The sequence below is a fragment of the Penicillium cataractarum genome (assembly GCF_028827025.1).
Source record: "Penicillium cataractarum strain IBT 29864 chromosome Unknown utg000001l, whole genome shotgun sequence".
NCBI lineage: Eukaryota > Fungi > Ascomycota > Eurotiomycetes > Eurotiales > Aspergillaceae > Penicillium > Penicillium cataractarum.
The window spans coordinates 489,344-1,568,843 of record NW_026622737.1 but is presented as its reverse complement, the minus strand read 5'-3'; the positions used below and the strand labels follow the sequence as shown (position 1 = coordinate 1,568,843).

General features: G+C 47.7%; 344 protein-coding genes across 344 annotated transcripts in view, besides 2 other annotated features; 152 read left to right on the top strand and 192 right to left on the bottom strand.

Annotated features, from left to right (window-relative positions):
• N7496_000520 (putative di-, tri-valent inorganic cation transporter) overlaps positions 1-708 on the top strand; it is a gene marked incomplete at both ends in the record, with an annotated part of 1,590 nt that extends 882 nt beyond the window's left edge. The window contains 3 exons of the mRNA XM_056693451.1: positions 1-224; positions 293-372; positions 424-708. The exon at positions 1-224 is cut by the window's left edge and continues 56 nt beyond it. Coding sequence (XP_056560180.1) covers positions 1-224; positions 293-372; positions 424-708 — 589 coding nt within the window. The remainder of the gene's footprint in view (positions 225-292; positions 373-423) is intronic.
• Positions 709-1,423: 715 nt separating this feature from the next.
• On the top strand, positions 1,424-3,409 carry N7496_000519 (putative glutamyl-tRNA(Gln) amidotransferase subunit A; the record flags this gene model as incomplete). The annotated part of the gene is made up of 7 exons (XM_056693450.1): positions 1,424-1,702; positions 1,769-1,867; positions 1,928-2,001; positions 2,051-2,150; positions 2,207-2,628; positions 2,681-2,804; positions 2,858-3,409. The coding sequence occupies 7 exons, from the start codon at positions 1,424-1,426 to the stop codon at positions 3,407-3,409; spliced, it is 1,650 nt and encodes a 549-aa protein (XP_056560179.1).
• Positions 3,410-3,839: 430 nt separating this feature from the next.
• N7496_000518 (uncharacterized protein) lies at positions 3,840-4,880 on the bottom strand (the record flags this gene model as incomplete). Its single annotated transcript, XM_056693449.1, has 1 exon — positions 3,840-4,880. One exon carries the CDS (start codon positions 4,878-4,880, stop codon positions 3,840-3,842), a length of 1,041 nt encoding a protein of 346 aa, XP_056560178.1.
• A 502-nt stretch (positions 4,881-5,382) lies between these two features.
• Positions 5,383-7,110, bottom strand: N7496_000517 (uncharacterized protein; the record flags this gene model as incomplete). The annotated part of the gene is made up of 1 exon (XM_056693448.1): positions 5,383-7,110. The coding sequence occupies one exon, from the start codon at positions 7,108-7,110 to the stop codon at positions 5,383-5,385; it is 1,728 nt and encodes a 575-aa protein (XP_056560177.1).
• Positions 7,111-7,979: 869 nt separating this feature from the next.
• N7496_000516 (ankyrin repeat domain-containing protein) lies at positions 7,980-9,044 on the bottom strand (the record flags this gene model as incomplete). The annotated part of the gene is made up of 1 exon (XM_056693447.1): positions 7,980-9,044. One exon carries the CDS (start codon positions 9,042-9,044, stop codon positions 7,980-7,982), a length of 1,065 nt encoding a protein of 354 aa, XP_056560176.1.
• Positions 9,045-10,382: 1,338 nt separating this feature from the next.
• N7496_000515 (uncharacterized protein) lies at positions 10,383-11,155 on the bottom strand (the record flags this gene model as incomplete). The annotated part of the gene is made up of 3 exons (XM_056693446.1): positions 10,383-10,443; positions 10,488-10,823; positions 10,872-11,155. The coding sequence occupies 3 exons, from the start codon at positions 11,153-11,155 to the stop codon at positions 10,383-10,385; spliced, it is 681 nt and encodes a 226-aa protein (XP_056560175.1).
• A 296-nt stretch (positions 11,156-11,451) lies between these two features.
• On the bottom strand, positions 11,452-11,930 carry N7496_000514 (uncharacterized protein; the record flags this gene model as incomplete). Its single annotated transcript, XM_056693445.1, has 2 exons — positions 11,452-11,750; positions 11,810-11,930. 2 exons carry the CDS (start codon positions 11,928-11,930, stop codon positions 11,452-11,454), a joined length of 420 nt encoding a protein of 139 aa, XP_056560174.1.
• A 1,100-nt stretch (positions 11,931-13,030) lies between these two features.
• N7496_000513 (uncharacterized protein) lies at positions 13,031-14,889 on the top strand (the record flags this gene model as incomplete). Its single annotated transcript, XM_056693444.1, has 3 exons — positions 13,031-13,120; positions 13,176-13,340; positions 13,393-14,889. 3 exons carry the CDS (start codon positions 13,031-13,033, stop codon positions 14,887-14,889), a joined length of 1,752 nt encoding a protein of 583 aa, XP_056560173.1.
• A 1,050-nt stretch (positions 14,890-15,939) lies between these two features.
• Positions 15,940-17,539, top strand: N7496_000512 (phenylacetaldoxime dehydratase family protein; the record flags this gene model as incomplete). The annotated part of the gene is made up of 2 exons (XM_056693443.1): positions 15,940-17,081; positions 17,503-17,539. The coding sequence occupies 2 exons, from the start codon at positions 15,940-15,942 to the stop codon at positions 17,537-17,539; spliced, it is 1,179 nt and encodes a 392-aa protein (XP_056560172.1).
• A 177-nt stretch (positions 17,540-17,716) lies between these two features.
• chsB (chitin synthase class II) lies at positions 17,717-21,407 on the bottom strand (the record flags this gene model as incomplete). Its single annotated transcript, XM_056693442.1, has 4 exons — positions 17,717-18,650; positions 18,704-18,870; positions 18,927-20,841; positions 21,181-21,407. The coding sequence occupies 4 exons, from the start codon at positions 21,405-21,407 to the stop codon at positions 17,717-17,719; spliced, it is 3,243 nt and encodes a 1,080-aa protein (XP_056560171.1).
• A 1,347-nt stretch (positions 21,408-22,754) lies between these two features.
• Positions 22,755-23,819, bottom strand: N7496_000510 (DUF1774 domain-containing protein; the record flags this gene model as incomplete). Its single annotated transcript, XM_056693441.1, has 3 exons — positions 22,755-22,957; positions 23,040-23,479; positions 23,596-23,819. 3 exons carry the CDS (start codon positions 23,817-23,819, stop codon positions 22,755-22,757), a joined length of 867 nt encoding a protein of 288 aa, XP_056560170.1.
• Positions 23,820-25,652: 1,833 nt separating this feature from the next.
• Positions 25,653-26,714, bottom strand: N7496_000509 (inositol monophosphatase family protein; the record flags this gene model as incomplete). Its single annotated transcript, XM_056693440.1, has 1 exon — positions 25,653-26,714. The coding sequence occupies one exon, from the start codon at positions 26,712-26,714 to the stop codon at positions 25,653-25,655; it is 1,062 nt and encodes a 353-aa protein (XP_056560169.1).
• Positions 26,715-27,816: 1,102 nt separating this feature from the next.
• Positions 27,817-28,827, top strand: N7496_000508 (aminotransferase class IV; the record flags this gene model as incomplete). The annotated part of the gene is made up of 1 exon (XM_056693439.1): positions 27,817-28,827. One exon carries the CDS (start codon positions 27,817-27,819, stop codon positions 28,825-28,827), a length of 1,011 nt encoding a protein of 336 aa, XP_056560168.1.
• A 137-nt stretch (positions 28,828-28,964) lies between these two features.
• On the bottom strand, positions 28,965-29,531 carry N7496_000507 (actin-binding ADF family protein; the record flags this gene model as incomplete). The annotated part of the gene is made up of 3 exons (XM_056693438.1): positions 28,965-28,990; positions 29,062-29,192; positions 29,269-29,531. 3 exons carry the CDS (start codon positions 29,529-29,531, stop codon positions 28,965-28,967), a joined length of 420 nt encoding a protein of 139 aa, XP_056560167.1.
• Positions 29,532-30,342: 811 nt separating this feature from the next.
• Positions 30,343-31,260, top strand: N7496_000506 (alpha/beta fold hydrolase; the record flags this gene model as incomplete). The annotated part of the gene is made up of 1 exon (XM_056693437.1): positions 30,343-31,260. The coding sequence occupies one exon, from the start codon at positions 30,343-30,345 to the stop codon at positions 31,258-31,260; it is 918 nt and encodes a 305-aa protein (XP_056560166.1).
• A 272-nt stretch (positions 31,261-31,532) lies between these two features.
• On the top strand, positions 31,533-32,453 carry N7496_000505 (AN1-type zinc finger protein; the record flags this gene model as incomplete). Its single annotated transcript, XM_056693436.1, has 1 exon — positions 31,533-32,453. The coding sequence occupies one exon, from the start codon at positions 31,533-31,535 to the stop codon at positions 32,451-32,453; it is 921 nt and encodes a 306-aa protein (XP_056560165.1).
• A 266-nt stretch (positions 32,454-32,719) lies between these two features.
• On the bottom strand, positions 32,720-33,730 carry N7496_000504 (thymidylate synthase; the record flags this gene model as incomplete). Its single annotated transcript, XM_056693435.1, has 1 exon — positions 32,720-33,730. The coding sequence occupies one exon, from the start codon at positions 33,728-33,730 to the stop codon at positions 32,720-32,722; it is 1,011 nt and encodes a 336-aa protein (XP_056560164.1).
• Positions 33,731-35,781: 2,051 nt separating this feature from the next.
• On the bottom strand, positions 35,782-39,675 carry N7496_000503 (cation-transporting P-type ATPase PCA1; the record flags this gene model as incomplete). Its single annotated transcript, XM_056693434.1, has 2 exons — positions 35,782-39,263; positions 39,321-39,675. 2 exons carry the CDS (start codon positions 39,673-39,675, stop codon positions 35,782-35,784), a joined length of 3,837 nt encoding a protein of 1,278 aa, XP_056560163.1.
• A 1,679-nt stretch (positions 39,676-41,354) lies between these two features.
• N7496_000502 (uncharacterized protein) lies at positions 41,355-42,553 on the top strand (the record flags this gene model as incomplete). Its single annotated transcript, XM_056693433.1, has 4 exons — positions 41,355-41,638; positions 41,689-41,892; positions 41,946-42,368; positions 42,424-42,553. The coding sequence occupies 4 exons, from the start codon at positions 41,355-41,357 to the stop codon at positions 42,551-42,553; spliced, it is 1,041 nt and encodes a 346-aa protein (XP_056560162.1).
• Positions 42,554-43,301: 748 nt separating this feature from the next.
• On the top strand, positions 43,302-45,233 carry N7496_000501 (uncharacterized protein; the record flags this gene model as incomplete). The annotated part of the gene is made up of 6 exons (XM_056693432.1): positions 43,302-43,461; positions 43,514-43,570; positions 43,632-43,761; positions 43,827-44,025; positions 44,088-44,501; positions 44,556-45,233. The coding sequence occupies 6 exons, from the start codon at positions 43,302-43,304 to the stop codon at positions 45,231-45,233; spliced, it is 1,638 nt and encodes a 545-aa protein (XP_056560161.1).
• Positions 45,234-45,421: 188 nt separating this feature from the next.
• Positions 45,422-47,087, bottom strand: N7496_000500 (tRNA-ribosyltransferase family protein; the record flags this gene model as incomplete). Its single annotated transcript, XM_056693431.1, has 8 exons — positions 45,422-45,611; positions 45,669-45,856; positions 45,907-45,984; positions 46,035-46,092; positions 46,142-46,462; positions 46,540-46,623; positions 46,690-46,940; positions 47,013-47,087. The coding sequence occupies 8 exons, from the start codon at positions 47,085-47,087 to the stop codon at positions 45,422-45,424; spliced, it is 1,245 nt and encodes a 414-aa protein (XP_056560160.1).
• A 1,132-nt stretch (positions 47,088-48,219) lies between these two features.
• N7496_000499 (uncharacterized protein) lies at positions 48,220-50,063 on the top strand (the record flags this gene model as incomplete). The annotated part of the gene is made up of 8 exons (XM_056693430.1): positions 48,220-48,264; positions 48,332-48,464; positions 48,520-48,595; positions 48,666-48,747; positions 48,801-49,307; positions 49,362-49,531; positions 49,591-49,675; positions 49,737-50,063. The coding sequence occupies 8 exons, from the start codon at positions 48,220-48,222 to the stop codon at positions 50,061-50,063; spliced, it is 1,425 nt and encodes a 474-aa protein (XP_056560159.1).
• A 1,539-nt stretch (positions 50,064-51,602) lies between these two features.
• Positions 51,603-55,179, bottom strand: N7496_000498 (uncharacterized protein; the record flags this gene model as incomplete). The annotated part of the gene is made up of 2 exons (XM_056693429.1): positions 51,603-51,685; positions 51,741-55,179. 2 exons carry the CDS (start codon positions 55,177-55,179, stop codon positions 51,603-51,605), a joined length of 3,522 nt encoding a protein of 1,173 aa, XP_056560158.1.
• A 397-nt stretch (positions 55,180-55,576) lies between these two features.
• N7496_000497 (uncharacterized protein) lies at positions 55,577-58,069 on the top strand (the record flags this gene model as incomplete). The annotated part of the gene is made up of 1 exon (XM_056693428.1): positions 55,577-58,069. One exon carries the CDS (start codon positions 55,577-55,579, stop codon positions 58,067-58,069), a length of 2,493 nt encoding a protein of 830 aa, XP_056560157.1.
• A 2,789-nt stretch (positions 58,070-60,858) lies between these two features.
• Positions 60,859-61,074, bottom strand: N7496_000496 (uncharacterized protein; the record flags this gene model as incomplete). The annotated part of the gene is made up of 1 exon (XM_056693427.1): positions 60,859-61,074. One exon carries the CDS (start codon positions 61,072-61,074, stop codon positions 60,859-60,861), a length of 216 nt encoding a protein of 71 aa, XP_056560156.1.
• Positions 61,075-66,783: 5,709 nt separating this feature from the next.
• Positions 66,784-68,393, bottom strand: N7496_000495 (uncharacterized protein; the record flags this gene model as incomplete). The annotated part of the gene is made up of 2 exons (XM_056693426.1): positions 66,784-66,961; positions 67,222-68,393. The coding sequence occupies 2 exons, from the start codon at positions 68,391-68,393 to the stop codon at positions 66,784-66,786; spliced, it is 1,350 nt and encodes a 449-aa protein (XP_056560155.1).
• Positions 68,394-71,845: 3,452 nt separating this feature from the next.
• Positions 71,846-73,222, bottom strand: N7496_000494 (uncharacterized protein; the record flags this gene model as incomplete). The annotated part of the gene is made up of 3 exons (XM_056693425.1): positions 71,846-72,056; positions 72,128-72,638; positions 72,838-73,222. The coding sequence occupies 3 exons, from the start codon at positions 73,220-73,222 to the stop codon at positions 71,846-71,848; spliced, it is 1,107 nt and encodes a 368-aa protein (XP_056560154.1).
• An 881-nt stretch (positions 73,223-74,103) lies between these two features.
• On the top strand, positions 74,104-75,421 carry lap1 (putative aminopeptidase; the record flags this gene model as incomplete). Its single annotated transcript, XM_056693424.1, has 3 exons — positions 74,104-74,289; positions 74,311-75,126; positions 75,188-75,421. The coding sequence occupies 3 exons, from the start codon at positions 74,104-74,106 to the stop codon at positions 75,419-75,421; spliced, it is 1,236 nt and encodes a 411-aa protein (XP_056560153.1).
• An 824-nt stretch (positions 75,422-76,245) lies between these two features.
• N7496_000492 (DSD1 family PLP-dependent enzyme) lies at positions 76,246-77,349 on the top strand (the record flags this gene model as incomplete). Its single annotated transcript, XM_056693423.1, has 1 exon — positions 76,246-77,349. The coding sequence occupies one exon, from the start codon at positions 76,246-76,248 to the stop codon at positions 77,347-77,349; it is 1,104 nt and encodes a 367-aa protein (XP_056560152.1).
• A 314-nt stretch (positions 77,350-77,663) lies between these two features.
• On the top strand, positions 77,664-78,631 carry N7496_000491 (BTB/POZ domain-containing protein; the record flags this gene model as incomplete). Its single annotated transcript, XM_056693422.1, has 3 exons — positions 77,664-77,683; positions 77,745-77,871; positions 77,945-78,631. 3 exons carry the CDS (start codon positions 77,664-77,666, stop codon positions 78,629-78,631), a joined length of 834 nt encoding a protein of 277 aa, XP_056560151.1.
• A 582-nt stretch (positions 78,632-79,213) lies between these two features.
• Positions 79,214-80,343, top strand: N7496_000490 (BTB/POZ domain-containing protein; the record flags this gene model as incomplete). The annotated part of the gene is made up of 4 exons (XM_056693421.1): positions 79,214-79,335; positions 79,399-79,525; positions 79,600-79,767; positions 79,840-80,343. The coding sequence occupies 4 exons, from the start codon at positions 79,214-79,216 to the stop codon at positions 80,341-80,343; spliced, it is 921 nt and encodes a 306-aa protein (XP_056560150.1).
• Positions 80,344-80,603: 260 nt separating this feature from the next.
• N7496_000489 (putative cell wall organization protein/glutathione transferase (Gto3)) lies at positions 80,604-81,885 on the bottom strand (the record flags this gene model as incomplete). Its single annotated transcript, XM_056693420.1, has 4 exons — positions 80,604-80,698; positions 80,807-80,897; positions 80,948-81,412; positions 81,499-81,885. 4 exons carry the CDS (start codon positions 81,883-81,885, stop codon positions 80,604-80,606), a joined length of 1,038 nt encoding a protein of 345 aa, XP_056560149.1.
• A 962-nt stretch (positions 81,886-82,847) lies between these two features.
• Positions 82,848-83,887, top strand: N7496_000488 (SGNH/GDSL hydrolase family protein; the record flags this gene model as incomplete). The annotated part of the gene is made up of 3 exons (XM_056693419.1): positions 82,848-83,189; positions 83,243-83,334; positions 83,416-83,887. Coding segments are annotated over 3 exons (906 nt in total), but the record flags the coding sequence as incomplete, so codon positions are not given.
• Positions 83,888-84,514: 627 nt separating this feature from the next.
• Positions 84,515-87,628, bottom strand: N7496_000487 (histone deacetylase hosB; the record flags this gene model as incomplete). The annotated part of the gene is made up of 1 exon (XM_056693418.1): positions 84,515-87,628. One exon carries the CDS (start codon positions 87,626-87,628, stop codon positions 84,515-84,517), a length of 3,114 nt encoding a protein of 1,037 aa, XP_056560147.1.
• Positions 87,629-88,378: 750 nt separating this feature from the next.
• On the bottom strand, positions 88,379-88,669 carry N7496_000486 (uncharacterized protein; the record flags this gene model as incomplete). The annotated part of the gene is made up of 1 exon (XM_056693417.1): positions 88,379-88,669. One exon carries the CDS (start codon positions 88,667-88,669, stop codon positions 88,379-88,381), a length of 291 nt encoding a protein of 96 aa, XP_056560146.1.
• A 2,049-nt stretch (positions 88,670-90,718) lies between these two features.
• Positions 90,719-91,549, top strand: N7496_000485 (YggS family pyridoxal phosphate enzyme; the record flags this gene model as incomplete). The annotated part of the gene is made up of 1 exon (XM_056693416.1): positions 90,719-91,549. The coding sequence occupies one exon, from the start codon at positions 90,719-90,721 to the stop codon at positions 91,547-91,549; it is 831 nt and encodes a 276-aa protein (XP_056560145.1).
• A 385-nt stretch (positions 91,550-91,934) lies between these two features.
• N7496_000484 (AP-2 complex subunit alpha) lies at positions 91,935-94,881 on the bottom strand (the record flags this gene model as incomplete). Its single annotated transcript, XM_056693415.1, has 3 exons — positions 91,935-92,042; positions 92,104-94,366; positions 94,430-94,881. 3 exons carry the CDS (start codon positions 94,879-94,881, stop codon positions 91,935-91,937), a joined length of 2,823 nt encoding a protein of 940 aa, XP_056560144.1.
• A 1,898-nt stretch (positions 94,882-96,779) lies between these two features.
• N7496_000483 (putative copper resistance protein Crd2) lies at positions 96,780-97,231 on the bottom strand (the record flags this gene model as incomplete). Its single annotated transcript, XM_056693414.1, has 3 exons — positions 96,780-96,850; positions 96,915-97,010; positions 97,078-97,231. 3 exons carry the CDS (start codon positions 97,229-97,231, stop codon positions 96,780-96,782), a joined length of 321 nt encoding a protein of 106 aa, XP_056560143.1.
• A 764-nt stretch (positions 97,232-97,995) lies between these two features.
• Positions 97,996-99,347, bottom strand: N7496_000482 (TauD/TfdA dioxygenase family protein; the record flags this gene model as incomplete). Its single annotated transcript, XM_056693413.1, has 6 exons — positions 97,996-98,140; positions 98,194-98,529; positions 98,589-98,752; positions 98,804-98,882; positions 98,934-99,106; positions 99,159-99,347. The coding sequence occupies 6 exons, from the start codon at positions 99,345-99,347 to the stop codon at positions 97,996-97,998; spliced, it is 1,086 nt and encodes a 361-aa protein (XP_056560142.1).
• Positions 99,348-99,586: 239 nt separating this feature from the next.
• Positions 99,587-100,018, top strand: N7496_000481 (uncharacterized protein; the record flags this gene model as incomplete). Its single annotated transcript, XM_056693412.1, has 1 exon — positions 99,587-100,018. One exon carries the CDS (start codon positions 99,587-99,589, stop codon positions 100,016-100,018), a length of 432 nt encoding a protein of 143 aa, XP_056560141.1.
• Positions 100,019-100,115: 97 nt separating this feature from the next.
• Positions 100,116-102,735, bottom strand: N7496_000480 (fungal specific transcription factor domain-containing protein; the record flags this gene model as incomplete). Its single annotated transcript, XM_056693411.1, has 6 exons — positions 100,116-100,463; positions 100,572-100,848; positions 101,098-101,721; positions 101,774-101,917; positions 101,976-102,406; positions 102,637-102,735. The coding sequence occupies 6 exons, from the start codon at positions 102,733-102,735 to the stop codon at positions 100,116-100,118; spliced, it is 1,923 nt and encodes a 640-aa protein (XP_056560140.1).
• A 392-nt stretch (positions 102,736-103,127) lies between these two features.
• N7496_000479 (hydantoinase/dihydropyrimidinase family protein) lies at positions 103,128-105,475 on the bottom strand (the record flags this gene model as incomplete). The annotated part of the gene is made up of 12 exons (XM_056693410.1): positions 103,128-103,327; positions 103,385-103,451; positions 103,511-103,570; positions 103,626-103,929; positions 103,982-104,076; positions 104,141-104,236; positions 104,287-104,405; positions 104,533-104,575; positions 104,622-104,989; positions 105,054-105,118; positions 105,173-105,268; positions 105,321-105,475. Coding segments are annotated over 12 exons (1,668 nt in total), but the record flags the coding sequence as incomplete, so codon positions are not given.
• Positions 105,476-105,943: 468 nt separating this feature from the next.
• On the bottom strand, positions 105,944-108,649 carry N7496_000478 (Amino acid/polyamine transporter I; the record flags this gene model as incomplete). Its single annotated transcript, XM_056693409.1, has 19 exons — positions 105,944-105,988; positions 106,047-106,204; positions 106,256-106,309; positions 106,368-106,514; positions 106,574-106,829; positions 106,886-106,969; positions 107,020-107,042; positions 107,098-107,152; positions 107,213-107,283; positions 107,336-107,371; positions 107,431-107,557; positions 107,614-107,864; positions 107,915-107,922; positions 107,975-108,090; positions 108,152-108,256; positions 108,307-108,334; positions 108,388-108,398; positions 108,453-108,551; positions 108,635-108,649. The coding sequence occupies 19 exons, from the start codon at positions 108,647-108,649 to the stop codon at positions 105,944-105,946; spliced, it is 1,689 nt and encodes a 562-aa protein (XP_056560138.1).
• A 337-nt stretch (positions 108,650-108,986) lies between these two features.
• N7496_000477 (dihydrodipicolinate synthase family protein) lies at positions 108,987-110,372 on the top strand (the record flags this gene model as incomplete). The annotated part of the gene is made up of 8 exons (XM_056693408.1): positions 108,987-109,101; positions 109,160-109,180; positions 109,240-109,280; positions 109,330-109,478; positions 109,531-109,633; positions 109,695-109,807; positions 109,868-110,181; positions 110,233-110,372. 8 exons carry the CDS (start codon positions 108,987-108,989, stop codon positions 110,370-110,372), a joined length of 996 nt encoding a protein of 331 aa, XP_056560137.1.
• Positions 110,373-111,350: 978 nt separating this feature from the next.
• N7496_000476 (ATP-binding protein) lies at positions 111,351-113,626 on the bottom strand (the record flags this gene model as incomplete). The annotated part of the gene is made up of 3 exons (XM_056693407.1): positions 111,351-112,189; positions 112,251-112,434; positions 112,490-113,626. The coding sequence occupies 3 exons, from the start codon at positions 113,624-113,626 to the stop codon at positions 111,351-111,353; spliced, it is 2,160 nt and encodes a 719-aa protein (XP_056560136.1).
• A 3,023-nt stretch (positions 113,627-116,649) lies between these two features.
• On the top strand, positions 116,650-118,089 carry N7496_000475 (uncharacterized protein; the record flags this gene model as incomplete). Its single annotated transcript, XM_056693406.1, has 1 exon — positions 116,650-118,089. One exon carries the CDS (start codon positions 116,650-116,652, stop codon positions 118,087-118,089), a length of 1,440 nt encoding a protein of 479 aa, XP_056560135.1.
• Positions 118,090-121,136: 3,047 nt separating this feature from the next.
• N7496_000474 (uncharacterized protein) lies at positions 121,137-122,173 on the top strand (the record flags this gene model as incomplete). The annotated part of the gene is made up of 4 exons (XM_056693405.1): positions 121,137-121,298; positions 121,373-121,626; positions 121,699-122,006; positions 122,076-122,173. 4 exons carry the CDS (start codon positions 121,137-121,139, stop codon positions 122,171-122,173), a joined length of 822 nt encoding a protein of 273 aa, XP_056560134.1.
• Positions 122,174-122,675: 502 nt separating this feature from the next.
• On the bottom strand, positions 122,676-123,485 carry N7496_000473 (alpha/beta fold hydrolase; the record flags this gene model as incomplete). Its single annotated transcript, XM_056693404.1, has 1 exon — positions 122,676-123,485. One exon carries the CDS (start codon positions 123,483-123,485, stop codon positions 122,676-122,678), a length of 810 nt encoding a protein of 269 aa, XP_056560133.1.
• Positions 123,486-124,233: 748 nt separating this feature from the next.
• Positions 124,234-125,211, top strand: N7496_000472 (uncharacterized protein; the record flags this gene model as incomplete). Its single annotated transcript, XM_056693403.1, has 1 exon — positions 124,234-125,211. The coding sequence occupies one exon, from the start codon at positions 124,234-124,236 to the stop codon at positions 125,209-125,211; it is 978 nt and encodes a 325-aa protein (XP_056560132.1).
• Positions 125,212-127,396: 2,185 nt separating this feature from the next.
• N7496_000471 (homeobox domain-containing protein) lies at positions 127,397-129,333 on the bottom strand (the record flags this gene model as incomplete). The annotated part of the gene is made up of 4 exons (XM_056693402.1): positions 127,397-127,758; positions 127,821-128,467; positions 128,535-128,672; positions 128,741-129,333. The coding sequence occupies 4 exons, from the start codon at positions 129,331-129,333 to the stop codon at positions 127,397-127,399; spliced, it is 1,740 nt and encodes a 579-aa protein (XP_056560131.1).
• Positions 129,334-138,252: 8,919 nt separating this feature from the next.
• Positions 138,253-140,551, bottom strand: N7496_000470 (THO complex subunit THO1/HPR1; the record flags this gene model as incomplete). The annotated part of the gene is made up of 4 exons (XM_056693401.1): positions 138,253-139,923; positions 139,982-140,100; positions 140,159-140,237; positions 140,312-140,551. The coding sequence occupies 4 exons, from the start codon at positions 140,549-140,551 to the stop codon at positions 138,253-138,255; spliced, it is 2,109 nt and encodes a 702-aa protein (XP_056560130.1).
• Positions 140,552-140,714: 163 nt separating this feature from the next.
• Positions 140,715-145,526, top strand: N7496_000469 (RNA helicase aquarius; the record flags this gene model as incomplete). Its single annotated transcript, XM_056693400.1, has 6 exons — positions 140,715-140,724; positions 140,948-140,958; positions 141,026-141,333; positions 141,398-141,498; positions 141,564-145,040; positions 145,099-145,526. The coding sequence occupies 6 exons, from the start codon at positions 140,715-140,717 to the stop codon at positions 145,524-145,526; spliced, it is 4,335 nt and encodes a 1,444-aa protein (XP_056560129.1).
• A 455-nt stretch (positions 145,527-145,981) lies between these two features.
• On the bottom strand, positions 145,982-147,063 carry N7496_000468 (PaaI family thioesterase; the record flags this gene model as incomplete). The annotated part of the gene is made up of 10 exons (XM_056693399.1): positions 145,982-146,045; positions 146,109-146,187; positions 146,239-146,257; positions 146,313-146,359; positions 146,437-146,508; positions 146,569-146,611; positions 146,726-146,791; positions 146,855-146,867; positions 146,933-146,973; positions 147,037-147,063. 10 exons carry the CDS (start codon positions 147,061-147,063, stop codon positions 145,982-145,984), a joined length of 471 nt encoding a protein of 156 aa, XP_056560128.1.
• A 131-nt stretch (positions 147,064-147,194) lies between these two features.
• N7496_000467 (TFIIH/NER complex subunit TFB2) lies at positions 147,195-148,825 on the top strand (the record flags this gene model as incomplete). Its single annotated transcript, XM_056693398.1, has 3 exons — positions 147,195-147,384; positions 147,440-147,527; positions 147,598-148,825. 3 exons carry the CDS (start codon positions 147,195-147,197, stop codon positions 148,823-148,825), a joined length of 1,506 nt encoding a protein of 501 aa, XP_056560127.1.
• A 1,495-nt stretch (positions 148,826-150,320) lies between these two features.
• N7496_000466 (polysaccharide lyase family 1 protein) lies at positions 150,321-151,542 on the bottom strand (the record flags this gene model as incomplete). Its single annotated transcript, XM_056693397.1, has 2 exons — positions 150,321-151,344; positions 151,403-151,542. The coding sequence occupies 2 exons, from the start codon at positions 151,540-151,542 to the stop codon at positions 150,321-150,323; spliced, it is 1,164 nt and encodes a 387-aa protein (XP_056560126.1).
• Positions 151,543-153,877: 2,335 nt separating this feature from the next.
• On the top strand, positions 153,878-154,822 carry N7496_000465 (uncharacterized protein; the record flags this gene model as incomplete). Its single annotated transcript, XM_056693396.1, has 1 exon — positions 153,878-154,822. The coding sequence occupies one exon, from the start codon at positions 153,878-153,880 to the stop codon at positions 154,820-154,822; it is 945 nt and encodes a 314-aa protein (XP_056560125.1).
• A 763-nt stretch (positions 154,823-155,585) lies between these two features.
• On the bottom strand, positions 155,586-155,972 carry N7496_000464 (uncharacterized protein; the record flags this gene model as incomplete). The annotated part of the gene is made up of 1 exon (XM_056693395.1): positions 155,586-155,972. One exon carries the CDS (start codon positions 155,970-155,972, stop codon positions 155,586-155,588), a length of 387 nt encoding a protein of 128 aa, XP_056560124.1.
• A 639-nt stretch (positions 155,973-156,611) lies between these two features.
• Positions 156,612-158,831, bottom strand: N7496_000463 (uncharacterized protein; the record flags this gene model as incomplete). Its single annotated transcript, XM_056693394.1, has 6 exons — positions 156,612-156,908; positions 156,971-157,027; positions 157,089-157,756; positions 157,824-157,850; positions 157,912-158,142; positions 158,207-158,831. The coding sequence occupies 6 exons, from the start codon at positions 158,829-158,831 to the stop codon at positions 156,612-156,614; spliced, it is 1,905 nt and encodes a 634-aa protein (XP_056560123.1).
• A 959-nt stretch (positions 158,832-159,790) lies between these two features.
• On the top strand, positions 159,791-160,549 carry N7496_000462 (uncharacterized protein; the record flags this gene model as incomplete). Its single annotated transcript, XM_056693393.1, has 1 exon — positions 159,791-160,549. The coding sequence occupies one exon, from the start codon at positions 159,791-159,793 to the stop codon at positions 160,547-160,549; it is 759 nt and encodes a 252-aa protein (XP_056560122.1).
• A 302-nt stretch (positions 160,550-160,851) lies between these two features.
• Positions 160,852-161,199, top strand: N7496_000461 (uncharacterized protein; the record flags this gene model as incomplete). Its single annotated transcript, XM_056693392.1, has 2 exons — positions 160,852-161,079; positions 161,125-161,199. The coding sequence occupies 2 exons, from the start codon at positions 160,852-160,854 to the stop codon at positions 161,197-161,199; spliced, it is 303 nt and encodes a 100-aa protein (XP_056560121.1).
• Positions 161,200-161,621: 422 nt separating this feature from the next.
• N7496_000460 (DUF3431 domain-containing protein) lies at positions 161,622-162,782 on the top strand (the record flags this gene model as incomplete). The annotated part of the gene is made up of 4 exons (XM_056693391.1): positions 161,622-161,742; positions 161,801-161,957; positions 162,012-162,593; positions 162,665-162,782. The coding sequence occupies 4 exons, from the start codon at positions 161,622-161,624 to the stop codon at positions 162,780-162,782; spliced, it is 978 nt and encodes a 325-aa protein (XP_056560120.1).
• Positions 162,783-162,948: 166 nt separating this feature from the next.
• Positions 162,949-164,253, bottom strand: N7496_000459 (putative phosphatidylglycerol specific phospholipase; the record flags this gene model as incomplete). The annotated part of the gene is made up of 1 exon (XM_056693390.1): positions 162,949-164,253. The coding sequence occupies one exon, from the start codon at positions 164,251-164,253 to the stop codon at positions 162,949-162,951; it is 1,305 nt and encodes a 434-aa protein (XP_056560119.1).
• A 1,995-nt stretch (positions 164,254-166,248) lies between these two features.
• N7496_000458 (uncharacterized protein) lies at positions 166,249-168,210 on the top strand (the record flags this gene model as incomplete). Its single annotated transcript, XM_056693389.1, has 2 exons — positions 166,249-166,312; positions 166,376-168,210. 2 exons carry the CDS (start codon positions 166,249-166,251, stop codon positions 168,208-168,210), a joined length of 1,899 nt encoding a protein of 632 aa, XP_056560118.1.
• Positions 168,211-170,451: 2,241 nt separating this feature from the next.
• On the top strand, positions 170,452-171,321 carry N7496_000457 (uncharacterized protein; the record flags this gene model as incomplete). The annotated part of the gene is made up of 1 exon (XM_056693388.1): positions 170,452-171,321. One exon carries the CDS (start codon positions 170,452-170,454, stop codon positions 171,319-171,321), a length of 870 nt encoding a protein of 289 aa, XP_056560117.1.
• Positions 171,322-172,040: 719 nt separating this feature from the next.
• On the bottom strand, positions 172,041-173,189 carry N7496_000456 (uncharacterized protein; the record flags this gene model as incomplete). The annotated part of the gene is made up of 1 exon (XM_056693387.1): positions 172,041-173,189. One exon carries the CDS (start codon positions 173,187-173,189, stop codon positions 172,041-172,043), a length of 1,149 nt encoding a protein of 382 aa, XP_056560116.1.
• Positions 173,190-174,178: 989 nt separating this feature from the next.
• Positions 174,179-176,111, bottom strand: N7496_000455 (Major facilitator superfamily domain general substrate transporter; the record flags this gene model as incomplete). The annotated part of the gene is made up of 8 exons (XM_056693386.1): positions 174,179-174,394; positions 174,449-174,534; positions 174,589-174,671; positions 174,723-175,032; positions 175,085-175,531; positions 175,603-175,827; positions 175,886-176,008; positions 176,069-176,111. 8 exons carry the CDS (start codon positions 176,109-176,111, stop codon positions 174,179-174,181), a joined length of 1,533 nt encoding a protein of 510 aa, XP_056560115.1.
• A 3,151-nt stretch (positions 176,112-179,262) lies between these two features.
• N7496_000454 (uncharacterized protein) lies at positions 179,263-182,630 on the bottom strand (the record flags this gene model as incomplete). The annotated part of the gene is made up of 8 exons (XM_056693385.1): positions 179,263-179,493; positions 179,550-179,822; positions 179,877-180,207; positions 180,265-180,814; positions 180,878-181,522; positions 181,578-181,696; positions 181,753-182,229; positions 182,269-182,630. 8 exons carry the CDS (start codon positions 182,628-182,630, stop codon positions 179,263-179,265), a joined length of 2,988 nt encoding a protein of 995 aa, XP_056560114.1.
• Positions 182,631-182,983: 353 nt separating this feature from the next.
• On the top strand, positions 182,984-185,337 carry N7496_000453 (major facilitator superfamily domain-containing protein; the record flags this gene model as incomplete). The annotated part of the gene is made up of 2 exons (XM_056693384.1): positions 182,984-184,661; positions 184,805-185,337. 2 exons carry the CDS (start codon positions 182,984-182,986, stop codon positions 185,335-185,337), a joined length of 2,211 nt encoding a protein of 736 aa, XP_056560113.1.
• A 79-nt stretch (positions 185,338-185,416) lies between these two features.
• On the bottom strand, positions 185,417-186,504 carry N7496_000452 (uncharacterized protein; the record flags this gene model as incomplete). The annotated part of the gene is made up of 2 exons (XM_056693383.1): positions 185,417-185,956; positions 186,427-186,504. 2 exons carry the CDS (start codon positions 186,502-186,504, stop codon positions 185,417-185,419), a joined length of 618 nt encoding a protein of 205 aa, XP_056560112.1.
• A 562-nt stretch (positions 186,505-187,066) lies between these two features.
• On the bottom strand, positions 187,067-188,824 carry N7496_000451 (sugar porter family MFS transporter; the record flags this gene model as incomplete). Its single annotated transcript, XM_056693382.1, has 4 exons — positions 187,067-187,468; positions 187,601-187,672; positions 187,729-188,262; positions 188,324-188,824. The coding sequence occupies 4 exons, from the start codon at positions 188,822-188,824 to the stop codon at positions 187,067-187,069; spliced, it is 1,509 nt and encodes a 502-aa protein (XP_056560111.1).
• A 1,275-nt stretch (positions 188,825-190,099) lies between these two features.
• N7496_000450 (Zn(II)2Cys6 transcription factor domain-containing protein) lies at positions 190,100-191,567 on the top strand (the record flags this gene model as incomplete). Its single annotated transcript, XM_056693381.1, has 3 exons — positions 190,100-190,294; positions 190,331-190,699; positions 190,764-191,567. The coding sequence occupies 3 exons, from the start codon at positions 190,100-190,102 to the stop codon at positions 191,565-191,567; spliced, it is 1,368 nt and encodes a 455-aa protein (XP_056560110.1).
• An 88-nt stretch (positions 191,568-191,655) lies between these two features.
• Positions 191,656-193,822, bottom strand: N7496_000449 (uncharacterized protein; the record flags this gene model as incomplete). Its single annotated transcript, XM_056693380.1, has 2 exons — positions 191,656-193,697; positions 193,756-193,822. 2 exons carry the CDS (start codon positions 193,820-193,822, stop codon positions 191,656-191,658), a joined length of 2,109 nt encoding a protein of 702 aa, XP_056560109.1.
• A 352-nt stretch (positions 193,823-194,174) lies between these two features.
• N7496_000448 (uncharacterized protein) lies at positions 194,175-195,871 on the bottom strand (the record flags this gene model as incomplete). Its single annotated transcript, XM_056693379.1, has 5 exons — positions 194,175-194,330; positions 194,383-194,801; positions 194,856-195,252; positions 195,302-195,717; positions 195,775-195,871. 5 exons carry the CDS (start codon positions 195,869-195,871, stop codon positions 194,175-194,177), a joined length of 1,485 nt encoding a protein of 494 aa, XP_056560108.1.
• A 660-nt stretch (positions 195,872-196,531) lies between these two features.
• Positions 196,532-197,486, bottom strand: N7496_000447 (uncharacterized protein; the record flags this gene model as incomplete). Its single annotated transcript, XM_056693378.1, has 2 exons — positions 196,532-196,933; positions 197,001-197,486. 2 exons carry the CDS (start codon positions 197,484-197,486, stop codon positions 196,532-196,534), a joined length of 888 nt encoding a protein of 295 aa, XP_056560107.1.
• Positions 197,487-197,933: 447 nt separating this feature from the next.
• Positions 197,934-198,671, top strand: N7496_000446 (bZIP transcription factor; the record flags this gene model as incomplete). Its single annotated transcript, XM_056693377.1, has 1 exon — positions 197,934-198,671. One exon carries the CDS (start codon positions 197,934-197,936, stop codon positions 198,669-198,671), a length of 738 nt encoding a protein of 245 aa, XP_056560106.1.
• Positions 198,672-200,182: 1,511 nt separating this feature from the next.
• Positions 200,183-201,264, top strand: N7496_000445 (uncharacterized protein; the record flags this gene model as incomplete). The annotated part of the gene is made up of 2 exons (XM_056693376.1): positions 200,183-200,325; positions 200,385-201,264. The coding sequence occupies 2 exons, from the start codon at positions 200,183-200,185 to the stop codon at positions 201,262-201,264; spliced, it is 1,023 nt and encodes a 340-aa protein (XP_056560105.1).
• Positions 201,265-203,068: 1,804 nt separating this feature from the next.
• On the bottom strand, positions 203,069-204,843 carry N7496_000444 (sulfite oxidase; the record flags this gene model as incomplete). Its single annotated transcript, XM_056693375.1, has 2 exons — positions 203,069-204,542; positions 204,617-204,843. 2 exons carry the CDS (start codon positions 204,841-204,843, stop codon positions 203,069-203,071), a joined length of 1,701 nt encoding a protein of 566 aa, XP_056560104.1.
• A 4,364-nt stretch (positions 204,844-209,207) lies between these two features.
• Positions 209,208-209,792, top strand: N7496_000443 (GNAT family N-acetyltransferase; the record flags this gene model as incomplete). Its single annotated transcript, XM_056693374.1, has 1 exon — positions 209,208-209,792. One exon carries the CDS (start codon positions 209,208-209,210, stop codon positions 209,790-209,792), a length of 585 nt encoding a protein of 194 aa, XP_056560103.1.
• A 244-nt stretch (positions 209,793-210,036) lies between these two features.
• Positions 210,037-211,877, top strand: N7496_000442 (uncharacterized protein; the record flags this gene model as incomplete). Its single annotated transcript, XM_056693373.1, has 3 exons — positions 210,037-210,980; positions 211,040-211,140; positions 211,201-211,877. 3 exons carry the CDS (start codon positions 210,037-210,039, stop codon positions 211,875-211,877), a joined length of 1,722 nt encoding a protein of 573 aa, XP_056560102.1.
• Positions 211,878-211,967: 90 nt separating this feature from the next.
• On the bottom strand, positions 211,968-212,912 carry N7496_000441 (PhzF family phenazine biosynthesis protein; the record flags this gene model as incomplete). Its single annotated transcript, XM_056693372.1, has 1 exon — positions 211,968-212,912. The coding sequence occupies one exon, from the start codon at positions 212,910-212,912 to the stop codon at positions 211,968-211,970; it is 945 nt and encodes a 314-aa protein (XP_056560101.1).
• A 224-nt stretch (positions 212,913-213,136) lies between these two features.
• On the bottom strand, positions 213,137-214,261 carry N7496_000440 (GFA family protein; the record flags this gene model as incomplete). Its single annotated transcript, XM_056693371.1, has 1 exon — positions 213,137-214,261. The coding sequence occupies one exon, from the start codon at positions 214,259-214,261 to the stop codon at positions 213,137-213,139; it is 1,125 nt and encodes a 374-aa protein (XP_056560100.1).
• Positions 214,262-215,138: 877 nt separating this feature from the next.
• tof1 (putative DNA repair protein (Tof1)) lies at positions 215,139-218,831 on the bottom strand (the record flags this gene model as incomplete). The annotated part of the gene is made up of 4 exons (XM_056693370.1): positions 215,139-216,199; positions 216,254-218,386; positions 218,447-218,684; positions 218,745-218,831. 4 exons carry the CDS (start codon positions 218,829-218,831, stop codon positions 215,139-215,141), a joined length of 3,519 nt encoding a protein of 1,172 aa, XP_056560099.1.
• A 253-nt stretch (positions 218,832-219,084) lies between these two features.
• On the top strand, positions 219,085-220,198 carry N7496_000438 (3-hydroxyacyl-CoA dehydrogenase family protein; the record flags this gene model as incomplete). Its single annotated transcript, XM_056693369.1, has 3 exons — positions 219,085-219,210; positions 219,261-219,360; positions 219,468-220,198. The coding sequence occupies 3 exons, from the start codon at positions 219,085-219,087 to the stop codon at positions 220,196-220,198; spliced, it is 957 nt and encodes a 318-aa protein (XP_056560098.1).
• Positions 220,199-220,542: 344 nt separating this feature from the next.
• N7496_000437 (E3 ubiquitin-protein ligase) lies at positions 220,543-221,768 on the bottom strand (the record flags this gene model as incomplete). Its single annotated transcript, XM_056693368.1, has 3 exons — positions 220,543-220,714; positions 220,791-221,315; positions 221,377-221,768. 3 exons carry the CDS (start codon positions 221,766-221,768, stop codon positions 220,543-220,545), a joined length of 1,089 nt encoding a protein of 362 aa, XP_056560097.1.
• An 809-nt stretch (positions 221,769-222,577) lies between these two features.
• arp6 (actin family protein) lies at positions 222,578-224,171 on the bottom strand (the record flags this gene model as incomplete). The annotated part of the gene is made up of 4 exons (XM_056693367.1): positions 222,578-222,716; positions 222,776-222,838; positions 222,902-223,598; positions 223,667-224,171. 4 exons carry the CDS (start codon positions 224,169-224,171, stop codon positions 222,578-222,580), a joined length of 1,404 nt encoding a protein of 467 aa, XP_056560096.1.
• A 616-nt stretch (positions 224,172-224,787) lies between these two features.
• On the top strand, positions 224,788-225,933 carry N7496_000435 (uncharacterized protein; the record flags this gene model as incomplete). Its single annotated transcript, XM_056693366.1, has 1 exon — positions 224,788-225,933. The coding sequence occupies one exon, from the start codon at positions 224,788-224,790 to the stop codon at positions 225,931-225,933; it is 1,146 nt and encodes a 381-aa protein (XP_056560095.1).
• Positions 225,934-226,174: 241 nt separating this feature from the next.
• On the bottom strand, positions 226,175-229,243 carry N7496_000434 (uncharacterized protein; the record flags this gene model as incomplete). Its single annotated transcript, XM_056693365.1, has 1 exon — positions 226,175-229,243. One exon carries the CDS (start codon positions 229,241-229,243, stop codon positions 226,175-226,177), a length of 3,069 nt encoding a protein of 1,022 aa, XP_056560094.1.
• Positions 229,244-231,133: 1,890 nt separating this feature from the next.
• On the top strand, positions 231,134-232,405 carry N7496_000433 (uncharacterized protein; the record flags this gene model as incomplete). Its single annotated transcript, XM_056693364.1, has 1 exon — positions 231,134-232,405. One exon carries the CDS (start codon positions 231,134-231,136, stop codon positions 232,403-232,405), a length of 1,272 nt encoding a protein of 423 aa, XP_056560093.1.
• Positions 232,406-233,721: 1,316 nt separating this feature from the next.
• On the top strand, positions 233,722-234,919 carry N7496_000432 (60S ribosomal protein eL13; the record flags this gene model as incomplete). Its single annotated transcript, XM_056693363.1, has 5 exons — positions 233,722-233,724; positions 233,872-233,905; positions 234,031-234,077; positions 234,223-234,381; positions 234,503-234,919. 5 exons carry the CDS (start codon positions 233,722-233,724, stop codon positions 234,917-234,919), a joined length of 660 nt encoding a protein of 219 aa, XP_056560092.1.
• Positions 234,920-235,859: 940 nt separating this feature from the next.
• On the bottom strand, positions 235,860-237,797 carry N7496_000431 (uncharacterized protein; the record flags this gene model as incomplete). The annotated part of the gene is made up of 1 exon (XM_056693362.1): positions 235,860-237,797. One exon carries the CDS (start codon positions 237,795-237,797, stop codon positions 235,860-235,862), a length of 1,938 nt encoding a protein of 645 aa, XP_056560091.1.
• Positions 237,798-237,949: 152 nt separating this feature from the next.
• N7496_000430 (oxidoreductase-like domain-containing protein) lies at positions 237,950-238,762 on the top strand (the record flags this gene model as incomplete). Its single annotated transcript, XM_056693361.1, has 1 exon — positions 237,950-238,762. One exon carries the CDS (start codon positions 237,950-237,952, stop codon positions 238,760-238,762), a length of 813 nt encoding a protein of 270 aa, XP_056560090.1.
• A 1,217-nt stretch (positions 238,763-239,979) lies between these two features.
• On the top strand, positions 239,980-243,414 carry N7496_000429 (uncharacterized protein; the record flags this gene model as incomplete). Its single annotated transcript, XM_056693360.1, has 3 exons — positions 239,980-240,348; positions 240,417-243,125; positions 243,199-243,414. The coding sequence occupies 3 exons, from the start codon at positions 239,980-239,982 to the stop codon at positions 243,412-243,414; spliced, it is 3,294 nt and encodes a 1,097-aa protein (XP_056560089.1).
• Positions 243,415-243,649: 235 nt separating this feature from the next.
• N7496_000428 (DUF3245 domain-containing protein) lies at positions 243,650-244,445 on the top strand (the record flags this gene model as incomplete). The annotated part of the gene is made up of 2 exons (XM_056693359.1): positions 243,650-243,831; positions 243,947-244,445. The coding sequence occupies 2 exons, from the start codon at positions 243,650-243,652 to the stop codon at positions 244,443-244,445; spliced, it is 681 nt and encodes a 226-aa protein (XP_056560088.1).
• A 971-nt stretch (positions 244,446-245,416) lies between these two features.
• On the bottom strand, positions 245,417-247,452 carry N7496_000427 (heat shock factor family protein; the record flags this gene model as incomplete). Its single annotated transcript, XM_056693358.1, has 5 exons — positions 245,417-246,370; positions 246,424-246,767; positions 246,828-246,895; positions 246,958-247,056; positions 247,130-247,452. 5 exons carry the CDS (start codon positions 247,450-247,452, stop codon positions 245,417-245,419), a joined length of 1,788 nt encoding a protein of 595 aa, XP_056560087.1.
• A 1,081-nt stretch (positions 247,453-248,533) lies between these two features.
• On the top strand, positions 248,534-249,856 carry N7496_000426 (uncharacterized protein; the record flags this gene model as incomplete). Its single annotated transcript, XM_056693357.1, has 5 exons — positions 248,534-248,559; positions 248,600-248,741; positions 248,809-248,924; positions 248,981-249,281; positions 249,371-249,856. 5 exons carry the CDS (start codon positions 248,534-248,536, stop codon positions 249,854-249,856), a joined length of 1,071 nt encoding a protein of 356 aa, XP_056560086.1.
• A 642-nt stretch (positions 249,857-250,498) lies between these two features.
• On the top strand, positions 250,499-252,239 carry N7496_000425 (F-box domain protein; the record flags this gene model as incomplete). Its single annotated transcript, XM_056693356.1, has 2 exons — positions 250,499-250,792; positions 250,854-252,239. 2 exons carry the CDS (start codon positions 250,499-250,501, stop codon positions 252,237-252,239), a joined length of 1,680 nt encoding a protein of 559 aa, XP_056560085.1.
• A 396-nt stretch (positions 252,240-252,635) lies between these two features.
• On the bottom strand, positions 252,636-254,402 carry N7496_000424 (succinate--CoA ligase (GDP-forming) subunit beta; the record flags this gene model as incomplete). The annotated part of the gene is made up of 6 exons (XM_056693355.1): positions 252,636-252,770; positions 252,832-253,717; positions 253,829-253,928; positions 254,002-254,074; positions 254,172-254,258; positions 254,349-254,402. The coding sequence occupies 6 exons, from the start codon at positions 254,400-254,402 to the stop codon at positions 252,636-252,638; spliced, it is 1,335 nt and encodes a 444-aa protein (XP_056560084.1).
• A 440-nt stretch (positions 254,403-254,842) lies between these two features.
• N7496_000423 (SDR family oxidoreductase) lies at positions 254,843-256,066 on the bottom strand (the record flags this gene model as incomplete). The annotated part of the gene is made up of 6 exons (XM_056693354.1): positions 254,843-255,212; positions 255,275-255,369; positions 255,435-255,586; positions 255,646-255,653; positions 255,725-255,949; positions 256,023-256,066. 6 exons carry the CDS (start codon positions 256,064-256,066, stop codon positions 254,843-254,845), a joined length of 894 nt encoding a protein of 297 aa, XP_056560083.1.
• Positions 256,067-257,239: 1,173 nt separating this feature from the next.
• On the top strand, positions 257,240-258,890 carry N7496_000422 (tellurite-resistance/dicarboxylate transporter family protein; the record flags this gene model as incomplete). Its single annotated transcript, XM_056693353.1, has 3 exons — positions 257,240-258,003; positions 258,055-258,465; positions 258,530-258,890. The coding sequence occupies 3 exons, from the start codon at positions 257,240-257,242 to the stop codon at positions 258,888-258,890; spliced, it is 1,536 nt and encodes a 511-aa protein (XP_056560082.1).
• Positions 258,891-259,281: 391 nt separating this feature from the next.
• Positions 259,282-260,349, bottom strand: N7496_000421 (uncharacterized protein; the record flags this gene model as incomplete). Its single annotated transcript, XM_056693352.1, has 1 exon — positions 259,282-260,349. The coding sequence occupies one exon, from the start codon at positions 260,347-260,349 to the stop codon at positions 259,282-259,284; it is 1,068 nt and encodes a 355-aa protein (XP_056560081.1).
• A 2,158-nt stretch (positions 260,350-262,507) lies between these two features.
• Positions 262,508-263,361, top strand: N7496_000420 (uncharacterized protein; the record flags this gene model as incomplete). Its single annotated transcript, XM_056693351.1, has 3 exons — positions 262,508-262,633; positions 262,685-262,880; positions 262,952-263,361. 3 exons carry the CDS (start codon positions 262,508-262,510, stop codon positions 263,359-263,361), a joined length of 732 nt encoding a protein of 243 aa, XP_056560080.1.
• Positions 263,362-263,867: 506 nt separating this feature from the next.
• N7496_000419 (thermophilic desulfurizing enzyme family protein) lies at positions 263,868-265,282 on the top strand (the record flags this gene model as incomplete). Its single annotated transcript, XM_056693350.1, has 3 exons — positions 263,868-264,163; positions 264,223-264,696; positions 264,769-265,282. The coding sequence occupies 3 exons, from the start codon at positions 263,868-263,870 to the stop codon at positions 265,280-265,282; spliced, it is 1,284 nt and encodes a 427-aa protein (XP_056560079.1).
• Positions 265,283-265,677: 395 nt separating this feature from the next.
• N7496_000418 (xanthine phosphoribosyltransferase) lies at positions 265,678-266,548 on the top strand (the record flags this gene model as incomplete). Its single annotated transcript, XM_056693349.1, has 4 exons — positions 265,678-265,817; positions 265,919-266,231; positions 266,314-266,426; positions 266,500-266,548. 4 exons carry the CDS (start codon positions 265,678-265,680, stop codon positions 266,546-266,548), a joined length of 615 nt encoding a protein of 204 aa, XP_056560078.1.
• Positions 266,549-267,067: 519 nt separating this feature from the next.
• N7496_000417 (dolichol-phosphate mannosyltransferase subunit 3) lies at positions 267,068-267,509 on the bottom strand (the record flags this gene model as incomplete). The annotated part of the gene is made up of 3 exons (XM_056693348.1): positions 267,068-267,229; positions 267,315-267,383; positions 267,462-267,509. The coding sequence occupies 3 exons, from the start codon at positions 267,507-267,509 to the stop codon at positions 267,068-267,070; spliced, it is 279 nt and encodes a 92-aa protein (XP_056560077.1).
• Positions 267,510-268,254: 745 nt separating this feature from the next.
• Positions 268,255-270,627, top strand: N7496_000416 (uncharacterized protein; the record flags this gene model as incomplete). Its single annotated transcript, XM_056693347.1, has 6 exons — positions 268,255-268,675; positions 268,729-268,863; positions 268,927-269,046; positions 269,102-269,236; positions 269,290-270,482; positions 270,535-270,627. The coding sequence occupies 6 exons, from the start codon at positions 268,255-268,257 to the stop codon at positions 270,625-270,627; spliced, it is 2,097 nt and encodes a 698-aa protein (XP_056560076.1).
• Positions 270,628-272,333: 1,706 nt separating this feature from the next.
• N7496_000415 (uncharacterized protein) lies at positions 272,334-273,629 on the bottom strand (the record flags this gene model as incomplete). Its single annotated transcript, XM_056693346.1, has 2 exons — positions 272,334-273,257; positions 273,312-273,629. 2 exons carry the CDS (start codon positions 273,627-273,629, stop codon positions 272,334-272,336), a joined length of 1,242 nt encoding a protein of 413 aa, XP_056560075.1.
• Positions 273,630-274,421: 792 nt separating this feature from the next.
• On the top strand, positions 274,422-276,587 carry N7496_000414 (ABC1 kinase family protein; the record flags this gene model as incomplete). Its single annotated transcript, XM_056693345.1, has 3 exons — positions 274,422-274,928; positions 275,005-276,344; positions 276,410-276,587. The coding sequence occupies 3 exons, from the start codon at positions 274,422-274,424 to the stop codon at positions 276,585-276,587; spliced, it is 2,025 nt and encodes a 674-aa protein (XP_056560074.1).
• Positions 276,588-276,885: 298 nt separating this feature from the next.
• fgaCat (catalase easC) lies at positions 276,886-278,343 on the bottom strand (the record flags this gene model as incomplete). The annotated part of the gene is made up of 2 exons (XM_056693344.1): positions 276,886-278,130; positions 278,197-278,343. The coding sequence occupies 2 exons, from the start codon at positions 278,341-278,343 to the stop codon at positions 276,886-276,888; spliced, it is 1,392 nt and encodes a 463-aa protein (XP_056560073.1).
• Positions 278,344-279,168: 825 nt separating this feature from the next.
• N7496_000412 (pyridoxal phosphate-dependent decarboxylase family protein) lies at positions 279,169-280,563 on the bottom strand (the record flags this gene model as incomplete). Its single annotated transcript, XM_056693343.1, has 1 exon — positions 279,169-280,563. One exon carries the CDS (start codon positions 280,561-280,563, stop codon positions 279,169-279,171), a length of 1,395 nt encoding a protein of 464 aa, XP_056560072.1.
• Positions 280,564-281,378: 815 nt separating this feature from the next.
• Positions 281,379-283,200, top strand: nscD (prenyltransferase nscD; the record flags this gene model as incomplete). Its single annotated transcript, XM_056693342.1, has 2 exons — positions 281,379-281,417; positions 282,097-283,200. 2 exons carry the CDS (start codon positions 281,379-281,381, stop codon positions 283,198-283,200), a joined length of 1,143 nt encoding a protein of 380 aa, XP_056560071.1.
• Positions 283,201-284,024: 824 nt separating this feature from the next.
• Positions 284,025-285,147, bottom strand: N7496_000410 (holocytochrome c synthase CYC3; the record flags this gene model as incomplete). The annotated part of the gene is made up of 3 exons (XM_056693341.1): positions 284,025-284,283; positions 284,336-285,015; positions 285,070-285,147. 3 exons carry the CDS (start codon positions 285,145-285,147, stop codon positions 284,025-284,027), a joined length of 1,017 nt encoding a protein of 338 aa, XP_056560070.1.
• Positions 285,148-285,590: 443 nt separating this feature from the next.
• N7496_000409 (uncharacterized protein) lies at positions 285,591-287,887 on the bottom strand (the record flags this gene model as incomplete). Its single annotated transcript, XM_056693340.1, has 5 exons — positions 285,591-286,359; positions 286,413-286,537; positions 286,596-286,921; positions 286,993-287,490; positions 287,833-287,887. 5 exons carry the CDS (start codon positions 287,885-287,887, stop codon positions 285,591-285,593), a joined length of 1,773 nt encoding a protein of 590 aa, XP_056560069.1.
• A 500-nt stretch (positions 287,888-288,387) lies between these two features.
• Positions 288,388-289,044, bottom strand: N7496_000408 (Ubiquitin-conjugating enzyme; the record flags this gene model as incomplete). The annotated part of the gene is made up of 1 exon (XM_056693339.1): positions 288,388-289,044. One exon carries the CDS (start codon positions 289,042-289,044, stop codon positions 288,388-288,390), a length of 657 nt encoding a protein of 218 aa, XP_056560068.1.
• A 536-nt stretch (positions 289,045-289,580) lies between these two features.
• sam50 (SAM complex subunit SAM50) lies at positions 289,581-291,353 on the top strand (the record flags this gene model as incomplete). Its single annotated transcript, XM_056693338.1, has 4 exons — positions 289,581-289,613; positions 289,678-289,794; positions 289,896-290,082; positions 290,146-291,353. The coding sequence occupies 4 exons, from the start codon at positions 289,581-289,583 to the stop codon at positions 291,351-291,353; spliced, it is 1,545 nt and encodes a 514-aa protein (XP_056560067.1).
• A 321-nt stretch (positions 291,354-291,674) lies between these two features.
• N7496_000406 (transporter YIP1) lies at positions 291,675-292,812 on the top strand (the record flags this gene model as incomplete). The annotated part of the gene is made up of 2 exons (XM_056693337.1): positions 291,675-292,028; positions 292,210-292,812. The coding sequence occupies 2 exons, from the start codon at positions 291,675-291,677 to the stop codon at positions 292,810-292,812; spliced, it is 957 nt and encodes a 318-aa protein (XP_056560066.1).
• A 417-nt stretch (positions 292,813-293,229) lies between these two features.
• On the bottom strand, positions 293,230-295,599 carry N7496_000405 (putative ubiquitin fusion degradation protein (Ufd1); the record flags this gene model as incomplete). The annotated part of the gene is made up of 1 exon (XM_056693336.1): positions 293,230-295,599. One exon carries the CDS (start codon positions 295,597-295,599, stop codon positions 293,230-293,232), a length of 2,370 nt encoding a protein of 789 aa, XP_056560065.1.
• A 269-nt stretch (positions 295,600-295,868) lies between these two features.
• N7496_000404 (uncharacterized protein) lies at positions 295,869-297,736 on the bottom strand (the record flags this gene model as incomplete). Its single annotated transcript, XM_056693335.1, has 4 exons — positions 295,869-295,919; positions 295,980-296,072; positions 296,128-296,175; positions 296,231-297,736. 4 exons carry the CDS (start codon positions 297,734-297,736, stop codon positions 295,869-295,871), a joined length of 1,698 nt encoding a protein of 565 aa, XP_056560064.1.
• A 2,902-nt stretch (positions 297,737-300,638) lies between these two features.
• Positions 300,639-301,968, bottom strand: N7496_000403 (proteasome regulatory particle base subunit RPT6; the record flags this gene model as incomplete). Its single annotated transcript, XM_056693334.1, has 3 exons — positions 300,639-300,897; positions 300,984-301,659; positions 301,734-301,968. The coding sequence occupies 3 exons, from the start codon at positions 301,966-301,968 to the stop codon at positions 300,639-300,641; spliced, it is 1,170 nt and encodes a 389-aa protein (XP_056560063.1).
• Positions 301,969-302,563: 595 nt separating this feature from the next.
• Positions 302,564-306,218, top strand: N7496_000402 (calcium/hydrogen antiporter; the record flags this gene model as incomplete). Its single annotated transcript, XM_056693333.1, has 5 exons — positions 302,564-302,693; positions 302,770-304,625; positions 304,696-305,658; positions 305,728-305,891; positions 305,954-306,218. 5 exons carry the CDS (start codon positions 302,564-302,566, stop codon positions 306,216-306,218), a joined length of 3,378 nt encoding a protein of 1,125 aa, XP_056560062.1.
• Positions 306,219-306,772: 554 nt separating this feature from the next.
• Positions 306,773-308,728, bottom strand: N7496_000401 (FGGY-family carbohydrate kinase; the record flags this gene model as incomplete). The annotated part of the gene is made up of 3 exons (XM_056693332.1): positions 306,773-307,831; positions 307,891-308,451; positions 308,516-308,728. 3 exons carry the CDS (start codon positions 308,726-308,728, stop codon positions 306,773-306,775), a joined length of 1,833 nt encoding a protein of 610 aa, XP_056560061.1.
• Positions 308,729-310,077: 1,349 nt separating this feature from the next.
• Positions 310,078-310,729, top strand: N7496_000400 (uncharacterized protein; the record flags this gene model as incomplete). Its single annotated transcript, XM_056693331.1, has 2 exons — positions 310,078-310,589; positions 310,663-310,729. 2 exons carry the CDS (start codon positions 310,078-310,080, stop codon positions 310,727-310,729), a joined length of 579 nt encoding a protein of 192 aa, XP_056560060.1.
• Positions 310,730-311,027: 298 nt separating this feature from the next.
• N7496_000399 (F-box domain protein) lies at positions 311,028-312,839 on the bottom strand (the record flags this gene model as incomplete). The annotated part of the gene is made up of 2 exons (XM_056693330.1): positions 311,028-311,851; positions 311,906-312,839. The coding sequence occupies 2 exons, from the start codon at positions 312,837-312,839 to the stop codon at positions 311,028-311,030; spliced, it is 1,758 nt and encodes a 585-aa protein (XP_056560059.1).
• Positions 312,840-313,541: 702 nt separating this feature from the next.
• ptpA (uncharacterized protein) lies at positions 313,542-315,902 on the bottom strand (the record flags this gene model as incomplete). The annotated part of the gene is made up of 3 exons (XM_056693329.1): positions 313,542-314,279; positions 314,342-315,333; positions 315,389-315,902. The coding sequence occupies 3 exons, from the start codon at positions 315,900-315,902 to the stop codon at positions 313,542-313,544; spliced, it is 2,244 nt and encodes a 747-aa protein (XP_056560058.1).
• A 1,360-nt stretch (positions 315,903-317,262) lies between these two features.
• N7496_000397 (cytochrome c oxidase assembly protein COX16) lies at positions 317,263-317,742 on the bottom strand (the record flags this gene model as incomplete). The annotated part of the gene is made up of 1 exon (XM_056693328.1): positions 317,263-317,742. The coding sequence occupies one exon, from the start codon at positions 317,740-317,742 to the stop codon at positions 317,263-317,265; it is 480 nt and encodes a 159-aa protein (XP_056560057.1).
• A 444-nt stretch (positions 317,743-318,186) lies between these two features.
• On the top strand, positions 318,187-321,638 carry nic96 (linker nucleoporin NIC96; the record flags this gene model as incomplete). The annotated part of the gene is made up of 5 exons (XM_056693327.1): positions 318,187-318,641; positions 318,719-319,367; positions 319,428-320,415; positions 320,519-321,243; positions 321,312-321,638. 5 exons carry the CDS (start codon positions 318,187-318,189, stop codon positions 321,636-321,638), a joined length of 3,144 nt encoding a protein of 1,047 aa, XP_056560056.1.
• Positions 321,639-322,174: 536 nt separating this feature from the next.
• N7496_000395 (RibD family protein) lies at positions 322,175-324,037 on the top strand (the record flags this gene model as incomplete). Its single annotated transcript, XM_056693326.1, has 1 exon — positions 322,175-324,037. The coding sequence occupies one exon, from the start codon at positions 322,175-322,177 to the stop codon at positions 324,035-324,037; it is 1,863 nt and encodes a 620-aa protein (XP_056560055.1).
• Positions 324,038-324,691: 654 nt separating this feature from the next.
• N7496_000394 (RCC1 domain-containing protein) lies at positions 324,692-326,508 on the top strand (the record flags this gene model as incomplete). Its single annotated transcript, XM_056693325.1, has 3 exons — positions 324,692-325,621; positions 325,691-325,702; positions 325,765-326,508. The coding sequence occupies 3 exons, from the start codon at positions 324,692-324,694 to the stop codon at positions 326,506-326,508; spliced, it is 1,686 nt and encodes a 561-aa protein (XP_056560054.1).
• A 488-nt stretch (positions 326,509-326,996) lies between these two features.
• Positions 326,997-327,921, bottom strand: N7496_000393 (Chromosome segregation in meiosis protein 3; the record flags this gene model as incomplete). Its single annotated transcript, XM_056693324.1, has 3 exons — positions 326,997-327,485; positions 327,553-327,631; positions 327,698-327,921. The coding sequence occupies 3 exons, from the start codon at positions 327,919-327,921 to the stop codon at positions 326,997-326,999; spliced, it is 792 nt and encodes a 263-aa protein (XP_056560053.1).
• Positions 327,922-328,168: 247 nt separating this feature from the next.
• On the top strand, positions 328,169-328,978 carry N7496_000392 (putative NADH-ubiquinone oxidoreductase 21 kDa subunit; the record flags this gene model as incomplete). Its single annotated transcript, XM_056693323.1, has 5 exons — positions 328,169-328,228; positions 328,292-328,308; positions 328,371-328,576; positions 328,636-328,838; positions 328,904-328,978. 5 exons carry the CDS (start codon positions 328,169-328,171, stop codon positions 328,976-328,978), a joined length of 561 nt encoding a protein of 186 aa, XP_056560052.1.
• A 245-nt stretch (positions 328,979-329,223) lies between these two features.
• N7496_000391 (nucleoside deaminase) lies at positions 329,224-330,118 on the bottom strand (the record flags this gene model as incomplete). The annotated part of the gene is made up of 5 exons (XM_056693322.1): positions 329,224-329,330; positions 329,391-329,488; positions 329,549-329,757; positions 329,865-329,969; positions 330,029-330,118. 5 exons carry the CDS (start codon positions 330,116-330,118, stop codon positions 329,224-329,226), a joined length of 609 nt encoding a protein of 202 aa, XP_056560051.1.
• A 539-nt stretch (positions 330,119-330,657) lies between these two features.
• atrA (protein kinase MEC1) lies at positions 330,658-339,553 on the top strand (the record flags this gene model as incomplete). Its single annotated transcript, XM_056693321.1, has 25 exons — positions 330,658-330,864; positions 330,906-331,242; positions 331,304-331,968; positions 332,024-332,316; positions 332,379-332,777; positions 332,832-332,984; positions 333,053-333,149; positions 333,261-333,740; positions 333,834-335,312; positions 335,369-335,909; positions 335,978-336,455; positions 336,508-336,811; positions 336,871-336,968; positions 337,022-337,114; positions 337,169-337,330; positions 337,395-337,494; positions 337,556-338,033; positions 338,091-338,288; positions 338,342-338,430; positions 338,539-338,627; positions 338,681-338,803; positions 338,900-338,987; positions 339,040-339,124; positions 339,179-339,297; positions 339,362-339,553. 25 exons carry the CDS (start codon positions 330,658-330,660, stop codon positions 339,551-339,553), a joined length of 7,347 nt encoding a protein of 2,448 aa, XP_056560050.1.
• Positions 339,554-341,291: 1,738 nt separating this feature from the next.
• Positions 341,292-343,623, bottom strand: N7496_000389 (putative AAA family ATPase; the record flags this gene model as incomplete). The annotated part of the gene is made up of 2 exons (XM_056693320.1): positions 341,292-342,017; positions 342,085-343,623. 2 exons carry the CDS (start codon positions 343,621-343,623, stop codon positions 341,292-341,294), a joined length of 2,265 nt encoding a protein of 754 aa, XP_056560049.1.
• Positions 343,624-344,680: 1,057 nt separating this feature from the next.
• srgA (Rab family GTPase srgA) lies at positions 344,681-345,466 on the bottom strand (the record flags this gene model as incomplete). Its single annotated transcript, XM_056693319.1, has 3 exons — positions 344,681-344,997; positions 345,098-345,365; positions 345,437-345,466. 3 exons carry the CDS (start codon positions 345,464-345,466, stop codon positions 344,681-344,683), a joined length of 615 nt encoding a protein of 204 aa, XP_056560048.1.
• Positions 345,467-346,292: 826 nt separating this feature from the next.
• N7496_000387 (NCA2 family protein) lies at positions 346,293-348,464 on the bottom strand (the record flags this gene model as incomplete). The annotated part of the gene is made up of 4 exons (XM_056693318.1): positions 346,293-346,527; positions 346,584-346,709; positions 346,791-348,332; positions 348,448-348,464. 4 exons carry the CDS (start codon positions 348,462-348,464, stop codon positions 346,293-346,295), a joined length of 1,920 nt encoding a protein of 639 aa, XP_056560047.1.
• Positions 348,465-348,582: 118 nt separating this feature from the next.
• Positions 348,583-350,786, top strand: N7496_000386 (sterol desaturase family protein; the record flags this gene model as incomplete). The annotated part of the gene is made up of 4 exons (XM_056693317.1): positions 348,583-348,623; positions 349,748-349,988; positions 350,067-350,152; positions 350,228-350,786. 4 exons carry the CDS (start codon positions 348,583-348,585, stop codon positions 350,784-350,786), a joined length of 927 nt encoding a protein of 308 aa, XP_056560046.1.
• Positions 350,787-353,100: 2,314 nt separating this feature from the next.
• Positions 353,101-354,603, bottom strand: N7496_000385 (uncharacterized protein; the record flags this gene model as incomplete). Its single annotated transcript, XM_056693316.1, has 1 exon — positions 353,101-354,603. One exon carries the CDS (start codon positions 354,601-354,603, stop codon positions 353,101-353,103), a length of 1,503 nt encoding a protein of 500 aa, XP_056560045.1.
• Positions 354,604-356,518: 1,915 nt separating this feature from the next.
• Positions 356,519-357,824, top strand: N7496_000384 (cytochrome P450; the record flags this gene model as incomplete). The annotated part of the gene is made up of 2 exons (XM_056693315.1): positions 356,519-356,563; positions 356,616-357,824. 2 exons carry the CDS (start codon positions 356,519-356,521, stop codon positions 357,822-357,824), a joined length of 1,254 nt encoding a protein of 417 aa, XP_056560044.1.
• Positions 357,825-359,135: 1,311 nt separating this feature from the next.
• Positions 359,136-359,582, top strand: N7496_000383 (uncharacterized protein; the record flags this gene model as incomplete). Its single annotated transcript, XM_056693314.1, has 1 exon — positions 359,136-359,582. One exon carries the CDS (start codon positions 359,136-359,138, stop codon positions 359,580-359,582), a length of 447 nt encoding a protein of 148 aa, XP_056560043.1.
• Positions 359,583-359,732: 150 nt separating this feature from the next.
• On the top strand, positions 359,733-360,047 carry N7496_000382 (uncharacterized protein; the record flags this gene model as incomplete). The annotated part of the gene is made up of 1 exon (XM_056693313.1): positions 359,733-360,047. The coding sequence occupies one exon, from the start codon at positions 359,733-359,735 to the stop codon at positions 360,045-360,047; it is 315 nt and encodes a 104-aa protein (XP_056560042.1).
• Positions 360,048-453,109: 93,062 nt separating this feature from the next.
• Positions 453,110-456,716, bottom strand: pmcC (putative calcium transporting ATPase (Pmc1); the record flags this gene model as incomplete). The annotated part of the gene is made up of 7 exons (XM_056693312.1): positions 453,110-453,767; positions 453,818-453,957; positions 454,008-454,439; positions 454,469-455,328; positions 455,385-455,527; positions 455,590-456,020; positions 456,078-456,716. The coding sequence occupies 7 exons, from the start codon at positions 456,714-456,716 to the stop codon at positions 453,110-453,112; spliced, it is 3,303 nt and encodes a 1,100-aa protein (XP_056560041.1).
• A 2,997-nt stretch (positions 456,717-459,713) lies between these two features.
• On the top strand, positions 459,714-460,472 carry N7496_000380 (uncharacterized protein; the record flags this gene model as incomplete). The annotated part of the gene is made up of 5 exons (XM_056693311.1): positions 459,714-459,770; positions 459,797-459,833; positions 459,876-459,909; positions 460,008-460,023; positions 460,077-460,472. The coding sequence occupies 5 exons, from the start codon at positions 459,714-459,716 to the stop codon at positions 460,470-460,472; spliced, it is 540 nt and encodes a 179-aa protein (XP_056560040.1).
• Positions 460,473-492,379: 31,907 nt separating this feature from the next.
• Positions 492,380-493,870, bottom strand: N7496_000379 (uncharacterized protein; the record flags this gene model as incomplete). The annotated part of the gene is made up of 5 exons (XM_056693310.1): positions 492,380-492,711; positions 492,776-493,230; positions 493,285-493,408; positions 493,458-493,587; positions 493,643-493,870. 5 exons carry the CDS (start codon positions 493,868-493,870, stop codon positions 492,380-492,382), a joined length of 1,269 nt encoding a protein of 422 aa, XP_056560039.1.
• Positions 493,871-496,896: 3,026 nt separating this feature from the next.
• N7496_000378 (uncharacterized protein) lies at positions 496,897-498,562 on the top strand (the record flags this gene model as incomplete). Its single annotated transcript, XM_056693309.1, has 6 exons — positions 496,897-497,316; positions 497,393-497,859; positions 497,917-497,977; positions 498,041-498,236; positions 498,292-498,370; positions 498,418-498,562. The coding sequence occupies 6 exons, from the start codon at positions 496,897-496,899 to the stop codon at positions 498,560-498,562; spliced, it is 1,368 nt and encodes a 455-aa protein (XP_056560038.1).
• An 870-nt stretch (positions 498,563-499,432) lies between these two features.
• Positions 499,433-500,785, bottom strand: N7496_000377 (pyridoxal phosphate-dependent aminotransferase; the record flags this gene model as incomplete). Its single annotated transcript, XM_056693308.1, has 2 exons — positions 499,433-499,903; positions 499,961-500,785. The coding sequence occupies 2 exons, from the start codon at positions 500,783-500,785 to the stop codon at positions 499,433-499,435; spliced, it is 1,296 nt and encodes a 431-aa protein (XP_056560037.1).
• A 1,080-nt stretch (positions 500,786-501,865) lies between these two features.
• N7496_000376 (cytochrome P450) lies at positions 501,866-503,635 on the top strand (the record flags this gene model as incomplete). The annotated part of the gene is made up of 5 exons (XM_056693307.1): positions 501,866-502,168; positions 502,238-502,603; positions 502,659-503,351; positions 503,398-503,487; positions 503,534-503,635. The coding sequence occupies 5 exons, from the start codon at positions 501,866-501,868 to the stop codon at positions 503,633-503,635; spliced, it is 1,554 nt and encodes a 517-aa protein (XP_056560036.1).
• A 919-nt stretch (positions 503,636-504,554) lies between these two features.
• On the top strand, positions 504,555-509,443 carry N7496_000375 (uncharacterized protein; the record flags this gene model as incomplete). Its single annotated transcript, XM_056693306.1, has 9 exons — positions 504,555-504,627; positions 504,683-506,693; positions 506,758-507,116; positions 507,320-507,509; positions 507,581-507,864; positions 507,922-508,312; positions 508,368-508,495; positions 508,547-508,589; positions 508,645-509,443. The coding sequence occupies 9 exons, from the start codon at positions 504,555-504,557 to the stop codon at positions 509,441-509,443; spliced, it is 4,278 nt and encodes a 1,425-aa protein (XP_056560035.1).
• A 586-nt stretch (positions 509,444-510,029) lies between these two features.
• On the top strand, positions 510,030-511,979 carry N7496_000374 (uncharacterized protein; the record flags this gene model as incomplete). The annotated part of the gene is made up of 7 exons (XM_056693305.1): positions 510,030-510,240; positions 510,297-510,515; positions 510,572-510,833; positions 510,885-511,154; positions 511,217-511,524; positions 511,575-511,805; positions 511,855-511,979. The coding sequence occupies 7 exons, from the start codon at positions 510,030-510,032 to the stop codon at positions 511,977-511,979; spliced, it is 1,626 nt and encodes a 541-aa protein (XP_056560034.1).
• A 383-nt stretch (positions 511,980-512,362) lies between these two features.
• N7496_000373 (uncharacterized protein) lies at positions 512,363-514,768 on the bottom strand (the record flags this gene model as incomplete). Its single annotated transcript, XM_056693304.1, has 6 exons — positions 512,363-513,726; positions 513,798-513,951; positions 514,013-514,129; positions 514,186-514,287; positions 514,384-514,609; positions 514,692-514,768. The coding sequence occupies 6 exons, from the start codon at positions 514,766-514,768 to the stop codon at positions 512,363-512,365; spliced, it is 2,040 nt and encodes a 679-aa protein (XP_056560033.1).
• A 1,248-nt stretch (positions 514,769-516,016) lies between these two features.
• N7496_000372 (DNA-directed RNA polymerase core subunit RPB10) lies at positions 516,017-516,419 on the bottom strand (the record flags this gene model as incomplete). Its single annotated transcript, XM_056693303.1, has 4 exons — positions 516,380-516,419; positions 516,267-516,325; positions 516,115-516,201; positions 516,017-516,059 (listed from the first exon to the last, which is right to left on the bottom strand). Exons 1-4 carry the CDS (start codon positions 516,413-516,415, stop codon positions 516,017-516,019), a joined length of 225 nt encoding a protein of 74 aa, XP_056560032.1. The 5' UTR covers positions 516,416-516,419.
• Positions 516,420-516,730: 311 nt separating this feature from the next.
• N7496_000371 (WD repeat protein) lies at positions 516,731-519,575 on the top strand (the record flags this gene model as incomplete). The annotated part of the gene is made up of 3 exons (XM_056693302.1): positions 516,731-517,020; positions 517,085-517,815; positions 517,882-519,575. 3 exons carry the CDS (start codon positions 516,731-516,733, stop codon positions 519,573-519,575), a joined length of 2,715 nt encoding a protein of 904 aa, XP_056560031.1.
• A 540-nt stretch (positions 519,576-520,115) lies between these two features.
• N7496_000370 (Clr5 domain-containing protein) lies at positions 520,116-522,004 on the bottom strand (the record flags this gene model as incomplete). The annotated part of the gene is made up of 2 exons (XM_056693301.1): positions 520,116-521,802; positions 521,889-522,004. The coding sequence occupies 2 exons, from the start codon at positions 522,002-522,004 to the stop codon at positions 520,116-520,118; spliced, it is 1,803 nt and encodes a 600-aa protein (XP_056560030.1).
• Positions 522,005-522,651: 647 nt separating this feature from the next.
• Positions 522,652-524,040, bottom strand: N7496_000369 (uncharacterized protein; the record flags this gene model as incomplete). The annotated part of the gene is made up of 1 exon (XM_056693300.1): positions 522,652-524,040. One exon carries the CDS (start codon positions 524,038-524,040, stop codon positions 522,652-522,654), a length of 1,389 nt encoding a protein of 462 aa, XP_056560029.1.
• Positions 524,041-525,375: 1,335 nt separating this feature from the next.
• Positions 525,376-528,502, top strand: N7496_000368 (Het-C domain-containing protein; the record flags this gene model as incomplete). The annotated part of the gene is made up of 5 exons (XM_056693299.1): positions 525,376-525,707; positions 525,778-525,950; positions 526,033-527,691; positions 527,769-528,171; positions 528,250-528,502. The coding sequence occupies 5 exons, from the start codon at positions 525,376-525,378 to the stop codon at positions 528,500-528,502; spliced, it is 2,820 nt and encodes a 939-aa protein (XP_056560028.1).
• A 67-nt stretch (positions 528,503-528,569) lies between these two features.
• Positions 528,570-530,609, bottom strand: N7496_000367 (FAD-binding oxidoreductase; the record flags this gene model as incomplete). The annotated part of the gene is made up of 4 exons (XM_056693298.1): positions 528,570-528,662; positions 528,739-528,914; positions 528,987-530,261; positions 530,354-530,609. The coding sequence occupies 4 exons, from the start codon at positions 530,607-530,609 to the stop codon at positions 528,570-528,572; spliced, it is 1,800 nt and encodes a 599-aa protein (XP_056560027.1).
• A 990-nt stretch (positions 530,610-531,599) lies between these two features.
• N7496_000366 (NAD(P)-dependent alcohol dehydrogenase) lies at positions 531,600-532,874 on the top strand (the record flags this gene model as incomplete). Its single annotated transcript, XM_056693297.1, has 3 exons — positions 531,600-531,623; positions 531,700-531,822; positions 531,948-532,874. 3 exons carry the CDS (start codon positions 531,600-531,602, stop codon positions 532,872-532,874), a joined length of 1,074 nt encoding a protein of 357 aa, XP_056560026.1.
• A 536-nt stretch (positions 532,875-533,410) lies between these two features.
• N7496_000365 (putative Ras family GTPase (Rab4b)) lies at positions 533,411-534,682 on the bottom strand (the record flags this gene model as incomplete). The annotated part of the gene is made up of 4 exons (XM_056693296.1): positions 533,411-534,264; positions 534,336-534,370; positions 534,470-534,534; positions 534,620-534,682. The coding sequence occupies 4 exons, from the start codon at positions 534,680-534,682 to the stop codon at positions 533,411-533,413; spliced, it is 1,017 nt and encodes a 338-aa protein (XP_056560025.1).
• Positions 534,683-536,382: 1,700 nt separating this feature from the next.
• Positions 536,383-537,456, top strand: N7496_000364 (uncharacterized protein; the record flags this gene model as incomplete). Its single annotated transcript, XM_056693295.1, has 1 exon — positions 536,383-537,456. One exon carries the CDS (start codon positions 536,383-536,385, stop codon positions 537,454-537,456), a length of 1,074 nt encoding a protein of 357 aa, XP_056560024.1.
• Positions 537,457-538,182: 726 nt separating this feature from the next.
• N7496_000363 (uncharacterized protein) lies at positions 538,183-538,602 on the top strand (the record flags this gene model as incomplete). Its single annotated transcript, XM_056693294.1, has 1 exon — positions 538,183-538,602. One exon carries the CDS (start codon positions 538,183-538,185, stop codon positions 538,600-538,602), a length of 420 nt encoding a protein of 139 aa, XP_056560023.1.
• A 1,185-nt stretch (positions 538,603-539,787) lies between these two features.
• Positions 539,788-542,545, bottom strand: N7496_000362 (uncharacterized protein; the record flags this gene model as incomplete). Its single annotated transcript, XM_056693293.1, has 2 exons — positions 539,788-542,403; positions 542,453-542,545. 2 exons carry the CDS (start codon positions 542,543-542,545, stop codon positions 539,788-539,790), a joined length of 2,709 nt encoding a protein of 902 aa, XP_056560022.1.
• An 877-nt stretch (positions 542,546-543,422) lies between these two features.
• N7496_000361 (SSH4 family protein) lies at positions 543,423-544,478 on the top strand (the record flags this gene model as incomplete). The annotated part of the gene is made up of 1 exon (XM_056693292.1): positions 543,423-544,478. The coding sequence occupies one exon, from the start codon at positions 543,423-543,425 to the stop codon at positions 544,476-544,478; it is 1,056 nt and encodes a 351-aa protein (XP_056560021.1).
• Positions 544,479-560,860: 16,382 nt separating this feature from the next.
• On the top strand, positions 560,861-563,185 carry N7496_000360 (glycosyltransferase family 2 protein; the record flags this gene model as incomplete). The annotated part of the gene is made up of 4 exons (XM_056693291.1): positions 560,861-560,898; positions 560,984-561,853; positions 562,405-562,696; positions 563,072-563,185. 4 exons carry the CDS (start codon positions 560,861-560,863, stop codon positions 563,183-563,185), a joined length of 1,314 nt encoding a protein of 437 aa, XP_056560020.1.
• Positions 563,186-565,038: 1,853 nt separating this feature from the next.
• N7496_000359 (ATP synthase complex assembly protein ATP12) lies at positions 565,039-566,213 on the top strand (the record flags this gene model as incomplete). The annotated part of the gene is made up of 2 exons (XM_056693290.1): positions 565,039-565,321; positions 565,423-566,213. The coding sequence occupies 2 exons, from the start codon at positions 565,039-565,041 to the stop codon at positions 566,211-566,213; spliced, it is 1,074 nt and encodes a 357-aa protein (XP_056560019.1).
• Positions 566,214-566,630: 417 nt separating this feature from the next.
• N7496_000358 (OSBP family protein) lies at positions 566,631-570,895 on the top strand (the record flags this gene model as incomplete). Its single annotated transcript, XM_056693289.1, has 6 exons — positions 566,631-566,650; positions 566,965-567,213; positions 567,270-568,204; positions 568,279-569,651; positions 569,714-570,067; positions 570,125-570,895. 6 exons carry the CDS (start codon positions 566,631-566,633, stop codon positions 570,893-570,895), a joined length of 3,702 nt encoding a protein of 1,233 aa, XP_056560018.1.
• Positions 570,896-571,319: 424 nt separating this feature from the next.
• N7496_000357 (putative mRNA processing protein (Mss51)) lies at positions 571,320-573,067 on the top strand (the record flags this gene model as incomplete). The annotated part of the gene is made up of 3 exons (XM_056693288.1): positions 571,320-572,196; positions 572,275-572,932; positions 573,043-573,067. 3 exons carry the CDS (start codon positions 571,320-571,322, stop codon positions 573,065-573,067), a joined length of 1,560 nt encoding a protein of 519 aa, XP_056560017.1.
• A 597-nt stretch (positions 573,068-573,664) lies between these two features.
• Positions 573,665-575,175, bottom strand: N7496_000356 (uncharacterized protein; the record flags this gene model as incomplete). The annotated part of the gene is made up of 2 exons (XM_056693287.1): positions 573,665-575,040; positions 575,115-575,175. 2 exons carry the CDS (start codon positions 575,173-575,175, stop codon positions 573,665-573,667), a joined length of 1,437 nt encoding a protein of 478 aa, XP_056560016.1.
• Positions 575,176-576,211: 1,036 nt separating this feature from the next.
• On the bottom strand, positions 576,212-577,594 carry N7496_000355 (uncharacterized protein; the record flags this gene model as incomplete). Its single annotated transcript, XM_056693286.1, has 1 exon — positions 576,212-577,594. One exon carries the CDS (start codon positions 577,592-577,594, stop codon positions 576,212-576,214), a length of 1,383 nt encoding a protein of 460 aa, XP_056560015.1.
• Positions 577,595-578,687: 1,093 nt separating this feature from the next.
• Positions 578,688-580,510, top strand: N7496_000354 (uncharacterized protein; the record flags this gene model as incomplete). Its single annotated transcript, XM_056693285.1, has 6 exons — positions 578,688-578,800; positions 578,859-579,284; positions 579,353-579,748; positions 579,926-579,963; positions 580,125-580,229; positions 580,293-580,510. The coding sequence occupies 6 exons, from the start codon at positions 578,688-578,690 to the stop codon at positions 580,508-580,510; spliced, it is 1,296 nt and encodes a 431-aa protein (XP_056560014.1).
• Positions 580,511-581,058: 548 nt separating this feature from the next.
• On the bottom strand, positions 581,059-583,165 carry N7496_000353 (FAD-dependent oxidoreductase; the record flags this gene model as incomplete). The annotated part of the gene is made up of 3 exons (XM_056693284.1): positions 581,059-582,105; positions 582,165-582,903; positions 582,957-583,165. Coding segments are annotated over 3 exons (1,995 nt in total), but the record flags the coding sequence as incomplete, so codon positions are not given.
• Positions 583,166-583,619: 454 nt separating this feature from the next.
• On the top strand, positions 583,620-585,361 carry N7496_000352 (alpha/beta hydrolase; the record flags this gene model as incomplete). The annotated part of the gene is made up of 4 exons (XM_056693283.1): positions 583,620-583,700; positions 584,115-584,513; positions 584,652-584,925; positions 585,066-585,361. The coding sequence occupies 4 exons, from the start codon at positions 583,620-583,622 to the stop codon at positions 585,359-585,361; spliced, it is 1,050 nt and encodes a 349-aa protein (XP_056560012.1).
• Positions 585,362-585,708: 347 nt separating this feature from the next.
• Positions 585,709-587,115, bottom strand: N7496_000351 (uncharacterized protein; the record flags this gene model as incomplete). Its single annotated transcript, XM_056693282.1, has 2 exons — positions 585,709-586,754; positions 586,815-587,115. The coding sequence occupies 2 exons, from the start codon at positions 587,113-587,115 to the stop codon at positions 585,709-585,711; spliced, it is 1,347 nt and encodes a 448-aa protein (XP_056560011.1).
• Positions 587,116-587,553: 438 nt separating this feature from the next.
• On the bottom strand, positions 587,554-588,533 carry N7496_000350 (uncharacterized protein; the record flags this gene model as incomplete). The annotated part of the gene is made up of 2 exons (XM_056693281.1): positions 587,554-587,577; positions 587,841-588,533. The coding sequence occupies 2 exons, from the start codon at positions 588,531-588,533 to the stop codon at positions 587,554-587,556; spliced, it is 717 nt and encodes a 238-aa protein (XP_056560010.1).
• Positions 588,534-588,744: 211 nt separating this feature from the next.
• N7496_000349 (uncharacterized protein) lies at positions 588,745-589,195 on the bottom strand (the record flags this gene model as incomplete). Its single annotated transcript, XM_056693280.1, has 3 exons — positions 588,745-588,817; positions 588,881-589,005; positions 589,061-589,195. Coding segments are annotated over 3 exons (333 nt in total), but the record flags the coding sequence as incomplete, so codon positions are not given.
• A 2,240-nt stretch (positions 589,196-591,435) lies between these two features.
• On the bottom strand, positions 591,436-592,949 carry N7496_000348 (uncharacterized protein; the record flags this gene model as incomplete). Its single annotated transcript, XM_056693279.1, has 2 exons — positions 591,436-592,080; positions 592,131-592,949. The coding sequence occupies 2 exons, from the start codon at positions 592,947-592,949 to the stop codon at positions 591,436-591,438; spliced, it is 1,464 nt and encodes a 487-aa protein (XP_056560008.1).
• Positions 592,950-595,130: 2,181 nt separating this feature from the next.
• Positions 595,131-596,138, bottom strand: N7496_000347 (uncharacterized protein; the record flags this gene model as incomplete). Its single annotated transcript, XM_056693278.1, has 1 exon — positions 595,131-596,138. One exon carries the CDS (start codon positions 596,136-596,138, stop codon positions 595,131-595,133), a length of 1,008 nt encoding a protein of 335 aa, XP_056560007.1.
• A 1,048-nt stretch (positions 596,139-597,186) lies between these two features.
• N7496_000346 (uncharacterized protein) lies at positions 597,187-598,029 on the top strand (the record flags this gene model as incomplete). Its single annotated transcript, XM_056693277.1, has 1 exon — positions 597,187-598,029. The coding sequence occupies one exon, from the start codon at positions 597,187-597,189 to the stop codon at positions 598,027-598,029; it is 843 nt and encodes a 280-aa protein (XP_056560006.1).
• A 1,521-nt stretch (positions 598,030-599,550) lies between these two features.
• On the bottom strand, positions 599,551-600,700 carry N7496_000345 (NADPH:quinone oxidoreductase family protein; the record flags this gene model as incomplete). Its single annotated transcript, XM_056693276.1, has 2 exons — positions 599,551-600,552; positions 600,668-600,700. The coding sequence occupies 2 exons, from the start codon at positions 600,698-600,700 to the stop codon at positions 599,551-599,553; spliced, it is 1,035 nt and encodes a 344-aa protein (XP_056560005.1).
• A 1,611-nt stretch (positions 600,701-602,311) lies between these two features.
• N7496_000344 (Clr5 domain-containing protein) lies at positions 602,312-603,438 on the bottom strand (the record flags this gene model as incomplete). The annotated part of the gene is made up of 2 exons (XM_056693275.1): positions 602,312-603,233; positions 603,311-603,438. The coding sequence occupies 2 exons, from the start codon at positions 603,436-603,438 to the stop codon at positions 602,312-602,314; spliced, it is 1,050 nt and encodes a 349-aa protein (XP_056560004.1).
• Positions 603,439-607,906: 4,468 nt separating this feature from the next.
• N7496_000343 (uncharacterized protein) lies at positions 607,907-608,299 on the top strand (the record flags this gene model as incomplete). Its single annotated transcript, XM_056693274.1, has 1 exon — positions 607,907-608,299. The coding sequence occupies one exon, from the start codon at positions 607,907-607,909 to the stop codon at positions 608,297-608,299; it is 393 nt and encodes a 130-aa protein (XP_056560003.1).
• A 2,231-nt stretch (positions 608,300-610,530) lies between these two features.
• On the bottom strand, positions 610,531-615,471 carry swr1 (putative SNF2 family helicase/ATPase (Swr1); the record flags this gene model as incomplete). The annotated part of the gene is made up of 1 exon (XM_056693273.1): positions 610,531-615,471. The coding sequence occupies one exon, from the start codon at positions 615,469-615,471 to the stop codon at positions 610,531-610,533; it is 4,941 nt and encodes a 1,646-aa protein (XP_056560002.1).
• A 453-nt stretch (positions 615,472-615,924) lies between these two features.
• On the top strand, positions 615,925-616,555 carry N7496_000341 (uncharacterized protein; the record flags this gene model as incomplete). Its single annotated transcript, XM_056693272.1, has 3 exons — positions 615,925-616,050; positions 616,132-616,443; positions 616,526-616,555. The coding sequence occupies 3 exons, from the start codon at positions 615,925-615,927 to the stop codon at positions 616,553-616,555; spliced, it is 468 nt and encodes a 155-aa protein (XP_056560001.1).
• Positions 616,556-617,515: 960 nt separating this feature from the next.
• Positions 617,516-621,803, top strand: N7496_000340 (C2 domain protein; the record flags this gene model as incomplete). The annotated part of the gene is made up of 5 exons (XM_056693271.1): positions 617,516-619,434; positions 619,488-619,673; positions 619,728-620,196; positions 620,259-620,843; positions 620,907-621,803. The coding sequence occupies 5 exons, from the start codon at positions 617,516-617,518 to the stop codon at positions 621,801-621,803; spliced, it is 4,056 nt and encodes a 1,351-aa protein (XP_056560000.1).
• Positions 621,804-622,622: 819 nt separating this feature from the next.
• N7496_000339 (gamma-glutamylcyclotransferase family protein) lies at positions 622,623-623,387 on the top strand (the record flags this gene model as incomplete). Its single annotated transcript, XM_056693270.1, has 1 exon — positions 622,623-623,387. One exon carries the CDS (start codon positions 622,623-622,625, stop codon positions 623,385-623,387), a length of 765 nt encoding a protein of 254 aa, XP_056559999.1.
• A 795-nt stretch (positions 623,388-624,182) lies between these two features.
• Positions 624,183-624,968, bottom strand: N7496_000338 (adenine phosphoribosyltransferase APT1; the record flags this gene model as incomplete). The annotated part of the gene is made up of 2 exons (XM_056693269.1): positions 624,183-624,328; positions 624,488-624,968. 2 exons carry the CDS (start codon positions 624,966-624,968, stop codon positions 624,183-624,185), a joined length of 627 nt encoding a protein of 208 aa, XP_056559998.1.
• Positions 624,969-628,278: 3,310 nt separating this feature from the next.
• Positions 628,279-630,111, top strand: N7496_000337 (uncharacterized protein; the record flags this gene model as incomplete). The annotated part of the gene is made up of 2 exons (XM_056693268.1): positions 628,279-628,443; positions 628,678-630,111. 2 exons carry the CDS (start codon positions 628,279-628,281, stop codon positions 630,109-630,111), a joined length of 1,599 nt encoding a protein of 532 aa, XP_056559997.1.
• Positions 630,112-630,631: 520 nt separating this feature from the next.
• N7496_000336 (Protein mmf1) lies at positions 630,632-631,295 on the top strand (the record flags this gene model as incomplete). The annotated part of the gene is made up of 3 exons (XM_056693267.1): positions 630,632-630,665; positions 630,800-630,813; positions 630,975-631,295. The coding sequence occupies 3 exons, from the start codon at positions 630,632-630,634 to the stop codon at positions 631,293-631,295; spliced, it is 369 nt and encodes a 122-aa protein (XP_056559996.1).
• Positions 631,296-631,714: 419 nt separating this feature from the next.
• On the bottom strand, positions 631,715-635,284 carry N7496_000335 (glycoside hydrolase family 47 protein; the record flags this gene model as incomplete). The annotated part of the gene is made up of 5 exons (XM_056693266.1): positions 631,715-632,144; positions 632,216-633,990; positions 634,049-634,599; positions 634,668-635,029; positions 635,151-635,284. The coding sequence occupies 5 exons, from the start codon at positions 635,282-635,284 to the stop codon at positions 631,715-631,717; spliced, it is 3,252 nt and encodes a 1,083-aa protein (XP_056559995.1).
• A 605-nt stretch (positions 635,285-635,889) lies between these two features.
• Positions 635,890-637,340, bottom strand: N7496_000334 (uncharacterized protein; the record flags this gene model as incomplete). The annotated part of the gene is made up of 2 exons (XM_056693265.1): positions 635,890-636,289; positions 636,373-637,340. 2 exons carry the CDS (start codon positions 637,338-637,340, stop codon positions 635,890-635,892), a joined length of 1,368 nt encoding a protein of 455 aa, XP_056559994.1.
• Positions 637,341-639,698: 2,358 nt separating this feature from the next.
• Positions 639,699-639,940, bottom strand: N7496_000333 (Transposable element tc3 transposase; the record flags this gene model as incomplete). Its single annotated transcript, XM_056693264.1, has 2 exons — positions 639,699-639,875; positions 639,929-639,940. The coding sequence occupies 2 exons, from the start codon at positions 639,938-639,940 to the stop codon at positions 639,699-639,701; spliced, it is 189 nt and encodes a 62-aa protein (XP_056559993.1).
• A 2,304-nt stretch (positions 639,941-642,244) lies between these two features.
• On the bottom strand, positions 642,245-646,518 carry N7496_000332 (CHAT domain-containing tetratricopeptide repeat protein; the record flags this gene model as incomplete). The annotated part of the gene is made up of 2 exons (XM_056693263.1): positions 642,245-644,556; positions 644,739-646,518. The coding sequence occupies 2 exons, from the start codon at positions 646,516-646,518 to the stop codon at positions 642,245-642,247; spliced, it is 4,092 nt and encodes a 1,363-aa protein (XP_056559992.1).
• A 602-nt stretch (positions 646,519-647,120) lies between these two features.
• N7496_000331 (uncharacterized protein) lies at positions 647,121-647,963 on the top strand (the record flags this gene model as incomplete). The annotated part of the gene is made up of 1 exon (XM_056693262.1): positions 647,121-647,963. One exon carries the CDS (start codon positions 647,121-647,123, stop codon positions 647,961-647,963), a length of 843 nt encoding a protein of 280 aa, XP_056559991.1.
• A 2,229-nt stretch (positions 647,964-650,192) lies between these two features.
• On the bottom strand, positions 650,193-652,631 carry N7496_000330 (S53 family peptidase; the record flags this gene model as incomplete). Its single annotated transcript, XM_056693261.1, has 8 exons — positions 650,193-650,265; positions 650,319-650,493; positions 650,559-650,734; positions 650,804-651,151; positions 651,227-651,411; positions 651,467-652,019; positions 652,076-652,339; positions 652,408-652,631. The coding sequence occupies 8 exons, from the start codon at positions 652,629-652,631 to the stop codon at positions 650,193-650,195; spliced, it is 1,998 nt and encodes a 665-aa protein (XP_056559990.1).
• Positions 652,632-653,012: 381 nt separating this feature from the next.
• On the bottom strand, positions 653,013-653,888 carry N7496_000329 (uncharacterized protein; the record flags this gene model as incomplete). The annotated part of the gene is made up of 2 exons (XM_056693260.1): positions 653,013-653,538; positions 653,668-653,888. The coding sequence occupies 2 exons, from the start codon at positions 653,886-653,888 to the stop codon at positions 653,013-653,015; spliced, it is 747 nt and encodes a 248-aa protein (XP_056559989.1).
• Positions 653,889-654,484: 596 nt separating this feature from the next.
• N7496_000328 (uncharacterized protein) lies at positions 654,485-655,552 on the bottom strand (the record flags this gene model as incomplete). Its single annotated transcript, XM_056693259.1, has 10 exons — positions 654,485-654,500; positions 654,555-654,570; positions 654,630-654,688; positions 654,752-654,767; positions 654,835-654,893; positions 654,955-654,970; positions 655,038-655,096; positions 655,160-655,300; positions 655,360-655,375; positions 655,447-655,552. 10 exons carry the CDS (start codon positions 655,550-655,552, stop codon positions 654,485-654,487), a joined length of 504 nt encoding a protein of 167 aa, XP_056559988.1.
• Positions 655,553-656,380: 828 nt separating this feature from the next.
• On the top strand, positions 656,381-657,485 carry N7496_000327 (oxidase ustYa family protein; the record flags this gene model as incomplete). Its single annotated transcript, XM_056693258.1, has 5 exons — positions 656,381-656,624; positions 656,696-656,824; positions 656,877-657,095; positions 657,178-657,386; positions 657,426-657,485. The coding sequence occupies 5 exons, from the start codon at positions 656,381-656,383 to the stop codon at positions 657,483-657,485; spliced, it is 861 nt and encodes a 286-aa protein (XP_056559987.1).
• A 1,062-nt stretch (positions 657,486-658,547) lies between these two features.
• Positions 658,548-659,653, top strand: N7496_000326 (uncharacterized protein; the record flags this gene model as incomplete). Its single annotated transcript, XM_056693257.1, has 5 exons — positions 658,548-658,752; positions 658,820-658,981; positions 659,038-659,122; positions 659,201-659,231; positions 659,462-659,653. The coding sequence occupies 5 exons, from the start codon at positions 658,548-658,550 to the stop codon at positions 659,651-659,653; spliced, it is 675 nt and encodes a 224-aa protein (XP_056559986.1).
• Positions 659,654-660,863: 1,210 nt separating this feature from the next.
• Positions 660,864-662,101, top strand: N7496_000325 (uncharacterized protein; the record flags this gene model as incomplete). The annotated part of the gene is made up of 4 exons (XM_056693256.1): positions 660,864-660,936; positions 661,026-661,368; positions 661,428-661,500; positions 661,760-662,101. 4 exons carry the CDS (start codon positions 660,864-660,866, stop codon positions 662,099-662,101), a joined length of 831 nt encoding a protein of 276 aa, XP_056559985.1.
• Positions 662,102-667,156: 5,055 nt separating this feature from the next.
• Positions 667,157-669,023, bottom strand: N7496_000324 (uncharacterized protein; the record flags this gene model as incomplete). Its single annotated transcript, XM_056693255.1, has 5 exons — positions 667,157-667,298; positions 667,363-668,542; positions 668,583-668,729; positions 668,787-668,856; positions 668,913-669,023. The coding sequence occupies 5 exons, from the start codon at positions 669,021-669,023 to the stop codon at positions 667,157-667,159; spliced, it is 1,650 nt and encodes a 549-aa protein (XP_056559984.1).
• A 5,169-nt stretch (positions 669,024-674,192) lies between these two features.
• N7496_000323 (ankyrin) lies at positions 674,193-674,663 on the top strand (the record flags this gene model as incomplete). The annotated part of the gene is made up of 1 exon (XM_056693254.1): positions 674,193-674,663. The coding sequence occupies one exon, from the start codon at positions 674,193-674,195 to the stop codon at positions 674,661-674,663; it is 471 nt and encodes a 156-aa protein (XP_056559983.1).
• Positions 674,664-675,643: 980 nt separating this feature from the next.
• Positions 675,644-676,414, top strand: N7496_000322 (ankyrin repeat domain-containing protein; the record flags this gene model as incomplete). The annotated part of the gene is made up of 1 exon (XM_056693253.1): positions 675,644-676,414. The coding sequence occupies one exon, from the start codon at positions 675,644-675,646 to the stop codon at positions 676,412-676,414; it is 771 nt and encodes a 256-aa protein (XP_056559982.1).
• A 629-nt stretch (positions 676,415-677,043) lies between these two features.
• Positions 677,044-677,538, bottom strand: N7496_000321 (GNAT family N-acetyltransferase; the record flags this gene model as incomplete). Its single annotated transcript, XM_056693252.1, has 1 exon — positions 677,044-677,538. One exon carries the CDS (start codon positions 677,536-677,538, stop codon positions 677,044-677,046), a length of 495 nt encoding a protein of 164 aa, XP_056559981.1.
• A 2,085-nt stretch (positions 677,539-679,623) lies between these two features.
• Positions 679,624-681,192, bottom strand: N7496_000320 (flavin monoamine oxidase family protein; the record flags this gene model as incomplete). Its single annotated transcript, XM_056693251.1, has 2 exons — positions 679,624-680,546; positions 680,607-681,192. The coding sequence occupies 2 exons, from the start codon at positions 681,190-681,192 to the stop codon at positions 679,624-679,626; spliced, it is 1,509 nt and encodes a 502-aa protein (XP_056559980.1).
• A 1,553-nt stretch (positions 681,193-682,745) lies between these two features.
• N7496_000319 (uncharacterized protein) lies at positions 682,746-683,198 on the bottom strand (the record flags this gene model as incomplete). Its single annotated transcript, XM_056693250.1, has 1 exon — positions 682,746-683,198. One exon carries the CDS (start codon positions 683,196-683,198, stop codon positions 682,746-682,748), a length of 453 nt encoding a protein of 150 aa, XP_056559979.1.
• A 1,043-nt stretch (positions 683,199-684,241) lies between these two features.
• On the bottom strand, positions 684,242-686,216 carry N7496_000318 (uncharacterized protein; the record flags this gene model as incomplete). The annotated part of the gene is made up of 5 exons (XM_056693249.1): positions 684,242-684,578; positions 684,633-684,725; positions 685,056-685,349; positions 685,415-685,701; positions 685,773-686,216. The coding sequence occupies 5 exons, from the start codon at positions 686,214-686,216 to the stop codon at positions 684,242-684,244; spliced, it is 1,455 nt and encodes a 484-aa protein (XP_056559978.1).
• A 4,553-nt stretch (positions 686,217-690,769) lies between these two features.
• On the bottom strand, positions 690,770-693,592 carry N7496_000317 (uncharacterized protein; the record flags this gene model as incomplete). The annotated part of the gene is made up of 2 exons (XM_056693248.1): positions 690,770-691,936; positions 692,123-693,592. The coding sequence occupies 2 exons, from the start codon at positions 693,590-693,592 to the stop codon at positions 690,770-690,772; spliced, it is 2,637 nt and encodes an 878-aa protein (XP_056559977.1).
• An 802-nt stretch (positions 693,593-694,394) lies between these two features.
• Positions 694,395-698,630, top strand: N7496_000316 (serine/threonine protein kinase; the record flags this gene model as incomplete). Its single annotated transcript, XM_056693247.1, has 4 exons — positions 694,395-694,714; positions 694,783-695,533; positions 695,603-698,525; positions 698,587-698,630. 4 exons carry the CDS (start codon positions 694,395-694,397, stop codon positions 698,628-698,630), a joined length of 4,038 nt encoding a protein of 1,345 aa, XP_056559976.1.
• Positions 698,631-701,259: 2,629 nt separating this feature from the next.
• Positions 701,260-701,619, bottom strand: N7496_000315 (uncharacterized protein; the record flags this gene model as incomplete). Its single annotated transcript, XM_056693246.1, has 1 exon — positions 701,260-701,619. The coding sequence occupies one exon, from the start codon at positions 701,617-701,619 to the stop codon at positions 701,260-701,262; it is 360 nt and encodes a 119-aa protein (XP_056559975.1).
• Positions 701,620-702,658: 1,039 nt separating this feature from the next.
• On the bottom strand, positions 702,659-703,628 carry N7496_000314 (RTA1 domain-containing protein; the record flags this gene model as incomplete). The annotated part of the gene is made up of 3 exons (XM_056693245.1): positions 702,659-702,731; positions 702,789-702,863; positions 702,922-703,628. The coding sequence occupies 3 exons, from the start codon at positions 703,626-703,628 to the stop codon at positions 702,659-702,661; spliced, it is 855 nt and encodes a 284-aa protein (XP_056559974.1).
• Positions 703,629-703,958: 330 nt separating this feature from the next.
• N7496_000313 (Zn(II)2Cys6 transcription factor domain-containing protein) lies at positions 703,959-705,366 on the bottom strand (the record flags this gene model as incomplete). The annotated part of the gene is made up of 5 exons (XM_056693244.1): positions 703,959-704,328; positions 704,375-704,404; positions 704,460-705,130; positions 705,184-705,260; positions 705,339-705,366. The coding sequence occupies 5 exons, from the start codon at positions 705,364-705,366 to the stop codon at positions 703,959-703,961; spliced, it is 1,176 nt and encodes a 391-aa protein (XP_056559973.1).
• A 1,223-nt stretch (positions 705,367-706,589) lies between these two features.
• N7496_000312 (putative maltose permease (MalP)) lies at positions 706,590-708,441 on the bottom strand (the record flags this gene model as incomplete). Its single annotated transcript, XM_056693243.1, has 4 exons — positions 706,590-706,701; positions 706,776-707,028; positions 707,118-708,148; positions 708,224-708,441. 4 exons carry the CDS (start codon positions 708,439-708,441, stop codon positions 706,590-706,592), a joined length of 1,614 nt encoding a protein of 537 aa, XP_056559972.1.
• Positions 708,442-709,584: 1,143 nt separating this feature from the next.
• N7496_000311 (uncharacterized protein) lies at positions 709,585-711,243 on the top strand (the record flags this gene model as incomplete). Its single annotated transcript, XM_056693242.1, has 1 exon — positions 709,585-711,243. The coding sequence occupies one exon, from the start codon at positions 709,585-709,587 to the stop codon at positions 711,241-711,243; it is 1,659 nt and encodes a 552-aa protein (XP_056559971.1).
• N7496_000310 (Zn(II)2Cys6 transcription factor) lies at positions 711,231-713,338 on the bottom strand (the record flags this gene model as incomplete). Its single annotated transcript, XM_056693241.1, has 4 exons — positions 711,231-712,011; positions 712,079-712,171; positions 712,363-712,992; positions 713,061-713,338. 4 exons carry the CDS (start codon positions 713,336-713,338, stop codon positions 711,231-711,233), a joined length of 1,782 nt encoding a protein of 593 aa, XP_056559970.1.
• A 409-nt stretch (positions 713,339-713,747) lies between these two features.
• N7496_000309 (beta-glucosidase H) lies at positions 713,748-716,439 on the top strand (the record flags this gene model as incomplete). Its single annotated transcript, XM_056693240.1, has 4 exons — positions 713,748-713,841; positions 713,905-714,511; positions 714,566-716,002; positions 716,061-716,439. The coding sequence occupies 4 exons, from the start codon at positions 713,748-713,750 to the stop codon at positions 716,437-716,439; spliced, it is 2,517 nt and encodes an 838-aa protein (XP_056559969.1).
• A 563-nt stretch (positions 716,440-717,002) lies between these two features.
• On the bottom strand, positions 717,003-717,693 carry N7496_000308 (uncharacterized protein; the record flags this gene model as incomplete). The annotated part of the gene is made up of 3 exons (XM_056693239.1): positions 717,003-717,110; positions 717,164-717,492; positions 717,549-717,693. The coding sequence occupies 3 exons, from the start codon at positions 717,691-717,693 to the stop codon at positions 717,003-717,005; spliced, it is 582 nt and encodes a 193-aa protein (XP_056559968.1).
• A 535-nt stretch (positions 717,694-718,228) lies between these two features.
• N7496_000307 (WD40 repeat domain-containing protein) lies at positions 718,229-719,598 on the bottom strand (the record flags this gene model as incomplete). The annotated part of the gene is made up of 5 exons (XM_056693238.1): positions 718,229-718,281; positions 718,342-719,097; positions 719,166-719,246; positions 719,303-719,348; positions 719,455-719,598. 5 exons carry the CDS (start codon positions 719,596-719,598, stop codon positions 718,229-718,231), a joined length of 1,080 nt encoding a protein of 359 aa, XP_056559967.1.
• A 338-nt stretch (positions 719,599-719,936) lies between these two features.
• On the top strand, positions 719,937-720,895 carry N7496_000306 (TRAPP complex core subunit BET3; the record flags this gene model as incomplete). The annotated part of the gene is made up of 4 exons (XM_056693237.1): positions 719,937-719,971; positions 720,153-720,372; positions 720,465-720,656; positions 720,776-720,895. The coding sequence occupies 4 exons, from the start codon at positions 719,937-719,939 to the stop codon at positions 720,893-720,895; spliced, it is 567 nt and encodes a 188-aa protein (XP_056559966.1).
• Positions 720,896-722,905: 2,010 nt separating this feature from the next.
• On the top strand, positions 722,906-725,522 carry somA (putative cAMP-dependent protein kinase pathway protein (Som1); the record flags this gene model as incomplete). The annotated part of the gene is made up of 4 exons (XM_056693236.1): positions 722,906-723,391; positions 723,486-723,631; positions 723,714-724,965; positions 725,034-725,522. 4 exons carry the CDS (start codon positions 722,906-722,908, stop codon positions 725,520-725,522), a joined length of 2,373 nt encoding a protein of 790 aa, XP_056559965.1.
• A 1,890-nt stretch (positions 725,523-727,412) lies between these two features.
• N7496_000304 (uncharacterized protein) lies at positions 727,413-730,750 on the top strand (the record flags this gene model as incomplete). Its single annotated transcript, XM_056693235.1, has 3 exons — positions 727,413-729,635; positions 729,691-730,176; positions 730,262-730,750. 3 exons carry the CDS (start codon positions 727,413-727,415, stop codon positions 730,748-730,750), a joined length of 3,198 nt encoding a protein of 1,065 aa, XP_056559964.1.
• An 815-nt stretch (positions 730,751-731,565) lies between these two features.
• Positions 731,566-734,406, bottom strand: N7496_000303 (uncharacterized protein; the record flags this gene model as incomplete). The annotated part of the gene is made up of 5 exons (XM_056693234.1): positions 731,566-731,891; positions 732,005-732,880; positions 732,930-733,257; positions 733,313-734,103; positions 734,331-734,406. The coding sequence occupies 5 exons, from the start codon at positions 734,404-734,406 to the stop codon at positions 731,566-731,568; spliced, it is 2,397 nt and encodes a 798-aa protein (XP_056559963.1).
• A 564-nt stretch (positions 734,407-734,970) lies between these two features.
• Positions 734,971-736,681, bottom strand: N7496_000302 (uncharacterized protein; the record flags this gene model as incomplete). The annotated part of the gene is made up of 4 exons (XM_056693233.1): positions 734,971-735,827; positions 735,892-736,095; positions 736,235-736,278; positions 736,341-736,681. The coding sequence occupies 4 exons, from the start codon at positions 736,679-736,681 to the stop codon at positions 734,971-734,973; spliced, it is 1,446 nt and encodes a 481-aa protein (XP_056559962.1).
• Positions 736,682-738,213: 1,532 nt separating this feature from the next.
• Positions 738,214-739,619, bottom strand: N7496_000301 (RNA-binding protein; the record flags this gene model as incomplete). The annotated part of the gene is made up of 4 exons (XM_056693232.1): positions 738,214-738,994; positions 739,055-739,198; positions 739,258-739,362; positions 739,432-739,619. The coding sequence occupies 4 exons, from the start codon at positions 739,617-739,619 to the stop codon at positions 738,214-738,216; spliced, it is 1,218 nt and encodes a 405-aa protein (XP_056559961.1).
• A 402-nt stretch (positions 739,620-740,021) lies between these two features.
• N7496_000300 (uncharacterized protein) lies at positions 740,022-740,384 on the bottom strand (the record flags this gene model as incomplete). Its single annotated transcript, XM_056693231.1, has 1 exon — positions 740,022-740,384. The coding sequence occupies one exon, from the start codon at positions 740,382-740,384 to the stop codon at positions 740,022-740,024; it is 363 nt and encodes a 120-aa protein (XP_056559960.1).
• A 4,184-nt stretch (positions 740,385-744,568) lies between these two features.
• Positions 744,569-745,423, bottom strand: N7496_000299 (general transcription factor IIH subunit TFB6 family; the record flags this gene model as incomplete). The annotated part of the gene is made up of 2 exons (XM_056693230.1): positions 744,569-744,969; positions 745,027-745,423. The coding sequence occupies 2 exons, from the start codon at positions 745,421-745,423 to the stop codon at positions 744,569-744,571; spliced, it is 798 nt and encodes a 265-aa protein (XP_056559959.1).
• A 1,332-nt stretch (positions 745,424-746,755) lies between these two features.
• Positions 746,756-747,760, bottom strand: N7496_000298 (putative ribosomal small subunit assembly protein; the record flags this gene model as incomplete). The annotated part of the gene is made up of 2 exons (XM_056693229.1): positions 746,756-746,764; positions 746,843-747,760. The coding sequence occupies 2 exons, from the start codon at positions 747,758-747,760 to the stop codon at positions 746,756-746,758; spliced, it is 927 nt and encodes a 308-aa protein (XP_056559958.1).
• Positions 747,761-748,081: 321 nt separating this feature from the next.
• On the bottom strand, positions 748,082-749,586 carry N7496_000297 (recombinase DMC1; the record flags this gene model as incomplete). Its single annotated transcript, XM_056693228.1, has 8 exons — positions 748,082-748,149; positions 748,204-748,366; positions 748,425-748,447; positions 748,562-748,989; positions 749,067-749,170; positions 749,236-749,331; positions 749,395-749,487; positions 749,548-749,586. The coding sequence occupies 8 exons, from the start codon at positions 749,584-749,586 to the stop codon at positions 748,082-748,084; spliced, it is 1,014 nt and encodes a 337-aa protein (XP_056559957.1).
• A 1,000-nt stretch (positions 749,587-750,586) lies between these two features.
• Positions 750,587-751,609, bottom strand: gisB (putative zinc knuckle nucleic acid binding protein; the record flags this gene model as incomplete). Its single annotated transcript, XM_056693227.1, has 6 exons — positions 750,587-751,039; positions 751,098-751,216; positions 751,269-751,310; positions 751,368-751,379; positions 751,460-751,495; positions 751,555-751,609. The coding sequence occupies 6 exons, from the start codon at positions 751,607-751,609 to the stop codon at positions 750,587-750,589; spliced, it is 717 nt and encodes a 238-aa protein (XP_056559956.1).
• A 1,392-nt stretch (positions 751,610-753,001) lies between these two features.
• Positions 753,002-754,716, bottom strand: N7496_000295 (UDP-N-acetylglucosamine diphosphorylase; the record flags this gene model as incomplete). The annotated part of the gene is made up of 3 exons (XM_056693226.1): positions 753,002-753,073; positions 753,148-753,882; positions 753,994-754,716. The coding sequence occupies 3 exons, from the start codon at positions 754,714-754,716 to the stop codon at positions 753,002-753,004; spliced, it is 1,530 nt and encodes a 509-aa protein (XP_056559955.1).
• Positions 754,717-755,619: 903 nt separating this feature from the next.
• N7496_000294 (Peptidyl-prolyl cis-trans isomerase-like 4) lies at positions 755,620-757,309 on the bottom strand (the record flags this gene model as incomplete). Its single annotated transcript, XM_056693225.1, has 4 exons — positions 755,620-756,084; positions 756,192-756,388; positions 756,448-757,148; positions 757,230-757,309. 4 exons carry the CDS (start codon positions 757,307-757,309, stop codon positions 755,620-755,622), a joined length of 1,443 nt encoding a protein of 480 aa, XP_056559954.1.
• A 3,705-nt stretch (positions 757,310-761,014) lies between these two features.
• N7496_000293 (uncharacterized protein) lies at positions 761,015-762,669 on the top strand (the record flags this gene model as incomplete). Its single annotated transcript, XM_056693224.1, has 4 exons — positions 761,015-761,182; positions 761,247-761,354; positions 761,433-762,582; positions 762,632-762,669. 4 exons carry the CDS (start codon positions 761,015-761,017, stop codon positions 762,667-762,669), a joined length of 1,464 nt encoding a protein of 487 aa, XP_056559953.1.
• Positions 762,670-766,016: 3,347 nt separating this feature from the next.
• On the bottom strand, positions 766,017-766,869 carry N7496_000292 (40S ribosomal protein eS24; the record flags this gene model as incomplete). Its single annotated transcript, XM_056693223.1, has 3 exons — positions 766,017-766,093; positions 766,250-766,497; positions 766,793-766,869. 3 exons carry the CDS (start codon positions 766,867-766,869, stop codon positions 766,017-766,019), a joined length of 402 nt encoding a protein of 133 aa, XP_056559952.1.
• Positions 766,870-767,113: 244 nt separating this feature from the next.
• On the top strand, positions 767,114-768,390 carry N7496_000291 (protein-lysine N-methyltransferase; the record flags this gene model as incomplete). The annotated part of the gene is made up of 4 exons (XM_056693222.1): positions 767,114-767,344; positions 767,461-767,997; positions 768,080-768,215; positions 768,269-768,390. 4 exons carry the CDS (start codon positions 767,114-767,116, stop codon positions 768,388-768,390), a joined length of 1,026 nt encoding a protein of 341 aa, XP_056559951.1.
• Positions 768,391-769,323: 933 nt separating this feature from the next.
• N7496_000290 (Tetratricopeptide-like helical) lies at positions 769,324-770,013 on the bottom strand (the record flags this gene model as incomplete). The annotated part of the gene is made up of 2 exons (XM_056693221.1): positions 769,324-769,776; positions 769,861-770,013. 2 exons carry the CDS (start codon positions 770,011-770,013, stop codon positions 769,324-769,326), a joined length of 606 nt encoding a protein of 201 aa, XP_056559950.1.
• Positions 770,014-771,247: 1,234 nt separating this feature from the next.
• Positions 771,248-773,973, bottom strand: N7496_000289 (uncharacterized protein; the record flags this gene model as incomplete). Its single annotated transcript, XM_056693220.1, has 2 exons — positions 771,248-773,344; positions 773,773-773,973. 2 exons carry the CDS (start codon positions 773,971-773,973, stop codon positions 771,248-771,250), a joined length of 2,298 nt encoding a protein of 765 aa, XP_056559949.1.
• A 1,687-nt stretch (positions 773,974-775,660) lies between these two features.
• Positions 775,661-778,119, top strand: N7496_000288 (uncharacterized protein; the record flags this gene model as incomplete). The annotated part of the gene is made up of 3 exons (XM_056693219.1): positions 775,661-776,229; positions 776,288-777,215; positions 777,958-778,119. The coding sequence occupies 3 exons, from the start codon at positions 775,661-775,663 to the stop codon at positions 778,117-778,119; spliced, it is 1,659 nt and encodes a 552-aa protein (XP_056559948.1).
• A 4,283-nt stretch (positions 778,120-782,402) lies between these two features.
• On the bottom strand, positions 782,403-783,136 carry N7496_000287 (putative peroxidase; the record flags this gene model as incomplete). The annotated part of the gene is made up of 3 exons (XM_056693218.1): positions 782,403-782,440; positions 782,572-782,721; positions 782,785-783,136. 3 exons carry the CDS (start codon positions 783,134-783,136, stop codon positions 782,403-782,405), a joined length of 540 nt encoding a protein of 179 aa, XP_056559947.1.
• Positions 783,137-784,395: 1,259 nt separating this feature from the next.
• On the top strand, positions 784,396-785,217 carry N7496_000286 (uncharacterized protein; the record flags this gene model as incomplete). Its single annotated transcript, XM_056693217.1, has 1 exon — positions 784,396-785,217. The coding sequence occupies one exon, from the start codon at positions 784,396-784,398 to the stop codon at positions 785,215-785,217; it is 822 nt and encodes a 273-aa protein (XP_056559946.1).
• Positions 785,218-787,191: 1,974 nt separating this feature from the next.
• Positions 787,192-788,493, bottom strand: N7496_000285 (uncharacterized protein; the record flags this gene model as incomplete). The annotated part of the gene is made up of 1 exon (XM_056693216.1): positions 787,192-788,493. One exon carries the CDS (start codon positions 788,491-788,493, stop codon positions 787,192-787,194), a length of 1,302 nt encoding a protein of 433 aa, XP_056559945.1.
• A 3,081-nt stretch (positions 788,494-791,574) lies between these two features.
• On the bottom strand, positions 791,575-793,339 carry N7496_000284 (uncharacterized protein; the record flags this gene model as incomplete). The annotated part of the gene is made up of 3 exons (XM_056693215.1): positions 791,575-792,117; positions 792,189-792,711; positions 792,765-793,339. 3 exons carry the CDS (start codon positions 793,337-793,339, stop codon positions 791,575-791,577), a joined length of 1,641 nt encoding a protein of 546 aa, XP_056559944.1.
• A 1,106-nt stretch (positions 793,340-794,445) lies between these two features.
• Positions 794,446-796,114, top strand: N7496_000283 (uncharacterized protein; the record flags this gene model as incomplete). The annotated part of the gene is made up of 7 exons (XM_056693214.1): positions 794,446-794,514; positions 794,573-794,701; positions 794,761-794,799; positions 794,898-794,993; positions 795,370-795,531; positions 795,680-796,032; positions 796,084-796,114. The coding sequence occupies 7 exons, from the start codon at positions 794,446-794,448 to the stop codon at positions 796,112-796,114; spliced, it is 879 nt and encodes a 292-aa protein (XP_056559943.1).
• Positions 796,115-797,041: 927 nt separating this feature from the next.
• Positions 797,042-798,275, top strand: N7496_000282 (NADP-dependent oxidoreductase; the record flags this gene model as incomplete). Its single annotated transcript, XM_056693213.1, has 4 exons — positions 797,042-797,217; positions 797,270-797,556; positions 797,609-797,740; positions 797,797-798,275. 4 exons carry the CDS (start codon positions 797,042-797,044, stop codon positions 798,273-798,275), a joined length of 1,074 nt encoding a protein of 357 aa, XP_056559942.1.
• A 1,349-nt stretch (positions 798,276-799,624) lies between these two features.
• On the bottom strand, positions 799,625-800,644 carry N7496_000281 (alpha/beta hydrolase; the record flags this gene model as incomplete). Its single annotated transcript, XM_056693212.1, has 1 exon — positions 799,625-800,644. One exon carries the CDS (start codon positions 800,642-800,644, stop codon positions 799,625-799,627), a length of 1,020 nt encoding a protein of 339 aa, XP_056559941.1.
• Positions 800,645-801,327: 683 nt separating this feature from the next.
• N7496_000280 (NADP-dependent oxidoreductase) lies at positions 801,328-802,684 on the bottom strand (the record flags this gene model as incomplete). Its single annotated transcript, XM_056693211.1, is given in 5 exon segments — positions 801,328-801,836; positions 801,893-802,102; positions 802,118-802,330; positions 802,345-802,465; positions 802,520-802,684. The coding sequence occupies 5 exon segments, from the start codon at positions 802,682-802,684 to the stop codon at positions 801,328-801,330; spliced, it is 1,218 nt and encodes a 405-aa protein (XP_056559940.1).
• A 418-nt stretch (positions 802,685-803,102) lies between these two features.
• N7496_000279 (alpha/beta fold hydrolase) lies at positions 803,103-803,933 on the top strand (the record flags this gene model as incomplete). The annotated part of the gene is made up of 1 exon (XM_056693210.1): positions 803,103-803,933. One exon carries the CDS (start codon positions 803,103-803,105, stop codon positions 803,931-803,933), a length of 831 nt encoding a protein of 276 aa, XP_056559939.1.
• A 2,078-nt stretch (positions 803,934-806,011) lies between these two features.
• N7496_000278 (Acetoacetate decarboxylase) lies at positions 806,012-807,030 on the top strand (the record flags this gene model as incomplete). The annotated part of the gene is made up of 2 exons (XM_056693209.1): positions 806,012-806,046; positions 806,103-807,030. 2 exons carry the CDS (start codon positions 806,012-806,014, stop codon positions 807,028-807,030), a joined length of 963 nt encoding a protein of 320 aa, XP_056559938.1.
• Positions 807,031-807,481: 451 nt separating this feature from the next.
• On the bottom strand, positions 807,482-807,940 carry N7496_000277 (type 1 glutamine amidotransferase domain-containing protein; the record flags this gene model as incomplete). Its single annotated transcript, XM_056693208.1, has 1 exon — positions 807,482-807,940. The coding sequence occupies one exon, from the start codon at positions 807,938-807,940 to the stop codon at positions 807,482-807,484; it is 459 nt and encodes a 152-aa protein (XP_056559937.1).
• An 854-nt stretch (positions 807,941-808,794) lies between these two features.
• Positions 808,795-810,538, top strand: N7496_000276 (aldehyde dehydrogenase family protein; the record flags this gene model as incomplete). Its single annotated transcript, XM_056693207.1, has 3 exons — positions 808,795-809,246; positions 809,311-810,110; positions 810,174-810,538. The coding sequence occupies 3 exons, from the start codon at positions 808,795-808,797 to the stop codon at positions 810,536-810,538; spliced, it is 1,617 nt and encodes a 538-aa protein (XP_056559936.1).
• Positions 810,539-812,334: 1,796 nt separating this feature from the next.
• On the bottom strand, positions 812,335-813,441 carry N7496_000275 (uncharacterized protein; the record flags this gene model as incomplete). Its single annotated transcript, XM_056693206.1, has 5 exons — positions 812,335-812,442; positions 812,619-812,726; positions 812,950-812,979; positions 813,044-813,282; positions 813,318-813,441. 5 exons carry the CDS (start codon positions 813,439-813,441, stop codon positions 812,335-812,337), a joined length of 609 nt encoding a protein of 202 aa, XP_056559935.1.
• Positions 813,442-813,722: 281 nt separating this feature from the next.
• On the top strand, positions 813,723-814,655 carry N7496_000274 (dihydrodipicolinate synthase family protein; the record flags this gene model as incomplete). Its single annotated transcript, XM_056693205.1, has 1 exon — positions 813,723-814,655. The coding sequence occupies one exon, from the start codon at positions 813,723-813,725 to the stop codon at positions 814,653-814,655; it is 933 nt and encodes a 310-aa protein (XP_056559934.1).
• A 392-nt stretch (positions 814,656-815,047) lies between these two features.
• N7496_000273 (Zn(II)2Cys6 transcription factor) lies at positions 815,048-817,293 on the top strand (the record flags this gene model as incomplete). Its single annotated transcript, XM_056693204.1, has 3 exons — positions 815,048-816,348; positions 816,401-817,178; positions 817,231-817,293. 3 exons carry the CDS (start codon positions 815,048-815,050, stop codon positions 817,291-817,293), a joined length of 2,142 nt encoding a protein of 713 aa, XP_056559933.1.
• Positions 817,294-817,570: 277 nt separating this feature from the next.
• N7496_000272 (putative MFS transporter) lies at positions 817,571-819,396 on the top strand (the record flags this gene model as incomplete). Its single annotated transcript, XM_056693203.1, has 7 exons — positions 817,571-817,693; positions 817,747-817,752; positions 817,815-817,878; positions 817,928-818,026; positions 818,081-818,234; positions 818,290-818,467; positions 818,524-819,396. The coding sequence occupies 7 exons, from the start codon at positions 817,571-817,573 to the stop codon at positions 819,394-819,396; spliced, it is 1,497 nt and encodes a 498-aa protein (XP_056559932.1).
• Positions 819,397-819,690: 294 nt separating this feature from the next.
• N7496_000271 (uncharacterized protein) lies at positions 819,691-822,793 on the bottom strand (the record flags this gene model as incomplete). Its single annotated transcript, XM_056693202.1, has 5 exons — positions 819,691-819,770; positions 819,875-820,577; positions 820,644-822,243; positions 822,298-822,469; positions 822,517-822,793. The coding sequence occupies 5 exons, from the start codon at positions 822,791-822,793 to the stop codon at positions 819,691-819,693; spliced, it is 2,832 nt and encodes a 943-aa protein (XP_056559931.1).
• A 267-nt stretch (positions 822,794-823,060) lies between these two features.
• N7496_000270 (uncharacterized protein) lies at positions 823,061-824,842 on the top strand (the record flags this gene model as incomplete). The annotated part of the gene is made up of 3 exons (XM_056693201.1): positions 823,061-823,504; positions 823,567-824,559; positions 824,615-824,842. Coding segments are annotated over 3 exons (1,665 nt in total), but the record flags the coding sequence as incomplete, so codon positions are not given.
• Positions 824,843-825,114: 272 nt separating this feature from the next.
• On the bottom strand, positions 825,115-826,637 carry N7496_000269 (glycoside hydrolase family 39 protein; the record flags this gene model as incomplete). Its single annotated transcript, XM_056693200.1, has 4 exons — positions 825,115-825,892; positions 825,953-826,260; positions 826,310-826,411; positions 826,464-826,637. 4 exons carry the CDS (start codon positions 826,635-826,637, stop codon positions 825,115-825,117), a joined length of 1,362 nt encoding a protein of 453 aa, XP_056559929.1.
• A 1,482-nt stretch (positions 826,638-828,119) lies between these two features.
• Positions 828,120-830,163, bottom strand: N7496_000268 (uncharacterized protein; the record flags this gene model as incomplete). The annotated part of the gene is made up of 4 exons (XM_056693199.1): positions 828,120-828,196; positions 828,822-828,972; positions 829,560-829,859; positions 829,948-830,163. Coding segments are annotated over 4 exons (669 nt in total). The 3' UTR covers positions 828,120-828,194.
• Positions 830,164-831,007: 844 nt separating this feature from the next.
• N7496_000267 (caspase family protein) lies at positions 831,008-832,145 on the top strand (the record flags this gene model as incomplete). The annotated part of the gene is made up of 5 exons (XM_056693198.1): positions 831,008-831,287; positions 831,352-831,388; positions 831,468-831,528; positions 831,590-832,004; positions 832,078-832,145. The coding sequence occupies 5 exons, from the start codon at positions 831,008-831,010 to the stop codon at positions 832,143-832,145; spliced, it is 861 nt and encodes a 286-aa protein (XP_056559927.1).
• A 522-nt stretch (positions 832,146-832,667) lies between these two features.
• N7496_000266 (uncharacterized protein) lies at positions 832,668-833,662 on the top strand (the record flags this gene model as incomplete). The annotated part of the gene is made up of 2 exons (XM_056693197.1): positions 832,668-832,715; positions 832,928-833,662. The coding sequence occupies 2 exons, from the start codon at positions 832,668-832,670 to the stop codon at positions 833,660-833,662; spliced, it is 783 nt and encodes a 260-aa protein (XP_056559926.1).
• Positions 833,663-836,789: 3,127 nt separating this feature from the next.
• N7496_000265 (uncharacterized protein) lies at positions 836,790-839,210 on the bottom strand (the record flags this gene model as incomplete). The annotated part of the gene is made up of 5 exons (XM_056693196.1): positions 836,790-836,920; positions 837,009-837,858; positions 837,912-838,051; positions 838,103-838,329; positions 838,417-839,210. The coding sequence occupies 5 exons, from the start codon at positions 839,208-839,210 to the stop codon at positions 836,790-836,792; spliced, it is 2,142 nt and encodes a 713-aa protein (XP_056559925.1).
• Positions 839,211-840,296: 1,086 nt separating this feature from the next.
• N7496_000264 (uncharacterized protein) lies at positions 840,297-841,208 on the bottom strand (the record flags this gene model as incomplete). The annotated part of the gene is made up of 2 exons (XM_056693195.1): positions 840,297-840,702; positions 840,793-841,208. The coding sequence occupies 2 exons, from the start codon at positions 841,206-841,208 to the stop codon at positions 840,297-840,299; spliced, it is 822 nt and encodes a 273-aa protein (XP_056559924.1).
• A 1,784-nt stretch (positions 841,209-842,992) lies between these two features.
• N7496_000263 (J domain-containing protein) lies at positions 842,993-844,231 on the bottom strand (the record flags this gene model as incomplete). Its single annotated transcript, XM_056693194.1, is given in 4 exon segments — positions 842,993-843,155; positions 843,170-843,504; positions 843,577-844,101; positions 844,187-844,231. The coding sequence occupies 4 exon segments, from the start codon at positions 844,229-844,231 to the stop codon at positions 842,993-842,995; spliced, it is 1,068 nt and encodes a 355-aa protein (XP_056559923.1).
• Positions 844,232-844,522: 291 nt separating this feature from the next.
• Positions 844,523-845,758, top strand: N7496_000262 (DNA-directed RNA polymerase I subunit RPA43; the record flags this gene model as incomplete). Its single annotated transcript, XM_056693193.1, has 1 exon — positions 844,523-845,758. One exon carries the CDS (start codon positions 844,523-844,525, stop codon positions 845,756-845,758), a length of 1,236 nt encoding a protein of 411 aa, XP_056559922.1.
• Positions 845,759-846,810: 1,052 nt separating this feature from the next.
• Positions 846,811-848,622, top strand: nfr1 (putative AIF-like mitochondrial oxidoreductase (Nfrl); the record flags this gene model as incomplete). The annotated part of the gene is made up of 3 exons (XM_056693192.1): positions 846,811-847,033; positions 847,145-847,337; positions 847,392-848,622. The coding sequence occupies 3 exons, from the start codon at positions 846,811-846,813 to the stop codon at positions 848,620-848,622; spliced, it is 1,647 nt and encodes a 548-aa protein (XP_056559921.1).
• A 946-nt stretch (positions 848,623-849,568) lies between these two features.
• On the top strand, positions 849,569-850,555 carry N7496_000260 (uncharacterized protein; the record flags this gene model as incomplete). Its single annotated transcript, XM_056693191.1, has 2 exons — positions 849,569-850,236; positions 850,300-850,555. The coding sequence occupies 2 exons, from the start codon at positions 849,569-849,571 to the stop codon at positions 850,553-850,555; spliced, it is 924 nt and encodes a 307-aa protein (XP_056559920.1).
• Positions 850,556-850,874: 319 nt separating this feature from the next.
• N7496_000259 (B3/B4 domain-containing protein) lies at positions 850,875-851,597 on the bottom strand (the record flags this gene model as incomplete). Its single annotated transcript, XM_056693190.1, has 1 exon — positions 850,875-851,597. The coding sequence occupies one exon, from the start codon at positions 851,595-851,597 to the stop codon at positions 850,875-850,877; it is 723 nt and encodes a 240-aa protein (XP_056559919.1).
• A 3,117-nt stretch (positions 851,598-854,714) lies between these two features.
• On the bottom strand, positions 854,715-855,503 carry esdC (GTP-binding protein EsdC; the record flags this gene model as incomplete). The annotated part of the gene is made up of 1 exon (XM_056693189.1): positions 854,715-855,503. The coding sequence occupies one exon, from the start codon at positions 855,501-855,503 to the stop codon at positions 854,715-854,717; it is 789 nt and encodes a 262-aa protein (XP_056559918.1).
• Positions 855,504-860,256: 4,753 nt separating this feature from the next.
• On the top strand, positions 860,257-862,519 carry N7496_000257 (fungal specific transcription factor domain-containing protein; the record flags this gene model as incomplete). The annotated part of the gene is made up of 2 exons (XM_056693188.1): positions 860,257-861,573; positions 861,641-862,519. 2 exons carry the CDS (start codon positions 860,257-860,259, stop codon positions 862,517-862,519), a joined length of 2,196 nt encoding a protein of 731 aa, XP_056559917.1.
• Positions 862,520-862,902: 383 nt separating this feature from the next.
• Positions 862,903-864,687, bottom strand: N7496_000256 (uncharacterized protein; the record flags this gene model as incomplete). Its single annotated transcript, XM_056693187.1, has 4 exons — positions 862,903-863,376; positions 863,430-864,103; positions 864,161-864,430; positions 864,483-864,687. The coding sequence occupies 4 exons, from the start codon at positions 864,685-864,687 to the stop codon at positions 862,903-862,905; spliced, it is 1,623 nt and encodes a 540-aa protein (XP_056559916.1).
• A 1,463-nt stretch (positions 864,688-866,150) lies between these two features.
• On the top strand, positions 866,151-866,966 carry N7496_000255 (uncharacterized protein; the record flags this gene model as incomplete). The annotated part of the gene is made up of 5 exons (XM_056693186.1): positions 866,151-866,353; positions 866,406-866,434; positions 866,491-866,617; positions 866,679-866,806; positions 866,866-866,966. 5 exons carry the CDS (start codon positions 866,151-866,153, stop codon positions 866,964-866,966), a joined length of 588 nt encoding a protein of 195 aa, XP_056559915.1.
• A 312-nt stretch (positions 866,967-867,278) lies between these two features.
• On the bottom strand, positions 867,279-868,172 carry N7496_000254 (protein kinase domain protein; the record flags this gene model as incomplete). The annotated part of the gene is made up of 1 exon (XM_056693185.1): positions 867,279-868,172. The coding sequence occupies one exon, from the start codon at positions 868,170-868,172 to the stop codon at positions 867,279-867,281; it is 894 nt and encodes a 297-aa protein (XP_056559914.1).
• A 764-nt stretch (positions 868,173-868,936) lies between these two features.
• On the bottom strand, positions 868,937-870,091 carry N7496_000253 (uncharacterized protein; the record flags this gene model as incomplete). The annotated part of the gene is made up of 3 exons (XM_056693184.1): positions 868,937-869,527; positions 869,604-869,893; positions 869,977-870,091. The coding sequence occupies 3 exons, from the start codon at positions 870,089-870,091 to the stop codon at positions 868,937-868,939; spliced, it is 996 nt and encodes a 331-aa protein (XP_056559913.1).
• A 1,055-nt stretch (positions 870,092-871,146) lies between these two features.
• N7496_000252 (RTA1 domain-containing protein) lies at positions 871,147-872,173 on the bottom strand (the record flags this gene model as incomplete). Its single annotated transcript, XM_056693183.1, has 3 exons — positions 871,147-871,379; positions 871,433-871,854; positions 871,917-872,173. The coding sequence occupies 3 exons, from the start codon at positions 872,171-872,173 to the stop codon at positions 871,147-871,149; spliced, it is 912 nt and encodes a 303-aa protein (XP_056559912.1).
• A 256-nt stretch (positions 872,174-872,429) lies between these two features.
• N7496_000251 (fungal specific transcription factor domain-containing protein) lies at positions 872,430-874,424 on the top strand (the record flags this gene model as incomplete). The annotated part of the gene is made up of 4 exons (XM_056693182.1): positions 872,430-872,524; positions 872,583-873,077; positions 873,124-873,357; positions 873,404-874,424. The coding sequence occupies 4 exons, from the start codon at positions 872,430-872,432 to the stop codon at positions 874,422-874,424; spliced, it is 1,845 nt and encodes a 614-aa protein (XP_056559911.1).
• A 454-nt stretch (positions 874,425-874,878) lies between these two features.
• Positions 874,879-875,286, top strand: N7496_000250 (uncharacterized protein; the record flags this gene model as incomplete). Its single annotated transcript, XM_056693181.1, has 1 exon — positions 874,879-875,286. The coding sequence occupies one exon, from the start codon at positions 874,879-874,881 to the stop codon at positions 875,284-875,286; it is 408 nt and encodes a 135-aa protein (XP_056559910.1).
• A 3,957-nt stretch (positions 875,287-879,243) lies between these two features.
• Positions 879,244-880,079, bottom strand: N7496_000249 (uncharacterized protein; the record flags this gene model as incomplete). The annotated part of the gene is made up of 2 exons (XM_056693180.1): positions 879,244-879,722; positions 879,776-880,079. The coding sequence occupies 2 exons, from the start codon at positions 880,077-880,079 to the stop codon at positions 879,244-879,246; spliced, it is 783 nt and encodes a 260-aa protein (XP_056559909.1).
• Positions 880,080-882,717: 2,638 nt separating this feature from the next.
• On the top strand, positions 882,718-883,775 carry N7496_000248 (uncharacterized protein; the record flags this gene model as incomplete). The annotated part of the gene is made up of 4 exons (XM_056693179.1): positions 882,718-882,844; positions 883,055-883,389; positions 883,461-883,584; positions 883,654-883,775. 4 exons carry the CDS (start codon positions 882,718-882,720, stop codon positions 883,773-883,775), a joined length of 708 nt encoding a protein of 235 aa, XP_056559908.1.
• A 5,299-nt stretch (positions 883,776-889,074) lies between these two features.
• Positions 889,075-890,712, bottom strand: N7496_000247 (cytochrome P450; the record flags this gene model as incomplete). The annotated part of the gene is made up of 2 exons (XM_056693178.1): positions 889,075-890,352; positions 890,407-890,712. The coding sequence occupies 2 exons, from the start codon at positions 890,710-890,712 to the stop codon at positions 889,075-889,077; spliced, it is 1,584 nt and encodes a 527-aa protein (XP_056559907.1).
• A 2,899-nt stretch (positions 890,713-893,611) lies between these two features.
• Positions 893,612-894,790, bottom strand: N7496_000246 (uncharacterized protein; the record flags this gene model as incomplete). Its single annotated transcript, XM_056693177.1, has 5 exons — positions 893,612-893,919; positions 893,986-894,116; positions 894,184-894,395; positions 894,451-894,521; positions 894,580-894,790. The coding sequence occupies 5 exons, from the start codon at positions 894,788-894,790 to the stop codon at positions 893,612-893,614; spliced, it is 933 nt and encodes a 310-aa protein (XP_056559906.1).
• Positions 894,791-897,157: 2,367 nt separating this feature from the next.
• N7496_000245 (uncharacterized protein) lies at positions 897,158-897,385 on the bottom strand (the record flags this gene model as incomplete). The annotated part of the gene is made up of 1 exon (XM_056693176.1): positions 897,158-897,385. The coding sequence occupies one exon, from the start codon at positions 897,383-897,385 to the stop codon at positions 897,158-897,160; it is 228 nt and encodes a 75-aa protein (XP_056559905.1).
• Positions 897,386-900,400: 3,015 nt separating this feature from the next.
• On the bottom strand, positions 900,401-903,980 carry N7496_000244 (putative nuclear pore complex subunit Nup85; the record flags this gene model as incomplete). The annotated part of the gene is made up of 3 exons (XM_056693175.1): positions 900,401-900,855; positions 900,912-901,413; positions 901,467-903,980. The coding sequence occupies 3 exons, from the start codon at positions 903,978-903,980 to the stop codon at positions 900,401-900,403; spliced, it is 3,471 nt and encodes a 1,156-aa protein (XP_056559904.1).
• Positions 903,981-904,806: 826 nt separating this feature from the next.
• N7496_000243 (uncharacterized protein) lies at positions 904,807-905,409 on the top strand (the record flags this gene model as incomplete). The annotated part of the gene is made up of 1 exon (XM_056693174.1): positions 904,807-905,409. One exon carries the CDS (start codon positions 904,807-904,809, stop codon positions 905,407-905,409), a length of 603 nt encoding a protein of 200 aa, XP_056559903.1.
• A 1,352-nt stretch (positions 905,410-906,761) lies between these two features.
• On the top strand, positions 906,762-908,109 carry N7496_000242 (Zn(II)2Cys6 transcription factor domain-containing protein; the record flags this gene model as incomplete). Its single annotated transcript, XM_056693173.1, has 2 exons — positions 906,762-906,830; positions 906,943-908,109. 2 exons carry the CDS (start codon positions 906,762-906,764, stop codon positions 908,107-908,109), a joined length of 1,236 nt encoding a protein of 411 aa, XP_056559902.1.
• A 2,132-nt stretch (positions 908,110-910,241) lies between these two features.
• On the bottom strand, positions 910,242-911,363 carry N7496_000241 (NAD(P)-dependent alcohol dehydrogenase; the record flags this gene model as incomplete). The annotated part of the gene is made up of 1 exon (XM_056693172.1): positions 910,242-911,363. The coding sequence occupies one exon, from the start codon at positions 911,361-911,363 to the stop codon at positions 910,242-910,244; it is 1,122 nt and encodes a 373-aa protein (XP_056559901.1).
• A 749-nt stretch (positions 911,364-912,112) lies between these two features.
• Positions 912,113-913,971, bottom strand: N7496_000240 (uncharacterized protein; the record flags this gene model as incomplete). The annotated part of the gene is made up of 4 exons (XM_056693171.1): positions 912,113-912,319; positions 912,384-913,601; positions 913,659-913,739; positions 913,792-913,971. The coding sequence occupies 4 exons, from the start codon at positions 913,969-913,971 to the stop codon at positions 912,113-912,115; spliced, it is 1,686 nt and encodes a 561-aa protein (XP_056559900.1).
• Positions 913,972-914,076: 105 nt separating this feature from the next.
• Positions 914,077-916,159, top strand: N7496_000239 (Leucine Rich Repeat domain protein; the record flags this gene model as incomplete). Its single annotated transcript, XM_056693170.1, has 7 exons — positions 914,077-914,149; positions 914,179-914,273; positions 914,331-914,465; positions 914,519-914,653; positions 914,684-914,808; positions 914,868-915,411; positions 915,461-916,159. 7 exons carry the CDS (start codon positions 914,077-914,079, stop codon positions 916,157-916,159), a joined length of 1,806 nt encoding a protein of 601 aa, XP_056559899.1.
• Positions 916,160-916,367: 208 nt separating this feature from the next.
• N7496_000238 (uncharacterized protein) lies at positions 916,368-916,670 on the top strand (the record flags this gene model as incomplete). The annotated part of the gene is made up of 1 exon (XM_056693169.1): positions 916,368-916,670. One exon carries the CDS (start codon positions 916,368-916,370, stop codon positions 916,668-916,670), a length of 303 nt encoding a protein of 100 aa, XP_056559898.1.
• Positions 916,671-917,079: 409 nt separating this feature from the next.
• On the bottom strand, positions 917,080-917,628 carry N7496_000237 (uncharacterized protein; the record flags this gene model as incomplete). The annotated part of the gene is made up of 2 exons (XM_056693168.1): positions 917,080-917,192; positions 917,256-917,628. The coding sequence occupies 2 exons, from the start codon at positions 917,626-917,628 to the stop codon at positions 917,080-917,082; spliced, it is 486 nt and encodes a 161-aa protein (XP_056559897.1).
• A 601-nt stretch (positions 917,629-918,229) lies between these two features.
• N7496_000236 (indoleamine 2,3-dioxygenase family protein) lies at positions 918,230-920,086 on the bottom strand (the record flags this gene model as incomplete). Its single annotated transcript, XM_056693167.1, has 5 exons — positions 918,230-918,445; positions 918,530-918,832; positions 918,905-919,065; positions 919,139-919,455; positions 919,593-920,086. The coding sequence occupies 5 exons, from the start codon at positions 920,084-920,086 to the stop codon at positions 918,230-918,232; spliced, it is 1,491 nt and encodes a 496-aa protein (XP_056559896.1).
• Positions 920,087-921,820: 1,734 nt separating this feature from the next.
• Positions 921,821-922,149, bottom strand: N7496_000235 (protein PET117; the record flags this gene model as incomplete). The annotated part of the gene is made up of 2 exons (XM_056693166.1): positions 921,821-921,994; positions 922,054-922,149. The coding sequence occupies 2 exons, from the start codon at positions 922,147-922,149 to the stop codon at positions 921,821-921,823; spliced, it is 270 nt and encodes an 89-aa protein (XP_056559895.1).
• A 295-nt stretch (positions 922,150-922,444) lies between these two features.
• N7496_000234 (uncharacterized protein) lies at positions 922,445-923,133 on the top strand (the record flags this gene model as incomplete). Its single annotated transcript, XM_056693165.1, has 6 exons — positions 922,445-922,447; positions 922,511-922,549; positions 922,603-922,636; positions 922,709-922,717; positions 922,778-922,878; positions 922,963-923,133. 6 exons carry the CDS (start codon positions 922,445-922,447, stop codon positions 923,131-923,133), a joined length of 357 nt encoding a protein of 118 aa, XP_056559894.1.
• A 417-nt stretch (positions 923,134-923,550) lies between these two features.
• N7496_000233 (triglyceride lipase) lies at positions 923,551-925,107 on the top strand (the record flags this gene model as incomplete). Its single annotated transcript, XM_056693164.1, has 9 exons — positions 923,551-923,803; positions 923,873-924,113; positions 924,182-924,191; positions 924,248-924,249; positions 924,295-924,395; positions 924,454-924,492; positions 924,550-924,679; positions 924,743-925,014; positions 925,082-925,107. 9 exons carry the CDS (start codon positions 923,551-923,553, stop codon positions 925,105-925,107), a joined length of 1,074 nt encoding a protein of 357 aa, XP_056559893.1.
• A 1,046-nt stretch (positions 925,108-926,153) lies between these two features.
• N7496_000232 (uncharacterized protein) lies at positions 926,154-926,634 on the top strand (the record flags this gene model as incomplete). The annotated part of the gene is made up of 2 exons (XM_056693163.1): positions 926,154-926,366; positions 926,458-926,634. The coding sequence occupies 2 exons, from the start codon at positions 926,154-926,156 to the stop codon at positions 926,632-926,634; spliced, it is 390 nt and encodes a 129-aa protein (XP_056559892.1).
• Positions 926,635-926,670: 36 nt separating this feature from the next.
• Positions 926,671-928,272, top strand: N7496_000231 (arrestin (or S-antigen), N-terminal domain protein; the record flags this gene model as incomplete). Its single annotated transcript, XM_056693162.1, has 3 exons — positions 926,671-926,847; positions 926,923-927,495; positions 927,559-928,272. 3 exons carry the CDS (start codon positions 926,671-926,673, stop codon positions 928,270-928,272), a joined length of 1,464 nt encoding a protein of 487 aa, XP_056559891.1.
• Positions 928,273-929,011: 739 nt separating this feature from the next.
• N7496_000230 (uncharacterized protein) lies at positions 929,012-929,406 on the top strand (the record flags this gene model as incomplete). The annotated part of the gene is made up of 2 exons (XM_056693161.1): positions 929,012-929,082; positions 929,145-929,406. 2 exons carry the CDS (start codon positions 929,012-929,014, stop codon positions 929,404-929,406), a joined length of 333 nt encoding a protein of 110 aa, XP_056559890.1.
• A 485-nt stretch (positions 929,407-929,891) lies between these two features.
• N7496_000229 (uncharacterized protein) lies at positions 929,892-934,006 on the top strand (the record flags this gene model as incomplete). Its single annotated transcript, XM_056693160.1, has 3 exons — positions 929,892-930,361; positions 930,429-932,762; positions 932,815-934,006. Coding segments are annotated over 3 exons (3,996 nt in total), but the record flags the coding sequence as incomplete, so codon positions are not given.
• Positions 934,007-934,985: 979 nt separating this feature from the next.
• Positions 934,986-938,813, bottom strand: N7496_000228 (DNA-directed RNA polymerase II core subunit RPB2; the record flags this gene model as incomplete). The annotated part of the gene is made up of 2 exons (XM_056693159.1): positions 934,986-935,148; positions 935,209-938,813. 2 exons carry the CDS (start codon positions 938,811-938,813, stop codon positions 934,986-934,988), a joined length of 3,768 nt encoding a protein of 1,255 aa, XP_056559888.1.
• A 631-nt stretch (positions 938,814-939,444) lies between these two features.
• N7496_000227 (beta-catenin-like protein 1) lies at positions 939,445-941,729 on the bottom strand (the record flags this gene model as incomplete). The annotated part of the gene is made up of 10 exons (XM_056693158.1): positions 939,445-939,527; positions 939,583-939,700; positions 939,768-940,107; positions 940,169-940,622; positions 940,685-940,778; positions 940,835-941,069; positions 941,123-941,229; positions 941,291-941,529; positions 941,589-941,643; positions 941,703-941,729. The coding sequence occupies 10 exons, from the start codon at positions 941,727-941,729 to the stop codon at positions 939,445-939,447; spliced, it is 1,752 nt and encodes a 583-aa protein (XP_056559887.1).
• A 337-nt stretch (positions 941,730-942,066) lies between these two features.
• Positions 942,067-942,420, top strand: N7496_000226 (uncharacterized protein). Its single transcript, XM_056693157.1, has 3 exons — positions 942,067-942,196; positions 942,263-942,312; positions 942,375-942,420. Exons 1-3 carry the CDS (start codon positions 942,071-942,073, stop codon positions 942,379-942,381), a joined length of 183 nt encoding a protein of 60 aa, XP_056559886.1. The 5' UTR covers positions 942,067-942,070; the 3' UTR covers positions 942,382-942,420.
• Positions 942,421-944,451: 2,031 nt separating this feature from the next.
• N7496_000225 (Bcboa17) lies at positions 944,452-945,276 on the top strand (the record flags this gene model as incomplete). The annotated part of the gene is made up of 1 exon (XM_056693156.1): positions 944,452-945,276. The coding sequence occupies one exon, from the start codon at positions 944,452-944,454 to the stop codon at positions 945,274-945,276; it is 825 nt and encodes a 274-aa protein (XP_056559885.1).
• Positions 945,277-945,594: 318 nt separating this feature from the next.
• N7496_000224 (uncharacterized protein) lies at positions 945,595-947,376 on the bottom strand (the record flags this gene model as incomplete). Its single annotated transcript, XM_056693155.1, has 3 exons — positions 945,595-946,306; positions 946,367-946,871; positions 946,926-947,376. 3 exons carry the CDS (start codon positions 947,374-947,376, stop codon positions 945,595-945,597), a joined length of 1,668 nt encoding a protein of 555 aa, XP_056559884.1.
• A 1,578-nt stretch (positions 947,377-948,954) lies between these two features.
• Positions 948,955-949,638, top strand: N7496_000223 (uncharacterized protein; the record flags this gene model as incomplete). The annotated part of the gene is made up of 1 exon (XM_056693154.1): positions 948,955-949,638. The coding sequence occupies one exon, from the start codon at positions 948,955-948,957 to the stop codon at positions 949,636-949,638; it is 684 nt and encodes a 227-aa protein (XP_056559883.1).
• Positions 949,639-950,053: 415 nt separating this feature from the next.
• Positions 950,054-951,679, bottom strand: N7496_000222 (putative PHD finger domain protein; the record flags this gene model as incomplete). The annotated part of the gene is made up of 1 exon (XM_056693153.1): positions 950,054-951,679. The coding sequence occupies one exon, from the start codon at positions 951,677-951,679 to the stop codon at positions 950,054-950,056; it is 1,626 nt and encodes a 541-aa protein (XP_056559882.1).
• A 747-nt stretch (positions 951,680-952,426) lies between these two features.
• N7496_000221 (nicotinate phosphoribosyltransferase) lies at positions 952,427-954,084 on the top strand (the record flags this gene model as incomplete). Its single annotated transcript, XM_056693152.1, has 5 exons — positions 952,427-952,538; positions 952,591-952,674; positions 952,744-953,366; positions 953,430-953,799; positions 953,864-954,084. The coding sequence occupies 5 exons, from the start codon at positions 952,427-952,429 to the stop codon at positions 954,082-954,084; spliced, it is 1,410 nt and encodes a 469-aa protein (XP_056559881.1).
• A 408-nt stretch (positions 954,085-954,492) lies between these two features.
• Positions 954,493-957,052, bottom strand: N7496_000220 (transcription factor domain-containing protein; the record flags this gene model as incomplete). Its single annotated transcript, XM_056693151.1, has 2 exons — positions 954,493-956,394; positions 956,453-957,052. The coding sequence occupies 2 exons, from the start codon at positions 957,050-957,052 to the stop codon at positions 954,493-954,495; spliced, it is 2,502 nt and encodes an 833-aa protein (XP_056559880.1).
• Positions 957,053-958,044: 992 nt separating this feature from the next.
• Positions 958,045-959,190, bottom strand: N7496_000219 (RPC34 RNA polymerase subunit family protein; the record flags this gene model as incomplete). Its single annotated transcript, XM_056693150.1, has 2 exons — positions 958,045-958,858; positions 958,952-959,190. 2 exons carry the CDS (start codon positions 959,188-959,190, stop codon positions 958,045-958,047), a joined length of 1,053 nt encoding a protein of 350 aa, XP_056559879.1.
• A 456-nt stretch (positions 959,191-959,646) lies between these two features.
• sti1 (Hsp90 cochaperone STI1) lies at positions 959,647-961,635 on the top strand (the record flags this gene model as incomplete). Its single annotated transcript, XM_056693149.1, has 5 exons — positions 959,647-959,711; positions 959,795-959,988; positions 960,051-960,756; positions 960,818-961,409; positions 961,483-961,635. 5 exons carry the CDS (start codon positions 959,647-959,649, stop codon positions 961,633-961,635), a joined length of 1,710 nt encoding a protein of 569 aa, XP_056559878.1.
• An 800-nt stretch (positions 961,636-962,435) lies between these two features.
• On the bottom strand, positions 962,436-962,737 carry N7496_000217 (uncharacterized protein; the record flags this gene model as incomplete). Its single annotated transcript, XM_056693148.1, has 2 exons — positions 962,436-962,668; positions 962,731-962,737. The coding sequence occupies 2 exons, from the start codon at positions 962,735-962,737 to the stop codon at positions 962,436-962,438; spliced, it is 240 nt and encodes a 79-aa protein (XP_056559877.1).
• Positions 962,738-964,558: 1,821 nt separating this feature from the next.
• N7496_000216 (uncharacterized protein) lies at positions 964,559-969,411 on the top strand (the record flags this gene model as incomplete). Its single annotated transcript, XM_056693147.1, has 4 exons — positions 964,559-964,765; positions 964,871-964,933; positions 965,076-967,671; positions 967,727-969,411. The coding sequence occupies 4 exons, from the start codon at positions 964,559-964,561 to the stop codon at positions 969,409-969,411; spliced, it is 4,551 nt and encodes a 1,516-aa protein (XP_056559876.1).
• Positions 969,412-973,978: 4,567 nt separating this feature from the next.
• Positions 973,979-975,997, top strand: ugp1 (UTP glucose-1-phosphate uridylyltransferase; the record flags this gene model as incomplete). The annotated part of the gene is made up of 2 exons (XM_056693146.1): positions 973,979-974,077; positions 974,534-975,997. The coding sequence occupies 2 exons, from the start codon at positions 973,979-973,981 to the stop codon at positions 975,995-975,997; spliced, it is 1,563 nt and encodes a 520-aa protein (XP_056559875.1).
• Positions 975,998-977,930: 1,933 nt separating this feature from the next.
• On the top strand, positions 977,931-980,369 carry N7496_000214 (uncharacterized protein; the record flags this gene model as incomplete). The annotated part of the gene is made up of 6 exons (XM_056693145.1): positions 977,931-978,098; positions 978,179-978,781; positions 978,861-979,012; positions 979,070-979,246; positions 979,303-979,641; positions 979,694-980,369. The coding sequence occupies 6 exons, from the start codon at positions 977,931-977,933 to the stop codon at positions 980,367-980,369; spliced, it is 2,115 nt and encodes a 704-aa protein (XP_056559874.1).
• Positions 980,370-981,021: 652 nt separating this feature from the next.
• N7496_000213 (uncharacterized protein) lies at positions 981,022-983,915 on the top strand (the record flags this gene model as incomplete). Its single annotated transcript, XM_056693144.1, has 3 exons — positions 981,022-981,597; positions 981,731-982,488; positions 982,568-983,915. The coding sequence occupies 3 exons, from the start codon at positions 981,022-981,024 to the stop codon at positions 983,913-983,915; spliced, it is 2,682 nt and encodes an 893-aa protein (XP_056559873.1).
• A 342-nt stretch (positions 983,916-984,257) lies between these two features.
• On the bottom strand, positions 984,258-984,695 carry N7496_000212 (uncharacterized protein; the record flags this gene model as incomplete). The annotated part of the gene is made up of 1 exon (XM_056693143.1): positions 984,258-984,695. One exon carries the CDS (start codon positions 984,693-984,695, stop codon positions 984,258-984,260), a length of 438 nt encoding a protein of 145 aa, XP_056559872.1.
• Positions 984,696-985,746: 1,051 nt separating this feature from the next.
• Positions 985,747-988,701, bottom strand: N7496_000211 (uncharacterized protein; the record flags this gene model as incomplete). The annotated part of the gene is made up of 1 exon (XM_056693142.1): positions 985,747-988,701. One exon carries the CDS (start codon positions 988,699-988,701, stop codon positions 985,747-985,749), a length of 2,955 nt encoding a protein of 984 aa, XP_056559871.1.
• A 791-nt stretch (positions 988,702-989,492) lies between these two features.
• N7496_000210 (TDT family transporter) lies at positions 989,493-990,852 on the bottom strand (the record flags this gene model as incomplete). The annotated part of the gene is made up of 4 exons (XM_056693141.1): positions 989,493-989,639; positions 989,698-989,983; positions 990,038-990,334; positions 990,386-990,852. The coding sequence occupies 4 exons, from the start codon at positions 990,850-990,852 to the stop codon at positions 989,493-989,495; spliced, it is 1,197 nt and encodes a 398-aa protein (XP_056559870.1).
• A 1,643-nt stretch (positions 990,853-992,495) lies between these two features.
• Positions 992,496-993,495, bottom strand: N7496_000209 (uncharacterized protein; the record flags this gene model as incomplete). Its single annotated transcript, XM_056693140.1, has 2 exons — positions 992,496-992,744; positions 992,833-993,495. The coding sequence occupies 2 exons, from the start codon at positions 993,493-993,495 to the stop codon at positions 992,496-992,498; spliced, it is 912 nt and encodes a 303-aa protein (XP_056559869.1).
• A 677-nt stretch (positions 993,496-994,172) lies between these two features.
• On the bottom strand, positions 994,173-994,876 carry N7496_000208 (cutinase; the record flags this gene model as incomplete). The annotated part of the gene is made up of 3 exons (XM_056693139.1): positions 994,173-994,341; positions 994,404-994,621; positions 994,679-994,876. Coding segments are annotated over 3 exons (585 nt in total), but the record flags the coding sequence as incomplete, so codon positions are not given.
• Positions 994,877-995,520: 644 nt separating this feature from the next.
• N7496_000207 (alpha/beta fold hydrolase) lies at positions 995,521-996,474 on the bottom strand (the record flags this gene model as incomplete). The annotated part of the gene is made up of 1 exon (XM_056693138.1): positions 995,521-996,474. The coding sequence occupies one exon, from the start codon at positions 996,472-996,474 to the stop codon at positions 995,521-995,523; it is 954 nt and encodes a 317-aa protein (XP_056559867.1).
• A 1,026-nt stretch (positions 996,475-997,500) lies between these two features.
• On the bottom strand, positions 997,501-997,874 carry N7496_000206 (uncharacterized protein; the record flags this gene model as incomplete). Its single annotated transcript, XM_056693137.1, has 2 exons — positions 997,501-997,769; positions 997,859-997,874. 2 exons carry the CDS (start codon positions 997,872-997,874, stop codon positions 997,501-997,503), a joined length of 285 nt encoding a protein of 94 aa, XP_056559866.1.
• Positions 997,875-998,790: 916 nt separating this feature from the next.
• On the bottom strand, positions 998,791-1,000,317 carry N7496_000205 (putative sugar transporter; the record flags this gene model as incomplete). Its single annotated transcript, XM_056693136.1, has 1 exon — positions 998,791-1,000,317. The coding sequence occupies one exon, from the start codon at positions 1,000,315-1,000,317 to the stop codon at positions 998,791-998,793; it is 1,527 nt and encodes a 508-aa protein (XP_056559865.1).
• A 675-nt stretch (positions 1,000,318-1,000,992) lies between these two features.
• Positions 1,000,993-1,002,518, bottom strand: rhgB (putative extracellular rhamnogalacturonase; the record flags this gene model as incomplete). Its single annotated transcript, XM_056693135.1, has 4 exons — positions 1,000,993-1,001,465; positions 1,001,534-1,001,735; positions 1,001,798-1,001,836; positions 1,001,889-1,002,518. The coding sequence occupies 4 exons, from the start codon at positions 1,002,516-1,002,518 to the stop codon at positions 1,000,993-1,000,995; spliced, it is 1,344 nt and encodes a 447-aa protein (XP_056559864.1).
• Positions 1,002,519-1,003,859: 1,341 nt separating this feature from the next.
• Positions 1,003,860-1,004,407, bottom strand: N7496_000203 (13 kDa ribonucleoprotein-associated protein; the record flags this gene model as incomplete). The annotated part of the gene is made up of 3 exons (XM_056693134.1): positions 1,003,860-1,004,070; positions 1,004,136-1,004,189; positions 1,004,292-1,004,407. 3 exons carry the CDS (start codon positions 1,004,405-1,004,407, stop codon positions 1,003,860-1,003,862), a joined length of 381 nt encoding a protein of 126 aa, XP_056559863.1.
• A 288-nt stretch (positions 1,004,408-1,004,695) lies between these two features.
• Positions 1,004,696-1,004,783: a sequence feature (Protein overlapping with rRNA (N7496_000202, KAJ5389134.1) was converted to a misc_feature.).
• A 38-nt stretch (positions 1,004,784-1,004,821) lies between these two features.
• Positions 1,004,822-1,004,946: a sequence feature (Protein overlapping with rRNA (N7496_000202, KAJ5389134.1) was converted to a misc_feature.).
• A 147-nt stretch (positions 1,004,947-1,005,093) lies between these two features.
• On the bottom strand, positions 1,005,094-1,006,696 carry N7496_000201 (uncharacterized protein; the record flags this gene model as incomplete). Its single annotated transcript, XM_056693132.1, has 2 exons — positions 1,005,094-1,005,219; positions 1,005,395-1,006,696. 2 exons carry the CDS (start codon positions 1,006,694-1,006,696, stop codon positions 1,005,094-1,005,096), a joined length of 1,428 nt encoding a protein of 475 aa, XP_056559861.1.
• An 841-nt stretch (positions 1,006,697-1,007,537) lies between these two features.
• Positions 1,007,538-1,009,190, bottom strand: N7496_000200 (MFS transporter; the record flags this gene model as incomplete). Its single annotated transcript, XM_056693131.1, has 1 exon — positions 1,007,538-1,009,190. One exon carries the CDS (start codon positions 1,009,188-1,009,190, stop codon positions 1,007,538-1,007,540), a length of 1,653 nt encoding a protein of 550 aa, XP_056559860.1.
• A 2,656-nt stretch (positions 1,009,191-1,011,846) lies between these two features.
• On the top strand, positions 1,011,847-1,012,287 carry N7496_000199 (uncharacterized protein; the record flags this gene model as incomplete). Its single annotated transcript, XM_056693130.1, has 2 exons — positions 1,011,847-1,011,876; positions 1,011,973-1,012,287. 2 exons carry the CDS (start codon positions 1,011,847-1,011,849, stop codon positions 1,012,285-1,012,287), a joined length of 345 nt encoding a protein of 114 aa, XP_056559859.1.
• A 296-nt stretch (positions 1,012,288-1,012,583) lies between these two features.
• Positions 1,012,584-1,013,972, top strand: N7496_000198 (uncharacterized protein; the record flags this gene model as incomplete). The annotated part of the gene is made up of 2 exons (XM_056693129.1): positions 1,012,584-1,012,618; positions 1,012,679-1,013,972. The coding sequence occupies 2 exons, from the start codon at positions 1,012,584-1,012,586 to the stop codon at positions 1,013,970-1,013,972; spliced, it is 1,329 nt and encodes a 442-aa protein (XP_056559858.1).
• Positions 1,013,973-1,014,245: 273 nt separating this feature from the next.
• On the bottom strand, positions 1,014,246-1,015,111 carry N7496_000197 (nucleoside deaminase; the record flags this gene model as incomplete). The annotated part of the gene is made up of 4 exons (XM_056693128.1): positions 1,014,246-1,014,280; positions 1,014,332-1,014,566; positions 1,014,625-1,014,767; positions 1,014,820-1,015,111. The coding sequence occupies 4 exons, from the start codon at positions 1,015,109-1,015,111 to the stop codon at positions 1,014,246-1,014,248; spliced, it is 705 nt and encodes a 234-aa protein (XP_056559857.1).
• Positions 1,015,112-1,015,533: 422 nt separating this feature from the next.
• Positions 1,015,534-1,017,036, bottom strand: N7496_000196 (FAD-binding monooxygenase; the record flags this gene model as incomplete). Its single annotated transcript, XM_056693127.1, has 5 exons — positions 1,015,534-1,015,859; positions 1,015,917-1,016,067; positions 1,016,129-1,016,434; positions 1,016,481-1,016,736; positions 1,016,801-1,017,036. 5 exons carry the CDS (start codon positions 1,017,034-1,017,036, stop codon positions 1,015,534-1,015,536), a joined length of 1,275 nt encoding a protein of 424 aa, XP_056559856.1.
• Positions 1,017,037-1,018,201: 1,165 nt separating this feature from the next.
• N7496_000195 (ankyrin repeat domain-containing protein) lies at positions 1,018,202-1,019,290 on the top strand (the record flags this gene model as incomplete). Its single annotated transcript, XM_056693126.1, has 1 exon — positions 1,018,202-1,019,290. The coding sequence occupies one exon, from the start codon at positions 1,018,202-1,018,204 to the stop codon at positions 1,019,288-1,019,290; it is 1,089 nt and encodes a 362-aa protein (XP_056559855.1).
• A 598-nt stretch (positions 1,019,291-1,019,888) lies between these two features.
• On the top strand, positions 1,019,889-1,022,218 carry N7496_000194 (uncharacterized protein; the record flags this gene model as incomplete). The annotated part of the gene is made up of 2 exons (XM_056693125.1): positions 1,019,889-1,019,893; positions 1,020,178-1,022,218. 2 exons carry the CDS (start codon positions 1,019,889-1,019,891, stop codon positions 1,022,216-1,022,218), a joined length of 2,046 nt encoding a protein of 681 aa, XP_056559854.1.
• Positions 1,022,219-1,023,668: 1,450 nt separating this feature from the next.
• Positions 1,023,669-1,024,580, bottom strand: N7496_000193 (uncharacterized protein; the record flags this gene model as incomplete). Its single annotated transcript, XM_056693124.1, has 1 exon — positions 1,023,669-1,024,580. The coding sequence occupies one exon, from the start codon at positions 1,024,578-1,024,580 to the stop codon at positions 1,023,669-1,023,671; it is 912 nt and encodes a 303-aa protein (XP_056559853.1).
• Positions 1,024,581-1,025,244: 664 nt separating this feature from the next.
• On the bottom strand, positions 1,025,245-1,026,345 carry N7496_000192 (uncharacterized protein; the record flags this gene model as incomplete). The annotated part of the gene is made up of 3 exons (XM_056693123.1): positions 1,025,245-1,025,661; positions 1,025,710-1,026,100; positions 1,026,164-1,026,345. The coding sequence occupies 3 exons, from the start codon at positions 1,026,343-1,026,345 to the stop codon at positions 1,025,245-1,025,247; spliced, it is 990 nt and encodes a 329-aa protein (XP_056559852.1).
• Positions 1,026,346-1,027,306: 961 nt separating this feature from the next.
• On the bottom strand, positions 1,027,307-1,028,489 carry N7496_000191 (uncharacterized protein; the record flags this gene model as incomplete). The annotated part of the gene is given in 4 exon segments (XM_056693122.1): positions 1,027,307-1,027,855; positions 1,027,868-1,028,148; positions 1,028,208-1,028,297; positions 1,028,357-1,028,489. The coding sequence occupies 4 exon segments, from the start codon at positions 1,028,487-1,028,489 to the stop codon at positions 1,027,307-1,027,309; spliced, it is 1,053 nt and encodes a 350-aa protein (XP_056559851.1).
• Positions 1,028,490-1,028,531: 42 nt separating this feature from the next.
• On the bottom strand, positions 1,028,532-1,029,041 carry N7496_000190 (uncharacterized protein; the record flags this gene model as incomplete). The annotated part of the gene is made up of 2 exons (XM_056693121.1): positions 1,028,532-1,028,826; positions 1,028,884-1,029,041. The coding sequence occupies 2 exons, from the start codon at positions 1,029,039-1,029,041 to the stop codon at positions 1,028,532-1,028,534; spliced, it is 453 nt and encodes a 150-aa protein (XP_056559850.1).
• A 2,150-nt stretch (positions 1,029,042-1,031,191) lies between these two features.
• rrp3 (RNA-dependent ATPase RRP3) lies at positions 1,031,192-1,032,544 on the top strand (the record flags this gene model as incomplete). Its single annotated transcript, XM_056693120.1, has 1 exon — positions 1,031,192-1,032,544. One exon carries the CDS (start codon positions 1,031,192-1,031,194, stop codon positions 1,032,542-1,032,544), a length of 1,353 nt encoding a protein of 450 aa, XP_056559849.1.
• A 1,965-nt stretch (positions 1,032,545-1,034,509) lies between these two features.
• Positions 1,034,510-1,036,111, bottom strand: N7496_000188 (uncharacterized protein; the record flags this gene model as incomplete). The annotated part of the gene is made up of 1 exon (XM_056693119.1): positions 1,034,510-1,036,111. The coding sequence occupies one exon, from the start codon at positions 1,036,109-1,036,111 to the stop codon at positions 1,034,510-1,034,512; it is 1,602 nt and encodes a 533-aa protein (XP_056559848.1).
• Positions 1,036,112-1,037,577: 1,466 nt separating this feature from the next.
• N7496_000187 (type I polyketide synthase) lies at positions 1,037,578-1,045,113 on the bottom strand (the record flags this gene model as incomplete). Its single annotated transcript, XM_056693118.1, has 8 exons — positions 1,037,578-1,037,729; positions 1,037,804-1,038,476; positions 1,038,541-1,042,871; positions 1,042,942-1,043,869; positions 1,043,933-1,044,295; positions 1,044,355-1,044,623; positions 1,044,689-1,044,833; positions 1,044,904-1,045,113. The coding sequence occupies 8 exons, from the start codon at positions 1,045,111-1,045,113 to the stop codon at positions 1,037,578-1,037,580; spliced, it is 7,071 nt and encodes a 2,356-aa protein (XP_056559847.1).
• Positions 1,045,114-1,046,996: 1,883 nt separating this feature from the next.
• Positions 1,046,997-1,048,099, top strand: N7496_000186 (zinc-binding alcohol dehydrogenase family protein; the record flags this gene model as incomplete). Its single annotated transcript, XM_056693117.1, has 2 exons — positions 1,046,997-1,047,108; positions 1,047,162-1,048,099. 2 exons carry the CDS (start codon positions 1,046,997-1,046,999, stop codon positions 1,048,097-1,048,099), a joined length of 1,050 nt encoding a protein of 349 aa, XP_056559846.1.
• Positions 1,048,100-1,050,603: 2,504 nt separating this feature from the next.
• Positions 1,050,604-1,052,222, bottom strand: N7496_000185 (Zn(II)2Cys6 transcription factor; the record flags this gene model as incomplete). Its single annotated transcript, XM_056693116.1, has 4 exons — positions 1,050,604-1,051,342; positions 1,051,395-1,051,519; positions 1,051,596-1,051,890; positions 1,051,936-1,052,222. 4 exons carry the CDS (start codon positions 1,052,220-1,052,222, stop codon positions 1,050,604-1,050,606), a joined length of 1,446 nt encoding a protein of 481 aa, XP_056559845.1.
• A 570-nt stretch (positions 1,052,223-1,052,792) lies between these two features.
• N7496_000184 (Cytochrome P450 61) lies at positions 1,052,793-1,054,572 on the top strand (the record flags this gene model as incomplete). Its single annotated transcript, XM_056693115.1, has 4 exons — positions 1,052,793-1,052,967; positions 1,053,022-1,053,172; positions 1,053,224-1,054,472; positions 1,054,537-1,054,572. The coding sequence occupies 4 exons, from the start codon at positions 1,052,793-1,052,795 to the stop codon at positions 1,054,570-1,054,572; spliced, it is 1,611 nt and encodes a 536-aa protein (XP_056559844.1).
• A 4,820-nt stretch (positions 1,054,573-1,059,392) lies between these two features.
• Positions 1,059,393-1,059,737, bottom strand: tpcK (decarboxylase tpcK; the record flags this gene model as incomplete). Its single annotated transcript, XM_056693114.1, has 1 exon — positions 1,059,393-1,059,737. One exon carries the CDS (start codon positions 1,059,735-1,059,737, stop codon positions 1,059,393-1,059,395), a length of 345 nt encoding a protein of 114 aa, XP_056559843.1.
• A 2,136-nt stretch (positions 1,059,738-1,061,873) lies between these two features.
• On the top strand, positions 1,061,874-1,062,947 carry N7496_000182 (S1/P1 nuclease; the record flags this gene model as incomplete). Its single annotated transcript, XM_056693113.1, has 2 exons — positions 1,061,874-1,062,004; positions 1,062,053-1,062,947. The coding sequence occupies 2 exons, from the start codon at positions 1,061,874-1,061,876 to the stop codon at positions 1,062,945-1,062,947; spliced, it is 1,026 nt and encodes a 341-aa protein (XP_056559842.1).
• A 1,771-nt stretch (positions 1,062,948-1,064,718) lies between these two features.
• On the bottom strand, positions 1,064,719-1,065,033 carry N7496_000181 (uncharacterized protein; the record flags this gene model as incomplete). The annotated part of the gene is made up of 1 exon (XM_056693112.1): positions 1,064,719-1,065,033. The coding sequence occupies one exon, from the start codon at positions 1,065,031-1,065,033 to the stop codon at positions 1,064,719-1,064,721; it is 315 nt and encodes a 104-aa protein (XP_056559841.1).
• Positions 1,065,034-1,065,270: 237 nt separating this feature from the next.
• On the bottom strand, positions 1,065,271-1,067,735 carry N7496_000180 (uncharacterized protein; the record flags this gene model as incomplete). Its single annotated transcript, XM_056693111.1, has 3 exons — positions 1,065,271-1,066,013; positions 1,066,070-1,067,585; positions 1,067,652-1,067,735. The coding sequence occupies 3 exons, from the start codon at positions 1,067,733-1,067,735 to the stop codon at positions 1,065,271-1,065,273; spliced, it is 2,343 nt and encodes a 780-aa protein (XP_056559840.1).
• A 677-nt stretch (positions 1,067,736-1,068,412) lies between these two features.
• On the bottom strand, positions 1,068,413-1,069,935 carry N7496_000179 (FAD-dependent oxidoreductase; the record flags this gene model as incomplete). Its single annotated transcript, XM_056693110.1, has 4 exons — positions 1,068,413-1,068,817; positions 1,068,883-1,069,253; positions 1,069,314-1,069,567; positions 1,069,631-1,069,935. The coding sequence occupies 4 exons, from the start codon at positions 1,069,933-1,069,935 to the stop codon at positions 1,068,413-1,068,415; spliced, it is 1,335 nt and encodes a 444-aa protein (XP_056559839.1).
• A 2,190-nt stretch (positions 1,069,936-1,072,125) lies between these two features.
• Positions 1,072,126-1,073,403, bottom strand: N7496_000178 (vWA domain-containing protein; the record flags this gene model as incomplete). The annotated part of the gene is made up of 1 exon (XM_056693109.1): positions 1,072,126-1,073,403. One exon carries the CDS (start codon positions 1,073,401-1,073,403, stop codon positions 1,072,126-1,072,128), a length of 1,278 nt encoding a protein of 425 aa, XP_056559838.1.
• A 2,728-nt stretch (positions 1,073,404-1,076,131) lies between these two features.
• Positions 1,076,132-1,077,536, top strand: N7496_000177 (metallophosphoesterase family protein; the record flags this gene model as incomplete). The annotated part of the gene is made up of 4 exons (XM_056693108.1): positions 1,076,132-1,076,264; positions 1,076,325-1,076,779; positions 1,076,849-1,077,129; positions 1,077,176-1,077,536. 4 exons carry the CDS (start codon positions 1,076,132-1,076,134, stop codon positions 1,077,534-1,077,536), a joined length of 1,230 nt encoding a protein of 409 aa, XP_056559837.1.
• A 579-nt stretch (positions 1,077,537-1,078,115) lies between these two features.
• N7496_000176 (uncharacterized protein) lies at positions 1,078,116-1,078,432 on the bottom strand (the record flags this gene model as incomplete). Its single annotated transcript, XM_056693107.1, has 2 exons — positions 1,078,116-1,078,264; positions 1,078,372-1,078,432. The coding sequence occupies 2 exons, from the start codon at positions 1,078,430-1,078,432 to the stop codon at positions 1,078,116-1,078,118; spliced, it is 210 nt and encodes a 69-aa protein (XP_056559836.1).
• Between the last annotated feature and the right edge of the window lie 1,068 nt (positions 1,078,433-1,079,500).

The following is a 1,079,500-nucleotide window of genomic DNA, read 5'->3' as shown; positions in this document are numbered from 1 at the left end:
TCATGGAGATGGCCAAGGCCATAGCCATAGCCATGGACACAACCATGGTGACCTGGGAATGATGGGTGTCCTTTTGCATGTCTTGTGCGACGCTGCCAACAACCTTGGGGTCATTGCCGCTGCATTGGTCATCTGGTTGGCAAAATATGACGGTCGCTACTACGCAGATCCTGGCGTGAGTATGGGGATTGCGATCATGATCATAATCTCGTCTTTTCCATTAGGTAAGTTACTCCCTTGAAAACAAACACATTCAGGTTATGATATATATTTCTGACTGACCCCGACATAGTCCGGACTACAGGCCTGATCTTACTGGAAAGTGCTCCAAATGGTGTAAACCTGGACGATGTGCAACACGATCTCGAGAAGGTAAGAAAATCCCGACCGATGCATGTCTGTCATAATTCTCATGGTTCCTAGGTCCCTGGCGTGCACTCGATTCATGAACTACACATTTGGCGACTCAACCAGCGCAAAACCATCGCATCCGTCCACATTGTGGTATCTGACCCCTCGGTATCTAGTTTCTTGAAGACAGCCAAGACAATCAACGAATGTTTCCATGCATATGGTATTCATTCTGCAACCCTGCAACCCGAAATTCTATCCGAGGATGACGCAACCTTCCTAGCCTCCGGCGAGAAAGGCCCGCGGTGCCAGGTCGTGTGTGGAACCCTCTGCGAAGCACTGACCTGTTGTGGATGAAGATAATGCAATAATTTGCCTCACCATACATCAACCAGCACCAAGTGGTCGAGCAGTAACTCGATCATCTCATCTTCCTTGGTCTAGTGGTCATGATTTCCGCTTGTCATTAACACCGATAAGCGCGGGAGACCGGGGTTCGATTCCCCGAGGGAGAGTTTCTTTTTGCCTTCTTTCACATATAGCATCAATCAGTCTTTAGACGTTTGCTATTCTTTTTTTATCATGAAAAAAAAATGTTGCTGTTTTTATTTGTACGATAAAGATTTTCTACCCAGTGACTACCCCGGTACATACCTAGCTCCCATGGCCATAAATAAGCTGCTTCGCCGTAGTAGTATCGGGACTAGCATCAGTCTCTTATTGGTCAAACACTCCATACAACTCCTGTTCAATCGGCTAGACAGCCAGCGGAATTTCCTCCGCCACAGATCGTTTCCCCTCTGGAGACGACTCCAACTGTATGATAAGGCGAACCAACAGCTGTCGCAGCTCAGCTCCACTTTTCAGACGCGGGGATGTCCACCCGAGCAGTGCCTATCAACAGCTTCCGATTCCGAGAAGAATGTCGTACAAACACCGTCAGCGGGGAATAAAAGCGAAGAGGGGAAACGGCGGTATAACTTAACTTCTCCCCCTTCTTCTCTTTCCTCCTGCTTGATCCTATACCAACCACTACTGTATCCACCACAGTTTCGTAACACCCCCTACCAAGATGTCTTTGAATAGCTGGGAACGCAAAGCGCAGAAGGGAAGGGATATTCTCGAGCAGTCAATTCCCAAACAATGGATGGTGCCGCAATCTCAACTTCCACTGGTTACGCAAAAGAATGTGATCGATTTTCCAAGACAGTCTGGCCTCCTGAGTGAGCGCGAACTGATGATCACTGGACTTTCTGCAACTGAGCTAGTTGGGGAAATGGGGAAGGGAATCTTAACGGCCGAGGAGGTTGTTATCGCTTTCATTAAGCGATCTGTCATCGGGCAGCAGCTGGTATAAGCAATCGCAAAATAAACCTGGAAAACGATCTAGTAACGACTAACCGAGTGGCCTCTGCAGTTGAATTTCGCAACGGAATTCCTTGCCGATGAGGCAATTGCGCGGGCGCGAGAGCTTGATCAACACTACAAGCGAACGGGGAAATTAGTTGGACCCTTGGTTAGTGGAAATTCTTCCATGATAAAAGAGTAACTTTTGATTGACAATTTCTACCAACAGCATGGTGTCCCAATCAGCGTCAAGGAGCATATTGGATTTAAGAATAAGACTTGCAACACTGGATATGTGGCTTGGTTGGTCGAGACTAATCCATTCTCAAGAGCCTATTGCTAATCAAACTAGGATTGACAATGTAACTACTGAAGATGCACACTTGCTCCGATTACTAGCGAATGCGGGCGCAGTATTTCACGTTCGAACGAACCAACCCCAATCACTCATGGTAGGCATCAAAGAAACCATTCACACAGCGTGATATCCTTGACTAACGCATCCTAGCACCTTTGCTGCAGCAACAACATCACAGGTACAACTCTCAACCCACACAACCGAACATTAACACCTGGTGGTTCATCCGGTGGCGAAGGAGCTTCGGTGGGCTTCAAATGTGCACCTCTCGGTATTGGCACTGACATTGGTGGTTCAATTCGATGTCCCGCTGCTTTCTGCGGTGGTTATGGCTTCCGTCCTACAGCAATGCGCAACCCCATGGCTGGAATTGAGGTTGCCTGCATTGGACAGGAGACTATTCACGGTGTTGTGGGTCCTATGGGTAGCAGTTCGATTGAGGATCTGGAGTTGTTCCAGAAGGCGGTGCTGGATCAGGAACCCTGGGAGGATGAGACTTCTCTGATGCCCGTGCCGTGGAAGAGTGTGACTGCGACGCGGGATATGACCGTTGCTATTATGTGGGATGATGGGTGAGTCAAGTATCAGGAATAGCCGGCGAGTCGTACTAATCTTGGAAACTAGATGTGTTCGTCCTCATCCACCCATCACCCGGGCTTTGCGAATGGCAAAGGAAAAGCTCCTTGCTGCTGGGATCAAGGTTGTTGACTGGGAACCGTATAAACACCAGCGTGGTTGGGAAATTATCGTGAGTCCAGCTAATCTCCTTCAACTGAATCATATACTGAGACCTATTTCTAGTCCTCTCTTTACTACCCCGACGGTGCCGCCCTGCAACGCCAAATGCTCCGAGAATCAGGCGAGCCCGCCCGTCCACTGACTGAATGGGCTTTCTCCTACAGCCGCCCCATACCACTCACTCACAGCGAAGCCTGGGTCCTCCAACACGAGCGTGACTTATACCGCGATGAGTATCAGGCCCTCCTTAAGCGCCGCGGCGTTGACTTCATTCTCTCCCCCGCCAATCCTGCTGCTGCCGCTGTCATGGGCGAATCCCATTATTGGAACTACACTGCGATCTGGAACATGACCGATATGCCAGCTGCTATTTTCCCGTCTGGACTTACCGTGGACCCTGACTTGGATGCACTCACGGCGCAGGATAAGAAGTATATCCCGCGGAACGAGGTTGATGAAAGGGAGTGGAATAAGTATCAGAGTCCGCAGAGGTATGAGAGTGCGCCGATTGCTTTGCAGATTGCGGGCAGGCATTTTAAGGATGAGGAGACTTTGGCTGCTGCTAAGCTTGTCGAGGAGATTATTAAGGGAGATACAAAGAGTTCTAAGCTTTGAGAGTGAATGCCGTGATGTAGCGATAATCTGTGCCAGCTGGTGAATCCAATTCCCAAGTAGATAAGCTGTGTTTATGAATGTCTTTACCACTTTTTACCGTGAAAATCTACGTCATTATTCGTCCGATAGGTTTCCCAGTATCATAGTGGCTGGTTTACCAAGATCTATTCACTAGCATAGTGCTGGGCATGTACCGATGAAATCCCATTCATGGAATACCTTCAAGGTAAGGCTTTTACTGCTTACGAAGAAGGGATTTACACAAGGAAGCAGTTTGAAACTTTTTTAATTTCGAGTTTCCCATTGCTTGTTGGGGAAGTGATGTACCCCTTCTTTTCTCGGATGACGGTTATCTCCCTACACAGGACAAGGCATGGAATATCCCTTTGCCTCTCAGTGACTCAAACACACAAGCGTTGTGCGTTCACAACTAGACATTGCGCTTCTTGCGCTTTGACTTGCCATTTGGACTGGTAAGTGGTTCCAGGAAATCGATCAACTCCTGGGACCGCGCGTTCTTTGCAAATCTCAGTGCAGTGTACCCATTCACACGCAGGTTCGGGTCAGCGCCAAGTTCCACCAGTGCCTTGACGACCTTGACAAAATTCAGCCTCGCTGCATCAAGCACATACCTGCTCTCATCCAACGTCTCGATTTGTGTCACGCGCTCGATCAGGAGCATTGCACAGTCTTCTTGGCCCCTTAGAACATTCGTTTTGCCAAGCGAGGCTTCCAAGTTCAGCAACTTCGGGTTTCTTTGCCACGAATATGCCGAGATTGCGAGTTCGAAGGGGGAAGGGTGGATGTAGCCAGGGCTCTTTTTCAGGCTGGCGTTTGCACCGTGCTCGAGTAGGAGTTTGACGATGTTGGTGTGGCCGCCGCATATTGCGCTGTGAAGAACAGATGCATCAACCGTTGCCCAGCTAAGCGTATTGGGCTCGAAGCCTCTCTCCAGGAAAATATTGACGATGGATGCGTGGCCTCCGTGCGCTGCGAGTTGAATTGGGAAGTATCCGTATGTGTCGATGGTCATCATATCGCCTCCGTGGTCGAGTAGGTATGTCACCACTGCTTCTTGGTTCCGCTCCGCAGCCCGATGTAAAGGAGTTTCACCACAGGTTGAAAAGTTCATTACAAGATTGCTCTGGCGCGTTGTTCGGGGGCTCCTGTTGGCTTGTCTGTTCCATGGCTGCAAGGAAGTAAGGCTTTGACGGATGAAAGTAGGACTCTCGGCTTTTGTTCGCACTTTAGCTCCGTGGGACATCATGCGTCGGATCGTTCCGATATTCCCTTTCGATGCTGCCCAAAACAGAGCCGAGCCATGGTTGCGGTTGACGTTGTTGACATAGAGAGTGTCGTTGAGAACAATGTAAAAGAGCCGGCAAGTCTGGATGAGGGCATTGAGGTCGGCCTGGTTCAGCAGATGAGCGATGATGAAGATCAACTCAGTTGCTAGAGTTTGAAAGGCCATGATTAGGCGAAGTCTGGGGATTTGACGGGAGATTTCAGGTATGAGAGATCAAGAAGGGTACAAGACGACAATTTGAATACCCGAGGCTCTCTCAGACTCCGAGAGAATGACAAGCAGAGATGGAGAATAGTGCTGGTCATCAAAGTAGAGGGAGTGTAAAAGAGTAGACGACGCGTGATGCGGAAAACAAGGAGGCGGAGAGAGCAAGAGAGAGGCAGAAGGGAAAACTGGCGCGGAATCTGCCGAAGAGATATACCCTTGGCACGTGCAAGATTCAAGGCATCAAAGATAGTCAGATATGTGATGAATTGATGTGACTATTCTTGAGAAGTAACACATTCGATAATCAACAGTCGATAGGTATATCCACCCATGCTAATCCTACCTGGAGGGAGGAGGTGCCATCACCAACAAGGTAGACAAGACTTGAATGGGGAGATGGAGCTGGTCATGTAGATCATTTTCTTTCATATTGATTGGTTGGAAACCATGAAACATATCATCAACCCAGTCTCACTCTTCTCCACGACCTCATACATTCAAGCATATCAGAAGACAAATTGCCATTTCCCGAATTTGCCTGCTGCACCACAGCGACCAGTGCGGAGGCATAGCAAAAAGCAATCTTGTTCTCCATCAACAAGGTGAGCTGAACCTTTTGCATCCCTCCAAACTGACACCATAACATCCATCTCTCAAGGATATCCGCAATCAGCTTCGCTTGACCTTCGTCAAGTATCATAAGATACAGCACAGCCTGCGCCAAATCATCGAGAGTATAATCGCTAGGAATGACGTCTTGGCCAACAAGATAGGCAAGGTTTGCCTGCGCGATAACCAGATTGTCCAGCCGTGGTGACTGGATGGCTTCAATAAGTCGTCGTTGCTGATACTCCTCCAGCGCATGCATTTTCTTGATGTGACTGTGGTGAAGCCGCTGCACATCGCGTTGCAGTCTAACCTGTCTTGCTTCTGCGGCTTGTGCTGGTGGCATGGCACCTTCCATTCGTCGAGCTAATATATCCTCTTGCAGTCGCTGTTGGATCTCAGCCTGAGATTCGCCTGGCGGTGGTGGCGGTGATGCCCATGGTGGGACATTCTCTTCACTCATATGACCAAGTACGACCATCACACCGCAGGGAACCGACTTTTGTCGGGCGAACTTGGTAATGTGGCCCGGTATGGCAAAGTTCCAAATCCGCGAGTATCCATCTTGGCTCAACGCGGATGCAACACAGGCAAACCAGATGTCGAAGGTATCACCAAAACGAGAGAGGTCTCGTTGTTCCCCAGTGGAACCACCGTTGCTCTCAAAGAATACCCGCTTGACATGCTCTTGCTCAATCTTGAATCGAACGCTGTCAGTGTCGGACTTTGTAGTCTGAGCTTTCAATCGCTCGAACTCGGCAATAAGCGATTCCGGCTTTGAGGAGCTAGGCTCTGCAATTGACTCAGGAACGAGCGTATTTTGGCGACTCAATGGCTTCTCCTGTGCTGTCTCCGGCCTGTCAATATCCTTTCCTTCGTGTACCGATGCAGGAGCGTTCTCTCCATCATTGTCCGTCTTGGCGAACCTCGGCTGTTCAAGTCTCATCCAGAAAGGAGGCAGACTGTCCGAGTTCCTCAAGTCCCATTGTGATTTCCAATTAACTTGCAGACTCAACACACCATCAGAGTCATCCGGAGGTGCAACGGTAAGCACCGCTCCAGACATGCCTTGCGGCGGGCGCAAAACGACAGTGCCAGGCGGTGCCCAGAGCCCGACAGTCCTCAGTATATGCCATCCATGGGCATCGGGAACAGCCCCACGATCAAGCAAGAACGCAACAAGATCCTCGAAATCAACATCCGCCTGTGGAATGGTCAATTCCTCTTTGAACTGGCAGCGATAAAGCACCCTGCCCGTGACCAAGCGGTTCCAGTGAAAGAGCGACCAGCTTCCACCTTTCAATGGCAAGTGGAGCGCGTTCAATTTCCAGTAATCGGCATCGGCCTCGCGAGAGAGCGGGGTGACGGTACATCGCGGGAGCTCCACCTCGACGAGACCCCCGATAAGACTGACGCGTGTAAACGCGGATTCTAGCAGTCCATGCTTTTTCAAAGTTGACTGGATCGATCGCTGTGTCCAGAGAGCTCGGAAGGATGTGTATATAATCGGGAGAACGCCGAGCACTGCCAGGGGAACGCCGATGTAGGTGATGATGTCGGTTGCCGAGGTTCCATTGTCCATGGCTTCGTTGTATGTGTCAGGATATCTTCTCCCTGAATTGGAGTCCTGAGGATTGTCGCTCAGGGGCCATGGTTGTTGGAAACCGAGGCTGAAAGCTGCTGGGTTGGTCTATCGCGCCTAGTTCGCCTCGTGTTCGAATCCCGTAAAAATAAGCGAATCAATAAGATCGCGCCGTGCCTGGCTGCACGTGATCAATGCGGGGAAGTATAAACTGTAGACAATGTTTTGAGACAAAACATATCAGTCAATCACAGTTCTAGGACCATAATACCACAGAATTGAAGCTATTACAAGTTCTGCAGAGACAAGGTAATAGGAATTTATTGTGCCCTGTCAAGAAGTCCATTAGGGGCTGTACACTCCCAAAAACTGAAAAGGATGTCAGCAAGGATGCTCGCACTTTGAATACAAATAAGATTGCAGATGGCCTCAATTTCTGATCTAAAAACGCTCAATGCCAAATACAAAAGATATAAGAGCGCAATAGCTGTTAGATGAAGCACCTTTTTTTGTGGGTGGCGTTGACCAGTCTCCATGGCCATGATTAATATACAAATCAACAAGAGGTCCACTGCTTAGCGTAAAATTCTGGAACGATAGCTACTCAGAAGATTCAAATGGTCTTCAATATCTAAGATACTTACCTTTTCTACATACAAGTGCGGGAGACAAAGGGACCAGAACCCTGTTGGTATTTCAAGCAACACGGTACTGTAAACTTGCTGCAGCTGTTTGAATTACGCAGGCTCATATCTCATATTCATCGTTGTCATCATTATCATTATTCTTATTACTATTACCATGTTTGTTCCCCATCAAATCCCCCACAGTATCACCATCCTTCACATTATCCTCCTATCCTCCCCTATTCACCCCAGTAGAGAGAAGGGGTCCTCTCCACTTTCGATCATTTCGGGACGTTGGAAGTCTTTCAATGCACAAAGTACATCGAAATTGACCTCATCGTCCCCCCAGCCCTCGAATTTCCACTGGGGCTTAGGTGCCGCCCTCCAGCTGGATGCTTCCGGGTACATTGCTTTGCCCATGACCCGCTTGACCTCGTAGTTGTCACAGCTCTCTGCCAGATCCACTGCGTTGTCAATCTTGGCAGGGAGCCGAGCCGTCGGGTCGATGCGATCCCAGGGAGATGCACCCATTTCGAGCAAGCGTTGAATGACTTTCACTTGCTCCGAATCGATTGCCAGGTGCAGGGGGGTTCGGCCTCGGCCCATTTGGCGTCGAACGTGAATATCCGCTCCATGCTCGAGGAGGACTATCGCCGTTTTGCCCTTTTGCGACCTTCTGTGGCTGATCTGCGCGTTCTTACGAAGCGAACGATATTGAGCGGGCATCAGCGAGAGGTGCAACGGGGTCTCCTGGAACCTGGATGTAGGGCGATTGACGTTGCATCCAGCTTGAAGCAGGAGACGGACTACTTCGGTGTGTCCATATTTCGCGGCGATATGTAGAGGGTTTTCGGGGACGTAATTATTGGTGTTCTCGTTCAGCGTGGCTCCATGTTTCAGGAGCAGCTCGACGACGGCTGCATGTCCGTATGTCGCAGCAAGGTGTAGTGGAGATTTGAACGAGTTATCGAAGCGGTTGATTCTGGCGCCGTGCTCTATCAGCAACTGGGCGACTTCGACTTTGCCATGCTTGGCAGCAAGGTGGAAAAGGCCATGCGTGATGGGGTTGGTAGACTTTGTAATGTCCACACCAGCCTTGATGAAGTGCTGGAACGTTGCGAGATGCCCATGAATTGTGGCCCAGGTCAGGCCGGAGCTGCCAGAGTACTTGACATTGCGGGCGTAAAGGCGTCTGTTGATGAGGGAATAGAAGAACCGATTCAGCTGAGCCATCGAGTTCATGTCTTTCTGCGGCGCCTCCTCCGCGATCATGAGGAGTACCTCATTTGGAAGCAAGAGTAAGCTCATCGTGATCGAGTAAGCTTAGACGGAAAGAGGGACGGAGAGGAAGGACGAGCGGAAAGAAGGCCGGAAAGAGAAGAGGGTGGATGAGCGGACAGATGAGAGGAAAGACGAGAGTTAGGACCGGAGGAGAGAATAGGCGGGAGCGAAGAAATGGTAGGAAGAGAGATGAGAGTTGGAAAAGGAGGAAAGAGGGCAGGAAAGAGGAGAGTTAGGAGAAGAAAAAAAGATAAGAGGAGAGATGGGAGGCTGGTCGAGAGGAAGGGCAGAGACGAAAGGCTGTGACTGAGTTCTGGAGAGAAGGCACAGAGCTTGAGGAAGAGAAAAATTTTGGAAGGGAGAGAGGTTGAGGAAGAAAAGAGTTGAGAAGGAGAGAGTCAAGAAGGAGAGGGTTGAGGAAGGATGAAGGATTGGGGACAAGGAGGGAGAAAAAAAAAGAGAGGGAGGGAGAGAGGGAGGGAGAGAGGGAGGGAGAGAGGGAGGGAGAGAGGGAGGGAGAGAGGGAGGGAGAGAGGGAGGGAGAGAGGGAGGGAGAGAGGGAGGGAGAGAGGGAGGGAGAGAGGGAGGAGAGCTTAAGCCCTAACAGACCTGGAACATGTGATATCCCAAATTGAGACTCACGAGAGGGCAACCTCCATGACAAACGAGCGAGTCAGATCCAGCCAGTCTCTCACGGGAGTTTGTGATTTCCTGAACTTTTGCTATGACAGCCTACTGTATCAATGATGGCTCCCCCTTCGAGCGAAGAAGCATGACAGATTCTCAGGAGCCATATCAAAAGCGTACTTTATACAACTTCTCTGGGCTCAGCCACGATATAGCCTCAAAGTCAGTGGAACAAGACTCATGTCCTTGATACCCTCCACTCATGGTCAGGGGGTGGGCAAAAGGCTGGTGGAGACTACATGATGTGTAGACTTGGATATAAGGGTGGTACGTTACGGAAGCATCAAGATGCAGAATGGAACAAGACTTCTTGACTATGGTGCTTCACAAAATAAGATGGGGGGTGTTCAGGCAAGTTTGAATTTCCCTGATATGTGGATCAATAGGCAGTCATGCAGCTCTGTCAGTAGGAGAATGGCTGACCTCCTATTGCTTTAGGTATTTGTGAATGCCCCCGAGGGATGCCGTGCACTGTTGCTCTTCGTCCGTCAAGAGATATCGTGCCTTGAATCAGCACATACCACATTTTTCGAGTCCAGCCTACTGGAAAAGCGTCAGGGCATGGCCGATAATGCCAAAAGTTGGATCTTAAAATTGACGAACGTATAATCAAACTGAAGCAATCAACCAAAAAACTAACTACACGTTCGCTGACAATGGTGCATCTGCGCAACGATCTTACTTGATCATGTCGCTAAGCTTGTAGGCCATTGCACCGATAGGAGCAGTTGGGTGGCCACTGATTTGTTCAGGGACCTGAACACACTCGTTTCCATAACTCACAGGCCTTTCACATTATGGACTCGACATTTTAGGTCGATAGCGCTCGTTCTTGGGTCTGAGCCCATGCGTACCGTCCCAACTGGGTGATAAAGCGTGAAGGCTTTCTCTTTCATGAAGCTAATAAGGTCTCCATCGGAGATGGATTCAATATTGCTGCTTGAGTAGGGCCACCAAGCCGAAGTTAGGTCACCATTAACAGGAACGGGCTCGAGGTGTTTTTGGAGGGCCGGGCTTCGCACTATTCTCAGACAGACCCGGGGACCGGTCAGCAGAATGTTTTGGGTCATTATTGCCCTCATCGGATACGTATTTGGGGTCAATGATAGCTGGATGATTCTCATTGGTCATTGACGCATAGAACCTTGATTCGGTCATTATGCTTACGTGGTTCCCATGGGTCCTTGCTTCGAAGGGTAATAGCGCCTCTGCTCTGGGGAAGAAGGCTGATAGGGATAATAGTAAACACGTTGCTTGCCTCCGGTGGACTCTCTTCTCCATGATGAATAAAAGCCAAGGGTGCCCCAAATATCTCCAAGTCCGGCGTAACACATCCAGAAGTGTAATCCATCGGCGAGCCAGCTGATTTTAGAAAAGTTATAATCGGCCGAGCGTAGAAAGGCGGCTGCTTCCCCGATATTGCTGGTTAGAGGCCCTCGTCCTAATGTCATCCATTGGACTAAAGCTGGTAAAGCTTTCAATGGGCTAGAAAGAAAGTCTGGAATCCAGTCGCTCCGAGACTACCGCCGGAGATGTTCACATCTGCACTCAAAGGGATTCCTACATCCTGGCAAGCCGGTAGGAACCCCCTGTCAACGATCTCGGAAATCCATGAGTAACCTATCTGCCAGTTGCCAGTAGAGCTGCGATGTTTCATATCAGTCGTAGGTCGCGTGAAATTTTCCGTCGGGTGAAAGAAAGGCAGTAAATCGTTGTCGCTCCAGCCATCACATCCGTAATCGGTAGCTCATTCATCGAAGTCTGATTTTGAGCAATGATGGTACATCATGGCATTAAGCGAAGTGGAGCCTCCGAGTATACGTCCACGAGGCCAATACAGCTTTCGAGATGAGAGATTCGGCTGTTCGATCGTGTAATAATCCCAATCATGCTCTGGGTGAAAGAGCTTTGGAAACATGAGAGGAACCTTAGTTTCAAAAATATTGGTGTTACATCCCCCCGCCTCAAGTAGCAGGACCGAGACATTTGGATCTTCTGAAAGCTTGCTAGGGAGAACACATCCAGCTGCACCAGCACCGACGATTACTACATCCTGGAATAAGCTATTAGAATTTTCAAATAAACGATCGTATCATCAGATATACCGTAGTCATATCCGCATAGAAGAGGAGAAGCTGAAGCATATGTTACAGACGGGCCGGTGGGAAGCTGCAGCGTTGCATAGTGGAGAGGATCGTGCAAAGGGTTTTGATGTCGACGATGCATGTTGAGAAAGTAACATACTATGAACCAGAAATTTAAGGAAACATTTTGTCCTGTTGCAACTTATTTATTCTACTGCCTCCTTGGCCACCACTTGGCTTACAAGATGATCGGCAGCTTCATGCCAGTACCCATAACATCTACCTCGCGTCTATATTCCCCAGATCCAGGTTTCTTGGTGGAGATAGCAAACAAAATAGTGCAAGGAGACAGGAACGGTGGAGCGGCTTCAGCCCCAACGGACAGTGCTCTAAGACTTTCGCGGCTCCGAACTCGAGCCACCCAGCTTCTCTGGCAGGTTGCATATCATCCTTTTGGCATTGGTAACAGCCCGGAGAAAAAAATTCTGGCAGGGTCTCTCGAGATATTGCGTGTTTTGTGGATGCGCAGTCTCGGGAGGAAAGCTGTGGAGGCTCATTGAAATAGAAGCCACTAGCGCAGGGGGGAAGTTGGATTCCCTTACGGATCTGGCCAGTAGTGCGAACGTGAACGAGACGCTAATTTTTTGGCCCACAATCACCGAGAAATCTGTAGTTTATAAATTGACTTTGGACCCTGCAGCACATGATAGGCTAGTTAGTGCCTTGTCCTTTCAGTCTTTTCCAGTCGCTTATGTTTCCTGGCGGAGTCTCTGAGCCTAAAAGCCAGAACCACGCCCATTACATTGAGTAGTAGAAATCTACCATCGCTGCGAAGGAGAAAGTGCACAATATCTATTACATTTGAAAGCTAATATGATGGTAAATTTTATCCTTCCACCCACCGGTTAGAACTAACAGAAAGTCGCGAGTTCATGTACTAAATGCCTCGTGGGGGTCTTCGGCCCTCTTAGCGCTGAGTGGGCCACTGGACAAGAACACAGTCAGCCGCTAAACCGAAGCCATTTTTACCGAAAGCTTACTCTCGCTCGATATCGTAGATTAGCCATCGTATTTTTGGCTATTTTAGTCCCAAATGTCTCACTTACTGGCCATGTTCATCAGCGCTCTCTTTCGTTCCGATGCCCTCTTGAGATTTTTTACACCGTGTCGGCAGTTGCCAGCTTATGAAGGTTTCACACTCTCTTGCAGACTTCTCGGCGCCAAGTCTGTTGCATGCACAGTATGATAATTTTGGGAGCTTTATCGCTATTTCTTTGCGGGGCATCGGCGTTCGAGTCTATTAGGGATGATGATCTGTTTACATACGTTACAGTAAGTGCGGGCGCTCAGACTGAGTTTGTAGTGCGTTACTCACACCTTTTGCCAGCTTCCCAACCACCGAGCAATAAAATGGAATATCACTTATCATGATCGGTCCTCTGTTGTTCCGGGGTACTGGTTTGTTGCCCCCTACTTTATCAACGAGGGCGAGCCAGCGACAAATCGGTGGATGCCTTATCAAATAGGGCCTCATATCTTTGACCAGGATGGAGTATGTGTATCAGACTATCATCGTTCTAGCAGCCTTTACCTAACTGTGGAAGGAACTTGTATGGACAGGATGTAGTGATTTCAACAACCGGAATATCTATGATTTCCGCATGGTTGACGCTATGGGCGATGATCCACATCTAGCTATGCTTCTTCCCCGCGCAGTCGGCAAGCAAGACGACAGGGGAACGGTCATCATCTACGACAACCAATACAATTCGTCTCAGGTCATTCTCGACCCAGTCGTGGACCTTGATATGCATGAAATCAACATCAAAGATTCACATACAGCCCTTGCGCTGGCCTTTCGACCAGAAATGATGAACATGGCTTCATTTGGATTACCAGATCTAAATATGCAGATATGGACCGGCGGGTTTATTGAATTCGACATGACCACTGGAAAAGTTGCTGTTCAATGGACGTCCGGAGATGCGATCTCTCCGGACGAATCTTTTATTTTCGACGCGCATCAAGAGTATCCGAACACTGACTTCATGCACGTCAACTCAATCGACAGGAATACGAATGGGGACTATTTGCTTTCTGCAAGGCATACAAGCACCGTCTATCTCATCTCTGGAGAAGACGGTCGCATCATATGGAGACTTGGAGGCAAAAGGAGCGATTTTGTGAAGGATTTTGACTTTTCCTGGCAGCATGATGCGAAATTTATGTCGGTCAATGATACACACATCACCCTATCGCTTTTGGATAATGGCGCCGAGGACGTCATTACAAATGAGCCGACCTCGTCTGCCATGTACATTGAGCTTGACCTGACGGCGATGAAAGCCACGCTCCTGACTCGATACACTCGACCCGACAACGAAAGCACCAGAAAAAGAGGGAACATGCAAACTCTACCAAACGGCAACGTTCTGGCCTCCTGGAGTGAGTTTGGGTATATGAGCGAGTTCACGCACGATGGAAGGCTCCTTATGGATGCCAAGTTTGCCTCTGAAAGGTTCAGTACCTACCGCGCGTACAAGTTCCCCTGGCGAAGTAATCCATCATACCCTCCCGCTCTTGCAGCATCATGTCATGGTGTAAACGGGACAGACCTATCGACAACCTTCCACGTCAGTTGGAACGGTGCCACAGAGGTAAAATACTGGCGTTTCTTCGCTCGTGCAAACCAGACCAGTTCGAGCCAGCAAATCGGAACGATCCCCAAAAAAGGCTTTGAGACCTCGTTCATTGCGCCGGGATACATGGACTTAGTCTCAGTTGAAGCACTGGATTTGAACTATCAAGTTCTGGGACAATCGGTGATTGTTCGGACGGAGCCTCCGGTCTACTGGCCCGAGGGCTTGGAATTGCCAACACCAGATGATCCTGCAGCTCCTGTCGTTGATTATTCGGTGTCAATGAGGAAGGCGATGACTTTTATCGGGCTTTTCGTTGCTGGGTTTCTCACTAGTATAACTGGATACTTTGTGCTTAGTTTGTATCATCCTGCATTCCGACGTTATATCCGGCGTACATATTCGAGGGTACGGTCAGAAGATCCAGACGAGGGGTTTGGCCTGCTCAAAGTGAAGGATTAACAATCGAGATCTGTTCTTTTATTCTTAATTCTTCTTACCGCGATGTCTTACTGTAAATTACTCAAGCCTGCACATATTCCAGCACAATTGTTTCGTCTTTTTGCCCGCTGTTTCCTAAGTTAAGGCAGTACTTGGACGAACCTCTGGTTTGGATACTCATATTGCGTCAAGAATTCGGCGACTGTGGCAACGACGACGAGTGCCGGCCCAACTCAGACCGGAATCGCCACAAACTGCGACGAATACCACACTGTTGTTAACGGAGACTCGTGTGTAGCCATTGAGGACGAATATATAATTGCCTTTGCGTAGCTTTATGAGTGGAATCCGGCTATAGGATCAGACTGCCAGTACCTCGATATTGATATACTGTCTGTGTTAGTGTTTCTTCATGATTCTAACCCGATTTAAGATATTTTACCTAGCGTGAAATATTATCTAGTAGCTTTAAAAACGAGGACTACTAAGGTAGTAGAATAAATCTATCTTATAACTACGAAAATAATTAAGTATCAAAACTATCTCTAGTATTAAATAAGAAAAAAGTCAGATCAGCAGTTGAAAGAAATTCCAGGAGGACGCCTATACTCTACCTCCTAGTCAAAACCATCGCGCATAAAAGCAGAGGCCACCACCTGAGCCCGACCATAGCAACTGATCGCTAAGGTTCTAATATATACGCTATGTGTATAGAAATCCCTACGCCTACTTCGTATACATCGATAGTCCCTACGAGGGCTGGCCCGAGAGGGTCGTAATATATTGATTCAGATCAAGCAAGTCATTTTGCCTTTGATGTTTCCAAGTAAGCTTAATTTATCATCCTGGGGCCTGATATCAAAATGAATGCACCCCGCTCTGCTATTCCCTCGGCAAACCTCATATCCCGCTATAGCCGCAATTCCCGATCAACATTCATCATCATCCAAACATCCAAGATCTTATCCACTTTCATACACTGAACAGAACGAAAGAACTTTGAACCAACACAGTTAGCCATTCTCTACCTCTTACGTCCCTGGGGCTTTTCAAACTACAACACAAGAGGCCATGTGTACTCGAAGACTCCCTTGGCGCCTGCCGGCCGGTCACAACCCGCCGCCGAGGCTACATCTTAAATTCCCAGAGGACTTGAACAGGGTTTTTACAGCATATATCGGCGTCCAGCTACATAGCGCATGCTTAGGTGATTCTCGGAGAAGTACGGGTTTACTGGGACCGCCTGCGGCACGAATCCAGAAATGGCTTGCGAATCCTGAATTTGCTCCGGTCTCAACGGAGCAGTTTCAGCTTCTCGATGATAGTACGACCCATGCACTTGCTCATGAGAATAATGTCTCCGGCAATGATAAACCAGTGAAGTCAAGCTCTGGGATAAAATCACTTATATGGGTCTGCTACTGGACCGATGAAACCAAATACAAGGCCAGCATTCAAACCCTCAATTTACCGGGGATCTACCGTGGTCTTGACACGGCATCAAAGACTCATATCGGGCTATGGCTTGAACACTTTGCGAGTGACACTTCACGGCTCGAGACAGTCTACTCGGCTACGGATTACCTACCCGGTTTAGCTCGTCTGCCGGGTACATCAACAGCACACCATGTGCATACCGGGTACTGGGGTGCTGCACGAGACCGAATCCCCGGCTCAGCAGAGGATTTATTTGAAGAAGATATATCCAAGAGCAATCCCGACTCAGATCTACCTGGCGATCCATCAACTCCAATGATCCACGCAAAGTCCCTGGGAACATACATTACCGGCACAAACACACATAACATAGTTCACATCCGCTCAGGACAATTCTGGGGCAACTGCAATGACGAAGAAGCAAACGCATACCTAAACACCCTAGAACCAAAACTCCGTTCCGGCCTCTCATATCTCTGGACGTCCCCCGAAGAAACCCGCTCAAGTGGCGTGAGATATCTACATAATATCAAACCTCTTTCCAACACTTCTACTTCTGGTGATGATTCCGTTTCGACGATTCACCAGACGAGGGAAGCTTGCGTGACGGCATTTTTCAATAACATGGTCGATATGGAAGGATGGGCTGCGCGACATCCGTCCCATTTAGCGATTTGGGCTGGTGCTATTAAGCATGGGAAGAGGTTTGGTGATGAGAGGATGTTTAGGACGTGGCATGAGGTGTCGATTCTGAAGGGTGGGGAGGCGAGGTTTGAGTATGTGAATTGCTTAGAGGGGACCGGCGTGTCGAAGGCGATGGCGCTGTTGGATGTGGGTGCTCTTTGATGGATGTAGGTACTTTATGTTAGGACCTAGGCGTTGCGCCCCTAAGCCTAACGTTGTGCGCTACTTATATCGGTCCCAGACATGCTAGAACATAGCGTTCTAGCATATTTAGTCTTTTAGCTTGTTTGGCTAGTGCGCCTGGGCACGTGCCGTAACACTTTAATCGTTGATACTATAATCGAAGTTTTGGTACTAAGTTTTCTAATTATAAGTCTTCTAGTAGACGAGTAGGCATATCACTGAGGTAGAGAGGCCTAATAGCATCATGCTCTAAGTATAAGGAACTCAATCGTCGAAAGAAAACTCATCAATCCAATTCAAGCGCATAAGTACATTCCATAATTCACATAGACACATCGCCCCCTCTCTCAGAGGGGCACGGCATTAACCATCAAAATCCAGTATCAAAGCCCATATCATAACAAATATTTCCATCATAAGAAAAAGAATCAATAACAAAACAAAAAAGAGCCCAGATATCATAAGAAAAAAAAACTCCGTAAATGAAAATCAAGCATCAAATGCCAGCAGCAAGGCAGGACAAAAGCAAGTAACAGAAGCAAATCTATTTTCGCCAGAACATAGCTTTGCCCAGAGTCCGACCAGCAGTCCATCTAGCCTCGGCAATACGGTCCTTGAAGCTAGGTCCACCACTGTACCGGATAGGCTTCGAAGGACCACTTCTCTCGGAGCTACTTCCACCAACACTGCTCCCGCCGAAGGAACTGGGTGCGAAGTTGGACATATTGCCAGCGTCGAATTTGGTCTTGCCTTCGACGATCTTGTGGACGAGGTTTAGTATAGCGTAGACTGTTGAGCCGATAGCGCGCACACCGGCCAAAACAGCGACAGACCACAGAATTATGGCGAGGTAGATGTTCGTACCGCCCGAGTCAACACCGTAGACCTCAGACACGGCCATACCGAGAATGACGTTGGCAACCATCCAGATAGAGACCATGTACGTGCGGACAGCGCGGTAATAGTCCTCTTGCATCTGGGCCTCGGAGACAGGGGTCTCGGGGACTTCGAGACGGTCACGGAGGTTGCGCAGTGCGGCATCGTACCCGCTATCAATATCCAGCTGCTCAGAGGGCATTTCGACAACCACAGTAGACCCGTTGATGACCTTAGCAGCACCGAGATCTGTGTTGATGACGTTGTCACCCTTAGTTCCCCATGTCACGTCGTGCGTGTTACAGAAGGCGTATACCTGCAACGTGCAGATATAACTGGGCATAAGCAAGAAGTATTGCGCAGACGAAGTGAACATGTGCCACGGGTCGAGGTACAAGAACGATGTGTAGAAGTACAAGCCGACAGTGGACAGCATGGACATGACAATGTTAAGCAAGAGCGAGTTGCTGACGTCCAGGTCAGACTTGCCAACACCAGCTCGCGACATGAGCTCCATAACGACGAGGTAGAGTGCGCAGAAGACGGTGTAGAACATGATGATGGCGTAGACGATGATACCAGAGAGGTAAAGATTTTTGGCACTGGAATATGGCGTTAGCAATAACTATTTGGATTGGAGGTGTGCTAGACATACCCTTGAGGACGATTACCCAGAGAGATGATAAACTGCAGACACATAACCAGAACACAGGCGTAGCGCAGCACAACAAAGATGTACTTGCCCATGTTGTGACCGAACGGATCAAGCGTTTCATCAGTGAGCGAGCCCGCGATGAAGTAAAAAGCAAGGTAGAAGTTCGCCTGTATGGAGGTTAGTCCAAATCCATAAGAAGATTCCACGACAGCAAAACACTCACCAAACCAAAGTAGGTAAACAACAGGTTGAAGAATTGATACACAAACTCAATGTGTAGCAAGATCTTTCTCGCCAGCGAATGATCCGTCTTCCAGATCTGCTTCGCATTGAAGATTGAGTACACAGCCGCGAAGAAAGCACCGTTCAGCCAACGACGACGCTGCGAGATAAACTCAGGTACCGAGTCAGGCACATCAGTCTCTCCAACGGCACTCTTGACGAACTTGAGAACCCATCTCTCTTCTCGCTTGGCGACAAGCTCCCAGCAAAGAATACGATCCTCAGCCAGGTACATGTTGGCAGTGAACACGTCTGCATCCTGGCCGTGCAGTGTCTCACCCTTGAAGTATTGGTTGAGTGGACCGTGACCGTCGGCGTCATTCTGTAGGGCGAAGAAGCGGTAGGCACTAAGCGCACCTGGAAGCACAGTAATGTAGCCGAATACAGATTCGAGGGGCTTGTCCAGAATGTTGGACATCTTGTACTCGAAGTTCTGACTGGCAATGAGCGGATTGAAGAGACCCAGCATGCCCTTACCCTTACCAGCCTTAATTTCACCAGCAGCACCAGCGACGTTGGAGTCCTGGTCAAACGCCTTCCACAGGTGGTACAAGGCAGTCGGCTCGGGCTTGGTACCAACGTCGAGCAGGATACAGATATTGGGCTGCAGGGCACGACCAAATGCATTGAAGAACCATCGGTGCGAGTTAAGCTTCTTCTGGTTGTGCTCCTTCAGACAGAAGATAACTTGGCAAGGCATGATACCCTTCTCGGCACCCTTGAACTTCAGATCCGAGTCAAGTGACACCTGGGTAGTGTACTCGTACACGTGGGCTTGCACCTCCTTCTGGTTGACAATGTTCTTCGCAATACCCTCCTGATACACACCCAAGGCGGCCAACGCATTCAAGGTTCGTGGGTGCACCTTCTTTCGACCATCGGAGATGATACAGACCACAATCTTCTTCCACCCATCCTTACCCCAAGTACGGGACTTGGTACGCGAACAGAAGTGGCTGATGTTGCGCATGATACCGTGCATGGTTCTGGTGAAGCCGATCTCATCTTCGTTGTACATTGTCACGCAAATAAACAACTCAGTCTCACGTGTAGTGCTACCAATCTGCTGGCGCAGCTTGTATCCCCGAGACGTGAATTCGTCTGGATCGGAGGTCACGGCCGTGTACCGCATGTGAGTAAACTCACGCTCGTCTCGACGGGGGAGGAAACTGTGCAGAATCGTAGGGATTTTACACTCCAAGATCAGCTCTCCGTTGATAAGCTGGACCTCTTTCTTCGCCATCTGAGTATCACGAACACCACGACGACCTTGCTTATCGGGCGCAGGTCCATAGTGCAAATTGGGATCAATCATGCTCGACTCGTCATCGTCGTCTTCTTCCAAGTCGACCTTGGCCATCTCGTCCTTTTCATCACCCATCACCGTCGACTCGCTCATGAATGATCGAACGCTGCCGCGAGATGTGTGGTTGATAGTCCGGCCACCTCCACCGAACGGGTCCGCTCCAGCCATGCCATCTCCAATATCGATGCTTGAGTCTATGCCTGAAGACGATGACGGGGCCGGACCAGAGAACAAGGGAGCCGGAGGCAGAGGCCGTCTGGGGCTTCCTCCATATCTTGAACTGGGTGTCCCGGGGCGTGGGCTACCATTGATATCGGCGCGCTCATATCCAACACTCGATACCGAGGGAGGGCGAACGTGACCAGGACTCCAAGGGCGGGTGGGTGATCCTGTTCGTGGGGGAATTGACGGGTATACTGATGTATCTGCCAGACTGGCGGTAGGTGCTGGGATGCTGGGGGCGTTTCCAATGCTGGAAGGTGGACGTGATGGTGAAGTTACGCTGGGGACATTGTAATAGCGGTTGTCATATGCAGGTGCTTGTCCAGTCCTATTTCGCGTTCGAATGTTAGTACGCGGCCGCTTAGGATACTCCATGCTGAAGCGAAAGTGATTGCTGGATCAGATTGGAGATGCAGCGTGCGACACGATATAGTAAAAAAGTACTACCGACTGGCAGTGTACCGCCCAGAGCCAATGCTCCACATCCAATGGAAAGGCTTATCCCTTGACAAAATATAAAACTCTAACGTGCATCTTGGCTCTTCTGTCAAGGGGGAAGCCTTGATGAACGCAGTGTGCATGTGGCCTCGTCGCAGTGGGCAACCGCAGGAATGTGTCTGGAAATAAAGTTCTTATGGTCGGGTTGAAAGAAAAGCTCTATACATACGGAGTAGAATCAGAATAGGCTGGTTGGTACTGCAATGGCGAAGACGCGCGAGGACCACCTCTCAGATCCCCATCGATGTCACCACTCGTTGGTAGCAGACGCATGGTCGCGCCATTTTGTCGCGGCGCACCGCTGGGAGACTCGTTATCGGAGAGGTATGAGGAAGCATCGTGGTCCAAGTACGCAGGCGGCTCATCGCCGTAATTGGATGGCGGATGACGGCTCATGGTGTGAACGTGGAATGTGTTCGTTTTTTGAGGAGGCTGGAGTGCTTTAGTTCCTCATATTAGGGCTTAACACGATTGGCGTAGATGGGAATGGTTGCGCAATGAGCGCTCCGGTCACAGCTTTCCTAGTGCTGCTGCTGGGACAAGACGAGTGGCAGGTCTGACAGGTTGATTGTCGCATTAGTGAATAGTTCGGAGGACTGCTGGATTGTGGAGTCCCGCGAAGGAATGCGGGTGATGTTGCTTACCAGGGAGATATGATGATGGCCTGGTAGAGGAGGAATAATAAGATGAGGGAGAGACAGAGCAATGGAAAAGCCTTGAGAATAAGAAGAGAGGACGGGCTAAGATGCAAGCGCGGTGGTCTGCAAACAAGTCCAGCCCGGGGCATCCGCCGGCGCAGTCAACAAAGTGGAGGTTGTTTTGTGGTTGTCGGGGCAACCCCGCAGGCTTCCAAGTTGCGCACTCGCAGATTTGCAAGGGGCCCTCGAGCTCGATGCTGCATGGGGTTTAAATCAATTCAATTGTGGTCTCAGATTACTTGATTTACCATGCGATCAAACTGCAAGTTGGAGATATCCATGCATATCCCACTTCTATAGATTTTACTCCGCTCGCCTACCGTGGTTGTTGATATGGATGTTATCGCCAACTCCGCGACTCCACTTTGGAGGTGGGTCCAGCCATCGAGATTACGCAAAGGCCCCCAGTTCATAACAAACATAATTTAATGAAGTTGATCATGGAGGCTAACGTAATCAAGACAATCTAATATGAAGAAACTATACCCATTTCAACATACACCGAGTGTCTATAGTAATCAATGACAAACGATACCGGGTATCAAGCGCAGATAAGCACTGTAGATGTTCCCATTGAATTCTCTGTGGAGTTGAAGGTTCGTCGATACAGAGTGAACCAATACTCTTCTCATGGCCATAACCAGGCTCCCGGAATAACCGCTTCAGTAGGACTCATCTACTTCCATGTTCCTATTCGTCCTAACTCGCGCTCTCGACATAGATCACTCATAAGGAATCATCTTGCATTTATATGATCACAGATCAATAACAGCCAGAAAAAAAATAACCAAACCAAAACCAAATACAAAGGGAATCATTCTTCGCGTATCCATTAATCCATCACGCATAAATTGGAGGGAAACCGTCCACAAATTTCATCAAGGCCACTCCATTAACAAACTGCCACCCGGGCCTTCCCCCTTCCATTCCACTCTCCCTCTTGATGACCAAGCTTCAACCAAGCCACGATCCTCATCCTACCAAACTTCCACAGATCCCATACACATCCACCGATTAAGTCTCCAGCCAAATCCCATTTCCCACCTTATGCCTCTGCATCATTAAGCAGAGGTTGGCGCTCACGGTCCGTTGACTCGGGATGGGCTACACTGCGGAACAAGCTGTCACGGCCGTAGTACTTGGTAGTTGAGATATAGACCGAGGTGACCAAGAAAACGGCGAAGATGACAAAGGCAAAGATCCACTGCAAGGCAATGATCTTGACGGCGACTTGGCGGAGTGCCAGCGCTGAAAAACACAAATTAGCACACGACATGGCTCCCCTCTCCACAGTCGAGAGGATATTATTCAGCAAGAATCAATGACTTACACAGCGTGAGGATACTCAGACAATACCCCAAGATATAATCCTGTCGCACAACAATATCAAATAAACCTACCAGCAGGATCACCCAGATAAAGATATTAGCAACGATCCGACCAGGCAGATTGTGGCTATTCACGGCGACGGCGCCGTTCCAGAAGAGCGCCGTCAGAGTCCAGGCATAGGGTCCGGCGACGGCGGGGAGGTGGACGAAGGCGGGCAGCCCGCGGTGACGCCAGTAGGTGATGGCCTGGTTGATGAAGTGTGCAATGAGAATGATCTCGGAGCCCCAGAAGTGGTTGCGGGTCCACAGGAGGATCCAGGCAAGGACGAATAGGTTGTTGAGGATGAAATGTGTGGCGACGTTGGCGGCGGCGGCGACTAGGGTGGATTCCTTGGAGAAGAGGTGCCAGACGTAGCTGAGTTGGGAGAGGAGGAGGAGGATCCTGTAGTGTATGGTTAGCTGCTGTGATCATGTTCGTGGGAGATAATAGGCTAAATGCTATATGGAGGCCAAGGATTGAAGGAATAGGGTTTGCTTAGTGCGAAAGAGGATTCTTACCAGTATACCTCGGTCACGGTCGTGTTCTGGCTGAAGGGCGTGTTATGCTTGTTGGCCTGCTTCCAGATCTTCTTGCTACCCTTGGTGTCATCGGGCGAGTGAACAGAATAGTAAATGCCGACGACGACAACCAGAGCCCAGGTGAGGGGCACAAAGACCCGGTACAGGTTCAAAGCATGGGCATTATGCGTCTCTCGACGGGCGAAGGGGTTATAGGGCGCCATGGATTGTGAATGACAGCGTAGGAGGTTCGAAAGGATTGAAACAGCAGCCGACGCAACGAGGGCAGGACACAAGAAAAAGAAAGGCGTCAGGAAGCGGGGTGGGGAATTGGATTATATACGGAGACACGGCGCGAATAAACCAAGTTTACAGTCGGAATGGTCTCTAACTAGCTCATTGCCTGAGATCCCCCGACTCAGTTACGTTGTACCTTGGTACTTTACTTCGGCTGGTCTCGTACGACTGGTGTCATTAGCTGCTGCAGTTGCCGCCCAGAAGTCCGGACGTGGTCTGATGACCGAGACAATAATGCCATCTTCCAAGGTGGCGCCAATCCGCAGCACCATGAGGTCAATCCCCTCGTTCTGGGATCTCCGCGAGATTATCATTGGTGATGTCAGGCCAGCTTAGGTTATCTTAGCGGCTCCACTCCCCGCTTGAAAAGCCGGTTCTCACCCGAGCCCGAACTACTTGCGACAAGGACCGACAAAACGAGGTCTGGACTTGTCGATGGGTGGCTGGGCAGAACCAAATGTCTACCTAAATTACGGATGACTGTCCCTGGGTAGAAGCCTTTCAATATATAGAGGGATGGATTGAAATAGAAAAAAATGAGTATGCTCGCGCAGGGGGTCGCACCTAACCTGTAATTTCAATGGCGCAACTGAATGTTGGGGATGTCGATCCAAGGGCACGGCCCCTGCAGGTAGATCAACCTGGAGAAAAAGGAATGTATCTGTACTCCGTTCTCCATACAGACAACTGTGCAAAGTAAAGTTCCTTTTCATGCGAGTTGCGACGCCATACAGATGCGAGGTTGGGGCCCCTGGATCAAAACGAGGGAGAAATACGGCACCTGGGAAAGAAACTCGACTAGCGACCGGGGTAATAAAGAAAAGCGAGGCAAATAGTAGCGGGGAATGCGAGCACGATTCGAGTCCTGTAGCGCAGGGCTGTCATTTAAGCGGGGAAATACCTGCGCCTCAAGAAAAATCGGGATAGATAGGTGATGTGCTACACTAATATATATTTATAGACATACACCCAGCGAGCAAGTACTCCAGAGGATGCGGGGGGGGGGGGGGGGCAAGGAGGCCAAATTGACCACATTTGTGGATATAACTACTAGAATAGCCCAAGAGTTGAACTTTATTGACTGCTAGAAAGGTGAGAGACATATATAACCGAGAACCTTCTGTCGCCAATTTATAGTTCAGTTCATGGTCCGACCCGACAGGAGTTGCAGGTTGACCGCCAATTTGGAGGTTGCCACCAAAATGGCTGTCTTATTCTATGTCTGTAAAAGAAAGAGAGATTTGAGAAATACTAAATCAATCTTCCTTTAAAAGAGGAGCTTTTATTGAGTCATTTAGCTGTGATAATAGAGGACGAATTTTCGTGGACCATAAAATGGTGTCATGTTGATGGACCACTATTAGTGACTAGGCTCATTATCCATAAATCTCGGCCATGTTACCATAACAAGCCTTCGTGGTCTAGTTGGTCATGACGTCGGTCTCATATGGATCTTATGACGACCCTGCCTCAACAGGGTGGTAATCCGAAGGTCTCCAGTTCGAACCTGGACGAGGGCATTTCTTTTTTGAACATTTTTTTGGTTGTGGAACTACCTGCCCTATTCAACCCCAACCAACCCCCTCTGTAGTGTACGTAACCGGTCAATTTATCTCTACCATTCCTTCCAAAATTATAACCATTCAATGAATTTTATGTTCTAACTGTATTTTATTTCATGTCTGCAAAGTAATGTATCCAACCGTACACCGTATAATCCTGTTCCCAGAAACATGCACCATAAAACATAAAACCATGCACTATACCTGCCGAGCAGCCCTCACAGCCTCCAAAACCCGACCATGTATCGAAGCCTGAGCCACAACCATTCCATAACATCCACCCAACGTCCTTCCAAGCCCACAATCAACTTCCTGTCCCTCCAAATCCGTAACCACACACCCCAGCTCCTGCACCAACAACATGCCGCCAGCATGATCCCAGATCTTCGACCGATAGCTCTCCCGGCGCGGTACCTTGACAAACGCATTGCAACCACCCTGCACCGCAATCGCAACATACCGCATCTGCGCCGACCACAAGTCCACGGTATTCGGCCACGGGCAGTCCAGCTGCGCCGCGACCCGCGCATGGATCTCAACATTATGCGACGACGCCTCTCGCGTATCCACGAATCGCACCGCGCTCGCCTCCTCAACAGCCGGTATCCTCTCCAGCGCCCGGCAAGCATGCAGCGCACCCGTGCCTAGCGGCGCAATGAACGCCCCATGTCCCGCGATAGCTGTCAAAAGTTGCCCATACCCGTCCCGATCAACCGTCTCCTCCGAGACAGGCCCCTCGCCAAGCTTCAGGTTCGGACACCCCAGTATACCGAGTCGCTGCACTCCGTCTTCCACCAGCGAGAGACACACCGCATACTGCTGGTTCTGTATGAACGTCGCCGTGCCGTCGACGGGGTCAAGCGTCCATACCCGCCCAGGTCCACAGGCGCCCTTTGCGCCGAGATCGATCAGCTCGAGGAGCTCGTCGCGCGTGCTAGGAGTGTGCAGGAGTGCTTCGCTAGCTGCGTCATCGAGGTGTACGGATGTAGCAAGCTCCCAGGTCCGTTCGAGGAGGGCGGGGTTCTCGCGCAGGGCGGTGGAGTCTTCTTCGCCGACAATTTGGTCCGTGGGGAAGGTGTGGTGGATGGCGGCGATGATGGAGGCTTGGGCGGCGAAGTCGGCGATTGTAACGGGGGTGTCGTCCTTTTTGTCGAAGGAGCCTTTGTCTACTTCGGAGAGGAGCTGTTTTGTGAGGAGGGCGGCTCGTTGGACGGCGAGGCTGGCTAGCTGTAGCTCTTTGGCGTAGGGGTGTGTGTCCATTTTGGTGGTGCTGTTGGTGGTGTAGAGGAATTGATGCTCGTGGTTGATTGAGGAGGGGTGGGATTGAGTGTCCCGGGCCGGCTGGGAGATATGGAATGACTCAATTGACTGCTCCACCGCTATCGTGAAATATAATTTGGATCCCGATCGTTTCACCGGGTGGATCACGTGGGGTAATTGGCACCTACGTCATGGAATCTGGGTGAGGTAAAGTAGGTCAGAAAGGGGAAGGTGAAAGAGTAGAAGCAATTTTGACTGAATTAATGATCAATATCTACACAGTATGTGCTGTGAGTAGCTGCTTGAAGAAGCTGATGTCTTTTAGGGCCTGGGGTTGTGTGCAGCACAGTGGAGGTATATCACCAGACGGCTTTTGTCGGATACATTTTCCGGTCACCATTCATGATGTGGAAATATCCGATCAGATAAAATAGATGATACCTAACTAGCAAATCTCAAACTTTTCATCTTCTACGTTGATTACTGAGGAAGTATATAGGTAAGTAGAGAAAAGGCGTACCAAATAGGTAGAAGAGAGAGCACTATAAATATCCTTAGACCAGAGTAATCATGGCCATACTACCAGCCAACCAGAGCCAGCGAGAAGCTTTGGTTCATTGCCATGGTTGAAATGTAGTTAAAATTCGAAGAAGTCCAAGCCCTTTTTAGCTACGCCATTGCTATTGACAAGTTATGGCACCAAAAAAGTCACCTTTCTGCAGATCACTATAAGTCATCAAAAGACAAGAGGTAGGGATGCCTCAACCCATTTTTGAGTCCGCTGGATCACTGACCATGAATAACCAGCGTGTTATGTGACACAGCTATCAAACGAAAGAGGGGTAGGTGGTTTACTTTGCAATTTTGGGAAAGTGATCAGATATCGGTCGCCTTAAATGATCGAAACAAAGAAACTGTGTCCGAATTTTCAACTTGCCCGCCCTTGTGCAGTTCCGTACTCCTCGAGGAAAGACCGAGATTAACGAGCGCGGTCTTGAATAGTGTGATATTGCCTTACTTACGCAGTACAAGGAGCATCGGCAGTCTCATATCACCGAGAAAACATTATCAGTTGAATTTCCATCAATCGAGGCTTCTCAACATGTCATCAATGGACAAAATCTTCGAAGGCTATGCCACTCGAACAACCGCTCGCAAAGCCAGCAGCAATACCTTCGCCAAGGGTATCGCCTGGGTTGAAGGGGAGCTAGTCCCTATATACGAAGCTCGAATCCCATTAATGGATCAGGGCTTCTTACACGGTGACCTCACCTACGACGTACCCTCGATCTGGGACGGGCGATTCTTCCGTCTAGACGATCATCTATCCAGACTCGAAGCTAGTTCCCATAAGCTACGCATGCGAATCCCTCTCCAAAAGGAAAAAATCAAGCGCATACTTAACGAGATGGCTGCGAAGTGCGATATCAAGGATGCATTCGTCGAGCTGGTCGTTACCCGTGGACTTACCGGCGTGCGTGGTTCTAACCCCGAACAACTTCGCAAGAATACTTTGTACATGTTTATCCTGCCTTATGTCTGGGTCATGGAGCCGCAGGTACAACGCACCGGAGGCTCTGATATTGTCGCCCGTACGGTCAGAAGAACTCCAGTGGGATCTATGGACCCGACCGTTAAGAATCTACAATGGGGCGATTTAACCCAGGGCATGTTGGAGGCTGCTGATCGAGGCGCTATGCACCCATTCTTGACAGACGGAGATGGAAATCTCACAGAAGGATCTGGATTCAATATCATACTTGTGAACGATGGGGTTTTGTTTACTCCCGAGCGCGGGGTTCTGGAGGGAGTGACCCGCAAAAGTGTGTTTGAAATAGCACGAGCCAATGGTATCGATGCCCGCGTGGAGTTTGTGCCTGTCGAGATGTTGTATCATTGCGATGAGCTGTTCATGTGTACTACTGCTGGGGGGATTATGCCTATTACCTCCTTGGATGGGAAGCCTGTCAAGGATGGAAAGATAGGCCGGATTACGAAGCGCATCTGGGATGATTATTGGGCGATGCATTATGATTCGAGATATAGCTATGCTATTGACTACGCTGGCTCTGGACTGCAGAGCTCGGGGACTGTGCGAGTCCAGAAGCTCTAGATGAGGTATGGGATTTCGTTCATTTCATATGGATAAATACGCGATTTGCAAGGAGCTTAAGAGCGGAACATGGAGAGGTGGATCCAGGCGGGGTTGTGTGGATCTGAAAAGCAAGTGATGATATCAGTGGCACGCGATCAGAGGACCTTGAATTTGCTAAGGACTTAAGTAAAAGAACACAGTTAGTCTTCAGAAGGGTATGATTACCAGAGGAGGGCTGTTGTAAGTACTTACTAGCGGCATGGGCCAACTCTGCTGGCTTAGATGCCTGCACATGCAGACTGATATCCTCGAGCGCCCGGTACAGATGATCCTTATTACTCGTGTAGTAAGACTTGTCGTGAATGCTCGCCGTCTCGGGAACCCTGTAGTGAGAATCAAGTATTTAGTGCCGGTTCATTTGACCAGCCACGCGTCCAGTAATCAGATCAGGCAACATACCACGTGATGAAGACTAGCTTGTGTCGTTTCTCATTACCGGTGGGAGAATCATATTCAAAGTCGACGACAGCGTAGCGAGGGGCATCACCCTTGAAGTGAGAGACAACCTCATCGTAGCTCTCGTACTTGCCAGACTTCAAGACAGAGATAGCCTTGTCATGTGCCGAAGCTTCGTAGATGACATAGTTGAGAGCATCGGTCTCTTTGACTGCATCAAAGGTTTCCTCGCACTCGGGCTTGATGGTAGCAAATCCTCGCGTCATGTTGGCGAAAGGGGTTTCTGTTGGGGAAGTCGTGGGATGTGAGGTTAAGCGGGGAAGGGGGATTGTGAAAGAAGGTTGTTGACGGCGATCTTACCCCGGCTTCTTGTATGCGGGGAAACCCGATTAGCTAAGGTTTGGTGGCTGAGGTTGCAAACAGTGTGCCTGAGACACCGATGGCCAGACTAGGGCTGGCCTCCTTTATGACGTATGTACTAGAGCAGTAGTATCTCTAGAGAGGAGTTGGGTTTCTGTCGATCATATAACCCAGGGCTGGACTGAGGGCCAGGCTCGTCAAAGAATTAGATGTGCGGATGGGTTTATAACAGAAAGTTTCAAAGAATGACCTACTTGTACCTTTCTCAAAGTCAGACTATACTTTCTATTTCCGGGTGGTATCACATGATCGGGGTATAATATAGGTCTTCTAGGACGAATGGTCTGTTCAAATCATATGATGCCACGATGCGAAAGGAACTAAACGGGTAGAAGGTGGGACGAGGCGAAAGCAGAAGATATTCTCTGCTGGGGTTAATCTTTTTGCAGAATGGTAAATTATCACAACTAGAATATGATAAATATTAAACAAGGAGGATGATGAGCCTGCTGTAATCCTTGCTCGGTGCTGAGGTCATATAGTGCTTTCAATTTGACCAATCAGGGGGGGGAGAACGCCGAATACGAGCTGTAGATATCTCGACAATGGCTTTAAAGCCGGATTTCATTCCTATTCCCCAGAATCTTTCTATTTTCTCTTCTCTACCGGCACTCATTATCAGAGAGAGTTACTTGAATAACAAAAGTATCCAGCAAGATGGCGGCATCACCGACCATCGACCTCGACCAAACCTTCGACCACTCTACTACTACTCATAGCTACCAAATCCGCTGGACATCCCTTGGTGATCCAGCAACACAACCTGTTATTTTCATACACGGCACGCCGTGGTCCTCACAAGTCTGGACCAACTACGCCCAATCCTTCTCAAAATACTTCCACGTCTACCTGTTCGACAACCCAGGCTTCGGGGCAAGTCCTCTCGGCAAGCCTCTCCCCGGCAAAGCAGATGCCATCAGCAAGGAGCTCGCTTTGGACGCAGGTCTCTCACAGCAGTCAGCAATATTTGCCACCCTGTTAGAGCACTGGGCAAAAGAGTGGCAGCAGAAACCACACGTTATTGCGCATGATCATGGCGGTCTGATGGCTCTACGGGCTCATATTATTCATGGCTGCGAGTACGCCAGTCTATGCTTGATCAATGTGGTTGCAATCGGGCCATTTGGTCAACCTCTATTTAAACTGGTTGCCGAGAATGAGAGCGTGTTCACTGCGCTGACAGGGCCGGTATTTGAAGGGGTTGTCGAGGCGTATATCCGTGATGCCTCGTATCGAGGGTTGGATAAGGAGACTATGGAGATGCTAAAGAGTCAATGGATTTCTACGGAGGAAGGGCGAATAGGGTTTGTGAGACAGATGGTGCAAGCGAATAGTCGCAGTACCGAAGAGGTTGAGTGTAGGTATTCGGAAGTGGGAAGAAAGATGCCTGTGCGGATTATCTGGGGACAGGAGGATGTATGGATTCCTGTGGAGACGGCGGCCAGATTGAAGGCGAAGCTGAATGCTCAGGACGTGGTGCTTATTGAAGGTGCGGGCCATCTAGTGATGTATGACCAGGAGGGCAAGCTGGGAGTGGAGCTGGGCTGGTGGCTGAGCCAGGTTTGCCACTTGTAAACGTGTGCATAGGCATGGATATAGAAATCTTGGGTGGCCAGCGGGCATCTTCTTAGTTAAACGCCGAGCCTCCGCGCTCATTAGCTAAGCCCGCTCCAACAGGGGCGGAACCTGGAAGCTTCTCCACATTAGTCACGGGTTGCCATCGCATTCTACTCTGGTCGATCTCCGATCTTCCTTTCATATATTTGTCTCCAGACTCACTCATTCTCTCGTGGAGGACTCTTTTCTCTTGTTAAATCCTTTCACTCGTTATTATGTCTCCCGTAAGCATGTCCAGAGGGGCAACCTCCTCACCCAGCGAATCCTACACCCAAATGGCCGACACAGATCTCGAATCAATCGGCCGCCACTGCCAATTCGAATACTGCGGCCAACTCGACTTCCTCCCCTTCCGCTGCGAATCTTGCCGAAGCACTTTCTGCCTCGACCACCGCTCCGAAACAGCCCACAAATGTCCCCACGCTGGAGAATGGGCCCGCCGGCGCAACGGCACAATAAACCAACAAGAGAACCGCACTGCGCCCGAAAGGCCCAACATCTACAACTCCGATCAGTGCGCCCACGTCTCTTGCAAAACCCTCATCAATACCCTGAAAGACCCCGGCGTGCGCTGCCCGAACTGTAATCACCAGTACTGCCTTAAGCACCGGCTTCGAGAGGAACACGAGTGCGCCAAGCTTACCCCGCTGGGCGCACGGCAAGGCAGCAGCGCGAATGAAACGATCAAGTCGATGTTTTCGCGCATGAGGACCTGGGGTAAAGAGAAACAAGTTGCGACTTCGAATCTCATTCCGAAGCCGAAGGTTAAGCCCAACAGTCCTGCGGCGCGCATCGCCAGTGTCAATGCCATGAAACGGTCTGCGAAGGGCGATGCAGGTGTTCCCGCCGATAAGCGGTTATACTTGCATACGGTTGGAACGGCGGATACTCAGGCTGCGGAGCCACCGGCTGGGGACTTTTATTTCGACTCGAGGTGGAAGGTTGGTCGAGTGCTGGACGATGCGGCGCGCAGGTTGAAGGTTGAGAACTTGAATAATCGTGGTGGAGGAGAGGAGGCGCGATTGAGAATCTTCCACGTCGAGTCTGGGGATTTCCTGGAGTTTTCGGATACGATTGGCGGTGGGAAACTCAAGTCTGGCGATACTATTGTGTTGCTGCGAGGCGCCGGGGTGGTTCTCGCGAATTCATGATGCATTTATACTCGCTGTCTTGCATATTTTGTCTGTTTATTTGCTTCATTTTGCTATCATTTACATCTGGAAGCGTTTCTCATCCTAATGATACCTCAAAGCGGTTTGCTTTATGGCGTGTACATGAAACATTGGACTATGGAATCATAGCTTATATATCGCTTGTGCATAGTCTGAAATCATGGCATTTATTTTCTCAAAACAAAAGAGACTGGTATCGTCTAAACATTATAACGTAGGAAAGATTCCAAATGTGGTACTGTACACTAAACACTCATCTTCATCTTGATGGTCTTGTGAGGCTTATATCCAATAACCTCAAACTCATCCTCCTTCCAACCGTCGATGACAGCGCTGCCCCGGTCATCACGCTTGATAAGCAACTCCGGGAACTCAGTCGGCTCGCGAGTCAACTGCTCGTTCAACGCATCGACGTGGTCAAGATAGACATGGGCATCGCCCATAGTGTGGATCAAAGTGCCGGGGTGGAGATCGGCAGCGTGAGCGAGGATATGCGTGAGAAGAGCGTACGAGGCAATGTTAAAGGGTACACCGAGACCCATATCACAAGAGCGCTGGTAAAGAAGGCAAGACAAGGTACCCTTCTCAGTAGGCTTTCCAGTCTTCTCATCGAGCTTCATTCCTGGCGGGAAAGACACGTAGAATTGCGCAAACATGTGGCAAGGCGGGAGCGCCATCTTCCGCAGGTCAGCCGGATTCCACGCACTCATGATGATACGGCGATCAAAAGGCGTGTTCATGATCTTGTTGACAATTTCCTTGAGTTGATCAACTCCCTGGCCCGTGTAATCCGCCTTTGCATCGACGTACTCGGCACCAAAGTGTCGCCATTGGAAGCCATAGACGGGGCCGAGGTCGCCTTCTTCCCGGTGTCCCAGTCCAACCTTATCAAGGAACTCCCGGCTGCCATTTCCATCCCAGATCTTGATCCCAGCCTCAGAGAGGGGCAGCGATGACGTGCAGCCGGAGATGAACCAGAGAAGCTCTGCGAGAACGGCGCGGAGGAAAACTCGTTTCGTGGTGAGAAGAGGTAGAACGGGGATCGGATCGCCTCCATTGGGGTTGGGCTTTGAGAGCGAGAAGCGAAGTTGGGGTGGCGCGAATAGCGATTGCGTTCCGGTGCCGGTTCTGTCGGGCCTGTGCTCTCCCTGAGCAAGGATTGTACGGATCAGGTTGAGGTATTGGTGCTCTTCGTGGGAGGGATTGTGTGCCGCGGGCGCGGGGTCTGCCGCGGGAGCAACTTGTTCTTGTGTCATGTTGAAGATGATGAGATCAGAAAATGACAAAAAGCCCCCTTTTTGATTGGGTCTTCTGAACAATTTAGGAAATAAGGTAGTCGCTGGTTTGCACCCTCTGAACTTGTGACAACCTCTGGCGGGGAGGAGCGGGAGAGGAGCGGTGGGATTTCAATGCGCGTCAACGCGACGCGTTATCACGTGACTTTTATCTTATCGTCGTCGTTGATGTATGCAGGGCATGTTGACTTGCAAACCTTAGAATTCGTGCAAAAAGTAAATGACACAGTAGTTTTCGAATTCAGTTTGACCCCACACTCTTTGGACTTGATTCCCGGAAAATAGGTCCTAAATACGAGAGTTGTGATTGGATGTTATTTTAAGACCTTTGATACAGACCGCTTTCTACAAGAATCCATGTATTTTACAGTACAACTTCAGTACCATGGGTGGTGTATTTTACACGAAATTAGCAGACACCGAGTACCTCCTCTCCGCTCTCTTCCTTTCGTGACAAGCTGCAACTACCTGCATAACGGTTCCCTGCTTACCGTTATTAGTACAGGCGACATGGCTCCTAGGCTCTCGCCTTCAAAGCTTGTTCTCATCCGTGACATGATAGAGAGCGAATCTTTCACCACATCTGAAATGGCTGGCCAGGCTGAATGCAGCAAGCAGACCATCATTAGCATCCGCAACAACTTGCGACAATTTGGAAGTATATACGCACCACAAACACGAGTAGGACGAAAACGAACTGTGAAGCCCCTAATGATCGAAGCTCTTTGTGATCACCTATATAAGAAACCCAGCCTCTACCTCGAGGAGATAGTTGTGTTCCTATGGGATGAGTTTCAGGCCATAGTTACAACGTCCAGCATCAGAAGAGACCTTATCGTAAAGGGTTGGTCTAAAAAGACTGCACGGAGACGTGCTAGAGAACAAAATGCCGATTTACGAGACTATTATCTATATAATCTCTCGGATTTTAAATCGTACTACCTTATCTATGTTAATGAATCTGGATATGATAAACGTGTTAGGTTCAGACGGACAGGCTAGGCACTACGTAGCACGTCCCCTTTATAAGTAACGCAGTTCCATCGTGATTAAAGATACCAGATATTACCTACGTATACTTAGGATAGGATCGTTCTGTCGCGTGTCTTCCGTGGTTCTACGGATGCCGCCGTATTTGAAGACTTTATAGCTTAATTACTCCAACATTACGGACGATAGCTAGAGCCTAAATCTGTCCTAGTCATAGACAACGCGTCATTTCACCGGTCGGAAGGACTTGAACAAATGTGCGCGGACGCAGGGGTGAAGCTAGTCTATTTGCTACCTTATTCGCCGGACCTGAACCCAATTAAAGAGTTTTTTGCTGAGCTCAAGGGGTTCATTAAGCGTAACTGGGACGACTACGAGAAAGACCCGGAGCGAGGATTTAATATTTTTCTTGAATAGTGTATTAATGTGGTCGGTGCGAAAGAAGAGAGTGCCAGAGGCCATTTTCGACATGCGGGCCTGAACATACAAGATTTTGATGCTTGAAACCCGTTTTGACCCTATCACAATTTTTCTTCCCTATGGCGTCCATCAATTATTGGCCTTAAAAGACTCCTCCAAGTCTACCTTCGCTTTTTCTGCGTCTACCTTGTTTGGATCGATGACGCATTTTGCACATATCCTGTGGCTGTCCTTTTGAGCGGATTTTTTCACGTGCACGTTTTCGGCATCCTTGTTTGCTTGAAGGATGAGCTCCTGTTGGGTGTCACTAATTGTTGCACCCTTGTCAATTCGGAAGTTTTTCTTTTTATCGAGTACGCCCCTCCGATTACTACACATGTGGAGAATGGAACGAATTGAATTGAGGCTCATTTGGAGGGATCTTCTAATACTAAAGCAGACTATCGATAACAACAGAAATACAGCATTCTGCGACTGCGAGTCGAATTCGAATATAATAGAGCTGGCGCATCCCATCTTCAAAAAGGTGATTTCAGTCGAACATAAAAGAGAGTTTGTTGAACTTCAGCCCTCGTCACTCGTGCAATGATGGTGCTCAGTGCTTAGGTCTTCGACCAGCGCAGAAGCACCGCAGCAGCAATGACTGGCAAGACACTCACCAACTCTCCCAGTCCCGCAAACTCTGGAGGAATTCTCGCATTGACAAAAGATCCCGCAGCGAGGAGGACTGCAAAGGTGTTGTACACGAGGCTCCACGTAAAGTTGAACTTAATGCGGTTGACAGATTTCCGACTGACGTGCATCATAGTGAGGATGCCACCCAGAGAGGCACGCATAAGAACCACATCCGCGGCGGATTGAGCGACATCTGTGCCTTCGTTTATGTGGACGCCGATCGTAGCCTGCGCGAGAGCAACAGCATCATTCGTGCCGTCACCGCAGAAAACAACGATCGGTTTCTTGCGATCTATGCCAGTACCGAGGAGCGTCTGAATGTAGTCCTTCTTATCGGCGGGCGAGCTTCGAGAACGCACATTGTCGTCAGGAATGCTAAGCTTGGACGCTAAAGTTCGAACAGCTCCCTCGTCGTCGCCAGAAACGACATGTACCGAAACGCCACGCTTCTGTAACTTCTCGATCGTCGCCGCAGTGTCAGGTCGAAGCTCATCTTCAAGACCGTAGACCGCGTGTAAAGCGTTATCGATAGTAAAGCAGAAGACAGTGTACCCTTGAGCAAGCATTGGTTGGACAAGTTCATGTTCCGATAAATTCAGCCAGCGAGAATTGCCTGCTCGAAGTCTCCGGCCATCTAACGTAGTTTCAACCCCTTTACCAGTAAGGCTCTTAGGCTCAGGAACAGTCGAAGCTATCACTGAAGCATCCTTGAGGTAAGTAGCCACAGAAACCGAGACTGGGTGGCGACTATTTTCGATGAGACCTAGAAGAAGCGGGAGCTTATCCACATCGATGCAGTCCTTCGCGACCACAGAAAGCTTTCCCCGAGTCAAGGTCCCAGTCTTGTCAAACACAACGTGCGACGTCTTATAAGCTATTTCAATGGCATCTGCCGACTTAAAGATAATACCTCTTTCCGCCGCAACTCCGCTAGCAATGACAATGACCATAGGAACAGCCAGTCCAATAGCGCAGGGGCAGGAGACGATGAGGACAGTAATAGCGTAGGTAATAGCCTGGATTGTAGCTTCAGGTCCATCATATCCACGGATAGTCATGCCAACTGCGACCCAGATGACGAACGTAAGGATTGTCAATGCCACTATAACCGGGACGAAGTAGGATGCTACCCGGTCTGCGAGATCCTGCAGCTTAGGTTTCGATAATTTAGCCTCATCGACCATCGCAGCAATAGCATGAATAGTGTTATCGCACGGCAACCGGTTCAGTCGAACAGTCATAGCTCCAGGTCCATTAATAGACCCAGCAATCACTATAGACTTAGGATATTTCTCCACCGGTCTAGATTCGCCAGTGAGCATAGACTCGTCAACCTCAGACGACCCATTAATCACAGTGCCGTCGGTCGGGATTCTGCTATCAGGAAGAACTTTGAAGGTATCGCCATATTGAAGAAGTCTAGCGTCAATCTCACGTTCCGTTCCGCTCTCTTTATCGACAAGGATAGCTGTTAATGCTTGAAGTGACTGGATAGAAATAGATTCCACAGCTCTCTGACGAGCGAGAGCGGTAACCCATCGACCGACCATAATTAATGTGACCAAAAGAGTGCTCGTCTCAAAGAATTGACCAGTTGAAAGCGGCTTCTCTGCAATAAGGTACCCAAAGGAGACCACCGAGAAAATATAGGCAGCACTAGTGCTTAAGACGATCAAGAGGTCCATCTCGATAACCCTCGAGAAAACGAGAGCTTTTAGGGCCTTAGGATAGAAAGGCCCCGCTATAACAACTTGAACAATCGTGGCTAACGTGAGTGAAGCCGAGGAGTATGCCACCTCCCTCTCAGGAAGCGGAGCCCATGCCATAACCAGCACAGGAATCGTCAAGACAGCGGAGAGAAGCGTTATATATCCGACATAACGAATATGCTTATTGCCAGCCTCCAGCGAAGGGTCACCGCGTAGAGGAGCAAGTTCAATTGGCGGACCCCAAGTCGTTTCGATAAGGTCTCGAGCCCCCACGATCTTCGGATCAAACGTAACTCGCACGGTCTGCTGATCCACTAGTGCCATTTCAAGAACTCCGTCTGGCCACGTCTGATTAATGAAGTTCGAGAGCTCATTGGGGATGATAAGATCTAGGCTAGATCCCTGGTTCTGGACTCTTTCGCACTTAAATTCAGTCGTTCGCTCCAGATGTTTCATGACTTCCTCCACTGAGCCAAGGCGAAGATCAATGTTGAACTCGGCTCGTGAGAGAACTAAACTGGTTTTCAAGTCTTTGACAGCGGGGACAGTAACAAGAGTTCGTTTGAGCTTTGTCTCGCAACCGGTACAAGTCATGCCAGAAATGCTAAGAACAACATGTTCCTTGCCAATACCCTGATTCTCTATGTCCGTGATAGCCTGAAGCGGGGCTTCCTCAATCTCCAAATCGGGATTGGGCGCAGGCGACGTGCAGCAAGCATTAGTCCAAGAGTCTTGAGGGCCAAAAGGCCCCTTTTCTGCGTAGCAAGAGTTCGCGCATTTGTCCTTCGGAGTCTTCACAATATCGTGCTTCAGTGGCTTACAGCAAGAGCTAGAACATGCGGGATTGGAGGGCTTTTTGATGATCGTATTCTTAGCTGTTCTGCAACAAGATCCTGCACATCCACTAGTTGAAAGTTCAACAACGGACTTGGCCTTCGAACAGCACGAGTCCGCATAAGTGCTCTTAGTGTCGTTGTCTTTGGCATGCCGGTCTCCAGGACGGCAGGATCCGGAGCAGCCGACATTGGGAGAGGGTTCTTTGACACGGCAAATTTGCGAGTAGGAAAAATCAAGGCGTCCAGTTTGGGCGGCAGGTTCCTTTGCGGGCTTACCAAGGGAGTGGCAAGAGTTGTCCTTGACGGACGGAGCCGTGGCGTGTGGGGCCACAGGGCAGCAAGAACAGGAGGGCCTGTTTTGTGTTTGGGCGTCCTTGATAGCCTTGTCGCCCGTGCAGTAAGAGCCGGCACAGTTGCTGTTGGGGGGAGGTTCCTTGATAGGTCTGCCCTCAGAGCAGCAAGGCTTCGAGCACTTGCTTTTGATGGGAGGCCATTCGGCGGGCTTGTCCTTTGAACAAAAAGAGACAACGCAGGCATCCGCGGACGGCTTCTTTACAGGCCTGACGCTTTCACGAGAACCCCTTCGCAGGTGGAGACGGTTCTGCGGGGCCTGGTCCTTGGTGACGGAGCCGTTGCTGCTGCAGAAATCCAGCGAAGTGCGAAGAAGGGAGCAAGCAGATGACTTCTTAGAGCACTGCTTCCCGTCCAGTGAATGGCGCTCACGGATTTCGCAGCAGGTTTCCTGGCCAAGAGCAATGAGAGCGCGGCAGATACATCCCAAGGCTTGTAAAATGGCGCCGTAGCGGTCGAGGGTAGAGAGACTATGCTGGCTGCATGCCTTGCGGTCGGAAGCTCCACCGCAAGCTGAGGGGAGTTAGCAATCTTTGAATGCCATTCTCAAAGGTCGGCGACAGTACTCACCGGTTAGCTGACCATATGGCCCGGGGGCAGCCGCAACACTCATCTCGCATTCCCGCATAGCTAAGCGGTCAAGGCAAGACGTGTCGCAACATGGGCTGACTTTGCCACGGCAGCAGTCAGGCGCGTCGGTATCATTCTTAATTTTGTTGTCCGTGCATTTGCCGGGAGAGCAACAATCATCCAGGTTCTCCTGGGTGGGCTCTGCCTGACCTGGGGCCGTGGTGTGGAGAGGCTTACCGCGGTCCCGATCGCAGCAAGAATCCTGGTAACCGCTCGTCTCGTCAGTGGGAGCCGCGATGGGCGTAGCATCAGGCTCAGGGGCTGGAGCCGATGGGCCGCAACAGGAGTAACCCATTGTTGAAGTGAGCCTTGCTTTGGAACTAATTTGTGCGAGTTTGAGGTGTTGTTGAAGTCGAGGTTTTGGAAACCCGAGTCACCTGTGGGTTTTCGGATAAGTTGCACGCCAGCACTCGTATGGCTCGATTGCCCGCAGCCAATCGCATTCACAATGGAACTTTAGGAAGTGACGACGCCGGCCTCATTTAACTGTTTGTCTTTGGGCCATGGGCCTAATCGGCCACCTGTAAATCTTTTCATGCGCATTGAAAAACTGAGCTTTTTCGGATGCTGCTAAAAATGGTATCGATGGTGCTGCCAGAGTGGGCTCCGCACAAATTATCTCTCTACAGAGATCGTGGGAATGGGTTTCAATTTTGGAGATGTAGCAGTAGATGTGAGCATGGCTTACTCAGGATTTTACCTAAATCTGCAACTAACTACCATTTGATCCCGAAACAATTCAGCAGTGCAGCCACTATTTGCCGGCAGAATAATTAACGCGATACTTCGGGTGGTCTCAGACTTCTTATGGTGCCAACTGACAGTGCTTAGTCCGGAAAATGCCAATGTGGACTGATGTCTTTTGGCGCTAGGCACAGACAATCAGTGGTTGTCGCAGCAGTTTCGGGACACACTGTATCCTGAACATGTATATTAAAAGCAACTCTCCAGTGCTGTGTTCAAATAATGTCATAACATTCAAAGCGCGCAGTCTAATTGATTGGTGATTCATCATGTTCACCCAAATAACGCCGTGACGCCTGACAACTTCCCCGTCCAGTCTAGAGTATTTCATATATAGGAATCGCTGTCTTGACTTGCTCAGCCCACTTTCCGATGTCCTCGACATAGGATGATTTTTTTCCATAGAATAACCAGTCCATTAACGCAGGAAAGTTCCCGGTCGTTTTGACTGGCCGATAGACGTCGGTGTAGGGGCGAGCACTTTCGCGTACGACTCTCTCAACATCATGCTCGGCCTGGATTGTCTCTTTTCAGGGGCTTGGCATTGAATTCATTCCATTCTTTTGGAACAACCTCGGACTTGCTATTTGCTAGCTATATTGACACTTTTTACATCCGTTCGCCAACCTTTGGCTAGGTGATACGATTATCCTCATATTGGACTGGTGGCGGCGCTGTTAACAGATGCGAAGTTTTGCTCCCTGAAATTGATACTTATTCCACCCTCAATTCTCTGCTGCCTAAAGGTGACTTGGATTCGTGGACCTCGAGTGCAATAGAGGTGATCAATGTTAGAGACATCCTATTGTCAGGACCGCCCACTATATCCCGACCGGCTTTCCTCATTTGGACCCTGGCCCACCCTCCTTTCCCCATTTTCCGATATACGCGTACATCATCTTGTTATTTAGATCACGGGGTAGCTTCCCCGCACACTGTTGTCCGGGGAAGTGGAGAAGTACCCTGTGAAGCCCCACCCACTTTTATTGTCTTGATATCGTGGCCGCTTGTCCACCTTCGTGAGGAACCGAGTGGGGGTGGAGGTGGACTTTTTAGCGATCATACGCCCAATTTGAGGCTAATTGGCAGCTGACTCCAGAAACTGAGAATTAACTGCAAATATGTGATATTTATTGCCCCCGAAAAAGAATTAGCATTCTACTCTCAACGCCATCACTAAACCACATTCTGACTTCTGCTTTTCCGTTCCTAACCTTATACTTTGATAACATGTCTTCTACCGAGACCAAGGTTACTCCACCCGATAGCAAGAATTGGCTTCCCCATGGGGGCAGCCATGACTTGGTTACCTTTGAGCCACGCAACTACGGTGACTGGCGTGATGAGTTTCACAAGAATGGTTGCGTGGTTATCAAGAACGTGATCAGCCCTGAGCGGGCCCAATACTATCGCGAGAAGCAGATCCAGTGGCTGAAGAATTTTGAACTTGGCTTTGATGAGAATGATGAAAGTACTTGGACCGAGGCGCATTTGCCTGTCAGTTTCAAGGGAGGGTAAGGATTCTCATATCGAGAGGCTTGGACAATTGCTGATAGGGTTAAAGCATGTACTTTGCGTATGGCTCTCCCCATGAGAAGATGGCCTGGGAGGCACGCACTGAGCCCGCAGTTATCAACATTTTTGAGACACTTTGGGAAACAAAGGAGTTGATCAGCTCATTTGACGGAATGAACATCTCTATGCCGCGACGCAAGGATCTTCGTTGGAGTCCGTGGCCGCACTGTGACCAGAATCAGAGGCGTAAAGGGTGGGAGATCCTTTTGAGCGCTATTGAATAATTGACTACTGACAAAACAATAGAATGCAAGCTGTCCAGGGCCTACTCAACTACGCCCCCAACGGCCCTAAAGACGGAGGCCTTATGTTGATGAAAGGCTCCTCTAAGCTTTTCGATGAATTCTTCGCCCAAAAGCGCGAGTCATACAACCACGAGGACGCACCACCCCCGGAGATGGAATTTATGGACCTTTTCTTGTTCAATGACAAGGATGTCGAGTGGTTCAAGGAACGTGGCTGTGAGCTAATCAAGGTGAATATGGAACCTGGCGATTTCGTCCTATGGGACTCTCGCACCATGCACTACGCCTGTCTACCCGAGGGCGATCAAATTCGCCACGTCCAGTATATCTGCATGACACCTAAGCGCTTTGCGTCGCCTGAGGCGTTGGAGCTAAAGAAGCAATGCTTTGAGAACTACATTGGAACTACCCACTGGCCCCACTGGTACGTAATCTATCGATGAAGCGTTTTCACTGGACTTTTACTAACCCCGAGTTAGCAATATTCGGCCGACCAAGGAGAAGCCTATGCGTGGTGATGTTGTTTGCCCAAAGGATCGCAGTGAGCCATTCGAGAAGCCCGAGTTGACGGATACGGTCTTGAAATTGGCTGGTGTGAAGGCGTACTGAGTGTGGAGCACTGGAAATGTTTAGAATACAGCTCGCAACAAATTGAATCCCGGTTCCTATGTTCTAAATATTTTTACTTGCAGTAGCAATTTCCTCAAAGAATGTCACTCATAGGAGGGCTAAATAGGACTACGTCGCTCACAAGTATGCATCGTCTCTTGAGCGAAAAATGGCCCTCGACCTGTCGAGGACAGATAATGCTTGGTTCATTTTGGCGAAATGAAAATCAAGCCCAGGCCGTTCGATCACTCCCAGCCGCTTTTCCCGCCCGAGAGAATGTTGATCCAAAAGCCATCTCCCACTCCCCCGCTCGGAAGTCCACTTAAGAAACATTGGCCAACCCCCACATCCCCCCTCGTGGATACAGTCCGGGGAGCCGGGGTAACTCCGTGGTCAAAAAACTGGAGGATCGGCTAGAGCTAGTCTTACTTTTAGTGAAGCATGACTGGCTGATGCTATCACGGCAAGAGCGCAATTACCTCTTTCTACTTGCCGTTGGGGCGTTGTGGCTGAATCTCATGGCTCGGCGGGAGTGGGAAGCTACGGCAGAGCCGAAGAGGGCTTGGGCCTTATCCTGGGGAGAACAAGGATTCCGTCGCCTATTAAATCAACAGGATTCCTTTGAGAGGCGTCTCTGAGGGGCATCCTACAACCTTAAATGGTACTGCGCTGCTCCTGATTAAGGTGCTATAGCAATTGACTTTTTCATCTGTGTTCTGATCAAGCTGGTCTTGTCAACACGAGCAAAATGAAGGACGCTGAGAAGGCTTCCGAGGAGCAGATTGAGGTCATGTATGATGATAAATTGAAACAGAATGGCCTTGATGCTGCGAACAAGGTGATGGGAACGGTCAAGTTGACCGAGGGTTCCATTGTCTATATTCCCACTCCTACTGCGGATCCACAGGGTACATGGCAGTCTACACCAAGACTCTTGTTCAATGCTAAGCGATGAAACAGATCCCATGAACATGCCAATGTGGCAGAAGACAGTCGTTCTCGTCGTTATCTCTACATGTACGTGCTCGAACTTATTATGCCTTATCCAGATATGACCTGAATTGACTCGTCACTTTAGTCTCCACTCTCAGCATTTCTCTTGTGTCTGGATTTGGCGGCGTGATCACTTTCTATGTCCCCGAATACAGTGCAGCCGGCTACGACTATGCGGCTATCTCCCAGTTGATGACATACCCAACGCTTTTCATGTAAGTGCCTCATTCTCTAGGCCTTTGATAAATGAATAGCTGAAGGCTGACTTTTCTTTCATTAGGGGTATTGGCAACCTTATTGGCATGCCTATGGCAATCGCCGTCGGCCGTCGAATCGTTCTTTTGATGTTCACCCTTATCCTTATACTCGCCGCCGTCTTATGTGTCAAGGCGGAAAACTATGAATGGCATCTCGGTGCTCGAATGGTGCTAGGACTTTGCGCAGGGCAAAGTGAGGCACTGGTGCCCATGATTACCCAGGTATGATTGAGCAGAACAAAATATTGATGCGCGAGAATGGAATTAACAGATGCACTCAACAGGAAATCTTCTTCCTACACGAGAGAGGCAAATATCTCATGCTTCAACAAGCCATTCAAGTTGTTTTAACTACTATCTGGACCCTCTTTGCCAGTCCAATTGCTGGAGCTATTACACCCCAAGGCTGGTATGGTCTTGGCGCAGGTCTAGCTGGACTCCAGTTCCTGGTGGCTGTGGTGCTTCTCCCAGAAACGAAATATGATCGTGGTTTGAATGCGTACCAAGAGACGGTCTCGGATGATAACTCGGCGACACAAATGGATCTTGAAGCTGATGGAATCACCAAACCCGCTGTCATGGTTTGCAAGGAGAGGCCGCCACTTGACTTTGTCAAGTACGCACCAAGGACCTGGAAATCGGATATGCGACTCTGGGTTGGAAAGCCTGAATGGTACAAGGCTATTGATGTTCTGAAGGTATGAATAACTAATTCTCATTCCCTAGTTAAACGTCTAACACATACATTTTAGCAAACATTTCAACTCCTGCTCTTCCCCAACGTTTTTTGGGCCTTGTGTATCAATGGCCTCACTATCGGTGTCAACATTGCCATTGGTACAACCTACGGCACGATCCTGACCAGCGCTCCTTACCACTGGCCAGACTCGAGCACAAGTTACGTGAACTGCGGACAGATTTTAGTCGCCCTGATTGCCCTCCCACTACTCGGAACAGGCTCTGATGCACTCATCAAGTGGTTTGCCAAGCGTAATGGAGGTATGCATGAGCCGGAAATCAGACTCCTGCCTCTGATATTCCCCGTCATCGTTGGTGTTTTTACCGCTGTCCTTTACGGCCAGGGTGCTGCCCATCCGCAGCATTACCACTGGATGGTGTATGTATGGGCAGTAGCAGCCTACTACTTCTGCTTCGTGGGCGCAAATATAGTTGCGATCACGTACTTACTGGACAGTTATCCCGCACGGGCTGGTCCCCTGCTCGTTATTATCTGTGCGTTCCGAGGATTTATCTCGTTCGGAACGAGTTATGGCACTACCTTCTTTGTGGATAACAGTGGCTATGACGGTGCATTTGGTACCTTTGGTGCTTTGACTGGTGTACTTGGTTTACTGGGAATACCGATTTATTTCTGGGGCAAAAATATCCGAAAGTTTACTGGAAGATTTGCTAAGAGCAAGGCGGACTAGGGACCGGATGTTCATGTTAATATTCTGACGTGGCTGTAGCAATTGATTCTCGCTGGGGATATGGGATGAATCTAATAAGCCAATTCCAACACCGCTCAAATGCAAACGCTTTCTTTGGATGCAAATCATCGTAATAGTCTCGCGCCGAGCAACCAGGCGTAAATGCAGGTAGTCGGCCCATATACCATTTAACCTTCCAGAAGATCCATTCCAACACCACGAAGAGCACCGACAGCCCACTCGGGATACTTTGTCTTGTCTCCGGCATATATATTAGAGAAGAATTGGCGAAGGAAAGCCGGGTACCGGTCTTCAATAATGGCCTGCCGTATATGTCCCATCAATTTCAGCATGTAATGCACATTGTGCTGAGTGAGCCTATATTTTAGGATTAGAATCGCAATGATAGGATATATGGAAAAGTTGTGAGCTTACAGATGAGCGCCGACGGTCTCCTTTGCGGTGACATGGTGTATATATGCCTTTGTGACGCCGAGGCCACCTTTATCAGTTGGGCGACAGCAAACGCAGTCACAGCCTTCATCGATAGGCGAGAAGTCGTTTGCGTATTTTTGGTGTCGAAGGTTTAGGGTGCCTGCATCGACGATGGCATTACCGAAACGCTATCTGATGTCAATATGGATCTCGAGGTTCGTTGATTGTAGAGACTCACCGCCGTACGTGTGGGCCACACGCAGTCGAACATGTCTGCACCAAGAGCGACTGCTACAACGATATCCTCGGGGTATCCCTGAAGGGGTTAGAAAAAGTAGTTGAAACCATTCGATGAGAAGTACATACCACTCCCATCACATATCGGGGTTTATTCTCAGGTAGTAGCCCTGTGCATGTATCGACCCTTCGAAAGATTAGTAGAGGAAACGGCGAAGATGAATCGGTCCACTTACACCTTGCAGAACTCCTCTTTAGCTTCACCCCCAGACAACCCTCCAATCGCAATTCCAGGAGTATCTCGAGCCACCATTTCCTCACAGCATTGCTTGCGAAGCTCCAGGTCAAGACCACCTTGAATAATGCAAAACAAGTTCTGCCTCTCAGGGTATTTATGCGCCTCAATGCATCGATCTAACCAACGCACTGAACGATCCATGGCTTCCTTGATTCGGGCATGATCTGGGGAAGTAGTCGCGATCACATCGTCTAGTTGCATGATAATATCTGAGCCGATCGAGTTTTGGAGGGAAATAGAGTGTTCAGGAGTAAGCAGCCTGAAGAATTGTTAGCGCTTCAATTTCACCATGCCGCGAGGAACCATAAAAGCAATGGTTGGGGGGGGGGGTCATACATAGGGGATCCATCATGAGGACTAAGGAAGCGCACGCCTTCCTCGGTGACCGTAGCAAGCTTAAGAAGCGAGACCATCTGGAAACTAAAAGTCCCGAAATTACGGTGTCAGCTACGCCAATTTCTTCATGAATGATGCGCCGCTTCTTACCCGCCACTATCGGTCAAAAGATTACGATCCCATCCTTGGAACTTATGCGCGCCACCCACAGCGTCCAGCACCTCTTGACCCGGTTTCAAGCCAAGATGATATGTATTGTTCAAGCAGAGCATACACCCCGTTTCGCGCAACTGGTCATATGTCAAGCCTTTGAGGGACGCTTGCGTTGCGACAGGCATAAAAATCGGCAGAGGGACGGAGCCGTGGGGAAGATGGAGGGTACTCGCGCGGGCTTTCGTAGTCTAAGCAAAGCATGCATGATCTGCGTCAGTCATAGTTCTTTTGCGACCTAAATGTCTTTAGCGAAGACTTACCGAACATTTCGCGTGACGATCAAAAGTCAATGCAGAAGGCATGGCCTTTCGGACAGGCTCAGTGGCGGTTGACATGGCTGCGGTAGATACAAGGAATGTCTTGGGTATCAATCTAGGTCGGAGTCGGGCCAGCGCAGCAGAGCATTGCATGGAGAGCGAGCGTGGGGTGTGGTGGTGGCAGCATTTGCGATGCGCTCAGGCACAATCTAACTGATAAGGTGTTTGTTTGGTTTGCATCCGCTGCCATCGTGGGCGACACAGTTCACGAGTTGCCTTTGACATTATACCCTTTTTTCTATTAGAAAATACATAACCTAGAGTGGCTTTAGTCTGAAACAAATGAATCTAGTCTTTTTGAAAATATGTAATTTTAAGACATTTAGCAATCAAAGGCTCTCTCCATACGTAGCGAAAAGCTTCGTGAAAGAACATTTTTCATACTCCAAAGGTTCGAGTTGAACAACACTAATCACCTTTACATACTAGTTGGTCGCAATAGATTTAGATTATTGGGCTGCTTGGTATTATCACTTTAATGTGAATTTGAGCAGGAAAGCTTCCCGGTGGAAAGAAGCTTAGTACAGAGGAAAGCTAATCGAAGCCACTCCCGCAGGTGCAATGTATGGAATGCGGTCAATTCGAAGGATAATATGCTATACTTGACATATCTTTCCATAGGAAGTAATAATCTTGTAACATTGTACAAGCTCACTGAATAGGCTACGCTCGCATAAATAATCCAATTCTACATAGGTTCCTCCCAGCCCCGCGTATCCAGTCCCAAGACGGCTGGGATCTACAATGGCGTTGAACGCCCAGCTGAGCGTGAACTCCTTATCTACTCGAAGGTTCAAAATTACCTATAGATTTACAACCTCAATCCATCAATTTTTGCCTCCCTCGGCTCCATATTGAACATGACTCATCTTAATATACCAATCCAAACACCCCATTGCGGGAAAACCCGCCCGTGGGGGTTCGGCCCTCGGAGAATGACCGACCTGGCCAGTGCGGAAGGGCCAAAATGCGGGGGCGCATTTCCTGTCCCCGGGCAAGGTGCAGCTAGCTCGATGCCGAGAGAGAGAAAAAAGAAAAGCAAAAAAGGGGGGCACTAGTGCCTGTCACGGCGCAAATCCTTCTCTCTTAGCACCCAAGTCAGAAAATTGTACTTTGCCATACGCTCTCGGATCGAGAGCTCCCCTGCACCATGGCCGAAAAGGTGGCTACTCGAGATGTCGAGAACGCGGTAGACGTATGTGACTCTCCCACGATCGGCGAGGTTCGTTGTGTGGAAGGGGACTGAAATCTAACGAGGGCAGTACTCCGAGTCCGATGTTGTTGACCCAGCTCGCGAGGCGCGCGAGAAGGCTTTGGTTTGGAAGCAGGATCGCAGGATTGTGCCTCTTTGTGCGGCTATATATCTTTTGTGTTATTTGGATCGGTCTAATATTGGTGAGTTTGGCTGAGGTCAAGAGGCTGGGCGGGTCTTTAAACTGATATCGTGCAGGAAATGCCAAGATCCTCAATCAGAATACCCATAATGATCTTCTTTCGGAGACGAATATGACTTCATATCAGTATACGTGAGTCCTACGTCTGTGTTCTACGAGCAAAGTCATTGGATTCTGGACTGACGAGCTAACCAATTTCAAGGATTGCATTGATGGTATTCTTGATTGCGTACGCACTGTTCGAAGTTCCATCAAATTACTTCTTGAAGAAACTCCGCCCAAGTGTAGGTCTCTCGCAATCAAAAAAGCACAAAATCAAGGCTAACCATATCCACAGCGATGGATAGCTTTTCTCATGCTTTCCTGGGGCGCCACGACAATGGGTCTCGGTGGCGTGCACAACTATGCCCAAGTCACAGGACTGCGCTTCCTGCTCGGTGTCATGGAAGCCGGCCTTTTCCCAGGGTTCGTCTACTATCTGACATTCTGGTACCGAAACTCCGAGCGATCCATGAGAGTAGCCTTGATCCTAGCATCTGCAACTCTGGCCGGTGCTTTTGGCGGTGCAATTGCATTTGGCGTTGGCCATATGAACGGTGCACAGGGACTTTCCGCATGGCGATGGCTGTTCATTATCGAGGGTGCACCGTCTTGCGCTTCGGCTGTTCTGGTTTGGTTCTTCTTACCAGACTACCCAGAGACTGCAAATTGGCTATCTGCCGAAGAGAAAGAATTGGCGGCAGATCGGTTGAGATTGGAAGGATCGAAGGGCTCGGCGAGTGCTATGTCTTGGGCGGATGCGAAAGCAGTGTTGACCGATTGGCGGCTGTATGCCCACTACGCTGTATGTTATCGCGCTCTCGCATGGTAGGCATTAACTTGGCTAACTTTTTTGCAGGTTTACTTTGGTATCTCTACGCCTTTCTCAAGCCTTTCTCTCTTCACACCGGCAATCACAGCTGGCCTGGGTTATTCGAACCTGCGTGCCCAGCTCATGACTGTGCCTCCGTATGCCGTTGCATATGTCGTGACAGTTACTGTAGCATGGTCTGCCGACCACTTTAACAGGTTAGTCAACCCTATCAAAGTAACTATTGGTAGCTATTCCCTGGTTTAACCTATTCTAGTCGTGGCCTCCACTCCGCTATCTTCTCATTCATCGGAGCAATGGGCTTCCTAGCCTCCGCCGTCCTCCCCGCCGATGCATACCTAGTAAGCAAGCCCTATCAACCATCCATATCCTCAAATCCTAAACTAACATTTCCAACTTCAGCACCGTTACGGCTGCCTCATAGTCGCCGCCAGCGGCGCATTCGCCTGTATTCCCCCTCTCCTGGGCTGGCTCTCCTCGAACCTCCGCTCCACAGCCGGCGCCGGTCTTGCCATCGCCCTGAACGTATCCTTCGGTGCCCCTGGCCAAATCGTCGGCGTCTGGATCTATAAAAGCAACGAGGCGAAAAAGGGGTATCCAACGGGTCATTGGACAAATGCAGCACTATTGCTATTCGTCGCAGTTGGATGTGTACTACTGAGGTTGTATTATGGGTGGAGAAATAATCGGGGCTTCGGTGATGGAACGGGTAAGAAGTTTGCATATTAGATACCTCGATTTAGATGGGTAGGATGGTGGGGGTTGACTCGATTTGGAAAAATTGGGGGTTTCGGGTATGATGTATGAGGCGCTCAGCCCTGCAGGGGATATGCCGTTGCCCGCTGTGGAATGGATGATATTAAGGGTCATGACTGATTTTCGTTAGTGTGATGATAAGTCGAATGATAATGACAAATGTAGAGAATTTATAATGTGGTATGACAATAATGCGTCAGTACGGGTATATAATGTGAAGAGTTACCACGCTGTAGAACGACCCGCTTCCTTCGTCTCATCATAGACTCTCAGGTGATCCATCTCAACTGCGAGGTCGAATTCTAACCGAAGACGATACCCATAGCACACATTCCACTCCTCATGCTAGAACAAAAAGTATTATCCATAAATTTCCCTCCTTGGATTTTCCTCAGCATCCACCCCCACCCCCTCCACTTGCCCCAGCAGCGACAGCAGCCACAGCGACCCGACGGGATCTTCGTGCCGCTTTCTTCCTATCATGTTCAAGACCCTGAGCATATGATTTCTGATACTTGTCATAATCTCGAATATATCGATTATAGTCTTTGCCGTAGTCAATGCGTCGAGGGGGTGGGTATTTTTCTTTCGACGAGGAGCCGAAACACATGTTGATAAGATGTTTTGAGGGTTTAACTTGATTGGTTGGTATTTGATTGAGGACTTTTTGAGCATAGATGAACATTCAAGTCAATCAAGACAAAAGAGTAACCTTATATTTACAGAAAATAGCATATCATTCATGTGTAGGCATCAATCTTTTATTTTTGGTGAAGAGCGCCCGTTATAAGGCGTTCCACCAAGCCCCAGATTACATAGCCACCGCCCAGCACGATCGGGTTTCGTCATTGTCATTAGGTTCAGTCGGAACCAGTAATATCATCTGAACTCTGGAGCAGCTCATTACCATATTTAGTAATTAGACGGGCGATCAGCTACTGGAATGGATCTAAATTTGGCGACAGGGTTCAAGGCAGCCGAGTTGAATTTGATGGTCGAGATAGAGCAGTTGCGATATGATTATACCTTCTTAGTTAGTTAGTATACGCTGACATAAATGCCTACTATGGCTAGAAGCTGCATTTAATATGAATCACTTAGAATAGTACGTTTTGAACATAGGCTTAAAACCGGTATTATTCGTGGAAAGCGTGCATAGAATAATGTGGCGCGTACAAAGGTACAGAGTAACGGCTACATCAACGCAAACTTGTTGATGGGTACGAGGTAGACTTAGAATCGATTCTAAATAGACGATGGAATGCTCGTTTAGATGTTAGATTGGAATATTTCAATTTGAGCCAACTGGAGCCAAGAGAGCGTTCGTTGTGGACATGGGAGCTTCAATGCTACAGCGACACTGCGGATTTGATGCAATTGCTTTCTTGGTCTCCTAAGCAGTACGAATACCCGTAACTAAACCGTCTTTACGACTGGCAAATACGCCTTTGGCCTATTCAAAATCTTTATGATAGAATAACGCTTGTTAGATATCCAACAAAGTGCAACTTCCTACACAATGGCAAATTCCTGCCATTCCCCATCCACGCCCGCTTTGCTACAAGCAAATTCGCCCTCCATTATGCCGTGTATGTCTAAGAGTGGTAGTTAGTACTATTAATTGCAGGCAGATTGTTGTATGAAACGCACAGGAATCTGAAATGAAGTGGTAAAGACCATCCCTCCTCTGTCTAAGGATATACGGAAGGCTACCCCCCTTGAGGATACACACGCAGTCCCCTTCTCTGACAGCGTACCCACCGAAGCCAAGATAGCCCGAATCTAGCGATATGAGTTGGAATCTTTCCTCAACAATCGCTTCTTCTTCTTCTTCTTCTTCTTCTTCTTCTTCTTCTTCTTCTTCTTCTTCTTCTTCTGTGCGGTTAAGCCTGTGGGGCTTAAGGATGACCTTGATTCCATCCCAACTGGAGGGCTCGGGAGACCCGTAATGGTATATTCCTGCGTCGTCTTCGGGAAGCTCCTGAAGCCTAGGACCCAAGAAGTCCATAATCCGAAAATTATCTTCGGGAGTTTCAGACGGAGGATAAAGTACTCTTTTTTTAGATTGCCCGGAGTATGTTGCCCGGTCCATGATCTCACATGTCCGGATCCAAGCCTGTGCCCAAGAGTCCCCCGAAACGTACTGTTCTTTACCTCCTGGGGATATGAGATGTATTTGACCCCAGTCACAGTCAGCATTTTGCAGTTGGCCACCCACGTCATCAGAGTCGGGGGCTTTTTTTACTCGGAACACTTCTTTGATTCTTCCGACCTGCACACCAGCAGCGTGAAGTATTTTGAAGGCATCCGAGAACTTGAATTGCCCAGTGAGACCGCCGCATGCATTGAAAGCAAGTTCTGGAGATATCGTGATATCTCCAAGATCATATGTCAAAGCTCCTAGACCCCATTGAGCAAGGCGCCAATCAGGAACCCAACTAGGCCAATAGTACGGGGGCTCAATTGGGACATCCGAGTCGAATTTCCTTGATTCATGGCGTCTGCGGGAGAAAAATGTATGGGACAGCAATTTTAGGTCCCTGTAATAGGTAATGATTGCGACAGCAGTGTCGTGATAGACCTCTCTTGTCTCTTTCTCATAACTAAGGTGAAGGCTAGGTGCGTTTCGTCGAGCGAGCATGCTGGCAAAGTAAATGATATCACGTGGGTCATCATATTCGCGAGACTGAAAGGGATATTTCAGGCAATACAGCAAATAGTCCTTCGCCCCAGATATTGCAAGTGACGACTGATTGTCAAACCCGTGACATTCAAACTTCTGCAGCATAGAAATATCTTGCACATTCCGAATGAGAGGCAAAAGGAGTTGGGATGCAGTAGTTTCTCGAATCTCGTAGTCTGCGGGAGCCAGAGAGATGTACGCATCAAGCACTTTGATCGCTTTGTCAAACACCTCCCATTCAATCATGGATGTCCCAGAGTGGAGCTGCACGGATGTTGCTATGACGAATGACGGTATCATCCAGACCTTCTTCCACCATTTTGGTTTGAGAAAGCCTTTCAGGCTCTCTGTCACCCCGTCGATTTCGAGTAGAGTCTTGATGATTTCAACATGCTGCCTGGGCAACTCTGTAGCCACCGAAGAAATATATATGCGACTGAGAGCCTTGAGTATGCGAATAATGTCGCCCTTTATCTCTCCAAGCCACACGAATACATGGTCAGCTGCGCCGTAAATCCAAGGTAACAAGCTTGTCTGAGAAGCTCGTTCTTCGAGATCTAGCTGGTCAACGCTTAGCCAGTCTACCCAAACATAGCTATTCTTGGAGATGCATCGTAATTTCTTCAGAGCGGACTCTAGCTCGTTGGATATTGTGAAATTTTGCCCTTCAACTCTGATCGCTCCCAGTGTGCCTCTGGTTTCCCAGTCATGTGAAACAGCGATGAATTTGGGCGCACCCTCAATGGCTGTGGTGATAATCTCCGCCTGCAACGGAGAGTCGAAACTCTGGCAGTTTTCCAATAGAAGCAATCGTATCTGATGTCTCTCTTTTTTGATAGAGCTGCAATCAAGAATGCTGTAAAAGCTGTCGGGATGATTGAGCCTCCGAAGCGAGAAGCAGTTGCCAGGGGTCAGAGTATGCATAAAAATTGTTGCCCGATCACGAATCCTGGAATCCAGAGGCAATGCACGACTCAGTTCATCATTGTCTGCTTGATTGACGCAGATGAAGTGCAGGAAGAAGTAGAATTTAGCAACTCCTTCACTTGAAACATGTACATTTGTTTCATTTGCCAGGCGCCTGATAGCAGACATTACGGGCACAGGTATTGGTGTCTTCCTGCCATTCAGGTGAACAATCTCACATTTGGGTTCTCCGTCTAGGAAATGAGAAGTAAAATCATCGATATAGCTGAAATGAGGCAATTCTTCAGATTCCAAATCGGCGTGGAAAAACCTCCAATTTGTTGGCTCGTCAAATTCTCCAGGAATTTCAGCCTCGATGAGCCGAATCTCGGTGGAGTTCTCGGACATGTCAAGTTCATCGTAGTGCAGAAATGCGTACGCTTGAATATGAAGTTTGAGCAAGCTTTTTGGATTGAGATGTTTGATGTGCAGGAGCTCTAATCGTTTGTTATTTGGATGAGCCTCCAGGGAATCGATATCCTCTTCGGGATCCAACCATTGCACAGCCCACATGGGATACGAGTTTTTGTACTTGAGAGTATCCGACATATCAGTGTTCCATATACATTCATCTCTCAGATATGAACGCAATAGTGAGGTGTACACATATTGTACTTTGTGGAATCGCAATACTCTGAAGGCGGACACTGCATGAGGGAGGAGAGTGGGATCTGGCCTTCCCGCAATGAAAAGCTGCATCGAGTTGTCTAGAGCAGGACTGAGCGCCAGAGGGTCAACTTTCGGAGTAGGAAGACCGTCCAAAGTGTCTTCCTCTTCAGAAGAGTCCTCTGTGGTCCCCATACTGATTTCCTCAGAATCGTCCTGTATCGTGAAACATTCATCTTTCGGCGGAGCGGAAAGCATACACATGACTGGTAACTCTTCACGTTTGAAGAAGACGATATTTGCATCAATTTTATCCCAGACTTCCTGCGATGACCGAATGAAAAAAAGTGGAATATCGTATCTTTTAAGATCCTGAACCGAGTCCTTGATTGGGCCCGGTACCACCTTTAAGTAACCCTGTCTGCCAGTGCCCTGCCATTGCGCAGCATACTCGCATTTACCCGCCAGTAGCTGGATGTCTTCAGCAGAGAGTTCCTTGGACCCTCCGGAAACTCTCGCTGCAGGCCATATCAAGTACCTCGGTTCATCTAGATATCGCAGCTGCTTGAATGTCAAATTGATGACGCGAAAATGACTCTGGCTATGCTCATCAGATTCGAAGACTTCCTCATCGGACTCTGAGCCTTCTTCGTCAACCGAACCGGGTTGATCCCTAGAGCAGATAGGACATTGCCAATCAAGTATAAGTGTGAACAAAGGCAGTGAATCGGAGGTTCTTAAGATTGTTGTCGGTTCACTCGTTCCTCCAGGGTCCCGATCTAGAATTGGAGGTATAACAATCAATGAATAGAGGATGAAATCAGATTGGGCCATCTTTCAAATGGCGTTGCGTTATTGTCAGTTGCGGCGATTTGTGTTGGGCCAGGGTTACTGGGAAACAACGATGAGGGGCATTGGGTGTTTACGGTCAAATTGAGAGTTCTCCCCCACTAGTACTGCAAAAAGTGGCTGACTATACCTGATATGGTAAAGGTGGATGTGTTTTCAAATCTACCCCTCTTCTCCGGAGCTACCAGTATCCCGCCTACTTTGTTTTCCACTTGGGTATTCCACATGGAAGGTGCTGTATCGAATCGGGAATCTTAATCGGAGTTGCTCCCTTTTATGAGATTGACTGCAATTTGTCGATCTCCAAGCTGTAAACGCTCAATAAGATATTTTCTTTTACCACAAACGTGACAGCTTGGTCTTGTTCTTGCCTTTCACAGTGATGAAACAACCCAAGGAACTCGAAGATGGCACTGCTCATGCGAAAACCGTTCAGGTTGCGCAGGATAACACTGAAGATATTTACACTGTTCTCCCTCCGCATCACATCAGAGTCTTAGACTTGCTTCCAGGCTCAGAACTTGATCTGATTGAAGTTCAACTCTCCGTTGTCCAAGCCGCAGCCCCTGGAGCCTACAAAGCACTTTCCTATGTCTGTGGAAGTACAACAGAGGACCTTTACCTGATACTCTGCAATGGTTCTGAGTTTATGATCACGTCAAACCTCTATGCTGCATTGATTCGTTTCCGCCATCCAACAGAGACCCAGCGATTATGGGTTGACGCAATATGCATTCACCAAGGATCCATCAGTGAACGAAGTCAGCAGGTACGGATGATGAGCCAGATTTACCACAGGGCTGAAGAGGTTTTGCTGTGGCTTGGGAACGACGACCCAGACATTAATGTCAAGCGAGCATTCGAGTTAGTCCATACAAGAGAAGACTATGTGATTCAATGCACTAGTCTTGATCGGCCACCAGGATCTACTGTTGTGCTACTGCATATTCCGGATCCTGATCTTTTTGATATCATCGCGGAGGTACAGCAGCGCTTCGGACCACCGACCTTCCCCAGCGACCACCATCTATCCCTTCCACAAGTGATAGAGGGTCTTCTGAGTCAATCGTGGATAGACTATCCCGAATCTCCGCTCCTCATGCATATAGGGTGCAGGCATATTGAGGAAATTGATACCTCAAACGTTCAAGTTCCAATACTAGGACTGGCCCCTGACTGGGATATTGATCACGTCCGACGTGTAGCCAGCGAAAGCTTTGCCACTTTTGTTGATTTCTTAAAAGAGGCAACAAAACCAGCAGAGTTGAGACTATCGGACAAGGAAGCCGCAGAGGTATTTTCCGCGGTGGACTATTTGCTGGGAAAACCATACTTCCAGCGCGCTTGGATCGTGCAGGAGATAATTCTTGCTCGGAAGGCTACGCTTGTTTGCGGAAAACATGAGGCGGATTTCCAGGGCTTCAAGGATGTGTTTGGCTTCGATCAACATCAATCTGAATACATGCAGAATTTTTCGCTGGATGATTTCAAATACTTTGACGTGCAGGGGAACTGGCAGAAATTAGAAGCAACGATCCCTTTAATGACCCATCCCCAGGGACAAGTCTTCCCACTATCTTATCTGGCTGAACCACATCACGTCTTTAATCAAATGGCCTATCTTCGATACAAAGCCCAAGAGGAAAAGCTTGGGCTTTTCGATATTGGAGCTTTACTGGAAGACTTCCCCCAGCAAAAGTCGACAGACCCGCGGGACCTGATATTCAGTCTCGTAGGGATCTTGCAAAAGTTCTCAAAGCGGCCTAATGTGCTAGAATGGGCCGAAAGCTGCGTGGATTACAGTCTTGATGTGCGAGAGGTTTACCTGAGAACTGCTAAGCACCTCGTGGAACTTGCACATGACCTCCGCCTGAACGGATATACATATGCGGAACAGCCAAGAGATGGCGGGTCTTTGTCGGTCAGCCATCACATCCTCGATTTTTTCGCAAAAACAACGGAACCACTGTCGGAACAGTTTAATCTACCTACATGGGTCCCTAACTGGTCAGCAAGCACAGAAACTACTGTATTTGACACAAGAAGAATCCGGGAGACTGAGGGTCTGATCCCGTTCGATGGAAAAGTACAAGGAGATTCACTTTTGATATCTGGCTGCATTGTGGATGAAGTTACGTTTTGCTCGGAAATCCTCCCCTCCGAGATATCCAAAAGACACAACGGGCATATGTTTCAGGAGGTAGATCTGTGCGACATGTTAGTCGAGAAAGAACACGAAAAGAGGACGCGCAGCGTCTATGGTGGATTTGATGCCCAGTTTGAGGGTTTTTGGCGGACTATCATTGCCGACAATCCGATTGGCATCAAGCCATTCAGTGACCACACCTACCATTTTAAGGAACACGACGAAGTGAACGAATGGTTAGCTCAGTGCCAAGTCAATTATAGGCGAGTTCGCCAGACATGGGGAAATGAGCTGAAGTATCGTCCAATGCTTGGCCCGGCCCTCGCCCGTGTCCAGTGTGACTACACGCGGCCCAGAAACGTGCCACCTGCACCAGTTGACGATGACAAGATACAAAATATTCTTGGCAGTATAGATAAGATTCGATTGTTGGAGCTCCTAGAGCAAGATGAGCCACAGTGGAGGTCCCAAGAGGCGCGGTGTGAATTGAGCACGCACGTTCTTATCAAAACAAAGCAGGGCTACTTTGGATTAGCACCTCCTAGTATCCAGCGTGGGGATATTGTTGCTCATTTAGCTGCCTGTGTCAATCCATGGTACCTTCGTCGCCAGGGACAGCATTATACCCTCGTTGGCAAAGGCTGGGTACATGGGTTGATGTATAAAGCAGACGCTTTCTATCGGTCCGAGGCTTTTCGAGATAACTGCGGACGAATTGAGTTACGATAGTCACAATAATAGACTTGGTGGACGATTTTAGGTCCCTTCCAACGGTGAATCGATCCAGTGAGACCCTCTGTATTATCACTACACTGTGGTAGCCACGAAACATCTACGTGGGGCCAGTGTACCAAGATTCGTGTGTTTCAAGCCCAAGTATGCAGATCCACTCACGAAACCACGCATCCGGGCCAACTTTCTTAAATCAGAAGAGCTCAGACTCATAGAATATCTCAAAACCTAACGGACTTTCCCCCCAAGCATATTGGCCAGTGCCTTAGCCTAAGCAGAGTAAGTAAGGAGTGATCAATACGTATCGGCTACAATACATACGTAGTTATACCTATATACTGGCGCCATGGTGCCTGGGATAATTCAACGGCTTCCTGGGATTAGCCAAGCTACTGGCCATGCTAGTGGCCAAGTAGGTACTTTCTTATCCTAGCGGCCACCCAGCCAGCTACACACTTCGAAATTGGAAAGATACGGGAAAATCTTGCATTTAAGGGTCAATGAGCATCGATGCGGGTGACGCTCTGAGGTGCGGGTGGAGGGACCATATTGGTACGATAGGATTGGAGCACTTGACAATAGATGAAGATAGTAAATTGGAAATGGGCGAGGAAGCCTACCTAAGCTATCAAACAGGGTCACCTAACTGCGTGGAACCTTCCATCAACAGACCAGACCTTGGAACCTGGGGTGGGTGAGTGGCAGGTCTAGTCTAGCATCTAACAGATGGACCTTTCCTAATTGTGCAATTGACGGCTACAACCGGATAATACAAATAACAGAACATGAAGATATCCCTGACTACCTCCCCTGAGTACCCCGAGTGAACGAACGGTGAGCAGATCCCTGGGCAACTCCAAGTCATCATGAGTGCTCAGGGAGCATACGGAAATGGTGGGCAGACACAGATTACGTGGGAGCTTGATAACTTAGATTATAGTAAAAGTGACGCTTAAAGTGGCGTCAAGAGTAGCCGTTTTCTGCGTGTCGAATTTACCCTCATCTAGCGTTGTGGTGTAAAAGGCGATTCAATTCTCTGAAGAAACGTCCTGTCGATATTTTTGTAGTCCAACACAAGGAAAACTTCCAGCCAATCTGATAAGACTCAATCATCACAAGTCCAATTACCCATGAAAAAGAAAAGGGGAAAAAAGAAAAACAAAAGAAATACACAGGGCTGAAGAACCCAGTCCGGTCCCATCCAATCCAATTCCAGTCCAGCCCAGCTCCAATTTCCCCAGCCGGCACACATGCAGTGAGGTCCATACAAAGTCAAAAAGCAAAACTCCCATATCAAACCTCATCCCTAATCCTGTGAAAACAATCATCCTGAAAAATCCAAGATCGAACAGATCTAAGCTGATTAATCCAGAAAAAAAAGCGAAGGGAAAAAGAATCCACCTTTCCAACTTGCCCGGTCTGTTTCCTGTTGTCTCCTTGCGCGGAATCGGATTCACTGCTCCTCAAATGTTATTAGTATCCTCGCCAATCCTTCTCCCTCCCCTTGTAGCCGTATCGTCACAGCCTGGTCACTTGAAATTCAGCCAACTTCCCGTCCCACAGGTAACACAGGGATCCGAGATTAAGAGTCTTCAGAGCAAGGCAATCATAATGCACGATGCCGCAGCAAGTCGGACTGGCTCTTTCGAACACGGGTGTAGCAGTACTGCAGAATACCACCTCCGGGCGTAGGCACAACCGAAAAGGTGCCATTTTGGAGCGCACGACAAGGTTGACCCGGCACCCGCAACAGAGTTTTCCGTATCCGCGGTTCGAGGCGGGTATCTCGACGGCAGAGCCCCACAAACACACTCCACTAATTCATTTTGGCAGGGGGGAGTTCCAAAGACAGGGATCTCGATATATTGAAAGAACCATTGTGGTAATAGTGACCGGGATGTCTTCGTAAAAAATTCCAGTCGTCAGGAGCCGAAAATTGGTGGTATCAGGCGTGAATGCATATCGAGGGGCCCCGACCACATGGAGTGTGCCCAAAACCCACCAAAATTCGCCGGGACTGCAAGCCTTCGCCGGAGAATTAGGACAGCGCTGTTCCTGGCCCCATTAGGACTGAGTGGGTAGCACAGTTCCGCTGGCAAGTTGCACAGACATTGAACCGAGTGCAAGGCAGTGACTTCTGGCCATAGTCTAGTCTCGATGTGATCCAGGACCTCTGCAGATAGCTTGTAGCAGTTGAGGACGTAGGTAGCCCCAATGGCGAGCCCGGCCAAGTCCAGCCCAGTCGTTCAAACTCTTATCCTCGGCCACGGGGGATCAATCTCCCCCACTCAGTCTTTCGGATCACAACTCGGTGAGCAGCCATCGCTGCACCTGTATTGCAGGTCGCCAGCTGTCTTGATTCACACCGGCCGGGGAATTCATCGCGCATCCGAGATTCGAGGAGAGAAAGGCGATTCTATCGACGCAGGATGAGGCGGAGGGGGACGGTACGTGGGAAATGACCCTATTGCCTTTTTTTTTCTCTCTTTCCATCCGATTCCCTCTTGCGCATCAAGAGAACAAATGAGAAGCAACTGCAATGCGTGAGTGTTGCTGTGGGCCCGCGCAGCAAGCAAGAAAAAAAAAATTCAAACCCACACAATTGCTGCGTAGCAGGGAAACCTCGGGTAATCCAAAATAGAGTAAAAACACAAGGAATGAAGCAGAGATAACCACCCAAAACAAAAGAAAAAAAGAAGTTCGAACAGTGTCAAAAAGGAGAGAAAAGAAAAATGGGAGGAGGATTCTCAGAACCCACCAGCACCCCGGCCGTAACCGGCAGTTTGCTAAAACGAGATTTGACCGGAATAGACGGTGGACGAACCGGCTGGGTCATTGGGGACGAAGCTCTTGTAAGCGACTTCGGCGGCATCCTCTTTGGCATTGTTGATGTACTGGCCATCGTACCAGTAGCGAGCGGACATAAATTTGTTTCCAACGGTGACGTTACTAGACCAGGCGGTTCGACCTCCTGCATTTTCCGACGCAAGGGCAATTAGCATCCGCTGTCAAGCTCGGAACTAAAAGTCGGTGTACAGTGTGTGGTTTTCTGCAAGCTCCACACTGCTCTTTTTTTGCAATGGTAAGGCACGCTGAGGGGCAAGGGAGGGGGGATCGTATGAAGAGACAGAAGCGACAAGGAGAAGATAGGTATACAGGGATGAGAAGGAACATGGAAAGAGGCATCTTCCTTCTCTCGGAAGCAAAAATACGGTGGGAGATGTATGGGGTTAAGGAGAGTAAAAATGGAAACGGGGAAGGTACCTCGCCGATCGGAGACGATGTTGAAGATAGGGGGAGGCACTTTGTTTAGTCTGCAGTATTCTTCCAAGAAGTTAGTCAAAGTCAATGGTTCTTCAGGGCCATTCGTGGCGTTTTTTGAAGTGGCTCGGGGATAGATTCGTCTTCCAATGGCTTACCCTGAAGCTTGTCCTGCCAGGGCTGTCGTACTGCAGTACTGTTTCCTTGAGGGCTATTTGGAAGAGACATTGTGGGCTGTAAATATGATAGCGGGGTTCAATTGGCGAGAAGGATAACCTTTGATGGAGGGCGCGGGTGGTCGATAGGGTGTTGTTTGGGGAGAGAGGGTGGTGGGGGAAGAGGAGGAGGGCGAGTTAGAAGAACGAAGTAGTTCCAAAAAGTTCTGAAGTTCCAAGTCCTTGTCGGAATCCACCCACGGACGATGTCAAAGTAGGATAGTAAGAATAGCCTCAAGAACGAATGATGATGGATAAACTCCAAGCTTAATAGACCCGGAACTCTCGCACGACCTTTTTAAATCTCGAACGGTAATCGACATGGGAAGCGGGGAGGTCATATAAACGGTGGGCCTATCTTCAATTCTGTAAAATTAGGAATAGGAAATAAGAATAAAATAGAGAAAAAGAAAAAAAAGATAAATAAATAAAATTCAAAATTGATTAAAATAAAATGCGCCTCACAAAAAAATACCCGTTCTTGGGAGGGGGGGCAAGAAGTATGATGAAATATTTTTCCTTTTTTTTTTACCTTTTCGATTTTTTTCTCCAATTCAGAATTTTCCTCCTTTTCATCTGTGACAAACATGGAGCCTAAACCCGTCAAACTTAGCGTAGCGGACTTATGCAGGATGATTTGGGACACAGTGTCAGCCAGATACCATTCTCCGTTCCAGAGTGATCCACCAGTCAAGGACCGGGGCGGGATGGGACATGCGGATCATTAGTTATGAGGCTGCACACTGGAACGGCCCGGCGCACGGCGACCAGACCAGTCCTTGAAGAAACAACTAGATGGGGTAAGGGGGGGGGGAAGGCCAACGGTCAAGCAGTTGCAGAGAGAATGGATCTACTTGCTAATACAGGTAGAGAAGAGGGGCTACTAGTCTTGCCCTTTGGTTCTTTTGTTTAGATCCATTAACTAGTAGATTTAGCCCAAAATGTGACGGACATATTCTATCCACTATATCCACAATGTCGCATTCAATTCGTGATAATCTATTTTTTCTTGAATCTCGGCAAGGGGAATTGCCAATTTAGACTAGTACTGGTAGAGTTCTTACCATCTTACCAGAAGTAGAAGGAAGACTGGAGAAATAAAATGAAATAAACGGGATATACACAAAAACTCAGTTCCAAAATCAAACCCTAAATGGCCAGATCTACTAAATCCAATTCGTCCGGGGGAGAAGGGAAGATGGCCATTGGATAGAAAAAAAAAGAAAGTGAACAACTCACCACATCCACTCCACATTGACATTTCCCAAATCCAGACCTACGAACGAACTTGCCAATGAACAAAAAGGAGTAAAAAGATAATAAAATCTCAATGGTATAGATCTGGATGCCCCATTCATGCCTCATCGGCCAGGCGCCATCGGTTAGGCAAGGGTTGCTTGGATCCTCGGGAAACACAAAGTACCTAACCTGATGACATGCCTAATGAGCTGCGCCGTCGTTCGAAATGAGTGGCTAGATTTATTGCTAAGGTACCTTCAATTTAGAACTGCCTCTAGTGCAGAGCATGGATAACCAAATCGGCGGAAAAGCCTTCTGGAAGAAACCCTGCGGTAATGCGAGTGCATGGATTGCAGGGTTGCGGGCATGTGTGTCGTTGTCTTATCCGCCTAAGCTCTTTTTGGGTAAGTGGACGGCTGATCAGTGCCCAAGGTCGTGGTATCCTGGGAGTAGAGTTTGTCCCCAGTCATAGACTGCTGGCCTTTATTGTTTCCTGGGTCATTGTAGTATGTTTGGAGGATCGATATTTAGTATAGATTGCAGTGTACACTACTGTATTTTGTGCATGGAATGGTTCTATACTTAATAGCCTCAACTTTACTTACAACTTTACCACGATAAATCCAATGCTAAACGGAGTAATTAACACTTTCTCTACAAGTACGGAGACAATTGAACCATCGGGCTGCTATTTCCCTCGTTAGACTCGCTCAGATTCCGTTACTAGTATTGCCAGCGCATCATGGACCCTACTGATGAGATCATAGTCCATCATCTGTCATTCCTTTTCTTTTTTGTCTCGTGTCGCAAAACCCGCCCCAGGATCTGTCAGAGCTCTTCACATTCTCCCCGAGGTTCCTTACAAACTGCCCCCCCCCTCCCCTCCACTCCTAATCTTCTTTCTACCCCAATTCTAGTCCCAGCCCTAGCCAGGTGTTGGGTCGCATTGCATGAACAATTCCCTAGAAGCAGCATGAACAGCTGTTGACAAAGCTGGACGAAGCTGAATGTCAACGATCAATCAGAACCAGTCAACCCAGACAATGAATGGGATTTCAATCCGAAGTATGCTGGTTCAAAAGAACCCCGGTTCGCAGCCTCCCCCGACATGACATTCTCTTTCTCCCTGCTAGTAGCTTCGCCTCACGACTGCCACCTTCTTGGGGGAGGTGGGGGTGGCTAACCCGCCCCGGTCGCGCATTGTCCAACGACCACCAACCGCCCACCCCCCTATTGCCAATGGCCCCAGGGACAACATACCTACCTCTAGTGCCCCTCCCCTTCCCCGGCCCTCCTAGAGAGAGTGAAGCAATAGTGCATAGTGAGCATCACCATCGCCAATGGCCCCGGAGTTGGGCCTCTGAGTAACTCATTTTCGCCTCCATTTCGCCTCCATCGTTGGGCATTACGGCATTAGTATCTGCAAAGTGTAAGGCCGACATGCAGCCACGTAGATGGTGCATAGTGTTTTAGAGGGGCAAGTCTGGTAGTAGTAGGTTAAAAAAAAAGCAGATAGAAGAAGTTGTCAAGTTTTTCTCTAACGGCGGACGTGATGGTTCCATGGTTCACGAGTATGCGGCTAAAAAGATGGGACTCGTAGGTGACAAGAGGGGGAATTGCGGAAAAGACTAAAGAAAGAGCCGAGCCGGAGCCGGTTCGGGGGCTGGGCCGCTTCAGCTCCGGGCAAGCGCCCCCGCATCAAGCTTAACCAGCCTTAACTAGCTACTCGGTAGAATGGGCCCGAACACCACCCGCTAAGGGTCCTCTCAGGCATCGAACCGGGGCCTGACGTGGTTGACTTGCATACATACATGCATACATCCGGGGGTATAGGGCAGAGATCGAGTCATGCCCTGATGCCTTGCCCTGTCCTGTCCTGTTCGGGTAGGTTCTTCTGTGCCGACGCACTTACAGCACACTACTGTAGATAACTTCGGTATCACATACTCTAGTGCCAACCTCGAACCATGGTTCCGAACTCTACCCTAAACCCAACTAACTTTCCCTCCTCCACAATCAACCCATCCATTCCCACTTAGCTTACCGTTGGCGCCGCGATAAAAATATGTCAAACAAAATAAAAAGATTCATCCATAGCCAATCGATTCCCCAGCTCCGCGAGTGTTCCGTAGAAAAACCCACGAACCTAGGACTTTAGTACTGTAGATCGGGATCTAATCACCCCCCATCACCGCGTACAGCTCACTAGAGCTAGATTACAGGACCTTAGATCACCGACATGTGCTTCTTCAATACGTGCACTAGCGTCGACTGTTCGCCTCATCTGCTACCCTCCACTATACCCAAGTATCCAACTATAGTATCTACCGACGCGACCAACCCTGGCTGCTGTATGCGCCTCACCACACCACGAACCATTGCTTCCCTCCCCCACCCCTGACCGAATTCATTCTCACCACGATACTCCACCTCGACGATGTTGTCGGTGACCGGTCACACAAAGCAAAGAAAATCCCTGATTCAATTCAACCAAAGCAGCGGTCAGACACTCGATTCGACTCGAATCAAGTAATCTGCATCGCCAACGGAGAAGCGCAGCAAGAAGTGTCCCCGAAAAAGAGACTTACATATGAAGATGGTGTGAATGATCCAATTTTTTTCAGTGACGGTGACAATATCGTCCACTCAAGTGTGTACGGTATACAGATTGCTTGCATTATGCTGGTCTATTCAGCCAGCCATCTACCTTACCCCTGTACCAACCACGTCGGCGTGAACAATCCTGGATAGGAACTGGAACCTCACGGATGGAAAGAGTATATCGTAGTTCATCAGGTACGAACATGTGGAGCTATCTCCCACGATCACCCAGTCCATTTTCAAATCTCAACGCCTAAGCCTGAACTCCCTCTTCCCCGAAGCCACCATGCAAATACAATATGCAAATGTAAATGTAAAATGAAGTAAATCGCATCTACCAAACCGCAACCTAACAAAACCCCTTCCTTCTCATCCTAGCATACCTACCCAATCAAAAATAAAACAGGCCAGACCAGTCCAGTCAGTCCCATTCCGCCCCCCCGAAATCCCGGCTCCTCAAAAGCTCAAGCTCACACTTAGTCCAATCAATTACGCCAGGACAGGGGTTGGTGATCGACCGCTACATACAAAAGCCGGGCTCCGAGCTAGGGACCTTGGCACAAGACCAGGAAAGGGGGTGTTATGGAAACATGAAATGCTAAACCTGATTCGGGCATGAGCCTAATCTTGGGTTTCGACATTCGGGTCAGGGTCAGGGTCAGGGTCGGGGTCTTGGTCTGGAACGTGGGATGGGAATGGCGACGTGGTCGTGGACATGACTCGCAGATGCATTCGGCCGCAAAGTTAAAGGCTAAGTCCAAGCACTGAGCACGAGTAAGTAGGAGACACTTGGTGTTTCTTTTTGAAAGTCCGAGGGGTGGATAGTGCAGTTAGAATACCTAAGCAAGTAGAGGAAAGAGGAGCTAGAACTAGAACTAGAAGCAGGAAGACTAACAAAAATAATAGCGTCGTCGTTGCCGAGTCATTATCGTTAAATGTCATACGTTCAGAATAAAAACCCCCTGCAATCAATGCACCGCACCGCGATATCCAAATCAAGAAAAGAGATCGTAATAGAAGAAAAAAGAACCTGCAATATACAAGAAATAATTCCATGATCCACATTTTCATTCGCATCCAAGTCCACATCCAAGTTGACCAGGGGAAAAGAATGCCAGCTCATCTACCTCGTGATGACCACCTCATCTTGTTTGCACAGTAGTAAAGAACCATCATGTCGCGACACGACAACCCCTTCCTCGAAACTATCAGCTATCCCTGCTGATACTGTGATATGAAATCTGTTGCATGCATATTCTGTCGTTCTCATAATCGTGGCCTTCCCAGAGCGCAGAGCCAATTCACGACCAACCCAAAAAAGAAGGTGAGAAACAGCTTTCGTGAATCGAGTCATGACACTACCCTAGCTCAGCTTAGCCTAGCCATGAATCCATCCTACGCAGATCCACGACGCTGCAAGACTTCACCGATTAAACGGCGTGGACCCATCCGTTCCAGACTCCGCGATAGCGCGGACCCACTTGGTAGGATCCATGACCCGCGGCGCTCGTTGTGCCAGCGTCGTCGGATGCAGTCGTCTACGAGGGTGATCAGGCCCGTTGCGACGATGACGCTAGAGAGGGGGGTGTTAGTGTGCTCGGACGTAGAGGTGGGGTTGAGATGTGGGAATTAGTGCGAGGGGGGGAGCGAGTCTTGTAACTGGGCAGCAACGGCAAGACAAAAGGGCCCGAGTTGTAGCCAACGAAAAAGAGAAGACGTATCACACGAGCGCTCTTCCCAAGAGGAAAAGGAAAAGAAAGAAACAGAAATAGAAGAGAGGGGCAGCGTCAAAGGAAGTCGCAGGTCAGGCCAGGTCAGGTCAGTCCCACTTACTCGGCAATATCAGGCATCCGCTCATAAACGGCGGGGTCACTTATCCACAAACTCGACGGCGGCACCCAACCACCTTTACTCTCCTCCTCGACCGCCTCCAACGGCGTCAGTATATCCGGAACCATATGTGCGATTGTCTTGGATGACCGCATGTCAACCAGATAATACGAGACTTCACGCAGATCCCCCTCGCGCCGACACTCGCAGCGCCACTGGTACCGGGTACTCCAGTACTCGTACTCATAGCGCTTAGCGCCGGGTCCGCCGCGGCGCTTGAGTTCGACGTGTGCGTAGTTGGAGAATTCGAGGAGAATCGTGTCCGCGAGGTGTTTGTCGTGTGGGGCAGATGTTGAGGAGGAGGATGAAGGTTCTTGGTTGGCGAGGTCGTTGGCGAGGGCGTGTAGGTCGTGTTTCTTTCCGGGTCCGTAGCCTGAATCTTGACGTTTGAGGTGGTCTATCATCGGTGCGTGGCCGTGATGACTATTACTACCGCTGGAACTGGGTCGGAAGCTGGCTAGCATGCTGTTCCAGGAACGGCGGAAGACGGGGCGGCGGTCGTGTGGGGGGTTCACTTCTTTGCGGAGGGAGTGACATACTTCGCGGCCGGAGTCGCGGCAGTATCGGCGGAAAGAGCACTTTCGTGAGAAGAGGTCGTACATGCGGAGATGGAAGAGGATGACGTCTTGTTGGTAGCCGTCGCGACAGGGTACGACGGTGTCGACGCGGAGATTCATGTTTCCGTCGATCGTGGCGTCGTCGTGGCGGATGAGGAGACGGCGGGTTGAAGGGAAGAGATTTGCAAAGGAAGATGGTGTTGAAGCGAGGGCGTCTGATGGGAAAGATTCTTCTCTGTCGTCGACTTCAAAGATGGGTTCTTCGGGGTCGACGTGGGCTTTGGAATGAGTGGTGGAGGCGTATGTTGAGACGGAGTCTCGAGGATCATGATCGTCGTAGTACTCATCTTCCTCGTCTTCTTCTTCGACGGAGACTGAGATTGGAATTTCATCGAGGTATTCGTATTCCGGCCACTTTTGATATTTAGGACCGAACATGGCCCGCTCACTGAGGAGAGTTGGAGCGGTGCTCTTTGATCGATCCGAAGCAGCTGTATCGGTTGAGCTGCAACTGCCACCGCTGCCAGAGCGACCTTGACAGGATTTGTAAGAGCCCATGTTGGTTGATGAAGATGTGAGTGTATGTGTGGGTGATTAAAAAGTATAACCTCAGTGACAATATGTCCGAGTGTGCGTGAGTAAAGACCTGGATATAACAGCCAAGTAGTCCAGCTGAGCGACTGTCGAAAATAGGTACAAGTCAAAATAAGATGGAAGGAGAATTCAAATTTGGACGAAGCAAGGGGAGACAGTGATCCGACAATATCAAATCTTAATCTTCCCTTAAATGAGAAATAGATCAATCGTGTTTCAGACGATCGGGGGTTCGCAGGATTGTGATATCCGGTCGAAAAAAGCGGGATATTACGGTTAAGTACAGGAGCACAGGCACCTGAGAATAATAATGGCGAGGCGAGAGAGGCAAAAAGGAACTATGGTTCAAATTCCCATGACGCAGTTGGTGGCATTGAAAGAAGTGACTGGCATGGAGAGCCGGAAGGGGCCGACAGGGCGAACGGGCAGATGCTGAACCCTCTGCTTTGTTTTGGGGTGATCAAGGCGTAGTTATCTCACCACACCAGGGGATCGGGAATAGTAGGCAGCGAGGCACGGCACACGGAGAAGATTTCACCGGAGAAGAGGAAGAATAAGGGGCCCTAGCCTGGTGGAAAGGGAAAAAAAATCATATGATGGTTGCTTTGTCGCGTGGTAAATAATGTTCTCGGGAACCCGAGGAGAAGGATCGAAGAGTCGCGGGAATTGAGGGAAAGAGCAGCGCTAGCAGGGGGTGTTTGTGGTAAGCGAGAGGATTCTCCCAAAACAGGTGGTGAGATTTGAGAAGTAGAAACGGCTCAGGAATGGATGCCTCGTTTAATTTTTGGGGGGCTGTGAGGATTGAAGGATTTGGAGGGAGAGTCGTGGATAGAGTGTGATGGTGGAAAGGAGGGGCGAGAGGGCTTTTGCCGAAAAAGCAAAGGAGGGACAGACCTTAAACCAATGTATGATGGAAGAAATGGGTACAGCCTTGAGAATGGGTTGAGAACGGGGCGAGTTGGTACGACCAGTGGTAGGCTGGAACAAGGAGGAAGAAGAATGTGGTGGTCAGGAAGTCATTCAAAGTAGTTGGACAAGTAGACGAGTCTTGTGTGTTTGCTTTTGGGTTGGCCAGCGAACAAATAAACAATTAAACCTCGAGAGGGGCCTGACCTGCTTCCAGCAGCTGGTGGATCGAGATATGAGGAGTGCATTTGATGGCGTCGTACATGTCTATTCCCTCTACTTCGGAGTTACTATGGTTACTCAAGTACAACTACAAACTATACGAGACTCAGTATACTTTCTAAACTCTCCCCTCTTTACCTAAACATCAACACATATAACACATATTAACACCTCCCTGCACACCCTGATATTATCATCATTATAATAACAGTCAATTCCCCTCAATCGACAATCTACAACTTTCATACCCACCCTCTCACCTCCAATTCGCCTTGCGTCACACAAAAGGGACCCAATTCAGGCCGCGACACTTGAGATCCCAACCCAACCCAACTTACCCGATCAATCCCGCAACATCTGAAAGCCAGCCTTGCTAACGAACTATTGTTCACCCCATTCCTTCTTGCCTCACCGCGGCGAAAAGAAAAAAAATACCTCGGGAGTGTTAAACCAACACATAACATGACCTATAGGATAAAACAACCCGAAATCCCGCGGCGCCGGCGGTGAATACGCCTATAATAAAGGGCAAGGCAGATAGGATAACGTGTATACGACCTGCAAATAACACACAATCCAAGCCGCGGTCCAAGGCTCCCTTCACGCCTTGAATCTAGCAGCGTAGCTGGTTGGCTCCCTCGTCTCAGGCGGATCACACTTCGCTGGCACACTCCAGCGTGTGTCGACCCTTCATTCGCGGGACCTCCTCACCCCCCAACCACAGTCTACAGTGTCTACAGTAGTAATACCCCATGTACTCCAGAAGAACAGGGGAAATCAATCAGGAGTGGTGCATGACACTGGCATTGGCACCACGCCTTTCTCCCCTCAGACGAGTCGCAGCGCTAGATACCCCTCCACAAACACACCGGAGTGCGATTGAGGGGGGGAGGGGCAGCCAGTGAGCGGGAGGGGGACGAGCGTGGAACGGGGTCTAGACACGAGGTTTGTGGGCATTCTGGAAGGCTATAGCAGGGATCGCTGCTTTCTCGGTGCGGATTTGGTTGTATTATGCTCATGGTGTCATGAGTTTGGTTCGGGACTGGATCACGGAGAATTTTGGGGGCTTGAGACAGGGTCTGATCGGTGGGTCAGCAGTAGCCAGCCGTAGCTGGGTGGTGGGAGGCCTGGTAGGTAGGTTGGTTAGGTAGAGGTTGTCCCCCGATGTTCTTCGATGTGTTCTCGATGATGTACTAGCTACATGCCTGCGGTATTAACTCTCAAAAATGGGATGGTATGTTATCGGTGGGAATGTGGGACGTCATCGATGGATAGCTCTGTAGGAGTCCTGGATACTGTACTCCAGTTGCAGGATACAGTCTCTACTGTAGTTCAGGTGGGGGCTCGCGGTCCGATCCGGTTCCGATTGTGATGTTGAACTGGATGAACTACAATGAGAGGGTAAAGACCTGATACTGTCAATAGGTCGATATGACGAACTGAATGAGCACTGTAGTCACGATGCACTCTGCGACGGGTGGTAGCACACGAACAGCCACAGGAGGAGTAATCCATATTCTACCACATGATATCGCCAGAACCTCATGGTGTTTACCCAAGTTTCCAAACAAAATACCTCTCCCTTTCCATGATTAGTTAGTTCATTAGTTCTCGGTCGCAAGAACACAAACCAGCTAGTAAACCCGATGACGGAGCTGCAGACAACTACGCCTGCAGTATCCTCTTGGCTTCTACTCTCCCTCCCTTGACATCGTCATTTCGATGTGATAACCCGGAATCCGAGTATTCAGTGCATGCACTCCTGCTGAACATGACATGACGACACCAGCCCGATCATCAGTGCACGGACACGAACTTTGTGGGGAAATCGTCTGGCCTTCTCCGATCAAGGTGTTCGTTCGTGAAGACTTTTGACGATCGTTACGTCTAAGATCAGTACCATATTTGGATACTGTGACCAGCCAGGCGCGATCCAAGTTTGGGTCCTTGACCGCTACTTTTTGATCTGAAGTCTTAGATCTTGGATCTTGGGACTGTCCTTTGCGTAAATCATGCCAAGCAGAACTCGTCCGGACATTGACCAGGTCTATATGATTTCTCTTGCAATACGCAAGAAACCATCCAATGAAAATCACATATATAAAGGAAAAAAAAAACTAAAACAAGAAAGCCCTAACAAGTCCAGTCCCAAACTGGGGGTTCTAGCCCGCGCCCCTATAACAAACCCATATTGAATAATTGTACTTGGTAACCAGAGAAGTGGAGATGGATATCGCGGGTGCAGAAAATGAAGGACACCGAGAACGGGTCAGCTCCGAGACGCAACGTTAGACCTGCGCATAGAGGGGCTGCGGGAGCTCCTCGCCCGGCTTGATCAGCTCCTCCGCACGACAGGTCGGATGCGTAACGAGTCCAGCTCGACTGCCCGGGACAGGGGGACGGAAACCCACGTACGCCTCTCGGCGAGCGGGTTCGCCCACGGTGACGGACCAGGTATGCAGGCCGTAGTAGGAGGCGATGGAGTGAACTAGCCAGCGACTAGTAGAGGACCTCGTCAGTACTGGGAATCCACGACAAAGTACAGGCAAGTCCACATCGAAAGAACTCACCCAAAACCAGCAGCCCGGTCCTCGACCAAACTCTCAAACACCATCTTCTCCCCATCCCGTTCATGATGCAGGTTCATCTCCTCCCGCATCTGCTGCAATCTCTGCTGCCGCTCCGGCGCATCATGCATCTGACCATTCCGACCAACAAAGACAATCTCATCCTCCGAGTCCTCCTCGGCCTCCGGCGCATCTGCCAACCCCTCACTAGCTAGGAACACCTGTTTGTCATTCCACTGACGGATGAAAAGACGAATATCATCTTCCAGATCCTGGAGCATCCCGCGCGCGGCGCGCGCATGCTTCAGCTTCAGCCGCAGGTCCTTGGGGACGCGGTGCTTTGCGGGAGTCTGCGCGTTCTTGCGGGCGGAGTGGTGGTCGGCCATCTTTGCGTAGTGCACGTCCCAGAGTGGTGCGAGGTAGTAGGGCATCGGGTCGTGGCGAGGATATGTAGGCTGGATGGACCAGTCATGCGGGGACGGGGGTTCGGCCCACGGGTTGTGTAGCAGGCGGTCTTGGGGAGGGAGGGGAAGGTCAGCTTTTCCTTTATCCTTCGAGTAGAGATCTCATCCTCGTGTCCATGTATAACACCGTTGTATGACACTGCCGAGGAGGATGGGATAGGTCATGGGGTCATGGTTCTCCAGGTCATGGGGTTCCAAGGCATCACGGTCGAGATCAACTCGTGGGCTTCCGGGATAAGGCGTGCATACCATTTTCCCAGCGCTGTCGCCGCCGACTTCCATCCTTTCCCTTGAGAAGGGCCTCGCGCCGCTTTAAGCTATCCCGACGCAGGGGTTCGCGCCGCCGGAAGCTAACCGTCGGAGGGCGAGACTCGCCCGAGGCGACGATTTTGACTTGCGACGAGGGAGCTGGAGTGTGGTCATCGATAGGGATGGTAAGTGACACGGTAGTGCCGCGCAGGCTGGAACGGGAGGGTGTGGAAGTCGGATCTGCTCTGCTGGTGGTAGACTCGGAAAGGGTCAAATCCTGCAATGAAGCCGCGGCCTGCTCGGTCCACGCGGAGATGGCCATAGTCTGCTGTGGCGATAAGCTGCCCTGGGAAGCTTCGGGCCGAAGCCTGGGATGTATAGCCATGCTTGTGTTTGTTAGGGGGTGATATAAATAAGTTCAAATGATCAATGCAAAGGGGATAATGGGATAAGAATAAGAATAGAGGGGGGTATAAGAGGACCCTGGAGTACAAAGGACGAGGGGAAGAGATAACGAGATAAAGGCGCGTCTTCGCTGCACGGGACACACGCCGCGCGCTGATTCGCGGGAAGTGGGCCAGGGATGACTCAGTCGATATGACTGTTCGTGACTGTGATGGGAAGCCCTTGCCCTAGTTTCCCGTTTGGGTGGTATTGCTGGTCTTGGCAGTTGAAACTTGGTCCAGAGGATAGAGTCTGGCTAGGAATCTTGTCTGTAGTTGGGAGAAGCCTGAAATGGTGTTTGTAGTACCACGGTAATACTATCTCTCTGCTTCACAGCTTCGAAGCTGGTATTATAGGTCAGATAGGATAATTCAAGGCTATCTCCGTGAGTCACGGGCTTCCCGAGCAGCCGTATAAAGTGGAGTAATCCACTCTCCAATCCCCGCGCAGGGCGATCCGATCCCCTGCCTGCCGAGGATAAGCAATTGAATCAATTAACGATGAGTAGGACTTGTTCGGCCTGTGGAATTTTTTGATCCGATAGAATAGATCTGGATAATATTAGCATTTAACCAGTAGAGTAACTATTATAATTGCAAGGCACAGCTATCTCGAATTAGCGCGGGGCTCCCAAAGGGGCTTGGCCGGAATCGATAGTCTGCTGCAAAATGCCAAGGGCGCGTGATACCTCCTCTCCTCTCGCCCCCAATCACTCCTCCCGGTACCTGACGAGGCTGAGTCGGACCTACAAAACCTGCCCTGCATCCTCGTAGTCATTTTTACTCTTTCTCGTATTATTCCACTCATCATTATCTCCCAGTTATGAAGTTCTTAACCTCCTTCGCGCTGAGCGCGACCGCCTCGACCGCCCTCGCCGCGGTCATTCCCCAACAGGCACCCCTCGGCCCATCCATCGTCCAGAACTCCCAGCAGACCAAGTGGTTGATTGAATTGGCTCCTTACCAAACACGATGGGTTACCGAAGAGGAGAAGTGGGCGCTGAAATTGGTGAGTCTGAAAAACTAGCAGTTGCCCTTTCATCGAGAGGGAACTGCATGTTACTGCCCGAAGCCCTCGCTGACCAATGCGACCTTCCAGGATGGCGTCAACTTCATCGATGTCACCGATGAATTCCAATCCGGCTCCTACGGTGCCCTCCACTCCACCCGCATTGTCCGCTACCCCGGTCAAATGTATCACGAGCAAGAGATCGGCCCGCTTGCTGCGGACCTGTCCAAGGCCAATATGAAGAAGAATCTGGAGCACTTTACCTCCTTCCACACCCGCTACTACAAGTCCGACTACGGCATTCAATCTGCCGAGTGGCTCTACTCTCAAGTCAACGCCGTCGTCCACGAGTCTGGTGCGACCGAGTACGGCGCGTCGGTCGAGCGCTTCGCTCACCCGTGGGGCCAGTTCAGTATTATCGCCCGTATCCCGGGTCAGACTAACAACACGGTTGTGCTGGGTGCGCACCAGGATAGCATTAACCTGTTCTTGCCGTCTATTCTGGCTGCTCCGGGCGCTGATGATGATGGCAGTGGAACTGTGACTATTCTTGAGACGCTCCGGACTCTGCTGCAGTCCGAGACCATTGTCAAGGGTCAGGCAGCGAACACCGTCGAGTTCCATTGGTATTCCGCTGAAGAGGGTGGTCTGCTCGGTTCTCAGGCCGTTTACTCCAAGTACAAGAAGGAGCTGCGTGAGGTCAAGGCCATGCTGCAGCAGGATATGACCGGTTACGTGCAAGGCACTCTCGACGCTGGTCAGAAGGAGTCTGTCGGCGTGATTGTCGATTACGTCGACCAGGGTCTTACTGCTTTTATCAAGCAGGTCATTACCACCGTGAGTACTCCGATCGGATTCATTCTTCTCGGTTACTCCGTTACTAACCCACTCTCTGCAGTACTGCGACGTCCCCTACGTCGAGACCAAGTGCGGCTACGCCTGCTCCGACCACGCCTCTGCCAGCCGCTTCGGCTATCCCTCCGCCTTCGTCATCGAGTCTCAATTCGAAAACTCGGACAAGAAGATTCACAGCACCGACGATCTGATCAAGTACCTCAGCTTCGATCACATGCTGCAGCACGCAAAGATGAGCCTGGCCTTTGCCTATGAATTGGCCTTTGCTCCCTTCTAATTACGGCTCTGTGATGACTTGACGCTTGTTCTACTTCGCTTTGGATTAATGTTTATTTTCGGATTGGGCGTTGTGTGAGATATACCTTGGGCATTCATGATACGAGCGAGAGAGTTCAATGTGTAGTCCTGGCTGCATGGGTAATATTGCGCCGGCTTTGAACTTATGGGATTGGACCCGTTGATAGTTCAATTGATTCTCTTCGCTTGCTTCCGTATTACCTTTGGTCACTGTAGCGGCGAGTCGTAGTATCAGACCAGCTCTAGCTTCACTCCGAACCTACAAAACAAACAGATTCAACATAATCTAGTCCATCGACTCCAATTCCCTAAATCTCGAAACGACAAGATCCCCATACCCCAAGGGCCCTTTCGAAGTACGAATCGTACCCGCAAATACTCCAGACTCCAACCTCAAAGCTATGGTAACATCCCCCAACCCCCCACGAGGTCTGGCTGATCAAAATATGGGTCTATGGGGACATCCCACTCTAACTGCGCGGGGGCGTACCACTTCTTCTACGGGTAATCCACCCAACGCGCGAATCAGCGGAAGACGACCGAGGGGTAAAGGTGGGAATTTACCACCTGGATACAACATAAGAGACATTGACGCTGCCGATCGCTCGAATGTGCATGTTACCATACGGGTGCCGGGCCCCCTTGCATCCACATTATAAATTGGCGGAGGGGCGCTGCTAATCCCCGCGTTGAGTGATTCTTTTTCACAGGCCAGGCGAAACCAGAGCAGACTATTTTTCGCTTCGCAAGTGACGTTCACCTCTACAACTGGAGTCAACTCGAATTTCTATTCGCAATCTCACAATGGAGAATCCAAAGGTCGGCGATAAAATCGCGGATATCGATACACCCTCTATGATCGTTGATCTCGACCTTATGGAGGGGAATATTAAGAAACTCATGGACAAGCTCTTGCCAACTGGTCTCGACATCCGTCCACACCTGAAGACGACAAAAAGCGCTATTCTCGCCAAGAAACTTGCCAAAGCCGGTGCCAGGGGCGGCTGCGTTACGAAAGTCAGCGAGGCAGAGGTCATTGCTGCTGCTGGCTTTGACGATCTACACATTACCTGTCCGATCGTCGGTCCCGCCAAGGTGAAGAGACTGGTGGAATTGTTCCGGAAGTATCGACGAGTCCGGATCGTGGTTGATTCTGAGGTCGGCGCTGCGGCTATCAATGATGCGCTGGAGAAGGCGGGGATTGAGGAGCCTATTCTTACGTTGATTGATCTGGACGTTGGTCTTCATCGTACGGGTGTGAAACCTGGACTGCCGGCGATGAATTTGATTAAGTTTGTTGGGGGGTTGAAGCAGCTTAAGATTATCGGTGTGCAGGGGTACGAGGGTCATCTACAACATCTGCATGACTTTAATGATCGCAAGACTCAATGCCTCGAGTCTATGCGTATCCTCACCAGCACCGCTGAATCTTTCCGCCTGGCTGGCTTCAATATTGACGTCGTTACAACTGGAGGAACAGGCACAGCCGAGTTCTGCGCGTCTGTCCCAGGTGTCACTGAACTCCAGCCTGGCTCGTTTATCTTCATGGATACCGATTACCGCAACGCCGTTGGCACGTTTTACTCCAACAGTCTGACGATATTGTCCACCGTCGTCAGCAAACAGGGTCCTCGGGCTGTGACCATTGATGCTGGGTTGAAGTCCTTGACGACGGATAGCGGGATGGCAGAGTGCAGTGATTCGAGATACAAGTATAATGAGTTTGGTGATGAGCAGGGCTCGCTTATGTGGGAGGAGGGTACGCCGGACCTTGCGGTTGGGGATCGGGTCGAGATTATCCCGAGTCATATTGATCCGACTATTAATCTGCATGATCTTTATTATGCTTATCGTGGTGAGGTTATTGAGGAGATTTGGCCGGTTGATTCCAGGGGGAAGGTGCAGTGAGGTTGTTGATGGGTGTATAGCGGGTGTTTCCTATAAACGCGAGAAAGGTAGACAATAATATCTGGGAACTTCCGAGCGGATATTTCCATCACAGTTGATAAAATGTACCTCCATCATTCTACTTCTCATGAAAACAACCTTTTCTCTTGCATCGTTTTCATCACCCTGGATACGAGCCCTTTGCATTTCTCGAATAGCCTTCCATCTTCATCGGTGCAAAATTACCTATTGAACAAAGAGCCGTAGTAGAATTGAAATCTCACCCTCCTAAAGGTCCACAACCAAAGCGAGTCAAGCGAGACCACAAAACAACAATGGATGCAATTTTGAAGAAGTCAGTTCCCCCATATATATCCTTTCTGCTTCCTAATACAAGATTGCTAACCTCTGGTCAGCCTACACCTCAGTGAAAATTACAGTGACCTCACAATAATTTGTGGAGACAAGGAGTTCAATGCACATAAACTGGTTGTCTGCTCTCAGTCTGCGTATTTCCAAAGAGCCTGTTATGGTAGCTTCAAGGTACTGCCTTCATCTACAATGTTTTTGGACTGTCACTGGAGTCTATGACTTAATACTGATCAGTGCACATTAGGATGCTCACGAGCCAATCCGTTTCCCCGACAAAGAGCCAGTTCTCATGGAGAAATTCCTGGAGTTTCTCTACAATGGTGATTACACTCTTCAGCCACAGACATCAAGCGAGAAGAAGGGAAGCGCCAGCAAACCTCCGACTACTTGCATCACAGAAAACCCAGCCTACTTCCATGCCCGAATGTTCGCAGAAGACGACTACTTCTTAGTCGACAATCTCAAAGCCAGAGCAGAGGACTACTTTTTCACTGCTTTCTCAACAAGTCTTGAAATGAAGAACCGCCGGAAGGAAACCCTCAAGCAAACAGTGGAAGAGGTCTATTCAAACAGAGCCAGCTATGACCCTCTGAGGGAATCGAAGATCCATCTAATTATGAAGATGCTGTGCGGGTGTAGTGCCAAGCAAAACCCCTATCTTCGCGATTGTATGAGGTCTACCCCCGATTTCACGTTCGATGTGTGCAGGGCGCTCCTCGACAAGAAAATGACCTCGTTGTCCAACTCGAAAATCAAAAATCGCTATCCATTCTACAGGGCTAATAAGCCGGTAGACCGGAGATCATCGTTCGCGAGGCGGGGTGAAGAGCAACTAACTGCGAGGGCAAAGCGACGAATTGCGAGGAGCGCTCGAAAGCTCCAGGCGGCGAGGACAATGTCTACGGGAGAGGATAATCTTGAGGTGATGTGACAGGAAATGAAGCGCTTCTACGGATATGTATGCATCAAGTTTCCAATGTTGTATTTGAGCCATTAGGCCAAACCCCTGTCGATTCCAATCTTCTTATTTGCATTTGCTCGGAAATAGGCTTAATACCATATGGCCATTTCCCGTTTCTCCATTAAATTAGTCCAAGAAAGTTGGCCTTGAGGAGGTAAAGCCGAGCAGGAGAACCATAGTGTAGGCATATTGGTTAGATATGCTCCATGTGACACCTTGACCATTCCTTTTGTCGTCTGCTTTTCAAGTCATTTTCAAAGTGACAATAAAGAGTCCCTGTTGACTGTCTGGGGGCAACAAGTCGAACTGATATCAGCTCATCACATGAGCGCGACCACCTTCGTCTTCCAAAGAGCCCACAAAGAGTATTCCTCCATCCTCCACCTTCACGATTTCCTTCCCCCTGGATTCACCTTGAGCCTCCCCCCACTCTGGAACCCACTCGCCCTCTTCCCATCAACGCCTTGATCATTTTTTCACATTCCTCACCTACAACGCCTACCCGGTACTTGACAAGACTGATCAGTTCCAGTCTCTTGGGGCTCTCCAAAAATGTCGAAGAGGAAGCTTGAAGAAGACAGTCCCGGATTCGACAACTTTCCTCCTCTCCTGTCTGTGACGCCAAGCCCAGATCCGAAGTACGTGAATGATGCCGTGAATCAAATCGCAAAATTGTCAGTGGATACCAATCCTCAAACCCAAAGCTTTGCAATCTGTCAATGCTGACCTTTTTCCAGGGCGTTTCTCAGCGCACGTTACAGTGACATGAAGCTCATCTGCGGAGACGAGGTCCTTCACGCCCATAAACTGATAGTCTGCCCTCAGTCAAAATACTTCTACAGAGCTTGTTCCAGTGGATTCAAGGTATAATCCCAGATTCATATTTGAGTTGATATTTATTTCATGGTATCTTGCTAACGCGTGATGGATCGAGATAGGAGGCGACTGAACCATTCCAATTCCCGGACAAAGAGCCAGCCCTGATGAAGAAAGTCTTGGAATACCTCTACACTGGCACATACACCGTTTATTTTAAACAGTCGAATGCGCATCACAAAGTGTATGCTTCGAGTCTCGGCAGCTCGGTAATGGGTCAGTCTAACGCGGTGCGTCCCTCGGAATCAAGCGCGGGACCAAGCAAGCCTTCCTCTACGACTACTACTACTACTATGTCGGAGGTTGAGATGAGGAGGCACCTTTTTGAGCCTTTTCCAATCTCAACTCAATGGGCTGCCGCTACCTCGGTCAATGTTGATGCCGGCCAAGGACCCAACGATGGAGGTTCGGACAACGACTTTACAGCGTCCTGCCTCAGAAACGCAGCATATTTTCACGCTCGCATGTTTGCTGAAGCCGATTATTTCTTGATCGGTGATCTGAGGCAGAAAGCAAAGAACCTGTTCAGTAACCTTTTTGCGTTCAATATGAGGAAGGAGATCATCCAGGAGGCAGTCGAAGAGCTCTATTCGCATCGTGGCAACTACCAAGAACTGAAAGAAATTGCAATCGGCAAGCTGGTGAAGCTCTTGAGAGATCCTAATATCAAGAATGACTCACTCTTGTCCCTCGACTTTATGAAATCTGTCCCCGAATTCGAGCATGATCTGTGTGCGGCGCTGATCCAGCTTGCTGACCAACCTCTTGACGTCCTGGAAACGCTAAGGCGCAGCAGGGGGTTCTAAGCATTAGCGATCAGACGATCGTCTCTAGGGTCCGTGACTTGCTTCAACTGCACGGATGAGAACCCACGAAGCACGAAGCGAGGACTGGTTTTCTTCCCAAATATCGTGATTACAGAGAGTATTCTTCTAGACGGGACATCATGTAACCCTTTAGTTTTTGTTGCCTGGTCTATTTTAAGAAATCCAAATATTTCCTTTACGAAAGGCAGCTCAAACTAGCTTCTGTCCCTGTCATTGCACACATTAAAACTCGTATTGATTTAGCCAGAGGCGTTCCCGTATTCAATCGATAAACCTCGGTCTCTGAGTTTGAATTTCCAGAGGTCGTAGTCAAAATCCATATTCGTATGGAACTCTGAATCATGGAACCTTCAGCTGGTCCGTCTAGCCCACTATACATCAGGAAGCGTAGATTCATATCCCACCACCGCAGGATGCTTGACACCTCCAACCACCAGCTTACTCCAATCTCTCTGAACCCCCTCTTCCACATCAGGGAAAGGTCCCATCGGAGTAATCGCCTTGGGATTGATATCGTAATGACTCTTCGTATACTGCAAATCATCAGCTTCGTCCCAACACATCCATCAAACCCGACACTCACATTCTCCTTGATATGTTTAAAATCCGTCGACGCCCTTGCAGCATCAACATCCCAATACATCCCCTTCAACCAATTATTAAGCACGGGATAATCATGTCGAATAGTCCCCAGATTACACTTGAAATGCTGCACGTAAACGGTATCAAAGCGGATCAAGGTCGCATACAACCGGATATCGAGCTCTGTCATCGTCGAGCCGAGGATAAAGGGTCCACCGTGCTGCACAATGATGTGCTCGAGTTTGTTCAGGGCTCCAAAGACTGGGATGACGTTTTTATCGTATACCTCTTGTGAGGGGGCAAACCCGGCTTTGTAGACGCCGATGTTGAGGTCTGATTGCATCCATAGGGTAATTGTGTCGATTTTGGCTCGAAGATCAGCAGGGTAGAGATCTATTTCCGCAAGGGATGGGGGTAGCAGTTCATTGAATGCCGTTGGAAGCCAGCGTAGTAGCTCCGCGCTTTCCTACAGGTCATCCTCGATTAGCGCTCTCCCTTGTCGCCGTCACTGTAGACCCCAAGAGCCTGGAAGTATCAATTTACATTACAAACCGCAGTCCCAGTCTTCTTATCCCACAACAACGGAACAGAGTATCTCCCCTTATACTCCGCATCAGCCCGAAAATATATTTTATGCAGATAATCCTCTCCGAAGAGGTGATCGACTGTCGCGCCTGGGTATTCGTCATCGGATTTGGGGAAACACCATCCCGGCCAGCCCTTCTCGTCGCCCTTGGGATAGGGTTTCACGATACTGACGTCGATGAATTCGGTTAGGCCTTTGAGATGGCGGATGAAATTTGCGCGGTGGGCGAAGGGGCAGAATAGGCCGATGTAGAGGTGGTAGCGGCCTTTTTCGGCGGGGAATTGGGCGCTGGGGATGACGCCGTGCCAGCCGTCGGTTGTTGCGGGGTTGTGGATTTCAGGTTGGGTGGACATAATGGGGAGAGTAGAGTTGTGTGGTGGGTTAGTAGTGGGTTGAGGGTTTATGGATTGTTTAATTTGGGAGAGTCTTTCAAGGTGACTGGAATGCATGGATAGGTTAGGTGTACTCCGTAAAGGATGATGACGAGGGGAGATGATGTTCTTGTCTGGCTTATTGATGAGTGGCGGAATCTTCCCGCTAGCCAGTTTCTTGTCTCCTTACAATGCAAGCTTCCAGTATGATCTTTCCAAACTTCTAGCAAGTAAAATATTCCTAATAATGATAAGCTTTAACTATCAAGGTCAATCCCCTGACATGTTGCGGCTCAATGAAGATCCCCGTTCAAGTCAAGTCGATCACCAACGGCCTTGTACCTGGCGGGGAACCGTTATAGTAAAGTCGCCAATCCTAATAATTTCAGGGGTACAACCTCGAACTGCACAGCCTCCCAATAGTCTACTAAGACTGATCCGTACGCATTGATTAAAAACGCCCCAAGCTTCGCCTTAGCCATGGAAACACTCGGCCAAACAGTCAAAATTCCCAAATCCCCTGAGCGCCCCCAAACCCAATACAGTGAATACAACCCACACTAACCCCCTCTAGTGCCGCGCACCGACCCAATAACCACAGCCCGCCCCCTCGCTCGTGCTAACGGGGCTTGATCAGATCATAATAAGCACGAATTCCCCCCTCCAAAACTGCAGCTCCAGCGTTATCGCCCACGGGCCGAAATCTGGGTCTCACGCGAGTATGGCTGAGTTTTTATGGTCCCAGCCATTGGAGCGATGAGGGAGACGCTAGTCTCAGGCAGACAAATTAGACTGTACAAAAAGAAAAGCTCGATCACGCTGGATTTAAGTTGAGCTTGGCGGAGACCCTGATTTTGTATTTCTAAATTTGATCTGCACTCTTTTTTTTTCTTGAACCCCCCCCTTACGTCCGGCGGGTCGTTTTGTCTTTCGTGGTCATCGCCATGTGGCATTCGACGCCCGTACATTGGGTTGTCCATTTTTGCCTCGCATGGCTGGTACTGCTGTGTGGACTTGTGGTCGCTGAACCTGTGCCTGTCTCTGTTGATGTGGTTTCCAGGTCAACGGGGTCTGTTTTGGGGATTGAGGAGAGCAGTTCTTCGCTGCAGAAACGCGACAATGGTACTTTCTTGTTAAGGATTATGCCGCTCGGAGCTTCGATTACCCTGGGTTATAGGTCGACGGATCATAATGGGTATCGGAAGGCGCTGAGGCAGCAGCTTCGGTATGAGGGGTGGCAGGTTAATATGATTGGGAGTTTGAGGAATGGGACTATGCATGATAATGTGAGTTATATGAACCTATTATAAGGGATTGAGATACTAATATTTGCTAATAGCATCACGAAGGCCATTACGGATACAGAATCGACCAACTAGAATCCAAAATCCAACAAACAATCCTCCAAAAACCAAACCTGATTCTAATCAAGTACGTCCCCCTAACCCTCCCCAGAACCTTCACATCGAGGTATCTAGGTCCAGTCCAAGTCCAGTCCTAATCCCATGTTAGCGCCGGCACAAACGACGCCGTCCAAAATCACCAAATAACAACCGCAGGCCTACGCATGAACACCCTCCTAACAACCCTCTACACCTCCATCCCAAACACAACAATAATCCTATCAACCCTCCTCCCCAACAAAAAGCACCAAGACCGCGTCGACCAAATCAGCGCTCAATATCGAAACTTAGTCGCCCTGCGCAGAGAACAGAATGACCGCATCGTTCTGGCCGATATGAGCTCGTTTATCAAAGCGTCCCAGCTCGTTGATGGCACGCATCCGGATGATCAGGGGTATAGGGAGATGGCGGCGGTTTGGTGGGCTGCTGTCAAGGTTGCGGAGACCGAGGGGTTGATGCAGTTTGCCGAGGGGACGGGGGAGGATGGGAGGATTAGTGATGCTGCGGAGGGGAAGTTGGATGGGGGGATAGTATTGGGGATCCTGGGTTGCCGGCTTATACGGCGCCGGCGCAGCCGAGTTATGTTAGTATGGGGAGGGATGTAATGATTGATAGGAGAGGGATTGTTGGAGGGTTGGTTGTTGGTAAGTTGTGATGGTGGTTCCTATATCGAGCTGGTCTTGATGCTAATTTGGGTTATAGTTGCCATTGGTCTTGTGTTTGCGGGGTGATCATCATGATAGATCCTTTTGCGGGTATATGAATCGTGCATCTGTACTTAAGAGGCGTTGGGCGTTTTCTGGAATATGCATCTTGTCCTGTAGATATGGCAATGTACATAACACATCTGATACCATTGATAGAGTCTCGATTAAGAGCGAATTGAGTGTACTACCACTTCACTCCTCCCCATCATATTATTCACATCCTACATGAAAGATGAAAGATAATCAAGAGAAAGGTCAGGTAGATACCTGACAGACATGAACTCATACACACGTTTCTACATAGAATCTCGAAAAAAAAATCTAGAACAAAAGCTCGAAAAACCGAGCCACCGAAGACTCCGAACCCGGCACCGACGAACGCCCAAACCATAAACTCCCACCCAGGAAGCCCCAAGAAAATCACGGCAGGGGTATATGGCGCAAAATCAAGAAACCCATTAACGCCATATATATTTTTTGGGAGAAAGACGAACGTGCCATCTACTGCCACCCAAAGTCCTGCATGGTCACGTCCTCCATGCTGGAATCTTCGGGCTCCCCCAGAAGAGAGGCAGCTTGCGCCTCGGGCAGTTCTTGCTCATGTGAACTACCCGAAGGAACGAAGGGGCGGCCAGCCGATGCCTTGCCACGGGGCGTCCGAGTACTGCCGGCCTTTCGGCCAGGAGACTTCGGAGCCTTGGACTTGGCCGTGGCAAGCTTGCGCGTCTCGGCCGCCTTCTTCTCGCGAGCTGCCTGCTCTTCTGGGGTTGGCAGCTTAAGCTTGATCCTTTGAAGACCAACGGAGATGTTCTGGACTTCACGGACAGGTTCTGTAACCGTGGCATCATCCGAAGGCTTCGCCAGATAAGCCGATGGCACCTTGGGCACTGGGGGTTCCTTTCCGGGACTTGCGGAACGTCTCGGGGTATCCCCTCGCCCAATCATCTTTCTCCCGCCCACAACCTTCCTAGGTGTCGCCGTGGGTGCAGAGGCCAGCAGGAGTCCACCTTGTGCACTACTCAAATCCCCCATAGTGATGGGCTCAGTTGAGATCGTGCTTGTATTGGTGGTGTTTTTCCTGCGGCTTGCACCCACAGATGGAGACACCTCTCCCGACGTCCCTGGCAAATCGCCGCCATCAAGCGTCTGGCGACGATTCTTGCGCAGGGTCTGTTTCGGCGTCGGCCCTCTCGGTGAAAACGGAGCAGGAGACTTGGCCTTTCGCATGCGCAGCTGACGTCTTTCCTCATGAGGAGGAGCGGGAGTTGGAAGGGCCGCGATTTTCATTCCTTCCAGGGTTAACTGGCGCTCACGGCGCCGACGAGAGGCCTCGGCATTTAGATCCTCAAATCTATAGCTCATTGTCTGGCGGCCCTCGTCGGGGGTGAGAATCTTGGACAGCTCGTGTGCTGCCGTCGCCCAGTTAACCTCTGGAAGAGGGGTCGTGCCTGGAGTGTAGGGACCGAATGGTTTGCGATCCCGAGCTGTGGAGAGAACTTTGGCATCGAATGCCTTTGTTGATGCGAGGAAGGTGGGTGATGTCTTCTCTCGCTTGATCTGTGGGGATGTGAGAGTCTCTAGCTCAGTGAGGTGATCTGCGGACCACCACTTGCTCTCATATTCCATCTCAGTCGAAACAGACACGTCCAGCGATGGATTCGCATCGCCAAGTCCGGCAAGGTGGCTGAGGACACCGCTTGTCAAAGCTCGGTCACTGTAACCGCCTTCCAACACGCTGATCACGCGTCCATCCACTCCAAGGCCCTCCTCCTGGGACATGCGCACAACATCAGCTGTGAACCGAGCATAGAACTCGGTTGGAACGTTGACTTTGTGTCGCTGCATGCCAACGCCTTCCCATTCGCTGGCATCGAAACCGGCCGAAATGAAGATGGCGGCCTTGGGAGTAGGTCCGCCGGGATTGTGGGCGAGTCGCTGAGATTGAGCTCGCAGGAAGTTGCGTGCTTTGTTGATCAGGGTAATGTACTTGGTCCGGTACAATTCCCAAAATTCGGCTTCGGTCTCCCATGTCTCCAGGTGGACATTCCAGACAGACTGGCCGTGCGAACTGTCAACGCAGACGCTTGCGTTGCGCACTTTGTCCGGTTCGCCGTTCTCGCAGGGGTAGGAGTTGATGTCATGGAGGCTGTAGTATCCAATCACGGTTTTCTTGTAGGCTGGCGCATTCTTCGCAGCCATCGATGCCTGGTAGTTGCGGTTCCACACGATATCCTGAGACCCATCACCATGGTGGAGATCGAAATCCAGAATAGCAGCATGAGTCAGTCCGTGATTGATTGCCGCGTAAGAGGTTCCAACAAGAACATTGTTGATCCAGCAAAAGCCAGAAGGGTAGTCGGCGGAGCAGTGGTGACCCGGTGGTCGAATGCAAACAAAGGCCCGCGTAGTCGGACCTTGGCCAAAAACAGCATCGATCCCGTCGCATACACCACCCAAAGCACCCTGGAATGCATCCAGAGATTCAGAGCAGAGGTAGAGATCACCAGAGTGGAGTTCTGGCCCTTTAACGGTACCATCGATGCCCTCAGTGCGCGGGCGATCGAGTTCCTTAGAACCCAGCGCGAGGCGTGACTCCGCGGTATCACACATACTCTTCAAATCAGCCATCCACTGAGTACCATGGACATTCGTAACAGCAAGATCGTGAAGTGGCAGTGAGCGCGATGTCTTGCGAATCTGGAAAGGCGGGGGAGGAAGCAGAGATAGATCTAGATCAGGCCGGAGCGCAAAGCGTTCTCCTTCGTGTCGACGGCCCATAAGCACGTATGCCGCGGAAATTCCCTGTACACAGGCACGAATGCGCTCAGGTCTCTCCACGATTGAAGAAAGAACAGCCTTGGAGGCGCGGGGGCGTGAGAATCGGTGTCCGTAGCAGGCATCATGAACCACCACAACAGTGTTGGACTTGAGATCCACAATCTGGTGCAGCTCTATTTCTTTCTGGAAGTGCTCTGCAGCCACTGAAGCAGCTGTTGGGGCTTGCGCCTCCGGTGGGGGGGGTGCCAGGCGTGAAGCCATCGCAGGCGAAGTAGAGGGTGTTGGTGAAGCAGGGTAGTTGGTAGAAGAGCGACGAGAGGAGACTGGGATTGGGGAAGGAGGAGCAGTTGATCTCAGAGACGTTGTAGATGTGCGTTTCTGAAGGGTGGGAATCGATTTGCGACGCTCGTCACGTAGAGAAGTGAAGCTGGGGGTTCGTTTTGGTTCAGGCACGTTGGCACTTGTGATTTTGGGAGCTGCAGGCTGGGATACAGATCGCAAAGATGTAGCAGAAGGTCGCTTCTGAAGGACTGGGACCGTTCTACCGTGTTCGTCTCGCAGTGAAGTTGAACTGGAGCTGGAGGCGCGAATCGGGGTTGGCGCGCGATCAACTGCGATTGCGATGGGGAGACTTGGTCGCAACGAGACATCGTGAGGAGGTGATCTCGACGGCGATGGAGGTAAGGGAATGGCCGCTGCGTTTGCCAGAGTCAGGCGATTCAAAGAGTCCGCCAAATCATATTGGGAAGGGGTCGTCGTCGTCGCCGTATTGTCACGATCGTTATCGTGGACCCGCGCGAGCGTATCAGCCCGAGGGGCCTCCTTGGAGGGGTCCATGATGCAGGATCATAGAGCGGCGGGTACCACCGTGATGAACGCGAATGGAATAGATGGATAGATTTGGAAGATCTCGAGCCGTGAAACTGCCGTGGAGATGGAACTTGTCGGTGGGTAAAAAGTAGGGGAGAGAAATGAGAGTCGCGCGGGATGAGCACATGCTTTTAGTCCAACGAAGTTTCCCCTTCTTGGGGTGGCAGCCTCTTCGGGCAAGGGGTCAGTCGATCGCGACCATACCAAACACAAGACATTCTTGTGCCCTTTCTTAGCTACTTGTTTCACTTGAATAATTACGGTGTCCAAGTCTAGATGTACATAGAAATATTTAGGGAACCAAAACAAGTTTTCCGTGCCCTGATTAATCTTGGGGTTCGACCAAAGTTTATTTACAAGCCTATCCTGTTATCTATACAATTGTGATCTACAATAAAGTTTATTGTCTTGCAAAATCAACTGAATGAGTGTGATCTAAGAATCTAATCAGGATTTTTCTATCTATCTTTTAATCTTTTCTAGAGTCTTCTGTAGATAACAAAATAAAAAGAAAGTGCCATGAATCCATAACCCGTAAAAGCAGAACCAAACCACCTCGCAACGCCCATGAACACCTCCAAGCCCAGTATCCATGTCCAAAATCAAAATATCCAAATCACCCGAAACACCAAAGCTGAAAACATAAAACATGAAAAGAAGAAACTCCAACGATAATAGGAGTCAAAAAAGAGAGCATTCAAGAAGTATTCAATGCAATCACCGCGATCGCAAACCTCTCCATTGATACCATTGGTACCACCGCCGACCTAGCGAAGCCTTCTCCTCAAAAGAATCTTGAGACCGGCGTCGAATCTTCTTCTCCTCCTTCTTAGTCTCCTTCTCAGTCTTGAACCCCCGTGTAGCATGGGAATTGCAGAAGCAGTGCATGTGGACGGTTTCAATGCTAACGCCGGGACAGCTATTGCGACGGTGACCCGAGCAGACGCTGTGGCCGGCGTCTTCCTCGCAATGGCACCATTCGTAGAGGGTGTAGTATTGACGACACATTGTGGAGAATTGAATTGGTGAGTGATTTGCACTGGGTATTGGAATTGCTTTTTGGGGTCTTTGTGCTTTTGTCGGTCTTCAGGAGTAGATGCGGGTTTCTTTCAGGGTCCACTTGGATATCACTAGTAGTGATGGATGGTGGGGTGTGCGTGGTGTGGAGAGGGAGCTTGAAAATGCGCAATGGAAAGCCGAGATGATCCGGGACTTTAGGGGATATGATTTTCCCCCTGATGAGAGTGTGGAGAGGTCAATTAATGAAATTGACTGTGAATATGACTGGTAGGAAATGGTTGATAGTGTTCGTAGTGAGAAGCTGGCAGCGTGGTTCACAAGCTGAGTAGGTGTGGAGACAAATGTAGAGAGTCAAGTAGAGGAAGGTCTTCCAGTTCAAGAAAGTCAATAAGATAGTGACAGAAGAAAAAGAATCAGTCCAGCTGAGAGAGAGAGAAGTGTGGGGATGTAGAGAAAAGATAGCAAAAAAAAAGATCGAGGGAATGGCAGATGCAGCCCTTCCACTTTATGTTCTAGATGGAGAGTGTAGAAGAGCGAAAGAAAGAGAAGGGAAAAGTAGGTACTCCGGGTTTAGTAGAGCATCAGCCTACAGTAATAATGAATAAAGAGTGAATTGGGCAATGGAGTCATGGAAGAACCATGGTCAATGGTTAGTCTGACGTCAAAGAAAAAAAAATAGGCTGTGTAATTTCTATGGGGAAGGGAAGAAAAGATATTAATACGGGGGAAGAATAGGAATAGGCTACCGGGGCTGTCAAAAATTGTAGTTCGTCTGCCTGAGCCAGTCTAATCCTGCGGACTGTACTGGGGCCTTACTCCATCCGTCTGGCGCGTTGAGGGGGAAAGTTACATCTTTTTGCCTAGTGAACCAGTCAATCAGTGCAGCAGGTGACAGGGGGTGGTATTGAGAGCCTGGGCAAAGGCCGAGAATAGACCGGGGACTGCCTCGTACAGTGGGAGCAAGACTGGTCAGGTACCAATCATCAAATGCGATGAGTACCGGGCCACGTAGCTTGGCGAGCGCCTTGTAGGGTATGGACTATGGAGTATGGCATGGTGGCTGATGTGAGGTAACGAAAAAGAAATCCGATGACTATTGTCTTGGCTTAGCCTAAAACACAAATACAATGGAAGGACAGAAGTACCAAAAAAAGAACCAGGCTACACACGACAATCCCCCGGTGAAAGAAAAGAAAACCAAGACGATTACGATGCATAGACAATAGGCGCTTCGCAAGAGTTAAAATTAGGCCGTAGACGAGCTTGGCTGGTTGAATCGTAAATCCTACGGCATTAAAACCCAGGTTCTAGTCTAGCCCGGAACTAAACGGCGACTATTGGACTAATCTGATCGACGGACTACTCAGACCATTCAGGGCACACGAACGGGGGGATCCGCAGAGCCCCGAAGCGTCTCGCCCAGGGTCTCGATATCCGACGCGATTGGTGAGTGATTGGATGGCCCGCTGTCAGGGCTGCCGCCAGGAGCCGGAGTGGGTTGCTGGGCCAGTGTCAGTTGGCGCCAGCTGCGAGGAGTCATTCGCGAGTCATGGATCGGTAATTGGCTGGGAAGATTTGGGTCCTGGTGGATTCATGTCACAACGGCATTCCTAGCGTCACATGGACCGAATCTCGGAAGAGAAGATGATGAGACGACAAGGTGAGATCTGGACGCAAACGGCCCTGAAGAAACCTGGAGAATCGGGGCTAACCTGTGGCTGATGCTAGATGCGGCTGGTGAAATGGGAAAAGGAATCCCGGGGATCTGTGGCGCAGTCACCTAGATCAGGTGATCAACCTTCTCCGCGGCGAAGGCTGCCTCAGGCCGTTATCAGCGGAGTTATCGCCCGGTTTGCTCGGTTTGCCTCACGAGCTCCATGGATTTCTCCAACTTGCAATTCCTCGGCTGTAGAAGGAACTCTTCCACACGTCAACTGCCCTCCACCACACTATCTCTCTCTCACAACGTCTACATCTATATCTCTCCTCTTCAGTTCTAGCATTGCCATGACAACCCCATCCACAACGACACCCAACATGGCCGCCACCCCCGCGCGCACTTCAACCCTCCTCTCCAACCTCGCCGCCGTAGCAAAAAGCATCGCAACCGCAACAACCCACTCCCCAACACCAACAAAACCAGTCCGGCTAGTGGCCGTCTCAAAACTCAAGCCGGCCTCCGACGTCCTAGCCCTGCACAAATCCCCCGTCGCGCAATCCCACTTTGGCGAAAACTACCTGCAAGAACTCCTCGAGAAATCGCGCCTGCTCCCGCCAACCATTAAATGGCATTTCATCGGCGGATTGCAATCTAATAAATGCGTCACGCTCGCACGCGATGTACGCGGGCTATGGGCCGTCGAGAGCGTCGATACCGAGAAGAAGGCTACCTTGTTGGATAAAGGGCGTGGCGAGCGGAAGCCCGATGCTGAGGAAATGGAAGCCGAAATTCAAGCCATGGAGACGGATAAAGATTCCGATTCACGACTGCGTATTTACGTGCAGGTCAACACTTCTGGCGAGGAGAACAAAGCGGGTATCGAACCCGCTGCTGCACCGGCTTTGGCGAGACATATCCGGGAGAAATGTCCCCGGCTTAAATTGCAGGGTGTCATGACTATCGGTGCTATTGCGCGGTCAAAGGCTACGACTCCCGAGAACCAGAATGAGGATTTCGTTTGTTTGCGCGAGACCCGGGATCGGATCGTTTCTGAGTTGGGGTTGACTGGGGCGGATGCCGAGTTGGAGTTGAGTATGGGGATGAGTTCGGATTTTGAGGGGGCGATTGCGCTGGGGAGTGATCAGGTTCGTGTTGGGACCACTATCTTTGGAGAGAGGCCTCCCAAGGCTGAGGCTAGGGTTATTTGATCACCCGGGGAAATTTTGAGAATGGTGGATTGGGAGTTGTATAGGTGGATTACGAGTCATGAATTGTTGCATCTGAAGCGAGGAATATATCGTTGTGTTGTCGTCTGTAGAGCTCCATGAGACGTTTGTCAATGGGGTGGGAAAGAAAGTTATTCTAGATAGATGTAATTTACAATCCGATATACCGCTATCACTCTTCCGGTTGAGACTATACAAAAATACATACGAGGCATCCAAATGAACGCTCGCTGATATTTGGCTGGGAAGCTACTCAAAAGATATACATGCATGCCCCCAATCACCATCGCTTACATTATGCACCTCATCCTTCAGCGGGTTGAACCCTCTTCCACTCGCAATCCTAATCTGCTCATAGAGATCCCCTTTAGTCATAGGCATCTCTCGTAGTTCCCTGAGATAGTTTCTGCTCCATCTGTCGCGCCAATCCCTGCGGCACACCTTCTTTCGTGGCGCGGATGGTAACTCGGTACATCTATCACAAGGTTAGTGTTTATACTCGAACAATTCATCACCATAGCAGGATGTATACATACCGACTTCTCATAGTTGGGCTCCAGTCGCAACAAACAGCCCGTCTTTCCCCCTTCAAACTGGAACACACCACAACCGACAATGTTCTTCGGGTTCGGATCGACACCATCCAGGATCTTCCACGCAAATCCTTCCACCATCTGTCGAGTATACGCCTCGTTGGTCACCTTGTTCTTGCCGCTGAGGCCAAAGGTCTTCTGCGCCTCCAGAGGGCCACCACCAATCTGGCGCCAACGCTTGAAGAAGTCCTCTGCGGACAGCGACGACGGCTCCATGTATCGGTGCATCAGAACTGGCAGCTGCAGGGTATATGCCTGCAGAGCACCGGCCAGGTAGGAGATACGGATGGTGGGGGCATCCGAGAAGGGGCCGTGCGACGCGCAGAAGATAGTCTGCTGGGTCTGCCCAGCTGCAGGAACGCTTGAATCGGGGAGGTTCTTGGTGTCGATCTTCAGGTTTGGTGCAGCTGGGTTTTCGAGGGTCGTGGTCAGGGAATTGATGGCGTAGGCGGATTTGTTTGAAATGTACATCTTCACGACACCCATGTGACCACGGTACTCTGACCGTAGTCCAACCTGGATCTGTGCATCTTCAAAGAGCACACCCTCGTGCGAGAAGTAGAGTCGGTTGTAGCCAATGTCCCAATCTGGGGTCAAATGTGCGGCACTGGCTAGGTTAGGAGGAGGGGCCGAGGGACCGCTAAAGTCCAGACCGGCCAGATCACCCGAAGCACTGGTGGCGCTGGTGGGAGTAGTTCCTCCATTGGATGCTTTGCGTGTACCGTTGACGATGGTAGTGAACGTGCGCTTGAGGCCGGTGTTCTGTGCCATGAGAACTTCTTGCTTGTCCGCATTGGCGTCCTTGCCACCAACGACCCAGGTCTTCTTCTCGCTGGTACCCGCCGTCTTCTGATGCAGCCGAGACAAAAGAATGGACGTCCTCTCGGAGAATGGCGGCATTTCATCACAAACTGTCCGAAGAAGATCATCCGTGGGGAGTGTTGCCAGCGAGAGATACTCGAATGCTCGTTGCTGCAACTCGGAATCGGGGGAGTGGCTGTAAAGGCGGAAGATCTGCAACAGTTGCGGTTTGATCTCAGGGAACAAGTTGACAAACTTGACAAAGGAAGACAAGATCATGGCTCGAGCATTATCAGATCCAGTGAACATCTTGGCCTGTAGGGCGAGGAACTGCTCAATAGGACTTGATCCAGGATTATCCGCGATTAGATGGCCAAACTCGCCAAGTACATAGCAGCCGATCTTCACTAAGCTTTCGTGGCAATCGGTCTTGAGATACCCGAGTAGCGTGTGAGCGGCATAAGCCTGCAGCTCTTCATTATTCGTCACGATCTGAATGACTCGCTGCCAAACTTCCTCGTTGACGTGGTCACCAGCTAGCGACAGCAGCTTCAGGGTCATATCGATGTACCATTGTGCGTCAGTGGCGTACTTTTCAGTCAGAATAGCGACCTTCAGCACCATCTCTTCACGAATGGCATAGTCAGCGGTCTGCAGATAGCGCAGTAGCTCGTTGACAATTGGGCCCGCATTGGTGGTATCGCACATGCTGTACAGTAGATCCAGACCCTTACGACGGACACTAATATCTCGGTCTCGAAGAGAACCCAGGATAATGTTTTGATGCTTTTTGATGGGATCGAGTGTTTCCGCTCGAGCAGCGAAATGGGTCAAGGCATCCAAACCCAGGTACCGGACGTTGGTCTCGCGAGACTGGATGTATTTGCCCAGACGAGAGGAGATTTGCATCATAAGTGTGTGCTCAGAGTCAAGGTGGATGAGGAGGTTGATGGCTTCGAAGAGAATGGCATTTTGAGCATTGTTCTGCTGGACGTTTTTGGGCGTTTCCATGGCGGCCTGCATGATCTGCGCCAAGGACTCTCGGATAATCTCGCGGACATGGCTGTCCTGCGAGGGGGGATAGTATTGCAGTAGGCGCAGTAGTTTGACCTGAATCCATGGGCATGGAACTCGGTAGTAAAGATAGTCGGGTGCGATATCGTTGTCCACCACGATTCGCTTCAGCCTCTGGGCCGCTTTCACGTAGCTGCCCTTGTATTCTTCGGGCATGTCCTGCGCGAGCGCCATAACGAGCGAGGTGACGGATAGCGTGACTCCCATGTCGGGGTCATCCATGATCGAGATGATACGTTCGGCCCATTCGTTCCGCACGATTCCTGGGTACTTGCGGTACAGTCGGAGCAATGTGAGGGCGGCCTTTTTCTTGACGAACGCCTTAGAGGTCCTTTTAAACGGTTAGCTTTATCAATAATCCCCCATATCCGAATATCCGAGGTCATGAACTCACGGTGAGATCAGGAGTCGGTGGACCTCGGTCGCCAATGCTTCTCCGAGTTCCCGACCACCCACATTGGCCACAGCATGCAGCGCCAGACAATTGAACAATTCATTGTTGTCCAACAGGTCTTTCCGAATGCTGTTCACGACCAGATGAAGCAGCTCGTGCTCCTCGTGCAAGAACAAGGTCACGGCCAGATAGCCGATCTGCTTCTCGGAGTATTTATTCGAAGAGATGAGATTGACTGCCTCCAGGTGACCAAAGTCGACATCGTAGCCCTGGATGTAGACGTAAAGCAGCTTGCAGACATATTTCTTCTTCTGATAGCCGTTCAAATTGCCAGCTTTGAATTTCTGTCGGATGTTGGCCAGCTCCTTATTGACGCGCTTCTCCTCCAATTCGCGCGCCCGCGCATTGCGCAGGTCTGCGATGAACTGGACGAGTCCTCGCATAGAAGACATGGTGTCGGTTTATGTTTTCGATGTAGGCCGTAGGCCTTGGGGGAAATGCTCAGGCGATTTCACAGCGAATGATTCGGTATTTTGGGGGGTGGGGTTCGAGGTACAGTCTCGCATGCCACGATGTCACCTCAGGGGTTCGCGATCGGACTGACCACGTCACACAACCATGTCCCTGTTGTATTGTGTCGTCGATGGGGCATTGGCTATCGGGGTGTTCGGCGACAGGTTTATCGGATGCGCAGGCCGGGGGAAGGAGAGCTTCGAAACAGGGGGTTGTGCGGGTCGCAGGCTATCTTAGGGGATTGTCAGCAATGACGACGGGCGCCGAATCAACGCACACAGGAGAGAACAATCATCATACCAGGACACGATATGTCAAATTAAATGGGTTTCAAAATAAAGACCACAAACTTGAAGTCAAGTTGAGAGCCACCTCCATATAACACGTCCCGCGTGGTCTTTCACTTGGCTACTTCCGCCGTCGATCGCCGGGGCTCCGCTGTGGCACGGCGGAATAATGATGATACGCTGTGGCGGTGCGTCCGAAGTAGAGGACCATGGTTATGCTACATTGACTCAACGTTGCTTCTGAAATTTATGACCTGAGAATTCCTCTTTCGTAAAATATGCCCAGAATGTGCAAAGAATGGCACTCTCTCTGCTGAGCCTACCTTTTGAAATTCGACGCATCATATGGGAATTTCTCCTTCTCTCAAACCAAGCCGTTGATGTGGACCAAAGTATATCATCAACTAATTTCGGATATGTCGGGAAGTCGAATGGCCTCTGTTCAACCATCCTACGCCTGAATCGCCAAATATACCATGAGACTGTCGATATGCTCTACTCGAAAAATCAATTTCGTGCATCAGCTTCGCATCTTTTCCCACCCCGTTGTCCTGCTTCATTACTGGTCTTGTTCGACCAAATTGGGGTGACCAATGCAGCTCGGATTCAAAGCATCTGCATCTATGATTTGAGCGATCTTTCCCAGTCTTTTCCAGGAGACATTCTGGATACTGAAGATTATCCGAACGTTTCCAAGACTATCCGGTCCCGTTTCCCTGGCCTTTCCAGGCTTGGGGTACATCATCCCGATTTCCACTATCTGCTAAACCCGGACTCCCACGAACAGGCAAATGAAATTCCATGTACTTGTCACGGCTGGGATACTCGGAAATCTGGCTTGGCTTCAAGGCCAAACTTTCGTACTATTGTTTGCTGAGTCTGTACATCACTTTTGCACATGTCTTCACCATGGCTACGGTCCGTCGAGCGCTGACATATGATCTGACCGAGCCAAGTAGAATTGGAATTTGTACATTATTTTGAGGAACGATCATCGTTGAGATGCCGGTAAATGTATGATTAGGATCGAGAACGTTACATCAAGGTCTACGTATACTACAGTCCGATGGATGAGAGTTCAACGAACGTGTATAGGTTGCCGTTGCTGAGGGTACCGTAAAAGTAGCACGAAACCTGGTGGATCTGGTGAAAAAGTGTGGAGAATATGACGTGGGAACTTTTGCAAAGGAAACACGAGCATAATGGCAGCTCGAGAGGTACACCATCAGTGACGCTCATTCATTTATTTCTGGGACAATACAGAAGCGTGCTCTCGCTCTCTGTGATATATCTCTACCCTAACTTACTTGTAACTTCTCTAGTGCGGTATGTAGAATTCCAATGTTTCAGTGGAAGCATGATAATATTTCATGGCTCGTAATGGATTACATATGAATGATATGGATCAAACTATTGTATAGTAGTGCAAAGTAACCCCGGAATAGTCCCACAAAAACGCCAGCCTTCCCAAAACCAGAAAGATAATGCACATTAAGCAAAACCCCGAAATGCATGGATCATCAATCAGCAACACCAATCAGCGAGGTGATTCATGCGCGGGTGGTGAAGTCCTGCTCCAGAGCGGACTCAACACCCTCAGCCTTCTCACAGGTGCAGGAAGCTAAAGGAGAGATATTAGAATGTCTCGTCGTTTTGATTTCATCATGTTGGAATTCGAAACTTACCAGAAGGACGGCTGCCGCAGGCACAAGTCTCGCCCTGGACGGGCTTGTTCTCGGAGACAGCGCGCTCACAGGTGCACTGGCCAGCGGGGCGAGAGCCTAAAGATAATATTAGTATCAAATGATCTGATAAGCATCTTGATAATTAGGAAGATTCAAAACTTACGGCAAGAGCAGCGGGGGCCCGAGATCTCGTTCTCAGAGGAAGCCTTGTTGCAAGTGCAGTGGAGGGCAGACTCCTTGCCGCAGGAGCACTTGGCCTGAGCAGCGCAGACGCAGCCTGCGCCCTGGGTAGTCTTGCAGCAAGTAGAAGCGACCATTTTGACGGTGTTTGTTGGTAGATTGAGTTGAGGTAAAGTGGGTCTTGGTAGATAAGCTTGCAGCTTGAAGGTGGTCAACGGAAGTTGCTGGTGTAAAGGTTGAAAGTACGGAAGAAGATGTTCTTTGAGATTGAAATAGCAGTGAAGATGAAGATGGAATAGAGGAATTAAAGAAGCAGGGAAGTAGTGACTTTATACTCGTCTGAATGCGTCACAGCGATGTGGCCTGATTATTATTGTCTGTGCGCTGATTGGCTTATGGAGGGTGGTCACGTGGAATGGAGGTCATATTAATCGGTCGCTGATTGGCGGATGTCCCTGGGTGACTCTCTTGCTGGCAAATGGACGTCTTATGACTGGTTTATTCCTCGTTGATGACCATTGCCCTTCTTCTGATTCGATGAATAGCTCACATGTAGGTCATTATAAGCTCTTATCCAAGCAGAGTGCAGATAATTACACAGGAGGCGCAGACGTGGCAGGAAACTGCCAGAAGTTGCCGATCTTCTATGATCAGGCAGATTGGAAATCGGGGCACGGGAAGTGGGGACTGGAGCATCGAAGGAACAAGGACATTACAGTAGCGGCCCGAGCATGGATGTCAATGCTCAGGACTTTTGAACCAGTATCTAGTTTGGTTGAAATCCATGAAAACATAGTAATCGGTGCCCAGATGCTGTTTGCTTACTGTTATGTCTACGACAGTGTCCCATGCGGTTGTCAGGTCGAATAAGTATATCGATGCTGCCACTGCGGAGCTTATATCAATTGACGCCAGCTTTTTCCGCAGCAGCTTGCTCTTCCGAAGTAGCACCACTTGCCAACGGGCCGTCATCCAAAATCGTAGACCGACGCACATCTCTTGCCGTCATATCTTCCGTGTAAGGATTAGCACGATGCATGGATTGTCTGGAGATACCGTCAGCAATGCTTTAATCCATGCGAAACATTTGCAGGCTTACCGATTATCCCACCACACCATGTCGCCGCCAGACAGCCACTCCATACTAAAAACATACTTCCACGACAGACCAGTTAGCAGCGCCCAACGACAAGGCGGAATTGGGCAATGTACCTTGGACTGTGTGCAATGGCCAATAAGCTCCCAGATCAGCTTCTGACTCTTCTCCAAATCCATGCCCAGGACTCTCTTGGCATGGGCTGCGAGGTACAGTGTTTTGCGACCATCGGGGGCTACTTGTACAAGCCGGTGGAATGCCGGTGGCTTTGCTGCCAGTTCATGAGGCAGGGGGTTGCCAAATACAGCCGGAGATGCTAGTTTTCGAGAGTGCCAAAGGCTAAATAGTCCAGTTAGTGCGAATTCCAGATAGCCAGCCTGGGTCGGGAGAATACACACTCATGCTCAATCACGAGGTCTTCAATCTGATCTTTCTTGGCCTGGGAAAGATCACTGTAGGCCCGGCGCATGTCCGCAAAGTGAGTCCAAGATCCACCCTCCACAGGACTCCCATGGGAAAGAAGAATTGAATATTTTGAGCGTTGTTGATGATATGACGAATCCTGGAAGACTAGTTAGACTTATTTAACCCCCTGATGAGTTTTCGCACTCACTGTATGCCACAATGCATTTCCCAGACTGTGATGATAGCGACGGCTGTTCAATTTTACCAACGAGCCATCCAACTCGATACTATAGTTGTATTAGGACGTATATTCGTGTGGTGCTCAACTCGTGACTTACTTGGCCACATCGAACAATAATGGCTCCCCCAGACGGTCATTCTCACGTCCATAAAAGAAAGGATTGATTTCAAGCTTGTCACCGAGTTTTTGTGAAAATGCAATGTGGCGAGCATTGTTCAAGCCTGTTTTCCGAAAGATCAATACTCCATACTTGTCTTGCAAAGCGACCAGCTGATGTCTTGTTAGTCGAGTTGTTCTGCAATAATCCGGATCTATGACTGACCTGGGCCACAATAGTGTCCGGAATAGGTTTGCTCCAATCAACTCCAAACACCTCAGCGCCGAAAGAGCTATCTTCCGATTGGAAGACTGGCTTGATGCTGAGCGGGCCTTCTTCGATAACGTCGGCGCAACCCGTCCGAGGAGGGCAGGTATTCTCGTATTGGCGAATGTACATGTGATCTAAAGACATGGCTGATTCGTTCCCAATCGATGTTATCGAGAGTGCAAGCACTATCATTTTAAGTTTCCCTTTGAAGCTCGGGCTCAGTAGGGCAGTGATAAGATTGCCAATGCGCGGCAGGACAGCCGTGCGGCCCGCAGCCGATGACCCCGATCGCCGCGCCCGAGTAGATAACGGCGTCAGTCATGTCATAACGAGGTGCGATATCTACAACGCCCCAATTGCACTCAACTTCTCTGTAGACGACAATGACAACCGCAAACACCGTCCGCATCACTGCCGGCCCGTTCCAATTCCTCGCTAATTTCGAGTCGGCTGCGCCCAAAACGGTCGAGCTCTTCCGTTCGCTCCTCCCATATCGCCAGAAACTCATCCATGTCCGATGGAGCGGCGAGGCAATGTGGATTCCATTGGGCGAGACCGACTTCGGGATTCCCTTTGAAAACCATACAGCCCATCCAGCTTCCGGGCAGATTCTCTTATACCCGGGAGGTATTTCCGAAACCGAGTTTCTCTTCTGCTACGGTGGCGTCTCTTTTGCAAGCAAGATGGGCTCACTAGCTGCAAATCACTTCTTGACGATCATTGAAGGGAATGAGAACCTTCGTGCGCTCGGGGAATTGGTTCTTTGGAAGGGTGCACAGGATGTGTTGTTTGAGTTGATCGATGACGAGAAGTAAATGAAGATCTGAAAAGAACGTGATATTAAAGAGGCAAGTGGGAACTAATGACAAGTATAATATACAGAAATCCTCGGTCGGTCAAGCTATAAGCATTTTACCCGGCAAGCATTCCGTTCATGTTCCAGTCGGTGAAGTCGCCTGTTTCGCCGAGAAGGCTTCCTGCCCAGTCCACGCCGGAATCATTCATGAATTCCAGAAGAGACTGGAATGCCAAATCGTTTTCTTCTTCGGTAGTTTGGGTATTGTCGTGGTCAGAGGCAATGACAAGAGAAGTGGCGTAGCGAACAATGCCTTGAAAGTCACGAGCGAAATGGAAAGCCGCGGTCGGACAGACACCATCAAATATTTTGAGCACAAGATTGAGGAGTCTGGCCAAAATAGCACTGGACGATGGGGCAAGGCGCGTGGTACTTGTGTGGAGGCTTTCGGTTTTGGGGCATATCTGAAGATTTTCTTTTTATGGAATTGGTGTTAAACATAGAGCATTACCCAAAGAATAACGTCGACGGGGGACCCTACCATTGATAATGCCTCTCATGTAGCAAATGACTAAGAATGTCGCTGCAAATGTATATGAAATCCAGGTCGAGTCCACCGCATAGTAAAGTCGGCCGATAGATCCCGGATCGGCATGGAAAGGGCCGTCCGGGAAGCTCGAGGAAATCTGTGAATCCAGTCGCCAGACAAAGTCTGCCCCGTAGGCTGATAAGGAAAGTATCATTTGTGCAGCCGCTGTCAGACTAATTTCGAGTGGCTGATGGGGCGTTGCCTGTATTGAGTCTGCCGGCGGTTGTGATGCGGCAGAGAGTAAGGGCGCAAGAGAGGCGCTGTTTAAGGAAAGTCGATACCACTGTGGCAGTCGTTAGTTGGAGAGAAATTCTTTCTATTCACAAGGGTTTGACGTACTCGAAGAGAGTTGAAGGGAAGTTGGTTATGTTGAGATTCGGTGTTTCCTGGCGGTGGTCAGTAATAGAAAACGATATCCGAACACTAACATACGTAAAATAGGGAACCAAGTTCTAGCCAGGCCTGTTAGCAACGCTTTGTGTCTTAAAGTATAGAAAGACAACGGTTACCTCTCCCATGAATCCAATTCCTTGTTCAAGTTCTGGAGACTATGTGCCTGCAAACGACGCCCCGAAATATCGCCACAGCTGCACATCGCTCGATAAACAAACCCCACGAGCTCTACAAGTGCTGTCACCCGAATGTCCCCTGGGTACTGCGTCTTGCTGTGTGAGCTGAAGGTCCGGGCTACCTGTACCGACAAAGCCGGATCCACCGACGCAGGAAGACCCGAGGTGAGCATTAAATTGAAGTTGCAGGTAAGCAGGTTGTACCATACTCGGAGCCGGCTAACGTCATATTTGGAAGGATCCTTGGAGTGCTCTCGAAATGGTGCTATAGCAGACCGCTCGAGACCCAACAGAGTGGCATATCGTAACGCTAGCCCCAGGACAGCCCAGGCACTGATCTCGTTATATCGACTACTGGGCGGGCGAGACAAATTCTCGCCACTGTCAAGCTCATCTCCATCCTCCCGAGTGGAAGGCATCCACTGAGCATAGAGAAGAAGCACCCTGATGGAATCCAAGGTCACATCTGACGGGGTAGGCCGGAGAAGCAGCCTGGAGACTGCCTTATCGAGCAAACTTGTGAGTTTGTTGAAGCTTGGATGAACAGCATCCCTTGAGGCTCTTCTTTAGGTGATAAGTGTCAGTCTACTCGGGTATTTGGATGAGGTCGGCTTACTGTCGAATGCCATTATTCCAAAATCGGGTTCCAACCGAGCATATCGCCAAAATCAAGGTCGGGGAGTGGCGACCCAGATCATGCCACGAGTAACAAATGTCCTCGTCAAGCACAGGGGCTGAAGGATGACAGTGTTGGAAGAATCTGGATGTGGGAATCAGTCCAAGTTCGTTTTCTCGAAATAGGGTGGGGAAATACGCACATATCGATCGCACGCTGCGACTCGTGCACTGAAAGCAGACCCTGAGATATGGGGTCAAAGGTATTTGCAAATATTGGCTTCGCAAACGAAGTCGGCTCATATTCCGTTTTTGATTCGTCTGTTGCCAGCGCGCCTAGTGATCGAAGCGTGGCAATGGGTGCGCCCAAGTCAATGCCATCAACTGCTGATCCAGGAGTGCGAGACGCGCTAGTTTGGCTTGGTGAGATTGATTGTTGGGGGCTCTCGGGGATCAGGCTGTTCTTTTCTGCTTTGGTATTTCCATTCTTCACGTTGTCTGGCAAACTCGGCTCGCCTAGCAAAGAAGCTCTTTCTAGTTCGCGAATTCGGGCTTCATGATGGTTGACTCTGTTGAATATCTCAGCTTCTGCTTGCTCGATACCAATACGATTGACTTTACTGCGCTTGAAGCTCTACAACCAATTGCGCCAAACGGGAGGGACTTTGTGTCACATCTGAAATTGGCGGTCGGTCGGTTTCAAAGGAACAAGTAATGGACAATTTTTGGCATCGCTTGCATGGAGCCTGCAAATCAGCTGCCAGAGATGGTGGTAAGCACCTCTGCTTCCTAGCGCGACACTAAATTTCAAGGACTTGTCATTGGTTGATCACAGATGGGACTATTCCAGGGACAATACCCTACCTGTAGGCAGGCACGAGAGATGCGGCGCACCTTGGCTGGGCGCTCATCATCTGAGCTAGGATTGTCGGTTGATAATCTGGTCGGAACCTGAGCCGACATACTGAATCGAGTGCACAAGGCGACAGTGGAGAGGAAACATTCGAAACCCTGTCAACGTTGGAGGGATATTCCAACGCTGCCTAGGCTGCTTATCAGGCTTTATCTTCTCGTGGCTGATAAGCGTTTAGAACAATGATTGGCTGCTCACCTGATCTATACTTCTATCTCCTAGACTGCAGTGACTTCGTTTGGCTGGATCAACGATATAGGAAATGCCCCTAAGTCTTGAATTCGATTGTAAAATAGGGAGAATTGAAAACTTAAAGTGCTTTCAATAGCTATTCATCCAATGCTCGCAAGTCCCCCGGGCAAAGAATTACTGAGTTAGCGACCAAACACCAACATTATGCGCTACCACATTCCTCCTTTCCACGTTGTAGGCCATGTTGGCGCTATTCATATAGCCAGTTCGCCACACGGTAGGGATCTTGATCAGTACGGGGCGATTTATGGCTTAATTGGCTTGGCCCACGCTTTACATATTGTCCGTCCCGTACCTTGCCCACTACCTTGCCGTTTGCCCACATCACCTTACCCCGAAGAATCGTATACCGAGGCCAGTTGACAAGCTCTATTCCTTCATAAGGAGTGTCTACGGGGAATTTTGTTAGGTTGACCACACAGCAAGGCTTAGATCAATGCCACTTACAGTCGACATTATGATGCAGCATGGAGTTATGTAGACGGAAAGGTGTAAAAGCTTTTTCCGGGTGCCACTAGAGTTGCAATGAATGGTTAGAAAACTTCCATATTGCTTACATGCATGGTCACTTACAATCACAAAATCTGCGTCGGATCCTGGCATCAACGCCCCTTTCTTGGGATATAGTCCGTACTGTACACGGGTCAATTATGCAATACAACTCAGATTGCTTCAACCTTATTCTTACCAATTTTGCAGGGTTGGTGGATGTCAACTCCACAAATCTCTGGGGAGTGATGCGGCCCGTTGCTAGCGCCCCGGTATAGAGCAAGGGCAGTCTTGTCTCCACGCCAGGAATCCCATTTGGAATGAAGCGGAATGCGCCCTGCTTCCGCTCCAATAAATTCCTCAGGTCATGACCTTCGCTAATTGTCTCACCCTCCATACTCTCAGGATGTTCAAGGACACCCGAGGGTTTTCCGTGGGGGTGGTCGTAACGGAATGGGCAATGATCAGAGGAGTAGATGGTGAATGTACCATTTGAGAGGCCGCTTTTGGTTAGTCAGTATTGTCTCCTTCAGCTCGAGAGGATTATGTCTTTACACAAAAAGTTCTTCATGATCTGAAGTACTCGGTGGCGGGGGCGGAGAGCAAATCATCTTGCTGTTTTCAAAACAGGTGGGTGAATGAAAGCGCTTCTACAAAACAGCTTGGTAAGTAGGCCGCCGAGTTTCAATTTTGCTTATGGACATGGATACTTACTAGATCGTTCCAGGTCAAATGGAAATACTGAGGGCATGTTTCGGCATAAACAGGCAGGCCCATTGTTTGTGCTCGGCGAACGTTGGCTGCACCAAGCTACTTCCGTTAGAAACGGATTTCCATTTTGATAATCGGTGTCAACATACCACTGATCCAACATGGACAAACAAAATGGGGTTCTGAATCAACTGTGCGAGAGCGATGGCTCGCGTTGTAGCTTCCCCCTCGACAATTGGGGGTCGTGATAAAGCGTGGTAGTAAGGGGCTGGTTGGTTTTAGCAAGGGAAGGTAAGTGCAAATAGTTTTTTCTTTTTCTTTTTTTCCTCGAGCTTTCCTATACCTCTATTAGTCTCATTCTGATTATCATTGGGCCTCAACCGTGTTTTCTTTACCTGTGAGCCACTGAATCATATCGCCATTCTCAGCATGTATCATCTACAAGATTAGCATGGCTCATATTTAAGGCTTTAAAAGAACACACCGTAGTGATGGCGTTCTTCCTAGCTTCAAACATCACGTCAAGCAGTTGCGAGTCGGTCAGCCGCTGAGTATCGTAAGTCAGGAAGAGCTTGCAACTGCTGATCCCCCAGTCTTTGACCAGAACAGGAAGCTCATTTTCGAGAATATCCTGATCATTCCGAACGATGATAATATGGAACCCATAATCCGCATATGAACCTGTCTCTTCAGCCCGAGCATTATATGTTTCGACTACCTTGAGCAAACTGCGATCCTCTTCCGCACGAGTTTGAGTTGCAAAGGTAATAATAGTCGTGGTTCCACCAGCAATAGCACTTAGGGACCCTGTTTCAAAATTGTCGGCGCACTCTCCTCCAAGGCCGTGGGGTCCTGTTAAAGATAATGTCAAACCGGAAGTTGCACACGTTGCGATGGATATGACTTTATAACATACCGGTCTTTAAATCTTGGCATAGGTGGACATGGGCATCAATGCCTCCAGGCATTACGTAGGCCCCTCTGCACACAAAGAATGGGTTAAATTGTCCTCATGATGCTCCAAATACGACATACTCAGCATCTATGACCTCCACCCCAGATAACTCGTCTTCAGCGAACGAGTCAACAAGAGCGCGTATCTTTCCATTCTTAACGCCTATACAACATGCACTTTATTGGATCAGCCTCTTTGTACTACCTCAAATATGGAGAAGCTGGATACCTAATGTCACTGGCAGTTACGATGACTGCATTGATGATAATTAGATCAAACATCCTGGCCATTTCAGGTGATGCGGATATAGAGGACGGTTGGTCAGTGCGATGAGTTATAGCGCTACTGAATTTACGGCCCATGCGGCCTGCCAACCGATCGGGCTGTTACCGCGTCTTATCATGGCCGTGCACGATAAGGATCGTTATCATGGCTCTCGAGATAAGGGGGATGGATACATTGGCGTAATCAAGGATCCGCCCATGACCCTTATCTGCTGGCTGTTTTGAATTGGTCACGGTTTTGGCTAAAGATCTGGTTAACTGTATCTTGCACACATGTTTATCGCATGGCAACGAGGATGCCCATAGCCTTGTAGCCGAACATTGGGAATGTAGTTATCCACATTTGAAAATTCCCAACCCCGAAGGGACGATCCAAGCCTCTTTTACGATACACTTTTGTAATTTTATTCATGGTACCGTTAACTAAATGGAGCGACTATGACTTTCCAAAGGTTGACCACGAGAAGCTGCCAATTGATGAAACTTGCATACTATCTGCTGAAAAGATTCTAGTTACAAATGCCGCTGTACATGTCCCTCCCACTATTACCAAACACTTGATGTTTCTCAGATATTCTCAGAGATCTTTTTCCAGGTGCTCTTGGGCGGTTCCTAAGCCCGCGGGTATTAGTTACATAACTTGCAGCGCCAATGAGAGTGCATCACTTACGTCGTCGGGTATGGCAACCGAAGAACCAGTCACAAAATCCATCTCAGTATAGCCAATCATCTTCGATTTATTCCAGAACTTGTAGCCAAAGTAAAGCACGGCGAAGAAGGGGAGAGGGAAGTATGTGGTGATGAACGAAGAGACATCAAAGGAATGGACTTGATTGAAAGTTAGTAACACCGATCAGACAAATGTAGATGCACACTCACTGAAAGCACTGAAGCCACCAAAAATCATAACCATGGTGGTAATTGAGATTCCATCTGAGAGTATCATTAGTGAGAAGGATTCTAAATGCCCAATGTCCTTGGGACAACTTACAATAAGACAGATACGGTTGCAAAGGGGCCCTATATGGCAAAGTCTTGCGGTCAATACCCTGCACCTTCAGACCTTTGTGCCAGCGAATGCTGGTCCACAGAATACCGGTCCACGAAATCATGCCACACATGGCGGTCATATTCGAAACTTTTGCAGAGTTAGCTTAAAACCTGACCTAGCTCTTGATGGAAAGGTGTTGCCCTCACAGTATCCGAAGACTGTGCCCGCTTCTCCCGAGGCAGCGGCCATGAAGGAGAGCAAAGCGAAGACTGCACAGAATAGGAAGCAAACCCAAGGGAAGCCATCTTTACGGGTCTTCAAAAAGATCCTGGGGACATGTCCTTTCACAGCGAGTCCGTACAGTGTACGTGTAGACACAAAGAGATCAGCAATTCCAGCAGACCATGCACTGATAAGGAGAGCAGCGTTGATTATAGATGGCAGAACGGAGATGCCGGCATTCTTTCCCCAATTCATCAGCCAATAATTGCAGTTGAGAGGAAATTGTTATGACTCACAGCGATTGCGATGACAAAGGGGCTTTTGGCCGCCGTCGAAGAGAGGTCAAGGGACGGGTCTGATGGGGAGACGAGCAGTCCAATCTAATGTCGTCAGTTGACAGTCTATACACGTTTAATACAGGCGATCCTACCAAAAAAGCACTGCAAACATAAACTGCGGGTTGCGAAAATAAGTATGAGTATTATTAAATGGGAGAAAGAAAACTCACAAAGAACAAGTCTTATCCAGACGCTCTTGATAGCCCGGGGAACGTTCTTTTGGGGCTATGGAAATTACCAAGGTCAGATCTACTCGAAAGATGTTACATTGTATAGGGCACGTACATTAGAGGTTTCAGCTGCAGCGATTGCTGTGATTTCAGATCCAATGAACGCAAATGCCGCATTAATTAGTACTGCGAAGTTGTCAGTAAAGTGACAGATTGGGGTGTACTCATGCTCTCGTACCGCTGAAAAAGCCGAGGAATCGCCCCTTGGCACCACCTGCCACGAAAAGTTGTTAGGTATTGCATGGATCTCCCAATTTCGAAGATGTGGCTCACCAATATCTTTATATTGTTGGAAGCCACCAGTTTCATTCCAGAACTTGAACCCAATAGCTTTGTGATTCGGGCCACCACCAGCACTGATAATAATACCAGAGATAATGAGACCGATAATTGTCAAGACCTGTGTTTTTTGTCAGTTGCCTGGTGTAGGTCGGATTAAAGAGCCGAAGATAATACTTTTATCGAACAGAACCAAAACTCCATCTCGCCGAACACACGGGTTCCAGCATAATTGACAAGGAACTGCTGGAAGTCAACACCACGAAGCGCTTCAGATGAACCAGGACCACATACGACAACAATCAGCATAAGTCCTACCCACATAGCATTGTTGCAGATACAGGTGGTGCAAGTGGAATCTGTCTGTCCTGCCGGGGTCCAGTAGGTGATAAGCACAGCGGCAGCAGAAATCTCAGCCGGCAAAACAACTAGAAGAATCATAAATAGTAGGCCAATTCAGGGGACTCGATGTTCGTACTGATGTAGCTAAAGGTTTTTGTTAGCGCCTAGGAGGGGATGGAGTTTCGTCTCTGCTTACTTATACCAAAACAAAATACCCATGGCAAATCCCAGCTCTGGAGAGTTGAAACGACTAGCGAGAGCAAACTGGCCTCCCGGCATGGGAAATTGGGACACCATTTCACCAAGAGCGACCTAACAACGCCTGTCAGGCTAGTTGAACACGCGGCTGCGAGGAGGCTACTGTAAATCTTACCATTACCGAGAACAAAAGTGAAGCCATGATGCAGTAGCCAAGAAGTAGACCTGCAGGACCACCATGTTGCAAATCACTGCCTGTTCCCAAGAAGAGACCAGTGCCCTGACTAGTGTAAGAATGGGTTAAATCAGGTGGTAGCTTGAATCACTCACAATGACACCTCCTATTGCAATCATTTGTCTGGTATTATCAGATATTGGACAAGCCGTCGGTCGAAACAATTTAACACTCACAGATGACGCGGCTAAATGCGATCAGTTAGCTTCACGAATACCGAGGACTGGGGCTTAAGTGGTACCTTGAGCTTCCGCTGGAGACCATGATTGAGGTCTTGGTTCTCTGCTGTTCCATTCTCAACGGAGACTTCATTGGCAGCGAAGCCCATATCCTGCTTTTTCTACAAAGTTGTGGCTTGATTAGTACAAAAAGTTGTCGCCGTACTCACCCTGATTGACAGTTCGCTTGCAGTTTGGTACATACCTCGTCCTGGATCATGTCGGTATCGATGTAATCGAATGACAAAGTGAGCGTTGAATCGAGGAAAAAAGAGGCATCCATGGGTTTATTATTTAGCTCTCGAGCCATTCAATATCCCTAAAGCTTAAGCTTTCTCCAATCGCTTCTCCTGTAGGCCGACTGATAACGGCGCGGGTCCATCGGAGCCTTCCCGCAATTGCTTATCAGGCTCCATCGGGCTGGATGCCGATGGGGCCGACTGATAAGTAGAGGAGATATTCCTATGCGAGCAGAGGCAAATCCACAGAAAGGCTAAGGTGGGATACAATATCATTCACGAAGAAACCCTGTTGTCTTTCGACGATAATTTGTGACCATGGCCGATTCGTTCCAGACACGGGTGCTGCAACCCGGAGTCTATGCGCCGCTACCCACATTTTTTGACGACAACCAGGAAGTCGACTATGATTGCTACAAGAAACATCTTCTCAGTATGCTCCACCATAAATCTTAACACTGAACAAAATCATCTAATGGCGATGTTCGCAGACTTGGCCACCAAGGGCATGGGTAAGTTGTCGCAGGTGGAATGCAAAGCCAACTACTAATAAATCTCCACTCCCAAAAAGTCCCAGTATGTGCCGGTTCGCTGGGAGAGGCAGTCCACTTGGTAAGCCATCTTATCAACTAGCTAGCATTGCAGCGCTTAATGGAAATAGAGCTTCACTGAGCGAACGGCTCTCATTCGTTTCATTCGGGATACCTTAGATGAAGCTGGGCTCCGGTCAACACCAATAGTGGCCGGAGTGGGTGGCTCGAGCACGAGAGAGACAATTCAACTGGCACGGGCAGCAGCAGAAGCTGGAGCGTAAGTCTTACTAAGGCTGAATTGTGTTGAATCTCATTCTAACTCAGTACAGAGATGCCGGGATGGTGATACTACCTGCTTATTACGCCGCAAGTCTTAATACCGACCAAGAACAAGTCCTTCAATACTTTATTGATATCTGTCAAGGCTCACCAGTGAGTTATCAAGCGAAAAAAAAATACGGCATCCCTCACAGTATCATTGACTTAGTCGCAGATACCAATTTTGCTGTATAATTTCCCAGCGAATGCTGGGGGCCAGGATATCTCGTCCGAAGTTATTCGTGCAGTTATGAACCAGGCGCCCAATCTGTGTGGCGTCAAACTAACGTGAGTAAAACTGGGGTGGTTTGGTTGACCTTTTTCTGCTCTTCGCTAACTTGCAGACAGATGCGGTGGCAGCATTGCCAAGTTGCTTCGTCTAAATGCCGCCATTTCCGAGGACCCGTCTATCTCAAGCAATAGAAAGTTTCCCTTCCTTATGCTTGACGGACTCATTGCAGATCTTACGCCGTGGATGAAATGTGGAGGCCATGGGACTGTGAGTGGCATACCGAATTTTGCTCCCGTGGCCTCCATGAGACTTTGGGCGTTGCTCAACACTCCTTCTCCGACCAAGGAGGAGACCAGAGAAGCCAAAGAGATACAGGCAATCCTCTCTCGGGCTGATGTAGCTGCTGTACCTGGCGGCATCCGCGCGATGAGTCAGTTACTTCTCCAGGCTGTTTGTGATAATCTACTGACCCTGTGCTCAGAATACGCTTTAAATAAAATGCATGGATATGGGATTGCGCCACGAAGACCTCTTCTTCCACTGAAGAACGCCGAGGGAGAGCAGTTCATGACTGCTTTAGAAGAAATGCTTCAGCTCGAGCGAAAGTTGATGGAAGCGTAGATGATTCACAAAAGGTGTACTGTCTTTGATCGCTACTTTACGACCGTGGAGAATCCATGGCATATTAGTATGCTGAATACGAGATCAAGGCTCCAAAAACCTTTGGCACCGGCCACATAAAATACTCTGAACATGACCTTATCTATGGCACTCAAATCAATTACCCCTGCTCTGGTTCTGCATATTTTGGTGCGGTTACAAAGCACAGTACGAATAAATAACGCCTTCGGTGGGCTCTTCTGTCTAATCACTGGCAAATATGGAGAAACTGATATGCCTGGTAGGTTGGGCATGAAGCTACGACCAATCCTCGATTTTCGCTTTCAATATTCTCCACCTCCATCTTTTCACATGTGATTCCGTATGTCTAACTCTAATTTATCCCTCGCTGTTGGCGACTGGACGCCGATTCTTTGAAATGAGCTTCACCGGGAAAGGAAGAGACACCAAAAGACCCAAAAGGAACTTTCTCGGTAAAGAGAAATGCATATTTTAGGCTACAAGATCTGCTACATGCAGCCAGATTGCCGGGTGATGATTATATGTGGGCACACGGTCTTCAAGCTATGCGCAGAAAATCTTGGAACAACGAAGAGGTGTCCAATATACCGAGCACCAATTACGGGACTTTGGGGATGGTACCCCTTCGCAGGATAAAGCATGAGGACCCTGAAAGGGCTGAAGATTAAAGCGGCAAGGGCAAACGGTCCAATGACTGGTAAAAAGAGAAGAAAAAAAACATATAAAAGCTAAAATTATGGCCGACCTTAAGATAGCACATCATCCAATATCTTCAGTCCATGGATCGCCATGCTGCGAATATCCTAGAATCGGAGAATACGAATAGCCTCGAGACTCTTATGCCCGGGATGCCATACACGATAGGGGTATTATTTGTACTTATAATATATAGCGCTAAATGCTCCGCAGAGAACGCCTAGGAAAATGAATCCAAACTAATCCATAGTTTGAAAAGAATTACCGAATTCCCCGCCGCTCAACTCGTTCTTCGTCGTCATGTCCAAACCTATCCCGCAGATAATCCTTGAATTCCACCGAAACAGAAATGACGTTCATCAGATGTTCGTATCGTAGCTGTTGCTCATCATATTGAGCCAAAAGAGTCGCTGTTTGGATCGTATTTCGGATCTCGCGGCCGTTGAGCTCAATTTCACTGAGAGCCTCGGCGCGCTCTTCAAGCTCCTCGACATTGGCATTAACTTGAGTGCCACGCAGGCTTCTGATAAATTTATCCCATATACGCCGTCTTTCTCCCTTTCCAAGCCTTGGGTAGTGAACAATGAGTTGTACCCGTGACTTGAACGCCTCATCGAATGTGCCAATCCGATTAGACGTCAGCACCAGAATCCCGTCATAGTACTCGATGACACGAAGGAAAACAGAGACCAGCGCATTCCGTCGAAGATCCTGATGCGTACGTTCTTCTAAAAAGACGTCTGCTTCATCAAGAAGAACGACGCACCGCCAGACTTTGCCTAGATGTAGTACGGACTCAAGGTATTCCTCAACTTCGTCAGCATTTGTTCCTACATCTCCGCATGTCACGCGATAAAGCGGTCGATTGGTTACTTCTGCAACTGACTCTGCCGTCAAGGTCTTTCCTGTGCCTGGACCGCCGTGTAAGAGAAGTATGAGTCCATTTCCCTTGCCCTCAACGACGTCCGTCGATTCGTTTGTGAAGTTGTGCTTCTTGACAAGGGCTCGGATAAGCTTTTTCTTCGTCAAGTTGAGCACAAGATGGTCAAATGCTTGCTCGTTCCACTTGATCGGCCTGATTTGTGAGATAAAAAGCAAGCCTAATCCCAAATGTCCGTCTCAGCAAATGTTCGACATGGTTGGTATCACAAATTCACTTACGCCATTTTTTATCTTGGAAACCAAATCCATGCACGGTCACAGGTAATACCAAAAGAAAATCTCCAGCAGGCGGTTCGTCGGACTCCATTTGCTCATCGCTAATATATTCACGTGTCTCTAGTGCATCTTCCTCCGGATGAAGTTCACGGTATGTGACCATATCAACCATGTACCGAGGTTGAATCTAGAATGACACTTTAGCTGAGTTCAATCCGTGGACAATGTGGATTGAGACTCACAGTTTGCACATCTCTCTGTGTGGCGGTAGGAAGGTAAGACACATATTTCCCTTTTCGCAATGACCAAAATTCCCGCCCAGAACCCTCAAGTGAGCTTCGGACATCTGGCCCGGCGTATGCGAGGGGAAAGATGGACAGATCGGTGATTGGGATCTTATCTGATAGTCCCGGCCATTTGATGCTAATTCCCGTTTTGTATCTCCAGAATCGACCATCGAATCTCCACGCCCAGCAGGATAGTGTCAAAGTTGACTCAAGGAAGCTGTCAAGAATATAGGCACATGGATGGCCCTGTTCTGTCCTCAAAAGAACATCTTGTGGGGCGAACAGCTTTGGTAGATGGTGATTGTTCACGAATCCTGCCTTGAAGAGTGCGTCGGCTTCGCTGTATTCCTCCCAGAAAGTTTCCTTCATGAATTCGACAAAAGCGACAGCAATATCAAAGTACTCGTCATCCAAGTTGCCCGTCAAGACTGATCCCTCGCCAATCCCGCGATAGTGATATACCTGTGTGACCAGCTCCCGCATGCGACTGGGATTCCCGAGGTCGGTAATAATGCTAGGATCCAGCCCAGTAAGTTGGATTAGAGTATCTTGAAGTTCGTCGGAAGCAATAAGCATTGCTTCTGCATGTGAACTGGCAGGCATCCCATCATTGTCGAGTCGATAAAAGTATGGCAGCAGCGACTTGTCGAACGGGTCGTTTGGCCTTTCCAGAGCGCGGAACTCGGGCTCTATTGCTCGATGGTATGTTTCGCAAGAGTAGTCCCGATACAGGATGAGCGCAATCTCGGAGTTTGACTCGATGAAATCAGCGACGTCGGCGATCGAACGCTTGCCACGAAGAGCACTCGCTTTGCTGTCACCGGCGAAAAGTCGTGGCGCATCTTGGAAGTATGCAATGTTCAAGTGGTTTTGATGATCCTTAGCTCCAGTACAGTGGACGCGGTAAATTGTACAGGCTTCGAAAATGGGAGTATGGTACAAGGGAGTTCTTCGTTTCGGTGGAGAGTCAGGCTGCGAGTTGCTATCCGAATCTCCGTCGCTCAGTAGTTCTTTTCGCTTCCGCGTGTTTGAAGCTCCCATACCGCTCGCGTTGGGTGCCGAAAATGGGAAATAAGGAGTGTTCCGAGGCATGGCGCGGATGGGTTGCGACAGATGCAACACAAATGAGGCCGCGCAGGTTTGAAGAGGAGTTGGCCAGCTGAACTGGGCTCAACCAAGCTGACTGACCTTGAGCTGGCCCCCGCAGTCTGCAGGCGCCGAGGCCACCAATGATATCAACCCATGCAGACTAGCCGGACGATCGCTCAAATTCAGCCCCTTAACCAATAGAGAGATCTTACAAAGGCTAATCAACAATTCTATATTGATCTTACGAGAAATCAAACGCCAAGGATAAACTTTTGCTCTGTGGTTATTGAAGTTTGCAATACCGGCGTCTCTCAGTTTTGCTATTTAAATCGCGGTTTTAACCGATCCCAGCAGGGATCCCACCCCGGTTGAGATCCTCGCAATTTAATGGATGGCATGATAGCGCTCGGTGTTGTTCTTCCATGGGAATCCTTCCAAAATGCATCATAACAGATGATAATGGCCTTGAAGTTTGCCCCTGGTTCATCAATGACGCGTTGGAGAACATCTCGAAACCTCTCTGCTAACGGTGCATGCTTCATCTCAATCACGATAAAGCATTCAGGGAGGACGCATAGTATATGAGCTAAAATTTCAAATAGCTTCTCTTCATCTGGCTCTTCATCCAGCGGTTGTGTTAATCCAAATTTCCCCGGCGACGGGATGTCGTCAACTATTTCTAGGGCTTGGGAAATGAAGGCCTTCAGCCCATCTCTTGCACTATGGTTTTCTCTTGAGGTGGAGAAGATCCAAATGATGGGAAATAAGGTCGTCTTTCTCAGGAAATGAATTGCGTGGCAGGCAAAATTGTCAGGTGCAGGTAGTTCAAAAGATGAGCGAGCGTATGTTCCTCGAATTGTTAACATTGGATAGCTTGGATCTATAAGCCAACGACCCAGGCTCTGAAATAATCGATCTGAGCCTCTATCGCTGGGCCACGGATTCCATGATGGATCTCGCTTCGCAAATGAGAGAACCTTTTGAAGAACCTGTTCCGGATCCTGGGCAGGTTGCAGGGGGCGAAGGAAAGCAGGCTGCTCGAATACAGCTTTATTGGAACCATCCCTAACAGGCTCACTATTGGTAAAATTCAGCGACTCTGTTGAATGAGGAAAGGCTTCCAGAGTCTCCAGGTTACGTCTGGCAGATCCTAGGGCTCTCTCTCTCGGAGCACTTGTCATTGGTGTGCATGAAATTTTCTGGTCCTTATTGGTGTCAATGTAGCTTCTCATAACCGAGAGCAACAGCCTTGCATATGCGGCCGCTGTAGCGGCAGCATATTGTTGCCAGGCTTTATTTTTATGAGAGTCGGCATAGTCGCAAATCCCTCGTATAACCAAGCAGGGTGCCAAATTCATCACGCCAGCCGCTTCCATTTCGAAACAAAGCATTCCATAATTCTTTCCTAGAATATCTCTTTGTTTTGCACTCCTCATAACCTGATTTCCGGAGCCAATGGGGCCGTAGAATATATGGGGTTGATCCGAAGATCGCTCAAGTCGATTGGTAATCTGGCCCCCGCAGCAATGGCAGTTGTCACCAATCGTCGTATGTAGAGAGTCTGCGGCGAACAAAATGTCCTTGTTTCGACCTGGAAATCGAAACTCGGGTCTTCGGTTTTCAGTAGTTTTCAAGTATTGTTGCAGTGAGTTGGCTTCTGAATCAGGGTTGGAGCTCAAGCTGCTGATTGCCGTCATAAGCAGCCGGGGTGGCTGCTGAAGTATACCCGTACTTTGAAACATGCCATTTTCAAGGGTTCTCCCCATATCGTACTGCTTAACGGCGGGATGTGACCCATGCGGGTGACTGACAACGACATCACCGAGGCGGATATCATTTTCAGATGAAGGCACACCTCCACCAATGCCCACCAGCAAGATACATTCCACTTGTGGGAAGCTTCGCTGCATGTTTACCATTACTGCACTAGCAGCATTTGTACCGTATTCCCCAGATGGAAGACAAGTTGCAACCACATAATGCTCTCCCATACGGCCTAATGAATAGTGATTTGTGTCTTGTTGAACCGTTTTCAACTGATGATGTTCTTCCTCAAATAACGTTCGTACGGCAAGAAGTTCCGTACGGAGCGCACATAGGATCGCGACATCATAGTTTTGGTGTGTCAGAGTTAAGGATGGACGCTCCATGGTAGAATGTGAATTGCGGGCTACCGAGTTGGAACAGCGTCAGGGGTGAACATCAGAAATCATTCTCCTCAGTCTCACGGCTTGGCCAAGTCAACCCGGGCGCTTAATAGATGGCTTCTATTGGACGCTCTCAATGAGAATATCTCCACACACTGCCAGCTGTATGAAAACGCACGGGCCTTTGGTTGGTCAACCTGCCTCGGTGCCCAACAGTCCCGCTTCAACCCAGTGGCCTTACATCATTAACAAACATGCCACCTCTTGTACTATGAGAAATATGGAGTCAGTTTAAGATTTTTCTTTCACTAACCTGCATTTTCTTTCCGAAAAACTTCAGAGCTTAATGTGAAATAATGCGATAATGGCATTTTATATCTTTCGAAGTGTGTTTTTCGATCATAAGTGCTTCAGTGCAGGAAATAGCCCGTCGTCAAATCATTTCTGAATATTTAATCATCCTATCAACCGAGTATGATGAAATATAGGTTGTCAAACTAATCATATCAGCTCTGAAGTCGATGACTAGCCTCTAAACTATTGTTTCGTTTTTGAATCTCTATGGTCACTAGCTAATATAGACGGGATTCTCCTAGTTCAACACAGCCACTTTCATAGTCTAATCACCTGACAAAGTACTCGTTCACTAACTAGCTAGTGAGTACGTACCAGGTACCTAGGTACCTAACTAACGCTATGGCGTTACATAATGCTTGCTTGCCACTTCACCGCCGAGCCCCCTCACGCGCATTATCACACTGAGTGTGATTCGGGGTCTAATACTTTTTTCCCTGGCCAGACTCTCGATGACTTCATTCGATAACTCTCCTCCTACCTCTTTACTTCAATTCTCTTCAAGCTTAGAATCTGCTATCCACTATGTCCATTCCCCGACGCTCGATGGGCCCTCGGCTCGGGGGCTCTTTGGGGAAACCCGACACCAGCTCGAAGCCTGCAACCTCTCGCACAGTGAATTCGAGGCCTCTCCAGACGTCCTCCCTGGAGTCCTTCGGAAGGCCTATCCTTGGCCTTGACCGCCCACACTCTTCAGAAATGCCGTGGGTGGTTCATGCCAAGGATACCGTTTCTCTCCACTATAGCCCGGCTAATGCCCAGACAGCGAATCGATTGAAACTACTGACGCGACAACCTCACGCCGCACAGCCCCAGATGGAACCCAGGCCGCCGGGCAAGTGCCAAACTAGGCCTCACCGAATGAATATGTCCATCACCGCCAGAAAGACGATCAAGACGATCTCAGACGATATTTCATGTGAAAGGACACAGAAGAAACGGAAGCTGAATGCGCTATTGGTGGATCAACGCAGGCAAGAGAAGATCTCTCGGAGCTATGGCAAACCAAGGGAAACAACGGCAAGGCATGGGGATATCCAAGACCTTAGACCTATTTTGCCAAGCCTGATTGACCGATCGGGGGTCGGGGCCTGGGCCGTAGACCACTCTGGGGTCCGTGTAGGAAGGAAAAAGGTCTCGCCACATCGCTCTCCTTCTCCGTACGGGGCGAACAACCAACAAAATCCATCTGCAGGGCCATTATTTTTCGACCCGAGCAACCCGACACTCTTCAATTTTGGCCTCTCCAACACGAATTTCAAGAAATCTACGACAGACTATGACAAAATGAATAAATTCGGAGATTATTACACTCGACAACTACATGACCTCCCCGCATCCTCATCTAAGGTCTTTCGAGGGACCAAGGGAACGGATGGGATTTCTCGAGCGGTCCATTATACCTCTAAGACTCATGATAGCCATCCCAGCCTCCTCGAAATTGACCCCGTGGAAAACGAACATTCAGAATGGGGCCTGCAGCAATGTCCATACCCAAACTGTGGTCGCTATTTCCGGGACATCAAGGCACACATGCTCACCCACCAAACTGAAAGGCCAGAAAAGTGCCCGATCGAGACCTGTGAGTATCATATCAAGGGCTTCGCTCGTAAATATGATAAGAACCGCCACGCTTTGACCCATTTCAAAGGGACTTTGGTGTGCGGTTTCTGTCGGGGCGCGGGCTCCGCAGCGGAAAAGAGCTTCAATCGTGCCGATGTCTTCAAGCGCCATCTGACCTCGGTTCACGGAGTGGATCAGAGTTTGCCACGCAACCGTAAGCGCAAGATTTCGGGGTCCACCATCATTAACCCGGGGAAATGCTCGGTTTGCACGAGAAGATTCGGCAGTGCTCAATCCTTCTACGACCATTTAGACGACTGTGTTCTGGAAAGAGTACTTCAACAACAATATTCAAAAGTGGGCGAGAGGGCTTCATGGAGAGTTGGCATGCGATCCACGTAATACAAATATATATGCACGCTACCCAGCTGTTGCAAGACCTTCGTCCAGAAAAACCCACTTCGAAATACACACTCGGGCACATTCAGAGACTGATCACTACACCACATGTAGGCACTTGAAGGCTGATCGTGCCAACAGGGCAAGGAATAACCAAGGCCCCCTCTCACCCTACTACGCTATGTCACAATTTCTGGTGAAAGGGGCGTGGTAGATGACTTTGCACCGACCTTTCGGGGTCCAGTCTTGCGCAACCTTTGCCGAAGCGATCCCTGGTTCTTTAAGCACTGGTCTCCTGCTCTGCGGATGGATTTTACTCTCAACTAAAGCACTGCCCTCTGAGAGTTATTGTCTCCAGAGTAAAGATCAAACTGCAATGTGGATATATGCCGGCTAGGGGTACTGTCTCCTTCTCGGATCTACCAATACCATGTACATAGTGAGCGGAACGGCACACATAAGCTAAGGGGCTACATACGGCCCAAGATGACGAAAGCCCAAGGACTGTATCTGTTCTAAGGGAGGAAAGTAAGAACAAATCAGGTTGGTTAGGAGAGAAACTACGAGGCAGATGAAGATAGGAAATTCAAGATAATCCAGGCCATGCTCTACGTGCCTCTCTAACGACACCAAATCAAATTAAAATTCAAAGTCAAAGTCAAATCTGGGCCATGTTAGGCAAAGACTGGCCATCATAAAGTGTTGGCTGTGCAACTTTCGTAAGTATATTCGGGCTCATTAACGCCGTTAGGCGAAAGACACCCATAACCTGATAAATCCCCAGAAGGAGTATACTCCCCGGAATCACTCTTGTCATACCAACTCTGGAAATCTTCCATGCAGTCACCATCTGTCGGGACAACGTAGCACCATCCGACTGAGCCTCTCTCATACGGAGTGTCGGTAATTGTCCCAGATAAGCAGGCATTGTAATTGTTCAATTGCCACTTGCCCTGGTAACAACTGGGCCACATGTACGGACATTTCTGGCTCGTGATGATATCCACGTCGGTTTCCTTGCTCATAGTACACCCTGAAACATTGCCCTTAGTTGGGTCATCCTCTCTTTCCCGAGAAGAGTGACCGCCGCCTGGATGAGATCACCTTACCTAGGACCGACAAGCACTTAATAATAAGTACAGGGTCTGCCAGCCTATAATTGATTGAATACCAGCAAATCAATATTTTCCAGATCTCCGTAGAGGACAACGAGGACCCAGGACCCAATAGGCCCGAGAGCATGGATCCTTCCCCGGATATGGAGCCCTAAGTTGTTCGCAGTGATGGTCTATTCGGGAGAATAAGAAAGGCCACCGATTCAACTTAGTTTAAATAGTGAGATACTCTATGTGTTCAGCCAGGCAAAGCTCTTCGAATGCATTTATTTCCATGGGAGCGAGCCATTCGATTCTGCACCTCTTCTCTGGTCAGAATCTTCACTGTATCCTTGAAGAGATAACCAAGACTAGACCAGACGGTTATAATGGCCACAGTGAATATATTTTCCGTGGTCAACTCCAGCCAGGATCAATTCAGGCCACCAGAGATGTAAAGATACAGCCGGTTCGCGGGCCGAAGGGAGGGATAGGAGGGGAGGAAAATTTAGCCGGTTGGCCATGTCAGTGCTTCAAGGGTATTCAGGTCGCTCGGGTGAGGAATAGAGGGGCTTCAGGGCATTCAGTAAAGCGGCAAAAAAATTTATACGAAAATGAAAAAACATACAACAGCCAGGATTCGCATGTGGTCACCCACCATACTACTAACTGGCCGGCGTGTGGCTTAAGTACGGCTGAGCGGACGGGAAGCCCTGTTCTCCACACCCTATGGTCGTATGTACTTGAATAACCATTAACAAAACCTATATGGTTTCACAATTTTTAATGTAATACATTATACATTAGAACGACGCTAAAGCGTCGCGCGACAGGGGTGTGTACAATACATAGTGTCATGTGACGGTGCTCCAATGGCCCGCTAGGGTCACGTGTCATCGGTCTATCCGCCCGCTTATAGCCCGCTATACCTTTTGATCCAACTTGATTAGCTCCTCTGTGTGGAACTTTGATGTTAGAGGCTACTAACAGGCAAATCAACCATCAAATTAAAACACCACTGAGCAGTAATCCTTTTTTAGCTCAAAACAGGCCGTCCGAGTTTTGAGATCTCAAAGAGTATGGAACACATCACGCTACAGACGCCCCGCCCGCCCATGAACGCATGTCTTACATGCACACGCGGTAAGAGGAGGTGTGATAGAGCCATACCAAGCTGTTCTTACTGTACACGGTAATTGAAGACCAGATATCCTCCCAACACTTCATACTTTGGTAGATAAGCTCTAATGAACCTCAGACTAAAGCGGATTTGCACTTATGATGAAGGCACCTTCGCTTTCCCGACGCTACCGGATTTTGCTTCCGTTAACTCCCTGGTACTCTCAGTATTCCTGCCATTCTTGCTAGGTCAACTTACTTATCTGATCATACTCTTACCAGGAACCGTGGGCGGCTGCAATAATCAATCACTTTCGGGCGAATGCTCTCAGCGTCCTCGGCTCCGTGGACGAGATACGAAAGATGTCTCGAGCGTACTTTAATACGACTCACTATAAGCTGGCAATTCTATCTCAAAAGAAATTCTACGAGCGCCTTCCTAGCCTTTTCACGTCCACGGATCCAGGCTTCATCACGCTATGCCTATGCATGCATTTATTGCAACAACCCCCTTCGCCTTCGGCAGGCAGCATGATATCGTCCCTTTATGCCCTTACTAAGACCGGCATTAATCATCTAGAAACGTTGCATTGCTATTCTATGGACATAATACAAAGCATGCTATTGATAGCGCTTTATGAAGTGGGTCATGGCATATACCCGGCAGCCTCGATATCGATGGCGTCTTGTGCGAGAGCAGCCCGTAATCTCGGTCTGCACAAAATCAGATCTGAGCCACTTTCTGAAAGTGAGGATGACATTGGCGAGAAAAGAAGGACATGGTGGGCAATCCACAATCTCGATAGGTCCGTATAATAGCGAGTCATTATTACCACAATGCTACGATTTTGTGGCCGCGGTAGTTGGAGGATCGCTGGGAATGAGCTAATGAAGTCGAGAAGATTCGTCAATTTGTTCAACGGGGATGCCATTTTCAATAGTGAAGATGCTGGTAGGGAGGACCCCTTGCCTCCTGATGATGGATCTCCTTCGCCAATGGTCAGCATTACTCTTGAGTTGCCTGCGAGAAATTCGGAGACGAATAGATCCTCTTAACTGACACGATGAGACAGCCTGTATTCGCCCAACTCAAGCCAACCATTGCCACACCTGCGCCATTCAGGCTTGGCCAATTTGCCCGGGAGTGTCAGGTGTCACATCTTGTTGGAAGGGTTATCCGTCATGTCTTCAGTCCTATTTCTGACCCACACTTCCATGAAGAGGAGGCAACACAGCTAGAACGGACATTGTTATCCTTTCTTCCTCTCTTGATCGAAGAAGAAGTTCAATTCAGTAACTATTGCGGAGCTCTGTCGACTTGCGTCAGGTGAGTTTTTGCCCGTTCTATCATTTTGCACCATTCATTAAGTGTTCTAACAGGCTCTATTCGTATGCATAGCTCCCTATTTACCCTATACGCGGCTCCCCTGCTTCGCTGTCAGTACCAAAGTCTTGATGAAAATGCTGCGTTGCTCGCTATGGAACAGCTTTCTGCGCGCATGGCCGAACTTTCCGGTTATATCTTAGGCATTGCTGAGGACGAAAACAAGCGCTTCATGTTGTCGCCTTTCGTGCCATATGCCTTATACCAGACCGCAGTAATAGAATTGCAACTGTGGGATTCGAAGGGTGAATTGCGATACAAGGAAAGCGCAGACAAGATGGTCCAATTACTCCAACATTTTAGCAAACGTTGGTATATAGCCGGTATGTAAGCTATTTGGCAGCCCTTGAAATCTTGCAGCTGAGAACTGATATAGTAGCTGGGTGATTCAGAAAAGTACCTAGCCGCATTGAAGTCCCCTCACCCTCCGGTGACCCTACCAGCCCAGGATTTCTACATCAGCGAGGGATCCCATGTGAATGAGTCTTAAGATAGGCACAGGAGACAAATTCGGGGACTTTGCCCATGGGCTCTGATGTCATATTACAATGTCTGTCGGCAACTTGAAACTGTACAAGTTGCTCAGGGCTTTGCCTTTTGACCCGAGCCCGCTTCACTCAACCTGTATTCACGCCCGAGCAACAGCGCCTCTACCCAAAGACATAAATTCCTGCTTGAGACGAGCAAATCTTAAGCCGCCCGATTAAGACCAATTTTGCAGAATACTACTGTTCAACTTCGAACGCTTACAGCTACTCTTGTTAAATACTTGGTCTCCTCTGTTTTTCGAATACCTCAGAATACTCGACAACTTAATCATAAATTTCGATCTTGTTCTTCGCGGGTAGAGATAATTACAGTATAGTGATCAATCCAAGAAGTAAATTTGAAGTCATAACTTAGAACGCAGGTTCGAACTTTGCTCTTGTAAGCCTCACACGAGGACCATAGCCAAAAGTCTTTCACTTGCCCATCTAGGGTCAACCTTCAAGCTACCCTAAGAAAGCAATAATCTCGTCGGCAATCTCCTCAGCATGAGTCTCCGATGCAAAATGGCCAGCGTCGAGAAACTTGACTTGGGAGTGGGGAAGATCTTTCTTAAATGCTTCAGCCCCAGGGGGAATAAAAAAAACATCGTTCTTCCCCCAAACAGCCAGTAGTGGCACTTGAGAAGACCTGAAGTATTCTTGGAATTTCTCGTAGAGCGCAACATTGTTCTGGTAATCCATGAAAAGATCAAGTTGAATATCCTTGTTTCCAGGGCGTTCCATCAGGGCGTAATCTAACGTATAAGATTCCGGTGCGACTCTGCTAGCGTCGGGTGTCCCATTGAGGTATTGAAACTTTGTAATATCGTATGTCAACATTGCATCTGCCACTTTGGCTCGATCTTCGGCAGAATTCTTGCTTGTCCAGAAGGCTTGTATAGGACCCCACACGTCGCCGAATCCCTCTTTATACGCATTTCCATTTTGAGTGACGACGGCCTCAATAGCGTCCGCGCGCTGGAGCGCCAGACGAAGACCAACTGGAGCACCGTAATCGAAGATGTAGATAGAGAACGTCGAAAGGGAGATGACATCTAAAAACTCCGCGAGTGTGTCGGTGAGCGTCTCGAATGAATATTTAAACCCCTCTGGTACTTCTGTGAAGCCGAAACCTGGAAGATCCGGCGCCACAACTCGGTACTTGGCAGCAAGCAGAGGAATCAATTTTCTATATTGATGGGATGATGAAGGAAAGCCATGAAGAAGGAGAATTGTTTTGCTGTGAGACTTTCCACCCATCTCCCGATAGAACATGCGTACCCGGGTCTTTGGTAAATCGATTGTATGAATTTGGGCAGACATCGTAAAAGTAATTCGAAAATAGCTTCAGAAATTGTGTTTCACAGTGAACCAAGAGGCTCGTAAAGGGTATGAGAACTCTATTGGGAGGAATTCCGTGACAAGAGGATGGAGTAAGTGTTGTTTCCAAGACTCGGCGGACACAATGCTAGTTTATATAGTTGCATCTTGAGAAATCTATCCACGCCCTTCACCATTCTTTTTACCATTTAAGAATCGAAGTAGGCCTGTACTGCCAGAGGAAATTGACGTCATCACACTAGTCCGCGCTCTAGTCCGCGCACTAGTCCGCATAGTTATTATGCAATGTATGGTACTTACTAATCTGCACGCTAACCCGCACGCTAACCCGTCCCAGCACCCAAACTATTGTATCATCGGCCGTGGTCGTAGGTAACCTTACCCATTTCTTCCAAGGAAGCATAATACTAACAAATAGAATTCCAAATTATGTCCCAGCCCGCACCAGACTCACGGAGGAACGGCTAGAACGGCATATTTCGATTTAAAATCAAGCTGTCGGAGGAGCGTATACGGTAAGCAACAACATACTAAGTAAAAGACCATCTCCGCCATTATAAATATGAGGCCAGACTGCGATGCGCTTCTAGTTTGAACAAACCCAAGACAACCCATTTCTCTATATCTTCTTCCAAATTTCTGACTTGATCTCTCTTTTCGCTGTTGTAGTGGAAAGTTCACGATGAAGGCCATTGTGATTGAACAATTTGGGGGACCCGAGTCTCTTGTTATTAAGGATGTTCCCCAACCTGAACCCGCTATGGGTTATGTGGTGATTCGCGTGAAAGCTTTTGGAGTCAACCATGCTGAAATGCATATGCGGAAAGGCGAGTGGGCGGAGTGGATGCCCATTAGCGGCATTGAGTGCGTCGGTACAGTAGCAGCATGCCCTAGTGGCGAGTTCGCGGAGGGAACTCTAGTGGCCAGTGTCATGGGCGGCCTTGGACGTACTGTCAACGGTAGCTATGCCGAGTTCACCAAGGCCAAGGTCTCCAATGTCGTTGCACTTGGCCCCGCAGCTTTGAAGCTTCCTTGGGACCAACTTGGTGCCATTCCAGAATCCTATGCCACGGCATGGACTTGCCTATTCCGAAATCTTGATCTCTCTAAAGGACAAAAGCTCCTGATCCGTGGCGGGACGTCTGCTTTTGGTAGAGCTGCTATCAATCTCGCCGTCAACGCTGGGGTTCATGTTGTTGCAACAACACGAAATGAAAGCCGGGCCGTTCAGTTGACAGTACTTGGAGTGGAGAAAGTGGTGACAGAAGGACCGAACTTGTCTGAACGCCTTCCCGAAAAGTTTGACGCGATTCTCGAGCTCGTGGGCAACAGCACCATCCTTGACTCTCTGAAAATGGTGCACCGTGGTGGAAGAGTTTGCCTAGCAGGCTTTCTGGGCGGCCTAGCTCCGATTCCCGATTTCAATCCCCTCCTGCAGATGGCAAGCGGTGTTCATTTCAGTTTCTTTGGCAGTTTTGCTTTTGGAATGCCCGAATTTCCACTGTCAGATGTGCCCCTCCAAGAAGTCGTCAAGATGGTTGCAGATGGAAAATTGAACGCCAAGCCATGGAAGGTTTTCAAGTTCGAGGATATTAGCGAAGCTCACCGTTTGATGGAGAAAAGTGAGGCCCAGGGTAAAATGGTTGTGCTTGTGGACTAGGAGGAAACCCCTTGAATCCACCCAAACTCCTTACTCTTTTGATCTTGGCGTTACCTAACCGTCTCCCCCCACAATACTCTGTTTTCGCATATGTATTAAAGACTTGATACAAAGTTGGAATATCTCAACAACCACAATCTGAAGAACGCTAGGAACTATGATCTATAATTAAAATAGCTATTTAAATTGTATATTAGAACTTTAGTATAAACTTTTATTGACATCTTTCAATGGGCTTCGTGGGTGAGAATAGCCTGGTGACTCACTTTTTAAGGTCAGCACAAAGAGCAAATAGCATAATAAGACGGTTCCAGGATTTGGGCATCTTTGATAAATATTTTAGCTACGTACATCATCCTGTCCCTTCCAATTCTGTGGTTGTTGACCTCCATCGATAATGCCCGACCCCTAGTACACGTAACTCTAACACCCTATAATTCCCACGTCAAATCCCGATGTGATTCTACCACAATCATCGCAGTCGAGGTCACCAATTGCTTCCAGAATTTCTGTGGAACAGTGGAGCGTGTGATTTAAGCTAACACGTGATATAACTTTAGTATCATCATCTAGAAAGCGATGCAATCCACGCATGAGGAATGTGCAATGTCCGAAGTGATTTTCCGTAGTTATGTACAGTCGCTGGCCAATCATTTTAGACATCTCATCTTCCTATGAAAACTTATGCTCGCCCTTGCCATCATGGTAATATGGCCACGACTGGCGAATTCGAGCATTGCTGGTCACCCAGTCACGAACTTCCTTCGTTGTATCAGAATCGGCGCATTGCTTTTAGGGTCCAGTTATTGGAAACGAGGTCAAGTTCGCAGACCAATGACTTGGCTTCAGATGCCGGAGTACCACAGTGTATGTTGGAGGTACCACGAGAGCCTATCCCATTTCGGGGGCGGTACATGCTACTTATATGGTATCCAATTGTAGAAAAGACGGCGAGTGAAAGCAGACTGCAGGTTGTGGTTACCAGAATCAGAGACTTCCACCACGTTTTGAACATCGCTGATCTTCTTATCATGGACTCCTTCCCTCCATCATGTTCATCCTACGAATCTTCCGGCCCAATCTCCCCTTCTAAGATAAGAAAGCCCTGCATGACATAGGAAATGTGTTACGTATATTGTCCTAGGTCCTCGTGATATGGATAACGGCACATCAAGTTGAAACTTGGCGGAGGAACTCTGAACAATGTCACTCAAAAAACCACTAGTTGGATAGAATCCGGGTTAACCTCTGTTTTTCAATTTTTTTTCTTCGCTGTTGCTCATTTTCTAGACCCATAGATGATCGTCTTGAGGCTTGAGCACTGATGCCGGATCGACACTCATCCACTTTCCTAGTAGTGGGGCAGATAAGTTTCCCGCTTATCGGCTCGTTAGGGCGCGGGGTCATGGCACTCCAGTACAAACAGTTTGCGCTATCCATTGTAATCCTAACCCTAGGGTAGAAGATCCTAGTTGAAGGCCAGAAATTAGTATCCACTTGATGAGATCGCCCGTAGGGGTAACAAAACATCAATGCTACTGAAGCTTACATTACAGGAACCTTAATGAGTTCAGCCTACAGGGAGCGAAGCAATTCGCATTGGAGATATATATTGCCTATCAGACCTCATTTATGCAGCATATACATCACGACCATACATCTCGTAGGAGAACAAACGTATTGACGACAACGATTAACATTAGACCAGCTTTCGCTAATGCGAGAAGTGAATCAACGCTAAAGTTCAAAAGGGTAAAATGGAGGTACTAAGCCTCCAAAATGAACCCGTAAATAAAACACAGAAAAAGCAGAACAGAAGTGAAGAAACAGACTTGCTTGCAATCTGAGGTAACCCGCCCAAGAAAAAAAAATGCAATAAGAACCCAACGCAATGATAGATGAAAAGGTCAGACAATAATGGAAAGAATGAAAAAAATGATAGGTAAACAACAAGGATGAGAAGAGAACAAGATAGGAAATTGGCTGTAGAAGCATTAGGATTAAAACACACTGTTATACTTGTATGCCGTACCAAACGGCTTGAGAAAAAGAAACCCGGAGAATAGGAAATGAAAATCAAAAGACAGAAAAGGGAAAGGGAAAGAAGAGTGGGGATACCCAGACCAGCTTGAAGAGAAAACTTCCAGAGTATGTTGCTTTTATATGGTCCTGCCGCGCGATGCATCTATTGTTGAATATAGCTCGCGTAGTTGAAGGGGTGGTTGCCGAACTTGGTTCGGAGAGACTCCAGGCCTTGCTGATTCTGCGGCATCTGGTCCTGCGAGGCCGAGGTGGACTCGGTCGGGGCAAAGGAAGGAGGGAGGCTTATGGTGGAGGCGTTTGATTGAGTGTAGGGCATGGTACCCATAGGCGCTGAAGGGTTGCCGTACGAGTAGGGTCTATATTCTTGCGGAGCGGAGACAGGCACAGACTGCAGAGTCGATAGGGGTCTTCCGTGCGAGGAGAGCTGAGCGCCCATACCCAGAGCGCTGTAGTCTTTTGAAGTGGACATTGCAAGCTGCGGCTGATAACTTTGCGGTTGCGAGCCTAGTTTCAAGATAAGGTTAGGATTATTGTCTGCAGAATTGAGGCAGACGGTGGGAACCAACTGATATTGCTCATTTCATAAGTCATTGGCGCACCCTGGGATTCAGTTGGGGACACGGAGCCCTCAAATGGCTGGTGCTGATCGTAAGGGGCTACCATTGCACCTGGGTGACGAGGAACACCGTATTCCATGTGTGGTTGCCGCATATATGGCAGACCAGAAGGATTCGAGGACGGGGCGAATCGGTTGTGCATTTGCATACTATGATGGAAGGATGGAGGGTGAGACGACGCATCTGACAGGCTGCTAGACCTGGTAATGGAGTAGTCGTTCCGAATCGTTCTATGCAGATCGGACATGGAAGCAGATGCTGCTGGTCGGCCAAACATCATCCCAGAGCTGGGTAGTCCGTCACTCCGTCCAGCAGAAGACATGTACGTTCCTGCGGTAGACGCAGAACTGAGGGGTGAGACGAGGTAGTCGTCCTCATTTGGCCGCTGGAAGCAATCCGTGCGAAGTGCTCTGAGAGACGCGAAATCCGGGTTCGGCGCTCCGTAATCATGCGGCGATGCCACTGGCGTCGGACCTGTAGATTTGCTTTCAAACGGCGTACGCAGGACTTTCGTCGTATCGAAGTCGTCCGGGAGGGCTCGCGACTTCAGCATTCTTTCACGATCATTTGTAGTCAAACGCTTGAGCTTAGCTCTCCTACAGTGAGTAGCAGATGGTTAGGAAATGTGCCGTGGGCCTGGAATGATACAGTTGAGAGCCCTACCTGTTCTGGAACCACACTTGAACCTGACGTGGCGTCAAGCCGGGGATTTCTCTCGACAAACGCTCCCGATGAGCAGCGTCTGGGTGCGCTTGACGAGTGAACTCACTCATCAAAAAGCGAGTCTGATTGTGCGTAAGCCTGGAGAATGAAGGTTAATGTTCTGTTGATGTACCTGGCTTGATCAGGTCTGTCTCGACCGTCCTTACCGAAACCTCTTCATCTTTTTCTTCTCTAACGAAGGCGATCGATTGCTTTCATCATCTCCAATAACCTCGCCCCTTTCATCGGAAGGGCTAATCGTCGACTCCCTGTCGTGATCGTCATTTGCATCAATAACCGACTGGGAGGTGCCCGTCGTCTCGCCAGAGCGACCGTATCCAACCAGCGGCTGCGACATCGCATAGTTTGTATTGCCTCCGCCAGGAATTTCCAGCTTCATTCGGGGCAACAAGTCTTCTCTTCCCCCTCCCGGTCTTTGGTTGACTGCCTCTCGCGATGGGATTTCTCCCTCACGATACGATCCGGTCCCCGCCATGGTCCCCGGAATTGACACCGGAGTGGGCAAGGCATTCTCAGCCGTAACGCCAGTCCGTTGCATCTCAACCGACGACGATGTACTCCGAGATGTAATCTCTCGATCTTTAGGCAGAATCAACAGCGGGGAGGCTATCCGTGGCGTCGAAGAAACCCGCTCTCCGTGACGAGCTACTGCGGATAGGTGGGATGTGACAGCAGACAGTGGCGAGGCGACTGGCGAGGACAAAGAAGGAGCCCAGAGACAAGGGCCACCGATGGACATGGTAAGGTAGTTCAATAGGTCCTCCTCGACCGGATGGAATCTGGTTCTGAAGTCTCACAGCAAGACAACTCAAGACAAGATAAGATCCAAGCCCACGGTTCTTGATGATATGGCTAGACGAAAGAGAACCCAAACACGCCCAAACCACCACGACGCGAAACAGACAAGAGAAGAACGGAAGAAAAAAAAAGGGACAACAATACTAAAGCGCTCTTTTCCCCGAGATGAGACGGCGGTGGGTCTGATCAAAGTGCCGGGGGCGCTTGCGCAACAGGCTCAGGGTTCCTGGTGCAATAAAAGCAATTAAACGGAATAAAGGGTGAAGTCAAATCAAACGTAAAGCCGCTCTTTTGAAGAGAGGGGGTATTTAGTCCAGTAGGGACCTCGGAGATCCACGATAGGAGAAATCAAGCCAGAAGAGAACTCGATGTTGCAGTAGGCGCCAGATCACTGATCACTTGAACGTGTCGAGGATTGCAGTTGCAGTAGTTGCAGTAGTCAAGTGCACCAGGCTAACAAGTCGAAGCGTAGTCAGTTCGCCAGCACTCAAAAACTCTCCGTCTCGAGTAGCAACCGTCGAGGCCCAAGTGGAAGAAAGCGGGACACAACCGCCACACAAGCTCTTTAATCCCTTTAAGCCCTCTGGGTTGACTTTCTGGGCTTGGATCTTAGATCGTTCTCACCACCTTTACACCTTATTGCTGATGCTGATCGTTACGCAGCTCGGCAATAGCCAGACACGAGGGAACCCACCCACAATTATGGAGACAGCCCAGTGGGATGTACCTGGGTCAAGAGCTGGTAACTGGGTCACCAGGATCGGCCGGAGATCTCCTAGGACAGATACTGGAACCTTTAGACACGGATGGACCACTCGGAGGGGCACGATGGAATGTAAATGGGAGACCAGATGAGACCAGACAAGACCAAACACGGCCAAGCAATGACGAGGCCAAAGCAGAAGGAAAAGGAAGTCCCTCCCAAGCGAGGTCACCACGGTGGTAGTGGAAATAGCAAAATGCTGTCGGTTGAGATATTAAACGGACGCCCGCAAGTAACTGCCCCAAAGGGTCCACTAGGGAATCAAAGTTGGCCACCGAAAAGACGGGATGGGTCCAATTGGGAAGTCTACAGAACGGAGACAGCGTATAAAAGTAAATAATAATCTTGTGGTATATGACCGTTGAATACAACAAAAACGAAACTACGATAAGGACAAGTAGTCAAAGTATTGTCCTATCTACGAGTTGCATATTCTTCCATGAAGAAAATCTCTATCTCTGGTTCTGAAACTTCCATATAGTCTTTTCATCCAGCTGGAACTAGCCTGTGCCGAGCAAGTATTGCGTAAATTATGTGCCCGGCGATCTCTAACGGTCAAGACGATCGTAGAAGGGGTGAAACTTTGGAAATGCAAAAGTTTGAACGTTAAAAAGTCAAATCTTAGCAAGGACTGTTCCCGACAAGGCTAGTGAACGGACCACCCCAAAGATCGGATTTCATAAACTTTGTTATACAGATGCAAAGAAGATAAGTAGGCTGGCCAGACGCCCAAAAGGCGTATAAGAAGAAAGCTTCCCTTCAAATTGTGCAGGCCACCTCTCCAAAATCGGCGTGAGAAGCAGGAAAACTTGCTGCATGTATGACGAGGCTCACTGGACGCGCTGGGCTGGACATGGCATCAGCACACGACCATCTGCTTGGCAATGATCAGCATTGAAGTGATCTATGAAGGCAAAGGATTCTCTTTCTGGTGGAGTGCAGGCGGGCATCACCCCGGGTCCGACAGTAAAACATTCTCCAGTCAGAGGATAGGATCAGAAGCGAGATCCGAATTGCTCATTTCGAATTCCTCCGAGTATAATCAGAAACAGCCTAGAGACTGTCCCAGAATATGCTAAACTGTGATGTTGAACATCTCAGGAAGGATTTGCAGCCCCGAGATCTCGGTGTTCCACATCTGGGCATCGGGTCCGCGATGCAAGGCTGCACGTACCTAACCTTGAAGACTATGTTAGTCAGTATGAGTTGACTGGAGATTGATTGGACTCTTGGCTCCTGAGAGAAAAAAAAAACACGGGGTAGCCACAGAAGCCACGATTAGACAGAAAAAAGAGCAATGTATGGCGTGCACAGAATACAGGGCTTCTCATCGGAGTATAACCACGCTCTGGCCAGGACTGGTCTCTAACGATGGAAAGGAAGACGGGTCTGTGGCGAATCGCGGTTCAACCCGAGCTGAAAAAAATAAGATAAAAAAAATAAAAACAAAAGGAGTAATCCACGCTTGAAGGCACTGTGGAAACCGGAGCCAGAGAACTGGACTTGAATCCATAACAAGCTCTGGAAATCAACCCAGCCGGGGGTGACACACTGTGAGCCATGAGACGGGCCTCCGGTATCAGGTACCCACATAGTGGGCCTACCTCTAGTAAAAGGGAAAAAAAAAAAAAGAAGCCGGAGAGAAGTCCAGGAGCTAAGACTTCAAGACAATGCGTTCACAGCCCGGAGGGTCAAGGGTCATTCATTAAAAAAATTCTCCGAACGTGGAGCGCCTGGCGGATCTGGCGGACCAGTTGAAGTGTGGCCAAAACGCCAGATATCGATTGCTGCATGGGCCAACTAGTCCGCCAGCCAACCGCCAGAGCCGGAGGGCTTTGGATTTTGGGATCAGGAGGGGGGGGGGCAAGAAGAGGAAGGGGACGTATCAGGGCGTCCAGAAAAGACCCTGGTTCTCTACACTTATGCGCAATTTGCTGTGCGTTGGGCCGTTGGTCAACAGTCGGCCACCATGTGGAAGACCTGTCGGGTTTGCTAGCGTGCTGGGCTCCATAAGCGGCCGGCCTAAAGCCGCCGGACCCCTCGGGGGCCAACGATCAATATAATTGATTAGCCACTCAGCACGCTGCCCGCCACGAGTCCACAATATGAAATCGGTGGCCTTTTCGCAGTGCTGTACCTGAGGGTGGTGCATTGGAACCGCAGGATTCATGTGGAGTCTCGATACCAACGGAGTGGTTGGACTAGGGAGAGAAAAAAACCCCCTCTATGAAAAATTTGAATAAAAATTTAAACAATAGAAAATGCGATTAGAAGGTTGAGATTGAGGCAGGAACATTCCGGATCATCAAACCCCGCGATCCCATCAATGTAGTCTCCAATCAGATTAGTAAAAGTCCCAATTAGTGTTAGCCGATGAGCCCTGAAACTGGCGACGGGGGGCTAGGGCGGCTGAAAGGACCACCAAATCTACTGAACCATGCGAACAATTGGACCTTGAAGAGGAATAAGGATGGGAAAAAAATGAAAAGGAAAAAAATCCAAAATAAAACAAGAAAACTTCTATGAATCAACGAATAATTGAATAATGGACTTGGTACTGAGAGAATATCAAATACAGAGCAGGAGATTGGCCGTAGAGAGAGAACGGAGAAATACAATCCGTCAAGAGCCTCCTACGGCGACCATATCCGTTCTTGTATAAAGTACGATAAGCATGATCATATTCAGCATAGCTACCTATAATAATCAATTCTTCAATCCTCTCTCCCCTGAAGCAGGGGAACAAGATGCCTAGCCCTGATCGGGAAAATAGTCTAGACCATGGCCACACGGCGGACCATGCGCGATCAAGGGAACAATCCCAACGACAAATTGTAGAAAAATCCCAATAGAAAAATTGAAGGATGGGCCCGTCAACCAGACTTGTCACGACACACATTTCATACTTTCACGAGGCTTGAGAAGAGTTAACCATCCGTAGCCGTCTCAAGGGCGATTGGAATTCCCCACCAGGAGGAGGAAAGCCAGAGCTCCTGGAAATCTCCACATGGCAATCTATGAAACAACCCAGGTCGCAGCCTGGAAATGAAGCAGTCCTGCTCAGGCGTCCTTGTGATCAATTGCAATTTGCAAACACCGAGGTTATGCATTATTTTTTAGCAGTTATGATAAATTATTTACGTTATGGATCAATTGGCGGTTCTCGCGGTGGTGGTTCAGGTTTAGCATTGAATCTCTCCGTGGACACTGTATAGGGCCCGCTAGGTGCAAAAATGTGAAATGGGAAAAAAATTGACTGAAAAATGCGACGAGTCTAAAAGTTGAAGAATAAGGTGGGCCTATAGAGTCACTTTCTGGGCCTTTTACGCCTTTCCTTTCTCCTACATAAACACGTTCTGTTGGTTGCAGGAACAGTCTTTGCTCAACACTGATTTGTGCGGCGATACTGCGGTAAAAGGTGAAGTGGAGCAGCGGTTGTTAGGTTTGGATAAACCCAGGCTTTTTGTCCCTTTCTTATTACACCATAGGCTGTTGATCGCCATGACCAAATATTTGGACTATGTGTTCAGAATTCCCGCGGGGAGAACCAAAATTGAACTTATGGATTGCATACACTACTCCGTGAATCTGTGGTGGTTCTGAAGAAAGGTAGAAATCTCTCCTCGGGCGGACCATAGATGAGGTCACGGCAGTGCCACAGCTCAGCTACTCTTAACCGCGGACTATGGCCGTTGATTTAGTTATTTTTCTTAATTCTTCTAGAAAGAGTAGAGTACTCCATAATGTAGCGAATAAACAGTAAATTAATATCTACTTAATATGTATGTATCCTGAATTTGAAGAAATATTTGATTGTAAGGTAAGCAATATATTTTTCTCGCCTATAGCCCCGCAAAGCACTAGTTAATGCTGTAAGACAACTACATAATAAGACTAAAAGTAAAATGACATTCATGGGGTTTTAGCTTGCCCCTTTCTTCATCTATGAACCATGACCAACCGAGCTCAGTGGGGGACGACCTCGATATACCAGCCTCATTGGTGTTTTAGAATGTGAAGTATGTACGACTACGGATACGAACGACACAGGACATAATGATTCGAAGCCTTGATCGAAAGTCCTCCAATGTGTCAGTAGCGTGGGGACCAGGTCTCCAGTCTTAGTCTCCAGTCTCCAGTCATCCCCCTAAACTCCATCGAGGGCTAGACTGGGGGGCCACAATATCCACCAGGGGGCCTCAGCGTTGGATCCTCTTCCTCGCACGGGTTTCGGACAGGGGAGAAAACTCGGAACCGTTAAGCTACGATCCCGAATCATATCACGCAGAGCTCAAACCTACGGCCGAAAAGATGGGCGATCGCTGAGACTAACGTTAGTGTCGGGCCTTGCGCGTGTCCGATCGGTTTGCTCCTATCGGGGGCATGACGTGGGCACCGTTACAAGTCTTGGCTCTGGGGGCGAGAAAACTGGGCATTGGAAACTCATTGGAAACTCGGTTATGTTGAGGCTGACGAATCGTTTTAAGCGTTGATCGCCTAAACAGCCTTGTCCCTGCAGGAGTTGGTTTTTTGTTGTTCAGTGTTTAAAGGAGGCCAGCGCAAAAGGCACTCGGACGCTGAGTTTGGCAATTAGGAACTAAGTAGCAGGGCGTCAACTATGGCGCATTTGCCTTCAGCCAAATCCACTATTCACTTATCGAAGAGTCCCTCCGTGCTCTATGCTACCGTGAACACTAGGATAGTGGTGCCTGGGCGTATTATTCTGGAACGACCGTTGCGGGGAACCCGATCGCGAGCTTCGATCGCGTTCTAATCCGCGCGGACAAGTCCGTTCGGTGGCTAGCTAAGGTGGTTGTTCATTTACTGCAAGTGTACTCCGTATAGCAGTACTTACATCCAGTAGTATGTATGCGGTTAGCATGGTACTAGTTAACTAGTAGCTAACGACGTTAGGTCATCTTGAATCGCGTGCAACTTTAATCTCGGCTTCGCGCGCTGCCAAGGCCGCACTGGGGCCCTCCTTCATTTCGTGATGCCACTAATGGAACCACGATCCCACTGATCATGCACGTCGTCATCGTCACAGGGGAGCGGGAGGTGACGCAAGCCGATCGCTTGGCTGGGGATTCTTTATCCTTTGGCACGTCCCCTCCTTGGTGTGTGGAGGTTCTCCAAAGCCTGAAGGAACAGAGAAAAAAAAAAGAAAAGAAAAAGAACTGGCTGGCTCAGGCTGGCGGGTACCAATGCGCCCCTCCTTTGTGCACGTTTCGGCAAAATGGGCCGATGAGAAAAAGGCCCTGCAGATCGAATACCTCGACTTGCATAGAATGATGAATGGGCTTTCCTCCGTACTCGTAGCGATGTTCCATGTGTAGTGTTGTTTGCTTAGTGAACGAACCTCGATCAAAAATTTAAGATTACAGTCAGGACGTTGCATTCTGCTAAAGAGCTAAGTTAGCGGCCGCTCCTTCGGTATGGGATTACAGTACGCAGAAATATATACCTAAATGGTACTTCGCAATCCGCCTTGTTTCTCGAAACAAATCAGGTATGGACGGAGTATATTTCCGAAATCTGAAGTATATCCTTCTACAATACACATGTGCCTGTCCCTGACTTTCTGTATCTATGGGACCTATGGGACTTATGGAGCCTATTGCAGACGGCATACAAAGTCAGCAAGTTCCAATTCTCTGGTGCCGTTTCGGGGCGGGGCGGCTTTTCATCAATTGAAACTCGGTTGACACCCTCGCTTTCCACGGCTCGGGTCGCCCGTACATCTTAACTGGGAATTCGTTGCGAGGAAGACCTGCAAAAACTAAACATTCGGATTCACCGGGTTGATTTGATCAATATGACTGAATCATGTGCGGTTGTTAGCGACGGAGAGCCCGTTCTTCGCATCGCATTACTGAATCATTGATTTCCTTCAGAGAACGTTCGTTCGCGTATAGTTCCAAGACACACTTACACTTGGCCAGTGCTTCGCGCTTCCCAGATCGGGGAGAGCGTGGGAAGAAACAAGAAAAAGAACCCAAAAAGAAACGGAACAATGATTAGCATCCGCTAGTTGATTAGTTAATTAGTTAGTTAGTTAGCTCAGAAAAGCCGAGTCAACGAGTCCTTATCAATAATGGAGCATGGAAACTATCCTAGGTATGGAGTATAACCCATAGCTCCTTGCCCGCACTGACATGACTGCGAAGAACCATCCTGTCGCTGAAGGAAAGTCAATTTTACGGGGGTTACGCCTCAGGGGATATGCACTTCCATTCTTTCCTTCCTCTCTCCCTTTCTTCAACACCAATAACCACCAATGAGTCTCCTTCCATCTCCTGGATAGCGCCGACCTTTATCTCCACTAGTGGAGCTCGCAACTCTCCGACCCAGCGACTGGGAGCTATCTGATGCCCCTATGTGATCAGTGCGTCCTTTTTTTTTCGAGAACAATCCAAAGCTGCGAACACCCGCCGCATGGCCCGGCTCGCACGGAAGACGGAGGCTGATAGTCTTCCTATGTACTCCGTATGTACTGTACTCTGTACTGTATATACTCCGTAGTAGTGAAACCTCATCCAGTCCACGTAGATAACGTGGTCTCGGACCTCGTATTGGTTCCTACACGAAGACTCTACTCCGTAGTACTTTATTCCTTACTCCCGACGGAGAAATTCCTTCTAGCCTCCGTGACTATGTCTCTCCCCTGATGCTATAATCCTCGAAGCTTTTCTGACCTGCGGGGGCAAAAAATACAATCAAAACAACGGCGAGTCCACTTCACTATCCCGCTAATCTCTGCACAGGTCCTCAAATCCTCTAACGCTGCTGCCGTCGAATCTTATTCCTGGCCCTGGCGAGGATGTGAAACATGGCTGGGACGGTGCGAGCGCCCTAATATTGTCATCTGATTGTTTCTTCGTGACATGAACCTCTATCGTACTTTGGGTTTGTACCCCTTTTGATTTTATTTTTCTCTTTCCAGGGGTAAACTGTTGAAGTTACCGAGGCACAAGAAGTTTCTAGAGTAGAGACACGGGGGTGTAGTTAGCGAAGTCGAGGGAAGACAGAGCAAGTGGAGGCGGTGGAATCAGGGGGTATAGGGATCCTTTGAAGGGTCAAGAATAATACGGTCAAAAGGGATAATTCGAGGGAAAATGCTTTCTTCCTTCATTACGACCGCTACGTGGATTTTAGTCATGTTTGATGACTGCATGTCATGCAGGAACCTCTCATTCAAGTGTAATAGAGTTGCCGATCAGTTAGAGAATTTCCCTAGTCCCCCACGTTGGTACAGTAGCGAGTAGAACATCAGAAGCGCCCCATCGCAAACCAACCACTACTGCTGCTGGCTAGGGTGAAATCCCATGGATGACTACCAGGGGTTTCCTTGTCCCACAAGGCAACAACGTGGCCTTCCTCCGTTTCGGTAGATCAACGTCAATTACCCGAGCCCAACGGTCCTTCACTGCCTTGCTAGGGCTCCAAATCAGAGACATTCTCCCGGCAGTGCTGAATCGGACTCATGCAGGTACAGCCACGCAGAGTTCGCCGGATTGGCTTCTGATCGACGCACCCACAAATCATCCGTTAAGCCAAGAGTTAGCCTTGACTTTGAGCCACTTCGGTCTCTGGACCTCATGATGTAAGTTGCGCGATATAGAAGAAAAAGCCGATCTTTCACCGCAAAAGGTTTCCGCGATGGATAAGATCGCCGCGGTGTTTTTCAGTCTTGTATGCAAGAGGGTCCCTTCTTCGAAGTTTTCAATGAATCAAAGAATCCTGCGGAGGACAATAGGCGACAAATGACGCGGACATGCTCACTAGGCTCCGTACTAAGCATGTGCTATTGGAAAAAAATGAGATACGAAGGAGCGATCATCGTGCAGGTTGCAAAAGCCGCCCTCTGTGGTTCCACGATGCGGTCGCAAGTCTTGCATTTTCGTTGTGATATTGATGCATAAGAGGCTTGTCCATAAGCGACCCGGATAGGTGGATGTGGCTGATCGGAGGCTAGCCAGACGCCGCAAAGCGATACCTGTTGCAGGTATCGCTCCGCAGTAGCAATGTAGGGGGAGGTCAAAGCAGAAAAGCGTCCAGCCCCAGGCCTTCGCGTCCGCAGAATAACGCGCCAGCTTCTCAGGTTGCCGCTGTCTCCTCTGTGAGATTATCTCGGGAAGCTGCGCTAGAAGCCAATGGGTTTGGCGCATCATTCGTATTTTCCTCCGGGGGTGCAAGTGATCCCGGTTCGGGCTTTGCTTCTGGTTGGGACACGTCTGGTTGAGAGTTGTCGGTGACGTCTTGGCTCTCGTTGGCGACAGGGATGTCCTTGATCACTTCGTCTTGTGCACCGTCGCCAACGAAAGAGGTCTGCTTTGTAGTGGTGTCTTGGCCAGCCCCGTCCTCGGGTGGCTGACTAGTGCTCTCCGTGCCTTCAGTGGGCTGAGGGGTCCCCGTCGGTGCATCCGGGCTCTCGAATAGAGCGTTGACGTTTTCCCCATCTTTGAATTTGTCGAACCTGGCAAGCTTTGTCTTTACTGACAAGCGGAGGAGGCGCCAAATCTTGCTTGACTTGGCCTTTTCTGCAATATCTTTGTCGTCCGTGGTCTGGGCAATACCCAAATCCATCTCGTCGTCCATGATACCCATCATCAGAGATTCCCCGGAGGGTACAGCAACCCTGCCTGATTCCTTCAGCCGCTCGATGTTGGCCAATGCTTCGCTATCGGACAAGAACTTGAGATCCAAAGATCCCATTGGAGAGGGACGAAGTCGCTTGTTGGCGTAGGCTTTGGTTGCATGCTCTCGTGCCTGCATGTAATCTGGCACTGAGACTGCCGCCCGCTCGATCGGTGGGCATCCTTCAGCCTTCCAGCGCACCCAATTCTTATCCCTGGACAATACGGTATCGACCATCCGGAAGTAGAAATTCCCACCATCACCCTGACGTAAGTATCCCTCAATGCTCTTTCTCATATCAGTAGCCCATTTAGCATGCTCTTCATTGAGGACAAAGCCGTACAGGACAGACTTGTTTGTTGCGTCGGCCAATCGAGCCTTGGCGTTTGGCGCGAGAGACAACATGAAATCGATGAGAATGAGAGCTTGTACTAGAACGTGTCGTCTAAAGGCTGTGTCACTCACTTCGAGATCAAACAGGTCCCTGCTGGTGAGGTATTTCGGGTTGAAACTCGTTCCAATTTCAGCATCATCAGTAACACGCTTGCGCTTGTGGGTCTTTCGGGCTTCATCAGACGAGCGCGAGCCGCTCGGATTCTCGAGTTCAGTGTTGATATTTTTGAATGCAGAGAGCGTCGCGTCAAGGCCAGCCTTGAAGTCGGCGAATCGCGGCGAGTCGAACATCTTGCTTGGGGCGGAGAAGTAGGCTTGTAAACTCCAAAACACTGGATAAAGAGCGTCCAGGTCAACATTTTCCTTCTTGTTGTCGCCTTTCCGTCCTTTCGTCGTTTTATCTGCCGTGACAACCACCTTTGGAACCTGTGACGATCCCTCAGGCTGCATTGTACCGTCTGTTGGAACCTCGGTGGGAGAATCTCCCTCGTTGCCATCGGCCATGATTGTGTCTTCGTCATTTTGAGCAGATGCCCTGGAGACATCGTCGTAGGTAGTAACATTTTCGGTGTGGAATTCGCCCCGGAGGTTGACAGAACTCTTGTCCCCAAGTGGGAAGCTCTGGAATAGGAAGATGAAGACTCGACCGCAGAACACCGTATCTTCGGCCCGGGATAGTCGGCGGAGAAGTTCGTTACAAGATCTTAAGATGACGAGGCTCTTCTGTTTGAAATGTTTCTAGGTAAAGATAAGTCACTGGTCGACCCGCATCTAGGTCGAGGAACCAGGAGCATACCTTGATATTGCGCTCGCGGCGCGACTCCAAGTAATCAAAGACCTTTCGACAGCCATCAATTGTTTGGCTGTCCAGAAGCTCTTCAATCAGCCAAAATATCAGACCGGGTTCACATTGTTCTGCGAGGCGTGTTAGGAAGGCTGCTTGTAGACTCTCGCGTAGCCGGAGGCGACTAACCGTTGTCGGAAAAGATAGAGACGATATCAAGTAGGTTCCAGATATGAATGAAAGAAGGGTCTTGGATCGAGGTTGATGCCTGTGGATTTGAAGGAATAATTAGTATTCATGTCAACCATGTGCGAGGCTTTTGTGTACTGCGGGCGCTCCTACCAGGATGCGATAGAATTTCTCGCGAAATGCAATCTCCACAGCGGCGAATTGAGTCTGTAAGTTGAGTCCCTTGATAATATCCTGCTTTTCGACAGGGACTTGCCAGATTGGCTCGCCTAGGGTCCCTTCGGTCAATGGTGGTTCGATGTGAGAATCAGGCTTGACTTCAGCTGCGCGTTCCAGAAGCCGGTCGACGACCTCCTTGTAGAGGCGCACCGCCTCAAGTTCGGTGGCCGCCATCTTTCAGAGGCGAAAGGAGAGAGATGAGCAACAATTGAGGTTGCAAGGAGCTGTGAGGAGATAAAAGGAAAACAGAAGAAATCACGGGGTGACGGTTGGTTTGCGGCTCGGCGGAGAGGAGTGCCAAGACTTTGGGAAAAAGCTCCCCCGAGGCAGCTGCGGCATGTGGCTTAGTAAGTGGACAGGTAGGTCAGGTGCGGGTGGCAGAAAATGAACTTGGACAGAACTATGCTTTCCACCATAATTGAGTGAGGATGTGTCATGACGGCCTTATGCTACTCTCAGGCATTATAAAATATAAAATTAATTACCAGATATTTTATCAGCAGAAAGATATTCAAAAGCCAAGTTTCTCAATCTGAGTATCTGATCTGAGTATCTGATGATCTTTCTCAGGCATCGAGGCGGTGAGTTAAGCGGTGATCCGGTTGTATGGCTGACTAAGTTTTTGGCAGGATGATCTCAATTGACCAGCCAGCCCAAGCTTCACTTGGAAGTTCCCGACGTGCGCAGATCCACACCACGCCCTCGACCAACCCCAGTCTTTCAGGATTAGGGGCAAGTGCTGTGATGGCGCAGAGTCTGGAGTCTCGGCCAACTGTGGTGGATTTCCGCGAGGACAACCCTTGGGTGAAGCTAGCCCAGGCGCACTGGTCGGACGCAAAGAAGGTGCGCAAGGTCAAGCCCGAGGTGATCAAACAGCAATTATGGGATCCGTTGGAAGCGGAGGGCTTTACCAATCGCTCGCTCTTGATATTGGAGAACTTGAATGTCCTGGAAAAGTTCGTTTCTCCCCAAGTGTCATTGTTTCTGCATTTCCGCAGGGTTAATTAGTCTCGCTTGCAGATTCCTATGGCCGACGTACACCGAAGATGCCTCGAATCATCACGTTCTCTTGATTTCCTTGGTTGTCAGCGTCAAGTATCGCGAACATCTTCCGATATGGGGTGAGTCAACGCGACAACTATCGGGGTTAGAGTCATGGGTCGTGTTGGGTAACTAAAGTATGCAGACATTTTCTCTGATCGCGCCGATGATTTCTCGAGCCTATTCCATCGAATCCTGTCCATGAGCATTGACCCCTCACTGCCTACCCAGTCTCGCATGTCAATTGTCTCATTTATAATCGGTGCCTTCCAATCTCTCGAAAACGTCCTGATCCGAAAAGAATGCGCCCCGCTCATTTCAATCTCGATATGGCACAATCTAGCCAGCGATGAGGCCAGGGAGCACGTAATCTCCAAGTCGCCAACATTGAAGAAGGCTTGGAGGGCCGCGGGTAAGCGATACGACGCGGGAGACGATGCTGTCAAGGCCAGGATGCGGTTCGAGCGGTCATGGCTGTATACCATGCTGCTTGTTTTCTTGCAGAAGCTGAGCGGACCCGAGAAGGAGCAAGCAGAGAACTTGCTCTACTGCGAGCGCTTCATGGAATTGCTGGTCGACCTTCTAAGCCAGTTGCCGACTCGGCGGTACGTGAACACGCTACTGAAGGACTTGAACCTCTTGCCCGTCATTCGCTTGTCGCAGCTCTACCGCATTCCTGAAAATACGCTTTTCCGTGACCTTTACAATCTTCTCAAACATTTCATTTACTTTGCAATTGATGATTATTCTGGCGAAGCACTTTCCCCCCAGGCAGTTTATGATCTGCACTGCCAGGAGCTGGCGCGACTGCAAAGAACTGCCATGAAATTCTTCAAGGAGAAGCTGATGATTCTTGCTCTCTCAAATTTGGGCGCGATTGAACAGCGATCCGAGTTGGAAGGTCAGCTGTCCTCTTTAGACGAGTCAGAGCTCCAGCAGCTATGCTCGCATCTAGGGTTCCGCACAAGCTATCCCAAGTCATCAAACATCACTCCCGGTAGGCAGCTCTACCTGGAAGCCCTATCTTCCTTCTATGAGCGCAAGTCTTCTTTCCAAGAAGTGGCCGCTCAGCTAAGCGTCATCCCCACGGAAGACAGCCTCTACGACCCCGCCTTATTGAGAAGTGAGTCCTATGACGGATCGAGACCCCTCGCAATTCCAAAATTGAACCTCCAATATTTGAGCATCGGGGATTTCCTTTGGCGCTCATTCCTTCTCTACCGGTCGGAGGCCTTCTTCCAGGTTCGCAAGGATATGGAATCGGTTATCAAGCGCATGCAGCCCAAAGCAACCCGAGATGGAAATGTGAAATTCGACGGTTTCTCTCGAATGGCTATTCCGATCTCCAAACCTGCCATCGTTGAAGTTGCCCCGGCTAAGGTTGGCTCTCCCAACCCTGCCTTCGTTCGGGCTGAGATCGCAATCGAGGTTGGACGCCTCGCAGATAACGTCCGCAAAGAATGGGATGCTCTTCGCCCTGACGATGTGATTTATCTGTTAGCCGTTCAGACCCCCTCTCCTGCACAGATGGGAATCCGGGACCAAATTCCAGATACTCCGTGCATGACCTACCTTCGCACAGCGGAGGTCGTACAGGTTCTCGATGAGCAGGGCCGTCCATTGCGCCAGCCAACTGCTGGTCAGACAAATGGATATAATTCTCGCCCGAGAGTACGGAAGCTGCTTGTCAATCTGGATGCTGCCGCATTCAAGGCCGACAAGGATCGTCAAGTGCACGGCAAGCCTGACATCTACCCTCTAATCAACGTCGTTGCACGGAGGAAGGCTAGGGAGAATAATTTCAAGTCGATTCTTGAAACCATGCAGAAACTCATTGTTTCAGACATGACTCTTCCATCTTGGCTCCAGGATGTTTTCCTCGGATACGGGGACCCTGGGGGAGCGCAATACTCGCAACTGCCAAACAAACTCCAATCCGTGGATTTCCTAGATACCTTCCTGGACTGGCCTCATCTCGTTGAGAGCTTCCCTGGCAGGACCATTGAGCCATCTGGAACCGAAACATCCAGTTTCGGTCCTCCCTACGTTCTCGAGTGGGTTGAGAGCGAGGCAAGTGCCGCTTCTACTGCTCCTCAGAAGAAGCGCCGCCGAGAGCAAGCCGAACAGACCGAGCAAGAACCCACCACCATGCGGGTGTCCACGTATAAGCCGCCTAATCCAGGTCCTTACCCTGTTGATGCACCCAAGCTCAATAAGGTCCGCTTTACGCCTGCTCAAGTAGAAGCAATTGCATCCGGTACACAGCCAGGTCTTACAGTGATCGTGGGACCTCCCGGAACCGGCAAGACCGATGTTGCAACCCAAATCATCAACAACCTTTACCATAACTTCCCCAATGAGCGCACCCTCCTCATCGCCCACAGCAATCAAGCGCTTAACCAGCTCTTCCAGAAGATCACTGTGCTAGACATCGATGAACGCCATCTGCTTCGTCTAGGCCACGGCGAGGAAGAGTTAGATACGGACTCTAACTATAGCAAGTCTGGCCGGGTCGAATCATTCCTGGACAACCGTAACCATTACCTTTCGGAAGTCATGCGTCTTGCAGCATCGATTCAGGCCGAAGGTGCCCATGGTAACTCTTGCGAGACGGCGGGCTACTTCAACACCGTCCATGTTCAACCGGCGTGGGCGAAATTTTGGGATCATGCCCGTGTTGAAGAGGTCTCAAATGAGGGCATTATATCCTCGTTCCCCTTCCATGCGTTTTTCTCGGATGCTCCCCAACCCCTGTTTGCCGAAGGAGCTTCTAAGGAAGCTATTTTGGACGTTGCCTCGGGTTGCCAGAGGCATATTGAGCGAATCTTCTCTGAGCTTGAGGATATTCGACCATTTGAGATTCTGCGCCAGCCACGAGACAAGGCTAACTACCTGCTGATCAAGGAAGCGCGAATCATTGCGATGACCTCGACGCATGCGGCAATGCGCAGACAGGAGATCGCGGATTTGGGCTTCCACTACGACAACGTGGTTATGGAAGAAGCCGCGCAGATCACTGAAATAGAGAGCTTCGTTCCTACTGCTCTTCAGAACATGAAGAATGGCGAGCTTCCACTCAAGCGAGTTGTGCTTTGTGGAGACCACTTCCAAAACTCCCCCATCATCCAGAACATTGCTTTCCGTCAATATGCACACTTCGAGCAGAGTCTTTTCCTGCGATTGGCGCGACTAGGAGTTCCGGTGATCACATTGGACAAGCAAGGGCGTTCCAGGCCAGGCATCGCCGAGCTGTTCCGGTGGCGCTACCATGAGCTGGGAGATCTCGCAGCCGTGGAGACCGTGGAGGAATTCAATCAAGCCAATGCTGGATTCCAATTCGACTACCAGTTTATCAATGTTCCTGATTATCAGGGTACCGGTGAGCGCGAGCCAACACCACACTTCATTCAGAACTTGGGTGAGGCAGAGTATGCTGTGGCGCTTTACCAATATATGCGCCTTTTGGGATACCCGGCCGGGAAAATCTCGATCTTGGCGACGTATGCTGGTCAGACGGCTTTGATTCGTGATGTGTTGAGCCACCGTTGCGCGAAGAACCCCTTGTTCGGGATGCCTAAGATTGTAACGACCGTGGATAGATACCAAGGAGAGCAGAATGACTGTAAGTTTATGACGAACAACGAGAAAATTAGTGTTCATACTAACCATGATCACCCTAGACGTGATTCTCTCTTTGACTCGCACTCGCACTGTGGGCTACCTTCGTGACGTCCGCCGTCTTACCGTCGCATTATCCCGCGCCCGCCTGGGTCTGTACATCCTTGGTCGTCGTGAAGTCTTCGAGTCGTGCTATGAACTTAAGCCCGCATTCGACCGCCTCTTGCAGCGTCCGGATAAGCTGATGCTTGCACCGGGCGAGATGTTCCCTGCCACCCGAGCGCTGGACGCTCCGGTCGAGGGCACCCCTATGGAAAGCGTTGAGCATCTTGGCCAATATGTCTTTGAGATGACCCAGGCCAAGGTCAAGGCTATGGGTGATGGTGAGATGGCTGTCGATGGCTCCACAGCAAATGGCGAAGAACTACCTCCTGACGAAGACGAGGAGATGCTTGGTGTTGATGAGGATCAGGATGAAAATATTGTATGAACAAGCGTTTTCCAAGATATTGCCCTTGAAAGGTTCGGGGCCTGCAAAAATTTCAACTAAATTTTCTCAATGATATCGTCAGAATTCTGACCCCAACTTCTTGCCTGAAACTCTATCCATATGGTAGATCCCACCAGCAGTAACACCAACACGACTCCATCTTAGACAGCTGGAGTTATTCATATGCATAACCGTAGTGTCACATGATCTGTAACAGCAATGTAAAATGTTTTTAGCTTCAGAATGCCGGGCCTCGGTGCGACTGTGCTCCCTTGAGCCTGCTGAAAGATGACATCGAAAATTTTCTTTTATGGGACTTCTGGCAAGCAGCAACAGTGAAAAGGTACCATTACTACATGGTCTTGCTAATTACATCCAAGGTGCCAGACGAGTCGTAAACGGTCTGCTCAACACCCTCGATTCTCTATTCTGCGGTCCTTCGTCTATCCTACTCCTTACTGGCGCTTGTTGATCTCCTCGACAATGTTCTGAGGGTCCTTCCAAGCAAAGCTCACATATCTGTAAGGAGGATCCGGTTAGTCAGAGCGCTTGTAGCATTTGGGGTTGAACCGAGGAACTTACTTTGTGTGGCTTCCTCGAGCGACGACCTCGCCCTTCTCGTTGGTGAACTTGATGTTGGTATAAGCGAGAGTTTTGCCGACTATGAATCATTAGCAGGAATCCAACACGGAAAGCCATTATGAAGCCATACACTTGTCGCAGGTTACCTCCTATATTTACGTTAGTATATTGTGTTTCGAATAGAGTGTCTTTGATGAGACCTACCGCCATGATCTTGTCACCGACCTTGCCACCAGAGCTGAGATAAGTAACTATGTAGGAAATTTTGTAAGCTATTTGCATGTAGACCCCGAGGCTCTTGCTCAACATAAGGACATAGCCAACTTACCATTCAGGTCAGTGGACACACCAGTCGCGAACAGTCCACGCGAAGCAACGGCCAAGGAACCTCCAAGGTCAACTAGAGAGAAACTTCAGTCAGATACAATGTTTTTAAGGTATAGGAGCTTCGGCTAAGTACCCATGCTTGCGATAGTACCGCCATGAAGGATATTGAGGCGGTTCTGAGATGAAAGAAAATTAGCTGATGAACTCGTATAATCAAAGCATTGGCTAATATAAAGCAAAATGAAAAGAGTACGCTAAATATCCACCATGAATGAGGCCAAGGTACTTACTGTGTGTTCCTTCTGGATGTCCAATTCAAAGTTGACAGTTCCGGGTCTGGCCGCAGTAACACGCAGCTAGATGCAGTGATCAGCGCAATTCTGGTATTATTCACGGGTGCAAACTTTCTAGCAACTCACATTATTCAACAGCCTACACCAAGATACGTGTTAGTTCGATCAATGCTTGTGTCTTCTTAAAGGACTGATACAGCTTACCGAGGCTCTAGACCCGAGGTAGCCCGAAAGGACTCCCAAACCTACGCGGAAATTCATGTTAGCAATGGGCCTATGATGAGATATATCCAATATTTATCACTCACAGACTTGACAAATCTAAGAGCAGTCATTTTGGCAGAGTTGTGAGGACTTCAAGGTTAAGAAGCAAGAGCCGAAGGTCGGTAGATCGCGAGAGCATCCATCCCGGAAACTGCGCGAAGTGGCCGCTTCGACTACCGTACTAAGCACCCATTCATCACCCATGACTTCACCGCGGACTTCTCTTTTCCCAGAGCGACAGAGACTCCAGGTCTCTCAGGTCACCACCATGGCGGCATCTACGTCTCGTCCCCTCGAGTACCTGGAAAGCCTGCCTGGAATGACCTTCAATAAGCTGTATCAACAGCCATCCACTGCTCTCGCTATTTTTCGGCGAATGCTGCCTGACCTGGGTATCTAGAGCTCCCCACACGTCGATCGCAGCTTCGAGACTGACAGCGAGAACAGCAAAATGCTTCGTTATGGCACTTCTTTATCTGAAGGATCCCTTGCCTACTCAGGACCTTGAGCTTTGGGTGAAAGCCGAGAGCAAGAAGTGAGCTCGCATCATACCCATTCTTCTTTGTTACGATCGGCGTTGCTAACATTGGAAATTCGACTGAAAGGCAACGCGATAATGCACTCTCGATTTTGGGTCGGCTTCACATTCTATCCAAGACACTCACCGCCGATAATGTCAGCGCTTACATGGTCACTAATCCGTTCGCATCCTCTCTCCGAAAAGCTCTCATGGGCTCCGAAGATTCCCAGTCCTTCGGCGTCTTCTCCCAAGTCCCTGGCGGACACCCCGTATCGATCACCGACCTCGATGAGTATGCACGACGACAGTGGGAAGGTGTGCTTGGCTACATGGTCGGAACCAGTGCTCTTAGCGGACAACGAGATGTGAACCTCAGCAAGGGTGTGAAGCAACTGCTTCAAGCCGGTCACCTCGTCGAGATTCGCGATCGCCGTGTGGACATTACGAAAGATGGCTTTGGTTTCGTGCTTCAGGATGTCAACACCCAAGTCTGGAATATTCTGATTCTCTACGTCGAGAGCGCCGAGGCCATCGGTATGGATAGCGTCGAGGTTCTCTCATTCTTGTTCCTGCTCAGTAGTTTGGAGCTCGGTCAATCTTACGAGAAGAAATATCTTTCGTCTGTCCAGCTTCGGACCCTCGCCGACCTAGCCGACTTTGGCATTGTCTATCAAGAGTCGCCCGAAGCTACCCGTTTCTATCCTACCCGACTGGCAACCACACTGACCTCGGACTCGAGTGCCCTAGGCAGTACCGTTGGCAGCTCCCTAACCGGGCCCGCAGGCCAGCCCGGCGCGTCAGGTACAGGCTCAGGGTTCATTGTCATCGAAACCAACTACCGCCTCTACGCATACACCTCCTCACCGCTCCAAATTTCTCTCATCTCCCTCTTCACGACCCTCAAGTACCGCTTCCCAAACCTGGTCACCGGAAAAGTCACCCGGCAATCAGTGCGCCGCGCCATCGATATGGGCATTACTGCCGACCAGATCATCTCATACCTACACACCCACGCTCACCCCCAACTACGCAAGCATAATGCCGGCCATTCGACCTCCAATACATCGGGCATTCCGCCCTCGGTCCTTCCGCCTACCGTGACGGATCAGATCCGACTTTGGCAGTTGGAGCGTGACAGACTCCGAGCCACTGCTGGCTTCCTGTTCAAGGACTTCACTACATTGCAGGAGTACCAGGCTCCATGCCAGTACGCTGCCGAGATTGGCGTGCTGGTCTGGAAGTCGGACCGGAAGCGTATGTTCTTCGTGACGCGTCACGAGCAGGTCGCCGCATTCCTTCGGAGCAAGAAATAATGGATGGGCCTTGGTCGCCGGGGGCATAATTCACGGCATATTGCGTATCCTGCATTCGATTGGTTAGGGGCATTTGACACAAAAGCATGGTTCATCGTCATTTGGTACACGGCTGGCGTTATGAGAGGTCTCGATGGGAGGGAATTTAACGAGATCATGATGCTATTCTAGTTGATACCATTCTTTCCTGTCAGATTGTACAATACTAACAAGTTTCCCATTCCTTTCCTTTCATCATATCCCGCACGAGTTTTGCTTGACTGTGGATCAACGGCCACGCAACCTACGGCTGAAGAGTAGCAGCTAGGGCCAAGTACATGGCAAAAAGAATAGAAAAACCAAAAAAAAATACAACGGCCAGGATTCGCATGAGGGCACCCACCACACTACTAACTGGCTGGCGTGTGGCTTGTGTGCGGAGAATAGTCGGGTGGGTGTGACGTCAAGAAATTCTAAGATTCCAAGATAGGTGATTCCCACAAAAACAGTCGTCTTAAAGCCTTACTACTATGCACTTCTTCCGACTGACCCATTCTCAGAGAGTGGATAGACTTATCATTCAACGTCAAAATGAGGTTCTAGGGGGAAATCTGTTTTCGAAATCCCCTATACCGCTCATCTTGGTATTGGCATATAATATTCCGAATTGATACGAGGCTACGACCAACCTTAAGTTAACACATGATTCGAGTCGACAGTTCAATCAATGACTAAAATTGTAATTGTCACCACTAATGGTGATATTCTCAGCAAAAAGAACATCGTATTGTCGGAAAGCAGCGCCGTTCTATTAATTGGACGATACTATACTAGCAACCATGAGAAGTCTGTCTTGTGCATTTTAGGATATAGCTCTCCCAATGGTACAGTATGAGTCACAGGAAAGCTTCTGTAACTCGTTTAGTGACGAAATTGATATGCTCTTTGATCAATATTGTCAATTTGGCTGATCTGAACTGAGATTGTCGGCTTTTGTTTCGTCTTCGCTCGACTTCGGTACTGTTTTTGAACACCTCGACTTCTAGGAGTCTCGCTCCGTCAGTAAGCTGGGTGGTGGAAGGGGTGAGCCCTAATATATTAACCTTTGCGACCCTTATGAAAAGCTAGGTACTTACCATTTTTGAGGAAAGAAATGTCCAAGGCCCGGCAGTATCTGCTGCTAGCCAAAAATATTTGCCTTCGAGGAAGAATATTCGCCCCGTTCCCCGAAGGCGGATGCCAAGCCATGAATCCGCATTGTATATCTTGCTGTATTCACAGGCCTTCTTCATCAAATTTGATTTTCGGCGGCATTGTTTCTAACGATACAGTCGTCTCTCAGTAGCAGAGCTCCTCAATCGGGAACCACGCGCAGTTGCCATTTATGAGAATGAAAGAATTTATGCCTATGGAGATCCTACACTTTCCTAAATGCCAAGAATCTTATAACTAAACAGAAGTCTGGTTAAGTAGGGTAGTCTTTACTAAAAACCGACCCCTCACATCACAGCATTAGTTACAATTTCCCAATTCCGGCACTGGCCTTCACAGATGCAGCAACGCCAGACACCGCCGTGACAGCGACGATGCGACTAGCGCCAACCGCCGCCAACTGCGTCAGCGCCTCTGTGTTCTCCACACCAGTCAGAGCCCCCGAGCCACTCAAAAGTGAATTAGCCACGCACGCACGTCCGAGGATCGAGGTACAGGCTGACTCGGTACCTGAGGGTACGTCGAAGATGGCGTTCGACTTTGTGGTTGAAGGGGCGGTCATGGGCGTGGTCACATTACTGAAGACATTGCCCTCGATAAGTGACCAGGTATTCGCCTCAATATCAAAGGCATGTCCACTCATGTTTTCGAAGTAATTATTGACCGCATGGAATATATTCGTGGCGCCGCTGGTACTGATGCCGTAGTGTGGGGCACGGCCTGATAGATGATGTAGGTAGTTACCTGAGAACGTATAGAAATCCTTCGATCCGATGAGCAACAGCGTCCAGTAATGTTGGCTATTGCAGGTTGCGGACCAGTAAGTTCGACCATCAAACTCGCAGTTGGAGATAGTGACGTGTCCTGCAGGAGCATAGCCAGATACGATCATCTGACGACCAATTAGGCTGAATTTGCAATGGTCAATCCAGACCATATCCGCGTCTTGGATGGTGATCGCATCGCCGCCCCATACGTACTGTGGGTTGATATTGTAGACGTGGACGTTCTGGATGATGAAATTGGAGGCGCTGTAAATGCGTAGGCCCCGACCCTGGATGATCCCTGCGCTGCCGACACCAACGATGGACTTATTGCTGTTCACAAGAAGTGGGCTGGCGCCTGCCGCATTGTATGTAATTGAGGAAACTGCGGTCATTGTGCTACCGGAGCACGACAGTGTGCCGATGTAGTCCTGACCGCCATTGTAGACGTCGCAAACTTGGTAGCAGCCGGCTGAAGTAGTGGTACCCAGGCTTGAAGTAAAGTCGAAGGTTTTGTCGATCAGAATGACCCGAGCCGTATCATCGGATAGCCACGTTTCGAGCCTGAGATTCGTTTTCAGCATACCTTCTCAAGGTTCGCAAACACAATGAGGTTACATACAGTGCGAGGTCCGAGGGAGCGGCTGGAGTTGCGTCGCCTCCTCCAGTAGTGCCCGTTGCCATACCAAAGGCTGTGCCGGTAACTCCTGCAGCGATAACAGCACTCGCTAAAAATACTGTAGCAAGAAAGATGGCCTTCATGACTGAAGATTCAAAACCGAGAAGTTAAGTGATGGCAAAACTGTATACTGATTATAGCTGGACAGAACCCCGGTATAAAGTATCGCTTCGTAGTCCTAAACCATGGCTTCGGCTTTCTTAAAGAGCATCAGTTGGCTAGCCAAATTCCGTGATCATGTCCGTTCACATGCTTCAGTAAGTCTAAAAACGGCTAAAGAAACAGCTTGGTCAACAGGGGTTTGTTCCATGACAGGATAATTTTAAAACTTGAGGAAGGGTTTCCCCCAACAGACCTTGATAAAACCAAACCTTTACTATGTTAGGTTACAAGCTCCGCAGTAGTGCCAGTCTTAGTCTCCGTCGATGTTTCCTTTACTAGCCTAGAAATATAGCCGAAGGGTCCCGTGGGCGGCGATCCATCAAGTATTTCACATACAGTTAATTCTCAACAGTATATCGCTCTTCTAGCTTCCTTGGCTCAAAACACGTACAGTCACTGTAATTTGTAGGAAGACAAAACAATAGAGGATCACAAATCCAATAGCTCTTCAACCTAGTTCTTATATTAATCTTGAAATAAGAATAGACTTCGTGCGAAGATTTATATCGTTCTAATTCTGAGACAACCGACTCACGCGTAATTGAAGCGCTTTGACTGCAAAAGTTGAAGTTTATGCCACTCAGAGACTCATTTCGTCGCCGCCAAGAGTCTAATAAGTCAAGATTTAAGCACCTCGACCCATAATTTGTCTCAGTCCCCTAGCACTAAATGTACTTCCACGCCGCCCCCGCACAAATTCTGTTGATCCCGTGTCCTCTTAGAAACGGTGTCGACTCCCCTTTTGTTTCAGCGTGGTATTTTTACATCAGCCACACCTCAGTTTTTAGAGGCTAAAGGCAATTCCTAGGTATATATAGGCTCCTTTTATTCATGTCGAGTTGAAAGTACCTTACGTGAAACTCATAGAGCACTTGACCTCGAAATATGGCTAGCGACATTAACCCCCATATACCGAAGTTTCATCCCGGTAAAGCCCATAAGCTCTTTGGAAAGTCTTTGGTCTATGTTAAATTCCATTATTTCAAGTTATTTAAGTAATACTGACTCGCTATCATAATGACATATCCTTACACTAAAGATAGTCGGGAGTTGGGCCAAACAGGCGGGGAGGGGGTGGGGTACACGATTTTAAGGGTTTAAATCATGCAACCCCTCCCCCCTTTAAATACCTAAAATCTTGATATTTTCCGATCGTCTCTTCGAGATCTTTTAATACAATAGTCTGATCCAGCTACCCAACCGCGGACATAACCCAGGTCCCGATATATATAGTAAGGCAAGATGTTAGGAAACGCCATAACAATATAAATCAAAAAGAGTATATATGTCCCCTATTCTTATTTCTATAAGGCCTTTCGCGATAACTCTCTACATTAATAATTAAATCAACGAAATAGTATAAAATAGAAAAGTAATCCATATAATAGACTAATTCTAGAGAAATCAGTAAGACCAAAGTAGTCAGTAGAGATTAGTTAGCGAATCCCCCAATTAGATAATACTTCAAAATCTGTCAGTAGTTCTCCCACTATAATAGGTAGTGGGTTATATGATTATCGTGGTTGAATTAAATAGTGTAATGGAGGTGCTGCTGGTGGATTTTTATGTGTTGCTTGATTGGACGATTTGCCAATTTCTGCTTGTTCCTTTGGTCTTGTTGATTTCTCTGCCCATGGTTAGAAGTTGTTTCGCTTTTTCTCGGCCATGACTTTGGCCCCTGAATCGAAGTCACGATGATCGTCAGATCGTCATGGCTCAAAAGATACCATTGAAGGGATAGACAGACGGGCCAAGGAACCGTTTCTTCGGTCTTGGCCTGTGGCTAGGCGATCGCACGGGATGGAATCGGTTGCTTCACTATGAAATTGTCATTCTTGGAGATATAATCTGATAGTGATCATGATATTCGATAGCGCGATCGGGAAATAGCATCCCTGACCTGCATCATTCGACCAAACTTTATAAGCTCATAACCCAATCTTAATCTTATCAAACCATTAGCTGAGACAGGAACGTGATCCTGAGAGCAACACAAAAGGCAGCCCCACTGTGGCTTAGCCTGCCAAGGGGATCAAACGAAACGGCCAAACAAAAAAAGAAACCCAGCCCCTCTCCAATTGGTAAAACTCCAATTGCTAAAAATCAGCCCCATTTTGTCTCCAAATCGCCCCGCGAAAAGTCAATTGCCTGTTTTTTTTTTCTCTTGGACCTTGCACTCGCGTGCTTTTCCTTTCTTCGCCAAATACTTTCTTTTCCTCGCCATTGGATCTTCTCCTCTGTACACCGTCCTGGACGATGTCCTCGTCCAGCGAAGCCAGTCCTGGTAACTGGATCGTTGGCAGCTATACCGGTAATAGCGATGGGGTGCGCATCACGATTGCGACCTTTGTGGGCGTCGCATGGTATAATGTGATCGAGCTGATCGTGCTCATCTTCCTCACCTTTAAACGCTACCAAGGTCCCTACTTCTGGAGTATGCTCGTCTCCTCCATCGGTATCCTTCCGTACTCGGTCGGATACTTGATCAAATTCTTCGGCCTCACCACCGCCACATGGGTCCCCGTCACGCTATTGACCGTGGGTTGGTGGACCATGGTCACCGGTCAGTCCTTTGTGCTATACTCGCGCCTGCACTTGGTCCAAGAGAATAAGCGCATTTTGCGCATGGTCAAGGGCATGATTATCATGAATATCTTCCTGCTTCATGTCCCGACTACCGTCCTCACATTCGCCGCAAACTTTTCCGAATCCCCCGCCTCCGTTGCGGGGTATGATATCATGGAGAAAATCCAACTCACCGGATTCTTCGTCCAGGAGGTCATCCTCTCCAGCTTTTACATGTGGGAAACCAACCGAATGTTAAAAGATAATTCGGATCCCGGTAGTCGCAAGACTATCTTGCAATTACTTGCTGTCAATGTTTCTTGTATCCTGATGGATATTGCGTTGATGGTCATTGAGTTTATGAATTTTTATATCTATCAGACCACTCTGAAAGCCACGCTTTACAGCGTTAAGTTGAAGTTGGAAATTGCTGTTTTGGGTAAATTGGTCAAAATTGCTCATCAAAATGTTTATGTGTCGCCGTTCAATCCGGGCCATGGCCACTATCCTTCTTACGTTGATCCCGCCCTTCGCGCTGGTGACTATAGCCATGCGGATTCCATGGAGGCAAGTCGGGCCTCCAAGGGTCGGGAAACTGGACATGAAGCGATTGGGTTTGATGATGACGTCCGATGAGCCAGGACAGGATGATTTGTTTGCCCAAACTTTCAGCCAGGATTCAGCAATCCCACCCCCTCAGATCAGACGATATACCCCCTCCCACTGTCTCTTGAATCATCTCGTCCTCACTCACACATCGTGAGCGAGCCGCGCGATCTCTAACGCGCCATGCGGCCGGAGACTGAATGTCTACTGTTACAGACTCATCCGGGGGCGTGCCAAATGTCCACCGGTAGACATGTCGTTCAAAATTCCCGGAAAGGAACAAGGATCGAGCATCCTGGGGTTAATACAACTCGGGATTGCATACTATCCCGGATCGTCGGACCGACGCGAGTTCAGACAGCAGCGTTGGGTTTGTTTACTGTGCATAGAGATCACGATATTATGACCATGTAGATATAATAGAAACTATATAATTTCCGGGTTTGCTAAATGGCTGACACCTTAGCAACACATCTCATTCCCTTCTTCTACCTAGAACTTCTTCACCTTCTATATACACTCAGCCCATCCATTATGCCCTCAGACATTATAGATCTAGGTCATCATCATCAGGCACCGGCATGTAGTTGTCGCAAGTGGTGAGTTCCATTGAATAAATGCTACGCATCTCAGTCGACAAAGACCAACCATTAACCTCCTTCAGCTCTCTCATATCATGCAGCAGATCATCCCCTAAATCCCCCATCGGCGCCCGAAGCCCCTGCACCAGGTCCCACGTCCACGTATCTTCCTCCCACTGATGTAAAATATGTAACGGCAAGCGTTTGGTATGCTACATATCAAGAACAACATCTGCACTCTGCATCCCCTTTCTGAGTGCTTCCGTGACCCTCTCCCCGTGATATGAAATATCTGGATCCGATTTGAGTGAGCACAACTCATCCACAAAACTGTCGTACCAAGACCACAATACTCTAAAATAAAAGTAGTCCGACGAGGTCTCGGAGCTATTAACAACGATGTCGTAGAGCATATTCATTCGTAGTCCCCCAAAGACCTGCAGCGGAACCTCCCAGCGGTGCAAGTCCACCATATCCGAGATTGCGATGCCGCGCTCTACCCACCCGAGAGTTAGGATGGGTGGTTGCTGGACAAGCATTCGGCGCCAGTTGGCTTCTGGGCGTCGATATGTATCGCTGCTTTCTAGGAAATCTTGCATGTCGCCGGCGCCGAAGGAGATAGTGCATGACTTGTAGTCATCGGCCGGAAACCAGTAGGGGAATTTGGATGCTAGAAATGGGTTTTGTTTGCGGGGTGTTGCTGTTGGTGCTGGTTGGAAGAATAGGATCTGCTGGAGTTTGGGGGATTCTTGGGTGCAGTTGGCCCATCAGCGATTGACTCGTTGGGCGAGGAGGAGGGTGTGAATGTCCACGAGAGAGAGGATGCCTTCGAGGAGCTCGGTTGGTAAGGATTGGAGGTTCATCTTGTTCTTTGGTGCGGGTCGAGGTATGCGATTCTGGAGGCACTCAAAAGGGTCGCTTAGGTCGCTATAGGTGGTGATCAACTGGAATACGTTGATGCACAGCGGCTTCGTCGGTCACAAACATGCCCCTTTGGTTGCTCTTCACTAGTTAGCGGGGTTGACAGCCGTGGTCGAAGCCGCCCCCACATTTTCGGGTCCTTTCCATCTCTGCTAGATTGGAGGAGGATAATTGACAGCCGGTTTTAGCATATTTTTAGAGTAAAAAGTACATTTCATAATCTAATCATTGCTATCCGATCAACTATATCCATACGTGCGAACAATATACATAGAGACACTATATTGACAGAAACCATAAACTTAATCCCCCACATATTACTTAGACGCAGTTATAGTGGCAACTGGCTTAATGTCCTCCGGCTGGTAGCTCGGATCTTCAGAGTAGCTCCAGGCTGGCATGAAGTTGATCGAGCCACAGCCGCCTGACTTGGGCATGCCGAAAATATCCGTCTGGTCGGGGAGCTTCTCGTACCAGCAAGTGCAGGTATTCTTGAAGGTGTCACCGAGGATTGAAGTGTCGGTGTCTTTGCACTTAACTTCGCCGTGATCGCCACTGGATCCGACACCGGTTGGATCAGACTCGCCGCTGCCAACTGCCATCAGTTGGTATACCTGTTGGTATTATCAGTATGTGAATGATGGCAGAGGCTAGATGATGTATATCAGCCACTTACCAGGCACACTTCTTGGAGACTTCCGCCATATTTCTGGTCCGTCGTCGAGGTATCGCACTGTTGAAAGCAGTGTGGTTAGTATTGTATATCAAGTCAAAAGCGGCAGAAATAGACATACCCCGTTCATGATAGTACGCAATCGGTCCATGCAAATGTCAGTGTCGCGGAGACCCTCACCCTTGGGCGGCCATGTAGTCATTCCCATGCAGCTACCAGAGGCAAAGTAGGCACCAATCCATAGCTTGTCCTTACCACCATTGATGCTGTAACTCCCGCTTACACCGAGAGCCTTTCCCTTCCCGTCCTTTGTCTGTCCAGTACCCTGATCAATGGGTGGAGTGAAAACATGATTATAAAGTTTCGTATCACTGCAGAAATCTTTGATCTTTGCATCGGCTTCAGAGACACTGAATGCCGACCGGCCCGAGGGGTTGCTACCGCCTGACTTGGCGCACTTGGCGTCGGGAGTATTGACATAAGAGCTAAATTCTCGCATCTGGTTTCTATACGTCTCAGGGAAGTCTGTATCCGGCGCGAGTGTGTCGGTATCGGCCTGATCAGAGAGTGTGATAATGTTGCTGTCATCGAGGTCGTTGGCAATATAGCTTCCGTCGTCGTTAGTGGTGAAGCCATCTGCTGAAAGCTCGCCTCCGTTGACGCCGAATGTTCCGTTGCCTTCTGTCAAGAACATGGCGCTGGTCTTGGGCTCCCAATCGAGAGCTTCACGATCGGCAAGGGGGAGCCAGGGGTACTGATTGCCGTCTAGTTTAGACTGTACGTATTTGGCTTTGTGATGGGTTAGCCTATATTTTAGTGGAACAACCTTGTTGGTTGAGAGAGAGAATCAACATACCTAAGGCATATTGTGCATAGTTGTCCGCTGTCAAAGATAAGATGGAACGTAAGTAACAGAAGTAGATGAGCGGCTACATAGAACGTACCGTTCATGGTAATCCCGTCTTGGGCAATGTATTGTCTGGAAGTGCGTGCCAGAATCTTGCAAGGCAGCGGCTGATAAACATCCCACTTGACCTTCTTCCGATCATATCCACGATCAGAATCACGCCGCTTGTATTCGTATACATACATGCTGAGATCTTTGATTCGACGATTTTTGTTCTGTGAGTAGGTCATGACTGTAGCATGCATGAATTCGTGCAGAATAATGTATGCTGGTGAAAAGCAGCGGTTAGCTATATAGAGCGCAGAGCATTCATGGATGGGAATATAGCGTACCTTGGTTCTTGTACTTCGTCACATCATATCTCCACTTGAAGTTGTCGTTATCCTTCACATCATTAACAGCGTCATCCAGCTTCTTGTAATAGAAGAACTGCTCGCAGAAATGCATGTTGGAAACAGCATCCGCCTTATCATAGCTAGGCGCAGTGTTCGGATCCGCGGCATCTGTCTTGGTATTCCACTGATAGGCAATGACACCCTGCTTTTTGCAGCGGTTCTGATACTTCGCATCGTTCGCTGAGCCACAGCGAGCATTCATTCTGTAGCCAGGCCAGACGCCACTGAGTCGGAAAGTCGAAATATGCTCGAACACGGACTGAATGTTGCTCTGCCAGTCCTTGTTCAGGGCGCTTGGGCCGAGGTAGTCAAGAGCGCCAGGATCATTGCCAAAGTCAATGGTCTTGACATGCTCAGCCATTGTAACTGCATCTTCATGCGCCTGTTTGATCGCCTTCTGTTGATCAGAAGAACAATCCTGGAAGTGTAGCCATGTCCACAGAGCACTGGCATCATCATCGCGTTTTTCGATGGGGCCCTCGTGGGTAGGTGCAGCTTTTGTGGAAGAAATTAAAAGTAATGCCGAGCCAAGAAGAATTGGTAGCCGCCGTAAATTAATCATTTTGACTGGCACCGACTCAAAACACCCGCAATGTTGGAGAAAGACAAATTCGAAACTGCTTGTGAGATACTGACTTCATTTTCTCATGGCCGACATCAGCCTTATATACACGAAGGCATACAGGGCATAGAGTTAATATCAATAAGCCGCACAGACTCGAGCATCCTTCAATATAACCAAGCTAAGCTCATTTCCCGTGTGCATAGCCAGGCTGATATTCCATCATTGGCTGAATCGTTTGGTTCCTGGACGCCAAGAGAGAGCCTATGTGCAGTTTGAAACTCTTATTCGTAAAGTAGATGCAGGAGAAAAGACAAAACTAAAAACAGTACCCGCCCCCAAAAAGCTCACCTGACTTGCCGAATCATTCTTCCTTTTCTGCAAGACCCTCAGCGCCACAAGAGACCCTGCTGGTCCCTGGTCCCTGTGGGCATGTGCAATAATCCTGCGCCAGAAAATGGACCTGTCAGACTCCTACAATATCAGTATAACCTCCCAGTCACTAATTTCAAGGTAGCCTTCAGTATAGTCATTCAAGGACTAAGGTCATACTCGCCTCAGCCACAGTATATCTTGAATGCCGTATAATCTCCGATTTGGTAGAGTATGAAATTTCTCTGGCATAGTATATCATTCTCCAAATCACTATGATACTGATAGAGCTAGAAGTTTGTATAAACGGAAATAGCCCGTAAGCAGGGTCTCGCTGACTGAGGCTGAGTCTTACCTAGGTAATTTGGGGTCGACAGTGTGCTTGGCGGGGGTGCCAAGACTCCTCTCACCCTTCAAAACCGGCCACGAATTCGCTCATCTTCAACTCAACCCCCAAAAACATACTTCTGCCCCCAACTGCGTGGACTTTTTACCTAGTTTCAAACTGATATCCTAACCTCCCGTGAATTTTCAGGGTACTTCCAGGGCCCCTCATTTCAAAGTTCAGTCGATCGGCAACCATCAATATGTCAGAAAACAGCTTGAACAAGAAGGCAGATGAGGCTCAACAGCTACCAAGAGCTCAAAGAACACGCTTCTCAACTACTTCTCTTGTCAAGATCCTATTCGTTTTACTCTCCTTCGCTATTCTTATTTGGACCTTTCAGGGACACCTTTCCCGTCGCCTGAGCAGCTATACACGAACCGCTGAGGAGCCAGACTTGGTCACCGAACTTCCTCAGAGGGACCAAACCCCTGACATCAGATGCTACTTCTCCACCAAACGCTATGACATCCAGAGTGGCATGACTGCATGCTACCCTACCTCCGGCGGCATATGGCTCGCAGAGCTCGGCCCTGTCGAGCTACAATATCTAGGCATCAACCGATTTGATTCCACTGAGCGGTCCTGGAATGAAGCTGAAGAAGATCAGTTCTGCCATGAGCTTCGAAAGTTTGGCGGTTGTTGGCACAACCCAAAGTCGCCTTATGATCTGTGGATCGGCGGATTGTGCAGTGATCTTTATGAATTGGAGCCGGTCTTCTCGATTGACCGCAGGGTCGCATTTCCTGCGAAGGGAGGTGTATGGGTTCTTAGTAGAGATGAGGAGACTAGAAGGTTTCCGCGTGGAATAGTCGGTGTCAATAATGCATTGACAATGGAGGAGCGCTCGATGGTTTTAGAAAGACTGGGAGCGGTTTACTGCGATGACGTTGCCGAATGCCATCTACTCGATGACCTCAAGAAGGAACCACGAGACCTTGCTGGCAATCAAGACCTTTGAGTATGATAACGAAATGCAACTTGCTTAAAGCAATATTACTTCAGATTTCAGTTTCTTATTATGTATCAGTTCCCAATGACTTTCCTGTAACAGAATACAGCATTCGATCACTTACATATTTCGACCTGCAATCAGTAGCGCGTCGGAGTGTTATGGGGGCTAGAGAAATAGTTTCCCATTAGGTCCCCGTAGGTGAGGCAACCCGTTTACAATGAACTGTGCAGAAATTAGCTCTGCAATAGTGGGATACTGGCAAGGAAATGATGAACCAAGGACACCATATTTTCTGGGAAAGAAAAGAAATGGGAGGAGCAGTGGGTGAAGAAGGGTACATGGCCGCTGCAAGGAACATGTCACACCAAGACGCGGTCAATCTTGGCTGCCAAGTTGGTGATTCATCCGTGCGTAGCCAAGATAAGCGGTATGCAAATATGACTCGGGCGAGCAAGCAGCCGAATTTATCAAACGAACAGCTGGAGGAAAACCGGTCCATGTGCCGTAAGAAGTCCCCTCCAGCGCCCGTCTTGCATGTATGTGTCACATACAAACAGGTTCATCAAGCATACGAGTAACAGCTCCTGACAAAAGGGAGCTTCGGCAGTGGAGCACCAACACCCTACGAGCCCTGGCTCTTCCGGACGGTGCCGTGATTCGCCAAAGTGGGAAATCAGCCCTGTTTCCAAGCCAATAAGAAGGACATTAGAACCCCCCTATCTCCCCACTTAGTGCTCAAGTCCCCATATGGTGCCGAACTTCATGGAAAATTCTTGAGACTTGCGCTGGTTATGTGCTGCCCGATTTTACATACAAACCAATAGTAGCGGCCCTGTGGCCCAAGATCTTGTCGTGAACCACTCTTTCCTGAAAGTTCCAAGCAAGTGCTAAGAATAGGCGTTTATCTATTGGAGCTAAAATGTCTTGGTTGATTTCCGCATATCCTCTACCAGTAAAACGTAGTTAACTAGTAGCCCCTCTGGCTTGCCCAGGAAATCAGGAGTCCTTGGCTAGTACGGAGTAGAAAAATATTTTACGTATATCCCTCCCCCCCTTCCCGGAGCTCGAGTCGCCCAGTATGCAGAAACCACGCCTATTGTTCTGGCTTACTCCGAGGAGGGCCATAGTTGGAAGTATACTTCTGGTTGTGCTTCAAATATCCTATTTCCTACATCGGAGTAATCTATTTCCTTGGCAGGGTATTGACGACCCCCGCGGAGCTTACCGAGCCTGGAACACTTTTCTAATGATCGCCAGGAACAGCCGGGGCAGTTCTTCGGCATGATGTCGTCCACCAACTTGTCGGTCTGACCAACTCTTACGCCTCAAAATCTGCAAATGCCAGCGTTGGCCTTGTCCTCGCATCGATTCATACCGATGACTTGACCTGGCTGCTGGATTATTGTACGGAAAGGTAACTTGGTTCTACCGGCTATTCGAACCCCGGAGGCTTACGCCCCATGTTTAGCGGCAGTGTACCATTCGTTTATACGACCGAGCGATCTCCCGAGTTTGGCCTCTTAGTTCCTCCCACGCTCCGTGGACGTGAGGCTTCCGCGTATCTTTCCTACGTGATTGACTTCTACGATCATCTCCCGGAATATTCCATCTTCGTGCACGCATTCCCCGAACAGTGGCACAATGACCTTTTCGGACCTTATACATTGAACACTTTAAGGAATATCCGACTCGAGTCAATCGAGGCCTATGGATATGTGAACCTTCGATGCCAGCACAATCCAGGATGCCCAACAAGCATATACCCGCTCACTCCCAGCCAGGCCGACATTGACAATCACGATATCCGCGCTTATTTCTCGGACGCCTATCAGCAAATCTTTAACGTTACCTTGGACAAGGTTCCCGGCGCCATAGGAAATGTCTGCTGTGGTCAATTCGCAGTTAGCAAGGACAGAATTAGAGTACGACCCAAGGAGGACTATCAACGGATTCTAGACTGGGCCGCGACAACTGACCTGACAAACGATTTTGGTGTTGGCTGGGTCCTTGAAAAGCTATGGCATATTATATTCGGCATGGATGCAGTCTAGTGAGTCTCTTCTTCTTCCGGTTTGATTGCCGCCATTGAAAGTGACGGTTTATTGATCACGTCCCTCGCAGCTGCCCTCGATTCGAGCAATGTCGCTGCGATGTTTACGGTTGGTGTGGGCCTCTACCATCAGGAGAGTCACTGCAAGCAGTAATAAGGCCAGGTCCCGGGGACGGCTCTCCTACATAGGAAATCAAGATAAAAAGATCAAAATAATGCATAGAGCATTGACATAAATCTCCCAATCTCCTAGCCTGCCAGGCCGAGAAGCACTAGCGAAGTTTGCGGTTTATTGTTCTTTATCCTTCCTCCCGCCAAGGTACAGCGAGATTATAGAAAATACGGCATTCGACGTTTAATATCCCGCCGCGTTCGGTAGGGTCTCTGGAGTATCGGCTCGGAATTTATTGGTGATCAAGTTACCGAAGGAGGGCGACCACCCAACCCGTGGGGTAAGACTTTCCAACCCCCAAAGCTCAGACACGAATTTGAGAATCGAGGTGTGAGTAAAGTCATTATCGCCAGAGCTCGGCTTATTCTGCACTAAGCCCTTCTCAACCCAAGGGGAGATCAACAGCGTCGGTACACGCACGCCGAGACGGTCAAAATGGAAAGTATAATTCTGCCCATCACTTGCCTTCTCCGTGTAAGTGAGGCTATCCCCAGGAGGAACACCAGTAGGCGGGGGTACATGGTCGGCGAAACCTCCATGTTCATCCCAGGTGATAATGAGCAAGGTTTGATTCCACTGTGGGGAACTTCGTAACGCCTCGTAGATACCCTTCATAAAATTCTCGCCCATGTTGATAGGAGACTTGGGGTGCATCGACATGTAATCACAGCATTCTGGGTTGATCCAGGTGAATTGAGGCAGCTTTCCAGCCTTGGCATCCGTATAGAAGCGGTCGATTGGAAGGACATTGGTTTTGTCTTTCCCAGACTTGGCAGTCCATTGATAGAACATCGCATCGGGCGGGAAGCTTGAGGGCCCGATATCGGTTGTATTCTGGTAGTTGATCCAAGTGATATTCTTCTCAGACAGCTGCTGGAAGATCGATTTTTGGGGCATTCCAGCGTTGTAAAACACCTCTCCGTTGTCACCGTGACCGTAAGACGTACCAGATGTCAGATATGCGCGATTGGGGTCTGTTGGTCCAGGAATAGCCGCAAACCAACGATCGAATAGTACATAGTTCTCTGCCATAGCATTCGTGACAGGGACAAGCTCGGGTTTGTAGTAATTGATCACCTCGGCCGCTTCCATCATATTGTCTTGCAAGCTATACATATAACTTTGCTCAGTGACGAAACCGCTCATGGCTGACTTGGAGTTTACTCCTGGGTGATAAGTGCCAAAGACTTGCATGTTACCACCAGTGATGGTATGATCAGGGTCGTCCGACGCGACGTTTTTCGCGATGTCAGCCGCGCACACATCTTCCGAATTCGGCTCCGAAACATTGGCTGGATTGCAATACTTCTTGTTGACCAATCCATCGATGGCGGAGTTGTAAGTAAGGCCACCGACGAGAGTGTCAAACGACCGATTCTCTTGAACAAGCACAACAACATTCTCAATGTTTTTCATACCCGAGGCATGTGGTCGAGCCGCGGCACCAAGGCCAAGACCAAGTATCGTGAATGGAAGAGAAAGTCTCATCACTGAAGTGTGCGGAGTGGTTGACTTTTTTGCTTTGGGAGTCCCATCGCTATTTATAAATTGCCCACATTGTCAATCTGCTGCCAGGAACCGACTCAGATCAATGTCGCATCGTGGTGAGTGCATTCCGACGTGTCTCCACATAAACATCGCGCCGATCCACTGAGAGTGCCCCAATCTTTCAGATGTTTGTCGATCACTCTCTCCCCTGAGACCCCCGCATCGCTAAACGCGAGTTCATATCATTCTGGATACATATTTCATCGCTCTAACTGGTCCTTTTGCAACCTTTTATCCCGGATCGTCCCTCGACGTTGCAGAACTTTTGGCCCTAAGGCTTGACCCGCCGGCCATTGAAAGATGTGTCGTACTCCCCTCGAGCTTCTCAAAGTCGATAGACAAGATCGGATAATAGTTATGGAGGAGGGACTGTCCGCTTCAATTGAAAACGATGCTAATAATAACGGTAGGCTTGACCATAAAGGCAAATCGATTTGTCGGAGTACAGATTGAGTGTTTTGAATAACAACCACCCCCCTTGAATCGCGACTGTTTCTTTGATCAATCCATCGGTCGAGGTTGGCCCCACTCAATTTATGATTTGGCTAATCCTGATGATTCTCGGACCAAGAAATCTTTGTTGACCTGCGTTGGAACGTTGCAACGATCGCCGCTAATCTGACCGAAGCCACGCTTGGACTTGCCGGTTTTCCGTTGGGTCAGGAAGATCAGATCGAGGTACACGGCGCCTCAATTAACCTGCAAAATTTTTTTTCTCTCTCCAAGACTTCCCTAAGCGAAAAGGCTATCTAGGAAAAAGTCATCGAACAATCTGCGACCGATCAGCGTGGCTGTGAAAAGGCAGCAATGCTGTTCGGGTCGATGAAAGAACCACGTAACTCTCAAAATAAAACCAAGTTGGAGCCTAATGTAGGTACTCTGCATACTGTTGAGGCAGAACTGGGCTCGCAGCATAATCTAAGACCATTAAGATGGAGATGCAATTTAACAACAACTGGAATTCCTGTAGCCGAGAACAACGATATATTCCAGACCTACCCTGAAACCCCTGTGAGCCCGAGTCTCCTTGCACATTAGGTACCTACAACTCTAACCCAAAAAATCGATGAAATATCGCCATAAGATTAATTTATCCATCTTCTTCTTCTTTTATGGCTGATATAGAATTTGGAGCCCTCGATTATGCCAACCAAGCATCTTTCTGCACTTATGGCATCTGGTGAAGGAATCACTTCACAGGCTAATCCAATTGAATGCCCGCGGAAGATTGTAATTAGCCAATTCTCAATTAGCCGATACTGGAATAATATCTTTGCGATTCATTGGTGCATGATTTACCTCCGATGTGAATCACCAGAAGGTTATCCAAGAGTTCGGCAGATGCTTCACCGATGACAGCCTGTCGACGTCAAGGATAGAGAGGTATTCTATATTGGATCAAAACCTGAGAACATCGAGGAGACATGAACTTCAAAACTTTCTGAAAACACATCTTTCATTCGCTCTTAGGTTCTTTCTGTTCGACCAACTCGGTGAAGCAGAGGCCGAAAATCACCCAAATCTTTCCCCGCTGCCGATCGCGCTCGGGCATGCGGGGAAATTTTGGACCTCTGAGACTCGAGCCACGCCGAATTATTTTGGTTGTATCTAGTATAAAAGCCGGCGAGGTTCCTCTAAGAAAATAGAGTTTCTTATCAATCGAGTGAGAGAGAAGCAGAGAGCAGCGCGTCCTCAAGAACCAATTGAGAACATCTATAGTGACGGATGATGCAGAAAGTTCTCAGCTTGTACTTGCTGCTAATAATAAGCACCTCACATGCAGCGGTAACATGTGACCGAAGATCGCAGATTATCAAATCGTTGAATGTCAGAAGAAATGCCAGTTCAGATTCGACGCCGTTGCAAGTTGGCAATGGGAACTTTGCATTCGGTGCCGATGTCACCGGTCTCCAGACCTTCGCCCCTTTCGCCATCATGTCCACCTGGGGATGGCATAACTTCAGCTTACCAACTACGGCAGGGCAAACTTCGCCTGATGGTAGGATACATGTTTACTTCATACGTGCTCTGGAAACGCACTGACACCATGCAGACTTCACAGGACTTGACTGGTGGACCCACGGGAGACTTGTCAACTATGACATGCCCAATCCGGCTGAAAATGACATCTCGAACTGGTTAATCAAGAATCCTCAGCGTCTCAACTTAGCGAGGACTGGATTCTCTTTCGGTGATGCCACTGTCACTGAGGCAGATCTTCAACAAAAGACCCAGGATTTAGACTTGTGGTCTGGCAAGATCAGTTCATCCTTCATCTACAATGGTAGCTCTGTTGCCGTCGAGACAGTTGCGGATCCAGCCTCTGATACCGTCGCAATTAGCGTGGAATCGAAACTCCTCCAAGATGGCATGGGGATATTTTTTGACTTTCCGTATTCTGATCTCAACAAATTTGACGCCCCATTCGTCGGTGTTTGGAATGCGACTTCCAATCATTCCACAAAATTGACCACAATCAACTCTCACTCTGCTGAGATAAAGCACACGTTGGATGAGAATAGCTACTATGTGACGATCAACTGGGAGACCCCAGGAGCTATCTTCGGCCCAACGGATGGGACGCATCGCTACAACTTCTATTCGAAGAGTGGCCGTGTGCGCATGACTATCGGCTTTTCTCTTGAGCCAAGCAAGAAGAGTAAAGAGCTGAAGTTCGCAGAATTGAAGAGCTCATCTGCGTCTTGGTGGCAATCCTATTGGTGCAAAGGGGCATTCATTGATCTGTCAGCAGCAGCGGCTGTCAATAGCAGCGCTGCTGAGCTACAGCGACGGACAATACTCTCTCAGTACCTCGTTGCCGTGAATGAAGCATCATCAAACCCGCCCCAGGAGTCCGGTTTAGTCAACAATGGCTGGTATGGCAAGTTCCATCTCGAAATGAGTCTGTGGCACCTGGCCCAGTTCGCCCGCTGGAATCACTTCGACCTGTTGGAGCGCAGCATCCCCTCAATTTACGAGAGGCTTCTCCCTTCAAGCATCCAGCGTGCCAAGGACCAAGGGTATAATGGAGCACGATGGGGGAAGATGACGGATCCAACTGGCCGATCTGCTCCTGGTGAGATCAACGCCCTCCTCATATGGCAACAGCCGCACCCGATGTACTTTGCCGAGTTGGAGTATCGAGCGTATCCGGTTCACGCAACACTCGTTAAGTGGGACGCTATTCTGACCGAGTCTGCTGATTTCATGGCTTCATTTGCATGGTGGAACAGCACAACTGCCGTTTATGATTTGGGACCGCCCATGTACCCTGTCTCCGAAAACACTTCTCCCAATGTAACCGTCAACCCGACCTTTGAGCTGGCATATTGGCGCTTTGGATTGGATATTGCAGTTCGTTGGAAAGAACGACAGGGCCAGTCAGCCCCGCAATTGTGGACCAAGGTTCTTGAGAACCTGGCGCCACTTCCCATTGATGATGATGCCTATGCCGTGTACGAAGGCATCCCCAAAATGTGGACTAGCAATGACACGACAAACGACCATCCGGCAATGACTGGCATCTACGGTCTTTTGCCGCCCCCATCAACCGGCCCGCCAATCAATTTGACGATCGTGCAGAACACAGCAGAGAAGGTCAAGGAGCTGTGGGCACTGGAGGACTCATACGGCTGGGATTTCTCCATGTTAGCACTGAACTCCTTACGTCTGGGTAACATTGACCAGGCAATCGCGTACTTGATCGACCCGATATTCCAATTTGACGATGCTGGATATCCCGAGGGAGGTAGTCGGGTTGCGACACCTTACATGCCAGATGCCGCTTCTCTGCTGCTCGCGATGGCCATGATGGCTGGGGGCTGGGATGGAGCCGAAGGAGCGCACTTTCCACCAGACTGGACAGTAGAAGTCGACGGGTTCAGTCCTGCGATGTGATGTATCGAATTAGTAATTTGGGGTGTCGATCTAGCAATAAATTCCCGTGCTGATCAATGACCTCTCACCCTGACAAATAATTCGAGAGCTACTGGCTGATAAGAAGTCTTGGTAAATTCAGGCCAGGGGAATGGAATCGAGATCTGCCCCCAAGTTTGATAAAGTGGATGGTTCCATTTCCAGGTTAGCGGCAAACGCCCAACGTTTCAGGAGTATTCCGAGTCCCCACATGCGAGATCGCGCGTTTGCACATTCTTGAGAGTAAGACAGTAGACACTTCTGCATATGAATTCCCTTCCCCCCACAAGCCAGGCAATTTAAACCTCTCTCCTTTCCCGACCATGTCTTCCTAATACATACCTCGCTCAAGCCTTGAACTCGACAACCAAGAATCCAAAGTGCGGGTAAGCTTGGATACCAAAAGGATTAACGCAAAAGAGATTCTCCTATGTCTAATTAGATACGGTCCTACAGTGTATCCAAACTCCACACGCGCCAAAGACAAGTGGTGAAGCCTATCGATCGCACGGAATTTTGCATGTCACTTGATCATCGCCTTTCAATTGTCGACATTATTAGATCTCACCATCATGGTCTATATCATGGTAATCTACACCGATGGTGGTTGTAGAGGCAACGGACGACCAGGAGCAATAGGAGCTGCCGCAGCTGTTTTCAAGACAAAATATGGAAAATATCGTGCCTGGACCAGGTGCTTGCCTTCATACCCTACACCTACAAACCAGCGCGCCGAAATCACAGCTATCATCGTGGCGCTAGAGCAAGCCCTGGAGAAGCATGTCGCGCTAGACAACAACCCACGGCTAAATGTCCGGATCTATTCAGATTCTAGATACGCGGTTGAGTGTATGAAGAAATGGATTTACAAGTGGACCAAGAACGGGTGGATCAATGCTGCGGGTAACAGCGTTGCGAACCGAGATCTTCTGGAGGAGGCTTCTGATCTTCATGATAGATTGAAAGAGGAGGGAAAAGTCAAGTTCATCTGGATTCCGAGGGAAAAAATGAGATTGCTGATAGGTTCTGCAACCAAGCATTGGATAGGCCAAAGGACACGAGGGAGTCACCATTCTGGACTATACCTGGCTACTAGCATTAAAGTTTGCCGATGGAATTTGTAACAAGGGCATGGTTAGACAAAGAAACCAAAGGCTGCCCTTTCACAACGATCACGGTCGGTCATATGACCAGGGCCGTTTGTCATCGACATTGCTACCTACCTAGGTTATAGATATTCTTCTTCTCGCCAGACATCTTTCTCTTCCAGAGAATCTAGGTTGCTCGATTTAATTTGATTCTTTTGTAATTATATGCCTCTGAGGCACCGGCTTTTTATACTATCACAGGATTGCCTGTCTCTTAGCAATTAATTATCCAAAGCAGACCATGACCATATATGAGGTTGTGGCCGCCACCAAACTTATGAAAGGTTATTAAGAGACAGCGGTTAGCTCTTTGGGCCCTCTCATACCAAAATAACACGCCCCAAGCGAGAGTTACAGCTATGTATGCGGGGCTGTGTTGGGGTCATCATCTCCGCGGTCAGGACGGCTCCACCCACAACCTTTCAGACCCTCGAATTGCGCATTTAGGCAGGCATTAGGAACCCAAGCTACGGGAAAGATTTTTCCAGCATGCTGACGAATCTGAAGGCTTTCGCGATATATAGGTATGTCTTCCATTCAAGTTTCGAACGATTCCTGTCAACGGCGCCCCGTATCATTTGTTGTGTTTCTAACTTAAACCTCTAGCTTTATATTTCAAGATCTCATATCATACCTCTATGATATAAATTTCTGCTTAGTCCGAAAATTTGAGATATTCGGTTCTTCTATATTCCATCCCCATCTCCACCTTTGGATTCGTGACGTCTCATTGACACAAGCATGGACTCGCGGATGCTCGAAGCTCCAGACTAGTAAATGATCACGGCGTTTCTAGCGCACCATATATTTGGTCTATTGGTGCCGGACCTCGAATTTTCATATGCCTATAAAAGCCTGTCATAATTTTTTTATTGTCAATAGAGCTATCTTATAAATCTCGTTCTGCCAACTCTCCCCTTCTGCCAACTCTCGTTCTAACAACGCTCAGCTCTTTCTCTCTATCCAGCTTGAAGTGAGCTTAGCATAAATCCAATCCGGGACACAACTCACGGCCGCATTCTGAGTGTGCTATCAGTCCAACACGATTGCAGAGCTCTCACAAAGCTTACCCAAGATGTCCGCAACAAAACCTGGAACTTTCAACATATGCACGAGAGCCGTGAGCAAGGACGCATCGGTTACAAGAGTTTCGACCATCTCTCCGCTTGAGGAATCGCTGCAAGAGATGAGCTTGGACGGCGGGAAGACCGTCAACTTTATCGATACGGAAGAAGGGTTGATTCAACTCATCGAGAGGATGGAGAACATTCCAACAAATCCCCCGTCACTCTACGTTGACCTTGAGGGTGTGGACCTCTCGCGGCGCGGGACCATTTCAATTCTGCAGGTCTTCATCTACCCACTCGGAGAAATCTACCTGGTCGATATTTACACGCTTCAGACGAAGGCATTCACAGTGTGCAGTTCGAAAAGGGGGCAGACTCTTTTGGCTATTCTCGAGTCGCCAAACATTCCAAAAGTGTTCTTTGATGTTCGCAATGACTCTGATGCGCTTTTCAGCCACTTTGGTGTTGAGCTTGCTGGTGTTATTGATCTCCAACTTATGGAGCTTGCCACCCGATATTTCTCCAAAAGATGTGTCAATGGATTAGCGAAGTGTATTGAGAGGGATGCCCCAATCAACGGGGAGCAACGGCGTATTTGGAGAGAGTTCAAGGAGAAGGGCCGGCAGCTTTTCGCTCCAGAGTTGGGAGGAAGCTTCGAGATCTTTAATGTTCGCCCACTTCCCGACAGCATCCTGAAATATTGTGCGCAGGATGTGCATATTCTGCCTCTTTTGTGGGTTCACTATGACTCTAAGATGTCACTAGACTGGAGAAAGAAGGTTGCGGCAGAGGCCATCAAGCGGGTCAAGGAGTCCCAAAGTCCCAATTATATTGGAACTGGGCGGCACATGGCCTTGGAGCCCTCGGGCTGGTGGTGAGCCGGTCTTGTGAGTGATCATGACTTGTCGATCTAGATCATGAAGCATTCATTCCAAAACAGCTTGCTCCTGACTTGTTCGCTCACACATTGCTTGATCCAATTCCCGTTATGGAAATCTTTTTTGGCATTCAGCACTTACATGACAAATCTCACGTCGAGATCCGATTTGCTTCGTCACTCAAGACTGGTTGAATAAATCACTGCTTACAATTGGATGATAATTGACACTAATGCGTGATTTATTCCGCAGCAGAAATACATCAGAATTGAAAACTTCTCAAAATCCATCGTAGTCCTAGCTTCCAACTAATGTCCAAATATCTCATGAATCAAAGGAAGTTAGAAATTGGTGAAGAAGAGATTCAGCATCAAAGTGCCGTCATCATACCAATACCCACTTCTCACATAGCCATTGTAGAAACATCGGGGAATTTGGCCGTTATTAGTAGTAGCGGTCGTGTCAACTTGGCCATTACCATTCAGATAGCAATCGATCAGCGACACATAGTATGCCTATTTAACGATCAGTATGACTAGTACCCAAACTCCAATGCCTTGTGTTCTGGAATCCCACCTCGAGGTCGAAGCCATATGTATTGGTCAGTTTAGTGTATACACCTGTGTCCATTTTGTTGTTGGCCCCATAGGGCTGTTGCCAGGCATCGGAAACACACTGAATTTAGGTGAGCAAAAATTCGTTGGAAGGAAGGTGGGTATTCATACAGTCTTAGGATCGCTGTTGCCACAGTCGTGAGAGTCACTGGGGCGTGTGAGGTAGAAGCAACGATACTCGCCGCTCTTAGCCTCAAGCCAGTAGGCACCTGTCATGGTGCAGTCTTTTTCTTTCGTATTCTCCTCGCCCACAAGGACATACCATGCTGTCTTCATGGCAGCATCGACGAGCTTTTTCTCCTGCCTCATCATTAGCACGGCCAAATTGCGGGGGTAATGGCGTAGACATACGACGTTGTCAGCAAACGCCTTGTAGGCTGCGACAAAGGAGGAATTGTCCTTGTTCTCGTCAAGGAGAATAGTGTTATCGGCAAAGAATCGGGATGTGCCATGCTCGAGGGTCGTATAGGTGTAGATGGGAAGAGTGGTCGATTCACCCCCACCAGTCGCATTGGTCAAGATACTGGCAACATAGTTGCCTGCGGCACCAACGATGTTTCTCAGAGTGTTTTCCACCGATGTTGTATCGACTGCATCCGAACCCCCCTTTGTGAGGGACACGTCCGTGAGACCTGCAGCCGCAAACCCGATCATACCACGAAGAGGCTTGCTCAGATCAATACCAGTGGCAATTCCACCAGCCATACTAAATGCAGCAGATATCCACTTTGCCCACTCCTGGTCCGGTGAGACTGTAGAGAAATCCTTGCTAATCTGGTCGATCGAGAGGCCATCCAGCCACCCGGTCCAAAGCAACTGGTCATGGACGGCGTTGATCTTGCTATGCAGAATGCCAACAGAGCGCATAACCCAATATCCCATCACAGACTGGTAGTCGGAGCACATGTCGTCGGGGTTGCAGTCCCCTCCAATATCACCACAGCCAGTTAGAGGAGAGGTACCCTCGTTGGGGAAGATGACCTTCCAGATGTTGTTGACCCAATCCTTTTCACCATTTGGCATTGTGTCGAACATGATATCCAACCAGTCAATGGCACCGGTCGAGTCCAATATAGCCTGAACTCCAGCAGTAGTCGAAGTATCACCTGCTGTGCACTTCGAGGAGGCGGATGTGGTGGTCGAAGCAGCAGCTCTTTGCTCGAGGGTAGCTGGGCTGCCACGACTATCATTGTCGTGCGGAAATGCGGCAGCAGTTGCTACTAGCCCAAATGTGGCAAAGAACTTGATTCTCATCGTGATAACCGTTGAGATAAACAAGTCAAGATATAGCGATAGAATTTAGAAGATGATATGTGTCTACCGATTGCATCTGTGAGGAGGGATGATTCCACAGGTATTTATACAGATGAATCTATACGTACTATTCCTTACTTTAAACTATTATTGATACCATCGTACGTGAACGACCCCCAAGGGGCTCAGACGTTGATCCTTCTCTTGAATCCTGTCAGCTTACCGATCGTACATCCTTATTTGCGTGGGATGATTGGTTCTGGAGGTCCAGTTCGGAACGTCTAACTCTTTGCGCTTCAAGTTGATCATTATGAGTTTTGCTTTCAGTACTTTGAATTCTCTATAAAGGAAATTCGCCGCAATCACTACTATATAGATGGATGCTCTGTGACGTAATCTATGGTTGTTATTGTGTATAGTTCCAACCCCTAAACATCAAACGATGATTCTCGGCATAAAGAGCTCTTAGAGTACACTACAAAGAGGTAAATACGATTGGATCTATAATTTGAGGTTATCATTAATTTGTGGCTCATGATAGATGGCATATCGGGCGTAGGAGCCGGCGCCTCGAGCGTCAACTACAACAGGCTCAGATAATAAGCACTAGAGCAAGGGGCAGGGAATGCAAGTATACCACAGAATCAAGCCAGTAATATGTAGAGTATAGAGCACGTTCAACTCAAGCATCTTAAGCAAGTCCTGAAGGATGCAATGCAAGAACGTCGAAGAGCCCTAAGATTTGAGCCCCCAAACTCCGAAGACTAGCCGCGCGGGGGCGGTTAGATCCTGATCCAATCGACTTTGCACGAGAGGGCCAAAATAGGACACGAAAAAATCTGACCTTGTGGAAACTGTTTGTTTCATGACAGTCGAATCCTTCAATTCCAATCTATTTTATCATGATATACAATTTTGAAAATGCCGAGCCGCAGGCATCGGCTGTAAGCCAAGGTAGACAAGCCTTGTGCCCAGAACCAATTTTGCCTCTAGACATGAGTTTCCGCCCCACCGATATTTTCAATCTCGACGCCGATCGGCTTCTCAATCCGGTCAGTGTTGAGAGTGCGGTGGTGGCCAGGTTGGACCGGGTGACCTCTAGACTCGAAGACACCACCGGTGATGCCACCGTTCTCGAAAAGATGGTCGACATCTTCCAATTCGAGTCCTTTTGTCTCCGGGAAGAAGAAATATATCATGGGAATCTATTTTGGTAAGTATTTAGCATAGTAGAGATCAACCGGATTTGGACAGCTTACCCATGCAAAACAAAAGCAAGCAAAAATAATGAAGGTTCTCCACTCGATGTTGTGAATTGCCGTTGGCGTAATTTGGACAACGATGACTATCATTGTCAGTAAGGGCCTCCGTTTGGAATCAGGATCACCGTAACACATACAGACACACATCCAGTTGACAAAGCCAGCAAAAGCCTGACCTCGAGCACGAATACGGGTAGTTGTGATTTCGCTTGGGTAAAACCTACAATGCCAGTTAGTGATAGCTCAGAAGCTGGAACATTTGTTGACTTGCCATGGCACAGGTAGATATCCAATGCCCAAGAACAGCTGGAAGATAAATACGAAAACGGTTGCAGCGTATGCACATGGCTTAGTACCCACGGATAAGAGGGCGGCTGCCATTACAAAGCACACACAGAGCCCAGCAGCGGAGATCATGAGAGATGTTCGGCGACCCAACCGATCCATGCTCCAGAGAGGAATTATCGATCCTACCAGATAAACAAGCGAAGTGCATCCTCCCAGAATCAGGGACAGGTTACGAGACAACTTCATGGCGTTCTGGTAGACACTGGGTGCATAGTAGTTGATCATATTGGATCCTAATAGGGTCAGGTATACATCACTGCATGGAGATTGACATAGATCTCTTACCCGTGAACTGTTGCTGAACGTTCACTAGACCTGCAAGGATCATGCGTCGCAAATTCTGCATCTTGCCACCCTGTAGAAGCTCTCTGTATTTGAATGGCCCGCCAGCAGATTCGATTCCGATGGCAGTTTCAATCTGCCGACGCAGCAGAACGACTTCAGGAGTTGATTCATCGGCGGGCTGCTCAAGTTGAAGACGAGCTAGGACGGAAGCTGCCTCGTCACTGCGATCTTGTTCGCAGAGCCAGCGAGGCGTGTCTGGTAGTGCAGTCATCTGTAATACGAGACACACAGCGAAGAAGGCCTGGAAGCTAATGGGGAAACGCCACTGTACTGGCGAGTCGACGAAGCTCAACCCATAATCCAACCAGTATGCGATGCAAAGGCCGACGATGGTCACTGTGCCCTGTGCCGAGAGAAGTCTACCACGACGCTCGGGTCGGGCCATCTCTAATAGAAGGGGTTAGCCACTGTTCCTGACAGCCTTTTGACAATCATTCATCGATCTGTGCCTCACATACCACTCTGATATGTGGGAACGGTACTGCTGTTGATGCCGTTACCGAACCCAGTCACGATTCTCCCAACCAGGAATTGTGCTCTGCCGTATGAGGACCCAAGTATTATTGTCCCGATGACCATGATAGCTCCGCCTGCCATGATCATCTTCTTCCGACCGATCTTGTGGCCCACCACAAAAGCCAGAAGGCAGCCGACTGCACAGCCAATATCATAGATGGATGTCACTGCCAATATAAGGTCAACCCAAAATAAAAAAAGCAATTCAAACTGACCAGGACTTACAAATTCCTTGCATGTTCTCGTCTGGGTGACCGAATTGCTTTCCGAACTGGTTATCTGCTCCGACTAATCCGCTCATAACGCCCTGGTCATAGCCAAGAAGAAGGAAGGCCTGGCAGCTTGCAGCTTCATACAAAGCGTGTTAGCGAAATGAGTCTCCTAGGAGGTGTCCTGTATGAAACTCACCAGTCACAGCCCAATGCAGCCATTTCCCACGCAGTTGACCCATATTGACTGTTGCTCTTGTTTGTCTATCTCAGTCCAAAGAACGAAAATGGCCAGCCCGTGGAATTCGGGGCTCTCCAAGAATTTTCCACCATTTGAGCAGGTTGTTGAACCGGTGGTCTCGCGTTGACATTCACCCGAAGCCAATGTCTTTCGGTAGAATCGGGGGAGCTCAGTCCGGGGTGATCGGCGGATTGTTGCAGTCGCTTTGGTCAGTGACGGTGCAGCCGACACCAAATAGGCAAAATCTGGGGTCTTTCAGTGGAGCCATTGCTTCACCGGGGATGGCTCCCCGCACAGCATTGCACGCCACGGCAGATACGACCGGCTGTGGCAGGTTTTCCGGCACTGCTTGTGGACTCCAACAAGACACTAGTCTCGGGCAAATCGGAAGAGGCGTTTTAGCCTGAAGATTTGGAAACGCCACCGACCTTGTTTCATTGACCCTGGATTTCAGACAGCCATGACCACGAAAATAATCAACCCTTCATTCCGATCTCGCTGGGGTAACCCCCTTCAATACGCTGAAGCCGGAAGGCCTAAGCAAGGTGGCAAGTATGCCCTCAAGCCTCTATTGGGAAGTTTTGTCTCGTCAAAAGGGACGAGTAGGATCTTAAACTCAATCAAATGCTAAAAGTGGACTGTCACGTGCAACTTCTTGCTATGAATACAACCGAACCAAGACGGTGCTACGCATTCAAATAGAACGCAGGTTGCATCAGTAGTCGGCACAGATTAAATCACCAACATGCCTGCCCAATATATGTCCGGATCAAAGGTAGTACCCGGAGGCCGATGGAACTGCCATTGTCAAAAAGATGGGTCATGCATATAATTGGATTGCTCTGGGGTTGAAAATTAGAAAAGAGAAATGAGGTTCATTCGAGCTTGATCCAACGTAGCGTGTCATGTTTGTTTGACACGTGCGCGCTCAGTATACGTGACTTCCCAATTTGGCAACTCTCATTGACAACACGATACAGATATTTTTCTCCCTCCTCTCCTCCTTTCTCTTCTTTCCCTTCTCTCACCACCACCCGGATCGATTTTCGCCCACCCGTCTCCTCGGTGACCCATGGAAACTTTCACCACCGCTATCCCCAAGGACTGTGGGCTTTACCGAGGGAATCATGGGCCTCGTTCTGAGGATTCCATCTTTTGCGCTTCTGAGGGTTTGACTGTGCTTTTGAGTTCAAGGATAAAATCCTTGTTCAGGGCTAGCCTGCTCGGGGTACCAATGGTCTGGGACATCCAGTTGACCCCGACTACGTTGGGAGAAAGGCTCGATGAACCCAGCCTCTGGTTGTGGGATCTGGGGGAGAAGCACTGTCTTATCGCTCAGTGATGAAAGCCATCTGGATGGTGAGTGGATGTGGCAAACCAGACAGGGTGCGGCTTCGGCAGTAACCTGGAGGGGGCGCCAGCCGCGGGAAGATTCATCTTCGCTGGAGCGGAAGAGTTACGGAGCCACCAGATGAAGGAGATGACCCTCCTGAGGGCCCAAAAAGCCGGACGGACTGGCTCTCACCTTGGGCAAATCTGAGAGCGAGCTAACCCACCTTTTTTCTTTTAAAGAGGGAGCACATGATATTCACTGCTAACTGCATCATTCTATCTGACCGATATTCCATAGTCTACTTCAAAGCGCCATACCCGTGATCAAGACCCAGTGTTCTGAAGGGATCTGTTCAGCTATAAATAGGAAATTTATCTATCAATTGCTTTCTGCTAACTCCTTCTAAACAGCAACAGGGCAACCGCACTACCGGTGACTGCGACCGGGTTCTCATGTCTTGCTCTCCCCGTCGCTGCGTGAATTCCCGTCATGGTTTTGACAATGCAATCCTGGTCCGTCCCTACCAGGTTTGGATGCACCTCCCTCCATTGAGTCACCATGCTAGCCGTTCCTAGTCCTTTCTCCAATTTATCAGGTGTGGTTTGCGTTGCATTTAGAAAATTGTCCTCATGTCCCAGATTACCATTGCGATTTCATTCTACCCTCTTGAATACGGATTTGGGAAACGTCTTGGCAGGCTCCTCGTCATTCAACTCCCATGGATGTATCAGGCCCTCATCCAGGTTGTCAGAAATCCGATTTGATGGAAGGGAATATGTCGACAGAAAATCTCGCTCAAGAGGAAATGAAGTCGCTTGAACTCTGTTCGCATTGACAGTTGAGGGATCTGGATCTAGAAATTAGCGCTTATTCAAGCAGGCCGATCACGCCCTTGAAGCGTCTCATACGGCAGTAGGGCGAGGCCCATGTCCACAGAGCGACTGTTCCTTTCCGAGAAGCTTCTTCCCAAAATTCAGCCATACCAAACCAATGGGCCTAGAAAGTCACAAAAGTTCGTGAGAAACCGTGTACCAGGTATCGATTAGGAGAAGGTTGGGATTAAACTGCCATCGCAGCCGTCAACGGGTTCACACCTCCATTCTCCTTGAGGGCCGGTAAGATACTTATGCTGTTCTCAACAAGTTCTTTGGCCGTGGGGACTGCCAATTCAACGACACTCCGGATTTTGTGAGGCCGCCTGATTGACCCTCAATCTTTATCATCTCTGCACTAGGATCGACGCCAATGACATGATGAAATGAAGGGCCAAGTCGCGCGTCGCGTTGCCAGGGTCACAACCGACATCGGCAAGAACATGTGTTCGGTCTTTCTACTGTGTATGGAAGTTGATTATGGTGTCATAAAGTAGAGCTGGATATGACAGTCAAGATTCTGCATCCGTTTGGGCTCGCTTGGGATCGTAGTTGCGGAACGTCGGGTCGGATGGAGGTAACAGATGTTGATTAACCCTTGTCAGAGCCGATTACTTTGGACTATCGAGTTTGGGTTGTGCCGAATTATCAGGAGCATGATAAAATCAAAATGGCAACACGTTTGCCACTATAACAAGTCTTGTTTACTTCGTGACTCGTCTTTGAAGTGGCCAATGATAGGGGAGGCAAAACCGCGACTCAAATTGCCCTTAAAGTCGGGCAAGAATATAGAACATGGCCAGTGTATTCCCGTGCTTTTTCAATCAAGTCCAATTTACCGCCATAGCTATCCAAAAACTTTTTAGAAGATGAAAGGGTAACAGCATGCTTAAATAATTTCCATCTAGAATTAATGTATACCTCTAAGCAGCTCAAAGAATAGGAGATCAGTCCTCCTCTCCGATCTTGACATACCCCACCAACACCTTCAGTTCAGTCAGTACACGCAGAAAGTCTGCATCGTTTGGACTGCTAAACTTCACTAAATCCGAATGGTTACGATTCAGAGGATGCGTATTAATGTGACCTGGGCCCCAAACTTCACCATCTGTGGCGGAGTCGCGATCGACAAGCATCTTTTTCGGTGTACCTGTCATCTTCCACTGTCCATCCTCATTCTATCACACTGTGAGAAATATTTCACAACATCGAGGTCAATGAGAGGGTTCCGTACCTTTTCTGGTGAGAAAGAAGGCTCCATCTCGTAAAAGTATATGATCCTCGGCTTCTTTTTTTCGAATTTCGATTTGAACCTTCGGCTGAGATCTTGTAAAGTTGTAGATTGATACATGATGGACTTGACAAGAAACTCATTGGGTTGACCTCGGATCATGCCTTCTAGAACTTTGACATGCATGCCGTGGCTAGGTACACCGAAGAAGAGGGCTCCCTGGAAGTTGTCGATGAAACTCTCAGGTTCTTCATTCTTCTTTTCCTGCAATAGGGCCTGATCGATAGTTTAGCTGTGGCTGAATCAAGCTTTTGCACTCGCGGTATTTACCTCTTTCACAGTCAACCCTCCAAGACTGTGGGCGATGAAGTACGAAGGAACGGCAAAGGCCGTCCCAAGGTGAGATGATGTAGAGCTTAAAACCGACTGGGATCGACGCCTTGTGACACTGCGCATCTCATCCCGTAAAAGTTTGCCCAAATCTTCCAATGTTTGTGTTGACTCATTCCCATCAAGCCTTGTTTTAGACCCGTAGGTCATCAACCGGGCGTTCGGAAGATTGTCTCGGAGGCCGTCCAGCACCCACATGAAAGACTGAGATACACCCTTGTATTTGAATGATCCCCAAGCATGACCTCCAAGGCCGGCAATGGCGCATATACTAGACCCACAATTAGCGTGGGGTTTCTTGCTTCGAGGGCAATATCAAAATACTTACTCGATCGTGTGAGGCACATCCGGAGGCGGAGAGTAAAGAATCGTTACTCCACGAAAATGTGTATCGACGGTGATGTGTAAATCGTCGTCGTCAGAGGTGGGTCCAAAATCCCATTCATCCTTTCCAGGCGTCGACAAGCACGCTGGTTGTGGCCTCCACGCTACCACTGCCACCTTGTCACCGGTCTGACTTGTGGCCAGGGCTTTCACGCGTCCCTCGACGGTCGGCTCAATACCAAGTTTTCGACTGAGATACACGAGTAAATCAGGACCCACGTATTCAAGCTTAATTCCTCGCACCCGGTAGTCCAAGTCTTTGGTAATGTTTGGTAAAGGTGGATTTAGTGGATCTAACGGGCTTTTCAAAGACTTCCTTTTGGGTTTTACATCAGGGTGAGGATCAGGATCAGGCTCAGGAACAACCACGATCGACGGTGATCTGCCGCCTTCTGAATTCTCTCGCGAAATCGACGGAGGTTGGCCAAAAGATGGCTCTGTCTCACGGGTCTCTGAGAAAAAACTCTCCAATGTTTCCTGAAATATACCTCCATCTATGAAGGTTAATTAGCACACATATACTCTTACCGAGGTATTATTGCAAGGGCCAATCTTACCCTCGAGGGTGGAAAACTCAAATCGTAGGTGGCCCAGGGAAAGTAAGAATTGGGTATCTTGTGTTGACACGTCATCTGCGGCAATGGTATCCGTCATGTCCTGCCTTGAGTCTCTTCTTGCAAATCCTGGCTCTGTATCAGGTGGTGAGTGACGAAGCAAGTCACTGAACCGCCTTAAAAGACCGGTCTTGCTCGTTGAGTTTCTTCCTTTCTTAGGTTTCTGAGAAGCAAAGTCAACTCGAATCTTCCTCCCTGCTTCGCTTGTGTGGATTGAACTATCCAGGAGCAGCAGAGGGACATCTATGTGATAGTATGGTTTGCTCTTTTGAACCAAGAAGGAAATTGATTTGTTTCTGCCGTCAAGATCAGACCAAAGTTTCAGTGGCTGAGCGGTACTCTCTGAGCCCCTTTCGGAAGTAATGTCCTCGACATGGAACGTATGCACCAAAACCTTGCCTCGGAGTGCACATTGGAAAGCAATCGCATCAGACTTGGACTCAAAGTTATATGACGGTTTGCGTCCTTTGTGTCGCCATAACTCAGCATCATCAACTTCCTCAACATTGCAGGCTTCATACAGGCGAATTTGAGGCGCCCGGAAACGTTCGTGCTTCGTATAGGGGTGGATCTCACTGATCGGTGGAACTTTTTGAATTCGTAAGCGTACCGTCCTTGAATATGCTTAGGAGGAAAGCCTCACGATGCTGCACAAGTCCCCATCCTGTGTCGATTCTGGTACTCACTATGCACCGATTTCCCAAGTAAGTGACAACGTCTACTGTATGGAGGAACTCTTCTTCTTCAAGAGAGTCAGGTTGTCTAGGCGGGGTGGTAAGTGACACTTTTCTCGGCTGTCTAGGAGTGCCCGATCTTACAGGGTTGCCAAGGGCCCATCCTCTTCATGAGTATAAACACGTCGTCGTAGGTATGGAGAGGGTTTCTGGGTACGGTAACTGGACTGCCGTTGTTTCAAGGTTTGTTGTGAATACTCGCGCAACATTTTCCTATCGCTCAGCTTGAAGTCTCTGGAGAACATCAACTGCGATCCTTGGAAAGGTAACTCGTGGTCTCGAAATCTTGCTACCACGAGGATCCACAGCTTCTCACAGTGCACTGAGCTCAGAGGGGGCGCTCTTGTTCTTTTGAGAGCCTCACGGAGCTCAACGAGATGTCGGAAAAGAGGCCACGTATTTTTCTCGACGGGTGTGAGGGCCGATGGTAAGGTGACTTCATATTGAGGAGCAGCCTCGGTGCTTATCATTTGAGGCATACGATGCATGTCGGATTGTCGAAGGATAACTAAAAACAGATTTCTTTGATTCGCGCGCATATTAGCGACGATTTCAGAGTAACTGTGAGTAGAACTATATTGACTACGGTTACAGACTTACAAAATAATGTCATCCAGTTTTGCATTCATGATATGCAGCTGTAAATCAAGACGCCTCTCAAGGAGGTCCAGATCGGAGGAGTTGTAGACATAGCAGGCATTTTCGTGCAGCAAGTTCGTCTGAGGCGTTGTGTCTTGGCGACACAATCCTGGATTATGATGAAGAAAGTCATTGCATTCGTCCCAGGTTTGTTGATATTCATGGTACGACTCGAGAGTCGTGTGCTGATACCGTAGGACCCTGCGGAAGCACCTAAATGCTCGGTAGAAGGCATGAAAACGCTGAGCGATTCCTTGGATCCTTCCTGGGGGTAGCCCGGCAAGTGGGCCTGCTTCAGCACAGGCAACCCAAAGCTGTGACATGGTGGAAATAGCAAAGATCGGAGCATTTTGGGGAAGAAATTGATATTAATAACATCTACCCCGAGGTCCCTTTTTCGTCGCTATGTCCACGTCCCAATAATATTGGATGTGGAAAGAGGCTCTTAAAGTTAACAGAGCACGTTCCTCAATGCTTAGCGTTGAGTGGTCAAGTATTCTGATGAATTGTGATGCGCTCGTAGCGCTAGTGGCGTTAGGCACGGACATTAGTTCAATCAGCTCCGCGTGGTCCGCATGATACCTCGTGTCCGTCAAAAGTATAACATTTGCAGATGTTGAGTTGCCCAACATGTTTTGATGGTTTGCTGCAGTGCCCCTGAGATATCCGTTTGGCTATGGCGACAGCTCATCCGATCGACGATGAACGAGCCGTATCAACGTGGCAGAGGATAAACAATTGGCTACCGTTTCCTTTTGGTGACCATCCGTGGTGGATCGACGGTACTACCCGCGCCCCTGACGAGAAGGACGAGAACCCACGGCTTTGGCGGGAAGGAGTGATTAACATTTTCGATCATAATGGCTTCGATTTTCAAGTCTTCATTGTCGCAGCATCTGGCTTTTTGACAGATTCATATTCACTCTTTGCGACCAATGTGATATTGCCTCTGTTGGCATTCTTGTATTGGCCAAATCGGAATGACAGACTGCCCGAGCTCTATATCAATGTTGCGACCTTGGCCGGATCTGTTGTTGGGCAGCTACTCTTTGGCTGGTTGACTGATAGACTCGGACGAAGAAAGCTGTACGGTCTTGAGCTTGTGCTGGTCATATTTGCAACGCTAGGAATGTCCCAGGCGTCAAACGGCATGTACAACAACATGGACATATTGAGCTGGATGATATTCTATCGCTTCTTTCTTGGGATGGGTATTGGAGCGGAATATCCCCTTAGTGCTGTTATCACTGCAGAATTTGCTAGCACCAAGTATCGGGCGAGGATGATGGCTGCCGTATTTCTGATGCAGCCGTTGGGGCAAGTCCTGGCAGCTGCAATCGGATGGGGAGTTTTGACAGGTTTGATGCAATCGCGCGGCCTGCAGAATCTACCAGACCGTGGAACGGGGTTCAATCAACTCCCAGTGGAGCAACAGCATCAGATCCTGTCAACACTAGATAGTGTTTGGCGCTGGGTTGTTGGCGTGGGTTGTATCCCCGCGTTGCTTGCCATTCTATGGAGATTCTCCATTCCAGAGTCACCTCGCTATACCATGGATGTTGCTCATGACCCCAAACAAGCACTCGTGGCTACCAAGCGTCAGTTTCGACGCACTGCCCGAATTCTGGAATCGATCAATGTGTCCTCCGACGAGGCCGATACTCTTGCTCCTTCAAATCCTCGGAGTTTCCCAACATCTCCTACACTTGCTGCTTCTCCTGACCCAGCAGGGGACGAATCGACCTTTTGGGATTTCTTCTTTGTTGAGGGCAACATCAGATACCTTGCAGCAACTGCTATTTGCTGGTTTCTGCTTGACTTTTGCTTCTACGCCCTTGGAATTAACTCCCCTCGGCCACTTGCAGCTCTATGGGCCTCTGAAATACCAAACGTCACGGTAACCTCTGTCCTTCCGGTTGCAACTACTAGCATGACAATTCCCTTTACCCACGCGGTGACGCTCAATGGAAACATCTACAATGTGACGACTTCGATTATTGCAAATATCCCACCCCCAACGACCACGGTTACCAGCCTGATAGCAGCCACTGGCTCGAGTCTCCATATTCCCGACTATCAAAATATCTGGGATCCAACACGCAACATGTTCGAGGAGTTATCTCACAACGCAAAATTCTATATCCTCACCATATCTATCACCTCCTTGGTCGGCAGTGGAGTACTGATCTGGATCATCGACTACATTCCGCGCAAGACTTGGTTGGTCTCGTCATTTCTACTTCTGAGTATCTGGTTCGCTGTATTGGGAGGGGTCTTGATGGCGACCGAGTTTACCGAGGGGCATGTAGCCAATGTGGTTCTATACGCATTCTGTCAATTTTTATTTAATTTGGGTGAGTCCATCGCTCCTGTTTTAACTTCTTCCTCTAATAACGCCCTGAAATTCACAGGTCCAAATACTTTGACTTATATCGTGAGCACCTCAATGTCCTAGTTATGGTAAAAACCGACACTCATTTCCCCTAGATTCCCGCAGAAATATTTCCAACCCGGTTTCGTGCTACCTGCCATGGTATTTCAGCCGCCTGTGGAAAGCTTGGCGCCATCGTCATTCTCATCCTCACAGAGAAGACTGTCTTGAACGCTAATCCTCGGGCGTTGGACAAACTTCTCGGCGCGTTTTCGGTTCCACTTGCTGCCGGGGCGTTCTTTGCCTGGATATGGATTCCTGAGCTCCAAACACTCCCAACTGGCGATGCACGGGCGCTTCGTCTACCTCGACTACCCAACAAGAGTCTGGAATGGCTAGCAAAAGGATGGAAGTTTGCTAATGGCACTGATCAAACTCAGGATCCGCGCACTCGCCTTCCAAGGGGCGAAAATCAAAGGTTGGGATTTTTCAACAAGCTTCAAGATGCATGGATTTTCCTTCGATACAGAGGCAGGAGGAGGGTCTTGGGTACAACCGGCGCCTCTGCTGGCAGAGAAGGAACGACTGATGATCCTATACGGATGGGAAATATTGCCGCTGCATCACCGACACAAGATAGTCTCGAGATGTATTCTTAATTACGGGTAGTTGACCCCTACTCTAACGTGGTACATGAATATATTGACTTCATTTATGCATAATCGCTGTGCGCTCTCTTTAAACACTGTTTCGGCTGTTTTGCCTATCAATTCTTCTCTTCCGTACAATCTTCAAGTTCTCCTTCGCCCGTAGGATGTGATATACAGTCAGGAACCCCCAAACCAAGCTCACCAGCAACACACTTGCAATAGCTCCGATCAAGCTGGCCACCGTGAAACCGACCGAGGCGTTCTGGAACTTTCCATTGTCATGTAACGAGTCGGTTCCCAAACCAACTTGCATTGATCCCGCAACAATAGTGACAAAACCGAATACGGAGAATAGCCAGGCAAAGTTTCGCTCCAAGAATGCTTTTGTCCACAGAGGCTCCGACATAAACCCTCGCATAAAGTTTTGCCCGGAGAATATACCAGGGGCAAATCGATAGATAAGATTCAGGCGGGAAAGGCGCAGCTCTCCGAAATGATAACGCTTTGAGACTGTGTCAAGGGTTTCCGGGTCGATATTCGTGAGTAGATCTGTGACAAATAGAGCCCACGCTTCCCAGGTGATGGATGATGGAATCAGCCGCACATCTTGAGCAATGGCAAGATCGGACTTAGTACATATCAGCCAACAATATGATAGGAGAAACCCGCATGCAGATTGATATAGTGATCGATCTTGAATTAGAGAACTCCCTTCTGCTGTCCAAAAGTCGTGAGAAAGAAGATACTCTGGTAAAGGCTTAATGAATATCCGAGTAGCATTCCAGACGAGATGCTCGTTGGGGTTTTCTGTGATGACAATAATTCGGCCTAGGAGAACTTGGCGATGAACTGGACGAGCTGCCTTGGGGAGCCCAGCTAGCCAAAGATGCGAATAGACTTTGTCGAGAGCAGGGGTTCGAAGATCTTGATCTAGTATAGCTGATACTGAACATTGAGGATTGAATCCGCTGCTTGAATGAAAAGGCGGGAAACTTGGTCGTTTTTCTTGCAATTCATGGTTCTTTCTGAACGGCGGATTGAAAAGAACCTATTTTACGTGTCAAATACCAGGAATCCTACACTAAAGACTTGACTTACAGGCTTCTCCGAGGAGGCTTTGCTGTTATCTGTACTCTCCATTCCGTTCAGAGGAGCACTGCCTTCCATGCTGCTCATATTCCGGGTCAGAATAACGACTAGACCGCCCCTGATTCACAGTAGCTACGGTATCCTCGGTTGAATTTACCTGTTATCGACGTCTTATTTCTGGCCAAGCAGTCATATAATACCATCGGTAGCTCCTGACTACCTCACAACCCGGGTGAGAATGTCTGCATAATGCAGCTGGAGGAAGTCAGGGTCAAATATTCCGCGGGGCTGATTTGACTTGCAGGCACTGGGGTCTTCGGACGTGACGTGGCAATAAGCTGGGCAATAATAGTGGACTTGCTTCGCCACGTTGGATAAAAGGACCGAAGTCAGCAGCCCAAGGCAGCTAGAACGAATCTTATTTTTCCCTCATTCCCGCCGACAAAGAAAATAATCCAGTTGCGCCCGATAGGGCGTAGTGCCGCTGGTGCTTTGAATTTCGACGGCAATGCGCATAAACAATTACGGGCGCTTCTGCTGGGAATGGGGATCATGTACATGATAATCCGGTTTCAATTTATTCTACCTGGTCCAGCCCTGTATACACTAAATAACAATGTAAATCCTTCAATAAATAGTTGCTGGGACTCTAGACGGTCGTCTCGACGGCAGCACGTCTCGTAGCGTACATGGCCTCCGCAACGAGGTCCCTCTCCTCTTGTCCGCTGGTATCTCCAAACACCTCGTCAAGCTCCTCTAGCGTTTTTCCACTTGTCTCGGGGACCAAAAAGTATGCCCAGATGCCAGCTAGGAAACACATCACAGCAAAGAATATATACGTGCCATAAGTGATGCTGTCCATCATACTCGGAACTGAGATGCCAATGATAAAGTCGCAAAGCCAGATAACGCACGTTGAGAGCGCAACACCTTTTGATCGAGTGGCAGTGGAGTAAACTTCAGAAGGGAGAGCCCATCCAAGTGGTGAGTACGAGACACCGTATATAAGGATGAAAAGGAACGCCATCGCTACACAGGCCCAGCCTGCGCTCTAGTGAGATTGCCAGTCCTTTTCGTACACCCCAGATAACATCGCAATGATGCTGTATGTCACAGCCGTTCCGAATCCACCAAATATAGCCAAGGGTCGACGACCGACTTTTTCGATGATGAGGAAACATACAACTGCCGCGACCATCTGGAGGATATTGAATACACCCGACAAGATCAACGACATTTCATTCGTTTGTCCCAGCTGTTTAGCATCGTTAGCATGTGTCCAATTGATCTGGCTAAATAAGGCAGACTCACCGAAGTAAACAAAGTAGGCGCATAATAAATGAACGCGTTAATACCAGAGAATTGTTGGAAAAAGGCCACGCCAACTCCAACGGCTGTTCGTCTCCAAGACTTGCGCTTGAAAAGATCCGCCCACAGCGCAAGCTCAAGCTTGATGCCGCCAATACCCGGGTGTCGCTTCTGCTGGGCGAGTTTCTGGAAGCTAACTTCGGCCATAATACCGTGGAACTCTGCTTGCACTCTCTCATCGTGGCTAGGCAACCCGCGTAGTTTCTCTAGACTTTTGAGGCAGTCATCCGAGCGATTCACAAGTGCAAGCCAGCGAGGAGAATAGGGGAAGAAGTGAATGCCTGCACCCAGAAGAGTCGCCGTAACCATTTGTAGCCCGAATGGCAATCGGAACGCGCCTTCTCCGGCAATGCTCCTACATCCAAAGGTAATCCAGTATGCTATCACCACGCCAGAGGTGATGGAAATTGATTCGAGAACGAGCAGCGTTCCACGGATATTTGGAGGTGAGATCTCTGAGATGTAAAGAGGTGCGCCCTATTCCCATATTTTTCATTAGCCAATGGTGTCAGTATGGTTGAGAGGAATCAGTGTTTACCATTGCCAACGTTCCAACACCTATCCCTCCGATAAGTCTTCCGGCGACCGATGCTCCATAGTTCGGTGCTGCAGTTTGAATAATTGCTCCAATATCAAAAATCACCACCACGGCGGTCAACGCCCATTTTCGAGAGTATCGGTCTGCCGCGTATGGCATGAAGATGCAGCCCAGAAAGGCACCTAACAACAGCATTGCTGTCATAAATTCTTTACCAAAGGATGTTGCTGCGAATGGATACGTCGTATGAAACTGATCCATCACATTTATGAGTGAAATCACACCCATGTCGTATCCCATTGAGAACCCGCCCAGTGATGCAAGGACAGCCGCACCGGAGACATAAGGGGAGCTGACGAGACCTGAGATGCCACCAGGGCCATAGGAAACGGATTGAAGAAAGCTGGGCTCCGCGTATATTGTCTCATCATGTTCTGTCTCTGCCTTACCAGTGGGCTGTAGCTTGGTGGCGAGAGAGTCTGCTTGCTTGTCGGTAGCCATGATCGATTTACCCCACCAGAGTTCAGTTAGATAGACAGCTAAATGAACAGCTGATCTGGAGTGAATATAGCTTCGAACCACGCTTCTTTTATAGTCTCTTGACTTGCTTGCACTAGTTTTCGTCATCTGCGAATAGGATCCCCCATATTGTTGGGCGTTTGCGGGGTAGTCTGGGGAAGGCTCGCCGGAAGAGACCCACACCCCAGGTTTTAGTGTTTTTCGGCGAGGATTTCCCCAACAAAGCCTGATTGTAGGGCAAAAGGAAACGGGGAAGCTTCCCCGTAGAGACGAATGATGAAATACCTCAATGATGAAACTCTCAATGCGCCCGAGTCGGGCCGTCCTCGACAAGCCGGTCTCTGTTCAGTTGCCGATATCCTATAACAAGGATTACATATGAGATCTACCCCCTATCATATCTGTAGTTCTCACATCAGCCCGTATGAAAGTGTCTTGGGTATGCTTCATCAGCTCCGACGGCTATTGCAAAAGGCCAGAATCTGAGGATCATTACTCTGCAGGGATAAGAATCTTCGGCGGCCGTCCGAGCGACTGTTGCCCAGTCTAACTTAATATCCAGTCTTGGTCTTTCTTAGATACTGTCTTTATGGCAAGCTATGTCGGTAGGAGCGGGTGAGCGAATAGCCGGAGTATTCCCATCTGGTCAAAGTTGGAATTTTACCCCGAGAGGTAAAACGAGTTCGTGAGGATTTAGGCGTCTTGACGTCATTACGGAGTACGTAGCTGCCATTTAAGGCCCTATCTAGTATTCAATAGGTCAATCGGCCATGCCTTATATCCAAACGAGCTGCCGGGAAGTTACACATTGGCGCTTAGGGAGACGTGGATTGTTTGTTTCTTATCATTTTTGTGGCTTCATTTCAGGGGGGCCGACCGCGATACAGATCTTCGCTGGCGGATGTCATCCGAGTGATGAACACAGTTCTCTGGTAAAGGATGGATGTCTACTGGGAGACAAGTGTATCATAAGACTTTTGCTGCTCCCTGACTTAACATCGACTGTAAAGGAATGGAAGAGCAAGAAATCGACGCCAAAGTGATTTCCCATGTAGAGGCTGAGCATGATCACCTGATTTTGGGCAACTTACAAGGCAGAATGCACGTGACATAAACGAATGTGGCGATGCAGATGCCTAACCTTATTTTCCTATCACAAGCTGAATGAATGAACATGAAGTCTAACAAAAGACTACACATGGATCTATTCTGATATCTTAAGACATAAGTTTCCCTGGGGATTCTTTCAAAAAAACCATGTCTTCAGAACATACACCCTCCGACGATACTTCCTCGACATCAGTGGAAGTAGGCACCAACGATGCCAAAAGGCTACAGAACGTCTTTCGAGTAACCCTGCAGTCCAACAAACAGAGCTCCGGGTTTCATTCTCGAAGGTCTCACAAGAAATCCCGAGCTGGCTGCTTAACTTGTAAAAAGCGAAGAGTTAAGGTACGTGTAGTACTCGAGATCTAATATTAGTCTCAGGCACTAAAGTCATTTCAGTGTGACGAACAAAAGCCAGAATGCTCGAAGTGCGAGAAAAAGGGTCTTACATGTTGCTACACTTCGGAAGAAGTTGTTCGAAGGGATTCAGATTCCTCCAGCAGGAGGCTGTCCAAAGAAAGCCCGAATTCGACTTTGTTCTCCTTTACGCTTGACAATATCACCAGAGACATCCAGGAGATCTTGAATTTGGGTGTTAGGTGCAATTTGGTTCCATTATGGAATCAAAATGCCACTCATCCCATGAGCACAGTGGCATTTCACAATTTTGTGAAATGTTCAACGGAGACAATAGCCAGCCCTGCCATTCGGAACGTCATGAGAACTGATATGATTCAGGTTTCCTTTACAGTAAGTCACATCTAATAACCGTCAGTATGTTTCGCAACGGTCATCTGATACAGGAAGAAAATAGAGCTCCCACTTGATGTACACCATTCTCGCAGTCGGCATGCTACATCTGAATCGCGTCTCGCCTAGCAAAGAGCGATCTGTCGCAGAATCATATTTCTGGCAACACGCCCTTCAAAATTACCAAAAGGCTCTATCATCAAATGTCAGCAAGGACAATGTTGACTCCCTTCTGTCTAGCTGCATGCTCATGAGCGTCATGACCGTCTGCCCTGAGAATTTCCAGCCAACGGATTCCTGGGTTCTCACAAATAGGCCAGAGGCGATGAATTGGCTTTGCCTACAAAGCGGACTCCGGTGTATCTTATCCCTTGCCTCGCGCTATATACCATCCAGTATCTGGGGCACCGCATTTTCAGAAATCGGCAAAGAAGAAGATAAGATTTTCGACGACATCCAGCAAGGTCGTGAAGGTCTTGATCCAGATCTAGCGGATCTTTGCGGGATTGACGACTGGACAACGGATAATAATAGCATTTATTACAGTCCACTTCGCATCCTCACTCCACTTTTGAAATTGGAGCGGGACGCTCCGAACTCTGCACATTGTACTTCATTCATGGGCCGGTTAGATTGTGACTTTGTCAATCTTTTGAGGGAGAGGGATCCGCCCGCTCTGATCATTCTGGCGCACTGGATGGGCCTGATGTGTTGTCTGTCACAATGGCAGCCATGGGTAGAAGGGAGGATTAGGGGCGAGTGTATTGCAATTTGCATGTTTCTGGAACATAGTACTGACCCCCTGGTTTTACGACTTTTACGATTCCCTGCGGAGGCATGTGGATATAAACTCCATAATGATTCATGAGTATCTGATAATACAATCTGGAATTAGACATTCCCATAACCAACACTTGAAATATTTTGGATATCAGACGTATAAACGCTATCAGAGTTCACGACAAAGGAGATGGCTGAAGGTCGTTGAAAATGCCATTAAACCAGATATCAAAGTCAATCTCGTCTTGATTCCAGGAGAACTGCATCTCATTGGACTCCACGCTCCGGAAGTCGTCCGGGCTGTTACCGGTGAACTTGCCAAACGCCATGTCGTCATCGGGGTTGAGAATGACTCGGCTCAATGTTGAATAGTTGGCAAAGATCCGGTTAAAGTCAATGTGGGCGCCACGTTTCCTTTCTCTAGCTCCAAAGTGGGCCTCTTCAGCAATCAAAATCGCGTCGATAAGAGCGACTCCACGCTGGGCGAGCAAATCATGATTTCTTAAAGCGAGGCGTTCACGTGCAGATAGAACGGCCTCTCTGTACATCTCTACTTTCCCATCAGAGGGGTTTTCCACGGTAGCATTTACCTCAAAGCATAGAATGACGGCAGCAGTAATAGCAAATGCAGTGTGTGTCCAGATTGACAGATCTTCCTCCTTGGCGATTGTTTCATGTTCACGCAGGATTGTCATCGCAGCTGCAATGCAGGTACGCCTTGAGTGGCCATAGTTTGGATCGTGGAATGAGCGGAATAGAAACGGCCGGTGTATCATGATAATCTTTTCAGCCGCCGTAATGGCAAGACTTCGACGGACAATGCTAAGCCAGGGGATCTTTGACTCTTTGGCCTTGTCGGGTCGCAAAAGGAAAGATGGTATATCTTTAACAACGGCTCTCATCTTCTGGTCAACTTGCAGTATATGTTCGTATTGCTCGCGACGAGACTTGCGCTTGCTCATCGGGCCAAGACCATCGACTAGATCCGGCATCAGAGCGGCTAGCTCAACGAGCACCCGCACATAGGTGCTGATGGTGGGGATATTGGTGGGCAATTCGCTGAGATTCTGCTCATCTGCATTAAGAGGGCGGCCGGTGGAGTAATGCAAAGGAGAAATGCTATAAGTGTCCGTAAAGGGGATAGCGAAATGGTCCTGGATGATCATTTGACACCACACTCGCCGTCCAACTTCTCGCTCCACGCGTTCTTCCCATTGATCTCGGGTCTGTGTCAATGATGATGGATGGTCTTTGATTTTGTGAAGCCCTAAACACTCAGCGATTCGAACGGCAGCATTGAACATCGTTGCGTTGAGTTGGCTGAGACCGAGATTATGCGCAACCTCCGTTGATATGACGATAGCTTGCACAGAGCAGATGGAAAGGTTATTTAGGAAATGCGAATGATACAACGTTTGAACCATGGCTGAGAAAAGCTGCTGTGCGGTTTGCATACTGTCGAGGTCAATGTCAAGCAGGGTTTTAAGCTTTCTGCTATTTTGGATTGAGTTGACCGTACAACTCAAGACAGAGAGGTAGAGTGCAATCCAAAGAGGATTGTCACATCTTCCTGTACTCCAGAACAAATCACATTGTTCTAGGAATGTCTCTCCATGGAAGCAATTGTGATGCCAGGTCAAATGGCCAATATGAAATTTGATGAGTTTTTTAGCGTCGTTTGACATAGGCACGAATACTAAGGACTCTAAGGCGGATCCATGTATTTGGAAAGATCCGCTATTCATCGATAGCATATCCGGATTATCTCGACGATATTGGCAGGCGCATCGCCTGTGGGGGAAACATCCTGCAGAATTCCGACCCCAAGCAAGATGCTCTATTGCTGTAAGGATTGGTGGATCTGTATTCTCCGTCGGGGCTTCAGCCAGTCGATGTAGTGCCTGCCTTTCATCAAACTGGTCCGGTTGCTTGATATCCTCTTGCAGCAACCCTGCGGGATTCTCATCGGTCGGCGACGATGATAGCCCGGTCTGTAACTGGGAGATTCTATCTTTTAATCTTTGAGCAATATGGGGTAGCTTTTGTGTAGAGCCAGTATCCAGGTCCGCCAATATTGAGCCTAGGAATTGGATCTCAGATGCATGTTGCACAGTATTCCGCCGGAGTCGCACTGTCTCCACCGAGCACTCCAGATTGAGGCGTCGACATCTAGAACAAGGGATTTGCTTGTCGCACTTTCTTTTCCGCTTGGTGCATTCTAGGCCACGTCAGTTTCATGTACATAACTCCACTTAGGACGGGAATAGATGATCTACCTCGACACGCGAGGGGCCGCCGCTGTGAGACGCGGAGTGGGCCAGCGACATCGGCTGACCCGGCCATGGCATGAGTGGATGTTGTTTGTTGTTTTTTTGAGAGAGAAAGTGGTCTCGTTTCGATGATGGCCCCCCCTTTTCTGCTCCTCACCGTTGTCGATATCGCGTGTAAGAGGAAGTCCCCTTTGCGGACGAGTGTGGCCACTCGACCGCCCCCGCGATGCCAATCAGCCAATCAGAAGCCGGCGATATCGGGGGTCGGACTTTATCGGGCGCCGGCTGATTCGTCCTTGTCCGTTCTGGTGCTGACATCCAGAGAGATATCTCCTGCTGGGATAAGTTGTCAAAAGCAATTTGAAGAACCTGATCAATTGGTGTAAACAGTTTTCTCCGAGATTCGTATCGATCTCCTCTATATATCACGAAAACAAGCCATTTGTCTCCTCTAATGTCCGGCCAGCAGTCTCGGGGAGCAGAACCCAAGCCCAACCGAGACCAAAGAAGGTCATAGTCGAGAAAAACCAAAACGTTCCTTTCGGTTTAAGAGTGTCTTCAAGCAGCATGGATGGAACAGCCTTTCAGCGTTATGTTAGTGGAAGAATTCTCCGTCAAAGGGGCCAAACAAACCTTTGATAAGCCATATCGGTTGGCATAGTGAAAGCACATCAAAAGACTCGATCCGGTGGCGCGCACATGCAGGGGGAAAATCTCCGCATTGATGAGATACTGGATCGAATTCCACCCGATTGCCCAGCCAATTCCAACGAAATACATAAAAACAATTGCTACAATTGCGGCCCGATTGGTAGATACAGACTCGCCATCGGATGCTGACTTGACTGTGAGGAAGATTGCGATATACAGCATGGCGACCAGCTGGATTAGAACACCAGACACTAATGATCCTTTTCGCCCGACATGGTCAATTAACACAATAGCACAGAGCAGCGATGCAAGAAATTTCACGGCGCCGAATATTGCCGTGACAAAGAGCTTCTCTGACTGCCCTGTCAATCCTAGCAAAGAAAACAGCTCGGGCGCATATGCTTGGGGTAGTCAGCAATATTCTGAGAATACTTAAACTCTAGGGAAATACACACTGGTTGTTGAGTTGGCACCAGACCACTGGCTGAGAAGCTGCTCGGAGACGACAAAAAGCACCCTTTTCTGGTTGGTTCTGACTGCCAGCAACTGCTTGAGCGAGGTCATCCAAGACTTGTACATGCTAGTGCCCTGGCAAACCTCCAACTGGCTTTGAATGCTCTCTATCTCAATGGAGATGTCTTCGTGCTCCAATGGCAGACCCCACAACCTCCCCAGAGCTCGCCTAGCTTGGTCCAATTTTCCCGCTTTGCACAAACGTCGAGGACTCTCTTCACACAAGAACGAAGACAGACCCAATCCTCCAGCCACGATGATTTGTACACTTTGTGGTATAATCCATTGCCGAGCAGTACTGTCGGAAACGTGCAACGCAGCTCCCCAGGCCGAGAAATACTGCGACAGTCAGCTCAGCAACAAATTAGCAACGCACCCTCCAACTTACCCCAACCATGATCCCGATATACTCCGACATCCCAAAAAGCGACACCAGCATACCCCTAGCATGAGCCGGCGCAATCTCAGCCAGATATGTCGGCGCAATAACACCAGCTTGTCCAATTCCAAGCCCCATGATAAATCGACCTGCATATATTTGTCCGATACTGGTGGAAGTGATGACAATGACAACACCAATTAACCAAAGTAGACATAATTGTCGCATTGACCAGAGCATGCCGATGTGTTCGCAAAGGAGAAAGGCGATCAGTGCGCCCGGAATGCTGCCGATGTGAACCATCGATGTGATATTCGAGAGACGGTTTGCCTGCTGAGAGGCATCGAGGTAGGTGGCTTGAAGACCGAATTCATAGATAAACGATTCTTGTGCGACTGTGGTGGAAATGAGGCCTTCGTCAAGCCCTACATCGGGAAATGGTTAGCATTGTCTACTCAATTCTGCTCCATTATCTTTCCTACCCCTTGACATTCCGGATAGTCCGAAACAAAGTGCTGCGCAGGCTAGTGGAAAAGTGAAGCATCTTAATGAGGAACGGATATTTCTTGGTTTCTTCATCGTGGGAGTGAGATTGGGTGGGAAAAGTCGAGCATTTTCTCGACTACACTCAAGTCGCATCGATGTGTACAACTCGCTAGACAGGCTCTAAATGGCTTTGGTAATAATCTGCGCAGGGCGACTAACACTTTTTACCTTGCAGCAACGCGGGCAGCGTAATGAACAACATTTTATTGGATAAGGAAATAGAAGTTTGGGGGCCAGACTCCACTCAGCCTCGTAGGGCTGAGGAGAACAAGCTTTCTTCAGGTACATTGTTCTGAGCATGAGTATTCCAGCTAGCAAACTCGAGTCCACTATAAATGGGGACAATTCCCGCCGATTCATGGATTACCTTGGTGGTTATTCTGCTGCCTGGTATTTGGTGGGTCACAGGTGCCATATCCACATGTGCCTTTAAGGAGTACAAATCATTACTTAATGCTAGGCTAGATAAATTGAATATTTACCTTTAGAGTAGCGCTTAAAACTGACGTACTTTTTACTGGGAATCCTTCGTTGGCAGTTGGGTTAGCTAAGAATAGCGATGTGCGGACTTAGGCAAATCACCTCTTCAGATTCGCTTGGTCTAAGATGCGACAAATATTTATCGTACAGAAAACCTATGGTCTATGACATACAGTATCACGCTTTGCAATGTATTTTCAAAGAATAACGCTCTCAAATAGCCGCGCTAGCCTGCTCCTTCGCAACCTTGGCCCTCCTTTCCTTCCGTTCGCTGAAACGATCACCAAAAAGGTCCAGATGCGGCCGCATCAGGATGGTATATTTGACAAACTCCTCCATGCAATCTACCAGCCGATCGCGATTCCCACTAGGCTTGATTCTTTGATCTCCCGGCTGACCTTCATCCGGGAAGTGGGTGTAGGCTTGGGGGATGGATGATTGGTTGGGGATGGTAAACATGCGCATCCAGCGGCCGAGGATACGCAAAGAGTTGACGGCATTGAATGATTGGGACCCACCGCAGACTTGAGCGATGGCAAGGGTCCGGCCTTGAGTCGGACGGACACTGCCAGTGCTTAGGGGGATCCAATCAATCTGGTTCTTGAACACTGCGGTCTAGTCGGGACGAAACAGTCGTTAATAGCTGATATTGAACTCTAGAATCAGGCTAGGTGGTACTTACCAAGTTTCCATGCTGTTCCGGGGAGACCCAAAGATGTCCGTCGCTCCAAGCACTGAGTTCTCTAAGCTCCTGGACTTTAGCATGGTTATGATCCCGGTCGTTCTTGACCGGAAGACCTTCGGGATCGAAGACGCGCACATCACAGCCAAGGCGGAAAAGGATTCGTGAAGCTTCAAAGGCCACGAGGCGGGAATATGACCTTGACCGAAGACTTCCATAGAGTACAAGCACTTTCAACCTCTGGTTGGTGAGTCGGAGGTTATTCTCAGCCATTTGAAGAGCAGTAGTCAACTCAAGGCTCTCCACCCAATCCTCGGCACCATCTTCGGAAAGAATAAACGGCCGATATTTCTCGCGAACCTCAGCATTATCCTCTTTAGGACTTAACGCGAGAGTTTGCAGACTAGGCAATTGTCGTACATCACTTGTGCCATCGAGTTGAACCGCAGTTGCCGTTGATTGTTGGGGAAGAGCGTGAACAGCCATTCTGGAAAAGCCGCGTTGAGTGAATGATGGCCTAGAATGAAAGACTTGTCTCGATGATACCCCCAAGAAAGGTCTGGGGCATGTGAGCTTTAAACTATGAGCAAGCCGCATATCTGCACTAACAACAATCGGAATGGAAACGACCCTCGCCATCTTATTTTGTGCAAGGCATAAGTCGACAGTCTGTCATTGGCAGATGATGATTGGCTGGTGATTATTGAAATACCTGCCGTATTGATAATACGGATGTCGCGATATCAGGCCGAGTCGGGAGTCAAAACCATGGCTTCTTACTGAAACAACCTGTAATGTGGTTACACATCCCTGTATTATGACCGAAGTGGCAGCCACATTCTTGAAAGTAATCCAACATTTGAATCTACAATATTCCGAAGCTTTCTGTGGCCACTTTGCTTTAATTTGCAATCTCGTTGGCACTGGAAAAATATGAAGAAGAAGGTCAACAATACAACCACGGAGAAAGAAAGTGGCTCCGCCACATTGACTCGTGTCCGCGACAATCAACGGCGATCGCGTGCCCGCCGGAAAGAGTACATTCAGCACCTTGAGGAACGGTTACGATCTTTCGAAAGTCTTGGAGTGGCAGCATCGCAAGAAGTCCAACAAGCGGGGAGAAAGGTTGCGAAAGAAAATGCTCTTCTTCGATCACTGCTCGTGCTTCGCGGCGTGACTCAGGATGAAATCGAAGTCTTTCTCAAGTCCCACGAAGAGTATACTCCTGGAGGAATGACCAGATCAGCGTCAGCAATAAGTTATCCAGTGACGCCACAGATTAGGCCGTCTATGGTTCTTGGGGTTTCACAAGGGACTCCCTGTGAGAGCCCAAACACTTTGCCGTGGAGAGAGGTCATCGATAAACGAATTGTCCCAGCCTATGGCCGATCTGTGGAATTTCAGACGTATGCCAATCAACAAGAATTGACAACGGGTCGACCGCCAACGATACTTCCGGTCGACATACCTGATACTGCATCTACACTTCAGCAGTTCAACGGAGATCATCGGGAGAAAGGTCACTTTACATCGTGCGAGAGTGCAGCCAGAATCATTGCCGATTTGCGAGGCTATAGTGATACCCATGAGCTACGATCAGAGCTTGGTTGTGGCGCAGAAGCAGATTGTATGGTCAAGAACTTGAATCTCTTTGAGATGTTTGATAAATAACATATCACTCGGCTTGTGAGCTCAACCAAAATCCAACCAAGATTAATTGTTGTCTCTTCTCGTTCATGAAAAAAGGATCCGCCACAGTAGCCGGGAAACTGCGAATCACCGAGGGTGGCAGGGTTCAATCTCATACTTCTATCGCGTTTTCCTCTGGGCAGGTCATTAATCATGTACACCAGCGAGGGATATCGCGTAAAGTCTCTAATATGGTTTCGGTACAGGAATCTTGTAGGCCCTGGCTAGTGATATAGATGCTCTGAACCTGAACGGTAAGGATTAAGGCCAGACTGTACACATACTATTGACAAATAATTCCAGCCAAGTCAATACACACTTCAAGGAGCGATTCTCATTATTAACAGTTTGTACTCTGGCGGGGAAAACTCCGCTGACAGAATAGATTCCCCGGAATCTGGGCACTCGATCCTGTTCATCGACTGCCGTGATTATTCGCCCAGGCTGCAGGCTTTAGCCCTCGTTTAATGTCCCGAATGCCCGCGATTGGACGATTTTCCATGCGAAGCTTTGACGTAACAACTATGAGATTCACCCGGTCGAGCCTATTTTGTGTTGTCACTGACTCACTGCCCAACTTGTAGGCAAGACCAGAAGCAACCCCACTCCGTCTAGTCCAGTCGGTGAGGAATAGTCGTTGTCAACTGGTTCCAAGCGGAGCACCCAACAGCCCCTGTAACCATCGCTAAGCATTGTAAACTTGAATCTTGTTATCGTCGGAAAAGAACGAAAATCGGGGGAACGCGGGGAACAATCACGACATCATTCCTCTTAGGGCAATCCCACGCGTCCAGCACAAGCCAACTTGTCAAGTTGTTCACTCTTTTTCGCATAAGCTCACCGTTCTTCTAGAACGCCTTTGTGTTCCTGGAATCTCAGGGCGATCATTACGGGAGTCTGGACCAATTAAAGGCCCCGCTATATCACCGGCTAGAGCCGGTCAGGTTTGATTGGTTACAACCGCCGACGAGGGGTCGCGATCTATAAAAATCACCCCAAAATGCAGATGGCCTTGATATGCGCTTGTTGGGCGATAAGATGGTTGGCATTACATGATTTCCGTCGGGTGCGAAACTATATCTGTGCGATTCATATTGTTCATATACTCTTCCCTCTTCCCAACCTCCTTCGCCAACTTTTTTCCCCATTCATTTGGAACTTCTTTTCGCCTGTCCCCCCCCCCCTTCACCGGCTAGCAGAATAGGGCCTCTGTGCCTGGACTGATCCACAGTACTCCGTAAGTGATTTCCATGCTACAGGGCCGGCTTTATTTGCCCCGCGTTGGATTTGTTTTATCTAATCAGGACTATGTTTTATTTCCAGATTGAAATCGAATCCGGGAGGGGGAGACAATTTCCTATCTCTACAACTCGGGCGAATCGAAATTCACCTGCTTTTATTACTTTCTATACTTATATCCAACTTCTACCTGCCTATCCGGCCTCGCCAATAGAGCCTGACAGTTGTTGTCGGCTTGATTTGAGCATTACACTATGAATCACAATATGAAAGACCAGGCGCTGCCGCTGAGCATCCACCGAACGGGAAGTCGACTTGGAGAACTTCTCGTGGCCGACACTCTGGTAGCGGCAGGCTCATCAGCCCTCATCACCCCGGCGGTGATGATCTTTGACAGGTATGTCCCTGCCTCCATGTAAACATTCACAAGGAACGTAGTCATCTAACAAATCCCAGACTCGTCGTTGAAAAGTCCTTTTACAACCAGCCCATGTTCCCAGCTTTCCGTCGACACTTGTGGTTCTCTATTACACAGCCAGCAACCTTTTTAACATCCAGACCTAGCCTATTGGTCTGGTCTCTTTATACCGCCACGTTTGCAACCGCCAATATATCCGAGACCCTGCTGAGCAAGGTCTATCCCAAGATCGACCATGCTATTGCGGGCATGACCACTTTTGCCGCGACATTCGTCGTCAACTCTTCCGTCGGAATCTGGAAAGACGTGAAATTCGCCCAGCTATTCGGTCATAAGAATAATGCTCCTCCCCCTCCTTCTCCTCCATCAATGATGGCAACACCAACACCATCTCCCTCCCAGTCACCATCTGCATCTACATCTACATCAGCGTCAGCGTCAGCATCAACTTCAACCTCACCATCTCCATCCACCACACCAAAACCAGACACCTCTCTCCCCAAAACCGCCCGTTCAATCGGCCGCACTCGCATCCCCCTAGCCACATACTCCGCCTTCCTCCTCCGCGACGGCCTCACAATCTTCGGCTCCTTCAGCCTCCCCGCCATGCTCTCAACAGCAATCCCAGACTCCATCGCCTCGCAAGAATACCTAAAGATCCTCATCGCCCAACTCGCCATCCCAGCATCCATCCAACTCATCAGTACGCCAATCCACCTCTTCGGTCTGGACTTGTACAACCGGCCCCAGGCCATGCCGACCAAAGAGCGCGTTAGCCGGATTAGCCGTGATTGGATTGGCGCTTCGCTGCTACGCATGTGTCGTATTATTCCTGCCTTTGGGATTGGCGGGTTTTTGAATACGGAGGGCAGACTTTATTTGCATGATCAGTTGGATGAGAGGAGGATGCCGGCTTGAGGGTGGTGGTTGAGTATAGGACACTCTTTTTTTGCATATAACATGAGACAGAACATAACATAGCATTTTCATAGAAATTATAGATCAATATACCCTTTTCTTATCCTGTCCCGTCCTTGCTCTCTTTTACCAGTTCTGTCTCCCTTTTTCGCGTTGTATCGCAGGCATTCGGGCAATGGTGGGGTGGACACTCGAACACTTTCTTATCGGTTCGTTTATCGTGTGAAGAACCCCACATGCCGAGGTGTGCCCGGCCCGGAGCCCGCTTGTAACCGGACAGCGCACAGCAGGGTTGACCTTTCTACTTGTTGATGGGAGAAGGATCTGGGATCTCGTGGGTAATGTCGTTGTGGATTTTTATTGGCTTGACATAGGGCTTAGGTCTTTCCCCGCGTCTTCAGGCAGCGGATCGGGAACCCGGTCAAACCGCCAAAGAGTAGCCGGCTGGTGGCCGAGAGATTTCCGATGTCAGGCCGAAGATAGACTCGTGAAGAAGTATTCTACTTGGAGGTCTGTGGTATGGGGCTGGTGTAGATCTTTCGATTTGTTGAGTGCATCTATGTATTGATTCCATTATTGGCTTTTCATTATCCAGGGTACAATCTTAGTTTCGGAATATTAGATCCCAGGTCGATTGTGCATAATTGCCCTCGGGCTCCTTTGCCAGCCCGATTTGAACGGGCATATAGGTATGGAGTGATCAATTAATGCATCATTCATTTCTTCATTTTGAGAAATGTAGCGAATACCTACCTCTTAGTAGCCTTAAATTACGATGACCACATGACGCAGCTTAGATTTCGAGATCCTATTCCCAGAAAACATAAATATAGTCTCTTACGCAACTCCTGTCTTTCTTCGAGTCTCGTAGTTTAATCGAGATGTAACCATTCAGGTTGAGATAGACTGTTCTTACAGACGCTAACCTTCCCACGTGGAGGGTAGCATCGGCTTGATAGTCAAATTACAATTCAAGCGTCACTATAACCTCTAGCGAGAGTCGACAGTCTATCTAACAGGCGTGACGAGCCAAAATCTTATCATGCTGAAAATTTCCATAGATTAGACTAACTCTCGAGATATTTAGAATATATTCGTCCCCATTTGTATTTTCCTTCTCGTGGGGGATGGGATGAGTTCGTGTCATAATTATTGTAATATTTTGACCTGTGATTCACTTGATGTGGTTAGTTTTGCCGTTCCCGGACTAGCGCCCCAATGCACCGTTTTATCACCTCTCCCCTGCATATATAGCTTCACAAATCGTTGATAGGAGATCAATTGTCTTATGTGAGTTGCATTTTGTTTGCCGTGAGAGAATAAAAAAGTCTGAAATTGTTTCGATTTACAAGATTGATATTCCCGGGCGACCAGCAAACATGAGTCTAGAGTATTGGTCACGCGGGACTAAGTATTCCCTTCTCCAACAGCAGAAAATCGGCGTGGGTATTCTTCCCTCTACTTCAGCTCATATATTCGGTCGGTCAAGTTTATTGGTTATGCTGAGCTCTGTGGTCTGACATTGTGCACTTTTCTACCCATGTTTTGAATCGAAGATATGAATATAAAATATTTCGAGTATCGAGTTAAAACATGAATTGCTTTTTCGTTTCGAGGACTACACATTGGACCTCATTAATCCCGAAGACGCGAAAATCAGAAAATTAGCTACGAACAGAAACGAGGGGACAAGTACTAGTTAGTTAAGAATTCACTTGCAAAACACCCAATATCGTGATACCATTAATCGATCATACTACCTGCAAAGCTTGCAGATCCTTTCCATGAGAAGAGTAGAGAGACGTCACTCATCAACGTCGCGAGGATTGGCCTCCCAGTATTCACCCAATTCCGCGTCAGTCATTCCAGGGACAGCGTCATAACGGGTGAGAGGAGCCAAATCGATATTGTGCTGCTCGAATTGCGACAACTTCAACTGAGTGAGCGTTCGTGTTTTGTTGACACTGTACACCTTGATACGATGGGCCGAAGACGTGACGTGAAGCCCCCAGTTCCATGCCGCTCGCACATTCAATGGCTGTGTGTTGAGAGAATTATCCCAACATCTGCAAACGATCTCAATCCACCCTTCCACGTCGCAGGGAAGATCAATTTCCCACGTTCGCCAGGTCCATTTACCCTTTTTGGATAACTGGTCTTCCGGTACGGCGTACCAATTGAAACCTCCGTCAGCAGAGAGCTCGACACGTTCCGGCCATCTTCCGCCACCGGAATACGCCCAGCCCTTGCAATGGATTTTGCCATCATGCATAATCACTTGCTTTGTCCAGGGAGACATGATCGCTGAACTGACAGGCATCTCCTGAATTTGGATACCGTCTATAGGACGCAGGTTGTACTTGCCCACCTGCTGGTTGAAGTAGAGGTATTCCCTGGATTGGACAGGCGCGAGGGTTGGACTTTTGATGGCTTTGATACGGTATAGCCACTTCACACTCCGAGCCCCGATATACCCCATCACAATAACTCGCAGCGGATAACCATGGATCTTAGGGAGCACCTCGCCATTCATTTCCCAAGCAAGGATAACCTCGTTAGCCTTAACCTTAGACCAAGGTACGCTAACAACATAATTACCCACTTCGAGGTCCTTAATGTAGGTCTCGACGCCATAGAGTTCGAGGTGCTTCGCATGATCGATCAGACCGCCACAATCTTTAATCACCTTTTTCAGGCTAATGCCCTTATACCGTGCGGTACCAATAGCTCCCTCGGCCCAAGGAGCTTGCGGTACTTCGTCACCCTGGCCAGCATATAACGCAATTTGTTCGATACGGCGGGTTCCCGAACATTGCATAGTAATTGTCTTTTCCATGCGTGGGAACTTAGTCTCATCCATCAAATCCTCCATTGTATATGATTTAGGCGATTTCACGAGTCCGTCTAGCTTCAACTCAAATTTGTCCGCATCGATGATCGGAATACCGCCATGGTTGCGCACGAAATGAAGAGAGTTTGGAGTTATTGCCTTTGCGGCCACCAGTCGCTTTGGTGGCTCCCCATTGTAAGGGAACTGCAATAAGTGAAGCATCTCAGGATGTTTCTCTTCCAGCACCGTCTTCCAAGAATCATCCGCAACAGGGGCAAGCTCTCCACCTAGGGCTGCATGCCAGGCTTTGAAATCATCGCCGGCGAGAACGGGATTGGTCCCGGGGATTGGTCCCCATTGATAATCGGGACAAGGTGCAAATGTTTGCGAAGTCAAGATTTTGTGGGCTTGAGCCTTCTTTTTAGGGTAATTCTCCCATTCGACGTAGCTTCAGTTTAGTTGAACGACATATCAGCTTTACTGTTCTGATTTCAAAAAACCAATTGATTACGGGACACATACCCGACCCAGCCTTCTCTTTCACGGGCAAAAAGCTTCTTACGATTACCCACTGCTTGGATAGCCTTCTTATTTTGCACTATTTCGGACGGTTTCGGGGGAAACACTTTGACGACCGTCTTTCCGGCTTGGTCAAGGATAGGCAGCACATGGCCTGCCATGCCCTGCTCGATCATCCATTGATCAGGTCTGTCCAGAGCCGTTAAGCTTGATCTTCTTCTGGATTCCATGTTGTATGAAAGGTTTAACAAATTTCTCGGAGTAGGCAGCTTAAAGGATACATTAACTAGTTAGTTAACTATCGGAAGTGTCGTAGTTATATAATTCGCGGCGCACGGCCCCGCTCGGCGTCATTGTCATGATCTCAACCATGTCTAAACTAGGCAATACTTCTAAGCCAATCGTAAATAAGCTCTTCTCTTTCCTTATTTGCTAGAATTCGTACTGCAGTACGATGTATCACATTTACGAGGTGCTGTGATTTTGGATCCACCGTACGGGGACCGATAGCGACCGGTAGCGACCATCCTTAGCAACGTTCGTTTCGCCTGCTACACCGTCTGCTTCATCCCTTACTGATCGGGCATAAATATATCCGAATGAGGTAATATTCTATCAAGACAGTTACTTAAATCGAATCAAACCTCCACTGCATTGTTGTGAGCAAGGTTATGCGATTATGAAGAGGAATAGATTATTAGGCAGTGTGTAGTCATTGAGTTGCTTGTACGGAGTATAAATTAAATAGATAGAAAACTATAGAGTATTTATGTCTGGGTTCATGCTGTTTTTTAAGCGGAAAATCGGTTGATTATATGGATTCTGATTGATTTGGATAGTATCCCATATATGGTTATAAGATAAATTATATGAGCGATTTAAGTTGTTCATTACTGATTGGTCCTTCGGTCCAATCGGTTTCTTTCAATTTTTAATATGATACGATATCGCGTGGCTATTGGCTATGTTTGGTTATGGGTCGCTAATAAGGTTTCCCAATAATCCTGGGAGCCATCTTTTAGCCACATACCGTCAATTGTCGGATAGGTTGATTAACTAATCTTGTGATTAAAAGAATATCTCATAATATGACTTCATTGACTTGATATTATCATGATTTCAAGGCACTGCCATTCCCTAAACGAAATTGAATTTATCGTACGCATCGTTACAAATGGATACGGAGCCTTTAGGCTAACGATGTGGACTTCCGTAGTTATCTAAGGCAGACTATTTTGGAGCGGCCATTATTGCGGTTAGTTCTGTCTAAAATCGGTCTCTGCTCACTGTAAGACTCCTGGCGATGGTAATGATATCACTGCCACTAGCCAAATTTGACCCAATAGCAACGCAGTTCTTTATGTCTGCATAACCTGCCGGGCCTTATGAAATTTACTATTTTTGGACCTGTTTAACTCCGGTTTCACCTATCCTTTCTAATGCGGTCCCAACTTTTTCGGGAATCTGGACTATAAAGACCTTCTATTCAGCAAGTAGCTGATTTGATCCGATATTCGGTAGATATTAATAATTAGATCCAGGCATAGTGGTTGATGGGAAACGTGTGTCAAAAACTGACCGCTAGGTATCTAAACATGAGGTACGGTTTAGCTGGCAGGCAGAAACTCGCCCCGCAAGGGGTCCGTAACAATCGTAATTTCTGTAAGGGGCCGCTTACAGTGACTACGCAAAAGTATTTGGACCCCCCGGGCCCCACTTTGCTGACCGCCCATGCTAATTTCCTACCGCCTACTAGAAACGCTTAGTAAGAGAACACGCTCAATCTATGCCTGATAGGGTACTGGCAATCATGGAATCAGAAGGATGGTATACGCCTTACTAGGTAGACTTCTATGTGTATTTAGTAGTTAATATGCAATTCATGGAGTTTTGACGGAGGTTTTGCGACCGGCAATATATTATGTAATATAGGGGTGTGGGGCGGGGGTCCAAATACTTTTGCGTAGTCACTGTATGTATTGATCCTAGTTTAGTCTATAACTTGCAACAAACTATCAAAGGTAGCAAGATACAGACCCTACCTTACAGAAAGGGCTAATGCGTTCTCAATCACTCCCTTACATACGCACGTCCTCCATCTTCCAATCATCGCTATACATTGCATCTCGCTATGTAATCTCACTCGAATTGTCATTACTTAGCACGCATCTACTTTCACTAGTTTTGGTTCGATAATGCGCAGGCATGTTTTTCTTCGTTATACGTCCTTAATATATGTAAGACGATTATAATATATGGCATATTAACTAGTTGTTCTGTTAAAGCTACCGCAGCAAGAAATCCTGACTTCTGGATTATATATTATGTCTCTAAGTGCAACTTTATGTTTTCTGAAGAGTAGAAACAGGCTCTCTAGTTTTACTTCCAAGATAAGAAGTCAATTTAGGATAAATAAGGATAGTGATAGTCGGGTATTAGGGTATACGAGAGTTCCGGCGGTCTGGACCGTCAACTCACACCGACTCCTTCGTGATGCCTAAGTACTTCGCAACAAGGCGATATTATCTCATAAAACATTGACTATACTTCTGGAAAACATACCTATTAAGGGGAAAGTGAATTTCAAAGCCAATTTTATGATTCACGGTGGCACCACTTACTGTACCGGGTTTGATACTTTCAGAGAATCCTTGGGTCCGGCTAACTAAAAGGGGGATAAATGGCCAGAACGACGCTTTCATATTCAATCCAAAGAACTATCTGTGCCCGCCAGGAATCCGCCCTCCGGCGCTTATACCCAGAGCACTTCGTCCTATGGGTGCGCCCCACCGAATTCGCCAATTTCACCGGAATCGCCAAGTACCTTTTATATACGTATCGCATATAAAAGATACATAGTACTGTTGTCTGATATCTTTATAATTATTTATGATTAGTACTAATGAATAAGGAAATATATAATAAAAAGGATTAAATTTTTTAAGCTAAAAGTCTCTTTTAATCTCAGTGTTAAGTTAGTGAAATTGAAAATTAGCTATCGGTCGCTCTATGATATTTTCTAGCTATTCTAAGAAGATATATTTACCACGAATATTTCTCCTTTTAAAGTTATTAAGAGTAATAATTAAGACTAGATAGTAATATCTACAGTAAAATATCTTTAGGTCACTTCACAAAATTTAGACCTAGATCGAGTCTGATATATGTACCTTTTATATATAACCTACATACAAAAGGTACTTGGCGATTCCAGTGAAATTGGCGAGTTCGGTGGGGCGCACCCATAGGACGAAGTGCTCTGGGTATAAGCGCCGGAGGGAGGATTCCTGGCGGGCACAGATGTGCGCTTATCCAATTCGTGAACATCCAAGAGGCCGATCCGCAATACACGCCGCTATCTCTCCAAGAGCACACAGTGGCCACGAGTTGGACAGAGGAACGTTATTTGGGTCACTGGCTAGACCCAGAGTTAGAAATCGATCACCAGCGCGAAAAGGCAATCGCAAATGCAGAAGTCTCTCCAAGCATTTTGGAGTCGGAGGTATTTCTACAGTTATTGATAGGTATGACTGTAGACCAGGAAGTAACTAGATCGTCGCACTAGATCTACAGTCCTAGTCCTTATTTTTCTGACGATGCGTTTGTTCAGGCAGGTAGGGGGAGGCAGGTACTCTGAGGTCAAAGTTTATGCGCTATGCAAGTTTTTACGCCCCCAAGCTTCTAAGAAAGCAATTTGGTTGGTGTTTTATTGCTGTCGATTCTCCTTTTATAGGTATAGTGCCACAATAGAAGCATTTAAGACAGCCTAGTGCATTGAAAGTGCGTTGAAAAGCCCTACCTGTCTCCTTCATCGCCTAATTTATCAAAGCCTACGTGTCTAGTTCTATCGAGAATTGCCTATCTATATATATACTTACACCCACACCTATAGTCAGGTAGTTAACAGAACGAAGGCGGATAAAAGTCCTGGTTGGATGCGGAATGGGGGGAGCGTGCAGTTAAACGGCTCGGTGCCTAAAGTTAGGAGTGGAAAGGAGGCCGTTTCTGGCGCCAGAGATTGTCATGTTCGGCGTCGATTTCACAGGTCCCTATATTCTAGTTGTAATCCGTCGCGGTATGAGGCTTCCGTTGATCAGGAAAAGACCACAATCTCTTACTCGCGCTTAAACATGCCCTACAAGCGAACAACACTTGAAGTTATTCGGACGAGTGTTTTCATTCAAAATAGAGATTATCAAATCGTTATCGGCACTCTCCGGTATGCAAACCCCTGAATAAATGAGTCATGTGAATCGAGATATTTTCGAGGTTCCGAGCGATCGGGCTAGTGCGGAGTTTTTACGAGCTTCACACTGCTTTCACTGGACAATTAGGATTTTTATGCAGATTGCCAACGTTAACTATACTCTTTGTAGATTAGGATTCTGTTAGCTAGTAAAGGACTGAAGAATGTCATTTCAAAAGTGGTTTCCTCGCCCGATAAGATCCCCAGCTAATTTTATTTACGCCAAGCTTTAGGATGAGTACATTCAAGATTGAGTCATCGGTATATTTAAAGTCGTGACCCAACCAGTTTAAAAAGTTCTACACTTCCTTCCAAACCATCTACATTGATCTCTACAGAACATCTACAATGTCCCTCCCCAAAGAACCCCGCTCCTGGCAAAAACCAGGCTTCCTCGTATCAACCGATAAAACCCTCCTCTCAATCCCATCAATCAACCACGCCTTCAGCCTAGACATTATCTACTGGACTCAACCTGTTCCAGACACCATCCTGCAAACTATAATCGACAATTCCTTCTGTTTCGGCCTCTACGAAATCATCACCACTGCCAATGGCACCGACTCCACAAATGAACAGCCACCACAACAGCTACAACTACCCTTCCAAGCAAAAGACCTGAAACAAATCGGATTTGCCCGCGTCGTCGGCGACATGACTACTTTTGCATATTTCACGGATCTCTACGTTTTACCCGAATATCAGGGTCTGGGCGTTGGAGGGTGGATTATTGATTGTTTGGCGGAATTGTTGGACGAGATGCCTTATTTGCGGTGGGCGATGTTGAGAACTTCTATGGAGAAGAGTCGGGATGCGTATGTGAAGAGGCTTGGTATGGCTGTTTTGAAGTCTGGGGATATTAAGGAAGGGCCTGTTATGATGGGGAGAAAGGGGGAGGGTTGGGGGGCCGTAGAGATGAAGGGGAGAGAGTAATACATAGTTGGGTCTACTAGGCACTGGCAAGTCAGTCATGATTAGAGCCGCAAGTGGGGGCTGATTTAACGGTGAGGGCATGGCGAATAGCAGGCTGGCTTAGTCCACGACTCCGTTCTTGTTGACTCCCCATGCTGACAGCCGGTGCCTGGATCCTTCAAGTCCACCATTATAAATAACAAGCACAATCCTGGCAAAATTTACTACTTTTTCTATCGCAAACCCCTCTCCACAGATCTACACAATGTCCACCCCAGATATTCCTCCCTCGTTCCTCCAAAACCCCCCTCCAAACGCAACCATCCACCCCCTCGACTTTACAAAAACCACACCCCCAATCCCCGCCTACAAAGACCACTTTGCCGCCGTCATCGACAATTTCATGACCCCCACCGAATGCACAGAACTCCTCCGATTAGCCGGTGAATCCGCCCACCCCCCGCCAACAACAACCACTCCTTCTCCAAACGATCCACCCCCCGAACCAACCTGGCAACGCGCCCTCGTCAACGCCGGCTCAGGAACCGAAGTAGCCTCCTCCAGCCGCAAAAGCGGCCGGTACATATGGGACTCTCCCGAACTCGCATCCCGGCTCTTATCCCGTCTAACACCCTTCCTGACATCCTTCGGCCTGCACCGAATCGAGAATCAGCCGCTTGTTACGGGGTTAGGACCCGCGAAGCGCGGGGAGGTATTCGTGTTGGCGGGGTTGAATGAGCGAATTCGGTTTTTGAGATATGAAGGTGGTGATTATTTCAGGCCGCATTGGGATGGATGTTATGTTGATGATGGGAAAGGGACGGCGGTTAGTAGGAGGAGTCTTTTTACGGTGCATTTGTATTTGAATGGGGAGGGGGAACAGGATTGGGAGGTTTTGGGACCGGAGGTTGAGAGGGTTAGTAGGGGGATGTATCTTTTTGAAGGGGAGGATGGGTTTGTGGATTTGAGGGAGGTTGGTAAAGAAGATGGGAAGGAGGGTGAAGAGTCAAGAGGTGGTGATGGAAATGATCGGTCGCAAGAGACGTTACTCGGTGGTGCAACCTCGTTTGGAGATGACTATCGAATGCGAGACTCAGTGCGAGTCTTTCCCAAGACGGGCTCGCTGTTGATTTTTCAACAGAGGAATCTGATGCATAGTGGAGACGATGTCTTTCGGGGGGTCAAGTATACGGTTCGGACGGATGTGATGTATACCCTTGAGAAAGAGAGCGAAAGAGAAGTGTCCTAGTTTTGTTAATTCTAGTCAGCAGTTCAAAATCCCCCGATGATGAGCAATCCGAGTTTCGGAGTCAAAATCAATCATCAAAGATAACCTTAACTAATTTCGGCCTGGCTAAAGGCCGAGCTCGTAAGCCTCCGGGAAATTACCCCACCTTCGGACTTTTTAGTGCTTACAATCCTTACCCAGTCAACGTCATCTTCTTATCCTCTATAAAAACTCCCTGGACCATACCTCTCGGCTGGTCACAGAGCATTCAATCAGATACTCAACCACGATACCAGTCTATCAAACTACCATACCATCCACATCAACCACATCCTCCAATTAATCTTGAACCCTCCTTCATCTACAATCACCACCACAATGCCAACAAACAACCTCGCCTTTACATCCCCCGTCAACCCCCCGAACACACCCACCCCCTAACCGCCTCCCAAATCTGGAAGGGCCTCCTCCTAAAATCCCGCTCCGCCGAGACCTTCGTGTCCGCCGCAATCCAATCCACCACCGTGCTGAGCGACAGCATCGACCCGGCCACAGGCAACCAAGTCATCATCCGCGACGTGCTCTTCCGCGAGTCGCAGAAACTGGTCAAAGAAGTGGTGACCGCGTTCGAGCCTACTCGGGTGGAATTTGAGCAGCCGGATGGGAGTCGGGTTAGTAATGTTATTAGTGTGGGTGCGGAGGGGGAGTTGTATTTGACGTATATTTTTGAGTGGAGACATCCTGAGTTTGATGGGGAGGGTAAAGAGAAGAGCGAAGAGTGGGAGAGGGTGAAGGAGAAGGAGAGGGGAATGGGTCAGTCCGCTGTTGAAGGGAGTATAAAGGTGTTGAGGAGGCTTGCTGAGGAGGGTGCGATTTAAGAATAGCGGTACAGGATGGAAATGATCTCTTAAGTGCTTAATCTGATAATGACTATTTTACCTCGAACACACTCTATACTCCACCTAATCCTAAACCTCCGGCACAGCAATAACACCCTCCGACACCCTCACAGCCGACCCCGTCAACTCAACCTCCCCAATCTTCCCCTCCGAATCAACCTTAACATTAACCCCAATATCACTCCTCCTCCCCATTTCAACCCCCTGCACAAAATGATACCGATACTCACCCCCAGCCTCCCCCTCCGTCAACGCCAAATAAGCTGCAAGTCCACTGGCCGAACTACCCGTCGCAGGATCCTCCAATCCACCCAGCATCATCCGTGTACGAATCACCTTCTGCCCCGTAGCTTCATCGTCCACGTCCCGTACGAAAAAGTACACGCAGATCAACCCAGATTGCCAACCCGCATCCAGGTGGTCGGACGTCGAGACCAGATCGCCCGCTGTGGCGCGGCTTACGGCCGAAAGGGCTGATAGGGTGGGGAGTTCGATGAAAGTCTGGCTCATGCCGTTGACAATCGAGAAGAGGGGGAAAATAGTCTCTAGCCCCTCAGCCGGGAAATACGGCTTCAGTGTTGGATGCAGATATAGCAGATCTGCCAGCTGATAGCGCTTTGCGTGGATACGCGTGTTATGCGCGATCTTCGCGGCGACAGTCCCGCTCTGCGCATCCTGGATGGTAATCGGGATTTCACCAGATTTGGTAATTAGACTGGTCACTGGGACTGCATTTTTGTCTGCGGATTGACAGAGGAACCAATTCGCGGCACCGATGGTTGGATGGCCCGCAAAAGGGATTTCGCATTCGATGGTGAAGATGTCGATGGTGCGCTTGGAAGGGTCGGTGACTGGGTGGACGAAGATGGTTTCGGAGAGATTGAATTCCAGAGTTAAGATGTGCTTTTGGCGTTGGGTGAGTTGTTGGTCTGTGGGGAGGAAGACTACGGCGAGGGGGTTGCCGCTGAAGGGTTTGGTGGTGAAGACGTCGAGGGTGACGAATTTGAGAGACATTTTGAGGTAGAGTCAAACGAAAAAGACGAATGTATTTTCAAATTCTGAGGAAATGACAGGAAGATATACTTCGCCCTTGACTCATTCCGGTGGGTCTCTAGACTGCCGAAGCTCCCGCTTAAACTCGGAAGTTTGAGCTCCACATCTTCATAGAATGAATCATGATAACTAATCAAGGACATGTACAATTGATTCAATAAACTATCAATCTCAATTCGAGGCAGTTATGGCACCACAAACTCCTCAGGATGCCCCCTCTCCTTCCCCCACCTCTTCATCCCCTCCATCAACGCCCTCGTAAACCCCTCATGATACCTTAATCCATTCTCCGGCCAACCCAATCGTCCAGCCCTCCAAATGGCCCATTTCTCCGCCATAACCCCCTCCGGCGCACGCAACAGTCCCGTCGCAACATCCACAATCTCCGGCCTCTCCTTACACCAGTAAAACACCGTCGCTCCGCACGTCCCGCAGAACGTCCGTGCCACGTCCTCCGTAGAATGATACGCCTTGGACGTGCCAACTAGTAAGTTTGATGGCAGCGCTGGAGAAATGTGGTCTGTTGGCACGAACATCCACCCGATCACGTTCGTTCCTGTCGTTAGGCGGCAGTCGTCGCAGACGTCGAGACTGGCGAGCCACCGGGTTTTGTCGAGGGGGAAAAGCCAGTTTTGACTCGCGGGGCTGTTGATGAAGGATTCGCGGGGGCGGGAGATGTGGAAGGATACGCCGCCACAGTGGCATTGGGCGAGTAATTTGTCTTCAGGGTCGGGTTTGGTATTGAGCTTGTCTTCATGAGACTCTTCCGCAGGAATAGCAGTCGCAATCCTAGTACCAGCATCATCTCTGCCAGCAGTCGCAGTCGCAGTCGAAGTCGCAGGCAAATCAACATCCCACATCCCCAATTTAACACCCTCCACCTCCCCAAAAACCCCAGACAACCCCCCATCCCCCGTAGACCCAGGACACATATGACTATTAAACCTCCAAACACCCTTCTCCCCAGCATTCGCATCATAAACCGCCGTCGAAATCGTCCACGACACATCCCCCGTCAACGAACTATCCCCAATGTGACACCCACACGTCTTGCAGAACCATTTCCGCGATTGGAACGACGGGTGCGTGTACGAGGTCAGACTTTCTTTGCTGGAGGGCGCGATGAAGTCTAAATCCACGCCTGGTGGGAGCGGGCTGTGGAAGCAGCAGGGGGCGCCGTGGACGTAGCGGCAGATTGTGCAGTGGCAGAGGTGGATTTTTAGGGGAAGAGAGGTGACGGGGAGGGTTATTGTGAATTGGGTGGCGTGGCAGTGGCAGGATGCTTTGAGGGTTTTTGTGGATGTGGACATTGTGGATAGCGATAGCGTTGTGTTGTGGTTGTTTCAAGGGAGAAAATGGAATGGAGAGTGATAGGCTTTTTGTATTATTCTTCCTCTCAGGTCTACTAACTCTTTAAAGAGCTGTGACGTGACGCACGCCCTCGTATCCCACCATCCTGCAAAACTCGTATTCAGAGTCATACAGGACTGAATGTAACGGATAAAGTTGGCAGTAGATTAGGTAGAGATATCTTATTCGTTAGTTCGGGATTCTAGCTATATTCATCTTAGTTGGATTGGTTGATCTTTACCCCGCAAAGACTTTTGCGCAGACGCTGCCTAAAGTTAGAGGGGCTTGTTTTGCTTATTTTGTGAGAATTGATTATTAATCGAGGAGCAGAACAGGGATGAAATCAAGGTTGATTCATGTAGTTGCAGGTAATTGGTGTATGGTGATATACTCGCCGTTGGTTAGTATACTAGGACTAGTATGCTATTAGACTGGTACTAGACAAGTTAGGTGGGGCATCCAGGTCAGTGTGCTCAAGAGAATATCTCCGAGTACTTTCTCTGACATTCTCGGGCTTTCGATAGACCTGTGCTACGGACACTCGTCATTCGTACTACGTCAACTTTCGAACAACTACAAGACAGTGGAATTGGTGATGTACAAGAATGACGCTCCAGCACTAGCTGGTCAATTCAGATATCGTCGATCCTCCCAGGCAATCGATTAAATCAATATCTAACATTCCATAAAATGTACTAACCATGTATGCATACATGACCCAAATGCCCGAACTAGGTATCCTCCATTCCCGACACGATCACAATCCCTCCCAATGCAAAGCAAAACGCCTCATAAAGTCATCATAAAACATAACATCCACCGAATACACCAATCCCCTTACTCGGAATCACTCTCAATCACAAACCCGCCTCGCATGCGGCGACTAGAAGGTGCTACGAGCATCTCTTCTTCATCGTCACTGTCAACGGCTGCCTCGGCAGTGGCAGGTTTCGATGGACGAGTCCGATCCCGACTAAAGACTAGATCGTCATCAAAGTCCATTTCATCTTCAGTGGATGTAAGTGGCGTGTCTTCATCTTGGGCTCCGTGGCTGGTAGAGACTTCCTGCTGAGAGACAGGAGATAATTCATCCGGATCTGCCATGAGGATATCATCTTCATCGTCACCGGCACTACCCGTAGAGCCTGATCCGCGACGGCGACGCTTGGAATCGGCGGCTGTTGTGTCACTCTTGCGCTTTCGCACACTCGCTTTTTTACCCTTGCCCTTGCTCTCCGACAGCAATGGCTCGGTGTCACCCATGAGAATGGCGTTCTCAACATTCCGCGCTTGTTCCTTGCGCCGTTCTTCTTCGAGGCGGAAGAATTCCCGGTCTGCTTCTTCGTCGGTTTCGTCATCGCTAGCATGAATGAATAGATCACTTTTAATCTTCCTTTGGCGGGCTAACGCATTTGCAAGACGGGCCTGGCGACGTTCCTCTAGAATGGCGTCATCTAGAGGTTCTTGTTCGGCGTCGTCACTAATCCGCGACTTCTTCTTGCGCTTCTTCTTGAGCTCGTCCAGCGCATTAGACTTTGATCTCGGGTTTGGCGGGAACAAAGGTCCCTCTGGAATATCTTCGCCTTCAGAGTCTGATCCAAAGTTCACGTCGAGCGTGCCCTGCGCTAGGCTTTCCCGCGCACTGCGTGTCTCCTTACGACGGAGCAGTTGGCGAGGATCTTCGTCGCTGCCTTCGGGCATGGGATTCAAGACGGACTTGTTGATGGTGGAAATGATTTCGTTCAGGTCAGTCGACGACATGGACGCTGGAACGACCCATTGAGCACCACGCACATCCTCCTGGCCAAGTCGTTCCAGTCCGATAGACTCCATGAGAAGACGGAGCTTGGCATTGGAGAACATGGAATTTTCAATGAACTCGTCACCTGGTTGAACATCTGCATGGGGTTAGCGCAAGATTTCTCGAAGATATTAGATACGTCAACACATACGAATCAAGGGGTTGGGTGTGCTAGTAGCCTCAGGGTTCTCTGCACGGCGAGCTTCGTCTCCTGCTTCCCAGGCTTCACGTTCAGAGGCGGCCGATTTCAACACATCTACAATCCACTTCACAAGATCCGCCCGCCCATCAAGAACCAAGGCGCCCACCACCACTCCCTGTTTGGCTTCTTTGGTGAGAGTCTCCTTCGAGATGAATTGAAGCTCTACCGGTGGTCGCTTGGCAGTAGACATAGTTTGCCGTTCATGTCCGAACTCAAGATAGTAAACTGTAGAGTTCATCTTGCTGAATAGCAACTCCGTAATCAAAGCTGGCCGCTGATCAATTCTCTTCACCAATCGACGAAGAATCTGCCGCACAAACTCTTCCCATTCTTTGAAAATGGGTTTGGTAGAGTCCAGACCCCCAGGGCCCTTGATCATTCGGTGGAAGAGGTGGATGATGTCCAACCGGAAGAGGAGGGTAGTCATCTCCTGTTTGAATGCAACACGGTAGAAGTAGCGGTGGGCTCGCTTCAATTGCTCCGAATTCAACTCGCGATAGAATTCAGTGAAGGCGACGAACGTGTTCACACAGCTTTGATTGCAGAACTTGGCAGCAAATCGCTTAAAGTCAAAAGCACGCTCTTTGGTCACCTGTGCAGAATCAACCAAATCCTCGTCTTCAGAATTGACATCTTCCTCGTCCTCTACACCTTCCTGCGGTTCAGCCGGAGCGGCGTCCTTCTTGCGTTTCCTAGCTTGTCGCTTCGATCGAATTTGCAGGTCAACGTTGATCTTGGAGTAACGCTCCAGCATGCGTAAGAAGACATGAGCAAGCTCAGTTGCAGCATCCAGATAGCCGAATCCTTGATCCTTGTACCCTCGCACGATAGAAATGATTCGGTCATGGGTAGTCTCTTCGTAGAAGATTCGGTTCTGAATATTATCGGCGATTTCTTGATCTTCCTCAATCGGAGAGAAGGCCATCTCCTGCACGGTCAACAGGATTTGCGTAAAGCATCGCATCTGCGCGGTCAAGTCGTCCCATTCCTTATTATCCAGGCTACTTTGCATACCCCTGTTCAAGGAGATGAATGTTTCCTGGTTCAACACGCCAGCAACCAAACCGTAGCTGTCCGGCTCCACGTCCTTTGCGGGTTTCCCGTTTTGCGCATGCTGGATAACCCGTCGGGCACGTCGAGCACGCTCTGCTTCGAGGAACCAGCCAACTGTGTAAAAGAACTGCCGAGCATTGATACTGGTAACCCGTTCCGTCTCTCGCTCGATCGCCTTTCGCACATGGGTGAAGAGAGGATTGAATCCAGAGTCCAGGAACTCTTCCACGAACGTCCTGAAATTTTTCGTCGCTAGTAAGGAGAGATGGGCAGGAACGTTAAAGTCGTTATACTGGACAACATCCTCCTTCTTTCGGCGAGGTTGGGGCTTTTTCCACTTCTTGCTCTCGTCCATTTTTTGCAGACTGGCTTGGTCGTCTCGCAGAATACCTTGTCCAGAGACTGTAGACACCTTGTTCTCGTCTCGTTTCACCCAAATCATGGTGCCGAATCTACCATGGCGAGTAGGCGCATTCCTGGCGTATTCTCGCTTGACCTGGCTTTCCTTACGGAGAAGGTCGCCAAGCTCATCGGATCGCTTCGCCTTTCGCTCCTCGTCGTTCAGGAACAGCTTGTCGACATTGACACCCTTGACAAGATGGAAGAGAATCTCCAGCAAAACCACGTCCTGCTGGTTGAAGTCATCCGCGACATTCGAACACATGGTCAGAATGAGCGCGAACGCATCTTGATCTTGGAATGCATTGATCGTAGATGATCGTGATGTCTCCTCCTCGTCACCTTCGGCCGCAAGTCGATCATTTGTGGTAATAATCGCAATGTTCCGTAGGAAGTAGAGCATCAACTTTAGGATACCCTCGTCTCGGGACTCGCGCTCGGATCGGGGGATAGCCATGCTCGGGAGGGCAACGCGGATGACGGCGCGCAAGAGGTTGGATCCGCCATACTTGAGAATACTGCGCTTGTACTGGACTTGAATTTGCTGAATGTACGGGGTGTGGCGATGGTGGTTGGCGGTCATCTGGCTATGATACTCGGCAGGCCAAGTCAAAGGCACCAACAATTCCACTGCTCCGGGTTAGCCTTTCAATTTTCCGCAATCTCTCAGATTCGGGGTCCACCACGTACGGCATGCTAAAGCAACTCGGGTCAGATGCTTGCTGTTCTGTCCATTGGCCCACCAGATCGAGAGAATGGGCAGTAGATCGCCAATGACCAAGTTGGCTTCTCCAAGACATCGCACCACATCCATACGATTATTCCTTTGGTCGTAAAGCTTCAGCCATCTTCTGATATCACGGAGACAGGAGAGAGCGTCGTCTCCAAGCATGTAACGGTCTGCATCTTCGCCATTGAAACCTCCCAGCTAATGAAAAGTCGCGTCAGCACTTTGTCGAGTCCGTAATCAGGAGAAAAGGTCACATACCGCGGTCACCAAGCTGTAAACATGCATGCGCACATCCGGGTCAATGACCTGGACGTCATGGCCCACGGAGGTCACCTCCTGCTCCATGGTGGGATGCTTTTGTTGAATATGGAACCACTTGGAGTGCACTGTAACTCGAATAGGATAACGCGTCTCGGACGCGTTTGCCTCGGCGATTCGGAGAAACTGACAGCGCCGCCCGCTGCCGAAGATAGCCGATGACGTCGGATTAACTTGTCGGTCGGGGACCCCCAGCACGTGAAGATCTATACGACTGGCCGTAATCTTCCTCCTTCTTTTGTTACTCCGCAACCTAAGTGATTTTCTGCGAATTGCAAATATGTTCGCTGCTTCTCTTCGTTCCGTCACTCGCAATGGCCCTTCGGCGGCCCGCAGCTTCAGCTCGACCGCTGCTACGAGCGCTGCCGAGGTTAAATCGCTGGGTGTGATCGGTGCTGGCCAGATGGTTAGTAGCGGACTTGGACAAGAGGTTTTTCGTCGCTAATGAAAAAAAAGGGTCTGGGAATTGCTCTCGTTGCTGCACAGAAGGCTGGAGTGCCCGTTACTCTGGTCGATACGTCACAAGCCTCGTTGGACAAGGGTCTCAAGTTCGCTGGTAAATACACCCTTTCGTCCTGCTGTCCTCGGCTACTGCAATAGCACTCTGCAAAGATGCCAAGCGCCATTTTCGAACTTTTAGCTAAATTGTATACTCTCCTATAGACAAGCTTCTCGAGAAGGATGTCGCCAAGCAGCGCATCACCCGAGAAGCCGCCGATGCAGCTCGTGCCCTGCTTACCCCCACCGTGAAGATGGAGGACCTTTCCTCGGTAGACTTTGTCATTGAGGCCGTCCCCGAGATCCCCGATCTCAAGCAATCCATCTTCAAGAACCTTGCTCAGATTGCGCCCAAGCACGCTATTCTGGCCACTAACACCTCGTCTATCCCCATCACCAAGATTGCCGCGGCCACCACTACAGACCCAACGGACCTGCAGGCTCCATCTCGGGTGATCTCGACCCACTTCATGAACCCCGTCCCCATTCAAAAGGGTGTGGAGATTATCCGTGGTCTGCAGACCTCGCAAGAGACCATGGATACTGCCATTGCTTTTGTCGAGCGCATGGGCAAGGTGGCCTCGGTGTCTGCCGACTCTCCTGGCTTCCTGGCCAACCGCATTCTCATGCCGTATATCAACGAGGCTGTCATTTGCCTTGAGACTGGTGTCGGTGGCCGTGAGGATATTGACAATATCATGAAGAATGGTACCAATGTCCCCATGGGTCCCTTGACCCTGGCGGATTTCATTGGCCTCGATACTTGCCTGGCTATCATGAATGTACTCCACCAGGAGACTGGTGACAGCAAGTACAGACCCGCCGGTCTTCTCCGTCGCATGGTGGATGCTGGCTGGATGGGCAAGAAGACCGGCAAGGGCTTCTACGATTATTGATTCTGTGTCTGCCTGAATTGACGGTATGATTTCTTGACGACGTAAAATCGATTCTTTTTGTTCTACTACAAGATACCTTCTGTATGCTACGATTCTTGGAGTCGTTTTTGAACGTGATCACTACATAAAATACAAAAGGACATATTCTTCAAAATACGCTCCAGAATGCAAAACGAACTGAGATTGCTATTGGTTTTATTGTGCACACCCATCACTTGGGTGATGCAATCTCAGAGCCCAGTCACGGTAATCACCGCCTGGGTATCCCCAAAACCACCTCCCCTGCCTCCCGCCTCCCTTCTTCCCTTCTTCCCTCCGCCCTCGCCCTATGGCCAGTCCTCGACCTAGACAGTGGCGTGGACGGCCTCCGCAGCATTCTCTTCATCGGCCTGCTGCATCGCCGCCACGACCACTGCAGGGTCGAGACCGCCCTCTTCTCCCCACGCGGGGTCGTTCAGGGCATCGTCGTCTCTTGGCCGGCAACTGCAGGTTGCCCATTGTCGGCCACACATGTAGCTATTTCTCACAAGTCAGCGTGAACCTTGATCAAACCTGATAGAACGTGGACATGAGTTTCATCTCAGAGACTTACCAGAATTCTGCTCCACATTTGCACACGATGTGCGGGCACCCACGGTTCCTCTCGACCAAGCTATGGCAGTTGTAACAGCGCTGCCAGTGCCGACGGCGGGCCATGTCCAGGATCTCTCCCAGGCCAGGGTCATGCGTGCATTGCCGTTGTCCATGTGCCAGATCCCGGCATTGCGGGCAGATCGTGGCGCGGCAATATGGGCACTTTTGTGACTTGGCCCCTGACCTGATGTACCGGGGAGAGATCCAGGCCCTGCAGTTGGCTGACGGGCAGTACCATCGCTCGGCCTGGGGGGTGGCGTGCTCGAACGCCCGCGCAATGTACACTCGTCGACCCCGGGGGTTCAGTGCCGGGGCTACCTGCTTGGCGGGGATCTCTTGGCCACAGCAGCGAAGGGGGAACATGCTCCTGTCCTTGAAGGCGACGTTGACAATTTCCCGGGTGCAGGGCCGGCAGTACTGATGCCCACACGGGGCGACAACCAGCTTGGATGGCTTGACTGGCTCATCGCAAGCAACACATCGACTATAAAGTGCAGTGTTAGTAAGTTTTTCATTCTCTTATAGTAAGAATTATTGATACTAACGGTTTGTTGGCCCCTCCACTCTTCAAGACAAGTTTCAGTCTGTCTTTAAGCCTCATGGGCTTCTTGTCTTGAACTTCTTCTGGGGGTTTACCACCTGATGTGGTTGCTGGATGGCCAGGTGCTACTGCACCCTGAGCGCCTCCTCCTGTTGTTGCTGCTGGTCCCGCATCTCCAGGGTGAGGTGCACCGCGAGGTCTGACAGGCTGCAAAGCCTGGTTTGATGTGCCACCTCGGCGTGCGACGTCCTCAGCCCATGGAGAGCGGCGAGACCGCAGAGCCTCCGAAAGCTGAACAAAACGCCTGCCAGTTACCGTTGCGAAAGCCCCCAATCGATCAAAATCAAGATCGATGGGAGGGATGTAGAACTGGAACTGAAACAGACCGATGGACATTTTCAAAGGCGAAGAAAGACGGTTTGATGATGTGATATGAGGAAGAGAGTGTGGTGTGGATGGGTGGTCGTTGTTGCGTGAGTGTTGGTCTGTCGTGATATGAAGATGTGGATGAAGGTGAGGATGCGTGTCAACGTTTACCACGACGAGATAGATGTCAAAAGAAGGACCCGGACAGAGGTATTTATGTGTTTCCTCTCTGAGGCAGCGACTACGACGACTAAGCGATTGCTAACGACTCATCAGGTCAGTCTCGAAGATGATTCGCCGTGAATATAGATACAGGCACCGCCCATGAGAACTACAATGAGGCATCCACGAGGTCCAATTCTTCCGGGATCCATGCAAGGCAACGGAGGGTGACTACGATATGACCATTCTTGAGAGATTCGGTACTAGGTAGCGTATCTCGAATGAATAGGCATCATAGATCGTAGTATGGTAGCATGGTTATTGGTACACTTTGACTCTTTACTATCCGTGTCCGGGGGTTGCACACAGAGCATGGAGAGGAGAGCGTGTAAAATGAGCGTAATGCTATATCAAAATTCATTCGCCAATGAGATCGAGAAGAGAGACTTTCAGGGCATATCCATTTACGTTGCGGAGGCCTACTATGACCAAGGATAAATCCGCAGAGTACCATGGAACAACACGAGAGGAGCCGCCGATACATTTGGTAAGGGTAAAAATCATCAATTAGACAAATACAAGGGTATCATGATGCATAGCTAAGGCCTAGAGCTTATACTGTTCCCAGAACTCCGAAAATGACAATCATTTAAACAAGTGAACCTCCTAACCCGCAATCATATCATGCCGGCGAACCGGCGGCCAGCCCATCCAGATCCATATTCTTGATATTCCTGGCGGGTAATGGCCAGCTTGCCAACTTCTTCGCGGTTGCTTGCGAAACGAGAGCCGCCGAGCCAGGTAGAGAGGAAGGGACTGAAAAAAGATGGTCAGTGATGCTGTAGAACGGGGACGCGTCCGTTGAAATAACTTACTCCTCAGCACATCTCACACGAACAACACATTCCGAAGAGGCAATACCACGGAGGTCATTCTCCCTGAAAATAAGTTAGCACATGTCTATGTTGATCGCAAGTCAAATGGTTAAAATGGCAACTTACAGCCTTTCCATGAATCCCGGAATCTGCGAATTACCACCCACAACCAACACATTGGCTAGGAAGGCAGCGTGCAATCCAGGCGGCAGTACCGACAAGCTCTGCAAAATCATGTCTGGAATACCGGCTTGTTGCATGCCAATATCACTGGGCGTAAATAGAAGCTCAGGGACTGTAAACCTTTCATTGCCAAGAACCAACACGTCCTCGGAGAGAATCTCTGCACTGAGGCCAGATTGTGCACCCTTCTTTTTCTTTGCATGTAAAAGTGGATCATGTGGGCGCATGAAACCTTTCTTGTGTGCGTTCGGATCGGGAAGCACATAGTCCACTACGACAGATTGAGCTTCTTCACGCTTGCGATTCGCCTTCCAGGTTCGTTCCATATCGGCCTTGAAATCATTGCTGACGAAGCAAACTGCCTCTTTAACTTCGTTCATGATGTATGTCTCATCCACCATGTTGTATTGCCGCATGGAGACGATCTCTTTCAGGTAGTTTGTGAGGAGCTTGCCACCGACATCAAGCCGTCGGATAGCTCTTTGAAGGGGCTGGCCTTTGTATACGGGCGTCACTGTTGTATGCGAGTATCCCGAATCAACAACCAGCAGACAGTCCTTTGGCAGGATATCAGAGTCGGACTTGGTGAGAGGGTCACCGAATAGCGAATTGACCTCATTCCAGGCATTGAGGGTTGGTCCTTTAGAAATGAAATAAAAATTAGAATCAGCATGGCTTGGATTGTAGGGTTGGCAAGTCTATTCTTACCCAAACACCTAACATAACCTCCGAATCCCCACTCCTCCATAACCATCTCATCCGTATTCCGCTGCAAGACCGGCATATTATTCGGAGCCTCGGTAAGAATCAAAGTCGTTTCCTCCGGGTGAGCAATACGAAGCAGTTTATTCCGCGCCGTCGCCTTCTCCTCAAAGAACGTCTGATCCCAAATCTCCCTCTCCGCTTCCCAGTTCACGATATATCCCTTCTCCACCGGGCGGCGAAACACCGCCTCGTTCCAGTCCGTCACATGGGTTGCAAGCTGTGCACCGGTGAAGATCCGGTTTTCTCGAGTCTTTACGATCGCATTTGGTATTGAAACGCAGTTGGATAGGGCTTCTTCGGATGAGGAGGAGGGATCACAGGCATAGCCCGCTTTCATTGTATAGGCGCCATTGTCGAGGACGAAGGTTTTCGCGGGCAGATGGCGAGTTGATACATCTGGTGAGTTCTTTGCAGCCTTCGCAGAGGTGCGCGATTTCGTTGTCACCATTTTTGTTGATTGTCGAGTGTCTTGAGAGACGGCGAGAGTTGAAGCTCTTGAGATGCTCCGTCGCGTGTTTGTCGTGTTTGAAAGGTAACTTTTTGTGGTGCCTGAGGATTCAGGTTCAATATTGCTGCTCGTACGGGCCGCTAATGCTAATCGTATTGTCTATAAGTAGAGTACTTTGAAATTAAAATGGATGGAATTTGCATTCTATGGACTTGATCAAAGTAAATTAGGTGTTTGTAAGTACTTACACCGTCAATGACAAGTTGTATTGCTACATGGCCCTAGATGTATATATCCGCGACGTACTGCCCAGGTATGAGCGTGGGCATACATTTTTGACCACGCAAAGGAAGGAAAATACAAAAATCCAATGCATTATGAGCATTTTTGAGCATATATACAGTAACAAAGAATACGACTGCAAATTTCAATTAAATCCGCGAACAAAAGAATAGGAACATCCCACTCTCATACAAAAGCCCTACAAAGTAGCCCCGCCGAGCCCCGCGGCCAATCTTTCAATCAAAATCTCCGCCCAAAATTTCTCTCCAGCTTCAAACAACCACCCAAACCCTACAACACAGTGGTTCAAGTGGTCCAACCACACCTCTCCAAAATGGCCCAACAATTCTCGGTCATTATTTCAACTACACTCTCCCTCCTCGACCAATTCCAAGCTACCCTCGCCTCCCCCACAACCGCAAATGCGCAGTCCACTCAACCACAAACGCCAACCAAAGATGCCGACGCAGACGCAGCCGCAAACGCCCTGCCCCTCCTCTCAAACTCCGCCGCGGCTCTCAAGGCCCAAGTAACCAAGCTCTCGCTGCTGGCTATTACCGCGCCCTTTACGCATTCTGCCGTTAACACGGTGTTGCGCGCTTGCAATGAGTCGGTCCTCCCGTCGCTGGTAACGGCTGCGCTGCTCGTGACGCCTGCTGGGTATACGAAGGCTTTCCACTCAGAGGTTCTTGTGTTGGTTAAGACTGCTTTGGTGGAATTTGCTACGCTGGTGAGGGATGTGAAGGGGATTGCTGAGAAGAAGGATTCGGCGAGGAAGGAGGATCCGAAGAAGAAAGAGGGGGAGATTTCTAAGACGGAGAAGGATGGTATTACCGTTGCTGTGGGTCGTGTGTGGGATGCTTGTGATACTGTTTCCGAGGTTGCGAATAAGGGTGTTGTAGGATTTGTTATGCGTCGTGTTGAGCAGTGGCGCGATCTTGTCAAGGATGCTGTTCAGGAACTTGAGGATTGGGATCCCGAGGAAGATGATGACTTCTTTGATGAATTGATGGGTGAGGAGAAGGGTGCTGGATCGGATGATGGTTCTGATGAGGACGACGAGGACGAGGAGGATGTTGCTGCGCTGCAGGAGCAGAAGAAGTCGACCCTGCGCTTCATCAAGCCTATTGCCCAGGTCTATCCTGCGATTCTCACCTACCGGCTCAAGAATGCTGGTGATAAGCCTTTGGCTTCGACGGCTGGCATTGCAAAGCTCGAGTCATTGATGCTCAACTTGCAGAATGTGCCTGATCAGGTCGATGAAGTTGCTGGGGCTTTGTATGAGAGCAACTGGGCCAAGGCGGTAGATTACCTCAAAAAGGCAAAGAAGAATGCTGCGCAGGCTGTGAGCTCGGTTGCTTCTCCGTGGAATGCAGACGGCGAGCAACAACCGGGCGACAAGTTCACTGCTTGGTCTAAGACGTGGCTCAAGGTCATGGACGAAGTCAGCAAGCCGGTTGATGCTGCTGCGAGCGAATAGACGCTCGGCTACAAGCTTGATGCTGTAAATAGCAAGAACAAAAAGCTGCTAGCGTGATGAAACACCGCTAGTCATGTCAGGACAGCATTCATGATTAGAACATAGATGGGATACACAGCCACTAAAATTATATATGTACACTGGAGGAAATGAAGGTGAAGATATAATACAAATGGTAGATGAATATGAACTGGTAAAGTCTCATCAGTAAATGCAAAGAGAGAGAGCACAGCTGCCACCATTAGAAAGTGTCCACTCGAGCCGCTGCATCCTCATGCTCCCACTCGGGCAGATCCTGTGTTGGAATATGATCCTTCAGGAACTCCAGAACAGCGTCAGTGCCCTTGGCGACAACCTGCCACCGGGGAACCCGGAATCGATTGCCAGCAACCTCAAACCTTCTCAGAGCTGACCCCGTGCCCCAGTTCTGGGGGGAGCGTTCTGCGCCGAGCAGACCAATCTTTGGTGGTAGAGAATCAATATCGTTATTGCTGATGTCCAAAACTTGCAAGCCCTGGACCGCTTCGAATTCAACGGTGGAAAATTGATTGTCCGAAGCCAGGAAAGTCCTGACCTCTAAGAATGTCCGTCGAATGTGCGGAAGGGATCCGGTGAGACGGTTGTTGGACACGTCGAGGAAGTTCATCGACGGGGCTTGCAGATGTTTCAACAAAGGCTCTAGGGTCGTGAGACCAGCGGCACTCAGATTAAGACTTTGCAGCTTCGGCAGCTCAAGAGAAGAAGACATGAGCTCTGCGCCGTTGAGTGGGTTGTGCGAGAGGTCAAGCTCAACCAGTCCCTGTGCAAGCATCGTCAACGCTGGTACAGGGAAGAAGCACAGTTCATTATGCTGCAAGTAAACGCAGCGAATGTCATCCGATTTGATCAGCTCGATCTTGTCTGACTCCAAATCAGTCAGGTCAGAGTATGATCGGTCAAGAACACCACCAGGCTTGACCCGCCAGCCATTCTCCAGCTCTGGGGTTTCCGGCGCCAATGTAAACTGAGTCGCAACTGATCCCTCATCATCCGTATCTTGATGTTCGGGTTCGCATCGATTCCGCAGATCTTGAATGATTTCATCCGAGCTCATGCTGAGCAGTTTCCGCTCACGAAGTGGGTTATTGGCAATCTTAAATGTCGACAGGCTTTCAATCAACCCAATCTTCTCATCCACCAGAGTGATGTTATTGCCAGTAAAGTCAACCGTCTTGACGTTCTTGAGGTCCACGAAGCCGGCCGGAATCTCCGTCAGACGGTTCTCTTCGGCAGCGAGAACTGATAGAGATTGCCATGTAGAAATACAAGGAAGGGCCTTGATGCGATTTACATTGACAATGAGGCTGTGAAGATTGGGTAAAGAGATCATATCGTTGGCAGCGAGAACGTCCAACCCATTGTTTGCAACATTCAGAGACTGCAGATCCTCAAGCCGGTCCACGCTCTCTGGGATCAAAGTCCCCGCCAGATTGTTCTTAGGGGCATTCAAGGTCCTGAGAGGAAGCTTGCTCAAGGCTTCGAATGGTAAAGCGGTCAACTCATTCTCACCAACATCCAGGAATTTCAGATTGGTCAGCTCGGAAACCTGATTTGGTAGTCTCGTGATAGCATTATTCCGCAGATCCAAAGTCTCCAATTGACGGAGACGACCGATTTCTGAAGGGAATGCTCCCTCCAACTTGTTTGCTGCCAATTTCAAGTCTACCAAGGATGGAATTTCCATGATAATTTCAAGCTTATCCGTGGTTAAATCATTATTCGACAAATTGAGGACGCGGAGCTGGTGAAGTCGCCGGATACCCATTGGAAGAGAGAGGAGCTTGTTCCCATGGAGGTCCAATGTCTCCAATCCACCAAATTGAGGGCCTCGCTCATTACTGTCAGGGTCAAAGTCCGCTGGGTCGATATCTGGGAAAGTGGCATCCGCGATCTCGGTCAATTCGTTATCTGCAGCAATAAACTTGACCAAGTCCACGTTCTCAAACCAGTTGGATGAGTTCTCAGAGTCGAATTCGTACATGTTGAGCACCTCTTTTGGAATCTCCGTTAAGGACATTGCAGCAATATTCAATGTACCTGACATACGAGCACCCTCCACGCGTTTCTTAAGGACAGCCGTGTTGGAACCCTTAGGAAGCTGGTTGAAGGGATCCTCAAAATCGATACTTTCCCACGTATTGATAGACGGATTGACGGCTTCTGGTTTCGGCATGTCTTTGCTTGCCGCCGTTGCTGCCGCTTTCTTAGCGGCCTTTGCCTTTGCAATACTCTCTCGCAGGGCACTGGATGACTTGGAAGCTTTCCTTGCCTCGCTCTGCGCCTGCTGCTCCGGCGTAAGTTCATCCTGCATGGTGGATGCAGCAGAGACGTATCGTGAAGTGGTCGAGGGCGACCTCATAGAAGATGGAGAATCAGTCTGAGGTTTTCTCGTCTTCCGTACTTGAAGTGGCCGTTCAGGAGGACCCATGTCTGACAGAACAGGCTTTGAAGGTTTCTTCGCCAGAGAAGGGCGAGCAGGCGACGCCTTGGCAGGCAACCCTCCCAGGACACTGGATTTCCCAGGCGCGGTCTTCTTGGGTTCGGCAATGTTACTTCCAGGTCCAATACTTTGTCTCGCGGATGGCAATCGCATTTTCGAAGGGCTATCGCTGGTCTCTGAAACCTTGCCAGATGCCAAAGATGAGGTCAAAGGCACGGACGTGCGAGGACGGGAAGGCAATCGGAGCTTGGAGACGGGCTGGGACAGAAGGTCACTGCCGTTTGCTTGGCCCGAGGATGATCGTGACGGTGACCTTGAATAGGTGGACACGTTGGATGGCGTCCGAGATGGAGACCGTATCGGGCTGGCTCCGTTGAAAAAGCTCGATTGTCTTTTCACAGAAGCTGGCGATGGTGGGATATGCGCAATTGTCTCTATGGTCCGTTCCGAGAGGGACGGACGCTCCTCTCGTAGACGACCGCGAGGCTCATGCGTAAGTCCATCTTCGACGCCCCCACCTAATAAGCTCGCACTCTCCGATGTTTGTGTTGCGTCCGTTTCCGTTTGAGGCTCATCCCGTTTGGGAGAAAGTCGGACGATTGGCTTTGCTGACAAGGAATAACGTGGGGTTGTTGGTGGTTTCCGCAGCGATTCATGGGACGGTCTTCGGAGACGACTATGGTCCAGTCCAGGGTCGGCTTGCAATCGATCGCGGGAGGGGGAGGGGCGAATGGTTTTCGATGCTGTGGACGTTGGCAGGGGCAATCTGGACGCCGCTAGCCGTGGAATACCACTTGCTGGGCGGGTAGTGGTTCTCGGTTGGCTCTCCATCTTTGACGTGATGGGAGACTTGAAGCTCGGGATTCAAGGTGATGAAGCTGTCAGGAAAAAAAAATAGGGACGCTTGACGCCTCAGCCGGGCCAGCAATGTGACAGGTGTGGGGGAAGTTAGTTAAGGGCGGGGGGTTATGAAATGGCTTTTCGTTGGTTCCCCCTCATGGCAAAACACAAAAAAGTGATTAGGAACCCCTGGGGCGCCGTCAATTTAGGAGGGGAGATCGATCGAAGCTAAAAAAGGTTGATTTGTTTACATTTACATGTCATCCGAGATCTCCAGCGATAGCGGCCTGAGGCAGCGACCTCAACTATGAGGTGGATCAGACAAAACATATCTAGCAGGTTTTAAGTTAGCTTTTTGTAAAAGTTGGATATTCTCATGCAGGCCTTACGGGTAGTAACAGATGCCATTTTGCTATCATGGCAAACAAAATTGGCTTTTCTCACGAAAGTCAGCATGGAATGGGCGGGTAGCTGCCAGACCAGGGACCAATCTAGCCTCGTGGCACGCATGGCAAAAGTGATTGCTGTTGATTCAAGAGCTACTCATTAAGGATTGATACTGGGAGCATCTTTGACCTTAACAGTAGGAAGGTATCCCTTAAGGCTATATGGTACGAGTGATTCTAACGCTCTGGTCAGCACTGCTTCCTCTAGCTACTAAGACTCACACAGCATATTTCCTATAGCAGTACAGTAGAGTGTCGCTGCTTTGCTGGATGGGAAGAGCCATTGATCTATACCCCTTCTTGCCTGTCAGCAGCTTCTAGCTTAATATTGTATTTCAATTACTTATTTTTATTCCACGCAGTAAGTATATTAGCAATAGATCCAGTCAATCGCTGACATTAGTGCGCTAGGTAATGGTTTAGCAAACTTGATTAACATTGATCCCTTCATGCTTTGTTTCTACTAGATTAGAAGTCATCTTAAACAGTTCCACTTAGTTCAATTGCTCTGTAGGTACCCATTTTATCAGGTACAGTGACACCATCTCGTACTACGTCATGCAGGCATTGAGAGGATGGAGTCCAGTTGATTGCTACGGTAACAAAGAATAGAATTATTTTTATCATCTCGCTACACCCAGATCAATTTTTCCCCAATAATCTGACTATCGTTTATTCCCACGTTGTAATAGCCCTAGCGCTTCTATATATCTATTTCAGATACCTAACTAAATTAACGAGGCTGAATCAAGCTAGGGACGTGGACGATGATGATATACAGATAAAGTGAAACGATAAAGATGAGCTGAAACCAAGCTCTAGCTCCAGTTATTCTATCCTAGATCATCGGTTGCCAGCCCAACCCCTGGCTGGATCCCGCTGTTCGCGGGTGTTTACTTGCCCTGAGCGTCCCGTGATCCACACGCTAATCTGTATTGAGCGCGGTGGAGTCACATGTGGGTCACATGATTGGCCCAGATTCCCAGCGGAGGCTGGTGTAAAGGCCCCAAAGGTCCCAACTGGTCCCCCCAGCCGCACTTCGCAATGGCCGTTCCCAGCCTCCCAGCCCCCCTCCTCCACGATATCAACCCAAAACCGTCCCACTACCACTTCCGATTTCCCACAACCCTGCTATCCTCCCTTCCCTCCCTTTATCCGCTCTCCCCTCCCCCTGCTATTGTTCCATACACCCCCCCCTCATTCTCAATCCATTCTTGACATCTGGTCGGCCATTCATCCCAGTGATTTTCTGACGGCGCTTCGTGTTCTCGAATCCTTCCAACCTCCGGTATGTGATCAGCCACCATCCATATCGCTATCGATAGCGGCTTGATAAACTGACCGTATCTCCAGTGCGAGGATTACTTTCCCCACGGTTGAACTATTGACCCAGAGTCGTCATACCACTTCTATATTGGCGACATACCCATCGGTCATGTCTCAAAACACCTTTCGATCTCAAAGTCCCCTCGCAGCACCGGCGGAGATTCTTGCCCCGGCAACCCCAGTCCGCCGCAACACTCTTTCTCCTTCGCCAGACCTCAGTGCCGCCGTCAAAGGTCGCTCTTCTCAGTCAGACAAGAAGTTCATGTCTCCACCCGCTCTCTCATCATCTGATATGACCCCGCCTCCTTCAACCCAAATTCCCGGAGCGCCTCTCCGCCGGTCTCACTCGCGCTCTCTGAGCCCTGCCATTGTCACACCCGCCAACCTGGACAAGTCACTATGTGACGCCTATGGGGCGTCTGAGAACCTCCCAACGATCGAGGAGATTGACAATGCCAGTGAAACCCGCCTGCGACAAATCGCCAAGGATCTTCTCGCCGTGGCCCAAGAGGCCCGCATGTCTGCGCTGCACTTCAAGCTCCAAAACAGTTTGGTCTCATTTGCCAGCAATGAGGCAGTCAAGCGTGCCGAAGTCGAACAGCAGCTCGCAAAGCGAGAGGTTGAGATCCTTCAGAGCGCCGAGTATCGCAGTCGCTCGCGCCCTGCCGAGCCCTTGACTCCCAAGCAATCTTTCTCCATCCCCACCGACGACTACTTGGCTGTTCTCCACCGTTCGCAAGAACTCGAGAATGCCAATCTCGTTTTGGATCGCCGCCTTCGCAACGCGAAGCGTGCCATTGATGACGCCACTGCCCGCTCAGTGGAGCTGACTGAACAAAATGAGATGCTCAAGCGCCGCATCCAGGACAACCGTCAACACTTCTCTCAAATCTACAACTACGGGAGCATGTCTCCGGGCATGCAGAATGAGCTCCACACCATCTGCCGCGGCGAACACACCGATGGCCTGGCAGCACTTCTGTTTGCCGACAAATTTACCAACCGTCTCCACGAACCTCAAGGCTCCTATGGCGCCCACTCTTCCGTCCCCGTGACTCCCAACCAGCCGCGCTCCGCTCGCCAGAATCATCACTACCTGACACCAGGCCGGAATGCCCGCGATCAATATGACAGTGACAGCACTGTTTCCCTGTCCGCTCCCGAGTCCGAAGACGAGGTTGTGGAGGCGAGGCATCAGCACGTGCGGACTACCGCCCCGAAGACCAGCTCTCTTCTTCAGACGAAGCTATTTGGTCAAGTGAAGAAGCCTGGCGTGGAACGTATTCAATCTTCCAAGCGCACGGCCGGTTCCGGCGAGAGCAGCCCAGCCACGAAGAGATCCAGGACCAATGCTGGAGTGGGTCTGGGCATCGAGACCTAAGAGCCCAATTTCCCCCCACTCCTCGGCAGTACGAGTGTCCGCACTGACGCTCGTGCATGCCCACTCTGGATACGATTCATGAACTAGCGCTGCTTCTTTGCCTTTGGCATTCACTTGTGACGACTTACTTTTCCTTCGGGAAATATGAATGATGAACAACACTCGCCGTTTTTACGGCATGCAGTATACTTGGATAGCGATTGGAATTTTTGGCTTTTTATGTTTCATGTTTGTGTCGATTGGTTTTTCTTGATTTGCAAGGCCTGAGTGGCTTACCGCAGACAACGGCGTTTAATAAGGGGCATCATGGTTTTTGTTTTTATTTGTCTTGACGTTTGCCCTGACTTGGATTCTCATTTTGGTGTGAGATGGCCATACTGGACCTGTCCGCCCCTCTTGATTGGGTTGGTCGGGTTCGGTAGATTGGGAATTTGTTTCAGACTGCATTACTTTGCATGGCTGTACTATAGGAATAGAATTGAATTCAATCATTGAAAAGTGTTTTACATTCTAGTAAGCCTTAGGCATGGATATCTTCATTCCAATTTCCTTGTGAAGTGTATGCATTTCATCCAAGCTTCGGGGGTGAAACATACTGGTCTATCTTCATGTAGTAGCAAGTTGTCGGTCATGGGATCTTACACTATCAATTGGCGAGGGATTAGGATATGGATGAATCAAGAGACGAGTTCGTATGTCGATTCTTAAAGATCATCTTATCCCATCCATGGTAACCATCGGAGCGATCATTGACTGGCCTAAGGCATGAGCAGTCGTTCTATTGATTGTCGAAACTCTTGAATTATGATCCAGAACCATGCTTGAGGGCTATCAACAGAGTAATAAGATTGGCATGAGCAAATCATTTTGCTAGTGATATGCTATACTCGGAATCTGGTTTCATACTTCAAGATCACAGGGATATGGGCATCCCAAGACTGGTTATACTCTTAATCGCTATGCTTCATTTAAAGTTCGATATAATATTATAGTACTATATTAAGTAAAAATGGAGCAAAAAGTGTCAGGCTAACATTATTTCTAAAATATTTGCAATAGCTTGATCGATTGTAGGGTGAATATGTACTTCGATATTCTGTGGTTGGATCTCTTGGCGGAAATGCGGGAGGGGAAACCTGCTGAGTCAGCTAGTTCTGGCAAATTACCCGAACGGGCTTAGTTAGGGCTCGCTAAGCGAAGCGGTGAGAGGTGAAAGCGGCCACACGAAAAATGGCAACTTCAGTTTCTGCCGTGAAGGGAGACTTGACCAGCAACCCTCCGACGACCACCACCCGGCTCGATCCCCATCCGTCACCATGGTGCGTTCCCCTCGAATCCTTTACGAAAGATGAATATATGAATGGACGAAATGCTCCGCGATTACTCTGCTCGATTTTCCGACACAGTGATGGGGCTGGTGGAATGTTGAAGGTTCATGGGCTGATTCAATTGTGTGGGATTTATAGGCGATCAAGCACAACAACCAAATCCAGAAGAACCGTGAGTGGCCCCGGGACAACCTTGCAATTCGGCGCTCGCTTTTCCTCGAGATTTCGAGCGTCGGATTGATTCAAGGTTTCAATTTCAATATTGAAGATTCTGGTGTGCTAACAGATTTTCAATAGACTTCCGCAAGGATTGGCAGCGTCGTGTGCGTGTGCACTTCGACCAGGTACGACTTTCCGATTCCATCCCCCGAAAAATCTTTCTTTTTCTCTCGCCGAACGATTCTTCCTCGACCGACCGGCATTGAATGGGAAAACTTTTTGCTCAACAGAACTTGGGTCGACTAACATGCGCTTTTCTCGAATTTTTAGCCCGGCCGCAAGCACCGCCGTCGTGAGGCCCGTATCGCCAAGGCCGCCGCCGTTGCTCCTCGCCCCGTCGACAAGCTGCGTCCCGTTGTCCGGTGCCCTACCATCAAGTACAACCGCCGTGTTCGTGCTGGCCGTGGTTTCACCCTCGCTGAGCTGAAGGTAAATCAAACCTCTACTACAATTGGGACTAGCGACCCCCCCCCCCCCCCCCCCCTTCCAACTCGCAAATGAAATCGCAAGAAACATATGGCTCACCACTTTCTTTTTCACCTGAATTTAGGAGGCCGGTATCCCCAAGAAGCTCGCTTCCACCGTCGGTATCTCGGTCGACCACCGCCGCACCAACTACTCCCTGGAGTCCAAGGTCGAGAACGTCGCCCGCCTGAAGGACTACAAGGCCCGCCTGATCCTCTTCCCCCGCAAGAGCGGTCAGTTCAAGAAGCTCGACTCTTCCGCCGAGGACGTCAAGGCCGCCAAGGCTGGTGAGGGTCTCACCAAGAAGGTCGGCGCTTCCTTCCCCATCGTCAACCCTGCTCTCGAGGCCGCCGTCACCGAGGTCAGCCGTGCCTCCCTCCCCGAGGGTGAGAAGGCCGCTTACCGCCGTCTCCGTGACGCCCGCGCCGAGGCCCGCCACCGCGGCCAGCGCGAGAAGCGTGCCCGCGTCAAGGCTGAGGAGGAGCAGGCCGCCAAGAAATAAATGTGTTAATTTTCTGCTCGTGCTGATGATGATGATCGGGTCGGTTTTCGGATCGGGGATGAGTGTACTGTGGCATGGCGTGGCGCCTCTTCCTTTTCTCCTTTCAAACTGAATCCCTCTCTTAACCCTCTTCCTCCTCCAACCCCCTCTTCTTACCACCCCATCCTTTTTTTGTCTCTAAAAAGAAAGAACTCGGAAGATCCTCTCGAAATGCAAAACCGCCCAATTTTTCTTCAAAAAAAATCCTTTTGGCTTCTCTTCCTATCGGCTGTCTGGTTCTTCGGTGTTGGTGTTTGGGCTGGGCACTCTGGTTCGGGTCAACACTGAAAACTAAGGTCGTTTTACTTTCTGTATTTGGGGTTGTTTTTCTTCCGGCAAGGCTTTAGGGGCGACCTGGAGGAGGTATGAAAGCACTCGAGGTGTAAGGGGAATATGAATGATGAGGTGGAGGGTCATGCCATGGGCTCATTTAGAGCATTTCAGATAGTCCTCGCAATGATAAGAGGCTTCAAAAGTTCCAAGTGGTTCGTCTGTAGAGATTTGTAGATTGGGTCATTTGCGGATATCAATTGGTTTGCTTTGTCGAGGTATATATTCAAGTCTGGATAGCAAGTATCCTGCATCATTTTTAGATTTTGTATCATAGGTAGTTTGGGTGCCAAACGGATCACTTCTGACATCGTCACAAATATGTTGTTTGGTGGATGGTGATATATATCGAGATAAGCCTAGATCTACTGTTCAGATAGACGAGCCAGTATCTATAAATATGTTTACAATTGGAACAGAGTTGAACAACTTGGAAACATCCATCACTCAATTTTCCGATATATTTCCTATCCCATCAAAGTAAAACATGGTATCTTAATCGCACTCCATACACACTCCTTACGCCGACGCTTCCCAAAACAAACTAGAATAGAACATAACACCATACATGTCAAGCACTTCGTAGCAAAGCACCGAGGGCACCCTCAGTTGCCCTTAAAATCGCATCCGCATGCACGCCCCCCGTCACGTTTCCACCAGTAGCAGAGATCCCTTCCTCGCGTAGCAGAACATGGAATAATTTCCTAGTCTCCTGGTCGATCTTCTTGCTCGATCCAGTCCCACCACCGGAGACTGACACGCTAAGCTCAGGTTGGAGCTGTGGTTCTCCAGTCCACTCGTCCATGACTAATGCATTCGAGAGAAGCACTCGAGGGGCGTTGCTGCTAGAAGACCCAGCCTTGACAACCATCGTGCTGCGCTCAAGATGCGGGACTAGACGTCGAAGCTCAGAGACTGTGATGATGCCGTCTTGAGATTCCGGGAAAGCCTCCTTGGCGCGTTTAGCAGAGCCGTTGCCGTGGTTGTTGTCAATTCGCGCCCAGAGCTGTGCCCGCGCTACCGATGCTTCCCAATACCGATTGATGCCCCAGCATAGAGTTGCCACGTCAAGCGCGAGAAGGGGGTTCTCGAGCCGGGAGTCGATCCATTGTCGGAGTGCCTCTGGAACTCTTCGTTTTTTGCTTTCATTGCCCGTTGGTACTGAGACGGAAGTCACGGTCTGTGTTTCCGGGTTGGTTTCGTATACAACGGAGACATTGTATAATGATGCTGGGAATGGGGATGGTGCAGAGAATGTCAAGGTGTGTGTCTCCAGTAAGGAAGCCGATTTCGAAGCTGTGCGACTTGAATTTGTTCGAAGTGTTAAGGGAGAAAACACGGTTAGATAGGATGGTGCCTTTGATGTCTCCTTCAGCGCGAATGGGTTTGTGGGCATCGGAGATGCTTGAGGCGCTGGGCGAGGGAGGTTTGCTGAGAATGGGAGGAGGGTGGAGAGTAGCGCTGACATGGACACGGGAGCTCGTGGTGGCACTGGTTCATTGATGTGCGCCGACTCTTCGACAAGAAGATTCAAGAATCTATTGAACTCTTTCGTGTCACTTGACAGATTCATGCCCGAGTCGACCTTCTCGGCCCATTTGCTTAGATCGGCCACGTCGTTTTTCAATCGGCGTAGCTCTTCTTCTAGGCTCTTGCGAGAGTTCATTTTCTCGAGTACAGCTGCAGAAACATTCTCTTGTGTAAAAGCCGTATCGTCGTATGGGAGTTCTTCCACCGGTGATTGGAACTTCAAAGTTTTCAATGGGCTTCCTTGAAGCACATCTGTCGCTTGCCGTTTCATTCGTTTCTCATGTCGTGCGCTCGGGCTGCTGCTAAGCAGTCCCCTTGGTCGATCGGGTGCTTTGACCAGACCTAATTGCGTTGGTGTTGGGGGTAGATCTGGCTCCAGAGAATCATCGTCGTCATCCCCCAGCCCACCACCAGGCTCATTGGTATCCATATCAACATCCATGTTTGGTTCGTGTGCCGCGGTTCCCAGCTCTAGAGCTAGTTGGTCCTCTGGGGTATTGGAGAGGTTGTCTTGTTTCGGTTGTGGTTGTTTGCGGACGGGCGAGCCAAAGATAAAGTCCGTCGCCGAGATTCTCTTAGATAGTCGGCGAGGTGGCTTTGAAAATGCTTGAATGCCACTGGGACGTCTGCTGGGCGAAAATAGCATTGGCGATCCGGACGTTCTCGGTGCTTTGAGAGGACTCGAAGGATTCAATGAGGGCCGAAGAGCTTTACGATCACGGAGACCAACACTTCTGGCGTCATCTTTTTGAGGGCTTTTGTTTTGATTGTCCCGACTTGGTGATTGTCTGCTGGGAGACCTGCTGAGTGCGCGTTCGAGAACTTCTGGATGCGACCTGGCTAGGCTTGCCCTCGTGGGTGATTGAAAGGATGCGCGACTTGGTGAACGCGACTCCCTGCTAAGTTCGGGGCCCTGCGACGCGCCAATAGTGACACCCACACCCTCGCCGGTCCTACGGCGCTTTGGAGGTGAATTCATCGTTGGGATATATAAATTGTTTCAATGTTTAATTGTCTGAACTGCGCGCCGACCTTGCGGAGTGCATAAACAACGATGTTTGCAGTGTTTGCACCTATGACTTAATCTCGCAGTAGCCCGAGGATGTTCTTCCTTTCCTCCGACCGCACACGATGGAGTGTCTTGTTGCGGGCAGACAGTCTCTCCAGAGGACAAGAATTTGTACTAGATCATATCAGTATCGATTTGTACCTACCATCTCTTCATATCGTCAATATGCCTTGATTCCGACACCCCGGCGCATGCGCGCCTATGACCCGTCTACCTCCGCACGTGATAACGATGGTTCCTTGCTCGAAGCTGCATCATTCTCGCAGGCTCAGCCATTGTCAGGCTTCTATTCGTTGCTTTTGGCCTCTCCTTTGCCAAAAAGTGCCCGTATAACGACAGAACAATCGAGACCCGCTACGACCGAGGACCAACCAACCTCGGCGCAAGCAACTGCATCTAAGCCTATGACCCCTCAAGAAAAGATGGCCATTGTCTTTGGCAGTCCCCTTACAGGGCCAGGCCGCCAATCTCGATACAATCCCGGCGAGACACCGCCAGAATCAACATGGAGAACGATTAATGGCGTACCTATCCCGCCTCGCCCCGAGGAACCAGACAACTGCTGCATGAGCGGCTGTGTGCATTGCGTCTGGGACGACTTCCGCGACGAAATGGAAGAGTGGGCTGGTAGGATCGCCAAGGCCAAGGCCAAGGGTGGACCTGAGAAAGGCACCCCAGATATGCGTACTGAGCCCCGAGCCGAGGTCGACTCGGCCAGTCATAGTATGGACGATGATGGCGGCGGCAGTGAGACCAATTGGGCTGTACCAAACCAAGAGGATGATCTCTTTGCCAGTATTCCGGTTGGCATTCGAGAGTTTATGAAGACGGAGAAAAAGTTACGGGTGAAGCACGAAAAGGAAGCTTCGGCTTGAAGATCTATAGGTGGATGTTTTTTTGTATTAGTGAACTTTTTATACCCTGCTGTACATATACTGGGGGATTTGATAGGAGATGGCGGATAGACCATCAGAGTTAGATGGGATGTAGACTGTATATAGAAACAAAAATATTCATGAGGCGAAGGATTCTAGCGCTCTCCCTTATTTTGAATTACATTCATAGAGGAATGAATTTGAGAACATCTACTTAGGATGCTGGTCTTATCAAGCGCCGCCCCGGACTTTGCACGCCGCCGAGTCCGTGCGTCGCGCCGCAGGTTTCCCTTTCACCTTCTTTTTTCCCACGAGGCGAACTACCTAAGCTTGCCCACTGCCAATACTTTCGAGAGCAATGGGTTGATGCTTACAACTAGAGACCCTATTAATATCCAGGGAATCGCCGAACGAGCGCAGATGGATCCGTCATCCCTCCTCGAATTGCCCACGCGTTGGTTCGTTAGCCCACCGTGAACCTCCCCTTCCTTCCGCAAGATGGCGCCGCGAACGAAAGTATGCAATTGCATTCTACATCTCAAACGAGCAATTTCTTATCGCCAAAACTATCTGCACATATATACCCCCTGCTGGGACTTTAGTCAACACAATGCGACCCCGCGCCTTCGCCGAGACCTACATGCGACAACACGAACACTAGAATCGTCGAGAAATTCGGTCACAACGACAGCACTGCCTAGACGTCAATGGGGGTTAGGCCGGCATAGAATACATACATTTTGGGTCCGAAAATCACCTTCGCTCCCACGCGGTGCTCGGAGTTTCGCCAACACTCGCGCATTGACATCCAATGTCACTGAACCTTCGGTGGAAACCCCGCAAGTCGAGGCTGGAGACGCAGATATTTCACATGGAGATAGCACGGGCTCTGTACATGGGAATGATACCGACGAATCGAATCTATCACCGGAGGCACAAAATGATATCAAGATCTTCAGAACTGTATGGAAGCGAGGAATCATCAACGTATCCAGAGACTTCAAGGTGCTTGAGGACAAAGGCCACTCGAAATTCAGTATAAAGCTGCGCATCCCGAAAAGGAGGCATGATGAAGAAGAAAGGAAACTGCGAGTTCGGGGTGAATTGAAGTCCACTAATAAGGTCCGTACTTATCGCCCGCGAATTGCGCGTATGGTATTGGTTTCTTCTGACGACAGAATAAACAGGATGAATTGAAAAACACGGCTTTTTTACGCATGATTTCGGAATTGAGGGAAGAGGGATTATGGGATTCTTTGGTTTCCGAAGCAGAGCTGGACCCAGTCTCCTCTACTGCTGCGCGGCCCTCGCCCGTGACGATAGAGCCTTCAGATTCTACTGAGGAGCATGCTGTCGCTGAAGAGTCCTCTCAAACTGAGGAGACTATTGCTGAAGAGCTTGCCTCTCTTTCACCCGAGCCGAGCAAGGATGATTTCCAAACTATCAACACGCTGGAGCAGAAGAAGTACATTCAGCTGGACATTGAATTCTCGGGCAATGAATTTGAGGGCATGATGTGTTTTGTGATGTGCTCGATACGTAATATAAAGCAGGATTTGCAGGCTGTTGGCTACGGGATGTCAAAGGTACAGTCTGATAGCGCCCTTGGCTCAGCAGTCTACTTTTGCATATACTGACGAGCAACGGCAAACAGCGAGATGCAAAAGAGGAAGCTTTCGGAGAGTTAGCTTCGAAGCTACAAGAGATGGGAATCTGGGAAGAGCTGTTACAACAGGACCATACTAAGCTTACCGTGAATGACGACCTGCTTTACATGATGCGCTTTGGGACGCAGAGTCTAATCGAAGCGAATGATAATCTTCGGTCGTTCATGACAATCAAGGAAAAGCGAAATCACCGATCGCAGAGGGATACAGACGCACAAAATGTGTACAGGACAAAGCGATCTGAGCAACTAGCCCAAGCGCTTCGCAAGTTTCGCCAATCCAAGGATCCAAAGGTAGTGGCTATTCGATCTGCAACGAACAGTCTACCAGTGAACGAACACAAGGAAACGGTCCTAGATCTTGTCAAGAACAACACCTACAGCATCATTGTTGCGGAGACCGGGTCTGGAAAGTCAACGCAAGTCCCTCAGATGATCTTGAACGATGCAATCGAGGAGAGCTCTGGAGGCTTCTGCAATGTGCTTTGCATTCAACCACGACGTATCGCAGCCCGTATGCTGGCTCAGCGGGTTGCTCATGAACGACTTGAACAGATTGGCAATACAGTGGGCTATATGATTCGATTTGGGATCAAGCGGCCAGCCAAAGGTGGTAGCATCACCTACTGTACCACCGGTCTTGCTTTGAATCTGTTACAAGATGATCCCAATCTACTCAACTCGTTCTCTCACATTATCCTCGATGAAGTTCATGTTCGCGATATTGACATTGATTTTGTGATGCTGCTCTTGAAGAACCACATCAACAAGTGTCGAGCCTCAGGTACCCCGACGCCTAAGATTGTGGTGATGAGTGCGACAGTCGATGTTGATCTTTTTGCTTCTTACTTTCAAAATACGGGACCCGACGGGGAGCTCTTGCCTGCTCCACACATCTCCATCCCTGGGCGTCAATTCCACGTGAATTCACATTACCTGGATGAGATTATCGATGACATTACCTCCAAACTCAAGGATGACGTTCTTCAGTGGTGTTTGAAAGAGCCGTCGACACTCAAGTTCTTGCAAAATCATTACCGGAACTACGCTGCAGAAGACCCAGCCGACGAAGTCAATGATGATCAGGATACACCTTCACCCCCAGAAGAATCAGATTCGGCAATCTCTTTGTCAAGCCCCACGGGCGTCAAGCGTGTGGACGATGCCCCTTTTGTCCCAGCTGGGCTGATTGCCGCCGTCACCCATCACCTTCTCAACACAACGGAGACAGGTTCTGTCTTGGTCTTCCTGCCTGGCCTAAGTCAAATAATTGCTGCTGAATCCCAGATCATGCAAGCCGCGGAAATGTTGAAACTGGACTTTTCGAATGAAGACAAGTTCAGAATTCTGAAGCTGCACAGCAGTCTCCCCGAAGAGCTCGCTAAACTGGACCTTGAAGTTCCCAAAGGTTGTCGAAGGATTTTGCTCGCAACGGATATTGCAGAGGCGTCCCTCACAATCCCAGACGTGAGACATGTGATTGACTCGGGAAAGGTGAATCAACTGATGTACGACCCTCGGACCCGATCTCACCAGATGACTTGCTGCTGGGCGAGCCAGTCAAGTACCGTCCAACGAGCTGGGCGGGCAGGTAGAGTGCAGGATGGGGAGTACTTCTTCCTTGGTAGTAAGGAGTGCTTCGACTCGCTCCGTATCACCAAGTCTCCCGAAATTCTTCGAAGCGACCTTCAGTCGGTCTGTCTGCGAGCCAAATTGTCCAATCCTTCTACTCCCATCACCGAATTCCTCGAACAGGCCATCGAGTCCCCAGAAGCGGATGACGTTGACATGGCCATTGATTCCTTGAAACAATTACAAGCACTAGATGACAAGGAGAGTCTCACCAATTTGGGCTCTTTAGTCGGTCATATGCCTATACTACCTCCTCACCTCGCCAAGATGGTCGCCCTGGGCGCTATTTTCCGGTGCCTAGATCCTCTTTTGATTTTGGCAACATTGGGGCGAGAATCAAACTTCTTCTACCGAGGCAGTGATGACAAGCAGCGTCAAAAGGCCTGGAATGACCAAGCTGCATTTGCGGGACAGAGTTCTAGTGATCATTTCAGCATCATCAATGCTTTCAAGGCTGTTCGCTCTGTCTGGAACGATCAAGGGCCGCGAGCTGCTCAAAGATTCGCATTCTCGAAGAACGTCTACGTCCCCGTGTATCGAGAGGCCTTTCTCACAGCCAACCAAATCCTGCATCAGCTGGAACAAGCCCGAATTATCAACAAATGGCTGTCATTTGGAAAAGACCCCGAAGGCCGATTTGGCGGGCCGGACCTGAATGTCAACTCGAATCATGTCCCTCTCATCAAAGCATTGCTGCTTCACTGTCTATACCCCCGGCTCGCTGCGCCCAAAACAGACTCCAACACTGTATTTATCACTCAGACTGATAAACAGGCAGTTCTGCATTCGGGGAGCATGACTAAGAATGGCAAAAAGCCGCCGCGAGCTCTGCTCGTTTTCAATCAGAAATTCTTGTGGGGAACGCCGCCGAGTATCAAAGCGTTGAAGGAGGCCTCCATCGTGACTCCGCTGGCAGCGTGTCTGTTCGGTGGTAAATTGGCGGTGCAGCGCTCGTCCATCGTTATGGACTCGTGGATGCGAACGGGAATTCAAGTGATCGACAGTCCAGCCACGCCAAATGAAGTGATCAAGGATGTAATTAAGTTGAATGATATCCTGAACAAGGTAAGCATCAACTTCAGACCCGTAATTAGTCGATTCGACAAGATCATTGTTCTAACTCTTTTCGGTTATCTAGGCTTTGACCACGACATTCGATTCCTACCCCAGCGATTTCCAAACTCTGCAAATAAAGAAGAAAAAGGGAAACTTCTTCAAGGCTCGTAACCAATTCGTTGCAACTTTGCAACAAACCATCAAAGACATCCTGGACCGCGACTGCAACCCAGCTCGAGTATCCGCGCCTGCTGCATGGAATGCGCACGACGTTAGTAAATACTCGGATCGAGCATAGCACGTCTGCCATGTACAATAGATTCTCTACTTTCATACATACAATTTAAAAGAAATATGAACAGAATCATCAATTCATACCTAATTTGCATACCTTGATTCCGACTTCCAACTTCTGACCATGTTATCCACTCACCGCCTAGATAATCCTTATCGCCCAAAAAAAGTTTCAAGCAACACATCCAACACCAACGCTCAACAAACAAAACTAACCACCACAAAAAGACAAAAAAGGAATGGCTCTCTCCAAGAGCGAATCCGACATCATCCTAAACCGGGCAAATGTCGCGCTCGCCCGAAGCCAACGCCTCGTCGCATCATGGCTCCCCGAGAGAACCACCGACGAACTCACAAACGCCAAATCAGAAGAGGAACTACAACGCGAGGAAGATGAGATTTTCACAGCTGTCCCTGAGACGTAAGACCCTCCCTCTATCCCTCTCTCGTTTTCTTGCTCTTTCTCTTTATATTTCTTCATTGAAATATCCGGAATGTCTTTGTCTGCTTGATACTAACTCGAGAGCGCATCACAGTCTCGGCGTCGGCGCCCCTCTCCCCGAAAAAGCAGCAGACGGAAGCTGGAATCGCACGGAATTAAGCTCAAACGATCAATTACGCAAACAACTCCTCGGAAGGAACTATGATAAATTTATGAAAGCCAATGCTGCGGCGAAACAAGCTTCCGCTGCTGCTAAGACCGCTGCGTCGGCTGCTGCGGCGGGGAAGACAGCTTCTGCGGCGAATGAGGAGGATGATCAGGATGATGATGAGGATGGGAGGGTTTCTATGGTTGGGAAGCAGAAGAGGAGGAGGGTTGGGCAGGGTCGTGCTGCACAGATTGGATCTGGATCTGGGTCTGGTGTTACCCCTGTCTCTACGGGCGATGTTGAGGATGCGGGTGAGAAGGCGGATAATGGGACAGTCCAGACTGAAGGGATTGTTAAACAGGCTCCCTCGAAGGGGAGGAAGAAGGCTACGAGTTATCTGGATGAATTGTTGGCTGAGAGGTCGAAGAAGAGGAAGAAGCGGTGAAATATTGGTTGCACTGCATAAGATTTCTTCCCCTTTTTGTCTTCCTCGAGTATCCGAGCGGGTCTTCTGGGATCTTTACCAGAGTCCAGACTGGAAGTCTGTTGGTCTAGACTGGCTGTACGTCTGCTATTGCTAGGGCCAGCTTGAGCATCAACCCGGTCACACGGTATAGCCGTGTTTGACGGGTTGGCTAGAGTCGATCTACAGGCTTGTTGGTCGCCTTTGCACTGCAGGCATTTAATTGCGCTACAGTAATCCTAACCAAGAAGCCTTTGGTCGAAGAGGCTTTTACTAGCAGAGCCTCCTCCTCCTTACCTCGAAAGTTCCACAAACTTTCTCAATTCAGAATGAAAAGTGGGCACAGATATAGAATACAAAATTCCATTCCAGACAGTTCTAGATGCCACCATGATGTTTTTCTTTGCTCCGTCCGACACCAGGGTATATAAAATATGCTGCGAGAATGAAGTATAAAACCCAGAAGCCAATTTCATCACTTGACACCAACAGCATGAAGATTTCCAAAAGAAAAAGGAAAGGATGATTATGAGAGAGAGAGAGAGAGAAAGAGAGGGAGAGAAAAAGAGAAACAGTTAAATGAAAATAGAGAGAAAAGAAGGGAAATGGAAATGGGAGAATGTGACACATCTACAGTCCCAAGATATAGGAAATCGGATAAGTGAGGAGAGGATGGGATGCTGTCGAGCTTTTGGAATCCAAGGAGCTGGAGATGAGGTGGCTGTGAGGGTGTTTTCAGGTATACAGATGCTGTCCAAGAAAAAAGAGGCGGATTGCCGGGGAGTATGGTTGGGTATATGAGTTGATTTGACCTGAAATGGGTTCGAGATAGTCCAATCGTATGATTTGGTGTACGATGGTGGCCTCCGCCAGGAGGGTGAGGAGAAGGCTGATGATGGTATTGGGTCGGCTGGCAATGATACCGCCAATTGTGCATTTCATGCTGCTGGAATCTACTCCAACCGTTTTCGTTTCCGGTCCTCTTGTTGATCTTCGTCCGGCCGTTCAGCGGTATCGGCGGGATTCAGTAGAGAATGCACATTGCTGGCCATACTCGAACGGCGAGTGGCAGGCAGAGAAGACTCTTGACGGGGGAACCTCGAGCCTCCCAGAGTCCAGCCATTGTCAACACTTAGCATTGACGGGGATGGCTCGGCCCCAGTCGGAGGTGTCGCATGACGGGATTGATCTTGGAGGCGTCGAGGCGCACCCATCTCATACTGAGCTAGTACATCCCGGACTTGTTGCTCGCTGCTCGTGGGTACACGATGAGGGGATGAGGGCCAAGGTCCACTGCTTCCACCACCTCCGCCGGTGCTTCCAGGAGGGAAAGGAGAAGTACCAGTGGGAGGCCAGTCGGCTTGTCGAATATCCGCAAATGTGTGGCGGCGGCCTAGATTCGGGCCTCCGGGAGGAGTAGATATGGAAAGTGGATGAGGCGTAGGTTGTTGTGGTTGTTGTTGCGGCGGTGGCGGAGCAGCACCACCAGCACCACCACTAGGAGGCTGTAGTCGATTATAATTAGGAATAGGCGCATTGGCACCTCCAATGGAGCCGTAGCGACGAGGGGACACGGCAAGGTGAGGAGGGACGGGTGGCCGAATCATAGATTGGCGCCGGCTGTCGTCCTGGGGTAGTTGGCGAGGGGACAAGGGAGGACCAGATTCTACTGGCAAGTTTCCGAAAAATGGTTGGCGTGGTGGCATGAGAGTATCGTGGGAAGCGTCCATGGCACGAACTGATTCGAGATGCTTCTCTACCTCCCTTTGCATGTTCAAAACTGGGAGGCTCGTTAGTAAAGCCGAGACATCGGGGGTATAGATAGGACTGCTCGTACTGTCGCGATATAAAGGACTCTCCTGGTTGGGCACGACACCTTGGAGAAAGCGCGAGATTGAATGAGTCCACTGAAGACAAGAGGTTAGTAACAGCGAAACTCCCCAGATCAAGGTCAACATACTTGGTAGCATTTGGCGAGACCTTCGGCCATACTCTGGCATTTCGAACTCAATGCCACGTTCCCTTCCTCCGCACGAGATAGGCGCGCATGCATGTCATGAAGACTGTATTCAAGGTTCATAAGCCTGGCTTCCGTCGCATCGGGAACGGGTTCAGCGGGGGTGCCCGGTTGCGATGCAGTAGCCTTGTGGCCTGGGAATGAGTCGCGATGAATCAAAGCATGGCGAGAGGCACGACGCTTGATCTCGCGCAGGCCGATCAAATCACCCCGTTTGAAGTTGCCATTTCCGTGTTTAAATTCCCAAAGCGCAGAGTCCGGGGAGCCCGTATGAAAGACGTCGCTCACTGCCAGATTAGATTAGCGAATTGTCTAATTGTCTTGGTCGATTTTCCGGGTCAACGAACCTTTGTGAAACCCGTACATATTCAACTGACGGACAAAGGATGAAATGTTGGTGTGCTTGAAATACTGGCTAGTGGGATATTAGCAACCAGAACCACCCCGGAAATAACTGAGAGAACGATCGAAACTGACGCGAGGACTTTGGAGAATTCAGAAGTCGGTGACATGACAAAACTGTCGTTGGTATTGGACCAAGATATCAAATGTTGGATGCTGGAGTCCTCGAGCATGCTGTTCGAAAGTCAAGCCATGTCAGTACCCTGTGGCAAATTTCGAACTCGCGACCAAAAACTCGTCGACGTACTTGTAAAGCTTGTGGATAAATGCGGTTTGTACCACTTTGGGTTGCTGGGCTGCAGCAGCAGCCCCAACGGCCGAGTTTTGGGGATTACTCGTAATTCCGACTTCGGCACCATTGGTGTTGATTGCGCCGGTGCGGTCGCTATCGGGACTGCTGTGAATAGGCATTCCACCCGCGGCGACAGAGGATGGCGGAGTGATCTCCATGGCTGCAGGGGAGTGTTGGGCGGATTGCGAGAGAACGGGGAGGTTTCGCGTTTTGCCGGGACCATCTGCAGGTCCGGCGAAGGTGGCCCTGGAGGACGGGGGATCGGCGAGACTACTCATGTCGGGCGAAAAGGGGAGACCAGAGGGAGACAGAAAAAGGGCGGCGATGGGTGGCGAAGGCGACGGCTGACGGGCCCACGATCGTCGCCGGTATATATAGGGTTCTGTGAGGAGGATGATAAGGGAACCGGGCTGAAGGTGTTGGTGAGAAGGTAAATCGAACGCGATCGATTCGACCGTTGGAAACCCGCTCGTGGCGGGAGAACGTGCGATAGGGAAGACGGGGGTCTCGTGAAGGCCAGCTAGGCGCAGATCAACGAAGTTGTGAGAACTGGTATATCATTGCGCCCACGAATTGAAGTTCGGAGAGGATTGTCGAGAGGGAGTTTTCGGGACTGAGAGAGAGGCTTTGCGCTGAGGATTCTGGAAAGCTGCGGGGAAGGGGGAAGAGGGGAGCAACCGGAGCGCGTCGGTCGGGATCTGCAGCGCTTGAAGCTCAAGGGATCGGGGGCGTTGCAGGAAGGTTGACACGATCAAGTACTCAGACGACTCGGTCGAGGTGGAGGTCGATATTTGGGGGGAAGAAGAGATGCGATGGAAGGTGGCAGAGAATGAAAAGGAGAGAGGAATGAGACTGAGACTTGGTGATGCTCCACCTGCAGATTATACTGGTCTCGCCTCCTCTCGTCTTCTTGGCCCACCCTCTTTCTTGGCTGGGAACTTCAAATCTTCAATACAGCCAACACAACCACATTCTCTCGTGATTTACTCATATATACCTCCCTTTAACTTTCATGAATATACCTTTTGCTCAGTTATGAATCCCGATTCCCAGGGTCCAGTCTTGTTGAGGAATTACTAGAATCCGCCCAAGTCAAGTCGCCAAGTCGTGTATGTATCCAGCAATATTGTTTTACCCTATCACCTAGACAAAGTATAAAAGCTAAAAAAAAAGAAATCTATAGCTTGCGCGACATCTTGAACCAGCTAGGCCCATATGAATTGCGCGAAGTCAAGGCACAAGTTGATGTTCATACGTTCCAGTATGATATCCTAGGGAACCTCCCCCTAGAGATCGTCTGTTTTGTCGCGGAGAACCTATCTCTCTTCGATATCATTCGCCTTCGAAGAGTACGCTGGAATGATCTATACTCCGAAGAAAAGAAAGTATTATATTCATTGAGAGACTAACAGGCTACTCAAAAAGGTCTCACGACGATGGCAAAAAAACTCCTATCATCACCATCGCTGTGTCGTGCTGCGGCCCGAGCAACTTTGGGCAGAACCCTGGGCACAAGATTCATCTACTGCAGTCACCTTTCCTGGCGCTTTATCTGATTCTCCTGCCTGTACGCCCCGCTCAGCCCTTAGCTTCAGGTCTTTCTCTGCCGCTTCCTTTACGAATATTGTTAAAAGAAGACGATCCCATCTCCAACGCACGGTCGAACCCGTGAGGCCATCGACGGCAGGAACCTGATCGCCTATTCGGATGGCAGTTATGCCTGGTTGGATATGTGGTTTGCAGCCAACGTGTATGTGATGTGACCAATATACGGACTCATGATTGGGAGAGTTCACGGAATGATAGTTGGAAGAGCTTCACCACCGACAACGGAGATAAGCTCATCGATATCGAATTTTCTAAACCTTTGCTTGCTGCGGTGTCGCACACAGGGCTTTGCCACATTTGGAACATCGACGCCTCTCAGTCACCACCTTTCCCGTTGAAGTTTCCGGGTCAGCACCAGCGCATCCTGATCAAATGGACCAAGGTTGTGATCCAATATGGTGAACACATCCAGCACTGGTGCTATGACACGAAGATTGTTCGGGAGATAGAAACTACATTGTTCGTTGCCGCCGTGGATCCTCACCCTTCAGAGGACCAGGTGACTATAGTCAACCTCTGTGAAAATGCACCACTTAATTCCGGAAATCTATTACCATTGAGGAGTGCAATTTGCGCATAACAAAATAGGGGTTGAATAGCATTAATGGGTGGTGCCAACGTTCTTCGCACAACCAGCCCATGCCGAAATCTATTTTCGCCGGGCGAGTGATCGATCTCGATTATCTGGACACTTGTGGGATACACTATACGGGCCATGGTAGCATGATGCTGATCCATGGGCGTTACCACCCGGAAGGTGGCACCTGGGATGATGGCGTATGCTGCGTCTCCCTTGAACCCGACGGACGAGTCGCTTTCCACACAATGCCGCGAGACTGCGCCGAGGACGTCGAGCCCGAGCAAGGTATACTCTATGCCTCTGGGATCAAAGACTCCCCCAAACAGTTTGCAATTCTCAAGTCCAGAACCATGACGGACGCTTCTAGCTCGTTTGTGTGGTATGACTGGTATGTCCATCGCACGCATCTAGTTGAGCGGCATCAATGGATCAAGGGTGACGCTGAATTCATGATCCTTTTGACCACAAGAAATTGGAGTCTGGAATATGGGTAACCACTAACGAGAGATAACTCACCTTTATGAGAAGATGGGGCTGGCGAGAAATGGCTGAATGGCACAGTAACACGCCAGGACTTTGGATCTAGAGACCAGGAAGATAGACCTACAAGATATAATTTCAATTTTCTCCTGTTTATAGCCTTCCTAGTTATATCTCCAATCATCTTCTTGACGGCTGCAAAATGTCTCTTGGTTCATAGTTTAACATAGGATATGTGACAAGGATCTATAAGAAGATTTTGAAAGTCTACTGTAGTACTTCTGTGCCAGATTTCCTTACTCCTCATTACAGACCTTCTACACCACGGGCTTTGTAGCTCCGCTGACAGTTTCATTTAGTACTCTAAATATACAATCAACATACATATGAGTCTTTTGTCTAATTTTTGTTCCAAGGATAGAAAGTACTACTTAAGAATGTTTCATAACAGGGCGGCTCTGCAAAGTGGTTAATCATGCATCAGACATCCAGTCCAGTACTTTCCCGTCGCGCTCCCTCCGCAACTCTTCGCCAACACCCACACCCACAACCTCGCACTCGCCGACTCACTTCCTCAGCTTGAACTCTCTCATTCTCATACCTTCATTCTCCCACATAGATAACCAGGACCTGCACACCTCCCCAACGCACACTTGATGGAGATCGACCCGGAGGATGAAGCCTTTTTGAGGCGTTTCGAGACCCTGCCCAAGTCTCGTCGCCAAGCCATGTACATTGTCACCCTGCCACCCAAGGAAAGTATCTGTGCTAAGACAACTTACAGTTACCGCGGCCTTCTGGAGCGACTACGACTAGACGAATGGCGAGAAGTCAAGGCACATGCTGAGGTTCACACTCTTCAGTGTGATATCCTAGGCAAGCTGCCGCCGGAAATCACTTCTCTTGTGGCACGGCACTTGCCGCTAATTGACATAATTCGCCTTCGAAGAGTACGCTAGAATAACCCATATGGCATTAATGATGACTGTGTGGCTAATCTCTGAGAAACAGGTCTCCAGACGTTGGCAGTCCATCCTCTCATCACAATCCGTGTGTCGTGCTGCCGTGCGGAAAACGTTGGGGAGAGACCCCTGGGTGAATTCTATTCCCATTCCGAATACCCAGGGCTCTGCGAGTACCACTGACTCAAGTCATGACTTCGACGCCTCTTTTGCCAGCTTTGTCAAAAGACGATACCGCCTAGAGCGGGGAAAACCACACAAAGTCTTCACAATGCGCAGCCCAGTGGCATTTGAAGATGACGACCGCTTTATTCCCGATTCCAAGGTAATCAGCTATTCCAACGGCATATGTACCTGGATTGGTCAAGACGAAGATAAATCCTCTGTGATCGCCCTGAACCTCTCGACTGGCGAAAAGAAAAGGTTCACTACTCCCAATAGAGAAGGACTTTTGTATCTCCAAATTTCGGGGTCTACAATCGCCGCGCTCTCGCTTCGAGGCTACTGCCATGTGTGGAACTATGACGATATATCTCAATTTTCATCTTTCAGGGTTCCATCGTTGAGATGCAACCTTATCCTAATAAATGGAAAACATATTGTCCTGGAATATCGCAATTATCTTGTCCACTGGAGCTGGGATACAAGGATCGCCCGGACAATCGCTACCGGAGACTCAGTCATAACTGTAGCTCCCCATCCCTCAGAGGACCAGATTACCATGATCCATTGTTGTCTAGACGAGGAGCGCCATTCGGGGCCGGAGAGAACTCTCGGCGAAGATGGAGATGAAGTCCTAACCTCTAACAAAATGCCGACGCACCATTTACAAACGATAAAATACACATTAAACGATGAGAACGAATGGTACGCATCCTCTTCTCACCCCGCATCGATTTCAATGGACTTTTCCCCCATGAGCTGGCAATGGGGCGCTTGGCAGGGGAGAAGGAAGGAGATACAACCCGGTCAGAGTAGCATATTTGGCCAGATGGAAAATACATATGAGGAAGATGAAGAGGGCCAAATGCATACAATTCCGGTCTATCTCTCGGTCGAACCGAACGGCTTAGCCGCCATGCACACATTTCCCCGCGAGCTTGACAATGGCACCCAATTCGTCTATCCCGAGGAAGGTATTATCTATATCTCTATTGTGAGTGAGGGTGATTGGGAATACCAGCGGTATGGGATTGCGAAATCCACGGACGTGACAGGCCCTTCGGATACATACGTCTCGCTGGACTACTCGGTCCAGCGTGTGCAAGGTGTGAAGGAGCCGCTGCGCATTTTCGGGGACACCAAGTTTCTGGTGTTTCTAGGGAAGAACACGATGGATATCTGGGTTATGGATGAGAATGCTATGGACGAGAAAGTCATGGAAGAGATGAGAACTGCGGGATTACCCAAGTTGGTCACAGTCGAGACGGTTTGAATGAGACCTCCCATAGCCCAGACAATGAGACTCGATTAAACAACCCATGCACGCAACTGTAAGATCTAAATGCCAACATTTGGACAACTACAAGCTTATCACATCACCACCGCACTGGAACCACAAATCCATCATCTCACTTCTTCCAATTAGGAAATGATATAAAAATCATAGAAACACTCAAGAATACAGTGACAAAAAGAAATGTAAATGACACAGGAACAGGGCGCCGCAGCCAAGCACAGGGTGGTGTTCTCTAGAATTTAAACCAAAAACAAAGACGTCAAGTATGTCCCCTATGAAGCCGGCTCGCAGGCCCCCAATGCATGGCCCTCTCTTCCCCAAGCATATTCGGCACAAAACTTAGACAGACGCAAATATTTTAGGGTCTGTTGTTTAGATGCCGAGGGTGAACTCGACGCCGACGTCGATCTCGCGGGCCATCTTGACGACCTTGGAGAACTGGACGGACTTCTCGGCGGCGTTCTGGAGGTCCTCGATGGAGAAGATCTTCAGGCCGGACTCGTTGATCTGAGAGAGTGTGTTAGTAAGGGGTGTTGTTAAAGTGAAATGAAGTAGGGGTGGAACATACCAGCTTGTGAGCCTGCTCCATGTTGGTACCCTGGAGACGGGCAACGATGGGAGTGCGGAGACCCATCTCCTGCACAACGTTGATCAGACCCTGGGCGATGGCGTCGCAGCGGACGATACCACCGAAGATGTTGACGAAGATGGCAGACACCTTGGGGTCGCTGGTGATGAGCTCGAAAGCGCTCTTGATAGCAGCGGGGGTAGCACCACCACCGACGTCAAGGAAGTTAGCGGGGCTACCGCCGTTCAACTTGATGATATCCATGGTGGCCATGGCAAGACCGGCACCGTTGACCAGGCAGCCAATATCACCGTCCAGCTTGATGAAGTTCAGGCCGAACTCGGCAGCCTTGACCTCATCGGCATCCTCCTGGGAAACGTCGCGCCACGAGAAGACATCCTTCTGGCGGAACTCGGCGTTGTCATCGAAGCCGAGCTTGGCGTCCATGGCGAGGACCTGGTGGTCGGAGGTCTCGGACAGGGGGTTGATCTCGATCTGAGTGGCGTCCTTGTCCATGAAGACCTTGTACAGGTTCTGGATGGTGGTCTTAGCATCCTCGATGCACTGCTCGGAGAAGCCGAGGTCGGTAGCGATGGTGCGGGCAATCTCGTCGGTGACACCAGTGTGGATGTCGATGGGGGTGGTGATGATCGCATCGGGGTTCTCCTTGGCGACGGTCTCAATGTCCATACCACCCTGGGAAGAGGCGACGATGACGGGGCTCTGGGTGCCACGGTCCATGAGGATGGCGAGGTAGAACTCGCGGCGGGCGAACTTGCGCTCGCAAATGTAGACGGAGTTGCAGAGACGGCCAGCGGCACCGGTCTGCTTGGTGACGAGCTTGTGGCCGATCATCTCGTTGGCGAAGATCTTGGCCTCGGCAGGGCTGTACAGAACGATATAGGTTAGCCTACTAGTCCGCTTATCCCAGTTTCCGACAGAACCGGATATACCGAGGGATATCGCGTCCCCTGCGATAGGCGGGAAAAAAACTTACGAGTAGATCACCCGGACACCACCCTTGAGACCGTTGTCGAAAGTACCCTTACCACGGCCACCAGCGAGGACCTGGGCCTTGATAACCATGTCATCGTTACCTAGTTGCGTTGAGTGTTAGGCAAGATAGCGCAAAGAAGGGGGCCAGGAAGGCCTGGAGATAGGATGATATACCGATAGACTTGGCGACCTTCTCAGCCTCCTCAGCGGTAGTAGCAACCTCGCCCTTGGGAACACCGACACCGTACTAATCCTCAATTATCAGCCAAAACATCCCCCCAAATAGTATATCAATAACAAGCGATCCCTTCCGCGACCGCAGGATCTGAACGCGCTGGACATACCTGCTTCAGGAGACGGGCGGACAGGTACTCGTGGATGGACAGGTTACGCTTCTGCTGCTGAGCGAGACGGGAAGAGACGGAGGACTCCTAGAGCGATGGGAAAAGCATCATCAGTTTGCAGTTCGAGAAGAAAAACCGGGTACGGCCCGATAGCACGGCATTGGAGGCAGATCTCACCGTCGCAGCCCTGAGAGCCGCGGCAATTGGGCGACCGCGGGCGAGCTTGAACATTGTGAATAAAAAGGATAGGGAAGGAAGAGAGGAGAGGGGAAAGGGTTCGGGGGAGGAGGAAGAGTATAGAATTAAAAGAGGAGGATGTTTAGAAACCCTTCAGGGAGAATGGAGGTTTAGTCGGACCGGGAGAACAGCTTTCTTTTTCTCGGGATGGCATTGCGTCGCGGTAAAATCGGGTGTCGCAGCCAACCAGCGCCCGGTCCCTGGCTGACTCAGCCGTACCTCGGGCGCAGACGCGAATATCACGGAACTGGATTCGGTTCATACTGAAGAAGTGTATACCATGGAGTATACCATGATATTATACAAAAGAAGGTGATTATTGTGTTACATCTCAATCGACTGCATTGTTATACAAGGAATATCACAGAATATAGCGAGAACTCATCTCAACCAGCAGAACTACTGCCATCTTTCATCCACCATACACTATTCTTCTACTTCTTCAACGCCGCCTTAATCTTCCACAACTTGAACATATTGGTCATGACTCGGGTAAAGAGCCCATTCCAGGCAAATCCACCCACCAACAGCCAAATAACCCAGCTACGGTGACCCTCCCAGATCGTGGTCTTGCGACCCTGTGCCCAGGGCCAGAGCCAGCGCCACGGTGCTGATCCATACAGTACCTGGTTCACCACGCTGCGTGCATACTTCTCATTGGGCATGGCATTGTGTTGGCTATGCACCACACGACGGTTGTACTCCTCCTCGATGGGCATGTACAGAGAGTTTGGCTTCAAGGTGCGCTCCGTACGAGCAATGCGAGACTGTACGCCGCCGGTCACGACGGTTATCACCTTGACACTGTTGGACGTTAGTTCAGATAGCTTCTAGAAGAGATGAGATTTAGTTCTGGGAATACATACCCATACGGAGCCAACTCGACACGGAGGGTATCGCTGAATGAGTGTAGAGCAGCCTTGGAGGCATTGTAGACTGAGCCAAACACGTAGGGGATGATCTATGCAGTGTTAGCATATAGCCCCCTCTATCTTCGATGATGACCAAGAAATAATTGAGACATACTCCAGCAATAGAGCCAATCTGTACAATGGTACCCTTGGCTTTGATCAGCAGCGGCAGGAAAGTTTGGCACATGCTGATGACGGAGAAGAGATTGGTCTCAAAGGTCAGACGAGCCTCTTCCAACTCCACCTCCATGGCGGGAACAGTATAGTCTAGCATCGATATGTTAGCTAGTTGCAATATGCCTTCTCAAACATAGTGATAAACATACTTCGGCCGCTATATACATATTAATTAGTTCAAGCCGTTCATAAGAAACCAAAACTCCCATTTCGGCATGGTCAACTCACGCATTATTTACGAGATAATCAAGACCCTTATCACCCAGTCTGGTCTCAACGTCGGAAAAGCATGCCTTGACACTCTCCTGGTCATCGACGACCAGACTCAATGTCTCGATACCTAGCCCGGCCAAATCAGCGATGGTAGCGGCCTGTCGAGCCGTAGCAAACACGCGCAATCCATTGCGGTGGAACTCGCGAGCAAGAGAGTTTCCAATACCACCGGGCGAGCACCTATATATATTGTTAGTGGTTTGTCTCGCCAGTAGCATCTTGAGGCGCGTCTTGCGCGAGTTGCGCTACTTACCCTGTGATCAGCACGGACTTGCGGGTATCCGTGACTCCTGGCATGGTCGCGCGTCGATTTGAGTACAATGTAAGGTTAAGGAATCGATTATGATCTCAAACCATCCGTTTTGATACTTTTATTCCAAGAGGAGAAGCGAAGAGATTCAGGGTCTCCTTAGCTTATCAGTAGGGGTGAGCTCTTATGGACCTCGGCTTGTCACAGGGAGCTTGATTAGAGAGAGCCCTAAACCCTATTGCTGTTTTTGGATGCTGTTGTACCTGATTGTCTAGAACGGGGATGACAGGGCTAAGCAACAAACCAATGGGATTTTTACCATAAGATCTTTATTCAAGTTGAGTAATTATTAAAAGAAAATAGTTCTTGGATGTCCATCACTGGGATCTGCCAAGCTTGAGGAGGGTCCTGTGGCTGCGGATCCAGTCCATACTTCTGCTACAATATATAACCGTACATCTACACATAGTTCCAGTTCCCATACTAGTTTAATTAATCCCTAAAATATCCTTCTCCTCGTGGGTCTGCAATACATGTACATTTCCAGTATATCTCTCCGAAAATGACGGAAATCCCCGCCCAAAACTTGCGGTCCAAGTGCCGATTCCCGAGGAGAACCCAACTTGGCCAATGAATCAATCGGAAAAGGCCCCTAAAGTTCAATCAACGACAAGTGCCCGGCCCATCACGACGATCCTTCAAGTCTTTGACTTCGGCTACCTCCACCTGTTGGGAAAAAAGAGGCCAAAGATTTAAGATGCCGTCCGTTTCCCATAATTATCCATGTTCTAAAACTTCGACCTCCCCCGCGCCCGCATCTCACGATCCCGGTTCACTCGCTCCACGTCATCGCCCGCTCGTTATTATTCGTCGCCAACCAGGGCTGAAGGATCGTGGTGTCCGAGTTCCGATTTCTCCACTTTAAATGGCCCTACGCCTTGACGCACGAGGTCTGCGTTTTCGGTTGGTTGTCGTTGTATTAGTCGTCTTCGCCAGTGAGACGTCATATTAGCCTTCTTGGTGGCTGCTTCGGGTTGATTTTGCTTCTTTCTCAAAAATTTTTTGTCCATCGGAAGATAAGTAGTACACTTTTCTCATCCCCTGACTTGATCCATGGTCCTATTCCTATCAGGAGGGCGGTTCATATACCAAGGTTGTTGGTAGCAGGGAAACGGGTTATCTCCGCTTGAATTCGGCTTGGTACCCGAGCACTTCGCTAGCTGTACATCGCCATGTCCTCAGACCTCCTTCGAGTTCCCAGGTACTTGAGGAGTCCCGGCGACGATGGCTATCGAACGCCAACTATCGAAGATGCGCAGCGGACTCTCGCCGTCCTGGGCGTAAGGGATGCTCCTAGCCTGGGCAACAGTGCCAGCGAAGTTCATACTTCTGCCTTGGAAGCTGCCTTGCACAAGGTTGCCTCTCGAGCGACCGACCAAACGGCCAGTAACAAAGAATTCAGCCATTGTGTGGATCGTGATGGTGCAGAACTTACCCGGAAAGTGACGGATGCATCGGCGTCCAAGCTCAGTTGGAAGAAGCGTATTCGTCATGTTACTTGGGCATATTTCACATTGACTATGGCTACGGGGGTTTGGCAAATGTCCTATATGAAGGTATACATACCTAAGCTCTTTGATCTCTACATCTGTGCTAATGTGAACAAAGTTCCCTACCGTTTCCACGGATTGGATACAATTGGAACGGTCGTCTTTCTGATCAACATTGCCCTGTATCTGTTCATATGGGGACTTTTATTGGCCAGATTCTACCATTACCCGTATACCTTCAAAGCATCATTTCTGCATCCCACCGAGTCCTTATTCGTTCCTGCCTGTGTCGTCTCTTTCGGTACCATCCTGATCAACATCTCTCAATATGGTCCCGAGAATACAGGCCCATGGTTAATGGAAGCTGTGGGGATACTATTCTGGATTGACGCCGTTCTTGCTGTATTATTTTCTGCGGGCATCTATCTCGTCCTGTAAGTCCTAATGTTTGCTCTAGCTTTTTAATATACTGATGAGCACCTCAGTTGGTCCACCCAGACATTCACCATCGCCCAGATGACCCCAATATGGATCTTTCCCGCCTATCCCATGCTCATTATCGGTCCTCACGCCGGTATTCTAAGTGCAAAGCTGGAGCAAGCTCGCTGCCTGCGCATTATCATCGGAGGAACGACGATTCAAGGTGTTGGATTTTTGGTCTCGCTGATGGTCTACTCGGCCTTTATCTATCGACTCATGACGCAAAAGCTACCCAAGGAAAACATCCGACCGGGAATGTTTGTCTCCGTGGGACCCAGCGGGTTCACTGTCGCAGGCATTGTCAACATGGCAGCTTCCGCAAAGCGTTCATTCCCGTCGGATTTTATGGGAAATGGAGAACTGGCTGCTGATGTATTGAGGGTGGTTGTTGACTTTGCCGCATTATGGCTGTGGGGGTAAGTTCATCCTATACCCTTTTTTTCTTTCTCTTTGAGGTTACAAACACTAACCGTTCGTCAGTTTGGCAATTTTCTTTTTCATTATTGCCAGTGCAGCCCACTGGTCTGCAATTGGCTCAGGTCGAATGATCTTTTCAATGACCTGGTTCTCGTTTGTGTTCCCCAATACCGCCCTAATAACCGCCACCTTTGCCATCGGAAAGGCATTCTCTTGCAAGGCGATCAACATTGTTGGATGTGTGGCGATCCTCCCTCTAATACTCATGTACTTCTTTGTATGTTACATGATGATTCGAGCTATCCTCACACATCAGATTTTATGGCCACAGAAGGGCGAAGATAGGGATGAAGGTGGGTTTGAGATTCATCGGGTCAAGGCTGATGCAGAGATCTCCGATGAGATTAATGGAACGGCTGTCTGAGGGATATGTCAGACTTTGAGGCTAGTATCTTAAAATATCGCTTTTGCTTTTGCATTGTCATGTCACTATACCCATATTCTGTTTTGCATTGCCTAAAATATCGATTTTCAACCATATCATGGGCAGCTGACTTACAAATCGACTATAACATAAGCCCCTATACTGGTTTACTTGCACGTGCTTTCTGGCTGAACTTGGAATTGTCATTAACATTGTTTGTACAGGCTTGACTCTGCCATATAAGGCATTGGATGTCAAGTTGATCCAGTCAACGCTTTTGAGAAAAAAAGATAACGATGGAAAAGACAAGAAAAAAACAAAGCCAACAAAATAACCGACCTAGGTATCCCGAAAACTTACATACTCGTCACATCTGATATCGACATCCACCTCAATCCTCGTCCTCCATCGACTCCTCCACAGACTGGGCGTATATCGCCATCTCCCCCACGAGCTTGCAGTTACGCTCGAGGCCACGCTCGTCCTCCGGGATCAGCTGGTAGAGGATCCGCTTGACCCTGTACATGGTGGCATTCACATTTTCTTTGTGCTCCACCGCAGCTGCGCTGGAATCCTCATCCCAGACGTATTCCCACGCCTTAACCTCTCCGACTTGCTCCAGTTCGTTCTGCATATCGACAAACTGGCGGGCATTGACCAAGTCGGAGATGCCAAAGTTGGAGGCAAGCATGTCGAGGTAACCGGCGAGAAAGATCTTCTGTACAGTCGCCAACTCCCACTCGCGACGCTCCATGCGCCAGATTCTTGCCTGATGCGCAAAGGTTGAGAATTGGAGGTCGAGTGCTGCGTCCCAATCCTCCAGAAGCGTTGCCATGATCTCGAGACGCTTCACTTCGTCGTCCGCGTCTGAGTTGATCTCGACATCATCTATGTTGATGATGATGTCTTCGTCGGTGACGAAGTCGTAGTAAGGCGCTGTGGCCTTTGGGAGGAGAAAGACGTCTCTTCCAGCGGTGGGGGTGGGTGGGTCGACCACCAAGAGGATGACTGGGGTGGACTCAGCAGCCTGCGACTGACTGCTGGTCTCTGAAAACCGCCCGAGCTGCTCGGTCCGTCTGCCCAAGTTGCCGTCGCGGTACTGGGCGGCAGTGAAGGTGGCCTTCACTTTGCCGACGAGATGAGTCGGCATCGGGAGTGTCTGCCACCGCGGCCGATTCCAGTAGAAACCCTCGAGGAATAGGTTTCCACCGCCAACGGGGACTCGATTTCCGGCGTCGAGTCTGATCCCGCAGCTCGCGGGGAGGAGCTGGATCGTTCCATCTGGAATAAACCAGGCTGGCGGCTGTTGGGCTCGGCGGCGCAGAGCACCCAGGAGGGCCTCATTGCGGGACACTGCGGTCTCAAGTTCCTTGCGGAACTCGTCAAGCTGGTCCATATCAGCTGCTGCAGGAGGGGCGGACTTGAGCTCGCGGTCCCTGTCCATCAAGTTGTTGGACATGATTCTTTGCTTCTGATGTGATCAGTCAATAAGATCAGTTATAGATCTCAATATGGGAGCTGAGATGATGAATAATGAGATGACTTACCGTGAGAACAGATGATTGTTGTTAGAAATTTGATAAAAATGGTGAAGGCGAAGTCAAAGCTAGGGTGGGAGCGTAGACGAGAAGAAAGATGATAGGAGAGAAGCGTGAATTCGTTTACAAACGTTTGACGTGTCGTATTCTATTGAAAAATTGAAGTTTAAGTGGTTCTCATTACTTAACCGTCTCAAGGCGAAGCCGTATTGCTCAACAATAGCCTAATACGACCGTATTTGATGGGCGTATCTAGGCATTACCATACGGCGACGAGCTTGTTCCTACATTAGGCAAGCGCAAAGCGTATAGAAACTCGAGGATATATATCAGAGCTACTAATACAGACTTAAAAGAGTGTAGTAATGATATTCTGCAACTTTATAGCACTCATGAACATGAAGTTGATATAGAAGACGGTGGGTAGCACAAGATCGAAAAGTTGATGCTAGATTTTCCGAGGGGCTGGAGTGATTGGAAAGCCTCTAGCTCATACCATCGTAATGTTTTATTTTATCTAGAGAAATGATATGAAGTAGAATGATAATTCTCGAAGAAATTATGGCCTTCCTAGCAGGTTATTCATTCGAAAGTGGCCTATGATTTGACAAACCATAGATTTTATGGATGGCATCGCGGAATATGACCGAGCACAGGAACCCTAACCCCCTAATGTGTTTACCTTAATATTCTAATATATCATTGCTTTTATCTGATATCTCAGTGTCCCTAGACTAGACTGTTTCATCTACGTAGAGGGTATAGTTCTCGTGACAAACTAGGGCCAGAGTGTGCACGTGACTGTGACTTTTCTGTAGCAGCCAATGGAATTTCCTACAGACGCTGGCACAAAACCATTTCTATTAGAAATATTTGTAAATATGTACGTGTATAATCTGTGATCTGAGTAAACCAAAAAGTCGGCTTCAACCCTTCACGAGTGCAGTACGTTGAACAGCACGGGCCAATGCATGACGCTTTTAGACTCTTGATAGAATGATTTTACGGCATGGAATATCCTGGATATTGTAGAGAACTATGATACTGACTGCATTTCTAAGATTGCACCCTGTATTTCATGCCACCACCCGTCGTGACTAAGGGCCAAAGCTTTATCGAAGTGTGGTCATACATCAGATCGGAGCTGATTGACCTTAATGACTCTTTGACCTTAGTGACTCTCGAGGCTGTAGCACGGCCAGCGCGAGTATTGTGAGAGGGAGGAGGGGGGGGGGGGGGTAATTGCCCTTTAAGATTTCATCAGAGGCTTATAAAGAGTCCATGGGTCTCTTGAGGCTGGAGACAACATAATACAGAGATGGGGAAATCCTTTATTCAAAAGTCTCATTAATCATGCCTTTGTAAATGTATAGACAAAGGAAACTTCAGGTCTAGGGGTAATAATATTGGAGTACTTATTCAATTTCACAGGTCAGCATTTCCCGGGGCCATAACCTATTTAATGGAAAACCCATGTCTTTCTGGCTATATACCATATACTCCTTTTTCCAAAGCCGCCCTTATGTTATAGACTCCACTCAACCCGAATGTTTAGTCAGAGTTGAACCTTATTTCCTCTGTGGAGCAATAGAGCAATTAGGCTCATGCATTAATCGGCCGAGAGAATATGCATGATCTCGCCTTAATGCACGATATAAGAGCATATTGCGTAGGGCAAGCGTTGAATCTGCGCGTTAGATTGGCCCGCTGGTTCCTCATTCGGAAGTGGATGAGCACATCATATGGGGCCCGATTGTGCGATGCGGGATCTCCACTCGATCTGGCCGCAAAGAGATATACGCAGGCCATCCTAGACTAGGATGTTTGAAAATGATACTGGTTTCATTTTTGAGGCAATTCGGAGGAGGGTCAGTTCAGTGACTGATTATGTAGATCCCTTGAAAAAGCCGTCGCGCAGTACGCTTGGAACTATTCTCGCCATGTCGACTTCTGATGATGTGATTATACTTTGAAAAAACTTATATGATGAGCAATTTTTAGTTAGAACTCGTATCTAATGTGGTGCCATACACAGCTCTGCTTTGCGACGTCGAGCGAATCTAGCCCTGGAATTGAATAATGCCATCTAGTCACTACCAAGATGCTGTGAACGGCAGCAAGAACATTGAGAATCTTATAGATGTCGAGCGACAAGGGACGCCTATTCCACAGGAAATAGAAAAGCCAAAAAGCCTTGGTGCAGGAGTACGTCGCCCTTTCGTAGTGAAAAAAAGCCATCACTGATATCAAATACAGTCCGCACTGGCGCTGGGCGCATTCGGAACAACCTTGACAACCCTCTCGTTGAGTCTCATGGAATGGCGCGGTGTCACAACAAATAATGTCTTCGTCGCAAACTTCTTTTTCATCGCAGCCTTTGGCTTGGTGATTACTGCGCAGTGGGAGCTTTCTATTGGCAATGGCTTCGCTTATACAGTCTTTAGTGCTTTCGGTGGGTACTCTCTCTTCGAACTACAACAACGTCAGGGCAGTATAGCTAATTTTCGCTCCGAATATGAACAGGTCTTTTCTACGCGGGCTATGGTGCTTTATTGACACCAGCATTCGGTATTGCTGCTGCATACGGCGATGACACGGCGCAGTACAACAATGCGGTGGGATTCTTCATGATATTGTGGACTGTCTTCGTGTTCACTTTTCTTATCGCTTCACTCCCGAGTAACATCGCTTATATACTAGTTTTCTTTTTGGTGGATCTTGGATTTCTTACTGTCGCGGCGAGTTACTTTGCTAAAGCTGATGGCCACGCTGCATCTGCCATTGCGTTACAGAAATCGGGTGGGGTGTTTTGTTTCCTTGCCGGATTGATTGGGTGGTATATCGTGTTTCATCTCTTGTTGCAGGACTCGCTTTTGGATTTGCCGTTGGGTGATACTTCGAGGTATTTTGGGAAGAAAAAGAAGGCACAGTAGAATTGGATATTGTATGGATTGGCAATATGTGACAAGATATGAAGGTAGTTAGGACGATAATGCGATGGGAGAGACATTGCTTGGTGCGCAATAATACTTTCATTCGTAATTCTCGCTTGGTTTTTCCTCTTGTCACATTTACCAAGTCACATTATTTGTAGAAAGTACCTCCAGATTTCCCCCCAGCTCTGCTAGTCGAGTAAGGTTTCCACTCAGCCGTAGCGGTGGGGCATGAGCGGTTAGGTGATCTTCTCTCCCCTCCACCGAATCCCGATAACGACATATTCCACAGCATTGACGAGCATGAATGAATCCCGAATCCTCAATTTTGGACTCAGAATGGCGAGCAATATATTGCATCATTTGATGCAAGCAGCATGTCATATCTGCGAGATGCGTGCGGAGCAGGAACTAGATATACGGGCATCGCCCCTGCATTGAATCGACAAAACCCAACTTTCGATCAGCTTGATCTACTTCTTGGAATATAATTGAGATACTTGGAAATGACACAGGACAAGGTCCCCGCGACAGACCCGGCTGTCTATGCCGAGTATCAGACCAAGTGGTCTACCCTTCCTGACAATGCGGACGCCTGGTTGGTCAGAGCACGTGAAGTCGCTGAGGTCCTGGCCCAAGATGCGGCGCAACGAGATCAGGAGAACAAGTCTCCCCGTGCCGAAGTGGTGCTACTCAAGCACTCGGGCTTGCTGAAGCTACTTGGGCCTAAGAAGTATGGCGGTGGCGAGCAGCCCTGGAGTGTTGGATATAAGGCAATTCGTGAAGTTGCGAAAGCAGATGGGTAAGTGAAAGTCATAGATTGAACATGCTTCAAGAAGAAAATGTCCTAACAATCTACAGATCTATCGGTATGCTGCTAGGTTACCATCTCCTTTGGTCTACCACCGCAAGCATCGTCGGCACCCCCGAACAAGCAGAGCGAACTCACGAGTTGATCCTCTCGAACAACTACTTTGTCGGCGGTGCTGTGAACCCTCGCGACAACGATCTCAAGATTACTTCCGATGGTGACCATCTCGTATTCAACGGTTCCAAGCACTTCAATACTGGAGGTGTGGTATCCGATCTCACCGTTCTAGAGGGTGTACTCGAAGGCACCGAGGGCCACATCTTCGCTCTAGTTCCTACTGAGCAGCCCGGTATCCAGTTTGCCTACAATTGGCACAATATTGGCTTGCGCTTGACAGAGTCCGGCGGTGTCAAGATTGAAAATGTTCGCGTGCCATGGGCTGATGCGCTGGGTTGGGATGAGTCTAGCAAGAAACCTCGTGAGGATATCTTGCTCATTCCTTTTGCCAGCTTGCTGCTGCCAACGTAAGTCGATATCTCTTTTCCTGTTTGATTTGTGCCATGTGGCTAACCAATCTCCTCTTCACCACCGCTTAGAATCCAACTCGTCTTCAGTAACTTCTACCTGGGCATTGCCATCGGCGCATTGGAGTTTGCTGCAAAGTATACTACAACCTCGACTCGAGCTTGGCCCTTTGGAGGCGACAACAAGGACTCTCCGACAGACGAGTTCTACATCCTGGAGCGCTACGGAAACTTCTTCGCGCATCTGCGAGCCACTGAGGCTCTAGCTGATCGTGCTGGCGACCAGCTCACCGCGCTCTATGATCGATACTCGACCGACCGATCGGGTCTCACTGCGGACGAGCGAGGTGAGGTTGCGGAATGGATTGCTAGCGTCAAGGTGGTCACCACGGACGTTGGGCTTCGAGTTACGTCGGGGATCTTCGAGGTGACCGGGGCACGGGCTACTGCATTGAAGGTCGGCTTGGATCGATTCTGGCGCGACATCCGCACTCATACTCTCCATGATCCGGTGGCGTATAAGAACCGAGAACTTGGGCGGTTCGTGCTCCTGCAGGAATACCCCGCCCCAACGTGGTATACGTAGTGGGGGAGTGATAACAGTGACGATGAAGATATGAGATAGGGTCATATAATGAGAATAGTACATATATTATTGATTTGATACTATATCGTGTCGAGTAGACCCTGGAAAGAAAGGGTCAAATGTCAAAATGTCGAGTACAAAGTCTTGCGGGTGAGGTTATTGAACCCCGCCGGAGATAAGCGCCTCCCCGCGATAAAAAAGAAAAAAAAAGATGCCGATCCGAAAATTTTCTGCCTGTGGGCCTCGACTTTCTCGGCTTCGTGACTTACTTTTCTTCTCGGACTCCTCTTTGTACCCCGTCTACTTCGGCTTGCCTTTGCTGTATCTTTGAATTTATCGCCTATAAACTGAAAAACTTCTTCGAGTTCCTCGTTCTTCATTTCACAACCACCAAAATGACCCAGAAGTTCTACGTCACCTACAACCAGGTGCACAAGCTGTGCCAGAAGTCCGCCGATGCCATCCTCAAGGAATTCCACCCCAACCTGATGATCGCCATTGGTGGTGGTGGCTACGTCCCTGCTCGCATTCTCCGGTATGTTTCGATCTACTTGAGTTGCGACATGCGCGCATGTGATTTGTGCGCAAAGGTTGCAGCAAAGATCCAGTGCTGATCTAAATCCTCTCGGTCTATAGATCCTTCCTCAAGAGCCCCGGTGACCCCAACATCCCCATCCAGGCCATCGGTCTGTCCCTCTATGAGGATCTCGGCCGTGGTGATGCCGAGGAGGTCCCCGGTACCAAGGTGACCCGCACTCAGTGGCTCGACCTGAGCTCCCTCGAGATGGCCAACCTGATTGGCAAGAACATCCTGATCGTTGATGAAGTCGATGACACCCGGACAACTCTCGAGTATGCCGTGCGCGAGCTGGAGAAGGATGTTCAGGAGGCTCAGAAGCAGCTTGGCCGTGAGGGCGAGAAGACTAACTTCTTCGTCTACGTTCTCCACGTACGTTGTCTCAGCTACTACCCCCACTATTATGGAGTCTTTGAATTTGCTTGCTAATTTTGGGATTTTTTACCTACTATAGAACAAGAACAAGCCCAAGAAGGGTGTTTTGCCCGCTGATATGATGGAGGGTGGCCGTTACCACGCCTCCGTCACCACCGACGATGTCTGGATCTGCTACCCCTGGGAGGCTAAGTATGTATCCCTCGGACCTCCATAGTCATATCTATTCCGAAGCTTTATTGATGCTAACCATCTACTTCTACAGGGACATTGATGAGCACGATGCTCTGGCCAAGGAGAACCCGCTCATTTAAGCAGCTCATTATTGCATTGGCGAACTGCATTCCATTCTGCGAGGCGCTGTGATACTGTTGGTGGCTTTTTTGGTACCTCAGTTTGACTTCGATTGGCCCCCCCCCTCCTTCCCGGCGTGGAAGTTGATCCCGGGCATGTCCATTTTACGATATCCTTATGAATTTAGAAAAAGTTATCACCCCCCTATAACTCATACATACCGATCACCATATCCGAGACTACCAGTCTACCGCTTCTAGGGGTCCAAGTGAATGTGCACTACACTGGCCGACCCCTCGCGCAGGAGACATATTCGAGAAAGGTTGAAGGGTATCAAACGGGATGTTTATTGTTGGCAAAAAGACGAACAGCAATTAAGAAAGAACCGTGTTTTATAATGCCCCGGTGCAGGTCCTGACCCCCTTCCTGGGCCTGGGTTGGAGTCAAGCTCCTGCATCCAAGCTTGAGGCGAGACCAGCCCCGGTAGCCGGCCATGCCAGATAATCCAACTCCACGGAATATGATTCGTATTTCAAAATTTAGTCCACCTCGACATTGCCCTTGCGCAGCTCAACCTTGGCCAATTCAATCTCCTTCTGCAACTCAGCGTGAGCCTCGGGGACGTCGTTGAAAGTGAAGATCGCGACACCGAGGCGGCCGAGGAGGTAACAGCCGAAAACAATGAGCGCATAGAAGGGCAACTGTACAGTTTAAGCAAAGGGAGTGGGTTAGTCTTGATTGTTTGCGCGAGCGGTGATAAGGGCCGATTGCGTTGTCGCGACGTACCACGGGAATGATCTCGGTCTGGACGGTCTCGTTCAGGGGGACCAGGCCGAGGTAGAGGGAGAGGTAGAGCTAAGAAGAATATTAGCAGCGCATTCGGGTACGTTTCCGTATGAGTTTGGGAGTGAATGTGTCGGGCTTTCGACATACGGAGGAGACGAGGAGGAGGATGGAGACAGTCTGCTGAGCGCGTGTCATGATGAAGGTAGGGAGGGAGAGGGGTTGATAGAAATTGGATATTGAAAGAGAGCAAGGAAATAGGCGGATCGATAAGCGAATCAATACCAGATCCAATTGACCGAGAATGAAGGAGAGACGGGGTCGGGTAGTTGAGGTGTTGTGTTCGAGTCTCGAGTTGACGGGGGAAAGCCAGCTTGAGGTGATGCTTGGCAAGGCGGAAGTCCCGCCGTTAAGGTGTCGATGTTGATGGCCTGGGCTGTGGAGGGTCCAAAGTACAACTATACCTGGATAATTAATATCATGAATTAATTATAATAAATATTTCATTATTCTACTCTGTCTTACCTCTTCTACACATCTTCCAATCAATACTATCCCTCCAAACTACCAATCTGTCCTTGTCCCGCCAACTTGTCCACACCTTACCTAAACAGGGCGGGTGCCTGAATCCACCTCAGGCAGCCTCCGCGCGATTGGATCGCTTTCCGATCCAAAAGGTTTAGTGTCTCTCACCTCGAAGCCCTTCAGTTCACTCAAGTCCCTCGTGAACATATTCCAGGCTCCACCAGCACCGGTGTATGACTCAATTGTCACATTAGTGTACTCTTTTTGGCCCCTGGTTCTTTCATCTAGGCTCCTCGTCGTCTCGGAGGGTCTATATACCCGTCTGAGAAAGGAGCCTCAACACTCCACATCTGGTCAAAGCAATCGAAGGCAGCCATCACCACTCGCGGCTCAAAATCTAATCCAAACCAGGCACAGTATGGCTTCTTCGGACAGTATATCTAGGCCCATTGGTGCCGGGACAGAGGCTGCTCGTCAGCCCTCTGTCCCACCTACCGGCTTTGATTTGCCTTCCGTGCAACAAGTCTTCTCAGAATTGCCTGAATCTTCTTCGTCTTTGTCAGGCCGAGGTGCGGAGACGCTGGGCCTGGAAGAGCAAGAGAAGATGTTCCGTGCTCTCAGTGCGGTAATTGAGAATGCCGAGGCTGCAGAGGCGGGAAATGCCTTTGACCTCAAGGAATTGCATGCTTCGTTGGAACAGGCTGATGCTGATGCACGACGTGGCCGAAGAGATTCAGAGTCTTTGCAAAGTGTGCTGAAAATGCTTAACCAGCTTTGGGCTAGTGATTCCGAGTTTTTAGCACAGGCAGCTGAGGTTTTGGCTAACGGAAGTCGTGAACGTGAGTTTATCTTGCTTGTTTCTTAACTGGAATACGAACTGACAGACCTTTAGTATCATGGCGGGGCCCGATTGGGCAATCCGGGATTTTGAAATTCTTCCTAGAGGTCATCTCATCAAAGAAGGATGTGGACGTCAAATTGCTGCTCCATTCTTTGCGTTTGGTTGGCAATTCTTGCGCGGATACCAGTATGTTGATGTGACATGCATTTCCATCATTGGGGCTGTGTTAACGGAAATGTGGCAATGTAGATGAGAACAGGCAGATTGTCGTAGGGGGCTCCTACACTCTCGCTATTATCAGGCATTTCCTCAACCCTGAGTTGGTCCATGTCGCGATTCCAGTTATCTACAATATCTGCATGGACTATGGTGAGAACTTCTCTCAAGTTTCTTATAATCACAGCGGTCACTGACAAGCAAAAAGAGCCCGCACATGCCCAAATGGCTGAGAACCGAACGGCTTACATCATCCTGAAACTCCTTAAAGATGGTGTTATCAAGGACAACAGTGCTTTGCTCAGCTTCTCTTATGACCTCGTGGAGCTGGCTTCGGAACAAGGTAAGACATAAAAACTCAAGTTTACAGATAAAAGCTTACGCAAACTTGTAAAGCGCAAGGCATCGAAAACTCCCCTGATGGAACAATCTGGCTCCTCGCACAGCTGGCTCTGGAAGAAAGCGAGTTCGAGCACTTTTCATCGCTTGTGAACAGTCTCTCTGCTTACTTGGAAAAAGAGCGGTTCCAGGACGCCTGTATTTCAAACGGCATGGTTGAGGACGTACTGTCCGTTCTTCGCCGGTCCTTTTCCATTGAGATCGATGAGACCTCAAAAGACGAGGTTTCAGGTCTCGCCCAGATCAAACTTAAGATCAACCAGGCCCTAGCTGAGGTTTCAGCTTCTTCGTTATTCGCGGAACACTATCCGCTTGACTCGGCCCTGGCGCAGACATTAAAGTCATGGATTGTTGCAGATGAAGACCAGCTTCAGGTCTGTGCATGTGTCATGCTCGGAAACCTGGCTCGATCTGATGAGGTCTGCCAAGTGATGGTGCGGGACTTGAAGATCCACGAAGAATTGATCTCCGTCCTTGAGAGCGGCTCTCGCGGTGCGGTTCTTCACTCTGCACTTGGTTTCTTGAAGAACCTTGCGATCGCCGGTGACAACCGCATCAGCCTTGCGGAAGCTGGAATCATCCCGGCTGTATCCCGGCTGTGGGCCTTTGAGTCCGTTCCACAGGTTCAATTCTCTGCCGCGACTATCGCCCGCCAGGTTACTATCGCTTCTGTGGAGAATATCTCATGTCTATTGGCTCCACTGTCAGAAGACCCGGATTCTCCTGCTCACAAGCGGACCTATCTTTCCCTGCTCTTGTCTCTCTTTGAGAAGACCGACTCTGCACCTATCAAGACGGAAATCGGCCGCACCGTGGCTTCTATCTGCCGAACAGTCTCTCCCAAAGCTCGCGATGGAGATGAAGCCGCGAAATCGCTGCTGGAGAAACTATACACCCTTCACGAAGGCGTCGCTCGACCTATTGGTGCGATGATTACTCAAACTCAATGGCCCGTTGTCCGAAGTGAGGCCTGGTTCGCTTTGGCATTGATGGCAAACAGCCAATCGGGCTGTCTGGCTGTGATTGACTGCCTGCACAACGAAGAGGTTGCGATGCTACTCAAGAAGACTCTCAGTGGGGAGGCTTCTACTTCAGATGCTTCGGATGACTCTAGCGAGCCGAATGTCACCCAAGTGACCAAAGATCGCGATAACGCTTTTGTTCTCGTGCAGGAATTATTGAAGAACGAGGTAAGGCCTCCATTCTCCGGGTTTAGTTGGGTTTATACTAATTACATGACAGGCTGGCGCACTTCCAAAGAGCTATCGTGAGGCTATAGAAGATCTAGCAAAGAACAGCTCATTACGACAGCTGAAGGGTACGCAGGATGCTTGAGGATTCGGCTCGATTGAGTACATAATGACTATGACATGATGTGACTTTCAATTCAAATTTCCTGGGGGACTTTCGAAAGCAACATAGAGAGTGATTCATAGAATGCTGCAAGAAGCAATTTTATTATCACCAATAGCAAGAAGATTATGTCTCAAAAGCAAGCGAAGATATCTCCCCCGTTTGTTCGGGGTATTAGCCATGTATCAGGGTGAGTTTGAAGCTTCGGAATCTCAGATAGACGTGCAAGCCAAGTTAAGTGTCTTTGCGAAAGACTCGTCTCCAGCTGGATACGAATCCGTTTCGAGGTATACCATTGCTACCATCTGACGGTGCGGAATATGGCGGAGGAGAATCCCTGGGCGTTGCCTCTTCGAACTTGGCCTCCTTAGACGTGACCCCGTCGAAAGTATCCTCGTTGGACGTAGCCTCCTCGGAAGTAGCCTCTGATGCAGAGCCATTCAGCTCAGTATCTTCAGATGCTACTACGCCCTGAGGTCCTGGAATCTTCGGCCGGTCCAAAAAATACCCTCTTGCCAGTTCCAAGGCATAGAATGGGCTTCGGCCCCAAAGTATTTCCTCGAAATCCCGCCTATTTTGCTCCTTTTCTTTCCCTGTCAGCTCAAATCCTCGATATTGAATGCAACATTCGCATTCAACTATACAGTGTCCGATACCCTTCTTTCTTTGCGAAGATGCAGAACGTTTCCTGCAACAACCGCATCCACGGCCGCAGCAACACCCTCGACTCTCACAATCCTCCACTAACGGAGAGACCATATACCACTCTGGATCTTTTTTTTGAAGAGCTGTCTTTCTCTCAGTTTAGTGTCTATTGAATTTTCAGCTCGATGAAGCTCCTGTTCTTGATGCCACCATTTCCTCTGCAGAGCTTTGATTTCTTCTTTCAGATGTTGGACTTGTGCTTTGGCTTTTTCATCTTTGCGATTAATAATTATCCGCTCTCTTTGGACCCGTAACTTTTCTTTCAGACTGTCCTCTCGTTGAGTAATCTCTTGAAGCCTGGCGCGGGCGATTATAATGTTAATCAATTTGGAAGACTCATAAATCCCGACTTGCTTGTTTTCTGTATCGTAATAGGTGAACCGCCTTGTGAGCTCTGGCTTTCTCGACATCTTGTGGGTCGACTTTCTCGTACTCCCATACTTAGACTTGGAAGGACATTCTGAACTGCTATAGTGAGTAGGCTGAGGAGTGCAGACAATGGTGTAAAGTGAGAAAGACCAGAATATCTTATGACCAGAAAGAATTACGTCTTGATTTACAAAATTCCTTGTTGCCACTCACTTCGGATGCTCAAGTTTGTCGACCGCCATCATAGAGAGCAGCCGACCAGAACTGCTTGGAGCTACTATACTTCTTTTGCATTATTTGGTGCCTCTCTAGTGGCCGCTACTATTTTTGGTTGGATCTTTACCCTATCCATATACTCTATTATCTGTTATGTCAATCTACTATGCCCGCTATTTATTCAGCCAAGTTGAAACCAAGCTTCTAGCTTGAATCTAAATCTTGATACGGAGATAAATGATTATTACATCTTCCCCCCATCTCATCTTCTGATTAGGCACATGGAAAAATGACGTGAATATTACGTTCCTATATGTTCAAAATTTCTATATATGCATACAATCGTCACATAATCTCCACAACCAAAATCCCTTTCAAACATGCTTTTTCAAGTCAGATCACATAGTCTGTCGGCAAACCCTCTCCTGTGCATAGGCACGATACCGCTCCAGAAGATCCGTCGCATCCAAGCCATCCGCACCCAATCGAGCCGAGTAATGCGATACCAGACCCTTGCCGTCGATCGTGACGTTCGGACGAGAGCCGTCGGCCGCAGTCCATGACTTCGATAATTCTTCATTGGATTTATGACCGAAAATCTCCCCCAAAGCCTCGGCGTCTTTGCCCCAGAAACACCCAAAACTGCTACTGACAGGCTCGGTCGGGTTCACCCACATCGGGAATTTGTATCGGCTCAGAGTATCCGATTCCAGGTGATCGAGGAACGAGTAGTGCTGCTGAGCACTAACTGTCCAATCTTGCAGAGTCGGGCCCGTTTCTGTGTAAACGGAAGATGCGATGGGGTCTCGGTCTGAGCTTGCACCAGCTGGTAGTAGCCATCGATGGCCCTGGAATGGTGGTTGGAATCCTTTTTGAACTCTGAAGCTAGCGGGCCCTTCCCATTGTGGAAGACTCGATGCCCTCCAGTCGCTGCTGAGTTGGGATTTTGACCGAGAGGGCTGCTCAACGTGGTGCAGTTCTGGAAGATATGGTAGAGCAACTCCTGGATGACTATGAAGAGAAGAGAGGGCGCCTTCGTTCACGACATTTGCAGAAACCATCATCGCGTCGGGGTTATCCAGTTTCGTTTTGACAATCGTGGGGATAGTGTGGTCTTCTAAGAAGACGACATCTCCGTCAATGCGAATATACATGACATTTTCTTGCGCGAACTTCCAGTCCATATCACGACCAGATAGAGAGATGGCGTATTCTGGGGTTTGCCGCACTAAAGAATTGAGCCATTGTCGGCTGACCGCGTCTTCTGTCTGAGGAATGAAAATAACCTGATCCAGGAAACCATGATTGTGGACCAAATTTTGCTACATATTGGTTAGTTCGAGGGTCGCTCATCCAGTCGACAAGGGTAAACTCACCTGTAGGTAACAGTCTAGAATAGCAGTGCGCTCGTGGTAATCGAAAGGAACCAGAGCGACTATCTTGAATCCGTGTGGCTTTGGGAAATGGCCCGAGCCACGCGAAAATGCAAAGAATGGAGAAATGTCCTTATTGAAAAACAAAGATGTCGGGTCGAATGGCAGTAGAGACGGATTGTAATAGCCGAGAACCGTCAAGATGATGCATAGGTAGCCCAGCAGACTCCATGATAACACGACCATCCAGTCACGCCACGTACAAAGCTCCTCGTCATCGTGGTTAGCCTCGAGATCGTCCAAATTCTGTGAGCGGCCCATAGTGAAGGAACCGGACACAAGCCCACTAGCTAGTAGTCTTGAGGAATATTGAGAAGTAAAACTCCATCATGAAGTGTAGGGTCACCTTCGCCCATTTAATTACTACGCAAGATTTTGGCCCGTTTCATCGATCTATAGCTTCTTTGTCCCGTTTTCGGGGGTAGCAGGACCCTCGAAGGGACATGAAACCGCTGCAAAGAACCCATGATCGACGGATGAACACTGGCCTTCCCTTTGGCTGAATGATTGGTAGGGTTAATCCGGAAATGGAAAGGCTTCGATAGGTGGAAAACGGACAAAGCGACAGTCGAAGAATGCGCCCTGGAATGTGGAGACCCTGGGCTTTGCGACCGCCGGTCCCTACAGCAAAACCCTCGAAAATATCATTGTCTTTGAGGCTGTGTAGATCTGAGATATATCGAGTCTATTGGATGTGTTTAAATTTAATTACTTAATCCGTAGGACTTGAGGGTTGTATCGTTCACGACAAAGGCCGTGGTGGCGTTTGTATAGTTCAAAATGGGTAGATAATGATTTTCCCCTCATTTTATGATTATCACCCTCTAATTTCTGAGATAATTGAATCATTATGACCTGATTTTGAAGACAATTTCTTGTTTACCACTTGAGACTAGATCATCTCGATTTAAAATGGCTATTGTAAAACATACACAATAAGCTTATGCATCCTCGGCCCACGGAACCTGTTTCGATGACGTCGCAACACGTGCCAGTTATCGGACCTGTTATCGCTCGCCGCTCACCTTCTTCCTCCATGAACCACGATTGACCATGAGGGCCGTCCTCCTAGGCCGGCTCTGTCTAAGGCGCGGCTTTACACAATTACCGCGACGTACATTTACACAATCATGGCGTGCACCCGCCAAGCGCATTCCCAGAAGGGCGCCGGTCGTCGGCGGGCTGGTCATGGCCGCGCTCGCGCCGAGCGCATTCCTCAAGCTCGCGGAGGACTCGGATGGTGATGAGAAGACGGGCGAGATGCAGATGCTGGAGGCTTCTCGTGAGGAGATTCGAAAGACTGTTTCGAAAGATGCGAGGGGCCTTGCGCGGCTTTGCCAGTCACTCCGTGTGTTCTGGTACTACTTTGTCTATGATCCCATTGCGACTGGGTTCCGGTTCCTTCATCTTGCTGTCATTTTCATACCCGTGGTTGTCACAGTGCCAGTTATCTGGATTGGTCGGAGAGTTGAGGGAAGCAATAATGCGCAGACCGGCACGATATGGTGGTATCGATTTTTAGTCAATGCTATGGAGCGTGCAGGCCCTGCGTTTATCAAGGTAGGTTATTCGGCATTGATTCGTCCCCAGCACCATTCAATGGCAGATCTCTGACTTTGTATTCTTTCCTGAATAGCTCGGACAATGGGCCGCTTCCCGCACCGATATATTCCCACCGGAGATGTGTAACATCATGTCCTCACTCCACTCAAATGCCCCCGCCCACTCACTCGAAGATACAAAACGCATCATCCGAAAAGCTTTCAACGGCATGCCTTTCGAAGACATCTTCGAAGAGTTTCATGAAGAACCTCTCGGGGTTGGCGCCATTGCCCAAGTGTACAAGGCCAAGCTCAAGCCAAGCTTGGCTACTAGCGCCCAGGAACTGGGACAAGAACCCATCACATTAGGAGAGAAGGTGCGGAAGAACATGGATGTGCTGGTGAAGAGCTCACCACAACGAGTCCCGTCGTCATATGTCGCTATCAAAGTCCTGCACCCCAAGGTCGAGAAGATGATTCATCGGGACTTGCGAATTATGGGCTTCTTCGCCTCTTTGATCAATGCTATCCCAACCATGCATTGGCTTTCTTTCCCCGATGAGGTACAACAGTTTGGTGAAATGATGAAACTCCAACTGGACATGCGCATTGAAGCAACCAATCTGGTCATTTTCCGCGATAAATTCAAAACTCGCACAACGGCCTGGTTCCCGTATCCGTACATGGATTACACCACCCGGGAGGTGCTGATTGAAGAATTCGCTCAAGGTGTCCCATTGGCAACTTTCTTGGATATCGGCGGAGGTATATTCCAACATGAAATTGCCAACGAAGGACTTGATGCATTTTTGCATATGCTTTTGATCGACAACTTTGTGCATGCCGATCTGCATCCAGGGAATATCATGGTTCGCTTCTACAAACCTAGCGAACTCGACCTGTCACTTCGAAAGCACTCTCGCGCCACTGAAGCTCCTACTCGCGCAGAAGTAGACGTGACTGAGGCTGTTCTGGCGCGCTTACGCCCGCATATGGGCGACAAAGCCGCCTGGGAGTCTGCGCTGGCCAAACTCAACGACGAGGGATACCGTCCCCAGTTAATTTTTATCGATACGGGCCTCGTCACTCAACTCAATGATACTAATCGACGGAACTTCCTGGATCTCTTCAGGGCCATTGCCGAGTTTGATGGTTACCAGGCTGGGCATCTGATGGTTGAACGGTGTCGTACACCCGAGGAAGTCATCGAACCAGAGATCTTTGCATTAAAGATGCAGCATTTGGTACTAAGTATTAAATCTCGCACATTTGCCCTTGGCAATATCAAGATTGGCGACGTCCTGAGTGAAGTCCTCACAATGGTCCGTGGCCACCACGTTCGATTCGAAGGTGACTTTGTCAACGTCGTCATTTCTTGCCTCCTTCTTGAAGGAATTGGCCGAAGCCTTAATCCTAATCTAGATCTTTTCCAGAGGTGAGTACTTCTTTGCTGTCCCGGTGTCCTTCTCGTCGGGTTCTGGAGCTAATTTTCATTGCTAGTGCCCTTCCAATTCTTCGACAACTTGGTACTGGCCAAACGTTCTTGCAGACGGTGCGTTCGGGCGACACATCGATGCTTCGGGTCTGGGTTGGCTTAGAAGCTCGTGGGTTGCTGCAGGCCAGCATTGAAAGCGTGGAACGGTGTGTCAAGTATGATTTGCTGTCACCGAATATCTGAGAATAGACCATTCTTGTTTTATACTATAGAAACCTTCTTGCACACGAGAACTCAATGGCATGATACCTTTTAGAGTAATATCGTTTGGGTAAGACTACTACCACCCCCTAGATTTGCCGCTCGCACCCCTTTAGATCCTGCTAAGCCCATCATAAGTATAAGTATTTTTCAGAAGGTGGTCATCTGGGTCTTCAGCCGGTGTGATTAATTTCAGAAAATAAGGACCAAGGAGGCGACATGTATGATGGACCTCGCCTGGTGACGAGTTTTACAAGACTAATGCTTAGAGCCCGTGTCCTTAGAGCCTAGATGACCTAGGTACCATCCCGGAACTAGCCGCCATATTATCAGGAACAAGCATCTCAGTTGCGTCTCGCACACGATCAGCTAAATCGGCAGCAACCAGGCGCAAAGTTTGATACACCCTTTCCCTAAGTTCCGCCCGAGTCTGAGCCAGGGACTTGGACATATTGACCACAATACTGTTCTGAAACTCTGCACTTCGTAGTTTAGGCAGAACATTCCAGAAATCTCTCGGGTACTTATAGTCTAGCTCGTTTGGCTGAGACCAAGCCTGAGAAGAAGTTTGGGCTAGCCATGTGTCAAGCTCGGTAGTTGGGGTTGTTTTCGCATCAGCTGCACTAGGGCTGGGCTGGTTATCTGATAATTGCTGGAGGTTCGCCCCTAGCCGGTACCGTTGGGCATCGGGGTATGCGAATAAACGCGCTTGCAGAATTGGATCCTCCGATGGTTCGACCCCAGGAACGAGATTCGAAGGGGAGAACGCTAGTTGTTCGATTTCCGTGAAAAACGACTTGGGGTTTTGTGTCAAGGTCAACTTCCCAAACGGACGAGGAGGGATAACCGGGATATCCTGTGGATAACTCGCCAAGTTCCAATGCTTAGTTGAATCGAGAATATTGAATGCCAACTCAGGGGCGTCCTTGGGATCCACAACCTGTACATGCGCTGTCCAACTAGGATATTCACCCCGTTCAATAGCGTTGGATAGATCCCTAGTCGCCGAGTCCATATCTCCAACAGTGGCGTCGACCTTTTGGCCACTCGTGAAGTCAGGCCCCTGATCAGAGGTGAAGAAGAAGTGAACATATTTCCAAGATCCATCTCGCTTTACCCATTTGAACGCGTGGCCTACATACCCGCTCATGCCACGATAATTGAACATATCACCAAAATCGCTGTACTGGAACACCACCATATGTAAGGCCTCGTGGTTGTTGCATACCCAGTCCCACCAGAGATTCGGGTCCACAAGGTTTGTCTGCGGATCTCGTCTTTGTGCGTGCATCATGCCCGGGAACTTCATAGGATCCCGGATAAAGAAAAAGGGAATGTTAAGGCACACCCAGTCCCAATTGCCTTGCTCTGTGAAGAATTTCACAGCCATTCCCTTGGGATCGCGAATTGCGTCTGCTGAACCACGCTCAAAGGTCGTTGTAGAGAATCGAGCGGTGCAAGCCGTTTTCTTTCCCACACCGAGGAGCATGTCGATGTCACATATGTCCGAGATGTCGTGTGTTATCTAAAAAGAAGTTTCACCCTCGTTAGAATTTTGGATATTGCTTGGTTGGTGAAAGTGGAGATATACCTCGAAGACTCCGTGCGCGCCTGCGCCCTTTGCATGAACTACTCGCTCTAGGGTTTTCTCCCTGTTGAAGGATGATAAAGCGTCGAAAAGTCGGGAGTCGGTATACGGAGGATCCTTCTTTTCCTTCTGCGACCACTCTGGTTGCATTGAGGGGCTGAGTTTACAACCGGGGGTAATCTTAGTTTCCATAGCTAAGAGGTTCCAGAGCTTGATTTCCAAGAATGAAGATGGGATTCATGAAATGTATATAGTCAGCTTTGAATCCTCGTCCAGTGGGCGGCGACCCGGAGATATATACCTGTTTAAAGGAACGGTGGAATGATGAAATGCGAAGGTACTTTCAATCACATACGCCTTAAGCTAATGCATCAACTAACGGTTATTCTCTATACTGTCGCAGTAATTAATTTACTGCCTGAAGTCGGCGGTGTTCATAAATACATTATCTTTAAATTTGTAGTGCGACTCTATCTGATTGTCCCGTAGGTGACACACACCGCTTCGTCTTTCACGGGGATAACTAGGTGTATTTTAGCTCAAACCCCGCTGATTTTGGACGTGACAAGATGGGATACACACTAGTCCAAATTTTACTAGGCGCCATCCGATTGTTTGCTCATAGTAAGGCAGTGAAACCTCAATGGGTCCATGCACTGTGGCCTACCAACATATTCTGTGCTGAATCATTTCTGGGCTGCATAACTAGGTGGCTAGGCTATTCCATGGTTGATTCTTCCTGCTAAAGCTTTAGGCCCCGCTTGCTGATGTACACTCCCTGGGCACATATTAGCCGATAAAAATCAATAGTGCCGGTTTAGCTCATTCATACAACGCCTAGGTTATTAGGCCAAAAATACAAGGAGTTGAAACTAACTCCTACCCTACTCATTAATAGCTAATTATCTCAGCGTAAACGGGAACCAACCAAAAGAAATCATTGAATCGCTAGCTAGACCTAAGCTCGCCGCTAATTCATAGCTTAGAACGTATATAGCCACTTGGTGTGTAATGAAGCTGTGCCGCTTCATCTAACGCATGAACAACATCCTTAATATCCTCATCTGTTGTCTCCGGGTTAATTGTACACATACGCAGACTGACCACACCAGTTAACCGACTAGTAAGAATGACGGCAATGTTTTTATCAATCAGATCCTTCGATATTCGGCCATTCACAATATCCATGTAAGGAGCTGGCTCGCCTTCCGGCATAAATCGAAAATTGACAATACCCATAGTAGCAGGCGATATGATTTTCCACCCCAGGAGTTTACTGAGCTCCCTCTCAGCCAGCTTTGATAGATGAAACCCCCGAGAAATCATCTGGTCGATCCGTTCCATGCCCAAGGCCTGTAGAGAAAACCACAACCTCATGTGTCGTGCCGGCCGGGTTAACTCGATTCCATAATTCCATAGATCTGGTAGGTCCTCTCCCTTGTCGAGATCTACCAGAAAATGTGCTGTGGGTGTTTTAAAGCTTGAGAGTGCGGTTGTTGCATCGCGAAAGACCACAGCGCCGCATCCATGAGTCTGGAATAACCACTTGTGCGCATCCCACGCGATACTATCCGCGTTACTAAGCCCACTTACAAGCGAGCAATGCGTGGATGAGAACGCGACAGATCCACCATACGCCGCATCGACATGTAACCAGATATTATGGAGGCGTGTAGTCTTCCCGATCTCATATAGGGGGTCAATGGCACCGCTCCCTGTTGTTCCACACGTTCCAACCACAAGGAACGGTCGTCTTCCATCTCGTATATCCTCCAGGATTGTCTCGCTAAGCTTATCGGGATTCATTCGGAACCCTGCGTCAGACGGGATGACACGGACATTGCCTAGCGGTATGCCAATGATTCGAAGCGCTTTGCGAACGGAGAAATGGGTTTGGTCGGAGATGTATGCAATTCCCTTCGAGCGTCTTGCTTCGCACTCGCCGAGAATTTGGTCCCGCGCTACAATTATAGCCGTGAGAGTTGCCATTGATGCCCCGGAGACAAAGTGTCCACCAGCGGAAGTTGGGAGACCGAATCTCTGTGCAATCCACTCTATCAATGACGACTCCACTGTACAGACGCCTGTCCCAGCCTCCAAACTTCCTCCGAACGGATTGAATGCGGATGTCATTGCGTCTCCGAGCCAGGAGACTTTGGATGCTGGGGAGGGAACACATGAGAAGAACCGAGAATGGCCGACGTTGAACCCGTAGGAGAATATATCCTGAGCGTCTTTCATCACGTTTTCAATTGGCCTCGGATGGTGTGGAGGGAGGGCACTTTTTTTGAGCCACGAGAGCTGCTCCGGACAGGGCCGTCGAGTGATTACGCTCTTTGAGGGTGGCGGCCGAGGGGGAACTGACCCCATGTATGAATTGTGATGCATTATGTTGCCGGGAAGACAGATGGTCCTAGGTGAAGGGGCGTATGGAGTAGGCACTGTGGATATAGATCTCTAGATAGCCCTAGAAAGAAAGGGTCATATATAGCAATCAATACGCCTAGGCAAGCATTACCTATTGAGCGTACACGTCGTCCTCACATACACTCTCTGGTCACAGATTTACCCGATAAAATCAATAGTGCACTTTTATCTCATCTGTGTCTGAGCTACCAGATCAATCTTACCTAATAAAAGCCCTATAAAACACTGTTACATTTCAAAGATTTCAGTTATGCAGCGCTAATGCACTGGTAGAGTATCGAGTAATCTGTGGCCAGAGTCGGGAGTATAGAATCGACCAGCTTAACGTTTTGCATAAGGATGGCTGATTAAATGCGCACTAGGCAACTAGGATCTCCTAATCACAGGGTAACATCTTACACTCTCTGGCCACAGATTCGCCGATAAAAATCAATATGCACTTTCAGCTTATTTGTATCTTAGTTACCAGATCAATCTTACCTCTCTATAACCCATAATAAAAGTCTTGTAAAGTACTGTTAACTTTCAAGATTTCCAGTTATGCAGCGCTAATGCACTGGTGGAGAATTAGCAAATTTGTGGCCAGAGTGTGTTCATATATTGGTAAACATCCCTTGAGGTTGCCTTAGCCGCCAAGATTGTCTGTACCCTTGTCTCGTACATGAAGCTACTGCGGTATTCTCTTTCTCGAAATTATTTCCAGCCGACATAGGGCCTTGGCAAAAGTACAGTCATTCGCTAGACGATCGGTGATAGATATGGAAGTACTCAGCTGCTCATGCAGGCCCCTCTCTCACGTAAGATTCGTGCTCCTCTTCCTTTCTTTGTTACACAAGACATGATGTCCCCGCATTTCAGTTTAGGCTATACTTAATTCCTCTGATCAGGATATGGTCGATTTGGATGGGAGAGTGTGAGATATATTGAATGTTTCGACATTGATTTTTGAGGTTTCCTCAATAAACAGTTCTGCCACGATTTTTTACCAGCCCTATACCCTGCATAGTAGATACCTTTGCAGAAGACCCTCCTGGACAGCAATATAGCATTTAAGCTGGGGATTGATCTTTGAGGAAATCAATCTGGCCACTCTAACGCCGCCACTACCGTCAAAAGAAAAAAGAATGACAGACTGTGTTCAAAAACCAAGCGTAACTATTTCCTTCCATCTCCTTTGAAGACAAATCATATTTATCATCTCTGACTATAATAACATACTAGGGGTTGCCAGACGCTGGAGCAGACTGCCTGTGGGAGAGGCTAACCCGTTGGCATAAAAGTCAAGGACCAAATGAAGACTTCTGGGGGCAACTAACCGGGCCACCGTTAGCATTACTGCTGAGGGAAGCAGGATATCCTATTCAGCAGCAAGCCGAAATTCTACAATTCCATCGCCAATGGGTTGTAGGTGGTCTCCCTGTGTAGAGAATAGCAGCGATAACAAATAAATACACCGCTGACCCTCAGACGTTCTAGGTGCCGACCCTTGGCCCTGCGCCAGATTCCAATGGCAACTTCGAATGGCAGACAATTCTCAACCCGAACGGGATTCCCCTCGAGTACGCATGGAATTGGAATACCCCAACCGACAAACCCCAAGTCCGTACTTCCTGGGAGCCTATTGGTCCTCAGGCTGGAACCGAGTTTGATCCACTAAACCAGTGCTTGCATGGAGAATACCTCGATCGTCTTGCGAAAGTCATCCCGAACACGGACTTGAGCTGGACCGCTCCCCTGCTGTCCTCTCTGTTTATCCCGGACAAGGATGCTTATGTACAAGCCAGAGGACCAAATGAACGGCCGTCGACCTCGCTCGTCGCCGGTATGGAATTCACCCATCCCGGCGCCTTTCGTGCAAAAAGCTACTTTGTGCCTAGGCTGCCCGGTCAACAACCGCCACTGCCTCTCTCCCATTGGACTGGGGCTCTTGATACTCTGATGCCGAATAATAAGATGGCGGTTCTCAAAGACTTTCTCACCACAAACCCAGAGGGAAAGCAACTGCGGCCATATATGGTCGCGATAGATCATCATGCGGGTCCCTCCGGCTCGAGGCTCAAATGGTACATGAAGACCGCCAGTACCAGCTTTTGCTCTGTACGAGAAATCATGACACTAGGCGGGCGAACCTCGAACCTCGATCGCGAACTCGATAGCCTCTATGGTCTAATCAAGAAACTTGGCCACCTACTAGCCGATCATCCTGAGGAGAGCGAAACGGTAACTCCAACTAGCGAAAAGAAGAACTTCTTGGGCCTCCCATCGACCGCACACTACTTTTACTATTTCGATATTGCTTCTTACTCCGAGCTCCCATGCGTTAAGATTTACCTTCCCCTGCAGAACTACCGCAGTAATGATCTTGAATTGGCACACACGATTATCGATTGGTTGGAGACCCAGGGAAGGGGCTTTTACGGTGAGAATTATCTGCGCATGTTGCAGGGCCTGGCCGAAGGCAAGCTGGATGAGTGTCGGGGTTACCATACCTTCTTCAGTTTCGCAGTCAAAGGAAATGGGAAGATAGACGTTACCTCATACCTCGCGCCATCTCTAGGCCTTGGTGCGAGTGGATCTTGAATCTAGATCCCTCGCTCCATTCCTGTTTTATCTCCTCTTGCTATTGATTCGGGACTTTGCTTCAAAATTTCTGATGCCAAATTCTTATGTTACCCTCGCTAGTCCTTAGTATACTATCAATTGGTACGATACGCCATAAGGCTAGGTTCAAGTAAAGATAAACCACACAGAACCTCTAGTAGTTGAGGGGTAGATCTGTACACGGGTAGACCGTGCTAAGGATAATCTAGATACCTACTATACCATCAAGATGACTGGATGGATATATAAGGTTACTCATTTAACTCACATGTATTTAGTTCTTCGCCTATAAGTCGTACTGTTACCAATCTAAAACAGGATCGCTAAACCTGACATTAACACTCAGATCGATGATAGTCGTGATGGTTATGATTATCAGAGTCACGATTTATAAGCGCATTCCTAGCGGGGCTTCTTAGGAGGAGATTATTAGTTCTGGCTAAACTACCAATACGCGAGCAAGTTATCCTAGTCAAATTAAACTCTATAGGAGCGTCGACGACCCGGTAGTTCTGAATAAAAGAGGTAATAAACCTTTTGCACTGGTTTTAGACGAGGTAGTCGAATATAGGAAATACCCACGCAACTCCGAGGCTAGCTATTGAAGAATACAGGCGAAAGTGAACCCGGTATGGGCAAGGAAGACAACATATACTCCCATGGTGTATAGAACCCGGGGGAAGAAGAATAAAGAAATATCGAAGGTCATCAAAACAGCCCCCAGAACGCCTGTGCCATGTCTATAGAATTTTACAAAGGGTGAGTGGAGAAGCATCGAACTTCAACGCAGACTTGAGAGACTTTTAGTGGCCATGACTCTGGCCAGGTTCACGGACAGCACCGCCACTGGCTCTCCACCAGACATCACCACCCCATCGCATCAGACGCTCAACGGCAGCGGTGGGGGAGTCCAGAGCAGGACGAATGTCAAGGAAGAAGACGGGCTCGCCGTTGGGCTCAGGGTCGCCGGAGTAGTAGTCGATCACGTAACGGACCTCCTTAGGACCCGAGGGAGTTTGACGCTGAACGAACCAGTCGTGGCGGTCAAAGGGTGGAGGGGAACTAAAAATCAAATGAGCATATGTTTCCAAAGACCTGCAAAGTCAATACATACTCGAATTTGGTAGGGTACACCCATCCAAGAGCCTGGAAGATGCGGGCCTTGGGAGTCAACTCCTTGGGCCGGCCTTGGAATCTGATCAGACGAGGCTCAGTCGCCTGGTCAATGTTGCCCGTCATCTCATCTCTCATCAGCTGGTAGTTCAGGTTCTCCTCGCCGCGGCGGCACCGCTCCCAACCAGCCCCGAGACCCTTGGCGAACGTACGCTCCCACCCAATGATCTCGTTCCAAGCACCCTCGTTCAGGAAGTTGTGAACAGCAACCATAGACTCCACCGCATCCTGAGGTGTATCCGTGTATCCTTTGCGCAGCATTGCGTTGTACATCTGCTGCGCAGAAGGGTATTCCCAGTTACCCTGGGAGTCACCCCGAGGGATCGAGGACGTCTCACGGTCAATGGAGAGGTCAACGGTCTGCTGGGGTGCGCGCTCCTGGGAGATCGAGGAGAACATGTAGTTCAGAGGGTTCAGCTTGGACAGGGTCGATTGCTGGGGAGCGGGAGCGGGAGCGGCGGGCGCTGGAGGAGCTTGCGAATCCGAGGATTTCGGTGCTGCGTAGAAGGGCGAGTCCTTAGCTTTGGACATTGGGCAGTTACTGGGAGGCTCGGCAGCCTGGGGGGCTGCGGCAGGAGCAGCAGCTGGCGCTGAACCCGACTCGTGCATCGGGCATCCGGGCTGTCGATAAGGGTCAGTCGCGAAACAATCATTTCTCTTGGGAAAGGATCATACAGGGATAGCAGCGCCAGGTGTTGTTGGGTGTGGCGCAACAGGCGCCTTTGACTGCGTATCGGCCCAGAACCAACCCATTTTGGAATAAAATTAGAAAATTGTAGAATGTCAGACGTGTACAGGATAAAATCGCAGTTCGCGATAAAAGATCGGGGAGAAAATCGCGGAGATGACATAATGTGCACGTGATCTCTGTCGGCTTCCCGATGCCGAAGTATACTCCCCGATCTTCGCGATACATCGAGATGCATGTACAGTTCACTTAAACTCTTCGTTGTTTTTCACTTGCTATATTGCCAGCTCCCACTTTTTGAAAAATAACCTTGCAAGATGATCCACATTTACAAACCCCAACGAGACATTCCGAGCCTGCTTCGCCTATGCAAAACGTACCGAAGACTAAAGAGCCAAATTCTTGATTCAGTCCGCCCATTATCAATACAGTTACATTCAACCGTTTGAGTTGTACATGGGTTGACAAGAGAGAGTTCATATAACACAAGTGGCCTAACGCCAACCCTTCATGATTCATCCGCCGAGACCACGTATCCTGCCATCGCCTCATCCCAGATAAACCTCCATTCCATGCGATGGAGAGCGGGAAGATAAAAGTAATCAGACATGATCCTCGAGACTTGGTCCCAGCTCTGCCACTCGCAGATCATTGCAACGCGGGCCAGCCGCTCCACGAACCACGGTCTATCGGCTCGACCGGCCGATCCTTGTGCCCCAACAAATAAGGCCCAAGCGAATAATCCGAAGTTTTCCTTTGGCATGGTGAGAAGAAGGGAGAGTTTGCAGTTCTCTACGGCAGAGACGATGTGGCTTGTGAGTGCCCGGCCGAGACCGGATGAAGGGGGTGAGACGATAAGAAAGTTGTTTAGGAAGCCGATTGCAGCCACTCGTGTGACTGCCTCGACGGGGTGGATGTCTATAGTGAGTTGAGAGGTGCTTGTTGTTTCCTGATTTTCAGGATAGATATAACTCAGCAGCTGATGTTCTGCTTCGCAATTTAGCACTCGGAAGAAATGGTTATCAGCCGGCTGAAGTGCTTCGGGTTTCGTTTGCACAGCGATGCTGTAGTAGATAATATCCCGTATCACGTGTAGAATGCGGATGAGTTGGGAGCTTAGGAGAATGTTCGAAAAGAATCCAGAGCCAAGTTGGTGGGCTGGCGAGGAATCTGGAGGTTGTATTCGCTGCTGAATATCCTGGGGTACGGGCTGCGCGTCCCAAGTGAGGGGAAAGACTGGCTTGACCAGTAGGCCAGAAGCGGCTTTTACATCGGTGCTGGAGACTGGTGTTAGCCGAGTTATATCAGATAGCAGTTGGTAAGGACATACGTGATGATTGCAGACAACATTGAAGCAGAACGTATGCTTTCATCTGTGATACCGCCACGCAGCTCTACCATACGCTTGAGACCGGTCAAGTGGATTCGAGCTTCGTCAAACAGCCCAGCAATTAACTGTGCAATATTAGCAGAAATCCAATATCGAATTCAAAACTCGCAGGCGGAGACGTACCGAGCCCGTGAGCAAATTTACAATCGTATCGAATGCCTCATCACTTAGTGCGCGTTTAGGATCTCGCATCTTGGCGTTCATTTCTCGAATTGATTTCGCTTTCATGATACAGAAATCGGGATCGTCCACAATCGAATTTGAGCGAGCAGATCTTGATGCATCAAATCGATCAACTGAAAGAATGGCCCGATGCGCCGCACACATGGTCATCAGGCCGAAGAAGCTCCCGGGATCTGAAAACGAGGATCGAACCATCAATTCTACCTCACGAGACTCTTGGCCATTGAGCTCACTAGGGAACGTCATCGGTACAAAGACAGATTTCCCTGGGCAATGTGTTAGCTCCTATATAGATCAATCGGAAGCGATGAATATCACGAGCGAAGCTACTACTGACAGTAGTAAACCAGATGCGCAACCATAGAAGGTAGCTCACTGGTCCCTGGGAGTGAGCAAAAGGGATCAAAGAACCACGAGTTTGGTAATAACCGCGGATTGGGGTTCCATTGCGGCGTCAATGGGTAACCAGCACTCCATCTTGCCGGTCGACCTCGTCGAGGCTTGGAAGAGACATAGGTGTTGTCGTTCTCGGCGTCAATCAGGGATGAAGAAGCTGACGAGGCAGATGCCGATCTTAGGGTGAGTCTTTGCTCCTTGGGCTCATCGCCCGACTTGCCCTGCGATTTCGCCGCAGCTTGCTGGCTCCGGCTATCGCGTTTAGAAGTTCGTTTAAGCCCAGCCAGTCTCTCACGACGGCGCACATCTCGCATGACATGGGAGCGGATGGCCTTGCGGGCATTGACATCTTTGATTCTCTTTGATGTCAAGTCATCGTCGTGATCAATAAAAGTAAAAGATGGCCGATCCAGCGGCGCAGCGGGGTTCGAGGATTTATCTGGAGTCGAGGATTAGCACAAAAGATTTGATGAATAGAACTGCATGGTGAACTGTTCTTGTTGTATCATCAATGGTACTTGGGGACCAGCCATCTACATGGTATGTAGATTAATGATGCCCTCGCAAGGTCTTTCGGAGGATGAACGAGATTCGCCACCGTACTAGCAGACGAAGGCTCGTTCCAAGCTCCCACCGGAGGATTCCCCCATACGAGCATCACCGCAGACCAGAGGCATCGAGCACAGATCTTTAATCAAGGCGCCCAAGCCTCCAAAGCAATAGTGGTGGGTCTTAGCCCGAACAATGCATAAGAGAAGTACGGGGAGGAGTGAGCACAAACCTGAATGGGAAGGCCGAGAACCCGCCGCGAAGCTGTAAGGCTGCAGCTGATCCATCGTGGGCCCGAAGGCCAGGGGGGTTAACGTTCGGAGCTGAAGATAAATCAAGCAGACTAGCAAACTGACAAGACCATCAACAAACCAATAAAGAAGAGAAGTGTGGGGGAAGGCGCATTTAGAAGGGGAAAAAAGGAGTAGTTACGATGACAATAATTGCGGGGGGTGGAACGAGCGCCAGCCCGATTGAGCGCTTCTCCCAGCAGATCCGGTGATGTCCGGTGTAACGGCCAGCTTAACTTGGGTGTACTCGTAGTCTAAAAGTAACTTAATGTTGAAGTAGTTCATATACAGCAGAGCTAGAAATAAATACAAATTGAAATAATTTCCATTGCAAGCCAGAAGTAAAGCAAGTCGTACCCCCAAGATCTCTAATGCGCCGCAGGATGCCCAAGAAATAACCGCTAATGACAGGGCCGAAGAAAAAAAGAAAAGACAAAAAAAAATACAATAAAAGATGTCTAGTGACCAGCCCAGCATCCTCAGCTTATATATCTCTCTCATCCTTGTACATCACTGACCAGTCGTGATAGGAGCGCATAACCAAACAGTACGGCTAAGCCGATCCACATTCGGTTCCGGCGAGCCCAACTTTGTCCGGCTTCCCGAGCCACATGTCCCCCTTCCATGACGGCACCGATCCCGGGCGCACTACCGTTAGGTCGGCGACGGAGAGCGCTAGTCTCTGGAGAGCACTTGGTAGGGGCGTTGGGGTCCGGGAGGATCTGGCCGGTCGTAGTGTCAATGCGATGCTCTTTCATCCAAGCCCAATTCTCTTGATCCAGTTCGGGCCATTCAGTGCGGAACTTTAAGCCACCATCCCCGGCCTTAACATTATTGATTCCTTTGGTTGTCTTCGTCACACCGGGGGTAGCGCTGGAATGCGAGCCGCCACCGGTCGAGTTCCACCACCGTGATCGCGCAGCCAGCACTCGGCGCTCACTCTCGGTAGCGCTCACACTGCCCGTAGTCATCTCTTCACTAGTCATGAATGAAAGTAGTCCGATCAGGATTGTCGAGACCTCCCAGGCGGGGTTGAAGGACTTGGGGTGAAAGTCGCTAATGCTCAGGCAGAGTCGCGTCGACGGTTGGAATCGTCCACTTGGGGTGTGCATTCGGATAGCAGGAGGCGCAAACGGATACTCGGGAGGGAACATCAGGGTGCCCCAGTACTGCCCATTCTCATACGGGGTTCCAGGGGGACCGGTCAGGATATAGTGCCATCTAGGCAGACGTCAGTGTCAAGAAACCGGGGTAAATAGACAAGACGAATGGACTGACTCGAGAATATTTGTCTCAGATGGGTGGGCAATAATGAAAGGTGGTGGGTTCTTTTGAATGTTTTGGTACTCGCGAGTGAGCTGTATAAATCGTTAGAAGGGTTTGGCAGTTGGCCAGCGCATGAGATAATGTCCGGCCACTCACCCGCTTGAAAGCTGCCTTTGTCGCCATTTTCCTAGGTTGTTGATTCGAGGTATATGATTTGCGAGAACAATAGAACCAGATTAAATTAGAAGCGCCGCAGAGAAACAGCAACCGCGCGCAAAACCGATCGTTGAGTGTTGAGTGTCGGAGTGATGAACAAGATGTGGCCGTTGCGCCGCACTTGCCCCGGAGGTCACGTGCGGCTCCGTTTTCCCACGCGATCAAATGCTCTCAGAAACCAAAGGTTCTGGCCATTGCAGCCGTCACAATGTCCTCCTCCCTCTCTGCTGATGATGAAGACGTATGGAATACTCCAATACAGCTTATGCGTTGCCCCTATCTCGCGGTACTAACTATTGCGGCAGATCTTCGAACGCCTTCAACAGCGCAAGGACCCGAAGGTGTTGGAAGAGCAGCAGCAGGCTGTGAACGAGCGTACGCAAGCCATTCTCCAAAAGGCTCAAGCTCGTCTTTCAGAACTGGTATGGAAATCGCTATTTCTACTATTGGCCCCAATGGCAGAACGGAATTGCCGGCGCGAAAGAAGTTCGGAGCTTTCGGCTAACCATGACTTTGTTATTAGCTTGACCAAAACTCGACCTTGCCATGCGCGATCTCGTCCGTTCAGGTGCTTAGTGCTCCTCACACCCGCCGCGGCTTCCTTGAGAAGGTTCTCAGCCCCCTTCTCAGCGAGAACAAGGACCGACCCTATACCCTGTCCGAGGCATTGCGGGAGATTTCGGCAACGACAGACAAGTTGGGACGATTTGGTTCGTGAACCGGGCACGATACGGAGGAATATTATTGTCTTGATATTCTAACTCGGGATATAGACCTGTTCCAGCAGCCAATTGCAGTTCACCTGGATGAGTCGAACCAGGACCCCTCCGGACCGCGAACTATCGATGTTCTTCTGGCAACCCGCGAGAAGTCTCGGGTGCTCTTGAAGACTGGTACCGATCTTGGAAACGCTGAGGGTTCGGCCTACGGAAACCTCTTGTGGCGTAATGTGTTCGGTGGTGCCGAGACTCTCAACTTGAATGCCTCGCTGGGCACACGCACGCGGTCCGCTTACCAGGCCGCCTTCGAGACCCCGATCCTGTGTGACCCCGACTTCCGCCTGGAGGTAGGCAGTATCGCCAGTTCCACCCAGAAGTCCTGGTCAAGCCACGAGGAGGTGCTCAAGGGTGGTTGGAGTAAGCTCCGCTGGCTGTCGCAGTCAGGACACCGTCATGAATTGGGTTACAATGGTTTCTGGAGGCAAGTTACCGGTCTGGCTGAGAATGCCTCTCCTACTGTTCGCGCCGATGCCGGCGACAGTGTGAAGAGCAGCATCTTCCACAGCTGGGTCAATGACCAGCGTGATAATGCTATGCTGCCTTCTCGCGGCTACTATGCCAAGATCTTCAACGAGGTGGCTGGCTGGGGCCCGTTGAAGGGTGACGTTTCTTTCTGGAAGTCCGAGATCGAAACTCAGGGTGCTCTCCCCATTCCCATCCCTGGTATCAAGGGCGACAGCGGTATCAGCCTCACCACCGGCTTCCGTGCCGGTCTTCTCTTCCCTCTGGGCTTGGACTCTGATCCCCGCCCCCAGCTTTCCCGCATCAATGACCGCTTCTTCCTCGGCGGTCCTACCAATGTCCGTGGATTCCGTCTGTGCGGCCTTGGCCCTCGTGAGGGCGTCGATTCTGTCGGCGGCGACATCTACGCCGCCGGTAGCGCCAACCTTCTCTTCCCCCTCCCCCGCGTGGGCGCTGACAAGCCCCTGCGGTTGCAACTCTTCCTGAACGGTGGTCGCCTTTTGCCTCTTCGCACATCGCAGAAGGCTGCTCCTACCACCAGCGGCGAGGTGCAGGATGCCGTATTCTCGACCGTCAAGGACCTGCAAACTGGCCTGCCTAGCATCGCTGCCGGTGTGGGTATTGTGTATGCCCACCCTGTGGCACGCTTCGAGCTAAACTTCTCCCTGCCGTTGGTCTTGCGGAAGGGTGAGGAGGGCCGCAAGGGCCTGCAGTTGGGAATTGGCATCAACTTCCTGTAGAAATACGTTTCTTTTATTAGAGCTTAGCGGCGTTGAATTATACCTCACTTCTCCTGTGTCAAAGCCACATACTCTATTATGATTTTCAGTTCTGTATTCGTCCTTCAATAATGTTTAGGCTCGTATACTTCACTTGGCGGTGGCGTCCCCACACGCGGGGCTGAGTCAGCAGGCATCAGGGCAACCGCCAGCTGGCTGGAGCATCTCAAGCTCTCCCAGGTATCTCATTCCCAACTTCAATCCCCGCGCCAGCCCTCCAACTCTCTCGCAACAAGAGGAAAACGAATACATCAGTCTCGACCCCTCACCATAATAGCCGCAATGGCTCAGTACTACCCCAATCAGCAACAGCAGCAGGGCTACGCGCCCCAAGGCAACGCACAGAATCTCCAGTTCTTCCCCTCGTCCTACTCATCAGTATCCGGCCACACAACTCCCTCACAAGCCTCCTATGGCGCTGGCTTTGGTGGCGCACCGAACCCCTCTGCGCAAGCTTATCCCGTTGGTGGCGGCTATGGGGGCTTCGGGTCTCCCGCGGCCGGTGTGAGTGGGAGGATGGGAGAACAGAGTGGTTTGCGGACGGGTTGGTTGGCTGCGTTTGGGACGGAGGGGTATGATGGGGAACCGCCTTTGTTGGAGGAGTTGGGTGTTAATTTTGAACATATTCGGACGAAGGTTAGTTGAACAGAAAGAGTGGTCCTTCGATTTCAGGGAGACATGCGATGCGCTGGGTCTAGTGGAAGTACATACCTCGATGGTCTTCCAGGGCTCCCTATGCGACGTGATGCACTGCTTCTCAACTCGAGATCTACTGAATCAGTCCGTATAAGAAAAGGCAAAACTAACTTCAATCCAGACCCTTACCGTTCTCAACCCGTTTGCCTCAATCGACAACCACCTCATGGACGATAGCGACCTCTACGGCGCCCTCCTTTACATCGTCCTATACGGCACATTCCTCCTCCTCTCCGGCAAAGTCTTCTACGGCTACATCTACGGCGTCGCTGTCTTCGGCACCGTCGCCCTCCACCTCATCCTCAGCCTAATGTCCCCCGTCCTCGACACAGCACCACCCGCCAACACCGCCGACCCGGCAAACTACAACCCCCACCACAAGCCCTCTCTCTCCGGCGCTTCTGCCGCTGGCCACTTCTCTGCTACACTGACTTTCCCCCGCTCCGCCAGTGTCTTGGGTTATTGCTTCTTGCCGCTTGTCTTGACTGCGCTCATCGGTATCCTGATTCCTATGGATACATTGTTCGGATATCTCTTGACTACTGCGGCGGTTGGGTGGTGCACGTATAGTTCGTCCGGTATGTTCTGTGCCGTGGCGCGTATGAGTGGAATGCGCGGTCTGGTGGCGTATCCGCTGGCGCTGTTCTACGTTGTGTTTGGTATTATGGGTATTTTCTCGTCTCGGGGGACGGGCTCGCTCGCTGCGAAGACGGGTGCTGCGTAAGGCAGTACCATGAACCTATCAGTGTCTTTGCAAAAGCGTCTTTCTTTTTCTTAGTGTATGGCGAAATACATGGATGGGTTGGGCTAGACTGGGGTTTTGGCTGGTTCTGGCTGTGTACTTGGATTCCTGCGATGGTTGGCACGCCCAAGGCACCCCCCCTTTTGCTCTTGCATTTAATCATGAATATTACGAGACTCGCATCCCTGGGTTATATATATCATTATACATTTCATTTTTCATTAGAACTCGTGGGCGCTTCTTCTATTTAATATTCCAAACACAACTCCGGTAATATGTCCATCCTGTATAATGCAACGCAATCATGATCTAGATCATATCAAATCCAAATATCTGACTGGATATCTCCAAGTCAGACAATATAACAAAGCAAATCCCTGTCTACCAAAAACAGTATGCTCACGACGCAGTCTCCCCCTTAACAGGCGCCCATTTCCCCAACCACTCTCTCATCTTCTCCAAATCACCACCCGCAGCCTCAGCACCGGCCACACACCACGCCAAATCATACGCCTTCCCTACACCAGCAACACCCTCTGCAGCAATCATCTCCGCCAAATTCCGACGATGCTGACCAGTCTCGTCCGTGCAGAAATAGAACGGTGCGGTATTAGCTATGTCGGGATTGACATTAACAGGCTCGACGAGCGGACGTGTAACTTTAGTTATATCAACCACGCTCATCGGCGCCACGGGATCAGTTTGAGTCTTCTGTTTGCCGGTCTTGCAGTATCCATTCTGACACCATGGTTTTCCACAGCCGGTCATTAATTGTGAGAGGTATCGTCTTTCGATTCGGCGGCGGAGCGCTTTGCCTTCTGGATCGTAGGTGTCCACGTATAAAGGTCCGAAGCAGATATTGCAGAGACCGAGGGATTTGTTTCCCGCGCTGGTGAGTGTGCGGCCGCAGTTCTGGTTTAGACAGACACGTGGTGGTGGACGGGATACGCGTTCTAGATCGTGGTGCCGGAGGTGGGTGTTCATATCTCGCAGGCGAATGATTTTGGTGCAGAGATGACATTCTGTGGTTCGTCCACCGTCGACGAGTTCGTGGGGTGTTAGGCCTGAGAGCATTACCTCGGGGTCGTGGATATCTGGATCAGAGTCTCCTTTTTGGGGCACGAGGAGGTGGCAGAATTGGCAGAGGATTAGTTTTCCTGGGCATTCGGTGGTTCGGTGTTGTGCGAGCGTTGGGAGACCCTCGAATTGAGCTGGACAGTCGGGGCAGTCGTATGGTTTGTGGTATATTGAGTCGTGGCTTTCTTTGCTTGTGACATCGTTGCCATGTGAGGAGTCGTGTGGGCAGTGCCAGTGATTTTCCCATTCGGTAGACCGTTTTTGGAAGACGTTGCCACATTGTTGGCAGAGGATGTTGTTGCGCAGGCAAAAGTTTTCGTGGAGGACGAGGGTTCGCTCTGGGACCCATTGTTGACAGTTCTTGCATTGTACATCGCCGGGTGCGTGAGACTCCTCAGCGTGCTCGTCGATATCTGCCGTCTCGTCTACTCTGTCCGCAGCATTCGTCGTTATGCGCAGGTTATACTTGAAAGGCACCTGCCGTTGTGCCGGCGTCGAAGACTCAACCTCAGGGCCTGGAGGGCTGGCATACGCAGAGACATAAATAGCCTCCGCTCCTTCAAGAGCCACATTCGTAGGCCGAATCCTGAACCTCTTAGAAGACTGCGTCGAAAAGTCTCCCCAAACATGCATATCCGTCCGAGGTCGACCTTGTTGACGCGAACCAAGCGGACTAGCAAACAAAAAGACATTCGGTTCATCCGTCGTAAGCTCAATCTCAAGCTCATCCCCACGATTCCACTCGCGAAGTTCGTAATCCACGTATTCACCAGCCAACACTTGAGCAGCCACCTCTTCCCCGATAGCAAGCACACCTCCTACCGAACTGCCACTCGTCGTGCCGGGAGCTCGCGCTGCACGCTCCAATCGTTTTTGCAGCGTCTCGCGGGCTTGTTCCTCCGACAGCGCCACGATATCTACCTCCAGATCGGTATCCACGACGCAAATACCGTCTCCCTCGGGAAACACCTTGTCCAGCAAGAACCGGAAAGACTCGTTGCGTGTCCCGGGTACAGTCAAGATTTCGCCCGTCGTCAACGTCGTGAAGTTATCCCGCAGGTGGCGCTCCAACAGCGCTTTCCAATCTTCGGGATCATATCCAGCTTCAAGCGGGCGAAGTCGTACATACGTGCCCTTCGGCAGTTGCTTCGCATGTACAGTTACGACCGCAGGTTCAGCTCGAACTCGTACCGGTTGTCCGTCCACATCCTCTCCTTCTCCTTCCATTGACACGTCCTGCGCATCGTCGCCATTGACACCGACATCTCCCTGAACCACACCCTCGATCTGGTCATCCGATATCCCCAGTGACTCGCGCAGAATAGCGCTTAGCGCAACTTCATTCTCCGCAGCGGAGAACTCGCGGATCCCCGCGTACACGAACCGATTATTCTGCGGGTTCACGATTCGGAACGTCAACGGGTGGGGTAGTTGTTGCTGGCGTTCTTCAATTTGCTGACGCGCTCGCGATTCAGCGGCGAATGTGTGTGGGTTAAATGGGTCGAAGGTGGACGTGTGTACGCGAGAGTTGTTCGGCGCGGGCGTGACGGGTTGGAGAGGTGCGGCGGCGAGGAGCTGTTCCAGTGCGGATTGTGGTAGTGTGATCTTGTCGCCTGGTAAGCGGGGCGCGTGCTGGGGGGCAGTCACGGCCAGTTGGGCGGACCAGTTTAGTGTGGGGATATTGTCCGCCATTGTTGAGGTTTGGGATGGGTGGAGGGTGGCATGGAGGAGCTTGAAATTGTTGGAGATTATAAACGCGGAGCCCGGGAAGCTCGAGGGACGTTCTGGAAGACTCTCCCCGCGCCCCCACTCTAATTAGTGAGCTAAGATGATCAGATCTAAACAAATCCAATTTCGGTTTTAAGTTGAAGATTATGATGAGATATCGGGCTTATAAATCCATAAAAATTATTTAATAAGTTAAAAGAATAAAATTAACATCCCCTCGTCTGATCTCTGGTTTATCGGAAACTCCGCATTCGGTGGCGAGAGCTGGTGTTGCACCAGTCGCACTAGATTCACGTTAGGTCCTCTCCCAGATTGGGTATAAATTAGTTTCATCCCAGACTTACCATCGTCGCCGAGCATCCCTCGTTATGCTCGATACAATAATCACCTCCACAGCTCCGGCAGGTGTGCTGGGTGTTCCGCTTGCAGGAACCACACTAGATACATGTTAGAATCAACTATGATGTCCCATACTGTTTGTTAGAAACTCACAGTCGGGCCACACTCCCAGCAATCTTTGCTCACACCACGCTCGAGTCTCTGTTTAGCAAGTTAGTAAAAGCTCAATTTTGAAAATAAGATCATTGTTACGTACCTCTCGCCCAGCATGAGGAGATCCAGTCCCGTGAGGATGCTGACCCGGTGGTCGAATCGCAGTCTGGTGCGGCGTAAGACTAGCCTGGACGTGTCGCGGGTGCGGCAGACAGTTCGAGCAGAACCACTTGTTGCACTGGTGACACCAGCGGTCGGTCAAACAGTCTGTACACCGCGCAATCAAGACGGGATGCTCGCCGGGGATCAACTCCGGCCGCTTGGCTGCAGCAACACTGGACACGTGCAAGGGTACGGGGCTCAACAGTGGGAACTGAGTATCTGGGGACTGACCCCAGATTGCCGGGCCCTCGGGCGAACTATGGCATCCATCACATCCGCGTGGGCCCAGGGCCACGGTGGCAACGGCGGGGCCGAGTAAGCGGCCCTCGGGGGCGGGGTTCTCCTCATCTGCGTTGCTGTAGAGATTGACATCATGGCGTGGCCCGCGGCACAGGACTGCGTCGAAGGCGATGACTCCCTCACATTTCTGAAGGGTCTGCGCCCAGCCTTCGTCCAAGCTGCGCTTGAACACTTTGCCTGTAGGGCTGTACCATTCGTTTCGCTGGTATCGTCGAGTCACGACTTCTGTCTCTTCTTCTTCGTTGTCTGACGAGCTGTTCGACGGGCTCTGGCTTGAACTTCGTGAGCTACCCACGCGGGATCCCCACCAGTCACGGTATCGACGCCGCACTGCGGCGCGAGGTGGAGTATGCATTGGAGAGAAATGATAGATTCCCTTCACCTTGGGGGTTCCCTCTGGACGAGTGGGCCGCACGGCATGTTGAATGATTTGGATCAACTTTCGTTCGTTGAGGTGTTGGCATTCGCGAATGGACAGAATGTTGACGTTGAATCGATCACTCGTGATAATGTCTCCGATCAGGTCGGCCGGCACAGAAAGACCGTCCAAGACTAGTGTGCGCACATCTTGTAGGATAGACCGCTTTTCAAGACTGCCGAAGATGTGCCGCAATGGAGCCGAGTATACTTCATCCTCCGTCTCCATTTCATCCTCCTTGGCCGGTTTGGTAGGAAGCTGCGCGCCTCGGCAGCGGGTCAAGTCCAAATGCCTAAACACATAGGGAGTACCCGTAATCATATTATAGAGGAGTCGCGAGGTCGAAGCCAAGGCCATCAGCGATGGGGCGGCGAGATACGGCGCCATATTATCAAGGATCAGGCTGTTGGTGAGCATATCCTCCAGCGGGGCTCGTCGTTTGGGTGCAGGCTTGCGTTGCGGAATAGGCTCTGCAGGAGCAATCTTCTCTACCTGGATCTCTCGTACGACCGGCTCGAGGCCTAATTCTTTCATCGTCAATCGACGAGTACCGTAGAAATCTGGAGCACGGCTGATTAAATTCTGGCGATAGGCGGCCATGGCGCCGACGGCGACCTCGTCGCCAATGCGCAAGAGCGGCGCATGAGGATGAATTTCCTGGAGTGCAGCGCGAGCCTTGACCAGCTCGGACTCGAGGAGGTGGATTGTAGATTGAAGAACGGCGGGCATGGTGTCGGAGTTGGGAGTGGGATGAATCGCAGAGACCAGAGAAACCCAAAGATCGTCGGACATAGTCCGGTCCTTTATAGTTCCAAGTTCACGAAAGGTTGAGTGTGAACAAAGGGTGGATCCACAAGTACCATGGGTGGGGGGAACGGAGAAATGGTCAAGTGTTCAGAGTCAGGACGGATAAAATGATAAATAGCAGCGGTTGAAATCGAACGGATCGGGTCACCGTTTTGAGTCAGAACGACGAATGCGCGGAGACGTTCAGACTGGACCGAATGGATGGGGATGGGGGTATTGTATGGGAGTGGGCCAGGACCAATAAAGCTCCGGTGGAGACGGAAACTGAGATCCGGGGTGGAGTTCGAGAGGGGGGGAGAGAAAGGGTTTTTAAGAATTGGATTATTCGATTGAGTAATGATAAGGGTGCCCGAATAGGAACGGAGGGTACAAAACGATTAAATCTGGGAGTAATCTGGCAATGTAACCGGATCTGATGCGAGAGTCGGTCAGTGGGAAGTGGGAAGTTTAAAAAGGTCGGGAGGCCCGAATGCAGCAAGTCCGGGGATATCGGATGGGTTCTTATACTTGATCCAAGGCCAGATAAACTACATAAACATTTTGATAATTTATACGGCCCGATTATTGTAAGACAGCAGCAAAAGAAAAAGAAAAAATAAAATAAAATAAGGATCCAATTAGAAAGGGAGTGGGCCCATCAAGATCGTGGCATGTTCAAAGAGATTCTCCTATCTCCCGCGCTTCCGGAGATTCAATAGTACACAGTAATAATAGCTAAAATAATCCATGATGCCACAGTGGAAATGTAGCAAGGGGAAGATGTACTCGATACACAAGAATACTTGGCAGCGGGTCCAAGGGGTACTTTGCTTAAGGCTATCGTCTCCTTTCTACAAGTATACTCAAGTCATGCTACCTACGGATGAATGACTCTACACGACTATACTCTGAATATGGGGGGACAACCTTAACTTTCATAACGTTTCACGACCCGTTTCTCAAGTATACATATAAATCTAGGAGTAGTAAATACCACAATCGCTCTGTCACTAAGGTATCTCGCCATATCATTACCCAAATCCCGCCTTTCCTTCTCTTTTCTTTTTTTTGCGCCTGTCAATCGGTCTCCACTGATCCGCCAGTCACGCGGACATCCTTCTCGGCCGCGTCAGTGCAACCGATCCACTTGCTTCTTTTTCTTCTCGAATTTATGATTTGGTACTTGTCATCACCACTGCAAGTCGAACACTGTGGCAATTGACCAGGGGCCCGCTGTCGTGGTCCAATGGCTTGGGCGCGTGGGGGGAGAACCCTTTTCTACCCACTCGGCCATCTGTATTGAGGCCTGGTCGACAGTCGACACACATACTGTTATGCAGGATTTACACTGGCTGACTGAAGTCTAAGTAGTCATATTTGTATATCCCTGGAATCTCTACCGTCATCGGCGGTGACCTATCTATGGAATCGTGGACTCGATGCCCACCATACCCTATCGAACCACGTACTTCCTACCTATACCTGAACTATCCTCAACTGTGCGACCGTCTACCCCCTAGAAACACCTACAGCCCCAAGAATCTTGGATACTTGGCATTGGATACTCACCATGCTGTGAAGGACTACAGTCATCTCGCCAAGACAATAGCTGGGCAGGATGCACTGCCGCCGACGCTGGGGAGATCTTCGCCAAGCAATTGATGGCATTTTTTCCGCCGTCGATCATCTGGAAAGAGATGATCGGATCTCTCTGTCTTATCAGGGCAGTGAAGATATGTGCCTGATGAGTATAGGTTGTGTACTATTGCCTAGCATTATTATACTCTTGGAGGAGGGCTAGTCAACTGTATAGTTTGCTTATAGTTCCACGCCAAGGATCTCGGGGTAAGTGTCCTCCGTACGACCTCAACTGCTCCGTACAGTTACAATATATGCCTAAATAATAGTAGAATAAGTCCAGATATCTCATCCATCCTCAACAATCAACACAAACTAACACGGATCATACACCCCGTGCTGACCGATTCCCCATCCCCATTATTGCACCATCGTTAACCGATCCAACTTAGCCGACTGGCCAAGACGGAAGGGATGACGAGCCAAGCCAATTGGCCCCAGGCATTTACCCTGGCCTTTTTGACCCCCTTCTAACTGAACTCGGGTGCGCAGGGTTGCCGGTGGCTTAACTTTGCGTCCGCCATCGAATGCCCCGTTCGACAGGATCTCCCGCCCCTAGTCCCACTTCAGCCGCCCGGTGAGCGTTTGTTCTTGATGGTGAAGTGTGGAGGTGAAGGTCTACGGGCGTCCATCCTCCGGGGAAACTATGCAGTTAATACGCTATGGACGGAAAAATTGTTGGTAATGACTACAATCTGTGAGTAATGATATTATTACAGTAGTTAACTTAGTTGACTATGGGGTACGTGACATGATAGTAGTAGTAATACTATACTGTATGTAGAAGTGCTACTGTAGCTATTCCCCCCAGCAGTCCTACTTGAGTAGTTCCAAGCGCCCCAACGGTCAAGGTCAATATCTCTGATTTTCATCATTTCCCAGAAACACGGCACGATTCGTCCCATCACATTCTCCGTGCCAAGTTATGCAGTAGCACTTGGTATCCCATATCCCCAGTACATACCCTTGTCTCTATCCCATTTACTCCTTAGTACTACATCCCGTTTCATGCCAACACACGCCGTAACACCACTATGCAATGCATTTCAGATTCGGAGGGAAATGGTAGAATTAAAAACTAGTGGTACAGGTCCGTCGATCATCCCCCCCCCAGACTCTAGGTCTTCACTAGGATGAACGTTGCACGCCCTTCGCTTGGCGCCTCGAGATGTTGCACCTTCTCGGCCTCTTCAAGATGATTCCGGTTTTACTTCCACAACTTCGACACCGCAACCTCCTTATCATCGTGCTTGTTGAGAATCTTGGCGGTCGCCAAGTCAAAGTCCTCCTGCGTGACGTGCACTCTCCGCTCGCGCAGTGCGTACATGCCAGCCTCCGTGCAGACACCCTTCAGCTCGGCACCGGAGCACCCGTTCATCTTCTCCGCAATCTTGGTCAAGTTGATTCCGCGCGTCAGGTTCATCGACCGCGAGTGGATTCGTAGAATATCGGCACGGGCCTCGACACTGCAGTAGAACAAGAAATTGCGTTAGTATATATCACACGTGAAAATCAAGGGTGGAAAGCAAAAAGGAATCGGGGAAACACTCACGATGGAGGAGGGAACTCGATCTTCCGGTCAATACGCCCTGGTCGCAGCAAGGCAGGGTCCAGAATGTCCAGTCGATTCGTGGCCATAATAATCTTGATGTTCTTGGTAGGCTCGAAACCATCCAGCTGGTTGAGCAGTTCCAGCATGGTTCGTTGCACCTCCGAGTCACCACCGCCCGCCGAGTCTATCCGGCTAGAGCCAATGCTATCAATCTCATCCATGAAGATGATACTGGGCGCGTGCTCTCGGGCCATGACGAACAACTCTCGCACCATGCGGCTACCCTCACCAATGTACTTCTGCACCAGCTCCGATCCACTGACACGAATGAAGCGGCAGTCTGTGTGATGGGCCACGGCTCGGGCAAGCAGCGTCTTACCGGTACCGGGAGGACCGTACAGCAGGACACCCTTCGGTTGTGCGATACCCAGGGACTCGAACAGCTCCGGGTGCTTCAGACCAAGCTCAATCACTTCCTTGATCTCCTTGATCTGCTGGTCCAATCCACCGATCATGTCATATGTACTGTCCGGAACCTTCTCCACCATCATCAGTGATACGAGCGGGTCGACTGAGGATGGCAGCATCTTCTCCAACTTGTAGGAATCTGAAAGCAGAGCCACCCGCTTGCCGACGGTGAGCTTGGCAATGTCCACGCCGTCTGCGATATCAACCACTGTAGAATCAAAAGAACCTTCATTAGAAAACACGTCCGAAAGGAAGCTAGTCGATCACCATTGAATCTCGTACCGTATTTGCCTTCTGGGTGTACCTTCACCAGCACCTTCTTCGTGCTCATCACCTTCACCACCTCGCCGACATAGGAGCCGGGTTGTTGGAGCAAGCCGAGCTCCTCCCGTAGCAGACGCACTCGCGAGTTGTAATCATTGCGCTGTGCCTCTAAACGTCGAAGAACTGCCTGGCCCTGAATAATCTCGAGCTTCATGCCCTCGATCTTGTTCCGATAGTAGTTGTCCAGCGCCATGGCGGATAGAGGGATGACGCTATCGGGCGAACGTAGTCAAAAGGGAATGCCGTGGGCGAGTCGAAAGGATGGATCCGTTGTACAGAGCCTCCACAGTTTGGCCCAGACAGAGGTATAGGAGGCGGAGGATACGTAAAGGAGATAGGTGGTGAGAAGGCGATGACGATGTTTGGGATGAGATCTGGAGCTGGACCAGCTTGAAGCTGCGGGCACCGTGGACACGGATGACTAATGTTAATGCCTTAGAGATCGGGACTGAAAAGACAAACAGCACAAACAAAGCAGCTTGTCAGCTCCCCACTGTGGATGAGTCATCACTCACATGATTGGCCCAACCATCGAATGGTCATCTGGAAGCTCTCCACGCGGCCGTGTGCTACCCTGCGGTCTGCATCGTCCTTTGTACAATTCTCAGCTGATGGGCAGATGATCCAAGGATCCGGGGTTGTCATATCTTTCTCCTCGTTGAACCCCGCAATGTGAAGTGGGAGTCGCCGAGCACCACTTTGCCTTGTACTTAAAAACCCCCCTCTCTGCGAGCTTGGACGTTTTGCCGTTTTTTGTGTTTTAGACCGACGCGGATCATCGAAGAAACATGGCGGGCGATAAGAAAGACCCCGACCAGCCCGAGCCCTCTCGAGTATCGGGTACACCAGGCAGCGACTATGCCTCTGCATCGCCAATACCTCCTATGCGATCAACGGTTTCCGTTCGGAGAGGTTACGGTAAGCTTGACGATTTCGTGTAACCCCAAAGCCAAAAAGGAACGTTTCGTGCTGACCTGGGTCTGGGGAAAATCAGGAACCCTGGATGCGCAGTCCGTCGATTCGTCGTCTGAGATACGTCACGACGAAACCATCCAGGACGATAACTCGAGCCGCGCGTTTACCTCCTCGTCTGCCGTACCTGATCGGCCTCGAAAGCCTTCGGTCACCCGTCGCATGTCTTCGAAACGACAAGTGCCCCACAAGGGCCAGGAATTCTCCACTGACGATGATGTCAAAGAAGTTGAGGAGGACTTTGCCCTACACAAGGCTTCGTCCACCCAGCAGCTGTCTCCAAGGATTCGTCCTATGCGGGGTCCGAGCTCCACGTTGCGCCGCCATGTCAGTGCTCGTGCCGTCCCGTTGATCAGAGGCGAATCAGACAATCTGAGTGTGGATGATACCGTCTTGCCAAAGGTCAACTTGGACGTAGTGGAAGACGCCTCATCGATCAGACAGTCTGACGGCGGCAGTGACATTGGAAGTGAAGATGAAACCCCTGTATCCGAGGAGGATGAAGAGGTGACCAGTGATGCCGAGAGCTTTACGCTCAAGGATCGCCAGCAAGCGATCAACGAGACTCATCCTTTCGGTATTAGGATCTGGAAGCCCGCTCTGTACAAGAAGAGTCGCTCGGTAGAGAAGACTGCCGAGGGCGATATTCACTCGTCTCCTGGGGGTCGCGTTAGCCCCATGCTCTTTTTGACAAACTTGCTATGGTCAGTACTTTTTGGATGGTGGTTGGCTTTGGCTGCCTTGCTGGCTGCGATCGCATGTTTCTTCTGTGCTTTCTCGTCCAGCGCCGTCGCGTATGGAAGGGTCTTTGCAGGACTCTCACGCTACTTGCTCTATCCGTTCGGCTCCTTTGTTCTTCTAAGAACCGATGATAATTATGCGGAAGAAGATGAGGGTGAAGGCCGCAGCATCAGCGAGTATGAACAATGGCAGAACGGTGACTTGGAACATGGCCGGCTCTTCTTCGGACCTCGCAGAGACCGATCTCTCGTCGGACGGCGGCGCAACAGCGTTGATTCTGCTGGAGAGCAGGACAGTCTCCTCGGTCGGCCCCAGCGTGGACAAGGCGAGGATTCACAATTCAGCCCTTCCAAACGTCGACTATTCGGTCGTGGTGAATGGACCCTTGGCCGAGTTGTGTTCTTTGTGTTTTTCTACTTCCTGGTGGGACCCTTGATGCTCATGGTCTCCCTGATCTGCTGGTTGCTTGTCTTCTGGATCCCAATGGGCCGAGTTACCACCATCTTAGTGAGCCATCTGCGACGCCATCCTCTAGCCTTGTCATTCCACTCCGATACCTCCTATTCCCGACTTGCTACGGGTTCTTCATCGTCGTCCATCCTTTTGTGCACCTATCGCGCGGCTGGAACGAGATACTGGAAATACACCATCGATGGTACCAACATCTTCTTCATCAACTTGCTAGCTCTCGTCGCCTTCGTCATTTTCGACTACTTCGTGCTGGACACGTTCCTTGGTATTGAGTCCTGGCTGACTCACCCTGGGCTGATCTTTACCCTCTCCCTATTCTCCATCATTCCTCTGGCCTACTTCATCGGCCAAGCTGTGGCATCCATCTCGGCCCAGTCGTCGATGGGTTTGGGTGCCGCAATCAATGCCTTCTTCTCCACCATTGTAGAAGTCTATCTCTATTGTGTTGCCTTGACCGAAGGCAAAGCCCAGCTTGTGGAAGGAAGTATCATTGGTAGTATCTTCGCAGGTATCCTGTTCTTGCCCGGTCTGTCCATGTGCTTCGGTGCTATCAAGCGCAAGACACAGCGATTCAATGTGAAGTCCGCTGGTGTGACCTCGACCATGCTGTTGTTTGCCGTCATCGCAGCTTTTGGCCCTACTCTTTTCTATCAGGTCTATGGCAGTGTAAGTTTATTGTTCAGTGAAACACCCTTATTATGATTGGGAAAATAAAAAAAACTAACCAGTCACTTAGCACGAGCTCAACTGTCATGCATGCGTTCGAGAGTATGACCCAGAAAGCCGAGACTGCCGTCGATGCTACTTCTCCCAGAGCGCCGCTGTCCATGATGCATTCTTTGAAAAGGCAGTCCAACCATACGCATGGTTCTGTGCCGTTTTCCTGTTCTTGTCATACATCATCGGTCTCTGGTTCACCCTGCGCACCCACGCTGCCTTGATCTGGGCCACTGAGAACGAGGAGAAGGAGAAGAAGGCGGCCCAGCAGCCGATCTCTGATTCATTTACTTTCGAGCCACGGCACCTGCTCTTCCCGCCTGGTGCCGCCGAGGCATCGGGTGCGATCACTAGCCACAAAGACTCCATTCGCGAATCTCAACTCTACAAGCGTATCCTTGGTCAATCACTGAGACAAGTTGGCTTGGAGGATACCAGCGGCGCCAACTGGGACCAGGTGGAAAGTGGCTCTCCGTCGGACAAAAAAGCTAACATCCCTCACCTGGTGCCTCCACGTTTTGGCGGGGATGAAAATTGTAGCGTGTCAAAGGCTATCCATGGTCTATCTGGAGAGGATAATGAGCGGCTTGTGCGTCAAGTCACCGAAGTGGCGGCCACCGCTGCTGCAGTAGCTGCTCGTGATGCGGCCCGTAGTCGCAAGTACTCAACCCAGCAGGGTTCTTCCTCCACCCGCCAAGCTGGTCGTCCTCCGGCAGATCAGCCAAAGCCTCATCCTCCTGGTGAGGACAACGAGGATATTGGCATCGTTGCGGAGCCTGCGCACAGCGGCGGTGGTCACGATGCTCCAAACTGGAGCAAGGCAAAGAGTTCCATCATTTTGCTAGGTGCTACAGTTCTCTATGCCATTATTGCAGAGATTCTGGTCAACACGGTGGATGTGGTGTTGGAAAGTGTGGATATCGATGAAAAGTTCCTCGGTATTACGCTGTTTGCCCTGGTGCCAAACACAACTGAGTTCCTGGTATGAAATTCCTGCTCCTGTCAACACATTACCTGCAGATTGGAGGAGGGGTCACTAACATACTGATAGAACGCCATCTCATTCGCCATGAACGGTAATATCGCTCTGTCCATGGAAATTGGTTCCGCCTATGCCCTTCAGGTGTGCCTGTTGCAAGTACCAGCCGTGGTCCTCTTCAGTGCCCTGTACACCCAATCCATTGATCCCGCCGAGCTCGCCAGCCACTCTTTTAAGTAAGTTTGTCTCAGAATCTCAAACCCCTCCTGCGAATACTGATCCCTAACTCACTCGATAGTCTAATTTTCCCTCAATGGGATATGATCACCGTTATCCTTTGCGTTTTCCTGCTTTCCTACGTCTACGGCGAAGGCAAGAGTAACTACTTCAAAGGATCCGTCCTCGTGCTGACCTATCTGGTCGTCGTGATTGGTTTCTACCTCTCGGGCTACAGCAACATGGACACTCTGGGCGTGGACCGCTTCGACACGCTCGCCCTGGGTGTAAGCCAATCCGAAAAATTCTACACCGTCGGTCGCTCGCGTTCCGGCGCGGCGTTCTAACTTGAACATAAATCGTCCAAACTATCACCCTCGCACTAATGGCTATGGCAATGTCTTGTTTTCTTCAGAAAAGTTCAGCTCAGGACAGCCCGGCTGAACTTATTCTTGCGTATCATAATCTTCTTTGCATAGCGGATTTGAAGTTTGCATTCATGACCTCCCCAATGGCTTTGTTTTCTTTTTCCCCGACTCGTTTTGTTTCTTGGATTTTCTTGTGATTATTGTGTCTTCCCTTTTTGACTTTACTCCTTGCTGGACGGGAGAGAAAATATGGAACTTTTTGCATCGTTTCTATTGCTGCTGATATCGAAAGATTGCCCATTTTTATGGTTTGTTGTTACTTGCTACTTTTGAAATGAACATACACATTCGCTAGACTTGATACTACTTTTTGTCGTTCTTGGTCGTAATGTGAGTCAATGCGCGGTAATGACCGTAGTATTTTGGAACGCTCTTCTTGTAGTCATTATGTAGTTCGTGTACTTTTTTCAACTCTTTGAATGATCGTCGCGGAGCGTTAGTCGTAATCCGAACGCAGTATAGCCTTTCCCTGCTTAGGCAGATCCCCAGTCGCCAACGGCCTCATCGACCATCTGGCGGTACTTCTGCTGCCCAAAGCACTGTTCCAGGAACACCTTATATTTGGCCTCCAGCAGTGCCTTCTCCTTGGGATCATCCGTTGGCATCACCTTCTTACCAGGTTTGCTCATACGGTCCATAATATCCCAGAGATTCTCCGTGCGGCCCTCCGAGTCCGAGCTCGCAGCTTTGGCACCGAGCATAGCAGCACCATGGCACACGGCCGCATGGATGTATCTCGGAATGACGACGGGCATATCGCACGCCGAGGCAATAAGCCGTACCAGAATATCATTCTGACACTGCGAGCCAGACATGAAGATCGAGGTGATATTGTGTCCGGCCTTGTTCATCGTTTCCACGATTTGCTTCGTCTGCAGTGCGATAAACTCCAGTGTGCCGTAGTAGTACGTTGCCAGTCCGTCGACGCTCTTGTCGCTGGTTAACCCGAAGATGGAACCTGTCATGTTCGGGTCTGCAATGGGTGATCTGTTGCCCCAGAGATCACCGTAGAAGAAAAAGTGGCGGCCGAGATAGGACACGCACGGTGCTTGTTGGTCCTGTGCCATCTCCTTGAGATGCTCATTTAGATATTCGTAGATGTTGGTGTGGTACGACTCTGCGATGGAGTGGGCTTGGTTGAATGCTGGGTGTGTTTCGATTACGTGCTTGAGTAGTTCGCCCGTTGCGGACTGCCCGCCCTCTGCCATCCAGAAGCCCGGTAGGATGGTGTCCTTGTACGGACCCCAGACGCCGTTCACAAATACTGGGCCTGGCGACATTGCGAGGTGGCAGGTTGACGTTCCAGCTACCGCCGCTAGTCGAGAGAATGCTTGTGCCTTGTCGTTCTTGGCCACTTCATCACTCAGCTGGCCTGCACCCAGGTTGACCTTGGCTCCAACGGTGCCAATCCAGCCGGCATATGCGTCGATCACACCACTGCCAATGGCGATACCTGCTGGCAAGCCTAGCTCGGCAGCGGCCTTTTCACAAAGAGTACCGACCAGTTCTCCGGCACTCAGATAATCACCGTTCTAGAGAAAATAAGAGTCAGCGAATGGGTACATACTTATTTTTCTGGTATTAGGCTCACCACCCCGTTGACGCCGCCCATGCGCTTAAAGTTATCCTCCGTCAAATCACTCAATCCAATCTCGTTCAAGAAATCTTCCTGCCATCCCTTGACACTACCGTCCACACCGACAGGAACGTAGCCCTGCTTGCAGACGACACTGCAGAAGCTCCGCTTCTCATTGCCCGTAGCAATGTGTGTCAGGGCGTCGCTCAAGTCGTAGAATTTACATTTGTCGAAGAGCTCCTTGGGCATGTTGTTCTTCAACCAGAGTACTTTGGGGATTTCCATCTCGATGGACATCTTCCCGCCGACATAGCGGAGTAGATTATGGTTAGTCGCGTTGATCTTGGCCGCCTCCTCGACGGGACGGTGGTCCAACCACAGGATCACATTGCGGTCTGAGTCGAAGTTTGGCCCGGTCACCGAGACGGGCTCATCGGTCTCATTGTCAAAGACTGATAGCGAGCAAGTAGCATCGAATCCAATACCGCGGACGGTCTCGGGACTGATGTTATGCTGGCTGATGGCCCGTTGCACGGCAATGCAAATGCATCGCCAGATGTCGGAGGTGGATTGTTCCTGGGCTCGCGAGTCAGTCGATTGTTGTTTAGGCCTGGTCGTCGAGAGTCTGGAGATGTCCTACGTAGTAACCATGCTCCGGCTGCCAGAGCCCGATATTCTCAGAGGCCAGGCCCACGATGTCGCCCTTGGCATCAATGATACAGGCTCGGGCACTGCCAGTTCCGACGTCAATGCCGATGAAATGGTCCAAATGCACCTGGAGATCCTCGCGGGGGTCGCTCGAAGCTTGGCGGGAGCTCTGGCGAGAGGGACGACGGTAGGGCAGCGAGGCCATGGTGTCGTCAAAGGTGGGTCAGGGTATACTTCGGATGATGAGGGGCGGTGGAGAGTAGAAGTGTATGCTCTGTAGTATGCGATCAGAGATCAGATCGACACCGGATTTCTGGGGGTGAGAAGATGCCTACTGTATTGATCGTGCGAGAAGAGGCGAAGTGAAGAGAATTGAGGAGAAAGAAAATGGGCGGGAGGAGGTTTTGTTTCTTTTTTTGTAATGAGGGGAATAATCAGTTGAATTTGTTAGTCACTGCGTCAGTCCAGTCCAGTTTGGTCCCCGTCTCGAGTCCACAGCTTGGCCCTCTATACTGCACTCAATCTCTAAACTGTACCTCTCTATTATCCGAAACTTGATTGTTGCGGTACTAAGGAGAATAATGGGCTACATACATTACCATGTCTAGATACTCCTTATCATCTCTTAAATATAATTCCAGTGTACTATAGGCAGGGCCCAGGTTCAGAATATGTCTGCACTTGTGGTACCTTTCGCCGTACAGTCCATATATACACCCGTATCAATGTACAAGCTTGATCATTCTATCTATCCTATTATAGGATCTAAGGGCTAAATTATGGTATTATGGTGTATTATAATTCTCTGATATGTTTACTACAATACATCAGATAATTAGGTAAGTTGAGAACTATGAGCTAAAGTCGGGTTATTGTCTGTAATAGACACTGAGTAATAGTAAATAATTTTGTAGAAGCTAGGCACTAAAGAGCTGTTCTTACAAAACCCTGCCTCTAACTACACACTGTAAATACCGTAAAGAATGACCACGAGGCCCTAGCTCTATAGGATAATGAGATCGAATCAAAATAGGCGGAGCAGAGCTGGCCGGGTAAGGTTCACGCATGACGAGAGGCGAAAACAAGTAGAGGTGCATAAAAGTGGCAAAGTAGCATGCAAGGATGAGAGATACATATCATATTTAGCAATTGACCTACTGAAAGCATCCAGGAGCTATCAATTAATACATACTTTGTATAGTAGCTAGGATAGAATACCTATCGGTACAGTTAAGATAGCTGCTCGTCGGTATTTAACCGGCGATGGAGCTAACCTCGACAAGCTGTCTACCTAATTACCCGTGTACGTGGACATGGCACCCCAATGAAACTTGTAAATATATTGGATTACTTATCATATACATATACATAGATTATATATGTATGTATATACTACTCGATTAGTCCAAAATACTTCGTTGTACTCCGCAGTTAACAATGACGGAGCAAAGCACGGGCCGAGAACGAACCTCCAAAAAACACGGAGATCACCTTCCCATCTCCACCTCCACTCCTCCTCATCCGCCACCTCCCTCAACCACAACCCTCCAAACAATGCATCTCCCCTCCCTCCTCGGAGCAATCACGCTCCTAATCGCCTCAACCTGGGCCGACTCCCTCCCCTCCTCAACAGAAATCTTCTACTGGCCCGTCGGCGCCACTCAACCCTCCGTCCTCGCCCGCGTCGCCTACGATCCAACCTCCCTAAAATCCAACGTCCTAGCCTACAACCCACCCAAACCCAATCAAGCCGATGACCTCGTCCGTCTAGGACTCTACACCGCGACCCCGACGAACCCGAAACAATGGACGGGAAGCTTGGTCTCGCTTTCGTCGCTGGCGGGCGCGGAGCATCCGCCCACGTTGCGCCTTCATTTGGGTCCGGCGAGTGAGGTTTATCATGTGTCGCTGGCGGCATTCGAGCCTGTTTCTGCGAAGACTGGTGAGCCGAGTGTGGAGCTTGTTGCGAGTGAGACTGGGGCGCAGCCGCATTTGAATCGGCCGGTCGTCGTGGGTCCTGATGGTGGGAATGCGGAGGAGGTTCCTGAGAAGACTCTGTTTCAAAAGTAAGTGATATACCGTGGTCAATTTCAGGGATTATGATTTGGGTTACATTGGCTAACTTCTTGCTCGCTTTAGGTACTGGTGGGTGCTTCTGATCATGGTGTTCTTGACGATGTCGGGTGGTGGTGGAGAGGGACAATAGACGCGATTATAGTCTACGATTAATCAATGACCCATTTCGATTTCAATCTCAAATTCCTCAATGCAATTGCTTGGGGGAGGCAATTGCTTACATCCCTTCCAATGAGCTAACTATCAATAAAACCAAGCCAAATGAAAACGCTATGCATGTGGTATCGGGCAAACTAGGTTACGCTCCCCAAATTCAGCCTGCAAATCCCAGGCTCAAATGCAAAAGAAAAGCAAAAGAAAAGACGCCCTGATTCCATGCATTGCGTATAAGGACCATATCGATTCTTCCTATGGTGGTGAGCTCCTGCTCACAAAGTTCGACGCTCGACGACCTTTACACCTCCGCCGGAGGGCCGGATGTCGAGGAGTATCAGTCCACAATCAGTTATTACAGCGAGTTCATGCTCATTCTCCGTGAACTTCATCTGCAAGCAGACCGCATTCAGCTGGATTGCCGCAGGTCGTAGCTCTGTTAATCCGGCAGAGTTAGTCCACGACTCAGGGTAATAACCATCTTCCTCGTCAACCAGTACTCGCGGCTCTAGCGCCCAAACAGTCACTGTCTTCCAACTAGCAATTGCAATTCGAGTGCCTAGTGGAGAGGCTGCGATAAGAGAGCCTTCGCTAGTGTTAGACTCTTCATACCCGCCTAGCTGAGCCACCGCGGTCCAGTGGTCGAAGCGCCGTCCTCGATCGAGGTTCATGACGTGGTCGCATCGGAAAGCCTGGGGGTTAGACTCGGATTTCAAGAGACAGGCCACTGTCCAGTGCTCAACCCGGTGTGTGGCAATGCCTACTGTCAGGTACTGCCAGTGGCAAGTGCCGGGCACGGGGCTGTCAGTGCCATTGCGGTGCGTTGCGAAGAAGGGAATGCCAATTGCGAACTGCAGCATCAACAAGGGAGAGTATGGTACCAGGCAGCTATTATTTCGCACTGCTGGTTCGGGTATTCCAGGGATTGAATGGAGCTTTTGAAACGAGCTGAACAGAGTGTGCGCTCTGTAGTGGTGCAACATTTGGAATCCCCGGTCATTGAAGACCAGTTTGGCGGTTGGGCCCTTTCCTATGAGAGCAGCATCGCTAGATCTACCGTCGTTCATCTCAGTGAGAGCGTAGCAGTCGTACGAGGAGCCTAATGTATGTCAGGAAGGATCGCTTCTGTCAAGGCCAAGGGGTTGAACTATACAGATGATATTGGACACCGTCTGTGGTTGGCCCGAAGCCTCATGTTCACCGTTATTCTCTTCCTCCTGCTCGATTTCTTCGTCCTCGTCGTCCACCTCTTCGTCTTCATCATCGTCCTCGTCCTCATTCTCATCATCATCCTCATCGTCCTCGTCCTCGTCCTCGTCTTCATCAGGATCCTCCATCAGGTAGATAAGGACATGATGATCTTGAGCTCGTTGACGATGTTGCCAAGAAATTGCAAACTTCTCGTCACGGTGGGCAGCAATGGCAATTGGATCATATTCCTGTTCGTCGTGGAAGTCATAGAGTCTCACGGCGTCCGTGGGGGAATCAAAGCTATAGTAGGCCAAGAAGACACTACCCTGCGGGTATGACTGCATTGCCTGCTGGACGAATGGGTGCGTGGTATCCAGCTGCTTATCCGCGAATGGCTGGAAACGATGCAACACGTACGCTCCACTGCTGTTGAAGGCAGTGCGAAGCACTTGGATGGTTCCGAACTGTTTGGCGGGGGACTCCAGGCGGCGTCGAAGACTGACGGTTCCAGCTCGGATATCCACAAAGTAGACTGTCTCATCACCCTGGAAAGCGAGAAGAGCTCTGTTTCGCAGCACTGGAGCTTCCAGAGAGGAAGCTCTGGTGTCGAGCTTTTTCCCTTGGAAATCGATGAGTTTCCGGTTTGTGAAATGCTCGGAACCAAAGAGCTCTTGGTGAGAGTGTTTCTTCAATAGCTTGACGAGGTCTTGGATTGGGAGCGTGTCGATGTCGTCTGTGCAGCCTGGGGTTTGGTGTAATTGGTGAAGAACGAGCTCGCGGCTCTTGGTGGCCATCTCGTAAATACTGCGACAAGAGAGCGCTAGCTGTAGATACGTGGGGGTGTCACAGCTCCGGAGAATGAGCTGGACCAGCTCGGTCGGTAGATTGAGGAGCATCTTGTTGGGTTTGAGATGGTGCCCAAGCGATGGGGATTAGTAGAGGAGATGCTGAAGGGAAGAAAGAAATCAGCGAAAGATGGGTGGATGTGTGGAGGAGGATTTATAGAGTCGGGAAGCCGCACGAGCCGCCTTGTTGCCTGGTCCCGCGCAAGCTGAGAAGCTAAACTGAAAGAAAGCCCGCGATCAGAGTTTAGGCAGAGAGAGCCGCAGTGGAGCCGGAGATTCCCTCGTTGGGCCTCGTTTGGGCAGTTTGAGCCTGTTGAGTGAGTTGGAGATTTTCGGTTTTCCTGATCATTGTTTATTTCACTTGCATTTAACTAAAGAGTGGCTGTTTGTCAATGCCCCACTTCAATATATATTCAGGTACGGGAAGGAAAGTTCGTGCTGCCTATATAGCCTACGGTATCTTCCATCTATATTTGATCTCTCTTTGCAGAGTACAAGTTAGTCCCAACTGCACTACAAAGAAAGACATTGACTACGAGAGTATCGAGTACCAAATCGTCACCGAGAAAAAAAAGTCAAAATTCGTTGCTTTGATGCATGTATCCAGCAAATCCTCTTTTCCAGGCCAAACGCCCACAATGCAAATACATAAAAAAAATCAATTGAGCTTCAGAAATAAGAAGAATGGGTATCCGCTATCATCAAGGGGAAAGAGGAGAAGGGAGAGAGGGGGGTCTTTCATCACGTTGGCATTCAATCATCCTCGTCGTCCATCCGGGAGACGAGCCACTCGAGTACACTTTCATAGCAGAGCACGAACTGACTCAGGTTTTGAACCATGCTGGGTCGCTGGGTTCGGAAGTCTTCCACGGTCTTGACGATCAGGTCCAGACTCGGGTTTTCTAAAGCCCCGATGTTAGAAGCCGGGTTGTTCATGCGCTGTCGCTTCAGCATATCAAGGACGCTGTCCACTGTGCAAAAGGTTCCTGTGCGCCCACAGCCTGCGCTACAGTGGACCAGAATCGGCCGCTGGCCCTTCGGCTCGGCATCTTGGTTTCCAAATTTGGAGGTGCTGGTGGCCCGGATGACCTTGTTACATTGTTCAATCAGATTCAACAAATGGGCCGGCTGGGATGTCGTTCCAAAGTCTGGCCAGTAGGGATACTGGAGTTGAGTGATATCTCGTAGAGGTTGGAACGGGAATGCAGTATGGTAGAGACTGAAGTGTCGTACAATGATGACGGGGTTCTCGTTCGACGCGTCCGAACTCTGTGCTTGCTGGCCAGACCGGACAGGGGATTTCACCGTGGGATCAATGGGCCGGTCCTTGGCATTCACATTGACAAATCTCTCTGAGTAGGCCTTGACCTTGAAAGGCCCATAGTCTCCCGACTTCCAGTAGGGATGGCACTTGACCTGGCCTCGCTCGACCTCGGCAGTCAAAGACACGAGCAGCCGGACATCTTGTTCCCACACAACGCGCCAAAAGTCCTGTACACGAGTGTCAGTATTCATCAGAAAGTGAGTAAACGAAGTGCGAAACGACTACTTACATTGAAGGTATCGGGCACTGGAGCCTGCGTGGCGATGTACCGTCGGTTACTGAGCTCAGCCTGGATGTGATTTGCATTCACATAGTCACAGGCCCCCGACGGGATGCCCTCAAGACGGACCCGAGAGTGATCGAATGGATAGATATCGTTATAGCGATTCTTCGTGCCTTTCTCAATCCCTGCAACGCGATACTTCTTGGTAGCACCACCAGTAGACGCCGAATTTCCGTCGTACGTCAACGCCTGCTTCATCCGTTCTAGTTCCTTCTTCTCTAGATCCAAGAACTTTTCAGAGACAAGCTGCCCTTGATCCTTGACCTCCGATGCATCTCGTAACCATGAGGGGAGCTCCCGTCGTTGCGTTTCCGTCATGCCATCTGGTAGCTTCAAAGGTATTTGTCCGACTCCTCCCATGAGATCCATATTCTGTCGAATGTTGCCAAAGAAAGGATTGACGGCGGACGAGGAATCGGGCAGAGCACAACCCCCGACGACCGGAGCGATAGACTGTAGATCGATGCTCATCGGTGAGCGCTTCTTCCTCGGAGACGGCCCTGCCGTCTGTGCCTGTGGTCGGTGAACGAATTGCGGAAACTGGCTCGAGAGTGCCTTGAACCCTCCCTGCAAGATCAAGCCCTCCCCTTCCCAGTTTTCGGCCTGAAATTTGGTAATGACATGCATCAAGGGAACGGTATCCTTGACTTCCGATGTGGCAGAGTCGTAGACGATAATCATGGCACACTCTCGCCATCGAGCAAAGTTGCGTTTATCATTATCACTAGTGAAAGTATTCTCGAGTTTCTGGGTGTCGAACGAGCGACGTTTGAGAAGAGTGGTAGGGATGCATAGGTTCAAAGAGCCAGTGATGTTGGACTGCGAGAAATGGGCATATGGTCGAACGTCTAAAAGCAGCACTTTCTGTGCCTTGGACTTGATTAGCTCAGCGCAACGCTCAGTCGTGATCCAACGAGATGATATGGATGCTCCGTCATCTAAGGGTAAAAAGGTTAGCAAGTCAAGGTCTGTTGTGAGGAGATCAGCATGGACTGTCGAAAGGGGACTTGCCTCGTGAAGGAGCCCCTGGATTCTGTCCAGGCTTGATGCAATTGCCACTCTGGGGTCCCTGCATCCGGTTGTTTGCGTGCCCACTCATCGTTGGTGGATGTGACGTTCTCGTCCATGTTCGGGTAACTTGTGAGTCTCCGTTTGAAGAGACATTCTGTAGAGCCGACTCGCGCCGACCTTTATCAACTTCCGATTCGGTTCTCAAGAGGTTGGACAGACCCTCTGATACCGACTCCTGTGAGAGCAGTTGAAGTTTGGGGCTTGGTAACGAGGACTGGAATGATGTCCAGTTCTTTTGCGTGTGCGGTCCAGGATTCGACGTAGGAGGATTACTGGAGTTTTCCACCATAATCCCAAAGTAGTTGGGGCTGGGTCGTTCTGAGCTCGAGTGCATGTTCGCCTGTGACGGTGACAAGCTAGGATGAAAAGGTTGGCTGGCTCTGCCTTGAGCACTCTGCACCCACGGCGAGGAGGGCGATCGCCCTGGACCGGTCATGATGATGACGGTCTGTTTGACTCCCGCCGAGTTGGATGAAGGTGGTGGTATCGGAAAAAAAGCAACGATCTTTTTCACAATACCATGAACTCGACTCTTATGCAATGCAATTGTGTTGAATAGATCGCCAGGAATTCAGGGATCTTCGACTTGAGACCTGTCACCAAGATCTGGCAATCTTGAGGTCTAGAGAGACGAGAGACAGCACATCGACTGTAGAGTTCCCCAAAGTGACTGACGTAGAAGGAATCCAACAGTCAGAGGGGGGGCAGAGGCGAAAAGGGGGATGGTCCAGCCCAAGGGTAGAGTGTAACAAACCAATGAAAAGGTCGAGCTTCACCTGGAGGAGGGGAGTGCATCAGAAGGATCGGTGTTCATTCCATGATTAATAAGATTATTAAGGCGGGCTTCCAGCCTTCCAGAAGAAAAAAAGGGCTATGACGTTATTGTGTGGGGATCACGGGTTTGGGCCCTCGGTTCGGCCTAGACCCATCTTGGATCAACTACGTAGTGCCTCTGATCGATGAGGATCTATGTTAGGCAAGTCAAATGTGATCAACGGAATAAATACAATATGACACCATTCAACAAGACAATATCTATCCTCAAAGAGTCTCTCTCCTTCCAACTCGGATCAACAAAAAGAAAAGTCTCGCATCGCATGCCTCTGCCGAATCCGGCCACCTGAACGCCTCCTTGTCATAGCAGTGCCCATCGAACCCTCTAGACCCGTCCAGTGCAGAGACCATATACGATGTACCCGACAGTATGGATATTCCAAACTATCTGCTATGTATTATTATCTAGACCTCCGATACTCGCCTTTACCCTTTACCATCCTCGGCAACCGGAGAGGCAGGTGGTCTCCGCAAAATGCTCCATACCCACTGGGAGACCTCCACATGATCTCATCTTGAGGGAATCACCGAATATCCAACCAGGCTAAGTTCCCAGGACCTAATGCAGCTGTCTCCACTCCCCTCCCTGATAAGCATCATCCCTCAAGACACGTCAACAAATACATGACATCTTCAAGGAACAGGACCGGACAGGATCGTGATAAATCCCCTCTTTGCATTCCGGTCGGGTATTGGCCACAGTTTCCGGAGATGCAGACGCAGGTCTTCTTGTCGATGATGCCAAGTGGAGCGTTCATTGTTAAAAGCAGTTTGAACAATGAACGGCTGAGTAGCACTCGTAGCGGTACGCTCTACAGACTGTACCTATATAGGTAGACAGTCCTCTTCGTTAAGAGCGAAAGGGTGACAGGAACACCCCTTCATCGGACCGTGTGAAGAGACAATCGGGTACCAAGTGACGCCAGTATATCAAACGCTCTTCTAGAATTCGGGTTCTTGATTCATCTCATATCCTTCCGTCGGGCTCGCCATCGAATCGCTTCACTCGTTTCTGTTCCCAGTTGTCCAAGTCCTTCGCCATAAGTCTCTGTGAATGCGATCAGCATGCCGTCCAATCGTTGGGCAATCGAACGGACTCGGGTCATCGGAGCTCGTACATAGTATTCCTCGCGTTCGTCACCAATAATTCTGCGACGAGGGTTCCGCTTGATTCCCTCTTCTCCATCTGGACCTTTCAGCCCCAATTCAAAAGCTTCCTCTTTGCTGACTTGTTGAACTTTGCGATCGTATCGTTCGTACCGAAGGGCTGCAGCTGGAGTCAGAGCGAAAGATCCAGCTACAATCACGGCCATGAAAGGAAGGCCGAAGAGAAGAAAAGGGTGTCGAGTAAGCCGGGCCCGGTAGAATGCACCAAGACGCTCTCCGAAGGAGGAGGATGCAGTGGTCGCTCGACGAAACGTTTTTGATTGGAAAGTAGGCATTGCGAAACAGTAAACCCTGTACAAAAAGAGTAGCAAAGAACGAAAGGGGTGCAGTCAAGCAAAAAAGAAAAAGGTTCAAACTAGAAGTGGTGCCATTCCAAGCCGGGGAAAGATGAAGACTAATTTGGACGGAAAATTGATTGTCCGGGATACCGGGATTGAATTGTTTGGCCCGCGCATCGCAAATGAGCATGAGCTTCTTCAGAGCTGACCTTCTTTACGTTCATACTGGGTCGTATTGGCGCTGAGGCAGAAGTGATTCTAGGTCTGCCTGAAATAGACTCTGAAGGCAGCAGTCTGTCCACATTGGACCCATTTGGTCTTTTTGTCTAGCTCCCTAGGCATTCGCGACTTCGGTTTTTTCTCTTCCCCTCAGCAAACGCCAGCCAGAAAATCACCCTCGTCAAATCCAGACTAGAGCTTACCGGTGGCCACACCTGAACGATGACTTCAAACACGGGCTCTTTATTTGGAGGAGCCGGGTTCGGGTCTACAGCAAACAAACCCGGAAGCATGTTCGGCTCAACCACCAACGCGACCAGTGCCTTTGGAAACACCTCAACTGCGCCGGCGCCGAGTGCACCAACTTCTTCCTTGTTCGGTCAAAGCCAGGCCCAGCCCCAGCAACCAGCGCAACCCTCTCTACTCGGTCAGCCTCAGCCGCAGGCCAGCAGCGGACAAGCCCCAGTACAACCTTCGACTCAAGGAACCCAGCCTGCCTTCTTCAACAGTCTCCTGGAACGTGGGAAGAAGCGACCACTCTCTGCGACTGTGCAGAGCGGCAACTTTGAAGACGTTCCCAGTCTGCAATTGGGCCTCGATGACATCCGGAGAAAGGCGAGGGAACTAGGTACACCTGGAACGAAGGATACCCTTCAGAATGGCACAGCTACCAAGGCGTAAGTTGATTATTTATTTTTCAAGTTTTCTATATCTTGCTAGGCATTGTGGTCTGACTTGGATACATACCCAATAGTCATTATCTCCTCGCCTCCTCCGGCGTTTCCCCTGGGCGGGCGTTGCGCGACCTCAGGTCTCTCGACCCTCAAGCTTCTATGGCCCCGGTGCGAGAAATCGACAGCTTCGACCCTGATAACCAGCGGTTTTTAAGAAACATCCAGCAGCGTGGGCGGCAGGTGATGATCAACGAGAGTCTTTCTCGCGCGCAAAGAGACTTTGACACGTTCTTGGAAGAGAAGGTGGACATGGACTGGGAAGAACAGCGCCAGAAGATTTTCCAGCACTTTGGACTGTCACAGAAAGATGCATCTGGTGCTGGTGATCTGAAGTCGACCATGCGTGGTGCCTTTGGCCGATCCGCCAGACAATCCAAGCAAGCCGGCGGCCCTGCGGCTGCATCCCGCCGAAGTGTCTTTGGCCGTTCTGGTCTGGACAAGTCTGTCATCGGAACGCCTGGCACCGGCCTTGCTAGTCGCCAGCTTTTCGAAGACCCCGCGGAACGAAGCGAAGGACCTGCCACTTCCTCGCCTGATCTCCGCTTCTTGCGGGAGAAGATGGGTCACTACGCTGAGAAGGTTCAAGATTTGAATCTTGCTCGGCTCCAGGGCAAGACATATCCCATTCTGCACCACTTTTCGGAAGTCGAAATGCATGCCGGCGGCGATGTAAGACTAGCCCTACTACCTCATGGGTTTCCCCTTTCAATATCGCTAATTCTCATTTAGGTCCCTCAGCAGCTTTTGGCTGCGTACCGGGCTTTGACGACTATTGTCAAAGAGAACCCCAGCATCACTGACAAGACTGACCCCGGCGCGGTGAGAGAACGACAGTTTGCGGTTGACTACCTAGAGGAGTCAGTCAAGTCCCGCAACTCGGCCAACCTGAAGAACAAGATCCTTGAAGGCTCAAGAAATTTCCTCGAGAAGTCATTCTACAGCGAAGTGGAAAACGCCATCGCCAAAAATCCACGTGAAGCTCAATTGGGTGGTATTCCGAGCACTATCAACAAGATTCGAGCATACATTCGCCTCCGCGCCGCGAGGAAAGACTTGGCCCCCGATGGAACCGAACTCCAAATGGTTGGCGATGATTATTGCTGGATTCTAATCTTCTACCTGCTTCGTTGTGGCTTTGTTGAGGAGGCAGCTGCCTATGCAACCACTGATCATGGCTTCCGGTCTCTGGATCACAAGTTCGTGACATATCTGACGACTTACGTGCAAGATCGGCGACTTCAGCGAGATATGCAGCAAAGAATCAATGGCGAGTACCAGCAACGACTGCGGAATGCGCCAGAGGGCTCAATCGACCCCTATCGAATGGCTTGCTATAAGATTATTGGCCGCTGTGACCTGTCCCGCCGTCGTCTGGAGGGTATCAACCAGAGTGTCGAAGACTGGATGTGGCTGCAGTTCACTCTCGCTCGTGAAGATGACCGTGCCGAGGAGGTAGCAGGCGACGTCTTTGGTCTGGAGGATATCCAGACGGATATCGCTGAGATTGGACAGAGAGTCTTCACAAAGGGCCAGGGCCAGGATGCCCCCGGCGGCTATGGAACGTTCTTCCTCCTCCAGATCCTGGGAGGCATGTTCGAGCAGGCCGTGGCTTATCTCGGCACTTACGCTCCAGTGACTGCCGTTCACTTTGCCATCGCGTTGGCTTACTATGGCTTGCTGCGCGTGTCCGACTTTTACACTTCAGGGGAAGAGATCCGTAAGTCTTTCCCTTCATTGCCGATGAGAAGTTTACGACAACTGTTCTCTTTTGACTTCGCGCCATTCGTGTCTCGACTAACCAAGATTTCTCGGCTCTACAGTGTCCTTCACCGTGAAGCAATACCCCCAGATCAATTTCGGATACCTCATCACCCAGTACACTCGGGAATTCCGAACTGGATACGTTGAAGCTGCCATTGATTACTTCACCCTGATCTGCCTCAATGCAGACCTTGGGGGTGCTCTCGGCAAGTCTCAGTCGTCAGTGTGCCACGAAGCTCTTCGTGAGTTCATCCTTGAGACCAGAGACTTTGCCAAGTTGCTAGGTGATATTCGCGATGATGGCACCCGAATCAAGGGTATCATTGAGCAACGCCTGGGTTTGATCAATCTAGCCGACCAGGAGGATTTCCTGAAGAACATCACGATCCAAGCTGCCGGCGTAGCAGACGACAAGGGCCTGATCACCGATGCGGTCCTTTTGTATCACTTGGCAGAGAACTACGATCGTGTCATTGATATCATCAACCGTGCCCTGTCGGACGCGATCTCGATTGAGTTGGGAGGAACCATGCCCAAGTTGCAGCCCCTCCGCCCACGACTTCAGGAGGGCCAGCCCGGTCCCATCGACCCGGGCAGCAGCCTCAGCTTGACATCTGTTGACGACCCGGTCGAGCTTGGCAAGACCATGATCAGCCTTTACGATGGGAAGCCGATGTACTATGAACAGATCCGTCCTATTAACCGCGATTCCTGTGGCCTTCTTCTCCGCATGTTGACAGCCAAGCATGAAGTTGAGGCCGGCCGATGGGCACCCGCACTCGATGTAAGTCTATCCTTTCTCTCTGCCCAACACAGCGTGTGTACTTTCTTGATGCTAATCTCGTCATGTAGTGCATCAACGCATTGGGCATTCTACCTCTGCAGGCCCAGGGCGTCATGCAAAAGGTCCGCAGCGCTGCTCAGGCTTTCTCGTCCTTGCCGGAGATCATTTCGCGCAACATTGGACATGTCATCATGTGGAGCATTGCGTGTATCGGAAATGAGCGACGCCGTCAGACTAGCGGTCCGTACGAGACGGAGATGCACCAAGGATTTGCGGACCAGCTGTTGGTCATGGCCAAGGATCTGATGATCTTCTCTGGTATGGTCAAGTATAAGCTGCCCCCCAAGGTTTACGAGGCTCTTGCTCGTGCTGGAGCAGACATTGGCGCGTACTAGGGAATCAGCGAGCTTGCTTCATGTACTCTTCCATTTATTAAGTAATACAGGTGCCAGTTCGGTGACAAACAGTACTTTGTTTTCTTTAACACTTCTTTTTGTATCTCTGAAATCTGAGGTCGGTATCGATCTATGGACTCATCCTCTAGTAGATAAAAATAAAATTCCCAACGGCTAGGAGTAAATATGTATCTGTCCTGACGCGAAGATTAGAAATTAGCGTTAGGCGTACAATGAGAGCAGACATCTTAGCCATGTTATCCTAGTCGCTATATTTAAGGAATTCTCAAACCAATAATGATGTAGACATATACAAAAGTCAAAGTGCCGCGGTTCCCACGGATCATTTCCGCTAAGAGCGCCAAGCCTCTGGGGGGCAGTTCTGCAACATGACATCCGCTTCGCGCTACAAAAGTCCCCGTTGACCGCTGCTGGAGCCGCCTTTTCGATCGCGCCTAACCATGCCCCAGCCGCACTCGACCTCAACCGGCCACTGATTGACCTCTACAGACGTCGCTGTCGGGCCTCAGCCCACCATGAACGATGTTCCTCCCCGCGCATCGGACTCGAGCGCGTCGGCGGATACATTGAGAAGCGCCTCGGTCTCCCCGCACGAAGACGCACGCGCCGGTGATGTCGTGGAAAATGCCGACCAAGAGACTCAGCCACTACCAGATATCATGCGAGATGATGCAATGGACGAAGATGCTCCAACCGAGCCTGTCACAGCACCGATAAACCTGTCCAGCGCGTTAGCAAAACAAGCACAACAAGGAAATGCTTATGATTCCCTGTCGCAAAATGTCACGACTGAGCCTAGTGGATCTCAACCAAGAGCCCCGGGTATGCAAGCAGCTCAGAGCATGTTCGAAAACCCGCCAAACCTTGCACGAATTCGCCGGGTTTTGTTCGAGTGCAAGGATCCAATCGAGATTAGTTTGGAGGAGTTCGAGACATATTGGCCATTCATCGACAATGTATGGGTCAAGCAGAGAACAAATGCCAGTAAGGAGGGTCACTGTACCACGGACTACTATATGTGTCGGCTACGACGCCCAACCCATCGCACATCTGAGACTCGTCCGTTGCCGGAAGGGAAACGTCCCCGCAAGAAGCGCGTGCGCGAAGGGGGCCTTTGCAACTTCCAGATCAAGGTGGTCCGGTTTGACGGCGCATATACCACAGTGACTATTGCAAGAACCCCTGGAAGTGGCAGCATTCATTCTCATGACTTGGACTACATCGACCGAGTCAAGCGCAACTCGGGATTGATGGAATTCGCGCGCAGGGAGTCTGCAAAGGGATATCTGCCTTCTTCCATATACACCAAATTCCAGGAGGAACCAGACAAGTTGAATGAGGCTGGAGGGCGCTTTCTCACTGTGACGGACGTGCGCAACGTCTCTGCCAAGTGGCGCATCCAAAACCCTGAAGTCAAGCTTATTCCCCATGATGGGTATCAGCTGGTCAAGGGCCACGGCATTGTAAAATCCGTGGGCCCGGTCAGTGCCAGCGAAACTGTACAGACTCAGCCTATTCCATCAGCCTCGTCACCACATCTGCCCCCAGACACGTTATCCTTCCCCAACTTCTCCCTAGACTTCTTACAGCCCTATTTACCCAACCACTCCGAGAAACGCGAGCTACCTCACGTCACCCTGTCCTATGCATCATCCATGGACTCCAAAATCTCCCTTCTGCCAGGAATGCAGACGGTCCTATCAGGGCCCGAGGCCAAGCTCATGACTCATTACCTTCGGTCTCGCCACGATGCGATCCTCATTGGCGTTGGCACCGTCCTCGCCGATAACCCAGGGTTGAACTGCCGCCTCGAAGGAGCCGGTGGCTTTGGTGGACTGGGCCGGATGTGGCAGCCTCGCCCCGTAGTCATTGATCCCATGGGACGCTGGCCCATTCACCCAGATTGCCGTATGCTCCGAACGGCCGTGGAGGGCAAAGGTAAAGCGCCATGGGTTGTTGTCTCACCGGGAGCCCAGATCAACCCCCAAAGGCTGATGATGCTCAAGGGCTACGGTGGTGACTTTCTACGAATCGTAGAGTACAATCAGAACTGGCGATTACGATGGGAAGCTGTCCTCCGGGCTCTGGCGTCCGAGGGAATCAAGAGTGTCATGATCGAAGGCGGTGCGACGGTGTTGAGTGAGCTCCTGAACCCGGAGTATACCAACTTCATTGACTCGATTATCGTGACGGTGGCGCCCACCTATCTTGGTCGTGGGGGTGTGAGTGTCAGCCCAGATTCTAAGCTGGATCAAGAGGGCAAGCCCAATGCGGCGCTAAACCCTCGAGACGTCAAATGGACGCCGCTAGGTCAGAATGTTATTATGTGTGGCAACATTCGACAGCGTGAGCCTGAGCGACCAGAAGAGCCTGTATGAGAACGTGAGGCTCGTGCCTGAGATGGTATGATAATCTGATAGTGTGATAATTTCCTGTAATTACGATAGCCATGACACCGATGAGATAATGAAACATGACACAAACCAGAGTCAACCAGTAATCAGGCTGCGAACTGGGTTACTATGAGGAAGAATAGACTACAAGACCTCCAAAGTAGTCAACTCGAGGAAGTACAATCAACAATGCGATCAAAGAAAAGCGAAGTATGGCCTGATTGGTGCCTGAATTATCAGGTGTGCCGTGGTTGTGATTGTAAACATTGCATGTTTTTCAGGCATTGAATGGCAATTACGTAGAGGTTGGCTATCTCAAGGCCAAGGCAGCTTTGAGTTGAGCTGCTTCCGTTCAGGCAACTATTGTAGACTATAAAACAATAGTAGGCTGGAGTCGAAACAATTACCTTTGAGATCTTGTCTGGTAAACAATAGCGGGTTAGTGCCTAAACTTTTTTTTTTCTGCCTGCGGGCTACGGGAGGCCGGGGGGAATGCCGCATATTTATTGACTCCCACGTTCCCCGGCATCACTTTTCTCCCTCCTCTCTGTCGCGTCTTTTCTTTCTCTCTCACACTACTCATTTCTCAACTTCCACTCTCCCACTTTCACTTCAACATACGTACATTCCACAACCACAATGCCTCCCAAGAAGAAGAATGTGGAGACCGCCCCGGCCAAGCCTGTAATGGCTTCGGCCAAAACCTCAACCAAACCTACGGCCAAAGCCGCATCCAAGCCTGCTGCGACTGGCCCTGGTCGCTCCAAGAAGACCGACGCCGCCCCGGCCCCTAAGCCCACTACCACCAAGACCACCAAGGCCTCGGTGAAGAAGGTCACCAAGACGGTGACGAAGAAGGAGCCCGTCGCTGCCGCCGCCGGCGCGTCAAAGAAGAAGACGCAGCCCGCCGAGAAGGCCACCACGGCCAAGGGCAAGGCCACGACCAAGGCCTCGACCATGTCGACCTCCGGGTCGAAGAAGCGCAAGGCCGAGGAGGCCGAGGAGGAGAAGCCCCGCGCGCCCAAGAAGCCTCGCGTCATCCGCGAGCCCAAGTCCAAGGTCGTGAAGCCAAAGGCCGTTCCCCCCAAGGTCGTCATCAACGAGGTCCCCAAGACTCGTCTGAACGTGTTTGTCTGTGGTGAGGGAAGCTCCGGTGAGTTGGGACTGGGTGCAGCCAAGGCTGCCATCGACGTGAAGCGACCCCGACTCAACAAGTTCCTGGACGCCCAGGAAGTTGGTGTCGTGCAAGTCGCAGTCGGAGGCATGCACTGCCTGGCCCTAACCCACGATAACAAGATCTTCACCTGGGGTGTGAACGACCAAGGCGCGCTCGGACGCGACACGACCTGGGACGGTGGCTACAAGGAGATCAAGGAGGACGCCGGTAGTGGCTCGGATTCGGAAGACGAGGACGACGACAGCGGTCTGAACCCGCGGGAGTCCACTCCCACCGCCATCCCTTCCACCGAATTCCCCGAGGGAACTGTCTTCGTTGCCGTTGCTGCCGCCGATAGCGCGAGCTTTGCTCTGACCGACGATGGTCAGGTTTACGGCTGGGGAACCTTCCGAGTAAGTTGACCCATTCTTCTTCTAGCTTGGTCCCATCATACTAATCATCAATCTTTCTGAACTTATTAGAGCAACGACGGAGTCTTGGGCTTTGATCCCGAGCACCACATTCAGACCACCCCCTCCTCATCCCCGCCCTCAAGAAGATCAAGCAGCTCGCCTGTGGTGCTAACCATGTCCTCGCCCTCAACGACCGCGGAAGCGTCTTCTCCTGGGGTTCTGGCCAGCAGAACCAGCTCGGTCGCCGCATCGTCGAGCGCAACAAGCTCCACGGTCTGCAGCCTCGCGAGTTCGGCCTGCGCAAGAACATTGTCCACGTCGGCTCCGGTTCCTACCACTCCTTCGCCGTGCACGCCAACGGCACGGTCTACGCCTGGGGTCTGAACTCTTTCGGTGCCACCGGTATCCGTGACAACGCTGGTGACGATGAAGCCGCCATCTCTCACCCTCTCCCCGTCGAGTCGCTCTCCAAGCAGGACATCACCCAGCTCTGTGGTGGCGCTCACCACTCGATTGCCCGCACTGCCGATGGCAAGTGCCTGGTTTGGGGTCGTGTCGATGGTCACCAGAGCGGCATCAAGGTCGACTCCCTCCCCGACGATTCGGTCATCAAGGACTCGCGCGGCCGTCCCCGCATTCTGATTGAGCCCACTCAAGTTCCCGGTATCAACGCTGTCGCCGTTGCCGCCGCTTCGGACCACTCGCTTGCCATTGACGCTGATGGTCGTGCTTGGTCTTGGGGTTTCTCTGCCACCTACCAGACTGGACAGGGCACCCAGGATGACATTGAGGTGGCCACCAAGATCGACAACACTGCCACCCGTGACCGCAAGCTGAACTGGGCTGGCGCCGGTGGCCAGTTCTCCGTCTTCACTGATGCCGCGTGAAGCTGATCTTTCCCTCCTCTCCCTTTCCCATGTATCGCCCCGATCTCCTTGTTCGGCCTCCCTGTGATACAGTATGGGATATCATGTTTCATTAGTTTCCATCTCTTTGTTTCTCTGATGCCAATGACCTCGTTCTTTCTGATTAATATTTCCTGGGGGTTCCGCTTTGCTATTTTCTATCATTCTGATTCGTGTTTTCTCTGGACCTTCTCTGTTTTTCTGGATGTTTCTGGTTCTCATTATCTTTTCTTCGGCGCATCCATGTGAACTTGACTCCACTCCTGAGGAATTGGTCAGGCATGTTAGAGTAATATCCCAGGACCCGTTTTCTGCTACACTCAATGATTCAATGTTCTACACGATATCCGTGTGACTAAACCATATTTTTCTTTTTTTTTTTTTTTTGCATGGAAGAAGATGTTGGGTACATTATGGTATTCATTCTCATCATTAATACAAGTACAAGAACAGTGGCTCAATGGTTACCACTACATGCCCAAGTCATTCATAGCTTCGTATTCGGCGTCAAAGTCATCCATGCCTTCATCGGGAGCTTTCGAGGCTGGCTCTGGCATCCCGGACATGACCTCGTCTTGCTCTCGGAGAAGATCTTCAAGGTCGTCATCATCGGGCTCGGGGTGACTGACTGGAGGCCTAGTCTCTGCCTCGGGATCTGGCATGAACAAGTCTTGATCGGCCGTGTCTGATACCACCTGTCCAGACGGAGCGGAAGCTCGCGATGCTGATGTGTCTGCACCATTTTGATCGGTGGAAAGATCACGGGTGTCGGGCAGGTCGATCGTATCACCGAACAATTTCGGTTTCTCCTCATCGATCCACTCTTTTCTCATAGTCTGTATGCGCTTGGTGTGGCCCAGTTTCTCGATAATGGTCAGACCGTCTGCGAATTTGGCGCGTGGGTAGAGGTCATCGAGCCATAGTTGATAGAAGTTTAATAGTCGCTCGGCGTCTTGGAACTATAGCATGGAACAGTTGAGTCAGTTTCAATTGCATGGTTATTGCATACCTGGCGAGCCGACTTACCTCGTAGCCTTTGCCCTTGAATCTAAGCTTACGGTTGGCTGTGCGGCGTAACTTGGGGATTCCTGGCTGTGATAGTAGGCTGTAAAGAACTCGTTAGTCCCAAATCCTCGTTCATGCCGGGCGGATAAGTGCGTGGAGGGCGTACCGTGCTTCGTCGAGCTTTGGTGCAGGCTGTCTTTTCTTAGTGACTTTGACTTCCTCGTCAAGTCCGAGACCTAACGCAGTGGGATCGCCCGTGGCCGGTTTGGAGGCATCGGCGTTAGACGCAGTAGTTGGGTTGTCTTTGAAGATCTCATCGAGGCCGGCGTCGTAGTCGAACAGATCATCCACATTGCCGGGAGACGGAGCGCGGTCCAAAGTATTATCCATTGCATGAGTAGTAGGTCTTTCCACAATTCAGTACTCTCAATGCTTCAGTGCTTCAGCTCGTGGTTCACGATCACCAGAGAACGCGTCCAAGGACCACTGGACGCGCCGAGTAATCACCAATTGCGATTGGCTGCGGTGGTGCTGCCCGCCCGGCGTGCGCTAAACCCAAACCGGACTAGTAGACTCCTCCCTCCAACTTCCGAACTTCGAACTTCGACTCTGCACAACAATCCCCACCAACTGCATCATGGCTTCCGACCACAGCACGGCCATTGTGCCCCCTAAGCGGGCTGTTACTGATTACCCGGTATGAATTGATCCCTCAGGATTCGCCGAGCACCATCTAGCTAATCACCTTCTCTCCCCGCAGCTGATTGACTCCGACCCGTACGATATCCGATCCTCCCCCCGGGCTTTCCCTTGAATCGAGACTCACCAACTTTATCTAGGCATTTGCGCCGGGTTTTCGGATATGCCCGCTCCTCTGACTATGCCGTTGCCGGTGCGGCCGCTTCAGTCTCCCCCATTGCCTTCTGGGTTATGGAGCGAGTGAGCCCGTCGCATGTTGGCCGTGGTGGCTTTTCCCCAGTGATGCGCCTGGCCACTGCTGTCGGTCTCCTCGGTGGTCTTCACGTCCTGTACCAGCGCTCTTGCCGTACGTTGACTTTGCTATCTCTTTCGATTGTTGAATTGGGTGACTAACAATCGCTATAGAGCGTTTCTACGGATTCACTGAGAACACCAGGGAAGTCGAGATGGATATGCGGGAGATGGTTGACAAGGTGAAGAAGGGCGAGCCCCTGTACGGCACATCCCAGGTTTCTTCCTATCTCCAGGGTGTGGCTGCTCGTAACTCGCGGTACTCCCAGCTGTTCATCCACGTCCTGCCGTGGATCAACGTTGTCAACCACGACCAGGTTAGTTTCTATGCTTTCCTACCCCGTTAATTTTAATCATTATTGATGCTGACCGTTCCAATTAGCACGGCGTGGACACTGCCAAATACTATCAGCAAGCGGAGCGTGAATTGGAAGCAGAGCGTTTGAGCAAGGCCTGATTTTTTACGCCTACGAGATCTCTACGGTACCACCCGTGAAGGTGGACTTGGAGTTGCACAAGTTTTGTACACATATCCTTTTGTGTTTGTTTTCATTTCCCTTCCAGGCGCAATTTTCAATTAAAACAATTATCTGTTCTTGTCCGATATTTCTCGCGGTGGGAAGGGTTGTAAGCCTGGGCCATTTCCTAACTCCTCGTGGTGTGGACTCGAGATCATCCACATCAAAAGCACGCATAAGCTTTCTACGAGCTTGGCAACTCATCGCCTTCGTTGATGGCAGTCCCGATTTCGGGCACGCTGTCAAATGCAGTATTGAGCTCGCGGTTCCTCTTGGGTCGGGGTTTCGGTGCTGGCGAAGGATATTAGCACTACAAGAGATGTTTATGTTCAGACTCTGAGCTCGACTAACCCTTGTCATTCTCCTGGATGTAGAAGCGGCGCAGGAGCATAATGGCTTCCTTCTGGAACAGGCCTCCATACACTGGGTAAGGCGGGTCGATGGAGTGACTGTTGAAATGGTTAGCAAGCAGTTACAAGCTTCAGAGTAAGAGGCGCATTATCACTTACTCGGAATGAATGTTCAGAACACCACCAGTTCCTCCAAAGCGGTCATTGGCACAGCCAAAGTACACACTTCGGATTCGGTACTGCCGGAGGGCCGAGGCACACATGATGCAAGGCTCGACGGTCACGTAGAGGTCGGTGGAGTTGAGGGCAGACTTGGGGTAGCTCAGGAGCATTTCTGCAATTGCCAGGAACTCGGCATGGCGGGTTCCCTGTTGAGCGTTCAGCATTCGAACATTTCTTTGTTTTCTTCGTTTATATTGCATTGTAGGGAGGTCGAGGAGGGGGTCTGGGATTATAGAGGGAGGGGATCACTTACATTCATCGAGCGGTTGGTGTCATTCATGCCCCGTCCCACGATCTTGTCCTCGTAGACTAGGATACATCCCACTGGAGTCTCTCCGTGCTCCAAGGCTGTCTCAGCCTGATAGTGGCCGTCAGTGCTCCGAACCCGGTCAGGAAGAAGTATAGAATATAGCTTACCATCTTCAGGGCCTCCTTCATCCAGTAGGCATGCTTGGAGTTCTCGGAAACAGCAGGGGTGATCTCACGCTCCGCAATAGGCTCGTCCATGATGGCGGTGTATTCTTGTCTGGAGGCAGGATGAGTATGGGGAGAAAAGAGAGAGCAACAAGACGTCAAGAGCGACAACGTGCATCCCATTTTTATTATGTATCAAGGCGGACGCACGTGTCAGAAATCCGATGAGGGTGAGGGCGAGGAGTCGGGGTGAAGGGAAATACCCATAGATGAAGCACGCAGGTAAAGGCCCAAAGCGTAGGCAGAATGTGAACAAGTCTTTCACTTACTTGGATTTAAATCAATTGTGTCGTGCCTCTTCTATAGACTTTTTCTCAGAAAGATAGTAATGATTCATGTCACCATGAATGGTCATTTTTCCCGGTTGTGACCATCTATAAGCACTTTGTACATTTTTCTACTGACGATTTCAACCGAAGAGGCAAAAGTGGTGGGGTTTGTGGCCTGAGGTGTCCGCGACCTCTTATCGTTATCGGGCGCGTATTGGCGGCTCTTCTCCAACTCGCGTTCCATCTTGATTCGTCTGATCCTGGGGATAAACCAGCAACTTCCTATGGCTATGTACGCTGGTGATGGCAGCTGAAGGGGATTATGCTCAAGGCTCTGCCTTTCGAGATGAGAGACCCGCCGAGCCAGCCTCGTCCATCTTGGCCACGCATTTCGCTCCCCGGCTGGCAACCCAAGGGCATGAGCCGCAGCGACTGTCTCGAGAGGCATTTTCGCAGCTCCGGCAGGAGCTGCTCGGTGAAAAAATAATACCCAATTTCGCATGGATGAGGGTATCACTGATATCAATAAGCTAATATGCATCATTCTCAAGGCCGGGTTGGAAGTTAGCCCCACTAGCAGCAGCCCAGAGGAGGACTTGGAGGGCCAAGTCTTAGATTGTTTGGAGATTATCCAACTCAGCATCGACAAAGCTCCCCAAGCTCTATGGGATGTCTCGGACCCCCTCATTTTGGGTGAAGATGTCCAAGCACCCTTGTTCTCATGGTTGATCCTGCGGTTGATCAGACTGGCATGTATGTGGCACGTTGAGGCCGTCCAGGACAGGCTCCACTCCATTCTCACCAGCATGGCTTGTCTGCAATACAAACAAGTCCGGTCGTCCCCGTCATGTTATGGGATATCGGCATTCCTTCGAGCTTGTGCACTGGGTATGTGTCGATGTTCCCTCTTTCCGTATTATACCTCCCTCGAGTAACTAACATGTTACAGACACCTTGAGCTCACTGGAAGGGTTCTTGGATATAGACCTGCGAAGTTTTCGCCCTGTCAAGCTATCAATGCCATCGAAGAGTGGATCACTAATGGGAGATCTGGACAACCTGGGCCTTCCTCGTGGCCTGTTGAAGCGTAGTCTGACCCTAGGGACATTTCCCCAGGCTGCTGCACTTGCCACTGCTTTGTTGGACGCTCTTAGTCCCGAGGCATCAGCTCAAGGTGTTTCTAAGCGGCGAAACTGCACACTACGACAGAATCTTCCATGGGCAATGAATGGATACCATCGCCTTCGAAGGGTGCTTGTCAGATGGCTACAAACTCCGGGTTTAAAGGTCACGCCAGCGGACGAGCAGATCATCTCACAGTTCCTGGTATACACCCGCCGTCTCTGCGTGTCCGAGTCATCTATGGCTACCCTCTTGTCCGACATGAGCCTGGCTTCCACGTGGACTCAATGTCTAGCTGAGTTCCTTCCTCTCAGCGTTGGTCTCCCAATGCCTGCAATACAACTCGACTTGAGCCATTTCGTGGACGAAGTGACTGTAGCTATCAAACAATCTAAGCTCAATGTGCCACAACTGAGAGACATCCTCCTGCCCGTTCTGACGAACATTCGGGCCCAGGACTCTAATCCTCAAATAGTCGAACAGTGTCTCGGGGTAATTACTGGCTTATGTTCAGCTCCATGGTCACATTGGCTAATCAATTTCTTAGACTTCCATTTCTAGCCTGTACACTCAATTGCTCGATAATACCACGCTTACAATGCTCTCAGTTGGTGCGTCGTCGACCTCTCCTGATGCTGATTCATCTGGCGTAAACCAAAAGCCACGGACCACAGACCAAGAGACGGAACAAGGTGAGGACGGAATGCGGGCACCGAAGCGACTGTGTCTGTCTGCAGAGTCGTCCGATGCGGACCTAGTCCAAATGCTGTTGGAGGAACTTTCAACGTTATTGGGCTGTGCATGTGCGACAAGTCTGTCAGATCTGTGTGCTGCTGTGCAGTAAGTCCCGTATGCCCCATACTTGACTTGAACCCCCCAATACTCAGCATGTTTCAACATAGGAATCTATACGAAGGAGCTTCCGAGCCCCAAAGGACTCAATTCCTACAAGTCCTCGGCAAACTTTCATGTGCAGTGGTGGGAACTTTGGAGCGGAAGTCATCAGACCTTATCACGAGCGACACACTTTCCTGTCAAAGATGTGATAGTGACCAGCATGAAATGGACAACATCCCGGAGAAAGAGATCGCTGGTTACGAAGACCTATGGAAAATCTTAAATTTCGTCTTGCCTCGACTCTCACGTACACCCGGTCCGCGAATCGCTGCCATGGTCGCCTTGAGGCGCATCCTGATGCATTCTCCAAATCTAACTCATATGCATCTTTCCTCGTCTGCGTCAGGGGAGTTCTGCCTACACTCTCTTCGGAGCTCCATTCGCGAGCTTCGAGTGGCAACCGGGTATGTTCCTCAAATGGCACTCTAGCAATGGCATACACTAACATGCCTCCTCAGACACTCGGTTATGGCATTTGTGCGACCAACTCTCCAACCGGATGTTCGTCGAGCCAACTTTGTGATCGTTCTAGAATGGCTGAGAAATCTATCCGAAAAGAACGACATGCCTTTACAAGAGGCGTGCGTCTTGACGTTATGCCGTCTTGCAAGGTTTGTCTATAAGCTCCAACTTCTATCGTCTATACATTGAGCTCATCATGTCACCTTTTCACTTATAGGGTCTCGGAAGATGACGAGAAAAATATCATTCTCTTACGTCTAGTGGAGTACCTCGGCCATCCCAACCCCTACGTCTGCTCCGTGGCCTACAATGAAGTAAGTAATATAGTGGATTCGATTGACAAGTTCTGGCCTGTTGGACCTATTTTATCTACTTATGCATCTCTCCTAAGAATAATACCAAGACTGACCCGCTTGCTATATTAGCTATCCAAACTTGCACAGCAATTTTCCTTGACACCCGCCGGCTTGTTCCGGCCGTACTGGCGAACACTCTCGGTGGCAGTTGTCAAAAATCTTCAGACTCGCCCATACATGGCTGAACAACTCTGTGAACTACTGGGCATGAAAGTTGACGGCTTTCTTCGACTAACCGAGGTCCACGTGCTTCCCTATCTGGTTTTGACAAGAAAGCGAGACATCATTTGCAGAATTGGAGCAAGCCGCAATGAAGGCGAATCGCCCTTCGATGTTTGTTCGGAAAAGAACAACCTTGCTGCGATTCTAGCCTATCTTCTGGCTCAGCAATCCGACAACCCAGAAGCCATGATTATGTCGCTTCTTGCGGAAATAGATCCTGCATTCAAGGGTCGATCCTTGGCTGAATTGGTGCGAATTGAACCCATTCTCATCGCATGTGACTTGCTGAAGAGCCTTGGAGATGCCGGAGAACAAAACAAAGAAAGGGTAAGTGTAACAATTTGAATTTTCTAGGTCCCATGGTTCTTGCTGTAAAGAGAATGATATAACGGCAGACATTTAACTAATAGAACATGACAGTTCCTTCAAGCCCTTCGTCGCCTTGCCACTTTCGTCCCTCGAAAATTCCTGCACGCGAATTCTTCCAAAAAGGCTGACCTTTTAAGTCACTTCATCGAGGAGCATGTTCTGGGGATCATCACTCAATTTGCAAATGCAATCAACGATTTTCAAGTGAGGCAAACCCTGGCTGAGAAACGGCGGAACCTCAAGGCCATCGAGGAGATGATCAATATTGCCCAAGGACATGTTAGCAACGCACTGCCTCAGGTCTGCGCCTGCCTTCGATCCGCGCTTGAGATTGACGAATTGTGCGACCATGCATTTTCAGCTTGGAGAACATTGATTCGTTCTCTGGGTGAGGAGGATATAGAGCCCCTGATCGACCAGACCTGGGCAATTGTGATTAGATATTGGGAAAGGCTCACCGATGACAGCAGAAAGCAAGCCCATCAGCTCATTGACCATATCTTGACGAACCAACCCAATCTTGTGCGGGATACTTTTAACACCATGCCCTCGCTTGCCTCTATCCCCGAATTGGCCGCTTTCGAGACCAAGATCAATGAGCTGCGAGCGGAAATGGATGTGAGAAGCAAATTCCTAGCCCTCATTCGCCGCTGTCAGAGTGAAAATTCAACTGTTGTTGAGCAAGCTCTGAGGGAATTGATGCCTTTTCTCTCCGACAATGAGGAATTTCTACATGTATCTGTTCTCAGCGAGCAGCCCGATCCCGTTGTTGCACATTTAACGCGAGCATTGCTCGATTGCTGTGTGAAGTTCAACACCAGCTCCGACTCCATTACTTTGCTATCGTCGCAATGCCTGGGCCTGGTCGGATGCCTGGATCCAAATCGGGTGGAGACAATCAAGGAGAAAAAGGACATTCTTGTGCTGTCCAACTTTGACAGAATGGAAGAAACCGTGGAATTCATTCTCTTTTTCCTTCAGCATGTTTTGGTTGAAGCTTTCTTATCCGCGTCCAATACGCGAGCGCAGGGATTCCTGGCCTATGCTATGCAAGGTCTCCTCAAGATCTGCAATCTGAATGCGGCTGTCACCCAAAGATCTCGCGATCTTCAAGGAGATGAAAAGTATCAGCGGTGGATGGAGCTTCCAGAAAGTGTTCGGAATACGCTTACTCCGTTCCTTACATCCACCTACACAGTCACTGTTGTTGCAACAAATTCAAAGGCCGCATACCCCTTGCTGTCACCTAAAATAACACACAGTGAATGGCTTCGGGCTCTGGTGCAGGATCTGCTTCAAACGGGAAATGGAGACAACGCCAAGCTCATATTTGCAGTATGTAGCCGTGTTGTCAAGGGTCAAGACATCTCTATCTCCTCTTTCCTCTTTCCATTCGCCGCCCTAAATCGCATCGTTGGGGGTACCGAGCAGGAGCAGCAAGATCTTCAGCTCGAGCTTTTGAATGTCCTTTCCCATCCCCTCCCGGAGGCCAACAACAACTTCCGTGAAACGATTATCAGCAGCAGCCAGGTAAGTCTTCTTGTGCTGGTGTTGCGGTATCTTGTACTGATATGCGTAACGTACAGAGTGTCTTTGAAGTTCTTGATTACTTGTCAAGATGGCTTCAAGGCAAGAAAAAACAGCTGAATGCCCTTAATGTTCAGTCGTATCAATCAAGTCGATCTCATAGAGATGTCAGTCGGGACGCACTGCTCGAAAAATATGCTTCACAGATCAAATCTGTCGAAGTTCTACTTGCTTCAATCCCACCAGAGATCATCTCGAAGAGAGCCGTTGAATGCAAATCGTTCTCTAGAGCTCTTTTCCACTGGGAACAGTACATCCGCAAGTGCAAATCACAAACGGAACCGCCAGAAATGACTAGCTCTGAACAGCTGTATGAGAGGCTACAAGATATCTACAGCCAGATTGACGAGCCGGATGGAATAGAAGGCATATCGAGCCATTTATCAGCTCTCAGTATTGATCAACAGGTCTTGGAACATCGGAAAGCAGGTAGATGGGCCACCGCACAGAGCTGGTACGAACTGGAACTGGAGAAGGAACCCGAAAATGTTGATGCTCAGTGGAACCTCGTCACCTGTCTCAAGGAATCTGGCCAGCAAGGTAATGTCCAAAATTTACGCCCCCTTTACTTTGGTCGGTATTTGTTAGTATCTTGCTGATTTTCTCAGATGCAATTCTCACCCGGTTTGAGGTTCTCAAGCAGTACGAATCCGCTGTTTCTCGACTTCTACCATTCGCAGTCGAAGCCTCATGGATCACCGGCAGGTGGGACAAACTACAAGGCTATCTGAAATTATGTGCCAGCAAGGAAACCGGGGAATTCAACGTTGGAATTGGGGCAGCTCTCGATGCTCTTCGCCAGAAGGGGACCTCCGCTTTCATGGAAATCGTCAACGACCTTAGACTCAGTGTGGCAAAGTCATTGACCGCTAATTCCGTGGGGTCGTTACAATCCTGCCATGATGACATGCTTCGATTACATGCCTTGGCTGATATGGAAGCAATAGTCCAGGCAGGGCCTGAGGATTCAAATCCTTCCAAGGACTTCTTGCTTCGTACACTGAATCGGCGGTTGAATGTGCTTGGGGGTTGTCTTGCTGATAAGCAGTATCTATTAGGCTTAAGGCGAGCGGCAATGGAGCTAGCGTACGTTTGCGTCAACGCTGTGGAGTTTGTGTTTATTGACTAGTTTTTCTAGGGGCGGCTTTGGCAACTCTGACATATCGGCTGCTTGGCTCACCAGTGCCCATCTCTCGAGGAAAGGTAATTTCACTGGGCAAGCATACCACTCAATGCTGCATGCCGCGCGCTTAAAGGACCGATCAGCCACGATTGAGCACGCCAGGCTGCTTTGGAAAGATGGACACCACCGAAAAGCAATTCAGACATTGGAAGGTGCTATAGCGTCGAATGACACCAACACGACAACCTCATCTGTTGATTCCCAGACTGCCTCTTTCCTTTCGGGTCGCGGGAAGCATCAGAATGAGACTGCTGCTGTGGTATGTTTCCGTTGTGCCGGTGATTTAGTGTTGGCCGACCGCTAACTGGAAATGCTTAGGCACATCTTATGCTAGCGAAGTGGACAGACAGGGCCGGACAAACACATTCGCATGCCATCATTGAGCGGTATCGGACAGCCATCAGGTTATACCCCAAGTATGTTATGGAATCGGCCTCCGTTGTTGGAACGATTTAACAATGAAAACTAGATGGGAAAAGGCGCATTACTACTTGGGGAAGCATTACAACAAAATCCTCGAGCTGGAAAAGCTTAAGCCCATGGGGAAAGAGGCGCAGATTTAGTATGTGCTTACCTTAATTGATACACGGTTCATGACTGACGCAAATTTGTTTAGCCTGAGTGGAGAAGCCACAAAATTGGTGATTGACAATTACCTTCGCTCGCTGACCTATGGATGCAAATACGTGTTCCAGACACTGCCGAAGATCTTAACACTATGGCTAGAACATGCCTTAGTCACCGATCAGCCAATAGACCCGAAAAGAGGCGATAATGAGTAAGTAGCCACCGATTTCAATAGTGATGTTGCTCCTGTTAACCTCCGGGGCCAAATCGATCAGGTCTTTCCGGCAACATGCACATACCCAGCGGCTCAGGAGTCTGGATGAGATCCATAGCCAGCTGAAAAAGTACATCTTGAATCGTCTTCAGGCCTTCTTGGTGAGTTACTTACGTTCTTCGTGATCGTCACTGCCCTTGGGATCCGTACTGACAATTGCAGCTGTTCACGATTCTGCACCAGATGGTGGCTCGTATCTGTCATCGCAATAACACTGTCTACGACCTTCTATCGCGAATGGTGACAAAGGCTGTTCAAAGCTATCCACAGCAAGGCTTGTGGACTGTGCTAGCAGTAGTCAAATCCTCGAACAAGGACCGGGCTCTCAAAGGGCAAGCCTGCCTCGCCAAGATTCAAGACTATAACAGCAAAGTGAAGAAGGATACTTCTGAAATCCGCCGCATGATACAGCAAGGCCAAAGGTTCTCTGACGAGTTGCTCCAACTCTGTCTCGCTCGCGTGGAAGACAGAGCCACCAAGGTCACTCTTGCTCGAAACCTCGGATTCAACCACAAAGTCGCTCCTTGTCGACTGGTGGTGCCTTTCCAGGCGATGTTGATTCCTAGTCTCCCTGTGATTCAAGATTCTGAGCACTTGAAAGGATTCCGGCCCTTCCCTCGAGATCCAACGACGATAGAGGGTATGTCAAAGCGCACAGTCTGATTGTTCTTCTCAAATATGTACTGACCAGCCTCAGCCGTTCTCGACGAAGCCCAAATTCTGAACTCCCTTCAAAAACCACGCAAAATCAGCATACGAGGCTCCGACGGAAAAATCTACAATGCGCTTTGCAAACCCAAAGATGATTTGCGCAAGGACCAACGCCTCATGGAATTCAACAACATGATCAATCGCTTCTTGAAACGAGATGTCGAGTCAAGCAAACGACGAATGTGTACGTAACGCTTGGTCGGACATTGGCCTTGTTTCAAACTAACTCATAGCCAGACATCAAAACGTACGCCGTGACACCGTTGAATGAGGAATGCGGTATCATCGAATGGGTCGACAATCTTCGGACTTTGAGAGACATTATCGTCAAGCTTTTGCGCGAACGAAGAATCCAACCGAATGCAAGTCTACCATGCCCCTGCTGGGCCTGTATGTCTCACTGGGTTAGCTAACTTTTGCGTTGCAACAAACAGTACACCGAGATCAGACATTACCTCGATGAAATCTGCGCAGACCGAACGTTTTCGAAGCTCTCTCTCTTCAACACGAAGATCCTAGCTAAGTATGGTCACCTTTTATGCATGGCTCAAACGCAATCCGTACTGACCTAAACAGGCTTCCTTGCGTGCTTCACGAATGGTTCATCGAAATGTTCCCCGAAACCGAGTCGTGGTTCACGGCAAGACTGAGGTATGCGCGATCCGCGGCTGTAATGTCAATGGTTGGATACGTTCTAGGGTATGTCACGCTCGGCCTAGGAGGCAACTGAAATTTACCCCAATGCTTCGGACTCGAAGCATATCGGTTTTATCATACTCATCAGTTCTCTAACAGACTCGGCGATCGACATGGTGAGAATTTGCTGTTCGAAGAAGGAACAGGCGGCATTCTTCATGTGGACTTCAACTGTCTCTTCGACAAGGTAAGAGGACCCGAGTTCTACCATCCTGCTCTCATCTAACTCATTTTAACAGGGCCAAACGTTCGAAAAACCCGAGGTGGTTCCATTCCGCCTTACTCATAACATGATAGATGCCTTCGGTGCTTACGGATACAACGGTGAGTAGTTCACAAGTGCAGTTCAATTGTCTGTCTGCTAACATCTACCATTAGGCCCGTTCCGTAGAACCTGCGAGATCACCCTCGGTCTCCTACGACAAAATGAGGACGCACTAATGACTATTCTTGAGACTTTTCTGCACGACCCAACAACGGATTTCATTGGGAAAAGAGTGAGTGCTGTCTACTTAACGCAGTGAGAGAGTTTGTTGGTTAACCTTTTCCCTATCGCCATAGCGACGCACTCATGCCAACGTTCCCGATACACCGGCCGGCGTCTTGGAGGATGTTCGCAACAAACTTCGGGGCTTCATGTCTAAACAGCCCATCCCTCTGTCTGTCGACGGGCAAGTTGATGAGCTAATCATGCAGGCAACTGACAAGAAGAACCTTGCATCGATGTATGTCGGATGGTGTGCATTTTTCTGAGCTCCCTTGGCCTGGCCCGATCACTCCGCTGTCTGAGATGATATTTTTTTGAGAAATCCCCCTTGATCGGCCAGTTTCCTATGACAGTAATATTTCCAAATTCAATACAGCCACAGTACGATGCTCGATATATTCACCGGTAATCGGTACTTGTTTATTTTCTTCGTAGATATCGGCACATTTTGAATTGGATGCGACGATGCAATTTACTTGTTCAGGATACTCGGTGAATATTTTCAAAGGGGCGTCTCTTGAATTTGGTTTTGGTCATTTAACGATTGTCATCAAATAGGTGGTGCGAGGATTCTGATAAGTGAAGTAGCGCTCGAGGGTTACTCAAGGAGTTCGTTCGCCCACATGTGTAACCCAGCAAGTGGACTAGTGTCGGTTCCGGCTCCGACTCCTCACTGGACTCCGACTTCTGTCACTACGACTGCTGTATCCATAGCTGCTGTAACTAGGGCTCCGTCGGCGACGCTGTCGGGGACTTTCGGGACGGCGACTACCACGTCGAGGGGGCGAGCGAGATCGAGAATAAGACCGCGATCGCACTGGGGATCTCGACCGTGACAGAGACGGGGGTCGATATGTGTCGCGCCTTTCTCCTGCCCGTTGGCGTCCCTGTCTCCTCGGAGGTGATTCTCCATATGACTTTTTGCCAAAGCGAGAGCGCCCACCACCTCCTCTGTTGGATACTGGCGGTGGTGATCGTGAGAATTTTCGGCGAGGAAGTACAATTGAAACGTTCAGGATAGCGCCATCGAGTTGAGCTTCATGCATGTGAGCAATGGCTGCTTCTGCGTCGGCAGGGTCATAGTACAGGATGTAGGCGGTGCCGCGGTTGGTCATAACTAGATGGAAACAGATGGAAATCAGTACACCTGCATAGTATCGACGACGTCAATCCAGGATGTTCGTACAGGATCTGTTCATGGGCAGGTCGAGGTATTCGATATCTCCAAAGCTGCCGAATATTTCGCGAAGGTGTTTCTCCGTGACATTTTTGGTCAATTTCTCAACCACGATCTATCAGGGCAACTTCCATTAGCGAAATCTGACACATCAAGCCTCAACACCGGCATTAGACTACCGTACCTTTGCGCTTTGTGGAGGACTCTGATTTGGGCTGGGAGAGCGACTGTAACTCGCGCTCCTGTAACGTCTGCCACCTCTGCCGGGACTGCGAGAACGCGAAGGGGATCGGCCTCGCGATACGGATCGACTTCTGCTCTTGGTGCGGCGTTGACGGTCTGGCGATGGGCTTCGTGTCACACTTCGTGGTCGGTGGTCTACCCGAGGTGATTTTGCTTGGTTGCGATCTGGGGAACGCATGGGCGATTGGCCCCGAGGGGATCGCGTGGACATGGCTGCGTCTTTGGGGGTGATTGCGGGACGAGGAATGGGCAAAGTGAGAGAGGGTCAAGAAAGAGTGAAGTTGAAAGAAAGGTAGATGGGGGGGAACAAAGCTGTACCTGCATGCTGCACGTCAAGTCACGAGGTCGCGAGGTTTAAATCAAGGGCGCAGCTGGGGGAGGCTGCGCTAGCCGCATCGGGTAATCACCTTGGTGGAAGTGAATACAGTAATTAACTAGCTAAAGATCTTGTATCCAGGTGCAGAATCAACTATTGCAGCTATTACAATGCGAAATTTGCCTCGTGAGAATCGTCTCACGCCACCATCTATTGAGAGGCTAATAGAGATGGAGGGTATCACCAATCTAACAATCGTCTTCTATATCTATTTTTGTGCATCTCGCCACTGTTCATACTCTTGGATGACGGCATCGGTAATTTGACGGCGCACCTGAGTCAACGCGTATTCGAAGTGCTTCAGCTTCACATCTTGTTCCTGTTGCGTCTCCTCTTCTTCATCCAGTGCCGCGTCACCTGCAGTCTCGCAGATACTGACCATTTCGGCGCCCGAGTAGCCCTCGGTGCAAGATGCCAATTCATCCAGATCAACTTCCGGGCTAATGACCGATTTACTAGCCCAGATCCGTAGGATTTCTCGTCGAGCCTCAAAGTCTGGAGGGCCAATATAAAGGATATTATCCAGGCGACCAGGTCGCATGAGAGCAGGGTCAAGAACATCAGGTTTGTTTGTAGCAGCAATGACCAACACATTGCGCAATTCCTCAATACCATCCATCTCATTGAGAAGAGTGGTTAGAACATTGACGCCTCCCTGGGAGCTGCTGCTGCGACGAGCAGCAATGGCATCAATCTCATCAAAGAAGATGATGCTTGGGCGTGCCGCGCGGGCCTTGCGGAAAATTTCTCGTAGCGAGCGCTCGGATTCGCCAACGTACATACTCAATATCTCTGCTCCCTTGACAGCCAGGAAGTTCAAGCCAGCTTCCGTAGCCAGTGCCTTGACGGTAAGGGTTTTGGAACAACCTGGAGGTCCGTACAGAAGAATTCCTTTCTTACTCTTCACATTGAGTCGGCGCATTCGTTCCGGATGCTAAGACGAATCATTAGTCTTGGTCAAGGAAGAAACAATGTGGAAAATGTAAAGTAACAGTGCTTACCTTGAGAGGCCTTTCCACGGCTTGTTGAAGGCGTTTCTTGATCTCATGCTGCCCTCCAATGTCAGACCACCTAACTTTTGGCGTCTCTAGGAAGACCTCCCGCATAGCCGTTGGCCGGACCTCTTGCAGGGACGCAAGAATGTCCGCTTCCCTAATATCCAAGTCGATGCGAACCTCTCCATTGCCAGCATCATCGACATCATTCGACGAGTCTACTTCTTGACTAGGTAGCTTAACCGGTAGGATGGTAGAGCCTTGTTCAATCAGCTGTCGTTGCCGGGCTTTCCGGCAAATGAGCAGAAGGAGAGCGTAGAGATCTGCGCCCACGTATCCGTGAGTCTTCTCGGCGATCAAATCAATCAAGTCATCGCCAAGTCCCGCAAATGCGGGGCCGCGAATGGCACGAAGAATCTCGGCCCGATCCTGGGCTGTAGGAACTTGAAGTTCGATCTCGGTTCCAAGTCGATGAGGGGTTCGAAGAGCATCATCGACATTATTGGGATGCCTTGTGGCCGCCACAACGAGAACCGATCCACTTTGAATCGCATCGAGATTTTCACACAGAACAGACACCAAGGATGATGATTCGAGGGAGGTTCGCTTTGGTGCAATGAAGTCCAACTGGTCGATCAGGATCACACTGGGCTTAGCACGGGCAGCTTCTTGGAATATATTGCGAAGCTTCGTCTCGCTTTCGCTGGTACTGCGGCCAAGGGAAGATGAGCCAATTCGGAATACTTGCTTCCAGCCAGCCGACTCGATCTGCCGCAGAAGGGCCGTCTTACCCGTTCCCTTGGGACCGTATAAAAGAATTCCTCGGTTATGCTCGTAGAATGATGGCATAGCTGGGCTCCGTGGGTCAAGGTTGAAGTCAGACAGACTCTCGTTGATGTCCTCTATTTGACGCGAGAGACCACCCAGGCCTACGGGCTGAACAGCAATACTCGATCGCGAGTCATCCCTCGTTGGCACTTCTGTTCCAATGGAGACCTTGGAGTTCTTCGTGAATCGGAAAATAGTACGGTTCGGGCTCGCGCCAGGAGCGTGTATGTTAATCACCCGGAAGCTGCGGCGCTGGCCCTTGAGCTCCTGCTCGAAGACCAAGCCAGTTGTCAGAACCTCGCCTCTTAGAAGCGGGAATTCCAAGGTCCATTCCCAGTGGCACCGTTCGTCGTCGGCAATCGGGCCATGTCTTTCAATCTTCTCGGGGTCGGAGCAGTCCACCAAAATGATCGATTCGATCTCGTCAAGAGTCCCGTCAATTTTGGTGATGTTCACTTTCTCTCCAATCTTGATCCCGTAGCAATCCTGAAGGGTCCTTGACGTTTGCACCACCGTACTTTGTATATTCTCCACGGCCGTCCAAGCAATTGCAGTCTTCGGGGATCCCTCGGCCGACGACAAGGTACAGAGGTCATCGGCGCGAAGCCTCAAAGCAGCCAGGGAGGACGAAGAGAGATAAACACGGAATGCATCCTTGAGGTCACTTCGCGCCTGCTTCGACAGCGGTCGAGCAGTGAAACTGCGGATGTCGGCCATATGTGGGGTCACTCAAAGGACCATGAAGTGAACAAAGCCGTAGAGCGGAGTAGGGAATGAGCGACTCTGTGCCACCGTTTTATCTCAATCGCAGAATTGTAGGAAAGGAGCAAAGCGTAGAACGGGCAAGGTTGTCGATTATTGAACTCGGTGCCTGAGCTGTTAAGTTAGCAAGTCTATTCACGAGATCGCTTAGGATGGACAAGCGCACCCGTTTGCATGTATTTCCTGATTCTACCGGCCGTCCAGGATATAGTAAGTAGTGGTCCTCCAAGGTGTTGTGACCTCTTCAATATCACGACCTTCACGAGTCGCAGACCGTAGAAATTTAAAGTGGGGGTGAAGCTGGAGGGGATCTTATCGGGCGGCCGATAGGAACAAGAAAAGTGGGTCGGCCTCGTGCGAAGTTGAGCATACTCTGGACAGTTACAGTACATTCTCTAGGGCGATAGAAAAGAGAAATACTACAAAAACCGTCTATTCATATATCACATGCTATCGTATGGGTAGGGTATTGAACACTTTGGTATCATGAATGATATAGTGTGGGTTATCTCTAGAAAAGGCTTTCCTTTTCTACAAGACTCGTCCTATACATACCCCACATGAGAAAAGGGGCTTTAGAAAGAAAGAAAAAGCTTACTCAATTGAAAGGAGAAATAAGAAAGGAAACGATAGACTCGTCCTCCACAGACATGGTAAGGGACATGGACGATTTAACCAACTACTCGGCAAAGTACTACTCGGCCTCAACAAGCATCAAAAAAAAGGAAAACGAGTTGCCATGGGCTATGGACAGATATGTATGATACTCGAGTGTAACGGGCGCCAGGTCTCCAAATAGAAGGACAGGAGTTTCAAATCTTAGCACATGAAATTGCAGGCAAAAGGATATGGGGGACAGCTGCGCAGAAAATCACACCAAGTGCGGCACGAGAAACACATCAAAAACGCGCGCACGTAGGGCAAAAGATAAGAGACACGGGTGAGAAAAAGAGATTAGGAAAAAGGAGAAGTAGAGGAAGTGGTCATGGCGGTGGTGGTGGTACAGGGAATTCTAGCAGCACTTTCCTCCAGTGCTACCACTCTGACCCGATCCCTGGTCTATATGGAGCCCGGGCGCAGCATGGTCGCTCTTGGAGGTATCCATGCCCTTCTTGATATCCGATGCAAGGCTGTAGAAGGCCTTCTCAATGTTGATGTTGTTCTTTGCGGACACCTCCAAAAAGGGGATGCCAAGCTCATCAGCCAGCTGCTGGCCTTGCTCGGTGGACACGGCCCTCTTCTCCTCCCAGTCACACTTGTTTCCGATCAAGATCTTGTGAACTCCCTCGCTGGCGTGTTGCTCGACGTTTGAAAACCAAGTTCGGATGTCTAATGAAGATCGTTAGAATAGTTGACTTTGGGTGGGAGAGAACAGCAACAAGAGAACAGGAAAGGAAACCATAGAATAGGAACATATTATGGTACTTACTCTGGAAAGACCGCTCGTCGGTCACATCGTAGACCAGGAGAATGCCCATCGCGCCACGGTAGTAGGCAGTGGTGATGGTTCGGAAACGTTCTTGGCCAGCCGTGTCCCAAATCTGCAGTTTCACTCGCTTTCCGTCCAACTCGATCGTACGGATCTTGAAGTCAATACCGATGGTTGTAATGAAGGATGGAGTGAACGAGTCCTCGCTAAAGCGCAACAGGCAGCACGACTTGCCCACACCGGAATCTCCGATCAACAGCAACTTGATCTATGAGACATCTCTTGTAAGAAAAGGGTGACTGAAGAAACCCAGTAGCTCCTTGAAGAGAAGAGACTCACCAGGAAATCATAATTCCGTGTACCAGCCATGATGGAGTGGTTTGTTGGTGGGTCGGCGTTACGGGGTCGTTGTTCTCAGATAGGAGGCAGTCGAGACTGTGAGCAGATCCACGAGTGGAAAAGGGAGCGTGGTAGGTTCGTTTGGTAGATCCTGCAAGGATGCTGAGAGGAGATGTCGTTAAAGAGCAATCGCAAAGTGAGTCGCAGCTCTCAAAGATTAGGGTGACCAGGTCCTGGTGCCTCCAGGGACTTTATCAGGAGCGCCGGGTCAGCGGTTTCAAAATCACCCGCCCGTGAAAAAAAGAACAGGGGACCAAGGGGAGGCTGTTGGATATTTGAGAGACTTGAGACCAGCCCCAAAATATTTCAGAATAGAAGCAAGTAGGAAGAAGGTACGGAGGAGGGTGGAAGGGCAAGAGTGGTTAATACCAAGCGGAGTGATGACGGTACTGCGTTGCTACGATCGATGACCGGGTTATGTAAGCGGGCTCGATTCAGGTCCGTCCTGGACGTTAAACAACCCAGTCTGACCTAAAAGAACACTCTAGATTGAACTTGTAGTTGGGAGTAATTTGCAACTTCAGAGGCTTAGTTAGACTGAATGGGAGGAGACATGGTGGCACCATCTCGGTATCCAACGCTATGTGGAAGTATTGCGGTTTAATTTCTTCATAGGTGGTCACTTGAAGCCGCTATCTCCACTTCACGGAACGAATAAACTACACATATAGTACAAGACAACAGACATCTGGGCAAATGAGGGCATTGATGATACCTCAAAGTACTCATAAGTACTGATTTTGGATTTATTTCCATATTTCCATTATTTCACGGGAATCTTATCATACCAACCCTATTACTGGAAGTACACCCATCGCATCCTCTCTACGACCCGTAGCTGCTTGTCAACACCGCTCTGGACGTCAAGCAGGTCTTGAATGTCCTCTCGGAATTCCTGGTATTGAACACCTCCCAGGACCAGCTTGATCTTCTGGAGAAGAGCCTCGGCTTCACAAATGAGTCGACCCGATTCCTTATAGGACACTCTCCCGTCGGACGGCCGAGCAGATGTGAGAACACGAGTAACGTTACTAATTCGTCAGTTCACTGCAAGTCTCTCAATTTGTAAGATTCAATATGTGCTTACCGTAGCCCCCGACGAAGCTCATGTTGTTTCTTCCCCCTCTGCAGACCTCGACGGTTGCCGAAAAGCCCAATCAACCAGCGTACAGTGGAATAGGAGACCAGAATTCCAGGTGTGAGACCAACGAAACTATAGGGAATACGTTAGATCATCTGTACTGAGGCATCCTTGTAAAGAAATCAAAGAGGGTGGGAGGGCAAGGCTACGTACCCAAAGACGAGTTCTTGACTCTTCAGGAGAGCATCAATGCCGCTGATGGCGATTTCAACATCGACCTTAGTCTTCTGAATCTGGATCAAAAGAGCGCGCACCAAATCTCCACGAACGGTACCAACGAAGGGTGTTCGGAGATCTCGTTCATACGCCTTGAGAACCGGAGTCAAATCGCCTTCCTTTACCGCATTGGCAATGGCCGTCGTGTCTTCCACGGGCAGTTGCCCCTGGCTGGTGTCGGGACGATCACGGACAAAATCAATCACCATTCGTTCCAGACTCGCCCGATCAGCGACTAAGCTGTTCTTGCTCATGATGGCAATCTCACTTTTCTCGTCGTGTCGAATAGTTCCGATGAGTTTGCGAATGGGGTCCACCACCCAGTTGCCGGCAAAGTCAATGACGGTAGCACCGAAATCCATGATCCATTGTAGGATCTGGTCTTGCCGACGAGCTAGAAATTTCAGAGAGGCGCTGCTCGACAAGACTGCTAGCGACACTGGGATCCAATACCGAGTCACTCTCGAGGGTCGCCCGTGCAAAGCGACAAATGTTGACATCGAAGACCTGTGAGCTGGCAATTGGTCACGGAGGACAGAAACCAGACGCTGAATTAAATCCGCCGGGGTTTGTGTGGAGAATAAGCCACTGTCTAGCATGTGTATACCGGCCTGGTCCTCCTCGAGGGTGGTGAACACCCGCTCCTCAAAGCCCGCCACACTTGACTGATTGATTGCCTGGCGAAGAATAGCCTCTGTGAGGATTACAACCCGGGTGACTGTCTCTTGCCACTTGGTCCGAGGCAATTGAGCGCCATCCACAGCTATATCGTCGGTTTGGAAGGCATGCCAACTTTCCATGAGCAGACCCAGGCTACTAGTATGAATGTCCGTCATAGCCAGCAGTCGGTCTCTTTTTTGGCGGATCTCCGAGCGACAAGATCGGATGGGAGATGACCAATTGAGACGGAGGGGGTACTCCGACATACTCTGTCGAGCAATTTGGTAGAATTGCGCCCATCGAGCTGCCAAGGACCTTGAGAGCGATGTAGAGGAGGCGTTTCGAAGAGAGGAGAGACCCTTGGACCAATGCCAGAGACGTGCAGGTGTTGTCTGAGCCGTATAGAGACCGCTATTCCAGACCGACCCGAGCACATCATTCCAGTAGTAGGTCTCTTCCTGGAGCTGAAGCGTATGGTCCAAAAGGGAGTGCATCACCAACCCTGATGCCTGGACCGAGGCTTTGGCCGCAACCAACCACAGATAGTCCGACACATGCTCCTCGGCCTGGGATTCTGTCTCGACTTGGGCCTCTGCGGATACGGGCAATTGACGCGTCAGGGTAGGGTCCGCAAGCAAGTCTGCAAGACGGGTAGCAGGAAGGAAGGGCTGGGTCTTGGAAGTCACCGAGATGGAACCGATGACATTTTGGAGACGGCGAACGTGTAGAGGCGGAGCATCTTCAGTGTATAGGAGCTTCTCAGGACGGGTAATCTGCTGTTGCAGTCGGTCGAGTTGGGTATTGACGCCGCAGGCCGTTCTAGATGCATAGGACGAATCGAATCAGCTGGGGAACAGCGAATGGGAAGGATCAGATCATCTCCGAAGGATGTCAAGATAGGGGAGAGGGTGGGGTGGGAAATCAGGCGACATACTCCTGGACAATCGACATGGCGCCTGGCAGAGCGTCGACACTACAGGTTCGACTAGTAGGTCGGCGTCGGCGTCGGCATTAGATTTAGCATTGAGCTATTGACATTTTTGGGGTATGGGCGTGGGAGCATAATCGTATGGCGTCATGGTGCAAACCAAGCAAACAGGAAGAGGTTAGGTAATTCCACCTGGGAACCGGATTCTAGGTTATGTAAGCTCCTCAACCGGTACAAACAGTGCAAACAAGAATAGGAATTATTCTTCGCGTCGTACTCGAAAGTACACGGTACTCTGCGGTCCAATCCGAGATCCGCAAATCCGGGTGGGATGATCAAATTTGCAGTATTGTACAAAAGTACTTAAATTGTAGTATACATCGTTACTTGGGAGAAGTCTGATGATGGACGGAACACGTCGAACCGGCGTTGAATGATGATCATGATATTACCCTCTAGATTAAGCTAGCTATAACGAGGGAGACCACGGATATCCGGAGGACCGCGGGGTATAGTATATTCTTTCGTACTGTACAGAATACTGTCATAAAACTACTACTAGTACTAGTAGTCGATCAATGAAGATAGATAAAGAATATAGAGACACTAATGTAGGTAGCTAGTATTGGTTATACTAGTTAGTATCTACTACAGTACTTCTGGAACCCTCGTTCTCAGAGGCATCGGAGCCGTGGATGCTCCGCATGGGCTGAGCAAGACGATCTCAGCGCGGGGGCCTACAAGCGCAATCCTACATGGCCTGACCAGGCAGAGAGACCAACCAAAGACCCGGAATTTGCGTATGATTTTCATTCTTCGCTGGGGTGGAGCTCGGATAGTGATCGGCTCGCCAGTGGCCTTACCCATTAGCAGGCCGATGATTGGTTGAAGGATCAAGTTTAGTTATCGCCATTGCAAACTAGACAAACCTGATATTCAGGGGAATTTATTACTTGGTACTTCGTCCTCCAAACGGGTCTCGCCACTTCGGGAATGGCCCGTCCTGTTCGCCGAACAAATAATTAATTATCTGCACCTTTTCCCTCCCCTTTCTCCTTCTCCTTCTCCAACAGTTGCTTTTAATTGCCTCCTCCCACTTTCCCTTTCGCCTTCGTTTGAAAGGCATCTTAATCCCCTTTTTCCTCTTTCCTCTTTTTTTTCTTTTCCTTCTCTCTGTCTTCCCAACTCCGCCTGGTGAACAAACACAATGTATGTGAAATCCATCCCCCATCCTCCTAAAGCCTTCATTCAACCTAATCTGCTTCCCCGAGTCATTCCGCTAATCTTCTCTTCGGAACGTATACAGGAACTCCACCGTGCTATCTTCGGCCACCTACTGGGGTCAATTTGAGGAGATTGGCAAATACAATGCCAACTTGAACGTTGCCGAGCGACTCTGGGCCGCCTGGTACGCGTGGATGCAGAATGATGTCCTGGCCACCGGTATCATGTCCTTCATGATGCACGAGCTGGTCTACTTCGGCCGCTCGTTGCCATGGATCTTTATCGATAGCCTGGGCCTCTTCAAGGGCTACAAGATTCAGAGCGTGAGTGAATATCGGCAATCCAGCATTGTGCCAGGTCAAGTGTCACCAGAAGGAATTCATTGGCTAATTCCTGGATAGAGCAAGATTCCTTCCCTGCGCGAACAGTGGGATTGCGCCAAGTTTGTGCTCCTGAGTCACTTCACCGTAGAACTGCCTCAGATCTGGTAAGTCCACTCTCATTTCTTCGGATAATTCATGGCGACCCTCGCGAGAAGCTAATGGCCCTTTTTTGTCGACAGGCTCTTCCATCCTATGGCTCAATTCTTCGGCCTTACCACTTCCATTCCTTTCCCCTCCCTGTGGACCATGGCGTATCAGATCGCGATTTTCTTTGTGATGGAAGACACCTGGCACTACTTTTCCCACCGCGCCCTGCACTGGGGTCCTCTCTACAAGGCCATTCATAAGATCCATCATCAATACTCGGCACCCTTCGGTCTGGCCGCGGAATATGCTTCCCCCATCGAGGTCATGATCCTTGGTTTCGGCACCGTCGGCTGCCCAATTGTCTGGTGTGCTTTCACCGGTGACTTGCATATTCTCACCATGTATATCTGGATTGTCCTGCGCTTGTTCCAGGCAATCGATGCGCACAGCGGCTACGAATTCCCCTGGAGCCTCCACCACTTCCTGCCTTTCTGGGCTGGTGCTGATCACCATGACCTCCACCACGAGAAGTTCATTGGCAACTACTCCAGCAGCTTCCGGTGGTGGGACTACGTCCTGGACACTGAGTATACTCCCGATGCTCTGAAGCGCCGGAGGGAGAACCAGGTCTCCTCAAAGAAGGCTCAATGAGCCGGTTCGGGCACCCCTTCATCCCTGAGAAAGCCGACCTACCTAATTAAATGCCAGTAGTTAGCGGAGGCCGGTACTTTTCCTCTCTTTCTTTTTCTTCCTTCCCTCTGGTCTGGCTTTTCTTTTTGAGACCATGAGGGTCTTGGGGTGCGATATCAGGTCCCTCGTCTGGAAACAACCTATCCACTTGTTGGAAGTATTCAGAGCGATGGTATGACGTGATACTACTCGCGCATCGTCGGGCAGCCCCCCAGTTACCAAAGCTTATTGGTATGGCATGACTTCGTGCAATGCGGCTCCGCAACCCCCTGTAATGTTCTAATGTATCTACTTAATTTTTGTGATGAATTCCTGGTACCCAAATCTGGGTGGGTCAATATGTTCGAATCCTAGAAATCTGACGTGCATAACTTTCAAGTTTCAATGACGTACCTTTTATAGGGGACCTTTTGTATAGCTATTTCTGTATGGAGTCCAAGACAGATGGTTGAAGAACCCTTGTCTCTTCAAATGTAGTTCGAAATGTTCAATGTTGAATAATAAGGGAATCAATTACATTCGAAGAGGGACAGTTCCCTATCATATCGGAGATCGTACCTTTCAACTGGCACAGGTCGATCTACAGTTACAGGACTAGTTGCTCGCGCTACAAAATAGGCCTCATTGGTAGCTCCTCCTCCACCCTTTGCAGTCTTGGACTACCCATAACTACATATTAGTCTATTCACTCACTATATTACAGAAGGACTTAGTTAATCATAACCTAAAAGATACCGGAGAGAGATAATTCAAAAGACCCCTAGAAAAGACCATTCGAGAGAGCGGGATTTACAGCAGCGTATCTAGCTAGATTTTTCATCTGGTCAATACGGGAAACCAACCGAGTTTGGTTTACGAGGTTGGTTTAGTTTATCGTGCCAGTCGTCGGTTCTTATTTCTAAGGTATCTATGGTACTTAAAGAGATAAATACTAAATATAAGTGAAGTCATTATCAGGTGGGCTCCTGCCTACTACTATATAGTCTTGCTAGATGAAATCCTGTGTGCCCTCGAGTCAGAAATCACTAATACTACTTCCAAGGTTATAATTACTAATTCTGAAACCAAAGGATAAATAAATGAGAGGATAGAAACTGTGGAGTGATATATACAAAGAGACAGAAAAGGTAGGTAGAAAAAAAAAAGAAATAAAGCAATGTTCCCTCGAACCGGAATCGAGCCGGTGACCTTTCGGTTATATGATGATCCATTACAGCCGAACGTGATATCCAACTACACCATCGAGGGTTTGATTGTGAAGTCACAGACACTTCATAGCTTTATGATCTAAAACTCTATGCGCCTAAAAAATTACTTTTCAAAAATTTAGTTAACGCAACAATATCATCATAAATAGTGATATTTATCTCATCTTCGCGGTACCTATTATAAAGATATAGCAAAAAAATTATTTACTCCCTCGAACCGGAATCGAGCCGGTGACCTTTCGGTTATATGTTATCCATTACAGCCGAACGTGATATCCAACTACACCATCGAGGGTTTGATTGTGGGTGGGGCGTGTAACTTTCGCACTATTAACATTATCAAATTCATCCATAAGGAGGCCTTTCGCGCTGTACGTATCTTTATCTTTTCTCTCGGAGGCACCGTATGCACGAATCATAGTTTCCCTATGACCAGTAATATCATATGTAAAATCATTTCCTACGTTTCTAGAAAAAGGCTGTTCTCTTACCTATCTTCTAAGACTCAATCGATGCGTCTGTTATGGCTAAGGACTCTATCGTGGACCTCATCTAACACTTGGACTAGCCCTACACGCATCCTAAGCATAAGTAAAGCGCTATTGCGCTATCCTAAGCTACCTAGGTAACCGCTCTCTAATAGTCTGAGTTCAATCAGTGTATTTGCCATCGTACTCACGGGGCTCTAACACGACTGATGAGTTTCTTTTAAGCTGGAGAGGATTTCATCAAATATAACCGTAGCTTGTTTAGATAAGCCCACTCTTCGCGCCTTGGTGCTTCCAACTTATTCCTCTACTGGCGCATTGATGTATTTTGAGTCTCCGGGTACTGTATGGCATAATACATGGTTTGAGTGTGTCGGAATATGGGGACTTGCTTAGGTTATACGGAAAAGAAACCACATATCAAGCTTTTGAAAGTTACATAGGTTGCCTTCATAGCTCTCTGTTCCTCCCGTGACATCCAGTACTTGATCAAAACAATGCACACTTCACATCATGTCTCAATGGACAAAGGACCCAAATATAATAACCCAATTCTTCTCAGTTGGTGGGAATGGAGCCTTAGTCCCTTTTGATCTCGAGCTTCCCTAGACCTTTTAACCCCCAGAAGCTGATAACCATAGAGAGGAAGCTCAATGCGCAATTATACCACCAGCCGCCTCGATAACCAAGTAACAGCGCCTCCTTTGAGCCAATCCCATCTGCATGTGTTGTTATCTGCCGAGCAATTAACGCAGAGGTCGTGATACCGACACTCTTCCCAATCTGAGCAAGCATATTGAAGACGCTGCCCGCTAGGGCTTGTGTCTTGTTTGGGAACGCAGCTGTCATCACCAGGTTCGCAATAGTATACATTAGATCCGCGCCCAGTGGATTAAGAGCCATGGCTTGAAAGATACCATGCCAATACCCGGGCCCGTCAAGATGACATAGGGTAGCCAGAAGTAATGGTGCAATACCGCTAACAAGACAACCCGCAGGTACAGCAAATGAAGGCCTTAAATAAGGGAGGAGGCCGCCGATAGCAATGTTCGTCAAGAGGCCACAAACTGGTGCGGGCAAAAAGTACAAGGATGAGGTAAGAGCGGAGGTGCCACGGATGTCTTGTAGGTATAAGGCAGTTAGCTGTTCGCTGGCATTCAGGGTCCCCCATACCAAGAAAACAGTAATACAGGTAGCTGTAAATGGCAAGTTGGCCCACATGGAATTCGGAATCAGTGTTGGGCGACCGAGGCGAGCCTGTCGGCGCATCCACAGACCGAAAATGGGTAAGAGGATCACTGCCGCGCGCAGAATGGCGATGTGTAATGGTTGATGTATACTTCTCTCTGCGTTTGATCCAGTAGCCACAGCCAGCTCATATGAGAGAAGGGTGAGGCAGGTGCTGATGAGCAACGCACCAATCCAGTCAACCTCATGAGCGAGGCGTGAGAACGATCCTTGATCTACGGGACCACCATCGACACTTTGTGGCAACGCCCACAGCGCGAGCGTCAAAACCGCACCGTTGAGAATTGCGGTGACATAGAAGCCCCATCGCCAACCGATGGTGTCTGAGAACATGCCCCCTAAAACCAATCCCAGCCCAAACCCTACAGCTTGGCCGCCTCCCATGGCTGCAAAGGCGATGCTGCGACGGCGAGGGCTACTGGCGATAGGAAATACATGTGAAGCGACTCCAACAGCACCCGGTAGACAGAAAGATGCAGCGAGACCTGCCGTAGCTCGTAGCGAAATAAGCTGTACTGGGGTAGCGGCTAGGCCAGCGCCCAGAGCGCTAGCAGTCTGAAGCAGCCCACCAAGTAGACTAACACGACGAGAGCCAAGTATATCAGCAACAGCACCACATGGCAGTAGCGTGCAGCCACATGCAAGAGCAAATGCAGCGGTCGGCCAAAGTTGCTGTGCCGGGGGGATGCCTAAGTCGGGTGCGATCACCGGAATCCCTACGGTCAAGAGTCCCGCCAGTAAGTTTCCAATGCCTGTGATACAGGTGATACAAGCAATGATGCCAGCCGCTCGACTTCTGGAGACATGTGATAATACTTCGGCTTGCTCAGTCATAATTGATAAAGTATCTCGTGGAACTGACCATTCTGATGACGAGCCAGGGTGTGGCACAGTTTCAATTTCAGCAGTGTTTGTTGTGTTCGAACAATTCAAGACGTGTGGATGATCATTGGTCATGGTTTAGATGAGGACTTTCAGTAGAATTTTTGTGCTTTGTGACTCAGTGAGCAATATTGAAGATCAAACAGCTTGTGGGGGTTCTCTCATCACTATTTAGCATCATATGTTGTGTCAGATCTAATGGACACGTGGCAGGCAATACATAGAATGATCTCCTCAGTGCCCCTAACCGCTACGAGCCACCTATGGCTCTCAGGCTCAATAGCTAATAAATAATCAATCAATCATCAACCCATCACTCGTGATTCATGGGCCCCATATCGCTTCCTTATACGGGTATTGGGTGGGCTATCTTGCCTAACCACCAGCATACCGGCGGTGCCGTCAGCAGTCTGAGGCCGCATATTCGAGCAAAACAATGATATTAATAATAACAATAATAATAATAATGGAACATCATAACTGATGGTTTATCAGTCTTAGTGTGGAGATATTATCAGCCATAGAAGACCACCCTTTGTAGATAACTTAGTCTTTGGCAACGAACTATTAGGTAGTAACTAGTCTCCCTTGTCGTTCGGGCTGACGTATAATTTACTGTGGAAAGACTACAAATCAACCTCGATTACTATTGTAAACATCACCTTTTATCCTCTTAACCCAGTCACGCCTATATGTATAATACCTTTGCCTAGTTCTAGGGTAATTCACCCCGTTTTGTAACCGTCAGCTTAAAGATGTTGTAGTATAGTATAACGGGGACGGTAAACCTACTCTATCGTCATGCTTATCTATATCTTAGGCTAACTGGGTTCTATCTCCGACTAAAAATACTTAACCTATATTTGCCGGTTATATATGGTTCCATTAGAATTTCACTAGCTTAACGGGGATTACCCGTTCGGCATCTAGCCCGTTATAGTAGTACTAAGTGGCCCCCTCTCGGTCAGAAAAGCGTTAAGCCGGTACTTTACTAAGTAAATATAGGGGCAGGCTATTATACGTTACATGCAGCGTTGGCATATTACTCTTTAAATATATCAAAGGGCGTGTGAGGTTCCTCAATTTTACAGCCCCTAAACGTACCACCCATGGTCAATGTACAGCCCTCTCTACCTTGGACGAAACTTGTCCATGAGTTCGTGAATTTGTCGTTCTTCTTGGCCGTTATTTCTTCATCTTAGATGTTACCGTGCGGCCGAAAAATTAGCACGGTAATAACTTCCGGCTTATATATTAATACAAATAATAAGTGGAGAAAAGATGAGAACAGAGCGTAATACTTGACCGCTGAGGAGTGGCCGATCTAGCGTCCACCAACACATATTTTGTATGCTAAATCGAGTCAGTTCGGAATACCCGCCTTGTAACAGGTCAATACTACCCTCCCAGGCTATAGAAACTCTTTCAACACAGATCACACCCATGTATCTGTCAGGTCACGATGTATACTAATAACTTTTAGAGTTACACGGCTAAGTAACTTTCTACACTCTAATATGTCGGGTTTTTCTCCCCAAAAGTCCACGAATTCACGGTGAAAGGTCGTTTCTCTTTAGTTTATGCCGTAAATTCGTAAGTTGTATGTAGGGTAGCATAATTTAATATGCTCACGGTTTAATTTCACCTTACGTGTCACTGAGGCAACTCCGTCTATAATAGGTCGGTAATTAAGAAGGATCATACCGGAGGAAACCCTAGTTAAATTCGGCAAGTATCAGAAACACACCGGGAAACATATAACACACTAGCTAGAATAATTTATATTCGCAATAGCTATGACTTATTTATCTATTTTCTCGGCAGAAGGGTGCCCCGGCTGCTTCGTTTTTCCATAGAAGGCATAATTATGATTATCCGCATCTGGCAGGCCATTTGGCTGCTTGTTGGGGGGGTAAATAAGATTTGTCCCAGAGAGATATATAAGAGCTTTAACAAGTAAATAGTTTCTTCTCCATCGCCTTTGTCTAGTTATCTATCGGGTCTTCCTCCACCCACTGCGCGCGTTCCCCGGCCCTAAGCTTTATGCGGCCTCATACCTTCCCTACCTATATCAGAACAAGATTGCCGGAACTTTCGTCAAATATATACTTAGGATCCACGAAATCTATGGCCCGGTCATTCGCATCTCCCCTAACCATCTCGCCATTGACGGATCTATCGGATGGTCCGAGGTCTTCGCTCGTCATTCTAACGTTCCCGAATTTGAGAAGACACCAACCTTCTATGGTCCAAGAAACGGAATCGGCATATTACCTGCTCGCCAAGAGGACCACCAGCGTCAGCGCCGCCTTATAGCATATGCTTTTTCCCCAGCCGCCTTAGCCGAGCAAGAGTCGTACCTTAAATATTATATCGATCTCCTAATGAAACGCTTAAGAGAGCGCATGCTAACGGGGGACCCAGTCGACATGGCTAGATGGTACAATTATTTAACCTTCGATATTATCGCGGAATTGGCGTTTGCTGACCCGTTCAATTGCCTCGAAAAATCCGATTGCCATCCCTTGGTCTCTATGATCTTCAGCGGCATCCGGGGTAATGCCCATATATCCTTCTTCGAGCAGTACCCCGTTTTACGCCCGTTGGTCAATTTCATGGCGACAAAAGACGACATGGAAAAACGACGACAGTATTACGCGATGGCTCGTGCTAAGACAGAAAAGAGGATCACACTTGGGGCCGACACCCGTAAGGATTTCATGACCTACATCCTCCGTAATAATAAGGACGGAACAGGCATGACTCATGAAGAAATTCTTGCCAATACGCGCACACTGATCGGCGCAGGCAGTCATACCACGGCATCCGCTTTGGCAGGACTGACATTCTACTTGACCAAATCTCCTGAGGTATATAGTAGGCTTACAGGGGAGATTCGCTCGACTTTCTCATCCGAAGATGATATCAACATGAAGTCTACTGCTGCTCTTCCATATCTCCATGCCTGTCTTGAGGAAGCATTACGTATCTACCCACCCTTGGCAGAGACACCTCCGAGGGTCTCACCAGGTGCTTTTGTGAATGGCCAATACATTCCTAAAGGAGTTCGGTTCTTCGGTTCCTCTAGTTTTAAAAATGAAGAAAATATACTAACGACTTCGACAGACCTCCGTATCGGTTTACCAATGGGCCACGCATCACTCGCCGCGTAATTTCTCTGATCCAGATTGTTTCGCTCCGCAGCGCTGGCTTTCCGCCACGCATCCCTACTATGATTCACGATATGCATCAGATAATAAAGATGCCTCTAAACCATTTGCCGCGGGGCCTCGCGATTGCCTTGGAAAGTATCTTGCTTACGCAGAGATGAGAATGGTTATGGCTCGGCTACTGTGGAGCTTCGATTTTGAGTTGCAGGATGAAAAACTAGATTGGGTGACTCACCAGCGGGTATATATGGTTTATGAAAAGGGCCCGCTGATGATTCGGTTGAAACCGAGAGCTAAGCTCGAATGATGGATAGGGAGTTAGTTAGGTAGCCTAGAGTGGATTTCAGGATAAATCTATTATTGCGGAGCGCGGAGTAATATACTACGAAACTTGAGGCTTGGTGCGATCTGATTGGTCGATCCGTTATGGCATCACGTGTCTATATGGGTCATGTGACATATGGTGTTTTGTCGGAGCAGAACCAGTAGTGGGTACTCCGAGGAAGGAATTACTCTAGACCCGCATGTATTAGTCACGTTTTGCCTACTAGTTAACTAAATTGCTAGATAGGGGCTTCTTTGCAATTCAGACCTGTTGAAATCGGATTGGTGTACCTAGATAAGCTTAGCGACCCGATTCCGATAGTTATGAGCCCGATTCGTCCATAAGAAGGGTAGATTCGTTAATCTCGAGACTATACGCCGACGATTACGGTAGTCTATTGTTATGATATCCTGATATTGAGGTTATTCGCAGACTGATGCCCCAGGCCGCACGAGGCCCGGGCGTTCTGCCAAGAGGGTGCCGACCCGGCGGTCAGTCGACAGCTCCTCGGTGGCGTATCTAAAGGGCTACCCTGTCGGTAGGCCACGTTGGCTGGTTACACAACCTTTCAGCTCATGCACGCTCATACCGTGGTTACCCCTCTTCTAGTTCCCTGTTTTGTATGAGAGACTGTATATAAATTTGGGACCTTGAGGAGTAGGTTCAGACTCCTCAAGAAACAGTCTTGCCACGAATTTCACTAGGTGCTTCCAACCTTACCTGATCAACAGGTTTTCTACCCTGCAAGTAGTTATCTTTACAATTCTGTTTCTTCCTCTTTGATCACCTAAGGAAGGATGTCACCTCGAACTCGTTCGACGCCCGCCGGCGAAACAGAGCCGAATCTCCCACGGACTATCGAAGATTCGCAGACTGTTATCGAGGGAACCCCTTCTAACGAGGACGTTGACGCAGCGCTCGCGGCGATTCAGGAACGCGTTAGAAAGCTCCAAAAAATCAAGGAGCTTAACGAGCAAGCTACGAACCTCATGTCAGCCCTCGGCGAATCTATGCCGGATACCCACCGAGGACAAAGCGAATCTCCTGATTGGCACAAGGAAATCAAATTCGAAAACGTGCCAACCTTCGAACTCGAATACAACCTTCAGAAGCGGCATGAGTGGCTCCTCGACCTACAACAGATGTTCGCAGGAGCCCCAAAGAAATACTATAGCGACGAAAGAAAGATCATCGGCGCTGTATGCCATATGTGCCAAACCTATAGGCAGAGGTGGTACCGAACCTGTACCGAAAAAAGGGAGGTTGAACGCCGAAACGTCACCAATGACTGGCTCTTCTTCCAGGAGTGGACCCTAAGCCTTATCAAAAACGCGTCTAGTCTCATAATGGCTATCGCAAAGGAAAAGGAAAATATCCACCAGAGAAAGGACGAGGACCCTAGAGAGTTCCACGCCCGTCTCGATACCCTTGAGTAGTACTTTGAGAGAGCGAGTGAGAAAGAAAGGGCCCGATCCTTCTTCGTTAAACTACAACACTCCCTTCAGCTTCGAATCCAGGACCATATACGAGAACTTCCCGAGACACGTGAGGAAGTTGTCAACACGGCAAACCATTACTAGGACCTCATGAAAACAAATTCGGACCGGGGAAACACAAACGAAACCAAGCCGAATCATCTCCGAAAGCGTAAGGCTCCTCCGGATGAACCCCAGGGACCGGAAAAGAAAACCTACAAGAACCGTCAAAACAATCGGAGACGTCAAGAGTCCTCAACGAACAACAACCTAAACCCTATCGGAAGGGATGGAAAACGCAATGTGTGCCACATCTGCGGAAGCGATACGCATTACTCTCCTGACTGCCCCGACCGAAAGGACCCTAAGGAAAAGCCAAAGGTCCAGATAGCAATAACCGCGGGAAACGACAGCGAGACGGAGTAGATCCCCATTCTTCGTCTCAAAAGCCTACCGTGGGGACCAGAACTCGTTTCTATATACCGATTACCATCCGAAACACTCTCGAAACCCATGCGGATCTTGACAGTGGAGCTGAAGTTGACCTCGTTAGCTTCGAATTCGTCAGGAAGTATAGGCTCCAGCCAGCAAAGCTTACCGAACCGATAATCCGCGCAATTAACCGACGAAACACTCCGACATATGGTGTGTGGTCAGTCCCCCTGAAGGCTACCGATTCTCGAGGGATTACCCGCCGATTCACACGCCCTTGTGTCGCTATTGATCGCGACCCCCGCCTTACTGGTAGTCCAGTACTCCTCTTAATGACGACAATACACGACGAGGATATATATCTCGCGGGCCGCCTTAGGCGATGGTGGTTCGGGAACGGATCCTTTGAAGTTTTAACACCGAAACGCTTCGCGAGGGCCGCATAAAGGCATGCGTACGTCTTCGCCGTGGTAAAAATGCCTGAGGAAATATGGCTGCCAGTCGATGGAAACGATACCGAACCTCCGTCGAAACCTTATCTATAATATCCCGAACTAGAACCCTTCCACGAATTCTTCTCCTCTGAAAACGCACAAGCACTACCCCCTTTAAGTGCACACGACCACGCCATCGACCTACTCTCCGACACCTAGGTGCCCTTTGGACCAATCTACCCACTTTCTCAGAAAGAACTTACTGAACTACGCCGTTACCTCGACGAAAACCTTAAGAATGGTCGTATCCGCGAATCAAAGAGTCCCGCCGGAGCCCTAATCCTCTTCGTTCCAAAATCGGACGGAAGTCTACGCCTTTGTGTTGACTACCGGGGACTCAACAAGGTTTCGGTGAAGAACCGGTACCCTTTACCCTTGATTTCGGAGATCCTTGACCGTCTCTCGGGTGCAAAATATTTCAGCAAGATCGATATCAAAGATGCTTACTACCGCATCCGCATAAAGGAGGGCGATGAGTGGAAGACTGCCTTCCGAACCCGATACGGCCACTACGAATACACCGTTATGCCCTTCGGCCTAACTAATGCACCCGCAACTTTCCAAAATTACATTCATACCGCCCTTCACGACGTTCTCGATATCTTTGCGGTAGCGTATCTTGACGATGTCCTTATCTTTTCGACCGACCGCCAATCCCATACAGAACACCTACACCAGGTTATCTCCCGTCTCCAAAAGGCTGGACTGTATACAAAACCTAGCAAGTGCCTCTTCTACCAGGACGAGGTCGAATTCCTTAGATTTATCATCTCTACCCAAGGCGTTTCGATAGACCCTCAGCGGGTATCCGATATCGTTTCGTGGGAGCTTCCACGAACATACCGAGATATCCAGGTCTTCCTAGGATTTTGCAACTTCTACCGGCGCTTCATCCGTAACTACTCCGAGATTGCACTTCCCCTAACGGCCTTGCTAAAGGGAAGTAAGAACGGCCGAAAACCAGGGAGTGTGAAGCTAGACCTTCGCGAAAAGCTAGCGTTCCGCCGCCTAATCGCTACCTTCCAGTCAGCTCCCCTTCTTCGCCATTTCGACCCTTCGAGGCAAATTCGGATCGAGACCGATACGTCAAACGGTGCGATGGCTGGGATCCTCTCCCAACCAGATGATAATGAAGTCTGGCACCCAGTGGCCTTCTGGTCGAGGAAATTCACCGAGGCAGAGGTCAACTATAGAACGCCGGATCAGGAGCTATTCGCTATCGTATACTCGTTTAAACACTGGCGACACTACCTTGAGGGAAGTACACATCCAATCGAGGTCTTTTCAGATCACTCAAACCTCCAATCCTTTATGAAGCAGCCAAAGCTAAATGGTAGACAGGCGAGATGGTGCCTATCTCTTACACCTTTTGATTTTATTATCAAACATCGCGCTAGGAAGACCAACCCTGCGGATGGACCATCTAGGCGTTGGCTGCCTGAAGCCCCCAAGGTTGACCTGATTACGCCGTTGTGCCAACGAATGGCCGGCGAATCGCAGGCGACTGATCACCGCTCTGTCAGGGTCCAGTCGCTGACTGTGAGAGATCTCACTTTGGGCATCCCCTGTTTCGAAGAAAACGAGCAGGGTGATGAATCGATTGGAAGAATCGATTGGGAGGAGCTAGGCCGTTCGCGGTTAGTCCTCCCTACGCAAGTGCAGACCGCTTGTGCTTCCGAGAAGGCCTACTCCGCTGAAGCGTGTGAGGACCTAAAGGAATTGATCGGGCGTCTTCAAGACGAAGACCTCGAGACCCAGCGCCGAAAAGCTGCCGTAGAGCAGGCGAAACGCGGTTTCATGGGCTGGAAGATCGGACACGATAAGCTCCTCCGATATAAAGACCGAGTGTATGTCCCTGCGGGGAGTAACCTACGGCAAGAGTTAGTGAGCATTCACCACGACGACCCTATTGCAGGCCATTTCGGCCGAACCAGGACCCTTGAACTGGTTAAACGTAAATATCACTGGCCGAATCTGCACCGAGACGTTGTCGAATACGTGCAGAATTGCCAGGTATGTCAAGGAGTAGTAGCACGAAGGCATAAGCCCTACGGCGAATTGCAACCACTCCCTATCCCGTCTAGACCCTTCGTGGAAATTTCAATGGACTTTGTGACTGGCCTGCCACCGGTGACCCTTAACGAAAAGACTGTGGATGCAATCCTTGTTATCGTCGATAGGTTCACGAAATGGTCGCTATTCCTCCCCGTATCTACCACGATCACGGCGGGAGAACTCGCAGAACTAGTCCATAACGAGGTCGAATTACGTTTCGGCCCTCCCGACGGGATTGTTTCCGATCGAGGATCAGTTTTCACAAGCAAGTTCTGGTCAAAGCTATGTTACATTACCCAAGTGCGCCTAAGGCTTTCAACGGCGTTTCACCCCCAAACCGATGGCCAAACGGAACGCGTTAACCAAACACTTAAGCACTACCTACGATGTTTCATCGGTGACGAACAGCCTAGCTGGCCAAAGCTGCTCAAATCTGCCGAATTTGCGTGTAATAACGCTGTCAATGCCACAACCGGTGTCTCACCCTTTCAAGCACTTCTTGGTTACTCACCAGACTTCCGTCAACGAATCGAGGACGATCCGGCATTGAGGGAGGTACCCGCGGTATCCGCACGAGTAGAGAAGCTTGAAAATCTCCGCATAAAGCTGAAGACCCACTAGCGAAATGCAGTCGAAACTATAGCGAAACACTATAATAAGAATCACAAACCCCTAACACTGAAGAAAGGATCGCTCGTCGGCCTCTCAACAAAGAACTTAAAGCTAAAGGGAAGCAAGAAGTTAACCCCGCGCTTCATCGGGCCCTTCCGGGTTATTGAGACGATTGGTCAGCAGGCCTACCGCCTAAGTCTACCCGAACAATACAGCCGAATCCACAACGTCTTTCATATATCCCTTCTTGAACCATGGCAGAAGACCCACATTACTACTACCGAATCAATGCCGTTACCACAGCTCGAGGATAGCGAAGAATACGAGGTAGAGGAGGTCCGCGATAAACGAAAGATCTCTAACGAAACCCACTTCCTCGTGAAATAGAAAGGATGGCCCTCTGAATACAACCAATGGGTATCCCACGAAGATATGGAGAACGCTACAGAAGTAATACAATCCTATAGGAAGCGATAAAAGGGGAAACGCTCTGAATTCAATACCGGAAGAAACCAGCGAAAACCCCTCGAACCGCAGACTAAAACAAGAAGATTTCCTCGCAATAAGAAACTGTAAGGTCAGCCACGAAGCTAGGTTCCACCGGAAACAAGACGCGAGCGTCAAACATCAGCACCCACAGCAACAAAGCCGCCACCAAGGAACGCAACGAACCACCAGCGAAACCATAACGAAACTACCTAGCCTCGCTAGGTAAAGGAAGGGCAAAAGGCAACTCTAGATCCGCTCCAGGGACAGAGGGAAATCAATCATTGTCCGCTCCTCCAACTCATCTCCGCCGATGGAGGCATTATCATCCGCATCCGAATCAAGGTCATCCTGGGCCTCGCGAACCGCCTCCGAAATGCCATCGAAAAAGGCCCGTTTTCCGATTATCTAAGTGATGTATCCCTCGTCGCCGGGAAGCAGGCGAAGGAGTCGCTTAGAGAAGCGCTCTGCCTTCTCCCTAGCAGTATCAAAGGGACCAGGGGGCAGGACAACAGGAAGCCCAGTCCGACGGACCGCGAGAAGCGCATCGTATTCGTCTTGGGTTTGCTACCGAAACACTAGTTAGAACGCGCCGAAACCCGCGACCTATGGATCCTACCTTGATATTGGTCTTAGTCCCGGTTAACTTGTACTGCTTGCGGTGAGCCTGCTCCGAAACGTCGAAGCAATACGCCAGATCCCTCATCAATTCGGCGACCTTTCGGCGGAGCTCCGAGGGATAGGGCCAGTCCAGGAAATTATCCGGGTCGTCCGGGTCTATCTGCGATGTCCAGAACAGGTCCCGGGCCCATGCAAACGCGGTACTCATATCCTGACAATCCCCCAACATAGCGGTTGCAGCCTGTGGAATCATTAGCCTATACCCTCAAGGAAACTTGGCGAAACCCACAGGAATACACGTCGAAGCGCGAGAGGAACACTGGCTACACGCAACCGAAGCCTTGGCGTCCTAGACACATTCGATGGAAAAGGGCCAGTCTTCACGGGGATCCCAGTCGATAATCGCGGTGCGGACACAGTGCATACACTAGAGGATTATTAGGTAGACCGGGTTGTCCGCAAGGGGACGAGTCCCGGCGCGGGGTCGTCGAGGCATCGTGGGGGTTTCCAAACTAAATCGAGGGGTATTCGTTGGCGAAAAGGCGCGTGGTTATGAGGTCTTGGAAAGGGGGAGAAAGTTAGTAGAGGTGTGAAAGAGGAAGGGGAACGAGAAGGAGAGGGGGTCTCTTTGTAAACAAAGAAACGCGATATCTTTGTTTGCCCTATCCCACCAGTTACCCTTTCTGCCTATCCACCTCTGATTGGCTACTCCGCTACGTGGTTGGTTACCCCTACGTGTTATTTACATCTTCCGTCGCTCGTGGGCGAGCGAGCCCTTAGAGGGGGGATAATTGTTATGATATCCTGATATTGAGGTTATTCGCAGACTGATGCCCTAGGCCGCACGAGGCCCGGGCGTTCTGCCAAGAGGGTGCCGACCCGGCGGTTAGTCGATAGCTCCTCGGTGGCGTATCTAAAGGGCTACCCTGTCGGTAGGCCACGTTGGCTGGTTACACAACCTTTCAGCTCATGCACGCTTATACCGTGGTTACCCCTCTTCTAGTTCCCTGTTTTGTATGAGAGACTGTATATAAATTTGGGACCTTGAGGAGTAGGTTCAGACTCCTCAAGAAACAGTCTTGCCACGAATTTCACTAGGTGCTTCCAACCTTACCTGATCAACAGGTTTTCTACCCTGCAAGTAGTTATCTTTACATCTATATACACGATCTATCTAATCTTACCCCTAAACTTCCTATCGCCGAATATACTACTAAAAGTATGTTAATATAGAGTTAATAGCGATCTCCGCTATAAAGGGCGAGAAGCTAAAAGATCTACTATAGTAGAGGAACTAGTTCGCATGGATTAAATTATATATATACTAGAAAAGGATATAGTCCCTAGACCGAAGAGGATTACCTTAAGTAACTAATCCGAAGACCTCGAAGACCTTGGTACCCTAAAGATAGTAACAAAACGACGAAGAGAGAGTAGAGAGATTATATAGATATCTATAGGCTAGATCTAAACGAATAGGAGTAATAGAATAAGAGCCTAGATACTATTAACGAGTATATAATCTCTAATTTAGATCTAATTTACTATATCTCTATATTAAACTACTTCTGAGTAAGCTCAGAGACTAATAATAATTAATAAGGATACGAATAGGAAATACTAATTCAGGATAAAAGTTATATAAGAAGAAAGTGAAAGAGGACTAGAAGCTTTCTATTGATTAAATAATCATCATGTGTGATATCCTGATATTAAGGCTATTCGTAGACTAATACCCTAGGCCGTATAAGGCCCGGGCGTTCTACTAAGAGGGTACTAACCTAGCGGTTAGTCGATAGCTCCTCGGTAGCGTATCTAAAGGGCTACCCTATCGGTAGGCTACGTTAGCTAGTTATATAACCTTTTAGCTTATATACGCTTATACCGTGGTTATCCCTTATCTAGTTCCCTATTTTATATAAGAGACTATATATAAATTTAGGACCTTAAGGAGTAGGTTTAGACTTCTTAAGAAATAGTCTTACTAATAATCTAACTTAGTACTTTCCTCCTTACCTAACTAACTAGTTACTATCTAGATAACTAGTATCTTAATAATTCTATTTCTTCTTCTTTAGTTACCTAAGGAAGATAGTATTAAGTACTTAATCTACTTACTCTATCGAAAGAGAACTAATTTATCCCTAAAACGCTAAGGATTTCTAAATTCTAGTTATAGGAACCCTTTCTATCCTAGATCCTCTAGAGCCTCTTAGCTAAGAGAGGCCTATTAAGTTATAGCCCTCTACTAATCCCTAGGATATCTCTAATCTTCCTAGGTCTATAGGATCTTTATACTCTTAAAGCTCTTAGTAACTTATAACTAAGAGGATCGCGATAGAAAAGTATATCTATAAGCTAAGTATACTTTAGGAATTATATAACTAAGAATAAGCTCTCCTACGCTAATTAAGATTAGGAACTTTACTAAATCTTTAGGAAAACCTTACTAAGTCCTAATTTTATAAGAATAATATTAAATTTAATAATATTCTAAAGCTTAATTTTAATATTAGCCTCTAGAAATATTATAAATAACTATATAATCTAAGTATATATTTATAGGGATCCTTAGTAAATACTATAATAATAGCTAAGATCTTAATAAAGAGTAGGCCTATTTCGAAGAATAAACCTATTCTACTTTATTATTAGTATTAAACCTTAATAGTTATTAATATATAGATATTGTGGGGTCACATAACGAAGGACCTACTTATATAACCCCTCTATATATATAGATCTTCTTCTATAAAGATCTAGCAGATTGATCCTTAACGATCTCGTATATAATTATCTACCTAAGTAAGAGACTCTTAATACTCTGATTCTGTTGATTTATCATGTGATCCTTTACTGTATTTCTTGTGATATAAATACTACTATGTTTCCTAGTTAAATTGAATCAAGTTTATCATTCTTTGTGATCTCTCTTCTAGATCAGTGGTACTCTTCCACAATCGTGGTATTTCTCCTTCATAGAAGTACGCACGACCGATAGACTTATAACCGTGTATTCAGACACTATATTAAGTATTTACTAATCCTTATATACACTATCGTCTTATGTATATAACCACGACTTTATAGTCACCGCCTAGAGTCCGATAGTTATAAGCCCGACGCCTCTACTCTAACTATATAACTAATTTAATTTAATCTTCTCTTACTTTACTTTCACTCTCGCTGTACTTCTTATATAGAAGCGATAGATTTAACTACTCTATAAGCTACCTAGCTTAACTACCTATTAAAATCTTACGCACACTAGGTTCCCTAGCTTACTACGGTTAAAGACTATATAATCGTATACGATCTATAGAAATACGCTAATCCGGACTAAGCTACTCCGTCTACCCCGCCTTAGGAACTAATTAAACTATAGATATCTAATATGATTAGAAACCCTACTAATATATATATATATCTAATCTTCCTAAATAGCTACTTAGGCTTATCGACCTTACGTCTAACTAATTAGCTATCTATAAGATACTACTAAGTGAATACGAATTATTAAGATTAGACTACCTTCGATATCTTCGATCTATCGAATCTCTTAAGTAAGGTATCCGATCCTCGCTTATACTAGAAGAACGTTAAATCGTTAATAGCCTATTAGCACACGAAGCTATAGTAAAACTACGTGTTACCTTTACCTTATCCGACTAATCGAAGAATCGTTAAATCCTACGCGATTAGGATAAGCTAAAACGATAAGCTCTACTAACTAAATTATCTTAACTACCTATATAGGGTCAGAAATGGCTAATTAGCTAATCGGAAGGCGAGAAAGTAGTAATTACCTACTTCTAAGACTATCTATCTCTAGTATACGATTTCCTAGAGATAATTTAACCTAGCGACTAAGGATTCTATACCTTCTAGTATAATACGATCCTATAGGGTCTAAAGAGATCTACCCTAACCGAACTAGTTAATCGATTCGTTAATTAGTATTAACCGCCTATAATACTAATTAGTAGTAGTAGAAGACGACCTATCGCCTATACGACCTACTAAGGACGTTAACCTAATAAAATAGACGAAGAAGGACCTATATAATTAACTAGAAGAAGGAAGTGCCCTTATAGGGGTATACCTAACTCTAGTAACCACGATTTTAAGACGTATTACTATATAAATCCTAAGGTAAGACCTAGGGGGTAGTAACCTAATCTAGAGGTCTAAGAGCGATTTAAAAAGCGATACGATAAATCTAGAGGATTTAAGATAGCCTATTAACGTATAATTTAACGTTACTAACTAGCTAATTTAACTAGTTCGCCTAATTCGACTAATTCGACTAATTTAGCTAATTTAGCTAATTTAACCGCTAGAGACGCTTTCTCTATCTATATACTAAAATAATAGGTCGAGACTCTCTTTCGAGAGGAAGATAGTGTTATAATAAGTACTATCTAGATTCCTACTAAGAAGAATAATACCTAGTACTATAATACCGGAGTATTAATTTATATCACGAATAATAGGGACCTACTATTAAACTATAGGCCCGTTATATCCTCTATTATAGTTAGAAATACCGAAACTACTATCCTTAGTTATAATAAACTATCTATTAAACTATCAGAATCTCTTAATAGAACTACTTTCCCTTTAAAATAAGTTACCTATTATCCTAGATTCTATATTAACCTAATCTCTATAGAAAGAGCTACTAGCGTAGGTATCTATCTAAATAGTAAGGATTACCTACTAGAAGAGAAGGACGGAACGCCGATCTATAAGCTTAACGCGAAATTAGGTATCTACCTAATTCGATAGGACGATTTAACCACTAACCGATTAACTACTACTAACCACGCTTAAGTTTTATCTACCTCTTACCTACCTCTTACTAAGTAATTTAGTAAGATTACCCTATCTTCTTCACGCACTAAGAAGTAGCTAGACGGGATAATCGACCTATAGTATAGACGACTAGGACACGTTAGTAAGGACGTCCTATCGTATCTACTAGAGCACTTATTAGGTATCACTATCAAAGATATATCTTCGCCTATTAACCACTACGAGATATACAAACTAGCTAATTCGTATCGTTAAATCTCTCGATAACCTATATAGTATAATCGCCCTTTCGAATCTCTATATTAGGATCTTATATATTTTAAACTATCACTTAGCAAAACGATCTACCTATCTTACTCTATAGATCCTATTACTAAATACTAACTAGCGGAAGATCTATCTACTAAGGCAGATTTAATATAATCTCTCTACAACTAGATCGATTTTATTAATAACTAATTTAACCTACGCGTGCTTACTATCTATTTAGATAACGAAAGATCTCTATCTAAATTCTTCAATTAAGAAGTATAATCACGTGATATCTATCTAGAAACTATACCGCCCTACTAACCTAACTAAAACGGCTACGCTAAGCGTTATAGCGTATTAATTTTAAAGATAGCTAGGTAGATAATTATCGATTTAAACCTACTAAGCTATCTCTAGTATAAAGTAGCTAGAACTACCGTCTATATTTAAAACCGCCTACCTTACCGTACACTAGATTAGTAATCCCCACACGAAGCGCTTACTACCTACCTCGGTGAAAACGCACTATATTAGCTATAGGTAAAGCTAGATCTCTTATATATTCGAATCTTTAGATATAAAGCTTATATATATATTACTAAGCTACCTAGACTAGCTAAGCTAGTACCACGTGCTACTATTAGCTATCTAGTAGGTTATAAAACCTATAATATCTAGCGTATCTAGATACCTACTAAACGACGTGTAATTCGTGCACGAGACGTCTAATTTAACGAGGAAGAATTCTATAATCCTTCGCTACCTAATTAATATATCTAAATCTATAAGGAAACTAATCTATCTTAATAGATTAATACTCTTAACGACGAAGAGATTAATTAAATCCTTAAGGATATAGATATCCTATTTAACCTTAACTAACCGGTATAGCAAGATCTCGGGGGTAATAATAGTACTACTTTCGATTATACTAATAGACGAAATCCTCGGAGATTAACTAATCACACCGCTACTTAAACCGAAATCGGACGAATCGATAAGATCTAGCGAATCAGAACTAGAGGATATAGTCCCTTTCGTCTTAATTAATAATATAAACTTCGACCCTTCTAGATATAAACCCCTTAATATACTAACTAAACGCCCACGATTAGATTCCGATTTAACCGACGACGAAAGTAAGAGAAAACGCCCTTACTTATCCCTTATAACCTATCTCTAAGCTTTCTTATCTAATTAATATTAATAACTAAAGATTACGATCTTATTAATTCCTCTACTACTACCTAGCTACTACTAATTAGCTAGTTATCCTTTCGAAAGCTAATTCCGATAAGCTATACGAATCGAATTTAATAAGCTTCTAGATATACACGTATTTAAACCTATTAATAAAGATCTCGTTAGATATATATACTAATCGAATTATAAAGATCTTAACTAATTAGATTACCTACGCTACTAGCTTATACTAATAAGATAGGTCTTTACGTATAAATCCGACGAATCAGGATATCTTATACGCTTTAAAGCGTGTCTATACGTACGCGGAGATATATAGATACTAGATAAATTAGAAGATCTATATACTAGTACGCTCGCTACTAGGACCTTTCGTATACTTATAGTAATTATTACGTACTTTAACCTCGAGACCTTTTAGATAGATACCGTTAACGCTTTCCTAAATAGTAATCTTAAAGAAGAAGTATACTACCGATACCTACTAGGGTTAGGACGAAAGTTAATAGTCCTACGCCTATATAAGGTAGTGTATAGTCTTCGAATCGCTAGTAAGAGATAGGAAGACGACGTGAAAGAAATACTTCTCTTACTAGGCTTTAAAAGCTATCCTAAAGACCCTATGCTTTATATAGATAATCGTATAGTTATTATAGTATTTATTAACGACTTTCTAGCTACTTACTACCGAAGTAAGAGATTATACGCTTACTAGATAAAGTAACTTCTCTTAGAACGCTTTAAGATAAAGGACTATAGCGAACTTATATAATTCATCGGTATTCGAATTATACGCGACCGATAGCGACGAAAGACCTAGCTAAACTAATTAGCCTATATTAAAAAGATCGCTACTAAATTTAATCTCCTAGGTAGGAAACCGCCTAATACACTACTAGTTAGTAATTAACGTCTTAACCCTATCGCTTCTAGTTAAATTAACCTATTAACTATTAAACTATACTAGTAGAAGTATAGTTCTACCCTTTTCCCTACCGTATAGACTAGACTAAATACCGCTTTCGCTAATTAGCTACTAGCTAAATCTCTCACACGCTACAATAAGAAGCACCTAGCTACTATTAACTACCTAATTTCCTACCTATATAGGACGAAAGACCTAGCTATCTACTTTAGTAGTAGCTAATTAGATAGCTAGATCTTTACTACTTCGTCCGATATAAGCTTTACCGATAATCTTAATAGGAAGTCATTAGAAGGTTTTATCTTCTCCCTATTCGGTAGTCTAATTAAGTAGAAATCTCGTAAGCAGAAGATAATTACTATATTAACTATAGAAGCTAAATTACTAGCTATCTCCTACGTAGCTAAGTAGCTATACTAGGTTAGACGGCTATTCGAATTTATCGAATTTTATTAATATAGATAGAGATTACCCTATAAGGACCGGTCTAAACAGAACTCCTAATATACTTCTAGAAGATCTTAAGACTAGGTATCATATGATTAAACTAGGTCATATAGAATCTAGTAGAATCAGATAAATCTGCTAGACTATCCCGTTTTTTAAATTATAAAAAGGACCGTGAATTCCTATTAAATAGTTTTAAATCCTAAGTCTTAATTTATTCTTTTAATCTATATACCACTTCACTTACCTATTTAGGCAACTATCTATTTCACCTACCTACCTATACTATCCTATATAGCTATATTATATAGCTATACACGAAGGTTAAGTATACCTATAAGCTTCCTATACACTAATCATTTTATAGCCTACTCACAGGTTATGAGCCTGAGTACTTTATATATATATTATATATACCTCGGATAATCTACTACGACCCTAATCTACCTTCCTATTTAGGAAGTCACTATTACCGAGTTATATCCGAGTTATCACCGAAGATATATCCGTATACCCGGACTATATATCCGTATATCCGAATTATCTTTTTGATACCTATTAATATAAATCCTATATTCAAGAGGATTCCTATACTATATATATCTATATATACTACCTATATATAGATACCACCTATCTATCTATATATATCCTATCTATATATAGATATCTATAGGAATCTATAAGCTCTTTAATAAGCAAGATCTATATAGAATCCCTAAAGGGTTCTATTAATTATATCGAATGGGCCCTACGAATCAAAGCCCTATATACTAAAGATGGTATATCTGATGTACTTCTATCGCAGAAGCCTATTAAAGACGATAATAATCGTTAGGTAATAGCTTATATAAAGCTAAACTATGATAAAGGCCTATTACTATTTATTAAAATAGAAGAGATAGCCTATAAGGTATAGAATATCCTCGAAAGGCTATATAACCCTAAGGGTTTTACTACTGAATACCTAACCCTAAAAGACCTATTTAATACTACGTCTTCTGAGTTCTCTACTATAGAAGACTATGTTAATAGGGTTAAATATCTAGTAGAAGACCTATCGGTAAAGGGTATAACCCTACTAGAATAGGTAGTGATAGCCTAGGTACTTAATAGTTTAGATGAAAGCTACTATAGCTTTATCTAAACTATCTTATAATCGCTTAGGAAAGACCCTAATAGCTATACTATAGATACGCTATTCGCTAGCCTAATTGATGAGGCTAGAGGGCACTACCTAGGCTATAAAGATATATATCTTAATATATATTAACGACGAAAACCTATTAGGTCTAATAGGTCTATACGACTTAATAGATCTATAGGATTTAATAGGTCTATAGGACCTACTAGGCCTACTAGGTCTGATAGACCTAGGGTTACTAAGGCCTATAAAAGAAGACCTTTCGATGGTCCTTTCTGTGGTTATTATATAATAACTATATATAGGATAGCTAATTACTAGTTCCTATACCTAGAAAAGAGACTATTTAAATAGCAGCCTAATTAATTAGGCAAAACCTTACCTAAATAAGCCTATCCAAAATCGGAACTATCGCTTAAAGCATAAAAGAAACAGAAGGCTATAATTACTACTATATTAGATTCAGAATCTAATACTAGTAGTTAATCTAATTAGGTTAATTAATCTAGTCTATCTAGTTAATCTAAATAGTCTAGCTAGGTAGTTAACTAGCTAGATACCTAGGATAGTCTAGATAACCTAGATAACCTATCTATTAATGATTTTGATATAGATATTAACCTTAGAATACCTAAGGTATTTAATACCCTACTAGCAAAAGTAGTTAACTATACTAATCCTTATGATAGTATATATAACTAAAACCTTTTAAAAACTATTAGAAAGGATGAGATTGATAAATTACTTATTTATCAATCTATCCTATCTACTGATTTTATAATCGATACTGCTACTACTATTAGTGCTATATATAAATTAGAATATTACTATAAGTATTGGCCTACTAAGAAATCTATTATATAGGGTAAAGCAAAAGCTATAGAAGTAAACTATGAAGGAATCATAGTTTTACGTTCTAATACTAGCTATATCTATATATTAAATAATATACTATATATACTAGAACTAGGTATTAATATCCTAAGCACTTATCGCCTAGGTAATATAGTATCTACCTTCTATAAAGATAAGGCCTATATATATACTAAGGATATATATACTAATCCTAGTATATATAGACCTAAAGATCTAAATCTATCTAACCTACCTAGTAGGACTACTATATTTACTGCTACTAAGTAAGATGGTCTATATAAGACTAAGGTCGACGTTCTTTACCCTAAGGGTCTAGAAAGACACCTAGCTATACAATCTATATAAACTGATAACAAAATTAGTAAGATAGCTACTATTAAACTATAGCATGAACGTCTAGCTTACCTAGGCCTAAATTTATTATATAAAATACTAGAATAGATAGATATATCTATATCTAAAGAAGAGATATCTAGTTATATAGAAGATATCTGTGAAGTATACCTACTATCTAAATATAATAGGTCTATTAATAAAAGACCCTATACTACTACTAATTATAAAGTAGGCGAAAGAATCTATACCGATCTAGGAGGACCTATAACCCCTAGGACCTATAATGGTTATACCTACTATATAACCTTTATAGATAAGAAATTAAGATATCTATCTATTAATCTAATAAGATTAAAGATAGAAGTCTTAGATCTCTTTAAAGAATATAAGAATCTATCTGAAAATCAGACTAATACTACTATCAAAGAAATCTTTACCGATAATAGTACTAAATATACTAATAGGTAATTTGATATCTATATAAAGAAGTATAGTATAATATACGCCTATATACCTACCTATACTAAAGAGCTAAACGGTCTAGCTAAACGTATTAACCTTATAATATTAAATAAGCTAAGAAGCTTATTAATATATTCTAAGGCTAGTCAAAACCTATAGGGCGAAGCCCTACTAGCTACTACCTATATATATAATCGTACACTACATAGCGCACTAGATTATAAAACACCCTATAAATTCTATAAGGGAAAACTACCTATATTAAACTATATAAAAATATGGGGATCTATAGCCTACTATTATATAAATCAGAAAATTACTAAGCTAGAACCTAGGAAGAACCTAGCTATACTAGTAGGCTATAGTGATTATAGGCACTATAAACTATATAATATTAAATTAAGAAAGACTATCTAGACTAGAGATATAGTAATACTAGAAGGAAAATTTCTAGATACTACTAAACCTAAAGACCTAGGATCTAGGTCTATAGGGTCTAGGTCTCTAGGGTCTAGGGCTATAAGCCTATATTTAAACCCTAAATCTCAGATTCAAATTAATGTATGTCCTTCTTATAAGGTAGAGATTCAGATTCCTATACAAAAGAGCTCTATAACTACTATTAAATTAGCTAATATAGCTAATAAGGATAAGACCTATCTATCTAATATAGATAAGGACTATCTATCTAATATAGATAGAGACTATCTATATACTATTAATTAAACTACTATGTCTAATTAACTAAAAATTTTATATAATAAGAAGATAGATTATATACTATCTACTTCTACACTATCTGAACCTAATACTTTTAAAGAAGCTATAAAATTAAATAAAAATAAATAATAATACTAAGCTTGTTTAGACGAGAATAACGAGCTATTAGCTCAAAATACCTATAAAATTATAGATATACTACCTAATACTATACCTATTAAGGGTAGGTAGGTATTTAAAAAGAAACCTATTAAGAACCTATAATCTATTAAACCTAACTATATAACTAATAGTGATAAGACTATTAGGTATAAAGCTAGATAGGTTATATAAGGATTTTACTAGAAACTAGGTATAGATTTCCTAGAGACCTTTTCTACTACCGCTAGGACAGAAACCTAGTATCTTATATTAATTATAGTAGTTAATAAAGGATAGTATATTATATAATACGATGTTAAAAACGTATTCGTATACGTAGATATCGATACCGATATCTATACTATCCTACCTAAGGGTCTATATACTAATCCTATCTATAAGGATAAATATTGCTATCTAAAAAAGGCCCTATATAGTCTAAAATAATCGCCTAGACTATAGTATTAATACTTTACTAAGATAGCTAATAGCCTAGGATTCTATATACTACCTTATAATAAAGGAGTATATCTAAATAAATAATCTAAAGCTATATTAATAGTGTACGTTAATAATATCCTAGTTATATATAAGGATAAGCACTATATAAAAGAGATTACTAAGTAATTTAGTAAATCTATTAAACTAGAAGAACTAGGAGAGGTATCAACCTTCCTAGGTAATTCTATATCGATAGACTACCTATCTAAATCTATCTATATAGATCAAAAGGACTATATAGATAAACTATTAACTAAATATAATATAATAGGTAAATATATACCTATTAAACTACTAGGGGAACTAGGTATCCGATTAAGAAAGAACCCTAATCTATCTAATAAAGAGATAGTGACTAAATACCAATAAGAAATAGGTTCTTTACTATTCGCTAGTTTAAAGACTAGGATAGATATCGTGTTCCCTATTAACTACTATACACTTTATATAGCTAATCCTAGCTAAGACTATATAAACGCTCTACTAAAGATATAGCGATATCTACTATATAGACCGAATATAGGTCTACTATATAACTATTAGGGAGATAACCTATCTATAAAAGGATATTCTAATACTGATTAGGTAGGTAATCTAGACGGTAGAAGATCTACTACCGGATACCTATTTAGCCTATCTAATGATATAGGTCTAAATAACCCTATCTTATAGAATTCAATACTTTAAAAGTTAGTAGCACTAAGTAGCTACGAAGCTAAATATATAGCTATAAAAGAAGCTATTAAAGAAGCTATCTATCTATCTAATATATTAAACTATCTAAATAAGAACCTAGACCTAGGTTATATACCTAATATACCTACTATATTAGTAGATAATGAATTAGCTATTAAACTAGGTCAAAACCCTAAATTCCATAAGAGATCTAAATATATTAATATCTAATATCACTATATACGAGAAGCTATTTAAGAAGCTAAGGTTAAATTAACCTATATAAATACAAAACATTAACTGGCTGATCTATTAATAAAAAATGTTAATAAAGTCCTATTTAAAGAATTCATGAAACTAGCTAATCTAGTAGAGATTGATACTCCTACTAAGAAAAGCTAATCTATCTATCTACTACCTACTAATCTATATATCTAACTATATATAGATTATAGGGGAGTATTAATATAGATAGAGATTACCCTATAAGGACCGGTCTAAACAGAACTCCTAATATACTTCTAGAAGATCTCAAGACTAGGTATCATATGATTAAACTAGGTTATATAGAATCTAGTAGAATTAGATAAATCTGCTAGACTATCCCGTTTTTTAAATTATAAAAAGGACTGTGAATTCCTATTAAACAGTTTTAAATCCTAAGTCTTAATTTATTCTTTTAATCTGTGTACTACTTCACTTACCTATTTAGGTAACTATCCATTTCACCTACCTACCTATACTATCCTATATAGCTATATCATATAGCTATACACGAAGGTTAAGTATACCTATAAGCTTCCTATACGCTAATCATTTCATAGCCTACTCATATATCTATACTATAGGTCGATTATCCTATCTAGCTACTTCTTAGTATATAAAGAAGATAGGGTAACCTTACTAAATTACTTAGTAATAGGTATAACTTAATTATATAAGATAGAAGTAAGAGATAAGTAAGAGGTCGGTAAAATATAAGCGTGGTTAGTAGTAGGTTAGTTAGTGATTAAATTATCCTATTAAATTAGGTAGATACCTAATTTCGCGTTAAGCTTATAGATAGGTCTTCCGTCTTTCTCTTCTAGTAGATAATCCTTACTATTTAGATAGATACCTATACTAGTAGCTCTTTCTATAGAGATTAGGTTAATATAGAATCTAGGATAATAGGTAACTTATTTTAAAGGGAAAGTAGTTCTATTAAGAGATTTTAATAGTTTAACGGATAGTTCACTATAACTAAGGATAGTAGTTTCGGTATTTCTAACTATAATAGAGGATATAATAGGCCTATAGTTTAATAGTAAGTCCCTATTATTCGTGATATAAATTAATACTCTGGTATTATAGTACTAGATATCGTTCTTCTTAGTAGGAATCCGGATAGTACTTATTATAATACTATCTTCCTCTCGAAAGAGGGTCTCGACCTATTATTTTAGTATATAGGTAGAGAAAGCGTCTTTAGTAGTTAAATTAGTTAAATTAGTCGAATTAATCGAATTAGTTAAATTAGCCGGTTAGTAACGTCGAATTATACGTTAATAGGCTATCTTAAATCCTCTAGATTTATTATATCGCTTTTTAAATTACTCTTAGATCTCTAGGTTAGGTTACTACCCCCTAGGTCTTACCTTAGGATTTATATAGTAACACGTCTTAAAATCGTGGTTACTAGAGTTAGGTATATCCCTATAAGGGTACTTCCTTCTTCTAGTTAATTATATAGGTCCTTCTTCGTCTAATTCGTTAGGTTAACGTCCTTAGTAGGTTATATAGGCGATAAGTCGTCTTCTACTATTACTAGTAGTAGGTAGTCTATATTAATCGACGAATTAATTAACTAGTTCGGTTAGGATAGGTCTCTTTAGACCCTATAGGATTATATTATACTAGAAGGTATAGAATCCTTAGTCGCTAGGTTAAATTATCTCTAGGAAATCGTATACTAGAGATAGATAGTCTTAGAAGTAGGTAATTACTACTTTCTCGCCTTCTAATTAGCTAATTAGCTACTTCTAACCCTATATAGGTAGTTAAGATAATTTAGTTAGTAGAGCTTATCGTTTTAGCTTATCCTAATCGCGTAGGATTTAACAATTCTTTAATTAGTCGGATAGGGCGAAGGTAGCACGTAGTTTCACTATAGCTTCGTGTACTAATAGGCTATTAACGATTTAACGTCCTTCTAGTATAAGCGAGGATTAGATACCTTACTTAAGAGATTCGATAGATCGAAGATATCGTAGGTAGTCTAATCTTAACGATTCGTATTCAATTAGTAGTATCTTATAGATAGCTAATTAGTTAGACGTGAGGTCGATAAGCCTAAGTAGCTATTCAGGAAGATTAGATATATATATATTAGTAGGGTTTCTAATTATATTAGATATCTATAGTTTAATTAGTTCCTAAGGCGGGGTAGACGGAGTGGCTTAGTCTAGATCGGCGTATTTCTATAGGCCGTGTGCGATTATATAGTCTTTAACCGTAGTAATCTAGGGAACCTAGTATACATGAGATTTTAATAGGTAGTTAAGCTAGATAGCTTATAGAGTAGTTAAATCTATTACTTCTATATAGGAAGTAAAGCGAAAGTAAGAGTAGAGTAAGAGAAGATTAAATTAGTTAAATAGTTAGAGCAGAGGCGTCGGGCTTATAACTATCGGACTTTAGGCGGTGACTATAAAGTCGTGGTTATACATATAAGACGATAGTATATATAAGAATTAGTAAATACTTAACGTAGTGTCTGAATACACGGTTATAAGTCTATCGGTCGTGCGTACTTCTATAAAGGAGAAGTACTATAATTATAGAAGAGTACTACTGATCTAGAAGAGAGATCATAAAGGATAATAAACTTAATTTAATTTAGTTAGGAAATATAGTAGTATTTATATCTTAGAAACATAGTAAAAGATTATATAAGAAAGCAAAGAGTATTGGAGTATTAGATAGTCTCCTACCTAGGTAGGTAATTCGGTGCGAGTATGTAATTTAATATAAGATCGTTAAGGATCAATCTGATAGATCTTATAGAGAAGATCTAACGTAGAGAGGGGTTATATGAGTGGGTCCTTCGTTATGTAACCCCATAATATCTATATATTGATAGTAATTAATTAATATACTATTATAGTCTAGTTATTAACTATAAAAGATCTTATCTTAGGTATTATCTACTTTATTAAGAATAAAGGGCTAAATAAATTAGTTAATATAGCTAATTAGGAGGAGCTAGATTATATATAATTAGTCTCCTATATATAGATTAAATCTACTTACGTTTCTAAGATAGCTTACGTTACTAAGATAAGTAAAGATCTAAAGGAACTCCTTAAGTAACTTTAGGATAAAGACCTAGAGACTTAATAATAAAGGATTATTATTTAGTAATCTAGTTCTAGCTATAAAGACTAGAGTATAGGATCTAATAGATTAGTCCGCTTTAAGACTAAGATATATATCCCTATAAGGAGTAATCTATATCTTAAGCTTTTAAGTATTTACTATAATAACCCTTTTATAGACTACTTTAGCTATACTTATATATTAGAACTACTAAAGAAGAAGTATTATTAGCTAAATCTTAACTAAGATATTACTAAATACGTAATAGATTACTAGATATATTAAGGGGCTATAATATATAAATATAAGCCCTATAGAAAACTCTAATCCCTTCCTATCCCTTCTAGGCTCTTTATAGAAATATTAATAGATTTTATTACTAATCTCCTAGAGACTATATTTAATAATAATCCTATAAATATAATACTTATTATTATTAATAGATTTACGAAGTAGTCGCTATTCTTTCCTATTTATACTATAGTTACTATAGTAGAACTTACTAAAATAGTATATAGTAAGATAGAACTATATTTTAGATTATCTAAGGAGATTATCTCTAACTAGGGATCTATCTTTATAAGTAAATTCTAGCTAAAGCTATATTATATTACCTAAGTATACTTAAGGCTTTTAATAATATTTTACTTATAAATTAATAGCTAAACGGAATATATTAACTAAATACTTAAATATTACTTATAATACTTTATTAGCGAAGAATAGATTACCTAGCTAAAACTACTTAAATTAGCTAAATTTATATATAATAATATAGTTAATACTATAATAGGTATATTATCTTTTTAAGTACTATTAGGATACTCCCTAGACTTCCGTTAATAGCTTAAGAACGATCCTTTAGAAAGAGAGATATCTATAGTATCTATATAAATAGAGAAACTTAAGAAACTCTATATAAAGCTAAAGACCTATTAATAAAATATAGTTAAAACTATAGTAAAATACTATAATAAGAGCTATAAATCCTTAATACTAAAGAGAATTACTTATAGGCCTCTTAATAAAGAACTTAAGATTAAAAAGAAGTAAGAAGTTAATCCTATACTTTATTAGGCCCTTCTAGATTATTAAGATAATTAATATTAATATATAGATATTATAGGGTCATATAATAGAAGACCCACTACTACCCCTTATCGCTTCTATATCTATAAGATCTATTAGATTAATCTTTAACGATCTTATATTAAATTATATACTCGTATTAAATTACCTACCTAGGTAGGAGACTATCTAACACTTTAATACTCTATCCTTTCTTATATAATCTTTTACTATATTCCTAAGATATAAATACTACTATATTTCCTAGCTAAATTAAATCAAGTTTAACATCTTTATTAATTAAGGACAGAAATCCTTAGTACTTCTTCTGCTACTACGCCCTATCTTAGTCAGTTAATCTTTACCTACGCGATTATAATACTTTAACTAGTACGTATAATTAACCCTACGCGATCGTGGTACTTTCGCTAGTATATACTATTAAGAACCACGACTTTATAGCTACCGCCTAAAGTCTAATAATTAATTAGTAGACTTACTATCTAAGTTTACCTAGATAATATAGCTAAATCTATAATATCTTCTATATATCTCTTCTTAAACTATAATAAAAGACCTATATTACTATTACTAAATTAATATTATTACTATAACTTAAGGATAATAAAGAATATAAGATAGAGAAAGTCTATAATAAATAAAAGATCTCTAACGAAACTTATTTCCTTATAAAATAAAAAGGATAGCCCTCTTAATATAACTAATAAATATCCTATAAGGATATAGAGAATACTATAGAAGTAATATAATCTTATAGGAAGTAATAAAAGGGGAAATACTTTAAATTTAATACTAAAAGAGACTAACGAAACCCCCTTAAACTATAGACTAAAATAAGAAGATCTCCTTATAATAAGAAACTATAAGGATAGCTATAAAGCTAGGTTCTACCGGAAATAAGATATAAGTATTAAATATTAGTACTTATAATAATAAAGCTATTACTAGGGAATATAATAAACTATTAGCAAAATTATAATAAAATTACTTAGTATTATTAGGTAAAGAAAGAATAAAAAATAACTTTAGATCTACTCTAGGGATAAAGAGAAATTAATTATTATTTACTCCTTTAACTTATCTCTACTAATAGAGATATTATTATTTATATCTAAATTAAGATTATTCTAGGTCTTATAAACTATCTCCGAAATACTATTAAAAAAGACTTATTTTCTAAGTATCTAAGTAATATATCCTTTATTACTAGGAACTAAATAAAGGAGTTACTAAGAGAAGTACTCTATCTTCTCTCTAGTAATATTAGAAGGATTAAGAGATAAAATAATAAGAAGCCTAGTCTAATAGACTATAAGAAGTATATTATATTTATCTTAGGTTTACTATCGAAATACTAGTTAAAATATACTAAAACTTATAACCTATAGATCCTATCTTAATATTAGTCTTAATCCTAGTTAACTTATATTACTTATAGTAAGTCTACTCTAAAATATCGAAGTAATATACTAGATCCCTTATTAATTTAGTAATCTTTTAGCGGATCTCTAAGGAATAAGGCTAATCTAGGAAATTATCTAGATTATCTAGATCTATCTATAATATCTAGAATAAATTCTAGGCTTATATAAATATAGTACTTATATCCTAATAATCTCCTAATATAGTAATTATAGTTTATAGAATTATTAGTCTATATCCTTAAGGAAACTTAGCGAAACTTATAGGAATATATATTAAAGTATAATATTACGAAGTCCTTAGGCGTAACACGCTAATACGGGAGGAAGGAACACTAACACCTAATTAACTTAGATCAGTCAGCACGAGAAGTATACTAACGAGTTAGTAACTCATAACGAAAGATAGGTATCACGTTACGGAAGACCAGGGGATCACGTGATAATAATAAGGAACGTTATATCCACGATATAACGTAACTTATCCGTGATATTATCAAAAACTATCCACGATATAACTAGGACTACTCGCAATAGTCCTAACCCCCTAACAAGAGGTCACGAGGGACTAGGTATATAAGGACACTCTTTTACTATTATATATTTAGTTCTTCGCGATTAATTATATATTATTACTGTCGGACTCAAGGCGGTGACCATAAAGTCGTGATTATACACACAAGACGATAGTGTGTATAAGGATTGGTAAATACTCAATGTGGTATCTGAATACACGGTTATGAGTCTATCGGTCGTGCGTACTAGCAGAAGTACCACGATTGTGGAAGAGTACCACCGATCTAGAAGAGAGATCACAAAGGATGATAAACTTGATTCAATTTAGTTAGGAAACATAGCAGTATTTATATCTTAGAAACATGGTAAAAGATCACATAAGAAAGGATAGAGAATTGGAGTGTTAGATAGTCTCCTGCCTAGATAGGCAATTCAGTGCGAGTATGCAATTCAATGCGAGATCGTTGAGGATCAATCTGATAGATCTTATAAAGAAGATCTAGATGTAGAGAGGGGTTATATGAGTGGGTCCTTCGTCATGTGACCCCACAACATCCATATGTTGACACACCCCCTCAGTTCTCGATGTGAGAGCAGAATGAGAGCAAAGTGAGTACTGAATAATAGAAAAGAGAAACAGAATAACTAGATAGGAGGTGGTATCTCCATTCCTAGTTATCTGATGAAATCGTCGTGCTTCTGCCTAGGTAGGCACTTAGTGAGACCGTCTGCGGGCATGTCGGTGGTTTTGACCCATTGGATAGATAGGCGCTTTGCCTGCACCTCTTGACGAATCCATAGGCGGTTGATATCCACGTGACGAAGTTTAGTCTGAAATACTGATTTCTCGCGATTTAATAGGTCAACGGTTTGCTTGTTATCGCAATTCAACACTTCTTGCTGTTCAGTGTTGAATTCGATGAATTCGAATAGGCGTTTAACCCAGTATAGCTGCTTAGCTGCGTGTGAGACAGCTAGCAATTCAGCTTCTGTGGTAGATGTGGTTATCGTCTTCTGCCTACGAGATTTCCACTCGATTGGACCACCAAACAATGAGAAGATAAAACCTTCTGATGACTTCCTATCAAGATGATCGGCAAAGCTTGCATCGGACGAAGCAGTGAAGATCTGGCAATCTGATTGGCTGCCACCAAAACAGATAGCTAGGTCTTTTGTCCCGTATAGGTAGGAAATCAGGTGGTCAACAGCAGCTAGGTGCTTCTCATCACAGCGTGTGAGAGATTTAGCTAGTAGCTGATTGGCGAAAGCGGTGTCTGGTCTGGTCCATACGGCAGGGAAAAGGGTTGAACCACACTTCTGTTGGTATAGTTTGACGGTTGATTGGTTGATTTGGCCAGTGATCGGATCAAGACGTTGATTGCTGACTAGTGGTGTATTAGGCGGTTTTCTGCCTAGGAGGTTGAATTTAGTAGCGATCTTTTCAATGTAGGCTGATTGGTTTAGCCAGGTCTTTCGTCGCTGTCGGTCGCGTATAATTCGAATACCGATGAATTGGGTAAGTTCACCACAGTCCTTCATCTCAAAGCGTTATGAGAGAAGTTGCTTTATCTGGTGAGCGTGTAATCTCTCACTTCGATGGTAGGCGGCTAGGAAATCGTCAACAAACACCATAATAACCATGCGATTATCAGTGTAAAGCGCAGGGTCTTCAGGACAGCTTTTAAAGCCTAGTGAGAGAAGCATCTCTTTCACGTCGTCTTCCCATCTCTTACCAGCGATTCGAAGACCATATACTGCCTTATATAGGCGTAGGACCATTGACTTTCGTCCTAGTCCTGGTGGGTATCGGCAGTACACTTCCTCTTTAAGATCACTGTTTAGGAAAGCGTTAACAGTATCCATCTGAAAGGTCTCTAGGTCAAAATGCGTGATGATTGCTATAAGCGTGCGAAAGGTCCTAGCAGCAAGCGTACTAGTACGTGGGTCTTCTAGTTCGTCTGGTGTCTGTGTATCTCCGCGTACGCATAGACGCGCTTTGAAGCGTGTGAGGTATCCTGATTCGTCAGATTTATAGGCAAAGACCCATCTCATTGGTATAAGCTGGTGGCGTGGGCAATCCGATTGGTTTAGACCTTTGCAATTCGATTGGTGTGTAAAGCTGATGAGGTCTTTGTTGATAGGTTCGAATGCATGCATGTCCAGAAGCTTATTGAATTCGATTCGCATAGCTTGTCGGAATTAGCTTTCGAAAGGATAACTAGCTAATTGGTGGTAGCTAGGTGGTGGCGGAGGAATTGATGAGATCGCAATCTTTGGTTGTTGATGTTGATTGGATGAGAAAGCTTGGATATAGGTTGTGAGGGATACGTGAGGGCGTTTTCTCTCACTTTCGTTATCGGTGTCAGAGTCAGAACGTGGGCGTTTAGTTGGTATATGAAGAGGTTCATATCCAGAAGGGTCGAAGTTTGTGTTATCAATTAAGACGAAAGGGACTATATCCTCTAGTTCTGATTCGCTGGATCCTATCGATTCGTCTGATTTTGGGTCGAGCGGTGGTGTGATTGGTTGATCTCCGAGGATTTCGTCTGTTAGGATCTCGTCTGTTGGTATAGGTGTGGTATGATCGATGTTGATAGTAGGACTACTACTACTTCCACCCCCGAGATCTTGCTGCACCGGTTAGTTAAGGTTGAATGGGATATCTATATTTTCGAGGATTTGATTGATCTCCTCCTTGTCAAGGGTATCAATCTATTGAGATAGATTGGTTTCCTCATAGATTTGGATGCGTTAGTTGGGTAGCGAAGGATTGTAGGATTCTTCCTCGTTGAATTGGACGTCTCGTGCACGAATTACACGTCGTTTGGTAGGTATCCAGATGCGCCAGATGTTATAGGTTTCATATCCCACTAGATAGCCAATAGCAGCACGTGGTGCTAGCTTAGCTAGTCTAGGTAGCTTAGTAATGCGTACATAAGCTTTACATCTAAAGATTCGAATATGTGAGAGATCTAGCTTTGCCTGTAGCCAATGTGGTGCGTTTTCACCGAGGTAGGTAGCAAGCGCTTCGTGTGGGGATTGCCAATCTAGTGTGCGGTGAGGTAGGCGGTTTTGAATATAGACGGCAGTTCTAGCTGCTTCATGCCAGAGATAGCTTGGTAGGTTTGAATCGATAATCATCTGCCTAGCCATCTTTGAAATCAATGCGCCATAACGCTCAGCGTAGCCGTTTTGGTCAGGTTGGTAGGGCGGTGTGGTTTCTAGGTTGATACCACGTGATTGTGCTTCTTGATCGAAGAATTCAGATAGAGATCTCTCGTCATCTGAATGGATAGTAAGCACGCGTAGGTTGAATTGGTTGTTGATGAAATCGATCTGTTCGCAGAGAGATTGTGTTGAATCTGCCTTAGTAGATAGATCTTCCGCCAGTTGGTATTTAGTGATAGGATCGACAGAGTGAGATAGGTAGGTCGTTTTGCCTAAGGATGGTTCGAAGTGTATAAGATCCCAATGCAGAGATTCGAAAGGGCGATTATACTGCATAGGTCGTCGAGAGACTTGACGATACGAATTAGCCAGTTTGCATGTCTCGCAGTGGTTGATAGGCGAAGATATATCTTCGATGGTGATGCCTGATGAGTGCTCTGGTAGATGAGATAGGACGTCCTTGCTAACGTGTCCTAGTCGTCTATGCCATAGGTCGATTGTCCCATCTAGCTGCTTCTTGGTGTGTGAAGAAGATAGGGCAACCTTGCTGAATTGCTCAGTGATAGGTGCAACTTGATCGTGTGAGACAGAAGTAAGAGATAAGTGAGAGGTCGGTGAAACATGAGCGTGGTTGGCAGTAGGTCGGTCAGTGGTTGAATTATCCCATCGAATTAGGTAGATGCCTGATTTCGCGTTAAGCTTGCAGATAGGTCTTCCGTCCTTCTCTTCTAGTAGGCAATCCTTGCCATTCAGATAGATGCCTACGCTAGCAGCTCTTTCTGCAGAGATTAGGTTGATGTGGAATCCAGGACAATAGGCAACTTGTTTCAAAGGGAAAGTGGTTCCATCAAGAGATTCTGATGGCTTAACGGACAGTTCACCATAACCAAGGATAGTGGTTTCGGTGTTTCCAACCATGACAGAGGACACAACGGGCCTATAGTTTAACAGTAGGTCCCTATTATTCGTGACATGAATTGATGCTCCGGTATCATAGCACCAGGTATCGTTCTTCTTAGTAGGAATCCGGATTGTGCTCATCGCAACACCATCTTCCTCTCGAAAGAGAGTCTCGACCTGTTGTTTTGGTATATAGGTAGAGAAAGCGTCTCTAGCAGTTGAATTGGCCGAATTGGTCGAATTAGTCGAATTAGTCGAATTGGTCGAATTGGTTGAATTAGCCGGTTGGTAACGTCGAATTGCACGTTAGTAGGCTATCTTGAATCCTCTAGATTCATCGCATCGCTTTTCAAATCGCTCTTGGACCTCTGGGTCAGGTTGCCACCCCCTAGGTCTTGCCTTAGGATTCATATAGCGACACGTCTCAAAATCGTGGTTACCAGAGTTAGGCATACCCCCACAAGGGCACTTCCTTCTTCTGGTTGATTGTGTAGGTCCTTCTTCGTCTGATTCGTCAGGTTGACGTCCTTGGTAGGTCGTATGTGCGATAGGTCGTCTTCTACCACTGCTGGTTATGGTAGGCGGTCGGTATTGATCGACGAATTGATTAACCAGTTCGGTCAGGGTAGGTCTCTTTAGACCCTGTAGGATTGTATTGTACCAGAAGGTGTAGAAGCCCTAGTCACTAGGTTAGATAGTCTCTAGGAAATCGTATACTAGCGAGAGAGGTTCTTGGAAGTAGGCAATTCGTGCTTTCTCGCCTTCTGATTGGTTGATTATCCACTTCTGACCCCATGTAGGTAGTTGAGACAGTTTGGTTGGTAGAGCTTGTCGTTTTAGCTCATCCCAATCGCGTAGGATTTAACGATTCTTCGATTAGTCGGATAGGGCAAAGGTAGCACGTAGTTTCACTATAGCTTCGTGTGCTGATAGGCCATTGACGATTTGACGTCCTTCTGGTGTGAGAGAGGATCGAATACCTTGCTTAAGAGATTCAATGGATCGTAGGTAGCGAAAGTAGTCTGATCTTGACGATTCGTATTCACTTAGTAGTATCTTATAGATAGCTAATTAGTCAGACGTAAGGTCGATGAGCCTAAGTGGCTGTTCAGGAAGATTAGATGTGTATGTGTTGGTAGGGTTTCTGATCACATCAGATATCTGTGGTTTAACTGGTTCCTGAGGCGGGGTAATCGGTGCGGATTGGTCCGGATCGGCATATTTCCACACATTATTAGCTAGTGCGTGGTCTTTGACCGCAGTGATCCATGGAACCCAGTGTGCGTGAGATTTTAGTGGGTAGTGAAGCCAGGTGGCTTGTTGCGTGGTTAAATCCATCGCTTCTGTGTGGGAAGTGAAGCGATGTGAGAGTAAAGTAAAAGAAGATTGAATTGAATTAGTTAAATGTTTAGAGCAGAGGCGTCGGGCTCATAACTGTCGGACTCAAGGCGGTGACCATAAAGTCGTGATTATACACACAAGACGATAGTGTGTATAAGGATTAGTAAATACTCAATATGGTATCTGAATACACGGTTATGAGTCTATCGGTCGTGCGTACTAGCAGAAGTACCACGATTGTGGAAGAGTACCACCGATCTAGAAGAGAGATCACAAAGGATGATAAACTTGATTCAATTTAGTTAGGAAACATAGCAGTATTTATATCTTAGAAACATGGTAAAAGATCACATAAGAAAGGATAGAGAATTGGAGTGTTAGATAGTCTCCTGCCTAGATAGGCAATTCAGTGCGAGTATGCAATTCAATGCGAGATCGTTAAGGATCAATCTGATAGATCTTATAAAGAAGATCTAGATATAGAGAGGGGTTATATGAGTGGGTCCTTCGTCATGTAACCCCACAACATCCATATGTTGACAATTACTTAGTTACTACCTTTAGTACTTAGCACTTCATAGTTTACCTTTAAGATAACCTAACCTATAAGTAGGGGATTTACTTAGTAGTAACACTTAGTAATTAACTTACTTAGCGCGCACTTCTAGCACGTTCTATAAGATACTTAATAGGACCCGAACCCGACGTAAGGCTTTATATAGTAACGGTACGGTTACGAGATACTCTTAGAATCCGTAGTTAGAATTAGGTAAGTATAACCCGTGAACATTCTAACTAATAGTGACCGGTCGGCTACGCGTAATATATTAATTACCCTATCTTTAAACCGTGAAGCAAAGTTATTATAGTAGGTAACGATAGTATTCCACGAGGAAAGACCCCTTGTCCTCTAGCGGCACGAGAGGACGACTAGGAAGACGAGTAGGAAAGGAAAATCTAGGTACTTTAGGAAACTATTAAGAGACTTAAAAGTAACCTAAATACCCTAGGAGATAACTATAACGAATATATAGTAAGCGTAAAGGACTATATAGAGTAACTCTATACCTAGATCGTCGCTTCTACACTAGTAACTACTATCGGAGCGCTAAAACTTCTAAAGGCTAAGACCTTTAACGGTACCTAAAGTAAGCTACGAGGGTTCCTTACTTAGATAGATATCTATATTAACGTTAATAAGGGACGCCTTATCACCGAAGGAAGTAAAGTTATCTTCGTGTTAGCCTACCTTAGAGGATAGATATAGGATTAGCTTAAACCTTATATCTAAGAGTACTACAAAAAGGTTAACACCGAATAGTCTACTACTACCTAAGCTATCTTCACTAGCTACACCACATTTAGATAACACCTAGAACGGACTTTCGGTAATATTAATACGAAAAAGATAGCCGAACGAAAACTAAAGCGTATTCGATAGACCGGTTTAGCATCGACCTACACGGCCGAATTTATATAACTTACAGTAATACTATAGTAAGAAGACTACGCTTTAATCCCGTACTACGACTATAGACTTAAGCCACACATTAAGGATAAACTTACACGAATCGACCGACCTAATACTATAGAAAAACTTATCGATATAGCGGTACGAATTAATAACCGTCTATACGATCGATAAATAGAAAAAAGAGAAATTAAAGGATAGCGCCGAGGCACTAGCCGGCTATTATACTATCGCTACGATAAACGACTAAATAGACCTAGTAGGGATAGCGATCCCTACGGACCACGGCTAATAGAGCTCGACGTAGCGAGACTTCTAGCTAAAGAAGAAAAACGACGAAAAGACAACAACTTATACTTTAAATATAGAAAAGTAGGATATCGGGCGCGTAAGTACTATAACTAGCGTAATAACGCAAAGCTATAGGCGCGTGAGCGTAACGGACGTAACTACGTAAAGCTATAATAGCTACGGGTAACTTAAGACGAGATACGACCCTAATAACTTAGGGCTACTCACGACGGAGCGGAGCGCCTAAAGGAAGCTATTACTAGGGCTACTCTAGATAAGTATAAGTACCTAAAGGACTAGGTCACTAAGTAGGCTACCGAGAAGCCACTAGTTAGGAAAGAACCTAAGGTTAAATAACTAATCCGAAACGAAGTCGACGAATTAGTAGCTAGGTAGACGACCCTAGGCCCTAAAGAAATTAAACACGCCTACGACGAACGAGCAGAATACCTACGGTTAATCACGAAGGATAAAACCCTAGACACCTTTATAGACGATATTAAATACCGCGGTCTAAATAGCGTAGAGCACGCGACGGAATTTCCCGAGATTAATTAGGAAAATATTAAGAGTTAAGGGTAGACCTAGTATAGTCCCTAGAACACTACCGACTCCTAGGAACTATCCGACGATTCCTAGAAGTAGGGTATAGGGATCCTGAAGACACTAATCGAGACGCTAGGAACCCCGGAGGTCCTAGAGACTCTACCTACGCTCCTAGGAACGGATACTACTAAATAGCCTTAAAAGGAACCCTATAAAAATAGGTAATAGGAAGTAGAGCGACAGATCCGAGAGATTATTACGGATAGTAACCTACCGGTTAAATCGCTAGCTATACTTATCAAAGTACTCGATAAGGTCCGGGATATCGTTAACGGACGACTAACTACTAAATAATATCTATATAATAAGCAGTATTATATATATAAAGGATACACACGACACCCGGAGCATAGTCTAAGGACTATCTTAGTATACTACGACGATAGATATATAATATACACAGTAGGAAAAGTCGAAAGGAGCCTAGAACTAAAACCGCTACGATAGGAAAAGAAACCTAATTAGAAACCGGAATATATAGGACTCTAGTACGGAAACCGGAGGATAAATAACGAATAACACCTTATAGCCACGGCGTAGGGCTTATATTTAAAAATCACTACTAACATCGCGTTTCGACTAACTAGAGTGATAATCGATTCGGGGGCGGTAGGGAACTTTATAAGTACACGATATAAGCAATAATATAAGATCTAAGGCGTAGAGAAGCCGCGACCTATACCTATTATTAGACTTAACGGAGAGAGCCTAGGACTAGGGATCACGCACGAAAGTAGCACGCTACTAGTAGTTATCGGTAACTATTTTAAAGTTATTAACTTCGATATAACACTACTCGGAGAATATAACGTAGTACTCGGAGTACTATAGTTAAGGAAGTATAATCTAACTATTAATTAGCGGATAGAAAGTATCGTCTTCGATAGCTACTCGTATTAATAGACTAGTAAGATATAGACCGGAAGAATCGAGCGAGTAACGCTAAAGAGACCTAGCTCGGGGGAAGTAGGCGCTTATAAGGACCCCCACGAAGGAAAACTTAAGGGGAGTTTTCGGCTAAGAGATAGGCCTAATAAACGGATAAGCGATATTAGAGATATCACTACCACGGAATAACGACCGGATATAATAGACGAGGAACTAAGTAAATATATTCTCGTCTAGGACGACGCGACGACCCTCTATATAATAAGATCACTAGAGGAAGAGTATAAGATTCCTAAGGAATATATAGGATTCTAGGATATATTTACGCTACTACCGGACGGTAAGCTACTAGAGTATAGTCTATTCGACTATAAAATTAAGATTAAGGACGGTTAGGAACTAAAGTTTATGCCGATTTACCTACTATCGCAGAAAGAGTTAGCGACACTAAAGGAATATATTAAGGATAACCTTAAAAAGGGGAACATTTAATACTCGAAATCGTTAGTAGGATACCTAATCCTATTCGTACCTAAGAAGAGAGAGGAACTTAGAATATACGTTAACTACCGATAACTTAACGATATCACTATTAAGGACCGGCACCTATTACCGTTAATTAACGAAATCTAAGATATTATTTAAGGAGTAAAATACTTTAGTAAGTACGATATCACTAACGCCTATAACCGATTTAGGATTAAGGAAGGAGATAAATAGAAAACGGCATTTAGGACCAAATTCGGACACTTTAAATATAAGGTTATACCGTTCGGACTCACTAACGTACCGACATCGTTTTAACGATTTATCTTTCACGTTTTAAATAGATACCTTAACAAGTTCGTTATCGCGTACCTCGATAACATCCTCGTATTCTTAAAAACCGAGGAAGAGTATATTTAATATAACAAAAAGGTACTATAGCGGTTAAGAGAGGTAAAGGTTATATTTAAGCTTAAGAAATATAAATTCTACGTCTAGAATACTAGCTTTCTCGGATACACTATTAGTCCCGACGGGTTAGGAATAGAGAAAGATAAGGTTAAGAGTATCCTCGAATAGCTAATACTAATATACGTTAAAGACGTATAAAGCTTTCTTAGACTCGCTAACTACTACTAAAAATTAATACCGTAATACTCGAAATATACGGCCGGACTCTACCGATTTACTAAGAAGGGAATACCGTTTAAATAGGACGACGAAGCGGAAAAATCGTTTACCGTACTTAAAGAAATATATAATAAACTAGCCGGATAGGTAATCGTTATAACGTTTAACTACGACTTACCGATCATTATCGAAACCGACGTATTAGACTTCGCGCTCGGAGTATAGCTTATATAACTAGGAAAGGGCGATAAGCTTAGACCTATCGCTTTCTAGTCTCGCAAAATAATCCTAGCAGAACTTAACTACGATATCCACGATAAGGAATTACTAGCTATAGTATCGGTATTCTAAATATAGAGGGTATACTTAGAAGGAGTAAAGTATACTATAACGGTTAGGACGGACCACCACAACTTAATATACTTTACTATAACGAAGAAACTTACTCGACGATAAGCTAGATACGCAGAAACACTAGCCGAATACGATTTTAAGATTATACACTATAAAGGAACTAAGAACGTAGTAACGGACGCGCTAAGTTAACGACCGGACTACGAACTTAGAACTAAGGAGGTAGTACCTATAATCCTAACCACGGATTAAGAAGGAAATATCGTTTATAACTATTAAACACTCGTAGTAACTAGCGAATTATAAAACGACGAATAAATCGAAAGGATTTAAGAAGTAACTACTAATAACGAATCTATATAGAAGATCCTAGGTAATAGCACCGTACTAACTAGGAACGGCTTAGTCTATATCTATAGTCTAGTATACGTTCCTAGGAACCTTTAAAACGAAATTATTAAATTATATCACGACGAAATAATATAAGGATACTATAGAATTAAGAAGACTATCGAGAAGATTACATGAAATTATTATATCCTAGCGCTACACAGAAAAGTTAAAAAATATATTTAATAATACGATTTATATTAACAAAATAAGGCATCACAACACGTACTATACGGGGAAATAGAACTAGCAGAAGTACTAAAGTAACTATAGGAATAGATCACGATAGACTTTATCACGAAATTACCTATCTCGGAAGGAAACGATATAATTATAATAGTCGTCGACCGACTAACTAAATATACATATATAATCCCGATAACAGAAAGCATCGACGCGTAGTAAATAGCGTAAATACTACTTCGATAAGTATTTATTTATCATAGAACACCGAGCAAAATCACCTTAGACAGGGATAAGTTATTTACATCTAATATATAGTAATTATTAGCGGATTAACTCGGTATTAAATATAGACTCTCTACCGCGTACTACCCGTAGACTAACGGACAAACAGAAAGGGTTAACTAGATCTTAAAGTAATATCTTCGATACTACGTAAACTTCTAATAAAATAATTAGATAGGATTACTACTAATAGCATAATTTATATATAATAATACGATATATTCGGCAACAAAAGAAACACTATTCTTCGCGAATTACGGGTTTAATCCCACTATCATCGGAGAACTAATAGGGAAATAACCACTCATAGAGTTATTAAGACTACTAGCGAACGGGTTAAAGCAACTTCACCTTTAACTTTCACGAGATATCGAGTTTCTAAATATATACATAAAATTCTACTACGACTAATCGCGCTAGGAGGCGCTAGATTTTTAAAGGGGGGAGAAAGTTTACCTTTTACGACGTAATATTCGTACTAGGCGACCTAGCGCGAAACTCGATTACCTTAAATTAGGACTATTTAAAATTAAAGAAAAAATAGGACCACTTAATTATCGTCTAAAATTACCTAATAGCATACGACGTATCTATACAATATTTTATATCTTATTATTAGAAAAGGTACCTAAGAACGCCGAAATCGCTACTAACGTAGAAATAGAAGAAGAAACGGAAAACGAATACGAGGTTAAATAAATCTTAGATACTAATAAAATCAGCGGGAAACCTCACTACCTTATAAAATAGAAAGGGTACGATACCTCGGAAAATATATAGGAACCTATCGAGAATTTAATAGGCTACTACTAGCTAGTTCGACGGTTTCACTAGTAGGAGAATAGGCCCTCGCAGGGGAACCTAATAGTAAGGAAGCGTCTAGGTTAATCTAGGGGAAAGACGGGTTATTTAATAACTAAGTTAGAGTAGGATCCTCTAACGTCGCCGTAAGAACTTAGCCTTCGGCTATAGCGGATCGAGAAGTACTAGTCGCGGTACGGACACTCTCTGTCTTACGCTCTTTTCGCTCGGACTCGAGGCGTTTACGCTCTAGACGCTTAAGCTCCTCCTTATCGCGACGCTCTAACTCTTCTAATTTAGTAACTTCGCTATAGTCACGAGTAATAAAGTCGCTAGCACGCTATTTTAATAAACGTTTCTACTTTCGTAACCGTAATAATTTCGCTAAAATAACCTCCTCCTCTTCTTCTAGGGAATTCTAGGCCTAGATAAGGCGCCGCTATTCGGCATCAGAGAAAGTTAGCTCTAGTATCACGCACTTAGCACCGCTAGTAGTTCGAACGCACTCGCTATAACGGTTAGTTAAGATAGACTGAATATAGGACTTATAAAGACGGGTATAACGAGTATAAGGAATAACCGAACGATATCCTTCGTCCTCTATCTTCTACTAAAGTTTTGCTTTCGTGATCGAAGCCTTAGACGATATAGTTAAAGGGGGAAGTTAGACAGAAAAAATAAATAGGAAAGGGAGAACTCACGGATATAGGGGAAGCGCTACTTAAAAGATCTTTAAGGATAAAGATTTACGGAAGGAGGGGATAATATTACGAAGTCCTTAGGCGTAACACGCTAATATAGGGGGAAGGAACACTAATACCTAATTAACTTAGATCAGTTAGTACGAGAAGTATACTAACGAGTTAGCAACTTATAACGAAAGATAGTTATCACGTTACGGAAGACTAGGGGATTACGTAATAACAACAAGGAACGTTATATCCACGATATAACGTAACTTATCCGTGATATTATCAAAAACTATCCACGATATAACTAGGACTACTCGCAATAGTCCTAACCCCCTAACAAGAGGTCACGAGGGACTAGATATATAAGGACACTCTTTTACCATTATATATTTAGTTCTTCGCGATCAATCATACATTATTACTTAGTTACTACCTTTAGTACTTAGCACTTTATAGTTCACCTTTAAGACAACCTAACCTATAAGTAGGGGATTCACTTAGTGGTAACACTTAGTGATTAACTTACTTAGCGCGTACTTCTAGCACGTTCTATAAGATACTTAACAGGACCCGAACCCGACGTAAGGCTTTACATAGCAACGGTACGGTTACGAGATACTCTTAGAATCCGCAGTTAGAATTAGGTAAGTATAACCCGTGAACATTCTAACTAACAGTGACCGGTCGGCTACGCGTAATATATAAGAGGAATACTAGCTATACGTAACTAAAGTTTTAGTATTTTAGATATATCTAATAGGGAAGGGCTAATCTTTATAGGGATTCTAGTTAATAATTATAGTATAGATATAGTATATATACTAAAGGATTATTATATAGACTAGGTTATCTATAAGAGAATAAGTCCTAGCGTAAGATCGTTAAGATATTATAAGGATTTCTAAACTAAATTAAGAGATATTCGTTAGCGAAAAGATATATTATTATAAGGTTTTAAAGAAAGGGAGAAAGTTAATAGAGATATAGAAGAAGAAGAGGAATAAGAAGGAGAGGGGGTCTCTTTTATAAATAAAAAAACGCGATATCTTTATTTATCTTATTTTATTAGTTATCCTTTTTATCTATCTATCTCTAATTAGCTACTCTATTATATAGTTAATTATCCCTATATATTATTTATAGTACTAGAACTACCCCCCCCTAGTCTAGAACTACCTCCCCTTAGCTATAACCACCCTCCCTACCTAAATTTTCCGGTAGACCTTCCTATTTAGGTTTAGGGCGACCGTTCCGCTAGATTTCTGCTATATTTACCCTAACTACCTCCTTTCTACTACTTTTTCTACTACTTTTCTACCACTTTTCTACCACTTTTCTACCACTTTTCTACCACTTTTCTACTACTTTTCTACCACTTTTCTACCACTTTTCTACCACTTTTCTACCACTTTTCTACCACTTTTCTACCACTTTTCTACCACTTTTCTACCACTTTTCTACCACTTTTCTACCACTTTTCTACCACTTTTCTACCACTTTTCTACCACTTTTCTACCACTTTTCTACCACTTTTCTACCACTTTTCTACCACTTTTCTACCACTTTTCTACCACTTTTCTGCTACTTTTCTGCCATCTTGGTTCTTAGCTATATTCCTTTCTGATTTATATAGTAAAACTACTATATAAACTACTATAAACTACGCCGTTTTGACAGAGAAATCTATACTGAATTCATATCTATCTAACTACCTTTCTTAGTAGTACTACTAGTCTTCGTTACCTAGCTACGTGGCCCTAGTCCTGGTTAACCTCCTAGTAGGCCTTATAGTAGTTAATATATCTGTATCTGTATCCTCCGCATCCTCCGTATCCTCCGCTATCTCTAAATCCTCCGAGTCCTCCGTAGGGTCCGCTATATCCTCTACTATCTCTAAATTGTCCGAATCCTCTAGCTCAGCTAGCTAGGTTACCCTAGTAACCTAGCTACCTCGAGCACCACGCCCACGCCCACGCCTACGCCCACGCCCACGAGCTACGCTATCGCTACTTCCTTATATTCCTCCCGTTCTACGCCCTCCTCGGCTTCTTCCGCGTCCCCGACTTTATCCTCGTCCTCGGCCGGTAACCGCTACCGTAATAATCTTATGCCCCGAGGGCTCGCGCTAGGTAGATCGCTCGAATAGAGTTAGAGGCTCGTCGTTATTAGTAATCTACGTTAAAGGTATAATAGATTAAGAGGAAGGGACCTATATAGATAGAACCTATATTATTATAGTATTAGATTAGGTCGCTAGTACCTAGGTTACAGGTCGGATATTATTCCGTGCACCGCGCGGGCGCCCTCGCTAGCGGATAGGTAGGGGATCCTAGATAAGAAGCTAAGGGTTAATAGGGGGGCCTCACTAAGCTTATAGAGATACCACTATTAGTGAAATAGCGAAGGTAATAATTACCGATTCTCGTCTAGGTACCGCTTAATAACGTGGATATAGGGGTATCCTATAGTATCTTTTAAATTATAGTTATAGATTAGTAGTATCGGAGGCTTCTTATTACTAGGTAGGAGATAGAGCATTTTAATCACCTTTACGTACTCGATTACCTTATAAGAAATACGTAAACTAAGAAGCTAGTAGATAAATACGAGATTTATTAGCCTCCGGATTCTCTTACTTATAATTACTACTATATTCTTTCGATATTACCGCTTAATAACTATCTCGAAATTAACTATTACTGCTAAGAGATCCTTTATTAATATATAGAGATCTTACTTAAGTAGCTAGTAAGAGCCTTCCGTACGAGAGGTCGTAGCCTCGCTAAGATATAGATATTACCGGGTTTACTAGCGGAGGAAGTACGCTAGGTAATCGTTAATCTACTCGTCCTTAATATAAGTAAGGAGGTTAGTAAAGATTAGCGTATTATATTTCTATTAGAAATAAGCCTATACTAAGTTAAAAGCGCTTTCCGATTTAGCGTAGATTATATAGTTCTACCGCTTTAATATCTTTTCCTAGCCCTTATTAGTAACTCTCTTTAGTTCTTTATTAAGATCTTTCTTACTAAGGTCGGTAATAATTATAATACCTTTAGGGAGTAGGAGACTGTCTCTCTAGGTAATTATAATTTAGTCTCGAAGGAGTAGGAGTACTTTCTTTATAGGGTTTATATTAATATACTAAATATAGATTATAATATTAGTATTAGGGAAAACCTTATAAATCGCGTTCATAAGGCCCTCTTCCTTATCGGTAAGAATCGTGTATAGGTCCTTAAGGTTAAGCTTATTATAAATCTCTACTAAGAAATTAAGTACTATCTTATATATAGGCTACTACTTATTCTATACGAAGGTAAATCTAAGGAAGATTAACGTACTAGTAATAGTAAAGCCTACGATATTAAGAAGGGGTAACGCTATTAGCACGACCCGGGAAGTCTGCTCGCACGACCTAGGGCCTAAATTTAGCCTAAATTACCGCGTTTCTACCTAATTTCTACTAAGCCTGTTAAGCTTATTAATTATAATTTTAACCACCTCCTTCCTTCTTATATACACGCATCTTTTCCTCTAAATTCAATTTAACTAGCCCTATTATATAACCTTAGGCCTACCCTCCTAGATTCATATAATCTATATACTAATTTAATTTAATTTTCCTCTTCTAAGACTAGCCTATATCTACCCCACTTCTTACTAACTATAGATTCTTCCGCTAATTCAGACTAAAACCCCCCTCTAAAATCTATTATACTACCTACTCTACTACCTAATCTAAAGCTTTTTTATAAATCCCGTGACCTCGCGAAGAAGGCCCTCTAGTAATCTACTAAAGATAAGGGTTTTACCCTAGTTATAAGGAGATCTAATACTAAAAGGATTAAACTATCTTATTACCTTTAGCCTAATCCTACTATAAAGGGCCCTTCTATTATAAGTAAGGCTAAATAGCGAGAGATTAATAAGATTAGTACTAATTACCTATTCTAGATTTATATTTCTAAGCGGAAGGATAGGAAGAAGGTTCTTCCGACTTAATATAAGGTTATAGTAAAATATAGCATATATAACTATAGCCTAATTCCACTAAATCTTCTAGTAAAACTTCGGCAAGAAGAGAGAGATTCTAAGGAAGATAGACTCCTTAATTACTTTAAAAAAGGCCTAAAACCTATAGTAGTTTTAATACTTTTAGAGTCTAAGAAGAGTCTACTAAACTTAAAAGACCTCTAAAACCTCCGCGCCCGAACTAGATTAGTTTTTCTTACCGGACGTATATCGATTAAAGTAATAATTAAGAGCCTACCGAGCTAGACTATCTAGTATAAATTAGATAACTAATAGCGGCTAATTAGAATTATATTTCTCTTAAAGATTAGCCTCGAATTTCTTCGAATCTATCCGAATCTTCTATAGGTAGATACTATATATAAAACTAATCGGTAAGATAAGAGATTAGTTTACGAATAGTAAGAGTTTATAGCTAATTAGAATAGGTATAATATACTAATAATTAACATTATCGGATAAACCTTAACAAGAAAAACCTTCTACGTAGCCTATTACTTTATTAGTAATAAATAATAATCGTCGTATCTTTAGATATTTTAAACTCTCCACGACTAGCTTATATAAGCAAAGATCTAAGCCCTATATATTATCTTCTCCGACGATATAAACGCCGTTTTAAATATATATAGGGAGATCTTTAAGGATTTAACTAGCCTAATCTATCTCTAGTATATTATAAAGAATATTAAAATACGCGTTCGGCTAATAATTATAAAGTAGTTACTCTCTTAGGACCTTTACCTTCCTAATTTAGACCACTAAAAGCGGATAATTAAGGAATAGTAATTAATAAAGGCTAGATTTATATAAATCGTCCTCGAAGGTACCGAGGATAGGATAGAAGCAAGAAAGGCCTCTTTTCTAGAAGCCCTAAGCGACCTAATCTACTAATTAGTAACCGAGTATATTAAAAAGTAGTGATTTAGCGAGAGGGTAAACTAATTTATACGCTACTATCTTAACAGAATTCCCTATTATAATAAGCTTACTTCTTCTCGTATAGAAGGCGCCTATATAAAGCTTAAGCGAGAAATTTATACCTTAACTAGCGATATTCTTACGACTATATAAATTATTTCTCGAGTCGTTTCCTATATAAATTTATAGGCTTTTTACTTAATTTAAGATTAAATCTATCGTCGCCCTATCTCACTATAAGTCCTATTTTTACGTAATCTCCTTAGCTAGATCTTAAGAAGTATAATTCAAAAGGTTTATTATACCTAGTAGGATTTCCTTTAAGCAGAGAAGCCACTACCTCCTTATACCTAATATCAGACGAGATCTCTTAATCTTCTATATAATCATATAATTAAAGATCGTATAGATAGTAGTAACTTCCTTCTCCTATCTAATTTTAACTAATAATATTAGCTTCGCCTACTAAATCGGGTAATTTAGGCTAATTAGCGGCGAATTAGAAGGGTTCGAATTAATAAGCTAAATCGTGTAAAGGGGATTAGATAGCTAAAGTTACTAGAAACTATAAAGCGTTAGCAGAGATAGGGAGGAAAATATTACCCTAGTCGGAAGTTTAGGAAATTACGAAGTTAAGGTACTTACGTTTCTATAGATAAAACTATAGGAATTATAGTACCACCGCCTTCAAAGAGAACTAATACATCGATAAGGCGAATTCTATCGTATTAGGAAACAAAACTTCGGTAAGGGCGTAGGGCTAGCCGCGGTCGTAAGGCCAAAGAATTAGTGATAACAGAGAAGTAATTAAAGAGAAGGGCAAGGCGGCTTAGTAAGTAGCGAATTAGCTAGGTTATTAGTTAACTAAGGCCTAGTATTAGATTAGATTAGTATAGGTCATATAAATCTAGGAGGGTAGGCCTAAGGTCATATGATAGGGCTAGTTAAATTGAATTTAGAGGAAAAGATACGTGTATATAAGAAGGAAGGAGGTAGTTAAAATTATAATTAATAGGCTTAACAGGCTTAGCAGAAATCAGGTAGAAACGCGGTAATTTAGGCCAAATTTAGGCCCTAGGTCGTGCGAGCAGACTTCCCGGGTCGTGCCAATAGCGTCACCCTTAAGAAGTAGTAGTCTAAACTAGTTAGTCTTATAGGTATAATCTATAGAAATAACGTATAAGTAATACTTTAATATCTCGACGCTAGTTTTATATATTACGAATAGGACTATAACGTATTAATCCCCGTTAAGCCTATATCTAAGACCCCGGTAAGAAAATTTATTAGTATTACTCGGCGAAAGGGTAATAAAATTAGAGCGTGATAAGACTATAACTTACCTAAATATCTATTTATTATCCCTCGGGAACTCTATAAGTAATACTTAGATAGGCGTACGGCTAGCTAAAAATCGCTAGCTTAAGGCTCTACGGGTATTATTAATATCCTTCGCGATAAGATAGGTCTTCGGATCCTCGTTAGCGATAGCTATTAAGATCTACTAGGTAGGGTAGGATAGCCGAAACTAGCCTTATATTTATTCGTCTTTCCGCTAGAGCTTAAGCTTTCTCTAGGCTTAATAGGTCGTTAGTAGTAATAGCTTATAGTTATATAGGTTATTAGTAATAGTAAGAACCTATTTATCACCACGAAGTCGTACCGCGATATCGAATAGGTAGCTAATCACTATACTCGTAGTTTTCCGCTTACGATTAGCGGCGGTAACTCTTAATACGTAGACCCCTCCACGATTATACATAAGCTAGACCTTCTTTAAAACGCCTTCGCTATACTTAGATTTAGTCTTCTTACTCCTCCGCTTCACTACTATATAGCTATAATCGAGAGCAAAATCGTTAATAGCTATAATAGCTTCTTCGGTAGTGTTATATTCGGTATCGAGGGGCGGAAGGGGTAGGGTAACTATAGTAACGTTAGCTTTAGGCAGGGTAGGCGCCTCGGTAGGTCCTCCCGTAGTAGGACTCTCCGTAGGAAACCCGGTAGGCTAATTAGTAGGCTTATTAGCAGGCTTATTAGTAGGCTTATTAGTAGGCTTATTAGTAGGCTTATTAGTAGGCTTATTAGTAGGCTTATTAGTAGGCTTATCGGCTGGCTCATTAGTATCTAAAGTATGGAAATCTATATTAAAATAGGTGGTAGTGTATAAGTAGAGAAGATAGATAGGAAAGAGAAATTAGTTAGTGGTAGAAGGTATATATAGGCGTTAGACTTAGAAGCTAGAAGAATTAATTTTTTTTAGGTAAGTAGTAAAGAGCTCTACGAAGGCGGTAAAGGCGGTGAGGAGTGTGGTAAGAGTGAAAAAACTTTTTGCCTTAAGTATTAAATTTCTGCCTCGCCCTAAACCTAAATAGGAAGGTCTGCCGGAAAATTCAGGTAGGGGGTGGTTGTAGCTAAGGGGGGATAGTTCTAGACTTAGGGGGGGTGGTTCTAGATTAGGGAGGGGTAGTTCTAGCACTACCCTATTTATATCTTTCGTCGCTTATAGGTAAGCGAGCCCTTAGGAGGATAATTATCATAATATCTTAATATTAAGGCTATTCGTAGACTAATATCCTAGGCTTTATAAGGCCTAGGTATTCTACTAAGAGGGTACCGACCTAGTAGTTAGTCGATAGCTCCTCGGTAGCGTATCTAGAGGGCTACCCTATCGGTAGGCTACGTTAGCTAGTTATATAACCTTTTAGCTTATATATACTTATACTATAGTTACCCCTTATCTAGTTCCCTGTTTTATATAAGAAACTATATATAAATTTAGGACCTTAAGGAGTAGGTTTAGACTCCTTAAGAAATAGTCTTACTAATAATCTAACTTAGTACTTTCCTCCTTACCTAACTAACTAGATAAATAGGACGTTTTTATATCTAATTTAAAACCTCGGAGATTCACTTCTTTCTTATATATAATTTATATAATAGTTCTATTCGAATCTATTATTAGATAGTTAGTATTATTAATTAGATTATTAATTAAAGTATATACTAGTATATTCACTAGTATATAGCGTATATAGCGATTAATCGCTTATATAGATAACTTTATATTAACTATAGTAATCTTACTTAGGTAGTTAAGCTATATCGTCGATTATATACCGAGGGTATATTAATATATATATAGAAGAACTAGTGAATTTAATAGGGTTTAGCCTAACGGGTTAGGTAACTAGGTAAATTACTTAGTTATATCCTACCTTCTATATCTTTATATCTTATACCCCCTTAATCTTTATACTATAGTATATAGATAGGTATTAAAGTATAGAGATTAGTATATAAGAGATATATATATATATATATATACTAACTATATAGGATAGGGCTTAGCTTTTAATAGGTAGAGTAATAGGGTTCTAAGGGCTTAGGGTTTAGGGTTATTAGGCTTATTTAGCTACCCCCTATATATATTGTCGGACTCTAGGCGGTAACCATAAAGTCGTGGTTTATACACATAAGACGATAGGGTGTATAAGGATTGGTAAATACTTAACATAGTGTCTGAATACACGGTTATGAGTCTATCGGTCGTGCGCACTTCTATGAAGGAGAAGTACCACGATTGTGGAAGAGTACCTCTGATCTAGAAGAGAGATCATAAAGGATGATAAAACTTAATTCGATTTAACTAGGTAACATAGTAGTATTTATATCACAAGAAATATAGCAAAAGATCACATAATAAATCAACAGAATCAGAGTGTTAAGAGTCTCTTGCTTAGGTAGGCAATTATATACGAGATCGTTAAGGATTAATCTGTTAGATCTTTATAGAAGAAGATCTATATATAGAGAGGGGTTATATAAGTGGGTCCTTCGTCATATGACCCCATAATATCTATATATTGACACACCCCCTCAGTTCTCGATGTGTGATAAGAATAAGAGCAAAGTGAGAACTGAATGAGAGAAAAGAGAATGACTAGCTAGGAGGTAGTATCTCTATACCTAGTTATTTAATAAATTCGATATACTTCTGCCTAGGTAGGCACTTAGTAAGACCGTCTACGGGCATATCGGTGGTCTTTACCTATTAGATAGATAGGCGCTTTGCCTATACCTCTTAACGAATCTATAGGCGGTTAATATCCACGTGACGAAGTTTAGTCTAAAATACTGATTTCTCGCGATTCAATAGGTCAACGGTTTGCTTATTATCGCAATTCAACACTTCTTGCTGTTAAGTGTTAAATTCGATAAATTCGAATAGCCGTTTAACCTAGTATAGCTACTTAGCTACGTGTAAGATAGCTAGTAATTTAGCTTCCGTGGTAGATATAGTTATCGTCTTCTGCCTACGAGATTTCCACTCGATTAGACCACTAAATAATAAGAAGATAAAACCTTCTAATGACTTCCTATTAAGATGATCGGTAAAGCTTATATTAGACGAAGTAGTAAAGATCTAGTAATCTGATTAGCTACTACTAAAGTAGATAGCTAGGTCTTTCGTCCCGTATAGGTAGGAAATTAGGTAGTTAATAGTAGCTAGGTACTTCTTATCGTAGCGTGTAAGAGATTTAGCTAGTAGCTAATTAGCGAAAGCGGTGTCTAGTCTAGTCTATATAGTAGGGAAAAGGGTAGAACCACACTTCTGTTAGTATAGTTTAACGGTTAATTAGTCGATTTAACTAGAAACGATAAGGTTAAGACGTTAATTACTAACTAGTAGTATATTAGGCGGTTTCCTGCCTAGGAGGTTAAATTTAGTAGCGATCTTTTTAATGTAGGCTAATTAGTTTAGCTAGGTCTTTCGTCGCTATCGGTCGCGTATAATTCGAATACCGATAAATTAGGTAAGTTTACTATAGTCCTTTATCTTAAAGCGTTATAAGAGAAGCTACTTTATCTATTAAGCGTGTAAGCTCTTATTTCGGTAGTAGGCGGCTAGGAAATCGTTAATAAACACCATAATAACTATACGATTATTAGTGTAAAGCGTAGGGTCTTTAGGATAGCTTTTAAAGCCTAGTGAGAGAAGTATTTCTTTTACGTCGTCTTCCTATCTCTTACTAGCGATTCGAAGACTATATACTACCTTATATAGGCGTAGGACTATTAACTTTCGTCCTAGTCCTAGTGGGTATCGGTAGTACACTTCCTCTTTAAGATCACTATTTAGGAAAGCGTTAACGGTATCTATCTAAAAGGTCTCTATATTAAAATGCGTGATGATTGCTATAAGCGTGCGAAAGGTCCTAATAGTAAGCGTACTAGTACGTAGGTCTTCTAGTTCGTCTAGTGTCTATATATCTCCGCGTACGTATAGACGCGCTTTAAAGCGTATAAGGTATCCTGATTCGTTAGATTTATAGGCAAAGACCTATCTTATTAGTATAAGCTAGTGGCGTAGATAATCCGATTAGTTTAGACCTTTATAATTCGATTAGTGTGTAAAGCTAATAAGGTCTTTATTAATAGGTTCGAATATATATATATCTAGAAGCTTATTGAATTCGATTCGTATAGCTTATCGGAATTAGCTTTCGAAAGGATAACTAGCTAATTAGTAGTAGCTAGGTAGTGGCGGAGGAATTAATAAAATCGTAATCTTTAGTTATTAGTGTTAATTAGATAAGAAAGCTTAGATATAGGTTATAAGGGATAAGTAAGGGCGTTTTCTCTCACTTTCGTCGTCGGTTAAATCGGAATCTAATCGTGGGCGTTTAGTTAGTATATAGAGAGATTTATATCTAGAAGGGTCGAAGTTCGTATTATTAATTAAGACGAAAGGGACTATATCCTCTAGTTCTGATTCGCTAGATCTTATCGATTCGTCTAATTTCGGTTTAAGCGGTAGTGTGATTAGTTAATCTCCGAGGATTTCGTCTATTAGTATAGGTATAGTATAATCGATGTTAATAGTAGGACTACTACTTCTTTCATCCCCGAGATCTTGTTATACCGGTTAATTAAATAGGATATCTATATCCTTAAGGATTTAATAGATCTCTTCGTCGTTAAGAGTATTAATCTATTAAGATAGATTAGTTTCCTTATAGATTTAGATACGTTAATTAGGTAGCGAAGGATCATAGGATTCTTCCTCGTTAAATTAGACGTCTCGTGCGCGAATTACACGTCGTTTAGTAGGTATCTAGATACGCTAGATATTATAGGTTTTATAACCTACTAGATAGCTAATAGTAGTACGTGGTGCTAGCTTAGCTAGTCTAGGTAGCTTAGTAATACGTACATAAGCTTTATATCTAAAGATTCGAATATATAAGAGATCTAGCTTTACTAGTAGCTAATATAGTACGTTTTCACCGAGATAGGTAGTAAGCGCTTCGTGTGGAGATTACTAGTTTAGTGTACGGTAAGGTAGGCGGTTTTAAATATAGACGGCAGTTCTAGCTACTTTATACCAGAGATAGCTTAGTAGGTTTAAATCGATAATCATCTGCCTAGCCATCTTTAAAATCAATGCGCTATAACGCTTAGCGTAGCCGTTTTAGTTAGGTTAGTAGGGCGGTGTGGTTTTTAGGTTAATACCACGTGATTATACTTCTTAATCGAAGAATTTAGATAGAGATCTCTCGTTATCTAAATAGATAGTAAGCACGCGTAGGTTAAATTAGTTATTAATAAAATCGATCTGTTCGTAGAGAGATTATATTAAATCTGCCTTAGTAGATAGATCTTCCGCTAGTTAGTATTTAGTGATAGGATCGATAGAGTGAGATAGATAGGTCGTTTTACCTAAGGATAGTTCGAAGTGTATAAGATCCTAATATAGAGATTCGAAAGGGCGATTATACTATATAGATCGTCGAGAGACTTAACGATACGAATTAGCTAGTTTATATATCTCGCAGTGGTTGATAGGCGAAGATATATCTTTAATAGTGATGCCTGATAAGTGCTCTGGTAGATAAGATAGGACGTCCTTGCTAACGTGTCCTAGTCGTCTATGCTATAGGTCGATTATCCTATCTAGCTACTTCTTAGTATATGAAGAAGATAGGGTAACCTTACTGAATTACTTAGTGATAGGTATAACTTGATCGTATAAGATAGAAGTAAGAGATAAGTAAGAGGTTAGTAAAATATAAGCGTGGTTAGTAGTAGATCGGTTAGTAGTTAAATTATCCTATCGAATTAGGTAGATACCTAATTTCGCGTTAAGCTTATAGATAGGTCTTCCGTCCTTCTCTTCTAGTAGGCAATCCTTACTATTTAGATAGATACCTACGCTAGTAGCTCTTTCTGTAGAGATTAGGTTAATATGAAATCCAGGATAATAGGCAACTTATTTTAAAGGGAAAGTGGTTCTATTAAGAGATTCTAATAGTTTAATAGATAGTTCACTATAACTAAGGATAGTGGTTTCGGTGTTTCTAACTATAACAGAGGACATAATAGGCCTATAGTTTAATAGTAGGTCCCTATTATTCGTGACATAAATTAATACTCCGGTATTATAGCACTAGGTATCGTTCTTCTTAGTAGGAATCCGGATAGTACTTATTATAACACTATCTTCCTCTCGAAAGAGAGTCTCGACCTATTATTTTGGTATATAGGTAGAGAAAGCGTCTCTAGTAGTTAAATTAGTTGAATTAGTCGAATTAGTCGAATTAGTCGAATTAGTCGAATTAGTCGAATTAGTCGAATTAGTCGAATTAGTCGAATTAGTCAAATTAGCCGGTTAGTAACGTCGAATTACACGTTAATAGGCTATCTTAAATCCTCTAGATTTATCGCATCGCTTTTTAAATCGCTCTTAGACCTCTAGGTTAGGTTACTACCCCCTAGGTCTTACCTTAGGATTCATATAGCGACACGTCTTAAAATCATGGTTACTAGAGTTAGGTATACCCCTATAAGGGCATTTCCTTCTTCTGGTTAATTATATAGGTCCTTCTTCGTCTGATTCGTTAGGTTAACGTCCTTAGTAGGTTATATAGGCGATAGGTCGTCTTCTACCACTACTGATTAGTGTAGTAGATAGTCGGTACTAGTCGACGAATTGATTAACTAGTTCGGTTAGGGTAGGTTTCTTTAGACCCTATAGGATCGTATTATACTAGAAGGTATAGAATCCTTAGTCGCTAGGTTAAATTGTCTCTAGGAAATCGTATACTAGAGATAGATAGTCTTAGAAGTAGATAATTACTACTTTCTCGCCTTCCGATTAGCTAATTAGCTATTTCTGACCCTATATAGGTAGTTAAGATAATTTAGTTAGTGGAGCTTATCGTTTTAGCTTATCCTAATCGCGTAGGATTTAACGATTCTTCGATTAATCGGATAGGGTAAAGGTAGTACGTAGTTTTACTATAGCTTCGTGTGCTAATAGGCTATTAACGATTTAACGTCCTTCTAGTATAAGCGAGGATCGGATGCCTTACTTAAGAGATTTAATAGATCGAAGATATTAAAGATAGTCTAATCTTAACGATTCGTATTCACTTAGTAGTATCTTATAGATAGCTAATTAGTTAGACGTAAGGTCGATAAGCCTAAGTGGCTATTTAGGAAGATTAGATATATATATATTAGTAGGGTTTCTGATCACATCAGATATCTATAGTTTAATTAGTTCCTGAGGCGGGGTAGACGGAGTAGCTTAGTCCGGATTAGCGTATTTCCACAGATCGTGTACGATTATATAGTCTTTAACCGTAGTAATCTAGGGAACCTAGTATACGTAAGATTTTAATGGGTAGTTAAGCCAGGTAGCTTGTAGAGTAGTTGAATCCATCGCTTCTATGTGAGAAGTAAAGCGAGAGTGAAAGTAAAGTAAGAGAAGATTGAATTGAATTGGTTATATAGTTAGAGCAGAGGCGTCGGGCTTATAACTATCGGACTCTAGGCGGTGACTATAAAGTCGTGGTTTATATATATAAGACGATAGGGTATATAAGGATTAGTAAATACTTAATATAGTGTCTGAATATACGGTTATAAGTCTATCGGTCGTGCGTATTTCTATGAAGGAGAAGTACCACGATTATGGAAGAGTACTACTGATCTAGAAGAGAGATCATAAAGGATGATAAAACTTGATTCGATTTAACTAGGTAATATAGCAGTATTTATATCATAAGAAACATAGCAAAAGATCACATGATAAATCAACAGAATCAGAGTGTTAAGAGTCTCTTGCTTAGGTAGGTAATTATATACGAGATCGTTAAGGATCAATCTGTTAGATCTTTATAGAAGAAGATCTATATATAGAGAGGGGTTATATGAGTGGGTCCTTCGTTATGTGACCCCACAACATCCACATGTTGATATATATATATATATATTATTAACGTATAGATATTATAGAGTCGTATAACGAAGGACCTACTTATATAACCCCTCTCTATCTCTAGATCTTCTCTATAAGATCTATTAGATTAATCTTTAACGATCTTATATTAAATTATATACTCGTATTGAATTACCTACCTAGGTAGGAGACTATATAACACTCTATAGTTACTTCTAATATTCCTAATATTTTATGTGATCCTTTATCATGTTTCCTAAGATATAAATACTACCCTATTTCCTAGTTATATTAAATCAAGTTTATTATCCCTTTTGATCTCTCTTCTAGGTCGGTAGTACTCTTCTATTATTATGGTACTTCTTCTTCTTTCTAAGAAGTAAGCACGACCGATAGACTTATAACCGTGTATTTAGATACTATATTAAGTATTTACCTTTATATATACTATCTTCTTATGTGTATTACCACGACTTTATAGTCACCGCCTAAAGTCCGATAGTTATAAGCCCGACGCCTCTACTCTAACTATTTAATTAATCTTCTCTTACTTTACTCTCACTTTCGCTTTACTCCTTATATAGAAGCGATAGATTTAACTACTTAACAAGCTACCTAGCTTAACTACCTATTAAAATCTTATATATACTAGGTTCCCTAGATTACTACGGTTAAAGACCATGTATTAGCACACGACCTATAGAAATATACCGATCCGGACTAAGCTACTCTATCTACCCTACCCTAGGAACTAATTAAACTATAGCTATCTAATACTATCAGAAAGCCTACTAATATATTTATATCTAATCTTCCTTATAAGTAACTATCGGACTCTAGGCGGTAACCATAAAGTCGTGATTTATACACACAAGACGATAGGGTATATAAGGATTAGTAAATACTTAATATAGTATCTGAATACACGGTTATAAGTCTATCGGTCGTGCGCACTTCTATGAAGGAGAAGTACCACGATTGTGGAAGAGTACCACTAATCTAGAAGAGAGATCATAAAGGATAATAAAACTTGATTTAATTTAGTTAGGAAACATAGCAGTATTTATATCTTAGAAACATAGTAAAAGATCACATAAGAAAGCAAAGAGTATTAGAGTATTAGATAGTCTCCTACCTAGGTAGGCAATTCGGTACGAGTATATAATTCAATATAAGATCGTTAAGAATCAATCTAATAGATCTTTATAGAGAAGATCTAGACGTAGAGAGGGGTTATATAAGTGGGTCCTTCGTTATGTGACCCTATAATATCTATATATTAACACACCCCCTTAGTTCTCGATGTAAGAGCAGAATAAGAGCAAAGTAAGTACTGAATAATAGAAAAGAGAAACAGAATAACTAGATAGGAGGTAGTATCTCTATTCCTAGTTATCTAATAAAATCGTCGTGCTTCTACCTAGGTAGGCACTTAGTAAGACCGTCTACGGGTATATCGGTGGTTTTGACCTATTAGATAGATAGGCGCTTTACCTATATCTCTTAACGAATCTATAGGCGGTTAATATCCACGTAACGAAGTTTAGTCTAAAATACTGATTTCTCGCGATTTAATAGGTTAACGGTTTACTTATTATCGTAATTTAACACTTCTTACTATTTAGTATTAAATTCGATGAATTCGAATAGGCGTTTAACCTAGTATAGCTACTTAGCTACGTGTAAGATAGCTAGTAATTTAGCTTCTATAGTAGATATAGTTATCGTCTTCTGCCTACGAGATTTCTACTTAATTAGACTACTAAATAATAAGAAGATAAAACCTTCTAATAACTTCCTATTAAGATAATCGGTAAAGCTTATATCGGACGAAGTAGTAAAGATCTAGTAATCTAATTAGCTACCACTAAAATAGATAGCTAGGTCTTTTATCCCGTATAGATAGGAAATTAGGTAGTTAATAGTAGCTAGGTACTTCTTATCGTAGCGTATAAGAGATTTAGCTAGTAGCTAATTAGCGAAAGCGGTATCTAGTCTAGTCTATACGGTAGGGAAAAGGGTTAAACTATACTTCTATTAGTATAGTTTAACGGTTAATTAGTTAATTTAGCTAGTGATCGGATTAAGACGTTAATTACTAACTAGTAGTATATTAGGCGGTTTTCTGCCTAGGAGGTTAAATTTAGTAGCGATCTTTTTAATATAGGCTAATTAGTTTAGCTAGGTCTTTCGTCGCTATCGGTCGTGTATAATTCGAATACCGATAAATTAGGTAAGTTCACTATAGTCCTTTATCTTAAAGCGTTATAAGAGAAGTTGCTTTATCTAGTAAGCGTATAATCTCTCACTTCGATAGTAGACAGCCAGGAAATCGTTAATAAACACCATAATAACTATACGATTATTAGTGTAAAGCGTAGGGTCTTTAGGATAGCTTTTAAAGCCTAGTAAGAGAAGTATCTCTTTTACGTCGTCTTCCTATCTCTTACTAGCGATTCGAAGACTATATACTACCTTATATAGACGTAGGACTATTAACTTTCGTCCTAGTCCTAGTAGGTATCGGTAGTATACTTCCTCTTTAAGATCACTATTTAGGAAAGCGTTAATAGTATCTATCTAAAAGGTCTCTAGGTCAAAATACGTGATAATTACTATAAGCGTACGAAAGGTCCTAGCAGTAAGCGTACTAGTGCGTGGGTCCTAGTCGTTAGGTATCTATATATCTCCGCGTACGTATAGACACGCTTTAAAGCGTGTAAGGTATCCTAATTCGTTAGATTTATAGGCAAAGACCTATCTCATTAGTATAAGCTAGTGGCGTAGGTAATCTAATTAGTTAAGATCTTTATAATTCGATTAGTGTGTGTATCTAACGAGATCTTTATTAATAGGTTCGAATACGTGTATATCTAGAAGCTTATTAAATTCGATTCGTATAGCTTATCGGAATTAGCTTTCGAAAGGATAACTAGCTAATTAGTAATAGCTAGGTAGTAGCGGAGGAATTAATAAGATCGTAATCTTTAGTTATTAGTGTTAATTAGATAAGAAAGCTTAGAAATAGGTTATAAGGGATAAGTAAGGGCGTTTTCTCTTACTTTCGTCGTTAGTTAAGTTAGAATCTAATCGTGGGCGTTTAGTTAGTATATTAAGAGGTTCATATCCAGAAGGGTCGAAGTTTATATTATTAATTAAGACGAAAGGGACTATATCCTCTAGTTCTGATTCGCTAGATCTTATCGATTCGTCCGATTTCGGTTTAATCGGCGGTATAATTAGTTAATCTCCGAGGATTTCGTCTATTAGTATAGGTATAGTATGATCGAAAGTAGTATTACTATCACCCCCGAGATCTTACTCCACCGGTTAGTTAAATAGGATATCTATATCCTTAAGGATTTAATAGATCTCTTCGTCGTTAAGAGTATTAATCTGTTAAGATAGATTAGTTTCCTTATAGATTTAGATACGTTAATTAGGTAACGAAGGATTATAGGATTCTTCCTCGTTAAATTAGACGTCTCGTGCGCGAATTACACGTCGTTTAGTAGGTATCCAGATACGCCAGATATTATAGGTTTCATAACCTACTAGATAGCTAATAGTAATACGTAGTACTAGCTTAGCTAGTCTAGGTAGCTTAGTAATACGTATATAAGCTTTATATCTAAAGATTCGAATATATAAGAGATCTAGCTTTACTAGTAGCTAATATAATACGTTTTCACCGAGATAGGTAGTAAGCGCTTCGTGTAGAGATTACTAGTTTAGTATACGGTAAGGTAGGCGGTTTTGAATATAGACAGTAGTTCTAGCTACTTTATACTAGAGATAGCTTAGTAGGTTTAAATCGATAATCATCTGCCTAGCTATCTTTGAAATTAATACGCTATAACGCTTAGCGTAGCCGTTTTAGTTAGGTTAGTAGGGCGGTGTGGTTTCTAGGTTAATACCACGTGATTATACTTCTTGATCGAAGAATTCAGATAGAGATCTCTCGTTATCTAAATAGATAGTAAGCACGCGTAGGTTGAATTAGTTATTAATAAAATCGATCTATTCGCAGAGAGATTATATTAAATCTACCTTAGTAGATAGATCTTCCGCTAGTTAGTATTTAGTGATAGGATCGATAGAGTGAGATAGGTAGGTCGTTTTGCCTAAGGATAGTTCGAAGTGTATAAGATCCTAATATAGAGATTCGAAAGGGCGATTATACTATATAGATCGTCGAGAGACTTAACGATACGAATTAGCTAGTTTATATATCTCGTAGTGGTTAATAGGCGAAGATATATCTTTAATAGTGATACCTAATAAGTGCTCGGGTAGATAAGATAGGACGTCCTTACTAACGTGCCCTAGTCGTCTATACTATAGGTCGATTATCCTATCTAGCTACTTCTTAGTGTATAAAGAAGATAGGGCAACCTTACTAAATTGCTTAGTGATAGATATAACTTAATCGTGTAAGATAGAAGTAAGAGATAAGTAAGAGGTCGGTAAAATATAAGCGTGGTTAGCAGTAGATCGGTCAGTGGTTAAATTATCCTATCGAATTAGGTAGATACCTAATTTCGCGTTAAGCTTATAGATAGATCTTCCGTCCTTCTCTTCTAGTAGGCAATCCTTACTATTTAGATAGATACCTACACTAGTAGCTCTTTCTATAGAGATTAGGTTAATATAAAATCTAGGATAATAGGTAACTTATTTTAAAGGGAAAGTGGTTCTATCAAGAGATTCTAATAGTTTAATAGATAGTTCACTATAACTAAGGATAGTAGTTTCGGTATTTCTAACTATAACAGAGGACATAACGGGCCTATAGTTTAATAGTAGGTCCCTATTATTCGTAACATAAATTAATACTCCGGTATTATAGCACTAGGTATCGTTCTTCTTAGTAGGAATCCGGATAGTGCTTATTATAACACTATCTTCCTCTCGAAAGAGAGTCTCGACCTATTATTTTAGTATATAGGTAGAGAAAGCGTCTCTAGTAGTTAAATTAGTTAAATTAGTCGAATTAGTCGAATTAGTCGAATTAGTCGAATTAGTCGAATTAGTCGAATTAGTCGAATTAGTCGAATTAGTCGAATTAGTCGAATTAGTTGAATTAGCCGGTTAGTAACGTCGAATTACACGTTAATAGGCTATCTTAAATCCTCTAGATTCATCGTATCGCTTTTCAAATCGCTCTTAGACCTCTAGGTTAGGTTACTATCCCCTAGGTCTTACCTTAGGATTTATATAGCGACACGTCTCAAAATCGTGGTTACTAGAGTTAGGTATACCCCTATAAGGGCATTTCCTTCTTCTAGTTAATTATATAGGTCCTTCTTCGTCTAATTCGTTAGGTTAACGTCCTTAGTAGGTTATATAGGCGATAGGTCGTCTTCTACCACTACTGATTAGTGTAGTAGGTAGTCGGTACTAGTCGACGAATTAATTAACTAGTTCGGTTAGGGTAGGTTTCTTTAGACCCTATAGGATCGTATTATACTAGAAGGTATAGAATCCTTAGTCGCTAGGTTAAATTATCTCTAGGAAATCGTATACTAGAGATAGATAGTCTTAGAAGTAGGTAATTGCTACTTTCTCGCCTTCCGATTAGCTAATTAGCCATTTCTGACCCTATATAGGTAGTTAAGATAATTTAGTTAGTAGAGCTTATCGTTTTAGCTTATCCTAATCGCGTAGGATTTAACGATTCTTCGATTAGTCGGATAGGGTAAAGGTAGCACGTAGTTTCACTATAGCTTCGTGTGCTAATAGGCTATTAACGATTTAACGTCCTTCTGGTATAAGCGAGGATCGGATACCTTACTTAAGAGATTCGATAGATCGAAGATATCGAAGGTAGTCTAATCTTGACGATTCGTATTCACTTAGCAGTATCTTATAGATAGCTAATTAGTCAGACGTAAGGTCGATAAGCCTAAGTAGCTATTCAGGAAGATTAGATGTATATATATTAGTAGGGTTTCTGATTATATCAGATATCTATAGTTTAATTAGTTCCTGAGGCGGGGTAGACGGAGTGGCTTAGTCCGGATTAGCGTATTTCCACAGATCGTGTGCGATTGTATAGTCTTTAACCGTAGTAATCTAGGGAACCCAGTGTGCGTGAGATTTTAATAGGTAGTTAAGCTAGGTAGCTTATAGAGTAGTTAAATCTATCGCTTCTATGTGAGAAGTAAAGCGAGAGTGAAAGTAAAGTAAGAGAAGATTGAATTAAATTAGTTATATGGTTAGAGCAGAGGCGTCGGGCTTATAACTATCGGACTCTAGGCGGTAACTATAAAGTCGTGATTTATATATATAAGACGATAGGGTGTATAAGGATTGGTAAATACTTAATATAGTGTCTGAATACACGGTTATAAGTCTATCGGTCGTACGCACTTCTATGAAGGAGAAGTACCACGATTGTGGAAGAGTACCACTGATCTAGAAGAGAGATCACAAAGGATGATAAAACTTGATTTAATTTAGTTAGGAAACATAGTAGTATTTATATCTTAGAAACATGGTAAAAGATCATATGAGAAAGCAAAGAGTATTAGAGTGTTAGATAGTCTCCTGCCTAGGTAGGCAATTCGGTGCGAGTATGTAATTCAATATAAGATCGTTGAGGATCAATCTGATAGATCTTTATAGAGAAGATCTAGACGTAGAGAGGGGTTATGTGAGTGGGTCCTTCGTTATGTGACCCCACAACATCCATATGTTGACAGTAACTAATTAGACTCGCTAACCTTATATCTAACTAATTAGCTATCTATAAGATACTACTAAGTAAATACGAATCGTTAAGATTAGACTATCTTTAATTAATTAAATCTCTTAAATAGGGTATTTAATCTTCTCTTATACTAGAAGGACGTTAAATCATTAATAGCCTATTAATACACGAAGCTATAGTAAAACTACGTACTATCTTTACCCTATCGAACTAATCGAAGAATCGTTAAATCCTACGCGATTAGGATAAGCTAAAACGATAGGCTCTACTAACTAAATTATCTCAACTACCTATATAGGGTTAAAAGTAGCTAATTAGCTAATTAGAAGGTAAGAAAGTAGTAATTACCTACTTCTAAGACTATCTATCTCTAGTATACGATTTCCTAGAGATAATTTAACCTAGTAACTAAGGATTCTATACCTTCTAGTATAATACGATCCTATAGGGTCTAAAGAGACCTACCCTAACCGAACTAGTTAATTAATTCGTCGACTAGTACTATCTACCTACTATACTAATTAATAGTAGTAGAAGACGACCTATTACCTATAATATAACCTATTAAGGACGTTAACCTAACGAATCGGACGAAGAACTAACTACTAGAAGAAGAAAGTACCCTTATAGGAGTATACCTAACTATAGTAACCACGATTTCGAGATATATTACTATATAAATCCTAAGGTAAGACCTAGGGGATAGTAACCTAACCTAGAGGTCTAAGAGCGATTTAAAAAGCGATACGATAAATCTAGAGGATTTAAGATAGCCTATTAGCGTATAATTTAACGATACTAATCGACTAATTTAACTACTTTAACTACTAGAGACGCTTTCTCTATCTATATATTAAAATAATAGATCGAGACTCTCTTTCGAGAAGAAGATAGTATTATAATAAGTACTATCCGGATTCCTACTAAGAAGAACGATACCTAGTATTATAATACCGGAGTATTAATTTATATCACGAATAATAAGGATCTACTATTAAACTATAGGCCCGTTATATCCTCTATTATAGTTAGAAATACCGAAACTACTATCCTTAATTATAGTAAACTATCTATTAAACTATTAGAATCTCTTAATAGAACTACTTTATTATAGACCTTAAGGAAGCGCGAGGACCGTAACTATTTAAGGGGTAACCGTGAACTAATTATTCTACGGACGCTAGGCACTAGCGTTATTACGTACGTTTCGGTTTACTTAGCCTAGCCCTAGAAGGCCCTAAGGAGGCTCTTTAATAAAAGAGCTAGAAACGGCCTCCTACTAACTATTATAACTAATACCCACTTACTCTATATAATAGTTAGCGCGATATAGGAAATAGCTACCTACGTACGTGACCTAGGGTATATAGTTAGGTATACTACTTAGACTATAGGAACGACTAGTCCGGTATACTATTAATCACTCCTAACTATAGATTATAATATAAGGGACTAGATATATAAGGGTACTCGTTTTAGTATTATATATTTAGTTCTTCGCGATTAATTATATATTATTACTTAGTTACTACCTTTAGTACTTTATACTTTACTATTTACCTTTAAGATAACCTAACCTATAAGTAGGGGATTTAGTGATAATACTTAGTAATTAGCTTACTTAGCGTGTACTTCTAGTACGTTCTGTGAGATACTTAATAGGACCCGAACCCGACGTAAGGCTTTTATAAAAGTAATAATACGGTTACGAGATACTCTTAGAATTCGTAGTTAGAACTAGGTAAGTAGAACCTATAGATCTTTAAACTCATAGTGACTAGTTAGTACCGCGTAATATACTTTCCCTTTAAAATAAGTTACCTATTATCCTAGATTCTATATTAACCTAATCTTTATAAAGAGAGCTACTAGCGTAGGTATCTAGATAGTAAGGATTACCTACTAGAAGAGAAGGACGGAATATCTATCTATAAGCTTAACGCGAAATTAGGTATCTACCTAATTCGATAGGATAATTTAATTACTAATCAACTAATTACTACTAACCACGCTTACGTTTTATCTATCTCTTACTTATCTCTTAGTTCTATCTTATATAATTATACTATCCCTCTTACTAAGTAATTTAGTAAGGTTACCCTATCTTTATATACTAAGAAGTACCTAGATAGGATAATCGATCTATAGTATAGATAACTAGGATACGTTAGTAAGAACGTCTTATTATATCTACTAGACTACTTATTAGGTATTACTATTAAAGATATATCTTTACCTATTAATTACTACAAGATATATAAACTAGCTAATTTATACTAACGTAATTCCCGCCCGTCCCGAACACCCGCCCGTTCCGAACACCCTTTTCAAAATCGCGTCCCCCTACCCATCTACCTAATTCAACCACCTACCATAACACTAATACGCCCTGAATCTAGGCAGAAATTAGCTAATTAAGAGGGCAAGATCTTATTAGCCCTTAGTGATCTTTAAAATAGCCGAATCAAATCTCTACGCGTAGTAGCGAAGCTATACGAAATTCCGCTTACTACCCTACACGACCGCGTACACGGCTAATTATCTCGCGTTGATTCTCGTCTATTAGGCCATAAACTGACCTAATTAGAAGAGGATTCGCTTATTAAATGGATAATCTCTAACGTAATTCCCATATGACCGGGTCACCCACGCCGTCTAAAAAATTTCAAGATTAGTTATCTCACCCAACACCTATTAATTTAACTAGATATAGCGATTTTTACATACATTAATCCTGTGACTAATCTCCCTACACCCACTACACCTAGGCGGAGCCCTAGCTACTGGCCTAGTTGGCTGACTAGGCAATTCGACCTCTGCATGCGAATCTACCCTATCATCTTCCTCTGGCTAGTCTAGCTATTCAACTAGTTATAGACCCTCTTCGACGGTTAAACCTTCTTCGCAAGGTATAAACCTATGCGACCGATTGCGCTTCTTGACGATCTTCTCATTTACTGCGCGTAGATTGGCGTTCTCCTGACTGAGAAGGGCTGCGCTATGCATAACTATCTCGCACCCTTTAATAAGTTGCGCTAGTACGGTCTTCGACGGTGTAGGAGGGCTATTTGACCGTTGCTTTAGTAATTGCCTAAGCGAGGATGCTTGCTTATGTAATTGAGCGACTGTCTTAGGCGTCTTTGGTGTGAATTGGCTAGATCTGCTGCTTGGCCGGCTGCTTAGTGGTGTAGGAGTTCGTAGAGAGATATTAAGCTTGTTAAGCACTCTCTCGGTATCTAATGGTACTAAACCACTAGCTGTGAAGCTATTCTGGATAGTCGGATTGGTTGATTGAAAGGCTTCTAGCCGCGCGCGTTGGTAGTCTTCCAAGAAATCGAATTTATTAATATAGTTATATCCTCTACGCGTAAGATCGCTAACGAAGCGACCGTACGCGCGCTTAACTACTGCAAAACAGCCAACATCTAGTGGCTATAGTAGATGTGATGAATACGAAGGCATATAAAGAGGTATAATATCGTTTTCTGCACAGATTCGGTCGAATTAGGGTGTAAGGTGGCTACCATAACCGTTAAGAATTAATAGCCGAAACCGACCTCGTACGCGCGAATTCGTGTGTGGGATAAAGTGCTTTTCTAGCCAGCGTAGACCAATCTCATTAGTAGTCCAACCGTTATTTAAGATCTTAAATCGCTAATCTCGTGGTAGATTATCGAACCAACTAGTAATTACAACTTTAGCTTTAAAGACTATACATAGCGGTAGTGAATAGCTATCTACGCAGATTGCTTCGATCGTAGTAACCTATTCGCGATTTCCTGGTTATAGAAGAGATCTCCGACCGTAGTATTCAGCCCTTATAACTACTTTCTACGACGATATAAGGCCTATTATAAAGCCTGTCTCATCAAAGTTATAGATATCCTCCGGTTGTATACCGTTCTCGTCAATTATACTTTATACGGTCGCGAACCACTACCGAATTGATTTCGGGTCTTCGTTTAGGGCTCTTTAGTAATCGTATCTTCGCGAGAAGCGTGTACGAAGCTTAGGGCGGCGGTTAATAAAGGTTAATAGCTAATTCTTCCCAACGGTTGCTAGTGGCTAGTTACCACGCGCAGCTAGTAGGATATTAGCCATTTCTCCCACAGTAGCCGGTCTAGGGGATACACCACGCGAATCCATAGAGAGTATCTAATCAATAAGCGAATCCTCTTCTAATTCGGTCAATTTGAATCGATTTGGGCGCTGTTCAACGCGTGCAATTCGACCGCTAGCGCGTGCTTGAAGTGTAGAGAAGGGTATTTCGTATAGCTTCGCTGCCGCGCGGATAGATTCGATACGACCATCTTTTAGATCGGAAATAGCTAATAGGATCTTGCCCTCTTGGTTAGCTAATTTATAGCTAGATTCAGTGCGAATTGGTGGTATAGTAGGTGGTTGAAGTTAGTGTGTAGGTGGGAAGACGCGATTTTCGATAGGGTGACCCGGTCATGTGGGAATTACGTTATAGATTCACGTAGAGTAGCGCCTAGACTAGTAACTGTGGGAGAAATAGCTAATATCCTACTAGCTACGCGTGGTAACTAGCTACTAACTACCGTTAGTAAGAATTAGCTATCTACCTTTATTAACCGCCGCCCTAAGCTTCGCACACGCTTCTCGCGAAGATACGATTACTAAAGAGCCCTAAACGAAGACCCGAAATCAATTCGGTAGTGGTTCGCGACCGTACAAAGCGTGATTAACGAGAACGGTATATAACTAGAGGATATCTATAACTTTGATAAGATAGGCTTTATAATAGGCCTTATATCGTCGTAGAAAGTAGTTATAAGGGCTGAATACTACGGTCGGAGATCTCTTCTATAACTAGGAAATCGCGAATAGGTTACTACGATCGAAGCAATCTACTTAGATAGCTATTCGCTATCGCTATATATTATCTTTAAAGGCAAAGTAGCTATTAAAGGATAGTTTAACGAAAACCTACTAAAAGACTAGCGAATCGAGGTCTTAAAGAATAGCTAGACTACCGATAAGATTAGTTTACGCTAGTTATAAAAGCACTTTATCCTATATACGAATTCGCGTATACGTAGGCGATTTCGACTATTAATTCTTAATAGCTATAGTAGCTATCTCACACCCTAATTCGACTAAATCTACACAGAAAACGATATTATACCTCTTTATATACCTACGTATTTATCGTATCTACTATAATCACTAGATATTAGGTGTTTTGTAGTAGTTAAGCGCGCGTACGGTCGCTTCGTTAGCGATCTTACGCGTAGAGGATATAACTATATCGATAAGCACGATTTCTTAGTAGATTACTAATACATACGGCTAGAGGCCTTCTAATTAGCTAATCCCACTATTAAGAATAGCTTCGTAGCTAGTGGTCTAGTACTATTAGATACCGAGAGAGTGCTTAATAAGCTTAATATCTCTCTACGAACACCGACACCACTAAGTAGCCGTCTAAGCAGCAGATCTAGCTAATTCACACTATAAACGCCTAGAACCGCTACTTAGCTATTCAAGTAAGCTTCTATGTTAAAAGATCTACTAAAACGGCGGTCAAATAGCCCTCCGAGCCCATCAAAAGTGATCTTAGACTAGATAATTAAGGGGTTCTAGCTAGCGCTACATAGCGGTGCTTTACTAGCAGAGGATAATACGAATCTACGTATAGCGAGTAAGAAGATAGTTAAAAAGCGTAATCGGTCAACTAGGAGGATACCCTACGTAGAGGGTTTAACTATTAAAGAGGCTATACAGCTAGCTAAGCAGCTAAACTAGCTAGAGGAAGATAATAGGGTAGATTCGTATACAGAGGTCGAATTACCTAGTTAGCTAACTAGGCCAGCAACTAGGGCTCCGCCTAGGTGTAGTGGGTGTAGGGAGATTAGTCACAGGATTAATGTATATAAAAATCGCTATATCTAGTTAAATCAATAGGAGTTGGTTGAGATAATCGATTTGGAAGTAGTGTAATAGGGTGAGGTGTTCGGAACGGGCGGGTGTTCGGGGCGGGCGGGAATTATGTTATTAAATCTCTTAATTACCTATATAGTATAATCGCCCTTTTAAATCTCTATATTAGGATCTTATATACTTCGAACTATCCTTAGGTAAGACGATCTACCTATCTTACTCTATAGATCCTATTACTAAATACTAACTTATAGAAGATCTATCTACTAAGACTAATTCGACCTAATCTCTCTACGATTAGATTAATTTCGTATAATACTAATTTAACCTATATATCCTTACTATTTATTTAGATAATAAGAGATCTCTATCTAAATTCTTCGATTAAGAAGTATAATTACGTGGTATCTACCTAGAGACTATACTACCTTACTAACCTAACTAAAATAGCTACGCTAAGTAATATAGTATATTAATTTTAAAGATAGCTAAGTAGATAATTATCGATTTAAACCTACTAAGCTATCTCTAGTATAAAGTAGCTAGAATTACTATCTATATTTAAAATCGCCTACCTTATTATACCCTAAATTAGTAATCCCTATATAAAGCGCTTACTATCTACCTTAGCGAAAATATATTATATTAGCTATAAGTAAAGCTAGATCTCTTATATATTCGAATCTTTAGATATAAAGCTTATTTACGTATTACTAAGCTACCTAGATTAGCTAAGCTAGTACTACGTACTACTATTAGCTATCTAGTAGGTTATAAAGCCTATAATATCTAGTATATCTATATACTTACTAAACGACGTGTAATTCGTGTATAAGACGTCTAATTTAACGAGGAAGAATCGTATAATCAATCCTTCACTACCTAATTAATATATCTAAATCTATAAGGAAACTAATCTATCTTAGTAGATTAATACTCTTAATAATAAAGAAATTAATTAACTCCTTAAGGATATAGATATCCTATTTAATCTTAACTAATTAGTATAGTAAGATCTTAGGGATAATAGTAGTACTACTTTCGATTATACTATACTATTAGACGAAATCCTTAGAGATTAATTAATTATATTACTACTCAACCTAGAATTAGATAAATCGATAGGATCTAGCGAATTAGAACTAGAGGATATAGTTCCTTTTTCGTCTTAATTAATAATATAAACTTCGATCCTTCTAGATATAAATCTCTTAATATACTAACTAAACGCTTATAATTAGATTCTGATTTAACTAACGACGAAAGTAAGAGAAAACGTGTAAAGATAACTACTTATAGGGTAGAAAGCCTATTAATTAGGTAAGGTTAGAAGTACTAGTAAAATTCGTAGTAAGACTATTTCTTAAGGAGTCCTAAAATATACTCCTTAAGCGTTAATTTAAATATAGTATCTTCGGTATAAATAGGAGATTAAACACGAAGTAAGGGAGATACGCTACCGAGAGGCTACTATATAGCTAACTTATCGTATATACCGTAGCTATAGCCTATATATCGCGTAGCTACTATATATCGCGGCTAAGGGATTATTAGTTAATCGCTAGATAGCTATTACCTTAATAGAACGCCTAGCCCTACGCGCCTAAGGTACTAATATTAATATATAAATAGCCTTATCACGAATATTATAATAATTATCCTCCCTCTAAAGGCTTACTTATCCTTAAGTAAGAGAAAGGTAAATAATATATAGAAGAGATAAATAATATATAGGGAAGATATATAGAAAGGGTAACTATAGGATAGGGTAAATAAGGATATTACGTAGAGTAAATAAAGGCTTCGCGTTTCTTTATTAATAAAAGGGAAGATCTCTCCTTTCTTTTCTCTCTCCCTCTTATTCTCTCTACTATCCTTAATCTTTTAAAACCTTATATACTTTACCTATTTCGTAATAGTTTACCTACTAAATATATACCTAAAATATTATAATACCTCGCTAAAGACTATCTTATACTTAAGCTACTTACGCTAATCCTATAATTCCTAAGATCTTCTAGTATATATACTATCTCTAGACTTTAGTATAGAACTCTAATATAACTTAGGATATCCCCTCTAAGATTAACTATATACTAGATACTAAGATTTCTATAGCGTATCGTTAGTATTCCTACTACGCTTTAATATATATTCCTATATATTTTACTAAGTACTTTAAGGAATCTATATTAAATTTTCTAGGCCTTAACTCTAATACTAGGAGACGCCTATAATTTATTAGAAATTATTAAGTAGATTAATAAGATCTTCTAGGAGAACTAAGAGGATATAAATATAGTTAGTCTCCTAAAGGACTAGCTATATCCCTAGATAGTTTAGTAGAAGATCGCTAAGGCCTTAATTAATCTTTATAAGTATTTCGATAATATAGAGAAGGCTAATTATAAGGAATATTTATAGATAAGTAATAAGGAAGTTAATAAGATATATTTATATAATCTATATATTTTAATATTATTTAACTAGTATTTCGGTAGATAAATACTACTATCTTATATATAGTTATTACTACCTATTATACTAATTTAGCTTATATCCTTCTTCCTTAGTCCTACTAAGTATCTAAGTAGAAGAAGTATTAGTCCGAGATATTTCTATATCTACTTCCTAGGGATAAGGATTTTATTACATAGGTATATAGAAAACTTACGTTTATCGATACTATTTCGGTATATATTCACGATACCTAAGAGGAGATAATAGATAGTTTTGATAGCGATAATAAGGATAATAATTATAACTAAGATCCTAAGGTATTAGTAGAGGAGACTCGAAAGGATTTCCCTATTATCCTTAAGAAGATCTAAGAGGATTATTATTTCGTCTTAGCTTCTATTAGAGTTCTATAAGATTTTAGTATTTTTCCGTGGTAGTTTTATTACTATAAATACTAATAGTAAGTATTTATATTTATTTCTAGTAGAATCTAGCTTTATAACTATCTTTATAGCTACTTATTATAGGAAGATTATCTTATTTTAGTCTATAATTTAAGAGGTTTTCGCTAATACTCCTTAGTACTAATTTTAGAGTATTTCCCCTTTTATTAGTTCCTATAAGATTATATTACTCTTATAGTATTCGTTATATCTTTATAGGATACCTATTAGTTATATTTAGAGGGCTATCTTTTCTATTTTATAAAGAAGTAGGTTTTACCTAAGTTCTTCTACTTATCTTAGATCTCTTTAACTTTATACTCTTTATTATCTTCGAGTTATAGTAATGATATTAATTTAGTAGTAATAATATAGATCTTCTACTATAATTTAAGAAGAGATATATAGAAGATATTATAGATCTAGCTATATTACTTAGATAGGCTTAGATAGTAGGCTTACTAACTAATTATCTTAGTAATCTAGAAGGATCCGATAAAACGTAAGATTAACTTCTTACTTCCTTTTAGCTTCAAGTTCTTTATTAAAAGGCTAATAAGAGATCCTTTTTTTAGTATTAGGGATTTATTATTTTTATTATAGTATCTTATTATAGTTTTAACTACGTTTCGCTAGTAAATCTTTATCTTTATATAGAGTTCTTTAATTTTTTCTATTTATACGGATACCGTAGATATCTCTCTTAATACCGGATTATCCTCGATTTATTAATAAAAGTCTAGTAAATAGCTAAGAAGTACTTAAAAAGATAAGATACTAGTTATAGAGCTAATAGTATTATTATATATAAATTTAGTAGTTTTAAGTAGCTTTAGCTAGCTAAGCTATTTATTACTAATAAGGTACTATAAATAGTATTTAAGTATTTAGTTAATATATTCTATCTAGCTATTAGTTTAGGGATAAAACGCTATTAAAAGCCTTAGATATACTTAAGTAATATAATATAGCTTTAACTAGAACTTATAAAAACTAATCTACGATTAGAGATAATCCTATCTAGAGAACTGAAGCGTAATTCGATCTTATTATAGATTAGTTCTATAAGTTTTCTTACTATAATTATCGTAGATATAGGGATAAATAGTAACTATTTCGTGAATCTATCGACGATAATAAGGATTATATCTATAGTTTTCTCGTTAAAGATTACTAATAATAAGCTAGTTATAAAGTCTATTAAAATTTCTATAAAGGATCTAGAGGAGATAAAGAGTAGTTATAGTTCGCTATAAGGCTTATATCTTTATACTATTACTCCTTAATATACCTAGTAATCCTATATATATTTAATAATATCTTAGTATAGATTTAGCTAGTAATATTTATATTTAACTAGTTTAACGATCCTAGTATAGCTAAAATAGCCTATAATAGATTATTATAATAAATACTAACTAACTCTTACTATAGATTACTCTCTATAAGGATATATACTTAGTCTTTATATTAGAGGAGCTTATTATATCTAATCTTCTAGCCTATAAAACTATATTTTATCTACTTTATAATAGTCTTTTAGCGCTAGATCTTAGGGTCTTTATCTTACAGATATCTAATTAGTTCCTTTAGATCCTTATATACTTTAGTAAAGTAAGCTTTCTTAGAAGTATAAGTAATCTATATTTATATAAGAAAGACTAACTATAAATAGCCTAGCTTCTCTTAATTAATTCTTTTAATTAATTTATTACCCTATTTATTTTCTTCGAAATAAGGGATACCTAAAGTAAGATCTTTTATAGTTAGTAACTAGACCTTAATAGAGTAATAATTAGTTATCTACGATTTACTAGCTATTTATTAGTATAATAGTTGATGACTCGACCCTATTAACCTCGACTACTCGGTCGTTTGGTCATGCGTCCTCCCGTTTACACCTGCATAGATTGCTCTGTAGGTTTGATGGTTCTTTCCAGGACCAGCGCTTCTTTGTCTTATAGACCTATTTAGGTCTTTCTCTTTTCCCTGTCCTTCTTCTTCTCTAGATCCATCTTTATCATCATGTCTAGATAGAGACAATCGATTCAGATCTCCTTTTCCTGCTTCCTTACGCTAGTGTCGATGACACCATTATATTATATTATTAGATAAAATCCTTAGAGATTAACTAATTATACTGATGGTGTCTAATTACTATATGAAGGTATACGCCTACTATATCCTATTACTCGACGGTCTAACGTTAAATAATAGCTAATATAAGAAATAATTTAGCTACTATATTAGAAATAATAGGTATAAATCTCTCGTCTAGTTAAAAATTAATTCCGGGTACCTAGCGATTACTATATACTACCTATCTTATACGAAATTCGAAAATTTAACTATCGTTATTAGATTTTATATCGTATATCTACTTACCTAGTAGGATAGATATACCCTTTAGTAGAGAAGGAATAAGAACTATTATATTAGAAGTAGTAATCTTTTCTAATTAGACCTTTTTAGCTTATAACTAGTAGTCTATAAAATCGGATCTTATTACTTCTATATAAGTATTAGGGATCTTAACTATATATATACGAATATTCTCGGTTATACTATATACTACGTCTTTACTAATAATACTATCCTTAATTATAATTATTAAAGGATCTAGGACTATTAGACCTTTTATAGGATATCTTACTATACTAAGACCTAAATTAACTAGTTTTCTTTCTCTTACCGACTGTCTCAGTCGAGTTTATTATTAGGTAAGTTAAGTTAGTTCTAGGGATTAGGTAGATTAAATAGGGTCTAGAGAGGTAGTCTACTTAACTAGATTCGTAGAAGAAATCGAATGTTATACTACTTATTAAGGAGAAGGTTATATAATTATAATTAGGTCTACCGAAGATTCTTCTTGAATAAAAGGACGATAGATTAGTATAGAAGAACTTCTTAGAAAAGTACCTAGTATATATAGTATTCGAATTAGTATTTCGGGTAGTCTACTTAGTATAACTAACGACGGTCGGGAAAAATCCTTAATACTAGGAATTAGTATATCTAGGTCTAGTAAATCTACTATACTTCTAAATAATCTTTTCGCTAGCGTATTTAGTAATAATCCTTAAAGCGTATATAGTTAAATTAGTACTAATTAAGGTCGCGGAACTAGTAGAATCCTTTATAAAGGTAGATATTTAGGTATAAAAGAGATATCTAATATATTTTAATTTTTAGAGAAAGAAGACTAAGAAGATTATAAATCTTAAAATAGAGAATTAGGTTATAATCTTACCCATAGTAATATAATTAGATATATAGTCTTCTGAAAGTAATAAAGCTTTTAATTTCGCTTATTTTAGTACTATTAGTTATAGTAATTTAGCTAGGTTTAGTGTTACCGTCGTCTAATTTTATTAAATTAGATTTAGTTCTTTAGTAATAATCGGTATATTTAGTAAAACTTCCTTATATACTATAATCTCTAGTACTATTACTTCTAAAATAACTTTATTAGGTAAATTTAAATATAATTAGTCTTCCTTAGTTCTCTAAATTATTAATTAATAATATTCGCGAGGTTTATAGATCTCTTCTATAATTAGTAATTTAATAAGTTTTAGTAAATAGCGTATTAGTAATAGTTCCTCCTAAAATATAATATTATAGCGGAGGACGACCTATTTCTTCGAAGGATTATAGATTCTATAGATATAGCTATTATTACCCTCGTATCCTATAAGATAACTAATCTATACACGAGATACTATCTTTTTACCTTATACCCTTTATTCTTTAGGTATATATATATAGGCTTTAGAGTACTATACTCGTAGGAAACCTAGGTTAATTAGACTAGCCTTACGAAGATCTAGTATATTATTCTACTTTTCTATTAGAGATTTAGTTTATCTAGGTCGTCGAATTCGATTTAAAACGTAAACTATTACTATTATAGCTTCTAGCTAGAGAAAGGTAGGCGCTTTAGATACTAAAATTATTAAAGTCCTTATACCCTAAATTATAATATAACCTAAGGATTCGGCTACACTATTTTATTTATACGTTATAGGTAGTAAAATTATAACGAGGGTACCCTTTACCTTAATCTACTTAATAAAGCGTAGAAAACCTCGGTCGCTATCCGTACGAATTTTAATTAGCTAGTAATAGGTAACGTTATAGATCTAAGTTACCTAATTAGTTAAAACGTCGGAAGCATCGCTCTTTATCCTAATAGGAATTAAGTAATATCTACGAGTTATATTATTATATACTATTACTATATAGTTAATACCGTTAATTCCTATCGGTTTATATAGTTAAATATTAAGGTAAATAAATTTGAATAGTTTAGTCGTACGCTTCTGAGGGATATATAAGATAATCTTCTTTGACTTAGTAAGTCGGTAGGCTTTATAACGTAATTCCTATATGACCGGGTTACCTAGTTAACCAGGTTACCCTATCGAAAATCGCGTCTTTCTACCTATACACCGACCTTAACTACCTACTATACTACTAATTCGCACTGAATCTAGCTATAAATTAGCTAACCAAGAGGGTAAGATCCTATTAGCTATTTCCGACCTAAAAGATAGTTATATCGAATCTATCCGCGCGGTAGCGAACCTATACGAAATACCCTTCTCTACACTTTAAGCACGCGCTAGCGGTCGAATTACACGCGTTAAGTAGCGCCTAAATCGATTTAAATTAACCGAATTAGAAGAGGATTGGCTTATTAATTAGATACTCTCTAACGTAATTCCCGGCTACCCTAGCCACCCGCTTACCCTAGCCACCCGCTTACCCTAGCCACCCGCTTACCCTAGCCACCCGCTTACCCTAGCCACCCGCTTACCCTAGCCACCCGCTTACCCTAGCCACCCGCTTACCCTAGCCACCCTATCCAAAATCGCGTCTTCCTACTAACCTACTTAATTCAACTACCTACTATACCACTAATTCGCTCTGAATCTCGGCAGAAATCGGCTAATCAAGAGGGTAAGATCTTATTAGCCCTTTCTGATATTAAAGATAGTCGTGTGAAATCTATACGCGAAGTAGTAAGGCTATATGCTATACTACACGCTACACTATAAACACGCGCTCATAATGTTGTTTCTATGTCAGAGAGACGCTACCTACGCTATAAACTTACACAATTAGAAGGAGATTCGCTTACTGAATAGATACTCTCTATGGATACGCGTAGAGTAGCCCCTAGGCCGGCTACTATAGCCGAAATAGCTAATATCCTACTCGCCGCGCGCGGTAGCTACCCTCCGTCTACCGTTAGAAAGAATTAGTCATCAACCTTCATCAACCGCCGTCCTAAGCTTCGTACACGCTTCTCGCGAAGATACGATTACTAAAGAGCCCTAAACGAAGATCCGAAATCGATTCGGCAGTAGTTCGCGACCGTACAAAGTGTGATTAACGAGAACGGTATACAACCAGAGGATATCTACAACTTTAATAAGATAGGCTTCGTAATAGGTCTAATATCTTCGTAGAAGGTAGTTATCCGCGCTAAATACTACGGTCGGAGATCTCTTCTACAACTAGGAAATCGCGAATAGGTTACTACGATCGAGGTAATCTACGTAGATAGCTATTCACTACCGCTATATATTATCTTTAAAGGCAAAGTAGCTGTTAAAGGATAGTTTAACAAAAACCTACCGAAAGACTAGCGAATCGAGGTCTTAAAGAATACCTAGACTACCGATAAGATTAGTCTACGCTAGTTATAAAAGCACTTTATCCTATATACGAATTCGTGTATATATAGGCGATTTCGACTATTAATTCTTAATGCTATAGTAGCTATCTTACACCCTAATTCGACCGAATCTACGCAGAAAACGATATTATACCACTTTATATACCTACGTATTCATTATATCTACTATAGCCACTAGATATTAGGTATTTTGTAGTGGTTAAGCGCGCGTACGGTCGCTTCGTTAGCGATCTTACGCGTAGAGGATATAACTATATCGATAAGTATAATTTCTTAGTAGATTACTAATATATACGGCTAGAAGCCTTCTAATTAGCTAATCCTACTATTAAAAATAGCTTCGTAGCTAGTGGTCTAGTACTATTAGACCCCGAGAGAGTACTTAATAAGCTTAATATCTCTCTACGTACTCCGTCGCCACTAAGTAGCCGGCTAATTAGTAGATCTAGCGAATTTACACTATAAACGCCTAAAACCGCCGCTTAGCTATTTAGGTAAGCTTCTATATTAAAAGATCTACTAAAACGGCGGTTAAATAGCCCTCCGAGCCTATCAAAAGAGATCTTAGACTAGATAATTAAGGGATTCTAGCTAGCGCTATATAACGATGCTTTACTCGTAGAGGATAATACGAATTTACGTATTATAAATAAGAAGATAATTAAAAAGCGTAATTAGTTAACTAGAAGGATACCCTACGTAGAGGACTTAACTATTAAAGAGGCTATATAGCTAGCTAAGTAGCTAAATTAGGAGGAAGAATCTAATAAGGTAGTATCGTATACTTAGGGCGAATTACCTATTTAGGCAGATCCCCCACGTACTAGGGCCCTACCTAGGTATAGTAGGTATAGGGAGATTAGTCATAGGATTAATATATATAAAAATCGCTATATTTAGGTAAATTTATTAGTATTAGTTAAGATAATCGATTTTAAAAATTTTTAATAGGGGGAGATAGCTAGGGTAAGCGGGTAGCTAGGGTAGCCGGGAATTACGTTATTACGGTCGTAAAATAATCTTTTACTGAATCAAAATCAGAATTAAGAGGCTTTATTAACAAAGTTATATAACTAGTAGGGTAGTAATAAGAAATATCTTAGATTATAGTAGATAACACTCCTTCTTATAGTTTCGGTATATAAGTAATTACTGGTTATAGTCCTCGTCCTATAATAGTTATATAGGACTTAAATTATAGTTAAACAACTAATAGGAATCTGATTTAAAGATAAGGAAGGAGTAGAAGAATTATGATTTAGAATAGGTAGTACTTCTAGTAGTTATAAAGAACTATCTTTACGAATACGATTATCGTAATTCTAATCCGCTAGCTTAGGTCCTTTAAGTTTATCTATATTTCTCTAAAGGAAAGTATACTAAAGACCTTTAACGGGTTTCTAATTAGGAGGGCGTATTTCGTAGCTTAGGTAGTTATAATCCTTTATACTATAACTAGGTTTTCTATAAAAAGTATAGTAACCCTAGGGGATAGTTTAATTTAGACCGTTTCTCTAATTAGTAATCTACTTATCGATAGTATCTAGAGGACCTGTTAGTAGTTTATTCTTTAATAGCTAGAAATCCGAGTTATTATTATTACTACTAATATTATTTCTACTATTATTAGTACCCTTAGGGTCTTTTAAAATTAACGTAGTAGTATAAAGGGTTTAAACTATTTCTAATTTAGTAGTAAGGTTATTATAAAGCTTATAGAAGTCACTAATATCGAAGTCTTTATTAATAGTATACTTCTTATCGAATAAAGAGTGTCTAGAAGTAACTATTATAGGATTATCCTCTCGAATCTTATATAAGAGGACTAAGCGAACGAGAAAGGGATTAATTTCGACCCTTTTAGATGCTTTAGTGATTATATCCCTAAACGTATTAACGAATTCTATACCCGAAGCGTATTATAAACGACGAAGGGTCTACTAAGTAATATAATCTTTATTTATTATATCATAACTAGTAACGTTAAGGACGTGCTTAAGATTTTTAATATACTTATTAGTAAATTTAACCTAGTAATTACGAGAGTTTACTATACGGTTAACGTCTTTAGAAACTAATTAGTATAACTAAATTTAAATATCACGAGAGGTCTTTACCTATTAGTCTACCTCTATTAAATCGATTAGGGAGCGAGGGATATTTTAGTTAATAAACCGCTATAAACCCTTCTAGCGAAGAACCTAGTATATATTATCTAACTAGGAATCGAAATCGGTAGTATCCTTAAGGGGATTAAGTAGATTAAGTTAGTACTTTTTAGGTATATCGGTCGTTTAGTAGATTATACCCTAAGCAGAAGAAGTAGAAATATAGTTACTTTAATTAACCTATGTAGTAATAGATTTAGTAAAAATAGGATCTTAGTGTTTCGCTATCTTCCCGATTAAATTAGTAAAAACTTAAGATAGGCCAAGAAGGGTAATACTACTAAATTACTAAGGGTAGGCTAGTAATTAGTAATACTATCCTAGTAAAAAACTATTAAGGGTAAACTACCCTAGTAGAAAAGAAAGCGAACGGGCTCGATAACCTAATAGTATTATCGATACCTACGTAGAGGAAGCAAAAAGGAGGGGAATCTAAATTAATATCTCTATCTAGACTATAATAAAGATAGATCTAGAGAAGAAGAAAGAAAGGAAGAAGAGAAAGACCTAAATAGGTCTATAAGATAAAGAATAGCGTCGGTCCTAGAAAGAACTATTAAACCTATAGAGTAATCTATATAGGTATAAACGGGAGGACGTATAACTAAACGACTGAGTAGTCGAGGTTAATAGGGTTAAGTCATTAATACTTCTTCTTTAAGATTACTATTTAGGAAAGTATTAATAGTATCTATCTAAAAGGTTTTTAGATTAAAGTATATAATAATAGCTATAACTATATATAAGGTCCCAGTAATAAGTATATTAGTATATAGACCTTAGTTATCAGAGATCTATATATCTTTATATATATATAGACGTACTTTAAAATATATAAGATATCCTAATTTATTAGATTTATAGCTAAAGATCTATCTTATTAATATAACCTAGTAATATAGGTAATCTAATCAGTTAAGACTTTATAATTTAATTAGTAAGTACTTTTAACTAACGTAATTCCCGGTTATACCGTATACCCGGTTATGCCGTACACTTTCCCCTTGTGGAACACTTTAAATTAATTATCTTAACTAGCACCGATTAATTTAATTAGATATAGCGATTTTTATATATATTAATCCTATAGCTAATCTCCCTATACCTACTATACCTAGGTAGTACCCTCTTTGCTAGTATAATTAGCTAACTAGGTAATTTAACCTCTATATACGAATCTACCCTATTATCTTCCTCTAGCTAGTCTAGCTACTTAGCTAGCTATATAGCCTCTTTAATAGTTAAACCCTCTATATAGGGTATCCTCTTAGTTAACTAATTACGCTTTTTAATTATCTTCTTATTCGCTATACGTAAATTCGTATTATCCTCCGCGAGTAATATAGCGCTATATAAGGATAGATTGCTACCCTTAATAATCTAATCTACTACGGTTTTAATTAGGCTCGGAGTGTAATATAACCGTCGATCTAGTAGATTCTTTAATAGAGAAGCTTATTTAAATAGCTAAGTAACGGTTCTAGGTATTTTTAGTATAAATTAGCTAGATCTACTACTTAGATAGCTACTTAGTAGTATTAGTATTCGTAGAGAGATATTAAGCTTATTAAGTACTCTCTTAGTATCTAATAGTACTAGACTACTAGCTACGAAGCTATTCTTAATAGTAGGATTAGCTAATTAGAAAGCTTCTAGCTATATATATTAGTAATCTACTAAGAAATTATACTTATCGATATAGTTATATCCTCTACGCGTAAGATCGCTAATAAAGCGACTATATACGCGCTTAATTACTATAAAATATATAATATCTAGTAGTTATAGTAGATACGATAAATAGGTAGGTATATAAAGAGGTATAATATCGTTTTCTATATAGATTTAGTCGAATTAGGATATAAGATAGCTACTATAGCTACTAAGAATTAATAGTCGAAATCGCCTACGTATACACGAATTCGTATATAGGATAAAGTGCTTTTATAACTAGCGTAGACTAATCTTATCGGTAGTCTAGCTATTCTTTAAGACCTCGATTCGCTAGTCTTTTAGTAGGTTTTCGTTAAACTATCCTATAATAGCTACTTTACCTTTAAAGACTATATATAGCGGTAGTGAATAGCTATCTCCGTAGATTACTTCGATTATAGTAACCTATTCGCGATTTCCTAGTTATAGAAGAGATCTCCGACCGTAGGATCTAGCCTATATAACTACTTTCTACGAAGATATAAGGCCTATTATAAAGTCTATCTTATTAAAGTTATAGATATCCTCTAGTTATATACCGTTCTCGTTAATTATACTTTATATAGTGATGGTGTCATCGACACCAGCGCAAGGAAGCAGGAAAGGGAGATCTGAATCGATTGTCTCTATCTAGACATGATGATGAAGATGGATCTAGAGAAGGAGAAGGAAAGGGAAAAGAGAAAGACCTAAATAGGTTTACAAAACAAAGAAGCGCTGGTCCTGGAAAGAACCATCAAACCTGCAGAGCAATCCATGCAGGTGTGAACGGGAGGACGCATGACCAAACGACTGAGTAGTCGAGGTCAATAGGGTCGAGTCATCACATCCCCCGCAGGACCAAGCCAATGAAAAATATCAAAATCAATCTCGTACAAGCCAATTGTAAATGCAATTTTAGTAACAACAATACGAAGTAAAACAGGGCAAGAAACCACATCGTTTGACATGTAACAATAGTAGGAAACAATACAGGAAGGTTGTCAAAAACATCAATTTAGTTAGACATGTCAACTTCAAAATCGCAATTCAGCGAGATTGTAAAATCCATAAATATGCTTATGAAAAATCAGTCTTTGGTAACAATCAAATGACAACAATATGAGTGTAAAGAGCGTAGAAAAACACATCTTTCCATGTGTATCAATGGTGGAACGCATTCAAATAAGGTCATGAAAATCATCAATCTCGTTGGAAGGAAATGCACCACATTCTCAATTTGACATGAAATGCACTTCTGGTAGAAATCAACTCGGAGGTCTTCTCATCATCAACAATCTCTCTCGGTCGGCTTGGAAAACCTCTCGTGGCTTGGATTTCGTCAAGATGTCTGCAGGATTGTCTTTGCTGGCAATGTTGATTAATGCAATTTGGTTTCGTTTAACTAGGTCGCGCACTAAATGGTATCTCGTCCTGATCCATGACACTTTGTTGCTCAGTTTGCCATTGGTGACAGTTTTGATGGCGTTGTCCGAATCGCAATGCAATGGTAAAGGGGTATTCGAATCGTCGTCGGTCAATGGGGGCATCAGGGTCAATTCACTCGCTAACTTTGCCAGTAGAAGACCATCCTTGACAGCAGTGCTCAATGCATAGTATTCCGCCATGGTTGAAGAAGTGGTGACGATATCTTGTCTTCGAGATGACCATGCAATTGGTGCGCCCGCAAAGAACCAAATGTATCCTTCGGTGGATTTTCCATGTTCGGCATCGGCGTATGAGGAATCAACAAAACCTTCGAGACCTTTGGTAGGATCTGTTCGAAATGGGATACTAAGGTTAATTGTTGCAGAGAGGTAGCGGAGAAGATCTTTGTATGCATGGACATCTTCCTTTCGTGGTGAACCGGTTCGTCGTTGTAATTTGGAGACAGTTGTGGCGATATCAGGTCGCATTTTGATAGATAGCCAACCAACTTTGCCCATTTTTCTTGCGTAGTCTAGCTTGTTGGTGCCATCGTTGGTATCTTCGTCGGTAGTTTTCCAAGAGGGGTCCATCGGAATTGGAGAAGGCGAGCAATTGGTAAAACCTTCGCCAGAAATCAAATCGGAGAGGTAAACTTACTGGTTCATGAATATGACACCTTCGTCTCTCTCATGAAAGACATCACATCCAAGAAATCTTTTGAAAGGTAACATCTTGAGCTTCCTTTTGCATGCCATACCTTCGCGTACACGATGTATTTCACTGTCAATTCCTGTGGAGAGTATATCGTCCACGTAGATCAAGGTAAAGATAGTTTTATCGTGGTTGGTGTAGATGCATGGTTCTGTTGTCAAGGGAATGAGACCTAGATCTCTCAAATCTTCTGTGAAAACGTTATGCCAAAGGTGCCCTGCCTGGCGAAGTCCATACAAAGCTTGTTGTAACAGTGCAACTCTCTCGATGCCATCAGGACTATGGTATTCGTGACCAGTGGGTGTTTCATGAAGATAATCCTGTTGTCAAGTGCTGCATTGAGGTATGCGCCCACCACATCCCATTGCTCGACGGTCCAACGTCGAATAGCAGCCAATGTAAGAAACAATTTAGCTACCACATCAGAAACAACAGGTGCAAATCTCTCGTCTGGTTGAAAATCAATTCCGGGTGCCTGGCGATTGCCACATACTACCCATCTTGCACGAAATTCCAAAATGTAACCATCGTTGTCAGATTTCACATCGTACACCCACTTGCCTGGTAGGATAGATGTGCCCTTTGGTGGATGAGGAACAAGAACCATTGTGTTGGAAGCAGCAATCTTTTCCAATTGGACCTTTTCAGCTTGTAACCAGTAGTCTGCAAAATCGGATCTCATTGCTTCCATGTGAGTATTAGGGATCTTGACCATAGCTGTGCGAAAGCTCTCGGTCGCACTGCATACTACCCCTTCACCAACAACACCGTCCTCAATCGCAATTGTTGAAGGATCCAGGACCATTGGACCTTTTGCAGGATACCTTACCATACCAGGACCCAAATCAACTGGTTTTCTTTCTCTTGCCGACCGTCTCGGTTGAGGTTGTTGCTGGGCAGGTTGAGTTGGTTCTAAGGGTTGGGTAGATTGAATAGGATCTGGAGAGGCAGTCTGCTCAACTGGATTCGCGGAAGAAATCGAACGTTGCACCGCTTGTTGAGGAGAAGGTTGCACAATTGCAATTGGGTCTATTGAAGATTCTTCTCGAATGAAAGGACGATGGATTGGTACAGAAGAACTTCTTGGAAAAGCACCTGGTGCATGTGGTGTTCGAATTGGTGTTTCGGGTGGTCTACTCGGTGTAACTGACGGCGGTCGGGAAAAATCCTCAACACTAGGAATTGGCACATCCGGGTCTGGTGAACCTGCCGTACTTCCAAACAATCTTTTCGCTGGCGTATTTGGTGACAATCCTCGAAGCGTATGTGGTTGAATTGGTGCTAATTCAGGTCGCGGAACCAGTGGAATCCTTTGCAAAGGGAGATGTTCGGGTACAAAAGAGATATCTGACACATTTTGATTTTCAGAGAAAGAAGATTGAGAAGATTGTAAATCTTGAAATGAAGAATCAGGTTGTAACCTTGCCCTTGGTAATGCAATTGGATATGTGGTCCTCTGAAGTGGTAAAGCTTTTGATTTCGCTTGTTTTGGTGCCATTGGTTGTAGCAATTCGGCTGGGTTTGGTGTCACCGTCGACTGATTTTGTTGAATTAGATTTGGTTCTCTGGTGACAATCGGTGTATTTGGCAAAACTTCCTCATGCACCACAACCTCTGGTACCATCACTTCTGAAACAACTTTGCCAGGTGTATTTGAATGCAATTGGTCTTCCTTAGTTCTCTGAATTGTCAATTGACGACGTTCGCGAGGTTCATGGATTTCTTCTGCAATTGGTGGTTCAACAAGTTTTGGCAAATGGCGCATTAGTAACGGTTCCTCCCAAAATGCAACGTCACGGCGGAGGACGACCTGTTTCTTCGAAGGATTGTAGATTCTGTAGACATGGCCATTGTTGCCCTCGTATCCTACGAGGTGACCAATCCATGCGCGAGGTGCCATCTTTTTACCTTGCACCCTTTGTTCTTTGGGTATGTGCACATAGGCTTTAGAGTACCACACTCGCAGGAAACCTAGGTCAATTGGACCAGCCTCACGAAGATCTAGTGCATTGTTCCACTTTTCCATTGGAGATTCAGTTTGTCCAGGTCGTCGAATTCGATTCAAAACGTAAACTGTTGCCATTGCAGCTTCTGGCCAGAGAAAGGCGGGCGCTTCGGGTGCTGAAATCATTAAAGTCCTCGCACCCTGAATTACAATGTGACCTGAGGATTCGGCCACACCGTTTTGTTCATGCGTCGCGGGTGGTGAAATTGTGACGAGGGTACCCTTTGCCTCAATCCACTCAATGAAGCGTAGAAACCCTCGGTCGCCATCCGTACGAATTTCAATTGGCCAGTAATAGGTAACGTTATAGATCTGAGTTGCCCAATTGGTCAAAACGTCGGAAGCATCGCTCTTTGCCCTGATAGGAATTGACCAACGTCTGCGAGTTGCATCGTCACATACTACCACCACATGGTCGATACCGTTGATTCCTGTCGGTTTGCATGGTTGAATGTTAAGGTGAACAAATTCAAATGGTTTAGTCGCACGCTTCTGAGGGACATGTGAGACAATCTTCTTTGACTTAGCAAGTCGGCAGGCTTCGCAATTGAATTGGTGGTCGCCTTCCACTTCCTCACCAATTCGATGGTGGTTGATCTTTGCAGTAGGTTGGCCAACATGACCCAATCTGAAATGGGCAAGCTCAGGTGTAATTGTTGCAAGAGAGAAAGCATCAGAAACACATTTTGGTGCAATCAATTCAGTAGACAAGGACGGTCGAATAGCAATTGTGTGTAAGAATGGCACACCTCGCTGTCTGAATGCATATGCCTTGATGGTAGATTCGTTCCATGGGTCAACCATCAAATTCAGCCAATCCTTCCAGCCCATCGCATTGTCGTAGTAGGTTCTTGTGGTTGACAACAAATTAAAAGGGCCTTCTGGAACGTATTCGCATCGAACGTCCAATTCTTCTGTGTGGTCAGGAAAAACCAATGTAATCCTTGCAACTGCTCTGCCTTTAGCAGTCAAAGTTCTTCCCTCGGAGGTTTGACATTGGTAACCTTCATTGGATTTGTAAGGTTCAAAATGGACAATTGCATCGCCGTCAACACAGATGGAACGGGATGCACCAGAATCAACTATCCATTCACCAGTAGACCTCGTAACGGTGGAAAGAGAAGTAGGAACAGGCAATCTTTGGTCAACACCATGGGTGTACAGGACAGAAGGTTCTACTCTATCACTGTCAAAATCGTGATCATCCCCCGTAGGGGGTGGATTGGTAAACCACTCGTCAGTTTCAACCATTGCGGTCGCAAAGTAATCTTTTGCTGAATCAAAATCAGAATCAAGAGGTTCGATTGACAAAGTTGCATAACCAGCAGGGTAGTAATCAGCGACTTCTTGAACAGCAGTAGAAGACAAATCTTGTTGAATTGGTGCTCGGCTAATCACCGGTTGAGGTCCTCGTCCTGTAACAGTTGCATAGGACTCAATTGTAGTTGAAGAACTAATGGGAACCTGATTTGAAGATGAAGAAGGAGTAGAAGGGGGAGCACTTCGCAAGTTGTGATTTGGAATAGGTAGTACTTCCTGTGGTTGTGCAGAACCATCTTTGCGAATGCGATTGTCAAAGTTCCAATTCGCTGGTTTCGGTCCTTTTAGGTTATCTCTGTTTCTCCATGGGGAAGCACACCAAAGACCCCTGATGGGTCTCCAAGTAGGAGGACGTTTCTCGCAATACAAGTAGTAACAATCTTTTGCACCATGACCGGGTTTGCCACAAAACGTGCAACAGCCCTGGGGGGTGGTTTGGTTTGGACCTTCTCGCCAATCAGCTATCCACTTAGTGGCTGTTCCTGGAGGACCCTTTGGTGGTCTGTTCTTCAAGGGCCAGAAATCGCCATTGTTATTACTACTGTTATTGGTCCCTTTGTGGTCGTTTGAGATTGTCGCAGCAGCATGAAGGGTTTGAACCGTTTCCAATTCGGTAGCAAGGTCGTTACAAAGCTTGTAGAACTCGCTGATATCAAAGTCTTTGTTGGTGGCGTACTTCTCATCGAATGAAGAGTGTCTGGAAGCAACCATTGTAGGATTATCCTCTCGAATCTCATACAAGAGGACCTGGCGAAGGAGAAGGGGATTGATTTCGACCCTTTTGGACACTTTGGTGATTGTGTCCCTAAACGCATTGACGAATTCTACACCCGAAGTGTATTGTGAACGACGAAGGGTCCACCAAGTGATACAATCTTTGTTCATTGCATTGTAACCAGTAACGTTGAGGACGTGCTTGAGATTTTCAATGTACTCATCAGCAAATTCAACCTGGTAGTTGCGAGAGTTTATCATGCGGTTGACCTCTTTGGAAACTGATTGGTACAAACAAATTTGAATGTCACGAGAGGTCTTTACCCATTGGTCTGCCTCTGTTGAATCGATCGGAGGGCGAGGGATGTTTTGGTCAATGAACCGCCACAAACCCTTCTGGCGAAGAACCCGGTACACATCGTCTAACCAGGAATCGAAATCGATGGTATCCTCAAGGGGATCAAGTGGATTGAGTTGGTACTCTTTGGGTGCATCGGTCGTTTGGTAGATAGTACCCTGAGCAGAAGAAGTAGAAACATAGTTGCTGTAATCAACCTGTGCAGCAACAGATTTGGCAAAAATGGGATCTTGGCGTTTCGCCATCTTCCCGATTGGTAAAACCGAAGGTAGGCCTGGAAGGGCAATACTACCAAAGTACCAAGGGTACGCCAGTAATTAGCTACTACCCTGGTGAAAACCTATCAAGGGTAAACTACCCTGAAAAGCGAACGGGCTCGATAACCTGATGGTGTCATCGACACCAGCGCAAGGAAGCAGGAAAGGGAGATCTGAATCGATTGTCTCTATCTAGACATGATGATGAAGATGGATCTAGAGAAGAAGAAGGAAAGGAAGAAGAGAAAGACCTAAATAGGTCTACAAAACAAAGAAGCGCTGGTCCTGGAAAGAACCATCAAACCTGCAGAGCAATCCATGCAGGTGTAAACGGGAGGACGCATGACCAAACGACCGAGTAGTCGAGGTCAATAGGGTCGAGTCATCATAAGGAAATCGCGAATAGGTTACTACGATCGAAGTGATCTACGTAGATAGCTATTCACTACCGCTATATATTATCTTTAAAGGTAAAGTAGCTATTAAAGGATAGTTTAACGAAAACCTACCGAAAGACTAGCGAATCAAGGTCTTAAAGAATAGATAGACTACCGATAATATTAGCCTACACTAGCTAGAAAAGCACTTTATCCCACACACGAATTCGCGCGTACGGGGTCGGTTTCGGCTATTAATTCTTAATAGCCATAGTAGCCATCTCACACCCTAATTCGACTAAATCTACACAGAAAACGATATTATACCTCTTTATATACCTACACATTCATCGTATCTACTATAGCCACTGGATATTAGGTATTTTACAGTGCTTAAGCGCGCGTACGGTCGATTCGTTAGCGATCTTACGCGCAGAGAATATAACCATATCGACAAGCACGATTTCTTAGTGGATTACTAGTACGCACGGCTAGAAGCGTTCTAATCAATCAATCCTACTATCAAAAATAGCTTCGTAGCTAGTGGTCTAGTACCATTAGATACCGAGAGAGTGCTTAACAAGCTTAATATCTCTCTACGAACACCAACACCACCAAGCAGCCGTCCAAGCAGCAGATCTAGCCAATTCACACCAAAAACGCCTAGAACCGCTGCTCAGCTATTCAAGCAAGCTTCTATGTTAAAAGATCTACTAAAACGGCGGTCAAATAGCCCTCCGAGCCCATCAAAAGAGATCCTAGACCAGATGATCAAGGGGTTCCAGCTAGCGCTACATAGCGGTGCTTTACTAGCAGAGGATAATGCGAATCTGCGTATAGCGAATGAGAGGATAATCAAAAAGCGCAATCGGTCAACTAAGAGGATACCCTGCACAGAGGGTTTAACCATTGAAGAGGCTATACAGCTAGCTGAGCAGCTAGACCAGCCAGAGGAAGATGATAGGGTAGATTCGCATGCAGAGGTTGAATTGCCTAGTCAGCCAATTATGCCAGCAAAGAGGGCACCACCTAGGTGTAGTGGGTGCAGGGAGATTGGCCACAGGATTAATACATGTAAAAATCGCTATATCTAGTTAAATTGATCGGTGCTGGTTGAGATAATCGATTTGAAGTGTTCCACTAGAGGAAAGTGTACGGCACAACCGGGTGTACGGCACAACCGGGGATTACGTTATAAGATCTAGATATATACGAAAAAGTTAGCGCTTTAGTATATTCTAGACCAGTTTAATAGGATTAAGATTAGGAGAGTACGTAGGTTAATCTTTAACGTATATCCTATACTTTTTAAACTAATCCTACGTATCTTTCGCTATATAAATCTTTACGTTATCCTACTAAAATATTATCCTAGGCTAATAGATTAGAAGGAGACCTTCTTCGAGCGCTTTAATATAACTCTAGCGTAAATATCCGCCTCTTTTAGAGGATTCGTCTCGCTCTATAACTACCAACTTTAACCGACTACTAAGCTAGATTATAGCCTAAACTATCTACGAAATATCCTTTATATAAATCTTAGGGTTTATAAGATTGATTCGGTATACTTTAGAAGTAAGCCGCTAGTACTATTATAGCCTATTATTCGAAGTTCGTTAGATAGAGTACTTATTAGAGAAGATCTAATTTCGAAGCGCTAAGATTATATAGAATTTAGAGCGCTAGCGACGGGTAAATATCTTACGTTTAAAAGTAAGGACCCTACCGATAAGGATCTTAGGCTTTATAAGACGCCGAATAATCCCTAATCACTTTAAAATCCGTCGAATCGTGTCTATTAATAGAGAACTAGTTACCCTACTTACTAGGGCTCGATAGGACTAGAAAGGATTACGATAGGCGTATATTTTAACTAAACGACGAGACCGAGGGTTAAACTTAGGGGGTCTACCGCTACGAGATCGAGATTTCGTATCGTTACGTTCCTACTAGCGTTTAAATATATTAGCTATTATATTACGGTAATACCTAAACTCCTTAGCTAACTTAACCTAGCTAGAAAGCCTATTTTCTAGAGCGTATATAATTATAGTACGCTACTTAGCTAAAAGCTTAGCCCCTTTACTACGATTTGTACTAATTTCTATAGCGATCGGAGCTATAGGGGTGGTATAGGAGGGAAAAAAATAGAGGGTGGTTATTAGGGTGATAGGTAGTGGGGCCGAATATATATAGACTTTTGCGCGGGTAGTGTATTATAAAGCTAGTCTTATTAAAATTATAGATATCCTCTAGTTATATATCCTTCTTATTAATTATACGCTATATAGTCGTAAACTACTCCCGAAGCGATTTCGGATCTTCGTTTAGGGCTCGTTAGTAATCGTATCTTCGTGAGAAGCGTATACGAAGCTTAGGGCGGCGGTTGATAAAGGTTGATAACTAATTCTTACTAACGGTAGTGGGTAGTTAGTTACTACGCGTAGCTAGTAGGATATTAGCTATATCTCGTACTATAGAGGGCCTAGGGGCTACCCCACACGTATCTACAGAGATTATCCATATAGTAAGCGAATCCTCTTCAAATTAGGTAAGCTTATAGCGATTTAGGCGCTAGTTAATGCGAGATTATGTACCAGACGCGCGGGTACGTAGTGTACTCTCTGGTATCTTATATAACCTAGCCGCTGCGCGAAGAGATTAAATTCGGCCTTCTTTTAAATTGGATAGGGCTAAAAGGATCTTGCCCTCTTGATTGGCTAATTTATGGCTAGATTTAGTGCGAATTAGTGGCATGGTAGGTGGTTGAATTCGAAGGGTTGGTAGGAGGACGCGATTTTGGGTGGGGTACGTAGGTTAACCGGGAATTACGTTAGTTAATCTTATTACTAATATCTCCTTTATAATTTCTAAATAAACTATAGAGTTTATTCTAGATCCGTCTTCTAGGGTTTCTTCTAAGGCTATATAGTAATATCTATCCTTAGGAGTTAAGATGGAGTTTCTAGGATCTCTAGGATTCCTAGAATCTCGATTAGTATCTTTAGGATCCTTATTCCCTATTCTTAGGTGTTATTAGATAGTTCCTAAGAGTTAGTAGTATTCTAGGGGCTATATTAGATCTACCCTTAACTCTCGATATTTTCCTAGTTATATACCGACTAGATCTCTTCTAGGCTTAGGGTCGTCTCTCTAGCTAATGATTCTGATGACTCGACCCTATTGACCTCGACTACTCGGTCGTTTGGTCATGCGTCCTCCCGTTTACACCTGCATAGATTGCTCTGCAGGTTTGATGGTTCTTTCCAGGACCGGCGCTGTTCTTTGTCTTGTAGACCTATTTAGGTCTTTCTCTTCTTCCTTTCCTTCTTCTTCTCTAGATCCATCTTCATCATCATGTCTAGATAGAGACAATCGATTCAGATCTCCCTTTCCTGCTTCCTTGCGCTGGTGTCGATGACACCATCAGATTCGCTAACTTTATTATTTATAGAAATGATGACTCGACCCTATTAACCTCGACTACTCGGTCGTTTAGTTATACGTCCTCCCGTTTATACCTACATAGATTACTCTGTCGGTTTAATAGTTCTTTCTAGGACTAGCGCTTCTTTATCTTATAGACCTATTTAGGTCTTTCTCTTTTCCCTTTCCTTCTTCTTCTCTAGATCTATCTTTATTATTATATCTAGATAGAGATAATCGATTTAGATCTCCTTTTCCTACTTCCTTACGCTAGTATCGATGATACTATTAGGTTATTAAGCCCGTTCGCTTTTTAGGGTAGTTTATCCTTAATAGTTTTTCACTAGGGTAGTAGCTAATTACTAGCCTACCCTTAGTACTTTAGTAGTATTACCCTTCTAGGCCTACCTTCGGTTTTTACTAATTTAATCGGGAAGATAGCGAAACGCTAAGATCCTATTTTTGCTAAATCTATTACTATATAGGTTAATTATAGTAACTATATTTCTACTTCTTCTACTTAGGGTATAATCTACTAAACGACTAATGTACCTAAAGAGTACTAACTTAATCTACTTAATCCCCTTAAGGATACTACCGATTTCGATTCCTAGTTAGACGATATATACCGGGTTCTTCGCTAGAAGGATTTATAGCGGTTTATTAACTAAAATATCCCTCGCCCTCCGATCGATTTAATAGAGGTAGACTAATAGGTAAAGATCTCTCGTGATATTTAAATTTAGTTATACTAATTAGTTTCTAAAGAGATTAACTATATAATAAACTCTTATAACTACTAGGTTAAATTTACTAATAAGTATATTAAAAATCTTAAGTACGTCCTTAACGTTACTAGTTATAATATAATTGATGACTCGACCCTATTGACCTCGACTACTCGGTCGTTTGGTCATGCGTCCTCCCGTTTACACCTGCATGGATTGCTCTGCAGGTTTGATGGTTCTTTCCAGGACCAGCGCTTCTTTATCTTGTACACCTATTTAGGTCTTTCTCTTTTCCCTTTCCTTCTCCTTCTCTAGATCCATCATCATCATAGTCTAGATAGAGACATTGATTCAGATTCCCCTCCTTTTCTGCTTCCTTGCGCTGGTGTCGATGACACCATCAATAATAAATAAAGATTATATTATTTAGTAGACCCTTTATCGTTAGTAATATACTTCGGGTATAGAATTCGTTAATACGTTTAGGGATATAATTACTAAAGTATCTAAAAGGATCGAAATTAATCCCCTTCTCCTTCGCTAGGTCCTCTTATATAAGATTCGAGAGGATAATCCTATAATAGTTACTTCTAGATACTCTTTATTCGATAAGAAGTACGCTACTAATAAAGACTTCGATATTAGTAAGTTCTATAAGCTTTATAATAACCTTACTACCGAATTAGAAACGGTTTAAACCCTTTATACTACTACGATAATTTTAAAAGACCCTAAGGATCTTACTAATAGTAATAATAACGATTTCTAGCCCTTAAAGAATAGACTACTAAAGGATCCTCCTAGTATGGCTACTAAGTAGGTAATAGATTAGCGAGAAGGTCTAAACTAAACTATCCCCTAGGGCTATTATACGTTTTATAGTAAACCCAGTTATAATATAAAAGATTATTACTACTTATATTATAAGAAACGTTCTCCTACTTAGAGACCTATTAGGGATCTTTAGTGTGCTTCCTTATAGAGAAATAGAGATAACCTAAAAGGACTAAAACTAGCGAATTAGAACTTTAATAATCGTATTCATAAAGATAGTTCTATATAACTATAGGAAGTACTACCTATTCTAAATTATAACTTACGAAGTACTCTACCTTCTACTCCTTCTTTATCTTTAAACTAGGTTCCTATTAGTTCTTTAACTATAATTAAGTCCTATATAACTATTATAGGATAAGGACTATAACTAGTAATTACTTATATACTAAAACTATAAGAAGGAGTAGTATCTAGTATAATCTAAGATACTTCTTATTACTATCCTACTAGTTATATAACTTTATTAATTAAACCTCTTAATTCTAATTTTAATTTAGTAAAAGATTACTTTACGACTATAATAGTTAAAACTAATAAGTAGTTTACTAATCTATCTCCTTTAGAGGATAATCACGACTTTAATAGTAATAGAGTAGAACCTTCTATCTTATATATCTATAGAGTTAACTAAAGATTACCTATTCCTACTTCTCTTTCTACTATTACGAGGTCTACTAGTAAATAGATAGTTAATTCTAGTACTTCCTATTCTATTTATATTAACGGCGATATAATTATATACTTCGAACCTTATAAATCTAATAAAGGTTATAAATATTAAACCTCTAAAGGAAGAACTTTAACTACTAAAGGTAGAGTAATTATAAGGATTACTTTAGTTTTTCCTAACTATATAGAAGAATTAGACGTTCGATATAAATACGTTCTAGAAGGTCCTTTTAATTTATTATTAACTATAAGAACCTACTATAATAATACGATAGGCTAGAAGGATTAGTTAAATTTAATAGTTAACCTATAAAATAAATCTACTATTAAGATATATATATTTAGATAGCGAGGTATACTATTCTTATATATAATTACTATTCGACTATATTTATCTACTAAATTAATTATACTAAAATATATTTCTAATACTTTCTCTCTTATAATAATTATACCTAAGCTTACCTATTTTAGATTAGGTTATATTAGCTAACCTACTATAAAGATTAACTACTATCGAATTAGTAAGGAAGTAGAAGGCGACTACTAATTTAATTACGAAGCCTACTAACTTACTAAGTAAAAGAAGATTATCTTATATATCCCTTAGAAGCGTACTACTAAATTATTTAAATTTATTTACCTTAATATTTAACTATATAAACTAATAGGAATTAACGGTATTAACTATATAGTAGTAATATATAATAATATAACTCGTAGACGTTAGTTAATTCCTATTAGGATAAAGAGCGATACTTCCGACGTTTTAACTAATTAGGTAACTTAGATCTATAACGTTACTTATTACTAGCTAATTAAAATTTATATAGATAGCGACCGAGGTTTTCTACTCTTTATTAAGTAGATTAAGATAAAGGATATCCTCGTTATAATTTTACTATCTACGATATATAAATAAAATAGTATAGCTAAATCCTTAGGTTATATTATAATTTAGGGTATAAAGACTTTAATAATTTTAGTACCTAAAGTACCCGCCTTTCTCTAGCTAGAAGCTATAATAGTAATAGTTTACGTTTTAAATCAAATTCGATAATCTAGATAAACTAAATCTCTAATAGAAAAGTAGAATAATATACTAGATCTTCGTAAGACTAGTCTAATTAACCTAGGTTTCCTATAAGTATAGTACTCTAAAGCCTATATATATATACCTAAAGAATAAAGGATATAAGATAAAAAGATAGTATCTCGCGTATAGATTAGTTATCTCGTAGGATACGAGGATAATAATAGCTATATCTATAGAATCTATAATCCTTTAAAGAAATAAGTCGTCCTTCGCTATAACGTTATATTTTAGGAGGAACCGTTACTAATACGCTATTTACTAAACTTATTAAACTACTAATTATAGAAGAGATCTATAAACCTCGCGAACGCTATTAATTAATAATTTAGAGAACTAAGGAGGACTAATTATATTTAAATATACCTAATAAAGTTATTTTAGAAGTAATAGTACTAGAGATTATAGTATATAAGGAAGTTTTACTAAATATACTAATTATTACTAGAACTAGAGAACTAAATTTAATTTAATAAAATTAGTTAATAATAATACTAAATCTAGCCGAATTACTATAACTAATAGTACTAAAATAAGTAAAATTAAAAGCTTTACTACTTTAGAAGACTATATATCTAATTATATTACTAAGGGTAAGATTATAACCTAATTCTCTATTTTAAGATTTATAATCTTCTTTCTCTAAAAATTAAAATATATTAGATATCTCTTTTATACCTAAATATCTATCTTTATAAAGAATTCTACTAGTTCCGCGATCTTAATTAGTACTAATTTAACTATATACGCTTCGAGGATTATTACTAAATACGCTAGCGAAAAGATTATTTAGAAGTATAGTAGGTTTATTAGACCTAGATATACTAATTCCTAGTATTAAGGATTTTTCCCGACTATCGTTAGTTATACTAAGTAGACTACCCGAAATACTAATTTAAATACTATATATACTAGATACTTTTCTAAGAAGTTCTTCTATACTAATCTATCGTCCTTTTATTCGAGAAGAATCTTTAATAGACCTAATTATAATTATATAACCTTCTCCTTAATAAGTAGTATAACGTTCGATTTCTTCTACGAATCTAGTTAAGTAGACTATATCTCTAGACCCTATTTAATCTACCTAATCCCTAGAACTAACTTAACTTACCTAGTAATAACCTCGAGCAAGACGGTCGGTAAGAGAAAGAAAACTAGTTAATCTAGGTCTTAGTATAGTAAGATATCCTATAAAAGGTCTAATAGTCCTAGATCCTTTAATAATTATAATTAAGTATAGTATTATTAGTAAAGGGGTAGTATATAGTATAACCGAGAGTATTTATATAATTATAGTTAAGATCCTTAATACTTATATAGAAGTAATAAGATCCGATTTTATAGATTACTAGTTATAAGCTAAAAAGGTCTAATTAGAAAAGATTATTACTTCTAATATAATAGTTCTTATTCCTTATCTACTAAAGGGTATATCTATCCTACTAGATAAGTAGGTATATAATATAAAATCTAATAATAATAATTATATTTTAGAATTTCGTGTAAGATAGATAATATATAGTAATTACTAGGTATCTAGAATTAATTTTTAATTAGATAAGAGATTTATATCTATTATTTCTAATATAGTAGCTAAATTATTTCTTATATTAGCTACTATTTAACGTTAGACCGTCGAGTAATAGGATATAGTAAGTATATACCTTAATATAGTACTTAATAATAGGATTATCTTTATAAAATAATCTACTAGTCACGAATACTATAGTCCTAATAGTATTAAGAGAGTTATACTATTATAATAAGCTTTATATAGACTTTACTAGGTAGGATATCTTTAGTATAACGTTTTTATAGAAGATTTAAGAGATCTAGGTCTTATTCTCTTAATAATAGAACTATATATTTATACTAACCACGATAAAACTATCTTTATCTTAATCTACGTAGACGATATACTCTCTATAGGAATTAATAGTAAAATATATTATATATATAAAGGTATAGTATATAAAAGGAAGCTTAAAATATTACCTTTTAAAAGATTTCTTAGATATAATATCTTTTATAAGAGAGACGAAGATATTATATTTATAAACTAGTAAGTTTATCTCTCTAATTTAATCTCTAGCGAAGATTTTACTAATTACTTACCTTCTCTAATTCCGATAGACCCTTCTTAGAAAACTACCGACGATAATACTAATAATAGTACTAATAAGCCAGACTACGTAAGAAAGATAGGTAAAGTTAGTTAGCTATCTATTAAAATATAACCTAATATCGCTATAACTATCTCTAAATTATAATAATAAACTAGTTCCCTACTGTGAGTAGGCTATGAAATGATTAGCGTATAGGAAGCTTATAGGTATACTTAACCTTCGTGTATAGCTATATGATATAGCTATATAGGATAGTATAGGTAGGTAGGTGAAATGGATAGTTGCCTAAATAGGTAAGTGAAGTGGTACACAGATTAAAAGAATAAATTAAGACTTAGGATTTAAAACTGTTTAATAGGAATTCACGGTCCTTTTTATAATTTAAAAAACGGGATAGTCTGGCAGATTTATCTGATTCTACTAGATTCTATATGACCTAGTTTAATCATATGATACCTAGTCTTGAGATCTTCTAGAAGTATATTAGGAGTTCTGTTTAGACCGGTCCTTATAGGGTAATCTCTATCTATATTAATACCTACGAAAAGAAGATATCTATATATATAAAGATCTTCTCTATTATCTCTCTATAATAATTAACCTTAGTATCCCTTTTAGAAGAGATCCTACTAAAGGCCTCAAAGGTTTTATAGATTCCTTATACGCTAATACTAAATATAGAAAATCTACTAAAGGATATATTTAGTTCTTTATAGACGTACTAATTATATAGTTATCTCGAAGATAAGATATTATTACTACTTCTTTAACTATAGCGGAATACTATATATTAAGTACTACTATTAAAGATAGTCTTTTACTAGTAAAGTTAGCGAGCGAATTAATACTAATATCCCTATTAACTAAGGATAATTTAAATATCCCTTTACTATTATATTACGATTCGGATAACGTTATTAAAACTATTACTAATAGTAAACTTAGTAATATAGTATTATAGATTAGTATAAGATACTATTTAGTACGCGACCTAGTTAAACGAAACTAAATTATATTAATTAATATTACTAGTAAAGATAATCCTATAAATATTTTAACGAAATCTAAGCCGCGAGAGGTTTTCTAAGCTAACCGAGAGAGATTATTAATAATAAGAAGATCTCCGAGTTAACTTCTACTAGAAGTGTATTTTATATTAAATTAAGATTAATAATATAAGTATAAAGAGTATAGGAAAATATATTTCCTTCTAACGAGATTAATAATTTTTATAGCCTTATTTAAATACGTTCTACTATTAATATATATTAAAAGATATATTTTCCTATACTCTTTATACTTATATTATTATTATTTAATTATTACTAAAGACTAATTTTTATAAGTATATTTATAGATTTTATAATCTCGCTAAATTACGATTTTAAAGTTAATATATCTAACTAAATTAATATTTTTAATAATCTTCCTATATTATTTCCTACTATTATTATATATTAAACGATATAGTTTCTTACCCTATTTTACTTTATATTATTATTACTAAGATTGTATTTATAATTAGCTTATACGAGATTGATTTTAATATTTTTTATTAGCTTAGTCCTACGGGGGATATAATAACTCGACCCTATTAACCTCGACTACTCAGTCGTTTAGTTATGCGTCCTCCCGTTTACACCTATATAGATTACTCCATAGGTTTAATAGTTCTTTCTGGGACTAGCGCTTCTTTATCTTATAGACCTATTTAGGTCTTTCTCTTTTCCCTTTCCTTCTTCTTCTCTAGATCCATCTTCATCATCATGTCTAGATAGAGATAATCGATTCAGATCTCCTTTTCCTGCTTCCTTGCGCTGGTGTCGATGATACTATCAAGAAATATATTTATAGTTTTCTTCTCTCACTCGATATCTCTTAAGTTGCTTTATATTATTAGCTATACACTCTTAGGATTCTTCGTCCTATATTACTCTTATATAATTTAGTTTTACTAATTGGCTGCTACTTTTGGCGTCAGTCGACGTCGGCCGTCGCTTGGTAACACGTGATCTCGATATTTCGACACGCCTCTATCCCGCTACCACCACGCACCGGCCAGATCCACTCGTATAGCCCGAGCTTTAGTGATTAATTCTATTTAGAGACTCCTCATCTACAACCCTCCCTCGCCCCATTTTTGACCACGCAGTAGCCGCATGATAACACCCTTTTACCTTCGGTGTTACCCACTCATAGCCCTTGAAGAACCACGCAAATACGTGCTTAATCGCCTGTGCAAACATGTCCAACACAACCTCCACATACGTATCCGGAACGAGCTTCAATACCGCCGCCCACGGAACACAAAACACTGCAAACCCAAGTGAGACCCCCCACTGCCAACCAGAAAGCCTAGTTACACCAAATGCCGTGCCGCTGACAAAAATAATCAATATCTGACCGCCGATCATAACGAGGTTAATCACGAGGAACCATTTATTCTTGTGTATGCCCTCGAATATGTTGAATTTGTTGTCGAGCCGCCGACAGTTGAACTCGTTGAAGATTTGCATCCAGACAAAGGTGTTGAAAATCATTGTGTTTAGCTCGAGCATCTCGGCTTCGTCGGATTTGTCGAAGTAGAAGAGCGAGTGGCCGGCGAAGTACAGCGTAAAACAGGTGGCAAGCTTGTAAATGGACTGGCCGAGAATCATCTTCCACATTATCACAGTGAAGAGAGGGGCACTGCGGGGAGTTGGAGGACGACTGAGGACGTCGGGTGTTGGAGGATCGGTTGCCCTTTCTTGGTTAGTTCATTAACATCCCAATTGAAGATGACAGGGGCGTACAGAGCTAGTGCGGCGAACGTATCCATGATGAGATTCAGCCAAAGCAGTTGCACGGCTTTGAACACGCTCTCGTTCTTGCTACTGTAGATCGCCGTCACAACTGTAAGAACGACGGCGGTTATATTGACCGTGATTTGGAACTGTCTAGTCAGCATTTATCCTGATATTTCAATTGTACATGGACGCTTACCTGTAAAAACTTGGCCACAGCATCATTCACAGCCCTTCCCCATGCAATTGCTGTAATAATAGAGCTGAAGTTATCATCTAGAAGAATGATCGAGCTCGCCTCCCTAGCAACTTCAGTCCCACTTAGTCCCATCGAGAATCCCACGTCCGCAGCTTTCAGCGCCGGGCCGTCATTCGTCCCGTCCCCAGTCACAGCGACGATCTCCCCAAGGCGCTTAAGCTGTTTTACTAGAAGCTCCTTGTCATCCGGGGAGGATCGCGCGAGAACTTGCAATTTTGGGATGACAATAGTCAGCTCATTCTCTCCTAGCTTCCGCAGTTCAGGCCCCTCCATCGCGATGCCGTCATTCGTCTTGATACCGCATGCTTCGGCAATTGCGAGTGCCGTGTGTATGTTGTCGCCTGTGCTTGTCAAAGCCTGCACGGCCATACCCTGTAAAAATCAGAGAACGAACCTGTAACCATTTTAACTTGAATTCCAGCCGCACGGCACGTCTGAATTGCTTCGGGGACCTCGGGTCTTAGCGGGTCGTGAATTCCGAAGGCTCCGATCCAGGTCATGTCATGGAAAAGTTCATCGAGAGTGGGCTGGTGTTTCTGAAGGGCTGATGGCCAGGTTGGGAGATCTCTATAAGCTAGTCCTATTGTTCGAAGCGAGGCTCGGGCATAGGCGTCTATCCTCCCTGATATCAAGCACCGGTCATCTGGGGAGATATCACACACAGGTAAAATCTCCCCCTCCGGGCTTGATGAGACCATTTGAGTGGAAGCAGAGAGAAGAATCTCGGATGCGCCCTTAACGAGGAATCGATATCCGAGTCCCGTTGGTCTAGCATATACCACTGCCATTGTCTTGCGTGCCGAGTCAAAGGGATAGACGTGTTCAATGTGGTTGTTTGTCCTTGTTTCAGAAAAGTTCATCCCGAGGCTCTGATGTGCGAACTGGAGAAGGGCGACCTCCGTCTTATTTCCGATGAACTTCTTATCCTCACCTTGTTGTTCTTCGAAAGCGGTTGTATTGAGTGCCAGACTATGAAGAAGTAGCTCTTCAAACGATGACGAGAACTTCTCCAAGGTCTCCGATATCGAGATAAGTAATCCAGCAGTGCTTGAAGGGATTGTACCGAAAGGCTGACTGGGGCCGAAGAATCCCGAGACTACAGACATTTTGTTTTGCGTTAAGGTCCCTGTTTTATCAGAACATACCACGGTCGCGTTGCCCATTGTCTCGCAGGCCCTTAATAGTCGAACAAGGTTATTCTCTTTCAGCATCCGGCCAGTTGCAAAAGCTAGTGCTAGAGTCACGGCAAGTGGTAGGCCCTCTAGTCATTGATTAATAACAGAAGCCACAAACGCATGGAAAACGGAAAACTCCTACCAGGAATTGCCACTACAATAACCGTGACAGTAACTATCAATATATCCATGAAGTGCTGTCCCTTTACGGCCGGCGTCTCTTCGTTCGCCGACATCTGTACCAGAAAACGGACAAACAGGACAAAGAACAACAACAAAGCGGACCTATAACGTCAGAGACGTTAGTACTACTACGTTATTCACATGGCAAGGGGGGAAGGTGATACCCAAGCCCAAACCACCCAATCCAACTCGCTAACCGCGCAAGCTTCACCTGCAACGGTGTCGGATCTGTCTCGGTCCCTAGAGAGACCATGATTCGGCCATACGTTGAATGTGGCCCGACACTGGTAACCAGGTACGTCCCTATACCCTCGAGAATGTTGCTCCCAGATATGATGAAGGGGTCAATATCATGCTCTGACCCACTAGTTGCCCGACTGTCCCAAGCTTTGAACCCACTACACTTCTCGACATGATCGGACTCGCCTGTGGCAAGGGACTCGTCACATTTGATCTCCTGGCTTGTTATTACAATTCCATCCGCAGGAGCTGCGTCACCCGCTTCTAGACACACGACATCGCCAACAGTGAGATCACTGATGCGCATCCGAATCGTCTTCCCGGAGCGGATAGCCTTAACTTCGCGGTCAAGTTTCTAGCAGAAAATGTTATTCCAATTTACATCACTATTTGGGTATGGTGAAATACTAACGCGCTCGTTCAACTTCCCGAATTGCCTCTGTTTCTGCCAATCATTCCCCGCTGTTACAGAAACCACAATCAGGATAGCAACGCAGACTGCCACCCCCTCGACCCAGTCCACCTGCGACTGCCCGGACACAGCTTCATATATACCCAGGGATAGCGACACAATCGCGGCGATGGTAAGCAGGATAATGAGTTTATCGTTGTATGCATCCCAAAGAAGTTTAAAAAACGTTTTGTGCGACGCTTGAGGGAGTGCATTCGTGCCGAAGACCCGATATCGTTCCGCGATTTGAGATACAATCTGAGCGGTTTCAACCGGTGGAATTAAATATTTTGATGAGTGCGATAGGGTCCCATTCGTCTGTGAGGAGGCAACCTGTCTCGCTTCATTGAAGGTTGTATACCGAGCTAGGATCCTTTCATCTGCCGATAACCCAGCGCTAAGATCTGTTTGCAGTCCATATTCTAGACCATGCAGACCACCCAAGGCGTAGAAAGCGGCAAGGGACTTCGGGTTGAACAGTTTGTTCAACTGGCCCGGGGAGAAGGCAAACTTGTTATCGGGGACGCAAAAGTCCGCTTCAAAGCGAGGTTCCGCAGTGAGAGCGTCAGACCAGGATTCGCTTTTGTCTTTGGCTGACATTGACGCTATGAGGATGTACAATATTTATGCATGGAGTCGCTTATAGGTTCTTTATCGACTTACCTTCGATGAAACAAGGAGTTGAGCTATATATTGGATCAACCTCGATATATTGCCTAGTTCATCGGTTTCCGTAATCAGGATCGAGGCTGTGTCAAATTCCGCATGACCTGGAAATCCCCCAAAACCAATACCACCATGGCAGCATATTGGACAATAATGGATGTGCCTAGAAAGCCAGCAGTAGACCCCATCAGATCAGATAGGTTGTGTCATTTTTCATGACGACTTGATCGGATATGTTTTCGGGCCCTTTGCACTGCCTCGCTTGGCATCCAGCTGCTAGCGTTCCACGGTTGAAGTGGCAATATAGAACGTGGGTTTGCCAGTGGAATGTGTGGATATGAGAGAGTCAGCCTTTGGAACAGGTACGATTAAGGTTTATCCCGAGAGGCGTAGCAAGTTCTAGTTCTATCAGACTATGTTCTCGGGTTTGATCTATGCAGCGTCTACAACGCCCTATTGTAATTTTATTTTTTCCCTTTCTCGCGAACAAAATAAAGGCAGGCTTAACTATAGAAGCACGTGACCGTATCGAGTAACGTAATTCCCGGCCGACCGAGACCCTCTCCCCCATCAGAATACTTCAAAAACGATTATCTCAACCAACTCCTATTAATTCAACTAAATATAGCGATTTTTACATACATTGATCCTGTGACCAATTTCCCTGCACCCACTACATCCAGGCGGGGCCCTAGCTACTGGCCTAGTTAGCTAACTGGGTAATTCAAACTCGATATGCGAATCTACCCTATCATCTTCCTCTAGCTAGTTTAGCTGCTTGGCTAGCTATATAGCCTCTTTAATAGTTAAACCCTCTACGTAGGGTATCCTTCTAGTTAACCGATTACGTTTTTTAATTATCTTCTTATTTACTACACGTAAATTCGCGTTATCCTCTACGAGTAATATAGTATTATAAAGCGAGAGATAGTAGCCCTTAATAAGTTAATCTAAGATAGCTTTCGATAGACTTGGAGGGCTATTTAATCGTTACTTTAGTAGATCTTTTAGTATTAAAGCTTATTTAAATAGCTAAGTAACGGTTCTAGGCGTTTTTAGTATAAATTAGCTAGATCTACTACTTAGCCGGTTACTTAGAGGCAACGGAGTTCGTAGAGAGATATTAAGCTTATTAAGTACTCTCTTAGTATCTAATAGTACTAGACTACTAGCTAAGAAGCTATTTTTAATAGTAAGATTAGTTAATTAGAAGGCTTCTAGCTATACGTACTAGTAATCTACTAAGAAATCGTACTTATCGATATAGTTATGTCCTCTACGCGTAAGATCGCTAATAAAGTAACTATATACGCGCTTAATCACTATAAAATATCTAATATCTAGTAGTTATATAAATAAGCCAGGGTATGATTAGCGTATAGGAAGCTTGTGGGTATACTTAACCTTTGTGTATAGCTATATAATATAGCTATATAGGATAGGATAGGTAGGTAGGATAGGTAGGGTAGGTAGGTAGTAGATAGTGTAGGTAGATAGGTGAAATAGATACCTAAATAGGTAAGTGAAGTAGTAGGCAGATGGAAAGAATAAATTAAGACTTAGAATTCAAAACTATTTAAGAGGGATTCTTAGTCCTTGTTATAATTTAAAAGACGGGATAGTCTGGCAGATTCATCTAGTTCTACTAGATTCTATATAACCTAGTTCTAATATTATATTAATCATATAATACCTAGTCTTGATATCATAGGTATCTAGTAGATTCTATATAATCTAGTCTTGATATTATAAACATCTAGAGATTTCTAGTAGATTCTATAAGACCTAGAAGATCCTATATATTCTAGAAGTGCTCTGGAAGTCTTATTTAGACTGGTCCTTATAGGGTGATTTCTATCTGTATTAATAAGTAGGAAGGAAGCTAGACCGATTATCGCTAAATTTATATTAAACGCGGGTCTTCTTAGCTAGTTTCTCGAGGTTAATCCTCTAGTAACTAGTCTTAAGGGGCCCGAAGAAGATCGAGACGAAGCCGCTACCGACTAAGGCGAAAGAGAAGAAGGAGACGATCGCTAATCTCTTAGTTTCGCCTTACCTAATAACGAAGAACCCCTTACCTAGGGATAGTAGGAGTAGGATCCCGATAACTCTTATAACTTAAGGGCTAGTGCCAGGTCCACTAGTCCTCCTTAACTTCTATTATATATATAATAGCGGCTAGGGCCGATGTTATGATATCCTGATATTGAGGTTATTCGCAGACTGATGCCCCAGGCCGCACGAGGCCCGGGCGTTCTGCCAAGAGGGTGCCGACCCGGCGGTCAGTCGACAGCTCCTCGGTGGCGTATCTAAAGGGCTACCCTATCGGTAGGCCACGTTGGCTGGTTACACAACCTTTCAGCTCATGCACGCTCATACCGTGGTTACCCCTCTTCTAGTTCCCTGTTTTGTATGAGAGACTGTATATAAATTTGGGACCTTGAGGAGTAGGTTCAGACTCCTCAAGAAACAGTCTTGCCACGAATTTCACTAGGTGCTTCCAACCTTACCTGATCAACAGGTTTTCTACCCTGCAAGTAGTTATCTTTACAATTCTGTTTCTTCCTCTTTGATCACCTAAGGAAGGATGTCACCTCGAACTCGTTCGACGCCCGCCGGCGAAACAGAGCCGAATCTCCCACGGACTATCGAAGATTCGCAGACTGTTATCGAGGGAACCCCTTCTAACGAGGACGTTGACGCAGCGCTCGCGGCGATTCAGGAACGCGTTAGAAAGCTCCAAAAATCAAGGAGCTTAACGAGTAAGCTACGAACCTCATGTCAGCCCTCGGCGAATCTATGCCGGATACCCACCGAGGACAAAGCGAATCTCCTGATTGGCACAAGGAAATCAAATTCGAAAACGTGCCAACCTTCGAACTCGAATACAACCTTTAGAAGCGGCATGAGTGGCTCCTCGACCTACAACAGATGTTCGTAGGAGCCCCAAAGAAATACTATAGCGACGAAAGAAAGATCATCGGCGCTGTATGCCATATGTGCCAAACCTATAGGCAGAGGTGGTACCGAACCTGTACCGAAAAAAGGGAGGTTAAACGCCGAAACGTCACCAATGACTGGCTCTTCTTCCAGGAGTGGACCCTAAGCCTTATCAAAAACGCGTCTAGTCTCATAATGGCTATCGCAAAGGAAAAGGAAAATATCCACCAGAGAAAGGACGAGGACCCTAGAGAGTTCCACGCCCGTCTCGATACCCTTGAGTAGTACTTTGAGAGAGCGAGTGAGAAAGAAAGGGCCCGATCCTTCTTCGTTAAACTACAACACTCCCTTCAGCTTCGAATCCAGGACCATGTACGAGAACTTCCCGAGACACGTGAGGAAGTTGTCAACACGGCAAACTATTACTGGGACCTCATGAAAACAAATTCGGACCGGGGAAACACAAACGAAACCAAGCCGAATCATCTCCGAAAGCGTAAGGCTCCTCCGGATGAACCCCAGGGACCGGAAAAGAAAACCTACAAGAACCGTCAAAACAATCGGAGACGTCAAGAGTCCTCAACGAACAACAACCTAAACCCTATCGGAAGGGATAGAAAACGCAATGTGTGCCACATCTGCGGAAGCGATACGCATTACTCTCCTGACTACCCCGACCGAAAGGACCCTAAGGAAAAGCCAAAGGTCCAGATAGCAACAACCGCGGGAAACGACAGCGAGACGGAGTAGATCCCCATTCTTCGTCTCAAAAGCCTACCGTGGGGACCAGAACTCGTTTCTATATACCGATTACCATCCGAAACACTCTCGAAACCCATGCGGATCTTGACAGTGGAGCTGAAGTTGACCTCGTTAGCTTCGAATTCGTCAGGAAGTATAGGCTCCAGCCAGCAAAGCTTACCGAACCGATAATCCGCGCAATTAACCGACGAAACACTCCGACATATAGTGTGTGGTCAGTCCCCCTAAAGGCTACCGATTCTCGAGGGATTACCCGCCGATTCACACGCCCTTATATCGCTATTAATCGCGACCCCCGCCTTACTGGTAGTCCAGTACTCCTCTCAATGACGACAATACACGACGAGGATATATATCTCGCGGGCCGCCTTAGGCGATGGTGGTTCGGGAACGGATCCTTTGAAGTTTTAACACCGAAACGCTTCGCGAGGGCCGCACAAAGGCATGCGTACGTCTTCGCCGTGGTAAAAATGCCTAAGGAAATATGGCTGCCAGTCGATGGAAACGATACCGAACCTCCGTCGAAACCTTATCTACAATATCCCGAACTAGAACCCTTCCACGAATTCTTCTCCTCTGAAAACACACAAGCACTACCCCCTTCAAGTACACACGACCACGCCATCGACCTACTCTCCGACACCTAGGTGCCCTTTGGACCAATCTACCCACTTTCTCAGAAAGAACTTACTGAACTACGCCGTTACCTCGACGAAAACCTTAAGAATGGTCGTATCCGCGAATCAAAGAGTCCCGCCGGAGCCCCAATCCTCTTCGTTCCAAAATCGGACGGAAGTCTACGCCTTTGTGTTGACTACCGGGGACTCAACAAGGTTTCGGTGAAGAACCGGTACCCTTTACCCTTGATTTCGGAGATCCTTGACCGTCTCTCGGGTGCAAAATATTTCAGCAAGATCGATATCAAAGATGCTTACTACCGCATCCGCATAAAGGAGGGCGATGAGTGGAAGACTGCCTTCCGAACCCGATACAGCCACTACGAATACACCGTTATGCCCTTCGGCCTAACTAATGCACCCGCAACTTTCCAAAATTACATTCATACCGCCCTTCACGACGTTCTCGATATCTTTGCGGTAGCGTATCTTGACGATGTCCTTATCTTTTCGACCGACCGCCAATCCCATACAGAACACCTACACCAGGTTATCTCCCGTCTCCAAAAGGCAGGACTATATGCAAAACCTAGCAAGTGCCTCTTCTACCAGGACGAGGTCGAATTCCTTGGATTTATCATCTCTACCCAAGGCGTTTCGATGGACCCTCAGCGGGTATCCGATATCGTTTCGTGGGAGCTTCCACGAACATACCGAGATATCCAGGTCTTCCTAGGATTTTGCAACTTCTACCGGCGCTTCATCCGTAACTACTCCGAGATTGCACTTCCCCTAACGGCCTTGCTAAAGGGAAGTAAGAACGGCCGAAAACCAGGGAGTGTGAAGCTAGACCTTCGCGAAAAGCTAGCGTTCCGCCGCCTAATCGCTGCCTTCCAGTCAGCTCCCCTTCTTCGCCATTTCGACCCTTCGAGGCAAATTCGGATCGAGACCGATGCGTCAAACGGTGCGATGGCTGGGATCCTCTCCCAACCAGATGATAATGAAGTCTGGCACCCAGTGGCCTTCTGGTCGAGGAAATTCACCGAGGCAGAGGTCAACTATGGAACGCCGGATCAGGAGCTATTCGCTATCGTATACTCGTTTAAACACTGGCGACACTACCTTAAGGGAAGTACACATCCAATCGAGGTCTTTTCAGATCACTCAAACCTCCAATCCTTTATGAAGCAGCCAAAGCTAAATGGTAGACAGGCGAGATGGTGCCTATCTCTTACACCTTTTGATTTTATTATCAAACATCGCGCTAGGAAGACCAACCCTACGGATGGACCATCTAGGCGTTGGCTGCCTGAAGCCCCCAAGGTTGACCTGATTACGCCGTTGTGCCAACGAATGGCCGGCGAATCGCAGGCGACTGATCACCGCTCTGTCAGGGTCCAGTCGCTGACTGTGAGAGATCTCACTTTGGGCATCCCCTGTTTCGAAGAAAACGAGCAGGGTGATGAATCGATTGGAAGAATCGATTAGGAGGAGCTAGGCCGTTCGCGGTTAGTCCTCCCTGCGTAAGTGCAGACCGCTTGTGCTTCCGAGAAGGCCTACTCCGCTGAAGCGTGTGAGGACCTAAAGGAATTGATCGGGCGTCTTCAAGACGAAGACCTCGAGACCCAGCGCCGAAAAGCTGCCGTAGAGCAGGCGAAACGCGGTTTCATGGGCTGGAAGATCGGACACGATAAGCTCCTCCGATATAAAGACCGAGTGTATGTCCCTGCGGGGAGTAACCTACGGCAAGAGTTAGTGAGCATTCACCACGACGACCCTATTGCAGGCCATTTCGGCCGAACCAGGACCCTTGAACTGGTTAAACGTAAATATCACTGGCCGAATCTGCACCGAGACGTTATCGAATACGTGCAGAATTGCCAGGTATGTCAAGGAGTAGTAGCACGAAGGCATAAGCCCTACGGCGAATTGTAACCACTCCCTATCCCGTCTAGACCCTTCGTGGAAATTTCAATGGACTTTGTGACTGGCCTGCCACCGGTGACCCTTAACGAAAAGACTGTGGATGCAATCCTTGTTATCGTCGATAGGTTCACGAAATGGTCGCTATTCCTCCCCGTATCTACCACGATCACGGCGGGAGAACTCGCAGAACTAGTCCATAACGAGGTCGAATTACGTTTCGGCCCTCCCGACGGGATTGTTTCCGATCGAGGATCAGTTTTCACAAGCAAGTTCTGGTCAAAGCTATGTTACATTACCCAAGTGCGCCTAAGGCTTTCAACGGCGTTTCACCCCCAAACCGATGGCCAAACGGAACGCGTTAACCAAACACTTGAGCACTACCTACGATGTTTCATCGGTGACGAACAGCCTAGCTAGCCAAAGCTGCTCAAATCTGCCGAATTTGCGTGTAATAACGCTATCAATGCCACAACCGGTGTCTCACCCTTTCAAGCACTTCTTGGTTACTCACCAGACTTCCGTCAACGAATCGAGGACGATCCGGCATTGAGGGAGGTACCCGCGGTATCCGCACGAGTAGAGAAGCTTGAAAAACTCCGCATAAAGCTGAAGACCCACTAGCGAAATGCAGTCGAAACTATAGCGAAACACTATAATAAGAATCACAAACCCCTGACACTGAAGAAAGGATCGCTCGTCGGCCTCTCAACAAAGAACTTGAAGCTAAAGGGAAGCAAGAAGTTAACCCCGCGCTTCATCGGGCCCTTCCGGGTTATTGAGACGATTGGTCAGCAGGCCTACCGCCTAAGTCTACCCGAACAATACAGCCGAATCCACAACGTCTTTCATATATCCCTTCTTAAACCATGGCAGAAGACCCACATTACTACTACCGAATCAATACCGTTACCACAGCTCGAGGATAGCGAAGAATACGAGGTAGAGGAGGTCCGCGATGAACGAAAGATCTCTAACGAAACCCACTTCCTCGTGAAATAGAAAGGATGGCCCTCTGAATACAACCAATGGGTATCCCACGAAGATATAGAGAACGCTACAGAAGTAATACAATCCTATAGGAAGCGACAAAAGGGGAAACGCTCTGAATTCAATACCGGAAGAAACCAGCGAAAACCCCTCGAACCGCAGACTAAAACAAGAAGATTTCCTCGCAATAAGAAACTATAAGGTCAGCCACGAAGCTAGGTTCCACCGGAAACAAGACGCGAGCGTCAAACATCAGCACCCACAGCAACAAAGCCGCCACCAAGGAACGCAACGAACCACCAGCGAAACCATAACGAAACTACCTAGCCTCGCTAGGTAAAGGAAGGGCAAAAGGCAACTCTAGATCCGCTCCAGGGACAGAGGGAAATCAATCATTATCCGCTCCTCCAACTCATCTCCGCCGATGGAGGCATTATCATCCGCATCCGAATCAAGGTCATCCTAGGCCTCGCGAACCGCCTCCGAAATGCCATCGAAAAAGGCCCGTTTTCCGATTGTCCAAGTGATGTATCCCTCGTCGCCGGGAAGCAGGCGAAGGAGTCGCTTAGAGAAGCGCTCTGCCTTCTCCCTAGCAGTATCAAAGGGACCAGGGGGCAGGACAACAGGAAGCCCAGTCCTACGGACCGCGAGAAGCGCATCGTATTCGTCTTGGGTTTGCTACCGAAACACTAGTTAGAACGCGCCGAAACCCGCGACCTATAGATCCTACCTTGATATTAGTCTTAGTCCCGGTTAACTTGTACTGCTTACGGTGAGCCTGCTCCGAAACGTCGAAGCAATGCGCCAGATCCCTCATCAATTCGGCGACCTTTCGGCGGAGCTCCGAGGGATAGGGCCAGTCCAGGAAATTATCCGGGTCGTCCGGGTCTATCTACGATGTCCAGAACAGGTCCCGGGCCCATACAAACGCGGTACTCATATCCTGACAATCCCCCAACATAGCGGTTACAGCCTGTGGAATCATTAGCCTATACCCTCAAGGAAACTTGGCGAAACCCACAGGAATACACGTCGAAGCGCGAGAGGAACACTGGCTACACGCAACCGAAGCCTTGGCGTCCTAGACACATTCGATGGAAAAGGGCCAGTCTTCACGGGGATCCCAGTCGATAATCGCGGTGCGGACACAGTGCATACACCAGAGGATCATCAGGTAGACCGGGTTATCCGCAAGGGGACGAGTCCCGGCGCGGGGTCGTCGAGGCATCGTGGGGGTTTCCAAACCAAATCGAGGGGTATTCGTTGGCGAAAAGGCGCGTGGTTATGAGGTCTTGGAAAGGGGGAGAAAGTTGGTAGAGGTGTGAAAGAGGAAGGGGAACGAGAAGGAGAGGGGGTCTCTTTGTAAACAAAGAAACGCGATATCTTTGTTTGCCCTATCCCACCAGTTACCCTTTCTGCCTATCCACCTCTGATTGGCTACTCCGCTACGTGGTTGGTTACCCCTACGTGTTGTTTACATCTTCCGTCGCTCGTGGGCGAGCGAGCCCTTAGAGGGGGGATAATTGTTATGATATCCTGATATTGAGGTTATTCGCAGACTGATGCCCCAGGCCGCACGAGGCCCGGGCGTTCTGCCAAGAGGGTGCCGACCCGGCGGTCAGTCGACAGCTCCTCGGTGGCGTATCTAAAGGGCTACCCTGTCGGTAGGCCACGTTGGCTGGTTACACAACCTTTCAGCTCATGCACGCTCATACCGTGGTTACCCCTCTTCTAGTTCCCTGTTTTGTATAAGAGACTGTATATAAATTTGGGACCTTGAGGAGTAGGTTCAGACTCCTCAAGAAACAGTCTTGCCACGAATTTCACTAGGTGCTTCCAACCTTACCTGATCAACAGGTTTTCTACCCTGCAAGTAGTTATCTTTACAGCCGACATAGTAGTTTTATATAGTACGTGGTACCTCTAGGCACTCCGTCGATACGAGATTAGGCCGACCGGGGACTTCGCGAGGGGGATATAATATTTCGTGGTAGAAGGGTACCCTAGTAATATAGGATTGAGGAGGATCAAGGATACCGACCGTGGGAGAGGGAGAGAAGAGCGTTCTGAGGTAGGAAGGATAGGGATTTAATAGAAATCGATAGATTCGACGGTTATTAATAGAGTTTAATAGATTTTAATAGATTTAGCTTATAGCGATCATTAGCGGTTAGTAGTGTTAAAGAGGAGGAAAATATTGTATAGGTAGGCACCCTACGACCAGGGAGGGGACTTAGAGACTACGGGGATTATAGCGATTTCCCTTCCTTCGTTTAGCCTATTTCCTTTATTTAGTTTAATCTATTCAGCTTATTTATTTATTTCTATTTAACGCGTTTATACTACTTCCCTTCTTATATCGGGGCGGCTAGGTAGCCTAATTTCTAAGGCCTGCCTTTACCCGCTATAGCTTAGCTAACTAGCTAGCTATATATCCTGATTCCTTAGGCCCTAGCGCGGATCTTACCGCCTGGCTGCTACTACTCGCCGATAGTTTAGTTAGCTAGTTCTGCCACTATCTTTCTTCTGTGTCTGCCGTGTTACGAACCTCAAGAGGCGCGGGGGCCGCAGTTATTTGAGGACACCAGAGAGCCAATCATCCTACGGACGCTAGGGATTAGCGTTGTCACGTGCGTTTCGGTATGCTTAGGGGGGCCCCGACAGGGCCCTAAGGTAGATACTCTGGGCGGGAGCCAGAAACGGCCTACGGCTAACCGTCACAATCAATACCCACTTACTTCATTTAACGGTTAGCGCGACGCAGGAAACGGCCGCTATTTTACCAACACCCAGATTACACCCTAAATGCCAGGACACGGGAAAGGCACACACGTGACCTAGGGGAGTAGATCCGCCTATGGGGGTAGGATATACTCCAGGGAGTCGATATACTCTAAGGGGTAGGATATACCCCCCTAGGGGTTATCTACTCCACGGGAAGAGCTAGATATATAAGGATACTTATTTTATATCATGTATTTAGTTCTTCGCGATCAATCATACATTATTACTTAGTTACTACCTTTAGTACTTTGCACTTTACAGTTCACCTTTAAGACAACCCAACCTACAAGTAGGGGATTCACTCGGTGGTAACACTTAGTGATTGACTTACTTAGCGCGCACTTCTAGCACGTTCTGTAAGATACTTAATAGGACCCGAACCCGACGTAAGGCTTTGCATAGCAACGGTACGGTTACGAGCTACTCTTAGAATCCGTAGTTAGAATTAGGTAAGTATAACCCGTGAATATTCTAACTCACAGTGACTAGTCGGCTACGCGTAATATATTGATCGCCCTATCTTTGAACCGTGAAGCAAAGTTATTATAGCAGGCAACGACAGCATCCCACGAGGAAAGACCCCTCGCCCTCTAGCGGCACGAGAGGATAACTGGGAGGACGAGTAGGAAAGAAAGATCTAGGCACTTCAGGAAACCATCAAGAGACTTAAAAGCAACCTAAACACCCTAGGAGATAACTACAACGAATATATAGCAAGCGTAAAGGACCACATAGAGCAACTCTATGCCTAGATCGTCGCTTCTGCACTAGCGACTGCTATTAGGGCACCGAAGCTTCTAAAGGCTAAGACCTTTAACGGTACCCGAAGTAAGCTACGAGGGTTCCTTACTTAGATAGACATCCATATCGACGTCAACAAGGGACGCCTTATTACCGAAGGAAGTAAAGTCATCTTCGTGTTAGCCTACCTTAGAGGACAGGTATAGGATTGGCTTAAACCCTACATCAGGGAATACTACGAAAAGGTTAACACCGAATAGTCTACCACCACTCAAGCTATCTTCAGTAGCTACACCACGTTCAGATAACACCTAGAACAAACTTTCGGTGACATTAACGCCAAGAAAATAGCCGAACGAAAACTAAAGCGCATTCGACAAACCGGTTTAGCATCGACCTACACGGCCGAATTTATACAACTTATAGCGATACTACAGTAGGAAGACTACGCTTTGATTCCGTACTACGACCACGGACTCAAGCCACACATTAAAGATAAACTTGCACGAATCGACCGACCTAACACCATAGAAAAACTTATCGACACAGCGGTACGGATCGATAACCGTCTATACGACCGATAAATAGAAAAAAGAGAAATTAAAGGATAGCGCCGAGGCACTAGCCGGCTATCGCACCATCGTTACGACAAACGACTAAACAGACCCAGTAGGGACAGCGACCCCTACGGACCACGACTAATAGAGCTCGACGTAGCGAGGCTCCTAGTCGAAGAAGAAAAACGACGAAAAGATAACAACTTATGCTTTGAATATGGAAAAGCAGGATATCGGGCGCGTGAGTACCACAATCGGCGTAACAACGCAAAGCTATAGGCGCGTGAGCGTAACGGACGTAACAACACAAAGCCACAATAACTACGGGTAACTCGGGACGAGGTACGACCCTAACAACTTAGGGCTACTCACGAAGGAGCGGAGCGCCTAAAGGAAGCTATTACTAAGGCTACTCTAGATAAGTATAAGTACCTAAAGGACCAGATCACCGAGTAGGCTACCAAGAAGCCACTAGTTAGGAAAGAACCTAAGGTCAAACAACTAATCCTAGACGAAGTCGACGAACTATTAGCTAAATAGACAACTTTAAGTCCAGAGCAAATCGATAAGCTACGGCAACAATCGAAGGGAAAAACCACGGATACCTTCGAAAGCAACAACGAATACCGCGGCCTAAATAGCGTAGAGCACTCGACGGAATTTCCCGAGATTAATTAGGAAAATATTAAGAGTCAAGGGTAGACCTAGTACGGTCCCTAGAACACCACCGACTCCTAGGAACTATCCGACGATTCCTAGGAGTAGGGCGTAGGGATCCTAAAGACGCTAATCGAGACGCTAGGAACCCTAGAGGTCCTAGAGACTTCACCTACGCTCCTAAGAACGGATACTACTAAACAGCCTCAAGAAGAACCCCACGAAAATAGATAATAAGAAGTAGAGCGATAGATCCGAGAGATCATTACGGATAGCAACCTACCGGTTAAATCGCTAACTACACTTATTAAGGTACTCGACAAGGTCCGGAACGTCGTCAACGAACGACTAACCATAGGATAATACCCGTACGACGAACAGCGTTATATATACAAAGGATACGCACGGCACCCAGAGCATAGTCTAAGAACTATCTTAGCATACTACGACGATAGATATATAATATACGTAGCAGGAAAAGTCGAAAGGAGCCTAGAACCAAAACCGCTACGATAGGAAAAGAAACCTAATTAGAAACCAGAATACGCGGGACTCTGGCACGGAAACCGGAGGATAAATAACGAACAACACCTTGTAGCCACGGCGTAGGGCTTATATTTAAAAATCACTACTAACATCGCGTTTCGACTAACTAGAGTGATAATCGATTCGGGGGCGGCAGGAAACTTCATAAGCACACGATATAAGTAATAACATAAGATCTAAGGCGTAGAGAAGCCGCGACCTACACCTATTATTAGACTTAACGGAGAGAGCCTAGGGCCAGGGATCACGCACGAAAGTGGTATACTACTAGTAGTCATCGGTGACTATTTTAAAGTCATTAACTTCGACATAACACCACTCGGAGAATATAACGTGGTACTCGGAGTACTATAGTTAAGGAAGCATAATCCAACCATCAATTAGCGGACAGAAAGCATCGTCTTCGACAGCTACTCGTGTCGATAGACTAGTGAGGTATAGACCGGAAGAATTAAGCGAGCAACGCTAAAGAGACCTAGCTCGGGGGAAGTAGGTACTTATAAGGACCCCCACGAAGGAAAACCTAAGGGGAGTTTTCGGCTAGGAGGCAGGCCCAACAAACGAACAAGCGATATCAGAGATATCGCCACCACGGAACAACGACCGGACATAACCGACGAGGAACTAAACGAATACGTTCTCATCCACGACGACACAACAACCCTCTACGCAATAGGATCACCAGAGGAAGAACACAAGATTCCTAAGGAATACACAGAATTCTAGGATATATTTACGCTACCACCGGACGGTAAGCTACCGAAGTATAGTCCGTTCGACCATAAAATCAAGATCAAGGACGACCAGGAACCAAAGTTTATACCGATTTACCCACTATCGCAGAAAGAGTTAGCGACACTAAAGGAATATATTAAGGACAACCTCAAAAAGGGGAACATTCAACACTCGAAATCGTCAGCGGGATACCCAATCCTATTTATACCTAAGAAGGGAGGAGAACTCAGGATATACGTTAACTACCGACAACTCAACGATATCACCATCAAGGACCGGCATCCATTACCGTTGATTATATACGTTGACTACCGATAAATTAACGACATCACCATCAAGGACCGGCATCTATTACCGTTAATCAACGAAATCCAAGATATTATTCAGGGAGCGAAATACTTCAGTAAATACGATATTACCAACGCCTATAACCGACTTAGAATCAAGGAGGGAGACGAATAGAAAACGGCGTTCAGGACTAAGTTCGGACACTTCGAATATAAGATTATACCATTCGGACTCACTAACGCACTAGTATCGTTTCAACGATTTATCTTCTACGTTTTAAACGGATACCTCGATAAATTCGTCATCGCGTACCTCGATAACATTCTCGTATTCTCGAAAACTAAGGAAGAGCATATTCAGCACAACAAAATAGTGCTACAACGGTTAAGGGAGGCAAAGGTCACACTTAAGCTCAAGAAATACGAATTCCACGTTTAGTACACTAGTTTTCTCGGATACACCATCAGTCCCGACGGACTCGGAATAGAAGAAGACAAGGTCAGAAGCATCCTCGAGTAGCCAACACCAATATATATTAAAGACGTGTAAAGCTTCCTTAGACTCGCTAACTACTACCGGAAGTTAATACCGCAATACTCAAAATATACGGCCGGACTCTACCGATTCACCAAGAAGGGGATACCGTTCAAATAGGACGACGAAGCGGAAAAATCGTTCACCGCACTCAAAGAAATATACAACAAGCCAGCCGGACAGGCAATCGTTACAACGTTTAACTACGACTCACCGATCATCATCGAAACCGACGCATCAGACTTCGCGCTCGGAGCACAGCTCATATAACTAGGGAAGGACGGCAAGCTCAGACCTATCGCTTTTTAGTCTCGCAAGATAATCCCAGCAGAACTCAACTACGATATCCACGATAAGGAACTACTAGCTATAGTGTCGGTATTCTAAATATAGAGGGCATACTTAGAAGGAGCAAAACACACTATAACGGTTAGGACGGACCACTATAACTTAACATACTTCACCACAACAAAGAAGCTCACTCGACGACAAGCTAGATACGTAGAAACACTAGCCGAATACGATTTCAAGATCGAACACTATAAGGGAACTAAGAACGTAGTAGCGGACGCGCTAAGTCGACGACCGGACTACGAACTTAGAACTAAGGAGGCAGTACCCGCGATCCTAACCACGGATCAGGAAGGGAACATCGTTTATAACCATTAAACACTCGCAGTAACTAGCGAATTACAAAACGACGAATAGATCGAAAGGATTCGAAAAGCAACCACTAATAACGAATCTATACAGAAGATCCTAGGTAATAGCACCGCACTAACTAGGGATAGCTTAGTCTATATCCACAGTCTAGTGTACGTTCCTAGGAACCTTCAAAACGAAATCATCAAATTACATCACGACGAAACAACATAAGGACACCACGGAATTAAGAAAACCATCGAGAAGATTACACGAAATTATTATATCCTAGCGCTACACAGAAAAGTCAAAAAATACATTCAATAATGCGATTTATGCCAACGAAATAAGGCATCACGACATACACTATACGGGGAAATGGAACTAGCGGAAGTGCTAAAGCGACTATAGGAATAGATCACGATAGACTTTATCACGAAATTACCTATCTCGGAAGGGAATGATATAATCATAGTAGTCGTCGACCGACTAACTAAATACGCATATATGATCCCGACAACGGAAAACATCGACGCACAGCAAATGGCGCAAATACTACTTCGACAAGTATTCATTCATTATAGAACACCGAGCAAAATCACCTCGGACAGGGATAAGTTGTTCACATCTAATATATAGCAATTATTGGCGGATTAACTCGGTATTAAGTATAGACTCTCTACCGCGTATCACCCGCAGACTAACGGACAAACAGAAAGGGTTAACTAGACCTTAGAGTAATACCTTCGACACTACGTGAACTTCTAACAAAATAATTAGACAGGATTACTACTAATAGCATAATTTACATATAATAATACGATACATTCGGCAACAAAAGAAACACTATTCTTCGCAAACTACGGATTTAATCCCACCATCATCGGAGAACTAATAGGGAAATAACCACTCGCAGAGTCATCGAGACTACTAGCGAACGGGTTAAAGCAACTTCACCTTTAACTTTCACGAGACATCGAGTTTCTGAACATACGCATAAAATTCTACTACGACTAATCGCGTCAGGAGGCGCCAGACTTTTAAAGGGGGAGAAAGTTTACCTTTTGCGACGCAACATTCGCACCAGACGACCCAGCGCAAAACTCGACCACCTCAAATTAGGACTATTTGAAATTGCAGAAAAAACAGGACCACTTAATTATCGTCTAAGGCTACCTAACAGCATACGACGTATCTATATAATATTTCATATCTTATTATTAGAAAAAGCACCTAAGAACGCCGAAATCGCTACTAATATAGAAATAGAAGAAGAAACGGAAAACGAGTACGAGGTCGAACAAATCCTAGAAATAAGCAAAATCAGCGGAAAACCTTATTACCTAGTGAAATAGAAGGGATACGATACCTCGGAAAATATATAGGAACCTATCGAGAACCTAACAGGCTACCACTAGCTAGTTCGGCAGTACCACTAACGCTAGCTACAGAGAAGTTCAGGTCGCCCTAGAACGACGGCGACATCGGATTTATCTCTAACATCTAGGTTAGAGTAGGATTCTCTAACGTGGCGGCAAGAGCGCGAGCATCCTCGGTATCGGCGAGACGATCTAGCTCCGTAAGATCCTTAGCACTAAGAGGATCCTCCTTATCTAACTAAGCTATTATATCTAAATCGTGATTTAATATCCGACCACTTCGATCTTTTAAAAATTATTATTGTTTTCGTAAACGAATTATTTTCATTATTAAATCTATCTACTATTTCTCGGCTAAGGCTAACTCCTCGGCGACCTTCTTTTGATTCTGTAGGACGGCGTCCCACTCGACGTCGCTATATAGCTTCCGCTTATATTTACGACCACGACGGGTATACTCCGCGCAGTTTCGGTTCTTAGGCGCTATCACGCAGTTAACGTAGTGGGAAGAGCAATAATTACAGGGGGAATTCGGCGACGGAGCCGTCTTAGAGGATTGAATTATATTAACGCAACCTATTTTGTTTTCGAGTTCTGTTATCAACAGGTATGTTGTAAGGGGCACATGGCCGATAGAAAAAATCAGAAAAGGAAGAAAAAATATGCACTTACTTAAGGGGGGGAACTAACGTTTAAATCCTTTAAGGATAAAGGACTAGGAAGGAGGGGATAATGTTACGAACCTCAAGAGGCGCGGGGGCCGTAGTTATTTAAGGACACCAGAGAGCTAATCATCCTACGGACGCTAGGGATTAGCGTTATCACGTGCGTTTCGGTATACTTAGGGGGGCCCCGACAGGGCCCTAAGGCAGATACTCTGGGCGGGAGCCAGAAACGGCCTACGGCTAACCGTCACAATCAATACCCGCTTACTTCATTTAACGGTTAGCGCGACGCAGGAAACGGCCGCCATTTTACCAACACCCAGATTACACCCTAAATACCAGGACACGGGAAAGGCACACACGTGACCTAGGGGAGTAGATCCGCCCATGGGGGTAGGATATACTCCAGGGAGTCGATATACTCCAAGGGGTAGGATATACCCCCTAGGGGTTATCTACTCCACGGGAAGAGCTAGATATATAAGGACACTCATTTTGTATCATGTATTTAGTTCTTCGCGATCAATCATACATTATTACTTAGTTACTACCTTTAGTACTTTACACTTCACAGTTCACCTTTAAGACAACCTAACCTACAAGTAGGGGATTCACTCGGTGGTAACACTTAGTGATTAACTTACTTAGCGCGCACTTCTGGCACGTTCTGCAAGATACTCAACAGGACCCGAACCCGACGTAAGGCTTTACATAGCAACGGTACGGTTGCGAGCTACTCTTGGAATCCGCAGTTGGAATTAGGCAAGTATAACCCGTGAACATTCTAACTCACAGTGACCAGTCGGCTACGCGTAACATACCGCTAGAAAGGCAAGATTATAAATCCCCGTATAATACCTATAAATAAAGGAAGTTAGATCGGGTCTATGAATATTGATTGATTGATTAATATTCTAGCAGATTCATCTAGTTCTACTAGATTCTATATGACCTAGTTCTAGTATCATACTAATTATATGATACCTAGTCTTGATATCATAGGTATCTAGAGATTTCTAGTAGATTCTATATATTCTAGAAGTATTCTAGAAGTCTTACTTAGACTGGTCCTTATAGGGTAATTTCTATCTATATTAATACTAAGTAAGATTACTATAGTTAATATAAGGTTATATATATAAGCGATTAATCGCTATATACCCTAAATACGCTATATACGCTATATACTAGTAAATACAGTAGTATATACTTTAATTAATAATCTAATTAATAATAGTAACTATCTAATAATAGATTCGAATAGAACTATTATCGGACTTCTATACGTAGTGTATATAATCCCTTTATACACAAGGAAGCGTAAATATACAGAGTAAGAGGATAATCGGGTAAAGAAAGACTACTCATAAGATAGTAAGATATCAGCCTGTTAGACTAGGTTAACTAAGTAGTAGTCTAGTATAGTTAAGTATATCCGCGAGCTATTCTATGAATATCAAGAGTGTCAAACATATTTTATTTAACTAGGAAGATAGGTAGTATTTATAACATAGAAATATAATAGTAGTTTATATAAAAGATTAAGAGTATTTCGGAGTGTTACGTAGTCTTCTACCTAGGTAGGTAATTTAATACGAGATCGCTAAGGATTAATTTAATAGATCTTATAGAGAAGATCTAGAAGTAATAAGGGGTAGTAGGTCTTTCGTTATATAACCCTATAATATCTATATATTAATATACCTCAATCAATCAATCAATCAAAATTCATAGACCCGATCTAACTTCCTTTATATACAGGTGTTATACGGGGATTTTGTACCTTAATTTTCCAGTAGCAGACACAGAGGGAAGACGGTAGCAGAAAACTAGCTAGCTAAACCGCCAGCGAGAGGTAGTAGATCCTAGGCGTTAAAATCTGCGTTAGGTCCTAAATAATCAGGCTATATAACCGGCTAGTTAGCCTAGCCACAGCACGAGCCATAACCGAAGCTATAGCTATAGCGCGGGCTATAGAATTAGACCGCCTAGTCTACCGCCTACGCGTATAAGAAGGAAGCAGTGTAAACGCGGTAAACTAACTAGACTAAATTAAATAAATAAAGGAAATAGGCTAAACGAAGGAAGGGGAATCGCTATAATCCCCGTAGTCTCTAAATCCCCCGATCGTGAGCTTACACGATCTTTAACCTCTTAACGCCGCTAACCTCTAACGGTCGCTATAAGCTAGAAATCTATAAGGCCCTTAAGACGGTTAACCCCTACCGTTAAAACTATTAAAAACTATTAAAACTATTAATTTCTATCGAATCCCTATCCTTCCTACCTCCGAACGCCCTTATAGTCGATATCCTCGATTCACCGAGATCCTATATTACTAGGATACCTCTCTATCACGAAATACTATATCCTTCTCGCGACGTCCCCAGTCAGCCTGATCTCGTATCGACGGAGTGCCTATAGGTACTATATACTATATAAAACTACTACGTCGGCCGTGATCGCTATTATACGCGCGATAGAAGTTGAGGACTAGTAGACCTAGTACTAGCCCTCTAGTTATAAGAGTTATCGGGATCCTACTCCTACTATCTCTAGGTAAGAGGTAATTTATTATTATCTGAGGCGAAAAATAAGAGATTCCTAAGCGTCTTCTAGTTCTGGTTCTTCTAGTATAGCTAGTTCTTCTAGTATAGTTAGTTCTTCTAGTATAGTTAGTTATTCTACGCCTATAGCTATTAGGTCTATATCGAGGAATTATCCTAGAAGCCCTATATCTAGTATAAATTTAGCTACGATTAGCCTAGCTTCCTTTCTACTAAGAAGTTTATTAGTACTTACTACTATAGAAATACCTATATTAGCTAATTACTAGTATATATTGTCGTGTAGGTTAACTAGTTAGGGATAAGCTAGAAGGATATAGGAGACTATCTAGCGACCCTAGTAGTAAGTATACTAGTTAGTCTCTATACGATTAATTTTAGCTAGGTAATCCTTAAGGGTAATTCGACTAGTTTATAATTAGATAAGAACTAATAAGGTCGCCTTTCGAAGACCCTCCTAGTACACTAAGACTTTCTTAATTAGTTATTTAATAAGACGTTTAGTCGGTTATATAATCGTATTAGGGCTAGTAGTAATCTATTTCTACTAAGATTACTCCTACTATAGTTTCGCTCTCTAGCGTACTTTTCTCTTAGCCGTAGCTACTAGGATAATACGCTAATCGTTAATTCCTAGTAGTCCTTCTTATAGGGCGGCCCTTTTAGCTACTTAGTCGGTAGCTTCGTTACTAGGGATATCTTTATATATAGGTATTGTCGTACTTTAGGCGGTGACCATAAAGTCGTGGTAGTAAATACTTAATATAGTATCTGAATACACGGTTATGAGTCTATCGGTCGTGCGCACTTCTATAAAGGAGAAGTACCACGATTATGGAAGAGTACCACCGATCTAGAAGAGAGATCAAAAGGGATGATAAATTTGATTCATTCTAGCTAGGAAATAGGGCAGTATTTATATCTCAGGAAACATGGTAAAAGATTATATAAGAAAGCAAAGAGTATTAGAGTGTTAGATAGTCTCCTGCCTAGGTAGGTAATTCGATGCGAGTATACAATTCAATACAAGATCGTTGAGGATCAATTCGATAGATCTTATAGAAAAGAAGATGTAGATATAGAGAGGGGTTATATGAGTAGGTCCTTCGTTATGTGACCCTATAATATCTATATATTGATATACCCCCCTAGTTCTCGATATAAGAGCAGAATAAGAGTAAACTAAGAACTAAATAAGAGAAAAGAGAAACGGAATAACTAGATAGGAGATAGTATCTCTATACCTAGTTATCTAATAAATTTAGTATACTTCTACCTAGGTAGGTACTTAGTAAGACCGTCTATAGGTAACGTAATTCACAAGCGAGCCGTACACACAAGCGAGCCGTATACTCTCCCCCATTAGAAAATTCTAAAATCGATTATTTTAACCAACACTAATTAATTCAACTAAATATAGCGATTTTTACATACATTAATCCTATGACTAATCTCCCTACACCCACTACACCTAGGCGGAGCCCTCTTCGCCGGTATATCTGCCTGAATAGGTAATTCGACCTCTGTATGCGAATCTACCCTATCGTCTTCCTCTGGCTGGTTTAGCTGCTTAGCTAGCTGTATAGCCTCTTTAATAGTTAAACCCTCTACGTAGGGTATCCTCTTAGTTAACCGACTGCGCTTTTTGACTATCTTCTTATTCGCTATACGTAGATTCGTATTATCCTCTACTAGTAAAGCACCGCTATATAGCGCTAGCTAGAACCCCTTGATCATCTAGTCTAGGATCTCTTTTGATGGGCTCGGAGGGCTATTTGACCGCCGTTTTAGTAGATCTTTTAACATAGAAGCTTACTTGAATAGCTAAGTAGCGGTTCTAGGCGTTTATAGTGTGAATTAGCTAGATCTGCTACTTAGACGGCTACTTAGTGGTGTTAGTGTTCGTAGAGAGATATTGAGCTTATTAAGTACTCTCTCGGTATCTAATAGTACTAGACCACTAGCTACGAAGCTATTCTTGATAGTAGGATTAGCTAATTAGAAGGCTTCTAGCCGTGCGTGTTAGTAATCTACTAAGAAATCGTGCTTATCGATATAGTTATATCCTCTACGCGTAAGATCGCTAACGAAGCGACCGTACGCGCGCTTAATCACTACAAAATACCTAATATCTAGTGGTTATAGTAGATACGATAAATACGTAGGTATATAAAGAGGTATAATATCGTTTTCTGTGTAGATTTAGTCGAATTAGGGTGTGAGATAGCTACTATAGCTATTAAGAATTAATAGTCGAAATCGCCTACGTATACGCGAATTCGTATATAGGATAAAGTGCTTTTGTAGCTAGCGTAGACTAATCTCATCGGTAGTCTAGCTATTCTTTAAGATCTCGATTCGCTAGTCTTTCGGTAGGTTTTCGTTAAACTATCCTTTAATAGCTACTTTACCTTTAAAGATAATATATAACGATAGCGAATAGCTATCTACGTAGATTACCTCGATCGCAGTAACCTATTCGCGATTTCCTAGTTATAGAAGAGATCTCCGATCGTAGTATTTAGCGCGAGTAACTACCTTCTACGAAGATATAAGACCTATTACGAAGCCTATCTTATTAAAGTTATAGATATCCTCTAGTTATATACCGTTCTCGTTAATCACACTTTATACGGTCACGAACCACTACCGAATCGATTTCGGATCTTCTTTTAGTGCGCGCTAGTAGTCATAACGTCTCGAGAAACGTGTACGAAGCTTATCGCGTCGTTTAATAAAGTTAGATAGCTAATTCTTACCTACTATAGGCGAAGGGTTATTTCCGCGTGTAGCAAGAAGGATATTAGCTATCTCTCTAATAGTAGTAGGCCTAGGCGCTACTCTACGTGTATCTATAGAGAGAATCTATTTAAACTAGTGAATCCTCCTCTAATTAGGTCAATTTATAGCTATTTAGGCGTTTATTAACGCGTGCCTATATACCGTTTACGCGTTCGGCTAATATTGTATAGGGTATTTTGTATAGCTTCGCTACTACGCGTATAGATTTGATACGGCTATTTTCGATATTAGAGAGGGCTAATAAGATCTTGCCCTCTTAATTAGCCGATTTCTGCCGAGATTCAGAGCGAATTAGTGGTATAGTAGGTAGTTAGATTAGGTAGGTTAGTAGGAAGACGCGATTTTGGATAGGGTGTACGGCTCGCTTGTGTGTACGGCTCGCTTGTGAATTACGTTATATCGGTGGTTTTAACCTATTAGATAGATAGGCGCTTTACCTATACCTCTTAATGAATCTATAGGCGGTTAATATCTACGTAACGAAGTTTAGTCTAAAATACTAATTTCTCGCGATTTAATAGGTTAACGGTTTACTTATTATCGTAATTTAATACTTCTTACTATTTAGTATTAAATTCGATAAATTCGAATAGGCGTTTAACCTAGTATAGCTACTTAGCTACGTATAAGATAGCTAGTAGTTTAGCTTCTATAGTAGATATAGTTATCGTCTTCTACCTATAAGATTTCTACTCGATTAGACTACTAAATAATAAGAAGATAAAACCTTCTAATAACTTCCTATTAAGATAATCGGTAAAGCTTATATCAGATAAAGTAGTAAAGATCTAGTAATCTAATTAGCTACTACTAAAGTAGATAGCTAGGTCTTTTGTCCTATATAGGTAGGAAATTAGGTAGTTAATAGTAGCTAGGTACTTCTTATCGTAGCGTATAAGAGATTTAGCTAGTAGCTAATTAGCGAAAGTAGTATCTAGTCTAGTCTATATAGTAGGGAAAAGGATCGAACTATACTTCTACTAGTATAGCTTAACAGTTAATTAGTTAATTTAACTAGTGATCGGATTAAGACGTTAATTACTAACTAGTAGTATATTAGGTAGTTTCCTACCTAGGAGGTTAAATTTAGTAGCGATCTTTTTAATATAGGCTAATTAGTTTAGCTAGATCTTTCGTCGTTATTAGTCGCGTATAATTCGAATACCGATAAATTAGGTAAGTTCACTATAGTCCTTTATCTTAAAGCGCTATAAGAGAAGCTACTTTATCTATTAAGCGTGTAAGCTCTTACTTTAGTAATAGGTAGCTAGGAAGTTATTAATAAATACTATAATAAGGGTAACGCTATTAGCACGACCCGGGAAGTCTGCTCGCACGACCTAGGGCCTAAATTTAGCCTGAATTACCGCATCATACCTAGCAGGATTTCCTTTGAGCAGAGAAGCCACTACCTCCTTACACCTAATATCAGACGAGATCTCTTAATCTTCTATACAATCATATAATTAAAGATCGTATAGATAGTAGCAACTTCCTTCTCCTATCTAATTTTAACTAACAATATTAGCTTCGCCTACCAAATTAGGTAATTTAGGCTAGTCGGCGGCGAATTAGAAGGGTTCGAATTAATAAGCTAAATCGTGTGAAGGAGATTAGACGGCTAAAGTTACTAGAAACTGTGAAGCGTTAGTAGAGATAGGGAGGAAAACATCGCCCTAGTCGGAAGTTTAGGAAATTACGAAGTTAAGGTACTTACGTTTCTATAGATAAAACTATAGGAATTATAGTACTACCGCCTTCAAAGAGAACCAATATATCGATAAGGCGAATTCTATCGTATTAGGAAACAAAACTTCGGTAAGGACGTAGGGCTAGCCGCGGTCGTAAGGCTAAAGAATTAGTGATAACAGAGAAGTAATTAAAGAGAAGGGCAAGGCGGCTTAGTAAGTGGCGAATTAGCTAGGTTATTAGTTAACTAAGGCCTAGTATTAGATTAGATTAGTGTAGGTCATATAAATCTAGGAGGGTAGGCCTAAGATCATATAATAGGGCTAGTTGAATTAAATTCAGAGGAAAAGATACGTGTATATAAGAAGGAAGGAGGTAGTTAAAATTATAATTAATAGGCTTAACAGGCTTAGCAGAAATCAGGCAGAAACGCGGTAATTCAGGCCAAATTTAGGCCCCAGGTCGTGCGAGCAGACTTCCCGGGTCGTGCCAACAGCGTCACCCTTTATCTAATAAGTGTATAATCTCTTACTTCGGTAGTAGGTAGCTAGGAAATTATTAATAAATACTATAATAACTATACGATTATTACTATAAAGCGTAGGGTCTTTAGGATAGAATTTAAAGCCTAGTAAGAGAAGTATCTCTTTTATATCGTCTTCCTATCTCTTACTAGCGATTCGAAGACTATATACTATCTTATATAGATATAAGACTATTAACTTTCGTTTTAGCCTTAGTAGATATTAGTAGTATATTTCCTCTTTAAGATTACTATTTAGGAAAGCGTTAATAGTATCTATCTAAAAGATCTCTAGGTCAAATTTAGTAATTATTACTATTAGCGTACGAAAGGTCCTAGTAGTAAGTATACTAATATATAGATCTTAGTCGTTAGGGGTCTATATATCTCTATATATATATAAGCGTACTTTAAAATATATAAGATATCCTAATTCGTTAGATTTATAGGTAAAGACCTATCTTATTAGTATAAGCTAGTAGCGTAGGTAATCTAATTAGGTAAGACCTTTATAATCTAATTAGTAAGTAATTCTAACAAATTTAATATTAATAGATTTAAATATATATATATCTAGGAGCTTATTAAATTTGATTTATATAGCTTATCGGAATTAGCTTTCGAAAGGGTAACTAGCTAATTAGTAGTAGCTAGGTAGTAGCGAAGGAATTAATAAGATCGTAATCTTTAGTTATTAATATTAATTAGATAAGAAAGCTTAGAGATAGGTTATAAGGGATAAGTAAAGGCGTTTTCTCTTACTTTCGTCGTTAATTAAATCAGAATCTATTCGTAGGCGTTTAGTTAGTATATTTAGAGGTTTATATCTAGAAGGGTCGAAGTTTATATTATTAATTAAGACGAAAGGGACTATATCCTCTAGTTATAATTCGCTAGAACTTATTAATTCGTCCGATCTCGGTTTAAGCGGTAGTATAAGTAGTTAATCTCCGAGGATTTTATCTAGTAATATAGTATAATCGAAAGTAGTACTACTATTATCCCTAAGATCTTACTATACTAGTTAGTTAAATAGGATATCTATATCCTTAAGGATTTAATTAATCTCTTCGCTATTAAGAGTATCGATTTATTAAGATAGATTAGTCTCTTTATAGATTTAGATATGTTAATTAGGTAGCGAAGGATTATAGGATTCTTCCTTATTAAATTAGACGTCTTATACACGAATTATACGTCGTTTAGTAAGTATCTAGATACGCTAGATATTATAGGCTTTATAATCTACTAGATAGCTAATAGTAATATATAGTACTAGCTTAGCTAATCTAGGTAGCTTAGTAATATATATATAAGCTTTATATCTAAAGATTTGAAGATTTAAGAGGTCTAGCTTTATCTATAGCTAATATAGTGCTTTATTACTAAGATAGATCGATAGGGCTTTATATAGAGATTACTAGTTTAGGATATAGTAAGGTAGATAGTTTTATATATAGATACTAGTTCTAGTAGCTTTATACTAGAGATAGCTTAGTAGGTTTAAATTAATAATTATCTGTCAACATGTGGATGTTATGGGGTCACATGACGAAGGACCCACTCATATAACCCCTCTCTACATATAGATCTTCTTCTATAAAGATCTAACAGATTGATCCTCAACGATCTCGTATATGATTGCCTACCTAAGCAAGAGACTCTCAACACTCTGATTCTGTTGATTTATCATGTGATCCTTTGCTATGTTTCTTGTGATATAAATACTGCTATGTTTCCTAGTTAAATTGAATCAAGTTTATCATCCTTTGTGATCTCTCTTCTAGATCGGTGGTACTCTTCCACAATCGTGGTACTTCTCCTCCTTCATAGAAGTGCGCACGACCGATAGACTCATAACCGTGTATTCAGACACTACGTTGAGTATTTACCCTTATGCACACTATCGTCTTGTGTGTATAACCACGACTTTATGGTCACCGCCTAGAGTCCGACATTATCTATCTAGCTATCTTAGAGATTAATATACTATATTACTTAGCGTAGCTATTTTAGTTAGGTTAGTAGGGTAGTATAGTTTCTAGATAGATACTACGTAATTATACTTCTTAGTTAAAGAATTTAGATAGAGATCTCTCGTTATCTAAATAAATAGTGAGAACGTATAGGTTAAATTAGTATTATATAAAATTAATCTAGTTATAGAGAGATTATAGTAAATCGGTTGTCGGCCTCTAGGCGGTGACCATAAAGTCGTGGTTATACACACAAGACGATAGTGTGCATAAGGATTGGTAAATACTTAATGTGGTATCTGAATACATAGTTATGAGTCTATCGGTCGTGCGTACTAGCAGAAGTACCACGATTGTGGAAGAGTACCACTGATCTAGAAGAGAGATCATAAAGGATGATAAACTTGATTCAATTTAACTAAGTAATATAGCAGTATTTATATCACAAGAAACATAGCAAAAGGTCACATGATAAATCAACAGAATCAGAGTGTTGAGAGTCTCTTGCTTAGGTAGGCAATCATATGCGAGATCGTTGAGGATCAATCTGTTAGATCTTTATAGAAGAAGATCTATATGTAGAGAGGGGTTATATGAGTGGGTCCTTCGTCATGTGACCCCACAACATCCACATGTTGACACACCCCCTCAGTTCTCGATGTGTGATAAGAATAAGAGCAAAGTGAGAACTGAATGAGAGAAAAGAGAATGATTAGCTAGGAGGTGGTATCTCTATGCCTAGTTGTTTAATGAATTCGACATGCTTCTGCCTAGGTAGGCACTTAGTAAGACCGTCTGCGGGTATGTCGGTGGTTTTGACCCATTGGATAGATAGGCGCTTTGCCTGTACCTCTTGACGAATCCATAGGCGGTTAATATCCACGTGACGAAGTTTGGTCTGAAAGACTGATTTCTCGCGATTTAATAGGTTAACGGTTTGCTTGTTATCGCAATTTAACACTTCTTGCTGTTTAGTGTTAAATTCGATGAATTCGAATAGGCGTTTAACCTAGTATAGCTGCTTAGCTGCGTGTGAGATAGCTAGCAATTTAGCTTCTGTGGTGGATGTGGTGATCGTCTTCTGCCTGCGAGATTTCCACTCGATTGGACTACCGAATAAAGAGAAGATGAAACCTTCTGATGACTTTTTATCAGGATTGTCGGTAAAGCTTATATCGGACGAAGCAGTGAAGATCTGGCTATCTGATTAGCTGCTACTAAAGCAGATAGCTAGATCTTTAGTCCTATATAGGTATAAAATCAGATAGTCGATAGCAGCTAGGTGCTTCTTATCACAGCGTATGAGAGATTTAGCTAGTAGCTGATTAGCGAAAGCGGTGTCTGGTCTAGTCTATATAGCAGGGAAAAGGGTCGAACCACACTTCTGCTGGTATAGTTTAACGGTTGATTGGTTGATTTGACCAGTGATCGGATTAAGACGTTAATTACTGACTAGTGGTGTATTAGGCGGTTTCCTGCCTAGGAGGTTAAATTTAGCAGCGATCTTTTCAATGTAGGCTGATTAGTTTAGCCAGGTCTTTCGTCGCTGTCGGTCGCGTATAATTCGAATACCGATGAATTGGGTAAGTTCACTATAGTCCTTTATCTCAAAGCGCTGTGAGAGAAGTTGCTTTATCTGGTAAGCGTGTAATCTCTCACTTCGGTGGTAGGTAGCCAGGAAATCGTCAACAAACACCATAATAACTATACGATTATCAGTATAGAGCGTAGGGTCTTCAGGACAGCTTTTAAAGCCTAGTGAGAGAAGCATTTCTTTCACGTCGTCTTCCCATCTCTTACCAGCGATTCGAAGACTATATACTGCCTTATGTAGGCGTAGGACTATTGACTTTCGTCCTAGTCCTGGTGGGTATCGGTAGTACACTTCCTCTTTGAGATCACTGTTTAGGAAAGCGTTGACGGTATCTATCTGAAAGGTCTCTAGGTCAAAATGCGTGATGATTGCTATGAGCGTGCGAAAGGTCCTAGCAGTAAGCGTGCTAGTGCGTGGATCCTGGTCGTCAGGTTTCTGTGTATCTCCGCGTACGTATAGACGCGCTTTAAAGCGTGTGAGGTATCCTGATTCGTCAGATTTATAGGTAAAGACCTATCTTATTGGTATGAGCTGGTGGCGTGGGCAATCTGATTGGTTAAGATCTTTGCAATTCGATTGGTGTGTGTATTTGACGAGATCTTTGTTGATAGGTTCGAATGCGTGTATATCCAGAAGCTTATTGAATTCGATTCGTATAGCTTGTCGGAATTGGCTTTCAAAAGGATGGCTGGTCAACTGGTGGTAACCAGATGGTGGTGGTGGAATCGTTGATATTAAGACCTTTGGTTGATGAGATTGGTCTGTTGAGAAAGCTTGGAAATAGGTTATGAGGGATAAGTGAGGGCGTTTTCTCTTACTTTCGTCGTCGGTTGAATCGGAATCTGATCGTGGGCGTTTAGTTGGTATATTAAGAGGTTTATAACCAGAAGGGTCGAAGTTTGTGTTGTTAATTAAGACGAAAGGGACTATATCCTCTGGTTCTGATTGGCTAGAACTCATCGATTCGTCTGATTTCGGTTCAAGCGGCGGTGTGATTGGTTGATCTCCGAGGATTTCGTCTGTTGGTATGGGTGTGGTATGATCGATATTGATAGTAGGACTACTACTACTTCTACCCCCGAGATCTTGCTACACCGGTTGGTTGAGGTTGAATGGGATATCTATATTTTCGAGGATTTGATTGATCTCCTCCTCGTCAAGGGTATCAATCTGTTGAGATAGATTGGTTTCCTTATAGATTTGGATGCGTTGGTTGGGTAGCGAAGGATTGTAGGATTCTTCCTCGTTGAATTGGACGTCTCGTGCACGAATTACACGTCGTTTGGTAGGTATCTAGATGCGCTAGACGTTATAGGTTTTATATCCCACTAGATAGCTAATAGTAGCACGTGGTGCTAGCTTAGCTAGTCTAGGTAGCTTAGTAATGCGTACATAAGCTTTACATCTAAAGATTCGAATATGTGAGAGATCTGGCTTTGCCTGTAGCCAATGTGGTGCGTTTTCACCGAGGTAGGTAGTAAGCGCTTCGTGTGGGGATTGCTAATCTAGTGTGCGGTGAGGTAGGCGGTTTTGAATATAGACGGTAGTTCTAGCTGCTTTATGCCAGAGATAGCTTGGTAGGTTTGAATCGATAATCATCTGCCTAGCTATCTTTGAAATTAATGCGCTATAACGCTTAGCGTAGCCGTTTTGGTCAGGTTGGTAGGGCGGTGTGGTTTCTAGATAGATACTACGTGATTGTGCTTCTTGATCGAAGAATTTAGATAGAGATCTCTCGTTATCTGAATGGATAGTGAGGACGCGTAGGTTGAATTGGTGTTGTACGAAATCGATCTGGTCGCAGAGAGATTGGGTCGAATCGGTCTTGGTAGATAGATCTTCTGCTAGTTGGTATTTAGTGATAGGGTCCATAGAGTGAGATAGGTAGGTCGTTCTGCCTAAGGATGGTTCGAAGTGTATAAGATCCCAATGTAGAGATTCGAAAGGGCGATTGTACTGTATAGGTCGTCGAGAGATTTGACGATGCGAATTAGCTAGTTTGTATGTCTCGTAGTGGTTGATAGGCGAAGATATATCTTTGATGGTGATGCCTGATGAGTGCTCTGGTAGATGAGATAGGACGTCCTTGCTAACGTGTCCTAGTCGTCTATGCTATAGGTCGATTGTCCTATCTAGGTGCTTCTTGGTGTGTGAAGATAGGGTAACCTTGCTAAATTGCTTAGTGATAGGTGCAACTTGATCGTGTGAGACAGAAGTAAGAGATAAGTGAGAGGTAGATGAAATATGAGCGTGGTTGGTAGTAGGTCGGTTAGTGGTTGAATTGTCCTATCGAATTAGGTAGATGCCTGATTTCGCGTTAAGCTTGCAGATAGGTCTTCCGTCCTTCTCTTCTAGTAGGCAATCCTTGTTATTTAGATAGATGCCTGCGCTAGCAGCTCTCTCTGCAGAGATTAGGTTGATGTGGAATCCAGGACAATAGGCAACTTGTTTTAAAGGGAAAGTGGTTCTATTAAGAGATTCTGATGGTTTGACGGACAGTTCACTATAACTAAGGATAGTGGTTTCGGTGTTTCTAACCATGACAGAGGACACAACGGGCCTATAGTTTGACAGTAGGTCCCTATTATTCGTGACATGAATTGATGCTCCGGTATTATAGCACTAGGTGTCGTTCTTCTTGGTAGGAATCCTGATTGTGCTCATCGCAACACTATCTTCCTCTCGAAAGAGAGTCTCGACCTGTTGTTTTGGTATATAGGTAGAGAAAGCGTCTCTAGCAGTTGAATTGGCCGAATTAGTCGAATTAGTCGAATTGGTCGAATTGGTCGAATTGGTTGAATTAGCCGGTTAGTAACGTCGAATTGTACGTTGGTAGGCTATTTTGAATCCTCTAGATTCATCGCATCGCTTTTCAAATCGCTCTTAGACCTCTGGGTTAGGTTACTACCCCCTAGGTCTTGCCTTAGGATTCATATAGCGATACGTCTCAAAATCGTGGTTACTAGAGTTAGGTATACCCCTATAAGGGCACTTCTTTCTTCTGGTTAATTGTGTAGGCCCTTCTTCGTCTGATTCGTTAGGTTGACGTCCTTGGTAGGTTGTATAGGCGATAGGTCGTCTTCTACCACTGCTAATTAGTGTGGTAGGTGGTCGGTACTGGTCGACGAATTGATTGACTAGTTCGGTTAGGGTAGGTTTCTTTAGACCCTGTAGGATCGTATTATACTAGAAGGTGTAGAAGCCCTGGTCACTAGGTTGGATAGTCTCTAGGAAATCGTATACTGGAGACAGAGGATCTTGGAAGTAGGTAATTGCTACTTTCTTGCCTTCCGATTGGCTAATTAGCCACTTTTGACCCTATATAGGTAGTTGAGATAATTTGGTTGGTGGAGCTTATCGTTTTAGCTTATCCCAATCGCGTAGGATTTGACGATTCTTCGATTGGTCGGATAGGGCAAAGGTAGTACGTAGTTTAACTATAGCTTCGTGTGCTAATAGGCTATTGACGATTTAACGTCCTTCTGGTGTGAGAGAGGATCGAATACCTTGCTTGAGAGATTTAATGGATCGTAGGTAGCGAAAGTAGTCTGATCTTGACGATTCGTATTCACTTAGTAGTATCTTATAGATAGCTAATTGGTCAGACGTAAGGTCGATGAGCCTAAGTGGCTGTTTAGGAAGATTAGATGTGTATGTGTTAGTAGGGTTTCTGATCACATTAGATATCTGTGGTTTAACTGGTTCCTAAGGCGGGGTAATCGGTGCGGATTGGTCCGGATCGGCATATTTCCACACATTATTAGCTAGTGCGTGGTCTTTGACCGCAGTGATCTATGGAACCCAGTGTGCGTGAGATTTTAGTGGGTAGTGAAGCCAGGTGGCTTATTGCGTGGTTGAATCTATCGCTTCTGTGTGGGAAGTGAAGCGATAGTGAGAGTAAAGTAAAGGAAGATTGAATTGAATTAGTTAAGTGGTTAGAGCAGAGGCGTCGGGCTTATAACTGTCGGCCTCTAGGCGGTGACCATAAAGTCGTGGTTATACACACAAGACGATAGTGTGCATAAGGATTAGTAAATACTCAATGTGGTATCTGAATATATAGTTATGAGTCTATCGGTCGTGCGTACTAGCAGAAGTACCACGATTGTGGAAGAGTACCACTGATCTAGAAGAGAGATCACAAAGGATGATAAACTTGATTCAATTTAACTAAGTAATATAGCAGTATTTATATCACAAGAAACATAGCAAAAGGTCACATGATAAATCAACAGAATCAGAGTGTTGAGAGTCTCTTGCTTAGGTAGGTAATTATATGCGAGATCGTTGAGGATCAATCTGTTAGATCTTTATAGAAGAAGATCTATATGTAGAGAGGGGTTATATGAGTGGGTCCTTCGTCATGTGACCCCACAACATCCATATGTTGACATCGGTCTTAGTAGATAGATCTTCCGCTAGTTAGTATTTAGTAATAGGATCTATAGAGTAAGATAGATAGATTATTCTATCTAAGGATAGTTCGAAGTATATAAGATCCTAATATAGAGATTCGAAAGGGCGATTATACTATATAGATTATCGAGAGATTTAACGATACGAATTAGCTAGTTTATATATCTTATAGTAGTTAATAGGCGAAGATATATCTTTAATAGTAATACTTAATAAGTACTCTAGTAGATAAGATAGGACGTCCTTACTAACGTATCCTAGTCGTCTATACTATAGATTAATTATCCTATCTAGGTACTTCTTAGTATATAAAGAAGATAGGGTAATCTTACTAAATTACTTAGTAATAGGTATAACTTAATTATATAAGATAGAACTAAGAGATAAGTAAAAGGTAGATAAAATATAAGTATAGTTAGTAGTAAGTCGGTTAGTAGTTAAATTATCCTATCGAATTAGGTAGATACCTAATTTCACGTTAAGCTTATAGATAGATCTTCCGTCCTTTTCTTCTAGTAGGTAATCCTTACTATTTAGATAGATACTTACGCTAGTAGCTCTTTCTATAGAGATTAGGTTAATATAGAATCTAGGATAATAAATAACTTATTTTAAAGGGAGAGTAATTCTATTAAGAGATTCTAATAGTTTAATAGATAGTTCGCTATAACTAAGGATAGTAGTTTCGGTATTTCTAACTATAATAAAGGATATAATAGGCCTATAGTTTAATAGTAGGTCCCTATTATTCGTGATATAAATTAATACTCCGGTATTATAATACTAGATATCGTTCTTCTTAGTAGGAATCCTAATTATACTTATCGTAATACTATCTTTCTCTCGAAAAAGAGTCTTAATCTATTATTTTAGTATATAAGTAAAGAAAGTATCTCTAGTAGTTAAATTAGTTGAATTAGTCGAATTAGTTAAATTAGTCGAATTAGGCGAATTAGTCGAATTAGGCGAATTAGTCGAATTAGGTAAATTAGTCGAATTAGGCGAATTAGTCGAATTAGGTAAATTAGTCGAATTAGGCGAATTAGTTAAATTAGCTAGTTAGTAACGTCGAATTATATATTAATAGGCTATCTTAAATCCTCTAGATTTATCGTATCGCTTTTTAAATCACTCTTAGACCTCTAGGTTAGGTTACTACCCCCTAGGTCTTACCTTAGGATTTATATAGCGATACGTCTTAAAATCGTAGTTACTAGAGTTAGGTATACCCCTATAAGGGTACTTTCTTCTTCTAGTTAATTATATAGGTCCTTCTTCGTCTGATTCGTTAGATTAACGTCCTTAGTAGGTTATATAGGTAATAGGTCGTCTTCTATTACTAGTAGTAAGTAGTTTATATTAATTAACGAATTAATTAACTAGTTCGGTTAGGGTAGGTCTCTTTAGACCCTATAGGATTATATTATACTAGAAGGTATAGAATCCTTAGTCGCTAGGTTAAATTATCTCTAGGAAATCGTATACTAGAGATAGATAGTCTTAGAAGTAGATAATTACTACTTTCTCGCCTTCCGATTAGCTAATTAGCTACTTTTAATCCTATATAAGTAGTTATAATAATTTAGTTAGTAGAGCTTATCGTTTTAGCTTATCCTAATCGCGTAGGATTTAACGATTCTTCGATTAGTTAGATAGGGTAAAGATAGTACGTAGTTTTACTATAGCTTCGTGTGCTAATAGGCTATTAATAATTTACCTTCCTTCTAGTATAAGCGAGGATCGGATACCTTACTTAAGAGATTCTATAGATCGAAGATATCGTAGGTAGTCTAATCTTAACGATTCGTATTCACTTAGTAGTATCTTATAGATCGCTAGTTAATCGGACGTAAGATCGATAAGTCTAATTAGTAGCCTAGGAGGATTAGATATATAGGTATTAGTAGGTCTTTTAATTATATTAGAGATCTATAGTTTAATTAGTTCCTAGGGCGGGGTAGATAGAGTAGCTTAGTCCGGATCGGCGTATTTCTATAGATCGTGTACGATTATATAGTCTTTAACCGTAGTAATCTAGGGAATCTAGTATACGTAAGATTTTAATAGGTAGTTAAGCTAGGTAGCTTATAGAGTAGTTAGATCTATCGCTTCTATATAAGAAGTAAAGCGAAAGTAAGAGTAAAGTAAGAGAAGATTAAATTAAATTAGTTAAATAGTTAGAGCAGAGGCGTCAGGCTTATAACTATCGGACTTAGGCGGTGACCATAAAGTCGTAGTTATATATATAAGAAGATAGTGTGTATAAAGGTAGGTAAATACTTAATATAGTGTCTAAATACACGGTTATGAGTCTATCGGTCGTGCGTACTTCTTAGGAAGAAGGAGAAGTACCACGATTATGGAAGAGTACCACCGATCTAGAAGAGAGATCAAAAGGGATGATAAACTTGATTTAATATAACTAGAAAACAGGGCAGTATTTATATCTTAGGAAATATAAAAGATCACATGAAACATCAAGAGATTAGAGTGTTAAATAGTCTCCTGCCTAAGTAGGCAATTCAATGCGAGTATGCAATTCAATTCAAGATCGTTGAGGATCAATTCGATAGATCTTATAGAGAAGAAGATCTAGATGTAGAGAGGGGTTATATGAGTGGGTCCTTCGTCATGTGACCCCACAACATCCACATGTTGACACTAGATCGTCTATAGAGCTCCCTATAGCGTCTAATAGTATTTTTATACCATTAGTTAGATAGAGGATTTAAAAAGCTTAATATTTTTATCTAGGATATTAAAGTATTAACTACTAGATATAATAATATAATCCTAATAGCCTAAGGTAGACGATAAGCGCTAATTACTAACTTTTCTAAGGTAGAAAGTCCGGTAGAATTTATATAATCCATGGTAGATAAAAGAGAAGGAAGGAGATAGTCAAATCGGTACTATGGTATTAACCTAACCTAACAAAGAAGGTATTAGGGTAAACACAGCTATGAAAGTAGTCGATAAACTAACCAATTACAGCTTCTAAGTAACTAGCGTTTATCGTCCGCCCTAGTCCGCCCTAGTATATATAATGAGTAGCTAAAATAGAAATTCTGCTGGGTTTAAATTACCGATTAAGATAGTTAGCCGTAGGTATGATGATATGATTCCTATAGTCTATCATACCTAGCGTCTACCTACCGGCCGCCGGAGACCTAAGTCTTTTTCTATCTTCATTAAACCAGACATAAGTGCTTCTACATAATGGAAACACGCTAAATCGCTAGAAATTGGACCGCTAGAGAGGGGTCAACCTTAATTCACTCCACTAAGCCGCAGTTCACATTCAATCAAACTCTGGGAGCCCTTTCCACCCCTCCAAATCTTAGTGATATTCAGACCTGCCCTCGATTCAATGAGGTTATACCAAGCTATCTGGGTACGCTCATGAGCAGACAGGAGTGTCAACATGACCATGTCGAGTGCTGTGGCTTCCCAGTAGGCACCTGTCTCCGGTATAACGTGCTCATGAATTAATAGCCTGCTATACCCGGGCTTCATGGCAGCTTTAACTTGTGCAAGGATGTTTTCGCATACGTCATCTGGCCAGTCGTGCAAACAATTATGCATATAATAAGCTCGGGCACCTAATAGTGTGAGTATGAAATTCCGTTTCCGGGAGAAGAGGATGTTGTGCCCTAGGGGCCTTACCATTAACGGGCTGTTTCGTATGGAAGTCGTACTCCATACGGAGAATAGCCGGATCTAGGTTCCGAATTTGGCCTATGACCACCGGTAAATCTTGAAGGATCAAATCCCCTGGAACTCTGGGATAATGTTTGTGAAATAGCTCCAAGTCATGGCCGACGTTACCGCCAATATCGACGAGAAACGGAGCCTCTCGGTCAGTATTGGCGCCATCTATCAATCTCTCTTTCACTGGATAGAAACTAGGTGCCATCCAAGGCAAGAGACCAAGGGCGTAACCGCTCATGTGGTCATTAAAGTGTGTGCCATAACCCAAAGATTGTTGCCACGCAAAAGTATCCATGCTGGTTCCGTAGGCGTACATCATTGCTGTGTCTCTGGCATCCGTGGGATTCACCCAACCTCGCTTTCGGGAGAACTCATGAAATCTCATGGGGCCTGCACTTGTACAGGAGAGCCTGTGAATGTGAGTAACTATAGAGAATGCATTCAGGTTAGGGTATTGTGCTTACATGGCGAGGTAGCCATTACCGATCATGGGAATGCTCATCGCCCTCGTGTAGTTGGTCAATCTGTACTCGTCGATATCAATCTCGATGAGATACCCCATGGCACTAAGGTGTCGCATCAGGCGACCTTGTTGGGTGTTAATTAGACTGGCTAGATGAGCGAGCGTGAAACGTACTAAGAAGTACACGGTCAGCCCCAAGCTTCGCTGCCAAATCGCCGACCTTTTGTGGCTTGTCGCCGTTTTGCGCCATAAGAGTCCATAGTCCTGAGTCCACACCAAAATTCAGACCGGCTATCGCACCGGTCTACCTAGCAGTTAATTCATTTAGATCTGGCAAACACTGACTACGTGGAACTTACCTGTGCCCAACAGTGATAAATCATGGTCTCTCGGGGAGTCTCCAGGGATTGAACCAAGGTGCGGCACTTAGCAAGTAAGTCTTCTCGGCCTACATTGCTAGTAGTAAAGGTATCAAAAGCTTGTGTAATCTGATTCAGTAGTGTGGGAACCGCTTCGATGTTATTCGGCTCAGTAGCGATAGATACATCGACAGAGGATTGGCCTTTTTCTGTTTCCTGGGCTGGCATCTGTTCATAGATAAGCACCTAGTACAATCAAATTAGGAGATTGTGTAGTATACAAACCTGGCACACTGATGTAGATATAGGCAATTATGTTATAGGGAGCTTTGAACGTCCGTAACAAAGTCAAAAGTTTCTTGAATCGAGATTCTTATTATCACTTCAAACACTTAAGGACACCGTCTAATTGGAAAGTTGAAATCCGATTTAAATTCCCGCGGAGGTCCGCTCAACTTGAAATAAATCACGGATATCTGATCATGGATATGGCTACCCTGTCGAGGAAATACTTGCATAGATTATCCGATTACATTCTTAATAAATCACGAAAGAGGGTCTAGTGAGTCTGTTCCCTACCACGTCAACAGTGGATCTTAGGTCATGTGGTTACACAGACATATGGTTACACAGACATATGGTTACACAGATATATGGTTACACAAATAATAGATAAGGTTTCTGTACTAAGTTTAAGGTCGAAGCAAGTATTGACTAGGTATGTGTTGTATCGTTACCTATTGATCATAGCCTTACATGCCATCATCTGGTAAAAATACTTAGGGGCGCTAGGATATGCAATAGCCAGTGAACGTAGTACAATATAAGCGAATGTCACTATAGGTTGACGAGTTCCTATAGGTTGATGAGATGTCGCAAAGTTCGGTACGCTCATTGTAAAAATCAATTGAAAAAATACCCAGTTACTGTGAAAGTCGGTGAAGGAATTCAGAATATCTTGGCTATCTCTAACTTGCCTACGTCAATCCTCCCTGACACAAAGGCGACCCAGAGTTACTATACTAATCACGAGCGAAGAGTTAGGTCAATAACTGTTTTATTTTAGATTAGACGTATACGCGGAATTCATAATATTCGGTGAGATTACTTCCGAAAAGGCAGCTAGGCTTCCTGTCATGGATGCTAAATCTAAATCCTTAGTAGCCAGCTATATTATCTCCTCGTTGATCGTGAGCGTTCTTTGAGCCAGATTTATAATATCAACAATGATTCATAAAATTGAATATGACTACCGTTGGTACTATAACATTACCCGGGATTCAGGGTATCAGAGACCCCGTGGAAGACTAAAGATGAGGTGCCTGGATGTAGCTAATAATTAGATTCATATGCAGACTAAGGGCCACCCAGCTAAGCTTACAGTGTTGCTACATTAGCTATACACGATCCTGTCTACATTCTCTAGCCATATATTACCTGATACCCCAACATTGTATTAGCGCTACATAATTAAAAATTTGAAATTTAACGGTACTTTTTAAGACTTTTTCTATGGGTTATAGGGAGGTAAGATTGATCTAGTGACTAAGATACGAATGAACTAAAAGTGCACTATTAATTTTTATCGGGTAATCTACGGTCGGAGAGTGTAGTAGGGAAACCTATTACTTTTATGATACCAAGAAGCCCCTTACGATAAAAATGTTGCTAAATCCTAGGCCTAAGAATAGTGTATGATTATTTCAAAGGAGGGATAAGGATCACTATAAGTAGGCTTAGGTTAATAGAAACACCCTAAAGCTGCTCGTTGATGATATTAGCACCGACCGCTTTCTTTCGGCGTAAAATATGCATACCAGACTATTGAATATAGTATACGTGGCGGAACGGTGATACTAGTGCTATATGAAAAGCTACAGGGAGAGTGGAAAATTATTAGAAAAAATAGGCGATACAACTCAAAACTCCTTAAGATTAATTATGTTGAATTTAAACGTCTCCCACTTACTTTGAAATGACTAAATCAAAGTATCAGGAATATTTCAAGACTTAATAGACCATCCTTTCATAATAATTGTTGTGAGCGAACACAAGAAATTCTTAGTACATAACTTAAAGACCGCCTTTTTTAGCGCCCTCGGTTAGCGTACCTTTATTTCATCTCGCATATATACTCCCTGGACAACGCTACGCCGATAACCGGTGCATATCGCAATTTATTGGTGTGTATTATGTCTACCCGGTAATATAAAATCGTACCTTATAGATGCGTTTAATATAGTAGTATTAATCGTCAATACCGTAAAAGAAGCAAGCCTATATATTGGCTGAGCTAATGCACTGTGGAGCTATTGGCGTAGCGTTGTCCGGGGAGTACTATAGTCGAATCTATAATTTATCAATTTGTATTGTACCTACCCGGTAATATAAGATCGTGCCTTGTAGATACGTTGAATATGGTAGTAGTATTAACCGTTATGTGACGTAAACGAAGGAAAGTCTATATGCTGACTGAGCCAATGCAAAAGAATATGTCGGCTTAGCGTTGTCCAGAGAGTGTACACGTTACATATGACGAGCAATATTTTCCACAGAACCCAAAGTTAAAGTTCTGAGATGAGATGAGATGAGGCATTTTGCTTATCCATTCATATCTGTCTAGCAGATCCACGGGTGGACCTGAGAGACTTATCAGTGAGCTAGAGAAGAGGCGGCACCGCTTCATGGTTCATGCGGTATCAACACAGACTATTGGGAGATCTCCTCAGAGACTTAAGGTAGCGAGATATAATTTAATTGCCAGATTGACGGGATGTTGGTTAAAAGTATCCAAATATAGTTGAGCAATTAAAGGATTTCTGGAACCCCGTTAACAAAATATGCGGTGTAGCTACACTTTGGGGACTCCCACAGGAGCTATCGCCGCACAGAACCAGCTTATATGTCTCAGACCCATGCAGGATAACCTGCAAAAGAATATTTACGGCAGGATAGCCAAATAGTGGGGCATGCAGTTACCGATAGACGGGAAAGCAATCATATCCCGTAAAATAAACATTTATATGCTAAGCTGTGTTACCCGAGTCCCTTGCTGCTTGTTTATATTGGTCATTTTATTGACATCTTGTCAAAATAGTAAGAACTTATAGCGTGGGCCGGATAATCGAAGGTAATCGATCATGGAATGTTTTCCGACGAGGCATTTGGACCTAGCTATATTACAAATATCCCGAGAGAACACCTCCCAGCCAAGGAAAGAACTACAAAATTTGCTTTTAAACCCACCGCATCTCATGGGCTCATATTCATCTTCTGGCTGGCGGCAGTTAGACATAGCCGTTGTTGGCGGCGGGATAGGAGGGATGTCCGCGGCGACCGCCCTGCGCCGTGCGGGCCACAGGGTGTCTATTTACGAACGTGCCGATTCCTTAGGTCAAGCCGGTGCTTCTATTTCATGTGCAGCGAACGGTACGCGCTGGCTACACGAGTGGGGCGTAGATGTGGCTAAAGGCGATGGTGTTATCCTACAAAAGCTCATCAGCCGCGATTGGACGACTGGCAAAATTCTGACCGAGTATGAACTGGATGATTATGAGGAACGATGGGGGTATGTGTACTATATGTTTCAGCGGCAGTGTATGCACACGATGTTGAAGGATTCAGCATTGGGGGAGGGCGAGGGTGTACCCGCGAAACTCTTCATGAATCATAAGGTAATGTATAGAGTCACTATAAACACAGCTGCTTACCATAAGCCTCCCCCGTATCTAGTCTAACATTTCTTATTAGTGCAAGAAAATTGACATTATTACCGGTTTGATTGAGTTTGAGAACGGTGAGATAGCCAACCATGATCTCATAATTGGCGCGGATGGCATCGGATCCGCCGTTCGTGGCATCCTCGACATCTGGCCTGAGAAGCGCCCAGCCGAGTCTAGTTGTCTACATGCAAACGTCGTCACTGAAGACGCGATCGCCGCTGGCTTTACCGACTTCTCTAAAGATAACGCCCTGCAGTTCTGGGGCGGTCATGGGGAGGTCTGGGACAAGATCGTACTCTCTCCATGCCGAGGGGGCAAGTTGCTATCGTACTATTGCTTTTTTCCGCGAGAGAAAGGAGATTATATGAATCATTATTGGGGGGAATCTGACCGGTCAGTGGAAGAGCTCCTCGCGCCGTACCCTCAACTTGATCCGCAAGTTCGCGGACATTTGACCCTTGGCAAAGAAATCCAGCCATGGCGTCTATGGATGCAGTAAGTTTAGCCTAACACTTAGATAGCCTTTGGTCAACGAGGCTAAATTGTTTGCAGTGAGCCTTATCCATATATTGCAAGAAATATGGTCTGCTTGCTAGGCGATGCAGCTCATCCAGTATGGCACAGACTTAAACCACGGGGTTTCACGGGATCAAAAATTGAGCTGACAGACATTCAGATGATGCCTCACCAAAGTCAAGCGGCCTGTATGGCAATCGAAGATGCAGCCGCCCTGGGAATTCTTTTCAGCAAGAAATATTTCATGGGAGATGTGTCTGAGTCACTATCTACCTACGAGTTAGTTCGTCTCCCGAGAGCAACCAGGGTTCAGGCAGCAGCAGCGAGAGCCTCACAAAATATCAACGAGCGAATCGGTAAGGCGTCGGCACTCTAAAAACATCCGACTCATGAGTGTTAACTTCTATGTAGGATTCTCCAGCAACATTCACAATCCAGTTTACGTAGTGAAGAGTGAGCAGGGGAAATTGACAATTGAAGAGATGAATGCGTGAGTCGATATCTATTTTTGAAGCGCCCTCGTCTGATTAATAGCAGTTATGATATGCACATGCACATCAACGAGGTAGTCTCCAGACGCACCGGGGAAGCATACACTCACAAGTACACCCACGGTCTGCCAATAGGGCTAAAGCTATCAAACGGGTATACCGTGGGAGATGAAGATTGGTCTTACGACTAGTATGCCCGATATGAGCTAGATTTAGAATACTAATACATAGGGTTTAGATATATTCCTTTCATTAACTCCTTTACTCTCGTAAGTGTATTTAGATAGTGATGTAGGGAAAGAGTGCCCCGAAATAGTTGTTAAGACTTGTGGCCTAGTACTGATCAGGCTAGTCTCTTCTTGAAAGTATACTAAATCGACAGCTTACATACGGTTATTTAGATAGTACGAAAATAGAAACTCCTACATCTTGTCTGATCTTACCCCCGGGTAGTAGTCTCAAATAATGCTGGCACCAATGCTATTTCTATGGATGTGTGGATTGGGTGGCAGTGGCATTAGCTGCACGATGATGACCCGTCGACCGCTAGGTGTCCTAGCTGATAGGAGATCCCCTCTTCAATATTCAGACTGTGCTTAATCTCTAGAGATCAACTATCAAGTCGTATCTCACAATGATGCAAATGAGTCCACCAGTCCGGTAGCCACTTAAGACACTTGGGATACTGGGTAGGCTCCGTACCACCGTTCGAATTAGAGGATATCTAGGCGAAACGACTGAGATACTAAGTAAAGTACTGTAGCTTTTGTAGTAACTTAATTTATCAGTATTCTAATTGTGCCTTCTTACACCTATCATAATTTTGACTACAAATCTACAACCGCGTTATTATCGTCTAGCGGATAGCTATCTAGGCGCGGTCTTAGAGGTGGAAATGCTCCTCAGTTTGAAGTAACGCGCCCCATGAATTGATTCAAAAGTAAATGAGATACAGCTTTAAAGACATAGACCATGTCTACACGAAGTCAAGTAGAGACCCGGTCAAGTGGGATCAACGCAATGCGTAGCCTCGCTCAAAACCATGATAAATGCCGTTAACTTCACAATTGGCTTTTCTCTGGTATCCAATGTCGGTTTGCCTCCATTGCAATCTCGATTCGTCGTAGTCCCTCGATCAGATTATCCCGGGGTAGAGCAAATGTGAGTCTAAACCAGCCCGGTTCTCCGCCGTTGAACTTAGAACCAGCAGCAACGGCCACACCTGCCGCTTCAAACTTTTCAAAAAGCGCTGCGTCAGTTTCCTTTGTTGCTAACTCGCCCCCAATCCGCACCCACATGAAGCATCCAGCAACTGGAGAATAAAATGCAATCTTATGGAATAACATGAAATTCCCTACCATCTCCGCCGCTATGCGTAGGCGAGATTTGCCACGGACCAGTATACTTTCAAGTGTGTGAAGATTCGAGAAGAGAGACGCAACGGCTATCGATGCTACATTACACACCTTGAATCTGTTAAGGACTGCTAGTGTATGGCGAAGCCTAGGATTCGACTGTGTAACGAGATACCCCTGACAATATGTAAGTGATAGTTTGCACCCATGTATTCATTGAGAATTCAGACGAACCAGTCGAACTCCACTACTACCCAGATCCTTGCTGATGCTGTAAGCTATATGGACACGAGCATGATCGACCTTAAGTCGCTTTAAGTCTATTGCCAAGACCGATGTGAATTTCGTTTCCAGCCCAATCATAACGTCGGGGTTGCTGACGTCCAGACTATATCTCATCGCAATCTCCCCAAAATTTGAAAGGGCATATATTTCGTCCGAGATGAAGTGTATATTGTGACCTTCGCAGAATTGAAGCAGCGCCTCTAACCATATGGTAGGGTAAATCTGACCGAGAGGATTGTGGGGATTGCAAACGATGAGGCCCCGAATTGGACATGTTGCATTTTTCATCGCTTCACTATAGTGCCGTATAAGATCCGCTGCATTTGTTGGTCGTGTCGAGTACTTCACGGGAAATATTTGGACGTTATTTCTCAGCATTGATGTGACCGCAAACCCATCCCACATGGGTGTCTCTAGTAGTAAACCATCTCCAGCATCGCAAATCGAGAAGATAAGCGTCTCAAGAATCGATGCACACCCTGTGCTTGTAACAATGTGCTCGGGTAAAACAGCGACGTGAGGAGTGAAGAAGCGATTGAAAAATGACGCGGACGCATTTAGAAGCTCTGGAGGGCCACCTAGCCCTTGAGAATATGAGAGATCCTGCTTTTTCAGGTTCAATGACACTGCCTCTTTGATTATAGGAAGTATATCTGGTCGGACAAGCCAATTTTCTGCCTTGTCCATTTCCAGTACGCCCTTTGGATGGGTTTGCTCATCAGAGGCATGGTCTGAGAGCCAGGACAGACTTCGCTTCATGCGGCCTGAGAGCATTAACCGAGAAAAGCCGATAAGAAGGGCTTACATACGGGGACTCGGCACATATGAATTTTCATTTATTTAAGAAATTGGAACGGTTTGCGTCCCACGGTGATTAAAGCCGTCACGCGCGATTTAACTCACCGCTGTTTCGCTATAAAGTTCCTTGAAGAAATCGGAACCTGCAGGCCAATAAGAGAATACTGTAGGTGCCTCGATCAACTTATCCAAATAAACTATTACCTCCTTGCAGAATTTGCTAGACGTACTACGCTCACTTTAAGCTTTCTCGTTGCTACTCACAGGTTGTCCTACCGTTGGCTGATTATTTAATTAACCATGTCTCTTCGATCTTACGAATAACGAGAAAAGTAGCATAATACGCAGTCTACTGGATTTCAAAATGGTGCGGTTCTGGCTCTGTGACTTTGAGCTTGGACCGCACGATTTTTCAAACGAATTTCTTTTCTAATTCGATTTATTGTAGTTTAGTCTTCTTTATTCTAAGGACCTATCCTGCCTCCGATCTCTACCAATCCTCAACTGTATTTACACCATACGTGGAATGATACAGAGTGGTTGTCTCGTATTTCACTTTGGTCAGCTGGCTCCAGTTTTGCATTACGATTTATCTAGGTGCAGAAGGGAGCATTGCTCTTCACTCCTATAGTCCTTCTTTGCAGCAATCTTCTTCTTTGCAGCAATCGAGTTCTCGTATTCTGCCCAATACCTCCCTTTTTGGAGTCTTGGCGAGCGATCATCACGATAAGTTGGTCAATTTTGCCGACCCTTGACGCGGTTCTAAAGTTGTGTAACACAACACAACACATACACCGAGGAATGCAGTTGGGGATTGTCGCATTAATCGGTGTGCAGAACAGGGCAGTATCCTGCGGCTTCTGAGGATCGTATTATCACCGAACCACTGGATATCCTAAGTTGGTCCTAGGCTGACCAGTGTTGCCTTATAGCCCTGTCATTTCTTATCTTGATTCAATCGCTGTGCCTCTTCCTATAAATATAGAGGAAGTGTGGACTAACAGTGACATGCTACATTTCGCCACCTAGCTAAATTTACCATCATTATCACTCAAAATGATGTGGGAATCCTTGAACACGAATCAGAGACTAGTTGTTCTGGGTGCTACAATCGCCACAGTGCTTGTTTATCACCTCTACCGTACATACTCGCGGTTGCAGCACATCCCCGGCCCCCTCATCGCAAAATTCACCGACTTCTATCGCTTCATCATAGCGCGCCGTGGTTTCATCCACCTGCACCAATCTCTCGCTCACCAACGATATGGTCCCGCTATACGATTCGGTCCCAATCTAGTATGCATTTGTGACCCGGAAGCCATCCAGACAATCTTCAACCTGCGAGGCGGATTTCCTAAGGTATGTATTCCTTATCTCCATCAAGCTATCTCTCTCCTAAATTATGGATGCGAACATCTTCGATTATAGAGCAAGATGTACCGCGCCTTCCGACCTTGGACCACTGACGGCTTACTCCTCTCTGTCTTCACCGCAGAAGACGATGCCGCAAATCGAGAGATGAAGCAACACATCTCTGTGTATTATTCACTCTCGTACGCTGTATCCTCTTTTGAGCCAAGAATGGATGGTGCTTCGCGAATGTTCTTTGATGAGCTTGATCGCCGGTTCGTGCCCACGGGAGCACGGTTCGACGTGACACAGTGGATGAAATTTTTATCCTATGATACAATGGGCTTGATGACATTTTCCCGGCCATATGGCTACGTTCAGCATGGGAGAGACTTACACGGCATCATGGACGACGTGAAGCGGGCAAACCTGGTTATCGGACCCGTAAGTTATATCTGACGGAGGATTTTGAGATGGGACAAGACTTAGCTACGTGCAGATAACGCAGATACCATGGCTTGATTGGATTTTGCATAAGAACTGGGTAGCAAATCTCTTCAAACGCGAAGCCATTGCTCCTCTACTGGACTACGTCTTGGCGCGTATTTCAGAGCGCCAGGAAGAACGTCGGAAAAATCCCAAATCGTCCTCTGCAAATGTCGATGGACCCATTGCAGATGGTGACTTCCTCGGGTATTATCTCAATGCCCAGGAGAAAAAGGATAATGTACCCCTTCGATTTGTGTCAACGTGGACTTTTGCTAATATTCTGGGAGGGGCCGACTCCACGGCTTCTATGCTTCGATCTGTGGTCTGTTTCCTAGTAGAACACCCTGACGCACTGGAAACGGTACGGGCCGAGCTACGGGATAAGCAAAGTACTGCCACCGGGCTCACTCTACCTTTCCCACAATGGCATGAGCTGCAGAATCTCCCTTTTCTGGACGCCTGTATTAAAGAGTCACTCCGACTTGACTCTCCATTCGCTATGCCTCTTGAAAGAGTAGTTCCGGCCGAGGGAGCCACAATCTGTGGTCAATTTTACCCTGGAGGCACCGTGGTTGGCATGAGCCCATATATTACTAACCGCTATAAGCCGACATGGGGCGATGATGCGGATCAGTGGCGCCCCCGTCGCTGGTTGGAAGGCGAACCGTCGCATATCAGAAAGCTTGAAGCCAGCCTGCTTAGTGTAAGTCAAGTTTAGCCAACTGCCGTTCAACATCTGATTGTAGCAGTTCGGGGCCGGGACACGAGGTTGTCTGGGCCAGCACGTCGCCCTTTTTGAAATCAAGAAGTTTGTCACAGCGCTCTTCATAAACTACGATGTGAGTATCCAAGCATGAAAGTCAATGATCTATACTTACTGTTTAGGTCGATCTTGTCGAGCCTCGAGCAAAGTCCAATCCATACTACTGGGTCGTTTACCCAGAGAGCGTGCAGGCGACGGTCAGGAAATACAAGTTTAACCAGTAGGGCCTGGTCCAGAGTAGGACAGTCATTACTGAACTCGGTAGTGCGTTGGTAAAACTGACTTTACTATATATCACTCCGTGTAATTAATTGAATTCAAGGCTGCGAAAAGATCTCGAAATTCATAGTTTTCTGTAAACCTGAGACCATGGAGCGCGTGAGCTAAAATTGAAGTTAATACATATTGAAGTTTTTTGGTCCCCATAACATTGAAAATGGATATATGCTTAGCGAATCCAGATAGTACCAAAACTCCTTGTAATCGTACGAATTAACTCAAGAGGCAGATAAATATTGAACCTGAGAAGGCCGCAGAAAGTTCCGACGTAGCAGAAAGGGGTGGATAGGATCAAGAAACCACTAAAGCACCATACACCACCACAATCAGCAGGCCCTCCCAAAGAAGAAAATATAGTGGAACGGTTGATATTCGAACTATTTGATAGATGGAAACTACATATGGAATGACTGTACACCAGACACAATCCACCAATTCGGGATGCCCTGTGTATGCAGACTATTTCCCCCACCACGGTGTATAACGCTAGAACCAGTCGCAGGAATATAAAGGGTATTCCATACAAGGCTTGCAAAGACGAGAAATTCATATTGATTACCCTTTCTTAAAAGATAGATTAATCATGCGAGAGTAAGAGGGGAGATGCGGGGATCCCCTCGCAGGTCTCCACCGAGTCGGGGAGTCTCCGCCGTTGACGCGTCGCTGGGTTGTCGGAACTCGGGGGAATAGCGCCCAGAGGGACCCCATCGAAAACATGAGTTCGATGGTAAAAGATTCGAAGCGGCGGACTGCGTAGGTACTTATATGTAGTCGCTGTATGGTCTGCTTCTGTTCTCTCTGCATAGAGACTTACAGGCATAGATTTTCTTTGGATTAACTTTCTTTCTATTCCAAGTGTTCATTATGCCCGAGACATTCGATATAGAGCATGTCCTAGCGAATATCAGCGACCAGGACAAGATCGCTCTTTTATCTGGTAACACAGAGACGGTGATCTCTTTTGGGGACTCTCATTCGCTAACAAAAAGCAGGAATTGATTTCTGGCACACGCATCCTATCCCCGAATTCAACGTCCCCTCGATTCGCGCCACCGACGGTCCCAATGGTGTCCGGGGCACGAAATTCTTTGCCGGCATCCCCGCCGCATGTTTGCCTTGCGGCACAGCTCTGGGCGCCACCTGGGACACGGATCTGATATACCAAGCGGGGAAGCTGTTGGGTGACGAGTGCATTGCGAAAGGGGCGCATTGTTGGCTGGGACCAACGATTAACATGCAGCGTGCTCCCCTCGGTGGCCGTGGGTTCGAATCATTTGCAGAAGATCCGCATCTCTCGGGAATTCTGGCCAAATCAATCATCCTCGGATGCGAAAGCAAAGGGATCATTTCCACGGTGAAGCATTTCGTGGGCAACGATCAGGAACATGAACGCCGGGCGGTGGACGTCCTCGTCACCCAGCGAGCCTTGCGCGAGATTTACCTACGACCCTTTCAGATTGTGGCGAGAGATGCGAAGCCCGGCGCACTCATGACCTCGTATAATAAGATCAATGGGAAGCATGTGGTGGAGGATGCGCGCATGCTCAATCTGATTCGCGAAGAGTGGAAATGGAACCCGCTGGTTATGAGCGACTGGTACGGAACCTACACAACCATCGACTCCATGAATGCGGGCCTTGACCTGGAAATGCCGGGGGTGTCCAGATATCGAGGAAAGTACCTCGAGTCCGCGATGCAGGCTCGCCTGATCAAGCAATCGACTATTGATGCACGAGCGCGGAAGGTGTTGGAATTCGTGAAGCAAGCGAGTCAGGTCCAAGTGTCAGAAGTGGAGCAAGGAAGGGATTTCCCAGAGGATAGAGCGTTGAATCGCAGAATCTGTGCAAACAGCATCGTCCTTCTCAAGAACGAAGGCATCTTGCCACTTCCAAGGGAGATCAAAAAAATCGCCCTTGTCGGATCTCACATGAAGACTCCCGCCATATCGGGGGGTGGCAGTGCGTCGCTTGAGCCATATTACTCTGTCTCGCTATACGACGCCTGCAAAGAAGCCCTTCCCAACGTGGAGGCGCTCTATGAAGCAGGCGCATACGCCCATAAGATGCTGCCCGTGATAGACCGTCTCCTGAGCAATGCCGTCATTCATTTCTACAACGAGCCGATGGGCAAGGAACGACATCTGATCAGCACTGAGCCTGTATCGACGACGGCCTTCCAGTTCATGGACTACTATGCCCCCGGCCTCAACCGCGGGCTCTTTTGGGCCACACTGATTGGCGACTTTATGCCCGACGCATCCGGGCTTTGGGACTTTGGTCTGAGTGTCTTTGGTACCGCAAATCTCTACATTGACGACGAGCTCGTGATCGACAACACCACTAGCCAGACACGCGGGACGGCATTCTTCGGCAAAGGCACGGTTGAGGAGCTGGGATCGAAGGAATTAGTTGCTGGGACTACATACAAGATTCGGATTGAGTTCGGCTCCGCCAACACTACCACAATGAAAACAGTGGGAATGGTGAATTTCGGTGGCGGCGCCGCGAATATGGGGGCCTGTCTACGGATGGACCAGGAGGAAATGATCGAGAATGCCGTGGAAGCTGCCGCAGAGGCCGATTACACCATTATTTGCACCGGGCTCAACAAGGATTGGGAATCTGAAGGGTTCGATCGCACGCATATGGATCTGCCACCAGGAGTCGACCGGTTGATCTCGAAGGTATTGAAGGTCGCCGCAGACAAGACTGTCATCGTCAATCAGTCTGGTACACCCGTTACTATGCCGTGGGCCGACCAAGCCCGCTGCATTGTGCAGGCCTGGTACGGAGGTAACGAGACGGGTCATGGAATTGCCGATGTCCTCTTCGGAGAGGTCAATCCATGCGCAAAGCTGCCTTTGTCGTGGCCGGTGGATGTGAAACACAACCCGGCCTATCTGAACTACGCCAGTGTGGGTGGCCGAGTGCTGTACGGCGAGGACATTTATGCCGGTTATCGATTCTACGAGAAGACTGGACGGGAGGTCCTCTTTCCATTTGGGTGAGTTAGGCTTTGTCGTCTTCTTGTCTCATTTAACCACATCTCATCTAACCCGCATTTCTAGTCACGGCCTATCATACACTACCTTTGAGGTCTCGCCGAAGGTTACCGTCGCCCCGGAGATCTTCCACATGGACCATCTTACAGTTGCCACTGTACAAATCAAAAACACGGGCAAACTGGCGGGCGCCCAGGTTCTCCAGCTGTACATCTCTGCCCCCGAATCCCCGACCCCGCGCCCAAGCAAGGAACTGCACGGTTTCGAGAAAGTATTCCTACAGCCGGGGGAAGTAAAAACGGTTGAGATCCAGCTAGACCGATATGCGACCAGCTTCTGGGATGAGATCGAGGATATGTGGAAGAGCGAGCAAGGGACGTATGAAGTGTTGATTGGAACCTCAAGCCAGGAAGTGGTGGCCCGCGGTAACTTCCAAGTGGATCGCACCATGTATTGGCGGGGACTCTAGATTATTCCGGCTAAAATGAGGTCGTCTCGGCTTGATTGGAGGAAATGCTTCAGCCATCATTCGCCAAGACCCATCACCAATCACCGACTTCCCCGTTTTGCTCTTGGCCCTTTTTACCCAACCTATCCTCCTCTGAGTATTCCGGGTCCGCACTGGCAGGAAGCCCCCCAGCAAGGGAAGAAATGGACACTTCGTCAACTGCACGACCTCGCAAGCATTCTCGGGTGCTCACCGCATGCGATGCCTGTCGTCTCAGCAAGACTCGATGTGATTCGGCACGGCCAGTATGCGCCAAATGTATCCAGCGGGGTGTAGCATGCGAGTATCCGGAGACGGATGCCATCTCAGTGTCGGTTCCCATAGAGCTTTTTTTTTCTCCCACTAGCCGAGGCATCTAATAACACCAATTCTATTTCAAAGTCTAGAGACATGGGGCGCAAGAATCCTAGAAGCAGTAGAACGTCAAGAGCGGCTTCTATCGGAGAGCCTGTCCTTGAACGTGGGGCCTCCTCTCTTTTCACAACAGGCGTCGCCATCCCCAGTGGACGAAGTAGATCCCGAGTCAATCTCGCGCAATGATGCACCCAAGACGCCTATCACCGGGTCGGACATGATTCTCAGCTGGCCTATCTTTCCGAAAGAGAAGCCTGTGTCGACTTTTCCCATGGCAGCGTATTCCGAGAAGCCAGATCGCTTTCAAACGGGTATGGTCTTTCTCGACGCATCATATCCCAGATTCCGATACTAATGGACAGTTACAGCTCTACCAAGCTTAGATCCGCAAAGGCTCCTCGAACTGCGCGAGATTTTCATGACCAAGATCTGGACCAAGAACCCGATCGTTGACCGGGACCAACTAGACTCGTATATCGCTCGAGTGCTGGAAAATGGCATTGACTGGTCCGCCTCGTCGTGCTTGGTGCTACTTATCTTTGCGCTTGCGGCCATCTGGGGGAATTATCCCGACGACGAAACCCGCGAGGTTTCATACAATGAACCATCGTTCAGTCCACCGATCACTTACGTGACAATGTCGGTTCCGGAGCACCGAATGAAGGAATCGTTGACCTTCCTCTCCATGGCGCGTAAGCGCATCTCCACTGCGTATCTCGACGATACCTTGCTGGGAGTACAGTGTCTCTGTCTATTCGGGTGAGCTCCTTCTTCTCAACTGCTTCAAGATACGAACATCTAATTGCCTCCGTAGAATTTGGTATCAGTATAACATCGAGCCAATTCCGGGCTGGAAAATGTTTCGAACGGCATCCATGCTATGGCAAACGTATCGTTTGAAGCACCGCGAGGGAAAGGCGATCAGAAGTGCACAGGAAGAGAGTAGGTGATTTAATCTCTCCATTGCGGATCGTGTCTAACATTCCCCCAAAGGTCTGGAGCAGCGACTATATTGGACATGCTTAAAGTCCGAATGGTATAACATACACCACAAACCTCTAATCCTCACACAACGGGCTGACATACAATAGTGAGGTTCGATATGAACTGACAGATCTCCCGCCTTGCGACCTCAGCCTCTCCGACTTTCCTTATTCTCTCCCAAGTTTCCCCACGAGACAACCGTCCCACGACAGCCCTGGGTGGATGTTTTCCAATCCCTCGTCCACAGACCTTGAAGCAGCATCTTCCTACTATTACCTGGCCGAGATCTTCTTGCGCAGGCTTCTCAACCGGGCCCGCAATGCAGTCCGTGTGCTCTCCCCGGGTATCGACCTGCCGACCATCAAGGTTCTGGCAGAAACTCTGACGCAGCTGGAAGGTCAACTCCAGCAGTGGGTAGACTGTCTCCCACCTACACTCCGGTTCAACATGCCTCTCGAATCCGCCCCTGGACCGAAGGAGGGTGAGCTCATGAAGCTAAGTCGTGAACGATACGTCGAGGTGCGCGAACTGCTTTGCCGCGCGTATTTATACCTGTGTATTCATGTACCACTCGACCCCGGGATGGCAGCGCTGTATGGGGTCAAAGCGAGCGAGGCGCTACGGTTGGCAATTTATCGCATCCAGACCGAGGTGCCATTCTTCCGGCATCCAGGGTCATGGGGAGCATGTCGAGTCCGTTTCAACCATGCGCTTTGCCTGATTGCGGGATTTCGCGCCAAGTTGACGCAGCGCCCCTCGGCTGAATATGTGAGTATTCCTCCTGACTGGGCGGACTGTGTGCGAGTGGTCATTGAGCGATTAAAGGTTTGGGGCGAGGAGGGCGGAGGGATCAAGGAGTTGAGTGTGCTGTTGGAGTGGTTGATGCATGGTAGCTTGGAAATGTAGTATAAACTGCCCAAAATATGTGTCTGTATATCTTAATAAAAATTTTAATCCGTATGGAAGCTGCCATAGCTCCGTTTCCATTTGAGTAGCGAGCTCCTGGCAAACGTCGTCTTACTCTTGGCCCGAGGCTTCCGGGGAGACTCCGCGAAGTCCCTACATCCGACTAGCCTTATTTAGGCTAAGATGAAGTGCCAAGACTATCATGGGATTCGGGGTTGAGCAACGGTTCAACCATATCCATAAGTTTGTAAGCCAGAATTCTAGCTTTCTTGTACCCCCACCTTCCGTCCGCAGCTTCCCCGTGGGGTGATGGAAAGTATAATCCCTCCAGCGGGGATCGTACCCGGATTGTCTTCCTCCATACGATAGAATGAAGCCATCCAGTGCCCGCCTGTGCATCACTTGATAGGTCAGCCAGATCTTGGCAGGTCGGTACTGGACCAACGTGCCGTGTCAAGGGGTTTCGCGCTGGATAAAGAGCATAGAACGGTTAGGATATATATAACCATGATTCAGTCCCAGCCAGTCTTCATGGGTCCACGGATCAGCAGCACAGTTGTGAGCATCCAAACATCAGCCTTTCAACATGGTCGTGGTGGGAAAACAGCGCGAGGAGAATGTTGCCGAGCCCGTGCTGGCTAACTTGCTGGCCGATGACCGTACGCCTTGGTACAAGAAGCCGAATCTGAGACGACTCTACTTCATCTTGTTCCCGGCCTGTATGGGTATCGAGATCACATCGGGATTCGACTCCCAGATTATCAACACCGTCCAGATCGTGTATACTTGGAACAAGTGTATGTCTTCTCCCTTCAGGGTGATCTCTGCAACAGACGCTAACGCTACGATATAGATTTCGGTCATCCAACCGGGAAGACCGTGGATGGACGCCCCGAATATGCGATTGAGGCGAACCTTAAGGGCTTTCTGGGTGCTGCTTACTCCCTCGGAGCCATTCTCGCTCTGCCTTTTGTCCCGTATCTCAACCAGCGAGTCGGACGACGATGGACTATCATGTTCGGTTCATGCGTGAGCTTGGTCGGGGCCCTGATCCAGGGTTTCGCTAATGGAGGTATCTTCACTCTTTTCCTTATTCTTGAAGTGGTATGATCTCTGATAATTCTCCAGTGGCCATGTATGTCGTCGCGCGTATCATTCTAGGATTTGGAATCCCGTTCTGCATCGTTGCAGGGTCATCTATGCTGGGAGAGCTGGGTTACCCCAAAGAACGACCGATTCTGACTTCGCTTTTCAATTCCTCGTACTTCATCGGTCAGATCATTGCGGCATCCGTGGGCCTGGGAACGGTGACCATTTCGTCCAACTGGGCATGGCGAATCCCATCCCTGCTTCAGATTGCGCCCGCCATGATCCAGATTGCGACGGTTATGTAGGATGCTCCATACCGCTATCTAGACTGCTCCCATTAACACACGCCCAGGTTCCTTCCCGAAAGTCCCCGATACCTGATCAGCAAAGACCGCTATGATGACGCCTTTGACGTCCTCACCAAGTACCACGCGGAGGGCGACCGCAACTCGGTCATTGTCAAGGCCGAACTGGCGCAGATTGAGCGCACCATCAAGATGGAACTCGAAGAGTCAAAACAATCCTGGTGGGACATGTTCCGCACGGCCGGTATGCGTCGTCGACTGTTCATCTCCGCTTTTCTCGGCCTGTTCACGCAGTGGTCGGGCAACACGCTCATTACGTATGTATCCGCCTGTGGCATCTGTCATATATGCTTCTAGCCTTTGCTGATCCATGTAATAGGTACTATCTGAGCGACATCCTGAATCTGGTCGGAATCACCAACAGCGTGACCAAGTCCAAGATCAACATCGGCATTGCCTGCTGGGGTCTCGTCTGTGGCACTGCGCTGGCACTAACGGCGCCGCGCTTCAAGCGTCGGCCGATGTACCTCACCTGCGCAAGCTGCCTGTTGTGTGTGTACATCGCATGGACCATCTCCATGGAGCGCTTCATAAGCACAAAGGCACAAGCCGCAGCGAAACTGACCATCTTCTTCATTTTCGCATACTCGCCCGCCTACAACCTCGGCTATAACGCCCTAACCTACAGTACGTGTCCCTCCCGTTCTAGAGCGTGTTTATATACTGACACAAACAAGCGTATCTGGTCGAGCTGTTCCCTTACATGGGCCGCTCACGCGGTCTCTCCTGGTTCCAGTTCTATGGCCGCGGCGCAAGCTTCTTCGCCACCTACGTGAACCCCGTTGGTCTGGCGAACATCGCCTGGAAGTGGCTCTTGGTGTACTGCTGCTGGCTGGTATTTGAGCTGGTGTTTATCTACTTCTTCTTCCCCGAAACCTCGGGCCGCACCCTTGAGGAGCTGTCGTTCCGTAAGTGGTATTCCTGCCCTACTACAAGAGACAGAGCTAATGTAAGCAGTGTTCGAGGACAAAGAAAAGGCCAACGAGGTCGCTGCGGCCGTTCACAAACAGCTCGGCGAGGATGACGAGAAGGCAAAGGCCACGGAACATGTGGAGGTCCAAGAGACCAAGAGTGCTGTTTGATCGTGTCATGATGGTTCTTATTTCAGGATGGGTAGAATGAACTTGTGGAACAAAGTTATCTGCTAGGTAGTCTGATTTAATTCTATGACATTACATCCTGCAACGCCAACGCCAGTTCCGTCGTCCATTAAACAAGATATAATTGTGACATCTAACCCATCCTTGACCTTGGCCTTCATTATCTTCTCGTAAGACAGTAGCCACTGGACTTTCACTGGAAGGAGCAACCCCTCTCCTAGTCCGCGACCTTGTATTTATTCATGTCCAGCTACGGCGACAACTGTGAGGGTTGGTAAGGTCAAATACTGGAGGCGGGTTCCAAGGTCATCAATATTATAAAATTATATAAAAAGAAGGTGGAGCGGCGTGCAGACCCTTCCAGACTATGTCTGAATAGTCACGCCTTTGCGGCCTACAGCCTCTTCTAGATGAAATCCAAAAACAAGTCGATATAGGTCACGCAACCAGGAGTACTGTCCATTCTGAGCCATTGCCTGGCATGCGCGTGCCACGTCGATAGCGCTAACACGTGCTTGGGATCCAACATTGCGGAATGCAGGATCAAATGCAACTAGCTTCCGATAACTCTTCAATAACGAGGATTGCCATAGCGCCGAGCCAAATGCATCCGAAGGAAGCGATTTCACAAATGAGGACAGATTTTGCGTTCCTCCTCGCTGATAGCCACTGATAATGGCAGCCTTAGTGATCAGAACTTTCAGGCGTGTAAAATTCGGGTCCTCCGACATGGTGGTGACAGTGTTAGCAGAAGACGCTGTTTGCCCGGATGATCGAGACTTCTCGGAGACGTTGGAAACATTGGAAGGCCATGTAGAATGGGAAGTTGTGTGGCCAGTACCATGCCCTAGTACTAAGATATTGGGAGCGGATGCTTCATCGGGGGAGACTGTGGCGGCATCGTCAAAGATCGTGGTCGGTGTCTCGGGGTTTGGGGCTTGTTCTAGCAAGTCGTCGACAAAATCAAGTTCTGACTGTTGCGACACTTGCTGGAAAGCCTGGGCAAAGGTGGCTTGACTTGGACGTGGAGTGCCTCGATCTGAGCTGCGCAAGCTGTTCAGAGTCCAACCTTCACGGAAGATATCGCAGAGTTCCCAGCAGGCTTGAACTGCCGAGCCCAACAACTCCTCGTCTAGTTCCCTCCCTTCTCTCTTGGCCTGCCGAATGCTGAACAACATCTCAGCAAGCGCCCAACAGGCACTGAGGAGAGAGTCCGTCTCCGTCAGACGGGTTCGTTGCTTCATGAGCCGGTGGCAAAGGGTTATGTAAAAATCCAATGTACGCTCACGGAATGCGTCGGGAAGGTTGCGGTCGTGCGTGTTGAAGAGGTGATTGTTTAGTTCAAAGCTCACTCTCAGCACCGAGTCTGTCAAGTCGCTGTCACAAACACGAACTTCAAATAAAGCCTGGCAAAAATCTCGGCACAAATCAAGGGTTGGGATTATTTGTGACCAATAGTCGTCGTCGCGAGTGTCATATAGCTTCTGGCATAGTCGCCAACAGGATCGCCAAGCATCCTCTTGCATGCCGTCATCGTGAGATTGCGGGAGTCTTTCTCGATTAATATAACTGAGGCTAGACAATGTATTGCAGAGGGTCCAGCATTCCGTGAGAGCTGCTCGAAGAGCAGTGATCTCCGCTATTTTACTACCAAAATGACCTGGCGGGAAGTTAGTTCCCACATCCGAGGCCACTCTATGTGTTTTGAATTCACTACCTTCCGGTATATCTTATCAGATCAAAGTTAGCGATTGTGGGGGGCAATATGCAAAGTCTGGAATGCCGGGTCGCCCGAATTACCTTCTAAGCTGCTTGAACGTGTGCGTCGGCCAGATTCTTCGAATTCTTGCCTTGTTTGTGCCCGAGGAGTCGCTCTATCAGACCAATCCTGGACCGACGTAACACTAGTGGTCAACGGAGGTGGAGATACGGGGCTCGTGCCGGTATTTCCGAACTTGTCATGGTTAGCGAGTACAAGGATGAACTGGATCTTGTAGGAACCAGGGTGGTAGTACCTTCCGCGATGCTTCTGACCTTCCCGGGACATCGATCAACTGAGTATGTTCTATTTCGCTCGAGGATGATGATTCTTCATTTTCACAAGACTCTTCTTCCGAGGTCTGCAACCTAACCTGGTGGAGGATTAGTTCTCATTGACTTGAAAGCCAAAGGAAAGGGAGCTCCTTACAAAATCGCCAAACCCAGCTGGAGCATGGATTACCGACTGAGGTGGTTCGTCCTCATCAGATCTTGCGACAAGTCCATTTTGATGCATTTGTGCCGTTTGAATCTAGTTTGGTCAGCACACTAAGGTCAAGGTCCGAGGATTGGGAAGTGGAAGTAAATTCCCTTGACAGGCTTGTTTGCTTCTGGAGAAGGTACATACGGTTAGTCCTAGAGGGGGTGATGTTCCCGCTCTTAGTCCTTGTACAGCCATCGCTGGAATAGCTACTACCTCACTATCGACCTTATCGCCAACCGCTTCGGTCTTCTTTGGTTGTTGGCTGTCAAAGGCCGCCGACGAAGTGTCCGCCATGTTTGTGGAAACCGGATCTGCGGAGAGATAGGTCGAGTTTCTGGTGTTGTCTGCGATCGAGGAGATATCCACAGACCTGCGCATATATTAGCGACCGAAAGGGTGACGGTAGGATTGTGAACAAATTGCTCTCCTCGGTAATCGCGGTTCTATCTTACATTGACTCAGGCCCCGCAAAGGGGCTGGAGGGGTCGCGATATGGCAAGACGGACAATGGCGACCTGACGGCCATCATGGCCGAAGTTGTAGAAAGAGGATCACAGAGGAAGGATGTGTGAGAGAAAAAAAGAGAACCCGAGGAAGTCAGGACGCCCAAGAGCAATTGAATGCGATCCCCGCGCAAGTAATTTCGAATGAGCTTAGGCCGCGCCCAGACAACTCATCGGTATTACTTTCCAGGCTCTCGGGATTCCAGTTATCACGCAGCCGCTGTTGGGTGCCAATCGAGGTCTTCGAATACGACCGAGGAGTGAGAGATGCGAACTCTTCCCAGCTGGACAAGCTGGACAAGTTGGAATTCCCAGCACTTGGGCAAAGATCCCAAAAGGACGGAGGGAGCCAGGCGCCTGGGGCGTGATGAGCATGCATCTCGGGTCTTTGTACCCACTCAGACGCCGGGGAGCGGGCCCCCAAGCTCGTCCAGCTAGACCACATGGGGATGCAAGGCGCTTGCAACAGCTCGGACCCCACGAATAACATTGAACCTTCTTCTGACACTGGCGAGAACCCAGATTGGGGCCAATTCTTTGATCCCATGGGGGAAAGCGGAGCCTCGTCCGACTTCCAGCTGTCGATTAGCAGTAAACAGCGATAACGAGTCAGCCCCGGTACTTCAACTAGGCATAAGCCAGCCAACAGTTAGTACTTCCCATTGTGCCATGGCTCCACCTTGACCTCGGGATTCGTGGATCCTGACGGATGAGAATACTACTTTGACATGAGCCTCCGGCGTGGGAGAGTCGGCAATTGGAGGCAGAGACAGGAAAGTAGTGGCAATCATCCTCCACCATGACAACGTGGCTGAAGTCCAAGCCGTAGTGAATTTTTTCTACAAAGTACAAGGGGCCTCCATAGACGCCAAAATCCAAAATTGTGTGTAAAACGCCTTCCCAGATGCATGTGGACGGGGATCAAAACGCAGCCCGTCGCGAAAACCTTTCCATCATCATGTCTAGCCCACCTCGACTGATTGAAAGAAACCTGTAAAATGTGTGCAGCAATATTCTCTCACCATCACTGCAATCGCCTTGAGATATTCCATCCCAGACACCAAGGGGTTAGCGAGGAATTCCGCTCAGCCTGTCCTTGGCGACCAAGACTCCCCAATTATATGCCAATGGCCGCGATTTTCGACGAGCATGTATTTTCCGGGGCAGCTAGCGCATGGCGTTTGCGTAGGTGCAAACGTCTGGACTCCCCCGCCTGAAGTAGAATCGATCGTGGAAGAAAGTCGTCAAAGAAAGAGAGAGGGTACCGGTAACGATTAAGCCTGCGCATTGGCACGATCCTTTTCGGCCGTGTTGTATCTAAATAGACCTGTCAGCTGATTGTCTGTCGTCTCCCCGAAGATTAACCTCATACCGAAGGAGCTTCTCGATCAGGTCCACGTGGGTCATGATCATACGACGGCAGCAGTAGCGGCGGCAACCAAGCTGGTCCATGGCATCACTGGAAAAGCTGTTAGAGAGATACAACCCAAAGAATTGCGCACATTAACGTTGAGGATCACATACCCATCAGCCACACCCTGGTCGAGGAGCTCGAGATAGCGCTCCCAAAGGTCACCGACGACCTAGACAGTTATCAGTCAAGAGCCTATCAAGCCGGATATAGTTTCTTGACCTACCTTTCCACAGGAGAAGCAGCGCACTGGAATGATCATGGTGTACTTGTGAATAGAGGTGGGAGGATCGGAGAAAAAGGCGATAAGGCGAGGAAGATGCGGAGAGGGTTGATCACCAAAAACGATGAAACTTTTCCCGCGACGGCGGTCAGCGGGACCTCTTTTCTGCCATGCGATACCGCCCTAATTTTGCTCTGAGAAAAAAAAAAGATGCGATAGACATTTCTTGAGCTTCGTCGGGACTAGATTGTCGGTAGGAAAACCTCCCGGACACGACAGACGGAATTCACACCTTCTCCCTCACCGTCTGATCAACCAATTTATCCGACTCCCCTCAAGAGGGACTTTTCCACAATGGCTCCCAACCAATCGGCACGACACCAGAAACGTTCCCGGGCAAGCGATGCCGCAGAGAAGGTATCGCGGCCGGGCGAAGAGCGAAGCAAGCGGCGCCGTACCTCCGATGTTATCGATACTCAAAGCCCAAAGAAAACCAAGGCTTCCAGCAGTACCGAAGTTGCGATCAATGGCGACGCTCCCTCCAAGGCACTGCAAGAGCGAAAGAGTTCCGCGCCATGGTCATTTTCACGCCCCGTGGGTGGCCGCTATACCAACCTAGACCCAGTCATGACCACAGATGAGGCGTAAGTAGACATCTCTTCTCGGCTTGCAAATGAGGCTGGTGTCTGACGTTTCTTGACCCTCTAGATACCTCTTCCTGGGACTTGACACTTCCGTCCAGGTCTTTGCAACCGCTACATCTCGCCTTTTGCGTACCCTGCAAATGGAAGCCGGCCAAAAGGTCATTGGGTACCAACTCTGCCCTATCGAATCCGACATACTTTATATTTTCACTCCTGGCTTTGTGACCAAGTGGGACTGGGATTCTGGAAAGCGGCTCGACCGCTGGGGTACTGATGCTACAACTGTTGCCGTTGACCTATCACTGGTCGAGAAGAAGGACCGACTTGCATCATACTCTATCGTGTCTCAGAAGGATGGAAAGAGGCAGATTCTGATCAACTCGTTGGGTGAAAAGAAGCTTGCCGGTATCTCGGTCCTTGTGACTAGCGAGCCGATCAACAACATTAAAGTTGCATGCGGAGGCCGAGTCATTGTCGCTTGTGATGGGTCTCATCTTTTCCTGGGTACCACCTCAAGTGTTGATCTTGAATCTCCCGAGTCTACTAAATACACATGGCGGGAGGCGACCCTTCCAGCTCCTGCCACCTGTTTCCACCTGCGCGAGAATTCCGATGAAAGTTCGGGATCCTCCGGCCCAGTGGTTGACTTGGCAGTTGGTGAGACGGGCGGATACATCTTGATCTATCAGGACATTCTCAGCACGTTGTTTGGTCGCTCTGCGGATAAGAAATCAACCCCCCGGAAGTTGCATTGGCACCGAGGCGCTGTCAGTTCTGTGCGATGGTCAAGAGACGGTAAGATTGTCCTTATGCAATCATTTGCCATCGAAGCATCAATGATCCCTAACAATCATTCAATAGGCAATTATCTTATCTCCGGTGGCCAGGAATCGGTCCTGGTGCTGTGGCAGCTAGATACCGGAAGAAAGCAGTTCCTTCCTCATCTCTCCTCCCCCATCTGCAACATTGTCGTTTCACCGAACGGAAACTCGTATATTGTCAAACTGGCCGACAACTCGGTTATGGTCTTGTCTGCTCGAGAACTACAGCCCTCCGCCAACGTGACGGGCCTACAATTGAGCACTGAAATCACGAGCTACAAGGACTCCTCTTCAAAACGGCCTTTCGGTGCCGTTGCGGCCTTGCACCCGCAGTACCCCGAGCGACTAATGGTCACGGTCCCCGCTTCTTATCACATCAGTCAACAGGGGCACCAGCGCCCAAGCTCTGCTGTTCTCCAGACGTTCGATATTCGCTCTAACTGTCACATCTCTCGCCAAGCTCTGGCACGCACAAACGCAACGACCTTGGACATTGGCCCAGATGGAACCCCCATTGTCGCCCCTGATGTCCGTCAGATGGACATCGTACAGGATGGAAAATGGTTGGCCACCGTCGATTCATGGGTGCCGAATCCTCAAGACGTAGAGGCTTTGACTTCCACTACTTCAAAGAATGACCTGGCTTCATTGCGTCCGGAGGTATTCCTCAAGTTTTGGAAGTGGAGCGCATCCACCGACAATTGGGAATTGGTGACGCGCATTGACGGACCGCACTTTAGTGATTCCCGTCATTCTACAGTCCTCGGTCTGGCGGCTCGCCCTTGCTCCCACGAGTTTGCGACTCTTGGAGCCGATGCATTCCTCCGTTTCTGGTGTCCAACCGCCCGACACAGAAGTGGCCTGAATACCGATGCGTCTAAACAAAATCTCGACACTTGGAAATGCCGAAGCATGGTCGATTTGAGTGCATCCATCGACAATGCCACCGAGGCTCTTGAGACAGCCTGTATAACCTTCTCCGAAGACGGCTCTGTGCTTGCTGTTTGCTTGCCTTCTCATTCTGGACCAAGCGATGGTATTGTTCTCCTGGTCGATGCCCGAGACGGCACTGTGCACTATCGCCGAACTGGTGTCTTCTTTGGAAAGCCCTTCTCCGCCAGGTTCCTCGGAAAATATCTGATTGTGGCTTCTTCCGGGTCTGTGGCTGTTTGGGATACCGTGGACGATGTCGTCAAGCCAATGGAGCTCACCGAATCTACCAGCTCGGCCGATGTGGCGTTCCAACCCTTGATTGCAGTCAATTCCCGAACCGGGACTCTTGCCCTCGCTATCCGCGTTGGTGGAACCTCAAACAACCCCCAAAAGAAGCGACGCAAGGCTCGGTACCATATCCGAATCTACGACGTACCATCCTTTGATCTAGTATTCCAAGAAACTCTTGGCTGCAGCCCCCTGGCACTCCTTTCAGACACATTCACCGGCGATTACATCATTATCGATTCAACCGCGAGTGTGCAGCGCCTCGGCTGCTTGGAGAAGACATCGCAGAAGAGCACACAGCCACAGGAAGTGACCAGCCAGCTGAACTCAGGACTTGCGAATATCTTCAGCCAGACTCACGAGCGACCTGCCGCGTTGCCTGTCATTGAAGATGACGACTCGAATTCTCAAAATAAGGCGCTGGCCACGGTGTTTGGAGACACGCCGTCCTTCTCATTGCCTTCTATCGGTGTTCTCTTCAGGAATGTGGTGCAGACACTGGGCTCAAGCTAAAATACCATTTTGGATTGGTAGGAGTTTGTGGTTGGGCTTAAATGTGATACATATGTGAATTAAAGCGATTCTTCTGTATTCATTATATCTATAACATAGATTTGGTAACCTTGGCGTCCGCGCATAGCTTAACAAAAGTCATCACGGCCACTTGATCTGGCGTTCTTGCGTTTTGAGCACTCGAGCACATTCGAACCTTTGTACTACGAGGTCGTTGTACTACGTAGAGGGCACTAATTAAAGCCCGGTATCGATAGCGATGCAATATGAGATAATGTCATTTACAGAAGCTAGTTTGGCACAGCGAGAAGAAAAGCATCTTGTAAATGGCATAGCCGGATCTCGACCAATACCTGTTCTATTTGGAGATTTTGATTTTTGATTCTCTCGGGTAACAGAAGCCCATTGTTGAATCACACTTTACTCACAGTCCTCTTTCCAACAGTCTAGCCAGTAGAATAGAATCCGATAAAAGTGGGATTTCCTCCGTGTCCAATTGACTCATCCATAAAAGAAAGCGCCTGTCATCTTTCGGCTTGTTTAAATTTGCCCTACTGTGAAGACAAGCAGAGCCTTTCTCCCATGGACCTGTCCCAAATACGCGTCCAGCTCGTGATCCTCGTCAATAGGGAAAAACGTCTCGTTGCCATGCTCATCCTTATCAACACCCTCAATCTTGCTGAGGATCGAGTAAGGATAGCGGCTAGTGATAATCTGGCGCACCTCCTCGACGGATCGAGTGGCAAGCTTATCCATCCAGGGTTTGGCTGGTGTCCCCTGGAGTTGACTCTGGGGGCTGCTCTGAAGCCAGATCGTCGTATTGAGTAATGTAGAATGAAGCATGGGATCCATGTACTCAAATGCACTGCCCGCGTCGTGTTGTGGGTTCGTCGAGAAAGAAGATGGGTCGTTTGCTGCCTGCAGCAGAGATGGATCAATTTGCATATCGCCAAGCTCGCTAGCGGAGATGGGAGCACTAGCGAGCGCCTGGGATGCGAGGGTGCTGATCCCGTTACTGATTCCATTGTCCAGCATATTATGTACTGGAGTATTGTTGGACTGCGCAGTGTTCTGCGAGCTGGCTCGCGGGGTGGATCTTTTGCGAGCCGGGTCTCGCTTAGTCTGGTCGTCGCGTAGCCGTTTCATGACGTCCCGACAGAGCACCTCCAAGGCTTTCAACTTGGATGCGTGTTCTGAGTCGGCGGACCCTGGCTCCAGAATCCGTTGAAGAAGGGGCGAATTATGAATCCATCGTGCCTTCAATTCCGCCCAATGCTCATCGCCCGCTTCTAACTTGCTTGTGAAATGATCTGCCTTGAGGGTATCGTAGAAGGCGTTACGGATCTGGCGACTTTCCTCCGGGTTGACTCCCAAAGCATTTTTGGCTTCGGCAAGGGTCATCCGCCGTTCCAAAGTTCTCATTCGTTTTGTCACGTCCGTACACACAACGTCAAGAGCCAGAGCCTTTGCGTCGCGTTGGGTCGGCTCGGCACTAAACACCTGCTGTAGATGGGGTGATTCCTGTATCAATTTGTCCTTTGCGGCCTGCCATCGCTCCGGACCCGCAATAGTCTTTTTGATGAATCCGGCTTCTTCACAAATCCGTTGAAAGTGGTCTCTTAGCTGGCGATATGTCGTGTTGTCCAGATTGAGATACTGCTTGCTCTCATCGATTGTGGTCTCTGAGGGGAAGCGAGGAGGCCCTGGAGGATCAGCAGGCAGGCCAGCCCACCCACGGGTACGACGGCGACGTTTTCTAGAAGCCCATCGCTCTGCGCTCTCTGATTTCAGGCGGTCCAGACGTTCTTTGCGTTTCGCCACGACTTCTGGCGACAGGCCGGGGGACGAGCGGCGCTCTGCAGTTGTGGGACCGGCTTCGGTAGGTACGGGGTCGGCACCGTCAAACTGCTCCTCTTGTTTGTAAATCTCCTGCTGGAGCGCCAGAAGTCCTTCATCATCTGGTTGTGTGTTCCGCGTATCCGCACTGACTTGTGATTTCATCCCATTGGGAACGCGGAGTAGCCAGCGGTTCTTTGCTCGAACGCGCATCAATTCTCGCTCTTTGATCGCAAATCCCTCGTCATTCAGTATGCGGAGCATATCGCGTTGATTAGTGTTGTGCTCCCATAGCTCCTTGACTCGAGCGACGAGGTCGACATTCTTGTGTGCAGGATTCTGTTTCGAAGGAAAGCCCCATCGCTTGAACTGTGTCTGATACGCGCGTTTACTATCGAGGTAGCGAGTGTTAGTCCTGGGATAGTTGGAGAGGTACTTTGGGTAGCTCAAGAAATCATCACGGAGAGTGAAGCTTACCTCGGCGCAAACTGATAAGCAGTTCTCATGTATTCCATGATCTCTTCCAGGGCTTTCTTTTCCTGAATGTACATCTGGAAGCAGATGTCCCGCTTCCCAGCCCAATCGTACACCATGGTGGCAGAGACGCTCCCTCCCAATGGAGGCGCGTCTGGCGGGGAGGAGGAAATCCGGAGAAGTGATGGTGGAGCTCTGTTCTTATCAGGCGGTTGTTGTCGCTGCTGTACGCCGTAGCGGAGAGGGAAAGACGCTGGCAGCCCAGAGGAGACACTTGCGCAGTTTGGTCACGTGACAGTCCTGGGAAGTATAGAGTCACCATTGAGGAAATGGCTTGGCTTGAAACGTTTACCCCGTGAACGTCCTATAAATGAAGAGTAGAACTTATCCGATCTATACAACGCTTTAACTCTATGATACGTCTCTTCGCTACCATATCTTAGGGAGCTAGTATGGACAAAAAGGATATCATGGCATACTATATATACGAAGTACTCCTACGTAGGACAGGAGCAAGCTGAGAAAGGGGAAGATTTGCTATATTCACTATCGAGTCGACCAGATGGCCCCTTAAATGTCGCAACAAAATAAGCACATGAAGATAAAACTAAATGAGTAACTCCAGAATCCTCAAAAACGCCGTCAGCTCACACTTCAAGTGTGGCCTAGAAAACTCCACCCTAGAAATAAAGCTGCAAAATTGCCCGTGTTGCAGAAAACGAGATCGCTAGATGATAGGCATGAAAACAAATAAACACATCCAGACTCAGCTCATCTTGCGGATTCGCCGACGGAATTTGAACACTCGAGTTCGAAGCCATGTCATGAAAAGCACCCAGGTGCTCTTCGACTGCGACTTCCATGATACAGACGGCTCCTCACTCTGCGTCTGCGTGGCCCGTTTGGGGCAATTGTGATCTCCTTTCTTTTCGGAGAACTCTTCGCGAGATTGGGCAGCCGGAGAATCCTGGCCTTCGGACGTACTGCGCTTCACCAGGCGCCGGGTCTGCCGCTCTTCCGCTTTGATTTGTTGTTTTTCGAGTCGGCGAGCTTTGGCTGCCTCTTTTTCCTCGAATGCTTGTCGTGCCGCCTGGATAGTCGCGGCTCGTGAAACCGGATCCGTGCTGGTCCGCGTTCGACTCCGGAAAACAAAGTCGAGAGAGGGTCGCGAGATGGGCGACGCAGTGTCCACGGTGCTTCCATTGTCACGCGAGTAGCCAAACGATGGACGGCCGGAGACATTCGTCTGTGAGATGCCCGGTAGACGGGTAAAAGAATCGTCGTCGATCTGGAGTGACAGCCTTGGAATTGGACCCGAGGAGGCACGAGTTGTGCGGTGCGGCTCTGACCCTGAAAGCATTTTCACCTGGGTTTCCGGACTTCCTTCATCCAGGTCATCGCTCTCATTAACCGATGTCTGGTACGACTGGCTTAATGGAGGGGTGTACGCTCTGGGAGTTGGGCGCATGGGATGCACATACTGCGACCCCGGCTTGCCTCCACTCGACCCGGTTGCGGTTGAAAATTGTGAGGTTCCGCTAGTCGACCGGTGGTGCATGCCAGAAGTCGATCGGCGATATGTTGCGCTAGTTAGCGATTCACTTTGGCGGCGTTCGCGCTCGCGTTCGAAATTCAGATAGATGCCCAGGCCCTCCTGCTCGGTTGAAGAGCGGGAGAGGTCAATTGACTGGGAGGATGGATCATCGCGAGACATCTTTCGGAGCATAGGTTTGATATGGACTTTCGGTTTCACGTGCTTGTTCTTCTGAGACCGATGGTCGAGGCCTTCTGTAAAGTCATTCGCTCCGGCGTTCGACAGGAATAAGGTTGAGTCGAATCTCCCTGCAAATTCGCTTGCAGTCGTTGCAGGTGTGGTCCTGGTTGAGCGCATCGAGCCATGTCCCCTTGGCTCTGAAGACAGAGATTGGTCGGAGTATTCCGGAAAGGGTAAGGGCTCTCGCGACACATCAGGATCTAGGTATGCCGGGACCCGCCCGGCGTTATTCAAACTGCCCTGATCTTCCATGCTCGAGGCTTTGGAGCCCTTTCGAGCGTTGCGCTTGGACAGTGATCGCGATCCGGAGTCGATCGACCACCGGTTCTTGTAAACCGGGACAGCCGGATCCCGGCCATATTGAATGTCAGAGCGCGCCATGAAAATCGCACACCCTCCAAACTCGTATGAATGGGGGGAAGCGACTTAGAAACGAGTCACGCTGCGCATGGTTGTCGCGAGCACCTGGGCTGTTGGGAACGGAGGAACGGTTATGGAGAAGGTGGGTGGAGAAGGTTGCAGGGTTGTCGGCGCAAACGGAGAGCCGCGGTACGGAGACGCGAATAGGAGGTTCAAGAGGTGCTGATTTGAGAAATGTGCGAGACCATGAAGTAGTGGAGTAATGGATCTGAAGGGGCAAACAATGAAGCGGGGAAGAGGAAGAGAGGACGTAAGCGCGGGGGAGGCAGTGATCACGAAGGTGAGGACCGTGGGTTGCGTGGGCGCATCTCCGATAAGCACAACTCCGGGTCAGTCTCGGAGAAGAGTTCCCCCACGTGGAAAGTCAATCTGCAGGGGGTGGCAGATCTTAAAAGAGGGGGATAGTTGAGAAGCGACGAGAGAGGTGAGAAGGGAGATAGAAGTGAGTTATTGTAGAAGATTAGACAGAAGTGAAGAAGAGGGAGAAGAGAAGATGAGAGAGAAAAAAACCGGTGGCCAGACTAGAGGGAAAAGAGAGGGAAGGTTACTACTGGGAGCGGTGAGAAGAGTCGACTTGAGGCTGGACGCATGCGGACGGCTCGGCGCGACTGGACCTGGTTGTGAACTACTCCGCCCTAGTTGGCAGACTAAGGAGGTTAGTATCGAGACTACTAGTTGATAGATGGTATGATCGAAGACTATTAATTACTATTCACTCTCGGGATATATTAACACACTTCTTGTATGATTATTGTCCCATATCAGATCATCATGAAATCATTCTATCTTGTATACTCCGTCTATTGTATACCACCAGTTCCTTGGCATCCCCGGCCCCGTGACTTCCCCGTGACTTCCCCCTCGAGTCCCAATTCCCACCCCCACAAGACTCCCACGCCCGCAATCAATTCAATAAACAATCCTGTGATTCTGTCCTATCATCACATTCATAATGGATCCCCCTCTCGTCTTTCTATATATATTCCCGTCAGCCCGATCAATCGACAATCAGCATTGCCAGATCTGCCCTATCGGAGTCAGCCACACAAGACGCAAGCCCAATCTGCCAAGAAGAGCCAAGAAAGTACATCCCAAGAAAAGACGACAACAACCCCACCATCGGAGAGAAAAAACAACCAGAAATGCAAACACATAGTGGGCGGGCCTGACAATCATAATAATACGACGCAGAACTCGGATCTCCTGTCAAAACTTTACTTTCTCTCCTTGCCTTCCCCCCTGAGAGCTTGTTTCTATTGACGTGAACCTTACACTTTACTGCCCCTCTTTTCCACCATGGCCCTGTCTCTACAGAGCTTGGGTTTCTCCCTCCTGATCATCCTTGCCATTTCGGGCCAGGCTTATGCTTTCGGTGCCGGAAATATCGCCTCTCTCTCCAAGATTGAGGGGCAAAACTGGCGTCACGGTGATATTGAAGATGCCCTCTTGACTCTCTTCCTGGCTCGTGTCGCTGGTGGACGCAAGTTCAGTAAGCTGGATGTCAAGCGCGTCTATTTCGGTAACTGGCTGCGCGATTACAGCCAGGCGGTCGATGTGGGCACCGTCAAGCACGTCAGTGCCGAGGCTATTCGCATTCTCATTTGGGTCCTGGGCTTCATGAGCTTTGGGTAAGTTGTTTTATCCACAACACCACAACACAAGACACTTGTTCTAAACTAATCACTTTCTTTCGGCTAGCTATGGCACTCGCGAGTTCGAAGTCACCACCGAACGTTTGGGGTGCTACCAACCCACCGAGCATATCGATAACCCATTAGGCTATGCTGAGGGTGATGATGCCCGACGCTACGACCGTCGTCTTCGTGGACCCATCGACGAGGAGCGTGAGCTGTCCATTGACAACCGGACTGGTATGTGACACAGTCGTCACTTCTCACACATCTCCAAATTATATGTGTCATACAGCTAACGACTGACCTTTCCTTGCTACAGGCCTCAAAAACTACATCGCATCCGAAGACCTCGGTATTGATACCTCGGCTGCCCTGATCCGCCGTGTTTTGGGTCAATCAATTCAACTCGGCCGTCGCTATGCCCGTTCTCGCAACGATGATGACCTGCACGAGGCTCTGCGTCTTCTCGGAACCGGTCTGCACTGTCTGGAAGACTACGCTGCCCACTCCAATTACACGGAACTCAGTCTGATCGAGCTTGGTGAGAGGGGCGTCTTCCCTCACGTTGGCCGCAACACCAAGGTTCAGATTCGGGGAGTCCGTAACGAGGTCTATCCTATCGTGACGGGCACTTTTGGTGGAGTTGACTTCTTCCACTCGGTCCTGGGAGAATTCTCGGACAAGACCAAGCAGTCCGAACTCCAGTCTCTGGAAGGTGTCATCTCCGAATCCGAGAACGAGGGCCCCTCCAAGAGCATGCTGCAGGATCTGCTCAGCAAGATCCCCAGTGGTCTCATTGGGAGCAGCGGCGACCAGGCTGGTAAGATGGATGACTTCAAGGCCAAGGCAGACAATGCCCGCCACGATACCCAGAACGTCAGCCCCCGCCAGCCGGAGGAGTGGGCTCAATACCTGAGCAATGTCCAGAAGCAGATCTACCCCGTCCTTGAATGGCACGATGAGCTGCTCAAGAGCATCAACGAGGCCATTGAGAAGATTCCCGTTCTCCCAGATCTGATTGAGCAGGTTCAAGACGAGATCACCGTCTTTGTCTTCTCCGTGATCGCGCCTTACATCCTGCCTCTTATCAAGCAAGCCAAGTCGGAGCTGGAGACGGGTTCTTCGGAAGTCATCCAGTCTAGCCGGGATCAGCAGCACGTTGTGTTCAATGATGACAACTTCTCGAACCCCACCCACTCGATGCTTTCCAAGGACCACTTCTCCAACATCCTCAACGAGCCCGCTGGACGAATTGCCTCGGAGGTGGTCAAGTGGACCGTTCCTCAGCTGATGCAATGCTGGGATGATGAGAGCATCGACATTGACCGCACGCTGAACCGAATCATTACCGGTGTGTTCCACCATCCCGCGCTACACAGATCCGGCGATGACGGCGCAGCCGACATTCGCGGAACCATGTTCTCCACCGTGGAGCAGTGGTGGAGCAGCAAGAGCGAACGCGAGCGCGAGGAACTTCGCGACCAACTCAGCCGCGAGGGAGTCCGCCAAGGCCGAAACCACAAGGAGGGTGTCCAGGACTGCGGCCACGGATGCGGCAAGCCCCTTGCCCTGCCGAAGAAACACGGCAAGACTGGTGGTGGTGGTGGCGGCGGAAGCTACCAGCAATCTTCTGACAACGGACTGGGCAAGATCGCTGCTCAGGCCGTGGGAGGAGGAGCCCTTGGCGGTCTTGTCGGTGGTCTCGTAGGCAGTGTGGGCTCCATGGCCCTGGAAGATGGCGGCTTTGAAGGCCGAAGCAGCCCGAAGAGACAAAAGAGCCCCAAGAGGCAGAAGAGTCCTAAGAGACAGAAGAGCCCCAAGAGAGAAAAGAGCCCTAAGCCGCACAGATACGGTGGTCGCGATGATGATGATGATGACGATGACGAGGACAAGCACGAGAATCGTCGACGCCACCATGAGCGTCGCGAAGAGCCCGAGACCCAGTCATTCGGCTATGCGCCGCCACCTCGCCAGGGGGGTACGAGAATCAGAGTGAGCCGACATACGAGGAGCGCCCGGCGCATCGCAATGATTACGGCCGTGATGATCGTCCAGCACCTCGCAACGACTATGGCCGGGATGAATTCCGCAATGACTTTGCTCGCAACGACTATCCCCAGCAGAACACCTACGGCGAGCGTCCTCCTCCTCCCCGCCCCGACTTTGGTCGTGACGACTATCGTAGCGATTTCCCTCGCAACGACTTCCCGCCTAACCCAGGTTTCCCGCCTAACCCAGGTTTCCCGCCGAACCCACCCCCGGTGCAGAGCTACCGGCGCGAGGAGTATCGGGAAACTCGACAGGACGAGGGAGGCTACTACCAGCAGGAGAGCCGCCAGACCTACGAGTCCGGTCGAACCGAGTACCAACGTACTGAGACGCGCTACGACTACGGCGCGCCCCAGTCTACCTACGAGACTGTGCAGGAGAGCAGCTTCGGCGATGGACGCGTTGAACGGTAAGTTCTTAGCTCAAGATATTCTTTTTATTTTATATGTTGGCAAATGGGGGGTATTGATGATATTTGATGTCACAGGGAGTACTCATCCGGATACGGTGCACCACCGCCACCGCGCGGAGGGTACGAACAGGAGTTTGGGCGGCCAAGCTTCCAGCCGCGGGAGGAGAGCTATGGCCAGGGCTTCGGCGGTGGTAATGTGGACGTTATCGAGCGCCGGCCTCAGCATGAGCGTCGTTCCAGCAGAGACTCTGGCGATGGTAGCGAGGACGAACGACGTCGTCGCCGACACCATCACCACCGGCGCCGCTCGGGATCGGAATCGGATTAAACCGTTCAAATTCGAGGTGGTCTGAATCCTAGATACGGGCTTGCAAAGGCAGGATAGAGGAATAGCTCTACCATTCCTTAACCTCGCCCGGTGCAGGCTGCTCGGTGCGGACAACCTTGTCGCAGTTGAGCAAACGGAGAGGGTCATAGGCCAATTTCAGCTAGAAAGAGTTAAATAGATATGTTAATTTCGTGATGTAGAAATGACAGGATCTGCGTTTTTTTTTTCAGACTTACCCGGCGCATAGCGTCCACGGTAGACTCGCCTAGCTCGTGGGCAAGATAATCGCGCTTGACCAGGCCGACGCCGTGCTCGCCAGTTACGGTGCCCTCCATCTCCACGGCCCGCTTGACCATGCGGTGGACGACGCCCTCGGCGATTTCCTTTTCCTTGTCGCCGAAGAGGATGATGGCTGTGAAGAAAGTTAGAAGGTACGCGATTGAAAGAGGGGGGCCGTTTCAGGCCTCGTAGGAAGACTACTTACCGTGGAAGTTACCATCACCAACGTGACCGCAGATACCAGCCAAGAGGCCACTCTTGGTCATATCGGCCTTAGTAGCATCGATGATATCAGGCAGTCTGCTCATGGGGACTGCGACATCAGTAGTCCAGACGTGGTCATCTGGGTTTCTGCGCATGGCCATGACACTCCACAGAGCAGCCTTGCGGGCACTCCACAGCTCAGACATTTCCTCATCACCGCGAGCAAACTCAAACGACTTGCTAGAAGTCTTGGAGGCGATCTTCTGCACCATCCCGACTTGCTCCTTGACAGCGCCAGGGGTACCAGCGAAACGGAAGAAGATGGTAGGAGACTCCTTCCACTCACGGCTGGTGTAACCACTAGCATTGATGCACTTCATCTGCACGTCGTCGAGGATCTCAACACCTGCGACGGGAATGCCCGCCTCGACGACGTGGGTGACACACTCGGCAGCACTCTGAATGCTGGGGAAGCTAGCGACGGCAACGTTCTGGCTGGCAGGCTTGACCGTCAACTTCAAAGTGGCCTCGGTGATCAGGCCGAGGGTACCCTCGCTGCCGATGAAGAGTTTCGTCAAGTCATAACCGGCGCTGGACTTGCGCGGGCGCTGACGGGTCTTGATAACCGTTCCATCGGCCAGGACGACAGTCAGCGAAAGCACCCACTCACGCATCGTGCCGTAGCGGTAGGCATTGGTACCCGAGCAGCCCGTTCCAACCATACCACCGATCATAGCACCGGGACCTGGGTCCGGGGGGAAGAACAGGCCGTCCTTGGCTAGCTGCTCATTCAAATCCTCCCAGCCCACGGCAGGCTGGACGACGACATCCAGATCGCGCTTGTGGAGATCCAGGATACGGTTCATGCGGCGGAAGTCAATGCACACACCTCCACGCGTGGATGCAAAGTGACCCTCCAGACTGGTACCACCCGAGTACGGGGTAACGGGGATAACGCGCTGATGGCACACTTTCATGATGCGCGAAACCTCCTCGGTAGAGGCGGGATACAGGATAAGGAAGGGCTTCTCGTCCTCCTTGCGAGTATAGGATGACCAGTCGGAGCCGGCATGGGTCTCGAGATCACCGGGGGAAGTCGATACGTTCTCTTTGCCGAGGATCTCGACAAAGTCGGACCAAGCAGCTTGGAGATTGGACTGAGAGACATTGTGCTTGGGAGGCTCGAGGTCTGCAAGGGAGGTTGTAGAGGAAGTAGGGAGGGCGGCGGGCTTGAGAGATCCGAGGTAGTAACCGCCGGATGAGAAGAAGATCAGAGCTATCAATTGCGACAGGATGTTAGCGACGGCGATTGAGACTTTTTGACGAGCCGGACGTGAATCCGAGGAAATCAAGAATTTGAGGACATACCGAACATCATAGCCGCATAGCGGCCACCAGACGACTGAGTCTGATATTGAGCATAGCGCTCCTGCTCAGCGCGTTCGCGCTTCAAACGCTGCTGGGTGCTCTCATAGAGCTGGCTCTTGAAGGAAGCTTGTTGCTTTTCGTTGGCGCGGCATCGGGCCGAGGCGGCAAAGAGTCTTTGCTGGGAAATGCCTGTCGAGGGGCGAGATTGGATGGTACGTAGAGCTCCCCGTAGGATGGAGCTGTGTGGGCGGACCATGGTGGGCTGTGAAGAGCGAGGTGCTCGAGGAAGGTGGAATTGAAGAAAGCGGAGAGGAAGTTCGATGATGCTTTCGGGCTTGGCGCAGGCAGCGCGGAAGTGCAGTAAGGTTCTCGGCCGGAATACAGCGTCACTGACAAGAAGAATAAGTTGTATACATGATAGTGGTAAGAGAATGATTGTTTTTATTCTTTGTGATATAGTTGAATTATTTTGATTATATTATCTCTGGTGAGGTCAATTGGTGAGGTCTGCTCTAATATGGAGAACAGTATACACAATAGATTAGACTAAGATATAGTTCCCCTCGAATCAGCAGTCATAATTAGCACAAAGCAACTGGGATAGATATATATAATTGCTTCTAATATATAAGCATAATAATTCAAGCATAATCAATTTTGGTCATGGGATATTACCCGTCCTCGTGATCTCATCGAGACAACTGTACAGTTCTCCACTTGCACCTGTACAGTCTCCATAGTGTGAGTCTCCTGTACAGTTACACAATCTACGAGTCTAGAATGTCCACCGAAAAAAAAGAAACATCCAAATGGTAAAATTCCCTCTGGTCAGCTGGACATCGTGGGCGCTAGCAGTGACCTTCTTACTACCAAGACAAGTGGACTCTCCTTTTAAGGCAGAATCGGGTAAAGGCCCTCCGCGGTTAAAATCCCAATTGGATCCACCAGGGGAAAGTCGCCCGAATTATGACTGACTTGATTGAGTTTATTACCGGAATCAGTCGCTAGTTAGTTAACTAAGGCACTTTTCCAAGTCTGAAAAAAAGTCATGCGGGGAGCTCCCAGCTCGGTTCATTCCCATTTTTGCCGGGGCCTTGAATAGCAATAAATTCCTACACTCATCCATATATCTTCCCCATCTCTCTCCCCCTTATTCTCCATTCTTCCACTTCTAATTCATCCTTCTTTTTCTTCTCTTCTTCAATCTCCTCCCATACACTCACTTTCAATCCATTCCTCTTCCACCATGACCGCATCCGAGACCGCCCAGGTAAATGGCTAAATGCGATCCGCCCCGCCTCCACCCCGCCACGACCGAGTTCACCGGCTAACAAACACAAAAACAGAATCTGTCCTTTGTCCTGGAGGGCATTCACAAGGTCAAGTTCGAGGACCGCCCAGTTCCCGCCTTGAAGAACCCCCACGATGTCCTGATCAACGTCAAATACACCGGAATTTGCGGCAGTGATGTATGTAACACGAAATGCTGTCATGCTATACAAAGCATAAACTAGCAGTCAACGTATGAGGGGACGAGAGACTCAACAAAACATGAAAGTCGAAAAGCTAACCCTCAATCGCTTCAATCTTTTAGGTGCACTACTGGGAGCATGGTTCCATCGGTCAATTCGTCGTCAAGGACCCCATGGTGCTGGGCCACGAGTCCGCCGGGGTGATCACCCAAGTGGGTTCGGCCGTGACGACACTGAAGGTCGGCGACCGCGTCGCCATGGAGCCCGGTATTTCCTGCCGACGATGCGAGCCCTGCAAGGCTGGCAAGTACAACCTCTGCGAGAACATGGCCTTCGCCGCGACCCCGCCCTACGACGGCACCCTGGCCAAATACTACGTCCTCCCCGAGGACTTCTGCTACAAGCTGCCCGAGACCCTCTCCCTGCAGGAGGGTGCCCTCATGGAGCCGCTGAGTGTGGCCGTCCACATCGTTCGCCAGGCACGAGTCACTCCCGGACAATCCGTGGTAGTCTTCGGTGCCGGTCCCGTCGGACTGCTGTGCTGCGCGGTGGCGACGGCTTTCGGTGCTTCGAAGGTGATTGTGGTTGATATTCAGCAGTCCCGATTGGACTTTGCCAAGGACTACGCGACCACCGGTACTTTCATGCCCTCCAAGGTGCCCGCCACCGAGAACGCAGAGCGCCTGCGCCAGGAGAACGGTCTCGGTGCTGGTGCGGATGTGGCCATCGATGCCTCGGGTGCCGAGCCCTCTGTTCACACTGGTATCCACGTCCTCCGCAACGGCGGTACCTACGTGCAGGGCGGCATGGGCCGCAGCGAGATCCAGTTCCCCATTATGGCTGCCTGCTCCAAGGAGTTGACTCTCCGGGGTAGCTTCCGCTATGGTAGCGGTGACTACAAGCTTGCGGTGGAGCTGGTCTCGGCCGGCAAGGTGGATGTGAAGAAGTTGATTACGGGCACTGTTAAGTTTGAGGAGGCTGAGAATGCGTTCAAGGAGGTTAAGGCTGGTAAGGGTATTAAGACGCTCATTGCTGGTATCGATGTGTAAAAGATGATACCAAGGATGAAGAAGAAAGATATGAATTTATAATGATTATTTCAAGTGAGACAGACCCTTGTGGTTCATGAAAGAATGAAAAATTGATTAACGTGTTTCCGAATCATACTTACACCTAAGAGACTAGTTGACCACAAGTATACCTTTTAACAACTTAGTCGGGCGAGGCTAGGCAGGTCCTCTGGACCAAATTAGCTCCAGAGGTGCTAGAGATAACTAGACGCATCTTCGTCATGGTCAAATTCGAGGAAATAGTGTGGATAGTAACAAGCATGGCAATTGTTCTTTCGGGAACGTCCAAATTATATGCCCCTGCATCTAATACAATGTACACGGGCCAGCGCTAACACAATATCCACACAAACCACATCAGTAGGCATCTCGCAGAAAAAAGGTAGACCTCATAAAACGAACGTCAGAAAAGGGGGTATCGTGCAATGACGGAAAGGAAAGACAGATTAAAAAGAAACCCAAAACTCAAAAATCCACGTCCAGTCTGCTCCTCAACCACAGTAAGACGGGGTATGCTAACAGCACCCCCGATTCCTCCTCGACGACGAACCACTTAGTCGGAATACATCCTCCCACTCTCTCATGCCGCCCTTCCAACCCGAGCTCGGCCTGCCTCGTCTCCTGGATGGTCGATGCAACGACAACGCATTCTCATCTAGCGTGGCCCGACTGCGGATACTCGAAGCATCGCTCGCACCGTGACCATACATGCCACCATCTCCATACTGAATCCCGCTCTGCGGGTCATCCGGATCGATTTCACCAAGCTCAATCTTGGTCAGAATAATACGGGCTAGCCGTTGAAACACCTCTTCCACACCTTCACCCGTTAAAGCGGAAATCTCAACCGCAACGGGGATATTCGACTGCGCGGCCCAGCGCGCGGTATCATCCTTACTAACCTCGCGACCTTCGGCGAACGAGGCAGTCATTCTCGTCCCGGGACCTAGGTATGTCGTAGAGCGCACGGAACCGGTTGCGTCAAAGGGGAGAAACGATTGTTTACTCGAGGTACTCGACGGAGTCGGCGGGGGCCGGTGTGCATCGTCGTGGTAGTCAGATGAAGCGGTCGCATCTGCTAGATCCGCTTTATTCCCAGCTAGCAAGACGGTCAAATTTGGCGAAGCGAGTGCGCGCGCATCCATCAGGAAGGTTGGGAGTGCGGCGAAAGAGGCGTAGGAGGAGACATCGTAGACGAGGATTGCGCCGGCAGCGCCGCGGTAATAGGAACGAGATACGGATCGGAAGCGCTCGGTGCCGGCTGTATCCCAGAGTTGGAGCTTGATGCGCCGGCGACGAGAGCCCGTGCCGAGCTTGACGATGCGGGAGGAGAATTCGACGCCGATGGTTTGTGAGGAGAGGACTCGCCCTGGATGGAGAGTTAGCAAGGGATGCTTAAAGCATAGGTATGAGCGTGCGATAGAGCTGGGAGAGTCGTACATTCATTCTTCACGAAACGGTGTAGCACACAGGACCTGATAAAGAAAAGACGAGAGATCAGCACATGTCCCAGAGTATCTATTCATGATAACTCTCCCCGGATCAACGGGAGACTGGGAAATGGCGATACTTACTTTCCTGCACCACTAGGACCCAGCAAGATCACCTTAGCCAGGTAATCATACATACTCCCCAGTTCCTAACCCGCCCAAAAAACTCCGAGTTAATGCGACCATTGCGGGGTGAAGGTGAGCTATCCAGGGGCCGGGGAGGATGCAGCGTACCTGATCCTGGTCGGGAACCGAGGAGACGGAGGAGGAGTTGGAGAGACCCCTCGGGCGCACCATGGCGCGAGATTGGAGAAAGGAAAGGACGTAAAGCGTTGGAGGGAGGAGAGTGTGTTTCTCGAGAATCCTTCGTGTTGACGTTGGTATGCGTTGGCTTGGGTGCCCGAAAGCGAAGGCGCCGACCGCCGAGGATCAGGCGGAGATCGCATGTGGGCCTTATCATCGTTCACGACTAGTAGAACTTAGTAGTATCACTAGGGAGAATTACTTTTTGATCGTACGTTGGACCGTCTAATTCAATATTTACATCTACTAGTATTCGAGGATTCTAGATATATTGAACTTGACTTGGAAATGTGTCTATATCCTTGTTTAGACTGGCAACTCGAAGGGTATTCCAGAGTAAACACGATCCAAAGGATGATCACAATCGAATGATGGCTGAGCAAAGTTGGCTCCACTCATTCACCGCTCCTAACCTCTTTTCTTGGCGCTCTCTGGTATTCAGCCTCGCATAAAACGAGAGTAGATTGAGTATGTAACATTAATTATCGAATTGATTGGAGCCACAACAAGGCTGAGTGCGAACGGGCCTGTCAACTTGGAAGCGAGAGGGGAATATAATTTATCCCAGTATATCGGGTATATGGAGGATCTAGTTTGATGTCATGCTGTAGAAATAAATAACCAAGAGATCAGCAGATAATGGCGATGCATTTCTGCCACCTACGTGAAGATGATCGATAATCTCATCGAGTATATTGTGAACAACATTTAGTAGTTTGGCCACCCTGCGGGGTTATGATGATCAATGCGATCATGGTCGTGAGATGTATGCAGGGTCCTGGAATGCCGTCATTGCCGAGGGGCCGTTGGGCCGGAGGCAGTGCCTGAGTTTCAACAATGTAATACAAATCATAAGCAAATCAACTATCACTTTTAGAAATACTATGCAGATACTGTCGACTGCCCAAGTAGTATATCGATATGCACCCCAGAATTCTAGAAAAAGGACCAAGAAGAATCTGTGACTCCTCGATGGAGTACTGTACATTTGTCATGTACTATATAGTAAACTACTGTATGTCTCTCCTAGGCACATGATACTAATGCATCGAAGACATTGAATGGAAGAAGTAATTCATATAGTAGAGTGGCGCAGTCTTGTTTAGTCCAATGAACCCCAGCAGAGTGAAATGGTCCACTGACTCATTCAGGAGCCTCGGAGTAATACTCCGCATCGTATGTACAGTCCTCCGTCTGTCGTAGTAGACTAACAGTAGTAATGCAGTGTACAGTAACTAGTTACTGGTTATGCTGTCATTCTTTAGTCTAGTACACACTGGAGGGTCCGAACTAAATGGCTAAGCCTCCGCCATCAGCCTCAGCCTTCCCGCCCAAAGTGACTTTGTACTAATACATCTTGGGCCTTTCCTCGTATTCGCACCAGGTGCCCAGTCCAAAGTTTACTTTCGGTGCTTGTGCTTTGGGCTTTCAGGGGCGGTGCTTTTCCACTGTCCGACCGGGGTTTAGTCTCCGCTCATTTAAGCCCCGGAGACCCTGATTTTTTCTGGGCGCTTTCTGTTTTCGAGTCGTATTCTCTTTTTTTTTTCTTTTCTTTAAATCTCTCCAACTTTCCCCCCTTGACTTTGTACCCTTATTGCATACCCGGGTTGAGGTTCAAATCAAAGTATTCCTCACTTCGATACAAAAGTACCTATCCACATTTCTAAGATCGCAGATCTGACATCATCTTCATCATGAAGTTGGCGTGGGCAACTACGGTCCTTCTCCTGGGCTCTCAGGGAGTGACCTCCTTGTCTATTCCATTCACTTCTCAATCTGATCTGATCGAGCGCAATTCCGATACCGATTTGACTACTCTGGATGCACGATTTGTCGATCTCGAAAAGCGACGCGGTGGTGGAGGTGGCGGTGGCCGGAGTGGAGGAGGAAGCTCCAGTTCCAGTTCGAGTTCCAGTTCCAGCGGTGGAAGCAGTGGAGGTCGCTCTGGCAGTTCTTCCTCCTCCAGCAGCAGTTCCTCTTCTAGTCGAGGAGGTACTAGTGGCAGTACGAGTTCGTCCAGCAACCGAGGCGGCTCATCCAGCGGAGGCTCTGGGGTTAGCCCATCCTACGGCGGCGGCAGGTATGATTCCAGCAATCCTTCTCACGGCACAACCTATGGGTCCTCTGGGAGTGGCAGTAGTGGTGGATCTTCGTGGCCCTGGATGTGGAATTCAGGGTCTGGCAGTGGCGGCGCGAAGACCCCCAAGACGAAGACCCAAAAGCCCATGAAGACAATCACAGATACTAAGACATTCGGTCACAACAGATATTACGCAGGTGGTGCGCGATCACCTTACACATCGGGCTCTAGATCCCCATCGGGGATTACGCCTTTCCTCTTGCCAGCAGCAGCCCTGGCGTTCTTCCCGGGTATCTGGCTCGCGGGCGCATACGCCTACAGTTACCCCCATGCATACTACTATCACGATAACACCAACAACAAGAACGAGTCACTGCCCGTGGTCTGTCTCTGTGAAGAGTACCAGGAGTGTGGCTGTGATGATAACAACAATAGCACCTACTACGAGTCCCTGTTCAACGGTACTCAGCCACACAACACGTCCATGGTGCGAGTGGCCAACGTCAATGGCACCGAGAAGATCGTTATCAACGGAACTTTGGCTAATGGCACGACTTCCGACAATGGCAGTTCCAGTTCCAGTTCCTCCACTTCGGGAGCCGCTCAGGGGCCTCTGGTGACTCTGGTCAATGCTAGTGGGTACTGGGTGATGGTGGCTGTGGTTATTGCGACCGTGTGGTCATTCTAAACCAACAGTGTTTCTCTCTTTTTTTCTCGAAACGACCGATGATGGATGACAGACGATGGACAGGATTTGTATGATTTTATTCTTTTATGACCCGGTTGCTGCACTTATGGCACTTCCGTTGCTGCTTGGCTGTTGGCTGGATATTTTTATGGCGATTCCCCTTTTGGAAACATGCGCCGTGTCTTCGAACCGAGTGCCAAGCTTTTACTTTCTCTGGCGAGGCTATTTGTTACTGTTATAGTTTCCCCTGGGATGCTCTTGATACCCCCCTTTTTATCCTGTAGGTTAATCCAGGTTTATTACTGAAGTCTTGATATTATTCTTTCAAATCATCCGATAGGAAATAGTTTCCACCAAACCCTGTTCACTAGACCCTGTTGACTCCGATTTCTCCGTCTTTTAATCTCTTTAATTTCGACATTCCGCTGGTCGGGCGGGTTACGTCTGCAACAGCCCGCGCTAACCCCAAACGGGATAAAAACGGGGCCTTTCATTTCCCGTTCGCTCACCTTCTCGTCCCTTTCCCTTTTCCCTTTTCCCTTCTCTTCCTCTATAAACATCTCCTGTCTTCCTTGAAAGCAGTGTCATTCGTTTCATCTTGATATCCATATCTCCACAGACACGGGCTGTCGCATTCGTTTCTACCAGCTCCATTCACTCTTTTCCAATCAGATCATCCACATCAATATCGATATCAACATCAACAAAACACATCCCACCGCCGCAATGCAGTTCACCAAGACTATCCTCCTCCTCGCCTCGGCCCTCGTGCCCATGGCCTTCGCCGCTGAGCAGGCTTCTACCACTCCCTGCGTGACCAGCACCATCACTCTGGTGCCCTCCGGTTACACTCCTTCCACCTCGACCCCAACTCCCACCCCTACGTCGACCTCAACCCCGACCTCCACTCCCACCCCTACCAGCACCCCGGTCTTCTCCAGCTCCTCCTTCGTCCATGTGTCCAGCTCTACTCCTCTGATCAAGAGCACTTCCACCGTCGTCGAGGTCAACACCGAGACTGCTGCTCCCTCGGCTGCCTCTACCTCCGCTTTCGCTTCCGCGCACGCCAACGGCGCCTCCATGCGCCAGGTCTCTGGTGCCATGGCCGCCGGTGTGGTTGCCGTCGCCGGTCTGCTTATGGTTTAAAGGGACTGCGCAGAATGAGATTCTGGGTCTCAGCGCGAGCTTATGCGACGCGCCCCCGAATTCGGATCTTGATGATCCGCAGCGCAGCCCAGCCGCTGGCGCTAAAACAGACTCAACGAAACCCGTCTTGACTGACGGTGATTTTCACACCCTCCAATTCTCTCGTTTCTCCTTTGGAAACTCTTGCGGTTGAATACCCCCGACATCCTACCTTTTTTTTCCTTTTCTTTTCCCATTCTTCCATACATATTCTTCTGATACACCCTTTTTTTTTTTCTCTTCTACTCTTCTCAACGATCACGGTTATTGTGATGATTTTACCGACTTCTTGATGCCTATACCCTTTTGACCAATTTTTTTTTCTTTTCTTCTCACCTTCCTTACCGGCCCCTGTTCACGTCATCCAAGACTCTTGTTTTTTGTCTAATTTTTAAACCTTTTTACCCCCTTCTTCTGGTGTCTTATGACCGCTTGGATTGATGATCTTGAAACCTCCTCACATACCTCGAAAACTTTTTTTGTCCGAGTTCGTCCTTGAGTTTTGATGTGTTTATTGTTCGATTATGCAATGTAGGAGAGTAGATTTGCGAGTAGATCTGTACTATCTATGTGGACCTTTCTGTTTTGATATGGAAGTATTATTGTATTGGTTAATCTCCACATCAAGTGGATCTGTAGATTTATTGAGGCTTTGACGTAATGCCCTGCATGTTATGTCAACCCGTTGAAGAATGATGTCAATGTGGACAAGGTTCTCCACGTTTTGACGATCCCCTTCTCGAAGAAACATTGCCCTACAAAGCTCTCCGATCTAATGGACCATGCGACGAGTATTGACTCGAGAGTAAAGCACTCTAGTATCCTTCGAATGTTTGGGTGACTTTCAAGACTCGATCAGTAGAAAGGATGATTGATATTGATCTGTAATACAAGAAATAAGAAATGGAAAGCTTTTTCTCTGCGTCACATCCTGCAAATGAAATCATAAATCATACATCGGAAGAGTATCTCTGAAAATTTCCGTGGGGCCATGACTATGCCCATGATATCAAAAATCAAATGCACTCCCAGTAACGTCCACGTACCAAAGTTTTCAAATCATCAATCATTAGTCAAAGCCATATCGTCATGTCATAATATTCGTCACAGACAACTCGCTCAAGGCAACAGTAACACCTTTCTCACCTAATGATGTCTCTCACGCATCTGCACAAGAGTCGTCCATCCCTGACAACAAGCCCGATTCATCCCATGACCACACCAACAACAAGCCAACGAAACCGACTTCGCCGCAGCACTCTCAATCTCAGTCTGACCAGCAGCACCACTAGCAGCAGTACTAGCGTTGACAAGCTGCATCTCATTCGAAGCCGACCCCTGCTTCCCCATCAACCGCCGCTCAGGAGCCCTCCCTCCAAAAACAGCCTTGAACGAAGTCCGACGCCCGATGGAATTGCGGCGTGAGAAGTTCCGCACAAGATAGGATTCGGGCGGGATACGTTCTGGACAGGCGAGTTTGGCGTAGATTTCGGAGGGGAGGTCGTGCCAGTATTGGCAGTGGCAGCATATGACGAATAGTTTTGCGAGGAGTTGGTCTTTTTTGAGGGCCTTGGGTTTTTGGAGGGGGTTGCGGCGGATTAGTGATATCGTGCCGTCTGGGGAGAGGGGTGGGTTGATTTGAGTGGCATTGGGATTGGGATTGAGGTTGATAGTTTGGATTTCGTTCGTTATGGGGCTGTTTGGTAGAGTTATGGTCGTTGTAGTAGCGCTGGAGTTGTTGGTTTCTTGTGTTTCCAGGGTAGGAGGATGGGTTTTTCGATGCGACGGGTGGTTTGGTGTGTCTAGGACTTCTTCGTCGGCGGTGTCATAGCTGGATGCACCCGATGATGAGCGGCTATGTCCACGACCGACTAGGACGTTGGGGGTGGACTGACTGGCGGGAATTTCGGCCAGGGAATGGCGGATATGTGGTACTGATTCTTGCGAGCGGGTCACTGGTACAGCCTCTGTTGTGATGATAGCCGGAATTTGTTGACCGTCATGGCTTAGTCGACCATACGGCGAGTTGTCGGATAGAGCGTATTTTCGGCCTGGGTGTTTCAAGGGAGGAATCACGGACGGAGGGGGTCTGAGTTCCCATGCTGTGGGCTGAGGTTTATCGAAAGCTATAGGTGTGGGGTTCCATCTTCGCTGATTGTGTTTGATATTTCCTGCCGGGATCTCTACAGGACCCATGAGTGTTGCCCTTTGGTCTTGACGAGCATTTTGTTTAGCCCTGGTTTGAGTCGCGTCCGAGGATGAAGGGTACGAAGCCTGTCGATTCCGTCCGCGAGAGAATTCAAAATTGATCCGCAGAGGTTGTGGTACGAGTCCACGACTATTTTGCTCCGCCGCCGAAGCCTTGGGTGGCTTCATATTTTCTTTCTGCAGGTCGTTCTCGTCTGTTGTAACCGGGTTCAGGGCCAGAGGAGACGATTTGTACTCCTTTTGATGCGCGTGTGAATTGTGATCCGTGCCGTTCCTCAAATCCTTGGGGATTGAACTGGAAGAGCGCAATTTCTTTGGCGATGACCTTTTGTCCTCTCCATGTGCAATTTTATGAAGTTGACGAGCCGTGGCCACTCGAGTCGTTGGTGATTCAGCAGTCTGGGAATAGTTCTGACCTTGTGCAACCGACAAGCCTCCCGGCCGTAAAGCTGACGGAGTTGCAGGTTTCTGTGTCTCCGAGCGCTTCCTTTCCTGTCTGAGACTGGCAGTAAACAGCTCACGGTCGAGGTCAATAGGAGAATTGGTGTATGAAGGATACACGAGTGGATTATCTTTTTTCTGGAGGGGCTCTGATACCGACTGAGCAGCAGCACCACCACCAGCACCGGCATTCACACCCATCTCCGTCTTGAAACCGTTCAGATAATCACCCGCTTCACGTTCACTGTTCTGCTTTTGCCAGGCCTCCGCCATCTTCCAGTTCTCCCGTAGATCATCCGACTTAGCGGCAGTGTGATGGAGTAGGTGCGAGGAGCGTTGGAGCTGATGATTGGGAATTAGCGAAGTACCATGCCTGGATGCCAATTCTCGAGATACCGCAGTCCCAAAGCGCTCGGTTAATGAGAGAGGCAGAGTTGGCGGTCCTCCTTCTGGATTCTCATTATCAGAAGACCGACGGCGGTCGTTTCCGTTTGCAGAGCTGGCTCGCGATCGGGAGGACCGGCGTGATCCTGAAAAGAAGGCTGTCAAAGATCTCGACGACCGTGGTCTTTCGGAGTTTGCACTGGAAGATCTTTTCCCGCTGTCCAGTGGCTGTTTCTTAGTTAGACGTCGGGATTGTCGATCGTAGATGCCATGTTCTAGTCTAGCCTGCGACTCCTCTAGTTGGATGAGGCGTTTCTCGAGCTCTTTTCTCTCTGCTTCCAGTCGCTTGGTTGCTCGCCTCTCTTTACGAGCTGTTTCCTTCCATGTCGGGGAAGAACAAATATCGTTCTTATCTTTGGACTTTTTCATGTCGGGCGTTGCCATGTACCGATGCATTGATTGTTCGTCCTGGATTTGCGCTGGTCGAACCGAGGGACTTGAGCCGGGGGTACATGTAGATGGCAGACGAGAGTCTTGTGAGGAGTACGTCTGTGTGCTGGGAAGGGTTTCATCTTGGAAAGAGTAGCCCGTTGGAGTGTGGTGCCCGATAGCTGCATCCGTCTTGTTTATGCGCGCGCCTTCTCCAAGCTGCGCCTGAGCTGTAGACGGCGCTGACTGGCCGGCGCGAACTCCATTGGAATCATTCTCTGGAGAGAAGCTCTGCCGTTTCTGTAGAATCTGTGAGCTCGAGTCTATTCCTGACGGGAGTGCGTCGTACCTTGTCTGAGCGATCGACGTGGAGAGCACGCTGGATGCGCTCCGAGATGGAGGATCGCCGTCGCCTGCGGGGCTGAATCTGATCGTCTGTCATCTTGCATCTGACGAGCAGAACACGGTCCAACAATCGACGATCACGAAAGGGTCAGCAAGCATTGACAGGGGGTCTACGACCGATCGCAGCGGGGATGATCGAAGATGGCGAGGTTGAAGTGAGAGAAAAAAAGAAAGAGGCCAGTCGAGAGAACTCCAGCGGAGCCTAACGATAGAGGCTCCGGCCAGGGCTCGCACAGAAAAGAAAAAGGAATGACAATTTGTACAACAGGAGAAAGGAGAAACTTTCCAACTTGCCACAGCCAAAGTTGTTGTGAAATGGCTCGAGTGTGCAGCGACTCGCTGGTCCGATCTGAGACCTGCAGCTCGAACTATTCTTAGTCGGTTCCTATTGGAGTCGACTCTTTGTGACTGCTCCAATTTTACAGATCCTTGATTCTCTATCTTCTCAGAGACTTAAGCTGGATCTTAAGATCAAAAAAAGATATAAGCATCATCTAATGGAGATCAGCAGAACCCTGCAGCCCAGCCCTCCAGCCTCTTTCTGTCAAGAGAGAGCCAGTCAGCAAAGTGGCTGAATTGTAAATGCACCGCACACCCCAAGTATTTACGCCTAAACGCCGACCACAAGACAGTCCAAACACGAAACCTTCCGACTCAACCTCCAATCCCAATTCATACCCTCAGTTTACAGCAGTTAGTCCTCTTTGGGGGTGGAATCCAAGCAAAACCAACGGGACACTTCCACGGCTCTTTACCCGCACAGCCCCGCTTGGCAGTCCCGTGGGACTCGATGAGATGACAACTTTATTCTTCCCAGCCAAAAACGCCCAGCTGAATTTCCCATCAGCATCATCATTCTGAGAACTAAGGCGAGACAGCAAAGCTGAGAACTTTCTTCGGAGCTGATATCCAAGATGGCCCACAATCCAGGAAATAACAACCTCTTCGGCGCACCGCCCAGCTACGATGATTCTCAGCAAGCTGCGTCGTCATCGTCATCAGCAGGAATCCCAGGCAACTCCTATAGCCTGGAAAAACAGCAACAATATCAGAACAACACCAAGCAAAATCCATGGCAGCAGCCACAATACCCACCGGGTGATCCTCCACCATACCACAACTGGCAAGAAGCAGTCCCAGATACATCAGTCTTCCCACCACCACCCATCTCGGGCAACTACATCTCCGGCACGGGCAACGCCTCTGCCGACGACGCCCAGCGCGCCCACGACTTCTGTGACAACACGCCTCTCTGGCAGCCCGTAGTACCCTCCACAGCGGTTTACTCGTCCGTAGCAACCCACGACCTACGACCCGTCCAGCAACGCGAGTTTGTCGGTGAGCTCACGCCTACCGCACCGGGTCGCTGGTTCGGCCGCACCGTCGACCGAAACGGGGACTGCTGCGTGCTGACCCATCTGCCATTGTACTTTGCCGCGCAGGACTCCCCCTTTATCACGGAGAAGCGCAAGACGATCTATTTCGAAGTTAAGCTGCTGGCACTCCGCGCAGGACCCGGTGGCGATGCTAGTGGATTGTCCCTGGGCTTTGCAGCGCAGCCGTACCCGTCATGGCGCTCGCCGGGCTGGGAGCGTGGTAGTCTTGGGGTCTTCTCGGACGATGGCTGTCGCTTTGTGAATGACTCGTGGGGTGGGCGGGACTTTACTGCGCCGTTCAGAGTTGGCGAAACGCTGGGGATTGGGATGAAGTTTGCGCTGCCGGAGGATCCGCTTGATATGGCGGATGCCATGTTTGGGGCTAAGCGGACGTGTAAGGTTGAGGTGTTTTTCACTCGTGATGGACAACCAGCCGGTGGGTGGAACCTGCATGAGGAGGTGGACGAGGAGGCTGGAGGTGTGGAAGGGTTAGAGGGGGATTTTGATTTGTATGGGGCTGTTGGATTATTTGGGGGTGTCGACTTTGAGGTTTGCTTTGATCCGGCTGGGTGGCGATGGAATTTCACTGAGTAGAGATCAGAGACATGTGGGATTATCTTTTAGCTTTGAGCGTTTAGCTGGCCTTTGACTTCGCTCCCCTAAGTCGAGGTTTTTATGAAGATTTTATTCTAAGAGCCCTCCATCTAGGGGAATGAGGATAGAGGCACCGAAATGATAGCAAGGATAACTACCTAGATAATATAGACTATATTACGAGAACTACCTACGTACCGGGTTTCCTATGTCGGGTCATGGCTTGCCTTTTCCGTTTCAGTGCTCAGCCCCTCGCCGCTTCTGCTCACTGAGTAGACCTGAGTACGCCCCTGGGTGCCCTAATCTGATCAGTAAGCATTACAACCCAGGCATCTGATCCTTTTATTTCACAGACAGAGATAAGTACAGCTTATAAGAGAAGGGAATCCTAAGTACTAGACTAAATATTCAGAGCTTCGGTCAGTGCCTCTAAGACTAGAGAGTATACTTAGCGTTATCCGTTTTTTGACATAACAAGCCTCTAGTTCGCGAAGAAAGGCCGACGAGAGGGAAGTCAAGAGGTGTCGTGGAGAAAAAGACAAAGACGAGGCGAGACCGGACCAGAAGCTGCCCTATCCAGGCGGCTCGTGTTGGGCCCGAGATCCTACTGGTCGGGTTCGAAATAACGTATTTTCTCTTCGAGTTTTGAGATTTAGAGATGCTCTCTGTAAACGGTTGGTTTTGTCAATCTGTCGATGGACGAAAACTTAATTCGAAACTTACTTCCCTTCTTTTCACGGATCTACAATCTCGGACTAATCGAGGATACTAACCCGATCAGAAAGTAGTCTTATCAGGCGGTATCTGAAAAACATGATGGCAAGTATTTCAGATCCAGCATATATGACATGCATTGACTGTTAACAAACCACGAAGCTAGACCTCGGGTGGAGGAATGATGATTCATTACTCGGGAGCGCGGGCCAAAGGAATTTAAACTACCGCTTGATTAGTTGAGGTGATCGCATCACTGACCCAGGCTTACTAGAATCGTTTAAAATTGATGAAATTCCGCCTAACTTTTTTGAAAAAGACAGGGCAACGTCGTTACTTTCCGCTTAATTACGGTAACTTTAGATCAATGGATCCAGGCACTGCACTTACCATCGTTGCAACGGTGCTTTTGTCTTTCGCAATAATCGCGGTAGTATTGCATCTGATCTTTCGAATTAGCGTGCTCAAATATTGGGGATATGATGACTTGTGTATCATCGGTGCTACTGTCATCTCGATAGGGATGCTCGTCTCTATCAACTGGGGTAAGCTAGACGACTCAGCTTTCATTCAAAGCTGATATACTCTAGGTGTGCGGTTAGGTATTGGAAAAGAGAAGCCAACTAGCGATATAAATACTACAGCATTGGGTCGAGTAAGTCATTTATATTCCATTTTCGAGCTCATGGCTTACTGTTTTCCAAGACGCAACTGGCCATCCAGATACTTTATATCAATTCAAGTGGTCTGGTCAAAATTTCGATTCTTCTATTATATCGTCGCATCTTCATGACGCTACGGAGGATTGCGGCAATTTCAGCAGTCATTATCGTGCTCATCACCCTTGCGTTCATGTTTTCTGCCATTTTTCAATGCAAGCCTGTCGGGAGTTATTGGCTCAAACCAACGAATGATCACCAGTCTTGTATTTCGCTACTCGTCTTTTGGTGTGATGTCGCTGTTGTTTTTCTTATAACTAATATATGGATATTCTGCTTGCCATTGAAGTCAATGCTTGGTAAGTTTGAAATCGCTTCATCCAGGAATATTCAACTCACTTCAGAGTAGATTTGCATATGAACATGAAACAAAAGTTGATGGCTATTACTCTGCTATGCTCCGCTGGGCTATGGTAAGCCATCCAATCTTATCTTTTTTTCACATAATGTCTCACTTCCTTCTAGTACTGTAGTGGCAGCAGCAATAAGGCTTGCCTACGTGGTACACCTTTACAAAGGAGCTAATGACATCTTGAATGTTGTGCCAGTATATATATGCTCTGTTATGGAGGTTTCTGCTGCCCTAGTCGCTCTGAGTGTCCCGTCTCTAAGATTATTTTATCAAAAATGCGCAACTCACATTTCGTCGTTATTCGATGACCATGGTACCAAGCCCTGTGAGAATAAAGAAGATCCATAGGTCTCATCACCTGTGGAGCTACTTAGCAATCAATTTATTCTGGTCGATTAATACTGTGACTGCTCTGCCCTCTTGGAAGTGACTCCACTTTTGGAGCTCCTGGCCAAGCGTGTACTATAGTTGCCTTCGAAGACGATTTATTAGAGCTAACTCCACGCAATCGTTGCATTATTTTGGACTGAAAAGTCAGGTCAATACCAGCGCGTAATTTATAAACTGCAGTAAAGAAACATGCAAAAGTAAGTGATCTTGTATGGAGCGAACTCGATACTACAGGAAAAAGTAACTCAATATTATATAAAGCAAAGGCCACCAGCGTGTATTTACGATATCGTACCTAGATAATTGCCTCTAGAATCTACTAGTAGCACGAGCCTGCGTTGCAATAAGAGCGACACCCAAGGATAAAAGGACCACTCCTATCTAATATGCCATTAAAACCAGCGTCAAGTGCCTCTTTCAAACCAGAAGCAACCTGTTCATGCCGTTGAAAATGGCAATCAAGTCTGGAATATAGATCTTTAAGTAGGTTAGAAATGTTAACGGAACACTTCACTGGCTCTATCCGCCTCGGAAAACCCACAGCTGTTTCATCAGTTCACTGGTAGAATTGATTTTGGCGCCCAAGTCGACTTCTTGATGAGAACACAATATACCTTGAAAAATTTGTCAGCTCCCTAAATTGAGTTTGCTTTGCACATGGCGAGAAAAAAAACAAGGTTCATGTTGGCAGCAGCGTAGTACGGGACTTACAGTGCATGTATAATTCCAGGAATATCACCTAACAAGGTGAGCAAGATGTTGATGCAAAAGTCTGCTCCACATCCTCTTCGTAAGAGCACTGCAAGAGGCGGGATAAAAACGGCAAGTATACCGAGGCAGATGTCTCTGATCGGGAGTGGTCAGATATATTGACATTTGATCATGCGTTCATAAATCAATTTTCCTACTTACGAAGCTGTGACGGGCATTGTCAATTTCCCGAATGATTGTAATCTCCCTTAAGCATGATGCAGTGTGGGGATACGAGAGATTTTATTGTACAAAAACGAAAGATCTTGGTTTGACTGTAGCCGCCATGATTTGATCCAGGAATTGTGACGAAGATACATAGTCGATGACGTAACTACTGTCCACTAACTAGTTATGCAGAACATGTTATCGCCAACTGACAAATCATTCCTCCATTGAATTTCCCGCGTGTCTTGGATTGATGGATGGCCTGTCACTGAAATTACATGTGCGACGTGTCGGGTAATTTTTAGATATTCGATGCCATGGGTTTAACGGTCTTCAACCTAATCATGATATACTACAAGTATCAAGACTCCTTAGCAAAGGAATATAACATGTACTTCGATAAACCACCGCTTAGAACTCCGGCCAGTAAGGTTCAAGCGCCGGGCCCCAACGGACTAGAATCCTTTATCATAGTTCTAATCGGTTTTAGATTTAAAAAGTGGGCTGGCCTTATTACTAGTTTATGCTTCTAATCAAGTAGCTTTGTCCCTAATGTTCCTTAGACTATAGATAATAAACGTTATACACTAAGGTAGTCGTCTCCGCTTTCCCGTGCTATCTTACCTCGGAGATTCTTACGATAAATCAAAGTATAATAAGTGTGCGTTCTATATTTTACTTATGATTCTCTAGTTTTCTCATTCTATACTTCAAGATTAAAAGTGATGACTCGACCCTATTGACCTCGACTACTCGGTCGTTTGGTCATGCGTCCTCCCGTTTACACCTGCATAGATTGCTCTGCAGGTTTGATGGTTCTTTCCAGGACCAGCGCTTCTTTGTCTTGTAGACCTATTTAGGTCTTTCTCTTCTTCCTTTTCTTCTTCTTCTCTAGATCCATCTTCATCATAGTCTAGATAGAGACATTGACTCAGATCTCCTTTTCTGCTTCCTCTGCGTAGGTGTCGATGACACCATCAAAAAGAATATAATTATCTATGAGCTATTATTTAATAGTTCAAGACATCATTCTTCCCTATAGTTAATATAACTATTATAGTTGTCTTTATTAAGTATAGCGGAATTCCTATAGCTATTATCGTTCTTTCTATTATAAAGTGAAAAGGATTTTCTTCTAGAAATGCTATATAAGAAGTAAGTTTCGAAGGTATCTAATATATTATCTATCAGACTCAAGTGGTGTGTATAAAGTCCCTTTATATAGAAGAAGCGTATATATATAGAAAGAAGAGAAGATTTAACGTTATGTATAGAGACGATTATGAATATAAGGATCATACGTACTTCTAGAAGAAGAAGTACTAGAAGCACCACGATGATAGAAGAGAAATAATAATCACAAGAGAAGATTAAAAGAGATATTAAACTTAATTTAATTTTGATTAGGAAACATAACAGTATTTATATCTTAATAAACATAATAAAAGATCAAATAAAATATTAAGAATATTAGAAGTAATTATAGAGTATTATATAGTCTCCTACCAAGGTAGGTAATTTAATACGAGATCGTTAAAGATTAATCTAATAGATCTTATAGATAATATCGGACTTTAGACGGGTAGTACATAAAGTCCCTTTATACAAGAAGCTTATATACATAGAGATAGGATTTAATGTTGTGTATAAGAGGCTTTTCTCTATACCAAAAGAAAGTCCTTGGTAATAGTCATTTGCCCTTGATACTAATATGTGTGAAAGAGCTTTATAAATTGAATAAGAAACTGCATGAAAATAGTATTAAATAGATGATCAAGTCATTCATTCTACCCACTCTAAAAATTAACTAACGTTAGTTAACCCCTCTATGACTAATATAACGAGTCGGCGATTTTAAACCTGGCAAAGATTGAATTTCAAGCGTTTTTTGTCCCACATAAGTTATGCATTTCCTATATAACCTTGTATGAGTGCCACTTTAACACAGGAAAATGCTTGTAATAGGTTCAACTTAATTGACTAATGAGAGTAGCAGAACCTAAATCGAGATCTAATTGTAATGCGATATGAAACTACCTACGTAATTCTGTCTTTGGATTGCTCTTGGCTGTAAGGTAATGTCAAGAGCTTCCAGAATATCCTATTTTTATATACTATTCCCTATAGGGATGAGGCTGAAATTGGGTTTAAGTGACAGGTCAACTCGGGGTGGTTCATGCTAGTTCTTCCTTTAGCTTGCCAGGAACGGGGCTAGTCAATATCAAAAAGGGAAAACAGAAAAGAACAAGCAACCCCCGACTAACAACCGAGGAAGAAATTATTCTATAGACTATCCCATGTGTTTGCCACTTCTTGCTTTATTATCTAGAATCTAGGCTAAAGAGTGTAAGCTATGATAGTCTATGTAGTATACACTATAAAGCTATGGTTTACAAAATACGAATAACGGGCCATAGGCCATGTCTAATATAGGCTATGTATATCCATATCACTAAGGAAACTATATGTGGGATCCGAGATACGCGCGTAATGTGCTATATTACTCCCGGCATATGGCACCACAGACCTTGACTCCACTCCATCATACTGCTATACCTGCCCACCCACGTCTATATCAAACGGCCCAGCCAAGGCCTCGAGGGTTCTAGTCCTCACATTCCATGTCTTAAACATCAGATCCAAAACTTCCATAACCAGGGAGAGATTAATGCATGATGACTCTATCGCGCACGCACTTGCACACACCATTACTTCTCCCTACATATCCTACCTGCCTTTCATCGTACATGATGCATGTACTCATATATCTAGAAGCATCCGCATGCATATACACTATTTAATCAACAGACATGCCGCTAATCCACCATCTCTCCTGCACGTCGTTCTAGAAAGGTAAACCGCCATCCATTCCTTCTAACCTCCGTCTTCCTGGTTCCCACTCGCATTAGTGGCTCGGGGGGAAGCATCTCCTGCATCCGGGCCTGCACCACGGTTGTATCGCCGTCCTGCGCCGAGGAGCAAGCCGAACGTCCGTAACGACCAGGGGGGATGAATATTAGCCCTGTCAGGACATGGTTCCCTACGGGCTACGCACCCCTGCCATCTCTCTGACGTCCCGCGGCAAAGGCCCAGGCCCGAGGCCCCCGTATATACCCTCGTATGTGGAGGTGCATGAACGGGACAGAGGGCACGAGCGATGGGCCTGTTTTTGACGTCACGGCAAATCTTGTTGCCCGTGTGATCGGCGGTACAAAAGTAGTAACTAGTCAACTAATGCGTTCGCTCGTGCTGCGGAAAACCAGGAATGATCGGCCGGGCTGAGGCACGATTAGCAGGTACACAGGTACAAGGTACAACAGGTAGAACAGGCACGGGAAGCGAAAAAAAAACAAGTGGACATATATCCTAGACGCTATGGGCCCGCTGGGCGGCCTAAGGACTAGGTACTACAGTTTGGACCAGGATCAGTACCGAACGCTAGAAAAAGAAAAGACAACAGGGAGACCCTGAAATCCTTCGCGATAGACCTTGCAGCCTTGCAGGTTGCCCTCTAATTTTTTACGAGAAGAGGATTACCATGAAAGAACAGTGTGTCTATTCTATGGTAGCGAAGCGCGAACGGACAAACCAAGAACGGCCGGTGCTATCTTTCCCGAGCGTCAGCTTCTCACCATTTTCAGCCTTTTCAACTTCAGCTCGGACCAGTTACGAGTACTGTGTTAGTCTGTCCACACTCAGCCGAGACCCGGGGTAGTGGATGGAACTAAATAAGACAGCTTCCTGCTCGTGGTCGAACACAGCAATGAAGGGCCTGAGCCACAACTCCTTCCTTTCTCAACCATTCCCTGTCCATCCTTTTGCCTTTTCCGGTACGGGTGCGAACGTTAGCAAGAATGTACTGGAAATGGAAGAATGGGAAAATGGGTTAGAAAAGCCGCCCCCAAGAAAGTTTCTATTTCTTTCCAGCGAGATTCTTGTTTCATGGTAAGCGCAATGACCGCGAATCAGACGCATGTCATACGCACTGACGAAAAAAGCAGGGTGGGTGCAATAAAGCGCGATCATCCGAGGGGTTCGGGGAAAACTGCGAAGTGCTATTATTATTCTAGGGTAAGGCTATAGTTGTCTCACGTATATCTGGTCTAGATGCGATCTATTGAATATTGAGGGTGCCTGGTGGGAGTGTAGATTTGATGACGATGGCGAAGGCGCAGGCGCAGTTTAACGTCATGTCAATCATAAACTCGGAGATTATTGCATTGTATTCGAATAAAAGTCGGGGATATACTTAGGTTCTACAGACTACATTGCATGGAAAGTAGACAATGTAAAATTACTGTTTAAACATTGTTTCTTAATGGAATTGAGTTAAAATGAGTTGCATTGAATTCGATGAGATAGTAGCAACGGTCTATTACCCCATATAGAAACTATCAAAATTCTATTTTGAGTTCATTCTAGCTTCTTTTCTCCGACCAGTTCCCTGATTGCACCATCGTGCCCCAGTGTGTCCTCTTCGGTTGTACGCGTCTCCCTGTGAAGATAACCATCTCCGAGGTCCTTTTCAAATCGTTCAATCAACATCCGACATCATCTGTAATGCGTTGGCAGACACAAAAGTACCGATCTAGGGGCAAAAGGAACCACTGTACCTCGATCCATCCCTCATAGCCTCTTTCCTTCTACGGATAAACTGGCATGAGAGATCAGGGATATCTGTACAGATGTACGAAGTACCCTTGCTGTATGTATAGTATCGGGATTACCGGGCGGAACCTATTATGCTCATTAGTAGCGTTTGCAGAAAATAAAACAGACCAGACCAGACCAACCAGTGGGGTGAACCAAGCCGGTGATTAACCCGAGACTATCCATTGATGGTTGCAGCAGGCGCCGCCATCTGAGGCAGCCTCGCTGCAGCTAAGAAATAGAAAGAACTAGGGAAGACCGGGTAGGACCAGGGGTTGTCGAGCGTTAGGATGAGTAGTTACAGTAGTTGCACTAAGCCTAGCGCGGGTTATGGCACTTTTTGGTTAAGGGTTAGTGGTTAACTCGCGGTTGTGTTATAGCCTGTCTCCTGTTCGGTTGCTGCGCAATTCAATCGCACTTTTGTCCTTCTTCTATTCAGATTTCTTCTGTAGTGCTGGCTAGTCAAGAGGGGGCAAAGGGATGTGGAAATAGGATATCTCTCCCATCCAATGGGACGGTTAATCTCCTGAGCAGGCCCTAAACACGAAGACCCTCCTGAGGTTCCGGAGAACGGATATGATCTGACAAGAAAGCTGCAATCTGCATACTATACTCTGTACTCTGTTCTCGGTCTCCATTTCCTATTCTCCGTTGACAGGATAATGCGTGGGCGCGGATGGGGAAGTGGGCGCCCCTGCAGCTATGGCAGGGTGGAGGTTGGCCGTTGCCACCAGATCTCGCGCTACGTCCGCCCGAGGAAGATCCCGTCGATTTGAAACTGTGGGTTTTTACTCTTCTGGTTAATGTATGAGCCCGGAACGGTAATTCATGATCATCTGGTTGACCACGTCGGCCGGTGGAGGAACAAGTGGAGTTTAGAGCAAGACACTGTACATAGCGGGAGGGAAAGGTGTGGATATAAGGCAAGAAGCCAAGAAGAGGAAGTGAAGGGAGGGAGGGGCAATTGCAGTTTCAATTGTCGTTATTAGGATGAAAGATAAAATTATGGGGGAGTTTGTATTGTATGTACTTTGTTCGACAAGAAGTTTTGCATTGTACTCGATCCACCTTTGAAATGAGCCCCACGGCCGATCTGGTTTGGAGAGCAAAGTGCGAAAGGATGACTTAGCCGGAAAAACTCGCTAGTTACACGATTAACACGGGTAATCAACCATCACCTAGGATTTAGTCCCCCGTACTACAGACACATCCAGTTAGTCAAGTACATCGTCAGTTCCTAAGTGGGTTTGTTCCTGGGTCTAGCCGTCCCGTCCCGAAAGGGAAATGGGCAGGGATATCGAAACGCCAGACTAGGATTGTGAATAGCTCCTGAATCCTTGTGGTAGAAGTACTAGGACAGTAGAAGCAATAGCCAGAAGTACAAATTACGGAGTACAGTCGCAGTCGTTAATAGAGTTAGCTGGCTAGAAGCAAATCACCCATCGTAAACCATGTCAAGGATGATGGTAACGAACTAGTCGCTGCAATTCGCTGGAAATAGTAAGCTGGCGAGACTAATCGGCTTGTCTGCGCCAAAAAGGCAAACTGGGCGTGACGAGAGGGGAAGTCAATAGGATCGACCCTCTTTCCCCCCCTCTCTTTGTCAGTGATATGTAACTAACTAACTAACAGTAGTTCCCTATTTCCCTACAGAGAACATAAGTCATTAAACCACAGTAACTAGTATGGAGAATGGAGTACTGCCAGTCCTGCCACATTATTTATTGGCTATAAGACTACTACTGGACTGAGTTAGCGTTGTATGTAACTAACGGAGGCACCCCTCCAGCTGCATGTCATCGCAGCCGTTCCGTCTGTCAGAACTCGGTTCGGTCGTTCATACTTAGTTTAGTGGCGGAGGGTCAAGTTCAATTTCTCTGGTGTTTACGGTTTGATGGCTGAAAAATAAACGGAGCTCCCCAGAAAGAACTCCGCAAGGACTCCAGATGACAATAACTAACTGTATACGGATTGCGGATATCTGGCTTTCTCGGGGCTATTTTTGGTCGATTAATGTACATCAGCTAGCCAGTGATCAAGAGGCGATTGCCATATCATGTACATGGACCTTGTATGAGACTATCCACGATTGTCTTGGTTCCAACGACTTTCTGCAGACCAGAATAAGAAACGAAAACCCCCTACAATTGCCCAGATAGACCCGGGAGCGACCGGGATTTAGGTGGATTCGGAGCTAAGTGGAGTGGGGGAGTCTGGGCACTTGGGGGGGGGGGGGCGCCGAAGTGCGAGTCCGTGCAGCCGAGGGGAAATACAGAAAATCAGAGATACGCGTCTGTTTCACTCCAGCCATGATCTCCATGAACGAATCGGCCCTCTTGGTTCAGATCTGCCCGTATGTAGTTCGGTTCGGCCGAAGGAGGGTGGACGGAGGCGATGAACTAGCGACACCGAAAATAGATAAACCCATATACATTTATATCGGTATCAACAACCCAAGAAAAGAAAAGTACATGTTTCGGTGGTTCTGTGAAGATGACTGGATAGAGGAAATGGAACTAGGGTATGTAAGCATGGACGCGCGATGGTGGAAATATCCACCCTCGGCGTGACGCCGCCGAGAAGGCACCAGCATCTGCGTGGGGAGAGAAAGAGAGATTGGACTTTGTGAGCATGCTAGACTGGATCTAGAGGGATACAATTGGTCTGGTTGAATCGAACTATTGGGAGGTTACTACTCGTTGTAGGCGCGCGAGTGGAACCTCCAGGGAGAGGGGTGTTGTCCGTTGCCACTTGGAGAAAGAGAATTAAAAAAAATGCAACGGGCCTGTGCTGCACGGTCTTAGCGAACCATATGCTCGACCAGAAAGTCCTGGATTGCGTGGACTAGGACGGACTGGATGCCAGGCGACCTGTCCTTGGCGCGCCCGTGTTCGGCACAGCGGTAGGGTCTGATCTCTGCTTTCAAATGGTCAGATTCATTCAAAGTGAAGGTATGGAGTACTCGATAGTTACATAGCCACCGAGTTCAAAGTCAAAAGCCGCAGTCAGCCATACACTCATAGTAGATACTAGAATGGGGGCATAACAAGAAATTGTACTTATAACCTAGTATACATAGATCTTCAGGTACAGATTAATCAATGAAGAAAATCATATAACTAGCAATTTAATTTACATGTTTATGTTAAATAAACAATGAAAAAAAAGAAATTATACTAAAAAAAAGAAAACACCGAAGCTATGACTACTGTACTGTGCAGACTACATGTTTCGGTGGTTCTGTGAAGATGACTGGATAGAGGAAATGGAACTAGGGTATGTAAGCATGGACGCGCGATGGTGGAAATATCCACCCTCGGCGTGACGCCGCCGAGAAGGCACCAGCATCTGCGTGGGGAGAGAAAGAGAGATTGGACTTTGTGAGCATGCTAGACTGGATCTAGAGGGATACAATTGGTCTGGTTGAATCGAACTATTGGGAGGTTACTACTCGTTGTAGGCGCGCGAGTGGAACCTCCAGGGAGAGGGGTGTTGTCCGTTGCCACTTGGAGAAAGAGAATTAAAAAAAATGCAACGGGCCTGTGCTGCACGGTCTTAGCGAACCATATGCTCGACCAGAAAGTCCTGGATTGCGTGGACTAGGACGGACTGGATGCCAGGCGACCTGTCCTTGGCGCGCCCGTGTTCGGCACAGCGGTAGGGTCTGATCTCTGCTTTCAAATGGTCAGATTCATTCAAAGTGAAGGTATGGAGTACTCGATAGTTACATAGCCACCGAGTTCAAAGTCAAAAGCCGCAGTCAGCCATACACTCATAGTAGATACTAGAATGGGGGCATAACAAGAAATTGTACTTATAACCTAGTATACATAGATCTTCAGGTACAGATTAATCAATGAAGAAAATCATATAACTAGCAATTTAATTTACATGTTTATGTTAAATAAACAATGAAAAAAAGAAATTATACTAAAAAAAAAGAAAACACCGAAGCTATGACTACTGTACTGTGCAGACTACAGTCCTCCGTACTCCCTCTCTCTTTCCCCCGTTCCCATCTCCGGACGGGAAAGAAATATACTTTTCACGGCCGATCATGACCTTGGAGCGCGTGCATGGGCGGAGATAATGATCTCCTCTTTAGGCCTGCTGCAGATGCACCGGGCTCCGCTAAGGCTGGCCCGGTAGTCCTTCCTCAGCACAAGCTCCTTTGCTCGATTAGACGCCAAAGCGACACTGGCGCGCCTGCGAGTCAGTGGTCGGTGGAACGCCAGAATGGAAGGAGTCGTTGACTAGGTTCGGCCGTTGCGATGCCAATCAGATCCTGGTTGGGGGTTGTACTATTTAAGCTGGCTCTGAGTATTCTACGAGGTACTAAGGACGTGGGGGTAGCTGGTAACTATTGCTGGTGGTCAAGTATTTATCAATAGAGATAGTTACTGGTATGTATGTATCCTGGTCAGGGTCACAGACTCAAAGTTGATTTGAGAGGATGCATTCCATAATCGTTGGATCCATAGCTAAGTTCACAGAGATTCGCCTGAATGAGAAGGAGGGGCGCTCCAGAGCGTCAGCATGAGAAAGTTACCCACGAGCCGAGCAGGAGGACCCTCTTATCGTCTAACTAGTACTATATGGGCAATACTAGCAACAGGGCTGGTAGTGTAGTATGTAGTAGTCGTAGTCATAGTCGGAGAACCACCGTAGAGATTATCATTGTCGCTGACTTGACCTTTGACATACCATTTGTGTCCTCGGTCGACTTCACTATACTACTACAGTTCTCCCCTCTCGTTAAACCAATTTACTTCGTTACTGTTACTTTGTTAACTTTGTACGCGCCGCCCAGCTGGGTCGCCTAAACCCTGTTTGGGGGCCGTTGCGGCATCGACCGCAAATGGTGATTCGAGTTGCCTTCTGATAACTCCCTCGTTCAATTTCGCAATCTCGCGTTTACATCTGCAATGTACTTTGTGTCAATTTTTATCGAGATTTAGTCTACTCCGTATGATACTGTCAGGCATATGCATATAGACATAGACATAGGCATATGCAATAAAAACGTCGACTCCGTACTGTGTACCTCTCGGCTCCGAGTTGCATCGTCGGATTCAGCTCGAACAGATGACATATGATTTGTCAGTATAGAATTCATCTCCAACTTGGTTCACGATTAGTTTCCCGTTCGTACCGATCGTGTTCCTTTTCTTCCATTTTGACTCGCGCACACACTTTTTCGCCCTGCCCCACCCAAGCTTTTTTCCCACTGCCCGAGCGGAACAACCCCGGCCATTGAACGTAAAAAGGCTCTTGAAGGGATTAGCTGGCAACAATATCCGGCATAACCTAGAGTCCATAGCTTAGTTGGTGGTTAGCTGGATGGTTACACACAGACACAAGACGATCGCCGCCAGGATTCCCGTTTCTTCTTGAAGCGTTTGGAGTTCGACACGGGCGCATCTTTGGAATGCCCTTTCTTACTCACGAGCCCCGGTTGCTGTATGTAATATGCGTGACTGGGTATATTCCCTTTTAGCAGCCTATTGCTTTTTTCATTTTCCGATTTTAGTCAAAATCATTGTTCTCTCCTCTTGTTCAACGCACGCTTAAATTAAAGAAAGCCCATCTTGTGCCACGCGCTGCGAATCACGGTCGATCATCCCATGCAGCGTTCGGAGAGTGTATGGTTAGAGGGGCCAAGAGGTGGAACCCCCTTGTTTCCCCCCCTTTTGGCCGTTTCTCATTCGCAACGAGGAACAGAAAAGGTACGGGAAGGGAGAGGGGGGATCATGAACGCGCTAGTCACTTGCCTGGCGAAGGCCCACCACGGCGCTAGTCGGTTGGCTTCGTTGGACAAATGAGTGAGCACAAGGCCGAGATGGCGAGTCTGGATACTTGAGCCGATTCTTCCACAAATCAGTTCGGGTGGTTGGTTGGACTAAGTTAGTTTGACTAAACCAGTAGCTAATGGGGGAGGGATGGTTCGCCAACGATAACGCGACCCTCGTCTCGATGTGACTGGACTTGCTTAGTAGTTATTCTTAGTTCCTTTACTTTTCCCACGGCTGCTCGGGTATATTTGCTGATGGCTGCATATTGAACGATAGTGCGGAGTACTCGGCATATTCATTTCATGGTGCCAGCATCTGTAGCGTTAGAAATCCATAATGTACAAGGCTATACTAGGTATAGATTCTTCGACGTCAAAGCTGGTCGAATCAGAATATGACCGTCCAGTGGTAGTAAGCGAATCGTTGCAGCTGCAGCCCGGATCCTCCAATGTCGATCTAAGACCGGGTAAAGCGTGCAGCACAGAAAGGTTTCTCTGCTGGGCTGGGCACCAATGGGGGTTGCCCCACGGCCAAGTACTCCATCGGACATGCAACGCCTCTTTCCCTGTCAAGGAAATCTCGCGTGCATGATCGGAGATGTTCTCCTTGGTTTTTGCTTCTGCATTTTATGATCGATGTGACGGAATATTATGATGATGATGATGATGATGATGATCATCATCATCATCATCATCATGGTATAAGATTATGTATGTCTTGTGTACTTTATACTTGTGGACGATAAACTATGAAGTACAGGGATAGTGGCTATGATTTTCCCTGTCATATCCATAGAAGATCCTCATAAATTCATCTTCTTGTAGATTACCACATTACTATCACAGCATATTTATCATTACACTATCATTCAACTGATTCTTCCCTTTTCTTCCCCTCCGTCGACTCTGTCTCTCTGCCGCTTTTTTGCTGCATGCCACATAAAAGGCTACAGCGGCTTTCGTCGATCGCTGTGTACCTGCGACGAAGGAACGCCCAATGGCCAATGAGTCGCCTAGAGGCTCGGCTTTTGGACCCGGTGAGTTTTCAGCCTGGAGATAGGGGAGGAGGCTGGAATAATCCCCAGATAACAAAATCAACGTCGTATCATCATAATAATAGATTTTGATCGCATAGCGCAGGATAGCTGCGGGTGGACAATAGGAACCAAAATGGCGAAGGCGACCAGAGGCAAAAATGTGAATCAGAAAGCAAAAAGGCATCAAATCATAAGTGAACCCTCAAAAATGTACCCAGCTGCGCTCGTGTTGAAGGGTGGCCGTTGCGCGGCCGAGGGGGGGAATGGAGAATGGGGCGCGGCCCAGCTGACGCCTGGTCGCACACCCGCGCAACTCACGCACCCCACGCATCCATGGATATGGAATCGTAGGAGAAACTCTTTTTTTTGGTGTGGTATTGGTAAGAACTGAGGAGGTAATGGAAATTATGTAGCATGGGATAAATCGTATTCTTATATGTTAGTTACTGTGTATACTCTAAGAATAGTCTGTCGAGCGACCGGAAGCCCTGTAGGATTTTATGACTCTTAACAAGATTGATAAACAAGATTTGAACGAACCATAATTCCATAGTGATCGCCATTGCCGGGCCTATCAGGGTATCATCGGGGGTTGGAATTGGCCATTTGTGCAGAATGACTCTGGTTGACGTTTTACAGACTAGTTAGCTAGACTTTCGGCTTCGAGAATGGGCGCATGATGCGCAGAGAGATAGAGAAGCTAGATTCGTACACCAAAGGGGAGGAGGCTCTGTAGACGATTGAGCTCGGTTCCTTCCATTATACTCGAGAGTGAGGGAAAAAAAGAAAAGAAAAAACAATCTTAGGGGGCTTGGAGCCTCAGCCTTGGAGATTTTCCATACTACTACATGTTGTATGCTATCTACAGCATGGTATAGTATGTTAACTCATGATAAGCCATCTTCTTGAATCCATAGTCTTGATAATAATCTGACAGGCGAAAATATCCTAAAAATGATAATACAGTAATCGAGTTCGAAAAATAATAAATCAAAGAATACCAAATACGTGCCCCCCGCCTAGCCTCTCCACTCCATGTCACTGCGCTGCATGGGCCGCCGCCAATCCCTCTCCACCCTCGACATGCCTCCATCTAGATCCAGGGTCTGACTCTCTGACGCACGAGGCAAAAAAAATTACACCTGCAGCTCCCTCAAAACGACTATGGGGGCATTGTTCTTTTTTTGATTTTCTATTTTTTAGCTTAGGAACTTTTGGCCCTTTTAATTATTTTTTTTTTCATTATTATATATTTTTAAATTGATTTTTATATTTCTGCGGCTTTTGGTTTCAATTGTTCGCGAGCGTTAGTATCAAGATTGTCGTAGGCATGTGCCTACAAATTACTCGCCATCGACGCCCGTCGAACCATTCTGGCTTCTTCTCTATTCTTTCCCCCTCCCCTTCTCCCTCTTCCCTTATTTCCTTCTCTCCATTTACCTGGGCTGGTTGAGGAAGCTGTGTCTTCCCCGACATTCGTTTTGGCTTCCTCGCTCTTTGGATTCCTACCAGCCCATCACGCCTCCCCTCCCTCCTCCGATTCTTTCCCCCCATTCCTCCTCTATAAACGGTATAACCACGAGATTCGATTTGCAATTGACACCCACGGTGCCAGGTAAGAAGAATTTTGGCGAATAAGAAGAAATTCCAGAATAGTCGCGGCTAATCGGGTGATTTTGGTGTCTAGTTGAATCGAACTCAAGAGGACAAAAACCTCCCTCCTAAATAAAAGAAGGGAATTCCAAAAAAATAAGAACAAAGAAAAAAAAAACCAAGACCAATCGCGGTTGTGGTCAATTGAAAAAGACGATATGGCATTTCCATTCCTGCGCGCCTTCGTCGCACTGTTGTCAGTCAAATTCGCTATCAAAATCTCGAAAACTATGCACATCGTCTCCCGAGACAGTTATAAACTGACTTTCGCACCATTTTAGCTGTTATCGCTACTTCCGCCTCGTGGTTAATCTGGTCTCGTTCTGGACTTTTAAGCCAATTCCTCCCCCCGAGAACCCTAAACTCACCTCTCAAGATGTGACGGTGATTATCCCCACGCTAGAGGGCTGCGGCGAGGAACTGGTCGAGACGATCCGGTCATGCCTGGAAAACCAACCCTACGAAATCCTCCTGGTCACCATCGAGGCCAATCGCAAGCGCGCCGAGAAGATGCTGAGTGCGATGCCTGCCTCTCAGTCGCGAATTCGCCTATTCACCGTCACCCACCCTAACAAGCGCCGCCAAATGACTCGCGCCATCCCCGAGGTCCGCACCGCCATCACCCTCCTAGTCGACGACGACGTGAGCTGGCCTTCGACCGTGTTGCCGTGGATTCTGGCCCCCTTCGAAAAGGACGAGCGTTACGGTGGCGTGGTGACCTGCCAACGATTGCGCCGGGCCGTCTCGCCAACTTTTTCCCAGCGCATCTGGGGATTCTTGGGCGCTTTGTATCTGGAGCGACGCAACTTTGACTGCGGGGCCACCACTAATGTGGATGGAGGTCTACCGTGTATGTCGGGCCGTACTGTGGCATATCGCACCAAGATTCTCCAGAACGAGGGCTTCACCTATGCGTTCACCAACGAGGAGTGGTGGTGGGGAAAGTATCAGCTTAATGCCGATGACGACAACTTCATCACCCGCTGGATGGTCTCGCATGGCTGGGAGACTTATATGCAGTACCACCCCGAGGCCGAGGTGCTCACCACGCTAGAGGATAACCCCCGATTCTTGAAGCAATGTGCGCGCTGGTCCCGCAGTAACTGGCGCAGCAATCTCACCAGCATGTTCCACGAGAAGCATATCTGGTAGTAAGTGATACCCTTTTCTTCTGATTTTCTCCTACAAAGGCCGAATCATCGGTGATTGTTTTTCTCCCCTCTCTTCTTGTCATCTGCATTGTCTTTTGGTTGCTACCATTCTATTGGGTTTGACCCAATTGGGAGCCTCCTGTCCTTTACACACTATCCGAGTTTTTGGTCATCTATACGCGGGCTCTGGATGATTCTCCTTCAAGGATTGTTTATCTCTCCTGAAATGAGAGTGTCCTTGCCAGCCGAGCACGCCAACACAATCCTTCTGCTGCTACAATCACCCAAGCCCGATAGGTGGGCAAAGACGAACAAAAGTACCGTCGGTGGCGCCGGAGAATTCTTTGTGAACCTCGTCGGGAACCGCATTGGCCCTCGGCCTTTCTACCCTAATCATATTCCCATTTTGTGATTTTTTTGGGTCCTTGTGATTGTGTTATTTTGATGACATTGCATCGTTCCATTGATATACTGATCTTGCCACCTTTTGACTGTTTCGCCATCCATCTTTTTTATCATTTTCAGCCGCAGCTAACCAACCCATCTTACAGTCGCCAACCATGGAGTGCTTATGCGGTACACTTGACCACCTTGTCGCCCCCGGCGCTACTCGGCGACTTGCTCCTCGTTTGGCTATGCCACAAGGCTAGTGTGGGATGGGGCGAGGTCTCGCATGATCGCGCCATGACCTCGCTGTATCTGTGGATGTTTACGAGCAAGTGGATTAAATTGCTGGGACACTATATCCGCTATCCAGTTGATGTGTTCCTGTTGCCCGTGTCGATTTTGTTCGGATATTTCCACGGAGCCATTAAGATGTACGCGGTTATGACTCTGAATGTGGTAAGTCATTTTATCTGGGTTTATGCTTTTCCATTCTTTTTTTTTCTGCATTTCGTGGTCACTTCTGTTTTTTTGTGGCTTTTGCGGGTCGAGCTGGGAGAAGTTTAGTGTTGCGTCTCTCTCGCCGAGCCCCTCACTTTTTTTTCCCTTCCCCTCTCCGACACGCCAGCATCAAAACGCTTTGATCACGACTCCTCCTTCTTGCAGATGGCTTTATCCACCCCTCTTCCCGTGCGAGTCCAATTCCCTCTTAACCTTGAATCGAGTCATTTCATTGGCTGGATCTTTGACGCTTTCATTTTTTTCGTGACCATTTATGCTTTTCTCCGTGTTTCCCGAAAAAACCACCGTCCAAGTGCTAATTCTCCTTCTTAGACGACATGGGGTAGCCGTGATGGTGCCGATGATTATGACGCCGAGCGTATGAAGAAACGCACAGATGCCGATCGCATAAAACAGCCCTACTACCCCAGCTATCTCACCAAATAAGTAGGTCGCTTGTGCGATTGTCTGCCGGAAGACTACCACTTAGGTCTCTTCCCGACTAGACCAGATCGGACTGGATTCATGCTTGCGACTTTTCCTTTTCCACCTCTATTCTGGCTAGCATGTGCCTACTGCATCTCCAGATGTCGGGGACCATGCACGCCTTTTAACTCACCCCGCTTAAATTCGGGGGACTCGGATCATATTTTGAGGATTTGGGTCCTTCCTCTTGTCGCGTTGCATGCATGACGGAACTCCCGGCTGGCTGGTCCCCAGCGCGCAGCAGCTACTGATTCCGCTTTGCTTTTCTACTGGCAGACAGGCACTTCCCAGGCTACTACTGACTCGTCTTTTCTCTTGTCTTGTCTTTTACGATGAAATGCCGTGACGACCATTGTTTCGACCATGTCCGACTTGAAATTCCGTTTTTGTGTCTCGGTCCGCGATTCTAGATGCGTCCAGCGCTTTACCTTGGATCTTTATTTTTCTCGTTTTCTCATTGCTCTGCTTTTTATTTGAGAATCTTCCTTTTTTTCATTTGCCAAATGTTTTTTTTTTTGGTGTTGCAAGTTATTTTGCAGCCCTGCATGGATCGAGAGAGAGCGCGAATACTCTCCGCGGACCCTGATTCTTGTAGTTCTCCCAAATGCTCCCCTATACCGGGCATTGATTCAGAAACTGACGACTGGGGAATCTACCAATCCGACGAGAGACCCTGCTTCTCCTCTCCCCCTCTTACATCCAGCTTTGTGAGATCCGACAGAACCCTGATGCGTGGTAGTACGACCTTGATTGACGTCCCACTGCTTGACCTTTTTTCCCTTCCTAACTTCTCTTCATCCCTCTTCTTTGCGCATGATTGGTTTCCAAAACAAAAAAGGGTGGCCAGCCTTGATATTTTGAAGGCTTCTTCTTTTTATTTTGTGTTTCTCTTTCGTCTCTTCCCATTTCTCTACCTTACTTTTTTCGCTTCTTGTGTAAATTACAAAAGCATGGGCGGGTTTCGTCGTTTTGCACTTGTTCTCGCGTGCTCTGCATCTCGATGTGCTGCTTCAGCTGATTTGATTCCCCTGAGCCATTTCTCTCTTCGTTTTTTGTTCTTTTCTCTTTTTTTTTACTTCTAGGGATCGCATTGCAATATTTGTTGATTTTGAGTTCACTTCTTTCTTATCTCTCTTTGGGGGGAAGGAAAATGATCTAGATGCAGAGGTGGGAGGTTAATCTGATTCTCTGATTCTCACTTTTTTATTATCTGATTTTCCTCTCGGGTTACAAGTAATTTCTCTCTCTTTTTTTCAATAATCCATAATCTGCTGGAATACCCGTTGAACGGAGCTCCGCTCTTTTGTCCTTCCTAGTATCCAGTAGAGAGGTACCCAGTAGTATGCCGCGGAGAGAGTTTAGCTCTAGATGGGTTGCCTGGAGGTGTTGTCATCGTACATGCGCGCCTATTAAAACACTCTGCTTCGATGCAATTATGTAGTTAACCCCGCCAGATGCTTTCAGTGTGGAAGTCTTTATGGATCCGTATGATGGGGACTATTGTATGGAGTCTCGGGATGATGGGCTGTTTCCACGGCTAAAATCCGAGCAAGATGAAAGCCACTCAGTGATTCGCAATGAACAGTAGGTATCCCGAGAATTATGAAGTTAGCAACATAATGGTTTATCCAACACTCTTAGGTCCAAGATGTAGTCAAAGTAGACGTATCGAGGTCCGTATCTTTCTTCAATGCGGTAACTCAGAAAAGCGCGGACCAATTCTCGGCGGGCCGAGACCGCAAAAAGTTCCGACTTGCCATCTCCCCGAGTTTCGTCTCGACTACCTCGCCCTATCCAGCCTTGACTTTATAGCAATGGCCAGTCTTTCGCGTACTGCCTTTTCGGCACGTCTTCTCACTATCACGAGGCAGAATGCCCCCCTGTGCCGCCACATTCACTCATCGCCCTTGAGGGCCGCCGTTGCGCACCCCGTCACGGCTCATGGTCCGCCACCCAAGGCTCCTGCGCCTGCGCCCGAGTTTACAGAGAATACAGAGACACAAACGCCTACGGAGGGTCGGGATTTGTCACAATTCAAGAAGCCCTCCGTGTTGAAGAAGCGCTTTTGGAAGGATGTTCATGTTCACGGGAAGCCCGGTATGTGTAGGACCGAGACTAGGATGTGCTATTCGCATGGCTGTCGAACTTTAGAGGTTGGGAAAAAGAGACCAAGTCTAACAGTTCTATTTATTTGACAGGTGAATACCAGGTCTTGCTGGACAAGCGCCCCGTCAGAACACCCACCAAGGATATCCTCTCCATTCCCCCAACAAAGCCTCAACTAGCTCATGCCGTCGCCCTCGAGTGGGATGTCATGACATCCGCCCAGCAGGCGCTCAAGAGCCACCTCATCCCCCTGACCTCCCTCGCTGCCCGCGCCTCGGATATCGTCCGCGAAGATGCCCAGGGTGAACGCACCACCCGCGACCAAATCATCAACACCGCCATGCGGTACCTGGACACCGACACGCTGTTGTGCTGGGAGCCCGAGCGTACGAACCGCGCATTGGACCGTGTCGGCGAGGAAGAGAAGACTGAGAGTCTACGCGATATTCAGATGCGGGTTTCTGGGGATATTATGAGCTTCCTGTCTACAAAGGTCTGGCCTGGTCTGGAGATTGTGCCCATCCTCGACGCAGAGAGCATCCTCCCCGTGTCCCAGCCGCAAGCGACCAAGGATAGCATCCGTACTTGGGTGTCTGAGCTGGATGCTCATGATCTGGCGGGCTTGGAGCGAGGTATCCTTGCCTCCAAGAGCTTGCTGGTCGCTGTGCGGCTGATGGTCGAGTGGAGTGAAAACTTCCGACACGTTCAGAAGCACTCGTCCAAGAAGTTTGGTCTTGAGGAGGCGACTGAGGCGGCCAACTTGGAGGTCAAGTGGCAGACGGATATGTGGGGTGAGGTTGAGGATACTCACGATGTGAACAAGGAGGATTTGCGGCGGCAGTTGGGGAGTGTGGTTGTGTTGGTGAGTGGCGAGACGAGATAGATGGGCTAGAGTGTATCGAGGCTGCTTTTGTATAATATTTACTGCTTCTACGGGGTGTGTACTCGAGACTCGAGTCTCCCTTTGGAGATGGGATACACAGTATTACTATCTTCCTTTGTACCATTATTAGAGAAATGACGATTTGAAATTCCGATCATCAAGATCGACCATGCAAATCTGCAAGAACTACGCAATAGAAAGGAAAAGACAAGAGGCCAGCCAGTAGGAGGTCGGAGTACGGAGTAAGTAAGGACTATGTTTTAGTATAGAGCGCTGCGCCGCCGTGCCAAGGCGGAGCGATCTGCGTTGCTTTGGCTTTCGCTTTCTCCCCCTCCTTAAAACAAGCCAAGGGCTACGGTCGATTTTCTTCCTAGCTTCAGGGTTCACTGCAATCTGTGCCCAAGAACCTCCTCAACCATGTCCGACAGACCTGAAGGGTGAGTCCAGCTATACATATGATCCCCGGATCTTCTCCCCCTTAACAACACAATAAACACCGCAACCGCAACATCTCCGGACTTTCCACGCAGGGACCCATGGTTCGCTGTGTCCCCGCGGTCGGCCATGACAGCTTCTCTGACTTCCTGCATGGAAATCCGAGTGATACAATGGCTATTTGAAGACTAGGGCTGCAGAGGAACTCCCCAAATTCAAGCTCTAGTCTAATTTGATGAGCGACCAGCGGCCAGCGAACCACATCGCGAGCCTATCACATGTGAAGCAGCTTACTGACTATGGCCCCGTTTCGTAGGCACAAGCGCTCCCGCAGTGCCCTGGCGCTTGCCCTCCTGCATCGCGACAAGTCCAAGGGCGAAGACAAAGAAACAGACGATAGTACCGACAACGCTTCAGTCGGCACGGCCTCGTCGAATGGCTCGCCGTTAACCCACCACCGCAGCACCAGCCGCAGCCGCCTGAGCCGAAAGAAGACCGTCTCTCCTCCTGAACCCCTCCTCGAGCACACCCCTCCAACACGAGCTACCAAAGTACCGACGGCGACGTCAACGCCAACACCATGGAACAAGTGCCCTCCGTCACGCTGACCGAGAGTGGCAGCTTGTCTCTTGATCAGTCAGTGCGGACCTTCCGTTTGTTTGAGATCCTGCGGAGTGGTGATACTACTGCCATCTCCAAGGCTCTTAAGGAGTCGAGCGATCCTCAAGTGGCACACAACTTGTACGGAACTACCATCCTCCACCTGGCCCTGCAGTGTGCCGAGCCCCAGGTCGTCGAGTTCGTACTGTCCTCGAGCGAGGACTTGGATATCAATGCGCGGGACCGTGAGGGAAATACTCCGCTGCATCTGGCCGCACAGCTTGGCCGTGTCGCTCTCGTCAAGGACTTGCTGAGTCGGCCATCTGTCAATGATGCGATCGTCAACTACCGCGGCCAGACGGCTCTGGATGTTGCCCGTACGCCGGAGATCTTCCAGCAACTCCAGCTTGCTCGCTCGCTTTTCATCGACAGCAAGACGCAGGAGATCCAAGCCCTGGTTGCCAAGGGCGATTACGATAACCTGGAGAAGTTGCTCGAGGAGCCCCGCGTCGAGGGCATCATCGATGTTAACAGCCTGGACCTAGTCACGGACCCGACTACTGCGCAGACTGGCGGTACCTTGCTTCACGAAGGAGCTCGTAACAAGAACGTCCAGCTTATTGAGCTTCTGTTGACGCACGGGGCGGATCCGTTCCGTCGCGATAAAAGGGGGAAGCTCCCGCAAGATGTTACCAAGGATGACAAGACGCGGGCTATGCTGAAGAAGTCACCTGCGGCAGCGATTGCCCAGCGCGGTATTCAGGAGAAGGCTATCCTGGGGAATAGCAATGCCCAAGGATTGTCCGGTCGTGTCTCGATTGGCGAGGCACCCCTGGCTGGAAAGGATGCCCGCGAGATGAAGGGTTATCTTAAGAAGTGGACCAATTATACGAGTGGTTATAAGTTGCGGTGGTTTGTTCTGGAGGATGGTGTGCTGAGCTATTATAAGCATCAAGGTAAGTTGATGGTCTTGGGATATTACTTGTCTGCAATGTTCCATCCGAGCAGTGGCTGATCTTCTTCCCGACAGATGATATCGGCTCTGCTTGCCGTGGAGCTATTAATATGAAGATTGCTCGGTTAAGCATGGATGCTCAGGATAAGACTCGCTTTGAGATTCACGGCAAGTCCTCTGTCAAGTATCACCTCAAGGCGAACCATGTTGTTGAGGCGAAGCGCTGGTTCTGGTCATTGAACAATGCCATCCAATGGGCCAAGGATGAAGCCAAGGAAGAGGAGAGGCAGCGCTCGCAGAACGCGGAAGCCCTTCGTCAGGCAAAGATCGATCAGACCGAGGGACGTTCCACGGGGACTCCCTCTGAATCTGGCCTGAGCCACAAGCCTAGCACAAAGGGCTCGGCTCCTCCGTCTCTAGGCATTCCTGGCGGTAGCATGACGCGGCTTAGCACTCATACTTCGCGCACTACTCTTGATACTACCCCTGCGGATGAAGACGGCTCTGTCTACGGTTCAGTTGACCAGAGTACATCTCCGAATGAGGTGAACCGTGTGACCAGCCATGTTCCAAGCGGCCCCGATGGGGAAGCCGAAGAAGATGATTATGGAGACTATGCTTCCAGCCACGAGGATGCGCCAAATGAGGACAAGGATGCCCTCAACATCACTGCGCAGTCTGCCAAGCTCCAGTTGGATCTCCTGGCCAACGTTGCCGCCTCTCTACAAGCTGAACGGGCTAAGAACCCTGAAGTGTCGATTTCAGACCCGGCAGTCGAGCAGGCACTAGGTGCTTATGAGGCTGCCGTCAGCAGCCTCAAGGGTCTAGTGCAGAATCTCCTGAAGATCTCACGGGATCGCGATTCCTACTGGCAGTATCGATTGAACCGTGAGGAGTATCTCCGTCAAATGTGGGAAGAAAGCATGGCCCGCGTCGCTCAGGAGCATGAGGAATTGCAGTCCAAGATGGGTGAGTCTGAGGAGAAGCGCAAACGGACCAAGAAGGCTCTGAAGGAGGCTTTGGAGAACGCGACAGCTAGTAGCCGCTCGATGAGTGGCCCGCCGTCTCGCATGCCGATGGACGGTTCTGCAACTTTGGAGTCCAGCCAGCCTCAGATTCGGGAGTTGGAAGGTACCGAGGGAGATGAGCAGACTGGCCAGGCCCCCATCGAACCTACTCTCGTCCGGAAGCCGTCGGTTCTGTCGCGGATTAGTAGTCTGTATGACTCTGAATCGGACGGAGACGAGTTCTTTGATGCTATCGATGCGGGTGAGATTGAGATCGAGGAATTCCAAGAGAGCAAGGAAGCCGAGGAGCCTCAGGACGAGAGCGCTCAGGCTCGCGCGAACAAGCTCGCTGTCGTTAAGGGTTCTTTCAAGGGTTATGAAGAGCCCGTGCGTGAGCGTCTGAAGATGGACAACGATGACAGGCCTAAGATTTCTCTCTGGGTATGTATTACCGGATATCCTGTCTTGCGTATTTTTGAGCGACCACTAACCACTCTCTTCAGGGTATTTTGAAATCCATGATTGGAAAGGATATGACCAAGATGACCTTGCCGGTGTCCTTCAACGAGCCTACTTCCTTGCTGCAGCGTGTTGCGGAGGATCTGGAGTATACCGACCTGCTTGATATCGCTGCGGACAGGGCCGACTCTATGGAACGTCTGGTTTATGTTGCCTCCTACGCTGCTAGTGAGTATGCTTCGACTATCGGGCGTGTGGCGAAGCCGTTCAACCCGCTTCTTGGTGAGACTTTTGAGTATGTACGGCCCGACAAGGGCTACCGGTTCTTCGTAGAACAGGTTAGCCACCACCCGCCAATTGGTGCTGCGTGGGCTGAGTCGCCCAAGTGGGATTACTGGGTATGTTTCTACTTGCAAGGTAAATCTCCTTTTGAAACCAGACTAACAACGTCATAGGGCGAGTCTTCTCTCAAGTCCAAGTTCTACGGAAAGTCCTTCGACATCAACCTCCTCGGCACTTGGTTCCTCAAGTTGCGTCCTATTACCGGCGGCGAGGAGCTGTACACCTGGAAGAAGGTCACCTCTTCTGTGATTGGCATTATTACTGGAAACCCTACCGTTGATAACTACGGTCTGATGGAGATCAAGAACTGGACCACTGGTGAAGTCTGCTACCTGGACTTCAAGCCTCGTGGTTGGAAGGCCTCCTCCGCCTACCAGGTCTCTGGTAAGGTCGTTGATCGCAACGGCTCTCCCCAATGGACTATTGGTGGTCGCTGGAACGATAAGATCTACGCTCGCCACACCCCCGGCTTCGAAGCCCCCGTCTCCGGCCAAGATCCCGAGTCGGCCAAGACCCTGTTGGTCTGGCAGGCGCACGCCCGTCCAACGGGTATACCTTTCAACCTGACACCCTTCGTCATTACTCTGAATGCCTTGCCCACGGGATTGAGGGAGCACCTCCCTCCTACTGATACCCGACTCCGTCCTGACCAGCGTGCAATGGAAGATGGCGAGTATGACCTTGCTGCCACCGAGAAGCACCGCGTCGAGGAGAAGCAGCGTGCAAAGAGGAAGGAACGTGAGGCCAGTGGTGAAATTTATAAGCCCCAGTGGTTCATCCGTGATAGATGTCCCACGACTGGGGAGGAGTTCTGGGCTCATAATGGCAATTACTGGGCTAGCAGAGAGGCTCATGATTGGAGTCGGTCGGAGGATATTTTCTAATCGAGTCGTGGATTTTGGCCACTGCATTCTCCCCTGGAAATTTCCTGCGCTGTGACTTATACCTTCTCCGTGTATCTTGTTGTAATTTTCTTTTTTGGGGGTTCTCTTTGTGAAGTTCGACTTCGCTCTGTACAAGACTCTTATTCTTTGGCAGCGTTCATGAATACATACACGACGCAACGCGAGTTCTTGTCGATAGCACTGTGCTCTCAATATCAATTTAGATTTAAGCTATAAGTGTTCCTGTACTAAAGATTCGGTTTGATTTCCCAAGATATAGTCAATTTCAGCTATAGATCTCGACGATACACCGTCGTCCGATGGATCATGCAACTCTCCACATGTCAGTCACGTGCCAGACACCTCCGCTGGAAAAACGGCCAGACCAGCCCGCTGGTTTCCACCTTCACCACCAAAATCAACAATGGCAGGAGGATACACCTGTGCTCAATGCCTTCAGGTGCTCCGGCAAGGCGTCCGCGCCGCCGGTTCTCCAGCTCGTCTGCAGAGCCTGGCTCATTCCCGCCGGCGATGCACCGTCTCCCCGTCGTGGGCTCGCAGCTTCGGCTCCGAGCGCAGCAACAACCGCTCTCTGAGCCTCAAAGCTGCAGAACAGAGTAATGGCGTGTCTACCAAATCTGCCCAGCCTGCAAAGCCATCCGCATCGGCCTCCAAGCCCTTCTCCCAGCGCGCAGCTTCTACCTCCATCGACTCGCATGCCCTCCTGAAACCAAACAACCTCTTCCACTCCTTCTCGAACTCGCCCTCGTCCACTATTCGCCAGCGCGCCGCCTTCATCAAGCAGAATGCCTTCTGCCCACACCCAAGTCACCAACAGACCCGTGCCCCATCCTCCCCGCACGATCCGGAAGCTCGCAAAACCGCCGTCGCCGACGAGACCAGCCAGCCGCCAGCTCACTCGCATTTCGAGTGCCCCGACTGCGGCGTCCCGATCTACTGCTCTGAGGGTCACTGGATGGACGATTTCGAGGCCCATCTTGAAGTCTGTGACACGATTCGCCAGATCAATGAGGATGACCATGACTTGAACTCTGGCCGGTTCTTCCCCGAGTTCTCGTACCCTGGTGTGCAGGATGATAACTTTGTGATTAACATGACCAATTGGGATACCTATATGTATACCCGGGAATTTGAGGCTATCAATTCGGATCGCTCGATGCGTCAGGTTACCCGCATGCTCACGTATCCGCAGACTATTGCGAGCGTTCTGCATGAGCTGAGCCCGTACAGTGTTCGGGGAAAGAACCGTTTGACGGCTGAGGGATTGAAGAGTTTGAGCGGTATGCCATGACGTCCACTTGAAATGACGTTATTTGAAAAGGTACAACCTGCTGACAGCCATTGATCTATTCTTTTAGCTCTCCGCTACTCCCTCCACCCGCCCAAGACCGGCGAAGACATCGACGTCAAGGGTCTGCGCCTCAAGGCTCCTCCAGTCCGCATCTTCATCCTCGGTGCCCGCGCCGAGTCATCCCTGCCACGCGATGTCTGGCTCCAGCTCTCCTACATGTTCCCCCGCGCCCTGCTGCACCTAGTCTTCATCGGCCCCGAAGCCATGGCCAACCGCGATGCAGAGTTCCCTCTCCCCGAGCGCACACCCTCTAACCCCTTCGGCGGCATCGTTGAGGACCGTCTCGGCGGCCAGATGAAGATCACCACTTACGTCGACTACTTCCACACCATGTACGAGGCGCAGTACTTCCAGCCTTTCGACCCTTATCTTGACTGCTTCATGCTGTTCCACCCTGGTCTGGGCCACCCGGCCTCGTCACACGAGTGGGCCAAAACCCTCCCCCAACTGTTGGAGACTAAGGTGCCGATTTTGTGCACGGGTTACACGCAGTGGGATATGGAGCGTGATATTAACTGGGTGCACGAGAAGTGTGCCGGTGAGTTCGATATCCTGCTCGAGCCTGGTGAGAATGTCTTCCGCAGTCTGCGCTGGGATCTGAATGATATGGATCCGCATGATGTGTCGTGCGGAAACTGGGGAGTGTGGGGTTTCCGTGGCAAGAGGTGAGTTACTTGATTATTTCCCTTCTCCTTTCACCCCGAGGTTTTAGCCTTGAGTCCAGCTGGTACCTGTTTTTTGAGTTTCGATGCTAATATTGTCTTTCTTTCTGCAGATACGAGGCTACTTTCAAGGAGTAGATTCCTTCTTTCCTACTAAAATTCGAGATTTTAGGATGGAAGCAATGTGTGTGTTTTTCTGTATGATATTGGATCTATTCTGTTGGAGTCCGTCCATTGTGTTATTAAGTAGATAGATAGATCGATGAGTGCTCTCCTCTTATGTGGTTCATTGTATGGACTAAATCAGGGCGTAAAATTGCATTGTATTATCAAATCAAGTGCTATCTACTAGTTACATGACTTCTTTTGCCTTATATAAATAGTGAACTAGAAAACGAACTTCCAACGATGCATTTGTTCTCGTTATGGTGACACTGACGGTTCATATGTATGAGATGTATTCAAAGCGCGAGGCTATTGAGCAGAGCGCTCTACTGCTACCCTGCTCTATAGCCGGATGCTGTACTTTTTTCGCTGGGGATATAGTTATTAAATCCGAGGGCGGAAAACCAAGAAACCCCCAAAAAGGACCAAAGAGGAGACCAAAAAAGAGAATCAGAGAGATAACAAAAACGAGGAGTAAAAAGAAGACTGAGAAGAAGACGAAAGGGAAGTTCAAAATAGCGTAAGAAATGAAGAATCACGACCTCTATGAGTCGTATAGAACCCCTTTCCCTAAACACTAAACCATAATTTGACGACTCGCAATGCTCGTGAGTATTTATCCACGTCCATATAGAATCTCCAAGGACTCAATGCAACGTGAGCAACATGGCACTCCACATCATATGCAACGAGTGCATCAGCCTTCCTCTGATTCCAAGCCTTCCCAAGCTCTATCGGATACTCCACGCCGGCTATAAACGCAGTGACTATCGCCAAAAATGACAGCCAGATCAGCGGCGACCACATTTTATAGTACCGTTTAAAAGATCTCTCGGTGCTGCTAAAGATTTTGAACGAAGCAAAGAAGACCGGCACCACAATAGCGACGACTAGAGCTGATACAAGGAGCCCAAATGGTAATCCTTTGCCCACATCTCCGGGCATGATGAAATACGGTGCACTGAACAGCCATGATTTCGAGCAGATTTCTTCTGCAGAACAGGTCGATGTTCCTGGCGCAGCTGAAACCTGTGCTGCTAAGCACGTATAGCTGTCATAGAGCTTTTTCGTGCCTCCGCTCATAGCTTCGCCTGTCTCTGCGCTGTACAATGAGGCGGCACATTGCAAAGCTGCCAATATGCCGAATATCCATGGTAGGACACGGGCGACCTTTGGAACTCGTGCTAAGATGCACGAGTATGGATGATATAGAAGAGTACTCGAGTATCTCCAAGTAGTCAACCAGGCAATCACATTGAGTGTCGGCCATGGAATAGGATTGATGACCGAATCGGCGAAAGACACCCACCAACCAATAATAGGTCCAGCGAGAGAATATATAAGGAGCACCCAGTCGATAATTCCAAGGTCTCGAAACCCGCGACAATCCGCGCTTCCAGGATTCGGACGGAACCAGGGCGACGCCTTTCTCAAATTCCAAACGGTTCCCCACGCGTTCATAATGACAACCCACCAGCTCTTCAAGGCAGTACGGCCCAAAGCAGAGTCATTCGCCGACGACGGAATAACCTTGTAGTCGTTAAAACAACTAACGGTCTGACACCAGTCATACGAAACTTTGTTTTCGGCTGTAACCTTCGTACCCATGATATAATAGCGTCCCAGACTTGCGTAGTAAGGCCTATTTCCGTAATTGTCGTCCTTTGCCCAGGCGGCCAGGATGGCACTGCAGTTGGATGCGTCCGGAACCACGGCTGCACACTCTTTGAAGCGGGTATTCTTGTACAAGGCGAACTCTGAGTCGGTGGAGGTGTTTGGGTTTACCAAGAGGTAAATGAGAAGACCGACGATGGCGGCGATGTTTATGGCAGCGATCACGAGGACGATATATGCGACGATGACTAGGGCTCGTCTTGACCATTTGTAGAAATCGTCGTCGTCCATCAAGGGCCACTCGATTTGGTTGCAATCATTTCGGTGTTCATCTTGACTATGATTAGTTTATGTTTTTGATTCGTTTCATAATTCGGTGGAGCATAGATGAGTGAATTACACTTACCATCCCCTGCTGTCTCTAGTTCGAGTGTATCGTAATAATACCGGGAGCTCGAGTGCACCATTGCTACCCGGATGCCACTTAGAGCTGCAAAAGTCGAGAGACTGAAGCGACAGATACCGTGAAAGAGAGAATTTGATAATATTCAAACACAAACGTCGAGATTAGCCAAACTGTAGAGTTTATATACCTATCTTATTCCAGGTTGGGTGCTTATGCGGCTCTCCACAGGTCCTAAAATAAGCTGCCCATAAAAAGGCTAATATAGGATGGTAGAGGCTGTGTATCATGCATCTCTTAGAAAGGGGAACACACGTGGCGCTGGCTCCCTATAGAATCCTGCTTATACTGCATATCGACAACCAACCAGTGCACCTCTTATTAGCCTCTTTGGACCCCAAAATAGCAAAAGGCAGGGGAACGGCGAAGTCGGGGACCTGGCTGCATGGCTGCAGATATAGCCTGCTCTTCTATGGGGGTACTGTGCTCCGACAAGCAAACATGCACGACTCATGAACGCTACTCTGGATTAGTTGATTCGCTGGTCCGATTTTCGGGGAGGAAGACTGCAGGTGAGATTTGTTGCCCCGTGGGGGCCACTCGGGGACTGTACAGAGGAGTCTTGGCAGCTGAACGGTTTAGTATGTTTACGGAGTAGTTTGTGTGGTAAATGCCAGGCTTTAAATGGCCCCTTGAATTTTTCGAGCTTTCAAGGTTGCTCTTTATTTCGAATAAGCATTTCTGAGTTATTCCATTCTTCTCATCTACACCGATATGTCGTCAATGTCAACATTGCAAAATCTATTCCACGTGAAATAAAGGTTTTTGAGGCTCTATCTGCTCCACTTCCAAACTCTGCGCTGGTACATCCCGGTAATGAGTATGGCCTAGTTGAACAGGAGCCAAAATTTACGAGGGTGAACTTCATTAAATAGAGGAGCGCCTTTGGGCAATAATATAGGGCTGATCGAAGATATATATGCGATGCAGGCTCCTAACATATTGTGGGTTAATAACTCCACGATATCAATATGTACAGGTCCCTCCATAACATCAGTCGTCTAGCTCGATCGTCTGCAACTGTTGTCCCTGTGATGGTTTCACTTTCTCGACATGGGTGAGACAGTGCCTCCTCCCTCAAGCTTGAATGTACGGCTTCGCAAGGGTCGGTTAGCCGGTGCACTAGCATTGTAAGTGATGGAAAATCCATTGCTCCGAATATTGGAGAATGTAGTGACGGCATTGGTCAGGTTCAGCAGCGCCGTATCGCCTGTCAAGTTCCAAACACTGGATGCATCTAAGACCACACCCAAGTCTGCACTTCCATACCCAATGTAGCCCTTGCCCGTCCAAAACGAGTTGTCGGTAAGGTGCAACCCCAGGGTACTGCCGTTAAAGGCAACGAGATCACCTGTCAGAGTACTGTCCTCCACAAAGACTCGGCCATCTGCAGTGTTGACCGCGCTCGGGTCGTCATAGTAACCCGCGTAGAAGTTGAATTCCTGAGTGATGGTTGAGTAATTTGCTACTGCCAATATACCGGAACTCGTCACAAGCTCGGTATGTCGGACGTATACCTCCCCAACAACACCGCCAAACCAAAGGGCAGGAGCAGTCTCATCAGTGATAGTTAGTTTGGTGTGATCCAGGCTGAAGTAATTGACGCCAGAGCTCTTGTCTAAACCGAAAATGACCAAGCCAGCAAGAAGTCCAGCAGTGAGTTCACAGTTTGTACAAGAGCCAACAGCCCCACCAATAGTGAAGAACGCTGGCGATCTCTCCGCAGAACCAACCACATTTGTCAAGTTCATCTCTCCCAAGACAAACCCAACTGCAGATCCTATTCCCGCGGTGCGAGCAACAGAGTCACGAATGTATATGTACCCTGCCGGGTTATCCCCAGAGAAGGCAGAGCAACGGTTTCCTCCGCTGAAAACTTGGACATTTCGAGCATTGATTGTACCGTTTCCGCTCGCATATAGCCCATGAGCTGTGGGACCCGAGCTATACAACCAGATATTTTCTGCGTCGACAACGGTATCAGTGCCATAGGCGTAAATATTGGCAGCACCGTTGTGAGTGGTGATGTTCACATCGGATAGGTAGAGTTGACTGTGATTGGCAGCAAGAACTGCTGCGTTCGTTCCGAAGAAGCTCGCCTGGATGAGATCGCTGGAGTATCCAAACTTAATGACTTCAGTGTCTATCACATGGACCACAGAACCGTTGGCAGCAATCAAGACACTAGTGTCGTTGCTATTGTCTTTCAAAACCGCATTTTGAAATGTCTTCCGTTGGTGCGCCACAATGTATGGAGCGATGTTGGCGATTGTCTGGTAGTATATAACCGGAATATCATAATCGGCTTTAATTGCATTGTCGGAGCTCCATTGTTGCTCAGGAATAATATCGCTTGGTTCATTGATAACAATTGACCCAGAAATAAGCGGCGCAAGCTGTAGAAGAAGTAGAAAGACTTTCATCTTGCGTAATATGAGAAAATTTGACCTTTTCTGACTTTGTTATGAGGACCTCAATGTACAGTAAACCGGAGTTCTAGTTATAGGCGAAATACTGCGTAGAAGAACCTGTTCCATAGCCCACGATCCCCATATTGAGATCGGCATCATGAATAATGAATTCCTGGCGAGATGATAGTTTCTCGGCTCCACAAGCTTTCCCGCATGCTTAACCATGCCGTTGCTCCTGTAGCCAACGCGGCACAAAGAAGGTCTTCCGGGCACGTAATCTAATAAAAGCTTTCCTATTGGCCGCCCACCTGTAATTTCCCAATTTACTATAACTATTCTGTGGGGAAATTAGGTTACAGCTTAGACCTATAATATAAACTATCGGAATGCCGGAACTCCTTGCAGCCACCGAGCGGATTGCCGGTGGAATAACAACCAGTATCCGAAAACAGCACACGACACACGAAAGGAACTAATATTTCCAATAATGACCGCACTGGGGTGTTTCATTTTATCTACTCTGTACTTTTTGGATGTGGGGTTTATAGCGGGCTTACGGAGCAGAATCTTTTACCCTTGCCACAAATGGAATTTTCCATAGACTCCAAAAGTGGAGGATCCAACAGCTATCATTATGTCGAGTGGAGACCTCCAGAACGATCTATGTGGATAAGATCCAGCGTCTAGGTCGTGAGGTTTTACCAAGTTCCGGGAAAACGAAAGAACCATGAAGTAGCCTTTTCTCCAATAGTAACCAGGCCCACCGTCAACCGTCCACTAATCATTTTGCAGGCATTGAGCTAAATCTCCAAGCTCGGTAAAAATTCCCACCCTTATGCAGGGTAACAAGGTTTCTCAAATCTGACGAACCTATATCAAATGGCAAGCGAGGATATCTATTCCGTTATCGGGAAGTGGAGTAGGCTCGGCCTATGTCAAGTCTGCGGGTCGTCATTGTAGCCTGTAGGCATCCCGGCTGAGCGACTTGAACATCGCATTAGGTCTATCATTTAATAGATAAGGCAATCCTAGGAAATATTATAGAGAGCATAACTGAAGTAGCAAGAGAAACTTTCGACCATCTCTCCACCTGTGTCTAGCTGTCATGAGTAAGCCTTCAACGCAGACCCTCGGGTCGGTCCAGCTCCGTCACGAGGAGACCAACGAGGTTATTCTTGTTCCAACACCTTCTAGAGACCCGAATGACCCTTTGAACTGGTAAGTTACCTAAGCTATGGATTAGAATTCAATAAGGAATCGGTTTAACCCTACCTAGGTCGACCGCGCAAAAGTACTATCTTCTAGGTCTTGTGTCCGTTGGCATGTTCCTCGTGAATTTCGTGGCCGTGGGACCATCGGTGGCACTTGCATCTATTGCTATCTCTTTTTTTGGAGCTGGTCCAAACCTTTCAAAAGATATCTCCGGGAAGGCCTCATACTTTCAGACAGCTACTTCGCTGATGATTGGAGTCGGGAACCTTTTCTGGGTTCCGTTGGCTACAAAATACGGCAAGAGGCCGGTATATATTGCCTCATTCCTCCTCCTCACTGTATGCTCTGTTTGGTGTGGTGTGGCAAAGAGTTTCGAGAGTGAGCTGGCTGCCAGAATCATTCTGGGTACCGCTTGCGGGGCTCCGGAGATTATAGCACCTCTCACCTTGGCCGATATATTCTTTCTCCATCAGCGGGGAACTATGATGGTGTAAGTGGCCGATTGTTTGACATTCCAATTTTTCAAGTCTGGTTGAATGCGTTTGACTTAGAATTTAGGATCTATACATGTGCCCTGTCCTGTGGTGTCGGTGCTGGAGTGGTCATATCAGGCCTAATCACCATGCACAATAGCTGGCGCGCAATTTACTGGCTTTCCACCGCGCTTCTTGGTGTCGTCACTATTTTGGTCATATTTACATTCCCTGAAACAAGTTATATCCGGGAGCCGGTGGTCGATCAAGTCGAAGGAGTTGAAAAAAATGCAAAGCTCCGCGCGGGCCATACCGAAGAGGTAGACGTGGTGGTACCGCCGAAGCGAAGCTTCACACAGAACCTACGTATATTTTCTACAACGTACACACATGAGTCATTTTTTGTGCTGGCTATGCGGCCAGTCATTGCTATCACTCTCCCAACGGTGCTCTGGGCCACGCTAATCAGCTGTCACCATCGGTATGATTGTTGTCATCTCTGCCAACTTCTCAACGGCATTTTCCACAATATACGGATTTGAGACCTGGCAATCTGGCTTGACATACATATCCACCATCATTGGCTCTTTGCTTGCGATCTTTGTGGGCGGCCATTTGACTGATTACATAGCCGACAAATTGACGCTGCGAAATAAAGGGATGAGAACTCCCGAAATGCGGCTACCTGCACTTGCAGTAAGCCTCATTATCTCCCCATTGGCATGTATATTGTACGGAGTTGGTTGTGGGAAGAAGCTCCACTGGATATGTGCGGTTTTTGGAATTGGCTTAGGTACGCGGCTTTTTGATTTATTTTATATTTTGTTATTAGCCAATGCTAACTTACTACACTTCAGTCAACTTCACGACCGTCCAGGCAACTAATATTGCCATCGTATATATTGTGGACTCATATCGTCCAATTGCCGGCGAGGTCATCGTCACTCAGTCTGTGTTCAAAGGTTCGTCTTCCCAGGGGCACCCTCTCGATGTTACAAGATTGGTAGTTAAATTGTGTGTCATAGCTCTATTCGGATTCTTGCTCAGCTTTTATGTTGATCAGTGGATTGATGAGTCTGGATACATTCATGTTTTCGGTACCCTGGCGGGTCTATCTGCCGCTGTGTTTATCTGCGTTTTCCCGTTCTACTACTGTGGATACCAGCTTCGGCATGCGACGTGGCAATGGGGATTCATTAAAAAGCTACTTCACTGGGATGTAGATCGCGAGGTAGGGGAGTGACAAAGGAGGCCCTTTAATCTTAGCTTATGCTTGTTCTACCGTTATAGTTAAACTCTCTTGGCCTTGAAGACGTATATGGCTCGGCGCGAAGCATAAAACCTTCTGTTGATTTGAATGTCTAGAAATTTTTCCTTGGGATAAATACTTTTACTTCTTTGCTCTCATACTACTAGGTTCCCTGCCCACTGTTTAACCCACGTTATGCAACACGTTATAAAGCTCAATAATAAGGTTAAGGGCAGTGCTCGACAATGAGATAGCATCGGCGGGAACTCGAGCTGGGGATGTGCCTGCATTCCAGTCGGAAGTTATTCCAGCAATGAACCGTATGCAGCAGTCACGTCCCACAATACTCATCTTCGGTTTGTAGAATCTTTAATATCCAAATTTCTATTCTATTTTTTGAGGTCAAGATACCTCCGGGACTAAAGAAAATTGAGCTATTGGCGAACCTCACCGTACTTCGATTAAATTTATATGACAGCATAAGCACTGGCCGTAAGGTAACCATGAAGAAAAATATTCGCAAATTCAAAGATAGTTTCAAGCTAAAGGATAACATCTGGTAGCCCAATGACAGTTTGTGTTCTTCCTGATTCACCCCCGAAGATGTCATGGTTGTGCTCCTTTAAGAACGAAACAGCGTCATCTTCTTTCTCAAAAATGAATTTTTCAAGCGCCTTGTACTGAAGCCAAGATCCACCAGAGAACTGCGACTCGTGGAAGTAGTTAGCAGTTTTAGGGGTCACATCTCGCCACAAAGTATATTCTCGTGGCCGACTATCGGACGCTGAAAGACTTTTCAGTTTAGCAGCCCGCTCCAGAAACCACTCTGAAGAAAACTCGTCCTTGGAGTTCTGCCTGATTTGATAAATTAGACACTGAACAGGACCAACTTCAGCTGGTTTAGCTGGTTTATGAGTCTTCCGGTATTTGTCCATCTGAGTCATGAGACACCCTTCCTGATCCAGTCGGCAGAATATATGCTTGCCAGCAGTCTCACGATAATCTGGGGTTTGCAATCCAACATTAATAATAAATAGACTCGGCCATGTAAGGCAAGTCACGTAATCCCAATGAGGAGTCTCCGTTCCTGAGACCGACTTTCGCAAATTTTCGAGTTGCACATATCGACGAATAACGGGAGACTTCTCAGCGCCCTTGCGAGTCATATCGGCGTGGACAACCTTGTATTCGTGCACGAACATTTCTTGTGTCCACTCCGGAATACGCGTGACCGATATGAACCATGTTACCTCTCCATAGGTATCAAAGAATTTGTCGGATGTACTACTAAGACAAAAGTCTGGGAGTCCAATCTGTGTTTTCCCGACAAAGTCCTTCGGATCTCTCAGTCTAGCAAACGCTTCTTTCCTTTCTTTAATATCTTCAGGATCTTGTGAGAACAGCCTGCGTAGATTAGAAGTGCTTAAAGGGCTAGTCCGCTCGAGAAAGATTCGGCGCCGAACATCGGAATAAGTTGTCAAAACATCGGGGTGATCTCCTTGTAAAAGGACTTCTTTCAAAGCTTTGGCCAAATGAGCTGCATCGAGGAAGCCGGTTGTTAGGCCAAGGCCTCCAACAGGGTTGTTGAGCTATGCGGGTTCGTCAGCGGAAATTTCATGAGAACGGGTCCCATGGACTGGAAACATACGTGAGCAGCGTCACCTGCTAAAAGAACATTTCCATCGCGGAAGCGACTCGCACATCGTTGGTGCACAACATATGGGGCCATGGCTTCGTACTGGATCTCACTAGTATCTCCCGGAAGAATGCGACATAAACGTTTCTTGACCACAGCGATAGTGGCTTCGTCCAGTGTATTTTTTGCTTGGGAATCCGTCTGGATGCCCGTGGCAAATCGCCAGCTTGTCCCTTTGCCACGTTTGACAACGATTCCCCAGTCGACAGGATCCACGATGAAGTTTGCCGCCTTCCACCCTGAGTCGCGTAAGTTATATTGGAAATTGATAGCAACGAATTGTAGCTGCTCGAATGTATAGCCTTCGAGATGGATGCCAAGACTTTGTCTCACAGAGCTACGTCCGCCATCTGCTCCAATCAAGTATCGACAAGTATGTTCGGTGATGTCGCTGCCCTGCTTGGTCCAAAACAGAACATATTCCTCACGTTGTTCTAACCGCTGAAATTCGTGATTGAAAAGAATCTTAGCGTTTCCAGTCTCAAGAAGCCTCTTCCTCAGGATCTCGCCCAGTTCTGGCTGAGAAAGGCACACGGCAAAAGTGGCATCATTTGGAGGCGGATCAATGCCAGAGATCTTAACACCATCTGCCGTTCTCCAATCACAGCCGTCTGCATTCTTTTCTCCCGCAGCGATCACATCGTCGATAATACCTGCCCTAGCAAATTCCTCGAGGACTGGAGGGAAGTAACTTCGAAAAAGTTATCACCTGGTTTTTGAAGGTGGACAGGGTGCGTAACTCACGCTACCGCACGAGGAGACTGGTTGATGCCCTCGGCTGCCTCGATGACCATGACATTTATTCCGCTTTTCGCAAGAACAAGGGCTGTAAATAGGCCAACAGGGCCAGCGCCAACTACAGCAACGCGATTCTCAACGTTCTGCCAACGCTGAATGTTAATACCTTTACCATTCGCATGGATGTCAATGAATGCCTCACCACCATCTTTCCACTTTAGATTGTCAAGCGGCCGAATGATTCTGACTGACTGCACATCCCTGCAGAAGGGGAGAGACATAATATAATTGCTGCAACAGTAAATTCTGGGAACGGGTCCCGAGGGGAGAAGGGGCATGCGGCTGGGATTCTCGTCGGAAGCCCGCATGGATCTCGGAATAGGAGGTGATCTGACACTATCTCAGTACTCCGTAATTCATACGGAACCAAGAATGGGCATTGACCAGGCTGTCCGCATATGTCATTTTGCGGACTTCTGCTGCACCATTTCTCTGACCTGGACATTTGAAGAAGTTGGAGAAGTTGAATTATGATTTTTTCCACCGCCATCGGCCACACCTATATCAATCTAACATGATTTAGTAGATTCGAATGAAAACCAGAGCCAAGAAAAATAAAGGCAGATTACAGAATTTCCTGTAACAATGTATACAAGATCCTTGAAGCAAATGATGACGAACATGAACCCGAGTGACTTCCGGCAAGCCGGTACAACCTACGGCAAGCCGGTATCGCTGGTATCGCTGGAGGTACCCGTCTGCGGGGGGACCTCGAATGGATTTGTCATCTACGTCAACAGCCCGTTAGCTAGGGCTCCGATACTAGGATAAAGACCAAAAGTAGCGCAATAGCGGTTCTCAAATAATCTAGAACACTATTAATTATTCGACGTCGAAGTTGCCTCTGGATGCGAAAGTACCATCTATAATTGGGTGCCTTGCAATTGACTAGACCTTTGTCCATCTGCATTTGGCTTGCGATATTTACCAGCTCCGTTGAAGATTGATCTAGAGAATGATCCTGAGCAGAGATGATCTTCAGGCTGGCACTTTGCTAGATCCTGACTTTGAAAAGGCATGTCCCTCCACTCACACTGCCCAGTCAATCAAATTGTCACAAATGCTGCTTCAGATTTAAATTGCTAATTCCTCAATGATATACAGTTGATTGCAACCCAGGGAGGTGAACCAGCTCTGCCACCTAATATAGATGTGATAGGCCTGCGCACAATCACAAATGCAGCCAAACTATCCGCTCATAAAGCTCATGGCCCCCATCCTGATGTTTCAGAACATGACATTGAGATCCCTATTCGCGACGGTAGTACGATCCCTACCCGTGTGTATTACCCCGCGGAAAAGGTCGATACCAAAGTCAGCCTACCACTGCTTATCTTTTTCCACGGTGGTGGGTTCTGTATTGGTAGTCGTTATGACGATTTTCAGTCAAACCGCGCGATAGCCCTGAGGAACAGTGTCGTTGTTGTCAGTCCTGAATATCGCCTGGCTCCAGAACATCCTTTCCCAACAGCGGTCCATGATGGACTTGATCCTCTTCAATGGGTAGGAAGCTTCCTTTGGTGCCACCTTATGTTCCAATTTTGATGCTCATGGCTGCTCTACTTATCCGCCAAGCGGTTGAGATGTAGTCTCACTCTTCAGCTAGGCAAGAGGTACTGACATTCCGAGCTTCCACTGTAGGTAGCAGCTAATGCCCACACAATTCACTCGTCTGCCTCACCATCTGCAGGTTTAATTGTGGGTGGCACGTCCTCCGGTGGGAACATTGCCAGCGCTGTCGTCTACCTCAACCGCGACCAGGATTTTCCTGTTAACGTGACAGGGCAATTCCTCAGCGTGGCACCTTTACTCCCAGCTCCTGTCGTCCCAGAAGAATACCGCCAAGAGCATTTGAGCGTCGAACAGAATAAGGAGATATCTATTCCTTCATCGGACCTGGTTCAGCTATTTTTGTGTAAGTATATTTCTAGTCCCTCTATAATGGCCCCTTTCTTGTTATTTAGCCAGCCTTAATTTCCGTAGTTGACCACCTGTTCACTTCTTTCCACTCAAGTCAGACGAATTGACTGCTTACTATCTATGTATATTTAATAGCTGCCTATAAACCGAATATACACTCCCCACTGATGGTTCCTTTCAACCACCCTGAAAGGCATCACGATATACCATCAACATATTTCCAAGTCTGCGGTCTGGATGCTTTACGTGATGATAGCTTGATATATGAACGAGTATTGCGCGAAGAGAACTCGATTGCTACTCGCCTTGACTTTTACCCTGGTTTACCTCATCACTTCTGGGAGTTCTATCCGCAGTTAACGCAGCATGCCCAACGGAGAACCGAGGATACAGTTAACGGGATTCAATGGTTACTAGAACTCGGGAGATGAAACCGTTGAGTTGAATCTGAGAGAAAATATTGCCTGATGGATGTCTTAATAGTTTACCATGAACTTCTTTTTTGATCGCGTATAATTGCTCATGACCTATAAGTACCTTCTATGCCGCGGCTCACTGGGTATCCTTTTGCAAGGTGCTCCCAATCTGAAGACCATCTAATGACCCCAAGAAGGATTGATTTACTAGAAGAATAATAATCTCCCGACAGGGCAGTTTTGAAACGAGATAAAAGAGCCAAGTAGACACCAGTCCCAAAGGACATTCCAATCTTGCTTTGAATTGCTATTACACATTCAGTGCATATTCAGCTAACTCTCCATGACTGCCGTGCAAAGGTTTATTCCGGCCGAAGGAATCCACCGCCAGGAAGTTTATATGTCTTCCCCTTCAACCCCGAGTTAGCCTGAGACTTTTTGTCATACGTGATACTGAACCCATTGCTGGCAATATTTTTAAGGGATGTATCGGCATCGGAAAAGTTCTGAATGGCACTATTCCCCGTCAAAGTCCAGGTCGAAGTTTTATCCAGATGAACAGCCAGATAGGCTTTCCCGAAGCCAACTTTAGCTTCACCGGTCCAATTCGAGTATTCAGCCAAATTGAAATTAATCGATGACTTGTTGTAGGCTACCAGGGAGCCAGAAAGGTCGGAATTCTCAACGTGTATAGTAAGTTGACCAGGGGACAAATCATTATTGTCATCGTATCCCGCGTAGTAGTCGAAGTCTTGCGTGACAAAAGAATAATTGGCTACAGCCAAGATTCCCGACGCAGTGTTGTTGATGGAGGAGGACTTGATGTACGCGTCTGCAATAATATTTCCGGCCCACAGAGCAGGCATCGTCGCCCCCAGTACCGTGAGCTTGGTATTATCAAGGACAGTGACGGATCCATCATTGATTTTTGAATCAGATAGCATCATTATCCCGGCGAGTAGCCCAGCTGTTAAGTCTGAGTCTTTCCAGATTCCTGTAACAGGCCCCATCGCACCGTCACTAAACATAATTGGGGCGTTTCGGGCATATCCGACCACTTTTGTCATATTGCAGACGCCTTGTAAGAAGCAAATTGCTGACCCGATCCCATCAGTATGAGCAATCACATTCTCGGCATGGATGTACCCATTAGGAACATCCCCGCTGAAAGAAGAACACCGCGCACCACCCGAATAGTGATGAACATTCTTTGCATGGATGGTACCATTACCCGAAGCATAGAACCCGTGGGAGACAGGGCCAGAGCTATACGCCCAGATATCTTCAGCGTAAATAACGCTCTTTTCCCCATGGGTATACAGATTAGCAGCGCCGTTGTGCGTAGTAACGTTGACATTGGATAGGTAGAGGGTTGAGCCGTTGGCGTTATTCACAGCTGCGTTGGCGCCTGCAATTAAATAAGTTAATTTGCAAATGGTTGGAAAACTTCAAGTCTCTAATGGCTCACCGAAGAAGCTAGCCTGGGTTAAGCTGGAGGAGTAACCAGTTTTGATAATGGTCGAATGCTCGACATTCACGGTTGATCCTTCCGTCGCCACAAGGACGCTGGTGTCATTCGAGTGGTTTTCCAGAACCTCATGGCTGATCTGTCCTTTTTGACCACTGTAGAAATGAGAACCATTGATTGCAAACTGTTGATATGTTACGCCCTGGGTATGCCAGTCGAAGACATACGCGTTGTCTGCAGCCCACTCTGAAGAGGGAATATCGTCGCTTGGGTCATATACCACAAAGCTTCCAAAAGCCATTATGGCAAGAGATAACAGGGAAATAAGGTGTATCATCTTTCCAATCTCGTGATTATCAGAGCTTTGCATACCTGTACCGTGAAATTGGCGCTACGAAGGAGGTTTTATAGACCACCTATGCGGATCACCTCCACTTCGGAACGATTCTATTGAACCCGCGTAAGCAAGCAATGGAATCCAATTTAGAAGTATTCTTCCTAAATCCAGAGATTTCTAGATCATCTAAGATTTGGATAGGGCTACTCTAACCTCAAACGGCCATAGCTTTCCCCACGAATTCGTCTCGGGTTGTGGGGAAACGCTGTCATATAGGTACTGTAACGGCTTGCCGCAGGGTTCCGGCGTAGGGGTTTGAATTATGAATTATGAAATTGAAGAGGGGGTGTTGAAGTCCGGTTACCTTGAGTCCGGTGTTGCTCAACATACACACAGCCGCTTCTAGTTAACGTAGTTCCGGTCGACCTGCTCTATTTGAGACAAAACATTTCTCCGGCCTAATAAAAACATCTAGTACACTATAATGAACATTCGAATATCTGAAGCCTATATTCTTAGCCTTGGGCTTTGGAGCTATAAAGTTATACACTATCGCATTTTGTATGGTCTTATGGGTGGCTAGGTCGGCGAGCACGTTAAGTGCACGAATGTGAAAGCCCTGGTTGCTTGTCCGATCAAAACACTATTCCAGGACGGACAGTACTGAGAGCAGACATAAGATCGCACACCGCTGAAGTCAACGCATTGGTTCCGTGCTCGGAGACTTTGTATTGAAGCAATTCTCGTAGACACATCATAACCTCCCGGGTGGAGGATAGCGGAATTTGAGTTCCTTGGCTTGTCGCTTGATCCGAGACAACCTTGTAGATCGCGGGGATGCCTCGATTCAGATTAACCCATTGCTGTGATTTTACTATCTCGTCCGTGTCCAGGAAGCATCGTGCGGAGGCAGATGATGGACCGTCGTCAGGTGGACATTGGGCGGTAATTGTCCCATACATCCATAAACATAAGCTGGCCTGGTATGCCAGAACGGCATGGAATGCGGTAAATTGCGCTGACAAGATCTCACGTAAGTAGCGGACTGCCTGGCCAGCGTTCCAGACAGCTTGTCTAGCTTGACAGCGGTGGCTCCAGCTTTGAGCGCTTAGATATGCAGTTTTAGCCTCGTCATGGCCTTCACGGCCGGCCGCGATTTCAATCTGCTCAAAAGGAGCAAAAAGATGCATAGACATGATTTCGATTAATAAGGAACGGTGCGCAAGCTTCTCAGAGTCTTGGTTCTCATTGAGCATTCTCATGCTTTGCAAAAGCCGTAAAAGTCGTTGCTGCTCACTTTCATTGGCCAGAATATTGACTCGCATCATATCTTCATCCTCAGGCCCACAAAGAACTCGCATTTGTTGGTAGTCCCGGATCATGGGAAAGATACAATGAAGAACAATCAGTTGAGCCAAGTCAGAATCATACGTATCAGGCAAAGACAGAAGCGTCATAGGCCTGGAAAGAGTGTCGCGTAGTGTGATCGTCCGAGGTAGGCTTTGAACACTAAGACCGAGATAGATCACCTGCCACTCTGACGCCGTCTTCGCTATCCAGAGCGCCTGGTGGCTTGGAAATGGAAGTAAAAGCTCAGCACATGCAACCGGGGGTCTTTTTCCAGTGACCAAGGACTCCTTTGAGCAATGCACCTGCATGTGCCATACTATCCTACCACAAAGGAGATAAGTCTTGAAGGACGCATGATTCGGTTAAGTCTGGGACATACCTCTTGAACGACTCTTCTCTGACCCAGTCTTGCCATTTCGCTTCAAGAATCCCTCCGGTGTCCTCAGAAGAAGGAGCAATATCACTGTAGTTAGAGTAACGATAATGACCGCCACATCGCAGCATCTTATATATAATCAGTCTAAATCCATTAGGCAGTAAAATTATGGCATCTGCTTACTTGGATCAAGCATCCTACGATCGCTTCTGATATCTCCATCTTGCGTTTATCTCCACTCCACAACCCAGTATGGATAAATAGTGCCAGTGCTTGGATATATTGTAATTGTCGTGTGCGTATGATGTTCTTTTCAAACTAATGTTATGGCCACTAATTAGCTTTCAAAGGAACAGGTATCAAGATTGTAATGCGTAGAGAGCCTTACTACTTGAAAAAGATATGGATGAAGAACACTATGTAGAGCTTGGCCAAACCTTCGAAGAGCACTATTCGTGGACTCCATGGCACTTGACGCAACGCAAGCCATCAACAACTCCGGGGGAGCTTGATTCGCGTTAAAGGTGGAAATATGGATCCAGTTATCTTCTTCCAAAGCATGCAACTCGAGAAACCCGAGTAACAGTTCACTGATCAATGCTGCAGATGGAAATGCTGAGGCAACTCTCACTGCGTTATCTCGCTCACAATTCTTGAGTATCATTGCCAGGATTTCATCTCTGGTATCTGCGGATACAGCCCTTAGGGATAAAGGGAGTCGTGGGACGGTTGAATGTTTATCAATTGACTGAATTGCAGGCTCGAGGTAAATATTTACCTCTTCGGCCGCTCGGTGGTTTGACCGGTCTGGATTCCAGTGACCCACTGTTCTCTCAAATGCCCTCGTGACATTCGACAACCCGAGCACGGAACTGAAGAGGGTTTCCAGGTTACTCCTAGGTGTACCTTGCGATTTAGGAACTGCGCCATGAGCGAAGGGTGTAAAAGAAAAGTCGATGGCGGGAAATGCTGCCATTATAGGGTCCTCTTCGGGGGAGAGCAAGCGATTTTGGACTTCGTTAGAAACGCCGGACTGCGTACTTTCTGGATTTTGAGAGAAGTGATCTAAGTACACACCATTAGCGCTATTAATTAATCCCGATGGAGCTCAGCTTCCTCATGAAGAGGCCAGGACTGATTCTGCAGATTTACCTATATTGTTGCGCAACGGCTCTGGTGATCTCCAATTGGCAACATGGCCCTCTACCCAATTCCCCACGAGGACGTCCAAGTTAGATCCTTCTAAACCATTCAATATACAGCCTCCTTCATTGGACGGTTGTAAAACAGTGACAGGTTGCTCTTGCTCTCTGGTTGTTGGTAATGTGGTCTCGCCGAAGGATGGAGGTCGGATACATGATATGTTACGCCTCTGGCACCTTTGGCAGCGCTCATTGTTGTCACATCGTGCTTTCGCCGCCGCACAGTACTCACATGCCTGTGAAGCACGTGGTGCTCGACGGCGCCGTTGTCTATTTGATTGTTTGCGCTGCAGGACCATAGAGTGCTATTTAGGAAGTCTTCGGGAGGCCTAATAGAAGGACGTGCTTTGAGAATTCAGGCAAACAAACCAGTTTAGCGTCTTCTTAGACACAAGGGGGCGTGTATTTAGGAATATTGTGTATCAAAGAAAGCAAAATAGTTGAGGCGCAGGGGGAGGGAGCTGGTGCATACATTGCCTAGCTCGGGTCGGTCAAATGCGGGGATGACTACGTGGACTGTGGCGTTTCCAGGGGAATGTCGACAAGGGGTCCCCTCAAAGCCATACATACGCCTCTCTTCATACTACCAGTCTGCCACTAACATCACCGTCGGCGTCCTCCACAAGTGCGTACCGCCACATGTATGGGGATTCAAGGATTGATCAAAGGAATTGGCTTTCAAATAGCCGGGTCTTTCCTCTAAATTTTCGCGGGGAGTGGGGAAGGCAAAAATCTGGGGGATTCTATCATTCTAAACTCGTAGCGTGAAATGCGGACCACTTCCCGACAACGTCACAAGGCTAGTTCTATCCATAGCTTGCACATTTTCTGTCAAGTAGTTCTAGGGTATATTTTAGGGTACGCGAGTAGTCCCAAAGCCCCCTCGCCCTGCAGTCTTTAAATACCTATCTCACTTGGAAGGCTAGCTCTTATGATTGTACCAACAGCGTGTTTCGCCTGATTGGATAGCTAGCTAGCTACAACCTAGCAGGAAAAGCCAAGAAGTGGGAACCAGCTTTTGTTTTCCATTAATAACTCGGTTTAACTCACCAGTTGCTTTTTCATTAAGCCGTTGATCCCCATGAGAAGTATGAGTCCGACGTCGCCAAGTCCGCAGTGATCTAACGTGGTGCAGCGCCGAGAGGGTCTGAATGACCGTAATTACTAATGCCTTCGAGATGAGTCTACTCATTCACTGATGTCCATAATGATGTTTTTCATATTTTGACACTACATTCGCTTTCTGCATAATAGATCAAGCACGCGTATATTGAAAGTTGCAGCAAATTGAAGTCTTTCAGATTCCACACATAAACATCTATCTCTTGGATTAAATTTCCATTTCTACAAGATGATTTAGACCCCAAGAATCCGTCCAAGAACGGTCTTGAGTATATGAGACTTGGACTGTCCTTCGGTTCCTTTGCCTCTCCATGCAATTAAACCATCTGGCCGCACAAGAAGAGCCTCTCCAATGCCGAGCCGAAAGACCTCTTTGAATTTGCAACTTGGATCGCAAAGAGGGCTGGACGCTTCTGAAATCTCATAAATATCAATCTGTACACTTTGTGCAGATGAAGCATCCTGCCATGTAGGCAGACCCCCACCTACCAGCAGCACAAAATTCTTCTTTACCAGATCAAGCGTAGACAGACTGATATCTTGTCTGGACTTGTTCAAAAGTACAATATGCGGGAGCCTAGCTCCAATCTTGACACTGGGAACATGCGGGTCTTGCCATACCGCAGACACAGTGGGAGTGTCCTCAAAGACAAAGGCTCCCCTTGAGTACCGATATCCGAGCTCACAAGTATCGTCTGGCAGCTCTTCATCATGAACAATACTTGGGTCTCTAAGCACACGATTTGCTAACCGAGCAAAAGCTTGTTTCAGGGTTCCCTCGGCTGCAGGTTGTCGCTCTGCTGTGTAGGACTCCAGCAACGACGCCGAAGAGTGTCGATTGATAACGTACGCAAGTTTCCACGCCAGATTGTAAGCATCCTGTCTGAAGTTAGTTCAATGCAGCGATGAAAATTTGTGGCCTAGCTTACTTGGATACCGGTATTGCCGCCCATTCCTCCGGTTGGGGGCATGACGTGTGCTGCGTCGCCCGCCAGGAATACTCGGCCCTTTTCGCTAGAGTATCTTTCTGCGTTCAGAGCAGCAACGGTCCAATAGGATATGGATTCAATTTCCAACGGAAAACTTTCATCCATACCTGAAGCGGCATAAAACGCTTGCCGTGCTTCTCTCTCGGTGACTGAGTCGGGCTCAAAGTCATCTTTCTCCGCGGTTTTGGCAACGATCATGAATCCGCGTTGCCCGCCATTTTCAAGTCGAAAGCCACCAGAAATGTCTTCATTGTTCACATATGTGACACCATGTACAGCACGCTCACCGAGATAGGGTGTTAGATTGGCCTTGAAGTTGATCGAAAGATTATTCCCAAAAACGCCAGGTCCATTCCACTCGATTCCCTCGTTTCGCCGAGTAGCACTCCGATTCCCATCGCAAGCAACCAAATACTGCGTCCTATATTTGGTATACTGACCTGTCGCAATGTCTTGCGAAACCACAATTACCCCGCCCTTTTCCTCCTCGTAATGCACTATGCGAGTACCAAAACGTTGCTCTGCCCCGAAATGATGCGCCTTGCGGCGAAGCAGCGGCTCAAACATGTTTTGTGTCAACCAGAGTCGTTTACACGGTGTGATTTTGGCAGTTTCGGCTGGATCGGCCTCTTGCATTCTAGCGAGGACCTTTCCTCCAATAAGACGGTCAACAATGAGCATCCCCGCATCCAAATCAAAGTTTGATGTGCTTTCTTTCTCCATCACATCATCCAGCCCTAGCTGCCTGAAAATCTCCATTGTTCTCAAAAGAAAAAGTGCAGCGCGAGGATGGGTTGCCGTTGATGGGTGCCGATCGAAAGAGATAGATTTGATGCTTGGTGATCCTCGTCAGCGTTGAACTCCATTACGGCTGTGAGGTTGCCTTTACCCATAATACCCTAACAGAATGCTCAAGGTCATCCCCACCATGCTTGAGCCGATAATGATGACTGGCCATTCGGTTTCCTCTAAGGGTATTCTCGAATGATCAAAATCTCCAAAATCGAACTCAGTGCGCCTTGCTCCCAGGAGCACGGTTTCGTCCTTTTGCGTGATTTGATTCGCCATTGCCAGAGCGATTTGGTGTCACGCAAAGTATAGCCAACAAATGTATGTTTCTTCATGTCCGTCATTCTTATATCCGATACATTGTGAGCGATTCGGAATGGCTTCTTCCCCACATCATGTGGGGCCGATTCGTTGGTCTGCAGTCACGATAAATATTTTTTCATTGGATGAAAGAGTATTCATCCCTCCGGGATCCCGGCCGATACATACAGTACTACCACGGCATCCCGGTCCATTTGAGTGGGGCGGGGCAACAGTGTGGAGGGCATTGGATAACGATAATTCTATTGTTCAGCAACCACCACCTTTCACATATAATGCGAGAATTCACAATGATCTGGCAGTGAGCTATATGCTATTTCACCTAAAATGTCGACATGCAAAGTTTACGGCTCCGTTCTATCGACATGCACTCAGAGGGTGCTGGTTGTTCTCGAGGAAATCGGAGCTCCATTCGACATCATTGATATAGATATGAGAGCGGGACAACATAAGGTACAGAGTTCGATCTCCTGTTGGGGGGCCAAATCTCCCGTGACTGTAATATATATGCTAAGATATATCTAGAACCGGACATATGTGACCGAGAAGCACCCTTTCGGGAGGGTGCCCGCATTTGACGATGGCTCCATACAATTATTCGAATCTCGTGCTATCTGCCGCCATCTAGCGAATAAGTACTTACACCAAGTGAGCTTACTTGGTTCAGAGTCAGGTTTAGGACTGTTCGAGCAAGCTGCAAGCGTGGAGTACTCGTATTTCGACCCGCCATTCAAGAATTTGAGTTATGAGAAGATTTTCAAACGGTTCGGAAACCTTGACATTTCAATTTTGGGACGTACTAATTAGATCAGAATGATGGGCCACGGAGAGCCAAGTGCTGAGTTGGTCTCCTCCTATGAGAAGCAGCTTCGTGAATGCTTTGACTATTACGAGGTTCTTCTTGCAAAACAGACATACATGGCAGGTAATGTAAGTTCACTGCAACCATCGCATTTCTATCACTAGTTAAATTAGTCTTATCATTATAGGCTTATACAATTGTGGATGCTTTTCACCTTCCGTGGATTGCGTTTCTGGAAAGGTTGGATATGTTACATGAGATTGAAGTGAGACCACATTTACTAGCCTGGTGGAAGTTGGTCAGTCAGCGGCCCGCATGGAAAGCTGTAATGAGCAAAGCGAACTAGTAATCTGTCAAACTTGTCCATTGCTCTCGGCCTGGGATGTCTGAGGGCCGTGCTCCATTGCCTGTACCGCATAGTACTCTATATACGATACAGGGTCATATAGAATGCCCCGAGGTTCAATATTTCCAAGGCCGGTTGCTTCTCGGCCCCTTGATAATTAGATAGAAGAATCTAGGGACGCTAGATCTGGAAAGAATTTTCAAGTTCTTGGCCCAACATTCATGTAAAGATTTCACTATAGATTTCCCAAATAACTACGAAAGTAGTATAACTTTGGTGTTGTGCCATCTCCCACACTTGACATGTTATTGTTTTAATTCTAAGTTTTCCATGTAGCCCGTCTTGGATATCCGTGCTTCTGGAGCCTATTAATTGTCCCTACAATTGGTTATGTGGATCTTAGTGTGGACATACAACGGGTTCGACATTATGCAACAATAGATAGCTCCAGGAAGAGCTCAATAGAATGGTAACTATAACTGCAACCTTAATTGAAAGAAGGAGTTGAAATTGGGAGAGTAAAGTAATGAGGGAGGTAGAACAATTGCCCACGGGGTGAATGGGGTAACATGCGAGATTGCGACTAGTATTTTCAAACGTGTAAAAACAATAACGATGAGACTCCCGCCGGTGTAGGGTCAATTTATTGTTACCAAAAAAACTCCATCGTGGCCAACAGCTCCTACACCCAAGACGATGTCATATTGGGACCGCTCAGGAAGACATGGAATTGAAGGGCTTGAAGCGCGTTGTCGTAGAACTGGAGCACTTCGAAATTTTCCCCAGTAGCCTCAGTTGAAGATACTAATGTAACATTGCCTTGCGATTTAACTTGGGCAAACCAAACTTCTTGTGCTTCCTGGGCCGAAGTCATGGAGTCTGGGATAAAGGTTGAGATATTGCCGTAGTATGGGTAGACCTTGCCCTGAACCACCCCGTTTGTCACGATAAAGCCTAGCTCTTCGTCGATGACTAGGCTGGTTCGCGCGTTAAGATCGGTAGGTCTAGTAGAGCTCCAACTGCAAGTAAGCGGTGCCGTTGAATCGTTTCCGTACGTCCCCGTATCAATGATTGTCGCGCCAACTTCAGTAAACTGGCAGTTATCACCGACGCTAACCGAGAGGCTATCAGACGAATCCCAAGCAGCCGCTCCTATAGCTTCCAACTCTGTCCGACTCGCTTTCTCTCGATTCTTTGGAGGCGACATCAACACTTTATAGTTTTCCGAGAGTTCCGTGGCCGAGAACGCATAGCCATCATCACCACGAGAGCGGTTAATAAACAACTCCAGCTCGGTGATACGTTGATCAACCACCTTAACTCGGCCTCGAAGGATAGCTTCCGTTTTGCCGTTGCCCTCGCTGATGTCTGTAATAAAGAATGCCGAACCTTGCTCGGTATCGATTGCAAGCAGGCTAGGTGATTCTGCCTTGACGATAGTGCGCCATGAGGTCATCATAGCAAGCGATGCAGCATGCGAGTTCTCGGTTGCTTTGTAAACAGTTGCTAACGGAAGAACACCCGGGTCATGTGCCTCCATGGACTTTAAAATTTGGGAGACAATACCGGACAAGTCCTGCCGGGAGATTTCCTGATTCGATGGTTTGCCGACCGCCGTGGCCACAGAAGGTACGGCCGCCGCGAGGCATAGTGAGAAACGAAACAGTTGGAATAGACCGGAAATGCGCATTGTGAGATACCGACAGAACCTATAGGGATCCGGCTGAGAATAAGCCAGGCTATAATCGATCAAAGACCAAGCTCTTATCAAACGTGGTGTGAGAAAGCCCATAATTATATGGCTGATTCCTCTAGGTCATTGAGTTGGGTTGTTCCCTCGGCTCCACTCTCTGATTGAGTCGATCATTGAACTTGGCCTTGAGTAATTGAATCTCACGAGTTACCCCTCAGCCGGAGGCCGGGAAGATGTGGAGTAAAATTACCTTCAAGTTCACGGACTCTTCTACAGATGTCGGCTTACCAGCGCTGCGGGCAAGCCGCAAGGGCAGCCGCATATTGAATTGAGTCGGAAGTGAACATAACAAAAGTACAGCAGTGTCAATTAATCAAGAGCACTTCAGGCTTTTACCTACCGGAGGCCTGAGAGATGATTTGTGGCCTGGAAGTTCTCTTGTGAAGTGTTGTCATATTGAACTTAAAAGACCTACGCATCCGTCTGTTTCTAGAGAAAATACACTATAGTAGTCTAAGACAGACTGACAAGGTTTGACAGGATATCAGTAAATGCGAAATACCTACTCTTCCGTGGTGACTAGCCGGACCATAGCAGCCATACGGTCGAAGTTCGTCACAACTTCGGAATGCCGTGTGGCTAATGTGGGCCACATTGTAAATCCGGGGCCCCGGTTATGCTTCTCTTCTGCCTCCATCCTAACCACTCCAGACTCGTTCCGACCTGCTTTCTGAGCCTGGGCGCAAGGAAGGTTCTATTCTTCTTGCTATTCATGGTATTTAAGATCCTCTCCGGCGCCAGAGATGATGCTCTTCAGGCTTCCACATTTTGTTTATTGAGCTGGTGGCAAGGGTGACCTTGAATTTATTCACGCAGGGGTCTCTTGTGCTTTTTGTTGCTTTGTCTTAAGCCAGTGGTCAATATGTTCATAAAGACTTTGGCACTGCTAGCCCTAGTGGCAATGGCGTCCGCGAGGGCTATAAGCCCGCTCGTCAGCAGGACCACATCGAATACCACGGCCTGCTCCCGAGCGTGCATGACAACTATGGTCAATGCTGTTCTGGATTCCATGGTAGCCAATGACCCTTTCAGACTACCATTGGCAGAGGTCTACAAAGCGACTGAGAACACGCACCCAGCAGCGCTCAACATGATGGCTCTTTGGCGCACCGTCACTAAAGCAAGCTCCCCGAGCCTGTTGGCCATCGACATAACTCAGGCCCAGGCGTACTTCTCCCTTGCTATCAGTGAAGGTAACGACACCACGAAATCTATGCTTCAGGGCCGAATAAAAGTGGTGGATCAATTGATAACCGAGTTCGAATTCTATGTTAATCGCGGTCGCGGTGATGACGGGTTTGCCTTGGATACCCAGAACCTTGCAAAGAACTATAAGCAGTGGATGTCTCCACCAGCGAATAGACAGAAGGCAACCCGGGCACAGCTAGAGATCATAGCTTCAGCAAGCTTCAACGCGAATGATAATACTACTATCGATATCGCCCCCGACTGTCAATTCACCGAAGCTGGCTGGATTGTCAAAAGTGCAGCCTGTAACTGGATGCCGGATCGCCCTACCGACCTAAACTACCGAACACCAGTCATCGATGAAACTTTGGGTATAGTCGTGACCGTCGGTGTCGTCCCGGGTAAAGTTTACCCCTATGCGACATTTTCCGCCTTTATTCCCAACGACATGAAATCTTCCCAGGAAACACAGGATGAGTGGTACTCTATACAAAAGTCCGAGGGCTATATCTACTTAGTAGAGCCTACTGAAGCTATGGGAACGGCTTATAATGTTTTCCAATACTACAACAATCAGCTTCAGGGTGAGCAATTTAATGTGTACCTTAATGGCCCACGGAATGGAACAGCCTGGGCATGATTTCACTTGCAATATGTGATGTTGCATCGTATATGGCCCATCTGTGAGGCAGATAATATGGATATTTCAAAACATGCCTAACGCTTCTTTTGCCGTTTCTGTCACTCACAGGTTACTTGAGATGCTTTTTTTCGTTGGTATGGATAGTTATGAGATTGTCTGTTGACGCGACCCCTCTAATGCTTGGCACAATGGATGACATATTCTATACCATAAGCTCGTGAAGAAGCCATATGCCCTAAAATATCCATACATAGATAGATGGGAGAGGGAAACAAAGGCGGAAGCCTTCGCGATGATAATGTTGCAAAGTGATACCACTTGGGATAACTACGCCTCTCATGATTAGACTGGGCAGTCCAATCTCTCTGCTTACAGTATAGTAATATAAGATGATTTTCTGGAAATTCATATTGGTCCATTGTTGACTTTATAACTAGAGTGACCTTCCCATTGATGGTTTTGTATACTAGTACCCAATATAGAGCGCCGGACTACCTGATTGGTTCCCGCGCAACCTTGAGCGACCTAGGCACTGATAGTGCTGACTAATCCATAAGCGAATCTTCAATCTCAACGTTCTGGATTTTCCATTTTCTCCTTTACTTCGACGCATCATCATCACCTTCCTCCCAACAAGGAGATATGCCAGAATCCAATGCCGATTCAAGCAATGCCTCTCCTCGTCCCAAACTACGATAAACTGAACCATCATAGCTACTAACACCCAGTACCGACCGGATCATCCCCATCCAAGCTTGCTTGCGACCTATCCCGTCCCATCCGACCCCAATACCAATCCAAAACAAACATTCTGAACATTCATTACCCGCAATCCCTCAATTCAACTGTCCCAGTCCTTACGGACACCCACTACGGACCCTTCTTCGAAGGACAGTCACCACAGCGCCGCGTTTTGTGGCCGTGACCGACTGGAGCTGAATTGGGAGCCGGAGGAACTTCTTCGGGAGTCTCTTTCGTGCTATTCGTCAACTGGGTTGCTAGAGCAAGAAAAAGGGCCTTCATAGTTCATGTTATACTTGCTCGAGTTTTCTCTTCGCTTCGGTGGAGGGTTTTACTTTTCTACGAGAGCATGACTCCTTGCGCACCTACATCTTTTTGTTATACTTGTTAGATTAGATCAATAAGAATGTTTATCATTATTTCATGATGTTTCTTCTGTAATTGAGATGGCATGCGATCGTAGATTGACTGCTGGATTGTTGCGACAAGTCGATGGCCTGTTGACTTCGTCTTACCCTCAAACTTTTACAAGGATTATTTTTTACAGCAGCTGGCTGTACATATGAGCGTCTTCTCGACTGTAAATAAGCCAAATGCACAGTACGGACTCGCTCGCGGAGTGTTCCTGGTTCCTGGCTTGCGTATGATCCAATATCCTTTTACTTAGCCCGGCTCGGATAGATTTACCACAAGTTGATGAATGATATATGAAATGATATTCGATACCTGATTATCTACCGTCCCTAGTATATCCTCTAATATCCACAAACTCCTCCACTAGAGCTTACTCTTGGCCTGCTCATCGCCAGTCACATTGACCACGACCTTACCCCAAGTCTCGCGCCCTCCAAGCGCCTGCAACGCCTTAGGAACACTCTCAAGCCCAACAAACTTCTCATCCGTAAACGCAGTTCCCTTGAACTTGCCCTGGGCAACAAGATCAAAGATCCCCTTCCATACCTCACCAACAGTCTCCGTCTCACACTTAGCATACATACCCCAGTGCAATCCCACCAGACTAACATTCTTCAACAACACCCGATTAAGCGCAACCTTCTCAATCTTGCCAGCCGCAAATCCAATAACCAACAACCTAGCATTCCAAGCCACACACTTCAAACTCGCCTCGATCATACCAACGGGATCATAAACGATATCCACACCGGCCTTGCCATTCCCCTGCCGATGCGTAGCACACAACTTCTTCACCTCCTCGGGCCACGCCTTATCCGTATAATCAACGACATAATCCGCGCCAAACTGGGCCGCAATCTCGCGCTTGCGCTGCGTTCCAGCAGTCGCAATAACAGTCGCCCCCTTGGCCTTGGCAATCTGCACAGCGGCCAGTCCCACACCACCAGCCGCCGCATGAACGAGCACCCAGTCGCCCGCCTTCACGCCGGCACGATGCACAAGACTGCCGTAGGAAGTCGGCGCGGTCACAAAGAGACCAGCCGCATCCTCGAAGCTCCACCCGTTTGGCACGGGGAGCAGGGAGGCCTCCGGGGCGAGCACGTGGGTGGCATAAGCGCCCTGGATAGCGCCGAAGACGCGATCGCCGACGCGGAAGCGAGGGGATGAAGAGGCGGTTGGGACTGCAGCGATTGTGCCGGCGAATTCGGAACCGCCGATCCAGGGGAGGGGTGGTTGGTGTTGGTATTTGCCTTGGATTTGGAGGATGTCGAAGAAGTTTGTGCCGGCGGAGTGGATCTTGATTAGGTAGTTGTCGGCCGATGGGGCGGGGGTTTGGACTTCGGTGACTGTGAGGTCCAGTGGGCCCTGTTTTGGAGTGTTAGTATGGATTAGGTGAGGATAGGATGGATGTTGGAGGTTGAGGTGAGGTTGTAGTGAAAAAAAAAAAAAGGTAAGCGTAAGCATGAGTGGTGTAGTGTACCTTGACATATTCTTTGACTTGAACGGCGCGCATGGTGTCGGTAGGGTAATATGAAACCGATAGGATATAGCTGTGAGGTTATGATAACCAAAAATGAAGCAAATACAATGCAGCTTGCAAAAGATGGGTATTTCGAGAAGTCAAATTGTGGAGAGAGCAGGCCGAGTTTAGGGGGTGAGCTTTTCCCCGCGTGAGAAAAATGCCGAGGTATCTTTTCGGATAACCCGGCCAAAGCTCAAGGTCAATGTTATTAGGGCGCATGTATATTACATGATTCAGGTGAAATATCACGGCAATAAAACTAGGGTTTCTAGCATAAACTTGCACACTTAATATTATAGGTTGACCATAATGTCTACTTGGATAATTGATTGGCACCTTAGACAAGCTTGAAGCAAATCGTGAATACCAGCCAGTACAAGGCTACTATGAAACCCAAAATTATGTCTTCACACCCGTTTCGCAACCGTTTCAAAATCATGATTCTACAAGAACCAAGCTCAAAGATCATTCCCTGGAGATCAAACCGTTTCACGCCAAAATTAGGCCATACCATCAAACAACGGTGGAAGGGTATTCAGCCATCTCCGCGGGTTCAAACCCCGGCACTTAAGTCGATCATTACAACCCGAACGAACGGCCAAACGGAGGAATGAGCCACGGTTTCAACATCAGGTGAAAACAATAAGCATTAATTCTATTGAATGGATCGGATATATCTCGGACGAAGCTTTATTGGTAGGATCGATCTCCTCCCGATCTATAATCCGTGGACCCTGAACGGGAAACCGAACGGTTCGGGTAAAGACCCCGGTCGAGTGATAGCCTCTTATTTGGAGATAGAGCACTTGTAGTGCCGATAGTCCGTATGGACGGAGTTGATATCGCAATTGGATCTTATTGAGGACCTTGCGGGTGTCGTGCTGGATTTAATCTAAAGTGGAGATGGTGGGCTTTATGTCGATCATGGCGTTATCATGGGGTTTGGCCGTGATAGGCGATTCGGATGTACGAACCGTGTAGCTCCCAAACGGGGTAGATGGCCGTTGGCGTTGAGTATTGACTATATGCCCACGAGGATGATCTGCGGTTGAGGGTCCACTATTATCCCTCGTGATGTTTTCCTGGATTGTCCTTGGCCTGTTCGTGTATTCCAGCATGCCGGTTCATCCTCGTCGGGTGTCTTGATATTAAGCAAAGCAAAATGTAAAATGTAGAAAGTTAATTGGTTAGACGTGAATACTGTAAGACATAGCTTACAGGGTACTTTGATATGTGTACACGGTAGATCAGTAGAATATCGCATCAATTCACCAGAGGTATCAAAAGACAAAAACCGCCTATGCCAACGCCAAAAAACAACAAATGAACCAGGTATTCCAAATTGAGTCAACCACCCACTTCATAGGGCTCAACACCGAGTATGTCGTACATGAGATCTATAGAGATACAGATCACCCGCTCATTTTCAGATAATTAGAGAGAAAGAAAAAAAAATAGTGCAAAAGAAATATGAGACAAGAGGAAGGAAAGGAACAGATTTGCGGGAAATATAGAGGTATCACAGGAGAAACAACATCAAAAAGTCCGTTAAGTAGCAGCCCGCCTATAGATGGCCCTGCTTCTGCGGGCAATAGCAGGTCTTTAACCCATATACGGAACCATGGGTGCACATATCACTGCGCGGGGACCAGCCTGGGACGCAGGAATGGGTACCATTCCATGAGGGGGGATACTGTGGTGGTTGATGTGTTTCCTCTCGTGCTCAGGCCGGCCATGGTGTCCAGCATACTCATATTGAAGTGACATGGTCCTCTTCCACTGCTTAGGGTCGTAGCCATGGTACTCGGGCATCTCGTAGTGAGCAAACTCTGGCGAGAAAACGCCTTGTCCAGGGGAGACAATGTATCCGGCAGGAGGAGGAGGAGGCGCCAGTGGTGCGGAGTGTGGGACGCCCGAGGGCGGACTGATCGGTTCAAAGGACATGCCGTACCATTGCGTAGAATGCAAAGCCGGGTTGATACTCATATCGACAGAGACCGAACGTGGAGGCCATTGCGCCATGGCGGGGGTAGTAGTTGCGCCTGGACTGGGGATGCACGACTCGGGTGAAAGCGGGTATGCCGCATAGCTGGGCGTCACTGCGGACGTAGTGTTGAGCATGAGACCCTCGGCCACGGGAGATGTTTGAGCGGGCTGCTCAAAGGATGTGGTGGTTGAGCCGGAGTCGGAAAAGGAATAGCTTGCGGGATGCTGCTCGGGGACAATGTGGTCACCCGATGGGCTTGGAGTCAATTGTTGGGCAATGTGAGCGTTCCACTTGCCCGGCTGTGAGATCTCTGCGGGAGTGTAGAGGGATTGTCCCAGCCAGTCTGAGCGAGTGGTAGAAGAGGAAGATGAGGGCTTCCGAGTCACTGGGGAGGCTCTGCTGTTTCTAGGTGATGCCGAAGAGCCTCTGCTATCCTTCTCGGATTCAGGATCCTCGGAGCCTTGGGGCTTCTTTCGAGTCTGACGGGATGGTTTAGTGACGCGCCATTTCTTGAGGCGACTACGCAGTTGTGTTTCACTGGCGGAGACAATGTCAACTTCCAAAATTGAGTCTGATAACGGGTTGCTAGAGATGGCAAAATAAAGAAGACATACCTTGGATTGAAGTCGTCTGAACGAATCTGTTTGATAACTTGTTTGAGTGGCCATTCCTCCTCCATATACAGCTTGGCGATAACTGCTTTCTTCTTCTCCCAGACATCGGAGGATATAGAGGTCTTCATTCTTCCAATTGCAAGATGGGAGATGCGAGATGTCGAGACAGTGGATAAGTATAGAAAGAGTATTTTGGGTAAGAGAGGTTGAAGGAAAGCAGCCTTGAAGGATGAAACGATAGGTGGTCAACAGTACGTATATGTAGGGAGGTAGATGTCGTTGACGAAGCCAAGATTAAAGGGTAGGAAGGCCCAAAAAGAGGCGAACCAAAGAAGAGGGGATTCTCCGTAATGAGTAAGATGATTATGATGATGATGATGGGAGAGAGGGAGAGGAGTAAGAGAAGAAGAGGAGGAAGGAAAGAGTAAAAAATAAAATAAAAAAAGAGGGTCCGGGGAGGCGCGAATATAGAGACTGGACACACTCCGAATCAGGACGACTCCAAGTCCCGACTTCCTCCTCTCCTCCTCAACTTTTACCTTCCACTTCTCACCATAAACTCTTCCAGTATACCCCGAGTCAGAGTCTAATCCTTTCGGGTCTGGATCCCCCCAATCTCCACTTTCCTCGTAGGGGGTCTTCTTTAATCTCCCATGGCTACGGGTCTGTCACTAAAGTTCATCCTGTTAGTCTGTTACCCCCCCCCCCCCCCCCCCCTCATCCCCTCCATGGCTCCGTGGCGTCAGGACTAACACGCATGGTCGATCATCTCGGGATTAGCTTGACGATACTTGACGTGGATGCGAGACGTGCCCGACCTCGGTGGATGTGGATCGACGAAGATCCTCGGTGGATCATTGACATCTCGCGCCATCGCCATCAAGGCAACACTCGCAACTCTACTATCCCTAATGGAGCGCTTGGCGCATGGGGTGTTCGTTGCAGAACAAAGGGCTCCCCTCCCAGGATCACGGTACTCCAAGAGACTATACAGAAAACTACAGGGCCACACCCTTTTTCTTGTCTGTCCGGTCCCATCTAGCACGGTGCACCTGGCGGATCCCAGATCCAGATTCGACTGATCATCTGGCGGGATAAGCAGGTCCCATTATATCCCCCTTCCATGACAGCTGACAGCCTCGTTCCTTTGGTGTTCCTGGACTCGCAATCACAAAACTACGGGGTTGATCTATCGACAACAAACCAGGATTTCCCCGAGCCAATTCCCAAAACACGCCATGGGAAAGAAAGAAAAAATACCATCCTCCCAAAATTCCATAATATCCCATAATTCCAACTTTTTTTTCATCCCTAGTATCCAGGACTCGAAACTCTCTCTCTCTCTGCTCTCTACCATCGGAGATCCATCTGCAGGACCGTCTCTCTGTGTGACCGACTACTGCCTGAAATCCCGGCCCACCGTACCAAGATGGGAATAACACTCCGGTCCTCCTCAGCGGTCATGCGGCGAAACGCACTCCTGGGTCTGATTTACATTGGCCCCGGTCCCCAGGCTAAGCTGGTTAGCCTTGTGGAGATGGATTGACATGACCAGGGAAAGCTCCGGGAGGTTCCAGATAAGCCTGATTCGCACTTTTCCTCTCCCCTCGGCCTCATGGCTAATTCTCACGCTAGCCCTTGTTCGGTTACGCTCTCTCCTCATCCTATGATCCTGGTTCTCTCATCCCCCAGTCCAGAGTCTCCACCCCTCAAGGTGATGCTAGTCCGCCTGGATCTTAAAAGCTAAAAGGTCGCCGATCCTCACCGGTCCGGGCTGCTCTCACGCAATGTTCTGGTTGGGTGGACTCGATTACGGAGCTCTTCCCAAATGAAGATGATCAGAGCCGTTGGGCGTTTCAAACCTTGTCGGAATTAGAATATTTGAAATTCCGCCCTGTAATCCACATGCGCACGGAATCATTTGCAAACTTGTGGTTATCCCTATCGATTTTATGGGAAGAGGGGGGTTTATCGAAGATTCGAAAGACACAAGAGGGAAGGGGCAAAGAGGATCCTCAAAGCCGCTCCGATCCTCGTTCCCCATTCTCCAGACGCTATCGAATGAACGGTGCGCCAAACTGTCGGGCACAAGCACAGCCTAATAGAACAACCTGCATCCACTTGATGACTCTCACGACCCGTCTCTGCTCTCGTTCTCGCTTTGTATTTGTCGCAGAGGTCTCACTCTTAAGCGTTCTGCCGTCGATGTTTTATCGCTTTTCCCTCTTCTGGTCAGCAAAGTGTCGCCCTGGGCCGAAGCCACTCGACAATGCCACGCGAAAGTGGTATGGTGTCAAGCTCTAGTGTGAAGCCCCCTCTCGGACGAGACCAATAATGACGCGATTCGTGGAGCAGTAGTTCGTGAGGGCGCCAATCGATCCGGCTGTGGATCGCCCACGATCTTCCCGGGTCCCCAATAGTGGATGGAGTGGAGTCCACTTGTGGTCCAGTGAGCATCAGAGCCGCCCTGAGCCGGAGTCCTCGTCGACACCCAATGTCTATGTCTCTTTGGGTTTGCTAAAGGGTTCGCCGGAAAATATGCTCATTGAACACATGGTCAATGGATACATTGCAAGCAAGGAAAATAAAAAGCTCAATTGCTGAAATGCTGAAATGCCTGAACAGGAAAATAAAATGAAGAGCTACCTAAGAGTCTAGGACTAACAAGGATGACAAAAAAAAAGCAACCAAGCAGAGGCCACAGAGATCCGGCCGAAATCGCCACCTGGATATCCTGGTCAGTATAGCGTCCATGCTACTCACGTTTCTTACGAGCTTCCTGCCAATCATTATTTCGAGGATGCGGTGTGCATTCGCGCCTGCATCTGTCACAACTTTCACTTGCCTAGCGCGCGATGCGATGCACAAGCTGACAACATTCCGGGGGATTGACCGTGCGGGATAAAGTACCAACGTTCGAAATCTGCATCAGCTATTCCACACTCCCAAGTCCACAATGGCTACACACTCCACACTCCTGTATACAATTTTATCTCCATAGTTCACCCAATTGTTTTGATATTCTGGTCCTCCTTCTTCCAGGGTTCGATAATGATTCTCGGGAATAGGAGTCTACTCCAAGTGCCGGGACTATTGGAGTGCTTGGAGATCGCTACGTCAATCTCCAAAAGTCCGGCAGGCCAACCCCCGAAACCCTAACACGTTTCTTTGTCAGGAAATCAAAAGCTAAATCCATCGAGGTACCGAGGTCGTTACATAGAAGCCTATCTATCTCAAACCCCCCTTGGAACCGATCTGGAACCGAGTCGGATCCTTGCCCTGCCATGCGCGATCAAAAGGACCCGACCAATCCCATAGAAGGGGAAAGAAATCAAATCGAGTCGAGATCGGAATCGTATCGAAGGCTTTGTTCTACACTGACTCGTCTTGCGTCAACCCCCTGGTCAATCTATACGAACTGCGGACTATAGAGTCCATACTCTGTACATACTAAGCAAATGGAGATGCGCCACCAACAAAAGGCGGCAGATACCGCAAAACTTGCCAATCAGAAGCACCGGCTATCTTTCCGACGGCCGTTCGATGGTGCACCAAACTAGGAGTGGTTCACAAAAAAGATCTCCACAGTTTCTCCCTACGAGCTTGCTCCAGTAGCAACTACGGAGTAGCTTCGGAGAGAGCTCAGTCGAGCCCATTGCTTTGCTCTGAGCGAGGGATATTTTTACTATTCCGTTCGACCTGCTCACGTTCTCGCCATTTCCCCGATCCAATTAAACACGCAAATGTTATACTTTTTCGACCCTTTTTCTTGTTTTACGAAAATTGGGCAATCACAGGCGGCTCTCGATATTAGACAGCCGAGAAGAGAGGCGAATCGATTGCACCAGCTAAGCGGCCAGACTAGCAGGACTGGACTATTATTGTCCTGTATCTGGTGGTAGATGCTCGATGCTGAGCGCGGTTAGAGAGGGATCCATCATCCTCCGGATCTCCGTGGGTCCACTGCGAACTCATGGTCGAGGTTCCTTCTTCATCCTCCACTCCGTGTACTACTGACTGACTCCATTAACTACTGTCTACTCCATCCACTCCTGCACACTCACTATCTTTACTACGTCGGAGGACTTACTCTAGCTAGATCACTTCCCGATGGGACATTTTGTCTTCGTGCACCCCCAGGTCTTTCCGGTTAAGGTGCTCCGTCCCCACTCGTGAGACGCCTTCCCCAAATTCAACCCCAAAGACCAACCAGGTCTCAGAGCTGCACAGTCCAACATAAGTCATCAGGCCCAGTGCAAGGGTCAAGCTGATCGGGACCACACGAAGATGCTGGGGACGATGAAATTGGCCATCCCAAGCCATGCCCGGGGAATCTTCGGCGCTATTAGCCAGAACGGATCACCTGAAACCCAATTTGCATTCGGCTTGTCTGACAGAAGTTGGAACTAAACTGCAATGACTTAACCATGGGAATGACGCCCGACTTTCCTCCTCCGGCACCATCGAAAGTTTAACTGGCTTACCCCAACTGCCTCCATCGTATCCGCAGCGTATTTGCTCCAAAAAACCCACGCTGACTGCAACTATACTCCGTACGGAGATAAACTCCAGAACCAAACCAATTGCAAGACCATCATGCACAGGGTTAATTTCCGGCCCCGCCAGGTTTTTAACGAACCAAGCGCGCTGAAGAAAGACATGGGACAAGAGATCGACCAGGGTCTCTGGAAAATCAAACACTTTGTTCAGAGAAATGAGATCTTCTTTTTTTTCAATCACTACGGGTCCCTCATTAATGGCTTGATCGGGAGCAAGCTGGCCGAGGCGCGGGTGGCACTGGGGGAGATCGACGAGGATCGACCGGGTTCCCAACTCCTGATTTCTCCTGATCTTCATTTCCATGTGTTTCCGTATTATCGGCTCCGAAGGCTCGATGAGGAAGTGGAGGATGAACGTGTGTGGATAGTGGATACATTGGTGGATTCGGGCATGGACATCGGTCCCGGCATGATCGGTCTAGCAGATTAGCACTAGCAAGGTCTGCTACGACTAACTGCAGCAACACTAACTACAGTCAGTTAATTAACCTATCTCCATGCTGACTACGGAGTACCTGCGCACCACTAGCCCGAATTACGTGGTGCGACTCCATGTTGCGATCCAGCGTGCTGGGAGGCTTATACGGAGGGAGTTCCTGGAAACTACAAAATATCCATATGGGCAGTCATATCGTCATCCCCATGTCCAACACCTCACTTACAACCACGAGGTGCCAATTCCTCATAAACATTCCATAGAAGAAGTATGGAAACCATCTCCAACACCCAACGCCTAACGTATAGCACACAAAGTATAAAGCTACCAACCAACCACACCCTCATAATCCCCCTCGAGACGAGGTCCAAACTCAAGTCTAATCTAACTCCCAATAAGAAAAATGGATAGTTAGTATACTATCCGTACCGGGATATGGTAATAAAACACCACGGTCACCAAACAAACACCCCCTAGCCCTATGCACTCGAATAGGAGAAAAGAAAAGAAACGAAGAACCCCACGACGGAGGCATCTTTCCCTCCGTGCATCTAGTTCACGCCCCATCAAATCGTCAGAGGCGCACTTCCAGACCAGCTCATGAATCGCCTATCAAGCCCTGCGGAGGATGATGACCCAGCGCCGTGGATGCAGAATGCATCTAGATATGAATATGATCCACCAAACTGGCCCAAAGAGGCTATTCTCCGTGAGACGAACACAGGGCCAAAATAGCAAATACACCATCAAACTATTCCCGGCTCTAGAACGTATGGAGTGCCAACAATAACAACTCCATACTAGAAAGTGACAAATTGTATAGACTGCATTGCCCGGTATGGAGCAAACAAGATATAATTAGCATACTCAGATGGAGCCGTTAATCTACCTTTTGCAAGATTTGTCAACAGACGCAAGCCACTACGGAGCCAACGTATGGAGGGGGTGGAACCTACTTAGTTACAGTGCTAGGCCTACTGGCGTGGGTAGTCGATCAGTCGTTGTCGCAAACATCCGATCGGAAGGTTGTTTCGGAATTCGGGTTGCCTCAACTAGGAATAGCTATCTAGAGACTAACCATAGCTGGCTAGTAGCTAGTCAGCTAGGCTGGGCGATGAACAAGATATTGTTAGTTTGTTAGAGTGAGGCATGGTATCCATCGAAGAAGCTCACCATCACGGATGTGGTTAGGCTCATTGGAGAATCGGTTTGTATCCACCGACTAAGGGCAAGGCTAACTCAGGGCTGGGAGTGGGACTGGGTGGTTTGTTTTCAGGGGAGATCTCCAGCGCTAGAGGATAAGGAGAGATATTGTGCATGGGGACTAGAGATTAGAGATTAAAAGGTTGAAGGTTGAAGATTGAAGATTCAGAATTAAGAGGGAGGCAGATTATGGGAGATGATCTACGTAGTGTAAATTAGTTAGTGATTCACATGATATTCTAGATTTTGGAAGGGGTTGGACTAATTTTGAGGGAGATAGGGAGAATACTTACTTCAAGAATTCGAACCAGGTAAACGCCAAATACGGAGTTTAAGAGAAAGGAACCGTGTTAGGTATTTGGTAGAAGAGGTTGGAGATTATCAAAAACAACACTAGAAGAAAAAAGTAAGACATGAGAAGAAAAAGATACAACGCTATTCCCATCCAAAATAAAGTATACACAAAATACATGGCCACACATAGACACACAAGTACAGTAGAAGACAAACATTAGACCATCTCTATGTTGTCCTAAAGAGCAAGTCCAGAAAGCGAGTCTCATTGTTTTGATCCTTCGAGTCCCGATCTCCCTAAATTGACCACATTGTCTAACCACGGTCTCGCACAGTCCTCTTCATCACCACTATTGGGATGGCCCCTCCCCACTTGGTCGAGACTATCACAAACAAGTGCATATCCACACCCCACGAGGTTGAAAGGGCCAGGGCGCGACGATCCGGAAAAAGAGCACAGGGAACCGGGCGAGCAGGGCGAGCAGGGCAGATCATTGAGCATGGTCAGATCACTGCCCGAAAGAGGTAGTCACCTCCGGCGGGCAAACGATAGCATGCAAGAAAAGCACAATATTGGAAGATGAAACTCGGTGAAACGTTGAGAAGTGGAGAACAAGAAACGGCCCCTTTGAAGAAAGAGAAAAAAAGAACAGATTGCCCCCGTGACTCGCCCGAGAACTCGAGACCGCCAGTCAGAGCTGAGGGGTTCTTCAGGAGTCAGGGTACACTCAACGGCGTCGTTTGAGCCGGTGCTCTTTACCCTTCTTGGACCTCTTTTTGCTTTTGTCCACCGGTAGCACCAGGGGCTCGTCACGCATGTTCCACTCCATAAAGCGGAGCAGATAATCGTCAATGTGGCTCGGCTCTTCTTCCGCATTCCCGTCAGCCTCGGCCACGGCACTTATACCACCGGGATGCAACGTGCCCTCGTCGCCGACCGCGAGTGGCGTCCCAGCCTGGGCGGGCGTACCATGGGAGGAAGTGCGATCCTCGAAGTCGCCATCGTCCGCATGTTCGAGCTCCTTTTGCGCGTTTTTCGCTGCATCGATATCCTCCTTGTCCTCGGCTTGCTCGAAGGCTTTCGTACCGCTGGCAACTCGGTTGCCGAGAACCCGGTCCATAGCAGCGCTGGCTTCGTCGTGGCCATCACGGGTGTCTTCACCCTCAGGCATACCTTCCACGTCCCGAAGTTTGGTGAAGTAGTCCGTGGTGAACTCGCCCTCCTGGATGATCACGTCATCGAGCATGCGCTTCTGGTTGGCCTTGCGCAAAATATTGGACTCGATGGTGTACTCGGAGACGAATCGGTAGATGTGCACATCGCGAGTTTGCCCGATACGGTGGCAACGATCTTGACATTGCTTGTCCATCGCCGGGTTCCAGTCCAGGTCGTAGAAGATGACGGTGTCAGCGCCCGTGAGATTGATACCAACACCACCCGATCGACTAGACAGGATGAAGGCCAGAATTCGAGGGTCGCTGTTGAATCGTTCGGTGAGCATCTGCCGCGACTCGACTTTGGTAGTTCCATCAAGTCGGAGATATCGGTGACCGTGAATGTTGAGGAACTGCTCCAGGATATCGAGCATCTTGGTCATTTGCGTGAAGATCAGTGCGCGATGGCCGCCGGCCTTGAGGTCCCGCAGCAACTTGTCCAGTCGCTGAAGCTTACCACAGTCGTACTGCAGCAATCTCTTGTCTGGGAAAGCGATGGAAAGGCGCATCCGTGCCTCGTGGAAGGGATCATGAGGCTGATCCTTCGAGGTGTTCGTCAGGAGACGGGTCTCAACGGGCGTCAAGGCAGCCTCGGTGGTCCCTGCAGCGACGGCCGCAGGAGTAACGCAGGCGAACCTCTGAACGTAGCCATCCATCTCGATAGAGCGCTCCTCGATGGTCAGGATCATCGACGCAAGAACGGACGACCGGCTGGACAGCCACTCGGCCATGTTGCTCTTTCGCAGAGGGGCATTGGACAAGGCGTGCTCCTTGTTAGTGCCGGCTCGCAGGAATTCGATCAAGCTACTGCCATAGACAGGTCGTCGACCATGGCGCTTCGATTCAAAGTACAAGCACCGCTCGAGCTCAGCCATTCTCCGCTTTCGACTGGCATTCTCCAGGGACTGTAGGGTCGTCTCCATGGTGGTTCCGTCAAAGCTCATCTGCCAGTTGGTTCGGTTGTACTGGCGTTCACGAAGGTTTTTGAACGGACCAAAGGCCATCAAACGAATGCTGTCATCTGCAAGTCTACGCGAGATGTCTTCTCTTGACACTGGAGCAAGATTGAGGAAGTCCAAATCAACCTTGGTAAGTGGGTGGTCAAAGAGCAGACGCCGTCGGACCAGTGACTCTTTGACAGTGTAGTCCGTAGCGACAGATCGAGGCATGGCAAAGGACGTAGAGATTGGTCTTGTCTCGAAGAGATCGGGATGATTGCAGACCTTACGGAGCTGCATAAGACAGTGGATGATGGAGAGGAAGTTGCCTGATGCAAGAGTCTCCTTTGTCTGGGCCATGGACATGAAGCCGTCGTAAAGGAATCGCTGGCGCTTCGACAGCCGGCAGTAGATTACATGTTCGTATTTGCCGGGCATCTGCTTCTCAACATCGGCCTTCAGACGGCGTAGAATATAAGGGCGTAGAACGGTATGAAGCTTGGTGACCACTTGCTTGGCCTCGTCGTCCATAGTCTCCCTTCCATGCTCCAGAATCTGTTCCACCGGTCGCCTGAACCACTCCGAGAAGTCTCTGAGGTCCGCAAAACCCTCGATGCCATTTCCATCGCCGTCCGAGGGCATCAAGAAAAAGAGAAGAGACCAAAGTTCCGTAAGATTGTTCTGAAGCGGTGTACCGGTCAGAAGCAGGCGAGCCCGAGTCCGGAACGTCAGAAGGGCCTGCCATCTCTGCGACCGGAAGTTCTTGATGTTATGCGCCTCATCGAGGATCATGTAATGCCAGTTTCTCCTCTTAAGAGATTGCTGGTCCTGCAAGACTAGTTGATACGAGGTGATCAGGACATTCCAAGCATTATCGTCTGTCCAGCCACGACGTTTCGCCTTGCGCTCCTCTTGATTGCCATAGTAGGTCATGATCTTGAAGCCAGGGCACCATTTCTTGAACTCCATCTCCCAGTTGAGCATGACACTAGTCGGGACAACCACGAGATGGGGGCCCCAGACGCCATGATCCACGGCAAGATGGGCGAGCAGAGCAATGGTTTGGATGGTTTTACCAAGACCCATCTCATCGGCCAAGATACCGTTGATATGATTGTTGTAAAGACCGGCAAGCCAGTCCAAACCGTAATGCTGGTACTCACGCAGCGTCCCGCGCAGGAGATGTGGGATTGGTGTCTTCAAGCCGGGAGCAGGAGAGTTACTGGTTTGCAGTGCCTTCTCCAAGGGAGGCTCATAAGAAGACACGGACTCCGGCTCGGATGGTTTGGTTGCAAATGTGCCAGGAGAAGCCTCGCTAGAGAGTTCCCCACTAGGTCGAGTATCATGGTTGATAGGCTCAAGGTCCATTGACTGGGATTTTGCCTTCGGTGCCTCTTCAGCGGGAGCGGGAGTTTCGGAAGCACTGGTGGGTTCAAAAATTGCGGGTGATTCGATCAGTTGGTCTTGATCCTCCATTGGAGTATCAACCATTGAGACATCTTCGGTATCGATAGGAGTGGGTTCAGCAGAGGCTTCAACGACCTCCATTGGAGTTCCCTCGCGCGAGGAGTCATGGCCATTAGGAAGGAGAGAAACCTCGTCGGGGTCCTCAAACTTCACATCTTCATCATCCACAGCCTCGTCATCGCCATCCTCGCCTACTTTGGACACAGGAAGGTCCTTGGACGAGAAGAAGCCAAGAAGTCCAGGGCCACCATCATCATCACTGCCCTCTTCGGATTCCTCGTCATCAGACTCCTCATCGCTGTCGCCCATATCATCATCCATATCAGTTGACTCGTCGCTATCATCCATTAAAACAGAATCAACGTCATCCAACTGAGCAGGAGTTGCCTCAGAATCGACTTCGTCGGGTACAGCTTCGCTGTCAATGGCTGACGCTGGTACGCCAGAGGTCACGGAGACTTCGTCTAGAGTGTCTTCGGCTGGCAAGTTGGCGTACTTTTGTCGGAGTTCCTCGGCAGTCAGAGCAGCATCGTCATCGACATTGGCTTCGTCGTCGGTTTCAGATTCCGAGGTTGACATATTGCTCTCATGATCGGACTCGGAAGACTCCAATTCGGAATCCGAAACGTCATCATCACTGGTAGCGGGAGCATCACTGTTCACTTCACCGAGAATTTCTGATCGACGCTTCTCAAAGAGCATGGTTGACTTCTTGATTGCACGGTCGAGGGCCTGCTGGTCTTGCACCTTCCGCTCCTCCTCCCAGCGGGCAAGGCGTACTCGGTCGATCTCGGCGCGCGCTAGATCAAACATCTTCTGAAGGTCCTTCGCAACCTGCTTCCGCTTCCCGCGCATTTCCTCTTGCTGCTCTCGAAGGATGTCTTCAGGGTTCTTATGGCGTTTCCGATAAGCGTCGGCACACCATTGAGCAACCAACTTGGCCATCTGCCGGTGTCGCTTGTGTTCCTTATCCAAGAGCTTCTGGAAGTATAGTGCATGGGCCACGAGATGATCCTGGTGCGAGTATTGTGGTGGCGGTTCCTCCTGCTGGTCTGTGATGTAGGCCGAGCAGACCTCTGAGCTCAATGGCCCGCCAGGCTCTGCCGCATCGATCACTTCACGTCGCCTCCGAGCCTCTTCGAGAGCTTCTTCAGAAGACAATAAGCTAGGAGCATCCTCATGGTCCACCCATTCTCGGAATGACGGGTAGTTCTTGTTGGATACGTGGCCAGGGTGTCGGATCGGAAGAACCGGCTTCTTCACCTTGATTCGCAGTCGCGGGACCTTGATCGACCCTTCCTGCCCTCCTTCATTATGCATAAAAGTATTATCCGGCCCATCACCGGCTTCGGGGGACGTCGCCGAAAGGGAGGGGCGGTCGCGAAGTTGGCGAGGGCTGGCGCCGTTGGTAGTAGGACGGGGAGGGTGTTGGAGATTAACGGAGCTTCGGGATCGCGCGCGAGAGTGATTGGAGGGCTTCGGAGCTGGAGATTGTGAGACTGCCTGTTTGTTGCCAGCGGCAACGTTTCTTGTAGAACCCGTTCGGGGGGATCCATTAGCCGTGACCTTGCCACCAACCTTCCCATTAACAAGAGTACGCGACTGCGTCGCAGCCAATGGGGATGATGTTGCAGGTTTCGTGCCGTCACGAGCGTTCTTCTGGATGTATTGGTGTTGTGCTGCGCGCGTCTGCCGTTTGTCGGACTGAGGCTGCATCTCTAGCGGGATCGCGTTGGTGCGCGAGGACCTGCGTCGGCCCTCCACGGTAAATGAGGTCGGTCCATCGACCCCAATCTTCTTCCATGGTGGCGAAGGTGGCCTGGGAGTGGAGCGACGCGATGGAGTAGTCTCTGTGAGTCGTCGCTTCTTGGATGGCGGGCCTTCTAGTTGATGGGTAGGTTCATCGTCTTTAGGTGCCGAGGGGACCTCCTCGGAAGGCGCCGAATCATCCCGAATTTCCAAGATGGCTTCTTCGAGGCGCGGAGAGTCCGGGACAGGCGTCAAACGTTCATCTTCAGGGGATGGGCCGTTCGGGCTGCCGTTTTGCATGACTTGAAGCCGCGGACGACAGGGGCCTTCTGGAGAGTTGACCCCAGTTATCCCAACAATGACGTGGTTGGAGTAGGCGATTTGGGCATCAACGAGTAGAGCTGATCGAGTCGAGGTGCCACCAGAAGTTTGGCATGCTTATCGGCTCGGTAGCGTTGATGGGGACGGAAAAACGAGCAGGATGGGGGGAATGCGTGAGGAAGTGGTTTTTTCGTCGGGGCGAGACTACACTTGTAAGCGCGCCGCGCGTGGATGCCTGTTTCTGCCTCAGGCCACAGTACCGCAAACCTCCATCCGTTCCATCATCGACCCTGCAACCCTCCCCCCAAGTCCCCTACCTTCTTATCTTTCCCCTTCCAACGGTCTTTTGGTGGAGCTGTAAGTATCTTACAAGATTGGAAATGGATTTTGTGTCTTCTTTACCCCATTACTGATTCTCAATTCCTCCCACAGATGCTGTCCCAACGGATCCTGGCCCGGCGCCTGCCCCAGGTTGCTGCCCGCAGTGCCATTGCCCCCCGCGCATCCTTCTCTCAGATCCCGGCCCTCCGTGCTGCCGAGGTTGAGGATCCCCTCCAGGTATGAGAATGCCTATACACAATGATGACTCCGGTGTTTCGCCGGGCGGATCAATTGGCGGATGTTAACGGACGTATCCAGAATGGCGGTTACCAGAACCCTCCCCGCGTGAAGCGTCAGTTCAGAGATCCCTACGGCGGCTGGTGGGACAAGCAAGAGAAGCGCAACTTCGGCGAGCCTGTCCACGAGGAGAACGAGATTCTCGGCGTCTTCAGTCCCGAGCAGTACAACCACGTCAGCTCCGGCAAGGGCTTCCTCCACCTGGGAGTGTTCGTTGCGGCCTTCCTCAGCCTTTGCGGTGTTGTCAGCCTTTACTATCCCGACAAGCCCAGCGTCCCCAAGGCTTATGTCGATGGTCTGGAGAAGGAGCTCGGTGGTCCCAATGCCGTGCCGGTACGCATACAAAGCTATACACTATGACGTCCCAGCGAGGACTCGGTGTGGATATCAGGCTAACTCGCTTTCTAAATTCTAGGCTCGCAAGGCCGGTGAGGACAAGTGGTAAATCCAATTCTCTCGCCCTCTGCTTTCCTTTTTGCGTTGTGTGTGTGTGTGTGTGTGTAAATACCAATCCGATTTTGTTTCCTATATTCGGCGTCACTTGCGGGTCTGATATAGTCCATGGCCGAGAAAGTGTTTCTGGCTATTTGACACAGACTGAATCAGTCCAAGAGAAAAACAAAGAAGTCCGATCATGTTCATTTCAATGTTCACCGAGTACTCTAAGCCCAGACTCGTGACATGTCCGATCAACAACTGGTCAGTCTCAGTGGGGCCGCACCGAGGCTAAAGCCACAGTGGCTCCCTTAGGATCTTACGACCGCCAACTGAGACTGAAACAGTTGTCGCAACGATTATAAATGGTACATTCCAAAATTTGTAAGAGCGAGGAGCCTGGCGATCAACGGGGGATCCATTGTCAATATGCCATATACAGATAGCCCTTGTACCTACGACATTAGTTCAATGGTATACGTAGTACCCGACACCCTTGCGTAGATCGGGCCCCAAGGGCGGCCCTGCAAGGCCACAGAGCTGCATGAAATGCCAAACAAGCCCAGTAGGCCGGTAAACGGCATTCGAGCAGAGCATATTTAGCGCGCTTGGTGTTTGGGTAGCTGTTTTTTTCTCTGTCAGTGTTCAGCATTCAGGACTATTGTTTTTGGTCCGGGCGCCTACGTCAGTTGGTTCGGCAGCTTTTGGTTGTTTCATCTTCCCCCCCCTCCTTTCTTCTCCTTCAGTAAACATTCGAAACATTTCAAGCACCCCGTCCCCTCCAGCTCGGCCAAGACGTTTCCACTTTTCGGAATCTAAAAATCAGCTGCTTTCTCAGACACAAAAAAGGCTCTACCCAAGTCGTTCCTCCAACGCGCGCCGGCTGGTGGTCTGCGTCCATCTCCATCCATGGTCCCGCATTCCACTCGCTCTCTCCCCCGAACGTTAGACAAATCCAGAGAAGCGCCTCATGTCGACGGCATCTAGTCAGTCCCGAGGAGTCAACCGACGGATCAACAGCCTCCAAAATGAAGGTCGCCATTCACGCAACTCGTCTCTCTCGCGCCGGCGACCTCTTACGGCCGCTATCGCAAGCAGCCATGCTCTCCGCGTAGCCTACCTGACCTACCTACTTCACCCTCGATCCCGTCGCATCCAAACTGCACCAGCCGCGCCGGCGCGGCCGAAGCGATCCTCGACCTCGATCCATGATTTGATGAGTGACTTTTCGCTAGTCAGGGACTCGAAGAGCACCAGGATTCCTCATGGCTTTGTGTCGGAGCTGGAGAAGCGGTTGACGGGGGTGTTGATGGGAAGGGAGAAAAAGAAGGAATACCAGGATCACTTGGTGGTGCGCACTTTCGCCGTCTTTCTCAATGTACTCAAGGAGGACTCCTTCCGCAAGCGCATGGAGAAAGACCGCCGTGCCGAGGATCTGCTCCTTATCTTTTACTCCAACGCAGTTAAAGAGTTGAGCAAGGGCAAGGAACAGGACGATGATAGCTGGAAGCTCATGGTGGATCGCCACGTTGCGCTCTTTGTCCGTCTCTTGGCGCTGATACTGAAGAGCAACGACTGGGCCAAGGACCGTCCGGAGCTTGCAAACCGATTGTCGGTGCTAGAAAACAAGCTTCTTCTGCAGGATCAGGACTTGACGGGTTCAAATGGCACGACATCGACGACGGAGGTTCTTGCCCCGCTGAGTTACGATGTGAAGGACATGCCTTTGGTACAACATGTGGCCAAGATCTTTGGGATGACGAATGCCCAAGCCCAGTCCGAGATCGATAAACACAAGTCTGTTTGGACTGAAAAGGCAGCTCTGCAAGATCTCAAGACCTACCAAACACAGTTGAGCCTTCATACCCGGAAGACGCTGTGTAGAGAAGACTTTGAGACGGACGATGCGTTTGAAACTTGGAAGAAGAGCGAAGGTCCCGATTTGTCGCAGATGATGCTTGCAATCGTGCAGTCCAATCCGGAACTTGCGAAAAGCACTCCTGGAGCTCTACCAAAATTCAACGCAGCTGCCGGGGACGACTTGTCCTCGCCTCGAGACCGAACATCCTACGCGATCGATCAATCTGTTGACTTCAGCTCGCTCTCGTTGAGCGGGGCCGATGGCGACTCTGAAGAGTCAGACACATATACCTTTATCCCATCGGATCCGCGAGGCGTGTACAGGTTCATTCTGAACCAGACATTGACCCACGACCTTCGTGATCGGGAAATTGAAGCGAGTCAGGCTACATCAGATACGCCATCGATGAAATTACTCTCAAAGCAATCCACAGAAATGCTCAACGAAATTTGTCTCCGCTGGCGGATTCCCAATTTCTCGCGTATCGTGTTGTTCCTCGACGTCATTCAATCCAAATACGTGGACTCTGAAATTGATCTCAACACGCTGGACTCGGCATTCACATTTGTGAAAGAGTCGCCCAGTAGCGAGCCGCGGGCCAAACGCAGCAGTTATGTAGCTTCTTCCGTCTTTGATAGGCAGAAATGGAGCGTGCATGATTTGCAGACCATGCAGCAGCTATTGTCCAAGATCCATGAGGCCCTGTTGCGTGAACTTTACGATGTGATGATGGACTGTTTCGAAGCGAAACCCCGCCCGATTGGTCCTGTAATGTACATTCTTGAGAATCACATCCAGATGGATCCGAGCTATACGGAGAACCCCGAGGACATTAACCGTTTCTCCTCGTATGTGCAGGATGGTCTCGCGCAGAAGGCTACGGAGAAATATCAGAGTCTCATCGGCCAGTTGATTCCTGTCGACCAGGAATCATGGCGAACTGATAATGTAATCCAGCTAGGTGATGCGATTTCAAAGTTGGCACAGAAGATTCAGAAGCGTTACCGGAATAACCCTGAGATTATGGGGTAAGTCATTCATCTTTATACATCATTTGGAGCCAGTTCTAACGGTGAAATAGTGTAAACCCTCATCTCACACTGTGTGTCAACATGCTCCCCTTGTTTGCGGAGGACGCGCATGAAATGGTCATTCGAATTATTGAGCACGCCAAATCCGAGAACGAGGAAATCGATATTGAAGACGGATTCGACCTGTACAGGCAGCTTGCTACGATCAGACGTCTTTTCACAAACACCATCCCCGAGTAAGGGCAACAGGACTTGTCTCAAAAGAAAACTCCGTGCTAACGAGCTTATAGGACTCAATTCCCGTTCCACGTGGAGGGTCTCCTGGAAGAGTTTGTCTGGCGTTGGCTCCGTCTTACAGATCAAAGTGTCATGGAATGGGTCAATCAAGCCATTCGGCAAGACAAATTCACCGTCCGTGGAGGGGAGCTCGCCGAGGTTGTTCCAGAGGAGAATCGGCACAGTGTGTCGGTGATTGATATCTTCCGCTCTTACAACCAGGTGGTGGAGAATCTGATCGGGCTGGAATGGGACGACGATCTTCAGTATGCCAAGTTCATGACCGCTCTTTCAAACTCCATGGGCAAAGGTGTTGCAAAGTACTGCGAATCTGTGGAGCAGATGTTTGCCCGGGAGATGGACCGTCTCACCCCGGAGCAAGAAGCGGCATTGAACCAGACCACCCAAGAGAAGCTCATGCAATTCGCCAAGGACACATGGACGAACAAGGACAAGATCGAACCGTTCCAGTTCTCTTCTGAGGTATGTAAACCCTGCTGGTCAACAGTATTGGAAAGTCCTTCGTCTAAATATCTATACTATAGTCCCTAGTGAAGTTGAACAACATCGAGTACGCTCTCACGCAACTAGACAGACTTGAGCGCGAAATCAACGTTGACGGATGTGCCGATGTTATCGCTAAGAACACCCCGCCACAGCTCAAGAAAGTCCGCAAGTCCACTACATATGTCTTTACAATCAAGGTCGTAGAGGCAGAAGACCTCAAGGCCTGCGACATGAATGGTGGCAGCGATCCATACGTGGTCTTGGCTGATGAGTACCAAAAGCGGATTGCGAAGACGCGCATCATCTATAATAACCTCAACCCCCGGTGGGAGGATGCCGTCGATATCACCACGCAGGGACCTTTGAATATCATCGCGACTATCTGGGATTGGGATGCAGTAGGTGATCACGACTACGTTGGGCGAACGTCGATCAAGTTGGATCCCGTCCATTTCAGCGATTTCCTCCCGCGGGAGTATTGGCTCGATCTGGATACTCAGGGACGGCTTCTACTCCGTGTGAGCATGGAGGGTGAGCGTGATGACATCCAATTCTACTTTGGCAAAGCTTTCCGTACCCTCAAGCGCACGGAGAGGGACATGACTCGGAGGATCACCGAAAAGGTATGTTTGTTGCTTTCCATGTGCCACAATGAACCACCCAAGATCAATATCTCATCTTCCTAGCTCTCTGCCTATATCAGCCATTGTCTGTCTCGCCGGACATTGAAATCCCTACTCTCCCGCGGCCTCAGCATGTCGACCGTATCGAACTTCCTAAACCGCAATCGCGGACAACCAACCTCTACAGGTCCCACCCCTGCCGACGTTGAGAATGCCCTTGACCCACTCTTCAACTACTTCAATGACAACTTCGCCATCATGAACAAAACGCTCACCGAAGAAGCCATGCGCATGGTAATGGCCCGTCTCTGGAAGGAAGTCCTCGCCACTATCGAAAGTCTCCTCGTCCCACCTCTCTCCGACAAGCCCTCGCACCAAAAGCCACTCACTATGCAAGAAGTCGATATTGTCTCACGCTGGCTCGTGCTACTCCTAAACTTCTTCCACGCCGTCGACGAGGAAACCGGCGAGGCCGGTGGTGTCCCAATCGACATTCTCAAATCCCCCAAGTACCACGAGATCCAAAGTCTGAACTTCTTCTACTTCGAGCCGACGGAGAATTTGATCCGTACTTCCGAGCGTATGGCTTCTGCCAACGTGAACCGTCAGCAAGCCAACCGTAACCGTGCATCGGCGCCTGCGCATCTAGGCGCTACGGGTCCCAGCTATGGTGGACTAGGCGTGCCGGCTGCCCGCCGCGCAAAGAGTATTATGCTGTCACGGAACTTGGGCACGATGAGGAAGGTTAAGGAGGAGAAGCGGCGCGAGGCACAAGCGGATCCTAACGACGACATGATCCTGCGAATTCTGCGTATGAGGCCCGAGGCTGCAGGATATCTACGGGATCGCAGTCGTCAGAAGGAAAGACTTGCAGCTGCAGCAGCTGCAGATGCCATTGTCAAGCAGAGTTTGATGGCTGGTGTGGGAAGTCGAATGAGTGGGACGATTCCACGGCGTTGAGAGAAGAGGCAAATGCAGTGTATGAAGGGGGGTCTGTCGTGTATGATTTCATGGGAATTGACCTTTTTTTCCTCTTGGTCTTCTCCTTTCTCATCTTTTTTTTCCTTCGTGCTCTATTCCTTTTGTGTTGTGTTTCTAGCGATTGATCGATGGTTTTTGAGGATACCGCGCATGACTGGTAATATCATCGTCGCATTCCGTTTTGGTGATTGGATTGGCAATGAATGTCATGATACTTATCATTGATTTGCTTGTGTGTAGATATATGGATATCCTAATACTTAGTATTCCTAATACTAGCAGGCCGTGAGCGTCAACATCTTCTCGCTAATGAGTCAATATAAACCATGAGTTTATTTCTAGATATAGCCGTGGGACACTGAGAATAAGGTACCACAGTAGAGATTTTAAGTTCCCTGGTCCATAGTAAAAAGGCTATTACAGATCCTGAAGAGTCCTAGGTTTTGAAGGCTCGGAATCATATCAGCTTCTATCTATTCCAAGTAAAAGCACCTCACTCATGCAGGGCTGACTCACGCAAGCACGTTATTCACCCCCGCGCTAGGACATTTACCGAGTTCATCTCTACAACAAACCTCTTCGAGTCCAACTACAGAAGACTCCTACAGTCCACCCTTCAAGCAGCCACAAGCTAGCGTATGCTACCCCACCCCCCTCACAATCACCCTTCTAAATCATACTCAGCCCTATTTCCAGGTCCAATCCCACCCGCAATCTCCAACTTCCCCGCACAAACCCACAACAAACCACCACCGCCAGATATCTCTATACCAACCAACCCAAACAAATCCTGTCAACATGCAAATCAACATGCACATAAAACCCCAACCAACAGAAACCCTCCTCCCACTCGACATATCAACAACAACCACCCCCCAGCATCATCCAGCGCAACCACCATCCCCAAAACCCCACCTCTACTTCGCCTACGGCTCCAACCTCTCCCCAACCCAAATGACACTCCGCTGCACCATAAACCCCTCGCACTCCGCAAAACCCCTCGCAATAGCCTCCCTCCCACACTGGCGCTGGCATATCAACGAAGCAGGCTACGCGAACGTCCTCCCACCGGCCGGTCTGCGTATATCCTCTCAACTCAGTCCCGCCGCGGACAAGATTCCCATCTCGGGAGTGGAAGACACTGTGTACGGAGTGCTTTATGAGATGGATCCTGGTGATGAGAGGATTCTTGATGGGTATGAGGGGATTGATACGGAGGCGGATGTTGTGAAGCCCGTACCTGGTAGGGAGCGGGGCATTGACGTTGATGTTCGGCCGAGGGAGCAGGGGGAGGGGGATTATAATAAGTGGTATGTTGATGCTGTGGTTGTGGAGTGGCTTGATGGGGGGAGTCAAGTGGAGTATGAACGGGGGAAGTGGAAAGGAGGGGAGAAAGAGACGGTTAGGATTTTGGTGTATGTTGATGAGGAGCGGGTGGTTGTTTCGAGGCCGAATGCGGAGTATATTCCAAGGATGAATCGGGCGATGAGGGAGGCGGAGGAGTTAGGGGTTAGTGGGAGGTGGTTGGGGGAGGTGTTGAGGAGGTTTATTCCTGAGGAGTGAGATAGAGAGGAAGAATAGATGAGGAGATATTAGATAGTATAAAGTATACAGTTTAGAGTCTCAGGTTGAATGTGTGTTATATGTTATAAAGCAGTAACTATGAATTAACCAGATATCCACCCTGGTATTACCCATATAAACAGTTTTCAATATGCACGAAGGTAACCCTTAGAAAAGTCTCCATCATGATAGAGAGAAGAAGCACGAATCAAAAACAACCACAATTAGAGGGGAAAGAAAAACATATTAATTTCTCCAAAAGAGGCGGGATCTGAGCCCGCTCTACTCCCGCCCTGAATCATATAAAAAAATGAATAAAAATAAAAACAGAAAAAAATATAAAGTTAGGAGTATTATGTCCTCCGTATGGGAACGAAACATGCCCCATGAACAAATCCAATCCAGGAAACCCAAACACACATCTCCACTCCCAAAATAAAGAGAAAAAAAAACTCGGATAGCCCGGGGAACTCGAAGTAGAAGGTTTCCGGGAGTGGCGGTTACCGAATATACCCTCGGTGGGGTTCATACACCGCCAGATGCCCAACCCGAGACTTCGATCAGGCTTGAAAATGAAGATCAGATGCTGATCACGGGAGTGTGTGTGAGGGGAGAGGAAAAAAAATGAACATGGAGATGAGACACAATGGCACTTTTTATTTCAGTAGGTGTGGAAGGTCGCATCGAATCAAGCCGGTTGTCAACGTATCAACCACGGGATGCAAGGAACATGCCAGACGAGAAAGGTCGAAAGGGTGGGAAAAATGGGTGTGGATGAGAGTGGAAGATAACTGCTTAGGCCTGGCCGGAGAGCAGAGTGTGGACGGGGGCGGGGAGCTTGTCGCGGCCGTGGAGGAACTCGAGCTCGAGGAGGAAGATGAAGCCCATCAGGTCACCGCCCATTTTGCGGATCATTTCGCCACCAGCCCAAGCGGAGCCACCTGATATTGATGTTAGTATGGATTGTAAGGGTTGTGTTTGGGGGGGGAATGTGGTCGTATACCACCTGTTCTATACCCATCTTACTATACCAAGTATAATGGTATAGTTCGAGGTATAGAAGAGATAAAGTATACCACACCCAACATCGCAAAACTCACCAGTGGCAATAATATCATCCACGACAATCACCTTCTGCCCGGGCTTAATAGCACCCTCCTGCATCTGGAAGAAATCCTGACCATACTCCTTCTCATAAACCTGGGTCACACAAGCACCGGGTAACTTGCCCTGCTTGCGAACAGGCACGAAGCTCGCACCCAGACGCAGCGCCAAACTAGGGCCCATCAAGAAGCCACGAGCCTCCAGACCAACGATAACATCAGGCTTCTGGCCACCATAGGCCTCGAGAATTTGCAGCTCGAGCGAGTGGATGAGAGCCTCGTGCAGCTTGGGGTCGGCGAAGATAGGCAGGATATCCTCGAAGAGGATGCCGGGGGAAGGGAAGTCCGGGAATTGGCGCAGGGCGGCGCGCAGGCCTACTTTAAGACTGGCGAGTTCGGCGGCGCTGGAGGGATGGGCGGCGGAGTGTCCGGGGACTTGGGCGGAGGCATCGGGGAGGGTGGAGGGTTGAGTGGACATGGTGAGAAAGGGAAGAAGAGGGGGAGAGGAAGGAAGAGGGGAAAGAAAAGAGGAGGAGTAGAGAGGAGGGGGGTGGGATGAGATTGGGATTAGGGTGGAAAAAAGAGGGGAGGTGGTGCAAAAGGTCGAGTTCGTGTCAAGATAGTACGAGGTAAAAAAAAAAAAAATTAAAGTGGTAAAAAACAAAATTTTGGAGAGAAAAAAAAGTTCGGTAGGTTGAAAAATTACGGGTCCCGGTTGATAAGCACAGCTGCCCCTCGGCGGGGCATTTAGGAAAAAGTCTAGATTTGGATTTGGGATTACTTAGGCTTCTTGGTTTACTAGGTATTAATGGATAAGATAATATATAATAGTGGTAGTATTTCTCAAGTATACTAATAAATTAGAATAGTCGAAGATAGTAACATTCTATGTAGTAATGTACACTGTCGAGTCTGTAAAAAGACTCCCGATCAACCAGCGGTCAGATTGCGGTCTGTGCAGCGATCATCTTTTTAGGGGCAGTACCTAAATCAGCTAGAAGACCTTTCGGACAGATCTCCTTAAGTTACGGAACAAAAGAACCTTGCTAAGGTGCGATCCCTGGACATGCTCCTTGAATGCCTAGAAGACGAGAAAAGTCCAGTAGAGTATACTACTATACTCGGTATAGTAGTATTAGTAGTATAGTATAGGAATCAAGTAAAGAGTACGAAGAATAATGATAAGACCACTCTTTAGAATATGAAACAATCATCTTGTACATGGTACCTTGTAAACAGTATCCATAATCCAGCGGTGACCCCTCCATCGTAACACCCCCGTCACGCCATCCTTGATACGTTCTCGCCGGTTTCTAGAATCCCGCACATGCAGCAGCTCCTCTCCCAACCTTTCCGGCTTGTGGTGAGATGTCTGGCTGGCCCGTCCCGCTGCGGGCCTCGTTCGTTTTTTGACTGATCTGCGCGATTCAGCCACATTTGCCATAGGGAGGGGAGAGAAGGGTCTACTTTTGTACAGTATTCATTATACAACGGTAAAACGCAAGGATAACCTCTGGATGTATTCATACTTGGCGGTAGATAACTATACAGAGAGCAAACCCCTAATCAGTCTGGTATGTTCGTGTCTCTGATCCCTTCCTTCGAACACTCCGTCCTCCGTACGGAGTTCTACTTAGGGCTTGAGGCTAGTCTTCTACTAACGGACGCCATTTCGTTCGGGCCGGGCGAATCAGCGGGTGCCCTGCGAACAGGTTCTGCCCATCACACCATACGGGGAGACCGATCGGCTAGCTGGGATTAGGACAAAAGAGGGAATTCCACGTTAGGGTCTCGGTCCTAGTAGTTGATTACGAAGGGATGTCCCTTTCTTTGAAGAAAAGGTATAGCGGTACAAAGCAGGTACATCACAACCCTGTCAGTACACCATACTCTATCTACATCTGGCCCTCCACTGCATCTAGACCTTCGAATTTCCGATCCAGTGATGTAAGCAGCTAACCCCTCGAGATCTGACTCATAAAACAAACTATAAAAAGCATTACCGACTTCCGCCGATGTCTTGTCTAGAACTCGAACCAGAACTAGAGTCACGGTCTCAGTTCGTCCGTCTGGGTTCCGATAGTCCAGACCGGGCGGCCCGCTTGCCCCGTGGGTGGGATGCTGTCCGATGGTGGATGGGAAAGAAGTGGAGGCTCATCACCCCATGGCCATTTATATTCTACATTCTGCAGTCTCCAATCCGTAATGCCAATACGTACGGAGTACATGTTGAATAAGTACTGTCTTACGCCAGTGGCGACGCACTACGATCGAGAATCTGAAACTCGCTGCAACGGCCGCTACTAGCGCTGCGATATGTAGGCTGCAGGACTAGGACTATTTCTGTTCTGCAGGTAGAATACTGTGAGTACATACATGCTGTACGAGTAGTGGGGAGGGGCGCGATTTTGGTGGCGTCGGGAATGAGGGGCAGGACGTACAGCACTGAACTTGATTATGACTGCGTTGTTTATTGTCCGACCATGATAAAGCATGATAGGGCTGGTAATTGTCCGAGTGGCTAGGTATTCGAGTAGAGCATGCATATGCATCGATTGCATTAAACAGGAAGATGAGGTGGTTGGAGTAGTCTGTATGTACAGTAATCGAATATGGTCGAGAATGTACAGCTAGAGCGCATTTGAGATAGGGGGTCAATGCTTCTATCTGACAAAGAAAGATCAAAGCTGTGAGCTTCTACCTTATCTAGGACATGCTTTCATTTAAACTTAATTCCATATTTTCTTTTGATCCTATCCATCTCCTACACCACCTCACTCGAGGTTCGGCTAACGACCTAACTACGGTCCCCGACCATGCTCAATGCATCTACATAGTCATTACCTGCTCGGAATCTCTACATAAAGAGAGGTGCCAGTGTAATTGACTACATTCTCGTCTTGTTCCTATTGGGGTAAAAAAACATACTTCGACATATCCTGCATCAATTCCGAACGGGCAAAAAAGAAATGATCTCAGGTTATTTGTAGGAATAGCCGAACGCGGGGGTCGAACCCGCAACCTTGAGATTAAGAGTCTCACGCTCTACCGATTGAGCTAGCCCGGCAGGGCTGGTTGAAGAGCAAGGTCTTTTATGGCTTCATGAGGGGGGGTCGAAGAGACAGGCGCTAAGTCGAAGCACGGTTATGGGGATCCATCAGGGGTGAAAAGTACCTAGGTAGAAGAGGGTCACCCAACAAGTCGTTTTTGTTTCTTTATGTTAGGTCTAGTTGGCCTTTTTTTCTAATTCATAGGGTTAACCATTTTCAACCCTTTTTTATATGAGAATATAGTAGTGTCGTTTGATAGGGTGATTTATTGATGGATGGATTCAGTATCTTGCTCAAAGAAGTAGTGTTGCAGCAAGGTGGAAATATATATTCCGGGTCGTTCGACAACGATTTGACCATGGAAAGTAAAATAATTAATTAGCATGAAATCCTGTAGGATCCGTGACATTTAGAAAGATTAAAAACTGTAAAAAGGTATCTGTTACTCCAAAACAGATTATCTCCAAGTAATCAGCAGTCCAATTGCTGGTTGCCCTGGACATCCGGTTGATGCTGGAACCATCCCCAAGCCGCCACGTGACAACCACACGGACCATCTCGCTTAACGTTTTTCCGGCGTCGGCCCATTTAGCTATAAATGTCTGCCTTCCCGAGTTCCCTCCTTCTCCCATCATCCTCACTCGGGTGTTTTCTTCACCATCCCCCCGTGGTTCTGATTTATCACTCCAATGAAGCTCCTTATCATTTTGTAATCCACTCGGTGCTGTCCTGCAAATTATGTCACCTGCAGCGATTCCCGAGGAGCTGCAGCCGCAGCCGGATCTGCACCAGGATCAGCTCCAAGCTGTGGGCAAAGCATTCGATGCCCTGCTACTAACTCTCTACCGACTTACCCACAGACACAATGACCTCAAGCAATACACCCAGGAGGCTTTCAAAGAGGTACTTACCCCCTTCCCATTACTTGTTTTCTTATCCTCTGCCCATCATCCTTCCCCAACATGTCTCAAATGACGAGAGAATTTGATTAGCTCTAGATCAGGAGTCACTCTTTTGTGGCGGTGACGGATTAACATGTATTATCCGATGAGACATTACACCTTTCATTTCTTGTTTTCTTGTTTCTCACTTTGACTTGACAAGGCTTGAATGCTAATGAGAAATCTTCTTCTCCAGTACACAAACGTGACAAGATTACTGCCACCCCAAGATAGGCCTCATGCGATGGAGGTACAGCAAAGGTTACTGGATCAACAGAAACAATTGTGTGAAGGGCTTGTCCTCAGCAGGCCCGTCGAAGAACAGTCGTTGAATTCAATGGAAATAATGAAGACGCTCGTTTCGCACCAAAACGTAGACGAAAATACCATGCGGGCCATCGTGGACGGGGTCAAAGGGTACAAGGCTCTGCTCCGCTCCGATGGCCTGTCCCAAATATCCTCCGCGGACTCGTGTCTCTTCGCACGCGGCCCTGACCTCTCTTCCCTGGAGCAAGACTTTACTACCAACGGGACCCAAGGCAGTCTCCACTGTCCCTTTTCCAAACCCAAGTCTCCCCGTCCGGGCAGTGACATGGCATCCAGAAAAGACGACGGAGGACCTAAGATCCAGATTGATACCTGCGGTCACGATCATCTGGATCCCATCAAGGCCGACCAGGAAGAGCGTCGATCCAGTACCACCCCTTCGGTCGGTCGATCTTCCCAAGGACGATGCCCCGTATCGCGATGCCCCATTCGATACCTGGACAAGCACTCACCGGAGGAGATTGCCGAATACGTCGAGCGTCATAAACATGAGATCCCACGGAGCCATGCCATCTGCGTGAAGCGATACCAGAGAGACCCGCAGAACATGCGTCAGCTGGATGCCAAGTACGGCGGTCTGATTAACATGATCAGTGGCCTCAGTGCGAAACACCAGGCTTTCCTGCCAGAACGCGAGGCCAACGGCGACGGCGATGTCGAGGGCGAAGGCGAGGGTCGATCCGCCCATTCCACATCACCTGAACGAGTCGAGAAATGGGCCGAGGAGGTAGACCCGGTGACTCCAGTACCACCTACACAAGAAGTCGAGGATCGCGAGAGCCGATTCGACCGTCCTCTTCGTGAAGTTCGAGTTGGCGAATCCCCAAGCCGGCCTTGGGGGATTCCCGTCCCCATCACCGAAGAGCCTCCCACCTCTTCCACACCATTCCCCGGATCGACATCTGGTCCGATCTCCCCAGACGCCGTCCCCGTGGATCCTCTGAACCCGTCCTCTGTCAAGACCCCGGCTAAACCAGCAGGTCGATGCCCATTCGGTCACGATGCTCCTAAAGCAGAACCCGTTGCTAGTCCTCCTGCCCCCGTCCCGGCCCCAGCTCCGGCTCCAGCTGCCACGGTCCACCTCGAATCTCCCTGGTCCAACTGGGGCAACTTTGACAACGTGGCCAAGGGCGAGACTATTGAGAATGACGCGGCAAAGAAGGATGACGGTACACCCAAGATCGATACCAACACTCTCCCTACACACGTCACCTTCAACGGACCAGTGTTCTTTGGATATTCCGCCGAGGAGACGGCCAGTCTGATGCAGCAACTGGCACAGCTGAACCTGGGCAAATCCTAATCCCCCATTCCGACCTATCATTATTGAGATCCAATCGCCACATACCTCCTTTCTCTTTGCTACCGGCGTTTGATCATTACTTCTTTTTCACTGTTCTTCTGGCGCATAGCGAGCACTTCATGACGAGACGACTTATCCTTAGCTATCCATACCTTCACCTTGTATCTTTTCAAACTGTATTTCTACCAGCGAATTGATCTTTACCCCAACTTCAATACATTATTGATATTACTCTATGTCTTATCTCCAATAAACCCCTCACAACCCCGACGTTTTCCGAACTCCCCTTCTCCTCGGGAAACCCAATCCTACAGTACTCCGTAGTTCCACCTTCAAAGACCGAAAGAGCGGGGTCCGGCGGCAGTACTCCGTCCTCCCCCTCCACTTTATTACTCCCCTCCTAAATCCCACCATGCTACGACCTCTTTCTCGTCTCTCAGCTCTCTCTCGCACTTTCAATCCTCGATTTACGACTACAAGTCCTCTACGGCCTCAATTCCTGCCTAATATGTCTGCTCACATGTCCTCCGTCACTGCTAAGGATGCCTGCCCTCGTATGTGACCTGCCCTCTGATGTCTCCGGTTTAGTCCCGAGCTTGACTTGGTTGAGTCATTGGTGCTAGACTGGGGTTGAAACATGAATTGAGTTATATATGGGATTGTCTTGCTAATTTGAGGTCTTTTACAGCTGCCGGCCCCTACGTACGTCTCCTCCCTTCTACAGAGAATGAGCATACTCAAGCTCCCCCTCCAACACCGTCACACACAACACCTTTACCCACCTCTCTCCTCCCCTCCAACCCCCAATTCCATTCAATCCAATTCCATTCAATACAAACCAAACTAACACTCCCCCCCCACAGTCCCAAGCAATCCGCGCCAACGGCCAAATCTTCGTCTCCGGCCAAATCCCCGCCGACTCCACCGGCGCCCTGGTCACCGGCTCCATCGGCGAACTCACCCAGGCCTGCTGCAACAACATCCAGGCCATCCTGACCGCCGCCGGCTCCGAGGTGTCCAAGATCGTCAAGGTCAACGTCTTCCTGACTGACATGGCCAACTTTGCCGAGATGAACGCTACCTACGAGAAGTTCTTTGTGCACAAGCCTGCCCGCAGCTGTGTTGCTGTGCACCAGTTGCCCAAGGGTGTGCTTGTTGAGATTGAGTGCATTGCCTTGGAGTAGGGGGTGGATTCAAATCCGATTCTAAAATGATGAAATGGTCTGGTTGAGTCTAGTTGGATTGGGCTTGGTTGGATGGGGGTTATAGAGAAAATGAGAATGTGAATGAGAATGAATAACGTTATCTGATATGATTGTTATTTTTGTATGGAGTAACGTAGTTGGATCGCGACGGCTAATGGTATTAGGCTATGCATACTGAGGGTATTTTCTTGGTAAATGCTGTACACTACTCGCGGTGTCTAGAAGTATACCGCAGGACAAAGTCAACCAAACAACCCCTCAGACCACCACCCAACAAGATCGATCCCCTAATGCAGAAAGTTGATATAATCAGGATAAAACAGCACAAAGGGGCTATACACAAGCCATTACAAAAAAAAAGTCACTTCCCGTTTAATAGCCGGGTATATAAATGCATTTCAAATGATATACAGATTCGTAATAGGCACCCCACGAGAACGCATAGTAAACCGCCTCTTAATCCCCACTCCCGATGCAACCTGTAGCAATGCATATGTTTCCTCGCCGCCGCCTACCATAACCATGCTGAGGGGGTTATTGCGCGGGATCCCGCTGGCTGTCATTTGTGCTTCGTCGAGGTGTGGGCGGATTAGGGAGCTTTCAGCGCGGAGGGCGGCGAGGGGGGGTACTGAAATTGGATCCGAGTCTGCGTCCGAGGTCGAGGATGAATATTTATCGTGGCTCTGGTCTGGTTGGGTATCGGCGCTGGAAGGTTCCTCGTCGTAGGAAACAATGATGACGAGTTTTAGGGATGATCGGCCCGGCCGGAATGCGGCGATGTTGCGCATTTTTGGGAAAAGGTGCAGCCGCCGCGTTTGATGACGAGGACTTCGTGGGTTTGGGCGATGTCGCGGAGGACACGTTCTGTGCAGAGCTCGCCGGCGAAGTAAATGTTGGACCAGGATAGGCGGCTGGTGGATGGGTTGCCGAAGAGTGACATGGTGGAGGCGTCCTCGACATCTGGGAGGGGTGCGGCCCCGACGCCTGTTGGAATAGTTGCGGGCAGACTGAGTCTCAGCGGAGCTGCCTCGTTCGGGTCATCCCTGATCAACGCGGAGACGGAGCTAAGCAGGTTCGACAGCATGCTCTTCATAGTGGAGTCGGGGGCGTGGACGGCTCCGCTCTCGTTGGGACCCGGGGCAGCTCGACGTCGGGGACTTTCGTCCTGTGTTGAATGTTCTGCTGCAGGGTGGCCAGCTCGCGGAGCAGTTGAGCCATTGCGTCGGCGAGAGGGGTCTGCGAGAACGTCAATGACGAGGTCTAGCACTGCGGAGTCGCGGACCCGGGTGAAATTCGGATCGTACGGATCAACGACGTCAAAGGTGATCTGGCGAGAGAGATATACCTTCTCATCCTTGCCCAGCGGCACGTTGTTGATCACTTGCACGCGATACCCGTCTTCGTCTTCTGGGGTGCCCGTGCCGGAGGTTTGTCCAATGAGCGGGACGTCCTGTATCATGCTTAGCCGGAGGCCGCCGATGGTCTTGATGAAGATGCCGTCGCGCACGCGCTCGAGAGCGCCGGAGCCGAGGTTGACGCTGCCGGGAAGAGAAGGGAAGGAGATATCCAGGGTTGGACGGATAGCCATGGGCGCGCTGGTGCCGTTGAAGGGGACCAGTTGGGGTGGCAAAGTCCATGGGTAGAACGTGTAGTTGGTTGGCGAGGACAAATCGGAGACTGATACGCTGGGGTGATCTAACGAGTCTGCCAGAATAGCACCTTCGGTACCACGATGAGGTCGAAGATGAAGCCGGGCCAAGCTGGCAGCATGGAAAATATCAGATCGTGAGGCTGTGACTGATACTCCGAGTGTCGACGAGATCGGCAGCGCTTGACAGGTATTGGTAAGAGATGTTTGGGATGCCAGTTGCTGCTCGTGGCTGGGCCGATGACTGGGACGGCGATTGGAATTGGATGAAGATGTTTTCTTCGGAATAACCAAAGGATGGCCTTCGGTAGTGAAAACCCATGGCGCGTCAATTTTGTTCAGTGGGTGATCCGGGGAGAAGAGCAAGAACATGTACTTGGCAGTCTCTCCAAGGAAGAAGCTTTCCATCCGGTCAATCATCTCGCCGGTCTTGACATCCCGCAGACCCGCCCAGCCACACTTGGTCCAGCATCGCCGCTTCAGATCGCGAAGTACCATCTCGCCAACATGGAGATACCATGGATCTTGAGTAGCTCGGTAGATGTAGTAAGTGGATTCGATGAATTCTGGGCGGCCTCCGTACCAGGACAGGCCGCCGTCGATGTCACCCGTAGCCACATTCCACCGTTCCGGAAGACCCGAGAAGCGTGTCCAAACCGCAGTGGTCAAAAGGTGGATTTGGATTGCTTCATCAATCTTGCCGTCCAAAGCTAACAGACCTGGATAATATGCGCTTAGGCTATCTATCCAAAAGGCTCGCGTAGCACCGGTGATCACATCGCCAACGATGAGATGGGGATGTTGGTATCCCTCGCCGCGGTAAAGGTGGCGATTGATCGACGCGTGCGAGTCTTCCCAGACCTGAAGAAAAGCATCAGGAGAGTGCTGATCCGGGGTTAAAGGTAGGTAATAGTCATCCAAGACGCTCCAAGGATTGTTTGGGTCGAAAGGTGGCCGCTCTCCTTCAGACAGAAGAACGTGGGACTTGAAAGCATACTCGTAGAAGCTGTCAATTCCAGCGCCAATCTAGAGAAGACGGGGTTGTTAGTTCTTGATCCAGATGGTGTCGATCCTCTTTACTTACCCCCGAGTACGGTCCCACCCACTTCCCAGACTCCGCGTCAATCCCAAATCCAATCAGCCCGATCTCGCTGCGGTAAGACCAAACCGCCCAGAAAGCGCGTTTGGCCAATTCCTCATACCGACCATCACCGGTGAGTCTGCTCAGGACGGTAAATTCAAGAACCAAACTACCAGCACCTGCACTGCAAGTCTCGGTGATCTCCTCCTCTGCCTTCATGTAGGCATACTTTGACTTTTGCTCATTTCCTTTGCTGGATTTGCTGTTCAACGGCGAATTCTCATAGAATGGAATACCGTGGCGCAAGTTGACCCGTGGGTAAGGGAGTCCTGTACCCGTGTAGAATGCCGGTAGGAGACGGTGTGTAAGGTCGACCGCTAATCGAAGGAATTGACCATCATAGACAAAGCCATTATTCCATACAATGCCATGATCGTCTTCCGAGAAATCGCTCTTGTCCCATGCGCTCGCATAGGCGACCTCTGCTTCGGGTGGGTTGTATCCGGTTATGGGCAACTCGCCCACGGCGAAAAGGTGCGAGCTGAGCAGTCCGCCTGGAGCAGGGTTAGCAACGAGTATTTTTCAACGGAAATTAAACGGCCGTGCTCCACTGAAGACATACCCAACCCTCGAATCACAGTCTCAAACACCTGCACCTTACTATCAATATCAAATCCCCTTGCCCGCTCGCCCTGACCAGCAGGGCCATTCGAGCCATCTCCATATAGTCTAACAAATTCCTTCACACCATCTTGGAAACTTCCAAGCGCCCGATCGCCACTCTCCGGACTGGACGAGAGAATAGCCAGGGTCGACAGACTATCGATCAATGTCAAGGAGTAATTGCCGAGGACATCGTTATGCTCCGAATTCTTATTATCACGCGTCAAGGGGCCACAGGTCAACGGACGTAGTTCGTCATCGGGAAAGGCATGTTCGAGGTAATTTTCATAGCCATGGTAGAACATGCGCTCGGTCTCTTGTCTGTGGATCGCAGGGAAGAAGGCAGGAATTAGCACTGGGTCCAGTAAGCCAGTTCCGGGGGGAATACCGGCTGGCGTTGTGCAGCAGCGACACAATACGACACGACACGGCAGAGACTCACCTAAGCTCTTTGACCTGGTAGTCTCGCATCCCATGCGCTAGCGTCAGCCATAGCGACAACAGGATGGCGTAGACCAGCATGATCCACGCGCGACGGGGGTGGAACATTTGCAAGCTCCAACATCGCGTGCGCATCACCAGAGCCCAGGGCCGCCCGGGGGGAAGAAGGGGCGGCAGACAAGATGGGCCTGTCGGATTGAGGGGGTCGATATCTGACGAGAGTCGGGCAAAATCGAGGAGACCTTGGGTGATGGTGGTGTGGGCTTGTCGGAGAGGTGAAAAGTGATCGGAGTGGATACTGCCAGATAAGCCATTCGGGGAACTTTTGGCGTATCCTATTGCATCATTTGCGGGCCCCGCGTCGAGTATACACTATATCACAACTTAGGTGTTATCATTTGTATTATATGATTTCCAAGTTTTTGGCATAGATTTATAGGCATTGATAGTCAAATTGGAATATGTCCTTATTTGTATCGACGTCGATGGTCAAGTTAGACTTTATTTTGGTCTATATCTTGAAGACGATGGCCGAAGCACTAGAAATTGATAGTCAACACCGAGTTCCAGTCTTTGATCAAAATTATTCGATTCTGTAACCTTCAACAAGGGTAAAGTTTCCACTGGATTGTTCACATTGATGTACTGGTTATAGCCAAGATCTGGGTCTCGAATGATAACCTGAATTAGGGATATTTCTTAACAGGACAGGATAGGAAACAATGAATAAAGTACACTCATTAACTGCGCTTTTCAGTATCCTCTTTCTCCCATACAGACATCTCCTTAAAGCCAAAATTTTCGACTCGCACGTAATCCGCTGCTTGAGGTCCTAAATGGAGGATTCTCCCAAAGAACTTGACAATAACGAAGATGATTCTGGTATATGATAATGACCGAATGAGGACTCGCATAACCCAGACACCCCAGGCGGTCTCAGGATTGATGATATATGGCTGGCCAGGTGCCAACTCCTGGCACTCTTCGACAATAGGTTTCATTTGCGCGTTGTACTGCGCAAGCGCAGCTGAAGGGTCTGTATCCTCTCCCTTGATATATCCCTGGAGGTAACCTGCTAGCTTATAGGCTGCACTGAAAGCCAAGGTTGTGCCTAGGCCGGATATGGGAGAGGCGCAATAACTTTTTCCAGTTTTTCAGTATGGATTTCTGGGTATAAAGCCTACCAAAGGTCAAAAGCGACAACAGAGGGCATTTTAACTTACCCTGCATCACCCAGGAGTACTACTCTTCCTTTTGTCCAGCTATCCATTTTCACCTGAGAGACAGCGTCGTAGTAGAAATCATCGGTTGATTTCATCTCCCGGATGATTCTGTCGCACTCCCACCCAGCGTCTTTGAAGTATTCCTCCAAGAGTGCCTTCTGGGCTTCGGCGCCGTTATTCCCTTTTGTCGCAACTTCAATAAACCTGGGATCCTTTTCGTTCACCACATACATGAAGATGGTAGACCTCACGCCGAGACTATCTGGTCGCAACATGATGCCGCGTCGACCAGGGGCATGGAACCACCGTCTCCACTTGCCATCATGTCCCTCGCGTGGGATACTGAAGAAACCGGCAAACATTCCTATCCGCTTCAATCGGTCCTTCTCACCTTCTTCGCCCCATACTATCTTGCGTGTGTGACTCTGCATACCATCAGCTCCAACTAGAAGGTCGAAGCTCCTTGTCTCTCCGCTCCTGGCAAAGTGCACATGCACCTGTTTGTCGTCTTGTTTGATCTCGTCGAGATAATCTCCAAATATGTACTCGATACCCTTGGCGCTTTCACGCTCAGCTTCGGCGCTGATACGCTGGCTGTTCTTCCAACACAGCTCAGCCAGTCTACCTCTGAGAATCTCAATGTCGCTCGTTGGCGTCTGTATCTCTCCGCTCTTATCGACGCGGTTTTGTGACCAGACATGATTATTCTCATCAACGAGCTGGACACCTTCTTCTCCAGTGGTAGAAGCTCGAATCTGTGCTTCGAGTCCAAGCTTGCGGATGATGGTCACACCCGAGCCGCGGATGTCAATATTCTGGCCGCGCAGATGAGCTTTGCGCGTAGACTCGCGCTCCAGAATGGTGATGTGAGGCTTATGAGCGGCAGGGATGTCGGCTAGAAGTAGGAAAGACGCGAGCGTCGGGCCAGCGATGCCACAACCAACAATGAGGATTCTCGGAGGCGCCATGCTTCTTTTAGATGCGAGATGATAGCACAATCTTCCGATAGGGGAATATAGGGCTAGGAAGCTCGAACGCGAGAGCGAAGGAACTTGGAATCGCCGCGTTAAATACCACATTTAGAGGATCAACGGTGGAGTGAATTTGAACATGAATAGGCTTCATCCTATGAGGTGTTCTTTGCGCGGCTTCGACACTAATTCAAGCGCCTCATTTGGGGGCCGTTCGGGCTTTACGGAAATCGGTGTGATTGGGTCAAGGCAAAAAGAATGAAACTAATTCCCGAGCCTTACAATCTAGAGGCCGAGACACCTTAAATTTGCTGCCCACTTAATAAAGGCTTAAATGCCTTAAGCTCCTACGATCTGAGTTTGCATTGTACCGCATTCGCTCACGGTGAGAAAGTCATAAGGTCTCCAGATGATACCACATGAAAAAGAGTTTCTGTGTACTCTGCTAGGATTAAGAGAAATTCCTAACTTGAGCTGATTATCTGAAAAAAAGAAATGATTGAATGCAATGGAAACCCCGTTCGGGTCCGGCAATTGTCCGAGAAGGCATTGACGAGAGACTGTCCACTATTATCCACCATCAAAACACTTTCCTTTTCTTTGTATTTGCTAATGCGGTTATATGGATACAGAAAGCTCTCTTAATAGCGATATTGATGTTGATATATCGCACTAGAAGTAGATACTGCTATATAAGCCGTTCGGGGACTTTCTAGCGTACTTATTGCTGCCTGTAGTATGGCTATCCGGAGTTATAATGTCAAACCAACTTATCTCGCCTCTTACTCGTTTTTTTTCTCTCATCTTTCATTTCCATTAATATCATCCACGAACTCATTTTTCTATCCACTACTCTTATTATATAATCAATTTATGTTTGAAACTAACCTATGTTACCTATCTAGGAAGAGAAACTAGCCTGAAGTCGAGGGCATCTATAAGAAAGCGGCTTTATAGGCGGTCCGTAGGTATTCATCTAACTGTATGCTGGCCTAGCCTTAATTTCCTGCATACCTTATATACCGTTAGAGGAGATAAGATATTTGGAGGGTAATTTTTAGGGAGAGTGGCTATCTGGCTATATATATCAGTTATTAGGCTATTTATTACACACTTAATCAACTGATCTGTACATTTATTTAGTTAAATACTTTTAATGGATAAACAAATAATACTGTCTAAGGAGTGAAGAGGCACATACGACCATAGGGTGTGGAGAACAGGGCTTCCCGTCCGCTCAGCCGTACTTAAGCCACACGCCGGCCAGTTAGTAGTATGGTGGGTGACCACATGCGAATCCTGGCTGTTGTATGTTTTTGCATTTCTTTTTGTTGATTTAGACTGCTATTGCCGCTTTATTCTCTGGCCTCTTCAGGTCCCTTCACCTAAACACCCTGAAGGCCCTCTATTCTTCACCTGAATGCCCTGAATATCCCTGAAGCACCCCTCGGCTAAACTTTCCCTCCCTCCGTTCCTCCTCGTGTTCCATATCAACTTGACTTTTTTGGTGGCCTGGACTGGCCCTGATTAGAGCTGATCACGGAAAATAGATTCACCGTGGCCATTACAACCATCTGGTCTGGTCTTGGTTTTCTCTTTGCAAGGACGCAATGAGGTTTTTGACCAAAGAAGAGGCGCAAAAACGATTGGCTCGCTCCTAGGGAAACAACCACCGCTAAAGTGGCCGAACGCACGGGTTTGTCGCCATTAAACCTGAATTGAATCGGCGACATTTTTATTCGCCTAGAGGGACCACCACTGTGAAGGGCCTGGAGCTCTCTATCCAGGGAAAACATCCACGCTCTTGGGCCGATTGAACGGTGGGTTCTCATTTTGTCCACTTCGGGGATCCATTGATTCACTACTGTTTGATAAACTATTGGCTGGCTGGTGGTCGCTTCTTGTTTGGGGTTACGTATGTCAATACAGAGTATCCATGATCAAGATCGCTTAGTCTTTACAGAAGGTTAGTTAACTGAGATCGGATCCGTTTAACTCAACTAGTACACCAGTTCGTAAGTCGACTCATGGTCTTCACAACCGCGTTTGACGATCGCACTGGGAGAAAGTGATAACAAATCCCGGCTCGTTTGTGGGGGGATTTCTCCGCACACATCTGGGATTCCTATTGAAACTGTTGCCCAGGCGTAGCGGTATTCGCAGATTGTCATTTTACCGTCCCGACTAGAATCTACAGTGACTACATACAAGTCCCAACACCCCTAGGCCCACATAATATGCTGCCGGTCACAAAATCTCCACCAAACCTCCATGAAATTGATTAACTACCAGATAGCTAGCTAGGCACACATAAAATTACAATAGTCCTAGTAGGGTATGTACCGTCTATCTGGTTCAATTATTGCTTGCACCCGATGAGGCAGTAGTCTCAGAATGGTGTTCAAGATGGCGTATATCGATATCCTGCCATGCAATTTGTGCTATTCCTACTAAAATCCGCCTAGTCTCAAGGTTTTTCTTTATATGCATAAGATTAGGCCGAATCTTATAAATCTCTTGTTTTAAAAGTGCCTAGAGGTTCTTAATCGGTTTGAATCAGGCGAGTAAGGTAGCTAGATCATCACCTCGATCTCCATCTCTTCTAATACATCGCGTATAAAGTATAGTTACAGTATACGTGGGTGTATTATCGTGTATTAAAATACCATTTTTGGTAGACAAATAGGTTAGTAAGACTCGACGGTATAGTTGTTTAATAAAGAATCGATTAGTACTACTACACTCTGATAAAGGATCACCGAATTGGGGTATTCAACCTGTACGTCGAGCAGCCGAGAAACTAGCCTAAAATATCTACTTAACCTTACCGCGATACGGTAAACTCTACTATTCGCCTTATTCTGGTTAATCTTAAGGGCGTATAAAGTCTATTCGCGACGAATACTAATACCACGATTAATATTATACTTATTAAACGAGTAAACACGAGCCTAATTAGCTAGTGTAAAGTGTCGATATCGGCTAGCCTACTGGAGACGCTTAGCTATGTGTTTATCGTCGAGATAGCGTCTCTAGGAGCTTCGCCACTTTCGTATACTCTTAGCGCTTAATAGTCGGCAAATTAAGTCCTTTTTTCTATAATAACAACCTCAGAAAGTAGTCCCTTATATGTCACGCGTAGTTATTCCGTAATAATATATAAGATTTAGGCTTTATCGTCTTCAGTAAGCTTCTTCGGGCCCAGGGCAAGACTTTGAAACACCTATTCGGTGTCCAGGCTCCTTTTAATAGCATATGAAATTATTGAGAAAGATATCTAGGTGTAGCGCTTATTAATACGCTTATAACCCCAGTCAATCGCGTATAGCTCGCGTATAGGCTCTCTAAGCGCTGGAGTAAGCCCTTTTGAATAATCTATGATGATTGGTGATGGGATGTATCGCTAAGATAGCTAAGTACAAGGTATATTGGGTAATTATGCGTATAGGCTGCGAGAAATTCGAGATCCCGTCGCCTTGTATGCAATGTCTCGTGTTTGAGGCTTCGCGTTTTTGGTAGGCGGTAAATTACTAGAACTAGACAGGATCTGCCCCAGATCTTGGGAAATCCCGGAGTGAGGCCGCGGAAGTTGCCGTGGGGAATGGCCGGATCAAGATTGTCCCTTTCGATGGAGAGTTTCTTTTGACGCTTTTGCCACACGTAACAGCGTACTCCCTTTTGTTCTTTGCCTCTTCTTTTTTTCCCTTGTTCTCTCCTCGGATAGAATAGTCTCGTGAAATGGAACTTTTCTCTTTGGGCAACTTGCCTCATCAATTATTTATATAACGCTGGGGAGTACCTTAAAATTTCAAGCAATGAACACGTCTTCCAGCAATCTCTGGCCCGGCTCAGCCAAACCAATTTCAATATACACATTTACACATCAACTGACTGGAGACTTTAAGTATTGTATTAACGGTAGTTCTTGCCATTGTGATTCTCGGGATTTTTTTTCATATATAGCTGTACTGTATCGTTCATTCTGACAGAACATACTCTGACAACACATCCTCAACGGTAGCCCGCACTATAATAGCAAAAGAGAATAGGGAAAGAAGAGAGAATGATAACTTATTAGAAGTTACACAAAAAGGCGAAAGAGCGTCTGTTTCTGCACGAGCTAGATATTGGGGTAAAGAATAATCAGTTACCTGGAGGTCCGCCCCGATTATACGAAAGAGGGCTCGACAAAGCGGCGAGCCGTCTACACCCGAAGTGTGGGCGCTCAGTAGCCACGAAAATACAAATGCTGTATCCGCTTCACCAATTTCTGGGACCCTTTGGGGCTGGTACTGTTGCGACACGAGTCTTCAGCCCCTCTACCTAGCACACTAATGGTCGGGCGGATCTTTGTTTTATAGCCCAGAAAAGAGTCCAAGCATATAGGAGAGAAGCTTTGAGAGTTGTAGAGAAGGCGTGTTTAATCATTGGATTCCATATTATATAGGCAAAGAATACCACTTTCCCATTATTCTCAGGAGTGTATTTGGTCGAAATGATGAAGTGGGGAGGGGTTTGTTTTACTCTATTCGCGACCGACGCCCTCTTGTCACTAGGCTATGATGATTCGTGTATGATAGTTGTATTGTGTGTAGGGTTCTGTCGGTCAAGACCCAGCTATAAACAAATAGATCTAATCCTAAGGCATGAGTAGTGCTATCAGGTTGACGGGGCAGTACCCTAAATGCAGGTGCTCCAATGGGTTAGGTTTTCTCTAGTCATATAACCTCTTCTCTTCAACATCTCCTAATATTACATCGTACTCTATGATTCTGATTCTTGCTTTCCTTCCGTAGCTCGCGTAGATAGAATATAGCTAGGGAGGGGAAGCATCTAAACACATAGGTATATATCCTGGTTTCTATTGTCTATCATTCCACTGGCTCGATGAGTGCCACAAGTTAGGCGCCGCAGTGGATATAGGGCGCCCAGTGCAAAGGCCTGTTCCTATACTCTACACTCATCGAAATTTCCCAAACCGCTTTATGCAGTGCCATACAGACAGCTCTATCGGTGTAATCCAAAGTGCCACTTTTACAAAGTTCCGCATAGAATGACCTCGCAACCTCCACGCACACACCATCATCAGCTGGCCATAAGCAGCCAATCACATGCCTAAATCCGGCAATCTGGAAGCCACTCACGACATGAAGCACCTCGTCCACTAAGCCCTTTGCTCGATTTTCTGCAGTGGAACAAGCAGAAAGGTATGCAATCCTCGCCTGTTGATAGTTATGCTTGAATAATGCACGAACAGTGAGGAGATCCTGCTTTGGCTTGACGGTCGCTGTCTTCAATAAAAGACCGCTTTGAGAGGGATCTATCATGTCGGATATTCCATGGCAGGCAAAATGGGCAATGTCACAATGATGAATTTGACGTAAAACAGTTGCAGCATCCGGTTGGTCTAGAACATTGATATGAGCCAAACCTTTTAGGGCTCTTTCAATCATAGATGTCTCGCCCTCCACCCCATCTAATTCGCAAGCTCCAGGAGTCTTCGCCATAGTCACCATGAGTAACTTGGAGGGAAGTTCGTTAGACAAGTCACTTGGGGGAAACCGCCCCCTAGAGTACCTAAGAGCCTTGATAGAAGGGGTATAGGAAGATAGAACGCGGGAAAATGTATTCTCAAATGGACCCGCACTGGTATCCCGTGCAGCATGAAACGGGAATGAGCTAGCAAGTCCAGTCCCAATCCACCAGACTCTTGGAAGATTTTCCGGAGAGGGCTGAGCATTATGATCTAGCTCAATGAGAATAGGCTTTACACACCCATTCCAAAGCCAGTCTAAGAACTTGAGGTAGGCTTTGTTTTTCTTGCCACGTTCATTTTGTAAAGCCGCATCAAAATTCTCATTGACCCATCTTTGTGCCTGGCCCGCAATCATGCAAGGCAGAGAGATGAAGCTAAAGCCACCAGAAGAAATAACAATAGCATCGCTTCGTATGGTAGTGACATTCACAATGATAATGTTGCCATCATGAGATATGCTTTTCATTTGCTCCGCAGTAGGACCCTTGTGGAATGAGCTAAACCCAGGAAGTTGTCGGATGTCATGAATGCATTCTTCGAGTTCCTTGAAGATCTTTTCTCTTTTTTCAGATGATGAGTCTATCCTATGTGGAGGCTCGATGATATCGACAGGAGCATTGATTTCGAAGCGGAGCCGCTCATACTGTGCACACAAAGCGGGATTTGCCGCCTTTAACTCAGATGTGTCACCCCTATCATCCATAAGAAGACCTAGGATAACTCCACGTCCTTGCTCCAAATGTTCCAAAGCCTTAGCAGGGGGCTTTCCTATTTGAATTGCAAGAGAGCAGGCATGGGAAGCCAAGCCGGAGAAAAGCGAGAGAATGTATTGTTGATCTTGGAGGTCCAGTGATCTGTTGTGTAAGAGAGAAAGGAAACCGATAGCCTCTTTAGATACTGTATAAGCGCTGGTGTAGTCTCCCCTCTTGTGAAGTACCTTCAAGGCATGAGAGGTAGCCCGGATTCGTGTTAAAGGAGGAGCTGACGTGATTTCGACTGCATGGCGAGAGACTTCAATCGACTTTTCTAGGTCTTCCATTTTGGATGTTCGTTCATATCTGCTCAAAAGGCTGATGCCTAAGTTGCATAACCGAGCAGCGAGACTGGGATGGTCGTTCGGCGTGATCTGAATTGCCCTCCTAGAGTACTGGATCGACTCTTCCAAGTCTTCTATCTTGTCTGTGTATTGATATCGGATCGAAAGGCTAGATCCCAAGCTTTCTAACCAAATTGCAAGATTTTGATGGTCTTGCGTGATATGAACTGCTCGGCGGAAGAGGCAGATGGCCTCTTCTAGGTCCCCTATCATTCCTGTATGTTGATACCGCGTTTCGAGCTTGATTCCCAAATTATTCAGCAGGAGTGCAGACTCGGTATGGGTTTCAGGTGTCAGCTTGACAGCCATTGCGTTTCGAGAGAGACGAATTGCCTCTTCCAGATCATCAATATGTCTTGTGCGTGAATATCGACTATGAAAATGATTTCCCAGGTCATTCAAGAAGATTGCGATCTTAGGATGATCATAGGGTGTGACGTGAATTGCCCTTTGAGATACCTGGATCGCCTCTTCGAGGTCTTCCAGTCTCCCTGTATGCTGGAATCGGACCCTAAGCCCACTTCCTAGGTTAATCAACCAAGAGCCAAGATTGGGGTGGTCCAAAGGTGTGATATCAATGCCTGACGAGACATTTTTAGGGATTCTTCTAAATCCTGTATTTTCCCCCAGTGATCATATCGGGCGAAGAGTAAAGTTCCCAGGTCGTTCAGGCGAGCTGCGAGATTGGTATTATCGTTTAGCAGTGTGGTCGCTACCGCCCTGCTAGATACCTGATTTGACTCTTCTATGTCTTCTCGCTTACCCATTCGTTCGAATTTTCTCTTTAGTCCCTGTCCAAGTTCATTCAGAGTTCCTGGGAGATCCGGATGACCTTGAGGCATGATCTTAATAACTTGACGAGATAAGTCAATTGCCTCTTCTAGTAGGTCAATCTTTGCCGTGTAATCATATTGACCTCTGAGCATACCCGCCAGATTTTGTAACCGAGCAGGTAGATCAGGGTGATCATGAGGAGTAGTCTGAATTGACTGACGAGAGAGACTGATTGCCTCTTCTAGATCTTCTATCTTCCCTAGGCGTTCATGTCTCCTTGCAAGCTGTGTCCCTAGACCATCATAATAAGTCGCAAGATCAGGGTGGTGTTGAGGTATGGTCCGAATTGACTGATAAGAGAGATGTATCGCCTCTTCAAGATCCTCTATCTTCCCTAGGTTCTCATATCTTGCCATTAGGCTAGTTGCTAGAGTATAGAACCGAGAAGGAATATTGGGATGATCTTGAGGCGTATTCTGAATTGACTGACGAGAGAGACTGATTGCCTCTTCTAGATCATCTTTCTTGCCCAGGCGTTTATATCTCTTTGTGAGCTGCGTCCCTAGACCACTAAACCGAGTCGCAAGATCACGATGGTGTAGGGGCATTGTCCGAATTGACTGATAAGAGAGATGTATCGCCTCTTCAAGATCCTCTATCCTTGCTAGACGTTCGTATCTCGTTGTGAGCCGTGATCCTAAATTACTGAGCCGAGCAGCTAGATCGGGATGTCCTTGAGGCGTAATGTGAACTGCGCGGCGAGAGACTTGAATCGCTTCTTCAAGTTCTTCCATTTTCCCGGTGTTCTGAAATTGGCTCTGAAGCCCGATGCCTAAATTGTTCAACAAGGCAGCGAGTTTGGGATGGTGGTCTGGCATAATTTCTGCTGCCTGACGATATAGTTGAATTGCCTCTTCAAGATCCTCAATCTTTTCAACACAGTTTTGTCGGATATGGTGTTGTGTTATCAGCTTATTTCCTAAGTCGATCAACCAAGCAGCAAGATCAGGATGGTCTTTAGGAGCGATGTGGACTGCCTGGCGAGAGAATTGAATCGCTTCTTTAAGATCGTCTAGATTTCCTAGACGTTCATATTTCCTTGAGAGGTTTATTCCCAAATTGTTCAACCGAGAAGAGAGGTCTAGGTGGTTCTTTGGCGTGATCTGAACAGACTGACGAGAGAGGTGGATTGCTTCTTCCAAATCTGCAATATTATTCAGTCGATCGAATTTTCTTAAAAGGTTGATTGCTAAATTGTTCAACCACGCCGCAAAATGAAGAGAGTCTTTAGGTGTCATCTCAATCACCTGACGAGAAGTTCGGATCGCATTTTCCAGGTCCTCTGTATCGTGTTTCAGTTCATACCGACTTCCAAGGCTGTTTCCCAAGAAGCTCAAAAAAACCACGAAGTTCGGATGACCTTCAGGTGTGATCTGAACTGCCTGATAGGATATTCGGATAGCCTCTTCCAAGTCCCCAGTCCTCCCTGTTTGTTCGTATCGTGTATGAAGCATAATACCAAAAACGTAAAGTCTATTTGCATAGCTTTGATGCTCTGGACTTGTCCCTTGGAGTGCCCATTTCGCCTTTTCAATAGCTTCTTCGAGATCTCGGATCCTAGCCATGTGCCCGAATCGCCTAAACGTAAGGGTGGCATAATACCAACAAAGCTCCACCCGGCTGGTAGTACCTGCACTGGCGACTACTTCTGAGACTGCCTCGAAGTTGTCGAGCAACTGGGTCTCAAAATCGGGTGTCCTGTTGTCCATAGTGTATCTTGTAGTCTTTTGTGATTTAACCGGTATTTTTCAGGAATGCCGCCTGACGAAGGTGCTTGGTTTGTCCACTGTGAAGTTGTTTAGCGTCGACCAAGTCTTCGAAGTTCAGAGGCGTATCGACACGGGAGACTTCGGATTGGAAGTTGTTATGATCACATGATCGCATGATCACACCTCATGCAGATCCTCAGCTGGGTCCTCACTCTCTCTTTCTCTTAGTTTCGATAGCTTACCCAATCTGATACGTTGCACGCACAGGAGTAAGGGTATTTCTAGTATTTAATGTAATATGCTGACTAGCCTTTACAGTGGCGTTGCATTAGTATTTGCACTGTACATACACTCTCTCATTTTAACTAACTTAGCTCGCTTGTGAATTACGTTACGCGCCCTTATATAATCAGAAAAACCCAGGAAATTTGTCAGGTATGCGACAATTAAACCCCTCGCCAACTTTTGATCTAGTCTACTTATGGGGTCGCCTCTTTTCAGAGCTCATGACCCCGCACCATAGCATATATATCCCGTTGCATTCCACGCTAGTCCGCCGTGTTCTATGATTCCCCGTGAGGACTTCTACAGACGAAACTAAAATGCGTGTCAGCGTCCTTCTCCCAGAGGTATTTTTGCCGCAATCTGCTATTAAGCTAGGACGTTTGGTCACCAATGTCGATCAACCTCACCAAGAGTACCACGATCCACACATGGATCGGGAACCCCAAATTATTGAGAAAATTGAAACTCATTACCACACCAGCGACTCGCTCGGGGCTCACAGCAGTTTTGTTTCCCAACTTACCGCCTTCCTCTCCTCTTCCGTGACGAGAAATACGAAAACATCTACTTCTATCACCACTAAGCAAGTAAAAACCTATTATCTCGACAATAATGGACAGTGGTTTCGGGATGCCGTCAAGTGCGAAAACACACGGAGGTGGATCGAGCGTACTATTGATGAAGGAGAGGATATTTATGTCGTGATTGGCTACCACACTGCTCTTGACGCTCGTGTTGTCGAAAAATCGCGAGGACAAAATTTCTTGAAGGGAAGTCTACAGGTTCCGATAACGAGTGTGTTGGCCACATCAGGAGTAATTGTGCCAGTTGGTGACCTCCCGGATCCTAAACTGGCAGGCTCTGGTGGGCACACGGAGGACCAACAACGACAGTATGTGGCCAAAGGCGAGCAAGTTGTGGCGGTGCAATACCGAAAGATACGCTTCAACTTTTTCTCTAGTAAAAGCGTGGATAAAGCAATCCTAGCAAAAGAGGCAAGATGGGAAAGATATGACAGGCCTCGCTACCTGCAAAGCGATCCAGAAGACATGTTGGAGGTTGAACTTGATGATGATTTGCTACTTGGAGGTGACCGCACAAAGTTTATAGCAGAACCAGGGGATCTCATCTTGTCGAGCATGAGCACCGATGTGAAATAGTCTGTGCGAATCCTCTTTTTTTACGTACTTATCCGTCATTGTGACGTTAAAGGGCAGCAAAAGCACCTACCTGTTGGGGTGGCCTTTCAAATTATGCTTGGCATACTTTTTGCTTTACTACAACGCTAGCTCATGAGTATATAGAAAGGAAAAAGAAGAAACTATCTATAACGATTCCACCCATGGCAGTTTCGCCCAAAACATGAAGAAGCACAGTTTGCTGCCTAGGGTAATTGTTCAAATACAGAATATTCTGGTACCTGGGGTCCACCCGGACTGCGCTGACGAGGGCTGAACAGGGTGGCGAGCCGCCTTTGACAGAAATTGTGGCGCTTCTGTTGATTGGTTGCCTCATCTCTGGCGGCTCTTTCAGGCATCAATATTCTTGGAAGCTCTACATGTTGTATACTTACCTATATAAGTTCACGATCTAGTTTATCCCAACACCCATTTTTAATCTCTATCAGTAAGGAAATAGTGAAGTCCAATAGATTTGAACATTTCATATTCCCCTCGGCTCTACCCCGGGGTGCATATCTAGCTACCCTGACGAGCGGTGCGATCAACAAATCAGAATATCTTCCGTTTATCCAAGTTCCCCGAATAAGTATTACCGTACATTAGCCATCGTTTCCCTAGTGCACCGCCCTTCCCCGAGTAATATTAATAGGGATTTGCATAAGTCAGATAGTCAAAGGCAACAACCTCAAAAATATTAACACCTAGTCAAAGTATGCACTTTAAGAACTCGCCTCGGTCTTAGAAATTCGCAGTATAGGCGCTACACAAGGGAAAAACCAGCGTGTTCTAAATCAATACCGAGAAACAATAGGGCCTAAATTAAGACTTTGATTACATCTATGATTTTTCTTAGCCAGGAATCGCCAGAATTAATCTCGAAATAGAAAAGCTTACCTTATAAATTATTCTTCCCATCGACGCAAATATCTATAGGATGCCCGAAAGACAAAATAGATAGCTACCTTTCCGGCGCAGAATAGTAACGTGCGTTATATTAAGGTGCAATCATAGAATTACTTAGGTTAGCTTCCACTAAATACAGAGCAAAAACAGAGTTAAATTTATATCTAAACAAAATCAGAGGCCGAAAGGTTCAAAATTTTCAGAGAACAATCGACGAAATTATAAGGCTTAGGATATACTTAAGAGTCTTAGAGATTAAAGATTACCTCGGCATTTTAGAAACAAACGTATACTACTCTAACTATAAGCTTATAATGCCACCTCGGAAACAGGGTTATTAGAAGTAAGAGGGAGATTGAAAGCTATATCACGCAGCAAAATGCAGAGCATCGCGGCCGTGCGATTATTCGAACATGTGTGGATGACTTTGAAGTTACTGGTCCGAAGGGTAAGCACATATGTCTGGTGTATAAACCGATAAGGGAGCCTCTCTGGATTTTACAGAGGCGCTTCATTAATCGTAAGCTTCCTTTACCGATTGCGAAGGCTTATATTTACTTCCTCCTCGTGGGCCTTAATTATCTCCACTCAGAGTATAAGGTTGTACACACAGGTAGGTAGTGATCGCTATTATTTTGTCTGATTTTAGAATCTAGAGCTCTAACCTACCTATTAGATCTAAAGCTAGGGAATATCCTTATAAGTTTTAAGAATGAGGATATTCTTACCAACTTCATTAAACGACAAGAACCGATGTAATATAAGGTTGATCTTAAAATATCTAGTACCAGACGCTGATGAGCTGATGGAGGACTTAGCGTGGCACCTATAGTATATCCAAGTAGCACACGATAGGATCCAGCCACTTCCCCTAAGACAATGCCCTCCGAATGTCTCATCTCCTCCAAACGGCACAAAACGAATTGCTAGAGCCACTAACACTAATTCAGCTTACAATTTCATGGGCGACATCTTTCTGAACTAAAATATACAGAGACGCCGATGTCGACATAGCGACAGTCTCTTTGAACATCTATTCACGAATCATCAGGAAAACGCACCAGAATGGCCTGCTCGCTTAGGTGGTGGCGGGATTAGGCTGGATATTTGATTTGGGCAATGTGCTTCGAAGCATCGAGTGTCGACAAGGGAATCGTGGCACTTTTGGCAGTCAGAGTGAGAACGACGATCTGGGGGAGAATGTGACTGAGAGGGGTGCATACTTTCTGCGGGGATAAGTGTTTCTCTTCGGTCTTAAGAGTGGAGTGGAGCCGGGTTCAATCGTGAGGTCTAGCGACACGAACATCATGGAAGGTCAAGAAACAACTGTGACATCTTTTCGTAGTCTGGTGTCCCCAATCCTGTCACCGGATCCCACCTAATGATCATGTATTAGTTGGATCCAACCGAGTTAGGACTGACATGACGTACCCTACAGCTGCCGTGAATCCCTCGGTTCCACATCCTGGGTTTGATCCGTCCACGATGTCATTAAGAGCCCATTCATTGTCATAGAGCACCGGATTTAGGAAGCCGAGAGGACCCTTCCCAATCGCCAGCCGCTCATCGACAATGCGGTTAATTATGGCCGCGAATATCGGCGTACCTACAACCCATGTTAGTTATTCTATGATGGTTCTTTTGCAATTCTTGTCACTGTGGACTTCTCACTCGCACTAGTTCCCCCTGTGTGACCGAATTTACCCTCATACCAAAGCGCAATATTATCGGCAACTGCAGCCACGTCGGGGTAGCCCCGGCCAAGACGATTATACAGACCAGAGTCGCCTCCAGATGTCCAATTTCCCTCATAGAAGGGATAGTTTGGATTAGAAGTGGCAAAGTATCTTGAGAATGAACCCTGGTAAATTTTCCACACAGGGAATTATAAGTTGACACGTTAAACATTGACTTACTTGGAGATAGCTGCTTCCTGATAAGATGGAGCTTGGAACACGTTGCTAAAGCCACCGCCGGATGATAGGATATTCTTTCCATCACTGTTGTATAGAGCACTTTCGGGTTCGGAAGGCGTATGTTCTGGTAGCACCTTTGTACCTCCCACGGAAGTTACGTACGGACAGCTAGATGTTGTTATGTTAACTTTCATTAATACCATGTTATGAGGCGTGGGAACGGACTTGGCTGGGAAAGTTGGGCTGAATATGTCCTGACTTGGACCTAGACAGCCGTCATGGCCTGCGACACCATTGTCACCCGAAGCAAATAGGACTGACACCCCTTGAAGACCGAGCTTCATGTACCTGTTTTGGGTTCGTATCAGAGTCGTCAACGGCAGTCAAATAGGACGATGGTGTGATTATAGTCATATCACGTACTCATTGCACTGTCGTCTCTGATACGGAACTGGGAAGTTCTGCTCGGGACCTCCATACGATATCGAAATGACGTTGGCTGGTTTGTAGATGCCGCAGAGTACCCGGCTGTCAGACTCAGAAGAAGGGTTGGGATTGGCTCTTTTGCCATCACCACAATGTTTTGAAGCACAGTCTGTGCAGTATGACTGCAATATCATCAGAGCTAGGCAGAAAAGAAGGATTCAGCCACCCGGAGCTTACCCCATCAATCGCATTTAGAAAACTGTCAAGAAAACCTCGAGATGAATCCTGAGCATCAAGGTGATCATTTGTCTGGTAAACTGTGATTGTTTGCGGGTGAACAATGGGATACGCCACTTGGAGGTCTAATGCTGACTCGAGACCAAATTTTGATGGCGATCCACCTCCATCGGCGTTGGCAATCATGGCCTCTAGAGGCCGAGTACCCGGTGGAATATTGGTCGTCTGGTTTTCGAAAAATAAGTCCAGATCTTCAGCATGGAAATAGTTGTCTTCCTGAAATATCCCCAAAGAGTTTTGAGGATGAGACTTGGTGGCAAGTGGAATCTTGTACATAGCTCTGATGCAGTCCGGGGTGATTAGCTTGTCACAACCTAGTGATGTGAGCACGTCAGGGTTATCTGAGTCGGGAAGGTGCATTTGCCCTGAAGCACCGTGGATCAGGATATTGTCCCGTTTGTGAAGGAATGGTTGCTGCTGTTGGAATGCTGGGAGTCTGATCCCTGGTTCTATGTAATCAATATGATCCTGGATGCCGTGCGGTACATGATACCTTGTCTACTTAGCCTTTGGAAGTTCAAGACGGACTGAAGGGGGATCTCAACATACTGTTCGCAGATAAGAACAGACTGGCCTGTCTGCGCATTCCAATACTGGAAATATTGAGTGTGTAGCAATTCTTCCGCCTCTTTGGCCGTGGCCACAAGCTCTAGCCATCCTTTATTACGATTCAAGGATATGCGTGCATCGCTGATGCCGGACTCGATTAGCCATGCCCTCGCCAGCGCGATGGTATGGTCGGAGGGTGAAAATGTATCAATAATCCGGTCTGCAGACCAGTACTTTCCATAGTTTGAAGATTGAGGATGGGACCTTTATTACCTGTTAGACACTGTGTGATTGGTCGGTTTGGACAGACAGTTATGGTTGCATCAGCTTACACGTCCAGTAAATACTCATTCGCCCGGTGCAGGTTGTTCTGTTTTAGTCCAATTCGGACGAGCAACAGCGATTCTGGTTTCGGTTGGCCAACCGATCTCCATTCTGACAAAACACGATCTCGTTTCTCATGAATAACATGCGTAGGAGGCAGAGCATTTGCGATGGTGCAGAACACAGTAGCTAGTACAATCCAGAAAAGTACTCTTGTTCTCGAAATAGTCATGCCGGCAAGAGAGGCAGTTGGACTGGGCTACTATGTAAAGGGGTGTTATCTCGCAAGACGGAAGATACCTTAGGGCCGCTTAAGAGCGGTCCTGGAAGGCCAAATGCACTGTAATGTGCATGCCCCACCGGCGTCGATTCAAATACGTACACTAGTACAGCCTCGTATCCCTTACGAAGTTTACAGAAAATGACCTTATTATTGCTTACTGCCGACAAGGGCAAGGTCTGACTTGCTTTTATTTTCGAGGAATACATAATAGCCCTCCGATATTCTGGATACCCCCCCCCATTTCCGATTTTAAGGCAACCTTACGCATGCTGAAATTTGAAAGATAATAACCCGTCTTCTTGAAATCCAAAAGACACAGTACCTCTAGTTCTATAGCTCACACTTCAATGGCCAAATATTCATCCCACTTTTAGTTCCGGTATGCACCGGTAGACCTCCATGTATAACACGCTCGTCCCCCTTCCCATTGTCTGGAAGATTGATCCAGAACAGCGCATTCCCTGGAATTGGTTTAAACATAATCCCCTCAAACGAGCCATTTTGAATGGCTTTGCCGTCATCAAGCAAGCTCGAAGCCGTGGATGTAACGCGCGGGAAATATGTTTCTCCTCCGGTGCAGTCGGCTTCCAAGAATACAAAGATACTGGCAACACGATTGCACAGTCGGCCGTCTTTATACCGCATTGACTCTTGAAACCAGTCATAATGGAGCTTATACTGCTGACCCGGTTTATACGTCACAAGTTGAGGAATACCGAAGTCGTCGGAGGGCTCCGTCAGGGATGCCATCAGAGAGAGTGCACGGCTTCCCACACACGAGACCGAATGGTCCGACGGCGGCAGGCCTGCCGACTGAGATGATCGATACGCTTCACCACTCGCTCCAGTTGATAATCTTGAAGGAGAATATTGGGTTTTCCTGGGGATTGTAGCTGTCGTTAGCTATCAATTGCGTTCGAATTGCGTTCGACAATATCGCACAACCACTGCATTGGATACAGAGAGAACGAGAATTGGGACTAACCCAATGTCAAGTAATTGTGACGCTTCTGCCTCACTGATGAAGTTATCGATATAGACTAGCAAAGGGTCTTCCGACACAATCTGAGTCTTATAGCTTGGGATTTTGCAGACTGCCTCTTTGGACCACCAGAGTGCCACATCACCTATGTTGCTGGAGTAAAGGTAAAACCCGTAACTGCAGCATATTGCGACGAGTATGCCAACGATGTTGCCAATGAACATTATTCGATTAGAGTCCAGTGGTACTCAATGGGGGCTTTGGTGGGCGATCTCTAAACTTTGGGATTTTGAAGCTCAGCTATGCGGGGGAGCTGGTATATGTACACCCTGGGCTGTATGTATGACGCTTACCATTTATTACAGGGGCGAGGGGTACAATACAAGGGGTTCCCCACTGGACCTGAAAAGTCGGGTAAGATGACACGACAGAACCTCGGTAGATCTTGTAGAGGCAATGCCGACAGAGTCTCTCCATTGTGATATGGTTAAATACGCCCGGATTTGGCTTGGTTTAGCAAATTGAGTGTCCGTCGAGGCCTCGGTACCCGCAGGTTTTACCACGCAGGAGGTGGGCTACTGCCAACATAGTTCAGAGTCGGGCCGAGTGCAAATACCTGGAGGCAGAGTGGATTAATTAGGTTGTTTAGACAGCTACAATTGGTACTTTTGAATCCTTTTGGGCTTGCTACGGATACTCAGGACCAAATAAGGAAGCTGCTCATATTGCTATCCTACCTGTTACTGCAACCTCCCATGAAATAGTCCCACATGACTAGGTCACTCGATATCCTCGTTTCCTTGGCCTTCTTGGGATCCGTCTACTCTTCCTCGGCCCTACCCTCTGTCAGACCCTCCACATAGGACGGGGAGAATTGGCATTGTACTTACAAGAACCCAAAGTCATCTGGAATATGTGTTAGCACAAGCATAAACTGGTTCAATTGGGCACCCAAGAATACATACAGGGATAAGACTCAATATCAACGTTTCTCTTCTCCGAGGCGTCGCGCTTCTCTTCGCTCCTAGAATCATTTGTTAGACCCGTGTCGTCGGGGAATCCTCGAGTCTGGATATATCGTGCTCACAAGAAGCCGAAATCATCTGTAATTCCCGGATAATTCAGCATTGAAAAACTTCATAAACTTGAGCATTAGATTATAAATCTTACAGGGGTAGGACTCAATGTCAACGTTCCTCTTCTCCGGTACCTCACGCTTCTCTTCGCTCCTGAATTATTTGTTAGAATCTTTTCACTTGCGCAGTCTCATTTATAGGGTTGCACGCATACAAGAAGCCAAAGTCATCTGTATTTCCCAGAGAGGTCAGTATGGAGAGATTGGATGAACTTGAGCAATAGATCGTATATCTTACAAGGATAGGACTCGATATCAACGTTCCTCTTCTCCGATGCCTCGCGTTTCTCTTCGCTCCTAGGATCATTTGTTAGAATCTTGTCGCTCGCAAATTCGCAGATTTGGGGTTATCGCGCGTACAAAAAGCCGAAGTCATCTGTGTTTCCCAAAGAAGTCAGTATGGAGACATATGACGAAAAGAGCAGAATATTGTGAATCATACAGGGGTAAGATTCAATATCAACGGCACGCTTCTCCTCGGCTGGCGCCCTCTTCTCCTCCCTGAGATCCCGATCCCGTCAGTAACATATCAGCTGGTTCACCGGAAGTGATAGACTTACAGGAATCCAAAGTCATCTATGCACAGTATTAGCTCACCGTCAAATATTCTTCAAACTGAATGCAGTGGACTCAGGTTCTCAACTCACAAGGATAGCTCTCGATGTCAACATTAGCGTCTCGCTTGGCGGGAGTAGGGGTCGCTAGGCTGGCAGAGGCCATGGCCAGGATAGCGATACACTGGGCGATCTTCATGTCGAATTTGGACGGAATGGTCTATTGTCTCGTCAAGTTTGTATAGTAAGGTTCATATAGAAGATCTATGCCGGCAGGCCAAGGCAAAAGGGCAAGGGATTATCTTTATATGATAGATACCTACCGTAATTACCACTGGTATCCTCTCAATACTTCAAAATCCGTAATCTTCGCCTTTCCAGAACGAAACAATGCTGATGAAATTTCCAGACAGAACGTATGTATAACAGGGTACACAAAACTTTTGCCAATTGCGATTCGTCCAGTTTGTGAGTCTATATTGTACAGGATGTTTTAGGCGTCCAGGGTGCGCACTAAGTTCAATTTGGCTAGTGTGCAGCATCCAAGGTTAATAGTTTGGGGTGGGCCGATGTCACCTCACTACTATCACCTGAGCTTAGCAACTAGTCTATCTTCTCGCCTATTATTCATGTAGTACAACATACGCTATCGCTAGCACTTAAAAAAACAATCGTCAAACTTAGCACTGCATACCGAGGCTTCAAGTCTTATCTATATACTGGATTTTATTTCCGGGTCCACTCAAGTGACTGTAAGCATAAAAACGCTCGGTGTTAGAAAGACCCTTGCCACGTAATTTGGCCCCCGCCGCTTCAGCATAACCCCCATTTTCCTGATTTGTTTTAGCTGTCACTGATACGACTACTGACCATCACAATTTGTAAATTAAAGCCGATGATTGCCGATGATTTCTCATATGATGAATACCTATGCCAGCCCCAGGAGTTTCCTGCGATTGTGAAGCCTCTCAGGACTCTAATGAACCATTACCCAGCTGGTTGTACGCACTGAGCAGTTTATCCCCCAATGGCTGCTTCCAAGTATCGGAAAATCTCCGATGAAGCCTCTGACATCGACTCTCCAGCACTCGAAGCAGGAGAGACTGAAGAGCCCTTCTCCCAGGTTATACCTGCAGGCACATCCCTCAGAAGACTCCCCAGCTGGGCATATGTAATCATTAGTCTAGCTTTGATTATTCTAGGCTTTGTTGCTGGACAATTCATCGACCTAAACCTCGACAGAAAATGCCTTGTTCGCCATTCTTATTATTGTGGGTAGCATTTCCCTATACCCAGACCTGAACTGCGTTCTGAGAGCAAAGGAAACTAACAGTAATTACAGCCCCTGCACTGGATAGAATTGATGCTGGATACAAGCTCGTTCGGTTCAACAGTACCGTTGGTAATCCTACGCCATTCGGTGGGACTCCACGACCCGAGGTCGACGATGCCTGGGCAGCTGTGGACCAAGGTAGCTATGCGCGAAACTATGTTACCATGTTACTTATCTGACCTTCGCTTAGTTCGGGTGCGGGGTATATCTCATGATGAATTGATACACATTGGTGGCTCAGTGGATGATGTGAGATTGCCTGACGATCTAGGAGGTGGATACATGGCATCGGACATGTACACTCACGAGCTCCATTGCCTCAACTTCCTCAGAAAGGCAACGTATCCCGAGTACTACAACCAGTCACACGGATTCACAGATCTGCCGCATGTGGTGCGCCTGCATTTGGGTATGACAAATTTATCTTATCCTGATTTTAGTCTGATTGTCTTTCAGTATAGTCGCATCTGCTAACTTTCCTCACTTAATAGACCACTGCATTGAACTATTGCGGCAATTTGTTGTTTGCCAGGGTGATGTTGGGCTCTACACATTCCAGTGGCTGGAGCACTATCCGACGCCTTACCCCAAATTCAGTACATGGCATCAATGTCGCAATTCTGACTCGATCGAAGCCTGGATCACGCAAGGGGCTGTTCAAACACCTTCTAACTATACTTGGCCACGCGTTCCGGGATCGGTAATATTTCCTCAGCCCGACTCTGATTGACAGTTGCAGAAGGGAGGAGCTTTTGGCAACGGCGGTCTGCATCAGTATGAGTGCGGGGTTATTCAATGAAAACAATCGTTGGTTAGACATATTGACTGGAATACGTGATAACGTTTAAGATATTGTACAACGTCTTTATCCCTTTAGTGCTTATGGTGGCAACCTGCTGAAATTTTTTTGTCATAAAAATCTCCAATGGCGCACCAGAGCCAGAGCTCGACACCACTCAGCGCTGGGTCTGCACCTCAGGAGGATTCAGTGGCTTGCGGGTGATGAGCCGCTGCACCCAAGACATTAAGACTGATTTCAACTATTGGAAATGCAAACATAACTGAATTGTATTGATTAACGATTAAACGACTGTCTTCTTAGCTTATAATGCCACATACGCTTGAGCACGCCGGTATAACGTTAAAACTTGTGATTTATTGAAGCCGAGGCTCTAGTATGTCCCATTACGTGCACAAGCCAATCGCTACTAAAGTACTAGAGTATCCGTCCCAAGAGATAAGCCCTTGCTGCAAATCTGCTAGACCCGCTTCCTGACGAAAGAGCTCCACGCGGGGTCAGGAGTGCGATGTTACATCGACTAATGCATGTACTCTTTTTGGGCCTTTTAGCTTCAAGGCAAGCAACGGGTTCACAGTGGGGGCGGAATCCCGCTGGCGCTGGGAAAAAAGCAAAGAGATAAGCTACAGCCACCATTACAGTATGCCGCCGTACCATACGCAATGGCGTATTCCTAGACTTAAACCATACACTGTGAAGAAATCTGGACGGAATGGAGACAATTAAACAGAACCGTATCCGTGTGGCAATGAGCACACGATGTGGATATAGTCCGCGTACTGTAACTGATACACGAGGACAGCCCAGTGAGTATACACGACATCTTACCTTGTAAAAAATCAATTTTGCTCATCAGAAGCCAGATAGCGTCCAGTTTCACTGCTCGAATGACCTAGATTACCTTACATAAACCTGAGATTTATCCCCCGCAATTAGTCTACTGCAGTTTAACACTTACACCTAAGATGACTTTCTAACATTTCAACAAGCCAACACTCGTGGGACCTACCCAGCAAAACCACGACTCTGTTCAAATTTCTTACCCTCAAGGCCTTTCGCACAATGGAGGATGCAGAAGAGGGTAAACCCTTTCTCCCCAACGAGTACACCACGCCCGAGGTTGTGCCGGACGCGCGAAGCCTAAAGCGCCAACTACTTGATTGGGTCTGGGTTATCTCCACCGTGATATTTGCATCACTTTCTTTTTTCCTCTACATCCGATCCACCAGAATCGCGACATATGAGCATGGATTCTCAACAGACTTAGGTATGACCGCCGCCGGTGACTCTAGAGCTTTTTCGCATCGGACAGAAGCTAACCTGAAAGCCACCAGATGCGCTGAAATCACAAATTCAACTGCACCAGGTACAATTTACCGGTGGATTAGAGCTCAACGAAACAGGCAAGCTGCACCGCATCATAGCCACGGGACAGCCACAGTATGTCGGGCCTCCGACGCCTGAGATCGACGCAGCGTGGGACGAGCTGATGCTGGGTAAGACACTGCTTTCGGGGTATCGTCCTGCATGAATATACTGATAATCTTCACAGCCCTCGACCTCGATCTTCCCGTGAAAGAGTCGGAAGATGTGAGATGGACAATGAAAGGCGAAGAAAATGATAAATACAGAGTCAGGTTAGTGGCGCTGGTCAATGTTTTCCAAAACTAGAGGACTTGTGCTTATGTTTTTTTTTTTTTTTTTTTTTTTTACAGCCTTGATCTGTACCATTCATTGCACTGTCTGGTATGTATCAATTTCCCAAGATCATGTTGCAGCAAACTTATTCAATAAACAGAATGCGATTCGCCGGGCTCTAGACTCAGATTACTATGAGCCAGGAGTGGAGCATCCATATTTCTTTCGGTTACATATTGGTAGAGCCCCCCTATGATTACCCCAGCTCATGTAGCTGAGTGCTGATATTGACTGTCGGATTAGATCATTGTATCGACTATCTTCGCCAAGGTATCCAGTGCTCGGCCGACTTGACCCCACTTGGTTATGAGTGGAATGAGGAATATCAGGTTCCATTCCCCTTGTTCAAAGAGAAACATACCTGCCGGAACTTCGAAAAGATAAAATCTTGGGCAATGGAAAGGATTCCACCGGAGAGAAAGGCGCACAGTCACAGTCATAGTCATCCAACCGCACAACGGCAGGACTAGATATCAAGACAAAACTGTGTCTGGAGGATATACTGATTGCGACATAATGCTAAGAGAGCGGGAGCGGCCACAACGTGAAAGTCAGCGAAGCCGGCCAAGATCCAGTACATGTTATAATGTTCAAAAGTCTCAGTCCGTCATTGAAAGGGACGGCAAACGGACTGCCGAATAAACTCTAAGAGAGTGTCTGTCCAAATTGAGGCTGCTCGAAAGGAGGGCTTCGGGAGGACGGACAAATTTTGGTATACGATGCTTCAACGAAGAGCCGACCGACAAATCTTGCGCATTGTGAACACACTATAATCAGAAATCCAGATAATATGTACATGAACATCTACCTAAATGATCCAATTATCCCCTAGTACCCAAACTTATGGTTCTCGTAGTGTTTGTATTTTCTACATACCTCACTGGGCTTCTCTTCGCTGATAGAGCCAGACTAGTTGACGGGACGCCACTTAAGAACAAAGAGAAAAAATCATCGAGATTGTCTACCAAGATCAATTACTGCAGTGTGTTCCATAGATGAATCCTCTCCTTACTATATCTTTTATCACGGTCGAATAGCGGGATCCTTTGAGGGAATACTAGTGTAGTATGATGAACCTCTTAAATCCCCTCGTTATCTATATACCCCTTGTAATATACCTATTAATAATAAATCATGCGTGCTTCCCGTACTAGGATTGATGATGAGGCTCATCTACTCGTGCTAGGACTACGAAGAACTATGCACGGTGGTCTAAACTACTATACCGGTACGGTAGTCTGCTTAAGAGCAGCGGTGCAATCTTTCTGAACCCAAAACTGGAGCTTTTGTACTACTGCATCTTTTCTGAAGTTCGGATACTAAACAAGTATAGCAGTCCTCAGACGATACTACGCCTTTCCACTGCGGAAGAGCACTTGAGTCAGATGACGTCACTGAATCGGGTGCCCAGGGGTCAAGGTTGATACGGGACCGTGGATCATTAGATTCCTAGGTGTACCACCACCTACTTTGCCGAATTTGGCAGCATGGATGTTCGAATTAGGATTGGTATACTATTCTGACGTAGAATCTGGATGAAATTTCCTCTTCAAGGGGCCACCAATTCTTTTACTACCGTTCTCACGTCGATTGGGGGTTTTCTACTTACCCAACAGCCTCGTTACCTATTCTTCGTGTCCTTCCAGTACACTCTGATACAACATAACCCTTATCGTCAACATGGACACCGATTTATATGACCTGGGTCATTTCTTATACATTGCCACTGGTCAGGGGCGTCCTGAGATTGTCGGTTATGAGATGTGGGATATTCTCTACCCCTACGTCCTGTTACTTCGGACCCGGAATCGTTGGATTTCTCATCACCTGACTACAATCCAGTCATCTCTGATGAGGAACTATCAGACCTTCGGATCCAGTTTCATCATCTAGATATCGAGACTGGCGACGTTTCACCCTCACCTATTCCTTGCTTCCTTCCAAAGACTGATCTTCCCGAGGTTTTGGATGAAGATGATTTCTACCCGGATATTTTTTCAGGTGCTGAGGAGGCAATAGTCAGCTTGAAAGTATGTGGCTGGAGCAGGAATATCAGTGGTGTTGATATTTTCCCGCACTGCTTGGAGCTCGATTTGCAGAACTTTTCGTTCGAGAAAAACTACGACCTCGTCTCTCAATTTAGGGGTCGCGACGAGATAAATATCTACGGCTGGATTGAAGATCAGTAAGTTTTTACCTTTGTCCGCAGACAGGCGAAAGTCTCCTGACTTCAGCCTTCTTTAGTGAGAACTATGAAAGGGCGTGGAATGCTGGCGACGACTCTTATATATGGGAAAGGTTCGAAGCTTTGAGAATGGTACCCTCTGGCCTACGGACTCTACGCCGAAACAGACTTGGTATGCACCAGACAAGCAGACTTATAGGTGGGCTATAGCTAGTGTCCGTACATGTGGCGATGATTCGCGCTCCTCAAGAGATGAAGTCGCAGCCCTTTCATGTATTATGTTGGATTGTATGTGGCAAGCGAACCTATCAATCCACGAGGAACGACCACGTCGAGATGATATGTTTTTGGTAAGCCAGCTACTTATTCATGAAAATCTATGGTGCCTTAGCGCTCATACCTGATGCAGACAATGATTATCACGCTCGATTGCTACGGGCACTCGGGGGTCCTAGCTGGATATTCTGATGGGCAACTCCATGTTCAGTTCAGCCGCATGGTGGATTTCAATGAATATGCCGTAGAACCGCCCGAGGGCACGCCATACATTGATGTTGTCGACAGAAGCAAGCTTTATGACATGCTAAATATCCTTGCGAAATGGTCATGGCCCATTCCCGTGGCAACCACGAAGGAATACGCCGCGGTGATCTTGGATCTTCCAACAGATGATCACCCTGACACAGATTTCGCTAATGATGATTGGCTACTTGTTCAAGATATGTCTGATTAAGGGGAAGGTGATGTCCCCTCGGTGACGGGAATGGATCAGTAGCAGAAGACGATGAAAAGGAGGACATTTGATGGCGCGGATCATCTTTGTCAGGTCCATAGCATTCACCTAGCTAGTTTAATACTACATCTCTAAATCTCAAGGTTATCCTCATCTCTGTTATCAGAATAGAATCATGTACCCGCTGATAGGTAGTGATTTCTTGGGTATTACCTATGGATCTGATGCGCGTAGCACTGTCAAATGATACCCATTAATGACGATATCGGCTGACCTAGTCCTTTCTAGCCGCGCCCAGGTACCTAATGCCAGACAAGCCTGAAGCTTGTTCGCGCAGAGTGGGGGGAATACCCTACGGGTAGATTTAAGTAGTATCGAACCTTCACTTACGGGGTTATAGTCCGTGGGAGCCGGACTCACTGTCCTAACCGCATTCCACCCCCTCCAAAAATCCCGCGAATTCTCCCTGAAAGCTCTCGTCCTGTTCTTTGGCAATTTCGCGCCCGCGAGTTATCACGGTATGCAATATGTGCTGAAACCATATATGGTCAACGCGTAAGCCAGAGAGAGTTACACCTCGTTGCTTACCCGTCGTAGCACTATGGACCTCTAACAACCTGACGTAGCTCCTGCCTATGGCAGCCTGGAAAAATTTTTGTGGCCTCTTACCACCGGCGCTTTTTTTTGGATCAGGTACAGTGGAGGCCACTGTGGACGATAGATCATGATGTGCTTTAAATAGCTAAAGGTAGGTAGACATAGGGTATTAAAACTTATCCCCGTCGGGTTCCATCGGTTTATAGCTCTACCACTAGAAGTTAAAATATTAAGGAATCAGTGGAGCTATACCCGACGAATAGAATATAGAGTACTAAAATAAGGAAACTCTTCTCTTTATGGAACGGAGAACGAGAATCTACTAAACTAGTCGAGCAATATACGTCGCGGTTGCAGGCAGAGTGGACATGGATTCCGGGAATAATCGAAGAATAAGAGGCCGTGAACGATTTCGAGAAAGAGGAAAACAGCCCAGTCAGTGCAATGAGAACGGGAGTTCTGCACAATTGTTAGGCTGTGAATGACCGTGGCGGGGTCTCTAGTGAATCTGCTACATTATTTCTTTGGTCAGGTGCACGGATCTTTTTCTCGTATGATGGGTATACTGCCGTAAGACAGACTGAGATCCCCCCGACGCCTCGGGCAGAAAGAAACGTTTACCGTCCTACTTTCTGATGTAGACAAACCGGATGGGTATTCTCTGCCACCGCGGAGATTACGGATCAACTGCTTGGCCTTTATCAACAGCGAATTTACGGGCTCTACCCATTTATTGATTGGCACTCTGTTCAGAATGCCTATCAGCGACTTCAAACATCCGACGCTGGGATCTCAGAATCCACAATGGATATTGGGTTAGGTGGTGTCAATTACTCCCCACGAGTGTTGTACTTAGCGCTAAACATCATGTTCGCGCTTGAATTACACTTCAATGATGCACTTGGCAGGCGACCGATATCAAGACCTTCTTTTGGCAGTTTTAGCTAATTACCCCGCGTGGATACCACCGAGACACCGAGTCTGGCCTTAGTACAGACCCTCCTCCTCAGGGCATGGTACTTAAAGAGCACCAATATGCCTAACCAATGCGGGAACATTATGGGGTTAGCTTGTCGGATTGCCCAAAACTTGACCTACACATTTCTATTGACAAATAAGATGGGATCGAGCCTTGAAATAGAAACCAGACGACGAGTCTGGCACCAATGTGTGCTTCTAGATACGCGAGTGCTACTTCTGCTTGCGTGAGCAACAGTTGCTGATCGATTTGGGGTGTTAGAAGTCTAAGCATGACTCTCAGTCGTCACACAGGCACATCGTTCCTGTGCCGCTCGAAGTGGATGACGAGGACCTCTCTATACGAGGACAAACCATTTCCAGATCATCGAACACGACTGCATCTACCTCGTCCTTCGTACACACGTTAAAGCTAAATGGAATCCTCAACGAGCTCCTCGCGGAAATATATGTACATTTCGGGATCTATCAAGACAACAAATACGAAAAAGATAGAGATCAGGCCTATGAGATCATCCAAATGATTGCCCATTTGGACTCGAAACTGAAAAAACTTGAGGACAATTTACCGGGGCTTTTTCGATGGTTCACGGCGTCTTCCAACATTTTCAGACCAAGAACAATGCACCAACTACAGCAAAATGCACTTGGAGAGCGTTTCGTGCATTTTTCTTTGTCGGCGTCAATGTGGTATTGATCAAGTTAGTTTTCTGCTGATTCGGGTCCTCCTTTATCGACCGATGTTCCTTCGACTTTGCAATAGTAAGCGCCCGGAGGTACACCCCGACCAGCCTGTAGCCGGAGCTCTGAAGTCCACGGGTTCGAGAAGCAATGCGCTGCAGCTTGTATTTACACTGCGACCTATCTTCTCTCCCTCTTCAGCGCAACTATGGAAGAGTTAGGCATAGGCGCCGGTGCCTGGTCTGGCGCGGACGATAAACGCTAGTTGCTCAAAAGCCATAATTAGCCAGTTTATCGACCGCTTCCAAAGCCACCTTTGTCCTGATGCCTTCTTCTTTAGGCCAGGGTGACGCTATGACTATAGTACCGATTTAACTATCCCCTTCCTTGTCTTTTATCTTGTCTTTTATCTTGTCTTTTATCTTGTCTTCTCTCTTCTCTTTTCTCTTCTGTCGGTCTTGTGAATTCTGCCGGACTTTCTGCCTTAGTTACTAAATTAGTTTTGAGTAACTAACTAACTAGTTAGTTAATTAGTTAGCGCTTATCGTCTACCTCACTGATCTCACCGCCCGTTAGGTACTTGAGCTTTCTGCCGGTCACCAGGAACCTTCTTCTATATTCAACCTAATACCAGAGAATAGTTCGATTCGGGAATTGAAAAAGTTGTTGCCAGTATTGACATCCACTAATGCCAGCTATAAACTCACCTAATACACTCACGTTCTATGTGTCGCCTACTGGAGAGCGTATTGGTATGTGTTCACGTGATTAGATTGGTCCGCGCCTTCATCGCATGGCCCCTTGCGTGAATGACATGGTCATCTTTTCCAACGATCACACCTAGGTACTATGTCACGCTGGTTGAACATATCTAGGAATTCTACCCACTTTTCTATCTCACCGACCTCGTCTCGGTATCTTGTTTCTTTTTTCGGAACCCCTTGGCATGGTGTTCCACGTGGATATGCATGCTTCTAGTGTATGACTTGCTTCTATGTGACTAGATTGAGTTTTTAATACCATCTTTTCTTAAATATTTCTCTGTTCGGTAAATCTCCGAAATCGTCATGAGGCCAAGCAAAATAAAGCTTCTGCTACAACCAGGTGTATTTTCCAACAACATCTGACTCTCTTGTAATTATAGCATTGCTCCCCAATTCAAACAATTGTCGGATCGATCACGGGATCATGTCTCAGCAGCGCGTAGTCTACAGTAGCGGTAAATTAGACCCGGAGACGACCATGGATTGTTCTTCCTCGTTGCAATTGAGCTTCAAAACTCTAAACCAGAAGTTATGAGGAAGCTACAGACGTAGTGCCGACGTACATAGTCCAGATGCGGTAGGCACGAACGTACTAGGTAAACAGGATGGGGGTTTCCTACAGAGCCGTCTCACTTCTTCCTCTCAAGAACATCTTCAAAATGGCGCTGAACATCATTTCAGTGACCACGATCATCACCATTGTCGTGTCGGCCCATACTTTTGCTCGCGCACCGTCGGCTACCCCCCTTCGCCTGCATGCCCCCAAAATCCCCCTCTGAATAAAACCGGACTGCCCGACAGTTTTTGGCAAGCCATTTCTGGGTTTTTGGGAGGCTCTTTTGTCCTGTTGGGCACCATGTAAGCCTGGAGAAAATGGTGCGAAGTCAAGAGTCGGCAAATTAGGAGTGCGGATCGGGCCAATGCGAGGAAATATGCCTAGTAAGTTCAAAATCACAATGCCTCTTATGAGAACTCTCATGAGAACGTCCTGAATACGCTTCTGGGGTTCAATTTACATTGGCTGACATCCCACGCTATAGCCTTGCTCAACAACTAGCTACGTGTGTTACTCTCGCCCCGGAGAACTATGACCTCCGCGACATTGAAAACTATTGGTAGAGGCGAAATTTAATGGTGATTATTCAATGGATTGAAATATATCATATAAGACCCTTTCGCATGAGACCCTTTTTCATGAGGGGGATTCGAGGTCTTATTCTTGCGATGGCGAAGGGCGGTGGGTATAGAGAGATGGCCAGAGAGAGATGGCCAGGGGTAAGTAGAACATGCTACATCCTATATCTATGTATAGTGAAAGTTGAAAACTTTGCAATGAGAGATATGCGTTAATCTCCTGTGTTTCTAAAGATCTTTCGGGACGTCTTTTCAAACCTCCTTTTAGAGAGCTATTACAATAGCTCTCTATTTATCTTTTAAAGTATATTTAATAAGATGATTTAGACCGTTAGCCGGGGTCGTTAATCTTATGAAACTTCACCATGTAACTACCTATGTAACATAAGCGCTGCTCGCGAATGCCCCTAGTATCGCTGTACTATTTTGTACTCGTAAGGTGCGCTCTAATTAGGCTTAGCATTGTAGTGTCGGGAAGGTCTCTTGTAGTGCCATGAGCATGATCCTTAATCTGTATACTAGCCTAAATCTAGTGAGAAATTCTTTATGTTTAATGGCATTTATCTCAAAAATAGCAACAAACATCTTGTTCTCAGACCTCTCCCGACCGTTCAGCAAGGGCCCCCAAGCAGGAGAGAGCATGACAGCTCGAGTAGATCCCGTCCCAAAACGGGAGCCAGCAGATTAGATTACGCACCACCGAAATTGAGTCTACAGTAAGCCTAGATATAGTAACTTAAGGTATCAAAGAATCACCATTGTATTATGTCCACCGTACAGTAGATAGTTGTGCGTTGGAGATTAAGAGATGATTTTCTGATCCAAAATATACCCAATATACCCCATACATCACAATCACACCCAACCTCCGCCATAGCTAAAACACCTGCACCCCGCCCGTCTACTCGTGCTCGACAATCTTCTCCGTGACGGTACCGTCGGCCTGCTGGACGATGCGGTCGACATGCTGCGAGGCCTTGACGGGGTGGGGCTGTTTGTACACCCACTCGAGCTCCTCGAGAGTACGGCCCTGTGCTTCGACACTGAAGAGAGAAGTTAGCAGATATCCTGATTATGACCATGAAGCAACCAAGATAAAAGACATACCAGAAGAAGTACCACAGCACGGCTTCAACGCAATCCCAGCCAACAAAGACCCAAATGTAGTTGAGGCCAATGGTCGAGTTGGCAATAGGGGTACAGAAGGTGTTGATGAAGCCCAGGCAGCCGGTCAGGAAGCCGTAGAAAGCCAGACCCTTGGCGCGACGCTTGGTGTCGAGCGCCTCGACAGGCACCACACCCTGTAGCGGGGTGTAGGAGAACGAGTTCACGACGTTGAAGAGGAAGTAGAAGGCCAGGGCAGCGTTGGCGGCCGACTTGTTGTTCTCGTCCTGACCGAAGACGTGGTTGCAAGCGCCGTTGATTGCCAGGACCAACGCGCACGTGAATGTACCGTAGACCAGGACTTTACGACGCGGCATCCGATCGGTCAGAGTTACGGCTGTACCTGCACCAATAGCCGACAGGACGGAGTTGAGAACGTTGTAGCCGAGCTGCTGAGCGGTGGACTTGATACCCAGCTCGTCAAAGATCTCTGCGTTGAAGTATCCCAGTCCGTTACCGGAGAACTGGCCAAAGACACCCATCATGAGCACCTGGGAGGAGCGCCAGCGACCCTCGTGCGTGTCGAACAAGCAGCGGAAATCCCACCATGCAATCTCCTTGTCTTGCTCCTCCTGTCGAATGCTCTCCTGGATTTCCTCAATCTCCAGCTGCACCAGGCGGGAGCTCGTGTTTCCGTTGCCGTGATACTTGACGAGGAAGGCGATAGCCTCTTCCTGGCGGCCGTGCGCGAACAGCCATCGAGGGGACTCGGGGATGAACCAAACGGAGGCCAGAACGATGAAGCAAGCAAAGCACTGGCAGATGAACGGAATTCGCCACGACCAGTTGTTGTTGATGTATTGGCACCCGAAGCACACCAGGGCCGCGGGGATCGAACCTCCGAACCAGCCACAGTTGTAGAACCCGGTGCATCGACCACGCCATTGCGGGGGCGCAATTTCCATCGAGTATGCGGGCGCGGAAACGGTCATGAATTGGATACCGGAGCCAAGTACCAGACGGCCGACCGTCACCTGGGCCAAGCTGAAAGAGCTTGAGGCGATGATGGATCCGAGGATAATACCGATCGAGCCGGCGACCATGCCGGCTTTACGACCCCAGCGATCGCTGACGAGGGCGGCGAAGGGAGTGGTGATAATTGAGCCACTAATCTGGGTTAGCCCTGTACATGTGGGATGGCGGAGAGGGAGAGACTTGCACACTGTAGAGCGAGGAGACGACCGAGACCTGCCAGCCAGAGTTCTGACTGTGCATGGTTTCCTTGAAGTGCGGCATCACCGTGATGGAACCGATAAGCGAGCCATCGTATCCATTGGCGCAGGCACAGCAGAAAGCAACGAAAACGCAGTCTGTCCAGATTAGCAGGGTTTTTTTTCTGGCGCGTGGTCGCTAGAGAGGCAACGTACAGTACAGGTGCATAGAAGATCGTGACCAGCGCTGAATGTTGGACTCCTGGATCGCAGCATAGAGCTCGGCCTGGTCCCAGTCAGTATGTTACCTCGTCAATCACTCGAGGCAGTTCCCCAACGTACATTGTACACCTCCTTCTGCTTTGCACCCGCATTCTCAGCCGTCTTGCCCGTTCCCTCCGCGACGACGGGGATATGGGCCACCTCGGTGACTCCAGTCTCTTCTTTGGTCATGATGAGCGTTGTTGGGCCGACTGCTGTTCCCCGACTGATGTGCCACTACTCTGTCGCATCGTCCCCAGACGGTGGGAAACGGCTCTGTTTTGTGTCTCGCGTGAGGCAATCCTTCGCGCGTTTTGCCAAGGCTCGTTTCCCATCACCTAGCCTCGACCCCGGCAAACCGGGCTTCATCGGTCTTCGTAGGGCCCAGAAAGCGGGTAAGCATCCCCATCGGAAACGGCGTGGAGTCCTCCGCAAAAGAGCGTTAGCGTTGGCGCCGAGGAACAGGCTGTGAATGGCTGGGGAGGTGTGGGGTGCGGCCTTCCCCCGCGGGGTGCCCAGAAATGCCACGGATCAGCACTTGGCGAAAAAAGAAAAAACAGTCGAACGAGAAGCCGACTCTCCAACCGAAGTCAGCCCATAGTACATACTATTATGTATTAGCGAGGGGGCCACGCGTTGACAGGGCGAATGCCCAATCCCTGGAGAGCTTGGCGTTCCCTGGTGGAGATTAATTGCCCTTCCCCGGACTCGGAATGGAAGCATGGGACCAAGCTAACTTAAGCCTTTTGGGCTCAAAGTAAGCTAACATCTGTGCACTCTGGGCATCGATGGTGAAAGTCTGCATGATCGGGCCGTGGATCCGATAGCTGAAGTCAAAGGGAGCTTCAATTTCCTCCTGTTTAGGGCTACTCCTGCGTTGCCGAGTACTTAGTATTTGCCTCTGTATACTATTAGTGAAGATCTAGCTCTTACAACTACATTTGAACAAATTATCAAAACAAGCCAAAATGGTGCATGAGCTAGTAGAATTGGGAAGAAATGTAACTACCAGAATCATCAGAATAATCAGATAAAAGTGGTTGATTGAAGAAATCTCGAAGTACACGGGTTGTCCGAGTATTCCGAGTACCGAAGTCGAGGTCTTACCCACTTTACTTTCCACAACACCCGATCGATAGATCTCTTGTCATTATCAATCGCTTCCATTTGCCAGATCCAGGGAGAAGCGACAGGGAATAGGATCGGCGACCGCTCCGTAGACCGAGTCATGTTCCCCCTCTCTTCCCCAAATCCTTCGGTAGCAAACGGTCGAGCATCGCTCCGTTCTCCCGCTCCCGTTTCGGTTAACGGTTTCTAGCGCTACATGGCCTCGTGATATCTATGAATAAGGTGGAAAATCGCCTCGTTTGCCCCTTTCCCTCTAGTTATTATTCCTCCGCCCTTTTTTCGCTGCTCTAATCTCAGATCTCTAGGCTATTCTATATTTCAATGTCAACTCAATCGCCTAATTTACAACACTTGTCCCTTTGTCCACGGCCCAAAAGAACACAAAGAAGCCCGAGATTGAGCACCAAAGCAGGATGACTGAGAACACTCGACTGTATTGCCACAAATACAATATTCGCTCATCTCATTCAAGAGGATGCAAAGGTACAACAGTGCGTTGGAAATCTCTCATCCTTCCGCTTTCAACTCTCTCGCTCTACCAGACGCCGTTTCTTTCAATTTTTTACATCAAATATCTTTAGGAACGGAATAATATACGCAGACCAATGGAGGATTGACTGAATATATCATGGATCAAGTAGACAAGTCTCGCCATCGGGGATAATATTTACTTGTACGGATATTGGCATTACGGCAAGATCGTTAAGGATTAATCCAATACATCTAATAGACGCGAATATATATCTAGGGTAATCAAAAGCGAAGGTCTTCTGAGCCCTCTCTTGTGCAAAGCAAAAGGACAAAACACAAAAACATGCAACAGCCAAAAGTATAGCTGGGCTTACCTAGCGCCCACTGTTCGGTGCTGGGCGACTCACCGCTTTATTCCGGCATGTTTCAGGCGGCATCAGGCGTACCTGAATATTCTTCGCCTAGTGAGGTGAAGCTATGCTATTAAACGTGCCTTTGTAGATTTTGATCAAGTGAGAGATTAGTAAGCGGCTGGCATAACGTAATTCCCGGTTGACCTGCGCACCCCAAAACACATAGTAAATGCGATAAATTACCACTTTACCTCTCAACAACCGTATCTATTAATCATAAGACATTGAAAGGATATAATCTAGATAGTATTTCTAACCTACTAGAGAAGTATAAGGAAATTAGTTAAAGTATTTATTGAAATATATATATTTATATCCCGTCTGTCAAAATTACGCCGTATTTTATGGTAACCAATCGAAATAATCATTTAAATTGCTTAGGACCCAAATATGTTATTTCACAGGCTAAGAAAATCATATATCCTAATATTTAAGTAAACATAAAATATGGTTGTTGAGACATGAATTTATAAATTTATCGCATTTACTATGTATTTTGGGGTGCGCAGGTCAACCGGGAATTACGTTAAGGGAGCGATGGTAGATGAATTACGAGTACGCGCTGGGAGCGTCCACTAGCGATCTCCCATCATCTAGCCTCCCCTCTCACCTCGTCCCGAGCTAGCCCAACGACCCTCATAATGAACAAGAGTAAGGATCGAGCCGCCAATAATAGCTAAAATCTCAGACTAATCTCAAGACTGATCTCAAGACTAATCTCAAGACAATATTTTTACCTGTATCGTGGATTTCGATGACTATAAAAACTTAGCAATCTTACTTACGTTCGTTCTCCCGACAACCAAGGGAGACTACCGGCGTGCACCTCGCGTCTTTGACAAATTAGTGCCTCTTAATAATGCTCCATCTTCGGGAGGCCTGGTCTTTAATTATTTCCGTCAGATTCCTCTTATTCCACCCGAATGTAGTGAATCCTCCCGGTATTTAAACCTTTAAGACGTTTATAGAGTTTACGGCACGTGGAAGGAAAGTTGAATCACGTTAAAGCCTACTGTTGTAATTGTCGACGGATTTCGGGGAAACTTCAAGGTGGGGATAGTTTTTTTATCGCGGGCACAAATTCCTCAAAGAGGTATTAATAACGATAAAAGAGGTATCATAGCTATAACTCTTCATGGAGGAAATTCTAATCTCTCTCTGGTGGATTATATAAGACATACAGCGTAGGTAAACTAAAACTACTGTCCGCTAAGATGGATAAGGACGGACTGTCACTAAATAGTCTTGTAGTACTAATAACCTAACTCTGGTATAGAGAGCTCCACGAATATCGAGGTTAGCAGGAGCTGCCTATAGATCGAACGCGTGTGTAGATTAGCGTAGTAATTCTCGCGGTATAAATGCCTTGTTCTCCTTGCAAACAATTTCACAGTAAGTGATGGAGGAAATGTTTCTGTGCTTTGGAGTCCCAACTAGATGTACTCGTCCTTTACTCGAGTTGTGGCCACATCGTTGTCGAGTCAAGACAGGGCAACGATACCATCTCGTGAATGCAACGTCAATTTAAACGTGGACTTGCAACTTGATGGGTGTCTGGCGTTTGAGGGCAAAGATAATTACTAACTACTTTTTAATCCCCTCTTTGGTGTGATCGTTTGTCTTGCGGCCCTGGTGAAAGTGATTGACATTTCTTTGCAGCCCGGCTTCACCGGCATCGAGGACCTCCTCTTCTCACAATAGGTGATGCAGTTACATCCTTTCTAGAATAACCCGACGAGATAACGTCAGGAATATGTTAGGCTTCATGGATACACATCAAAAGGGGAAGGTGGATGCTCTTTCCTTTAGTACTAGAAGGTGCACCATCGTCTATTATATATTAGCATCTTCTTCCGCGAAGATGGTGATATAATTATTAGCGAGGGAAGGTATGTTAATTGCTATTGCCGTAACAGGGAAGACCGGTCTAATATTTAAACAACTTGTCTGTTGATAGGATAGCTATCTCGACTACTAGGTAGTACGACTAGCCCAACCATAATATTCTAGCCTACAGACCCCGGAATATTAGATACAGGTTAGACGTATGAATCACCCATATAGCTTCGATCCTTTCTAAAGCCCTAGAAGTCCCCAGAAAGCCATCTTGCATAAACATTGGAAATCCTCGACAGTCGAAAAAGATATCACGGTTCGGCTATCCGCCACACATCAACACTTGGGAAAGATGGAGAGTTCCAGGCCAGGCCAGAATTTGAATTCATCAGATAAGCGTATTGTAACTACTGTTTAACTCTAACTCATTTAAGCTTCTCGGGATCATGCGCCACTAACCTACCCAGAACTTACCGACGTAACATTGATAGTATATTATTACAAGCTCTCCGAGATCGACTAGAACATAGCGACCCACTGAAAACCAAATTTTTGGAAAGATGTAGGTAGTCTAGGCACCGAGACTAGGTTCTATTGTTCTATCATCTAGTAACACCTATAACAACGTCCTACTAGTCCCATTCAGGACTTTCCGAATGGAAATTTCCGTAATTTTCAGACCCACACTTTACCTTGGCATTCTGCCCCATTTGGAACCATTCTCCCCCATCTCCACCCCTGCCTTGCGAACGCTTACGGTAAGTGGGTGCTGTGGGCGACACATTTGACTCTGACCGCCTCAGCGAGCCAATGGCTGGGGCGACTCGCTGGGGCCCCACGCGAGGCGGGACACATGCGTGAGAATCACACCTTAGCGTGCTCCTAGATCGAATTTCAATAACAAGCCGAAGACAAAGTACTGTAGCAAGCGCAGAGGTGTAAGCATTCCAGGTCTTTTATTTCTGGACAGGAGTTGGCACCGCCGATTTCCTGCATCGTGCTGGTCGAATCACGGCTGCAGCCGACCACACCTGGCTATCTCCATGACTGCGTATTCGATACCGCCCCATGCTAGCTGCTGCCCAGTGCTCTCATATTACAATAATTAACAATAAAGATGAGTCTCTTCCACATCAATCATCATGCCCCTGAGTTGCGTGTGGCAGCAGTGGTTATTCGAATCGCCGCCACTTCCCACGGCTGGCGCTCTCTGCTTCTCTACCCTTCTACCTTCTACTTTCCCATCCGACTTCCGCGCTTGCTTTCTTATTTTTTTTTCTTCTTCTCTGTTGGTTCTAGGGGCACCCCCGCACCCTACGTTCAGGGTGCTACATGCCAATATCCGCAGCGAGCAGCAGCTGAATCCGCCTAGCAACCCACGTCTCAGTTGTCTCAGTACATTATTCTACGTTAGTCAGGTTACAGAAGGAATCCTGTCTGCGAAAGTGGAGTTCGACCGAAATGCAAGCAACTATCAACCACCGCCACTCCTCTTCCAATTCGGACACTGGCCATGGAACCTCTTTCGGCTGTAGCGAGCGTGGCCAACGTTGCGGATGCCGTCGTGAAGCTGAGTAGTGCCATATCTCAGTTCAGGCAGGACTACAAACTTGCGGACGAGGAGCTAGACATCGCTCGGAACCATGCACTGCTGTTGAAGGAGGAAATCGCAGCATTGGAATCCCGAAGCTCATGGAACTACACACCGCCTCGTAAATCGACTAAGGGGCTTAGTGATTTTGACCCAGCCGCTGAGACCAGCCCCCTGGGCATAGATGAGTCTTCCTTCGCCAGGGCCATGTCGACTGCCCGTGGCCTACTCTCCGACATTGAGTCCGCTTTCCCCCTTCGCTCTGAGCCACACACTTGGAGGAGCAAAGTGAGGTGGGCTATCAAAGACAAGAAGGTTCTTGCACGGCTAAAGGAGCGACTGCAATCTGCGGAGAGCACCTTACAAGGGATTATATCTATGGAGCAATTGTAAGCCCTACCCTTCTACCCTGTGTAGGGGCAGAGAATGGACCGACATTTGTTAACGGTGCTTCTTGAACCAAGACGAGTCAGCGAAACGGTCTGCCGACTTCTTTTTCAGCAGCAATATACCATGGACAGAATCGAAAAGGGTCAAATCATGGGCGAAAAAGTTATCAACATGGCCGTAGTCGACAAACCCAGCCCCCGTTACCCGCATGCGGTCATTCAAGTTCAGCTCAATGAACTTCAACAGATGTCATATCGGTCAGCCCAAGTCATAGGTAATAATCCTAACAAGCCAGTATCTCGGACCGCAAGATTCAATAGATTGGGTATCTCTGCCCAGGTAGTCACAATACCCAACAAAGACGAAGGTATCAGTTATCGAGCTAGAATACATGTGTCACTCCTTGGCAGGATATACTCTGTCCAACTGCAAATGTCTTTGCAGGACTTGTCCCTGTACCCAACAATGCATGTCCGCAACATTGTGCCAGCCGATTCTGAAATTGCGACCGCATGTAAGGCTGGAGATTTCAACCGCGCTCGCCAACTATTAACAAGTGGCTCGGCTCATGGGAGTGATGTTACTCCTTCGGGATGGCCGATGCTCGACGTTAGTGTGCAAACCCACCCCCATACTAAATATGTATATTAATGCTGTGAATAGTACGCCATTGAGAGCGGATCTGCTAGGCTCGTCCGCTTGCTTCTTGACCATGGAGCTGAGCCCGATTTGGCATATGGGGAGCACAACATGTGAGTCAAGTCTTACACCTATAGACCTCTACCCACCAGGAAATGAGAGCCGATGCTAAGATGTAATGTCATAGGACGGCTTTGCAATCGTCCTTTCTCCGAGGGGAGCTTAGTATCGCAAGGGTACTCCTCAGTCAGGGGGCAGATATCGAACACGTCGATAATGATGGTTATTCGGTACTCTCCTATTTGTGGGTTAACGATGGACGTATGGACAAGTCAGCCGATTTCATGCGCCTCTGTATAGCAAACAGTTTCTCCGAAATCAATGCCTGCGACAGTAGAGGGTGGATGCCTCTTCACCGGGCAGCTGCAGTCGGCACGCCAGAAGATGTCGAAGCGTTCCTAAGGCTTGGAGCATCGCTTGAAGTTAGAGCGGACTGGTACGGCTGGACGGCGCTTTTCTTTGCTGCATCGCACGATAATGTCGAGACATTCAAGACGATTGTCCAACATTCAGGAGCCGGTGTCTTCGGGTCCCTCGACGGAGATGGATGGAACCTCTTGCATTGCTGCACATATTTTGGTGCTCCTCGCGTCATGAGACTGGTGTTGCAGAGTGGCATTGACATAAACCAAAAATCGCTCCCCGCACCACTTCCCGAAGACCCGGAATTATCCTATAAAGAGCTGACTGCCTTCGATATTGCCATCTATATGGGGCCCAACAGATACAAAATGTTCATGGATGCCCTAGCTGACACAGGCCGGGAAGTGGAGCTAGAAGGCAGTGATGATGTCTTCTGGGATGCGGCCAATGTAAAAACGGGGCCTGATGACCCTCCAAATCAGGGTGAAAGCGAAAAGGGGACTTCTGATACAATGTACGGTGCCGAGGATTTTGATGATAGGTGGGCACTGCTGCACTGGGCATCCTATAACGGCTCGCCCAAGGTGCAAAGACTCCTCCTCTTGAAGGGAGCAAACCCGGAACACCTAGATGCTATTATGATGGAGGATAACCGGACCTTATTGCCAGCGAGTCCTTTTGAGGGGCGATGAAATTTTTGGCCGGTGTTCAACGGCATCTTCTATGTATATCCGGGCCAAGATATTTGTTAACATGTGGATGTTGTGTGGTAAACTAACTAGTTATGTGGTGAAAGACCTACTTACCTAAACCCCCACATTCTGGGTCTTTTAAAGGAGATCTATCAGATTGATCCTCAACGATCCCGCATTGAATTGCCTACCTAGGCAGCAGACTGCGTAACACTCCAAGATGATTTCTAATTTTCTTGATATTTCATGTGAACTTTTGCTATGTTCTTGAGTTATCAATACTGGTATGTTCCCTAGTTAGAAAGAACAGGTGTGGCATCGTTGTTGTTCATAAAAAAGCTCCCGGGACTTCCAGTCGCTCAATGATAGTGAGAAAAGAGTGGTCTTCGTTATGGTTATGGGTGGGATCAGTCACCACAATCGCAAATCCACGAAGCTACGATTTTATATCGTGACGATGATGCAATGTAAAACTAAACTTGATGAGTGACGAACGTGAACAGAGCAAACTAATGACGCGTAAAAAGCTCAGTATTCTACCATCTGTGTATCCTCAATGTTGACTCCAAGTGGACATTGCTTTCAGTGCGATATCATCAAAAAAGATTCTGCCACCATGCAGCGGTATCCTATTGACCGTTCGACCGCGAGAGATAGACAGCGTCCTCCCCGTAGTCACGTAACTTCTCCCGGAGAGCTTCATCCACCAGTACTGGCACAAAGCCAAAGCGGGCCCAGAACGATTCAGTGCCATAGACAGAGACTAGGGAGGTCGCTGGGTAGCGCTTGGCGACCACGAGAAGCCGGCCGATGCATGAGGCTGCGAGGCCACGTCCACGGAATCTGGGTAAAATAGCGACGTCATGGATGTAGTATTGGTCTGCATCGGAGGCTATTTCCCCAAGCAGGCTATCTAGGGCGGGCGGCTGGCACTGTCGAATTGGGTGCGAAATAGCATAGCCACATACATGGCCATCCTCCTCGAGAACCAGGCAGCCCTCTGGGTAGAGCTTGACGCGCTCAGCAAAAACTGGGGCACTTTCTGGCAAGCCTGGATGAACCTCATCTGCAACACACATAAGGCCCTCGATATCACGGGCGGTCAGGTTGCGCCAGACAGCCATTGTTGGCCTGTGTCTCCCAGGAAGGCGGGGGCAGAGATGCGAAACGGACAGACGAGATGATTAACGCGTGAGCAGTAACTGGCCGCTAATACGTGCTCTGATCTTTTCTGTGAAACATCCAATAATAAATATAACTTGATTGGTGGCTGGTGACAAGCGACGGAGGGTATCTACCTACCTAATAGAGTACCTAATAGATAACTATGTTAAATCTAGCCCAGAATTCACTCAGTTCAATGCTTAGTTGTGACCCACTCTTGGGTCAGAATAGACACGGCTTCACGAAAGACTTCTAGGTTGCCTTGAGGGCACACCCTAGCGTTGGTCAGGCAGCGGATGCGGCTGGCACACGTTGAGCCTAGAGATACACGTTCGAGGTATCTGGCAGCGTGTGAGACTAGCCGCCTGCCAGCGTTTTAGGACGGGCGTGGAAAAGAGACAGTCAGCTGCATACACAATGGTCTAATTGTGAAGAGTGACTCGAAGTAGAGGAAGATGGATTTTACGTGTCGAAAGAAATGGAGGGAAATCCAGAGACGGCGAACGATCCCCTTCGCCGTCACGTGAAGCCATTTTAGCGCACTTTACCAACGTATTATATTAACGCGTTATAATTGACTACAGGTCATTCGGCCTTGCTGACCTGAGTTCTGGGCTGGTGGCTGATAAGTTAGCACGCATGCGATGCATAAGGCGTCCGCACCCTCTATACTCTCTATCAGCTTTGCTTCACCTTATTCGGTTAATAAAATCTACAGGAGGGTAATGAGGATCATTACAAAAGTCCTTGCCTGCCAAACCACTAGTAGTTTTGTCCCTTCTGTATTCTAGCGTTAGTCTAGTGGTATTTTCCGCCCCATTTGGATTCGACATCTGCCCCTCCTGTTCACCTACCTTCTGAGGAAGGAAAAGCCAGCGGGTAGTCTGACAAAGCAGAAAACACAAGAGATTCAGTGATGGAGGATGAGCAGCAATCATGATGCTAAGGCGAACAGAACGGAAGATATCAATTAACCGCCATATTGAGATGAAAACGAGAAAGTGTGGATGCAATCTACGATCTCTAGCAATGTAGAGAGTATCCAGGTTTGGAGCCTCAGGCATAAAGAGTTCAATCAAAACAAAATCCTTTTTGGTCACTTATCAGATGTTTTCTCCAGTACACTGCTGGCCTCTTGAAATTGTGGCTGAGAAACAAGGAGCTGATACCATGATAGATCGGATGAATCACGAACTTGAACTTATCTGTATGGAGCAACGGGAGTCGATGGCTTAATCTTCGACAGCTTCCCTGATCAAAGCCTACTTAGTGTTGGAATTCCCGAAATGAAAAGTTTTCTAGAAGTAAAGCTAAAAGAAAGATTGGCTGTTATAGATACGTGATTAAAATTCTTATCCCAAGGCTTTTGCTCTCTGATAAAGTATACACAATCAAAAGGTTTAGTACACTTGTGCACGAGGATAAGGCCCCAGTTTATACGTAATTTATTTGGTCAATATGATCACGCTTGGCTTTTCAGTGCCCATTTTGGAACGACGCTGGTGCCGGCTTCGTTCCGTATTTGAAATGTCTCGCGGCCATGCGTGATCGAGTTCAAGCGTATTTTCGACAGTTTAAATGATATGAAGTTACCTCGTTTTGTTAGGGGGAAGTCGATTCAGGTGGACCAAAGATCTCATCTGAGTATCTCTTGTTGAGAGGTTGGTAACGGCAATTATCGAGAGCACGATTTTCAGGGCAACAGGATCAGGTAAGTTTCCTTCTGCGGATGATGTAAATAATAAGGATACATTCATCCATGGTCTTGACATCTAGTCTCACTCGTGGAGTTACCATAGATCTCCTCCACTTTGCCTATAATTTCTCAGCGCAGAGCTTTGATCCCACATCCGCACATGCACGTGTACGGAACGTGCGGCCCATCTTCCCATGGTTCGGAGCCGTTCGGCAGTAGTTGACACTCTTTGGGTCATTAATCTTTTTGGAAAAACATCATGAAAGGGCTAAGTTCTTCACTTGAGCATTGACGGTCCTTCTAGCTGAAAGATGAATCCCACAAAAGTGAATTTCCCCATGGATAAGCTTTATATGTCTGTCGTGATCCCATAACGGTGGGATACTCTCTTCGCAACCTCCTCTCCGCTCCAGTATGCACCTGTGACGGTACCAAGCCCACCAGGAGGCGATGTATGTTCGCCGGCAAACCAGATGCCTCGATCTTGCCCCATGCCCTCTCGGAGTGCTTCAAAATACTGTGCACCATCTCCAGATCCAACTGGCAGATTGGAAAATGACCCGTAGCCCGCGAGTTCGTCGTTTTGCCAATCCGTCGACCAATATTCCGAGGGTTTACAGTCAGGCGAAATAGGATCGTAATGGGGCAATTGAGAATAATATGGCCGAAAATGGTTATCAAGAATCCGGTAGTACTCACTGGAATCCCGCTTCAGACCTCGGATGAGCCCAGTTATATGCCTACCCCACTGCCCATAAATGAAGAACATGACAACGGGCTGTGAGAATCGCCCTGGCAGGCCTGATAAAGAGATAATCTCTACTCGCCACTTTGCGGGATTCGTATCAGCTGCATAATTAGGACGAAGATAGAGAGATTCAATGGGGAAAGACGGCCTCTGCGTCCCTTCGGATTCATATCCATGGGACACATTCACTGCTGATACCCGGGCATCCCAAAATGCGCTAGGAAACTTAACGAAGACCTTGTCAAGATTTCCGTATCCGAGGCTGTGGATCGCACTCGATACCGTCGGTGACAAGGGCGGCGAGAAGACATGCTCATTACGCTTCAGCCAGCCTAATGGCGCTGTAACGACTACATCATTGAAGGAACATCGGAATCCATCACGTGCTTCGATCTCAACGATATCATTTTGGCTGTTTGTTATCCGTGTGACCTCACAACCGAGTCGTAGGGTAGCCTTGTTTGCCACCGGGAGCAAAAGACGGTGCAGAATGTCTTTGAAGGTCGAAGCCACGAACAAGTTGTCTAGATTAAAAGCCAGTTAACGCTAGCTCGTCAAAGTTGGTATAAAGAAGTCAAACCAACCTCCTTCTAAACCTGCATCCAGCCACAAGTTCTTGAGGCTCTGGTTTTCGCACTCGTCCCCCATAAAAGCTCCCCACATCTCGACGATTTGCAACATCAATGCCTCATAGGCGTCTGGATGTTCAGCTTTGCAGCGTCTTCTCCCGACTTCTTCACGGAAAAAGTCCATCATCTTTGAAGAGTCAGGAAGTGACACGGCCTCCTGCCTGCTCTTTTCCATTGCCATCTCTAGGACCTCCCATACTTCTTCGTAGTGATCCCTTGCTGTGTCATGATCGAGCCAGTTCCCATTGGGTCCACAGATGGAGTAAACAGCGCCACACCCCACGGTGGTGGCTTCCGCTTTCTCTGCAAGAGCCACAAAGGGGTTGCCCTGTGTCCCATGGATCCAACTGGCGCCAACATCAATTGGAAGACCGAACTGAGTGCTCTGGTGAACTCGACCGCCAATACGGTCTCGGGCTTCGAGGACTGTGACACTGAAGCCTGCGGCAGTGAGTAGCCCGGCAGCTCGAAGCCCGCTCACGCCCGCTCCTATGATGCAGACCTCTCTGGGGTAGTCATGGAGACCGCCCTGTACACGCATTTCTTGAATGGCCGGATCGCGGGACGTTGATAAGAGATCATCGAAGCGCCTCTAAGGTTGCAATATCCCCTAGATCCTTCTGGGAGAGTCGTTCTATAAGTTTTATGTTGCTTAAGACTAGACCAAAAATGTGTCGGAGGCAAATTCTTAGTCTATATGCCCATTTTCTATTTCGACACCCTTGTCTCGAACAGCCAGCAGGGTCGTACTCGGGTGCAACTACCCAATAGGAATAAACGAAAACTCTTAAGACCTCGGCACGGCCCACAAATATGTACAGTGGCGCCGCAAAAGTCTGAGTCTAGTCTTTGTATGGTAAGTGCTAGTCTACTACAAGAAGGCGGTCAATAAGGGGTGGTCTCAGACTTTTGCGGCGCCACTGTATGTAGCCTATGAAAGAGGCTACATACGAGTAAATACGCCGTATCTCGTAAGATTTGTATACAGTACGGCCCTGTATTTGAACTGTTTTTGGTAGGTAGTGCCGAGGTCTACTCTAATTCCTAGAACTATCTGGCGGTTGGCTTTTTAACTAAATAATATGCGGAACATACGCTGTTGATATCAAAAGTGCCACTTGTGTGGACCGAGCACCTGTATGACACCTTTTACATGGGAAATGGTTGTGGTGACTATAATGTGTCCTGTCTTCTCTTACAGTAGTATCTCGTAAGTAATAGTTGGTGTTCGGAGAAAACCGCGACCAGGCCCTCGCAGGTACAGAGGCAAGAGCATCGCTGATGGCCCAACGAATTCTATCTACGGAGATCCATCAAAAAGTATTGTGCAATGTACGTAGAATTGATTAACTAGTATCGCTAAAGATGTCAGCCCATGTGTATGTGCAATACCCCGCTTTGTTGTCGGAGCAAAGCTGTTCCGGTCCGTCAGTGTATTTAGTTACCAGTATCCACTAGTCCAAATACCATCGTTTTTGCCCCTTTCCAACATTTGTTACCCCTCCATCACCTGCCCCATCAAGAACTCTTTCCACCAGGAGATCCCTAATTCATTAACCAATCTTATCTATCTTTGGCTAGATCTCATCGATCTCAGATTTGGTCTTCATCGTTCCTTAATAATTTTTGGATGGACCTCCGTAATAGAAAAAAAACATACAACAGCCAAAAGTATGGCCGGGCTCACCTAGCGCCCATCGTTCGGTGCTAGGCGCCTCGCCGCTTTACCCAGGCGGGCTCGGAGTCTGCAGAAATAAACACTAGGAGTCTAGCGCTTGTTGATGATGGTACCTGGCAGAAGGAGACACATCCTAGCTATCTCAGAAGTTACCTCACTGAACAGACTTGATGGAGAGATATCGTGGCACTAAATTAAGCTGGCTTCCCCTTGTTTAAATATTTCACCTAAGCAGCTAGGACACGCTACTTACTATCCACTCAAGCGCTGAAGACTAATTAATATATACCCTCCAAGCCGCCATGGCCTCGCAGCAATCTAGTGAACAATGTCACTCTGCTACCTTCTCTACTGCCTTCCCATCCTGAACAACCTCTTTCTTAACACCCGACAGAAGAGAAGATGCTTCGCATCCCCTACCACCTCTTCGGTGGAAGGGTGGGTGTAGACTTAGCAGGCGCATTCTCAGTATACGCGGCGACGCAGGAACTGCGATCCTCCCACTCACACACCACAGAACCCCACGGGGTACTCGACCACTGCGTGACAGCGCGATCCAACGGCCGGCTGAAGAAGGCAAAGCCCTCACCAGTACAGTCTGTTGACCTGAAGACAGAGCATCGCTGAGTCCCACAGTTCCATCTATCTACTTCGATCCTCGTTGCCTGGGATGACGAGATGTTGGTGCAGTAACTGTTCTGCCAGGCGTCTGTGAGCCAGGTTACGCCGATTGTGTTGCGGGTGGTGTAGTCCGAGAGGAGGAGCCGGGTTTCGGGGTCTTCGCGCTCAGATATGCTTTCGTCCCAGGCTAGGGTAGTTGGGGCCAGGAGGGCGAGGAAGGTGGTTGTTATTAGGGTGATGAGCTTCATGGTTGGTTGGTGGTAAAGGCTGAGGGGGGTTAGTGTTAATAGACAAGGTGGATGCCAGCAAGGAGTTTGTAGGGAATCAAACTCACAAGGATATAGATGTATAGTTTGTCTGTAAAGAGGATATTGTTAACACGGTGATGTTCCATTTCTTTTTAGTCTTTTATAAGTTTCCATACGGCCGTAGCCATGTAAGATTCCATAACAATCACCATTCGGGCACAGCTACGGCCGTTGATCTGCCAGTTTAATTTAAGCTGATATGTGCTCCTTAGTAACCGGAAGCATATCGCAGGACTGACACTGGTTTCAGAATCACCATAGAGGGAAAAGCCTTTCCGTATGTATTTTTTTGGCAGAACTTTCTACACCGGACATATTTGAGGGTTCGATCTGGATAAGATCGGTGACTCGGAATTGACCACGCTCAAAAGACATGAATTTGAAACCAATAACTTCAATCTGGTCTGTATCTTTGGGGTTTTTATGAACGGCTGCAGGGTTAGGCGGCTCATAGTGGATCGGTTGTTCCCCGGCCAGTGTTGGAGTGCTTAAGTCATGTCTAGTCACACCTCTTGCATGCGCTGGAAGGCACGGATATATATAAATTGGCGATCGATGGTCTGATTGATGGGTTCTCCAGATAACCCTAACCCCGGGATCAAAAACCCGACCAACTTTTTCCTTATTAAATATCTCTCAAAATTCATTTATTTTCAAGTCATAAAAAATTCGACATACCATGAAAATCTTCAGTCTCTACGCCTACTCAAACCAAATGGGATGCATAGCCCCCCGGGAAAGTGGAGCTATACCTAAGAAGCCAACCCTAAATGGTATGCAATGTATACCAGCTACCCCTGTGGGGCAGGGTGGCTTGGTCGACTAGGAATTACGTCATGCCTCATATAGGCACCCCATATTCATCGTCTCACCTTTCAAGGGTTATTTTTTTTTTTTTTGGAAAAGAAGGGAGAAAGTGAGGACCATCAAGGGTGGTCAGATTGTGAAGCTAAATGGTACGTTCTATCGATAGCTTGGAGGAACTAAACAGACACGATTTTCCTGTGAGTAGGAGCATATGAAGAGCACGTCTCAGGGTTGACAAGGCCAATTGGGACCACGGTTGTTGTAAGAAGACTAGAAACGATGTTAGCCGCATCATATAAGTGGAAATACTTTGGCTGTCTCACATCTTTAGTTTCGAGCATTGAAAACATAGTGTCAAAAGTGCAAGTAGGGATATTAAAGAACCCTGGGGTTCTGACACCATCTTGTAGGGGGAATGGATTGGTATTGATTTGTCCATTGTCAATGATATTTGTGGTATTGGGCATCTGGTACCCTGGTTGACCGCCGTTAGCCATGAAGCCGGTATAGGAGCTAGGATAGCATATGTTAGTATTTTTTTAGTATATCCAAGTCATTCCAACTTACCTAATAGCAATATCGTCAATGGTCAACCCTCCCCACGTCCCGCTGTCACCAGTGAGAGTATTTGTGTCGCCTCCCGGTAGGTACTCCGGGACACTGCAGAGAGGTCAGTTGCCTGTAAAATACAGGGGTGATGGAAAATAATGGTGAGTCTTACAATACTATTCTATTTCCTGCCGGTAAGTCTCGAGTTCCTAGAATTCGGCGTAAGCAGGACGGATCATGAAAAGAACACAGAATGAAAAGGGAAAATTACCAAACACATAAATTGTGACACCGTAGATTGCACACGATCTGGCTTTGGGAACATAGTTGTATATATAATCGAACTTAGCGTCGGTATCGCATGGTTGGTTCAGAATACTATAATATGTCTTCAGGTCAGTCGTTTTTCTTAGGGACAACACTAGGACGCGAAATTCATACACCACAGTCGGGTAAAGCTCTGAGGTTAATCTCCAAGCCCTTTCAGCCAATAAGCCATAGAGAGCATGTTCGAAGTCGATTTTAAGGTCTCGATTGTCGATGGTTGAGAGAGTCGAATTAACCCATGTGCCATTGAAGAATAATTCCTCAACGTTGATGGCTGGAGATGCAGAGTCGAAAATACCCTTCTCACTAAAATCCGCTACCATGAGCGAGTAGATTTTCTGCATGGCATTAGTGATTTCCGACAAGGCTGTTCCAAGCTGTCCTTCATTAATTTGCTCTTGCTCAGCGCTGTAGTTTAATAGACGTAAAGATTAGGCTTCGGAATATTTATGCTTCACAGGGTGGATTCTTACGCTGGTAAAAGATCCTTTCCTATAGTTTGAACTCCACTGAGGATACCGACAAAGGCAGAGGTACCTTTGTCTATTCCATTTCCTAGGACCTTGTTTTCAACAAAGCCCGCTTCGAATCCAACATAAGCGTTAAGCACAGAGAGTAGGATATTGCTAATATCAAAAAGGATCTTTTCCATCTCGGAATTGTCCTTGACTGGAGGAGCAAATGTTGATGTAAAAGTCCCAAGCTGTGGGGTTATGTCGGCCTCTGCATCCTTAAGGGCTGTGTTCACATTGCTCCAAAGCTATTGTAGTTCGTCAGTCAGGGAAGCCAGGATATCACGATTGCAGGGAAAGTAAAGTGATGATCACGCACGTTATGAAAATTGGCAAAAGAATTGAGGATCAACCATCCAGCCGGGCTGGTTACAGTCTCACATTTCGAAACACCCGCATTACACGGACTATCGACCAATTGACAATCGTAGTTCTCAGGACCATTGAAGTAATGAGATACCGCTCGAGAGAATGTCTGACTGCCAGCCTGCGAGCTTTGATTATGGTAGTACTGTATCGCCTTTATTAAGGCATTATCTGCTCCCGACTTTTGCCAGCGGGTCGCAGAATCAACAGTAGGATCGCCCACCTCAGAACAGGAAATGCTGGTGGAAGTCGACTTGGGAACTGCGATGAAACCGTCCAGAGGAGTGGCTTTGGCCGGAATATGAGACGACTTGGGAACTGCGATGGAATGATGCGGAGTGGCTTCCGCCGAGAGGAAGGCGAAAATCACGGTTATCACAATGAACGTTATACGCATGATTGTTGTGCAAGATCGAAAAAATAGCAGTGATTGACGTTGGTAAATATGGGGGTAAAAAGATGGTATAAGGATGTTTCTGGCCTTCTTGTTGATACTTTCACCGTTATATTCAGTGCTCATCGGCCTTTTTGTACCACAGCCTCTCGATAAATGAAGCAGTTGAATAGCCTTTACGGCCGAAGCAAGCACTATAAGAATATTGGAAGTAGAGGCTATATTTTTGAAACGGACGCACGAAGTAGATCCTCATGAAAGACTTTGCTCTCGCGCACGCTTAGCTGCGCTTGGCGTAAGCATCCTGGAAGCCCTCGGCATTAACAGGTTGTCCTAATATAGCTAGGTCTAGGGGTTAATGATTATGGTGAGAAGTTCTAGATTCATAGTCGTTCTGACTAGCTGTAGCTTTCGGCCGTAGAATATATTGATGATAATTGTGCTGGAGATGCGACCGGGGGTTTTGTTCCCTCCATTCATAGATTTGGATCCTAGCACGTGGATCTTGCCGCTTGCTTAGTCGTGATTGCGGAGCTTAGCGAAGCTTATATTCCTGCCTGATGTCTTGGATCCGTCGTTGGCAGCTTTATTCGATGGCCTTTATCCCCAGGCTACTTTCGCGGGCCTGAAAGCCCTGAAGACCCATCGCCACCAGGGCCAGAGATGTGTTATCACTGGATGCATATTTGCTTGCCCGCCTTTGGCGGTGATATTTTGAGCGTGCCAGGAGTGCCCAGTCCTCTTGGGGCCCTGTTTCATGGGAGCTGGCAGCATCATTAGACCTACATCCATAAACAACTACTAGTCTTGGGTACTGGGTTATGCACTATATGCGGCCTTATGACCATTTGTCTCCATCTATAAGGAGTTCCCAGAACGTACTCCACCCTAGCATTACAGTGTTAAACTAGGGGTTTAAAATGGAATTAAACCTACAACTGGTTCTGTGTTCGGTAGTTTGCTATGAAATTATTTAAATCGTCGAAATCCCAGATCTGCATTGGAAGATAATACTGTAACTACGGACATGAGAGACCCGCTTGTTAGAAGTTTGAAAGGGCTAAAATACTACCTACCCTAATCGAGAATCATTGAAAACAAAAGTTGAAAACAATCTAGGTTTAATTCAAGCGGCTTTTCACTGATAATTTCACCGAGTTAGGCATCGAAAGCCTATAAGGGACTTAGGTGCCAACGGCCTACATGCTAGATTAGTATGTAGCATACACACCTAGAGTGATTCGAACGCTCATCCAGAGTAAACACTTGACCCATTTCATTCGCACCCTAAATAACCAATATTCATTCCGCCCACTCTTAAAATGCTAATATAAGGTACTCAGACGTCCTCGATGGTCACCAATAGGGCCACTTGGGCCTGTCGAGATTAGTAAAATGCCAAGCAATGGGTTCCTTCTCGCATATCTATGGCTTCGTCAAATTAACATCATTAAAATCACGCCAGATATCCTTCAGAGTGAAGTTGCCACTCGAAATAAACTCATAGAACCGCCAGAATGACCTGGGTGAAATTGATTTTTATCCGCCCATCGTAACCATCCTCGTTAGCTCCCGATAAGGACTAGTTAGGATCAACTGCCCAAATATACCCATAGACCATTTGTGAAGTTTCGGTGCCGTATGATGATCGAGCCTTATCTGTTAACAAGAGAAAGCCGTTGTCAAGAATTCCAGATCTGAGGTCGCCTTTTTCGCGGCGACTTCGAAAATCCCTAGCCATTGAGTTAATACTATCTTCTCACGAAGAATAGGAAGAAATTCTACTAACTGGCGTAGGTAATCTAATTCTTCTTAGACATTATCCTTGGGCTCAAATTCGACAAATTCAGCCTTTTTAATATCTTGAATCTGTTCGAAGCTAGTAACACTATATAAACGCATTTCTAGGACTCCATGGAGAAGTGCCCTGAAATCCTCCTATCCAGCGATACCCTAGTTATGATAGAGAATGAGCCCCTATCTGTTGTGATCGATGATCTTCTGCACCCACTCTTTGGGCATGTGGTCCGGCCTTCGCTGTCTCTCCGCCTCCCACTTCGCGTGATCTTCGTTAAGATGTGTCTTTTCTTTGTCGTATTAAACCTTGTCTGTGTTTCGAAGTGTCTGAAATTCCTCCGATGTAAGAATTGCAGCTTCCCTTGTATCTTCTTGGCTTTTAGGTCGGGCCGCTCATGAAAAAAGAACTGACTGTCCGACACAACCTCATGTTCCCTTAATCGTAGAATGCGAAAACAGTCACCAATCAGACGACACTCTGGGTACGTTAGGGAGTCTGAGGCTATCGCCGCTTTTTGGATCAAGTCTTCGAATGATAAGCCGAGGTACTGGTGGACGTTAGACTGCATCTCATCGAGGGGCGGCCAGTCTATAATCTGGTGTTTTTCCTCAAGTGAGATGTCTCCGGGGAATCGGATTGCTTTTTCCAAGAGAGGCTCTAACCGATAAAACTCATCTGCTGATTTCGCCATTTTGGAGAATAGTGCAAGCTTGACCGGACGTGTAAGTGGAATCAGTGGATACAAGTCTACGAGAGTTGGACCTGGGGTGCCCCAGTATTTATATATGTGGTCGCGCCAAGCTCTTTTTGTGTGCGTATTGAGGGTTCGGTTTTTTTTTTTTTTTGTAAAACTTGATAAATACCTGGTAACCAACTCGTACTCATGGTGATAGTCACTTTTAAACCCCCTTTTCTATGACGCCAGAAAGACAAGCGGATAGAAAGAAAAATGGCGAAAAGGAGGGCAGTGTATCTAATAATATATAAGTCTAGAAAGATCACTCTACGCGAGTTCTGGATCGGCTGATCAAAATAGAGTCCGAAGGTTACCAACCTTGGGAAGCGATTCCGGAGTCTGCTCGAATCGACGGTGTCCGTGTTGAATTTCTACCTGGCGAGAAAAAGGTACAATTTTGGTATCGCCAACCAGCTCCGTGGAATCCGGAGGGCATTTTATATGAATCTTTGGCATGATATAGTGAGATCATCTCTTATTAAGGTGGTTGAAAGTGCCCTCGTTACCTTACCTATATACATACCTCAGGGGCCATCTAAAGAGACTTTGACCTTCTGTCCTCAGAGAAAAGATGCTAATATTTAATAAGAAAACGTGGAACGTATATACATCTAGAGAATCAAGGCAAATCCTACATATAAATAGTCAACTTGATACCCTACATAGATGTGTCGGGAATTATTCCTGATGGTGCGATATTCATTTATACTTTAAAAGTTTAATGGCTTAATCTTGCTTAACTGTTTGTGAGTCGCAAGTCTCCGGATAGTAAAGAGCAATTAAGGTGTGCTTTGGATGTCCAGTTGCAGGTGGGGGGTAGGCGATAGATAAGTCTAACTGGCTCTGCTCTCATTCGGGTTGCTCGACCGGGATAAATAAGATGTGAGGACTCACGATCGATCGACCTCGGGGAATGTGATACAGGGATGGATTTGATATTCCATTATCCTGTACTTGAAGAATTGTCCGCCTGTGAGCGTGGGAGCTAAAGTAGCATCGTGTCTAGCTAATGTACCTATCTCCCTGGTAGGATGGTGCGAAGGTTAAGGCGTCGTTCGTGTGTCAGGAACGAACCTAGTTGAGTCATTTTAGTACAGTACATACATTATATCTTAGCCAAGCTAGAATAGGGAAGGTCATGGATATTAGCCATCCTGAGATCTGACTAAGAAGGAGTCAGAGTGATTTCAACCCCCATAAATTAACAGTTCCTCCTCTTCAGTCGATGATAATCCATATCGAGGAGATCGTGGTATATACGGTAGTGTATGATAGATAATATGAGGTATGCACGTAGGTCCTGAACGCAGTCAAATATCAAAGTACTCGTATTTTTGCTTATTTATCTCGCAGCCCTCTACAGGGCTGTCGGAGGACCGAATTGATCTATTTGGAACCCCCAACAGGCGTACAATAGTTGTACCTCTATAATGTCCGGAATGGCAAAGACATTAATGCATGGAAGCGTTTCTAGAGCGTCTAGAATGGCGTTGACCGGTAAGGTAGAGTTCGCGACTGAGGACGTCATCGCTAACTTGAACGGAGAGGTGTTTGTCGATGGCAGCCGAAATTGCACACAGATTCCACAACCTTGTGGTAAGGACGAAGGTTTAATTTCAGGAACTGTGTTCACGATCACCTCATCAATAAGGTCCACGAAAGTTCCGAATTTTTCTATAAGGAGGCTGGAATCTGATGGCTGGCGGATGAGAATAAGTCCCCCTGACTCTATATGAGGGGCCCTTTTCACGTGTTTTCCCGCAGTAGATGAACGACCCGGAGATGGCGAAGCAACAAACATTGCTTTATCTGTTAAAAGTGACTGAGTCGGTAAAGGCCACGGCGAAGACCAGCTTAAATGAAAGGACATGCTGTCAGTAGACATGCTGAATGCAGTACCGGATATCGCAGCTGTGAAGAACTTTTTAGACTGAGGCACTGTCATGAAAACTGTATTTGCTATCAATATCACACCATGTAGGGGAAAGGATTCCTCAGCTTAGATAACTACCTTTAATTTGGTTAGGTAGTTATCAAGTACTTACCTAAACAACCATCCTCCACTGGCGTAATCGCAGGCGCGGACTGGTTTGGACAAATATTGAGAAAGTTCATTGCAGTTAGTTGGCTGGCTAGAGGTCCAGCACATAGCCGCTGCGTAGGAGAATCATTTGGCTTTTCCCAATAGTAGACACTGTCACATGCCTCATGCATTTCTGACTCAATTCGCAGCGGAATCTGACCCACAGTGCTCCTAAATGGGATTGAGGCTTTGAAGTCTTCGGCCTGACCAGGTGGCACAAGCAGGTAAATGTCCATCCCCTCCTGAAGCACATTGAGCCCCTTTATTGCCAACTGATTTGAAGATGTGCGTACTGACGAACTTCCCTTCATATTGGACAGGCTGCTGCCCGATTTTCTATCCCGATCCACGAATTGTGGACGGGGAAAGAAAGGGGATGAGCCCAGGCGAGCGATAAATGCGCGCATCATGCCGTGTTTATCGGCAACAGCAGCCTCTTCATCCGTTAAAAGAAGAACATGAAAATATGGTTTAATGACCTTTTCGGCCTCCAGAATCTCCATTCCCACAAGTGCCGTATTTTGAAAGCCCAGAATGACTGTGTGAAAGTCTTCGCGATCAAACAGGGGTTCTTCAAGTTCTAGTACCTGCCAACGACGAAGCTGTTTGTAATGTCGCTGAGCTTCTCCGTAAAACCGGTCGCAGATGCGCAAAAAATCTAAAGGATATGCAGTAGGGCCTTCAGAATCTCGTCTTAGAAGGGTCATAACAAGTTCACCCCCGGCAACATTGGCTAGACCATATGAAATGAAGGTCCAGCAGCTCAGGTCTCGCTGCGGTAACCCCGAAGTTCTAGATCTCAGCTGGCCCAAGCTAACGCAGTAGACGAGTACCTTGAGATGAGACCGTGGTGTTTCTAACTCCACCGGCCATGATTGTGAACGTCTCGAGACAAGATTTGACGGTGAACATTTGGGGTTACTTGAAGTACTTGGCTCGGTGCGGGGTTGAGGGGCAGCTGTGGCATTGAAGGGTTTTGGCTCAACACCATGGGCGATCGGCGTGCGGTTTTTGTCTAACCTTGTACGTAGTCGGTTGAGAGCCTCCATCTTCCAAGGAGCGATGACAATGAAACAACCACTATCAAAAGTTGGAACCAAAACATCCTGAAATGAACATAGCGGACTAGCGTGGTCATGCCTCTGACGAGGCCCTGAATACTGCCAAGTGCGCTAAAATTGAGAAGAGCAAATCATTTCGTGCCACGACGCGGATCCCTCGTATTGAGAAGCTCTTCCGCGCACATCACTCACATTGAGTCGTTAGGCTTGGTAATCACCATAAAATCATACTGATTCTGCAAGGTCTTCCAGTTTCTCGAGTACCTCGGATATCAATCTAACGCTCCCAGTATCTTCAACGTGCTCTTGATTCAAACACCATTCAACGGTCTGGCGGTACCGCCGCCCCATCATTAACTCCGTCTCACGAGCTACCTTTCGTAGCGCCTGACTGATTTCCGTGGGATTCATGTCTGGGTGAAGCAGTGGCAGTTTCTCCACACTGGACCATATACCCACCTCCAGTAGAATGACACCAAGACTATAGATATCATGACACATACTGTGCCGTACATGAGCGGAGGGCTGCTGCAGGTCAGGATGTACATAAACCCCTATCTCTAACGGCATACGCCTACGGCGGCCAGGATCAGTGTCACCCTCGCTTGTACGGGCCATCTCAAATCCTACCAGGGCAGGAGATCCGAGGGTCCATTTCATCGGGACTCGCCCATCATCTGGTTGCTCCCTTGCAGGGTACTTTCCCAAAAGAACAATATTCTGAGACCGAATTGCCTTGTGAACCCAACCTAGAGAGTGAACGAAGAAGATGGCAGTGGCTAATTTTCGCGCAAATTCCAGCCGTTCATTGAGGGAATACTTGAGCTTCATCCGCCGCCCATGTGGGTCACGGAGATCCAGAAGCTCTTTGAAGGATATGAAGTTCTCATCACGGTCGATAGGCAATTGGTACAGAAGACCAAAATGTGGCGAGGGTTTCGAGTTATAATAAAACCCCAGGCACCGCAAGAGGCCGGTGGTTGTTGAGTCCAGATAATTGAGCGCTGCCACGAATTCACCCAGCTCGGCCTTTTGACGTTCCAAGGAAATGGCGTCTAGATGTTCCATTTGCGACCGGAATTCCAGTAGGATGTTTCGCCCGTGGAGAAGCCCTAAAGAGAAACGCGACTCTTGCCGGCGGCCCATAGTCTGGACCTGATCAGGTGTCACTAGAAGGGGACCCCAAACGGCCTTCTTTGCAGAAGCAGCTTTCGCTGCAAACCGCTCGATCCGCGTCCTGGTGGCCACGTTTGGGGTCATTGTCTCCTGTGACTCCCCCACAAGCATTACAGCTCGCGCCCGTTCAGGTAGCGCAATTAACCGGAGATCGAGTCTCCTCGCCCATTCATAAAGCTCCTTTTCAAGTTCTTGCACTTCATTTCGCCGCAGAGACCAAGTAAGCCTGCTGAATTCCCTGGACCAGCGACTCTGAGCCTCAAGCTTGGTCTTGCACAATTCCGCGCGCTTCAACAGCGGCCCGAGGTAAGAAATGCTGTCCTCTAGGATCTGTTCATCCTCTGGGCTTAATCCGAGGACCGTGGCTCGTTGCTGTGAGAAGTAGTCGTGAAAGTGCTGAAGAATGCGGGCATCGTACTTGAAACGAGCGACCAGTGATTGAGACTCCCTCCCGAACGCGGCGGCGGCTTCCACAGTCTTCCAGATGACTTCGCAACATAAGGCAGCTGTATTGAATGCATCCATTCGTCCGATATGGGTTATCTTCGATAGGAAAGTTGCGGGGAATGGGTAGTGACTTATCCTATGAGACGACAGCTAAAATAACGGGGAACCCGATGATGAGATCTATTTGAAATGGTTCTCGGAGATTTGGAAAAAAAAAAAAAAAAAAAAAAAGCTGGGAACATACCCCGCAGCTCATGCAGGTAACCCCCCATTAAGTCTATGCGATGTTTAGAGTTTCCTGGTCAGTCTCCTGTTAGCCTGCACACCAGGATGCAGATACGCACCCTACGGCGGTGCGTAGCGGCCATTCTCCAGTGCATAATTCATAAGTAAATTTACCGGCAGAATATTGATTACGACCAAGTCCAACCTCGCATGCACAGCTCAAGAAGGAGGTTTCTCCACAATTGAACCATGTACTTTCGAGGAAGCCACATGATCTCTCGAGAGGGCTTATCAAATTCACGTTTACAATAATCTATGTAACACATAAGGGCTTCGTTGTTGGGCAGGATTAAGGCCAGCTTGTGAGGGGGAAGAAATGATCCTTGGCGGTAGGAGGAGTGGGGAAGGCCTAGTATTAAGGGAGGAGTGTGATCACATGACCAAAAATCAGGGGGTTATCACGTTATTTTGCCTGAGGGTTAAGGCATCAGTAGAAGGGCGGCCCCAGAGGCGGTCAAACTTATGCATGATTTAGCACAACAACGCCGTACGCACCCACTGCGATTGCTCACCCTTCCGCATCACCCTCACGCCTTTCGGCTAGCACTCTTCACATCACATACTATACGAATTCAGTGGGGATAAAACTCGAAATATGGACAGCATTAAGATAGATTCTGAGGCTTTCGAGCCTCTTGACTTGACAGCCTTTGAACAGGGGTCTCTTGACTCCAGCTACTCCTTTGTGGGGCTGACTATGAGCACGCGAGTTAGTAAAGACCCCGAACCCTCAGAAAGAGCCAATCAAACTGTCGCGGGAATTGGTGTCGAGCAATTCTTTGAATTTTGTTTCGATTCCGGAGTCAGGGTCTATCCAGAAAACAAGTTCGCAAAGGGTCGGTTTCTCGGTTCCGGTGCTACGATGGCCGTATATGAAGGCACCTGGAAGGAGACTGGAAGCCCAGTAGCCCTCAAGTAAGCTTCTATGCTATCGAGGAAGCAGATAGCTCTTTATGATAGCTTACAATTTTTCCATCATCTAGATACTTCAAAAATGCACTGTGGGCTAGTGAGAACATGAAGCAGTCCTCCACGCATGAGCATCGACGTCTGTTAGAAGCCTGTATGCTTGAACTACGGGTTTTATCAGATACCCGTGCGAGAATTCATGAAAATATTCTCACTCTCGAGGCCGTTTCGTGGACTATGCAAGACGGTGTAATCTACCCGATACTCATCACAGAATTGGCATGTAAGAAACATCCCACTCTAGCAAGCCTAATCAAAGATCTGTCGCCTTCACTTGATATCCGGTATGAACTAATTCGGGATATTGTCGAGGGGCTGCTACTCATTCACGACCTGGGAGTGGTATACGGAGACATCAAGCCAGAAAATATTCTGATATTTTCGTCACAATCACCTACATCGCGTCCAATTGCGAAGCTATCCGACTTCGGATTTTGTCAGGCGACCAATACTTCTCAGCTTGAGGCTGGGGGGACGCCGTATTGGAATGCCCCTGAATGCTTGTATGATGCACCGCCGGACCTTAAAAAGTTTGCATTCACAACTAGCCGGGATGTGTATACACTGGGACTGTTGATGGCTTATATATTAACGGGGGAAAAGCCATTTGGCGCACTCAGCAAGGAGGGTATCATGGAAATGAAGTTGAGAAATCAAGTATTCAGAATGATATCCTCAAAAATCAAGAACATAAGGCGCATTCCCGGACCAAAGACCACTTTGTTGGCCCAGGCTCTGCTGGACATCGTTCCACAGACAACTGTGGTAAGTCCAGAGAACAGACCTTCCCTGCGGGCAATCCTTGGGTCTTTACTGTAAGTGTGCATCTTTCAGATCCTCTCGAGCAACGTTCTTATGGGAGACAGCCCGCACACCGAAGAGAGGGACTCGCTCCGAGAAGTCGACAGTAAATGGCGCATCAAGGGATCCATTCTCACATATCGATTTTCGAGGCTGGCATCGAATATAGGCAGCTGGGATCTCGACTCACAGCTTGATGTGTCGACGCCACCAGAGTTGCGACAGCAGCTTTATGAGCATGCGTTGAAGGTGGCCAACCATGGGGGTCCGGTGGACCGAGTCAAAGCCATGGATCGCCTGGGGATGTTCTTCCTCAACGCCTTTGGAACCCCTAAAAGTCTTCAGAGTGCCTTCACCTGGTTCTGCCGAGCCGCAAATGATGGGTCCGTAAAAGGAATGGAGATGGTTTTTAGGATCGAAAAAGCGACAAAGCACACCCCTTTGTCATTGGCTGCAAGCATAACGACGGACACCCGGGTGAAGTGGGTGATGGCCTGTCTGCTGGGCTCTTTTACGTCTTCTTATAATCCTCGACTCTGTCCAGAGTGTGTAGATATCAATGATATCGACTCGCGTGTGACTGAAGTCCTGAAATCCGCTGACCCAACTATGCTCTTGGATGCATTGCAGGACGATATCGAAACAAATATCATAGCATTGCGCACCATGAACGACAAGAAGTCAATTGCTGCGGGAAAAACGCTACAACATGCTCAAAAGCTCTCGCAAGGTTCTCCCCACATTCAGTCTATCCTAGATGCCGTCTGTGACGATAACGAAGAGGCCCTGGATCGTCTACTCCTGCAGAAGAGACCTCTGCCGTTAGGTTTTCTCGACCTCCTAGTGACAGTATCGGCGGATAGAGATCGCCAGAGTGTTTTGAGAAGTCTGATTCTGAACCACGGAACGAATCCCGACACGATCGAAAAATTGAGTGGACGAAAAACCACCAGTCTAGAGGATGCCATAATGCGTGATGACTATCGCATGGCTGTAACATTGATAAACTGTGGTGCAGATACAAGAAAATTGTTGGAACAATGGATTATGGACTTCGTCCTCCAAAGGGGTACTCCTACTATGATGCGACTTGTCCTGGGACTCTGGCTCTCCCTCGATATCAAATCTGACAATGGGAGTTCTCGGCGCACCTCCAGTATCTGCCACCAATTCCTCAACGGGATCTCTGCTGCACTGCCTGTGATGTACAATCAACTGGCTGTGATGTACGATCAGACAAAAATTCCTCCAGATTCTAATCAACTACCAGCGTTGTTCCACGCAGTTGCCTTTAACTTCTTGGACCAGCTGCAGGTGCTGCTAATAAACGGAGCTGACCCTAATATTCGGTTCCAAGGAATCACTCCCATTCACCTTGCCGTAAGGCTGCTACGCCCCACAGCCGTACTTCTTTTGTTAGAGTTTGGAGCCAATCCGAATTCTCGCAACTCACGAGAGGGATATATTACGCCTTTGCACGCTCTTTCGCAAGACTCCATGTTCACTCTACCAGGGATACTCGAAAGAACAAACCAAAGCGTCGATTTCCTTGGCAGACAACAGCAGAAGGACGTAGACGACCGGACAGAGCTCATGCAACGGAGATCTTTGATAATACATATCCTTTTGAAATACGACGCGGATCCTGCAGCTTGCTGTATTGATGGATTCACACCATTAATGATGTCTATGATCAGTCCAGTTCCGGATTCGGACTCGGTTTTTGCATTGCTAGTCCAGAGCGGAATATCACTCAATGATCGCACAACACGCGGCGAGACTATTTTGCATGTTGCAGCGCGGGTGAAAGATGTCAGTTTGCTTCGACGGATTTTATCTCTTGCAGGGCCGAAGCTGATCAATTGCCGGGACAATACACTCTCAACTCCATTATTCCTCGCAGCGCAGGATGGAGATGCCCCGGAGGTGGTTGAGGTTCTCCTTTCCAATGGCTCTCAGGTCGGTATTAGGGGAATGCTGAACCTCTCCCCCCTTGACATTGCGCTCTTGGAAGGGAACAAGCGCAGTCTCAATGTTCTTTTAGACCATGTAGCGAAGCTTCCAACCGACGAGCGGCGCCGGTTACTCACTACCAGAGATACCTGGGGGAGGACCGGGATTCACATCTGTCTAGCCTCGGATGACTATGAACTGGCATGCACTTACCTTCGCCGAGTTCTCAGACTGGAGCGGTACTTCTCATATCGTTTACTCACCTCACGCGATTACTCCAACGCCACACCCATCGATTATGCCCGCAAAGTTGGAAATGGAGCAGCCTTAAGGACAATTATAGATCATTTTATCCCGAGCAGGCTTGGCCCTGTCAGATTGTCAATTCTGCCTCCGTGGCAGAATCCAGAATTTGCCGCAGACGAAGATCTGATGTTGTCTTCATTAAAGGTCTATCAATCGTTGCAAAAGATCTTGAATGAACCAAGTCGCGAAGAAATTGCCAGCTGCTATGATGCACCTGAGTTCAGTCACCCAGAAACGAAATTGACAATTGTAGAGGAAGAATGGGAAAATTTCCTCGAAGAGTGTCAGCGAGAGCATGGAATCAAGAGCATAAAGGCCATCCAATGCATGAACTACCTCGGCACAGCAACAGAAAGGCATGGGCGATTGAAAAAAGCCCAAGGCATTTATTTTAGAGGATGGACAATTGCGCGTGCGCTGTTGGGCGACCAGAGCGTTTACACTCAAGATTTTGCGTGCAAATTCCTTCGTGTCGCCAAGGACAGGGGAGTTGATGAATCTGTCAGCGCAGACATAGCACAGTGGCATAAGCTTCACGGACGCAATACTTTGAAACCAAGTCATTTTGAATTCTGCCATAGCGCCGAGGACGCGGAAGAAAAAGCTACTAACCTCATGATTGATGACGTCCTGAATAAGGTTTCACGACAATGTGACCGGTGGAAATGTGGCAAGAGAGCCAAATTTGCGTGTCCAGGTAATTGCATGTCAGCCGTCGGGATGCGCGAAGTACTAAATGCACAACTTTTAGGTTGCAGGCACATTCATTATTGCTCCGAGATATGTCGTGTCGCCGATATGACTGACCCAAAGGTTCAACACCACTTAGCTTGCATACTTGCTGAGCCCATTGCATCTTCTCTGGCACTTAAATTCATTCCTGAAAGCCCTGTCCATAGTTCGATCCGCTCCTTTTCGCAGCAAATATGGGACAGGTTTCGGGAAAGCTGTCTTCATGCCCCAGGTGTTTTACCGCTACTGAAAAAGTTCTTCATCATCTCCCTGGACGCTGAGGAGCAACTTACAACCCCTGTCCACGCCCCGTTGGAGCAGAATACCCTCCTGTACTGGAGAGAATCGGCGCACGAGGTTCGGTATTCAATGCACCAAAACAGCCCTTGGTTTCCTTGTACGGAAGGAAGAATATATACCTCATATTTGGCTGGACCGTTATGCATACGACGTGTCAATGACAAGACAGGGGTCTCCTCGGACAAAAGAAAGGATCTTACCTTGGGTTGGGGCATAGTGTTAGATTATAATCTTGAGGAACTCGAACCGTTATTTTTCGAAGGTTTCAAGGCTAGCAAACCCACAAGACCAGAATTTTAAGGAAAGCGAAGAAGAGAAAACAAGGGGAAAAAAAATCAATAATGAAGAAGGAAGGACAGAAAGGAGGCAGCAGAACATCTCATAAATCGGGAATACGTACCACTTCAATATTTTCTGGCCTTTTAGCTTCTGTTTTGCCTCTTTTATTCCTATACTTCTTCCACCTCTCTCCGAGCTTTTTGTCAGTTTTCTTGTATCTCTCTCTCCTATTATAGCGTCTATCAAGTCTTCTAATACACCATTTACAGATCGTGTATTTCAACTGCTAAGAGACTAAATCCTGTAAGAAAACTAATGCTATTCGAATTTTCCACCCAACGCTAGGAAACGGTAAATTCGACGCTGAAGACGGCCACTCTTGACGCTGTTTTAAGCATGTTTTTACTCGTTAAGTAACGAATTACATTGTATGTGTACTATAAGATGAACTAACCAACCACTCTATTTCATGCCTTCAAGATCCACGAGTCACGAAATAAACCCTCATGGCTTTGGTCCAGCATCTCAAATCTCCGTTTTCCATGAGCTATGCCAGTCTATGTCTGTGAAGCTAAAAGCGTCTCGGGCCGAAAAGCATGCATCCACTGGACAATATATCTCGCAGGAGGTCTGCGCATTTCGAGCCCTTTCAATCAGTTCCAGAACGCTGTGTCGTAGCTCATCTATTATTGAATTTACCGGTCTGACTCCGTCACAACAAGAAATAAGTTCACCTGCCTAATAGAGACGTAATATATCATCGGAAATTCGGTCAACACATTCTTGCAAACGCTTAAGGAGAGAATAGCATTTACGATAGTACGCATTGTGGGCTTGTTAGCGTCCGATATCACGGACGATTTGCGTAATCTCATCCATTCTTCTGTTAGCGTGTAGGACTGTTGTAATAGAAGGTAAAATACAGTCTATGAACGTAAATATACACCTGAAGGTGTACAATGCTAGGACTAAAGACAAGCATGCGGTTTGCATGACGGGATAAGGCCTCAACGGTTAAAAGGGCAACTTAACCTTTGTCCTTTTTTCAACAAAACGATTCCAGACTAGCCGGGAACGTTATGATGCTTCAAATTATATTCTACATCAAGCTATAACGTATTAAAAGCTGATGACTTTCCCAGAAATAGTTGCTCGAATTTTAACCGCAATGAACTTCTCCGCTATTCCGAACCTACACGACTACGCAGTTCTCGCAGCCATTAACATCTTTAGACTGTCTTATTTCTCCTAGTTTTCCCTTCAGCTTCTTACTTTTTATTTTCCATCATCACCTAGAGCAATAATCAGCAGCGTATCTATAATCTTTCTCAGTGCTAGGGTCATTGTTTAGCACTCATTAAGTCTGATTTACCGTGGGTTCACCGCCTTCCAGTGTAATAAGGCATACGGATAGAAAAAGATAGAATCGGCTAGGCTTTTACTTTTGATATAGGCAAGCACTTTACCTACTATGGTTCTGCTCTTCGAAAATCGCCCATAGATACAACTCGGCTATTCGTCCGCCTTAACGGTAGCTACAGTTAAGAGTCTTATGGATTTTTTGCTTTCTAATTTCCGCTCATCCGTCATAAAGATCCAATTTCCTCGTCGGTATGTTTCCCTGGGTTCGCTTTCGTTAGTGCCAATAATACTCTCGCTAGGAATCAGAAAGCGCCGTCTCCCTTAGTCAATCAATTTGCGGAGATGTCCTTATATAACACTCTGAGTGGGGCGTTCTATCTCCTTCAACCACTTGAACGAATGAGAGTTATTTAAGGTTAGAAGCCTAGCCTCTACATCTTGCACCTAGTAATAACTTACAATATGGTATCTTACTCGAGAGTTATTTTCGAGGCTATGCAGGGTTCTGCAGCATGAATTACTCCATATTACCACCAATTGACCCTTCAATTGGTACCAAGGAGCGTTCCGCGATTGGCCAGTGAATTGGAAAGGAATTTTGTAACTTGGAACCTTCGCCTTCCACTTAGCTACCTTCCGGTGGCTCAGAGAACCTTGGTCTGCTGGCTATATCCCGATACACCTGGAATGAAATTGATTGAGATCGTCCATCGAGCCAGTCCGCTCGGATCGCCTACCAACCATGCTTCCAAGGTTGTTCAACCAACCAGCTCGATCGGGTGGTCTTCAGGGACGAAATTTACCGCTATTTCTGTAGCACCAATACCACGGTTGAGGTCATCAATTGAGCCGGTTCGATTGGATCGTTTATCGAGCCAGTTTCCAAGGTTGTTCAACCAACGGGCCCAATCGGGGTGGTCTTGACGTGCGGAATTTACGGCCATTTCCGTAACGTCGATGGCACGGTTGAGATCGTCCATCGAGCCGGTCCGCTCGAAACGTATACCCAGTGAGATTCCAAGGTTGCTCAACCAGTCCGCTCGATTAGGGACGTCTTGAGAGGTGGAATTTACTGCTTTATTAACCGCACGGTTGAGATCTTCCACTGAGCCGGTCATCTCAAATCGACTACCCAGCTATATTCTAAGGTTATTCAGAAAAGCCGCTTGATCGGGGTGGTCTCATGCCCACATTCGGTACTTAGCCTAGTCTCGGGATAAGCAACAGGCTATCAGAAATGCAAGTTCTACGTCCAGTTGGTCAGAAATCAGGATATAGTAAAGGGGGCTAAGTGAGATAAGAATGAGTTCGGGAGAAGCGAGTATCTAGGGCGGGCGAAACGCCCTTAGCTTTCTAATTTTTTTGTTTTTTAATTAATCCGGCAGTCTTGCAATGCATCGGGGTGGTATAGACTTTTTTTTATTCAATCTAAACCTTGGAAAATGTTATATTACGGCTCTACTAGATACTAAGACACTTTATCATAATATGTGGGCTTTTATGGGTTGAATTTGTATAAAAATGATATCGTGAGTGAGTCAACTGTGTCGCTGGGACACATCCGTATCTCTCACAAAATGGCCCCGAGAACCGAGGGGCAACTAGTAGGCTGACGCCCCGGGTTTAGCGCGATAGATGAATCAGTTTCAGTCTACTCTCCACTAAGATAGCGTACAGCTTCCTCCGAGAAACTTATATAGTAGATGGGAACCATTACCTGAATGTTTAGATATATCTCAAACCCAACAATCCCATGGCAAGGTAGAGTCGCCCTCAGAGCCGCCCCCGAGTTGGTGGATACATGATCCGGATTTTCACTGCGAAAATTCAACAGTCTGACAATCCCTTGATTCAAAATCAAGATTGCATGAGTGATGGTGTCTTGCATTAAGCTCCATTTCATATATCATGTCTGAGGGTATAAAATTATTTCGATATTTCTAAAGAAGTCATGCACAGTGTGTTCTATCGAACACTATCTCTGGCAAGCTTTTTGATATGTAACCTCTTTGGTAAGTAAATGTATTTCTATACTAAAGGCGATGGTATATGATTTGTGTAAAACCCGTACAGATCAGAATGCACATTAGACAATATAGAATAAACAAGGGCTCATCCTATATGTGCCTTGTGGAAAAATGATACTCTCCTCGAAGCTCATTTCCGCACAAAAGGACAGGTGAAGTAAGGATGTAAGATTGTGAGAATGACGACTGCAATCGTAATCATCCTGATTGAAGAAAACAAGTCAGCCGATCATCTGCAGATATATGCCCTCGAGACTTACGCTCCGTCTAGAATCAGGAATTCTGTCTCCTTTTGCATCAGCGGGTTCCCCCAACCGCCAGCCATTTCAGGCAAACTAGAACAAATCAATAACACGCATAGAGGAAAGCAAGTGCGTCGCAGGCAGGACTAACCGATAAATGCAACGGATAAGGACTGTCAAGTAGGCAATAATCTCTCCTACACAGAAAAAATAAAACTTGCGAACCTCACTTTCTTCAAGTTTTTCAGCTTGAACCTCCTGGAATTGCCGGCCTTTCCGTACTCGAAATACAAAGTCCATTCCGAGTACTCCACAAACACCCATGGTGGCGACCTGAAAGGCGATACCAGAAATCATGATATTATTCCCCGCATCCAGAAGAGCTTTGTTCGTTCGCTTTGCAGACCCCGCAACACCGCCACCAGCAGCTTGGAGAATAATGGAGCCAACGTCGCAACCAACGAAGATCCACGGGTAAAGACGAGGCGGTAGACGCGATTTCTCAGGGCCGACAAACAAAACGATATGTTTCAAAGACCAATAGATCCCAGCTGCCACAAACGATGGAGCAAGGATCAGACACACGATTTGCATCTGGAAGCCACCCATGTCCCAAGGGTTATTGTGCATCTGAATACGGCCGATGTACCCTATCAATTCCAACAGACTACCCACGGTAAGAGCAATCGTGAACATTACTTGCCGGGACTTGATGCCAATGACAAGGTTCAATATACAACAAAGACCAAATACCGCGGCGAAGAACGCGTTGGCACCTAGATTGGGTGTATATCCATAGGTGGTTGCGGCGACTGGGCATTCTGGCGAGACCGCCTTGCAATTCGTGGTGTCCAGCATTTTAAGAAAAACCGTCACAGTGGACGACAGAATAGTGAGGATGAGTTGTCACGCTTTGAATTTGCAACTCTATATATATTGATTGATCCTCCCGTATCTCGTATCGTATAGAGCGTGTTCGTCGTCGTTCTCGTTTTCGTATTGACCCACTTTTCCAAGAGCCTTGATGGCTTCTGGTTGGTGACTCTAAGACCACGTAAATTTTTGTAGTGTGAGATGAAAATACTGAAAGCATGAATTACCCTTTATTGCTCTCTAGAGGCTCAAATATTTAAAGTTAGATGCATAGGAAATGAGGATTTTATATCATATTTGTATATCCTAGAAAAATTATGTATTCACTGCCAATTCCATCCAAGTGATCAAGTCTTCCCACTGAGAAGACACATCATTTTTGCGAGGCAGGACAGCCAGGACTAGACGTTTCCCAGAATCTTTGATAGGCCATCGCTCCGAATGTAAGTGCATTCCAAGTCCATGGAATAATAGAATAATACGAGCCATCCAATCACCCTGTTTGAGCAGATCAACAAAAGCGTCGCTCACTTCCAAAGAAAAATTGAGAGATCCAATTCTCATTTGCCAGGCCTCAATAGATTCCTTGAGAATCTGAAAAGTGTTCTTGAGCACCATCTCTTTTTCGGGATTCCCATGTACTATCCCACGGCCGAATACCGCCAGTCTTTCCAAAATAGACCTACTTTGGGTTAGTTGGGGCATCTTGTTTGCGTGCAAGGATCTCATACTTATGTAGATTGGTAAACTTGACATCATAACTATAATTATATAGGTTAGTCAATAGTAGAGCGCATTCGGTGTATGGATGTTGACCTTTCCTCCTGGTGGACTGCTATATGACCATTCTGTAACTCGGTATCAGAGAATGGATTGGCTTGAGGTCGGTCGGACTGATTTCCTAGAAAGCGGGTCATCTTCAACATGGCCCGTGTTTCCAGGAAGTCATCCAAAGGGTCTCTTGAGGTCTCCTTATGTGAGACGGTTTGGTAACCCATGACAAAAACCATGTTGCAAATGGAGCAGACGAAGCTTGCCCGGCTACCTTCTGATGATATGAGCTTGAGGCTCTCACGGAAACCAGCAAGGGCACGAGTGTGATATTGTAAGGCAGAACGTAACCAAGTTTGGGATTCATCGGTACCGAGTGTAGAAGAAGCTAGGTGTAGGGCTGCCAAAGCAAGAACGAAATCCATGACGTATTCGTGTGAGGTTGCTACCTTTGGCACCCAGGAAAGCCAAAAGAATTGAAGTTGTGGATCAGTCGTCAAAGTATGGCTAGTGGTCAGGAGATAATGATAGAAAAGCTTCATCTCATAGAGCCTTGATGGTGTTTCTGATTTGACATTGCATGATGTCGAAGAATCATCTGAATTGAGCTGAGTTCGTGACGAGCGCTCCCCCTTAGCTTTTTCAGGGGCTGAAGGATACAAACACTCTAGCCCGCGTCTGATGCAGAGACTACATGAAGGTCGAGCTTCATCGCACTGATGATCCTTCAGTGAGCATTCTCAGGGAAAATATAGGGACATAAACTGACTTTTGTATGCCGCTCTTTGCATGCGATACAGCCCTTGCGGGATTTTGTATGACTCCGCCGGCACACTAGAACATTTTCTACCACTTTAGCCCCCTCACATTAAGGAGATCCCACCATGACAATCAAAATAATTGAATGATATCTCTATTACGTACCGCTTCGATCCTTGGGGAGCTTATCCATTTGATAGCTTTAATTTAACAAAATAGGAACTGTTTGAAGCTTGTTAGAGATGAGCTGCCGGGAGCTTGAAAAGAGAGAAGAATGTGTAACTTCCTTGCGGCTTTTAAGCCACAATGAAATGCGTAACTCATGTAACAGAAAAGCAACTTTGCCTACCTAGATATAAGCTCTTTAAAAAATAAGCATAGCCTCCTGTATAAATCTGTATCACGACAAGAAGGTGTAGTATGGAAGCTTGCGACACAGAAGGCTAAAGCGGGACTGGCGGGAGGAGAGAAAGGAAGCTAGTGATTGATTACCAGAACTACCAATCCATTGCACGTGATTCCACGGTTCCCCACGATAAGATAACGTTGGAGATCCCGAGACCGAGTTACTTAGAGTTCAGAGGCGGTGGGTAGAAATTAATGAATTAGTTATCAATTTAATACCGTTTCTACTCCGTATGTAGTTTCCTATTCTATTTATAGATAACCTTCTTACAATCTAGTGTCGAGGGTGAATTACTCTTACTAAGGATCTTCCTTTTGGTATAGAGAGAAAGGGCTACCTCTTTTAATTATTCATACCTCTTTTCCTGTCTCTAACTAATTAATCTGTATAAGAATCAAAGAAAGACGAAATCTGTCGAATCCGCTCACTTTCACGCTTTTAATTATAAACTAAGAGGGATATATCGGCTTGAGCAGATTTCAAGGATATATCAACCAGATTACCTAAAGCCTTTTCTTAGCCTAGGCTTCTGCTTATGGAAAAAGGCTTTTTTACCCCCTCTAGGCTTTTTCCAGCTCACAGCGTTCTAGGTAACTACCCACTCCGAAGATTAGTCAACCCCCTCTGTACTGTGTGTCCTTCTGAGACAAACGCCTATCACCTTGGTCCTACAGTGACCCCCAGGAAGCACCAAGAGTTGCTGTATCTACGTGAATCTATCTAGGAGCTCTAGAGATCTAATTTTAGGCACTTGTATCTATTGTACACTTATTAAAATGAGCTGGCAACATTAAGTAGAGTACGTGTTGTTTAGTTGCATTATGTGATTAGGATCCGGAAGAGCATCTATTGTGAGGACGTGTCGTAGTTGTATACTGGACTGATTGCTTTCCATTGACAATTGACTGCTTCTTTCTCAGCCTCCGATACTAAATACAAACCGCTCCCGCTCAACTCGCGGCCAACGCTGGAATTTCGATGCACTGGGTACTAGGACTCGATTCGGGCTTTTAAACATTATCATTAGCCCTGACCAAACGTTGAGTTGCTGTCTCAGTCTTTGCGAAATGGATAGGCTTGATCTTGCGTTCAAATAGCTCATCAAGCTCAGCGGCGGAACGTCTGCATTTAAGTTAGCGGCTTATATTCACTGGGTCCTCTTTTAATGTAACCATTTAGTTGGAGCTGATACATACCCTTTAGTCTCAGGAAGAAGCAGCCATGTGCCAATCAGGAAAGGGAGGCCGACACCGGCATAGAACCAGCCAGTCTTGAAGCCCCAATTCCACTTATTGGCATTCACCATATATGGAGTGAGGACATTCATCACAACTCCGGCAACACAACTGACAGCAGCACCAAAGCCTGCCGTATGGGGTCGCAGGCGTAATGCCGAGGTTTCGGCAATATAACCCCAGCCAGCCGCTCCATTGGAGACCTGACCGACATCTAAGAGTTCCCGTAGTTAGTAAAAATACTCATGAACGGCATGCGGTAAGTTGGTCAATTGTCAGGGGTTGAAGGAGTCATGCACATACTCCAGAGACAAACAAATAGGACAAAGAGATTTTTGGACACGGTAGTCTGGGGAACCAGACCAAGGATTCCAATCACCACGCAACATGTCCATGTAGTGCTAGTGGCATAACACGCAATCTTACGTCGGCCAATCCGGTCAGACACGAGGACGACCGTAAGTAAGGTGGTGATGTTGATAGCAGACGTGATACACTTGATCTTGAAAGGATCCGAGAGACCAGCTTGCTGGAAGAAGTATGTACCAAAGGTCGCAAAGAGGGTAAGACCGATAAATTGCTGTGTCAAATTTGGCCAGAGGGATATGGCGGTCCGAAGCCCATCGGTCCCTCGGAAGATGGCGTACCAATGCTGACTCTTCTGTTCTTCCGCGACTTGCTTTTCATGTTCGACTGTCAGAACAAGTAATTCGTATTGCTGCTCCAGGTTGTAGTCCTTCACACCACGATTAAGCTTTAATAATTCTCTCTTCGCACGCTCGCCATCGCCTCGTGTGGCACACCAAGCCGGGGATTCAGGAAGAAAGACATAGATAATGATCATGATGCCAATCTGAATCCACTGAGTGTAGACCGGTGTCAGCCAAGTGGTGGGACTCTGTTTGCTCAACGTCTGGAGAGCGATATAAGCGAAGAAAGACCCGATAGTCCACCACAGACTATAGCACATCAAGAGACCACCACGGATACGAACTGGGGCACATTCCGAGATATAGACAGGCAAGGTTGACTGGAGGCAGCCAACACCGATTCCGGCGAGAAGTTTGGCGATGAGCCAGACTGGCCATGATCTTGCCAGACTTTCTGCCAGAACACTGGCTGTCAGAATGAGCCAGTAGGTATACATGGCGATTTTCCGACCAAATCTGCGAGATATGAAGGGAATCGTAACCATGCCTATGATTTGGCCGACCGACATGATGGAACTCCAGCCAGCCAAGACTGGAGACCCAAGGTATGGGGTTCCCTTGGCAGTGACATCCGTTGCGAATTGCTTGACAAAGCCTTGGTTGGCGATGATGCTTCCATTCATACTGGCATTGGCATATTCTATTAGCAAAATACTTGATGAAGGACTGGATCTTGTAGAGACCCCGGAGTCGGCGTACCCGATTTGATACCCATCCGTAGCAGCACTGAACGCAGCTGCAAAGCAGGTAATAGTTGCGACTTTGAACATCTTGGCTGTCTGCCACAGAGACAAGCTCTCATATCCCGAGGTTGCTTGGCCCATGGCGGCGGCATCGGCAGCCGTGTCATCCGGCTTGAACACCTGCTCGACATGATCTCGATGCTCAGCGTCAAATTTCGAATGAACAGAAGCCATTCTGATTTTCAAGAGACTGTGTAATCTGGATTCTGTGGTACACTGGAGAGATGTTCGAGTGAATCTGGGGTCGAAAGCAGTGCTTTATATATCTATTGCGGAGAAGACATGGTCGCGGTTAGCTTTCGACGATTCCCCACGGGGTTGGTTCAGATCAACCAACGTTTGAGTGGCGGCTGGGGACGGAGGTTTGGGCCACTTTTCGCTTGTGTCCCGGGGCCTATGGGGCCACTCGGTGTGACTCCTTGCCCCGTGTGTACCTCGAGATCCCGAATGATTCCACGAAGCCGATATCCGCGATCCACTGGATGAAGGTCCCCCCTCTGCGTGTCTTACCACTAGGATAGGGCTCTGACCTGACTGTTGAGCATCGTCTTTTCACATCTCACTGCATTGTCCTGGTTGATATCGTTGCCAATAAGGGGGTTCTTTCGATAGAGCTGGGTAGCGAGGCCAAAAAAATTGAACGCTAACTTCATGATTTCCATAGACTCGGGCATAACCTAATCTCAGACGCCCCGCTTTAAGATTTTCACACGCCAACTTTGATCGGGGAACATCCCGACAACTTTTCCCCAGGGAATTAGATATGGTGATACCCGAAATTGGTATGAACACTGTAAGTATAGATAGTTGACATAGTAGAAACCCATAGCTGACCAGTTGCAGTCAAACTTTAGATACAAGTTCTCGCAGCGAGAGGAGAAAATAAGGTTGAGTTAGTGATGATGTAATAAGCATTCTTCCAATCACAACCTTCCATCGGGGAAGTGCCCCGATCAACTCAAACCATCTGTTTCTGCCCCGAAACCTTGTGGAGACATCCAACCCCATCTGACGCGGATGATCAAAATTGAAGTTAACCAATTGTTAACACAGACACCGTTCTCTGTGGACGAAGATCTCCGGTGAACTGAGCCGATCGGTATATTGACGACCGAGGAGGAGGAGATCTCGCGGTGTCTCTCTACCGGGCTACTCTTGCAACCTGCCTTTATTCCATCGCAATCTCAATACTTGCACCAATCGGCGATATCGAAGTCAACCCGGCAGTTGATTAAAAGCTTGCTTTGAGCAGCAACATAGTACCCCCATTGCGGTCAAGGGATTCACAACGCATTCGTCAGCCCGACCAGCCATAAGATGGCAGAACAGAATTCCGACCAAAAGAATCCAACGGCTTGGAATCGGTCATTCGAAATTCTTGCGAACGAACTTCTTCCAGTGCTTCACCACTGGTCTCGGGTTCCTCAAAAGATCATCTCATTCACACCTACTCAAAGCCCTTCATTCTTCGGCCTTCGGCCCTCATCATCTAGCCATGCTGTCTCCGACCTTCCGTCCCTCACCTGGGGTAAAGATGCGGACTTTATTCTTGATTTCGGCATCCATATGGTTGGATATCTGAAATTCCGGCTCTCATCAGTAGGCGCACACATGGATGCCCCGTGTCGACTGCGACTCACCTTCGGAGAATCTCCTTTTGATGTCACAATGGGCATGGAGGGGGTGAAAACGTGGATTAGCACATCCTGGCTTCCAGATGAGATAGTCAATATCGATGAATGTCCTCAGGTTGTAGCACTCCCACGACGCTACTCCTTCCGCTACCTTCGCGTACAAGTCATCGATACTTCTCCGAAATACAAGGTCTCATTCTCCGAAATCAGTTGTGAATGTGTCAGTGCCATCGCCCAGGATCATGCCCTTGAGATGGTCGATTTTGGAAATCAACTTCTCCAGGATATTGATCATGTCAGCATCTCTACGCTCAGAGATTGTATGCAGACTGTCTTTGAAGATGGGCCTCGTCGAGACCGAAGACTTTGGATCGGTGATCTTCGTCTCCAAGCTCTAGCCAACTACAGCACACTGCGGGATTTCAATCTTGTCAAGAGGTGCATTTTCCAATTTGCGGCAGTTGTCCGCGAAGATGGCTCATTGCCGGCTTGTATATTCGAGAAGCCCTCACTATCCCCTTCGACTGATTATATCGTGGACTATGATGCTCTTTTCAGCGCCATTGTCTATGACTATGTGTCCGCGTCCGGCGACGTTGAAGCTGGGCACGCTCTTTGGCCAACCGTGTTGCAATGCGTCAAGCGTTCACTGTCAAGTCTCAATCCTAAAACACACGTCTTTGAAACAGAGCGAAGTCAGGGATTCAAGTTTATTGACTGGGCGTCGGATCTAGACAAAAATGCTGCACCGCATGGCTTGTTGGTGTATTGTCTCAAGAGAATCAACAGTCTCGCCCAAATACTAGGCAAAGAAGCACCCTACTTCGGTGTTGTGGATAAAATGACGGCTGCTGCAACAGTTTTCCTCAGGGATGGCGTTTTCATTTCTGGACCAGAGTCCCAGATTAGCTACGGCTCTGCAGCCTGGCTTGTTCTCTCTGAGGTGTTTGCTCCCGCAATTGCCCGTGGAGCGCTCATCAAGACGCTCAACCATCCCTTAGCTATGAAGCCCTTGACACCATACCTCTGGCACCACGTCTGCGACGCGCTTGTTCAAGTAGGCTGCTATGATGAGTGTCTCGATATCATCAAGTCATACTGGGGTGGCATGGTCGAGGCAGGAGCAGATACCTTCTGGGAGTGTTTTGACGCAGAGGATGCAAAGGCGAGCCCCTATGGTGATGTGCGCAATAACAGTTTCTGCCATGCCTGGAGCTGTACGCCTACATATTTCCTCAGGGGAAAGTTATTGCAAAGCGTGAACGGTAAAGTAACAGGCAAGGTCACAATGGGGGAGCTTGATAATCGATGGGTTGAACGGTCTCTAGCTCAACTATCATGAAACTCTTCAATGTTTCGGCAGATAAGTTTGTAACAGTCCGAGACGCCGCCCCTGGTTTCCTTCGAGAATATCTCCAAGCCATTCAGAAATGACATTATAACATCGTGCCAATTATCCGGAACCCACATTCGGGAGGCCGCATTGAGAGAAGGGAATTTGTAACTTCGCGCAGCGCCAATTAAAATTAGTGAGCATGCGGTGTTGTTTCGGACCCAGATCCATAGCCCATGGTCGAGTCTGTCCATTGAGCACATTGCTTGTAGTCTCCAGGCACAATACTGCAGGCCCTCGGAGGCTACAGACGCTATCTCATCGACCAATTCTGCGGGGAGATTCAGGCTGGAGTTCAGACAGATTCGCACAAAAGGTCGACATAGAAGCTCTCTTATGCATAGATATCGAGACCGCAGGATCCGTATCAACTGGTTCGGTTCAAACGTTATACTAGAGCTAGGTGGCGGGAATGAAATATCCGATGGTAGGGATTTGTACCAGTCTTCGAGCTGAGAGCCGAACAGTTTGTAGTCGTGGAGCATGGCCCTAGCTTGTGCTTCGTTGGGGGTATCGTCAACCTTGACTCTCACTTTGATGATGCGATTGATGAGGTGGCGGGCAGCTATATCCGCTAGATAATAGTACCAGGTTATGGTCTCGTTATCCAGGTTACTCAGTTGGGAATTATCGGGTGTTGGGGGTGAGGGAAACACGAGCTGGTCCTCTATGTGTTCTAGGACTGAGCCTGGAATTGCCAGTTCGTAGCGGACCTCACTGTATGGAAGTAACAAATATCTGTCAGATTTCATTGCGCCTTAGTCGTGAATCGGGTTATACATACACTTCCGACTTATATGTCGTGTAGAAGATGCTGTGCTCGATCGCAGACGAGATAGGCTGCGATGACGGCGATCGCGCAGAAAGTGTGGACTTTCTAAGGCAAAATTAGAATTGAAACACATACTGTGAGCATAATATCTTTCTAACCTGGCCACTATTGTAGAGTAGCAGCAGTTACCGGCCATTGTAAAGTGCACATAAACCATATCCTTCGCACAAAAGAATTAGCTAGAGAGTCCGCTAGATTGTCTAAAAAGACCTGCTGAAGCCAGTTCAGAGACTTACCCAGCAAGACACAAACACTGCGCAGACTCTAGCGTATTCTGACACATTGCACGCCCCAGTCTCTTGCATGCAACGCTCCAAAAGCGATATGCTACCATCACATCGTCATTAGGATCTGCCGTGGGAGGACTACTTGGAGTCTCTGTAGTCTTGTCCTGGCACAAGGCCCCAATGGCACAGACAAGAGCCACAAGACAAGTCCTCGTTGTCCAGTCGAACCCGTTTTCAGCGATGTGTGAGACATACTGGTCCAGGGTGGTCAGATCAAGTATCGGGTTCACATTGTGGACTACGCGACAGTAATTAGACTGGAATCTCGAGAGTTCGGAAAACTTTATCGGGGGAAGTTCGTCTGGCATTGGTATAGGTCGCCCATCATCTACTGGGATCGAGTCGAGACCGGGTTGAAAGACGTGCCATCCGAATATACTATCCAGCCCCTCTGAGAATTTGCCCTCGTGAGGACTGGCTGGGACGGGCACATTTTGTATGGGTTCATTCAAGCTCGATGACGGTATTGGCCCCTGGTGATTGCTGATATTGTTGGTGATAGTTTGCGGGGGTTGGTCTTTGACCAATTGCGTTAGTTGCTCGATGGCATGGAGGATTTGAACTCCCATATCATGGCACCTGGTACCCGGTAAAGGGCTCTTTGTCAGGAACACGTTGACCAATTCCAGGCATGAGCCGATACGTACAAACTCCGGTCTGTTGAGGCATCGGCAATGTCATATTGGCATGTAGAGCCGGTGCTGGCGCAGTAGCCACACACTGGTTGCCGTCCATCGCACCTAGTCTTCCGAGCGCGACATACCGAACACGCTACAGTAGCTCGGGTTCGAGGCCGTTGGGCTGGATGACTGCGAGTGCGTGTCGCAGTGGATTCTTCTTCGAATGTTTGGATGGCCTCAGTCCGGGTCCGCTTCCCGAGGAGGCTCGGGGGATTGCCCCGGGGACTCTGAGCTTGACGTCTCATCTGCAAAGTTCGTCGCTCTGCTTCAGCCAGAGTGTAGAAAATATCGGCTCTTCCCCGATGGTACGGGAGTAAGAATCAAATTAAACGAGTTGCACGGTTGGAATCATTGGTCCAATGATTGGGAGTCACGAGTCACGAGACTCACTGTGGTACACGCCACGCCAAGACCCGAGATCGGGGATCTTCCCCGACGGGGACCAACGCAGACCTCCTCACTATACAACATGTTGTTCCAGACTCTACCCCATGATCAAACAAGAACAATTGGCTCCCCGTGGGGCACTCTTCATTGAGACCCCTCACTTAAGTATCGACTCGGGAATCGCGATGGCTGCCGGCTTCTTTCTTTCGATTAGTTTGGCAACGCGCCTCTTCCATCTATTCGTCACGAATATAGATCCGCGAGAAGATGTCACAAGATCGCCAATCTAGCCATGACAGCTTTGACGTTGACGATGTCCTTCAGAAGGCATCTACAGTAGAAAAGATATCTTTGCTTGCTGGTATGAATAACCCCTCGCTGTTTTGAATTCCAAGGTTAACTGACTCGGACTGTGTTTCTATAGGAAGCGACTTCTGGCATACAACCCCTCTTCCAAGATTCAATGTTCCGACCATCAGGCTCAGCGATGGTCCCAACGGGATAAGAGGCACAAAATTCTTCAACGGTGTGCGGGCAGCTTGCCTGCCCTGCGGTACCGGCCTCGCAGCAACATGGGATCAATCCCTGATGTACGAAGCCGGCATTCTCATTGGGGAAGAGTGCAAGGCCAAGGGTGCTCATTGCTGGCTCGGACCAACAGTATGCATTCAGCGGTCCCCTCTTGGAGGTAGGAGCTTCGAGTCGTTATCCGAAGATCCATATGCGACCGGCAAGCTGGCTGCAGCTTATATCAAAGGTGCCCAGTCAACGGGTATAATATCCACATTAAAGCATTTTGCGGCAAATGACCAGGAACATGAGCGAGTTGGCGTCAGTGCAGTTATATCTGAGCGAGCACTAAGGGAGATACACCTACTACCGTTCCAGATTGCGATCGCTGACGCGAATCCTGGAGCGATCATGACCTGCTACAATAAGGTCAACGGGGAGCACGTTTCGCAGAGCAAGCAAATGCTAGATGATCTTCTCCGTGGAGAATGGGGGTGGAAGGGCTTGGTCATGAGTGACTGGTAAGTAACAAGGTATCACTGATTTAGATATCAACCGTTGACCAGATCCTCTAGGTTTGGTACATACTCCACAGCCGAATCTCTCAACGCTGGTCTCGATCTGGAGATGCCTGGACCTTCGAGGCTGAGAGGGCCTTTAGCAGACCTTGCAATTTCGAGCCGCCATGTTTCCCGAGCTACTATTGATGAGCGAGTACGAAATGTCCTCGAGTTCGTTCAGAGGGCCACCAAAACAGCGGTGGCGTCGGAGGAGAGCACTCGAGATCTCCCCGAGGACCGGAAACTGAACCGAAAACTTGCTGCAGATAGCGTGGTCCTTCTCAAGAACGAGTCAAATTTGTTGCCTTTGGGTCAGAAGCCCTTCAAGAGCGTTGCCTTGATCGGACCCAATATGAAGACCGCGGCCTTTTGTGGTGGAGGTTCCGCTTCCCTTCATCCATACTACACCGTTTCGCCCTACCAAGGAATCATTGATCAGCTACCCGAGGATGTCGAAGTACTATACCAGCCTGGCGCCAACGCTTACGCTTTTACCCCGGAGCTGTTGGCTGCAGATGTGCGGACCCCAAGTGGAGAGCCAGGCCTCCGAATGCGCTTCTACCGAGACCCTCCCTCCGTGCAAAATCGTACCGTGATTGATGAGGCTGTTCTGACAGAATCTTCATGGCATCTGATGGGTTTCTCTCATCCCCAGCTAGAGAGGCTCTTCTATGCTGACGTCGAGGATGATCTGATTGCCCCCGCTACTGGCACCTTTGAATTTGGGTTGGCTGTTTATGGTTCTGCCAATCTTTATGTCAACGACGAGATTGTCATTGAAAATAGCACGGTGCAGCGAGGGGGTAATTTCTTTTTCGGAAAGGGAACTCTCGAGGAGAAAGCCACAGTCGACCTTGTCGAAGGCCAATCTTACAAACTCAGAATCGAATTTATCAGCGGCGTTTCATCTAAGCTCATAAAGCCTGGCGTTGTCAACTTTGGCGGCGGCGCCGGTCGTCTGGGAATGATCCAGGTCATCGACCCAGAAGTAGCAATTGCACGCGCTGTGGAGGCCGCTCAGCGTGCGGATGTCACGATCCTTTGCGTCGGATTGACCCGTGAATTCGAATCCGAAGGCTTTGACAGGCCCAATATGGACCTTCCAGCAGCTTTGCCTCCTCTAATCACAGCTGTGCTCGCCGCGGCGCCTGAAACTATCCTTGTCACCCAAAGCGGCTCACCTTTCAACATGCTCCCTTGGGCTGAAACCGTGAATACGCATTTGCATGCCTGGTTTGGCGGAAATGAACTAGGTAATGGCCTTGCGGATGTGATTTTTGGCGCTGTCAACCCCAGCGGAAAGCTACCTCTCTCGTTCCCACGTTGCATTGAAGATACGCCGACATACCTCAATTTCGGCAGCGACAGGGGCCAAGTGATGTACGGTGAGGGGATTTACGTTGGATACCGATACTATGAAAAGCTTCGTAAAAACGTGCTTTATCCATTCGGGCAAGTTTCTCTTTCCTTTTGTCGACCACTCAAGGCGAGCCACTAACTCGTTTCGCAGATACGGATTGTCGTACACAAAGTTCGACTATTCCGACCTCAGTGTCAGCGCTACCTCAGTTACACTGAACGTGTCTAATTCAGGGGAACTGGCTGGAGCCGAGACCGTGCAGCTCTACATCAGCCCAGACAAACTGGCGAGCATCGCACGGCCAGTTAAGGAGCTCAAGGGCTTTGCCAAGGTGTACTTGCAACCAGGAGAAACGCGTCGTGTTGAGATCGCTCTCGATCGATTCAGCACTGCTTTCTGGGATCAAGAATTGCACAAGTGGGTGTGCGAGAAGGGGCAGTATAAGGTCTTGGTTGGGTCAAGCAGTCAAAATATTCTGTTGGAAGGTGTTCTTGATGTTGAGGAGACGACGATGTGGTCTGGTCTGTGATTATTATAGATCTTTGTTGTTACTTGCATGACATGCTAGGCCTAATAGATTCGCTTTAACGCTTTTATTGGTTCTCCGGGAGGAATTTACCATGGTGGGTATGTCTTCTTGTTGATGCTTTCTGTCATTGTGAGATATTATTGAGCAATGCTAGTACTACTATCTATCATTCCTTCAAGTAGAGTCAGCTCCTTTGTCCCGGACTTGTAGTACCAAACAAAAAAGATAGCATTGCACGGTGCCCATGGGAGACGTCAAGCAATTAAAAATGTTGGGTGTAGTACACATTGTTTGACAGCAACGCGTACAAATCACAAACCCAAGGATATCATCACACAGGCTAGCGGCACAGAACATATGCCAGCTTCATTGTACAAAAAAGGCGATATAGACTGGCGCTCATGGATAGAGCTTGATGAATAACTTGATGTATGAAGTATGCGTCATAGCCACAGACAAAGAATATTCCGGCTTGCGAACTCTTCTGTACAATCATTCCCGACCCTTTGAAAACATATAAGAATAGCGACTTCCGAGGTCACTGTCACGGCCAAACCCGCCCCTCAAACCCCCTCCGGCTGGGGCGTTTCCCGGGCCGCGGGTTGCAAAGATCTGGCTGAAATCACTGCTGCGGCGGGCGTGAGTGCTTCGGCATGGTACCAAAAAGGCTTCTATACAGATATCAGTCAAGTAGACACACGCGACCTGGTATATGCAGACTCACAGCTCTGCTCAGTGCATCCTCGATGGCCGCTTGCTTGTCACGTTCTGAAATTTCTGGAATGTGGAGGTCAGGACCCAGGGGTAGTAGGAGTAACGGTTTATCCATATTTTCGATGATGCCCGGCGAATAGTCATCCCCGGGTTTGATGGTGAGGTAGTGAATCGGCAGCAAGTGGCGTGCTCCGTAGCGACAGCGAGCGAGAATATCTTCCAAACACCTCGAGGTGGCCCCGTAGCTCATTGTGGCCCCAAAAAGTACGATGAAAATGACAAAGAACAAGATATTAAGCCAGTCCAGTATCGCTGGCACTTTATAATTGAGAACCGCCGCTGCTTGCTGAATTAGCCGACACGTTGCCAGTGCCCAGTGAAGGGGGATATCTCACCAGTTATAGAGAAGATCACGTTGATGCCGCCAAAGACAGAGAGCAGTATCTTGGATCTTTTAGCCTTTGCCTTGAGCTCAGCAAAAGCTTGATCAAATCTCTCGGCCTCTGCTCTAGCCAAGGTGCTTGGACCGAAATCTGGCATTTTGCAAGGTGTGAAGAGGGCTCGACGGTATCGGTGAAGCGGATGGACTTGATGAGCACGAAGCCTGTTAGAAATGTCGAAGTTGCAAGGATACTCGTAATAAGTAGAGATGGAGAGAAGAAGAAGAAGAAGAAGCAAGGTTGAAGGGAATGGGAACAAGGCGCTTTCTGACGTAGTCTATACTCCCATCATCGAATCCGAAAGAAGTAGGCACCGTACCCAAATAAGGAAAACATGCGAAGAAGGAAGTAACGAAAGGCCGAAAAGCCATTCGGAGTTATTTGAGACTAGTAATGTATTGTACAACCCAGGAAAATAATGTCTCTTTCGAGGACCGGCCTTCCCTGGCGTGATTCAGCGCTCTCTTGGGCAGCCGAAGCCAGGAGATCCACACCGAAGAGCTGGGCGTTCTTGCTGCTAAATGGCCGGCAAATCCTGGGACCAATAGGGAGGCAGTCTCGAGAAAGAGTATGTAGTTATGTAGATCAAATGAACGCCCGCTTATCCGTCATTACAAGTGTTTCAAGTATCGCGCTCACTTGCCCAGCTCTCCCAGCATCAAGTTCCGATCCGACGAGCAAGAAACAACTAGAAACAAAGTTAGCACGTGTGGCTACTCGAAAAAGCTCATGGAGTGAAAGAACTTACTGATTGGCTCGTCGTTGGGCGAGAAGCGGACATCATTGACTGTACCCTTGTGGCCAGGGAGTTTGTACAGCAGCTTGCCCGAGTTGGCATCCCAGACCACCACACTCCGGTCACCACTGCCCGCAGCAATCTTTGAGCCCTTAGGATCCCAGCTGGCGCGGATGAGATTCTTCTCCAGGCCGACGGGTGCACCGTCGAATGTCCTGACCAGTCGGTTGGTAGGCGCAAATGGCCGAATATCCCACGTCCGGACTGTGGAGTCATGAGAATTAGACAGGAGAGTTTGAGAGTCTGGCGAGATTTCAAGCGAGGTAATAGTATCGGTGTGACCAGCCATGGAGTAAACAACAGCCTTCTTGCGCAAATCCCAGACATGAATCGTATTATCGATGCCGCCGCTGTAGATCTCGTTTCCGGCCTCGGACAGAGCGACTGCTGTGATTGGCAGCTCAGTCTCGAGATATTCCAACGCGTCCTTTTGCCGCGGGTCCCAAATGCCTATGCAGCCATCATCACTGCCACTGACGAGCAGTTCTTGCCCGCGCCTGCTGATGTCGAGGCAATTGATAATCTCTTCGTGGCCCATGTGCCGGCGCACACGTGTTCCAGTTTCCACATCCCAGCTCCCCAGTGTCATATCGGCGGAGGCAGAGAAGAGTGCTCGTGAATCGCGTGCCCATTGGAGGTCGAGAATAGCTCCCTTGTGGCCGGTCAATTCGCCGTAATTTTCGCATTGTCCGTATGTGTTCCACAGCACTGCATTCGGGAAGAGTTAGAAATAGCTATCATCGGAGTTTCTAGGAAGAAACCGGGGCAAGACGTACAGATGGACCGGTCCATTGAACCAGAGGCAATGTGTTGAGCTGTGGGATCGAATCGAACTGTAAAGACCTCGCCAGAGTGGCCTAATTTCGCCAAATTAGCCATGGTTCCTCACGGGGATTCAACGAGAGCATCTTACCTGTAAGCTCCATGATCGGCGCATCGAGTCCGCTGGTTCGAGGAATCTAGGTCCAGTAAAGTTAGCCATTGGCCCCTACCTGGAAGATCGAATGGTGGGCTATTTTCTAAACTCAATTCTGCATGGAGTCATTGCCCCAATAAGTCACCTACCGCTTGAATAAGGGCGCCATTTTGCGACGAGCTTTTCACGACCGCAGTACCAGGGTTAAGGTCGGCGTCGGACTTCTTTCGCTTGACCACGAGCTGGCTCGAGTGCCCAAAGGCCTCTGGAGCAGGGCGTTTTTCTCCAGACATGATTGCGACGGAGGATAACCTCAGAATCACCAGCTAGCCCAGGAGGAAAAGGGGCTGAATTCGGGGTATCTCAATGTCGTCGCGGGTCCGTCGTAGCGGAGAGCGAAAGATTCCTTGGGGAGCGCCTGGAGCTGCGGGAAGAACGATAATCCCACCTTTGGTGGGCGGTGAGCCCCGACTGTGTACGGCCACAGCTCCATCATCTTGAACTCCCCGCAATCATCTCAGGGATCCACGTCCGACTGTCGCATTCGCCTGGTTTTGTGCGGGCATTAATATTAAAGGCTTCTACTGCCTTGTTCCAGCCTTGTAGTGCCTAGCACACCGAGCAGCCAGCCATGTCATCCTCAAAAGCCTCCAGAATAGGAGAAGAGTAAGTGAAGCTATCCTCTTACACGAATGCATATACTGATCTATGGTCACTCTACAGGATTTGGAAGTCAGTAAGCCGCGCGTTCTACCTGATTATGGTCGATGCCGCCATTTTATACCTTGAACAATAACACGCCCGTCTCCCGTTGTAATCGAGCTAACCCGGCTTTCACATTCCCCAGAACGAGAATCGATAAAGTCAACGCGGAGCTGGTCACGTTAACATACGGCACGATTGTTGCGCAATTATGCCAGGACTATGATAGTGATTATCAGGAGGTCAACAAACAATTGGATAAGATGGGCTACAATATTGGCATGCGGTTGATTGAAGACTTTCTGGCCAAGTCCGGGGTGGGACGATGCGCCAATTTCCGCGAGACAGCAGATATGATTGCCAAGGTGTGTGAAAGAGCCGGAAAGACGGTGACTGGATATGGGAAAGGAAGCTGCCTTAATGTCTGGATGCCTGAATGCTGACCTCTTTCAATCAGGTGGGCTTCAAGATCTTCTTGAATGTTGCGCCGACGGTCACCAATTGGACCAGCGACAACAACCAATTCTCCCTTATCTTCGACGACAATCCCTTGGCAGACTTTGTGGAGTTGCCGGACGACGGACGAGCGCAGGATGAGCTCTGGTTCTCGAATATCCTATGCGGTGTGCTTCGAGGCGCACTAGAGATGGTAAGTAAACTTTTGTCCAAGGCCCTAGCTAGGCTGGATTACGATCCTCTGGCGCCATCCCCTCTTCCCCGATCAACAGGTTCCTTTGCGCCGGGTCCGATCCCTAACCCGGTTTCCAGGTTCAAATGCAGATCGAAGCACATTTTGTGAGCGATGTGCTCCGTGGCGACGACACTACCGAGATGCGGGTCTCACTGGTCCGATACATCGAGGATGAGATGCCGCCAGAGGAGGATTAGATGGGTAACGGGCATCCACGGCGTTTCCTCTTTTCATGTTACGGCAGGCTTCCATTGGTTATTTGTTTTCGCGAGAAACTATGATGTGTATTCTTTTTTTTGATCAAAGTTTTTCAATCGGGACTTGATTCCCACTTTCTTTCCATGGTGTTCTGGTCGATCCAAAACGACTATCTTGTTTTTTCTCTCTGCTTGGCTGGCTGGCTGCGTGGCTAGTTCGGTTGGATGCAAGAATAGGCTTTCTGATCTATCGTGCTGTAGGAACCAGGAACTCTCTTCCCGCCACGCGATTTATCACTGGCATTACCTGAGGTTGTTTCATATTAGAATTTTTTTTTCCTCTGTAAACTTGCGCAGGGGCTTCTATTCCTGAAGAAGAGATTGCGATGGCGGGCCAGCCCTGCCAATTACTGGGGCCGATCTTGATGGGTTCGGGATGGTGGACGGTGGACATGGTGTATACACCTTGTAATAATGTGAGGTCTTCAGCTTCGGCTAAAAAGGAAGATAGGTGTTTAATTTGATACAAGTAGAATTGTTTTATTAGAATCCATGTAGAGTTGTACTCATCGCGACTTCTCAACTCTACGTATATTGGCTGTATACACATACTCCCTCGTACTGTCGGTATCGGTCATTCGGTGATCGCCTGCCATTGACAGCGAAGCAGCGTGCGGCGTGGTGTCACAATACGGTATTCCCATTACGACCGATACCCCATCTCCGCCCCTCCGATTTTCCTACACATCGCATCTCTTTTCTGCTTCATCTTTTTTTTCTTCCCTTTCACCTCCGTCTACTCCCCTCCCCCCTGGCTGTGGCCAATATATCTGGTTGATTCTGGTCCGATTGGCTCGATCGCCGATCTTCTACTCGATCTCTTGGGTCTTTTTTGGTTGCGCGGAAGACCCGACTTTTTTAGACTCCCGCTGGGGGATCCATCGCAGGGCCCATCGCGCAGCATATCACCATACCTAATCACTCTTGCCTGATCCAACCCAACTCCCAGCCCGCTTTGTTCTTTCGTTCTTCTTCTCTAGACACTCTTTGTCTTCTCTTCCATCTGGATAGTTTCTTTTGCAATCTTCAACTTGTCACCAGATTGTCCCATTTTTTTTCCCGCGACTTCAGTTCTTTTTCTTTTCTTTTTCCCTCCACGCCATTGCGACCGTGCATGCCCAGAAATACGCCTGACAGCGCCATCCCCAGCCCCGGGCTCCGACCAAGTTAATCCGCTCCGAAACAAGCGATTCTCCCGCAGTGAGCGCAGCGCCTGTCCGCCGTACCCCCCGGCTCGCTCCTCTCCCCTTCCACCGTGAGATCCACCCAGTTCGCCCCCTGCTATAATCTCTTCCTCCTTTGCATTCCCTTCTCTTGTCGTTGCATGTCAAGTTCTGCCATTTGCGCGAATCTGCCCGATCGGGCTTGTCTGGCAGCGCCGCCCCCATCAACCCCCCAACCTCCTCACTTGTGGGCTTTTTCCGCCTCCTTGTACCTCCGTCATCGCCCAAACCCTATCGCACCGCGAACCGCTCCTGCCTCTGGCCGATCCGTGAGCCAAGCATCATTCTGACCTTCGCTTGATATTCTAGCCGTCGGGTTTCTTCGAGTTCTTTGCTTGCGCCTCCCGATTCCTCAGTTCTAGTCCCCTCCTGTCGCGTGGCTCGACCCCCGGACAAGACGCTCCCGGCCGCCGCAGATCCCTCCATCGCAACATCACACCTTGAACGAAATCGGGCTTGGTGATCTCGCGCAGTTGCTTCGCACGCGTGTATCATACTCCTTGAAAGCCACGACTAGTCTATAGTTCTCACATTTGAAGCGCTGACCGCTTCTCCTCCCTGACAACTTTCCCCTCCTCCACGCGTTGTAACCTCCCGCCTCCCCCACCCGCGTTCGGCCTCATCGCCTGACTTGGTGGATGCGCGTTGGTATCTACACGACATCTTTCGACTTGAATTGTTCTACAGTACATAGGCAAGGGTGGCCACAGACCCACCGTTCGCCACCATGAACCAGATGAACGTTGGAATGAACCCCGGGGTTGGAGGCCCTGTGGGTGGTGTTCCCATGATGAACAACGGCTCCACGGCTCCTCGTAATGACGGCGGCATGAACATGAATAACCCCGAGATCATGATCAATAACCTCAACACCTATATCTATGACTATTTTTTGAAACGCGGCTACCACGACTGCGCGCGTGCACTCGTGCAAGACGAATCCATTAAGATCAACACCGACAATGGCACCAAGACCAGCCCCGGTAGCCGGCCCGGCGACGTGAACGGTGTCGATGGTGATCCTATGATGACTGACGGAAAGGATGGCGAGAAAATCAAGATTCCTGACGATCTTCCTCGACCCAGCCTTCCCAGTGAAAGTCTTCAATCGTCTTTCTTGTTGGACTGGTTCAGTCTCTTCTGGGACTTCTTCTGGGCCCAACGGAAGCGGGGCAACAGCAATGACGTGAGGCAATACCTCCAGCACACCCAGGTACGTTGAAAAATCTCATGCGACGCCACAGTCCCGCGTGGTTCTTCCCCCAACCTTCACTGTCACTGATTCTAACTCAATTTGGTCGTTCCAGAACATGATGCGCATCCGAGAGCAACAGCACAACCAGCTCATGCGACAACAGCCGATGATGCCCGGCCAAGTGCCACTTGGCGTTCGCCGTGGTGGCAATGGCATGGTTCCTCCTAACTTGCAAAAGGCAGCTCTGAACAACGGCCTGTATGCTTTTTCCCTTGGCATATCTCCGTGCCACCACTTGTAGTGATGCTAATCATTTCCCTCTTCGCTTTCTTTTCTACAGATCCCAACAGCAATTGGCCGCCCAGTTCCAGAAGAACCAGCAGATGCAGATGATGCAGCAGATGCAACGGGAACAGTCTGAAATGGACATGAACGGAAATCGGCCACAGTCACCTGCATCTGCTGACAACGCCCCCTCGCCGTCGAAACGCCCTCGCCTCGAAAGTGGTGCTGTGAATGGTCAGCAATTGGCTCCCAATGGACGTGGACAGGGACAGATGCAAGGCCAGCAAAACCCCCAGCAGCTGATGATGCCGAACGGAATGCAAAGGGCTATGAATCCGGCGCAGTTCCAGCAGTTCCAGCAGGGGCAAGCTGTGCAACAGAAATCCATGCAGGTATATGCTCAAAACTTGGCCCTTCATCACTCTCGCTCAGCATTGAATTCCCAGGGTATTCCGAATGGTGGTATGATGAATCCCGGTGTTATGCCGAATCAGGCGGACCTGGTGCCGATGCCGGATGGACAAGGAGGCATGTACCCCATGGGTCCAGAGTACTACAACTCAAACGGCCAGCTGCAACAGGTTCGGCCCGGTATGCAAACACCTGGCGGTCAGCATGGCAACCATGCTCTCCAGGACTATCAGATGCAACTTATGCTGCTTGAACAGCAGAATAAGCGTCGCCTGATGATGGCTCGTCAAGAGCAGGATAGCATGTCCCGTGCTGACGGCCAGCCCCCAATGCCCGGTCAGGGATTGCCTCCGGGCACCTCTCCCCAGGGTAGCAGGGCGGGTGCGTCACCGAACCCCAGCGATCAAATGAAACGAGGCACGCCCAAGATGCCTCAGACCGGTCTCCCGGGATCTCCAAGCGCCGGTGACATGGGCCAAAACCGTGGATCTCCCGCATCGATGGCTATGAATGGGGGACAGATGCCTCCCGACATGGCGGCTGCCGGATTCTTCCCGGGTCCCGGTGGGCCCATGCGTCCCCCAAGCTCCAACCCGGCATTTACTGGAGCTCAAATGGGTCAACCCATTCCCGCCAATGCTGGTCGCATGCCTAGTGGACAATGGCAGCCCGGACAGCCTATGCCTCAGCATTCGCCGGCCACTCAACCCCAGGCAGGTACCCCGCAGGATCGCAGCACCATGCCTCCACCTCAGGCGCCACCGGCTGGCGCCAACGCGGGCCGTCCCCAGCCGCCATCTCCTCAAACTACTGGCAATGCGCCACCAACGCCCCAGCAGTCAACTAAGGCTGCACCCAAGGGCAAGAAGGAAGGTGCAAAGGAGAATACTCGCAAGGTACGTGATGATATACAGATCCAGCTGTTGTTTTTCTAGAGCCCCACATTGACATTTCTTGAACATAGCGTCCCAACAAGAAGAACGCTGCTGCTGCTGCCGCTGCCGCTACCCCCTCTACCGAGGCTAATGAACCTACTCCGACTCCGTCTACTCCCGTTACGCCTCATGCTCCCAACTCCTTCGCTAAGGGTGGACCTAATGCCACTGCAACCGCACCTCCCCAGCAGACCACGGCCCCTGCACCTCCCCCTATGGTTCAGCCTACTCCGGATCCGAGCCAGCAAACATTCAATGATCTCTCCATTCCTGATGTAAGACACGACTCTAACCCAGATCTCTCACTGTATCTCGGTGTTCAGTTTGCTAACGGTCAATCTCAACAGGCCTCTGCTTTCAGCTTGGACTTCAGCACTCTGGATAACCCTGATATTTTGGAGAGCTTCGACTTTGATACGTTCCTTAACACCGATGGAGACGGCACCGGCTTCGGGTTTGACCCGAACATGGGCTACTCCGCCGACGGTGTTGAGACCGGGGCTGGTGACGGCCTGTGAATGATTTGAAAAGTCTTGACGGTTCTCTTCAGGTGTTTAAACCTCCGATATACCCTTGTTTTTGTACATTTGATATTCCTCGTCGTTTTTAGTGCGTTCTCCTTGATCATTCCCTGCGGGGTAACTCTTGCCCTTGATTGTTTTTTGGACCTTTTCTTTTGGAACCTATTCTGCCTCGCTTGGATATGTGTTGCGTGCGCATGTGCTGTGAGATTGGCGTTGGTGTGCTCCTCTCCTTTTTTTTTGAGTCTCGCGTGTGTGGTTTTGCATTACCTAAACCCCCCATCCCTCTCCTTTCCAACCAAATGATTCCTTCCTGTCCCCGTCGAACATTCATATCCCGCACAAATAATGATCACGATGGCGGCGTTGATGATTGTTGCGACGGGTTTGGGAGTGGACTCACCCTAAACACCCCTGGAGGCGCCATTCTGTATTCGAGATTAGTTGCACTGTGACCTACGAGTTTCTTCGCTTCTCTTCGTTTTATTACTACAACCTTATTCTTCGTCTGGTCACTTAATCCCTTGCTTGCCCGATATGGGACGAGAAATTGGCCCTATGTCCGATATTCCCTGCGTCCGCAGTGTTTCAGTGGCGTCATTGCAGCTGCTATACCCCGGATTTTCCCCTCTTCTTTTTTGACCCATTCTCGTTCTTTGAACAAGAGAACTAGAATGCCTTTGATACTTTGCCTTTTTTTTCCTTCTCCTTTTCTTGTGATTGTCTTTCTCTCTTCTTCCAAATTTCTAACTTCCTTTTCTTTTTAACTTTTGACTTGGTCTTATTATTTCCATTATCCGAACGGGCGTTATGATCTGGAAATCCACTACGTTTTTCCCATTCTACAAGCTTCTTTATATCCTTGAGTCATATCAATGATGATTGCAATTACTGTTTTTGGAATGGAAATGCAATGGTATCAGCCGTTTTGGTATTCGGGCAAGGGTTAGCCTACAGGGCTATGTATGGATTATGGATATATTGGACCACCACTAGCGTTTCCAAGCTTAGCTATGCTATGCTTTGGAATTATGATAGGGACAATCATGAGGAGGGAGAGCTTGTGCTTGCTGCTGTTTGGGTTCCTGGGTTTGTCGGTGTTTAATGAGATGGGATTTGAGATACCTATACTGCGGTTCATATTCTGTTATGTCGAGTTTGGATTCCCGGTTTTTCTCTCTGGGTCGTGGTGTTTTTGATACTTGAGACTGAATTCATTATTCTCTTCTAGATAAGGCATACCTGTTGGGACTCTGTTATGGTAAGTGCCCAGACGCATTAGCCAAACAGTTGAAACCCTCAAATATGCTAGAACGCTATGCTATGTTCGGGCATGTCCGAAACCGATGTAACTAGCGCGCGACGTTAGGTCTAGATGGACGAGGCCTAGGTCCTAACAACTCGTGAATTCATTATTTTTTTGTCGAGCGAGTATCATCATCGTTAGGACTCAGCTCCCTAACGTTACTTGGACTTCCTCTTTCCCGGTCCCAAGGGTATTCGTTTATGTTTGGCACTGATATACTGCAAGCCTGCCAAGAAAGATATTCGAAAGTCCAAGTCCTACTATTAAGTTTCAGTGTTACATAGGGTACATGAATTCTCTATCGACTGCTTGATTGGCTAGCTTCTCTTGCGAGAAGTACGCATTGTGCCTAAGCGCCCGGGTGATATGGCGGTGTCTGTCAGCCTCATCCTTGCACTTGCTCTTGCACTGCCCCTCATAGTCATATTTATACGTAGCTTGGCCCTGAATACACTATAGCACCCGAGACTCGCACTTATATCGAAGGTGGGACTACAAAAGTCCTCACCTTCTCGTCCTAGGGCTCTGCATACTCTATACGCTTAACTCGTCCATCTCAGAGATGCTACCCAACCATCACCATGGTCGACACAAATTCTATGAAGAGCGCGTTCATGGGCATGGCTCGGTCCGCCTGCGAAATAACAGAGACCCTTATAGAAGCCTATGCTCCCTACAAAGAAATGAACCGGAGTGTGGCCGCAACATATGGAATTCTCCAGAGTTGTCTGCCACAGTTCCGTATATTCAAGACGGGCAGGCTGTTCGAGGGCTTCGTCTTGCCGAACCCTGATGAGAATAGCCTTACGCGGGTCGAAATACTAGCCGCCATGGCTAGAGTCAAGGTGGGTATTAACGGGTTTCAACAAAATGAGCGCGCTTTACGATTGCCCAATGGAGAACTACGAGAAAGGCTTTTGTGTAGCCGCGGGGTCCTGGATAAAATTTCGGAAAATCTATTGGATTTAGCAAAGGGTTTCAATACGGCTCTAAAGGCAATCGCTCGTCACAAAGCTTCTCCGGAAACGCCTAGGAGTGAGGAAAGGGCAGAGTTCTTTGATATTGTCGCACCCACAGTTCGGCAAGGATATTCGAATCCGATTTCAGAGCATCACGATCTCGGAATCAAGAAGCCGGAGGTGACATATTCTAGACCTATACAAGGCGATACTTCTATCCAGCAGGGATCGGACGAAGTGGATCCGATTCCTGATTTTCAGATCGATATCCCGACAATCATTAGCAAGATAAAGTGGGAAACCCAAAACAAACAACACCAACGGATCGTGTCTTTATTGTCTTCATTGCGCACACCTGAAATGGAGGAGAACTTGACTACGAAGCCCATCGAAAATGCTTCAGAAGGTGATGAGAAATGTGCACCCCGCGATTTCAAGACACCATTCCAGTCTACAACCGAGACCGTGCTTTCCCAGAACAAAGATCCAAACACGCCGCTTTATTCTTGCAAAATCTGTCACTCCGTGGGGAGATGGTCAGACGAGGACTTTATGCAGCGCTTGCATGATAGTCATAAGCAGACATGGCTTTGCCCTTACGGACGTTGCCATGTTGTTCACAGTTCCTTCGATGAGATGGAGAAGCATGTGCTCGTGACTCATCATGATTTACTTTCGCGAGAGGTTCTAAGCCAATATGTTGCAGAAAGCTGTCCAATCTGTCAGAAACCTGTCGCCAACCGCGAGGGATTTGAAGCTTGCGCCTGTCGCCTGTCATCGGGCTGGACTGCTGAAAAGCCTGCCGATCAAAATCCTGTGGAATCCAAGCACCGTGGTGCTTCCGAAGGAGAAAAACATCAAAATAGCAGGGCAAGAAAGAATGACAACGAGGTGGCGAGAAGCTCAAGTTACTCTAATGAGGAAATGACTGAAACGGATGACTTTGAGTCAGACATATCAACCGCACCATCTATCTTCTCCTTGGCAACTCTGCCCTCGACGACTATGACAACAGATACGCGACTAACTATGGATGAGATGCAGACGGCAATCGAGGAGCTTGTCGGCATCTTCTTCTATGATAGACGAATGTCATCACTCTACGTACAAGCCATCGTGGAAAAGAAGATTTCACCAGACCGCTTCGTCCGCAATTTTCGACGACTAATAAAGGGATTTGCAATGAATCTCAAAGATGAAGCGCGTGAAGCAATTGAATTCGATCTTGCAAAGCTAATCGCAACCCGGGCTTGTCTTATCGCTGACAAAATTGGAAGCAAGCTTGAGTTGGGATACATGGATGAGTGGCCGTACACTCCCGCCGCCCGGAACGTTGGAAGAGACTTGACAGCTTATATTAAAGCTAAGCCATCAATACCAGAAGAAATCCTCGAGTCAAGCAGTGATGAGGATGAAGAACACCTAGAGACATTTCTGGCGCTGGTGTCTCACGGCCGAAGCTTTATTCTGGAAAGCGCTGCATTCGACAACCTACGAAAGGAATTGGAGGAATTTGTCAATCCTAATCGTTCGGCCGAATTCTGGTTCGATATTAAATTTAGAGCATTAGCATTTGGACTGAGGTTCTCTCCTTCATTTCTGCGGGGACTTCCGTTGAGGGCCAGTGACTTGGAGTTCCAGATTAAATTTGGACCATCTGCTGCAATCGAAGGCAGCATTGTCTTTCGAAGTCTTTGGGGACTTCGGGTAATAGATATAGCTGCAACGAGGGCGAAGCTCCAGGCGAGAGGCATGGAAAAATACCCACTTTTGAATACGATTCAACGGTTTTGCCGGGGAGAAGGCGACATACCAGAGAAGCATAAGCGATTCAGATGGACCAACGTGAGTGTGTTATCGTGCAACGTAGCATGGTTTTGGAGATGCTAACATACCACAGCGGCATGGCAAAAGACTATATGATGACTATGTTGAACATGAACCGGGTGCTCTTCAAGCTCTTCAAGAATATTTGGGGGCAACGACAGTGCCGAAATCGAGAGCTGGTGATCGTAGTCAAGGTCAGAGCCAAACCTCGTCTGCAGCGGCTCGGTATACCCCAAATTCCAGCGGCCTTCACGCAAGGTCCTGTACATCTACAGCTTCATCCGGCGATATCACCGATCAAACTATCGCCGATCCAGACAGTGAACCTGCTATAGCCTCTCAAGGCATGGGAACAGGCAGCCAGTCATCACGTCCGCTTCTTCTCCTTTCTTGTATTGACCGCCGTGGCCGGCCAATGAAGCTACACCAAGAATACGTCACACATATCACCGACGATCGACAACTCTTCCATGCACTGCGAAATATCTACTTCAGTCACCAACGAAAGTTGGAATCATTCTGGTCATTCAGGACCCTGCATAGTATCCATTTCATGAAGGTATGTATATTATTACCATGGATCCACCCTGAAGCAAACCCAGCACCCCAAATTCAACCTAACACAAGCTAACCAATCATCCCAGTTCCTCTACGCCGGCACAAACTACATAGACATACGCTGTCACCACGAAATCTGTATCCCCGGTCAACCCTGCGCCTGCATCCCACCACCAAGCCTCGTCCCCCCACACGGGTCAACATACCAATGCCGCCCCATCCCCTCAAAGCACTCCCCACCAGTCGGCCCACGCCTAATGATGGATTTCTTCGCAGACCCGGACAGCCGCGCCCCAGGTTCAGATCTCGTCATGCAACAGTTACCCAAGAAACTAGACACCGAACGAACCTCAGATGGCCTCGAGGTCACCGAGGCGTGGGGGATATTCTACCGGGAGGAGTGGAATTGGAAACGGATATGGGGGGTTCTGGTGTTTGGGTTTTTCCCGCCGAGTCTGCTTTTTGGTGTTTTGTGGGGGATTCTGAGGAAGGATGTTCAAGGGGCGTTTGGGGTTGCGAGTTGGTGGATGGCTGGGGCGACGATTCTGCTTGGGAGTTTTGCGACTGCTGTGTGATTAGATGGGTTTCATGTCTGAGTTGGTTATTGGTATATATGTCTACATGGGAAATGTGGCAATATGAATATCAAATCAACTCGGGGAATTAGACTCATCAAATTACGCACACCCACCTTCGCAAGAGAAGTAGACCCGAAACAATCCCTGTAACCATGGGAAAGTCGACTTATAACATAATAGGGAAACCAAGCTAAAGTAGGGCCATTCATTTTGCCATGAGAATTTCAAGGGTCGCCTCTGTTTCCAACCCCTTAAGAAGGGCCTGTAGTCTGGAGGGAGGTATGCGAAACCGAGTGGTATCAATGCACTCGCATGTCCCATTGTGGCCATGGAATGTCCCACCCACCTGGATGGTGCGGCTTTCGAGGGGTGTTCTTCTTTTCTTTTGCCTGTTCAAAGGTAAAAGAAATGCTAACCTTCTCTAAATCTAGGATTGTTACGTTAAAGCATATCGCGATGATTCTTGGACTGCTTTCCAGATTCTGTTATAGTTCAAGTACAAAAACCATCAATAATAATACAAAGGTCACATTAACACATAACATCATAATCATACATAGCATATCATCGTAATCATACATAAAAAGTTGAGCTTCCAGATCAAAAAATGAATGGTCCTCAAAACCATATGCTCTGATTTCAAAAAGCCGCCTTTGCCTTAACCGTCCTTACCACTTGTTCCGTCATAAGAATGACAACCAGCATCTCCAGGACAGGAAGCAGCGGCATCAACACCCGAGCTCGTACTCTCCACAAAATCGTACAATCACTCTAACATCTCAGTGGACGGTGTCCACCTGTAGAACTGTTCATCAGTTCTCGATCCGGTCGACCCGGTCTTCGATCTCTCGTTCCAAGTTACTCAAGAACTTCAGATCCTTCTTCCAGCAAGCCTCAAGCACATCCACGTCAACCTCATCTTTGCACATCTTCAGCAAGAAGAGGATAATCTTCTTCACGCCCAGCGAGTGCGCAGAGTCTTCATCAACCCAGCGCCCATTGGCAAGGAAGACAGGGCTAGCACGGGTCAGGTAGGGGTTGGGGTCATTGAAGTGGGCATACATCGGGCTAGAAGTGTCATCTGGGGCCTTCGTGCAACGGACCTCTGGCTCCGAGATCTTCAAGACGAAGCACATTGCTGTGGGAAAAGAAATTAAGAGTTAGTTCAAAACCAAGAGAAAATGACATGTGGAAGATGAGACATATAGGAGGGGGATACGGTGAGAGGTATTAGTATTGATTCAAACTCACTCTTCATCAGCCTCAAGAAGGAGGCTTGGGGACTTAGGTTCTGGAGTCTTTCCTGCATCTCCTTCAATGTTGCCAGGGGATCCACGACTGGGTCAATCTCCATTTCCACGGGAGCCAATCTGGAATTCTCCAATGGCACAAGATTGGCGTTGCCTGGCGGAGTGCTGGGACGAGAGGCCTCGACATCCTCCTTCTTGCCTTTGGCCTTAGGTTGCGGAGGTGGAGAAAGGCGTCCATGGTACCGACGAAAACTGCGTCCCTTCCGTCTAGAACCTCGAGGCTTGCCCGGGGCAGGTGGGGGTGGGGGAGGTGGAGGGTGGCTCTTCGACTTTGCAGAAGGAATGGCCGGCTTCTTCTCACCCTTCTGCTGGGCTGGCTTTGCCGGCTTCACTGGCATTTTGGAAATTTTGCCTCCAGATAGCCTAGAGACGCCACCGGGGGGTTTGATCTCGTCCTTTCGATGACGGGAATTCAGGGCGTCCAGGGTACTCTGCATGGAATGAGAATTGCTGGTATCACCAGGGTAAGGTCTCAAAGACCCGATTGCATCCATCAAAAGCCGAGTTCTGTTGCGAATGGCCTCTTCACTTGGAGGTGTCACTGGCTTCTTAGTGTCTGGCAAGATCAGCATAGGAGAGTCTGCAGGCAGTATGTCGCCCACATTAAGTTCGTCCATAACCAAGAGCTGATACAATGCATGATGGGACACAGTGTTTTGAGCCTCGTTCATATTTCCGCATCCCTTGAAGGTGCGAAAGAAAATATCTTTGACGGCGACCTCACTGTGCCACTGGTTGCCCAAGATGGCCGTGTTGTACATAGGCGAAGGCGAGTTAGCCTCTTCGCAGAACCCTTGGATTAGAAACTCGTTAGCATCTATCCATCGCAAATGTGGTCAAAATGCAAGGACCTTCAAAAATCTTACCATGGAGCAGATTGACCCAATTCCACTGGGGTTGAGTGGCCCCATTGACTGGCAGCGGAGGAACCATCCAATCGGGATGGTAGTTCCGCATCTCAATCAAGGCCCGGCGACAAGCCACAACTCTGGCCATGTATGCCGAGCCTAAATCAGGGGCTACCAAGATGGTGTGCCCGTACATGACCAAGCGGGCGCCGACCTGCTTGCCATTTCTCCCGCCGTACTTGAACAAGAACTGCGGAGCCAAACGAGCCATAATACATAACGCACCAAGGTAAAACAGGGCCTCATGATCCGACAATTTCTCCAACACAAGGGATCCAAGGGTGGTCTTTGAGATACATGGTCAGTACATACAGATTGACAAAAATGATTGCGCAACATACCTGGTCGTCGTCGTCGTCATGCTGATCGTCCATCTCCGGTACAGATTGGGGAACGGATGCTAAATTTGGCTGGGGACGGCGTATTTCACCCTCTTCAAATGACTCGCCAAATGAGGCTTGTCTAGATGGTGCACCGTATGAAGTGGACCCAAACCCATTCCAAGCACCGGATGCTGGAACGATTGGACCCATGCCAGAGCTCGGTTGAGGCAGGACAGGTGTAGGCGGGGCTCCACGCAAGACCAACTGGGTCTGGAAGGTCTGGGGGAGTAAAGCAGTCATGCGCAAGGTTTCAGCCTGGTTCCTTCCATTTGGAGTATTCTTTCGCTCCATGCTTTGAGGCATGGAAGCCTGGGCAGTCTTTTGACCCAGGCTCGGAACGGACGAATCAGCCATAGGTGTATCACGGACTGGGGTCTGTCCCTTGTTCGGAAGCTGAGGATGGGGGGAGTTCTTTTTCAAAGCCTGCGTAGGCAAGGGAGTCTGACTCTGGGCCAGATCAGAGTTCGGTTTCGGTAGTTGGGGGTTATCAGGAGCCTTCTGCAATTCCTGGGCACGCGAGGCCTGTCCCTGACCCTGGACCAAACCACCGTTCAGTCCCGGGCTCAGAACCACACTCATGGCTTCCAAGAACGCATTGGCCTCGCGCTCTGCCTGGGAAGCAGATATAATCATGTCCACAGTGCAATCTGTGCCCGTGGACGGGCCCTCGTGGGAGGAGACCTGCATGGGAATGGGAGCCGTTGTCAGCGAGGTCTCCGGGGGTGAAACGACAGTCGACGTCGACGAGCCTATCACAAAGGAATCTCCATCAGTATGGTCTCCAGGAACGCACGCAAGTGGTACATGCCAGTGGACGGGCCCTCAGTCGACGAGACCTCCATAGAAGTAGGGATCTCCATGGGAGTCGGGGCAGTTGACAGGGAGGTCTCCGGGGGTGAGAAGACAGTCGACGTCGACGAGTCTACCACAATCCATCAGTATAACCTCCCAAGCCACGTAGAGAAGAGGTACGTACCGGTAACACCCTGATCAGTCATCGGGGTGTCTTGAGCTTGAAGGCTCGGGGTATCACCAGCACCCTGCTGAGCCATGGTGACAATGTCTCGAGGCGAGGAGGTGTTGTTGAATGGAGAGATGAATGGAGAGAGTAGGATTGAGGGGGACTTCAAGTGGGTGTAGGTAGAGAACGAGTCTTGGTGGTTGTGGATGTGGATGGGAAGTTGAACTGGAAGTGGCTGTGGATGGAGAGAAAAAGAGGAAAACAAAGAAGGAAAAAGACGTGATTAAATAACACAACGACGAAGTCACGATCACGGGGGATGAGGGGACGCGTGCCTTCTAGATTGAGAAGGGAGTTTCCATAGAGGACAAACACGGAGAAGAGGTCAATACTACTATGGTGTGGCCATTGATATTAGATATCAAGCAAACACATGATTAACAGTACTGGCATCTACGAGACATCTACTTGTATCAGAAATGGACGTCTTTCATAGGTATTATGCCAATGTCAAGCTCTTCATACATGATCAAGCGTTGTAGAAACAGTCCTCTGGATTGCGTGCTATGTAAAGATATCAACAAAAGAGTATCTCCGAGTCCTCCATAAGAATATTACATGTCTCCTCCTTCTTCTCTTTCCAACCCCTCTCAAACTACAGATCAGTCTCGTTCTCCTTCTTCTCCTTCTCGCCCTCCTTCCGACTCTTCACGTTTACATTGGGACTAACAGTACTCTTCTCTTGAATGCTGATAGAACCAGAAACGTCACGGCTACTAGGCTGCGAACGTTCATGAAGACGTGAAGTCCGCATGGAACCTTGGTTGTTGCCACTTGCTTTGCGAACTTGAGTTGTGGGAGTGGCCGCTGCTTTGACCGGAAGGACGGCCATAGTCGAAGGTGTGTTTGAAGGGGCGCGAGTGCCCATGGGAAGCTTCGTGGGGGTCATAGCATCGATCAGTAGATTGTAGCGCTCCTCATCCATGGGAGCGGACATGCTCGAGTGCTTGCTATGCTCGAAGCTCATACCAGTCATGCTGGAGATTGCCCGGCTACCGGAAGAGGTGCTGTAGTCTGGCATTGGGACATCCTCACGGGACGACCGGGCACCGCGGTGCCGCCAGGCCACATCATCAACGAATGGGTCCCTGACGGGCTGGATGAATGACGCGTGTTGACGATCTGGGAACCCAGGCCAACGAGGATTTCGGGAGGGAGTTTGTGCCGAGGAGAATGGGTACAACTGGGATGTCGAAAGTGGAAAGGCACGACCCGAAGCCCAAGCGTTGTTGTATGCAATAGGTGCTTGACTGCTGCTGGATGGATTGTTCGCCACCATTGACGCCATGGAGGTCATGGGCACGCGCGTTTCAGGTTTTCTAGGTGAATGGGCATGAGTATCCTCCTGCTCCCTCGGATCGGCACTCTGGTCGACCTTGTACACAGTTCGAGACGCAGTTTGAGGCCACATCTGAGGATTCGGCCATGCGATTTGGGAAAACTCCAAAATGTCTATTCATAACAATTAGTACATCACCAAGCTCTTCTCATACTCAATTTCACATGGTATACATACGCTGAGGGGCATGCTGGAAAGAGAAGAACATAACATCTTTGACTCTCTCAAACGGGGGCGAGCGATTGGGACGAGAGAAGCCCTCTGCAAGAACAATCTTGATCCGGCCCAATTCATCAGAAGCGTTCCAGTGCCGCTGCTCCAGGATCTCGCCATGGAATGGAGGGAATCGCAGGGAGTCTTGATTCCCCTCACGATCGATATCTAGTCAGGTTAGAAAACAACACCATCATGTGCAGTTGGGAGGTTGATAAATACCAGAGCTCATATCTTGAGAGAGAGGAGAAGCGTCAGTCCAAACATCAAACCAGGGGAGAAACAAAGTTGAACATCCAGGACTCACCGATAACATAGGGCCACGCCGCTCTCTGTCCAAAGACACCTGCCCTATAAAACAATTAGTCCCAATCCGTAGGTAGATGCTTCACTCCTCAAGACTCAAGACTCACGCAACACAGTTTCCATCAACAAAAACACGCGCCTCGTACAACAAGACATCATCCGGCTGCATCAAGCTCTCAATCAACCTGCTGGGGCGGGGGTGCTCCCAGCTGTGAATCGAAACGCGAAATCGACTATCGCGTGGCATCGTCGGGATGAAAGAGGTCAAGATGGGAATATGGCCATGGTTGCCCTGGACGCGAAGGTAGGCGGTTGGGCCGAGGATAGTCGGGTTCTGGAGATATGGGGATTCGGTATCTCTGGTAACGAAGCATTGTGTTTTGAACTCCTGGATGGGCACTCTGGTGCCATCTGGGAAGAGAAGGACATCCCAGTTCTCGTAACGCATTGTGTGTGTGGATCGTGTAGTTGGATAAAGGTGAGATGTGATGGGCGGTAGAATGGATGGGGACGCGTCGTGTGCTCTGTTCAAGTTGTTGATGTTAAGGTGCTTGACGGGAAAGATGGAGTAAGAGAGATGGCGAGGTTTTTGGAGTGGAAGGAACAGAGAAAAGGTTTACTAAATGAAGAGAAAGTAAACAGGAAGTTGGGAAAGAGGAAGGAGCAAAAAAGGAAGGCACCATCAACAACAGGCCTAGTCTACTCATCAAGTATTCACAGTATAGAATAACACTCATGCTTCAAGTTCTAACCAACATCATCCATATATTGTCTATCTTCCATAAACCTACATGACAAAAAAGCATGATCAATGTGATCAAAAGACATTCACATTGCAATGCCTCTCCAACCACTCAAAGAAACTCGAGAAAGGAAGATAAAAGCGACAAGGGGAATCATCCAAGCCAAGCGCATTGAACCAAAGAACCGCTCGGAAGCAAAAATCCTCATGCGTATACGCCGTACAACCAAGATTAAGATCAAGCATCAGGAACATGAGAAACTCTCTAAGCTACAAGGGACGACGACGGTCATATCTGCCAAAAACTCATACAGCCAAGTGCAAAACAAGAAAGATGGCAGCATCAAGAGTCAAAGAGAGGCTAAAGCATTCACGATAAACCAAAAGGAGCGCATGGAAAGGTATTGCAATGAGAGAAAGAAATCCCAACAAGCGGCAAACACACGAAGCAAGACGTGTTGTACAAGTCGGTAATCAGTCTAACGAGAAGAACCAAAAGTCCAATCCAAGAAAAAAAGAGAGGGAAAGGAAATAGCCGAACGCGCGGGCCGTTCGAAGCAAGAAACATAAATTCAATTTGGCTGCTCGATCAAGAGAGAGAGAAACAGACAAAGGAAAAGAATAAGAGTGGAAGAGTGACTTGCGAATGACTGAAATATCTTGGAACTTTTCGCAGAAGGCCTGCCCATGGAGTATAGAGTAAAAAGAAACGCATGGAGAATACGGACTTTCGTTACACGCGAACGGGAACCCCAGGGCGGGGATTGAGAAAGAAAAAGAGATAGCAGGATAACCATAAAATAACTTTGAGAGGGGGGGCATCGAGCGTGGGGGATAACAAGGGGGAAAGTACGAATTTGGGTTGGAATGGTTGGAGATACAGAAGGGAAAAAAAAAATAAAAGAGACCATAAGGAAAAGGAGATCGTTGGATCCGACAGGGGCAAGGGGGAAACACGAAGAAAACGGCTCAGATCTTGCTAAGATAAAAGCGCTCAACGAAATATGCGTAGCACAGGAGAGAAAATGCTCATCAAGAGCTATAGCAGCGTCATGGGCAAGGTGTAAAAACCAGGAGAGAGGGAGAAGAGGGAAGAAGCAAATTTGTTATGGAGAAACAAAAAAGAAGAGGCCCATCATTGGAATGATGCAAAAACAACTCCTGCTGGTGCTTTCAATCAAAGAAGAACGCGCTTACTGGAAGAGAAGAGAAGTAGTCAGCCGACCGAGCCTGATAACTCAAGAGTGTTCGGGGGCCGGGCTGCCGGGGTGACTGCTAACCTTCATTGGGGCAAACCCGCCATACTGGTGAGCCGGGGGCATGCCCATGGAGGGGTACATGGGAGGGGGAGGGGGAGCCGGACGGTAGGGGCTGCCAGCAGGGCCGGAGTTGTTCTGGGAACGGCCCCAGCTCAGACGGACACGAGAGTTACCAATGGGGTAGCCCTGCATCTGGTTGATGGCCATCTCAGCAGCGTGGCGCTGGACGAACTGGACAAAACCACAGCCCTTTCCAGGGGGAATCTTGACGTAGGTGATCTCTCCGAATCCCTGGAAGAAAGAGCGGAGCTCATCCTCGGTAACGTAGCCAGAGAGGCCACCGACGAAGACGGTGGTGTTGTTGGGGTCGGTGAACTGGTTCATGGGCTGGGGAGCGCCGTAGAAGCCGATGGGGGGACCGCCCATAGGAGGGTACATGCCGGCGGGGCCGGGCATGCCGCCCATGTTGGCAGCACCGACACCGGGACCCTTGTTCTTGGGGGTAGCGGTGGAGATGCGCATGGGGCGGTTGCCGCAGTAGACACCCTGCATCTCGGTGAGAGCACGCTGCTGGTCGTTCTCATCGGAGAAGCGAACGAAACCGTAGCCACGGGACATGCCGCTGATGGGGTCGGTCATGATCTTGGCGGACTTGCAAGAGGGGAAGCGGCTCTGGAAGAGGGAGACGAGAACGTATTCGTTAACCTCGGGGCCGAGATCACCAACGAAGATGGAGTACTCGGGGCCACGGTCATCACGGCTGAAACAGAGGTTAGCTAAAGCCCCAAATTGGATGTCAGAGTAAAGGGTAACTGCTCACCTGCGGTCAGCGAGGCCACCACCAGTAGCCCAGTTCAGCTTGAAGACACGGTTGGTGTTGGGCATGGGAGTGCCGTTGAGGGAGAGGGCCTTGGCGGCAGCGGCGGGGGAAGCAAAGTCCACGAAGCAGTATCCAGCGTTGCTCCTACTACCAACATTAGGATCTTTTGAAGTTCTCAAAGCAAAAGATGGAAAAGGTCTTACCCAGAGAACTTGTCACGGATCATCTTGACGTTGACCTGCTCACCCATCTGGAACCACAGGTTGCGGATGAAGTTCTCATCAATCCAGGGCTCAAGCTCACCCATCCTGGAGCAGAAAGTTAGTGATTTGAGTCTTATCGCCTGAAACTGAGATCTAGGGCGAGGAAAAACATACCAGAGAGTGGTCTTGCCATCAGCACCCTGCTGAGGACCGGGAGCGGCAGCAGCATCACCGGCGGGACCCTGGAAGGGAGCACCAGCGGGATCAGCCTGGCCGGTCATGGTGGTGTCGGCCTGAGCCGGGGCACCAGCAGCGGCAGCGGCGTCCTGGTTGGGGAAGGAATCGAAGTTCTGGAAAGACATTGTTGCTTGCAAAGATCAAACGTGTCCGAAAATCGAGGTAGGAATAATGAGACGGCCTGAAAAACTTCGTGGAGTCGTTAAGGAGAGACCGTAAGATGTAGCGAGCACAACTTCGTAAACCCAAGAACTAAGAGATGGGCGTTAGGCTTCCTGGAATTGCCGAAGCAAGAAAATGTTAGAAGGGGGTTCAGTCTCGTCTGATGTCGTAGTACTCGTAGAGCGGACGTAGGAGAAACAAGAAAAATGCGTGGAACGAGCAAGGGTTGAGGTAAAGAGGATAGAAAGAAGCGCAAGGGTGCGTGTGAGGAGATAGATGCGTGCGCATAAATTTGGCGCAGTGAATTCGCAGGGAAAAACAAAGAGAAGGGTTGGGTTGGTAGGCGTGTGTGTGTAGGGTTGAGACTATCGAGGGCAAAAGACAGAAGGGCCGTAGTGATCGCAATAGCTAGCAAAGCTCCGCCAGGCTGTGATCGCAGAGCAGGCACCGGAATTCGCCAAGGCCAGGTTTTTTTTTTCTTCCAGGCAGCGCACCATCGCAAGAGGCCGGACCAGGAAGCGCAGGTAACCGATTCGAATGCGCCAGGCAGATGAGAAAGCGTTTGTCGTGATGGTACAGCTAGGACCCGCATGCGGCCGTTTCCGTCCAGTCTCTCCATCGCCGGGGCGATTGCGACCATCCACCACAACGCCCCCCACCAACATAGCCTCTCTCATCCACTCAGGGCCGTGCAACCGACTTAACTCTGTAATCGTGATTGCGACCATAGCGACGGCGATGAAATGATGGCGGGCGGTGAGCGACCGGGCGAGAGCAGCGGAATCGGGCGGCGCGATGCGGTTCCCGCAAGAGAAAAAGCTGGTCCGGGTGTCCAGCCCCCCACGCGACGATAGAGCCGACCGAGAGAATATCAAGCGCAGGTCATTGACGATCGCGATGCGCTTGAGAGCGAAAGTCCAGAGAGATGGGGGAAAACGTGTAGAGCAGTCGTGGGTAGTAGCGGGGAGGGGAGGGGATTTTGGGATGAATGATGAAAGAGGCTTTTTTTTCGCATAGAGAAAAACCAACGAAACGAAACTCACCAAGGGGAATATTGGAAAGACCTCGAGAAAGCTCAAAACGAAACGAGAAGAGAAGACTTGCGAGAGAAGACGTGGAAAAAGCACAACTCCCGAAACGGCGCGCAAGACAGAACGAAGCAGAGGGATGGAAACAATAGGAAAGAGGGAGGGGAAGAAAGTTGGAGGAGGGGAAAAGAAAGCGATGAAGAAGTTCTCTTGCGCCGGTTTTTCCTGGGAAAGGGCGAAACCCAGCGAAACGAGACCAAAACCGGTGGAAAGAGAGGGGAAGTGAGAGAAAAAATGCGTGAGATTGGGAGAGGCTGAATGTATGATACCTGACGAGACGGGGTATGGTATGTATTGGTATTGAGAATGGATGGTCCGTGGTGTGATGATGGTATGGTAAAGATAATACCGTATATTATTTGAGCTGTGTAGAATAATAATTAGTAGTATACAGAAGAACAATAATAGTAGTATAATCCAGTTACCTATCAAGAGAAACAAAGTCTAGCATAATTTATTTGTCTAGGATAATTGCCTCCTCACTTTCCTACTATTAATCCTCCAGTCCAATCATTCACTCCTCGTATGCCATACATATTCCCGACTCTCTGGACTCGCATGCGCGGTTCCTGTACGAGACCCCGGACCTTGCCCCAAAGTCAAAGCGCGGTGATATCAGATATGCGGGGGACCTGCGACCGTCTCACCATGTTCTAAGATCTCATACATAAACAGATCTAGCTATACAATAGGTTAGGGTCTAATAACCACCGATTATACTCTTGTACATACAGTACATACTATAATGCTCCGTATTCTAGCTTTACTCCTATGATTGGGCCAATCTACCAGCTGACCACACGGATCCCAGGATACACTTCCGCTCTCATCCGAAAATCTCGGCCAGAGTTACAAACTTACAATAGGCCTCTCTATACGAAGGACTTCATATGCTCATCATCACCGAAGTGTACTCCGCATACGCGGGGGAGAACACCGAGTCATCAGGCCCAGGGCCAGGGGAAAGCAGTTTAAAAAACAAAAACCAAAACCAAAACCCCAAATCCTAATCCTAATCCATGCATGAAATCTGCAAGGATCAAGAACTGTCGTCGACCTTGCAATGTGACTTGTCGCAAAAACGCCCTTTCAATTCAAAAGCAAATCCAAATTCAACTTTGACACAAAGGCTGTTGCCCGTGGGCATTCTCGATGGAGATTATCATTGCAGATACTATACAGCTATACAGTTATACAGCTAGACTGCTTCAATCTAGAGCATATCATACAGTGCTGTAGTTGCAACTGTTTCTGCTGAAGTGGATCATTCAGCTGCCCTCTACACAAGCGAGTACTCTACTGACTATCAAATGTCAATTCCCTCGGCCTCTCGGGTAAGAATCTGAGCTGAGCAAAGCCCCCGAACAAACGGGACAAGCTCCACTGGACGCCACAGAACCATGGAAATGGCTGACGGTCTGGTATTGTAAATTATTTTGTGGCTGCTGTATTGCCATTCTCACCGCTTTCCTGTATTGTCTTGCAGAGTTGATTCCTTGTATTTTAGGCTTATATTGGGCATCATCGATCAATGTCGGATTACAGCTTCCACTCTAGCATTGAGAAATGGAGGGCAATTTATTTTTCCATCTAAAGCTACTAATGTTCTACTCTGCTATGAACACAGAATTACCTATATAAGATATATCAATCGTTTATACACTTTTGATAAAGGATAAAACTACATTACTAGCATAACAGTCCATCACACAAGTACATATCTGTCTTTCTCGAAGCAAGGTTCTCAGATCCATGTCCAGAAAAGCAAGGACAATCCCACAACGATACGTCACTCGCGTACAGCATCGAGCTGAACCAAACCCACGGGCCCAAGTTCCTTGGTCTGTGCGACCCTCTCATTGGGTTTGAGTTGGTGGGTCCTGGTAATATCTGTTTTTCCATTCTTTACATTGGATACTTTACACACATAATCTATCGTCGGTCGTACGCCTGCCACTATTGATGCTGGAGGAGTACGATCGTGTCTTCTCGAGGTTTCTATCTCTCTATTATATTCTCAATAGCAGAGTTTTCAAGACACTGTCAATCTAGACTTGGCGCAAGCGCGTGCGCATACTGTACTTTCTCATAGTGTTATACTGCAGTACTAGTGTAGCTCTCATTCTCTTCCTCCCCGGCCTACCCACGGGACGCGACGCGTTCATTGTGGCCCTTGATCTTTCTTTGTTTTGTTCGTCCCAACCAGATTAGATCTTCATGGAAGGTCTTGGAACTTGTAACACGACTACAATACACCCTTAATTTCCCGGTATGAGTAAGGGATTGCTGATCCTGAGACCGGTGCGGGAGGGCAGGGCAGGGCAGGGCCAGGACGTAGGGCAGCGAATTTGATGCCCGAGGAAACCCCCCGTCTAATCTCTAATAAGTGAATCCTTGCATGTGTTTCAATCGTTGAGATAGACTATGCGATCGCGCTTAATTTCTGTGCGACGGCAGGTTGGTGGGACCCCTGCAGCATAGCATTGCCTAGGTAATGCCGATTTGATAATATTGCGGTCTTGTATTTGGTGATAGGGTTGGTAACCTCCCTACTTATAATACTGAAATAAGCATCAATATAGACACGACCCCGTGCGTGGCACTACTCTTAATTAAAATTTAGGGATTCGCACATTGATTATCGAGTCTAGTATCTACTATACTCTAGCACATATAACTTCAAAGTAAAGAAACGCGCGACTCGCGTAAAAACGCGCACTTCCCAACAAGGGCATATTAATAATTGCCCCCGCGAACCATGGAACACAGCTTCAACCACCCAACCATCGGAAAAGGAAGAGAAGAACATACCAAACAATAAATTAGGGCTCAATTACCGAGGACACCACATAGAAAGTCATATCTACCCTCCCTCCCAGCAATCACCAACTTCACATACTTCTGTCGATGAAGAATCAAAATCCTCCGAACATCCAACCCAAATCCCAGTACTCTGTATTAACATGCAAGTAATCGCCTCTCGCCCAGGCCGTGGCTCAGGCCCGAGGCTGAGCAGCCCCCAAGACCCAAGCGGCTCCACTTTCAGGGCTCGCATCCACATTAGTTCGCGACTCTTGCAGCCAAAGAGATGCCCGGGTCTCGCTTCTCTTGATACGAGGCTGTATGGGGGCCGTATTTAATATACGGAACGCACACTGGCTGACTCTCATGACAGAACGGAACGGGGTACGGGGTGTGGTTTTGAATTGTTACATACGTACTACCGGAGGGTTACCAAGGTAGTGTAGTGTAGTGTATTGTGGGTTACTCTTTTTTTTCTTTCTTGGGTCCATGGACCCGGGTGCTTGGGACGTGATGTGTATAAATTTATATTTGTACGGTAGTGATTGCCTATTTAAGGACACCTGAGGAATGGCACCTCCACTCGTTTCTTTTTTTGGTGGTTGCGTGTGGGTGGGGTTGGTGTGTTTTCGAGAAGGTTCGCGTCTTGTTTGATTTTTTAGGCGGCTCGGTGGAGTGGGACTGGTCTGTGTGGAGGATATCAAGTAGATTAGGGCAGACATGAAGAAAATGTATATAGAAAATCCGATGGATATGAGTCTAGCATTGACTCTTTCGGGTTTTGTGACAATATGATATCCACAAGGCTTTTATCAGCCCTGGGTAGACCACTTCCCCATATACAGTTTCAATGTAGGATAAATCATCCACTAGAATACCTCCATAAAAAAACAACCCCCTCAAGAATCAAAATCATCTCAAACAATTCCAACTACCTAAACGCCATACCAGCGCCAAATACACACACATAAAAACCAAAGCCCATCCCTATCTAATCAACTCCAAGCCTCATCCGGATCTCCCTAATCTCCGAGAAGCATCAAAACACGCTCATAAATACGCGTCGCCTGCATCATCCACGGCGGCATCTCCGGCTCCTCCCAATCATCATACTCCCCATCCCCATTCTCGTCCTCATCCTCGTCATCCTGAGACTGGGGCATCATGGAAAAGAGATTGGTGCGGGTGGACTCGGCGATGCTGCGAATTCGGACTTTTTGCGTCTGCGTGACGAATGGGCGGTCGGGGTTTGCGCCGGGGAGGCGTACGTGTGATAGTGGGTGTTCGCCCTGCATGAGCGCGATGAAGAAGTAATCTAGTTTGTTGAGGATTGTTAGGGTGGGCTCTGGGTCGAAGGGGTATGTTCCCAGGGATCGTTCTAGGATGCCGGCTAGAGTGATCAGGCCTTCGACTTGGATTGAGGCTGTGGAAAGGTGTTAGTAAATGGATGCAAAACTATGTTCATGTATTGGGAACTTACGTGTTGCTGATTCCCAGAGCATATCGGCCGTACCCTCGATATCATCTGCCAATTGCTGGATGCAAGTATATCGACTAAAACCGGGCTGGGTATTTGACGTGTCCATGCCCATTTGGGCTTTCATTTGGCGGAAATTGATTCGGTCGATGGCGGTACTCAGACGGCCGCGGAGTTGTACCTCTGCATTTGAGCCCGAGGGAAAGGGTGCCTCGCGTTGAGGCGGGACGCGAAGTGAGGGAACCCATGGTATGTTGGTGGAGACGGGGCCGGCATGTTCAGATGGCAGGTCTGAAGAGCCGTTTGTAGACGGTTGTTGAGGTTGAGCTGGCTGGAAAGGGACATCCTCGAACTCGACGTCTTCGTCAGAGTCGACGCCGTTTGAAGGTGGGTTGGCCATGATGGGCGGGACTGTGCGGGTTGTATGAAGTGGGGATTCGGGGGGCTTTGTAGTACGGAAAGGGAAACAAAGAAAGTGAGATGTAGGAGTTGATTGGAACAGTGAAGTGAAGAGTTGTCTTAAATGGCCAGGGTTGTTGCTTTGATGAGTTGTTGAGCACGTCCAAGAGGGCAGCTGAGGTCCTGTGACCACGTTGCTTCCACGTTACCACCCAACTCGATAAACGGAAGTTCCCGTGGAAGAAGTGGTAGGTCCCTCGTACGAGGTTACTCTAGCTAATTCGAGAATAGAATCTTGTGTAACAAAATGATAGAGCTCAACGTGAGCTGAGAACGTGGGATGTCATGCCAAGCCTTGGTCTGTGCGGGGTTGGACATGATGTGCATTTCAATATTCACGTCAAAGAAAATATTACAATCTCGATTAATTTTGAGGCTTATTGTGCTTGAAATATACAGATGCTGATTTCGCTAGCTCCACTATCCATTCAATTACGTTCATTGGACTGGTTGGCCATTCAATACCTCACGGTCCTTATTTGAGGTCCCTTCCATATGCGGCTTACTATGCTCGCCCGCTTCCTATTGTCAACTATCAACCTCCCTAGCCCGAGACTAGAAGCTTGATAGTGGAGGTATCGGGTATTGACTACCTAAATAGAGACAATTTTGTAGGATTGGGATTATACACTACGCCTAAGTCTGTCTTTACCGATTATATATCCTGGTATCGTCCAAGTTGTGTGCGGTCTTATCTCAGATCTAGAGCAGGCTAAACAAGAGTTTAATAGGTAACACCAGGCATCCTATAAATACAAGAAATAATTTTCACAACCAATGATAATACAGACATAAGACTACGTCATCCATCCTTATCAATCCAGGGCCATGGATGAGCCTGATTTTCATCTTAAACAACTTTCAAATTCGATATTCGTAGCTACAAAGGTATCCAATAAATCAAAAGAACCCTGTCAGACATAAATCCATACAACAATCAGCAACTGCCCAACAAACGTAAGAATACACACGAAACTCGACAATCTCCATTTCAGAGGGTGAGAAGATTATTTGTAACGCTGGTGTTTGATGGCATTGCAAAACAGCGGACTAGGCGCGTTTTGCTACACTGGCCCCAGCGGACTCATCATAGGAGATAAAGATGAATGATATGAATAGAATACAAAGAAAGAGAGAGAGAGAATTGGAAAAAAAATAAATGAATGAGATATATAAAAACTTACACTGTACCAGGAACTCGATAAGATAGAATAATGTCCCCAGTCCAGCCCGGCTGGAACTCCCAAAACGCCATGCTTTTATGCTATACACCTCATTCGGGCTAAAACAGACGCAAGAAGAGGGTTAGCAATCATATCCAAAGCATAATCCATGTCCACATCCAAAAGGCAAGACTTACCCGAATCTTCCCCCTCCGCATCTTAATATCCTCCAACTTGCGCTTATCCTCATCAAACCGCCGAAGCAACATCTGCTGCCTCTCCTTCCTCTTCTCACGACTCTGGAACCGATAAAAGTCCTCCAACCCTTCCTCCTTCTTCTTCTGCTTCTCAACAAGCTCCTTCATCTCCTCCTCCCGCGCCACAGAATTCAACTTCGGCCCATTCGTAACAGTAACGAAGCCATCCTCATCCGGTTCCCCAGCCTTCCTAGACTCCTCCTTCTTCCGCGCCTCGGATACCTGCTCAAAGACGGTCATGAAGTCGTTGACCGTGCGCAGCAGCGCGCCCCGCTCGGGATACCGTCTCTTCTCGTGGGAAAGGTATCGCTGTACGCCTAGTGCGGGGACACGCTCTGTCGGGATGCCGTCGCCCCAGAGGAGGGTTGTGCCCTTGCGGGCGGCCTTGCTGGCGGCTTTCAGGCTGGATTCCATGCTGGGTTTGTCGGCGAAGACGATGATAGCGTGGGCGCCGGATTTTTGGAGCGCGCGGTCCCAGGTTGACGGGGCGTGGATGGAGTCTAGGGTTCCTTGGAGGTCATCTGCGGTGACGCGCTTGCGTTTTTTGTTGGAGCGGTGCGAGAGGTTGGGTTCTGTTGCTGTTGCCAGGCCGGGCTTTTTCACGGGGACGTCTTCGAAGGTTACGCGCTCGACGCGGCCGGCGGAGAGTTGGGTACTGAAGAGGTTGCGTAGGTGGACTTCTGTTGTGTCGATTGGGGCGTTGACGATGAAGAGGGAGCGGGTGGAGTCTGGGTCTGGAATGCGTGGCTCGTGGGGGCGGATGTAGAGGTAGTGGGTTGCTGGTGTTGGGTACGTGGATGTTGGTGGGAGTTGGAGTGGGAGGGTCGTGTAGCCCGCCACTTCGACGGTGGCCTTCATGATTGAGGGTGGTGTTGGGACCGTTGGGTTGTAGATTCTGGATTGGATCTTTTTTTGAAGTTTTACGTTTAGCGTGGGATTTTGCCTGGTTTATGGCAGGGCGGTGGGGCGGGCGGTAGGAAGCTGTTGTATGAGATTAGCCCTAAGTTGGAACGGTATTGCCGCATTGGGTGTATAAAGCATAAATGGGTTGGTATTTCTGTAATCCGATGGTGAATATACGCTAATTTATGCATCTTGTAATTAACCTATATTTGCCTTGTTGGCCCAGCTCCTCCTGAATCGCCTCAAACCTGCCACCATACTAATTCCATAACCCCCTCACACCTTGTCAGGATCATTGATACCGCCATTGGTGATCACATAAGTCGCCTCACGCTCGGGACAATCTATGAAGATTAGTGTTCAAGCCTTCACCGAGTTTGCCTCCAAATGTGACATACCAGGGGAGTCCTGAATCTTTGCCACTCGCTCATCACCCCGGCCCTTGCGCAGAAGCACCCGAGTCGTCGAAGCATGGGCGAGGACATGCCCACCAACCGGCTTGCGGCCATCGGCACCTGCAAAGAGTGCACTTGCACCGGGATCGCTCTGGACTTGATTGGTCTAGAGCCAGGGTTAGAAGTCTCGCCCCATGCCCGTCTCAGCTCGCAGAGTGACTTACCATCAAGACGCAGACGTTGAACTCTGCAGATGACCCACCATCAAGAACCAGTCAGCACAATCTCCATCACCAAATAACAAACAAAAAACACAAAACCATTCAAGAATCTCAAATCAAAACCCACGCATCAATCTCACCTTCCGCCATATGCGCCAACTTCATCAAAAACTGCCCCAACTTCTGCTGTCTCTCCGCCAACTCCCCCCGCCCACAATAATCCACCCGAAAACAATTCATAATACTATCAATAACAAGCAACCGATACTGCCCCGCCGCAAACTCGCGACTCAACGTATTCAGCAACTCCAACTGATGCTCCGAATTGAGCGCACGCGCATACGCAATATTCTCCTGCGCAGCGTCGGGATCCATCCCGAAGCGTTCGGCAATTTGCGCAATGCGTTCGGGCCGGAATGTGCCCTCGGTGTCGATGTAGGCTACTTTCCCGTCGGCGCCGCCGTGGGAGCGTGGGAGTTGGGCGATTACGGACATTGTGTGGGAGAGTTGGGTTTTGCCGCAGCGGAATTCGCCGAAGACTTCGCTTATGGACATGCTTTGGAAGCCGCTGTGTATGGATTAGTTGAGAGAAGGGGAAGGAAGGGAGGAGGTGTGGTGAGGGTGGGATTGTGGGTTTGGGCTTACCCGCCTAGGATGGAGTCGAATTGCTTGCTGCCCGTTGAGATGCGGACGACTTTCTTGCGTTGGTGGTGGAGTTCCATTGCAGTTACGAAGCCAGAGGCGGAGGGCTGGGGAGACAGAACGAATAATCAGCTAGAGATTCGCTTAAGGTAAAAGAAGACAGGGTACAAACCAGGCACTTCTGAATAGCTTCCTTGACTTTCTCAACCTTGATCTCACTGAAGCCCTTGATCTTCAAGAGTGTTCTGCGGGTGGCACCATGGACGGACTGGAAGGAGTCATGTCAGCTCTGATGTCAATTGCAACGTTTCAATGGCTATGCTTGTCTTACCGCCACAGTGTAGAAGCCATTGGCCTTCAGTTTGGTGATATCAGCTGCACCGATACCGTGGGCTTGGATACCGTCGATGTCCACGATGAAATCCTACCGATATAAAACTGGATCAGTCCTCCGCGAAAAGATACCATGGAAAGAAATTCATACATCATAGTTGAATTCGTCGCCAGGGTCTGAAGCAGGCATTTTGATTGATGACCGGATATATTCGAGATGGAATGGGATGGAGAAAGTGAGGTGTCGACGAGACCAAGTCAAGTGAGTCGAAAGTCACAAGTCGAGCACATGACCCAACCACCAAGAAGAATCCAGTCACGAGCTCACAGTATACAATCTACGACACAGTCTACGAGCCTTGAAAAAGAAATTGAAAAAAGAATTGCGTTTTCACAGTCTCAGCACCGAGGACTCCCTCTAAAAGGCCCCTATTCCAACATATCGAAGCCAATCTCTTTTCACCTTCTCTTATATCTTCCCTGCAGCACACACGCACACGCACAGCATCACCACCACAACCACACATCACATCACAGCACATCGATCCATCGTCCTCACCACCCGCGCATCTCTCGTCTCTATAACCTCCTCCTCGGCCCACAACAAGGGAAAACCGCAATCAGAGTTCAAGATTTCACTCATATCGAGAAACATTCATCCGTGGGAGAAACAAATAGACAAGACGCCAATCATGAGGGCTTCCCCTGGCTAACATGGAACCAAGCAAAAGCCAAGTCAGAATCCTCAAAGAGAGGGGGCAGGGAATCCATGCTAGGAGGGGAAGGTAGGGGGTAGGGGGAGAAAAAGGGATTCGTTCGTCAGGATCAAAGACAGGGGAAAGAAAAGAAAGCACTTTTCCGGTTTGATCATCGTATACATGATATCAAAATCAAAACGCAAAAGGGATAAAAAAGCCGGGAACCGATACCGATTTGAAATAAAAAAGATCCCATGTGAAAAGGTTGAAAATGGGTTGAGTTTGGGGAGGGAATATTGGAGCTGGAATAGAATTGGAGCAGGGGATGGTTTGGTTTCAATATATGCAAAGGAAGAAATGGTGCCGAGACTCCTTGGAAAGTTTAAAGAGAGAAAAAAAACGACCGTAATACAAAATTGAGGAAGAAACAGAGAAAATAGCGAGACTATCCATCTCGAATCAGGTCGAACATGAAGCAAAGGTTTTGTCTGCTTATGCGACAGCGGTAGTAGGAGCCGCAGCCGCAACGGGGGCAGCCTCGGTGCTAGCCTCGACAGCAGCAACAGCGGCGGCGGGAGCAGCGGGGGCGGCAGCAACAGAAGTAACCTCGGCGTTGGTAGGAGCAGAAGCAGCCTCGGCGTTGGTAGGGCAGTCGCGGGAGATGTGGCCAGCCTGGGCACACTTGTAGCAGACCTTGCCGGCGGAGCTGAGAGGGCCGCCGTTGGGGGCAGTGCAGTCGCGAGAGATGTGGCCGAGCTTACCGCAGGCGTAGCACTTCATGGCCTGAGCCTGGCAGTCACGGGCAAAGTGGTTGGGGCCACCGCACTTGTAGCAGGTAGCGGCACGAGGGTAGCCCTGGAAGCCACCGCGGAAACCACCCTGGAAACCACCACGGGGGCCGGTAGGACGGCCAGCACCGGGGGCAGCGGGGTTGGTGCAGTTGCGCTGGTCAGAGAGGTTAGCTGGGATGTTTTTATCGTAGGTTATGCGTGTGGTGTCTTACGGCAAGGTGACCGGCCTGGCCGCAGTTATAGCAGCGGCCGTTGGCACCACCGTTCAGGCGAAGGGTGGGGCAGTCAGCCTGGACGTGACCGAGACCCTGGCAGTTGTAGCACTGCTTGGCTGGAGGCGGGTCAGTATCGCAAACATGTAATTGGAGGTGGACGGTCCTTACTCTCGGTGGTACGGGGCCGAGGGCAGGCGCTAGACTCGTGGCCTGTGTCGAATGAATGAGACGAGCTGCTGGTGAGGGACGGTCACACGAGAGACATACCAGGCTGCTTGCCTATGATTCGGGGTGTAATATTAGCATCGGATCTAGCAGAAGCTGCGATGAAAAGGGAATGCGAAGGGCTGTGCACGTACAGTTGTAGCAGAGACGCTCCGAGGAAGAGCAGACCTCTATATGAGAGCTCCGTCAGTTCAAGACGTCGACACGAAGCAAGAATCCCCAAACTAACCAGCATAGTGGCCAATGTTGCCACACTTGTAGCACGCACGACGAGACAACATCATCTTCAATATTCTAACCCGATTGTCAGTCGACCAATCCCAAATTCAAAGCTTCAAACACCCCGCGTCATTGATCGTGTGCCCCCCCCCCCCCCTCCATTTCCGAGTACCGAGTCCCAAGACGCAATCAACCGTATAGCTAGCATATCAAGCTCGAAGACGATCCGGAAGAACATCTAGTCAATTCATTGTCGTTTGTCGCGTCCGGTACATGCGTCTTGGTGCGGAATCGAGTAGGAGGAGGGGAAGACCGTCGATCCGCGGGGGAAGACGCAGCGCCCGCAACATCCAAGGAACGCGCAGCGATCACTCGAAAAGATTCTCCGACTCACCCTTCCAATAAACTCTTCAAATCTCAATCAATCGAATCTAAACGACAGTAACCAAAAGAACCTTGTTAGCAACTCTCGAACCAGGAAGAAAAGGACCCTTGAGGCACCCAAGAAAAAAAAAACGGCCCGAGGGTGATGTAAAAAAAGCACCACGTTCTTGACAGCCCACCACAGCCCAAAAAACTTCCCCTAGCGAAACCAAAGTGGGCACAGCTGCAGGCTTGGCCAAAGAACCGAGAATCAAAAGGTAATAGAAAGAAATCAAATCAAAGCACTTACCCTCACGTAACAACACCGTAACTCGACACAAAAGAAAACAAGATGGAGGGGAAGGGAAAGAATCGAAAGTGGGTTGCAAACTCGTCAAAAGTTTAGCTCCCGGGCTTTTCCGTATTGCGTAAGGTTGCTGATTCACCGCGCTGCCATTGGGGGAAATATACTACTGTATGAAGAGTGTTGAAATGAATTTATTATGAGAATGGTTTAATGATAAGTCATTTGATTATAGGATGTAAGGGAAATGTTGGTGAATGATTATGCAGCCATGTTGGAGGGGGATGTTCCGTTATGACCAAAGTATGTGCACTCGATTCCTGAGTATTCAACATACTCAGTTTAATACTAATATAATACTCTGTACCGCTGCTACTGCAATTATAGAGGTATAATGCAGTACCATACATAATAATACACGAAGTAATGTACAAGATAGTCTAGTATTCTGTTCGTTTTGCTGCACCCCTACATTCTTACTTCCCGCTCTCCGACGGGCCCAATTATGGCCGATGCAACCCGCAGCTCATTCCCTGTCGATCAACATCAAATCGAGATATTTACAAGGACATAGCTACTAGAAACTAGGTAAACCGGAGACTACACTCCGAATCAGGTTACTGGTAAACTCGATCAAGAGTCATAGAGAGAAAGCAATCATGCAATTCATTTCTTCGTGCCAAGATTCGGGGGCAGATATAGCCATACTACAAGCCGAGCTTCGAGCGTCGAGCTTGTCCTCCAACAAATAATTTTTGCTCTAAATTATGATGACTTGTTTTTTAACAATTTACTCCTCCTTCTCCAGGAGAGCAGGGGCCTTGATCTCACGGCCCTTGAGGAACTCCAGGTTCTCGCCGCCCTAAAACATATCGCAGGTTAGTATCCATACACCTCAGTTCAGTCAGGCTGAGTTACTTCGAGGGAATCACTTACGTAGCTGATCAGAGGAGAAACCTCAACGCCAAACTTATCCTCCTCGGTGATCACAATGCCGCCTGCGGCTTCGATCCAGCGCTGGCCCTGCTTCATGATATCGGCACGGCTGGTATCGGGATCATCCTGGCCAGTGCCGGCAGCATTCTTCAGAGGCGAGAACTCGTCCTCACGGCGCACCTCGATGGAGGCAAACTTCTCCAACGGTGTCATAGGGAAGACATCGAAGACGAACTGCTCCAGCTTAACACCGTTGGGACTGGTAGGCTTGACGGCCTCGCCGTTCTCGGGGTTGACGTAGGGGATCTTCTTGCGCGCAACGTGGTGCGGCAGCTTGTGCATCCAGGTCTCGATCGACTCGAAGAAGTTGAATGAGTAGTAGTGGTTGACAATGTTGGCAGCGCGGAACTTGAGCAGCTTGGAATCTTGGGGATCCTGGGCCTCGGCGGTGGCCTGGTCAATCTCGGAGTACTCGACAACGTCGGGCTTGCCGTTCTTTTGGACAATCAGACCGACGGACTCGGCGGCGTCACGCTTACGCACGACCTTGGTGGCGATGTCGACGTTCTTGGAGGCGGAGAAACCGATGAAGACGGGGTCGGCGACCTTGACGAGGCAGTTGTCAACGCAGTAGGCGTGGATGTGCTTGATGCCGCGCTTGCGCATGTCCTCACGCACGCCGGAGGTGACGATGGCCTGGTAGATGCCACCGTTTCCATCGGGAGCCACGGCAACCTAGACGATGCGAAGAAAGGTGTCAGTGGGATGATCCTGATGAAAGTTGTCTAGAGCAAAGTAATGCTTAAGAAGTAGGGAGTCGCCAAACTCCACGAGACTGAATCTTACCTTGCTCTTGCTCTCCATAATAATCTTGCCATCATTCGAGATACAAGGCAAAACACCCTGCTCAAAGATGAAAACATTCTCCTTGCTCAGACCAAAGTACTTGTGCTCCGCAAAGAACTCCTCGGTAGGCTTACGAGTCGGTCCGCTAGTCATCACATACCAGGGGATGGTAGCAGACTGCACACCGTGAGCCTTGTTAGCCAGATCCTGCAGCTTAGCAATGCGCTCAGCCTGGAGCTGGAAGAGCGACTTCTGGCTCAACAGGCCGATATCGAAGCAACCCTTGGGAGCAGAGCTACCCAGACGAGTACCCTGGCCACCGGCCATCAGCACCACGGCCACATTGTTCTCGGCAACCTGCTTCAAGCCGGCATCGTACCAGGACTTGAGGTCAGTGGGGTCGGAGTCGATGATGGAGGCGGTCGCCGAGGATGGCAGGGGCTCGAGGGTGGCGGGGGCATCGTCGGTCTTGGGGGGGTTGAGGGCCTTGTCGGCCAGCTCGTTGATGCGGGTTACGTCGAAGGTGGAGAGCTGGTGGAATAGTCGGGACTTGTCGGCGGTCTGGAGTTCGTCGACGAAAGCAAAGACTTGTCCTTGGTTGGCGTCGGTGTATTTCTTCTTCAGAGCCTGGAATTCCTCGGCGGAGGGCTCACGGGGAGCTTCCTCGGCCGAGCCGGTGATCTTGCCAATGAGGTTGGAGACGGTTTCCTTGATCGCAGCCATTGTGAGATGTGAAGAGGTAGATTAAGAATGGAGGAAATAGGTAGATTGGAAGTTAGGGGAGAATGGACGAGGAGGGCGGGAATAAGGGGAGGAGAAGGGAAGGGGAAAAAGTAAATAAATGAAGAAGCGCGGGGTGAAGCTGAAGCTTTCAGGTGATTTTCCACACCGTAACTACGCCACTCCCAGTAGTAAAACGTGGAATGCGCTAGCATCAGCCAACAGGCGAACTAGTAAGGAGTATTTTTAGCGCAAAGCTAGACGATTAATTCGGAACCACGGAGAGCTGGACAGAGTCTGACCAAGGTATTACTAGTTTACAGTACCCGCAGAGTGAGACCTGACCAGTCGACGTCCTCGAATGCGCAGTGTGCCCCGCCAGTGGAGATCCCAAGAGTTTCATTGCAATCCAGGGGATGTACTACTAGACCTTCAGATATAGCAGTCGGTTACTGGCACGACAAACAAAACATACTTCTGAGTTCAATAGCATTCAAACTACTTCTATAGTATTTGATGTAATCTTTGACTAAATAGGGTTTAGTTAGTTGGATGCGGGAATTACATATACTAAAACTTGCAGCGCCAGGTCTATACTTCTCAGGTACGGAGGCTAGATCACCTTGGACTGCGAAACAATGGTCCTTAGCATCATAAGAGCAGCAGTGCTCGGTGCATTGTTTTGTCAAAAAGACACAAAGGATAAAACATGAAGACATATTCCGCAAACCACGTACAATGAATGTCGTTGATGATGTGGAGCCTCCAAGTACGACCTCAGAGTCTGCAGCAAATCGTGCCTGTTTATGGAAGACTCCAGGGATATTGAGCATGGTATAATCATTCGGATATTTTGGATACACTGGGATATTGGATATTTTCAATATTAATACACAGAACGCCCCATCATCGTCGCCGCTCATACCGATCATCTCGGAGAGCCCGATCCCGGTCTCCGTCTCGGTCTCTACGGTCCTCCCGATACCGTCCTCGATCCCCACGGTCTCGGTCTCGCCGCTCATAATCCCGCCGTCCAGGACTCCTGCTAGATTCCCGCCGCCGGTGCCGCTCCTGATGTGAATCTCGGCCTCGAGGACTGCGACTGCTACGACGGTCACCATATGAATCTCGTCGGGGGCTGCGATCGGACCGGCCGTCGCGGCGGGGGGCAGATGGAGCTGGAGCAGACGGTCGATCGTTGCGTGACCGGTCAAAGACCATGTTATACGCTTTGTCACCGTCCCCGGCGCGAGAGTCGTCGGATACACGGTATTGTCGCTTTTGTTCGAGATCGGCGACACCGCCGAAGCCGCCGCGTTGTTGGCGCTTGGTTACTGTTGCGTTGCGCCAGGTGTCGGATAGTTTGGAGACCTAGACTGCGTGTCAGTAGAGTTTTGGGTACCAGACCAGCTGTAAGAAGAGATTGGGATATAGACGATATGGTAGGCAAGGGCAGGCTCTAGCAGGATAATACGTACACTTTGTGAGAAATCAACGTGGATGCGGTGGTCGTCAATCAACACGCCCTGCATTTTGAAGTAGGCCTGCTCGCAGTCCTTTTGATTTTCGAACTCGATAAACGCATACTGCAGGCTGTCGCCCGTACGCTTGTCTCGGATGACTTCGCACGACAGAATGGTTCCAAAGCGACTAAAGATCAATTGAAGGTCCTCATCTGTATCCAAGTTGTATTAGTTCCCGTCCGACCAGACATATCGATTGACATCAACCTACCTTGTGTCACGGGATTCAATTTACAGACAAAAAGCACATTCTCAGGAGGCTTGACATCGGCAAAAGGTAGATCGCCCACCATCTCCAAAGTCAGCGCCTGGGCACGCGCTTCGCGCTCCCGACGCAGCTTCTCCATGGCAGCTTCGTCCATCTCTTCATCCAAATCCTCATCGTCGGCGATTCGCACGGTTGCTAATTGCGCTTTCGTCGGCACAGGACTCTCGGGTGGCTCGACCAGCCCAGCGGGGTCATCGAATGGATCATCCAGGACAACGGTATGGCGAATACGAATATCCTTCAATGGCCGGCCTCGATCATCAATGAACGACTCATTAATTTTCTCCAGCACGTCGAATCCCTCAACAACTTTGCCAAAGATAGCCGCCTTGCCATCCAGATAATCCAAGTTCTCTCCCAGTGTAATCAAAAACTGGCTACCGGCCACCCGCTGGTCTGGATCGTTGGGCGCAGGTACCGTAGCCATGCTAACTGTCCCGCGTTCGAGATGCTTCATTTTCGGCGGCAGGTCGATCGGAAAGGTGCGCTTCGCGGGGCCACCCAAGACACCCCAGATGGATGAACCGCCATCGCTATCGGGCGCGTCGGGGCCGAGCGGGTCGCCGGTTTGGAAGCTAAAGTCCTTCTGGACGCTGTGCACGGGCGCAAAATTGTAGTACTTGATTTTGCACAGCTTTAGGAAGCTATGAGGGGAAACAGGGAAGAGCTTAGTAGGCGGGTTCAGCACGATGCGGCATTGGGAAGGGCAGGGGGAGGGCGCTTACTTTTCACAGGCTTTGGGCGACTCGTCGACCAGGAGGTCGATCACGATGTCGCCCAGGGAGGTTTCAAGTAGCGCGCTCATAGAGAGTTTCCGGGCGGCTCTCTCTCTGGTTTCGCAAGTTTGTCAACAGGCTGAAAATGCTGAAGTGCTGAAAGGCAAAAGTCGACGTTCGGAGGATCGACGGAGCTTGGGCCAATCACCGCCTGCTTGTCTGGGGAACTGACCCTCGTGCAGCTCGTGAGCCTTTTTGAGCTCTTCGCCTTGTCGTTGCTGTTTTTTCTTCTTGGGGTTTTCATGCTGTTGACTCTTTTCTTTCTCTTTCTGATTTTCTTTTTTTATCCCACGCAAATCAGCCTGCGGTTCTAGTTGTACAGCAACCGCTGGGAGAGTTTTCGATCAACCAGCGCCGGCGCGGATGATCGACCCGGTTCCTGTACGACGCTTCTTATCAATCGAACGGCATATCCTTCCGAGGGTCCCCGTTGGATTGGCGCACCACTGGGGCACTGGCGGAGAATGCGAGCCACCTTATTCAGGAGCAGGCTTGATTAGTCCCCCTGTCGTTGCAGCTTTTTGTCTGCCTGTCTTCTTTCACCGGATGTCCGTGAATGGCGCTCGACGCAGCCACTGGTCCCGGCCGAAAGAGCAACGTGCAGCATATCAACGTCACTATGGGAGGCAACGGAATGGGCAGAGAACTAGATACGAAGGCATGAGCCACCCCCGGACTTGCTGACGGAGGCTGGGGTCAACCTGGGGTGAAACTGGGGCAGTTTGATTCAAGTCCGTCTGGCCTCTTCTTCGCTCTTCCAGCCAGTATCTTCCCCAGAACTGAGTCAGGAGGACACCATGTCTCCATCCTCGGCCATGGACACAGGACTACGGGTTGCCCTCCCGCGCAATGACCTTCAGTCTACAAACTCTGCGTTTCCGGTGACCTCTTCCACGGCAGCGAGGAAACGGTGGGGGTAAAACGGTCGGTCTCCTGCAGCAGGATCCAGCGGAAGCATCGTGACAGCTGTCTGTTGAGATTTCAAAGGGAAGACAGAGAGACCGAGACATGAAGACTTTGCTGGTTGAGTGCAAGTCTTTTTTTCGCCCCAGGTTGCCCTGGCCGGCTAAAGACCCTGGCGAACAGGGGACTGCAACAGAAAACTACTGCCCTTGATAGCGCAAGATGAAGGGCTGGTCTTAATTCCAATGGGCGTTCCTGGTGCATCTACCAGAGAAAGAGAGAGAGAGTTAGTCAGTTGACTAGAATCTGGATTGAAGTCTGGATCCTGGGATCTCTCCTGACTCTTCTCAAGACACTCTTGGCTCCCCCCACCCATGTCGTGCATTGTCCGACCCTGAGGCTGCGTGGAAGAATGGATCTCAGCCATTGAGAAGGTCCTTCCTAATCCGCTATTATTCACCCACGGGCCCTGTGTATTTGAGACCAACTCAAAAGGACGCGGCTGAGTCTCATGTTTTCTTACCACATGTCCATATGCTGGGAGTCACTCGCAGACGCAAATTGATACGATGATCGCGACATCGCTGAATACGATCGAGACATCGTCCACCTCTTCCAGGTCAATGGCCAAATTTCATTCTCCAGGGCAATCACTTGACAGCATTCGGTCTTGGCACGTCAATCTGGGGCAAAAGTACCCTCCGGCTATAGTCTATTGAAGGGGAAGCTTGTTCCTCTCCCGGAACTTCATGCATCTTCGGGGCGAACCTTCTCCGAACTTCCCTTTTTAAGATTCAAACATGATAGGATCTCATTCATTTGAAGCCTCCTCCACCAGTGATCCAGATCCACCTAGTTACCACTGGCTTCCAGAGAATCTCGATTTGTGGTTCGCTATCATTGCTTTTTTTGGCTGGCTGCCCCTTCCATCGAGCTGCGGGGCGCGCAGGCGCGCTAATTCGAGCCCAAACGAACGGATCCACTTGCACATCCATGCTGCCGATCAGATGGCAACTTTACGTGATCCCTGTTGTTGGGGACAGCCTGCTCTGCTTTTTTTTCCTAGAGCGCCATTTGCGGAGCATGCCAAGCCCACCTGAAGATCTACTTTCTTGCGCCGGGACGATCCAAATGACAGGTGTCAAAGATTGCTCGGTTTTCCTTTTTCTCTGGTACACGTTAAGCGACTTGCAGCACAAATAAATCAGGCCTTAGACAGGGAGATTTGGACGAAAAAAGAAGTCAAATCCCGGAAGGCCCCAAGCGCGATATCGCACTTTTTTTTTAAACTGTTTGATGGAAGGCCTTTTTGGAGACAACCCCCAGATGGGCGAAGCCTAGGCCTTCTATGAATTCCTTCTTTACCTTCCACGAGAAAGTTCGCCTCCCCCCCCCCCCCCCCCCCCCCCAACGTCTCGGCCCGAGTTGAGACTGTTTAAACGCCCTGTTTAATACAACTGGACATGGCGTCAAGTGGATGCAGCAGCCACACCAATCAGAGTCTGGACTGGACCCATAGAGAAGCAAACTTGGCTCCTGGAAAATATTCATCTCAATCGCCGTAGCGGAAGTAATCCCGGATCGGCTCAAGGAATATGTTCCTGCAAACGTCCTGAAGTGGTCCACCTTTGTATCTGGGGAGCTTGACAGACCGCTTTATTGGGAGAGAAGTGGTGGATAGTATCTTTGGCATATTATTTGTGCCCCCCATTTACGGAAGTCTACGATCAAGCCCAAGACGAAGATTAAAACTACACCCAAGACATGGCTAGAGAAAGAGAGAAACAACCGCCACCTCGTGATTGGCTATTACGGACATCAGGCTCTTACCTCTCTGGCTGAATTTGTTCACATCATGGCTATCAGGTCATCTCTTGTGTGACGTTACTTTGTGGAACCATGTCTTTTCTACTAAAACGCCGGGGCAGTCATGCCTTGCACGTCTCTCCAGATATAGAGACCGGGGAAAGAAATCTAGTGCATACGGATATGTGCATATCATTTCCCCTGGTTACAGCAATCACTAAAAGTGCAAAGATGAAAAAGAAAGGAGAGTCAAGAAACAAAGAAAACAGAAAAAAAAAGAAAAACTTAAACGGTGCCCCCTCTAACAAGACGCTATTCCCCGGAAAGTCCCAGCCAGTGAAGTACTTTTGATCGACTTGACGGTGTACGGGGCCTTAGCCCCCTCCTTCATACCCTTACACACCCTTGAAATCTTAACCTCGTAGACTCTCATCGTAGTTTAAGTAAAATAATAGCAAATAATCATATCCAAGAAAGGCAATAGCAACTGAAGAAGCTATACCGGAAATCGAATGCAAAAAACAAAACAAGTCCCCACTGAACCAGGCCCCCCCCTCCCTAGAGATAAACCTCTCCATAGCATCGTAAATTAGTAGTAGAAGTGAAAAATGAAAATGAAAAATGTTCCCCCCCAGAATAATAGAACAGTCCATCGAACAGAAAAGAAGAGCCAGCTATCCATCTTGATTGTCACCGAAACATGGCTTAAATCCAGCCTGTCTGGCCCTGTTCTCTCCCTCCTCTTCTCTCTTCAATCACCCACCTAAAGAACCATTTCTCTTTGGACCTCTTCAACTTTCTTCTCTCTTAAGTCTCTTGCCTTCCCATCAGATACGGTCATGCACATCTAGGAGCTGAAGGAGGTTGATATTTACTGCTGGATTGATTTATACTGGTTGATTGCAGTGTACTAGCTCCGGTTAATTCTGGCTCTGAATCTTCTATACGACGAGCAGTGAGTTCCCAGAAACCTGGAAATGACTTCATTCGTCTGGTATCTACCCCCCTACTGACCATTCCTAGAAATGGACTCCTATTACACAGACAAAACTGCTACTTTTGAGCAGTCTCGGCATGATAGCTTGCTCGCCATGTCCCGCTCGATGCGGAGTTTGAATCAGCACGAGCCTAGCCCGGCAGCGGAGATGGATAGCAAGATGCGCAATCCCCAGCGTCGTCGAGTGCCAGTGGCTGTAAGGCGCTTCTAATCCTTGAAATCCTCTATACTCAGCACGATCTGGTCTAACTATATGACAGTGTGGCCGATGCCGACGACGAAAGATCAAATGCAGTGGAGACTCTGGCGATGGTCAGGGCTGTTCTAACTGTCGCAATGCTGGCAATACAGACTGCCAGTTTTTGCGAGTAAGTCATTCCATTCAGGATAGGAGGAAAAGAGCCTCAAAGATAGTATATCCGGTTGGCTGACATACCTTTGATTAGGTCGCCTCCGCCAGCTTGAAGCTGACACCCCAAGCCAACGGCTGGCCCTATCCTAATCCTGGAGCGGCGGTGATGCCTTCTCCCCGACTGGGCATGTATACTTCCACCACGGCAGGCAAGCCGACCTTGCTCTCCATGAGCTCTCCCCAGGCCCGGATGGCTGCTTTCCAACGAGCATCCGATTATGACCTTGGCACCACAGACGGATCGGTCTTCCCCGAGCGTGCAGCGGGGACGGTAGAGTCAATGCCATACGAGGCCGGTCAGTCCACAAGCTACAGCCAGTCACCGGCATACATGCACCCCAACGCCCCAGCTGGAACCCTCTTTGATTATGGAGGATCTCCCTGGAGTCCTAAGATCTGGGACTCCGTGCTGGGCGTGAGTAAACCCAGCAACGGGACCATCTACCCTGATCCCGAGGCAAACAACTCCATAGCCCAATCCCCTTTCTCCTACATGCTTCCCAGCCAAGCTCTCTCATCCACAGAAGGCCAACAGTCGACAACAGTCGCAATGGCGAATATCTCATCCGCCGATCTGCCAGGCCCGGACCGAACACTTCCAACGCCAACCTGCCGCAGCCAACAGCTTCCCAGTGCATTATCAGGACTAGTCTTCTCGCCGACAGAAACAACATCCAGCTTGTCCCTTCCAATCGAAGCTAGACCAGCATTCTGGAGCCCACGCTGTGGACCGCCTCATGACTCCCGCAGCCCAGTCCACTCCATCCCCAGCACTATCCTCTTCAGCAACAGCCCTCCACCAACAACAAGATGTCCAACAACTGCAAACCCAGAGATAATCTTCTCAGGCTTGCCTATGCCCATCACAACCGAAGAAATCATGTCATCAACTCTCTCCCCAAGGACGGCGCCACCCTCAACTACTTCCACGACTGCCTCGTACGCCATCGACGCCCACGACAACACAACAGAAACCCGTACACTCTCATCAAACACCCCTACAACCCAAGTCCCCGTATCAACTTCTACAGGCCGCTCTCTAACCCGCGGTATCTACGGCCACGACCGAACAACCACCGCCCAGCGCCTCGTCGAGCTAACGACCGACTGCACACAGGATATCTACAGCTATGCTAGCAGTGAGAAGAGCAAGCGCACCGGCGACGGTCGCAATGCTGGTGCGAGTACGTTGATGAATGGGGGTTGGAGTATACCCCTGTTCGACACTCGCAGATGCCCAACCCGGCGCTTTCTTTTGGGATGCTTCATGATGAATTGCCCGAGTATCATCGGCCGGTTGTGGAGGGGGTGCATCGGGCGCCTGTTTTGCCGTTGGGGAATCAGGGCGCTTATTGATAATCGCTGCGTCTGATGCTCTATATCTTGATGTCTGGAGTTATATTTCCCTGTCATGATTTTTCTTTTTTCTTCTTTTGGATCTGGTATGGTATACCCATGTCCGACTCCATCCCAGTCGGGTTCAGTTGCCTACCCTCTCAACCCCATCGGTACAAACACAATGCCATTCTGCAGACCGGGATAGCACTGCAATACACCGGAATCGGTGGTTCACTTCCCCTGTTGAACCATCGCGGGGAACCCGGATCGATAACCCTCCAGGCAGGTCCCCGTGAGCACTACGAATGCGAGGGCCCTACAGGCTGTGGCCGTGTTCTCTCGTTCTGGGCATGAACTTTATTAAGTATACATTGCGGTTTATTTTTTGGTTATGGATTTTTATGTTTATGGTTTCTTGTTATGTTTTTTTTTCTTTCTTTTTTTGGCTTGTTGGTTTTCTGTTTACCCTTTTTGGGGCTTTGGCTGTGTGATCTCTTACCATTCTTGTTCTTGGGGACTTGAGATTTGGCTTTTTGCCATCCCCAATTTTATCTTATTCGACGACTTCTTGAAATGATCTTTTATTTTTCTTTTTTCTTTTTGGCTTTATTCTTATCGTCTTCATTGCATGTGTATGGCGGATCATTTCAGGGAGAAGATTCCCCGCACTTCCAATTTACCTTTCTCGGCTCCTGATATCGTGTAATTCGTCTGTTTGGTTCGGTTCGCTGTATCTTGTGGATGTATGCAAAGTTGAAAGGCCCTCTTTTAATGTGTGCCCAATTTTCTACTTGCCATTATCCTGCTCCGTTGGGAGATTTCCTACCCCTAGTACCCCATGGACAGCATGCTTGGAATGTTGCACGGTGGACTCTGTTGACAATAATGAATACTTAATTTGATGTCGCTTTATATCTGCTTTTTCTTACAAGCCCTTGCTCACTGGAGAGACACTGGCTGTTGAATCATGATTTCCTCTATCGAATACCTTGTTCCAATCTTTCTACTTCCTTTTGAACCTTTAACCTCTATTGCAAGTACATCATCTACCACACTCAACGTACTAGCCTACTCAACCCACACAGTTTAGCTAAGTCGTTTAGCTAAGTCACGTACAAGTTGATTAATAGATTAACTTTCTTACTCTTTACCTAGATCGGGACACAAAGGTAACACACAACGGACAAGCACATGTACGGCATTTATCCCTGAGGTAAATCGCCGCTGGGGCGCGGTAGATAGTGGGGGTGTGGTTACATGAGATATACACATAAGATCGAAGCACCTGTACAAAATGCCACGGCATAAAACTTGACTAACACTAGGCACGGACGTTAGCACTAGATGTCTATTGTAGGTTTGACAATCGGCCCGAATCCCGAATCCCCCGAAAGTATACAAGCTGGCTTATTTATGCTTATGTCTACGTGGCAATGTGCATGTGCATGTGATATAGCCTTAGCCAGGCATGTCATGAACAATAATGCAAATGTTGGGAAAGTATATCTTGACTCCCATTTTGTTCAGGAGATAAGGCATTACCAATCATAGAACGGGAAGAAGACGCCATGACTTCGGCTTGTGTAATCTTGCCCCGGATCCCTCGCGCTGCGCAACCCCCGCCTCATGTCGTGGTTTGACAGCAGGCTTCCCCAGTTGAGTCCCTTGAAAGGAAAGAGGACGAATGACTATAGGTACTCAGGCCACTAGAATACGATAGATACCGAGGCAAATGATAATCAGATGCAGGTCCGGAAATTCTGTGGATGGTTATCCTCCGAGCAAGATCCTTGCAGGCATGACTCGAGATACCCTGGCCTTGTCTATCTTGAATTCTTTTTCCTTATGTTGGTGACGGATGCTTAAATAATGGTTATTTTCTAGGTTATCGCTTTCCAAATCAAAGACAGATTGCCCACCGTTCAGATGAAGTTAGTTATGCACTGGATAAGTGATTCTAAAGTATGTCGATGCTAGCTAGCGACTCGCAAACTCTGATCTCCATGTGGGCATGGACTTTGACTTTGGGGGAAAGGGTCCGGGGTATGCAGTGTGACAATTCTTTGTGTAGCTTGAAGAAAAGGTTTGAACCTTATAGGGATAGTATTGCGCCCTGCATAAGCTAAGTACTAAGGAGTGGCCGAGGTCTCGACCAGTTGGTGCAGGGGATATGGGAGAGACTGCGTGGGAAAGAGGTCATGACTAGATGCAGTATGTACCTAGCTTATCTCCTCTGCAGAAAGGGTGATACGAATGACGTTGAGATTGTGAATGGCGTCCTTAACGATGGACCAATGGACTCAACGGGGAGGCCTACTTGGTGATTGCCTGAACTTCCATAGGTAGCAGTATACGTATCCTGATATTCATCGACAGAAACCTAAACTTCTATGTATGGGAGCCCTTTTACACTTTTAAAAGGCAGGTGATTTGACGAAGACCTGTTCAGGTAATAAAATTGGGAAGGTGTAGGGAGCTCAACACGTACGGAGGTTGAGTTGAGAGAAATATAGAATCGAAGCCCGCAGGGAGGAAACATCCACCGAGTAGATTCCCAGTTTAAATGCAGTCGTCGAGCTGACTCAAGGAGGGAACTTCAGCTATAGACTGGATACGAAAATGTTCACGTCTCAGAGACTTGAACAAGTCAGCCTCTTTTGGACACAGTTCATTATCAACCCCGGATTTACGGATATGGCGGGGCCTAGGGCACGCTTGGGCCTCAAGTGGAGATCAAAACGGATTCCATGAGGGATCAATAGCCTCAAGTACTACGGCAGGCGAGTATGGGATGGTCAGAGGTGCAAGTACTACACAGACAGCACATACTGTCAACTAGGAAGCAGCCCCATCGAGCTAAGCGATGAACAGAAATTAAAGACATTGTAATTTCATTCCGGGGCAACAGCCGAAGCCCGTGTTCCTCGCTGGTTTTAAATTCGAGAATGGAATCATACCACATGAGAAGAGACAGCACTGACGCCTTTTGAGTGAGATCATCAGGTTTGCTGGCTACCATAGAAGATACCCAGCCAACGGGGGGAAAAAGTCGTTCACATACACCAAGGAAGAGGAAACCAATATGGTGGTATCATTTTTTGATTTTTGGAAGGATAGCATCCATGCTAGCAGGTATAATCCTATTCCTCCTTCCATTTCTCTCATACACTGCACCACAACCTGTTCCCAATACACGTAAATGCATAATAATCGAGAACAGGCCGCAACCACCAGGCCACTAAACGTTGCATCCAACCATAATTCATGGAGAGCGAGACGCTTAGTCCTTGTTCTTCTTGGGGCCCTTGGTCTTGGCGGTACCGCGGAACTTCTTGGAGCGGTTCTTGCGTTGCTTGCCTGTGGGGACAGGGTCAGTTTCATGGGATCAATATAGAGGATCCAAGTGCCTGAGCGCTCCTTTCGCGAGAAAGGAGGCTCTACCCCGTCGGTGTCACGGGGGGCGTGGTAAAATGGGGGAGAGGGGAAAATCTTCTACAAAGGGTGGAAACGTACGCTGCTGGCGGGAGGGCTTCTCGACCTTGGTGGCGGCACCAATGCGGACCAGACGGTAGGCGGGCTCGAACTTCTTCAGGGCCTCGGCGGAGTCGTAGACCAGAGCGAAGCCGGTGGACTTGCCACCACCGTACTGGGTGCGGAAACCGAAGACGGAGACCTGGTCCTTGTTGGACTTGTACAGGTCGGCCAACTTCTCGCGGAGCTCATCCTTGGAGACGTTGGGGCGGTTGGGGTGCAGGACGTCACTGGGAACGAAGAAAAAGAACATGTCAGTGGGTTGGTTCCTTGTAGGTAATTTTGTGTGTGAAATATGTGGTGTCCAATTTCGACGTCGGAAGGATTCAACTTTGCGCATTCTTTTTGTACATCATTTTATCGTCTTCGTTGGAGAGGATGTCGCAAGTGCATTTCAGAGATAACAGAGACCGTTGTGCGCGGTCTTGATTGACTTTGGCATCTCCCGAATCGAATCCTTCGCGACGTCGAAATTTCCACCTCTTTTGGTCGGGGCAACGGGGAGCAAGAAAAGGGAAGGCTTACACGACCATCTGCTTGCGGGCAAGCAGAGGGTTGCGGATGAACTTGCGAGTCCGGAGGGTAACGGGGGTGTCGGCCATTTTGGTGGTGTCGTGGTGATGCAGGGAGAGGAGCGGATGTTCGACGACTTTCAATTTTCGTGCGGTGTGCTCGGCTAAGAATTGGCGCTAACCAAGTCGGGAAGTGGTTGCTGAGGTCAGCAGTACCGTGACTGCTGAGTCAGATGTTATCGGCTTATCAGCTTATCGATAAGCACCACCCGAGATTTAACTAGAGCTACCAAATATCAATTTGTGAAGTCGACTTCAATTCAACTATAACACCATGGCAGACGAGGTGCGGAAACTTGTAGCCCAATATTTCCAGTTTTTTGATCCGCCACAACTGGATCTGCCGCCAGGAGATGTTCTACTACGCCCTGTTGTGCAAGAAGCTCTACATGAGCGCATGTTCGACGAATCTCTCACCCCACTCCCGCCAGCTGCATATCGAACACGAGTGCTCAAGCTTATAGTCGCGCGAATTGAAGAAGCAATCAAAGATCCTGAAGAAGATGTATGTTTTTTATCAGTCGTGCACATTCTCTGCTACCAGTATTCTGCATCTTCTATCTGAATCCTACATCCAATATCTGCCCATTCCTTCTTACCAACCTTGCTAATCCGACACAGGAACTAAATGACAATCTAATGGACGCCCTGGGCGTGCTTGTGGCCCAACCAAAGCCTAGCGCCTTGGAGCTGGCCCAACAACTATCCCACGTCAAATACACTGCCCCTCTGCAGTCCCCTCCTACCAGTGATCGGGAGGTGACCACGATCGAATCGCGTGGTCTTATCCTCTCCGGCGGTACGACTGGCAATCGCACCTGGGAAGCCGCGCTGCATCTCGGCTCATTCCTCGCTTCACCTGCAGGCGAATCGCTTGTACGTGGGAAACGGGTGATTGAGCTCGGTGCGGGAACAGGTTTCTTGTCCCTGTTTTGCGCACGCCATCTCGGCGTGAGGGGCGTTGTCTCTAGTGATCGTGAGCCTGTTCTAATCGAGAATATGCGCGAGTGTGTACGATTCAATTACCAAGGCGAGGGGCCTTTCCCATTCTATCCTGCTGTGTGGGACTGGGGTACTCCGCTGGAGAAGACGGAGGAGTTGGAGTCTTTTGTGGAGGGTGAAGATTTGAGGTTTGATGTTGCGCTGGGTGCAGATCTGGTATGCTTGCAGGACATGGAAAAGACTGATATCCACCTAACTGGGGAGGCTATTGTCAGGGCTAACGGATCTTCGCATCTAGATTTACGATACGGACATTATTCCTCTCCTTTTATCGACCGTTCGCGATCTCTTCGAGAATTATCACGTCGAGCAATTTATTATCTCGGCTACTCTGCGCAACGAGAAGACCTTCCAGACATTCCTTGACGGGTGTGGTAGGTGAAATAGACAGAGAGCCCTGCCATACAGCATCTAACATTTTGAATAGAAAACAATGCCTTCAGAGTCGAGGCTCTTCCCTTTGAGTCTACAACCTCAGAAGAGCAAAATGGCTTCTTCCACTCGACGAGTATCCCAATAAAGACATATCGAATCTTGAAGGCTCAATAAAAGGGATGGCATATTTGATTCATGAGACTTAATGAAACTTTGAGTATGTGCAGTCACGTTTTAGAAATGGATTGTATATCATATCTTTACAGTGTTTCATGATAGGTCCTGACTAGTTACCTTAATAAAGTACCAGAGTACCGCGGAAGGAACATGTTATAACGAGCAGCATCCAATACGTATTCTCGCTTCATACTCCTGAAGCCGATGCCATGATTTTGACTACGTCAAATTTTAAACGAAGAAAGTTAAAGCGCACACATTCTCCTTCATGCATTGTCGAAGATCAACTGAGAAAGAATGTGCAGACCTTCTACAAGGATGACAACCATTTAGACAGATCTTTCCAAGGCGATGAAATTCAAGCTAGCCTGGGACGATCCACCGGCTTTCCTTGATACTAGTATCACACCATAACTTCTTGCCATCTTTCATCAAAATGAAGGCGGGGGAAGATGTGGCCCACATTCTACTAACAACCCGTAGGAACGGGCCACCCCCGTATGGCAGGGGATCTAATTCGACTTTAAGAAGTAGCATATCAGGGTTCATATCGGTAAATGCCTGAACTTTTGCGTGCTCCTTTGCATTTCTTTTCCCTTTCAAATAGAAATAAATGACTAGACCGGAGTATGCGTGTGCTTGAAACTCGGCCTCGCTTTTTTTTTCGCGGAATGATGTGAGTTACTGAGTATCGCAAGATATGAGATCTCTAGATTGAAATATTTTAACTCACGATTTAATGTCAATGGGTCCCCGTCTGGTTGTCCCAGATTTTTGAATTTCATGCTCAATTCTTTGCTCAGATGAAGGCATGACCGTGTTCTGGGGTTCTGGTGTAGGTTCTTTCAGACCCTGTGGCTGAATTTGTGTTGTCCATGGAGTATATTCTTCAGTGAGACTCGCTTCTGGAGACGGATCTCGGCCAATTTCTCAAGTATTTTGCGCAATTTGGAGTTTCTGGATCGGTTCTATCGGCACTGTCGCTATCCACGGATCTGCCAAAGCAGCCTTTGCCGTTGATCGATCATTGGGATAAGGTTGCATAAGAGACTTCACAAAGCCGACACCAAGCTGACTAACTCCAGTATTATGGAGCTCTGTCGCTGGGAAATCTTGCTCGCTTTTATGAAGAGCAAGTGATCTTGGTCGGAAAGAGGGCTTTTTCGCGAGAATCTCAAAAACGGTCTCACCAAGTGCCCGTATATCAGCTGCATAAGGGCTGCCTTGTTCCACAAATCCCCAGACTTCGGGTGCAATATATCTCCGTGTGCCTTTAGCAGTCGAATATTGCCCAAGTCCTTCTTCGATGCGTTTGGTTATACCGAAATCCGCAAGCTTCATCCACCACTCGCCATTTGGGGGATGTGATTTGATAAGGATGTTCTAGGTAGGTAGGCAGGCAGGCCGGTGTCAGTTACTCTCTTCTCTTTGCATTTTTATTCGCATCGAGAAAAACGGCGAAATTACGTGTGGTTTCAAATCTCGGTGGGCAAAGCCGTTTTCATGCATCATACATAGACCATCGAGGATCTGATATGAAACTTCTTTGGCATCGGTCTCTGATAAAGGCGGCGTACCATGCAAATATGTTGCCAGGTTGCCGGCTTCAAGATATTCCATCGCTATAAAAAGCTGCTCGTCTCCCCTGTACCATTCAAAAGACTTGACAAAACATCGTTCATACTACTCAGGTCAATGACGATATATTCACCGTAATCAAGCAGACTTTCAGGACTAGTAGAAACTCACTCGCAAGTATGAGAATTTTGCAATCGCCTCCAACTCTCGATTGTAGTCAATCGGTCCAAGCCGTGAATCCAGGTAAATCTGGTTGACAGCCCGGAATACTGTAGGTTGGGCTTTGCTCTCTTCCATATATCGGTCATTACCTTGTCCATGGATGCACCTTTCTAGCCATATAGTCCCAAAGCCGCCGCTTCCAATACGTCTTTCACGTTTCCAATGCTCCCGTCTCGGAACAAGGCGTCGACGAGAGAGTGGGTCGGGTTCTAGGAACGTGTGAACTGTCTCAACGCTATAGTCGGGAAGAAAATCGGTTTCAAGTTCAGAATCTCGGACAAGGTCGGGGACTCTCGCCATCACAGCGTTTTAGTGGGGGGTTCAGGAGATGTCATGGAGCAGGAGGGGGCCAAGTTGCGGCTGAGCTATACACATTTGCGTATCACCTGATAATCACCACCATCCAATGGTATGGCGGGATTTAGTGCTGATTTGGGAAACAAGGTTGATTTTCTTGTTTGCACCTGCAATGAACGAACATTGATGCCCTTTGAAAGATACTTGGAAGAGAGTAGCATGTAGTAAGATCTTTACACAGGCATGACTGCAGGTAATCGCCACAGCAATCATAAAGTACCAACGCAATCTTCGGGTCAAGAAGCCGCTTAATATAAAGCTCTAGATATCAGGAACATAAGATTCATGCGACTGCCTTCTCATAAACGTGTAAATCATAAGCTAGACAAAAGGAAATTCGAAAGAACGTCTTCGTCAGGGTATCACGAGCGACAACCAGCACCATCCATCCAGTCCAGCCAGGAGTACAAGCTCAGATGGAACCAGAACCAGAATGGAACCAACTAAACCAAAACCAAAAACGCAAAACCCCAGATATAGCAACGACCGATCAATGCAAAAACCAAAGTAAGAACCAAATGAAATCCGATTGCAATGCAAGTTGAGTATGTATAGAGACTGTAGCGAAAGAAAAGGAATGAGCAGGAAGTTATATGTAATTAGGGATATGGCTGGGTTAGTAGCCAGCCATATGATTATGATGTAGTGAAGGGAATGGAGGGGGACAATTAAAAGTCAAACTGAGAGGTAATAGAAACTATTCGCCCCCCTCAGCAAGACTTTCCCTCAAAAGTTCTTCGTCGATGTTCTGCGGCCGAATATTGATTGGCGCCTGTGGCGGAGGACGTAGACCCAGAATAGGACCCTTCTGATTAACGCCTGTGAACCTAAACCGTATCTGTGGAGGAATTGGTTCTGCAGGTACAGCTTTAGGCTGAACTTTTGGTTTCGAGACAGGAGCCTCGGTGTCGGACTCAACTGCGTCGTCTGAGATAGGCGCCATGCCCCACCGGCCCAGCACCCAGCCACCCATACGTCGGCCGAGCGTAGATGATTTTCGGGTCAAGTGTGTTGCAGTGGAAATCGAGCTGTTGCTATCTGCGGAGACGACGGATGCTGATTCAGACGGGAGATTATTGCCTGCTGCGACGGATGCGAGAAGGGATCGTGATGATTGACCAGGAGCTATGGCGCGGTCTGCCGTTATCATTGGCGCCGAGAGAACGGGTGGTGTCGAGACCAGCTCGAGACTAGGCGAGACAATGCGCTGCGGAATACGCATGCCCGGGTGCCAGTCACCCATGCGGGTGTGACGGGTGGTTGGCGTGTGGATGTCCATTCCAGCCACCGAGAGCAAGCTATCGTGCGAGGTCGATTTGCGCAAGGGTGGGAATTGCATCGCAAATAATTCTTCGGCGCTGGGCGGTGCAGGGCTGCGTAATATGGAATCACAATAGGGTTTCGTTGGAGATGGCTCCGACTCTTCCGGGATGGATGGGTGGGTAGCAAGACCTTCACTGTACATATTCAAAGGCACCGGCCGCTCGTAGTGGTCTTCTTTGAAGTAATCGGATGAATCAACATCAGGTGTATCGAGATCATCAAGCGCTGCCAATGGGCGGAATGGCATATCGAAGCCCTTGCTATTCCGTGCACCAATTATTGGCGAGGAAAAGACGGTGCTATCTGGGCTGGTAGGTTGAGAGAAATCGTATCCGCGGTCTACACGGTCGAAGATGGAGGATGTGCGGAAGGCAGATCGCGGAGAGCTTGCTAAGGAGTCAGCTGCTGGGGATTGCAGCGACCAGCGGCGGGCGGATGTGGGAGGGATCGACACGGATGTTTGAGAGAGGATGGTGTTCATAGACGAGCCGGAGGATTGTGAGCGATGAATAGAGCGACGAGGTGAGTGGGCGCCCATGGCGGAGTGAAGAGGAGCAGGGCTTCCAAGGGCTGGTCTTCGCTTCTTGACGCGACGGTTGAGTGGTCCCTTGTCTTTCTTCGAGGATGTAGGTGTATGATAATGGTGATGAATATGGAATTCCTGCGAGACCCGACGTTCTTTCGACTCAAGCTCTTCGCTAAGAGTTGTGGACGGAAGAGGCTCGGCATGCTCATCGCCACCAATGCCGACCAGCGGTTGGTGAGTGTGGATTTGTTCACGCAGGTTTTGCACCTCCTGGTTAGAGCTTTCCAGCATCTCGCGCAACTCCATAATTCCAACTTGCAGGTTCGCATTGTCTTGCAAGATATCCTTGACAAAGCGTGAGACAACATGCGTACCAGGGTTGCGACCAAGTTCTGATGCAGCCGCCGCGCCCTTGAGACGCCCGGCCGCATTATCCAATTCACGCTCGACGGCTCGTTTTCGTTCCAATCGCTGAATTATTTCTTGGTGTTGCTCGCGCTCCTCGCGCGCTTCAGCTTCAATCCGCTCAACCTGGTCATGAAGATCGCGCAGCGTAGACTCGGCATTCTTCCAGCGCTGCACGGCAGATCTCTCATCCTCCTGTACCACGGATACCTGTTCCTCTAGTCTAGACTGTTCCGTCTCCATCAGCACAAGTTGTGCCTCAAGGTCTGCAGCGCGTGCTGCGGCGACAGTCACGCGGCGCAGTTCTGCTTGCGTGCTCTCCAATGTCCTAGTGAGTGATTGCACATGCTCGTCGGACTCAAAGACCGCCTTGTTCAGACCCTCGAGTTGCTCGAGCAGGGCGCGGTTCTCCTCAACGATGCGTGCATTCTCCGCTTGGACTCGGTACTTTTCGCGCTCTAACGCATCCACGCTCTCTTCAAGCCGTTGGCGGTCCTCTTCCGCCTCGGCTATATAGCTTTCATGGCGATGTAGGAGGGCCTGTAGAGCAAATGTCAGCGATGATGAGCTGGGACTAGATGTATCTGCCGGTGCAGAGTTATCGCAGGAAGCAAGAGTGGCCATGACGGACGCCAACACAGTGTGAGAGGACAGAAGACCTCGGTATGAGGGTATCCATCGACCAAGGCAGAGCAGAGCAAGCAAGATTCGATCACAGGTAGTTGACCATCGTTGGATCAAATCGAGAAGAGGAAAAGAAAGCCCAAAAGCTTAAAGCCAACTACGCGTGCTTATCGCTGAGGAATGATGAAAAATGATGTATCAAACAATGCACTCCTCAGCCAGCCAGCCCCAGGCACATACAAAACATCCCGCCCGATCGCGTCACGAACGATGTGATCCACCTCTCCATGAAATCCAAGGCTCACACAGAAGCAAGACAAAGCAAAAAAAAAATCATCACGTACCTGGCCCAATCTAGCGGCTGTTTCAAGGTCCTTCTCCAGCCCCTCGAGTGCAACCTGATTATGCTCAAGCAGCGCGCAGTCCTCGCGACCGCAGCAGCAGCGCAGGCAGACCGGCGTGCGCGAGTGGGTTGGAATGCTAGGGAGGTGTGCCTGGAGCTCCGGGTCGGGGCTCCCGGTATGCGGGTGCAAATTAGAATCCATGGGTGGGTGGTATGGGAATGTGGCCCCTTCGGAGCGCCGGCGGGAGCAGGGCTGTTCATCCGTAGATGAGAGCTATCGTCCAGAGACCGGCGCTGAGGATGGCCTTCTGAGTCGCAGCAGTAGAATGAAGAGAGTGCGGAGTCACAGAGAAACAGAGCCCAAAGCTCACTTATCACGAGATCTCAAGACTGCCAGGCACAAAAAGCGGAGAACTGATGGGGGGTTGGATCAGCTGACGGCTGATGTAATTGGTGCCTGACCGGGATTAGGTAAGCGTACACACTGTGCCCAAAGCGGTTATATTGATTTTGTAAACGTTTACTTAGATGGAAAAATTTCTATACTAGCACAATAGAATCAATGAGTCAATTTCAAAGCTAACCCACTAGAGAGCTATACGTCAATGGTCCTATTCTAGGTCTCGTGTTACTGTTGTATGCAGCTTATGTTCCCAGTCACCAAAGCATCGGAGCTGCTAAGTGGATCTGTACAGATCACTGCATCGTTTCCAGGATTCAACTGAGGACGTATTCTTGATGTAAATACTGCTACTTTAGTAAATCGATCATTGTACTCTTACACTCGTCAAACAACAAGTAATCATTATTAAATATGAGAGCCCGTTGATGAAGTCGCTCGATCCGTCGTGAGCAGAAGCATTTTCCCCTCGAAGGAGATGGAGGGTTCTTGGTTCAAATAAGCCTTTATTTCCTGATAAGGGCAGTATTTCTCCCAATTATGCAAGCGTACCTAATATAGCTACTAGAAATTTTTGGAACATAAGCAGTATATAGGGCGGTAGAAGTGGCCGTCATCGCCCGCCGATGTGTGCGAACTGCGGGGCAAGGGTTCACACTCAGCCCCCACAATCGGGCTGTAAACCACATCTCCTCTGGTTTGGTTCAGCGCCTTAGATGCCTTATGGACAATTGAATCTTACACCTATGTCTTCTATGCTTTCTCTTTTCCCGAGTTATGACGAATCATGTTTCACCCATCCAAGGATGAGTATCAGATCGAATGGATCCGTGCTCTTCCTATCGAGGCTGTGGCAGCAACGGTGATGCTCGACTAGATTATAGGTCGGACAGCTTGGCCGGGAGTTACGTTACTAAGTAGATTTTGCCGACCTGTCAGAGTGTAGAGCCAATCGCTTATCCGCCCCTAGTAACCACAACACCTCAAACCAAAAGAAACCTTTTCCTAAGTGTAAGCAAGAGCCGTAGGTTTTCCCTGGACTAACAGGATACACAGTACGGGGTTTGAACCTTTTTAGAATTTCCTATTATTCTATGATTAGTGTGAGAATTAACTCGACGGGTAATCGAGTGCTATGGCTTATATCCTACCTCCAAATAAATTGTGACATTGACCTGTGCGATAGATTCGGGTTGACGGGCTTTCCTGCATAATTCGCCGCCAGTCATAGTCACGCAGCCAGGACATCTCATGATCTGCAGGGTCCTTTAGTGCCAATTCTTGTCGAGTCTCTAGACGTGAGAGTTCTATGGGCTAGGCTCTGGTGGCGTTAGGGTGGCGTTTAATGTTAAGACAAAATTTGGCGAGCGCCTCGTATTCCTAAGCTGTGCTCCCGCCAGTCACTTTATACAAATAGTCGTAATTGCCATGAAATGGTGTTTTGAACTGTGATAATCAATCAGACTCCCCACTTCCTACCCATACCAAGATGGCCATCTCTGAAGACATGGACAAAAGAAATGTATACTCAACTGTGCCTCTGCCTACCGATAGAGAGGCGAAGCGGATGCAGGGACGCATCCAGGAGATTATTATTGCATTCGCTGTTATGACATTACCATTGTTAATCTTCTCCGGCATTCTGCTCGGATTGGTCTTTCATTATCGCATCAAACAAAACGACTTTACCTCCAATGATCTAGCATTTGACTCTGACCAGGATGATTCAAGCGTCTATTTTGTTCGAATAAGTGCAACCACACTCACCACCGTTGCCTCGTGGTCTAGCACAATCGCCCCAATATTAGTTGGCTTTGGTTGCGCTCTGGTGTCCTACCCTGTCGCGAAGGGTCTGCTGACGGCCTCGGAAAATCACGAGGTTGCGCAGCTACCAACGCCTTTTCAGCTCTCGTTGATTGTTCGCATGATTTCGAGCGGCTCATTCTCTGCCCTTTGGAGCTGGTTCATGTATTCCTATGGCTGGAGAGGAAAGCGCGAGCACCAGGTTCGAGCGATAAAGAGTCTAACGACCGTATTGTCCCTCGGCATTCTCTTAAGGTGTGTCATTTTAAGTATCTGGAAATTCTACCGAGTTGCTAAGTTAACAATGAAATAGCACTCTTGTCATAGTCACCGACACCTGGCTACACTTCACTACGAAAACCGTTAACTTCATCCAACCGGACGTAAACCCCGACGCCTCTGGTCTTGGATTCGGCGTATACCAGAATTGCACGAACGTAGACAGCAGTCTCCTCAGCTGCAACCTCAATAACCCTGCCTCGGGCGATGTCCTACTTCATCCCGACCCGATGAGAGTTCTCTCCAACATTTCAGATACAATGACAATCCCAATTTTCTCGGTGGGCCAAGATCAGTACGCATACGTCGCGAACCCGGAAATATCTCGCCTATCGCTTCTCGACTACACCGTCTCAACATATGCTATACATTCGCAATGCTCTCCCATTACCTCCCAGTGTATGAACTCTAATGATGTTTCCGGGGTTCGCACAACTTTCAGCTGCCCTTTTGCGTTCCAAGGCGCCGTCAACACAGCCGTAGGCGCATCCAACTCCGTCACCATGGCCTACTTCACAGATTCAACTGGATTTGACAATAACACTGACGAAACCTTGATCGGCAACCCCTATTATTATTCCGCCGTGATTCTAGCGAATATGCGCAATGCACGCCCGATAGCTCTGCAGAATGACCCGGAGGTTCTGTCCGGCGGACACGGTGGTGCTACTATCGTCGCACTGGGCTGCACATCTACCGTCTACGATGTCGAATACTCTTCCATCAACGGTACCATCAAGAGCTGGAAGTCTAGCAACTCTAACCGTTCCACAACGCTCATCGTGCAAGGCACGCAGAGGCACACAGGCGTCGGAGACCCAAACCTCATCCAGGCTGCTAGCGTCGCAGGGCTGGGCAACTCCGCACAAGATATCGCAGATCAGTTTGCACTAGCATATAGTCAAACCGCCTTGGCAGTTGCGTCAGGGGCATTCGAGCCACGCACCGCTTTGGCGTCCCAAGTGCGAGAACAGATTCTTGTTGCGCGCGTTCCTAAAGCGCCACTGTTTGCCCTGATTGCCACCAATCTGCTGCTTGTGTTGCTGGGTATTATACTTGCCATCGTAGCTCTGATATCTGTTCGGGGCAATACAGGAGAGGCACAGGCGCGTTTGAGTATTCCTACATTAGTAGCGGCGCTGTTTGAAGTAAACAAGGCAAGGCTTGTGAACGAGGTAGAGGATATGTTTGAGGAGAGGCATGGTCAACGAGGACCGCGTATTGGGTTTGTAAAGGCAGCGGAAGGAGGTTGGGTGTTTCAGAGCTGGCGTCCAAATTAATTAGATGTGGTAGGTTGGAATATATGTGCAGTATTTTACACCCAGTTTCCTATACTTCTTAAATACTATTATGTTTCCTAGTTAAAGTAAATTAATTTAATATCCCTTTTGATCTTCTCTTTTGATCGGTGTTTCTCTTCCATAATCGTGGTTATTATTCTTCTTCCTCTAGAAGTATGCACGACCTCTATACTCATAACCGTCTCTCTATATATAACGTTAAATCTTCTTATCTTTCTGTATATATGCGCTTCTTATGTATAAAGGGACTTTATGCACTACGTATAAAAGTCCGATAGTTATAAGCCCGACGCCTCTAGAGCGTGGTTTATTATACTCAACTTCCTGAATGCAAATAATGATATATTTTGATCTTCACTAGCATTAGTTTCAAAATTTTATTGTTTACTCCCTTTCAGCATAGAGCTATTCGTCGAGATACGCGCAATATAGCTGGAACTCGGTGGACGACCAGGATGAAGGAACAACTACACCATATGAGCTGTGCGACACCAAATTGGCAGTAAGTCCGATTGATCAAATACAACCGGCGTGTGACTTTGACAGCATCCTGGACCACAGATAGGTGAACCACGGACAACGCAAGATTGCGGGTTCGGGTGATCGACGTGCAGCATGTGGCACACCCTAGAATTGCGGCGGTCGTCCACTTCTGATGCTATATCTTAAATGAGCATTGGTAAGTTATTAGTTATCTATAAGAAGTTAGGCACAGGTAGCTTGTTTTGCTAATCTAAATATGATTTAGTGTAGTTTCTAATGAGACTCGAGAAACAATGCGGGAGTGCTCATGAGGGAAATTTGTTTTCGAATCGCTGTGTAAAAAATCATCTGTCTAGATTAATCTAGTCATGGTTTCCTGTATCGTTCCTGAAGTTGGATTATAAACTACAGCAAACTAGACTGGGCACGGACTCGTATCTTGGTCTAGTTGGGTGGACCAACTCATGATGGGTCAGGGTGACTGACATCACCATCATCATCATCTTCTTCTTCGGTTATAACGCTTGGCCAGAACCAAAACCATTCTACGTCTGAGAATAAGAACGGACAGATCCGTAACTTTTACTTATATATTCTCTTGTGATCTTGGAGTTGCAGGCCAGAACCAAGCAGACCTCCCTATCCTGTCTTTAAAACCGACCCATGGATACAATAAACAAAACATCTAATTGTGTCTGGCACAATATGATTCAGTGGCGGAGATCAAGGTAAGGTTTGGCCCATCCGCATCTAGGCACTAACAGAAACTGCCTTTACAATAAGCCTAGCTTGCGCGATTCCTATGCCAAGAGTGCCAAGAATGAAATCAGGGTAGAAGGCCTAATTCTTCCCCCGCTGATCCCCGGTTATTATCCGCAAACGGCCCCAGTCCTATCCGTCGGGACGTAGACCACGGCACTTGCATGGAATCAATATGATAGTTGAACATTCATGGTAAATGTAGATGTCAGGTGAACTTTCATAACTAAGAGAGAGAGTGGAGATGCTTGGCACGCAGGATCACGAACCGAATCACACCAAGTTGGAGTACTGTGATCGCTAAGTTCGTCGGCCACTAAATTAATGACCGAACATGATTAGTATGAAATTTTATTTATATTCACAAGCAAAATAGAACATGTAATTTGATTAGCTTAGCAAGTTCCTCTCTGTAGGCTTCGGGATTTATCCGGACCCTTAGTACTATTTACTCGGGTAGCTTTACCATAAGTCAGTAGTTTGTCAGGTCAGTCCCCGGGATGTTGTCACGAAAAAGAATTGTCTAAGAAAGCTGGGACAGTATGAGTTATTAATTCTGTTAGGTTAATGCGGTCGAGGATGAGGTCAAGTGGAGCCAATCTTGGATTCAACAGGTTGGTTGATTGAAATATCCCAGAGATGACCTGGATACGCGATCAATCAATCAATCAATCATCAATCAATCAACACTCTATTAACCTGTTGCAGCCTAACTAGTGGCGTAATGGCTATGCAGGCGCTTCCTCCGGCGGAAGCAAGAGTGATCCGAACGCCAGTGCGCATGAAACAGTAAATACATAGGAAAACGGCGTATCGCCAATAAAACAGCCCAAATTTCAGCCCAAAACAGTACCCAAACGCCCGTATTACCCACGATCCCACAATATATCTTTCGGTCCGCCCTCACATTGGCCTGCTGCTTCCTCTGTATCTCCATCCCTGGTATCCCTCCTGCTTCGTTCTCGATTAGTGGTGTTTATTGTCGACTGGTGTGTCGGCGTGTTGGATGTATTCTTCCTCGACCTCTCGGTGGCCGTGGGTTTAGCGTTCCTCCTACCCAGCGTCTTCACCACCTATGCCTGCCAGTCTATCCTGGCTCGTTGTTTCGTCGCCTGTTGGTTCTGGTTCAATCTCGACGTGCCGGAACTGTCCCAGAAGGCCTGTTTGGATCATAAATTCGGCCACGTAGCGGGTGGCCTGCGAGTGCGATACAATTGCATCGTAGTCCGTCGAATCCCTAAGATCGGTCATCCGGATCTTGTCAAGGAGGGTCTTCCTCAGATCAGCGTACAACGGGCACTGCATTAAGATGTGTCTCGGTGTCTGAGACCCTTCTCCACAGTAACACTGGTCCGATTCGACTGCCTTGATTTTAAACAAGAAGTGATTCAATGCGATGCGCATGGATCGCATTTGAATTAGTACTGAGGTGTATGGCTTCGAAAGGGATTCGAATAACCTTAGCACGCCTGGATACGCGATGTGATGACAACCATTGTGCCAAGGACACTAATTTACTATAATACTAGACACAATGGAAAGTGGATCACTCAGTATAACCCCATCTATGCGGTAATTTACCGCTCCATGTCTCGATATTTACAACCGACCTATCCGCCCTACAAAATGCTAGATTCCTTGGTTCCCACCCTCTGTTAAACGTTCAATGACCAAAATGTGCTCTAGTTTGAAATTTTTGACCTGCTGCAACATTAAGGACGATAACCTACCATTCCTCTCCCAACCGTGATGACTCCCATAGTCAGGAAGCCGATCCATGGGACCAGGAGTCACAACACGCCTTCACTCGAGGATATCACGGATACACACCACGCTTAGAGTAAAATTCCATCTCTTCGCCGGGCCGTTACACTCAGGCCAAGACTGGCCTATTTTCATTGCCATCATCCTCATTGCCAACATCGTCATTCCTTACTATAAGCTGAAGAGCAAACATACCTTGATAAAGAAGAGAATTCAGGAAATAATCGAGTACCAGTAAATCGGTGCAGCCCTAGGCCGAAATGCATTAAATTAGACTCGCGAGATCGCTCTTTACTCAAGATGCTTTCACAGTAGACAATTTTAGAGCCTCACACCTCCCAGGAGACAAAGATTAAGCCCAGAGAATAGTATTGAAAATAAAAAGACGTTTTTGAACGGGCGTCTATTGGGATAGTTAACTCAAAGCCTTCATTTTCTGCTAGGGTTAACTATCCCTATAGATGGTTAGAGCGCTTAGAGCCCCAGAATGCCAGCAAATCTAAAAGAATTGAATTCACAAGCCTTATCAATCAATGTGTCGCTTAGACATACTCAGAAAGCCATCTGGAGCCCACAAATATAGCTATTAATCAGCTTCTGAAGGGCTATCAGCTATCATTGCATATCACCACAATCCTTCTACAGGAAAATCGGGACTTCCAGGCTGGAAATAAGACACAAAAGCAAAAGCGCCAGAAGTCGACAAAGCCCATTACTCAATCAGGTGTCTTCCTGAATTATCAGATAATGGTAACTTTCTGATATTTCTTAGCACTGGCTTCAACGCTAAGTGAATGTTAGTTAAAACGGGATTATCTATTTTTTTGTTTATTTCACTCTCAGTCTTGAACTAGTTTGTCGAGATCCGCGCACAATATGGCTAGAACTCGAACGACGAATAGGAAGGGGGAATAGCTACAATATTTAGGCTATGCGAAATTAACTTGGCTGTGAACTTGATTTATCAAATGCAAACGGCGTGTGCTGACAGCGATGAGGAATCACAATGGGTGAATCACAGACGACTCTAGCACAAGATTGCATGCTCGGGTCATCAACGTGTATCATGTGGCGCACTTGAAAACAGCGACCGTCAAACCCTTCGGACGTTATATCTTATTCTTACCTCCGAGAAACAATAATTTGGTTGGGGAGAGGCATGCAAAGAACAGGCAATACTATAAATACATGGGTTGCTGGAAGCAAATGTTTATGGTCTCGGTTTGGTTTGAAAGGTTCAATCAATTGCCCGGTAACATATTCATCTTTAATAACAATAATATACTTTAATCAACCTTGAAATAATAGTATCGTTCTCCATAAGGCTTGCTTGACATCCTCTCAGAGATTATCTACTCATTACTTCGTGCTCTTTTTACAAAATTATCCTTGCATTCCGATGTGCTAATATATTTCTGATGAGTGACTAAGTAATTACAGCAATAAATGACCCACAGCATCTGGAAACATGCAAGAAGTCCAGGGCCTGCAGTCGCTACACAATTTTATGCAGTGGTAAACCTGGGTTTACCCGCTCCGGGGCCAGTATTCGACTGAGCTTCCACTTGTGACCACAGCTACTCTAGGGTTAGCTTGGATAATATAGAATTTGTCCTATCTAGATTCAATAAGCCATGCACTACAATCCCTACTTGAGTCAGTCTTCCCCAGGTGTTCCTAGACCGAGTAACCGGTTATACCGGTTGTGGGTCCTTCTACCGAGGATGATAACGCTTGAATATCTGACAACGCGATATAGGATAGGAATTTGAATATACAATCTGCTAACAGACATAATTCCATAGCATGAAAAAGATTTCTTCCAACACTCTCAAATCACTCTCAAATCAAGTTGGTGAAGCATAATGTGATATCACCAGCTGCAATATCAATAGTTCTGGAGACATCACCGGAATCCATCGCGGTCTCCAACCCTCCTTATATGGCAAGCGCTCCTCTCGAAACATCGCTTTTACATATTTTGTTGGTAGGTTATAAAAAGCCCCCTTACCGAAAATAGACTGGAAAATAGCAGCTTCACCACAAGCTACCTTGTGTTTTGAGGAGTCGAAATTTAGTTTAGAGTTCTTTGCCTTTTGCTCTGTATATCGCTGCTTCCGGAACCGACCGAAGTCAGAGATTGTGAACGATTCTTTGTTGCCTGGATACTGAATTAATCTGTCAACCAAGTCTGGGTTTGGATTAATGCAGTCGCCCAACGCACGGTCTTCTCGAGAAAGAGACACGTCATGTTCCACGGCATGAGGGCGACCAGTCTGATCCAAATCTAGCACAGGTATTCCAGAATCATTCACTTGTCCCGGGTTCCGCAAGCCGATATGAGAAGTCTCATCATGAACAGTAAATGCTCTCTTCACTAAGGTATGTCGGATATCGATACCAACGCCGATGTGTTTAAGAGCATCTTGAAGCTGGTTGGCCGTGATATTACGACCATCGCGGGGAATTAATCCGTGGTTCGCAAGAGAATTAAGGGCGGGGCAGGGAGATCGTAGATCCCCTACTGCTGCAGGGCGATATTCGCCTTCTTCCAGTGCTTGTGATGGACTAGACATTTAATGTATGAGATATGTGTGCAGTCCTAGATTCTGTTTGTTTTTGCAGCAGATGTTAGGACAATTTGTAGGTCTCGGTGTATCGCGGCCCATTGCAAAATTGCAAACATTACGTAGGGTCAGCAGATACTTGCGTCTGAAAGGTCCAGCCCCATCCATAAAGACATAACCAGCAGTGAGATCATATCTTAAAATTAAAATGAAAACTTAGTTAAAAAGTGCTGCTAAACACGAAATCATGACGGTCTAGATCAATCATTTGCAACCATATTTGCTCCATAAGGTATGGATTTCGACCACAGCCACAAACTTCATCAATCGATTTATTCATCATAACTGGCCGGTTTTAAAATATGTCGTGTATTGGCCAGCTTACAAATGAGAGAGGAGAAAGATTGATAGGTCCCGCAATGTGTCTTGCGGAGCTTAAGCAGAAGAAGTGTTGATTAAGACTAGATACAATGTATGAGAATATGGGGAAGCTGTGTGTGCCCTAGAGGCGGTCAGTGAATTCTGCACTTCGGATAAATGTTTGGCCGATCCGGTCCCGGGTTCATCTGGCCCTCGGCCGGGTGCTTCCGGAGGCCAGTCTTCCACCTTGCCTTACCCCGCAACGTCATCCATCATGAAGTCTAGATTGCTTACAACCGGCTACTGTCAGATATGGTGACAGAATATACTAGATTTTCAGATAATGCATCATAATCTTTAAGCAGGGTATTGGTGTAACGGAGTATTTCGTCGATGGTCCAACCGTGGTTGGCATTGCTCTGATTAAGCGTGCTCACTTGATCATCTGCGAGTGCGATATCCGGCCATATGGTACATGTTGCTAGCCCTGAAGAACTCTGGTTGAGCGTTAGAGCAAGGTCCAGACCATGCTAGTGAGTTCCTTGGCAGCAAGACAAACAGTTGCCCCCTTTAAACTTAGACTTTTTGGAAGTATGAACCGCTGATCACTGAGAGAAATCTCTTTCAAATTGATTGTTTTGGTGACCGATCAGACGACACCATCTTTGCAAAACTTGTTTAGCCATTAAGACATTGTGGTGACGAAACCAACAGCGTTTGTTCTCGTTAGTGTGGGAAAGTATGCTTTTGGGTAGATTGTACTCTTGCAAAATATAAATTCCCTGATATCCCTCGAGTGCTGAGACAGGGATTGAAAATTATTGCAACCGGACTTCTAGTAAACCAAACTGGATCTCAGCAAGACAAATTGGTGTGGAACATCAACTGATTTACCTAAGTCATTCATCATGCCCCACGCTCAAAGAACTATCAACCCCGCCCGGGTCAATTTCTTCCGGGACCTGAAAGGGGATCTTGATCCTAAGGCATTGGAAACGCTGGACCCAGAGAAGTCCACGTCCCAGGGCCTACCGCGAGTAGTAGGCTCCTCTACGACTAAAATCGAGAGATATCCATGCATCACTCAGAAGCCTACGCCTACCGCGATCGCCGGTAGTATTAGTGCCACGGCCCTTCAAGTCGGACTCGGAAAGAATATACCCCGCTGGAAGACCGGACCGACCAAAACCGTCAACTTCGCCGTACTTGCAAATGGATATCCAAAGCCGGAGCTTGCTTTTCTAGCGGCGAAAAACTTGCAAGAAGCCGCCAATGAATGGAATGCGCTGAAGCTCGGCGTGCAGTTTGAATGGGTTTATGAGATCGAAGATGCCGCATTCGTCCTCACCTACGCAAAGGAAGTCAGCCCTGGGACCCTGGCAGAGGCCTTTTTTCCGAATGATATGGATTTGAACGTGCTGAACGTCTATCCTGCTGCATTCGAGGAAGGGGCAGTGCAGTACTTGAAGAATATTTTCTTGCACGAGCTGGGCCACGTCCTGGGACTGCGTCACGAGTTTGCGCCGGAGCTGGAAACTGGTGCCAACCTGAAGTCGGTTCAAATCGGTCCACGTAACCCATCATCAGTAATGGCGTACGAATTCCCTCCCAAAATGCAGTCTTCGGATATCGACAGCGCTAAAGCATTCTACCAATTCCCTGGAAAACACCTTGGAGTTATGCAAAAGACTGGTACGCTGCCTATTATGGACTACGATGCAAATAACTAGCTTCACGGACTGGGCGAAGCGAGATCAATTGCTGAGCTATCCTGAATGCTCAATAAGGACGAGCTAAAAGTGAGGGTTTTTAATGTTTATGTTTTTTTACCGTCAGCCAAATTGAAACCCTGTCGTTTATCATGCCACCATAGTATTTGAGCTCCGTATATGTCTGGGCACAGACTTCCCATAATGTATTGTAGCGGTCATATGGCTAGTCTGTAATGTATTCCAGGTCGTCTCAGTCAATCCATCTTCGTCGGGACCGTTTATCGTCAGAAACCACTTTTTGCGGGACAACACCTCTCAGGAAAGTTATATTACTGGAACCAAAATCGGACCCCTGCTGGAAGACCGATATATACCTACTCTAAATGTTTTCGGGACATTCCCCCGACCCCAATTACCCGGAAAATTGATTGTTTGGTCAGATCTTTAAGATCTTTTAATATCATGCTTAGTTCTATCAATATATTAGATAATAATCCAGGATAGTCACGTAGAGTGGGCTTACCCTATAGGTTAGACTTAAGCATGATTTAGGGTTTTTATCTGTAAAGCATGTTTGGCAAGGTCTTGCTAACTACATAGATAACTATATCGTATATAAAAACTAGTGTAGACCGAATTACCACAGTACGAATACCAATAAACGGGCAGTTTAACTCTAGCATATTGATGTTCCAACTTTATAATCTACATGCACCAGAATCCTTTACAAGAAAACGTCCACCCATGTGGATAGGTCGATCAACGTCAAAAGGAGCCAATTTAATCTTTGGAGATATTCTAAACAGCACTGCCTCTCTTATGTATTATCATCCTGTTTGATTAGTCTCACTGTTTATATTAATTCTTAATCACTTTTATTAAGGCTTACGAGACAAGGGCGCGAGCTTATGAAGCGTTATTTCCTGTACGTGCCATAAAAATGCGCGAACGCTATAGATGAGGCAACCGTTTGTTGTTAAACGTGTGAATAAAGCCCGAAATGAACTATTCCGCCTTCACGAGACTAATAGAGAGCTCGGAGTGTTCGCCGAATTCTAAAGCCTTGCCCTCGAAGGAGAGATGTCCGAAGATACGCTACCTACCCTACTGGAGAATTCAGCTTATCTTTGATCGTGTGCATCGGGTGTGAGGGGTAAACGAGAAGGTATCGGCACTTCTACCAGATCAATTAGGCATATATAATAGCACCTCACACCAATAGCTACTGTCTAATTTTAGAAAATTCAAGCTTGAGTGGTTCGCGGAGTGGGTTCAGTCCTACCTCGGAAGGAGGACCTACAAGCCAAATTATTAGGCTTCCTCACCACTCTTCCCGATCAAATTCCTGATTTTAATTATAGTCCTGTCCCTTGCATATATAGCTAGAGTCGAAAACAGATCCTCCTCTAGATGCACAATTATTTCCCGGCTTATATCAGAGACTACGCTAGTCCGTATTAGGTTATAGTATAATCAACCCCTATTTAACCATATCGCGGTTTTCAAGGTAGGTTAACAATCGGGTTTCAACACTCAAGGAGTCAGTCCTTGTAAAAAAATATATATAAAAAACGGTTTAAGAGCTGGCACCGTGGTTGAGCCATGCACCCTTTAGGATAATTTTCGCATCTTCAGGCCTATTCCGTGGTTACCGTTATGTCGGTTCGGTAGTTAATTAAGTCAACTGATACCCATCATAAGGCAGCACCACCCGAAACTCTACTTAGCCAAATACTGTATTAGCTATCCCCCTTCGACGTCATCCATACTTTATTAAGACTAACCAAGAAGTTTCTTTAAGCTTAAACTTCCTCTTTTTAGGAGGCTCATGTCGAGGCCGCTAGCAGTACACCTCGCAACTAGGCCAAACTATGTTTAAGTGATAGTGTGAATATAAATCTGATTGAGATTTGCGGCAACTTGAAAAGCCCTAGCGATACAAAATGATTGGTATCCACCATGACCCCAATGACCCCTATGGCATAGGCCCCTCTAACTAACAGGTGCTGGCCCGATAGGGCTTGGACCATCTGTCTTTACGGCTGGAACTGTCTCATCAACACCAGCGGCGCCCATGTCATCGAGAGCCGCGTCGGCATTTGCCACAACCATGTCTCTGTTATGATCATATGTCAAATGGCAGACCTGCCTGTTGATCTCAACATCGAGTTGGAACACATCCGTGTCCAGCTCGTAAGTGGTACCGCTAGAGCAGCTGTTGCTCCATTCATGCGTAGCCTCGTTGAACTGGAGGTAAAACATCCTCATCTTTGAAACTTTGGCCAGATTCGGGCTTCCAACAGGTGGCTGGATGCTGAAGAAGTTGGTTAACTTTGCGTTCTTCAAGCCCTTGTCTGTGCTCTCCGACGACAAAGTGCTCATGCTCTCCACGAAGGAATCCACGGCGCCACTCAGCTCCTGTAGCTTGTCACCCGGTAAAGACAGGGACTTGAACAGGTCGACCAAGGCATCCAGCTTGATCGTGGTGGTGTTGTACTTGTTCTTGACTTGAGTCGTAGTCATGTTGACTGAGGTGAGGAACTGGCCCATGTGAGAATAGTACCAGTTGAAAAGTCCATTCGCTGCGGCGTTGGTCATCTTGATCTGGTTCTCTGGGACGCTGATATCCCACTGATCAGGGTGAGCAGCATTTGCGATTGCGGCCAGACGTGTATTGACAGCTGTACACAGCATGGCTGTTTCATCGTAGATGTCTTGATCGCTCTCGTCGCTAGCTGTGCCCTCGAGGCGCACAGTGCTATTTGCCTTGTTGACCAAGTCAAACTGTTCCCGAGTAAGTTTCTTGGTTGGAGTCGTATCCGTTAAGGCTCGTGCCTTCAAATCGGCATTGAATTCATCTCGAGTGCTGCCCATCAGCGCATGGAGCTTGGCCAAAGTAAACACCTTGTGCAGGTAAGGGTCGGTATGGGCGGCCATGGCCACGTCATCCGTCTTGCTCATGGTCGAAGACAGACTGCTCTTGAGAGTGAAGCTGTCTTTCTGGACGCCATGAGAGAACACGGTGACGTTCTTCGTCCCGGAGCGAACAGGGGTGAAGACGATGACGTCGCCAGGATTCAGAGTGATGTTTTTGGGGAAGAACCATTCCTTGCCGTTAAACGAAAGGAAGCGGACGGAGTGTGCCACGAATGAGACTGCATGTGAAACTTCGCCAGGATCGACTGTCAGGACCAACTTTTCATTCTTGTCGTATAGCCATACGGAGAGATGGTCCGTGGATCCCGAGAGAGAGTTGGAGACAATGGCGCTGTTGGCCGTGAGCAATGCAGACATGTTTGCGAGTTGTAAATAAAGTATTGAAAGAAATGAAGAATCGTATTGATTAACAGAATAATCAACGTGGGTAGGTCAGTTCCCTTGGATAGAATTAAGAGCAATAGAAGCTGTGGGATCAACAAGATACTTATAGCTAAAACTTGGTCTATCTTATTCACACACTTTCTTCCCCGTGATATAGAAATTTCGAACACCTAGCTAAAACCGCCCAACTCTGTGAGATATTGTGGCTAGCTGACATAGTCATACGCGATATCTTCACAGCACAAAGTCAGACTGTCGGGGTGGGGCGAAATACGAGGGAATGGAAGCATAGGAATATTAGGCGAGGGCTGTGGTAGTGCCATGAAGCTCTGAAATCAAAACTCAGTCAGCCATATTCACCAAGTGGTCCTTTTTTGCCGACGGGCCAGAAACCTCTGATTTTGATATATCTCAACGTAGTAAAAGCCTGGCCCTGATGATCTGGGTCCCTTCTTTCCAGAGTTTGCATTCACTCGCAGCTGATGAAGCAGATTTTTCGGACGGGATTGGTCTTTTCCCTTTCTAGAGTTTTTTAAATGCCACCTCGGTACGCTATCAGCCCAAGGATATCCCACTCGCTAGATATTGCTTCCCAGAAGTGTTCAGTCTGGCCGTTTTAATAGCTAGAAGTGGCCTATTGCGCCTTCATGAATTGCGCCTTCATGAATTGCGGCGTAGTGGCTGAGAGGCCTGCGAAGCGGAAGCCCCGTCTAGATTGTCTGATTCGGCATGTGCTAAAGTACAGACATAGTGAAGTTAAGGGAAGTACGTCGCTTGGAAATTTTGAGAACATTACCTTAAGTTTGCCTCAGGCCAGGACTATCTGCGTAATCTAAGTAAACCAGCGGCGGTTTTCTCAGAAGTCCATTTTTGGATACGTACGAAAGTCAAGTAACTAACAACTAACCCACCAACCATACGCAATTTCAGTGAATGCTGAAACGCTAATTAAGGAGACGTTAGGGACACGGGACTCCTGCAGGGAGTCAAAAACGAAAATACAAAGCGTCCCATTGCATACATTACTCAACGAGCCGTCCGGTGCTCACTCGCATCCCACCCCGTGGAGGTTGCTATCTTTCAAATACCTCTTGCTTTTACATTCAAGGTGTCCCTTCTCCTCCGCTATTCACCTCTTCCTTTTCTGCCGTCTTGAAAATCTTCATCTTTCAACTAGGTACCACCGGAAACTATCGCTTCTTCCTAGCCTTGGATGTATATGGGTGTGTCTATTGGTTGGAGTGTGGAGTTGCTTAGAGTCCTGATTAGGCTTGTAGTCGGTATTGGTAGTACTTATGTTGCGAAGGAAAGGCCATAGTACCTGTTGCTAGGGATACGGAAAACAGAATTCAACTGACTGATGTTGTTGAATAGTGATGTCTGACTTCGATCTATGCCCTATGGGATTCCCGACGCCCCAAGCGGGGCCCCGCCTTGTTAGTGGGTCAGCTGAAGTATTTGAGGCGGTTGGCCAGGCTTTTCGAAGCCGCCACGCATCACATTCGCTAGGTTCTAGTGCCTAGTGCCGAGACCCTTTTGATCTAGAATGCGCAACTGTCCAATGTTCTGCAAACAGCATGTTCGGATTATTGTGTTGTCAGTGCATGGTCTTACGTGATGCCTGCTGATCACTGTGAGTAAGTGCGGATAGGGTACAATCATGTACCTTCGTTGTTATGAGGTAATATTCTCAAATATCTACTTGAAATCATTTTCAATGCTATATTTCTAGTAAATACTAAAGAACTTGAGGTCACTAAATGCGAAGTATTAATTTACGATTTAACTACGTGAAAATTCATTAGCCTTTATAACATATTGGCAAAATCCTGACGCATACCAGAACAGCTGTTAATAGTTACTTAACTAACAGTATTAGTTACTTTGGTATGTGTGATAATCAATTTTCTGCGTCTAGAATAGGAAATATACCGGAAATTATGCTTTGAGGGCCAGGGCCAGGACAGTTAGACCCTGACCCTCTGAGGTGTAGGTGGAGGGGCTAGGCCTAGGGTAAGTCCGGTCATTCTTTTGGTTGTTGCATTTTTTTACTATTTAGTATAATGAATTCGTGTGTCGTCTTCCCTGAAATGATAGCGCGCTTTCTTTGTTCTAACGAAAGATCTTGATAGTGTTATCGACACCTGCCCAAGGAAGCAAATAGAGAAGAAGAAAAAGAAGAAGAGAAAGACCTAAATAGCTCTATAAGGCAAAGAAGAGCGTCGGTCCTGGAAAGAACTATTGAACCTACAGAGTAATCTATGTAGGTTTAAACGGGAGGACGTATAACTAAACGACCGAGTACACTCTTCGTCCCGAGAACAACCCCTTCGGTTGCTAATACTCAACAGGGTGGGTCTCCGTAAGTGTCGGGATACCTTTTTCTCCAGACATTCAAACTCACCAGGCATCAAACTGCTTTATTGACAGAACAGGGAGTATTGATTGATTGGGTGGTTTTGGGCAGGCCGCTCTCGAGGTGGACATCACAGCCGCGGCGCTAATTCGGCCAGTCCTACTTGACACGTGACATGCCGGACAAATATCGACACACGAGGCTGGTATTTGAACGCGCGATAGGCGGTAAGTAATTCTCGACTTCGCAGTTACTCTTCTAATGGAGATTTCCTCTTTAGAACTTTATAGGCCTTTTATTTTGTTTTTCTCTCCTTCTCTCTTTAGATTGCCAGATTGCCATATCGCTATCGCTCAATGATTTACGACAGGCGTTTATTTCCGAGGCATTAGACCTTAGTTAAGAACTCAAATTATGTTACAGCAGAGACCATAAGTTTAATTTTGCTTTGTATGGTGTGTTCATTTCTAGTCAGATTATGACGAAGCTGCTTTGTTGTTCCTAGAACCAGGTACAATGGAGTTATCCAGTCGACTAAGGAACATTCCAGCCAGAGGATTCTTTGGCCTCATGATGTTCAGTATTGATACAATATTTTGTAGCGATGATCTGATTGTTGAATTATTGGGCTGGGATTGCAAGTGTTGCACAAAAACCCTCGCTGCCAGAAACAAGGGAAATGGCATAAAGGTATTGTACTATTGGTCGTCAGCCCCGTTGTGTGTCAAAGGACGAAGGGCATTAAATACCTTTAACGGGGCAAAATCCCTGATTAGCCTTGCGAGGCTAGCTATCTGACTCGCCGCTAATATACAACGGCGGTTGTTTTCCATCATATACCAATCCAGCACCCTGCACGTTTCACCCTGGATGATGGTCTCTTGATGGTGCCGAATCGTGGAAGCATGTATGCACAGATTAGAAAAAATGACATTGATATCATTCATACTGTTGGGTAGCCGAAGGTGCCCGGGAAGACGTTGAAAGATGGGGATGAGAATTTCATCATGACTCTGATGTTGTTGCCTATAATGCTCGCTCACACCAGCATCATTACCGCATTTGCGGATTCGGCGGGTGTGAGGACAGCTACGCTTGAGCAAACTGGCTGACACACAAACGTAAGCCAAGGAAGACAAGGTGGATGTACCTTCACCGGCAAAGATCTCGCATAAATTAAGGGTGCGTTCTGGCTTGCTCTCCAGGAAAGACTGCTCAGAAGCAGGAAGGGTAGTTATAATCTGCGTTTGGTTAGTCAGCGCCGTTTGGAAGAATACTAGTTAATGTCAATCGTTATCGCATAAAGACCCACCGATGTCTCGTCAATAGCCATAGGCCTTCCAGTCCCAATACTAGCGTACAAATCCAAGCAAAACGCCATCCAAAAAACTCTTCGGCGTTCTTCTCTTTCAACCCAATCTTTTGGAGGAGGAATACACATCTTGACATCTTGAATTGGCCCATCCAATTGATTGAGACCAGTAGCCAAGGAGAGACTGGAGGCTTTACCTACACTGACCCATGCTTGTGGGAGGGATACCATTCGCAACTCGTAGATAGATAATAGTATCCACACTTGGCAGTGCGACAAAGTGACGATCCCCTGCCTAAAGCTTTCTGTAGTCTCGCCAAGTTCAGCATACTTGCGAGCGCGTTGATAGAATTCACCGTGGAATGAGTAGTATCGATCAGAGGATAGTGATGCATGGCACCAAATTATATACCGCAGGGAAAGCGATGGGCGTGAAGGGGCTGAGAGACTTGAGTTGACAAAAAAGCGGCGTGGGTGAATGATGGGTATAGACGGGTAAACCCTCTCGAAGAATATACTGTCCCTTGAAAATTGTGAGGATTTTGCTATAGATTCTCTTCGGGCGGATTCCCTTACAGGGCACGAATGGTGTCCTTGGAGGGAAGTTGCTCCCCTAAGGCCAGGCCAGCAGAGTTCGATTCAGAATAGCTTGAATTGCCAGGAACCACCGTAAAGTGCGTATGGCTGACCCGACAAGCTTCTACCCCGTTTGCAAAATGTTTCGTGGGACCAAACAAAGAATTTTCAAGCCGTGGTGACTGTGACGAAGGAAAGCCGATGTGTCCAGATAGAGGCATATTATGCTGATTCTCAGGTAAAGATGACGAAGAGGACAATTGCAGCACAGGGTAGGAATGTTTATCTTTAAGAAGCTCTTCAATTTTGGCTGGTAGAAGAATAATCATTAGCTGTATGATAAACTTCTGGAAGCGGCTGGTTAGCCTCAGTTTTAACATACTCAGGCGTGTGTCTAGGTCTTGTAAGAGCTTTCGTTTCGAACCACTCCTCTTGCGTATTGCGTTGTAGATACAGTCTTTCCCTAGACGTGAGCAGAGGCCACAACGAGGTTGGGTCCTATCACATTTCAATTTCCTGCGCCGGCACATGACACATGCGTTATAGTTGAGCTGGGGGCGGTCCCCACTTTCCATGATTCAAGTGTCCAAGTCACACGTGACCACAGCGCCACGCTCAGGGACTTTCGGTCGATTATTGTTTTGAAAAAGTGAGACGAAATCTCATTGCCGTTTGGACCGCTTTTAGCTTTTTCAGTCTGGTCTCACGGGGATGATAGCCGACTCTGGGTAATACCCGATCGAGAATCACTTTTCCATGTCAGGAAACGTGGAATCGGGTCAATTGCTGACCCGACCCCGAGAGGGATCATCAGTCCCATTTGCACGGAAGTGATGATTCATCATATCCTACCGCGGGATAATATCAATTGAACGCGACTTTGACTTTCTTACTTTTGCTATAGGGAGTTTTATGGTTTCGCATCAAAGGATTCGGGTTAACCCTTTCGCTAAGTATCCGATTTAGGTCGGATTTTGCCTTTGATATGGTACACTCTAGTGGAGTCAATTATAAAACAAGATCGTAGTACAAGGGTTGAGAATGTAAACCCATGCCTTGTTTTCTACGAACCGTGATAGAGAATCTTTCACTTGTCACCGGTGCAAGTGGGTTTATCGCGAGCCACGTCGTTCAGCAGCTGCTCGAAAGAAGCGAGCAAGTCCACGCTACGGTTCGTAGTACGAAAAATGAAAGGAAGATTAAACATCTCCTTGACATGCAGGAACGATGGCCAGGGATGCTGACATTGTTCGGAGCGGATTTGCTTATCGCTGACTCTTTTGAAAGCTGTAATGAAGGGCTGTTCGGTAGTATACCATATTGCCTCTCCATTCCTCGTCGAAAACAAAATCCGCGATGGTTAGAAAGAAGTTATTAAGCCGGCTCTCAAAGGGACGCAGAATGTGCTGGATGCTGTTCAGAAATGCGAGACTGTGAGACTTATGATTTTGACCTTATCCGTGGTAGCCATCTTTAGCGATAATGCCGATGTGCTAGGAATAAAAAACAACATACTCTCCTCGGAGTATTTCAATAGTAGTAGCTCGGTGACCTATAACGCCTACCTATACTCTACTGGAATACCTTATCCTATATAACATAACACCACATCTCTCAATTCCAATTCAACGGTCTATACATCAAAGAAATCTCTAGCTGACTAATATATCATTCATTGAAGATGGGATCAGACATCAAAGACCCACTGGAACTACCATGTGGGTTAGTTCTGCCCAATCGTTTAGTGAAAGTAAGCCCAAGTGTAACACATCTATGTTCTCGACGTTAGCTGGCAACCCTCTTCCTAGGCTGCTATGGCTGAAGGGATGGCAGAAAGTGGGCGATTGCCAGGGACGCCCATTTTTCGTAAACACGAAAAATGGGCGAAGAGGGGATGGGGTGCTCTTCTCATAGGTAGGAGGATATTGAATGACTCTGTGAGGTATCTTAAAGCATCGGATCTAAGGAAATATATAAATTAATGTTCGTCACTTAGGAGGCTTCGGCGATCTGGCTACACGTGAGTATCAAGGAGGTGAGTAGGACTCGCTGAATGCTTAGAGAACTTACGCAAGTATATACTAACAAAATAGTACTCCTGTAATTACTTAGATATGTCATCCGGGCCGTTAGTCCCCGAGAGGTGTAAGTGACCGTGGAATTTTGGATAAACCTATCGCACCGAGTGAGATTGCCCTCTATATCGGTAATAGGTTAGTTACGACTATTGTACGGAATATCGTTTTCGGGTTACTATAAGCTATGTCTCTTTTCGATATCAATCGCGTTATCGCCTAGTTCGTTAGCTGTGCCCGAACGATAGCCCGGTATAGCTTTTCTAGTATCGAGATACATATAGCACACGGTTATCTTTTATGTGAGTCTCCGTCCTTCTAAAGCGAAATATATTAGCTCGCGCTACTTACTCGAACTTATAAGAGAGCGTAATTTCTCTCCGAGAAAGTAAGCTACATAATTCTTCCCACGAGATAGAATTATATTTAGTCTAATAAATAGCTCTTAACTTAAGAGTAATACTCGTGAAGATTAATATAACGGTGACGCTAAACGGCGAGCCCGCATTATTCTCGAAATTATCCACTAGATTCAAAAGGCCGTGCCTAAGACCTTCTACGTTAAGATCAAATTAAACTCTGCCGACCACAGCAGAGTAGCTTTCGAAGACACGCTAACTCAAATTAGTCTCTTTTCTAAGGCTGGTATAGATTTTCTTGAAATATCTAGCGGAACTTATGAAGACCTAACGGTATAGTTCCTAATATTCCTATCTCTATCTCTATACATAAAGGACAACGTCTAATGACCCGGTGACTATTTATATCACTCCTTTATATATATACCGATAAAGACTTATAACATTAACTTACGTACTTATGCTGACCCTGAAATATCAGATAATAGGCCGTGGGTTGCGAGACGAAACTACTAATTCCCAGAGCCTAGCTACAGAATCTCGAGAAGCGTTCTTTTTAGACTTTAGGACACAAATAAGGAAGCGATTCCCAAACTTAATTCTTATAGTCACCGGAGGATTTCGAACCCGAAAGGGAATTGAGACTGCATTGAAGCGTGGGGTTTGCGATCTTGTCGTTATCGGTCGGCCGGCAGTTCTGAACCCAAATTTCCCACAGCTCATGATGGATGATGCATATTCCGATAAAAAAGCCCAGGTGGTCTTTTTCAAAGTTCAAATTCCCTTATTGGTGACTCTTCTCAAAATCAGAATGTGGGAGGAGGCGCAGAAACAGTAAGTACCTGTGAACATGTCCCGCCCTCCACACGATTCTGACTTATCTAGCAATGATTCCGGGCTCAAATCTATCGCATAGCTGATGGAAATGCCCCACAATCGCCATAATCTTTGGCCCTGGCTTACAAATTGATAAATTATGGCAGTCAATGCGGATATCATGACTTGATCCTCTTAGTCTAAGTATGTATCGGATTGTTCGTGGAGAAATTGAAGTGTTTATTTTACGTCTTAGTTGTCCTGATACAACAGATGATTGATCTGCTCTGCTAGACAGTAAGGCTTAGGATTATTTGTGTGAATAAATCAACTGGGTAAGGTCGATAAGTGTTATCGCGTGATATAATTATCGCTCACATTCCCTCCTCGGTTAGACTTTGTTTCTCTATTTCCTCGTCTTTGTTGCCTTGGTTTGAATTCACCAAATTGTTCATATTTCCTTCTGCTTCGTAACATTGGTCTTATAATCGGGATTGCCATCAGTTTTGAATAGGAAGATACCTGATAGAGTCGCACTTTTTCTTTGTCCCTATGCTTCCTATAGGTTAGATATCGTCTGATATTTTACCGTCTAGCATTGAGGACAACCTTACAATCATTCGAAACATTTCTGTCGGAATATATATCAGAACAAACCAGCGGTGACTTACCGCTACGCTACCCGGTTTGGAAGCGCCTTGGGTGGGCGGTAGGCACGGATACGGTCCAAGCGCAAGACTGGCTCGCAAAAGGCATTCGTGACTTTTCTTCACGAATCCGGAGCGAACCTCACTGGGCGATTACGCTATCCGAAATCCCAAGCATTTCCGACCGCGGCAGTAGGTGGAGAACTAAGCCGCTAACCCAGAAAAGGTGATAATAATAGGTCTCTGCTTTTCTGAATCCGACGGGCAAATTAAAGCTCCGGACCGAATAGAGTTTCGTGCATTACACGCCTTTGTTTAAACTCACAGCTCTCCTCGCTTCATTTACCCAGTAGTTTTTCACTACTCTTACAGAGACCAGGATGCTTTCCATCAATATTCCAAAGCATACTACGCCCGATCAGTATGAATTAGGCGAAGTTCCCTCCCTTACTGTGGAACACCCGACCGACATCTTAATCAAAGTCCATGCCGCGAGTATCAACCCGATCGACGTCAAGAAAGCGGCAGGAGCAACCAAAGCTGTTCTTAAGGACAGGTAAGAGTAATTCTCCCCGGGTATTTTCCTTCAATCTAAATATTCCGGACAGCTTTCCTTACAAAATCGGCTATGATTGCACCGGCACAGTCCTGAAGACTGGATCCCAGGTAAAGCGTTTCAAAGCTGGCGATGAAGTTTTTGTTCGATTGCCAGAATGTCATCGGGGATCTTGGAGTGAGCTGGCGAGATCAACGGAAGACTTTGTTGCATTGAAACCGAACACTATCTCAATGGAAGAGGCCGCCTCTATTCCTTTGGCGTGTATGACGGCACTGCAGGCGCTTCGGGGTTACGAAGGGAATCTTGAAGGAAAAACTGTCTTCATACCTGCTGGTCGTAAGTTATTTCGGACCTCACTTTTGTGAACCAGATGCTGACCTTTGCACAGTGGGTGGAACTGGTATATTCGCATGCCAGCTAGCGAAGAATATTTTCAGAGCTGGCAAAGTAATCACCACGGTCTCTACCAGCAAGGTGCCCCAGGTCAACAAGCTCTTGGGTGAAGGGATTGTTGATGAGAGTGAGTCGGCTCTATTGCGGTAGCATGTTGCACAAAAGCTAACGTTTCTCGATCAGTCATCGACTACAAAAAGGCAGATCCCAAGAATGTAATTCCTCCGCGATCTGTTGATTTCATTTTTGACACCACAGGGAGTGCGATGGAGTATCTATCATTGGTGCGCCCAAAGGGAGCCATCGTTACGGTTTCCATACTCACCTCTGGGGATGTGCTCCAAAACTCTAGCGTTATGCGACGATCGCCAGACAAGCAAGACAAGGCAATCGTGCCATTCCCTATCCGTATTGCCCTAAATGTGATGGATCGGATCCGAAGGGCGCGTGCATCTCGCTACGGGGTCAAGTATTCGTCTATCTTCTTGGAACCCAACGCGGCCGATTTAAATTCCATCAGAGAATGGGTGGAAACAGGAATGGTGAAAACGATTGTGGGAACAAAAGCCCACTTCAAGAACATTGAAGCGGTCAGAAATGCATGTCAAGTGGTATATGATGGGAAAGGAGGTATTGGAAAATCCGTGATTGTGTTCGTCTGAGATATTTTTGGACTCTTTGAGGCATGGAACCTCCCTTACCTAATCTTCCTTGTGTTATACTCCCCTATTGAATGCTTCTGTTCTTTTTCTTGCCTCCTTCAGTTATGCAGTTGTATGTTGTGAGCTCGACCGGCCGAGGGTTTACTGGGTTTCCCTTCGTGATTGAATGGTGAACGGGCTATCATGGATAAGAATGATAAATATCTTCGCTTTTGTGTGTGCGTTTGGCAGGAGGAGCTTGGCTTTCTAGTCTCCCCTGGGTCTGGATGATACGAACCTATCTCCGCAGCGCTAGTATCGTTCCGGCCATCATCTGTTCGTTTCCCCCACCTGTACATGACCATGTTGAATATATATGCGGGCATATTAACCTTCAAGTTTGATATTACACACTGACGGAAATTTCTAGACACACATCCTTTTTGCAATGAAGATGACATAAATACTGAGGCACATGAGATATATTAGTGGAAAGTGCAATTGTAGAATATGTAGAACGGTGTTCTGGTTTGAAATGAGAGAATAGTATATACTGTACCGGAGGAATAACGGCTTATGCCGCTTAGTGGTAAAATTGGAGATAGCTTTTCAATATAAGATAACCGTAAGGGAAAGTACCTATGGTCTTCATCCTTCGTAAATGCCGATTTACGAAGAGTCATAGAAGAAGCTCTTGATCACACGATCCTCATTGAGATACCGCCCCCGGTGGCAACTACCGAGAACCTTAACATTCTGACACTATTATCCGCAAGATATGTAATACCACGTATTGCCTTTGCTATCCTGTTTCTATTTCTCGCATTATAACTAAAATCTTCTCAAAGCAATCAAGTATGATCTAGACCTGAACTAATCGGCTTCTGTAAATTCAGAAAATCATCGTGCCAGCCATGCAAGTCCATTCAAGGACAATCAAATGTCTGGTCCCGGTGGCTATTCGCCAATTCTAAGCCACTGGGCCGGAGAGTTAGTATATGAAACAGCATTATATTCCATTCACCCCATTTTCGTCTTACTGAACAGAAGTTAACTACAGGTTACAACACAGAATTGGGAAAAAGTCATTCCAATAAGCAGAACGTAGATTTAGCCTGAAAATAAAAACAAGACTGACATCAAGGATATGCCATGATCGTTTGGGGACTTCTTCCAGCCATCTTGATAGCCGCCTCACCTCCACAAAAAGACTACTGAGTATTCCACGGGAAATTCAGCTCCGTAGTAACTCACAACATGTCTTCCGAAGAACCATTGCATTCTTTGGCTATTTCACGATGACCTGATTTCGTCGTGGTATAGAAAACTGAACGTTCGATCGCACTGCATTGGTTGAACGCATCCCTGGTTCACTTTTTGGTCTCCAAGGACATTTCAATCTCATTCGCCACTTTTTCATAAACCTTTTGCCGCAACCTTTTCTCCTCTTCTGTCTTCGCTAAGTGGTCCCAATAGTGGGTAACATTTTCAATGGTCTCACAGTCAACTCGCTTTCCCACGGACTGTAGTCTAGCTGCTGCTGCTTCACCTTCAGCCAACAAGGGATCTAAACCCGCAAGTTTCAGGGTGATCCGGTTAGGTAAAGCCAGTTTCATCACATCCACAGGGGCCAGTCCCGGAGAGATGTACATTTGATGTTTGTCTAGCATTGGTTGCATATTCCAGAAGTAAGCTCGGTCAAAGATGTCACCGATGAGCTTGGAAGACGATGCAGGCTTTTTCTTCAGCGCAACAAACGCTGGGTTCGAGGCAGCACGCTCATCTCTGGATTTGGTCAGATCCATTGGTGGATAAAATGCAGTGATACCCTGAACTGTGCCCAATACCGCAGGATCAACTCGTGGGTCTGTGTCCTGCAATGCTTTCCATAGCATAAATAGCGAAGCAAACGCCATCTGACCACCGACACTGAAGCCAGTGATGTATGTGCGGTGTTTGTCCAGCCCGATTGCTGCAGAATTTCTCCAGACGTAGAGTATGGCATCAAGGCAATCTGCCACAGGAGTAGGATATGGATGCTCAGGGGCGAGGCGATAGTTGACTGCTACGACAAAAGCGCCGCGTGCTGTGAGTGTAGCGATGAAACGTTCATCATGGCGAGCATTTCCGACACACCAGCCTCCCCCATGAAAGACGAAGACAATGGGGTGCTGCCCTTCTTTCGCAGATTCTTGGTTGTGACCAGGGGGGTGGTAAAAAAGGATATCAAAGTTACCGGGTGAAGTTGACAGAGTCGATGGGATGAAAGCTCGGGAGCTTGGAGTGAGTAATGAAGCAGGACTTCTTTTCCGATCCAGCCAAGCAAGAAGCCGTGTTAGACACCTCAAGATACGCAAGTTGATGTGGAATGTGAGCCAATCCAACGCCATTGCTTTATGATGATTTGCTTTCGGAATTGCATTCAAACCTAGCTGGCATGAATTGTTGGGTTGGAAAGGGAGAATGAAAGTATTTTTGCCCAGCCTGATGGCGTATGGTTTGTGGATCTTTCGTTTCGACATGTGCCCATTCAATTCAATTTTATATTGAATAACGCAGGACGGAAAACAGGGTGTTCAACCGAGGCAAACACTCGATAGGAGTTGAGTAAAATAGGGCCGATCAAAAAGTGGAGATTGTTAATCTCCGGCATTGGGGGCGCCCACTCCCTAGTAACGGATAGTTTGTTACTCCGAAAATCGAATAACAGGGAGACACTACCGAAAACACAATAACTTAGCAGCTGATTATTTGTCCAATAAGATTAACCCACATAACCTCGGTATCGACTGTTACGCAGGGACGATGACACGAAGAGTTTGTCCCGACACCTCTTGTCAACATTGGCGTCAAAATTTTGAGACTGCTACAGGCTCGAACTGCCTTTTCTAAATATAAGGCCAAGAGCTAATAAAAGAACCTGTCTGGTGCTTTAATCGTTCGTAATAACTAAAAGAGCAGAAAATAGTTGAGCACGTGGGCAGCAACCAAACAGACCGAAATGATGGATTAGCACGACATAGTAGATGGAGGACATGATCATCTTAGGATAGCTCGGTTCATCTCAGGTTTACTAACGAAAATCAAACTCGCTTTGAAATGACTGCTCAGGCGTGCAAACACGTATCACCAGCTTTCCAAGCCCTCCCCGCCCAGAGTAAACTACATCACAAGCCTTTTGCACAGCTTCACTATCTCGGATATCAGCGATAGTTCCAATTACTCTTCTGAGTCTCCCATCTTCGATATACTGTTTGAGTTCATCCAAATCTTTTCCGGTTGATTCCAAAAATAGGTAGGAATACTCTGTCTTGTAACGATGTGCTCGGACTTTTCGAATCTGATCAAGCAGATTAAGACCCATTCGAAAAGCAAATGGGACAGTCGGCCGATGAGCCAAATCCATTAGTGGTGAATCTTGCAATTGATTACCAGAGGGCATAGTTGAGACTGATACGATACGACTGGATCCAGGTCGCATCAGACACAGGAGCTTCATGGCAAGGCCTGCTGTGTCGAAGAGAAAGTCCACTGTTCCATGCTCAATAACGTCTCTAGGGTCGAATTTTGTGTAGTCGATCACTTAATCAGGGTTAGGAATACTATGGTGAAAGGGAAGAATGGATGGAAAACTTAACTCTCATCAACAGTATTTGCCCCCAATAGTTCTTTTATTTTCGGGATTTTCGCCGTAGAGACCGTGGGTATGACTCTCCCAGCACGAAACACATGCTTTGCCAGTTGGCACGCAAATAAACCTGTGCCGCTCACTATGCCGACGTTAGCAAAGCAGGTATGAAAAAGGAATACTACCTGAGTACCCCGGCGACAATGCGGATGGATTGGCACTAGAGGAGGCTAACATCCAGCGGGTACAAAGACAGTTTTCCCGGAAAGATCACCACGATATAGGTGAAGAGCCTGATGAGCCGTCATTGCCGCCAGTGGAATCGAGGCTGCTTCCTCGAACGACAAGCAAGGCGGCTTAGAAGCAATGTGCGCCTCTGAGCATCTGACAAATTCACTGCATAATCCTAAGTTACGTTTCAGTAAATAAGGAAAAGTGTTTTTGGCCACTATTTATATTCACCTCGAGAAACTTCGGGCAACTTGACGTAGACTGCATCTCCAATATTGAACTTCTTCACATCTCTTCCGGTCTCGGTAATGATGCCGGAACAGTCATAGCCGATTTTATACGGAAAGCCGACCTGGTCAATACCGATGGGATCAATTACGAGTGTATATACTTACGGATCTTTCACTGCAAGTTTCAGAGCCCCAGCGGCTCTTTTGACGTCAATTGGATTAATGCCAGCGGCATACACTTTGATGATCACATCTTTTGAGTTGGCGAGACACGGCTTGGGTAATTCTGACACCCTGTATGCAGATGGCTTTGAGTAATGTGATATATTCAGAGACAACATTTCCTTTTTGGGCTGAAAACGTACGTGGAAAAGAAAGAAAGGGAAATAAAAAAGATGGCAAATATAAAGTGTGGCAACCAGCAACATTTGATAAGGCAGGCGGTGAATCCGGATACGATACCTCTGATTTAATTTCAATAGGTTGCCTGGGTAGATCACTGCCACGGAGCAATAATCAGCCCGGTGCGCAATTGAACTAGATGGTCTTGGGCCAATCCAATATCACTGTAAAACAACCCCGCTTCTTCTCGGTAATTTATTAATCTTAATGAATGACGTCATGACTTACTTGAGCTGGTTATATTGCGGCTGTAAGCGAACACACTCGCATCATCTTTCGACATATCCTTTGCAAAACCATTCGCAAAGAACGTCTTGAATCTGAGACACTCAAGAGAGCCGAGCAACTTTATCAATCATGCCTTACCTGAAACTTCGAGATGGAGCCGAGTTCTATTACAAGGACTGGGGCAACCCGGGAGGGGCCATCGTCACCTTCTCCCACGGGTGGCCCTTGAGCAGTGACAATTGGGAAAATCAAATGATGTTCCTTGCTGATCACGGATACCGTGTTATTGCGCACGACCGACGTGGTCATGGTCGATCTACTCAGACCTGGGACGGGAACAACATGGATACCTTTGTTGATGACCTCGAGGAGCTTTTTGCCCACCTGAGGGTCAAAGATGCAGTGATGGTTGGCCACTCGCACGGTGGAGGAGAGGTTACCCATTATCTTGGAAAGCATGGCACAAGCCGCTTCAAGAAGGCCGTTCTGGTCGGCGCTGTGCCCCCCCTGATGGTAAAGACTAGTGTTAACACCGAGGGGACTGATAAGTCCGTTTTCGATTCGTTTCGTGAGGCAATGCGAAAAGACCGGGCGCAGTTCTTCTTGGATGTCCCTAGCGGACCCTTCTTTGGATTTAACCGACCCGGTGCACAGAAGAGCGAAGGGCAAATTCGTAGCTGGTGGCAGCAGGGGATGAACACCAGCTTCAAGTCAGCGTACGACTCCATCAAGGATTTCTCGGAAACGGATTTCACGGAAGATTTGAAGAAGATTGATATTCCGGTGCTGGTTCTGCATGGGGATGATGACCAAGTTGTTCCTATCGAGGCATCTGGACTCAAGTCAGCAAAATTGCTGCCACAAGGGACATTAAAGGTTTACAAAGGAGGCTCTCACGCCATTCACAACATTAATGTTGACGAAGTTAACAAGGATCTTCTCGATTTTATCAGGTCCTAAATTGGCTTTCTAGTCTTGACATTGTGGCTAGCTCAAAATGGACTACTGTGAACTTAAACAGAACAGGAATACGGACAATGATTTCTTATTGTATTTAATTCGCTAAACATGAAATGCTAAACATGAGGTCCAGCAAAAAGATGCCGCCGGGTATAATAATCGGTCGATATTTCTGATACTGCAGTTTTTGTGGGCTTTAAGACGCCATAGATTAAGATCCAAAATCAATAAAAGTTAAAAGGTATATTGATGACCTAGTCCCTAGGACTGGATGATGTTTGGCCCTTTACACAAGTATTTTAAAATCGCGATTGTAATGCCGAATTCAACACCGACTTCCAACAAGTTAACTATAGTCACTATCGTCATAACAATAGTTGACGTAATATCTATGCTGAATTTCCGATCCAGCTATAAACAATCACTAGGCAACACTTCCGGACATAGGATAGAGAGGAATGCTCTCGCTTTGCGGCTAAAGACGTTGACCGAGGGTATCTGCTCCACACTAAGGATCAAATATAAAACCGTCAGTTATAAGGTGTCTCTACTGCAAAAGACTAGAGCAATATTTCTGTGTCTATTGCTACATAATGTTCTAAAAATCGGAAATATATTGTCACAAAGTTTATTAGTAGCGGGTTAATTATCAGCCGAGGGAATATAATCAATTACCAGAGGGATACCCATGCAATTCCAGCCTAATATAACATCAGGCACACAATCAAGCAGTTATAGGAATTTAATAGCATCGAATTCTCTAGATGCGTGAACATGTTTAGGGAGCCTCTCCGAATATGCGCCGTTTCCCTCTTTTTCCGCATTGCTAGTCTCAAGCTCATTAATCCTAGAACTTAAAGAGGTGCGAGTCATATTCAAGTGTTCAACATGTACAATACCTACAGGGTAGCCACGGGAATAACGCCGCTCAGGGCTAGCAACTACCCTCTGGGGTGATAGATCAAGTCCCTACTGCTAGCATTCTTGGAGAGCACTATCTGTGACTCATGATAGTGCGAACCCACTCGTCTCTTCCTAGGAAGTACCGAAGGTTATATAGTATTTCTAACTACATTCACCGTAATATCTAGGTAGTCCATGCGCTGGCTTAGTTACTAGGCTTCATCTTCAAACATTCATTGGTCATCATCTGTCGAAGGGTTTTCTCGGTCACTATAGCTCAGGGGCCACCGTGTACCTGGTATAATCCCTAGCCCGATTCGACGTACGAGGTCAACTGGTATCCAATCACGAAGAACTCGCTTTAGGATTTTCCCCAAGTGGCCTACGGAATTCTCCTCAATGAAAATGAGACGTTTCGGCGGATCCGATTGTATCAAACAGGACTGCTACTAGCATTGGTTCTAAGTTATGCTTTGTGTTTATTTGGCGATACTGCTTCCGCTATAATTCCAAAGGAAGGCTTCAATTGTCCTTGTCTCCGGAGGTAAGGAAAAGGAGAGTCAATGTACTATGGGCTTTTAAAGCCCTAACTTTGTCCTCGTACTCATTGATTGGAATGATGTAATGGCTCCTAATTTGGGTCTCATTCTAAAGAAGCACCGAATTCATAGCTCAACAATATCAATATTCAGTGGGACTACGATAGTTCGCGTCCATAGAAGACTTCCTTAGTCTGCCATATCGTTACGGGGAGAGTTGTTGCCTCTTACGGTAAACGTTGTGGGTCTTGCCACAGCGCCTGTGAAAAAAAGAGGGTCGCACTAGTGAGTCGTGACGCATGACGGAGCAACTAACTATCCGGCCCGAGCTTTATCGGTAGGTCCACATCGAACTCAAAATCCACTGCATAGTACATACAATGTAGACCTTGGCTTTCCTTGCGAAGGTTTCCCGCGGCTGATTGCTTCGGTAAGGAAGCTCGCCATCGTTACCTACTTTTATCCAGCGCTTGAATTCAGCTGTGCCATCTCCCACATATCACAAGTCCATCTACAGAAAGATCCTAGTTATCACCTCTTGAGAGCCAGTGAAGAGGCACAACAACTTTCATTGCTCACTGCCTATATCTGACCAGCGAGCCAATCCTGGCTTTGCGTGAGAATACTGCCATCGTCATGGCTTCTGCCGCTTCATCGAATACCTCTACTTCGTATGTGAAAATCAGGTTTACTTTAACCTAGACATCCTACTGACTCTCGATAACAGGAGTAGACGCCCTCAGGGCCCGACAGTTCAGGTCGAATTTGGAGGCCAGAAGGTCGATGTACCCAAAGGGGGATACTACGATCGTTATCGTATGAATCCGAACCTGGACGAGGTGGCCCGTGATCCGGCAGTTGGCCCAGACATCTCCTTTTTCCGACAAATCCCGAAGGAGCTAGTCGATTCGAGAGTTGGCCAGGTATACGCACCTAACTTCTACTACCGTACAAAGAGTGTACAGCTTGTTTTTCTCGCGCCCCTTGACAACTTGAAGTCGAAGCTCCCAGCACCTTTGGAGCCTATCACTGCATTGCCTGGATATGGATTGGTGGCGGTGACGTTTTACTCGTATCTCATCTGCGACAACGATCCTTATAACGAGGTCTCTATCGCCGTTATTATCCGCCAGCCGGGTAAAGGAAGTTACAGTACGACCCAATTGTTCAGCTCTATTTGGAATCGAACCTTTTATGGATACGTTTTAGCTCTGCCTGTCGATACCGAGATTGCTCGAGTACGTGGTGTCTACGGATACCAACTACCTAAATGGCTCGCCAATATCAACTTGGAGATGGACGAAAACAATATCAAAGCTGACATCACTACGACCGATGGAAAACTCGATCTGGCACTGGATGTGCCCCTTCCGGCGTTGAAAACAATCCCGTCGCAATCTTCAATTGTCAATAACAATGCAATCAACAAGATCGACGAGAAATGGTACCAGGTAACAGTTCAGACGAACCCACTCCTTGGGGCACAACGTGTCTTCCCTCGGGATGTCAACGTCTATCGGGGCAGAGGTCCGCTGAGCGAACTTCTTAATGAATTAGGCGCCTGGACCGTCTTGCGGATGGACGTACTAAAGGATGCACAGATGGTCTTGCACATGCCAACACCCTTAAAAGCTTTTGATAACAACAAGCTATAAAGACCATCATTTGATGATTTCTCGAGGCGGGTCACAGCGACGCGAACAGTACTGTCTAATTCGTCGCGGATGAGGTTATTGATAATGAGTTAAGGCTAGTGTAAATAGCAATTCTCCCTAGCTGCTGTATTTGATTTTATACAAGATTGTTCACAACTCCATTTTGCGTATGGTACGACCTCTTAAGGGCTCACGGGGTGGAAGCCTCCGTGCAATGGCTATTCCCCGACGCTCATTAAACATTTAGATCTTGTATTTATTCCACCCAATTGTATATATACAGAACTAAGAATATATACATAACAGCATAGACAATAGCACATTCCTTCACTCTCCTATTCATTACCATCCAGTAGGCTCTGGTGAGTGTTAAATGCTATCGGACTGCTAAGACAAAACTAATGGAATTTCAGATGGACGGAATACCCCTATGCGCCAACGGGTGACGTCATCATGACTGGGCGAGAGCGGTGACTACCTTCTTCCCGGTCTCTTTTGCTGACCCCGGATTCTGTCCAGTCACTAGATTGGTGTCCACCACCGTGTAAGACACAAAAGGCAGCTTCGCCATTTTATAGAGCGCGCCACGCTTCTTAAGCCCTCCTTCAGCGTTGTAGGGCACAAGTTTGTTCACACGAGTAAGTACTTCCTCCCTCCAGGTGAACCCGGTCATATTACGCCCGGCGACCAGGTATGACCCATCTGAGAGCTTTGTGTTCAGGAGGCCGCAGTAGCCATGGCAAACAGAGGATACGACACCGCCCCGTTCGAAAATCTCCCTGGTAATTCGCTGTAGGCCCTCATTATCCGGGAAGTCGTACATAACGCCATGCCCACCAGTAAAGTAGATAGCGTCAAAATCGGCCGAATTAATCTGGTCAGGTCGGACAGTGTTCTCCAGCAGTGACATTCGAGCTGGATTGGCCGTCCATGCTTTGGCTGTCTTGTCGTAATTGGGGAATTTCAGCGACCGCGGCTCTAATGGAGACAGACCCCACGGACTAAGGATGGTCTGTTGGTAACATGTAGGATGCGCTTAGCCATGCTTGGCATGCCTTGAAGCGTGTTGATGTGCGGGTGGAAGAGGGCACCACGTATGGCGCGATAGTAGTACAGTATCGTCCGGGCAAGTTCAGCGTCTTTCTCTCTTTGACGCAGCTGAGAGGACGCAGCTGAGAGGATTTAAGAGCTTATGATTTAGAATGGAAGAGAAAGAGCATGTCACGAGACTGCTTTCCTCCGACTGACCAGACCTATCAGATGATCCGGCTTGAAATATCCTGATTAGACAGCCATGGAAGCTCAATGACTACCTAAGGAGCGGGAGCGGGAGAACAAACGATCCGGTTTGGCGCCACAACCTTAAGTAGTCTACTTGTCTACCAAATGCCGGGTATTTGCCTCGGTAGAAGGTGACTACTGTCATCGTGTTCCTTTCGGTGCAACAATCAAGCCGAAAATGTGCAGGCTAGCCTTTGTCATAGAATTGCCACAAATCTACAAGCACACTACAATCGAGCGTTGCTACGCGGAAACAGCCCCATAACGCAACCGTTCTTACAATGCCATTGACAGCCTAGACTTTGGATCCTAACTTACTTTCATAAGCCAATCTCGACGAAATTACACTTCCTCGGCCCATAGAATCATCTATAAGAAGCTGAGCGGTGCAAGCGAATGCGGTGAGGCCCTGGGAAGGCTTTTCTTCACGTTCTAACCAGTGCGTCTCTATTTCCTTCGTTCGTGTTACCTGCCACCACTGTGATGGACGACCATATTCCAGATCTTAAATTCAGCTCGCTGGAAGCAATTTCCACCTGCATCTCTACCACTCGCAAGTCATTCCTGGAGCATAGGACCCGCGATGTTGAATTCCGTCTCGTCCAGCTCCGGAAACTCTACTGGGTGTGCGTGCTATGTTCTTTCCAGAATGAGCGAAATACCATTCCATGCAAGAAAGCTAATTGCTGTGTTATTTTCTGTAGCATAAAAGATCACGAGGAGGCTATTGTTCGGGCTTGCGCTCTGGACTTAAACAAGCCCCGTTTTGAGACTGAAATCGCTGAGAGTGGCTGGTTGCTCAATGACATCGTCTTCACTACCCGTAACCTGCATAAGTGGGTGAAAGATGAGAAAGCCGATGATATTGACCTCCCTTTCAAAGTCATGAGGCCCAAAATACGAAAGGATCCCCTAGGCTGCGTGTTGGTGATCGGGTATGTCTTGCTTTCTGTGCGAGGTGACGTGGGAGAATCTAATTTCTTTGGCTATCGTCTCTAGCACCTTCAACTTCCCCTTCCAACTGACCTTGGGCCCTGTTATTGGCGCTATTGCGGCCGGTAATACCGTTGTGATTAAGCCCTCCGAAAATGCCCCCAACAGCGCGGTTGTCATACAAAAGATATGCGAGGCAGCCCTTGACCCTCTATGCTATTCCGTTGTTCAGGGCGGTGTATCTGAGACACAGGCTCTCCTAGCCGAGCGCTGGGATAAGATTTTCTTCACAGGCGGCGCTAATGTTGGCCGTATTATCGCTAAGGCGGCAGCCCCTTACTTGACTCCAGTGGTCCTTGAGCTAGGCGGTATCAACCCGGCGATTATCAGTAAGACGGCTGACCCGCGCCTGGTTGCGCGCCGTATGCTCTGGGGTAAGACAGTGAATGCAGGCCAGCTTTGCACTTCACAAAATTACCTACTCATCGACAAGTGCCTTGTGCCTCGAGTGATTGAAGAATTCAAGAAAGCATATGCGGAGTTCTACCCCCAGGGTGCTAAGAACTCGCCGGACTACTCACGCATTATAAACAAAAACCATTTCCAGCGCCTTAAGTCTATGCTTGATAAGAGCAAGGGCGAGGTCCTGATTGGCGGCACTGTTAATGAGGATGATCTCTTTATCGAGCCTACGGTTATCCAGGTAGACTCTGTCGAGGACTCACTGTGCACACAAGAGAGCTTCGGTCCTTTCATCCCGATTATACCTGTTGAAGACCTAGATGAGGCCATCAACATCGCCAATAGTGTACAGAGCACTCCTCTTGGCCTCTACCCCTTCGGCTCGAAGGCCGATGTTGCTAAAAGTGCTTTCAATCTTTTATTCCTGATATCTCTAGTATAGCTTTTGTCTAACGGATATCTTCTAGTTATTTCCTCCACTCGGTCTGGCGGTGTCTCTTGTAATGACGCTGCCCTACATATTCCAACCCTACCCTTTGGTGGCGTCGGCGAAAGCGGATACGGTGCGTATCGCGGTCGCTCCAGCTTCGACGTCTTCGTGCACCGCCGGCCTATCACAAGCAGCCCCAACTGGCTAGAGTCTATCCTTGCCTTCCGCTACCCGCCATACGCAGGTAAGCTGAACAGGTTGAATGCCTTCAGCAAGTTAGTGCCTGACTTTGACCGGAAAGGTCAAAAGCTGACTCTTGGCTGGCTGCGCTTTATCCTGACACTTGGGAGCGGAAGCGCGAAAGCCAGCGCTGGGGGTGCTCTTATTATTGCTAGTAAGTAGACTCCCTTTCCCTTGGGTTCAGTCAGTCATTTTGCCTCTTTTCTTCACATTTTCATACATTCATGTGCTTTTTACGACGCCTCATATCTCCTTGCCACGTTTTCTATCGGACGACAACTTGGGCATTGCGCCAGCACAGTTAACTGAGGCTTTTCATATCCTGATGTTATGCCCTCAAAACTTTTGTTTGACTTGCTCTGTCAATTATCTAGATATTGGATCTGCACCCCTGACACATCTTCCCCCTCATACCCTGTCCTTTCTAGCTTTTCACTTCATCTCCATCCCTTTGTTTCTCTTCTTTCAGCCTTACAGTACCTTCCTCCTTCTCTCATCCCCCAAAACGCATTCTTCATACCTGTAGGAGGGCTCTGAAATCATTTTATGTACATAATTCTGGTCGGACTCTCCTCTCTTTGTCGATATTCACTTGCTCGTACTACACCCAATTCTCTCGAGGGTCTGTCTCTAACGTGCTGTATAGTTGCTTACATTTTGCTGCAAGTGGTTAGGAAATATCATCACACTTAAAGTTAGGAGTATATGTTTGGAAAATTGAGGTTTGAGCTTCATATACCGTCGCATGAACTTCGTAGTGATACGCACCTCGAAACGCGGAGGAATCGCAGCTAACTGAGGTGTAACCGAAAGCTAATTAGTCTCTGGGCAGACAAGACCCTGAGAGCCCTGTGTGGACCATTTAGACTAAAGATCCAGAATTGGCTTCCGTCTAGCCGTAGACCTAGGCGTGTCCCTCACTTAGGCTGAAGATCTGAAACTGTGACTGACCTTTAAATACATAAATCACGGAGACTTGTCATAAAGACACACAAAATGGACGGTTTATCTCTCCTGGTAACTGGCAATTAAGACTTTTTAGGAAATAAACCGTCTCATATAGGTCTAACATAACCAACAAAATGGATATTCGCAGAAATTAAAGTATGTTCAATAGTCTTGACCTAGGTAATATCCACGTGTGTACTGGCCTTTTTTCGGAATATTTAGTCAATCGACAAAAGCCCGTTGATGGACCTTACCGCCGACGAGGCTGCGTAGTTTGCGGCGAAGGAGTAGCGGCGAAGGAGTAGGAGCTTTGAGAGGTGGTGAATGCGTGATTTTCTCTATGGTAGTTGAGTGTGGGTGACAGGGGATAGAAAGGACGAAAAAAATAGTTTTGATGGTTTACGACTGCTTTCACATGTATAGTAAGGAGAATTCCGAGCATGAACAATATATGTAGTTTGTCTGAAAAAGCAACATTCTTATAGACTTGAGGGTCAGAGCTGGCCTGAAGGAGGCAAGACCAACGGGACCCAAGTCCTTCAAATCTAATGGGAATTCCTCTCATTTCCTCACTATTACATTTGGGGGTTAACACCACATTCTGGATAAATATATGCGAACAGGCAGAGATATATAATATCCAGTGCTCGACAAGACGAAATTACTATCAGCCTCTCCAGGGCGATCAATTGACGGAAACACAGAAAGTTTTAACATATTGAACTAGTCTATAAATCTAAAACTGAACAATAACCACCCATATTCCATGCTTGAACCTCCTGCTTAGCCTTACGCTTCTCCTCAGATTTGCAAAGGGGCTTATCCCTGCCTTTCGACCTGCTTTTCCTCACGTGTTCTTTCGTCACTATCATGTCTCGTTTCTTCTGCGTCTCAACGATGTCTTCGTAGCTCATTACTTTTACTATAACTATCGCGCTACTAAACTTTCGGCAGGTTTTTTCATTGTTCTGCTCGAATAGGATGCAGTTCTCCTCCAGCAACATAGCGCGCTACGGAAAGAACCTTTCCGCGACGCGCCTAAGTGTCTCTAGGCGACTCTTATATACACTATCTAGATTCTGGTTATCTTTCTCTACTTCGCTACGAAGCAAAGCGTACTAGTTAGAGGTATTAGGAGCGTGACAGAGGTTAAAGGACACAGTCGGAGGGTCTATAGGGAACGTGGTCTATATCTCGGTTCAGGGCACTAAAACCCTCGGAGGACGCGAGATAGATCGAATGGAAAGATACCGCTTTTCAATCAGGCGGATCGTATATTCCGGGGTATAAATACCTCATTTCGGGCGCGGTTATGAAGATAGGTGAAGTGTGGCTTACCGGTAGTATTTATACTAGCCCGATATACCGTTTTCAGCGGACCGAAGACGCTTATATCGCACGGCTATAGTTTATGAGACGTATAAGAGGGGAGACGACACAGGATTATACGGTTAGTAAAGCAAAATTTTATAACCTCCAGAGACTTATAAGTACCAAAACTATCGCAGATTAAGAGTCATAGCCGATCGCCTACTCGATCTCGAGTCTACGGATCGAACATATATTCCACCTAATACAGACTAATATCTTTGTTCGTATACCCTATTTTAGAGCACGTAAAATACCATCCGGGAGTAGCGTGAGTAGTCCACGAACTACAGCGGGCTAGATAATAAGAGGATAGAGGCACTGGCTATCGGCGGAAATACATTCGATTACTATAACTAGCGTCCGCTTCACCGTGGTCCCTCGATACTTTCTCAAATCGTCTCTGTGGACAAGGACTTTGAGGGATTTAAGAACGCTGAGCAGAACTCCCGTCTCGTTCATATTATATACATTTTCCAGGAGAATACTAGGATCGGCTAGCTGTCGGCCAATAACGGCAAACCAATGTCGGACTGTGTCTTCGATCTGCCGGTAATCTCGCTTCCAATCGATCGCTCCTAACCGTCGCGCTTTCAACTGCGGGTAGCGTAGGTAAAAGTCCTACGGCCAATTCTTTCCCGAGGGGCGGATCTTAAGGCGGGAATCTGTGATCTAGAAAGTCGAGGATCGTTGGCGCGCGATGACCAGAGCGAGGGATCGTAGAAACCTGACTCGAAGTGGATAGCCATTATCCGCTAACCGCAGTACGTATTCTACCAAACGAGATCGACGAGGGCGGACTATCGGAACGCAACTAATTACGAGACCACCGCCATCCGCGTTGCGTGCCCCACACATTTCCGGGAATCCGTTATTGAAACGGACTTCCGGCAACCTTCCATCCAAAGCCTAACAGGGAGTGAAATCTTCCGAGAAAGATAAAAGCGACCATGGCCGTAAAGATGGAGTCCAGAATAACAACAAAGAACATAGCACAAGGCTTCACTCGAGCATCACTCTCATCGTCAAAATGGTCGGATTTGATATGCGTGGTTTGACCCCGGCTCCGGTCACCCCATTTACTCCAGATGGCGCAGTGGACTACGAAGCCATCCAGCGTCTTGGATCCTGGCTCGGTGGTATCGATGGAGTAAAGGGCCTTGTGGTGCTCGGTCATGCGGGTGAAGGCACCTTCCTCACTACCGAGGAGCAGGTCTCCGTCATTAAAGCCTTCGTCAAGTCGGTTGACAACAAAGTCCCGATCATTGCCGGCATCACCAGCGAGGGCACCGAAGTTGCTGCTCTCGAGGCCAAGCGAGCCAAAGAAGCCGGTGCAGCTGCTGGACTGCTTTACCCGTCCCACGGCTGGCTGCGCTTTGGATACCAGCCCGGTGCTCCTCAAGATCGGTACCGCCGCGTGTATGAAGTCTCTGGCCTGCCTTTGATCCTCTTTCAATACCCGGACAACACCAAGGCCACCTACAACTTGCAGACCATGCTGGACATTGCGGCTCAGCCCGGCTGTTTCGCCATGAAGAATGGCGTGCGCAACATGCGTCGATGGGACACGGAAATCCCTATCATTCGTGCTCAACGGCCTGACCTGCAGATACTCTCTTGCCATGACGAGTATCTTTTGCACACCTCCTTTGATGTCGACGGCTTCTTGGTTGGATACGGGAACATCGCTCCCGAGCCTCTCATCGAGCTCATCAAGGCTGGAAAGGCGAAAGACTACAAGAAAGCACGGGAAATTCACGACCAGCTACTGCCCGTCACTAAGAGCGTTTATCATCGTGGATCTCACATGGAGGGCACTGTCGCGCTTAAGCATGCTCTCGTTGCTCGCGGAATTCTAACTCACGCCACCGTTCGCTCGCCTCTTTTGCCCCTTGAGCCTGGTGCCGAGCAGGAGATCCATGCTGCTATTAGTGCCGCATCACTGAGTAAGGTGTCAGTATGATGAAACATTCAAATGAGAATCGATGTGAACATTGTATATGCAATATCTGGATGGAGTGGATATAGAAGCAGATCAGAATCTTTGTCAATAACATGTTTGTGTATAGTCCACGGTTGAGCAATGTAATTCTTGGCTTAAGATTAATAACGGAAATAAAACAGCACACAGTATCCACCGTAATTCATGACATTGTCAAAAAAAAAGGCATGCGTGTATGGAGACTGGAGGCATAAGTGGACCTGTCGCATTGTCGGACCCTCGGCTGTTCCGTCCTCCCCACTTCCCCCGGAAATTCCCCCACAGTCGCACCTCTGAATCCGACATTTCCGTGCACCCCATTCCCGGTCACTGCGTCTCAGGTCTGCATTTCAGACGAATCACTCGGAACAACCATGGCCACTTTGTCCCCCCGGCCGGCATCTCTCTCGACAGCTGCGTCTCCGCAAGCTCCTCCGTCCAAGCGGCCCCTAGCGACGACCAATGAGGATGCGGAAGACGAGAACCGTCGGAAAGACCCCAAGGTCAGTAGAGCCTGTGACAATTGCAAGAGGAAAAAGATACGCTGCGATGGCATGCTTCCATGCAATAAGTGTGCCAAGAGAAAGGTCGACTGTGCCTATGACGCGAAATATGGTCGAGGGCGACCTCCGACTCCACCCCTTTCAACTACGACCCGAGAATCACAAGACAGGCCGAGAAGTGATCGGCCGCATCAACTATCCACCTGGCAAGAAGCAGGTTCTGGTGTTCACGAGGTCTCAGTTTCACGAGTCCAATCTCGCGCCTCTCCTGAAGTCGAACTCGAGGGTCAATATTTTGATCCTACCTCGGGGTTAAACTTCCTCCACCGGGCGTGGAAAAAGCTGTTGATCCAGAAGGACGAGTCCGCATCCTATGACTCAAACGACGCGGAGCGAAATCAGCTCCTAACATCGGCTGGAGATCGACCTTTTCACGTTGATCATAACGCGCCAGAAAACTTCATTCCAAGTGCTTCAACAGCGAGAGAGCTGGTGAAGTACTATTTCGAGGAATGCGTTGTGACATACCGCATGTTCCATCGACAAACTGTAGAATCATGGATGGAGGTGTTCCTGAAGGATCGAGAAGAGCAACCCGCCTCCCGGTCGCTGAACAACCCCAGAACTGCGATTCTTCTTACAATCATGGCTATCGCGAGCCTGCGCGTCGAGAGGGTGAATAGAGAAATGTCAACAGAGGCCGAGTTGCTTGCTTTTCAACGAAGTGATCAGCTATTTTGCGCTGGTATGAAATTGGCCGATGAAGAGATGGGGTTCCCACGTCTTGAATCGGCACAGGCACGGTTGATTCAAGTCCTGTATCTTCTCCAAACTTCCCGCATAAATAAAGGCTGGTACACATTCGGCACTGTCTTCCATATCACTCTCTCGCTGGGTATGCACAGGAGACGGGATCAAAAGCGAGACTTTCCTTTCACGAGCAGGCGGCAAAACTACATCACTTCAGAGTGTTATAAACGCACATTTTGGGCGGCATATATCATCGACAGATATCTAAGTGTTGTATTCGGCCGACCTCGACTTTATCAAGATGAGGATATCGATCAGAATTTTCCAGATAATGTAAATGATGAGGACATGACACCACAAGGACCTTCCACTTCAGATGACTTGACTGACTGCTATATCGATGCTCTCATCTTTCATGCGAAGTGAATATCCCCTGCCCGATCTGAAGCCTCTACTCTGCTAATTTGATTGTAGAATTGCACGAATAATTGGCAAAATATCTCGAGAAGTTTATTCGGTTAGCGACCTGTCTAATCACGATCGCTTAGCAGCTGCCCTTCGACTGGGCCGCGAATTGCACGAATGGCGTGCAAGCCTACCACCACACTTGGGTACTGTGAAGCCATCAACATTGGTGCCGGGCTTTCGGCGGCAGGCAATTGCCTTACAGCTCGCGTATTCTCATGCCCTCATTCATGCCAATCGGCCCTTCCTTATGAGTGAAGCAGCATCCGAAAATGTCACAGAGTGCATCCTTGCCACAAAGACTAGTTTAGAACTCGTCAACAGAATGGCGGGAGATAGTACGCTATTTCATTCCTTCTGGTGGACTCACTACGTGATTTTCTGTGCATTGGCTGTGGTTTATGTTTGGGAGATTCAACGAGCCACCCGATCGACTGCCGAAGTTGACGATGAGTCGCTGGCCAAGATATTTGATCTCGCAGAGAAATGCCGAGGCCATCTCCAGCGAGCATCTGCTGGTCTATCTCAAAATCGAAGATACAGCATCATACTTGACGAAATTAGATCCGAGGCACAGAGATGTCGATTTTTGAGGGGAAATCCGTCTAATCCACCCCACGGTGACCAACATGGTGGCGAAGCCAGCACCAATACAGAAGCTAGCTTTATGATGTTGCAGGATCCGGAAATGTTCGGGTCTGGTCCAGAAGCTTTGCTTCATGAAGGCATCATGCCGAATTTGCTGGACAGCTTTCTGTTCAGTGATTGGCAGACTCTTGACTCATCGGTATGTAAAACGCCCCAATGTGCTCACAGTTACAAGCTAATTTTATCCGAAGGCTTTCCTTCCATTTCCTGACCCGAATTCCGTTTCCCCAACGTATTCTCACCCAGTTCTATGAGATCCAGCAAAGTCGGCGAAATTTAGCGAGGGGCGCTCCACTTCTTAGACTTGGATGCCGGGATCGGACTTCGCGGAAAAGGAAACTTTGGACGGCAAGAATCCGGGGTTGCCAAGATTCAAATCGCGCACCCCAACTCGCCTCGCTCTTGAGGTGGCTTTGCTAAACCTACCCCGTGGGGTTGCTAAGGAGCCTCAGCTCGGCTGGGGGAACTATAAGATAGTCTCAATCCCTCCCCTTGGCATACCTGTCATCTCTTGTCTCAACTAGAATCAACATGGCGGACAAGGAAGCTGCAGTCATGCATCTGGAGGACCAGCGGGCCCAGGGAATCTCTGCCGACGATGCAGAATTCCTATCGAACTTTTCGAATGAAGAAAAGAAAATAGTTCTCCGGAAGGTTTGTTAAATGGCATTCCGTATGAGGAGCGCTCGCTGACGGAGTACGTGTAGGTCGACGTATGTTTCACTCCGATTTTGTTCCATTAACCATTGAGGGTGATGGCTGAGTCTCAATCTAGATGAGGCTTGTTCCTATGTTTGTTCTCCTGTACTTGGTGGCATATATTGACAAGACAAATATTGGTATGTCCTCTTGTAAAATCGATGCGTTGCACCTTCTGACTTTCACCAGGTAATGCGAAAATCGAGGGCCTTCTCCCAAGTCTAAACATGGACGGAATACAGTACAACATCGCCTTGTCGATTTTTTTCATACCTTATGTCCTTGCTGGTATGCAATATCTACATGCGTGGAGGCAATGAATATTCGCTGACCACGTTGAAGAGGTGCCGAGCAATATAATATTGAACCGACTTAAGAGGCCGTCGCGCTATCTGGGATTTCTGATTGCCTGCTGGGGTATCATCATGCTCTGTACGGGCTTTGTTCGAAACTTTGCTGGTCTAGTCGTGATTCGTTTCCTATTGGGTCTATTTGAGTAATGCCTACCAATGAGATCAAGCGGTGTTTTCTAATTACTGACCTGTTTGCAGAGCTGGTTTTCTCCCCGGTGCCGTACTCGTGATTTCGAAATGGTATCTTCCAAATGAGACGCAGACCCGTATTGCTATTCTTTACACATCTGCTGCTTCCGGCGGTGCCTTCTCGGGCCTACTGGCATTCGCGATTGCCAAGATGGATGGTATTGCAGGCTACGAAGGCTGGCGCTGGGTTTGTTCTTTCTTTTCTCCACCTGGTTGGATAATGATAGCTAATATACGTGTTAGATATTTATCATAGAGGGCCTCGCAACTATTCTCATGTCCGTGGCTTGCTATTTGCTCCTTCTGGACTCACCATCCTTGTCTCCCGGTTGGCTTACACCAGACGAGATTCGATTCCTTGAAGTGCGTCAACTAGCCGCCAATAATCACGGCAGTCACCACGAGGGATTCGACAAAAAGGTCATCCTCAGCGTCCTCGCCGATTGGAAAATTTACCTCCTCATTCTCGCCAATTGGTCCAATGCTGTTCCCAACTATGCACTCAAGTTCAGTATGCCTGAGATCATTAAATCCATGGGGTACGAAGCAGCCAACGCCCAGCTCCTGACCATCCCCCCATATTCGGTTGGCGCTTTATCAGCTTACGGGTTCTCCGTATTCGCTGATCGTTTCTCATGGAGAATGCCTTTTATTGTGGTACCCCAATTGTCACTCATTGTGGCGTTCGCAATACTATTCAGCAAGGCTGCCGAAATCGAGAACAACATAGCGCTCTGCTATTTTGGCGTTTGTCTTGCCTGCTTCGGGATGTATCCTATTCTTCCTGGTGTCAACGCATGGAATGTCTGCAACATCCCAAATCCTCATAAACGAGCCGTGGCTATTGGCTATCTTATTTGCGTTGGTAACGCGGGTGGTATAATTGGGAGCTACATCTACAAAACAGATGAGGAGCCGCGATATCCTACTGGCTATGGAACTTCACTTTCGTTCGCCGTTGCCGGAGTCATGGCGTGTTTAGCCTTGGAATTCTGCCTCTGGAGAGCGAACAAAGCGAAAGACCGGATGGCCATGTCTGAAATTGAGGCGAGGTATACCGAGGTTCAGCTTCGTGAAATGGAGGAGAAGAGTCCTCTCTTCAAGTATACATTATGATAATATCGTTGTTCCGCACCTATTTACAAGTTGCCTTTGAACTTTATATGCATTCTTCTAATTTAATTAGCAGTCAGCTAGTGTAGAAGCGACACTATAACCATGGTCGGGGACTAGACACTTGGGTTGGGCTGGTTTTTTCATGATTACTTCGATTGTCGCAACACCCACAGACTCTCCCTTGCTTGGCAAAATCAAAGCATATATTTTCTGGGTATATTTAAGACCGATAAAGCAAAAGCATTGCTATCAAGAACCCTTCTCCGACTTTTAGCCTCGCCATTCACTGCATCACTATGGCTCTGGTTGAGGCTTCTTATCTGCCTTGCCTTTTCGGGGCGCACGGATACCCACCCTGAAGGCACCAGATGGATCTTGTGGATAGTAATTATATCAGCGATTTCCCCACACTATTGGAGATTCAAGGATCTCGGTCGGAAGAAGAGTGACGGAGTATGGTAAATTGCCTGTCACTTACCTCGGTTGAAATTCTTTTTGACATCTTTCCCGGCGTCGGGTGCCTCCTCCAACTCTCCCCGGTCAGAAAGGCCCGTCTGATCGGAATACGAAGAGCCACTGACATGATCCTGCGTGGGCGGGCGGTCGCCAGCAATAGACAATTGCACGCGGCCATTATCACCAGCACGAATGGTAATGTTCTTGCCAGCGACGGACGTTTCATTGAAACCGATGGTTAATCCGTTTATCATGAGGTTCATATTCTTGCTCTCGCCGTTGCCGCTACCGCTACCGAAGCTGCTCTTCGAGCCGCTCTTTTGACTACCGTTGTCACTGCCGGCACCGACGGCGCTCTTGATGAGGAGCGCTTCGGCTGGGGCGGGCATGGTATTCGTCCGGCCGGACTTTTGCGCTTGGTAGCGTTTGGTTTCGCGCTCGTAGTCATCCAGGCCGGCTAACGTGTCGGTGCTGTAGACGCCGTAATCGTCCTCCTCATCGTCCGCGGGCTTTGGTGGATTGGTAGGGACTAGAGGATAACTCGCGTTCCCCACTCCAGGCCACAAATCCATCGTGATAGTCCATCCCGGCTCAATCACCTTGTCCCAGGTGTGGGGAAGTATAATTTCGCCATTCGGGCCCACTAGATCATAATGCCCTTCAGCAACATGTGGTCCAATCGCCTTATCGTGTTGGAATGATGTGACAATCAAATCATCCATCTCCTACGAAGTAAAATTAGCTTCGCTCAGATGTATCAACCAATATTGGTGTAAGGGACGCGCTCTTACCTTCCAAGTCCTGCACAATACAAGAGGAATGTTGAAACTTCTCCCAACATGATCTTTAAACATGATTGTCTGATTTTGATCCAGGGTGGGCTTCGTGGCAGCCTCTGCGGCCGCTTGTCTCTTTGTGCGTTCCATATCCTCATATAATATCACTTTCTCCCATCTTGCCATTGCCTCTTCCTCGGTCGTTTTTGCGTCGTCTGCACCTTGACGGAAGTCGTCGAAAATCTTGTCGCCATGAATCCCTTCATTGCCGCTTCTTTGTTTCCAAGAAAAACCCGAAGAAGACCCCCTAGATTGTTGGCCCAATCTTATTTCGTCTTCGGATCCATAAACAGATCCTTCGGGCAATCCTACTCCGCCTCCATAGTCACTATCGGATTCTAGACCCATGCTCTGGGGATTTTCACAGGTATCGCAACGGTAGTGACTGCAGACGGAGCACCTTGTCGGAGCCAATTGAGAGTTGCTCATATCGGCGCATTGGCAGCACACCCACCATCCCAAGGTTGATGAGTACTCATCAGGCTTTGTATCTTTAGCTATGGGGCGAGTTTCGTGAATCGATGTGGAAGAGAGCGACAATTCCTCATCATCCATCATCACCACTCTCAGTGATTCATTCGACCCTCTTTCGAGAGGCTGTGACTCGTCTTCTGGCTCAGAACGGGGCAACACGAATAGGGCCAATTTTTGCAGGTGACGAGCTAAGTGTTGCTGAAACCGACGCTGATCCGCCATTGGAGGCGTTGTACATAGAGGACACTGTTGAGATGTCGTGATCGGTTTCCAGGAAGCTTCAGTGATGGTCTGGAGCTGGTTCTCGGCGATAACATCGGCATGCAAATTTTGCAAGTGAGCTCGGAAATCATCTGCTGAGCGAGAAGTGTAGGAACACAGACTACATGATAGTTGTCGACGATGGAACTGTCGCTCATGTTCGCTCCACTCGGTAAAGCTGTCATAGAGCTGGTTTGCCTTCACGCATCCGCCGAATGTACATATATAAGGCCGCAGGTCGCTGAGTACATGATACTTCCAGTCTGTATCGAGGTTCTCGAGTTGAACTGTCTGGCAACAGTACGGACAGAAAAATGGCTCATTCTCTGCGGCTTTGGCTTCTCTCGGCGGAGGTGGAATTGATGCCGTTGGCTGATCATTTGCCGTGGACGTTGTTATCGACAAGCTGGTCCTTCCACAATCAGAAATAGCATGTGAACTTTGTAGGACGGTCGAAATCGTAGTATTATGTGTCCAACTAGCATGCGGGCTTTGTAGAACGGTCGAAATCGTAGTATCCTGTGTCCATTTGGTGGATATGGACTTTGGTCCTTTCTGAGGGACTATCCTAGCCTTTTCCAGGGCCACATCAACATATTTTGAGATCTGATCACTGTGATCTTGGTGGTATGCGAGAAGTTGCCGCCGTTTCGTGTTGGCCTTTCCTAGGCGTTGTGCAAGGACACTCTCTCGAGGAATTCCAAACATGTTTGAAGCATGTTGGATATCAAAGAACTCAAAATGACAGAGATCAATGCGAGCTGCTTTATCTGTTCGATCGCGACGTGCCGGGTTTTGTAAGGTGAGGGATAACTTATACCTGCTTCGTATCAGCTACTAGAATCCAAAGTAAGAATCGTCGCCAGACACTCACAGGCTAGTGATAGTGTGCCTAATATCGAGTAAGCATTCGTCCAATTCACAATAATCATTTTCTTCCTCCTTGAACCGTTGCCATTCTTCATCAATATCGGAGTCATCCTCTTCCGAGCTGCTATTATCAGACGATTCAGCAGCGATGGTCGTACGAGAAATGACTGCGGTTACTAGAGAAAGTCAGAATATTGATACATAATAGATCAAGGACTAGTACCCTCTTGAACAGCCTCTATGAGCGCTGTGATATGATTTCGGACTTGACTGTGTAGACCCGGTGCTTCTCGTAATCGATGATCTAGAGACAAGCGATCCGCTTGTTTGCGATGAGCTCCAAGATTCCCTATCCAGACGCGCAATCGGCCAAGCTCATCCTGTAAATTTGGGCCAATCTCAGAGGCATTGTCCACGCTTTTCGATAGCTCTATCAACTCCAGGAACTCCCGGAGACAGATCTTTGTGAGGGAAGATATAGATGAAGGCGGCTCCATCATGTTAGACACCGCTGGTTGTTGAGGTACTAGAGGAGACGAAGGAGAAGACATTCTTCTGCTAAAAAAAATAGTAACCCCGCACATGAAAAGACTATAACTTCGGGTTCTCTGCGGCTGAAGTTCGCGTATCTGGCGTGGGCGGGGTAATCAGCCCCATTCCTCCTATTGCTTATTTCTTTCGTCCGAACCCCTCCTTTGGATACCATCTCGATTGCACTTTTGATCTCCGTCCCCTACCACGCGGTATTTTGAACCAGCAAAAGATAGGCTGTCCTATTTTCTTCGCGTAATGTATGGGCCATAATGTCGGGTTTTGAGGTTGTGGGGGTTGTGCTGGCCATCTTTCCCTTGGTCATTGAAGGTCTCAAATTCTATGCGGAGGAGAAGGGGCTGGTGAAGGACTTTTTTCGATATCGACATGTCCTCAGGCGTCTCATTCAAGACCTCTCACGCGAGCAGACCAGCTTTCACAACTCTTGTCAGCGATTTATGGAGGATATTGCAGCTCAATGCGGTCTAGGAGAGGACGAGATCCTAATGATGATGCATAACCCTCAGGATCCTCGATGGAGCGAAGCAGAGCTGTTCTCGGCCATAGCAAACGATGCCTTGAAATCGCGGTCGGTTGCCGCATACTTGGATACAGTAAATGTGATGAATGAGGAGCTCGCGAGAATCCAAGAGCTGGCCGGACTACGTGAGGATGCACAAGTATGTAAATCATCTCCTGGATAAGGTTCGGCCCGCACCTAATCTTGTTACTCCTCCATTAGCCTGAGCTCCTCGATAAAAGTACCCGCCGCCGCCAGTGGCGAAAGATTATCCTAGTTATTAAAAAAGACGACATTGCTGGGCATCTCGACCGAGCTGGCCGGCTCAACATGTTCCTAGCCCAGCTCACGCAACAAAATCAAACAACCATACAGACTCGACGCTCTCGCAGGGCTACCAGGCACTATAACAGAATTCGAGCGCACGCAATCGATCTCTATGAGACCTTCCAAATCAAGTTCCCCATTGGCTGCAATTGTGATCTTGAGCATAACGTCAACATGAGACTCGAATACCGCAGTGCGCAGTCGACAAATCGCGGGGTATATTTCCATACAATATTTTCCTTCAGAACTGCACCTTCGCCAAATTGGCGAGCGCTGGAACTGGAACCGTGGGAAACAAAACAAGAGCTATGCCAAGAGGCTAAATCGCGCAAAGGTGTATCGTTTATGATGGATCTACAAGGTCCATCTTCTTCGGATACAGCTGGAAAGGAAATTCTGAATCTTTGTGAAACGATCATCAGACCAGTTCAATCGAAGGAGTGGCTCGGTTATATCGCCAATCGCCAGGGTCGACAACACCGCATCCGTGCCTTAGATTACCTTCATCAGATACATAACATAAAGCTCGTTCTGCTAGAGGACATGCTTGATGATCCTGATTTTCGGTTGAAGGATCGATGTCGGCTAGGTCTGCAACTAGCATCATCTGTGATGCAATTACACACTACTCAGTGGTTGACTGACCAATGGAGCAAAAAAGACATCTTCTTTATTCGGACTTACGACGGGTCAATTGACTTTCGCCATCCTTTAGTTCGATGCAATTTTGGCGCACCTGAAGTGCCCTTATCTCAGTTATCTTTGAGTGATCCCTCGAAAATCGGGGTTGGAAACGTTCCATGCCTATTCTCCCTGGGTGTTGTTCTTTTAGAACTTTTCTATCGACAGAGATTTGAAGATATGAAGCTTCCTGACGAAAAATTTCTGGTAAGTTGCCCGACTACTTGGCGATACAGCATCTTCTGACGGTGTTTTATAATAGCCACAACCCTTCTCAAACATTGCCGCAGCGAAACGGCTCGCTAATAAGTTGGACTGTAGTGCCAACTACAGCAAAGCTGTTAAAAGATGCATTGGTGGACTCGATGCAGCTTTCTCGTCTCTAGAAGAGGATCAATTTAGGAACGAGGTTGACGAGAAGATTGTTCTTCCGTTGGAAGAAGATTTGAAATTCTACTGTGACAAAAAGGTCGTGGAAGATTGCATATAGTGTCAGCTATCACGAGGATGTTTAGTTGTGACACCGGCCCTCTTGCTTGATTCCCTTCATTCTTCATTCTGCGTCGAAATATTTAGCTGTAATACTGTATGGCCATCATTTTCAGGTATCCTGACTTGTTATCCACTCAGGCAGACTGAATACCAGTGAGTCCGTCATAGTAAAAGTGGGGAATAACATAGTCTAGTGTTTTATGCTGTATGAAAAAGATATTCTTATTGTGCAAGTACCACCAAAAAGTAATTTAAGTCCATTTCCATCTCCTAGATAGCGAACTCGAAGACATACGCAGTGACTTCGTCCGTCTGATAAACAGGGAAGGTAACGGTATCTCCCGAATAGGCATGACCGTACCAGCCCAAATCAGTTGGCGCATCAACCTCTCCATAGTGCACATCAGATGCCACAGGGAATCCCCAGGTATGCACATTCAGCGTTCCACTTGTCGGCAATCCAAGAGAAGACAGCGAGTTCAATTCCAACTCCCAGGTACCAGTAGCAACTCTAACACCAACCAGGACACGAGCGTAGTCTGAGCCAACGGTCGCATAGGCCTCCAACTTCAGGTCCGAAGAAGGAAGGGTTCCAACTCGATAACCAGTCATGTTTTGATAGTAGTACTTGTACACTTGGTAGTCTCCGTTGGGATAGTAAGTAGATCCAGATTTACCCAGGAGAGAAGCCATGTAATCGTGGAGATTGGTTCCGCTGAGCCAGTTTCCGCGCAGGCCTCGTGCATTGATGCGTTCCAGCTGGCCGATCCACCAAGCAGAACCGGCAGGAACTTGTTCGTCGTATACGCCGTATTCATTGATGTTAATCAACTTTGATGGAAGGTTGTATGTCGAGCGCCAGTAATTGAGGCCTGCTTGAGCTGAGAGAAGGTCTCCACCTCCTCCCTCCATGTGCCAAGCATACTGGTCTGGAATGGACTGATTGCTGGCAACAAATGAAGCCCATGCCTGCCACCAGGTGTTGGAGGCAACGGGTTCACCAGCACTAGCCGGTCCAGAGAGCTCGACAGCAGTGCCGAACTCAGCTCTTAATAAAAGTTAGCTTGCTTGTCATGATCTTAGCCAAAACAGATTTTGAAAATCTCACCTGAACTTGTAGTACGTTCTGCCCCACATCTCTAGGTACTGGGATTGATCACGATTCCAGAAAGCCGTGAGGTCAGGTTCATTCCAAATATCAATGACAAGTCCAGTAGTCATGCTATTAGCCTTTATATCGGAGAATAGCTGGGTAAGATATTCATCCCAACTAGTCCAGTCTCCATTATCTCCGGGATAAGGAGCAGAGGAGTTCTGTGTTCCATCGGCGCCCCAAAGATCGTGAATAAGGAAAATGAATGTTGCATCATACTCGCGTGCAGTCTGGTAATTTGAAAGTGCTGATTTGAATCGGTTCTAAATAAACTATTAATATCGCTCTGGTGAAGGGCAACCTCTTTCTTACCTTGTACTCGGTCAAACCCCAGATCCAGCCTCGGCCGGGGGCTGCGACCTGTGCACCTCCGGCACGCTCATAGTTATATCCGATGTTCTGATAGAAGTGTGCCTGGAGAGAATGAGTTAGTCAATGATAAGTTGTTTTTTTGGTAATATCGTACCGGAATTTGGTTAAGAGTATCAGGAACACCATACAACAGTCCGGATGCCAGATGTTGCGGGGTGCCGGTGTTATTATTGAAGTTCACCTGAGCTGTGACAGTATCTCTCGTCTTAACAGGGCCTGCAGAAGCCAACTGTACGAGAGCAAGAGCTTGTACCAAGTCCCAGCGCATATTGATAGTTTTATTAGGTACTCTCGAAGTAGAATGATAAGGCTGGTGAGAATGTTATTTCTTTCAGACCCGAGTTCCAGAAATTCATCAGGCTTTTATATTGCGTCCACTTGCCCACATTGGTACCTGGGCTTCCATGCGGAGTAAAACACCTTAATTGAATTCTGCACGATTCTTCAGGAGTAAACGTGGGGCGGATAATCCGGGGAAAGCTTAACCGAGATAATCTCCGCGCGGGGTAGTAAAGTGCCCTATGTACCCCTCCTCCGCTACTTTTGTTCCCTCCTCCCGACACGCTCCGGTCGACAATTTGCGGGTGGTTCTCTCGGACCGGAGGGGTTTTCCTCCCCCGGAGTTTGCCCTTTCCCCCACAATTCGCTCCCGAAACTTCTACTTCAACTTGTGGGGTTCGGTTCGTGTGCCGGGATTCTACCCTTTTCGGGTAGCGTATAATTCCGAGACCATCGCTATAAGAGAAACAAAATCCAAACTCAAAGTTATTATCATATCTAGTCAAATTCTTGAGAAACCAGCTATTGGAACATCAAAATGTTAGCGAATATCAAACCTGTCCTACCACTCGCAGCCCTTTGGGTGATGATCTTCCCATTGGTATCGAATGCCGCTCCGTCAACGCCCGCGATCAATTTATTACAGAGAGATGTAACTGGCACTTGCTCAACAGACGCCGATTGCACTGATTCGAGCTTTGCACACTGTACATGCTGCGATATCTTGGCCGGTCCTGTGGGGACTGTTACGGTTCTCTACTGCTGCTCGCGAACTTCGGCAGGCTCATGCTAGGTTGTCTCCCGGGTATATAGTTTTAGCCTTCCCCACTAAACTTTTGTTAGCTAACTGTATCGTACTATTCCAGATAGTTCTATGTGTGGTATTTAAGCCCTGTGAGATTGTCTACAGTGCTTTCCTGAATGAGAGGCTGCTGAATTGTAGCTTGCTAGTGGGGGAGTAGTGATCCTACCAATGTTCCTCCTCTGGAAGATTATTCGGCATCTGCACGATCTCATTTGTCTCTGTATGGTGGATTGGGCCAAACTCGGAATTCGCATGCCCGCTCCACATAAATAGCCCTTGGGAAACTTTTCCATTGATCTTCAACTGGGACCCACTCAATAGCCCAATCCACCACAGTTCCATAGACACATCTTGCTTTCTCATCGATTACCATGTCGGCACAAGTTGATGAAATGTAGTATAGAGCAGTTAGTAAGAGGTGTGAAAGGAGGTATAATTTTATCCGCATTGTTTTATTCATCGGCAATACATTACGGGACATTGCTCCGTAGATAGATTTCGTCTTCATGACTTAGGAAATGATTGATCTCTTCCAGTTACGCATAGAGAAAAGTGATGAGATAGGTATCTTGGATCCGGCATGAACTCTCTCGTATTTCTTGATTATAGAACATTGGGATAAAATTTAAACCTATCACCTCCCTAGAAAGAACATATCCGTACTGCCTATAGATCCTCCACGTGGGTAGTAGACTGCACACCAGCCTCTGCCTCCTTGGGGACATAATTTTGCTGGGAGAATTCTATACGGTCATGTGTTAGGGCTCTATTTTATTACGATGTATGGGCTTATTGCGGAGGAAAAACTTACGTTCGACTCGGGTAGTCTTGAACTTGCGTGCGGGCACGTTGTTGGCGAAAAGCAGATCGATCTCGCCAAAGGTGCGGTCCTTGGTCTCTGGAAGCCGGAACCAGCACCAAATAGTGCAGAGCAGATTGGTGCCGGCGTAGAAGAGGCCAGTTTTGGCACCCCAGTTCCAAGCTGGAAGGAAGTTTCGGTTAGCGTGTGCTGTGATAGGCGCCACGATAAGAGCGGAAGAAAACTCAGAAACTTACAGCTTGCTTGAATCATATGAGGGGTAACCGAGTTCTGGAAGATACCAGTGAGGTTGTAGACGAATCTACCAATGGTAATAGTCTTGTAACGCAGGCGACCAGACGGAGTCTCAGCGACGATAGGATAGCAGACAGGTCCGATGGTAATCATGTTGATGAGGGTAGAAATGACGAGCAGAATGCCAACAGCGAGCTGAGATTTAGTGCCGCTCGCCCAACCAAGGCCGCCGATGGCAACAAGACAGAAGAACATCAAGGTAAGGCCCGTCATGTAGATGGTGGCACGGCCGTAGTGCGGGAAGAGGAACCAACAGATGATACCGCCAATGATATAGCACGATGAGAGTGCGATGTTCACGTCAAAGGCCTGGATTGAGCTGAAACCGGCGGCCTCGAGGAAGGTAACCGAGTAGCTCAGAATTGCGTTACCGCAGAGGATCTGCGCAGCCCAGACAACACAGTTCTGTAGGTTGGGGGAGTCAGTTTTGCACCAAATTGGAGTTCGTCATGAGATTATACGCGAAAAATAAAGAGAACCATGAACTCACAATTTCAGTTCGACGCAAGTTCGCCCCCTTGAAGCAATCCCAAATCGAAGCACCGTCAGTCTCTGCCATCTCCAGCTCGGTTGTGTACCGGATATACGCCAATGTAGCGGCTACGTCGCGCTCTTTGTTCGGGCTTTCCTGGCGCAGGCGCATCAGGGAATTCTTTGCCGTGTCCATTTTGCCTCGTCGGACTGCGTTCCAGGGAGATTCAGGAGCAAGATAAGCACCGATCAAAAGAGGAATGGGCCAGACCCATTGAATCGCAAAGGGGAGTCGCCAGCCAATATCTCCATTGAGATTGGCCACAGCACGGACCACACCAGAAGAAAGGAGAATACCAGCACCCCAACACATACAGACATAGGCTGTAACGTAAGGTCTGAGAACGGTAGGAACGACTTCAGAGGCGTAGCTAGTGGAGAGTGTCTAGAATAGAAATTAAAATTGTTAAATCAATTGACCAATCATCTAATGAACACGAACAGAAGAAACATGTACGAACCTGGAATACGCCCCAGGAGACACCACACATGGCTTCTCCAAATGCCAGGACCGGCAGGGAGGGCGCAAATACGGGGATGAAGATCATTACAGTCATCCACGCCATGAAAAACATCATAGTGGGACGACATCCAAAGCGGTCCTGCGCATACATGTTGATGATGAGACCGGCCAGCTGCCCGACGACGGAAGAGTTAGACAGGCCGGATTGCCAGGCAGCAGTGATAGAGTGTGTTTTGGTGACCGGGTCCAAGACTCCAAATCGTTCCTGGAATTGAGCTTGACCGTAGAAGGAGGTAATCTAGAGAATAGGAATTGGAGTTAGTGTGACGCTCCGGACAAGCTAAAGAGCTGGAGGTGGAATCTAGCACGAATATTCTTCCACTTACAATGACCAAATCGTAGCCCTCCATGATCAGACTAGTGGACAAGAACATGGCCCAGAAGACGGCTTTCTTGTACTTGGCCAAAGCAGCACGAATCGTCAAAAGCCGATCCGCAGCATCACTCTCCTGCGCTTGGTTGATCAGCTCGAGAGTCTCCGCACCACCAAGCTGCAAGCGCTCGACCTCCTTCTCGGTGAGGACGACAGTATCCGCGGCCATGATGTATGCGATCGGCAATACGATCCTTGGAAGAAGTCGAGGTGTGAAATCAGAAACACCCGATCAGCACTCGATCAGTGAGGGTCTCTTGATATGCGGGGAAGAATTTCTGGAGACAAATCTCCCAGATATATAGCCTTGTCAGGTGCGCTAGACCATCTTGCTCCGCCGGGGCTTGCAGGGAGTCGTGGCGTGACAAGGGCAGTCAAAGACCAATCTCTGAACGGCTAACACACCACTCCATTGGTCGAGGTTAACGAGATGAGCCAAAAGCTTCAATGTCAGCCAGTGGGGTTCTCCGAGCAAGTCGGCTAGGCGAGTCCGGGGACGCTCCACCCCCGCCGGGAGATTGCAATTGAGCAGCTCCACCTCCACTCCGCAGAAGTTCCGGCAGGCAACAAGTTGATCAGTTGATGTTGTTTATCTACCAAAATCGCTTTTCCTAGTAACTTATATAGTACACATTTACTAATTGAGTACCCCGTGGATCTCATGTCTGTTCAACCTGGGCTGTCAATTGCGCCAGCTAAGTCACCCGAAAAGGCAATTCACCAGTCCGCGGTTTTAAGGTTAATCCGGTTCACATAACTTAATGTACATAAGCATTCCCACGGAATAACTATATCTCCGTATCTCCATAGTCATGTGCTCAGTTTATAGTTCGTGGTTGCCTCAGGCCACACGTCGTCCGTGGGGGAGCAACCCACGTGGGCTTCGTGAACCTGGGAACCACAAGACGCTGAGTTGAAACCTCTAAAACATCTCTGAATGTACTTTCTTTCTTAAAAATTTCCGTCGTAATTCGCCAATTGCAGCAGAATACTCCAGCCATCATCCATTGACCATGCCCCGTAAGAAATCTCTCCTGATTGGAATCAACTACACCGGCTCCAACCATCAGCTGAATGGCTGCATCAATGACGCCATGAATGTTCGTGAATACCTAGTTCGTGATCGTGGATATTCCCCAGATCAGCGGGATATGGTGATCTTGACCGATTTACCGGAGAATCGAGGCACGCCTTTCTATCCTACTGGCGCTAATATGCTGGCTGCATTCAATTGGCTGGTTTCGGGGAACAATCCTGGTGATTCGCTGTGGTTGTCGTATTCAGGTCATGGAAGTGGGTTTTCCTCCTGGGCAGTACAGTATAATGGGGAGCTTTATCTAATAGGAGACGTTAAAAGGTCAAGTTCGAGATCCTGATGGAGATCGAGATTCTGGGTATGAATTTGATCCTGATCTTACTTGTCGTCTAAAAGGCGGCAACAGAAACGTCAAATCCAGTACTGACACTGCTTAGATTTGACGACACTATATGTCCTGTGGATTTCGAACAGAACGGACAGATTACAAGCGACACGGTACGTCGAATAATCAACAGCGGCATATTTCTAGAACGTCCACTTACTAACAACAATAAAGCTCCACAAAGTGATCGTTTCACCCATGAATCCTCGATGCAGATTAACCATCCTCTTTGACTGCTGCCACTCTGGCTCTGCCGTGGAACTACCTTATGTATTCCGGCCCGATGCCGACGGCAGGGTGAACATGGTCAACAACGTCAAAGAAGGTATTTCGCTAGCCAAGGAGGCATCGGCTTTGCTACACGGCGGATTCTCTATAGAGAAAATCCACGACGTGCAGTCATTAATTGGACGTGGAACGTCCTTGTTGCACAAATTCACACACCCAGAGGCACCCTCAGATGAAAATGGACTTGCGGATGAGAATTTCATGGAGGATTGGCGAAATGAGAGGAAGGATGTGTGGATGTTTAGTGGCTGTGCTGATGATCAGACTTCGGCTGATACGAGTATGCAAGGTCTTGCGACAGGTAAGTGCATATTGAATTACTCTTTTTGTTTCATTATCTACCTTTGGATGTCTGGAAATTAATGAAATCATAGGCGCTATGTCTTGGGCGTTCATCAACACCATGAGAAGCAATCCACGCCAGAGTTACATCGAGGTCTGAATACCCCGAAAGTCACTATACCACAATATACTGACCAATTATAATTATAGGTCTTGCAAACCACTAGGGGTATGCTGCAGGATAAGTACTCACAAATCCCTCAATTGTCTGTTGGTGGGAAATATGATCTGAACCAGCCTGTATATGTTTACAAGTCTATCCCTTGGTGCATCTATACTTCATACTTCGAGGGTAAAACCAAGAAATATATTGCCCTGTTACCACGCTTTGCGTGGGGTCGTCAGTGGCAGTCGATAGTCTTCCTGCAGTAGAGCTCCGCTATTTACAAGTCAAATATAATCCCTCAAAATTCTGAATCATGCTGGTCTTATTGGACCCATTTTTATTATATAGCGCGTCTACTTTCCCCTCGGGCGCTCCTTCATGATATCAAGGTGTTGATGCCTGAGGCATATTAATGCCTAGTTTATATGGCAACAGTCTATTTGCACTAAGACTCTTCAACAGCCTTGTCAACAACTTTTCACATCTTTACAAGTTCAAAGGATTCCAGCCCAAGACATGAATTCCGAGGATTTTCGAATTCGTTCGCCAGACTTATTTCTACTGGTGAGTGCACAGCATCAACTAAGGAGGATAAAGCTAATATTATCCCCCATAGGAGCGATGGGAAGAGAATTCAACACTTTCCCTCGACGCTCAACGCGAAAAGCTTTTCGCCGAGTATGTGAGCCTTGGAGTTAAGGGTCGTCAAGTATTGTTCTCCATTGGTGTTCTTTGTTCTCATTTTTCCTTTCATTATTCTAACCAATGACGTATAGCCATATGAAGACCAGAAGAAGCAGCGGCGCGTCTCAAAGGTCTCAGACCTGACTCCTCAGGAAAGAGAACTCCTGTCTAGAGTATGCCATGTTTCCGCTGAAAGGCAGCCCTTAGGACGGATCTGGTTACGCACATGCTACCAGCCATCCTCGGATGTCGCTTTCTCAGAAATTGAGGCTTGGTTAAAGGTGAAAGGAAATTACTCAATTTTCAACGACGCATCATTATACGACTTTGGGGCCAATTGGGAGAAAGTCTTCCTCCGTATTCCACAGCTCTTAGAAAGCTATCAATCTGCCGAGGAATACGAGGAGAGCGCGAAAGAGGCTCTTGAGGCCGGAATCGAGGCCGAGGCTGAAGATGCAGAGCAAGCCGAGGCGGATGGTTATGACCCGGAGGAGGATGGGCTACCGTGGCCCTGCTTCTTTGGTGATTACCATATGGCTCGGATCGTGGGCCGCATTTATATCGTTGATGCGAAGACGCTTGCTTCGGAGGGAAGGCATGCGGGCAAGGTTCTTGCGGTCTGGTATGATGAGTGTGGGCGGGTGATCCGCTCGTATCGTCATAATAATGTGGATGATGCGGCGTGTTATGTTTATCTGGACGATTGCTACTTGACCGAACACGGGTGTTGGGCGAATGCAAAGATAGGCAAGGAGTATGAATGGGGAGCTCCATTTGGTCCGCCTTATGGCGAGAGTGGCGAGAGTGAGGAGGAAGATGATGACTAGTCCTGTGGGAACCCGAAAAGAGGCCTGGCGCTGACTGCTTCTTGTTTCTTGTAGTAATCGAAACCCCGTTCGCTTCTACTGAGAGGGCAGCGTAGTACCCAATACTCGTTCTTCTTTACTATCGCTGTACTCGTAACGTGTTCTGTAAACTCAGCAGTCTTTGTTAATTCATAAACCAGGGGGATGTCGAGGATCAGAAATGGAATTGGATGAAAATGGTCAATAGACTCAACTGCTCTCCGTGGACCTATTCATTCTCCACCCCTCAACAGCCCTCCGTTCCCTATCTCTCGCCATTATAAGCTATTTAGTATACCTTCAATCCCACCAGCAGACAAAACAACGGCTGGGACTATGAAGCGCAGTAATTAGCACAGCGTTCCACGAGATTAAACCCGGCTTTTGTTCTGATATACCTCCTTCTCCGTCGGACGCCGCCAAAAATCTCTTCTTGAGTGCCTGTCCAGCCTCGCCCTTGGGGAGAGGAAGATCATCCCTGATCTCCCCTTTTTTATCCATGAGAACTGTAGAATCATCATCCTTCGCGTCAATCTGTGTTAATCGTTAGCTTATGATCAGCCCCATGGATTTTAGTGATGGGCATGCCAATAGGAAGCTCGTCCGCTCTACGACTGGGACTTTTACAGTGGCGCTTGTCGGGAATGCCCTTTGGTATGCCTTTCCACCGAAGAGAGGGATGCCTATAATGTTTATTTCCCAGCCATTTGTGTTTTCGATCCGAGTGCGAGTAGCCTCCCACCTTCTGCACGGGCAGCCATCTAGCATGACGTAGCCCCCCTTCTACAACGATGAAACAGCTACTTCGGAGGTCATCTTGTATATTATTAGCAGAGGACCGGTTTAGAATGGAGCGAAGTGACAAGGGCCAGATAAAGACATGATATGAATCTGGAAAGAGTAGACACTCACTTTGTCACAATTTGTTAAAGGAATGTGTTCAAGGCGGTCCTGAGTTAGGAAGATGAAGTAAAAACTCAACCCCGAAATCGATGCCTTCTTCAAAAAATAGACAGATCGAAGCTAAATAAATCACAAGTAGCAGTGAGCAAATCGCCCCACAGAATTAGCGTGATCAATCTCTCATGCAAGATTCAATATTCGAGAGAGGCATGGAGACGAGAGTTGGGCCACTTGGCGCCATTCGGAGTGGATTACTTCCGGATAGAGTACCGAGTACATTCGGATGGCTGGCTGAGGAGGTACAATTACTATTTTTGAGCATTCCCATGAACCAGAAATCTCTTTGTCTCGAAGAAGCAGACCTCTACGGAATTACTACATGTTATATTGAATTTTGGAGGTATAGATGAAAGCTACATATAGAGAAGACGAGGACGAGGGTAATGATGAGTATATTACCAAAAACTCGCCCTCGATCCCCCCTCTCACTAGTGTCACATTAGCTCAGTAAGTATACCCAATTATAAATATATGGAAATTTTACCCGAAACAAGAGGAAGGAAGAACAGAAGAGAGAGGAACATGCACTATGTATCGAGTGATCTGTTTAGTGCAAAGAGGAGAAATATTCTAGAAAAATTACTATGCCAGCAAGGCCTTCTATATCGACTTGTAGATTTAAACTAGTCACATTAACAACAGTGATAATGACCACAAACTCCCTACAGAACTAGTAGTCAATTATAGGTACCTATGACTCCCTTATCAAATATTCAACAAGCCCGATACAGTAGTAATATTCGCAAGATCTTGAAGTGGCCCGTGCTCAGCGTTCCCCATCCGATCGATCTATCAAACACCGTGCACGAACCCCGATCACGCTAAAAGCAGGGCGCACGTGATATATCAGAACAACCAGGGTATAATCATATCCAGCTTCCATATTATAGCTCTCACGTGCCTCCATAACTAGCATAGAGAACCTCTCCCGAAGCACATCATGCCATACGTCCACTGTCGGCGCGGACGTGTACGTAGCACGATCCGCAGCTCTGCTCATACCATGTGGCAGCCTCCCTTAGCGAGGAAGGATTACGCGAACCGACGTTTCATAGACGAGAGGCGGATGGTTACTTCTGCGAGTTGCGCAGCGCCTACGAAACTGTGAACGTTATGGTATACGCGCGGTTTGTCGCGGACCTCTATGAGCGTGTTGGTGAGCGAGACAGGCGTCCGCGGCTATGCTGGCGATTACGAAGCCTCGGCGTCAAATTTGTACCCACGTCCCTGGGGTATATATGAGGAGCTTACCTTACCTAATTCCCAGCTAACAAAGTCTAGAAATCTATATTTGAAAGCCTTAATACTACCTCGGCATCGATGAGTAGAGCAATACTATCTTCTCGTTACTGAAGGGCGCCTACGAAAAAGCAGATTCAAGTCATGTATATCCATTACCCGACTACCTAATCCTGCCATTAAGCATTCCCTCCCCATGAGTTAAAAGGCCCAAGCCTAGGCAGATCAACATAAATCTCTACTACATCCCAAGCTCCCACTAACATTTCCTCACACACACACACATATCCAACTACATATAGTACCCCAATCACTAATCACCCACGAGAGTACCAGAAAGCCTAGGACCAAACGCTACCAGAAAAGAACACTATAAAAGAGAAGCAGAAACTCAAAAAGAGCAGGGCCTCAAGTTACGTAATGAGACCACGATCACACATTCTGGCTAGCACGCAATAGAGACACATGATTATGATGCTATGAACCTAGAACCAGATCCAGATCCAGATCCGAATCCAATCCAGCCAGGAAAAAAGCCAGACCAGAGCAGGTCAGGCCAGACCCAAAACGACCTTACCAGGTTATTCCAGATCCAGTCAATTCAGTTCAGTCCAGTCCAGTCAAGTCCAGTTCAAGTCATAGACCCAAAATCCCCCGTAACCCACACCAGCCACAAAAAAGTGCGATCTAACCAAACTCGCCCAGAAAAAAAAGGTAAAGTAGAGTAGAGAAGTAGCGCGGAGATCTCAAATGATGAAAGGAAACTAAGATCGAAGATTCGCAACAAAAACACCCATTGACCCTTAAACCCTGGCTTAGTTAGAAGAAGAGAAGAAAAACCGCGTAAGACGAGCAGGTAATTCGAAGAGAGAAGAAGAGAAACCCGCGCTAGTGGGTGAGGGGATATTCAAAGCAAAACGTCATTCCGAACATTGATGAACGCCCCGGCGCCGCCGTCTTCGCTGATCTCGTTGACTAGAGCTTCCGTTTGTTGGTATAGTCGCTCTAGAGCCGCGGAGGAGGATTTTCCGAGGGAGACTGGCGACCAAAAATATTAGTATGAACACTCACCAAAATCGGGGAAAGGGCTGGAGAAGAATGGACAGGATGGACTGGGGTAACTCACCTAGAATAGCCGAATTCAACTCCTCCGCCACGGCAACTCTGCCCGCAGGATCGAGATGATGCCCATGCACTGAACCCTGCGGTTCCGGATACGCAATCAACGAAAAGATAGCATCGAGCATCTTCTTATCTCCCCCATTCTCATCGGAAGGGTAATCCATGCACAACTGCTGCCCATACTGTATCGCCTCGGTCAAGACCTCATTGAACGGGGCTGCCTCCACCACCGCGGAATCCTCCGTGTCCATCCCATCGCCGTCCCAGTTTCCATCATCCAGTTCCATTTCCTGGTCAAACACGGCGTGTTCGTCGGCGATGCCGAGACCCGGTGAGTCTGGTCGACGGCGCTTGGGGTTTGTTGTCCCTGGGGTGAGTTCGGTGGAGCGGCGCATCATTTCGAGGAATTTGCGGCAGCGGAGTCTGAAGTGGATTTGGGGGTTGTCTTCGAGGACGTTGGCGTAGTAGGCTTTTGTGTGTTTGAGAGCTTTGTCGATGTCGCCGTCTAGAATTGCGGCGCGGATCTCTGAATGAAGTATTAGAGTGGGAATTGAAATTGTGTTGATAGAGGTGAAATGAGAAAAATGAGGGGGGAGGGGGCTATTACTGTTGCGGTTAATGGCTTCGCGGTCTTCTTCGACCTCGTATTTCTTCAAAGGCTCTCGTTGACCGTTTTGTAATGCCGTTGTCTCGGTGGCTACTTCTTCAGCAAAGGCTCTCGCCGTCTCAACGTAGCCATCATGTGCCAGGAATTGGGCTACTAATTCTTGGAGCAATGCCGACTCGTTAAGTGGGGGCTGCAGGGTATCGGTGCTTGTTGCGTTGATTTCTGCCTGGATCAAAGCTCGCTCGGCCTATTGTGTTGTCAGTTGGATCTGCGACAAATTTCATCTTTGATAACACTAACCTTGACCATCCCATCGATATCAAACATGAACGGTTCCTGGCCAAAGTTTGCTTTCAGATGGACGGGTGGTTGCTTCTTCATCCCAACAGAAGGATAAAGCTTCACATTACGCAGCTCATGGAAGGCGTTTCCTTTTTCGTCTGATTTAGCAAGTTTGACAGCCTCATTCATCAGATAAACTCTGTACGTACCCAAGAAATTTCCATTCTTAGTGAAGAACGCCGACCCGGTGGAGAAATTCACTCCACAGCCCACTGTATCTCCAACCCCAAATGTCGGTCCATACGGCCTCCCTTGGCCCTGGCTCTCACCGAAAAATGACTTTCCGTCATCACCGTGGTAGGCCCATGATTCCTGTTCCCAGCCGGGAAGCCGCTCGACCGAGGCCTTAGGACTAGAGAATCCAATACCGATCATCCTGCACGAAACAAATTCGGGATTAGTTCATTTTCTTTCTTGGGCCCGCCTAGCAATCTCCCATCTCACAGAAAGGCAGACAACTCACCCCTCCTTCGGCTTCGACTCAATCTTAATCTCAAAGTAGTAAATCCCGCATTGTGGCGGCATTGGATGATCCGCCCGCAAAGCCGCCGCCTCATGATCATGTTTATGCACCGGCCCCGTGTATCGCACATCCAGTCCATCATTCGAGAGTTCCAACCCGGCATATTTGTCCGAGGAACTCCACTGTGTGGGGAGCGGGCTAAGCTGATCGGTCGTCGTGGCGGGGGGCTCCCTCTCGATGATCTCATGGGTCATACCCCGATGAGACGGCGCCAAACGGGGGAGATGGACATGACTCGAAGAAGCGGAAAGGGCAGGGCCCGAGGCCGAGGTCGATGAAGAAGCATCACGCTGTTGGGCGGCGAGCTTAGCTCGGTGGGCGGCGTCGAGGCGGGAGATGTAGTGGGAGTTTCGGAGGTAGGAGGGCGTAAAGAAGGAAGGGCCATCGAGAAGACCCAGGCCATGCGGGAACTCGGTCGGGCGCATGTAGTTGGTATACTTGCGCGAGTAGGATGGTAGGGAATCTGGGGATCCCGAGGACCGCCAGGCGGAGTTCAAGTGCATGTCTGCGGCATCCAGGCCGGACAGGGCCCGGGAGAGACGACCGTCGGGCTGGGAGAGTGGGGGATACGAAGAGACTGGGTTAGTATTGAGGAGATGCGGGAATGAGCTAGAGATTGGAGGTGAAAGAGCGGTGCCCGACACGACGGAGGCGTAGGAGGAGCGGCGTGGACCGGAGGAGATGCCGTATGTTGGAGCTCGAGGAGCTCCACCGGGGAAGGGAAGGTCGGTCATGGCGGGTCAAAGTCATCCACCACTTTGAGTGGATGACGGCGCAACCCAACTGTGGATGTGCCTATGGGCCCGCCCCTTTTTGGCTTTGTTTCTTTTTGGGTTTTTTTTCGTTTTCACAGTTTGAAGAATGGTAATCTGTTGCTGGATGTTGCGTGATCAGCGGGTCATCTGGTTGACCGCAAGCAGCAATGGAGGCCCTAGAGCCGAACAACAATGTTGTTTCACGGCCAAGAGGGTTTCGGGCAGCCCGCGGTGCCCCTCCGTGCCCACGATTATCCACGTACGGGCCCTGAAAATCACCCCCACCGTGAAGAGGGTTTTTGCAGCACCGTTCTGCAAAGAAAAGGGAGGAGTTGATGGCCGAGGTGTCTGTCACAGGGAGATTGCGGGGAAGGTCTTGTACGCAAAGGAGGGGGGGAGGAAGCGTTACTACAGAAGAGCACGGTGCTTTGTCACGAGGTCCCCTCCCCCGTTCAGGCTCGGCGCAGACTGATAAGCAGTGAATTAGGAGAGAACTAGAATAGATAACTAGGTGGATTTTAAAAAGTAGGGTTATCTTTGTATCTCTACGATTTTGTTATGAAGCAATGATAACAGTAGCCTATCTCTTGATATGCCCTAGCCGGAAGTTTATACTAGAGAAAACGGTCTCATAGGATTCGGCCATGAACAAGTGGATTTTTTTAGAACAAAAAGCAAATGCTGCAAGCGCTATGTTTTCAGCAGCAGAAGAGAGAAAACATCCTCCAGTCAGTCAAATCACCCGACAAGATATAGAAGGAGAAACGGACCCGCAGACACCTGATCCCTGAAGACTTGAAGTCTCAGCAAACTATGATACAATATGATTCCGAGTACCCCCAGTAAAAAAAAGCAGACGGGACAGTCACCACCGAGTGCTGCCAGGAAACATGCGAAACCTCCATAGAGCCTTTGAACAGACCACACCCATTTCCATAGACGCCAGAAACCAATCCCAGAATCCCGAAACCAAAGATGATCACGCAATAAATGAAGAACAAACGGAAACCAGATGAGCAAGGAAGAAAGAAGAAAGAAAGAAAAGATCTAATGTACAGCCCCAGCTCATGCAGCCGAGGCAATAGCCGGCGACGAGGGCTCGACAATATTCGAAGGTGCCGGGGTAACGTCCCCATCACCAGTACTCTTTTCACTCGGGACGGCACTACTGCCATTCACCGTATCAGTACCAGCGGCAGTCAGCATCTTGGTATCACTCTCTCCATTCTCCAACCCGGCAGCCACTTTGTTCTCGTCAGACTCGGGCTTTGCAATCTTATAGCTACCCCAAGCGGGCAACTGCCACATGACGCCGGTGAAGCTGCGAAGCTTGAGAGGTTGACGCTCCCATTTGCGGCATGGGGCGCCGCTGCGATCTAGGGCGCGGAGGTGTGCATTGATAGCACCGGTGTTGGCCTTGGGTCCCAATCGAGGGGCGACAGAGACCTTGCCTGGTTCGCCGCCTTCGTCACTGTAGGAGTAGAGTATGTTAGCATTGTTTTTGTTTTCGTTTCTTGTTTCCAGTGGACACGGTCGGGGGTGTCTTCGAGGATAAACCTACAGGCGAGCTTTCTTCTTAGGGCCGGGTCGACCGCGTACTCGCGCGACGGGCTCCATTTGACCGTTGGCGCGTTTAGTGCCAGGCTTGGGACCCGGGATTCCCTTCCGTCGTGGGGTGTCGCCTGGAGTTGCCCCGGTGGCGGGTGTTGAGTTCGCATCGGCGTTTGATTCTGCGTCAGCTGAAGATGGACGGGCGGCTGGGGCTTCGGTCGAGGAGGCCGGTGAGGACTGTTCGGTGGCCTTGTCGGGAATGGATGTAGGTTCGGGGGTCTTTGTCTCGGGGGATTCGGGAGTTTCCTCCATGAATTGTCGCAAGGCTTCGGGCGCCAGCTTGAGGGTTACGAGTAACGTTGTGGGAGCATTCTTTGTAGCTCCGGCTCGATTGGAGCGACCGTTGGGGGTAGAGCCGGCCGGCATGATGAACGCGGAGAAAAGGACGGAGATGACGGGGGATGGTGGGAACGAGACGTGGATTCGTGATGAGATCGTGGGATGGTCGTGGGAAGGGTGGGAATTGAAGGGGAGTAACGAAGGGACCCGAATGAATGAATGGGCGATCGTGACGTGGGTTGGTTGGGGAGGCTTTTTTTTTCTTAATGCAGGTGGCAGGATGAGGCGAAAGTAGTTGGTCGTAGTAGTGTCAAGGTGGATGGGATCATAGTATGGAGGAGGAGTGGATGGGAGGAGGGAGGAGGCGGAGGGGGGAAGATGAAAGAAGGGGAGCAGGGGGGGGGTCGAAGTGGATTTCATCTTGACGATTTGAAAAGGTTCTTTTCGCTCACGACTTTGTGGTACGGCCCTTCTGGTAGGGGAAACTCGCTCCTCCGGGTTTAACTAAGGGGACACGGGAGGTGAGGCTTCGCGTCCGCGTCACCGTATTACCAGCCAGCCAAGCCCGACAATGGAGAGCGGTCTCTCGGCATGACAATACCAATACCCCGATCTTCAATGCAAACGAAGCAGATCCTCCAAAAGCACGTCCCTCGCCTTTGACAGTCGTAGGCATCCACGACTGGAAATAGTTTTGTTGGAAATCATACTATTCATAGACAATTAGTATATCTAGTAACTATAACGATGATCTAGTATATTATATAGCCCATCTAATCATCATCAATACAATCTCTCTATTCAGCGTCTCCCATACATTCCCAGATCGCCAACGCCTTAACGAAAAAAATTCACCCGGTTATACTGCTACTGGAAACGTACGACTATGTAATTCATATTCCTTTTCCCGATCTCATTCCTGGCACCACTCCGCCGCATCCCGAAAATGGCTCGCTCGGGGCCATACACTCTACAGTACATACTTACTGTACGAAACACTCCGTAGGATACCCCCGAGACAACAAACGAACTCCCAGACAAATTCACAACCTGATCCCTCCGATCACGGGTATCACGGGGACCGCCCCTCCTCGGCCTTTGTGACCTCTCGAGACAAAATTGTGATCATGCACGCCACTCCTCGGAAATCCTATCCCACTATTTTCTTCTCTCCTCCTCCCCCTCCTCCTCCTCCCCATGATCCATCGTATCCTCTCGTGGGGCGACCTCTTTCCGGGATCCCCGCCACGGACGCCACGGTTAGTTTCGTCCGGAGTTGGACAAATAGTTCAGATGGAACAGCTCGATTTCAAGAAAATCTGTCCATTTAATCAAGATTCTACTTTTACTATTCATGGTTGAAGAGCTTAACACCTTGCGTCGGTATGCGCGGTTGCATATTGTCATTCTTGGGGAGTGATAAGGATGATCCATGACTAGCTACTAGCTACTAGCTAGACACTACTGAACTTCTGGATTAGACGATAGGAGAACTCTGTCCCACACGGTTCACTGAGGCCCGGTTTCGCTTCCTTTTTAGTCTTGGCCATGGTCTTTGGTCTCATCCAAGTTTGGTCGAGGATAGAACACTTTGCTTCTATTTGCAGAAAGGGATAAGCCACGCTCATAGTTTTGCTAGAAATACTTCCCAGCCTTTGGCTAGAATCACGAAGATCTTGATCGGTGCTCGACCAATTCTCTCGACTGCATATTCTACTAACTCTACGGGTCTTGTTCCATATATATACACTGAAATATTCCATTCCCAAAATCAAACGCCAAGTTCCAATGTGCTAGACATGTTATCATGTACAAAACGAATCAAATCTACAATGCAATTGCTCCATCATCCCCGTCACCCTCTCCCCTATCTAATCAACTTTATCCTCCTTCTCAGCCTCCCTCCTCTCCATAACCTCCGCAACAGCCCGTTGCACCTCCGGACTAGACCGCACTCCCCCAAGAATCAACCCCTCCTTCATCCCCCGTCGCAACGCGGAAACACTCTCACGATCCCCCGGAACGGCGCCAGCCCTAGCTGCATCAACCGGGTAGCCTCAAAGTCGGTTCCCCGCGATGCCTGCACGAGTTGGCTCATGCGCTGCATCGTTTGCGGGGAGACTTTGTCGCCATTGTTGGCGTTGACGCGGGAACTGGGCGGGGCCATTTGCGAGATGAAGATGTGGAGGGTGATAGAGGCGCGACGGGCGAGAGTGAGGATTTGGAAGGGGAGGAGGTAGAAGGATTGTTCCTCGGGGATCCAGGTGCGGATGAAGGTGCGGAGGGTGGAGGGAAGGTAGGATGTTGGCATGAAGACGGCTTGCGGGTGGGTGATTAGCGCGAGTTCGAGGGTGACCAGGGCGGCAAAGGTGAAGAAGCGCCACTAGAGGTGGGATTGTATTAGAATATCAGTTTCATGGCCAAGGGCATACCAGTGTCTTGTGGAAGTGCTTACGTAGCGTCCCCAGTTCGCCCACCACAACCAATTCAGCACGATCATCGTCGCGAAACCTCCAATGTATTGCGGAATGACCGCATGGGACAGCGAGGCAGTCACAAAGTCGCGCATAGTCTTCTGCTCGCCCCAGTTCAGCATATCAGGCCCGAATCGGTCATATGCGAACCGTTTCACCGGATCAGCCAGCGTCTCCTGAGCTCGTCGCAGGAAGATGAACTGGGCTTCGGCGCCATTGTCGAGTCCGACCTTGTCTGGATGGAACTGGGCTGCGACCTTGCGGAACCGGGATTTAATCGTACGCTCATCTGCAAATGGCGACACACCTAGCACTTTGTAGTAGTCGCCCGCGACTTGTACTTGGTGGAAGGTCTCGTATAGCGTGTAGAGGAGGTAGCTGATGATCACGAAGATGAAGATGCGACGGCGATCGCGCTCGAAGCGTGGTGTCTGAGGCATGGGACGAGGGTCGCCCGCGCGAATGGTGATACCATAGTAGACATTTTGGAGAAACGCCGTGGCATACTGCGAAGGGAGATAGTATTAGTATCACTCTGGCCTTTTGTATACAAAGCGGCGTGTGTTCGCCGCATGGAGGTCATCCACATACATTGGGAAGAACTGCCCAACCAATAAAGGGCAAAATAGACGCCATAACAGAGATTCGATAACTGGCAAGTCAACGCCAGTCCCAAAAACCAAAAAGAACAACTTTCAAATCTCCCCTGGGGCCAGGCTGGCGACTTGATGATACTCGGCCCCAAAGCCCAAACTCCGGGCGGTAACTAACTGGCCCGTCACCGCCCAACCCCTCCACCGCCTTCTCCAAGCGCAGAATGAAAAAAAAGTTCTCGATCTTCAAGCCGGAAGAAAAAAGAACCCCCAATTTATCCCAACCCATTATCACGAAAACCCGGCTCCGCGGAGCGCTCAATTGCGTCTAACCATGGCCCTCGACGCAATGGACCTCGATAACTCGCCCGCGCCCACAGACGTGGAGCGCAAACGCAAGCACAAGAACAAGGATGCCTCGCCCTCCAAGAAGCGCAAGCAGGTCGAGCAATCCGCCGACAAGTCCAAGTCCAGCTCCAAAATGGACAAGACAAGCTCAAGCTCGGCCGGCGCTGGCGCTACAACTGCCGGAGTCCCCGGGTCTCCCTTCTCCCTTACCACGGCCACACTATACCTGCCGCTGGCGCCGATTTCCATCTCTTCCAACGTTGCGCTACAATCGCTACTCACCGAGCATATCTCCCCGCTGCTTCTCACCTACTACCCCCCGCTGAAGGGTATCGTTTTGGCCTACAGTCATGCCTCCATCTCCGCGACGCCACCTTCCTCTAAACCTCGCAATTCCTCCTCCGATCCCAACCCCATGCCGCTCACCATGGCCCGCAGCGCAGACGAGTACGGCGTGCTGTACGTCTACCTGACAGCTACCTTCCTGGTATTCCGGCCGCAGCGCGGCCAGACCCTCGAGGGCTGGGTCAATGTTCAATCGGAGGGTTTCCTGGGTGCCGTCGTCCTGAACTTGTTCTCCGTTGGTATCGAGCGCAAGCGACTCCCCACATCGTGGACGTGGGTGCCCCCCGGCGAAGACGGTGAAACGTCCGAGAATGCCGTTAAAGACCTGACTACGGATGATGAGGCCGGTTCCAATGCCGTGCCACCAAGCTTCGATGCTGAGAAGGAGCAGTTCCAGCCCGCTGCGCTGGCGGCCGACGAGCTCGATATCGAGGGTGAGACGGCAGAGGAGGAGGCGGCTAGTGGACACTTCCAGTCGATCTCGGGTCACAAAGTGCGCGGAAATATCAAGTTCCGTGTTGTGGATATCGATGTAATTCCAGGCTCGGAACGGGACCGTGGCTTCTTGAGTATTGAGGGAACGATGTTGACGGCCGAAGAGGAGGAGGCCCTTTTGACGGCAGAGAGACAGGGTCAGTCTCTGCCTCCTTCGTTCTTGGCATCGCCCAGGAAGAAGAATGGGCGCATTATTCCGATCTCGAGCTCTCCAGCTGCGGATGCAGTGGTCGACGTTTCCGTTGTGGAGATTGAGGAACCTACCGGTGAGAGTGTGAGCGTGTCCGAGCCCGTGGAGAAGAAGAAGGAGAAGAAAGAAAAGAAGGAGAAAAAGGACAAGTCCAAATCCAAGAAGGAGAAGAAGGAGAAGAGCAAGAAATAGGTCTGTTCTATATTTGGCTGGGCTTGACCGGTGGAAGTGGAAATTGGCAGAACTGCGCGGAGTCTGTCGATATGTTTTGATATTCGCCATTTACAATGGGTTTTACATTCGCGGTGGGCGTTCCGGTTTAAAAAGATTCATGCCACATGTGTATATGTCCTTTGCAGAGCAATTCATCTATACTATACTATCGACGATGATTTTGAGCTACACTAGCTTATCCCTTCAGCGGGGGAGAAGGCTTCATCGATCATTTTGATCTTAGATCGGAGCAGGTTTCCACGTAACAGACCCAACATTTGAAGTAATCCATGTTGGTTGTCGAGACGAGGTCGTTTGTCTAGACTCCGTCAAACCAGAGAACAGGAAATGGTGACCAATCCACCCCGCTGATTGGTCAATCCCCGACAGTCACGGTGATGTCACTGGGCTATTGTATACTTCACCATCTTGACTGCTTTCATTTCTTGCTCATTGCATTCCTTGAACAATCCGGCGACTAGAAAAATACCCATAGCTAATTCCTACTTAAATAGTACTACCCACCAGCCCTGGTAAATCATCATACCATCTAGTCTCACCACCCCATTCCCCCCCATCTCTTCCTAATCTCGATCCCCATTCTCTTCTAACCCTCTCATCCCCCACCGATGGTCTCATCGCTCCAACCCCTCCCTCTCAATCGACTCCCCCGCTCGGGACTGCGTCACCGCCGCTCACCAATCACCTCCCCAACACGATCAGCCCATCGGTGTGGCTATCATCTATCCGCCAATCGTAACTGTACCTGTTCCTGCTGCGCGCATTCTCCCTTTTCCACCTCTGCCGCCCGCAATTCATTTCCTGCCCAAGCTTCAACTCCGGCTTCAATTTCAACTGGGAGAGTAACTACGTCTACCTGGATACGAACAACCCAAATCCATTCTCCAAGACACTTTCTATCCAGCTGCCTATCTGCACGGGCAATCTGTACTGGAAATCTACCACGATTCCTGCCGAGTTTAATTCCAAAAACACCCCTCCATTACTCCCAAGCTCGCCGCTTTGCAACCATGGCCCAGGAATACAAACTTAAAGGGCTAGCCTCCCTTGCGGATGTCGCGTCTTTTGACAAAATCGAATGCGAGGTCGAGGGTGTACCTGAGGGCAAGGTTCTTGTCGTGAAATACGATGGTCAAGTCCATGCGCTCAGTCCAAAGTGTACTCACTATGGAGCGCCGCTGAGGCTTGGCGTTGTTGTGCCGGATGGCCGGATTACATGTCCCTGGCACGGCGGTACGTATTACTTTTGATTTTGTAATTGGATAGTATCGTAATTGAATGGATAGCCCAAAGAGAGGGAGACAGCGAAGAGTACCAGGGCGAATGCTGATACATTCTACATAGCATGCTTCAACATCAGCACCGGTGACGTCGAAGATGCACCTGCTCTGAATGCGCTCCAGACATTCGACGTCTTCGAGCGCGATGGCGCCGTATACATCCGTGGCACAGAGGCAGACATCAAATTCGGACAGCGGAACCCCGTTATCAAATGCGTGGCCACCAACGCCGAGGAGAAGGTCGTGATTGTCGGCGGGTAAGTCGATTTCCTCTCAATACCAAAAGAACTCTCATACTAACCTCCACTCAGTGGAAGCGGTACAATTGGCGTCGTCCAGACCCTCCGCGAACTCAAATACCCCGGCAGCATCACAATCATCTCCAAAGAACCCGAAATCGTCATCGACCGTACAAAGCTTTCTAAAGCCCTAATCGCCGACCCAGCCAAGATCCTCTGGCGTCCGCGCGAATGGTTCACCGATGCTGGCATCGACATCGTCAACGACGAGGTCACCTCCGTCGACTTTTCCGGTAAATCCGTCAAAACAGCCTCTGGCTCGACAATCCCCTACACGAACCTCGTCCTGGCAACGGGTGGCCAGCCACGGACCCTGCCCCTGCCGGGATTCCGTGAACTCTCAAACATCTTCACCCTACGCTACGTATCAGACGTCCAGGCCATCCTAGCCGCAGCCAACGGCTCGAAGAAAAACATCGTCGTCATCGGCTCCTCCTTCATCGGCATGGAAGTCGGCAACGCACTAGCCAAAGATCACACCGTTACAATCGTAGGCATGGAATCCGCACCGATGGAGCGCGTCCTCGGCGCACAAATCGGCTCCACGCTCCAAAACAACCTCGAAAAGAACGGCGTCTCGTTCAAACTCTCCGCCGGCGTCGAAAAAGCAACTCCCTCCGAAACAAACAATTCATCCGTCGGCGCCGTCCATCTAAAAGACGGCTCCGTCCTCCCAGCAGACCTCGTCGTCCTGGGCGTAGGCGTCCGCCCAGCAACAGATTTCCTCCGCGATAACTCCGCAGTCACCCTCCAAAAGGACGGCTCCATCGAAACAGACGTCCACTTCGCCGTCCCGAATCTCGACGGCGTCTTTGCCATCGGTGATATCGCAACGTATCCCTACAACGGACCCGGTGGCGAGGGTAAACCGGTTCGCATCGAGCACTGGAATGTTGCGCAGAATATGGGCCGCGGCGTTGCCCGTGCTATTGTCCATGCTAGACGCTCGCCGCTGGCGTCGTTGCCTGCTAAATCGTTTGTCCCGATTTTCTGGTCTGCGGTTGGTGCGCAGATGCGGTATTGTGGGAATACGGTTCATGGGTATGATGATCTTGTTGTGAGGGGGCAGTTGGGGGAGGCGAAGTTTGTGGGGTATTATGTTAAGGGGGAGACTGTTGTTGCTGTTGTTACTATGGGGATGGATCCGGTTATGGTTAAGGCGGCGGAGTTGATGAGGAGGGGTCATATGCCTGGGAAGAAGGCTATTGTTGATGGTATTGATTTGTTGAGTGTTGATATTTGAGGAGGGGAGATTGGTAGAACCGTTTATCTTGAGGTTGATATGGAGCTTTGCGGGGCTTTGGGATGTTTCTTTTATGCAGGAGCTTCTCGTATAATAGAAGAGCTTTGGTATTGATGAATGGAAGTCTATTCTGATTGTCCTTCATTGTCTAGTAGCTTGGCATGTATACTGCAATGTAGCTGTTAGAAGACATGGATGACAATGCCCCAGGTTGCTTCAGCTTTCTAGACTCTTCCATACCTGCAAAGTCATTTCACGCCAGTAGAAGAGGCCCATTCCTAATTATAATCTACCTATTAGTTCGCCTATTTGATAAAGCAGGTTAGCTGGTCCTTCATTATACCCTGTGAAGGTGTGAACAACGGCGTCTATGCACAGGAATTAAGCCTGATATCTAGGGAAACAGCGGTCTTGAATCTTTAGTCTAGCTCAAAGCAGATAATAAAGGAAAGATCTAGTAGCGTAAGGGTAGATCAAATGAAGGGCAGACAACCTGGTCCTGGAAACATCTATCTATGAAGCGGGATCTATTAGCATCAGCATGATGTGGATGGAATATTTCTCACTATAGTATCTAATTTCTTTATCATTCTAGTTCTCAAATCATAGAAGATTAGCTAAATCTGAAACAGATACTATACTGGGTGTATAAACCAGTTCATATTTGGAGATAAGCTCACTAGTCAGGACCTTAACTTATCTCTGACAGCAAGAGGCATGCCTTCCAGAGATACTGCCTTAAAGATAAACATAAACAGTTTACCATGAAGCTGCTGAAGTCGGTGAGAAATGAATAAATCGTGATACACAGAAAAAGAACGCCTCACTTTCTAGTTGAAAGTGGCAGTATCACCCAGAACAAGGTAAACACACCACTTCGTCAACTCTCACCTCGCATCTCATTCTTCACCTTTCCTCTCCGTTCCTCACACCACCACCATCCATCATGTCTACAGTCACCACATCCACAATCACCGAAGATACCTTCGATTCCTTGCACACCCTGTGGCCGAAATGTCAAGACGGGAATCTGCTCACTTTGGCCTCACGCGAAAGTTATCACCAGGCCGATGTGACACTACAGAATTTCCCCGGCTTCCAGGCCTACCTGTACGACATCGAAACGCGCAATCCAAACCCGGACCCGTCTAAACTGGCAACTTTTGCGCCTTCTCGCACCTCTCAGATCCAACTGCTAAAGTCTAGCAGTCACCTTGCTCGCCATGCGAGTACCTCGGTCCTCCTCCATGAGCACCGCTTACAGCACCCGCAGGGGAGCGGTCTACTCTCGGGGTCTACGCATGGTGAGAAGGTGATCCGACAATCTTTACGTCAACTCCTGGATAGTTTCAATATCCTATTGTCGGATGGGACCTTTGGGTGGCGGGCTGAGAAGTACCCTTTTGCGCCGGCTTTGTTTAGACATGGGGTCATGGAAGCTCGAGTTAATGATGTTTTGGCGGATCGCCGGTCAAATGAGGTCTTTGCTATCCTTGATACAAGGACGGTTTATCGCAGTAGAGACTTGCGAGGTCTCTACTGGGAGGAAACTGCCAAGATGGTGTCCTGGATTCAGCATGACCTGTGGAAGAACCGCCAACAACCTCCTCCTCGGTAAGTATATACCCACCCGTTCTGTTTCGCCAGATTATGATAGTCCGGTGCTGATTATGATAGTTACCTGATTATATCTCAGTACCAGACTGAGATATTCATCATTGTTGGAAATTTCAATAAAGAATACGAGGAGTACATCCGAGTCATCGACGGGCATAAGATCGGGGCACCCAAGCCGGTCCCTGAGATGATGGAGATGCAGGAATATGGGCCTTTCAATATTGATGATGCGTCGCATATGAAGGAATTTGCAAGACAAACTGTTGCATATTACTATGAGATCCGAAGGACGGCAAGGGTTGAGGTGCGAAACTAGTCGAAAGCACCGTGACCAGAGGCAGAAGACTTGTCTGGGAAATGTTACTTGGTGATCCTATAGAGTGAATCAACTGCGGGATCCATGGTAAGTAAATGATTCTAATTGTGCCATTTTTATGGGAATAACTACAAATAACCTATTCAAATAAAGGAAACAAAGACAAAATAAGCCAAGTCTATCCAACCAAAACACCTCGATCGAGTCTTCCAAGCGCCCATCACGACTGAGAAAAGCTCCCCGTCCCACTTGCCTTCCCCTTCTATGCAACAATTAATACCCTCAATGTCCAGTCTCCCTCTTTTCGCGTGTCACATTATTAAGAAGAAGCATCAATAATACGCTGCGACGTCCGCACATCCGGCGACAAGCATTTTAATGCCGAAGCAAGCTCGTCAGCAGCCTTAAGTAGCTCCTCACTCGAAAGCGGCTCCAGGGCATCCATAATAAAAAGAACTCTCGTAGTCTCATCCGTCAACGCCGTCCGCGGACCCTGTCGCCAATTCCACCGGCGACAAGTAATGCCTGTCTCATCACACCAAATAGGCTCCCCAGCAACCGCGTTTTCCACCAGCGGCTCTCCACCCGAAAAAGTCTGGAAGGGCTCCTTCCCCGTAGCACGAGTAAGGAACGGCGCACCATCGTATTTATCCAAATCCTCCCCGCCCAGTGGGATATGATGTTTCACCGAAATCGCATTGTAGATGTCGGTTAGCCGGTTCACGCGTGGTAGACCAGCTTCTGCACGGCGGGACAGGGCTTCCAGGCTGTTTCGGGTTTTCTGGGGCTTGGCGCCGAAGCTCTTGTATGTTTCTCTCCAGGCGGCGATGTGTGGGAATTCGGTGATGGGGGATTTGGAGAGGAGGGTTTTGACGTGGTGTTCGGCTTCTTGGAGCATTTCTTCGCTTGTTGTGTCGCTGGGGCCTTTGGGGATTCCCTCGACTACCATTAGCAGGGCACGGTAGTCTGGGCGGAGGGTGAATATCTCTGGAGCTATGTGGGCAGCTTGCAGGATTTCTTGGGCGGTGCGTTTTGTGGCCATTGTAGGTGGTTGATTAGTGATAGGAGGATTTGACAAAGAGAAGTTGCCAGGTGGTAGTATAAGAACTAGAAACACTGGAATGGAGTTGCAACTTTTCAATTCCAATGCAAAGCTGGGTGGCACTTTATATACTCCTTCTGTGGCGTAGGGCTGACTTTATACTATATTTTCATATGGAAGTACTAAAAGGTTTTTTCTGCACTCTTTCCAGAAAATTCCTTCGGACAGACCTGATTTGTTAAGTTATTTGAGTTTTCGGAGTTTGATGGCCATTAAACTATAGCAGATGCGCTCCCCACTCCTCCTAATTTCCTAATACGGGTAAGGCTGGGTAACTTGTCAAGCAAAAGCTGTCTCCATGTTGATAGAAGGGCGTGATAGTGGCGAGGACTCGGATACACACTAAACCCTATGTGGCAGTTGATCGTAGTGGGTCTTCATGGAATGTTAGAGCCGAGAGTACCGAACTCGGTCTACGTCTAAATGTCTGTAGTTCATCGGCATTATTATTGTAATTGGTAATCGAGCTTCCAGAAAGTGCTAGATTTTAAACGAGATAGTGGTTACAGGCTGTATATGTCTTGGAAACATGATGGTGAATCGTTGGTCGTTACTACATTATTTGACTACTGGTGAGTCTGATTGGTCTGTATTATAGACCCACATTGCTATACCTTCGCCAATCAAATTGTTTGAAATCTCTGACAGCCTGTCCCCCCTTCATTGAGCACTTTTTGACCCTTCTCTTCAACACCAGACATCCACTTGGCCCAACGGTCTAGGAGTCCGGAAGCGGCCGGCTGGCCCAATGGCAAGGCGCTTGACTACGAATCAAGAGATTGCAGGTTCGACCCCTGCGTCGGTCAATTTTTTGTGTTTTTGATTTTCTTAACATGGATGTTCGCATCTGTGTGGGGGATTTAGGAGATTTTTTAGTCGCTGCTCTGATTAGATTATACATGCGTAAGACTTCCTGGGAAAGAGGAAGGCGAAAGTAAAAGCATAATGTGACTTTATATTCAAGCGAGTAGCTAGTTACATGCATGCTTACATGGATAGCGGAAATAATCGATGAAACGATGCCAAAAAAAATATATTTAATGTAGTAATAGGCATACAAAATAATTTGGATATTCTGCCATTAGAGTATGTGGGATTCTACCTTTTACCTACCTTAGTGGGCATGGAAGATCATTTCTATGCCGTGATGCCCGAACCTAGTAAAGCCCCTGCACATCGACTTTCTTTAGGTGCCTGGGTTTTCTTTCAGTGGGTAGTGGTAGGGTGGTTTGGGATACTAAAACAGCCCAATTGGTTAGTAGGGCCTGGCTGGACCTTGATAAAACTGATGTGTCTAAGTTTTGCTAAAATGAATGTTTTGTAGGTCGACGACCGGAATGTGCTCTCATATCTACCTGTATTGCACTATATATATCTCCCCACGTTAGCTTGTTACATACCGGTGATGATGGAAACCTTTGCGCCGGAAGCCAACTATAAAGAGCTGATGTATCGTAATACAGCATAGTGGTACTGTAGTATGACCAAATATAACGGGAGAAGGAGAAGGCAAGATATGGATATGAAAGAGAACTACCACTATATGGTGTAGGGGTATAGTTTATGCCTGGGATATAAGGCGTTAATAAGGCATCAACGTGCGACCCAAGCGGAAAGCATTAGTCGGCCATCCAGCACCCAGACAGCGTTTTAATTGATATCTGCAACCTCTAATATGGTAGAATTAGGCTAATTGATGATAATGATCATCGCTCTGGGTAAATTTAGATAGTGAATGGCTACTAGAACGGAATTATTGCTGCATGTATCGCCTGCGGGGTCATAAAGTATTCTTGGACCTTTCTCAACAAGACAGTTTGGCCGAGTGGTCTAAGGCGCTTGACTAGAAATCAAGTCTCTTCGGAGGCGGCGGTTCAAATCCGCCAGCTGTCGTTTCTTTTTTCTCTTTGGAACCTTTCTAAGGTTTTTTAAATGATGGATTTTTGTTGGTGGAGGGGTCAGCGAGTGGGGTTATGTGGGTCGACGCGCTTGGTGAGTGGCTGGGGGTTGGTTGTGGTGAAATTGATGGCGGGAAGGCAGGAGTGACTGGGCGAGTTGTTCGTTGCATTCATTAGATTGAGAATAACGACATACTGATATACAAAAGGCAGTGGCCTGGGCTTCTCTCATTGAAAGACACGGGTGTATTTTAATTACCCAGTCGACCTACCTGACGTCGCTCCGAGTTACATACATCTACCTTACAACGTGTACCCTACGTTGACATACGTACTCAAGTTAAATGCACCAAGAGAATCCAGTGGTCATATCTCATTATTTCGTAGCGCATCTCAGAAAATAGGGCCTGAACCAACGCTTGAACCCAGTCATCCACTCCCAAGAAAATGGAAATGAATGAGTGAGTCAAGACATCCACGGATGCTCATTGGTGCGGAGATGTAAAGATGCAGTGATGCAATGCAATGGGAAATCAATGCAATTGTTCTCGCGAAGCTGTGATCCATGCTGAACGAAACCAAGGCAATAGGAAACCACAGAGCGATCGTTAACTTCTTATGGCTTGCAGATGAGTTTGACTGTTGCAAGATAAGCTTATCGGGCTCGTCCACGTGCCCGGAGCTGGACTCTTATCTGATGGGATCAGACGAAATCAGATCAGATCGGATTGATGTGAGTGGTCCAGTTTCCAGGGTAGACGCTTATCAGGGGCATCGGGATTGCGTTCATCGATGTCTTCTCTGTTTGTTCTGCTCTCCTCTCCTCAAACCAACTCCACGACAGTTCACTCCTCTTCCTCAACAGCATCATTATCGTCCCCGCCCCGCCACGGCGTGAAACCGGCTCACCCGCAGCGCAGGGCTTTTTTTGGGTTTTGTAAAATTTGACTTATTATCGTTTCTTCACAACTTGGCGAAAAGCAAGGCATTCAAAAAGGAAGCGATGACCGAGTGCAGGTCCCTCGATACCTCGATCCAGGCGGGTGCATAAAACACCGCATTGGGCATCGGTATTGAGTTGACAGCGGCAGGCAGAGACTAGAATGCAGCTTTCAAGGGAAACAAAAAGCCGAAACTAGTCCTGTAACTTGTCTACAATCTACCTGCGGACAACGATGCCTTGGCGGCGAACACCACCGCGCGCACGACGGTACTCCTCATCACTCTCCTCAGACTCGGAGCAGCTAGCCCCGCTTGACTCGGTGACGTAACCGCAGCGAGAGCCGCCGCAGTCCAACTTGACGCGGTCGCCCTTACGGGTGATGCCGTAGCGTTCACAGCGGCACTGGAGTGGGGGATCACTCATGGATGACAGGGACGAGGGCGAGGTCGAGCCCGACGAGCGGGAGGACAGCGAGGAACCGGCTGAGGATGGCGGGCTGTTGGAGTACGAGTACTCATCAGACAGACGAGAGCCGGCAAAGCGGCGGGTCAAGTCGTCGACGGTTGGGGTGTACTCTGCCTCACGGAGCTGACGGGAAGCGTAGGGCTTGCTTGGCTTTGGGTGCTGGATCTTGGAGGGCGAGAGAGCACGGCCAGTAGCAACGGTCGAGCCACGGCGGGCCTTGGGAGCGCTGCGAGCTCCGCTGCTAGACTTGCCACCGGGAACATCGAGGATGTTCAGTTTGCGGCCGGTGGTGGGCTCGACGGTGTACTCGACAGCTGGGTCGTGGGAGACATGGTACCCGTCCATGATGTAGTAGTACCAGTAGCGACCACCGAGTTGCAGCATGGAGGTCTGGAAGCGGAACTTGCCGACCCAGGCACCGGGCTTCTCTTCAGCGGAAAGAGGCAGTTGGCGCGAGTAGTTGTCCCAGGAGCCGACCAGGTGGACGGTCTTGACGTTGGACGAGGTCCGGAGAGAAAACTTGAGTTGAACGGCGGCCATTATGAAAGGTGCAAATCAGATCAGATCAGAAAAAAAGTCGAAGTATAAAAATATAGACAGGCGGAAATCGTGTCGTAAAACGTTGTCGTAGAGAATTAGCGGCGCAAAAGAAGAGTCAAGAAACTCTGATTTTGTTCTGTTCGAGGTGGAACCGGCCCACGACAACAAGAGAAGATATAGGAATTAAAGAATTCCGAGCGAGATTAAATTAACAGTGGAGTTTGTTGATAGAGCTGAAACAGCAAGGCAACAACACGATCGACCGGCGAAGCGTTGCGAGAAGGCGGAATGCACTTGCTATAGTTGGCGAGTACCAGATTGGATTCGAGATTGAAATCCAAAGCACAAGGCAGAATAGATAGATTTGGAAAGGGGGTACAGCACAAAGAGCACAGCTCGTTTGTGTTGATGGGGGTAATAATGTTGGGTTTTGTGGTTTGGTGGTGGCTTGGTAGTAACCAAGTGGGAATAGAATTAGAATAGAAGTATAGAGTGGGCAAGAGAAACACAAACAAACACCTAACAGCCAGTGCTAGGATTTCGACTCGAATGGGGGCAGCTCTAACAACAAACGCTCGCTGGAGAGAAGAAAGAAAGCGAGTCTGCCTGGGCGGCAGGGGGATCTTTTAAGGGAATCGAATGGATCAGCGGCACAGAACAGTGCAGCAACACAATGCACTGAAATGTTGGCTAGACTCCCACTTGGACTTTGGCTGAACTGGCCCTGGGTTGAGCGGGTAGTTTGACGATGTGATTGGCTAGTTCACTTTGTGCATGGTGATGGACACTCGGCCTGTTGTCTGCCCAATCACGTCGCAGTATTTGACGCTGGCTTCGATCAACTTACATCAACTCCACCCCCCTCTTCACGGACTTAGTCCACGCTAGTATCGACGTGGCTAGTCACATATTTCCCCTCTCCTCGAATCAGCCGCATGCATTCCCTCATTGTCTTTCACCCGGTGGGTTATTCATGTAAAGGACCAGCTTCTACGCCCTGATCATCCTGTCCTCGACAGCATTCGTGCAGGAAAGATACCACCACCCAGGATGCGCCCGGACGTCATGCTTCTGCAGGAATACGCCTCGACGGATGACCGCTACCTAGAAGTTCCGGTATGTTGTGCTGACCATCTCTGCACGAATTCAGCCTCGTTATAAAACAATCTGAGCACGGTGGTATTCTACTCAATATGGTAGACACTAGTCAGCTGTCTGCACGACTTCTTCCGGCGTGAAATTGATCTTCATCGGCCATGGCTGTTCTTCAAGGTGTCACGGTCGGATATCATGCCGAATTGACTTGACAACAGACGTCTTGTCATGAGTGCCAGGGTCCTTGCGCCTAGCCTGCGCACAGTCCACGATCCAGACGGGCGGGCTCCCTCGTAACCGGGAAAAATTCGCCGACTTGCAGCTGTCCCTCAGTTATGGACGTGAAAATTATACCCCCTTTACACCTGGAACGTTAGTCTTGACCCAAGTATCAGTACCCGTCCTGCTCATAGCGTTATTAGAATCATCATTGCTATTCCCGTCTGACAGCATCAGTGCGAGACATGCATACAATGTTTCCCCACACGCACGGGACAGAATGCCGGTGCCGGGGGCTGCCAGCCAGTCAATCCGGTCTAATCTGATTTCTCATCAGCATGGACTTCTGTCGCATGAATCCTTATTGATCGCAGGTGCAGAACTAGGTCAATTTGGCACATTCTGTCCACGAGGCCGTCTCATAGCCCATTGAGTTCCCCGCATTTTGCATAGTACAACGGTCGCTCGAGGGGTTTGCCTGAGTGTATGCCATCTCGTCCTCTACCGGCCCGTTTCCCGTCTACGAGACTTTCTATGTCGTATATGTCGTGGTGATTTGAGACAACGTCCCACCAGCGACACGGGAAAGACGGGCGATCTATCCCGCATCATATTGCGGTTTGGTTGACACGGAACCTGCGCGGAATTGCAGGGTAATTGACGAAACAGGTGGGGTGTTTAGAATGTTGTTTGAATAACGAGGTAAAAAATAATCACGGGGCGACTAATGCAGCATGTACCTGTCTTAACACTCGCAGATTATGGCGTTCGCGCTACCGAGCCATACATATAGAAATTGAGATCTCGACTGCTTAGGCCAGATTAACCAACTAGTTCGGGAGCCTCTCGAGTACTAATTAACATCATGCATTTTCAAGGTAGTGGAGTATGCTGGGTCCTATAAGCATTTCTCCACGGATGAATGCTACGAGACAACATCAACGATACTCCAAACCCCGATTGAATCCATCGTGACATTCAACTTGTTCAGCGGATCCACCCTGGCTTTTAGAAATTCGCCTATAGCTCTCAATACCAGCTATATTAACATTCGTCAAGGTCGGAGCTTATGTCTCTAGGCTTGTATAGTCCGTCGTGGAGTTGCGTGTTCTTGAATGGACATGTATTCGCTTGAGAGACCCCGCACGTAAAACTACCTGATGGCGGTATAACAATTAGAATAGGAGTACAAGAACATGGAACTGGTTTTATTCATACAACCTACTTACTTGGTTAATCTGGCCGATGGGGACTGGAACTCCACCAAATGGATAAAGTAGATCAACCAAGGAAACCGGTGTTCTTCAATACTGTTCTTCAAGGTCAGTTGCTTGCAGCACTTATTATATATTGCTCTCTCCCACAATGGTACTGAGAAGGCTTTCTAACAACCACTTAGCTGCCTATCCGCATACGCTATCTACAAAATTCTGGAATGGAACACATTCACCTATGACATCTGCCCTATCTATTGAGAATTTACAAGATCTCGCAACATCTGGTGTCCTTCAGTGCAGAAACCGCCTACCCGTTCATGATGTCAAAAAAGCTCCCTACTAATATCAACAGCCAATCAGCGATCCACTCGCCTTTGGTTTGTAGCATCATTGGTCTAGTGGTAGAATTCGTCGTTGCCATCGACGAGGCCCGTGTTCGATTCACGGATGATGCACAGCTCTTCTTTTCCACCGCATCATTGGTCTAGTGGTAGAATTCGTCGTTGCCATCGACGAGGCCCGTGTTCGATTCACGGATGATGCAGAGCTCTTCTTTTTTGGCCTTTACAATTTCGTCTAGAGGGCCTATTCATATAGCTAATTTGATCACTTCAAATATAAGCAGCCAATCAGCGATCCACTCGCCTTTGGTTCGTAGCATCATTGGTCTAGTGGTAGAATTCGTCGTTGCCATCGACGAGGCCCGTGTTCGATTCACGGATGATGCATAGCTCTTCTTTCCACCGCATCATTGGTCTAGTGGTAGAATTCGTCGTTGCCATCGACGAGGCCCGTGTTCGATTCACGGATGATGCAGAGCACCTTCTTTTTGTGTTTTTATTTGATGAATCTTCTTTTTCTTCAGAGCATTGGCTAATATCCGAGCAATTAATGTGCGTATGCGATTCGAAAATTGGCGGTCTAATTGCCCCCAATTGCCGTTTTCGAGGCGATTGAGAGCTCAACGAAGACATAACCAACAAATTGGCAACTAATTATCTCCCGTTCTATGCTTTATTTGAGTATGTATTCTCAATTTGGTGGGCGATTTTCATGATATGTTGCCTATGGGTATGAACGTTTCTATTTCGAACGGGAAAAAGCTTAAATTTTTCAACGGGAGGGACGTGGGCGGATAATGAGCGTGACGTTGAAGAATCACCAAGAGCTCAACAAGCCATCAGTAGTTGAATAGATATTATCAATTACTCGGATCTTCGCCTACCCTACAGCGCAGAAAGCCGACTAGAACCCGTAATGAGTGCGCGAAGCTACTGGATATGTCGGCTAGATATGATTTGAATTCAGACTTGGGACCGACCAACCTTACTCTTACAAAGATCCAATTAATTATTTGCTGTAGTTTCGAACTATCCCTGCTCAAGATATTCCCATTCCTTCTCCAAAGTCAGATTACTTTCGGTGGTCGACAAGCCTTTCCGTTCGGTACTATTTGATCATCCTTGTCTACAACTGAAGTACTCAAACCTGGGGTAAACAACTAGCTTGCTTGGGTGATTGGTTATTACCGCATCTCATTTACAAGCGACCGACAGCGATGCCCATTGTAGGACACTAATGTGAAATGGCAGGGATGCCTTCCACGAGTCGGAAGCGGCTGCCCGCCTTATACGCGCCCAGATAGGCTTAGCGTTTATGGGGAAGCCTCTTTTCCTAAAATGACACGGAGAGATGGCAAGTTCCAAACTAGTGCCTGGAATTCGTCGTCAGCCATACGGGATAAACTCATTGTGATTTGCAGAGCATTGTCGGTGGTGCCACCGCCAAGGAATCCTGGGTATGAACGATACATATTCTTCTCGTTCATTTCCCTCATTAATCCTCTGCTGTTTGCGGTTATTGCAAAGGAACTGGAACGTTCGGATACATTCTGATACGTATCCATGGGCCCATAATACACGAACCGAACTAAGTTAAAGCGCCCGAAGCCGACATTCTCGGGCGGTGTACTCCGTACTAACTGACTCTCTGTTCGCTACAAGCTGCACCTAGCCGAGCGCCCCTCATTCTTTGAAGTCCGGGGTAGACTCTATCCCATCCTTGTGGATCGGATGTAATCAATCTTGACCCATCTCCTTATCTCCTCCATTCTTCTAGCATCTTTGGTGACCGACATCCCGTCTCGACCATCATGTTTCTCACGTTTGAATCATCTCAAAAGAGCGAGAAAAGTCCACGCAACCCAAAACATTCAAAGAGAAATGCACGCTCGAGTCGACGAGGGTCTCAACCGCGAGCCTGTGCGTCCTGTCGTCACCGCAAGATTAAATGTGATGGCGAGAAACCCTGCGAAGCTTGTCGATGGTACAGGAAGCCGGAGTTGTGTACCTACCCAGAGCGACATGATTCTCAAAGTTCACCAAGGTAAAATAGCGGAACTGAATGCGAGAATGCAATCTGACCGGATCAAACCTGTATATACTAATCAGATGAATAGCCACTCAAATACTCACTCAGAGAAGCCAGCAACAGCTCCAACTGACTACCGGAGCACATTGGCAAGGCTGTTTCCTGACACTGCCCCTGAGAATATCGCCCATTTATCAAGGGATGAGCTCCTGGCTTTGATGTCTATTGATGGCCCCCAATATGCTCAGCCCCAAGATTCACCAGCGAATGTCCCCTCTGTTGGGACGAAGGCCTCCACATTATCAATGGAACGGCCCGACCTGGAATCTTTACATTCAATACCAGGAGAACAGCTCGAAGAGAATCAGAGTTCTGGCACATCGGAATCAATCGGGCACATCTCAGACGACGTGAATGCACTATCCTTAACAAACCGCCATCCTACATCATATCTAGGAGTATCATCCATTCAAGCCGCACTCAAGGTGATCGCGTGGCTCCACCCGGAATTCGAAGCCTACTTTTCTCTCGCCTTAACCAAAGAGCAAAGCGGCCAGCAAAATAGTGTGTCACCTCAGTCCTTGGTTCCACCCGTTTCATGCCCACCACCGACCGAAATAGAGATGCTGGATGCATACTTTGCCAATTTCCATCCGTTCGCACCACTTTTGGACGAAGAAAATTTTCGAAAAACTTATCTTGATGGCCAGCGGAGGGACAACCGATGGCTGTCATTGTTGAATATTGTTCTCGCGTTGGGAAATATCGCAGCATCAGGATCCGGTGCAGATAACCAGATACATTATGCATATTTCCAACGTGCCATGAGTCAATTGAATCTGAGCGCGCTTGGAACCCCCAGTCTGGAAGTCACCCAGGCACTCGGTCTCATGGGTGGCTGGTATTGTCACTATATCAGTCAGCCAAACTTGGGATATTCTCTGATGGGCGCTGCTATGCGAATGGCAATCACGTTGGGTCTGCAAAGAGAGCCATACGACAGTCATATATCCGTGAATCCCTCGAGGTCGAGAGCGCAGGAATCTAAACGCCGTGTTTGGTGGTCACTTTGTTGTTTGGAGATATGGGGTCTTGAAACACTTGGCCGACCGAGTATGGATTGCTTTGGTCCTGGTATAACCGTTAACCTCCCTAGCCTACTCGACAAGGTGCGCTCATTGAATTCTATTCATTTTAGAAGGATTAATGACTAATTACTTAAAACCACACCAATAGGAAAATTATACAAAGATTCTGGCTTTGACCGAGAATGTTCAGTTTGTGCGAATCGCTACGAAAATTCACGGATTACTCGCCTCCCTCCCAACAATAAAATACGCCGAAATGTTCGACATAGACTCACAGCTCGTTCAGTGGTGGAACAATCTTCCTGCAATTCTAAAAGACTATGAACCTTGCCCGGAGTCTATGTATGCTGTGCGTACCGTCATGCGCTGGCGATATAAAAACCAGCGCATGCTACTATACCGGCCCACGCTTCTCAACTACGCTATTCGAAGAATCCCCTTCATGGCTGTCCGAGCCGAGGAGCGTGCTGCAATAGAGAACTGTCGCGAGATCGCCAAATCCTTGATTCAGGACATCTCAATAACGGCGCCGTTGAATAACATGATTGGCTGGAACGCAGTGTGGCTCTTATTCCAGGCAACAATGGTTCCGCTAGTCTGCCTTTCTCTCGGCTCAACACATGATGTTTCTTCTGGGCTGTCTGATGACTGCAAGGCACAGGTCGATACGGCTATAATGACCCTTGACCGGTTGAAACCTTACGGACATACAGCGGAACGCTCACGAGAAGTCATTTCGCGAATCCTGGAAGCCAACATGCAAAGTCCCAATGGGGAGCCATTTGACGCCAGTGCGAGTCAAATTGGTGGTCAAGATTTCCCATTTATGAACATTTTGACCAACTCGCAAAGTGTCGGTCAGGATCAGTTGGCGGATCGGATGACTACGGGATTTGGGAACGGCTGGTCCGAGTCCATGTGGGAATATTTGAGCTGGGAGTCTAGTGATCTCTGGCCAGAGATTTCTAAACTTAACGTGCAGAACGAAGTGATGCCGTTTTTGGATCCCGTCGATACTGAGATGTGAAGCCTTCTGCAGGTTGTATTGTATTATATTATTTTCAATTTGGATTCCACGACGTCTATACCCTACAAAAGGAAGAAGCAACTAATTCTCTAGCCGAAAGAAGTGCGTAGTTCAGTTATAGCAGTTGATTTTTTGGCAAGCCAAATCTAAAAAAAAAAAAAAAAAAAAAAAAAAAAAAAAACATTGACATGTACCGCAGAGCCCAGGCCCTGTGTATAACTTGGAGAAAATTGAAGCCCTGGCTAGGTATGGTCCTCTTAACCTGCACTTGATGGGAGCCCTAGTCGAACAAGAACTTGTCCACAAAGCGTGACGGTGGGTGTGCTCGCGGCAAGAAAGAACTCCTTGTCGCCATGAAGTCTGCGGACTCTAAAGGAACCCGCTCAGATAATCTCGTCATCTTTTGCCAATGTCACTTGATTCGTTCTCTCCGAGACAACGATCTTCCGTGCTTCCGTACTTGCGATCCGGGGGTTTGAGGCCCCGAATATGTCTGAAAGCTGCTCAAGTGTTTGCTTGTTTGTTTCGACGGCGAAGAAATAGATAACCAAAGCCTGTACAATATTCCAACCGGCCAAGATTATGTAGGTATGCCAGCCAATAACGCTGATTGCATTTCCGATCCCAAACTGATTCACAAGCAATGCAATATTTGTTAAAACAGAGTATGTGGCCATTCCTTTAGCGCGAGTTTCGTAAGAAAGGCACTCAACAGGGTACATGGCCTGAAGGGGGGTCCAGCCAAAACTGAAACAAAAGCCGACGAGGAAGATAATCACAATAGAGGCTGTAGCGGCCCCCTGTTGGTGCGAACTTGTATACACTGCAGCCGTGGCAGAGAAACCGGCAAAGCAAACCTTCAAAAGTATGTGTTAGTAAGATGTGTGATTGAGCTGAGTGGCCAACTTACACTGCATGCAAGACACGCGCCAATCATCATAGGTCTTCGTCGGATCTTTGGGCCTAAGAAACTTCCCAAGTAGGCACCCGCGGCAGATAAAACCGTATTGCCAAGATTGACATCTAGTACTTTTGTGGTGTCAGTAACTCCTGCAGTGGCCAAAAGACCGCCGATGTAATAAGTTGTGACTCCTGCTTGCGACCACTGGCTGAAAAATGCAGCAATTGCTACACACAGAAGGCGCCATCTTGCGGGTTTCGAATTTACCAGCTCCCGGAAATCCCAGGCCCGTTTGTCTGACCCTTCGAGGTCGATTGCCTCCTCATAATCTCGAATCTGTAAGATGACATAGGCATTATCTCGATCTCCCTCGCCATGATAGGCGGTTATGACGTCCCAAGCTTCCTCTTGGCGACCGTGGCTATATAGCCAGCGGGGCGATTCGGGGAGGAACCAAACGAATAACAAGACAATGCTGGATGATATCAACTGACACCAAATGGGAATGCGCCACGCTAGAGAGCTAGGCAAATGAAGGCATCCACGGCAGGCACCTGCAGCAGCGATGGCCCCCACAAAGTATTGGCAATTATACAGCCCTGTTAACAGATCTCGGTATGCGGGGTGGCTAATCTCCACAACGTAGGCCGGTGCGGCAGAAGAGGCTAAGGAGTATCCCCATCCTAATCGATTTCGGATGAGTATCGCATCTGAAGAGATAGCATTTCAACAGAACTTACCGAGGAAAAATCGACTTGCGAGCAGTTGGTCCATGTGATTCGCAGTACCACCCAATATAGTCCCGAGAATGACAGCAGCAGATCCAATGAACATACCAAAGCGGCGGCCAAAATTGTCCAGAAAAGGGCCAACAAATGGTAGTGCACTGACACCTCCGATTGTGTACATTCCTTGTATCAAAGATGCCTGGGATCCGACTAGACCGGCACCGAAAGTTTCTTGGAATTGCGGAATAGGAAGTAAAGCTCCCATGAGTGAACCATCGAACCCTAAAAAAAGTCATTAGAATGAGTCAATTGCCATCAGAATAAGGTCTCATACCATTCAAGGCTGAGCAGAGGTAAGCCACGGTTAGAAACAGATATAACTTCCTCATTTGGCGGCTCCATGGCTTTGGGGGATTGGTTCGCCTGGCTATATCCAGCGCCACAGATCCTTGGACGATTTCAACCCTGACGCCTTCGGGGTCTTCTTGGTGCGATGATTCGACCACGCCCTCTTTCTTGGAGAGGCGATTCTCAGCCATAGTTTCGAGAGGCTCTTCGTTTTGAAACCGAAGGAAAATATATCCAAGTAGGTGATTTGTTCAGATAAAACCGAATTCTGTGCAATGGCACATTTGATTCCGTGATGTTCTGATGTCCTTTTATCTCGCTCACGTGCGGGTGCGTGGTTAAAAATCAAGACTATGGCAATGCCGAGTTTCCGCTCCGTGTCAAACCTATGCGAGTGACGCCAATGGACGAAATAGGATCCTGCTGCTATTGCATTGTATAGAATCCGAATTGGTCATAGTTGCCAAACCATGCAGGATGCGCCACAATCTGAATACTGCATTAGTGCTTCTCAGATGGGATGGCATTGACCTCCGCCAGAGAGATTCTTGAAATGGAAGACAGACGGGGATCCAGGCCCTTGATATTGTCCGCCTATTCTTTGCCGAAAGAAGTAGTATCCCGCCTCGGCTCACGTGCTTCAAAAAACCCGGTAGACCCGCATGTCCGTCATCTACTTCTAGAATTTTTTTCAAAATTTGCAGTCTCATCATTAATCGATCAAAATTTTCGAAGGTTATCTTAATTTATCTCACTATCTATCCCTCTCTCTTTCCCGATTCATATATATGAGCGGTAGACCAGATACCGTTCTTTTTCGGGCTACAGTGTCACTCGGCTTTGATCGTTTACGGAGCAAACCGTAGAGCCCCACTCTCGGCTCGGCTTGCCGCTAGGGTCCTAGACGGAGTCGTGAACGTACAGAATGAGAGATTTGTAGCGACTTGGCAGTGCAACTTGCGACTACCCGAATTGGACACCGATTTCCAACTCGAACATTGCGGGGAAGTGCATTGTATTACAATATGCTCTACTTGACATTTACATGCGGGGAACACTGTTAATTTGGCCGCACTAGGACTGCTTGTATCACGGTTGCGCCGTAGGAACAAAAACAAAACCACACTCATGATATAATCGGCCATCCTAATACAAGGACGTATTATCACAAAGTTTAAGTTTTCTCCACATCGAACTCGAGCTTTACCGTTCCATTACCCTTAGTGCCCCTGTTTCAAGTCATATAGATACCCCGAGAATTCTCCTTGTCCCTTAACCAGCGGATATCTTCGGACCTACTGGTGAATTTGATGTAGGACAAAAACTATATTGACATTAAACGGCACTGTGATCGCCTGTTCTGTGATGTCTCAGGTGAATTAAGGCAGCAACATAGTTCCCGCGGAGCCCCGAAAAGGTAGGACCAATCTACTTGTTGCCAAGATATGCCATCATACAATTCGAAACAGGATGATCCCTTCCAGTCCCTACACGGGAGTTACTGGGTAACGGAGCTTTTGTTGCGTCACTTAGACACCGATGAGATTCACCACAATCATATAAAAGGAGTGAATATTCTGGGATTTGTCTTCATTCCATTCATCCAGCGTCCGGTATCAATTCTCAGTCAAGATATTCGCCACTGTCTTCAAAAATGCGTCTTCTCACTTTCCTGAGCGCTCTAGCCATTGTGCCTTCAGTGCTTTCAGCTTCAGTGGCAGGAATCACTGGAGATAACCTGGCGGCGCGGGATGGCGATCGTGGCCATTACAACGTTTCTGGTCTTGGAGCTCGTAAGCAAGCCGTGCTCAAAGCTGGTGGCAATACCCAAGATCTGGCGATAGCGATGCTGGAGACGTGAGTATACGAAATTACACCTTGCCTTTATATTCCTAGCTTATGTTGACAGGGATACAATGACTACCGCTTATACATACGGTATCCTCAATCTTCTCTCGCAATTTGGCAATCACTTATGACTGATTTATTCATAGGCGACGGAAAGACTGGCGACTCTACCAACTTTGGCATTTTCAAGCAGAATTGGTTCATGTTGCGAACTTCTGCATCCGAGTTCAAGGGCCAAACCGAAGGTCAGGTGTCCAATGGTGCTATTCTCAAGTAAGCATTTTAGGTTCTTCACAACCGGTATCTTTAATGGAACTAACATGATAAATGACAGCTCTGATCTGAAGAAGGATATAAAAGCCCGCCACGATGGCCAGGAGCATTTTGGATACGACGTCTGGTTTGCCGGGCACCGCAATGGAGCAAGCGGTGTTCAGAATCCATACACGGCGGATATTCAAGGTACGTCAGAGCTAACAAGATGTATTATTCTCTGAGCAAGTGGCTGACCATGCAAACAGCGTACAAGGATGCCGTTGCGTGGATCAAGCAGCAGATCGAGAGCAATGAGAAGTATCGCACCGATGATACTCGATTCTGGGTGCAAGTCCACGCTATTTAGGCTTGGTATGATAGCGAATGGACCTCTCATCAGAGTCGGATTTTTCTACCTTCTCCGGCGGGACCGGACAAGGAGTGGGGTTTTCGTTAACCTACCAAAGTTTCCCTCGTTGATCCCCCCATGGATCCCTTTAATTTTGGCTTTTGAATAGTACTCTCTTTTCCTCGTACGAGAACTAGGTTCTTATCGAATTACACTCCTTTATCAGAGATGTAACTAGCTATGCAATTGAATATCAGACCTGCAAGCCGAACGGAGATGGTATTAGTTATTTGCTTATTACAACCATCTGACAGATATTTGCCGTACATGTTACTTATGAGCAACTTTAATCCTCTCATACTCAGGCGAAGCCCATTTTATCATCCACTCGGACTCAAGAACCTGCTGAGCAGAAGGACGATCTTCTGGCCTGAAAGAAAGCATTGAGCGTAACATCGAGAAAATAGCATCACGTTCACATGAATCAATAGCGGCCATGCCCGTCTCTATACGGGGTCGTTGTACACTGGTCTCAAAGTGATCGTGCCACCACTGACTTGGAGATGTGGACCGGTTTTTGAATTCTCCATGCTTCGTGTTGTCGCGACATGCATCCCATTTTTCACGCCATTCGGGGGGCAACCTGCCAAGTGCCTCAATCTGCTGGCAAGTCATACCGTCTTCGTTGGTAAGGAAACCTTCGAATAGAGATCTTTGCGCAATAATATCCCAAATGGTACAGGCAAGTGTCCAAATATCAGAGGAGAAGGTCAGAGGTTTAGTTGGTTCAAATCGAGATTCTGGAGGGCGGATCAGAAGAGGCGTATGCGACTCGAACTTTTGTTCTTGCACCGGAGAGAATGCTTCACCAAAGTCCGAAACGAGAATTCTAGCTTCTTGAAGCGTAACTATTTCGCTTGCCTCCCCAAGCCAGACAGGTAACACACCGTCCCTTGGGACTCCCGAAGGTAGCTCCTGGCCGTCCAAGCGATTAACCCGCTCATATATAGGTTCCCCATACCGCTCATATAACTTTTCCGTCGATAACTGATCGAATTCGCGTGATAGTCGAAGAAGGACGTTTCCACGATGTAGGTCTCCATGGACGAAGTCTTGTGAGAGGATGAATTGAAATGCGATCGCGAGCTGTGCTGCTAACGCCCGGGCCACCTCTAGCCGGAAAAGGCTGATCCACGAGCCATTCTTTGCATCAGAGATGCTCATCCTCGCTGGGCTTGTAACCAGGCAGACATGGTTGCAATTAGGCCCTTGAATACTGAAAGCATCCAAAATTGATGGAACCATAGATCTGCCTATGTCTGATAGCTGCCTGAGTTGTGATAATTTGGAGAGTACGTTAAATCTCCCGTGGTTTCGTATCTGCTGTACAGACTTTGACTGCAACGTATCTATTGAACTCTTCATCTCGGGCAAGCCAGATTGTCGAGAAGGTACCGTGACCGAGCTTGTGAATCACCCGATAGCGATCCTTGAAGTGATCCCCAATTTTTACTGGGTGATAGCCCCCGGCTGGGAAGCAGAAAACACGATTTTCTCATGTCGCAAGCAAATTCTTACTAAATTGCAAGAGACAAACACACAGGAGATGGCTAATTCAAGCCTTGCCTGTCTACTTAACACGTCAAGAGACGGATGTAGATCGTCAGTCCAAAGGTGGGTACACTGTTGACAGCATTGCTCTCGGTAATACTTTTTCCCGGGCGGCCCAGGCCTTGGCCAGTGCGGAGTACATATAGGATGTATATGCTACTGCTAAGAACATCCAGGAGAGAGGATGAGCTAAGAATGTATGGCTAGTTATGTGTCAAGTATGACCAAACGGACGGGAAGGGAAACGTTATTCTCCGCATCCTATGATCGCAGGTTGTGATTTTGAGACCCGGAAAAATTTCGCCAATGTTCATATTTAATATTGAAGTCTTGCTGCATCCTGATGCGTCAGCATGATCTACGTATCATTATATCATTTATTGCGGGCCTTTCCCAATAATTCCCTCCAAGAAGTCAAAGCCCTGTCTCTGCAACCACCAAGTCTCCGACCCAACCTTCATCATCGCAGCAAAAGTATGCTCCTCATTAGGAACCTCTGTCATACCACATTGCACACCGGAATCCTGCAGCCTCTTCAACAACTCGCGACTCAACTCGATTGGCACCATTGTGTCTGCCTGTCCGTGGACGATATACGTTGGCGGGAAGCTAGCCGAGACATTCTGCACAGGATCGACTTTCTTGAATTCTGGATCACTGCTTGCCGACTCGGGGTAGATGGCGGAGAGAACAGTGCCGGAGGCAATTTGCGTGAATGCGAAAGCGTCACGGGGCTTTGAAAAATCGGGTCCCTTGGAGACACCGGATTCGGTCTGACCTTCCAAAGAGACTGAGCTGTCGGTCGGGACGGGCTTCTGGTCGTAGATCTTGTCGAGGAAGGATTTTGACAGATTCGGGGGTAGTTTGGCTGCGACATGTGGGAGGGGCTTGGTCCACAGGGGGTCTGTGAAGTGCACGGCACCGTAGAGAGATAGAATGGCTTTGGCAGGCTTGGGGACGTTCCAACCCTGTGTCCAAATTAGTATGCTTCGAGGTGAAGTCCGATAGTGGCATTTTGGAGGAAGTCGATCTCGATTCACTTACCAGTCCCAGTGCTAGAGTTCCGCCTGAAGATGTTCCGAAAACAGCGACGTTCTCCAAATCCGCGCAGTACGCCCCCTGTTCCTTGAGAACAGCGTCTAGGTGCCCATCGTGCACCCATGACAGCAAATCGCGAATATCCTGCATAGGTCCTTCTAGCAAGTTCACGCCAGGACACAATCGGTGGTTGGGGACCAGCACAATCCAGCCGCGCTCGAGGCAGTCGTTGACCTGTGGCAGGGAGACCATGCGCGAGTGGCCAAGCATGAAGGCGCCGCCATGGATGTCGATGACTAGGCTGAAATTAGTATGATTGTGCAATTGAATGATAGCGGTATGCATCCAACGGCATTTGCAGGGATAAAGTTAGACCCACCAACAGGATACTTCTGCGGAGAAGCCGAGGTGGTCGACGGCAGATATAGGTCGGTAGTGATTTTGCTGCCGTCGACCTCCTTGTAGAGGACTGTGAGGGGGTTATCAAGAGACATTGTAGTAGATGCTATGAGTAAATGTGGGGTGTGATGTTCCGCGGGCATAAAATTTTAGCACATGGCCGTGGAGGGGCAAGCTTTATATAAAGGTTGATCGGCAAATCCCCGGACTGGGCAGCTCGGCTTTTCCGGGCGGGTCGGATGTGCGTGGCATCTCGGGGCGACACTGGACCGATCGCCGGGGATTCAATTTATTGGTATTATAGCAAGGATAGGGAGCGCCCTGTTGAGTGCATATTTAATTAGTATTCTATTAATATTGGGTGATACGATCCGAGATAAAATTGGATATGATATTACTCAAAGCATTATATTTCAAAGACACCCCTAATCAAGCACATACGACCATAGGGTGTGGAGAACAGGGCTTCCCGTCCGCTCAGCCGTACTTAAGCCACATATAGTATGAGGTTAATTCTAAAAGCGCCCTGGGCCTTAGAATGGCGCCGAATTTCATCCTAGTGTGGGTGTGGGTGATATGGGTGAGAAGTCTCGAGACTGGGGTGATAGAGGTGAGAATCCCCACTCAGGATCACCTATAAGCTTTCTTTTACTAGAGCCCACCGTATCAATATAAGACTTAAGTGACATTTAGCCTTCTATTCTTATTTTCTTAGCGTTTAGCTATTTGTTGAGATACTAGTTGTCTGGATAGTAACCAGTTGGTTAGGTAAGGTAGAAAAGCACTAGTTAAGCCAGATTGCTGACAAGACTGTTTCTTGAGGAGGTCGGAAGCGACTCCTCAAGATCCCATATTTATCAATAGTCATTCGTACTAATCAGGGAAGCCGTATGCAGTGGTGAGCTTGGCGATCATTGTGCTTGGAACAAGAGGTATGAATTCAAAATAATGATAAGAATGAAGCCTGAAGAGTCTGCTTTGTTATAGGATTTATTCCCGGTCGGGAAAGAGCAAGGAGCAAAGTATGGATCTAGATCGCTGACAATCAATAACAGGAGGAAAACAATTACGATAAAGAACGCTCTGACCAAGAAAGAAATCCTGCGCTCTCCAGTCTATCCGCTGGCCATCTCCGTGCTCAACCGCAGGCTCAGGGCATCCTCTCCAACAACTCCACATTGCTATCTTGCTTGCATCCCCGCCGCTGCAATGCAAATCCAGGATGGATCGCAGTCATGCAAATGCACATGATTGAAATCATCGCTCCCTCCAATACCATAAAAGCGACCTCGTCGTTGGCCAACTTGCTGTCGTATCCTCCATTGAGTTCGACAACACGAAAGATAGATCGGATATAGACCAAGAGTGTTGAGAGAGCGAGGGCTGCCACAGTCAGTCTTATCCCAGGATGGGAACATATAGTCTCGGGAACCAACTGAAGATCCAGAATTTCCACCGCCGTCTCTCGCGGATGGCCGCACATCCGTCATCCTTTCTATTCTCAGAGTCACTGCTCCCAGTCCGCTCTGCCTTCCGTGTCCGACGGCGCAAGCGGAAGGCAAACTCGGATCCCAGGGAGATGAACAACGTCAGAGCGGCCACTTGAGATGCCAACCCAGCGATCATGACGTTTGTCCCTGTGGTTTGCATATCTGCATCTTCGGCTGCCGAAGTGATGGCACCTCCAGCACTCTGCAATGCCAGCGCGATCGCATCGCACGAGACGAAGAAGATGGCATACATCCTAGGCTTCAGACGCGAGATGTCTTCGCCATTGTATACAACCACGATCCGACCGAGGAGGAAGTAGAGGGCGGCGCAGAAGAAAACGGGTCCGAGACTGAGACTAATGAGATTCCTTCATCTCTGTTAGCATGGGCGTTCTCACTAATTGTCTGTCTTGGGCGTTGCCGAACTTACATGAGAAACCAATCGAAGTTGAAGGGGTTATCGTGGAACAGAATCCGCGCGGAATATCCTAGGACTTCGAGCAATAGACCGGCGATCATCGACAGGGAGAACCCCCACATGCGATACAGCGGAAGTTGGACGGCCTGAACTATAAGAAGAGTCCCGAAGAGGGCAATGTAGATGGCGTTGCCGGGGATCGAAGGTTGGTAGTGAATGTAGGCATCCTCGATGGAGCAAGTCTCTAGGGAGCATGTTTCGGGATCCATGATGAGAAACAGATCTGAATTCTGTAGGTTTTCCGCCAGGAGATGAGGCCATTCCGCTGGGGTTATCTATATAGTAGGGCGTGCCAAGAGACCGAGACCGACTCCGAGTCCGTGTCCATGTCCGTATCGCTCAGCCCCCAAAACCAGGTTGCCAGATTCCTCCTCAGCAACTTATAAAAGGTCACACCGTGTCCGTGTCCGTCTCCATCGCAATGCGAGGTATAAGGGTAAAAGGAAGGCGAGGAATTAACGAAACATGTCTGCCTGTTCAGAACGCGTCAAAACGTGCCAAACTTGCGCCAGGGCCAAAATCCGGTGCTTGCGCACGCCTGGTGAGACGGTCTGCGACCGGTGAGTCTCCCTCATGTTCGCCGCGGAGACCCTTCACATCGGACTGATCATCATCCAGCTGTCTGCGCCTGAACAAACAATGTTATTTCCGTCCGGCTCGCATGCGACAAGCATGGTCGAAAAAAGAGAGCCGGCTTGAGTCGCTGGAGCGACGAGTGGAGGAATTGCTGGGTCAACAATCGCACGGGGGTTGCAGCCAGCACAGTGACCATGACCAAAGCACTCCAAGCACAACCTCAACCGCCGGCGACGTTATCGACAGAGGTGTCGTGACGCTTGGCGAAGCCGATGCGCTGCTAGACTCCTTTCGTCGGCTGATGATGCCTCACTTTCCCTTTGTCGTTGTGCCTCCTCAAATGACCGTTAGCGAGCTTCGCGAACAGAAGCCCTTTCTCTTCCTTGCCATCCTCTCTGTCTCGGTGACGCGCGATGTGGAATTACAGCGATTCCTCGACGAGGAAACTGCAGCTGTCTTGGCCAAGCGAACAGTAACCGACCACTACCACAAGGCATCGCTGGAGACAATACAGGGGATTCTCGTGTCAGTCGCATGGTAAGCTCGTCAAAACACGTTTCCTGCCACGGTCTGATCGCTTCAGGGGACAACATCAAGCGGGTGCAAAGGGACCAAAACGGCACGCGCTGCGAGACTTTTCAAACTATCTCCATCTGGCGATCAGCCTTGTAGTGGAGCTGGAGCTGGATCGTCCCGTCGAGCTCCGCAAACGCTGTCCGCGCATGACGATCGACACAATCAGTCCCATTGCGCGACCGCTGCATATTCTACAGGACGAGCAGAGGGCAGTGATTGGATGTTCATTCCTTGCGTCATGGTAAGCGATCCGTCCAGAGGCACTCTTTCTCTCCTAACAAACCAAGCTCCTCCGTCATCACCCAAAAGACCTGCACATTCCCATGGTCCTCCCGCGTAGAGGCGTTCGCGCTCGAGCTGAGCGAGAAGGGTGAATATGCAAGCGACCAGTCCCTCATCCATCTCGTCCGACTCCAGCATCTCTTCGAGCGGATTGATCACCTCTCTGCAGATCCCAACATTCCCACCGCAGGGTACACCAGCCCTATTGGCGATATGGATGCGTATCTACACTTATTCCGGACGATGTATAGTGAACTCCAAGAATACACTGCGCAACTCTCACCACATTTTACAGACAACAACTGTGCGTTTACTCCCTTGCCTACACGCTACGCTTCTGCTAACTGTAGAACAGTCCTCCTAGCAGTACAGCTGCACACGGTCAACCTCTACCTGTGCCAAGTAAGCCTGTTCGAAAAAGACAGCATCGCACAGCTCCCTCACTCCATCCGAGTTGACATCCTCTGCCACGGCCTCGCAACGGCGCGAAGCTCCTTCGACGCCTTCCTAACTATCGCCCTCAACACCGAACGCTACCTGAGCTACTCGCAATGGCTCCAAACGGGCTTCTGCCTGATTCTATCCTGCAAACTCGCACTAATGGCCGCATCGGATAAATCCATGCGCCTGAACGAACCCCGTGTGCAGGCCCTGGTCGATAAGCTCGACATGATCCGCGTCCTGGATACTTGCGTCTCGAGACAACTGTCTCAGGAGCCCGATCGCAAAACAGGCTTCGATTACTCGGGCTGGTTGCAGTGGATTCAGGAGTGGGTTGAGAGGCATTATAATGCGTCTACATCGCGGGAGAAGGTATCGCAAGGGGGAATTGCCGTCGAACATACGATCGTTCCTGTGCATCCTCAGCATCAACCGACGCACTCGGCGGCGCCGTTCTGTACAGCTGACGACCTGGGGATTCCGGTCTCTACGGAGGATTACATACCGTGGCCGGGCTTTCCGGATGTGGTTCCCAGTGATAATGTTCTTGGTGGGTGGATGGATCTTGGAGTTATTTCGCTCTAGTTGGATCTTCGAGCAGCAAAATGTTCTCCTTAGACCGCTAAAGAGCCTGGCCCAGCGCCAACTTGCAGGCGTGAGGAATTTCCAAGGGAGGGGAAGCAATGAGTTGTGTCTAGATGCTGCAGATAAACGTCCTCGTTGATAGAAGCCAAGTGCTGAAAACGCGTGATCTTTGTCGCAACGCTCTCTATTTTCACTTTCGTTTCACCGATTGAAGAAGTCCAAAGCTGAGTTTGGTCGAGTATCGAGATCTCCTACTTCTCTGTGCTGAGTTCGTCATTTTCGTATACCGTCAAGCAGAATGCGTTGTATGGGACAGTTGGAGTACCGGCGATACCCATCACCAATGGCTAATATCCGTGTTATCTCCGCATCGCTTCCTAGGTGAAGGGTCATCTATATAAGCTCACAGTCATGTCGCGGTATCAAGGAATATCATCAATGAGCAATCACCATCATGTCCGACACCGTCCTGCAATACCAACTCTCCGGTCCCAACGGCCATTTCGCCCAAGTCGCCGTGCCCCGACCCGTCCCAGGGCCTAACGAGGTCTGCGTCCGTACCGAAGCCGTCGTGCTGAACCCGCTAGACGCGAAGAAACTCGCTTCCGGAGTCACTGTGAACTCATGGCCTGCCGTGCTAGGCAACAATGCAGCCGGTGTGGTTGAGTCTGTCGGAGACGCGGTGCGGGACTTTCGACCGGGGGATGAAGAGGCAAGTGCCGAGTGCAAAGCAGGTCGCAAAGGTCGTCATATTTCCGACATGTGGGGTGCAGTTTGGCTGCGCGCCAACATGCAGAGCGACTGCTGGTTGAGAACATTGGTCACTGAGGTACCTGAGCAGACTTTGTTTGAAGTAATATGATGCACCACCCAGTGGCTGATGAACGACTCTGTCGTGTGGTATCATTGTGTGGGCAGGAAGAGGGAAGAAGGGGTTTGCAGCTACCGTGACAGATGGGGAATCAGGAGGATTTGCCCGCTTGCATACCTCTCGCGCCATCAGCCCAATTCGAATCAGGTCGCCATCAATAATTCTTCATATTATAGCTAACATCTATCAGATATCCTCGGAATGTCTATTTTAAATCTACATCACTTCCTTTCATCTGATATTATGAAGAATCAAGCTGGTTATAAGAAAATTCAGCAGATACTGATGTATAGCATATGAGCTAGAGATGTATAGAGATGCATCGATCATGGATATTGGTTAATGGACCGGTAAACCTTATCTCTTAGGTATTAAGGTTCGATATCGGATGGTCAATATCGTGGTTATTTAGCCGATTGGGACATGTCGTCTGTGTGGCGTGGCTCTTCTCACATCATGTGATATTAGCAAGGTCTGGCCAGTGTTAGAAGTTCGTCGCGACTAACCTTTGGCCACTGAGAGATCTTGGCCATATTTACCCACTCTTGACAGCTTCTGGCCACTGTTCCAGTTTCTCGTATAGCATTATTGCCTGATATAACCCTACATGCTTGATTCATAAAATATTCTATTCATTCTCTATCTCTGTAATTTTTTTTTATTTTCCTTTCCAGAGGCAGCAGTTGGGCCTCTTAGATGTACCCCAGATCTGCATCAACAAAAGCTTCAATAGATGCTTCATGGTTCCTCATTGCGAGACTACCGAATAAATGGACTAGGAATCTAGTCCCAGAATAATAGACTATCCCTGCAATAGATGTACCATCCTTCAATTTTGTCAAAAATTGAGTAAGGCTTCGGGCTATATCTTGTAGGGTTTGCTGCTGAAGGAGTTCACCCAATTGAAGGCTCTGCGAAGGCGTTTAACGAGGATAGCTACTTGTAAACGGGAAAAAAAATACGCAGATGGGTACTTTTACGAACAGACTCACATGTCTAGACACAAGAAATGAAAAAAGATGTTAAATAGACAGCCACAGAATAACTGACCTGTGAATGTTCTTCAAGTAGAACTGCATGAGGGAATTATCAGTGAAGAGACAGACCCCGTGGTACATCCCTAAATGCCACCGGTCTGTGGGCCTCAAGTTTATTTCATATAGATGACGTGTTTGACAACTCTCACCTTTTCTGTAGGGGGCGTGGTCATTATCCCATGGAAAGCCTAATGGCCGAGAGAGAAAATAAGGTTTCCATGGCATCCTTGGCGGCTCGAAAAAGCTGGAGATTCAATAGGCTCGGGTCCCAGTATTAAGCTCGCCGACGAAGTAAACAGAGTTACTAATGGCCCTTTCCATCTACGTATTTGAACTTTAGATACTCATGGCTGCTTTGCGCTACGAGCTTTGTAGCATTAACAGGCAACGACCGAGGCGTTAGAGCTAAGCCCACTATTTTTCAGCTTAACGGTAATACAGTTTATAATCAACTTAACAAGTATTTCATAGATGGCTAATTGTGCCAGATCTTGATACTGCAAACCGTAATCTATATTGAGTGAAGCTATAAATTAACTTTTGTGAGACATCTGCCCTCTGAACACTACTGATTGGGCGCAAAACTCTCTCCATACCCATTGTATTGCCTGTATACTCATACCCAGAGCGAAGGAATCTATGCAATCCTCATACCCCCATATACTTGTGACCGTGTAAATCAGAGACAAAATATAAGAATACTATGGTATAATACCCTCGGTGATCACTGGCTTGATAAGGTATGACAAAGAGGATCTAGGTTGATATGTTATTAGTGGCGTTTCTATACAAAGCGTTCTTTCTCTTATTCTCATGGTCATGCGGCTACTTCTCATTCGTAAAGTTTGACCTGCACCGATAGTTTCTCACGGGAAAGAGCTGTCTCTAGAGTGCCAAGCTGAATGCAACCCGTTTTGTTCTTCTGGGGTTCGAAGTCAAAACTCCTTATCGGAACATACGTCAACATGACTCACCTATAATCTACGTAACGGTGAATAAATTTGGAAATCTGTTGATAATGCTAGCTACGCATTTCATCGGGTTTGGCAATCAAGCTAGAAAGTCAGAATTACTCAATATCAATATGTATATCATGATTTAATTAAAGACCAGATCGCTATTAATTACCTCGTTTGCTGGGGCTTCTCTATTTTAGAATTAGAGCTTTGACCTGATTCTCGTCCAATCTGTGGGCGAACACGAGTCTCACTCTAGTTGCTATGATAACCTTATTTGTACGATCATAGCAGTAATATGATGTGGTTGAGTGTGAGTTTGTTCTGCCGTACCGACGGTGGCGTGGGTAACTGGATGTTCTAGCTGATGCAGCCACGGCCCGATGACGGCTACCAGGTCATATGCATAAGCATCTAGAAACCTAACCCAGAGTGTAGAGTCAGTCCAGACCGTAAGCATATCCAGACCCATTATTCTGCGGTCAATCATGCTACAGAAAACATAAGTAGCATTTTACTATACGAGGCTGCCGAGTATAAATTACATCTGATTTCCCCTACTTCTCATCCCATTATTCACCGAATCATTGGATTTCTCACACTCGAACTGCAGTCACTCAGTATGTTTTCCTCTTGATTACTTCAATAATTACATATTACTCTGATATTTATTGACTGATGATTGTTAATACTAGATCGGAAAAGCAGATATCGTTCCATCATGCATGTGCCGTCGCTATTTTTGTCTTCTGCTTGTGTTCTAGCTATTGTATCCGCCCAGCAAGGCGGAGGCAAACCAATAGCATGTAACACTGTGGAACCTGTGTATGACTGTTATTACAGCCAGTGCTCTTATCCCAGGGCATGCATTGATGCATGCTATCAAGCACTTTATGCATGCTATTCTAGCAGTAATTACTCGCAGACTTGTTACGACGCATATAATTTATGTCAAAACAAGTGCATGACCAACAGCCCCTGTCGTCAGTGCTGCAACCAAGCCGGAGTCACTAAATGCCACACCAACCAGGCAGCTACCTGCTGTGCGGCTGCATATGGAGCATGTAGCGGGGAGTGAACTTTTCGTGAAAAGCTTCGACTTTTGTTGTTATGTCCTGATCAACACAACTAAGCAGGGGCTTGCAGCACCTGGGAGTATATCAATATCTCTGCGGTTTTATTTCAGATTTTATGGCAGTATAGTGCTTGGCTACGGGAAAATGGCTTTGTGTCGTTTTACCATAGGGCGCAGGACTTAGCTCGAATCTATATTGCTATACTTTGCAGTGTCCCCAGTCCTCATTTATTTTTGTCGAGTTCTATGTACGGAATTCCCTTATTAATTATCCATTCGTCTACGGTGACATTCGGCTTCCCGGCTGGTACCCGCTACGTAAAGGAATTGGTGTATCTTGGTCTCTTGTGTCCCTTATTGCCTTTTCATTAATGTTAGTTCTTCGCTAAGCTACTAATCTGAAAGCTCTGCCTTGTGCAAATAAGATAATTTAAGTCTATATGGCTTTGGTCATTATGTGTCTTTCTGTCGTAATATTCAAATATGTCGATAATTGGTTTGCTAATCCCTGAGTGGGTCAAAATATTTTTGGAAATCTTATGTGTTCTGAATCCCTAGTACTCAAATTTCAATGGAGCTTGCAGATCATTAATCTGCATATAGCTTCAGGATTTTAGTGGACAGGACAACGCGGGACTTATATTCAGGAATACAGGCTGTACAAACCACAAGGCTACCGAGCAGCTTGAGTGATTGAATTTCTTTGCTCAGTTGAGGCCCTGTGTGCTAAAAGAAATATAGTGACGAAATTGAAGTGCTATAGAAAATAATCATATCAACAGATACTCTCTGCGTCATCCTAGTCAAATGTCGGCCTGAAATCATATCTCACACAGCTGTAATCGATGGATCCTCCAGCACCACCGTTGTTACCTAAGCTTTAGGTCAGTATACAATTGAGAAGAGGAGTGTGAAGATATGACTCACACTTCTGCCAATCATCCAAAAGGAGCTGCCAGCAGGTATTACCAAGGTTGTGTGGCTCTCCAAAAGGATATCTTGCGTCTTGCTCAGGTCCCTTGCAGTTTTCAATCCAGGACATGGTGAATTGCAATTTGGTGCTCCCATACGTGGACTGCATCTTCACAGGCTCAGAGCCTTCCTTCAGTTTGGCTTTGTCGTCGGAAATGCCAGCACAGCCTGTTGCAGCCATGCTAATCTCAGACCCACGAACGTCCCCATGCCCTCCAAACTGGTCGGTGGTATGGCATTTTCTCTCCTGTAAACCGTGTTGTTCAAAGCCAGGGTCGGGCTTCGGCTTTGGCTTGTCGGGTACAGTGATTTTATAGCTGTAGCTTGCGTCACAGTCAAACTTAGCGCTTCCTTCTAATTGGATAGAATGGCTATTATAACCCTCGCCTATTGAAGGTGTTAGTTATGGCACTCTGAGGTTGTTAGTATTGGAGACATACATTTGCTAATCATGGACTTGAAAGTCGCCTTGCAATCGGTCTTGCAGTTCTTCCCCGGGTCGAACTCTAAGTGGAACTTGTACTTGTCGTAGGCAGAGCTTGAGACGTCCTTGTTTGTCAAGTCTTGACTGCGCTTCTTGCTCATATCACCATCGCAGAATTTATCAGCGACTTGTTGCATGAAAGAAATATCCACGTCGACGGCTTTGCTATAGTCAGTGCTGGAGCATTTAATCTCCTTCGGTTCTGTTGGTTTGTCTCCCTCTCCTTCGTGATCCTTAAGATACTTGGAGAGCTCAGCCATGATCTTCTCGCTCTTTTCTGTCTGCGACTTGGATCCAATCGTGAAGATGAGATTCGCAAGTTCGTGACAGGCGCAGCCATCATTTGCACCCTGTGCCAAGTTAAATTTATATTCAAGAACTCCAGTGGGAATTAAAGAGAGGGATTCATACGGTTGTACATTTGCCGTCCTTCCCGGCACAACCTTTGTCGCTACAGAGGAGTGCCTTTTTCTTCGGATCGGGACATTCAGCCTTGCACTTACAGTCCTTGTAATGGCCCTATTTCATGTGAGCACTCTGACCAGGGAATCAAAAAAAGTATATGGGTAACAAACAATGGTACAGGCTCCCTTATCATCTCCTTTGCACCCGTCATCGGAGCACTTGGGCTTTTTATCGTCTGAAGGGCATTCCTCCTTACAAGGGCATCCAGCGTTATCTCCGACAGTACACCAGCCCTCCAGAGCTTTGCAATCTTTGCAACTAGTCTTCGTGTAATCTTCTTTGCACGGAGTCTTGGGGTTTGGAACTCCCGCTGGAGGAACCACAAATCCAGGTGGGGGGAGTGGGAATGGAATGATGGGTGGCAGGCCCGTTCTTCAGAAGGCGAGATGTTAGACTTAAATGTAGAATTAGTAGACGATAGTAATTGTACTTACCCAGGATTGCCTGTTTCTTCCGATATACATTCACATATCAGGCCACAGCCTGTTTTGTGGAATTGCTTGCAACGATAATACTCAAATGCCGATCCCTGAGCCTTTTCGTTATCGCAGAAGCCTTTCTTCTTGGTATCTCCACCACATTCCGCACACTTCTGAAGTTGCCTGTTCAAATATTGTTAGAGAACCCCATAATTGTATACTAGGAAAGGACTTCAAAGGATCATCAGGTAATAACATACTTTGGGCAGAAAGCAAAGACGTATTGATCACCCGGTGCTAGTGCACGCTGCTGGACTAGGGCTTCGGATTCTGGCAAGCCCTGAGGACTGGCCCATGAGAGATGGGTCGTCAGCCCTAGGACTAACAGAGATTGCAGCAACTGAACCATCTCTCTCAATTGAGGAAGAAGATAGATGAATGATCTATAGATGAGTAGAATGATTTGAATCACTAGAGGGTACCCCTTAAACATATAAATATCTTTCGAGAGGGTCTTAATACTCCAAGACCAAAATTAGATCCCGAAAGTACGCTAATCAGACCCCTCGGACTCATCTAGATGAAGTCAGAGTCTGACGAGGCAGTTTTTTCCCTGGCCCCGTTCCGTCAGCAGAGAATACAAGTTGAACATGCGACCTTTTTTGGCCCTTGAAAGGAAGCTCAGAGTCGTGGATAGTCGGTGGTTTCGGACCCCTTTCCTACGGATTACGGCTTGGCACGTATCTGAAACTCCTCCGACCGTAAGAAGCAATCTTGGCTTACATGATCTGATGTAAAGATTAACCTGATCTGCGATACATATAATTGTCTAATTTAAACAGTTATGCGCTGCTGCTATTCGTAGCTGTGGATTTAAACTTGGCGGCGCGCCTGACTGAGGTTGGACCCTGCGGTTTGGGGCTTGGTGCCCGAGAATTAGTGCATTTGGACCCTGACGTCTGACCATCAGCCACTCATATAATGGCTTGGCCAACTAGATTTGGACCCTAAGGATCAGGATTTTTTGGTCCGAGCTCAGATGAATTTGGACCCTTACCATCATGGTTCACATTGGCATAATCTATAGGAGAACCCTTCAACACCCCAAATCGGCCCCCTTGAAGCATATCCAGTGCTCAAACTGAAGGACTGAGCCTAAGTGACCCCACAATTCAGTCCAATAACGACAAGAACACTTCTTTTGGCCCTCACAAGATATCGTAAGATTTTGGCAGAATACCAATTTTGGATTTAGCACTGTACAATTTGCTTAGACGGGGCTGAAGTGCAAACTACGATTAGATGAGCCCATACCGTCACAACTAGACTCATACCGAAGGAGAAAGCCAATAAGGTCTCGGACAAAAGAAAGAGCCGCTAGTTGTGGCCCCTTCGTAGTATCCCGGAAAGTTTCATCGACAGCGATGGATCTTTCTTACATCAAAGACGGGCTATTCGCTTCCAAAAATACTTATCTCGGACCTATTCAAGTAATAGCTTCACAAAATAACTGCTATCAGATCCAAACGGCCCCCGCACTTTGGTTTACAAAATCACGCATACTGTAAACGACCCCATCGCCGCTGAGTGAGATGCTCAGGCTAGCGGACATGATCTAGTGGGTATTTGCAAAGAATCAACAATTAGAGTCGAAAAGAGAACGTTTCAGCATTCTGACATGATCAAATTTGGGGCTATGCAAGGCTCAATTGTTTCGACTCAATTCATCTTTCATGGCATTAATGGCCATTCTCGAGTCAGAGAGCATGCCAAATATTTAAAAGCACGCATGGAGCCCACAAGATATTGCACTAACAACATTTTCTTGACTTTACGATGGTCAATATGGCTACGATGGCATGGCCCAAGGTCATAATCCTTCTTTCTTCTCTCTTCCTACATGTCGCTTGGGTAGATGCCTATTCAATTGACAAAAGTTGCGATCGTAAGTTCACTGTCTTTATTCATATTTTCCCACGTACTAATACACGAAGCAGCAATTAAACAAACTTTAATGGAAGCCGTCGGAAAGGCTATGACGTTGGCGAAAGATGCAGAAACTGCACTGGATGGGAATGACCCCAACGTTAATGAGCTAAAAGGATGGTTCTTTGCTGGCTATCGTCTTGATCTTGTGAAAGGTAAGATCTCTCAGATCTAGTGTATATTGAAATTATTAACAATGATTATACCGGCAGATATCTATAAGAACGTTCAAGAATTCAAGAACTTGCAACAAGTTGACCTTAATGATAACCATGACCCAGTGAGTGTTGACTAAGAGTAAAGGACCTTGGAAGAGTAAGACTAACGTACAAAGATTCTCTACTGCGATCTGTCTCGGTATGAAGAAACAAAAGTCGAGATTGACGGAAAAGAGGATACCTATCTCTTTGACAAGACTACCAATCTTCTCGTACCAAAGTCGAAAGAGTATGATGGGTGTAAAACTGGTGACACCGTTGCTTATAGATCCGCACAGGTGAAGAATGGGCAGCTAGTCAAGAACTCCATCCAGCTCTGCCCTTGGTATCTCACTGTCCTGGGCCACTCAGCCTATGCAACCATTGATGCTGTGACAAACCACAAGAACCTCAACGACTATAACCCTAAGCGTCCGCTCTCGGATGGTGAGCCCAACGCCGATGTGTTTGGTAGTCGACTCGACGTTTCTTTGCTGCATGAGGTAGGATCAGCCCCCATTTATCCGCACATTGTCAGAATGAAGACTTATTTTGACTAATCTTTAAATATCAGTTTTCACACGCCCTTTCTGAGGACAAAGGCCATACTAAGGATTGGGAGTACAGATGGGAAGGTTGTATGTCAGCTGGACCAACAGGGTGCAACAACGCGGAGTCTATTTCGTACTTTGCAATGGGTAAGTACATTGATATGTTTATCGTCGGCTTTGCGGTAATCTGATCCCACTTACTAACTCCACCTTTAGGTGTGCAATTGATCAACAAGAAGGCTTATTTCACCAAGGAGGGTAAAATGGACTTATTGAAGAACAAGCCCAATGCTGGAAAGCGAGATGTACAAATGGTAATGCAGCCCTGGACTGGTTAAGGTTTTGCATAGAGTTTCAGTGTATGTAAGCTTGTAGGGTGAGAGAAGGGGGGTGGGCGATTTGGTGAGCAAACGACACATGGAATTCAACTCTTCTTTTTTCCACTACTCAATTATTTCTATACTGCGTTCTTAGTCCTTTGTCAATCTCATATAATTGAAGTTAAGGACTATATCGAAAAGGGTTATGAGGTATTCTTCGTATGGCTCAATCATCAAGGAGGAAGCTATTCTTCTTCTGTGACGAGTAATTAAAATATCGGTTGAACTATCGTATATAAGCACAGTAGTAACAAGCTCGTCCTTGGTGCCTCTCTATATTTGGACATAGGAAGCACCGGTCGACAGAATTCGAGAATTACCGGAGTTATAATTGTGTGATCAAAATCGGAGTGTTATTAGTAGAGCTGTCGTCCAAAGACAGCTCTTGTTAGACTTCAAGGCATTGTACATGAGCTTCTCAAAGTGGGCCACTACTGAATATCTCCATACCTAACTCTGGCTTTCCCTGGACAGGATTGTTGTTCCTTATCAGAGAAAATGGCGCTTGCAGCAACAAATCCTCAGAACCTTCAGTTGCTGGCCATGTTACCTCCAACCTGAAATTCCTGATTCTCAAGTTCATGAGAGGCTTGAAAAGCCGCGCTTCTTGTTCAACAGTCACGTCTTGGTCCAATTTAACCCAAACCCGGAGGTCCAGGAGCCCCTCCATGATCTTGACAACGTTCCACATTCCATCCCAGTGATCCAACCATTCCTTATTTAAGGCTTGTTCTTTATGTTGAATGCCATGTAGGCATGATATTTCAAGTGATCGAATTCCAGTGAATGCGTGAGATGGCAATGTAGCTCTCAGGTGCGACAGAATTCGGAACCTTGGGTATATTCCAAGTTGGAGATGAACGGTATTATCGGCCCATAAAATACTTGCTGCTTCCGAGTAACTACGAATCCATGCAGTTAGTATGAAGATTTCAAGAAAAAAAATCCGACTGGCTGTTGAGTAACACAAGTAACATACATTTGTCGACATGTTAACAGAAGAGGAAGTCGCTCATACGTGACTGGTTCGTGGTGGCTGCCGCAATGAGACCATGACCCATCTCCGTCAGTGTGTCGAATGAAATGGAACTTTTGACCTTTTGCTGGACAGAGACAATGCCGTAACTGGGATCCTGGAGTGAGAATGAACAAAATGACCTTTCCACCCAAAATGAGGCCGTATATTTGATTTCGGATTTCAAGTGGGATCGTCAGCAACGTGATATGATTGGTGACTTCGTCTCCCATTAGGTAGCGTTTGGTGTTGTATATAATTCTGGTAAGTGCGAAGTGGAATAAAAGTGGGCAGCAGGCAAATTTTGCGGTCGCAACTACTGGGGGTAGGCTCTACTTGTCAGACTGCCGTGATGCAATGGCCTTGGGGCGCTGCGGGGTTGTAGCTGATCAGGTTCGATATTTGGGGGCTGGCTGGTTTAAACTTGGAGCCTGCCATGCCAAGAAAGCCCTTGAACCTTCGCCCCAAAAGTCGCACGGCAATCGAATGTGGCTCATCCGTGGCACGATACGGTAGGGCTCAGTGAGTACAAGGTTGTGGTGCTAAAAAAGTGACTAGGCGTGGGGGCATACTGCAACCATCGGGGTTTGATTGGCATCATCACCAAAAGAGCTATGGGTCAACTCGAATATCTCTGGGAAGGAGAAAGACGCGGAAATAGACTCTTGCTATCGCTTAAATGCTATAGAAGCAAACACTGGGTAATATGAGGAAATGCACGGCAAGACAGGATTTACTTGAAGTTCATGTTTGCTTGGTTCATTAGGAGCGTCTTTCGGGAGCTAGAGAATTCATCTGCCGTGGAGGCTCGGTTTTGTTAGCAGTGTCTGGCCACTGCCGTGTTTCAGTTCCACTCTTCTGATGGCTGCCCTGAAATGACAAGAAGAAGAGGATCAGGGATACGTCCTGGAAACTAAGTTTATTGGATACGACGATAAAGTTGCCTAAGAATTGAAAAAGCTTGTACCGCAATGGGCAAACCGAGAATTGCTCTAGAGTTTCTTACTGTATATCAGTCCCTGGCCCCTAAAAACAGTTCTTCTTCAATCTTTTGGGTGATATCAAGCCTCCAAGACTGGAACTCCAGGTCCAGAATGTCCTTTTTACCAGCAGCCCTGCCCCAGCCAAAGGCCTTCAATTCCCACTTCTCAACACCATCAACGCCATTCAACTCATCCTGAAACTTGAGGAATAGGTTGGCATGGACGACATTACCGCTGGGATCTTGAAAAACTTAAATATCGACGTCAAAGGAAAGGTACAGAGGTCAAACCCACACCCTTGTTTCCGGTAGTGCTGTTACTCAAAGTTAAAACCGAGTTAACTTGCGAATACACGATTAGACCAATATTCTGCCGGATAGGGCCTTATGGGAATGGCGCCGAGTGAAACATAGTTTTAACACAAAAAGACGCAATAAGGTGGTCGATAACCTTAGGCATTGGAACAAAGATTTGAGGATATCCCTTGAGAAGCCCGAAGTGCCTGCGGTAGACGACAGTGGCAAAGTTCAGGATCTCAAGCGCCGCTTCAATATTCGGCGTTGCGACTCGATCCGTCAGTGCTTAAGCTCACTTCACCGAGCACTGGAGTCTGGATTTCGTTGTGCTTGTTCATCACCTCACCGAGCGGCAATCGATCTTGACTGGGCTGCGTATGAATCTTATACAGCCAAATCCTTCAAAGTGGCTGTCTCTTACGGAACGAACTCGCAACTGCACCAGCTGCCTGATTCATGGCATAAGCTTCATATTACTTAATACCCTCCCAGCAAGGTAACCAACTTGGCTCCTGAACTAGCTACGCCATTAGCCCCTCCTGCTAGAGCTCCTTCTCCATCTGTATCCCTCCGATATAAGTTGTTACATAGGTTTCGCTCACTTTCCCGCTCATCCGTGCCACCACCAACTCCGCCGGAAGTATCCACAATCTCAGCGTTTGTACCAACCGAAACAAAAACCCAGATAGCCAGCCTCTGTGATAAAGTGTGCACAGAATGTCATTCGTGGCCTCTAGCAGGCTTCCTAAAAGACCCAGACGAGGACCAGGATCGACAATTCTCTGTCGACATCCAAACAGACTGATCAAAAATTATCCGAGCAATTCCTCTGAAGTCTCTACTTTCATCTCACGAGCAGTCAATCAAAGAGCAAATCCCTTGCATTTCCCTATCTGCAAAGCAAAGGTTTAGCATCACTGCCTCGACCGCCTGGTCAGTTCTGCACCTGAGTGACAGTCCCTGGCTTCGCGATCACTGGGACGAAAGGCAAACCATCATTTTTCTCGAGAAAACCCAATGCGGCGGAGAGGTGCTCTCCAAACACTCGTGTGCTTCATGTATATTCTCAACGCCGCCAATACGAGAGGAGCCGTTCGTGAACGACTTCAAACACCTCATTCCCAACAAAACAGTCTTCTCCCTTGGTATTTTTCCCATTGAGCTCTGTATCGACAAGTCCTTTGCGGAAATCCGACGTCAGCCTCGCCCCTGGATGATTATCAGACTGCAATGAGCAAGCTGGATAAGGTCTACAGGCTCGCTGGTGACTCTTATGGAGATACGGCGGCGCGCTGTGTAAAGCTCCAGTTCGATGGGCGGGATCTATACAAGGAATTTAGTTTCTCCCAATTCCGGCAGCAATTCTATGACACTGTAGTCGCACCAGCGCAGGCGACTTATCTTATGTTTCCGGATTCGCGCATACCTATGTGAGCTCAATATTTGATATTCTGCTCTGAAATCCATCCCGCAATCTCGTGTCCACGTACTACCCTCCTGTCCCGACGAGCAAATTGTGGCAGGTACAGTAGCTTGATCCTGGCCACTGCGATGTTATCTGTCAGTATCTTCAGCGTACCCTACCAACGTAAAACCCATTTTGGCTAAGTGATTATGCAAACTGTGGCTCTTTTGAATTCTATCTAGCATGCAAAATGTAAGATTATTGACCGGACACCCACCAGAGTGCGGCCGTAAGTATCGTAAATAACTGTGGACTGCACCGTTCCCTAAGGGGGCTTAGCTAGTACTTGGCAAAAAAAGGTCGGCCACTATCTGACGTCATCCTGCTTAACTATGCGAAGAACTCCGGCATCTCCCATAACAGTTTTCGAGTCTAAATTCACATTGGCATACTGCAATTATCCAAGATGCAAGAGTGGCCCTGAGCGATGACTGAACCGAGACTTCCTTTTGGAAAATCCCGCCAATCCTTTGGTCTGAGTCTGCGGACTGTCTGTTGAGCTCAAGGAACGCACTGGGGGTACATAGAGCCTGTGTCATTGTGGACATGGATAACTTGTTTCAGAATCTAACGAGACAAAAAAGCTCTGAATAGCATTTACACATCAAGTAATCCGTCAAGTTAATCTTTGAATCCTATCTAGAAACTGAAAAAGAAATGGATGGAAATTTTCATTTCTCAGCAAGCACCACCAATTGACTTGCAACACCACTCAATATGTTCACAATTGATGCAAACTGGTTGGACTTCGAATGGGTGAAGCGAGAATCTTCGAGAGCTTCAAGTATCATCGCAACAAATTGCTTCACTTCAGTCAATCGATTCAATTCTTTTTATAGCGTGTCTTTTGCCATTTCGTAGTTTGAAAGACGGACCGCGGTGCCTAGTTTTGTTTCTCGCAGAAAAAGGTTGACAATTTGGGCACCAATAGTACTCAGGTCAAGATTCATGTTCAACCTCGCAATCTTATCGAGTAGAGCATCTACAAGCATCCCCAATGCTGACATGTTAAACGCTGTAAAGTGACAAAGAATCCTCTTTAGAGTGCTTAAAAATGATGCTACCGTTGACATATAATGTGCTGGGTAATAAATTAATGGAAAACATTATCCAAGAGCTGTAACGTAAAGTTCTTGGGTCTTGTCACGATGAATACCCGGGTTCACACCCGGCGATCTAAACTCTGATGAAAAGCTAAGCACAAGGCTAGGGGGCACCAGAGTAGGTATATGGTATTTACGTTTGCTACTAGTGCTGATCAATGCCGGTAAAGTCTACGCTGACCCAACCGAGATTATGCGAGGTTTTTTCTAGATCTCAAACTTCCGCCCGTTTCTCGCCTGTGACAGTTAGTGTGCATACTCTTATCAGAACATGCATTTTCGATCATTTCTTCAACTTGAAGATAGCTATTTCATTCAAAGCATAGTCCTCAGATATGGTCCCTTCGTGATATTTGTAAATCCGCATATGATGGAGAAATGGGGAAGTAGTTAATCTACAACTTAGCAAACTCTTCCCCAATCCGGTTGAGCATGGCCTCATGATCCTTCCCATAAGTGTCACCATCTCTGGTAATGACTTCACGCACCCATGGCCCTCGTGGGTTAAATGCAGCCTTGAAAGGTAGAGCCCTCATTACCAGGCCGTAAGTACATGCAATTGGGTCAACAGGGATGGGTTCGCCCGTCTCCTCGGACAGACCAGCTTTGATGTCGAATGACCACAGCAGTTGGGCAACCACATTCCATATAACATTGCGGGCAAAATGACGGCCAGGGCAGGTTCGCCTTCCATAACCAAAGGCAGCCGGGGGTAGAGATTTGAGTGTCTTGCCGTCCTCTTCGAGCCAACGATCTGGGATGAAATCGTCAGGGTCCGAGCCAAACAAGGCTTCTTCCCGGGAGATTGTCCAAACGTTGGGCACAATGACAGATCCTTTGGGAATGGTATAGCCGTTGTATGTAGTCTCCTCTCTATTGAGGTGAGGGACGCCCTCGGGGCCAACCGGTCGCCAACGAAATATCTCTTCCACGATAGCAGTGATATATGGCAGGTTAGGCTTGTCCTCCGGACCTGGAAGTCGATCGTGCCCGACAATACTATCGAGCTCCTCGCGTGCCTTAGAGATGAAGCCTTGGTCTTGCGTGATGCAAGCGACCACAAACCAGATCAAGCTATCTGTAGTGCCGTCCAGCGCGGCGTCAATCATAGTACCAAGCTCAAACGCCAACTCGTTCCAAGGCATGTCGAGACTGTCCTTTTCGACAACTTTCTTCAGATGCTTTGATATATTCCAGGCGTCGGACCCGAGACCCAGGCGGAAGTTTTTGTCACGTAGATCATGCTTAGCCACGTAGTGATTCTCAGCCTTTGCCTTCCATGGGGCCAAGAAGCCTGGCAGATTATTGAGAACAGGGAACTGGTCAACAATGTGCGCGCCAACCTGGATAAACTCGGAAAACTCTTCGTTGAATTTGATAATGGCGCGAAGCCCCGGGTCGTTGTAGTCTTTGACGCGGAAGCCGTACAGCAATGTGTGGATGATGCTAGCGACTGCGCGCTGGAAATATCCTTGGACATTCGTACCTGCCCCACTCGCATTTATAAGGAGGTCGTGCATTAGTTGTTGTGACTCCATAGTCTGGATGGGGAGATAGGTCGCTGCCGGCGTCGCGTTCAACACCGAGACCTGGAGCCTCTGATGTTGACGGAATTGCTCGGTATAATTCATCATGAGGATGTTGAGTCCTTTCAAGGCCAACTCTGTCGCCAACTGAATTTTTGATTAGCTCATGTTTAAGATACAGTTGGAGGAGAGGGTCTTTACGAAAAGACGAGGTCGGTCTGAAAATATTGCTCCACGCTTGGCTAGGAGGTCATGGGCAACTTCAGACGTAGACAGAATGATGACGGGCTGACCAAGCATGTTGACATGAAAGATGGGTCCATACTGCTTACTCCATTCGCGATATGTCATCCAGCCGTGGGACTTGGGAGCTTGATGGACATTGCCAATGATCGGTAATGGCTTGGGGCCGGGTGGCAGCGGCAAAGACGAAGCTGATTTACGTCGTGTGACAACGTACACGCCTATCAGTAGACCAAAAATGGCTACAATGGTGGTTGCGTGCATGCTTATTGGGATTGAGAATAATAACCAACCAGATCAAGAGTGTCGGGGTGGAAGCGGGTTTAGTACACGCGGGAGCCGTTTCGCGAGCTGGCAGGAAGGCTTGTCCTCTACACTGTGGAAGCCACCTGTTGGGAGATCAACACGGCTAATCAGGCCAGGGGAGTTGAAAATCAGAAATGAGGGCTGGAGGAAGTGTTGGGTTTTAGTGCAGATGCCACATGTTACGCGTTGCCCTTTTATCTCCGTCTGACGACGGTTGGCCTTACAGCCCTGATTGGACTTGGGGGCCAAATTAAAACAAGGCTGTACGCCGCATGGGGATCCGCCTGCACCCAATAAGGACACACGCTTGTCATTTTTACAGGGTAGTTAAGAACATGTTCTTAACCTGACTCGCCATAGCGATGACCGTCTTTTGATCAACTCCGCAGTAGTCCATTTCGGCGCCCGCCTATCGCGACAACTCGAAGGAGCCCGGCGTGCAGGAAACCGGCACGATCGCCGTTGGGAGGTGGCATTTGATTTTGATTGATGATAAAGTCTAAGCAATGACAAGGCGTCGAGTGAATCAACAACCCATTAAATCACCCGCCTGTTGGTTGTTGTTGTAGCGCCACAGCGGATAGAATTGCGTGGATTATACGGTCGTCCAATTGAAGAATTTAGACGCTCCCCTGTTCTTTTACATTCCTCGTCCAATTTCTTAGGCGTAGCTAGTGGAGGTTGTTCGCCTGGGCGCCCGCCCTACAAGCCCCGCCCCGCTCTTCGAGGCCCCAAGGGGTCTGAGGCTGTCGCAAACAGGATTAGTGACCAATCAGAAATGCAAGTCCGAACGACTCACGGGCAGAGAGTCTAAAGTAAGTTGCAAATATGGTCGTCCAGGAACAAGGAATAACATGTGAAGCACACGAGTCGAGTGGTAGTTGTGATATTCTAATCTACTGGGTTTTATGTTACTTGGGTGTGCGCTGAATCAAAATACTAAAAACCTTCTATTGAAGGGCCGAACAACTAGGATAGATGTATTGAATCAGTAGCAGAGAAAACAACGGTTGAGCGGACTGATATAGAACTAAGGAAACTGCCACAAACCCAAATAGACTAGACCTCCAAAAATGACATGTTATACATATTGCTTGAAACTCGACGCCTTTGGATCATACGATCGCTTCTCCAGATCTACCCACTCCTCCATTTCCACGCCTTTGTGTGCATAGACCGGTAGATGGTCTGACCTTGAGGTAGAGGTTCCTCCTCGATATGATTTTGAGACTGCAGGAATATCTTCTTGGTTGGATAAGTAGTTCGGTACGGTCTGTGGTGGAGATGATGTGCGAAAAGTAGTGACTCTTCAGACATCGCTGATAAGCAATGATGTTCTCCCACCGAAGCCTGAGTAAATTCCTTGCTAATAAAATTCAAAACACTGACCAGATCTGCCTCCCTATTTTATACAATATGACGGGCCCGGTGGGTAGTAATTGGGGTATCAAACTTGATGGTGCCATCGACACCTACGCAAGGAAGCAAAAAGAGGGATCCGAGTCAAATTGGTCTAGCTAGACATGAAGACGAAGATGGTCTAGAGAAGAAGGAAAAGAACAAGGGAAAGACCTAAATAGGTCTATATGACAAAGAACAACGGGCTGGTCCTGGAATCAACCATCAAACCTGCAGGGAAGTCTATGCAGGTGCAAACAGGAGGACGCAGCACCATACGACCGAGTCGTCGAGGTCAATGGGGTCGAGTCATCAAAACTCAAAGTAGATATTAAAGGAGCTGTCTCTCCTTTCGAATTCATTGCGGTGGTGTATACATCATCGTCATCAGTCGAGAAAGGAAATCTTTACAATAGGATGGTTGTTCTAAACGCTTCTCAGCCAAATCAGTAATCTTTCAACACCTAGCATTCCCGATCAACATTACCCTGCACTGCCAAGTAAACCCTTGCCTTGGCAGTGGTGCATCGATTGATGAATAAATAGCACCTCGTGGCTCAAGCGAAATTGACACCGGCAAAGAGTACTTGTCATACAAGGGCACTGTAGCCAGGATAAATATGAATACACAAATATAAGTTGATGTTGAAGTAAATGCGCTGGCAGCATGATGGTGTATATAGCGCACTAGGATGAGGATATTGCATCAGTGAAGACTTTCCAGGAACCGAAGAGGCTGCCACTGGTACAGTTTAGAGTCACTGTATATCCAGACTTTCAGTTGCTCGTGTCCAGATCCTATACCCGATGGAAGTCCTTTCTGGCATGAATTGAATGAAGCGTGCGCTCTAACTTTTGAAGAGAAAATGCGAATTATAAGTACACGTTGAAGTTGAAAGAAAAGTGCTGGCTTTGTATGAGCCTTCTCATGGAAACCTCCAACTCGCTAAGTTTGAGATCTACCGGTAGCGGTTTCCCACATGGAAATGAAATAATCTTTATTCTCAGCTAGGCTTCCGTTGGGCATTCTGATTACTACCGGTGGAATCAATAAAATTGCAAATCCTGGCTATCAAGGCGATGAAGCCTATTGATTATCTGGAAAGGTTACAGCATCAGCTGCGCAGGCTCCTCGTCCAGGAAAGTTTGTCTATTAGGGATAGGTCGTCATAATCTTTTAAACAATCTTCTTTTAGATATCTACAATGAATATATGAACCCCATTCATGCCTTGGCCAACAACAACGATACTTACTAACACGTCCGTTGGACCTGCAATGACCCTTTATATCTTCTAACTATTAAAACTTCATTCTAATCACGATGCCAGACTAAATTAGAGGATCTGCATGATAAATATCAATAAATTCGACTAAATTTAATTGACGATTGGTACTAAAGACGATGTTTTGTAGCCTCGTGCTATATATATTCCTCCGTGGTCATCATTGTAAGCCCCCTAGAAGAACGCAGTGGCATCCACATCGTTCTCTCCAAGGTTGCCCAGAGCCCAGTTGGTCTCCACAGTCTTCAACAGACTATAGTGATTATACGCAGTGTCATCCGAGGTACCAACCTTGGCGCTGGAGACTGCACCACCCAAAAGGGCAGCATAAATTTGGTTTGTTCCAGTGGTCAAACCCTCGTCAAAGGTAAGGATGATCAGAGTACGATCAGTATTGAAATTTGAGTTCGAGAGCAGCGGAGTCAAAAAGTTACGGGACCAAGTTCCAGCTGCGGCTAGGGAACTATCGTGGCCATCGTTGGCTGCGAAGTTGCATTTGAATTAGTTCAAGTTCAAAGAATTTTGACATAGAATAGAGAAACACATACTCATGTTAGGAGTGATGAACATCCATTGAGGCAGCTCGTTGTTGTTCAGGTCTTCATAGAACATAGTGAAGTTCTTCGACTTAGCAAGACGGTCTGTATTCGATGTCACCGAGTTGTAGCTCATTAGAGGACTTGCAAAATACTTTGTTAGTGGCTCTGTGCTTCTGCATAATATTTGCATTGGGAGACTAGACTCACTTGTGCTTGCGCACGTAGTCATTTGCGCCAGTCTTTTGGTTGGGATAATTGGCCTCGAAGCCAGAATAAGGCATATCCTCCTGATACAAACTCCAGCTGACGCCAGCATCTTCCAGGAGGTCAACGATGGTCTTGGTGCTGGAAGAGATATAGTGCATGCTGTCGTCAGCGATCCCGAAAGTGCTGCCACCAACGGCGGCGACATAGTTAGGCTGTGATCCCCATGTGAGCAAAAATGGACAATCTAAAAATCTCGGGTCATTCTACCTGAGAGGGATGGGTGATGGCAAAATAATTTGTGAGTGTGATGCCCAGAGACGCAAGATAGGCGAGGTTTGCTAAATTCCAGGTTAGCAAAGTGAGTTATATTCGAATCCCACGTTATTGTTCACTCACTATCCTTGATGGCAGCACTATAATTCTCATTCTCCAGCCAGATCTGAACGAACCGATCGAAAGTTAAACCAGTGACACTCGAAGTAGGGGATAGTGTCAGCGCGGTGGCAGCTGCCTTGGCTACAGCAGCAGTGCCAGTGGAGGTATATTGCGACTGAGAGTAGGCTCCCGACGCCAGCGCGAGAAGCGCAGTAGTCTTCGAGAAGATCATAGTATCCGGGGTGGTAATGTTGAGAAATAAGTTGTTCCTCGAAGATTACAATCTAGTTTAGAGCGACATTTCCCTATCTATATATACCCGTCCAACCCCAAACCCTTTAAATGCTTTAAACTTCCGTCGCTTCGCGATCTGCAATAAATTCCCGAAGATGCAAGCGAGGTAGTATCGAAATATCAATCTATCGTGTTATATCCCGGCAGCCGACCACGTGTAGCGACGGAGTCCGTAGCACTAACCACCCTAGGGGCGGGCTTGCATGACACCACTTTTCAATGTAGAGAGTTCTCTTAACACGAATTATTCCGTACACTAACAAACTGAGGGAATTATGGCTTTCCAAACATGAATAAATGCAATACCAAAAGATCATCTCACTGTGATAATGGCGTCAATAGTTGTGGTGAGAATCGAACTTTGACAATTGTTTGGCAGGGTACAAAACAATTGTCTTGCGGGTGGCGCGGGGTTTCCCGTAGCACGGCGGGTATATCTACAAGGCCCTAGAAGCTTTTGGCATCTTCATTGCACGGCAAGATTATGAGCTAGCTCCCGCACATCCTTGCAAATCGTACGGCGACTAGTGCACACGTGTGCCAAGGACTTGTGTTCCTGATTTTCTTCACATTATCAGGCTAACTATGTCGCGCAATCTTGCATGTTTTCGCAATCTGCAGAACGACCAGAGAAGTACCTAAAGAGCATTCTAGTGCGCTAAGAAAGTTAAAAGCTAGATGCGCCAATGGGGGTTTAGGTATCGCTCAGCATGTGGGATAACGCACCTAACAAGCGTCTCGGTTAACAACAAGCCAATTTAAGATGCTGATAGACCTCTGGCTGAATTCATCAGATCGGCCGCTTACTTTGCCAAATACGAAATCACTGAGATCATTTTGAAATCATGATCAAAATTCTTTGCCTTGAATTCCACCCTATCAAGCTCGGCGCGGAGTCACTCACTTTCCTAACCTTACGTTGATCGCTTATTACTCAGTAGGCCTTAAACCGGGGCTGTGCAGTTCCTATACACGAGCGCGAACTGAGTGCTTAATAAATAGGTTCATATGATAGGCCCCGAGTAATCGGTAAATTGGCTCGCTAAGTGCCCTCTGATCAGCCACGCGAGTATACTGATCTGGTCACTCAGCCTGAACCTGGACTAAGCACTCGGTTACTTAATGATTTAGTCTCTGCGCGCCCTAATAAAGTGGCCGTAGCTCAGAAAGGCAAGCCCCACCCGAAAGAGGAAAATGGTACTGTATGTAGAGCGATATCTACTTCAGAACCTAACTTCTACATCCTCCCCTAAAAGCCAGCTAATTAAAAAAAGAAGGACATAGTATTAAACACCTAAAAGTAAACGACAGTAAAACCCAACACTCCAATCCTATCCACACAATCACACGCGCTCGACTTCTAACCAATACACCAATGCACCTGCACCTGCAGCACAATAGACATACAAATCATCACCGCCGAAACCAGTCGACAGTAACAAGGAACAGCCTTACAGTCCCTAACCAACAATCAACAATGAATGATAGCCACGGCTCACAGAGCCAACACTGAAAATAAAGCAACCATGGCACCAAAACCAACGTCAGCACACCCCCTTCTAGCTTGATCCGGTCAAGTCGAGAGAGGGTTGTCGAGTCGATGTGATGCGATATGATGTGCCCCTAAAATACATGTCCGTCCCCGCGGTGTCGTGTCGTACCCTGTCGTTGATATTCGTCTTATCCTCCCCAATTGCCTGCAGCTCTACCTCGCGTCGACCTCGGGATGTACCATCCATCGCGATAATGCGCCTGCGATATATCGCCATGAATTGCTGAACACAATCGGTCCACGATCCTATTCAGCAGCTGGTGTAGATTCACCAGGAATCTATAACAGCCCATCGATAACCAGTACCGACAGACCTCTGCGAGGGTTGGCGAAGCAAAGCGAAGTCGAGAGTGGAGTTGATCACAATGTGGGATTATACATGGCCGACTCTCGCAGAGAGCGGCTGTGTTTGTTTATTCGTCCGTTCGGTTCGGGGGGTTGAGTTGTCATTCGTCGTTCCGGTCGTAGATACCTCGTTCTGGCATGTCCTCATCTTCCAAAGTACAGAACAGTGTTGCGTTCGTCCTCATCCTCATTCTTTTCCTCGTTCCTGATGACCGAATTGAGCTACCCTGGTCCGGCTCAATTCGGTTCGGTTCGGCTCGGGTCAATGCCGTATCCTCGTCGCAGTCTCATACTCATAGCGCAGTCATTCTCATGATCATGATCATGGTCACAGTTCACAGTAACAGTAACAGTAACAGTCAAACTCGTAGTTTCGCCGCAGTCCACCCAGCAGACCATACGACAAAACTACCGATACGAGCCCTTGGAACTTGAATATCCCGAGTCAGGCCCACGGCCAGCAGTGGGCGAAGAGGATGCGCCGCGCGCAGAATGGCGTGAGCAGGCGTACCCGACCAGGACGGTCTTTTCTTGGACGGAGTGGCCGCGTTGGCCGTAGGCGGAGCAGGGGTCGATGGAGTGTTGGAAGTAGACGCATTTACAAACGGAGTAGCGTTCGACGACTTTGTAGCACATTTTGATTGTGTTGGTTGTAGTACAGGTGTAGTGGTATAGTGTTGAGTGAGGTGGTTTGGATGCGTGGTGTAGATATAGAAGTAGATGTAGCTGAGTATGTAGATGTAGATGTAGATATAGATGTTGATGCAATGCGACGCGATGCAATGATAGACCTCGGTCGATAGAAGCAAGAAATAGAATCGAAAATAAATCGAGCGAGCGTCGGAACCAGCCCTAATATTAGATAGAGAATGCAATCCGGGCCTCGAACAGATAAAAGGGCAAGACGACAAAAGGAACTGGATCGAATCAACGAAAGAAAAGAAAGAAAATGGACCGGATAACGAAGGGAGTAGGTCTAATGAAGAGAAGAAGAATGATAATCAAGCAAGAAGACGCAAAACCACCGGCCCCATCCGGGATGTTATATACAGAAAGTCTCTCCAAAAAAGCACAAAGTCTATCTTAGGCCCAAAGTGACCTAAACCGATGGAGTCACTAACAGTACAACTAGTATCCACCCACAGGGGACTCCACCAGCTGCAAATGCTCTGACAAGTTTTACCAAGAATGCAAGGCATCCCACAAGATTTACCAAACGGCCAGCCCTACGGTGGACACCCCAGGCAACGATAAAGCCAAAATGGCCCAAGCGGGGGATCCACTTCTCGGAAAACACCGACGAGCAGAGGGGGAAAACGCCAATCGGGAAATACGAACGAGGAGCTGAATGGGGGGGTGGGACCTTTACTGGAAGGAGTCAGTGTATGAGTCGGAGTTAGGTTAGTTAGGTTTGTAGTTTAGCGTTTACTCGTGACTGGTGCGTTATGCATGGTGGATGGAGTATACTTGGCTGCCAGACGCCCCGAGGAACCTTGGAAGAGAGAGGGGGAGAGGAAAGAAACTCGGGATTAGGATTAGTCTTGTTTCTGTATTTAGTAAAGTGGGGAATTACCTAGAGGAGGCTTGAAGATGGGAGAATTCCTAGTCGCAATGACATCTTCAGGATTCTCCGTCATCGGCATTTGATTTCCAGTGAATATACAGTACGTACTGGCAAGCTAGAATCAGCTAGGCAATTTGGTAAAAATTAGTTAAATTCGCGACAATATTGATAATAATAGGTATCATCAGGCCACTCTGTGCAACATCTCAGCGCTCTAGTACACAATCAACCGTCGAAACCACCAAAAGAAACGAAACCAGGGAATCCACAACCCGTCAGCCCCGCGGGGGGGTGAGCCACACGACTGTGGCTCCCAAGTCCCGATCAGAGTCCATTGCAGGGAGCAGCAGTTCACGTCAGAAAGAATAGCGCAGTATCCATGAGCCGAGCCGAGCAGACGGTAGCAGCTGTGGCTAGAGAGGGGGGAAGAAGTAAGTCCCTCGGTTGAGTCAGTTGTAGGTCGAAGAATAGAATGATGACAATAATCCCAGAGCTAAGCCGCAGAGACGGTGAACGCACCGTTAAGCCGGGGTGCAGGAGACCAGGTTTTGGCAGGGGGAGTCGGTGAGGACCAGGTCCTCGGTGGCTGTTAACCCAGTTAACCCCGTTCAGTCCAATTAGTCTGCCGTAGTCGTGCGCCAGACCACATGGCGCGAGGCTGAGTGGGAGGCAGACATCGGCCCCGGAGATGAGGGACGAGGCTTGGCTTCTTGGAATTGTCGGGACGCTAGCTTTGGGACTTTTGCAATTCCTTGCTATGATTCATCGGGCGCTGGGAACTCCGCCTCGCTGTGCATCATTGTGGATCCTCCCCGGGCATGTTGGTTTGTTGCACCTCGGGATGCGCTGCTGCATATGCATCCATCGTACACCGTCTCGCGATGCAAGATCTCCCATACTGAGGAACCCAAGTATACCACGACCTCATCCTGACACAGCGGTGTCTGGTCGGTGATTTCAGATTCTCATCTGGTTCCCATCTCCCATCTATCACGGTATCGGTATCCCCATCGAGATCTCGGCGGGGCCGTCTTGCCCGCTAGAGTGGATTAGGCTCCCGCCATTCAGCTGCTGATGGTCTTTCCTCGGGTGTGTCATGATTGTCACGGTCGGGTCAACTCTCCTGGCTCGTTTTCGTCAGGGAATTTAATAATGGAAGGGGTAATGCTGTAGGGCTGAAGCTCCGTGAGTCGAGGTGATTGGTTGTTGGGAGGAAAAAAAAGAAAAGGAGCTGGTTGGTTCCAAAGATGAAACGTGTGTCAGCTGGAGATGGTCGAGGGAGAGTCGCACTACTGCAGGAGCTTGGGGAGAGATTATCATATTGAATATGCAATGTAATATTATCTTGCATTTAGATTGAATAGGATATTGTTTTAAGACATTCTACCGGGTTCAGGTGTAAATGTAGATTGGAATTATTTTGGAATGCAGTTCTTCAGTCTCTGAATCTAGAGCCCGAAAACAGTACCACCAGATGTTCTTCAACTTCCACTCTTTTAGAAAGCTTTATTCTATTTTAAGGCTATTTCCGTAGATAGCTATGCAATCACCACTGTAATTATTATTCTTAAGCTAGACGAAGCTATTTCAAAGTCTAGTCGGTTTAATCTCAGACTACCGCTGTATTCCCCGGTATGTCAACCATAGATCAACAACCTCACTATACATGATCACTACAGAATCACCTAACAATCAACACGCTTTACAGTCCCAATACACTCCACTCCAATCTACGAAAATACACCCACATGGGGCTTATCACTCCAACTAGTCAGACAAGACAGTCTATCTGTCCCAAGCTCACCTGACCACCAGCCACACTCGGCAAAAACTACTGTCGAGTATGAAAGACCTCCAAGAAAAAACAAATATCCCAAGTGGAAAAAGATAAATGCTATTATCATGCATCCAGGGCTCACAGCCAACACGAGAAAAAAAAGTAAAAAGTAAAAGTGAAAAAAAAATACCCAACGCCAAAGTAATCATACATGCTCCAGACCTTCATCGCCAGAAATCCTCAGCTGGTCATGCCATGGGCACACGCTGAACCCGGCCCTAGACCTAGACCAGCTTCACTTTACCAAACACTAAACGACTCCCAAGGCACCAACACTCAAGCCACGCGCAAGCCCCAATCTCAACATCCGGAGTACATCCTCGCCCCTCGTCCCCTCAGGCAGACCCACCCTCCAATCCCAACCACGGACCGACCCGGCGTCCTTATCGCCAGGTCGCGGGACAAGCACGCCCGAACTACCGGTGGAAGTGGGAACCGAGCCCGAAGCAGAGCGGGTGCGGGCAGACTCGAGCATGTCGGAACCGATAATAGAGAAGGTTGATGCTGAAAAGGCGGAGACGGATTTCTTGAGGAGAGTGCGTGGGGATGGAGGGGAGGGGAAGGAGGTTGTTGCGTTTGCGGAGAGGAGGGTGGAGCGGAAGCATTCTTCGCATTGGGCATAGACCCGGGGGGTAACCGTTTCGAGGTCTTCAATTGCGGAGAGAATTGTGAATTGCTGGGAGACGGTGAGGATGGGGGATGGTTCTGTGTGTTGTTAGTAACTTAATGAATTAAAAGCACAAAGTTAGGGGCGAACTCACGGTTGACGAATGGCAATGCCTCGCCCAACAACGCCATCAACCCATCTACCTGGACGGCAGAGTCACGCTCCGGGTCGAACAAACCACCGTAGATATTATCGGCAGCACTGCTAATAACTGCCGCAAGAGCCTTAGCTGCAGCGCGGCGACGAGCAAGCGGCTTGAATCGCGGGAGCTGGCCCTCCGCCAATCCCAACGCCTCATCGCGAATTTCATAGAACCGGCGAAGTGTGGCATATCCACTAAGGTAGAACTGAAGGATACTGGCGGCTTCCTCGTTGATTGAAGCAATGGACGAAAGGCATGTCTTGGGTTCCTTGAGCAAAGATCTGAGTTGATCGTCCAGATCGGCAGCAGCAGGGTAGGCGCGCGATTGCACCAGACTGAAAGAGATAAGGAGCTCCACGACGGCCCGGACCTTGCGACGGTTGTGGGCACGGGCATAGCTGACGAGAGCGAGACCGTAGTTCTCCGAGGTGTCGGTGGTCAAATCACCAAAGCGCTATAAGAGAGATTAGTATGCGGGTTTCTGTCAATAAACGAAACAAAACATACCTCGGCAATCTTCCGACCCTGCTCTTCCAATGCCAAATCTGAGCACAGCACGACCAGCTTATCAAGCTGATCAAGATTGTCGAGCGGTAGCTTTTCCACGATCTCCGTGACAGCTTTCTTCCTCATGTCCAAATCGTGCAGGCGGGAGAGAACTTGAATGGCCATCTCCCAGCCATCACGAGAACAAGTCTCGTTCTCAATAGAATGGCGCTCATTCAATCCAAACGCATAATTCCGCATCGCCTCATCCCGAGTAAGTTCCCGAGACGGAGGCAGGGTGCCCTGACCGTAAGAAAGAACCATAAGGTCATTCTCGCTGAGACCTGGCATCTTCTGCTGGCTTCCATCCTGCAGCCAGCCAGCAACCTCGGCCACTTCCGTGATTGCAGCCGTGATGCAAAGAGACCATGACTGTATTAATGCCAGCACACCTTGAACATTGCCCTCAAACACAGACGCCAAACCAACTTCCAAGCTGTTCATAGTGTTCACCCGGAAACCGGTGTCATCGGACGGCTCGTTAGTCGCACTGCTGAACGCCAGGTCCAAGCGGCGCAGATATGCGTCTCGCATGTTGCGATCCACCTCGCGAAGCTGGTTCCGAGATCCACGGGAGCGCTGGAAGTCAACACTCGTCGTGCTGGCGCGGAAAGCACCGCCGTCGTCTTCGCCGTCCCACCATGCAGTCAAACCAATAGTCGCCTCGACCCAGTCTTGCGAGTAATCCTTGATAGTACCAGGATCACCCAGAATAATCCGATACAGCGATCGCAGGCTTTGATAGATGGTCCACGGCACGCGACTCTCGGCCATACGCGCAGACTGAGTGAAGCTAACCTGGTTCTGACCCTGGCCAAAGTTCGATAAACCAAAGTTTACAGCCTGGAACCCGTGATTTTGCACGGGCACTTGGGCCTGGTCTCGCTCTTCACCCTCGGCGAACTCTTCGAGATCGGTGACAGCGGAGAGAACACTCTTACGATAATCGGTCCAATCAGGACCGGTGATGGCCCAGTCGTCATCTTGGAAGCCGGGGCAAGAGTCGAGAATCTGAAGCGCTTTATTGACGCAGCGCTGGATGTTCTGCAGCTGCATTCCACGATAGCCGGGCTGGGCAAGGCCATCTTCCAACGCCGATCGAGCATAGTTGAAATCCGCAGAACGAAGAATCTCAGCCGCTTCGGCGAAACGGCCGCGAAGAACGGCTGCGTTGATGATATCCCAGAAGTTTGATGAAGCAGTCGGGTTAGGCTCCACGTACCGCAGCGCCTGCAGATCATTAGTCTGAGACGCGTGGTTTCCGTTCAGCCAGTCCAGTAGAATCTGTGGGATTGGAGTGGCCACACTAGCACGCTGCATAGCCTTGACCAGACTATTAGGTGCCACGCGCGCAGCAGGGTTCGATGCGCTTGCAATTGGAGCAGAACCTCGAGAAGGGTGGTGAATTTGGAGCAATAGAGAAGCCAAAAAGCTAGCCTTGACCAGTGGTGGAGCGTCCTCTCCAGGGCCAATGCTCGAGCCAACGCCATAAGGTCTAGAAATCCCGCTGCGGTCTGCGCATGTATCCCAAGTGTTGACAAGCTTGTTGGAAATGTGAGAAAGCACACCATCGAGATCGAGATGCCGATACTCTACACTTTGCAGCTCATCATACAGTCTGAGAATCGTATCCTCCGTGTTGAGGATCATATCGGCAGGCTCATCGGCGGGGGGTAGGCGGGTTCTCGAGGCCATGTTGTGCAGAATCGAGGGCATCGCAGACGCTTTCTTGGGAGACAGTTTCGTCTTGCGCAGTGGTGACTGGTTGGCCCAGCGCTCGTCAAGCTTCGGGCGCTTTGCATCGGTAGGGTTCGAGTAGATCTGTTTACGCACTTGGCCGAACGCGGGGGCTTGTGCTGGCAATGGGTTGCCATAGGTGGAATCCAAGAAACTGAGTCGGTTGGAGGGTTCGCGAGTGCTCAGGTCCAGATCGCCCTCCGCATCTTCTTCCTCGGCTTCGTCCTCATATTCCTCTTCTTGCATTTCCTCCTCCTCGGGCTCCATCTCCTCTTCGCCTTCGTCTTCGTATTCCTCGTACTGGTCCATCTGAGATGAACCGAAACCATTGGACTCGCCGAAGGTTACGGAACGCCCGAAAGAGCCGCCATTCGTGGCACCACCGAATCGGCCCTGCGACGGTGTAGGTGCGAGTGGTCTGGCGGGAGGTGCCTTTGTTTTGGGAAGACCAAAGTCTGAACCAAACGAAGATCCGAAGATACTGTCGCCCGTCTTGAAACCTCCAGATTTGGTGAAAAGCGAGTTACTCGATTGTCCAAAATTGACCTTGGAATGCGAATCTAACTGCGACGTTCCGAACGCGGTCGATGGGGGATGCCCTTGCGGAGTGAATGAGTTTGCCGTTGATGGCGGCGGGCCGGCAGGTGTCGTGGAGACATTGCTCCAGAAGCTCTGCCCTTTGGACTTGTCCGGCGTAGAGGGTGGCGGGCTCGATTCGTAGGGGACCTTGAAGGACATGATGCGTGTGGTTGTGGGGGGGTTAAGATCACGGAGACAAAAGATGGATCAACAGCTTGCTCTCCGAGAGACACTTTTTGGGCCGCAACAGCTGCAGCAGCGAAGGATAGCAAGGGAGGCAATGGCGCAATGAGTGAAAGGTGGGTGGCACCAGATGATGGAGAAAAGTAAGAGATGGGTCGGTGAGTTAAGTGCGATCCATCATCTGGCGATCTGCCGGAATGTTTTTTTTCTGCTTCGTTTCGTCCTCTTCAGACGCGCCTGAGAATCGCCCGCGAGATCTCATGTCATGTGACTTTAGAGCTGGTCAGGTCATGTGACTGATTGGGAGCCTCGACTATCATCACGTGTACAGGCACCAACGGCAGTCAGGCACCAACTCTGCTGACTGATATAATCACATGACTGATACCTTGCCTCCCTTTGGGGGCCGCCGAGGTGATTGGCGCATAATCGTTCAAGCACTGCCCTGCCAAATCGTTCTTGGGGTGCCCTTCATCATCAAGCTGGGGCCAGTGCGCCCGATGAGCCGATGATCTTGGCCTGACAGGGTCCTATATACCGCTGGATGACCTCAGCCTTGCCGTGACCCAGAGAAAGACTTTATTTTAGCATGTCCGCAGCAGAGACAGACAAGTGGACGAGTGGCCTTATAAAGGATAGAATACGAAGTAGACATTGTCGATGAACAAGTCCTATAAATGATTACAAAACTCTTGTCTGAAATGCAATTTCTCTCATCTACTCTCTACATAAATCCGATCCTTCAAACTATACCACCAATATAATATATACTCCGATCCAACTACAAAGTCCCAGTACGACCATGTCAGGCTACGGATCCCAACCAATCGCCCAATACACAATCTCCAGGGGCCTCTTCCACAAGGCCTGGGACATCACAACCCACGGACAAACAATCTACCATGTGGACAACTCACACTGGACACCCGGCAAGCCCGATCTAACCTTCCACGCGGGAGCCAACACCACCGGACCCATCGCGGGGGTCAGTAAATACCGACATTTCTCATCGGACACGGAAATCGGGCTAGGCGATCCTGCGCAAGCTCACGCGATCGAATGGTTCTGCCTTAACCGCGACAGCAGAATGACCGTCCGATACTCGTTCCGCATGAGAATCGGCAGCGACCATCAACCTCGTACGTTTACGTGGAAACGCACGCGCTCGCTGGGTGGTAGTCGGTTCTCTGGAAGCTTGAAGCTGGTGGACGAGTCGGACCGGGTATTGGCGGTTTTGTCGTCGGGCGGGAGTTTTACCTCGACGAGTGGGCAGATGGATATCTACGTGCAGTATGGAGAGCGGTTCCAGCTTATGGTGTTGGTGAGCGGGCTAGCCTTGCGTGAAAAACTCGCTCGGGCTCGAAAGGCTGCAGCTAGTGCTGGTGGGGGCGGTGGGGGCGCTTAACAAGGCTTTGGATCTAGGGAGTCCCGAATGTATTGGCGTCTGGACTTGGGAGCCTAGAAGGCTGGCTAGTTGGTGGTGATTGTGGTGGTGGTGGTTTTGAATTTCTGGGAACTTTGAAGCGAGCCGAATTTTGGAGGGGAATGGATGGGGGATGGTTACCTCGGAGGGGAACCTAAGAAGAGCCAAGACACTGTTGGAGTGGAAATCTGCACGTTTATACGAAGTGATGGAACGGAGTGGGGAAAGGGGGAATTTGGTCTTCTTGATTTCTTGTACCTTTATTATTACTTGATGTACGATTGTATGATGACGAGAGTAGAATTAACATTTGGTGATTATAAATGATAATTGATGCTCTACCTTAGACGGATAATCTTAGGTTTTAAGGCCTTTCAGGGTCTTTCTGAGAGTAGTTTAGTAGGTAACTTTATGACGTATATACTCGTATAACCTTAAGTCTGGCCATCTAGCGCAGTAATTTATGGAAGTACACCTTTACAAAGTAATTCCATTCCGTACAAGAGATTGTATACAAATTGTATAGTCTGTGGCTGGCTAGGCATTATACTCCTTCCTATTACTGGAAAGCCCACCATCGATTAACTTCCATACAAGATTTCAAACTTGTGTAATTCCGTGGGTTGCGTGATACCACGAGACAATTAGCCCATTGAATATTCTCATTTGAACCAGCCCCCCGCTCTTCAGCTTTGCATGGGGCGGGTCCAATCACATCCTCGCAGTGGCATGCCCAGCACAATTAAGGCCCCGGTCGAGGTCAACCCTAAGCCCAGATAGAGCAAAATGGAGCAATACCAAGGGAGGCAGTGCTGGCGAAGCGAAGCAAGACAATGTTTCACAACGGTGGACAAGCCTTTCTCGCCGTCTGTTTGATCGACAGGGTTCGGCCCTTAGATAAGCGTACCTGGTGCTAGTCCCCAGTTAGTTACTAGGACAAGACTTACAGTCTTGGTCGCTTTAGCTAGTACTGAGGCTGTACTATACTCCGTAAGTGATGACTTGTGCTCCCGTAACGTCTAACCAGAATGATAATTTACTTTTCCAAGTTTACTGTTTTTGTTTTCCCATACGAGGTTTCCCCCTCCCCGCGGACCCCGTTCTGTTCACGATGAATCCTGTTGCCTACGCTTCACCACCAGGCTGTGGAAAATTAATTTTTTTTTACTTGGTTTTTTTTTTCCTTTTCGTAATTTGTAGAAATCAAGCCTTTTCTCATACATCTTCTTCTTTTTTCCCTTTTATTTACCTTTCAAGAGCCTCAATTTCTCTCTCTCTCTCTCCACCAGATCATGGCGACCATTAGACCATCTGCTTGTTGTGCATGACCCCCAATGGCGCTCCGTCGACCACATCGCAAATCCCGCCACGGCTGTCTGGAATGCAAGCGCCGACGAGTCAAGGTATGGACTCGCGTGATGATCTTTATAAAAAGCCAAACACGCATTGGTTTTTTCGTAATTGTTTTAAAAATTGTTAGTTCTAACGAATCCTCCTTTTTTTCTCCCCCTGCAGTGCGATGAAGCCAGACCAACCTGCTCCAATTGCGCCAAGCGTCATTCGGAATGCGAATATGGCTCGTCCAGCTCTTTACTCTGGGCAAATGAAGAACCAGCCGTGGGTCGACAATCATCTCGAGCGTCAGGCTCGGACAGCGGCCATCCAAGCGACTCAATTCTAAGTAGCCCGCCTGCCGACTCACTCGGCATTCTGGGTCGGCTTAGCGGCGACGGGTTACCCGCGGCTACGCCCACGTCGGCTCTGAATCTGCATGATTTGGAACTCATGATGCATTGGTGTAATGACACCTACCACACGCTCTCCCGAAATGAACGCACAGATCTAGTCTGGCGCAATGCCGTGCCTGAAGAGGCACTCGCACACCCGTTCCTGATGCACGGTATTCTGGCGCTTTCCGCGCTCCATCTCGCCCGAACGGGTCCCGAGACTTCGAGGCGCGCGGCGTATCTCAATCGTGCCGTCACGCACCAGAATCAGGCTCTCGCCCTGTTCCGCGAGTTACTCGGCGACATCAACGAGTCCAATGCCAAGGCCATGTTCGCTTTCGCCGGTATCGTCGTGGTGTATACCTTTGGTTTCCCGCACACACCCGACGTGCAGGACCCCTGGACCTGCGTCGATGATTTGTACCAGGTCCTCGTGTTAACCCGTGGCGTGCAGCAGGTTATCCGCTCGCCGGCGGATTATCTCAGTCATAGTAACTTCGCGCCTATCTTGCAAGTAGAGGAAGTGCACGCGAGACTTCCCGAAGACGCCACCGCGACGATCAACAATCTGCACGAGGCGAATGAAGTCTGTGGGGCACGTGATCAATCCCACGAGACGGAGGTATACACGGCCACCATTGATAATATAGCCGAGATGCTGAGCTGGGTGTATGGCGGGATGACCTCCAGCGTAATTGCCGGTCGGTGGGCTATCAAATTGCCTCCGCGGTTTTTGGAGTTGTTGCGTGAGCGTGAGCCTATGGCACTGGTCATGTTGGCTCATTTCGGCGTGCTGCTGCAGTATCTTAAGCATCGCTGGTGCTTTGATGAGTGGTGCGTGCGCGTTGCGAAGGCTGTGTGGATGCTTCTGGATGATCAGTGGAGACCGCTTGTTCACTGGGCGATGATTGGTATTCTGGGTGAGAATTACCTGGAGAAGATGGATACTCTGTGAGAGCAAGCGAGTACTACACAGTGAATGCACTGTGTAGTTACGGGTGAGACGTTGCTCTCACGTTTATATGCAGTCGTGGGGGAACATCACGGGACGTCAGCCTGGAAACCATGCCAGTCTGCAAGGGGCGACATGCATGAGCACGCCGGAGTTTTGATCACAATTTTTACCACGATCGTAAACTCCATCGCCCTCCTTTGTATAGTGAGGGATACACCATCTTTAATGGTTGGGCATCACCAATCTGCCCTCGACCATTCCGACACAGTTCATTCCGACGCTGCTGGGAGAATCATCGTCAGCATGTAAGCATCAACACCATCGAACCGAGCCGAAAAACCTATTCCACATGAGCACCCTCTCCACGCGATGGACATACCGACATACCTCCACAACACACACGGCCGGGTTCCGTGCTGGCCAGGGCGACCACAAAGAGAGAAGATCTAGATCGGCGACGATAACTTCTCTGGTCGAATCCGTTGCAGTGAAAGGGCCGTTTGAACCGGCCAGCCATAGTCCCAGCACCTTCCATTAAATAAAACCCATCACACCACCCATGACATCCATTCAACAAGGGAATGAAGTGCCAAATCGCACCAGATGACGGTGAAGAGGACTGCCGCATCCAGTGAGTGTCTGACCTGGCAAACGGTTCGGGCATCTGGAAGATCCAGTGATATAAACCGGATCAGAAGTGTATCGAGATTATTCTTTCTGTGACTTGTGACTTTCAGGCCTTGTTTTTAGTTAAATACCCCCATCTCATTCCAATTTCAGTATATTATCTGTTTCAGTACCGGCTCTCTTGAATCGTAAGTGTCTCAAAATAATATCGACAGACACTCGAGTCCTGTCAAGATCTATACATCCCTTTAGCAGTAACCCAGACAGGGTATCTTCAACAATCAACATGTTTCGTATAGTGTACTTTAGGCCCTTGAAACATTCGTACCAATGTCCACAAGAAGCCTAGCGGTGAGGGGCTTGCCGCGGGGGCCTGGAGACTAGAGACTGGAAGCTCGAGGCCACATCCCGGGCTCCACCTCTGTTCCGTGTATTCTTTGTTTCGTGGCAGCCTGGCAGGGCTAAAAGAGTTTTTGGCTTTTTGTGGTGTCACTTGGTGTGCGTGACACGTTTTTAGTTTGTGGGTTTGGTTTGGCTGGGATCTGTGATTGGAATGTCCTTTTTTGAACCCAGAACCGGTGGGAGAGTAAGATTAGGACGGGACTGAGGGTGGAGGGCTGTGAATAGGGTTGTAAGATGTATTGCTCGCGTTTTGTGATGGAGGGGTTAGTATTGTATGTACTGTATTGGTGAAGGCCGAGAGATACCCGAGGGGATTGTTGGCCTGAGGCGTTGGAAACTTGGGGTACTGGATGGTTAGTTGATTGGGAGGAAGGGTGTTAACTTCCATTGATGCATGGAATTAAGCTTTTTGTATGGATGCCTTGTTTTTCAGGAGAAAATGGTGCTTCACTGGCCGATGGGAAGAACCAGGATGCAGCCTGGATGGTAAGTATGTGGTCAACTGATGCTCGTCGATTCGAAGCCCAGATATAGAAGCCATACTGCTGTGTGAAGTTAATAGTTGCTTTTTGACTATTTCTCGTCTCCAGTTAGCACTCTGTCCGGTGGAGACCGCATTGTATGCGGCGTGGCATGCCTTGGCAACCGTGCTTGGCTTGCAAAGCCACAGCTTCACAGTGACTTGTTAAGTCAAGGATAAGCAAAGAAAAAAGGCCCAAGGCAATTGAGAGCGATGGAGTGCTCTTAAGTACTCATCCAAGGATTTCTCTTTTCCTCTTGAGCCAGTGGTTGCCTAAATTCATGGTGTTAGTGTGGCAGTGTGGCAGTGCAAGTGGATTTATAGTGTGATGAACTATACCCGGGGTGAAGATGGCTGTGCTACGCGTATAGAGGAAACCTCGAATCAGATATCAGGACTACAAGGGCTAATGTCAGCCATATTTTAGATTAACTATTCTGAGACTTCGGTTTTAGTAATTAGTCGACTAGGGTATGCGAGCTTCTCGCTGTAATTGGTACAACTGCTTCCCCATTCATCCGATTGGAATATGTACAAAATTGACTAACTATATACATCCTCCCCCAAACACCGCACTCCACATTTACAGTTTCGCTTGCGCCTCTCCATCCTTATTCTCCAAAACGTACCGATACCTCGCCTTCCCATCATGCATATCCTTCAACGCCGCATTAACATCCTCCATCGGCCTCTTCTGAATCCACGGCAAAACCCGCTTCTCCGCCGCCAGCGCCAACATCTGGCGAATATCCTCCGGCGACCCAATATTCGACCCAGTCACCTTAACACTCTTCTGAATCAACGAGAACGCCATCAAAGGCGGCAACGCATCCTCCGGCGCTCCAACCTGCACAAACACACCATCCCGCTTCAACAATCGCAAATACTGACCCAACGGCATCCCAGGACCGGAAACCGTCGAAAGTAGAATATCAATGCTTCGCGAGTGAGTCTTCGCCCACCCCTCCTCCTCCCCCGTAGCAATAAACGCATCCGCACCGAGTCCCTCCACCGCATCCGCCTTCTTACTCGAAGACCGCGAAATGGCAACGACCCGCTCCGCACCAAGCGCTTTCGCAAAGAGAACGCCCAAATGGCCCAACCCCCCAATACCGATGATACCAACGGTCTTACCCGGCCCGGCGCCGTACTTTCGCAAAGGCGCGAAGACAGTTACACCACCGCACAGCAAAGGCGCAGCCTCGGCACTGGGCAACGCATCGGGAATCTTGAACACGAAATGCGCCGGTCCTCGCCACCGCGCTGCAAATCCGCCGTACGACTTGCTCTTATCCGGATAACGCCCGTTATACGTGCCCGTCATGCGGGTGCAGTAACTCTCTTCGCCGTCGGCGCAGGCTTCGCACTCGGGCCGCAGACAGGCGCCGCTTTGCGCGCCGATGCCGACCTGGTCGCCGACGCGGATGGAGGCTGAGGCCGGGGAGGTGCGGAGGGTTGGGACTTCGGTACCGATGCGTTCGACTATCCCGATGATTTCGTGGCCCACGACGCAGGGGTAGTTGGTTGGGCCCCAGCCCGAGCGGAGGGTGTGGACGTCTGTGCCGCAGATCCCGCAGTGGGTGACTCGGATTTCGATGTCGGTGGGCGTGAAAGGTTTCGGGGTGAAGCTTGTGTAGGTGAGGGGGTTTGTGGCGTCGTGGGCGACCCAGCCTGTGAAGGTTTTTGCTGGTGGTGAGGTGGTCATTTTGAGGGTGAGGGTTGGTATGTTGCGATTGAGGGTTCGTGGAGAGGGTGTTTGCGCCGTGGGGGTTGTGTGGAGAAAGCTTGAGCAGGTGCAATTCTGGAAGTGGTGGAATAGAGAATAATGGAGAGGAGGATAAGGAAGACCAGGTCCTATATGGATTGGATAGGGAGGAGAATCGTAGAACGGAGAGAAATTAGCTGGGCGATCTGCGTGAAGAATTGCGGAGAACCGAGTATCGAAATGAGCCGAGGTTCAGATAACGGACCTGAGTTTGACCCATAATGCGCGATGCATGGCGATCGCATAACAGGACATAACAATCATAGTTTATCACAAGGTTTATCTGACTATAGCAAGCATTCGTGAAGTAAATAATTTACTCTGAGCCACGAGAGAACTGTTGTATGTTACCGATTTTGGCGGTTGGTAGTTCCCTTGAACTCCGTTTTGACCGTTAGAGTCACTTGAAAGGTTGATATTGTCTACCACTTTGGTTTGGCCAACGCATCGAATCTAGAGGGTTTGCCTTCACTTTCCCTAAGAAATTGACATCCTAACCCTACAGCCAAACGAGAATCCCTCTACAAGTATATGTCCACAGAGAATATTTTCATAACCGAACAATGACAACAGAACGAAAACAGCGACTCCATATTTACAATGCTCGCTCATCCGATGTTATATGTACAAGGGGTGTAAATTAGACGGAAATTAGATTCCACTTCTCGTTAGCCAACTTAATTTTGTTCCTACCGCGATGGAACGCCCATGAGATCTTCCAACTCGTCACTCGTCAGAGTACTCCGCCGCCGAGTACCAGCCCGGCTAAAGGCCTTCTCGGGCCGGCTTCGCTTTCGTGATTCGCGCTCTTTGCGTGATTGCTCGGCGAGACGCGCCTCGTCTTCGACGGCAGCAAGTTTTTGTGAGACGCTCAGTTGCGAGTCTTTGGTGGTAGTCTGTAATGAAAAGAGAGGGTCAGTATTGAATGTCGCAGTCCTTCACGTGGGTAGGTTCGCTCACCTGACGAGCTGAGTTGGTTTCGGTCTTTCGTCGCGAAGGCCTCCTAGTCACAGCCTCTGATTTGTGCGCTTTGATTTGCAGGGTTTCCTCGTCTTGCGTACTGGGCTCACAGGGAGATCCTTGTAGGCCAGGCGTGAAAGATACCTTTCGGAGTCGCTTAGGTCTAGCTGCAGCATTGTCACTGCGCTCTCGCAGCGCTCGATCGGACCGTTCGGGGACTTTACGAATCTTGGATCGAGTCTCTCGGCGGTTCGATGTCTCAGGCTCTCGATCCCGGTCTTCAGTCTCATTCATCTCTGCCTCGGCGTCCTCCTCTTGCTGGTCCTCCAGAATAGGTGAGATGTTGCTCGTCTCTAGCCGGCTTTGGATGCTGACATCTTCAGTGGACACGAAGCTCAGATCCAAAGTCATGCCGCGCTTGAGCTCTTCCACTCGTACCGAGTCGCCGCCATCTGCCACCCGTCGCTGCCAACCATCCATCATGGTGACTGCTTGCTTCCAGCGGTTCTCCATCTTCTCCCAGCCTTCGCGCAGTCGTGTAATCTCCTGGTCTCGGACCTCGACTTCTTCCAGTGGCACGAACGAGGGATTAGTCAACAGTGTGCGCAGGTGGTCTAGAACCGCATCCATGCGGGTAGACAGCTCCTCACACGACGTAGGCAGCGAGGTCACGGCGGAAGCCGATTTCTGTGGCCCAACGCTTGTAGCCATTCCAGAGACTTCGTCATCGCCATCCCGCTCCTCTCCTTCCGGCAATCCTTGTAATTCCTGCAGTGTCGTCACGGTGTTCCGCGCAAGTTCAATCAATGTGTCGTTCTCATCGCTGAGATTCTGGCATAGCTCCGTCAAGAATTCGGTCGTCTCCTGTTGTAAACTGTATCCGGGATTGCGGACGCTCTCCCCACCACTAGCTCTCAACTGCGACCCCTTTGCCGCCGGGTTAATGTTGATTGTAGTGACAGTCAACCCCTCACGCTTCCCTCGTTGTCGCTCGGCTAGATGTGACCTGAGTCTTTGCATTTCGAGATCGCGCTTGCGAATGTCGTTGGCGCATTGCGCTCGGACTTGTTGGACGGTGGTCTTCATGCGCTGGACTTGTTCCTTGAGTCCGCGAATGGTGGCTTCGGAACTTGACATGTTTGACTTGAGCGCACGCTCCGAGGCCTCTGCCAGAGCGTGGGATCGCGTTAACTCGGAGGCCTTCGTTTTTAATTTCCCCTATAAAGCAGAATATAATAAGCATGCTTGTTCCTGTGTTGATCTGGAGGTACATACAATCTCCAATGTCTGCTCCGACTCGCTGGCGCGCAACACTCGAATAGTCGTCGCCAAGCTCTCGCGGTGTTCTGCCTCACGCTGTGATAGATATTAGGATGAATGCGACACAGAATAACAAGTCATGACTGACGTCTCTCCTCAAAACCAAATCATTGACCAGGTTGATGATCCGCGCCATGGTGGCATCGGTGCCCCCCTCATGGTTGTCGGGATTGGCGAAATCAATCGCCTGGCCACTCTTCAACAGGCCCCGAGCCAGCAGGAGATTGTTGACATATGTCGACGCGGCCTGTAGATTTTGCGTCTCCATGTCGGGCCGTTGCTATTGCGTAGAGCTTGCGATGATCCAAAGCGGAAGAAAGTAAACATGGGCCACTCCGGCGGGGCAGAGAAACAAATAATGCAAGTCCCCACAATGGCACGTGCCGATCACCACAAACGCGCTTTTGACAAGGGCGTGTTTCTCGCCAACCCTGATACTGAGACTCGTGTGTCGAGTCAAAAGAGGCAAATTCAGAACCAATGCGGACTCAAGCGTCGGTTGCTCAACAAAAGGGCCAGAAGTTGTATCAGAAGGGAGACTTTAAGGCCGCGATTGAGGCCTTTGGAGAGGTAGCCCCATTTTCACTCTAACCTAAAAGGGCAGCTCATGCTAATAATTGAGATCAGGCATTGAGACAGCCCAATGTGGATAACATTGGCATTTGGGATAACCGATCTGCGACGTACTGTAAGCTAGAGCAGTATGACCAGGCACGACGCGATGCAAAGCAAATGATCAAAACTGCCAAGGATGACGAACGAGTAAGTGTCCTGCTCGTTCTATTCTATATGATTTCGGTCTAATCATTGTTCAGGGATACCTGCGATGTGGCAAAGTCTTGATCCTCGAGGGCAAGCCAGAGAAGGCTTTGGAGATTTATGCCTATGGCTTGAAGATGCTCCCGAGTGAGCATCCACGACGAGGGGTTCGTCACCAAGATGATGTCGATGTCAGTCCCGTTAAACTAATGTGATTATAGATGCTGGAACAACTACATAAGAAACTAGAGGATCGCATGCGTCTAAATCGACATGACCCTTTTACGATGCTACCACTTGAGATTGCGGTATTAGTGATTCAGCAATTTTCCTTCAAGCAGATCGTGTAAGTCTTCGGAACTCTACCCAACCGCTTAAATCCCATCTTCTGATCCGAATCTTCAGGGGAATTCTCCGTGTCTGCAAAGACTGGGAGCGGTTCTTCGGCTCCATGACAAATTTGTGGATGAATATCGACCTTACCGGGGCTCGTGGAAAAGTCCCATGGACTGCAATTAGGTCGTACATCCGGCGCTCAAAGGCAATGCTTACCCACGCCACTATCAAAAATTTATCTGCAGCTTCAACGCCGAAGACATTGGAATTTCTAAGCCGCTGTCCTCGCCTTGAACATCTCGAGCTCTGGGTATCCCACGACTGCAAGGACTTCTACCAGAAATTCAGAGGCAGCAAGAAACTAAAGAGCCTTGTTCTTTCAGCAGATATGCCCATCTCTCATGACTATTTCGGCAAGCTGCTGGCAGACCTGCCAAAACTTGAGCGCATCGCATTGTGGAATATGAAGAGCTCAAACATGGACTTTTACAACTCTGGTCAATGGCCCAAGAGTCTTCCAAATCTGAAAAGCATCACGTTGGCCTCGCGGCAGACCATGCCTCAGCCTACGGCACAGCATATGGCTGCATTATCGGTGCCGGGGCTATTTGAGGTGAGTAAATTATTATCCAACTCTTCAATCAAAGCTAACAGCTCTCTAGAACAGTGAATCTCCTGTGTACCCAAACTTGGAAGAATTACGCCTTGACTTCGACCCTGAGGTACACAACATATACACCTTCCCCCATGGCCCAGACCGTCATCTACCCCATCTCCGCCGACTAGAGCTCCGTGGGAAAACCATCGAACAGGACCTCTGCACCCTTCTACCAAACACCATTGAACACCTCCATGTCCAAGGCGGAGCAGCAAGACGACCTACATACCTCGACCTGCGAGATGGGCCACTCCCGAATCTACACACACTCATCTTCATAGACACGGGATTCATCTCGCCCCAAACCCTTCCGGTCTTCATCAACGACGCCCAGGCTCCAATCAAAACGTTGTATCTGAACGAATGCTTCAACCTCAGAATCTACGATCTCTTCGATATGATTCAGAGCACGGAGGTACCGAACCCCAAGCTGGAGAAGATGACGGAGCTTAGTGTTACACATATGCGTGGCGTGGACGATGTCGGGGCACATCGTATTTTCACACTGCTTCTCGAGTTGAAAGTGCTCAACTTGTCCTATACGCAGATCACGGGTGTGACTATTCGCCTTTTTGCTGATGCACGGAGTTCTGATTCTCGGGAGGGTGCTAAGCTTGATCGGCTGTTTGTTCGAGGCTGCGAGGGGGTCTCTTCGGATGCTGTTGCCTATGGGCGAGAGAGGGGGCTGGAGGTGATTACTTGAAGTATTTCACCCCTGCTGGAAATCATAAGCGGGAATTTTTCATGCAGTTTGCTTGGTGCGATTTCCTCGACGTGCCCTTTATGCTCTCCGATACCTGCAATACCTCTTCTCTTCCGCTCCATCACCGAGGACCCATTAGCTCATCTACACCCTACGCCATTTCAAACCTCAATCATGACGCAAGGCAAGAAAAACAACGCAGCAGTTCATGGCTGGATCAGAAGTACCCTTGATACTCCTGGGCTGGCCATTGGAACCGACACAGCACATTGCAGCCGCTAAAGACTGTGCGACGTATGCTAAAAGTGTGCTCATGATGCCGCCGAGAACGCAGACGATACTATCAGGCTCGCCGAATAATGCCATCAATAGTGCCGACATTGAGCGTGCTGGAAGTCCCACCAAGATGTACCCTCTGCGGGACTCCCTCGATATTCATCGCTACCCAAGCCCTGTCTCACTGCCGCCCCACCTCGCTCCAATCCTACCGGCTCAGCGTCAAGGAGTCTGAAATGTTATTCCCACAACTCCGCGGCATCCCTTTCCTACCCAACCGCCAGTGGAGGTTTGCTTGGATAGTGTCGATGCTCGAGTGTATATCTGGCATTAGTGTTTATGAACTCTCAAATCCAGGTTTCTCAACTCTCGAACTGAACAATATGCTTTGTAGTGTCCCGGGACTGTATTCCATGCAATAACAATATAATAACCACTAAAAGGGGTGGAGAATGAATCAAAGAATGGACTATAAGTGGTTGCAGTTACCCCAGTTCAAGAACGCTCTGCTATTTGAGTTATAACAGCCCTCGACGCTGACACTTGCACTCTGGTGGCTTCCCAATCAACCCCATTCCCCCTAGAAACATGACTGTCAATAAAAAATAGACATATAGCTATATCAGTCAGACCGTCTCCGTTCGTCACTTCTTAAATGAGAGGCCCACACCAGCAGCTGACAGAGGCACGCTTATCAGGAACATCGTAAGCGGATGCTCCTTCGCCCACTGCTCGCTAGCCTTCCAACCCCGACACACTATCGACCCCGGCACTCTTAGCGGAACATATACGACAAGCCAAACGGATTGGCAAAACTTACACGTATTCAAGAAAGATCTACCATACGATCTTCCATCCGGTGGTCTTACCACCCGGCCGCCCTCGAGCTCGGTGAATCTCCTCTGCAGAATAGGAATCGTGTCCTGCGCGAGGCCATTCTGGGGTGCCGCATTTGGTGGCTGGGGAGTATTCCCACGGCGAGCAAGGCCCGGTGGAGTAGGTCCTAGGTCTGCGTTCCTACTACTACTAAGGGCGCTAGGAGGATGGGTTTCCGACACGCTCCCGCTTCCGAACGGCGGGGTTGGTTTTGCTATGGGCTTCAGGGTAACTTTCCCGGATGGGGATAGTGTGGCGGTGAATGTCCCATCCTGGGAGGGTATTGTGGTGGAATTCTTCCTCTTGGCAGGTACCATGACTGTATAAGACCGGACGATAGAAGGGAACCGAGTGGGACTTTCGGACGAAACGATGGTCTCTAAAGCGTCGGGGAACCTAGATTTGCTCTTATTTATGTAGCTGAGACAACAAGGATAGAACTGGTTGCCTCTCAATTATGGCTTGTTGCCTTGAATAGATGATTGGTGGTGGTTGCTTGGATGTCGGCGCGTAAATAGAAGTATATGATTTGTTCGAAAGGGCGTCAACTTGATACACCCTTTCTATAATAGTCTATTGTATGTACTGGGGGATGCTGTGACATTGCCTAGCTTACCTTCGCAGTAGACTGGGTGGTCCTTGACAGTGGCTGCTGCTAAGGCCTGCGGCTCTGCGGCTCTTACACTTTTGTAATATGACGGCTTGTACTCTTGGAAACTACCATAGGAACCAGGTACCTATAACCACACGTTCTGCTTGTAGTCGGCCGCGGGTATTGTAATGTTCTAAGTGAGGGAGTTAAATACTCTTAATAGACTCAGAAAATCATGAAATCATATTTACACCAGCAAATCTGGACGCTCTTTTATGTCCACGAAAAGGAAGAAAAAAAAGTAACAGAGGCAAAGCAATCTAGATCTAAACCCCACGCTCCTGGCACCACTTTTCAACCTCCTTAGCCAATTTCTCCTTCTGGTCACGCACAAGCTCCATCATAGGCTCGACCTGCTTCCGGTGCGAGGCAATAAGATCTTCCTGTCCATTGACGATAGTGACACCCTCCTTCGGCGCAAGATAGCGATCGTAGATGGAAATCATCAATTCCATCACAGCGGAGAGCTGGTTGGGCAACCACTGTTCAACAAAAGAGTACCTCATTAGCATCTATTCAAGCCATCATAAAGGATTAATTCCGGGTTTGGTATCTAGTTTACTTACCGTCACGATGGGACTGCCACCGGTAGCAGTGGGATGAGGCGTGCGGCGAATAATATACTCGCGGGCAAACAGCCAGTGACGCCAGCGGAAGCTGCGCACATGGTTCAGGACACGGAGGAAGAGGACGGCTGTCTCGGAGTCTTGGACGGAGTACTCCTGCACACCGATTTCCTCGGCCTTTTCGCGGACGTAGGTGAGGAATTCGCGGTGAGGGAGGGGCCGGTAGGCGCGGAATTCGTGGAGGATCTTTGTGAGAGGGGTTGAGGGCATGGGGATTTGGCAGAGGTGGTCGAGGAGGGGGATCTATAGAGGAGATTCTTGTTAGCGGTGCTTTCCAGGGAGGCTGAGGGAGGTGGTGTGCTGTGGTGAACTTACGATACTGTCGTTGGCACCGCTCTCGCCGCGGAAGGAGAGGGGCTGGTTGTCTTCGACGCCGTCGTAGATCACGCCGTTGGGGAACATGGATTGGTTGGTGATGCCGAAGATGAAGACGCGGAAGGAGAGGTACTCGGCAGGCTTGGAGTTACCCCACATGTCTATTGAGACGTCAGTATAGTTCAATACTATATTGATCGTAGTATAGCATGATGTAAGGGAGAGTGGTCATACCTTCCATGGACGCCTCAATCTTCTCCATGGCTTGGAGGATCTCACGGAAACCATCGTTGATGTCAGGACGAGGGCCGTGCTGCTCAAGAGTGTCGATGACCTTGAGAGCACCGCCAATAAGTGCGCCAGTCTCCTTGACCATGTCGACGTGGGTCAGGATGAAGCCAGCCTCTGAACTCTTGGGGTCTAGGCCACGCTCAAAGGCGCGCACCAGACGGAGGTTAGAGTACTCCTCCAGACCCTTGGAGTGGTCGGCGAGAGTATAGTTGAAGAGAGCATAAGAGGCAGCATAGGACATGAAGGGGGGTAGGTCCAAGCTATGTAATAGTTAGTACATGTTGTATGATAATACATCGAGTTAGGTCATGTCCAGCAAGGATAGACTGATGAACTAGGCATAGGATAGGGAAGTGACAGAGGCGGAAGGGTAAGAGGTTAAGAGAGGGTGACATACATCTGAGCACAGCGATACATAGGGCGAGCGACACACTTGGGCAAGAGCTCACGGCCAAGACCATAGCCCTGGTCCGGGTTCTTGCACCAGTTCTCCCAGCAAGGCTCGAGGAGGTAGGACGAGGCCAGGAAGGTGTAGTCACGGAAGACGGCAGCAATTGTGAAGCGATCCCATTCTCCATTGGGCAACTTAAGCTTCTCAACCTCATCGGTCAGGTCAGTGAGCTCGGCCTCAGTAGCAGGACCCAGCTCATAGGTGGCCAGCAGACCAGGATTCCCATCAAGCTTGACGACAGGAAGCCGCTCAACCAAGGAGGCAAGAGCCTTGAAGGCCTCGGGAAGCTCTGAGGGGGCAGTCTGATAGGGTAGGAAGCCGGTGGAAGTGGTGATGGTGAAGGGGTCTAGGGCATGGGACAGGGTGGAAGGGTCATCATGGATATGGGGGAACCGCTTCAGAGTGGCAGGGGAAGGGAAAGGAACTTGAGTCCGAGTCATGATGATAATGGAAGGTGATAACCAAGATCCAGTAACACAAAGAGGTGCAAAGGGTCAAGGGTGGAAGATAAAAGGGCAAAGTGCCTAAGTAGAAGAAGGTTTGATATGTGAACGGGGTATAAAGGCCAAGTCCCAGGGCCAAAAGAACCAAGTCAGGAACCAAGTAACCAAAGAAAGTGGGCCAAAAAAGTAGAGAGAAAAGTTAAGGCTTCTTGGAAGATGGAAAGAAGAATGAAACGAACGGGGTTTTGGGCGGGAAAGGAGGCGATTCTTATAATACTCAGAGGCCGGTATCAATTCCGGCCTCAAGTCCACCATTACGAAAGAGAACGCAACTTGGCGTGGATCCGGTGACATCGCGGGTTGAACTGAGTTTAAGGGGTCTGATCATCATAGATATAGTATAGGAGCACTTATACCATATTCCCACGTTGAAATATGATATTTAGACTTCCTCTCGTCTATCCAGATGCTCTATACAACTGCCCAGCGAAGGAGGGCAGCATATGGTCACGGGAACGCGCTAAGCCTTTTTCAGCAATGTCTGGGGACCCGCGCAAACAGTTCGTTCGTGGGGTCAGCACTAGAACGTCTAATAAAACAGGTCTAGATCGATCCTATAGATGCTTCTGGATTAGAAATTCGCCACATTCATCCCAGAATATGGTCATTATAAGAAGATTCCCTTCAAGCAGGCCATGCTTATACCTCTATATTCCACCCGATGCCAAGTTTGGAGATCCAAATCCCGCGATTTGATTCGCCGATAAGGACCATTTAGACTTTCCTAGCGCCCAGAGGCCGGAATTCAGCCGGCCTCCGATAATAACCGGCCTTTTTGGGTGCATCGGCCCGATTTGATATACCGCTGTCAAACTGTACGACGGAGGGATGCGATGTGGTCAATCTACCACCATCAATAGCATCAGAGTTGTAATATTTTGTGTAATTCAGCTGGAATAATTGCCAATAACTCTCTATCTTCCTATCTTATAGCAAGATCTTGGCTTTAGAATATAGCTATCGTGCTTGCTAAAGTATCAGATGCAATAAAGGATATTAATTGGCAGGGCGAAAACAGTAGTTCTAATCCATAATATGAGCCTAAGTATCGCTAGATATAGGGTGCCCAGGAAGAGGCAAATGCATGCAAGATTTGCATGTTCCTACACTCGAATGGGACAGCATTGTATGTGGTATTACCTCTCTAATGTATGATTTTGACTTCACATATTAGAAATATCCATTCAGAAGTCATCCTGTCATGTTGAGAAAGGGACCCTAAGGCTAGAGACTTTGGAGAGTCGAGTCAAGATATTGTTTTACCTTGAAGCTAGACGGCACCGCATCTTGGTAGCAAAACTGAGCTCGCGTTACCTGACAACAGGGAGGACGTCTAGATTTCCTAGCCAAATTAGCCGCGATGTAACATACATTGAGTAGTGTTTTTATCCAGCCAATTGAGGTCAAGAGTCCCTTCCGATATAAACAAAACAATGTCTTTCGTGATCAAAATAATATACAGTAGGATATATCGTACACGGTACTCAGATGGTATCACACCTTGAGTGAACCCATGAGTTGCAGGCTCCAGATCTCCCGGCGCCTCTTGAGTGACCGGAACAATGTACTTATTTTGTCCCTAGCAGTGTAGAGACGACATGGTACATTGAAGGCCGGGATCACTGGATCAGAGACCCTTGCAATTCCTCCACCACAACCTCCACCTCATTGTCATGACCCCGTACTCGTACTCTGACCGGCTGTATCCGTGCCATCGGTTGTGCTGTGAACAGTTTGAAGCTTGAGGTATTCCTGCTCAAGGCGTTTCTGCATTTCGAACTCGGCCTGTCGCTCTTGACGGATTCGTTGCTTTTCCATGTCGCGCTCGACGCCCCTGTGCATAGCCTGTACAGAAAATGAGGCTATTAGCATTTGTCATACCAAAATCTAAGTCCAGTACATACCGCCCTGTCATTTTCTTGAGCCCAGTGGACAAAGTAGACAATGCCCGCAGTACCCAGGCCCGTGGCGGCCAGGGTCAATTTTGATGCGCGAGACATGATAAATCGAGTAAATAATGCCAAAAACACCGAATATGCACAATGCAAACCGAAAAGTAAACCTCCCAATGGATGTTGAGGCGAGCCTGGACCTTCCGATCGGCCAAAAATGCGCGGCGGAGTATCGTGCTATCACAAGGCGGAGATTACTGGCAGTACACTTTCCCCACCGCCTTGGGGGGTCATGCGTGGCTGATCGAAGCTCCAAGCTCCGCATCCTCGTCGCCCGCATTTATTACCATTTCTTGTCTACTTCTTTTTTCATCGGATATTAAGAGGGGTTTTTGGGGCAAAGATGGTGAGATAAGACGTCGGGAATAACTGTGTTGAGGGTGACCATGCTGATTGATGTCGATTCCAGTCGGCTCAGAACTCCGCGGGCATTCAGACCCTCCTCGATGTACGTGCTCGAGAGCGTCGAATACTAGTATAATGCGCTAATTTTGTTTCTAGGCTGAGAGAGAGGCTCAGAAGATTGTCCAGCAAGGTAGGCTGTCTCCGCATTCTTCCCACTGTTCACTGTCTCTGATTATGTACTGACATGCTCGATCGTTAATAGCCCGAGAATGTACGAGATTCAGAATCCCCCGATAGACATGCGCTATCAACCTGACCATTATTGCCATAGATCGCACCAAGCGGATAAGGGACGCCAAGTCGGAGGCTCAGAAGGAGATTGAAGAGTACCGCAACCAGAAGGAGGAAGAATACAAGAAGTTCGAGGCCGAGGTAAGATGCCCCGCTTGGTGACGGAATTGGTGTTGCAACTTTGCTTCAGGAGTAACCCTACTGACTGCTTTTTTTCCTTTGCAGCACTCGAGCGGATTCAAGAAGGCCGAGGAAGATGCCAACAAGGAGGCCGAGGAGAAGCTCAAGGAGATCGAGGCTGCCGGCAAGAAGCAGGGCGACAAGGTTGTCGAGGACCTGATCAAGGCGACGACCGACGTGAAGCCCACGGTGCCGGAGAAGATTGTGCAGGTTTAGAGTTGGACATTTTCGGATTCTTTGTTTTCTTGTATTGCGACCGTTGTTAGAGATGCGCTTTCGGGGCTATTCATCGATATCCATTCTTCGGGGAATATGATTATTTCTCACAGAGTCACATTTTCGTTTTTAAGTTCTCCTTAGATGATCCAAGGACGAAAGAATTGCTACTGCTAAAACAAGTACTTACTACATGTTACTCAACATGACAGGCACCATGAGTAACTTCAGAACATCGCTTCATTAATCGGATACGGTCCAAAATTATTAGGAGAGAAAACACAGCTGATTGCCTTGAGGCTCTGTATAGCACTCAGTTTGATTCTAATGCCAAATACTGTAGTCCCCAAATCCCATGTCTCGTCCAGTTGGAACGATCATCACATACCCCGGATAGCAGCCTCAGGCACCAGCACGATGTCTATCCGTTGCGTCATTCCTCCCCAGCTCCAACCGCGTCGCGCAGAGCCGACCATGGGATATGCGGCTGCTATCTCAAGAACGACCGGCAACCACCTAGCCCGGCGTTCAATTCGCCGGGGAGTCCCTCGTTCCGCATACCGAACATATCACTCGTCCCAAAAGAGCTCGGGATCTATCCTCGAGCCGCGTTTAGAGGACCATGGCCGGGTCATCCACGACCAGTACTCGGTAGTCCGAGACAGCTACGGTGCGCATTGAATATATGCAACGTTCTGTTGAAAGTATGCTAAGATTTTTATTTGCATTTGCGATGCAGCTGCTCCAAAACATCCCGTCGTCCTTGCCCACGGTCTGCTTGGCTTCGATGAACTTCGGCTTGCGGGTCGCTACTTTCCGGGTGTTCAGTACTGGCGTGGTATCAAGGAAGCGTTGACGGCACAGGGTGTTGAGGTTATTACTGCGACTGTACCGCCGTCGGCTTCTATTGAGGAACGTGCGGAGGAATTGGCGCGGAATATTGAGATTGGGGCGCGGGGGAAGGATGTGAATATCATTGCGTGAGTAGTTGGCATGAACATGGGTACTTACGATACGAGAGCTGACCTATGGACTGGCTTATATTCAGTCATAGCATGGTGAGTTATATTCCAAATCTAGTGGTCGTTGTGAGCATGGGCTAATATGGATTTAGGGGTGAGATACAATTCGCGACACCATTTTTGATTCAATATCTAATAGCAAGTCACAAAGGGGCCTTGACTCTCGGTACATGATTAGTCGTCTTCAACCGCAGAAGTTCAAAGTGTTGTCACTCACTACTATTGCCACTCCCCATCGAGGTATGCCAGTGCAGTAATTGGAGACGATTTACCTAGAAGCTGATGGTTTTCGCAACAGGTTCTGCCGTTGCCGATTTCTGTTTCGATCAAATCGGAGGTACGCCGACGCGCTATATCTTAACTAAGGAGACTTCGAACTCACCAACTACTATAGCCGAGCTTCTACCTCAGATATACTATACCCTGAACAAACTCAACATCGAGACCGGCGCCTTTGCACAGCTAACTCGAAAGTACATGTCCGAAACATTCAACCCAAACACGCCAGACATAGATAGCGTTCGGTGGGTTTCCAGCACTTACTAACCTGTTTATCTTTTCTGATCCCATAACTAATCCACGACCAGGTACTTCTCCTACGGCGCATGCGATCAGCCCAGTCTATGGTCCGTCTTCCGACTCTCGCACCGGATCCTCGCTGAAGCAGAAGGTCCCAATGACGGCCTCGTCAGCGTGGCTAGTAGTCTCTGGGGTGGCGAAGCAGGATATAAGGGGACGCTTGTAGGCGTCAGCCATCTTGATTTGATCAATTGGACGAATCGGCTGAAGTGGCTGGCTGCGGAAGTGACGGGCAAACCGCGGAAGTTCAATGCTATTGCATTCTACTTAGATATTGCAGGTAAGTACAAGTTCGAGTTGTGGATTGGAGATCCATGTGATTACTGATTTTCTGATTTGCTGGGTAGATATGTTGGCGAATGAGGGGCTTTAGGGGGTGGTGATGGTTGTGGCAGTGGTGGCGGCATAGGCATAGATCATTGATACCCTGCATTTTTAGTTTTGTACAGTTTTGGCATTGGTGTAATATTCTTAAACCCATTCGCATTCTATTAGAACAATCATTCGCCCATCCTCTTGGGTAACCTTATAGGTGGTTCATTTAAGTCTACGGGCATCGAAGAATGATACTACGGCCCGGTTTAGAATATCGCGGGCCGCGGATCAAGCTTCGGAATATATTTTCGAGGCACATTTCACGGCATAACGACAATAGGATTTTAAATAAATTTAGGTCGCATGAGACTGCATGATCATCTATTCTTGTTACGTCGAGGGAGGCGCAATTGCTCATTGCCGCTGAGATGTTGTACCAGCAGGTCATTCGACTGGGCGGAAATTCTGGTGCCTGGAGCTTCGGCATGCATTGTATACAATCTAGAATTTTCCAAAACAGGGTGTCGGAGTCCTATTGAGGAACTTATTTTTAACCTCGTAGAAGTAAATTGGTCCCTTTTAAAAGATGTTGCATAGTAGCACGTAGGATATGGCACGTAGGATATGCTAGGCTACCTTGAACTAGGTCTCATCTTGATACTATCCCAGACAAACAGGAGCCGTTCGTATCGCCGAAAAACGAACCACAACAGACCTATGGACCAAGGTGGCTTAGTGGCTGTGGATGGGGCGCAGCTCCAGTTAAACTCTCGAATGATCCGGGCCTTCTAGGCATAGACAGGATTACCAGCTGGGTACCCTTACAGGAGCTTGAAGAACGGGTGGAATCAGTTGATCCGAACATCCACCCCCCAACGTCATTCCCGGTTTCCCACTTGCTTTTTAATCCTTCCTCCCCTCCTTCGACATCCCACTGCAATTCAATAAATCTCCCTGCTCCACTCTTGACTCTTCACGTCACGAAGATCTATCCTTGTCGCATCCCCGATCCACGCCTCCCGACCCGATCAATCCTCCTCCTTAAAGATCGACAGCGGAAATTACGCCGAGACCGAGACTCCGGGGCTCCGGGCGCGCGCCGCCATGTCCGCAACAATCTTCCTGGATAGTCGGCACACGCATTATACCAACCTCGACTTTCTGTCGGGAAAGGTCGTGCTGCACCTTCCCACGGAAACTGCAATTGGAGGTATTCAGGTGAAGCTGGAGGGCGTGAGCCGTACCCGGCTGTCTGGCCTTCGCCATCCTCACCATGTCAACTCGGATAAGAAACGGACGGAGCTGGAGGTTCACAAGGTGAGAGATCCATGGAGCTGGTAGCCTGAGCGCTGCTATAGCTTTGGTATTGCGATGATATGGGAGCAGTATTTGCTGACTTGGTATACAGATCCTCTACAAAGTTGCGACCGTCTTTCCTACACCGGGTGTTATGCAGACAGGATCACCAGCAACCTCGTACACTTTTGCGCCAGGTTCCTATGAATACCCATTCAACTTCAAGGTCAGCTGTCTTGATTTTACAAGCGCAGACATATTCCTTGGAGAGTATCTAACTCTTGATTAGTTCCCTTTCAACAATTCCTGCACTGCGACCAACAGCATGCGAACCAACCTCATCACCACAGGGCTGAAGGTGGAAATGGCCCGTGATACAACCCGACATGTCAAAAAGACCCTGCCTCCATCCTTGAGTGGGTTTCCCGGTATGGCCGAAATCGAGTATTTCATCAAGGCCACTGTCATCAGACCCCAATTCTATAAAGAGAATATTCGTTCTGTAAGTTTATAACGGAACTGAGAAAGAGTATCTTTTCATGTTCGCGTGGACCAGCTCGACTAACTAGTATTCTAGATCGTACCTTTGAACTTCCTCCCAATCGAGCCACCAAGAACAGGGAATCCCAATGAGGAGACATATGCCAGGAGACAGCACCAATTCTCTAAAGTGCCGAATGCGCCAAGGAAGAAGAACAGTATCTTCAATCGAAATACCAACCCATTCCGCGAAATGGAGACAGAGCCTCCTCGAGTCTCAGTGGATGCTCGACTTCCAAATCCCTCTATTTTGACCTGCAACGAACCGGTTCCGCTCCGCCTGATGGCTAAGAAGCTGTCAGATTCCCCGGAGACTATCTTCCTGCAAATGCTGCAGATTGAACTCATCTCATATACTAAGATTCTGGCACATGACTTGACACGGCAGGAAAGCGGTTCATGGGTTGTCATGAGTCGTAGTAATATGGGGATTGCCCTGGGACAACCAGGAGATGCCGTTGGCACCGAATGGACCATCGATCCAAAGTTGTGGAGTGCACTACCACTTCCTAATTCGGTTGCGCCGTCCTTCGAGACATGTAATATCGAGAGAAGCTACGAGTTGGAAGTACGAGTTGGGTTGACTCACGGCACTTACGGAAGTATGAAGGTAGGCATCGATTATCAGACCTCTCCTATCCTGAAAACCTGGGCTAACCTTTTACTTTAACAGCCTCAGCTTATCGTGCTCCCCTTGAGAATGCCAATCAAGGTCTACTCTGGAATCGCACCTCCTCAGGCCCTCCTAGATGCCATGGCAGCTGCCGCACCACAACTATCACCCTCCAAACCCACATCTAAACCTTCCTGGCCTACATCCAACGAAACTAGCCGACCCCCAATGCCACCACGGCCAAGCACCGGCCCCGTACCAGCAGACGCAGGTGCAGCATACGACGACGCACCCCCCAGCTACGAGGACGCAATGGCAGAAAATCTAAGCCCGGTAGATGGACCACGCCGCGAGTATCACCCACCAGCCGCCTCTTCCTCCCGAAGAACAGTGGAATCTGGAACTGATGCCAAATCCCCAGTCCGAACGGGAAAGGCCCGTGACGACGGCCCCGCGGCTGAGGGTTCCTGGGCACCTCCAAGCCGCGAGGGCCGTTCTTCTTCCGAGTCCTTTGACATGCTACCCACCACCCCGCCCGAGTCGCACTCTGGATCCCCTCCCGCCTCGCCTGTCAGACGTTCTCAGAGCATGATGAAAGTCCCGCGGAATCAGGCCAGCGAAGAAACTCCCCCGCAGTACCAGCTTGTCGCGGAGACGCAGCTACAGCCTCCGAATGCGGTTGAGCGTCGACCTTCGCGGAATAATTTGCGGCCTATGAATTTGGGTGTTCCGACAAGGAAACCTGTACCGCAGAGTTCGAATAGGCCGCATTGAGTGATATCTTTGTGTGTCTGAATTCCGGACAGCCTTTTTATCAACACTTTTATCGCCTTTATCGTTACCACCAACTGCATTACTTGATACCCATTATCATGATCATATTCTTAGAGAGTTTTTTTTGGTCGTTTTATAGGAAAGGTTGGCTGCATTACTGGGGATAACTGGTCTTTCTAGCATAATACTACAGTGGCAATTCAAAAGTCTGAATCGAGACATTGGAGAAAAGGTCTAGAAATATGCTTTTCAACTTCCTTTACAAAACCGATCTTTCTGGATGTCTTTTGAACCAGAGGTTCAAACCTATGGAATCCACTATATGATTGTAACAAGCCGTGAAACGTCCTAGCTTATAGCGAATATGCGTACCGTGCTCAATCCCGAAGTATCCAAGCCATACCGTGGCTGATTCGAAGACAGCCGTTGCAGGCTACCGTGCGGTTATTCTCATAACACGTTACTAGTTCCTGACAATAGTAGAACTCGAGACTTTTCGGCAGCGGCGATGGTGTTATAGTTTCGAGAAGGTGCCGATTAGTTTATTTCAATCACCACTTCATATATCTTACAGTGCAAGTGCGTATCATCTCTACGTGTTTAACCCCCAACGCAACGTAACGAAACCAGCAGAGACACCGCATCACACATCTACACGACTAACTAACCACACTGCCCAGTTAAGAACATTCCGGACTCGATGCCTACCCTACCAATATTCATTACTTTCATCGTGGCCATGTTCCTCGTAAAACTATATGCCTCCCGGCTGGAGAAGGGCACTCAGAAGGGACGTTGGAAGTATAAAAGGTTCCTCAACCGGGTTCGTTTCTTTATAATCGTTACAGAAAAGGCACTAATTGATTCAATAGAAGCTGTGTGGTTGAGAAGAAATACGTTAATGTCTCTGATGTTGAACGTGAAATGCGCCTTGCAGAGGCTGAGGCCGAGGTCGAAGCTCGTGTCGCCGGTTTCGAGACTCACTCTGAGGTGTATATGGCTGGAGTCGAGGCGCGTATAGCTAGCTCTGAAGCGCAGATTGCTAGCTACGAGGAGCGCCTCGCAGAGACTGAGGCACGATTCGAGGTGCGAATTGCAGAATTCAAAGGGCAAATTCCTATCTCCGAGGCGTAAGCCGCTGACTTTGAGCGTGCTGTTGCAATTGCGGTTAACGAAAGAACCGACGTTGAAGATTCGCAGTAAGCGGCGATCTCTATTTTAGCGTGTCACCCTAGAGGCTTAGATACTGGATCTAACCGGGGTGGACTGCTAACGCGCCGTCATACATTTTGCTTCATATTAAAGAGTCGCAAGTCTGTGTACTCTAGTTCAAGCACCTAGAGGATGTCAACTCAAATAGGAATATTAACGTACAAATACATTCAAAAAGACATCGTATACTCTTAAATAATATTTACCCTGATGGCCGCAACCTGAGGCATTAGTCCCAATCCGGTTAGCGTACCTCCGCGTGAGCTTCTTTGGAGCTGCACGATTTCCTCAATCCCCGATTCTCTCCCTCAAGCCCGTTTGGCCGGGTCTCGACTATTCTCCACCGTTTAATTCTTTCACGATCGATTGCACTCGACCAGCGACTTCGAACTACACAATAATACCAGCTTGGCTCCCAAGTGAAGCCCAAGGCCAACACGCGCAATCTCAAAAACCGCAGCACCCCAACAACATACCTCTCCGTTCCCTCGTCTCAATGGTCTAGCTCCCACGCCAGCTGCACCATGCGCCTCCACCTTGTCATCTCGCGCCATGGCCTGCCGGTCACGCGTATCCTGTGGACGACGACATCCTCATCTTCTGCGTTGGGCGAATATTGCACTCACCGCCCGGCCTCGGCCTCCATGGTTGCCTCGTCGAGGACACCGAATATCGCCTTTGCTAATGGGGGATATACGGTTGCGCAGTTGCTAGAGGATGTGAATGAGGTTGTTCCACTAGAGACTGAGCCGACCATATTCGACCCCGAGTTCAGTGGGCAGTGGGGACTGGAGGACTATGTGGTTGAGGTTGGTGGGTCTGAATGTTTGCATTTTATGGAGGTAGATGGGTTGCTGAGGGATGGGGATGAAGTTGTGTAAGTATTTTCGCCTTTTTGGTATGAGATTGTGGGAGTGGATTGCTGACATTTTCCTGCGTTGTAGTATTCGAGCGCTCCAGCTGGCTGACCTTCGTGCTCGACGGTTATGCGGTCGTCACCAAATTACTGGTGATGGCAAGCACCTCATCGATGGTGTGCCCTTTGGTATGCCATTTTACAAAAGAACCACCTCCAATCGACCTGCGATCACCATTCCGCCTAGAAAGAAACGCCGAACTGTCTTCTCCGGCTGGGACCAGGGTCCATCGTTTGGGTATGAAGATGCGAATGCCGACGCACAAGCCGAGGAAGTGGGTGACGGAGAATGGCTGCCCTCGAACAACGCAGCCTTTGGAAAGGAGCTTTCAATTTTGCCCCCGGAACATGAGGTATCCGACATGGGAACCGTGATCAGACACCCTGTCAATTACTCCGGCGACACAAACGACGAGGCAGACTCGGAATCTGAGGGGTCCGAGGAGGAAGCAGCTGATTCTGAGGCTGAAGCGGATGAGCTTGAAAATGAACTCAAGGCCCTCAAAGAGGAGTTTGAGCAGCCGCCTGAATCTCAATTTATTGATATTCGTTCTCAGGTTCCAGTATCTACGGGCCCTACGCTTCGTGCCAGCTCTGTGGCTAAGCGACCATCGTCGTCAGATACCCAGGGCCGAAGCTCTGTCGTTGGGGCATCTTCCTTGTCTAGTAAACGCTCTCGCGGGGATGACTCTTCGCCCAGGGCGTCGAAGGCCGTGAGGTTCAATAAGGGCGAAGAAGGCGAAGAGGACGTCCCCGGACTTCCTGACTCCGACTTCCTTCGGGGATCATCGCCTTCTTCGGTGTCCAGCGATTCAAGCTCGGCATCTGAGGATGAGGATGAGGACGAAGATGAAGATGAAGACTCGTCAGAGGAGGACTCGTCTACTTCTGCATCTTCTGAATCGGATGACTCGAGCTCAAGCTCGGAGGAGGACACGTCTGAGTCTGAGGACGAGGAAATTGACCTGCCTCCTCCAAAGACAATCCAGCCTGTTATTGTCAACCCTCCCGGCGAGGGATCTACCCGAACAAAGAAAAGCAACCAGCGCTTCAAGCTTCGGCGCAGATTATCCAAGTTGAAGGAGCTGGGTGTCCTTCCCGAGGAAGCCGACTTTGCAGCCCTTCGCACATGGGAAGAGCAGAATGGAGGCTGGCATGTTCCCGATGAGACAAGCATAATGTCTTCTGCGACCACCAAGGCACAAAGGAAGGAGGAGGAGCAGCGCGAGTTCCAAGCCAAGCGAGAGAAGCTACTCCGAGCTCTGGCTAGTGGTGGCGTTGACGTTGACGAGACCTCTGAGAAGGAAAACATGCCTCCTTCCCAGCCTGCTGTTGTGGAACAAGAGACCACTAAAGAGAGTGTTACGGGGCAAAAGGCTGAGACAGAGCTGTCTACTCGGCGCACTCTCGATATTGCGAGCTCACGCCGCTTGCTGTTCGGATCTCTGGGAGTCCGTACGCCACGGACTAAAGAGGATGAAGAAGCTACACGAAAAAAGCTAGCTGCAAAGGCTAGCGCGGTTCATTCTCGGAAAGCAGCAGAACCGCAACCAGCCGAGGAGATGGAAGAAGAGAGCGACGATGACCACGACTGGCAAAATAAGCTAGTCATCAAAGCTACCGAGTGTATCTATGATGATATTGAGCTGAGCGCCCCGCCATTCCCATTCGAGCAACGTTGGGATGAAGATGCAGACGCGCTCATCCGGCAGCGTAAGGGTTGGGGCAAGAAGCGCAAGCGCAAGCAGAGAATCCAGGTCTACAATGGAGAGGAAGACGGCGAGTATGAGGATGGCAATGGATATGGCTACGATGCCTACGAAGACAACATGCAGCTCAACTATGACAATGAGTGGCCTACGGCGGAGGATGAGACTACGAATATGGAGACTCATCAGGAGAACGCTGAAGCTGCCGCAGACGACGACGATCTTCCTCTTATGCCGAGCGACCCCAGCTCCGTTGCGGATTTGCTTGAACATGAAGCAAAGGTCGGGGCGATTATCGCTTTCCGGCAGCTGGACATGTCCAAAGCGACAAATTGGCAGCCTCAAATGTCAGAGTATCGCGTTGCCGAAGTCCACCAGCTTCTCGACAATGGTAATCTCAATGTTCGTCTGGCAGTGCGTGACCGACGACCCAAGGCAGACGAGCTTGACCCCGAGGATGACGAACCTCGTGAGTATAGCGGGTTTGAGATGCCCGGGATGGACGACGACGAAGACGACGATGGCTACCGTGAGGTCGCGTTTGCGGAACTCAGTGATCCCAAGCTACTGCGGCCTGCGCCCGGGGTCGGCGATGCCGCGGACGAGAATGGTACAAAGGAAAAGAATAAGGATAATGCTAGAGAAGGTAGCACGTCAGTGAACTGACCCTTGGTCTGTTGTTATATGCGCTTACCTCGATCAAAGTGTCTCTCTAGTCGAGGACTCCATGCCGAACCCCCCGACTTCGCCACCTCCACCTGTCGACATGGACCTAGATGAAACCACCTTTGTGACCACAGTCACCGCTGTTAGTCGTCCACAGTCACCGAATCGGTCTCCCGCGAGAGCTTCTGAAATGCTATCTACTCGAACTCCCAACGGTACCCGGATTCTCATCACACGGAGCGGAGATGCGGATGATGAGCACAGCGACACGCCTGCCGTTCCTTCGCCATCTTTCTCTGGATTCCATTCTGCGCGGTCTTCCCCGGGAGCGAGGCTAGGCCCCCGTTTCCATGAAAGCGGCGAGTCTAATCTGGATGGTCACACTCTCATCGGTGATCAGTCGATGCTGGGAGTGGACCAGTCCCATCAAGATATGTCGACAATGTCCTTCCTGTCTGCCAACCAATCATTCTCCGATTTCCAGCAAGACAGTACCCTGCAAGATCGTCAGGTCGTGGATGATACACTAGTCTCTGGAGGCAATGATTCACTTCTATCCGTGGTTCACAATCCATCTGAACGTGCCTCGGCAAAGTCATCGCCTGTTCGCAGCGCGGTCTCAGCCAGCCCTAACAATACACAAGAGAAGGAGTCGGTCAAACCGAGGTCTCCCCATGGAGGCAGTTTTCTAGGCCTTTCGGAAAGTGTCTGGCTAGACGCGGACAACACAGACCAAGATAAAGACGAAGCCGACGATGATCTGTATGACCCGGAAGACCACGACAGCGTGATCCACAGCAACCAAAGCCGCCATCTCTCCCCACAACCGTCTCCAAAACCTCCGACGAGCGCACAGCAAGAACTGCGCTCTTCGCCAAACCTCAACACAGACTCCCTATTCCAGTACGATGACTCGCCCGCGGCCTCTACCCGCTCCAAGCGTCACGCTCCAACCTCAGCTTCACACCCGAATTTCTCACAAACTTCCGAAATCATCGATCTCACACAAAGCCCATTTATAAAATCCAGCCCGGAACCAGGCGCATCGCAGAGTAGCCGGGCCGGGCCAGCGTCCAAGGCGAGCGGCAGCTCTGATATCTCCTCTTTGGGTAAAAGGACCCACGCATCAATGGGCAATATCCAAGAAATGTCAGAGGTGATAGTGAGTCCGCAGCCGAGTCAAAAGAAGTTGAAGAAAAAGAAGAAGAAGAGATCCCCCGGGACTCTGTAGGATGGATCTATTGGAGTCGTTCTCGGGGAATTTTTTTAACTTGCCTCTCTGTCTCTTGATTGGTGATCAGGAGCAAGTATAACTGTATCTACTATCTTTCATTACCCATAGCTTTTTCGTTATTTCCCTTGTATCTATCAGATAGGCGTCATGGCCGTGGATATCCAACATGAATACAATCTTTTATCCTCAAAAAGTCTCATATGATTCTCTATTCATCCCTAAAATCGGTTTTTTTAACATGGCGCCCTTGGTCACGGCTACTGCAAAGAGGATCGTGTCACTTCAGCTAGCCACTAGTTAGCTAGTCTTATTTCAATTTTGGGTTTAAGAAGGCGGGTGGAATGTGTATTTTACGCATAGCTCTATATTCTCATGTCTATCCAGATTGACATCATGGGCTTGAAGTTAGAATAGAATGTCAATCCCTACTGCTAAGTACCTTATGTGGCTCTAAATACAATGAGGTTCCTTCAAGCCCATCTTCCCAGTCATAGGTAAGGCAATAACTAAACGATAATGCTAGAGTCATCAAGGAAAACGGATTAAAGTTTATTCAAAAAGACACGAGGAAGAAAGTTGGGTTTCTCTTCAGAGCCATACTTTTGAATAACTACAATATGCATATGTCAAACCGGCTTACTATTTCACCAGGACACACGCCGATGCTAAAAGGCCCGTTGAAGTTCCATACATCATCACATATCCGTACTACAAGGGCCTAATTTCTTGACTTCCCAATGAAAAGCCCTACTATATCTACGAAACAAAAGCATAGACAAAGGTTTATGATTCCAACTATGTAGGACCGGACGAAAAGGAAGATGCTTCGGCCATGATAACCCTCCCGGACGCCACAGCAGAAGTCCCAACGGACAGGAGTTTTTTCGAGCAAATCATTAAAATACAGGATAAAAGGAAGCTCGGAGAGGGGAAAAAAGAAACAAAATGCAAAACCCGCAAAGACCAGGCCTGCACTTTACCGCACCGACACGCCGGATCGGTCGGTAAACATCCGGGCAGCAATGTTCATCGAGGCCAGCTCTTGGAACAGAAGCTTGGCGGCGTAGGGGATGTGGACTTGGGAAATGCGGTGCTTGTTGTTGCAGAGACGGCATTCGAAGAGACCCTTCTTGAGTTTGCTAGAGATGGACATGTTAGTATACAGTTCGTTAGATAGAGGGTGAATGAAGGAAACTTACGCGATAGGAGTCATCAGACCACAGTCGTCGCAAATGTGGACACGGAAGGGATCCGAGACATCGAACAGACGCTCCTTGAGGAAGTGACTGGCACCGTGGGCAATCATACAATCGCGCTCCATCTCTCCGAAACGCAGACCACCGTCACGGGCACGACCCTCCACAGGCTGGCGGGTGAGAATCTGAGTAGGACCACGGGCACGAGCGTGAATCTTGTCGTCCACCATGTGACGCAGACGCTGGTAGTAGGTCGGGCCAAGGAACACCTGTGCCACCAGCTTACGGCCAGTGTGGCCATTGTACATGACCTCGAATCCACGAGACTGGTAACCGTGCTCGCGGAGCAGGCGGGAGACGGAGTCGACAGTCACGTCTGTGAAGGGGGTAGCGTCACCTTCGAAGCCACGGAGGGCAGACACCTTACTCAGTTGACACTCGATCAAGTGAGCAATGGTCATACGAGACGGAATGGCGTGAGGGTTGATAATGATGTCGGGCGTCAGACCCTCGCGACTGAAGGGCATATCCTCCTGTCGGTAAGTGATACCGATAGTACCCTTCTGACCGTGACGAGAGGCAAACTTATCACCAATCTGGGGAACCTTGGTGGTACGCATGCGGACCTTGGCGAACTTAAGGCCATCATTGGCAGTTGAGATGACTACCTGATCGACGATACCGTTCTCAGTGCTTCGGAGCGGCGTCGAGACGTCAATCTTGGTGTGCGCCTTGGTACGTTGACCGAGTTCCTCCGCATCTGGTGCGAGAGGCGCAACCTTGCCGATAATGATATCCTCTCCGGAGACACGCACACCTGGAGCAACGATACCATCCTCATCAAGCTTGTCGTAGGTACCCTTGCGCATACCCAGTGTCTCGGTACGCATGGGCTTCTCGAAGCTTTCGACGAATGAAGTACCCACAGTCTTCTCAGAATCCGTATATGTACGGTAGAACAGACTGCGGAATAGACCACGGTCAATACTGCTTTGGTTCATAATGACCGAATCTTCCTGGTTGTAACCAGAGTATGTAGCAATGGCGACAATGGCATTTTGACCGGCGGGCAGCTCGCGGAAACGAAGGAACTCCATTGACCGAGTAGTGGCAAGAGGCTTCTGGGGGTAGTAGAGAATGTTCGCCATGGTCTCCATGCGCTGTGCGAAATTGGTCAGGAAGACACCCATAGCCTGCTTACCCATGGCAGACTGGTAGGTGTTACGAGGAGACTGGTTGTGATCAGGGAAAGGAATGATACTGGCACACACACCCAGAATCATACTGGGATGAATCTCGCAATGCGTCCAGGTATGCGCACGTTGAGTCACGGTGCGCACTCGCTTGTTGGGGTCGTTCTTATCATCTTCTGGCAAGGCGTAACCGGCTTGGAGGTGCTTGGAGATCTCCAAGTCTTCGGGGGTCATGACGATCATAATCGTCTCTTCTTCCTCGGCATCCACGTATTCCACAACACCCGATCTGACCAAACCCTCCCATCCGAAGCCTTGCTCCCGGAGCTGCTCTGGAGGCAGTTCTCGTTGAAGATCCTTGTCCAGCTCCAGCAAGCGAATGTGCTCCTTATTAAGGACCAAGGATCCAGCGTTTTCACTCTTGGGGTCGTTGTCAACGACGAACAAGGGTCGGCACACACGCCCAGCATCTGTGAAGATCTTGAACTCTCGGTCACGGATGTCACGAATCAAGCTGACCTCGTGGGAGATCATGTTGCGCCGACGGAGAGATTGCATAGTGTTGACTAGATGTGTGGGGTCACGGTGAATACCGACCCAGACACCGTTCACAAATACCTTGGTGGCATTAGGGGTGACCTGGGGTTCGAACTCTTCCAGAACTTCCATGTTCCGTTGAATCATGAAATCAACGATGGGCTCACTAGGCGTACCAACGGTGATATAGCACATGAGCGCCAGATTCTTGACGAGACCACAAGCTTGACCTTCAGGAGTCTCAGCTGGACACACAAGACCCCAATGGGTGTTGTGAAGTTGACGCGGTTTGGCGATCTTACCATCTCGACCAATGGGAGTGTTGGTACGACGCAGATGGGACAAACTGGAAGCAAACGTGTATCGACTCAACACCTGGGACACACCAGCCTTGGAGCTGGCAGCCTTCTTTTGCTCACCCCAGTTACCAGTGGCCAGGGCATATTTCAAACCACCAGTCAGAGTGGCGGCCTTCAGACCAATACGGAGGTTAGGCTCCTTGTTGGTCTCCACACATCGTTGCATGTAGCGTTGCAAGTCACGGGTGACGCGAGTGAACAGAACACGGAAAAGACCGGCGAGAAGAGGACCAGCCAAGTCCAGACGCTTTTTTCCGAAGTGATCACGATCGTCGACATCGCGACGGCCGAGAGCGCACTGCAACAGGCGGTGGACCATGTAACCCAAGAAGAAGGCCTTTCGGGTCTCACTGCCCTCGCTCTGCGAGATATGCGGCAACAGCTCCTTTTGCATGATCTCTCTCGCGTAGCGCACACGGCGCTCGTGGTTCAAATTAGACTGAGAAGAGCCACGCTTGGCAATAAAGTCAAGAGCGACTTCACGGTCTTGGATGACGAAACCTTCCTCAATACACGGCTTCAGCATCTCCAGCATCGGGGTATCATTGCGGTCGTAGCAAATGTGGTTGAGAATATCTTCGTCAGAAACAACGCCCAGGGCTCGGAAAACGATAACGATGGGAATGTCGGACTTGACATAGGGCAGAGTCGAACGGATAGTAGGGCCGAATCCACCCTTGGCACTGTCACCCTTGGCAAAGAGCTTGAGCGCAAGCTGAGAGAGGAGTCGAGATCCCTTTTCGACGGCACTTCGGATTTCGGCAACGTATGGCGTCGGGCTGGGAGGGGCCTTCTTGAAAACCTGCACGATGTTTCCAGCACTGCGCTCTTGCGCGATAAGCACCTTCTCACTGCCGTTGATGATGAAATAACCACCGGAGTCGTAAGGACACTCGTTCCAGCTGTAAAGACGTTCTTCCGGTGATTCCTTCAAGCAGCAGTACTTGGACTTGAGCATAATTGGGATCTTGCCAATGAAGATCGTCTCCTCCTCCTGCCAAGCTGCGTCTTGCGGCCTCGCCGCCCACTTTAGATATGTACCGCGGTCTTTGTGTTCGTCTTCAGCCTCGCCAGCTTCATCGTCGTCGCGGTCGGCCACCTGGCACTCGCGTGCTTCGGTGACATATTTTTTCATAGTGAGGTAAAGGGGACTGGCGTAGGTGAGGTTTCGCAGGCGCGCCTCTTGAGGCAACATGCTCACGGTTGATCCATCGTCTTCCGTAACAGATGGTCGTGTCAGCATAACAGTGCCGAATTTGATCTCGTATCGGCGCACGACAACGGGCTCGGCCTCTTCTTCGTCGGGGGGCACGGTCTGATCGAGAACGACTTGTCCTTGCTCCTCCACAAGCTCTTGCATAGTCGAAGAAATGAATTCATCAAAGGAGTCGAGCTGCTGGGAAACGAGACCCTTGACGTCGAAGAACGACGAGATCACCGTCCAGCAGTCTTCGGAGGTGATTCCATCCTCCGCATCGTCGTAGAACTGCTCTTCGTAAGCCTCGTCGTAGTCAGCCATGATTGCGATTTATCAAGATTCTCTGGGTCGTCCACGGGTCAAGGTAGGTGAGAAGAACTGCGGAGAGCGCAGGGAGGGCGCGTCGGCGGCGGAGTGAAGGTGGTGATCTGAGAGAGGGAGTCACCCAACGCGCTGCGACACCCGCCTGTCAGTGGCTGGCAAAGAAGGGAGTTTCCTGCAAGCGTCACAGACGAGGGATGGAGCGACTTGAGAGCTCAGTGGGATGAATGAGGATCTCCCAGCGTGGCGAGAAGAAAGGACTGATTGATCTCCAAGGATCTTGATGCTTCGGCGCGGCGAAGTAAACTAGGCCCGATATGGAATCACAATCACGTGATGGGTTAATCACGTGTATGGCAGCCTTGAAGTCTAAAAGGCGCTATGAGGTTGTTGATCCTACCTGAGAAGGCTAAAACCAGTGAGAGATCGGACTTTCAGAGTTTTGATTGGGGCTTGTAGATATCAATGATACGTTCGAAGTTCGGGGTCGAATAAAGTGGGTTGTTTACAATTTCACAAGTTGGAACTCAAATATTGAGTTGGTTATACTTGGGTCCGAAAATGAACACGTAGAAGTACATATGGAGCAGAAAGTATATTACACAGTATTCCTTCCCTTTCTAATTTGATCTCATACAAACTGCAGCAAAGTGCTCAACATATCCTTAAAGTCCTTCTGGCCCTGGTCCTCATCTCCAAGTCCTTCCAATTGTTCTGTAACGGTTAGCCTTGCGATTACTCCCAGGTCAAACAAAGAGGTCGGTCATACCTTGCAGAGTGCTCCGAACTAGGGAAAGGTCCTCATCCCGGTCTGCCAGGAGAGAAACCACCTTTTTCTTGGCGCCGTCATCTTCGGCGACGAGCCATGCCAGAATAACATCAATAGTCTGGATAGATGGTTAGTAACCTATGAAGCTCTGCGAGTATATGAGAGTGCAAAACAATAGTACTGACCTGTAACGAGAACAGACCAGCGTCGAACCGGCGTGACAACCACTCGCCAGCCATAAATTCCTGGTCATCTTGTGAAAGACCCTTGCGTTCCTTTTCAATCGCCTGCTCAACGGGAGACACACGGGCAGCATAGTCCCGTCTCAACTTGATGAGTTTCTCAATCTTCTCGTACTCCTTCTCCATGAACTTGGCGAGTGCTCGGATACGAGGAGCAGAACCACCAGGCAGGAGGCGGAGAAGGGAAGCAAAGATACCTAGCAGATGCTCGATATTCTGACCCTCTTGCTGCTTGATGTTAGTCATGTGCAGGGTATGCCAAGGATGGAAATTGATGGCTTGCCTTTTTCATGAACATTCCAAAGATCGTCCTCAGCCCGGCCGCTTCAACAAGGCGCTCGCACGCTGGGCCACCTCCTGAACCACCAAGGGCATGGTCGAGAATCTTAAGAGCTCGGGGCTTGCTAAACTTGCTCTCTCGGAGCATAATTTGAGCAAGTTCAATGCCCTCTGCATCGATGAACTTCTCCTTACCAGCATCATCATCTACAAGGCAAGCCAAAGAGTCAAAGAGATTTTCCACGTATTCTTCCTCTTCGGAGTCCTTAGCTGGGTCCCGTTTCCGGTATTGGCTGAGGAGCTGAAGGAGAGCATCGACACCGTCAAGAGCAACAAATTTCTCTCGGTTCTTAGGTGAAGATTGCAGAAGAATTGCCAGAATCTCTGCGGCATATTGTTTGTTCTGGGAGACCGGGGTTTCCTTCTGCTGTATGCGCGATAGAATCCAAGGCAAAACGGCAGCATCTTCTCCGATCTTCTCTGCGAGTGCGGACTGGGAAGATAGATTTTCCAAAACGCCTAATTCGTGTTAGATCTTGGGGGCTATGAGACAAAATGTTATAGACATTGACCAAACTTACTTAGAATGTAGTAAATACCAGTCCTGTCGGTCTCTGCGCCTTCATCCAGGCGAGAGAGGTTCTGAGTCAAGAGTTCGATAAGGTCGGAATCCATCTTAAACAAGTCAGCAGGGTCATATGAAATGTCAAACTCCCAGATGACACTCTTACCATGGCATTAACCAGGCTATCCCACTGCTCCTGTTCAGCCTCAACATCCTCATCCGTTAGTTCACTGATGATCTGGATGGCGTCGATGGCAATATCCGCATTCTCGTGCGAGAGCAGCGAGACCAATGAGGCAACACAGCCCATCTTGGAAAATTCCTCATAGAGCTCAGGATTCTCCGACAGAATTGATAGTCCCTTGATCTCCGTGTCGAGGTCAGCCTCGGAGGCCATGAACCTGCCATATCACCATTAGCGTGTGCCCAAGCCTCCAACGAACAACCAACGTACTTTGCCGGGTCATTTTCGAATTTCGCGCGAAGCTCGGCATTCTTGGATATCTTCTTCTCAAAGTTCAAGGCGAATCGGCGGACCCAGGCTGCATCGAATTTCTCGGGCTGTAGGTTAGATAGCTTGTTAGCAATTGACTTCACTGAATTGCATCTAGGTGGTTCATACTGCAGCTTCTTCCTCCTCATTTTGATCAATGTACTGCATGGCTTGGGCAGTCTTCTGTTCCATGCCACCACCGAAAAAGCGGCCCTCCTCGTCATCGGGGATGTCTTCCTCAAAGTCTGGTGGTAGTTCGGGTCCGGCCTCGCCATCGTCATCGTCAAATTCGTCCTCCACCATGGCACTCTTGCCCTTTGTCCTCACGTCACCATTGGAGTCCAACTTTGCCGCTTTGTATAGCTCGTCTTGGTGTCTTGTTAGCAAGCTGTCGGAGGCACATTTGCGGGGAACAGAGGGAGCGTACTAGGGTCCTGGACGGGCTCAAACTTGCGCTTGGAGCTACCTGCAGGCAGTGGCTTCTATGGAATGGTCAGGTCACAGAACAAACAGACCAGAATTAAGCACCGGTAAGACTTACTTTGAAGAGCTCGTCGACACTCGTCATGGTTGCTAGGATATGATCGGTCTCACGATGGAGCAGAGCTCACAAGTAGCCAAGGATCTGTAGTATATCCTCCACAGGTAATATCAACCAGAAAAGAGCAAACTCAAGGCCCCTGCTGGAATTGTAGCTCCTCCTTGATTCACGACTGCACAGACAATCGCATTTCCAGCTGTCGCGCGCCCCGAAAGGTGATTACGGTGGCCGAAGCAGACCAAAGACGCAGTGACGCCAAGCGGCCCCGGCGGCCGCAGATTTCTCGACATCCTCCGATTCACTCCATCAACCTCGATCCATATCCCCCATTAATCCCCATTTAACGACCATTCACATCATCCATCAAAATGGCTCCTAAGCGCGTCGCTGCCTCCAACTCCTCCCGTCCTCAGAAGAGCTTCCTGAGCACCGTCTACGACGAGGCCACCAACCCGGAGAACGCCACCATTGTCCGCAGCCTCCTGGTCTTCGGTGTATGTCTTTATCATAGCAACTGCTCATCTAGTCGGAAACAAAGCTAACCTCTCTTCTTTTTCTAGGCCGGTGTCGCTTTCCTCCACAGCAGCCTCGGCGAGCTCCTCCTCCCTCCGTGAGTCGATCCGCTCAACGTTCAGTCTCCGACTCGAGAAACCGTTACTGATATAATCACAGCATGTAAAATCATTTTACACCCTGAATCTTCTCTCGCTCGAGTCAAAACCTCTTCCCGGGACTCGTGAAGCTATACCGTCCACCGAGGGGACAACCGACATGGACACTTGATTGTCCATGTTGGAATTTATCTGTACAATAGTTCATTGGAAAGGGCGCATGGCATGAATAGGCATGTTCGGCCTACGTGATTTGTTTTGAATACCAATATTATCAACCGCCTTATAGAACCTGATACTGGTGCTCTTCAGATTGGTCATCTGCTCGGCTGCCCTGGTTGTAGCCATTAACTCGGCACAAGTAAACGTACAATCTGATTCTCATCTAGATGATGGCTAGCGTACCCGAGAGCATATTGATTGTTTTCTATATGATGGCTATGCAATTATGTGCTCAAATTTCAGGCTGAATCGCTATTACTTGTTGTCCGGGCCCGTTAACTGAGATCCCGGCTTCCAAAGCGCACCCTTCGGGCCAATACGTATAGTCTGGGCATAATGACAAAATCCGATTAACCTAAGAAAACCCCTGCCTCTCATGGTGCAAGTTCTTAGGCCCATAGTTGTGTAGTAATGGAGTTTACAATCGGTCGTTGCTGGTCCCTCGGCGCAAACCGGGATACCCATTGTTGGGGAAGCTGAACCTCCTACGCGCTGGCCGTGCTGCAATATGGAATCGAGTTCCTTATTTGGGCATCTGAGTGGCTTTATGCAAGCTACGCGTTGTCGATACGAGAAAAGAAGCCCTTGAAAATACAAACGGCAAGGCTGTTGGCCGTATAGATGTCTGCCATTTGTCTCATTTATCAGTGCCGGGCTACCTCGAAGAAAGTTTTCATGACGAGAATAAATGTAGAAGGACCAGTATATTACATAGTGTGCTTGCAACAGTCATAATGCCACGTCTACTTGAATATAAAGACTCTAGTATTGAAAGTGATAAGCTGCTCACCCTGCTCTCGTTAGTACATGCTGTTGCTATCAGCATTTCTGAGAGTCTTGGGTATCAGCGCCTTCCAACACAGTGGAAGATCAATATGGCATTTAGTAAGAATGATCGCGCTGTATACCTGAATTAGATTGTTCTTTACCGAGGGAAAGGAAGAAAGACCCCGGAAGTTGTTCTACGTGTGTAATTTCAGATTTGATTGCGTGGTAGAGACCCCTGTCGATGGAGGACGGGAGTGCCATTTAAGATGACAAGAAACTAACTCTATTAGTACTACGGTGGAAGACTATGTCACTTGGCGTACATCTGTCAGTTTGTGGATTATATGATTTCCGTGAAAGGTATCAACGGGTGTCCATCTTGACTATGAAAGGGTACTTTACAGAGCAATAGTATTACGTAGGAGGTACCGAAGGAAACCTTCCAACGGCTACATTGAAATCAAATAGAAAGAATTGGATAGCAAAACGAGATACATGGCTTCCATGCTCAACTATACTGATATTACTTTTCACCTAAGCTATCCAAATTGCACTTCACGCAAGGCCATCGCAATACGAGATCTAGCTTCGTGTTGGTTAATTGCACTCGTTAAGTCTCGAATTCCTACAAATTAACACAATTAAGTTGCCTATGCTGACAAGAAGCTACCAAATGCGGTATGTGCATGTCAGCTTGCGCCCCGCTTTTCTCCGTGGTCAGGGCTGCCACACCCGTGTGCTGACTGACTACTAACTCGATCGAGCTCGTGGACCAAATGCCAGAAACAGATAAACTCAGGCAGGTAAATCGCCCAGTTATCCACTTGAGATGATGATCAGAGGACTGATTCGCAGCGGGTAGCTCTGAGGGGCGATTAGTGTCCGCGGATGTGGGAGGCATGGGGCCGTTTAGTTAATTTTGGATTAGTTTATACGCGATGATGCTACCTATATTCTAGAATTTTAGATCTTAGATGCTCCATAGTATCAGACTACAGGTGATGGCCCCGCTACATCATAGTGGGCTATCGGGCGTTGAAGTGGAGGATCTTCGCATATAAAGTTTGTGATATCCTCTCTCCAAGGCCCTTCTCATCTATCTAAATTTCAAGAATATCATCTTCCTTATTCAATTCACTTCCTTCATCATGAAAGTCTGGTTCATTACTGGATCCTCCCGTGGCCTTGGCCTCGCTGTCGCTGAAGCTGCTCTCAATAATGGAGACTCGGTCATCGCGACCGCTCGAAAGCCAGAACAACTTTCCAGTCTGGTCGACAAATTCGGTTCTGATCGAGTCCTCCCTGTTGCACTCGATGTTACCAATAACGACAACGTCATTCAGGCCGTGAAGGCTGGCCATGAAAAATTCGGCCAAATCGACGTCGTCGTCAACAATGCTGGATACGCGAATACTTGCTCTGTCGAGGACATTGATATCGACGATTTCCGAGCTCAAGTAGACGCCAATCTTTTCGGCGTCATTTACGTGTCAAAGGCTGTTATTCCCATCCTTCGTCAGCAGAAGACTGGCGGCCATATCTTCCAGGTATCCTCCCTTGGTGGACGTGTCGGCTCTCCGGGTCTCTCTGCCTACCAATGCTCCAAGTGGGCCGTCGGTGGTTTCTCGACTGTCCTTTCTCGGGAGGTTGCTCCCCTAGGTATTAAGATCACCGTTCTTGAGCCTGGTGGCATCAGAACTGACTGGGCCGGTTCATCGATGCATGTTCCCCCAGTGAGTGAGCCCTACCAGCAGACCGTCGGGGCATTTGTCGAGATGCTGCGTACATCAACGGGAAGTGAGCCATCGATCCCGAGCAAGATTGCGGATATTATGATTAAGCTCTTGGACGAGGAGGAGCCTCCTTTGCGCCTTCTTATTGGTCCTGATGCGGCTGAATATGGCCGGCAGATGGGCGAGGCACTCGCTGCATCAGACGCGAAGTGGCACGAGCTGAGCATATCTTCGGCATAGTGCAACTTTTATTCTTGTATAAAAGCTATCTGTCTTCCGCGGATTGACAAGCCTTGGATTGGGTCGCGTTTATTAAGGGCCATACTGCTGGCTATAAGTCTGGTCTGAGCTTATTGGGTGGAAGATATTAATGTATTGGCTGAGATTTGAGTATACGCCCATTTTAGTAAACTAAAATCTTGATTGGCTTTCTACAGTTACGCTGCTTTCCACCTTCGAACTCTTCTTACATTGTTACAGCATACCCTCCCCACGTTCAATCCTTGAATCATGAATCTTCTATATTCTAAATTTCTATACTGACAAGCCATGAACAGTTCACCGCAGGCACAAAGCTTCCTCCCAGAAAAACCTTCCACCAAAATCACACGCCCTATTCAGCCACAATATCGTTTTCAAATCCCGCTTGATCTCATCCCACGAAGGTAGACCATACGGTCCAGCCAGACGTCGAAGCTCCTCGGCATACCACAATCTTTCTTGCGATTCACCAGCAGCAATGCCCCCAATAATGAGACACCAGTATATAAGTTTGATACTCACTGGCGAGTACATCTTGGCCATATCCTCCGTCGATTGGAGCTCCGCTTGCAACATCTGGGAGAGCTCCAACAACGGAGCGGACTGAGGGGGAAGCGGGAATATCACTCCCACCCCCATGATTACCAGTGCTAGTCGACATGATTCATATAGGGGGTAGGAGTTTGCGGTATTTGGGTCCAACTTACTTCCTGGCAATAACGACATAATGTGCCATTGGACCAGATTTCGAAAGTCGGCCAACATGTCCAACGCTACGTAAACCCCATCTTGGTATTTGTCAACCAAAGCCAGATATGCACGTGAAGCACTGAAAATTTCCTGCATCTCGGTGGTGATGGGTAATTCGCTGATGATGTCCGGATCCACGTTTAGCACAGGATGCTGGGCATTGATGACGTCTTGCAAGGTCAGGAATTCTCCTTCCTGGAGGGATATACAGGGGAAGAGTGGCTGTGACAAAGACCTGCTAGCAGCCAAGACGTCGGAGCTATCATTTGCACAAGTCAGTTCCGTTTCCTCCTCTCATGAAATCAAAACATATACTTACAAGGAAATCACACCAGCAAGCCCCGGTAGCTTGATGGTTTCCAGTCCCCCCTTGAGATACACTAGCTGGACCAATCCGACTTGATGTATAGGATGCGGTTTCAACCGGCCATAAACATCAAGCCATTGCAAACTACGCAGTGGTGATTGGAATGGCGACTCCAGGAAATCTGGACCCAACGGGGCTTCGTTCTTGTTATTCGCCATGCACAGAACGCACAGGATAATAGCATCGGTGATGGCCTCGGACGGACTCTGAATCGCTTTATTGATCCTCGTGATAGAATCCGCTTCGCATATCGACATTTGTTTCTCGTCGTCGGCACTGAAATTGCTCTGCTTTTTTTGCAACCACATTATTCGCCGGTGGGAGTATGATCCAAACAACATGGCGCTATGAAGAGCTGGGTGACCCAGTGAGCTTGAGAACCAGCCTTCAATGCCAGCATGGCCGGCGCCACTGATTGAGGAGTTGGGCATCAGACCAGGCCATAGCACCGATAGACCTGGTAAGACAGGTTAGCAATTGACGAGGTGAGAAAACCTTTGAGGGATCTTACAGTATTTATTTGAATTGCTAACAAGTCCGCTTGACAGTGGGGATGATGATATGTAACACTGAAAAGGATCCAGTTTGTCACAGCTGACCCTGCTCAATTCCATATGAGCTCGTTTATTGCGTTTTCTCTGGATGCGCTCGCGACCAGAATCCCTCGGCGCCTGCGGTTCCAATTGCGACCCCGCTACCGAAGCGTTAAGTTTTTCAGCAGAGGGAGTCGGTCGGTCTAGGTCTTCATTCTCCTCAGCCGCGGAGGGACCAGGCTCGAGCAAATCCTCCTCAGGATTGGCCTCTGGATTTTCTCGGGCAGCTTGAAGTTGTCGCCACATCCATCCTCCAGCATGAGATCGTACTATCCGACGAGTATCTGATCTTCCTCGGCTGGATGAGGGGTCTATGGTGACAAACTGCAGGGCCTTCTTTCCCTTTCCCCTCTCTGGTTTCCGGGACATATTGAAAGCTCTTGTTAGTCTGCGCCGAGCTTTCAATATATCCCCAGTAATTGGATTCACTCCTCCGGCCTGCAGCGGGATTCGAATGGCTCAGCAAGAGATAGATTGCATCCCCTTTCGCAAGAATCCCGGCAGATTTGCGGGTCGCCTATCAGATCTTTGAGCTAAAATGCCCCCTGGATCGCGTGGCACAGTGATTGGGCACCTTGCCCCCTGCTTACGGGACTTTTTGACGTGGTATCTTTCTCGATTGCACCAGAGGCTAAATCTGCTTATCCCGTCGGAAAATACTGATCAAAAGGTCATGTGTTCGTAGGTTCCCTTTCCGATGAATTTTTCCCTTGCCAAGTCAAAGACGCGTAAAAAACGAAAAGAGTTACACGGAAGATGAGCAACTGATGGGCCCGCTTGATAAAATAGGGCTTTCGTTTAGGAAGTCCTCCGTTCTCCGTGTTTGTGCCGGCATTCATACTCTATTTGTTACATAACGATACGCCTAGAAAAACACCCTTAATCTGGCCATGCAGTTCAATGTTCCTCGATGGCAGTTCGTCAGGGATACCCAACAAAGGACCCTAAATTCCTAATCCAACCAATCATTTGGCATACAAGCCCCACTCTAAGCAGTTTTCGAGTCCTGCCGAGGTCAGTTTGGGTAACGGTCAATAGCGTTCCCACCCTTAACCTCTAGATTTGAAACTATCGTAGCGGGGGTCCGATCGCTACCGGTAGTCCCGAGCCGTTGATTTTACAAGCGGTTACCAGTATTTTGTACGGAGGAAATCTCAAAATTAAGTTACAGTTATTTCTCACGTGATGAGATGTAGAATTTGACAAGGGGGCTCTTTGTGGAATCTCTCTTTCCATGGCGACCACTATTGCCAACCTTAACCCGCTATCATAGCCATTCATAACCATGAGAGGAAATGAGTATTGATCTCCATTATTCAAATTTAACAGGACCCTTTCCAACGCTAAACTACCCACATCTCTGAGACTACACTCCGTGACCAACTTACAGCGTGATTGATATACATGGACTAGAGGTTGAAGAGTCTAAATCTAGAGACCAAATAATGACTCTAGTCGGATTTACTTCCTGGCTCTCCTGCACCTTTCAAGAGGGAACCAGGTCTATTTTAGGACATTGCTTTCGGTGGCTTGGGCGTCATCTCTTTTGAACCGCTAACTAGTACCGCTAACTAGTAAGATGATGATGACAGTTTGGCGAAGCTTTTAACTTGTGGAACCCCACCTACTCCAGTACATACTGACCAGGGTATGTGCAGTGAATACGAGCGGAGTGAAAATGTACATCTATCAACCCCATGTCTCATGGCAGCACGGACACCTCGAATACGAGGTTTCCCCCGCTGTATACGTATGCATAGTTCGCTTCGAGAGCCTCATTCTTGCCCAGCTTTGCCATTGTATTCAAGCAATAAGCCCGTAAACAGATAGATCTATAAAGAGACTCAAATCCACCTAACCCTGGACCATCCAAACCCCATCATCCATCATACTAAGACAAAAGTACGAACTACCACAATCACTCTATACTACAATCCCCCTGCCACAATGTACATAAACATTCAACTCTTCATATCAACCCTCACCCTTTTAACCCTCACAAACGCGGAATACCTAGCCGCCGCCGCCCAAATCACCGCCGCACCACAATACCACGCCCTGCACGCCCGCCAAGACACCTACTACACCTGCGACTCGGGGTATACATCATGCGTAGGCTGGGGAGCCTGTTGTCCGTCCGGCGCGGCATGCACCGTCATCGACGGCCAGCGCGGCTGCGACGCAGTCTGCAATGGCGTCGAAGTGTGTGGACATTTATGCTGTGATATTGGATTCCAGTGCTCCGCGAATAGCGTTTGTGTTACGGAGGGGTATGCGGGTGGAAGTGTGGAGACGGTCACAACGAGTGTTGTTGAAAGTATTGTGACAACGAGTTCGTCGGTGGAGGAGGATGGGGGTGCGACGTATACTATTTTGCCGTATACGTCGACTACACCTACGCCGTCGAGTACGCCGGTGTCAATTGCTTCGTCGAGTGCTTTGGGATCTAGTTCTTCGGGGGCAGCATCGACTGGAAGTAGTGTCGGGGTGTCTTCGTCTTCTGGTGCAGCTACATCTTCATCGTCTTCGACAACGCCGGTTCAGACTACGGGGAGTTCGGGGGCGGCTGCTTTGGAAAGGAGCTCTGTGGTGATCTGTATGGTTGCGCTGTTCTTGGGGATTATTCTTTGAGACGGAGATTATTTAGTTTGGATGGTGATGGTACGACTTATGATGGTCAATTGCTATTCTGATGGACATTCGTTACTAAATCCAGACGAGATGGAATAATGACATATGTTTGTTGCACTCTTCTTGGCCAGAGAAACTATCGACTACGATATCGGATTGTAGTCGAAGTAAACGCCTACCTGAACGTTGACACTCCGTTCGGATGAAGCATACAATCTACAGTAGGAACTATCAAGATAGCGCACAGATAGAATCATACAAGAATAACATTAACCCAATCAATAATACTCCATTGCAACACCCCCTGCCCGATACGCCGTGGGTATAACAATTGACAGTCGTAGAACTCATACATAAGAAGAGCAAGTATCACTCTTCATGAAAGCAAAGCGCTTCGAGATTCCTCGAGGTCGCCTTACTTCCCAAGGGTCTTCCGGCACTCATCACAGTACCACGTACCGACTGGCTCACGAGTCAGTCCCACACACTTCCAGTGGAACCACTCGTAGGGACAACTGTCGTTGTCGCATGCTACCATGTCACCGTGGCTGACAGTGCGGCAGGTGCAGTACACTTTGGTGTCCTCGACACCCTCGTCCTCTTCTTCGTCATCATCCATATCCTCATCACCGTCGGCGACATCGCTCTTGTCCGAGTCCGACATGTCAGCACTACTGAGCATGGAGTCGTCGTCTTCATCTCCCTCGCCAGTGGGAGACTTCTTGGATGCCTTGACACGGCCGCTGGCGCTGGATGAGCGCTTGGTGTGCTTGCTGGATGCAGAGGCCTTGATCTTCTTGACCTGTTGGTGCGGCGCAACCTTCTTGGTCAATGCCTTTTTAACGGTGGCTGCGCGCGGTCCAACACTGCCTGCGCGGCTGCCAGCAGGAGTGCCAGCTTTGGGCGTTCCGGGACCCATGGAGGACTGGCGCAGGTTGGATGAGGCCGCGGGAAGTGTGCCTAGGGAGGCATTCATCAGTCGGCGGCGTTTAGAGTCCACTGCACCGGCGGAAGACTCGCGTTGGCGCTGCTGAAGGTGGACAGCTGTAGTTGCAGCGGGAGTTGCAGGTGCAGAGCTGCGAGCACCTCCTTGTGCAGCAAGAGCGGCTGGACCTGGAGCCCTCGCGCTAGCCTGGTTCAGACGCTGGGCTGCAGCAAGGATAAGATTGGCGTTTCCGGACGAAGTGTTGAGCGGAGTAGCGTAGGAGGGGGATTCGGAGGGTGTAGAGTCCGGGAAGAACACCTTGGGTGGATCGCGGTATTGGTTTTTGTTGTCGAAGAGTGAAGGGAGAGGCGGATCATTAGGGAGCACGCCGTCGTTGACAAGATCGCGGAGGCGCATATCCAGGCGTTTGATTTGGCGATCCAAGAGCACGCATGCTTTGTCGCTCAGCTGGATCTTCTCATCCTGTAGCTGTATGGCCCGGTCATAGCTCTCAAGCACTGCCTTGTTGTACTGCTCCTCCTTGGGGTTCGGCGCGAGACTGCCGTTCGCCTTAATGAATTTCTGGATGCTGCCATCCTTGGAGTTGATCGTGGCTCGGCAATCTTGCATGACCTTATCTTTGGCTTGAATTTCCTCCATCAGGTGATTGATCTCAAGGGGCAAGTTGGCCGCATCGTGCACAAACTGTTCAAGGACTGTCGCGCAGTCCTCCGCGCCGTGTGCCATGGGCGGTTTTCGGGTAGCGGCTGCAGGCCGCTGCTGAGGGGCTTTCTGAGAGGCTTTCTGAATAGGAGTCTTGCGATTTGCGTTCTTGGAACGTGTAGGAGGACCTTTTTTCTTCGGTCTTCCACGAGGGCGACGGGGAGGTTGAGGAAGAGAGGGAGGTGGAGGTGGATTCTCAAAGGCGCCTTCTGGTCTTGGTTCCTTGACAATGAGCCGCAGTCGAACAGTCCGCGGCTGGAACGCTGACTCAGCCGGGGCAGGAGGAGCACCAGCCACAGGAGGGTCACTAGCCGCAGGAGCACCAGCCGCGATTCCCGCTGAGTCAGACGTGGCTGGTGGACCCGCCGGCGGGGACTCTTGATTGGTATCCATCACTTAACCAGATTTATGTACTTTCAACCTGCAGAAGTTTCAAGCAATAGGATGATTTCGATGGCTATTGCAATGTGGACGACTTTCAAAGATGGGAAGGGTGTGTGAAGAAGTTCGGGTTTTCCGGAGAGATGGCAAGGTGGAAGAATTACCTCCAGGTTGTTACTGCGCGGACAAACAGCGCGACACATTTTGATGGCTGGAAGTAATAGACAATATGGAAGCTGCCCTGGGTTGATGCTCCGTACTCGTTACACTGGTTGGGTCCTACGTGCCTTCCTTTTTGAGTGTTCTAAAAATGGTTGATTTGACTCTGATAGTAGAGTGTCTATCCGAGGGATATCGTGGAGGCTATGGCCGTAATGATAATGGTATACTACCTAAGTTTTATTGATAAAACTGGCTATGGAATTACAACTATATTATAATAGTCTATTTCTTAAATCTTTAAAGAATTTCCGCATGGAACAACCTTCAATGCTTCCATCTCTATATCCGCCTGCATCTACATCATGCACATCAGTCCGTGCAAACAAGACAAACACCAATCATATCGGGATTTTCCCCGCGATGAGGCGTTTGCTTGCGTCAACTTTCATGAGGAGCAGCTTAAAACGCCCGCCTCGCCCGCGTTTACTTATCGGACTCATCCGTACACCTCCAGCTCCTTCAGCACCAAATTTTGAATCATATTTCCCCCAATTGACCCCTGAACCTTGAGATCGGCGCATCCGATTAACCAGTAGAATGGGCCAGGATGCAACCCCTCCCTTGCCGGAGGGCATCTTCTCCCTTCTGGATACGGATTTGTACAAGTTGACTATGCAATGCGCTATTCTCAAGTACTTCCCTGACGTCTGTAAGTGACCAGGATCTTGTTGTTGAACTAGAGACCCTCTAATTCGGTATAGATGTGACCTACGGCTTCACGAATCGGACCCCGCACATGAAGTTGCGGCGCGGGGCATACAAATGGCTCCTGGAGCAGATGGCCAGTGAGTACCCCCTTGAAGTGCTAGCCAGCCCTATCCTAAAGCCATTCATCTGACATGACTGCTATCCAGAGCTCGCCAATGTTCGTGTCACCGCGGAAGAGCGCGCATGGCTGAAGAAAAAATGCCCCTACCTTAACGATACCTACCTCACCTTCCTCGAGACCTTCCAGCTCCGACCAGACGAGCAAATCGATATCAAGTTCACCCCCACGCCGCAAGACACTGGTAGCGACGAGGACGAGGGTGTCGTCGAATACATCATCAAGGGTCTCTGGGTAGATACGATCTTGTATGAGATCCCGCTGTTGGCCCTGACCAGTCAGGCGTATTTCATGTTCAGCGATACGGACTGGGACCACAGTCACCAGGAGGAGAAGGCATTCCGCAAGGGCTGCGAGCTTTTGGAGAATGGCTGCGTGTTCTCGGAGTTTGGCTCGCGGCGGCGCAGAGATTATCATACCCATGATTTGGTTATGAAGGGCCTTTGTCGGGCTGCGGAGGAAGGGAAGAAGCATGGCTGGAAGGGCGTGCTGACTGGTACTAGCAATGTGCATTTTGCTATGAAGTATGATGTTGGCGCTGTTGGTACCGTGGCGCATGAGTGGTACATGACCATTGCGGCTATCACGGAGGACTACGAGAATGCTAACGAGCTGGCACTGCGGTACTGGCTTGGCTGCTTTGGCGAGGGTGTAAGCTTTCATCCGGTTATTCGTGATATTCGGAGAGACATCTGCTAACAAAGGATCATACAGGTCCTTGGTATCGCTCTGACCGACACCTTCGGTACACCAGCCTTCCTAGACGCCTTCCGCAAGCCAATTCGCGAAGCTCCCGTGCAAAGCGATGCTTCCGCGAATCCCCCAGTTACAACCGATATCCATGTTGACCACTCCGCCTCCACCCAGACTTACGCCCAGGTCTACACCGGCGTCCGCCAGGACTCGGGCGACCCAACCTACTTTGTCAAGATGGTGCGCGATTTCTACGATCGGGAGGGCATCACCGATAAGAAGACGGTCGTTTTCTCGGACTCGCTCAACATCGAGCACTGCCTGGAGTACAAGGCGATTGCCGAGGAAGCCAACTTTAACCCTACATTCGGCGTGGGAACTTTCTTCACGAGTAAGTGCAGCCCATCGGCTTCATACTGAATACCACTAGCCCAGGTCATATTAACACCCTCCAGATGACTTCAAAAACAAATCCAACGGCGAAAAGTCCAAGCCCCTCAACATCGTCATCAAAATCGCTACTGCCAACGGTCGTCCGGCTGTCAAGCTGAGCGATAACATGGGCAAGAACACCGGTGATAGCGCCAAGGTGCAGGAGGTGAAGCAGAAACTTGGCTACACCGAGCAATCGTGGGTCGAAGGTGATGAGGCTAACCGCTGGGCTGGACGGCCATAGTTAGTGCGTGCGTTGCTAGCATATGCGTGATGATCTGATGGGACGATGGGGGTGGAGGATTGTTTTGCTTTCTGCGAAGACATGTTATCCGATAGAGAAGAAATGCCGGGCAACTGGCAATGATATCCATTTAATAGAGTAGAAATTGCAGTGTCGGCAATTGTTTGAGCATCCCCTTTGTTGTTTCAATCCGAAGTGGATGTGTAAAAAAGAAAAGATCCTGTCAATTCGGAAATGCAAATGCTTTCAAATTCATGTTCATAGCCTGTGACCCATGTCCAATCCATAGTCCCAAATTATATACACATCCTATGTACCATAAGTCCCTTCCAAAGTAGATACACGAAAATCAAAATCGCAAAATCAAGATAAGAGACGAGAGCTCTTGAGAAATCCCACACAAACATCCTAAAACCCTTCATCCCCAGTCTGAAATCCGAGATCCCGATCCAAATCCCCCGTAATATCCCCATGCCCATGTCCGGTAGAATGATGCCTAAACTGCGGCCCGGACTCATCATCATCCTTCAACGTAAACGCAAACAAATCTTGTTCCGCCTCCGGCTCGCTGATCTGCTGTGCTAGACTCTGCGTGCGGCGTGGACCAGAGCCAGAGCCAGGACCGTTGTTGGTGAAGATATCTGCGGTGGGCTTGTCCAGCTCTGGGAGGGATGTGTTTCGGAAGAGGGCCTGGGTCCAGTCGATCGCGTCGAGGTCTGTTGTTGGGGAGAGGGTGGTTTGTTTTGTGCTTGGGATGTGATGGGAGTGGCCGTTGGTGTTGGTGTTGGTGTTGGTGTTGGTGTTGGTGTTGGAGTTTGCGTGGGGGGTTGTGTTTGTGGGAGGGGAGGAGAGGGCCGGGAAGGAGTCGAAGTCGAATGTGAGGAATGAGAATGGGTTTTCGTCTGATGGGGGGAGTGGAGTGTTCGGGACAGCGAAGTGGTCGTCAAAGTCGTTGGGGAAGGGACGGCGTGTGTTTTGTGCTGCGTTATTGTTATGTGATGGAGAGGTGGTATTTAGATTGTGTTGATGGTGATGTGACCCGTTGGCATCGCTGTTGATATTGGTAGATGCAGCCCTTACACGAGATTTTGGGGTCTCGGCATCGCCGGCGGGCTTATCTTCCAAATGGCGGAGGGAATGGGGAGTTGCGATCGAGTCCGCGCTGCTCGGTTTCCTAGCATCGGTGTACGCTGGGGCCGTGTCGGTGTCGAAATTGTATTGCATGATCTGGAAGAATGTGTTGGAGTTGTAATTTCCGGTTTGCATTTTGATTGCAGCTTCAAGATTCGCAAACTCGACGCCGGCAGCTGGGTAGATGTCCTTTAGACAGTGGAGCACCTGTATACAACGGTGGAAGTTGGAGATGCTGCTTTCACGGACGGCCGGGTTGTCGGAGGTAGAGTTTGATAGATGCGCGACTGCAGCTGGGAGTATGACTGTCACGCCTGATTGCGGCAGGAAGCGCGTGAGATTGAGCTGGTTAAGGCCCTGGATGATATGTGTGATGCCCGTGGCTGCATCTTGCATCTTGGTCCGGGCCACATTTCGCCATTCAAGGCGTGACTTTGACTGGTCTTTTGAGTGCATGGCCCACGGCCGATGCAGAGCACTTGTGGTGGCGTGATAGAGCATGCGCAGCATAGCTCCGTGCAGAAGTAACACGTCCTCGCCATCACGGAAGTTGTTTCGCGATGCTGGTATAAACTGAGCGTCTTTGGGAAGTGCACTCAACCAAGAATCAAGCTTTTGGCTACACCGCGTGAACTCCGACTCCGAGGCCTGCCGAGGAATCAAAGTGACTGTAGTGCGGTCCGTGGCTCCGAACTGACGCTGCGAAGGAGCATATTGCGCGAAAAGGACCCTGCCAATACATTGACAGAGCTTCACTTTTTCAATGAACATGGTCGCCAGGCGCTTTTGGTGTGACACGTCCTCAAGCTGTCGACAATGGAATAGAGCCACTACGGATGGCGAGTATGGCTCGAAATCGAAATCTTCCAGTTTAAGCATGGGTACGTTACTGGTACCCTCATTAACCTGCAATGGGCGTCGCACACCCATGGCAATGAGTCGGTCGCGTGAGTATATGCACCACCAAATTCGCATACGCAGTCGGCGCATCTTTGGGTCCAGGTCGCCGGTCGAAGGGTCCTTGTTGAGCCCAATCGAATGTGCTTGAGTATTGCAGATACCTATCCAGTCCCAGATATCTCGATGTAAGCCGTTCTCAGGATCGGACCAGTATGTCATCAACAGTAATGTTTGCAGAATGACGATACGATCTTCCTCGCAGTCGAGAGAGTAGAGTAACTATAGGATAATCAGTGGAAGTCCCAAAGCTGCTCAAGAAACGAGACCATTCGCTTACCCTTAACCGCGTATAAAACGCATTGCGCGCACTCTTCCTTGTCGAGTAACCCGCATCCTGGAGATGTTTGATATCGATAAAAGCGGTGCCAACAAACATGACCGCCTGAAAAAGCAGCACGCTAACATTCCCCTGGGGATCATTCTCCGCAACACATCTCAAAAACTCCTGCAAATTGAGCACGGGCATAAAACTATGCACCCACTGAATATACGACCTCAACAACTCATTCCGCAACCCAGTTTCGGGAATCGACAACGCCCCACGGAAGCGCAAAAATTCCAGATCCTCAGGCGCAATACTATCAGGCAGTGGTTTCAAAAAGCGAGGCTCGTCGTCCAGAATCGCCGTCAACGGATCAAAGTCCGGGTCGATCAGGTCCTGCACCGCAGAGACCATGTTCGCTAGCGGGAGCGAGTTGTAGACGGCTGGGTTGCCCAGCGTGCGCCAGCCGTTGATCGGCTTCGTCTCGTGTAGCCATGGTGCCTTGGGGTCGTAGCCCTGAAGGTGGTGGCGCTTGGACGTGGGTTCGGAGTGGGAGTCGGCTTGTTGTAGCTTGCGCTTGAGGGCCAGCGTGTTGCTGTCTGGGGATCGAGGCATGGCCGCTTCATGCAAGGGGCGTCCACATTAGGGTCGAGGGGGATTTCAAGGCGCCGGACTCGATAGTTGACATTGCAGATCGGCGAAAAGAGGGTTGGTCGGAGGAGAGCCCGCTTTAGCCCCGGCATTCAAAGGCGGTGTTCGGGAACCGGGGCATTTTTGTGGGGTTTGTGGGGGGACAAAGTCTGATCTTACAAATACAAGGGATACCTAAGTAGATACTGTCGAGTAGGATATACTAGTCAAAGTAACTCTCTAGAACATAATTAAAGTCTAGATTTGTGATAGACCTGTAGGTTTACAAATTGGTCTAACTTGTGCTAGAACGATATCCTGAGTACATGCAAGAAGAACCGCGACCAAACTCTAAATCTGCCAGTTCCCACGAGGTGTAGATGATGAGTGAGATAGCTTATATCCATGAGCTTAAAGGCCTTGACTAATTAGAATCTTAGAATTAACTCTTCATATTACGACTTAAACTTTGGCAAGTTGGCAGATATACGACGATCCTAGCTTGAAATAACATCGCTGCGCTCAACCTACGATGAAACACGACAGAAATGCGCGGGTAGAATCGTTAATTTCTTTTCTAGCCACTGATCTCTAGATCGATATGATTCGTGTAGGCAGTTTCCTGCCAAAGCCATCAAGCGTAACCCCTGACTGTCCGAAAGATACAGATGAGCAGTTGCTGCTCGGTTCGAAGGACAGCCGATGCCGGGGAAATAATCACAGTAAAACAACGCCATCGCTATGCACAAATCCTTTTTTTGGTCCTTCCATCTTGCATGCAAAAGGGAGACACCGTGTGGGTCACGGTGTCTGGATGGTAGATGAGGTATGAGAGTGGGAGGGGCTCTCTTCCTCTGTGGTGTTTGATGAGGTTCGGTTGCAAGAATACCGGTCTCGTGCAGCAATAATTCCCGGAGGAAGGATAGCCATGCCACCACGATGGAAAACCTTGCAAACCTAACCGTCATGTTCAAGAATCAGAACCCGAGCACCTTCTCGTACCACGGGTCAAAGTATTCGCATGTCTCCGGGCTGATGGCAGCACCGGGTGAGCAAAGGCGGATGTTAGGGCAAGAACCGCAGGGCGACTCGGTCATTCCATTCTTGCCCAGGCCGAGAATAGGCGAGCCGGCTGACTCTTCGGCGGCGGGTTTCCGGGACTGACTAGCCTTGACCTCATCGGGCTTCTTGAGCGACTTGTAGTTGCCGCCGTTGTTTAGCGCCACGAGTTTCTTGTCGAAGCAGAGCATTTTCAGTAGCTCGATGACGCGCTCTTCTGGAAGACGCACGGGAGTGATACCGCTCTGGTTGACCTCACTAGTGATTGTTTCGACGGTCGGGTAACCAGAGTAATTGGCTGGATAGGGGAGGTACGTCTTCTCTGACTCAGACTTGACTTCTGCCATGCCGGTGGCAGTCTTGATTCGCTTGCCGCGGCCACGGTCGGCGGCAGGCACTTCATACCAGCTGCGTAGGCTCACTTTGAATTCGATATAACCAGCGACACTGTTAATGAAATTGGCATCGAGAACACCGTCCGTGAACCAGGCACCTCCGGTGATGTCTTCGCTCGGGGCTAGGCCCGCGAGCATGTACATCTTCCGAGTCGGGTACTTGACATTGTGAATACTCTTGATGTAGTTTTTGCTCTCGAGGGATTTCACGCAACGGTCGAGGATGGATTTGTGAAGATTCGTACGGGATTGAATAGTGCGCACCCAGACGCCGGAGCGTCCGCTGGAGTGGATGACATTGTACACCAAGCTCTCGTCGGGGCTAAGATTCTGAAGTCTAAAAGAAAAAAAAATCGAATTAGCAACCAAGTCTTCGCCGGAAAATTTCACACCCTTGGAAGAAACACGACGAAGAAAAAGAATGACTTACTTCTCGGCATCGTCACGAGAAATAATCTTCCATGCGAGGCGGTTATTGGCGCCTTGGTGGAGTCGAAACAATTTTTGATCAACCAGCGACTGGGCGCATTTCAGCAGTAGGTCAATTTCTCCCTTAGGAATGACATCGAGGGCGAGTAGATCTTGCTGATAGAAGAGGTGGTCGGCTTCGAACCTCTCGAGGCAGGCGTCGTAGAGCCGCGAGGCGACCTCGGTCACACGAGACGCCATGGCTGTGGGGGGGAGACTTGAGAGAGGCTGGGAGGAGGCTCAGCTGGGGAGAGTGATCGGGTAGAAGAGACACAATTAAGGGTTGAGGGGAGAGGTCATATTCCACTCAAGCATCTGCAGAAGCAGGGAGGAGCCGGTTTAAAGGATCATGGTGACTGGCTTGGGCGGAGAGTGAGAATGAGTCAGGAAATCGGATTGAATCCAGAGAAGTGTGAATGACAAAAAACACCGTTTGGCGACTTTTTCGCAGCGGGGATGTCGGGTACGCCCAATTGGGTTTAGTGCATCCGGAGCTTAAGACTGTCACGCCGCCCGCAGGCCTCAGGCATCAGAGATCTTCCGGAAATTTCGAGAAGCTCGGCCAACGGAGCGAGCTCATAACCAACAGTCCCCGGAAACCTCATTGACCTTCCTCCTCTTACACTTCCCGTTTATACCCCTACCACCACCACCACCATGGCTGACGCTTTGAAGGCTGAGGGCAACAAGGCCTTCTCGGCCAAGGACTATCCGACTGCCATGTATGTTTTGTTACCCCGCCTTTAAATGGGCCCTAGGAATGGCTGGAAGCGTAGTTGCTAATATGAGCACTTGATTTCACTAGTGAGAAGTTCACACAAGCTATTGCTATTGAACCCGAGAACCACATCCTTTACTCCAACCGTTCCGCTGTCTACTCTGCTCAAACTGAGTACCAAAAAGCCCTCGAGGATGCCGAGAAGGCCATTAGCATCAAGCCCGATTGGTCCAAGGGTCAGCTCCGCAAGGGTGCTGCCTACCGGGGCTTGGGTGACCTGCGTAAGTGATGCATACGGTGGATCGTGGAAAGAGCTGTAGCCGCTGACAAGGTGATCTGGTAGTGGCCGCCCACGACGCATACGAGGAGGCATTGAACCTTGAGCCCGGCAACGAGCAGGCCAAGTCCGGGCTGAACGCCGTTCAGCGCGCCATCAACGCCGAGGCCACGGCCGATGGTGTTGAGGGTGACCCTACCGGTGGTCTGGGTGGCATGTTCAACGACCCTGCCCTGTTCCAGAAGCTCGCCAACAACCCCAAGACCGCGGCCCTGCTGGGCGATGCCGAGTTCATGGCGAAGCTGAAGAAGATTCAACAAAACCCCAACAGCGTTGGCGAGGAGATTAGGGACCCCCGCTTCCTGCAGGTGATGAGTGTTCTTCTGGGCATTGACATGAGCTTCGGTGCTCCCGAGGGTGGCCCTGCCGGTGCTCAGGCTGAGCCCACGCCACAGGCCAAGCCCGCTCCTCCGCAGCCCAAGAAGGAGCCCACCCCCGAGCCTGAGGATGAGGAGGCTATTGCCAAGAAGAAGGCCCAGGAGGCTGGTGATGCTGAGAAGAAGATTGGTAACGACTTCTACAAGAAGAAGGAGCTTGACAAGGCCATTGAGCACTACGAGAAGGCCTGGGAGTTGAACAAGGATATCACCTACCTGAACAACATTGGTGCTGCCAAGTTCGAGAAGGGTGACTACCAGGGTACCGTCGAGACCTGCCAGAAGGCCGTTGAGGAGGGTCGCGATCTGCGCGCCGATTTCAAGACCATTGCCAAGTAAGATATTCCCTGCCACCGAGCTTGAAAAAGCATCCGTCTTTACTGACCACTTGATTAGGGCTTTCACCCGTATTGGCTCTGCCTACGAGAAGATGGGCGACCTCACCCAGGCCATCGAATACTTCAACAAGTCTCTCATGGAACACCGCACCCCCGAAGCCCTGACCAAGCTCCGCGCCGCCGAGAAGACCAAGGTCACCGCCGAGAAGGACGCCTACGTCGACTCCTCCCTTGCCGAAAAGGCCCGCGAGCTCGGCCAACAGAAGTTCCAGGAAGCCGACTGGCCCGGTGCCGTCGACGCCTTCACCGAGATGACCAAGCGCGCGCCCAAGGACCCTCGCGGCTTCTCCAACCGTGCCGCTGCTCTAATCAAGCTAATGGCATTCCCCCAGGCCGTGCAGGACTGCGACGAGGCTATTTCCCGCGACCCCAAGTTCATCCGTGCGTACATGCGCAAGGGTCAGGCCCTCGTTGCTATGAAGGAGTACAACCGTGCTATTGATACGTTTACCGAGGCTGCGGAGCAGGATGACGGCACCCATGCCCGCGAGATTGAGCAGCAGCAGCAGAAGTGTCTGGAGGCGCAGTTCAGTGCTCGTGCTGGCGAGACTGAGCAGCAGACGATGGAGCGCATTCAGAATGACCCTGAGGTATGTCGCACAGTCTTCGAGGCCGAAGAGTCGACCCATGATAGTCGGAAGTGATACTAATCTCAAATTGTAGATCATGGCCATCCTTAACGACCCCGTCATGCAAAGCATCCTCAACCAGGCCAAGAGCGACCCCGCCGCTCTGCAAGAGCACATGAAGAACGCGTCCGTGCGCATCAAGATCCAGAAGCTCATGGCCGCCGGTGTGATCCGCATGGGCCGGTAAACTGGGGAGGTATTAAAATGCCGATATTCTTTATTTCAGGGCAGACCAGCCGTCCAGTTAAGGTTTTGTAGGTCTTTACGAACCTTGATTTTGGGACAGCTGTGTCTAACCTGCGTAATTTATTGCCACGAATTTCAAGATGTGACGAGTTGTGCAGCAGATATCCGTACTTTAGTTCCATTTTATGCTAAAATCGAGATTGTGTCATGGTTTTGCTTTGGACTAAACTTTTGGTAATAGTATTTTCTTGTTTATTGGGGTGGCTGGACTGAGTAGAGTCTGTAGTGTGATCGAGAGATCAGCTTTAGGCGTGGAGCTAAAGCTCCAGCTCCTTCGTGTTTAGGACTGACCAATTCGAACTCCGCACGGTCCAACCTCAAAACTTCGGACTCGGACTTGACCGTGAGAAATCTCAAGAAAGCCGAGGGTAAACTCGAAAAAGCAAAAACAGAAGACAACGCAATCGCAAGTGGGGAAGACAGGAACGGATGGCTGGGATAGTCTGGTACTTTGGACGCATACCTACTGTAAGTTCCTAGGCACTTACAGAGGAGCTATGTCGAATAAAAGTACACGTTCTATTTTGACTTTACACATTATCAACCTGCAGCAATGACAACACAATCACACATGATTTAGTATAATTAGACTTCTACTAGAGTCAACCTTGAAAGAGGGGGCGATGGCCTGGCCACGCCATGCCAAGTGGAACTCCAAGTCCAAGCACGAGGAACAAGTTCCAGCCACCGTGAATAATTCCGTGCAAAAGCATTGACGGACATCTGGCATCGGTCATTTTGTCACGATCCATGTGGCTGGAAAGTGACAGATCGCAATCCCGAGGTTGCGGTCTGCCAGTGCCCAGTGCCCAGTGCCAGGTTTACCGTATGCACGAACGGAGTTGGATACTTTGAACACAGTTTCGTGTATGTAGCAGTTGTCCAGTCAAGAACATCAATTACGACGCATTGTCCCATTGTCACACTCGACATGCATGATGTCTGCCCACTCTTCTCTTCGTGCTGGAGCTGAACTGAAGAAAGAACTGTGGATAGTGGATACCTACTCCGATAAGTCCAAGTGGTTCATACGTACAGTACATATTGGGTGGCCCTAGAGAAGATAGGGAACTTTACTCCGGCGAACCCTCGGGTTTCGGGAACCATGCCTTGTGCCACGACATTTTGGACTCGTTTGATTGGATAAATGGCTAGGAAATGGACCTTTTGTTTTTGTTTTTTGGCAGGGTAAAAGGGAAAAGGTGGGTTTTTGGTTTCTGGGTGTGGGTTAGGGCGATCGGTGTGAGCTCCCAATGGGAAGGGTGCGAGTGGGAATCGGCCCAATGGGGAGGGTAAACTATTGAAGAGAGTACGATAGTGTTTTTTTTTTCGTCTTGACTTTGTGGACGTGGCAGGGGATGAATAGAATTTGGGAGATCGAATAGTTGTTGTACAGAAGTATAAGGGGGTTAAAATGGGATATAAGTAGAGTACTGCCCCCTGTCCCTGCCCCCTGTACTTGACCCTCGAAATCTCCTGATTCCGTATACCCGATAATACGCTGATGCCTGGCTGTAGGGGTAGGGACTGACTACAGTAGGGCTGGTGCTTCCCCTTGCCCAGCCACAGCGACTCCACTGAAAAGAAATGGAGTGACCAACGCGAAGGTATTGAGCATTACCTATTGGCTAGGTGGTTGGTTACTTGGCCCGAAGCAGAAATGTGGTGGAATGATGGTTGTGTGGCGGTGCTAATCGAATAGTTCGTTGTTAGTGGCTGACCTTCTTATCACTAGTGGAGTGGAAAGAGACGAAAAAAAAAAAAAAACTACTATAGTACCACCAGGAATAAATTACTGAGATCAGATTTTGAAGGTGAATAGTCTTCGTATGGCGTTCGGAGTATAAAATGCCTTGGCAGGGGATGTTAGGGATGAAGTGTCAAACCATGGGACATTATTAAGTTAACTACGGAGTAGGTTTACTGTAAGTGTCGTGGAAGAACCGAGGAACCTTCCGAGTCAAGATCGCCCTAACTAGCTCCATCTCGTATTGTAGCTCTGGCAATTTCTTTGCTGGTTGATCCTTTCATTAGTTAGGAACTTTGATAGAATAGCACTACTCTATAGCACTCGTACAACTTTCTCACTATTGTCCGACCGAATAGATAGAGTAGTGATCAACTAATCTAGTTTCCAGTAGTTTAGTAGCAAATCCAGTAATCCACCGACAGACGTCACTGATCTTCGATCGCCCGGGGACGATCGCTGCCCTTTTGTTCCCATTGCGCTCCGACACTGTAATTATTGTCAAGGGCCGACTAAAAATGTAATTGCGTAGGCTCATCTATCTGTACACTTGGCATACTGTATTATCTGACCAGTTTCTTTAACCAGAACTTCGTACCTTGTCCACGGATGTAACAGCCCGTAACGTACCAACTGATACCCAGCCACAAGCGTGCGATGCTTGACGCAAGCGGCTGGGCTTGCGAGTCCCCCCATCCCCAATTGGCTTCGGGCTCTTCTTCTTGCTGGTGCTGCTATTCGCTTGTCCTTTGCTTCTTGTCCTCTTCTCTTCAACTTTTCCCTCTTCTGCTCCCACCTCGGAACAGTTCTTTCTTCTCCTCTCCCCCAACCCCCTCCCTTTCTCCCTTCAACATCCATCATCGAGGACCTCGATAGCTCCCCGGCCCTCTGAGTAGTAAGCGCCCTCGGGCCCTCCTCCCCCTCACCAACTTTACCAAGACCTGGAAATCCCCAGATTCCCCTCCGACCTCGTCACACCATACCATACTCACCCATATCAACCCTCAATCCGCGCAAATCTAACGAGTTCATCCTTTCAATAATAGACCCCCCAGTCCTACTCTTCACTTACGAATTGCCCTCGTGAGGCCATATTCGACATACCCCGACCGCCGACATGGCGTCCGTCGCCGCGGAGAGGACGGAGCTGAAGGAGGAAGGGATCATTGAGGCCGCGACCGAGCTGGCCCAGGACCCCCAATCCAAGGTCAACCCGGAAAAGATTGAGGAAGCCCTCGTCAAAGAGACTCAAGAAGCTGGTGGTGTAGCATACCAATTCGATCCCGATGCTTCGCCCGAGGCCAAGGCAGCAGCCGCTGAATCGGTAGGTCTCCCACGAGCAGGTCCAACGCGAGGACGCGAAAAAAAGCGATTGAGTTTCTCGATTGGAGGGACAATGCGCATAGGCTAATTGCAGCTTCTGATTTAGCGATTGCCGCCGGGCTTCCATCGTGATAATAAGCCAAAGGCCATGGCTGTGATTACGGACAAGGTAGGAGCTCCAGTTTTGGGTTCTCCCCCGCGCAGACTGCCTGCAGTTGGAATTGTTCGAAGCTTACGAGTTATATTCAGGATGACGGCAAAGCAGACTATGATCTCCCCCTCCACGCTCGGCTACTGCGATTCTGGCTGAGGAGGCCAATGCGACCGATGCAAAGGGCGGAAAGGTTCTGGACGAGGATTTGCGCTGGGCTCGCGACCGCACCGGGTGGGCGCCCAAGTTTCACGCCGAGAAGACCGAGGAGGAACAGGCCGAGGGCACGCTGCTCGACCACCAGGACTTCTTGGAGAGCCGGATACCCGATAAGTTCTTCGGCGATTGGTACCACAATGCCGCGATTATCGTATTTGCCTGTTTGAGCTCCTGGCTTATTGCGGCTCTGGGTGGTGGTGTGGGTTGGGTGTTGCTGGTGATGGCCGCCTGCAGCACGTACTACCGTACCTCTATTCGCCGAGTGCGCCGTAACTTCCGCGACGATATTAACCGTGAAATGTCCAAGCAGCGCTTGGAGACTGATACCGAGAGTCTCGAGTGGATCAACAGCTTCCTCGTCAAGTTCTGGCCCATTTATGCCCCCGTTCTGTGCGACACTATTATCAGCTCTGTCGATCAGGTTCTGAGCACCTCGACTCCTGCTTTCTTGGATAGTCTGCGTCTTAAGACCTTCATTCTCGGTACTAAGCCGCCCCGTCTCGAGCATGTCAAGACCTACCCCAAGACCGAGCCGGATACCGTTATCATGGACTGGAAGTTTAGTTTCACGCCTAATGATACCATGGATTTGACTGCGCGCCAGCTGAAGGACAAGATTAACCCCAAGATCGTTCTGGAAGTTCGTGTTGGTAAGGGTATGGTCAGCAAAGGTCTGGACGTTATTGTCGAGGACATGGCCTGCTCGGGTCTCATGCGCGTCAAGGTCAAGCTTCAGCTGCCGTTCCCCCACATCGAGCGCGTGGATGTCTGCTTCTTGAGCAAGCCCGAGATCGACTACGTCTGCAAGCCTCTTGGTGGTGACCACCTTGGCTTCGATATCAACTTTATCCCCGGTCTGGAGACCTTCATCAAGGATCAGATCCACAATAACCTGCAGCCCATGATGTACGACCCGAACGTTTTCCCCATTGAGATTGCCAAGATGCTTGCTGGAAACCCCGTCGACCAGGCTATCGGTGTGGTCGCTGTGACTCTGCACGGTGCTCAACAGCTCAAGAACCCGGACAAATTCTCTGGTACTCCCGACCCGTATGCGGTCGTGTCACTGAACAACCGTACCGAGCTGGGTCGTACAAAGATTGTGCACGATACCGACAGTCCGCGCTGGAACGAGACCATCTACGTTATAATTACCTCTTACGCCGACGCTTTGACCATTGTTCCCTACGATTGGAACGAGTACCGCAAGGATAAGGAGCTAGGTACCGCTACGTTTGCCCTTAGCAAGCTCGAGGAGGAACCCTCGCACGAGGGTATCTACCTGGAGGTCATGGCTAGCGGCCGTCACCGTGGTGCTGTCCAGGCTGATATCCGCTTCTTCCCCGTTCTCGAAGGCAGCAAGACGGAATCCGGCGAGACCGAACCCCCACCAGAGATGAACACCGGTATTGCCCAGTTCACCGTCGAGCAAGCCAAGGATCTGGATGGCAGCAAGAGTTTCGTCGGCAAGCTGAACCCGTACGCCGTTCTACTGCTCAACGGCAAGGAAATCCACGTTACCAACAAACTGAAGCGCACCAACAACCCCATCTTCCAGAATTCCTCCAAGGAGTTCCTCGTCACGGACCGCAAGAACGCCCGTCTGGGTCTGATCATCAAGGACGACCGCGATCTCTTGGGCGATCCCATTATCGGACGCTACCAGATCAAGATGAACGATATGATGAAGATGATGGAGCAGGGCAAGGACTGGTTCCACCTGCACGGTGTCAAGGAAGGTCGCGCCAAGCTCAAGTTGCAATGGAAGCCGGTCGATCTGAGCGGCGTTGCCGGTGGCGCTGGTTACATCGATCCCATCGGTGTGATGCGTTTCCACTTCAAGGGTGCCACGGATCTGCGTAACCTCGAAGCTATGGGTAAATCCGACCCTTATGCTCGTGTTATGCTCTCCGGTCTGACCCGCGGCCGTACCGTCACTTTCCGGAATAACCTCAACCCTACCTGGGACGAGGTCGTCTACGTACCTATTCGCAGTGCCCGCGAGAAGCTGGTCGTCGAGGTTATGGACGAAGAGAAGATCAACAAGGACCGCTCCCTCGGCTGGGTCGAGCTCAAGGCCGCTGATTTCGTTCGCGAGACTGAGAGCGGCGAGTATGAGATTGACGATGATAAGCAACCTACTACCTCGCCTCTGCGTTATGGTAAGGGTGCTTTCAAGGGCCACATTAACTACACCGTTTCCTTCTACCCGACCATCCCCGTGTCCAACCCTGAGGATGAAGCTGAGCAGGAGGAGCAAGAGGAGGGTGAACTTAACGGCGCGGATACGCCTCGCAAGAGCACCGACTCGAAGGTTCGGCCTGGACATTCTAAGGCCGCCAGCATTGATTCCAAAGCTGTGTCGAATGGTGCTGCGACTAATGGTGTTACCAATGGCGAGCCGACTACTAATGGTCGGGCTAGCCTGGAGACCAATGCTTCTCGTCCGTTGGCCCAGGACTCGGATGTCGCCTCTGTGCGGTCGATCAAGTCGATTCCCAAGATGGATCTTAGCAAGGAGGACCTTCCTAAACATGGTGAGACAATCTACAAGACCTTCAGTAAACGTTACAATGCTAACCCTTCCTACAGAATCCGGTTTCGTCGTGTTCAAGTTCCACCATGGCGAATTGGCTCACAGCAACGTTCAGCTCGAGGTTGTTATCGACGACTACTTGTTCCCCGCTTATACCTCGCCCAAGATTCACTCCAAGACTCTCAACTCTTCTGACATTGGCGAGGCTTTCGTTCGTGAACTTGAGTTCTCTAAGATGACTCTCCGCCTGGTTCACAAGAATGATCCCCACGAGTCGAGCGAGGAGAACACCGTCGCTAAGCTTACTGGAAACACTCTCACCACCCTGCAACACATCCTGTACGAGCCCAAGGAGCTGGTTCTTCGGTCCAACACTGGCGAAGTTAGCAAGATCACTGTCAGCGCTCGCTACATCCCCGTCCAGATGAAGCTCGACCCCAGGGAGAGCATCAACAACATGGGTAAACTGCAGGTCAAGGTTAACAAGGGTGTCAACCTGCCCATTGCCGACAGCAACGGCAAGAGTGATCCTTACTGTCGATTCTTCATTGGCGATGACGACAAACGGCACATCTTCAAGACTGAAGTTATCAAGAAGAACCTGAACCCAGTCTGGAACGAATCCTTCGACACCGAGATCAAGACACGTATTGACTCTAAATTCCGTGTCGAGGTTTGGGACTATGATCGTGGCGTTGGTGATGACCTTCTCGGTGAAGCCTTGATTGATCTCGCGCCCTTAGACCCCTTCCAGCCCCAAGAAGTCGTCCTCACCCTCATCAACCCATCTAAGGATGTCAAACCCCCTACCAACGGCCAACCAAGCACCATCCACCTGAACCTCCTCTTCAAGCCCGACTACGTGATGCGTCTGAGCCAAGGCTCAGCCACCTTCGTCGGTGGTATCGGCGGCAAGGTTGGCGGCACAGCCAAGACCATCGGCGGTGTCCCTCTCAAGGTCGGTGGAGCCGTCGTCGGCGGTGCTGCCCACGGTGCCACCTCCATCGGCGGCAAGATCTTCGGTCGCTTCCACAAGGACAAGCACGTCGACGACGACGCAGCCTCCGTCGCAAACAGCACCTTCGAAGACCCTACCAGTAACGGCGCACCCCTCGTCGACGCTACACGCAATACCCCCGCCGTAGCCCTCGACGGTACAAGCACCCCTCCCGCCCCTTCAACGCCCCAAAAGGAACACACCCGCAACCGCAGCACGGCCTCTATCTACGGTGACCGTCTGTCCGTGTTTGGTGGCGGTGCCCGCGGCGACGCGGGAACCGCCCATATCACCATCGTCTCCGCATCCGGCTTCTCCTCCTCGGCTAACCTGCGCGTCATCGTCCGCGTCCAGGGTAGCAAGGGCGGCAAGGAAGTCCACAAGACCAAGGCGCACAAGGCAGGCGACGACGCCGTGACCTACGATGAATCCTTCAAGGTGCCCAAGGTCACTGCCGGCTCGCAGTATCAAATCCGCGTCGTGGATCATTCAACCTTTGGCTCGGACGATGTCCTCGGTGAGGGCTTCTTCCTTGTTGCTGATCAGGGCTCTGAGGCCGGTCAGGATAAGGCTGTTAGTGTGGGATCGGGATCTGTCGTGATCCGGTCTAGTTTTGATGCGCCTGATGCTGGCCTCAGGCCTACTACGTCGCATTCTACGGCGGGTGGGGATGAGGGGGATAGTCCGGCGGGGAAGTTGCCCAGGAGGAGCTTTCTGAGTAAGAGGACTGTTAGTGGGGCGTGATTGGGGTGAGATAGGTTGTGTGAATGGAATGGGTTGGAATGGGTTGGAATGGGTTGGAATGGGTTGGAATGGGTTGGAATGGGTTGGAATGGATTGGATTGGGTGTGTTGGTTGGATTGGAAAGTCTATGAAAAGAAACTTATATGATTGTGATTGTGATTTGTCTACTCTGTTTGGAATAGTTGTTATGTGATATCCTTTTCTTTTTCTCCTTTTCTCTTTCTTTTCGTCTTTGCTTGTTTATCCCTCGTTTTTGTCTTATCTATGATATGCATTTTACCTGTTGGGTGTGATGTGATACATTACTCGGCTACCTATTTCTACGACCTAAGGGTTTTCACTGATTTCGTACCCAGTGGGCGTGTTAATGGATCTGCTGTATATTCTGCTTATCTTCGTGTGGACTGTACAGCCTCGAGGACGGGGATCCATCCTCTTCTTACCTGTGCAAATGGTCAGACGTGGAGTGTAGGCTGGTACTGTTAGCCTGCTTATGGCTTTCCCAAAAGCATAATATATAGAAATCAGCTTTGACTGAGTGAAATATCCGTATTACGCCTAATAGTCGATGACAAAGTAAAGAACCCTTGGTTACAGAAACGTGAGAATTTCGATTGTCTGGATTCGGGAGAATGGAATATCGCGGCAGATCCAAGCGTGGACGATGTCGATACTGATTGGTCGGTGTTTTCAGGATTGTACCTAATCTTATCGAGTGAGATCCATTCGAGCTGGTGAGATTGTTGATTGTCGGCGTGCTTGGGTGTAGATAGTGGCGCTGGCTGACCGTTTACCGATCTAGGCGGTTGCCACTATCTGCTGGACAGTCGGTCTCTTTTAACAGGGAATCAGGAAATATATCTGAACAGCCCTGCACTCGATATATCTAACAATAGGACAGGCTACTACTAGATACATAATCACGGACTTTCAAGCCTTGAAGGTCAAGGCCATCAGCTACTTAACCTGCGTTTTGCTTTTCTTTTTTTTTTCATCAAATATAGCCTATAGTACTCCGTATTAACCTACCCTAATCGCCACCCTACCCGCTAATCCGCGATGATCAATAAAATGGATACATAAAATAAAAATAATAAGGAAAATAAAAATAGGGGTCCAACCCAAATCTTTAACTTAGCTTGGCGGCCAGTCGCCAGTGGCTACGTTGCTTTATGTACAGTACATACCTACTTAAGGCTTCTCAAGTACGGAGTACTGCCTTGTCCTCCCGGCACATGGGCCCCCCTCGCCCATCGATTTGCCTAGAGCGGCTCTAAGCTCGAGCTCGAGCCCGACGATCCGATTTCAGATTCCAGATTCCTCTAAAACCTGGTTGCCTGCACAGCCCCGGAGCCGCTGCCCCCCCCCCCTTTTAAATGATTTAAATTTGCTTTGTGGAGGATAGTATTTTGTTTTTGTGTTGAGTGTTTGGATGATCGTCGTGATTTTCATTGGGATTACGACTGTCTCGATATATTGTATCTGGATGGGTTACTACCTCCAGTAACTTACTACAGTAAGAGAGAATGGACTGGAGTATAGTAGGCTGTACGAAGTATTTACAGTACTTAGATGCGGACTTGGTTTAGAAATTGTTCCGTACGACGGGAAGAGTCGGGTTTACAATTCCGCGTCAGGTTGATGGATACATCGTAGTTGAGATTGTGAAGTTGTACTTGGGGGGGGGGGGGGGGCGTTTACTGGGTGCAGAGATTTCCGGGGGTGTGTACTCCGTAGTTTGGTTGAGCGTTGACCGGGGGCGGATAGAGGTCCGGGTGATTAGGGCTTTTAGTATATATTTTGGAGGCGTAAGTGTTGATGTACTCGAAGCATTGAGAATGGATACAGTACCTAGATATATATTTGTGAAAAGCTTGGGGATAATGAGTTTCTTGTCGGTGAACTCGTTACCCGACCTTCAAGTTGCGGCGGACATGCATAGCGGTAGACTGAATATGAAACTTGTGCAGGAATGGTTTTGTCTATTTCAAACTGATAGCCTTGCGTGAGTATAGCGAGTCATTTTAATTGTTTGAGATCGCTTTTTTAATTTGGGAGTTTCATCGCCATCGTATACATACAATCTCTCGACAGTACTCCGTACTGTAGACTTCGATCTTTTCGATGTGGTTATGGTTGTTTCAATTCTAGATTTAATTCAAAGCGCCCGATTTCTTGGCAAATTACGTAGGGCGAGAAAATCAAGTTATTTCTGGCTGAAGTAGTTAGCAAATTGCAATCAATCATGGTCTGGTTGTTTGGTTTGGTGGAGGCTAATTTGCTGGCTGGCCCACATGGGCTGCATGGGTGTAGTGTTAACTAAAACATGTTAAGCAGAAGATGGCTTTAACTGGTGTAGGTTTCAAGGTCTGGTTGTAGTAGTAGTATGTACAGTAGTAGATACAGTAATGCCTTCACTACGGTAGGATGTTATAGTAGCTATCTTGAATATCCCGTAATATCTCCGAGTATAATGCGCATCGGTAATTCCAGTACTCTCCGTAGGTGGTAGGTGCAGTCAGTGCTCCCTATCTAGTTGTATATGTGAGATTCGTGTCGCCCTGCAATTTCACTCAAATTGAAGAGCCGCCAGGTCAGGTGAACGACTCGGTCGGCTTATCGATGGAGAAAAGAAAATCAAACCCAATCAAGTTCCGACGGAGACTGCATTCTGACTACTGTAGGGAGTACAGTACTGTGCATACATGCATATCCTATGGCTGTAGGAGGATATTCTTAGTACAAGAAAGAGAGACAGGGACAGGGAGATAAGGGCTTTCTTTATCAGGTGTGAAGTCCAGGGTCAATGTTCCAGACAAATATATTCCATAGTTCCGTAGAACACCTCACTACCGAATATACTCCGTATACGAGGGCGCGATACCGAATCGGCAAGCGCGCGCAAAAAGGGTCTCAAAGGTCTCGGATTCTCCGGTGTCTCCCTGAGGCAAAAGAAAAAAAAAACAAGGTTGCAAAGAGGACAACTTGTCCGAGCGAGGATCGCAACTGGCTTAGCCACCAGCAGAGGTGCAAGCGGACGACGGTGGGGCCGCGAATTTGGGGGGGGGGGGGGGCGTGCTTTGCTTTGGTGCCTCTCTCTGGATCCACTACCCGGTGGAGATGCACGAGCTGGGTCAGGCGAAAATGGGAATTAAAAAAAATGAATACGGAGGGATATGAGGGTCAGGGGAAGAAGAATCGGGATAGGGATAGGGGGGTGTCACTGTAGCGGGTGTTGGCCACTGGGCTGGCTACGGTAGTGTACGATATAATAAGCTAGGGAAAGGTCTGGAATCTTTGGATTTTGCCGTTCATTCTGGAACTTGGATGGAAGGTGGAATCTGGAATCTGGACAAGATGGAGCCTTGGACTACTAATATTATTAGTATTATTCTTTGTAGGCTCAAGGTTGGTCTGGTTTCTCCTTGTCCATGTTTATACTCCGTCCAACCCCCACGGGAGAGCGTTCTGCCCCTCTTGGGTTCTTTTGTTGGGCTGGATCATTCCCCCCCCTTTTTTGTTCTTTTCTAGGAAAGTTGGCAAGTCATTTTTATTTTGGGAAATCATACTGTGCTCTGTTCCGTACAGTAGTTGTCATAATTGAGGCATTATTGAGTATTGCGAGGTTATTCGTGGATAATAGGAGATGCCTATCGAGCTGAGATAGAAGCTATGTCTCAGCTTAGTACAGCCGTACCTATGGTTAGTCCTACAGTAAGCTGAGGATCTCGATCTTGATCACCGGGAGAAGAAGCCGAGAGTTCACTAATTAATTATCAATTATCTGACACTTGCACGGCCGTTGGGTTTAAGGTCCGACCCGTGGACGGAACTGCGAGTGCCAGTGGCTGGACGCTGACGACACCGGGAAGTAAGGAGGGCAGAGAAGAAAACGAGAATAAATAGGAGGAACTGGGTCTTGGACACTAATTATGGTAGCTCTGATGGAGAGTAGTACAGTCTCCATAGTACAGTATGGAGTACAGTAGTAGGGAGGTATTGTTAGGAGAACTAGAGTTCTATAGGAATGATGCCAATAAATATCACGTTACCCCCACCACCACTTCTTCTTCACCTCGACTCTCCTCCTCTCCCTCTCTCTCCTCCCTTTACTACTCCCCTCTCTCTCTTCTCTATACCTCTCAATTGATACTCCTCTTTGATCAATCGATCCAAACCCTCATCTGGTGAGTATTCTCCCCCTCCTTCTTCTCCCCCACCCCAGTTGCATTGTCCATCCACCCAATCCCCAGCCCGCCCCGTTGCCAATGACGGCAGCTTGTCGACATCCTGCAAGCCGCTTTTTTACCCGACTGATCGACACCAAATCTTGTGGCAATTCGGCCAACCCCTCCTTCTGTCTGAGTTTTTTTTTGCCTACGACGGGAGTTGCTCTTATATAAAAGATTGCCCCCTCCCCCATCTCCACCAGCTTTCTTTTGTTTACCTGTCATCGCTACTTGTCTCCGCTCCTAAAGCTAACGGGTTGCCACCCCTTTCAGAGCTCTCCTGCGATAACCCTTCTACCTCCTATCCTCTCTACCGTTTTCCTCCTCCATCACATACAATGGCCGCCAAGGCACTCCCTACCCACCTCCGCGCTCCTGCGAACGAGGCCTCTTCTGGCTTCGGTGGTAAGCACCATGGAAAGTCCCAGTCGCACATGGTAAGTCGAGACCGTCTGCACCGATCGCCGTACACCATTCGCCATACTTGATCTTGTTCTTCGTTCTTGCCGTTTTTTCTGGTTCCCCAAGCAGGAGACAGTCGGATCGCTCCTGCTCTTTCGTGAATAGCACCAGCTTGTCCGCTTGTTTACCTTTCGGAACGCCCTCCCAACCCTGTGGGCTACTTTGACCTCATGACTCGTTCCTGTTATTTTGCTCTTCCCCCCTTCTTACACTCCCATCCTTTTATCTCTCTCCCATTCTCTTTGTGCTGAGAACAATCTTGGCTTTCTGGTCCTTGCCATCTGTTCCTATCTGATTACCTCTCCCCCCTGGCGAAAATATGCATTCTGCGCCCCCTACCCCCCCCTCTTGTGCCGCCCCGCATCGTTTACCCTGATGAGGTGGCGGCTTCTTCTCAAGGACGAACACTGACCAAGGTCTCTTCCAACCAGGCTTTCGAAAATGCCTCCACCAGCGTCGCTGCCTCACAGATGCGCAATGCGCTGAACGCGCTCTCCGACTCCGTCACTGAGCCCAGTGAGAAGAAGCGTTTTGAGGCTGAGATGGACAACTTCTTCGCTCTCTTCCGCCGTTTCCTCAACGACAAGGCCAAGGGCAACGCTGTCAACTGGGACCGCATTGCCCCTCCCCAGCCCTCGCAGGTCGTGGGCTACGACGAGCTCGGTGCCGAGGCCTCGGTCGAGTTCCTCAACAAGCTGGCCGTCGTCAAGCTGAACGGTGGTCTCGGTACCTCCATGGGTTGCGTTGGTCCCAAGTCCGTCATTGAGGTCCGTGAGGGCATGTCCTTCCTGGATCTGTCCGTCCGTCAGATCGAGCACCTCAACCGCACCTTCAACGTCAACGTTCCCTTCGTTCTCATGAACTCCTTCAACACCGACCAGGACACTCAGTCCATCATCAAGAAGTACGAGGGCCACAATGTCGATATCATTACCTTCAACCAGTCCCGCTACCCCCGTATCATCAAGGACTCGCTTCTGCCTGCCCCCAAGAGCTTCGATGCTCCTCTCCAGGACTGGTACCCTCCCGGTCACGGTGACGTCTTCGAGTCTCTGTACAACTCTGGCACTCTCGACAAGCTGATCGAGCGTGGCATCGAGTACATCTTCCTGTCCAACGCTGACAACTTGGGTGCCGTTGTCGATCTCCGCATCCTGCAGCACATGGTTGACTCCAACGCCGAGTACATCATGGAGTTGACTGACAAGACCAAGGCTGACGTCAAGGGTGGTACCATCATTGACAACGACGGCAAGGTCCGTCTGCTCGAGATTGCTCAGGTCCCCAAGGAGCACGTCAACGAGTTCAAGTCCATCAAGAAGTTCAAGTACTTCAACACCAACAACATCTGGATGAACGTTCGCGCCATCAAGCGTGTCGTTGAGGAGAACGAGCTCGAGATGGAGATTATCGCCAACGAGAAGTCCATCCCCGCCGACAAGAAGGGTGAGGCCGACCAGGCCATCTACCAGCTGGAGACCGCCGTCGGTGCCGCCATCCGTCACTTCAAGAACGCCCACGGTGTGAACGTGCCCCGTCGCCGCTTCCTGCCCGTCAAGACTTGCTCCGATCTCATGGTTGTCAAGTCTGATCTGTACCGTCTGGAGCACGGCCAGCTGGTCATGGACCCCAACCGCTTCGGTGGCGTCCCCGTCATCAAGCTCGGCTCGGACTTCAAGAAGGTCTCCGACTTCCAGAAGCGCATTGCCTCTATTCCCCGCATTGTCGAGCTGGACCACCTGACCATCACTGGTGCCGTCAACTTGGGCCGCAACGTTACCCTGAAGGGCACAGTCATCATCGTGGCTACCGAGGGCAGCACCATCGATATTCCCCCAGGCTCCGTCCTGGAGAACTGCGTCGTGCAGGGCAGTCTCCGTATTCTGGAGCACTAAACGGGTGTGCGATTGATACTCTATTCTTAATTGTCTCGGTTATACTGGATGACTTTGTCCCGATACATCGACAAATTCGACCATATCTATGGTGGAAGTGATCGTTGTTGGTTGGAGAATGCGTCCAAAAACCGGGAATTTGTTCGTGTTGATTGTTTTTCCTGCTTCCTGGGAGGTGCATTCGTGGCTACGGGAATTCCTTGGAGTATGCAAAAGATGTGTGCTTGTATTACATTACAATTAATCCAGCGTCTTCGTTTTTTCTGTCCTTTTATTAATCGGCTGCATCGGGTTGGGACTGTGGTCTTTTTCTTATCTTCTTTCTTGTTCTCTCCCCCAAGTGCTACCTGTTTTGCCCTGGTCTCTCCGAGTCAATGCCATCCTGCCATCCAGCTATTCTGGTGAAATTATTATATTGTGCTTGTGATAGTAGACTTGATATTAAGGGTAATATTGTAGATTGGATTTGAGGTCGTATGACCTCGTGGATGGTGGTTGTGGAAGATGTCCGAGACTGGTCTCAGTGTGGGTCGTCATTGTGGACATGGCGAGAGCTATTTATGGAGTGGTTGATTATTCTGGGATAGATGTAGTAGTAGTATGTACTGTACGGAGGATCTAGTGAGTTGTACTGGCTGGAGTCCGGATTACTAGTTAGAGGCACTTGTTTCAGCCCTACTCCAGCTGGACCCTTGTTTAGGTTCCGAAGTTAGTGCTACTAATAGTAGTAGCTGAGTAGGGATGCCCTCTCTAACGGTGTCCATTCTACTACTCTATTCCGATCCCGTCTCACAGACTACCGAGTGAGGTAGCATGTTGACTCGGGTAGTTCTACTATGGTACTTCTATACTGTACTCGAATACTCGTTTTGTACCCTTTCTAGATACAGTACTATGCTTCTGTTTATCACGTGAAGTCCGGTACTTGATCCCGAACAATCACCGACGCGCCACAAGTGTCCCTTACCCGGTTTCCACCCTAGTGCAGTAGCTACTACCCAGCTATGTAGCTATAAAGCTCAGTCATCCAAGCTACAAAAGTCCTTAGACAATACTCTTGATTATGTACATATGTACATCTTGGCTCCGAGAATTTACCGTACTTGGTTGGGCTGGCTTAAGGGCTACGGTCCGGTTTACGGGTGGCTCTGATCAGTCCTTGATTGGATAGGCGGGTACAACTTCCTGATGACTTCAATTCCACGTCGATCTGTCAGGGGTTTGTTGTAATGGCTTGCAATGGCGGGTTGGGATGGGCCGGACTGGACTCTTGGGTATGTGTCACGATAATGTAACTGCTTTTTCTTGGGGGTTGTGATTTATTTGGTGAGGCGAATTTGTTCTTTTATAGGGAGTTAGGAACCTACTTTACTCTAGTTGTAGACGGACATGCTTTGACCTTGTTTTTTGTGTCCTACGTCAAGTCGAATTACTGGCTTTGGTGCAGGGCTGATGTCTGCACTACTTGGCTGGTTAATTTGGCTAGTTAACTACAGGACTACCGTCGAGGTTTTCTCCATTTGCAAGGCCCGCTACTACTATTGCTACTTCTACACCTCCCCTCCGGTCTCTGCTCTACAAGCCTCACCAATACTGGCGGTGGTCATGTCGCCTCGTCTATCTTGTGGCTACTCGCATACCCAACGCCTCTCGCCTCCGTCGTCATTGGCCTGGGTGTAATGCCTCCCGCCTGCGACAGCCACCCTGTTTAAAATCGATTTATATCTGCGGTTATGATTGCCGTCATTGACGCGAAGGTCTTGTACATTGAAATCGAAGGCGCCGGTTGCATTTGAACTGCTGTATAGTGCAGTGATAGGACGACGGCGAGGTATATACTCATTTGAACATACTAATACGCATACATCGATACGAGAGCACATACAACATACGAATATACGCCTACGTTTACAGGGATTTTTAATCGCCCGCCATGACCGATCAACGCCAAATCGTACCAGGTCCATCGCCGACTTCTAATCATGATGGTCCACATCGCAAAGAGGCGAAGCCTTCATCTTCGGCGACGTCGAGTTCGAGTGCTTCGTGGAAGAGGAGGGTTTCTACTGCTTGTCTTGCGTGCAAGAAGTCCAAGCGGAAGGTTGGTCCAAACCATCTACAAATTTACAAGCCCTCCTTAAATCTACACGATAAATCATACTAACAGTCTTTCCTGAATAGTGTTCCGGCACCCCACCGTGCGAAAACTGCCGCACCTTCCAACGAGTCTGTATATTCGACGAATCCCTCGACCAACGCCGCCGCGTCGCCGCAAAACGCACAGCCGACGAACTCTCCTACCACCGCGACCTGCTAAACGACATCTTCAAACTAGTCCGTGAAGCCGACGAACGCAAAGCCCTCGACCTCCTCGAAATAATCCGCCACAACGCCTCCCCCGACGAAATCCGCACCTTCATCAACAACACCCTCTCCACGCTCGACACGACAACCAGCCGAACCTCGGCCCAGGCTGCGGCTAAATTGGAGGATATGAAGAATCTGATTAACGTGGAAGGCACGACGCCCGCGTTTAGGAGGAAGGTTATGGATATTCACTATCTTTGCGATGAGGCGCCGATTAATGTACCCGCGCAGCCGTGGACGGAGGTTACCAGGGATAGGGATCTGGTTTCGCATTTGGTGTCGCTTTATTTTACGTGGGATTATCCGTTTAATTCGTTTTTGGATGAGGGGGTGTTTTTGAAACATATGGCGACTGCGGATTTGGGGAGTCAGTTTTGTAGTCCGTTTTTGGTGAATGCTTTGTTGAGTAATGCTTGTGTGGGTATTGACTTGCGTCCTGTCCTGGTTTTGTGTGTGTTATGGGTGTGCATATCGCTAACGGTGTGGCGGTTTGCAGTACTTTTCTGAATTCTCTGAGGCTTATGTTGTTCCTGGGGATATCTCGTCCAAGGGATGTGATTTCCTTGCTGAGGCTGAGCGGTTGAAGGGTGAGTTGCCTATGCAGCCGAGTTTGGCCTCGTTGCAGGGCACGCTTCTTATGTATGAAAGGTATGTTGGAATATCTGGGGAGTTCGATTGTGAATATCAGTCTGACGATAATGATAGATACTCGATGTCCCGCACAGATGACTTGGGCTATATGATGCTCCATGAAGCTATTCGCATGGGCGAATCGCTTGGCCTTGTAGGAAATACGGGCCCGAGAATGACCTCGGAGCAATTGTCAGAGGATATGGATTCCTCGTGCAGACGTACAGCTTGGGGACTGTTTAATGTGGATACGTAAGTATGATCAAGCTTATAAACTGTACTTGTCTAATAACGTGATCGCTTTCCAGGATGGTCCATACTGGCTTCCTCCGATCCAGTCTCATCAACCACGTCAATATGCCACGTATCGACCGTGATCATCTTGAAGATCAGTCTCTGTGGATGCCGTACCCTTCGCATCGAGATACGAGACCCTCATATTTGAGTGTCTACTTCGACGAGGCGTGTAATTTGTCGACGATTTCCCGTGATATCTCGCGGAGTATGTTTGCAGGTGAAAATACTGTGTTGGAGCCGCTGCAACGACAGAGTCGCGATGCGTTGTATGAACGATTGAAACGATGGGACGAGCTGTTACCGGAGATTTTTGATTGGGAAAAGGTGGCGCCGCATGTTATTCTTTTGAAGTCAGTACTAGAGTATCCACCCTCTACGAAAGTTCTCGCTAACCGGTTACAGAATGCGGTATAATGCCTTGATCATCAACCTATTCAGTTGTATCTCCGGGAATGGACATTCGCGGACTACGACAGAGGGACCTAAAACACCCGAAAGTCCTTCGAGACAAACTCCCGAGCCAGCCTCGAAATACAACGCATGGGAACTCGCCCAAACGGCAGCCCGCAACATCGCCACACTGACACGTCTCCATCGTCGCGAATTCGGCGTTAGTCGAGCGCATCATTTTGCCATGTACGCGATCAATCTCGCCCTCTTCACAATGCTAGAACAAGACTCCTTCGATGTACTGGACCGGGATTTCTTATCACTCGCCAGCGCATTCTCCATCGTGGCGAGTCGCTCAGCACTCGGCAGGAACCTATTCCATATCTTCCGTCAGTCTGTACGGGCCAAGGCGCAGGGCAGTCGTCTTCGTGATGCGTGTTCTATTCCGGACGAGTTGAAGGATTTATTTGATGAGGAGTCTTCGGCTAAAGGGCATCGTCGGTTTGATGAGTATGCAGATGGTCTGGAGAAGCTTAATCAGGATGAAAGGTATCATGGAATTACGGGTGGGGAGGGACAGAGTTTGCAGGAGTATCCTGGGTTGGGATTGTCGGATATGTTGGATCGGTATGAGAGTTTGAGTTTGGGGAAGGATGATGTTTTTTGTGAGAGGAAGAAGGGTACATGAACAAGTATAATAGAACTATAATATACTGAATATACTGTATAGATTGTCCCTTGAGGATAAATGTAACAAGTATGGAGTTGTGATAGTCCTGTTTCGACTGTTCGGCTATGATGCCACCTTGAGTAGGGGTCCGTCGTGATTTGTATAATATCCAGACGATCAATGATCATTTTCAGCATCCTCGAATTGATTGATCTATCTGACACCGCTCATCCAACAGATTCGAGCAACTAAAGAGGAGCTTCTGACGTCAAGGTAGTTTAGCTTCGGCCTCTCAGCGGCTTTCACGGGGTGATCCGCCACCTCTCCACCACATCCAGTACACATGAGATCCACATTTTGCAATTCCATTGGCTCCTCCTGGGGTTACCATTCATTCCCCTTCATGCTAGGTCTCAATCATTTTAATTACCTATGGGACCTCCTTTGCTCAGACACGGCTGAAGTGATACCGACAGCTTGGGCGATTCCTTTCAAACTAAACCTGTTGGATTCGATCGCCACAGTCATGCGCAACATGACTTCAGATCGGTCATCGGTCGCAACAGGCTCTCGTCGGTAAATTCCCCTTTCTTGAGGATTTCTCCCCGTGGATAATTTCCTCCATTCTTCAATTTACTCGTCTCTCGATGCAATTGTTTAAACCCCGCCCATGCATAACCCGAGTCATTCATCTGGACACGACGGCCCTCAATATAACCCTTCCTCCGTCGTTGACTCCTACTGGCATACTACCCCCTCGTTGAGCCCTGACCTCTCGACTTCAACGACGCAGGCATTTATCGGACCGAATGCAAATTTCCCCTCGAATCCTCATGTGGGAAATCCCAGTGCGCAGCTATCATACTCATCCTATCCACCATCCATGCTCCCGTCAGGCTTCTCGAACCCAGACCAACGTTTAGCTCCCCCTAGCGACAATGTCGGCAATAACAAGGTTGCAATCCCTCGTTTGGCAGCTCCAACAACCTACAGAGGCAGACGACGCTCGGCACGGGCATGCGAGCCCTGTCGACAGCGTAAAATCAAATGCGATGGCGTGCGACCAACCTGTGGCCAATGCTCGTACCACAACAGCCAATGCCTTTACGAGGATGTGAAACGCGTGCGCGATCAGAAAATGCTCGAGTTGCTTTCGAAACGGACCGAACGCTATGAATCTTTGCTTCGCGATCTGGAGGGGGATGTCGATACACCCACGGCGCGGAGGATTAGGAAAGCGCTGAAGGTAAGCTTTTTACACGTCGCCGGAATAAAAATCACATCTTTCGACCGTACACTATATACTATATACCAGCCACGTCTTTTCCGAGATTGTCTTTCTATGGACAGACCTTTAACAACATGCTTCACCGTCCCAGGTCAAGGATAACAAAACGGCTCGCAACAACGACAACCCGGATGATTCGGATTCGGATTCCTCGGTCGGCTCGCTGGAAGCAGTTGATCTAGTTGAGGAAGATCTAAATCGCAACGAGACTACTCGTGCTGCGGGATTCTTCGGTAAAAACTCCGAGGTCGCATGGATGCAACGCTTGGAGGATGGTATCGAGCAAAAGACTTCTTGGCCTGGTAGTCGTCTCCAGTCAACCTCGGGGTCATCTGCGGTAGCCTCGCAATCGCAAAGTCCACACGCTCTCGCTGCTGTACTTCCCTCTGAGGAAAGATTGGATCGTGATTTACCCATCGCCATGATGAATTATCACCTCGATGATCTGGATATTCCCGTTGTCGGTGATGATTCTGACCCGGTGACCGTGCCGCCGCGTGAGACTGCAGATAAATACTTCGATGCGTACATGACCTTTGTCCATCCAACATTTAGTGTCCTGCGCAAGTCGACGTTCACGGCGCAGTATCTGCAGTTCTTTAGTAGGCCTACTCAACCGCCGCCGAGATGGCTTGGTATTCTCAATATGATCTTTGCCATTGGTTGTCGATACTGCAAGCTTATTGACCCCGGTGCCGGTAGCGCTTGGGAAGATGGGCTCGTCTATTTGACTCGGGCTCGGCAGTTGAGTCTGCGCGAGAATGTACTTTTCGAGCATACCGATCTGCAGCAGATTCAACTGGAGTTCTTGGTGGCAGTGTATCTGCTCTGTTTGGGTCAAGTCAATAGGTACGGTATATCCTTGAGTCTATGTTTGCATCAGCATGTCTAAAGCTATGTGTCTCGGACTTTGTTAACTTGTGTCTAGAGCATCTAAATTCTCCGGCTTGGCTCTTCGCTCAGCCTTATCACTTGGTATCAACCTCCACATCACGGATGGCCGAACGCACGACGCCTCAAAAGAAGCCCGTTGTCGACTGTGGTGGTCTATCTACTCCCTTGAACACCTTCTAACCTCCATGCATGGTCGAGCCTCCTGCGTGGGAGAAGGCCTCTGCTCAGTCTCACCTCCCCTCCCTTTTGAAGAAGACTTCTTCGAACAACCCGAGATCTCCCGCCTCTTGCAGGATCGGGCATTCCGCGAAGCCCAGCTTCGACCAACCCTCTTCGAAACTCCCTCTCAACTTCAGTGCGGCCCGACCTGGATGGCAGATTGCAAGCCCTGTCCAGCTCTATTCTTCTACCACCTCACAGATCTCGCCTTGATATCACACGCCGTATTGAACAAGATCTACAGTATCGAGGGCCTTCGTGAGTGCTCGAGCGTGACAGAGTACCGTTTACAAAAATATAGACTCTGCATGGATCGATGGCTAGCCAAAGTCCCGCCCCCTTATCGATTCACGGTCCCCGAAGCCGGACCCTGGCATTTAAACCACGCCCAGCTCGATGATGAAAACGCCCCCTTTGCGCGTGAACGGGTCTGCCTAGCAATGAACTATTACTCGGCCCGTATCATTCTATGCAGACCATGTCTCTCGCAGACTCACTCCCCGCAACCTTTAAACAGTCCACCCGCACAAGACGCGAATCATCGCACAAAATTGAGAACGGATATGGCAACGGATTGTCTCCAGGCTGCATGCTCTCTTATCTCTATTCTCCCCGATAACCCGGACATCGCATGGTTAGTCCGCGTCACACCCTGGTGGAGCGTGCTACACTTTATCATGCAAGCGACAACAGCCCTCCTCCTAGCTCTATCGTTCGTCTGTTTCCCAAAACAAACGAATCTCCCAAGCTCTTCGACTTCAAACTCGGGGTCAAAGTCGAATATAAGGTCCGCGTCTGTGTCAGGCTCGGATCCTTCAATATCAAATACCCCCGCCCTTTTGGATACGGATATTGAGACTGTCATTGCCCAGGCTAAGAAGGCGCTTCGCTCGATTCATACTATGGCTCATGTGGATCCTGCTGCGAGACGGGCTTTTGTGCTTTGTGATGGCGTGGTGAGGAAACTCGCGCCGGCGTTGAACATTGATTTGAAGGATTGGCCGAATGTGGAGTCGTTGGTTGGTCGCCATGGTGGTGGTGGTGGTGGAGAGAAGGGTGAAAGGAAGGATCATGGTGGAGGGGTTGCGAATGATAGGCGTGAGAGTGATAGTCGCTTGGAGGGATTGAACGATTTGGTTGATTTTGATGGTGGTGGAGGATAAGTTGGTCTTGAAGTATGTGATTAGGTGTTGTTTGTTGGACCATTCTATGATCATGACTTATGTGGGATGTGGTAGTCCAGTATTGACAATCCTTACTGAATTTTCTTCTCTTTTCGGGCTTTGGTCTCTAAGGTCTTATATGGAACAATAAATGTCTATTCCACAAGACGACAAGGGTAGGCCAGAACATGTTGATGTTTCTCTCTGGTTCTCAACCGGGAGGGAGTAGCGATTGCTGTTCATTCTCAAGATGGCTCAAATGAATACAGTCAAACATGTGAATGACCAATCTTTATCCAACACACGATATCAAAAGATCTCTACTATAGACACACAATCAATTCAGAGATCAGCAAGAACATCCGCCCGATATTCAGCTTCAAGTCGAGCCCTCAGAGCCCTCACATCCTTCCTTCCAATCCGCATAATAATCTCAATTACTTCCGGATGCCCATCCGTCGGTTTAGTACTGGCGTAAAAAGCCAGCGCTTCCTCATATATATCCGGGTCCCCCACTTTATAACCCAAAGCATCCTCCTCAATCATCTCAAGCACAGTCTTATCTGTACCCTCGATAATACCATCATGCACACCAACATCACCAGCAATATGATAGCGTGCCCATACCGCATCCCCATATCTTCCTTCTCGTATCGCATTCACGTAGTCGCTAGCCCATGGCTCGACGATTGGGAACCGGTTCGTTTCATTTCGAAGGATATGTTGTATGGAGAAATCTAGGAATAGTTGTTCCACGAGCTTGGTTTCGCTGGTATTCATTGGTGGTGGAGAAGATGGATGGTTTTTGATGTTCCGGTGTTAAGAGAGTCCCGGAATTACGGGTGGATACAGTAAACCGCACCTTGGATAGCAGATTTGGCTTGAAAAAAAATGGCAGCAGAAGCTACTTTTATTTGCCTAAGGGCCTGAATGTGAATGAATTTCAGACTGATCAGGGGTTTACGTGGCTCCTCACGTGACAAGTACTCTAGGCGACCTTACTGAGGGTTTACCAGGTCATCACCCTCCTACCACTCGCGACTTTGTGGAAGACAGCTCTTGATGTGATCACTATCTGATTGTATCGATGCAGCCTGCATCATGCTAAAGAATACTATTGATTCGAAGCTGGGGAACCGCCGGAATTGGGACCCTCATACATTCAGGAAAGGGTATGTCGGCTATCACTGGAGTAGCTTCACGGGAATTTACTTGATCTTTGAATTGAAGATATAATAACCCCTGGAATTAGGAATATGTACTACAACATTAAATATGTATCTCAAACAACCATCCAACAGAAAAAACAAAGCCAAGAACCAAGAGTTCCAATGAGCCCGGGGACCCGCTAGCCAGAAACAACCCGCATTATAGATCGAAATGCCCATCATACCAGGGATCGATATAAAGCAAGGCACCGCAAAAGATGAAACAAATAACGGCGGGGAACAAAAAGAGGACAAGAGCACCCGATAACGCAAAAAACGCCGCAGAATAGAGGATCAAATAACCACCGAATTCGAGCTCAAAATCAAATTCATAAAGGGGGATTTGGCCATTCCCGTGATATCAGATATAAGATGTCGAATGTCAGGTAAAATAGAAACAAGAAGCCGTTGAAATTAGAAATCGGGGAATCGATGCAGGGAACATGATAATGCGTGCCTCAGTGCCATGCTATGACAGAGGGGGGAAATGGGAATGCTGGAATAACAGCAGTAAAACCAATCGTATAGAATGTAATTAAAAACGTGAGAGGATCAGACAGCATGAGCCATCATGACGGCATTAGAGACCGGGCACATCTCAAAACACACTGACAACAACTGCTCTAGGTTGTCTGAGGCTGGAGCTGAACCTGGAAGGTATGTTGGTGTTGATGCTGTGGTGCTGGCGCCGGCGGGGCTCGGCTCTGCTGTTGTGCGGGAGCTCGACTTTGAGCAAAGTGCTGGCCCTGTACCGGCTGCTGGTGTTGCTGTTGCTGTTGCTGCGGCTGCTGCTGGCCCAGGTGCGATGGATGTCCGTGAACTGGCTGTGGAAGCTGCATTGGCGACTGCTGCATTGATGACTGCATCGACGGCATTTGATTTTGCATGTACGGATGAGCTGCCGTCTGTCGGGAAGGGTGAATTCCAGCCTGCTGATGCATCTGCATGTGTGGCGGCAAAGACATTGGATGACCACCTTGCATAGGCAATTGCTGGCTCTGTGTATGTTGCTGGTTCTGCTGTTGTTGCAGGTGCTGGCCAGGCTGTTGTCCCATGTGCTGTCCTGGCTGCGACATATTCGGGAGGCCATGGTGTTGCTGTTGCATCGGTAGTGCCTGATTGTGTTGGGAATGGGCATGACTCTGGACAGGTAATTGCTGTCCCTGTTGCTTAGCTGGAGGCTGAGGCTGGCCTTGTTGAGGGTATGGAGGCGTCGGGCAAGGTCGCTTGCGTGGGTCATCATCAGCAGGAGCTGAGCGTTTCTGGGCGCCATTCGTGTCCGCCTTGTCAATTGTTTGAGGCTCGCTGTCTCCCTGCGCCTGGTCACCATCACCCTGGCCTGCGGCGGCAGCAGCCGCAGCCGCAGCCGCAGCGGCCACGTCTGCTTTGCGTGGCCTACCACGAGGTCGGCCTGTACCGGGTTTCTTGGCAGCGGACGGTTTCTTTGGCTTTGGCGGTGGCAGTGGTTGACCGGTTAATTTCGCCCAGGCGATCTGATCTGCCTTGCGGGGGCGACCACGTTTCCGTTTGGGAAGTTTCCCATCAGGGCCGAGTGTCATTTGAGACGCTCCAGCAGATCCCGATGCAGAGGCCATGTTTGGATCGAAAGGTTGTCCGGGTTGTGGGATTGGAAGACCAGCTGCCAGGGCCGCTGCAACCGCAGCTGCTTGTCGGGCCGCAACTTCCTCTTTCCGTGGACGCCCGCGCTTGCGTTTTACGGGAACTCCTGGGACTGGGGGGACACCACCCGCTGCTGGGACGGTGGCTGGTTGTCCCTGCTGTCCCTGTACTTGGCCATTCGCTTGCATTGGTGTGCTGTTATGTACGCCAACGGGTGCAGGGGGGTTCGGTATAGCCTGAGCCTGATGCTGGGCCTGATGCTGGGTCTGGGGTTGGACCTGAGAGTGGGGCGGAGGCGGAGGCTGAGGGGAAGCTTGGGGCTGAGTAGCGGCCTGGGCAGCTGTAGATTGCCTAGGTTTCGACTTTTTCTTCGGCGCGGGGCTCGGATGTTCAGCCTTGATGATCAAGTTTCCAGCAGGAGCAGGCGCATGGGCAGATGAAGCAGTGACCGCGGCGGGCCGGGCAGGCTTTTCTACAGCTGACTGTGACGGTGGTTGATAGTGTTGGAATTGCGTCTGTTGAGGTTGGGCGAAATGAGGCTGTTGAGGAGCCTGAGAGAACTGACGCTGCTGTTGCGTGTATTGATTTTGAGTTTGAGCATGCGGCTGATATTGATGGAATGGAATCTGGGAGTGTTGCGCGAAAGGGGATTGTTGCTGCTGCTGATACGGATTGTGGGCCATATTTTGCTGCTGCAACTTTTGTAACCTCTGTTGCTCCAGCTGCTGCTTTTGTTGCTGTTCTAATTGTTGTTTCTGCTCTTGTTCCAGCCGCTGCTGCTCAAGACGCTGCTGCCTCTGCTGCTCGAGTCGTTGCTGTTCCGCTTGCTTCTGCTGCTCTAGGCGTTGTTGCTCCAGGCGTTGCTGCTCCAGGCGCTGCTTTTCCAGACGTTGCTGTTCGAGTCGTTGTTGTTCTTGACGTTGCTGTTCCAGGCGTTGTTGCTCAAGACGTTGCTGTTCCAGGCGTTGTTGCTCCTGACGTTGCTGTTCAAGACGTTGTTGCTCAAGGCGCTGTTGTTCTAAACGCTGCTGTTCCAAACGCTTCTGTTGCTCCAACTTTTGCTGCTCCTGCTGTTTCTGTTGCTCCAAGCGCTGCTGCTCCTCAAGACGCTGCTGTTGAAGTTGCTTTTGTTGCTCGAGCCGTTGCTGTTCTAGCCTTTGCTGTTGAAGACGCTCCTGTTGCTGTTGGTACTGCTGTTGCTGGTACTGTTGCTGCTGGTATTGCTGCTGCTGGTGCTGTCTCTGTTGCTGGAATTGTTGCAATTGCTGCTGAGCCTGTTGAGGTGACTGTGGCTGAGACTGCGGCTGCTGTCGCTGCTGATTCATGGCGAACATGGACGGACTGGCCATGGAAGGGCTGGCGGAGGGGTGATTCTCTCTTTGCTGAATGCCCGAATGGGGCAGCCGGTTCAATGATTGCTGAGGTGATGGAATACCCATGCCATGACCTTGGGCCATACCCGTTGAGGGACTCATTCCCGGCCCCCCGCGTACATGGGCCATGGGGGTTTGAAACCCGCGCTGCAGATTTTGCAGAGCCATAGGATCGGAGCTACGGGTCATAAAGTCTGGACGAGACATGAAGTCGGGAGAGGCTTGTTGCGCAAATTGACCTGGAAATTGCCCATAGCTAGTTGCAGTCGGATAGCCCGTCAGTGGACTCGAAGATGCGGGAGCCATTTTGCGCATATCGGGTGATTGGCCTGTTGAGAATGCCTGCTGCTGCGACGGACCCGCACGATACAGGGGCTTATTACTGGGGAAAGGACTGCTTCCATGTTGCGGTAAATTTGGGGCCGCACCCAATGAAGGAGATGGAATAGGCTGGCGATGCGGTCCCAGCGGATGTTGGACATGCGACGCCTGATGAGGTTGCTGTGGCTGCTGCTGCTGCTGCTGCGCCTGTTGCTGCTGCTGCGCCTGTTGATGGTGAAAGGGTTGACCCCCGTATCCCATCATTTTCAAGGAAGTGGTGCCTCGAACCTTAGTGGTAAGCGGCGCCTTGATAAGAACTGTGGAATGGGTTCGGCTTTCCTCCCTGTTCACACGCGGCACATGCGACCACCGCTATGCCAAGTCGTGGAAAAATTACCGATCTATATAGATGCGATAAATAGCCGACTTTGAGCAGTGGTCGCGCGGCCAGCCAGCAACTTGCGGTTTCAAGGACGTCCAGCTGGAGTCGCGCCGCGTGTTTTGTTGTTCCGGCGGCCTGAGTCACCCAGGCACCAAGGCAGTAAGGTGTCAAGGTGTCAAAGTGGCGTTGGATGCCAGATGGCTAAGGCAGGAAATAAGCAGTTCTTGCCTGATTAGGACTAGCGGCTACGGAGGCCGAGTTGCGCCAGTCAGCGCAAGAATGAAAAATCGCCAGGCGCACACGAAAGGGCGATTCAGGGGGTGAAGAGGACCGCGTGGGCAGAGCTGGACAACGCGCGCTGACCGAGTCCGATGTCCCTGGCTGGCGTGTCCTGGCGAGAAAAGCGGACACTGACAATATGGGACGATCGGGGAACCAAGTGGATGACGCTGGCTCGATCTTTTTCGATGGGCGAAAGGGAAAATAATAATAAAATAATAAAATAAATTCCGAAAAATAAATTCAAATTTCGAGCGGTTCTCCGCATCACGTGATGGGGTCCGGGGTACCCTACCAAAGTCTAGAGTATATTCCAAAGTGATATAACCATGGTGTTATAGATAAATGAGAATTTTAACCACTAACTATTCCTAAAATTGAAGAGTTTGATAAATCACGCTGCCTTGCCGACGTCCTTGTCTTCCTCCGCAACTCGAAGATCTCCTAGGCAGGGAGCAACAAAGAGCTTCCCCGACACAACGCCTCGAAGGGTACCAGCACTGACCATAATCCAGAGAACGACCACAAAAAGAGAAATGATCTATATTTCAGTCAGCCAGTAAGCCTGCAAATTGCCAAACTTAGATCAAAATGCCTACCGTTCCGACGACGTTAAAAAACCTCGAGGGCAGCTCAGTTCCCATCTGAACAGTGCTCGACGCAAAGACCCCCAGCGGGAATGTAAAGCCCCACCATCCAATGTTAAAAGGAAAATTCTTAGATCGCACTATAGATGCCAGTGCAAAGAATAGCCAAACTAATCCAAAGGACCAAAGAATCAAAGCGATCAAGAACCCGAGCGTGTAGAACGTCGGACCAGAAGCTTGCTCGAGGGTCTGCGTCTTGGGGAAGATATCTCGGGCGCATTGGCCCAGTTTCATCGCTCTGTCAGTGATAAATTAGAACAATATCATACAAACCATGAGAAACAATACATACCCATATCCGCCTTGACCCAGCGGGCCTAGAGGCAAGAAGACAGATACTATGACAGCTTTCGAGGGCAACTTGTGCAACGTCAAGCGCTGGAGGTAGATCACCATGACCATCAAGGCAAGCGGAAGACCAATTCCCCATAGAACATAGCTAGCCAGTACAGTCCACAGTGCATACTGATCGTTGGGTAACACCCCGGCTACTATGGCTCCGGAAGAGGCCGCCACGATGCAGCTAACGATGGGAAGAAGCCAGACAGCTGTCATTGAGGACAGGTGAGTCTCACTTCCACGGGCCATTCTAGTTCATTATCAGCGATTGTCCTAAATATCAATCCAGGCACCCACTTACAAGACGAATGGCAAGGATAATGCAGTCATCACCGATATCACAGCGTCAAAAATCCATAATCCCCACGCGAAATATCGCGCCCACTCTCCCCAAACTGGGACACACACGAAAACAAACATGTTAACTATCGTGGCTAGTCCCATGGGAAATGTGCCAATAAACATCGATTGTACCGGGTGTGTGATCATCACCCGAAAGATTTCTGGATACAGCGTGTATCGCAGGATGCTCATGATACATCCCATGCTGAATAGGAGTACGTTTAGCGCGAAGATAACGACGGAGATCCAGTAGAGCCAGACTCCGTTGTAGGGTAGATTATGTAGTAGGATAGACACAATGCCTGTGCCCATCGTTACCGAGAACCATCTGTTGGAGGTTACGTTAGCTTGGGGATGCGGAGATGAGGCATTGCGAGACGAACGAGGGAGTGAAGTTGCGGACGACGCGTCGCCATCCTTGATCATGTTTTGTAAGAGGCCTTTGAGGTGATGGGATATTTCGATTCATTTTTGAAATTTTGTTTAACTGTCGTGGTGAATCGTTGACAGTTGAAGAGTCTGACTCGTGTGACGTATTCTCTGTCGCGGGCATCTTGGCCACAGACCACCCTTCAAAACTGGTGAATGTCAACTGGAGATTGAATGCAGCTTAAAACTGAGTGATTCTTTGCGGGTTTGTCCTCTGAACAGGATATAATCGAGCCTTGATCAAACAGTGTCCTGGTATGACTCTAATGAGGATTCGGCCGATATACTCGGCTCCGTCGGAACGACATTTTTACTTTGCAGCCCTTCCTTGGGCCTTCCATTTCCCCACATTCCACCGAATTTAAAGCACATTGCTAGTTTCTACTGTATAAATAATATTTAGTCTCTCGGATGTAATCAATTTCACGGCTTGCTGGTGTTGCTAATTTGCTGTAGGTCCCAGCCGAGCCATGAAGACCAGACCATCAGATGCCGAGGAATAAGTAAGAAGCGAGTTCAGCCATCTATAGTTGGCAATACCTCGTAAGAAATAATGTTAAATGACTATGTAATGCTAGCAATATAAAGAATCCGTGAAGCCATTCTATCAAGCATAGCTAGTGGCTCCGTGATAGTTGCAAATATACAAAACCAAAGAAACAGTAAGATTTAATAGATCGCATTTGAAGATTTGACTTCTATTTATTCTCCCTTCCAACGGTGACAACTGAGTCATAACCCCGTCCAGAAACAGGGGCTTCAGATGTAGAATGTGAGGATAAATGCTTTCCCCCTTGAAGTGACGATGATAAATTACTTTTGCTTCCCACAAAATGATTGCATCAGTCTTCCCGTGTTTGTCAAAAACCTTCAATCTGGAGTCCAAGTCATTTAATTTTGGCCTTTACCTTTGACATTTTCTCATCAACCAAGGAAGAGCAACAAGCCCAGGGTGCTTTGGGTGCCACCTCAACCATCCACACCCTCGACCCACACCCCCACTCGCTTAGTGACCGCACCAAAATTCTTGCCAGCCACCAAAAAAAAGATAATTAATTCAAATTAACCAAAAAACGACAGCTGGCGGATTTGAACCGCCGCCTCCGAAGAGACTTGATTTCTAGTCAAGCGCCTTAGACCACTCGGCCAAACTGTCTTGTTGAGAAAATCAAAAATATGTTACATAAGGGTTTCTCAGCCTAACCGACCCTCCAGGCCATCTATCCAGCTGACAAATCATGTCTAACTTACTTAGGTAGACGGCATACATAGATGTCACTCTTGCACCATATTCATCACTAGGCTCCCCTTCGTTCATTGAACATTACCTTTACGGAGCGCAGCAAGATATCATTTATATCAACGTTGATATTACTAATTACTAAAATGATCTCCGAACTTCAAGCCTTCTGGCTATGTTTTGTCTCCTTTGCTTACGTGTGGTCAAGATATATATCGCTAAGTTCCTTTGCTCTGCCATGCCTAGACGGCGTGCCTCTACCTGGTAGTTTTACTACCGACCATGATTGATACAGCATTCTATACACACATAGGTGGGAGCTGCTTATCCCTAGTCCTTGCTCATAGCATTGTACTTCTTTCTTTTCTTCGTCTCTTTCCTACTTCCACTCTCCCCCCGGTTACTTTCGAGCGGCTTGTGCTGGCTTCTGCCCTATGACGAGATGAAAATATGAATAGAGCCGCAGATCCTCTTGCTTGAGTTCCTCCTGAACCCGAATAAGCAGGGCATCAGTGTCTTCCCTTGACCAGCCCAATGTCCTGGTGAACAGGCGCAGCGTGTATCCCTCCAGCGCGCACTGCATCTGGAACACATAGTGATCCCCAACCCTATTCAGAGTCGGGTCATCACTCCACTTGCCAAAGGGCACCTAGCCACAGGTGCTCAAGAGTCAGCTTCCCAGGCTACAATACACATGGAGACTGTCTTTGAATCTTTTTCCTTTCAGGCTCACTCACCTTGAATACCTGTTCATCGACTTGTACAAAGCCAGCTGAGTGCATCAGCTCCTTCTGCTCGGCTGCCACGTTGACTCTCTTGCCAAACTTGGTCGCTGCCTCGTGCATCAGGGCTTCCCACTCCCTCAGCGCTACCAGTCGAGTCTCATCCTGCGCGTTGTCGGTAAAGAAGCGCAAGTCGTTTCCCCACACTTCCAACCACCCGCCGGGGACAAGATGCCGGAACGCATTAGCATAGAACTTATCGTAGTCGGCAATCACCCCGCCTAACGACTCCGCATGGATCAAATGAAACGCCTGTTTTGCAGTAAACGACCAGTCACTTTGAAGGTCGTGGTGTACGAAATCCCGGAGATTTGGCAACATAGGGGTTGGATCCATGCCCGTTAAGCGTGGGGCGGGATGATGCCGTTGCAGCACCCCAATCGTCCAGGAGCCGCTGCGGATAGCGAATTCGAGAAATTTGTGGTTTTTCCGGACCGAATTTATGGGGGCAATAAAGCTTCTGCCGTCTAGAAGATAATACCAGATGGTGCTGATGGCCCCGTGTGCTGTGGCGGCCTGTTTGTCGTCTGGAAAGGGGAACTCGCCCTTGAAGCCGTAGTAGCGGCGTCCATTTTCGTAGGTATGGTTATTGCGTGCAGTTAGCCAGTTTAGTTCCATTTTTCTTTTCCGTTATCTATGATTTCCTCGTGAGTGGGGATCGGGTTCAGGGGATGGAAGAGGAAGGGAAGGAAGGCAGATAGCTGTCATGTCTTGGCCTGGGCGGAAAACGCGCCAAGAGCCCCCGCCACTTTTAGTCAAAAAAATATCAGAAGATAATACGAATTTGTTCTGCTCCTGTTTTATTCTCCCTTAAATGACCAAAGTCGATAGATTATGAACTCTTGAAGCTATCCAATTACCTAAGCAACGCCCTTTTCTCAATTACTTGTTGTTCACACGTATGAGTCCTATTTCCACCGTACCCTTCCTTAAGCGGACTCGGTGGTGGTTTTGTGTGTAATGATAATTTCTAGTTTTCTAATACAGTTTACTCCTCCAGCCCTACCCATCGAAGAACGATCGGATCATCTGGCAGGCTGAAGTACCCCTTAGATGGCTGAGTCATAGGTCACGACAAAAATAATCCCAAGAATACCAACTGTTATACAACACATAAGGGAGAAAATGGTTACTTGAAATAATCCTTGTCTAGGCTGTAAGTTACAGTCCTACGCCTCGATATGATGTTGCCCAGTTCACATATCCAACTTTGATACCAGGAATCGCGTAGCACTCGGCGCATCGTCAGAATAAGTAAGATGACTTGGTGTGATAATAATTAAATTATTACACACCAGATCACCGGATGCACAGTATACCTCGGTTTGATCTCCCGGATAGCCTGGAATTTGCCCTTTGTCTTGGGCGTTCCTGGTATATCCAAACAAGACTACTCCTTTGATCTGACCCTTGATGTCATTTGGAAGGCTTTTGATTGCTCCATCCAAAACTGCCGTACCTTGACTGAATGATTTAAATATATCATCAATTTATGAGGCCAGAACGGGAAACAAATGGGGTCTTACCTGTAACCTCCTGCAATAATTTGGGTATTAGGGCACTTGGCTCTGGCCAGGTCAAATTCGTTAATTGCAGAGGATATTGCTTCTGGTGTGGTGTTGTTGGGCAGAAAGTTGTCTTGAAATCCAGCGGTATATGCACCAGAAACGCCTTGACACGCAACTATTTCGGGGCCCAGGTTATCTTTGAGATCCTCACAGAGCTGAGGCCCAACGATTATCCCCTTTGTTGTTATTGTTCTATTAGCGTCACTGACAGCTGCTTAGCGCGGCTAACATACCATATTGCCAGGTTCATTCGAGCCGCGTGCAAAAATCAATGTGACTTCGCGGCATGGTCCTTGTTCTAATTCATTGCTGACCCATGGTTGCCACAGTCCATCACGTGCTTTAATAGTCGACAAAGCATGGAATGGCGACGGGGCAGAAAGAGCAGTTGATAAAATCACTGTCAACAATGCTGCAACATAGAACTTCATTTTTGATACTGGTGGTAAAAGGTGACCGTGGTCAAATGTGTTATTTGTTAATCAGAGACTATGCGATGTTTCGGTGCCGAGAGTTGATGGGATATACTTGCAAATAACGTAGATATCCGTTAATTAGACATAAAATCTAGAAGCACAGATTCTCTTTTTTCGAAGCATTGATGTCTGTGGCGAGCGGCTTAGTTGTGCCGGATCGGAGTGGAGATCGGGTCGATGTTGAACCGCAGTACTTAGCTTCCACTGTCTCGTAGTTTTGATGGCAACACGAGAAACCCGGGTTACGTAGTGAAGGAGACCTGAGAAAGATATGTGTCATGAGCCTCGATTGGAGATAGGCTTGAGGGATAATATCACATTGAGACATGGAGCTGTAATTAATCCCCAAATCGCAACTAGGACAGGCTGGGCTCCGATAAAAATATCATAATTTCTTGCCCAGGGCAGATTTCTACAAGATTTCCAGTTGGCCAACTCACTTTCAAGACGGATAACCAAAGGGTTTGGATGGCAAATTCATAATTCACACGCCTTAAGGGGACTCCAAATCCTTTATTAAGGATCAAAAGGCAAAGTCACATCATTGGAAGGTCCGATTTGCAAGCCGGGAGCTCAAGACTTCATTAGCAGATTGAGGGTTATCTGCAGCTGTCCATGGTCCACTGTATTTCTTGAACTATGCTCTGTGGTTGTAACAGCTGCACATTGTGACTGCAATGCAGACGAACAGATCTGCTGAGACGAGAAAGCCTCAAAAGGTCTCTCTGCCAGTCCTCATTCATATCGCGCCATCTATCGAGACATTTTCGAAACAGAGCTCGTTCTTGTTCTGTTCCATTGCCTGCGGCCACTCCAAAGTCATACATTTTCTGGAAATCCTTAGGTGTATCCGCAATGATAACACTGACCGGATAATCCTTGAGAAGTAGCCTTTCAAGTTGATTCTTGTGGGCTAATGTCCGTCTGTTATTCGGCACCGCCTGCAACTCAGCAGCCTCGGTAGGTCGATGTCGGGGATTAGCCTGCTGGTCTCTGACGGCTTTCCACTCTTCCTTGGATAGGACATGGGACGTTGCAAGACCGGTGGTTTCAACATAGTCTTGGTCACCGAGGACTGAAGCGAAAACGTCCCAACCCCATGCGCCACTGTCAAATAAACCTTCAGTATTGCAATCCACGAACACCATGCCCACGACATCATTGGGCCTAAGTTCCAGAAATTCGCGAGAAGTGTAGCCTCCCCATGAGTGAGCGACAATGATAAACGGAGGCTCAATACTAGCGTTCCTTAGAAGGGTATCAAGCTCTGCTGCGACTGATGCTGCAGATATGCTGGGTGGTGTTTGGTTAGGACCTTCACTCCTACCCATCCCTGAACGATCATAGTTCAACCAACGAGCAAATGGAACTACAAGCTTTCGCACTGCAATCCACTCATCGGCAGTACTGCCAATGCCTTGCATGAGAACGACGATAGGCTGCCCAGGCTTGCGATCTGGCCCCGAAACGGACAGATAGAGGTTATGGGAACCGACAGTGACAAGCCCATCCTTATCACCTGTGTCCCAGTCAACTTTAGAAATTGGTTGCATTGTGAACTGGATGTGGATTCAAGTTGAGTAAGTAATGAAGTTAAATGGTTGAGTTTTTGGATAACGGTGAAGTGAATATTTTGAAGATGCCCAAGCCCCCGCTTCAAATGTTCAATTTTTGTAAACTCGCCCCTCCCGGGGTAGAGTTACATCACGAACACAATGTGGGACTTTCCTTGACTGAATTAAGTTTAGTGTAATCTGAGTGGGGCACTGGCAGCGTTTTGAAAGAAAGAGTGAATGTCTTAAGGGTAATCTGTTTTTGAATTCTACTGTAACTTCGTAGAAAGAGCCGGGGCTTGTAGTTCCAACATTTGAATGGTTGAATTATCTCGCAGACTCAAATGTTTTGGTTCATCTTTGATTCTAACATTTGAAAGTATCCATAGATTAAGCTTACTGCACATGTGTAGGCTGGCTGTGCCTTATGTTCAGGAGGACTGCAAGCTAGTCTCATTCAGATGATACATGCGAGAACGGCTAGTGTAACCGATTATCATAACTCGACTCAGCTTTCAAAATGTGATATCTAATGGTAAATAAAAAGAAACAGATAGTTAAGTGATTGCCATTAATTGGAAGTTGAAATGGCAATTAATAACAGCTTAATTATAAATACCTGGGCACCTAGGTGATTAATATTGAAAAATTTAAAGGTTTAGTAACTCCAAATAGGCAACCTTGAAACCATTGGTATTTGATTAAGAATCGAGATAATAGGTTGATCATAATGAATGGCCAACGTCTCTGTGTATCGCTTAACCCCTGCAGAGTAGGTCATCTTAAAGTGTCTATTCAATTTTGGATTTTCCCTTTAACACCTGCCTTACGTACTAGTGCCAGTGGACAAAATGTACAGAATACTTCAGCAGTCCCATGTCTTTCAACAAATAAATTCATAATCACATTGTAATACATCAATAGAAACCAATAAAATCTCAAAATCCAACCTTAAAAGTTCGTATATTCATCCCATCGTCACAACACCGTATAATTCTCCACCCTCAACCCAGGGACAACAGGCGTTTAGCGACTCAAACCAAGCGGGTTCTCAGCAGTCTGCTTCTGACCTCCAATACTCTGAGTCCCACTCGAAATACCCTGTCCAACGCTCTGACCAACTCCCTTTGTGGTATTGCCCAGACCCTCAGTCGCGCCTGAGACGGTATTGCCCAGACCAGAGGTCAAGCCGCCGACGGTGTTGCCTACTCCGCCCACTGTGTCGCCGAGGGTGTTGGTTACGCCGCCGACCGTCTTGCCGAGGGTGTCGCCGAGGCCGCCGAGGAGTCCGCCGTCTGTGGAGGTGTGGTTAGATTGGATAAATGGGTGGATGGGTGGAGACATTGGGTGTTAGAGTTGGAACTGGGATGGGGATGGGACGTACTGTTTTGCTGGGACATTTTTGGAGGACGGAGATGTAGATTGTATAGAGATGGATTTGTTTAGTTGGAGTATGCGGTATGTATGCCTGGCCTTGGATTTAATGACGAGATCTTCTAGATCCCATCTTTTCGACCTCATCTTTTCGACCTTTATATATCCCCTACCCCCAGACATAAACCTGTATCACAAACAGGATCTAGACATGAGCATATGATATAATGGGTACAATGTGCGAGAACCCCACATACAAGGAAAACCTACAACACAAGCCACACTGTCATATGGACCACTCGCAACGGACCAGTCAACGTCCGTCTCTGGTTAGTTGATCCTCGCACAGAGACCCCCTCCTAACATCATCGTCGTGATATGACAGCCACTCGATCGGATCCTATCAAACTAACTGACGTAGGGCGGACCTTGTGGTATCCACGGGATGTTGATCTGTTCGCCGTTGAGATCTGGATGGGGAATCTATTGGTTGAAATTCTCCGGGATTTTGGGAGTGGGGGGTTTGTGGTGTCAGTGGATGTTTGTTATTTGGTGTTGTGGCTACAGTGGGATTGTGGTTGTGATTATGGGTATTGGATGAGTGAGTGGATGAATCCATTTGTGATACATAGATTGTGGTGTCTACATCATCGGGGTTGTTTGAGTGTCTATTGAGCGTGGCCCTTGGAGGGATGATGTCATGCCGAGTTCTGAGGCGTGGCTTGTTTAAAGTGTTTTATATTAAACACAGTGGGGCGGAGGCGTCAGTGTAGCGTTGAAGGGTTTGAAAGGGTTAGTTATTCTATTTGCATTAATAGTACTTGTTGTATTTGTGTCTTGGGAAATTATTGGTTGGTTCCTCGAGTATGGTCTATTCACTGTCTCTGCTGAACTACCCCCAGAGACGTTATCTTTGTCTATGATTCTCGACATGCAAAAGATCTACAGACTTGCCTTGCCCCGGGACTCATAAGGTAACAAAACGACCAGAATACCCGCTGCAATGAACAATGCCCCGCTCACATAAACCGGCACGGCAGAGTTCAAGTTCGCAAACATGGCCACGATGGGCGCCATAATGCCAAAGATCCGGTTGGCACTCGCTGTCAACGCATTGCCCGTGCCACGATCTTTTGTCAAGAAGATCTCCGGAGTATACGCGTACAGCACGGCGTACATGAGACTGCTCATGAAGTTGTAGGCACAGTTCCATCCCAGCAGGGCATTCGAGGTAGTCGCCGTGGTCGATACAAGTAGGAATACACCAGTCAATGCCGTTGAGCTGGATAATGCGCCTTTCCGTCCGAAACGTGGGAGTTCGACTAGGAAGCCGCCGAGGAGGCAGCCTGGAATGCCCATCGCAGCGATGATCAAAGAGTTTCGGTACGTGATGTACGTTGATCCGTCGCCGAACTCAACACCCCGGGATTGCTGGATGTATGGGAGGAAGGCGTTGTATAGAGGGAAGCCGAGGCCGACGAACGCCCAGACGAGAATGATCAGAGTGGTCGAGTATGCTCGCTTGGGCGTATCGAATAGCGCGCGGATATGTTCGAACCGAAGCTTGTCCAGGCGCTGACGAACGATGTTACTCGCTGTGAAACCACGCGACTCCCCCTCATCGAACTCATCAAGATCAGTGTGGGTCAACGACGATGTCTGACCGTTCCTGCGGGCGACTTCATGTACGACATCGACAGCCTGCGCATTTCTCCCCTTTCCCATCAGGTACTTGGGTGACTCGAAGATGGTGAAAAACACAAAGCGCACCACGAACATGATCATCGCCAATCCGCCCATGGCAATCAGAAAATACCGCCACCCCATATTCTTCGATTTCGTGCAACCCTCCTCCGAGCCGCAGGTCATGTTACCCAGAAGCGGCCAAGCAACCAAAGTGGCCAGCAATTGCGCAAACGCCCAATCAACCGATAAAACAGTCAACAGCCACTGATGCGATCCAGGCAGGAATTCCAAGAAAATAGCCGAATCGACTGGCAGGTTTCCTCCAACACCAACCGACCATAGCGCCGCAAAGGCACAGGCAGCGCCGAAATTCGGTGAGCCTGCTGCGATCAGTCCAAATACCGCTGTGATACCGATGGTCAAATTGAATGCCCATTTCCGCCCGAACACGTCGCACCCGAATCCCCAGAATACGGCACCGACGAGGAGCCCGATGTTCTGGGCGAGCGTGAGCAGTGGTGCCTTGGACGCGTGGAACTCGTATGATATCGGTGGGAGGATAAGCGATGTCACGATCGGCCAGAGGTTGTCACTGGCCCAGCCGAATCCGATCACCACGAAAAGCTGCCACTGGTATTTCCCCATCCCGATATCTTGAATCGCGCGATTCAGCCTCTCCGCCTTGGCCTTGTATGCCGCATCGAGACCTGAGTCTGGCGGGGTCGCGTCTGTGGGTGTAGACCCGAGCGCGGTGGGCTCGTTGACTGGTGATTTCGTGGACATGGTCGCTCAGCTGCTTGTAAGTGGCAGATGCGAAAAGAAAAAAAAAACCAAATGCTCCAGCAATCTTTTCACACGGAGATCTGTTACTTTCTCGTGTTTATATTGATGGGAGGCTCCGCTCGACGTCGGGATCTCAGATCCCCGTTGTAACGTCGACCCTTGTGCGAGCAGCGTGGGATCTGCATTAAGGGCGGACTGTCGAATCAGGGTCTCTCGAGGGCACGTCGTAAACTCTATCAAAGCGTATTCCTTGCTTTGATTTGGGATTGGGTTGCGTCCTGATTTGCGAGGATGCTCGTGTTCGATCGGGGTCTTTAATGGCGTGATCGACGGAGGTGTTTCCGTCAGAGCGTCAGGGTGTTTTTGGCGCTTTCTTTTCCCCACATTTTGGGCGGATCAGGAAGGAGAAGAGGTGCCATTTACCATTTACCTGTTTGGGTATTGTTGATTATCTGAGAATGACTGGTTATCTGACTTTTGACATTCTTGTGGAAATAGACTATTTTCTGATTTGGAACATTCCAGAGCCAAAAGACATCCAAAATCAATCCGAGGCATTCCCGATGCTCCTGACCAACTCTCAAGTACACGAACAACACTCGCATATTCATACAAGAACCAGGAGACTATGCACTTCACATCGCCCCCATAGCCAATCTACCAATCCTCATCCCTTCAAGAAGAAGTCGCCTGCGCACCAGCCAAAGCACTGATAGGAGTAGCACCGGGGTAGAACGAGGTAGGAATCGTCGGAATGGGAATAGAAGAAACGGTACCAAAAGCAGTCTTCAGATCGGCCGCCATCGTAGCGGCAGAGTACCCAGTCGGCGCAGTCTTCACAGTGACAGTAGTACTGTACGAGCCGCCGCTGCCAGACTTCAGGCACGCACCCGAGCCGTACGCGTTGTTGCAGATTTCCTTCTGGTAGCTGCCGGACTCGGTCCACATGGCAAAGTCCTCGATCGTGACGTCCGTGCAGGGGGCGTCGGCGGCGCAGTTGACCTTGATCGGGCCGCGCTGGGCGCCGTTGGCTTCGGTGCCCTTCCAGTTTTTGATGGTGATGTTGTTGAGTTGCACGCCGTCGCCGGAGACGGTGGACATGCTGCTCCATTGCTGGTCGATGTCGAGAGAGTAGGCGTTGCCGTGGCCTGAAAGGTGGTTAGTATTGATGAGACGATTTGGAGGGATGTGGGTGTGGAGAGGTAGTGGGACGCACCGATGAAGTTCTCCAGGACTAGGTTGGAAACGGTGCCGCTGCCGCCGTTGCTCTTGATCATGTACATCTGGTTGGAGGACCAGGTGTAGACGTTGCGGTAAAGGACGTCGGAGATGTCAACGTCGGTTGACAGGGAGCCCATGGCGCAGCCACCGCTCCAGTTGCAGTAGATGTTCTCGACGAGGATGTTCTTAGCAGGACTCTGTACGGAGATTAGAGGACTGATTCATGCAATGGGCACTCAGGCTCGAGGGTATCTCATACCTTGACAGTAACGCATTCGTCTTTGTTGGTGACCTCGACCTAGAGAAAGGGTTAGCTAGATTGAAAGCTGGAGGTGCCCGGCTATACATACATCGTGAACCCAGATGTTAGTAGACCACACGTCAATACCGTCCAGACCACCAGAGTTACCACCACGAATAGCCATGTTGTACACTTCACCGTTCTCACAGGTATCCATAGAGAAGTGGAAGGATGGAGAATCAACTAGAGCAAGGTCATGGACCGAAAAGTCCGTCACCTCATACAAACGAAGAATCCGAGGCCCGCTCAAAGATCCCTCCTTATGGAACTCATACCCCAAGCCCTGCACGGCACCCTTGGAAGTCGAGCTGAACAGCTCAAAGTCCGAGGTGTGCTCGATGAAAATCATGTTGCCTCCAGCAGTGCCAGTTCGGTAGATGGTTCCATCCATGCGAATGGCAGTGCTCTTACCACCGGTCAGGGTAACCCATGATCCGAGGGCATAGTTGCCGGACGGAATGTAGACCACACCGCCGCTCTTGCACGCGCTCCAGGCCGAGCTAATCGCGGGACCGATATCGGTCTTTTTGTCGGCGACGCCACCGTAGTCGAGGACGTTGCAGATCTTGTTGCTTGCCTTGGTTGCGTAGGAGGTTGTTGGGCCCACGGTGCCGGACAGTTGGGCGGATGCCAGCAATGGCGCCAGGCCGATTGCGAGGAGGGCAGTGTTGAAGATCATGGTGAGAAGAAAGAGTGAAATATTATATTGAAACAAAAGAAAGATGCAGTAACGAATGCAATGATGAGAATGAAGGAAAAGGAAGGAAGAACCAAGTACGAAGGCCCCTGGACTTCGAGTAAGCCTGGGGCGGATGCCGCAGGTTATATCCCAAACCCGCAGATGACCCTGATCAGAAACGGAGTAAATTCTTCCATATACCTTAGTCGGACCACCAGGGGCTATTCTATACGCTAAACCCAAAGGCTGGAAGAGCCCCGAGCCAAGTAGAGACACGACGAACCATATGCCCTTTAGCCTGGTCCTTGTCGTTCCACATGGTGACCCACCAGCGCAGAATCCTGAAAAGCGTCGGGCGGGATAGAGTTAATTGATAGCTCGGGCATGGATCTCATTTTCGGAGGTAGCCTATATTGACCGATACATTTGAGTGTCGTGCACTTCATGTTGGAGTATACCAATGGAGATGGCATTGAGATTGGAGGGTTAAACAAGGACCCGAGACGGACCCAAGACACTGGTCTGACATTGATTGATCGGCGAGTTGGTGGGCTGCTGCTTACGCACCATGGATTCCCTTGAGGGGGCATGATCCATTCACGTTGTTCTGTCTGTGACGGGGCCAGGGGCTCGTCGTGTTTGGGGGTAATTTAGCCTCCTTTTAGCTTGTCTCAGGCTTAATTGCGGGTCGAGAGGACCGGCAATGGGTGGCCGATCTCTTCGGGTAAACGCCGGCTCAGGGGAGCCCTTTTTGAGTAAGCAATTTTGCCAGAGTTAATTAAGATGGCTGTGTGCTCACTGTGCTGTCCACATTGGTCGATATTGGTCGTTGCAGGCGGTGGTGACGGACCCTTTGACGGGACGGCCTTAGGCTGACCTCCAGCCCTGCGAGATGACCCAGATCATGGATGTCAATTCGAGATAGATACACACCTCCCACAGTGTTGATCTTTCTGCCAACGGAATCGATTTTTCCGGGGTAACATCTCATTATACTTTAAACTATAACCGGAGAACTCTATACCTACGACCTGCAGTCCTCGAACGATCCTCAAGTTACCCTCAACTACGTGATGTTCGCTACGTCGAGTAGCTGCCAACAATCTCTACTACGGGCAAGCGGACGACAAAAATTCTCAAAAGGATTCTGAATTTATACCTCTAGCTAAAGCGAAATCTAGCCAAAGACTTCACTAGCAAGGGGCAGGGCTATCCAGTAACGAAAGCCAATATTTTCTTTCCAGAAAGTATCTTGCATCCACCATCACAGCAAAATGCAAACTTCAAACCCCACCCCATCTCGAGGTATTCCTCCACGAATCTCCAGCCTCGACCGACTGCTTAGATCATCAGGCGCTCGACCTGGGTCTTGATGGCGCGGATCTGGTTGGCGAGCTCACTGGCATCGTTGGTGGTGATGGAGACAGCGATCACGGGACGGCTGACACCGCAGGCACGGCCAAGAGCCATCTTGGAGGGAACGTAGACGTAGGGGACGTTCTTGTCCTCGCACAGAAGGGGGAGGTGGAGAATGATGGGCAGAGGGGTGGTGCTAAGGCGTAATGTTAGCAGGGGATGCGATTATATTTTCAAGGCCAGAACCAGCGAAAGACTTACTCGGCAGCGAGAACGACGAGCTCGGAGGTACCACGGTTCAGGGTCTTGGTGGTCCTGGAAGGAAATGAAGGTTAGCAAATATTTCTTCAGGATGAAAGAGTGACATGGTCTATGAAGCATGACTCTCGGAGTAACAGGCATAGGGTAGGAACATACTCGTTAGCACCCTTCTTGACCTGACGGTAGTTGGTAGCCTGCTGGACGAGATCCAGGAGCTGCTGGCTCAGGGCCTCATCGGCGATGGGCCAGGCGACACCGGTTTCCTCAGCCATTGCGACGGTTTTGGTAAGTTTAGGTGGAGGGAGATGAAACGGAGTTCAGAAACCAAATCTTTTGAGAAATGGCTCACGCAAAGGATCACTGCCGTGTAAACACAGGGGATTGCGGGTGGAAAGTGGGTGGAGTGAAGATCGAGATGATGAAGTTGAAAAAAACTCGGAATGCAAAAGATTTCGGTTACCGCCTTGGAGTTCTGCCGGACTTTGGTGATTAAGTGTGGTATGGGCACGTGATATAACTGACCGCCCGTGGATATTCACCGTTTTAGGAAGTTCTGCTGATTAACGTGGTGATTTTGGAAAGATCTGAATACCATCATCATAAAATAATTCCTTGATATAATTCTCGTCGTGCAACAAGTGGGCACAACTAACTAGTGATGATAGGTAAAAAAAACAAAAACATACAACAGCCAGGATTCGCATGTGGTCACCCACCATACTACTAACTGGCCGGCGCGTGGCTTAAGTACGGCTGAGCGGACGGGAAGCCCTGTTCTCCACACCCTATGGTCGTATGTGCTAGAATCCATGGAGAATGGAGTTAAGTACTCGATAATTAATTGCATTCAAGTATACGAGGAATGCATAAAGCACCAATGCGACCGGGGTTGAGTAGGACGAGTGTGCAATATACAGGTTGAAAGGAGAGCGGATATTATTTTCACCGTGAATGGGTGCTACACATGTATCAGTGCCCTAATCTTCCTCCTACCCATGGCAACCTGTGCTTTGGCTCGGAGGGCCTCTTCATAGCTGGTCTCTAATTGGCGGCGGATTTCGGGGTATAGTGTCGTTAAACCACTCTGCTCATATCATCAGTAAATAGAAAATCAAATGGCTGGAGTATATTGTGAGTGACCCACTAGGGTACCTAGAGCTTAAACTGGCTCGTCTACCCCACCATTGTCCTTTCAATCGGTTGATCCATTTACTGAATGACTCTTTGGCCACCTTTGCATCGAAATAGCACGGACGGACAAGTGTTCTAGGCCCTAAGATCACGACAGGATTGGACCCGTAACCAAGCCTTTCCATGGTGAGGCGTTGGAGCGATAGCTCATCTCGAAGGTGATCCCAAACGCGTCGCCAAAGCCCCTCAATCTTTTGCATAGACCAAGGTAGGGTAAATCTTAGTGCCACCCAGTCAAGGGTGAGAGTGTGTAGAGTAGCCTTCGCAGTGCTTAGGAAGGACATGAAAGATTCAGGACGGACTTCAATCCAATGGAGATTTAGCTCTTCAAGCCGAGTGAATTTGATACTGTCAGATAGCTCGGAGAAGTAGGAGGGGTCCAATCTGCGCTCATCTTTATGCCATTGTGAGAAGACCAGTGTTTTCAGGGATGGGGCGATCATAAGAAGAAGGTCAAGAGTTGTTTTGGAAGCTGGTGTGCTGCGTATTTCCAGTTTTTCTTCATTGGGAAAGTTTATGCACAAATGCAAATACTCAAGCTCCTCAACAGCTCGAGAAAGGAGATCGTATTGCTCCTGGGAGAGGGAAAGCTCTGGGGAGATTCCCGCACAATAATCAGGACCACAGGTATGCAACCTCTTGATCTTTCTGTTAGAATTTCCGAGTGCTTCCAACAATTTGCATAGAGCGAGAGAATTGACTGGGATTATTTCTGCCCCTTGGAGTCCGACAATATGTATGGAATAGAAGGGAGAGTCCATTTGAGCTCTTAGATTGCGCAGGCCTAGGCATCGAACGTGATTGTACCGTCGATCCAGCAGATAAGATGTTGTGTAATGCTCAAGTCCGATTGACTCGAGGTTTTTGAAGCGTGCGAGACATGCCCCCAGCCTGGTGCTAAAGGTTTCGGATTTCAGAAGACTGCAGTGATCCTCCACTATGGCTTGATATGTGGCATGACGGGACCTCATTTCATCCTCCTCCAACGGTTGGCCATCTTCCCATGACCGCGCATAATTGGAACATTCAAAGGTAGAAAGGTCAGAAGGTTCGTTACTTCCATCTCCGTCTGGTTGCATCGACTCAGAGCTAGAAAGCTCCATATTGTGGTGGCCTTCGAATACAGTTGGTACCATCCAAAGCTCTCGAACTCGGACCCGAATTATATCGTTCGCGGCGAGCTCCTCGAGTTTGTGAAAGCCATCGCTAGTGAGAAGGAAGCGGACACTCTTAAAATGACGATCTGCGAATGACTCGAGGGAGTTCATATATAACGTGCGACATGTCGACCTGAGCGCAATCCATTCTTGTCGCTTTAGAGGCTTGCAGATTTCGTTTATGAGCTCAACTGGGAGTAATGTGATAGTCATTTTGACTGAACTTCGTTTTTTGGAAGCCAATGGCAAGGGCAATGAGTGTGTGATTCAAGCCTTGTCGTTGCCCGGTGATGTCTGTTTAACCTCCAATGGAATGTAACAAGTCTGCTCAATGATATCCATGACAAGATAAGTCGACGCGAGATATGGGGAGTAACCACTCAGAAGTTGAGGCAGGGGAGGGGTCTTGAACACTGATTTTACTGTAGACCTAGGTAGGAAGGGACTCTTAACAACAACGGCAGTTTGAAGAGGGGGAGGGGCGAGAGCCTTTGTGACCAACTATGTGTGAAATCACAGGAGGGGAATAATACGAGGGCAAATAGGCGGCGACGGGGGACTGGGAAGAATAGGCTAATTGAGCCTCTAAGCCTGTTCGGGGGCGCGACTGTTCGGGGACAGCACGTGGGGGCCAACCTGACTCTTGCCTCGTCGCTTGGGGTTACCTGATTCCATCAATTCGGCGCTCAGGCTGGTTACACGGGGTTTGTGTCTTAAAACACGTAAGGAGTTTGACAGAAGGCGGAGAAATCCGAGGCGGGGTTCCGGATGTGCATGGAAGAGAATGCAAAAGCTCATTGGGGATGGGGGCAAACGTTTGGCCCCCAATGGCCTTGGCATTTCATGTAGGAAGTGGCTGTAGTCCGGGTCTGGCTGGACCCTGCGTCGACTGGGAGAAAAAAGATGGTTTGGCTTGGGAATTCATTCATGTGAGTTCATTTCTTCTATATACATGAGCCACTGTTCCTTGAACATCGTGATTCATCAGTTTTGCTGACGCCTAATTCCTCTCTTATATAACACGTCAATCAGACCCTTAGTTCGTCTTCCAGACCTACAGACTGCCTGTACCGAGGCTGATAGTAGTACTTGCTAGCTTGGATCGTGCCCGCAAATCAGGTCCAAACTTGTACAGCACAAACGGAATCAATGTCAAGAAAGTAGCAACGAGTGCCAGTAGCAGACCAGCATACTGACTACCAAGGTTGTGGAAGAACTGCGAGGCAAACAAAGGCGACACAGCACCGAGAGTGTTACGCATGAAACCCTGGCCGGCAATGGCAGAAGATGAGTTCTCGCCATAGCAGTCGGAGGTGTAGCTGTAGCAGGACTCGAAAATGAAGAAAATACCAATGGCAATAAGCACCAGGCCGACTATGGGGCCAAACCAGAAGAGCTCCTTATACTGGGTGAAGCTGTAGATGAAGAGGCCAATGGGGAGCCAGACTGCACCGCACAAAGCTCCGTAGAGACGAGCCTCTGGCTGAGCCTCTTTGTTGGGGTCGGCGATGATTGATTCGTACTTTCGAATCTGGAAGAAGTTGAGAGCGAAACCGATAGTAGTGCCGACACAGAGAGCGATGTAGGGCAGGCCCGACACGCCCTCGCCCCAGCCACGCTTCTCCTGATAGGTGATGGGGATAGCAGAGAGGAACAGGAAGGCCAAGAACCAGGCAAAGCTGATCCAAAGACCAAAAGCAAAGACAACGGGCTCAGAGAAGAGCATCTGAATAGCCTTGACTGAGGAGTTGTGCAACATCTCCTTGATACCTGGTGCTTCTAGCTCGTTGTGGGTGACGAAGCGCTCATCGCCAGTCGACTGGCGAATCATCTTGGCCCGCTGGCTGAGAGTCACGCCACCGCGAGTCTCGGGGAGGCAGAGTGTAATGACAATAACCAAGGGGATATTGGCCAGACCTTGAATACCCTCAACCCATCGCCAGCCGAGAGCTTGGTCAATAAAGCCAGCGTAGATGGGAGCGGCGACGGTACCGAAGATAGCAACGAAGGCAAAGCAGGCCATGGGGATGGCACGGTGAGCTGGAGTATACATATCTCCAAAGGTGCCACCGACGAGGATAGTGCCAACGCAGCCAAAGAGACCCAGCAGAGCACGGCAGACCAGGATAGTGGCAATGTTCTTGCCCAACGAGAGGCCAATGAACATGAGAGCGAAGCACACATAAGCACCGACGTAAACGACTCGTCGACCTGCCAGTTCACAGAATGGGGCCAGGAAGAGCGGCGCAAGAGCGCAGGTGAAGTTGAAGGTGAAGAGGCCCAGCTGTCCCAATTCTGAGGAGACACCCAGATCCTCAGTCATTCGAGAGATACCCGAGCTATATGCTGTTGTGGCAAGGCCGATGAAGAGAGTCATCAAACAAAGAAGAAGACTGATAAACGCTTTTCTCTTCCCACTCCAATTGAATGGATTTTCTTTATCCCCCTCGGCAAACTCCAGAATAATGAAGTGCTGCCCATTATGTTCTGTCGGCTTGGTCACGGTAAGAGGAAGATCAATGTCTACCTCCTGTAATAACCGGTTGTCAAACTCTTGTGAATCCTCCTCGCACACTGTGTCGCGGTGTTTCCCTCCAATAATATACCCCTTTTGTGAACTTTCCTGATGGGCGATTGTCGTCTCGGTTGTAGGCACATTCTCATCATGGGAGGCTGTGATTGGCTGTTGTTGCTGCTTTGACTTCATGATGCGAATTGGCCGTGGATTGGAAAACGGAGGGATGATGGCTTGAAATAAAAACAGGGTAGAATATGGGAGAAATAGTTCCCCATATAAACCCCCCTTTTGTAGGGGTAGTGCCTGTCGTCATCCGCAAAACTCCGGGTTCGTAAGTATGGGGACTCGGGACTACGGCGCTCAGGCGTGGGGGTTGGTCTGGTTATGCTCCATAATACTCAAACGTGTTCCCAGGCTGATCATTCAGTCAAATAGAATTTTCAAGTGGAGGTCGAGGTGGAATATTACATACACTCGCTGTACAGTATGCATGGGATATCTTTGACTGCTATTATCTTACCTCGCTTTTTCCATAAGTCAATCATTTATTGCAGATCGTCCTGCCCTGGCCTTACAAAATGACATTGCCAAACCACCTCGAGAACGATGGATTCAAGCCTCGGCTTCTTGTATCACTGGACTGTCTTATACTGTCCGTCCGGAATTGGCAGTGGCCCGATACAAACCAGCCTTGTTGTTTGCATGAGTCTTGTGGACCACGAGAATGATGGACGAATTGTATCCAGAGATTAAAGCGCCACCCGGTAAGAGCCATGACCTCCCTCGGAAAATGCCCGTTGTACCGGACATCTGCGTGGGTGCTGATAACACCGAAGAGGGACCGACGACGTCCCGACCCTGCTCTCTCCGAACGATATCGGCATGCCTTGGACTCGGCCCCACTGATTCGAGGAGACCGGCAAGCCGAGTTATTTATCGGCGGTCTTCGGTTCGGCTGGAAGTTCGAGTAATGAATTGTGTATCTGCTTTATGATCAAATTTAAGTGGTAAAGATGCCTACCGTGGGGTTTTATAACGGTAGTTTTGGGGGTTCGCATCAGTAGTTTGCGAGTATGTGGTCAAAAGGCCATTTTTCCTCGTTCGCTGACCGAGGCAGATCGACCGGTCGGGAGATCCTCGGAGCCCCACACCAGAATTTATCGAATGAAGATCGACCTAGGCTTTGTACCTGTGCCTGGTCACCGCATGATAGCCTTGATAGGACCATCGTATTGCTGTGGAACTGCGGTCGCAACATCCACTAATTTACTATTGCGGCAGCTCATAGTGTCTCGGTTCCGTCGTGCATGGGAATGATGGAATTCTGGACTTACGACCGTTTCACTTTCAGTAAATGCCTCAGCAATCTTCGCTTGTTCTGGAATTCTCCAATATCGCAGCTGCAGTCCATAGTGGCCCTCATATGTGTAAAACGGAATAGGAGCAATCCTTCATCCGTCTGGCCCCGTACATATCGCTCGGATTTTCTATCGCGGAATTGCATTTTGCCCTGCTTATGCCAAGACCCAAAGCACAGAGACTCAAAGAGAACATAAATATCCAGAGCCGCAAACTAAGTACTCGATGCCTGTTCAGGATTCAGTCTTCTTTGCGTTGCTCGAAGTTTCTGCAAGTAGCTGTACTTCCCACTGGCGGAAGGAATAAATATCATACGAAGAGACAGATGATGGGGTATGTAGAGGTGTGCAACAATAATCCAGAGATAATTGTAGATCCCTTATACGAATGAATGGGAATCGTAAACGGCAGATCTCAGTAAACCAAAAAATCCCGTGGCCAAGTAGCGTAGATCTCATTAGTGACCAACAGTGGCCCTGTCGCAACTATGTATCTCGGTCGAGGAGCGCGATCTCATTAATAGAACACCTCCAATTATAGGTCGCATGTTGACTACGTATATTGCAATGATAGATAATCTTGTATTTTGTTTCACTCGACGAGATATCTTCCCTCGGGACATTGGTTTTAAATGTCCCCGTAAGGCCTGATGCTGGCAGAAAAGCCTCGTCGTGAAGTCAGGATTCTTGTTAGGCATTTGGAATCAATATGTTTTGGAGACACGTCATGTTGATTCTCTACACAGCTTGTGGTGAAATTTCTACTTGGTCAAAGCTGTTTGATACATGATTATGAAGTAGATAGAGCGAAGCGTCTAAATCATCTTTAGGCACTCCAGCTGTAAGGCTGGCCTTTCTTGAACCACATGTTTCTCTAGAGCGGATAGAGTGGAACCTAGGTCAATAGGTAGGATTAAGCTCAGCACTGGATGTGAATAAGGCGCAAGGTACAGTACGTTCTGCAAAGCGGATGTTTTCATGGCAATATTCAAGAGGGAAGCCATTGTTTATGTTAGTTAAAAGAGACATGCATTTTATAATATTTATGCACTGTACAGAAAATATCAACACACCCATATCTTGGTTGAAGGTATCAGGTACTGTACCAGGGTGTGAGCTATATCGCTTGTCGCGATAATGGAAAGTCATTGCAAAATGTGGAAGTGCAAACTTTGGAGTCAACACGCATTTTTGTATAATGTATATCAAGAATGCCTGGCAGGAATTCTATGTTGGAGAGTGGTGGTCATATTAGTGGAGGAGAAGTTTGTTTCCTTGGGCTGGGAATATGTTCACCAAGTCGATAGAGGCAAACAACCCCAGGGGCGCGTTCTGCGCGACGCGAATTTCACACCCGCTTCAACGAACTTCTATTCTCTCACTAAAATTTCGACTCTTCACAGAATCTTTTATCAAACAATTACGAAGTCATCTGCCACAGCAAAAAGAGTCACCAACCCGTGTGGATATCGTGGAAGTCAACCGAGATGGAGTTTCCCGAGACAACAAGATTGCGGGTAAGTCATGCTCCCATGGACCCACGCCTTAATCTGGCAAACGAAGCTGCACTTGGGTAGTCACGGAATACTGACCCGCTATCTGTATTTCCAAAGTTCTACAATGGCGAGGCGCTAAGCGATCAAATCGATTTTATCGACTACCAGTGCACCCCGACGGATGTTGCGAGCGTCTGGACTAGCATCCTCACGTACTGGTTTCCGCCCGATGAAGGATACCAAATCCGCCTAAACCATACTGAGGCATGGGTGGAGGTGTATGTGATTCGAGTCGCGAGTCGTCCCCGTGAAACCGAAGTCTCTTTCAGCCCGATTTTCGTCATCCGCTGCTACGGTTGCCGGCGTGATGTCCCCATAATGCCGTTATGGCCTCAGACCATGGCTGACAATGACATCATTTCCCCCGGATAGTCGGAAGGCCTCCAGGTTTTCCTGGAAAACAACCAACACGTGGAGAGTGCTAACCTAAACGGGGACGAGTGGTAATAATAGCGACGCTTTCAGTGTCTTTCATTCGTTCGCGACCGTCACGATGATGCAACCACAAGCAAAGAACTAATTCTTTAAATAGATCGATCTCCTGCCAAGAGAATTTCCATAGCCAAGCTTTCGTCGCTCCATCAACTTCACCTCTTTCGATCTTTTGACAGAAGATCAGAGCCATTGTATCTGTTCATAGCCATCGCATTCTCATCATAAATTTCATAATGCCCCTGAAGAAGGATGCTCACCATCTGCATAAGTATGTCTATTCCTGTGCCCAGACTCGATTGCTTCTCTATCTGACTCGATAATCTACAAGGGTTGGCCATTGGATGCCAGCAGATCATGTCGCTCAGCGGGAGTGGCTCGGAGGAGTGATCGATAAAGTTGACAATAGCGACAAGTCTCTCCATCCGGTCCTTCAAGAATTTAAGGAGTTGATTGAAAGCAACACCAGGGTCTACATGCTCCTAACAGGCATGTTTAGAGAGGTCCCGCACAAGAAACCATACAGCAAAGATCCAACTGGCACGGCGCAGATCCGTGACTATGACCATTTCTTACAAGTTCTCAATCATCTTCTCACCTCGGCCCCGTCATGGACCGACAAAGCCCATCGAGTCGGACTGGTCGGGTTACCCATCAATGCCGTTCTTGACTGGGCAATGGGAACTCCCAGTGGATATGCTGCCTTCCTAGACCCGGAAATCAATGCCATGCTGAAGAAAGTCCTCAATGCGTGGGGAGAGTTTTTGCGGTCACCCGCTTCTGCAGAAGTTTTGAACAACACCTCCCATGGTTGGTTCGGTGAGACAGGCCACCGCGACCTGACAATTGCAGCAAGAGTCGGTCCAACAGCGGCGGAGAACTTGCAATTCCAGGACATGTTCCAGTGCGACCCCTCTGCGCCGAACTTTGGCTTCAAATCCTGGGACGATTTCTTCACAAGACAATTTTCTGAAGGAATGCGCCCGGTTGCCGAGCCAGACAATGGTCGCGTGATTGCCAGTGCGTGCGAGTCCAAGCCATACCGACTCGCTCACAACGTTCGGGCTCGTGATCATTTTTGGATCAAGACTCAACCGTATTCTGTGCTTGATATGCTGGGTCATGACGAGCTTGCCCAGAAGTTCGTCGGCGGTACGGTGTATCAGGCATTCCTGAGCGCTCTGAGCTATCACCGTTGGCATGCCCCTGTCAGCGGAAAGGTCGTAAAGGCCTACGTCATTGACGGCGCTTACTATTCCGAACCGCTATTCGAAGGTGTTGGAAACCCGCAGGCTCATACCGCGGAAATAGATTTAGAAGGACAGGTCATCTCACAGTCGTATATCACTGCAACTGCTACCCGTGCTCTCATTTTCATCGAGGCTGACGAGCCTTCTATCGGATTGATGGCGTTTATCGGCGTGGGAATGGCAGAAGTTTCTACCTGTGAGATTACGGTCAAAGAAGGTGATCATCTCAAGAAGGGTGACGAAATTGGCATGTTCCACTTTGGCGGGTCTACTCATTGTTTGCTTTTCCGGAAGGGCGTCAACGTGTCTGGATTCCCCGAGGCAGGAGGAGAGGAGAATGTGCCTGTTCGGAGTCATTTGGCTATAGTGTCTTGATACAAACGGAGCCTGTGATCTGACTATTGAGGCAAGCAATGGACCTTCATATCACTGATCACTTAGCTAAAATCTACCTAAAAGACCCCGGTACCGGAAATGTCCTGTATAAGTAAAATCATGTTGACACAATGCTCCATATCGAAACCTGAGTAGCTGGGCGCTCAAAGCCAAGGCCACGAGAGCTATACGAGGTACCACAGCACTCTGGAGGTGTCTATGTGCCGAAATTCCTGAAATTTAAGAGCAAACCTCTCACTTAAATAGCCCGCATCAGGTGGGATTGAGCGTGGATCCAGTCAATCGTCCTATATTCCAAGTATATCAGGATGCTTTACAGCTAGCTCCCGTTCTCGTACGTGAACAGCCCTTTGGGCATGGATAAGCTGGATTGTATTGCCACAAAAAGTAAGGATCAGTCTCGTTGGACAGAACATTGCCGATAAGCCCTGTCTGAGTTGGTAGGTCATAAGACGCGGCAAAGACCTCCATTGAGGAAATTTGAATCTGGCCCCATCCTTTTTCGGTAAGTATGGCAATAGACGTTCCATAGATGTATTCTCTGAAACCAGCCCAGCGAATTGCAGAGGCACACTAAGTCGAATTAGATTGGCTCAAAACGATACTATAGATGCCTTATTCTTGGACGTACCATCGGGCAGCTCTCAGCATTTGTGTACACACTCAGGTCGGAGAACGCATTTTGTGCCTCGGATGCTGTCAATCGAAAGTCGCCCTGAGGATCAGTGAGAATGTCGGTACAATTATTAATGGCTGCGATTTCACCTAGATCCGCTATCAGATTCGCAACAGCCAAGTTGGAGAATTGACGTTCGTTCGCTCTCACCGTGTAGCGTCGGGTTTCCTGTCTTGTGACTCTCATTGATGCCCATACAAATCAGCTTGCCGACAGGAGAGTCGGTATGGTTGATGATAACTGTCCCAAATGCCGCAAATGGACATGGCGATCCGCTTATATCACTCAACGCTTGGTTTGCTAAGCGCATCCAACGAGCTCGGGTCTCAAAGGAGACGCCGTCGATCGTTGATGTTGGGTCAGCGACTTTTGCTGGCCCAGTCCCCATGAAGGAGGCGATAAGGAGAGAGAAGAAAATTGTCGGAGATTTCATATTGACCATTGAATTTCTTGTCTAGTAGCAGTGCGAGGTATGGTCGGGCGGTTGGCTTTGTTTAATGGTCACGATATCGTCATACATAGGTCGAGGTGAGCTTGAAGGGACGATTGTCGGATGATAATCCAAGTCCGTTGCGGCCGCCACCGCCCGAGCTAATGCATGAAGATGGGAGATGTTGAATGATAAGAGATACTTGCTAGATGATAAGCGTAGCTAGTGACAATTGGGCAATGGATCTCGAGGAGTTTCCCGCTGGACTAAGCGGGGTTATGATTGACGGGCGACGCCCCGCTTCAATCTTGCCACCGACTTTGGCGTTGGCTTAAGTTGAGCACACTCGAGACTATCTTGGTAGAATGGTCCAGGAGCAGGTATTTCTTTCAATTGCAAGTTATATATTGACTTCTCAGTCTTCCAGTCTATTCTCAGTGTCTTCCCACTGCTTCTATATAGTCTTTCCACACCTTTTGGATATCATTCTTGTAAATGAAATCTTTGTCACCATAAAGGAAGTACTTAATCTTGGCACGTAGGAATTCGTCAAAACTTTTGGTTTCTTCTCGAGCTTTTCGCAGCCTTTCTTCCGATTCATCCAGATGCTCATACATCCTAGCATAATATGGAGACCGGATCGTGTTGAAAATTTCGAGGGCGTCTCCAACCGGAAGGGAAAGTGATTGAGTATATTCCAGAGCCCGCGCAAGAATCCACCCATCTTCCATAGCGAATGTTGCACCAGAACCAAAAGCACCTAAACGGAATTCAGAACCTGTATCCTTGACGATACTTTGCCAAGAGTGAAACTCACCGGAGAGGGGATGGCTGGCATCTCCAATAAGTGCGACTTTGTTTTCCCAGCCAATAATCCTGTCAAGTCGCGGGCCTGCAAACATTGCGAATTCTCTCCACGCCCCTTCCGGAACAACGTTGACAGCGTCTTTGATTCGCTGGTCATATTTCTTTTGAGGAGTCAGTTTGAATATTCAATTCGTACTTTCCGGGAAGATTTCAGCCTCATACCTCAACACGGGACTCCACACGATCGTTGGTGGCAGGAACTCCCCAGACAACAGTTTTTCCAGGGATCTCAGGCTCGCGATATCCACGCACAGTGATTTCAAAATGCGGGGTTTCCTCGCTGTCATCATCGACATCTGAAAAATAGACATGACCGGTTTCACCCCACCACCAGCTCGTGAAGGATGTGATGTCGGAAATATGAGCCAGGTTTGCTTTGGGGACAATCACGCGCCATGCAATAGTTCCTGTGAAAGAGAGGTGATGATTTGGGAGTAGTGTCCGGCGGACAATCTGCGAAATTGGTTCCTATAAGCCGTACGTTCTGATTCGGAATCTAGGGTGTTGGACAAACAGATTGTATTCCATCCGCTCCGACGACAAGATCTGCAACTGTTTCGGTCTGGTCATGAAACACTAACCGCACTCCGTCATTTGCTAGATCTTCCAGATGGATGAGCTTTTTGTCATATCGAATGATTCCTTCTGGGACTCGTGAGAGCAGTGCCGATTGGAGGCGCGTTCTGCGGGCACGAATCGCCCCGCGAGAGTCTGCCTTGGAGTTTTCCGGCGATGGTACCACACTGAGAATTGTTCCTGTATGGGCATTCCTATTCAGACCTATGGTTAGAGTGCATCAACGTTAATCGTCACGCTCTGAATGTTTCAACATACCGTTGGTGTGTGTTTGCCTTGGAGCCTCCCTTGACCCCATTACTGGCTCCAAGCAAGTCGAGGACTTTCCATGCATTCGTACTAAGACTTATTCCTGCACCAGCCTCACGAGGTTCCGGATTTTTCTCATAAAGACTGACCTGAACGAAGGGGAGTTGGGATAGAGCGATGGCCGTTCCCAGTCCTCCTGGTCCACCGCCAATAATTGCAACATTGATCAGTGTTCGTCCAACCATATTTATTCTACTTGGTTGACTGTGTGTCTGTACAGTATGGAAGTGTCTTTTTACTGCACTTCAGAAAGATATATGTGGGGGATTAGGAGATGTTTGGCGCACTTATCAATCAATCATCCCATAGCACGCCATTATCGTGTCGGAATATGCCATACTTACTGCCCATAGTTTTTACCTTCTCAAAGAACTGGAGGAGAAACCTTGCACTTAATGAATCGTGAGGATACAGAGAATAATAACGTGAGAGAAGCAAGGCCTTTGCTGGAGTTCTTGGCATGTTTGCGACCGAAAGCCAACATGTAGACTGAAGTGTAGAGCGCTGCCCGCGATATGAATCTTGAAGCACCCGTTAAGGGTGCCTTCACACGCCAGACTATGAAACATCTAAGGTCTGCAGCTCGCCGACTTGGTGGCGTGGTGCTGATAGTATTTCGGTTATAATTTTCCCTCTGCCAGCGGACCCCAAATTCGGTGATTATCCCACGGGAACGAGGCTATTCAGACAGCCAGAACTCGAGAATATTATTCATCAGCTCAGAGAATTTGGATTATAATATGACGAGACTTTGCTTCCTCCTATCATAAGCGGTTTAGTTCTACATACCTCTTCTTGGGGTCAGGCAGGAGTGGAAAGTTGGCCAAATGTTCTTCCGTCATGGAGCACGAGATTGATACGTAGTATTGGAGAGGAAACTTCTCCAAAAAGAACTTGACCAGGTGCTTAACCACGACCGGAGGTAATGTTTGGCCCCTTTCTCTTCCAAAGGGTTTGGAATTGGCCCCAATAATACTGACGCGGCCTCTGATCCAGCCTGGAGTCCGGCATTGAAGGGCCTCATGAGTGGATCCTCGCCCCCAAATTAAGCAACACATAAGCGCTAACGGTCGGGGTCATGAATTCTTCACTTCCCACTTCTTCAAGAATCCTGCTCGGAAGGTTGAGTAGCTTATATGGGCAGATTATACGAATACAATCGTACTATCCCTGTCGGATCAGGTTGGCCCCTGACGATCCCCCACATAGCAACAACGTCGCGCCTTTTCGTCATCGCTCGCTTTGCTCTGGAAGCTGGTGCAGGCGAATATCATCATTGCCTGGAAATATACCTCAGCCACTACCAAATCTCTGGTCTCAAGAAAGCGCAAATAGGGAAAGCCAGATAAGATGGCCTCCCAAGAGCAGCTTCGACAGCAGTTGGTGATGAAGGCACGTCAACAACAGATGCAGATTATGGCGAGGCAACAACAAGCAGCCAGTGCCGCAGGCCGGCAAAACGTCGGATCCCAACCAAGCCAAAGCATCCCGCCTCGCTCTATGGCCATGGGTTCCCATTTCGATGATTTACCCATTCTCAAGGCAGATGACCTGGATCATAAACAGCCCCAGCCATCTTCGTTTTCGTCGTTGGACTCCGCTTGTAAATATGGTCCAGTTTCTACGATTGCGGAGATTATCACCTCCGAGTCCCGGACACCTGCATTTCTACATCGGGGTCTTCTGGTCGCTCTACAAGCCGGAAACATCGATGCTACCGGATATCTACTTTCCAGCGGCGCACCTATTGTTCGACAAACCCCAGAATTCATTCTCAAGGCGCCAGCGAATAAGCAAATAGCCTTGTTCGAGCTCTTCGCTGCCCACAACTGGACTCCAAATACCCCAGGCCTGTATGGTGCTGTACTACTTCCAAGATTAGTCAATAACTTGCCTTTACTGTCTTGGTTTCTGGCACACGGCGCAAATCCAAATCTGGGGCAACAGAAAGACTTTCGTGATCGGCATGGTAACTCGGATACCGAGTCTTGCATTGCTCTCGAAACAGCTGCAGCGCGTGGCAGCGTCGAAGCTGTAAGGATGCTACTGGCCGCAGGTGCTCGGATTCAAAATGGGGCACCTTTACACCGTGCTGCCGGCGTTTGTCCTCCAGGGGAGAATCCACATGCCGGCCGTGTCAAGCCAAGCCAGGAATTTGATACTAACAGAATCCCGGTAATGCGCTTACTTGTGGAGAATGGGGCAGATGTGAACTACAAGGTTGAAACGCAGCATATGGAGCCTCAATATGCGATTGTTCACGCAGTGATGGCTGGGGCCGTGGAGCGTGTCAAGTGGCTTCTAAAACAAGGAGCAGATCCATTCGCGAAGGGCAACTTTGGGAGTGCATCAACTTACGCTTCCTTATGGGGCGAAGAAATGGAGAAGGTTATTGAAGAAGGACTTATGGCGAGGAATGAAGCAATAAATCAGTCGTAGTAGAATGAAAATCCTCACGCTAGTAGCGGATATTATTGATTCACAATGTAACTAATTCAAATTAATCATGTTCAACGTGGTGGGCTACCATTTTTTGCTTCTCTTGTCTGCGGTTATTTTGATCGTAGTGTGCTACGAGAGAGTTTACTGGCTCCCAAAGAGAAATAACTTTGACTAGCAAGCCTACCTTGCGGCTTGGCCATGCTTGCTCTCGGTAATGGTCAGGGATATGGAACAGACTATGCCTTGGAGTGGGGCTGTGTCAGCATGGTCCACGACAACGCGACCAATGCATGTCAGCACTAGCCTTAGTTTTCGGTCCAACAAATAAAGAAAGAATAGCACAAAGAAAAAAAAATGAACTATGTAAAGAGCAATTTTATAGTAAGGTTCTTCGTTACTTGTTGCTTTCACTTGTCGATGAAGCCAAAGCAAGCGAGGCAGCAATACTCCTCTGTTAGTGTTATATCTTAGGCCAAAAATTCACTTAAGTTATCTGAATAGTTTGAGATCTAACGAGAGTCTGGCCCCTTAGAGGTCTACTTTCTTAGCCCCAAAATCTTTATTTTAATGGATTACTATATGACTTTAGCCTCGCATGAGGTAAGAACTAGAAGATAAACACGACCTTTCATTTGAAATGGAAATAAAGGGCATGGCGATCAGTCTCATATGAGAGGATTCAAGGCCAAGGTGTTTCAAAAAGGCCTAAAATCTGACTTGAGATCATTCGGAAATAGAATGACTGTCGTGAAATAAGGGGATATGAATAGTTGCAACTAAATTGGCTGATTGGGGGCGGGCAAATAACTCGCAGATTTTCAAGGATATTTAAACATGCCTTTAAGTCTTGAGAATACGATCATCTAACTAGTTGTCCCATTTAGTTCAGATTTCAGCAGCGACAATGCAGGTTCCTCGGGGCTGGCTCATGTCAGTTGGCAGGGTACTGCTGATATTGGTATTTCTGACCCAGTATGCATTTTCGTACATGGCCATGGCTTTGCTGGAGTGAACGGTATTTACGGATGCACTTCAGTCAATATCGTGTCTGAAAAGGGCGTCTACGTATCACATATCTGGGAGAACCCAGTCTTCATCGACAGTGATTGGAAAGCGACGGATGACAGCTCTTTCAAAAAGAATGCATTTGAATTACTTCGTGACGGGACATCCACTGCACAGAGTATTACGGCACTGGTTGGAACGGACGCGAATCCTGGAGTCCTGCACGCTATCTACGCCCCAAATGTTTTCGTTCTTACCCCAAAGACTACTGAATGGGACAAGGAACAACATAAGATCACTACAACATTACGATATGACAGTCGTGCTCGTCAACTGGGGCAGTGGGTTGCTAGTATTATCCCTGGATCTGGTGGCAGTGTAATTACTCTTGGATATACACGAACGAGCAAGCAAGCTTCCACTCAGACAGGTGGAACTGCTGGACGGGCGATTCTCGAGGTTGATCCCTTCCAATACTGGTTGACCACACCGAATGCCCCTCTTGGTAGTCCCGGTCTACAAGTTGGTCGATGGAGACTCTGGGTCGAAGACCAGTTGATTACCACGCAAGATTTCTGGACGCCCAATACCACCCCTCTTTCAAAGCGAGCGGTTGGCTATGCCAACCCGTGTGGGTCGAGCTCGAGTGCTTCCTCGTCGTCCACTCCGGTCTCGAGTAGCACTAAGATCAAATCCTGCGCGGTTCGGACTAGGACTGCCACTTTTGATATCACAAGTAGCACTCCTTCGAGCTCTGCCCGAGTTTCAACCCCAAGCACGACGTCGTCCACAAAGTCGAGTACTACCAAGTCGTCTACGACCTTGACATCGACAACCCTCTCAGCTAAACCGTCAGTATCTGCGTCTTCTGTGCCATCAACCTCGCATTCTACTACACGTTCTGGATCTGCGTCCTCCCTTTCGTCCTTCACCACCCGTGCCTCATCGACCGTGACCACGTCGACTACACAGTATTGTCTCAATTATGCAGACCATACTACCGACTACTGTACCTGTTCATCGACAAGTTCCGGTTCAACACTCTACACCTCCTTGCCTCTGATGACGGATGGATACTGCAAGTACACCTCGTTCCCAGCGCCAACCACAACGCATGCAACCACCACACCAACAACGATCACTACTGCTCCAACAGCAACGACAACTTACTGCCTCAACTATGCGGACCCCCACAGTAATGTTGACTATTGCACATGCTCATCAACTTCTGGAACGTCTGTATACTACACATCAATGCCCCTGATGAGCGGTGGGTATTGTTCGTACACAACTTTCCCGAGCAGCACCAACCCTTACCCATACACGAAGACTGAGGAGGGCTCGGTGATCGCGTACGCAACCTCGACCGTGTCGATATTCAACGTCGCTGGCTATCGATTGACCGAAACCTATGGATCCGGCAGCAGCACAGTTCTTGAAACCCCTGCTCCCACGGGATTCCCCTACACAACCACTTCCGACGACACGGTCATTGCGTATGCCACATCAACGATCTCGTACATGGACGTTGCTGGATACAAGTTGATTTTGACCTACGGTGCGGGTTCGTCAACAATTATCTCCACCCCAACACCAACTGCATCTTGCGCGATGTGGTCCGAGATCGCCGCTTACATGTTCCTCATTTATGATATTGACCACTGGGACGTTGATGAAGACGACTTGCAGAGCAAGCTGAAGAGTGAGGAGTCTGGTTGTGGTGCCATTACTGCTTGGGACTTTAACTCGGCAATGAATGGGTCCGCAGGGGCAAAGTTCAATCTTCCAACCTTAATGAAGAGTGGATGTGTGGAGAGAGCGATCAAATCTGCCGGTGGACCGTCCATTAGCTGTCAGGGCCACGGTACTCATGTTTTCGATGGAGGTGACAGCGTGCAGGATATTTATAACGCGCTTTAGAGGGGGTCCTGGGTTCTTGTGAGATTATCCATGTGGCGTTGAGTTAGATTTGTAAACGTTGGTATTTCGATTGGTTCTGTTGAAAGTAGGTTGATAATCAAGTGACTTGTAATAGTCATGAATGTTTGAATGGGATTGCGCCCAAAGTGCTGGCTGCCATTCAATAGATCGGAACATTGCGTCGCCAAGATACCACCACGATGGTGGTGAATGAAAGTATTGCCAAGCACATGGTCGGGCAGAGGCGGGTGATGTTAGCCAAAGATGGCCATTGGTATAAGGCGTGTAGCCAACGAGAATGCAAGGATTGCACCCAGAACTCGGAATATCAGCCTTGAGTGAAGCTTCTCGATGGTCCTTTGTTCCACGTCTCAGCCAACTCTATTTGAGGGTATCGCCCTTTGTCATGTCAGGGTTAGCGTGTGTCACGAGTGTCATGGAACCTTTGGTCAGACTTCGAAATTATTGAAAACTAAGATTAGCGATCCGGAATTCGCCACCAAGGGGTCATATCGAGAAGGACGATCATCTTGAATTTGCGGACTGGACGGGGAGAACGCGACCAAACCGCCGCGTCAACAACAGGCGGTGAGCCACAGTTCTGCCACCCTTTAGGACTCCGCCTTCCTTGAACAGATTCCAGTGACGTCATCTATAAACAAAACGTCATCGAGGGCCCATGTCTCTTGGGAGTAAAAATTGGGATCATAGCGTGAATACTGACTTACATTTACATTGACTTACACATCCACCCTGCCCCTGTTTCTCCTCTTCCAACTTTTGACCTTCAGATATCGACTATACTGCCAAAATGTTCAATCACCCATTCCACAAGGATGCCCAACGAGCCTACCACACCCACACGCGCCCATAAACATCTCTCTCGCGACCAGAGGCTGAGACGATGCTGGATTCTCATATCATGAAATAGCCACCCGGCTAGGCTGTTCAGACTACCAAGCTCGGTATACATGTCTTTCCGGCCAGGTATCGCCTCGGAAACGATCTGGGCGGCATCCCAAGCTCTCCGAGGCGCGAATCGCCCAGATAATCGAGTGGATGAACGCAAGTTCTGGGAATCGCTCTAAGTCTGTCAATGAGATTCTTGCCGAGTTCGACCTTCCTGTTTATGGAGAAACGCTTCGGAAAACGCTCAAGGGTTGCTACTTATCAACCTGCACCAAACCGGCCGGGTGATTCAAGGGTCCCACAAGCCCGTGGGTGATGCCCAAGAAAGCTGAAGTCAGATATTACAGTTTAAAATACAAAGAGTCAACTGTCTTTGATCTGCTCGATCACTTTGGTCACTTTGCTTTCGACTGGTATTCCACCGATGTAAATTACGCTACACGATGAATAAATCTAGCAACGCTGGGTCTTGAATTCAAAGAAACAAATTTGATGACTTTCTATGGAAAGAAATAAAACAGGAAACTCACTCTTATCTAACCTACTGTGAGAGCTTTCTAGGCTGTCCCTTAGGTGTAATCGTGTACTCGACCGCGCCAACTGCTTGCCTTGTACGTCTTGCCGGACCATCGTAAGGCGGCGGGGGAGTCTTTGGAGATCGGCGCCGTTTCTTTGGTCCTTCTTCGTACTCACCATCTTCATCGCTCTCCCCCCTGCGGCGTTTGCTCCCCCTGGTTGATGGTGAAGAGACAGGGTTGATATCCTCAATATCGAACTGCAAGTAGACGCCCGCTGCTTGTGGAATATCGACCGTGATTCGAGAAATTCGACGAGTTCCTCGCTCATATGCCCCGAGAAGTAGATATCCCACCATTAAGCCACACCTTGTTCCAAGAAGAGCTTCATATTCTGCAGTACCGTAAGCAAAAGTTTTGGGTACACCAGCAAGCAAAGCCGGTATCCCTGGGAAAAGAATATATCTGATGAAGTCCAGCGTATGGTCGTTTATAATGTCGGATACAACGACATGATTGAGGGTGGAGATAGGGTGTACCCTCTCATAGCAGGCCTGAACAATTTGCGAAGCGTGGGGGCCTGTGTCTCTAAACGTTAGCGCAAGGAAAGCAATACCGGGTGCAACATGCGACTCCCAAGTGTTGTGATTGCCCGTGGCCGTACCACCCGGCGTATATGCATCATGGTCGTAATTGTGCACCGTCCAGGGACCTGGTTCAACCCCCTCTTGACCATTCACTGCACACATGGAGTTGATGATCTCGCCGATCTCAAAATGCCTCTCGTTAATCGGGATCCAGTCAGCCAATTGGGCATATGTCAGAGTGCTAGGTTGAATAGGGCATTCAGCCTCTGACGGGTTGTCGATCCACTTCTGTAACTTCCTACCACGTTCTTGGAAGTCGCCGTAATAAGGGGGAGGGTCAAGTGATTCCATTGTTGGCGATATTGTGATCGATGAGATGGGCTCCGGAGTGTGTTTTTGATAGCTTCCGTGTTTGAATATACAAGTTGTAGATAGAATCCTGAGGACTTGGAATGCTGTACCTACATGAAAAATACCAATGGTTTATATAATTTCTCCATCGCAGTGTTGGCTCTCATGGTACCACCTAAGAGACCAAAGGAACTTGAAAGGTGAGAATAGACAAAGGTCTTCATGTAATGTGGAACAATACTTGCATTATCGTCTTGAAGAACTTCGAGGATTGGCTTTGTTCTCGTGGTTGTACTCGCCTGGTTAACAAAGAACACCCACGAGTTCGCTAATTATACATGTGAGCTAAAATAAACCCTCTTTGAACGAGAGGCCTTGGTATTATCAGGATCCAGTGTAGACAAAGACTGCATAAATTCAAGAATAAAAGCCAAGATAATTCATATTCGCGGTCTTTACTACGAAGCCTAATCTATGTGGACAAATATAGACACCAAATGTTGAGAAAGGAAGTGGCTGTGCCTGGATTACTGTGGATCATACTAGCAAATTGCGACAAGGCTTTATGTTCCCTAGGGTATTTGCTTTATGCTTACAACAAACTACAATAAGAATTTTCCAAACGAAACTCAGGAAAGACTCTTTCAAGTTAGATTTCTTTTTTTCATACGTTAAGGGTTCTATCGGGGACAGGACGCGAGTCTAATTCAGCAACAGGTCTTGATTCAGCCGCCTCCACAATATGATTGGACGAGTCCACTTCCACAATGGGCTTTGAATCAACCTCCATTGTTGGTATCCCACTGTCCGCCTCAACGGCACCAGAACTGGGCCATTTTACTTCGTTGATCAACTCTCGGTCGACCAAACCCCGATGGATCATCCCCCACCTCAGGCAGCATATGAGAATAGAAGGGTACCAGCAAGCGCACATGATGACCTGAACGATACGGATGGCATTGACACCGGTGTTTGACATCGTGTACTGCAGTACGACGTAGGACACAATATCAAAACATGTCCAGGTAAACCAATTAACGCAGAAGAACACGCATGCGACCGCGTATAATAGTGAAGGTACCTTGAAATATTAGCGAGAATGATGAAATGCGTATGCCATTTCTCTTACCATCACGTCTGCTCTCAATTTCACAGTTTTGATGACCAAGACGATCGACCACGCCAGAATTTCCCAGGAAACGAGCCATCGGATTATCATTGAGGCTGTATCTGTTATTTTCCAGACCATTGACCAGAATTCGAAATTCGATGCGTAGACCACGGTCATCACGTAGAGGACCCATTCGACTATGCCTGCGACCGCAATTATACCCACCAATCCCCAATGGAATAGTTTGGTTTTTGGATACCCATTCTTTGTGCCTGTGGTAACCTCAACGAGGCCGTGAAGCAGGGCATAGAATACGTAGAATAGAACGGTTATGCCGAGGTCGTAGAAGAATTCTGATGGCAATAACAAGTACCCAAATGCCAAAGAAACAGCCCAGAAACATTCAGCCCTAAGATTTTCTACAGTCAGTGCTAGTTATGAGGTATTATTCTGATTTAATCTAACAACTCACAGAGCCCATGCCACCAGGGACCCGATCAATGTCTTTGTTGGCAAAACATCAAGGTTGAACCGTCGTTGTCGATGGAGCACCCAAGTCGCAACCGTGAGACCAAGAAGCAAAAAGAAGAGTAATCCATCAAGGGCAATGCTAGCATAAGTAATTGTGCCTCTGATTTTCCAGTTGAGAGTCATTATTATATGAGAAACCCAGGGAAAGGGGGCGGGCTACATGCGAGTGGGCATCCCTTCAGCCTTATGTGTCCATTTTGCGTGGACAGACTTGAGGCTGAGGGGAAAGGTCGCTAGCAAGCGAGTGAAAGCAATGCTTCCAATTGGCCATGGAAGCAATTGATCGACATGAAACATACTTTAGGACGATGCGGGCCGCCTTGGGCGCTTGGCAGGCTTTTCAAAGGTCCCGTCAGCCCCTTGTTGCTCCTCCCGACGTTGAGAACAGGAAATTGAAGCACCAGAGAGAACCCGCCCAAAACCTGTTACCTCAAGAATCAGCAGAAATTGGATGTTCAGCTTCTTGTAAATTTCGTTACGATAGCAGTACTCAAATAGTGATATGTTACAACCAGGAAATCACATTGTTTTGGGACCGTGTTTCGGTATCCACACATTTAGCGGAGCTAGCCTTGGCCTGCGTCAAGATGGGCTGAGCACAGCGCGTAAGGCTGTCAATGCTTCCTACCAGGTCACAAATGTGAGCACTGCCCATCACGTTTGGACCAAGACACCCGAGATGAAGAGCATAAATGGATGTGAGTCGTTTTGTGGGCAAAATCACCCGTAAATATATCCAAGAGTTCATCCCTTGCGAGTCTGATTGAGGAAGAATATATATATATCACTGCCGTTGCATAGGTTCGTTCACTGTACATCAAGTCAAACTTAGTTGTCAAGCCTGATATTTCATTCTATACCTATTGCCCAGATAGCTGGTACTAGCCAATTCTAACCAGTGCCAGAGCATAGCTTTATGACATATGAGGCCGTTTGGCTTGATAGGATAGCGGGTTCCGGCGTAGTTCGCAACAATTCCTCTCAACTCACAAGTAGTCTTCTTCACAAAAGTCATCAAAAATCCAATAATCTTCAATCATTCTTCTCTCCTCGTCTGTTTCAGCCGCATCGAGAGCGTCTGCTTTCAACTTTCTCTCGCTCGCCTTTGCCTGGTAATATCGTGCGATAGGGACCCAACCTTCATGCCCAACTCCAATCGCATCCTGACAAGCCTGTACTGTAGTTGTTCGCATGCTTCAGATTGTGCGCCGGCTAGTTGAATACATTCAGTAGATTCATTATCTGAAAACTGAATTGGGCAGGCGTCTTTCGAGTCGCGGCTAAACTCTCTCCATTCTCTTGTTAGAGTAACCAAATCAGCTTTCAGGGTTACATTATCACCCTCCCAAGGGTCAGTGGTATGTTGAAAAAGCCGCCGCCGTAGTGTACTGTACTCGTACGTCAAGGCATTATAATGCTCAATATTCATGTATGCCGTCATCTTGACATAGAAATAGTGAAGCTGGCGTCTGCGGAAGAGTTCAGCTTGCTGGAACTGTTGCATTTCTTCCAGTTGATCGAAATTGCTTGGTAGACGGGGAATTTGTAGTGATTCGGAAACTTCGTCGCCATAGTTCTGGAGACTTTTTGGAATACCGTATTGTAGAAATAATGGAAGCACGGTACTGTGTTGCTAATCAATGACACTTTTGATCTCTAGCTCGTCAGAAATGAATATGTTGTTGGGCTGAAGATCAGGATGTCGTAATGCTGGGCGATGAAGAGCCGGGCAGTCATGCGGTGTAAGGCGAGGCGTAATTTGGAGATATCTCTTGAGGTTCATGATATGGTCTAGGTGTGATTGCGCCTGATAATTGTATACCTCCCTGGACAGACGTTGAAACGGCCGGAGAGCCCGTCCAAATCTTTTGAGATATGTAATCTCTTTTGTTGTACTAGCAGTAAGGACTGCTAACGAATCTTGGTCTATTCATGATTGATTGTTAGCGTCTTCCGACATTCATATTGCTAATCGAAACACTCACATGGTCCACGCTCAACAGACAAGCCCAGTCGTTTCCCGTGCCATAAAGCAAGCGAAGTATCAGGCCCAATCCAGAAAGAACGGGATAAGCCTAAATTTGGAACAAAAATTCGGCGCTCATTTTTGGTAAGTCATCGCAGTAATACAAACTTCTACTTGCTGGAAATCGTAAGCTGAACAGACGAGATTCAAGCTGCACGAGGTTTGAAACTACAGTTCTTCTCTCCTGTCCAGATAAGGCATACCAGACATCACCCAGATTTTTGCCTTGCGCAGGTTCCATGAATATGTATTCCGTACCCGCAGGATTATCCGCAATGGGGGATTAGCCAAAAACTTTTGGAACCGGGATACCATGAGATCGCAGAAAGTCCAGACTTGCAACCTCACTTGCGACTACTAGGAACTTTGGTTCGGTAACCGGGTATGGAATGCGCGCAAACAATTGAAATCTGTCTCGCATGGTGATCAAGAAAGTTCGATTGAAACCTCCTTCAGCAAGCTTCTCGAAGCTGACGATGTCGTCTTCCTTTTGATGAACTGCCAAGGCAGCCAGGCGCTTGAGTTCGGGAACATTGAAAGCACGTCTTCTCTCAAGATGTCTCAACGCATCGTTATAGCTAATCGCACATTAGTTAATTATGTCAATTTGGTCCATGTGTTAGACTGTAATGTACATCCACCGCCCAGATGTGTACTCAAACAAGTCACAACGTTTAGGCTCCTTCTGGATCGTAGAAAATGAGTGTGCGAGAATCCAGCTTATCTTCGTAGATTTAGTGGTGTATGCGTGGAGAGAGCCACTTATTGGTAGCCCATGTAAGCACTTAGCCATGGTCGGGCTAAGGAGGCAGAGCTTTAGAAGTGTTATTGCTCTCGTGTGGTCAGTCGGGTCGCGTCTAGGGGGATGTTGATGCCTTGGTGCCTTATGTAATCCATGACCAAGAAGTTCTATTTTGAGCGTAAGTATAGTGAACTACTGTACACGCTCATTATATAGTCATAATTTGCAGGCAGAGAGAATCGGTTGGTTAATACTGGCGGGATTGCCGATCTGGACGTAGACGCTTAACATCTTGTCTAAATATGCACTATGTTGTCACTCCATATGCCTTTGTCGCCTTATTTATCCCTCATGGATCCAGGTGAAAACTCAAGACCGAAGGTGCGTTCAAAAAGGGGGGCGTCGACCAGCCATGAGATCCGCCATCATTCTCTGATACGCCGGCTTCCTATCGAATGGAATGTCGTCCGGCTCAGCCAGGCGCCTAAGATTATACTCCCCACCTTCCCCAGCCGCTTCAAGGGCCAGATATCCAGGTGCATAGAATTCAATATCCTGTTCGAACTGTTCACGGTCGCAGTATATCGTATGCGGAGCAGGTGGGCCGGCCGGTTCAGCCACTGATACTAGGATATCTACGATAGGTCGATCTATTTCCATTCTGTTTCCACCATTGCGTTAGTATATGATAGAATCGTACAGTGAGATAAGAAGGAGAAAGTGTAAGGCGAAACGAACGGCTGGTTCTGATGTCCTTGACCACCCGGTCTCTCACGAATCTCTTGCACCCCCGCTCTCCCATGTAAAAAGAGATCATTTGCGAAATGATACATATGGAAAGGGCGCAAGGGAACCGAGTCCTTGACAGTCCCATCACTGTTGAATTCGACGACCGCGAAACGACCGGTTTTCAAACCCTCCTCATCGACTATCATAAGATATCGTTCATGAGGACGATAGAGTACTGTTCCAATGCGAGTCATCAGGATAGATGGAAAGTGGGCATTCTCAAGACAATACCAGGGAAGAAAGTCTTTAACTGAACAGGTACTTGTTGTTTCAGGATTCAGAACCGCCGCTGTGGGGATGACGTTGTCGAAAGGGAGACAATGGCCCGATTCAAGATCGTAACGATAAAAGAGAATTGCGAGCTTGACCCATCGCGCCCGATTCATGGGATGCATCTCATCGATCGGTGCTACACAAATGACATGCCTCGTTTCACAAGCCTGCTGAGTATCGGACACATGTTTCAACGCCTCAGGGGGGTACTCAAGCCCATTGCTGAAGGCGCGGTCTTGGAAGGACTATCACGGCATCAATTGCGGTTCCATGAATGACTAATAATAATGGGATTGGCCTCACATCACGAAATTCTTGCGCCTCGGAGGCCCATTTTAGAACTAGGGCTCGGCGCTGTCGTAGTTCGTACTCCTTATCATCGTTGCTGATATTGGCCCGGTCGCGTGGAACCCAGCTTTCTTGGACGAAAAGTAGCCAGCCTTTGACTTCTTCCTGAAGTTCCTCTTGGGATAGATCTGTCTTGGGATGAGGCTGAATCTTGTGGGGAATGCCCCCGGGCCAGTGGAATGTTGACATAAGAATGTCCGACTGTAGGTTTTTCGATTGGATTGAGGGAAAAGCAGGTTGAAGAAAATCGCAATGATGAGGTTATATATATGGGACCTCGGGACCACCTTAGCGGTGGCTTGTTCGGGTTTATATAACCCGTAAAGTGTCGGGAGCCAGTCCGCAGTTGTATGTGAGCGCGCAAGCTAAATACGAAAGTCATTGCAACTAACGAACAGTACAATATTTCATTATCTGGTGATTCCTGTGGATATTCTCATATTCTAATAAACATAGCATTCGTTGACCGAGAAGTGGTGCTATGGAGACCTCGGATTATCATGTTTAGGTGTTCTCAATGAGTGCCATATATTTAAGGCACCAGTGAGAGTCGTGGATCGGGCGGTCAGTCGGGCGGTGAGATGTATGCTTATTCATCACTTATCGGGCCCGCGATAAGATTCTGGCAGATCACAAAAATTTTGCGATTCTTCCTCTGGTCGCCATCTCAACACACAGGTCCAACACGTTTGGCCCGCTGGATCTGCGAGTTTAGATATCGACCACCTTTGTGCTTTGGTCCAAAGTTCTCTCGCGACAGCTCGACCGGCCTTTCACTCTCGTGCTTAGCCATGGAGAGTCCTGCGCATGCGACATCCTCGGTCGAGGATGTCAGTTCTAACGCCTCCGCCGCGGAAATTTCCACCACCACCACCAAACTAGCCCAAACATTCAAAGAACTGGGCGTGATCGATTCACTATGTGAAGCGTGCGACTCCCTCGGTTACAAAACCCCGACACCCATCCAAGCGTCTTGTATTCCCGTCGCTTTAGAAGGAAGAGATATTATTGGCCTGGCAGAAACTGGAAGTGGAAAGACTGCTGCATTCACCATTCCCCTACTTCAAGGACTCATGGAAAGTCCCCAGCCATACCATTCGCTTATCATTGCGCCCACTCGTGAACTTGCCCAGCAGATCGCCCAGACCGTTGAAGCCCTGGGGGCTTTCATCTCCGTACGATGCACATTGTTGATTGGTGGAATGGACATGGTTCCCCAGGCCATCTCTTTGGGGAAGAAGCCTCACGTCATTGTCGCAACCCCAGGACGTCTCCTTGATCATCTCGAAAATACCAAAGGATTCTCTCTGAGGAACCTGAAATATCTCGTGCTTGACGAGGCCGATCGACTGCTTGACCTGGACTTTGGCCCCATTTTGGACAAGCTTCTCCGGCTTCTCCCAAGTCGCAAAACCTATCTTTTCTCAGCCACCATCTCCAGCAAAGTCGAGTCTCTTCAACGGGCGTCATTATCAAACCCGGCCAAAATCTCAGTCTCATCCAAGAACCAGACCGCCACAAACCTCCTACAGTCCTTTTTGTTTATCCCGCATAAGTTGAAAGATATCTATCTTGTTCACTTGTTGAATGAGCGCACTGGTCAAATGGGTATCCTTTTCACTCGTACGATCATGGAAACCCAGCGTTTGGCCCTCCTGCTGCGAAGCCTGGGCTTCCCTGCCATCCCAATCCATGGACAACTCTCTCAGAGCGCCCGTCTCGGATCTTTGAACAAATTCCGCTCCAAGTCTCGCACCCTTCTCATTGCCACCGATGTCGCGGCTCGTGGATTGGATATCCCGGCTGTCGATTTCGTTGTCAATTGCGATCTTCCCCAAGACAGCAAGACGTACATTCACCGCGTGGGTCGAACTGCGCGTGCTGGAAAGAGTGGAAGGGCTTTCTCTATCGTCACCCAATACGATGTGGAGATCTGGTTGCGGATCGAAAACGCTCTTGGAAAGAAAGTGGACGAATACAAACCGGAGAAGGATGAGGTGATGGTATTCGCAAACCGAGTGCATGAGGCTCAAAGGATAGCTATCGCTACACTGAAAGAACAGACTCAGGATGGCAGGGGCGCCAGGGGTGGCGGCCGACACAAGAAGCGCGGCAGAGATGAAATGGACCAGGAGGAGGCTTAATTTTCTAATGACTAGTCACTTATTGGGAATGTATATCTAGCTTATGAATTCAGCTCACTGGGAGCATGCCGGCTCCCTCCCAAAAAGATACCGAGCCGCCATCACAGTGGTCTTTTGGACACCAAATTCGAAATTTCTTAAAGAGAAATATAGTAATTTTCTGGGCTCTATGATCGCTCACATGGATATCTCGGTTGAATATGGGTATTATAACCGTTGTTCTCGCAAACACAAATTCTTGCGACATGAGTAGACTACCAGACAACCGAGACTCCCATTTTGGTAATAGGACATTGACACCGGGAGACTGGATATATGTAGTTGTTTGGTCCAGAAAGCTCTATTTCTGTCAGCATCTCAGTGGTATGTGGCCTGCTCAGCTCTGCTTTGAGCTACGCGGAATGGGAACTGAGTGACGAGACATCTCCCCAAAGCTGGCGCTAATAGTACATCGTTTTAATGTGACGCAGATAGGTAAAGTTGTCGAGCATTTAATTGAACAAAATCAATGACTTGGTTCTGCTGGATTGGTCTCTGTTGTGACAAATATCGAATCATTTCCTCTTCAACTTCTTTTGGATACTGGCATAGTGCCACTCGACCTACTATCGCTTCATCAAGCAGCCCGCTTTGCGACTTCTGGTTATAGAAATCTGTCTTTGCTTTAGAGCAGGGCCACGTAGCTAATTTGGATGATGTTACTCTTCAACCAATTTTCACTAACCAATTGAATTAGAGAAACCATTTTGGCGATCACGTCCTTGATGAGATATATCGACAGGGTCGAAATGCGGGGGTATTGAGACTGTCTCGTAAGATATGCCGTTTGTTTTCTATCCAAGTATGTTCTAGATAGGAAAAGCCTGGTTTGTGGGTGGGGCAGACCGACTTGGTCGCCAGAGTCCTCTATGTTATCATACAGTTGGGTTACACAAATGGCAACCATACATTATGATCAGATTATCTAGCTCCATTTAAGAGACTTGAGACTGACTTCTGAGTCATGCTGCTTGAACTCATCCGTGAACCGGAGCCTGGAAATGCAAATCAATCCTGATATCAGGAAGCACCCAGACAGGAAATAAGTACGAACTCTCCGATTAGAGTTTTACGATCTCACTTAGACGAGACACCGAAGAGAGAATTCCTGGGTTTGCCCCGCCCATGTGGGACCACACAGAGCGAGGCCTGTGTCTTCGGCATCTAGGAGATGAAGCGCATGGCGATCTAGGTACTACAGTACCATAACGGTTGATCACCCGTGCAGCAACAGTTCTGGGTCTCCTGCCCCATTTTGACGCACGCATAACTTGGGCCATGGAACCTTTTTGACTTTCACCGATGATCAGCCATGATCTGCGTGATGTGTGCGTGCATGAACCTGCGGGGGTATGTAGGACAGAGCACATGTACGGCAGCCCTAGCGGTGGACATGCAGATCTGATAAGAAAAGGAAAGCCATTGGGCCAGTACTGTTTTTTGGTTGAAGCGTTGAGGATGTATAACCTGCTTTTACCGAGATATCGCTTTCTCCACGTTGGGACGGGTCGGCTCTTGATCTGTGGCACCCCCGCAGTACCCTTACGCAAGTGTAGAAATTTCTTATCACTTTAGCGGGCAAAATACGTGTAAACAGCTATTGAATTACTGGGATACAGTATCCTGAGGGTAGTTCGGATATCAGTAGCTATACGAGGAACGGAAATAGCTATGAAAAACTGCAATTTGTATTATAGCTATCTTTTGCATCGTAAAGTATCATATATCGTTTCCTGTCATACCTCATAGGTTCACAAGGACGCGAGCGAGCTCTGTCAAGACATCATCATTCTATCAATAACTCATTTGCTTTGCCCACCAGGGTCAAATTATCATTTTCCTCCTTCATGTCAGCGACACATAAAATACTTCTGCACTGCAGAACCCGAGATGTAGACGATTCACTGAATCGAAACCAAACATAGATCAAGAATCGAAGATAGGTCCATAGGCGGGGATGCCGTGAGATTCAAACTCGTAGACAATCCTGCGGGTAATGGGTGGGTTGCTGATAACGAAAACTGCCTCCGCTTTGAATTCCTGGACTTGTTGGTGGATAATCGGAAGCATATCAATACGACCATCCTTAGAAGTGTCCAAAATGATTGGGTCTGGGCCCATTTGGTGGACCAGGTCAATGACTCCCTGGCCGTACGTTCTGAGCGGGTTCCGAGTTTGCCAGACGACTTTGATCATTGGCCGGTGTTCATCGCCCAAGAATCCAAGGCAGGGCCCGATTCCAGATCCAGTGGTCACGACGATGATACGATTGAACAGACGCAGACCGTAACCAACGCCGCGCATCAGGGCACCACGTTTCCAGACGTGGGTAGGCGGACTGTTAATTGTGTCCGATGTCCAGTCTCCGGCCTTGGAAACCACAATTGACCAACTCTCTTGGTTGCGCTTATGTCCCTTCTTATAGGCCGCAGGTGGCTTCGCGGGAGTTCTCTCTTCGGATGGAATCCTTCTGATATTCTCAAGAGACTCAGAAGGGTCTGGGAAGCCAGCAAAACTATGCCAGTCTCGAAGAGGATGCTTGGACACCTGGATACCCTTGGCAAAGCTAATTGGCGTGTGACTAAAGTGTAGCCGAATAGCATGCGGAGAAAGAGGGTCTGTCTGCACCGGAATCTTCCTTAGGAGGAGCCAGGGATGAGCAATTGCAAGCACAGCTCCGATCAAGAGCCAGAATGCGGGGAGCGTGATCAGAGCGTATCCAAGGGACTTCTCCTCTGCCTTACCCATGTCGTTGGCAAAGAGCATCACCAAGACAATGAACATGGCAAGGATAAGCCACGATGTGAACCGATGGGTGAGCTCGAAGTAGTCATGCATCTTCCTGCGGAAGACTGGATATGCCACCACAATCATGACCATAAGTAGGACAAGGATCACGTACGAAACCGCGATCGCAGCCGTCGAGAATGTGCGGTCTGTCAAAGAACTGATTGGGGTTGACGTCCAGTACATATTTGATGCAACACCGACGAATCCCGCATACCAAATCAAAGAAGCAGTACCACAACCACTGTGCACACCACCATAATGGGCGGCCTTGGCGGCCATGCGGCGCAACCAAAGTGGTGCTGACCTAGGAAGCGAGCACACCACTCTGTAGATACCATTCACCACCATTGGATGGCGAGCTAAACCACAGGCTACCAAGTTCACGGCCGTTGCATTCACCAGAGCCAAAATCTGGCGATCAGCAACCATCACGTAGATGAAGCACGCCAAGTTTACCAGGAATACCACTGTAAAGAGGCGTCGGTACATGGTAAACACCGCATATCTCAAATACGCGAATCGCTTCAGCGGGAGCTCGGATTTGGTTTGAGCCTCCAAGTCATCTAGTGTAATGGAGATATGCCGGTTGTGTGTTGGCTTCTTGGGAATTTCTGGCTTGACCACTTTCTCCGAGTCCGACGAACTGGCGCCATTGCTATCCTCGGAGCCGGATTGATGACAAACGGCCTGCTCTGGGGCTGTGGGCAAGTATGCCTCACTCTTCTCACGGTCCGACATATCGGAGGGCGTATGAGGGAAGAGGAGCAAAGGGAAAACGGACAGTGAAAAGTGAAAACGCGGCCCGACAAGCCTTTATTATGGGAGATCAGAGGAGGCCCTGCGCAAGCTACGACACGAATGAACACCAAAGGTTGAAATGCAATTGCAAGCAAAGACTTTCCCTGCAAGCCAATGCATTATTCGCGCGAGCCCACCGTTCCCGTCTTGCACCACGAGCGGGGCCACTTGGATCCATGGCCGAGACAGGTTTACAGCTATACAGCTTTACAGGCATGGATATGCATTAGCTAGTTACCGATATGCCTTCCCAGTAGCCCAAGGCCGTCGTGCCACCCACAAGTCGCCCTCCTCGCTGATCGCAGCACATCCATGCCGGGACTTTTGACCAGTATCTAGGCCATGGATCCACTATTGATTATTGTTACAACGGAACTTCCCCCTAGTGCAAGAGACTGACTAGGATTGAGGCGAAATCCGGAGTCTACTTGTCCGTCATCTCGGAGGCCCGATAGACCCCGAGAACATGCATGAAACTTCACACAATTAGAATTTTTCGAATTCGCTGGCAGTCCGAACAACTTCCACGAGGTGGGGTTGCCTGAAGAAGCTTGGATTTTGTTCATCATTTTTGCTCTATGGTGGGTGGGCACCTTGGCTTGGGGAGATCGACAATTCATAAGGGGGATTTGCGTTTCCAGCGCCGCGATCGTGGGTACATTATCGATGGGGGTCCAGGTCTTGTCGAATGTCGTGACTCGGAAAGGATATTGGGGCGATTAAACCGAGCTAATTTAGTGTCGGGGGGCGGGCGAACAGGTTCTCACCCCCCACTTCTATCACCAATTGTTCTTTGCCCGCTGGATAATTAGCGCTCCTGCCTCGACGATGGCAGGTGGAGTGGCTCCAGAAGGATTGCACGTACATAGTGGCCCCCGGGGCTGCGCGGGGTGGTTTCTTTGGTCGGTACTCTGTAGTCATTTCCTCTAGCACGGACGGGGGCTCCGTACGGAGAACGGAGTTGGGATAGTCAAAATAATGTTTGAATAAATGCGGAAATAACCCTCCTGCATGTGAATTGCTTTAACCAACTAGGGGACGGGCGCCGACCGAGACCCGCTTGTCTGCAGAAGCGCCATCGTGGAGGTCTGTGATCGGCGTCTATGCCTATGAATGTTTGGTATTTACGTATCTTATGAATTGCTCGAACATTGAGATACAGTGTATCGTATGTAATAAAACAGCGAAGATAGCCCCTGATTATTTAAACCCAAATTCGTGAATTCATGCGACAACTTTGAGACTAGAGCAAGACAGTACAAAACCGTTGGGATGCGAGAGCGCGATAACACCCAAAAATTCACTCAACGCCAAAAGGAAGGGAGAAACCAATCCCCACCAATTACAATCTGTCTCATACTCACACTGTTTGCGTACTCGTTATCACCGAGTCCACGATGGGACTCTTAGCTCGACACCGAGACGAAGGAACTGGCTGAGGCAATTTTCCTGGCTAGAGTCTTAGTCGGTTGTGAGCCAAGGAATTCAAATGAGGACAGTTCTGCGCCCAAATCGCGCGAGACCCAGTTTTGAACGTCAGTTGCTTTAAGTGAATCCACTGAAAGAATAGTTAGTATGATAGATATGACTTGACGTAATAGGAAGGGGAAAGGTTTGTAGTATAGAACGTACCACCTAAGGCTGACAAGGGTAAATCAGCGTCAATAGAGTCGGCAGTTGTAGCCATGGCCGTCGCCAAGTATTCACTGAGAGCGTCAAGGACAATTTGAGTTGCCGTTTCAACAGAATCGGCTTCCTTGAGAAGAGTAGCGGTAGAAGCGGCAGACGAGGAACTTTCTTCAGTGGCTAGTGAGATACGGTGGTCAAACTTGCGGTCGAGTAGCCACGCGGTGGGTGCATTCTTGCGTGACAGAGAGTCCGTCATACCAGCAATGATCTGGTGCGGAAGGGAGAGCTTGCTGTTAATGATAACCCGGAGCAGAGTCTGGAGCTCGTGGGTCAAAATCTCTGTGCCTCTAAAACTATTATATCGACGAAGGCGTTCCTCTTGATCTTTCATGATATCACTGACTCCGCTAGCATCTGGGACAAGACCGGCGTTGATGGAAATTCCGGCAAGGCCATGGTTACGGCGCCACTCCATCAGGGCGTCCATGAATCCATTACCAGCGCAGTAGTTAGCCTGGCCCATGTTACCCATGACACTTGAGACAGAAGAGAGCGTCACAAAAAAGTCAAGCCCATCTGGCTCTGAGAACAGCCCGTGCAATTTCAACGTTCCCTGAACCTTGGGATCGGTTGATTGTGACCACTCCTCGAAGGTCATGTTCTCAAACATGGCATCCTGTCAGAATTAGAATTAAGTTAGCGCATCCCTTGTAAAAATGTCTTTTTTGGGGGTCAATTACTTTCAGAACGGTCGTGCATTGAATGACACCGGCAACATTCCAGTCTCGGTTCGTGATTTCCGATGAGAGATTAGACATATCTTCCGATTTGGATATGTCACAGCGAACAACATCTGCACGGCATCCACGATCCCGGAGCATATCAAGGGTGATCTCCTGCTCCTTTTGAGCAACTCCTGATCGCCCAAGGAAAACCAAATGACGCGCCCCAGACTCTACCAAGGTCTCGGCTAATGCGAGGCCGAGAGTGCCCAGGCCACCAGCCAATATGTAAGTCTTTTCAGATGGCAATGCTGTAAATTCCGGGAGTGGAAGAATAATTGGAACTTGACCGGGAGCTTGGAGGTCAATAATGACTCGGCCGTTGGTCTCCTTGCAGAGTTGGAAGGCCTGCTGGATATCGGACGCCGGGAATATTGGATAAGCTTCCACGCGATGCAGCAGTTGCTGCTCCTTCATCAAGCTCATCACCTTACGAACGGACGCGTGGAGGCTGCCGGGCTTCTCAGAGAAGGTTCTCCGCAGCTGCGGGGAGGAGAAGGTGCAGCCGCTGTCAATGAAGCTTTCCGGAAGAGCACTGAGCTTCATCTCATTGGACAGGTTGATGTATTGTCCTCCTCCAACCAGGCACTTGGCAGCAACTCGACCGGAATACCCGCTAAGGAACGAGATAGTAGCCTCAACTCCACAACCCTTGGTCAGCCTAGACACGCTTGCCTCTAGTCCGCTGTGAATGCCAAGAATCCTATCCTTCAAGCCTGGGTAGCGAGAGGCCAGAATGTCTGTAGTGTTTTGACAGTCAGTCGCAACAATGACCAGCATGTCCATGCTGAGGGCAAAGTCAATCAAGGCTCGAAGAGTCTGGCTGATTGAGCCAACCAAGAGAACCGAGGCTCCAGCACCCAGACGGCCAACCTCAGTCAGAATTTGGTGGGCGTTCAAATATGCAAGAGGAGCCGAAATAGCTTGAGTTGGATCCGCAAGAGCGGGCATATTGATCGTGTCACCTTCGGGAACACGCAAGGTTGTTGAAAGTCCCGATTCCGCGGAGGTTAAGGTCAACACTTTATCGCCAACAGCCAAGTCACGTACGCCTGATCCGACTTGGTTGACTCTTCCAACAATCTCAAACATTGGAAGAGCTGACTCGGGCGTCTTTCCGGAATCCCCATTGGTATCAAAGACAGTGGCCATCTCTACCTTTAGCTCAACGTGGTTTGCCTGAAGCTCCTTGAAGCCCTGCTTCTCCTCCCAGTATGCTTCCTTGCCGTCCTGAAGCTTCAGATCAAGGGGCCTTGGATCAAGCTTGAGCTCGGCTAGAACAGGTTTGGGCCCCTTCAACAGGGTATGCATTGCCTCGTCCACTGCCGCGGTCTGAAGAACTCGGGGGACCAACAGTCGGCTCTTTGTCAGCCGGTATTCAAGATCAGCGCGTCGCGAGCTTTCCTGCATAGTCAATTGCATAACCTGCAAAATGCCACAGGCCAGACCAAATTTGTCATGCAGATCATCAACATCCACGAGCAATTGAGGGATTGTAGTGTTAAAGTGCTCATTGCGGAGGGTTCGCAGAAGGCCGGCTGTCGCACCGTGAGCAGCGTTCTCGACGTTTCCTTGAGCCCAGAAAGGCGAGACCCAAAGCACATACTGGGCCCGAATCAACCGCTGAAGTTGCTGAAGATCCTTCGCTGTCCAGTCGGTAATCCAGGGTCCGGACAGGTCCAACAATGATATAACTGTCTTGCCTTCATGCTCAGATACCTGATCCAAACCAATAGGAACTACGCGAACATTGTGGGTAGCAAAAACCTTCTCGAGATGGGCAAAGACCGACGAGGAGTTTGACTTGTCTTCAGTGCTCAGAACATAAATTTCTGAATCCGTGGTCCACGAGGCTGGGTTCTTGCGTGCCACAATAAAGGTACGGTCCGAAGTAAGGCTGTGGATTTCGAGACCTTCAAATGCACCAATGGCTTGTGCTGCTAGATCGACGGTCGAGTCGGAGACTTTCATTGCGACAAAGCCTCCACGATCGAGTGTTTCACTCAGGAAAGACAGAAGTGACTGCGAGGTTTTGCCATTCCAAAGATCGAGCTCATCGATGACGATAATGTCGTACGCTTTCTCCGAGAGGGGAGCAGATGGAAGATCCCCGATTGTGGTAATCGGGACAATTTGAGATCCCAAAACATCAGTCATGGCTTGTTTGTCCTTTGTCAGACCGCACAAAACCGTTGTCACCTTGCTCAGACAAGGGCGCTTTCCACTGCTCGGCCCATACTTTGCGAGGCTCTGAATACAATCATTTGAGGTGTCTGAAGTAGCGATCAACGCATTTCCATCACCGTTGGTATGGCAGAGACGCTCGACCCAATCATTCAGCCGCAGCTCACTGACTTCGACGGCACTGCTCTTGGTTCCATCAGGACATAGTCGACTAGTGATGATCGGTGACTCCAAATGTTCATCCCAGACAATAGTCGAGAACCGACTCTGGGAACCCGTGTCTTCTTGCTTTTGCGAATTCGGGTTGAAGGGAAGGCGGCCAAGATGGACACCTTCGAAGGTAATCCATGGCTGTGACAACGAAGGATCAGAAGCAATGCACTGAGATTGGGATTTGCCGTCCCGCCACTGCGTCTCTGTGTGGACGATAAATTCTTCGCCCGTTTGAGGCTGGAAGCAATCCGAGATGTAAGCATGATCCACACCAATTGGAATATTGGCGCTGGTGCTAGAGAGAGCCTCTGAGCATGACAGCAGTGCGGATTGGAAAAGGCAATCGAGCGTAGTCGGGTGAATGAAACTGGGCGTCTCCCGCTCATAGGGCATTCCTTGCTTAGTGTCGGTCACAACTCCCGACAACCAAATACGAGGTTCTGACTCGCAGAAGAAAAGTTCCGTGGTGGTCTTGAAGCATGGGCCCACGCTGAGTCCTCCAGTTTGAGACAACCATTGGTATGCCTGTTCAAGGTCTCCCTTTTGAGCAATTGACTGCGTATCCTTGATACGTGCCAGGGTTGCAGCCCAGTTTGCAGCATGCTCATTGTCCTCAGGGTTCTCGAACCGGGGGCTGAATGCACCTTTTGCGTGTTGGATCCAGCCACCACCCGATGGGAGCGAGAAAATTCCAAATTCGTACCAGCTTGCCATGCCTGGGTGGGGTGAGACTTGGAGGAGAGTTTCCAAACCACGCTCCTCGTTAGGAATAACCACTCCTCGCATGAAGTGCAAATCTTGGAACTCGATTCCCTTGACATTGCCTTGGCCATGGGCCAACTGACGTGCCGCCTCGATAGCCATCACCATCATACCAGCGGCTGGGAAGACAATTGTTCCGGCAACGACATGATCAGACATCCATGGATTCTCTGAAAGTCGCAGGAAGTTTCTCCACCGAGGCTCGAGGGCATTTTGGTAGTCCAAAGGAGCTCCAAGAATATCGTGACGTGGGTGCTTGCGCTGTCTCAACTGAGCTGTCTCCAAGGGCTCATGCCAGAATGAATTCTGATGGTTCCAGGGATAGGAAGGCAAATCAATAACCATATTGGGTGCCGTAGGATCCACACAGTTATTCACCGCAGCAAGATCAATGGCATGTCCTGTGCTCCACAGAGATCCTGCAACATCCAGTGATGTTCGCAGAGCGTTTTGGTTCCGTGCTACCAAAGTATAATATGGGAGTGCCATCATGCTGGGATTGACCTTTTGCAGGATTTGCGAGACGGGGCCTTTCAACACCGAGTGGGGACCAATTTCAACCAGAGTCGTCCATTTCACGGGAACCGGGCGTCGTCGAGTCTTGCTAGATTCGCTCAAGCTTGCAAGCTCAGTAACGGCGGCAGTGAATTCAACCGGACTGACCATGTTGCGAACCCAGTATGGTCCGCCCACATCAGCGGAATGAACTCGTTCCTTCGTCACGGAAGATAGCATAGGAATCGTCCCTTTGTACCTGTCTTCAGGCTTGATGCATGCAATTGCCTTGCTCACGACTTCGACCAACTCTTCCATGTGTGGGGAATGGTAGGCAGTATCGATCCGTAGCTTGCGGGCAAAATGTCCGTCTTGCTGGAGCTTCTTCTCAAGTTGATCGATCAAGTCCACATTACCCGACAGAGTTGTGCTGGATGGACTGTTCACGCATGCAACAACCACTGAGCGAGGAGGTAGCTCGTCCAGGTATTTCTGTGCATCCTCTGAGGATATACCAGTGGCCAGCATTCCTCCCCTTTTGTCACTCTCGGAGATCTGCTGAGAGTAGAAGCCGCGGACCCATGACACTCGCAGGGCATCAGCTTGAGAGAGATACCCGGCAGCATATGCAGCGGCTGTTTGGGGGCAGTTGGTTAGTGATTTTTATCTTATATTCTTGAACAGGATTAATTGAGGAGATCTTACCGATTTCACCGCTAGAATGACCGGCGACCGCATTTGGCATTATGGACCAGCTTGCCAATAGATCGACAAGGGCAATCTGCAGCGCGCAGGTTATAGGTTGACTGCGATCAGGTCGGTTGATCTGACTGCCCTTTGCACTTGCCCGAAGCTCTTGGATCATATTGAAAGGGCACCCCAGGGATGCAAGAATCTCTTGAGATCGGGCCATGCTTTCCTTAAAAGTCGGGATTCTGAGAAGCTCCTTGCCCATACCGGCCCATTGACCACCCTGGCCCGTGAAAATAAACGCTAGTTTTGTTTGGGCTTTGCGACTTGCCCGAGAAAACTTGGGCAGTCCCTTTTCCAGGTTACTACGCAGCTGGTCCAGGGAGTTAGCGACTGCAAAGCTGCGGAAACCTAGGTGTGACCGGCGTGCAAGCATTGTGTGTGAAAGGTCTTTCAATGAGATGTCGCGCTCTAGGGCTTGTTGGCGTTTGATGTATTCACTCCAACTTTGACCGAGTCGCTCAATTCCAGGTTGATCGAACGTCGAGAACACCACCACATGGGGAGGTGCTTCTTCCTCTTCCTCGTAGAGCTTGAAGGCGTTCTTTGTGCTCTCGACAATTATGTGAGCGTTTGATCCACCAAACCCAAACGAGTTGATACTCGCTCTCTGTGGAAGATGCTCCGGCCAGGGTATCGTTTCGTTGCTGAGGCGGATTCTCCAATCATCAAGTCGAATCTTTGGGTTAATGCTCTGAAAGCCGGCATTTGGTACCAGCATACCTTTCTCTAGACAGAGAACTACCTTGATCAAACTGGCCACCCCCGCGGCTCCTTCAGTGTGGCCAAGATTTGTTTTCACGGAGCCTACATATATTGGCTCATCGGTCGGTGTTCGGGCTTGGCCCAAAGTCAGACCAACCGCTGACAATTCTGTGGGGTCCTAAAACGCATACAATTGAGTAAATTTATCAATTGCAGGTATTGCTTGCAGGATTCGACTTACTCCAACCGGGGTGCCTGTTCCATGGGCTTCGAAGTATGCTGTGTCTCTCATAGAAAGCCCATGCCGCTCATAAGTTGATCGAATCAAATTGGCTTGCGATGTTGGGCTTGGCAATGTTATTCCAGGAGTTCTTCCATCCTGGTTGATTCCAGTGCCACGAATGATGGCACGAATGTGGTCTCCATCGGCCAGGGCAGCAGAAACTGGTTTCAGCAGCACAGCACCGATGCCTTCACCGCGCCCGTAGCCATTAGCGGACTCATCAAATGAATGGCTCAAACCATCTGGACTCATCATGTGCATGTAAGAGAGTCTCTGTGTGAAGTTTGGGTGCAAGATCAGACTGGCACCAGTCACCAAGGCCTACAAAACTCATTAGTTTGGATTCCAGGGCGATTGTAGTAAAGGTCCTGGGTGCTCACCATCCCACATTCGCCAGAACGTAAAGCTTGAGCTGCCAGGTGAACCGCAGTCAGACTGGAAGAGCACGCCGTGTCCATCATAATACTGGGGCCTTGAAGATCGAAAAACCATGACAAGCGATTTGCCAACATTGTCCTGCCATTTCCCGTAGCAGCGTTGTGAGGCATATCATAAATATCTCTCGTTGATAGTAACTCATAATCATTAGTCATTGACCCGGAGTATACCGCTGTATTAGACCCTGGTAGTGTGTCGATTGGGATTCCACCTGTGATAGCCAGTTAAGATGGGCCTGTGTCTTCATCCCAGGCGAAGTGAAGATGCCAAACCTACCATTTTCAAAGGTTTCGTAGGCAACCTCAAGCAATAATCTCTGTGCTGGGTCCATTCCCGCAGCCTCCTTGGCAGTAATTGAGAAAAAAGGAGCATCGAAACATGCCGGGTCCTCTTTCAGAAAGAATCCGCTATCATGGTTTATCTGATTTCCTGTCAGTTCTCAAGTATGTTCCGCGTGAATACTAGTCAAGCTTAATAGAGTTTTATCGTACCGCGCCCTTACGGTCATGGCTTGGGTGGTGCCACGCTGAGGATTCATATCGGCTTGGAGGTATCTTTCCGTGTCCAGTACGCCCATCGCATAGCATCTGCCAGAAATCGTCCACAGAGCTAGCCCCTCCAGAGAAGCGACATCCGATTCCGATGACCGCGATTGCGTCCAACACTGGGTCGGAAGCACTCACGGTTGGTCGGCCGGGCATCGTGTGTATATAGAAATGTGCAGACAAATTGTTGCTGTGATGATCGCGGAAGTGGGAGGAGGCTGTGGGGTGTTATTATAACTAGCAGGTGTTGAGCTTTCTAAGCTCGGCGAGTGGCAATCACTCTAGTGGTGGGTCATGAATTTTAGAAAGCTCGTGCCATGAGGGGTGGTGACCTCGCATGGGTGACTTGCATATTTTACTCACTATCCAATTAGTGGTAATAACCAATAATCCTTGATAAATCGCTACTCTGGAAGTCCGACCCCGGGCACCCCCCTCCACCCTATGTGTACGCCTACAGGCGCTTGTCCGGATCATGAGTCTCCATACTCACCGTACAAAGTACGCTTTGGTGTGTTCAGGTAACATCGATTTTGCCCCGAACGATAATCACGCCGGCAGATGTGGGTCAACGCATATTTGTGGTGTCAAGCCTCTTTCCTTACGGAGCAACTCTACCATAACAAGGATGTCTCCCGGTCTACTACAGTAGTCAGTGGCTAGGGATCTTGATAATCCGTTGTACCTCCAACGCGGACCCATGCATGCACTCTGAAGCGTAGAAGTTCTCCACGGCATACATGATCGACCGTACATGGATGGCCGGCTAAGCGAGGGAATCATACATCTCACAAGCATACACCTCGAGTTCCGGTGGGGACCTTGATCAACGAACTGGATCGTCCATATGCCATGTTGTACGGTGGAGGCCAAAGTGGAAGGAGACCAAGGAGTTGCTTCAATACATGTATTACATGATGTTTATTATGAGTGCGTTGCTAATGCCCCGCACTGCACTGGGGTGCATCCTGCTGCATTGGACAAACGAGGCCTATTCTGAACACATACATATCGCCGTAATGATACAAGAGCTTACCAAGTGCTGTAACGGTATTTCATTACCACGGTCCTGCATCTGACGCGGCACGACGGATCCACGACGGCTCCAAGCCTCAGGCAAGGATCTTCAGGTTTCTCCATCGGCCCGCAGAGGCTTTATCCACTATTGGAACCGAAAGTGCCCTGGTTCCATGTTGGCAGTCGATGGCGTCTCGATGTGGATTGCGATCCTTATCTTGGGTCCCAGACCCCAAATCGAGATTCCTCCTGAGCCCCTAAGCTAAACAAAGTTACCGCATAAATTGTACTTCCCCTATTTCCCGAATGCCTTGGAATGACAATGCGCTATTCTCCACTACAACTCACGGACTCTTCGGAGTGGAAACACGGGAAGAATAATATCTCGAAACTAACAAACTGTAAACATTGGCCAGGCACTCTGCTTCTTTTCGACAGGGGTCTTGAACGTGCATGCGCATAGTGCTTTTGTGAGACTTCATTTCCACAGCGTGCCAATTTGAGTCTGACAGCAATTAATGTCATACTTAGTCTGATCCTGGCGTCTCTGGTGGCTGAAGATAAAAATACTATCGGTTGAACTCGGGCCAACGGATCACCCACAACACGACGATTGCGATCTCCCACGTTTTTTCCTTGTCTGATCCCGGTGGATCTAGATACACAATGGCATACAAGCCCGTCGAATCATGGCGCTTGCCCCTCCCCTCCCCACGTAGATCACCCATTGGCACTGCATTTTGATCTCCCAATGGAGCTCGGTCTTGCGATCTGTGACCAACTTTTCAAGAGCTGTTTACAAACCAGCGCCTATTTTGGACCCCACCAATAGTGGATATGGAAAGTTCCATTTTCCATAGCGTCTAGATGGCTGGTCCCTCCCAGGACAGGCTCGGCTCGCAGAACTTTTTCAAGCTACACGCACCTCTTTGCCACGTAAATGATTTACCTCGGCACACTTCAGCTGTCTTCAGTCTCTCTCCTGTCATTTGTCTTTCCCCACGCGATAGCAGCCATTCTAAATGACAACACAAAGAGCTATCATTGTCCAGGAAGCGGGCCGCGCGACCTTGGTGCAGGATGCCCCAGTCCCTGAGCTACCGAATGACTATATTCTAGTCAAAACAAAAGCTGGTATATCGTCTTTCTAAATTTATATTCCCGACATGAACTGAAATATAACCTAGTTGCGTTGAATCCCACGGATTGGCGTCACATCGACTTTGTCTCTTGCAATGGGGCAACCGTGGGCTGTGACTACGCTGGGATAGTTGAAGCCGTTGGCTCAACTGTCAAAAAGACCTTTAAGAAAGGCGACCGTGTAGCAGGCTTTGTACACGGCAGCAACGCCGTGCGTCCTAACGGTGGTGCATTTGCAGAGTACGTGATCGCGAAAGGCGACCTCCAGATACGTATACCTGACTCTATGAGCTTTGAGGCTGCGGCCACCTTCGGCGTAGGCCTGACCACTGTTGGTCAGAACCTTTACCAGAGCATGGAGCTGCCACTTCCAGGCGAGGCGGAGAGTGATGAAGACGAGATGAGCATTTTGATCTACGGAGGTGCAACGGCTACCGGAACTCTGGCAATTCAATGTGCGAAGCTTTCGGGGCTGCGAGTTGTGACAACTTGCTCTGAGAGCAATCGTAACTTGATGTTTCAGCTCGGAGCAGATGCTGTCTTTGACTATCACGATGCCAATGTTGGCGAGCAGATCAGGGAGGATACTGATGATGCGCTGGAATTTGTTCTAGACACCATCTCTACCCCCCAATCAGCTGCCATCTGCAGTGCCGCTATTTCATCTGCAGGTGGAGCTTACAATGCCTTATTGGACGTGCGATCCGCTAGAGATGATGTTGATTCAAATGTCTCGATGGCATATGACGTGTTAGGGGAGCCTTACCGAATGAGTGCACAAGAATTCTCGCCCGATGTGAGCAATCCTGACTTCGGCATTGAGTGGTGGAATTTGGTGCAAAAACTACTCGAAGAACGGCGCATTCTTCCTCATTCCTACCAAGTCAAGCCAGGTGGTTTGACTGGAGTGTTGACTGGTCTCCAGCTACTACGAGAAGGTAAGGTACGAGCCAGCAAGCTGGTGTATCAAGTCGAGGAGGTCTGAAAGGCATGGAATGAGATGGCTCCCCCTTGAAATCGAGTGAAGAACAAGACATTGTGTAAGCTGTGTCTTAATGAGAGTTCAATATAGCGCCGATCTTCAACCTAATATCACGTAAACATATGCACTAGCGGGAGCTTAGGTACTACGCATCTCGGTTGACAGCAGGTACCCAGCCACCCTCGTGCTTCAAGTCGGGGGTCAAAGCCTCAAGGTAGGACATGGAAACTCTTTACGAGATCTCATGGCAATATGACAAGCCAAACTTTCCACCATCAGAAATGTAGTTCAAGCTACCTGGAACTATTTTGTCGGACCAAAGCTTAACATGGTAGGAAATTGTTACCGTGGAAAGGTTTCCCTGACCGCCACTTTATCCATCTTGGCGGATCGGCCAAGTGCGATCGGCCGATTCCACCTTGACGAACCGATAATCCAGACTTGAAGATCTGCATTACTATTGGGTAAGGTGTTACCAGCTCAAAGATCATCGGCTTGCCTTCCATGAAACCTACGGATGCCACAACGTACTCGGCTGGATTTCGTTAGGACGGAGGCTGGTCTTTTCTTCTATCAACAGGGAATACGAAATTTCAGAAAATTAATCTTTCTCGCGCCCCACTCATGTGCAATGATGCATTGGACCTAATTGAGTCATGAGCCTTAACTGACTCACTGGTGGTGTGAAGCCGTGCATGAACTGCTAGACCGGGAATGGTTCCCACGCCATGCATACTGATATGCAGCCTTCCCGCAATCGCTCCATCTAAGTATTCAATGCACACGGACCCACTGTCATGTAGTACAAGGGTATCAAATTTGGTTTCATGGACCTCGATGCGCTCGAATAGGGAGCTGCATTGGGAGGTGACTAGTCAGACGGGCCAAGCCTCCGGATATCAAGGCGGAAGGCTTTTTGACTGGGTCGAGACTCAACCACGCGAGAGTTAAAATATCGGGTCACCGAAATGTTGAATGAAGACAAGAACATAGTAGAAAGACCAGCTTTACGATAGAGTTTCATCAAACTAGCACGTTAGGTCACGGTGAGGATATAATCTTGAGGCGTGCATAGAATAAAGCCCTCACCCAGTCGGGAGCAGCCGGCTAATACCCCAGCACAAGGGCACATATGTGTACCTTGTGAATGCATGGAAATCAACGGCGACATCGCAGACGTAAGTCACAAAACTTGCAAACTGAACCGAGCAATGCTGGTTCCAGGCATCATCTCGCATCATCCACGCAGATTGAACTGGGAACGACATCCTCTCACCCCGCCCCTGTCCCGGTCCGGCTAAATGTCCAGTAAAACTACAATCAGCTGGCGAAGTGTGAGTCCTTGGGCGCACAAAGGGTCAGAGTTGTAGTCTGGAGGGAGCGGCACAAATACCTCGAGTAGGGAAAGCCGGCCGATAGCGCGATGCAAGGGATGCCATGAGAAACATCCAGACGTTGAAGTGTGTACTCAGCTGGTGTAAAATGCCAGTGGGACTTTCTTGTTGAGAAACCGGTGACGCAGCGCTGCATTGATGCAACCCATAATATGGCTGAAGGAAAATAGAGCCTGGTAGTACTAGGCCTGGCCTTGTGATGAACCACCAATCATAGATGACCTTCGACCGGCCCATCACCGCTTATGGTCATACCTTCGGCCTCCATCCATGCTACGAGATACAATGGCGATCGATCGTCCGGGGCCCCGGGATCGTCTCGTCTCTCGGCCCTGGTGGGGCGAAGGATTGAAGACGCAGACACGCCGACTATTGCGTGACCAGTTGTGTCGAATAGCAGAAACATCAGAAGTCACGCTAACGGGAAGTCACCCACATTGCCGAGAGGGTATCCCGATAGCATTAAGGCAAGATCGAGATGAGTGATGGTTGGTAGATCATTATCATTTCATGAGACAATTGCGCAGGCTGCATTAGCGGCGTTCCTGATGACCCAATTTTGAGTTGAGTCACCTATGACCAGATGGTCACTTTCTGCATCTCTCCGTGAGAGGAAACTTCGTTTTTGAGTGATGGACCCTCAAGATGGCGTAGCTTGTCTTCGTCACAGCCTTCGATGGATGTGGCCCGACGAAGCCAGGCCGGCTTCTGCCTCTGGAAACATACCATCTGCACGATACTGTCTGGGGCAGTTTGCTTGAAGCCCCAGAGTAGTTGCGATGATCGACATTGCCGTAATCGGTACAAGATAACGCAGTGGTGTTGACAACCTTGCTTTTATTTTCCAGTGGTCAAGATTGGGCAACAGCTCAGACGCTTCCTGACCTTCAAATCGAGATTTTGCTGCATCAGCTGACAAATTGGGTCCCCGCCGTCATGTAGTGAGGGCAGATGGCAACCGAAATCGATTTCCAGGTTTCTGGATTTTGGGTTCCCAAGGAAGGTACTCCGTTGATCAGATCTATCCCATTAACGAGAATCGGCCAGCTCAGTTCAGTCAGCAGAACTCCTACTGGATCCGGTGAATATTGATTTTCTTTGCAGCTCCTTTCATCAAGATTGCACCCCAAAGCTGCTTGGTGATAAATCGACCCTTAACTCCGCTGGGTTCAGTTGACTATCATCGGCCAAAACGACGTTCCAATGTGGTCGAAGAAGAGTTTCCCCTTGCAAGCCCCCTAGCCAGCAGATGCCTTTGATATACTTGAGGGCCACGTGGAATTCAGTCAGTTGAAGACAGGCACAGACACGTCGGATCCTCTCCGTGAAGAAAGAATAACCCGGGGTCCCCGCGGATGCCACCATTCCAATTGTCAACAGCCAGATATCCAATGCATCGTACACGTGAGATATAGATTCCAGAAGTTCCAGGTACTTGGTGAATCTGGTCACAACTGAACTTAAGATGACGGCGTGAGAGTAATAGATCGGTCCTTGGATTATGAACATGTAGAGTATCAGGGCGTAACGAATGCATTCGGTGACTGGCGATGCATTTGTATCCTGGGTATCGGGGGCCGAGAGTAGAAGTCGATGCGTGACAAACAATGCGAGATCATGAAGTCTTATCCCGGAGAGCGGCTCACCTTCCACGTGTTTGAAAATATAGCGGAGACGGACCAGTGCGGTTCTGACAATCTTGTCGTCAACCACCCAGCTGAGCTCGGGTATTGTGCCGTCCTCGAGGGCAGTCGAGCATAAAAACCATTCCGGAATTGGCGGTATGCCATCTCCACCGCCGCCGTCATCTTGGACAGGAAATTGTGGATGTCCGAGAATGAGCATTGATGCCCTGTGAGATATATGACTTAGCGTGGCCTCGAGATGATCGCATGAAAACTCACCAGCTAATCATCCTGGCAGTCAGTGGACTAGTTTGCCTCACAGAGCTGATGCCACCTCGCAAGCTCACGAGTCGTTTCACACCTTCAACATGCGTTTTGCTGACCTCGAAGTTTCCTTTGCCAAACTGCCAATCACGAAGCGTCAGCACCAATTGCTGGAAAGAACTTGGTCAATAACAAGGAAAGCTGGGCGTCACTCACTTCAATAGTCGCCAGGGTGATCACAGAGTTCATAGTGCCATCTTGTACAGCCAGTGACAGATCCTGAATCTTTCGTCGAACCAACGAGACCGAGTCGGCCATCAACATTTCAGAGGCTTGGAACCCCCTCTGGGCGATTAACTCCTCATCGAGGCATGCAGTCTGCAGCGAGACATGGAAGAGAGCTGGATCTCCCAATGCAAGTGGCCACCAAGAAATGAGAAACGGATTGGAGGTTTCATTGAGGTCGAGGGGATAATATTGGAAAGCAATTTTGTGGAGAACTGGGTTGGGTCTTAGCTAAGCATTGATTGGTTTACAGCGCCGATTCAAGACGTACGTACAGTTGTGGATGAGGCGTTGGACATGTTCTCGAGGAAGCCTCGTTCGAGGATACGAATCAAAAGGATCGATAGAGCCAAATTGGTAGGTTGATAGTGCGCCATATGGCTCTATTGATTCGCCGCCTTCTATCCCGGAAGATGCCGGCTGCACTGTCCAAGGTTGATTTGCGTATACACACAACACCTTGCGCTTGATGCACCGTGAGCAATGAGGCGTGCGGAGGTCGCAACTTAATTTAGACCTTGCACAGGCAGAACAGGATCGGCGAAGGGTCTGTCGCATGCTGATGGAGAGGAGCCCAGCATAGACCTGGGCGTCACCTAATGACTCAGGCAACTGGTGATATAGCAGTGAACAGCTTCAGCAACTTGCGAGCCGCCGACAGCTTCATTTCTTTGTCCAGGCACGTGGATGGAACGCGTCGGAGACGGAGAGTCGAGGCTTTTCCCAAAGAGGACTAGACGCCGATGTTTGGACAATTCTCCCAAGAATCTGCTGACAACTCTGGTCCACATTTCGATTCGCGTCTATTGGCTTGTATTTCGGAGTCTAGTCCCATTTGGGAAATGAGACAGTCGTACGATCCGATTGTAGCACAAGTTTGATTAGATTTGATTGGCGAGGACTGTACCTGTTCTTTGTCTGGTTCATAGTCTAGAGATTATAGTGAGCGACTGATTCGTCTCTACCTTTCATAGTTGGCTTCTTAGAAACATAATGCTCTATAAAATAAGGAGAGGTCTCCCGGCCGGCTAAGGGGGTGTTCCATTTTTATATATCTATCGCCGTTGAGAATACGGAAGGTTCAAATATTTTCTCCAGGTCTTCTATGTCACTGCGAGACTATCAGACATGGAAACACAGATATTCAACGTCTCCGGTGTACAATTGGAGCAGTCGACAACATGGGTATCTTCCAGCACCTCCCAGTCGCTCTTACACACGGTCATGCCTGAACTATTCATGGGCTGGTCTAACTGGCAATATATACTTACCTTTATGCTAGGAGTGATTGTCTATGACCAAGGTAAGTGTGGATGGCACTGCATGGCTTGATTCTATTAGCTAACAAAATTCCCAGTGATGTACATCAAGCGAAAGGGCTCTATTGCCGGACCTGCATTCAAAATCCCACTCATGGGACCATTCGTGCAAGCTCTTCATCCAAAGTTTGAATCGTATCTGGCACAGTGGGCAAGTGGTCCTCTGTCATGTGTATCGGTCTTTCATAAGTATGCTGCGTTGTTTCAATTCCATCATTTTATGTGCTAAGACCTACTCAGATTCGTCGTGCTGGCGTCAGATCGTGACATCGCCCACAAAGTATTCAAATCACCTACATATGCTGAGCCATGCCTAGTCCCAGTCGCAAAAGATATTCTGGGCCACAAAGCATGGGTCTTCCTTCAAGGAAAAGCACACGCAGAGTACCGCAGGGGTCTGACTCCTCTGTTCACAAACAAAGCCATCGCCACGTATTTCCCTGCACAGGAGCGTGTATTTGCCGACTACTTCGACAAGTTCGTTGCTGCCAGCAAAGAGAATAATGGACAGCCGATGGTATTTATGAGCCTTTTCCGGGAAATAAACTGTGCGCTTTCATGTCGGACGTTTTTCGGTGATTACATATCTCAAAGTGCTGTCAAGAAGATCGCCGACGACTTCTATCTTGCTACTGCCGCCCTCGAGCTCGTCAATGTCCCATTTTCGATCCATATCCCATTCACCAAGCCTTGGCTAGGGAGAAGAACGGTACGCGCTGTACATGCTGAGTTTGCGAAATGTGCGGCTGCGGCGAAGGCCCACATGGCAACGGGTGCAAAGCCCACGAGCATCATCGATCACTGGGTGGCGCATATGATGGAATCTACTCAATATCGGGAGAGAATCGCTGCCGGAGAGACAGATGTGGAAAAGCCCTCGAACTTGATTCGTGAATTTACCAACGAGGAAATTAGTGAGACCTTGTTTACCTTCCTCTTCGCGTCTCAAGATGCATCCAGCAGTGCAACAACCTGGCTGTTCCAGATACTGGCTCAGCGGCCAGATGTACTCAATCGTCTTCGAGAGGAGAATTTGGCTGCGAGAGGAGGGGATAGGAACAAACCTTTCGACTTACCCATGCTGGAATCGCTCACTTATACCAACGCCGTCATCAAAGAGCTTCTCCGCTACCGACCCCCTGTCATTTTTGTTCCCTACCTGGCGACCAAGAATTTCCCTGTAACAGCGGACTATACGGTACCAAGGGGGTCAATGATTATTCCTTCATGCTACCCTGCTTTGCACGACCCAGATGCATACCCTGACCCTAATATCTTCAATCCCGACCGTTGGATCTCGGGCGACGCGGAGTCTAAAACCAAGAATTGGCTTGTGTTTGGAGCCGGTGCTCATGACTGCCTTGCAAGAAGGTATGTCCCGTTGTCGATGGCTGCGATGATTGGAAAGGCAGCACTAGAGCTCGATTGGACGCATCATGCTACGGAGAGATCGGAAGAGATTCGAGTGTTTGCTACGCTGTTTCCAATGGTTAGTTGCTCAATTCGCTATTTTTCTCTTGACGGCTGGTTTTAGGTACTAAACATTCCACCAGGATGGCTGTCAGTTGGTCTTCACAAAGCGCTCATGATGCCTGAAAAACGAAGCATGAACGAGGTATGCAGAGATCGGGATATTTCCGGTGGTGGACCATCAGCGTTCTACTATAATAATATAATCGCAGTTTGTGGTACGAAAAAAACACGGTCAGCTCTTTTTAGCACTTTCAAGCGCTAGAGTGAGTTGGAAATCTGCTAATAAGTATATCGGGCTAGGACCTGCAGCCAGGCGCATTGACCATTTTGAACCCCCAGGGGAAATTTGTAGTATACTTCGTAGTTCTATGCCTATTTCTATGCCACAGTTAATGCTACCCTCTCGGTTGCCATGGATTTCGTAAGAATCATCCCATGCGGAAATGAATTTCCAGACCTGGCTGGGGTTATTTTGTTGGTCAGAGAAGACCAGAGGGGCGCCGACGCTGATCTCAGTCAAGACTTGAGACTCGGCGAGGACTGCAGAGCCAATGCTGTAGGTTCCTGGTCCAAAGACGTGAGCCGAGTGGAAAAGGGTGAAAGCACCCAGGGCGAAGAGTGTATTCATAATGTCGTTGAACATAGTCCTTCAAAAAAATGTAACGATGTTTCTAGTTTCAGGGGGTGATATCACCGAACGAAGAATGCTTGGGGTATTTATAGCTTCTCATCGCGATATTCGTTTTGCTCTGCGATGGTAAAATTAGTAAAAGGACTTTGCAACTGGGGGTATCCTCTGTCGCAAGAACAGTACGCTTACCTACAGCGTGTCTTTGGCTCGTAGGCCCTAACATACTGGTATGATTATTACCTTCCATAGGCGCATTTAAGCTTGCGATATGTATCAAGTATCGTTTAAGCTAGTAAGTCACGACGCATTACCAGGTGAGTGACATAGGCGTTCCACACATAACTAGACTATTGATTTGCACGTACGATATAACCAACTCCGACCCACTGAAACCAGTGCCGAGATGCCCAAAGTGGAGGATGCTGATTGGTCAATCTGCGTTAGAACTGGGCGCTGAGACTCACTGTCCCATAAAATGTACAGTTACCCTTTCACTACGGCAGGGGCTAGGAACGCTTATCATCTCTCCACAAGGCCAATTTCTATATAAGACTATAGAAGTTATTAAATATACTATCGAGATACCAAGATTAATTTACTCTTAGTTTATCTAGCGTGTACGATGCAGGGCTACACTCCGCCCTTTTTGGCGTGCCCCTCGTGGGGAGCCATTGGAAATCTTGGATTACTATCAGCGACCGTCCCGTCAGGTCCACAGTTGACCTACGACCTCGTACAGTGGATTGACAGTCACCCACTGCCACTACGTGCAAAATTGCGTACCTGATACTTGTAATTCCCAAGTGCACTCTGGGTTCTCATGAACAGCAGCTATGCTAAGCCGTAAAGTCTTGATCTCATTATTCTAAAATTCCCTCGAGATCGTTGTACCCTAGCGATCTCAGCAGACGGACCTTCTGCATGCGAATTAGACTATTTATTGATCGGCAAGCTTATTGATCGGCAAACATGAGCCCGAGGGACGATCTTAATATTAGCGCAAGTGATCCGTTCATCCGTTCTAGAGGATTTGAATTATTCAGGCTGTCAGATAGTTTGTTCGCACTCTCAAGAGGCGTCGCTTTCGCCCCCCATTGGTACAAATTCGGAATTGATCGGCCATCCTAAGGAATTCGGGAATACTTGTACTGCATCTTTAGCTGGGTTACACAGATAGAGATCAGTATCTGACAGCTCCTGCCGAGGGCGATCGTGACGCAGTGGGGTACATATTGTATTGGGTGAAACTAAGCAACCACAGCCAGCCACCGCAAGCCATCAATCTCCTACTCCGCCAGATATATTTTCTTTTTGCAAAACCTTGCGACTGACCAGTCGTAGTACATACACAGCATTCTAGATTGTTAATTAATGAGTATGTACCGTAGTTGCTCAGTGCCGCTTCCTCATAGATCTCATGTACACCCACACGTGGCTCCAGGTGTTGACCCGTAATTGAAGCGCAATAGTTTGATCCTGGCACCAACATTCCACTACCCCCAGCAAAGCAACAGCGCCACACCCCTTGAGGACAGGCCGGGCAATCATTATAAGTACTGCATTCGGTCAAAGTAGGCGCAGGAGCAACGATTGTCCTAGTCGTCGATGTGGTTGAACTTTCCCCCAATACAGGAATTGCGTGTTCCTCGAGACCAGTCTGTGTGCATGTCAACAATTTTTGCTTCCGTTGGCAGGCTGAAGGGAGTAATTCTGATCATAGGGGTGCTGGGCTGTAATCTCGAATCTTTCTGCGAAGGAGACACCTGTCTCTGTATCAGAGGGATTCTCAAATGTGAAGGTATAACAGTTAGACACGTAGTCTGCGGAGGGTCGGGTAAGGCTAGGGCTAGGTGAACGAACTAGCTTTGGTGGAGTAGATGGTTATTGTTGACTGGGTACTTGTGGGAAATGGAGTGATGGCGGAAAAGGATGGGATAAGAACAAAGCGGCATAGTTTCATCACCGTAGGAAATTGCACCGTAGGCGGGCCTCCACATCAGTTTCAACACTACATGTTGTCGAATAGCAAGGCTTTGTGGTAACTGTGCCTCCTGGCATTGTAGTAACCACACAGAACGCATCGCAGTTAGCGGGAACGGCCCCTATGCAAGCAGATGATATCGTGGTAACCGCGCTGGAATCTGCACTTTCGGCTTCTTCCCCTAAGTTTTTAGAAATACTGGGAAGGCCTGCAAGTGGCCCTGTCAACGACGATGGCTCAGACTATCCGTCATCAATTGTGGTTATGCCACCAAGTAGATCATTCAGCCTTGCGATGGACCCGCAGAGCTAGCTAGATTGCTAGAGAACAATAAGCATAGACCCGGCAGAGAAACACCCAGACCAATACCAAAGTCGTTCCCACCTATTCGTAAGACCAGTCAAAGTAATCTACAGGGGTTTGCAAAGGATGATGTACGTACCAGCTTTCGCGGTCTCAATCGCAGCCGCAGGCGAACTCGGCGTGGCGGCCTTTGTCAGGCTCGGGGAGAACACCGCGATGATGCCTGAAGCACTTATGAGATGGGACGATAAAGACTTTAGCTGATACTACAGCAGCCGCAGTGGAAATTACAGTAATTAGCCCCACAAAGCCACTTGAATCATTGATCCCGGTTATAGTCGAGGTAGTAGGGCCATCTGACGATGGTAATCATTGTTGTGGTCAGCGGCGGAACCGTGAATCGCGAAGAGTGGACCGGAATATCGGTGGTCGTGGAAACAGACAAGGTAAGGCCCGTTGTTGCAGGTGTAATATTACCCGTGCCTGTGGACCCCGGGGGGAAGGGCTGCGAAGGGTAAGGCACGGGAGGGAAGCCCGAAGTTACTTTATCAGGGTGCGTAGGAATCCATGCCACACCTCCTGGCCCGACTACCACTGTCGTTGGTACGCCTTCTATGGTAGTGGTCAGCATCGAGACACCCGTGAAATTAGTAAATGGGGCCAGTGTAGAAGCAGTGAAGGTGACTTCAGCCGTACAAGAACCGTCGACGCATTGTGATCACCGTACTTGTATACTTGACTGGAGGATTGAGTTGAAGTCGGAGTGCATGTGCAGTTATTTGGAGATGGGCCTGGTGCTCCAGTGGTTGAAGTTATAGAAGCGGACAAAGAGGACGCGTGATGCCCAGGAGGCCAGACGATGAAAGTGACACCGTCAGTGGTGATAGGTGTATGCTCCTCTGCTTGTGTTGGGAGTGAAATAGTATCCGATCCAATGGTTAAACTTCCCGGCCCAAGGATTATGACTATCCCGTCGTTAGTGAGCATGGTGGGCTGACTGATAATGGTGTAGATTGTTCTATTAAAAGCCACTTCGATACCTTAAGCCCCTGTTGAGGTGGGAGTTGGACTAGAAGTATTGGTATGACTTGCAGACTACTGTGGATTCTCATCTGGAAGTGGCAGTTATACGAGATGCGAAGATTCACATCTGCGACAATGGTTACTATCCTAGCAATATGTATAGATAGGATAGCAGAGAAAAGTACGTGTACCGTCACTGAAAATAACAATCCTCGCCACAACGCAAGGTGGGGACATCTTCAAGCATAGGGCAAGGGAAAGAGTCATGGCATGTGTAGAGTGATTCCAAATACCCTTGTGTCGCGCAAAGCAGAATGATTTTCGTCAATGCTGGGGTCTCCCCGTTCGAGTAGTATATCCTCATCAAGAGCTCAGGAGAGACTCTCACTGTCGGAGTTGTTAGCAAAGTTCCGCAGTCGTGATGTAGGTAGTAGGGACGCGTATGAACTGACAAAAAGTGAGCAAAGTAGACTGCTTATGAGGGTACAACTACCAGAATGGTACGTCCACAGAGATATTCTACTCCTATGTTGATTGCGGCATTGTCGACTGTGCGAAATTCTGCAGTATTCTCGTTGCTCAATACTCAATCAAAGACTCCCTCTGGGGGATGCAGATCGAAAACGTAGATTAATTCATTCTTGCCTTGGTTTAGGCTCACAAGATTTAGGATCTGCAGGGACAGATTCCCTCGAGCACTTACAAACTAATTCGTTCGTGGAAATTGTATTCTGCATTTATGTCTCTTAGGCCACCGAGGACTATCGCGAGTTGCTCAATTCCGGAGATCATCCTAAGTTTTGACCGAAGGACACACGCAGATATAGCTGACTCGAACTGAGCACAAGGACAAAGTGCCTTATTACTTAACATTTCAACACATCTACGGCAACTCTATCTCGAACGTATTCCTCGATCCAGCCTATGGTTATCCTGTAAGAAGTTGGTTTGTGTTAGCGGTGTATACGGCAATCACCGAAGAGTACAGCCACTGCCACTCACTTGCTCCGCGTAGTATCCGCGAACTCCTCGTGGTCTTGGAACAAACACTCCTTATACCATGAATCTTCCTTCATTCGCTTGTAGTCATCTAGGCTTTCGAACACCACTTGGCTAAAACAGTCAAAGTCGGCCACGTTCCCCATCTGCGAGTCATAGAGCTCGGTCATGAGCTCACGTGTGGCAGTGGTATTGTGAATCACTGTCCAACGCTTGATGCCGTACTTGACCATCAGACCTTTGGTCATGTGGTGCCGATAGGCTTCTTCGCTCATCCCGGGCTTGCGGTACTCGCAGACGGTGAGACAGAGGTATTTGCTGGGCGGCGATGGTAGGCTAGACATTTCTTATCGGGGTCCAATCGGTCAGGAGGTTGAATTCAAGTTCCCAAGATCGCGAGCGTGTTTGTCATGAAAGAGTCGAAAGTTATCAGATCCTAGGAGTTGTGGGAATGTCATGTAGCCCCCACTCTCATTGGCTCGTTGAGAGAACAAAGAAACTGAGGGTGAGCCTACGTCATTCTCTACTCGGTACGTTCTCGCCAATAAGAAAACAGTAATTGGCGTTGGTTCAGAATCTGCCTTGTTAAATTCGGAGCTGTACACTCAAAGAAAGCATAGTTTCTATTAATGGTCAGTTTGTAGTAGATTAGGTTGGGTATTTCATCCGTTCTTTGGAAACTGTACAGTGACGCTTTAGTCGGTCAAGGACATTACATTAGTTCTAATTTATATTGCCACGTTGTGTAAGACGGATATTGGACCATAAGAGGAGGAGGTATGGTAGATTTCTTCGAGAACTTATTACTAACTTGTAATAATTATGATAGGGAGAAACGTAAATATAACGCGACGGATGTGGCGATGGAGATGGATGGGTCGCAAAAGAGGAGCGCCAAAAAGATGGGATAGATTTCCATTTTAAATAAAGTGATTTTGAGAGTAAAAATAAGGCTAAATGCCAGAACCGAAGGCGGATCCACGGAAGAATTAGTGCCAAATGGCTACTATCGCGATATAGTGTAAAAAGAAGGATTAAATTTGTTATTTATCTCAACTAACACCGAAAAGAATTGAGCTCTGGACTACAACTAGTTCCGAGACATTCTAGACATTTAGTGAGCGACTGATCCTGTTCATAAATGCTCGAATCTGTGTTGTCTTGCTTACATTCATTCGGGTAATTTGTCTAATGGTACGAGGACCTTGGGGTAATCAAATGGCAAGTCTTATCCGCGGAGTTCTGCGCGTCCTTCACTTGCCTTAATAAAGAAAGAAAGACTGCCAAGATAATTGTGCTCTAACAACGGCCGGGCAGGATAAGCCAGGACCAATCCCATTCTTTATTTCAACCTTGTGTAATCCTAGCGGGGTTCCGACGGCAGGACGTAGTAGTTATGCGCTTTGGAGCCCAGCTCCGGTCATGGATCGGAAGAATTCGCCCAGGACTTGTGCATAAATTAAAGGCACGACTAGTGATTTTGAGGATTAATGAAGCAAGTCCACTCGTATCCAAAAAGCTTCTTCTCTTTTCTCGTATTTTTTGATGTTTCGCCAAGAGCCCGCGGAATTCTTATCCCTTGGCCTCGATGATTCGTATACCCCTCACCCCTCCTTCGCCCTGGGAGGTAGATCTTGCAAAATTGTCCTTATGCCTAATGAATTAGTAGCCAGCGAGAGATATGAAGTGAAAATGTATCAAGTCACTTCAACCCACTGCTCCCACAGAATACGTTCACTTGCTACTAATCTTCGTCACGCTCCTTAGTTCGATACTCTAAATAGCCTAACTTGAAGGAATGTAACCCTGTGTATCTTTTAACCTATCAACGGCCCGAACCCCGCCTCCTCCGCTAATTCTGCACGTCTGGGTGGTGCCTGACGGATTTGACGTGATAAACATTCCAGAAAGAGGCGATGCCATCCCCACGTGCTAATGAGGGCAAAAAATTCGTCTCGTTGCGGTTAGAGCTCGATGGACATGTGCTCTAGCAGCTGGATGAAAACAGTTGAGGCATGCCTTGCTTGTATACTTGAATTCTAGTTGCGTGGATTGTTTCCGCTGTGGATGTTGTGCCCCGTGGAGTCCAGTGCCCTGCAGTGCCGATCGCATGTCCTGAAGAATGACTGGACGACGTGAATCAAGCAATCTCGGGGGTAAATATTGTCCACCACTCGTCCACCACTAACATGATCTTATCTCCGCCTCACCCGCTCTCTTCAACCCATGATAATCTTTCTGTAACTTTGGCAAGCGAGCTTCTATCCCGGAGGGGGCAATTTTGGGGAATATCGCCGGCCTCTAGGTGCAGAATGGGGCCCAGCCGGAGTCTTCAGAGTAAGAGGTGGACACCTATAAATATGGGATCGACAACCTTGGCAGCATGATGGATGTAAGGATCTTTTCAAATCTGCCGTTGTGTTCCTGAATCCTCTCATATCCGAGACATTCTAGAAAGTCGCCGGTATCGTTGTCCAATAATGGCACGTCTATCCAAGGTTGCTTTCATTACCCTTGGCTCCCTGAGCGGGGTGAATGCTTGGGGCTCGTTGGGTCACGCAACAGTTGCCTACATTGCCCAGAACTACGTTTCATCCAGCACTGCATCATGGTAAGAGCATACATCTTGAACTCACGATTCATGCTAATCAGCTTCAAGGGCGCAAGGTGTGCTCGGAGACACTTCTACCTCATACCTAGCGAACATTGCCTCCTGGGCTGATACGTACCGTTCAACCACCGCTGGCAAATGGTCCGCGCCTCTTCACTTTATTGATGCTGAGGACAACCCTCCAACCAACTGCAACGTGAACTACACCCGTGATTGTACTAGCTCTGGCTGTTCTATTTCTGCAATTGCAAACTACACCCAGCGTGCAGGTGATGGCCGGCTCACCACTGCAAACGTTGCCGAAGCTCTTAAATTCCTAGTCCACTTCCTGGGCGATGTCACTCAGCCACTGCACGATGAGGCCTATGAGGTTGGTGGAAATGACATCGACGTCACCTTTGAAGGTTACAGCGACAACCTTCACTCGGATTGGGACACATACATGCCCGAGAAGCTGGTCGGCGGCAGCTCGCTCACCTATGCTCAGACTTGGGCCAATACACTGATCAGTGAGATTGACTCGGGTAGCTACGAGTCCGAGGCTGCTAGCTGGATTGCAGGAGATGACATCAGTGATGCCATCACTACTGCTACTCGATGGGCATCGGATGCTAATGCCTACGTCTGCACTGTTGTCATGCCCGATGGAGCTGCTGCTTTGCAAACTGGCGATCTCTACCCTACCTACTACAACACTGTTATTGGAACTATCGAGCTTCAGATTGCCAAGGGCGGATACCGCCTGGCTAACTGGCTTAACATGATCTATAGCAATGATATCGCTAAGCGGGACCTCGAAGGTTTTGTCAACAAGGCTCGGAGCGAGTCCCCGGATCTTATGGGTCGGGATCTGCTTCCTGCACTTGGCCCATTGAGCCGTTCTCAGATAGCTCGAGCTGCTATGGGAGAAGATTGCTGCAAATCCACCAGGCATGCTCATTAAGAAGGAGGCCGCAGAAGAATGGGGCAGATATGAATGTAACGAGGCAGATTGTGATCGTTTTGCGGATGCAAGCGAGATTATCTCGAAAGACAAGGAGTGTCAGACCTGAAGTTGCTTTGTTTTTGGTTTCTACTTGAAACATATGAAGTTGATGAAATTCCGAATTTACACGTATATGCAGCTGATATGAAGCCCTTTGTTGCTTAAATCTTTGGACCTCCAAATTATTCACCTAATAATATTTCCATGAGTGATAAACCAAGGTACTTGGCTCTTGAGACTATGTAATCATGGTAGTCGATACAGCGTTTGGTGGCCGACTTGTTTGAAAAGCTCCCAAGCTTACCGTGTAAATCCATCATTCGAGCCAGTTTGCGCAACATGTGGTCCCACTTCTTCATGGAACGCCGCAAGATGGCGATTCTGATACCCTTTCATTTTGCCAAATCGGCTTTTTCCTTGGGGTTTGCCTCTCCCTTTGTTGTCTAGCGCCAATAAGCTTGTTGCCTTTACCCGTTACCGATCTATACATTATCAACGCCTCCTTCGTTCTTGACCTTGGGTATCGAAATGGCAGGCATTGTGGGTGGTTCATTTTCCAGAGCAGTATCGTCCACTGAGGCAAACTATGACGAAAGCCTTTTCCTAATCACAAATGTTCTCGACCTCGATCTGGTCACATAGCCCATACTGCACGACGACCTAGAGTATTCCGTCGCGATTCCATGAGCGCAATACCAATACCATCAGAACTATCTTCACAAATTCATACTACATGAAACAGACAAATTGCATTGACGCAATTAGATGCTCCTAACATGGAGGAAGCTTCGACAGACTAAGTGATATATCCACGGTTCTTTCCGCTCTCGTTGGAAGAGGTGTCAAGATATTGAGTTCTGTCCGCAAAGAGTCAACATATGTGGTAGACTTGTTGGTAGACATTAAGCATAAACACAAGAAGGAATTGATTTTTCCATGTCTTGAGGTTCCTCACCCCACGGTTCTTCTTGGAAGGTCATCTCCAGTAAACAACAACCACTCCGTTCTCCACGCGTTATATGGCTCCTCAAGCTCTCGCCTCCCGCAAATTCCCTCCTTGTCTCGTCCCAGCAACCTCCGTCTTTTACGCCACGGCCTTCCCCCTTTCGCTCTCAACATGAGACTCCTCGACTTACCTAACGAGATCTTGTATCTTGTGGCAGACAGTCTACCCAGTCTGAGGGACCTTTCTCGATTCGCACGTACGCGTCGATCAGCCTACGCCCTCCTCGCGGACTACCTCTATCGGAGGGCAGTCCGGGAATACCCACTTCTTCATTAATACTCAGTTCTTTGTTACTTCGTCCGTCATGGTCTCGAAAGCGCCGTCCCACGCTTACTAAAGTGGACTCCGAAACCGCCAGATATAGAGGAGCTGCTTCACTTCGCACTTCGAAGCTACCGTGTCGGAATCGCGAAGTTGTTCCACGAATATTGCGGAAGTCCGAGTTTCCAAAATCTGCCACGTACGCGCCTTTTGAGCTCTCTCGCCAATACTTGCATTGACAGTGACCGGGTCGGGATACTTCGTTTCCTGCTGCAACACGGGTATAACGCTAATTGGCCAGATAATTTTGGAGCAACGCCGTTGGCAAGGGCTGTACTTTTGAATCGTCCGAGGATCGTCACGCTCTTGCTCGATTATGGTGCAGACGTCAATGGTCGGGGGTCATTCTGCGTTCCACTCCACCGAACATTTTTCGCAATCGACGTACCAGACATACTTGAGTTACTTGTTCGGCCGGGAGCAGATGTCAATGTGGTGTGCGGACGGGGCAATACGGCTCTCCATGCCATCGCCTCCAGAAGGTTCCCCGATTCGTGGACATCTTACCTGGTTACATTTCTCGCAAATAACGGGGCCAATCTGCAAATTTGGAACAATGCAGGGAAAACCACGCTCGACATTGCTGTAGAAGAAAGGAACGAATCCTGCCAAGTAAGCCTTCTTGACGCTTTGCAGAAGTCCCAGACCAGCACAGGCTCGTAGCAGCGAGGCCCTCGATGGAAATTCAGTGAAGGGCAACACCAACACTACGGACATTTGGAGCGGTCAGATGAGAAGAATATGTGGAGCCTTTCAGCTCATATGAACGTGACGGGCTACATCGATGGCAGAACACAGGGGATGTGACTCCGTGGTTTCGTGGATCTTCTCAGGCTTGGGGGGACCAGCTCATCTAAAGTGCGAGAGAAGGAAATAAACACACATTGAAAGTACAAAGAATCAGGATATCATTAATATCATCACACATCAATTCATACATAGATATCTACATCCTCACGCAGTCGCAGAATAAGGAGGCGGCTGCTCCATAGACAACCTCGACGGGAACACAGCCGCATCAGCCGGTAATTCCACAGGCAACGGTGGCGGTGGTTGTTCAAGCTCCGGCAAATTCGGCGGTGGCGGCTCTCTAGCCGGCAACTCGACACGGCGCGGTTCACCAGGCGCATGCTCAAGCTCCTCGAACTCGGTCATCGACAGCTCATAACCCAGGTGACGCTTAAGTAACTCGTGCGTAATGAATCGCTCCGGCGTATTGCCCTGCGCATCGACGAAGGAAACGTGCGGGTTGACCTCGCTAATGCGTTGGAGTTCGTTGGCGTGTCTGTGGTGATGCGGACACCCGTCTACTCCGATTAGGAAGATGGTGACGTGGACCCAGGGTAGACTGAGGAGGTCGAGTTCGAATTCGTCCATATCTGAGGCTTCGCCGTCGAGGAGAAGGAGGAGCCGGAGGATTGGGGTTTCAGGGCCGGCTTGCCAGCCGTAGGTGGGGTGGTGGGTTGCTGTGGCGGCGTGTTTTTGGAAATGTTGCTCTTTGATGCTTTGCCAGCCTGTCATTACTCGTGTTCGGCCGCCGAATTGGATGGTTCGCCACATTTCTTCAAAGTTCCAGTGGTTTATTACACCGATGTATTCGGCTTGGCTGGAGAATGTGGTGAGTTCGTAGCCGGACCAGTTGTGGTCGTGGTTGGACATTGCGTCGGTGAAGCGACGGATGACTGCCTGGGCGAGATCTAGAGGAATGGTTAGTGTCTCGAGATGCAACTCCAGGAGTATTTTCAAAACGTACCCTTATTCTTTGGCTGGGGAGACCTTGTGAACCCTGTGATTAGAAATTGATTATACTCTGGCCGTCGCGGCTGGAAATCCATGGAGCCCGACACATCCAGTAGGATCATGGTGTCATCTGTCGGCTGATGGGGCGCATCGAAAGGCCGGAATGGAGGGGGCATGACTTGTCTCGAGTATCCCTGGGATGTATGTTGAACATGACAAGTATCATCAGCCGCATAGTATATCGGCGGGGGCTCGACTGCCAGTGCCATTCTTGCGCGGGCTAATTCCAGCGCAGATATTGGATCGGGCTTCAGTTTTGCGGGGGTATCTCCCAATCTGTGGTTCAATACCCAATACAAACGTTCCTCTGCAGTATCCTCGTACCCTCTCCAAGCAGGTGTGATGCCCCGCCACCCGGCAGCGGCGTCGATGGTGAATTTCAGTGGATTGGAAGCTTGCCGAGCCCAGGCTATTGGAATAGGCTCGAAATAGCCGGCCTTGAGCAAGTGCAGATATTGCAGAGGACATCGAGTCCGAAGTTCGGCAATTTTCTGCGTCAATCCGACCTGTTCTTGGTATGCAGTGACAATCTGGCGGTCTTCTGGCTCTGGCCACCTCCCGTTCTCCTCTCTCAGAATGGAATCGCAAAGCTCGCGTGCCTCGGAGAAGATCTTCGATGTCTTAGAAGCGACTTTCTCCTCCGAAGATCGGATAGAAAGCGCCTTCTTCAAGGTTGAACGCTTAGATTTCTCACCGCTATGATCACCCTTCTTTGATGGACCGATGCCAATGTTCGACATTGAAGATTGAAGTTGATCGACTTCCCAGATATTAAAGGACGGCTCCATCGCGTCAATAGCAGCCCGCGCCTTGGCATTGAGCGAGTCATTCGTATGGATCGTTTGATGAACGAACTTGGCGTGGTACTGCGGATCGGGTCGTTGTATTCCATAGAAAGACGAACCACTGAACCCGTACGGAGAGACGACACTCTGGTACGGATTGTTGTTGAACAGGCGTACCTGAGTGCAGTCATGGTAGTGCTTCTCACCCGGGTACATCACTGCTTTCGACCATACATCTTGAACATGGAGGCGTTCCATCTTCCGTTGAACATACTTGTGGATGAGGCAGTTGCATGGGTACCCGCACTCCCGCTCGGGCTCGATCTCGGGGTTGTAGATCTGGAGGGACAGCTGGACAGCCTGCAGCATGTTCTGCATCTCCTGCTCATCCCGGGCTCGAAGCCTCGCGGCCTCGATCACTGTATTCGTATGTGCCTTGGGCTGCGATCCATTCACACTCCCACTTACCGTCGACGAAGGTGGCGACGGGTATAACGGCGGGGAACTGGCCAGTCTGGTCGGCTCCGCCGTGGGACTGCTCGAGTTGCGGGTCATCGCCGTGAAGGTCGGGCTCACTGGGGTAATCGGGCTTCGCAACGACGACATCGAGGACGGTGGACGACGGGCATATTTATGCGGATTATCATAGTATTGATTCACGGCGTCATTTACGGAATTCGCATTCTTGAAAGACACAGGTTATTAGCAAACGGGGGATCTTCAAACGAGCACGGGCATCATGGTGGGTACCTCGAGGAACAGAAAGGCAGTCCCCGCATCAACCCCAGGCACAAAGGCCAGGAAATCCGCAACGTTAGCCTTGGAGGGCTGCATAATCAACTGCACCAGGTTGCGATGGTGAATGGTGCGGCCGAGAGATAGTAGAAATGAGAAGTGGTAGCTGTCGCGACGACATCGTGTCAGGGTCAAAAGGCGCCAGGATCAAGAAGCGCCGGCCAGCGACCGAGAGGTCCGTGGTGGCAGTGACCAGGCACTGGCAAACGAGAGTCTGTGCCATGAGCTAGGCTGCGTGAGGAGAGGCACAGCAACGAGATAGCGTGCGCCATCTCCGGATAAAGCGCACGTGTGGTGGGAGCACGTGGTAGGAGTGACTGGAGAGGAATGAAGGAGAGATTGTCTTAGTGTCCGTTGACAACACTAAAGCAGGGCGGTTCGGAGAGGAGCCTGTCAGCCTGAGCCTCCCTGCCTCGATCTCGCACCCCAGCAATTTCAAGCCGCAAACTTAGTCGCCCCCTCTTTCGCTTTGGACCGGAGAATTTCCTGGTGAAATGGCAGAGCTATCTTAAGATCTCAATTATTCTACCAGTGTCAATCCCTGAAGTGTGATTTGTTTTGATCTATTCCCGACCCATATGTTTTGATGAAGCTGTACGCTGACTATATACATCCAGAGCTGCATTAAACTGCGCATATTCTCGTATTCATCGGAGAATTCCTCTTGGCTGGCCAATTACTGTCGTTCGATTCAAGCACGCACTACCCTCTCGGAGCTATCCCCATGATGGGCGCTTATTGGCCTTCACAAACGCCGTATAAACAGCCACTCGAGGACTTCCCATCGACCAATTCTCCAACATCTCTGCGTCACAAAAGGACTCTAATGACTTGGCAATTCCCTCTTCGCCCATCATTCGCGGGAAATTTGCCCAATACTCATCGCTGGCGGGTCCTATTTTGAGTTGCGCCCGGCAGGCAAAAGTCGCTATCTGGGAAGCTGCCGTCGCTCGAGCTCGACGTCGAAGTTCATACTGTTCCAGGCATGACTGCACCTCTGATAGTGGAATGCGTGTACTCTGGCAGTCGCCTTTTTGCAAACGTGATGAACGTAGGATATTAACAAACGCTGCTGCAGACTCGAGAGCTTGGTTCGCGCCCATGGCTGCATGAGGGACCATCTAATCAAGCGATACCTGTTAGCCGTAGCTCACCCTCGATTGCCTAGGAAACTATGTTCTCTCACCTTGTGCGCAGAGTCACCTAATAAAAATAAGCGTCCGAAGAAGAACCGTTCTGCAATGCCCTCTTCTAGTGCCGTCATGATCGCAGTACGCTTGTTCCGAAAGATATTCGCAAAGACCACCCCATCCGTCACAATCGTCTCAGCGACTTGTGCATAGAGTGCCTCGATATCCTTCTCCAAGAACCTTTCGGGCTTATCATACACAATCGTCCTCTTGAGATCGCGCATCATGAACCAGTATACATCTCCACTGTGACCGCAGAATATCAACAGCGAAACATTCGGTCGGTAGACTGTGAAAGAGCGACCTGGTTCTATGCCCAAGACTGGATTCGAGATGCCATATGTACACGCATAACGGGCATCAAATCCTGTGACATTTGTTAAGTCAGCCACGCAAGTCTTCATAATGGAGGCAGTGTTTAACGTACGCGACTCGGGGCTCTTGATAGTAAACGTCGTTCTTTCAATCTCACGTCGGATGATAGATCTGATCCCATCTGCTCCTGCAATGAAATCGCAACTAACTTCACTGCCATCTTCGCTGACAATGATTGCTTCTTGCTCCGTTTGCCTCACGGAGACTACTCGCTTCGATGTATATAGCCTAGTCTTATTCTCAATGCTTCCGTGCAAGATTTGGAGTAATCTCCGTCTTTCCATGAAGATACCGCCATATCCAAGTCTAGTGAGTTCAATTCAAAATATCAGCAAATATATGCTCCCAATGACAATCAAAAATTCATACTTTTCTTCACGGATCGCACTGGGATTAAAATTTGCTTGAAGATTTCCGTGCCCATCTCGATGCTCCCATGCTTTTCGTTCCACGTCATATTCATCAAATTTCTCGATCATCCCCAGTTGATCCAGGATTCTAAGACCATTGGGCATGAGGCCGATGCTAACGCCCGTGGGTGGTGCAAATTGACTGTGCGCTTCCCATAGACAATACGATATCCCTGAGAGTTCGAGCATTCTGGAAAGCCCGAGGCCGGCAATCCCACCTCCTACGATACCCACAGTGACGTGGTCTCGGGGACAGCTTCCCATGGTGATCGAGATTTCAAGAGTCTAGACCGGGAATACAAGGGGGTTGATTCTCTAGATATTTTGTCCCTGACATGTTACATATATGGCGGGTGGTAACTACTTATACCTAGTGTATATGTCCAAGTAGGACAACTACGTATTTGGGTGGATTGGATATCGACGAGGCTGGGTTGTGCATCACGGATGCACCGGGTACGGGAGTGCGCGTTGACTCGTTTGTGCTCCATTATCCTTGTGTCTGGACACCTGGCATTTAAATCAGTGTCGCAAATGGTGACTGCGCATCAGCAAAAATCGATCCTCGGGGATAGGACTTTGAAGTTTGATAAAGCCGAGGTCTAGGCTTCTTTTCAGTTACTTGTTCTTGATTCCCGCGTTTAAACTGACTACTCTACATAAACCAACAATATGACCTCTTCGCATATGACGAGTATCATCTCACGCACTTCTCTACTCCAAATGTTGCGTGCGATCGGCACAGTCCCGACGCGTAATGCAGCCCAGCCTGGACCTAGACTAGAAACCGGAACGAGCGGCAAGAGAACCTCTTGTCGAGGAATATCTTAGATTGGAATGATTCTAACCTTGGCACGAGCAAGCACTGACTAAATTTCGTTACGCATTTCCTAATGGCTCGAATCCTGAGTTCAGTTCTACATTTCCTACCTGCTTGAAAATGAATGCCCTCTGCCTTCATCCGCTCTGATTGCCCCCGGCTGTCCATTGCTTTAGACGGTTGCACAGGCCATAAACACCCCATTCTAAAATGTGCCGAAGGTTAACCACTATGTGGCCGGTCTTTTCGAAATCGGCTTAGGCAGGATTGGGAGGGGTGCGACTGGAAAGCCCTGGAGTCTCAATCCCCGCGTTCAAACGAAGCTTTCTCAACCGAGGACAAGCGATCATGAGGCCCTTGAAAAGGTTTCCTTTCTAAAGCTGCTGATCAGCCTCTGCTAGGAATTTTGATCCGTAACGTCATTGGTCAAGAGTTTTGAAATGTGAACAACGCAGCCTTTTGCCTTGATCAAACAAAGTCGCAGGAAACAAAGGTCCCGTTCAAGTACTGAGCACAAAGCTTCTTGTTTCATAAAACAATCGCAGTTTATTCATTGTTCCGGATAGATGGCCATATAAAACAACACAGTAGTCCTAAATTCATAAGAACTCTCTCCCCTTTCACTCTTCAAGCTCCTCGCCATTGAAGCGATAGGTCCAGAACAATATCCAGGTTCGAACCAAGACTAGTTACGCCAAATACAGGATTTCGGCAATCATGACATCCAATCAAAACATCACGGTATTTGGAGACAAGCGAGTGAATTTTGTCAATTCACTCTTATTCTGGAGTGAGAAGCTTTCTCGTTCAGGCCAGAATATCCAAGAAGCCGTGAGGTTTTTACATGGTTTCGAGGTTGATTTTGACCGATTTCGAGTTATAGGAGAATCCGAACAGGCAAGCTTTTGCTACTTGTTGAAGTGCCAGGTAATCACGCACACGATACAGGATGCAATCGATACACTCAGAACACAACGCCTCTTTTCTCCTCGTGAAGTCGCAGAGATTCTGGATATGGTTGCTCATCACATTGGCAGGCTCACTTTGAGTAAACAGGAGAACGTGGATCTATACGCAGAGCACATGGATCGAGAGACAGAGAGAAGTAATGCGACGTGGAAATCGAAGAAACCTTTACCAGATGTTCAAAGTGAGCATCGGATAAGAAAATTGCGGGAGATTTGGGAGCGCCTTCACTTTACTGTGCCTGAGTGTGACTGTCTCCAATGCTTGAGCGGGCCCAGGCCGCTGAAGAAGACAAGGACAAAACTTTCCATGTAAATTGCTTTACCTGAGGGCATATAAATCAAGTACAACCATACAAGTGTCTCTTCATAAGATGTCTCAACAGAAAAGTCGCAGGTGGATAGACAACAACCAAGAGAAGAAGTTATATACAGCCATGCTCAGGAAGCTATACATTCTTTTTTTTCCTATGCTGGGTGGCAGGGTCACTCACATCGCCACAACCACCGCCCCCTTAACTTCAGAGGTAAAATGCTTCGTTGCGCTCCACAATAAGTAGTTAACCAATATCTCCTTTCTCTAGGTATCCACCAATCCTGCTGCTCTGACGCGTCGACGCTACTCTTCCGAAATTACTAATATGCGGATCTGCAAGATATTCATACGATTTATGGCCGGGCACAGCAATTAACTGGTGTCGCGTTATTGCCAGCATCATCACTGACAATGAGCTGAGCGCATCCCTTTACCGTAATCTGCCAGTTGACTGCACCCTGGCCTGGCACGGCCTTGGGTGTAGCACCAGGTGCTTGGACTAGTTTGATATTTGTGCCGCTCGGGTACGGGCCAAACTTAACGCCCGAGACAGTGTCGACCACGTAAATCTTCAAGTTTTTAGACACATTATCGGTGGCACCCAATGTCCAGAAGTTGGCGTTAGTGTTCGGGTTGGGTGAACCATCAGGGTTCACGCCGTGCTGGCAGGACAATGTCGGTGGTGTGATATCATTGACCGACACAGCGACCTGTTGGATGAAGGCATCGCCGCCCGGCGCGCCGTTCAGGAGGAAGCTGACGGAGCAGTCAATAGTGGTGCCTTGAGCCGCAGTGCTGGCTACATTCACCGTCTCGGTGAAGGTGGCGGCGGTGCCGCTCTGCACTTTAGAGTCCGCGGGGCTGAACGAGACACTCAAGCCCGCGCCACAGGAGATAGAGGTGGTGATATCGACAGGGAGGTCATGGAGGCCGCTGGTGATCGCGTCTGTGACGCCCGAGGCGCCGTTGCCAGCAGGAATGAGTGAACCCCCGGTGGCACTTGTCACGGAGGTGGCCTGCCCATTGGTATCAATACCTCCCACATTGACAGCGATGACACGGATGTTTGCGGTCTCCAGGGCGGTAATGGCGTCGTCGAGGGTGTGTCCGCCACTGGGGTTGTGACTAGGCGCATCGCTCACCAGGACAACGACCCTGCTGCTACCGCTGCGGAAACTGATAGCACCAGTAGCGATCTGGTAGAGCGCATTAATCCAATCTTCCGGAAGGTCCCCGCCACCACTGGCCGTCAAGCCGTTGACCGCGTTCTGCAGTACAGTGACGTCTGAAGCCAATCCTTGATCCACCCGGAACGGGACAGTGCTTCCGCCCTGAGCATCACCGAATTCGACTACGGCGAACTCGGCGGTCGGCTGGGAGCTGGTGACTGAACTAATGACGGTTTTCAGGTTCGTTCTAATGTCAGAGATGGCACCGAACATGCTCCCGGTGTTATCGACCAAAAGCACAATATCCGGGGTCGGTGGAATCTCTGGAGTGTCGACAGTCTTCTGGATGTTGAATGTCGTGCCAGGATTCTGGGATTGGCTAACTGAAGCCGGGGAGACGCCCGGTGTGGTGGCAAGGGCGCGACCGACGAGGGCGGGGATCAGCGCGGTGGACCAGCGCATGATGCAGAGCTTGATGGAAGCTTAGAATCGGAGTATAAAGAATATGAATTGGAACACGAGCGGATGAGACGGCCATCTACACAAGTGCAAGAAATCATCTGCCGTAAGAGAGAGGCTCTATATATACACCACGGCTGCCTTTGTCTCGCGCCTGCCCATAAGGTTTCCTGGAGTAGGTATGATATGTTTATGGAATGTTGTTTGAGTGTTTTTACCCGAGGTCCTGTTTTCATAATTAGTTATTCGGCCCGATCAGTAGGTAGTATATGGTTTTGTAAGATCATTCTTGTTGATTATGTTTGGTTGGTTCTTAATATAAGGTTTCCACAAGAATCTGGGGAAGCCTAAAATAGCCACGTGATTTTGTATAGATCGTATTGATCAATCTTATGGTTCAAGAGATAGCTTTTCAAGCTATGTAATGACCTCATATTTTCATAGTATGATCTCATTATATTATTGTATAGCTTTGACCAGATCTTCATGGAGAGTATATGTAGTAATTCTTTGATATCACATCGGCAAAAATGCCGTATTATCACAAAGGATATTATGTCGGCTAAAATGTCATATTATCACAGAGGTAGACCAAGACAAGTCTTAGACGTAGCCATGCGCATACCAATGGCCATTCTTGGGATTATGTCTTACCAAATACTGCTGCCAGGACTTTCTAACGTCGTCCTATCGCGGAAAGAGGCTCAGGCTCTCTTTATCCTTTCTTGGGTCAGGGAAATGACTCGTTCTTTGGGTGGAAATTCTCTGAGACCTTACAAGCCGCTGGCCTACGGAGTCTAGGCCGAATAATAGTTGAGTCACTCCACGTCTGCTGAAGGAAAATGGCATTCCAGTGGCCGCTTTACTGTTAGGTTGCACGACTCCTAGCAGTGGTACTGGTTCGACATTCACTGTGTACACTTTCCTGTTTACCTTTACTTCTCTTGCTCAGATCCACTAGCGCCAGAAGGCACCGCCAGAGTCTCCATTTTGAAACCCAATTCACCCAGCCACGATCCTGGATCTGCAACTCAAGGGACAGAGGACGAATGCAGATCGGCTGGAGAACATCCGTACGTCGGTGGTGGTGCGGGTACTTGAATCTAGATATACCAGCGAGGAAGTATGGTGAGTATAAGCGAAACGCTGGGGAAGGAGCCAAAATATCTCCCATCATTCCACCAAGCCCAGACCAGCCTAGAACGCTAGGAGGTGCCCATGTGACAGACGCCAGTTACTATTCCCGCGATAGCAGGGTCGATATAGCAAGCTGCTGTGAATCAAGAGAGCATCCAGTCCAGCGTGCGTTGCGACCAAATCTCGGAAGCCCGAGTCTCAGGTGACATGAATTGGAGTGTTTTGGTCGAAGCTGGATTGGGTTATTCCCGTTATGTCACTCGTCTTACGAGTGTCATTCATGAACGAACTAGACTGGCCGGCAAATACTACACAAGTTCGCGATGCATCCTGATTATATTACTACCGAAAAGCAACTGAATTCACCCTCTTTCAAGTATACAGTTCATGGCTTATCTTTAGCCTGATTTAAAGTATCTAAAGGACATGTTATCCGAAGGAGAAACCAGGTTATATTTTGAACAGCCCATAGGTAGATATAAGTCAGAGTTCATGTCTTTAGATACTCGAAGGACACAGCTACTTGGTCACCTCGATTGCCTGGTCGCCAGATGGAAGCCGACTCGCATTAGCGTCTGATTAAACCCGTTCGGATCTGGGACCTATCACCGGCTAGTGCGTTCCGCCCTTAATATTCACTCCCCGCACTCCCTTCAATTTAATTACAGCCCGTCGAATTATATCTACACGAGCTAAATCTAGGATCCGCTGAACTACTAATTCCAGTCCCCAATGTTAGACCTTACAAGGAATATATGGCCTAAGTAAAGACTCTTTTGGGATAACATATGACAATTTCAAACTATCATGGTTGCCAGGAGAGTATTGACCATCCAATCCTTCTTTGTTTGCGATCTCTGCAACTGGTAGTCTGTTGCTCACTGATTGACTAGTTAACTTAGATCCGGGCGCCTCAGACACGTGCTTGGATCTACTCAGTGAGCAAAAGCGGCGAGAAGCTAGGCATTGAAATAGAAGGGGAAAGCCAAGAACTAGCATAGCAAATATGGTAAATAGGCAAAAGCACTCGGCGTTTTCTTGTCAAAAGAAACATCTTTTCTCTGTGGTGGGGAAAGCCAGCATTCCGGGTTTCGCTGTCATGAGGTGCGACCGCAGCAGTAGGCCAAGCATGCATTGTCCAAAAAACAACTAATGGAAATCAAAAACTCTGAATAAAAAAAGAAAAAATAGCACCAAACATACTCAGACCTTGGAATGCATAATCTATGTCAGCAGAGACCCTACTCCTCCGTAGTCCGTACAGTAGTCCGTTTATACGATGTATATGGCACCGGCTATCCGCTGACCCGCGGAACTCTCCCGATCTCCGGCTTCTTATCACCGCTATCTCCAACTCCGATTACTAGATGACAGAGCGGAGATCTTGGCGATCTCGGCTTCGTCCAATTCCGGCGATATCATACGTCAAATATGCGGGATTACAAATGCCCAGAGGCATGCCCAGAACTCGCAGGCAACAAAATATCATGACGTGGATGACTTGGCTTTGATTTCGAAAATTTCATGGATATTAGTATGTTCTTTATAAGATGTACAAAATGCAAGCGACGCCGTTCCGTGAAGATTCCTCGAAATGCTTCTCCAGGGAGCGACTCAGCATATCATGAAACCTGCCTTGGCCAGTCGAGAAATTAATCCCAAGCTTAGGTTTACCAAGGATGGGACATTTCAGATCTCGGTCTTTAGTGATCTACACTTTGCCGAAAGTACTATGATCCCGTGAGTTGGTAGGATTTCTTGATACAATACTTACTGACTCATGTTAGATGCAACACTCGATTCAAGGACTCAACATGTCATGTCAGAGGTGATTTCAAGTGAAAGCCCACAGCTGGTGGTTTTGAACGGAGACTTGATATCTGGTGAAGCTACGGATGGCTCCAATCCGGGCCAGTATCTTCATCAAGTGGTGAAGCCATTGGTGGATATGAACGTGCCATGGGCATCAACTTATGGTAATCATGATAGCGAAGTCAACCTGGACCCGGAGCAAGACATATACAGCCACGAGATAAAATATCGGAACAGTCTGACGACAAGCATGATATCTTCACCCAAAGCTGGGATTACGAATTATTACCTGCCGATATATCCACATGCGAGCTCGAATACAGTTCCTGCTCTTATTTTGTGGCTTTTCGACTCTAGAGGAGGTCACTATGCAACCAATAGAGGCAACGATGATCTCTCTGGGGCAAGAGGTGACTGGGTTGACAAAGCTGTATGAATCTTACATATCCATCACCTAACATCGTTTTCGGATACTGATGCTCTAACAAATCGAGAATAGGTCAGTGAGTGGTTTATAAACCAGAATGCCAATTTGACCAAGAAATACGGCAAGACCATTCCGTCGCTGGCTTTTTACCACATTCCTGCACATGCGATGCTCAGATATCAAGAAGACCAATTTAATGATCAAACTACACCTGGTATCAATGGCGAAGTTGTAGTGTCACAGGGCTCTGGCGACACAGACTATTCAGGACAAGACAGTCAGTTTATGCAGGCTCTTCTTAATACTTCTGGGTTGATGGCGACATTCAGTGGCCATGACCACGAGAATGATTGGTATGGCAACATTCCGAGTTTTTGTATTTTTTTCTAACCTGTACAGGTGCTTCAAGTGGAATGGCAGTCTTGCCGATCAAAATTTAACGGGGAATGGCATCAATATGTGCTACGGTCGGCACACCGGCTACGGTGGCTATGGCGATGCTCCTCGCGGGGGACGTCAAATATTTTTGAATCAGAAAACCATGAAGGACGAGATAGAGACATGGATTCGGTTGGAAGATGGTACAACTGCAGCCGCAGTCACACTCAACGCCACATATGGCCAAGATCATTATGGGGACGTGGTGTCGAGACTCATGCGAGCTTCGAATATGGCCAACACCCTTCAAGAATCCCCTTTACTCCCTCTGGTTCTACTGTGGATTTTTACTTTGACATGCTTTCATCTAAAAAGTATTTAGAATATAGAGTGACCCCGGTCTTTTTTGAAGTTCATAGTCAAAGAATTTTCGAAGGTTCTTGAAAGTACGATCCTAGCGATTTATTATCTAAGGAAGAAAGAGGCCTCGTGGAAAGTTTATACCGGATGAGAGGACTTGCCACTTTTTTATTTTTTGTCTGCGTATTGGTGTTATGTCCGTCGCACTTTCACCAAAATAACGCTCTCGGATTTAGGGCTACTGTAATCACGACGGATATCCTGTTGAATCCGAAGGCTACCTGGTTTGGTGATTCATGATTCCTCATTATCGACTATTATAATTATTTTGGAATGAATTGCTATTACGCCGATAGTCGATACTTTGGAGGGTGAGGTCGATGTGATGTGGCCGTGTCGAAAGAAGAGGGAATATGAGGGAATGACGGCGGCTAGGGGAAGGACGGCCCGTTATCTACCTGAGGAAGGATATTGCGTAAAACGTGACCTTAAGTGTGCAAGCCCACGTATAATAGAAAAAGACATGTATATATAGGGCCCTATTTAGTTCACAGTTGTCATAACTCTGGTTGCTAGTCTAGCAGTGACCGTAAGTTCTTCATTAGAGGAACGGAGAGTAGGAGATTGTGAAGGTTGTGAAGGTTGTGAAGGTTGTGAAGGTTGTGAATGTTGTGAAGGTTGTGAAGGTTGTGAAGGTTGTGAAGGTTGTGAAGGTTGTGAAGGTTGTGAAGGTTGTGAAGGTTGTGAAGACTGGGAAAATTGGGAAAATTGGGAAAATTGGGAAGATTGGGAAGATTGGGAAGATCGGGCAGTCGAATTACACTCAGATCATTGTCAGAAATGCGTCTCGACCTCACCGAAAATCAGGCTTATATGCTCAGGGTTATCCTCTTCGAAGTTGAGATATAGGAAAGGCATCTTAGCTCAATTTCTAAAAACTTATACACTCTTGTAATGTTTATTGGGGACGGGGGCTTTCCAGCGTGTCATCGGTATTGTGTCGCTTTGTTTATTTCCTAAGCTGAGTTCGTGCGGCACGTCTGTGCATGGTGGCTGGGGGTGGTCGCCCTACGTATTATGATAACAGACCGCGGGAAATATATATGATATCTTATTGGCTAAATGAGAAATAATCATGGACTATTGGACACATGCAACGTGCTAAATGGTTTTGTGACATGGTGTTTGGAAAGGCTGTGTAAAAACTGAGGGTGGGGCAAATGTGGGGTGGCCCAACCAAATTCACCATACATGTTGGCCTATTTTACTAGGGAGGCGAATCTACATATCTTACTGGCTCATGTAGCAGGGGTTATATTTCTTCTTGGTATCAGAATTCCAGAGTGATGGCTCTTCGAGAGAATCTCTGGGATGCGGGACGCCCCATCTAAACGTCGAAAACATACAAAATTTCGCTTAGTGACTTCGCCCTCTTCTCCTGTGTATATAAGGCCTTCCTTCTCACTTCCGCTCCAAATTTCTCAGTCATCCGAGTCTTTTCTGCTTCATGCTATTGTTTGGCATTTGTGTTACAAATCCGACCAGTTCCGCCGTGCTACGAAGAAACTTGCTACCGTAACAGCACTCGCATTTAACTGGATGTCGGTTTTCTACCCACTTCTCGAGAGGGAATCGGATAGGACCCTTACTCCGAAAGTGGGCTACAATGAGTCTTTCATAGGAACTGCTCCATCTTACCTTCTTTCAAACTTCGTTACCTTCCCGTCCAACGTGGATAGCTACCAAGAGACAAATGTCTGTACGGAGCCTCTTGGACATTCCACTGGCATATCGCTTGAACATCCATTCAATGATTCTGCCATCGGCAACCCTCCGGTAAATGGATCGGTAGGTGAGCTATACCCAGGCGATGTTTGTCCCGCTGGCCTGGGGTATCATGTTGAGAACAATGATGCAAGGTGAGTATTCCCATTTCGTAACCATGCTGCTTGTATAATCTTGTCCGACCCTGAGCTAACTAAGTCT

What these genes read in the sequence shown, in the direction of transcription:
- N7496_000226 (XM_056693157.1), top strand. Translation starts at nt 942,071, where the DNA reads ATGGCTCCTAAGCGCGTCGCTGCCTCCAACTCCTCCCGTCCTCAGAAG. An exon ending in GCAGCCTCCTGGTCTTCGGT is followed by an intron (nt 942,197 to 942,262) that starts GTATGTCTTTAT and finishes TTCTTTTTCTAG; the next exon opens with GCCGGTGTCGCTTTCCTCCA.